Here is a 927,500-nt window from a genome sequence, read left to right on the forward strand (position 1 = left end):
GATGTAGCTTTTCCTAAAAGAAAACAATCTTTAGAAAGATACATAACCTTACATCACTGTGACATCCTTATCAAAACGGCATTTTGCTAGCTAGCTCCAATGTCTTCTAAATCACTTACTCCGAAGACATAAATTGATCAGCGTTCTTACTTTCCTGGATGCATACTTGTCAAATGGGTCAATGACTATGATAATTGAAACCAGTGGATTAGCATGACAGCCAGACAACTAGCAGCTCATGTATTTCTCTCATGACCAGTTTTCTTCAAAGACTGAATAAATTATGTAGATTGAGGTATTGTATTTAGGATTTTAAAACTTTGATGCTTTGGACATGAAAAGTTAATGCAGACCATCAATCTATGAAGATTCTTTATTTGGGCATCAAATCTAACTTTTTTTTAGCAAACAAGAGACACCCAGCTGATCCTTGAGAGCTACTGCAGATGAGGAATGTCAATGCAGCTGGACCCGTGGAATAAACAACCTCCATCTGCCTTAATTTACATACAAAATTCAAGCTGTGAGCTCTGGATTGTCTTGATGAGACTACAGGAGGTAATGGGTGTGCACATCTCCCAAACCACACAAGTCCTGATTTGGCTTGCTTCTCTTTGCATGGAATCATTTTATATTTATCCAAACAGGATAGTGAGCTTAAGCCATCATTGTTCATTGCTTTATTAACCATCACCATTACATTTACAACAGAAATACTACTCTTAGGTCTTTATGACCCCAAATAAACTGGTGTGTGCTGCATCATCAGTTGCCAAACAGTAGCTAAAAGTTGATACTAACCTGTTTGTACAAGTCAACATACAGATCTAAGTAGGTTGTCTTTAGAGGATAGTATTTCTTTGAGGAGAAACGAGGTAAAGCTGAAAACAATGGTTTAGAAACTATAGTAAGCTGTACAATCTTGCATTACTGATAATGCTTCCACCATGCATGTGGGGGTGCGTACTTGTCAACAGTAGAAGATCAGATATCAGGACAAAACTGCCAATATGCACATTTTTTAAAAAGGTTCTTTTCTTTCCAGAACCCACAAATGTTCAATAAAACCTAAGACTGTTGTATACTATGAAAGTAAGTTTGCAAAAAGAATTAGCATATGGTTTAGAAATTGTGAAAATAAAACTATTTCCAAGCATATGCCTAATGGACTAAATCGGGAAATAGGTAACAATATGCAGGAGATAAGGTTTATGAGAGGTACCAAAAAATATTGGAAAAACTATAGGGGTCCTAAAAACTGCTGTATTGTAGTCACGAATCAAATATATTGTTCACAACTAGTGTTTCTCCCAACAAATGGATGAGAACTAAATAAGCTGCAGCTTGGTGGGACAACATGTGGTAGAACAAGAAAAATGAAATGTTAACGGAATATATATATATATATATATATATATATATATATAGATATATATATATCTATATATATATATATATATATATATATATATATATATATATATATATATATATATATGTATATACACACACATACAGTATCTCACAAACGGGAGTACACCCCCCACATTTTTGTAAATATTTTATATCTTTTAATGTGACAACACTGAAGAAATGACACTTTGCTACAATGTAAAGTAGTAAGTGTACAGCTTGTATAACAGTGTAAATTTGCTGCCCCCCCCCCCCCAAAAAAAATAAAACTGCTGGCAACAAAAGTGAAAACATCCAAATTGGGCCCAAGGTCACTGCTGTATTTTGGCCTAGGCTGAGTAGGCCTAGGGTGGCATTTTGCCGCCCCCCCCCCCATGAAAAAACCAGATCCGTGATATGTCTGCAGTGCTCCAGTCATCTTGTATGCGAGTCCCACCTCCTTGTCTGCTCCCATCATTAACCTGGTCCTTGCCTGCCTCCCGCCGCCTCCTACACTCCTCACACACAGTCTGGCTTTCAATAAAGGGGCGTACTTGCGAGGGAGGGCGGAACTGGCGCCCCCATAGAGCCGCAGTGAGTGGCCAAACCGGCTGCTCTTCAATCAGTGGGTGGGGGCGGAGCCTAATGCTCCGCCTACCCTCCTCAGCGCGGCCTGTGAGATACTAGCTTCTCCCCACAGCGGGGCGGGCTCTATGTCGAAGAGGAGGAGGAGAGAGAGAGGAGGACAAGGGAACCCCCAGCCAGGCCAGGACGATCCGACAGCAGGTAGGAACGATTTTAGGTTACCATGGTACCATCACTGCTATATTGGCAATTTAGCAATTACAATTAATAATTCCATTTTATTTTTGCAGCAAATATATGTTCAACAAATATGGAGCAGTTTGCAGTACAGTACATGAACTTTCACTGCATGAGAACTGTTAAATGAGTTTGCATTGGTTTCAGCATGTGCAAAGTGCTCCATACATGCTGAAATCAATGCAAACTCATTTAACAGTTCTCATGCAGTGAAAGTTCATGTACTGTACTGAAAACTGCTCCAAGCTTTAACCACTTCTGGACTGGAAGATTTTCCCCCTTAATGACCAGGCCATATTTTGCAATTCAGGACTGCATTATTTTAATGGACAATTGCGCGGTCCTGCGACGCTGTACCCTAAAAAAGTTGATGTCCTTTTTTTCCCACAAATAGCTTTCTGTTATGTTGACCCAGTAGCTTTGATACATTTGAGTCATTTCCCCTGAACAAATATGCAGATCATTAATAAGTCCTTATTGCCATTATCATTCTTGTTCTTGTTCTAGGTCTGTGATTGAAGTGAAAAAGGGTCAATATGACAGGAAAAAAAAAACTCATAGAGTGGAGTAATGGCAGCTTCTATGTGGATGAGATGAGATTGAGGATGAGGATGAGATGGTTAACTCAATTGTTGTCATACATTTACACAAAAATATATTTAGCTACATGTGTTTGAAAAAAAAATCCCAATAAGCGTATATTTATTGGTTTGCGCAAAAGTTGTAGTATACAAACTATGGTGTATACACTGGAATTTACGCAGCTTTACTTTCTGACTGCCTAACTCATTCCTTGAAGTGCTAAAATGGTAGGGCAGTACATCCCCCCCAAATTACCCTTTTTTGGAAAGTAGACAACCCAAGGAATTTCCTGAGAGGCATGTTGAGCCCACTGAATATGTCATTTGTCAGTTGTCATTGAAATTATATATTGCTCATGCCATAGGTATAAGTGGAATTACACCCCAAAATACTTCCTGCTGCTTCTCCTTAATACGAGGATACCCCCTGTGTGAGACTTTTTGGCAGTCTAGCTGCGTACAGGACCCCCAAAACCTATTACTGCCTTCAGTACGTAAATTGTTGATTTCACTCCTCACTACCTATCAGTTTTGGAGGCCATGAAATGCCAAGATAGCACAACCCCCCCCCCCCCCCCAAACTGACCCCTTTTTGGAAAGTAGTCATCCTAAGGTATTTGCTGAAAGGCATGTTGGGTCCATGGAATATTTTATATTTTGTCACAAGTTTTGGGAAATTACAACTTTTTTTTTTTTTTTTTTAAACAAACATGTCATTTAAATGATATATTGATCAAACATGCCATGGCTATATGTGAAATGACACCCCAAAATACATTCTGCTGTTTCTCCTGAGTACGGAGATACCACGTTCGTGAGACTATTTGGCAGTCTAACTGCGTACAGGACCCCAAAAAATAATAACCGCCTTCAGGCTTTCTAAGGGCGTAAATTGTTGATTTCACTCCTCACTACCTATCAAAATTTCAGAGGCCATAAAATGCCAAGACAGCACAAAACCCCCCAAAATGACCCCTATTCAGAAAGTAGACACCCCAAGATATTTGTTAAGAGGCATGTTGAGTATTTTGAAGATGTCGCTTTTTGTCAAAGTTTTGAAAATTGAAAAAAAAAAAAAAATTTCCTTTTCCTTCTTCATTTTCCAAAACAAATGAGAGCTGCAAAATACCCACCATGCCTCCTAGCAAATACCTTGGGGTGTCTACTTTCCGAAACTAGGTCCTTTTAGGGGGGTTTGTGCTATCTTGATGGCCTCTGAAACTGTGATAAGTAGTGAGTAGTGAAATCAACAATTTACGCCCTTAGAAAGCCTGAAGGCAGTGGTTGGTTTTCGGGGTCCTGTACACGGCTAGACTGCCAAAAAGTCTCACACATGTGATATCTCCATACTCAGGAAAAGCAGCAGAACGTATTTTGGGGTGCAATTTCACATAAAGCAATGGCATGTTTGAGCAATATATAAATTTAACGAACAAGTTTGTGTAATTTTCCTGAAACTTGTGGCAAATTATAAAATATTCCATGAACTCAACATGCCTCTCGGCAAATAGCTTGGATTGTCAACTTTCCAAAATGGGGTCATTTGAGGGGGGGGGGGGTGGGGGTTTGTGCTATATTGGCATTTCAGGGCCTCTGAAACTGTGATAGGTAGTGAGGAAGTAAAATGAGCAATGTATGCCCTAAGAAAGCCTGAAGGCGGTGATTCGTTTTTGGGGTCCTGTACACAGCTAGGCTCCCAAAAGTCTCACACATGTGGTATCCCTGTACTCAGGAGAAGCAGCAGAATATATTTTGGGGTGTAATTCCACATATACCCATGGCATGTGTGAGCAATAAATAATTTAGTGACAACTTTGTGTATAAGAAAACAAATAAAAATATTGGCATTTTCCCGAAACTTGTGCCAAAATATAAAATATTCTATGGACTCAGCATGCCTCTCAGCAAATAGCTTGGGGTTTTCTACTTTCTAAAAATGGGTCATTTTGGGGGTGTTTGAACTTTCCTGGCATTTTATGCTCAATATTAGAAGCTTAAGCAGCCACACATCACCCACTTGAAGAGCAAGCCTTTTCTGACACTTTTTGTTTACATGAAAAAAATATTATTTTTTTACTAGAAAATTACTTTGAACCCCCAAAAGACCCTACAGAACAAAATGGTGGGTATTGCAAATTTTTTTGTCACACGGTATTTGCGCAGAGATTTTCTCAAACACAATTTTTTTGGGGAAAAAAAAACTTTTTTAAAATTGAATGCACAAATACACTATATATTGCCCAATTGTTTGGTAGAATACAAAGGATGATCTTATGCTGAATACAAAGATACCAAACATGACATGCTTTAAAATTGTGCATACCCGTACAGTGGCGACAAACTACATACATTTTTAAAAGCCTTTATAGGTTTTTGTGGATAGGACCAAGTAAAAGAAAAATGAGCACCAGCATCCCAAATAGCCAATAGTTCAAAAAGGTATGGGGGTTGCAGGACTTTTAAGGTGCTCAGACACAAAATTACAAACATTTTTTGTTTCGTATAAATGATAAACATTTATTGATCAAAAACTTTCTATACAACCAAATGTTCAGTGTACACATATATCATTCACTGCGCTTTTGTTTCCAACCATTTCCGCCATATTGGCTTCTTCAGGGAAATGCGTGAAGAGTTTTACTAATGGACAAACAAAAATACAATGAAAATCATCATTTGCATAAATACAGTATATATTAATTACAGATACCCAAAGCAAAAGGCTGAACTTAATTAATCATGTAGAGATTCCTAAATAATAGCTCCATACCTGTAAAAGTACAGAGCACTAAGATCAGTTTGGTAGTGAAAGTGAGTATGTCACCCGGGATCGCGCATACCAGCTGAATTGGGGAGAAAAGTCTGCATACCAGGTCTCCCGCAGAGGGGGTAAGAGGCCAGCAAACTAAAGGTTAAACCTGTATTGACAACAGCTTCATATCAAATAAGGCCCTAGGGCATTTATAACAATTTGACTTACAGACTATCATGATTTAGCTTCTCTAATTTACTTGCATATGCCAAAATAACAGAGACTGAAAAAGCCAGCAACATCCACTAGATGGCAAAAGCAAAAGCACTGCTCATATAAATGTGGTCATTCTAGTAACCTCTAAATGTTCTACAAACAAGCATCCAGGCATTACTGATCCTTAGGCCACTACAAGTCTATATGAAATAAAAAGGCAACAGGTAATATACTGTAGGAAGTAACCTACTCCCAGATCGAATGTCACATCGGTACAAAAAACCCCCCTCTCTCTTTCAAACAAGACCCATTCATATAAGTACCTGAGTGATGAGATGTAAGTTCATAGTGATCCAGCAGACAAGCCGGATATAAGTGGACCTCTTTATACCCCCCACCTCGCTGACGGAGAGAGGAGGGGTTTTTTTGGTGATGATCCAGAAAGTGTTTCGAAACACTTTCTGGATCATCACCAAAAAAAACCCTCCTCTCTCCACTTTTGGGGTATTGAGAAATACAAACCTCATTGGAGGGGCAGTAATAAAATCAATACCCTAAGCAAATCCGAATCAAGATGGATTTTTGAAACCCAATCTTTAACACCATCTGGCTTAAACATTGAGTTTGATCTCAACTGTTTTATCTCTGATTTTTAATCTCCTTCTCTGTATTTTAATCTCCTCTTCCTCAGCTGTATTTATCCCATTTTATTCATCATCCATGGCATCTACACTATTGATTCATTTTATTTGTAGTATTATACATGTGTTTTTATTTTTCTCTCTTTTATCATAATATTAGTTTTTTTATGATATACAATTTCCATAGTTTTAATACCCATATGATTGATATTTTACCATTACGTTTTTCCGTGATTGGCGTTATTTATATGGTTTTATTGACATTTTGGGTGTTAATATACTACTGCTCATTATCCTTTTTAGCCTATAGCACTTATGAGGGCCTTTATTACCATGATAAATCATGCCAGGTTTCTGTTTTTAATGTTTATGTATGATTTATTATGTTATAAGATTCCATTTGGGTAAACTATAGCCTTATTGGAATCAGGATGCCGTTTGGCTCCATCTTGTGGCATTGCGGCTAATCTGTGTGTTATTTCATCCAGATTCACTATTTGTCTACTTGTATTAGAACGACAATGCCATATAGCTCCATCTGGTGGCTTTGAGGTGTACTGAACGGTGTTTTGAGCGGTCGCTATGGTGACTATAAGTACGTGAACGTCAGTCTGCTTCTCATCCCTTGATAAAGTCACGCTGCGCTGTGACGCAACGCGTCGGGAGAATCCATCTGACGTAATTTCTGGTCCGCGGCCGAGACCGGAAGTCTCTGTATTGAAGCGCCATACCGCTTGCCACGCTACTGATTTCATTACATGCTGTTTTACTATGAAGAAAAATGTGAGTTGATCACCGTATACTTTATATTAATAAATTGCTTGATTTTAAACTTACTACACTATGAAGTCCTCCCCTTTATTTGGTGTTTGAGCCTAAAAACCCACTTAGGATACCTTCTCCCCTGATGTCTGATGCTGGTTACCCATAAGGACCATTGCAGCCTGCCTTAAAGGGACCACCACAGGACCGTTCGCCACCCTATTGGAGACCTGCTACCTATTGGTACAAACACTCTTAAAGAGTGTTTTGGAGGTGAGCGGCCATTTCACTAATTTAAGGATATATGCTCACCACCACATGAGAAGCATTTTCCTGCACCTTGTGATTGTTCACAGTTTCCCACACTTTCGGCAATTTTTTGCACATCAGCACCTTTTATGGAATTTCCATTTATTTATGAACGTATGAATCGTTTATGAACATTTGCTCATACGTATCTATTTTTATGTGCTCTTACCCTCACTTTTTGAGCATTTTGGTTTATTTATTTGCTTCTTTTGCGCTATTTACATTTTCTGATATTTATACAGTCACAGTTCATTTATTACAGTTATCTATTGGTTTCTATTACTGTGTATTTTTTATTATTTCTTCACCTCTGATCATACCTTGTTGGTGGCTTTGATCAGTTTACCATCACTTGGCACTTTAATTCACTGTCACTTTTTTTTTTTACAGTGACACTTGTCTGTTATCATTGGTATATTTTTGCTGCTATCTATTGGAGTCTGTTTACACATGTTTATGCATTTTTATGCACTTTTGGCACTTATGCACTTTATCACATCACTCACTATTATTAATTTGATGTCACATATTTATTATTGATGTGTATATTTTAAGTGTGTTCTCTTACTAAGTTTTATTGAGGATTAATTGAGCGCTGATTTTATTGATTTTTACCTATTTTATGTATGTGGTGACACTATACAGAATTGGCTGCTAATTCTTTTTATTCCCTATTTATACTCTATATCTACCACTCAATTTTATCTATAACATCTGGTATATGGTCAAGCGCATAGGTTTCTTCCATTTTTAAGTCCCAAACAATCTTGCCACTGCTCCCTATGTAGTCTGGGCAGTTGGTGGGCTCCACATTGCTAATGCTATCTTTTCCCTCCTAAATCTGAAAACTACATGTATAGCCTGTTTCCCTGTAACAGAGGTTATACATCTTGATCCCATATCTGTCACGTTTGCTGGGGAGAAACTGTTTAAAAAGAAGGTGGCCAGAAAATGTAATCAGGGACTCATCAATGCAGACAGCTTGTTGGAGCGTATAATAGGTTGCAAACTTTTGGTTGAAGTGATTTACGAGGGGCATAATTTTGTGGAGCCAGTCATATCCATGGTCGCTCCAAGGATGAGTTCATTGTCTTTGAAATACATGAACTGCAAGATTTGCTCACATCGAGTCCTTACCATGGCAGCAGAGAATATGGGCATATGATGAATTGGGTCAGTGGACCAATATGACCACAACTCACTCTTTTTAGTAATGACCATGATGAGGGATAGACCCAGAAAGGTTTTAAATTCGGAAACAGTGATATGTTTCCATGAAAGTTCTCTAGCAAGGGTCAAATTTGGATTTGCAGGGATAAATCGATCAGCATATAAAATTGCTTTGGTGCACAATAGATCCATACAGATCTTCCGTGAAAAACAGCTCCTAAAAAACCAAGGGGAGTAAAATCGGCTGTTTCCACCTGAATTCCAGGTTGGCCAGTGAATAGGGGAAGTACGGGCGCTGCAGAAGTGGTTGGTTCCCAATCAGGATTTGTAAGCCCATCAGGAAGGAGACTATGGGCTCTACGGGCGTGTCTTCAAATTCTTGGCGGCTGCGCGACACTATTTGTGCTAGCCACTGCACCAGTTTGAACTTCACTTATGGGACTTGCCACGTTACCAAGTGTTACTGCATTGCTGATTTGACAATGACCAGGATGTACTAGGCCGCTAGTGCTTGCCAGTTCACCAGAAGGTTAAGCAGCACTATTACCGAAACTCTGCTGCATGCAAGAACCCTGTGATTGTTGCACCTCAGCAACAGAAGAAAGGGATTGCGTATGCCGTTCCTTAGCAGGGCCCACTACTCCGTCATCAGAGCTATCTGTCAGGGTGCCACTGCTCTCTATAGGTTTGAATACTGAGCCTGATTCTGACAGTGAAGCTTCCCCATCGCTCTCATCTGTCATGTTCAGCATCCTGTAGGCCTCTTCACTAGTGTACCTCTGTTTGGACATTTTGGCCAATAAATTTATAGGTACCTAGTGTAACTCACAGGTAAAAAAAAGTACCTGGTTGTCAAGAACTGAACTGCTACCAAAAAATGTAACTGCCAGTGCTAGCAGAGATCAGGCCTGACCCTGCTAACGCGCTGGTTTAGTGTGCTGTGTATTTGAAGTGACAGTAATCTGCTCACTTGGGAGCTGGGCGGAGGGGCTAAATGCAGGTGCTGGCAGGTGTCGGGGCTGATCTTGCTAACGCTGCATTTTGGGAACACTATACTATACAACTGCGGACTCTAGTATAGTTCTGATCTGAACAAACATATTGATCTGTTCAGAGACTATACTAGTAGTGGAGGTGCTTAGTGTGTGTGCGCGTGTGTGTCACTGGCAATGAAAGGGTTAAAATGTATTACTAAATATGTGGCGGACAATCTGACGCTGTCCTGGATTGACGCTAACTAACGTTAACGCTAACTGATGTCACCTGTAACACAAATACAGTGATCAGAAAAAAGATCTGTACACTAGGACAGTGAAAATTTGACATGGCAGTGAAGCGGTTAACCAGGGGTGATCAGGGGGGGGGGGGGTTACATCTTTATTAGGGGTTATATGGCGGGTACCCTAAACCTATCTGGGATTGCCGCTAAGCTACCACTAACTGCCGCTCACACTAACTGGCGTCACAAGTGACACTAATAAAGTGATCAGTAAATTATCTGTATACTGTATATAGTGTGACAGGGAGTGAAAGGGATAACTGGGGGTGATCTGGGGGTTATATATGTGTCTATGCGTACTGGTGTCAGTGTAGTGCTTGTGTACTCACTGTTGATGCTCTCTCTTCTCAGGCTAAAACCGAAAAGGGCTCCAGGAGAGGAGATTGCATCATCTCCTGTGCCTGTGTTTACATTGCACAGACACAGGCACAGGACATTCTGCCATTGGTCAGAGCCGATCACTAGGTCCAGGCCAAAGATCATTGGCCTGGACCTGAACCAATTCAGAACATTGCAGGGACAGCGGGAGCATGTGCGTTCGCCCCCTACCCCCGTGCGTGACCAACGTACAGTTACACTGCACTACACTACAGTAAAACTGCGGCGGGTGGTCGGCAACAGGTAAGGGTGGTCTTGTTGCCCTTACACTCACCTATGGGGGGTTACGTGGTTGCACCTTAACACAGCCCTGGAATAAGTGTGCATGAACCTTTTTTGTATGTATATATTAATATAGTTTGGTTCTGCTTTGCAATGGTTTATAACATATCACTTGACCCTCCCTTCTAGACTATAATGTAAGCTCTAATGAGCAGGGCTCTGTGACTTCTCTTGAATTGAATTGTATTGTCTGCCCTCATGTTGTAAAGCGCTGCACAAACTGTTAGCGCTATATATATCCTATGTAATAATAATAACATATAATCGAGATTATTGTAGATAAACCTCTAAAGTACTCCTAAGGGAAGCATTTTTTGCCTCCTTCAGCAAAACATGTTGAATTATACCTATATATATATATATATATATATATATATATATATATATATATATATATATATATATATATACTGTGTATGTATATATATATATATATATACGTATATACGCACAACAAACATGGGCACATGACCTCAAACTAACTGGAGGAAAGTTAGAAAGTTCAAAATTAATCTTAGAAAGTATTATTTTACTGAAAGGTTAGTTGATGCTTGGAATAAACTACCAAAAGAGGTGGGTTAGACAATCAACAGTAAATGGCTTCAAACATGCTTGGGACAAACATAGATCTATACTCTATAAAGTTAGTGAAAACAAAACAGAAAAAAATAATAATAATGGGCAGACTCGATGGACTACTCAGTCTTTTTCTGCCATCACGTTTCTATGTTTCTTTGTTTCTATCTAGGCATAAAGACAAGAAAGGACTTCCATAATAGACTAGAAGCAATTAAGTTGGCAATGTAAAGAGATGGACTGCAGGATCTGGGTTCTGATTATATATTTTTACAATATACTGTACACGAGTACTGACGTGCTATTATATTTATTTATGTAATAAAAAAATGCAATATTTTACTAATCTTGGGAGTATGAGCAGTACCTCAAAAGTCTGATCCATTTTTGGAATTTCAGACGTTCTATAAATAAAAATATTGGAGAGCTTCTAATCCATGCTAATTTGTTTAGAAAAAGGTTTCAAGTGGCATTTCACTTAAAGCCCACAGTTGCCATAATAAATACAGCATTTCTGGATTTATTAATTGTTCATGCTGAAATATAAATGCATAAAAACATTGAACAAATTACCTGTATACAGATGCATATTATAGGATGATTACTTGTGTTCAGGAGTGATAAGCAGACCTACTTATTCAGCAGGCTTAGTGACTACACAAAATGACATTTTTCCTGCATGATCTGAAACAAATATCCTTCATGCCTATATGCTGTAAATATATCCAAACACAATAAAAATGAATGCAATGTTCTGCATAAACTGTATATAGGAAGGATCATGGTAACTGTTAGGCTTTTGACAATCAGCCCATTATACTTCAAGTCATGACCCTGCCTTGATATTGTTTTTCTTTAATATAGTAAATTAGCATTTGAAAGCATTAGATTGATTTCTGAGGTGTAAAATGTATTTCCATTTTGAATAATAGAATTGTGTGTTTCTGAGAATATTCCATAGAAACCATAGCAGGGGGCGATGTCAACAGGAGTCGATGCTGCTGATTAAAGGCTTGTCTTCAAGTGTTAGGTTCCTTCTACCTGGAGCAGCTGGTCAGACAGGAGAACAAAGGTTGTCTTATACATTAGTCTTCTATAAACACTCCTTATGCCAAACACTATTGCCTTCAAGTCAACGTTGAAATAAAGGACTTTCAGTCATATCCTTTATCAATGCAAGACAAAGATAATATTCAAGTGCGGAAAGAGCAATTTGTTCATTGAGGACTGTACTATAGCCTGTTACCAGACCCCAGACCAATCCTCTGTAAAAGAAAAAAAATGCAACATTCACCATTTTACATGATAACTTGCATTGCGTTTGAAACTGTATTGTAGAAACAAACTCCATAAGGAAGAAGCATATGGAATGGCAATAAATATTAGGATTCCTGGAATAATCTCTATTCTAATTGAATCCATGTGCCCCAAGTTGCAAACGGTCACCGAGGTCTATTCAATAACCCAGGATTTCCAAACAGGAAAAAAGGTTTGATTTTTTTTTTTTTTTTCCAGAAGAAAGACTTATTAGGATGTTTCGACTGACGTGTCACTGAGAAAGACATTTGCTTTACTATGATTAACTATAGCTCTAGATTGTTAAACAAATGAGTCTGTGAAACCACTAAACTCCAGACAGACGTAAAAACACAATAAAATAATTAAATGTATTTTACACAGAACTGACACAAGTGCTTGAACAGCCGAACTTAAACTGGAAAGAGAAGAGGTAGCACTTTGAGCCAATGAACATGCCTGCTGAAAGAAGGAGCACAGGGTTGACCTTATTAGCAAGCTGCTTATTCACTACCCAATCACAGGCTGAGGTTGGTCATGAACCAGACTGTATTGCCTAAAGCAGAAATTAAAATGGTTGTAAATGCTTACATATAACCAGTGAAGTGACTGGCCTTAGGTGATAGACAGAGATTAAACAAAGACTCCTACATAAGTTGTAGCTGTTTATCTGCAGTATTCTCTTCGCCACACCCAATAAAGTGCAGAATTCATACAGCTTTTCTGGGCTTTCAGAAAACAGGGGGTGGGGAGCTGAAGTTACACTCTGCAAAATTCAGTGGAAGCTGATTGGAGGAATTGGACACCCCCCCCCACCCCACTTCACACAGCACACACAAACACTGCAAATGCTGTCAATCATAGGCTGGGCAGTGGTGCTCCTTCCCTTGCCACCATTTTTTCTCTTTGTATCAGGAGAACTTGTCAGATGTGACTCATGCAGATAGCAGAGGAACGAGGCAGCAGACAGAAATGATACTTAGTGCACTAAGACATGTACACACTATAGGGGGATATGCTTTGTTCATATTTCAAGTCAGAAGTTTACAGTCACTTTAACTCCACAAATTACATTTGTTCCTTTTAAAAACTCCTTTCACAATTGCAAGTATTTTTTTTCTCTTCTGGGAAGGCTGTCCACAAGGTTTAGGAGTGTGTCTATGGGAATGTTTGACCATTTGTCAGTTACCTTGGTGGAGGCCGAAGTGCTGAGAGGGCTTCCCTTGCAGCTCGGTGCGGATCACCCCTGGTGGTGAAACAGGAGATGACACGTCCCAAGGAGCACTGGATGCGGATGGATCCCGGATGGATGGATGGATGGATGGTGATTAGGACCGCTTCCAGGAGATCTATAGATGCTCAGAGAAAAGAGACAAGGTTAATGCCAGGCCGAGGGTCATACACAGTGAATCAGTCCGAGGAAATGGAGGTACAGAGGGGTAAGACAAGGAGAGAATCCGTGGAATCCAGGCCGATGTAGGTACACAGAATATCCAGCAGAGGTATGGTTCAGGCAAAGAGTCGTCAGGCAAGCCGAGGTCAAACAAGGAGAAGTGCAGATGGGTCAAGGAGCAAGCCGGGTCAAAAGCAGGAACGCAGATAAACAAACAGGACACAGGTACTAGAGCTGATGATAAACCAGCACTGAAGCACAGCCAGAGAGTGCTTTATATAGGGCCAGGGCTGGGGAGATGGGCGTGGTGACACACCTGATCTGCCTCCAGCGTTCTATTGTTGCTGAATGGCAATTCCTTTCCTGACAGTGCCCCCCCCCGAGGGGCAGCCTCTGGATGCCCTACGACCACACTTTCCCGGAAACTTGTTGTGAAACTCTCTCAGGAGTTTAGGAGCATGTATGTTGCCTAATGGTTCCCAAGAATTGTCTTCCGGCGGGTATCCTTTCCATTTGATTAGATATTGAGTGCGATTGCCTTTCTGTCGACAATCTAGGATGGTCTCAACCTCGAATTCAGTCTCCCCTTCTACCGAAACTGGAGGAGGTGGTAACTCTTCTCTTCCAGGGTAGGGGCTTGGTATCGCCGGTTTAAGCAGCGAAGCATGAAACACCGGATGGATCTTAAGAGAGCCAGGCAGGATTAACTCAAAGGCTACAGGATTCACTATTCTTTTGACCTCAAAAGGACCGATGAATCGGGGCCCCAACTTCTTGGATGGGCAAGACAATCTTAGATTAACTGACGAAAGCCAAACCTTGTCTCCCACCTTGTATGCTGGGTTCTCCTTCCGTTTGAGATCACAGAACTTTTTATAGGCCTGTTGTGCCTTCAGAATATTGTCCCGTAACAACTGGAGATTAGCTGCAATGGCTGCTAGCCGATCATGGACTGCGGGAACCGAAATTTCCTGATCCAGATTGGGCAAAAAGGAAGGATGGAAGCCATAATTAGCCCAAAATGGGGTTTGGTTGGTTGCGGAGTGCACAGAATTATTATAGGCGAACTCCGCGCATGGAAGCAGGGAGGTCCAGTTGTCCTGAGCACTGGTGCAGAAGCATCGGAGGTACTGTTCCAGGGTTTGATTTGTTCTTTCAGTTTGCCCGTTGCTTTGTGGATGATAAGCAGATGACAGGGACACTTCAACCGCCAAAGATTTACAGAGCTCCTTCCAGAACCTAGAGGTAAATTGAACGCCTCGATCCGAGACTATATTGTTCGGAAGTCCATGAAGCCTGACCACCTCTTTTATAAATGTATTGGCTGTCTCCAAGGCAGAAGGGGTACCCATCATTGGTAGGAAGTGAGCCATTTTGGTGAGTCGGTCTACGACCACTAAGATGGTAGTAAACCCTTCTGAGGGTGGAAGCTCGACTATAAAGTCCATAGATAGACCCTTCCAGGGTAGTTCCGGAATTGGCAATGGTCTTAACAGTCCCCATGACTTTACTTTTGCCCCCTTGTTGCGTTGACAGGTGATGCAGGAATCTACATATGTTTTGCAGTCCTGGTGTAATTTAGGCCACCAAAAGTGGCGTTGAATGAGTTCGAAGGTCTTCCTTACCCCAAAATGCCCTGCAAGTTTGTGGTCATGCAAGGTCTTGAGGACCATCAATCTCACTTGTGTGGGAACAAAAATTTTCTCCTGAAACCAGAGGAACCCTTCCCGCTTATGTAGAGATTCGGCTTCTTGTCCTGTATAATGGGTAGAGGCTTGCTGAATTGAGGACCGTAAGTCCGTATGGATCAGAAAAAAGTTTTGAGCCGACAGGATGGTATTGGGCTCTGTTGTATCGGGAGTGTCTGGAAACATCCGGGACAGGGCATCCGCTTTTCCATTCTTAGACCCTGGCCTGTAGGTAATGTGGAAATTGAAGCGGGAGAAAAATAAGGCCCACCTGGCTTGCCGAGGTCTCAACCGTTTGGCGGCCCTCAGATATTCGAGATTCTTGTGGTCCGTGAATATCATAATAGGGTGCACTGCCCCTTCCAACAGGTACCTCCATTCCTCCAGGGCAGATTTAATGGCTAGAAGTTCTCGATCCCCCACATCATAATTCCTCTCAGGAGGTGACATCTTCCGAGAGAAAAATGCTACTGGGTGTAGTAAGGCCTTTGTGCCTTGTCGCTGGGACAGAATAGCCCCCGTGGCTACTTCTGAGGCATCTACCTCGAGAATGTAGGGTAAAGCTGGATCTGGATGTTGAAGAATCGGAGCGGTCACGAACAGGCTCTTTAATTTATCAAAGGCTAACTGGGCCTCTGGCGACCAGCGGAAACGGATCTGCTGACGTGTTAGCTGGGTGATGGGTGTGACAATTGTTGAGAAGCCTTTTACGAATCTTCTGTAGAAGTTAGCGAAGCCCACAAATCGCTGAACTCCTTTCTTATCCGTGGGGGCTGGCCACTCCAAAATTGCCTTCACCTTCTGAGGATCCATCGAGACGCCCTCTGTTGAAATGATAAGCCCCAGAAACTGAATAGATCCTCTCTCAAATTCACACTTCTCCAGTTTCACGTAGAGCCCATGTTTCCTCAGGGTGGTTAGAACTTTTTTAACATGAATCCGATGAAGTTCTAGAGAGGGGGAGAAGATCAGGATGTCATCTAGGTAAACAATTAAGAAGTTATCCAGAAATTCACGGAAAATGTCATTTACCAGATGTTGGAAAGTGGCCGGGGCATTGCACAGCCCGAATGGCATGACCAAATATTCATAGTGGCCAAAACGGGTTCTAAATGCAGTTTTCCACTCATCCCCCTCTCGGATGCGGATAAGATTGTATGCCCCTCGGAGGTCTAGTTTAGTAAAGACTCGAGCATTCCGGAAGCGCTGGAACAATTCTGGAATTAGCGGGAGAGGGTAGCGGTTTTTAATGGTAACTTTGTTGAGTTCCCGGTAATCAACACAAGGTCTTAACGTACCGTCCTTCTTCTCCACAAAAAATATTCCAGCGCCAGCTGGGGAGGATGAGGGCCTGATGAACCCCTTTTTCAGATTCTCATCGACATAGGACCGGAGAGTTTCTAATTCCTTTTCAGATAGGGGGAAGATCCTTCCAAAAGGGATCTCAGCCCCTGGGAGAAGCTCAATGGGGCAGTCGTAGGGCCTGTGAGGGGGTAGAACATCAGCTTTCTTTTTGTCGAAAACATCCTTAAAGTCCCGGTAAGCTGCAGGAATGTCTTCGGAGGAATCTGAGGCCGGCTGGACGGCTAGGCAAGTGGCAGGAGCTTGGGATTCAGAAGGGAAGCAATGATCCAGGCAGTATTTGGATGAGAAGGAAATCCTCTTCTTAATCCAATCGATCTGTGGATTGTGGGCTTGGAGCCATGGTAGGCCTAGGATGACCGGGAATAAGGGAGAGGACAGGACATCGAAGCGGAGGAGCTCTTGATGACCCGAGTCCGTGGTAGTAAGGACCGGGTAGGTCTCCCTGGTCACGGGTCCGGAACTAGGCAGGGATCCGTCGGCCAGGAAAACTTGAAGCTGTTGCTCCTTGGCTTGCAGGGGTACCCCTAGCTTCGCAGCTAGTGTACAATCCAGGAAGCAACTGCAAGCTCCGGAATCAATAATTGCCGTGAGCTGGATCCTCTCTTCTGCTACCTGTAGGGAGACAGGAAGGATAAGGTGAGCAGGGGATGGCTCAGAGACCTGACAGTTCGGGATAGACCGTGAACAGCACTTACTAGGCCTCACAGGGCAATTGCGGAGGAAGTGGCCGGAAGCTCCGCAGTATAGACAGAGGTTCGCCTGGCGACGGCGTTGTCTCTCTTCGGGGGTCAAGGAGGAACGAATGAGCCCAATTTGCATAGGTTCCCCGTCTGCCGGGGCATTGACAGCTGGTCCTGGTAGAGGAGAGGCCATAAATGGGACCTTTGGCATGACCCACGTGGCTCGAGACCCTTGAAGGCGTTCTGAGCGTCGCTCCCGCAGACGCCTATCCATTTGGATGGCAAGAGCGATTAGATCCTCTAAGGATGCAGGTGTTTCTACCTGAGCCAGCTCATCTTTTAAAGCTTCCGAGAGGCCATGACGGTACTGGTATTTTAATGCTGCCTCGTTCCAGTCCGTGTCGGCTGCCCATCTACGGAAGTCTACCGTATAGTCCTCGGCCGGGCGTTTGTTTTGCTGGAGGGCATGCAGGGCCGATTCTGCTGTGACTGTACGCTGGGGATCCTCGTATAATTGGGCCATAGCCTCAAAGAAAGAGTTTGTGGAATTCAGGATTGGACTCTTCTGTTCCAAGAGATTGTGTGCCCAAGTCTGAGGTTCTTCGGCCAGTAGAGAAATTATGAATCCCACCTTGACGGACTCAGAGGAAAAGGTCCTAGGTTGAAGGGCTAGGTATAATAAACAAGCATTCTTGAAGGCCCTGAATTTCCTACGCTCCCCACGGAAGCGTTCCGGCGTGGGCACCCGTGGTTCCGGGGGCGGAGCTGAAGCCGAATGGCCGGAGCTAGCTTGGTCCGGTTGGGCCGGAGCCGGCAGCGAGCTAGCGGATGGCTGATTCGGATCAGGTGGAGGAGAAGGGCCGGCCATGTTGAGTACTCGACCCTCTAGCTGGAAGTACCCATCTTGTAGCCTTTGCACAGCTTGGGTCAGGGCTGAAACCTGCTGGCATAGGGCCTCGAGCTGGGAAGCACCTCTGTCGGCCTCTGACATGGCTGGTTTATGCTGTCAGTTACCTTGGTGGAGGCCGAAGTGCTGAGAGGGCTTCCCTTGCAGCTCGGTGCGGATCACCCCTGGTGGTGAAACAGGAGATGACACGTCCCAAGGAGCACTGGATGCGGATGGATCCCGGATGGATGGATGGATGGATGGTGATTAGGACCGCTTCCAGGAGATCTATAGATGCTCAGAGAAAAGAGACAAGGTTAATGCCAGGCCGAGGGTCATACACAGTGAATCAGTCCGAGGAAATGGAGGTACAGAGGGGTAAGACAAGGAGAGAATCCGTGGAATCCAGGCCGATGTAGGTACACAGAATATCCAGCAGAGGTATGGTTCAGGCAAAGAGTCGTCAGGCAAGCCGAGGTCAAACAAGGAGAAGTGCAGATGGGTCAAGGAGCAAGCCGGGTCAAAAGCAGGAACGCAGATAAACAAACAGGACACAGGTACTAGAGCTGATGATAAACCAGCACTGAAGCACAGCCAGAGAGTGCTTTATATAGGGCCAGGGCTGGGGAGATGGGCGTGGTGACACACCTGATCTGCCTCCAGCGTTCTATTGTTGCTGAATGGCAATTCCTTTCCTGACACCATTCTTCTGACAGTGCATTTGTGAAGTCAACTCAATATTGAATTCTATGGACTAAGACTGGGATGCCATTAAAGTTCATATGAGTGTAAAGGCAGGCATCCCAATACTTTTGACAATATTGTCTGTGTATATATATATATATATATATATATATATATATATATATATATGTATACAGTATCTAATGAAAGTGAGTACACCCCTCACATTTCTTGTAAATATTTTATTATATCTTTTCATGTGACTACACTGAAGAAATTACACCTTGCTACAATGTAAAATAGTGAGTGTACAGCTTGTGTAACAGTGTAAATTTGCTGTCCCCTCAAAATAACTCAACACACAGCCATTAATGTCTAAACTGCTGGCAACAAAAGTGAGTACACCCCTAAGTGAAAATGTTCAAATTGGGCCCAAAGTGTCAATATTTTGTGTGGCCACCATTATTTTCCAGCACTGCCTTAACCCTCTTGGGCATGGAGTTAACCAGAGCTACACAGGTTGCCACTGGAGTCCTCTTCCACTCTCTATGACGACATTACGTAGCGGGTGGATGTTAGAGACTTTGCGCTCCTCCACCTTCCATTTGAGGATGCCCCACAGATGTTCAATAGGGTTTAGGTCTGGAGACATGCTTGGCCAGTCCATCACCTTTACCCTCAGCTTCTTTAGCAAGGCAGTGGTCGTCTTGGAGGTTTGTTTGGTGTCGTTATCATGTTGGAATACTGCCCTGCAACCTAGTCTCCGAAGGGAGGGGATCATGCTCTGCTTCAGTATTTCACAGTACATGTTGGCATCAATGTACTATAGCTCCCCAGTGCCAGCAGCACTCATGCAGCCCCAGACCATGACACTCCCACCACCATCCCTGACTGTAGGCAAGACATACTTGTCTTTGTATTCCTCACCTGGTTGCCACCACACATGCTTGACACATCTGAACCAAATAAGTTTATCTTGGTCTCATCACACCACAGGATATGGTTCCAGTAATCCATGCCCTTAGTCTGCTTGTCTTCAGCAAGCTGTTTGTGGGCTTTCCTGTGCATCATCTTTATAAGAGGCTTCCTTCAGAGACGACAGCCATGCAGACCAGTTTGATGCAGTGTGCGGCATATGGTCTGAGCACTGACAGGCTGACCCCCCACCCCTTCAACCTCTGCAGTACTGCTGGCAGCACTCATACCTCTAGTTCCCAAAGACAACCTCTGGATATGATGCTGAGCACGTGCACTCAACTTCTTTAGTCGACCATGACGAGGCCTGTTCTGAGTGAAACCTGTCCTGGTAAACCGCTGTATGGTCTTGGCCACTCAGTTTAAGGGTCTTGGCAATCTTTTTATAGCCTAGGGCATCTTTATGTTGAGCAAAAGTCTTTTTTTTCAGATCCTCAGAGAAATCTTTGCCATGAGGTGCCATGTTGAATTTCCAGTGACCAGTATGAGAGAATGAGAACGATGGCTAATTGGGTCCAACTTGGACATTTTCACATAATGGTGTACTCACTTTTGTTGCCAGCGGTTTAGATATTAATGGCTGTGTGTTGAGCTTTTTTTAGGGGACAGCAAATTTACACTGTTATACAAGCTGTACACTCACTACTTTACATTGTAGCAAAGTGTCATTTCTTCAGTGTCGTCACATGAAAAGATATAATAAAATATTTTTAAAACTGTTTGGGGTGTACTCACTTTTGTGAGATACTGTGTATATATATATATATATATATATATATATATATATATATACTGTATATATTTTTTTTTTTCTCTTCTGGCCTCGTCTCTCATCATGGTCTAGAATGAATGGTCAAAATGAAGTGTCCCTGGTCCTGCAGCCTGCTGGGATTCATAGGTCACAGCTACCAGAAGGCTCCTGGACCAGCAACATAGAATGGCTGGAAGACAGGCCCTGCACCTCATTAAATGCTGGCCGCTTAACCCAGAGTATATATTTTGAAGTTACCAGTACAAGCAAGTTGGAAAAAAATCCTTTGGAAGGTAAATACTAGATTTTACTGCAAAGTAGGTTGCAGTAAGTCTAGAACATGGATGTGTTGTCTGGCAGTGGTGCCTGTATCACAAGACTGGATGAACAGAATAAAATATGACACAGTGTGTGTTTATTTTAGTGAGTTAAAAGTATGAATGGGCATTGAATCTTTTTGCTGGAAATATGGTCTTACTCTTTAAGTTAAGGTGGTCATAAGAGAAAACTGATACACACAAGGAAAGTTAAGTCTAGTTAATTTTTCAGCATGTGTTCTAAAATGTTAAACCTTCATGAAATTAACTTTATAATAAAGACTTCCAATGAAATCTTGTGCCTGTCAAACTTGGCATGTAGCATTAAAATTGCAGCACCATGTTGCAACACATCGTGGCCATAGAAATGTTTAATCATTTGAGCAGCAACATGTCCACCTGCAGGTGGGCAGTTGGAGAAGCAGTAAAAACATTGATTCAATTCCTGTTTTTACCACCCTTGGTTCCCTTGTTGAAAGAAAGAAGCTGTACTTTTCTCACAAATGAAGAATATCAACAAAAAGTTTCCTTACAATCCTTAAAGTAATATTCAAGGTTTGTTTATTTTAAAATAGCAAACACGTTATACTTACCTGCTCTGTGCAATGGTTTTGCACAAAGCAACCCTGATCCTCTTCTTCTAGGGTCCCCCCACCGGCGCTCCTGACTCATTCCACTTGCTGAGTGCCCCCGTAGCAAGCCACTTGCTATGGGATCACTCGTGTATGCTTGCTCCCGAGCCTTGCTCTGTGTGTCCATAAGACAATTTAAAAAAACACACAAAAACTCTAATAAACCAGTGTAAACACATGCAGTTCAGAGGTTTCTAAATAAGCCTGTATTGCACCTGAAAATAATTAGAAACCCTGCTGCCTGGATGGAGCAGGGATCAGACAAGATTCAGCGGGGAGGAGGAGGTGGGAGCCGGCTTCGGAGGTAAGCAGAGGACACAGCGTGAGAAGATTGGCGTAACAGTGGTGTAGAGAGGAGCGTCTGTGCCGGGCAGTCACCGGCTTCAGTACACAAGCAAGTGTACTGAAGCCGGTGCCTTCTGGGCACAGATCCCCCTCCCAAGTCCCTAGTCAACAATATACTGAAAGCTACCGGAGGTGAGGAGAGAGGTTCGGGCCCATCATGCAGACTGCCTAATACAGAGTGTAGCCCACCAGACAAGCCACAGAGCTGCCAGCCGAAGGTACAGAGGGGAACCACAGTTGCCCATCAGATCAACATGTGTAGCAACACTAATGAGCCCAATGCTGCAATCCTGGAACAAAGTAATCATGGGACAATGAAAGCAAAAACAGGCATGTATGCTATTTGGAATAGTGACCCTGCTACACTAGGTTCTGTATGTATCCTTTTTACTCCCACCACCAACAGAGAAGCCAAAAAGCCTGAGAAATGGATTTGAATGGTATGTGGCCATGGGGAAATAAACAGGCTGCAGGAGTGTGTGTGGGTGTTACAGAAATGTACTGGGGGGGGTACAGAGATGTGCAATGGGGTGCAGAGGTATGTGGGGTGTGCAGGAGGAGGATGCACAGATGTGCTGGGGGAGTACAGAGATGTAATGGAGGGTGCAGAGGTCACTTTCTGGCAGCTCTCAAGATGAGACACAGCAGCAAGGTGCAAAACTATGTGAAGCAACATGCCAACACAGAGGAAAATGTAAAGGTTACTGTGTCGGTAACATGATATATAGTACATTATTGTGTCATGTATGAGATATTTCTTAGCAAGCTTGTTGGAAAGTGCAAAGCATGTGCATGATCACATAGAAAGGCAATGTTTTGGAACCATACAGGAACCCTTGATCAGGTATGCCATAAACATACAGCAAGCAGTGTAGACATGCAACAAGATCATACACCAACAGAAAAAGAAAAACATCCCTGGGTAAATAATATCAAGTGTGATAATACACAAATGTCATGTAAATACAGTCTATATACAATATGAACAAACATATATAGGTAATATGTGCTATTAGGGAAATGAATGCGTAATTTGTTTAAATTATCAGCAGATACAGGTGCACATATGCACATACAAGTCTCACATCTGTATCTGCTAATACTTGGAGCAAATTGTGTATTTATTTTCTTAGAACCGCACATTGTCTGTGGATGTTCTGCGCAAGGCTTATACAGGCGGTCCCTGGATTACAAACAAGATAGGGTTTGTAGGTTTGTTCTTAATCTCAAATTGAATTTGTTTGTAAGTTGGAACAGGTACATTTTTTAAGTGTAGCTCCAGCCAAAAAAATTATTTTTAAATATTTTGGGTAGCCTAGGGAAGGGTTAACAGCCCCCTGTAACATTTGTTTTGCTGCCTGTGTCCCTGTTCATAAAATATCACCTAACTTTTTGTCCCTATGATAAATGGATTTTGAAAATTTTGGGTTGTTGTGGAAACCAGGAATGGTGATAAAGCTTCAGTGGAGATACTTTTTTCCATGATAACTCTTACAGGAGTGAATTTCCCTTCCTAGGGGTAGATATCCTCTTATTTCCTTTTGTCTCCCTCTATTTGTAAGTAAGGGTTGTTTGTACGTCAGATGTTTGTAACCCGGGGGACCACCTGTAATTGGCATATGTACAGTCCTATAAATTATGGTGCCTGTTAGATTCCATTGAACTGTTTATGTGCAGTCCAAAGCCACAGGTTTTGCTTGTTACTCCCACTGCATTCCAGTCCTTCCAGCTACTGATACTGGTACTCACTAGTACATGCTACCAACTTGCATCTACGCCTTCTTTCTACCATCTACTGCTCAGGCTATTCTCTTTATTGCCCACTCTTTGGCCCCATACTTACTACATCCAGATAACCAGTGTTACTCATTTAGTATCTTGATAAACTGACCCCTGTACCCCTTAATGAAGCCTTCCTTCAACATTATACAGTGCACCCGGAGAGTATTCACAGCGCTTCACTTTTTCCACATTTTGTTATGTTACAGCCTTATTTCAAAATGGATTAAATTCATTATCTTCCTCAAAATTCTACAAACAATACCACATAATGACATTGTGAAAGAATTTTGTTTAAAATCTTTGCAAATTTATTAAAAATAAAGAAAAGGAGGGGCCAGAGTAGGCATAAGCTCTCCTGGCGCAAACTTAAAAACCCCTCCAACTTGGGTGGCGTGACTTTGCCTGATTTCAATCTATATTATTTGGCTGCCCAGTTATCGCATCTATTCCACTTGGATAAAATTGATAGATCTCATTTCCTCCTGCTTCTGTGCCCGGGGTGGTCCCAATTGACTGATGACCCTTTGACTGTTATACTGCGTGGGGTACGGGGCTCTGAGATTTCGGGTGAGACTGACTCCATGCTATATCACTATAGCAGGGTGTGGGAGGTGGTGATGGCTAAACTGAAGTACCCTGCCCTTCACACCTATACTCCTCTGTGGCATAACGCGGCCCTGGCGGAGTTCAGGTCCTTGCCGGACTCTGCGCTATGGAGTGGCAGGGGCATTCTCTATCTTTCGCATTTAATGCAGGGAGCGGCCCTGCGCACGTTTGCTGACCTGAGATCCACTTACTCTCTCCCGGCTTATATGCTTTTCTGCTATTATCAGATCAGACATGCATTCAGGGCCCAATTTCCGACTCCGACTCCCCCCCTAGAGACCCCCTCCATGATTGAATTTATCAAGAGTACTGATCCCCAACACCTGATCTCCGTTCTTTACGCGGAACTCCACACTCCCTCCTCTACTGTAATAGCTTACGCTGCTAAGACCACTTGGGAGACGGACGTGGGTGACATGGATGACGAGGAATGGGATGACGCCCTGGGGACGTGTAAAGTGGTGTCACCTAGGCTGTCTGACAGACTTACCCAACTATTTATCTTGCACCGTACGTATCTGACTCCCCTGGGCCTAACGCGCTAACGACCTGAGCTGTCGCCAAACTGCCCGATGTGCCGGACGGCTGTGGGCACTTTCTTCCACCTCCTCAAGAGCTGTCCTCTGCTCCAGGGATATTGGAAACAAATCATTACTTTCTTACACGACAAAATGGGCTCCCCGGTGCAGTTGGCCCCTAAGCAATGCCTCCTGGGTATATACCCGGATGACGACATGGACAAATGTCTCCTTATTTTCTTGCAGACCACATTGTTTCTAGCCCGAAAGCTGATTGCCAGACAGTGGATACGGGACTCCCCGCCCACGTTTGGTGCATGGAAGGCAGAGGTTAATAATGTCATACCGTACCACAAACTTATGTACAAAAACAGGGGCAACCCAGCTAAGTTTACTAAGATATGGGAGAGATGGGTCCAAAGCCCAGATACCTGTCCTTGAGGCACTTTATATCAATGGCCGGGGTCCCTCCTGGACGCTGTATTCTACTTATGGATTGTCTGTTTACTTTGCAATCGATATGCCCTGTAGGCACGCACTGTTCTGTATGTTGTTCTTATGCAATTACTTCTGTATGTTTTTTTTTTTTTTGTTCAATAAACTCACTGTTTTAAAAAAAAAATAAAGAAAGAAAAGGAAGAAAATCACATGAGTATTTACAGCCTTTGTTCAATACTTTGTTGAAGCACCTTTGGCACCAATTACAGCCTCAAGTCTTTTTTAGTATGATGCTACAAGCTTGGCACAGCTATTTTTGGGCAGTTTCTTCCATTCTTCTTTGCAGGACCTCTCAAGCTCCATCAGTTTGGATGGGGAGCGTTGGTGCACAGCCATTTTCAGATCTCTCCAGAGATATCCAATCAGGTTCAATTCTGGGCTCTGGCTGGGCCACTCAAGGACATTCACAGAGTTGTACCTTTGTTTTTTTGGCTGTGTGCTTAGGGTCGTTGTCCTGTTGGAAGATAAACCTTCTCCCCAGCAGAGTTGTATAAAGTACTCAAAACCCATACTTGTGTAAAAGTACAAGTGCTCGATCAAAAAGTGACTTGAGTAGAAGTACTAAAGTATTCAACATTTTTTGTACTTAAGTATTGCAAGTAGTTTTTTAAAAAATTTTGCTACTCAAGTACTGAAAGTAAAAGTACCAGTAGTTATGAAAAAAAATTGCTACTCAAGTACTGAAAGTAAAAGTACAAGTACTGTGTTATGTAGTTTTTAAAGAAAGAAGTCAAAAGTTTGAACATCATATCGTTTTTTCTTATTTCAAATGCAGCTTTTATTTATACATACAGTAGCATTTATTTTCCTATGCGCTGATAATACACATGTTTTGAGCTTCATGAAACCTGCCATCTACTGTTCTGGCAGTGGTAATTTTTATAATTGTAACGAGTAACTATGCAGCACAAAAAAAAATATCGGAGTAGAAGTATTGAAATCATGGAGAAAATGTAGTGAAGTAAAAGTGGAAGTAGGAGAAAAAAATTCTACTTCAGGAAAGTACAGATACTGCCTTTCGGTACTTAAGTACAGTAGTGAAGTAGTTCTACTTAGTTACTATACATCTCTGCTCCCCAGTCTGATGTCCAACGTGCTCTGGAGCAAGTTTTCATCAAGGATGTCTCTGTACATTGCTACATTGATCCAGGGCCGGCCTTTGGGGTGTGCGAGCTGTGCGGCCGCACAGGGCACCATGGGCAACAAGGGCGCCGTGCGGCCATCACAGCTCTCAGAGGATCAGGCGATTCAGGCCGCACAGCAGGAGGTGAGCGGCGACTGCGGCCTGGACAGGGTTAACACAGGCCGCAGCCGCCGCTTACCTCCCGCTGTGCGGCTGCGCCTCGGTCACCTACTGAGGCAGTCTGAGGTGAGCTGTGTATCTCTCACACAGCTCAGCCTTCGATCCTTCCACGCTGACAGAACTCTCCTCCCTCCCTGCACTGACGCCAGAGGAGAGATCCTCAGCTCCTCCTCGCCCCGCCCCGCCCCTTCTCCTCCTCATCCTGCCCGCCCACACTCCCGGGGATGTGTGGGCGGGAAGTTTAAAGAAATAAAAAACTGCAGACAACGTAAGGTAAGTGAGGTCCCCCTCCTTCAAAAAATGTAAGGGGGGCTCTGTGTGGGGGGGCTTTGTGTGGGGGGGCTCTGTGTGAGGGGGGCTTTGCGTGGGGGGGTCTGTGATTTAAGGGGGGGCTCTCTGATGTGGGGGGCTCCGTTGGGGGGGTCTGATGTAAGGGGGGCTCTGTGTGGGGGGTCTCTGATGTAAAGGGGGCTCTGTGTGGGGGGTCTCTGATGTAAGGGGGGCTCTGTGTGGGGGGTCTCTGATGTAAGGGGGGCTAAGTTATTAGTGATCATAAAAAAGAAAAGTCAAATAAAGTGCAAAAAAGGTGCAAGAAAATGCGTGCGGGGGGGAAGGGGGGCGCCACAGGATTAGCTTGCACAGGGCGCCTGAATACCTAAGGCCGGCCCTGCATTGATCTTTCTCTCAATCCTGACTAATCTCCCAGTTCCTGCCGCTGAAAATCATCCCCACAGTTAGATGCTGTCTCCACCATGCTTCACTGTAGGGGTGGTATTGGCCAGGTGATGAGCGGTGCCTGGTTTCCTCCAGACATGACGCTTGCCATTCAGGCCAAAGAGTTTAATCTTTCTTTCATCAGACCAGAGAATTTTGTTTCTCATGGTCTGAGAGTCCTTCAGGTGTCTTTTGGCAAACTCTAGGTGGGCTTTTACTGTGTGCCTTTTACTGAAGAGTGGCTTCCGTCTGGCCACTCTACCATATAGGCTCGATTGGTGGAGTGTTGCAGAGATGATTGTTCTTCATGAAGGTTGTCTTCTCTCTGCAGAGAAATGCTGAAGCTCTGTCAGAGTTACCATCAGGTTCTTGGTCACCTCCCTGACTAAGGCCCTTCTCCCCCGATCGCTCAGTTTGGCCGGACGGGCTGCTCTAGGAAAAATCCTGGAGGTTCCAAATGTCTTCCATTTACAGTAATTGAAGGCCCCTGTTTCATTGGGACCTTTAATGCTGCAGACATTTTTTAGTACCCTTCCCTTGATCTGTGCCTCAATACAATCCATTCTTGGAGATCTATAGACAATTCCTTGGACTTCATGGCTTGCTTTGTGCTCTGACATGCACTGTTAACTGTGGGACCTTATATAGACAGGGGTGTGCCTTTCCAAATCATGTCCAGTCAACTGGATTTCCCAAAGATGGACTCCAATCAAGATGTAGAAACATCTCAAGGATGATTAGTGGAAACAGGATGCACCTGAACTCAATTTTGAGTGCCATGGCAAAGACTGTGAATATTTATGTACATGTGATTTTTTTTTTTTTAATAAATTTGCAAAGATTTCAAACAAACGTCTTTTACATTGTCATTATGGGGTATTGTTTGTAGAATTTTGAGGAAAACAATGATTTTTTTCCATTTTGGATTAAGGCTGTAACATATCAAAATGTGAAAAAAGTAAAGTGCACTGTATATTCAGGGTATTAAGAATAAGAATATTCTGATATTTTTCCAATATATCAATTCATCACATACTGTTGCTCACAGGGTGCCATAAAACCCATCGCTGGCAGGGGGGGGGGAGGACATACTGGATCGACACCCTTCTCTTCTACACCTTATTCGTCTATTATCATTAAACATTTATATAATTCTGGCATATTTTTTAAAGCTGTGCTGTTATCATAGTCTCTTACAGATAAGCTTACACTCTAATGTCCCATAACAGTCACATACACTGTTATATATTTTTAATTTCTACAGCTGACATATTCTACAGTACTGTATGGTGAACCTTGACCCATTCACACCAGTCTCTGCACCAAAAGAGCTTGCACTGTAATGTTCCCACCACAATCATACACACCATCATTATAGATTTATATAGCTCTCTCATAAACCGCAGTGCTGTACAGAGAACATGAACCCCTTATTACGCAGAAGAGAAGATTACACTTTAATGTCCCCATCACTGTCAAACACTGTATTATGATTAGTATATATCTCTTAGATTGTAAGCTCTAATGAGCAGGGCCTTCTGATTCCTACTGTATTAAAGTGTATTGTATTTGTACTGTCTACCCTCAAGTTGTAAAGCGCTGCTTAAACTGTTGGCGCTATATAAATTCTATATTATAATAATAATAATAATAATTTATATTGACATATTCCCTCAAAATTTACAGAGAATGCTGTACCTTTAACACCAGTCTCTCCAACAAAGGAGCTTACACTCAGTTGCATAGTATGTTTTTTATAGATTTATATAGCTTTGGTTTACGCTGTAGTCCTATACGGAGAACACTGGATCAGTCACAGAAGTCTCAGCAAATGTGAGACATAAAATGGTATTAAACCCAAAACTACAAATGTAATATAGGGTGGCTGCATTTTTTTCCTTTTTTTCAGGCTTTTTTCCCCTCTGCTTTCACCTGGTAATCTGGCCAGTAACACACCTCCTGTATTAGAGTGCCCCCCCCCCACTGGACAAAGGAGTCGGGGGGGGGGGCACCTTTGGACAGCAGCATTGTTAATCTGTGGGGAGGGTAGTGCTGGATGTACTAACAAATTGTTTAGATAGACTAACAAATTGAAGCTAAACTGCATCTCACACTTTATAAACAGCTACAGCAACATTTTCGGGATAAAGGTTTTACATTAATGAATAAAAGCTGATGATTGTATGCACCCCTGTCAGTGGTAAATTGTTTATCTCATTCCTGTAACTGCTACATCTGCAAGAGAGCTTGTTGCTTTGAAAAACAACATGCTTACTGGAAAGATCACTAAGTCCCGGTTCACACTACCGCGACTTGTCAGGCGACTGGTCAGCTTGACAAGTCGCGGTCCATTCTGTGCTACGGGAACCGTTCTAATAGGAGCGGCTCAAGTCGATTCCATAATGTGAAGTCCGTGCAAGTTGCGCCGAAATCGCGGTGCACGCGACTTCACAGGTCCCCCCCGAAGTCGGATCGCCATAGTGTGAACCGACACTAAGAGAAAATAGGAGAGAGAAAGCCTAAAAAAAGAAAACGAATGCAGTCATCACATCTAAGAATTGGTAATGTGCGATTTAATATTATTATACAGGATTTATATAGTGCCAACAGTTTGAGTAGTTCTTTACAACAAGAGGGCATACAGTACAGTTACAATACAATTCAGTATAGGAGGAATCGGAGGGCCCTGCTCGTTAGAGTTCACAATCTAAGAGGGTTGGGGGATCAAGTGATACAAAAGGTAAAAACTGTGGGGGATGAGCTGATGGAGAAAATAAAAGTACAGTTGTTAGCTAAAGGTGGGATAGGCCTCTCTGAGGATAAAGGTTTTCAGGGATCACCTAAAAGTGGACAGAGTAAGAGATGGTCAGACTGATTGGGGTAGGGAGTTCCATAGGATGGGAGAGGCTGGTGACCGAGGAGCTAGAGGGTAGGAGGTCTTGGAAGGAATGAAGAGAATGATTTGGTAGGTATTTTGAGACTAGCTTAGTGATGTAGTTGGTGGATAGCTTTGTAAGTAGTTGTTATTATTTGAATATATATTGTTGGGTGAGTGGAAGCCAATGAGAGACTGGCAGAGCGGGAAAGCATCATGGGTCTAGCATGAATATCCCTACCAACTTTCAGAGTTGTTTAAAATATGTTTTATTTTTATTTTAGAGAGTGGTGGTGTATATACAGGTCCCTCTAAAAAAATTATCATATTGTGATAAAGTTCATTATTTTCTGTAATGTACTGATAAACATTAGACTTTCATATATTTTAGATTCATTACACACAACTGAAGTAGTGCAAGCCTTTTATTGTTTTAATATTGATGATTTTGGCATACAGCTCATGAAAAACTAAAATACCTATCTCAAAAAAATTAGCATATCATGAAAAGGTTCTCTAAACGAGCTATTAACCTAATCATCTGAATCAACTAATTAACTCTAAACACCTGCAAAAGATTCCTGAGGCTTTTAAAAACTCCCAGCCTGGTTCATTACTCAAAACCGCAATCATGGGTAAGACTGCCGACCTGACTGCTGTTCAGAAAGCCATCATTGACACCCTCAAGCAACAGGGTAAGACACAGAAAGAAATTTCTGAACGAATAGGCTGTTCCCAGAGTGCTGTATCAAGGCACCTCAGTGGGAAGTCTGTGGGAAGGAAAAAGTGTGGCAGAAAACGCTGGAGATGAAGATTCCATTTTTCAGCACGACCTGGCACCTGCTCACAGTGCCAAAACCACTGGTAAATGGTTTACTGACCATGGTATTACTGTGCTCAATTGGCCTGCCAACTCTCCTGACCTGAACCCCATAGAGAATCTGTGGGATGTTATGAAGAGAAAGTTGAGAGACCCAACACTCTGGATGAGCTCAAGACCACTATCGAAGCATCCTGGGCCTCCATAACACCTCAGCAGTGCCACAGGCTGATTGCCTCCATGCCACGCCGCATTGAAGCAGTCATTTCTGCAAAAGGATTCCCGACCAAGTACTGAGTGCATAACTGAACATAATTTATTGAAGGTTGACTTTTTTTGTATTAAAAACACTTTTCTTTTATTGGTCGGATGAAATATGCTAATTTTTTGAGATAGGAATTTTGGGTTTTCATGAGCTGTATGCCAAAATCATCAATATTAAAACAATAAAAGGCTTGCACTACTTCAGTTGTGTGCAATGAATCTAAAATATATGAAAGTCTAATGTTTATCAGTACATTACAGAAAATAATGAACTTTATCACAATATGCTAATTTTTTGAGAGGGACCTGTACATGCTTTGTAGAGATATATAGAGATAACATATTGACCTTATAAGAGACGCATCGTATGCTGGACAGTGGACACACATTAACACTTATTGTCATGGTTGTGATATGCATAGGGGTATGGATGTCAGACCCATTATGCTTTAAGACTTTTGCTGTTGCCCTGGGTAAAGACTATAAACTGAAGAAGAAAATCTTCCAAGTGTTGTATGAGAAGGGTAGCAGACAATGAACGAGTAGTAAGGTGGATTAGTCTGGCAGCAGCATTCATGATAGATTTAAGGGGGATAGCCTATGCCACTAAGGTGGCCATAGATGGATTGAAAACTGACCGGTTCAGCAGTTACAGTCAAACCAATATACTTCTGTTCAACTGCCCTGTTGGATAAAAGTGAGGAGGATTCCTTCATCCATCTTCAAAGTGTGTATGGGGGGAATTGATTTTTCTTTTTTAATTCAGCCCACTGGCTAATTAAAAAAACTGAACCATGTATGGCCACCTTCATACTCTTATTGCAGTCACTCACAGTCACTATTCAGCCACAAGCATTATTATATTACATCACTATATCTCTGACATAGTCCACAGTGCTGTACAGAGAACACTGAATCCTTTATCCCTATCTTATATCAGTCTTTTCTATGAAGACGGTTATGTCGGCCATACACAAGTAGAATTGTGTTCGAATGTTTGTATGTCAATTCTGAAAAATCCTTTGTCAGAGCATTTGATCTTGCCATCGAGTCAACTAATTCAGTTTAAGATTGAATACAGACCTGTTTAGTGAATAGAATACCAGACATATTAAATAGGTTTATTTTGTGCCTAGAACTTGAGCATTATTTATTTTATTTGTTTCAGATACCTACAGTATATAGTGGCGTCAATTTACACAGCGCTTTACATATAAATTGTACATTCACATCAGTTCCTGCCCTCAACGAGCTTACAATCTAAGGTCCCTAACTCACATTCATACATACACATACTAGGGCCAATTTAGACAGGATCCAATTAACCTACCATCATGTCTTTTGGATTGTGGGAGTTACCTGGAGTACCTGGTGGAAACCCACGCAGGCACAGGGAGAACATGAAAACTCCAGGCAGGTAGTGTCATGGTTAGGATTTGAACCAGTGACCCCTTTGCTCCAAGGAGAAAGTGCTAACCACTATAATATGTAAGCACTGCTCAGGGTTTTACAGCTCGAGTGTAGCACCTGCTAATGAGTACAGTCCACACCAGAAATTGTCATTTAAGAGCTTGTTGGCCCACTTTTATTAGAGAAAGTTCAAACAAAGTTCCCTAAAACAAACTCAAAGGCCTTTCCTCGAAGGGGTTTTTCACTATCAACACTAAATAACAGTAGATTCAGCCTCCTGGCTTACACATGCAACATTGTTGCTGTGGTCTTTCACTTTAGACTCTTTTTTGTCTCCCACAGACCATTTTCTCGCCAACACTCTCCGCATAGCAGCCCCTTGCTGCTCTGGCCCTCGGGCTTGGGTTTCTGTCTTTTCCAGTGCAGACATGCACCCCTTTGGCTTCTCCCATTCACAGCTGGACTCCTTGTGAGAGTGGAGCCAGAACCATGGTCAAGTCACTACCAATAGCACACACCTAACCAATCAATGTGCTGGTGGTTAACAAAATCTGGACCCAGAACTGGAGATTTTATCCCACCCTGATTGCTAAGTAAAGTCCGGGCTCCAGGTCCCAAAACACATTTTTCTTATCCACGAGGAAACTGAAAAGCCAGTTTCCTACTAATTAGGCAAACCCTCTTGAGCCCCTCAACCTGCCTGTTTGAGAATCTTGCCTCCATCTTAGAGACTGAAAGAAGGAATCAGCTATCAGAGCACATGTGGGACTAAAACTTGCATCCGCCTGCATCTTCAAAATGCAGCTTTGCTGGGTGGAGCTCAGAAATCCTGACTGCCAAAATTACACGCTTAAGATTTGATGTTCCTAGGCAAGGAGATGATTTTACACAGCATGGAAGCAATACTTGGATGAAAAACAAAAGCCTAGGCAGATCATCTGTGTCCTTCTATGTATTTTCATCCGAGACATTCAAGTTGGACAGAAATGTTGCTGAAAACCTGACCTTCAGGGTCATTGAGAGTTACTGAAAGCCACAGTCACCTTATCCCTAAAGATCTCTACACCAGGTTCCTTACTGGGACACAAGCTTTGGCGACCCTTTTAGCTATATAGCTCAGGGGTCATTGCGGTCCGGTAAGTTGAACATCCAAAGGGGGAGGCACTATTCACAGCACTGGATTGATTGCACGATTTTGCACTTTCCTCTTGGCACTCAAGCACTTTTGGGACTTCTTTGGACCTTTGGAGTTTTTACTTATTTATTGGATTATCACTGCTTAAGTTTGCATTTATTGGACTGGCACTATTTATTTTTCACGTAATCATTTATTCAACTCCGTAGTGGGGGATATCACAGAACATTATTTGCACATGAATTGCACGTTGCACTTTAATATTATTTAAATAATATTATTAATTTATTAGTGGTATTTATTATTCAGTATTTATCATTGAATACCTCTTTGCGCTGTAATTTGGCACTGAATTTGTAGAAAATTTGGTCACCACCTTATTTTTTGAACAGCTGCATTTAGGTATAGCACATTATATTTATCCATAGCGCGGTACACTTTTTAATTTTTAGTTGTCATAGAGGTGCAGAAAAATTGGGCCTTGGGTGTTGGTGGTGCCTGAACACCGCAACCCCTCACAGTTGCTCTTGCTGAGCGCAGGAATGGGCCCTGCTGGTAAAAATTCCATACCAATTGGAAATTGGCAAAGATCAAGTGCTGTATGTGTTCTTATCAGTGATCTAGTGGGGGTGCTGTGCTGTCATCTGACCTGGCCAAAGTTGGGTGGCGGCTATGCAAACCGGCTGGAGTGATGGGGACCTGGAAGGTTAGTATCGGCAGGAACTGAAACTGAAATTGGGCCTTTGGTGTTGGTAGTGCCTGAACACCGTAACCCCTCACATTTAGTCTTGCTGGGTGCATGAATGGGACCTGCTGGTAAGAATTCTATAAAAATTTGAAATCGCATGTACTTTTCATACAGGTGCCCAAAATTGGGCCTTTGGTGTTGCTGGTGCCTGAATATCGTAACCAACCCCTCACAGTTACTCTTGCTGGGCGCAGGAACGGGACCTGCTGGTAAGAATTCCATACAAATATGAAATCGCATGTACTTGTCATACAGGTGCCCAAAATTGGGCCTTTGCTGTTAGTGGTGCCTGAACACCGTTACCAACCCCTCATGGTTACTCTTGCTGGGCACAAGAATGGGACCTGCTGGTAAGAATTCCATACAAATTTGAAATCGCATGTACTTGTCATACAGGTTCCAAAAATTGGGCCTTTGATGTTGGTGGTGCCTGAACACCGTAACCCCTCACAGTTACTCTTGCTGGGCACAGGGACAGGGCCTGCTGTTAAAAATTACATACGAAATTTAAATTGTATGCACCTGTCATACAAGTGCAGAAAAACTAAGCCTTGGGGGTTGGTAGTGACCTAAACCAAAAACATTGTTGGAAGCTAGCAGAATCAAGGTTGAGGAATAGGATAGGAAGAATACGCAGTCTTTAAGGGATGGCAGACCCCTAGCAAATTCAATCAGTTACATCAGCATCAGAGGCTTGATGGCTGTTGTTTATCCAGGACTGATTCATTTTGATAAAAGCCAACTGGTCAACAGAGTCTGTGGACAGATGCACTCTTTTGTCCTTCACAAAAGCTCCAGCAGCATTGAACGTCCATTCGGAAAGCACGCTGGAAGCAGGACAGGCCAGTAGCTCCATTGCATATTGAGCAAGTTCTGGCCAGTGGTCCATCCTCAAGACCCAGTAACCCAGTGGATGCTCAGCTGGAAAGGTCTCCAAGTCTGCTTTTGCGCCTAGATAATCATGCACCATATGATGAAGATGCTGCTGTTGGTTGCTTAAATCTAATAGCCCTAGGTGCTGCTGAGGACTAAAGAACTGTTTAAAGGCATCGGTCAGTCAGCCGCCTTCTTCACTGCTCCTCCTTTGGCTGAACGATGCCTCAGAAACATGTCCAGAGAATGTTAACCTCCCAGTGTCTAGAAAGGTGGTACACACATTTTTTTTCAAGGCCTCCACAAGATGTTTCATCCTCCTGCTCCCTCTACGAAGGCAGGATGAGCTCTGCAACTTTACCCTTGTAACGTGGATCAAGAAGGGTTGCCAACCAGTAATTATCCCTCTCCTTGATAGCACAAATCCTCGGGTCCTTTCGCTGGCTTTGCAGAATCAGGGAGCCCATGCAGTGTAAGTTGGAGAAGGCATGAGCTTCTGAGTCCTCTGGGTCACTAAGGATGACATTGTCAACAGGAGCAACCTGTTGACCAACCACGTACAACTCCTGGGGTTTCTGGGGAATCGAAACCATGCGTTGAAGACTGCTGTATGCTATCCTCTAAATCCATGCTGCCGCAATCCTCTTCCTCCTCTTCCTCTTTCTCCTGTGTGTTTTGTGGCCCTGCAGGCATGATATCTGCATAAAGGGGGCCTTGTGAAGAAAGGAAGTCCTCCTCTTCCTTCTGCTGTTATGCCTCAAGTCCATGATTCCACGAAGCATGTGCTCCAGCAGGTAGACTAGAGGGATAATGTCACTGATGCATGCATCATCCCGGCTCACCATCCTTGTGGCCTCCTCAAATGGTGACTTAAGGAGCACTGCTGCTTCAGAGGACATTTGAGCAGAAGAGGACACGGAGGAAGAAGAAAAGGAGGAGTTGGTGGTGGAGTAGCCAGATGTGGCAGAACCAGCACCAGCTTTTTGGAGGCTTGGTGGCAAAACAATCTGCAACACTGAACTCTGTCCTGCATCCTTCCCAGCTGCCAGCAGAAATACCCAGTGCGCCGTGAAAGAAATGTAACATCCCTGTACATGCCTACTGGACCAAGAATTAGCAGTAATGTGAACCTTCCTGCTGACTGCTCTGTCCAACGAGGCCAAAACACTACCTTCCAGATGATTGTAGAGAGCCGGAATGGCCGTACGTGAAAAGAAATGCCTTTTTGATACCTGCCTCTGTGGTACAGCACATTCCACAAAATTGAAAAGGCAGCAATTGTAATGCTAGCAATTTGGCCAAGCTAGCATTAAGACACTGAGCATGTGGATGGCTGGGACAGTATTTCTTTGTACGGTTCAGCAACTGGGGTAGTGAAATTTGCCTGCTGCTCAAATCAAGCGGTGGTGTACTGCTAGCAGATTGAGTGCAAGTCTCTGTGGCACTCATTGCTATACCATCATCCCTCTCAATGCAGGTATTTGAGTAGTTATGAGGTATAGGGCTAGAGATCCCAGATGAGGAGCAAGGTGCAGTATGCTTGTTTTGATCTTGTGGCTCTTTCAGATGCTGTTGCCAACGGACTGCATGGCAGGTCATCATATGCCTTATCAAGCATGTGGTGCCCAAGTCACTGGTGTTCTGCCACGCTTGTCCTGCTTCAGACAGATGTTGCAAACAGCAACGCTCTGGTCTACTGCACATGTGCTAGAAAAAGCCGACACTAATGAACTTTTGGAAGTTCGCGGGGAGTTTGAAGCACCCTGCACCTGTGGAGCTCTGTGCTGTAATGCAATGGGTTGGCTACTCCTATGGCGGCCCCTGGAGCACATCCTGCCTAATTGGAGTTGTTCCTCCTCCTCCCCCTTCTCCTCCTCTATCCTGTCAGGCACCCAAGTACAGTCAGTGACCTCATAATCCCCTCCCTCCTCCTCTTGGCAGTATGCCGAAGCTGTGGGAACATGACTGCTAGTTTCATTATCACCCCCTCTCTCTAGGCTCACGTTATGCCCTTCATCAACCTGCAAACCAACATCACAGCTTTTAAACTGCTGCGCATCCTCCAGCAGCATGTCACTGACACTATGATCGAATAGTTCAGGTGACTCCTCCGTGCATGATGGTGGGGCGACAGAAGGAGTAGCTGTGGAGAAGGAGCCTGTGGAACGGGCCGCTTTGGCAGCTGCATTGGAAGGCAAACTACTGTGAGCGTGGGTGTCAGAGGACGAGGTGGATGAGGATGGCTTATTTATCTACTCCACCAACTCTTCCACATGTTGTGGCTGAATACATGGGCAGCATCAGAAATTAAGGATGGGCGTGCCCTGCCGGCAGAGGATGCCCCATGTTCACTGTGGACACAGGCTGCTTGCCCTCTTTCGTGGCCTGTGAGTGTCTGCCTCTCCTTGTCAGCCTTTCGGACATGATGTGGATAGAGATCAATATAGGGTATACGCAACTGACCAATAGATACTTAATGGCCTGATATAATCTAATCAATAGCCCTATATATAGAGATCAATGTATGGTATATGGTCTATGGTATATACTGCACTACTGAATATACTTCATTATCTGATCTCTTAACTTGTAAAAAGCACAAATCAATATAGGGTATACGCAACAGACTGATAGATACTCAATGGCCTGATATGATCTAATCAATAGCCCTATATATATAGAGATCAATGTATGGTATATGGTCTATGGTATATACTGCACTACTGAATATACTTCACTATCTGATCTCTCAACTTGTAAAAAAACACAAATCTCTCTCCCTGACTAACTCACTGCTGCTAGCAATGTCTCTAATTAGACTTCACTGCACTGTCTGAAAAACTGCAAATCACTTTACTCTCCCTGCCTGAAAAACATGATCCTCTCCTTCCCTAACTCACTGCTAGTAGCAAAGTCTCTAGACTACACTGCACTGTCTGACAAACTGCAAATCACTATGCTCTCCCTGCTTGAAAAACTCGATCCTCTCCCTCCCTAACTCACTGCTTGTAGCAATGTCTCTAGACTATACTGCACTGTCTGACAAACTGCAAATGACTATTCTCTCCCTGCCTCAAACACGTTCCTCTCCCTGTCTCCTATGTCACCCACACAATTATCACACTACACGCTGCGGCTGTGCGAGCAGCCTTTATATAGTGTGTGGCGTGTACTTAGTCCCTGAGCCATGAGTGGCTAAAGGCAGCCTGCCTTTGTCCAATCATGGCAGAGATCATTTGACTGGCCAAAGCATGGAGGTCAGGGTGCATGATTTGGCCATTCACACAACGCACTGCCCGCGCCACGCGCAATGCATTATGGGCATTTGAATTTCCTGCGAAGAAGCACATTTGTTCGTCATTCGACGAACGGACGAAAGACCGATGTTCGACTCGAACTTGAAGCTCATCCCTAATTGGAGTACTTTTACACAAGACTACAAATAAAATGGAAAGTAGAGCACATAGCGCCCCCATATCAAACATCTCATATCCATGTGATAATTGCCTGGTTTCAACCGTGTCATTATGTAAAAGAATATTAAAAATGGCTCACTGCAGATCATCAATTTCAGACTCAGCCTCAGAGTCACTTTTTGTCATGGGGTAGTCTTCCTCACTAGAGCTAGGTGGTTCTTATGTTGCTGTGGCTGTGGTTTGTTCAAATGCTGCCACCATATTGCTCCCGTTGTCTGTTATCACTGTGAGGATCTTCCTCTTTGGTATGTCCCACTCTTGCAAGCATTTGTCCACACATGCTATAATTGACTGTGCAGTGTGTGGGTGGGCTACTTGTTAAAGGGCCAACAATATGTGTTCAGGTTTATGTTGTTCAACACAAAAGTAGCATGCATTTATAGCAAGGAATGAAGCTGAGAGTCCTTTTTTTGTCCATAAATCAGTGCAAATAGATACTCTCCGGCAGTAGCCAGTCTCTTTTTGAATTGTTGTTTTTCCTCTTCATACTGTTTGTCAATCAGATTGCTTATTTTATTTTTCTTTGGAACAGTCAGCTTCTTATCTACTGTCTCCATCCTACTAACAAAGTCCTCATCCTCAATCGTTCTGACTGGTAATTCGGTGCCCAATCTATCTTGCTTTGGCCTCCTCCCTGCCCTGTTGTTCCTTAGAGTCAATTTTGTATTTTGAAGCACCTAAAAGAGCAGTGTAAATAGTTTGCTTTGGTGCTCTGGCTTGACTTGGCCCATCATTTGAGGTTTTCTGTATCTGTGGGGTGGAAAAAAGGGGAAAAATTCAAGTTATTTTGATTCTACATTCTCTCTCACCCCACACAGTCAGGTCCAAGTTGTCCCTCGATAATAAACTACATGTATGGCCCTTCCCAGGGCCAGCCTTAGGTCTTTAGGCACCCTGTGGCATGCGAAAATTGACAGTGACCACATCCTTCTATAAATATTTTGGCGAGATACTTCAATTCTGGGAAAGCAGCAGCTGATAGATATTATGAAATCAATCCCATTAAGATTCGGTAACTGAAGTGCACAACATGAACAGACAAATAGCTATTACTTCAGAATAACAAAAGGAATGAAATCTGACTGCAAGAAAGTTTGTTAAAAAAAATCCCTGCAATGTACATAGATAAGACCTTACCTTTGTATGAATTTTAGGATGAGTTGTCCGAAAATGACTATTCAAGTTTGTTGTTTTTTTACCAGTGAGTGTCACTCCACATGGTTTGCAAAGGGTCTTGTTATCCTTAACATTAAATGTAAAATACATCCATATATCTTCTCTTCTCTTCTCTTTCTACCAGTCACAGAGCCCAAAATTTCCTGTATGCTTTGTGCAGCAGTGGGGATAGGAAATAAGGAGGAGTGACTCAGTCTCAGTCCAACTCGCCTCGGTCAGGCCGGGATGTGGGCGGTGAGGAGGAGGCCTGTAATGCACAGTGCTCTGGACGGTGTGTGGACAGTGGGGAGGCCTGTAATGCTGCACAGTGATCTGGACGGTGGTCTGAGAGGCCTGTATTGCTGGCCTGTGCTCTAAATGCCGGTGGTCAGAGGAGGGCTGTAATGCTGCACAGTGCTCTAGATTGTGGTCACTCTAAGGGATGGCCTGTAATGCACAGTCCTCTGGATGCCAGTGCTCAGAGGAGGCCTATAATGCACACACAGTGCTCTAGACAGTGGTCACTCTGAGGGATGGCCTGTAATGCACAGTGCTCTGGATGGCGGTGGTAGGAGGAGGCCTGTAACGCTGCACAGCGCTGGATGGTGGTTTCAGGTCAGGTCTGAGGGATGACTTTAATGCACAGTGCTCTAGATGCTGGTGGTCAGAGGAGGCCTGTAATGCTGCACAGTGCTAGATGTGGTCTCAGGTCTGAGGGATGGCCTGTAATGTACAGTGCCCTGGATGCCAGTGGTTAGAGGAGGCCTGTTGTGATGCTGCATAGTGCTGGATGGTGGTCTCAGGTCTGAGGGATGGCCTATAATGCACATTGCCCTTGATGCGGGTGGTCAGAGGAAGCCTGTTGTAATGCAGCACAGTGCTGGATGGTGATCTCAGGTCTGAGGGATGGCTTGAAATGCACAATGCCCTGGGTGTTGGTGGTCAGAGAGGAGGCCTGTTGTAGTGCTGCACAGTGCTGGATGGTGGTCTCAGGTCTGAAGGATGGCCTGTAATGCACAGTGCCCTGGATGTCGGTGGTCAGAGAGGAGGCCTGTTGTAGTGCTGCACAGTGCTGGATGGTGGTCTCAGGCCTAAAGGATGGCCTGTAATGCACAGTGCCCTGGATGCCACTGCCAGTGGTCAGAGGAGGCCTGTAATGCACACACAGTGGTCTGGGCAGATGGTGGTCTGAGGGGAGCACTCAGGCCTGCTGTAATTGTAATTACAAAATCAAGGAAAACCTGCGCTAAGCGTGAATCAAGTGAGAAATTGAACATGAAAAATTAACAGTGAAAAGCTGCTGACCACTGGACCTATATAAATCCAAAATCTAACATACAAACAATTGTTTAGCGCTAATCATAAATAGTGAAAAAATCATGAGTATAAAAATTATAATACATATAAGCAAATGACAATGTGTGAGCATATGACAAAAGAAATTGTTATATGTATTAACATAAACAGTGTATCAGAAATCATGCAAAAACGTGTTGAGACCAATAAAGATTTCTAGGATATAAACAACAGGTCCCAGGGTGGACGATGCACACAGACTGATGTCCAAAATATAAAGTTCCCAAGGAGTGATGAGGCAGTAAGAAACACCCGTGAGTAGTGGTATAATATTGGCTACATACCAGAAAGCATGGGCCCCCAAACTTATGGGCAGGCCACAGACGCTTTGTGTGTAAATCAGTATTCTGATATTTCCTCCAGGAACTCAGGGGTAGACTCTCACAGACTCTCATAAACTCTCATAGGCAGCTCCAGCAATCACAAACCCATATATATAGGGAGGGAGAGTGAAAAAGCACATAGCGTAATTCCGTTGAGATAAAGAAAAGCATCTATTAACCACTTGCCGACCGCCGCACGACTATCTACGGCGGCGGTCAGCCCCTCACAGGCAAAGTGACGTAGGTCTACGTCGCTCGCCTGTGAGGGTTTAGGGAGCGAGCGCGCGCCGCCGGAGGCGCGCTCCCGCTCCCGCGTGGTCACGGACCGCCCCGCGCGTGTGACCGGCGGACCCGATCGCCGCCGGCCACTCTGCGATCGGCGGGGGAGAGGGAGAAAGTCAGGCAGCTTGTGTAAACAAGCTGCCTGTCATTCTCCTCTCTGTATGAGAGCTGATCACATGGATCTACTATGTAGATCCATTGATCACTCTGCATACAGTTGAAGCCACAGCCAATCACAGTTAGAATCACGCCCCTAGGGACACACACAGACCCTCCCTCTCAAATAAAGTTAACCCCTTCACTACCAGTGTATTTTTACAGTAACAGTGCATATATATAGCACTGATTACTGTAGAAATGTCACTGGTAACCCCAAAAGTGTCAAAAATGTCAGTCAAGGGTCCGATCTTTCCGCCGCAATGTCGCAGTCCCGCAAAAAAAATCGCAGATCGCCGCCATTACGCGTTAAAAAAAAAACAACAAAAATGACAAAAATCTTTCCCTTTGTTAGTAAACGCAATAACTTTTGCGCAAACCAATCAAAATACGCTTTTTGCGATTTTTTTTTACCAAACATAGGTAGCATAAAACAAATTGGCCGAAAATATTAAAAAATTTTGATTTTTACATTTTTTTTGGGGGAATTTCATATAAAAAAAAGGGAAAAATATTGCTATTTTTGCAAAATTTACGCTCTTTTTTTGTTTATAGCGCGTGATCAAAAAATCGCACAGGTGATCAAATACCATCAAAAGAAAGCTCTGTTTGTGGGAAAAAAAGGACGCCAAATTCGTTTAGGTACAGCGTCGCACGACCGCGCAATTGTCCGTTAAAGTCACGCAGTGCCGAATCGCAAAATACCCTCTGGTCGTTTAGCAGCCAAATCCTCCGGGGCTTAAGTGGTTAAGGTTGCACTTACATAGTTAAGAAATTCCAGGCACAGTATAAAAACCGCGGCGTCCCGCGAATCATGAATGAAGCCGGCATCCAGGGGGCATGGTCACGATGCGTCCGGTAAAGGGGCTGCTAGAAAAAAATTCAAAAAGGTTTGGGACATCTGGTTAGAGTCCAGCACCACTGTGACCGAACAGTATGACCCCACGACTTATAGACCTTAAGTAGCCCCTTGTAGGTAAATATAGGTAACCCTGTTTTGCTGTCATGGCAAAGTTACTACACTTCCTGCAAAACTAATCAAACCCCCTGTATGTCCACGGAGATTGGCACAGCGAAAATGAGCAACTGTTGTGGTTATTGATTATAGGGGTCTCCTTCTCCAACACCCATACCACTTAATATGCTTGAGTGCTTTCATATACTCTCTATTTATAGCAGCAAGTTTTTTTTAGGATGTTTTCGGTCTACTTAATTTTTTGCTAAGTTCTAATATACCCTTTTTTATTTTTTATTTTTTTTGTTATTGTTATTGTCTTTATGACCCGGGGTATGTCCAGAGGCTCTGTTTCTGTATCATTTCTTATTTTCTTTAAAAAAAATAAAAAGAACCTCCAAAAAAAAAAAATAATAGTAAACACTGAATGAATAGATGCTATTCATAAAAAAATATTGCTTGTAACAGTGTTTATCATTAAGCAATCATAGTGTAAAAAAAAAACCTGATCACTTCCCCAGAGTAGGACAGCATCAATATGGTAACACGGTACTGCTCTGGTCACAGATCATAAAAAAAAAATTGTTTAAAAAATGAAAACCTATTATTGAAAATGGTATTTATTGATATTTCTTTTTATACATACTGTCACCAGTCAATGTTCCTGATCACTGCCACACAAGTCACATGGCGACGCTGTACTGCTTTGGTGACAGTATGAAAAAAAAAAAAAAAAAGATTGTGAAAAAAAAATGAATTTAATTGAATTTCCTCATTTTCCAAAAAGTTGTGGCAAAAAATTACTACAACTTTAAAGATCTCATTAAGGGGGTTATTTACTAAAACTAGGGCATGCAAAATCTGGTGCAGCTCTGCATAGAAACCAATTGGCTTACAGGTTTTATTGTCAAGCTTAATTGAACAAGTTAAAGTTAGAAGCTGACTGGCTACCATGCACAGCTACACCAGATTTTGAGTGCTCCGTTTAAGTAAATCTACCCCTATGCCTCTTTCTAAATACCTAGGACTGTCTACTTTCTAAAAATTAGTCATTGGGAGGTATTTGTACTGTCCTGGTGTTTTAGGACGATTTATATATATATATATATATATATATATATATATATATACAGACACTTATCTGGGTCATTTTTATCAAAGAAATGTAGCAGGATACATTTAAGTCTAAATTTATGAAGAAAGATTATTTATTTGAAAAATTTTATAACAGAAACATTTTTCTTTTCAAGATTTTTGCCCTTTTTTTTGTTGTTTATTTACCAAAAAATAAAAAACCCAGTGGTAATTAACCAGTTCTGAACCGGAAGGATTTGCCCCCTTAATGACCAGGACATTTTTTTGCGATTCGGCACTGCGATACTTTAACGGACAATTGCGCGGTTGTGCGACACTGTACCTGAATGAAATTTATGTCCTTTTTTTTTCCCACAAATAGAGCTTTCTTTTGGTGGTATTTGATCACCTGTGTTTTTTTTTTTTTTTTTTTTTGCACTATAAACAAAAAAGTGTGACAATTATGAAAAAAAAAAAAAAACAATTTGTTACTTTCTGCTATATGACATTCCCCAAAAAAATTAAAAATCAAAATTTTTTTTTTATCCTTTTTGGCCAATTTGTATTCTGCTACATATTTTTGGTAAAACAAAAATTGCAATAAGCATATTTTGACTGGTTTGCGCAAAAATTATCGTGTCTACAAACTAGGGGAAACATTTATGTCATTTTTTTTACTAGTAATGGCGGCGATCTGCGATTTTTTAGCGGGACTGTGACATTACGGCGGACAGATTGGATACCTAACTGACATTTTATACACTTTTGGAGGGGACCAGTGACATTACTACAGTAATCAGTGGTAAAAATATGCACTGTTACTGTAATAATGACACTGGCAGGGAAGGGGTTAACCTAGGGGTGATCAAAGAGTTCATTGTGAGCCTAGGGGAGTGTTTTCTAACTGTGGGGGGAGGGACTTGTGAAATGATCATAGAGACCTGTGATCCTATATAGAAGGATCACAGGCACTCTTACTACAGCTGACCGTCCTTCTTTCTCAGCGGGGATCGATCGCAGATGGCCAGCGGCAATCTGTGCCGTTGGTCCTGTGCATCGGCATCCGTGCTGCCTAGTGGGGGGCAAGAGCATGCTGCTGGTGGCGTGCGCTTGCCCCCAGGTGCGTTTCCGTGGATCGCCATACATGTATGGCAATTCGCGCAGCCGAGCCAGCCTGTATGTATGCGGCGGGTGGTCGGCAAGTGGTTTAATACCACCAAAAGAAAGCTCTATCTGTCTCGAAAAAAATTAGAAAAATGTAATTTGGGTACAGTGTTGCATGACAAAGTAATTGTCATTCAAAGTATGACAAAATGTAATTTGGGTACAGTGTTGCATGACTAAGTAATTGTCATTCAAAGTGTGACAGCGCTAAAATCTGAAAATTGTCCTGGGCAGGAAGGGGGTGAAAGTGTCCACTATTGAAGTGGTTAAACCAGAAGATCTCAGACCCATTCAAAGGATACTCATTGTGTGCTCTATTTTCTTCTAGCATGTATATTTTTATAAGTCATAAATGTATATCAAGGGATGTTACTCTTCTACAGTATCTATATATGTAACCTTTATATTTTCCATAGATGTAACCTCATACATAACACCAAGCAGTGTGAAGTAGAACGTTTCCGTTGATGAAGCTGTGTCTTCTCCATTATCAATAGCTGATTTTCCATTACAGAGAACATTCCACTCTTTCCACTGATGTTCACCCCTTGATCCCTCAAGTGCCCACATGAGCAATTCTTCTTGTATTTTTAAATCACAGGGGGCTTTAGAGATGACCTATGAACAACTGTAACTACCAATAGATACACGCAGATCCTAATTTTTTCAAATTCACTCAAGTTTATATGGCTGCTAGAGGGGCCCAGGTGCTCATAAACTGCAGGAGATACAATTTTCCTGAAATTGCATTGGAATTACATAACCAAGTTATGTGTTTAACTGTACATGATTACAGTTGTTTTTTAATACATAATTATTCATTTGTAGTAATAAGTTCACCACAGTGATTATATACTGTATTAAAACACATAAACAGCCTAAAATATAAAGATTTTAGGAACTTTTCACGTTTTTATGAACTTTTAAACATTAACACAAATAGACATCAGCTATTTTAGACTGCAATGAGGGGGGCAGAAATTGTCATACTATATTATAAAATACACATATCCCAATATTTTCATAGTACTGATATGGGGTATAGTATGTTGACTTCTTGGAACTTTTAATTTTTTCATAGAAGGAGATCTTTCTATAATTAGGTGCAATAAACCAAAAAAAAAAATATCATAATTTAAAAAATGACCTCTGTCATCCCAACACTGTAATTATAATACTCCTTTTGGTTACAGTGCATATCAGTAATTAAAAAAAATACAGGGTAATCAATCATAACATCAGATTATACCAATTATAAGGACTTGCTGTCCCTCTGGTAACTTCTATGGAAAAAAAATGTATTTAATGGATTTGGATGTTTTATGTTTAAGTGGTTGTAAAGGCTCAAGGTTTTTATGCAAAAAGGTAAAAAAAACTCTCTGCGTGCAGCAGCTCTCCACCCCCCCACCCCCAGAGCCATACTCTGTGTCTGAATGGACAGATGGAGCAGCGGCTTGGGAGGGAGCCTGCTTGGGTGCTCCCATAGCAAGCAGCTTACTTGTTATGGGGACACCTGCACTCAGCAGGAGGGAGGGGCCAGGAGAAAAGGAGAATTAGGGCTGCTCGCAGGTAAGTATAACATGTTTGTTATAAAAAATAAATAAATCAGACTTAAATATGACTTTAGCTTGTGCTTTATTAACCATATGAACAGATATGATCATCATGCCACATAGTCCCCACATGCCTCTTAAAGAGGAAGTAAACTTCCATCTTTAAGTTTTACCTATAGGTAAGCCTATATTAACGCTTACCTATAAGTAGTGGAAATATCTCCTGAATGTGCACGTTTAGGAGATATTTACTCAGCTAGCAGCCAGTTACATCACTGGCGCATACGCTCTGAAGGAACGGCCACCCATGCTGTTTCTTTAGAGCAGTGTGCGGTGACTGGCGGCTCCCGCGTGCATATGCGGGAGTGACATATTAACGGCCCTGGCCAGTCACAGAGCCGGAGCCACGAACCCGGATAGAAGACCGGGTAGAGATGGACACTGCCTTCAGCAATGGCATCCCATCGCTGGAACGCTTCAATTTCAGGGAAGTTTAACATAATGTGCTAGTATGCGTTGCATATAATGCCTTTGCAAGGAGAAGAAGAAAAAAAAGTGCAGCGGTTTACAACCACTTTAAAGAGACTTTAGACAAAAGCAAAACTGCGAGGGGTATACAGTGCTGGCACCTAGAAGAGAAAAGGTTCTGATACTTCTCATAGTTTTGGAACCTCAATCCCCCCGCGCACACATTTAATGTTTTAAAAAGATTGCTGGAGTTTTGTCTGTGACTAACCTGACATTTAGGTGCATCTAAAGGCTTTTTGGAGTTGTTGCAGGTAGAGGTGACTGCACTTTAAACCCACAGCAGTTTTACAGGGTCTCTTTAAATGTTGTCTTGAGGACTACCACAGTGTCCATAGTTTCAAACAAAGCATCCAAGAGGGACTGAGACTTTAAACTTAATTCATATCAGGTAGTAAAAAGAAAATATCATTCAGAAAGCTTACTAACTCAGGTTAGACTGCTCAAAACAGACAGGACTACCCTTCAGTCGGTACGCAGCAGTCGGCTACCTGAAAATAACACACACAAAAAAATGAGCACAAGACCAAATAATAAAAGTCCAAACTAATTTGATTTATTGATTTGCATTAAAAAACAGTCAATGCATTTTGGGGGCCAGATAATACTCCTCCTTCATCAAACTCAACTTTAGTTGAAGTAAGAAATTTGATTGGACTCAAAATAGGGCTTTCCTGTGCTTCTGGCTAGTAAATCTTCTGATCCAGCAAGTAACTTATCCTATATAGATCTACACAGGAAAGCCTTATTTTGAGAACAATCAAGTTTCTTATTTTAATTGAAGCCTGGATGAAGGAGTGTTTTTTGGCCCCCAAAACATGTCGGCAGTTTTTAAGGGAAACCATTAAATCAACTTGGACTCTTTTATTATTTGGTCTGACGTTCCTTTTTTTCGTGTATGATTTTTTCCATTAGTCTGCTGGTTCTATTGGTGCGTGTTTTTCTCTAGTAACAGTGCCCATAGTTGTCACTGACCATCCACATATCTAGTCAGTGTGAGAATTGTTTCATTATCTTCCAGTCACATTTTGATATGATGGAGTGCCATAAACATGTTGAAATCTCAGGTCAAATTAGAGTAATAAATTCAAGGGCATGCTCACTGCAGATCAATCAACGTAAAAGCGTTGGGAAGACAAGGTTACCTTATTGGAAATCATTTATTCAAGAATCAAGAATTTAAGCTACAGGTCTCAAGCAAATCCGGAGTGCCAGTTAATAAATTGTACCTAACCCTGAAATCAAAAATGTAATATATTGCGGATTGCCAGTCTTTGGGTAAGGTGGATGGATTTGTTTTCTTTTTCCATTTTTTTCCTTTTTCTCACCTGATAATCTTGTGAATGAAACATGTCCTGTCCCTGTATGACTACACCTACTACTTCACAGTATCTAGTACCTTGGCTATCACCCTAGGCTGGACTAGAACCAAGTCCTTCTCTCTACATGGGTGCAGGGGAATTTGTAGTTTGCAAAAGATATCCTGGGAGGAGGATAAGATTGCGCTTTTACTTCAGCTGACGGGAATTGGCAAGAACTCGGCATTTCAGGCAACATCTAAAGCTATTTTCTGTACTTGGTGAAAATATTCTCAGCCTGAAAAAATAAAACAAATTAAGCCATCACATCTAAGGACTGGTATGCTGCAATGAATTCAGCTTTTGCTCTTGGGTTTAACTGCAGCACAATTGTTCTGCAGACTTTCTCTAAGCAGAGTAAAGGCACATAGGAAGCCATCCAGGTTCATTATAACTGAGATTTTATAAACCTTGTCCTCACATAACATCCTAGAGGTAGTAAAGACTTTTCTAGTTTTGGCAGAATGATCAATGAATATCTTCTTTTCTCTTGAGGCACAGACCACACACAATAAAATCCCTAAACAATCTTCTTAGATTTACCAACAGCTTTGTGGTGCAAACGATTACCTATTCAATTAAATAAATCTGTATACAATCTAATATTTCCATGTACATCTATTTTTGGTAAAGCTCAAGCTGGCCATACACAAGACAATCCAACTATACAATCCCTGTGCAATTAGTTTTTATCCAATGAGTCAGGTCCTTGCACTACGTAGTAGTCTGTAGATCTAAAGGAAACTGCACAAACAAATTGTAATGTGCATAGTCATCTTTAGAAACATCAACCTCTTCCTAACCATGTAACGCATTTGTGTGGCAGTAAGAAGGGTGGGCCTTAACACCCACGTGTCACATGTATGCATTTATTGTGCCAAAGTCACAGACAGCTTCTGGTCTTGATTTAAGATGGGCTCCCGATCATGTGACCGCTGTGACAGATAATCACATTCATTATGTGACCAGAAAGTCTGCCCCGCATTTAGGCATTAGGACCCAGTTGAAGGGCCACCAGGAGGGGGTGGGAAGGAGACAAAATCCAGCCATAACTTACATTTTTTATTGAATGGAGGGGGGGGGGGGTTGGCTTTTTTAATTGTAGATTTGTAACTCCATTAGGGGGATTTCCCTTCACATTCTGCCTAGGAGGCCCATCAAGAAGGAAATTGAAATATCCCAAAAATGAAAGGAGATTCCACCCTAGATTTATCACCAGTAGAAGATTTCCCTTTGGCCTCCTGATCTGGTACAACCACTAAAGAAAAGCTTTTAAATGCAAAATTTACCAGCTTAAGGCAACCTACCATCGACAGCTCCTTTCAAATGTGGGAAACTAACAAATTGTCAGAATGTTAGTGGCAACTTAATTTAACTCTAATCAATTTTGTGACTGAAAAGTGTTAGGTACAATACAGTGTTTTGTTATTCCTTTGTGAATACCAAAAATAATTAAAGCAAGTGTAGCCATTTTCCACCACTTTTAAGGTGATTTTCTTTTTTCTTTTTGACTGGGGAAGAAATAGGTTGAAAATTTTCTTTGCTTTCAATGCGTTTACAATGCTCTCACCAAAAGCTCACACTAAGAGTTTGGCTATTGGGTTGCAGGCAACTTCCATTGGGTGGTCCTAGGGATTGCCTTGGTGGCAACCACAATTAGAAGGCAAGGATGTAACAACGGACAATAGTGAAAAAGAACAGACTGTACATACAAGTCACACAAATAGCAGCATTAGAAGATTCAGGGTATCAAAGTGGAATGCAGGGCAATAAATGACACCAATTAAACAGGCCATGGAACATATAGTTCACTTTATACATACTTTACTTGAGGTCTGTTTAGAAATTCCATAGCTCAGTGTGCTGCCTGCTTAGCTGGATAAAGCTTTTTTTGTCAGCACTTTACTTTCTAAAATAGTCAAACTCTTGTTCAGCTCAGTGTTCTGAATTATGTCCGGGGAACTGAAAAATATTCATGATGATACAGGTATAATGAAAATGTTTGAGATAAGAAAGAAAGGAAACACAAACTGACTATGGAAATGCAAGGACATTTTTTTTTCTGCCACCTGAAGACAGCACAGAATGTAAATACCCAGGAGGCTTCTTGGGGATCAAAAACATGTGTGCAAGACTGGAACAGATAATATAGTGGAGGCAGTGACAAAAAGTGAGTTTAAGAGAAAAGCAGCCTTAATAACAACAAGAGCATTGGAAAAAACAGCAGAAGATCAAGACCAAGCAAATACTGAATTTGAACCCATCCAGAATTTGCTATGTAATCTAGTGTACCTTTCCCACATGTGGAAAGTGGTCTAGTAGTGTTAGTTCCACCTAAATAACTCTGGGACTTTAGACTGAAACCTGACATTGTGATCTTATAGGAGTACCGGCCAACCCTGAAAGGTACCCTAGCTCCAAGTAATCATGTCATGTCAAATAAGACTCATTAAAGTGCAAAAAAAGGCATGGCGTCAAGTTATCAATGTCACTTATGTTTAATGGACCTACTGGTAGTTTATGACCACTTCTGATAGAATTAGTCATACAGTCTCCAATCCATTCAGGCTACTCATTTATTGAAATAGACCAACTGGAAATTTGTAAAGATAAAGATAAAGAGGAAAGCATCTGTGTGTAGCTGCTGCTTATTTGCTCACCACCACTATTGGTGCTAGCTAGATCCCTTCCCACCATGGTCTTTTGTTTGGTGGGTGGATCAGGCAGTAGAATTATTTGTGCAATACTTATGGCTGTCTGTCACCCTTCTTTCTCCCTGGGATTTTGAACTTTAGTCAATGCTACAGCAACATTTTTCAGTTTCCCAGACTTAATTCAGAGCACTAAGCTGAACAAGAGTTTGACTATTTTAGAAAGTAAAGTGTTGATAAAAAAAGCTTCATCCAGCTAAGCAGGCACCACACTGAGCTATGGAATTTCTAAACAGACCTCAAGTAAAGTATTTATAATGTGAATTATATGTTAGTTTTTGCAATGTCACAAAAATACACAATAAAAAAAGTGCTTTTGTTTCATTTGTTAAAAAATGTTGCCATGCTTTCAATAAGAAACATAACTTTTGTGTCAATTTAGATAACTTATAGAATAAAAATTACACCTATTATGTACAAAAACACCAGTTGTTTTAAAACTATAATTGTTCAAACTAGAAAAAAAGTTCTTTTCATATTGTTATGCCTTTTTGCTTGAAGATTGAATAGAAATTTTTTGTAAGCCTTGTATATCCTGGGAAAAAAATGATATACGTACGTAATGACAAAATGATTGCTGAATCTATGGACCCATATCTGAAATGTACAAATTGCTCTGGCCAAAAGGGGTATAGAATTACAAGAACTAAAGGGGTAAGGAAGAGCATGAAAATCTAAAATGTATACAAATTTTTACTTGATAGCATGAAAAATTTGATAGCATGTCTGTGAAGGTTCTTATTTATCCTGGTCATATATTAGCAGTTAGTCACATTCAACTGGACATGTTTCATAATGTTGAAGACATTTGGTAACTTGCTCAAGCCATTTCTTTAGTTCTATCATTTATGTCTAAGGACAAAATGGGAGGTGTGAAAATTGTGGAACCACCATGCTCTTCTTACCTAATCCAATCTTTGGCGTCAGGAATGCTTCATAAATGTTAATCTGTCTATTAACATGGCTGAAGGAATGAACTATTGTAAAAATTCGGGGGTAGAGATGTTAAAATTCCAGTAAATGTGGAAGGCAGGTGGTGTTGAAGGCCTCCACCTCTGTTCAGTAATGGCTTTTTTAGTTTAACATCCTTCACTCCTTGTAAAGTCAGTTGTCCTCTCTGTCCAAAATGTGCACCTTAATGTCCTCAAAATAATTTCCCTTTTCATTCAAGTCGGGGAAAACTGCTGAGTCTTGAAGAGTAGAATTTGCCCTACTATGCTGGGTCATTTGTTTGTGGAGAAGCTGTGTCATCTCCCCAATGTATTGGTCTTCGGATTCCTCACACTATTGCTTTGCTTATATCAAGTTACTTTGCTTATGTTATGTTTGGAAGTTGAGTCTTTAGGATGTACAAGATTCTCTCATAGTGTATTTTTTTTTTTTTTTTTAAAGCCCGTGGTGTGTGAAACACACTCAAAAGACTTACACCCGGTGCATAAAAAAGTGCACACATGCAAAACGTGAGACACACAAAAAGTGCACAAGGCGTACACACATAGCCCTCCTCTGGAGAGGAAGGGCCTAGACCCTGATCCCCCGGGGCGCAAGACTCCTGACGGGGACTGAGGTACTCACTCTGGCCTGCCCAGCCGAAGCCAGGCAGACCCCGTTCTCCAGGGGGACTGCCGAAACAGCCCACCCCAAGTACTAGGTGGGGCTCCCCCGAAGGGAGACCACATGAGAGAGGGCGAACTAAGCCAGAAGGCCATATCCACCCCTCCCAAGACTTTCAGGGCAGGCCCGAGGACCTACGCCATAGAAGTCGTGCAAGTGACAGTACAACCAAAAAGGGACAAACGTGAACACACAACAAAGAAAAATAGAGTGGGGAAAGGGGAATTGGAGAAGTGCTGGGTAGTGCCAAAGTGCGAGACCTTGACAGTGTATTGCTGTACTTAAAATACACCAGGGTGACATGGTGCTTCTGACTTTTTTTGACACTCCAACTACATATGGGATAACTATATTACTCATTGACTTATTGTGTTCTTTTTCACCCCTCTGTTCTATGGTCCTGTGTTTTTGTCTGATCTTGTGGCTGTTGTAACAAAAGCCCCTGAGATGTCTGTGTTTTTTGTCTTTAGACTGTCTTAGGACAGTATGTTTAATGTTACTAAGCTTCTAGTGATACCCACCAGGAAAAGACCCTGGCTCAGTGTGCTTTCAGAATGTATACAGTCTCCCAGTCTCCCAGCATGCCTTCAGGACCCATCTCGATGGGATTGTCTCTGGCTGCATCAATATTCACGCTGCCATCTGCATAGCTAAACACTTATGACCCAGAAACTTCTCAAGCACTCTAAAAGCAGAGGGAGCTATTAGGCTGGTAGCAGCTGAAAACACTGAGCAGACCTGGCTAGTCAAATGCATTTGCACTGAATACAGCGAGCAACTAATTTTACCTAACACAAAAATTACAGCCACACTGAATACAGTGTGGCAAGCTACATTTATCGAAAACACAGCTCCAATAAACACAGTGAGCCACACTAAATCTATCTATCTAATCCTAGCACCTATCCAGGAGGGTGATATACTAATATTAGAGTAACTAATAAACTTAGCTAGGACATAGATGCTGAGACATAGCTCAACTACACACAATGCTAATATATTGAAAGCGGAGTTTATTGCCTGTGATCACTTGTGTTATTGCTGACAGAGTAGTGATTATAGCGTAGTGACTGATTCCTTCAACAGGTTATGATATTAACACAGAAATATGAAGTTGAACATTACTAGGTTGTCAAGATAAACAATGTAATAAAAAGAGTGAATTGTAACACCAACCTCTCCAAGCTGAAATGTTTTTGAGGATCATGCCATTAATAGTTCAGAATACAGGTGTTTAAAATACCAGAGAAACGTATCAAAACATAATTTTACTTCTTTTGATGGTAAGACAAAGAAAAATAGAAACCAGTCCTGCACAAAATTAAAAAGAATAATGTTTTTTTTTTCTTAACCTTGTAAGTTTTTTTTTCTGATTTTAATATTTGTGTAAATGTTTCAGGTATTGTCAGAAAAGACAATTTATTAAAAGTTATGCCACCAAATTCCTTATTTACAAAAGTAATTGTGTATTGTTGTTTCTTAGACAGAGCAAAAAGGAAAAAAAAACTTTCTTGTGAGCACAATTGGAAATACTTTATTTATACAAAATGTTAATTAATAAAATACAGGGCGTAGACTGGGAGGATATGTGGGAATACCCTTTTTTCCATTTGGTATTGGCTAGGGATAGGCAAATATATTTTAAGTTTCTGCATAGGATTTACTTTACTCCGGATGAATTGTCCAATATATAACCATCAGTCTCCATGGAGTGCTGGCAGTGTTCCCAGCCGCTTTTAGATATATCTTCTGGTATTGCCCAGCGATCCAGGGGTTCTGGGGGTGTCTGATTCTGTTGCTAATGTGGTAGCCTTCCGAGTTCCATTAAAAGGGTCAGTGTGTCTTCTGGGGTTGGGTTGGGGGGGAGGGATGTGGCTCCCACTAGAACTTTAAAGACCCTACAAAGTATTCTCCTATTTAATGCTCACAAAGACATAATTCTTTTACAATGCTCACAAAGACATGATACCGTTTTACAAAGCAACTTATTTAAGTAGAGGATATCCAAAAACATTTGACAAGGTTTGGAAGCTCTGGCTTTACAGCCCTTCCACCAAAGCCTAGGCCTTTTCATACCCTCCTAATACTATCTGCATATAGCTATAGCCAAACGGCTAATCAGTTTCGAACCCCTATAGCTGGGCAAACAACATCGACCCTCTTCCACCCTGGGACCCCTACCTCTTGTAGTAAAGAGGACTTGTCAAATCTTCAACATGCCTAGCTTTTGGATACTAGCACATTTTTTTAACTGACCCCTGAAAAGCTAGTCCATAATGTGATTGTTATTCCTCTATTCTTCAGATGATTGCCTAACGGGGGGTGCAGCTTGAAGGCAGGTGGGTGCGGGAAGGATTGTTGTTTTTTCCTCATTTTGTTTTATAATATGGTATTTTTGGATGTATCTCTTTTTGTTTAACATAATTGTGTTGTGTTGTCTAAAAATGCCAAGTGCCATAAATGCCAAGTACATAAATTTGCCAAGTACATAAAATTTGTAAGTACATAAATTTGCCAAGTACATAAAAATGCCAAGTACATAAATTTGTAAAAAAAAAAATACATCCAATGTATAGAAAGTTCATCAAGTGAGACATCGAGTCCTATGAGCGCTCAAAAAATCAAAAGTCCCACATAACTCTAATGATCCCACAAGTAAATAAAACTCTTCACCACTTGTGTGCGCCGCCTCTCACAAACTGCCTACCAGATCCTCAGACCTCAAGGAAAGCTGGTCTGGCTGCCCTTTGGGAAAGAACCCACATGGATGGATGGATAGTGACTTCCAGGTATCAGATGGAGCTTATCCAGCTGGCCGCAGCAATCCACTTAAACATATTGACTTAAACATAAACATAAAAACATAAAAATAACACATTGACTTAAACATAAAGCTAAGTCAATGATAGGCAAGAGGAAGAAGATCTCTCATAGTGTAGAAATATTAAAATCCAGCTTTTATTATATTAAAAAAACTACTCACAAGTGTACCTTTTTTTTTTTTTTTTTTTTCATTTTTAAACTTGTTAGTAGTATAATCTGCTTATTCTCCTTTTGATGCACATAAGGCAGGTATACAAAGATATAATAGGTTGGTTTACCTAGGTAAATGTTAGTTATTAAGGTTAAGCTGTGATGTACACAACCATTCATCAATCACGTTGTCCAGTGATGTAGCCTGGGAACTGTCACTTAGTGATGGTAGTGCTGCAATAAAACATTATCAGGTGGCATTTTGTTGTTGCAGTGGAGCAATATTATCAGGCAGCAGGTAATTGTAGCAGTAACTTATTGTGATTGACGATGTATCTACATCACTGAATGACATGATTGACATTAGATATACATCATGGGGCATTATTTACAGATTTTTTTTTTTTTTTTTAAATAAAGGACTTTTTTCTGGTGTGGGTTTCATTTTCTTTTGACATTTTATGTGGAATGAGCAATAAGGGATACTACAGTACCTTGTACTTATTGCCCTGAGGGGCATATATCTAGGACCCCCTCCTATTATGTAAGGGGATTCTAAATTCCAGAAAGTCTCCTCCAACACACAATCCCATGCCTTGGGGACCTGAGGGGGGTATCAACATATTGCTCCTCAACATGAGGACAAAGGTACATTGCAAGAGTGGTTGGCACATGCTTGTTGCCCTCACTTTCCTAGCTACCCAGTCTGCACAAGTGGATATGAATATTCAAGGGGAACCCATACCGTTTTGTTACTTTTTTAAAATGTCACTTTTTAAAGGGTTAAATCATACTGCTGCACCACTTGCGCATATTTGTTAAAGGATGTGTGTATTTTCAATGTTGCACTTTTTACCTGCCCCACTAAACAGTATTTATAATATTTTTCAATCATACATTTCCCCCTTGGCAACACTCAGCTGTCTTTGGCCTTTAAAAAAGGATACGTTGACCTTTGGGAACATGTTCCACCCGTTTTTAAGGTGGAACATGTAACATGTACCCATTCCAGGGATCTTATCTCCACATCTGCTGTCACAAATTGAAAAGAACATGGCTGTGTGGGGCTCCATCCACACAGCCGCATAATTCATTTACAGAGTTCTGTGAATGAATGAACTACAAGTACTGTTTTGCTTCAACGACCCACACACATAATGACATGTGCCACTGCAATCTTCTCAATACGATACTTCTGCCACAAATATTAACTCCCCATTGCATGCTGAATGCCAACAAACTGACTGGGAATGCTGGATGACATAATCGATCAAATATTGTCACATTTTGAGGGATGCCCGCTGGCTTGTGTACAATTAGAAACATGCTGACAGGCACTAGAAAATGCATTTATTTAGTGTCGGTAGTGATACTGCCACTACATTAATGACTTTCTACTGCAGCAGGTGGAGGTTTAGGCAGGTGAGCAAACTAACCAATTCTGGCTGTTTAGGTTGAGCATTCAGTGGGTCGTAGATGGCCTGGTTTCGAAACAAACTCATTGTCAAACCAATCCCAAAGGCCATTCCTGCTACTCATCAATAAATACATATAATACACTTAATGAATGAATAAATATTTTTTTCTCATTAAACACCTTTAGAGAACCACATTCCAAATAAACTATCTGGAAGATCTTTCATCATGCAATGTACTTTGAAGACTCACAGCTAAGGAATAAGTAAACTAATGTCTCACTTGAAGTTTGAATCCTTGAGAAAATCTAAAGTTAATATTCAGTGCCAAATTTACTGAGTTACAAACTGGAGTGCCAATCTCTTTTTCAAGCATTGTACTACTAGTGAAGGATTACAATCTGGGCACTCAGCCCTGATGGATGAAGAGCTGGGGAGCTGTTTACTGTTTGCTTTTACTGTAACATACGCCCTGCTCAGAAAAGGCTAACATTACATTCATTGTACATTTTTTTATCTACAATTTAGAAGGCTTAAATAGTAAATCACCTCATTCTCTAATGAAATAAAATGTAATGTATTATCCTAATAATATGGATGCAATGATTTTCAATGAAGAGTACTGAATCTGTGTTTTTTATATACCGTTGACTCTGCAAGACATTTTCATTTAACCACTTGAGCTCTGGAAGATTTTACCCCCCTCATGATCAGGTCATTTTTTGCTATTCGCCACTGTGCTACTCAGAAGCCCCTCCTCTCTCCACTGACTCTCGGGAAGTGAACTGCTAGCCAGAGGGACATCCCGCGGACATCACAGAGCTGCCAATCGCCCCCTCCACTGCCAGCCGGAGGTACAGCGGGAGATGCAGGTCTTGGCTCCCCCCTCCCCCTTAGTAGCGGAACGCCAGGGCCTGGTCGCAAGTGCGACTGCTGCAACCCTGGTAGTTCTGCCTTTGTCAATGAAAAGGCCAGTGAAAAAGATACAGTGATCAGTGATAATACTACACACTGTCACTGTATTAATGATGCTGGCTGGAAAAGGGTTTACATCTATGATGATCAAGGGGTTAAATGTGTGTGTAGCACTGCCCCCTTGCAGATTGTTTTAGCTCTCCCAGATTTACTTAATCAAAAGAAGAGACTTAACCAGTTCTGGACAGCAAGATTTTCCCCCTTAATGACCAGGCCCTATTTTGGGATTCGGCACTGCGTTATTTTAATGGACAATTGCGCGGTCGTGTGATGCTGTACCCAAATAAAATTGACGTCCTTTTTTTCCCACAAACAGAGCTTTCTTTTGGTGGTATTTGATCACCTGTGCAATTTATATTGTTTGCGCTATAAACAAAAAAAGAGAAACAATTTTGAAAAAACAAAAAACAGTTTTTCACATTCTGCTTTATGACATTCTCAAAAAAAAAAAAAAAATTAAAAATCTAAATTTTTAAAAATTTTAGGCCAATTTGTTTTCTGCTACATTTTTTTTGGTAAAAAAAAATCGCAATAAGCGTATTTTGATTGGTTTGTGCAAAAGTTATTGCATCTACTAACTACGGGAAGGATTTATGTCATTTTTATTGTTTTTTTTTTTTGTTTTACTAGTAATGGTGGCGATCTACGATTTTTAGCGGGACTGTGACATTGAGGTGGACAGATCGGACCCGTAACTGACATTTTTGACACTTTTGGTGGTACCAGTGACATTACTACAGTAATCAGTGCTAAAAATATGCACTGTTACTGTAATAATGCCATTGGCAGGGAAGAGGTTAATACTGTTGGTGATCAAGGGGTTAAATGTGACCCTAGGGGAGTGATTCTAACTGTGGGGGGGTTGGGCTTGTGAGATGATCACAGAGACATGCGATCCTATATAGAAGGATCACATGGTCTCCATGATCATTGCAGGAAGAAGAACGGACGGCTGTGTTTACATCAGCCAACCGTCCTTTTCCCTCAGCGGGGAGAGATCGCCAGTGTCAGATGGCAATCGGAGCTGCCTGACACACGCGTCAGCTTCCCCGCTGGCGAGCAGGAGCGCGCCACCGCCAGCGCGCGCTGGCCCCCTAGCTCCTCCCAGGCAAATTACGTATATATACGTGATTCTGCCTGTAGGTGCCACTCTGCCGCCGTTTATATACAGTAAGCAGTCGGCAAGTGGTTAAAAGGGTATTCGTCAGCCAAGTGCTGGAAAAACAGCAAAGATTCAGATGAAATAGTTCTTAAAGCAGTTAAATGACAATCAGCAATGACAAGTAAATGATACCAATGTGCACAATTACAGAGAGTAAGTAAATGGATCTCTCAAGAAGGCTGTTGGTTGCTGTTCGTAATGCTACTGCTAAAGGTGAACCCTAGGCGGCCTATAATACCTTTATCCTAATGAGAGATGAAGTAATATACAGTTAGGTCCATAAATATTGGGACATCGACACAATTTTAATCTTTTTGGCTCTATACACCACCACAATGGATTTGAAATGAAACAAACAAGAGTTGCTTTAACTGAAGACTTTCAGCTTTAATTTGAGGGTATTTACATCCAACTCAGGTGAAAGGTGTAGGAATTACAACAGTTTGTATATGTGCCTCCCACTTTTTAAGGGACCAAAAGTAATGGGACAATTGGCTGCTCAGCTGTTGCATGGCCAGGTGTGTGTTATTCCCTCATTATCCCATTTACAAGGAGCAGATAAAAGGTCCAGAGTTAATTTCAAGTGTGCTATTTGCATTTTGAATCTGTTGCTGTCAATTCTCAATATGAGATCCAAAGAGCTGTCACTATCAGTGAAGCAAGCCATCATTAGGCTGAAAAAACAAACCCATCAGAGAGAGATAGCAAAAACATTAGGTGTGGCCAAATCAACCGTTTGGAACATCCTTAAAAAGAAAGAACCCACCGGTGAGCTCAGCAACACCAAAAGACCCGGAAGACCACGGAAAACAACTGTGGTGGATGACCGAAGAATTCTTTCCCTGGTGAAGAAACCACTCTTCACAACAGTTGGCCAGATCAAGAACATTCTCCAGGAGGCAGGTGTATGTGGGTCAAAGTCAACAATCAAGAGAAGACTTCAACAGAGTGAATACAGAGGGTTCATCACAAGATGTAAACCAAGAGTTCTGTCTGCTTAGTCAGGTCAGTGAACAAGCCTCCACTCTTTGTGTCTTTACAAGATGTAAACCATTGGTGAGCCTCAAAAGCAGGAAGGCCAGATTAGAGTTTGCCAAACAACATCTAAAAAAGCCTTCACGGTTCTGGAACAACATCCTATGGACAGATGAGACCAAGATCAACTTGTACCAGAGTGATGGGAAGAGAAGAGTATGGAGAAGGAAAGGAACTGCTCATGATCCAAAGCATACCACCTCATCAGTGAAGCATGGTGGTGGTAGTGTCATGGCGTGGGCATGTATGGCTGCCAATGGAACTGGTTCTCTTGTATTTATTGATGATGTGACTGCTGACAAAAGCAGCAGGATGAATTCTGAATTGTTTCGGGCAATATTATCTGCTCATATTCAGCCAAATGCTTCAGAACTCATTGGATGGCGCTTCACAGTGCAGATGGACAATGACCCGAAACATACTGCAAAAGCAACCAAAGAATTTTTTAAGGGAAAGAAGTGGAATGTTATGCAATGGCCGAGTCAATCACCTGACCTGAATCTGCTTGAGCATGCATTTCACTTGCTGAAGACAAAACTGAAGGGAAAATGCCCCAAGAATAAGCAGGAACTGAAGATAGTTGCAGTAGAGGCCTGGCAGAGCATCACCAGGGATGAAACCCAGCGTCTGGTGATGTCTATGTGTTCCAGACTTCAGGCTGTAATTGACTGCAAAGGATTTGCAACCAAGTATTAAAAAGTGAAAGTTTGATTTATGATTGTTAATCTGTCCCATTACTTTTGGTCCCTTAAAAAGTGTGAGGCACATATACAAACTGTTGTAATTCCTACACCGTTCATCTGATTTGGATGTAAATACCCTCAAATTAAAGCTGAAAGTCTGCAGTTAAAGCACATCTTGTTTGTTTCATTTCAAATCCATTGTGGTGATGTATAGAGCCAAAAAGATTAGAATTGTGTCGATGTCCCAATATTTATGGACCTGACTGTAGATACCAGTGGCATGTCCCCTTTAAGAGCAATAAAATAGCAGTGTTCAGATTGCAAGGCCTTGCAATTATCCCCACAAGCAGTTGGAGCTTAAAGAAACAAAGAATTCCTAAGTATGGCACAGTGATAAGCAATCAATGCAGGGTAGCTTGTTCTGACTAGTGGCCATCCTCTTAGCAATCCAGGTATACTGTAAGGTGTCTGAATTCAGTGTTCAGAGTGATGTATTAGTGACTGGTAACTGGATTTTGGGCAATGCCCTCTCACCAATCCCGAGGACCTTTAATGACTTCTTGATGAATGATCCAAGTCGACTCTCCGTACTGCAAGCAGGCTGAGATGGCTGTAGTCTGCTGATTTAGTGAGTCACCCGACTCCAATGCAAACAGTAATGCTGCTGGGGGTACCCGTGGTGTAGCGAGGAACATCTGTCTTGCCTGGGCTGGAGTTGCGAATGCAGCGGATTGCGTGGTAGGCCATGATCCTCCCATAGAGCGGTGAACTGGTGCTCACTCGATGCATCCTGAAAAGCAAGAGAGCATGGGCCTGGTCAGCAGATCCCTTTATAGTCTCTCCCACAATTCTCCTCTGGGCAGATGGCTTGTTGGTACATGTAGTTCATTGATAAATCTGCTGCTCAGTGATGTCTGTTCAGATGACTACAGTTCCCTCAATGCTCTCTTCTAGCCTCAGGAGTATGATGCATGTAATCCGAGCCCAGCACTAGAGAAATACAGACACAGTCTGGGAGGGTAGAGGACAAGTCTGCAGTGCCAGATAACTGTAATCCGCTTACGGCTACATCCTTCCCCCACTTGAAAGTCTTTGGTCCCTGAAGACAGGATATAATCTCCTCAAAGTACAGTATTTATTAATTAATACATTAAAGAATTGCAAATAATTAATCTGCTAACCAGAACCTAAATTAGTAAATAGCTGACTAATAGGGTGATTTCCCAACAGAAAACTATACAAGTCATCAGACAAAGTTAAATCATTTTGGTGACAGGCCAGTAATAGGTTAGTGACCCACCCAGTGGTGTCAGAGGGTGGAACAGGGTCATTCTCTACCAAAGGCTTAGAAGAAGCTGGCACTTGACTAGAACATTGAGTTGTAGAAATTAGTTCATTCAAGGGTGTCATATGTCAATCTCTTAGGTGGACAGATTTCCCATCTAAGTCTTGAATACATGCTATCTAAGGTTTTAGGCCCATGATTCAGACCCCAAAAACTACAAACGAGGTCTGGTTCTTCCAAACTCTCAGGAGCAGTCTCTCCTCCTGCACCAGAGGTTGAGGGGGTTGGAACTTCTCCAAGATCTTGTACTTTAGAGTTGTCAGCTGGTTCTGGTTAAACCCCTCCAGTCCCTCTTACAGGGGGTGGTATAGACCTCTCTGTCTCAAAAGGCTGATGTTCTACCCTTTCGGGTTGAGATATTTCACCCATGTCTTCCATTGGAGAGACTCTGGTGGTATCCTCGAGTGAGGGAATCCATAACCAGTCAAGGGTCAGTTCTTCCCTGTCACTCTCCTTTTTCACATCCTCTTGGGAGGTAGATTTAGGTGTCTGACGGGTTCTAGGCTTCAAAGTAGGAGAGCATAAGAACAATGGGGTGAAGATACCCGAATGGCCTCAGATATGGGCAGTAGGTGGTTTCGATTAGGGATGCACCGATCCGATATTCGGATCGGATATCGGCGCTGATATGGCCATTTTAGATGGATCGGGGGATCGGTAACATTGACCGATCAACTGGCCGATCCAGTTTTTGCTTGGTAACGGCTCAGCCATCCCTTACTAGGTGTAGTAGTAGTATGGGATGGGAGCCACTTTTTCCTGTATAGGTCCGGCTCACAGGCGGAGTGATATCAGATGCACTCCGCCTGTGAATGGAGGAGACGTACACATGAAGCAATGGCTTTGCTTTGTGTGTAGCTCCGGATCGGTTCCGGTATCGGTATCGGCGATTTCACAACGCCAGATATCAGCATCGGGTCCAAAAAAGCCGGATCGGTGCATCCCTAGTTTCGATGCCAGGTCTTAAGCGGACTGGTCTTCCCCTCTGGGCGAATTTGGTACACAGGAACCCTAGGTAGCCGTTTGCAGATGATGTATGGTTGGGAACGCCATCGATCAGCCGATAAGGGGTGGTTCTGGACTTTTAAATGTTCAGCAGTTTGCACAGCCCTTTTACCAGTTTACCTTTGAAATCCCAACCTTGACCTGAATGTATTCGCAGAGGTAAGCCGTAATGAACGTAAAACTTTTCCACCAAGGTTTTGGCAACCGTACTGACTTGTTGGTCTTTGGTCGGTAAAGCTTGAGCATAGCGGGTGAAATGATCCGTCACAACCAGAATATTACTTCGCCCACTCAGGTCAGGTTCTAGACACAAGAAATCCATGCACACCAGTTCCATTGGCCCTTGACTTTGTAGATGGCCCATTGGGGCAGCCCTAACAGGCAAAGTCTTTCTTTGGATGCACTGGATACAAGAGCGGCAATAACTTTTAACTTCAGCCCTCATGGATGGCCAATAGAAACAGACCCTAACTATCTTAAGGGTTCTATTCGGCCCCAAATAACCATGGTCATCATGAAGAGCTGTCAATACTATCAACCTGTGCTTTTCAGGAAGAAACAATTGTCCAATTCATTGTAAACTACTTTTGCACCGTCAACAGAACTTTTCAGCAGCATCTGACAGTTATAAGCTATGAATGCCTTCTTAACAAGGTTACATAGTGGATCTTCATGCTGATCCCTTCTCAAGTCTTCCTTTGTCAGCTGAGGCAATTATTGACTGTGCACTTGAGTCAGATCACAGTAACACCGAGGCAGGAGGGGCAACTCCCACGGCTTCAGCTCCCGTGCCTCTCTTATGACAATGCTCTACTCCCCGACACACTGCTTGAACTCCTTCAGGAATTAAATTAACCCAGTTCTTGCACAATCATCTGAAGCATACGGTCTTCGAGATAGGGGATCTGCATCCCAGTTTCCTATTTCTGGCCGATACTTCAGGCTGAATTGAAACTCGAAAAGTGCGGCCAACCACCAATGCCCAGTGGCATCTAATTTAGCGGTAGACAACATGTAGGTCAAAGGATTGCTATCCGTTTTGACCACAAACGTAGCAAACAAAAGTAGCCTCGCAGCTTGTTCACTACTGCCAACTTGAGGGCCAGAAACTCTAACTTTTGCACAGGATAGTTCTTCTCAGAGGGAGTAAGACTCTGACTCACTTGATATAGAACTCCTCTGAGTCCATCTCAGCTAGAGTCTACATGCAACTCATAAAGCTTAGAATGGTCAGCATAAGCCAAAACTGGAGCTTCAGTGAGGCTCTCCTTTAAATGTCTAAAAGCCTTTTCACACTTTGAAGTGCATTGATCCTGCATAGACTCATGTGGTTTCCTGGACCTCAACTGCCTGGGCTCCCCTGAATTTGACTTCTGTGAACCTTCATTCACTTCCCTCTGCAACAACTTATTCAGAGGCTTTGCAATTTGTGCAAAGTTTTTCACAAATCTTCTATAGTAGGAGCAAAATCCTAGAAATGATGTCAACTCTGTAATAGTACTTGGTCAAGGCCAAGAGGTAACAGCTTCCAGCTTTCATGGATCAGTGACCACTCCGTCGGCTTAGACCACGTGCCCCAGATAGGTGACTGAGGTCTGCTAGAATTGACATTTCTCCAATGACAGTTTCAGCTCCTCTGCGTGAAATCTCTGGAAGACTTTTTCGAGTCGTGCTTCAGGCTCCTCTAGTGTCTTGCCAAAAACAATATCATCCAGATACACAAGCACCTCTATCAAATTCATGTCTCCCACTGTGTTCTCCATCAACCTCTGAAAGGTGGCTGTGGCTCCTGCAAATCCCTGTGGTATGCGATCAAATTTAAAGAATCCCAACAGACTGATGAATGCTGTCTTCTCTCAGTCATCAGGATGCATCGGTACCTGGTGGTATCCACTCTTCAGATCCAACACGCTGAACCATTTTGCTCCAGACAAACACTGAAAGGCATCCTCTATGCGGAGTGTGCTGTACTGATCAGGAATGTGGTGTACTGATCAGGAATGGTTCTTCGGTTCGGCGTTCTATTATAAATGCACATCTGAATGGTTCCATTTTTCTCGCACACCACCTCAATGGGGGATGCGTAAGGGTTCCTGGATGTCTCCAGATTTCTTTACTTCAGCCAACTGCTCCCAAAGATCTTCAAGATCACTCAAAGTTATTCACCAAACCCTTTCTCAAGAAGGCTTGTCTTCACTCAGCCAATTTGGTGTTGTGTACTTTTAGCGCAACCCACATAAAAGTCATTCTTGGAAAACATCTCTTCCCATCTTGCTAACTGAGCTTTGATTCTCTCTTTACACTTAAGAGGCAGAGCAGGATGCTGAGCTTGAGATTCTCCTTCATGGTCCTCACCGGTGGCCCTCTGAATCAAATCATCCAATGTCATGGGATTAGCCCCAATTACCTGTCCTATCACCATACGAGGCTTCAGACTGACAGGTTGACCATCAACACTGACTGGGATTCTCGCCCCCAGTCTTCAACAACATCTTCGATTTCTGGAACCAATTCTATCCCTGTCTCTTCTCCCAACAGGTCAGTTTCCAGTACCACGAACAGACCCAGCTGGTCCCAAGACAACCTGACAGTGGCCTTCATACATACTCTTTCCCCGGGCTGTAACACTCTCTCTCGGGTGTGCAGTCACCACAATCTTCCCACTGCTTCAGCTGGTTCCCTTTGTTCCTGGACCACACGCTGAAAAGCCTTTCTCAACTGTAGGTGTATCTCCTCTGCAGCTGAGCCCTTTGCGGCCAATGGGATGAGTAGTCTTCTCAATAGATTGGTGTTTTTTAAACAAGGAATTCTGTCCTGCTCCAGGGGGCCAAGGACAAACAACTGCTAAGGTATCGAAGGTCTCTGGCTTCCCAGCCAACTGGGGGTCAAACATTCTCTTAATAGGAATGTACTTGTTGTAGGGGAACTTTTGGGTGCCAAATTTGCCAATACCACAAATTTCTAGCTCTTCCAGCTTGCACAATGGGATATGCTTCAAATACTTGTCATAGAAATCTCTGTACAATAACATCACTTGAGCCTCAGTATCAAGCAGTGCTTTAGTGTAGATCTCTTCAACTTGAAGTGAAACTGTTGGAGAAGGCTCTACCAAGTTCTTCAGCAAGCCTCTTGTTTGTGACTCTTTAGCCTGAGCCCTAACTAACTTCCTTTGTGGCGTGGAGTCCTTTTTGCAACTTGTTTAGAAGAGGGTGCATTGACCTTTTCTGTCTTTCCTCCCAGCCTGGGCAACTCGCTTTAAGGTATAAGCAAAGAGATATAAGGACAAGTAGAAGATATTGTCTTTCATTTCTTCTTTGATTCCTTTATGACTTTGGAGCTCTGTTTGGTCTCAGGATGCGCAATTGGCTCCTTCACTCAGGTCCCCGAAAGTTTCCCTCCTTCTTTGAGAAGAGTATCTGCTGTAATGCTTTTAACACTTCCGCTAGCAACTCTGGGCTGACTTCCTTCTTAGGACACTTAGCCTTGAAATGCTCAACCTCCCCACATTTAAAACATCTATTTTCCTTTGTTTGAAACATCTTCAATCCTCCAAGGGTAAACCTTTGCTCCTGCATCTTCCCTTGAGTCTCCATCACTCGCATCAGAGCCTGGTACATCTTAGTTTGAGCTTGAGCGACTTGAGTCCTTAATTCCACCTGATTTTTGCTGTTGGGGCTAACAAGCCCTTCTTGGTCTGCCTCTGTCTCACTGTTCTCATCTGAGAAACTGGGTTCTACATAAACAATACGGGCAGAAGCTTTCTCTTTTTTTCTCCCACTTGCAACCAGCTCTCTCATCCCTTGACTCTCTTCTTACAACAAAGCTTCCTCTTCCCCCACTTCTTTAATCAATTCGGGGTAAGTAGGAACTGTTCTTGCTCCTCTCAACAATAGCTTCAAAACAATTGGATGATATGGGCTGGCCCCTTGTAAGCTTGGTCAGCATCTTTGTGGTCAATGCCTCTCTTGAGGATGATCTGGTGTTACATCCTATCCACTCGAGAAATGTACTCAGCCTCTTTTATAGTCTTTCCCACAATTCTCCCCTGGGCAGATGGCATGTTGGGAGGTGTAGTTTTATGAATAGTTCTGCAGTTCAGTGATGTCTGTTCAGGAGACTACAGTTCCCACAATGCTCTCTTTTAGCCTCAGGAGTATGATGCATGTAATCCAAGCCCAGCACTAGAGGAACATAGAGACAGTCTAGGAAGGTAGAGGACAAGTCTGCAGTGCCAGATAACTGTAATCCACTCCAGGCCACATGTGCCTAATTATGTGCAATGTGTGTAAAGTGTGCTAATTTTACTACTAGATCTCTCAGTTTCTCATCCCTGCTTTGCAGAAATGAAAAACTGACAAATTGCTTCCTCAGTGCAGAGTTTTGTGTTGTTTACCAACACAGAGCTCTGTACTGTGATTGCACACAGCTGATCAGCAGGTTCCAGCCGTGAAGCATTAGGCGGGACTTTCTGACATGCCCCAGCTGTGTACAATCATGCGCGTGCCCTAAACCCAGAAGTAGGCAGTGTCGTACAGGTATGTTGCTTTGCCTACAGCAGCTGCCAAGTCGGTATTTGCCAAGCGATTCATGTTTTAAGTGCTAACCAGCCAAATATAACATATAACAATTAAATGGAAGGAAAACAGGGGGAGTCGGGACTTTAAATGAGGTTACAAAGATTTTTGGATCTCCATCCCTAATATAAACATAAAAAAAGGGGGGGTTGTGGGACTTTAAATGAGGCGTGTGATTATAAACTATACACAAGAGTATATGTGCATACACATCCAGACAAAAAACATGAAATGGTGCACATGTAATTTGATTTATTTGTATGCACGGTTGTAACATCATAAAGACAGTGGATGCCATACAATAAATCTCAATAAACAGAGCATATCAAAAAGTATATGAATACATATCACAATGAGTATAAAATCAATTGTAAAAACATTGTGTGACAAGGTAGTACATAATCCATAGAAATTGCATCATGTATGCTCTACGCGTTTCGTGTATGTAACACTTCCTCAGGAGCTGGTGCAATTGGTTAACTATAAAAAAGGGAAATAATATGAAAATCACAATGCATATAACAGTATAGATGCCCATTAGGAAAAAGTATTCAGTGTATAGAGTTGCTCACATGAGCGCTGTGATCATTTCAGGGAGAAGGACGGTCGGCTGTGTTTACAACAGCTGACCATCCTTCTCTCTCAGTGGGGAGCGAACGCAGGTGTCAGGCAGCAATCTGAGCCATCTGACCCATGCATCGGCTACCCCGCTGCCGAGTGGGGGCGGGAGCCCCCTAGCTTCCCGCGCGCGACCGACGTAGACCTACGTCGGTTTGCACAGGAGAGCCACCCTGCTGCAATAAAAAGGCGATGGGTGGTCGGGAAGTGGTTAAAATCACTGCAGGGAACCCTGTATACATTGTTGTGTTTCCATTGTTATGGTTCATGTTGACAATGTCAATACACTCTGTTATTTATTATGGAGTTGCTCGTCTAATTCTTGTGTGTCCCTTAAAGTGCATAAATGGTATTAAGTGTGACCTGTACAGGAGATTTTACATTTTTGGTAAAAATGTTAGCATAAATGTTAATATGGCCTGGAGCTGTTTCACAAAATAAAAACGCCAATAAAACAATGTCTTTTTGTGATTGGTTAGTGGGAAATTATCATTGGTAAAACTGATATTATTCTTTTTTCTTACCTTCACTGAAAGAGCCAGCATCTTGTCCATTTATCAAGGTTTTTTTTGTATTGTAAACAACATTTTTATTTCAATGTTTTTTTTTATTGAATTTTCCAAAGAAGAGAACAAAGTATAACAAAGCAAGGCGTTTACAGAAAACAAAATGTCTTATTGCTTATCTCAAAACAGTAGGTACTTTGCTTCAAGAGAAGGGATGTATATCATACCTTTATGAAATCTGAGTATTGAGCCCTCTCATAATCTCTATCATGTCAATCTCTCTCACATCTCAGAGGGGCATTTAAGACAGTAGAAGGTTCTAAGGTAGATATACTCCCTGATTAAGATCCATGTGTAAGGTGGACGGTTAGCTTTCATTTTTTAATGTTATGTGACAAATGGTAATGACGTCTATGTGTTTGTTGTTTGTAACAGTTATAGTACAGATTTATAAACAGTACTGTACTAATGATGAGGGTTGCTAAAGTTAGAAGTGAACATTCGTTCAAATGTAATATGAGTGTGCACTATTGGGATAATTGCGTCGCTATCAGAAATGGTTGGTCAGAGCCAGTTACGTGTTATATTCAACTTAGCTGCGAGGAGGATATGGGTGATCACTTTTTGGGAATGACGTGGAAAGTCTTTAATGCCAATGCTGAGTAAGACCGGTTCAGGTGTGAGTCTGCAGGGTGAGCCGGTGATTTTGCTGATCAGTTGGGACACTGCAAGCCAATATTTGGACAGGACATCCCAAAGGATGTGTAAAATAAAACCTAGCTCCCTGCACCGTCTCCAGCAGGTAGATGGCGCAGAAGGGTCAATGTTTTGCAATTGGGTTGGGGTGATATACAGTACCATTTAAGGGTGATTTTGAGGTGAAGGTCCAGAGGGCAGTGTAGCTTGCAATATCCGCGATTTGGAGTCAGTGCTGTCGTGATTTATAGTTGATGCATGGCGACAGTGGGTGGCTAGCGGGTGGGATTCTTCTTTCTGAAGTGGCTGCACTGTGAAGTACAGGTTCAGGGATGATTCCCCATGTGTGCAGGCATTGCTGGTCCTCCTGGAGAGATGTTATAACTTGTTTGGAGCCTTGATGGGTAATCAAAAGCTTTGTTGGGTTGGCCCACTGATACAGGATTTTGTGGTTGTGCAAGGCTTTGGTAATATTATTCAGTTGCCTGCGTTTCTGCAAAGTATGCTGCGATAGATCAGCTTATATTTGCAGATGAGTGTAGGGATCAGGTAGGGACCCCATGATGCAAGCTTTTTGACATGGAAGAAGTGTATACATAGGATAACATCCCTGGGTATTATGTCGGGTAAGTATGAGGGCTTCGAGAGCCTATGGATGTGGTCGATGACCGATTCTATATTTTTGAGCTCTGCTTTGATTAGGCTTCAGGCATACGGGGATAGGTATTGGGTCTGTATCTCTTCGGATAATCCCCTTATTTTAATGTTATTCCGGCGAGACTTATCTTCGAGGTCTGCCAGTTTATCTTTTATCCAGTTATGTTCATTGTTATGATCAACTTGTGCATTGATAAGCTCACAGTAGACACACATGCACGCATCTGAGTTTCCACATGAGATACTCTATCTCCCAAGGATGTGATATCCTGTCTGAATTGCTGCATGAAAGACAGCATATCGAATTGTAGGGTGCTTCTGAGGGATATTAACATATCCTTGAGTGTTGTGTCCATAACAGGCTGGTTAGTGGTTGGAAATAAAGCTATAGCATCTGGTTGTGCATTCTGGGGCCCAGGGGAGAGGGATGGCTGGCTCACCTCAGGTAGGACAGGAGCTGGGGAATCCATCCGCATCCTCCCTTTGGCTGGGCTGCCTGTGATTGTGGTGCCAGGAGGGGATTCACAGGAGTCTGCAGTGATGCTTGTCATCTCTATTGAGCTGCTTTGCTGAGAGGATGCAGCTTCTGGCAGGGATGGCTGGAGAAAGGTTGAACTGGCTGACAGGGCCGCAGTGCCGGTGCCATCTTGCCTGCGCCGGTCCATGGGCTGGAACATGAAGGCGGTGAGTTTTTGAGGCAGTCTCTCCATGCTGCCACTGAATAAGGGAATCGTTTATGGATCTTTCCGGTTGTCACTGAGTCACGGATTTGTGTTTAAAGCCGCTTTTGCCCGATCCAATGCTAAGAGGCTCAGAGCACAGCGTCCTTCTTAGGCTCCGGACAGCCATGCCCCGTAAACAATATTTTACCAATTCTGTATTTTTTTCTTTTCTTTACTTAGTCTTACAAAAGCCATTAAAATCTACACTGCTAATAAATCCATGCTACCAAAACTGTAATCAAAATTGTGCATACAATATTTATGTAAAATGCTAAAAACCCATTATATCTTCACTAATAAGGCATGTATTGGGCTATATGGTGCCATAAACACAGATTTAACCTAAATTAATTAATTTAATAGTATACACCTTTCTGCCCAGATTTACCATACATACTTTGTTTTACATATTAATAATTATGGAGCATCGAAGAATTCTTTACTGCCATTCATATCAGCCCCTGCCATATTTGAAGAAGAGTCTAATGTTCAGGAGCAACCTAAGGATAGCTTAGTAAGAAAGCAACATCTGATATCTTTCTCCCTGATTTCTGTAAGAACCTACATTTTTTCTTAAAGAATTTTCCACTTTCAGCAGGTAGGGTTATTTATCTTTACCTCAATGTGACTAGTACTAGGAATTGCTTTTGGCCACGACAGTCTCTTTAAACAGGGTACTGATCAGTAACTGCTTATAAAAAACAAAAGTCCTACCGCAGCATAAGGGCTGCTTTTCTTTCCACTAGAAAGATTTGTTTGGAAGAGTTCCTAGTAAGCAAGCTTATTCTATACAGCATTTGAGGTATTGTGATTGGATTTTCTACATTCTGGTTGAAACTGGCACTGTTCTTAAGATGTATAATATCTGCATGACTCACTTCCATCACAAATCCAAAAAGTAGGGAGTTTGTTCCTCATTTTAGGTAGTGGGCAGAACCATGCAAACCATATGTTTTTGTCCTTGGGGCCAATTGTACATCAGGGAACAGCAGTTTATAGTATGGATACAGTCTAATATTAAAGAGCAGTGTATTCCAAACTGCATACAGCTGTTTTAGGCTAGTTGCCAATGATCAATTTCGGGCATGAAAACAATGGCTTCTATGAAGACGAGCTTAAGGGCCAACATGAACATTTGTTTAGCTTTCAATAACCCATCTGGCAAAATCCTTTCTTAGGCCCCTTGATCACAGGTGAACTAATAAGGGCCGCCGTTCAGTTTTTCAGGAGGACGATCCAGTCTTCTCTATGGAATGGTGGGTGTCAACAGACATGTGTCCATTGACACCCACTGACATCACATCCAATCCTGTCCACTAAAAACAGACGGATGTGGATTTGTTTCCTATTTATCTGGCAGATCGGATCGGAGGGCAGCCTGATGTAAACGGAAAGGCAGTCCAATATACATCCGATTGCCCATAGAGGAGAGCGGGACGTGTCTATGTATCCCATACATCAGCACAGTGGACACGGACCAGCCACCCGCCCGCACAGTGGGGATCAGCAGACAGATTCCACGCTGAATAGGCAGACTCCAACTCTGTTCCTCTGTTGCTTCAGAAATAGTAGAACTGGATGGACCGTTGTCTTTTTTCAACCAGACTAACTATGTTACTTTATGTAGAATCATATGTACTTTCAAACAACAACAACAAAAGTGAATTGATTAAAAAGGTGGGCAGAGCATATAGACAACAAAGCAAAGCAAAATAATGATTTGAAATTGAACACAAAAAAAAAAAAACAGAAAAGTTATATTGTTATACCTTGAAACTTTCTTTATGCAGGACTATACAGACACAGGCTGGATACATTTAAGTAAAAAGAGTTTAGAAACTTTATTTTACAGAGATTATTTAAAAAAAAAAACTAGAATGCATATACATGACGGGAGGCTTCACATACAATAATAAAACATCTCACAGTGGATATCACAAATGGGGGCCCAATATGCAGCAAGCAGATGAGGAGCGCATGCTCCGCAAACGCGGCGCCACCTGCGTCATCACTTCACGACCGGGAAGTGATGTTGGAGAGTGCCCCTGCGTTCCAGCTACCAGGAAGCGCCGACATCCAGCGGCTGTCACCGAGTGCCTGAGACTGCCTGAGCCATCCTGAATCACTACCCCTGCGGACGGACCATTGACATTGTAATATGATGCTCCCTTTACATACTCGTTTGTGAGTATATTGGTGTTTGATTACCATTTTATATTAAAGCCTTTCTACTGCACTTAGAGTGACACCTGTTTTCCTTTACACTTTATCAGGACTTGGTTGAACAGAATGTGTAGCGGAAAGATTAAATTGGAAGGATCCTGAAGGGTAATAAGTATTATCACCCCAGATGCCATTCACAATTTTTGTGATTTGTCCTGGGATTTGGGACTGCAAAGTTGCATGGCAAGTTGTACCCCATGATTTCCAATAAGTACCCTTCCTATCTGTGCGACTTCAAGTTGCAGCGACTTCAAAGTAGTCCCTGCACTACTTTGGTCCAACTTTGATGCCACTTGAGGTCCATAGACCTCAAGATTACACAGGCATTGCTTTTAATCGCGTCAAAGTCACGTCAAAGTCACTCGCCTTTCAGGTCAGACAAGTGTGAAAGGGGCCTTACCCCTACTCAGGCTGTGGCTGTTTTCTAAATATAAAAAAACTATTAAAAAAACTCTGCACACCTTTTTCTTTGACATTTCAGTTGGGCTTTAACAATTCTCTCACATCTAGAGGCTGTCATTTTTTTTAAATCTATACATATCAACCTGTTGCATTTAAGAAGAAATATCACAACATATTAAAAATCCTTAATAAATACCTCAGGGCACCAAGCATATGGAGCACTTGGTCCCCTTCTGATCTGTGGCCCCATTGCTGAGCAAACTTGACAGCTTATAATGTGTGTGTATCAGGTGCGTTAGCCAATAAAATAAAATAAAATAAAATAAAATAAGTGCTGTTTTAAGCCAAATAATGATCAAGTGTGTACAATGTGCACAAACTGAAGAGGGTCCTGAATTTACATAAATTCAAACAAATGACCAAATAATGTGCTCTATAAACTGGAATAAAATTATACAATCCGCCTGTTAATGTAACAAAAAACCTGCTGAAATAACGTGAAGGAGAAAATGAATTCCCACACAAGCACACTTGCATAAAGTACTCGAAACCCATACTTGAGTAAAAGTACAAGTGCTCGATCAAACAGTGACTTGGGTAGAAGTGGAAGTGCTCTATCAAAAAGTGACTTGAGTAGAAGTACTAAAGTATTCAACATTTTTTGTACTTAAGTATTGCAAGTAGTTTTTTTTTTTAATTTTGCTACATAAGTACTGACAGTAAAAGTACCAGTAGTTTTTTAAAAACATTTGCTACTCAAGTACTGAAAGTAAAAGTACAAGTACTGTGTTATGTAGTTATTAAAGAAAGAAGTCAAAAGTTGGAACATCATATTGTTTTTTATTGTTTCAAGTGATTAAACTAAAGGGGAATCACAATTGCTTTGACTGTAACTTTTTGTAAACAAAAACAGATAAAGTGTGTCCCTCCCTTTCCCCTTTAAAGCATCCCTCCTTCTCTTCCCTGCATGTTTTTTTTTTTTCTCCACAGCTTATTGGTGCGCAAAATCATATATAAACCAATGTGATATACAAAAATATATTCCAATAATGAAATAAAGGAAGAGTGTATGAAATCAAAGTCAATAAAAAGTCCATATATATAATGCCATAATGCCATAATACCATATATATGTGACAAAACAAGATGAATATATTTTCAAAGGTGCAGGAATCAAACAGGTGCTATTCCAAATAATAGGCACAGACTCCCACCACCTTGTGGATTTCCCCCTTACCCGGCGGATGAAGGTAAGTGCAAAATAATATCCAAATAGACTCTTCCAGTGAAACAAAACTGCAAAACCTGTGCTCTCAACTTCCAGTGAAAAAAGCAAAATCAGAAAAAAGGTCTATGTACGCTTGTGACTCTCCTTGGTTGGGGGAGGTTCTCTTTCCCCTTATAAGCAGATATGTAGACCATTTTATTTATACATACAGTAGCATTTATTTTCGTATGCGCTGATTTACACATGACATTATACACATTTTATTGAACTTCATGAAATCTGCCATCTACTGTTCTGGCAGTGGTAATTTTTATAATTGTAACGAGTAACTATGCAGCACAAAAAAAATATATCGGAGTAGAAGTATTGAAATCATCGAAAAATTGTAGTGAAGTAAAAGTGGAAGTAGGAGAAAAAAATTCTACTCCAGGAAAGTACAGATACCGCCTTTCAGTACTTAAAGCGGAGTTCCACCCTGGGAAAGCTTTTTTTAATAAAAATACCCCCTGGACAGTCAGGGCTAGTACATTCCACAATGGCTAGCCTCTGATCTGTCCCGTGTTGCACTTACCTTTTAGAAGAAATACTTACCTTGAAAAAGTATTGTCCAGCGCTGCCATCTCAGGTGTGGGCAGCTTGAAGCCAGCGCAATCCTCTTCTGTGTCCTCTTCCGTCTTCTTCGGTCCCACAATGCACTGCACTGGCCCCGCTGTCACTTCCGGTGCCGCAGCATCATCCCTGCACAGCTTCTGGGCATGCCCAGAAGCTGTTTAGCAAGGTATGACGGCACCTGCACCGGAACTGATGTCGGGGCCGGTGCAGGCACATCGATTCCTGGGAGCGATGACGTTCAGCTCCCACAAATCATTGCAAGCCAGGAAGTGACGAATCGCCGTGGCTGCCGAGGGGATGAAGAGGAAGTAAGGTAAGTATATTTTCTTCTAAACCAGGTAAGTAAAAAAAATTGCGATTATCCATTTGTTTTTCAGGTGACCCCGGGCATGAAGATGGTGGTAAGTTTAATTTTAGGGTGGAACTTCCGCTTTAAGTACAGTAGTGAAGTAGTTCTACTTAGTTACTATACATCTCTGCACACAAGTGATAAGTGCAACTGCAATAGTGTAGCAAAAAATGTAACAAAAGAATTGTAACAAAACAATCCCAAATAGCAAACAAAGAAAAGTCCAAATAATAGTGTCCGTGATAGAAGCAGTTGAATCAGAATGTGGAAGCCAGATGAACTGTGCTCAATATCCCACCACCTGTAAAGCCGAGCTTCTTACCAGAAAAATAAATCATAAGGGCATATCTATGATAGGATCCACAACAGGAGTCGCATGTCGAGAGAAAGGAAAAAATGTTGATCCACCCCTACCTACCAGTCTGGAGGGGTGGGGGAAGGTGAGCCTCTTAACAAATTTGCATATGTGAAGGGCTGTGGAACTATTCGAACCAGACGATCATCATTTCCTTTCTCAGACGCGATAGTGGATCAATCCCTGGTGGTCAGTAGCTACTCTTATCCTCAAAATGAATGGGGAAAAGAGGGACCGCCAATAGTGTGTTATATTTTTAAAACCATTTATTAAACAAGTAAGAATGCACTTCCATGGATAAAAAAGAAACAGGCTGTCTGTCACCACCACGGGATATCTAAGAGCCTGCAGTGCGGACTGCCATGCTATGTTGTGAGTGATGATGCGGTGCCTCCTTCTGACGCGTTTCCTCCCGATTGGGCATCGACTGAGATAGGCCAATCGGAAACTTGACAGCTTGCCTTCTCCCCTCCACTCATTGCTGTCTGACCCTGCTGATGGCATGGAGACAAACACCTAATAAGTGAAGATTGAGAGTGTTCATCTCACCAGGAGGCATGGTCCATCCAGTTCAACCCAAAGAAAAAAAAAACACACTCACACACAGATTGAAAACCTCTTTATACACAATCCTATACCAAAGTTGATCCAGAGAGAATAAAGCACGATCCATTTTGCACCAGCTGGAAGAGAGGGGGGAGGGTTCCTTCCTGATTTCCCAAGAGGCAATTGGATATTACCTGGATCAACTTTGCCTATAAATATTAGTATCCAGTTAAATTTTGTGCATTTTAGAAAGAATCCAGGCCCTTTTTAAAGCAATCTACTGAGCTGGCCAGAACCAGCTCTTTGAGGGAGTCTATCCCACATTTTCACAGCTCTTATTGTTAAGAAGCCTTTCCATATTTGAAAGTCAAATTTCTTTCCCCCCAGATGTTAGTAGTGCCCCCTTGTCCTCATTGATAACCTTAAACTGAATAACTCTATACATAGTTCATTATATGGACCCCTTATGTATTTATTCATGTTGATCACATTCCCCCCCTTTATCTCCTCTTCTCAGGAAATTATAAATTCAGGTACTCTAATCTTTCCTCATAGCTGAGGTCCTCCATGCCTCTTTTTTAGTTTTGTTACCCTTCTCTGCACTTTCTCCTGTTCCCTGATATTCTTTTTGTGAACTGGTGCCCAAAACTGAACTGCACATTCCAGATGAGGTCTTACTAATGATTTGTTCAGGGGCAAAATTATCTCTCTCTCTCTCTCTCTCTCTCTCTCTGGAGTCCATACGTCTCCTAATACAAGAAAGGATTTTGCTCATTTTGGAAACTGCAGGTTGGCATTGCTTGCTATTATTAGGCTTATGATCTACCAGATCCCCCAGATCCTTATCCACCATTGATTCCCCCAGTTGTACTCCACCTAGTATGTATGAAGCATGCATATTCTTAGCCCCCAAGTGCATAACTTTATCTTTATCAACTTGAAACCTCATTTGCCACAAAGCCACCCAATTACACAGTTCATTGAAGTCGGCTTGCAAGTTGGAGACATCCTGTAAGGATGTTATTCCACTGCATAGCTTGGGATCATCTGCAAAGACTGAAATTGTACTTTTAATCCCAGACCCTATATCATTTATAAATATAATAAAAAGTAAGGGTCCCAATACTAAGCCTTGGCGTACACAACTTTAGACCATTTAGGGTATGAATCCTTAACCACTACTTTCTGAATTAAGTCTTTATCCATTTTTCTATCCATTTACAAACTGATTTTTCCAGGCCTGTTGACTTTACCTTAAACATTAGCCTCGTGTGGGGACTGTGTCAAATGTTTCTGCAAACTCTAAGTTTACTATGGGGTTGATTTACTAAAGGCAAATAGACTGTGCACTTCCCAAAGTGCAGTTGCACTCTGCAGGTGCAGTTGCTCCAGGGATTACTAAATGAGGTAAACCTTCACTTTGCAAAGAATACCCAATCACATGTGCAGCACCCTACAGGTAGGTGCTAGGTAAATGCATAGTGGGCCTTGTCTGCCTAACAGTAGGGCCATGATTTCTTTTTGGTCAGGGTGTCATGGCTCTCAGGTGTGTCTGCTGAGGGGGGAGTCTCCCCACTGGCTCTGTGAGAGGTTTCTCATAGGGCAGTGGAGGAAACCTAATCAGGGACACATTCAGGCTTGTAACTACCCCAGAGGGCAGATTCTGCCGCAGAGGATTCTGGGAGTGGGTATAAGTTTGAGGGGAGTGCATGACTCAGCGTCTTTGGTGGGAAGCAGAGTCCCAGGAGGGAGAGTACGGCTGTGTCTCCTCCTGTCAGAGGAAGCGGATGTCTCTCAGGAAAGCCTATAAAGGTCGTGGGTACTGTGGATTGCCCCTGGGGGTCTACCTAGTGTCAGAGGGGACCGCTCCAAAGAAGGTTCTGGGATCCAAGAGTCAGCTAGCTGTAAAGGGGGTACCCGGTCAGAGGACCCTGAAGTGTTAGAGGGGGTACCTAGGTTGAGGACCCTGAAAGTGTTAAAGGGGCGCCTGCAGTTTGGGCCCTGAAGAGTCATTTGTACAGTCTGGAGTGTACAGATTGAGAGTTGCAGCAGCACAGGAATTTACAAAGAGCTACCTCAAGCTAGTACAGGGCTGGAGGGAGCTGTTCAGTGACTTTTGACCAAAGCAGTGTCAGAAGTCAAGTATTCTACAGTCCTGGATCTTCTGAATTAAAGTTGAGGTTCCGGTACAGTTTTCAGTGATACAGTATATTCAAGCGTCAGGAAGCGTTGGCTAGCGTCGGCTGGCGTCAAGACAGCGCTAACAGGCATTGTTCTAGAAAAGTCCCAAAATTGTACCTAGTTGAGCCAGAGGAGTATCCCACTCATTCCCATCTCTCATCCCCTAAATACAAAAAAACAAACAAACTAAAGATACCGGAATGGTTATTGTCTCAGTTATCACACCTGGGTTCACAGCTCAAATGTGCTGAGAGTGTTACCGATAACAATGGCAGACCCACCTTAGGCTCAAGGCCTAGAAAACCTGCTACACATGCAAGAGAAATTAAAAAAAAAAAACAGCATTTTTGCTTGCACATGATTGGATGATGGAAGTCAGCAGAGCTTCTGCTCACTTACTAAGCTCTGGAGCAACTTCACTTTGCAAAGTGAACAGTATTTTTGCCTTTAGTAAATCAACCCCAATGTCCAAAGTCACTCCTTTGTCTAAGGTTTTTCTTACCTCCTCATGAAAAGAAATCAGATTTGTTTGTTTCACCTCCTCATGAAAAGAAATCAGATTTGTTTGACAACTTCTGTCTTTCATGAATCCATGCTGGCAGGGGCGTAACTACAGGGGTTGCAGGGGTTGCAATCGCTACCGGGCCCCATGCTCCAGGGGGCCCGGTAGCAAACCAGTGGGTGAACTTCTAGGATCTCAAAGGTCACACTTGCGACCGGGCCCTGGCATTTCACCACTGTGGGGAGGCCCCAAGATTGCAGGAAGGGGGCCCACTGCAGAACTTGTGAAAGGATCCTGATGCGGGACCATAATAAAAGGCCATACAATGAGTTTAAAGAGCCCCAGGATTAGTGGGAAGAGCCCCGGGCTTGAAGGGAAGGGCCCCGGCCAGGGGTCTGGGGGGCCCTTCATGGTTTCTTGCATCGGGGCCCTGAAGGTTCTAGTTACGCCTCTGCATGCTGGCTATTGCTTAAAATATTTTTTGTAGCAAAAACTCATCTATATGGTCTTTTATTAAACTCTCCCTTATCTTCCCAACTATATAAGTTAAATTAACAGGTATGTAGTTACTTAGTAAAGACGTTGATTCCTTTTTAACCACTTGCCGACCGCCGCACGACTATCTACGGCGGCGGTCAGCCCCTCACAGGCAAAGTGACGTAGGTCTACGTCGCTCGCCTGTGAGGGTTTAGGGAGCGAGCGCGCGCCGCCGGAGGCGCGCTCCCGCTCCCGCGTGGTCACGGACCCCCCCGCGCGTGTGACCGGCGGACCCGATCGCCGCCGGCCACTCTGCGATCGGCGGGGGAGAGGGAGAAAGTCAGGCAGCTTGTGTAAACAAGCTGCCTGTCATTCTCCTCTCTGTATGAGAGCTGATCACATGGATCTACTATGTAGATCCATTGATCACTCTGCATACAGTTGAAGCCACAGCCAATCACAGTTAGAATCACGCCCCTAGGGACACACACAGCCCCTCCCTCTCAAATAAAGTTAACCCCTTCACTACCAGTGTATTTTTACAGTAACAGTGCATATATATAGCACTGATTACTGTAGAAATGTCACTGGTAACCCCAAAAGTGTCAAAAATGTCAGTCAAGGGTCCGATCTTTCCGCCGCAATGTCGCAGTACCGCAAAAAAAATCGCAGATCGCCGCCATTACGCGTTAAAAAAAAAACAACAAAAATGACAAAAATCTTTCCCTTTGTTAGTAAACGCAATAACTTTTGCGCAAACCAATCAAAATACGCTTTTTGCGATTTTTTTTACCAAACATAGGTAGCATAAAACAAATTGGCCGAAAATATTAAAAAATTTTGATTTTTACATTTTTTTTGGGGGGAATTTCATATAAAAAAAAGGGAAAAATATTGCTATTTTTGCAAAATTTACGCTCTTTTTTTGTTTATAGCGCGTGATCAAAAAATCGCACAGGTGATCAAATACCGCCAAAAGAAAGCTCTGTTTGTGGGAAAAAAAGGACGCCAAATTCGTTTAGGTACAGCATCGCACGACCGCGCAATTGTCCGTTAAAGTCACGCAGTGCCGAATCGCAAAATACCCTCTGGTCGTTTAGCAGCCAAATCCTCCGGGGCTTAAGTGGTTAATGTAGACACCACATTAACCAATCCAGTGCCACTATGCCAGTCATTAAAGAGTCCCTAAAAATTTGAAATAATGGCTTTGAAATGACAGAGCTCAATTCTTTTAGGACATGTGGGTGTACACCATCTGGTCCAGGGGCTTTTTTCACCTTTATGCTGTCTAGCAATTTCTGGACCATATCAATTTTGAGCCATTGTGGATCATTTGGGAAATAGTAATGGGTATGGGCTTGGACAAAAAAACAAGAAGACAGCCATTTTTGTCTCCTGATTCGGATATCCTCTGTGTTTGATGCAGGAGCCTGTTTTGAGTCTAGGTAATTAGAGCCAATTCATATGTTCTTGGTGCATTCCTCCATATCTGATAATTGATAGAGGAGTCACCAGTGGCGGCTGGTACGTTGGGGCGCAGGGATGCCGCCCCCCCAATCCATGCGCCCAGCCCCCTAATCTACATGCTGGGCGCCGGACGCATGGAGTTCAATGGGGTTTTTTTTTTCTGCATTGAAAGGGAGCACGCTGGTCATTCTGCATTGAAAGGGGGCACGCTGGTCACTCTGCATTGAATGGGGACACGCTGGTCTCTCTGCATTGAAAGGGGGCACGCTGGTCACTCTGCATTGAATGGGGGCACGCTGGTCTCTCTGCATTGAAAGGGGGCACGCTGGTCACTCTGCATTGAAAGGGGGCACGCTGGTCTCTCTGCATTGAAAGGGGGCATGCTGGTCATTCTGCATTGAAAGGGGGCACGCTGGTCACTCTGCATTGAATGGGGGCACGCTGGTCTCTCTGCATTGAAAGGGGGCATGCTGGTCATTCTGCATTGAAAGGGAGCACGCTGGTCATTCTGCATTGAAAGGGGGCACGCTGGTCTCTCTGCATTGAAAGGGGGCATGCTGGTCATTCTGCATTGAAAGGGGGCACGCTGGTCACTCTGCATTGAATGGGGGCATGCTGGTCTCTCTGCATTGAAAGGGGGCACGCTGGTCACTCTGCATTGAAAGGGGGCACGCTGGTCTCTTTGCATTGAAAGGGGGCATGCTGGTCTCTCTGCATTGAAAGGGGGCACGCTGGTCACTCTGCATTGAAAGGCGGCACGATGGTCACTCTGCATTGAAAGGGGGCCCAGTATACCTTTATTACTGAATGCCCCTTTCACACTTTTGTTATCTCAAAGTCACGCAATTTTTTACAGCATTTTTTGCTGCAAAGCAATGCCTATTACATTTTTCTGTTTGCGCCCCCCCCCCCCCCAAATATTTTGAGCACCAGCCGCCACTGGGAGTCACACTGTTTATATCTCTGCTGCTGGCCACACCCGGAATCAAGAAATTCTTATCAACTAAATGAAAAGACCTTCCAGTTAAACTGAATCATCTTTATCCACTTTACGACCAGCCACGTAGACCTACGTCGGCTGATTTTGCGTGGTTGTACCGGGATGATGCCTCTAGCTAGAGGCATCATCCCGGTATCGGTTTTTAGAGTCCGCGATCGGCTTTCCGGCGGTAATGACCGATGTGGCTCGGGAGCCGCTCGATCGTTACCCCGGTGAGCGGAAGGGGACGTCCCCCCTCCTCTTTCCGCCTTCCGCAGCTCTGCCCGGGTCTCCCGTCCCACCGGGAGACTCAAGCATCCAGCCGGCATGTCCACTGGCTGGATGGAGTCCCGATCTAAGCTGGATGCGGCTTCGATCGGGTCTCCGATGACGTAACCCGGAGGCGGCGTCCATGACGTCATATCCGGGTTACTCGGCTGCTAAAGGTGGCAGTTTTAAAAAGTGAGTGTATTCAAAAATGCCATTTTCGGCGTTTTAAATACATGGAAGTGCAGTGAAGGGGTCGAGGGTCTTTTAGACCCTCGATCCCTCCATAAAGAGTACCTGTCACTGCATATTGCTGTCACAAGGGATGTTTACATTGCTTGTGACAGCAATAAAAGTGATCAGATTATTTTATTTTTTTAAAAAAACCTGTGTTAAAATTAAAAATAAATAGTAAAAAAATTTTAGCCGCCCCCGTCGCCGTTAGCTTGCGCACAAAAGAAAACGTATACTGAAGTTGCGCCGCAAATTAAATCGCTGTTCAAACCACACATGTGAGGTATCGCCGCGATCGCCAGAGCATGAGCAATAATTAAAAAAAAAAGCTACACTCTATCTCTAAACTGGTGACCATTAAAAAATTTTAAATCGTCGCCTATGGAGAGTTTTATTGACCATACTTTGTCGCCATTCCGTGGGTGTGTGCAATTTTAAACCGTAACATCTTGGGTATCTATTTACTTGGCGTGACATCATCTTTCACAATATAAAAAAAAAAATGTAACTTTACTGTTTATTTTTTTTAAATGCAGGGAAATGTGATTTTTCATAATTTTTCCAAAAAAATGGCGCTTGAAAGACCGCTGCGTAAATACTGCGTGACAAAAAATATTGCAATGACCGCCATTTTGTTCTCCAGAGTCTTTGCTAAAAAAAATATATATATATATATAATGTTTGGGGGTTTTAAGTCGTTTTCTAGCAAAAAATACTGATTTAACTTGTAAACAAAAAGTGTCAAAAATAGGCTCGGTCGGTTAGACAAAGACAGTTTGGGGTTGATTTACTAAAGGCAAATAGACTGCATTAGAACATAATAGGGTTGATTTTCTAAAGACAAATAGACTGTACACTTTCCAAAGTGCAACTGCACCCTGGAAGTGCAGTCACTCCAGGGCTTAGTAAATGAGGTAAAGTTTTACTTTGCACAGAGTATCCAATCACGTGCAAGGAAAATAAAAGAGTGAGCATTTTTGCTTGCACATGATTGAATGATGCAAGTCAGCAGAGCTTCTGCTCATTTACTAAGCTCTGGAGCAACTGCTCTTACAGAGTGCAACTGCAAAGTGCACAATCTATTTGTCTTTAGTAAATCAACCCATATGTGTCTCTGGCATATGGCTACAGCAAATAACATATCTTTCCTATAAAAAAAGGACTTTGAAAATATTGAGGCTAATTCATTATAAAACAGTGCAAAAGCTAAGTGAAAACTGCAACATTCTCAACAACCAATCAGAATTCATACTATATAGAACTTAGTAAAGCAAGTTCTAATTGATTGTTATGGGATTCTACACTTTTATTTTAACATGGTTTACCCAAAAGGCAAAACTTGAAAACATCAAAATGTTGTAATTGGCAAAAAACAAAGTAGTAGAGGTACAAGTTTTAAGTGATCAAGAGACACGCTTGATATGCTAAATGTCATTTTCGGCAAGGGAAAGGTCAGCAGAAGGATAAGCATCTCAGCTAGTTACAGATTTCTAGCCCACATAAATGTCTGAATATACTGTTAAACAGAACATAACCAAAGAGTATGAAAGTAATCAAGCTAGACAGAGGATTAGTAAAATCAGATGACATTAAAAGATAAGTACCCTTTCAGCACAATCTTTTTCACTTGTCTTCTCAGCCTGTGCCAAATATTCGCTTTCCCCTGTAGTTTGGGTAGAAATGTTGTTTTAAAATTCTGGGGCCTGCATGTGCTCTGCTTGCATTGTATTGCCAAAGTGTTCTCTTTCTCCAAGCCTCCGGTAGAAGGTGATGTTTTAAGATGGGACACAGGTTTGTGTTGGGTTGAATGAGCAGCCTCTACTCTCTACTTGCCCCTAGAGGTGCTACTTTACTTTACTTTAATATCTTGTTTGTGCAGTGTCTGAAAACTTACAGTAAACAGTGTTTGAAACCTATAGCTATATTACTAGCAGATGCCCTTTCTCACTTTTGCCTAGCTAATATGCTAGGCTCTCAATGTGTTTATTGTAAATAACTGAGTAAGATTATTACCAACTTAGAGAGGTAGGGTACTGACAGGAAAGGGATCACCTGCTGGTGGCACTGTGGCTTCCAGATCTATAGGCTGCAGTTCCTGTGTACACCAGCAGGTGTCCCTCAGCAACCAGAAGCTGACATCATCTCATGTAATCAGCCATCATCTAATGCTGCGTTCCTGTGTTCCTGTGTGGAAAAAAAAAGAAAAGCGCCACTCTGAGTGCAGTAAACTCTGTACTTTATTAGCCATATACCATCATGGGTACTCACAAGATAAAAATTGTAAAAACATGATGAATTCTTCAGATGGTCGTTAGGTCCAAGGCCTCAGCGAGGGGGGGCTGTTGTGCTCCCGACAAATCCGTGGCTGACTGCAAGAGTCAGCGATATGCGGACCTAGGGGACACCAGCAGCGCCTTCGGCGGCGGACTTCCGGGTTGGGCGTGGAACGTGGGGCGTGATGACGTAGGCGACGCGTTGTCGGAGCATGCGCTCCTTCCTCAGGCCTCTGAAACCGCCATCTTAGAAAGGGGCATTATATAGGGAAGGGACAGTCTGCTGCCGCAGGGTCCTAAGAAGAGTCTATTACAACCAATACCTAGCTAAAGACACCTGAACGGCACTAAGACCTAATAACTAATCATGGATGATGTTAAGTATATGTACATCGATGTGGTCATATCTTACAATACAATTTCAATTACATACAAGTTTGATGGGGACCTACTATTGAAAAGGTACTACTAAAAAGGAAAATGTCAGAAAAAATATATATCTGGAACCGATCCTAATGATAGCAAAGAATAAAAATAAAAACAATACTGCACGTTACCCTGGGAAAAATAAGAATAAAAATGAATATGAAATAAAATTAAATAATGAAGATATATAAATTAAAAATAAAAATAAATATAAAAAATAAAAATTAAAAATAAATATAGATAAAAATAATAATGAAAATAAAAATATATAAATATATATATATATATATATATATGATTGATAAATATACATATATATATAAGATTAGATGGAATTGATGGGAGTGGATCGAACGAGTGGCAAATTTGAATAAAGGAAGAAAAGGGGAGTAGTGTACATATACCGTACACTCTCGCAACCTTATCTAAAAATGAAGAAGGGGAGCTGTGTGCGTATCCACTTCTGTGCACATGGTCTCGCAACCTTCATTCGCAACCTGGTTTAAAAGTACACAATAAAACCACACTGACACATGTTAAAAATAAAAATAATAATAAAAGTATTGATAAAAAACTATCAGGTTAACCTAAAAACATATAAGTGTGATAGTTTAATGGACCTAAATTTAAATTTAAAAAATAATTAAAATCATAAATAGGTGGTGTCCAATTCAGGGCCCAATTAAACATACAATGCCATATTAATTCGGATGAAACATCCCTCTCTCTCTCTCCTCTCGGGGAGTAACCCTATCGAGACAAATGGCTGATCTAAACCCCATGGGACAAAAGCCCTACACCAAGGAATTAGTCTCTACTTCCTCATTAAGGCCCCCAGGTACTAAAGTATCTAATGTATATATCCAAAAAGCTTCTCTTTGGCACAGCTGTTTGAAACGTTGGGCTGCTGAAGGCATAGCGGGTATTGATTCCAGAATCCAGACACGTAACCCTAGAGAAGAGTGATTGTGGTGAGTCAGGAAGTGGCGGGGGACACTGTGCTTGTCATCACCTCCTTCGACAAACCTACGGTGTTCCCCAAACCTCTTCCTGAGTGTACGAATAGTCCTCCCTACGTAGAACAAGCCACAGGGGCATGTTAAGCAGTACACCACGAACTCTGTGGAGCAGTTAAAGAATTTTTTAATAGGATAAATTTGCCCTTTGATGTTATACTCTTTTTGCCCGTGCGTGACATGTTTACATGTCAGACAAAGTTTTTTCCGACACTGAAACATACCCACTAGCGGGATAAGGTTTAAATGGGATGTAAGGGGGATGCTTTTAAGTTTGCTCGGGGCCACCAAACTCCTAATATTTCTAGCTTTCCTATAAGTGATTAAAGGCCTGGGGGGTAAATTACCCCTCAAATGTGGGTCTTCCAGAAGGATAGACCAATGTTTAGTGATCAATTTCTCCATCTTCCTGAACTTGTTGTGGAACTGTGTCACGAACCGTGGGCCTTGGGACTGTGTGTCAAATTTGTTTGTTTTCTTTGTCAGGGGGCCTTTCAGATACAGGTTCTGTGCAGTATCTACTAAAGTTTCGGGGAAGGATTTTACCCATGATGGTATATGGCTAATAAAGTACCGAGTTTACTGCACTCAGAGTGGCGCTTTTCTTTTTTTTCCAGCATCCTGCAAGCTTTTCTTCTACACTTGAGATTAAGCTGCCTTCAGGAGAGCACAGACCGGTTTCATGTATGGACTCCATGGACTCTTTTGTAACATCTTTCAGGTCCGTTTAGTTTTTCTTTGATCATTAGGAGCCCATTGAGGTTACTTTTCAGTCTGGTTGCGCCAGTCCTTTCATGTTTGTTTCTGTGTTCCTGTGTCCCTGCATCCTGATCCTGGAGCCTGATCCTGGAGCCTGATCCTGGATCCTGATCCTGACCCTGCAGCCTGATCCCTTCCTATATGCTCGCTCTTCGTGTACCTTGCATGGGTCACCTGTTTAGACCCAGGCGGTGGGAAGCCTAGCTTATTGTTGGATCCCGGAGCAGGGCTTCTTCTTTTCTTATTTGGAACACGGCACTCCTTTGGCCTGTAAGACCTTCTGTAAATGTGCAGCAATTGGGTATCTTTTATGGACTCCATCAGTTATGGCTAGTTTAAGCGCTTAGGGCGGGGGGGGGGGGTACTGTCGGGAAAGGGTTCACCTGCTGGTAACACTGCGGCTCCCAGATCTATAGTCTTCAGTTCCGGTGTCGACCAGTGAGTGTCCCTCAGCAGCCAGAAGCTGACATCATCGCATGCAATCAGTTATTACCTAATGCTGGTTGCAGGAAGTGTATTTAAACCCTGTGCATGCTCTTCCTCACTGCCTTGGTGTTGTCTCCATGTGACCCTGACCTGCGTTCCTGTGTCTCTGCATTCTGATCCTGATCCTGGACCCTGATTTCGACCCTGCAGCCTGATCCCTTCCTACCTGCTTACTCCATCTCCTGTTACCCTCTCCCTGTCCTGTCTTGTTCCCAGCTCCCTCTGCTTGATCTCCCGTGTATGACCTTGGCTCTGTTACGATTACGATTTGTTTATCCTGTTTTCTGCATATACTTGGTTTGGGCAGTTGTTCATTGTGTGTCACTATGGTTTGGTTATCTTGTTTGATTTACACAGTTTTAGTATACTGGAGGTGCATTTACATGTGTGTTATTCACTTGTTTTTAAATAAATTATATTATTATACACTTTACTTGTGCCATGAACTTGATATTCTCTGTTGCAGTCCATACATTTCTGGTCACATCTGTTACTGACTGGTACAGTCAGACAGGCAAGTTATAGGTTAAATTTTTTTGTCTATGCATAATTTTGCATATTGCAGCTTGCCACTAGTAAAATGTAAAATTACCATACAGTGGATATTACCTTTGAATCATGACTACAGTATGAAAGTTACCATCCATGAGAGTAATAAAACCGTGGAATGCTGATATTTCTGAGGGTTTTTCTATTGAGCATCATGTTTACAAATATGGACTTCTGGTTTTGAAGGATAGGGCAGGCTACCAAACAACAAATTAAAAGACGAATTAACAAGGGGATGGGCCTTCCCGACTTTGAGCTTTATCATGCCTCAGTGTTAATTGTGCGCATCCTTGAATGGTTCCTGTGACGGACCTTCATACTCAAGAATAGCATGTCCGACTTATAAGCTTCCCTTGCCCATGATCAGCATGATCCAAGATTCCTTAGCCCACCCAGGCACTTGTCTAGACATCACTGGGAAGTAAAGTGAAACATCGGTGGATGAGATATGGAGAGAGACCCAATTTAAATGTATACACAAAGCCTATATCCCAGCTCTTTTTACTAGGGACAACAAAACTAGAGCAGTATGCCCCCTATGTATGTCAACAAGGCCTACATTGGCCCATATATTTTGGTCCTGTCCCAGAGTGACCCCATTTTGGGACAAGGTGGTCCATTATGCCAATACAGTAATGAAAACCCGTTTACGGAAGTCTCCGCATCTTATGCTATTTGGAATTAACCACCCGAACACCATAGATCATTTGAGCCCATTGGTCACATTTATGCTTCTTGGCGGCCAAAAGAACTTAAGAATCTTAAAATCATGGATCCAACCTAACCCTCCTACCTTATCTGCCCTTAAGACGGAGCTAAGGTCGTTAATGTACAAAGAACGTATGGACACAGTCCTACAACACCATATCTTTACCAAAAAGTTCTTTGACAAATGGAAATTCTTTATAGAGCAGGAACTTACGGGCGAGGACATTCAACATTTTATGAAGCCCTTCAGACATACGGACTGGTACTTAAAGGCCGAAGTAGCACAAACTTTGGGTAGATTAAAAATAGATGTTTTGTAGGTCTAATTACTGTTACAGTTATTACTTTTCCTTCAAATGAACCTACATTTTTTTTCATATCTAGGCTCTATGTCCATATATATAAGGGTGACGTGCTAATGCTAATACTATCACTTAAATGGACCAGCCTATGCTAGGATCTTGAGAAATTATACTCTATAATTTCTTTTTTTTTCTCTCTTTTCTCTTTCTTTTTTCTTTTTCTTTCTTTTCTTCTTTTTTTTTATTATAGAATAATGGACTTTGATATTGTGATTTTTTTTTCTATTTTTTGTATGATTTGTTGGTTTGTAAAATTGAATAAAAAGAGATTAAATAAAAAAAAAAAAAGAAACATGGGGGGCCTGCACGAATCCTTCACGGCCGCTGATTTTTGTATGCAGAGGTCAACAGCACCATGCACTGATGCCAGCTCTTCTACTGGAGGCTCACTGGGTTGCTCCTCCTCTGCAGAAAAGTCTATTAAATCCCCAGTCTCTGGTACTGGTGTCTGGGGATAGAGGTTTACCATCTACTGTCCGTGGAACCCAGAAGATGTTATGCTGGGGAGAGGTGGTGGTTTGGACATGTTCACAGCTAGAAAGCACTATCCCACCGCTTGCCACCAATGTTACGGACCCCCGTACTCAAGAAGAGTATGCCCACCATATAAGCTTCTCTTGGCCGGCACCAGCACGATCCAAGATATCTTAGCCCACCCAATCACTTGTTGAGACATCAGTGTAGGGTGGTAAGAAGCATAAAATGTTTTTTTTTTTAAACACAGGCACAAAGAAATATACACTCAGGAGACAATCCTCCCTCTTTGCTTAATGACACAGGGTGGGGTAAACTACACTCAGTAACATGACACACAGACAGCCTTTAGGAAGGGCTGCAGGATAAATCCCCCCTCCCCACTAGCAGCTAATCCACAGACACATATACATCCAATAATCATTTGCTCCTAAGGCAGACAGAAACAATAGAACAATGGGATACAGGCACTGAACAATCAAAAAACAGCCCCCACCCCACCTCATACTATCTAGCAATGGTCTGAGACACTCCTACAATATTCTAGCAGTCTAAAAGGTGGAATTATTTATCTTCATATATTTCTTGAGGAATATTGTTCAAAAAAATGACTGTCCTAAGTGAAAGAGCCCCTTCATTCTTTCAGCACAAATCATACATATATAACCCAGGACCGGGGTAACATGAAATTCTGAGTCCGGTGTGGTTGTACGGTGAGCCTGGTTAGTACAGACCCAACTGGGGTTCTCGGACACCCTGTGCCCTTAATAGACACAGGGTGACTTACTCTCTAAGGTATGCTGGGTTCCACAAGCTCCCTGCCCAAAGTGACTCCCATCCCAGTTCCTACACCCATTTCCCAAGATTTCCATTCTGATAGCACAAAACATGTCCCCAATGGACCTGAGAGTCTTACCATGGGAATGTGATTTGATTTATTATTTTTAAGTAACATTTTTCAGATTTATAATGAGATTTCTGATGAGTCTCTCACTCCCTCCCCTAAAATCGCTCTTTTATTTATCTTACCGGGTCTGACAGATCACAAAAAGGCTTGTATTTTAAGATTTTTCCTCTCAGCTGCCTGGCAGCTCATATCTAAATTCTGGAAGTCCGCTACTATCCCAACCCCCCCCCCCCCTTCCGCGACCCAGTATGTGGACATTATGAAAGACATTATGTTGATGGAGGAGATGCAGGTGTGAGAGAAGGATACTTGGGACTCACTTAAAAGCTTATGGTACCTTTGGATGTATTTCTCCACTTCCCACGCACTAAAATCTCTGACTGCTACTTAGTCTCTGGGTGGACTATACACTTGCTGAAAGACCAGTTTCCAACTAAATTCCTCCACCTTTATAGATGGGACATCACACTCCAGTGCTGTTATAGATTTTAGTTTTTTTCTTGTTTCTCCACCGTGAAGCTTATTTACAACGCTCTTGTATTCATACAGCGAATCCTCGGGATGTCCAGTTCCATTCCCTCCTCCCCACCCCCTTTCCTTCCCCTCGTTTCCTTTTTTTTTTTTTTTCTTCCTAACCCCTTTATTTGAGATGTACTCAATTATTGGATTCCTGGTGAAAGCCCCTCTACATCACATATTTATTCTTCATTATTACGTGCCCCAATATGAGGGACCATGGGTTCCCTCACACTCTTCTACCTCTCAGGATGTATTTGACTACTGTTGTTGCTAAATATTTTCTTACCTCTATCAATATGTCTTCACATCCTGGTCATGTAGTACCAATTTTTTTATGAAAATGTTAATAAAGACACATTCAACCCAAAAAGATGAGTTATGTTATATCGGATCGCACGGTGGTTCACACTAGTGTGATCCGATTCTGTGCGAACTTTCAGATCGCACTGCGATATTTGATCTGATCTGGGGGTGTCGTTAACATTTAATTGACACCCCTAGCGTATCGCATATGGCAGTGTGAACTGCCAGGGGTGCGGATGCAATGCAGGAATACTCTGTATATTCGCAGCATTCCCGCATCGCAGAAATGTGATCTGGCACTTAAAGAGCTGTGAAATCTCATCCTTGATAGAATCAGTCAAGGTGCTAAATTGAGAATTTGTTGCATTTTCCCATTTTTTTGTTTGAGCTTAGGGTAGAATTTTTAAAGGAAACACTACATGTAAAAATCAGACACAAGGGGAAAAATGAAAAATATATGTGCGTTAAGCCACAATTTCCAGATGCTCCATGTAGGTGCCAGTGATGTCACTGGGTCACTCTGCAGGATTTTGATTCTTTGGAGTCAGCTTACACGCAATCTCACCTATGCACCGCAAGTAGGACAAAGGGTGTTAGGTAAGTATATCTTTAATTTTTTTTTCTCCTTAGGTTTGTTATTTTTTTACATTTATCCAAAAATGTATCTTATATAAAAAGATAAGCAGACTCTGTATTTTGTATTCAGATAGGATTCACAAAGCTCTGCAACCACAAGTCTTCACATTTAATTTCCCAGCCTGGTTTATTTACAAAAAACTCACTTCCTATTTTGGCAATCTCATTAACCAAATGACTTCCTAATGGAAACACACCTTCACTATTTTTTTTCACAATTTGTAACCTTTTGCCTAAAAAAATACTGAGAATGAAATGAGTGTTATTTACTAAAAACAACAAAAAAGCTAGAGCAATCCAGTTACATCAGGGGCCACATGTTTGATTTGGCTAAGAGGTCACATATTAGCAGGAAGCCTGGTTGTTTCCAGTAAAGGTGATGTTCACATGTATGTTTAATTAGCATGTTTGTTTTGAGCATATATTCCATCTAAGACACAGGCTGCTGTGTGCTTGCCATTGACCCTGAAACTAATGAATGCTTTGAACCTTGTCCTTTCAATATTTGGGATTTTTCTGCATGGTTACCTCTCTCTGTTGGTCACTCTGCTCTGATGACTTAGGAATAAACATAGATTGTATTAAAACATTTTCGTGTCATATTTTCCGAGAGAATTGAAAAGTATAGAAGATTTGTCATGACAAGACATTATTGTTTTATTTTATGCCCAAAGGACTTTTCATGTGTAAAAAATATGTCTTACATTAAAGGTCATAGAGTCTGTGTGTTAACTCCCACACAAGTAAATATAATAATGCGCGCCTAGGACAAAATACAAACAGTTCAACATTCAGTTATGAGCAAGTCCAGGCTACCTTGATTAATTTTAGTATTAAATATACTTGGCCTCGGTCCTTTCTACAAGGCAGGACTTGTATAATGAAGAAAGTTCTCTTTGCAAAATTTTCTCTGTAACTTTTAGAAGACACTATAGTATACAGCCAGAACTATCAAATCATTCCTAGGGACACTCATTTTCTGTAACCACGCTTGACCCATGTAACCAACCGGCTATTTTTTTTTTTAAATCAAATACATATTTTTAGTATTTTAAATGCTGCTATACATTTTAACTTGCGGAAGTTAGATAGTAACCACACAAGATACCAATTCCATTCAATAAGCAAGGAATGTTTTAGTTATTTTCGAGTTGCCCAATCTAAGCTGCTCAATTCTTATTTGGTGAGGGAAAAAAGTATTTGAAGAGATCTGTCCATCATTTTAATGGTAGGTTTATTTTAACAGTGAGAGACAGAATAGCAACAAAAATATCCAAAAAAAAAAGCATTTCAAAACAGTTATAAATTGATTTACATTTTAATGAGTGAAATAAATATTGGACCCCTCTGCAAAACATGACTTAGTACTTAGAGGCAAAACCCTTGTTGGTAATCACAGAGGTCAGACGTTTCTTGTAGTTGGCCACCAGGTTTGCACACATCTCAGCTGGGATTTTGTCCCACTCCTCTTTGCAGAGCGTCGCCAAGTCATAAAAGTAAAACTATAGGCAACTTTTTTTTTCATTTTAGATAGAGTAATGAAGGGTTATAATCCCTGTTAATTTTTTTTTTTTTTTGCCATCTGTGTCCTATTGCAGAGGTTTCCCTTCATTTCTTGTCCCATAGCCAGGAAATGAGAGGAAATCTCTGCAAATTAAGGACTTTTTTTGGGGACCCCCAGGTCACCAGAACTAGTGTCCCCATTGAAAGATCCCCCCTCTATTACTTTTCTGGGGACAACCCAAAATTTAGGATTCCCATTTACTTTTACTTTCAATAATGGCAAAAAAGAGAAATAGAGTGGGTTAATCTGCCTAACAGGGACACAGACAGCAATAAAAACTGTTAGGGGTTCTAATCTCTCTCCACTCTATCCAAAATGAAAAAAAAAAGTTTCTTTTATGTCCTCTGACAGATGCAGCTCTTCATTGTTTCTTCACCAATGGGTTAAGCACCCTCTACAGGAGCAGACTAGGCAGTGAAAGTTTTCACTTTGCACACCTATAGGGGCTGTCCTACACACATAACCCCTGACACACTGTGCTCATAGATCAGTTTATTGCTGCCTAGTTTAGGTGTAGGACCTAGGCTCCCTGCTGGGGCTTTTGGTCTCAGTTTTTATTTTCTTTTGGAAATGTTTGTTTATTTCTCTTTACTCACTATCACTAGCTAGTGTCAGGGCGATACTCCTTGTGAACTACAAGCGAAAGCCGGGCTGAGGTTTCACACTGGATAATCTAGATCCATACAGTCTCCCAGCCTGGCCTACGAGCATGAGAAGGTTGTTCTACGATGGAACCAATCTTTTCTCCCTAAGGTGGTGTCGGCTTTCCATCTCAATGAAGATATTGTTTTGCCTTTGCTCTGTGTGAAGCCCAAGCAGCCTAAGGAATTTGCCTTGCATTCGCTGGATGTGGTTCGGGCGATCAGGGTTTACCTGACGGCCACGGAATCCTTTCGGACGTCTGATTCCCTGTTTGTCCTTCCTGAGGGACCTAGTAAGGGTTTGGCTGCGTCTGCTGCAACCATATCAAAATGGATCAGACAGATTATTGTTCAGGCCTATTCATTGAAGGGTCAGGTTCCACCCTTCCCCATGAGGGCACATTCTACTAGAGCACTGAGTGCCTCTTGGGCTTTTCGCCGTCAGCCTTCTGTGGCTCACGTGTGTAAAGCGGCGACCTGGTCGTCTGTACACACTTTTACAAAATTCTACAAGATTGATTTGTTGGCATCCTCAGATGCTTCCTTTGGTCACAAGGTTTTGCAGTCTGCTGTTTGCTGAAGAGATTTATGGTCTCTTTCAGGGATGAATTTTTGTTTTGGGGTAAGCTCCTGTTAGTATTGGTTGAGCTTTCTGTTGCCCTGTTGGCTACGTTTTCTTGACTTGTTGATACGTTAACGGTTGTTGCTTGCGTTCTTCCCACCCCTCATGCCTACACTGCTATGGGACGTCCCATTGGTGAAGAAACATTGAAGAGCTGCATCTGTCAGAGGACGTAAGAGAAAATTGCATTTTTGTAAGAAATTACCGTAAAATTCTTTTCTCTGAGTCCTCTGACAGACGTAGCTCCCTCCCCTCTGTTCTGTGGTTGGTTGTGTTTTCTTTCACTGCTTGCTACAAAACTGATCTATGAGCACAGTGTGTCAGGGGTTATGTGTGTAGGACAGCCCCTATAGGCGAGCCAAGTGAAAACTTCCACTGCCTAGTCTACTCCTGTAGAGGGCGCATAACCCATTGGTGAAGAAACATTGAAGAGCTGCATCTGTCAGAGGACTCAGAGAAAATAATTTTACGGCAAGTTCTTACAAAAATTCAATTTTTGCCTTTTGTTATACTTTAAGGTTTCGAGGCTGAAGTTTGGTAACTTGAACCTTTAGCTCCCTCCACATATTTTCTATGGGATTAAGGTCTGGAGACTGGCTAGGCCACTCCAGGACCTTAATAAGCTTCTTCTTGAGCCACTCATTTGTTGCCATGTGTATTGGGTCATTGTCATGCTGGAATACCCATCCACGGCCCATTTTGAATGCACTGGCTGATGGAAGGAGGCTCTCACTCAAGATTTGACAGGACATGGACCCGTCCATCGTCCCTTTGATGCAGTGAAGTTGTCTTGTCCCCTTAGCAGAAAAACACCCCCAAAGCATAATGTTTTCACCTCTGTGTTTGACAGTGGGAATGGTGTTCTTGGGGTCATAAGCAGCATTCCTCCTCCTGCAAACACGTTGAATTGATGCCAAAGAGCTCAATTTTGGTCTCATCTGCACACAACAATTTCACTAAGTTCTCCTCTGAATCATTCAGATGTTCATTAGCAAACTTCAGACGGGCCTGTATATGTGCTTTTTTGAGCATGGGGACTTTGAAAGCGCTGCAGGATTTCAGTCCTTCATGGCATAGTGTGTTACCAATTGTTTTCTTGGTGAATATGGTCCCAGCTGCCTTGAGCTCATTGACAAGATTCTCCCATGTAGTTCTAGGCTGATTCCTCATGGTTCTCATGATCTTTAAAACTACACAAGTTGAGACCTTCCATGGAGCCCCAGACCGAGGGAGATTGACAGTTATTTTGTGTTTCTTCCATTTGCGAAAAAACGCAACAACTGTTGTAACCATCTTACCAAGCTGCTTTGCGATGGTCTTGTAGCCCATTCTAGCCTTGTGTAGGTCTACAATCTTGTCCCTGACATCCTTGCACAACTTTTTGGTCTTTGCCATGGTGGAGAGATCGGAATCTAATTGATTGATTGATTGCTTCTGTGGACAGGTTTCTTTTAAACAGGTAACAAGCTGAGATTAGGAGCACTCCATTTAAGAGAGTGCTCTTAATCTCAGCTCGTTAGCTGTATAGAAGACACCTGGGAGCCAGAAATCTTTCTGTTTGATGGGGATCAAATACTTATTTCACTCAATAAAATGCAAATCAATTTTTACCTTTTTTGAAATGCATTTTTTTTCTAGTTTTTTTGTCTCTCACTGTTAACCACTTTACCACCGGAGGATTTTCCTGCTAAAAGACCAGGGTTTTTTTTGCGATTTTTTACTGCGTGACTTTAACGGACAATTGCGCGGTCGTGCAACGCTGTACCTAAACGAATTTCACGTCCTTTTTTTCCCACAAACAGAGCTTTCTTTTGGTGGTATTTGATCACCTGTGCGATTTTTTGATCACGCGCTATAAACATATATTATATATTTTTATATGAAATTCCCCCAAAAAAAAATGTAAAAATCAAAATTTTTTAACATTTTCGGCCAATTTGTTTTACGCTACCTATGTTTGGTAAAAAAAATCGCAAAAAGCGTATTTTGATTGGTTTGCGCAAAAGTTATCGCGTTTTACTAACAAAGGGAAAGATTTTTGTCATTTTTGGTAATGGCGGCGATCTGCGATTTTTTTTGCGGTACTGCGACATTGCGGCGGACAGATCGGACCCTTGACTGACATCTTTGACACTTTTGGGGGTACCAGTGACATTACTGCAGTAATCAGTGCTATATATATGCACTGTTACTGCAAAAATGACACTGGCAGGGAAGGGGTTAACAGTATTGGACAGGGAGGGGTTAAGTGTGTCCTAGGGGCGTGTTTCTAACTGTGCAGGGACAGGTCTACTAGTGTAAAAACAAAGATCAACAGTTCTACATAGTAGAACTGTCTGATCTTCACTTTTACACAGGGAGAACTGACAGGCGGCTTGTTTACATAAGCCGCTCTGTCTTTCTCCCGCTGTACCGGCGATCGTAGTGTGACCGGCGGACATCGGGTCCGCCAGTCACACTCCCGCACTCCTCCGTGAACGAGCCGAGGCGGGCGCGCGCCCGCCCGCTATTGGCTCTAGAAGGAGTGACAGGCGAGCGACGTAGACCTACGTCACTCTGCCTGGCCGGGGCCGACTGCCGCAGTAAATATACTGTGCGCAGTCGGCAACCGGTTAAAATAAACTTACCATTAAAATTATAGACTGATAATTTCTATGTCAGTGGGCAAACATACAATATCAGCAGGGGATCAAATACTTTTTCCCTCACTGTATCATAGGGAACAATAGCCTATCTTTTAAAATATTCAACTTAAGTTATAGCTAGAGTTGATCTTGAATTTCTGATTATATTAAATTTGGATTGATGTTCTTAGATTTGAATGGCCAAATTCAAATCTGAATTTCAGTTTTATTTTTGGTGGTTTTGATTACCAAAGGGCTGGCTGATTCAAATGCTGTTTCTGCCCAATGGCATCACTAGGGTTGATGTCCCCTGGTGCAGTTAAACATGGTATCAACCCCCCCCCCCCCCGTCTCAAGTGCGACCTTTACGACCCTGGTAGTTCCTCCACTGGTACCATAGCTATAAGGTAGATATTTCCTAATGGCTCATTCTCTAGTGACAGTAGCTAGTAGTGGCTTAAAGGCCTCCCACTAGATCCCATGACACAGCAGCAGTTGCTTTTCCTGCAACCAACAGCTCAAGAGAACATTCAGATGATTTAGGGTAGTAGCACCTTTTTCTTACTTTTTAGGGTGGGTACCTGGTTTTAACAGCCAGAAGTATGCCCCCCCCCCACCTTCCCCCGCAGCCAGCCCATGTGCAGTAGGTAACAAGGCTTCACTGCCGGTTTCCCTTAGTCAAGTACCATCAGTACTTAGTCAGCGCCTGATTGAAATTTTGGCTCGGGTGAGGACCCCGCTGAATCCCTGGACAGGTACGTGCCCTAATATTAAAAGTCAGCAGCTACAGTATTTGCTTTTCTTTTTTTGAGGGGGGAGCCTGAAGCTCCTCTTTATGTAAATTTTGCAAAATAAGTAATTTGACATTTTTAGAGTTTATGGGGAGACCTGGCAATGTGAAAACAAAGGCAAACATTTACATTTACAAAAGGTGCTACAAGTCATGGATCAATCGTTTGTGAATCTTGGTGCAAAGTGAACTGCCTGGATTTGTGTAGATCTGTTATTTCATCCTTACTCCCAACAAAACAATTAGCACAACCTGGAAAAAATGATGTGCTGATAAAAATAATGCCTATTGATATGATGTGTTAGGTTGAGCAATCCACTATAAAAAAAAAAATAACTTAAAAATGCATTGTTTATAGCCCTTTACCTGTAAGGTGCTTCAGACACCAGGCCATAGTCATTTGGGATAAAGGTAGGTGGCATTACATAGTAACATTTTTATTTGAATGGTAGAAAGGATTTAAGCAGTAACGTGTAATAATAATTAGCCTGCAATATACTCCAGAAATAAACATTTTCCATAGGTATGTTTTTCCAAATGAAGGCATGAGATAACCATACAGTACATACATCAACAAATGCATTTACCACAACAGAAAACTAAATATACCCTGCAAGCAGAAATTATTAATCATGTCACTATTTAAATATCCCTTTAAATGCATAAAACAGAGCTTTGTCATTGTGAAGGAAAAAAAAAAAAATTGGCAAAAAATCCAGCTAATGTTCTCTGGAAAACATTACTAAGTAACCTTCCACTAATTCAGCAATGTTGGATGACTCATTACCACATTTATGTGAACAAATCCTCCAAACCCGTGCATACAGACAAAGACTCTCATACCAGAACAAAGACAGTAGACCTATCAACATATTCTCTAGAATCACATTTATACCATCAATGCTTATGTTGTAGAATATAAATATGTTAAATATATATGGCAAAATGTATGATGAAAACTGAGCTAACATGGAAAATGCATGTAAATACCAACACACAGTACATCACAGTAGCATGCATGCTAACATAAAATCAATAATATGCAGCAGGGGGCATAACCAAAATCAAGGAATTTTGGTTTTGTCAGCTGCTGTGAAACTGGCAGTTCAGTTTGTATCTTTAGGGACATGCAGCTTTAGCTTGAATTTCTTACACAGAAAATTAATATGTTACTAAACTCAAAACAGAATAATCAGTCTGTATATGCAGTAAAGCCTGTTTGTTATACTCACTGTAAGTGCCGGTTCACACTACTCCGACTTGTCAGGCGACTTGGTCACCTGACAAGTCGTGCTCCATTCTGTGCAATTGGAACCGTTCTAATAGGAGCGACTCAAGTCGCTCCGACTTAGAAAAAGGTTCCTGCACTACTTTTGGCCGAAGTCGGAGCGACTTGCATTGACTTCCATTATGTGAAGTCAGTGTAAGCCGCCCCAGAGTCGCGGTGCAAGGCGACTTGTTCAAGTCGCCTCGAAGTCGTGTCGCCATAGTGTGAACCGACACTAAAACAAATCCTGCACATTGTGTAAAATAGCTGTTTGATCCTGTCTTCTCTGAACCTTCCCATCTCTTACTGTCCCCAATCCATCTCCTGATAAGACAGAGTCTTTGGAGTCACTCTGCACATGCTCAGTTTGGTGTGTATTGCTAGAGAGTTTTTTTTTTTTTTTTTTGAGAGGGTGCATGTGATTAGCACAGGACCAATCAGCACTATCCAGACAGAGGGTCAGGGGTCCTGCAGCCTCACAGGACAGTCAGAGTAGAATGAAAATTCCTCCTACAAGCTTTAACTAGACACTGACAGAAGTCACAGAACTACTATATACTGCTGATGAGAAAAGGTATTTAGAAAAAAAAAGTTATTTAGCAGTTTATATGTACTGAAATAATTGCATTTCTATATTTTGTGTACTGTGGGAGACCAGATATAGTGAATGCAGGGTCCTGGGTTTTAGTAACCCCTTTAGCCCCGGAAGGTTTACCCCCCTTTCATGACCAGGCCATTTTTTTTAAACTGCGTTACTTTAACTGACAATTGCGCTATCGTGGGAAAATGTACCCAAATAAAGTTTGTATTTTTTCCCTGCAAATAGAGCTTTCTTTTGGTGGTATTTGATCACCACTGCGTTTTTTATTTCTTGCGCTTTAAACAAAAAAGACAGACAATTTAAAAAACAAAAACAATATTTTTTTACTTTCTGCTATAAAACACATACAATAAAAAAAATGTAAAAAATCTAATATCTTCATATATTTAGGCCAATATGTATTCTAAAACATATTTTTGGTAAAACAACTCCCAATAAGCATTTATTGATTGGTTTTCACAAAAGTTATAGTGTCTGCAAACTATGAAATATTTTTATGGAATTTTTATTATTTCTTTTTATTAGTAATGGCGGCAATCAGCAACTTCTAGCAGGACTTCAACATTGCAGCAGACAAATTGGACGCTAAGTGAAACTTTTGACACTTTTTTAGGGACCAGTGACACTAATACAGTGTTCAGTGCTAAAAAAATATGCACTGTCACTGTACTAATGACACTGGCTGGGAAAGGGTAACATCAGATGCGATCAAGGGGTTAAATGTGTTCCTAGGAGTGCTTGCTAACTTTGTGGGGATGCTTTAACTGTGGAAAGAGAGAGATCTGTGTTTATCCTTAACAGAAACACAGGATCTCTATCTTCCCTACAAACAGAATGGTGGTCTGGCTTGTTTACATAGGCAGAGCGCTGTTCTGCCTCTCTCGGGAACTATAGGCGGGTCGCAGCGGACATTGGGTCCACCAGACCCACTGATTGACTTCCACTGTGTCCAATCACAGCAAGAGTGGGTCTCAGGCTTTTACATTTTCAAAAAAAGTGGAAAACCTCTTCAGTGAGCAGCATATTATTCAGGGGCACTTTCCAGATATCACTATTAATGCAGCCAGGGCACCATAAGCATTCACTGACATTTGTGAACTTCAAAAAAAGGTTAACATTCCACTCTAGACCTATCTGATAATTTGTGTGACAGACTGACAGTCCATCACTATGAAGATGCAGTAAACACCAGTGGGAAGACTGGGCAGTAAAACGATTCCTGAGCAAGAAGAACAGGCATTCCAAGAAAAGGAGAGTGATTGGAACTTTGTTGGTGTTGGCCACAAATGCAGTCTACAATCAGTCAGGGTTCCTATGTAGACAATTATCTATAGACACAATGGGGTTGATTTACTAAAGGCAAATGGGTTGTTCACTGTACATAGAAATTTTCTCCTGGGCTTATGTGTTAAATTTCACATTGCAGAGAATACCCAATCACAAGCAAGAAATATACAAACAACTTTCTTTGCAAAGTGCAACCTCCCTTGGAAAGTGAATAGTCTTTTTGTGTTTGGTATGTAGCTGGGAGCAGACTACAGTTACCTGACACGGCAGACTTGTTCTCTGCTCTCTCAGACTGTCTCTGTTCTACCATGTCTGAACCCATAGTATCAGGAGGGCTGGACAGTTCACAGGGTCAAAGTGGCACAGAAGAACATGCAGCTACAAGCAACCCCCAGGGGGCAGTGATACATTTGGGGGCTCGTCTGGGATGTTCTTTGCTGCAGCGGGCCCTAGTCAGCCCAGTCACAAGCCATTGAGAGAAAAAGAAATAGATCCAGTTGCTGCAGCCACCTGGGAGAGTGGCTTAAGGAACTCAGATGGAGCGAAGCACTGTTCTAGAGATCTCAGGAATAAGTGCACAGAGAAGGAGATCAGACAGTGGGTGAGGGCCATAGTGCCAGAGCAGAGGGACTACATCTTGGATGTGAAGGCAGAGTTTACTCTGGACTATGTGTGGGTGTTGATGGAGTGGCAGGAAGACATATCTGCCTGTTTCTGGGAAGGAGAGGTGTCCTTAAGGGATGGGGTAATTGCTCAGCTGGTCCCACCGCAAGAGAGGGAAGAGACCACAGAGGGGCTATCGCCACCACAAGTCAGTATGGAGATAATAGGACCAGTTGGTGCAGACTCCTGTGGAGTCAGTGCCCCCTCCATTTTGTTCTATACGGACATGAGCCAGCTTGTTGAGAGTTTGGTGAAGAATGGTTCCGACAATGCAAACCAAGGATATAGGAAACTCCTGTTCTTCTGAGGACAATTGCCAACTGCGGCTGGAGAAGAGTAATTCAAGACATGGATGAGTCAGGCCACTCAGGCAGTAGAAGAATGGAGTGTGTCAGAGGCTGTGAAGTGACACTATTGTACAGGGATTTCTATGACAAGCACCTGAAGCATATCCCTCTGTGCATTCTGGAAGAGCTGGAGATATGGGGCATTGGCACCCAAAAGTTCCCCAACGGTGGATATATCCTTATCCAGGTAACATTTGCCCCATTGTTGGCTGGGAAGCCAGAGACCTTTGATACACTATCGGTCATTTGCCCTCGACCCCCTGGAGCAAGACAGAATTCCTTGTGGATAGGAACAAACACCGATCTAGTGCAATGACTACTCATCCTATTGGACGTCAAGAGCTCAGTTGCAGAGGAGTTACACCCACAGCTGAGCAAGCTTTTCAGCGTGTGGTCCAGGAACAAAGGGCACCAGCTGAAGGATTAAAAAGACTATGGCAACTGCACACTCGAGAGAAGGTGTTGCAGCCTGGAGAAAGAGTATGTATGAAGGCCACTGTCAAGTTTTCTTGGGACCAGCCAGGTCCATTTGTGGTGCTGGAAGCTGACTTTTGGGAGAAGAGACAGGAATTTGGTCCCAGAAATCTCGCCCAGGAAGATGTAAAAAAACAGGGGGGAGAGTCCCGGACAGTGTCCGAAATGTTACAGGTCAACCTGTCAGCCTGAAGCCTCATATGGTGATAGCATGGGTGAGTGCGGCTACTTCTGTAACGTTGGATAATTTGGTTCAGAAGGCCACGGGTGAGGACCAGGAAGGAGATTTTCAAGTTCAACATCCTGCTTTGCCTCTCCAGTGGAAGGAGAGGTTAAAAGCCCAGATAGCAAGATGGGAAGAGATGTTTTCCAAGAATGACTTTGATGTGGGTTGTGCTAAGAGTGCTCAACACCGAATTCGGCTGAGTGAAGACAAGCCTTTCCAGGAGAGAGCTCCACAAATTCCTCTGAGTGACCTTGAAGACCTCTGGGAACAGTTGGCGGAGCTGAAGAAGTCTGGGAAAATTAAAGAGTCCAGGAGCCCTTATGTGCCCCCCCCCCCCCCATTGTGGCATTGCGTGAGAAAAATTGAACCATTCGGATGTGCATAGATTAAAGAACGCTGAACCAAAGAACCATACCTGATCAGTACACCACCCACCAGATAGAGGATGCCTTGCAGTGTCTGTCCGGAGCGAAGTGGTTCAGTGTGTTTGATCTGAAGAGCAGATCTTACCAGATACCTATGTACTCTGATGACCGAGAAAAGACAGCTTTCATCAGTTCGTTGGGATTCTTCGCATGCCATGGAGATTGTCAGGAGCCCCAGCCACCTTTCAGAGGTTAATGGAGAACAAATTGTGAGATATGAATTTGATAGAGGTGCTTGTGTACCTGGATGACATCATTGTGTTTGGCAAGACACTAGAGGAGCATGAGGCACAACTCGAAAGGTCTTTTAGAGGCTTCATGCGGAGGGGCTGAAATTGACATTGGAGAAATGACAATTCTACCAGGCGTCAGTCACTTATTTGGGGCACGTGGTCTTGGCCAACAGAGTAGCCACCGACCCACGAAAGCTGGAAGCTGTAACCTCTTGGCCTTGGTCAAGGACAGTTACAGAGCTGAGGTCCTTTCTAGGATTCTCTTCCTAATATAGAAGATTTGTGAAGAACTTTGCACAAATTGCGATACCTCGAGGACACCACCAGAGTTTCTCAGCCTTCGATGGAAGATGTGGGTGCACTATCTCCACCTGAAAGGATAGAACATCAGTCTGTTTAGATAGCGAGATCTGCACCATCACCTGAAAGAGGAACTGGAGGGGTTGAGCCAGAACCCTGAAGTACAAAATATGGGAGAAGATCCAATCCCCTCCACCCAAGAAACTCCCAAGGCTAACTATAGCCAAACAGGTAAATAGGAGCTGAACCAAAACAACAGGTGCTTACCTGCAAAAAACAATACACCCTCAAAGAGAACCAGGTCCTCTAAACAGCAGCCTGCAAAAACCTTGCGGCCAAAGGAAGCATCCGCAGATACCAACACACCCACTTTATAGAAAGTGTTCACTGATGACCAGGTGGCCACCTTGCAAACCTGCGTCACTGACGCCTGATGACGGAAGGCCCAGGAGGCACTGACAGGGAAAGGAGGAACCTGACCCTTGATGGAATAGACCTGAACCATCCATTGTCTGATCCATCTGGGAATGGTCACAGAGGAAGTGGACAACCCTTTCCGAGGCCCAACTGTGAGCACAAATAGAGAGTCCGACTTCCTAAAAGACTCCGGAGCTGCCAGGTACACCCTAATTGCCCAGACCACATCCAAGGCATGCAAAGCAATTTCCTTCAGATGAAAATAAATAAGGGGGGCCAGTGGGACTTTGAGTGAGGTGAAACATTAGCTGTCAATAAACAAAAAGAACAATGGGTGCCAAATAATGATTTATTGGTCAATGGCTACATGACGGAAAAATCAAGCAGCAATTGTAATAATCAAAACATGTCGGTCAATAAATTAATTTTGGAAAAACAACACGAATGGATGCCATGGAGAGAAATAATACACATGCACGTGTATTGCATATAACATCAATGAGGAATATATACTATATAATACTGTATTAAGAACCCATGTACATACAAGATACACGTTGCATGAATGCTCTGAATCCAAGGAAAAAAGAGCAAGCAATCCACATAAACAAACATTTGAAATTTTCCATATACATTCCATGAATCCATGTCGTGATCTGTCATTTTGTAGCTCTACGCGTTTCGTGGAATTTGCATCCACTCTTCAGGAGCTTTATAAAATACCTAAAAGTAAAAATTAATTGGCACAGATATAATAATAAAAATAAGTATAGCGGAAAATTCAACTTGAGAACAGCCAAAATCTGAAAAGTTTGAATACTTACAAAAACACGATTGTATCAATTAATCAACCAGAGAATCTCCCAGGATATTCTGGGATTTTGAAGGATATAAAGGAAAAAACATTTCTCATTGCTGGATGCACCAGAATGGATATACGTCTGATCCGGGGCTGAGGCGGGTGCACGCCACAAAGGGTCCAAGGTGGAACAGGGGGGAGGAACCAGATGGACCCCATAAAGAAAATAGGGTTTGCCAATAATCTCACACATAAGTGACCCAATGATCTGTTCAAAAACAATATTCTTTAGTGAAAATAACGTATGAAAAATATATGTACTGTAAAGGGACTAGAGATAGAGATATTGGGTGTGAGAAAGTTCAAAAAGAAAAGAATGAATACCATAGGATCCCAAAAGAAACACCAGAGTGCCGTGTAAGCCATAAGGCAAATAAGTGAAGAGGGAAAAAAAGAGAGCAATAAAGAACCTGCTTTCAGGATTGTAAGAAAAAGTGTGCGGGGGAAAAAAGAAAAACCAAGGTGAGTTGAAAAAGAAATAAATGTACAGATGATAGTGACTTACAAAGAGGATATCAAAAAGATGATGAATAAAACAAAGTGCAGGCAGCACTGTTGTCAGAGCACAACCCAAGCCATGAAGTCCAAAGAACTGTCTGTAGACCTCCAAGACAGGATTGCATTGAGGCACAGATCTGGGGAAGGGTACAGAAATGTTTCTGTAGCATTGAAAGTCCATATGAGCACAGTGACCTTCATCATCTGTAATAGAAGAAGTTTGGAACCACCAGGACTCTTACTAGAGCAAGCCACCCAGCCAAACTGAGCGATCTGGAGAGAAGGGAGGGAGTCAGGGAGGTGATCAAAAACCCGATGGTCATTCTGATAGAGCTCCAGCGTTTTTCTGTGGAGAGAGGAGAACCTTCCAGAAGAACAACCATCTCTGCAGCACTCCACCAATCAGGTCTGCATGGTAGAGTGGCCAAACAGAAGCCACTCTTCAGTAAAAGGCACATGATAATCCACCTGTAGTTTGCCAAAAGGCACCTAAAGGACTATCAGACCATGAAAAACAAAATTATTCCTGTCTGATGAAACAAAGATTAAACTCTTTGGCTTGAATGGCAAGCGTCATGTCTGGAGCAAACCATGCACCGCTCATAGCCTGGCCAATACCATCCCTACAATGAAGCATGGTGGTGGCAGCATCATGCTGTGGGGATGTTTTTCAGTGGCAGGAACTGGGAGAGTCAGGATCAAGGGAAAGATGAATGCAGCAATGTACAGAGACATCCTTGAGGAAAACCTCCCTCAGAACGCTCTGGGCCTCAGACTGGGGTGAAGGTTCATCTTCCAACAGGACAACGACCCTATGTACACAGCCAAGATAACAAAGGAGTGGCTACGGGACAACTCTGTGAATGTCCTTGAGCGGCCAAGCCAGAGCCCAGACTTAAACCCGATTGAACATCTCTGGAGAGATCTAAAAATTGCTGTGCATTGATGCTCCCCATCCGACCTGATGGAGCTTGAGAGGTCCTGCAAAGAAAAATGGGAGAAACTGCCAAAAAAATAGGTGTGCCAACCTTGTAGCATCATACTCAAAAATACTTGAGGCTGTAATTGATGCTAAAGGTGATTCAACAAATTATTGAGCAAGGGCTGTGAATACATGGGATTGTTTTTTTTCTTTTATTTTTTTTAAATAAATTTGCAAAGATTTTAAGCAAACTTCTTTCACGTTGTCATTATGGGGTATTGTTTGTAGAATTTTGAGGAAAATAATGAATTTAATCCATTTTGGAATAAGGCTGTAACATAACAAAATGTGGAAAAAGTGAAGCGCTGTAAAATACTTTCCGGATGCACTGTATTTGTAGCCTAAACATGAAAATCTTTACTGTTGCTGCTGTATTTCCAGAATCTTGTATCAATTCCTACAAGCTATAGAACTTTTTAACAGTATTTATGCTGAATTGTAAGATGATGAGTTGTCAAGTAGTTGGCTTCTTGGTAAGTTCCCTCAATTCTTTCTATTGTGCTATTTTGTTTTACTTACTTTGCCCTAAAAATTCTGTTGCATGAATATTGCTTTCTATGGTAGAACTGACAGTAGTGTTTGTACTATAATTAGTACTATTCAAACTAGTACCATCAATCATTTTTTAACAGTGGCCTAGAAATGAAAAACATAGACACGCGCTGGTACCGGGTACCAGCGGACTTGGCCAGCATATATCCCTCGGCCATCTCTGCATGTTGGCGGAATTGTGGAGGCACTGGTACCCTACTTCATTTGTGGTGGGACTGCCCAGTCATTGCCCCCTTCTGGCACGACGTCCGGGCGCAGATAAAATCCGTTCTCAACTTGGATGTGCCCTTCAGCTCCCTCCACTTTCTCCTGCACGTTCCCTGTATGCCGCTCAGTCGTTATCGCCGTAGCTTACTGCCTCACCTCCTTAATGCTGCTAGGAGGTTGATCCCGATTTACTGGAAGCGGCCGCAGGTCCTGGGCGGGTCGGAGTGGTGGTGGATGGTAGACAACATAAGAGATGCAGAGGATTGGGTGGCTAAATGTGACACAAGGTGGAGACCGTGGCTCGATTATTCGGGTGACCCAGACTTTCCTTCCTCGAGCCTTGACCGGGCTCTATTGGTGCTGGCCGCCCCGTCCTTAGGTGATCTCCCCCTACCCAACCCTTAGCCCCTCTTCAGTAGTGTATCTTTGACTTTCAGATGGATGGGAGGACCTCAGGGAGGCATGGTGCACGATGCGCTCCAGATCCCGGCAGGTACGACACTCTTTCTCTTTCTTCCTTCTTTGGGTCTTTCCCCTACCTTTTTCTCTCCTTCTTCTCTTCTTTATTCCCCTTTTTTCCTTTCTTTCTCCACTTTTCCCTTTATTTTCCCTGTTTCTTTTCTTCTACCACATGCAGCCCAGCCTATCTCAGGTGGGATGCTTTAAGAATGTGTTGGGCAGACTGCCGGAGCTGAATATGTTTTCCCCCCAACCCTCTCAGACCACTAGTTTGGCCTGGAAGTTACGTAGTTTCCCTGTGGGGGCTTGAACTGCTGTTGCGCACCCCCCTCCTGCCCGCTTTGGGCGGGTGGGTGTTCTCGGGGGGGCCACGGATCGAGGTGCCGCATTAGGGGAGGTCTGATGGATGCCATTGGCCCCCTCCCCCTGCGGTGGGCTTTGGCTTGGTGCTCCCCTTAGCCGGGCTCCACACCAAATGGACACCTGTGGCTGTCTTTGGTCCACTATGGTTCGTGGCCTCCGGCAGCCTGCCCTCTGTCGAACGTTGGTTTTGCAATGCACTATGTTTGCAGTCTACTGCCTTTTTTATGATATGTACCAAATTGCACTTTTGTACCCCCAGAGTTGTGGCACTGTTTGGCTACACCCCCCCATCCTTTCACCCTTGACGTTGTTGTCACACTTTTTTGTATATGTTCCTTTGTTAAACTAAATAAAGATTAATTAAAATATATATATATATATATATATATATATATATATATATATATATATATATATATATATATATATATATATATAGACACAAGTTTTTTCACACGCATGTTCAAAAGAAGTTGCGTGCTCATAAGAAACATTGAAAGTTTAATTGGACCAAAGATCAATGAGTTCAATTATTTTTTGCTCTTGAATGCATCAGGTATTTTGGTTTTAAGCCATGGTTAGCCTCTCAAACTCTACTAGTTCCTTGGCATAGTGCTTCTCTTGTAAAAAGAAAAAACATCACTGGTTCAAATCTAGGCAAGTTAGAGAGTAACTGATTTAGAGCTCCTGACATTCAGAATGTGATGAAGTGTGAGACTTAAAGGGGAAAGCAATGAAGAGGAGGAAAGCATTTAAAGTCACACAGCAGTCATTTGAAGTGGTGGCAGCACATAAGGTCTGGGTGTCATGAGAAAAAAGCTCATGGTGTCAAGGATTCTCTTATGCTATGTTATAACACTGATTGTGTTGCTTATAAATCTGGGCTGTGATGATGATGAGGATGATGGCAATGTATTGTTACGTTAGCATACAAATATTCATAATAATGAAAATGTAACAAACTCATACTCTAACAAATACATAAAAAAACAAAATTATCTGGACATCGGACTGTTTTTTTTTTCTTTTTTTAATGTTTGGCTCTGTTACTACTGATGTTGTTCTTAACTTTTGCTCTTGGGGTGTTGTGACAAGATTAGGCTGGAGAGGACCAAACAACATCTGTGCCACCCAAGGGTCTAGAAATGTTTTTCTACGTTGCTGGACTTTCCCTTCAAGATATACAAATCTGGCAAGCATGAGTAAGCTGTGACTCACATTTCGAACCTCAATTCTTGTTTTCATACACTGTATAAGTATTATCTGGTGGGAAAATTACACCAGCCAACCGTGACAAGTCAACCGGCTTCCTCCTTCTCATCATGAGTTCTGTTCCCATTCGAATTCCCAAATCTATATCCCCATCATGTGATGCTGGTTACCAAAGTGCTGATTCTCTTCTGATTCAACAACAATGAAGAAGTGGTGAAAACCAGCAGAAAAATAACACAATTTGAAACACATCCCTATCTACTAAGTCAACCTTACCAATATAGCAAGGCTGCCATGCTCCTTTACACTACATTTGCCAGTCATCCACTGTGGACTGTTTCAACATGAATCAAAAAGGCATGTGCTGCTTCACTTGCTCTATCTTTAAAATGTAGAGGATACTGGGCCACCAGTAGCTTTGCAGTAAGACTTTGCACTGTGTAATAAAGTGCAGGTCACTACAGAATTTTGGTGTGTGCATGTAAGAATGTGTTATTTCTATAAACTGCCCAGAACCATAACACATTTCTGGGGATTTGGAACTAACATGTAAAAAGCACTGTTGACACAACATAACTAAATTATACATTCTTTTACAGTGGATGTAATTTTTGCTTGGTTGCAATGTCGTCTTCATGAAGACAGATGCTTTGTGTAGTTGGCATAAAAAGGACTATACATTTGCCAAATAATCAACCTATTATATTACTAAAAACTTATGCATGGTATTTCATAATGAAAAATACTTTATTAAAAATTCCTTATGTAGCAATATGTCCAGGCCTTGAGCCTGATGAGGGTCTGCCATTGTTACCGGTGACACCTCCAACACATTTAAATTGTGAACCCAAGTGTGAGAATTGAGACATTGACCACTCCGACATCTTTGGTTGGTTTTGTTTATTGTATTTTGGGGATCGGAGAAGGGAATGAGTGGGATACTCCTCTGGCTCAACTAGGTGAACTGGGACTCTGTACAAAAATGCCCGTTAGCGCTTTCTTGACGCCAGCTGAATGCCGACCAGCGCTTGCTGACGTTTGAAGATACTGCTTTGCTGAACTAGTGCTGGAACCTCAACTTTAACTTGTTTGTTAACTCAGAAGATCCAGGACTGTAGAATACTTGACTCCTGACACTCAAATTAGCTCAAAAGTCACTGAACGGCTCCCTTCAGCCCTTCACTGACCGAAGTAGCTCCTTGTCACTGCTTGTGCCGCTGCAACTCTTAACTCTGTACACTACACACTGTACACATTAGCTCTTCAGGGCCCAACCTCTGGTGCCCCCTCTAACACTTCAGGGTCCTCTGACTAGGCACCCCCTTTAACAGCTAGCTGACCCCTGGATCTCTAGAACCTTCTCTAGAGTGGTCCCCTCTACACTTGGCAGACCCCTAGGGGCAGTTCACAGTACTCACGACCTTGGCAGGCTTTCCTGGAACTGAACCATTCTTCCTCCACTGGTCCTTGGCACACCGGATCCCTCCTACAGCTCAACTCAACATTCTCTGGATTCCCAGGCAGCCACCCAGAACACCCGATCCTTCTGACAGGAGGAGAGACAGCCATACTCTCCCTCCTGGGACTCTGCTTCCCACCAAAGATGATGCGTCATGCGTTCCCTTCAAACATATACCCACTCCCAGAATCCTCTGCAGCAGAATCTGCCTTTTGGGGTAGTTTCAGGCCTGAATGTGTCTCTGATTGGATTTACTCCACTGCCCAATGAGAATCCTCTCATGGAGCCAGTGGGGAGACTCCCCTCTCAGCAGACACACCTGGGAGACATGACAGTCCAGCTGAAATCATGGCCCTGCTGTTAGGCAGCCAAGGCCCACTATACTTTTACCTAGCACCTACCCTGTAGGGTGCTATACTTATACTTAAAGAAGAACCAACTTTTGATACTATGTAGGGCATAACATGAAAGTAGTGCATAGAAACCTACAATATATGGCTTATCCCCCTCAGTATGTTACATCATGATATTAGGCATGACTATTCACCTTTCCAATTCTTCAGTCTTTAAACCACATAACGGCATTGGCATAGTTTTTTTTTTTTTTTTGCCTTAGTGCATTTTGTACCTAAAGCTGTTGTAAACCCCATTCATGAAATCTGATCTGGGCACATATATCTGTAGTGTTTACCTATCTCTTTCTCCAAAACCCTAAATCCCGTGTCTTTCTGCTGGTCGGTTCTCTGTTATCAGCATGATAACTTCTGACAAGGTCTCAGACACAGGAGATAAAAGCAGCTAAAAATTTATATTGAGGAAGGGACTTAGAGACAGACAAGCAGAGAGCTGGTCTCTTCATGCACAACTCTGTAAGTTTCTTCATTCCTCTGCCTATGTGGAGTGGGGTGTGTGCCTTTCCTCCAATTAGATCACACACAGTGTATGCCCAGACTCCCCTCCCACTGCTGAAACAGAAAGAAAAATTTGTAACATGATTTGCACTTTTTAAAGAACATAGAAAGCTGAAGACAGCAGATATACATGTAAAACTTATGTAGGGAGATGTGTCTCATCTCTGTGTATCATCTGAAGCTGTTTACTTCACTGGGTATATAAGAGAGTTTACATCCACTTAAGCTTCTTCAGGAGGGTAAAAGAAGGTTAATATTACACATCTCACATTAAGTATTTTTGGACCAGGAATGTGTCCTAGGTGGGAATGAGGAAAACACCTGGGATACTTTATGAAAACCCAAGATAAGGGAGGAAGTCCAGTGGATCTATTTTGAGGGATATGTGGTCCGTAAATGACTTAATAGGTAGTTAGTCCAGAGGATGTGCATTTTAGCAAATAGCATTTTCAGAAAGGAGCCAGGAATGGCAGTGCATGTTTTTTCTTTCATAACAGGTTCTCTCTCTAAGAAAACAGAAGAGGGAAGGTAGGGGGGGGGGGGCAGGCAGACCATAGTGTAGTAACCAGGTTTATTGGAAACAGTGAAAAAAAACAAGTATAAGTTGCACTCACAAGCGTAAAGAAATATGAGCGTGTCTCTGAGGAAGGAGGCAGGTCTTAGCCTTTGAAACACATTTCCCAACAGCCCTAGTGAGTTGACAGGTGTCTCAGCGATGTTTGGAAGGTCCCTTCGGCGGCGGTTCCAGTGATCTTCATGAGGGCTCCTACATACCCCATGGTACCTTCCACGGCGGCTCAAGAGGGGAAGTGATCGGGCTGCATCCACCTCCACTGATTCTTGTAGTCGAGGACGTAGAGACATGCCCATACTTCTTTACGCTTGTGAGTGCAACTTCTAATTATTTTTATTCATGGTTCCCAATAAACCTGTTAACTATGCTATGGTCTGCTTGACATCCTCCTCTCCCTTCCTTCTTATGGTTGCAGCTACTAGATTCGCAGCCTGATGGAGGAAACAGCTACGCTCAGCCTGTAGTAAGTCACTCGTTAAAGGATAAGTACAGCCAAAGCCCGTTTGGCTGTACTTCTCCTGTGGATCACAGGAATGCAGTTCATTTTGCACTCTTTTGACCTATTTTCAGCAGAGAGCAAGCTGAAGTCCACTCTCTGCTGATATCACAGAGCCGGTGCAGGTTCTGGCATCATCACAACCATAGCGTCGGTAAACGCTCACATGCCTGCACTGGCACCTGGCTCCCGCCCCCTCCACAGCCCAGCACTCCAGTGAGCGAGCAGGGGGAACAAAGTGTTGCTGACTGACAGTCACCAGCTCCCTGCTCATGGAGCTGTGAGAACTGAGCGATCGGCGATGTTTGATCACTCAGTGTTAGAGGCGCTAGAGGGGACTAATGCTGCATCCACCTAGAATGAATATAAAAGAAAAAAACATACATCTCTTTTAATTAGTAGTTAGTACCCCCACAGCCTCCAGATTATAGTTTCTGAGAAATTGTCATTTGTTTCATTCTTTGGTTATATTACCCACACTGGATAGACACTTTGTTTATGGTTAAACAAGCTAACTTTTGTTAGCTTGTTTAACCATAAAAAAGCTAACTTTTTAGGAGTTGCATTTGTATCTATTCAAGTGTCATTTTTTTTCTGTCTATGGTAGTACTACTTTCCCTGCTGGACATAATTTATCTTTTGCTCTCTCTTTAAAGTGATTGTAAAGTCTCGTTTGTTTTTCTATTAAAATAACAAACATATTATAATTACTTACTCTGTGCAGTTGGTTTTGCACAAAGCAGCCCAGATCCTCCTCTTCTCGGGTCCCTGGCTGGAGCTCCTGGCCCCTCCCTCCTGTTGAGTGACCCCACAGCAAGCAACTTGCTACGGAGGCACCTGAGCCGAGCTGCAGCTCCGTGTATCTACTCAGACACGGAGCTGCCATTTTACCCCGCCCCCCCTCTCTTGTGACTGGCTAACTAAGTTTGAGTGACAGCAGTGGGAGACAATGGTGCGGCTGCTGTGTCTCAGCCAATCAGGAGAGAGAGCCCCAGGTGCGGAGGCATTCCTGGACATCGCTGGATAGAGAGGGGGCTCAGGTAAGTTGTAGGGGGGCTGAGGGGGGGGGTGCTAGACACATAAGGGTTTTTATCTTAATGCATAGAATGGAGTTCCACCAATTTTTACAAGTTGAGCTGTATGTAATCCCCTTCAAATATGCTTTTGGCAATGTAAAAATGTATTTTTTTTTTTTTTTAAGGAAATACCTTTTATCTTTATTAATCTGCACTTCCGGGTCCTCCTGCTTTCGGCGATTACGTCACTCGACAATTCACAAGGGCTCCTGGGACATGTATCCCAGCAGCCTTTGCAATTCGCCTAGTGACGAAATCTCGTGTGATTTCCAGTTCTCAGGGATGTCTTGCATTCAGTCCATGCTCCGCCCCGCCTCCGCCCCACCTCCTCTCAGTGACTGAAAGCATTACATCCCGTAGAGCTTACTGAGAGGAGACGGGGCTGAGGCGGGGCGGAGCGGGATGGGGTAGTTTGTCGGATGCATTATCTGACTGCCGATAGACAGAGAGTGGAGGGGACAGAATCGAATGTACTATCGTTGTACGGCTTCTTCTTATGTGAGATTCATATAGACAAATGGTGGGAATATTATCTGATTACAGAACAGTCACCCCTTTATGTGTCACGGTCAGAGTTCCCCTTTATTATTCCAGTCAGAGTTCCCCTTTAATATTCCGGTCAGCGCTCCCCTTTATTATTGAGGTCAGAGTTCCCCTTTATTATTCCGGTCAGAGCTCCGCTTTATTATTCCGGTCAGAGCTCCCCTTTATTATTCCGGTCAGAGTTCCCCTTTAATGTTCCAGTCAGAGTTCCCCTTTAATATTCCAGTTAGAGTTCCCCTTTAATATTCATATATTACATCCGTGTCCCCATGAGAGTTCTCTTTTACATCAGTGTCCCCGTGTGGTTAGAGTGCCCCATTAATGTGCCCTGATAAGAGCGGTGTGACTGTTCTGTAATCAGATAATATTCTCACCATTTGTCAATATGAATCTCACATAAGAAGAAGCCATTCCTTCCCGCACATGCATTATTCCACAGGACACCAGTCTGGAAATAACACAAAATTTCGTCAGGTGATTCGCAAGGGCTGCTGGGATACATGACGCCGCTATCTCAGGAGCCCTTGCGAATCGCAGAGTGACGTAATCGCCTATAGGCGGCCGGACCCGGAAGTGTGGATGAATAAAGAAGAAAAACAGTATTTCCTTACAAAAAATAAAAAATAGTTTGCATTGAGTGTGTGTCTCTATGTCTGACTCTCTCTCTCTCTCTGTCTCCCGCACTTGTCTCTATGTCTTCCGGGAGGCCGGGAAAGGATATAGAGGGCGGCAACTTCCTCCTGAGCTGACGTCTCTATAGCAACCTGTACTATGCCTAAAGCATAGTACTGCCCATGTGCGGGATTGCCTGCTGCATTCTGGGTAGCCAGAATGAACAGCAAGCAGGAAGAAGGTCACTAAGTCTTACACTGTGGCTTCACAAGTAAAGATGACAACGCACAGGCAGCAATTTTAAAAGTAAGATTTTCACTAAACAAATACACTGTTCAACTCATAAATATGCAAATAGCAGTTTTGTCAAGCAAGATGTATTAATATTAATGGGCTATTTTTGTTTAAAAAATGATTCTGAGGGTGGAACTCCTCTTTAAGATAAAAAAAAACCTCTGACCTTAAAACCCCTTTAACCACTTGCCGACCGCCTACAGTATATTTACTATGGCAGTCAGCCGCTCCTGGGCTCCAGCTCGCCCAGGAGCTCCCGCTCGTTCACTGACATCCCCGCGTGAGTGACCGGCGGCTCCGATATCTGCCGCCCACTCGCGATCTCGTTCCGGAGAGGGAGAAAGGCAGACGGCTGATGTAAACACAGCCGTCTGTCATTCTCCCTTAGATCATGACAGAGGCTATGCGATCCTGCTATATAGGATAGTATGTCTCTGTTATGGTCTAACAAGCCACGCCCCTTGACAGATAGAATCACGCCCCTAGGGACACATTTAACCCACTGATCACCAATAAAGTTACCCCCTTCCCTGCCAGTGTCATTTTTACAGTAACAGTTCATATTTATAGCACTGATTACTGTAGTAATGTCACTGGTACCCCCAAAAGTGTCAAAAATGTCAATCAGGGGTCCGATCTGTCCACCACAATGCCGCAGTCCCGCAAAAAAAAATCGCAGATCGCCGCCATTATTAGTTAAAAAAAACCAATAAAAATGACATAAATCTTTCCCGTAGTTAGTAAATGCAATAACTTTTGCGCAAACCAATCAAAATACGTGTATTGCGATAATTTTACCAAAAATATGTAGCAGAAAACAAATTGGCCTAAAATGTTAAAAAACGCTAATTTTTACATTTTTTTTTTGAGAATTTCATATAAAAAATGTGAAAAATATTGTTATTTTTTCAAAATTGTCGCTCTTTTTTTGTTTATAGCGCAAAAAGTAAAAATCGCACAGGTGATCAAATACCACCAAAAGAAAGCTCTGTTTGTGGGAAAAAAAGGACGTCAATTTCATTTGGGTACAGTGTCGCACAACTGCACAATTGTCCGTTACAGTCACGCAGTGCAGAATCACAAAATAGGGCCTGGTCTTTGAGCAGCCAAATCCTCCGGGGCTTAAGTGGTTAAGGCTGCATTCCCACCAGAGCATAGCAATTTACTGGCGTTTTTTTTCTTTTAGTGTTTTTTAGCATCTTTAGAAGTGTACTACAAGCGTTTTAGAAGCTTATTACAAGCATTTTACAGCTTCAGGCATTTTTGATTAGCCAATAATAAGCACTAGGGAGAGGTGGAGTAGACTAGGGTTGAGAGCTGCTTGTAATTGAATATTGTAAAGCGCTACAGGATTTGTTGGCACTATATAAATGCAAATAATAATAATAATGCATATTTTAAAGGGAGAGGGGTGTTAAATTAAAAACATCAATTTACTACTTATACGTATAAGGCAGGCAGAGGACAGAAATCAACCACCCCAGGACAGTGATCAACAGGCTATATGGCACTCACCCTCCTTCCTCTCCCAGCGGGCCACAGTGAAGGTGAAGCCCCTGTTTGCCCTCTCCAGGGCCCAGCACACCTCATCCAGAGTCTCCACGATGAGGAGCTCTATGCTGGTCTTGGTGTCCTGGCTCTTCTCCTTCAGATCCTCTACTCGGCTTACAGAAGCTGCCATGAACTCCTGACACCGCGGGGCCACCTGGTCCTCCTATGACACAGAGGCTGTTGTCTCTGCCCGCTATAGCTGAGCCTGAGAGAATCCCACTGCCAGTCTAGCCCCCATCGCTGCCACCAGCAGGACCGAGGAGCTGACTCTTCACCCCATGAACTATTACATAACAGCCCACATACGTACTAACTGATGCAAGTATCCTGTATCCTCCTCGGGGGAAATGCAGACCAGCCTCCATAAACTGCATGGGCGGGGTCCTGAATCCATCGCGATTTGACTGCTCTGGCTCTCTGTAATTTGCGTGGGCTCGCACAGCACAATTTAAGTGGGCCCGCTCTCAGTGATTTCCAGCTCAGCGTGATCCACTCAAATGCAGCTCTCGACCCACCAGTTGGTTGCGACCCACAGTTTAAGAACTCCTGCTTTAGGCTACAAGCGTTTTTTGAGCTTCAGTGTCTAGGAGCAGAAAAAAAATTGTTTTTGTAGGATTTCTTGGAGCGCGTTTCCAGCAGAAACACTGCTAAACGCTCCTAAACATTACTAATCGCTTTTTGTGAGCTTTATTTTCCTTTTACTGAAAAAATGCTAATAAAACACTAATGCTCCTAAACACTCTTAAACGCTTCCAAACGCTCCTAAAATGCTGCTAAAATGCTACTACAAAAAGCTATTTCCAGCATTTGCTATGCAGCATGTTTTCCAGCGTTTCTTTAGCTTACAGAAAATGCTAGTGTGCATGGAACCTTATATGTGTTTGGCTTAACCACCTAGGCGGTAATCCCGAGCGTGACTCGGGGTGGATTTTTCATTGCAGGAGCGGTAACCCCAAGTCACGCTCGGGGTGGATGTGCAGAGAGTGCAGCGGTGTTCTCTTACCTTATCCTGGCGATCCAGCGATGATCTCTCATTGTTGAGATCGCCAGCCGAGAGTCCCGCCGCTCCTCCGTCCTCCGTCGGTGTGATGACTTCCTAGTTCCGTTCCCTGCAGCAGCAATGCTGCATGGGAGCGGAACTAGGGAGGGAAATTTAAAAAAACAAAAAAAAAAAAAAAAACAAAAAAAAAAAACGTACAAAACACAAAACACATTTTATATTATATATATATATATATATATATATATATATATATACATATATATATATGCATATATATATATATATACATATACATATACATATACATACATATATATATATATATATATATATATATATATATATACATATATATATATGCATATATATATATATATATATATATATATGCATATATATATATATATATATATATATATATATATATATATATATATATATATATATGCATATGCATATATATATATATATATATATATGCATATATATATATATATATATATATATATATATATATATGCACACACACACATATATATATATATATATATAAAATTATATTATTGATTCAATTATAATTCATGCGCTATATATTATACATATATATATATATATATATATATATATATATATATATATATATATGTGTGTGTGTATATAAATATATACACTCACACACACATATATCTATATATAATATATAATGCATGAATTATAATCTAATCAATAATATAATTTTATTATATATATTATATATTAAATAATAAAATAATATTATTGATTTGATTATAATTCACGCGTTTGTGTTTCAAATTTATCACATCTGGGATGTCTACTAGACTCTTGTTTTGGTCAGGTTTAAGTCAGTAATTACTAAGAATTGTAGGCCTATAATACATAACGCCAAATTTCCATGAAAACAATTGTACCGTTTTTTTTGGTATGTAATTCCTGACATAATCATACCGCCAGGGAGGTTAATTAATGTAAAAACAAAAATGTAATAATAAATTATAATGGTAAAATCCATCCTAATAGAACATTGCATAGGTAAACAATCATATAATATACGGGGGGGGGGGGGGGGGGGGAGTCCGATTCACAATAAAGAAATTGGATAATGTATATTTTTTCTTCAAGTGTAAACAATAAATGCAATTGATAGGAGTGTACATTACTTATTTATGGTATTTTTGTTTTTTAAATTGATGCTGCCATTTAGTGTCGGTTCACACATGATTCGCAGGGTTTCCGCATTGCACTCGACTCGCAGGCAGTTCACACTGCAATATGCAAATCGCTGGGGGTGTCAATACAAAGTTAACGACACCCCCAGATCAGTTCGCATATCCTAGTGTGTACTTTCAATTCCGACATGAATCGGATCGCATAGGTGTGAAAACCCATGCAATCCCATTCTGGTGCGGACGGAAAAAAAGGGACCTGTGCGACTTTGGTCCGAATACGATGGGAATTCAGCCATACAATCTGTATGGCTGAATTTGCAGCGCACAGAGCAGTGCGCTGTGAATCACAAGCGATGTCTGACATCACATATGTGTGAACCAGAAAATATGTGTTTGGCCAAATATGTAGCTGATTTGAACTAATCCTCAATTATGCCAATAATCCAAAACATTACATTTTTTGAAATACAGCTCTGCAAAAGGTCACAGCGAGATTAAAATATGTCAGCAGCATTTCCTGTCTGCAAAACAAGTCTAAATAAATCTTCGTTACAAGCTGATAAGCATCCTATTTTTACAAAAGATCTCATGGCAAATTACAAAAAAAAAAAAACTTGGAGCTGTATTACAGCATGTACATAAAAGTGAAATGCAACTACTATTTAAAGAACATCTACTGTCAGGGCACTGTCCACAACAGAGGTGCTCGAAGACCTGGCATCCCTGCCAGTACATTTCTTGGTCGCAAGAATGCGCACTGGCATGTGCATTTGTGCACACCCTCAGCCTAGTTTGGCGTCAAACAGCCTTTATAAGGAATCCGGTCAATCTCTCTAGCTGCTGGTCGATCTTCGGCTCTCCAGTGTGGTTGTTCCTGTTACATAGTTACATAGTTAGTGAGGCTGAAAAAAGACATCAGTCCATCCAGTTCAACCTATGATCCTGTGTTCTCTTTGCCTCTATGGATTCTTGTTACCGACTCGGCTTGCCCCTGGACCTGTCTTCTGCCTGCCTCCTGACCTAACCTTGGTTTGTCTAACGTATCTTCACTCTGCTGACCTGTGTATGACCTTGGCTAACCTCCTGACTAAGCTTACTGTGATCTCCACCTGGCACCTGACCTTGGCTTCGAACCAAATTCTCTCCTGTTCTCTGCTTTACCGAAGACCTGCTGCTTCCCATTCCTGCTACCTGCCTTCAGAAAACCATTCCAGTGCATCAGCTGTAAACTGGGCGTTCCTCTAACACAGGGGTGGGGAACCTTTTTTCTGCCAAGGGCCATTTGGATATTTATAACATCATTCGGGGGCCATTCAAAATTATCAACTTAAAAATTACCCTGTTCTATTTGGTTAAACATTTAATTAACTCTAATGTAAAGTCTGGAACCACTTCTCTTTGGTGAGGTGTGTGATGTTAGCTGGTATTGATGTTTTCCAGGTTTGCTGGCTGGTGCTGCTGGTGGGTACTGCTGGCTGGTACTGTGCTGTGGGTACTGCCGGCGCTCAGGCTGGTACTGCTGGCTCAGGCTGGTACTGCTGGCTGGTACTGTGCTGTGGGTACTGCTGGCTGGTACTGGTGTGGGTAATGCTGGCTGGTACTGGTGTGGGTAATGCTGGCTGGTACTGCTGGCTCAGGCTGCTACTGCTGTGGGTAGTGCTGGCTGGTACTGATTTGGGTACTACTGGCGGGAAATGCTGGCTAGAGCCTCAGGAACGATGCCATGCTGGAGGAAGATAGAGCCGAAGCTTCCTGTATTTCGGTCTCCTCACAGGCTGAATGCATTTGATATCAGTCCGTCTGTGATTCAGACTGTCAGGACAGAGCCGGAACTATACAGGAAACATTGGATCCGGTCTGACAGCTCAGCAGAGTCAGGCACAGACTCAGCGGCACGGGGGACGGACCAAATGATTTTGTGGAAAAAAAATTATTCAAGCATGATGCATTACGCCAAAAGCGCTTCGAGAACTCTTCCTCAGAGGTGTATATAATACAGTATATATATGCACATAGGCAGTGGTGTATTTAGGTTTTGTGCTGCCCTAGTCCGGACTAAACTCGTGCACCCCCTAATTTAACTATGCCCCACCCCTTCCTGTCAAGGACACACCCCTTCCTGTTTTAGACCCGCCATGTCATCTGTAAACCACACCCCTTCCTATTTAGGCTCCACCTCTTCCTCTCTATACATTAAAAGTGGGTACAAAGTGCCTACTTGTATATTTTGTTGTTTTGTATGGGTACGTCGGTCCGTGGGAGCGCTCCTGTGGGCAAGTGAGCGCTCCTGGAGGCTCCCACTAAGCAGCGGAGATGTCAATCCACTGGGCCAGCGGCCGCAATTGCCGCCGGGCACCTGCGATTGTTCCCCACTGAGAGAGAACGACGGTCTGCTGTTGTAAACATAGCAGACCGTTGTTCTCTCTGAAATGATCACAGAGCGCCTGTGATCCTCCTATTTAGAATCACAGGTCTCTGTGTTCATTTCACAAACCCCTCCCCCATACAGTTATAAAACACCCCCTAGGCTCACACTTTACCCTTTGATCACCCCCGGGTTAACCCCTTCCCTGTCATTATTACAGTAACAGTGCATATTTGTAGCACTGATTACTGTAGTAATGTCACTGGTCCCCCCAAAAGTGTCACAAATGTCAGTTAGGGTGCAATCTATCCACTGCAATGTCGCAATCCTGCTATAAATCTCAGATCGCCACGATTACTAGTAAAAAAAATAAATAAATAAAAATGACTAATCTTTCCCCTAGTTTGTAGATGTGATAACTTTTGCGCAAACCAATCAAAATACGCTTATTGTGATTTTTTTTTTTTTTTACCAAAAGTATGAAGCAAAAACAAATTGGCCTAAAAGGAAGAACATTTTTGATTTTTAAATTTTTTTGGGGAATGTTATATATCAGAATGTGAAAAACAATATTTTTTTTTCCCGAATTGTTGCTCTTTTTTTGTTTATAGCGCAATAAATAAAAATCGCACAGGTGATCAAACACCACCAAAAGAAAGTTCTATTTGTGGGAAAAAAGGACATTAATTTTTTAAGGGTACAGTGTCGCACGACCGCGCAATTGTCCTTTAAAGTAATGCAGTCCTGAATTGCAAAAAATGGGCTGGTCATTAAGGGGGAAAATCTTCCAGGGCTGCGGGCATGGTGCAGGAGATGCAGGGGCTGCGGGCATGGTGCAGGAGATGCAGGGCTGCGGACATAGTACAGGAGATGCAGGGGTTTCGGGCATGGTGCAGGGGCTGCGGACATGGTACAGGAGATGCAGGGGTTGCGGGCATGGTGCAGGGGCTGTGGACATGGTTCAGGAGATGCAGGGGTTGCGGGCATGGTGCAGGGGATGCTGACATGATACAGGAGTTGCAGGGGTTGCGGGCATGGTGCAGGGGCTGTGGACATGGTGCAGAAGATGCAGGGGTTGCGGGCAGGGCCGTCTTTAATATTGATTGGACCCCGGGCAAACATTTTTTTTTGGCCCTCACGAATCCACTTATCAACTATTTGCGAGCAGTGTGGGCTCAAGGGGAAGCTGCCTTGGGCCCAATAACAATGACTGGGCCCTGGGCAGCTGCCCCTTTTGCCATGTGTTAAAGACGGCCCTGGTTGCGGGCATGGTGCAGGGGCTGCGGACATGGTACAGGAGATGCAGGGGTTTCGGGCATGGTGCAGGGGCTGCTGACATGATACAGGAGATGCAGGGGTTGCAGTCATGGTGCAGGGGCTGCTGACATGGTACAGGAGATGCAGGGCTGTGGGCATGGAACAGGAGATGTAGTGCTGCGGGCATGGTACAGGAGATGCAGTGCTGCAGGCATGGTACAGGAGATGCAGGGCTGTGGGAACTGGGCAGCATGGTACAGGAGATGCAGTGCTTCAGGCATGGCACAGGAGATGCAGGGCTGTGGTCAGAATGGTACAGGAGATGCAGTGCTGCGGGCATGGTACAGGAGATGCAGTGCTGCGGGCATGATACAGGCATAGTACAGGAGATGCAGTGCTGTGGGCATGGCACAGGAGATGCATGGCTGTGGGCAGCATGGTACAGGAGATGCAGGGTTGTGGGCAGCATGGTACAGAAGATGCAGTGCTGCGGGCATGGTACAGGAGAATCTCCTGTACCATGCCCGCAGCACCTGCATTTGCTATGGAGGATTCTCACTTACCTTGAGGTGCCTTACATTTAAAAATGGCGCCACCCGGCGCCATTATGTCACCGCGCACGCGGCGCCTGCCCAGGAATAGCTGAACGTGTATGGGCTTTTCTCGAGCGGCGCATGCGCAGTGCGCATGTTGGGCCGGCCGCAGACAAGTCAGTGCCAGTGCAACGGATCTAGGGGGTTTTTTTCATGCGGGGAGGGGGGGGCGGCTTTTTTGCCACCTCCCCTGCAAAGTGTCGGCCTAGGCCTAAATACAGCAGTGCATATAGGGCAATAGTTATATTTCAATAAATTCCAGCATTTGTATGACTCTCACATATTAGATCCCTTTCAACTTTCTGAGATGGAAATGAGGGACACCTATTAGAAAACGTATTTGGGCATAGGACACACACCCCTGCCACGTCCCCCTTAAACTGTTACCGAACGCCCGGTCGGTAACAGGTATGGAACAGTGGCAGGCAGCCGCTCACAGGCAAATCGCCGTGACTGTACATCGGGCTCGTTCACGAGGCTAGGGGGCAAATGTGCACGGCTGGCCGCACGCTACAGTCCCCGCTCATCAGCGGGGAAGCCGATGCAGCGGGCAAGCGGCTCCGATTGCCACCTGACACCCGCGATCATTCCCCGCTGAGAGAGAAGAACAGTCAGCTGTTGTAAACACAGCTGACCATTCTTCTCCCTGAAATGATCATAGAGCCCATGTGATCCTTCTATATAGGATCACATGTCTCTATGGTCTTTTCAGAAGCCACGCCCCCCCACAGTTAGAATCACTCCCCTGGGCTCACATTTAACCCCTTGATCACCCATAATATTAACCCCTTCCCTGCCAGTGTCATTATTACTGTAACAGTGCATATTTTTAGCACTGATTACTGTAGTAATGTCACTGGTCCCCCCAAAAGTGTCAAAAATGTCAGTCAGGGGTTTGATCTGTCTGTCGCAATGTCACAGTCCCGCTAAAAATCACAGATTGCCGCCATTACTAGTAAAAAAACCAAAACAATAAAATGACATAAATCTTTTCCGTAGTTAGTAGACGTGATAACTTTTGCGTAAAAAAAAAATCAAAATCCCCCTATTGCGATTTTTTTTTTTACCAAAAATATGTAGCAGAAAACAAATTGGCCTAAAATATAAAAAAATTTCGATTTTTAAAATTTTTTTGGAGAATGTCATATAGCAGAATGTGAAAAATATATATTTTTTTTTCAAATTTGTCGCACTTTTTTGTTTATTGTGCAAAAAATAAAAATCGCACAAGTGATCAAATACCACCAAAAGAAAGCTCTATATGTGGGAAAAAAGGACAGAAATTTTATTTGGGTACAGCATCGCACGACCGCGCAATTGTCTGTTAAAGTAACGCAGTGCCAAATCGCAAAATAGGGCCTGGTCAGGAAGGGGGCAAATCCTTCCGGGGCTGAAGTGGTTAAAACAGAATTGTGAAAAAAAAACCAAAAACGATTGGTTAAACAGACAAGAGCTTTAAAGCGGAGTTCCGGGCACAAAATCGATATTTTTTTTTTTGTGCCCGTCCGCTTCTACACCTTTACCTGAAAAGGAATATGATAGTTAGGTTTTTTTTTTTTTTATTTACTCACCTTGTAATTGAAGATCGAATATACTCACCTAGTCTTCACTTCCTCCCTCTGTGCCGAGGCTCAGTCGTCTCTTCCGGGCTTGCACTGATTCCTGGGAGCTGAACGTCATCGCTCCCAGGAATCAATGCGACGGCACCGGCCCCGCTCGTCACTTCCGGGCGACGCTGCATTCCCCTGCTAAACAGCTTCTGGGCATGCCCAGAAGCTGTGGAGGAATGCGGCGCCGCACCGGAAGTGACGAGAGGGGGCGGTGCAGGCGCATTCTGGGAGAAGAAGACGCGGAAGAAGACGCCGAAGAGGACCGCGCCGGCTTCAGCTGCCCACAAGAGAGATGGAAACGCTGTGGAAGAAATTTTATAAGTGAGTATTTCTTCTAAAAGGTAAGTGTGAACCGGGACAGATCAGAGGCTAGCCATTGTGGAATGTACTAGCCCTGACTGTCCCGGGGGTATGTTTGTTGAAAAATGACTTCTGTGCCCGGAACTCCGCTTTAATAACACTGCTAGTCCTTTATATTGGCTTTTGGAATTTACAATTGCAGCAATTTAATAATTGGATGACATTTTTAGCACTGGGAAACACTTTTGGATAGATAAGTAGTGCATTTTATATACAACTGTATAGATCAGACCAAAATGAGGGACAAATAAGGAGGAAAGAGGGACCGAGGGACATTGATCTTAATGAGGGTCAGTCCTTTAAAATTAGGGACAGTTGGGAGCTATGATATTACACAGGAATTCCTGGAGGAAACTCATGAAAATACATAGAGAAGATATAAACTTCATGCAGTTACTGTCCCAAATACAATTTTAAACCAACATTTAGAGTAGCAAGGGAAGAATGCTAACCAATTTGCCTTGACGCAAAACATTAGCCTGGCGAAAAAGGATTTTCATAAATGAAAACATCCGGAAAACAAAGCAATCATAGTTCTGTAACAAGAACTGGGTCTTTATCCATATCTGACCTGTATTGTTTAATACATTCTTTGGCAGAATACTGCTTTCTAATGTTTTTGACCTATACCAGGAGATTTTGCCTCTCTCAGACACCATGTTACTTCCCTGTGCAATAAAAAACTATCTAGCCATTGCTCTTAATGTAATTCAATCCAACAATGCCTTTAATCTAGTCTGTTCTTCTGTTGCTCACAAAAATTCCAGGTGCACATATCTTGATAATAAGTATAGTGGTGTTCTCTTTTATAGACCTGCTAGTTCCCACTCTAATAATGTTGCAGAAGGAAATGCATTTCCACCTCCTTAAGTAATTAAGTGGGAATGTGAAACGCGCACAAACCATACATAGAAGTGTCATATTTATGGCACCAGACTAGACCACAACCAGACAACACATTCTGGGAAGCAATTGCCATACAAGAATGAAATAAAGGAAAGAAATATTTTAAACCAAAAGATGCTAAGAACACAGACAACATATCCAGACCACCTCAAAGTAGGAAATAAAAAACATAGCGCAATGGGTTATTTATATAATGACAAGAAAAAAATAATAATTAAAACATATTACTTTTTAAAGCAATAATAGAAGAGAGTACAAGATCTCACAATAATATGCAGACTAGATATTAAAATTTTTAGGATTTATTGCATGTAAAACGTGAAGCTCTTTCCATTTGTTGTTTTAGATGGACAGTATGGAATGAATAGTCTGCAGTGTCAATGGAAAGGATGCCTCTCGTTGGCTGTCCCAGCACTGGTGGTCACGGAGACAGTGGAGATAAAAACAGTAATACAACATATTTTTAAAGAACTTATTAAATCCAAAAGCAAACATTTATTATCTTGCAGCTTATCAATTCTTAAAATGAGATGTCCACAATTAGTTTTATTTTGTAGTCTTTCCTTCCTCTATTTTTACCTGGTGGTCTGGCAGTAAGGCCGGTCATACACAGTTCGAATCTCAGCCGGTTTGGCAGGAACTGGCCAAGATTCGAACCGTTAATGGGCAGCCTGAATGTACCAAGTGGATTCATCGATCAACTTGGGTGCAATCAGCCTGCCAGATTCTCTTTAGATTATTGCAAGCGGGTGCAATAACCGCAAGCGATAATCACTGTCTTCTCCCAGCGGGGGCAGCTTCCCCCGCCTGCCCCAACCCCCCTTCGGGAGAAGACAATGGCCTGGCAGGAGGCATTCTTGCATCAGCACTGTCTGTGTTGATGGGAGAATCAATCACATTCTTTTCCTGCAACCATGGCCAGCCTAAGTCTATAGTTTTTTAACAGTATAATCTCTCCTGCAAATGCAGCAGTTAAAGGGTTAGGACAACCCCTTTACCACTGACAGGGGTGCTTACCATTGTCAGCATTTATTCATTCATGTAAAAACAAAAAAGTAAAAAAATTGTTTGCTGTGACTGCTGTTAGTTAAAAGTGTTAGCTGGAATTTGGCTTCACTTTGCTGTTTTTTTGTTCTGATGCTTTTTTTTTACCAGAATTCTGTTACACCAAGTGGTACCAGAACTGAACGTGTACAGTCTTGAAGTTTGCAGTGTAGCCCTCTTTGAGGGGGGGGGGGGGGGGGGGGTTATGTATTAAGAAAAAAAACCTTCTGCCTTTACAACTCCTTTAAAGAGGTTGTAAACCTCAGATAAAAAAAAAAAAAACAGAAAGACAAAGGCATATTGAGCTAGTATGCATCACATACTAGCTCATTATGGAATACATACCTTTGAACGAAGCCCCAGCAGTGCCGGCTGCTCCCCAGGAACACAGCTGACATGTTCAATCGTCTTACTTCTGGGTTTGCATCATCCGGCCATCTGATTGTCCGAAAACGCGATGACGTCACTCCCGCGCGTGCGCACGGGAGGCGCCATTCACAGCACAGGGCTCTGAAGTAACGGTACGGGCGGCTGTTCCTTAAGAGCGCATGCGCCAATGACATCACTGGCTGCATGCAATGTAAATCTCTCTTAAACAATGCAAGTTTGGAGGTATTTACAGTACCTATAAGTAAGCTTTATCATAGGCTTACCAATAGGTACAAACACTACCTGGGGGTTTACAACCACTAACTGAACAAGCTGAAGTTAGAAGCGGATTGGCTACCATGCACAGCTGCAGCAGATTCTGCACTTTCCAGTTTTATTAAATCAACTCCATAATATACGTACAGGGCTGTGTATTCGCTGTGCTGTAATATTGCTAGTAGCTGTCATTTTAGTAGAAGTAGTAGAAATACATATATAATATGAATACTACAATATCTATTGAAGAAGCAGAAAGAGTAATAGAATATTTAGCTTCCAGGTTTTTTTTTGAAAACCTAATAGAACAAGCTGAAGTTAGAAGCTGATTGGCTGCCATGCACAGCTGCACCAGATTTTGCACTCTCCAGTTTTAGTAAATCATCCCCTATATATGTATTAAAAAAATACATTAAATACAAATACCTCTTTGACAATACCCCCAACACATATCATGCTTGTGACAATCTACGTATTTTCATATTTGAGGAGCTTGGATGAAGGACAGCAGATGATGAAGCCTGATACACACTAGCAGTTTTTTTTAGTCAACCCAGAGGCAAAATAAAAAAAAAACTAAAGAACTTGGGAGGAGCCTCTGTGCTAACTATCTGATGTTAGTACAGCGATCTCCCCAATGAGCTATTGTGTTCTGACAGGGGGATGCCGATCGGCAGACCTTCTTTGGTCATGCCCCTTGAATCAGAGCTGGACATTCTGCTAGATTCTGTAGGACCGGCTGCCTTACACATGGGCCGAATGTCGGCCGGTTTCTACTGTACTGGCTGATGCCACCCGACATTCGGCCCGTGCGTACGGGGCTTAAGTCTCTAAATTCTGAGCATCAAACTGCAAAGAACCTTAGACTTGGAAGCTGCTACTTTGGGTGTGTTCCCCAATAACTTACTGGGCCCACAGCTGGTTAATATCTTTTCTAGACAAATAAATGTATCCTGGGCCAGGTGGTGTATGGGAAGAAAGCGTCTTCCACAAGCAAGGTTACCTACCTGTGTCATGTCTACAAAAATTGAGTTTTGATACCATATTGCTGATATGTAAGCATTAACAGTATCATATCACATGCGGAAAAAAGTTTGATTACTACACATGTGCCTCTACCTGGAAAAATGGAAAAAGCTGAACGGATATCAATTTAAAGAAAACATTTGCTGAAAGAAATATGTTGGTTTTCATTGCTGACCTCCTTCTGAAAATGCTAATTGTATATGCCAAAAAGTAGGTGAAAATGTAAAGTGGTTGTAAAACCTTGCATTTACCCAGTGAAGTGACTATCCTCAGATGATACACAGAGATTAAACAAATCCTTCTACATAAATTATACATGTTTATCTGCAGTCTTCTCTTCTCTACAACCGATCACAGTGCATCATTTATAAAGCTTGTCTGAGCTGTCAGAAAAAATGGGTGAAGAGCTGAAATTACACTCTGCAGACCTCAGTGAGGAGACCTCTGACAGTCGATTGGAGGGAAGGGACACAGCCCTCTTCACACAGCACACAGGAACAGAGCTGAGGCTGTCAATCATCTGGAGATCCCTCCCTGCTCACACAAGCTTTATGAACAGATGCAGAGAAGAGACTACAGATAAACAACTTATGTAGGAGGATTTGTTTCATATTTGTTTATCACCTAAGGCCAGCCATCTCACAGGGTATATGTAAGGGTTTACAACAACTTTAAGCAACAGTGAAATTATTGTGCCAAACAGAGGTTGCAAGGATGTTTTAGTAATATGGGTCACTCTAGAACATTTTTTCCACCTTTTTTCAGCCAAGGCACCCTTTAGAGTCATAAACAATCCGAGAACTCAACAGTCTGAGAGCTTGTTTGCACCAGTAGGTGCATTTGAGCACACACACTTTTTTGCTTGTTCCCCTCCTAGCACAATCCCACCAAATCCCCCTTCCTAGCACAACTCCCCCCACCTAAATCACCATCCCAGCACAAACTCGCTCCTAGCACAACTGCCCCCAACCCCCTCCTTCTACCACAAACCCCCCACCCAAGTCACACTTCCACACAAACCCCCCCTCCTAACACAACCCCCCCACCTACTGTAAATCAACCTCCCAGCACAAACCCCCTCCTCCTAGCACAACCCCTCCTCCTTCCACAACCCCCCTACCCAAATGACCCTTCCAGCTCAACGCCCCCATCCTAACACAGCCCCCCCCCCAATCCTCCTCACAGCACAACCCCCCCAGCACAACCTCCCAGCACAAACCCCCACAAATTCCCCCTCCCAGCGCAACTCCCCACAAATCTTCCCTCTGGGCACAACCCCCTCCCCACCAAAATTACCCTCCCAGCACATCTCCCCCCAAAATCCCCCCTCCAAGCACAACCCCCCCCCCCTCCTAGCACTTAGCACAACTCCCTCACCCCCCACAAATCTCCCACATAGCACAATAACCCCCAAGATCCTCCGTTCTTGGCACAGCCCCCACATCTGCTCCCAAACCCCCCACATGGCACAATTACCTCCCAAATCCCCCCACTTCCTAGCAAAAATTATGTCCCTACAGTAGTGACAGCAGTCAAGAGGGGAGAGAGTCTGGAGGGGTGTGGGTTGTGCTTTCTATCCTCCCCTTCCCCAACTCGTCTCCTTCCTGAGATTTGAGCAACCCTCTATTAACTGTTAGCAAGAGAGGGAGAGCACACAGTCAACTCCTGAGTACAGAGGAGGCAGAGAACTGTGCCCGCATCTCCACTTGCTCTTTGCTCTCTTGCCGGCAATTCCTTACCAACTGATTAAGTCATCGGTTGGCAGGACATAGTCGGGCGGCCAGCACAGCTTTCTCTTGTGCCAGCAAAAGAGAGTACAGAGAGAAGCAGAGGGTGGTGGAGGAACAGGTATAAAGTGCCTTGCGAAAGTATTCGGCCCCCTTGAACTTTGCGACCTTTTGCCACATTTCAGGCTTCAAACATAAAGATATAAAACTGTAATTTTTTGTGAAGACTCAACAACAAGTGGGACACAATCATGAAGTGGAACGAAATTTATTGGATATTTCAAACTTTGTTAACAAATAAAAAACAAATAAAAAACTGAAAAATTGGAGTGTGCAAAATTATTCAGCCCCTTTACTTTCAGTGCAGCAAACTCTCTCCAGAAGTTCAGTGAGGATCTCTGAATGATCCAATGTTGACCTAAATGACTAATGATGACAAATAGAATCCACCTGTGTGTAATCAAGTCTCCGTATAAATGCACCTGCACTGTGATAGTCTCAGAGGTCCATTTAAAGCGCAGAGAGCATCATGAAGAACAAGGAACACACCAGGCAGGTCCGAGATACTGTTGTGGAGAAGTTTAAAACCGGATTTGGATACAAAAAGATTTTCCACGACTATTAGACGTACATCTCAAGGATCAGAACATTCAGGGGTATGTGAGATGATTACAGCCACACACACCTACACAGGTTGAACTGGATGGACTATTGTCTTTATTCAACCTCACCTACTATGTAACTATGTATGTAAAATATCCCAAGGAGCACTGTGCAAGCGATAATATTGAAATGGAAGGAGTATCAGACCACTGCAAATCTATGAAGACCTGGCCGCCCTCTAAACTTTCAGCTCATACAAGGAGAAGACTGATCAGAGATGCAGCCAATAGGCCCATGATCACTCTGGATGAAATGCAGAGATCTACAGCTGAGGTGGGAGACTCTGTCCATAGGACAACAATCAGTCGTATACTGCACAAATCTGGCCTTTATGGAAGAGTGGCTAGAAGAAAGCCATTTCTTAAAGATATCCATAAAAAGTGTTGTTTAAAGTTTGCCACAAGCCACCTGGGAGACACACCAAACATGTGGAAGAAGGTGCTCTGGTCAGATGAAACCAAAATCGAACTTTTTGGCAACAATGCAAAACGTTATGTTTGGCGTAAAAGCAACACAGCTCATCACCCTGAACACACAATCCCCACTGTCAAACATGGTGGTGGCAGCATCATGGTTTGGGCCTGCTTTTCTTCAGCAGGGACAGGGAATGGTTAAAATTGATGGGAAGATGGATGGAGCCAAATACAGGACCATTCTGGAAGAAAACCTGATGGAGTCTGCAAAAGACCTGAGACTGGGACGGAGATTTGTCTTCCAACAAGACAATGATCCAAAACATAAAGCAAAATCTACAATAGAATGGTTCACAAATAAACATATCCAGGTGTTAGAATGGCCAAGTCAAAGTCCAGACCTGAATCCAATCGAGAATCTGTGGAAAGAACTGAAAACTGCTGTTCACAAACGCTCTCCATCCAATCTCACTGAGCTTGAGCTGTTTTGCAAGGAGGAATGGGCAAAAATTTCAGTCTCTCGATGTGTAAACTGATAGAGACATACCCCAAGTGACTTACAGCTGTAATCGCAGCAAAAGGTGGCGCTGCAAAGTATTAACTTAAGGGGGGCTGAATAATTTTGCACGCCCAATTTTTCAGTTTTTTATTTGTTAAAAAATTTTGAAATATCCAATAAATTTCGTTCTACTTCATGATTGTGTCCCACTTGTCGTTGATTCTTCACAAAAAATTACAGTTTTATATTTTTATGTTTGAAGCCTGAAATATGGCAAAAGGTCAAAAAGTTCAAGGGGGCAGAATACTTTCCCAAGGCACTGTAGCTCTCCTGCTCCTCTGTATGCAGGAGTCAACCATGTGCTTTCCCTCCTGTAGCACAGAAGCTAACAGAGGATCGCTCAGATTTGGCTGCTGCTGCTGTACCCCTAAGGACTCCTTAAGGCACCTCAGGGTGCCGCGGCACCCTGGTTGAGAAATGCTGCTCTGGAGAATAATGCCCCATCTTACCACTTCGAGGCTTCAATGGCAGTCGTTTCTAACAGGTCTTTCTTAGGACCCTCTGTCATGAATATGTAGATCCACCTACCATGCCCAATGGGTATCCCTCTAGTATGTTGATGATCTCTTTGTTCAGGTCAGCATATGTAGGCTAAGAGAGAGTGCAGCATAGGGTAGGTGGGAGATTTTTTTTCGTTACTTGGCCAATGTCCGATAGTACATACTGGGGTTCTCTTAACAGATCTGTGTAGTGTACAAAACTCATTGAAACGAAGGAGGAGTGCTGAGTCTGTATCATACCAGCATGGGTTAGAAAAGACCTTTTCACAGATAATAATTACTATCCATGTTTGAGCAACAACAGAAATGCAAAAACAAAAAATGCAAATACAACTAAATAATACAAAATGATATGTTGTTCTTCCTGTTAACCCAATGCCAAAATTATGTTTTGGATAGATTAGGTTAAAGCTGTACACAAATTAAATAAAGAATTTTAATTGTAAAATGTTAACGCCTGTACTGTTTAAAAACAAGAGATATATCCCATTTGCAATTACTAGTGCACAGGGTACTTATTTTAATGCTTGTTTTATTTTCTTATTACTGGAATTGGTGTGAAATAGGAACATGAAGGATAATGCGTTTTTCCAATTTGGCTTTAGTTTAGTGTTATCAACATCTCATATCAGAGGGGCCACCACTATAACACAGTGCAAATTATATTAGGACACTTGCCATGTATAGATGTATAAAAGGGGCACTTTACCACTTTTCACATATTCTGTATGGTTTGTTATGCATTTGTAAATGGAGCCTCATTGTTCTTGTGTAAATGCACCAATTTTAATTTCAGGCCCCATTCACACCTAGAGTAGTGTATGTTTTTTTGGCTCATTTTTCCACTGACACACTTATTGGGCAGCCTGTTGATTTTAATGGGCTGCAGTAAACGTGGGAAAGTAGCTCATGGGACATTCTGACGTGGTGCGAGTAGCACTTTTTTACTGCGTGTTTTGTTGCATTTGTCATCCATTTTTTCAAGTGGCAAAATCTGTGTTTGCTTCTGTGTTTGGTGTGCCATTAACAATTAATGACACTGAAAGTGCAACTAGGTGATTATAAGTGTATAAATGAGGCCATACACTATAAAAATCTGATTGCACAATCTTCTTTAGATTTACCAAAACAATATATTTTGTGGGCATACCATCTATCCAATCACTCTGTATCCAATCAGGCAGGTCCTTGCACTACATCATAGGTGTCCCGTGGGCTGCATGGCATGAGCCCGTCTGGAGAGACACTGAGGAAGCCAGGAAAATGCACTTGTGGAGAGATGCTGGGCATGCTGTGAAAACTTAGTTGATGGGTGAAGGATGTGTGCTAATGAGGCCACCGGATAAACCGCTTCCTTTGTCTTACTGGTTTCTTGGTTCGAAATCTACATACCAGCAAGTGATGAAGCTTTCAAAGAAATACAGCAAGGGCTAAGGTAAGGCCTTGTTCTCAAAATCAATGAAAGCTTGTATTTATCTGCAACCGAGTTACAATAATGGTATACTGGTACATAAGGTAGTTGGATTTTAGAAGAAAAAAGTGAACTTAGCCTTTAATATAACAGTGCTTCTAGATACAGGGAAACATTTGGCCTCTCCCATGTGACACTGAGCGGCCATGTGTTGAGGGGCGTCATCAACCTGAGTAAAAGCCTTAACATTATCAAATAATTAAGCATTCTCAGGGTGGACTTCTACAGTGGGGAAATGGCAAGGGAGCACAAACCATTAAGTAGACCTTGCGGCACTGGGCGGCTATCAGAAGGCATTGTCACTTTTCCCTGAATGGATAGATGACAGTGTCTTTAGGTATGCAGTGAAGTCAGCAGACAGTAAAGGAGAAACAACAGATTGCAAAGGTCATCGCTCTGCTCCTTGTATGCTGTTTTTTATTTAACTTTTATTTTTTCTATGAAAAAGCCGCAAGGTATACTCTATGCAATACATAGCGCTAGCTCCCAAACAAATGTGAACGCACAAATCAACACTGACACATATTACCCATGTGAGTGATACTATTGTTAAATTGCTAGTGAAAAAACATATAATACTGGTACAAAAAAAAAAGAAAAAAGCCACGTTCCTATTTGCTAGTTGTAACGCATGCCGTTATGGGGTGGTTTGGCTTGCATGGCTCCCTTTGCACAGTGCGGGAAACCATACGGGAGTGTTTCCTATTGATTTTGTAATTCAAAAACAATATTTTTAACTTTCTTTGTTTATTGCCCCTAAAGGACTTGTAATTAATGAGGCCCCGTTCACATTGCCGCGATCCGACTTCCTGGGGCGACCTCCGAGGTAGCGGTGCGAGCAGCGCGCCGCGACCTCAGAGCGGCCGGCACGGACTTCATAACATTGAAGTCTATGACGGTTGCTCCGGGTCGCCCCAAAGAAGCTCCGGACCCTTTTTCTAAGTCGAAGCGACTTGTGTCGCTCCTATTAGAACGGGTCCGCAGCTTCCCTATGGAAGGCGACCTACGGCGACCTGTGAGGCGACCAGGTCGCCTCACAGGTCGCCCCAGTGTGAACGGGGACTAAAAATTACTTAACTTTTTTACGCTATGAGGAGCCCGTTTGCTGTTTTTTTTTTTCCTCGCTTCGGGTTTGCACTGGCAAGTTTTCATCCTCTGGAGGAAATTGACCGGGAGGACAGCTCTGAAGCCTACATCTTGGTCATGGAGACCACCAAAGCTCTGTTGGATCCCCCTTAGCATAAGGTAAGAGGGATCAATATCGTCTGGTGAGTAGGAATTTTTTCTATATTTCTCACGGAGGGTGTCACCATCACTACTTCCAGAATATTTTCACATGACGCATCTGGTCCAAGTGATATGAAGGTTGTGCCACTTCTGGGTGAAAATCCATGAAGGACTTAGTACAAATTGATTGAACTATTCCTACTTCATTTTTTGAGTGTACTGGGTCCTTAGGGTGGCTTTTTTCTTTTTTTGTACCAGTATTATATGTTTTTTCACTAGCACTTTAACAATAGTATCACCCCATTGGTTAATATGTGTCAGTGTTGATTTGTGTGTTCACATTTATTTGGGAGCTAGCGCTGTCTATCGCATAGAGCAGGGATATGCAAACTGTTGCCCTCCAGATGTTGCAGAACTACAACTCCCATGAGGCAAAGCAAGACTCTGACAACCACAAGCGTGACACCCAGAGGCAGAGGCATGGATGGGGCTTGCAATTTTGCAACAGCTGGAGGGCCACAGTTTGCATATCCCTGGCATAGAGTATACCACTCTTGCGGCTTTTTCATTTTATTTTTTAAGGACTCATTATTGGTTCTGTAGCAGCAGCAGCTTCATTGATTTACATATTTATATACAAAATTTGGTTATAATTCTTTATTGGCGCGAGTGAATTTATAGGAATCACATTAATCATTTTACTCCTGCATCCCTGCGTTCCTTTAAATGGGCTTTAAAGGGAGAAGATTCCGATCCTGATGGTTCCCAATCAGAAGTCATGACTAAAGCTGGCTATAAATGATACAATTTTTTTATTCAATTTAATTTAGATTTAAGCCCCGTACACACGTACCGATTGTCGGCCGTAAATATTCGGCCGCCGACCGATCGGCCGATTGTAGGCTTGTTAGTATGATGCTTCCGACAGCCAACAGCGCATTTTCGGCCGAACAGAATCTGTCGTGCAGACTTTAAAATATTTGTTGGCCGTCACCAGAACGGCCGATTGTTCGCCAGTCAGTACAGATTTTGGCCGACAGACAGCAGATTAGCAAGACTGGGCATGCTCAGAAAAGAAAAAAGACAAGGAAAGTTAACCATCACATGACATCACTTCTGCAGTCGGCTGTTGTTGGCCGACAAAATTCGTGTGCAGTCTTTTGCAGTTTTCAACAGACACGACAGCCCTGGACAAAAGACGGCCGATCGTTCGGCCGACGATCAGTATGTGTGTACGGGGCTTTACCTTTAACTATGTAGTGCAAGGGCGTGTCTGATTGCATAAAAATGGAAAGTGTTTAGGTTTGACCTCAAAGTTGTACAAGAAAATTGTATTATATATATGGCCAGACTAATCCCTCGTACACACGCATCGATTATTGGCCGGGAATTTTCGGCCAGCGTCCGATCAGCCGATTGTCGGCTTGTTAGTATGATGCTTTCGACAACCGACTCCGACTTTTCGGCCGAATAAAATCTGGTGTGAAGGCTATAAAATTTTTGTTGGCCGTCAACACAACGACCAATTTTCCGTCAGTCAGTACAGATTTCGGCAGACAAAAATCTAATGAGCAAGACTGGGCATGCTCAGAGAAGAAAAAACACACGGAAAGTAAACCAGCACATGACATCACTTCTGAAGTAGATTTTTGTTGGCCGAGAAAATTAGTGTGCAGTCTAGAGCACATTCCAACCAACAAAACACAACTTGGACAAAAGTCGGACGATCGGTCGGACGATAATCGTTGCGTGTGTACGAGGCTTAAGGCTTCATGTACACTACACTGAGTTTAGGAGCTTTGGCGTTTTTTTTTGTTAAAGCTCCTGAACGTAACGTCCATAAAAGAGTATGCATTTATGTACACATAGGCTTTTAGCAGAGTTTAGGAGCTGCTGCGGTTAGGGTAGCTTCAACCTCCCTCAACCTATCGGTAGGAACATTTTGACCACCAGCCGCAAAATGCGGCAAAATTGCAGCGCAGCAGTTGTCAAAGACAGCTCAGTCAGTGTGCTAGGAGCATGCTTCAGGAACACAACCTCAGACCGCCCTGGGTGCATACTGTATGTGCAGTGGCTGGCTATTAAGACCCACTTTTCCTGGGCTACACGGTCGGAAGGAGGTTAAAAGAAAAAAAATACTTTACCTATGTAAAAAAGAGTGGCCATTGTAAGTAACCCCCTATGTGATGCAGTTTGTCTCAAACCCTGTAACTGTTACTTTTGCTGGACGGCAAAGCCTGTGAAGAAAAATACAAATAAAACATGTGAAATGAAAAGTAAATAATGCTAAACTCCTAAACTCCAGGCAAACAGCTAAATACACAGATGACATCTGTATATGGAAGCTGATTTATTCGCCAGTGGATATGTATTTCTATCCATGCAGTCCTGTGATTTGCACAGTACAACCAGGTGGATGACACTGTTTACAGTCAAGGAATTCAAGTTGTGTCCTCTCTACACCACCAGCCTGCTGAATGGACAGTTCTGACTGATTCCTTTGCTTATTGCGTATTACTTGTCAACACATTTCCATGAAAAACACCTGATTGGCTCCCAGTCCCGTCTTTTCCTTCTCCAGTCTAAATGCTACTGTATTGGTAAAAGGCTGAGACTAAGGTTTGGTTCATACCAGCAGCCTTATTATTGGCTTACCTGTAGGTACAAACTAATAAGTGGAGTTTACTACCACTCTAAATGGCCATGGTGCTTTATGTATACTGTGAATATCTGCAGCCAGGATCCCAGATGTGCCCCTCAGCCTGTACACCAGAAAGACGGGGAAAAAAGCTTGGCTGTCCACATCTATCTATCTATCTATCTATCTATCTATCTATCTATCTATCTATCTCTCTCTCTCTCTCTCTCTCTCTCTCTCTCTCTCTCTCTCTCTCTCTCTCTCTCTCTCTCTCTCTCTCTCTCTCTCTCTCTCTCTCTCTCTCTCTCTCTCTATCTATCTATCTATCTATCTATCTATCTATCTCTCTCTCTCTCTCTCTCTCTCTCTCTCTCTCTCTCTCTCTCTCTCTCTCTCTCTCTCTCTATCTATCTATCTATCTATCTATCTATCTATCTATCTATCTTAGTGGAAACAGAGCTTTAGTCTATGATTCCACTATTGTGATTTAGAGTGCGACTTTGATCCAACTTTACACTCTCTGGATCAAAGTCACATTGAAAGTTGCATCAAAGTAGTGCAGGTACCTTTTCAAAGTTGCTGATTTTCAAAGTCGCATAGATGGGAACATAGATGGGAACAGGTGCCATTGAAATCAATGGGCCATGACTTGTCATGCAGCTTTGTGTGTCTAAAGTCGCATGACAAATTGCACTAGTGGAAACGGAGCTTTAGTCGACATTTCCACTACTGCAATTTAGAGTGCGACATTGATCCAACTTTACACTCTCTGGATCAAAATCGCATCAAAAGTTGCATTGAAGTAGTGCGGGTACCTTTTCAAGGTCACTGATTTTCAAAGTCGCATAGATGGGAACGAGTGGCATTGATTAGTCGCACTAGTGGAAACAAAGACTTGGCGTGGTTGCCTGTACTATGATCATTGTAGACTGTGAACTGAGACCCAAGAGCACTTCCAGCTACACTGACATTTCCCCCCTCTTCCCCAGTTATTCTGCATATGTGCCTCTCCCCCTTTCCCCAGCACAGTTATACTGTATATGTGCCCCTCCCCTAGCACAGCTATACTATATATGTGTCCCTCCCCCTTTCCCCAGCACAGTTATTCTGCATATGTGCCCGTCCCCCTTTCCCCAGTACAGTTATACTGTATATGTGCCCCTCCCCTAGCACAGCTATACTATATATGTGTCCCTCCCCCTTTCCCCAGCACAGTTATTCTGTATATGTGCCCCTCCCCCAGCACAGCCATACTGTATATGTGCCCCTCCCCCAGCGCAGCTATACTGTATATGTTCCCCTCCCCCAGCACAGCCATACTGTATATGTGCCCCCCCTCAGCACAGCTATACTGTATATGTGCCCCCCTCCAGCACAGCTATACTGTATATGTGCCCCCCTCCAGCACAGCTATACTGTACATGTGCCCCCCCCCAGCAAAGCTATACTGTATATGTGCCCCCCCCAGCACAGCTATACTGTATATGTGCCCCCCCCCAGCACAGCTATACTGTATATGTGTCCCCCCCCAGCACAGCTATACTGTATATGTGCCCCCCAGCACAGCTATACTGTATATGTGCCCCCCCCAGCACAGCTATACTGTATATGTGCCCCCCCCAGCAAAGCTATACTGTATATGTGCCCCCCCAGCGCAGCTATACTGTATATGTGCCCCCCCCCAGCACAGCTATACTGTATATATGTCCCCCCCAGCACAGCTATACTGTATATGTGCCCCCCCAGCACAGCTATACTGTATATGTGCCCCCCCAGCACAGCTATACTGTATATGTGCCCCCCCCAGCACAGCTATACTGTATATGTGCCCCCCCAGCACAGCTATACTCAGTGGCGGTTTTAGGCATGGGCGAACGGGGCAGCCGCCCGGGGCGGCATTTTTTCATGACACGTGGGGGGCGGCATGACAGTGTTCCCCAACCCCCCGGCCATGGACCGGTACCGGGCCGCCCGAGTAACTTTGAATAATTTCACTGTGGCAGCCGAGCCGAGGCGCAGAGCATTGCTCCCCCCCGAGCCCGCCCATTGTGTGAAATAGCGAATGAAAATTTGCTATTGTCACACTGATCCTCCTCCTGGACAATCAGGGATCGGGTCCTCCCGCTTCCTGATTGGCCGAAAGGCAAACCCCACGCCATTGGCCGAGGAGGAGGCGCTGCGGGAGGACTGAGGAGACGCGGGGAATCCGGGGACTGAACTGAAGAGAAGTTAGTCTCGCGGGGGGAACGCTGGCGCTCTGCATTGAAAGGTGGCATGCTGGCATCTCTACATTGAAAGGGGGCATTGCTGTGGCACTCTGCATTTATTGGGGGCATTGCTGTGGCACTCTGCATTTATTGGGGGCAATGCTGTGGCAGTCTGCATTTATTGGGGGCATTGCTGTGGCACTCTGCATTTATTGGGGGCAATGCTGTGGCACTCTGCATTTATTGGGGGCATTGCTGTGGCACTCTGCATTTATTGGGGGCATTTCTGTGGCGCTCTGTATTTATTGGGGGCAATGCTGTGGCACTCTGCATTTATTGGGGGCAATGCTGTGGCACTCTGCATTTATTGGGGGCAATGCTGTGGCACTCTGCATTTATTGGGGGGGAATGCTGTGGCACTCTGCATTTATTGGGGGGAAATGCTGTGGCACTCTGCATTTATTGGGGGCAATGCTGTGGCACTCTGCATTTATTGGGGGCATTGCTGTGGCAGTCTGCATTTATTGAGGGCAATACTGTGGCACTCTGCATTTATTGGGGGCAATGCTGTGGCACTCTGCATTTATTGGGGGCAATGCTGTGGCACTCTGCATTTATTGGGGGCAATGCTGTGGCACTCTGCATTTATTGGGGGCATTGCTGTGGCACTCTGCATTTATTGGGGGCATTGCTGTGGCGCTCTGCATTTATTGGGGGCAATGCTGTAGCACTCTGCATTTATTGGGGGCAATGCTGTGGCACTCTGCATTTATTGGGGGCAATGCTGTGGCACTCTGCATTTATTGGGGGCAATGCTGTGGCACTCTGCATTTATTGGGGGCATTGCTGTGGCGCTCTGTATTTATTGGGGGCAATGCTGTGGCACTCTGCATTTATTGGGGGCAATGCTGTGGCGCTGTGCATTTATTGGGGGCAATGCTGTGGCGCTCTGCATTTATTGGGGGCATTGCTGTGGCGCTCTGCATTTATTGGGGGCAATGCTGTGGCGCTCTGCATTTATTGGGGGCATTGCTGTGGCGCTCTGCATTTATTGGGGGCAATGCTGTGGCACTCTGCATTTATTGGGGGCAATGCTGTGGCAGTCTGCATTTATTGGGGGCAATGCTGTGGCAGTCTGCATTTATTGGGGGCAATACTGTGGCACTCTGCATTTATTGGGGGCATTGCTGTGGCACTCTGCATTTATTGGGGGCAATGCTGTGGCGCTCTGCATTTATTGGGGGCATTGCTGTGGCGCTCTGCATTTATTGGGGGCAATGCTGTGGCACTCTGCATTTATTGGGGGCAATGCTGTGGCAGTCTGCATTTATTGGGGGCAATACTGTCGCACTCTGCATTTATTGGGGGTAATGCTGTGGCACTCTGCATTTATTGGGGGCAATGCTGTGGCGCTCTGCATTTATTGGGGGCAATACTGTGGCACTCTGCATTTATTGGGGGCATTGCTGTGGCACTCTGCATTTATTGGGGGCAATGCTGTGGCACTCTGCATTTATTGGGGGCATTGCTGTGACACTCTGCATTTATTGGGGGCAATGCTGTGGCGCTCTGCATTTATTGGGGGCAATACTGTGGCGCTCTGCATTTATTGGGGGCAATACTGTGGCACTCTGCATTTATTGGGGGCATTGCTGTGGCACTCTGCATTTATTGGGGGCAATGCTGTGGCGCTCTGCATTTATTGGGGGCAATACTGTGGCACTCTGCATTTATTGTTATGTTATTTTTTTTTTGGGGCGGGGGGTGGCGGGAGGGAGGCTTGCCCGGGGAGCAATTTAATGTAGAACCGCCACTGGCTATACTGTATATGTGCCCCCCCCAGCACAGCTATACTGAATATGTGCCCCCCAGCACAGCACAACTATACTGTACATGTGCCCCCCCCCCCCCCCCAGCACAACTATACTGTATAGCCTGGCTGAACGTAGAACCACCAACCATCTAGAATTCAAGAGTACTGAACCTCGCAAAGAAAACATAAATACAAATCTTCCAAATCTTCAGCGCTGATCTGTTCCTTTCTGTAAAACATTACCATGTTATTAAACCGATATCACAGGGTGCAAAGTAAAATCTGGGTATGAAATTGTATGAAAGCTTTGCCCTGATCTATACTTTGAGGACATACCCCTGCGGAGCACAGGAGGGCGGAGCCTCGGACTCTGTAGCCTCTCTTATTCACGAGGGCGGAGCTTTGATTCCTGTATCGCCTCTCGTACAGAGGGGCGGAGCCTTAGCTCTCCTGTAGCATCTCTCATTCACTGGGGCGGGGCCCGGATATTCTGCATCATCGCTCTTCCACTGGGGCGGGACCTTGGCTATTCTATATCATTGCTCTTCCACTGGGGCGGGGCCTCGGCTATCCTGTATCATCACTCTTCCACTGGGGCGGGGCCTCGGCTATCCTGTATCATCATTCTTCCCCTGGGGCGGGGCCTCGGCTATCCTGTATCATCACTCTTCCACTGGTACGGGGCCTCGGCTATCCTGTATCATCACTCTTCCACTGGGGCGGGGCCTCGGCTATCCTGTATCATCACTCTTCCACTGGGGCGGGGCCTCGGCTATCCTGTATCATCGCTCTTCCACTGGGGCGGGGCCTCGGCTATCCTGTATCATCACTCTTCCACTGGGGCGGGGCCTCGGCTATCTTGTATCATCACTCTTCCCCTGGGGCGGGGCCTCGGCTATCCTGTATCATCACTCTTCCCCTGGGGCGGGGCCTCGGCTAACCTGTATCATCGCTCTTCCACTGGGGCGGGGCCTCGGCTATCCTGTATCATCACTCTTCCCCTGGGGCGGGGCCTCGGCTAACCTGTATCATCGCTCTTCCACTGGGGCGGGGCCTCGGCTATCCTGTATCATCACTCTTCCACTGGGGCGGGGCCTCGGCTATCCCGTATCATCGCTCTTCCACTGGGGCGGGGCCTCGGCTATCCTGTATCATCGCTCTTCCACTGGGACGGGGCCTCGGCTATCCTGTATCATCACTCTTCCACTGGGGCGGGGCCTCGGCTATCCTGTATCATCGCTCTTCCACTGGGACGGGGCCTCGGCTATCCTGTATCATCACTCTTCCACTGGGGCGGGGCCTCGGCTATCCTGTATCATCACTCTTCCATTGGGGCGGGGCCTCGGCTATCTTGTATCAGCGCTTCGTCCACCTCATCTCTCCAATATCATCGCTCGTCCACAGGGGCGGGGCCTCGGCTGCAGCAGCTTGTGTTACTTGACCCAGCCACTCAGCCAATGGCGCGCCGGGGGCGTGTCGTCGCTTTGAGCAGGCAGAGCTCGGGAGGCCCGTTCCATTGCCTCTCATAGGTTTCATGCTGGCAGGGATTTACTGGAGTAGCTGCACACGTCGAGCGACCTGCTGTCCAAACCCCCCCATTTCAGCGATACATAAGGTAACAGAACCCCTCTTGTATCCCCGGAGTGCTGCGTGCTAGCCTTGTGTCTGCTGGTCTGGATGGTGAGGAGGAGAGAGGAGTAGCCAGGCATCAATAAAAGAAAAGTTCCAGCTGAGCAGTGCTCTTCTCCTGGCACAGCCTGGCACCCCGCTCCTAAGGATGGGATGGGTGTCCTCTTGCCAGTGTGTGGAGAGAAACTTTGAGTGAATGTGTGGGCTCTCCTTCTTCTGTGGATGTGAACTACTCTGTATCAGTGACAACCCCCTCCTCATTCTCCTAGGACACAGGGGAAATTCCTGGCAGGGTTGTCACCTAGCTGTGTCCTAGACGTTGTATGGGCTGGATGTGTCTGCTGGGTGCCATGGAAGGGGTGCTGGGAGCTGCCTGTGTGCTGTACAAGGAGGCTGCCTCCATCATAGCCTAGCATTCCAGGAAGGCTCTCCTCCTCTGCTACATCCCTGCATCTTTCTGCAGCCTGGATCACTGATTGTGTGTGTGTGTGTGTCTGCTCCCTGCCAAATCACACCGGCCTGGGGATTTCACTGCTATTACTGCACTGGGAAGTGCCATCACTGCCCAGCAGGGTGATCTGATCATAGCTGAACCCCCAGGGGACAACTTGTGTCAGGTCAGCATTGATCCTGATTGTTTGTAAACAGTGGGTGCTAAGTGTCTGCCAAGAGTTCCATAGTGTTTGGTCACATTTAACCAGATCTGTTGGAGACGTTTTGCCAGTTGTTTCCTGAGCTTACGTCTCCAACTTTACAGAAAAAGCCCAGTTGAAGGTTACTACTGTTTATATCAGGACTTGAACCTTCAATATTGAAGATGTTTTGCCACTCATCCGAGTTGCTTCCTGATCTCCGCTTGGATGAGTGCGAGATATCTTCAACTTTACGGAAAAAGCCCAGTTGAAGGTTACTACTGTTTATTCCAGGACTTGAACCTTCAATATTGAAGATGTTTTGCCACTCATCCAAGTTGCTTCCTGATCTCCACTTGGATGAGTGTGATACGTCTCCAACTTTACAGAAAAAGCCCAGTTGAAGGTTACTTCTGTTTATTCCAGGATTTGAACCTTCAATGTTGAAGATATTTTGCCACTCATCCAAGTTGCTTCCTAATCTCCGCTTGGATGAGTGCGAGATATCTTCAACTTTACGGAAAAAGCCCAGTTGAATGTTACTACTGTTTAGACCCCGTTCACATCGGGCCAACTTGACATGTGATTTGACATGTCAAATCGCATGCAAAATCTGAGCCTATTGCTGACAACGGCACCGTCGGAATCGGTGCGATGCTGACTTTTTCGGCGCTGCATTGATTCCCAGAAGTAGTTCCTGCATTACTTTTGGCGACTTCGGGGGCAACTTCAATAGATATCTGTGCATGAACCCACACAGATGTCTCTTAGATCGCCCCCCGAAGTCCGATTGAAATGCAGTTTGAAATCATCAGCTGATCTCGCTCTATTTCAAACCCGCATTCAGTGTGAACCTAGGTTTATACCATAACATGAACCTTCAATGTTGAAGATGGTTTGCTGCTTATATAAGAAGCTTCCTCAGGTTGGCTTGGATAAGTGCGAAACTTTATCAGTTTGCAGAAAAAGCCTAGTTGAATGTGACTACTGTACCAAGACGTGAACCATCAATGTTGAAGATGGTTTGCTGCTTATCTAAGAAGCTTCCTCAGGTTGACTTGGATGAGTTTGAAACTTTTAGAAGTTTGCAGAAAAAGCCCGGATGAATGTGACTACTATACCAAGATGTGAACCCTCAATGTTGAAGATAGTTTGCCACTTATCCAAGTAGCTTCCTCACATTCGGATGAGTGTTGTGGACAGCAGGACAGCGATAGGGAGGCAGCAGGAGCGGCATGTGGAGGAATCAATGCCTTCCATTAACCTCTTGCAGCTGCAGAATGTCTGCAAGAGGAAGTGAAGGGGAAGTGGGCATTCAGCGGCTATATGAAGGGATTGGTTCCTGGTAGCTTTCTAAGTTCTAATGAGTATCAGGAACCTTCCGCAACATTTATAGTCACCTTATACCCTAATCACCTGTATTTAATCACCATGGAATTTGTCAAGACAGATGATGGGATAGGTTCTTGGCACTTATTGGAACTGCCCAATTGGAACTTTGAAGGTTCTCACTTATCCCAAGACTTGGCATACCAACTATTGTATAAAGGAGAACCTTCAAAGATAATGTTGAAGAAGTTTAGCAGCTCATCCAAGTAGCTTTCTATTTAATGAGTATTAGAAACACTCTCCAACACTTATAGCTACCTGGTAACTTAGGCAACTTAATCTAATCACCATGGAATTTGTCAAGCTGGGTTAAGCTCTAGACAATCATTCGAACTGACCAGTTGAAACTTTGAAGGTTCTCATTTATCTCAATACTTAGCATACCAACTATTGTATAAAGGAGAACCTTCAAAGATAATGTTGAAGATGTGTAACAACTTACCCAATTAGCTTCCTATTTATTGAGTATCAGGATTTTTCTCCAACATTTATAGCTACCTAGTACTCTAGCCACCTTAATCTAATCGCCATGGAAATTGTCAAGTTTGGGCATGTTCTAGGGCTAGGCACTTTCTTGAACTGACCAGTTGAAACTTTGAAGGTTCTCCTTTATCCCAAGATTTGGCATACCAACCATTGGATAAAGGGGAACCTTCAAAGACAACATTGAAGACATTTCACATCTCATCCAAGTAGCTGTCTCAGCTCCCCTTGGATGAGCAAAACTTTTTCAACTTTACGGAAAAAGCCCAGTTGCATGTGAATACTATACCAAGACTTGGATGAATGAGAACCTTCAAAGATAATGTTGAAGCTATTTAGCAGCTTATCCATGTAGCTTCTTATGTTCTAATGAATATCAGGAACTTTCTCCAACATTTATAGCAACCTGGTAGCCTAGCCACCTTAATCTAATTACCATTGAATTTGTCAAGACAGATGCTGGGGTAGGTTCTAGGCACTCGTTTGAACTGACCAGTTGAAACTTTGAAGGTTCTCATGTATCCCAAGACTTGGGGTACCTATTATTGTTTAAAGGAGAACCTTCAAAGACAACATTGAAGACATTTCAGCGCTCATCCAAGTAGTTGTCTCAGCTCTGCTTGGATGAGCAAAACATCTTCAACTTAAGGAAAAAGCCCAATTGCATATGTCTACTATCTATACTTGGATAGGTGAGAACCTTCAAAGACAATGTTGAAGATCAAGTATCCTCCAAATGACTAAGTTCTAATGAGTATCAGCGCTGTGCAAATTGTTGGCGCTATATAAATCCTGTATAATAGCAATAATAACATAAAGAACCATCTCCAACACTTACACTACATGTATATGGGTAACCCATCCAACCTTATGCAATCACTGTGGAATATGTCTGGACAGATTCCTGGATAAGTTCCTGACACTCATTTGAACTCGGGGATCTACTTGGATAAGTGGTGAACTTCTTCAACATCACAGAACATGTCCAGATGAATGTGACTAAATACTACTAGTTATAGAGGGTGCTAAGCTGTCATATCACTTTGTCCATTGCAATTTTCCAGCTATTGTATCCGCTTGCAATGCTATACATTAGGTTATGCAGTAGCCAGGGTGATGTTTGTAGCCATTTCCCTGTCAATAGTTCCAATTAACCTCTGAGGGGATGTGTGGGAAAACAAACAGAAGAGTTTTCCTTGCGATGAGCAGAAATACATGCCCTGAGGCAGACCTAGGGAAAAGAGTGAAGGAAGCCTCTTGTGCAGCACGTACTGTCTGGCACACAGCTCTCGCAGATGTCACTCAGGTGAAGCCATAGCTCCTCCTAGAACAAAACCCCAAAGAATCTGAAGCCTCCAGCTATCTGGAAAGACACTGCAAATGTCTGGATCCAGGGGGCACGTTGGAGAAATTGAGGCATGCTGCTGCCATTTCACTCTGAATCATCCTAAGCAGTTTTTCTCAGGAAAGCTTTGCAGAACTTTATCATCATAAGTCTTTTAATGAGCGAAAGAAACATTGTGTAAAAAGTTACTATTTTACTGTCAGATCTGCATGTAGACAGCTGTAGAAGCATTATTGTCTGTGATTACTCACCAACCTCATTACTAATTGTTCCTTCTAAAACTGAAATGTGTTAGCCTAGGCAAACGATGGATGAAAAGACTGGTAAATGACTGTATAGAGATTTTTGACACCCAGTGGGTTTTGGACTGCTGATATTGCAAGCTGTGACCTGTAGTTACACAACAGCTGGAATACCTAAGAACTATCCTGGATTAGGGTACAATTAGGAGACACACAAGAAGTGTGTTTGTGAGTGATACTTTATGTTGATAAATAAAGTAATATGTGAGTAAACATAAATTACTTTATATAATAAACAAAAGCATCTAAAGGATGAACTTTCTCAGACTGTGTTGTTCATAGCAGATTTTCCCTTGCATTCTTCAAGTCTTGTATTAAGAATAAAAGGAGAATTTAGTTGGGCAACACTGATATAGTTTCAGCATTGGGCAGGTTGACACGTGGACCACTGTGATTACTTTTTAAGTGCGGTTAATTTACTAAAACTTGAGAGTGCAAAATCTGGTGCAGCTGTATGATAGCCAATCAGCTTCTAACTTCAGCTTGTTCATTTAGGTTTCGTTTCCACTATTGCGACTTGTTGTGCGACTTGACACATGTCAAGTCGCACAGCAAGTCAAAAGCCATTCATTTCAATTTGGCCCGTTTTCACTGCCGCGACTTGAGTTGCGGCGACTTCAAAAGTAGTTTGTGCACTACTTTTGGGCCGACTTCAGTGCGACTTCCTTCTATAATGAGGGACAAGTCGCACTGAAAGCCGCAAACAACTTTCACTATGAAGTCGCGCTAGAAGTAGCACAACTTCGTAGCCGCGATAGTGGAAATGGAGCCTTAAGCTTTAACAAAAAAACTGGAAGCTGATTGTTTTTTTTAGTAAATAATTTTAGTAAATAAGCCCCAGTGTATGTTATCCATAAACAAATTTGTACTCATACGTTATATGAAGTAATACTCAACTATACAATATGTTTGTAAAGCAGGCATCCTTATTGTGTGTACATTTGTAAGTTATCTTTGTGTAGATTCACACTTTTTGCATATTAATAACTGGTGTTAAAATCATTGTGGGATCTTCCTCTAGAGACAGGAGTTATGTGAGCAGAGGAAAACTTATTTAAAGAGGTGGAAATAGGAGATGATAGGTACACAACCGTGGCCTGCCACCTAGAGGCTGGAATGCAGAGTAAATGGCGTATTTGTATACCACCTTTTGATGTAGCTGACAAACAGTCCCACAGTTACTTGAAATTACAGAGTCACTAATAATCAAATGATATAGAGCAAGCCTATAGATGTTTGCTTTTCCTATCTGATGCGGCTTAAGGCACTTCCTATAGTAGGAAACTATCCTGTTTATATGTCATTTGTCACTATGATTTTGTTTTATCATACACCATACAAAATGTAATATCGCTTTAGGCAAACATTTTTAGTTGCATGCTTTTGAAGTGTGTTTTGTCTATAGTACTCACATTATGCACATTGTGTCAATTTTTTCTTTTTTCTGTTTGTAGCTGTAGAATGCCTTGTCTGTATAGTATCATGCAATTGTTGCACATTTTGTTTAATGTTTTAGAGCACCTGTTAAATTAGTTTGATAAGTTCGTTCATAGTTTATAAATTATTGTAGCTGGTAGGTGTCAGAACCTGCCATCTCACAGACAGTAATTTGTTACAGTATTTAGATATATGTTTATGTAGGTATGCTGGCGTCTATGCCAATAGTCATAATTCATTTTTAGCCAACCTGGTATGAGCAAACCAAAAAGATGATTTTCTTTTTTTAACCACTTAAGCCCCGGAAGATTTTACCCCCATTCCGACCAGGGGGTATTTTGCGATTCGGCACTGCGTGACTTTAACGGACAATTGCGCGGTCGTGCGATGCTGTACCTAAACAAATTTGGTGTCCTTTTTTTCCCACAAACAGAGCTTTCTTTTGGTGGTATTTGATCACCTGTGCGATTTTTTGATCACGCGCTATAAACAAAAAAAGAGCATCAATTTTGCAAAAATAGCAATATTTTTCACATTTTTTATATGAAATTCCCCCAAAAAAATGTAAAAATCTAAATTTTTTAACATTTTTGGCCAATTTGTTTTATGCTACATATGTTTGGTAAAAAAAAATCGCAAAAAGCGTATTTTGATTGGTTTGCGCAAAAGTTATCGCGTTTACTAACAAAGGGGAAGATTTTTGTCATTTTTGTTGTTTTTTTTTTTAACGCGTAATGGCGGCGATCTGCGATTTTTTTTTGTGGTACTGCGACATTGCGGCAGACAGATCGGACCCTTGACTGACATTTTTGACACTTTTGGGGTTACCAGTGACATTTCTACAGTAATCAGTGCTATATATATGCACTGTTACTGTAAAAATACACTGGTAGTGAAGGGGTTAACTTTATTTGGGAGGGAGGGGCTGTGTGTGTCCCTAGGGGCGTGCTTTCTACTGTGATTGGCTGTGGCTTGAGCTGTAAGGACACTGATCAACGGATCTACATAGTAGATCCATGTGATCAGTGTCTTTGCAGCGAGGAGAATGACAGGTGGCTTGTTTACACAAGCTGCCTGACATTCTCCCTCTCCCCCGCCGATCGCCGAGTGGCCGGCGGACATCGGGTCCGCTGGTCACACGCGCGGGGGGGTCCGTGACCACGCGGGAGCGCGCCTCCGGCGGCGCGCGCTCGCTCCCTAGACCCTCACAAGCAAGCAACGTAGCCCTACGTTAGTTTGCCTGTGAGGGGCTGACCGCCGACGTAGATAGTCGTGCGGCGGTCGGCAAGTGGTTAATTGGTTACCCTTAGCACATTGCTTGCCATCTTAGTACTATTCAGGATAAACTTATGTGCAATTGCTATAGAAATGTGGGAATTATCATGCTCTTATGTTTTGTATGTATACTGTGAGTACCAGTAAAGTGATGACACATTTAAACTGTTGTGGTTTAATGTATGCATTGTAATGTGCTAAAACACATGCATCCAATTTTTCTATAATAAAAATAGTGTATGTTCCCATTTCAGTGCCGCTTGTCCCTTTTTTTTCTGCAGTTAAGTGCAGTGGAAGGCCCATAGAAGTCAATGTGCGCACATCAAAATGCATACAACATGCATTTTGATGCGTCACAGTATTTATTAACAAGCTTTGGTCAACAGCTGTTAACCCCACCCCCTCTAAGCTCTAAATTAAAAAAAAAAAGAAAAGAAAAAAAAAAAAAGCACAAAGAAAATACACTTGCCAACGCCGCAAAAAGTCACATGCATAAATCTAAATGGGCCTTCAAAATGCAATTTCACTAAGCATTATTTACAGTATATTGGTTCTGATAAACTCATATAACCCACTCTGAGTGGTTACCAATTATCTTAAATCAGGCAAAGACTCTAAATTTACTTACTGTATAATTTAGGAGATCAAGCAACATGCATAATTATGTGGGCCTTTTAGTAATTTTACAGGCCTGCATGGATAAATTCCAGACATATCTCAGCATACAACATTTAATTGAAAGTCTGCCTTTGAGCTCAAGTCCTTTGACTTTACCTAGGCTGATGTGTTGTCTTTAGTCTGCTGCAGACAGAAGGAAGCAATTCCTTAGTCTCCTCTCCCCCAGTGATTAGATTGCAACACTGTAACTTTGTAGTCACAAGGTGAAATGCTGCACAAGGGGCAAATTTGTGTCACACATCTGTAAACGCAGCCACAATCTCCACAAGTATTGATGTTTACATACCCGTGTCATTTCTTTGGAAGCATCTTATCCCAGTCTGTATTATATCTGAAAAAAGATAAGTTAGTTCCTCTGGAGAGAAAAGCAGATGAAGGCAATTTTAGGGGGGGGGGGTGACTGTGATCTTTGGGTGAGGCAATTAAAGGATAAGTCCCTAACTATAAAATGCCTGCATCTATAGACCTCCACGATCTAACACTAACCTATCTAGCCCTGTAAGGAAGAAATCTGTATACTTACCTTTTTTGAAGCTGATCCGACCCGATTCCATGCTGAGCTGTCAGTGGTGGCTATACTGTGGAGGTGGTTGCAGAAGACACAGCAGACAATGGAAGCCCCTTGATAAATCTATGGGATGATGTCACTTCCCATTCATTTCACAGCCGTTGTTGGCCTTGTCCTCTGCAGAGCTTCCGCTGCTGGAGATTGGGTCGGATCGGCTTTAAAAAAGGTATATATACTGATTTCTTCTTTACAGGGCTAGATAGGTTAGTGTTAGATCATGAAGGTCTATAGATATAGGGATTTTAGTTTTAGGGTGGGCTTATCCTTTAATACCTGGACGTGTTACAAGTGCACATTACTTAACATGAAAATTTATGTGATGCTACATCAACATTCCTTCCAGTTTCATAACGTACAATAAAATGTGTAACTGTGGAAAAGTTTGGTTTTAAAGAACAGAGAATTGTGCCAATGCAGTAATGGATAAAAACCAATTACCAAATTGCATTGTCCAGACCAACCAAATTGAAGGAATATTGATGAAATGTATGTTTTCTATTGGATATTTTATAATTGCCGCTGGCATTTTGTAGTAATGAGTTGATGTGTAAATTATGTTATCAAGCTATGTCGTTTATTTTTACCATCTTTGATTAATTTTATATCTGAAAAATAGAGTTTCCCATGATGATCCTTTGAGTTCATTTTTGCTTTACATGCCTTGTTTCCAGAATAATTCTCAGTTTTTTAGTTCTGACAGCAGTTTTTTTTAATTATTTTTATTTTGCTTTGGGTTTGTGGTTTTCAGGACAATGAATGACTTCCTCTGTTATTATTGGATGTGTATGACTCTGTTGTTTAGACTGGTAGTGCTCAACACTGGTCATCAAGTTCAGTTCATGTCTATATTTTCCCCAATATGGGGTAGGGACACAGCTATATTAGAGTAAAACTGAAGGCCTTTTACATTATGGATAAGTACGAATAAGTGTGAGTATGGGAACTCCTGATTTGTTTTTTTGGCATCTAATTTTCATTGAGGAAATTTCCCTTCCCTTCCTTTTCCATAGCCACAACATAAAGTGAGAGGAAATCCCAAAACCAAACAGGTGTTCTAAACTCTCTTTACTCAATCGAAAGCGAAAAAAAACATTTGTTGCCTTTAATTATACTTAAAGCTAAATACTTTATTTTTAGTTCTGTAGAGTCGAGTGGAGACATTTAGATCTTCTTTCAGATCTTAATTTCCTTGTGATCAAGCTGGAAACATTTCCTCGTGTTTTCTGCTGATTGAAAAAAAAAATCCATCTGATCCCCTTATCCACACTTTCAAGGTGGATTCAAGAATCCTCCCCACTGTGCCAATATTTTCTTACAGTGGGACTGCTCTGCTTTTAGAATACACTGATCAGCGGCTATAGGCAGCTTATCCACAAAAGTATTCCACCAGTCTCATTGAGCGAGGATGGCCATAGATGGATTGAGATTGAGCCAGTCCCTGCTGAACCAGCTGAATTTCCTTCTATCTATGGGCAGCTTTACATGCAATAGGATAGATTTCTAAGGTTAAATAGACTCTGCACTTTGCAAGTGCTGTTGCACTCATTTTAGCCAGGGCTTAGTAAATGTGGTATAGCTTCACTTTGTAAGGAATACCCAATCAGGTGCAAGGAAAATAAAATAAAACAGCATTTTTACCTGCCTGTGATTGTATGATTGAAATCAGCAGTTCTTCACCACATTTACAAATCCTGCAGAAATGAATGCAACTGCACTTAAAGGATTGCATTTTTATAAAAAACTTTCTTTGTGCAGCAGCCCCCCTAACACTTACCTGAGGTCCCTCTTAGTGTAGCAATGTCCATGGGTGTCTCAGCCATGTGAGATTCTCCCTCCTGATTGGCTGAGACACATTAGCGGCACCATTGGCTGCTGCTGCTGCCACTCAAAGTCGGCTACCCAATTAGGGGAGAGAGGGGGCCGGGCTGGGTTGGGGCTGTGTCTGAATGAACACAGGGAGCTGTGAGTTGGCTCGGGTGCCCCCATAGCAAGGGCTTGCTGTGGGGGCACTCGTCAGGAAGGAGGGGCCAGGAGCGCTGAAGAGGGACCAGAGAAGAGGAGGATCCGGGCTGCTGTGTGCAAAACCAACTGCTCAGAGGAGGTGATTATAACATGTTTGTTATTTTTATAGGAAAAAAAACAAGACTTTACAATCACTTTAAAGTGGTTCTAAAGCCTCAAGGGTTTTCACCTTAATGCATTCTATGCATTAAGGTGAAAAACCTTCTGTGCTGCAGCTCCCCCCATACCTGAGCCCAATTGGATCCAGCGATGTGCATGAGCTCAAGCCACTGTCTCTCTCCTCATTGGACAGATTGATAGCAGCAGGAGCCATTGTCAATCCAATCCTGTGACGTGGAGGGCAGGGCTGAGTCCCACTGTCTGTGTGAATAGACGCAGAAGCAGGACTGGGGAGTGAGCCTGCATGGGTGCCCCTAGGGGAAGTGGCTTTCTTTGGGGTCACCCAATAAAGAGGGGGGGGGTCAGGAGCGCTGGCAGGGTACCCCAGAAGAAGAGGATCTGGGCTGCTCTTGGCAAAACAATTGCACAGAGCAGATAAAGTATAGGCATGTTTGTTATTTTTATAAAAAATAAAAAAATCAAAGGTTTACAACCACTTGAAGCCTGGTACACCCTAACCACATACCGGCCAGTATCGGCCGGTTCAACAGAAACCGGCCAACATTCAGCCGTGTGTACAGCAGCCTGTCTAATAGAAGCCCACTGAATGTCCGGTTGCTCAGCAGGGAGATCGCTGTACTAACATTGCATAGTTAGCCCAGCGTCTCCTCTCAAACTCCTCAGTTTTTTTCATGTAGCCCACTGGGTTGAATGGCAAAAAAGTGCCTTTGTGTACCAGGCTTTACAAAGTGCACAGTCTATTTACCTTTAGTAAATCAACCCCATGGTGTCATTGCGACAAAAAGAAGTGTGAATCTCCCCAGTTGGGACACAGACCTTACAATGAAAAAAATCATCTACAGGTATAATCAAATGCTAATCTTTCACGGTCTAAAAAAGGAGGTGTTCTTATTGCTGTTTTGTTACTGTTGGAGAGATTTCCACTACCTTTCTGTTCCAGTGACAAGGAGTCAAGAAATAAGTGAAATCATAATAGAGACACAAGCATCAGTAGAAACCCGAAGGTGGATTTAACCCTTACTCATTGTATTCCAAACTAAAATATAAACTGTAAAATGCATTGAAGTTGGACATTAAAGGAAACTGCATATGAAGGCTGGCATTGCTGAATACTCCTTCTGAAAATGTAGGTTGCTTGACTGTCACATTTGGCCTTTCTCAACTAGGGCTCCTCCAGAGGTTGATAGGGGTTCCTTGAGAATTAGCAATTTCTTCTGTAAAATCAGTAACCACTGACACCAAAGAACTTTTTAGCCATCTATAAAGGGGGGTATTCTTCCTGATGGCCCCCAATGTTAGAAGCATTTTTCCCTCTAACCACCAATGTAAAGGGACCCCTCCTACAATGATCACCAATGAAAGGTGGTCCTTATCCCACTGCCAACTAATGTAAGGGGACATCTCTCCGAATGATCACCAATTAAATTTGGTTCTTCTCCCACAGACCACAACAATGATCACCAGTAAAAGGGGTTCTTCTCTCAATGACTGTCAATGTAAGGGGACACCTCTCCAAATGATCACCAATGGAAAGTTGTCCTTCTCCCACTAGCCATCAATGAAAGTGGTACTCCTCTCCCAATGATTACCAATGAAAAATGGTCCTCTCAAAGACTTCCACTGTAGGGGGGCACTTCTACCAATGCTTACCAATGAAAAATTGTCCTTCTCTAAAAGACTTCCACTGTAGGGGGGCACTTCTACCAATGATTACCAATGAAAAGTGATCCTTCTCCCATTTATCACCATTGCAAAGGGGCATTTTTCCAAACAGCATCAATGTAAGGGAACACTACAATTTTTACTATCTGCATTTCTTTTCTGGTTATTATTAATATTATTTGTTTAGTTATATTATTTTTATTAAAAATATTAGCGTTGAATAGAGCAGCCCTTGGTGTGAAATACTTTAGGTATGCCACATTCCTTATTATTTTATTTTATTTTATTTTATATCCCAACTTGCTGTTCATGTGGTATTATGGTAAGTAGCAGCAGGGGAAAGTTATTTCATGGGTTCCTCCATGTTAAAAAGCTTGAGAAGGCTGTGTTAAATCAGTGGTTTTAGTATTTTCGCTGACCTGGAACAAGAACACAGATATGGATTTTGGAGCTCACACTGACTCATGATGTACATATTTCTTTTGGGTTTTTGGCATTTTCAGAAGGGCGATATAAAATCTGGAAGCTGCCATTCTTATAAGGCTAGCTCCCTTACTGTGTCCTATTTTTGTTGACAGCTGTCAAATGTTGGATTGCCCCCATTTTTTTTCTGGGGAGGGGGGTATTCTTTAACTTTCTGCCATGTCTTTGGACAGGAAGTGAAGGAAAATGTCAGTGATGGGAGTTTTAGTAAAGGCGTATATTCATTCAGGCTCAAAATATATAGTGTTTTTTGATCTCAGCGTTCACCAACTAATGTCAGAGAAATGCATGAATTGTTTTCTGGCTCTTATATTCTATTGTATAGCCAAGAATGTCTAAATCATTAATATTATTTAGAATCCATCTCTCTGCATTTGTTTTTCTGCATTTTCTCCCACAATGTCCTCATTTGACTTTGACTCTGTGATTAGAGCTCATCTGTGTATTATCAGAATGTTAAAGTTTCCATAAAGAGACACATTGCGATACACCCAAACACTACAAACAAAAAACAGTTCATTTTGTTGCCATTTGACATGTACCCTGTGGATTCCTGTTGCTTTGTTTGCAGGGGGATACTTTGGAAGAGCAACACATGTATCCTTAGATTCAAGGCATGGAGGCTAACAGATTAGCACCCTTACGTAGGAGTCCTGGGATCTTGTGCAAGATTCTGACCAAGGACACTGTAGCTAGCCGTACACCAGTAGAATTTACATAGTTACATAGTTAGTGAGGTTGAAAAAAGACATCAGTCCATCCAGTTCAACCTATGATGTGTGTGTGTTTGCTTTTAACCGTACATTGTATACCCCTGTATGTTGTGGTCTCCAAGGTGCCCATCTAATAGCTTTTTGAAACTATCAATGCTCCCAGCTGATACGACTGCTTGTGGAAGAGAATTCCACATCCTTACCGCTCTTACAGTGAAGAACCCCTTACGCATTTTAAGGTTAAACCGCCTTTCCTCTAGTTTTAGTGAGTGGCCACGTGTCTTATTGTATTCCCTTGCTCTGAATAGTTTGTTCCTTATGCTAGGGTCGCCAGTACAGTATTTGTACATTGATATCATATCCCCCATCAATCGTCTCTTCTCCAGAGAGAATAAGTTCAGTGCTTGTAGTCTTTCCTCATAGCTGATGTCCTCCATTCCCCTAATTATTTTTGTTGCCCTTTCTGGACTCTTTCCAGTTCCAGCACATCCTTCCTGAGGACCGGTGCCCAGAACTGGACAGCATACTCCAAATGTGGCCGGACCAGAGTCTTGTAGAGCGGGAGAATAATCTCTCTATTTCTGGAGTGAATCCCCTTTTTTATACATCCCAGTATTCTGTTGGCTTTGCTTGCAGCGGCTTGGCATTGCATGCCACTGCCAATCCTGTTGTCTACCAGTACCCCCAAGTCCTTTTCCATCCTAGACTCACCAGAGGTTCCCCCCCTAGTGAGTAGCTTGCTTTCTGGTTTCTGGCCCCCAAGTGCATTACTTTACATTTTTTAACATTAAACCTCATCTGCCATGTAGTTGCCCACCCCGTTATTTTGTTCAGGTCCGCTTGTAAGGTTTCCACATCCTGCATAGAAGATATTGGCATGCTTAGTTTAGTATCATCCGCAAATACTGAGATTGTACTAGATATCCCCTCCTCTAGATCATGAATAAATTAAACAGGATTGGTCCCAGGACAGAACCCTGGGGGACCCCACTTTCCACACCAATCCGAGTACTCCCCATTAATCACCACCCTCTGGACTCTCCCCTGGAGCCAGTTCTCTATCCAGGTACTCACCCTATGGTCCATACCTACCTTCCTTAGTTTGTACAGTAAGCGTTTGTGGGGAACGGTGTCAAAGGCCTTTGCAAAGTCCAGATACACCACATCCACAGGCTTCCCTTTATCTAGGTGGCAGCTCACTTCATCATAGAAGGTTAATAGATTGGTTTGGCAAGAACGATTTTTCATGAATCCATGCTGATTACTACTAATAATACAGTTTTCATTACTAAAGTCTTGTATGTGGTCCCTTAACAACCCCTCCAAAATCTTGCATACCACGTTGGCTTTTTTCCAATCAGCTGGCACCATACCCGTCTGTAAACTATCCTTAAAGATCAAGAATAATGGTCCGGCAATCACCTGGCTGAGCTCTTTCAGAACCCTCGGGTGCAAGCCATCCGGTCCCGGTGATTTATTTATGTTAAGTTTCTCTAGTTTAGTTTTAAGTCTATCTTCTGTTAGCCATGGCGGTATTTCCTGAGGTGTGTTGTTTAGTTCGGCCTTACAAGCTAGGTTTGTGTAGCCCCCAATTCTTTTGTGAAGACTGAAGAGAAGAAATTATTTAACACTTCCGCCTTTTCTCTGTCCTCAGTGGCCATATTTCCTTTGTCATCTTTTATGGGGCCAATGTGTTCTGGCCTCGCTTTCTTACTGTTTATATACTTAAAAAACTTCTTGGGGTTCCTTTTACTCTCCTCCGCTATATGTCTCTCGTGTTCTTTTTTAGCCGCCCTGATTTCATCTTTACATTTCTTATTACACACTTTGTAATGCTTATATGCTGCCAATGACCCCTCAGCCTTGTATTTTTTGAAGGCCTTTTCTTTAGCACTAATATGCATTTTTATGTTGGAGTTTAGCCACCCAGGGTTTAGCTTTGCTCTTTTAAATTTAGTTCCCTTTGGAATGCACTGGCCAATCCCCTTGTTAAGTATGCTCTTGAAGCACTCCCATTTTTCCTCCGTGTTCTTTCTTCCCAGGGTTCTATCCCAATTGATATTTTCTAGCAGCGAGCGCAGTTTTGGGAAATTGGCTCTTTTGAAATTCAGCGTCTTAATATTACCCTTGTGCTTCCTATTACTGTAATTAATACTGAAACTTATTGACCTATGGTCACTGTTTCCTAAGTTCTCCTGTATTTCTATATCCGTGAGCAGGTCTGTATTGTTAGTAATCAGTAGGTCAAGTACCGCATTGTTTCTTGTCGGTGCATTCACCATCTGACCCATGAAATTGTCCTGCAAAACATTTAGGAACTGCCGAGCTTTAGTTCAGCAAATTTTGTTTTCGGAATGTTTCTTGGACTTTCTAATGTTTAATGGGATGAAGCCGAATTATGTTTTCATTCCAGAAAAATCATACATACAGTATTGGAATGAAACCTGTTTAATACATCTGGGATTCACTTTCAAAGAGCAAGTCTGGACGAAATTTTAGGGGCTTTCGTATGAAAATAGTTGACTCAATGTTGACAAGAAAGAACATTGTGATAAATTATTTTTCATATTTTCTGTATGAACGTTTGAAGGAAAATCTAACTATTGGAGTTTGCATCTTCTTATTGTGTTGACAGGTATTCCCCTAATGCTCTGATTTCCCCCAATCACTCAAAAGCATGGTGGTAGGTTAATTGATCTCCATCTAAAGTAGCCCTAGTGTGTGTGTGTGTGTGTGTCCTGCCTTTTATAACCGGAGTGCCTTGAGGTTTCTTCAGGAGTGCCTTGGCAAAGTGCCTATAAGTTGCCCCCAAATTGTATACAAGCCAGCATATGGATAAAGCCTGCCTTTTAGTTACACAAAGCCACAGGTTTTAATTATGCACCATTAAAACCTTCTAGCTGCCAGTGTCCTAACAAACAAATGACCCTCTCCTGCCCCTCTCTTTCTGCACTAGGGTCAGATTAGCTAAAAGATGGAGAAAAACTGAGGTAGGAGGGAAACATTGGAATACTAGTCAGTACCAGTGTGCAAAAGTGTATTGGATTTGGAAGAATAAGTCACCTCTAGGTAGGGTGTCCTACGTGCGTGGATGTTAGGGTGTCCTACGTGCGTGGATGTTGATGTGTTATGTAAAACTGTTAGAATAGTTTATTACATTTTAGAAAGGGGTGCCTCGAGACTGTCCATAATTTTAAAGGGTGCCTTGACTAAAAAAAAGGTTGAGAAACGCTGTTAGTTCCTTTGGGGGCTAGGAATGTTCTGAATAGTTCAATGTTTACTAAAATAGTGTGAACTATATCAACTGTATACAAATAATTAAATTAAAATATACATTTTAATGTGGGTGTGTAAACTCTAACAACGAACCTCTCTTACTTGCTAACCTTTGGTCTGATAAATTAACATTCTTCTTTATCTGTTCATTAAAGATGATCTACAGTCTGCTCACATAATTTTTAATAAAAACATTTTTGACAGTCTGAAGCTTCCCTCCAACAACTTTGCATATTATTTTTTTATATACTATGCTAAATATGCTGCAGAAATCTCCCTCCACTAAGTCTGGCTGCAGCCATTTTACCTGTGGGCAGCTGAACCTGCTGACTGTTGACTTCCTGGATTTACACAGACACACATACACATATATACACTACCGTTCAAAAGTTTGGGGTCACCCAGACAATTTCATGTTTTCCATGAAAACTCACACTTTTATTCATCAAATGAGTTGCAAAATGAATAGAAAATATACTCAAGACATTGACGAGGTTAGAAATAATGATTTTTATTTGAAATAATTTTGTTCTTCAAACTTTGCTTTCATCAAAGAATTCTACATTTGCAGCGATTACAGCCTTGCAGACCTTTGGCATTCTAGCTGTCAATTTGTTGAGGTAATCTGAAGAAATTTCACCCCACGCTTCCTGAAGCACCTCCCACAAGTTGGATTGGCTTGATGGGCACTTCTTACGTACCATTCGGTCAAGCTGCTCCCACAACAGCTCAATAGGGTTGAGATCTGGTGACTGTGCTGGACACTCCATTACAGACAGTATAACAACTGACTGCTTCTTCCCTAAATAGTTCTTGCATAGTTTGGAGGTGTGCTTAGGGTCATTGTCCTGTTGTAGGAGGAAATTGGCTCCAATCAAGCGCTGTCCACAGGGTATGGCATGACATCGCAAAATGGAGTGATAGCCTTCCTTATTCAAAATCCCTTTTACCTTGTACAAATCTCCCACTTTACCAGCACCAAAACAGCCCCAAACCATCACATTACCTCCACCATGCTTGGCAGATGGCGTCAGGCACTATTCCAGCATCTTTTCACTTGTTTTGCGTCTCACAAATGTTCTTCTGTGTGATCCAAACACCTCAAACTTAGATTCGTCTGTCCATAATACTTTTTTCCAATCTTCCTCTGTCCAATGTCTGTGTTCTTTTGCCCATCTTATTCTTTTCCTTTTATTGGTCAGTCTCAGATATGGCTTTTTCTTTGCCACTCTGCCTAGAAGACCATCATCCCAGAGTTGCCTCTTCACTGTGGACGTTGAGACTGGAGTTTTTGGGTACCATTTAATGAAGCTGCCGGTTGAGGTCCCATGAGGCGTCTATTTCTCAAACTAGAGACTCTAATGTACTTGTCCTCTTGCTTAGTTGTGCAACGGGGCCTCCCACTTCTCTTTCTATTCTGGTTAGAGCCCATTTGTGCTGTTCTCTGAAGGGAGTAGTACACATTAGTGTAGAAAATCTTCAGTGTCTTGGCAATTTTTTACATGGAATAGCCTTCATTTTTCAGAACAATAATAGACTGTCAAGTTTCAGAGGAAAGTTCTCTTTTTCTGGTTATTTTGAGAGTATAATCAAACCCACAAATGCTGATGCTCCAGATACTCAACTAGCTCAAAGGAAGGTCAGTTTTATAGCTTTTATCAGCACTACAGTATACAGCTGTGCTAACATAATTGCATAAGGGTTTTGTAATAATCATTTAGCCTTTTAACATGATTAGCTAACACAATGTACCATTAAAACAGTGTGTTTCATGTGCTCTGAGCTTTTTACCACTTGGTGAACGCAGTATAGGCTGTATTACCTAGGATCACCATACTACCCTAGGCACACCTGAATTATCATACTGGAGTTGATTTACTAAAACTGGAGAGTGAAAAATCTGGTACAGCTCTGCATAGAAACCAATCAGCTTCCAGGTTTTTCTCAAAGCTTAAAGAGGTTGTAAACCCCCCCCAAAAAAAACGAAAAAAAAAAAACAACCCTGTAAGACAAAGGCATAATGAGCTAGTATGCATTGCATACTAGCTCATTATGTAATACTTACCTTAGAACGAAGCTCCCACAGCGGCGCCCGCACATCGGTGTCACCGCTGACATTTTTTCCCTGAGTTACTTCTGGGTTCGCAGGCTCCGTGCGCTGTCATTGGCCAGGGCCAGGATGACGTCACTCCCGCGCATGCACGCGGGAGCCATTGTTCACGGCACGGGGCTTAGAAGGAACAACACCCGTGGCCGTTCCTTTAGAGCACATGCACCAGTGATGTCACTGGCTGCATGTCATGTAAACATCTCCTAAACTGTACACGTTTAGGAGATATTTACACTACCTTTAGGTAAGCCTTATTACCTAAAGGTAGTGTAAATATCTCCTAAACGTGTACCGGCTTACCTATAGGTAAATGTTTGCAGAGGAAGTTCACTTCCTCTATAATTGATCAAGCTGAAGTTAGCAGTTGATTGGCTACCATGCACAAATGCACCAGTTTATGCACTCTCCAGTTTTAGTAAATCAATGTTAGAATGTGCAATTGTAAGAGATAAACCTTTAAGGCCAGGTTCACATTTATCCATGTCACCTTTTGCCTGTTTTTAGTACGTTTTTTAGCGTCAGTTGTAGCATGTTGATGCCTTTTAATTATGCATTGTAGTGAGCTTTTGATATTTTAATACACATTTTTCATCTGCGATGCACCAATGGGAATTGACTTCCTCAGTGACATCATTGTTGTGAACTTTGAAAGGATGTATGTGTGTTTCCATGTGCTGCCTTAGACCTCTATATGGCCTCATAATGCATGAAAATGCACAGAACAATGGACATGCCTCATTTTTCAAAATGCAATTTAACATTGCATAGATGTGAATGGCCTCTTTGAATAACATGCGTTAATATGACACATCTATATTGCGTTCCGGTGTTAAAACGTGAAGGTGTAAACAAGGCTTAATAAATCTTTTTGTCTACTTTATATCCCACCTAACTGTATATGTTGTAATCAATTTACTTGTATTTTCATTTATTGTGCGCGTCCCCTCCTGCCGCCTTCTGCAGCTCGCCCAGGACTCCCATCCCACCGGGAGAGCCAAGTAATCAGCCGGCATGTCCGTCGGCTGGCTGAAGATCCGAACAAGGCCACATTCCGCTCTGATTGGGTCTCTGATATAAAAACCCACAAGCGATGTCATGACATCACTTCAAGGGACTGGAGTCTTACAGGTGCCAGATTTTTTTAAAAAAATGACAGCATTCAAAACAGCCAACCTTGGCGTTTTGAATGCTTTTAAGTGCAGAGGAGAGGTTTAGGGTCTTTTAGACCCCCAGATCACTCCATAAAGAGTACCTGTCAATGCCTATTACTGTCACAAGGGATGTTTACATTCCTTGTGACAACAATAAAAGTGTTCAATAAAAAATGTTTTTAAAAGAACAGTGTAAAAATAAAAACTTTAAAAGTGCAGAATATCAGCACTTAATCTCGGTTATCCGCCTGAAGGGTGGGCAGAAAATCGGTATCAGTATCGGCCCTGAAAAAACGATATTGGTCGATCCCTAGTTAACACTCTGTTTGTTTTTCTTATATCTACCATATCTACTGTTAAATGAACTGACACCATTTTGCTAGCAAGTGGTTGTACCGGAGTGATGCCGGCAGCTAGAGGTATCACCCCAGTACCGTTGATCAAAGCCGACGGTCGGCTTTCTTGTAGTGCCAACTGATGCAACTTAGCAGCCGCTCAATTATCTTCTACTCTATTAGCTTTTAGACGATCCCTGAAAACCCTTTTCTTCAGAGAAGCCTATCCTACCCACACCTAACAACTATACTTCCATTTTCTTATTCAGCTCATCCCCCACAGTTATTGCCTTTTGTTTCACTTGACCCTCCCTTCTAGATTGTAAGCTCTAATGAGCAGGGCCGTCCAATTCCTCCTGTATTGAATTGTATTGTAACTGTACTGTCTTCCCTCTGCGCAAACTGTTGGCGCTATATAAATCCTGTGTTATAATAATAATAATAATAGCAGTTATATTATTTAATATAATATGTTGCTTAGTTCAAATCAGCTGCTATAAGGAGTTTATCAGGCTGAAGTCCCTTACCAAACTTTACAGAAATACCCTACAGGTACACATTCCATACTAGGAGAAACTTTTAAGCTGAGCTTGTACTTTTTAATTCCCTTGAATGTACAGATGGTACATTACACTAAGTACATAATGTTACATTTATATTGCAGTCAAAAACGAAAATTAAAGCTTGAGGTGCCTACAGGGTAACAGCTTGTCTGGTTATCACATTAGTTTTTTAAGTTCACCAGTCCCTCTTCGGTCATTTGTACCAGGAGGCCATAAAAAGTTGAGCAGGGATTTTACTCAACCTCCAACCACCCCAACTAAAGTCTACAATACAGCTGGAGGGGCCAGTTCACATGCAATGGAAAATTTAACACTGCATGTAAAATTGACAGGTGGCACTGCCTGTCAGATGTCCCATTCAAGTCAATGGGGCTGCACTACAACTGGGAGCCAGTGACTTGGCTTGCGGTTGCAGTGCATTAGTCCAATGGTAAATTGCGCTGCTTCTGACATAAAGAAACACAATAGGCTAGGTGGGACTTTAAATGAGACCCCAGCATGTAGTGTCCGGCATCTCCATCCCTGTATCAAGAAATAAGTCCCACCTAGCCTATTGTGTTTAAGTAACCAGGGAAGGAGACGCCTTGCCTACAGCTTGGTGCCTCATATAAAGTCCCACCGTGCGATTTTCGTGCGTTTTGGTGGATGCAGTCTGATTTGACCTTAGTTTTTCCGTATACAGGGATTGAGACCAATAGCATGACCTGCTTGTCTCACACAAAGTCCCAATTAGGAAATTAGGGATTGAAAGGCATTGTGCTTTACAGGCCATGCCCCATATATAAAATCCCAATCTGTCTTTATACTGCATCCACCAAGGGGATGGAGGTGTAATGCTTCTCAGCTGGTCCTTTCCAGTTTGTACCATCGCTACAACTTAGTTATTTGAGTTTTGAGACAACAGACCAGTCGTGGATGGGGGTGGGTTGGTGGAGGTTTGGGCTGTCTCCCTCCCACCTGTTCCCCCATCCATCCATTAGCAGCCATGTGCTCCCAGTGTGGAGACACTAAATCAGGAAGTGTTAGAACTGCAGATAAAACAGGGTGCCGTGTAGTGGCTCTGCAGCTTACACATGCGTTTGCAAATGTGTGTCAACTAAACCCCTGTTCTTTGTATCATGTGACAGGTCTACTTGGTGATAGACTGGAGGGTGAGTACATCAGACTGGGGGCTGGCTGACTTCCATGCACCTCTTATAATCCTTCAACCTTATTTTTTTCTGACATAAAGAAAACTTAATGTGAATACTTTATATAATGCCAGCACTAATTTATTTATGAAAGCCACACACAAATCCCCTGTGATTGGTGTTGAAGCAGACAGAAGCCATGGAATCTGCATTGTATACGATTCTGAAATTTTGCTTTTACTGATTCTCTATAGCAGTGTTTCTCAACTTTTTTACAGTTGAGGAACCCTTGGCTAAAAGTTTGAGATCTCGAGGAACCCCTGAAACAAATTTCAGATCTACAGCTCATGGAGCATTGGATCTGATCAGTGAACTGTAGATATAACAACAATTAACAAACAAATACAGAACAGCACAGGGAAGCTGCTGTTGTAATATGCCTTTTCCCCTTCATCCTCGCTAGCCCTCCTCTCTTCCATCCCAAGTTATATCACATACAAGAGCCTGAGACAGACTAAAGAGAAGGACCTGTAGGGAACAGTGGAGCAATTAACAGTATGCTTCCCTGCACAGCTCTGAAAAGCCATAACACAGGGTTTCTCAATTTATTAAATGAGGACCAGAATGAAATTGTGTGTAGCTTTTCCCTCCAGAGTTCTTACTCCAGAAACACTTTTTCTGCTGCTTCTGGATCAGCACAAAATGTTTCTTCTCCAGCAGTATCTTCATGATCCCTTAATTTATAGATAAAATGACACCTGAAAATCTGGAGAACGTTCATCAAGCTCTTCATAGAGCAATATATGCTTCTGGATCAGCATTGACTATAATGGAAAATGCAAATTGGCAGGAAGATTTTTACGTCATTATGAGGGAAAGAGGGCTGGTTACCTGTTCTCATTTATAGTTGAAATGTTCCTAACGTATACAGTCCATGTTATTCTAGTTGTAATAAAAAAATAAAATGGTAAAAAGCAAGTTTATTTTGATTACTGAATAAGCTGTACTTTTAGTCTCCATTCACACTGGTACGACTTGTCAGGCGACTTGGTCAGCCTGAGAAGTCACGCACCGTTGCGTCCCATAGTGTAGTACAGGAACGGTTCTAATAGGAGCGATACAAGTCGCTCCGACTTAGAAAAAGGGTCCTGTTCTACTTCGGGGCGACCTGGAGCGACTTGCATAGACATTCATTTTATGAAGTCCGTGCAAGTCGTGCTGAAGTCGCGGTGCACGCGACTTCACAGGTCGCCCCGAAAGTCGTGCCTCTTCAGTGTGGACCGGCACTTATTGCAAGCATTATGTTTTTGTATACACTTTATTTAATCTTTCTAGTGTAACAAAATGACTTTCAATTCGTAAAACTTTTCTACACTGAATTTTTTTTCCAAAATTTCAATTTTTTCTGGGAAAAAAAAGTTTTTTCCCTATTGCTTCAAAATTTACAGAAATGTTAAATATTTTGGCCCTTTTCACAGGGGCAGTCTGTATGAAAGGGTCTAAATGGAAACCAGAGTAAAAATCTGTCATTTTTAAAAGAGGACCTGATCTAAAGCTGTATATAAGCCAGGCAGATGTAAACAGATGTGTGTTTAAAACTGCTCACCCCTGAGTTTGTCTAGGTCCAGAAACAAAAAAATTGTCTGCATCAAAGGAAGTCTTATGTAAACGGGTCCCCGTTAGCATCCAGGTGCCCATAGATCTAATGTGGGTCCAGAATGCTCCAATTTTTAAATAAGGCTGAACACAGAATAGACAAGAATATCCCAAAATGACTTCTGCCCCATTCTGCTCTGATTCAGCAGGGGATCTCTTGATGGATTAATATATATAAAACATTTATATATTATTATTACATCACTATTTATATAACAGCAATATAAATAGAAGTGTTCTAAATGCTATTTATAGGAACCTAATACAGTTCTTAAAAGACAGTCCAGACTTTAACAGTTATTGTGGGCTGTTCTCCAGAGAGCTTACAATATCAATATAAAGAATATTATGCTAGAGAGTTATTATTTATATAGAAGAATAGGGGCAGACACATCTCACTGCCATCCAATGGAGCACTTTTATGCTTTATGGCTAAACGTAGAAACACACGAGGGTTTGAAATAAATGTTTACTCATACATGTCATTACTACTTGGTCCATTCATTAAATGATTCTCTAAATTAAGATAGATTGCTATTTAAATGAGAACTGGCCTAAAAATATAAAATGCCTAGTCTAAGTACAAGGCACAGTGGTTTTAGAAAATACAGTCATTTGATATAATGAAATTTTACGTTTCATCAATCTAAAAAATAAATTATGAATTCTGATTGGTTCCTCTTATTGATAAGCATGAATATGTTGTGAAATACATAGAAAACGATCTTGCTTTTTTTTTCCAAAGTGTCACAATGCAGCCACATGTGATACTTTACTACATGATGTAAATTTCATGCCTTAAAAAAACCCTGTCAACCAGGGGAGGACTGGGCCAGGGGGCAAGGGGGCAACTGCCTCCCGGGCCGCTCTGATGCCCCGTAAAAGGCTGCACCGCTTCTGCCACAGACATGCCTAAAGGATTCCTGGTGAAGAGAAGTAAACCCCCACCGCTGACCTACTGAGTGCTGAGACAAGGACAGAGAGCAGCCCCCCCCCCCCCTAACATGGATGGTGTAAACTGTGTCTGAGCAGAGGCTGGTTCCATGCCCCACTGGAGACTCTGCCAGCCCCAACCAAGCTGTCCCAGCTCCCCCCGACCGCCCCCTGGCCAGATTCAGCCAGTGAATAGAGAGTATTCCTTCGAGCAGACTTCAGCCTGAAATGGGGGTCAAGGGGAACACAGGAAGAGTGGGAGTGGGAGGGAGGCGGAGTCACTGCACCATGGACCTCTGGTTTGTACTTGCCCCCTAGGCTGAAAGTTGCCAGTCTGCCCCTGCTGTCAACAGATAAATACAGGAGCTGCCTTTGATGGTCAAAATGCTTGTAGCCTGGCTGCCATGCTGATCCAGTGGCTTTCATACTTTTAATATAGAATCAGGGGTTGTGGCTTTTGTCTACATTGCTGCTTGGTGCTCAATGACTAAAGCCCCGTACACACTAGTAGTTTTTTTTTTCATTCGTTCAACCCAGCAGGGCTGAACAAAATAATAACCTCGCAGCTCAGGAGGAGCCACTTTACGAACTGTCTGACGTTAGTAAATCAATCTCCCCTGCTGTTGTATTGTCTGGGACTGCCCACCCCCCGCCAAAACACTTCAGTCAGCACCCTCAGCCATTGGCTGAGACTTCAGTCAGCGCTATCAGCAATTGGCTAAGAGCTCTGATCGGGAGCCGGTAGGCCGACCTTTTTCGGTCATGTCTCTTTGACAGAAGCCGGCCAAACAGACCTCCAGTACACAGGGGCCGAATGTCAGACGGTTTCTATTGAACTGTGTGCACTAGGCCTAAATCTGAGCATAGACGGGTAGTTTTTTTTTTTTCAGCCAGCGGGCTGAAAAGAAAACTTTACAGATTCCTCCATCCACACAAACCAGGTGGGTAGAGGATTCCCCCCTGCTGGGACATTGTATTTTGACAGAGGGACCTTGATACCTTGATCTGCTGTATGAACATTTTCTGAATTTGTTTGACTGCATATTGAGAAGTATATAATTCTGGTCCCTTGTTATCAGTCATGCTGAAGGCTTTGACATTTCTACATTCATTTGAATAATCATGCCATCTCAGCTTCATTATTTCTGAAAAATATTATTCAACTGCATATAAGGTCACTGGTCTGTGTGTTCTCCAAAAACACCAGATGACGTGTAGTGTGGGAGCTCAGTCAGCAAGATCAACAATAAGATAATGAACACGTGTGGGCTGCTTCACTCCGTTTTAAGTGAAGGCCACAGTCATTGTTTTAATGTCTGGTACTGTATTTCTTTTTTTTGCTGGTGCTGTTATTTTCTGCTTGGATGACTGTGGGTTTTGGTCTTGTGATTTATAAATTTCCAAAGAAAAAAATGCTAGTTTTATCTGCCTTCGCTCTGAATTATGCCCATGTTGAATTCCATATGAATTTATAACAACCGGTTACTGGTTTTAACATTTAATGCTGCCTGCATCATCTGTACTTCATTTTTAAATGCTACCATATTTTTTTCGTTACTGTAAAAGTTATGGCTTTCTCAAAAGGTGTTTACACAGTTAACCACTTCTGGACTGGAAGATTTCCCCCCTTAATGACCAGACCATTTTTTGCGATTCGGCACTGCGTTACTTTACCGGAAATAAAATTGATGACCTTTTTTCCCACAAATAGAGCTTTCTTTCGGTGGTATTTGATCACCTGTGCAAATTTTTTTTGCGCTATAAACAAAAAAAGAGCGACAATTCTGAAAAGAAAAACAATATTTTTCACTTTCTGCTATATAACATTCCCAATTAAAAAAAAATTAAAAATCAAATTTTTTCATAATTTTAGGCCAATTTGTATTCTGCCACATATTTTTGTTAAAATAAATCCCAATAAGTGTATATTGATTGGTCTGCGCAAAAGTTATCACGTCTACAAACTAGGGGAAAGATTTATGTCATTTTTTTTTTATTTTTTTTTTATTAGTAGTGGCGGCGATCAGCGATTTTTAGCAGGAATGCGACATTGCGGAGGACAGATCAGATACCTAACTGACATTTTTGACACTTTTGGGGGGACCGGTGACATTACTACAGTAATCAGTGCTACAAATATGCACTGTCACTGTACTAATGACACTGGCTGGGAAGGGGTTAACACTAGGGGCGATTAAAGGGTTAAGTATGAGGCTAGGGGAGTGTTTTCTAACTGTGTGGGGGAGGGACTATATATATATATATATATATATATATATATAACTATATAGGAGGATCACAGGCACCCTGTGATAATTTCAGAGAGAACAACGGTCAGCTGTGTTTACTCTTCTCTCTCAGCGGGAAGCGATAGCGGGTGCCCAGCGGCAATCGGTGTCCCTATGGGGTGCTTTATAACTGTGTGAGGGATGGACTTATGGAATGAACACAGGGAACAGTGTTCCTAAATAGGGGGAACACAGGATCCCTGTGTTTATTGCTGGCAGAACAGCCGTTCTGTCTCCACGGAGAGCGATCGCGGGTGCCTGGTGGCAATCACGGCCGCCAACCCCGCAGATCAGCTTCCGCTCTGGCGAATGGGCACGCTCCCACGAAGCAACGTATGGGTACATCATTTCGCTGGAACCTGCCAACCTGCCACCATATATCTGCAGTGGCTGGTCAGCAAGTGGTAAATATATTTTCCATTTTCTTAAATATCAAAGGTTAGAAAAAGAATAGTTTGAACATGCAACAACACCGCTGAAAACCATAAAAAATTGCAAGCCCATCAGATGAATTTGCAGTTCGAGTGTAGAAAGCGATCTAAAAGCTTTAAAAAATGTACACATAGGCTCAGGCCCAAATATTATTATGGAAGGGAGGGGACGACATCATCAACCCTGTGTAAGCTCCAACACAGAGCTTACACAGAAATAGAAATGCAAAGCAACAGAGCGGCAATGTAGCATGGGAAATGTAGGTATAAGTGGGTTGTTTTTTTCTTCATTTTATAGGTGGATTGTGGTTGGGCTTTCAAGCGACTTTTTCACTTTGACCCTAATGGACACATAAAAGTCTCAACTAAAGAAGATTTAAAAAAAAATATTTTTCTTTTTTTAAAAGTACCATTTATAGTGTCTTTAGGGGTGAGAACATGGCGAAGGGAAACGTGTGAGTTTTCCATGTCAGACAGCACCATAGGGGGAATAGATCTAATAGCAGAACACTGCAGTAAGTTTGAGAATGAAGCTTTGTAATGCGTGTCCGGAGCACAGTCTGACTGCTAGGGTTTTTTTTTTTTCTCTTTATTCTGAATGTAACTTTAGTGTCTGTAGTTATACAAGCCTGGCTATTGGAACATGTGAGTATTCAGACCAAAATTGCACTCACTGTAAGCTCCATGCTGTCTTTTATGTAGAGAGAAGAATGACATTACATGGAGTCATGTGACATTGGATTTGAGTCCCACCCAGAAGCAAATGTGGGACTTTGGTAATCTTGTGCATTTTGGCTGAGATACATTTTGTGATTTTTTTTTTTTCTTTAACTATAATAAATTTGAATTTCCTGGGTAGCATAAGAAGTTGGTTTGTAATTCAAACTACAATCTTAAGTTTATCCAACTCCAGATGTTTTATTTGTAAGGTATGGAAAGAGTGGTTAGTAGTTCGCTTTTTTGTCAGGTTTTATTGCTGGCTGTATCCACTGAAGACATTCTGTTTTTATTTCTCCTGGTGACCACTGTCACTGGGATTGAAAGCAAGAGAAAAGTGAAGAATTATCTACCAAACTGGACACAGATGGAAAAAAATGATAGGGACTTTACCCATTCCATATTCTCTTGTGTCCTGTAGTGACGTAGGGGATGGTGAAGAAAGCCACTAAATGCATCAGAAAACCAGGACAACCACAGAAATGTTAGTTTCTGAAGGGCCATCAGGTGGCAATTTCTCTTCATTAGAATGGTGTTTGGTGGTGCGGGGAACAGGAACATTCATGTCAAGCTTAAAATAAAAATTGATAACTTTTCAAACAAACCAGGATTTTAATTGCAGAAGAGACATACTATGTATCTTCCACAATAGAGGATTCTTACCTGCCTATTTGCAATCTTCTTGACGAAGTACCCTGAGCTTCACATTTGTAGCTCAGCGTACAATTTCAGCAAATGTCGGGATGAATTCCTGCATATGCACAAAAGTTGTGTCATTCTGGCATGGCCAATCAAGATGCCTGAAGATCCCGGACTCAAGAGAAGACAGGTCGAAGATGTGACACCAGTAAGGGAGCTGTCACATCAGTGGAGGGGAGATGAGCAGAGTTCAGATTTATAAAAGTTAAGATCTAAATGAGAAGTATGGACGTTGAAAAAAGACACTTATACTCACCTAGGTGGATGTAGCATTGATCCAAAGCTGCATCTCTCCATCACCTGCTCTGCAGTCAGAACTGAGCGATCAAACAACACTGATCACTCAGTTATTCCCCTCCGCTCTAAGCAGAGAGCCATGACTGTCAGTCACTGTCTCTCTGCTCTGCTCCTCCAGAGCTCACTATAGCACTGGGCTGTGGAGAGGGTGGTAGGGGCTGGCTTAGGCTCTAAACGGATTGCTGGGAAGCTGAGACAGGTCCCCGTCCTGGCATTTGGGTGGATCCCCGCCATATGGTGGAATGACGTCAGCCAACAGCAAACGGGTCACAGGAGTGCAGAACCAACTGCACTCCTGTGACCTACAGGAGAAGTATAGCCAAAAAAACTTTGGCTATACTTCTTCTTTAAGTATTCACTCAATTGTTAGCAGGAAGACCTTTTATTCAGAGATCGCTTTCACTCAGTGACAGAGTTGCTTATTTAAAGGGATTGTAAAGACAGAAGGTTTTTTTTATCTTAATGCATTCTTTTCATTAAGATAAAAAAAACCTTCTATGTGCAGCAGCCCCCTTCAGTCCCCCTAACACTTACCTGAGCCCATCTTTATCTAGCGATGTTGCTGGAGTGTTTAAGCTGCCTGGTACTCCCCTCCTCATTTGCTGAGACAGCAGCACAGTGTGATTGGCTCCCGCTGCTGTCAATCAGAATCACTTAGCTAATCAGGAGGGGGGGGGATGGACACAGGGATCTGCTTTCTGTGGGGGCACTCAACAGGAGGGAGGGACCAGGAGAGCCAAAGAGGGACCCGAAAAGAGGAGGATACCGGCTGCTCTGTGCAAAACCAACTGCACAGAGGAGGTAAGTATAACATTGTTATTTAAAAAAAAAAAAAAAAAAAAAAAAACAAGACTACAATCACTATAAGTGAGTGAGCTTTTTAAATGTGTTATGGAAGTCACAGTAACACATTTAAGTGTGCCAAAAAGCTGATAATATATTTTTGTGAATGTCCCTGGGGATAATATATCAGTAATATTTTTGCAGCTGTATCCTAAGAATGAATGAATAACACTACTTACACATAGAAGTTACTGGTCATGGTAATTTTATTTAGAAATGAAAAGACAAATGTTTACAGATCGCATGTACTAACATTACTGGCCCAACATCTGTATACAACAATGGCTGAGCTCCAACCCATCCCAATTCCACCCTGGTTTTGACTTAAAGTAAAGCTGCGGACATATTTTTGGTAGAAACGCTTTAAAAATAAGCTTACACTGACTTATTTATTTTCAGGCACTGTGGATAAATTCAGTGTCAGAATTCACAATAGAAGCAGTGCATATTTCTCCATCCCCTCCTCCTGTGCACTAGTTCTTTGTTTCCACTAGAAAATAGAAGAATGGCAGGGGGTAACTGAGCTACAGAGAAAAAGTGAACATAAGCTTTGCCAATTTGAGGATAAATTAGTCTATAATGCCTACAGCTACAGAGGTCAGAGTGGATTTTTTTTTAAATATAGCCTGTTTACTACTTGTTAAGAACGTGTAAATATTAGAATGCCCAGAGAGTGGTCAGAGTTATACTTAAAATAAGAATAAACTCAAACTAAATGAAATGTAGTTTGCTAAAGTTCCTTGCATCAAAAACAACTGCCAAGTTTTTTTCAAATATAATGTTTATCACCTTTTGTTCATCTTTTGTTGGATCCCAGTGCTGAAGATCTCCTGTGGCCACTTCCTGTTTAGATGCATGGGCCCCAACGATGGGTGCATTGCATTTCTCGGGGAGGGGTTCCAAATATAGCAACAGGGGGTCATGCCTCTGTGTTGTCTCTATTGGAAGTTAATGTGATAGTTTGACAAGGCAGGAACTGGGAGATTGTCACTCTATAAAAAGAATGTGCCTGAAAAAAAATCACAGGGTGTTCATTTAATGAAAACTTCAGATTCAAACAGATCAAAAATACTATATGAAATTACATTAACATGTTAAAGCTGTGAGATTTTAGCTTTAACATATGGTTTAAAGTGGGCGGTTCTTCCCAATGACTCCTACATAACTGTTGTGTTGTGTACAGCTGGCTGGAGGAACCAATCATTGCGGTGGGGTGACACAGGAGATTGATGGTCCTGAAGAAACTCCAACTGGAGATTCCTTTTCAGCAGTATAGGTGCAGGAGAAATAAGCATCTTTACAGGGGCAGCATTTATAGGCAGTTTCATTTAAGGGACAAGGTCAACTTACCTTCACAACACCTACTACAACATGCATTTTTAACCAGAACCTTGCTTACAAGAAACCATTTTTTGTTTTGTTAGTAAAAATTCAGTAAAGATAAATAAACCTGAAATATGGACTCTTATCTAGAAAATAAAATGTAATTGACAGATACTTTAGAACTGAACAAGTTTAGTAGCTTATGTGAATCTAATAAATCTGGCTTTATTTATTTTTTTTGGTGGGAAATATTTTTCCAGCACAACTGACTTATTTTCATGTATTCCATTTGAAGCCTAACTACAGCCAAAACACCCTTTTTAGTTTTGGATAGAGAGGGGAACACAAAACTTCTGTCTGACTTTTTTATTGCTGTCTGTATCCTTGTTGAGGAGAACTGTTTGTCAGATTTTAAAACCCATCTGTCTCATAGAGGCAATTTCTCTTCTCTTTTTGTTTTATTTGACACCTGTCATCTGGAAGGGATGTGAGTGCAAATCTTTCTCTTGGGGACATAGACAACAATGAAATTCTGAGGAAGTGAATAAAAGCACACAAACGGTTCTGGAGTTCCAAAACATTTATTTCATTATAGAGATCCAAAGTACACAAGTCAGTGTGTTTCTTCTAAAAAAGGACTAGCTGATGAAATCCTTTCATAAACAGACTTTTTACTTCAGCAAATGTTATTAATCATCTCAGCCCAGTCCATTTTCATCCACCCAGTGCAAAATTTGTAGGCCTTTATGAAAATGGTGTTTTGCTAGCCCTCAAAGCACATTGAAGTTGGTACTTTGGATCTCTGTGTATAAATAGAGGTTTCTAAATTATAGAACCATTGACGGGGTGTTTTTATTCACCAACGTCCTCTGGTCTCTATCTGAGGTGCCCCGATAAACCAGCTTGTGCGTGAAAGCTGCTTAACCTGAGCTATTGCATTCCTGAAATGAAAAACCTCCATTCTGTATGCTGAGCTACAAGTAATCCTGAATTCAGTATCCTTTTCACATTTCAGCAATAAAATCCTTTAGAGAAGTTCTAACCCTATCTTCTTCTATCAAAAAAAGTTTTGGCTGAAGTTAACTCATAAAAGACACTGCAGCTGATTTCTCTTCAAGAATTCCCAACCCAAAATGAGTTATGAAATTGAAGTAGGTTGCACCTAACAAGTTGGGCCTTTGAAGACACTGCAGCGAATTTTAACAGCTCCCAATCCAAAATGGCTATTGACAATAAGATTGAGCTTTGCTAAATTACACAATAAATGTTAAAAAGGGTAACTTTGGACAGAGGCATAAAAAACAGCTTGTGTATTTCTGAGACATTTAGCAAGGTTATAATACAATACTTTGCCATTTTTTAAGGTGTTGATTTACGAAAACTGGAGAGTGCAAACTCTGGTGCACCACTGCAAAGAAATCAATTAGTTTCTAAGTTTGTTCTGTCAAAGTTTAATTGAACAACCTGGAGTTATAAGCTGATTGGATACCATGCACAGCTGCACCAGATTTTGCCCTCTCCAGTCTTAATAAATCAACCCTGCTGTGTTAATTCTGATGAACCCATTTCAACATGCAACTAAAACTAGTCCTATATTTGTGGAATTTTGTTAGAAAGTTGTAATTTTCTGAAAATCTGCTTGACTATTTTAGAGTTAAAGGGGACAATTCAACAATTTGATTTGACAAGAATGAACAAAAAAAATTGAAGGGCAAGGATGGAAATGTATTGTATTATCTAATGAGAATGAACACATTTAGCTTCCGGCCAAGAAAAATCATAACTAGTCTTATGCAAATGCACTTGTCAAAGTTAATCCGAAATAAGAATGATTGTTCTTTGAAAATCAAGACATTGACATGGTACTCAAATGGAAAGTTGCTTGAAATGAATTGAGTCCTTGAAGGCACCATCCAATGGTTAGACAACCAAGATTTTACAGGTGTAAGGCCAGCATTAAATTACCCTCTCCTTTGATCCCCTGATTGATTTGCTGCAGAAAACAATGAGAAGAAGCTTTGTGTAAGCACCAATTCATTCATATTCATTGCTTACATAGGGGTGATGACTCTCCCCAGCATGGGTAATCCACTTTCTTTTGATCTTTATTTATTTAGCATAGTGACTTTTTGAGTATGGCAGAAGCTGATGTAAGCAGATTATGTACTGTATCCACAAATTAATTTGCTGTTTCACCCGTCGTTGATTTGTGGAGGAATTCAGAGTTAAGAAAAATGTGGTTTGAGAGGGGGCTGGCAGCAAGCCCTTAGCGTTTATAGAACTGTTTACCATTGTGTGCTGATAACACATTGTAAACTTAATAACTTCCCACAAGGGTTATGGCGGCATCTGAGTCTGTTAAATGTCTTTATATGGTAGGCAGGAAATGGCTTAGCGTGTTCAAACTATGTGACCAGCTGATGAGGACCGGTGTAGTTTAGCCAACGATCTGTGAGCTCTTTCACAGCAGTAAGTTCAAGCCATCCTTGTAAAACTTTGTTACCTTGTAGTTAGCAAAACTGTCATTATTTGTTTAAAGTTACCTTTAAAGACCCAGTTTGCACTTTTATGTTCATATCAGCTGCTTACAAGAAATACTCATCAGGTTTTCTCATGAACATTGCGGGCTATAAAGACATTATTTAAAAACTATGTAGAGTATTATTTTAACGCATCAGTGTGCATGTAAATGTATATCTTATAAAGATATTTTGTTTTGTGAAGAAAAAAGGTGTATGTTAATGTATGAATACATTATTTGTAATTATTGTGTATTTTAACTAATATAAATATCCATTTTCAGTTATCTTTTTATTTGACTTTTGTAAAAGTGGGTCTACAGGAAAACAGCTAAATGTAAAGTGTAACCACTTCAGCTCTTGTACTATTGTATACCTTTTCTGATGACCTCAGTTTTGTTTTTGGGAAGACCTAGGCTTTCTTTTGGCGATATTGTTTTGCAAAAAATGTTTTATTTACATTTTATGGAATGTATACATTATATTTTACGGAATTTATTTAAAAAAAAAAAAAACAAGTGTAAAAAATCCAATATTTTTTAAGTAGTTTTACTGTAAATAAAAATATACATTTTATTCTTGAATTTGTCCTGTTTAAAATCACACTAAAATTATGTTTCTGGTATGAAGTATGGCAGTATTATTTGCAAATGAAAAATGTTTATTTTTATTTTTTTCAAATGTTGCACAATTTCTTGTTATGCTACACTGGAAAAAGGAACAAAATGCATAAAAAAACACAGACAAACAAAAGCTAGGGTAGAAAGGGGAGTAAGGAGTTAAATAGGTTAGACTAGGGTTACTAACAGTACGTTAATAAATAGGAAAAATTTATATTTAAAAAAATTAGCTACAAATTGAAGGTCATACTTTAGCTCTACATATTAGTAAAATAGTAAATACAGTGAAACAATGAATTATTATGTCTGTTTTTTTTTTTTTTTTTTTTTTTCAAGTACATTTAATAGCTGTTAAAGAATATATCACTGCATAAAATAGAGACGTTTTTTTTATCTGTTTGGGTTTAGCTTTCTTACCTGCCAAGAGAATGTAATTCCAGTTATTGGGTTTTGTAAGCTAGACACCACTTCCAGACAGCATGTCCAGATCTGTCGCCTCACTTTTGCTTACTACGGTTAAGCAGTACAGCCTGGTCAGTGAAGGAGCAGAAGCACATTGAGTGGGTCATCACTCTGCTCACTCTGCACTCTCCATTCACTCAGACAGCATTGTGCACTGCAGCAGAACTCAATTGACTTCAATTGCTAGCCCTCCTACTCATAACCTGATTCTTGCAGTGTAATGGCTTACTGGGAGTTTATAAAAAGATAGAATTGGGTAATTTTAGCTATCTCTAAAAATGTAGTTAATGATTTTTTTTAAAAATAAAAAATAACTGGATTACATTTCTTAATGTATATTTCCCTACAGTTTTGCTTTAAATTGCAGTGTTTACAAAGCTTTTAAAATTCAGCTTTACTATGATCTTATCTCCCTATAAAGTACATAAAGTTTCACACTTAATTGCCTAAGCATGCATGTTTATATGCTGTGCAGATACCCCCAACGTCAGGGTAATCTCAGGTGAACAAAGGCAAATGCCTGAGAAGTTTCAGCACTCCTGATTTTGCTGGAGATGTACAGTTCTATCTGAAGGTGACCATTAGAATTGGGATCACCTTCCAGATAGACCAAAATCCTCAGCATTTACTGACTGACACACACACAGTACACACGTGCAAATTTAGGTAGAATCTTTGGAACCTAAAATGGCAGTTGGCAGGTATTATAAAATTTATAAAAGGTCTGGCACTAGTAACAAAATTAGGTATAACTAAAGCCTCAGAAAATATAGTTTCTATTTTCCAAACAAAATTATCTTTTTTTTTGCATAATAATTTAGCATTTTTGATGTGATGATTGTAAAATCGTTGTGCTTTCTGGCTTCTATCCTACTGTTATTTCATGCACAAGGCATGGATGCACAGCCTGAAACTCTTATGTGCTAGCTTGAACATCACAGGCTCAGAGTAAGTGAGCAGTAGTTGGTGGTCAGTAACCTGGGTTACACAATGTAGTGAATAGGCAGAGTATAGAGGAGATTATGCACAGGAATTATGTACTATGGTGCTATTGTTTCTTTTTCCATGACTAAAGCCCCGTACACACGTACCGATCGTCGGCGAACGATTGGCCGTCTTTTGTCCCCGGGCTGTCGCTGTCTGTTGAAAAGTGCAAAGACAGCACAAGAATTTTGTCCGCCGACTACAGCCGACTGCAGAAGTGATGTCATGTAATGGTTAACTTTCCCTGTGTTTTTTCTTTTCTGAGCATGCCCAGTCTTGCAAATCTGCGGTCTGTCGGCCGAATTCTGTACTGACTGGCGAACAATCGGCCGCTCTGTTGTCGGCATACAAAAATTTTAATGCTTGCATGACAGATTCTTGTCGGCAGAATGTGCGCTGACGGCTGTCGGAGGCATCATACTAACAAGCGTACAATCGGCAGATCGTTCGTCGGCCGACGCTTGTCTGCCGACGATCGGTATGTGTGTACGGGCCTTTAGTGTTTTCACTCTATGATAAGAAGTACCTGGGTGGCCTGATAATGGCAGGATCTCCAGGTGCAAAAAGAAGAAGTTGAAGGCTAAATGTTAAATTACTTACACAACCCCCTCCCAAGGATCATGCCCATGACAGTCTGGGGTTACAGGAAGTGAGATGGTTGATGCAGAGTCAATCTGGAGTACTAGAATTGAATCAGAGAGTGGTTAGTCTGCGAGAGTCTGCACAGGAGATTAAATGCTCCTGCTGCTGGGCTCCTGACTTTTTTTTAGCTATTTTAGAAAAGTTGTGTTGGGTAATAAATCATGGGACCTTACTGGGGGATAAAATAGAAAGGGTGGTTGGCAGTTTTTGACTACTTATCCATATGTTGCTAATGTGTATACAGACCGAAGTTGGTGCCTCCATTGACAATTTGCTTTGTCCATATTTTGAAATTGGCTATGGATATTATATGTAAAGATGTTTCCTACTCAATAGTCTTGGAAATCACATTTTCCACAGTCTAAACCTGAATCATTTGCATGATTTTTGGTAGTTGGGCCTAGATATACAGTATTTTTCAGCATTAATAGTGCCTCTCCAGATGTGCAGTCTGCCCATTCCATAAGCACTAATGCCATACCATCAGAGATGCAGGCTTTTGAACTGTGCACTGATAACAAGCCAGAAGGCCCTTATCTTTAGTCTAGAGGATACAGGGCCCATGGTTGCCAACATAATGTTTTGATTTATATGACCGCAGAACAGTTTTTTAATTTGCAACAGACCATTTTAAATAAGATTTGGCCCAAAGAAGATGGCGTTGTTTCTTGCTCATGTTCAGAAATGGCATCTTCTTTACATGACAGAGCTTTACCTTGCATTTTTGAATGGCATGGTAAACTGTGTTCATAAAGTGATTTTTGTAAATAGTCCTGTGTCCATGCAGTGATGCCCATCACAGAATCATGCCTCTTCCTAATGTAGTGTCATCTAAGAGCCAGAAGATCACAGGCATTCAGTATTGCATTTTGTCCTTGTCCGTTGCACACAAAGATTTCTCCAGATTGTTGGAATCTTTTGATGATAATCTGTTCTGTAGATGATGATGATATACTTAAAGCCTTGGCAATTTTACATTGAAAATGTTTGACAATTTTTAGACACAGTTTTTCACAGATTGGTGAACCTCTGCCTATCTTTACTTCTGAGACACTCTGACTCTCTAAGGTGCTCTTTTTATACCCAATAATTTTACTTATTTGTTGCCAATTACTTAATTAGTTCCAACTTTTTTGGCATTGGGGTTGTAGATATGCAATATAAATGTATTCATTTGTTATTGCCCGCATAACACAAATGTGCAGCAGCAAAAAGGTGGGCTTAAATGCCAATGTGCCACACATATGCATCGCTGGACACACTCCCAACACAAAGACTGTGCTGCAAAGACAGCTCTTGATCTAGAATAATCATCGGTAGCTGGCTGGACCAACTCACGATTATGTGACCACTGTGACAGCCACATGATTGCCAGTCAGAATTTTTTAAAGGGTTGCAGGGGTAGGAGGGAATAGGGTTAATGACTGGCTTGGAGGTTTCAGTAAATAAAAATAAATGCTCATCCCTTTTGCAGTTTTTGTACAGACAAAGGTGCAGCCAACCTGACGGGTATGTTTTAGTGTAAAAAAATCAGATGTAAAATGTGCCGGTTCGTCCAGCATCGCCAGAAGTGTTTTAAGGATAATTCGGGTAAAAGCTATCAAATCAAGCAATTTTACAGATGTTCAACAGAATTTGTTATATCTTGTTTGACTTGTCCCTGTGGCCTCCTATATGTAGGCTGCACTATTGGGACAGTAAGGGCCTTATTTGGGGAACAAAGGAGACTTATTGAAGAGAGATCATTAGAGCATAGCATTCCTAGGCACTTCCTTCATGTCCATAATTAATCCACTGAAGGGTTAAAAGTCTGGGTCTTGGAAACTGTCCCTCCTTATGACTCCCTTGCTGAAAGATTCCAGAGGTTATGCCATAGGGAACCCTATAGGTTTTTTACCTTGAATCCTCTGGCGCCTGGGGGTTTGAACGAGGAGATAGAATCAACACGATTCTATAACACCTAGAATGATTATTTTGCAGCTAACCGTAGTCTTCCACCCCTCCTCTCCTTTTTTTTACCGCCCCCTCTCCTATTCTTTACCACCCTTCCTCCTCCTATCCTTTAACGCTCCACCCCTCCCCTTTTTCTTTTTCCCCCCTCCTCCTTCCTTCATTGTTTTTATTTATAAATTTAGTCTGTGTATATATGAATTTATAATTTGTATTTTGTAGTGTAATTATTCATGTAGTGATCAGAATGGGTTATTCTATTTGATGTAACCTTTTATATAGTTATTAATTGATTTTTTTTACTATTTATTATAAAATACTATCAAAGATGTGTTACTATGCAGCCATTTACTCGGACCAGATGACATTTTTATTATTTTTAAGGATTTTCTGTAATCATGCCCGTTTTCATTTATTCAATTTTATATACTTTTTAGCTCATTGCCCGCTGTGCTATAGGTACACTTGTGCCATGCTATGACAGTTATACACGCAGCTATAAAAGTCAGCCAGTATTACCCTGTTGAGCTGGTGACTAGCCACGCTCAGTCGCCATGCTGATTGGCTGTTTTTTTCTTTATTCCGTCCAGACAGTGTAAATGTTCCCCTCCAGAGAGGGATGGGTTTGCCTGAAGAAGGAGGCAGCACCTCAGTAACACGTTGCAGCCCGTCCTGTTTTGGTTTCTTGCTAGCTCTGTGAGAGCGGGTGTGAGAGCTGGAGACGCTGCCAGTTATATACCTCCATATGGCGGGTCCGAGCTTATCCCCACAGCGGTCTTCTCATCGCTCGTGATGGCTGGCTGCTTGATTGGTGATCCACATCCACCCTGTGTCCAGCTTGCAAGATACTTTTATGTAAGTGTATCTGAATAAATTGTTACTTTTTTTTACTATCACACTGACCCAGGTGCCCTCTTTCTGCTGTTTTGAAGGGTGCAGCCAAAGCCACTTGAAGAATGGTCAGTTGGGGTCTGAATCCCCATTTGGGATACTTCCCTTCACTTTCTTTCAGGACATCTCTCCAGGGGGACAACGATTACAGCAATGGATGCTGAGGTTGGTACACTATGAACAGGCTGTTTCTTTGTGTGTCTTCAGCCACCAGGTGCTGTATGCAGGCAGCCCATTCATGTCTTTGAGGACGCTGCTGTTGCATGGATACAACCACTAATGTGACAGGTGTGTTGGGGCCAATGAATAGCCCTAATACAGAGAGTGTCTGTGTAGCCACTTTGTACTCGTAGACTTGAATAGGCTGCGTGCATGCAGTACCTGTCAGCTAGGGGCACATTAAAAAATGGCCTGCTCATGGTGTACGGGCCTCAGCTCCTATGTGAACAAGGCCCAAAGATGTGTTGGTTCTCTTTATTTACACAACGTATACATTTGCATATCCCCCAACATTCAAGTAATGAACATGTTAATATAGTACTGGGCCAGCTGGTCAAATGAAATCACCAAACAGAATACAGGAAGTTCACTCATCTCTATTTTCTAATTGCCTTAATTATTGCCACATTTGGCTGGAATGTGTTAGATTGGCAGTGTACAGTCTGTGTAGCATAGTGTTCCAGTATGTGTGATATAGACTTTACACGGAACAATGTAACATTGTAAATGTACATACACCACATTTTATTGCAATGGCTAAAATTCTGCCACGTTGATTGTGTGTATAGTTAATACAGTTTCTGTAAATCTTTCCCAGTATGATGATATGCTGCCTCCTGGCTTTTCATTAGCTACGTGGAAGTTATGAATCTGTCGTTTAGTTGAGAAAGAAAAAAATTGCAAAACTTTGGCGTCCTGCCATGACTAGCTCCAGATGGTCAGATGCTATTTGGTATAGTGAAAAGGCTTCAAATAATACAAAATGCTTGTCATTTTATTGCACTTTTCTTTTTTTTTTTTTTTTTTCAGAATTTTCAAAAAAACATTTCTTTAGTAACCTGATGTAATTTTTTTAGTTTCCATGGGTCAGGTCAGAAAATTGAACCCTAAAGTGTCACTAAACCCACATCATAAAAAAACTATCAATAAATGCTGTATTACATGCTGTTCATACTCACTATGAGATTCGTTTTCTGTATTCTGCAAAAAGCCTAAATGATCCTACTGCTCTCTATCTGCACCTTCTGTTCATATCCCCAATTCAGTTAGGGGTTTTGCAGCTGTGGTGGAAACTCTGCACATGCTCAGTTTTCAGTGAATTTCTATGCTGAGCATTTCCTTCCTATCACATCTGAGCAGCCCATGTGACCATAGTCACACATGTGGGTGTATACACAGTGGTAAATGACAGCCCACTCCCTCTCTCCTACTCTATGCTGACTAACCAGCTAAACACAATGGGGTGGGATATTATATGTAGAATAATGGTGGCTTCACCTCCCTTTTATTGTAAGACACAGGCTGGAGGGGCGTGACACAGCCTGTGACTGGCAGAAATCTGCCCACACTATGTTATTGCTAAAAAATAATAAAGATTTGACTTCAAATATATATTTGTATGACCGTTTAAAACAGTCTATTGATATTATTTTTTTGTTTTTACTCTGTATTCCATAGACTGTTTTTGTTATTTTGAACATGTGACCAGCAGCAGAGGACTAAAAGCTGCTCCTGCTCATGTTTCCCTGCAGACAGGCTGGGAAAGAGTTCGGCCATGTGACAGCTGTATATTGATTAAGAAAAAGGTGCTTAGATTTTTTTTTAATTAAAGTAATTACAGTGGCATCATTCACATACAGAAATAGAAGGGACAATGTAAATCAAACAGTGTGTGTTTAGTATCGCTTTAAGGTGAGTAATTGCAGTGGGTAGCTAAAACATTTTTTTGGAAATCAGTCCCATTTGTGTGATGTAAGTTTCTATATGTAAACCTCTCCATCTCAATTATTAACAATGTCATATTTTTATCTTATGGCATGCACTATCAATAGAATTGCCTTTACCTTATGAAAATGACTGGTCATGCAGCTCACTACAGAGAACAGTTAAAATTGATCTATAGACATTTTTTTTTCTTTTAGTGTTGAATCGATCGGAAGTGGATTAAATCAATTTTTTGGGCAGGGTCGCCTTTGAAGTTCTTTTTATTCACTTCCTGCCCTAGAAACAAAACTGGAAGTCAGAGGGAATTCCCTCTGAGACTGTTGCTCTCTGAGACTCTCCTCTCCTGTTTTAGTGACAATAATAAAATTTGGAATTTCAATCCCTTTCTGTTCCAATGGGAATGGTCAACTAGACAGAACGAGTGTAAGTCCATGGGGCATATACAGCAAATGAAACTTGACAGGTGTGCTATTTTTTTACACACTTATTCAAAAACATTTGGGCTATAGATGTACTTTAACCACTTTACCACCGGAGGATTTTCCTGCTTTACGTCCAGGCCACTTTTTGCAACTTGGCACTGCGCAAATTTAACTGACAGTTGCGCGGTCATGCAACGCCGTACCCAAACGAAATTTACATCCTTTTTTCCCCACAAACAGAGCTTTCTTTTGGTGGTATTTGATCACCTCTGCACTTTTCATTTTTTGCAATATTAATAAAAAAAGAGCGAAAATTTTGCGAAAAAATTGACATTTTCTACTTTGACAGTTAAAAAACCCTACGCGTTTCGGGTATCAAACCCTTCTTCGGGGATCCACCAGAGTTCCAAACACTCAATGTGCCTGTAAAGATTAAAAACCTTGATAGAGTATGAAAAATATATATTATATTATATTTGCTTTAAAACTGCTTTATATATATATTTTCCATACTCTATCAAGGTTTTTAATCTTTACAGGCACATTGAGTGTTTGGAACTCTGGGGGACCCCTGAAGAAGGGTTTGATACCCGAAACGCATAGGGTCATTTTCCGATTCACTCCACCATGTGTACCCGAGTGTCTTCAATGTTGACTGGTATATGAACTGTCATTGCATGCAACTTTTAACTAGCCCTTGTTTATGTACAATTGTGTTATATATAGTTCTGTATGTCTCTTTCTTGTATAATAAAGTCTACCATTTTATTGTGAACAACAGTGTCTAGTGGCATTCATAGTCCCACATCTTTGGGGATTTTCTATATACATGTTACTGTAATAATGACACTGGCAGGGAAGGGGTTAACTTTATTGGTGATCAAGGGGTTAAATATATGCCTCATGCTTACTGACGTGTGTGGGGGGAGGGGATTGTGTGACACAGACATAGATTGCAGGTTCAGCTATGCTGAATCCTGTAATCTGTCCCTGTCTGTCACATAGGAGATACGCCCGCTTTGTTTACACAAGTGGGCGGATTTCCTCACTCGATCCCCGACGATGATCACCGCCTCTCCTCCCCTGGCCCGACTCCCGCTGTGTCTGAATACAGCGGGTGCGAGCCTCAGGGGGGCGGGATCCAGCGACGTAGGTCTACGTCGCTGGACGATAACGAGCCACTTTGCCGCAGTACCAGCTCAGTGAGCGGTCGGCAAGTGGTTAAACATTGATTGGCACATTCTTCATATATACATTCCTCTACAAAGTGGGGTTTTTGTTTTCTTTTTATTTGACAGTTCTGGGCTGCTGCAAGGCCTCTAATTTTGCGAAGATCTAACCCCTGTCTAATATGTTCCAGAGAACTTGGGTGGATATCCTGACATATCATACACGTGGGGAGAATTAAGGAATGTAATTCATACCTTATGCCACTGAAGTCAATATGAAGCCAATTTCACATGGTCTATACAAGGCATAATTGGCAGCTAAAGTTATTTCACAATTTAGGCATACCGGTAACTTTTAACTTGCAATGTAATACTACTTCTTTATACCCTTAGTACTGACATAGGTTCCAGATTGCTCTGATCATAAAAGAGTTCTGCTCATGACAAGTAAGGTAAACTTTAGAGATTAGGTCTAAAATTCCCCACAGATAATATAGACATAATTTTATACAGCCTTATTTAACATTTTCTGATAACTAAGCCAGCTATGGGGTACCTACAACCACTGTAACTCATCGTAATACTCCCTTGGGTTCAACAATGGACAGACAGGTTATATATTTTTAGAGAATTCTCCATTGTCCTCCTTGGTCAGATGTACACTATATCACCAAAAGTATTGGGACACCTGCCTTTCCACGCACATAAACTTTAAAGGCATCCCAGTCTTAGTCTGTAAGGTTCAATATTGAGTTGTCCCACCCTTTACAGCTATAACAGCTTCAACTCCTCTGGGAAGGTTGTCCACAAGGTTTAGGAGTGTGTCTATGGGAATGTTTGACCATTCTTTCAAAAGTGCATTTGTGAGGTCAGTGATGTTGGAGAGAAGGCCTGGATTGCAGTCTGCTCTCTAATTCATCCCAAAGGTGTTCTATTGGGTTGAGGTCAGGACTCTGCGCAGGCCAGTCAAGTTCCTCTACCCCAAACTTGCTAATTAATGTCTTAATGGACCTTGCTTTGTACACTGGTTCAAATTATTTGGTGGAGGGGGGATTATGGTGTGGGGCTGTTTTTTTTTTAAGGCTTGGACCCTTAGTTCCAGTGAAGAGAACTCTTAACCACTTAAGCCCCGGAGGATTTGGCTGCTAAAAGACCAGGGGGTATTTTGCGATTCGGCACTGCGTGACTTTAACTGACAATTGCGCGGTCGTGTGACGCTGTACCTAAACGAATTTGATGTCCTTTTTTTCCCACAAATAGAGCTTTCTTTTGGTGGTATTTGATCACCTGTGCGATTTTTTGATCATGCGCTATAAACAAAAAAAGAGCGTCAATTTTGCAAAAATAATATTTTTCTCATTTTTTATATGAAATTCCCCAAAAATAAAAGTAAAAATCAAAATTTTTTAACATTTTCGGCCAATTTGTTTTATGCTACTGTAAGGGATTAGCTCGGTGGTAGGCGTAGATGACCCCTTGGGGGGTGCGTTTTCCCAGAGAGATAGCCGACAAGTGCTTGCAAACAACAGTTTGGTTTATTAATGGTGTTTTCTTCACCAGACTGCAGGCAGCAAAAACATCCAAAATAAAATAAAACAGAAATTAAATCCTTGCCTCTGTGGGTGGCTACCTTCTCACTCTGGAACCTACCTAAGAGTCTGTCTCCAACCTACTGTTGGGCAGACTTTCTTGTCCTACAGCGGACACTCAATAGTCCATTTATAATCTCTTCACACAAGCATAGTCTTTCCATAGTCATCCCAGCCATGGAAGTGTATCTTCTGCAACTTCTATAATACTTCATTAAGCATGCCAGCCCGACCACAGAAGCAATTGCGATACATGCACCCAGCCCTCTGGATATCTGATGTCTTCTACCTTTGAGACGTCTTCACACTTGGTTACCACCCTTAGCACACATCACTTCAGGGGGTCTTCTCCCATGCCCACACAGCTTGTCAGGAGGCACTCATCTGACTGTCCTTCTCCCAGCCCACATGGCTTCAAGAGACAGCTTCCGGAGGCAGCAATCCTGAGACTTCCTTTGGACAAATTATAGAGGCCTTCATTTCCTCATTCTGAACAGCTGAAGTCTGTTCACCGTCTTTAGATCTTCCTGCTGGCTTCTGCAGCCGACACCCTATAGTAATTGGTGAATTGTATCTTCGATCTGTGACAACACTCACAGATTTAGCTGACTTCTTGTCACATTTATTTGACGTCCTGTTACACTACATATGTTTGGTAAAAAAAAAATCGCAAAAAGAGTATTTTGATTGGTTTGCGCAAAAGTTATCGCGTTTACTAACAAAGGGAAAGATTTTTGTCATTTTTGTTGTTTTTTTTTAAACGCGTAATGGCGGCGATCTGCGATTTTTTTTGCGGTACTGCGACATTGCGGTGAACAGATCGGACCCTTGACTGACATTTTGACACTTTTGGGGGTACCAGTGACATTTCTACAGTAATCAGTGCTATACATATGCACTGTTACTGTAAAATTACACTGGCAGTGAAGGGGTTAACTTTTTTTGAGAGGGAGGGGCTATGTGTGTCCCTAGGGGCGTGATTCTAACTGTGATTGGCTATGGCTTGAGATGTATGAACAGTGATCAACGGTTCTACATAGTAGAACCGTATGATCATCATTCATACACCGGGGAGAATGACAGGCGGCTTGTTTATATCAGCCGCCTGCCTTTCTCCCTCTCCCCCGACGATCGCCGAGTGACTGGCGGACATCGGGTCCACCGGTCACACGCGCGGGGGGGTCCGTGACCACGCGGAGCGCGCCTCCGGCGGCGCGCGGGCCTGCTCCCTAGACCCTCACAGGCTAGCGACGTAGACCTACGTCACTCTGCCTGTGAGGGGCTGACCGCCGCAGTAAATAGTCGTGCGGCGTTCGGCAAGTGGTTAAGGTGTCAGCATACCAAGACATTTTCGGTAATTTCATGCTCCCGGCTTTTTGGGAACCGTTTGGGGATGGCCCCTTCCTGTTCTAACATGATTGCCCACCAGTACACAAAGCAAGGTCCATAAAGAAATGGAAAAGGGAATTTGGGGTGGAAGAACTTGACTGGCCTGCACAGAGTCCTGGCCTCAACCCGATAGAATACCTTTGGGATGAATTAGACTGCGAGCCAGGCCTTCTCTCCAACATCAGTGCCTGACCTCACAAATGCACTTCTGAAAAATGGTCAAACATTCCCAGAGACACACTCCTAAACCTTGTAGACAGCCTTCCCAGAAAAGTTGAAGCTGTTATAGCAGCAAAGGCTGGGCCAACTCAATATTAAACCCTACGGACTGGGATGCCATTAAAGTTCGTGTGCATGAAACGCAGGTGTCACAATACTTTTGGTATTATAGTGTAAAGCCCCGTACACACACGCAGATCGTCGTCATACAAACGTCGGCGGACGAAAGATCTGCCGATTGTATGCGTGTTAGTATGGTGCCTCCGACACATGTCTGCACACAATCCGCGGACAAGAGTCTTTCTTGCAAACATGAAAATTTTTGTCTGCAGACACCAGAACGGACGATTGTTCGCCTGTCAGTACAGAAATCAGCCGACAGACCGCAGATTTGCAAGACTGGGCATGCTCAGAAAATAAAAAACACAGGGAAAGTTAACCATTACATGACATCACTTCTGCAGTCAGCTGAAGTCTGCGGACAAAATTCTTGTGCTGTCCTTGTGCTGTCTTTGCACTTTTCAACAGACACCGACATCCCGGGGAGAAAAGACGAACATTTGTATGACGACGATCTGCGTGTGTGTATGGGGCTTAAGTTGGATTCTACAGTTTACTTCCAGTCTGAAGGCTGTTTAGTTGTGGCAAAGTTTCAATGATTCTATAGTGGTCTGATTTTTACAGTTATAATCTAAAGGCCAGTATAATGCAGAAAACCTAAAAGTTTTTGCCAACTGATAATAGTTGAGGCTTATTTTCTTTAACAATTGAAACTTCTGGTGTATCTCAATCAATTAGATTAGTAGTAAACTGTGTGCTTTTTTATTTCAGACCTAAGAGACCAGGGTAAGCTTTTATGCAGAATTAAAATCAATAAGTGTACTATGTCGCTTTTGGTTGTTCCCCTTTGCCCTGTTAAAAGGCTCAGTGCAATGTTGGTTAATGACTTTGGTTTGAACTTTATATAAAATGGTCCCCCATTAATGTTGTCAGTGATAAATGGTATAGATTTTTGCTGTGCCGTGTAATTAAGAATTATTGAGCACAGCGAGAAATTCTAGCATCCCATCTGCTTTATGAATGAGAAGCAATATTTTCTGATTTATACCAGAATATAGCTGACACGTGTCCTATTCGGGTACATGATGTGAGAACAGCTGCTTACTAATTTTAATGAAAATAAAAATTAGAATTTATGAGTAGTAATGATAGCTGACCATTAGTTTGCATTTTAGTACACCACAATCCTAGATAATGAAAAGAATCAAAATGGTAACTCATTACCACCTAGAATCCTAAAAGAATAATTTATTTGTATTTACTTTACACACAATCACATTTCAAATGAACTGCAAGACAGTAGAAGAGGCACAACAATTTAATTCCCGGAATGGACTGTAAAAAAAATGTTTGCTTACCTATACACTAGCGGCTCTTGTCACCTGCAAAGTAGTCCCCTTGTAAAGCAATGCATTTTTCTAGATGACTGTGGTGGAAACATTCCTGGAATTTGTTTTCCAGAACGCTGTGCAGCATCTTTGTCCTGGCACCCTGGATGTCCGGAATGGGATAAAATCTGTGTCCTTTCGTAAGGCATTTTTTTATTTTTGGAAACAGCCAGAAGTTGCAGGGTGCAAAGTCAGGGAAATAAGGTGGTTGGCCAAGTTTCGGGATAGATTTCTTGGGCACTTAATGCATCTTGTGCAGGAGCATCGTCTTAGTGGAGAATCCACTTGTCAGGCAAGACTTCCGGTCTTTTCCTCTGAACAGATTCCCGCAACCTTTTTAGAATTTCCAAATAACAATGTTGGTTGACCATGTCCTTCTGATAAAAAAAGAAGCCCAGGTAAATTATTTGTTTTCCACTGCATGCTCTTTCCGGATCATACTGGAAACACCCTGTTTCATCAATAGTAATAACCCTATCTACCCTATCCTCCGTCAAGATTTGAGGCACCATTATTGCGGAAATCTTTCTGATTCCCAAATCCCCCCGAAATTCTCCACCTATGCCATTAAAAAACACTTGATTTCTTCATTGAATGTTCTCTATGTTCTCTATTAGCCTGTCAGACCAGAGCTAAAGATTCACTCGCACTTTTGCCAATTTTCACACTGCTCCAGATTGCTGTCACTCATTTTCCACCCACAGCGTAACACATACACATTGATGTTTTCCTCAACTACTCCATAAATACTAAGTCAACTAGTCCACGACCCATATCAACCATATAAACTTTGTATGTAACTATTGTTAAAAGTACTGTACTTTATTTGGTCACTGTGATACAGTCAAATCTTTCTTATGGTAAATAGTATTTTGGTGATATACATAAAAAAATTTTTTGCAGCATGACACTTCACTGTAATACCTGTTAAAGGAGAAGTACAGCCAAAGCTCGCGACCATATTGTGGGGATCTGCCCACATGCCTGGACCAGCAGCCAGCTCAGCCTCTCAGTGAGCTGCTAAGAGCCTGAGCCGGCTACTCCCACCCCCCTCCACAGTCCAGCTCCAGCTTACAGAGCTGTGAGAACTGAGCGATTGGTTCTCAGTGTTAGAGCTGGCAGGGGACAGATCAGCAGATCACAGGTGTAATGCAGGGTTCTTGCAGACTGTTAGTGTAAGCTGCCTGCTCGTACTTCATATGAACAGGCAGTTGCACACCAAAAGGAAGCATCAGTGAACTACTTAGAGCGCCCTGGTAGAACTACAAGCCGACAGCCTCAAAGGCTGTTGGTACTTAAATTTCTTGCATTTGCCCACCCGGCCGTGTCTTTTTAAAATTGTGACAGCAAGTGGGGAAAAGATCCCCCACTTCACCTTCCTAAAATAACTACATTTTAAAAGGAGATGTATGGCCTTAGTTTTTTTTTTCTTCTTTGAGAATTTTTCTTAGCAAGGTGGATGCAGCATCGGTCCAGTGCTACATCTGTCCCCCGGCACCTCTAACACTGAAATTAGAGCGATCAAACACCGCCGATCCTTTGGGTTCTGACAGCTCCCCGAGCAGAGAGCTACTTACTGTCAGTCACAGCCAATGCTCATTGGAGCATTGGGCTGTGGATGGGTGAGGAGGAGCAGTGGGCTCGGGCTCTCAGCAGCTCACTGCTGAGGATCCCAACTTCCATTATCAAGATGACGCGGTGCCTGGACTGACTCCTGTGATGTCAACTGAGAGGGGACTTCAGCCCACTCTCTGCTGAAAATGGGTCACAGGCGTGCAAAACGAATTGCACTCCTGTGATCCATAGGGGATGTACAGCAAAACGAGTTTTGGCTACATCTCTTTAACTTGCCATCTTGCATTAATATTGCCTGTTTTTCCAAAAAAGATCAATGTCCTAGAAGTATTCCAGTCAGACCTCATGAGGTGCATAAATGGCCTACACCTATAGCAAGATAATTTTTCAACTTTAGTCAGAGCTGCACAGTTTGTTTTTATCTACGGGCGCTTCTTACCTCTATCCTGTATAGGACGTTTTTTGGTAAAGGTGAACTAACCCTTTAAAATTGCAGTATACAGCTCTGCATGATGTGAAATTCTCTTACATTCATTAGTTAAACACTTTTTTGCTTTTATTTTCAGTTACTGTTTTTCCACCTACTGATTGAGTGAGGCACTGGTGATGTATCCCTGGCCTGACAATGCATCCTGGGACGACTATATTACCATTGCTACCCCCTGAGATGATGTGCACAGTCAATACCGATTCATCTACCCATAGTTAAAATGGCTGTCATGAAAAGAATGAAGAGGAAAAGAAAAATAAACTAGGAAAAGAATAAAACGCCTGCTGTTTAACCACGTCAGCCCCCAGAAGGTTTTACCCCCTTATTGACCAGGCCATTTTTTGCGATACGGCACTGCATTTTAACTAATAACTGCACGCTGTACCCAAATAAAATTGATGTCCTTTTTTTCCCCACAAATAGAGCTTTTTTTGGTGATATTTGATCACCCCTGCGGTTTTTATTTTTTGCGCTAGAAACAAAAAAAATACCAACAATTTTGAAATAAAAAAACATTTTTTACTTTCTGTTATAAAATATATCCAATAAAAACATTTTAAAAATCATTTTTTTTCATCAATTTAGGCCAATATGTTTCCTTCTACATATTTTTGCAAATCCCAATAAGTGTATATTGATAGGATTGCGCAATGACATACAGGTATGTCGTTTTGAGCAATAGAGCTGACCTGCTGCAGTATATGTACTGTGGCTGGTCAGCAAGTGGTTAAATATATCCATTACTAAACATTTCTAAAGGTGGTTTTGTTGTAAATTTTATAACAAGGGTGAGGTTCCTCTTTAAGTTGCCTGTAAAGCTGGCCATACAGTAGTAGAATTTTGTTAAAAAATGTTAATTTTAAGAATGCTTGTATGATTTTCCAATGGTTAGTGGGCTCAAACTGACGTTCTTTTTTGACCACAGTGACAATCGACAAAATGTAAAGAGAATGAAAATCCTCTCGTTTAACATTAAATATGGTATTCATTTGGGAAATTCCATTCGCTCCAAAATCGCATGCTAAAAAAGTACTGTTCAGCAACATTTGTGATGTCATTTAATGTACTGATGAGAATTTCCATACGAATGTTCGTACAGACAATTGAAAATCAAGTAGTGTATGGTTAGCCAAAGGGTGGCATTCTGAGCACCACTGTTAGAGTACTTCTCCCTACTGACCCCTAATACATTTATTTTAGAAGGGGTTTACTGAGAACTGAAAATTTCAATTTCAAGAGTTCCTTTGGGGTAAAAAGGTTGAAAATGGCCACATAGGACAGTCATATAGACAGCAGACATATGCAGGTGCTAACGAAACAGACAATAAGTCAGATTTGGCTATATTTGCAAAAAAAAAACAAAAACTTTTTTTCACATTGAAAATTCTAATTTCCCTTAATTAATCAAAATGCTTTCATTTATCAAAACTATGTAGAGCAACATTTTCTTTTTGATATTCCTAGTAATCTTATCCTGGGATTGTTCGATTTCCTGGCTGCTTAGAATGTTATTTGTTGCAAAGGAGATGCCTTTGTTGCTATGTTTAGTTGTAGCCAAGGCCAGATGTTCTAAATACACTTTTAGAAAAGCCAGACACAACTGCAGATTTTAACTCCTGTGGTGGTGGAGATCTTAGCCTGCACTGCTGGGCAACTGCAACACAGGCTCCTCTGATGTCAAACTGAGTTAGATACACTAAAATAATTCTCGGAACAGAGGAAAGGGGACCAAATATGTGTGTGTTTGTGGTGGGGGGGCAGAGTTCAGATGAAGTTTAAGTATTTACAGTAATTAGGAAAAAATATGCAGGCTTGGTGGCCCAAACAGTTTAAATCCCCTATTATTTTTCAAATGTCCCTTTTTTTAATTAATTAGAATTATTTTAAAAGGTTAGAGCTAACAACCTCTGATAAACAACATTACAGGTATAGTTGGGAAGGAAACACCAAAGCTTGGAGAGGAATTTACTTTCACTGTTGGAGGCTCAGGGGAACTATTTGCATTATAAAGTGAGAATCATTGGTCATGCCAAGCGTTAGGCATCCATCCATATTTGTAGCACTAATTGTTTATAAAACGTAGTATTAAACCTTCCTATTCAAATTCATTTTTTTTTTTTTTGTATATGAATACTCCCATACAATAGTTTCTTGAGGAAACAAGCACCCTTGAGGACACCACCGCTCCTGTGAAAAGACCAGTTTCAGCCAGCTATAGGAAGATGGAATAGGCCTTCTGCGAGAGAAGAGAAGAGTTAGAATTACTTCCGAAAACCCTACTGAAAATTTACCATAAAACGTAGTATTAAACCTTCCTATTCAAATTAATTTTTTTTTTTATATGAATGCTTTCAAACAATAGTTTCTTGAGGGAACAAGCACCCTTGAGGACACCACCACTCCTGTGAAAAGACCAGTTTTAGCCAGCTATAGGAAGATGGAATAGGCCTTCTGCGAGAGAAGGGAAGAGTTAGAATTACTTCCGAGAACCCTACTGAAAATGTGCTAAAAAACGTAGTATTAAACCTTCCTATTCAAATTATTATTTTTTTTTTTATATGAATGCTCTCAAACAATAGTTTCTTGAGGGAACAAGCACCCTTGAGGACACCACCGCTCCTGTGAAAAGACCAGTTTCAGCCAGCTATAGGAAGATGGAATAGGCCTTCTGCAAGAGAAGAGTTAGAATTACTTCCGAGAACCCTACTGAAAATTTACCATAAAACGTAGTATTAAACCTTCCTATTCAAATTAATATTTTTTGTATATGAATGCTCCCATACAATAGTTTCTTGAGGGAACAAGCACCCTTGAGGACACCACTGCTCCTGGGAAAAGACCAGTTTTAGCCAGCTATAGGAAGATGGAATAGGCCTTCTGCGACAGAAGGGAAGAGTTAGAATTACTTCTGAGAACCCTACTGAAAATGTACTATAAAACGTAGTATTAAACCTTCCTATTCAAATTCCTTTTTTTTTTTTTTATATGAATGCTCCCATACAATAGTTTCTTGAGGGAACAAGCACCCTTGAGGACACCACCGCTCCTGTGAAAAGACCAGTTTCAGCCAGCTATAGGAAGATGGAATAGGCCTTCGGCGAGAGAAGAGAAGAGTTAGAATTACTTCCGAGAACCCTACTGAAAATTTACCAAAAAACGTAGTACTAAACCTTCCTATTCAAATTAAATTTTTTTTATATGAATGCTCTCAAACAATAGTTTCTTGAGGGAACAAGCACCCTTGAGGACACCTCCACTCCTGTGAAAAGACTAGTTTCAGTCAGCTACAGGAAGATGGAATAGGCATTCTGCGAGAGAAGAGAAGAGGTAGAATTACTTCCGAGAACCCCACTGAAAGTTTACTGTACAACTAGTCTGAAGACATGGTGGGCACCAAATTTGTTACATGTGTAAATAGGTATTTGTCCGAAAATTGTATCCAAACCCACCCCCATTTCTTTTCAAGTGGAACAAGAACTGAATATACTGACAGATGAACTGGAGTGGGACAAAATATTAGCGTTATACAAACTTTCGGTCTCTTCTTATGCTCAAGAACGCAATTATTGGATTCTCTCTAGATGGTATCACTGCCCTATAACTCTGCATAAAAGTTACCCTTCTGTCCTTGATGTCTATTGGCATTGTTTGCAGGCTACTGGTATATTGCTCCATGTCTGGTGTACTTGTCTGTGCATTGTCCCTTTTCCGGACGAAGTGCTACAATTATGTGATGCCTTGGTCGGTGATAGATACCCAACAAATTAAGAAAAGTCGGATTAGACACTTCCTGACAGCAGCTCAATCTGTCATTACCAGATGCTGGTGTCAGTCGGTGCCTCTATCTTTGGCTGCCTGGGCTTGTGAAATGAACAGTATTGAATATCTGGAAAGCATGACTGCCAGCGATGAGGAAAAACTGAATCTCATAACCTATTGTGGATAGTTTGAACTTATTTTCATTATTCCTCCTATTTTTCTTCCTTTATTTCTGCTACAGTTTAAAGATATAGTTACTTCTGGAATCCTGTTATGAGGACATGCCCCTTTTTACTTCTCTTTACTTGCCATTTTCCCCCTTCCCCCTCTCCCCCCCTTTTTTTTTCTTCTCTCCTCTTCTTCTTTCTCCTTTATATTTTGCTACTCTTCTCTCCTTGGGTTGTCCCATTTTGGGGTTCTCCATTAAGGGATATCATCTCTGGCATAGAGGTGGTTTTACTGCTGGACACCCACATATGCAGTCTGTACCTCTGTTATATTATATATGGAAACCTCTTTTTTGTGTGCCAAGCTTATTTTTTTATACCCAGTATGTATTTTCATTGTTTCTGAAATGAGGGTTGCTGTCTTTCCGCTTTCTTTTTTATGTTCTGACTGAAACTTTATGGTTATTACTGGCCTCAATGTAAATAACATGTATGCCCAATTATGCCTACTGTATGTTTGCCTTCTTTGGATATTTTTCTACCCTTTGGTCCATCATGGACATTGTTCTTTTGTACCTTAATCTTTTGAAAATGCAATAAACAAACATAATAGGTTTTTTTTTATTTGAGGAGATGTAGACCAAGAATATAGTGTTAAAATAACTGACACTATGCAGCTTTTAGGTGTGGGCCCTTCCACCGATCTCTTGTGCTTCTATTTTAATTAGTATAGTATAGTGCATATTGCTTTACAACAGGACACTATGTTGAAGGACATATAGGTGCCAGAAGCTCTGCTTTTCAGACACTAGTTTATGCCTAAGTGTAGGCAAAAATAACAATGAAATTAAATGACACTTGGCCCAATGGGCTGTAGTCAGGTTGGTTTTGTGCTGGAAATGTTAAAACACAGACAGCTTTGTCATCGCCTTTATCATTCCCACAATGATGATGATTATTTGGATGATTTTAGGCAGTCTAGAAACAAATACAGCGAAATACGGTTTTCTCTAAAATCAGCGCTGTTATTTTATTATTGTTTTTTCACCATAGTTGATGCAGTGGGTAACAAGCTAAATTTTTGAGTCTGCATTTGTAAACATTATCATCAGTATTGTTATATTCATATAGGTATAAATAGCTCCACTTGGTTTTGTCACAGTTCTATAGCTGCATATGTTTCCAAATATAAATTGTGACATACTTATAATCATAAAATTCGTTTTTTTTTTTACTCTGAAAACATTAACCTGTTTCGCAACAATAACAAAGCCATGCATGTCTCACTTTCTTTACAGAAATATAAGTAATAAAAGGGTTGACATATTTTTCCAGCACTGACCACATATCTACAAGCCTAGGTACTTGGTCATATGATACAACTAAACCAGAAAAATCAAAAAGATATATCTATCACTATGTCTAAAGCTATATCTATCGCCTGCAACACAAAAGCCACTTTGCCTTTGTGCAATCCACATCTGCCTCGCTGTAACCATTGGTAACTGCCTACACTCTTCCCTACAACCCACACCAAGGTGCTGGGTGTAATATTAGACTCTGGCCTTTCCTACAGCACCCACATCCAATCACTGGCTACATCTTGTCGCCTTAACCTCTGTAACATTTCCAGAATTCGTAATTTATTGGTTGATCTTGACTAACTATTGGTTATTTCTTGCCTTGACTACTGCAACTCCTTCCTAACTGGCCTACCTTTACACAGGCTATTTCATCTTCAGTCTATTATGAATGCTGTTGCTAGACTTGTATACCTTACTAACCGATCCATGACTGCTGCTCCTCTCTGAAAATTGCTTCACTGTCTTCCCCTACCCCATCGTATAAAATTCAAAATACTAACCACAACATACAAGGCCATCCACAACATTGCCCCCAGTTACATCACCAACCTCATCTGCAGATATTGCCCAAACCGTCCTATCAGCCCCTGCCAAGACCTCCTACTCTCTAGCTGCCTTGTTACCTCCTCTCATGACTGCCTCTCTATCTATCGCCTCCATGACTGCCTCTCCCATCCTCTGGAACTCCTTGCCCCAATATGTCCAGTCAGCTCCTACCCTGCCTACCAAAGTCAACTCCCTCAGATCATCCCCTGCAGCTATTACCTTTTGTACCATCTCCCCCTCCCTTTAGATTGAAAGCTCCATGAGCAGGGCCCTCCTATTCCTTCTGTATTGAACTGTATTGTAATTGTAATCTACTTTGTGCTGTGTAAACTAGTGGCGTAGTATAAATCCTGTATAATAATATACATAAACATTATAATAATATTAAAAATCATAATAAATATATACAGAAACATCATAAATAATGTTTCAACAGAACAAGCTCTACTGCAAATGTAGCAGTTAGAGCAAGGGTGTCAAACTCAATATCATCATGGGTGGCATTAGCATTTTGGTTGCTCTCAAAGGGCCGGTTGTATCTGGAAGAATATATGTCCAGAGCACCCCACCATCAGAGGTCAAGAGTCCCCCGCCCTCTCTTTTAGCACAGTGCACCTCCCTTACCTTGGTCTGCATCCAGAAAGATGCTGGGGGGTGGATCTGGGAAGCAATAAGGGCAGGGTCTTGGGGAGAAGCAGAGGGGGGCTATAGTCAGCTGCCAAAGTGTGCTTAATGCTTGCTGAGACCAAGGGAGGGGTGCTGCAGCAGCACAGAGAGGTGCAGGATCAGTAGGAGGAGTTCTGTCCTCCTCTCTTTTGCCAACTGCTGAGGCAAGGTAGGGGCGGAGTTGAGGGGCGTGCCGTAGCTGCAGGAGATGTGCGAGGGCCACATAAAATGGCCTGGTGGGCCGGATTCGGTCCCTGGGCCTTGTATTTGACACATGTGAGTTAGGGGGGTTGAGGCAAACCATTTATCACTGACAGGGGTGCTTACGATGAGCAGCTTTTATATATTTATGTAAAAATTGTATCCCAAAAGGAAAAAAAGAACTGATTGTAACTGTTTATAAAGTGTTAGCTGGATTATAGCCTTTATTTGTTAGTGTATGGAAGGAAAGAAAATTGCATACTCTATGGCCTGCCAAAACATCCTCTGTCAATCACTATAAAGTACTGAACTTAGATGCTACATCCATGTATAGAGTCTTGTAAATTACAGCTGGTATATACAGATATACAATATGCCACTCCAACCGCACATGTTTGATGTAAGGGTAGCTGAAAGGTTATTTATTGCCCTTTATTTAGAAGCCAAGTTGTAAATTAGGCTTACTAGCCATTTAAACCTGATTTCTTTGTTGGTACCAGACTACGGTGTTAACACTTCTGTTATTAGATGATTCAGTTGAAGAGTTAATAGAGGCCACTTGCAGGGTGATAAAACATAACCCTTAGGTCTTTGTCTGCTCTGTCACCCTACTGTGCCTTCATGTGGAACCAGTCAAGTGCAGAAGAAAGGTGTCACATGAAAGCGCTAACATCAGTGTGTGTTAATTACATGACTCTTAGCCGTAAATCAACAAAAGAGGAAGGGAAATATTTGTGGAACTTAGCTGCAAACAGTTCCGTAGTGTGCTTAGTTTTCTAAGATTAATTGTGGAACAAATTCTTTAATTTTTGCATTGGGTTTCATCGGGAACATAAAGCTTTCCTTGGGCTCCAGAATTGCCAATAACTTGCTGCTATAATATGTGTAGAGCCAGATGCTTCTGTGTCATCTTTATGTGCCTAAGTTATAGATTACTGCTAAGGTTTATTGTGATACTGGAATTTAGGGCTGCCAGGGGTAAAGCCTCTGAGAAGTTTATGATAACTGAACAAAGGGTTATTCATTCGTCTTTCCAATAAAAAGGATTTTCTCCAATTATATTAAATAACTGTTTGTTGTAGAAGGCATCCCAGTGCCATTTTGTAGCAATAAATGTTTTTATGTGAAATCTTTAACACATTCTGTTGGCATGGATGTTGTATTCTGTCACAAGGAAAACCCTAAATATCTACAGAATAGTGTGATGAATAATCAATATTATAGTACAGTGTTAGTACATTATTCCAAATAATGTATAATGTAAGGTCTCACTCACTTGGGGTAGACTGTTCATTTTGCAAAAGAATTTATCCCAGCGCTTAGTAAATGTGGGGAAATTCTGGTTACTTCCATCATCCAATTATGTGCAAGCAAAATGCTTTTTTTTTTATTCCCCTTGCACCTGATTGGGTATTCTCTGCAAAGTGAAACTTCACCACAACAACTAATCTCTGGGACAAATTCACTTGCAAAGTGAACAGCCCATGTGCCTTTATTAACTACTTGCCGACCGCCGCAAGTACATATACTGCGGCGGTCAGCCCCCCCCCCCCCCGGGCAAACTGACGTATAGGTACGGAGGCGCACTCCTGCCCCTGCTCGTTCACTGTCATCCCAGCGCGAGTTACCGGTGGCTCCGATGTCCGCCGGTCACTCGCGATCTGGAGAGGGAGAAAGGCAGGCGGCTGATGTAAAAAAAGCTGCCTGTCATTCTCCCTGGTGTAACAGCAGAGGTCATACAATCCTGCTATGTAGGATCGTATGTCTCTGTGGTTACATCAAAAGCCACGCCCCTTTACAGTTAGAAGCACGCACCTAGGGACACACTTAACCCCTGGATGTCTAATAAAGTTAACCCCTTCCCTGCCAGTGTCATTTTTACAGTAACAGTGCATATGTATAGCACTGATTACTGTAGTAATGTCACTGGTACCCCCAAAAATGTCAGTCAAGGGTCCAATCTGTCCACCGCAATGTCGCAGTCCCGCAAAAAAAAAAAAAATCGCAGATCGCCGCCATTACTAGTTGAAAAAAAAAACAATAAAAATGACATAAATCTTTCCCTTAGTTAGTAAACGCAATATCTTTTGCGCAAACCAATCAAAATACGCTTATTGCAATTTTTTTCACCAAAAATATGTAGCAAAAAACAAATTGGCCTAAAATGTTAAAAAATTTCGATTTTTTTTTTTTTTTACATTTTTTTTGGGGAGGCAATTTCATACAAAAAAATTAGAAAAATATTGTTATTTTTTGAAAAGTGTCGCTCTTTTTTTGTTTATAGCGCAAAAAGTAAAAATCGCACATGTAATTAAATACCACCAAAAGAAAGCTCTGTTTGTGGGAAAAATAGGACGTCAATTTCATTTGGGTAAAATGTGGCACGAGCGCGCAATTGTCCATTAAAATCACGCAGTGCCGAATCGCAAAATAGGCCCTGGTCTTTGAGCAGCCAAATCCTCTGGGGCTTAAGTGGTTAAATCAACTCAAAAATCTCTGGTGGCCATGCAACGCATATAGAGAAAAAAAAAACACCCAATGGTATAGGCTAGTGCTAGCACAGTATTACATGTTATGCATAACATTGGGCCTCACATATAGGTTTTGATTTACTTAAGGCAAATAAGCTGTTTTCTTTGCAAGAGAAGTTGCACTTTGCGAGAGAATTTTTCCCAGAGTTTAGTCAATGTAGGTAAGCCATCATCTAGTCACGTGCAAGCAAAAATACTGTTTTTTATTGTCCTTGCACATGACTGGGTATTCTTTGCAAAGTGAAACTTCTCCACGTTCACCAATCTGGAAGAAAAGTTCCCTTGCAAAGTGCAACTTCCATTGCAAAGTGTACAGCTTATTTGCCTTTAGTTAATCAACCTCACAGTCTCTGGTGGTCTTGCAATGCATAAAGAGAATGTACTTTTTTTTTTTTTTTATCAGAGCACCACTGCTGGGCATCAGGATATCTCACTGGTTGTATTACCATAAATTGGGGTTCCAAGAACATCTGCTAAACTATATAAATATATATATATATATATATATATATATATATATATATATATATATATATATATATATATATATATATATATATGTATGTATATATATATATATATATATATATATATATATATATATATATATATATATATATGTGCAGACCTGTGTTCTCAACTCCTCCCACTTTAGGATTATTGAGTCATGTGGCCCTGGGCATCAGGCCCACCTAGCTTGCATGTCGGGCCAACTGGCTACACTCCTGGCAAATGAGCAAAAAATAAACTGCATCTGTAGATTCTTGATTTCAGGAACCTGAGCACAGATGTATTGCTGTTAATCATATAACGCACACCTAAAGATACATAATGCAGTGATGCATTCAGAGCTATAAAAATACAATACGTTTGAGTGTAATTTACATACTGTACATGCTCGTGCATACGCAAATACATATAGACATACTGTATACATTGTAAATGGAAACACTAGCAGCTAGGAAAGGATAAAGAAGAACTCTGTGTGTGTATACATACATTTACACGCCTGCATGGGTATATACGCAATGTCTTTACAGATCATAAGTTGGCCTATTCCAGCAAGCTCCTACATATAAACATCAGTAAATTATTACAAGCTTGTGCAAGAGGCCTTTTACTGATCAGAGTGTCTGGAAATGCTTTGCGTATCCGTATCTCATAACAAACCCTTTGCAAACCGAGTTCAAAAATATTTGGTTCTGTTAATTTTTTTTACTAAAGGCGTGTATACAGGATAGCTGCAGTTCTGGAGCTTTTAGGGAAAGCTTTGAGAATGTGTGGTACACCAGTGATTACAATAAGTTACACTGTATAGAAAAGATCTGCTGTCATGTGTATGTACCATTCTGCATGGTATTTATTGATAGAGCAGAGTCAAGTCAGCATTTCAGTTCACAGCCTATAGAAATGTGCATGTCAGGTGAACAAACCCCCCCCCCCCTTTTTTTTTTTTTTTTTGCGGCATTCACCTCTGAATGAGTAAAAATCATGGATAGTTAGCTTATCAGAATTCAGACTTCCTATATGTAAAGATGTGCACCAGCATTGTTTATGGAAACATGAGTTATTAATGGTAATTCTTGGTTTGGCCAAGTAAACAGCAAACATACGTTTTGTTTAGCAATTTTGTAATTGAAAAAAAAAAGACACAATAAAGCATTTGTTAATTGAAAGGAGCAAACATGTTTCACAACATTCGATGAGAGCAGTAGAACTAAGCTGGGCCATGTAAAAATCCATAAGGAAATGTTTGTATCCAAATTGGTGTCAATTGATAGAATTGAGAGAATTCAGCATGTCAGTGGACAAGAAGTCCTTTTTTAGGTGTGTAATACATATAAAAAGGGAAATCTAATAAATGAAATGAAAACAATTCAGACAGCATAGGCCCTATTGGCTGACATCAAATGTGCACAGTTAGTATCTCCAGTAATATATCTGTTAGCAATAATGCAAAGGAACTATGCTTATTATTCTAGATCAACACCTTCCATAATAGCATACCCTGGATATTTTACTTATACCCATGGATTCCAAACAAGTATGAGTAAAAGCTGAAGGTCATTCATTATCCAATATGGAATTATTATATGATGTGTTATTATACTATTTGGTCATTGTCATCATTTAAAATGAAAGAAAAGTCGAACTATAACTATTCTTAACCTGTTGGCACCGAGCGCACGCAAGTATGCGGCCTCTTGGCAAACTGGGCAGCCGCATATTTGCATGCAATAGCACCGACAGAACTGTCCCGGCAGAGTGACTGATAGCTGCTTGCGATAGGGAGTTTTCCGATCATGTGACTGCCGTGACAGCCAATCACCACAGTCAAATGGCCAAAGGGGTTAAAAATGTTCCCTCCTACCCATCCTGCCTACCCTGTAGAAATATCTGTGTACTCATTTTTAGACCGCTCCAGTCCCATCATGTGGTCCTACAGCTCCAGCTTCCTTGTGTAAGGGAGCGCCGGACAGTGGCTGTGAATTTCAAGAGCCATGATGTCACTCATAAGCTCTCATGGCCCTCCTCTCCCCTGCAGCAGCTGCTTACTGACACGGGGGAGCTGGAGCTCAAGATCACATGACAGGGGAAGATTAAAAATAGGTAAGTACTCAATTTTTTTTTTATATAAGTTTGGAATGATAGATAGGAGGAGGTGGAACATTTTTAGGAATAGCTATAGTTAGGCTTTTCTTCCACTTAAGGAAAACAATATTACTTCTACATACAATTTTTGAATAGAATGCAGGGGGATTAGAATCTCCATTGATTTGTATTGCTGTCTATATCTCTGTTGGGAATGGGTTTCAGGTGGAGAGGAGGGGATGTACAGTGGAAACAGATAGCATTAAAAAACGTTTCTAATAATGTGCGGAATTGTTTTGAACTCTCTTAGGTTCTTTTAGGTGTATTCCTGTGCCAGTGCTGGATATTCCCCTTATTTTCTTGAGTTATAAGGAATCCCCAATGGGGTCACAGACATCAATAACAGCCACAGTTTCAACTCTATATAAAACAGATAAAGTTTTGTCTGGAGTTTGGTTTGTCTTTGGGTGGAGGGGATCTGCAGCACCTTTTTTTTGTTTGCTTTGTTTAATTTGAATATGTTACTTAAAGTGGGCCTTGCATGAAAAAACCACATGGTAACTATATAATGTACATAGCCCCCGTTCTAGGGATCCACGTTTTATTTAGTGTGCCACCCAGGCTTCATCACTATAGTGGTGTGGGAGATGCTGCATCCACTGAAAGAGTACCAGCAAGGGATGGAGCTTGCCCCAGCTCCTGTAGTCACTGGAAGGAAAAGAGGATAGATCCCTGGTGCCACACATCCATGGAGTCCTATGGTGGTACGAGAGAGAGAGAGAGAGACAACCTCAGTCTGGGTTTCTGCCAGGCCATGCCCCCTAATGGAATAAGCCTTATCTTCTTAGCATCACTGTACATATAAATGCTCTCTGTTCTCATGCCCTGCACAGAGCAGAACACTGAAAATATTCCTTCATTGTCCTCTTCATACAATGGACGTGAAGGGAGCATGCCTCTTTTCAGGATTTCTACATATTGTTCAGCAGGCAGCCACAACTATTTCTAGGTAGTGCTGGGGGATAGAAATCATCACTTTGCAAGCTGCTAAGAATGATAACCTGGTTATGAGTAAGAAACATTGCCTCGTTTACACTTGCGGTTGTGGTCAAATAAAACACATGGCTGATCCATGTTTTTACTAACCCCCCAACAACTCCCCCAACTTAAGCTGCTCACATATGCTGCAGCCACGGTCCTCTGCATCATGGTGTGGCAAAATGTATCTGCAGTGTTGGGCGTGGCAGCTGAATGGGTCCGCGTCGCAACTACATGCATTGCAGTGGTGCAGGTTTTTAGGGGTTAAAACAGGCAGCGAGGAGGCAACAAAAAGGCTCCTCATCGCCTACCGAACCCCCTCTGATTGCTCTTCAGAGGGCACCACTAGTGTAAACAAGCCCTAACAATCTAAGTGAAAGTCCATTTGTAAAGGAAATAAAAAAGCTGCCATTGCTGCCATCCCCTTTAAATGTTAGAGGTTGTAAACCTCAGAAAAAAAACCCTGAAAGACAAAGGCATATTGAGCTAGTATATCTAATACTTACCTTAGAATGAAGCCCTCATAGGACCGCCCGGTAACACAGCCGACATGTTCAGCCGTCTTACTTCCGGGTTCGCGTCATCCGGCCATCTGATTGGCCAGAGCCACGATGACGTCACTCCTGCGCATGCGCACGGGAGCCACCGCTTACGGCACAGGGCTCTGTGCAGCTGTTCCATCAGAGTGCATGCGCCGATGACGTCATCGGCTGCATGCAATGTAAATATCTCCTAAATGATGCAAGTTTAGGAGATATTTAGAGTAACTTATCATAGGCTTACCAATAGGTACAAACACTACTTGGGGGTTTACAACCACTTTAAGTTCCTGGCTGTCATGGTGACTGAATAGCTTTGATATTTTTAATCACTCATGCAGAACAAGTAAGCATATTAAGAGTTCCAACTTCACTTGCTAAATGATAATCTATACTGAATGATCAGCATGACTACCAGACAGCTAGCATTTTCAGAAGGAAGTTGGCACTGGCAGTGTCTGTATTTCTGTAATAGCTAATGTCTCCTTTAAATCCACAGTTCACAAATAAAGACCATGTATAATTCCAGTTCAAGCATCCAGATGCTATAAAAATAAATGCAATTCCTATGTGAGGAACACAACATATTCAGACGGAAGCCACAAAGGCCTCAGGAATGCCTAGGCATTTCTCTGGACTTTGTGGCTTTAAATATTTTAGCAGCTCCGTAGCTGCTGTTCTCTTGCTGAAAAAACTGATTAGGGAGGTCCCTTTATTGAGGGCACAAGTAAGGCTGTCCTTACTAGTCCTTACTAGTTAGGGCCCAGGATAGGCAGCCATTGATTAATGGGGGCCCAAGTAAGGCAACCCCAGGGCACAAGTAAGGCTGTACTTAACTAGTTAGGGCCCAGGATAGGCAGCCCCTGATTACTGGGGGCCCAAGTAAGGCAGCCCCTTTATTGAGGGCACAAGTAAGGCTGTCCTTAACTAGTTAGGGCCCAGGATAGGCAGCCATTGATTTATGGGGGCCCAAGTAAGGCAGCCCCTTTATTGAGGGCACAAGTAAGGCTGTACTTAACTAGGTAGGGCCCAGGATAGGCAGCCCCTGATTATTGGGGGCCCAAGTTGGGCAGCCCCTTTACTGAGGGCACAAGTAAGGCAGCCCCTTTATTGAGGGCACAAGTAAGGCTGTCCTTAACTAGTTAGGGCCCAGGATAGGCAGCCCCTGATTATTAGGGGCCCAAGTAAAGCAGCCTCTGATTATTTGGGGCCCAGGTAAGGCAGCCTCTTCTCACTGACCTGACAAGTGGTCAGTGCAGCATTAGATAGGCAGCTAAACTGTTCAGCTTTTAAAGTGATCACTGCTGGCCCTTATTAGGCTGTAAACTGAATGCCTGTCTGCCTTGTATCTAAAGATGGAAAACTACTTAAATCAAAATATATTCATGATGGTTTTGGATCTATGATGTCATCTTTAAAGAGACCTGGGAAGCAGGGGAGGGTTGGGGGCTGCAATTACTGAGCTGCCTATCTGAAAATGTCATGCTGACCCTCACAGTCTCAGAGTAAATATATATTTTTTTCTGATTTCCTGAACTGCGTCCTTGTTCTGGGTCACTGACTCATAAATTATTAAAGGGATTCTATCCCTTTGGAGAGGCCCTTTTTAGAGACACTGTCACCTTGCCCATGCAGGGCAAGGTGACAGTGTCCTGACTCCCTGGAAAGTCCCCCTCCAACCCTGATATACTCACCATATCTGTGGTAGCTTACAGTTCCTTGCTCCTCTACAGCTGGAAAGAATACCTGGTACTTTCAGGCATGGAAGAACATATGACCTGCACTCCTGTGATGGTTCCTGGGCCCAGCAGCCAATTGTAAGCCCCAAGCACTGCACAGGATAGAGTAATGTCACCACTGCCCGGATGTCAACAAAGTCAGTCTTGGTGCCAGCTGCAGAGGAGCATCGAGCTGCAAGGTACTCCAGGTAAAGTAAATAGAAAAGTTTGGGGGTGCGCTATATAGATGCGCAGTCCCCTCAAATCCATTTGCATATGAAATTTGTAAACAAGAGTTTTCTTTTCACATGATTGAATTGCCCAGTTATTTTGAGACTGTTTACATTAACCACTTGCACTCCAGGAAGGTTTTACCCCCTTAATGGCCAGGCCATTTTTTACAATACGGCACTGCGCTGCTTTAACTGAAAATTGTGCGTTTGTGTGACGCTGTACCCAAATAAAATTGAAGTCCTTTTTTCCCACAAATAGAGCTTTCTTTTGGTGATATTTGATCACCTCTGCGGTTTTTATATTTTGAACTATAATCAAAAAAAGAGCCACAATTTTGAAAACAAAAACAATATTTTTTTACTTTCTGCTATAGAAACATTCCCAATAAAATTTTTTTTAAAAATCCATTTTTTTTTTCATCAATTTAGGCCAATATGTATTCTGCTACATATTTTTGGTAAAAGAATCCTAATAAGCATATATTGATTGGTTTGCGCAAAAGTTATAGCATCTACAAACTATGGAATACATTTATGGACTTTTTGATTTTTTTTTATTGTTTTCCTAGTAATGGTGGTGATCAGCGATTTTTAGCGGGACTGTGACATTGCGGCAGACAAATCTGACACTAAGTGACACTTTTTGGGGACCAGTGACACCAATACAGTGATCAGTGCTAAAAATATGCACTGTTACTGTATAAATGACACTGGCAGGGAAGGGGTTAACACTAGGGGTGATCAAGGGGTTAAGTGTGCTCCTAGGTAGTGATTTCTAACATTAGGGGGACTGGATTTACTAGAAGAAAAGAGAGATCCCTCTCTTCCTTTGTGACAGAACAGGGGTCTGCCTTGTTCACGATGGACCCGCTGATTGGCTCCTGCTGTGTCCAATCACAGCGGGAGCTGCGCTCCAGCAGTGTGCGCGCACCCCGAAAACTCCTGCACAAAATCTCATATATGTACGTGATTTTGCGCAGCCGTGCCGCAATATATGTGAAGTGAGCAGTCCAGAAGTGGTTAAAGGTATACATACATTAAAAGTACCAAACATCAAAGGGTTATTTAACGTAGATTTATAGCCTCCAATATAAAAAAATAAATAAATAAAATGCTGCACCACTTAACTTTACGTCCATCTTAGTCTTCCAGTAAAGAATTGTTGATCGTGCCAGTGAAGTCCAGCTTCCTGTGATGGTGTGGCAAGGATGCTGCACTGCTCCTGAATTTAGAGCAGAGTTGCCACTCTAATATACACGGTGCCTGCTTGCACTACAGTGGGATGAAAAAATGTTGCATTGTCACTGCTGATTCAAAAGCCAGTAGCATGTCATTCAGCACTTGGTCAAACCTAGTCCTGCCCGTTGCTTTCTGGAATAACAGCACTGCTGATTCACAAGCCAGTAGCATGTCATTCAGCACTTGACCACGCCTAGTCCTGCCCGCTGGAATAACAGCACTGCTGCTGCTGAAACCCTCCCTCCATGAGCTGCAGTGTCTGGGAGGGAGAGCATGTCAGACAGAAATGAAGGACCATTTGGCTGACGCAAGATAAGATAAGATAAGATAAGATAAAGGTTGTTTTTTTTTTCTAAAGGATTTCTATGGTCTCAACATTTTTACTTTCATTTTATGACATCAGCATTGTAATAACAATACAAAGAATAGTTATATTTGACATTCTAATATAAAATGACTTGTAGAATCTCCTTTCATGTTGCGAGTGCTCCCTGTCCACAGGTCATCTCTTTCCACAATTTCCTGGATTCCCTGCATGCTTTACAGCTATTCTTTTGCTGTTTACTTCCAATTTCAAAGGATTACATTTCCCGTAGTCAGGGATTTTTTTCAGCTGGAACTTGGTGGAACTCAGTTCCACCACCTCTGGCTCAGATCCTCTGTTCCCTGCTCACCACTATCACTTGTAAATACAGAAATCCAGCTTTTGTGTATACAAGTGACAGCTTTTCTCCCAAATGGCTCCCATAGATCTGATCTCCTGAGTGGCTCCAACTAAATGCCGGATGGGGACAAGGGAGATGCAGGTACCTGTGGTGCAGTGTGGATGCTGACACCCCCACTGGATGATCTCCCTGCAAGTGGGAGAGGTGGAGCCACCTACAGTGTGCGGGGAGGTACTAAAGCTGGCTGGGTGCTTCAGCTTAATGCAACAGCAAAAGTAAGGTGGAAGATGGTGGAGCTTTTAGGCGGGGGGGGGAGATATAGGGGCAGTGGAGGGGGGATTGCATGCAGAGGTTATAGCTGAAGAGGGGTGAAAGGGAGATGAGGTGGGGAATGCAGAGGTAAGCAGCTGTGGAAGAAGGCTTAACTCTGCACTTTGTGCGTTGCGCACCCCTGAACGCTGCAATTCGTATGCTGCGAACAACTAAACTCTGTATATAATGCATCCTGGAACTCGGCACTCTGTATGTAATGCACTCCTGGTCTTGAATACCCCTTTAAGACACTTCCACTGTTAGTGAAATTTGACCACAGCCACTATTTGATGCAGCGGAGGGACTGTGGTTGAGTTCCTGCACCTGTTTTCTTAGAAAAAAAAAACCTGCCCATAGTACCTTGCTGCCTGCATTCCTGTGCCAATTCTTCAATTTAGCACCTCTGTAGTCCAGAAGGCAGGCTCTGTGAAATGTGTGACACAGCACTGTAGTGAGGACTTGAATAGGCTGTTATACAGGAGCCTTTAATTGTATTTTAAAAGAGAAGTATGTTTTTTTTTTTATGAATCATACTTAGGTGGATGCAGCATTGGTCCCATGCTACATCTGTCCCCCACCAGCTCTAAAACTGAGAACCAAGCATTCAAACACTGCCAATCACTTGGTTCTCAGGGATCCTTGAGCAGAGAGCGGTGGAGGGAGCGCAGGGCTGTGGAGGGGGCAGGAGCGTCCAGCTCAGGCTCTCAGCGGCTCACTGAGAGGTTGAGCCAGGTGCTGGTCCAGGACACCTGGCCCAGCTCTGTGACGTCAGCTGACAGCAGGCTTTAGCCAACTGTCTGCTGAAAACGGGTCACAGATGTGCAGAATGATCTGTACTCCTGTGATCCACAGAAGTGCAGCCAAACGAGCTTTGACTGTACTTCTCCTTTAAGAGATATTGCTCTGCCCACCTATGTGTATGATATGCATGCATCTGCTGTAACTAGTGTTAGCATGTTGTATTATCTACGACATGTTTGTAGTAAATATTACAATCTGTGTGGATAAAGTCTAGTCTATATAATAGGCAGTGGCTTTACAAATCCTGTCACGCATGTTTCTAAAGTTATTCTGCACATTCCTTGATTTCATTTCACCTAAACTAACTCCGCTATGCCTGGGGCAGGAGAAGAGTCCTACTTCTCCCTGGAATCCACCTCTTTCCTCCTCCTTCTGTCACATCACCACTGTCTGTGGAAGAGACGCAATCAACTTTGCCATCATTTTCACACTTAATCTTCAATATATCTTAATAAAATGTATTCTTAGTGGAGGATTGTTGCCTGTGCTAGACTCATAGGTCACCTATTTTTAAAAGGCTTAAAAAAACGAATTTACGCTACAGCATCTAAAACAAAGTGATGTGCTCATGCATTTTATTTAGATACATAGCATATTTTTAAATGTCCCCAAGGCTTTTATCATTTGAATTCCTTGCATGGTTCGCTATCTACAACTGTTTGATTCTGGTATTATGTGAGCATGGCTAAACTTGAAAGAAAGTTCCCCCCTGCATGTACTACTTCTCCCCTGAGGCTGGCGTGAGCTGCACTGTACATATCTGGCAGCCTCAGTCAGTAGGGAACAAATTACTACAAATTTAAAGTAAATTTATCTTCAGTGATCCTTTATTTGATTTTGATAAAGAATCTCAAATTTGTAATATTTTATAATTACAAAAATGTTATACAAAAATACAAAAATGTTATAATTTGTATATGTGGCACTGTAGCTACTAGGATGTATTTGTGGTATTTTCTTTGACAATATGTGAGTTCTGTGTGTCATCCAGTTCTGCTGTTTTTTTCAGACAAGTATGACATGCCAGAGATGAACATATTTGGCTGGTATAAACAGGGGAGTCATATAATCAGATTTCAGGATATGCAGATTGTCAAATAAACAATACATTCTGTTTGAAAATGCCTGTTTTGAGATCCAGAAAAAAACAGCTGGCTTTGTAAAATATGGGGCCAAAGAATGGAGCATGGGACTGTAAATCCCTACAAAATAATAGCCTTAACAATCTGCATGTGTTATATGTCTTCTTGATTCCCCTTCATCTTTAAAGTGACTTTAAACCTTTTTTTTTTTTTAACCACTTGCCGACCGCCGCACGACTATCTACGGCGGCGGTCAGCCCCTCACAGGCAAAGTGACGTAGGTCTACGTCGCTCGCCTGTGAGGGTTTAGGGAGCGAGCGCGCGCCGCCGGAGGCGCGCTCCCGCTCCCGCGTGGTCACGGACCCCCCCGCGCGCGTGACCGGCGGACCCGATCGCCGCCGGCCACTCTGCGATCGGCGGGGGAGAGGGAGATAGTCAGGCAGCTTGTGTAAACAAGCTGCCTGTCATTCTCCTCTCTGTATGAGAGCTGATCACATGGATCTACTATGTAGATCCATTGATCACTCTGCATACAGTTGAAGCCACAGCCAATCACAGTTAGAATCACGCCCCTAGGGACACACACAGCCCCTCCCTCTCAAATAAAGTTAACCCCTTCACTACCAGTGCATTTTTACAGTAACAGTGCATATGTATAGCACTGATTACTGTAGAAATGTCACTGGTAACCCCAAAAGTGTCAAAAATGTCAGTCAAGGGTCCGATCTGTCCGCCGCAATGTCGCAGTACCGCAAAAAAAATCGCAGATCGCCGCCATTACGCGTTAAAAAAAAAAACAACAAAAATGACAAAAATCTTTCCCTTTGTTAGTAAACGCAATAACTTTTGCGCAAACCAATCAAAATACGCTTTTTGCGATTTTTTTTACCAAACATAGGTAGCATAAAACAAATTGGCCGAAAATATTAAAAAATTTTGATTTTTACATTTTTTTTTGGGGGAATTTCATATAAAAAAAAGGGAAAAATATTGCTATTTTTGCAAAATTGACGCTCTTTTTTTGTTTATAGCGCGTGATCAAAAAATCGCACAGGTGATCAAATACCACCAAAAGAAAGCTCTGTTTGTGGGAAAAAAAGGACGCCAAATTCGTTTCGGTACAGCGTCGCACGACCGCGCAATTGTCCGTTAAAGTCACGCAGTGCCGAATCGCAAAATGCCCTCTGGTCGTTTAGCAGCCAAATCCTCCGGGGCTTAAGTGGTTAAAGCGCAAACATGTTATACTTACCTGCTTTGTGCTATGGTTTTGGACAGAGCAGCCCTTCACTAAACCCTTGGGTGGTTCAGTGGATATGCAGTTGGCTAAAGGATAGATACCAGAGTGTTTATTTTGGGCTCATAGCTCGATTCATGCAATTACTTTGGGGGCCATCATGGATTTGCCCACCCATGTTGAATCTGCTTCCTGTTTGTCCCCTTGAGTTCTTGCTGAGTCACACTTCCACTGCTCCTAGGTGAGACTCCCTTGGCAATCACCATTGGGAAATATTGTCATAGCTATTCTTAGCTGATTTATGCCATACATGCATCTACTCCTGAAGAGTGAACAGAGTCATGAAACACGTCCAGTTTATGGATGCAATTTTTGTTTTAATTATGTATTGCCAGTTGGATTGTATATGGTCAACATTATATTTTATTATGTATGACATGCATTAAAATTGATTTATTACAAATCAGCTTATTACAATTTTATCTTCTTGTCGTGTGCAATATTTATTCATTTTTAAACAACAATGTTGGAAACAAATTATTCGGTGGTCATATGTGCTGTGCCTCCTTTAACGTCCCAGGACAAATAAATTGGTTGTATGGAGATATTAACCTGTTTCCGACTGCCCGCCGCAGTTATACGGAGGCAGGCAGCCGCTCCCAGGCAAATCGCCGTAGCTGTATGTCGCTCTCGTGCACAAAGCTAGGGAGTGATCGCGCGCCGTCAGCGGTGCGCTCCAACCCCCTCTCGTCAGCAGGGAAGCCGATGCAGCGGGCAGGCGGCTCTAATTGCCGCCTGAGACCCTTGATCGCTCCCCGCTGAGAGAGAAGGACGGGCAGCTGTTGTAAACGCAACTGACTGTTCTTCTCTCTGGAAGGATCATAGAGCCCATGTGATCCTTCTATATAGGATCACATGTCTCTATGGTCATTTCAGAAGCCAAGCCCCCCCCCCAGTTAGAATCACTCCCCTAGGCTCACATTTAACCCCTCGATCACCCACAATGTTAACCCCTTCCCTGCCAGTGTCATTATTACAGTAACAGTGCATATTTTTAGCACTGATTTCTGTAGTAATGTCACTGGTACCCCCAAAAGTGTCAGAAATGTCAGTTAGGGGTCCGATCTGTCCGCCGCAATGTCGAAGCCCCGCAAAAAATTGCAAATCGCCGCCATTACTAGTAAAAAAAAGAAAAAACAATTAAAATTATATAAATCTTTCCCATAGTTAGTAGACGCATTAACTTTTGAGCAAACCAATCAAAATACGCTTATTGCAATTTTTTTACTAACAATATGTAGCAGAAAACAAATTGGCCTAAAATGTTAATAATTTTGATTTTTAAATTTTGTTTTGAGAAAGTCATAAAGCAGAATGTGAAAAAATTTTTTTTTTTTTAAAAATTGTCGCTATATTTTTGTTTATAGCGCAAAAAATAAAAATCACACAGGTAATCAAATACCACCAAAAAAAAGCACTATTTGTGGGGAAAAAATGACATCAATTGTATTTGGGTACAGCGTCGCATGACCGCGCAATTGTCCGTTAAATTAACGCAGTGCCGAATCGCAAAATAGGGCCTGGTCAGGAAGGGGGCAAATCCTTCCGGTCTTAAAATGGTTAATAAAGGGATGGAGGCACATCCCTGAGTGCACCAGCCCACATTCTATTTTGTTAGATACCAGAGTGTGGTTGTAAATGGTATTAATTCTGGACTTAGACCAATCACTAGTGGTGTACCATAAGGCTCTGTATTAAGTCCTGTTCTCCAGTTTTAATCTATATGTAAGTGATATAACTAAAATGTTTTTTTTTGGCAAGGTATGTCTTTTTGCTGATGTCACAATTGACAAATGTCGCTAATTTCTGAAGTCTCAAAATGCCCAACAAGCTAAATCCCATTCATTTTAAGGGCCCCATATGAGCGTTTTGTCGCCTAAAGCAAAACGACTGAAGTGCAAAAAAGTATATGAGCTTCTTTTTTGGCAGATTACAAGCGTTTTTGTTAGATGTCAATGCCTGCCTCCAAACACCTGCAAAAAATGCCTGAAAAAATGCCTGAAAACGATACGCTCAGGTGTGAATGGAGCCTAAAGGTGTCTGTAACATGGAACATGATTTGGCATTGATGGAAGATTGGTCAAAAAAGTGGCAACTGCAGTTCAATGTTTCTAAATGTAAAATAATGCACCTAGGGAAAAAGAACCCCTTGAGAGATAACAACATTGTGGGTACAGTGTTAGCCAGCTCTTCAGAACAAAAAAAATGTGTGACCAGGCAGGGGGAAACCAAACAGAATTCTAGGATGTATCACTAGAGGGATCATCAGCTGGAGGAAGGAGGTTCTGATTCCCCTTTATAGATCTTAAGTGAGACCTCATTTAGAATACTCTGTCCAGTTCTGAAGAGCTCACTTACAGGAAAATATTGATAAGATAGAACGAGTCTAGAGACGGGTAACAAAATTTGTGAAAGGTCTGAGAGATAAAACATATCAGGAGAGACTTCAGGAACTTAATATGTACAGCCTGGAGGAAAGAAGGGGAGACATGATTGAAACCTTTAAATACATGAAATGGGTGAATAAGGTTCAGGAGGGCAGTTTTTTCAATATAAAACCAAAATTAGGAAGAGGGGGACATGACCTCAAACTCACTGGAGGAAAGTTCAAAACGAATCTTAGAAAGTATTACTTTACTGAAATGATGGTCGTTGATGCTTGGAATAAACTTCCAGCAGAGGTAGGGAGCCAATCAACAGTAAATGGCTTTAAACAAGCTTGGGACAAACATAGATCTATACTCAGACAAAAAAGTTCCCAAAAAAAAACAAAACATGCCTAAAAAAACAAAAACAAACAGACTCAGTGGACCACTCAGTCTTTTTTCTGCCTTCACTTTTCTGTTTCTATTCCTCTCTTCTCAGGTTCTCCATTGGAGCTTCTGGCTCCTCCTACCCGCTGAGTGCCCTCTGTAGCAAGCTGATTGCCATGGGGGCACTGGTGCATGTTTGCTCCCAAGCTCTGCTCTGTGTGTCCATTGACACACACAGCGTGGCTTAGCCCCTCCCCCGCGCCCTCCTCACTGGCTTTGATTGACATCAGGGGGAGCCAATGGCTCCCCCTGATGTCAATAGAATGCATTCAGGTAAAACGAACAGATAAACTTTCAGCCTTTGGAACTACTTTAAAGCTGAACTATTTAAATATACACCTTAATAACTACAAGAGATATAAATACCCTTTGTGTGCACTAAATGTCTTTACAAAAACAGATGTTATTTTGTAAAAGTAGAAATGAAATCATCAATGTGCTGATACTGGACAAGTCATCCTGCACAATGAGAGAGTGCAGCAATGACTGGTCATTTTACATGAATCTCCTGCACAGAGTCAAAGTTTAACACTGAATTACAGCACAGATCTGCAAGAAATATAGAAAGCACACAAAGATTCAAGGAAGAATACGCATGCCTCTTGTATTTAGACATAACTTGCTTACCCCAAAGTTCAGCTTTAATTTTTCTTGACCAAAAAAACTTTAAGGCAACACGTTTGCTTTGGTGTTCCACAACATCTTATAGCCACTAGAAATGAAGAATAGAAGCTACAAGTCCTTCTAGTGAGAGCCAACATAGGGATTGTGATGGTGGCGGGTATCAGACCCCTGGCCTTCTCATCCAACACGTGACCAAAGACCAGGCAATCTCACACCCTGCCGTCACTTGCGTAACAATGCCACTCTCAGCTGCACCCGGCACACAGATTGTCCAGCTTGCGGGACCACAATCTAGATGCCAGCAGGCTGAGAGCAATTGTCAACGGGCTAATTAAACCATTAACCCTTTCTCTGCCACCACCTCTACGTTATATGAGCCCAGAGGATGCTCGTAATTTCAGAAATACCAATTATGACTTTAGAATAATCATCTGTAACACGCGTTGTCACCGCAGACAGGAGTGCCCAGAGGATTTATTCTACACAGTAGCGCTCTTCAAGAGACAGGTTCTTTTTTGTAGTTTGCGTTAAGAGCTTAGAGACAAAATTAACACTTTTCAAAATAAGGTTTAATTATAAAAAAAAGGTTAAAATTGGTGCAAATAAAGATATTTACAGAAAAATGGGTTACAAAGAAATAGAGACACAATTCAGCAATTTAGAAGAATAGATAAAGAATTAGAAATGAAATACTTCGCATCCAATGTCCCAAGTGTTTCAGAGTTTCAGAAGCTGAGCATGTGTGATCGGTCCTCAAACTTGAGAGATGTTACTTCGTTGATGTTAAACTGAGAACTGAGAAACTCATCAGCTTCTCTCTTTTTCTCTGACCCGCAGGGGGTGTCACCAGAGGTCCTTGACCAAAAAACACAGTGGCCATGGATGGCCCTACAGTTTAGACAATATCAAGGAACCTCTCGTTAAGACAGATTTATAACATAATTCATATCTTCCAATGTCTACCAGTTGCCTTCTTGAAACTGATATATTCTTGTGCAGTATTGAATTCTATTTTCATAGACACCAAACACATGTTATCTCCTAATAACCTCTGACCCGTAAGGCATCTGACAGCTAGCTTGTCTTCCATAGGAGCGAACGTGATCATGTATGATCTTAATTCATCGGTAGGTTATTTCTCATCCAAATATATACTTTCTAGAGACATATCTTGGCTGTGTTTACAATTATGAATTTGTGTGTGAATGTATTACAGTTCTAATGACCATCTGGGCTGTGTTTTATTTACGACCAAGCCTGGTCAGTCTTACTGTTTATGGCTTTACAACCTGGCCTGTCCTGTCCTTCCATCTGCCAGGCATCCGGTCTGCTGAGATAACAGCTTTTTTGAAGCTCGCATAATAATGTTAATTAGGGTAAGGTGGGGGCTGGTGAATGGAGTGACCTTTCGGTTTCTCTGCAATGGCTGCTCTCTCAAGCAAAATGGTTGCTTGCGACAGTTTTTAGGATACCCAGTGCACGATACCATTACAGGGATGTCAACCCCATTTGACAGCACTGAGCTAATCAGAGGAGGGGAAGGGACTCACTTAGTCTTCCATGCCATAAGGTATCTGGGTATTTATTTTGCTTTAGGAGGCTAAACAGAGCAGAAAGAGAGCGAAATAATTTTGAATTGATGACCTGTGTGAATTTTGGTATGCTGTTGAAAAAATAAGTTTTTGTTTTATAATAAACATTTAATACAAGGTGCACTCATGACATAGGATTTACAAAGCATTATGAATTTTCCAAATGGAGAAACAGCAGAATCTGTTTTCCTTCAGACCCTCGCTGTCTGATTGAAAGTTTAGTTGAGCCTTCTGAACAGGTTTGCAGAGAACAATGAAGGAGGTATGAGTCACTGCTGTGACCCATTCAATACTCTATTACTTTTCAGCTTGAGCTACTGATCTCTGTATAGAGGCTTTTTCATCAAATCAGATAAGGATAGTATGGAAAACATGGGGAGCCTAAAGCTCTACTTGTTGGCTGAAATAAGAAAAATAGTATTTAATTAATCATAATTAAAACAGATTAACAATGCAAAACCAGTTTTGGAAAATAATCAAACTGCCCTTCAGTAAACCACTGTGTAACACAGCAGACACTTACTAGAATAAATTGCATCTGCATGTTTCACTTACATCACAAATCCAAAAACAAATGAATTAATTTGTTCCTTGTTTTAGGGTCATGGTCCAAGCCAAAGTAAAAATATGTTTTTTAACTTTTAGTCTTGACGTGATAAAGGGAAAATATATACAGATCTTGTGATTCGTTTTTAGGACTACTACTTACTTTTCTTTTTATTAAAGCAAGTAAAACCTGCTGTTCGACATATCAATTATGGCTTTTTTATACCAGTACATACTCTTAAAGGAGCCTTTTTAGCTTGGGGGTGGTGTCTTAAGTTGCACAGGTGGTGGGGGTTGGTGGAATCGGTTACCTTTTTAACTTCACTGAAAGGTCAACATTTCATTTCTATCCAACGTAGCAGAACTGAGATGCTGTGACCAAAAGTGACTTCAGGTGAGCTCTGTTGTGAAAAATGCAGCATGTCTGTAGTGTTACACAACGCGTTACAACGCCCCTACAGGCAGCATTGTGGGGTGCACGGGGGAAGTTAGGAAATCGTTTCTGTGAAAATCATTGCAGCTCAACTGAACTTGTGTGATCAAGCCCCTCTAGCGTTGCTTGTTATATGCAGACCATTTTGTCTTTTTACTCATTGTTTTATGAGGGTGGTCCCTTCACCTGGTATGACTGTTGGTCTGTATATATAAATTCATTTATTTATATATCAAATTCAATGAGCTCCTTGTGCGGTTTTGTTCTTTACTTACACCCACAGGATTTTCATGATGAAGCATAAATGGCAGAGACCTTGAGCCAAGTACTGTACCATTACAATGAGTGAACATCTGCAGCAAGTTCAAAGCTTTCTAGGGACATGTTTGTTTTCATAGACTTTTCTCCACCAGGATACATTCTCTATTTACGTATTGCTCAGCACTCCCGTGTAGCGCTATGTGAGATGCGACAATTCTACAGCAGAGTATATATATGTTGGAAGGCATTGTTTTAGTCATATGATAACAATGGTGACATCATGGCACTCATGCTTCTAAAGTCTAAATATAATGCTGAGAATTGTACATCTGCAGTTTGTGTTAGATGTATTATATATTTAACAGAACCTTTGTCTGCATGCGGTACAAAACATTCTGCTCCTGGGGTTACATAATCATAGACACCACTCCACCCCACAACCTCACGTCTTCACTTCCTTTAAGGTTTATTTGACCTCACCAAAATTAGGCCACGTATGATGAGAAAAGAGCTCCTCCAGTCAAACTATGTCTTAAAGTAGGCCTTCTAGCAGCATTAAAATGTTTGCTCCATCAATTGGAGGAATTTTTTAACTTGTATTTATTAAAATGTATATGTTTTATACCGTTGTGATTATGAGTACCTGATGGGGGGAGTTCAACACCTTTAAAGTCCCTGTTTTCCTTAACCATTTTCCTATTGACTCTTTTTGGGCTGTGGTGTTGACCGGATTGGCTCTGGCATATATATATATATATATATATATATATATATATATATATAATTTTCTTTTTTTTTTTTTAGGGTTTATTTGACCTGACCAAAATTAGGCCATGTATGAGGAGAAAAGAGCTCCTCCAGTCAAACTATGTCTTAAAGAGGACCTTCTAGCAGCATTAAAATTCTTGCAGGAAGACATTCCTTACTTGTCAAAGTATCCAGCAACAGTGTAGTTTCTCAAAAAAGCACATTTTATCATTGAAGAGTAGTCTAAAAAGCAAATGCTGACCCTGAGTTAAGTTTGGTTCACACCTAGGCAGGTTGCAGTGCTGATGCATATTCGAGGTGCATTTTGCATTTTTCAATACACGTTTTTGATCTATTGAAGCCTATGAAACCAAAAACACAACCTGCTGGTCCCTGGCCCTTTCCATAAAATGTACAGATGTGAATGTGACCAATAGGAAACCATGTTATATGGACTTCAGTGTGTTTCTGCAAAACTGAAAATGCACTAAAAAATACATAGTTGTCAACCAGGCCTAATGCATGACCAAAGATGGCTCCATGCTTCTAGAGAGAAAAGCAGATAAAGGCATTATTACGTAGAGTATTCTAAGTTGGCCATACATTTAGTGAAATAACCGTTAGGCAGAGCATACACTGACTGAAATTTGGCCGGTCCAGCTGGGACCAACCAAATTTCCATCAGTGTGTGGATTCCCGATGATTGACAGAAGTCAGCTGTTTAATGGCCTACTGTTGAAGAGACATGTTGGAAAATTTTCCTCTGAACAGCAGTTAACGGTGTTAGAATACAAGGTGGATGTACCAAAACTGGAAAGTGCAAAATTTGGTACAGCTCTTTTTTTGTGTCGAAAGGTTAATTCACCAAGTTGAAGTTAGAAGCTGACTGGCTACCATGCACAGCTGCACCACATTTTGCACTCTCCAGTTTTAGTAAATCAACCCCACAGCGTCCTGGTCGGGGGATCCCTCTGTTCACCATGTTTGTGTGGATGAAGGTATGTGTCAGCGGGCTGAGCAAAAAAAAAAATGTATATGGCCAGCTTTACACTTGCACATTACGTGAGTAGAAAATTCTATTGCATGAAGACCTCAGCTGCCCATGTTAGATGGTCATCTCACAACCATTTCTTTTATCTGTGCACTGCAAATCCAGATCCTATAGATTTAGTCCTTTGGCCAAATGTCTAGAACTGGTTATATAAGTCTAAATTTGAGTCCTTTTCTGGCAGGAATGAACGGCTTTAGGTACACCTTGAGTCCCTTTTTATGCAATGGATGTCTCTATTTTTGTAGTGTCCATTATAAGATATACAGCATTTTTACAACTATAGGGACGTTGACAACATTGTATACGTAACATGCATTTTACAGTAAAGGTCAGCACTGTAGGACATCCTTTACACTGCCTTATATGTAGTCCTTGCAGTTCCCATATCAATATGCAGTTTATTTTTCTTACCTTCCCAATCCTAAAGTATACTTTGATTAGAATTTTAATGTAATCAGGGAAGTACACAAACTTCTTAGTTTGATGCTATTTCTGTTTTGTCTCCTGATTGCACTAAAGATGCTTGTGTCTGTTTCATAAGTGCATACATCTCTGAGTATGAGCCCCCTGCCAATGTTCATAATATGGCAAATACCACTTACATGCAGTCAAAGCTTAAAACTGTCTTCCAGCCACTGACCATACACCTCGGTTATTTTGGTTTCTAGCCCAGACCAACATAACAGTGTGTGCTGTTGCAAATGCATCCTGCATGGCACATTTCCATTCTAAACAGAATGAGTCCAAGATATTTCCTTAAAAAATATGATCTACTATTCATGTGCTTTTAAGTATATCTGCCCAGAAAAATGTCTCTGGTGCTATTCAGAATTAGGACAACAGTCTCATTTAATTGTCATATACTTATATGTGATTGTGCTGGATATTTACAATTTGCATAAAATCATTAATTTGTTTACTGCCTTAATAAATGAGCCAATGTGTCTTATTTATAGTTCCATTTCATTTTTTAACCATCTAAGGATTTTGTTCTAAAAACATATACAAATGTTTTTAGGATGCATCTCTTACATTCTGCTCCTCTCCCAGATAGATGTCCTCCTGGACAGAAATGAGGCAGGAGCTCTATTTGACTTTCAAATTCTTTATTTGTAAATGTAGCATTAAAAGATAGAACATTCAAACATATTTGTACAAACAAGAAGGTGTACAGACAAAGGTTAAGACCGCATTCACACTGAAGCGGCACGACTCCTGCACGACTTCGGGGGCGACCTGTGAAGTCCCGTGCACCCCGACTTCGGCGCGACTTGCACGGACTTCACATAATTGAAGTCAATGCAAGTCACTCCGAGGTCGCCCCGAAGTAGTACAGGACCCTTTTTCTAAGTCGGAGTGACTTGTGTCGCTCCTATTAGAACGGGTCCTGTAGCAGTGCATGGACCACGATGGACCGCGACTTGTGAGGCTGACAAGTCGCCTGACAAGTCACGGTAGTGTGAATGGAGCCTAATAGACATTATTGTCATTGTGGTAGGTATCTTCAAGATGACGTGACACAAGCTGGACAATTACTGGTGCAAGGAGATTGTTTCAAGGTATCACTACTCCAGAATGGGAGGTTTTTAGATATATCAATGATGATATTTTAGTGGGGTATGGTGGGAAGGAAGGGAAGAGAGAGGAACAGGGAAGAGAGGAAAAAAAGGAATATTGGGGGATAAGTAGCTCTATATGACTTTCTGCAGAGTCTGACATACAGTGTGAGAAACTCACAGTGTGCGGTGAAATTAGAATACGCAGTTTTAATACAGGACAGGGGCCTTTACATCTGTGCAAAACTGAAGGTAAGGCTTCTGTTCTTCTTTTATGTTTCACTGATTTTTTAATGTCATTTAACCACTTCAGCTCCAGCAGGTTTATCCCCCTTCATGACCAGGCCATTTTTTTGTGATACAGCACTGCACTACTTTAACTGACAATTGCACGATCATGTGACACTGTACCCAAATAACATTAATATCTGTTTTCCCCTTAAATAGAGCTTTTTTTTGGTGGTATTTGATCACCTCTGTGGTTTTTATTTTTGCGCTATAGACAACAAAAGAGCGACAATTCTGAAGAAAAATAAATAAATATATTTTTTACTTTCTGCTATAAAACATACCCAATAAAAAAATGTAAAAAAAATCAAATTCTTCAATTTAGGCCAATATGTATTCTGCTACACGTCCCAATAAGTGTATATTGATTGGTTTGCGCAAAAGTCATTGCCTCTACAAACAATAGGATAGATTTATATAATTTTTATTTTTTTACTACTTATGGCGGCGGTCAGCGATTTTTAGCGGGACTGTGACATTGCGGCGGACAAATCTGACACTAAGTGACACTTTTCGGGGACCAGAAAAATGCACTCTCACTGTAGTACTACTAATAATAATAATACTAATGACACTGACAGGGAAGGGGTGATCAAAGAGTTAAATGTTCTTCTAGGGAGTGCTTGCTACTTGTGTGGGGGATGCTTTGTCTGGGGAAGACAGAGATCCGTGTTCCTGCTTAGCAAAAACACAGGATCTCCATCTTCCCATTTGACAGAAGGGTAATCTGCCTTGTTTATATAGGCAGATTACCGTTCTACCTCTCTCGGAAACCATCTCTGGGTGCCAGCAAACATCAGGTCCGCCAGACCAAACCCAGTGGTAGCAGGGTCTCCAGCGGCACGGATGCGCGCCCCAAACCCGGAAATAAAAAAGACTTACAGGTACGTGATTTTGCGTGGAAGTGCCGCCCTGCCACAGTATATGTACGTGGGGCAATCCTAAAGCGGTTAATGACATTTAGAAAACAAAAAACAAAAATTGAACAAAAAGTCCAATTCCACAAATGCATGACATAGAATACATGGAAGATAGTCATAAAGAAAGTACGATTTACCTACTGATAGTGCAAGTATAAAGGCCAAACATAAAACAGTCACAGTGACAGACAGACATTGACCTTTTCAAAGAGTTAGACCTATGTGAGAATTCCTTAGAAGCTGATTTGCGGATGAGCCCAAGAAAGTTTGCGCTTTTCTTTGTGATGGCTTTTAAATTGCTAACTATGTTAGTCCCATCGGTGGAAGTTGGCTGTAAAGAACATTAGGTTGGAGCTCTCCCATTGTTGGTCATTGACAGCAACAAAGCATTAGGTTGAGGTAGCAACCCAGGAATTAGCCAACATTGGGACTGGCAGCTCAGGAATAAAACCACTAAAGGTCAGAATGGGGTTATAAACATTAGTCCAGACTAGCAGCAGTTTCAGATTGTAGGTCACAAGCCAAAGGTCAAAGCCAGAAAGCATGTTTTAGTTACTGTCATGCCTGATGAATCAGTCTCGGTGGAGGCCCCTATGGAACTTGTTACCAATCAGCATGGAGAAATGGTAAATTGTGCTATGGGTAACGTGTGTTTTCAATGAGTACATATTATGAAGATATTATTGCAGTTTACCTGAATCATAGTTTTGTTGTGGTTTTTCACAACCTTACATGCATGCTTTTCTTCCATATTTTTGTTATTGTATCAAATATAGAGAATTGTAAAATAACCATTAGATGAAGCTCTGTAACAAATTGTAATAGCTGTTTCTCTTTGTTCTACAACTGTTGAAGTTAGAAATCAACCACATAGGGTAGTTTATTGTTTTCAGTGGGTTGGCAGACACATAGGTGTTGATTTGCTAAAGGCAAATAGGATGTACACTTTGTAAGGGAACTTTTCCTTAGCTTAGTGAATGAAGTGAAGCTCTGATGATTTCCATCATCCAATCATGCCCGGTGCCTTTTTTTTTCTTGAGCATGATTGGGTACTCTGTGCTTGTGAATTTACACCACAATCATTAACCAATTGATGCCCTCCCATAACCATGCCCGCTGCGGCGCGCTCTGTGATCGTTGTGTCCGAAGGACACAGCTGATCACAGATCGAAGTAAAGGGCCAATCACAGTGGCCCTTTAACACATGATCAGTGGTGTCCAATCACAGCTGATCACAATGTAAACACACTTGCCGGTTATTGGTATTCCTTTCCTCACGCGAGAGCTGGTAACCGGCAAGTGTGAAAGGGGATATCTACACGGTTAATCAGGGCACTGATCATTATTGTCCTGATTATCAGTGCAGACCCCTACTGTGCCCATCTGTGCTACTAATCAGTGCCCATCAGTGCTGCCTAGCAGTGCCTCCTATTAGTGCCCAATAGTGCCACCTATCAGTGGCCATCAGTGCTGCCTATTAGTGCCCACCAGTGCCTCCTCATCAGTTCCCGCCAGTGCTCCATCATCAGTGCTTTTTTTTAGCTCTATATTCAAATATCCTTGTTTTTTATTTTTTATTTTTTTATTCTGTAAACAGAATCGAACATTTCCTTCTTTCCCTTTTCAGTACTTTACCCTAATTCAGCCCATACCTTCTTTTTAGTAGTGGGCAATGGTTAGTATTTATGTAAGGAATTTATTGTTGTCTTTGTTTCCCTTGGGCGGATTTGCCTCCATTCATATGTGGTCACTAAAAAAATAGGTAAAAAGAATCTCTCCAGTGGTGACATACAGTAGAGTTAATAAGTGTTCTATTCTGTCTTTGTCCTTTTTTAGGAGATTTTGTCTGAGATTCTCCTTGCTTTCTGTGTATTCACTGGAACAGGAAGACAGAGTGACACAAAGCAATAAATTCTGCCAGGGGACGTAAACATTTCCTATTGTTCCTAATGATGTTGGACTTTTACTTTCAAAAAGATATATCCATGTATGCAAAGCCCAACTCCAGGAATTGTTTTCATTCAGCCTGCCAGTTTATTTTGATTCCTTCATCCACGCTATACAGCACAGGTGAACAGATTTCCCACAGTGGCTATTTTATGTTGACAGCTGGCAGGGCTGTCAAAACAGCCGAATAGCTGCAGCATTTGATTGGATGCAGCCTCTGTTCTGTTCAAATTTTTCAGCAGGGTCCTTGAACGATAGTGGATTGAACCATCATTTTTTTGCTGAGTAGAGCAAGGCCAGCAGGGCCACCCATCGAGCAAATTGCAGCTGGTTCCTCAAAAAATGGTTAAAAGTCCCAAAGTGTATGGGCAGCTTTAGGCCCCTTTCACACGGGCTTTCCAATCAGGTCCTCTTGTCAGATTTTCAGGCGGACCTGATCGGACGCTCCATGCACCTCTATGGAGCAGCAGATGTCAGCGGTGACATCTCCGCTGACACCCGCTGCTCTCCGATCCAATCCTGTCCATGAAATCCAGACAGGTGGAAACCCTATTTTGCATCCGTCTGGAGGATCGGATGGGATAGGATCGGATGAAAACAGACAGGCGGTCCGTTTTCATCCGATCTCACATAGAGGAGAGCGGGGATCTGATAGGTCTGTCTCTGCACACAGAGCGGAGATGGACCTGTCAGCCGCCTTCTCAGCGGGGATCGGCGGATTGATCCCCGCTGAGCAAAAAAGAGTCCGCTGGGTGCAAAGCCCGTGTAAAAGGACCCTTAGAAAAAATAATCTACATTTGCAGTGGGCCCCACTCCGCATACTACAGGCAGGGCCGGATTAAGAGCATCATGGGCTTGGTGCTGAGGATTTTGAAGGGCCTTAAGGGCCGTGCCTTGGCATGCACCCAGAGGAGGAAGGGTGCAGCCATGCATGCCTAATTCCACATGGGATGCTGTCTCTGAAGCCCATAAACACATCCATGCATCGGCAACTGTCCCTCCTTGTCCGGCCTTCGTGCTGTGTGGGGAGGTTCTGAGGGAGCTGCTTGGGGAAGCGAGCATAGAAGCCAGACTTCTGTGTTTACAAGTGACAGAAGAGCGGTAACAGTGAATATGGCCAACCTGGGGCCTATATAAAGGTAGGGGCCTGGAGCTGCAGCTCCAATAGCCCCTACGTTAATCTGGCCCTGACTACAGGGGTTAAAAGTTCTGATCTATAGAGTGTACAAGAACAGGCATTGCTACCCTAAACCCCGCTGCAGCACTGCCCTCTTCTTCCTGAAGGTGTGGTCTTTGGGTGGTCCCTCAGCATTATCGCCTGTATTGCAGGGCTATTAACATCGTATTGTAATTGGTGGGGATGAATGTGCAACCACAGCCAGGAGCACCCTAGAGAATAGGCTGCAGTGGACTGGTTGCACTGCTGGGAGACCTTGATTAAGTTTGTAAGAAGGTAGGTATTAATTTCTTTTTCCAGCACTCTTACACATAGTAAGCATTTAACCTTTGCGGTGCTGGGGTCCCCACTGCAAAGATAGATTTTTTTTTTTTTTTAATTCCTGAAGTTTGACTTTAAAAATTACCTTAAACTGAAAATGACTAAAGAGGCATTGCTGCTCTGAAACAATACATACCTCTTTGTGTAACTATTCCATGTCCTCATTAACTGAAACAGTTTCTTCTACTCTCTATACTATAGGTCTACAGAAATAAATGTTGATGTAGTAATTGCAGCGACCTACATAGCATTCCTCTTAGTCAAGTGTCTGTGGTTCAGGAGTTGCATCATTTTGAGGATTAATTTATTTTATGTAACAGTCTGAGGCAGAGATAATTGCAGCATCATTCCAGAGATCTAAAAAAAATGTAAATTAATTGGCTTAATACAATGCTCATCACTGATATGTTTTGTTCTTTTTATATCTAACATTTGTTTAATTTTATGAAGGTAGATTTGTAAATATTAAGCATTGCTGCCAACATTTAAATTAACTCGAAAACTCAAAACATTAACCCCTTGAGGACTAAACCTTTTTCTGACACTTGTTGCTTACAAGTTAAAATCAGTATTTTTTGCTAGAAAATTACTTAGAACCCACAAACATTATATATATATATATATATATATATATACATACAGTGCCTTGCGAAAGTATTCGGCCCCCTTGAACTTTGCGACCTTTTGCCACATTTCAGGCTTCAAACATAAAGATATACAGTAAAACTGTAATTTTTTGTGAAGAATTAATTGGATATTTCAAACTTTGTTAACAAATAAAAAACTGAAAAATTGGGTGTGCAAAATAATTCAGCCCCTTTACTTTCAGTGCAGCAAACTCTCTCCAGAAGTTCAGTGAGGATCTCTGAATGATCCCATGTTGACCTAAATGACTAATGATGATAAAGAGAATCCACCTGTGTGTAATCAAGTCTCCGTATAAATGCACCTGCACTGTGATAGTCTCAGAGGTCCGTTTAAAGTGCAGAGAGCATCATGAAGAACAAGGAACACACCAGGCAGGTCCGAGATACTGTTTTGGAGAAGTTTAAAGCCGGATTTGGATACAAAAAGATTTCCCAAGCTTTAAACATCCCAAGGAGCACTGTGCAAGCGATAATATTGAAATGGAAGGAGTATCAGACCACTGCAAATCCACGAAGACCTGGCCGTCCCTCTAAACTTTCAGCTCATACAAGGAGAAGACTGATCAGAGATGCAGCCAAGAGGCCAATGATCACTCTGGATGAACTGCAGAGATCTACAGCTGAGGTGGGAGACTCTGTCCATAGGACAACAATCAGTCGTATACTGCACAAATCTGGCCTTTATTGAAGAGTGGCTAGAAGAAAGCCATTTCTTAAAGATATCCATAAAAAGTGTCGTTTAAAGTTTGCCACAAGCCACCTGGGAGACACACCAAACATGTGGACGAAGGTGCTCTGGTCAGATGAAACCAAAATCAAACTTTTTGGCAACAATGCAAAACGTTATGTTTGGCGTAAAAGCAACACAGCTCATCACCCTGAACACACCATCCCCACTGTCAAACATGGTGGTGGCAGCATCATGGTTTGGGCCTGCTTTTCTTCAGCAGGCACAGGGAAGATGGTTAAAATTGATGGGAAGATGGATGGAGCCAAATACAGGACCATTCTGGAAGAAAACCTGATGGAGTCTGCAAAAGACCTGAGACTGGGAGGGAGATTTGTCTTCCACAGTGGCGGCTGGTGAAGTTTTAAGATGGTGGGGTGCAAGACCCCGCCCTTCCATTTTGACCCCTCCCATTTCTCAGAAGCCCCACCCCTTATAGACTCCACCCATTTTGTCCCCTGTATTTTGCTTGCGTGAACAAATTCTCCCAATATATCACATATAAAGGGGTCCATCAGTACTAGTATATCCCATAATAGGGAGCAGGGGCCGTATTATGGGATATACTGTGAGAGACACCCTATTATGGGATACACTGACTGAGAGTGGCACAAACCCCACAGTACAGGCCCCCTAGCACAAACCCCACAGTACAGACCCCCTAGCACAAACCCCACATTACAGGCCCCCTAGCACAACCCCCACAGTACAGGCCCCCTAGCACAACCCCCACAGTACAGGCCCCCTAGCACAAACCCCACAGTACAGGCCCCCTAGCACAAACCCCACAGTACAGACCCCCTTGCACAAACCCCACAGTACAGGCCCCCTAGCACAAACCCCACAGTACAGACCCCCCTAGCACTAATCCCACAGTACAGACCCCCTAGCACTAATCCCACAGTACAGACCCCCTAGCACCAACCCCACAATACAGGCCCCCTAGCACAAACCCCACAGTACAGGCCCCCTAGCACTAATCCCACAGTACAGACCCCCTAGCACAAACCCCACAGTACAGGCCCCCTAGCACAAATCCCACAGTACAGGCCCCCTAGCACAAACCCCACAGTACAGACCCCCTAGCACTAATCCCACAGTACAGACCCCCTAGCACTAATCCCACAGTACAGGCCCCCTAGCACAAACCCTGCAGTACAGGCCCCCTAGCACTAATCCCACAGTACAGGCCCCCTAGCACAAACCCCACAGTACAGGCCCCCTAGCACAAACCCCACAGTACAAGCCCCTTAGCACAAACCCCACAGTACAGGCCCCCTAGCACAAACCCCACAGTACAGACCCCCTAGCACAAACCCCACAGTACAGATCCACTAGCACAAACCCCACAGTACAGGCCCCCTAGCACAAACCCCACAGTACAGACCCCCTAGCACAAACCCCACAGTACAGACCCCCTAGCACAAACCCCACAGTACAGACCCCCTAGCACAAACCCCACAGTACAGGCCCCCTAGCACAAACCCCACAGTACAGGCCCCCTAGCACAAACCCCACAGTACAGACCCCCTAGCACAAACCCCACAGTACAGGCCCCCTAGCACTAATCCAACCCCCCCTGGCAAAGACCACTCACCTTGACGCCGTCACTCCAGTGGGCCTCTGAGGGTCTCAGCGCAGCACAGCGAACCAGACTTGCCAGAATCCAGAAGAACTAAAGAGATGAGACAGCCTCTTGTTTGTTTTCTTCAGAAGAAGGTGGACCTTGTGATAAATAAGGAGAAAGCAGCAATAAGTGGCCCCTCCAAAACACCTCCCAGAGGCTCCTGGGGGGGCACCAGAGAGCTACAGGGTGCAGTGAGACCTCCTAACAGACTGTGCAGATGTGGGGGACAAAACCAGACTGCCTAATCCTGCAGGGTCTCACAATGGCAACCCCCTCCAGTGACCTGACCAGCTTGTCTGCCGTGCCCCCCCCCCAATCAATGCAGTGACCTGACCAGCTTGTCTGCCATGCCCCCCAAATCAATGCAGTGACCTGACCAGCTTGTCTGCCGTGCCCCCCCCATCAATGCAATCCAGCGTGCGTGCGTGCCCTGACCCCTTCAAAGCAGTGTGTGGGCCAGGCCGGCCCCCTTGCCCCCCCCGAGGCATCACTAGTTACCAGACACTTACCTCATTGACAATCACACACACTGCTGCCATTACCGCTGACGCTGAGTTGGCCGGTTCACTCACTACACAAGGTGCAGTGAGATTAGGAGGCAGATGTGGGGGACAAAAGCAGACTGCCTAATCCCTGCAGGGTCTCACAATGACCTGCCCAGCTTGTCTGCCGCTACCGCCCCTCCCCCATCAATGCAATCCAGCATGCGTGCGTGCCCTGGCCCCTTCAAAGCAGTGTGTGGGCCGGGCCGCCCCCCCCCCTGAGGCATCACTAGTTACCAGATACTTACCTCACTGACAATCACACACTGCTGCCGTTACCGCTGACGCTGAGTTGGCCCGGGTCACTCACAAGACGAACAGGTCCCTCTCCTCTTCTGTCTTCTTCCACTGCTGGCTCTCTCTGATCTGACAGCGCCGGCGGGCGGGAAGGAGATGACGTGCGCCGGGACGCACGCACCGCCCCCACGCGTCACGTCATCTGTGATGTCCTCTTGTGTGATTGGTCCAGACTGGAGTCTGGACCAATCACAGCCAGGACATCACGAAAGTGGGGAGTGTCCGGGCGCATTGCTCTGCGCCCCGATGACCCCCAGAAGGCCGCAAATCGACGCCTCTGCCCGCCCCATGCGGGGTGAAAAAACCCCACCCCTCCATAGAAACCAATAGGTCCGGTGCCCCTAGTGGGCTGAAAATTGATTTTTTTTTAATCTTTTTTTTTCTGGCCACAGATTGGGGGGGGGGCAGCGCCCTTGCGCCCCCTATAGACCGGCCGCCACTGGTCTTCCAACAAGACAATGATCCAAAACATAAAGCAAAATCTACATTGGAATGGTTCACAAATAAACATATCCAGGTGTTAGAATGGCTAAGTTAAAGTCCAGACCTGAATCCAATCGAGAATTTGTGGAAAGAACTGAAAACTGCTGTTCACAAACTCTCTCCATCCAACTTCACTGAGCTCGAGCTGTTTTGCAAGGAGAAATGGGCAAAAATTTCAGTCTCTCGATGTTCAAAACTGATAGAGACATACCCCAAGCGACTTACAGCTGTAATCGCAGCAAAAGGTGACGGTACAAAGTATTAACTTAAGGGGGCTGAATAATTTTGCACGCCCCATTTTTCAGGTTTTTTTTTGTTAAAAAAGTTTTAAATATCCAATAATTTCGTTCCACTTCATGATTGTGTCCCACTTGTTGTTGATTCTTCACAAAAAATTACAGTTTTATATCTTCATGTTTGAAGCCTGAAATGTGGCAAAAGGTCGCAAAGTTCAAGGGGGCCAAATACTTTCGCAAGGCACTGTGTATATATATATATATATATATATATATATATATATATATATATATATATATATATATATATATATACTTTTTTTTTTTTCTTTTAGCAGAGACCCTAGAGAATAAAATAATGGTCATTGCAACATTTTATGGCACCCTGTATTTGCGCAGTGGTCTTTCAAACACAATTTTTGGGGAAAAAATAAAAATTACACTTTCATAAGTAAATAAAAAAATAAACAGTAAAGTTAGCACACTTTTTGTTATATAATGTGAAAGATGATGTTACCCAGAGTAAATAAATAGTGGAATGGCGACAAGCTACGGTACTTTAATATCACCCTTTAAACATTTTTAAAGGTTACTGAGGTGGTCCAGTGCTAGAATTATTGCTCTCGCTCTAATGATTGTGGCAATACCGCACATGTGTGGTTTGAACACTGTTTACATTTGCAGGCGCAATTTACGTATGCGTTTACTTCTGCACGCTAGCACAGAGGGATGGGACGCTTTGAATCTTTTTTTTCTTTTAAATATATATATATATTTTTTTATCACTTTTATTGCTCTCACAAGGATCGTAAACATCCCTTGTGACAGCAATAGTCGCATGTCAGATATTTTTTTTGAGAGTTCTGGGGTCTATAAGACCCCAAATTCCTACTTTGCACTTAAAAGCTTTCAAAACGCCAACTTAGGCTATTTTGAATACTGACATTTTTTTAAAATCTGGCACCTTTTAAGGCTCCAGTAAACCAGGAGTGATGTCATGACATTGTTTCTGGGTTACTAGATCCGAGACCCGATCAAAGCCGTTTCCAGCTTTGTTCGGGTCTCCAGCTAGCCGGCGGACATGACGGCTGGTCGCTTGGGCCTTCCGTTGCTTGTAATAACAGCTGAGCGGCTGCTTAGCCGCATGGGTTGTTTTTACAAGAATGTTGACCGTCGGCTCTAAAAAAATGGTACCACCCCGGTATAACCCCTTGAAGCAGAAGGCTGCATATTTGCCACCTAAAGGGGTTAAATAAAATTATACCTTTGGAAGAAAAAGGTAAAGCTTTACATGTCCACCAAGAGAACTGGCTTTGAGAGCAGGGCATGGTGTTCTATTTCTTTAATTCATTTATGGTGTGGTTAAATGCCAACTCCAGGAATTAGGAAAATAGTTACCCCAGGGAATACATGTACAAGCGTTGTTACGTACCCTATCCCCTGCTCCAGTCAGTTCCTGTGCTGCCCCATTATCCCCAAAGTTCCAAATTGTAGGTGGCCCTCAACGTCATCATGCACAATGCAGGGCCATTACCCCCTATTGCACATGGTGGGGGCCAGCGGGCGATTGCGGCTGAAAGTGCCTTAGAGAAGAGGTTGAGGGGGACTGGTTGCGCTGCTGGGCAAAGTCTGCTAGAGCGTGGATTAAGGTACATATTTACTCCTTATTTTGGCACCCCTACACATGTAAGCATTTAAAGTGTTTGTTACCCCAACATTTCATATTCCTGATATGTGCCTGCTGTACCATGTACTTGTATGAGAAAGTATCCTATTCTCTTTGTATTGCTTCCTTCATGGGAAATCCCTGGTTTTTCTGCCAGTCCCTCTGCTTTCCTATTACATACTGACCACACTAAGCACGAGAGCACACTGTGGTCTGTTCTCTAGCTGTGCTGGGAACTCAGTGTTCTCTACTCTAATGATTCGACTTGTCCTGACATGCCTCCCCAGCACAGCCTTTCACTGGGAAGCTCCGTGTCATGTTGTTTCTCCTCCCCCCAGCTCTTATGCAGCTGAGAATAGAGAGAATGTTATCACTTAGTAGCATGTAATGTCAGGCTGCGGCTGTCAAAGCCGGCAGAATATTAGCATGCATAAGGAAGGGGATATATTCCAGAGATAAAGCTATAATCCTGCCACTTTATAAAACCATGGTCCGCCCACATCTGGAGTACTCTGTCCAGTTCTGGGAGCCAGGATTCTCAGGTACAATCCTGAGAAAGGATGTGCTGGAACTGCAGAGAGTCCAGAGAAGGGCAACTAAACTAATTTGGGGATTGGAGGACCTTAATTATGAGGAGTGATTACAAGCTCTTAATTTATTCTCCTTGGAGAGGAGACGCCTGAGAGGGGACATGATAGCAATCTACAAATACCTCAATGGCGATCCTAGCATAGGTAGAAAACGATTTAGTCTCAAAGAGTGTAAAAGGACACGTGGCCACACAATGAGATTAGAGGAGAGGCGGTTTAACCTTAAGCTACGTAAGGGTTTCTTCACTGTAAGGGCGGTGAGAATGTGGAACTCTCTTCCACAATTGGTGGTAGCTGCGGGGAGTATGGCTACTTTTAAAAGACTTTTGGACGTACATCTCAAAGATCATAACAATCAGGGGCATGGGAAATGATCAGGCCACTGACACACACACACCTGTACAGGTTGAACTGGATGTACTAATGTCTTTATTCAATCTCAACTACTATGTAACTTATAAAAAAAATGGAAAAAAGGTATTTATCATGTATTTTTTTACCTATACACAAATGTTTTGCTTTACATTTCTATTTTACACCGATTGGGTTGTTTTACAAGGCAATCGTTTACAACCAAGTAATGCACAAGGTCGGTGCTGCCCTTCTCTTGTTGTCTTTCCGTGTTTTGGAATACCCTCGGTCCTGAGGGGGCAGCAAGACCACCTCATCTATGCTAAAAAGACCATTCAGACCACTCACCTTCCCGCATACCACCTGAGCGCAGGAGAGATACTGTTTTTGGGATTGTTTACAATCACATTAATGCTTGCAGTGCTGGGAGGAAGGAGGTAACTTCAAAAGGTAGATTTTGTTTTCAGGTTCTTGGACTTGGGTTTAATGCATAAAAGGTAGTTTATGGTCAGTTTCTTCAGTCCTGAGGGCCGGGGCCATTGCAAGGTCAGAGATATCCATTGATAAAACCTTTACACGTGGGTCTGTACTCGGACCTCGTACTCTAGTGTAGTACAGGTGGTCCCCGGGTTACAAACGAGATAGGGACTGTAGGTTTGTTCTTAAATCGAATTTGTTTGTAAGTCGGAAAAAGCACATTTTCTAAGTTTATCTCTAGCCAAAACAATAATTTTTAAGTTTTTTGGATAGCATAGGGAAGGGTTATTACCCCTGTACCATTTGTTTTGCTGTCTGTGCCCCTGTTCAGAAGATTTCACCTCACTTTCTGTCCATATGACAACTGGATTTTGAGAATTTGGGGTTTTTGTGGAAACAAGGATTGATGGTAAAGCCTCAGAGGAGACACCTTTGTCCCATGAGAACTCTTACAGGAGTGAATTTCCCTTCCTAAGGGTAGATTTCTCCTCACTTCCTGTTGTCTCCCTCCATTTGTAAGTAGCAGTTGTTGGTAAGTCGGATGTTTGTAACCCGGGGACTGCCTGTACATTCCATGTAGGCAGCAGTGCAGATGTCACCTAGTTGTGACGGAGTCCACAAAGCTGAATGTGGTAGGCCTTCCAGATTTCACTGGAGTGCTTAGAAAATGAAAAGAAGCCTCTGCTGGCTGGAAACAATTAGGTTTGCCATTATCCAATTATTGCATCACTTTAATTTTATGAGCAGATTCACAAGGTGTACATGGCTGAGAAATCTTCCGGGCAGGTATGGAATGTTTTTGTACTGATTTTCTGTGAATACATAAACTGAGTATTCTGTCAAAAATGAATACAGGCCGGAGATTTCATTGAAGCTTCAACTAGGCAAACAGCTGCCTTGTGCTGCTGAGGTAGCATTTTTGCTGTGACATGTTAAAGCATAACCCGCACATTGCTAGGGCAAATATTCTTTATGTAAAATATGCTGTGGAATTCTTGGCATTTATGATAAAGTACATTACATGTGTGGTTGTATAATACCTTGTAGTAGAATTTTGTACATGTGTGAACTTATGGATTCCATCTAGTAAAAATGTAGTTCAGCATGAACACACTGTAAGATTAGTCTCTGTTTTGCTGGTTGCAGGCTATACCGTCTGATCAGATGAAGGGAGGACTGAGGTCTTTTGGCCTGGGAGGCGAACCTAATTAAATTGGCCCGTTAACCACTTCTGGACCGGAAGCTTTTACCCCCTTAATGACCAGGCCATTTTTTGGGATTCGGCACTGCGTTATTTTAACGGACAATTGCCAGTCGTGTGACGCTGTACCCAAATAAAATTGATGTCCCTTTCCCCACACAAATAGCGCTTTCTTTTGGTGGTAATTGATCACCTGTGCGTTTTTGTTTTTTTTTGCGCTATAAACTAAAAAAGAGAGACAATTCTGAAAAAAAAAAAAAAACATTATTTTCACTTTCTGCTATATAACATTCCCCCAAAAAAATTAAAAAATCAAATCTTTTCATCATTTTAGGCCAGTTTGTATTCTGCTACATATTTTTGGTAAAAAAAAAATTGCAATAAGAGTATTTTGATTGGTTTGCGCAAAAGTTATCATGTCTACAAACTAGGGGAAAGATAAATGTCATTTTTTTTTTACTAGTAATGGTGGCAAACAGCGATTTTTAGTGGGAGTGCAACATTGCGGCGGACAGATTGGACCCTTAACTGACATTTTTTACACTTTTGGGGGAACCAGTGACATAACTACAGTAATCAGTGCTAAAAATATGCACTGTTACTGTAATAATGACACTGGCAGGGAAGGGGTTAACACTAGGGGTGATCAAAGGGTTAAATGTGAGCCTAGGGGGTGTTTTCTAACTGTGAGGGGGATGGGCTTTTGAAATCAATACAGAGATCTGTGTTCCTAAATAGGAGGAAGTCAATGATTGCATGGCGCTCTCTGATGTTGGTGGGTGGAATACCATGAGGTAAAGAGGTAAAAATATATAGACAATGTGGGCTATGTGGGACTTTAAATGAGACACCGGCAGGTATGCCCAGCGTCTCCATCCCTGTATCAGAAAAAACAAATTGAAAAGGATTAAAAATATAAAGAAAGTAAAAAATGGGTAGAAAAATATAAAAAAGGATGAGGTGGAAGGGGGGAGGGGGCCCACGAACAGCAGCTGCCAGCTGGAGCAAGGAGAGGCTCTGAGGAGAATAAACAGAAAGAAAGCAGCGCCAGCTTAGTGAAGCATAAGGTTTATTGATACAAAAAACACATAGTAACTTACTCTTAGGTAAGTAAAGGCCGGTAGGGTAGGTGAATGGGATCATCCATCTTCTTGTCCTGGATACCGTTGCAGAAAGGAGGGGTGCGGGTGTCGGTGGTGCGTGGAGGCTGTTGTCTGGCAGCCTGTCTGATGGTGCTGTGGTGGTGGAGGACTCTCAGTGGGGCTCCACTTCCTACTTCCGGTCAGACCGACATCACTTCCTGTGAGGCGGAGGGAAAGATGGGCGTTGCTAGCTTTCGGAGCATCCGTGCTCCTTCATTAGGCGGTCGCTCCTTCATTAGGAAGTGATGTCAGGCTGACTGGAAGCAGGAAGTGGAGCCCCACTGAGAGTCCTCCACCACCACAGCACCATCAGACAGGCTGCCAGACAACAGCCTCCACGCACCACCGGCACCCTGCACCCCTCCTTTCTGCAGCGGTATCCAGGACAAGAAGATGGATGATCCCATTCACCTACCCTACCGGCTTTTACTTACCTAAGAGTAAGCACCAAAGTGTTTTTTGTATCAATAAACCTTTTGCTTCACTAAGCTAGCGCTGCTTTCTTTCTTCCTAAATAGGAGGAACAGAGGAGCTCTGCATTGATTTCTGTGAGAACAACGGTCTGCTGTGTATACAACAAACAAAAAGGCATTGATGCAAGACAGATAGCCAGTAATACTCAAGCAGTCCATGATAGATAAAGGAAATGGGAAGGGCAGGAAAGTTCCAATGGGTTCCAATGAGGAATCTGTACACTGTGACGGCTGCTGGCTTATAAGCGGCTCTGTCATCAAAACACAAGGGGAGAGAACCACAAGTGCCAATCTAAATGTAGTATGAAGACACTTTAACCTCCCTGGCGGTATGATTATGTCAGGAATTACATACCAAAAGCGGTACAATTTTTTTCATGGAAATTTGGCGTTATGTATTATAGGCCTACAATTCTTAGTAATTACTGACTTAAACCTGACCAAAACAAGACTCTAGCAGACATCCCAGATGTGATAAATTTGAAACACAAACACGTGAATTATAATCGAATCAATAATATTATTTTATTATTTAATATATAATATATATATAATAAAATTATATTATTGATTAGATTATAATTCATGCATTATATATTATATATAGATATATGTGTGTGTGTGTATGTATATATATATATATACACACATATATATATATATAAAATATATAACGCATGAATTATAATTGAATCAATAATATAATTTTATATATATATATATGTGTATATATATATATATATATATATATATATATATATATATATATAATATAAAATGTGTTTTGTGCAACGTTTTTTTTTTTTTTTGAATTTCCCTCCCTAGTTCCGCTCCCATGCAGCATTGCTGCTGCAGGGAACGGAACTAGGAAGTCATCACACCGACGGAGGACGGAGGAGCGGCGGGACTCTCGGCTGGCGGTCACAGCAATGAGAGATCATTGCTGGATCGCCAGGAGAAGGTAAGAGAACACCGCTGCGCTCTCTGCAATCCACCCCGAGCGTGACTCGGGGTTACCGCTCCTGATATGAAAAATCAACCCCGAGTCACGCTCGGGATTACCGCCAAGGTGGTTAATACAGGATAAAAACAATGTTACTCACAAGAGTAGCGTGTATAAAGCATGAGATAGTGAAAACGGATGGTCCTAGGCATCAGGCATCTAGGGGGTCCCTCTGGTACCAGACACAGCTTGTGCTGAGAAATGGAGGACTCCTGTGAGCTGGCAGGAGGCTTCATGGTCCATAGGCTGCCAAAGCTTCGATCGTCCGTATGTCCGAGGGCTGTGACGTCACTTCCTGAAAACTGAGCTGTTGACTAACAGCGACGTGTTGGGGAGCATGCGCTCCTTCTTCAGGCCAGCCGGGGCCATATTGGAAAAGGGCTTTTATGCCCACGGTCTCTGAAAACACTTACCAAAGCTAAAAAGGACCAAAAAGGAGGCTATATAGAACGCATAACACACTGCTAGGATCTAGAGGCATGGAGTGTAAGTGTATATACTGCTACTACTGTTTAAAAATGTTTAAAAATGTCATCTACACACAAGTGGAACTGGGGACATATGGATATGTATGTGGAAATATGTGTGGATGGGGGGTAAAGTAGAAAATAAAGAGGAAAAAATCAAAAGGAAAAATAAAAAAAATAGAAATAAAAATCCAAATGAAAAAATAATAATAAAAATAAATATAAAAATAAGAATTATTAAAGTGTCTTCATACTACACTTAGATTGGTGCTTGTGGTTCCCTCCCCTTGTGTGTTTACAACAGCAGACCGTTGTTCTTTCTTCACGGGGAGCTATCGCAGGTGCCCGGTGGCAATCGCGGCCGCTGGCCCCGTGGATCAGCTTTCTTGCTGGTGAGTGAGTGCGCTCTCCTCTGGATCGCTCCCACGAACCGCTGTACAGGTACGGCGATTCGCTGGGACCTGCTGCCCTACCGCCGTATATAGGCGGCGACTGGTCGGCAAGTGGTTAAGAGTATGTGTTGATGGGTTTTTGTTCTGTTCAAGTGGGTTTTGCATTTGTATACAAGTCCATGGGAATGCAAAACCCATTTGAAGCAGGTCAAAGGCAGGCCAGAAGATCAACTACAAGTCAAATGCTCCTGTCTACCAATTTTTAATGATCTCACACAGCACATTTTAGTAATAATGTTTTTTGTGGGCTGAAAGTATACACCACAAAGTGTGCAGTGGTGGCCCTAGTAATAGATGGATGGGGTGTAGTGCTGGTGAATGTGGTTTATTGTAACACCTTTTCACATATTCTGAACGAGAAAATACTTTATGAGCTGAAAAAGATGACTACTGCTCTGACATTGTTAGGGATTTACCTAAATAAAATACTCAATGAAATAAAATGACATCATTCATTCATTCAGCCCTTTAATAAATAAGCACAAACCATTTCACAGTTTTGTAGTCTCCCAGCTGTACTGTCCTTTGTACCCAAGGCCCTGTTCACACCTGAGCATTTTTCAGCTCATAAAACGCTCATCTCTGAAGTCTCAAAACACCCAACAGGCAAAATGTTATTCATTTCAATGGCCCCTGTACACATGAGCATTTTGTCGCCTGAAGCAAAACACCTTAAGCTCAAAAAAGTACATGAGCTTCTTTTTTTGGCAGATTATAAGCATTTTTGTTAGGTGTCAATGCCTGACTCCAAACACCTGCAAAAAATGCCTGAAAAACACCTAACAAAATGCCAGAAAAAACTATACACTCAGGTGTAAATGGAGCCTTAGAGAAACTGAAGAACTTACCTCTGCCAGGGGCTGTGATCAAATTTCTAAACAGGAAGCAAATTGTTTATTTACTCCAAAGAAATGCTGGTAGGTTAATTGGCTCCTGTCTAAATTGGCCCTTGTATGTATATGTATAAATGCGAGTTAGAGACCTTAGATTGTAAGCTCCTTGAGGGTAGGGACTGATGTGAATGTGCAATGTAAATGTAAAGCACTGTGTAAATTGATGGCTCTATATATAAGTACCTGAAATAAATAAGTAAATAAATATGGCGCAACAAGTGTCAATGACAGTGGGTCTGAGTCTAAGGTCTCAATGAGGGAGTACCTCAATGGCTGTTAGTCCAACATATTTTTACTGATAATGCATAGTTGGAAACATTTGAAAATAATTAGGAAGAACAAATTGAATGGTCAGAGAAGAAACAATAGAATACCTCTAACAAGTTGCCCGCCAGACACATTTAGGTGGGGCCAAAAGTGGGTGTGTACAATAAAGGAAGTGTCTCGTCATGCGACTTTTCCTCTTATAAAAGTCGCCTTTGACAACGTCCCTTGATGACGAAATGCGTCAGCCATCCACATCACGACGCAAACACGCACACGTCATGGCCATCTTGTCTATTCATGTTTGGACTCATCTGCTGACATATGAGTTACTACGTTTGTTTTTTTGAATAAAAGTTACGTATTCCACTATTGGAGTCCCCGTTTCTCTTGGAGGTCCATATTGTCTGATTGCCAGCGCATCATAAGGAGAATAGCGAAGTTGCCATATCTTTATCATTATGAGTATGCCATTGGGTTATCCATGAGGGGCTGGATAATCGCTATATGCAGTGAGGATCCCTGGGGATATTCTACTACATGCTGATTTGACCACTCTATAATTTGAAGGTCAGATTGTTCTGGTAAGCAGTTCATCTTCTCTGAGCACAGTGGTGGAGTGATCCCTATATCGGATATTTCTTCCTGGTGTGGGATTTCTCTCTCATCTCCTTCTATTACATCCACAGAGAGGACTTTCTTTGGAGTTGTACTCATTGTGTATTATAATGACTGGTTAACATCATTATTTTTATATGTGGTGTGGGGTGCGCTAAACAACAAATAAATAATGAATATATAACATATATCTATGTGTGAACCAAATCAACAAAAGTGAATATATATAACATATATCAATCTGTGAAGCCAATTAATAATGCAAATCAATTGGTGCATAAACATAAAAGTTCATAAGTGTCCATAAATATTTTGCAGGTGAGTAGAATTGTATTCTATCCGAATAATACGTGTATCCACCACCGAGTGAAATTCATCCTTACCAAACGGAAATAAATAAGGTGCAACTATATTTTCTTGTGCTGAAAAAATATCCAATCTCCTTGTGAACAAACACCACGTGTAAATCACCAAGAATTAGCCTCTTACCAGATGGTAATAGGTATGCACTTGTTCAGTGAAACCACCGCCTTGCTTCCTCTTTAAAATCCTGAAGTGGGGTGTAGAACCGCTCTACCTTTCTTTCTCCACTAGATGGCAACGAGTACCAGCAAGAAACACAGCCTCATCCTTCTTTACAAGCTCACAAAACCACCGTGTATTAAAGGAAAAAAAAGGGCTAATAGTGTATTACCCTTGAGATTTATTCAAAAAACAGTTGATAATGCACTTACAATTAGATGTCTTGTATTCAGCATAAACATAGGCATACGAATTCCTGCAAAGGCTTGCGGCCGGCTGCAGCACGGACCGCAAGTTGTGTGTGACGTGTGCGCCTCCTAATCTGACCGGTTTCTTCCCATAGGACTTCTACTGAGACAGGAGTACTGGCGCATCGTCACTTCCGCTTTATTTATACAGGTGGAAGCAGATTGTCTAACTTCCGGTGTCTGCAGAGCAGGTAGTATAAAACATTGATCCATAGCACATCCTGGTGACACAGGAAGTAAACACTTCACTTCCTGTCTGCACAGGAAGCAAACACTTTACTTCCTGTCTGCAGAGCAAGTGTCTGCAGAGCAGGTATGCTTTGGAACTTCTGGCTGATAGCAATTTAAGGCAAATTACTTAAATATGGGTAACTTTCCTTGTGTTAAAAGGAATGTATAAAAACATACTTTATTATTTGTTAAAAACAAATGTATAAAAACATCGATCTATGGCACATCCTGGTGACACCGGAAGTAAACACTTTCCTTCCTGTCCTACAACACACTGCTTTAGGAGCGTAGTGGGAAAGGGGTGACACCGGAAATATGTGTATAATAAAATGTATTGAACTATATTAAACCATATGCTCCAATACAAATTTAAAATAAATGTTAAAAGATAACTAAAATATAAAACCTGCCAAAATATATGTGGGGATCAACAGTTATTAATGTGTGCGTTTATGTCCCACTCTATGTTGAGTCCCCGGGGTCTGGAGCAGCCGAGCTCATATATCCAGAAGGTTTCCTCCTGGATATAGACCTCCTCAGATTGCTCCCCCTCCAGTGTGGTGTATATTTCTCAATAACGATGATTTTTAACCTCTTGGGATTTTTTCTGTGACATTGGGCGAAGTGTTGGGATACACTATGCCCAGGAAAAGCTTTGTGTATGTTGGTCAGATGTTCTCCAATACGTATGGCGGCAGTACGTATGGTTCTTCCAACATACTGGTAATTGCACTCACACTGTAAAAGGTATACAACCCCTTTCGTATGGCAGGAAATAAAATTTCTAATGGGGTACTCTTTACCTGTCACAGTTGAATGAAATTTATTAGTCCTGATAGTTTGAGCTTCTTTACACACTCTGCAACTCCTGCAGGGAAAGAAGCCCTTCATATCAGGAAAAAATTTTGGGATGGTAGGAGGATCAATGGGATTGGGGGCTACCAGATCTCGTAAGTTCTGTGCCTTCCTGTAAATGATAGGTGGAACTTCTGGTAGCATGGGTCCTAAAATTTTATCTTTCTGTAGAACTCCCCAGTGTTTCCGGAATACATGATTTAGCCACTTGTAGTTTTGTGAGAATCTCGTAATGAAAGCAAATTCAAACTTGGAACTGGTTTTTCCTGGGTTCTGAACTTTCTTAGGTTGTATCAAACTTCTTTGCTCAACTAACTCCAGGGTCTGAATTTCTTTCTCTAGCACTTCTGGTTTGTAGCCTTTTTCCAGAAATTTTTTTTTTTCAGGACCATAGCTTGTTTCCGGAATACTTGGCTGTCGGTACAATTCCTTCTGACTCTTCTGAATTGTGATTTGGGTACAGATCTGAGCCAGGCTGGATGGTGACAGCTGTCCAGGGCTATAAAGCCGTTCCTATCAGTCGGCTTATAATAGGTATGGGTGGAAAAACTGGAACCTACCCTGGATATGACTAGGTCCAAGAAGTTCACTGAGGTCTTGCTAAATTCATAAGAAAACCTGATCCCCCAATTATTACAATTCAGATCTCTCATGAACCTTCTCAGTGAATCTTCTTCTCCCTGCCATATTAACAGCGTGTCATCTATGTACCTTCTCCACATAACCAGTTGCCTGGGTCTGTTGGAATAAATGTTTCTATCTTCCCACAGTGCCATAAATAAATTGGCTAAGCTGGGGGCAAACTTGGCCCCCATAGCTACGCCCATTTTCTGTAGGTAGAACTTTTCGCCATAATAGAAATAGTTGTGCTCCATGCCGAAAATGAGTAGATCCAGGATGAACTTCTTCTGGTCCATCGGTATTTCATAATCAGTGTCCAAGAAAGTGCATACCGCTTCATATCCTATCTGGTGGGGTATCACGGTATATAAAGACGTCACGTCTGCCGTGACCAGCAGTACGTCTCCCTCCACCTCTAATTGTGTCACTTCCTGGATACATTGAGCCGTATCTTTAAGATATGAAGGGGTTTCTTGGACCAGGGGTTGCAGAAAGTGGTCCACATACCTTCCAATCCTGGAGGTAACGGAATCGATTCCGCTCACTATGGGCCTCCCAGGTGGTCTAGTGAGGCTTTTATGTACTTTGGGAAGATAATATATGGTCGGAATCCTGGGAGCCAAAGGTACCAAGAATTCCTTCTCTTTTTTGTTTATAATACCTTCCTCGTAACCTTTAGTCACTATTTTCTCCAACTGTTTCTTATATTTGAAGGTGGGGTCTTTTTTCAAAACTTCATAGGTGCCATTATCAGATAACAACCTCTCCATTTCTTCAGTGTATTGTTCCTTATTGAGAAGAACGATACCCCCACCTTTATCCGCCGGTCTTATCACGAGGTTTTTATTCTCGCAAAGGGATTTCACACCTTTTTTCAGATCTCTCTGCGGTTGTGATTTAAATTCCTTCTCTTCCAATTCCTTTAAAACTAGGTCCTTAAAAATGGTCACATGGTGACTCTGTACTCCTTGGGGGTTAAATAAGGAAGCATTCCTAAGACCTGTTGGAATGGAAGTGGTGGATGTATAAGAAACATGGTTTCTTTCATAAGCATTGGACAAAAAGTGCCGCTTGACATTCAATTTTCTCACATACTTGTGGATGTCAATAAAGGTTTCGAATTTATTCAATTGTTTTTTTGGAGCGTACTTGAGCCCTTTATTGAGGGTATGCTTTTCGGAGTTCGTCAATGTGATCCCACTGAGATTAAAAATTCCATTGGTTTCTACATTGAGCTTCCGATTGGATCCCCCTCTACAGCCCCTTTTCACTTTTTTCGGTTCCCTTTTTTGGGACCCTGGCCTAAAAAATTTTTCTTTTTGGCACTGATTGGAGTCTTCTGTGGAGGTGTTTCTCTCCGATCGTTTCTCTCCTCGTATCTCTCATGTCTAAGAGGCTCATACCTGTTATGAGAACCAGTAGGATAAGGTCTAGGTGTATGTGGAGTGTCCAAGTAGTTTCCCATGTAATCTACTTGCACTCTTCTTGGAGATCTCGATCTGGAACGTCTCCAAGTCCTTTCAAATGAAGGATGACGATTTCTTTGATCCCTTGATCTTGAACGTCTCCGCGTCCTATCAGATGAGGGATGACGATATTCGTATTCCCTCCTATAATCTTGTACTTTAGGACGTCCTTTTTCATTATCACCTTTCCCTTTATTTTTACTTTTTTTCTGGTTATTAGATACATTTTCTTTCAAAGGCTTGAGCTTTATATTCTCTTTCGGCTTTTCTTGAGAATTCTCACTTCTTTTAACTGGCCTACTAGGTTCTCTAGAAGTAGAGGCTATAGCTTCTGCTTCACTGGCTCCTTCCTCCATAGGGGCCAGTTCACCATTAAGGATCTCTCCTCCTTCTAGAGCATTTTGCCATTTAAATACTCTAGAGGTTTTATAGTCCTCAAGATCTCTAAAGAACTTTTTCCTCTTCTTGATCTTTTGTTCTTCTTCCTCCATCGCCATAATTTCTCTCAACTCGTGATTGTAAATTTTATACGCCTCCTCCTGCATGGAGGGCAATAATTTTTCTTTTATTTCCAAAATCTCCTTATTTAATTTCAGTACTTTTTTTCTCTTCTTGTCTATTAAAAAATTTAGGAGGCTCATGCCGGCCCCGTTGAAAAATTGTGACCACTCTAATAGGTCCGGGTCTCCTTGGTCTGGATAGACATTCCATCTCAGACTCCTTGGGACCATTTTTTCTTCCACGTATTTTTCTAAAAAGGCAATATCCCATGAGGCATGTAATTCCGCCACCATCACATTTTTTAACCTCATAAATACACCTCTTAGATCGGAAACTTCCGATGGTTTTTTATCAAAAACCTCTTCTATTGCAAGTTTGCGCTTGCTATGATACTCAAAGATATCCATCTTATACTATCTGCTGCAACTCAATAAGATATTAAAGACGGGGCCGGCATGAGCCTCCTAAATTTTTTAATAGACAAGAAGAGAAAAAAAGTACTGAAATTAAATAAGGAGATTTTGGAAATAAAAGAAAAATTATTGCCCTCCATGCAGGAGGAGGCGTATAAAATTTACAATCACGAGTTGAGAGAAATTATGGCGATGGAGGAAGAAGAACAAAAGATCAAGAAGAGGAAAAAGTTCTTTAGAGATCTTGAGGACTATAAAACCTCTAGAGTATTTAAATGGCAAAATGCTCTAGAAGGAGGAGAGATCCTTAATGGTGAACTGGCCCCTATGGAGGAAGGAGCCAGTGAAGCAGAAGCTATAGCCTCTACTTCTAGAGAACCTAGTAGGCCAGTTAAAAGAAGTGAGAATTCTCAAGAAAAGCCGAAAGAGAATATAAAGCTCAAGCCTTTGAAAGAAAATGTATCTAATAACCAGAAAAAAAGTAAAAATAAAGGGAAAGGTGATAATGAAAAAGGACGTCCTAAAGTACAAGATTATAGGAGGGAATACGAATATCGTCATCCCTCATCTGATAGGACGCGGAGACGTTCAAGATCAAGGGATCAAAGAAATCGTCATCCTTCATTTGAAAGGACTTGGAGACGTTCCAGATCGAGATCTCCAAGAAGAGTGCAAGTAGATTACATGGGAAACTACTTGGACACTCCACATACACCTAGACCTTATCCTACTGGTTCTCATAACAGGTATGAGCCTCTTAGACATGAGAGATACGAGGAGAGAAACGATCGGAGAGAAACACCTCCACAGAAGACTCCAATCAGTGCCAAAAAGAAAAATTTTTTAGGCCAGGGTCCCAAAAAAGGGAACCGAAAAAAGTGAAAAGGGGCTGTAGAGGGGGATCCAATCGGAAGCTCAATGTAGAAACCAATGGAATTTTTAATCTCAGTGGGATCACATTGACGAACTCCGAAAAGCATACCCTCAATAAAGGGCTCAAGTACGCTCCAAAAAAACAATTGAATAAATTCGAAACCTTTATTGACATCCACAAGTATGTGAGAAAATTGAATGTCAAGCTGCACTTTTTGTCCAATGCTTATGAAAGAAACCATGTTTCTTATACATCCACCACTTCCATTCCAACAGGTCTTAGGAATGCTTCCTTATTTAACCCCCAAGGAGTACAGAGTCACCATGTGACCATTTTTAAGGACCTAGTTTTAAAGGAATTGGAAGAGAAGGAATTTAAATCACAACCGCAGAGAGATCTGAAAAAAGGTGTGAAATCCCTTTGCGAGAATAAAAACCTCGTGATAAGACCGGCGGATAAAGGTGGGGGTATCGTTCTTCTCAATAAGGAACAATACACTGAAGAAATGGAGAGGTTGTTATCTGATAATGGCACCTATGAAGTTTTGAAAAAAGACCCCACCTTCAAATATAAGAAACAGTTGGAGAAAATAGTGACTAAAGGTTACGAGGAAGGTATTATAAACAAAAAAGAGAAGGAATTCTTGGTACCTTTGGCTCCCAGGATTCCGACCATATATTATCTTCCCAAAGTACATAAAAGCCTCACTAGACCACCTGGGAGGCCCATAGTGAGCGGAATCGATTCCGTTACCTCCAGGATTGGAAGGTATGTGGACCACTTTCTGCAACCCCTGGTCCAAGAAACCCCTTCATATCTTAAAGATACGGCTCAATGTATCCAGGAAGTGACACAATTAGAGGTGGAGGGAGACGTACTGCTGGTCACGGCAGACGTGACGTCTTTATATACCGTGATACCCCACCAGATAGGATATGAAGCGGTATGCACTTTCTTGGACACTGATTATGAAATACCGATGGACCAGAAGAAGTTCATCCTGGATCTACTCATTTTCGGCATGGAGCACAACTATTTCTATTATGGCGAAAAGTTCTACCTACAGAAAATGGGCGTAGCTATGGGGGCCAAGTTTGCCCCCAGCTTAGCCAATTTATTTATGGCACTGTGGGAAGATAGAAACATTTATTCCAACAGACCCAGGCAACTGGTTATGTGGAGAAGGTACATAGATGACACGCTGTTAATATGGCAGGGAGAAGAAGATTCACTGAGAAGGTTCATGAGAGATCTGAATTGTAATAATTGGGGGATCAGGTTTTCTTATGAATTTAGCAAGACCTCAGTGAACTTCTTGGACCTAGTCATATCCAGGGTAGGTTCCAGTTTTTCCACCCATACCTATTATAAGCCGACTGATAGGAACGGCTTTATAGCCCTGGACAGCTGTCACCATCCAGCCTGGCTCAGATCTGTACCCAAATCACAATTCAGAAGAGTCAGAAGGAATTGTACCGACAGCCAAGTATTCCGGAAACAAGCTATGGTCCTGAAAAAAAAAATTTCTGGAAAAAGGCTACAAACCAGAAGTGCTAGAGAAAGAAATTCAGACCCTGGAGTTAGTTGAGCAAAGAAGTTTGATACAACCTAAGAAAGTTCAGAACCCAGGAAAAACCAGTTCCAAGTTTGAATTTGCTTTCATTACGAGATTCTCACAAAACTACAAGTGGCTAAATCATGTATTCCGGAAACACTGGGGAGTTCTACAGAAAGATAAAATTTTAGGACCCATGCTACCAGAAGTTCCACCTATCATTTACAGGAAGGCACAGAACTTACGAGATCTGGTAGCCCCCAATCCCATTGATCCTCCTACCATCCCAAAATTTTTTCCTGATATGAAGGGCTTCTTTCCCTGCAGGAGTTGCAGAGTGTGTAAAGAAGCTCAAACTATCAGGACTAATAAATTTCATTCAACTGTGACAGGTAAAGAGTACCCCATTAGAAATTTTATTTCCTGCCATACGAAAGGGGTTGTATACCTTTTACAGTGTGAGTGCAATTACCAGTATGTTGGAAGAACCATACGTACTGCCGCCATACGTATTGGAGAACATCTGACCAACATACACAAAGCTTTTCCTGGGCATAGTGTATCCCAACACTTCGCCCAATGTCACAGAAAAAATCCCAAGAGGTTAAAAATCATCGTTATTGAGAAATATACACCACACTGGAGGGGGAGCAATCTGAGGAGGTCTATATCCAGGAGGGAAACCTTCTGGATATATGAGCTCGGCTGCTCCAGACCCCGGGGACTCAACATAGAGTGGGACATAAACGCACACATTAATAACTGTTGATCCCCACATATATTTTGGCAGGTTTTATATTTTAGTTATCTTTTAACATTTATTTTAAATTTGTATTGGAGCATATGGTTTAATATAGTTCAATACATTTTATTATACACATATTTCCGGTGTCACCCCTTTCCCACTACGCTCCTAAAGCAGTGTGTTGTAGGACAGGAAGGAAAGTGTTTACTTCCGGTGTCACCAGGATGTGCCATAGATCGATGTTTTTATACATTTGTTTTTAACAAATAATAAAGTATGTTTTTATACATTCCTTTTAACACAAGGAAAGTTACCCATATTTAAGTAATTTGCCTTAAATTGCTATCAGCCAGAAGTTCCAAAGCATACCTGCTCTGCAGACACTTGCTCTGCAGACAGGAAGTAAAGTGTTTGCTTCCTGTGCAGACAGGAAGTGAAGTGTTTACTTCCTGTGTCACCAGGATGTGCTATGGATCAATGTTTTATACTACCTGCTCTGCAGACACCGGAAGTTAGACAATCTGCTTCCACCTGTATAAATAAAGCGGAAGTGACGATGCGCCAGTACTCCTGTCTCAGTAGAAGTCCTATGGGAAGAAACCGGTCAGATTAGGAGGCGCACACGTCACACACAACTTGCGGTCCGTGCTGCAGCCGGCCGCAAGCCTTTGCAGGAATTCGTATGCCTATGTTTATGCTGAATACAAGACATCTAATTGTAAGTGCATTATCAACTGTTTTTTGAATAAATCTCAAGGGTAATACACTATTAGCCCTTTTTTTTCCTTTAATACACGGTGGTTTTGTGAGCTTGTAAAGAAGGATGAGGCTGTGTTTCTTGCTGGTACTCGTTGCCATCTAGTGGAGAAAGAAAGGTAGAGCGGTTCTACACCCCACTTCAGGATTTTAAAGAGGAAGCAAGGCGGTGGTTTCACTGAACAAGTGCATACCTATTACCATCTGGTAAGAGGCTAATTCTTGGTGATTTACACGTGGTGTTTGTTCACAAGGAGATTGGATATTTTTTCAGCACAAGAAAATATAGTTGCACCTTATTTATTTCCGTTTGGTAAGGATGAATTTCACTCGGTGGTGGATACACGTATTATTCGGATAGAATACAATTCTACTCACCTGCAAAATATTTATGGACACTTATGAACTTTTATGTTTATGCACCAATTGATTTGCATTATTAATTGGCTTCACAGATTGATATATGTTATATATATTCACTTTTGTTGATTTGGTTCACACATAGATATATGTTATATATTCATTATTTATTTGTTGTTTAGCGCACCCCACACCACATATACATTTATCTATATTCAAAAGCACTGAATACCGGGAGCAGCTTCAACACACTATCAGCGCACCCATCCCCCCTTACAACATCATTATTTTTCCTACACATCTGCAAAGAGTTTTTTCCTGTAATGCACTCATTATTCATTTAATGACTGTTTATCATTATCATCAATTTTTGGCACTGCACCCTCTTGTTTTTGGACGTTTCCCCTTTGCTAAGGCAGGCCATATATTATGCAATTTTCTTTCCTTTAACCATGGTTTGAAGGAAAGAAAATTGCTTGATTTTCCCACAGTCAGTATTACCTCCCTCCCGCTGCGTTATTGTATTCTGACAGCAGGGGTTTTTCCCGCCTTCAGAATATAGTGATTACTTCTGGCAGCAATCAAACAAAAAATTCAGACTTCAGGACAACCAGCCTGCTCACAGATGGATCCAAATTTGGCCAGTTGACCAAATTTCAATCTGACTATGGCTGGCCTATATTTTAGACAAAATATTGCCTGGTGGTGGACTGAAGAGAAAATGAGAGTAAAAACGAGTTCCATCATTGATATCAGTCAAATAATCCCTATCTCTTATGTTAGGAAGAACAAAATAAACCCCAAATCTGTGTCATTTAGAGTAAGAAAGTCCAATTATTGGTGTCAGTAAAATAAAATCATTCCTGTTGTGGGTGTCAGTGGAATATAATAAACCCCATTGTGGGTGTCAGTGGAATATAATAAACCCCATTGTGGGTGTCAGTGGAATATAATAAACCCCATTGTGGGTGTCAGTGGAATATAATAAATCCCATTGTGGGTGTCAGTGGAATATAATAAACCCCATTGTGGGTGTCAGTGGAATATAATATACCCCATTGTGGGTGTCAGTGGAATATAATATACCCCATTGTGGGTGTCAGTGGAATATAATAAACCCCATTGTGGGTGTCAGTGGAATATAATAAACCCCATTGTCAGTGCGAATGGGATAAAATAAACACCTTCATTGGTGTCAGTAAGACAAAAATAAACGCCGTATGGCTGGTGCCAGTGGGAGCAAGAATAAATTCTGTGTTTGCATTGGTATTTAGTGGGTATTTACCTCATCTGAGGCTGCTCTGCTTTTCTTCCCTCTGACCAGAACTGTACTATACCTGTCGGGCAGGAGATCACTTGCAGCGCAGGATGGTGGAAAGCAAAGTGTTGCAGCACTTGTCACCCACTGCCACATTGTATAATGTCCCGTATCCTGTGAGACACAGACGGTGCATGACAGTGTACAAATCTGGCATCTCCAACAACAGAATAAAACAGTAGATGTATTCAGGATTTTACTAAATGGTTTACACCACAGTAAAACTAATTTTAAACAAGAATAAGCCCAAATACAGTATATTATTATTGCGTTTACAAGTTTGTGCTGGCACAACTAATATTAGTAAAACTCAAAAAATATGAAGCAATATCCACAAGAATATATACAGTCCAGACCAATGCTTCCTAGATTTTAAGCAGGCTAACGGTCCACATGTTAGTGATGACATTCTGTTCCTGGCCAGTAAGCCAAAAAGACAAAGTTTACGCAGTAAGAGTTAATGCACAGGCACAAGTGACATGCTGACCTCATACATATCGCTGTATGTCAGGGCCACTAAATTCTTCCAAACTCTTCAATGCCCCACCACTAAAAAGAAAAGATTTATACATTTACAATAAAAATATGGGAATTAAAAATATTGCGTTTGGTGTTTAGTAGAAGAAAGACCTCTCGGGTATAGGTTGACAGAAGGAGGAAAAATTGCCTTCACATTGATGTCAGTGGGAATAATAATATATGGGGTTTTGAAGTGTGCTAGGTGCTCTGGAGAGGTTACTGTAAGGGGGGGGGGGGGGGTTCTGGAAGGGTTTGAGGCCAACTGTAAGGGATAGGGTCTCTGGAAAGGGCTGGTAACTTTGCAAGGGGACTCCATGGGCTGAAAAGCACTGTAGGACAGTTTTGAAGGTTGGGGACCCAGTAGGGGGCTGGAGGCTCTGCAGCAGGATGTAGGGCATGTATGAGGTTACAGTGAGTATATTTGCCAGCACACTATAGATATTTAGTCCAAAATGTTTTTATGAAAGCATGATAACATTCACAAGCAAGAGAGTGCAATGTTTCGGAAGTCATGCAAGACCCCTTCTTTAGGCATGTTGCTGACGAAGGAGTCCTGCGTGTCTCTGAGACTTTGCACTTTCATTTTGCACTTGTGATGTATTCAAGCTTTATTAAAAAACTGTTTAAACTGAAGATCCATGGTGTGCTGGCAAATATACTCATTGTGGCTTTTATGATCCAGCCTCCAGCGGGTGGTTTCTACAGCACCCAGTATCATAGAGCTTTTCCAAGGATCATGTGTGATGGGAATATTGAGTATTACTGTAGGAGGTTGAGCAGCACAGTGGAAGGCTGGGGATCACTGTGGGAAGTTAGTAGCACTGTTGGGGCTCTCTGGGGTCCTGGGGGCATTGTGTGTGTGTGGGGTGCATTGAAGGAGGTTGGGGGATCTGCAGCTGACTGAAGGCACTTAGAGGGCTGGGTGCAGCAGATATTCTTCCCCCATTCCCCTTTTAATTGAGACCTGTTCAGCGCAGGGCTCTTGCTGCCACTTTGGCAACAAGGAGGGGACACTGCAGCTGTTTTTGAAGCCTAGTGGCTGGGAACTGTAAATTTGTAAATAGATTGGAGAGGGAAGGGTAGGCACAATATTGGCCCAGAGATGGGAATAAAACTGCAAAATTGCTTATTTAGTCATAATATAACTCTTTTATCTGAAGTTTCCTTTGCATTGTTCTGCAAGTGTTTCATGTTGCAACAATTTTGTAATGAGATTATAAAGTGCTACTAGCAAAGAGGAAAATATAGAGCTCAACTTTTCAAAATATTTTTTCATATGATATTTATATACAATATCTGCCTATATAAGATAGCATTAATGTTGTGTTGGGTCTGCTAAGTGCAGTATGGTTCACATATACAGAATTTTGGATAACAGGTTCCATGTCCAAATGTAAAATAACATTATAAATATTAAAGGCTAAAAAATATTAGGGCTCTTGTTGCAAGAAAACTAAAATGATTATTAGAATTTTGATATAATAGGAAAATACAACAAGCACATATCTAAGTCATGTGTTCTCTACAGCCATGTAAGATTGTCATTCTTTGTCAGTTATTTGTATCTTTTTAATTTGTCTTTGACTGCTGTAACTCTCTTCTGGCCTGAATTATTGTGTGTCCATTTCATGGATGGTCTCTCCCAGACCAGTATTGTTTTACAACAGCTGTAATTGATAGTCGTGGGATTTATTAAGGAGGCGTAGACAACAATAAAAGTCACAAATGCACGGAGAGCCTAATTACTGGAAAACAAAAATGTATATACGAAACACTGTCAGAAGGATTTAATAAAAATGTCAAAGCTGTGAATTATCAGGGTTGCCAATATCACAATTCAATAAACAGTGAAGATAAACATCATTATGCTGGGTTTCTAATGGAAAAAATGGTGACATGCACTGAATATACAAACCAATTGTGAATGGGGTTTACAAATAACATTTTACAATGTTTGCTCTTAAAAACATAATAATCTCTTTAGCTACCAATTGTGGAAAACATTATGCTACAAAGTGTGTTGCATAAGACAAAACACAGCTTGCATTGAATTGTCAATCTGCGGTATTGTGGTATGTATTATGAAACACAAATTCACCTTGTCTGCCCAATATTTAAATTCGTTTTTTTGTTAAATGAGTTATGAAATAACTCTATTATAAATGTGCTCTACAGATGGAAAACAGATACGTATTTTTTCATATGAGAAAAGAAAAAGGTTTATGCAGCTGATTTGTACAACTCCAATTCCAAAAAAGTTGGGACGCTGTGTAAAATCTACATGAAAATAGAATGCAATGATTTTCAAATCTCATAACCCATATTTTATTCACAATAGGAAATAGAAAATACATCAAATGTTTAAACTGAGAAAATGTGCAATTATAAGAAAATAATAAGGTCATTTTGAAATTGATGGCAGCAACACGTCTCAAAAAAGTTGAGACAGGGCAACAAAAGTCTGGCAAAGTAAGTGCTTATAACGAGAGCTGGAAGAACATTTTTACAACTAATTAGGTTAATTGGCAACACATTAGTAACATGTTTTGGTATGTTCCTTGCTGTGACAAGGGATCCGACTTGTAAGACCCCTGGTCGCCTGACATTTCAAATTCAATGCTTCCCTATTAGAGCCATCTTAACTGATACTACTCAAGTCACTTCGACTTTAGAAAAGGTTCATGCATTACTTTGGTCCAACTTAGGTGTGATTTCAGCCCTTTTACAGGCTCCTAAGTAAAATCCAAGAAAAATTTGCTTTTTTTTTTTTTTTTTTTTTTAGCAAAAACAAAAAAACAAAAAACAGAGTAGTATTTGAATACCACCAAAAGAAAAGCTCTATTTGTATATAAAAAAAAGTTACAATTTTCAGATGAGTGCAGTGTTGCATGACCGCACAATTGTGGTTCAAAGTGCGCCAGCACTGAAACCTGAAAAATAGCCTGGGTAGGAAGGGGGTGAAAATGCCCTGTATTAAAGTGATTATACGCACCTGTTCTGATCTAGGTTGCTTGGTCACTTGTCAAAAACGTTCCTGGCCAGCTAACGCATGTGCTTTGTTATCCAGTTATTTTCTATAGAAATAATATAGAAATAGAAGTTTACTAAATAACTATAGAAATAGAAGTTTGAGCAAGGAACCCATGAGAACAGAAATAAGGGAGCATCCACTGATATGTTTTCAAAGGTGTAGACTCACAGCCGGTCGTGCTTATCATTGCTTGACTGCCTAGACCTGCAGCCACTGAAGGTCCATAAAGACATGGATGAGCGAGTTTGGGGTGGAGGAAGTTATTTGGCTTGCACAGAGTCCTGACCTCAAACCAATAGAACACCTTTGGGATGAATTAGAGCGGAGACTGCAAGCCAGGCATTCTCGTCCAACATCAGTGCCTGACCTCACAAATGCACTTCTGGAAAAATGGTCAAACATTTCCATAGACACACTCCTAAACCTTGTGGACAGCCTTCCCAGAATAATTGAAGCTTCAAAGGGGCCAACTCAATATTGAACCCTACGGACTAAGACTGGGATGGCTTTAAAGTTTATGTGCGTGTAAAGGCAGGTGTACCAATACTTTTGACAGTATAATGTATTTAAAATTTTGTCACAACAGTTCAGAGCACCTGCTGCAATTTTTCCAGTGCCCCAGTTCCTATGTTTTCATCCATTGTTGAGTCGCTTAGTCTTGTTTGCACATCAGAGGTATGGCTTTTTGGCCATAATTCTTTCATGAAGACCACTTCTAACCAGACTTCTCTGGACAGTAGATGGGTGTACCTGGGTTCCATTGGTTTCTGCCAGTTCTGTGTTAATGGCACTGCTGGGCATCTTCCAGTGTTGAAGGGAAGGAATCATGATGTGTCTTTCATCTGCTGCATTAGGTTTCTTGGCCGACCACTGCGTTTATGGTCCTCAACATTACCTGATTCTTTGTGCTTCTTCAGAAGAGCTTGAACAGCACATCTTGAAAGACTACCTCTAAAGAATTTTGCCTAGGGAAGACCTTGCTGGTGCAGTATAACTGCCTTCTTCCTTGTTGCTGTGCTCAATTTTGCCATGGTGTATGACCGTTGGCTTGCTATCTTGTGACAGTTTCCCGTGGAAATCAACCGTAGTTCTTAGATGTAAATTAAAATCAATCTATTGGTAACTTTTGAAGCCATACCTTTACCTAAAATGATTGGTGGCGGTGATGATGATAATTTTAATAGTCTGGCAAAAGTGATATGGAAACATATTAGGCAATCTATTGGAGGTCTGTAATCATAAAATTGTTGAAAACCACCTGCACTAAATGATGAAACCAAGGTGAGGATGACAGCCCTGCCTGCCCCTTTTAAAACATGTCCGTACTGGTATATCTGGTATATTCCATATCTGCCCTAGACTCTTTTTTAAGATTTGCTACCCTGCACGGTATCATTTAAAGTGAAGTCCCACCCATTCTAATAAGTTTAGATGTACGTAATCCCCTTTAAAAATGCTTTTACCAATGTGAACTATTTTTTTTTTTTGCAAGGAAATACCTTTTTTCTTCTTTATTCATCCGCACTTCCAGGACCGGCCCCCTATAGGCGATTACGTCAGTCGGCGATTCGCAAGGGCTCCTGAGATAGTGGCGTCATGTGTCCCAGCATACCTTGCAAATCGCTTAGTGACGAAATCTCGCAATATTACACCGACACCAGCTGTACTCAGGGATGTGTTGCTTTGAGTCCGTGCTCCGCCCCGCCTCTTCTCAGTGAGCTCTACGGGATGTATTGCTTTAAGTTCGCGCTCCGCTTCCTCTCAGTGAGCTCTACGGGATGTAATGCTTTCAGTCCGTGCTCACTGAGAGGAGGCGGGGCGGAGGCAGAGCGGAGCGTGGACTCAAAGCAATACATCCCGTAGAGCTCACTGAGAGGAGGCGGGGCGGGGCGGAGGCAGAGCGGAGCGTGGACTCAAAGCAATACATCCCGTAGAGCTCACTGAGAGGAGGCGGGGCGGGGCGGAGGCAGAGCTGAGCGTGGACTCGAAGCAATACATCCCGTAGAGCTCACTGAGAGGAGGTGGGGCGGAGCACAGACTCAAAGCAATACATCCCTGAGTACAGTTGGTGCCGGTGTAATATTGCGAGATTTCGTCACTAGGCGATTCGCAAGGTATGCTAGGATACATGGCGCCGCTATCCCAGGAGCCCTTGCAAATCGCCAAAGGACCTAATCGCCAATAGGCATCTGGACCCGGAAGTGCGGATGAATAAAGAAGAAGAAAAAGTATTTCCTTGCAAAAAAAAAAAATAGTTTACATTGGTAAAAGCATTTTTAAAGGGGATTACGTACATCTAAACTTATTAAAATGGGTGGAACTCCGCTTTAAGACAGCTTATCTTCAGTTTTATTTTTGTTGTTGTTTTTTTTTATTTATTTTTAATAATGTTTGTTTTTACTGCTACACAGGTAGTTCACTTTTTTGTGTTCAGGAATTTGGTGAAAGATGCAGCACAGTCATAACTTTTTCTATTTCTACTGAACCTTGTTTATTTAGCATTTTTCCTTTTTATGTTGCGTGATCAGGTTTTTTCTTTTTAGCTGTCTGAACTTGTATTGTACAAAAAAACATTTTTAAGAAAGGTCTGCAAAATATAGCAATTTATCTAATCTAATAAAAATGTTTTTTGTTGGTTCCACCGAGAGGTATCGCTTACTGAAACCAATGTGGTGTGTTCTTTGAGTTCAGAGCGATAATCAGCATTTTGTGGTGCAGTGAAAAGGCTGCATAGTATATATTCACTGTGGAAATACTCCTTGCAATTTGCATGTCTTATCAATCTATACCAAAGAGGCAATCAAAACCGTCTCAGTGCATCTGAAAGGGGATGGATAGATATGTCCCATACCGAAATAAAGATACTATCAAAATGAATGCAAAGCCCACTGTATAAGGAGGCAGACAATAGAGAGCTTGATATGCAGGTGCATAAGAGGTGATGGCATTTGTAACAATGACTTGTGGGTAAGCTGAGGAGGAAGTAGATAACGTGATTTATTCAGAACTACAAAGGGCAGAGGAATGCATATCAAGTACCCAGTTAAACCACTTTTCTTTATTGCCTGCCTGCGAAAACAGGATGATCTGTGGCATATGGGTATAGCTGTCAGAGTTGCATCTTTCAAATCAGTATCTTGACTAATTAAAAAGCTCAGGTTTATGGATTAAGTGTATCTTTTTATTTACTTTTGGATTGAGTAGAGAATAGTCAAAACCACTGTCAAGTTCTTTTTTTTTTTACCATCTGTGTCCAATTGAGGATTATTTTTCTTTCCCTTCCTGTCCTTGAGACGTAACAGGAAGTGAAAGAGAATGTCTCCAAGGTGAGGGGAAATCCCCCTGTAGACAGTCATGGCTCACTCACACATTTGGGCAGAGGGACTGCAAAAAATAGGCAGCTGAACATTGGTTTTACAACTTTCTGGGTGTTGTACAAAACATGGCAAAAATAAGACCCCCTGTCTTGCATGGGCGTACCACTGCCAAACCTGACTCCTTAGAGTAACCGGGCAGTTGCGGTGGACTGGTGCAGGTTTTTAAGGCAAAAACAGGTGACGGGAAGGCGACCAATCACCTCCCAGCTGCCTTTCAGTTACCCTCTGTAAAGTGATCTCCCGCTAATCACTTTTCAGAGAGGTAGCAAGGCCTGCCACAAATTGAAACAAGCCCCTACTGTTTAAACAGATGTCCCTAATGGAAGATTTACCCATAACTCCTGATCTGGTGACAACTATGAAGTTTTAGATTTCCCATTACTTTATGTTTCTTTGACAGATAAAAGGAAAAATCTCCCCAACAGGGACACCGATAGAAACAAGAATTTGACAGGGGTTTCAACCCTTCCCTTCGGTATTCAAAACAATAGAAAAAAAAATATTGCCTTTAGATACTCTTTAAGAAATATTAACTGTAACATGAGCTATAGACAATGGTCTATATAATAGGTCTAAATGCAGCATTTCTAAGAACAGAAGTTTTCCTGAAAGGTGGCCGTACACCGCTAGTTTCTTGCAATGCTACCAGTTTGAGCGCTGCTCACAAACACTGAGCTTAGGGGTCAACTCCTTTGTGATAATTAGCAGCTGCCGGCAGCAGAAATGCTGGTTATCACAGAGAAAATTTACAGTATGTGTAAATATTTTTGATTGTTGAGCAATCGTTCTCTTCTCATGGAAAACACTTGTGAAGTATTGTAGCATCCCCCGAGTTGAGAAAAAGAGTTGTACCCTTTCCAGCGAAGAGAGTGATTGAAAACAGTACTGCAACTTCTCCTGCCTTTATTTGTGATGGCAGATGATCATATATGACCACCCTTTGCGTTGGCTAAATACATCAGATACCTTTTCTGGAATAGAGTAAGATTTATAAACTCCTGTGTACATACAGCAGCCGTATCAATCAGCATAATCTATGTAATCTTTAGAGAATCTTGGAGGCCCCATCTGGCCTACAGGCCACAAGAGTTACCATGCTGTAGGAAATGCAGAATGAAAGATGTCTTTAGTAGTAGAATTGTAGGGGAGACAAGATAGATATGACTCACTTAGATCTTAAGCCTGCTACTGCTGAGTTGCCTGGTGACCTTTGATAAGAGAATGGATGACAAAATCAACTTCAGTACACTTTCTTATGATGGCATCATTACAATGAAACTCATGAAAACGACCTATGATTCAGTGTCTTGTTTCCTAGTTACAGAGATTCTGGCATGGGGAAAAAATTTGAAACCATGGTTTAGGGTTTTTTTTTTTACAGAAAAATCTTCAGCTCTTTCTGCCAAAGCTTACCCACGCTTCCTGCCTTCTGCCCATTTTGCACCGTGTGCATGCATTAAAAATTTGCTTGCAATAAAACATGTAATTTAGAACTGAAGGTACAATTTTTTTTTTTTTAATTTTGGATAGACATTGGGAAGATTTGCCTTTACTTCCGGTCACTTAGCCAAAACAGGAAGTGAGAGAAAATCCCTCTAAATTGAGTGAAACCTTGGTTGTCACCAGGGTCACTAGAACCACTATACCTATTAGGAGATATGCCCATAATCCCTGTTCTGGGGACAACCTGAAGTTTGGCATGTTCTTTTACTTTTACTTTCAGTGATGAGGGTAAACAGGACTAAAAGAGAGGGTGAATCTCCCTAAGGGGACAAACAGCTAAAAAAAACAGATGGGTGTAGATTTTACGCAGTTTCCCAACTTCCTTATGTAAGCTTGCACGTATGAATCCAAAATTGATATTGACCAAGCAGGTATTATTTAATGCAAACACTATTGTTGGTTGCTGGCAGTTATTTTTATAGTGCTAACAATTTATGCAGCACTTTGCATATCCCTTCCTACCCTCAAGAAGCTTACAGTCTAAAGTCCCTACTTCACATATACTAGGGTCAGTTTAGACAGCAGCCTCTTAACCTACCAGCACGCCTTTGGAGTGTGGGAGGAAACCCTCGCAGGCACAGGAAGAATACGCAGACTCAATGCAGGTAGTGCCCTAGAGCTGTATGGCAGAAGTGCTAACCACTAAGATAGTGTGCTACACTCATTATTACATGACATTACTGATGAGTGTTATAGTACTATTATGTATTACTAAGTTGTTTCATGTGGTTGATTAGTATATGAAATTAGTTAGTGAAAACATTGTTGTATTTATATACTCCAACAGTATATAATTAGATACTTCCTCAGTATGGCTCCTGAATATAGAAAGTCATAAACTGTTTTATGTGGACAATAGTTATGCTTTAATGTACTAATTTTCCGCAAATGTGTATCGTTCACAAAGTTGGTGGAAGACATGGAGCAATGGAAAAAGGATATGCAAGGCTGCTGGAGCTAATTATACTTTCATTTTTCAAATCTGGGAACATTATGATAGTTACATTAGCAGGAAGGCATGCAGCACATGAAAGATACATCATCTACCTACACAAAGCTTTTTCACCAGACGCCCCACCTTTCTAAATGTCAGTTCAAATAAAAGACAATTCTGAGTGAGATATTCCGGTTGATATAAAAGTCTGTCTGCAGCAAAATGAGCTGTAGTTGGTCAGTGTATTTTAGATACTGAATTCAAGGTCATGGAAGTGGTTGACCTTGTGGGTTCTGGAAACAGTCCATTGGGTGGAGAACATAGGAGGAAATAAGAGAGAGGAGACAAAGTCGCCAGAGGGATTTCTTCTGTGTGGCAGTCTGATTCTCATAAAGAGCTGCCAGAACTTCAACAAGAGTTGCCTTACACAAATTTATTTATAGGAATACTTAGTTATCAGCTTTTTAACGTACATGTTGCACTTTTGCTTGTACTGTATAAATCATCTATAAGGCTGAGTGCAACTTATTCTAACCTTACACATACCAATTATCAGGCAGCTTTTAATTGCATGCAACTGCAAAAAAAGACAAAATGGACTAAGGCAACAGTTTCAATTTCAGCAATTTCAGCAAAGTTTTAGTAAAAAATCTAGTTGTTGTGTTTAGTCATATTGTCCAGGTTAATTGTTTAACCCTATTAACTATTATGAAATAAAGAAATGGCTGAGAAACCTGTGGTTTCTTCCAGCAAGTTTCTCAAGAGAATGTCTATGCTTGTTTTTTCCAACACATTTATGGTATGTAGGCATTTCTAGCACTTTTTATACCAAGCCCTTTAAGTGTTCCTGTCAGTACAGAGTCAAAGTAGCCAAAACACATAACTGTAATAAGAAGTGGCACTATCCTTTCCTTTCTGGTGGCCCAAATCTTGAAACCCAGGCATGGCATGGTGCTGCCCCCTGGCTTTTGCAAGTATTTGAGTGGCCGAATGGGTCAAATACCTGTCCCCCCAGGCACACAGTGACTGCTCCTGCCAGTCCTGTAGTAACATATGAGCCAGGGGAGAAAACCACAGTGTGTGGAGGGGACACATTGGTATTTGTGCGCTCTGAAGTGTTGAATACCTACAGCGTCTTAGAAGCAGCATCATGGTGGCATTTCAAAAAACATGCAGCTGGAAAGGTAAGGATAATAGCCCTTCTTTTTTAGAGGTATGCCTTTTTGCTGTTTTAACCATGTAGTGGCAGGGTTACCTTAAAGGTAAAAGGGTATATATTTTGACTGATTGCAGTGGTAAACCTTAAAGTTGAATTGCAGGAATTCAGCCACTTTCTAAAATGTTCCAGATTACTATGGGTTAACTCCAGCAAGGTGCATGCCATTATTTCTAGAATTTAACATTTACATTTTTTACTGAGCGTCGAGAGCATAGATATTGTTATACTTCCAGGGCTTTGACTCTGGAACTTCTGGTCTCAGCTCCTGCGGCAGTTGTATGGGGCTGCTTTGCCCACCCTTCCCGTTCTGCTCAATCACACAGCGCTTTGTATTATATGAACTTATTCCCATTCAGCATCTCTCCTGCCAGATCACTGGGAGTATAATGAGAGCTGTACTCCCAGCACCTTGTTGGGCTTAACTCATAGTAAACCAGCACATTTTAGAAAGTGACTGAATTCCTGGAGTTCGATTTTAAAGTGATTTATGGTGACATTTTACATGCTTGATGTTCCATATTTTGTTATTGTATTAAAAGTAGAGATTTGTTAATTATCACTTCATTACCTAACTATGTAGCAACTGTTGAGATAAGATATTAGACACATGATATATATTACCTTGATGAGATGGTACCCACCAGGTTCTCTAATTTGCTTTTACAGTATTCTCCATTTTGCTTCAGAGGTTATGGCCAATGGTTGAATAATGCACTAAAATCCACAAATTTTAGATCAGAATTTACAACATGGTCTATTCAGTAACCCAGATCAATGCACCCCAATCCTTGGAGAGTGCTCTTTTTCTCAAACTTGATCTTGACCTATTCAAATTTACTAAACGATAAATCTCAAATAGCTACCCTAGTAAAAATGTATCAATTTCATCCATTTTATGGAGATTAGTATATGCCTTTAAGATCTTTATACCTATAACCATTATTTAACCAATGCACTACTGCTCATTTGCACAATTAAACATGCTTAGGGATGTGCCATGATATTTAGAAAACAGTCTTTTACTATGGTAACTTTACCATATATATGCAGTAGATGACAGCCATCTACGGTTTGTAACTTTTTCATCTGTAAAGCCATACATTTCATCAAACAGTTGGACATAAAGGATATCAGACACATAACAAGTGCCCTGCTTTCAGAGAGTCAGCTGTCCCATAGGCTTGCAATGAGCAGTAAAGCACAACCATTGTAAAGCACTGCAAAGCAGGATGCAGAACTTGCGTGGTGTGATGAACAGTTATGGCTACAATGTATACATATGCAATAATAAACTGTACATAGAAACTTGATTTTTAAAACAGTAACACAGATTGGTAAGATTGTTTACATCAAGCTGTTCAGTATATCAAAATCATTGAAAAGTCTATACCTTCCCTGTAAGGACATGAGCTTTAATTATTCAACAAAGACCAGGATGGGCTGTTTTTTAGCATAGCACAAAATGTTGCTTACTTGGCAACCCAACATAAATGTGCCAAATTTGTTTGCAAGTTACCATTGTTTGAAGGAGACAAATTCCTATTAAATGTATTACATATAAGGACAACTGAGAAAAGGCTATATCTGGGGATTCTTAAGAATCAAATACCCCCCCCCCCCCTTATAACCTACTTTCAACCCTTCTTTATACCTACCCCATATCTAACCTTACCTCCCCCATTACAAGGTCAAAATTCCTTGGACACAAGTACCCACATATCCATTTTGTTCAATGATTTGAATATTACACCCTTCTTCAAAATGCATACCTGTACTGTGACTTACCAGACTAATCATTTGTTTTGCTTCAGCGGGATCCATATGTGCATATAAATAGACTTTCCTATTATAATAATTTCACCTACAGTCAATTATCTCTCTAGTCTACAAGTGACAAATTATTTCAGTTTGTTTAGTTGTTTGAATGTTACTCCTATGATGTACCTTCATGTTGTTGTACATGCATTGTTCTTAACCTCCCTGGCGGTATGATTATGTCAGGAATTATGTACCAAAAGCGTTAAAAAAATTTTCATGGAAATTTGGCGTTATGTATTATAGGCCTACAATTCTTAGTAATTACTGACTTAAACCTGACCAAAACAAGAGTCTAGTAGAAAACCCAGATGTGATAAATTTGAAACACAAACGCATGAATTATAATTGAATAATATAATTTTATTATATAATATATATAATAAAATTATATATATATATATATATATATATACATATACACACACACACACACACACACACACACACACACACACACACACACACACACACACACACACATATATATAATATATAACGCATTAATTATAATCGAATCAATAATATAATTTTATATATATATATATATATATATATACATGTGTATATATATGTGTGTGTGTGTGCATATATATATATACATATATATATATATATATATATATATATATATATATATATATAATATAAAATGTGTTTGTGTTTTGTGCAACGTTTTGAATTTCCCTCCCTAGTTCCGCTCCCATGCAGCATTGCTGCTGCAGGGAACGGAACTAGGAAGTCATCACACCGACGGACAAGCGGCGGGGATCTCGGCTGGCGGTCACAGCAATGAGAGATCATCGCTGGATCACCAGGAGAAGGTAAGAGACACCGCTGCGCTCTCTGCACATCTACCCCGAGCGTGACTCGGGGATACCGATCCTGGACTAAAAAATCCACCCCGAGTCACGCTTGGGATTACCGCCAGGGAGGTTAAACCTTGTATTCCTTTACTATTTTAATAATAATAAACCTTTTGGAACAAGAGAATCAAATACCTGCAATGTCATGATGTCCTGGCTAGGAGGTAGGCAAAATAATCACCAGGCAGGCAAACCTTCATATCAAGGTTAAGCAAAGCAAGTACAGTACAGTATAGGCAGCTATAATCATCCCTGGATACAATTTTCCAGGACATTTTCCTTTTAGTTAAATTCCATTTGGAACATTTGACACAATTCATCATTGAAAGCCCAATTCCAGAAAACGTAAAAAATGTCCCTTGCAGTGGGGTCACGTTCACACTGCAAGGGTTTACCTGCTCATTTAGTCTAGGGGATAGTAAAATAAATTTTACTTATATGATCCTTTGCTCCTGCAGCAGATCACACTCCACCATATTCCAGTGGTGGACTGTCACTCAACCTCTTCATGTCCAAGACCTGATGATGTCAGAGAACCTTAGACTGCTGGAGCATAGTGGGGAAAAGGCTGTGGGAATCAGTCTAGCAGTGCAGGGGGGCCCAAAGGAGCAAGGGATTAGGTAAGTAAAACTGCTTTTCCAAATACCCTAGATAGGAACAAGCAGTTAAAATGGATCTTCACTGTATCTGAGCACCACAAACCAAAAACGTTATTCAATTCATTTTTAATATTCAAAGCAAACTCCCCTATCCATCCATGTATTCATGCTTTATTTTGGTTAGAAATCTCTTTGAAAAACACCCCCTAGCATTTTTGGCTGTGGCCTTCTTGAGTAAGGGTAAATGATTCATGAAGCATTTACTTCCTGCCCTGCATGCAGGAGAGTGTGAATATCGAAGAGAAGCATACACCGTTCAGGTGAATCTGTATCCGCAATCCATCGTGGCTTCCTGCCCTCAGTTCGCCACCGCAGACAATGCAATTAGAAAAGGAAAAGGCCGCACACCACCAGGAAACTTGAATGAAGCAAAATAATTCTTTATTCGTACATGTCCAAGTACAAGGTACAGCAGAAGGGGAATGGTAAACGTGTTTCACACGGGCTCAGCATGCTTGTTCACTAATATTTTGCTTCATTTAAGTTTCCTGGTAGTGTGCAACAGTTTCCTTTTCTAATTGCAGGAGAGTGTGCTTAGCTGTGAAAACCCCTCCTCCCCTCCTGAAGAGTCCTGGGATGTATGACATCATTTGCCTAGGCAATAAACCAGAAAGTAATTGAAGAAATTCAAAAAAAAAGTTTAAAACAAGTGAATAGGATATACTTTCCTATCTATTTACGAATGCTAGCAGCATGAGGATTAAAAATAATCAATGTTGATTGGGAGATAGAAGTTCCACTTTAACTCTTGCAGAGGGGATGTAGTCTCACTGCATGTGAGAATTTTTAGGGTTCCTAGAGTTTGGTTTTAATTAACCAGAATCTGTTTTTACGGATCTAAATGATTTTTTGAATGTAATGTGGAGAACAATAGTAGCTTTCATTACTGTTTCCCATTGAGATACTTTATAGGTGGCAAAATACTGAAAACGAGTAGTCATGGGGAATTTTTTTATATTTTGACTGTAGTTCATAGGCAGGTCTTCTTATATTTTTACAGTTTTTTCAGTTTTGGCTAAATGTCTTTTCAGGTTTGTCTATTTATAATCATGGTTACTTCACTCTAAATGTTTATGTATCTTCATATGAATAGGTTGCTCATCCCCAAATTATGCATTGAAGGTCATTTCAGTTCAGATCTATTGAAAACTCAAGCCCCATTCACCCTTTTTGTAGCTCAAAGCTCAAAAACGCTAAACAGGCAAAAAAACATTGTTTTCAATAGCCCTTGTTCACATCTGAGCATTCTATCTCTTGTAAAAAAATAATGGAAAGCCAAGCCAAGCTGGATTAGTGAGATTTTGCATCTACTCTACCTATTTTATCCTTTCATCTGGTAAGCAGATTGGATTGTCCCTATTTCTTCAAAAGGACTATTACCTGAGCGCCGCAAACCCATAACATAATTCTTGTAGAAAAATACCTGTTGATCAAAAAAGTACATAAACAATTTTTTTTAGGCAGAATTGAGCATTTTTACCCCCATAGACTTCAATGAAAATGTATTTTCAAGCATTTTGTTGCACATTTTCTGTAAAGCAGCAGCACTCACCGCCTTTTAGTTGAAAAATGCTTGACAAAAGCTGCAAAAATCTGTAATTCTGCTCCATAAAACGCTCAAAAACGCCTGAAAAAAATGCTTTAAAAAAAGGTTTCCAGAAAAGTGAAAGGTTCTTTATGACTTCTTATTAGAGAATGCGAAGACTGCTTTGTAGATGGTGTTCTGGGTTTCCCATTCTAGGTGAGTATGGCACTGTTGGCAGGACTACCCCCAGGACGGGGGGCTCTTAAGTATTTTCCTGCTAAGGATTTTAAAACAAGGACAGAGAGATTCTGGTCCTCTATGTGAAGGGAGTGGTCTTGTTATTACCACTTTTAATAGTAAAAGACTACTACTTGATTTGTGAAAGTACCTCATATTCATGTCATTACACATGAGCATTACAGTAAAGTGAATTTATATGGCTTAACAAAAGGCAGTTGTGTGGGCTCAATAATCTCTTTTGCATATTGGGGATGGCCCCTGTAAAGGGAATGAAAAGGGGAAGGGTTTAACAAAGGCTAATGACAGATCCGGGGTGCTAATTTTGACGAAATCTGTGAAAAGGCAGAATAACAAGAAGAGGGATACCTGGGGTTTAGATCCAACAGTTGTTCCTCATTCCTCCAATGAAGCCATCAGAAAGTAAGAGATAAATTGTCATTTGGGATCTAACCTGTAGAGGCACTAATGGAGCCTATAGCATAGTGAGGTAGTGAGTGTGGCTCTGAAATGTATACATAATGCTTCTTGTCCTAAATCTCAGAGCCACAAAGAATCTCCAAAATCTCACATCATTCAAGCTTTGACATTCCTAATTCACATTCAGAAGAAGTTTACAATGTATTTCATTGTTTCAGGGCAGGTAGGAATGCAAATGATGGCAGGTCCACGGTATAGCAATTCCCATCACTGCAGGTTGCCCCAGTATTTAACATCATATGAATACAGGAACGCGACCAGTCACACAACATTGAGCCCAAGTAACACATGTTGAAAATCAACACAAATGAATTTCTATGTTTCAGCCATTTGCATGTTCTTGTTTTTCTTTTTCTAAATCATGCAAATGCTAAGCACATAGCAGTTGTATCAGATAGCAATGAATTATGTGCTTACAATGGTCAATTGATTTGCTGCATGCTTCGAAATATTTTCATGCCAATGTTACTTCCGCTGTGAACAGATGTAGAACTGTGTAAAATCCACATGTGAGGAAAGCTTTTCCAAACACAAAGACACAATGTCTATGTTTAACCATTTCATCCCTGAAATTCATATTGCACTCCCAGGCTTCTACAGCATTCTCTCTACTTTTATAACGATTTGTTCTTTAATTATTTTCAGTTGTATCATTTCAGTTTTTAATTTTATTAAAAAAAAAAATCCCTTTGCTTCTAGATTTTCACGACCATGTATACATATATTACTGTTCGTGTTGAAAAAGTCATAAAAGGAAAGCTATAATCAACCTCAATAATAAATGTCCGAAAGGTACATATTCTGTTGCTCACAGCAACCTGTCAGAATCATTATTTTATTATTTCAGTGCAGTATGAGAAAAGCAAAGGGAGACAGACTGTAACTGGTTCCTATCTGAATGGGAAAGAAAATTAATTGAATTCTGTTATAGCGCGTAGATGTCATATTCAAAATAAAATTGAGGATTGAACAGATAACTTTAGTAAGCCAGGTAAAGCTGCCCGTATGCAGTTAGATTTTCGTTTGAACAATGGTTGGAAATTTTAAAGAAAACTCTTTCTTGCCATCATTGAATCAACAAATTTAATTTGAAAGGCCTTAAAATTTAATCTAGACCTACTAATGGAATTGAATCCTAGACATAGGTTTCATTAACATATGCATGGTTTTTCCCAAATGAAAACCATATTTACAGAATTTTGTTTGTTCGAAAGAAAATATCCGTTCGGCTCTTTCAAACTTCCTTGTCACTGAGGCTGAAAATGAACACTGATTTGACCCCACTAAACATTAGAAAATCGAAAAAATGTTATGAAGATGTTTGTGGCCAGCTTAAAGCAGAATGAAACCCACAGATTTAACTGTTAGGGTCCTTTCACACAGCCCTATGGAGCAGCGGATGTCAGCAGTGACATCTCCGCAGACACCCACTGCTGTCCAATCCCATCCTATTTGTGAAATCCAGACAAATGGAAACCCTATTTTCCATCCATCTGGAGGATCGGATAGGATCAGATGAAAATGGACAGCGGATCCGTTATCATCCGATCTCTCATAGAGGAGAGCAGGGATCTGACAGGTCTGTCTCGGCACGGTGAGCGGAGATGGATCTGTCATCCGCCTGCTCAGTGGGGATCTGTGGATCGATCCCTGCTGGGCAAAACGGAGTCCGCCGCCCGGAAAGCCAGTGTGAAAGGACCCTTTCTCAAAACAGTTATTCTCAAGTCATGCTGTCAAGCTATCAAGTGGCAGCATCATGACATCTCCAGATCAAACAGAGGCTAAGATGGCAGCTTTTTTGGCTTCACCTGATGGGGGGTTAGTCTTGCTTTAAGATACATGTTATCAATATTGTCTTATTATTTTTGTAGGTTGATACCACATAGCTATAAAATATGTGTTATGCAGTGTCTGGTTTTGTGTTACTCTTCTTACATAAAGTTAGCAAATAATCATACTGTGGAGCTGGATTGTTTTATTGGGGATACTAGTTCCAGTGATTTAGCATTCCATGTATTCAGTACCAGAGTGAGGCCACCCACATCCTGACAGTCAGGATGTGGTTAGTTTTGTCTCAGCTGCTGCCTGGAAGCGGTCATCTATGTCAGACTCTGACTGTATTTATTATTCATTTGGATTACCAAAATGGAAAGTATTTTACTTTCTATGTATTTTTTTTAATTTTCTGTTGTATAACTCCTATGTAATCTTCATTTTAATTCAACTGATTATCTTAGTTTGTCATACTTCTGCATGGAAATAAATCATTTCATATAGCATTCCAATTACTTTCTCTTCCAAAAACTTTGCTCACAGATCTTTTTTTTTTTTTTTTTTTAGTTTTGGACAGAGTGGGGATGAATTAGAACCCATGTCAGGTTTTTATTGCTGTCTGTGTTGGGGATTCCCCCCTCTTTGTTTGTTGTGTTTACTATTAACATTAAAAGTGAAGCTACAAGAAAATCACATATTTTGGGTTGTATCCAGAAAATTAATTGGTGATAAATCTTCCATTTGTGACTAACAGGGTTAGAATGCCCACTTATGGTGGCTTTGTGATGTGCCAGCCCCCTACTAAAAAGGGCGGGTTCCCAGAAGCCATTTGTAAGTGGGTTTTGGATTAGTTTAGGGAGAGCTGACAGTCTGTGAAGGGAAAGTAAAGCTAACCATACATGAATCCGACGGGGTGTTTATACAGAAGTCGATCAGTAGACCATACATAGATCGAAATTCAGCCAATTCAGTATGGCCGGCTTAAGTTAATAAAAAAAATTGGGATGTTGCTTGGGCTGCATGCAAACGGGCGTAGTAAAATAATCCCATTTACCCTGAACTTTTCTGCCAGGAGCTTGCAACAAATCCAGCATAAAAATGATTGGTTTTATGCATATTAACACGTTGATGCATGTATTAACACCTGTTAATGTGTGTAAGGCGTATGAGTATAACTTTATTCTAGTGGCTACAATGTATTTAACCACTACACTGAAATTATGAGTGTATGCGCAAAAATATGCACGTGTATGCGTAATGTAGGCCAGCACACTTGTCTGTGAATGTAGGGTTCAGGCATTTTTTTATGCCTCTAAACGCTGCTCTAAAATATGAATCTAAATGCCACAATGTGCATGGACACTTTGGCTTATACAGAGCTCCATTCAGAGGCATAAAAACCAAAAAAAGAAAGAAAAATACTTTGAAAACCGTAATTTTCCTGCCATTTGCATGAGGCGTAACTGTTGAAGGTTTTTTTTGCTTGGGCTGCATGCAAACGGGCGTAGTAAAATAATCCCATATACACTGAACTTTTCTGCCAGGAGCTTGCAACAAATCCAGCATAAAAATGATTGGGGAGAAATATTTCATTTTTTAATTTCAGGGTGTGCAATGTGCACCTGTTGCTGACACACACAAAGATGGCCTTTGTTTGCAGCACGTCACTGAATACTTTTGCAGAACATGTTTACCGCCCTTTTGTCATAGCTGTCATTAAATTTAGGCCATGCCCTTTACATAAAAAAGTCAGGCTTGCCTAAAGTGAGAAGTGGAGGTTCTGCACGTACAGGTAGTGGATGATGGGGGGCGAGCAGGTTCTGCAGGGCAAAGTGGTAGTTGGGCCACACCATCTAAAGGCCAGGCACATCTGCTTTTTCTATTTTAGAATGACCGTGCTTTCAGCTACAACACAAGCAGGAAATAGTGGAATAGCCACTTGCCTGGAGATGCTGCTAGCGCACCCAGTTCCTCCTTCTCTTCTGCTAATCCCATCATAGCCCTGCAAACTGGCAGGGACTTGGTGGAATTATTTGATCACATGTTCACCGACTTGCTGCAGGAGCATGATCTTGGTCATGCACAAGCATTACCTGCTTTCAGTTATTGAGAATGAGGAAAATAGCAACATCTCTATAGAGGGAGAGGAGGGTTCAGCTAGACTGAACTGTTAGGGGACATCAGGCAGGAAACAGAAAGAGTCTGTTTCAGCAGCTCAAGCTTACTGTGAAGTGGACTTCAGAAATGATGAGGGCATGGATGATAAGGATAAGATAGCAAACTGTCCATAGGTTCCACCATTAGGAGAGGAGGAAAGTTCTGAGGGAGAGGCAGAACGTCCATATTTTGTTTAGGGTCCCCTTGGAGAGAACTGGAGAGAGCAGCCAACCTTATCCAGTTGGTGGCACTGCCCCACAGACAAATGCCACTGCTATGATCAGAAATGGTCCATAGAGCACTGCAGTGTGGCCTTTTTTAATGTATTTGCTGCATTGTCTGCCTGCAATATATCAGCCACAGTAGAAATACCTGCCATATGGATACCACATGCATGAGGAAACACATGATTCTACACCACATAACACAGTGGGGCAGCACTTCAATAAGATTAGCCTTTAGCAGACTCCCCTTTCTCCTTATACCTTGCTATCTGCATCTCCCAAACCACAACATACTCCTGCTGTATCCGCTGCAACATCTGTGACTTCTTAAGAAAGGGAGAGAAGTCTCAATAGGAGTTTCAGAGGCCCTCGTTAGGAGGGGAAGAGGGCTGTGGGGCCACGATGAGGAGGGTGACTGCCAAATGAAAGCACTTGCGTGAATGACTACTCAAACTCACTTGCTCTCCTCATACACAAGAATATGTGAGGTTTCTGTGGGCCTGCAGAAGCTGTTTGTGGTTTTCATTTAGTACAAACTAATAATATTATTAGTTATATTTGTGAAAGTATGTATACTGTGATGAGAAGTTATATTAACATACTGTGTAGTTAAGTGCATTTTGCTTGTTTTCAACCAATACAGGCTAGTTTAACCTTCCTAGCGGTATTCCCGAGTGTGACTCGGGGTAAGATTTTAGTGCCAAAAGCGGTAACCCCGAGTCACACTCGGGGTAGCGCTAAGAAGATCGCTGGATGCTGGAGGAGGTTTTACTTACCTTTTCTCCGGGATCCAGCGAAGACTGCGAGCGGTGTGCGGCGGCGGAGCTCTCTCCCGATCGTCTGCGAGCCCCGGCTTCCGTCTCCGGCGACGTGACGTCCGCCGGGGGGTGGAACCGGCGGCAAATTCGAATGTAAAATGCACCAAACACACTGATATCGTTCAAAATAAAATAAAATCACATTACATTGCCCCCCAGTGCCCTTTCCTGCAGTTTTACTGTACTTTTTATGTAAATATATGTATATATATATATATACACATATATATACAGTATATATATATATATACGTATATATATATACACATATACATATATATATATATACACACACATATTATATATATATATATATATATATACATATATATGTATATGTATATATATATATATATATATATATATATATATATATACGTATATAAATATATATACACGTAATTCTTGTGAATGAGCAGCCCAAACCAACTGTATACATTATATATATATATATATATAATATGTATAATAAATGTATACAGTTGGTTTGGGCTGCTCATTCACAAGAATTACATGCTTTCAGCACCTAAAATAATGGTACCGCTTTCAGCACCTAAAATCCAAAAGAATCATACCGCCAGGGAGGTTAAAGTGATGCTGTCGTTACAGGCTAGTTTAAAGTGATGCTGTCACCTTGCCCATCTAGGGCAAAATGCTAAAGTGTCTTTGCAAAGTGACCCCACTCATATCCACTTTGTCTGTGCTCCTTCACTGCTATTTCTTCTATAACAGTTGGCATTAAATTCAGCAGTATAAGTGACCAGGGGGGTGGTGATATGACTCCCTCAGTCATGTGACAGTGCTCGAATCTTGTGAATGTTTGCTATGCCAAAGCACTGGTTTGGAAGACCTGGTCACTTGCACACAATACCCTAAAGTGCTTGCAGGTCATCAACTCAAACAAGCAATGAAGCCAGCCAAAGAACTAGCATTCCTATTAGGTGAGGTCAGAAATGGCATCCACCTTGATGCTCATAAGATATGCCTTTAAAGCGGAACTAAAGTCTCAGATAACAAAACGGATTGCAGGCAGACACTTAGTTGCAGATGAAACATGCAATGTCTCTTTTGCAATTAAATAGATCTACCTATCGGCCTGCTTGAAGTCTTCATTAGGGTGTCCCAGCTCCGTTTTTATTCCAGCACAGATCCTGTGTGCCGGGATGACTGACGTGACATCAACTGGCTTTGGCCAATGAAGCAGCCCAACACTCTAAAAAAGCTAATGATGAACCTCAAAACAGTATTGTAAATTTTTGTTCAAATTTGAAGGAGACGTTTGGGGTACTTTAAAAACAAACATACATACCTCCATGCTGAAGGATTAATCTGATGTTGCAGCTGTCTCCCACTGGCTCTTAAAACTGAGAAATAAGCAACAACATGACATTTAATTGCTTAGTTCTTGGTTTTTCTGGAGCAGAGAGTGGTGACTGTCAGTCCTGCCCCTCCGGTGCTGAGAGGCTGACTGGCAGACCATATTGTTGGGATCCTTCCAAAGCCTGAGGCTTTAGCCCGCTGTCGGCTGATTCTGGGCTGCAGGAGAGCAAAAGTATGTGCACTCCTGTGACCCAAAAGAGAAGTATGGCCAAAAAAGCTTTTGACCATACTTCTCTTTTAAGGCCACTAATGATGTACTGAACAGAAGGGCTGCTGTGTATTGGAAAATACAGCCCATGCATTTTTACCTAATTTGAATATTCTCAGGATAGATAAGATTATATTTGCTATATATCTAAATGATCCAAAGAAGATTATTTGCCATGCTATCAGCTGGTCCTTCTTGTGTTCTTTGTATCATGTGGAAAATATACAAGAAAATAGGTAGAAAATGGACTTGAAACTGTCCATCCAAAGTGATTATTGTTGGGAGTTTGATGTGTGCATAACTGGCTCGGTTTGCTACACGTTTCTCATTTGCTACAGCATCCAATTGCAGAGAATATGCTTTGAAAGCAAAAGCATTTTCCATCTGTTCTTCTGTATTTCTTTTCCATTACTCTCGCTGCTCAGTCATTTTTCTCTTCATATTGTTTGTGACACATCGTGATGGACAAAAGGATACTGAACACTATCATTCTTCATAACACAATAGAATGTCATATTAGCTGAAATGCCACTGGGCTTCATATAATTGGGTTAAAAGTGAATTTGAGGCTTTACAAGCAGAATTGACCTCTTGTAATCATGTGTTATATTCTAGATGAAAAACATACAAAAGCAGACGACTGAGAGATCAGTTTTCCGTACCTCCCAACTTTCTGAGATAACAAAAAGGGACACATAATAGCACAATGTATGTAGGAAAAAGGACACACCCTTGCCACACCCCCTGTTATCTAGAGCACAAAGAATTGATACAAAAAAAAAAAAAGATACATTTATAAGATCTTTTCCCCACAATAAAATATGCATTAATGGTGGTTGGAAGTTTAGTGTAGTATACAGTAACTCTTTTGGTAGTTAAGTATTACTTTTTGTTCCAGTGGTTTATACATTCTATACCCTCCAAAAAAAGGAACAACTCAGGAGGAAAGGGGGACAGAGGGATTTAGTCACAAATAAGGGACAGTCCTTTTAAAGCAGGAAGAGTTGAGAGCTATGGTTTCCTGACATCATAAAAAGCTGACTTCTATTCTATAATGGGCTTTAAGGCATGTACAAGAAAAGGCATTCAACCATACTTTTTTTTTTTTTTACTCTGGCCTAGAAATAATCATATCTTCCAATAAGTATAGATCTAAATGAAGGCTTGTGTTGACAGACTTTGGCGTGTGTCAATGACATTAGTTTAAGATGCTTCGGAGATTATTCAGAATTTATTGACTGGTGTTTTCGGCCTGTCGTTGGGTTTCTTTCCGAGTTGCATTTTACCTGCCTTAAGTGGGTTTTGCATTCCCATTGACTTATATGGGAATGTATACCTGTCTGGTATGAACAAAAGCCCGTCGACACAGGCCCTAAAAGCTTACCTAATCTTACACAGCCTCTTTTTTTATTCTCCATTCATTCTGCCTGAGGTTTCCTTTTAAAGTAAGTGACAGGTTTTTACTATATGCACTGTCAAATTATTAAAAAATACAATCAGCAGAACAAAAGCCAAAAGAGTAAATTATATTATATTTTGGGCAGTCACTTACATCAAATCTGTTGGAAAGAAAATATAAAATTGTGTCACTTATGTGTTTGCACATTGGGACTTATTTTTCGACAGTCCAGAAAATTGGAAAGCTCTAAAAATGTCTTCCTTTTCTGCCAGCTTTGCCTGTCCCCTCCCTTACCTCTGCTGTTACCAATAACAACACCAATGAAGAAAAAAAGCATCCAATAGGCGCTAGGACTTTCATGTGAGTGCACACAAAGAGGGCAAAAACATTTGAAGAGCTCACTGGCTCAGGTTAGGTTGCTTACAACAGGCAGGGCTACCCTCCAGTAGGTACCACAGCAGGTTATCTGAAAAAACATGCACAAATGTAAGACCAAAGGATAAAAGAGTCCAAATTCATTAAGTAGTTTTTACTAAAAAAACATCCAAGGGGTTTCGGTCTCCTTCTTCATCAGGGCTTTAGTTAAAATAAGATCATTGAATGGTCTCAAAATAGAACTTTCCTGTGTGAATCTGTGCAAGTAAGCAAATTGCTAGGCCAGGAGATTTACTGACCATCAGTATCTGCGTGAGCATAGCCAGTAACTCTCCTGAACCAGCAATTTTCTTCCCTGCACAGATTCACACAGGAAAGTTCTGATTTGAGTCCATTCAAGGGTCTTATTTTAACTGAAGCCCTGATGAAGGGGAGCGTTTCTATGACCCCCAAAATGCATTGGCTATTTTATATATGTACAAACTAATAAATTCATATGGACTCTTATCCTTTGACATGGCACTTCTTCCATTTGTGCATGTTTATTTCTGTTAGTAATAACAAGTAGGGATGATCGAACGGTTCGGGTCGACCATCAGTTCGACCCGAACATTGGCTGTTCAAGGTTCGGCCGAATTTAGAACTTTTTGCCCAAAAAGTTCGGAATTCGGCAACCAGAACCGACCAAAATGCAATGGGACAGGAAATTGGCTTTAAAAGCCCATGATTGGACCAGAACCATTAGCAAAAGCCAATTGAGGGGGCAGGGGAATGCTAGGAATGTGATTGGAGTGACTAGGGGGTCCATAGACCAATCATTAGTGAATACGCCCCCCAGTATATAAGATAGCCCCCGCCAAATTCCTAGCATTGTTATACAGGGGCATGGAAGAGAGTGGAATCAGTTCGTGGACTTCTGCTACAAAGTGTCATTTAGCATTTATTAGTGTGAGGAAAGGGATATCTAGTGTAGTTAGGGTGCTCTTTTACACTTTAGTTAGCTTTAATAATTTAGTTTCTCTAGGGAAAGTGTTAAGTGCCAGGGTGACCGTAGTGTAGTGTAGGGTGAACTGACAGTGACTGCTATGGCAGGGTTACCAAACCCTTCCATATCAGGGTGACCGCTATAGAGAAAAGCTAGTTTCTCTGAAGTCACTTTCGCTGCAGTAATATGGCTTTGCCCCCGTCAGCTTGCTTTTTGGCTGCAGGCGTCTATAGGGATTTTTTTGAGCACATGTTTGGAGTCAGGCATGACATCTGAACATGTGTATAGGGGGTATATACACACACCCATGTATGTATATATACACCTGCACATATATAGGTGTGAAAGGAGCAGAAATATATGCTTGCGCTAATGAAATAATTGTCTAAGTATAAAATACATAAAGTATGTGTGTATATATACCACTATACACAAGTTCAGATGTTTTGCCTGCCTCCAAATAACCCAAAAAAATGCCAAAAAAACGCTAGCACCAAAAAAAAAAAAACAAAACACCCAGGTGTGTTGTTGCAGGCATTTTTTTGGAGGCAGGCAAAACATCTGAACTTGTGTATAGTGGTATATATACACACTATATATATACTATATATATACCTGTATGTGTGTATATATACCACTATACACAAGTTCAGATGTTTTGCCTGCCTACAAAAAATGCCTGCAACAACACACCTGGGCGTTTTTTTTGGCATTTTTTTGTGTTCTTTGGAGGCAGGCAAAACATCTGAACTTGTGTATAGTGGTATATATACACACATACTTATATGTATTTTACACTTAGACATATATAGGTGTTATAGGAGCGGAGCCATATTCGTGTAAATTATTTCATTAGCGCAAGCATTTATTTCTGCTACTATCACACCTACTGTATATATGTCTAGGTGTATATATACATATAAGTATGTGTGTATATATACCCGTATACACAAGTTCAGATGTTTTGCCTGCCTGAAAAGACCCCAAAAAACGCTTGCTACTAAAGCAAGGTGTGAAAAGAGAGAAGTGAAAATACAAACAATCTTTTTTTTTTTATGGTTCTGGACATGCTACAGAGCTGAAACTTCACAGGTACACTTTTTAGACCCCCCAGATACTAAATCCAAAGAATTATTTTTTTTTTTTTTTTCAATAATTGGTTCTCTATCAAAAATGACAATTTTTAAGACCTTTTTTTTGTGTGATTAATAGTCCCTGGGGTATGATTGTGTGATTAATAGTCCCTGGGGTATGACCCAGGACCCTAGGCACTTTTTAGGGGCATTTATTGGGTTTTAGGGCTTCAAAATGGTGTTTTTTGATTACCGAAGTTCGGGTCCCATTGTTGTCAATGGGGTTCTGAAATCCGGGCAGAACTTTTGGGAGGTTCGGGTGTTCTGGTCGAACCGAACTTTTCAAAAGTTCGATCATCCCTAATAACAAGACCACCAGATAAAGCGATTAACCAGTAGAGAAATGGGAAAGGGAAGGGCAGAATTGGTGACTACATGAATCGGTTAATTTTTTATTATATTGATCCATGGTTATCAGGTGCATTGGACAGAGAAGTAGACCAAGCTTCCAGGCACTGCCCACACTACAGTTTCACTGGCACTTCAATGTTTTCCATTGTTATAGATTCATTTCAACATGAACCTGTACTTTGCACATACCGAGAAAAGTATCAGACAACCTTTACAGGAGGGACTTTAAGTGACCAGCCCTGTGCTCCCCACTGCTCCATGTCATTGTCATGCTGCTCAAGATGTAAAATCTACACAGGAATATGAAGGCCCCCACCAATATGACTGATGATTTGCCACTCACGTTGCAAATTCTGCATTCTATAAAGGCAGGGCAAGTTATATGTTCTTTCATACATATCTGGAAGTACTTGGTATTTTGCATACATCCTAGCACTGAAAAAATGTTGCGTTCTGGCTGCTTAAATACTGCTATATAGTGAATCTGTGACTTTGCCCAATAGAGGGTAATGGGGGTATTTGTTACAAACAACCGTATTTTATCTTAGTATATTCCAATCAGTTAAAGCGTATATATAGCAAAAGCATTTTGGACAGTGTATAGGTGGGATTGAACCCCTGTCAGGTTATATTTTGCTGTCTCTAACTGAATAGAGTAAATAAAAAAATAAAAATAATTTGCTTCTTTGACAGTTGTCCAATTAAAACATTTCCTCTGTATTCTTGTTCTGATGACAGCTGTACAATTTTGTTTTTTTATTACATTCTGTACCAGAGACAATGGTTATTAGGAAAAACCGAGAGGGTAAAAGGGTACAGACATCAGTATACATTTTATAGAGATTCTGATCATTCCCACTCTTTTTCCAAAACTAAAAAAATAATTAATTTTGACTATACACTATCTACTTTATAGATAGATTTAAACATGTGCCTAAATCTCTCTTTCCTCTGAAGCTCCATCTGCATTTGGATCACGCTCCAGAGGCTACTGACAGCCGGTGAGTAAGCGATGCGGTACCTCCTTACCGCCTGTTTTAACCCCATTTTTGCTGTCAAATGTGCAATGCACGCAGTTGCAAGGCATTGACAACGCTTCCCCATTTACTTGAATGTGTAGTGTTTGATGGGCTTGCCGCCCGCCAACCACTGCGTGTTGGGTAAGCTTTGCCGCTGGAGCGAATTGAAGCATCACCCCCACGGCTTGTAAACACCCCCGCCTGCTACCTATTGCAGCTTCGAGGGGGGGGGGGGGGTGCTGTAGGGCTAAGTAAAGCCTAAGAAATTTGTATTTTTTTTTTTTAATAAACACTACAATAAAATAGGTATTACATTTCAGCTTTATTTTTCCTTCTTCCTTACAAGCTTGTTGATTTCAGCAGATGTTTTGAATAACTGGTAAACATTTATAAGCTGTACTTCACTGCATTTTAAATTAAAGCCGTATTTAGTATAATCCTTGCATAACATCTACATTTTATTTTTGTCAAATTCAAGGAGACATAAATTAATGAGGAATAAATAAATCCTAGTTCACCCTAATTAGATTTATAGATGATAGATATGGTTTCTGTGCAGTTTTCCTAAATGATAAGTAATAAATGTAATTCAATAGTAAATGCTTATTTATAGAAAATCTTAAAATGGTGGATAAAACACTAGGTTGATCAGAGGAATGTAGGCATAGAAGAGTTTAATGGATATGTGCACTTTAAGACAAGGTGCAGTTATCCTTTTTGCCCCTTTGCCCTGATATAAACAAACCCACCTGCCCCATCCACAGATGCAGCCGGTGTTTGTTTACATAAAGTCCCACTCTTCTTGTTGTGCTTATGTGTCCCAAAGCCAGAGACAAATAAAGATAGAAGTACATGGACTGTAATGCATAGGCACAGTCAGGGGAGTGAGACTTGTGGTGCTGGATGTAAACAAACAGGTGGAATGGGTGGGTTAGTTTATATCAGAATAAAGGTGAGAAATGAATAAGTGCACTTTGTCAGATGGAGGTCAATAATGGCAACCCCCACATTTTGTCAATCGAGATTTTGGACTTGATAGATTGTTATAGGCCAAATCTGCTGATAAATGGGAACTTTTAAGGCACCGGCAAGAAAAACAGGTTTAAATATGAAACATGTAGAAGACGTATGTGACCATTATATAGGCACTGCTCTTAGATAAAATCTGCTGATAAATTGGACATTTTAAGGAACCTGCAAAAGAGACATGAATGAATGAATATGAAACATGTAAAAGATGTATATGGCCCACATATAACCACTGCTCTTTTACTCAGTGTGATCTGGAGACTCTTCTTGGGCAGCAGTTGCGAAGGTTTGACTAAGTGCCGGTTCACACTAGGTCGCTCCGACTTAAGGGGCGACCTGTAAAGTCGCGTGCAGCGCGACTTCGGCGCGACTTGCACGGACTTCATAAAATGAATGTCAATGCAAGTCGCCTCCAGGTCGCCCCTAAGTAGTACAGGGCCCTTTTTCTAAGTTGGAGCGACTTGTGTCGCTCCTATTAGAACCGGTCCTGTACTACTCAATGACCGCGACGGTGCACGACTTGCCAGGCTGACCAAGTCGCCTAAAAAGTCGTATTAGTGTGAACCGGCACTAACAGTTCATGTTGACTAACAGTTCTTGTGCATGACTAAATCTGATATAAATCAGTCTGTACTCTAACCCATTAAGTGTATGGCATGTACAGTACTGTGCAAAAGGCAGGCATGAAGAAATGCAATAAAGTAAAAATGCTTTCAAAAGTAGATATTTTAATTGTTTATTTTTTTTTATCAATTTACAAAATGCCAAGTGACCGAACAGAAGATAAATCTGAATCAAATCAATATTGGTGTGAATACCATTTGGCTTCAAACAAGCATCAATTCTTACACTTGCACACTTTGTACACTTGTGCAAAGTCAGGAATTTTGTAGGATTAGAGGTGTATGATCAGTTAGTTATACCAAGCACATGGTAACGATAATCAATTTGATATGTAGGTTTAAAAACCGTAACAAACAGCTGTGTATGAGGCTTAAAACTGGATGAGGAACAGCCAAACTGCTTCTAAGGTTAGGTTGTGGAAGACCGTTTCATGTCACAGGTCATACACCATGGCAAGACTGAGGAGAGTAGCAAGACACACGGTAGTTATACTGCATCACCGAGATCTCTCCCAGGTAAGTATTTTAAAGTAGACTGGGGTTTCAAGATGTGCTGTTAAAGCTCTTTTGAAGAATCACAAAGAAACAGGCCATAGACACAGTGGTTGGCCAAGGAAACTTAATGCAACAGATGAAAGACACATCATGCTTACTTCTGTTTGACATTGGAAGATGCACAGCAGTGCCATCAGCACAGAACTGGGTGAAACCAGTTGGACCCAGGTACACCCATTTTCTGTTTGCAGAAGTCTGGCTAGAAGTGGTCTTCAGGGAAGAGTTGTAGCCAAAAAGCCATACCTCCCACATGGAAACAAGGCTAAGTGATGGCAGCAGGTGCTCTGGACTGATGGGTCAAAATTTGAAAGCAGGAGGCTGTTTGTTCGCCAAAGGGCGTTACAATAATGAGTGTCTGCCAGCAACAGTGAAGCATGTTTGATGTTCCCTACAAGTTTGGGGGCTGCTTTTCTACAATAGGATTATGGGTGTTCTCAATGCTGAGAAATACAGTCAGATCTTTATCCATCATGCTTTACCATCAGGGAGGAAAATGATTGGCCCCAAGTGTAGTCTGCAGCAGGACAATAACCCCAAACATACAGCCAATGTCATTTAGAACTATCTTCAGCGTAAAGAACAAGGAGTCCTGGAAGTGATGGTTTGGCTCTCACAGAGCCCTGATTTCAACATCGCGTCTGTGTTTGATTACATGAAGACAGGATTTGAGACAGCCTACATGCACAGAAGATCTTTGGTTAGTTCTTCAAGATGTTTGGAAAAACCTACCTGCTGGGTTCTTTCAAAAACAGCGTGCAAGTGTACCTAGAAGTTTTGATGTTGCTTAAAAGGCAAAGAGTGGTCACACCAAATATTGATTTGATTTGGAATTTATTTCTGTTCATTTACTTTCCATTTTGTAATTGATAAAAAAAAAAAATAACACTTCTATTTCTGAATGCATTCTTACTTTACAGCATTTTTCCACACCTGCCTAAAACTTTTACAAGGTAGTGTATGTCTTCATGTTTATGGCGGCCTCAGAACAGATTGCTGGACATGGGATTGAGTGACTGTGGATATTTTTTGTGAGCATTTAGCTGCAGTAAAAGTGTATCTGTAAAACATTCATACTGATGCATGCTCTGTTCAAAATAGTGTCAACTATAGTGAATTCATGTATACAATCTAAGTTAAAGGAAGTATATATTCTGCTTTACTAAATATTTGTATAAGCAATTTATACATTATGTATCTGAACTTTACTACTTTTCTAAATTTAGACTCATCAAAAGAATCAAAAGCAGCATTTGCCTCTCTTATGACTCCCACCCACATTGCAACAACAAGACCTGCCTCCAGCCACTAACTACATCCTAATACATATGTTTCAATAACCAAGTCTAATTTACAAACAGTTTATAAGCAGTGTGTGTGCAATGTTTAGGAGAAGCAGCTGTGGACATTAAGGATTAGTTCATCTGGAAATCAGAGCATCTATCCTGTTTAAGCGTTCACTGCTGTCCACAATGAATTGAACATATTTGATTTTCACTATGACAAAGCAGCAATCCATCCATCATTTTCCCTTGCAATGCCTAGAATGTAACGTGTCATTTCACTCTGCTGCAGAGACAAAGCGACAGTTTCCAGACTTTTCAAGCAGCTGTGTACATTCTTCTTAGTTTGGGTCATGTCTCAGAATAGTTTCCGTTAGAGCAGGCATTGCTACCTTGCTAGCCATGGCTCAGCCTTGTCTTTCATCCTAACATGCCTGGTATAAAGTTTTCATTTCATAAACATTTATTCTTATTGCTTTTAACAACTGTTCCTCATCTGTGGTCATTGTGTAACAGGCTGGGCAGATAGAATGGACTCGATGTACTTTACTGCCATTAGCCATACCTAACTCATATCCTGACACATAATTTGAGTTACAGGCCATTGAATGATTTACTGTAGGAATAGAACTCACTATGCATTCAGTGTTCATGGCCACAAAGCAATTTGAAAGTACACTGTTCAACAAGAGTATGTATTGTATCGTGATATCAACCAGCATCCTGCAACCTGTATCAATCAGTTCAAAATCTACTGTTACCAATGTTTTTTTTTTTTAAAGAGACGCTGTCATGAACAAAAAAGGGATACATACAACTGCATTGTAAAATACTGTACATTTAAAGCAGAAGTTTAAGAATCGCAGCACTTTTAAAAATATGCTGGTTTATTAGGGGTTAAGTCCAACCAGGCGTATAAAACCTTGTGGACTTCTCTTTTGTTTACTATTAACATTTTTACTAAGTGCTAAGTGTACAGTTGTCACTATATACTCCTAGTGCTCTTCTACACACAAACTGCTCTATTTATGTGGGGTTAAGTCCAGCCAGGTGTATGAAACCTTGTGGACTTATCTCTTTTTTAAAATTAACATTTTTACTAAGTGCTGAGTGTAGAGCTGTCACTATACTCCCAGCGCACTTCCACACACCAACTGCTTTATTTATAAGGGGTTACGTCCAACCAGGTGTATGAAACCATGTGGACTTATCTCTTTTGTTTACTGTTACATTTTTACTAAGTGCTGAGTGTACAGCTGTCACTATTCTCCCAGCGCTCTTCCATACACCAACTGCTCTATTTATAAGGGGTTACCGTTAGTCCAACCAGGTGTATAAAACCTTGTGGACTTATCTCTTTTGTTTACTATTAACATTTTTACTAAGTGCTGAGTGTACAGCTGTCACTATATACTCCCAGCGCTCTTCCACACACCAACTGCTCTATTTATAACGGGTTTCCACCCAGGTGTATGAAATCATGTGGACTTATCTCTTTTGTTTACTAATAACATTTTTACTAATTGCTGAGTGTACAGCTGTCACTATATACTCTCAGTGCTCTTCTACACACCAACTGCTCTATTTAAAAGGGGTTAAGTCCAACCAGGTGTATGAAACCTTGTGGACTTATCTCTTCTGTTCACTATTAACATTTTTACTAAGTGCTGAGTGTACAGCTGTCACTATACTCCCAGCGCTCTTCCATACACCAACTGCTCTATTTATAAGGGGTTAAGTCCACCCAGGTGTATAAAACCTTGTGGACTTAGCTCTTTTGTTTACTATTAAAATTTTTACTAAGTGCTGAGTGTACAGCTGTCACTATCTACTCCCAGCGCTCTTCCACACACCAACTGCTCTGTCTGCACCACCTTGTTCCCCCCTCCTCCCCCACTGACTATTCACCGACTACATTGTATTTTGTGAGTGAGTTCACATAATACAAAGACGTGATTGGGCAAGTATCAGAGAGGCACTGACATCTGGCACCTGTGGGTAACAAATCTACTGGAACTTCCAGCTCTGGAAGAGAAAAGATTTGAATTATCCTACACGCTGATGTATATATGATGTATTTTACAATGCCAATTTTTGGTCCATTATTTGTTTTGCTTGTGTCTCTTTAGGCCAGACAAGGGAAAGCTTGGTTTCAGCTGAATGATTTGTGTTACTGCACACTGTTTTATTATATTTTGCATTGTGTCTTGATTGGCTTGTACTAAATAAAGTAGAACACAAGGCAAACGTTATTCCTATTTTTGGATTAAGTGGGAGAAGGCCTAATTCAGATTTGTCCCTGTTCATGAGAGTCACCCTTGCTCTTTTTTTTACTGTGTGTCTTAAACCCAGATAAATGGGAAACATTGCTATTGCCAGGTATCTAGGCAGTGTTTGGAGTGCCCTGGTTTTCTGACCACTGCCATTTTTATCATAGTAAGAAAAATAATCTGTAACTGTCATGCACTGTAATGTATTAGTGTATATATAATATTCTTCTCTATTGGTATTTTTAGGAAGGCAGCTGAGAGAAAGTTCTCCATGAATGTACGTCACAATGATGATGACCGACCAAATCCCAGTGGAACTGCCACCCTTACTGAATGGCGACGTAGCCATGATGCCACATATCGTAAATGGAGATGGGTCACAGCAGGTTGGTAATGTTGATTTCAGTTTACATAATTTTAACATTGCTAGAAGAGGAAAGTCAACACATGTGAGCGAAAACAGTATAGCTTCAACCTTTTTGTTTTAAACACTCACCAACAATTACAAAAGGATAGGTGCATGGCCCCAGATGCACTCTGTGTTGGTGATGCAATTGTTCCTGTTAAATTGGCTGTAGGCCATATAGTCGCCACATCTCCATTCACTTATGTATGCTGTATGAATGCAACTCTACGCTACCCGAAAAAGATAAATGGTTCTTCATGCTGCACAGGACGTCACACCTGTGTGAATAAGCCTTAACTTTTTTGAATAAAAATACACTATATTACCAATAGTATTGGGACACCTGCCTTTACATGCACATGAACTTTAATAGCATCCCAGTCTTTGTCCTTGGGGTTCAATATTGAGTTGACCCACTCTTTGCAGCTATAACAACTTTAACTCTTATGGGAAGGCTGTCAACAAGGTTTAGGAGTGTGTTTATGAGAATGTTTGACCATTCTTCCAGAAGTGCATTTGTGAGGTCAGGGACTGACGTGGACAAGAAGGCCTGGCTCGCAGTCTGCACACTAATTCATCCCAAAGGTGTTCTACCGGGTTGAGGTCAGGCCAATCAAGTTTCTACACCCCAAACTGGCTCATCCATGTCTTTATGGACATTGCTTTGTGCACTGGTTCAAATCATTTGGTGGAGTTGGGATTATGGTGTGGGTTGTTTTTCAGGGGTTGGGCTTGGCACCTTAGCTCAAAGTGAAGGGAACTCTTAAGGCATCAGCATACCAAGACGTTTTGAACAATTTCATGCTCCAGGCTTTGTGGAAACAGTTTGGGATTGGCCCTTCCTGTTTCAACATGACTGCTCACCAGTGCACAAAGCAAGACATAAAGACATGGATGGACGAGTTTGGGGTGGGGGAACTTGACTGGCCTGCACAGAGTCCTGACCTCAACACAATAGAACACTTTTGGGATGAATTAGAGCACAGACTGCAAGCTAGGCCATCTCTCCAACATCAGTGCCGGACCTCACAAATGCGCTTATGGAAGAATCATAAACATTCCCAAAGACACACTCCTAAACCTTGTGGACAGCCTTCCCAGAAGCTGTTATATCTGCATAAGGTGGTCAATATTGAACCCTATGGACTAAGACTGGGATGCCACTAAAGTTCATGTGCGTGTAAAGGCAGGCGCCCAATACTTTTGGTAGTATAGTACACATTTACAGCACAAAAATTTACATTTACACAAAACAGCAAGTTTATTGGGGATCAATGCCAGCCAAAACTTTTGCAAAGAGTGCAGAAAGCTCAGAATCTGCTGTGTGAGATTTTTTCTCACTTCATATCTCAGTTACATAGTTAACCTATGATGAGTGTGTGTGTGTGTGTGTGTATAACTGTTGTCAATAGTACATCGTATACCTCTGTATTTTGTTTTCATTAGGGTGCCCATCTCATCGTTTTTTGAAACTATCGATGCTCTCTGCTGAAACCACTGGTTGCGGAAGAGAATACTACATCCTTACCGCTCTGACTGTAAAGAACCCTTTATGCAGTTTAAGGTTAAACCGCTTCTCTTCGAATTTTAGTGAAAGGCCATGTGTCTTTTTAAATGCCCTGGCGCTGAAAACTTTGTTCCCTATGCTAGGGTTGCCAGTACAGTATTTGTACATTGATATCATATCCCCTCTCAAGCCAAGCGCCTCTTCTCTAGAGAGAACAAGTTCAATGCCTGTAGTCTTTCCTTATAGCTGAAGTCCTTCAGCCCCTTTATTGGCTGTGTTGCCTTTTGGACTCTCTCCAGTTTTAGCACATCCTTCTGGAGGACTGGTGCCCAGAACTGGATGGCATACTTGAGATGCGGCCGGACCGGAGTCTTGTAGATTGGGAGAATTATCATTTTATCTCTGGAGTGAATACCCTTTTTAATACATGCCAGTATTCTGTTGGCTTTGCTTGCAGCAGCTTGGCATTGCATGCCATTGCTGAGCTTGCCATCTACTAGGACCCACAGGTCCTTTTCCATCCTAGATTCCCCCAGAGGCTCTCACCGTAGTGACTTGCGTTCCCTACATTTTCCAACATTAAACATCATTTACCATGTAGTTGCTCACCCTATTATTATGTTGAGGTCTTCTTGTAAGGTTTCCACATCCTGCGTAGAAGTTATTGCCCTGCTTAGCTTAGTATCGTCCGCAAATACTGAGATTGTTTATCCCATCCTCTAGATCAGGGGTGTCAAACTCAACTTCATCGAGGGCGGCATCAGCATAATGATTGCCCTCAAAGAGCCGGTTGTATCTGTAATACTAGATGTCCAGTGTATCCCACCCACCTTACATCAGATGTCAAGAATCCCCCCTACCCTCTGTTACATCAAAGTGCACCCCTTACCTTGTGTTGCTGCTGGACAGAAGATGGGGGAGGATCTGGGAAGCAGAAAGTGCAGGGTCTGGAGGAGGCCCAAAGGGGGGCTGGAGCTCTACTGTAGCTTTAGGTGGAGTGCGAGGGCCACATGAAATGGCCTGGAGGGCTGGATTTGGCCCGCGGGCCTTGTGTTTGACACATGTGCTCTAGATCGTTTATGAATAAATTAAACAGGATTGGTCCCAGGCAGATCCTTGGGGGACCCCACTTTCCACACCAGACCATTCCGAGTACTCGCCATCTATCACCCACCTTTGGACTTGCCCCTGAAGCTTCGCACCTTAGTTTGTACAGTAAACATTTGTGGGGAACTGTATCAAATGTCTTTACAAAATTCAGATACACCACATCTACAGGCCTTCCTTTATCTAGATGGCAGCTCAGTTCTTTATAGAACGATTCTTCATGAATTCATGCTGATTACTACTAATGATACCATTTTCATTACTAAAATCTTGTACAGTATGTGCCTTTCATGTTCTATCTTAGCTGCATTGATTGCACTCTTAAATTTTTTATTGCATTCTTTCTAATGTTGGAATGCTGGCAATGACCCCTCAGCCTTGTATTTTTTATAGGCTTTTTCTTAAATTTTTATATGCATTTTTACATTGGAGTACAGCCACCCAGGGTTTTTTTTAGCTCTTTTAAACGTGTTCCCTGTTGGAATGCACTAGAAAATACCTTTATTTAGTATTTTCTTAAAGCACTCCCATTTTTCCTCCATTTTCTTTGTTCCTAGGATTCTATCCTATTAAATATCATCTAGCAAAAAGCACAGTTTAGGGAAGTTGGTTCTTTTGAAATTCAGTGTCCATGTATTACCCTTGTGTTTCCTATTTCTGTGATTTATATTAAAATGAATTGACCTGTGGTCACTGTTTCCTGAGTTTCCCCGTATTTCTACATCCTCAATCAGGTTTGTATTGTTAACCTATGATGAGTGTCTAGGATGGAAAAGGACTTGGGGGTACTGGTAGACAACAGGCTTGGCAGTGGCATGCAATGCCAAGCCGCTGCAAGCAAAGCCAACAGAATACTGGGATGTATAAAAAAGGGGATTCACTCCAGAAATAAAGAGATTATTCTCCCTCTCTACAAGACTCTGGTCCGGCCACATCTGGAGTATGCTGCCCAGTTCTGGGCACCGGTCCTCAGGAAGGATGTGCTGGAACTGGAGAAAGTCCAGAGAAGGGCAACAAAAATGATAAGGGGAATGGAGGACATCAGCTATGAGGAAAGACTACAAGCACTGAACCTATTCTCTCTGGAGAAGAGACGATTGAGGGGGGATATGATATCAATGTACAAATACTGTACTGGCGACCCTAGCATAAGGAACAAACTATTCAGAGAAAGGAGATACAATAAGACACATGGCCACTCACTAAAACTAGAGGAAAGGCGGTTTAACCTTAAAGTGCGTAAGGGGTTCTTCACTGTAAGAGCGGTAAGGATGTGGAATTCTCTTCCACAAGCAGTCGTATCAGCAGGGAGCATTGATAGTTTCAAAAAACTAGTAGATGGGCACCTTAGAGACCACAACATACAGGGGTATACGATGTATGGTTAAAAGCAAACACACACACAAATCATAGGTTGAACTGGATGCACTGATGTCTTTTTTCAACCTCACTAACTATGTAACTATGTATTATTCGTTTTCAGTAGGCCTAGTAATGCATTGTTTCTTGTTGGTGCGTTCACCATCTGACCCATGAAATTGTCTTGCATAACATTTAGGAAATGGCGAGCCTTGGCTGAATGCGCGGTTCCTTCTGCCCAGTCTATATCTTTATAAATAAAATCCCCCATTATAATGACATTTACCATCTTTACCATCATTCCAAGCTGTTATAGAGGAGGTCTGCCTACCTCTGGTTAAGGGGCCTATAGCATACGCTTAGTATTACTTTCCCCTTAGTTTTCTCCCTTTGAAGCTCTACCCATAAGGATTCCACCTCCTCCCTAGCTCCATTAGTGATATTGTCCTTCATATTCACTTGCACATCATTCTTGATATACAGATATACCCCTCCCCCTTTTTTACCCTCCCTATCTCTGCGATAAAGGGAATACCCCTGAATCGTTGTCAGCCAATCATGAGAGGTGTTAAACCAAGTCTCTGAAATTCCCACAAAATCAAAATCCTCCTCGTACATAAGCAGGTCCAGTTCTCCCATCTTGTTAGCCAGACTTCTAGCATTGCTATACAAACCTTGTAATTTTGTCAGGTCGCATACTATATCCTTGTTAGATATTATGAGGCTGCAATTTGGATTTGTCAACTTAACCCCCGTACACACGCACCGATTGTCGGCCGAACGATCGGCCGTCTTTTGTCCAGTGCTGTCGTGTTGGTTGAAAAGTGCTCAAGACTGCACACGAATTTTGTCGGCCAACAACAACCAACTTCAGAAGTGATGTCATGTGATGGTTAACTTTCCGTGTGTTTTTTCTTCTCTGAGCATGCCCAGTCTTGCTCATCTGGCTTTTGTCGGCCAAAATCTGTACTGACTGACAAACAATTGGCCGTTCTGTTGTTGGCCAACAAAAATTGTATAGCCTGCACACCAGATTTTGTTTGGCCGAAAAGTCGCAGTCGGTTGTCGGAAGCATCATACTAACAAGCCGACAATCGGCCGATCGGACGTTGGCCGAATATTTACGGCCGACAATCGGTACGTGTGTACGGGCCTTCACTTACATTGGGTTTGTAAGACACACTACACACACTGGTGACACACTATTTTGGGAAAGGCCAGCAGGGCCCTGCTGAAACTTCAACCACAATAAACCCTTTGTTGAATATTTTTCCTGCTGTTCTGCATTTGTTTTTATTGTTTCTTATAAACTTTTTTTTTTTAATAAACACATTGAACAAGAATATTTTTCCTGCTGTTAGGTCCTGTGGAGTGCACCTGATTTTTGCTCCTGGTGACACCATGTCTTACTTTGACACACAGGGGGAGGAAGCAAGAAATCTCTCCCAAATGGTCTCAGATAGCAAGAAAAAACTTACAGATGTTGTAAACTATCCACCACTATTTGCCAAAAATGTGTTCTTACTGTTGTTTGTGTCACCATTGAGAAGATTACCCATCATGGACTATTCTAGTGAGTGACAATATCATCAACAGATTCCAGGGTCCCAGAGTTGGGCTTTAACCACTTACGGTCTGCCCTATAGCAGTTTTACTGCTACAGGGCAGCACCTGTGCGCCGGATCATGTATATATACATAGAGGGCCCGCATGATTACACACCCGATGTCCGCTGGCACCTGCTGATTGTTAGGCAGAGAGACAGAGCTGCGATTTGCTTATGTAAAAAAGACAGATCGCCATTCTGACTGGAGTAGAGATGCACCGAAATTTCAGTGCAAAACATATCGGGCGAAAATAGTATTTTGCCACAGCATTATGCCGCGATTTTACCATGATTTTACTTTCCTTTTGGTGGGTTTTTCATAGGTCATGTAACTCAAAAAAGGCATAAAAAACATAACATGGGTAGCTGTCTATCATGTACATTGATGTGATGTAGGCTGTATACGTATAGCCCATGTTTTTGTGCTTATATGCTATTGTTTATGAACATTTTTTTCTATACTTCTTCTACCCTAACAATTCTTCTACCCTAACAATTCATTGGTGCATCTTGCTGAATATTCCTTTTTTATTTATTCTGGATTCTGCTAAATTTTCCATTTAGAAAAACGTGGGATTTTTTGTCTTCTGTTAAATTGCCCTTTAGTTTATTTTTTTTCCTAGCCACAATATTAAATCATAATTTTAAGGTTGTTTGATCCCATACTGTTAATAATGTGAAGGTATTTATTTAAATGGTTTAAGTTGTAAAGTACATCTTGCAATGGTCATAATTTTAAAATGTGATCTTTCTTTTCCTCTTGGAGTTAATCTCTCCTCCTCTTGTACATGAGTTAAATACAGTATGAAATGTAAAAGCCTTTAATAGAATTGTATAATATATAACAGATGTCAAAGTGGACTCTATCATTTAGAAAAAGCTATTGGAAGATGCTGCAGATCAGAGACTGGAGGGAGTACAGCGTTTAGCATGCGTTTGTTTACTTTGGCTCTCCATCTTCAATGGAGACATTTCACTTAAATTTAAAACAAAAATGTATTTTTCTTTCAGTAATCCTTAGCAGTTTTATGATTTAAATGTGTAGTTTTGGTCTGCTTGTGGATTTTTTTTTTTTTAGTCTAGAAGGAATTAGTAGAAAGAAATGCAAGCTGATGTCTTAAGCAGGACCAGATTACTGCATAGCCAACATAGGCTACAGCCTAGGGTGGCAAGACTGCCAGGGGCAGGTAATCACCATCTACAAATCATGTTGTGGTCTGTCAATAGCACATTGCAGTGTATAAATAAAATATTCCAGTTTGGCACCCTAACCTCCAGCACAACCAGGCCGAGCCCTCATAGTTTCTGCCTCATGCGTTTTTTAATTGTTGGCGTACTACTTGTTACCACAATGTATTTACACTTTTCCCACCCTAGTTCCATACACCTAAAATCAAACTGCTAACAGAGTAGGGTAACAACTTTTCAAGGCTATATTTCTGCTTAGCCTAAATAGGCAGTGGCGTAGACTGGGAGGGTTGCTAGGGTGGGACATAACCAGCATTATTTTGCAAACTGCCTCCCTACCTGCCTGAATATTCTGCCAGAGGTTTGTTGTTTTTGTCCTTTTTTCCCAGCTTGAACATGTCCATCATTGTACTTACAGCACTACAGTGTAATAGCACTTACAGTTCCTTCACTCTAGTTCTGCTTTTTGAATAGGGTCACGGTTTGTCCTACTCTGTGTATTGTCCTGGTTTAGCAGAAATCCTCCTCCTCTGATACTGTATCCCACCGTTGTTATCTTCTACTGGTGCGACAGGGGTTAATAGAGCTAAGGGAGCTGTGACAGGCACTCATCAAGAGTACCCGACTATGCCACCTTTCCACCAAACTCTTCCATTTATAGAAGCCGATACAGCTTCTATGAATGAAATGTGATCTATGAATTAAGGAAGGGCGGATGGCTGAAAAGTATTTTGTTGTACACTTACCAAGCTCATTTAACAAAACCCTGGTTTATTTAACAAACTAAAAGGAAACAAGTTACAGAAGTTCATTGTTAGATTTACATATACTTTGATTGGCTACATTATAGATAGATTCACTTTAACTAGTTCTGGATGGGAAGGATTTGCCCCCTCAATGACCAGGCCATTTTTTGCGATTTGGCACTGTGTTACTTTGACGGAAAATTGCACGGTCATGCGATGCTGTACCCACGTGAAATTGAAGTCCTTTTTTTCCCACTAATAGAGCTTTCATTTAGTGGCATTTGATCACCTGTGCGATTTTTTTTTATTTTTTGCGCTATTAAAAAAAAAAAAAAAGCGACAATTCTGAGAAAAAAAACAGTATTTTTCACATTCTGCTATATAACCTTCCCAAAAAAAAAAAAAAGTAAAAATCTAATTTTTTCATCCTTTAAGGCCAATTTGTATTCTGTTGCATATCTTTGGTAAAAAAAAAGTGTATTTTGATTGGTTTGCGCAAAAGTTCTCATCTACAAACTAGGGGAAAGATTTATGTCATTTTTATTTTTATTTATTTACTAGTAATGGCGGCGATCTGCGATTTTTAGCGGGACTTTGACATTGCGGCAGACAGATCGGACCCCTAACTGACCTGTTTGACACTTTTGGGGGGACCAGTGACATTACTACAGTAATCAGTGCTAAAAATATGCACTGTTACTGTACTAATGACACTGGCAGGGAAGGGGTTAACCTAGTGGGTGATCAAAGGTTCAAATGTAAGCCAAGGGGAGTGTTTACTAACTGTGGGGGGAAAGGGGCTTATGAAATGACCATAGAAACCTGTGATCCTATATAGAATATCCTATATAGGATATATCTATCCTATATAGAAGGATCACAGGTGCTCTGTGATCATTTAAGAGAGAAGAACAGTCGCCTGTGTTTACAACAGCTGACCGTTCTTCTCTCTCAGGGGGGAGGGATCACAGGTGGCCAGGGGCCCCATGCATCGGCATCCCCGTTTCCTAGTGGTCAGTTTGCACAGCTGAGCCAGCCTGCTGCACTAAACCTGCGGCGGGTGGTTAGCAAATGGTTAATTTAGCTCAGTTCTACTAGTATTATGAAAATTTGGCAATGGTGCTGCAATTTTAGGGCTTGTTCACACTTGCTCAAAATACTGATGCTTAGCAAACTCCCCTATATTTTTAATGCGCGTTAATAGGTGCGGTTGATAAGCATTTGATGAGCACAAAAAAGAATCTAGAGAACCTTTTGGACTTTACTGGTACCAGAAAAGAACAGTGAAAGAATATATTGTGTTATAAAGAATATTTTATTACAAAGAGCTAAGAAAAAAAAAACATATTTCATAAAATCATACAAATCAGTGCTTATATGGATAGTGCCAGATCATATATTTTAGATTTCTTCCATATTCCTTCCATGTTCAAGAGGTCAACGCGTTTTGCAATTTTTTTTTCCTCAGGACTTTAAGCATTATGCTTTGCAAAGAAAATAATTGATCTATACAAAAGGAAAGAGCACAGCAAATTACATATCAATAATCTGATAATATACATCAAAATATCAAAAGTAGTGTATTATTCCTGGATCATATTCACCCGCCAATCTTACCATTAAAGTAGCCCAGGATATGTCATGTGACACAGAGATATGATGTGAAGTATGACAAAAAGCCGCGAAACTGAAATGCCAAAAAGTATATTTGCAATGACCTACAATAAGGAGCATAGGTAGGAAAATAGCTATCCTAGCCAACAGGCTTCGCTTAGCATCACACAAAAGTAACACTTTCTTGAGAATATATCCTTGAAACATACACTATAGGCATAACCAGATATCAGGTGTTCAGTTTCATAATGGAGGTATTGAACAGCATAGCAGCTATCGGCGTCCCGGGTACATCCTGTCCCCTGCACAGATGTCTCCTCATCTATAGCATTAACCCACAATAAAAAAAATCTCTGAGAAACAAATGATAAATATACAGTATCTCACAAAAGTAAGTACACCCCTCACATTTTTGTAACATTTTTATTATATCTTTTCACGTGACAACACTGAAGCGATGACACTTTGCTACAATGTAAAGTAGTGAGTGTACAGCTTGTATAACAGTGTAAATTTGCTGTCCCCTCAAACTAACTCAACACACAGCCATTAATGTCTAAACTGCTGGCAACAAAAGTGAGTACACCCCTAAGTGACAATGTCCAAATTTGGCCCAAAGTGTCAATATTTTTTGTGACCACCATTACTTTCCAGCACTGCCTTAACCCTCTTGGATGTGGAGTTCACCAGAGCTTCACAGGCTGCCACTGGAGTCCTCTTCCATTCCTCTATGACGACATCACTGAGCTGGTGGATGTTAGAGACCTTGCACTCTTCCACCTTCCGTTTGAGGATGCCCCATAGATGCTCAATAGGGTTTAGGTATGGAGACATGCTTGGCTAGTCCATCACCTTTACCCTCAGCTTCTTTAGTAAGGCAGTGGTTGTCTTGGAGGTGTGTTTTGGGGTAGTTGTCATGATGGAATACTGCCCTGCGGCCAAATGTCCGAAGGGAGGGGAGCATGCTCTGCTTCAGTATGTCACAGTATGTGGTCTACCTTGATGGTAAGATTGGCGTGTGGATATGATCCAGGAATATTGAAGAAATCTCACATTTATTATCTGCACTATCCATATAGGCACTGATTTGTATGATTTTGAGAAATATATATATTTTTTAGCTCTTTTTAATAAAATATATTTTTTTAACACAATATATTGTTTCACTGTCTTTTTCTGGTACCAATAAAGTCCGAAAGGTTCTCTATATTCTTTTTTGTGGATATATGTTATGGATGAAGTACTGGAATATAATAACCTATATATAAATCTTTTGATCAATCATTTAATGAGCATTAAAAAAAGCTCACTCAAATGCCCTATGCGCGTTTGCAGCATGGTTGACATACGTTATTGCTGTGTTAAAACCACACCACAAATGCCTATAATTACCTGTAATGTACTACCGTGCCGCAACCGCATGCTGGCGTGGTTGCGGCACGTTACCATAGACTTAAATGGAAGGAGATGAATTAATTCAACTACTTCCAGACTCGACATGAGGCTTAAATTTTTATGCGAAGCGACGCTAACGTCTAATGTTTTTATAATGTGAACAGCACTGTGTACTGTCCATAGTATCATTTGCATAGGCATTTGAGGGGCATTAAAAATGCTCCTTAAACACCTGCTTTCAATGCCAGTGAACTAGGCGTTAAGCCTAGTACACGCCATGAGTTTTTTAAAAAAAAAAAAGTCGGAGTCCAATGTTAGTACAGCGATCTTACCCGCTGAGCTGTTGTGCTCTAACAGGGGGGATGCCCCCCACCAGAACACTCCAGTCAGCGCTCTCAGCCATTGGTTGAGAGCGCTGATTGGGAACCAGTTGGCTGCTGGTTTTCCAGCATGCTCGTCTAACAGAGGCAGGCCTTCTGTCAGCCCGACTGCCACACACACACGGGCTGAACGTTGGCCATTTTTTATTGAACCGGCCGAGGTTGTCTGACATTTGGCCCGTGTGTACTAGGCTTTAGAGCATTGCTCCTTGGAGTTATTTTACTGTTATTTTATTGTGGATTACATAACAATATAGGCTGTATGTCATGGTTGATTTGTAGTCCCAGTCAGCCTTTGTGAAACCGCATCTCCCATAGTGCCATCCTTATAACATAAAATTCCCAGCAGTGCTAGCTCCCCAACCCTAGAAGTAGGATATCTTTATACTGCAACAACAATAAAAAAAGAGTAAATATGACTGGAGAGCAATGCTCTGCAATTTGAGACAGCTGCTGGAAAGGTCTGACAGCAGCTGCTTGGAGGAATTCACAATGCACACTATTTGGTATTAATTGATGAAATGGAAAAATGAATTGACTCAAGTGCAGTTTATATGAAATGAAATTTCGGATGAATACACATTTAAAGATAAAACTCCATAGATCACTGTACCAGGGAGCTGTGCTGGGCAGTCGTCTAGTCATTGAAGTGCTGGATGGTGACAGTTTGAATGAGTTTGCTTTGATGAATGTTCAGATGTCTCACTGCAAGAGCCATTTCCTCCCGACCTAAGAAGTATTTATATTGGAAGTATAAAATAAAATTGTCTGTCTCTAAATCATCTGTTTCTTATCCAAGAAATAAAAAAATACTCCATAGGTTGAGGAATGAGAATACGCACACACAAATATATTTCATTGTAATAAGAAGCCTACATTATGTAATGCATAGGTCAGTTTCATGCCAATAAATCATTCAATGACACATGAAGGTAAAAAAAGAAACAACCATTTCGATTTAGTCAGGCATCTCGGCTGTACTTGAGTTTCCACTTTTAAAGGAGAAATTGAGACTTAATGTAAGCAGAAATATGCAGGCTATGAGTTATAAAATAAATATACTCCAGAGGGAGAACCCATTGACACCTGGGCGTTTTATTGTGTAAAGCTCCAAAACACTCAACCTTCAAAATCGCATGGCTTTTAGTTGTGCTTGTTCATGCCTCAGTGTAGTGACGTTTGTAGCTTGTAGCTCGAAAAAGTACATGAACTTCTGAGTTTCAAGCAATATTGGCCCCAATAGACTTCAATAGGGAAAGCAATGCAAAAATACACGTATCGCACATTTTGTTCCTTAGTAACTAACTATCCATTGAGTAAAAATAATAACAAAAAAAGGCTCAAGCAAAAATGCTCAAAAAGCCTAACAAACCTTGTACAAACATTACAAAAGCCTGTAAAAATGACCAACAGTCAGGTGTAAATACAGCTGAAGGTGCAATATGCATTGTTGTTGGTCACAATTTAATAGCTGTCCCCAGTATCCAGCCTCTCTAGTTATATCAGATTGGTGTCAGTTGACTGAACTGTCTTCTTTAGGGCTCATTCAGATGGGCGATTAGGTCCTTCCTTTGTGCATTCACCTTGGAGCTGCGTGCAGGCAGCCCATAGAAGTGGTTCTGCACACATTGGCTGCACAGACACAATCGCATGTCAAAGATGCAGCTGAAATGTCAAACTTGGCCCAGCAAAATAAAGACCAATGCAGTACAACTTTGTAATACATGCACATTTCCCATGTTTTCACCTTTTAAAGACCCTGCAAGTACAGACAAATACCCATCTGTCAGAAATGCAACGTGGTGATAAACTATGCAATACTTACCTATCCATTAATGGTCCAGCTTCACTCGCTGATGCTGACATCTTCTACCTGGCTTTTTCCAGAAACTACTTTTGGGAATCGGTGCGGTGCCACAAAGTCGACGTTGCACCGGACAGTACCATTGCCGGAAGTTGTCTGCGATTTGACATCAAATCGCATGTCAAATCAGACCAATGTGAACGTGGGCTAAAATATGTCTTTAATTTCATAAGAGTGGTGTCAGCCCTCCTATTTGTCTTTTGCTAAACTAGCCAACCACCCCCCACACTCATATTATTACAACATAAAGGCTAATCATTCTGTAGTCCAATTAGGAGGGCTACTTGAGATAACACAGAAAGTGTGCAGAGGATGCAGGACAACTCTGACAAGATCAATGGGTTTTATTGCAGAAGAGTGGTGTCAGCCCTCCCATTTGTCTTTTGCTAAACTAGCCAACCACCCCCCACACTCATATTATTGCAACATATAGGCTAATCATTCTGTATTCCAACTAGGAGGGCTACTTGAGATAACACAGAAAGTGTGCAGAGGATGCAGGACAACTCTGACAAGATCAATGGGTTTTATTGCAGGAGAGTGGTGTCAGCCCTCCCATTTGTCTTTTGCTAAACTAGCCAACCACCCCCCACACTCATATTATTACAAAATAAAGGCTAATCAATCTGTAGTCCAACAGGGAGGACTCCCTGAGATAACACAGAAAGTGTGCAGAGGATGCAGGACAACTCTGACAAGATCACTGACTTTTTTTTTTTTTTTTGCACTTATCAAACAAATGTAATAACAAAATGCTTCCAATTGTGTATTTAACAGAATAAAATGGAGAAAATAATAAGCTCATGGTTAGGGTTTACATATTGATTGAAGCCCCTCTCCAGAATAAAAGTAATCACCTCTCCTTCCCACCCATCTCACCTTTATCCTGGTGAAGGGCTTTAAAGGAACTGAGGGGGTGGAAGAAGCAGGTCATGCACTATTACGTTAAAAGTAAAAATCTGCAAATCTTTGGCTGCCAATATCTCTGGATGGATTGATTATTTTGATATGTGCAAATCATGGAAGGGGATTTGACTTTCAGTTTAAATCAAACAGGTTTGTGTGAGGTTTATTTCAAGAATCTTTCGCTCACCTCCCCTTCATTGCACCAGTGGTGGTATGCCCACAGTAGGTGTTGCACTTTTTAAGACCCTGGCTCACATTTTGCAACAAGAAGTTTAGCTGTGTTCCTGGAGAAGTCTACTATATTAAAAGGACATTGTAACCCTCTTGAGGGCTAATTCACACCAGCTCAGTCTGCTGCAGTGCGATAAACACATGCTTGTTAATGCTGCTAAAAAAACAGGATAAGGGACATATAGATCAAAATAAAAAGAGTCCGGGCAGAGCGGAGTGAGGTGAGGAGGAAGCCATAAGTCACACATCCAGGAGGCAGCACGAGGGGACCTACCTAGGCCCTGAGGGCCTACAAGTGTGATTGGTCTTAATATCGTATGATATATGAGACCCATTACATCTGGTAAGTCATCCATCTTTACAATACCACTGAAAAGGAATCAGCACCTGCACCTTAAAGTCACCAAATATTGGAGGAAGTTTACCACTGAGCACCTGTACTTATGATACATTTGGAAGAACTTTTTGCACTGAAGAAAATCTAATTTGGACTTTCATTGTCACTTATTGATAAACTTGAATTTATTTTGTTTTATGATAGCATTATTGTCTTATTCTTTTTATGTCACTTATTTGATATTTATTATCCGTTTATAGCTCTAACACCTTACCTCATTTGGATCACTATTACTGTACTATTACAATTATTTGCACATTACTTCATTGCACTTTGATACATGAATTTATAATTCGATTTGTAGTTATTGATCTTGGATATTTGCACATTTGTATTACTCACAGTTTACATTTTTTTTATACTATATATATATAATTTTTATGAATAATTTTTATGAATATTTATTTGCAATAACCACTGTTCGTTCAGATTGTTAGCAAGCGCTGTAGATAGCCCTAACTATTAGGACTATTTTTTCCAATATCAGACCCTTCACACTACTGCTGCTGCTTCCTCTCTGGAATTCATTATATATACTTATTTATTTATTTATTAATACTAGGCGCGTGGAGTACACTTTCTTTTAAGTGTTACTTTGTATCCAAGGGAAATTATTTACCTTCAATGAGATTCCTTCTCTCATGCCTCACAACCCCCCCCCCCCTTCCCACTGAAATCTTCCAGTGTGTTGGGGGCAAATAGAACTAAAGAGCTGTGACAGGCACTCTTTAAGAGCTTCTCCATTCATACAGCTGGTACTACAGCTTCTATGAGCAAAGAGGAACTATGAATGGAGGGGGCAAATCTTTTCAGTGGTACACCACAACACAAAATAAGACCTTGCAGCGCAATGCGGTACACTGCTGAAAATGCAAACAAGTGCACTGGGAAGGTGTTTTGGGTGCAATTCTAAATTAGGGTGATCAGACATCACTGGTCTCCAGGGACAGTCTAAAGGATGAATGAGACATACTAAGGATACCACTATTGCCACATCCCTAAAAAATGTGTATGAAAAGACAAAGAGAGAGAGGGATGAGAGGGTCCCACAGCAAACTGGGGTCTCTACAGTCTCTCACATGGCAATGGGACTTTGGAGGCTAAGAGTGGGTTTTGATCCTGATGAAAATAAATACACCAATAATATAAAAAAATATAACATTTATTTATAAAGACATAAAAAAATTTGTATCAAAAAAGCATATATTCAAATGGCAAATAAAGCATGTACATAAGACAATACAGGTAAACCACTGGATCCCAAAAAGCCTCTTAGAGCAAAGGCAATTGATGTGAAACATCTAATGAGTCATGATATGATCATGATACCAGTATATAATGGTATGGGATACATCAGTGGAAACTATGGAATCGCGACGCGTTTCGCTCATGTCGCTTCTTCAGACGATTCCTTTAACCTTGTCCATTGAAAAGACATGCTTAATATGCAAAATCTTTATGCCAGAGAAAGATATCTGGTCCAGGTAGAGGCGTGTATGGAACATTCGAAATATTGAGTATTAATTTGTGCTGGGCAGCCAATAAGGGCCAAACCTGTGGGAGCTACATGTTACACGCCTCTACCTGGACCAGATATCTTTCTCTGGCATAAAGATTTTGCATATTAAGCATGTCTTTTCAATGGACAAGGTTAAAGGAATCGTCTGAGGAAGCGACATGAGAGAAACGCGTCACGATTCCATAGTTTCCACTGATGTATCCCATACCATTATATACTGGTATCATGATCATATCATGACTCATTAGATGTTTCACATCAATTGCCTTTGCTCTAAGAGGCTTTTTGGGATCCAGTGGTTTACCTGTATTGTCTTATGTACATGCATTATTTGCCATTTGAATATACGCTTTTTTGATACAAATTTTTTTATGTCTTTATAAATAAATGTTATATTTTTTATATTATTGGTGTATTTATTTTCATCAGGATCAAAACCCACTCTTAGCCTCCAAAGTCCCATTGCCATGTGAGAGACTGTAGAGAACCCAGTTTGCTGTGGGACCCTCTCATCCCTCCAGGGACAGTCCCCGGATTGAGAACACTGTCCCCGGACCAAATCTGTCCCCGGTTTGTCCCCGGATTCACGGCTGGATTAACATAGACAGGGCATCCCATGGTGGCTGAGAAACTTGGATGCCGATGCCCCCTGCTGGACAGTCTTACTGCTGCTTCTCTTGCTGTTCCTACACTGCCTACACTTGCTGTTACTGCTGCTCCTCTTGCGGAGGAGAGGCAGAGCTAAACATTTACTGTGTGGAGGGCTGAGAATGGGAGGTGAGCAGATGGTGGGGGGGTCTGTTTGTACACAGATGAGGGCAGTGGGGGAGCAGGGGTCAGAGCTGATGCAGCTGCATGGAGAGATGGAGAGTTTAGCTGTTGAGGGGGAAGGGATAAGAGGTGGCTGCAGAGATAATCTGTGAGAGAAGGGTGCAGAGGTGAGCTATGGATGTGGGGCAGAAGTGTCCTCTGTGCATAGCAAACCTCTGAACCCTGTACTCTATGCCTAACACCCTCCTGTATATTATATAGTCCTGTGCCCAGTGCTCTGTGTATTATGCAGCCCTGTGCCCAGCGCTTTGTGCATTATGTAGTCCTGTGCCCAGTGCTCTGTGTATTATGCAGTCCTTTGCCCAGAGCTCTGTGTATTATTTAGTCCTGTGCCCAGTGCTCTGTGTATAATGCAGTTCTGTGCCCAGTGCTCTGTGTTTTATGTAGTCCTGTGCCCAGTGTTCTATGTATTATCCAGTCCTGAGCCCAGCGCTCTGTGTATTATACAGTCCTGTACCCAGTGCCCTGTGTATTATGCAGTCCCAAGCCCAGTGCTCTGTGTATTATGCAGTCCTGTGCCCAGCGCTCTGTGTATTATGCAGTCCTGTACTCAGTGCTCTGTGTATTATGCAGTCCTGTACTCAGCGCTCTGTGTATTATGCAGTCCTGTACTCAGCGCTCTGTGTATTATGCAGTCCTGTGCCCAGCGCTCTGTGTATTATGCAGTCCTGTTCCCAGAGCTCTGTGTATTATGCAGTCCTGTTCCCAGGGCTCTGTGTATTAAGCAGCTCTGTGCCCAGGGCTCTGTGAATTATGTAGTCCTGTGCCCAGCGCTCTGTGAATTATGCAGTCCTGTTCCCAGGGCTCTGTGTATTATGCAGTCCTGTGCCCAGGGCTCTGTGTATTATGCAGTCCTATGCCCATCGCTCTGTGTATTATGCAGTCCTGTACTCAGCACTCTGTGTATTATGCAGTCCTGTGCCCAGGGCTCTGTGTGTTATGTAGTCCTGTGCCCAGCACTCTGTGTATTATCTAGTCATGTGCCATTTGCCAAAAAATATGATCCAGATTTCATTTTTAAACTCTGGTCACCTTATTCTAAATGACATTGTATAGCACCAGCAAGCATAACACATGTGTTACCGTAGCACACTGGTGTGAATGGGCCTCTAAAGTCACTACTTGGATTACTCTATGAATAGTATATATTAAGGTGTTAAATTAACATTTATCTACATTATGTCCCAGAGCTCAATGCAAAAAACACAAATATCTGACCTCAGTACAAGCCTGTTATCTTTATAGAGATGTAATAATCATTTTATTATATTTTCTTGGGTAATATGATCTAGTGAGAGTGGATAGTGTAATCATTTGAGAACATGGTTTATATAGCAGGGCAGGCAATGTTATCAGACAACACCCACTGAATTAATTTATAAATTTACCCAGCCTTTCCCCTTGTACCTCTATATCAACAAGTACAGAGTGACCTGGAACAAACAGCTGAGGTCCAGGGCAGGAGCTGCAGCTGATAAACACTCATTGTTGCTTAATGAAGTATCAAACTTTTTTTAAGATTTATTGTACAAAGCCACATTTTTTTTTGGAATAATAAGGGATTTTTGCTATTTTTTTTTATTTTTTATTCAATTAATTAAAAAAAAGATGATGGCACCACCAGCAAGCCCATTCAACTTTTATTCCACAAACTGCAAACAAGGCTTCAGGTCAAATATTGTTATCAGAGCTTCTGTAATGATGTGTTCTTTTAAAGCAAAACTGTGCCTGTTCCTGAATGAATAAGAAACAAAATATGGTTGGTAATACCCTGCAAAGAGCCGTCATCCCTATTGTACATACAATTGCAGAATTTTGCCCATTGGGACTTTACCTGCATGAATAGTTGACTTGAAAAAGACCTGTTGTCCTTTTTATTAGTTTTTACACTTTTATAAGCAGTTAGAGGCCGAGGCTTGACCTTACCAGCAATATAAACCTTTGCGAAGAAGGAACTGTCACTAGCTCTGGGCACCAACTACTAATGAGCACTGGGTTTCCTACAATTTCCTCTAAAAACCTGGCTGGATTGACTACACAATAGTGTGATTTAGCTTTTACAAATGTCCAAGGAACTAGAGATTCATTCATCAGTTTGTATGAAAGTTCATTTGTGATGTGATGCAAGATTGCTAATTAAAATTATTATTAAAATATTTTCATACTGGATTTAATTTATGGAAGAAAGTGCAAAATTAAAAAAAAAAAAAAACTGACAGCGGTCACCTTGTAGATGTTATTCGAAGTGGCATATGTGCTTTTTGCCTGAGTTTGCATAGCTCTGTTAAAAGTCTTGCCAAGAAAGTTAAAGAGATGTGTCCTGTCCCCCTCAGTGTATTATAGGGACAAAACTTTACTGCTGGTGCTGTTGACCTAGAAAGACTGATGCTTTCAGAGCTATTTTTTCCATTTTATAAATGTACTAGTCCCAGTGCTCTCAGTAATCAGCACTCAGTAACATAACTGGTCCAATTTATTCCTCCCCTAGTTCTGCAGGTTCAGCACTTGGCTGTCAAATTTTGACACATGGTTGTGTCCTTGCATCCACTGCATCTGCATTCACCTTCATAGGCTGCCTAGATGCAGCTTTGGGTGGATGCAGACACCAAACCTAAGGAAGCCTGCAAATAGGTAAGGTGCAAGTGCCCATCTGGACAAAGTTTAAAGCTGGGCATAGATGGTTAGTTTTCGTTAACCTCTTTGCTCTGGCTGTACGCAATTATGCAGCCTCTCAGCAGGTGGGCATTAATAGCAAAAGGCTGCATATATGCGTACCAGAATGTAAACAGATCTGTGCAAGGAGCATGTGCCCTGCGTGCTTCCGGCACAGTTACTGGCAGCTAACAGAAAGCTCCTGATCTCTACTTGCGATTGGGAGCTTTCAGATCATGTGACCACTGTGACGGCCAATCACAGCAGTCACATAATCAGAAACTCCACCCTGCTTCCCGGCAACAGAAACCTCTTAAATGGGCGGGAGGCACCAGCGTTAGGTGGTCAATTTAGCCAGTGGGCTGAACGAAAAAAAAAAAAAACAGATTTCTTTAATCCCCTCTGTGGGACATTGTATGCCGACAGTGGCTCCTGGTTTTGTTAGAATACACTGGTGAGTGTACAAAGATCAAAAATGTTTTCCAACATGTCTGTTCAGCAGAACCAATCGACTTCAGTTGAACAGGGAGGACTACACACAGATCAAAATTCAGCTGGCCACTTCTAAATAAACCACATTTTGATCTGTCTATGCCCAGATTTAGTAGATTTGGATGTGCATTACATCTCCCTTTCCGCTGAATCATGATTCGTGTTCGGATCGCGCTTCAGATGCGCTTTTGCCGGCAAACGCACCACATCTGCAGGCAGTGCACACATTTGCTGGGTGTTTGCAGTGCTTACACATTTGTCTGAATGCCTTGCGTTTTGTAGGCATGCCACCCCCTAATTACTACAGATTGGGTAGACTTTATCAGAGGCATGAAGAAAAGCATTGCGATCAAGCATGTAAACACAACTGTTCACTGCCTACTGCAGCTTAAAGTGATTGTAAAGTCTATTTTTTTTGTTGTTTTTTTTAAATAACAAACATGTTATACTTCTCCTCCTCTGTGCAGTTGGTTTTGTGCAGTGTGGACCAGATTCTCCTCTTCTCAGGTCCCTCATTGCTGTTCCTGGCCCCTCCCTCCTATCTAGTGCCCCCACAGCAAGTGGCCTGTTTTAGGGGCACCCGAGCTGAGCTGCAGCTCCGTGTGTCCATTCAGACACGGAGCTGCCGTTCGGCCCCATCCCCTCTCTCTCCTGATTGTCTGACTTTTATTGACAGCCCTGGGAGCCAATGGCACCGCGGCTGTTTCTCAGCCAATCAGGAGAGAGAGTCCCGGACGGCCGAGAGACTTGTGGACATCGCTGGATAGAGATGGGACTCGGGTAAGTATTAGAGGGTGCTGGGGAGGCTGCTACACACATTTTTTATCCTAATGTATAGAATGTGTGAAGGCATTTGACAGGCACCAAAAAGCAGCTCAGCTGCACATTTTTTGCTACCCCCTTAACTGCACACATCTAAATTAAGTCTTAGCCTGTGTGAGGACAATATGAGTTCTTTGTAAATGTTATCAAGTTTTCTATTGATATTCTTACACCAATTAAAGAGGAATTTTAGCTCCCTCTCCTAATACCTATACTAACTAACCTGTGTCAAAAATAAGGAATTAGCTGGCGCTCTGGTCTGGTGTGGTAGGGTCGATGTGAGGATATGACAAAATGACAATTGTTAAAATAGGGAATAAAAACAAGTTACCTATATGGCATAACAAGGCGATAGGGGAAGTCCATAAGGTGAAGGAACAATGAAGGTGATTAGGCTGAAGGATGGGTCTGAATCTGAAAACAAAGGGCCAGCTCCACCACACAGGAAGAACAAATCTGTGGACGATGCAAACAAGAAAACAGGCGAAGCGCCTCTAAGTGCAGTTTAGCACACCTTAAGTCCGTTTTAAATTCACGTCCAAAAGTTACTTATCGGCGAGCACCTACGCTGAAAAATAAGATTGCTCCGAGCAAACTACCTGAGAATCGGGAAGCTCACCCTTTACACCCCATTCCCCTTAAGGGAATGTACCCGTGTAGAAAAAAACTGTGCAAAACATGCAATTTCATCACGTATGGACAAAAATCCTTTTCCCATGATGGTCAGACATATCTGTTGGACAATTATTATAATTGTTCCACAGATCATGTAGTATATTGCCTGACTTGCCCGTGTAAGTTATTGTATGTGGGCCGAACTATATGTCCCCTTCGCCAACGCTTTGGCAAACACCGTTGGCTTATAGAGGAAGGCTCCGACAAGCACGGTGTCTCTAGACATTTCTTAGAATTTCACAATAGATCCACTGAGGGGTTACGAGTTTGGATTATTGAGGCCATATCCAATAAATTGCCAGAGGCCCAACGTTTCTCCAGACTGTCAGCGCGAGACTTTCTGGATTTTTACCTTGAATACATTAAAGCCTCATGGACTAAACGAGGAACTTGAAATCAGCACCATCTTATAAACATATACAGTATTTATAATATATTTATACATTTTTGTATATATTTATTTCATACATGTGTAATATATGTTTTTTACGATTTTAGCCATTTTTTAGCCATTCTATTTATATTTATACACCCCATACCTTTGTTTTATGGTCTTTTTATGCTTTTAACATTTTAGAGGTTGGTATATATATAATATATCATCTTTGTATTTTTTAGCTATTCAGTGTGTCTTTATCTCATGAATATATATATCTGTTGCTTACTGTTTATACATTCATTTATAATTCATTGAAGAGATCAAAGATGACCGGGGTGCCACACCCCCCCCTTTTTTTTTTTTTTTTTAAAAATTCCAAGCAAGCCCCCCAATAAAAAGTAAATACGGTATGAAGAACACCCAGTAGAAATCTACTAAAACTAATGTCACTTAGCCTACCTTAAAAGATAGCTTCAGTTGAGAAACTCTGCGGGTACTTTCATTTACATTTTTCTCCATGTCTGGGGAGTAATTGGCCACCCCCACAAGTCTAATGCCGGCGTTCATGATGAAAACATCTGGTACTGCAGGCTGATTTTCTTGACTAGTCTCAGACTTGGCTATCTGCTCTGATTTCTGGCCAGTGTAAGTAGTATGTAGGCTGTGTCCAGGGCTCAGTAGTAGGTAGTGCAGTGTACAGATGTCAGTAGGATGTAGGGCATTGTGCGGAGATCAGTATATATAGGGCTGTGTACAGAGGTCAGTAGGCTGTAGGGCAGTGTACAGAGTTTGGTAAGATGTAGGGCAGCGTACAGAGGTCAGAATTATATAGGGCAGTGTACAGAGGTCATTAAGATGTAGGGCAGCATACAGAGGTCAGTAGGATGTAGGAGAGCGTACAGAGGTCAGTAGGATGTGGGGCAGTGTACAAAGGTCAGTAGGATGTAGGACAGCATACAGCGGTCAGTAGGATATAGGACAGCGTACAGAGGTCAGTAGTATGTAGGTCAGTGTACAGGGGTCAGTAGTATGTAGGTCAGCGTACAGAGGTCAGTAGGATGTAGGGCAGCATACAGAGGTCAGTAGTATGTAGGTCAGTGTACAGGGGTCAGTAGAATGTAGGGCAGCGTACCGGGGTCAGTAGTATGTAGGTCAATGTACAGAGGTGTGTAGCTTATAGGTGAATGTACAGAGGTCATTAGTATCTAGGGCTGGGGTCAGGAATGCAAGGTATAAGGGAGTCAGGGGGGGGACGGTTCTGAGGGATCAGAAGGTGCAGGGGGAGGGGTTAGGAGGATACAATACTGGGGGGCAGGAGAGCACGGCATTGGAAGGTCAGGAGGGTACAGTACTGGGAGATCAGGAGGGCACAGTACAGGGGATCTAGACAGTTGGGGTGTCGAGAGGGCATGACACTCAGGGGATCAGGACAGTATGATATTTGGGGGGGATCAGTAGGTTATGGTATTGGGAGGATCAGGAGGGCTGGGGTGTCAGGAGTGCCTGGTACTGGAGGGTCAGGAGGGTGCAGTACTGGGGGATCAGGAGGGCTGGGGTGTCAGGAGGGCATGGTGTTGGGGGTCATGAGTGTATGGTTTTGGGGGGTCAGAAGTAAATGGTAATGTGGTGTCAGGGGGGCATGGTGCTTGGGCATCAGGAGGGCTGGAGTGTCAGGAGGGCATGGTGCTGGGGTGTTAGGAGGGCACAGAAGTTGTTTTTTAATGCAGAGTGGTGTAGGGAAGGTGCAGTGGCAGACCTACATGTCCTGGTGCTGATCCCTCCTGGCAATCCTACCTCATCATACCCTGGTAGTACCCACAAGCCCCTTGGGTCGGGGAGGAGGGCCCGTAGAGATGAGCACAGAAGAGCAACAGCCCAGGCATGTTCAGAGAAGAGCACAAACCCACCTGATCGATTCTAGAGGCTTTCCCCGCCACATAGCCGCACGTATTCAAGGGGTGGGGGCTGCCTCTGCAGCCTAGGATTAGGTAAGGGTGCGCCTGCACCACTCTGGAGATCTGAAGAGAAGACTGGTTCATGTTTGCGAGCTACCTCTCACCTGGTTGCCGGCCCCTGCTATAGGTTTTTTTGAGGGAGTGGGGTGCATTTTTAAGACTAGTTAGGCTTTAGCTGGAAATCTACAATAAGGAAAAGGTCACAGTGGAGTCCATAACCAACTAATTCTCTTTTATTGTTGTGTTCCTCTAAACAGAAAAAAGTATTTAATAGTAGTTAGTCACATTATTCTGGACTTCATAAACGTTATTACTTTGATTTGAAGCCTTCCTAACACCAAGGATGTGATTAGAGAACTACAACAGGGTGGTTCCACAATTTTCACATCTCCCAAATTGTCTTTGGACAAAAACATCTGCCTTTTCATGATAATTGGATCAAGGTGTTGGTGCTACCTATTTGTGTATAAATGCTGGAGTATTTTCATGACACCCATTAGAACCAAAGAAGTGGCTTGGACAACCACATCTTTCAACATTTTGACTAATTACTATTAGATATATAATGACCTGAATAAATAAGAACTTTAACAGACCAGATGAGTGGTAAAAATGAATAAATTAGTATATGAATCTGCACTGTATACCACACCATTGTCCACTTCAGTTTATTGCTAAAGTATGTCTGTATTTTGCTGCACAGAAAAGTCATTGTGAGTTTCCATACTGTAGAGAAAAGTGATGAATCTCAGTCTCACTTTCAGTGATTCATGCTTTGTGAGAAAAGTACTAGGACTATAACTCCAATGTTTCTCGTCATCTCATTATCAAATGAAACAATTACCTACAGTAATCTGTGTGCTAGAAATGAGATCAGCAATCTGGTTAATGCATCTCCGGAAGATGATATCAACAAGACTTTGACTTCCATGACTTGGTATGATGATATCAAGAATGTTTTTTTTTTTTGGCAGATGATGCATAGGACTTATTAGGATTAAAGAATACTTCTTTATTCTGAATTATAAAGAATGTTCTAACAAATACTAGGGTATCATGACCAAGTAAATGTAATAGGACTAATTTATTAAAGCTGACATAGTATATTTATATCTGTTCAGCATTAAAACACTTAGACTCAAAAGTAAGATAAGAATGAAAAAAATAAAAACTTCTATACTTAAGTGCCCAGAGAGTATAGTTTAAAGGAGAAGTACAACCAAAGCTTGTTTGGTTGTACATCTCCTGTGGATCACAAGAGTGCAGTTCTTTCTGCACTCCTATGACCCGCTTTCAGTGGACAGCAGGCTGAAGCCCGCTGTCAGCAGATGTCACAGAGCCGGTCCAGGCTCGGGCAAGATTGCGACAATGAAGTCAGGATCTGACCACATGCCTGGACCTGCAGCTGGCTCAGCCTCTCAGGGGGCTGCTGGGAGCCTGAGCTGGCTGCTCCCGCCCCCTCCACATTCCAGCGCTCAAGTGAGCGTGGGGGCAGAGCAGAGAGCTGCTAACTGACAGTCAACAGCTCTCTGCTCCGGGGGCAGGGAGAACCAAGCAATCTGCGGTGTTCGATTGCTCGGTTCCCAGTGGTAGAGGTGCCGGTGGACAGATGCAGCATTGGACCGATGCTGCATCCAGCTAGGTAAGTATGATTCAGAAGAAAACCTATACATCTCTTTTAAACCTAATTGAGTGGTTTCCATTTAAGAGAAGAACTATTGTTATTGTTCTACAATTCAAAATAACATCTAGAGTATCAACAGCACTCACTATATACCTGCTTTGTAAGCACACATGGTAACACACATGTGTAGGTGTGAATGTGTCCATAGTTTCCTTTCACACTAAACTGCAGAGCATAGATCTTAACCAGCCACATAAGAATACATAGGATTTCTGCTTGGCATGCCTTTTCATGTAGCAAAGTACATAAGGTTTGTTGCATCAAAAAGGGACAAATGTAAAATAGGCCCAAGCAAATCAATCTATTTAAATTAGGGATAAAATGAATAGATAGTATAAGATTTATAGGTTTAAATTACTTCTTCACTTCAGTAAAAGTCCCATAAATTGGGTGATACATTTTCTATCCAAAGTGACTAGTTAATCCAAACAATCCAAAGAATGCTTAGCACACTATCATCATTCACAGATACAACACAAAGTCAGTGCTTTGTTACCACCGGCTGGGACATTTAGTTCACTAGTATGCATCCTTGTTGTCTTACTGAGACTCTGTAGAAAGTATTCATCACCTATACTTTGACATCAGGATATAACTGTTACATCAGTGCTTCCTTTTAGTTACTAATATTATAGAGAACACCCTGGATAAAGTATTTTCTATTTACAAATTCTTTGAATTGCTTGGATCACCCTGTCACTTCCAGTGGAAAATCCTATCCTTAGATTTATGGTTCTTTTACTGAAGTGAAGGAAAGTAATTTAGAAAAGTACATCTTATAATATCTATTATTTTTATTCGTAGTCCTAGTTTGTACAGATTGATCATGCTTTTAAAATTTTGAATATACAGTGTATTCATAAGGTATTCAGATCCCCTTAATTTTTTTTCAATTTTGTGATGTTGCAGTCTAATATTATAGTTGTTTAAATTCAACTTTTTTCTCATTAATCTTAGTTGGGAGAGAAGTGTCTTAGTAAGAGATTTGAACAAGAACCCGCGTGGAGATGGAACAAAATTCCAGGAAGGTCAACTGCAGCTTTGCACTGATCTGGGCTTTATGGCAGAGTGGTTAGAGGGAAGCCTTTCCTCAATGCAAAACACATGAAAGCCCACTTGGAGTTTGCATAAAATCACCCAAAGGACTCCCAGACTGTGAGAGACGAAATTCTCTGGTCTGATGAAACCAAGATTAAACTGTTTGACCTCAATTCTGAATGATATGTCAATTTTGTGATGTTGCAGTCTAATATTATAGTTGTTTAAATGCAACTTTTTTCTCATTAATCTTAGTTTAGTAATGACGAAGTGAAAACTGAATTTTAGAGATAAATGCAAATTTATGAAAAAAGGAAAAACTGAAATATCACATTGGCATAAGTATTCAGACCCTTTGCAACAACACTTGAAATTTAGCTTGGGGTGCCTCTAATTTCTCTTGACTGTTGCTAAGATGTTTCTACGCCTGGTTTGGAGTCCACCTTTGGTAAATTATATAAATGGATTGGACATGATTTGGAAGGGCTAAAGCTTTCCATATAATATACAATTTTCTTATTCAATTTCCTTTAGATTTACCTTCAACTATGTAGTGTAAGGGCCTGCCTGATTGCATACAACTTGAAAGTAATTAGATTTGACCTCATATTATATGATTTTGATAAATCTAAAGGAAAATTGAACAAGAATATTGATTAATGTATGGCCAGCTTAACACCTCTCTATAAAAGGCTTCACAGCTTACAATGAGTATATTATCAGAGCAAAGGGCATGAAATATAAGGAACTGCCTGCAGAGCTCAGAGACAAGATTATTGCAAGGCACAGATCTGGAGAAGGTTACAAAAAATTCCTGCTGTACTGAACATTCTCAAGAGCAAAGTGACCACCATAATGCTTAAATGGAATAAGTTTGGCACAACCAGGATTCATCCAAGAGCTGGTTGCCCGGTGCAACTGAGCAATTGGGGGAGAAGGGTCTTAGTAAGAGATGTGAACAAGAACCCATGTGGAGATGGAACAAAATTCCAGGAAGGTCAACTGCAGCTTTCCACTGATCTGGGCTTTATGGCAGAGTAGTTAGAGGGAAGCCTTTCCTCAATGCAAAACACATGAAAGCCTGCTTGGAGTTTGCATAAAAGCACCCAAAGGACTCCCAGACTGTGAGAAACAAAATTCTATAGTCTGATGAAACCAAGATTAAACAGTTTGACCTCAATTCTGAATGATATGTCTGGAGGAAACTAGGCATCGATCATCACCTGCCCAGTACCACCCCAATAATGAAGCATAGTAGTGGCAGCAGCATGGTGTGGGGGTGTTTTTCAGAAGCAGGGGCTGGGAGACTGGTAAGGATTCAGAAAGCTGAATTGAGCAAAGTACAGAGATATCTTCAATGAAAACCTGTTCCACAGCACTCAGGAACTCAGACTGGGCAGAAGGTTCACCTTCCAACATGACAACGATCCTAAGCACACAGCCAAGAAAACACAGGCATGGCTTAGGGACAACTCTGTGAATTTCCTAAAGAGGCCCAGCAAGAGCCCTGACTTGAACCCTATTGAACATCTCTGGAGAGACCTTAAAATGGCTCCACCGATGGTCCCCATCCAACCTGACTGAGCTGTAGAGGTTTTGCACAGAAGAATGGCAGAACATTTCCCAATCCAGGTGTGCAAAGATGGTCATGGTATACCCAAAAAGATTTCAGGCTGTAATTGCTGCCAAAGGGACATCAACAAGGTACTGAGTAAAGGTCAGGATACTTAAAGTGGTTGTAAACCCTCACCTTGTAAAACAACCCATTCAGTTTAAATAGAAATGAAAGGTAAAACATTTTTGTATAGATTTAAAAAAAACATTATAAATACTTTTTTTTTTACCATTTGTATTAGTGATCAAATTCTCTCTGTTCTCAGCTGCATAGGATCTGGGGGGAGGAGAAACAGCAGCACACTGAGCTTCCCAGTGAATGGCTATGCAGCCGGGGCATGTCAAGACAAGTCTGATCATTGAAAGAGAGCAGGCAGAGTTTCCAGCATGGCTTGAGAACTGACCACAGTGTGATCTCCTGCTTAGTGTGGACAGTTTTTAATAGGAAAGCAGAGGGACTGGCAGGACCAACCATGATTTCACAAAAAGGAAGCGATACAAAGAGAACAGGATACTTTCTCATACATGTACATGGTACAGCAGGCACATATGAGAAATATGATGTCTTGGGGTAACAAACGCTTCCTGTCAGTATGGTCATTGTACACAGCAGCAGAGCCCGATTGCCTCTTCCTCTCCCAATATAACTGCTGCTCTGCTTAGCAGACTGGCAATAAAGACACCATCAAATACTTGTGATTGATGCACTTAAAAGTACATCATATAATGTATTGAATATTTTCAGTAATGTGTTTTTTTTTTTTTTATATATGCCTTGCTATATGTTTCCTGGTTGGATGTTCAAGTATATTGGATATGCTACACTCTTACAGTGTTAACGTGGCTTGGAAATAGATGTTTCCTTACTTTCTGGCAATGTCTGTTTGAGTTTTTTTCCAGCTGGCTAATGTATTAAGGAGAACAGTTCAGTATAATGGAGACATGTATGATGTGACTAGGATCCATTGCTATGGTGATTGGGAATACTTTGCTGTATATTGAAACAAGCATGATCAAAACTTTGGCTTTCCCTGCAAGCATGTCTTGGATCTCCCACCAGTTATCTATATGAACTCTGTATAAAAATCACAAACATCCTTTAAACCATATCATTTCTGAATGTGAGGATACTATACAATTAAAAGATAATATCCATAGTTTTTGTATGCCCTATAATACTTATTTTCTAAAACAATACAGTAAAATTCCTGGTGAATGTAAAAGATAGAACTATGCCAAGATGGTAAACTTCGAATTACACCTAGACTTACAATTTTGCACATTTGAAAAACAACGTAAATAAAACGATATATATGGTTTGATATAATATGCGGATTCTGAGAATTGCTATGCAAACAGATTTAAAAGGATACTAGCATATTAGCATTTGGGAGCGCGGCACCACTTTCTAATACTATTTTGCACATTAATACACATTTAGAGAGTGTGTATAGGTGTGTGAGCGATCCGCTTTGTACGTTTTTAGTTTTGTAGTCTTATAGCACTCAATAGTACAACATAGCAGTGCGCAAGTACACCTATTTTTAAATGAAAATCAAAAATATGCAAAACTTCATAGCGAGATCGAAATGAAAAATTTTACTAGATCATTTATTTAGCTTAAATGAAAATGTATGTGTAAACAAAACTAGGTTTTGGATGGAGTAGGGAAGGCATAAGGATTAATCAAGTTTTTTTTGCTGTCTGGCCTGCTTGGGAATTTCCCTTTAGTTCATGTCCTGGAGATTCACAAAATAAGAGGAAAACAAGAAATAAGAGGAAATCTCCCCCAAATGAGGGGAATTCCCATCTTAGATAGTCTGCAGAACATACTGATTATCCTCTTGCTCTGGTGACAACCCAAAGATCTTGGTTTCCCAATCTTTCCTTTCGAGACTTTGAGCAAAAAGAGAGGGGACACAGAGCAAAAAAAACCTTTCCCATAGTTTTGGATGCTATGGGAAAGGTTTTATTTTGCCCTTTGTGTCCCCTGCTTTGTAATAGCACAATGTTTTGATTTTTGGCTTCTGCATATACATTTTACATTTCTGTGCATGCTGTAGATTTTAACAACAAAAAAAATAAGTTTCTAATTTTTTGTTAAAATCTACAGCATGTACAGAAATGTAAAAACATATATGTAGAAGCCAAATATGAAAACATTGCACTGTAAAAAGCAACCAAATAATTAGAATATGTAAATCAATGCTTTTATTGCAATTGCCGTAGAAGCATATGAACTGCAATCCTAACCAAAAAAACCCAGTTATCTAAAGAGAGCATTTACAACAATACCACAAAAAACTCTTAAAGCAGAGCTCCACTCAAAAGGGGAAATTTGGCTTTAAATACTCCTCCCCTGCCACTTTTGGCATGTCATTTCTTTTTTGGGGAGGAGCGGGTACCTAGTTTTGACAGGTACTCGCTGCTACTTCAGCAGAAGTTCTCCTCTCCCCCTCCCTCCCTGCAGTCATCTGGGATACGTCATAGGCCCCAGATGACTGCTGGCCATTGAGAACACGCAGCGTGACTTGCGCATGTGCAGTGCCCAAGCGGCTGTGAAGCTGCAAACTGATACATTCAGGTGCCCACAGTTGAAATTACTGTGCCGGGGAGAGAAAAGGAATAGCAGCAATGGCTCGGGTGAGCACATTGCTGGATCGTGGGACAGGTGATTGTGTGTTTATTAAGAGTCAGCAGCTATACTTGTTGTAGCTGCTGACTTTTAGTAAACATAGAAAGGACTGGAGCTCCTCCACTATCAATACTACTATCAATAAAATAATAACTTTTTCAGTGGGGAAATGAAATTCCTTCAAAGGGATAAATAAGGCGAATTTCCTAAGTCATATGCTGAGTACTAAAAAGATATGTATAAAAAGGTGTTAGAGATCCACAAAATGCAACAAAAAATCTATATATTTTAATGAAAATGCATAAAAACTGCCCTACACATGGGTCGAACTGATATTCTGCCTGTGTGTACGGCCCTTAAGTCTTCCTTCAAATTCCACTGAACTGATAAAAAACTGGATTGCAGTATTTGCGTACCCTGCTGAATCTCCTTTTTGCTAATCTATACTCAGCTAATTGTCAGTTTACTATCTGTTAAAGTTAAAAACTCAACTAATGAGCTGCAAGCATCGTACACAGAGGCACAATGGCGGAAAGCCATGTTATACAGCTACTCCTACTCGAAGTGCGTTAATCATTGGGAAATGGCACAATATATTCTTCTTAGATGGTATCCAACTCTGTATTCTATAGCTAAATATTCCAAAATGCGTACTAACCTTTGCTGGAGGGGATGTGGTCAGGTGGGTACCCTTTCCCACATATTATGGTCTTGTATTAGTATCCGGAGCTATTGGAACTCGGTTTTTAGGCTCCTCTCCGAGGTGACTGGGTGTTTTTCTAAAGCTAATGTGGAACAGGCGATCCTCAATATAAATTTGGACAATTTCCCGGCCCTGGTTAGACCTATAGCGGTGAATGTTTTGGCAGTTGTTCACCTCATGCTGGTTAAAAAGTGGAAATCTCCCTTGACCCCCAATCTCTTTAAAATCAAAAGTCACCTTGAGGTCATTTTAGGTTACAAACAATTGCTGCCAATTAGAGATGGCACTCAAGCTAAGTTCCAGCAGCGTTGGGAATATTGGCTAACATTTAGACTTAGAATTACTTCTTAATATTTGTTATCATACATCTTAACATGTTGTTCAGCCTCTATCACTGCAAAATGTCCTGCCGAGTGGTTATGTCTTTGATTATATAGAGCTTGCACTAATCTGTTCCTTACAATGTCTCCACTAGTCACATAGGAACTCAGAAATTTAAGAAGTACTCTGCAGACAGAGAATGCCTGAATGTGGTTGGATTTCTTCTTTTTAAACAAGTCCTCCTAAGTCTTTGTCAGCTTCCCGTTAACTGTTTATTAAAGCTGTAATATTGTTTCTGAGCATCTTGCTTGGCACTGCCAAAATTTTCCCAGCATTCATCACTGACTATTCATAACCCATTTTGGCAGTACCATGTAGCATGTTACAAAGAACTGAGGACAGTAAGCTGCAGCTGATAATTCCTGGAAATGGTTTGAATGACAGTAACGCTACACCGATACTTTGTCATTGGTAACACCCATCACATAAATCTTACTTCCTGAGAAAATGCATAATAACATTTCCACCAACACGAAAAAAACACTTGGTCGTGCATCAGTTCACTAATGAGAATGTAATTAGGGTTTTTTCTGTTTTCTTTTACTACCCTTATTCTTCCTTTTGCATTTTGTATGGACAACTGGACTTAAAGGGGGGGGGGGGGATGTTAGTGTATGAAGTCATGAGTTCTCCAGTAGAGATACCAGATGTTATACTGTTCTGAACCGCTTTTATCTTCTTATTTTGACAGGTCATTCTAGTTCAGGTTAACCCAGGAGAAACCTTCACAATACGAGCAGAGGACGGAACACTGCAGTGCATTCAAGGTAAGGAAAACTGACGTCTGTGTTAGGCTGGAGCTGCAAAGCTTTTCTCACACTAGCCCGTTCATATGTGACACTGAAACCTCCAAATCCCTCACTGTGGTTTCTGGGGCCTGGGAGCATGATTCAGTCAGCCTTTTAGAGTAAAAATTACAGTGGGTTTATGTTTCTTCCACCTACAAGGACTAAATAAATGGGTTTATTTAGGTACAAAATTCAGTAGTCCTGGTGCTGTATGTGTTCCAGCCTACTGTGTCTGACAAGGGTATGCAAGGCCATCCAGTAAATTTAGTTATATGTCCCCTTAGTCATCTAACCAGACTATATTTAATCAGACCGTGTATAATGCCAGCAATCATACAGTTCCATCATAGCTCCGAGCCTGCATCAAATTGCATAATCTTAAAGCAGAATTTATATACTGTAGATGGAGTTTTTGCTTGCTTGCTATCATTAATTTCAGGGGCAGCTAATTGTCCATGGAAACAGTTGTAACGTTTCAAAATACAAAATGAAAATTCCTTTATTGTTCTTTTTTAAATAAATATAATGGCAAGCTTAGTAGCATTATACAACCCTCTGACAGAAGGATGGGCTTAAAGAGACACCAAACTCTTGTTTAAAAAAAATTCTTAACTTAGAAAAGTACTTTCTATTGCTGTCTGCCTCCTCCAAATTCCCTTTTTTTTTTCCTTTTCTGTTTTGATCTGACTTCCTTCTGGGGGGTGGCTATGTTTGTTCTCCATGGTCCCTCTGGATGTAGGACTGTAGCCAAACTCTCTTAATCACTTCCAAGATGGACTTTGGACCATGGGGTTTGTAGTAAGCATAGAGCAGTGCACATGACCATAACTAACATGCAAACAAACAGGAGTGAGGGGGAAAAAGGGGAAGTTTGAGAGCTTATGGAGGCCATTGCAGAAAAAACATAGAAACAATTTCATGAAAATAACATTACAGGGCCATTAGGTAGTGGATTTGTATGGTTAATTTTTGGGAAATAGGGATATTATTTAGTGTCATATTAAACATCCATTGGTTGGTGAGTGTAGTAGTCTCACTATTGCCGTGTCTTAGGTGCAAAGGTAAATAGCATACAGTACTCTTCATCTTTTATGTGCATACATGGGTAGTGCAAAGATTACCAGTATAATGGAACTATTTTTTATATAATAGTATAGTGGTAGTGCAAGAACGATTTTGTTTTTACCTTTCATTGGATTAGAATAGTTGGTAATTCACTTTTTGTTTTGGAATGCTACACTTTTCACATCTCCCTTTGTTCTTCGCCTCAACAAAGGTCCAATTCTCTACCTTATTCTTGTTACCAGTACTGATGTTTTTTTTCTTTTTGCTTTTATTACTGGTTATCCATCCCAGCAAGACATAACAGAGCTTTAGGTAGACATTTTCATTTAGGTTCTATTGAATTTTAGCAACACACACAGCTCTATAGCTCCGCTCAAGAATGGACTCTCTTTATACATAAACAATCTGGGTGTTGCCCACTATAGTCCATCTCCAGTCCCTTTAAAATAAAAAATAAATATCAGCTGCACCCTGCTTAGCTTCTCTGAGCGTATTTTTTTTAAAGTCAATGAATTGACTGCATACAATGTCTCCACCCAACCTTCCCTGATGTGTTTCACCACTCCTGGCTTGCTCACAAGGCTAGGGGGAAAAGGGAAATACGCTATGAGGAACTGAGTGGAGTGCAGCTGATATTTTTTCACATTATATTTAATAATGTTGAGAAACATTAGCATAGCTTACTACACTATGTCCAGTGACCCAAATACATCTCACTAAGTAAGTCTTTCAGTTTGGAGGTAATTATATCCATGCAGTATAAGGTCATTGATTACAACAAATGGAGCAGTATATAGAAGAAGCCTAATTGCACTTTTTATATATATATTCAGCTTAGCAGCATTGGTACACAAAAAGTTTTTATAATATTGAAAGCTAAATGGTGGATATAGTTAGAAGGAATTTTACTGGCTTGTTTTTGCAAGTTTCAGATATAATTATATATATGACAATTGTTTCAAATAGTGCTATGTTCTAAATTGCCCAATGGTACCTATATAAAGAGTAAAAGCTTTAAAAAAAAGCACACGCTTTGTAGCAGGAGTTGGACTGGGTCACCATCAAAACCATTGCTAGTAACTTACTCACACCCCAGCAGATTCCTGCCACTGTCCTTCCAATGCCATACAGTTATTGACAGGGCACTGCAGGTCCAATAGGAGGGGTAATTTTCCAATAGGAACACAGACACCAAAAAAAAAAAAAAACTTGCCAGGTGTCCTACCCCTTTCCTACTATATCAAATGCACAGAAAGAAAAGGTTTTGGATTTAGATGCACTTTACTAAAAAGCTTAAAGATAAAATCCAGGTACATTTGTTTTATATAGTTACATTGGTTCAGCTTGGATCAGTGCATATGAATATACCCTATCTGGCCAATTCTCCTGGAAGCTGCAAATCACTGTAGCAGCCACTGATACTACAGTAATCTCTACTAGCTTCTGGGTCCACTGCCCAGCGGTTGCCCTGCTGCTTACTGAACACAGGAGGTTGTTTGGGCACGGGTGACATTCAGAAAGTGCTTTGCTTTTTTTCAATTAATGCAACACATTCCCTAATTGAAATAGCTGGAGACTGATGTCACCTCCCCACCTCTTCCTCTTCCTCGTCAGAACAGTGAGATAATGCAAAGTGTTGTCTGAATGGTACCCATGCCGAGTGTGCTACCTCTTGTGCAGACTTGTATAAAGTACTCAAAATTTCTACTTGAGTAAAAGTACAAGTGCTCGATCAAAAAGTGACTTGAGTAGAAGTGGAAGTGCTCGCAGAAAAAGTTACTTAAGTAGAAGTACTAAAGTATTCAACATTTTTTTTACTTAAGTATTGCAAATAGTTTTTTCAAAAAATTTGCTACTTAAGTACTAAAAGTAAAAAGTACCAGTAGTTTTGAAAAAAAATTTCTACTCAAGTACTAAAAGTAGAAGTACAAGTACTGTGTTATGTAGTTATTAAAGAAAGAAGTCAAAAGTTTGAACATCATATTGTTTTTTATTATTTCAAATGATTTATTCAAATGATTAACCTAAAGGACAATCACAATTCCTTAGGCTGTAACTTTTTGTAAACAAAAAACAGATAAAGTATGTCCCTCCCTTCCCCTTTTAAAGCATCCACCTTTTAAAGCATCCACCTTTTAAAGCCAGGGGTGGTCTCCTTCCTGAGCTTCCTCACTCTCACAGCCACGCAGATCACTTGAAGTTGAAGGGCCAGGGGTGGAAGGTGGTGTTTTTGGTTCGTCCATCTTTTCAGCTGATCAAAAGGCAGAACAGGAGAATGCGCAGTCTTCTTAATCGCGGTTTGATTTGATTTGCTCAATTGACGATGATGTGCCAGGCCAGCTTCATCAAACCTTGCAACGCTTAAAGTGAAAAATGCATCAAGAACTACTAACAAAGTGGCTGTGCTAAAAATGCTAATAAAGTGCCTGCAATTATATATATATTCTTCTTGTATTCAAAATCATCGCCCACAGTATCAAAAATAAAGTGACATGTCTGTGCTAAATGCAGTTCAAATTATTCCCACAATGTAAATGTAATTCATATAAAATATATATGACAATACCACAATAAAATAAGTTGTGATTGTGAATAAGTTAGGTGCAAGTTTAAGTGTGTAAACTAAACTTTATAAGGAAAAGTCCATAACTGAATTCCAGTGTGCAATCTAAGAAGTGCTTGTCACTTGCTGTCAGATGCTTCCACCTTTCTTCTGTGATCTGCTCAAGTAAAGTGGTGGACTGGATAGCCTCTCTCTCTGCCTCTCACCTTAGTAGCACTGGCACTGCACTGGTTCAAAAAGCTGTCTATATTATTTTCATTATAAGAACTTGTCAGAACATGCTTCCACCACCTGTCCTTCACACTAGTAGTGCTCATTTGCTTTGCTCAAGTCAAGTGCCACTGCCAGTGGCCACTGCAGTGCAGGCACAGCCGCACAGGCAGAGGCAGGCCGCAGGAAGCACAGGCCGCACCACAACACTTATGGTCCATGGACCATGGATGGTCAGATAATAATCATCATAGCCGTCAGTCTCACTCTTCTTGGTTCAAAAAAGCCACCCATGACCCCTGTGTATATAATATAATATATTAATATTTTATATTGATTATTTGATTCTCAAATGGCACATTTGCCATGGCAAGGATTAGGCCCTCTCCACGGTCCACCTCACTCACCTCATAGAGAAGAAGATGAGATGACGGAGAAAATGTTCCCGCGTCCCGCGTCCAGGGCCGGCCTTAGGTGATCAGGCGCCCTGTGCGAGCTAATCCCGTGGCGCCCCCCCCCGCGCAAATTTTCTTGCACCTTTTTTGCACTTTATTTGACTTTTCTTTTTTATGATCACTAATAACTTAGCCCCCCTTACATAAGAGCCCCCCTTACATCAGAGACCCCCAACACAAAGCCCCCCTTAAATCAGAGACCCCACACACAGAGCCCCCTTACATCAGAGACCCCACACACAGAGCCCCCCTCACATCAGAGACCCCCAACACAAAGCCCCCCTCACATCATAGACCCCCGACACACAGCCCCCTTCACATCATAGACCCCCCGACACAAAGCCCCCCTTACATCAGAGACCCCCCACACAAAGCCCCCCTCACATCAGAGACCCCCCACACAGAGCCCCCCTCACATCAGAGACCCCCGACACAAAGCCCCCCTCACATCAGAGACCCCCACACAGAGCCCCCCTCACATCAGAGACCCCCCACACAGAGCCCCCCTCACATCAGAGATCCCCCACACAAAGCCCCCCTCACATCAGAGCCCCCCCTCACATCAGAGACCCCCCACACAGAGCCCCCCTCACATCAAAGACCCCCGACACAAAGCCCCCCTTACATCAGACCCCCCCTCCCATTTCATGAAGAATGTATGTGTCCCATTTCATGAAGAATTTACTATTGAGGACCCCCCCTCCCCACGGAGCCCCCCACATCAGAGAGCCCCCCGCACATCAGAGACCCCTACACAAAGCCCCCCTAACATCAGAGACCCCCTACACACACACACACACACACACAAAGCCCCCCTCACATCAGAGACCCCCCCACAAAAAGCCCCCCTTACATCAGACCCCCCCTCCCCACGGAGCCCCCCACATCAGAGAGCCCCCCCTTACATCACAGACCCCCCACAAAAAGCCCCCCCCACACATAGCCCCCCACATCAGAGAGCCCCCCCTTACATCACAGACCCCCACACATAGCCCCCCTCACACAGAGCCCCCCCCCCACACATAGAGCCCCCCCTTACATCACAGACCCCCCCCTTACATTTTTTGAAGGAGAGAGATGTCACTTACTTTACTTTGTCTGCAGCTTTTTTTTTTCTTTAAACTTCCCGCCCACACATCCCCGGGAGTGTGGGCGGGCAAGAGGAGGAGAAGGGGCGGGGCGAGGAGGAGCTGACGATCTCTCCTCCCTGCACTGACGCCAGAGGAGAGATCGTCAGCTCCTCCTCGCCCCGCCCCTTCTCCTCCTCCCGCCCGCCCACACTCCCGGGAATGTGTGGGCACTGGGCAGGAAGTCAGCGTGGATTCCGTGGAAGGATCAGGCTGAGCTGTGTGAGAGATACACAGCTCGCCTCACTGCAGCAATAGGTGATCGAGGCACGGCTGCACAGCGGGAGGTAAGCGGCGGCCGCGGCCTGTGTTAACCCTGTCCAGGCCGCAGTCGCCGCTCACCTCCCGCTGTGCAGCCGTGCCTCGATCACCTATTGTTGCAGTGAGGCGAGCTGTGTATCTCTCACACAGCTCAGCCTGATCCTCTGCGAGCTGTGATGGCCGCACGGCGCCCTTGTTGCCCATGGCGCCCTGTGCGGCCGCACAGCTCGCACACCCCAAAGGCCGGCCCTGCCCGCGTCACAACTCCTCTCCGTAAGGGCCCTAAGGGGTGGAGTCTGAGTGACACACAACACATCTAGAGGCAGAGACCTCGAGCGGGAAGACGGCAGCATGGCTCCTCCTGTGCGGTCTTAACTTGATGATCATGACAGTGATTCCGCGGGCCGCGGCGCGAGCGAGGCTGTGGGATTGATTGAATTGAGTTGTGCTGCCTACTGCTACACGCTACCTACTACTAAATTGTGAGTCAGTATATTTTATTTCATTTTTATATATAAAAGCGGTATTGTTGAGCACTACTAGCCACTAGATGTCCTGGCTGTCACTTTGTCACGTGTTGGGGAATCACAGCGGCTCGGCTCCAGAAGTGGCGGGTGTCCCCGTCATCCTGCCAGGGCCGCCAAGAAGTTCATCAACTAATCTTAAGTTATTAATATCTTATGAGGAGAGGACCAATGAGATTGAGAATTGAAATAATTAAATATATATGGCTTTTTGAACCAGTGCAGTCAGTGCCACAGTGCCACCCAGACGCTATCCACCAGTGCCACCACTATTAAGTGTGTTGGTCGGTCACTCGAGCACTGAAGGAGGTGGAAGCATCTGACAAGTGAAGTGACACTTTAGATTTGCACACTGGAATTCATTTATGGACTTTTCGTTATAGATAGGTTTACACACTTCAACTTGTTGCACGCACCTGACCTTACTTATTTCATAACTTATTTTATTGTGATTTATTGTCATATTTTATATGAATGGAATTTACTGTTACATTGTGGGAATAATTATTTTCACTGCATTTAGTCTCGGTTCACACTTGTGCGATGCGGGAAGGCTGCGAATTCGCAGCCTACTCCCGCATCGCAAACGCACCCCTGGCAGTTCACACTGCCATATGCGATACGCAGGGGTGTCAATGAAATCTTAACGACACCCCCAGTTTGATTGCATATCGCAGTGCGATCTGACAGTTCGCACAGGAACGGATCGCACAAGTGTGAACCACTGTGCGATCCGATCCTGATGCGGCTGGAAAAAAGGGTCCTGTGCGTGTTTGGTGCGGATACAATGCGAATTCAGCCATACAAAGTGTATGGCTGAATTCGCATCCGCACCTCCAATCGCATGTAATGAAGGAGCAGTGCGCTCCGAATTACATGCGATCGGCGCACTCGCACAAGTGTGAACCGGCCCTTAGGCTTTAGCACATTCATGTACTTTATTTTTGATACTGTGTGGAGTGTGGGCAGGGCACTGGGGGCAACGATGATATATCGATTGCACAGGCACTTTATTCGCACAGCCAAGTTGTGTTTGTTAGTAGTTTCTTGATGCACTTTAAGCGCTGTAGAACAATTTATTTGTTTGTTTCATATTTTCTTTTTATTGGAAAGATTTGGTATAGCAGCTTTTATTATACACAGCCTTTATTTTCGTATGCGCTGATTTACAAATGACATTATACACATTTTTTTGAGCTTTATGCAACCTGCCATCTACTGTTCTGGCAGTGGTAATTTTTTTAAAAGTAACGAGTAACTATGCAGCACAAAAAAAAAATACTTGAGTAGAAGTATTGAAATCATCGGAAAAATGTAGTGAAGTAAAAGTAGAAGTAGGAGAAAAAAATTCTACTCTAGGAAAGTACAGATACCGCTTTTCGGTACTTAAGTACAGTACTTAAGTAGTTCTACTTCGTTACTATACATCTCTGCTCTTGTGTTCAGTAAGAAGGAGGGTAGCTGGTCAGCATGGGACCAGGAAGCTAGTGGAAATCACTCTAGTAATGGTAGGTAGATCATTGTAGTAATGCTAGGTTAGATCTTGCCTTGTAGTAGGCAATATCTACTTGACTTGCCTCTTCTAATGCTCACGCTAAGAAGCTCACAGTAACCAGTGAAATCGGAATAACCATATTTATTGTCAAGTTTTTATTAAACAATTTCAGAGATTAAATTACAAGCGATTAGTATGTAAGAACATGTTACATAATAAAAGAGGAAAATGATACAAACATTGATCTCAAGGAGGATTCTCCGAAAGAGATTGAATAGCCAGATACAAATATTATCTGTACAGCTAAACAGGGTACACATAAATGCAAAGTGCTAACAAAATAAAAGAGAGCTTATAACTATCTAATGTAAAAGAAAAAAAAAAGAAGAAAAAGTGTGTGTGTGTGGGGTAGCTGTGAGAGTATCCCCTATATAAATAAGAAAAACTCTAAACACGGTGAAGACCAAACGGCAGGGAATCTAGAGGCTGCTCGACTTATGGAAATTAGGGAGAGAAGTGTCCAAAGACATACATAAATAAAAAAAGGGGGCGGGGTATGAAAACGGGTTAGAGTACCTAATTTTAGTACAGAAGAGGAGCCTGTACAAGACAAAAAATAAGGCTGGGGTTCAGCTTAAAATAATATATCAGACCTGACTAAGTCACAGTTTTGCAAGACAGGGAGAAGAAGGAGTTTGGACCAATAGGAGGTGAGATGGGAAAAGTGATAGTTGTGTTACTCCTTGTAAGAACTAATATTTTCTTATATTTACTAATGTACACAGAAATAAAACCTTTTTAAAATGTTTATGTGGTGCAAAGCACCAATATTCTTCAGCATTGTAGAATACCCCTTAAATATCTTCCATGAGCATCTTTTCCCCTGCTCATTTTCTTGCACCCCATAAGTCACATATTGGAACATTTCAGGAAAGATACATTATGTCACATTTGTTTTACATACTCTCAGTCCAAAGTGTGCATGGCCAGTTTGAAGCTTTGTAGGAAGTCAAAAAGTTCAAAGTGCTGCAATAATATCCATTCCAGATGTGTTTAAATCAGGGAAAATCTTTTTTTTATGTATTTTTATGAGGAAAGTTCAATATGTTTTCAATTCTTTGTATGAATCATTGGTCTTTCTTACAAATTAAATAAATGGTCAGAGTCTAAGACAATTTTGTCTGGAGTTTATTATTATTGTTGTTGTTAGTGCTTTTATAATTCTATTGTGAGAAGTGACGATTTAATATTGAGCCTCCTTAATATAAACTTCTGAGGACCCCACACAGTTCTGTCACAGGATAATTAATCACTTCCTGTGCTACAAGTGAATGTGTATTATTGGAACATGTGTGTGCATGTAAAAGGTACACTAACTGACTATTAAAATATCATTACTTCAGGGTAAATTCTATTGAGTAAAGCTCAAAAACTAAAAGTTATTGTCCTAAAAGTCTATATGGGGTCATTTTACTAATGCAGGGATCCTCAAACTACGGCCCTCCAGCTGTTGAGGAACTACACATCCCATGAGGCATTGTAAAACTCTGACATTCACAGACATGACTAGGCATGATGGGAATTGTCGTTCCTGAACAACTGGAGGGCCATAGTTTGAAGACCCCTGTACTAATGTATAAGATAAATTTGAGGAAGTAGGAATATATGCTCTGTATGTACATGTGTATGTTGTTTCCATAATGGTTTTCTAGGTTTTCTAGCATTCATTAGATTAACCAGTGGTAGACATACTGTAGAATACATAGGATTCCTGTGTAAAGAAAGAATTTGGGCCCCCGCTTTGGAGTTAATCAGGGTATGCCACCTACAGATCTAGTCATTTTTGTTTTCCAAAGGTAATGAAGTGCGCTAAGTCAGTGTACAGAGTCTCTCAGAAATATACTATATAACTAGGCAAAACACTGAGATGGTCTGAGTCAGCCCAAAAGTTGCAAAGACTGGTTGCAGGGCTGTGACCTAATAACCAGCAGAACTTACTTTCCAGAAAGAAATGTCATGTACTAAAGTTCTGACTCTCAGCTGTTTTCAGCTGGTATCGTTCCCCCTGGCAGATGTTAATGACTTGTCCAAGATGTAGGGTCTAAGCAACTGATGGTTTTCACCAGAGCTGCTGAAGGTAGAGATGGACCGGAGACCCTAGTGGTCATGATTTACTTCAGTTCAAACTTTCACCAGGATACGACCCTCAGTATTGCCTCACTAAAGAGGTGGCTGGACCAAAGAGGCTATAGTGCACACATATAATTTAATAGAACTCTGAAACTCCTGGCAGGGGTTCTGCAAGTACCATCAGTAATCATGGCAGGGATTCTGAGAGTAGAAGTTCTCGAAGTCTTGGCAGGGATTCTGCGAATACCATAATCATAGCCAACTGAGTGGAAAGGAGCTTAGACAAGTAAGTGTAAGCTGGGCATTGACAGAAATTCCTCCATACATCTTGTTTTGTAGATGTAGGAATGTGTTAGTTTTTTTTAAAAAAAAAATAAAACTGTCTATGCCAAGGGTATAGAATTAAAATTCACGGAGGTCGGGTCAGTAAACTTTTCTTACAGCAGAGGTCCGAATTGCATGTTTGCGTGACAACTCAGACCCTTTACTTCACGGCCCCCCGTATTTATATCACAGTCCTCTTCGTATATCAGTGTCCTCAGTCCCCCCTTCACATCAAAGTCCCCCCAAATCATAGCCTCCCCCTTTACTTCACAGTCCCCCCCTTTATGTCACAGTTTCCCCACCACGTCCCAGCCTCCAACCACATCACAGTTTCCCCCACTTTATATCACCCCCCTTTACGCCCCAGTTCCCCCTTTTATGGCACAGCCCACCCCCCTCATAGCAGTGTCTTTAGAGCCCTTCACCCCCCTTCATAGCAATGTCCTCAGCACCCTTTATAGCAGTGTCCGTAGCTTCCTTCACTTCCCTTCAAAACAGTGACCTTAACCCCCTTCATAACAGTGTCCTTAGCCCCCTTCACCCCTTCCCCCTTCATAGCTGTGTGCTTGGCCCCCTTCACCCCCCTTAATAACCATGTCCTTAGCCCCCTTCACCTCCTCTTCATAACAGTTTCCTCATCCCTCCTTCCTTTTTACAGTGGTGCTTGCATCCACACACACAGTCCTACCTTACATAGGGCAGGTCTGAACAGAGGGCGGAAGCTTCAGAACTTTTCTTGTTGACAAGCTGGTGATTGGTTGCTAGGACTGCTCAGTGTCCTAGCAACTAAATACCCACTTGCAGTTTCTACCCAAGGACCTCCCAGCCTGCCACCTCTCCCATCCACTACCATGCTGCAGGGATGACTGTACGGCATCTGGGAGTAAAAACAGGAGTGGGACCTACAAAGTGACCAGGCAACAAAGAAAGAAAGAGTTCAGGCTCCTAAGTGGCGTGCCTGCTACTGTCCGGGTGGGACTATCATTTGGTCCGCATCCGAGAAGCGGTCTGACATTTAGTGATGCCTGGTCTATGCCCAGCTAAAAGGTGACATTACACTTTCCATCCTGTAACTGGCAACAATATGCAAGCCAAAGGAATACTTACCTGTCTTCACACATCCCTCTGTCACTGGCCGGATGCTAAAGAAAATGGGGCAGAATTTCACTAGGCAGCGAGATAGTGATAGTGGTGTCTCACTCAGCCAGCAAGCCAATAAGGGAGTGACTTGTGCTAGCAAGTATTCAATTATCCTTCCCTGTCTGTTGCTGCCAGCCAAAGGATCATGCATTAGCTAAAGAGCAAAGGTGAAGTACAGTAACCCATAGCAATTTGATTTAACTTTATTCACACTTGGCTCTCTAACTTTTGAATTAGCCTAGTTGTGCTTTTGCACTCTTTCAGTAAAAAGAATGGAAACTTACAACATGAATAAAACTGGAGTCCTCTGGTGCCTGCAAATGTCTTCCTGGAACTCTAGGACCCCCTAAATCCAGGATGCTTGCATATACATACACCCTCTTAGGTTAAAATAAGTAATGGATTGTATGCCTCCTTCTGCTGCCAGCACCAAACTATTGGCTACTGAGCCATATGGGCCAGCAGTTGGGTTTCAAAGGTTTGGATGTACACAGTTTGCGTCTGGGGAAACTCATCTGTCCCTGTATGTAAATAAAAGCTTTAATGTATGGCTACCAGCATACAGCTGCAGCCTTTCAGGTGGCTGTACACAAACTACTGTCACTTCTTTTTTTTAGGTGTATGGCTCTCTGCGCCCATGTGAATTAGCCTTTACACTGTTGCAGATACACTGAGCTGCTTCTGCTCATGGATAGGGGAGGACTGAGCCTGACCCTTACTGACTTTCAGCAACAGTGCTTTTAATCCAGAAAACAATAAGCGGGGCTAGGTGTGGGCAGGCGCTGATTGACAAGCTACAAGAATGTGAATCGGGAGTGACAATGCTGATAGCCACATTTTTTCATTCCACTGTAGTGCAAGCAGGCACAACCTTTGTGAGAGTGGCAATTCTGAATTGAAGGGCAGTGCAGCATTGTTGCCACACCATCACAGGAAGCTTCATTAGGTCAACTTCACTAGCAGGATCAACTGGTAATTGTGAGACTTTGCAGGATGATTAATTGGGAAATCTAAAGGCAGGTCACTTTGCTTACATTTTGCTTTCCTTGATTCACCCTCCTTTCGCCATCATCAGCATGCGAATAACATTTTTAAATAAACCCTTTCTATTTGCAGTACATACCCATTTTTGACCCTGCTCCTATGGGCAATACAGGCAGATCATGGCTGTTGGGTGGGGCTGCATAGATCTCTGAAAACAGCAGTAAGTGAAAGTGATGGCCCAGAGACAGTAAGGCTGGGGTGGAGAGTGCTAGATGCTGCTGGATGTCCTCCAGCCAGGAAATGAGGTTGGCTTTGTCTGACTTGTTGCAGCTCACAGTGAGCAGTTAAATCAGAGAAGCAATTTCAGATAACGAAGGGAGCAAGTACAACTGTGCGAGACTGAAAGTAAGGATGGAGTTCAGCTTTAAGTGCTCCAGCAAACCATATGTTATGGGGGGGCTTGGTTCTATGTTAATCATAGTAAATGTCACAAAATAATCCAGGTAAAATAGTTTATTAAAGAGGAAGTAAACCCTCCTCTACAACTTGTACCTATAGGTAAGCCTATGATAAGGATTACCTATAGGTACTGTAAATATCTCCTAAACATGTACCGTTTAGGAGATATTTACCTTACATGCAGCCAGTGACGTCACTGGCGCATGTGCTCTGAAGGAACGGCCGCTCGTGCCGTTCCTTCAGAGTCCCGTGCCGTGACTGTCGGCTCTCGCCCGCGTGCGCGGCAGTGACGTCACCGCGGCTCCGGCCAATTAGATGGCCGGATGCCGCTATCCCGGAAGACGGGCGACTGGACATGTCGCCCATCATAGAGGTGAGTGAGCGACACGGTGGGGGCTCGTTCTAAGGTAATTATTGCATAATGAGCTAGTATGCGATGCATACTAGCTCATTATGTCTTTCTCTTGCAGGATGAAAAAAAAAAGAGGAAAAAAAATGCGAGTTTACAACCTCTTTAAGTTTGTTGCAGCCCCTTTAAACTTAAACAATAATTTTGGTGACTGTTATTAGAGAGGCTTTTATATTAGCCAATGTACATTTTAGATTTAGTGAACCTTAAATGTTTGAGGTTTCAAACATGTGTGGGAGTTCAGACTCCTAGTCTTCCCTATTTTCCAGGCTTTGAGCTCTGTATACTTGTGAAAACCAAAAGTACTGGACTGTGCTGCTTGTCGACTGCTCCAGACAGTTATGAATGTGACCTGGCAAGCAGCAGGGTTTCCTGCTGACGTGGCTTCCCACAACAGGAGCAGAACAGAGCTGCTTCAGTGTACTGCAGAGGAGACGGTTAAACGATGAATCACCAGCACAGCTATGAGAAAAAATGGAATCAGGATCATGCTAATGATCATAAGTTCATAACAAAGAAAATCGCCTTTCTAAGTTGAAAAAGATAGGACAAATTAACTTGAGTTTAAGTACGCAGAATTGTCTAAGTTGTTGCATACATTATAAAGAGTTTATTATCCCAGAATCAAACTAGCATGCTAGGACCAAGAATCAAACTCATATGCCAGGACCAAGAACCTAAACTCTTACAGTAGGACCAAGAATCAAACTCTTAATATACTAGGACCAAGAACCAAACTCCTATGCTAGAATCAAGAATCATACTCATGCTAGGACCAAGATTCCAACTCATATGATATGATAGGACCAAGAATAAAACTCATAAGATAGTACCAAGAATCAAACTCTTGTTATACTAGGACCAAGAATCAAACTCTTATACTAGGACCAAGAATTCAACTCATATGATAGGACCAACATTCAAACTCATATTATACTAGGATTAGGAATCAAACTAAAATGCTAGGATCAAACAACAAAGTCATATGCTAGGATCAAGAATCAAACTCTTATTATAATTTGACCAAGAATCAAACCGTTATACTAGGACCAAGAATCAAACTGTTATTATACTATGACCAAGAATCAAACTTTTATTATACTAGGACCAAGATTCAAACTGTTATTATACTATGACCAAGAATCAAACTGTTATTATACTATGACCAAGAATCAAACTGTTATTATACTATGACCAAGAATCAAACTGTTATTATACTATGACCAAGAATCAAACTGTTATTATACTATGACCAAGAATCAAACTGTTATTATACTATGACCAAGAATCAAACTGTTATTATACTATGACCAAGAATCAAACTGTTATTATACTAGGACGAAGATTCAAACTGTTATTATACTAGGACCAAGAATCAAACTGTTATTATACTAGGACGAAGATTCAAACTGTTATTATACTAGGACCAAGAATCAAACTGTTATTATACTATGACTAAGAATCAAACTGTTATTATACTAGGACCAAGAATCAAACTGTTATACTATGACCAAGAATCAAACTGTTATACTAGCACCAAGATTCAAACCCTTATTATTTTAGGACCAGGAATCAAACTCATATACTAGGTTTAGGAATCAAACTCACATGCTAGGACCAAGAATCAAACCTGTATGCTAGCACCAGGAATCAAACTTATACTTACCAGGGATTTTTTTTTTTTAATTCTTTAATGGGGGGTCCTGGCTCTGTCCCTAGTGCTATGAGGTTTCCCTAATTCCTCTGTGTTCTATATAGAGCAGTTCATCATTAAGAGTCAGACTCCTTGTAAAGGTAGTAATTATTGTTAGAGCTTGGAATTCAAATGAAAACATTTTACTGCTGAGGATCTAAGCTAAATAAATGTGTGTGCTGAGTTAAGGCCCGTACACACGTACCGATCGTCGGCATACAAACGTCGGTGGACGAAGGATCTGCCGATTGTACGCGTGTTAGTATGGTGCCTCCGACAGATGTCTGCGCACAATCCGCGGACAAAAGTCTTTCGTGCAAACATGAAAATATTTGTATGCCGACACCAGAACGGACGATTGTTCGCCTGTCAGTACACAATTCGGCCGACAGACCGCAGATTTGCAAGACTGGGCATGCTCAGAAAATAGAAAACACAGGGAAAGTTAACCATTACATGACATCACTTCTGCAGTCGGCGGACAAAATTCTTGTGCTGTCCTTGTGCTGTCTTTGCACTTTTCAGCAGACACCGACATCCCGGGGAGAAAAGAGGAACATTTGTAAGCCGACCATCGGTACGTGTGTACGGGGCTTTAGTGAGACAGAGTTGAATCAAGAAGACTGATGCAACGGACAGGCAACTAGCATTTGCAGAATAAGAAGTCACCAAAGCATGACACCTCCATATTTCTCTAAGGAAAGGTTTTCTTATTTTTTTTTTCTCTTGTTTTCTTTGTCCCTATGTGGAACTTTCCTTTTAATTCCTGTTACGGGGGGACATATTGGGATTATGAATCACCCCAGCCAATAAAAAAATTGACAGAGGCTTTAACACTACTCAACTCTGTCCAAAACTTAAGTTTTGTCTACAGATACCTTTAAGGCTTCCTTTTTTGACCCTAGTGGGATTAAATCAGGAATAAGTTTAAGGGTCAGGTAAATGCCTTCAGAAAAATTCCATTTTCCAACTTTCCCTTTCTGAATTTACAGTGGGTCTAAGCCTGTGTCCTACTTCTGTTTACTGGGAGTTGAAAAAGTCCAAGGTGTCTTAGCAGGGTTCTATCTTCAGTTTAACCCTTTCCTCGCCAACAACATGTCTTGTTTCTGTTTTTTTAGTAGGCCCCCAGCTATTTTGTAAAAATGATCTGGGCCACTGTATACATCTAATTTTGAAAATGATTAAAGCTGAACTTGAGGGATAAAAAAAGATTTACTCTTACAGGGGACCTCCTTCCTCACTACAAAGGTAATTACTTGTTTTGCTTAGGAGATGATGAATAAGGAGATATTCTTACTTTATTCCTTGTTCTCTCTTGGCAGCTGGGGTTCATCCCCACTCTCTGAAATGTGGATGGGCCCTTGGCATCCTGCTGTACAGTGGAAGACTGCTGGTCTTTCATTATAAGGGATGATGTCAGAAAGCTGCAATCAGGAGGCCAGTCACACAAAGAGAAGGAAGCCAGTGGGAGCAAGGAATACGTTAAATAGATCACCTTATTTATCATCCCTTAGCAGTTTACCCTTGCACTGGAAATGGGGACCCACTGCAAGGGTAAAACTGGCCATACACTAGTAGATTTTCGAATGAATGTTTGTGTAAACATTTGTACAAACATCTCATCAGTACATTCGTTAAGTGGTTGAATGTTGTTTAAAAAAACTTCAACATTTTGTTTACTTTTTATATTTGATTTTGAAATATAATTTTCCAAATGAAAACCACATTCACTGTTACAAATTTGTTCGTTTGTGAAAAAAAAATTATTTCCTGCTCCTTTAAATTTTCTAGCTACTGCAGTCAAACCAACATCAATTTGACCCTACTAATGGGTTCGAAAATCAAACAAATGCTCCTCAATTCAAATTTTTCTAGTGTATGGCTAGGTGTGTTTTTTTTTTGTTTTCTAAGTGTTTCGCTTAAAGTAGTATTAAACCCTCAGCATTTTTTAGTTTAACACATTGAACACAATAAAATAAACATTCCCCAGTAAACTCTTAGTTAAAATTCTTACATTAGCACTTACAATTTACTACTATTAGTGCTGCTGGCCCCTGCTGTCTTAGTGCTGCCATCTTAAGCTACAGAGCTTAGATCCCATGTGTCAAACACACGGCTTGTGATAGAATCCAGCCCACCAGGCCATTTCATGTGGCCCTCACATCTCTCCTGTTGCACCCCCCCTCACCTCTGCCTCACCTTGTTGCAGCAGTCAGGAGGACAGAACTCGTACTACAGATCCTGCCCCTCTCTGTGCAGCCACAGCATCCCCTTGTCTCTGCATCCCCTGGAATCTACATTCAGCAGACTCTGGCAGCTGACTCCAGCCCTCCTCTGGACCTCCTCTAGACCCTACACTCTCTGCTTCCCATCTCCGCTCCCAGCTCCTTCCTGTCAGCAGCACAGGGCAAGGGGGATGCACTGTGATGTAGGGGAGGGTGGGGGACTCTAGACTTCTGATGGGGGGAAGGGGGCTCTTGACATCGGATGTAAGGGGGAAAGTGTGGGGTACTCTGGACATCTAGTCTTACAGATACAATCGACCCTTTGAGGCAACCATAATACTGATGTGGCCTGCAATGAAATTAAATAGCCACCCCTGGCTTAGCTGTTTGTCATCTTAGGCTATTGAATAGACTCCCTCCAGAGGTGGTTCTAGCCAGCTCAGTAGATTGCTTTAAAAATGTCTGGATTCTTTCCTAAATAAACATAATATTACTGGGTACTCACATTTAGGCCTCATGCACACTGGACATGTTTACAGCTGCTGTTTTTGGTGTCAGACTTTTTTTTCTGCAGCCAGTAAACTCCCCAGCATGTTATCCTATGTGTCCATGCACACATAGGCAGTTATCAGCAGTTTTTGACAGGGGCGTTTTCTGGTTGGACAAAAAATACTCAGAACTAGTGGGTTTTGACAGGAGTTTCTCAGCTGTAAAAACGCTCTAACTCTGGCAAAAGCTGAAAAACGCTAAAACACGTGGCTATTCAGCATTTGTCAACATTTATGAGCCATAAGCTTTTGTGGCTACAGCTGAAAAAAGCTAAAAAACACTACTGCAAAATAGCTGAAAAACTCCTTCTACAGCTACAGCTTTCTACTGACGCTTTGAAAACGTCCAGTGTGCATGAGGTCTCATAGGTAAAGTTAATCCAGGGAATATCCGATTGCCTCTCGTTGGGGGATCAGGAAGGAATTTTTTCCCCTGATGGAGCAAATTGGATCATGCTTTGCTTGGGGTTTTTCGCCTTCCTCTTGATCAAGTGTGGGTAGGATTGTGTATATGGCATTGTATGGTTGTTTACTTTTGTTATTGATTGAACTAGATGGACTTGTGTTTTCTTCAACCTGACTAACTATGTAACTATGCATGCAAGAGTGGCTCCATAGGACACTGCAAGCGGAGGGAGCCAACCTTTAAACAGGAAACCTGGGTTAGCGGTCATGGCACCAGCTTAAACTTAAACACAGACAAGGATTAAAAGATAAAGAAGCTGCATCCTCATTAACCACTTGCCGACTGCCGCACGACTATCTACGTCGGCAGTCAGCCCCTCACAGGCAAAGTGACGTAGGTCTACGTCGCTAGCCTGTGAGGGTCTAGGGAGCGTGCGCCCCCTGGAGGCGCGCTCCCGCCGAAGGCGCGCTCCCGCGCGTGCGACCGGCGGACCCGAAGTCCGCCGGTCACTCTGCGATTGCCGCTGCAGAGGGAGTAAGTCAGGCAGCTTGTGTAAACAAGCCGCCTGTCATTCTCCCCTGTGTAGAAACTGTGATCACACGGTTCTACTATGTAGAACCGTTGATCACTGTTTCTACAGCCCAACAGACAGCCAATCACAGTTAGAATCACGCCCCTAGGGACACACACAGCCCCTCCCTCTCAAATAAAGTTAACCCCTTCACTACCAGTGTAATTTTGCAGTAACAGTGCATATGTATAGCACTGATTACTGCAGTAATGTCACTGGTAACCCCAAAAGTGTCAAAAATGTCAGTCAAGGGTCCGATCTGTCCGCCGCAATGTCGCAGTACCGCAAAAAAAAAAAAAAAAAAAAAAAAAAAAAATCGCAGATCACCGCCATTACGCGTTAAAAAAAAAACAACAAAAATGACAAAAATCTTTCCCTTTGTTAGTAAACGCGATAACTTTTGCGCAAACCAATCAAAATATGCTTTTTGCGATTTTTTTTACCAAACATATGTAGCATAAAACAAATTGGCCGAAAATAAAAAATTTTGATTTTTACATTTTTTTTTTTTGGGGAATTTCATTTAAAAAAAATGTGAAAAATATTGTTATTTTTGCAAAATTGACGCTCTTTTTTTGTTTATAGCGCATGATCAAAAAATCGCACAGGTGATCAAATACCACCAAAAGAAAGCTCTGTTTGTGGGAAAAAAAGGACGTCAAATTAGTTTAGGTACAGCGTTTCACGACCGCGCAATTGTCCGTTAAAGTCACGCAGTGCCGAATCGCAAAATACCCCCTGGTCAGGAAGGGGGTAAAATCTTCCAGGGCTTAAGTGGTTAAGTGAATAAATCAGCTGCCGAATGGGCTTTAAAAAGGAGGGTTTAATTTCACTTTAAATATTTTTAAGAAAACTTTGGCAGTACAATTCCAGCCCTACTGAATGCTGTGCTATATAAAAAATGGCCCAGCAGTCATTTTTACACATTATTTTGTTCTAGTTTTTCTTGGGTGTGAATCTGCTTTTTTTTTGTTGAAGTCTTTGGTCTATACGAGACCTTGGTTGCAATTATGTGTTTAATGTTGCTTTTGTTTGTTTGACCTGTGACATACAGGTCAGAGCTCCCTTCCTGGTCTACACGGGCCACAATTCTGCGAGCAGTGTTTACATCCTTGTGGCTTGCCACTGTCTGCTAATATCTCCTTCATAGCTGCCCTCCTGCTGAAAGCCCAGCAGACTGCGGTGACATCACTAATGACCTTCTATCTATGAGTCACCAAGGAACTCTGTGTTCCATTCAGTCACTTTGCAATTACGTGCACTCAATAAGATTCAGCCTAGAAGGAGAATGCTGGGTGCCGCTCATAAATTCATATTTCTTTCATAGTGATCCAGAAAGGATCTGTCAGTGAACCAGCCTGGTAATATTAAGGTTTGTAGTCACAGGAAAGCAAATTTTAGTTTTCTTTAGTCATTGGATGTCTTATGTGACAAGTACAGATATGAAATTAGGGGTAAGAGATGAGAATGCAGGGCGTAGTATTGACAGCATGTACAAAATAAATAAAAGACACATCAAATGGAAAGCAGCATGAGCGAGAAATGTGTGAAATGAGAAACGTTCAACTGTCAAAGCAAACTGTGCCTGGTAATATACAAGGAAAGACGATATAAGAAGAAGAAATGTCGATGGAACAGATTATATTAAGCAGAGGGAGTACAATGCAGGAGTAGATAGTAAACAGAGAAGGAATTAAAAGGAGTAGGACAATGATAGGTATTGAGTTGAACAATGTGGATAACATTACAGTGAAAGGTAAGGGAATGCCCATAGCAAAGACACTGGGAGCAGATGATAAGTCAAGCAAGATGAGAAAATGATACATATACATATAATACTCGTATACTAAGAAAGGGAGGTGAAATAGGAAGATAATAACTAGTGATATATGGATGGGTGGGTTACTAGGAAACATTCTGGTATGGGGTGTTGGGTATCTATGAAAAACAAAATGCTGCTTGGCCAACTAGATAGTCCTGGAATGACAAATGCTGTACTTTTAACTTTTACTCTTTGACAATTTTTATAATTTCAATACTAGCAATGCAATTTATGTAATCACATGTGGAGCGTGTTCCATTCAATACGTGGGAAAAAACTATCCAGAGACTCTGGAATAGGTTTTGAGAACATCTAGGAGACATCGAGTTTGAAAGTCCACTAATGTGGCTCGTCACTTTACTTTATGCATGGAGGTGACTTGTCCCTAGCACAGGTACAGGTTATTTTGAAAGTGAAGACCCCCCAAAGAGGGGATGTTTTTCGCCATCTTCTGTAAGACGGCAGTATTCAGGATTTTTAAGCTCCTTAAGACCAGGATACCAAAAGGGTTAAACTATGAGTGGGATGTTACACATTAAAATGAGTAGTGAGATAACTTAATATACAATTCTGTCCTGTTTGTTACTTCTTTTTTTGATATACCTAATTATCGGATGATATGTTGCTATAATATGTTAATATTTTTCAGATAATTTGTTTTGAGAGTAAATCCGTCCTACCGGCTAATAGGAAATAGGACTTTTTCAAGTTTTCTAGTTATTTTTTATGAAAATAGGTATGGTATGTGCCCACCATGTTGATGTGAAAACAGCCACTCACAACTGCCTAGTACTTCTTGGAACCTAAAGTATAACTAAAAGCAAAACTTTTTTTTCTAGTTTTGGATAGAGTGGGGAGAGATTAGAATGCTTGTCAGCTTCAGATGCTGTTTGTGCCCCCGTTAGGGAGATTTACCCTCTCTATTTGTCCTCAGGGCCTGTGCTACCACTAGGCAAACTAGGCGGCCGCCTAGGGCGCACTGCCACCCCTAGGGTGCAGCCATGGCCAGTGCCCCATTCCTCTCCTGTCACCTCCTCATCCCCAGGGGAGGTCACCTCTAGAGAGGGGGGCACTTTGTATATGAAGGGGTGTGCAGGGTTAAAGGGGGGCAGTGTGTGCAGGAAGGGGGGTGTAGGATTAAAGGGGGGCAGTGTGTGCAGAAAGGGGGTGTAGCATTAAAGAAGGGCAGTGTGTGAAGGAAGGGGGAAGGGGCAGTGTGTACAAGAAGGGGTGTGTAGGGTTAAAGGGGGGGCACTTTGTATATGAAGGGATGTGTATGGTTAAGGGGGGGGGGCAGTGTGTAAATGAAGGGGGTGTAGGGTTAAAGAGGGACAGTGTGTGCAGGAAGGGGGGTGTAGCATTAAAGAAGGGCAGTGTGCACAGGAAGGGGGGTGTAGGATTAAAGGGGGCAGTGTATACAGGAAGGGGAGAAAAGGGGGAAAGGGGAGGCATTATGTACAGGAAGGGGGGCAATGTGTATAGTTTTTTTTTTTGGGGGGGTGGGGGGGTGCAAGGAGCTGGTCTTGCCTAGGGTGCAAAATAGTCTAGCACCAGCTCTGTTTGTCCTGTTTACCATTATCATTGAAAGTAAAAGAAATTCCCACATTTTGGGATGTCCCCAGAATACTAAGAAATGTGAAATCTTCCAATGAGGACACTTCTGGTTAGCTGGGGGTCTCTAAGGAATTCCCTTAATTTGCAGTGATTTCCTCTCACTTCCTGTTTGGCTATCAGACAGGAAGGGAATTGAAATCTCTGCAATTGGGCACAGATGAATAAAAAAAAATGTGACAGGGGTTATAACCCTCCCCATTCAAAATGAAAAAAAAAAAAAGTTTTGCCTATAGTTCTACTTTAAACATGTACTGTATAGTTCTATGTATTTGTTGAAGTGGGATGAAGGATCAGATAAATATATAGAATGCTGTATGTAGGGATATACTGTATACAACATACACTGAACAAAATTATAAACGCAACACTTTTGTTTTTGCCCCCATTTTTCATGAGCTGAACTCAAAGATCTAAGACTTTTTGTACACAAAAGGCCTATTTCTCTCAAATATTGTTCACAAATCTGTCTAAATCTGTGTTAGGGAGCACTTCTCCTTTGTTGGGATAATCCATCCACCTCACAGGTGTGGCAAATCAAGATGCTGATTAGACAGCATGAATATTGCACAGGTGTGCCTTAGGCTGGCCACAATAAAAAGCCACTCTAAAATTTGCAGTTTTACTGTATTGGGGTGACCACCATCTGCCTCATGTGGTGCGACACATCTCCTTCCCATAGAGATGATCAGGTTGTTGATTGTGGCCTGTGGAATGTTGGTCCACTCCTCTTCAATGGCTGTGTGAAGTTGCTGGATATTTGCAGGACCTGGAACACGCTGTCGTATACGCCGATCTAGAGCATCCCAAACATGTTCAATGGGTGACATGTCCAGTTAGTATGCTGGCCATGCAAGAACTGGGATGTTTTCACCTTCCAGGAATTGTGTACAGATCCTTGCAACATGGGGCCGTGCATTATCATGCTGCAACAGGAGGTGATTGTCGTGGATGAATGGCACAACAATGGGCCTCAAGACCTCATCACAGTATCTCTGTACATTCAAAATTCCATCAATAAAATACACCTGTGCTCGTTTTCCATACCATACGCCTGCCCATACTATAATCCCACCGCCACCATGGGCCACTCGATCCACAATGTTGACATCAGCAAACCGCTCACCCACACAACGCTGTCTGTAATCTGCCCTGTGCAGTGAAAACTGGGATTCATCCGTGAAGAGAACACCTCTCCAAAGTGCTAGACGCCATTGAATGTGAGCATTTGCCCACTCAAGTCGGTTACGACGACGAACTGCAGTCAGTTTGAGACCCCGATGAGGACGACGAGCATGCAGAGAGCTTCCCTGAGATGGTTTCTGACAGTTTGTGCAGAAATTCTTTGGTTATGCAAACCGATTGTTGCAGCAGCTTTCCGGGTGGCTGATCTCAGACAATCTTGGAGGAGAAGATGCTGGATGTGGAGGTCCTGGGTGGTGTGGATATACGCGGTCTGCGGTTGTGACATTTGTTGGATGTACTGCCAATTTCTCTGAAACGCCTTTGGAGACGGCTTATGGTAGAGAAATGAACATTCAATTCATGGGCAACAGCTCTGGTGGACATTCCTGCAGTCAGCATGCCAATTGCACGCTCACTCAAAACTTGCGACATCTGTGGCATTGTGCTGTGTGATAAAACTGCACATTTTAGAGTGACGTTTTATTGTGGCCAGCCTAAGGCACACCTGCGCAATAATCATGCTGTCTAATCAGCATCTTGATATGCCATACCTGTGAGGTGGATGGTTTATCTCGGCAATGGAGAAGTGCTCATGTAGGCCCCTTTCACACGGGCTTTCTGTCAGTTTTTCAGGCAGACCTGATCGGATGCTTCATGCAGCCCTATGGAGCAGCGGATGTCAGCGGAGACATATCCACTGACACCCGCTGCTATCAGATCTGATCCTGTCTGTGAAATCTGGACAGATGGAAACTCTATTTGCCATCCATCTAGAGGAATGGATCGGATAGGATCGGATGAAAACTGTCATCCGCCTGCTCAGCGGGGATCAGGGGATTGATCCCCGCTGAGCAAAAACGGAGTCTGTCAGGCGCACTGCCCATATGAAAGGGGCCTAACACTGATTTAGACAAATTTGTGAACAACGTTTGTGTATATAGGAAAAGTCTTAGATCTTTGAGTTCAGCTCATGAAAAATGGGGGGGGGGGGGGGGGGGGACAAAAGGGTTGCGTTTATAATTGTGTCCAGTGTAGCTAGGGTTCTTGTCTAAAAAAGCTTTACAATTCGGTTTTTGTTGCTTTTGAAGATTTTCAAACATTTCTTGTCTGGTGAAACTGTTTTCTCTGTGAGGGCTCATTCACCCTATCTCAGTTGGGCTGCAATGATCTGCATATGCCCTGTTCACACCACAACGATGCTCTGTGATGGGTAGCAGTGCGTTGAATCAAAATGCAGGCATCCTCCATTTTTATTTAGTGCATTACAATGCACAGAGAGAATTTTTATAGCATTGGGTTGTGACACAAACCACTGCATCACAGCACTGCTGCAGTGAATAGGACTGTATTGAAAAGTCAGTTGTGACATTTCAATAAAGTTCTGAGGGGAAAAAAAAGGCCTGTGCACACCAGAAACTGCGCATTCAGTGCAGTTTGCCCACATGAACAAGCCCTAAGGCCTCAATCACACTGGTGTACCTATCTGTACACCTGTGCGAAGGGCCGTCTTTATATGGGATGCACAGGTGTTTGTGCATCCGCATGCAGGCAGTTCCATTCATGTCCTATTGGGGCGCAGAGGTTGCAGGGACACAGCAGCTGGTTCTAATTTGACAGCCATGCAGATGAGCTTCCTTGAACGCAGACAGTGTGCGTTTGGGGACACCCTGCTGTACAGCTGTGAAATTGGGACCAACGTCTGTGCCCATGCAGTTGCTGCATCCCAAAAAGACATGAATGGATTGCCTGCATGTGGATACATGGAACACCTGTGCATCCCATGAGGTCAAAGATGGCCCTTCACACGAGTGTACTGTATAAATTGGTATGCCAGTGTGAATGAGGCCTAAAGCTAGCCTAGCTTGAGTCTAGGTGGGAGTTCTCCGTGTGAAAACTAAAGAGAAGAACTACACTCTATCATTTTTTTTTCATTATTTGATTTTAAATGTTGTAGTTTGACTCTAATCCTGGTCAAATTCCTTAATGTTTGGTATACTGGCGAAAGAAGAAGAGGGTTGAAATGTCACAGTTGATATAAATGTTTTTATTTCATAGACTGTTGGAAGTTTGCAGCCTTGGCCACTCAGTAGGTCTCACCATAGCAAAACGGCTTTTATCACCAGAATTGTTGTTTCCTTATTCAAAGCTATTTGACCTTGCTAGGAATGCAGGAGTCTGAATGAGAGTGTGAAATAGAGATGGGGCTTCTCCTAAAGGCATTCCTTTTATCCTATAAGCCTGAACCTTAAAAGACCTTTCTAAAAGACCCATTAATTTTTTAGCTTTGCTAATGTTGGTTCAAAAAATGTGCTAAAATCTATACTTTTTGTTGTGTATTTAATCCTTCAATGATCTTATTCACATGAGTTTTAAAATAGTAATACAAACCTTGTAGATCGGTTTTTATAGTTCTAAAATTATTATTACAGGATTTATATAGTGCCAGCAGCAGCGCTTTAAAATGTGAAAATGTAAATGTGTTAGCCTATGAAAGTTCCTGAGCTACAAAACCTTTAACAAATATTTTGGTTTTTAAATTAGGATATTCATTTAACATTATTACATATTGTTTACTATATATGCTGTTTTTACTTTATATGAGACAGTACACACAATAAGATTATCAGTCCAATGATCGTCCATTTTTTATTTTTTTTTTGCATGCTAATCTCATATCGGAGTTTACTAAGATTACGGAAATTCTCATATGACAGAAAACAAATTTGGAAGTGATGTAATGTGTTGTAGTGTATTTGTATTGTATTTTCGAATGACAACTGTACTGATTAAAATTAATTGGTACGATCTGGTATGGTACGAGATAAAGTTTTGTACTTGTCCCATCAGATAATATTGGATGACCTGTTGTGATCGGCTCTCGAAAGCTCTGTACTAACAATTAGATTATCGTACGATTACTTCAAAAGCAGTCTTTTCTCTATGATTTTTTTTCAGTGTACACATGCACTGTAAATGCAGCCCAGTAAAAAAAAAAAAAAAACATAAATTAGGCTAATCGAAATTCATTTATTTTTCTTGTATATGTTTTCATACTGCAATTTAAAATTGCATTCTACTGCATTTGCAGTAAACAAGCCCTCATCCCTTTAAACACTGCAAGTACAGAAAATAAAAACTGTGCTGGGAATACAGTATATTGTGCTCTTATTCTTCTCTTTGACATGACAACATCATCTCACCTCATCCCCTCACCTCCCTAACTCCTCCTTGTGCACAGGCAGAGAGCACAGCAAGTTATCAGCAAACAGGATTTCTGGCAAAATCAACGGGTATTTTTTGCACTTATATAACAAAACAATTTTAACTGTATGTTTATTAGAACAAAAGGGAGCGAATAAGAGAAGTTAATTGTTTGGGTTTCTTTTTTTTAAATTTTTAAACAGAAAAAAGTTCTTCGTACACAAATGGGGCAATAATACTTGGTAACCCCACCCTTCTATTTATCACTACTACCCTTTCAGATGATTGACCACATAGTGTTAAAATTAGCTTCTCTATTCCTCAGGCATGTACACACAGAGTGGCTGGTAGGGGGTTACAGGCATTCATTTTGTACTGGGCTCAGGGCCTGTTAGGGGCTGCCTGTGACTCTTCCCTCTCCTTGGTTAGATTGCTTTTCCTGTGCCCTGTGCAGAGGAGCGAGAAGCTAGGGAGGACTCAACAGTCGGAGGTGGTGGGCGGGGCTTGGGTGTGGCCACTTCCTCCCCTTTTTCCACAGGTGATTGCGTCATTGTGGCTGATCTAGCAGCTAAAGATGGAGAAGGGGGCTTTCACCTCCAGCCACGTGATTGACGTGCTGCCCTGCCACTACATACTTCTTACTGACCACCCTGCCACTACATACCTGCCTGCCCTGCCACTACATACTGCTCACTGACTACCCTGCCACTACATGCCACTCACTGACTGCTCTGCCTCTACATATTGCTCTCTCACCACCCTGCCACTACATACTTCTTACTGACCACCCTGCCACTACATACTTGCCTGCCCTGCCACTACATACTGCTCACTGACTACCCTGCCACTACATGCCACTTACTGACTGCTCTGCCTCTACATACTGCTCTCTCACCACCCTGCCACTACATACTGCACTCTTACCACCCTGCCACTACATACTGCACTCTTACCACCCTGCCACTACATACTGGCCTACCATGCCACTAAATACTTCTCACGGACTACCCTGTGACTACATACTGCTCACTGACTACCCTGCCACTACATACAGCTCACTGACTGCTCTGCCACTACATACTGCTCTCTCACCACCGTGCCTCTACATACTGCTCTGTTATCACCCTGCCACTACATACTGCACTCTGACCACCCTGCCACTACATACTGGCCTACCCTGTCACTAAATACTTCTCACTGACTACCCTGTCACTACATACAGCTCATTGACTGCTGTGCCACTACATACTGCCCTACCCTGTCACTAAATACTTCTCACTGACTACCCTGTCACTACATACAGCTCATTGACTACTGTGCCACTACATACTGCTCTCTCAACACCCTGCCACTACATACTGCTCTCTCACTACCCTGTCACTACATACTGCTCACTGACTACCCTGCCACTACATAAAGCTCACTGAGTGCTCTGCCACTACATACTGCTCTCACCACTCTGCCACTACATACTGCTCTCTTATCACCCTGCCACTACATACTGCTCTCTTATCACCCTGCCACTACATACTGCTGTCTGACCACCCTGCCACTACATACTGCTGTCTGACCACCCTGCCACTACATACTGCTCTTTGACCACCCTGCCACTACATACTGCTCTCTCACTACCTTGACACCACATACTGCTCTCTCATCACCCTGCCACTACATACTGGTATCTGACAACCCTGCCACTACATTCTGCTCTCGGACCACCCTGCCACTACATTCTGCTCACTGACTACCCTGTCACTACATACTGCTCACTGACTACCCTGCCACTGCATGCAGATCACTGACTGCTCTGCGATTACATACTGCTCTCTCACCACCTTGCCACTACATACTGCTCTCTCACCACCTGGCCACTGCATACTGCTCTCTTACCACTAGGCTACTACATGCTGCTCGCTGACTACCCTGCCACTACATAATGCTGACTCACCACCCTGCCACTACATACTGCTGTCTGACTACCTTGCCACTACAATGCTCACTGACTACCTTGTCACTACATGCAGCACACTGACTGCTCTGCCACTACATACTGCTCTCTGACTACCCTGCCACTACATACTGATCTCTCACCATCCTGCCACTACATATTGCTCTCTAACCACCCTGTCACTACATACTGCTCACTGACTTCCCCATCACTACGTACTGCTCACTGACCACCCTACCACTACATAATGCTTACTGACCGTCCAGCCACTACATAGCGCTCACTGAGCGCTCACTGACTACCCTGCACATTGCTACTGCTAACTACCATACACTCCACAGCTCTTCACTGCCATTTCTTACTGCCCTGCACAGCATAATGCTAATTGCACTTTTATATGTACTGCTCTGCATTGACACTACAGTCACACCAAATGTGACAAGAAATAGGGGCCTTGTCTAGTAGGCTGTACAGGGTACCATGGTTTCTAAAGGCGACCCTGTGTACACATAGTGTTACTCTCATTATCAGCTGTTTCAAAAACCCTCCTGCTTTTCTTGAAATGTGCAACCTAAGCAGACTAATCAGGCCTATCACCAATATACAAATTCTGACTTTGTCAAAAATCAAGAGCTAAGTGTTCAAATCCCTCGCTAACTCCTACTGTTGGCTGCTGACAAATGCAGAGAACAGTAACCTATGACTGTTGGAGGAAGGGCTTCACCTTGGGCCACCATTCAGTGCCAAAGGCATCCTACAAGGATAACAGGACCTCTGTGGAGGGCTGAGTTCCCTAATTACGCACTAATGAATTGTTCATAAACTGAATAGTTCTTAGGCCTCATACACATAGGTGCATGAAGTCATATAAGGTAAATTACGGGCTTTTTTTTCCGCCCAGGATACACATTTGCCTCATACACCCAACCATAGTAATGAATGTAGCTGTAGCTGCGTAAACCCACACATACGTATGGATGTACAACAATGGACACAAGCTTTACGTATGCACGGGTTTACACAGGTAGTGTCACAAACCCTGTACAGCCACATACAACCATTTACTATTATGGTCAGCAGTACATACAAACTGTGTATCCCAGGTGTGGATGTTTTATTTTAAGGCAGGACAGTGTTATATTAAACTGATTCTGTTCTACGAACTATGATACAGCTAAATAACTACAAATGTAAATATGTTGTTATGGACTAGGGCAAAAATAGTTCTGCAGGCTGGGCCCGAAAGGACAGGACCACAAATTACACCTACCATCTAAGATGAAGCCCCATGGTAAAACAAGGCAATCTATAAAGAGTAGGGTCTGCTAGATCAGCCAGGTTCTCCTGTAGAGGGACCCTATTCCGAAAAGGCCTATTTAATTTGTTTTAGTGAGCATGGTAACAGGTCTGTTAGTAATGTCATATGTAGTGATGTAAACAATTATAATAATTAGGATGTGGGTGTGTAACTGGCTAAAAAAAAAAAAAAAAAAAAAAGAGTATGGGGCACATTTAGGACGAGTTGATTGTCGGTAGAAATCTACATTGGGTTTTGTGGTATCAAGAGAATGGTTACATGTGGCAACAAAGTGCCAGTGAGTACCTGCCTTGACGGTTCAGTACATTTTTAATTACTATACCAATATACTAGGTATCCCATTTTTGGTGCCTAATATAAAGCTTGCTTACAATTCAAAGAACACTAAATATGATGGACTGATATATTGATGTGCTCTTATTTTTAGGTGCAGCTGTGTTTTTGGCACAGTGTTGTCTTATTAGAAATGAACTTTAAGCATTATGTTTAAATTCATTAACAGCAAATCAGCAGCCAAGAAGTAAAAGATCTGGGTTTCTGTCTTTTTTATTTTTTTTTCATATTGGAATGTCCTGTTTACATTTTCCCATCTTAAGAATTTTCATTTGCCAGTTGCATCATTATTATGCATCATTGCGGTTCTTTGTTATTTAAACAACACATTTTTTGTATTTGAACAATTATATTGTGTACATTTTGCTAATGCTTAGGCTCCTTTAACATTTACAGCCGAGGACAGTGTTGTTACCTCCCCCCCACCATCACCTACAAGGAGACATAATGCTGCTGTAATTGGCACACATTGCTGCAGCTGTAGTGCCTTGCAGCAATTTTAATGCCAAGCTTGACAGGCAGCAGTTTACTTCCTGTCTCTGTGAGAATGGTTGAATTTCTTCTTTAGAGCCGGTTCGCACACTGAACTGGTTCTGCTCTGCAAATCACGTGTGATGTCTGTGCGATGCAAATTCAGTCATGCAGATTGTATGGCTGAATTTGCATTGCATTCGGACCAAACTCGCACAGGACCCCAGAATCGGATTGCATGGGTGTTCACATCTATGCGATCCGATTCATGTCTGAACTGACAGTTCACACTATGATATGTGAACTGATCCGGGGGTGTCGTTACCTTTGTATTGACACCCCCAGCAATTTACATATGGCAGTGTGAACTGTTTGTGATTTGAGTGCGATGTGGATTCGCAGGTTTCCCGCATCGCATATGTGTGAACCGGGACTTAAAGAGGATCTCTGTTTGATGTGTTTATTATACAGTATGTGGATATAATTATCCTAGTGTAACTAATCTGCTGGAGATACCGGAACTGCGCTTCCCCACGTTCCCGCTGAAAAAAAGCCCCATGTACAGGTAAATGCAGGTCATATCAAGGAAGGCCAGACAAAATAATTGTCACAATTGTACTCCCCTGCTATGTGTCTGCACATTAGCCAAGAAATGCCAGCAAGTCAATTTTTTCTCTTCAAATTAGGTCATCACTGTAGCAGAATGTATCCATTGCCAAACTGTTTTTGGCTGTTCTTTCAAAAGTTTTTAAACATTTCTTGGCTTTACAGTTTCCCTTATTCTTTTTTCATTTAATTGTCTTTTTCCTTCAGAGATACAAAAATGTGCTAAAGAAACTAGTAGCGAATAAAGGGTCTCTCACAGTGTACACATATCGCAATGTGCAAGGGTGCACATAGTAAGTCTCCCAGGGGAAGAATGACATGTTGTTTATAGACATAGGAAAATGCCCATAATTACCAAGGCAGATGGAGCAGACTCTATCTAGTAGTATCTACTAGTATCTAGTAGTCAAAGTCGCTAACAAAATGGATAACTGTGGCTCTAGGAACATGTAGCACATGTACAATCCCATATCTGAATAAATCAGTTAAGCAGTATGATCGACGTCCCAGGTCCAAGGGTAAGTACAAAGGAGGAGATCCTGATCACAATTTTGATTTAAAAAGGTTATTGTAGAGAAAAAGGAAAATGATGGAAAAAAGGAGGCGGGGAATGCTACATTTGGATACTCCTGCTTTGTGCAGAGAACAAGACATTAGGTATAGACGACTGGGTTTTCAAGGTCAATATAATGTATCATTGGCCACAGCTCCTAGACCTTGTGAAACCATTCAGGGGTATCATATAAGCACGTATCCTTGTTCTATACGAGTTCAACATCCCTGATTCTAGCATATAGTTCTGTGAAAGTAGGCGGTTTTGTTTTTTCTATTTGAAGGTTATGGGGCATTCAGCTGCAGTAAGTATAAGTATAAGATAATTGTTGTTTGGTGTATTTACAAAAATGTGGTGGGGTTAGACCCAGAATTTAGGTTTTTAAGTTTAAAGAAAGATGCGATGGACTAAGGAGTGGACAAATTCCCAAAAAGTTCACTTTTATTTTTTCTAAAACCCAGCTCCCCTATATATCTAAAATACAAGCTTTCTTTGATTTTGAGAAGAAGGCCTTACCTTAGCCCTTGCTGTATTTCTTAGAAAGCTTCAGAGACTCCCTGTTATAGACAGATACAGAGAAACCAGTAACACACAGGAAAGAGTTTACCAGCTGACCACATTAGCACACACCCTTCCCCTATCAAATATATTTTCACAGAATCCTCGGCATCCCTCCACACCTGCATCTGCCTGGCTTCCCCAGCATCTCTCCAGGCGGGCACAGGCCACATGTTAAACTTCCTGGGGCCACATGCAGCCCATTGGATACCCCTGATGTAGTGCAAGGGCATTACCTAGTTGTGCTTTCAGTGTCATCAATTGTTAACGGCACACCAAACACGCATTTTGCCACATTAAAAAACGAGTGACAAACGCAGAAAGCGCGCAGTAAAAGACGTGCAACTTGCACCATGCCAAAATGCCCCATGAGCTACTTTACCGCATGTAGAGCAGCCCATTGAAATCAACGGGGTGCCCTATGTGTATCACTGGGAAAACAAGCCAAAAAACATACACTCCCACTACTCTAGGCGTGAGTGGGGCCTGAAAGTGGAATTGTTGCGTTTACACAGGAACAATGAGGCTCCATTCACATCTGGTTTTTTCCAAACTCATGGCAAACCATACAGAAAATGTGCGCTTTGCCATGCGTTTCAGAAAATTGCAAATGTGCATTGTACTTGTGTCGTCATTACATGTAAAAGGCTCCCCAAGTGCAGCAAACACACCAAAAACTGCGGTAACGCACCATGCTCCGCTCCAATAAAAGTTCAGGTGAATGGGCTGTCCTATGCATGATGAGTGAAAATGCTCCAAAACACCCCCCAAAAAAAGCATGCGGGAAGGTGAGTTTTCGCTACATGGAATTGTGAAAGAGGCCTGACAACTGAGTGTCTCTGTCCACTCCCTCCGATGTACTTGTATAAAGATGGCCATACACTATGCGATCTGATTGCACAATCTCTGTACAATTTCCTTTAGATTTACCAGAACTGTGGAAAAGGAGGACATTCAATTTGTATCAAATCAGACAGGGCCTTTTACGACATAGCTGATATGAGATCTAAAGGAGATTGAACAATCAGATTGCATAGGAAGTAGGTGGAAGGTAGTATTATAATGAGGCATGTGTGGTCCAGAGTGGGGAACACACCCTATCACACCATCTTATGTCATGCAGCAAGGAAGTGAAGGCTTCTGGGAGATAACCTACAGGAAATGATAGAATCTAAAAATAATTTAAAAAATACAAATAAACTGACAAGATATTAAACCTTCTGTGGATGAGATAAGTGAGAGAAAAGCACATTGGGATGGCTGGACCAGAAATGGTATTGGAAAACACTTCTATTTATATGAAAATTGAATTTCTGTCCAAAAAGGTGAAATTGGCCTTTAAACACTTCCATACCAGGCCAATTCTGGCACTCCGCTCCTACATGTAAAAATCATCATTTTTTTGCTAGAAATTCCTCAGAACCCCCAAACATTATATATGTTTTTAGCAGAGACCCTAGGTATTAAAATGGTGGTCGTTACAACTTTTTATGTCTTACGGTATTTGCGCTACAATGTTTCAAACACGTTTGTTTGGGAAAAAAAAACTGTTTCATGAAATAAAAAATAAAAAAAAAAACACTAAAGTTAGTCCAAATTTTGTAAAATGTGAAAGATTTCATGCAGCAAAAAAGTGAAGGCTTCTGGGAAATAACCTACAGGAGGTAAATGCTGAGAGACGATCTACAGGAAGTGATGCAGAAAATATTCTAATTCAAAAATAATTTTAAAAATACAAATAAAATTACAGATATTAAACCCCCTGTGGATAAAGTAAGTGAGAGAAAAGCACTATTTACGCTGAGTAAATGGATACCTAACATGTCACGCTTTAAAATTGTGCGCACTTGTGGAATGGCGCCAAAGTTCGTTACCTAAAAAATCTCCATAGGCAACACTTTAAAAAAAAATTACAGGTTACCTGTTTAGAGTTACAGAGGAGGTCTTGGGCTAGAATTGTTGCTCTCGCTCTAACATTCGCAGCAATACCTCACATATGTGGATTAAACACTGTTTACATATGTGGGCACGATTTACATATACATTATTTTTTATTATTATTGTTTAATTTATTTTTTATTTTTACACTTTCCCTTTTAATTTTTTTTGATTATTTTTATTTCTATTACAAGGAATGTGAACCTCACTTGTAATAGGAATAGTGCATGACAGGTCCTCTTTATGGAGAGTTCTGGGGTCAGTAAGACCTCAGATCTCTCCTACAGGCTGGAAAGCCTGAGATAAAAAAAAAACGATCTTGGCTTTCCATCCAAGCTCACGGCAGTATTTACTACTGCCAGGGCCTCCGAGAGTCATAGAGACTGCCGGGGACCATCTGGTCCTTGGTATTCTCTATAGTGTACTTCTGCCGCCAGTGGTTTCCTTCCCCGGCTCGCCTATCGATCGGGCGAGCCGGTAGATGCACCGGAGGGTGGCGGGAGGGGGGGATCACTTCCCACCGCCTGTAAGAACAATCAAGTGGCTGAACAGCCGCTATGATTGTTCTTATGGTGAAGGGAATCGAAAAAAATAAAAATATACCTAAATGATGCCTGCAGCTGCAGAAATTCCCACTCAAAGCCCAGGACATCATATGACATACTGTGGGTGGGAAGTGGTTAATGATTGTACAGTGCCAATAGATATGTTGTACAGAACCTAAATCCTTTACAATGCCAACACCCACCATTAGCTGATGGATATATTATATAGAAGATCTGTGGATAGTGATACCAATGGAAAAGAATGTTATAATTATTTTCTTTTAAAAGGGTGTAATTTGAGGTTTTACTCGCCAGTGAACAGATTGTTTGTCATGTTTTCAGGGGTTATTCCTCCCTCAGAATTCTTTCCCATTTAGGCATATAGGGATGTTTATAAGAATCTTGTAAAGGTACAGCGTTCACTATTTTGTCAGCGTAGGATATTAACCCTTTTCGAGAGGGGCCAGACAAACATGGTCGCTCTAATGGAGTAAGATGGGAGAATTGTAGTGAGTTTGTTATCATCTGAGTGTAATGGCGGATCTGTAAATAGCCGTAGAATGCTTGTTTTGGTAATTCAAATTTCTCTTGGAGTTCTGCGAAGGAATGCAGGTTTCTAGTCCCAATGTCAATTAAAAAACTGAACAGAAACAAGGCTTTAAGTTGGGCACATGCTGTAAAGTTTATTTTTGTTCAATCATAGGGGTGTATGAAAAAAATCTCAGATTCCTACATCCACACAAGTGATGTAGATGCAGGGACCTCCCACACTGTGCTTTTATATTCTGACAGCGGGACTCCTCACTATCAGAATACACTGATAAGCCAATGGCTGCAGTGGATGATCAAATGCTGGTTTTCAACGGAAGCTCAAACAGAGAGGACTATACACAGATGCATCGTTCCTGCTAAACTGGCTGAATTTCGATCATTGTGTACCAAGCTTTAGACATCCAGGGTGAGGACATCTGCGAGGCCAGGCTGTCCAGAATCTTCGGGTTGAAAAGAGGGGTTGTCATTAAGAAAAAGTTTGATGTGAGGAGAAATTGGCGTTTTGCATTTCGACCAAACTCTAATAAATCACATAGTGTGAAGAAGGCCAGAGGGGTGCATATCAATGTCACTGTTCCTCAACAGGGAGTTTGGATGAACAGAGGCAATCCATAGCTTCTCCACTTCAGGCCATTGGTTCAAAGCATGTAGAGTGAACCAAGAAGCCAATGCTTGTAACTGGGTAGCTTGGGGGTTTTTAAATAGAGTTGGAAAAACAAGGCCTTCTTGGCTGCTAAAGGTATAAAGGACGTTATCCTGTGGCGTTTGTAAGCCTACATGAAGTTCCGAAAGTCTGTTTGTTATTTTTGGATTGATAATGTCATGAGGAGGTCTAATAATTTCGGCAGTATGACCATTTTTTTTGTCGCTATACAGCCAAAAAATGAAATGCATAATTTTCTCCACTGAGTTAAAGAGGACCTTGTTTCATGGTAAAGAGGTAAAAATTTTACTTTATGCAATGAGTTATAAGTGGGGGATAATCTTGATGAGATCTTTAGGTGTTTTGATCTTCCAAGTGAATGGAAAGTATTTGGTTAAAGAGTGAAGTGTCTGTGGGGACTCGTTGATTCAGAGACCCTCAGTTTTAGGACGGTTGTATCCTGTGATAAATTATACAGGTCTAAAGCCTTGTGAAGATTAGGGAATCATTTTTGAGTCTGGAGATATCACGTACCTGGTGCTGGAGGCCAATGGAGAGAGAGGGCTTCCCTTGCGGCTAAGTTCCAGACCCCCCTGAGGATGAGAACAGGAGAGGTCAGGCCCAAAGTAGCACGGGTCGCCTGCTGGACTGTGTGCGGAAGGATCCAGAGTACAGCTGGAGTGCTGGAGTGGGATCAGCAGACAGGTGGCGCCCGTGAGGTGTTTGCAGGACTCGGATAATGCTGAGACTGGAACGTGGTCAGGTGGATAGCCAAGATCAGGAGCCAGGTGGATATCAGAGCAAGCGTAGTCAGGTGGATAGCCAAGATCAGGAGCCAGGTGGATGTCAGAGCAAGCGTAGTCAGGTGGATAGCCGAGGTCAAACACAGGAAGCAATCAGGAGACAGGTCGAGGACAAGCCGGGTCGGTAACAGGAAACAGGAACTGGAATATCACAAGGATAACACACTGGAGGAGCCGAAGATCAAGCAGCAACTAAAATCACTGGCAGACTTCCTTATATAGGCCCAGGTAAATTGCTGGTAGTGCTCCTGGGTCCTAAAGTCCTTCTCCTGCTAAGTTGCTGATAGCGCTGCTGGGTCCTAGAGCCCTTCTCCTGGTGTTTGTTCCCTGACAGGAGATCTGCCGTGTGAGAATTATGGGGAATATCAGCTTTATTGTAGAGGTCACTGTATATCTCTGAAGACCTCTGCAATATTGGAAGGGTGGGATTGGAGCTCTCCAGATTTACCTTTGGTAGCATGAGGCATGACGGTGAATATTTTTTCTTTTAGTTTCTTTGCTAAAAGCTCCTATTGTGTATCAGCAGTTGTTCAAGCTTACAGTACTCATCAGGCTCATCCATTACACTCCAGCTGTGCTGACCTCTGTGATTTCCACAAATGCGGGAAACTCGACTACATAATTTGTGGTAGTGGGGGGCAGCGTTCGCGCTTTCCCCTGAAAATAAAAAGTATTGTAAAATACTTTTTGATGGTGAAATACAAAATGTTGTCTTTTTTTATAATTGGCATCACCAATAGAGTTGGGTGAACAGTTCAGGCCAAGTAAAAGTTCGTCCCGAACATCACCTATTTGCCCGTTCAGCGAACACCCAAATATACAGGGTGCTCTGCACAGTGCATTCTAAGACCCTAATTGGATTAGGGCACAGACCACTGTCAGAGCCCTGATTGGACAAAGTGATGATGACTTTGTCCAATTACAGCTCAGTACTCATAGTCCCACCCCACATTATAAAATGTTCTTTCCCACAGGAAGCTTTTGCAGTGTGTTGTTGGAGTAGAGATAGATAGAGCAGGGCTCAGTTTGCTACTAGCGAGTTAGTGTGTTCCCCCTTTTGTGAATCTGAGTATAGAGTGTTAGTGTAGTGTTAGTATAGTGTGCCAGTATAGTTTGAGTATACTGTAGTGTGTTAGTGTAGTGTTAGTATAGTGTGAGTATAGTGTAGTGTGTCCGTATAGTGTGAGTGTAGTGTGTTAGTGTAGTGTTAGTATAGTGTGAGTATAGTGTAGTGTGTCCGTATAGTGTGAGTGTAGTGTGTTAGTGTAGTGTTAGTATAGTGTGAGTATAGTGTAGTGTGTCCGTATAGTGTGAGTGTAGTGTGTTAGTGTAGTGTTAGTATAGTGTGAGTATAGTGTAGTGTGGCCGTATAGTGTGAGTGTAGTCTGTTAGATACTATTTTTTGTTTTTTTTAGGTTGCTGCGTGTTTTTTTTTTGTCCCCTGCGTGCCCCCTTTTTTCTAAATTTTCAGCCACAGTTTTTCTAACTGCAATGCTGGTGTTCCCCCTTTTTAATTTTTTTACATTTCTGTCGGAATTAGTCTTCAATTTAAAGTGCACCATACACTGCTTTTCATTCAATATATTGCATCTGATCACACATTTCCCAGTTTCTATTACATTTGGGTAATAAGCCCACCCCCCTTCATGTCTGGGAGCCCAACAAGGAGAAGCAGACGTTTCCATGCCACTATAGGAGGGCCAGCAGCGTATGTGTCCACAGGCAAAGGTGGATGTGGTTCATTCTCAGGCAGGGCACCATTTGTCTCTGTTTAGTGATGTTGCCTGTGCTATCCAGCCACAGCATTCAGAGGAGGTGGTGGACTGGCTTACTAAACCATCCTCATCCTCTTGATGCGTCTATGACCCAAGCTGACACTACTGCGCAGTCCACAGCAGCTGCCAGAGCGGCTTATTCTTCCTCCTTGTCCACAGCTATTCCTGCCATAGCCCCAGCATCATGCATGGAGGAGTCAGCTGAATTATTTGAACAAAGTCTCAGGCACTTGCTACTTGAGGGTGCACAGACATTACTTGATTCTGATGTTGGTTCTGAGGTAGAGGAAGGGAGTACCATGAGCCCACAGAGAGGGGACTGGGAGTCATATTCCCCCAGCCGCAGCGTATTGCCAAGTTGGCTCCAGTGATAATGAGGATGGAGGGGATGATGATGATGATGATGAGGTCACTGACATGATTTGGGACCTGGATAGAGCAGAGGAGGATAGTGAGGGGAGGCACAGCCCCAAAGAGGCAGGATGTCCTCCAGAGGCAGCCATCATGGAAGAGTAGAGAGCAGCCACACTATATCATCAGATTGTGGAGCTGTTATCTCCAGGCCCACTTTTGACAGCTCAGCTGTGTGGGCTTTTTTTTAGCACATGTGCAACTGATCGCACTGTTGCAATTTGCAATGTGTGCCGCAAGCAGATCAAGCATGGCAAAACACCAGCAATTTTGGCACCACATGTTGACAAGGCATTTAACCTTCCACCACTCAGCCTGTTGGCAAGAGTACTTGAAAGTCACACACAAGGAACACAATTCTTCTCCTCCTCACTCCTTACCTTTCATGTCTACACCTCATATTTCTCATGACCTCTCAGCAGCTTCCACTGGCAGGAATGATAGTATAGCACAGGGTTTCACAGGTCCTTGCAACATGTCTGCCAGCAGCACACCACCAGCTGTAGAATATAGCAGGCAAATTTCTCTGCCCCATCTGCTGCATCGAAAAAATAAATGCACTGTCTGCCACCCACATGCCCAGCATCGAAATTCCAGCTTGTCCAAATAAAGAAATTTTGCAGGCAAATTCAATTCAAATGTCATTTTTTTAAATTGATAAATGTCAGTTTTCTACACACACGGTACAGATGCTCCACTTTACAAGCAGACTATGGGGACCCCCTCCCCCCCACTATATTTAAAAGAATGTTTTATTTGTATTGTTTTACGGTAAGCGTCAATAAAATCACTGCTCTTTAAACCACTTGCCAACCGGGCCATAGCTGTATGACGGCTTATTCTGGGACGGCATACAATCACCTCCTCCCAGAACAGCGCTGGGGCACGCACACAGAAGTGTTCGTGCTCGCCAGGTTCACCAGACCAGGCACATCATGGATCATGGTAAAGGGCCAATGACAGTGGTCAGTTGTCAACAAACCAGCGCATGTCCGGTTCAGCTATCTCCTCTCCTCGCACATTGTACACACCGATCGGTACAGCGTGCGAGGAGAGGAGGGAGACTGCAGCAGTGCTCTCCCCTGCCTCATCTGTGCCTCATTCATGCCCATCTGTGCCTCATCTCTCCCTCATCCATGCCCATCCATGCCTCATGCATGCCAATCTGTTCCTCAATTATGCCCACCTGTGCCTCACCCATGCCAATCTGTGCCTCTTCCATGCCCCATCATGCCCATCTATGCCTCATCCATGCCTCATGCATGCCCATCTGTGCCTCATTCATGCCCATCCCTGCCACATCCATGCATCATCTGTGCCCACCCATGCCTCATCAGTGCCCATCCATGCCACATCAGTGCTTATCCATGCCACTTCCATACCACATAAGTGCTAATCCGTGCCACATCAGTGATCATCCGTGCCACATCAGTGCTCATCCATGCCACATCCATGGTACATCAGTGCTTATCCATCCCACATCAGTTCTCATCCGTGCCACATTAGTGTTCATCCGTGCCTCATCTATGCCACATCAGGCCATCCGTGCCACATCAGTGCTCATTTATGCCACGTCAGTGCCACTACAGTACTTATCAGTGCCTCACAAAAGTGTAATTAATAGTCAGAAAATTTGATTTGTAATTTTATGCCCCTAGAGCACCTGACGGTGCTCTCAGAATTTTGGGCCACTCTATGTGGCAAGGCTGTGAAAAAGTCTTACACATTTGGTATCACCATACTCAGGAGGATTACAAAAATTTATTTTTGGGTGTAATTTTTGCTATGTACATGCTATGTGTTAGAAATAGCTTATAAATAGACAACTTTGTGTTAAAAAAGAAAAAAAATGGGTTTTCATTTTCTTTCCACCTTTTCCAAAAACTTATGGAAAAATGACATGTTCAAAAGACTCATAAAGCCTCCTAGATTATGTGTTGGGGTGGTTGCTTTCCAAAATAGGGTCATTTTTTAGGGGTTTCCATTGTCCTGGTGCTCCAGGGCTTTCAAAATTGTGATAGATTGTCAGGAAATGATATGTAATTTATGCTCCTTGAACATCTGGAGGATCTACTTGGATGTTGGACCTCTGTATGTAGCCAGGCTGTGAAAAAGTCTCACACATGTGGTATCGCCATAATCAGGAGGAGTAGCAGAATGTATTTTGGGGTGTAGTTGCAAGTATGCCTATACAGTGTGTGAGAAATAACTTGGTAATATGACAATTTTGTAAAAAAATAAATAAAAATAAAAAATCTTCATTTTATAAAGAATTGTGGGAAAAAAAATCCTGGCTTGTTAGTGTCTTAACAAATGAGATCAGTGGCTGTCAGTACATCAGGTGTGATCAATTTTCAATGATTGGCACCATAGCTTGTAGACTCAATAACCTTCATAAAGCCCAAATAATATCAACTTTTTTGGGTTATTTTTACCAAAGATATGTAGAAGTAAAACGTTTGGGGAAAATTTTATGAAGAAAAATTACTAATTTGCAAAAGTTTATAACCGAAACAAAGAAAAATGCATTTTTTTTTACAATATTTTCAGTCTTTTTTCATTTATAGCGTAAAAAAAATAAAAAAAAAACATTGATGATTAGATACCACCAAAACAAAAACTCTATTTGTGTGAAAAAAAGTACAAAAATTTCATATGGGTACAGTGTTGCAAAACTGAGTAATTGTCATTCAAACTGTGAGAGCATTGCACATGAGGAAGGCAGCGCATGAACCACACCGGGATGCAATGGATAAAGGAGTCAGGTGAACATCCACCTGAAAGGGTTAACCGTTTATTGGTATTGATAACCAGAAAACAAAGTACATAAAATGCTTACATCCCCCTGGGCTGGAGTGGACAAGGGCACCTGGCAGCAAGCAACACGAGTGCGAGGAGGTCAGTCTCCCAGGACTGCTAAACAGTGTGTGCACAAAGCCAGCCGGCGCGAGGATGAAAGGACTCCGCTGTAGTTCCGGAGCGGTGACATCAGCCGGACAGGCACCACTTGTGGGAAAACACCAGGAACCAAGGTGGGACACAAGCTATATGGTTGCCATGACTACATGTTTTGCGCCATGCGCTTTATCAAGTCATCTATCCCTCCAACCTACAGGCATCCCAGGAGTGCCTGGTTTGTGAGTATTGCTTTGAAAGCTGAAAATTGGCCTGGTTAGGAAGGGGGTATAAGTGCCCAATGGGTAAGTGGTTAAAAATAAGCTTTTTTTAAAAAGTGAAATGGTACATGTCCCCCAGACAGTACCTGAGCCCCCATACCCTTTTTATGACCAATAACTTGTATATAAACATTCAATATAGGGACTTTTGATTTTTCAAATTCGGGTCCCATATACTTTAATAGGGTTCGTGGTTCAGTTCCAAACTTTTGGGGTGTTCTAGAGTTCTGGCACAAACTTAATCTGGGGGGTGTTCGGCCCATCTCTAATCACCAACACCCTTCTTGGACAATCTAGACTAGAGGCTGACGGTCCTGTTGGGTTGCTGAGGCACCTTGAAAAGAGTCCAGAAAAAGCATTGTCATCTGATTTCATCTGTAGCCTTCTCACTTATTTCAAGATAATGATTGTGTTAAGGCTGTTGTGATGTGGGGCTTTTTCACCTAAAAAAAAGTCTATAAGAGAATTCCATTCTTCCCTCTTTTGTGTCAGCCACGACCCGTATGTCCTATCCAAGATACTGAAAGAGCTAGTTCTATTCCACCCTGGTGTTGTCACACTTAGTAAGAAATGGTCAGTAAAATCATTTTTTTGTCTTGGTTATCGCTGTCATTATGGACTGACCTCATTGCCCTGATAAAATGTCAACACCTTACTCACCTCTTTAGCTAAATTTCCCAGATTGAGTCCAGGTTCATGAAGGTTTTTGCACCCATTTTCAATACTTACTCTTACACTTACCTCACAGCTTACCCTTCAGAGAATTACAATCAGTCACTTTGTTTTCTACATGCCACTCAAAACTTTTGTTCCTGATTTTCGGCAAAGCTGTTTGGTAATCATTTTGAAGCATGCCATGAAATAGCAAGTGTAAGCAGTTCTGCCAGTGGTTGATGTGTATTCAAGAAATTTTTAGTAAAAGCTTACTTGGACAGAGCTGCATTATCCATTTTCTTTTATGGAAACACGTGGTAGTAGGCTGCAAAAGTCATTATCCAGTAGCGTTGTTAATATTACCTTAGAGGACAGACCTAGAATGTTTTTAAGATGAACTGTTCTTGGAGACTAAAAAGGAATGTCTTTGAAGTTATACACACACAAAAATAGGGGCCACTGGTTTTCTGAAAGCAACTAGTACCCAGGTCTGAACCAGTTAACTTGATCTTGACATTGGCTGGTAAATCAGACATTACAGTACATCGGATTTCTGGTCTGAATTTCTGCAGCCTAAACTAACATACGTACTTCCTTTGTAGTTAAATAAGTTTTCTATCAGGATACAACAGCGTAATCCCAGCATTGGCTTGATATTTTAAAATAGTGTAACGTGTGGTATGCAAGCAAGAAAAACCACCATCCAGAGCACTGTGCAGCATTACGGGCCACCTCGGACCACCGTCCAGAGTGGCTAAATCTGTATCTGGGAGTTTGTTCAAACCTTAATACCATAAATGATAACACTATATTAGATTTTTTTACTCCAGGAGTAAATAATGAGTTTAGAAAATCTATAGAAATGCTTAAATAATGCTTTACAATTTAACTAAACACATTCGATTTTAGTTGACTAAAATTATTTTCTGCAACTAAAATTTACTGGAGATTTTAGTCGACTAAATATGATGACTAAAATAGGACTAAAACCAAAATGACATTTTAGTCAAAGACTATGAATAAAACAAAATCATTTGCAAATGACTAAAATGGGACCAAAACTAAAATTGCATTTTAGTCAAAATATATAATATATAATAACTAAAACAAAATTTGATGCCAAAATTAACACTGCTTGATAGTCAATGAAGTCCAGTGCTGTCTTCCCTGCAGGCAATTGACCAGGGTTGGGGTATCTGGTGCTACCATCTCAAATTCAGGTGCCAGCTATGACTTTCTGATGTCTCACAGCTAATTTTCCACTGCGCATGTGCAAGGTCTCAGGAGACATGGGGGAGAATTGAGGGAATAGGAGCAGGTAGCTGGCAAAAAAGTACCTGCTCCCTTTACCAGAAAAAAAAAAAAAACTGCAAATATGTTAGAGGCTGAGGTGGGGGGCAGTATCATACCTAGCATATTAAACACCCCGGGGCGGATATTTTAATTTAGCACCCCTTCTCATTGAATCAATATTATTTTTGGTAATAAGCATGAAATGAAAGGAATACTAATAGCAAGATGCATTGTCTCCTTGCACTGCTGGTCAGTGAGAGAAGTGTCGCCTCGCACTTGTGGAAGGTGGGAAAAATGCCCCTTTAAAGCATGTTAAACCGCATAGTGCTTCTGCAGTGTATTTTGTCCTTTTCTATGTTGTAATATACCCGGTTGAACCCGCCTGTTACTGTGTCCCTCTTAGTGTGCTGACCAAGGTAATCATGGCTGCTGATCCAAAATACTGTGGTCAGGTTACGTGCCTCTGTCATCCGCTGCTGTCCTCTCTCCCCTCTCCTCCTGCCTCTCTCCCTGTCAGCTCAGGAGCCTATGTAGTGAGCCATCTCCTCTGCCCCCCCTCCCCTCCAGATGCTACTTCGTCTGGAAAAAGTTAATGATTCCAATTCCTGCCAGCTCCTCTGCAATAACAAGATGTACTACACAGTGTGTGTGTTTTTTTCTTCAAATTCTGCAGCTTAATACCTTTTTTCACATCGCCGATGTGCGATAACGTGACTGCCTACCTGATGTCAGAGAGGAAACTCAGCCACTTCTCTGTAGTCTTTACATCGGGGAAGGAGAGCGGTGGGCAGTATTGGTCTAAAAACAGAGGACAGCCAAAAGTGCCTGCTTTTAGGCTCCCTTTGCCTGGCTGAGACATTACTTGGAACAAGTTGGCTGGTTGGTTAGATGCAGACTTGATTTCCTTATGCCATATTCTATATTTTTCCTTTTTTAGTCATGACTTTAATAAAGAAAATATGCACACATTTCTTATATATTTCTTAGAAAAACAAAAGCCTTACATATACGTGATCTGCTGAGCTTCAGTGTAATAATCTATGAAACAATGGTTCACAAGGGTCCCCTTTGTATAACATATGTGAGTTGATGTATGTCTAATGAATTCTTTATAGATAGTTTACCTATTGTAAAAAAAAGGTTTTCTGCATCTCGGGGAATATTGATGCTTAGACAATGAATCTGTGAGTCAGATTTAATTTACTGACTAAGCTGATCACATGAATTGGTATTTGTGCTTCCTTCTCTGTCACTGCATAATTCCACCTAAGCCTAACAATAACATCCCTAGCATATACTGTATGCATTTCCATGGAAAGAAATCTAATAAACAAGGATGGAAAAGATCATGTGCACCAAATATGTTCTTGATAAACCTAATAAGAAGGAAGGGATTTAGGATTTTGGAAATGGTTGTTTTTAAGTGGCATCAGGAACGGAGTTTTGTCTGGAGATTGTTTAGTGAAGAAACCTTGAAAACTGACTCCAAAGATGGAAACCATAACATCTGCCTGGCAGCAGTAACTAGCGCAGAGGGGGGTGGATCCGGACCCAAATGTTTATTGGGGACCCTTCTTTTCTCCTAGATTTCCTTTAGTCACATCTGTCTGGTATATCATTACAGTCATGCAGTAGGTCAATTTGTGTATATGAAATTATATGTGTTTTTTGTTTGTCTTTTGATAATTATTGGTGAAAGCTGCACTGTCATTCTATTTTTTTTTTTTTTTCTTGTTTGTATCTGTTTTCATTGGGAAGTAATATTTATTTAAACAAGCGAATGGTCTCCAAAACATCTGCAGGCCAGCAGTGAACTTATGGGATAAAATGTATCACTGCCATTGCTGTGTTTGTTGGGGAACCTCCCATAATTGTAAACTAGGTGCTTTTTTGTTTTACGCTGTGATCTTTTTTGTAATTAGCAGATGTGCACACCACAGCTGTGCAGGAAAACCCTGTTTATTAGCAGTATAGGAAAAAAATATATTAACTGCAGTTTGTTAAAGGCAATACTCCCATATTTTTAGGCAGTACTAAATGGGAGCTTTTTGTGGCATATCTTACACATCTTCAAGAATGTTACACTCGAAGGAATAGTTTATGGACCTTTGGCAGCACCCTTTAAATAAGCCTTTCTTAACCACTTAAGCCCCGGAGGATTTGGCTGCTGAAAGACCAGGGGGTATTTTGCAATTCGGCACTGCGTTACTTTAACGGACAATTGCGCGGTCATGCGACGCTGTACCTAAACGAATTTGACGTCCTTTTTTTCCCACAAACAGAGCTTTCTTTTGGTGGTATTTGATCACCTGTGCGATTTTTTGATCATGCGCTATAAACAAAAAAAGAGCGTCAATTTAGCAAAAATAACAATATTTTTCACATTTTTTTATTTGAAATTCCCCCCCAAAAAAATGTAAAAATCTAATTTTTTTAACATTTTCGGCCAATTTGTTTTATGCTACATATGTTTGGTAAAAAAAAATCGCAAAAAGCGTATTTGATTGGTTTGCGCAAAAGTTATCGCGTTTACTAACAAAGGGAAAGATTTTTGTCATTTTTGTTGTTTTTTTTTAACGCGTAATGGCGGCGATCTGCGATTTTTTTGCGGTACTGCGACATTGCGGCAGACAGATCGGACCCTTGACTGACATTTTTGACACTTTTTACCAGTGACATTACTACAGTAATCAGTGCTATACATATGCACTGTTACTGTAAAATTACACTGGCAGTAAAGGGGTTAACTTTTTTTGAGATGGAGGGGCTGTGTGTGTCCCTAGGAGCGTGATTCTAACTGTGATTGGCTGTGGCTTGAACTGTAGGAACAATGATCAACGGTCCTACATAGTAGAACCGTATGATCATTGTTTCTACACAGGGGAGAATGACAGGCGGCTTGTTTACACTAGCCGCCTGCCTTTCTCTCTCTCCCTTGACGATCGCTGAGTGACCGGCGGACATCGGGTCCGCCGGTCACATGCGCGGGGGAGTCCGTGACCGCGCCGGCGGCGGCGCACGCTCGCTCCCCAGAGCCTCACAGGCTAGTGACGTATATATACGTCACTCTGCCTGTGAGGGGCTGACCACCGCAGTATATGTACTTGCGGCGGTCGGCAAGTGGTTAACTCAAACTCATTTTCATGTCTTTGGAAATCCTTGCTTAAAACAAATTATGCCACCCTTAAAGCAGAGTTCAAGCCTGGGGAAAAATACATTAAAAGTCAGCAAGCCAATCAGCGGGGGGTGCAGCCGCCATCATCTTCACTAAGGGAGACAGGAAGTAAAGCCTTCATGTTTTCACGGCCTGTTTCCTATTGCGCATGCGTGAGTTGCGCTGCGCTTTCTGAATGATCCTGCTGTCTTTTGGGACCTGTGTGTCTCCCAGAAGACGGGGGGGAGGAAGAGGGCCTGGAAATTTCATAGATCGACGCACAATGATTGCGGCAATCTTACCCAGAAGTAGGAGCAGATACAGTGGTGATCGAAAGTTTGGGCAACCCAGGTAAAAATTTGTATTAATGTGCATAAAGAAGCCAAGGAAAGATGGAAAAATCGCCAAAAGGCATCAAATTACAGATTAGGCATTCTTATAATATGTCAACAAAAGTTAGATTTTATTTCCATCATTTACACTTTCAAGATTACAGAAAACAAAAAAATGGTGTCTGCAAAAGTTTGGGCATCCTGCAGAGTTAATATTTTGTCCTGCCCCCTTCGGCAAGTATCACAGCTTGTAAACACTTTTTGTAGCCAGCCAAGAGTCTTTCAATTCTTGTTTGAGGTATCTTTGCCCATTCTTCCTTACAAAAGTCTTCCAGTTCTTTGAGATTTCTGGGCTGTCTGTCACGCACTGCTCTTTTAAGGTCTATCCATAGATTTTCAATTATGTTGTGGTCAGGAGATTGTGAAGGCCATGGCAAAACCTTCAGTTTACCCATCTTGATGTAATCCCCCGTGGATTTTGAGGTGTGTTTAGGATCATTATCCATTTGTAGAAGCCATCCTCTCTTTAACTTCAGCTTTTTCACAGATGGCATCAAGTTACCATCCAAAATTTGCTGAAATTTTATTGAATCCATTTTTCCTTCTGCTCGTGAGATGTTCCCTGTGCCACTGGCTGCAAAACAACCCCAAAGCATGATTGGTCCATCCCCATGCTTAACAGTTGGACAGAGGTTCTTTTCATTAAATTCTGTGCCCCTTCTTCTCCAAACGTACCTTTGCTCATTCCGGCCAAAATGTTTGATTTTAACCTCATCGGTCCACAGAACTTGTTTCCAAAATGCATCAGGCTTGTCTATATGTTCATTTGCAAAGTTCAAACGCTGATTTTTGTGGTGAGGACGTAGAAGAGGTTTTCTTCTGATGACTCTTCCATGAAGACCATATTTGTACAAGTATCTCTTTATAGTGGAATAGTGTACCACAACTCCAGTGTCTACCAGATCTTTCTGGAGGGATCGTGCAGTCAAACGTGGGTTTTGAATTGTTTTTCTCACAATCCTGTGAGCTGTTGTGTCTGATATTTTTCTTGGCCCTCCAGATCTTGCTTTAACTTCCACTGTTCCTGATGACTACCATTTCTTAATTACATTCCGAACAGAGGATATTGACATCTGAAAACGCTTTGCTATCTTCTTATAGCCTTCTCCAGCTTTGTGAGCGTCAACTATTTTCAGTTTGAGTTTTCTAGACAACTGCTTAGAAGATCCCATGGTGCTGATTGTTGGGTCAGATGAGTCTGGGCATTTAAAACCTTTGGGATTGACATCACCTGGTCTTCCCAGATGATGATTGAGAACAATCCATGACACTGGCAGGTCTCAGCCTTGCAAAGGGGGCAGTGCATGCTATAAATTCTGCAGGGTGCCCAAACTTTTGCAGACGCCATTTTTTTGTTTTCTGTAATTTTGAAAGTGTCAATGAGGGAAATAAAATCTAACTTTTGTTGACATATTATAAGAATGTCTAATCTGTAATTTGATGCCTTTTGGAGATTTTTCCATCTTTTCTTGGCTTCTTTTTGCACATTAATACAAATTTTTACCTGGGGTTCCCAAACTTTCGATCCCCACTGTACCTGATTTTGACAGGTATCCGCTCCCCCCGAAAAGTGCCAAATGTGGCAGCGGAGGTGAAGAGGGAGCAAACAAGCCGAGCTTCCCCTTTTGGGTGGAGCTCCACTTTAACTGTCCTTAAAATATAATTCATACAATACCTGTGTTGGATTATTGTGTTTTCTTTTTCTTTTATTCCCTTGTTCTTTTATTACACTTTTAGAGTAAGAGCTGTCTGGGTGAAATATAGTAAGCTATTTGCTTCCTTGATTATATGTTAAAAAATATGATTTAATATCTCTGAATAGTATGTCAATATGGTTTGGGGATATCATTTATTCATGCTTAAAGCAGAGCCCCACCCAAAAGGGGAAGTGCCACTTTAAGCACTCACCCCCCCCCCCCCTCCTATGGCACATTTGGTATGTAATTTTTTTGGGGGGGAGCGGGTACCTAGCTTTGATAGGTACCCGCTCCCACCGCCTAGGCTATCATAGCGGAAGTTCTCCTCCCCCCTCCCTGCTGTCTTCTGGAACATGTCACAGGTCCCAAAAGACTGTTGAACCATTCAGGATGCACAGACGCGACTTGCACATGCGCAGTGCGCATCCGACTGTGAAGCCGCAAGCTGTCACAGCTGGTGCCCACAGTTGTAATGCTGGCGCTGAGGAGAGGGAGAGAACCGAGGGTTCAGGAAGCCACATCGCTGGATCCTGGGACAGGTGAGTGCTGACCTTTAATAAAAACAAAATTAAGTGGAACTCCACTTTAAAGTGAAATTAAACCTTCAGATTTTTTTGTAAACTAAAATAACAAACATGGTATATTTACATGCTCTGTGCAATGGTTTTCCACACAGCAGCCCCGATCCTCCTTTTCTGGGGTCCCCCAGGCCCCTCTTCTTTAGTGCGTACCCCCATTGAAAGCCACCCACGCTCCCTCCTCACAGCTTTTGATTGATGGCTGTGGGAGCCAATGGCTGCCGCTGCTATCAATCTACCCAGTAAAGAGGAAGACAGCGGTGAGGGCCGCTGCTGTGGTGCACATTGCTGGATTGAATCAGGCTCAGGTAAGAATAAGGGGGGACTGGGGGGCTCCTGCAGCAAAGGTTTGTTTAGAAGAGAATGCATTAAGGTAAAAAACTTTGAGGCTATAGAATCACTTTACCTGTATACACCAGGAGAATCATACAAGTGTGTTGTTTCTCTATTCTCTATTATTTTTGGAGAATTTTGATAAGAATTCATTAATGCAACATTTTCTAAATTTTATAAAAGGGAATCAACAGTCATTTATTATTAATTGATAATCCCATGCTGTTTGAAGCTTTCTGTCCATTTTATGACCAAATAAACTCTTATGTTAGTACTTGTGTTGTTCATACTTGTATTTTATATTTTTCTTTATTTTTATTTTCTACACCTATTGTATTATATAATTTTGTGTCTGCAACATTTTTTGAAACCATTAAAAATGGATTTAAAAAAATATATAATTATACCTGCAGGTTATTTAATTTGTGCAAAAACAGAACAAAGTTTAAATAAAATAAATAATTTGGCATAGCTGGTTTATTTGACACCCAGGGCAGGTCATTTAACAGCTAATTGCTCTATACAACAAAATTATTTTCAGTAAATAATCTTGAAATAAAGTATTGATAATAACAGAAAAGAAACACAAAACAAAGGTGGTGTCCACCAACAATCATGTTCAGTGTAGAAGCGACCCCCTACATTGGTGGTAAGTTAAAAATGGCCCTTTGCATTGGTGGTAAGTGCACGTGGGAGATCAAGCTGCCTACTGCTCAAGGAACTCCTATTAACCACATGATAAACCATAGAGTTCCATGGATCCCCACTTGAGAAAGGCTGTTTTATGCTACCAGGGGCAGATATGTTGCTAATTCTAGTCCTTCTAAATGTTTTATCTCTCTAGAACTAGTAATGATTCCTCCTCCTGACCAGACCAGAGTGTGCTAATCTGTAAAGCTAGCTCAGGTCAGCTGATGTTGTGAACGTCTGGAGTGTGATCATCTATGTTCAACAAAATAATGCTAATTAGCAGTGTGGACAAGAAATTAGATTTTCCATTCCACTTGTAACCTTGAAAGCCCCAGAAGTCCACAGCTGGCTTGGAACCTCCAGTTGAACAGGCTTTTTGTGTTTGATGCAAAGCAGAAAACCCCTTCAAAAATGTCTGTATGATATCCAACTGGTCGCAGAACAGCAACAAAGCAAAGGTCCTTCCATGGCAGTTCACACCACATGCAGTCCAGTGAGTTTTTTTTTCTGCATCAAAAATGCATGGAAAGTAGGTTATATGGTTCTGGTTGTCAGTCCTCAAAGAGATGTGCTGGAACTAGAGAGAGTCCAAAGAAGGGTAACTAAACGAATTAGGGGATTAGAGGACCTTAATTAAGAGGAGCGATTACAAGCGCTTAATTTATTCTCCCTGGAGAGGAGACGACTGAGAGGGGACATGATAGCAATTTATAAACACCTCAATGGCGATCCCAGCATAGGAAAAAAACTATTTAGTCTCAAGGAGTGCAAGAGGACACATGGCCACACAATGAAATTAGAGGAGAGGCGTTTTAACCTTAAGTTGCGTAAGGGGTTCTTCACTGTAAGGGCGGTGAGAATGTGGAACTCTCTTCCACAATTGGTGGTAGCTGCGGGGAGTATGGCTACTTTTAAAAGACTCTTGGACGTGCATCTCACAGATCACAACATTCAGGGGTATGGGATATGATCATGTCCCTGACATACACACACCTGCACAGGTTGAACTGGATGGATTGTTTTTATTCAACCTCAACTAATATGTAACTATGGTTTCCAATTGCATTGTTCACACCAGTGTGGTCAGTTCCAGGGCATTCCAGTTCCAGAAAAAAAAGTAGAACATGCTGCATTTTTTCTGCACTGGACTGTGCTGGAACGCTGTAAAGTGCATAAATAACGCACCAGAAGGCACCTAAACACACTGGAACACACATGTCCTTATTTAAGATGGGCAAGTTCACACCATAGAAAAGCAGTCCGGATGCGTTCTGGATGCTTTTTTGCATTTTGGATGATTTTGATGCATTTTTGGTGCATTTTTAATGCAGTCCAGTGCTTTCCCCCCCCCCCTTTTTTTTTTCTTAACCTTAAATAAGGACATGTGTGTTCCATGCATTTTTGGTGCATTTAGGTGCATTCCAGTGCATTTGTGATGCATTTTACAGCAATCCAGTACAGTCCAGTGCAGGAAAAATGGAGCATGTTCTACTTTTCTTCCTAGAACTGGAACACCCTGGAACTGACCGCACTGGTGTGAACTATGTCATTTAAAACCATATTTTATGGTTTTAAAACCATATTTTATTTAAAACCATACTTTGCATGCGTTTTTGACGCAGAAAAAAACGCACTGGACTGCATGTGGTGTGAACTGGCACTCAATGCACAAGGCACCAGGGTAACAAAAAACAAAGAGGTTCTATTTTACACTGCCCATTGGAAATCTGTTAAGTAGTCCTGTTTCCTATTGGCCACATAAGAAACCACTAAGGCAAACTGTGTGAACAACAGAGGTCCTGCAATACTTTATATATAGGGGGAAAAAAGGTGCTCCAAACTCTTAAAAGCTGTTGCCCAATATAACATTGACATTAGGTATTTGATCCTGTTGCAGCATAGACTGATCAATGTAGATAAATAGATTAATATAGATAACACAACTATGCACAGCTAAAGCAGTGAAATTCCAGATGAATAAAGGGCCATTGGTGATGCCTTGGGATAACAGAGAAGCTACAAGTCAGATTTCAGCTAAGTAAATGCTTTCAGTCTGTGCCAGCAGAAGAATAAGAGACATTCATTGAATACTTAACATGGTGCTTTCACCTTTGCTTTGCCTTCTCCTACAGGAAGCTAGCTGTAATCTAAAAAAATGTCACAGCTTTCTGCCAACAAATACTTAGGCTGACTGTCATGGTAAGATGATTTAAAAAGGTCAGAAAAAGGGGGGACTGTGTCAATAAAAGGAAGTTACGACTTGTTCTGCCATGCTTATAATAATATGTAAAAGTCCTATAAAACTTTATTGTCTTGGTGTGATTTTTCTTTTAAAAAGGCTCCCCCCCCCCTTGTTATTCATCAGAACTTGGCCAAAGTGTTTAACCTTTACATTGAAAAGAAGCCTTGGTGACCAATGTGTGTAATAAGCTGCCACCAATCGCGTCATTATTCTGCGCTGCATTGATTAACAATTACATCTGATTGGTTGCTATGGATCATGGGGGTTTACACTTTTCATATTAAAAAGCTTTTAGGGTTAGTGCTATATTCTCTTTGCGTAACTGCCAAAGGTATGTTACATCATTCCAGTGTCTGGTGTACTTCATTGCTTACACATGTTATACTCATAATGTGTAGTATTTGAAAAGGGCCCTGCAAGTTCCAAACCAGTAAAATGCTTTGTTTGATTGCGTTTGATTGTATAACCAATCTCCTGTGGGTGAATCAAGCTATCATGCTATGCATCCCGGTGATTTCCATGATTACGTCATACCTCTGGATGCTTTGAAAAGTCCTATAGTGTTAATGCAGTCTTAGCTGGCCACAGTCCGTGACTGCAGTTCATGTACTATATTGCAATTATTGGCTTTTGTTGTGCATTCATTTTTGTATTATTTTTGGATTTAGCAAAAATTACATTTCTAATTAGCATATTTGCTTCTACTTATAGTGAAAAAATGCAAAGGAAAAAAATGCTACTTACAGGAGTAGTATTGCAGAATTCTCAAAATAGCGAGTTGAGTGTTTGATTTGAATTATTGATCAACCGATATCATTTTTTTACCGCCGATACCGATATTTTGGTCATCGGCTATCGGCCGATATTAGCTGATATTTTCGGACATTACATTTTTTTTTTAATGTCTACAGGTACTCATGTGGAGGGAACCCCTCCTCTGCACTTAAAAGCATTCAAAACGCCAAGTTTGGCTGTTTTGAATGCTGTAAGTTTTTTTAATTCGGCGCCGCCATTATCCCGGAAGTGATGTCATGTCATGACATCACTTCCGGGTACTCTGAGGCACCGAATTCAAAGAAATGGAGACCAAGCCAGACGGCTGCGGTGAAGGTAGGATTCCTGGGTCTCCCGGTGGGACAGGAGACCCAGGCGAGCCGCGGAAGGTGGCGGGAGGGGGGGGAAGTCCCCTCCCGCTCCTTGGAATGACAGCCTAGCGGCTTTTCAGCCGCATCAGTTGTCATTACAAGACAGCCGTCCATCGACTATGGACACCGGTACCGGGGTGATGCCTCTAGCTGCAGGCATCACTCCGGTACAGCACTTTCCCAAAATATCGGCAATATCAGTAAATCAAAAGGCCAATTTCGATATATCGGGGGAAAGTGCATATCGGCCCCCGATATATCGGTGTTGCGATCACTAATTTGAATACAGAGAATTGTGTTTAAAGCCCTCATGTCACATTGGTGTACGCAAGTACACACACAGCCATGGAACAAAGATGGAAGCTGCACCTTCTTTATAAAAGCAATGCACCATAGTTCAAGATACTTGCATTTTGGTGTGTTGCCATTCGGGTCTGGTGGCACCTTCTGCACTGTGTGTTGGGGTTCAATTTTAAATGATTGCTACTTCAGTGCACCCCACAGAGCAGTGTGTGTTACTGTGTTGTATGTTGGAGGAACACGTAAATAGGAAAGAGGCCTTAAAGGGTAACTCCACTTCCATGGGGGAAAAAAATAGCAAATAAAGAAAAAAATATATAGCTTATACAATTGTGACACAAATCATATTGTAATTGAATGTTATTAAAAATTACATTTCCTTTGCAATCTGCAGCTGTTGTTATTTTCTGAAATTGCAATGCAATATGGCTACTTGGAGCTGTTCTGTACACAGAATGTATACTGACCACACCCCAGAAACATCATTTCCTGCTTGTGTGATTGGCTCACCAATTTTCCCAGAAGTCTACCTAAGATACAAGTCAGATTTCTGGCATCCCCTGCAATAAAAATGTCATGTTTGAAGAGTTACTCCCAATAGGACCATGTCTAAAGGGATGCAGGCCCATCAGCTTCCTCATTAGAGCCCTGCAGCTGCCACAGCTGATAGATAATTATGAAACCACTCCCATTTGACCCAGTCAGCACAGAGGAACAAACAATGATTTCTTCAGAATAACAAAAGGAAGGAATCTGCAACAATGTGAGAAATCCTTGTAATGTACAGAGATCAGCCAGAGGGGAATGTTTTTTTTTTTTTTCTCAACAAAGTGGAGTTACGCTTTAAAGCTGAACTTAATACAGATCTAAAAGACAAATGAATGCAGCTCTGTTTTCAATATGAATTATTACATATATATATATATATTGTGACAGGAAGTCAGGTAAATCTGGGAATGTAGTCACAGGAAGGAGATACATTTCCACCTGATTTAGAAAGTTCACTGATACTATAGGGTGTTGGCTACAGAGCTAGCCAGCAGGAAGTTGAAAGGCCTTCACCTGTTCAGAATGAGGGAGTTAAGGCTCTATAATTTGTTCAGAGAAAGTCCTATTGATTTCTGCCTCCTGTCGCCGTGTGGGCTGGGAGAGGAAGGCAGACATACGTGTACCTCCCGACGCCGTGTGGGCATGGGAGAAGGACTGCTGCCTCCTGTCGCCGTGTGGGCTGGGAGAGGGGGACAGTCGGATGTGTGCCTCCCGACAAGCTGGTGAGCATGGGAGAAGACCCCCTAAGCGATGTGAAGCTAAGGAGGGTAACCAAGTGTGAAGACGTCTCAAAGGTGAGAAGACAAAGTGTTCCATGTGAAGAGTGTGAAGAGTAAAGGGATCTGATAAATGAACATGTGCTGTGTGAAAGAAAACAAAGGGACATGTTCAATGGACAATGTTTGTGCTGTGTGAAAAGCAAACAAATGGACATTTGAGTGTCTGCTGTAGGATCAGCAGTGTCGGCCCAACAGTAGGTTGGGAAGACTTCTTAGGTAGGTTCCAGCGTGAGAAGGTAGCCGCCCACAGAGGCAAGGATTTATTTTGTCTTTTATTTTATTTTGGCTGTTTTGACGCTTGCAATTATGTGAAGTAAATTGCATGAATAAATCAGTCTTGTTTTCAACCTCTGCTCGGCTATCTCTCTGTGAAAACGCACCCCCAAAGGGGTCACCCATACGCCTACCACCGAGCTAATCCCTTACATATGGTGGAGGTATGCAGTGGGCATAAGCAGAGATCCCTGCAAGGAAGTGCAAATGTTTGATGAACTTTATCTGGTGCATGAGATTGCACAATCTATGTGTGCAGGAGAGAAGATCCTGACAGAAAAAAAAAAGTGTTTTAAAGAGACAGCGGTCTCAAAATTATTTGATGAACTTTGTTGTGTCTGGTGCAAGTGACTGCACAAACTGTGTGTGCAGGAAAAGAGATCTTGCCAGAGAGAGAAAAACTACATGTGTTAAAGAGACAGTGGTCTGAAAATTTTTTGCTGGACTGTGAAAAATTTGTTTGTGGAGTTATTGAAGATGGGGCGTTCCAAACGCCTGAAAAATGCAAAGATAGATGAAATGAGAAACCGGATTCTATGGATGGAGGGGATGTTACCGTCTGAACCAGCCCCATCCATGCCTAAAGAGAGTCTACTAAAGAGGAAGGTTGTTGTCCCTAGCAACACTGATGAAACTGCTATGGAGACGCAGTGTGCTCAGATGAAAAGTAAGCTCAAAATGGAGGAGATGTTGAAACAACTGATTATATCAAATACAGCTCAACAGCAGGCAAATGCAGCTCAACAGCAGGCAAATGCGGATTTTCAGCGGAGCTTTGCAGCTCAACAAAAGGCTCATCAAGAGAGCATGGCAGGCTGGAAACAGAGACGCCAGCAGCCAATGGAGGCCATCGGTTTGGAGGAAACCGAGTATGTGTGCAGGGCTGAGTTGGATGCCTTGCAACGGAAAATGGAAGAAAAGGAACAAGCCTTGGAATTGCTTAAAATGGAGCATAGAAACTTGCAGGAAATGAATGAACTACTCAAGTCTCATGTGTTACAGTGGGAAGAATCCACTGCTCTTCTTTTGGTCGAGTTGCAAAAACGCAGAGAGACTATAATGGAGAAAGATACCATCCTCATGGAAAAGGAAAGTGAAATTCAGACTTTGCAGAAGCAAAGTATGGCTGATATGTTGGAGTTGCGTAATCAGCTGGAAAAAAGTCTTCAGTCTTTGGGAGCTACAAAAATAGACCTGCAGGAGTCGCAGGAACAGAATGTCGCTCTGAAAACGACATTGTCTCTCAGCGACAACGAGAAAAGTGAAAGAGAGGCTAAATTACTGAGTACTGTGTATGAGCTCACCACTTTGAGCAATGTGGTAGATGAATTACGTGCAGACTGTGAAAGTTGGAAAGGTGAAGCCCAACGTTTCCAGCAGCAGTTAAAGGAGAAAGAAGCCTGTGTGGCAGAATTACAGTCTCATTCCCAGAAACTAGCCAATGAGGTGAAGGCTCTTATGCAGGGAAAAGGAGATTGTGAACATAAGAGGGAAAAAGTAGAGGCACGGCTTCTGGAATCGCAAGTCAAGGTGTCAGAAGGTGACCGATTGTGTGCTAAGCTGTTAGAGAAGGCAAACCGATTGCAGGTTGAGTTGGACAGTGTCACAAATCGGCTTTCTCAAGCAGACAGCAAATCTAGAGAAATTGCGGAAGATTTTTCTATCTTGGAATCGCAGCTGCAAGACACGCAGGAACTCTTACAGGAAGAGAGGTGTCAAAGGCTGAGTTTTAGCACAAAGCTCAAACAAATGGAAGATGAGAAAAATGGCTTCCTGGAACAATTAAAAGAGGAGGCGGAAGCAAAGAAAAACCTATCAGAGCAAGTCGCAACATTGCAAGCTCAGATAGCGGATATGAAAAAACGCATGGAAGAAAGCGTTGGTTCATTACAGTGTGTTGAAGATGTGAAAAAGAAGTTTGATCAGATGCTTGGTGAAGAGAAGACTGTGTCTGCAAAATATGCAGAAGAACGCGACCGCGCAGAAGCGGAGGCGCGTGATAACGAGAGCAAAGCCCTGTTCTTGGCTCGCTCCTTGGAGGAAGCTCTAGAGTGTAAAGTTGAACTAGAAAGAGTTAACCAACAGCTGTGTACAGAAATGGAAGATTTGGTCCGCTCCAAGGATGATGTTGTGAAAAGCGTTCAGGAGCTAGAAAAGTCTAAGCGAGTCTTAGAACAGCAAGTAGAAGAGATGAAGATTCCGTTGCAGGAACTGGAAGAGGAATTCCAGGCAACAGAGGATCTGTCCCAAAGAGGGGATAGTGTGCCTGATGCAGTTTTTAAAAGGATCAGTGTTTTGGGGTCTGTCCTGAGTGAGCCTCAGAAATGTGACGACATGTGGCTTGAATCACCCCTTTGGAATAAACCGTTCCTTCAAAAACTTCAAGCATTGGAAAATGTATCATTAGAACTTCAGCAAACAAAGGAGCTGAGTAAGAAATGTGGTGATTTCTCAGTTCAGGCTGAAAACCTAGTGGAGAAAACTAAGGCTGTTGGTGAAAACGTGAAGCAAATGAATAAGTGCCTTTCAGGGAGTGTTTCCAAAATGGAACTGGTGAAAGACGGGTGGCAGAAGTTTGATCGTGATCTTGAGATGCATTCCATGTGGAATTCAGATAGAGAAAAAGAACTAGGTGACCTTGAGCGGTCAAATAGTTCAGCAGAAAGTGCATTGAAGAAACCTGTAAAAGAATGTGTTGCAGTTCCATGCTTCTTCACTGATGCAGAGAGGAGGTCTATAATGGATACCACCCAGATCGCTGGGTTCAACTGTGTTGTTGCCTTTGACCCCTATGTTGGTGGAAGGAAAGTTGATGATGTTCTGGTTGGCTTCTTCTGTGAAGAGTTTGGCAAGAAATATAAACTCAATATCAAATCAAATAGTAGGCCTTTACTGCGACTCGCTCAGGAGGGCGAAAAGTTTAAGAAGTTGATGAGTGCAAATGCTTCAGATCTGCCTATGAATATGAAATGTTTGGTGAATGATATTGATATCTCTGGGAAAAGGAACAGGGGTCACTTTGAAGAAATGTGTGACAGCCTGTTGTCTCAATTGGAAAATCCTCTGCACAGCATCTTAGAGCAAGCAAAGCTCAAGAAGGAAGATCATTCCCTTTTACAACAAAAAGTCAATGATTGTGTACAGCTGTATGGAGAGGCAACTCAAGTCACAGAGGGATGTCAAGAGTCCCTACTTGGAACAAAGCTTAGTGAAGCAAAGGTTCTCAAAGTTTTGTGGAAAACATTTATGGATTGCAGAGAGAGGCGTCTTAAGAATGTTGAAGACATTAAGACTAGCCCAATTGAGTTGCCTATGGATCACGGTCCTCCATGGTGGATTGGACAGACGGTTATGAGGGACAAGCTGTCTGACATTTATGAGAAAGCTGTCAATGAAGATGACAGAAACGAGAAGGAGCAAAATGATGCCAAAAATGCAGTTGAAGAATGTGTATATGAGATGAGAGACAAACTGTGTGGCATTTATGAGAAATCCGTCAATGAAGATGACAAAACAGTTTCATCCGGAAGCTTGAGGATAATAGGAGGCTTATCAGTGAGTCAGCAGTGCTTGACACATGCGTGCCTGGAAATCTGTGTCCCAACCCTAGGGTTGAAACAAGAGGGGGGGGGTATGTGACAGGAAGTCAGGTAAATCTGGGAATGTAGTCACAGGAAGGAGATACATTTCCACCTGATTTAGAAAGTTCACTGATACTATAGGGTGTTGGCTACAGAGCTAGCCAGCAGGAAGTTGAAAGGCCTTCACCTGTTCAGAATGAGGGAGTTAAGGCTCTATAATTTGTTCAGAGAAAGTCCTATTGATTGCTGCCTCCTGTCGCCGTGTGGGCTGGGAGAGGAAGGCAGACATACGTGTACCTCCCGACGCCGTGTGGGCATGGGAGAAGGACTGCTGCCTCCTGTCGCCGTGTGGGCTGGGAGAGGGGGACAGTCGGATGTGTGCCTCCCGACAAGCTGGTGAGCATGGGAGAAGACCCCCTAAGCGATGTGAAGCTAAGGAGGGTAACCAAGTGTGAAGACGTCTCAAAGGTGAGAAGACAAAGTGTTCCATGTGAAGAGTGTGAAGAGTAAAGGGATCTGATAAATGAACATGTGCTGTGTGAAAGAAAACAAAGGGACATGTTCAATGGACAATGTTTGTGCTGTGTGAAAAGCAAACAAATGGACATTTGAGTGTCTGCTGTAGGATCAGCAGTGTCAGCCCAACAGTAGGTTGGGAAGACTTCTTAGGTAGGTTCCAGCGTGAGAAGGTAGCCGCCCACAGAGGCAAGGATTTATTTTGTCTTTTATTTTATTTTGGCTGTTTTGACGCTTGCAATTATGTGAAGTAAATTGCATGAATAAATCAGTCTTGTTTTCAACCTCTGCTCGGCTATCTCTCTGTGAAAACGCACCCCCAAAGGGGTCACCCATACGCCTACCACCGAGCTAATCCCTTACAATATATATATACACTCACATGGTTTTTAACCAACTTGTCAGCTGTCCTGAAAGGTCTTAATTACATTTACCAATAGTCTTGATTTGAGTGTAGAGGAGAAGTTTGAGGTTTTTTTAAAAAAAAAAAAAAAAAAACATACATGCTCACCTTCTTACTGCAGCATTGGTCTGATGTTGCATCTGTCCCCTGCTGGCTCTAAGCCTAAGAACTGAGTGACCACATGACTGATCACTCAGTTCTTGGTCAGCTCTGGGCAGAGAGTGGTGACTGTCAGTCATTGCTCTCTGCTCTGCTCCTCCAGCATTCACTGGAGCGCCAGGCTGGAGAGGGGGCAGGTGCAACTGGCTTCAGCTTTCAGCCAAGCGCAGAGAGACAGAGCCAGCTGTCAATCAGGCAGCTGGGTGCAACCCGAAAATTTGGTCAGGATATTTCCAGAGCCTGGAGTGGCTCTCTGACGTCAGCCGACAGCAAGCTTGAGTCTGCTGTTGGCTGATTCTGGGTCACAGAAGATCACAAGTAAATATACTCCTGTGACCCACAAGAGATGTATGTCTGAAAATTCTTTCTCCATACTTCTTCTTTAAGCACACCACACAGGTTATGATCCGATTTTACAACCGCCTTTAGATCTGCTAAGAAGTATGTAGTGCAAAGGCATGCCTGATTGGATACACATTGATTGAATAGGTTAGATAGGTCCTCATATCACATTACAGTTTTGATAGATCTAAAGTGGATTGTAAGACGATTATATGGTCAGATTGTAATGTGTATGGTGAGTCTACCTTGTAAGAATCGACTGGTGTATAGTGGTGTGATGTCATGAATATACATGGAAAGAGTGCTGTAGATGGAAGGTACATTTAAATTATCCTGAATGCATAAATATGAATAGAGGACACTCAGTAGAAGTCTGGCATAGGTCACCAATTCATGTTAGAGGTATTAAACACAAAAGCAAAAATTTATTACGGTATATTGTAACTTACCAATTCTTTGATATGATGGCTGCATTCATTTCCTTTTGAGGCTTTCTTTATTCTATTTTCACCTGGTGATCTGGCCAGTAAGTCTGTTTTTTTCCAAGTAAGAGGGATGGGACAAGCCATTCAACGCTGGCAGGGGGGCTTACAATGATCACCTTTTAATTATTTATATCAGGGCAGGTGCAGTGATTTTTGAAACCCTAGATGAAACCTAATTTTACCACCTTCTTTGGCTCCACCCCTGACTCCACCCCCTTTGCCCTGCCCATGTATATGGTGGAGGTGGCAGGGGTCAGGAGTGTGTAATGCACAGAATGCAGGGAACTGAATTTTTTTTTGCTACATTCTTTTACTACATAAAGAGTGCAGGGTTGCGGGTTGTGCTACGTACTGAGTGCAGGGTTACAGGGTGCACTACGTACTGAGTGCAGGGTTGCGGGGTGCACTACGTACTGAGTGCAGGGTTGCGGGGTGCACTACATACTGAGTGTAGGGTTGCGGGGTGCACTACTTACTGAGTGCAGGGTTTCATGGTGCGCTACGTACTGAGTGCAGGGTTGAGAGATGCACAATGTACAGAGTGCAGGAATGAGGGCTGCGCTACATAAAGAGTGCAGGGTTGCTGGGTGCGCTACATACAGAGTGCAGGGTTGAGGGGTGCACTACATAAAGAATGCAAGGTTGCTGGGTGTGCTGTGTACAGAGTTGCAGGGTTATGGGTTGTGCTGTGTACAGAGTGCAGGGTTGTGCTGTGTACAGAGTGCAGGATTGAGGGGTTTTCTGTGTACAGAGTGCAGGGTTGAGGGGTATGCTACGTACTGAGAGAGGGAGGAGGAGGGGAGAAAGAGGAGGAAGGGAGAAGGGGGAGAGGAGGAGAGGAGGAACGTAGAGGAGGGGAGAGGAGGAGGAGGGGGGGTGGGATAACATCACACATTTGAGGAGTCTGAGGACAGATAAGTCTTATACGCTAACACTATGCAGTTATAGAATGTATGTCACTGTGTGTTCTTTACTCACCACTGGGGCTTTTCTCTGCTGCCTCTGCATCCAATAACTCTGTCTCTCTCAGGCACAAACCTTGCCTCGGCAGTGGTGTCTCCAGTCCTGGCTCCAACTGTCGGACCCGGCAATGACCCCGGAGAGCCCACTGCTCGGATCATCACATAACTCTGCTTTGCCGCTGGACAAAGGGGAGGGGAGAAAGGCAGAGCTGGCTGTACTGGTCTGGGATGGCATGGATGGGAGGGACGATCACCACTTCTGGCACCAGAGGGTCTCTGAGAGAGATGGACAGGTCACAGACTGTGACCTGTCTGTCACTGATCATAGAGGCGCGCGTAGCCTCCGTTCTGTCAGGAGACTGAGTTAGCGTCCGGTCGAGACATGTCCTTCAGTGCTGCCGCTGCACTGTGCGGCCCCCTAATGATATTCAGTCAGTGATCGGAGCAGCTGCACAGGCGGCGGGAGACAGAGAGTAGGAAAACCAGCGTACGGGTGCCCTAAGCGGCAGTGCGCCCTTGGCGGCTGCTTAATTTGCCTAGTGGTAGCGCCGGCCCAGATTTATGTAAACCCTTATCCCAAAAAGAAATAAAAAAGTTTGCTGTAACTACTTATAAAGTGTTAGCCGGAGTTTGGCCTCAATTTGTTAGTGTATTTAAATTGGCTATACCATCAAACAATCCACTTCCCCCAGATAATGCTGCTGTCTGTTGTGCCCCTTTCCTCCTTCATCCAGAGTGGGGGCACTTTAATACAGGAGGTGTGTTACTGGCTAGATCACCAGGGGGAAACAGAGGGGACAAAAGAAAACCTATTGCAGTCACTACATCTAATGATTGGTAAGTTTCAATATATTACATTTCTGGTTTTGGGTTTAATACCGCTTGAAACAAATGGCTTCAATGACTACTTTTATCAAAGGTGAACATTCTAATACAAGCTTGTCCCTTGCTGTTTGGAAGTGCTGTTAATGCACTGGCAAGACATTCAGGTGAATGCCATCCTTCAGACACAATGTCTGGCTGTGGTTTGGCCGGTAACCCTGAATTCCTGAGATTGTGTTGTCTTTGCTACTCTTCGACCTTGAAAGATTGGCATGTTAATACCCAGTCTGTCCTCAGGTTTCCTCTTGTAAGCATAGTATGATGTTTAATATGTAGAATTTCATTTTCGTTTTTTTTTCCAAGAAACTTATAATAGATTCCAGGTTCTTTAGCATATCACATTGAGGTACTTTGAGCATATCACATTGAGAGCGATGACGCCATTTTATTTAATCAAATGTGAATGCTAAACCCTCCTAAAATATGTGTGTGATGAAACAGAGATTTTTTTTCCTGTATAAAGATAGGACAGGAAGATATTGTAAAACCATGCTAGCATTCAGTGGATTTGTCAAGTTCCTACAGTTCTGTGTAATGACATTAATGTCTTTAGGGGGCCTATTTAGAAGAGAATTCAACAAAATTTCACCATTCTCTCCCCTTTTATTACTCAGTGCTCAAAATCACAGTTGCAGCCATGATCCTGTATCAAAATTTGAAGCCAATTGTGGGCTTTACTGTAAAGTGATCGATGTGGCTCTACAGCTGCCCAATCACTCTGCCTCTTGCCGCCATTCTTAGGCTCTCCCATTCCATCGGGGTGCCTGGGACTGGCACACATAGGTCAGTTGCAGACAGAGAACATCCATTCTTTTCCGTCCTCTGTGACAAATGATCCTGCAAACAACAAGGATTTGGTCACTTCTGGTTTAAGTTGCTTGTTTACTAGTCGTTTCTGGCCAGACACGCATCTGATCAAACCAATCTTGGTTTGATAAGGTGCTTTGAAGGGCAAAAGAGGGATTTGGGGCTTATAAGCCCTTGGGTTCTCAGTATAGAGTAAAAATAGTAAAATAAAGTCAGCACTTTTTCAGTGAAATTTAAACAGCCGCGTGCAATAAGTGTAGATCTATAGTACATCATTAACAAAATCAGAACAAAAATGCAGCGCTAAAATAATAAAAGCGTGACCATAAACTGAAGTTTGTCAGAACAACAAAATAAACAGTTCATATTGTTATGTGTGTAAAACATAAAAGTGCTCCACTTCAGCCTTCACCCAACGCTTGGAAACATCCCTATTGCCAATCCGTTACCAATGTTAAAATGCACAATCACCAGAGGGATATGCTGTCTATTACTAGAACAGCAATAAGTGCTTTGTGTAAATGCTTATGTATGTCCTGCATGCATATGTAAACTGTGATTGCACCACATACGTGAGACATTTTCAGGAACATCAGAGTGAAAGCAATAATTCTAGCACCAGAGCTCACATTTAAAGAGGAAGTAAACCCTCCTCTGCAACTTTTGCCTATAGGTAAGCCTATGATAAGGCTTACCTATAGGTACTGTAAATATCTCCTAAACATGTACCGTTTAGGAGATATTTACCTTACATGCAGCCAGTGACGTCACTGGCGCATGCGCTCTGAAGGAACGGCCGCTGGTGCTGTTCCTTCAGAGCCCTGTGCCATGACCGCCGGCTCCCGCGCGCGTGTGCGGGAGTGACGTCACCGCGGCTCCGGCCAATCAAATGGCCGGAGGCCGCGATCCCGGAAGACGGGCGACTGAATATGTCGCCCGTCATACAGCTAAGCGGGCGGCACGGCGGGGGCTCATTCTAAGGTAAGTATTTCATAATGAGCTAGTATGCGATGCATACTAGCTCATTATGTGTTTCTCTTTCAGGTTAAAAAAAAAAATAATAATTTTTAATGGGTTTACAACCTCTTTAACTCTAAACTGGTAACCTTTAAAGGCTTTTAAAGTAAGATGACCAGATTTTTAAAATAAAATCTGGGGACATATCCTTTTTTTACTTGTAATGGCAGGAATCAGCGACTTATAGCGGGACTGTGATATTGCAGCAGACAAAACGGACACTTTGTGGGAACAGTGACACTAATACAGTGATCAGTGCTAAAAAATATGCACTGTCACTGTACTAATGACACTGGCTGAGAAGAGGTTAACATCTAGGGCAATGAAAGGGTTAAATGCGCGCCTAACAAGTGTTTTTTCACTGTGGGGAGGTGCTTTTGCTAAGGGAAGGCAAAGATCCCTGTCCCTGCTTTGAAAGAACACAGAATCAATGTCTTCCATACTGATAGAGTGGCAATCTGCCTGTGTACAGATTGATCAGCTGCTACTGGCAGACATTGAGTCCGCTGGACCCACTGATCAGCTCCGATACCCAGAAATGATGGATCACGTATGCATACATGATCCTGGCAGCGGGATCGTCATGTAGCAGTAAATCTGCTATGAGGAGGTTGGCAACTGGTTAAGATCATCAGCATTATGATAACTTGCAGGAAGCAGTCACTCTATCATAACTCTGTCACACTGTGTCCCATAATATGGCTGCTGGGTGCGGATTTTGTTAATTTATTAGTCGTAAGTTAACAAAATCAGCACCCAGCAGCCATGTTATGTGACACAGTGTGACAGAGCCAGCCAGAGCCATGATAGAGTGCCTGCTGACTGTTAGTTATGATACCATTCATGATGCCAGATAAACAGACACAGTGCAATGTAGTCTTTTCACAGACACCCCTAAAGCACACCTTGAAGCCTTGAAGGCACTGTTGAAGCCTTGAAGGCACTGGCAGCCCCACAATCAGATCCGCTTCCCCTATGTTTCTGCTGCTGGACACTTATCAGCTGAGCTCAGCTAACTCTCTCTGCCTGATGCCTCCACCGCCCGCCACTCAGCCTCTCAAGTCTCACTGTCCGGGCCCCAGCTACTACTAGGTGGGGAGCGAAGGAAGATCACGCTGCTGGGGAAGGCAAGGAGATAGCCAGGCAGGTGCTTGGCTTGAGCCAAGGCAGAAGAACATGCGAGTGGGTAGCAGAATGGGCATGTACCCGAAACTGAAGAAATTGTTTCTCTGCATGATCATCAGAAAGGGGCACAGATAATGGAAAAAAATACACCCCTCTAAGCTAATAGAAGTGGCGGAGCGGGGTTGTGTAATTTTGAATTTTTTTAAAATTCTGCACTAACTGTCTTTGAAATTGCCCAGGCTTCTGTTCATATCCAATTTGGGGACAAATCCGGGGACAGACTTGGTCCGGGGACAGTGTCCTCAGTCCGTGACTGTCCCCGGAAACTGGGGACATCTGGTCACCCTATTTTAAAGCATTGCCCATAGAGATTTTTAGGTTTGTTGTTTGTAGGTTTGTTCGTTTGTTGTCATTTCACGGGCATGCAAAATTTTTAATCTTGACATGCTTGGTATCTATTTAATCAGCGCAACATAATCTTTTAGATTTTACCAAATAATGGGTATTATATTGTGCTTATTTGCACGAAAATGCATTGAAATTTATTTTAAGCTGAAAACTTGCATTTGATAAACAGCTGCGCAAATATCATGTGACATAAAAAATTATAACAACGACCATTTTATTCTCCAGGACCTCTGCTTTCAGAAAATATACCAGAATATGGTCAACACAATGAACCGTAACACAAAAAACACTGTGCTAATGTGCGGTCCCCTGGAAGTGTTGGGGCTCCATTTGAGGTCCTCTGTTACCACCACAAGTCTAACCATTCCCTACTCTATCCAAAACAAATAAAAAAGTGTTTTGTCTTTACATACAGTACACTTTAAGGATGACATCAACTATAACATTGTGTTGTGCTGTGCTGTGCTGTGGTGTACCTCATAAGAACATGCAATCCTCTTTGCAACAAACACTTATTTAGTTGTTAACATACTGTTGTATATATGTAACAAAATGGAAGAGTTATTGTAAAGCTAAAAAAATTTGCCTAGTTTTACAGTTATTTGCTGGTGTGTTTGCACAATCTCAGCAGCCAATTCATTTGGGTAAAAAATCCCTAACCCTTTTTTAAAACCATAGCCGCACTGAACCGTATGGTGCTTGAGCACCATGCAATTTTGCACACTTGAAAATGTGCTCTAAATTCAGGTGCATGGGGGTCCTGCGTGTCTGCTAAAGTTCAGTGCATGTTGCATGGGGGTTAGGAAACGCATGTGATTAGCACAACCTGCATGTGTGGGAACCTAGCCTTAGCAATCATCACTGTAAAATCTTAATAGTAGATTTTGGATGCCGATACAATTCATACAGGAAAAACTCACCAGATGTAAATAGCTGCATGAAGTGCTCTATACTATCTATTGCATTTATTTGTGTATCTAGCTATGATATATCTGTAGTCAAAAGTGACATGTTTAAAATAAGAAGAGTGATTTGTTTACCTGTATGGGACAGATTTATGACATATTATATGGCCATGCATAGACACATGATTCACAGTGTAAACTGCCCACCTGGAAAGGCTAGTAGAGTAATACTGTCTCATTGGCAAAAACCTGCTAATTGTTACACACAGCTGTGATATATTTTATGAAAACTTGAACAAAAAAAGCACTGTTGCCAGAGGAATCTATCAAATGCCTTGAATTCTTTGAAATATGAAACCCAATTAGTCTGCTTGTAGGCAGGTGCCTATGTTATACTGTGTTCTGTTGCTTTACGTTTTGGCTAATGCATGTAGGGGGTTTATATATTTTGTGACATGGCTTCCCCTGCATGTGTGTCACTTCCTGCTCTTTGGGGCATATATTCAGAGGAACTGACCTTAAAAAGAGTGCAGTTTGTACGATTGCAGTTATATCTCAACCGATTTGTCAAGACCAGTCATGGGATGGAGTTTCTGGGTCTGACTGGACTCGACCTCATCCAGCGTGTTTCTTCCTCTGGAAAAAATCCAGACATTGCAGAAAGGCAATTTAGCTTCTGTGGTTCAGCAGATGGTCATCCCTTTGGGCTTGCATGTGGGTTCTGGTGAAATGGGACAAGGATCCTCGGTCTCTAGAGGTGGCTTCATTCTCTGGCACTTCAACAGGGAAAGCCCTTTCTCCCCCTGTACTTGATGGTTGTCACCATGGATGTCAGCCTGTCCGGGTGGAGAGGTGTCCTCAGCACAGATTTGCTCAGGGGGTCTGGACTCTGGCAGAGTCCAGACTGCCTATTAATGTTTTGGAAATCCGAACGATCAGCCTTTGTCTGGCTCATTGGACAATTAGTTTTTAGGGAAGTCTGGTACGAATTCATTTGGACAATGCCATGGCCGTGATCTATGTCAATCACCAAGGGGGCACAAGTATGCATATAACCCAGGATAACCTAAAAGGATCCAGCTCAACCTCAAGATTAAAACAAGGCTAGGGGGAAATTCAAGATTCCAATTAACCCAAGCAACATAGACTGTCACTCTCAAAGTAAAAACAGTTGAACCTCTAGACTATTTGCAGCATATCATATAGAGTTTCAAGCAAGAGTTTCATCACAGAGGAAGAAACCGGTTTAGAAAACCAAAGTATTTTATTGAAAAATTCAAAACATACCAATTATGATTTGATTGAATCCACCTCCACCAAATCAGATTAAAAATTGACAACGTTGTCATAACAGACAGGCAGCTGCATCAAACACTCCTCCATCCATACACCTACAGTATCTCAAAAAAGTGAGTACACCCCTCACATTTTTGTAAATATTTTATTATATTTTTTCATGTGACAACACTGAAGAAATTACACTTTCCTACAATGCAAAGTAGTGAGTGTACAGCTTGTATAACAGTGTAAATTTGCTGTCCCCTCAAAATAACTTGAAACACAGTCATTAATGTCTAAACCGCTGGCAACAAAAGTGAGTACACCCCTTAAGTGAAAATGTCCAAATTGGGCCCAATGAGCCATTTTCCCTCCCCGGTGTCATGTGACCCGTTAATGTTACAAGGTCTCAGTTGTGAATGGGGAGCAGGTGTGTTAAATTTGGTGTTATCACTCTCACTCTCTCATACTGGTCACTAAAGTTCAACATGGCACCTCATGGCAAAGAACTCTCTGAGGATCTGAAAAAAATAAATGTTGCTCTACATGAAGAAGGCCTAGGCTATAAGAAGATTTCCAAGACCCTGAAACTGAGCTGCAGCATGGTGGCCAAGACCATACAGTGGTTTAGCAGGACAGTTTTCACTCAGAACAGGCCTCGCCATGGTCGACCAAAGAAGTTGAGTGCACGTGCTCAGTGTCATATCCAGAGGTTGTCTTTGGGAAATAAATGTATGAGTGCTGCCAGCATTGCTGCAGAGGTTGAAGGGGTGGGGGGCCAGCCTGTCAGTGCTCAGACCATACGCCACACACTGCATCAAATTGGTCTGCATGGCTGTGGCTGTCGTCCCAGAAGGAAACCTCTTCCAAAGATGTCAAGCTGTGTGGCGGCAACCAGGTGAGGAGTACAAAGACAAGTGTTTCTTGCCTACGGTCAAGCATGGTGGTGGGAGTGTCATGGTCTGGGGCTGAATGAGTGCTGCCGGCACTGGGGAGCTACAGTTCAGTGAGGAAACCATGAATGCCAACATGTATTATGACATACTGAAGCAGAGCATGATCCCCTCCCTTCGGAGACTGGACCGCAGGGCAGTATTCCAACATAACGACCCAAAACACACCTCCAAGACAACCACTGCCTTGCTAAAGAAGCTGAGGGTAAAGGTGATGGACTGGCCAAGCATGTCTCCAGACCTACTGTAAACTCTATTGAGCATCTGTGGGGCATCCTTAAAGGAAAGGTGGAGGAGCGCAAGGTTTCTAACATCCACCAGAAACATGATGTCATCATGGAGGATCGGAAGCAGACTCCAATGATCAATGAACCCAGCATAATTGGAGAGGACAATGTTCTCACAGTTCACTGCAGTATTTGGTTAAAATAAATAAGGGAAACAGTCTCCAAGTTGTAGATAAAGCTAGTTCATAGAGTGTTCAAGATAAACAGGTAATCGGCGTGAAGGCACTGCTCCAGTCATGAAGTACTGCAAAGAAGTAAATCAACCCACAAAGTGAATCAAATACTGTCCCGTGCTCAGCGCTAGTCATCCACTTGGAGTAGAGCGGCTCACGGGCTGACCAATGAGCAGGTGATTGGTGGATGATTGCGGGTATGGGTGAAGCACAGGTCTGTGTACAGAGAGGATGCTAAGCAGGGAGAGGATGGAGGACAGATAATTGTCCAGCACACAGCTGTTTCAAAAAATCTCACCACTTCCCGGCTAGGGGGCACAAATATTGTCCTGGCGGGCTTGGTAGTTGCCGGAATTCTAAGGCGGGCTGACTGTTCATTCCAGCCCTCTCAAATTTCTGCCACAACTCCTGTGCAGGATAAAAGCAGGAGGAATTTCATCCAGACCGACTTTGCCGGTCTTGGTACGCCGATCGGGTATGACTGGTCGCCGATGCTCCTTGGGGAATTCCTCTCAGGGAGGATCTGCTGTCCCAAGGACCGATCTTCCATCCTGCTTTACAGTCACTGGCTTTGACGGCTTGGCTGTTGAACGCCAGGTGCTGAAGAATGGAGGTTTGTCTGAGTCTGTGATTCCTACGCTGTTGAAAGGTAGGAAATCTACTTCTAGGAAGATCTACCATTGTACGTGGAACACTTACATTGCGTGGTGTGAGTCTCTTGGGGTTCATCCTCGCTCCTTCTCTGTGAATCGGATCTTAACCTTCCTTCCAGGGGGGGGAGGGTTGCACAGAAATTGGCTTTGAGAACCATCAAGGGCCAGGTATCGGCTTTGGCGATCTTTTTCCAACGACCTTTGGCCTCACACTCCCTGGTGCGTACCTTTCTTCTTTTTCTTCAGTGTCTGACATTTGTTTCCTTCAGTGCGGCCTCCATTGCCACCCTGGGATCTTAATGTGGTGCCTTCAGCTCTACAGAAGCCTCCCTTTACAAATATTCAGGAGGTTTCCCTGCTTGTGCTGCCCCAGAAGGTGGCATTTTTTGGTGGCTATCACCTCTCCGCGCAGGATGTCGGAACTGATGGCGTTATCCTGTCGTTCACCTTATTGGCAATTCACAAGGCTAATGTGGTGCTTCGTCCCTGTCTGTCATTCCTTCCTAAGGTGGTCTCTTTTAGGAAGTCAGGCTCTCTATTTGTGCTCATGGAAGGACCTCACAAAGTGTTGTTCGCTTCTTCTGCGACCATTTCCAGCATTTCCAGATGGATCAGACAGACAGTGGTTCATGCCTATTGCATCAGGGGTCAGGTTCCTCCTTTCCCTCTCAAGGAGAACTCTACTAGGGCTCTTAGTGTCTCCTGGGCTTCCCTCATCAAGCGTCAGTGACGCAGGTTTGCAAGGCAGCCACCTGGTCGTCGGTGCACACTTTTACAGAATTTTTATAAAGTGGATGTACTGGCATCTGCGGATGCTTCTTTTGGCCGTAAGGTTTTGCTGGCTGCTGCTTAAAGGACCTGGTCCTCTTTGAGGGTGTATTGTTTTTTTCAGGTGAGCTCCAGTTGTTTATGGTTGAGCTCCATGTTACCTGGTTGGCTATGGTTAGCCTTCAGAATTTTTTTCTGCTTTTTTCCCACCCCTCATGTTTAACACTGCTTTTGAAGATGTCCCAATGTTTAAGAAGAATCAGGAGCTGTGCCCATCGATGAACGAAAGAGAAAATTAGATTTTTTGACTTGCCATTAAATCCATATCTCTGATGTTCATTGATTCATCTCTATAGCTGAGAGTGGATGTATACCACCTGGGACTACCCATAGGCATAGTCAAGCTTTTTCCTGCCTAGTGTCCTACTACTGTAGGGGGCAGTATAACCCAATGGTTAAGAAGAATCAGGAGCTGTGTCCATGAACATCAGAGAAATGGATTTTACGGTAAGTCAAAAATCCCATTGTTCTTCATTTTGAAATAAATTAATGCTCAAGTGCTAAACAGACCTTTAGGTGCATTTAAGTGCATCAGTGTTTTTTCTGCCAAAACACTGCTGCTCCTGGATGACACACAGGCAGTGGGTTTTTTTCTGCCTCTATACGCCCCTGTCTCTAAGGCTCCTTTCACACAGTAATGGATAGCAGCCGAATCGCTTTACTTGTCCATTCCAGGCTGCATTGCAGTATGAATGGAACACACGTGAAACAATTTAGTAAATCATCTCAATATGTGATTTAGCTCTAAATGTCTATGTGTGCCTGGACACATAGGCTAACATACAGGGGCATTTAAAAGCAGAGAAACCCCCCCCCCCACCAGATGCCCGTAGCAGCAGCGTTAAAAAGGTCCAGTGTGCATGAGGCCTAAATGGTTGCGGAAGATGTCCAGCATCACGATCAAAAAAGGATGAAAAAAAGGTGAAAATAGTATTTTATAATAAAAAGAAACAAAACATGGCAGCAAACTAAATGCCATCCAGTCAGGGTTTACATCTGCAAGACTTTGACATGCGAGACTGACAAATATTAGCACTGAAACATAGAAGAAGCCATGAACCTCCATGCGTTTTGTGTTTTGTAATTGACCTTGACTTTGTTGGGTCATATAGATTTTTTAAGTAGAGCCATATGTTTATGATGTCATGAGCGGCATAGACGTTCCAAGGGAAAAATGTGTTTGGCACAATGAGACTTTTAGATCTTTCATCATAATAAATGCTTGTGTAAAAAAAATGACTTCGTCAAAAATCCAATCATAATATAGCTTGTGCAATATAACATGTGTACATTGTACTGTATTATTTTTCTATGGGTGATGTACAGCAGGGTTCTGAAGATCAGACGGTGAACCAGTTTTCTACACTGATTAATTTATGTAAAGATAATTATAGTATAGAACTGCTGAGACTTTTTTTCAACTAGTTGTTACCATAAGCTGATTTTTTATTTTTTTTTATTTGGCAGTCAGTGCAGACATACCGAACAAACATTCCAACCATAAATAATGACCTTGCTTAAGTGGCATGTAACTCAGCACATACCCATGTTAGCAAAACTCAACTTTTTTTATACATTTTTTTATAAGGGTCTGTAAAGATTCTACAAAGAGGCTAGGCAATTTCTACCAAACACATATGCAAAAACTAGATTTTGAATATTTTAGAAATGATTGGGAACATGAGAATGGGAAGGGACACAAAGGGTACAAGGAATTTGGGGTTTTGGAGTGTTTTTGTGCACCCTATTTTGACATTTTGAGAAACTTAAAGTGATATTAAAGTCAAGTTTAAAAACAAAAAACAAAGCAAACATCTGTGCAATGGTTTTGCACAGAGCAGCCCCAATCCTCCTTTTCCCAGGTTCGCTTCTGAGCCGCTGCTCTGAGTGTCCATTCAGACATGGAGCCACGGCTCGACCCCACCCCCTCTCTCTCTCTCTCTCTCTCTCCTCACCCCCTCTCTCTCGCTGGCTCACTGGTTGTAATTGACAATGTCTCCCGCTGCTGTCTCAGCCAATGAGGGAGAATCTCCAGAGAGCCAAGACTCTCATGCACATCGCTGGATCATGATGGGGCTCAGGTAAGTATTTGGGGGGCTGCTGTACACAGCAGGTTTTTTTTACCTTCATGCATACAATGCATGAAGGTAATAACACCTTAAGCCTTTAGAACCACTTTAAGGTAATGCAGCTTCATAATAATATGAAAAATGAAGCTCACAAACAATACTGTACTGTAATAAAAAAAACAAAAAAACAAAAAAACAAACTCTGCAGGACAAAGGCATAATGAGCTAGTATGCATCGCTTTATTTATTTATTTTTTTCTATTTATTTTATTTATTATTTTTACACAGTTTTCAAAAAAAAAAAAAAATGTGATCATTTTTTCCCTATTACAAGGAATGTAAACATCCCTTGTAATAGAAATAGGCATGACGGGTCCTCTTTATTGTGAGATCTGGGGTCAAAAAGACTGCAAACCTCACAACTACACTAAAAAAGAAAAGAAAAAAAGTGTTGAAATAAAATCGGCTCTTTAAACCGGTTGCTAGGCAACGACATTTGACGCCGCTCTGGTCCTCCAAGACCATAGAGTCGAGTGTTGTCCATCTTGCCCTCACTTGACTCCCTGTCTCTGAGCGGGTCTGGTAAGCAGGGAAAACAGCCGGGATGTGGCAGGAGGGGGGGGGCACCTCTTCCGCCGCACCGTAAGGGTGATCCCTCTGCGAATCCGCCACTGGGAGCACCCTTATCTGAAAGCCGATCGCCTGCCGTTTTTTAAAAATACTGGGGTTATGGCAGCTATCTGCTGCCATAACCCCGGCATTTAGCTTCAAATGACCGACGTAAAACTGCGGTGGGCAGTCAGTAAGTGATTAAATAAGTTTTGACAAAAGAAAACTGGAAGCTGATTGGTTTCTATGCAGAGCTGCACCAGATTTTGCACTCTACATTTTTGTAAATCAACCCTAATGTTCCTTTATAATAGAACTAGTTACTTTTCCTACTAATCCATTGAGGGACATAGGAATTCAGAAACAGTTGGGTTATCTTGCTTCCTACAGGAGGTTAGGACACTGGCAAACAAAAAATGTAAGACAATGTTAAACCCTTCTCTACCCAGCATGCCCAGTTTTTTGCTAATGCCCTAAGAGTTTGTACACCTTTTCTCCAACTCTGTTCAAAACATCTAGCTTTTTTTGGTAGCCTTCTTTGCTATGTGGAATTTTTTTGGCTGCTATTATCTTTTTAACATTTCTTGTGGTTTCTAGATACAGTTGACTTACTTCAGAGCGACTAATATTTAGAAATAGTGCACATTATAGGTGGTTTTTCATCTTGACATTTTTAAAAGTAGAGGGTTGATTCCTAACATAAACGCCTGATATGAAGCTTTATCAGTGGGATTTTGAGTCCTTTGACTTTCACTACCAGCAGCTTAGGGAGTTTGACTAATTTCCAATAACAGCAAAATCAAATGCTGCTTCTTCCGTAAAATTGGGACTGCTGTAACAACCCACTAGATGTGCCAGGTGTTACCAAGGGATGGAAAGCCACGAGCATTACTGCCAAAAGATGGAAATAAACAGCTTCACTTTCATATGCCCTAGTTAGCTTCAATTTTACTTTCCACCCATTGTAAGACTACAACTCCCAACATTAACTATGCAAGTCATATGGGACTTCCATGATCAAGCACAGCTGGAGAGTTTTGTTGCCAAGACCCGCTTTTCTAGGCCTTTCATGGGTGGGCTGCAAAATTTGTAATATTTACATGTTCATGGGCCGTGTCCTACTTGAAATATGATGTAATAAGAATAGCGTTGCCAGATTTCTGAAGGCAGCAAATGTATCTTAATGGTTTTAGATCCTCTCATTTACCTAGGTTTTATTTCAACTAAAGGAGGTTTTTTACCCATTAGAAAAACATTGTTAATCTTTTTTCTTGCTTTATTTCCCCTATTTTGTGGATTCTAGGTTAAGTCTCCATCATGTTACTATGTGACCTTTTCCTGGTTTTAAATCTAGCATTTATATACAATTGTAGCTTTTTACTATTTTTATGGATACAATATAGCTAAAGTATGGCCATTTAGTGTCGGTTCACACTATGGCGATCCGACGTCGGGGGCGACCTGTGAAGTCGCGTGCACTGTGACTTTGGCGCGATTTGCACGGACTTCACATAATGAAAGTCAATGCAAGTCGCTCCGATGTCGCCCCGAAGTAGTACAGGAACTATTTTCTAAGTCGGAGCGACTTGAGTCGCTCCTATTAGAACGGTTCCTGTAGCACAGAATGGACCGCGGCTTGTCAGGTTGACAAGTCGTGGTAGTGTGAACCGGGACTTAGACTGCTAAAGGGAATTTTCTGGCTCACTTTAATTTTATATCTATGGAACCAGAGGCGTAACTAGAACCTTCAGGGCCCCGATGCAAGAAACCATGAAGGGCCCCCCAGACCCCTGGCCGGGGCCCTTCCCTTCAAGCCCGGGGCTCTTCCCACTAATCCTGGGGCTCTTTACTCTCATTGCATGGCCTTTTATTACGGTCCCGCATCAGGATCCTTTCACAAGTTCTGCAGTGGGCCCCCTTCCTGCAATCTTGGGGCCTCCCCACAGTGGTGAAATGCCAGGGCCCGGTCGCAAGTGTGACCTTTGAGATCCTAGAAGTTCACCCACTGGTTTTCTACCGGGCCCCCTGGAGCATGGGGCCCGGTAGCGATTGCAACCCCTGCAACCCCTGTAGTTACGCCCCTGTATGGAACTAAAACATGTCAGTGATTGTCAGAATAGGGGCAGCAGTTAAAGGAGAACATCACTCTCTCAATCAACTTTGACTATTTGTAATCCTTATGCTGCTAGTATTTGTAAATAGATAGGAATTTTTATCATCTTTACTTGTTTTAAACTTTTTTTTTACATTTCTTTTGTTACTTCCTGGTTTCCAGGCCTAGGTAAATGATGTCATAAATCCCAGAAGTCTTCAGGAGGGGAGGGAGGATTCTGAGCTCAGCCAATGTCTGAGCTAAGGGCAGAGGGATTCCAAGAAGTAAATTTTACATGAATCATCTGCCACTTTTCAAGATGGTCACTGCCAGAAATACCAGGGTGTTTGTTTCAAAATGAATTCTCAGCAAAATAAAGCATGGAGACATGGATGGATGGGGGAGTTTGCTTTGAATATTAACAATTAAATAGTATTTTTGGTTTGGGGTGCTCAGATGCAGTGCATTTCTACTCAAAACTTAAAATAAAAGTTGGATTTCTGCAAAACTGTTTTGTTAGAATCCGAGAATGTTGACTATAACAGTTAGTAGTCACGTGGGACTCATGATGATGATGCTATTCTGTGGGTCATCTTCTGGGTAAGTGTCTATGTATATTTTACAAAGGAAATACTCATATGTGTGGGCCCCAGGTAACCACTTAAGGGGGATTTGAGTGTATTTCGACACTCAACTTTTCCTGGTGATTCCTGTTTTTATTGAAGAAAAACTAACCCCAGGGATGTCTGTATAGTGCTTTCACACCCCTCCCCATTTGCACAAGCATGCACATATGCCCAGTGCGAGGGTGTTATTTATGCGTTAGTGTTGTGTTTGCATGAACTGGTGGCCAAATCATAATTGTCTGTAGGTAACCTAAAAAATAAAGGCAAAACTTTTTTTTTTTTTTTTATACAGTGGGTTGGGTTTATAATCACTGTCAGGATGTTTTCTGCTGTCTGTGTCCCCTATGGAGAAATTCACTCTAATTGTCCTAATCAGAAACATCACTGAGAATGAAAGAATGGGTAAATACAAAATGTTGAATTGCTCCCAGAACCAAAACAGTGAAGAAACTTGTTCCTGGGACAACTGTATTAAAGGACAAGTATGGCCAAAACTCTTCTGTCCATTTTTCTCTTGTGGGTCGCCCTGTGCTCATTGATCCATTCATTACTGAAGCATAGTAAAATGTTTGCTATGCTTCTGTTTAAAAGTAAAAGAACAGGGATCTCTGTCCTCAGTGCCTTTTAGACCCCCCAAAAATAAAAAAATTATAAAAAATGATTAACAGAAAATAATAGGTGAGCGCAGGTCAGGTTGCGGAGGGCTGAGATCGGCGCGGCCAGGCGCAGGAAGGATAGATTGGGGTTTAGAGGGGGTTCACCTGGATCTATACCGGTGGTTCCTCCAGGATTGAATTGGTCAGAGATGGGCGTGCACAGTTGATCCTTCCACCTGGCTTGATGTGATTGAGCTGTTTTTCTGATGACTTCACCTGTGAGGTTGGAAGATCTACCACATCCCTAGAATATCAAATGTACCTTCATAACAGAGACCTATGACTACTGAATACGCTTTTGCTGTCCTATAACCTAGACAGCAACTGGTTCTGGTGAGTTGGCACTTCTTACATTTGGTGGAGGCAAAAAGATGGTGATTTGCTGAAATTGCAAAGTAACAACACTGGAACCATTTTTATTTGCACTTAAGGACTTTAATTTCACTTATTTTGATCATTTTCATTAGAAATTATTTTTTTCATGCACATCTGTATACTTGTTGAAGAGTATCACTATTATTATTGTAGCACTGCTTTTTCTTTTCTAGGTATTTTTTGTGTTTGTATATTGACACCTATTGCATGCTGCTTTTTCCAGACCACATAAGCGCTGACAGCTGACTTTTAGAAAATAATTAAGGCTGGGTTCACACTATTATGAGTTAGATGCAGGTTTCTCTGCATCCAATGTGCATGCCAGGAGATTGTGACCGGATTCGGGTGCGAATTGCACAAGAGTCCTGTGCGTCTTCTGGTATGTTTCAGGTCCGAATTCGGACTGAAATCGGACCTGAAATATTGAACTGGGATGTACCAGACCCCTGCTGTGAGCCACTCAGTGTGAACCCAGTCTAAGGGTTTTTTTTTTTTTTTTGATAAAACTTATTAGAATATTTCACAGAATACAGAAACTGTAACATTGTAGACATCGCCAAAAAGGAGCAAACAATTATCACTGTAAACAATACATGGCCTTGTAGAACACATATGGGAATTATTAAGGCACCCTTTATGCATATAGTGAGATGAAGAATCAAATAATAAAAAAGTAATCATAAATAAACAAAAAGGTTAACCCAGCATTATATGAAAGTCGAGGCAATGAAAGCATAGACTAAATGAGATGGTAAACTTAATCTGGGCTCCGACACCCCCAACGGGGAACTAGCTGTGCCTGAGAAAGGCCGCCAGTCAGTATGGGAAATCATACCAAAAAGAGGAAAATGGCCGGGAACCATCGTAAATTACATATAAACAGGCGATCTGACACTTGGGCTTAACAAAGAGTGCCAGGGAAAAAAAAAATAAGGAGGGGGGAAGGGGAAGAAAAAGAAAAAAAAAAGGGGGGGGAATAGCCTCCGACCAAGTCTTGGGGTCCCTGTCACGTGGGGTTCATAATGCACACAGCAAGCCAAGTGCATGGTGATGAATTATGGTTGTTTATGAGGTCAACGCACAGTATGTAGGCGACTTTGTAAATTGCAACCATGGGGCCCAGATGCTATAAAATTTATCAAAGGAGTCCTTAGCTTGGGATATGAGGTCTTCCATGTCAGCCACCCGTTGGACTCTTTTAAACCATTCTGCAAAAGAAGGAGGAGTGGTGGAAAGCCAGTGAAAAGGGATACACATTTTGGCAGCATTAATGAGGTGTAAAGTGAGTGATTTCTTATATTGGGATTGGGGCATGGAGGTATGATGAAGCAGGTATTGAGCCAGGGAAAAATCCGGAGTGAAGGTGGTGATGTGAGAGATGTGGGAATGCACTTCCTGCCAGAACGATTGGATTAGAGGGCATTCCCACCAAATGTGCAATAGGGTACCTCGGTGTTGGAAGCATCTCCAATAGTTCGGTGAGATCGCCGTAGAGATCTTGTTCAATTTTTCAGGGGTTCTGTACCATAAATTTTAACACCCTTTTCCTGGGCGAAAACGTTCATGGGACCTTTGTGTGCAGCCTAAAGGCCTGTACACACGTACCGATCGTCGGCCGAGCGATCGGCCGTCTTTTGTCCAGGGCTGTCGGTGTCTGTTGAAAAGTGCAAAAGACTGCACAAGAATTTTGTCCGCCGACTACAGCCGACTGCAGAAGTGATGTCATGTAATGGTTAACTTTCCCTGTGTTTTTTCTTTTCTGAGCATGCCCAGTCTTGCAAATCTGCTGTCTGTCGGCCGAATTCTGTACTGACTGGCGAACAATCGGCCGCTCTGGTGTCGGCATACAAAAATTTTCATGCTTGCAAGACAGATTGTTTTCGGCCGAAAGTGCGCTGTCGGCTGTCGGAAGCATCATACTAACAAGCCTACAATCGGCAGATGGGTCGTCGGCCGAAGCTTTTCGGCCGACGATCGGTACGTGTGTACGGGCCTTTAGGGTTTTGATCACACATGCTGTGCTCTTGGAAGAGCTGTCTGCATTTGTGCATCGCATGTGGTTGTGTGGTGGTTGCAGAGCAGCACTGTACACTTGAATGGGTTGCGTTTTACAGGAGGTATAATTCTTGCTGTGGCCACGACATGTATACACCCCAGCCACTGCCTCTGCAGCTAAAGGTAGTTGCAGTTGGGTGGTAGTAAAAGTGCAGTTCAGCCTCAGGGTTTTCCTGTCCCCCAATCTCACATACTCTGCCTTGTGATGTTTTTGTTGATGCGGCTGAAGACAGCTGTTACTATGGGGACGCAGTAACTGGTCCTAATTTGAACATAGCCACAGATCCTAATTTGACAGGTTTGTAGGTGTGGGTGAATGGCCCTGAGTGTACACTAGAGATCAACTGATTATCGGCAAATCCTATATATCGAGGGCTGATTTGCACTTTCCCTGATATATCGGAGGTGGCCGATATTACCGATATTTCCGTAAGTGCTTGTACCGGAGTGATGCCTGCAGCTAGAGGCATCACCCCGGTACCGGCTTCCATAGCCGATGGTCGGTTGTCTTGTAATGACAACTGATGCGGCTGAGAAGCCGCTCGGCTGGCATTACAAGGAGCGGGAGGGGACATCCCCTCTCTCCCGCCTCCTTCCATGGCTCCCCCGGGTCTCCCGTTCCACCAAACTTGGCATTTTGAATGCTTTTAAGTGCAGAGGAGGGGTTTGGGGTCTTTTAGACCCCCAGATCCCTCCACGAGAGTACCTGTCAAAAAAACTTTTAAATGTATGAAAATATCGGCCAATACCGATACGCGATTACCAAAATATTGGTATCGCCAAAAAAACCCACATCGGTCGATCCCTAGTGTACACTGTCTGTGTTCGGGGCCCTACACCTGCACCACATGCCTGTCAAATTAGGATCTGCAGCTGTGATCAAATTAGGACCAGCCACTGCGACATGTGACTGTGTTGGTACAGCTGCTGCGTCCCCATAGCATAACATAGGCTGCCCGCACACAGCTGTAGGCAGCTCAAGCCACATAAACAAACCACTGATTAACACTGTACAGACCACAATGCCAATGCGATTTAGCCTCTAGACCTCTTTTACACACAGAGCTTTATTTATCAACTCAATAAAATTTCCTCTTTTAGATTTAGCAGTTATGTTGTGCTTGTGTCCACTAATAATGGTTTTAGTGTATTTTTAGTGAAATAATTGTTTTGATGTTTTGGGTTGGGGGCCTTGTCAGGTAGGCTGCATGGAGCCCCATGATTTCTAACAACAGTTAATGGATGTACAGTAGATGGGAAATGGCTGCAGGAGATAAGCAGCACTGATATACAACAAGGGATGGAAAAAAAAGTAAAATATTTTGAGGGACAATTGCTTATGATATACAGAGCTTTAGCAAGCTAAGGGGTTGATTTACTAGAGTTAAAGGATAACTCCACTTTCGTGGGGAAAAAAAATAGCAAATAAAGAAAAAACAATATAGCGTATACAATTGCGACACAATTCATATTGTAATTGAATGTTATTAAACATGACCTTTCCTTTTCAATCTGTAGCTGTTGTAATTTTCTGAAAATGCAATGCAATATGGCTACCTGGAGCTGTTCTGTACACAGAATGTGTACCGACCACACCCCAGAAACATCATTTCCTTCTTGTGTGATTGGCTCACAGGGGAACAAACAAAAGGTTGGAATCTGCAACAAAGTTTATTAAAATCCGTGTAATGTAAATAGATCACCCAGAGGGGAATGTTTTTTTTTTTCTTAACAAAAGTGGAGTTACGCTTTAAAGGAAATGCAAGGGAAGTTGCACTTTACAAGAGAATTTTCCCCAGAGATTTTTTTTTTTTTTAATTTTCCTTGGATGTAATTGCAAAGTAAGATTTCACCTCATTCATTAAGATAATCCTCCTGCAAATTGCAACTTTCCTTGCAAAGCGAACAGCCCATTTGTCTTTAGTAAATCCACCTATAAATGTCATTCAGCCAGTGGCGGAACTACCAGGGTCCCAGCAGTTGCACATGCGACCGGTCCCTGGAGTTCAGCCACTGGGAGGGGCCCACCCTTCCATTCTGCCGCTGTGAGGGGACCCGTCCATCCGTTCTGCCTTCCAAAGAGAAAAAGTGACCGCACTCAGAGATGAATGAACTTGAAGTGTTTATTCCCATTCATAAAAGACAATGGTGCATCGAACAGACATGGACACGGTTGACATGTTTCACGACTCTGTAGGTCGCTTACTCATAACCACTGTGAGGGGCCCACCCTTCCATTCTGCCGCTGTGAGGGGACCCGTCCATCCGTTCTGCCACTGTGTGATGGCGCTGAGGGTAGGCTGAGTACTGTCACTGCTGGCCACCCCCACAGCCATGAAAGGAGGTGCAAGCTGAAGGGGAAAGTCAGCTAGGGACCAATAGAATGAAGAGGGAGGAGCTCTCCACTCTGTGAGGAGAACCCAGGTAGGCAGAGGCATCCCTGGAGGCACTTAAATTGAATGACCAGTAAGTGAGCAAGTAATTGCCAGTGCAACTCCGCCAACCCTCCACCACCACTGCCTCTTACTGATCCCCTCCCCCCTCCACCAATTTCAACCCTATCTCCCCATCACCTCTGCCACTAATCTCACCCCCCTCACCACCACTGCCACCAATACCACCAACCCTGCCACTGATCCCACCACACCCACACCACCACCGCAGCCATTGATCCCACCCCCCTCACCACCACTGCTGCCACTGATCTCACCCACTCACCACCACCACTAATCCCACCCCCCTTACCACCACCGCTGCCACTTATTCCACCCCCTCAATACCACTGATCTGACACCTCTCACCACCACTGCTGTCACTGATCCTACCCCCCTCACCACCACTGATTACACCCCCTCACCACCACCGCTGCCACTGATCCCACCCCCCTCATCACCACCGCTGCCTCTGATCCCACCCCCCTCACCACCACCACTGATCCTACCCCTCTCATTACCACCGCTGTCACTGATCCCATCCACTGCTGTCACTGATCCTACCCCCCTCACCATCACCACTGATCCCACCCCCCTCACACTACCTCCACCGCTGCCACTGATCCAGTGGCAGAACTAACAGGATCGCAAAGGTCACACTTGCGACTGGGCCCTGGCATTCCACCACTGTGGGGGCCACAAGAGGTTAGGAAGGCAGCCGATCTGTGCTGTAAAAACTGAGCACTTTTCTCCTATCCATATGTCCATGACAGGAGAAGAGTGCTATGTCTGTGCTGTAGTGTAGGCTCAGAACTGCTGCCACCTTTCGAGCGACAGGGGATGGGTCCAGCGGTGGCAATGTGAAAGCCCCAATCCCTGGCTAGGAAAATAGTGGCAGAGGTGGCTGACCTGAGTGGAGGAGGAGGTGGTGTCCTATCCTGGAGCTCGGGCTGATGTTTAGTGTGCAGTCTGAACTCCTCCTTCTCCCTGCACTTCACTGCAAAGATGGACACCTGCTGCCGGAAGTGACACCGACCTGCCGGAAGTGACACTGACAAGGAGCCAGTAATCCACAGCCAAATTTAACATTCCAGGCAAATATTGGGGCTGTAGCAGGGAGAGGGAATAGGGCGGCCATGAGGTGAGTGGTGTGCTCCGCTCCTCCTAACACCAACATGATGGGAACAGGCTAGTCCACATGGCAGGAATCAATGACAGCCATCACTCCTCAGGGCTCTCTGTAGGGGGCACTTTGTAGGTACTATCTTAGTACCTCCAGAGTGCCCCTTAGTACCACCAGAGTGCCCCTTTAGTACCTTCAGAGTGCCCCCTTAGTACCTTCAGAGTGCCCTCTTACTGCCTCCTCCAGAGTGCCCCTTTACGTCCTCTGCTAAAGTGGGCGCATTCTGGAGGTACTAAGGGGGCACTCCAGAGGATGTAAGGGGGCACTCTGGAGGTACTAAGGGGGCACTCTGGCAGAGGATGTAAGGTGCACTCTGAAAGATCTAAGGGGGAAGATCTTAGATCCTCCAGAGTGCCCTCTTTCATCCTCCAAGTGTAATCATAAAAATGCCCCATACAAAAAGTCATCTGGGGTTGGCAACATGTCACTGGAGTAAAGGGCCCTGGGACCTGTCGATAGGGCTCCAGGCTTGGAAGGGGGGGGGGGGGCTGGGTGCCCTTTATTGTTTTTTACATTGGGGCCCTGAAGGTTCTAGTCAGCTATGGTTTACATATACTGTAATTCAGCAACTGAAGTTTAGAAATATAATTCTTCCTCTCCTGAAAAGATTCTCCCAATCTGCCCAGTTTATGGTGAATTGTTCAGGTCACCTATTAAAAAAAATTGCATGATGTATTTGTGAATAGTGACAGTTATCTTCCCAAAGATTTGAATATATAGCTGTCTTTGCGCAGTTTTAGAATGATGCCAGTGCCTGGAGAAAAGGAGAAGAATGCACAATAAGAGCAAGTTGGAGACAAGGAGATTTGTGTCTGAATCCTGCCATGATGTGTGAATGCACACAGTCTGCTGCTTCTTTCTCTGCTCTAATGGGAATCCTGATGTTTGCTGAGTGGATGGCTGGACAAACTGTCCAAACAGAGCTGTGTTTGCCAACTGAGAACATATTGCAATCTCTGTGAGGCACACTATCATGCATTGAATGGCTCCTCTTGTGCTCTTTACTCTGACTGGAGAAAGGGAAATACATTTTCTCTTGGTCTAAAAGCATCCCTGTTAGTTATGTGTGAGAAGTTTAACTTGAGAAAGAAGCTCAGTGAAATGCAACAAAAGTAGGCAGTATGCACAATGCTTTACCAAGTCTAAGCAGGGCCTATCATCTGTCTTTCCTTTAGAAGGACAGTCTATCTTGTGTGCTCAAGAGTCCTTTCCCTGATTACTTCTTATCAGACAAATATATAGATGTCTGGAGCTATGCTTTATCCAGGATGGACTCTCTGGATCCTAAATATAAACTTGCACATGCTGTAAGAATAAGGTTTGAAAACAGCTCTTACCCTGTGTAGTAGGCTAGTTACTCTTGTGGTCACTATGGCAGTTTTTTTTTTTCCATAATACATTTTTATTGAAAGTTAAGCAGAATACACTGTGTATACATAAGCGCAGCAAAAAATAAAGATAAAAAAAAAAACACCCCTCTCCCCCACAAAGAAAACAAAAAAAAAAAAGAACCCCAAGGGTACAGAGATGCAACATTTTCAAAGTCATTATCAAGAATGACCATAATAGACATCATATCACTGCATTATCGAAGTTTTAATCGTGCCACCCACTTGGTCCAGTTTGTGTAGTTTGAGTGCTCTGAACTGTGCCTGTGTACGCTTAAAGTGGTTGTAAACCTTGGTCATGAAATATGAACAAAGCATATCCCTCTTGAGTGTGTACTTGTCTCAATTAAGAGCACTAAGGGGTTGATTTACTAAAGGCAAACAGACTGTGCACTTTGCAAAGTGCAATTGCACTCAGCAGTGCATTTGCTCCAGAGCTTAGTAAATGAGGTAAAGCATCACTTTGCAAAGAATACTAAATCAAATGCAAGGAAAATAAACAAAAACAAAAACAAAAAAACAGCTTTTTTGCTTGCACATAATTGGATGATGGAAGTCAGCAGACCTTCTGCTAATTTACTAAGCTCTGGAGCAACTGCTCTTGCAGAGTGCAACTGCATTTTGCAAAGTGCAGGCTTCTGTCTTTAGTAAACCAACCCCTAAGTGTCACTTTTATCTGGTGATTTGTTCCTCTGCTTTCAGCATAAATCACTTCTGACAAGTCTTCCTGACGCCAAGAGAAAAATGATGACAGGGGAGGGAGCTCCAGCTGATTGACAGCCTCAGCTCTGTTCTTGTGTGAAGGGGGGTGTGTCCCTTCCGTCCAATTAGCTCTCAGATCTCTCCTCACTGAGCTCTGCAGAGTGTAACTTCTGCTCTTCGCCCCCTTTTTTTCTGAACTCTCAGACAAGCTTTTCATTTCAGCACTTTGAACGGATGTAGAGAAAAGAAGACTGCAGATAGACAGGTACAACTTATGTAGGAGTATTTATTTCATCTCTGTATATCACCTAAGGATAGTCCCTTCACTGGGTATATGGAATGGTGTACAACCACTTTAAAATACCATGCCCGGGATCACTTGGAAGAGGTGGTCCTGAGTATGGTTCCCCTGTGGTCTGGTACAGTACAGTACACCAGCTCAGGGTTTGTCTTGATTACCTTCAGTTTCTTAATATGAGAATTAGCAACAATTCTTTAAGAATCTGTCGCTGCCATAGCAACAGGTTTTGAAAGTGGTAGTTGTAAAAACTAAATTTGCCGCACTTGTTGGTAATTTTACCATCACTGGTTCAAATGCTTGCCTGAATTAGGCAGGTAGTTCTTAAAATGGTGTTCTAGTCAAATTATAACTAAGCCTAAACTTTCTCCCACCTCCATTTTAAGCCAATTCTGTCTACCCTCTAAAAAAAAGATGCCTATGCTTACCTATTCTGAAGCCACTCCATTTCAGTCACATGATTGGGTCCCAGCGCCGACTTAAGTGTAGAGCAGGGACAGCAGACAACAAATGCCCCATAGTAAGCCTATGGGTGACATCATCCCCCAGGCTCTGCAGCTGCTGTCCCTGCTTTTCCGGTATACTGAGGACGGCACTGGGACCCCATTATGTGACCAGCCTGGAACAACTTCAGACTAGGTATAGACATTTTTTCTTTTACAGGGTAGATAGAATAATCTTAGAATTGGGGTGGGAGTAGATTTAGGCTTAGTTTGAATTTTACTGGAATTCTACTTTGAGGGAACTACCACCATAAATCTGTCCTTAGGACTATTTTAAATGAGCAAGAATACGTTATAGTTATTTTCTCATTCATGTAAAAGCATGTAAAGAGCACAGGTGAATAAACATACACAATGACATTTAGGGGTCAGTGAGGTTGATTGCTACCTATGGCTGACTGAAGTGGCTACCATAGGGGTAGCAGAATGTGTTGCATTGTCCAGAATTGGTATCTCCAAGAATGTTTCATTTGGTGTCACCAAGAAACCTGTCACACTGAGCATGGTAGTAGAGCTTTTGTAGCACTACAAAGGCCATCATATTATTTTCCAGAATATGTTTAGCTTCTGTGGAGTTAACCATTGTGAAGGCCCATGATATTATATGGGAAGTAAAGTTCAACTGTCAAGTTTGAAGCCATAGCAATGCAGTAATATGTTGATACCTGTTTTTGTTTATCAGTGTTATTTCTTTAGGAATATTATCCCAGTGTCTATACCTAGACACCCAGAACTTATATCTGTTGTTTTTGTGGGATTAGAGTTAGGAATGCAAATTTATAGACAGTGTAATGTTTTTTTCCTGGCTAGCTGGTAAATATATTGGAAAATACATTTTGTTTTGTTTGTTGTGTGTCTAGCACTTACATGTGCACCTTGCTATAAAGGCTGTTTATAAATTGGAGCAGTCACAATTTGTGTTTGACTTGTTTTGATCTGAATCAAGTGCATCTACAACCCCAATTCCAAAAAAATTGGGACGCTGTGTAAAATCTACATAAAAACAAAATGCAATGATTTGCAAATCTCATCAACCCGTATTTTATACACAGTAGAAAGAACATCAAATGTTTTGATTGAGAAAATGCATAATTTTAAGAAAAAAAATAAGGCAATTGTGAAATTGTCTCAAAAAAGTTGGGACAGGGCAACAAAAGCTAGCAAAGTACAACCCCAAATTCCAAAAAGTTTGGACAGGGCCATGTTTACCACGGTGTAGCACCTCCTCATTTTTTTAACAACACTCTGTAAATGTCTAGAAACTGAGGAGACCGGTTTCAAGAGTTTTGGGAGAGGAATGTTGTTCCATGAGCATATGCTGCTCTTAACCACTTAAGTATCGGAAGATTTTACCCCCTTCCTGACAAGGGTTTTTTTTGCGATTTTTTACTGCGTGACTTTAACGGACAATTGCGCGGTCGTGCGACCCTGTACCTAAACGAATTTCACATCCTTTTTTTCCCACAAACAGAGCTTTCTTTTGGTGGTATTTGATCACCTTTGCGATTTTTTGATCATGCGCTATAAACAAAAAAATGAGCGTAAATTTTGCAAAAATAACAATATTTTTCACTTTTTTTATATGAAATTCCCCCCAAAAAAATGTAAAAATCACATTTTTTTAACATTTTCGGCCAATTTGTTTTATGCTACATATGTTTGGTAAAAAAAATTGCAAAAAGCGTATTTTGATTGGTTTGCGCAAAAGTTATCGCGTTTACTAACAAAGGGAAAGATTTTAGTCATTTCTGGTGTTTTTTTTTTAACGAGTAATGGCGGCGATCTGCGATTTTTTTTGCGGTACTGCGACATTGCGGCGGACAGATCGGACCCTTGACTGACATTTTTGACACTTTTGGGGGTACCAGTGACATTACTGCAGTAATCAGTGCTATACATATGCACTGTTACTGTAAAAATGACACTGGCAGGGAAGGGGTTAACTGTATTGGACAGGGAGGGGTTAAGTGTGTCCTAGGGGCGTGTTTCTAACTGTAGTGGGACAGGTCTACTATTGTAAAAACAGAGATCAATGGTTCTACATAGTAGAACCGTCTGATCTCCATTTTTACACAGGGGAGAATGACAGGCGGCTTGTTTACATAAGCCGTCCGCCTTTCTCCCGCTCTACTGACGATCGTAGTGTGACCGGCGGACATCGGGTCCGCCGGTCACACGCCCGCACTCCTCTGTGAACGAGCCGAGGCGGGCGCGCGCTCGCCCGCTATTGGCTCAAAACCCGGAGACAGGCTAGTGACATAGATCCACGTCACTCTGCCCCGCCGGGGCTGACTGCCGCAGTAAATATACTGTGCGCAGTCGGCAACCGGTTAAATTTGGATATATCTCTCAGCATTGATTGGGCCTTTCCTGATGTGCAATCTGTCTGTTCCATATGCACTAATGAACCCCATACCATCAGAGATGCAGGCTTTTTAACTAAGTGCTGATAACAAGCCAGAAGGTCCCTCTCTACTTTAGTCTGGAGGATGCAGTGCCCATGGTTGCCAAAAAGAATGTCAAATTTTGAGATCCTCTGACCACAGAATAGTTTTCCCCTTTGCAACAGACCATTTTAAATGAGCTTCGTGTTTAGATATGGCTTCTTTGCTCTTTATAGCTTTAACTTTTTTTGGATAGCACGATGAGTACCAAGTGGAAGTACTCCTGATCCCATGTGATGTCTATCACAGAATCATGCCTGTTTTTACTGCAGTGCTGATGAGGACCTGAAGATCATGGGCATCCAATATTACATTTTGGCCTTGCGCACTGAGATTTTTCCAGATTCTCAGAATCTTTTGATGATATTGTAAACTGTAGATGATGATACATTTAAAGTCTTTACAAGTTTACCTTAAGATTATTCCGATAGTATAATTATTATTATGGAATTGTTTGACAATTTTTAGAGGAAACTTTTCACAGATTGGTGAACCTCTGCCCATCTTTACTTCTTTGACTCTCTATGATGCTCTTTTTATACCCAATGATGTTACCGACATTGTGCCAATTAACCTAATTAGTTGCAAAATGTTAATTTAGCTATTCCTTATTAGTACCACTTGTTGCCCTGTCCCAACTTTTTTTCTTTAAAAAAGGGTTGTGCCACAACCCAGTGATCTTTGATCTCTTTCATGTTGTTTAAGTAGATCTTCTCCACCTCTTCCAAAGCAGGCTACACCTGCTTTGGAATTCATAAGAAGGCTTTAAAGCTCTGTAAAAATCATGGCTAAGGACTTGTTCATCCATGCAATGTATTCCTTGCTTAGTAAAGCTATTTGAAATAGCTAATCATTCTTAAATACTTGTCTTAGTGTATACATTGTATATGTTTCTCAGCTGTCTGGAATATTTTGTCCCAAAATATATTGCATCAGTGTGGTTTTCTTAGAGAATTTTATAGAAAATCTAAGACCTCATTTATACAGGCACCTGCGTTTATATGTGTTAAGAGGACATTTCCTAAAACCTTTAAACCTTAAACCCTATGCAGTAAATGTATGTAATCATTTTTCAATGATGCCATTCACACTGATAGTTTATCAGCGTTGAGGTGCAGTAAATTTAGAAAGTAGAATTATTTCTGTCCAGAATCCGGTTAGACACTGTATTTGCGGTTAAATGGTTTTAATTGTGATTAAACACAGCTAAACCTACTTTCATGCAAGAACATCTAAACTCAGGAAGAAGTGATCTGGGAAGCAAAAAAGCTGTTTATACTGCTCAGATGATTCCTTTACTTACAAAAGCTAAACACAGGAGTGCGAGTGTAATGAGGCCTAAAGTCCCTTGCACCTGCGGTGTCTAGCCCCTATGTGTGCAATCCCAGTGGTTTGGTGCACCCAGGATGCACAGGTGCAACGTCAAGTCAAAGCCTTTGACAGCCAAAAATTCATTGAGTCTGGATTGGCTAAACGCTGTACCGATCGTAACTTGTGTTTATGACCCTATGGGTCATGGATGCTCATAACGCAGGACATTTGCCTTCCAGGCATTCGTTCCTGAATGCATTGTGTCCTAAACGTGACTACCACTCATTGAAGCATTCTGCCCAGTTCAGCTGCAGCGTATTTCAGCCTGTTGTAGACTTTGACAGGCTGCAGGCTGTGGGGGCTGGACACTGCACTTTTGAAGGCACATTGTGCAAGGGGCCTAACTCTCAGTGTCTTTGTGTACTTATTTTAGCTGAAATAAAGATGAATTTTGCCTCTTTAACATCACATTTTATTCAATATATGTTCAGCATATATTTATATCCCTTGTTTGTGTTAAAGCGTTCATATAGTGCTTTTTTTTTTCTTAGGTCCTGCAGAAGTTCCAATGATGTCTCCAAATGGGTCCATCCCTCCAATACATGTGCCTCCTGGTTACATCTCACAGGTATGAACATCCACCAATAGTAATAAGGTCAAACTTCAGAAGTGAAATTAGAAATTACATTGGAATGCAGTACTGCATTTATTAGCCTGGGTTGTTTTTAAAGCTAAACCCTAGACCAGACATCACTAATTGGCAGACCATGTCACCATCCCATGCGGAGATGCCACAGTCTGGCCATTTAGGAGCCGGCTCTTTCGCTCAGCCGCCTTTACTGCTGTCATTCTCATCGAGCTGACATCAGGGGCAGGACCACTCTGGATGGAGGGAAGAAATCTCATGCCGATTATCAGGAAAAGTTGTGCAGCTACTGCCCTCCATCCAGAACTGTCTAAACTCTGATATCAGCTCCAAACTGATGTGCCTTCAGTCTTTCGCCCTGTGTAGGTAGGACACTGAAGAGAGCTATGTCATTACTGTGAAGGATGTGGGGGAAGCAGAGGGTGATGTGAAAAAGGACCAAGGACAGAAATCTTTAGGAGGTGGTTTATATAAAGGCAGGAATGTAAAGGGTGGGGGGTGGGGGGGTTGATGGCAGGAATATGAAGGAGGGCTGAGGACAGTAATGTAAAGGAGGAGGAGGGTGATTAAAGGGCGGCGGGGGGAGGCGGGGGGACAGAAGAGGAATGTAAAGGGGGGAGAGGCCAGGAATGTAAAGGGGGGGGTGATATAAAAAGGAGGTATGAGGATAGGAATGTACAGGGGGACAAGGACAGGAGTGTAAAGGGGGCAAGGACAGGAATGTGGAGAGGGAGTATGATATAAAGGGAGAGAGGACAGGAATCTGAAGGAGGAGGGTGGGGATATAAAGGGGGATTAGGATAGGATTGGGGGATTGACGACAGGAATATGAAGGGAGTGATATGAAGGGGGCTGAGGACAGTGATGTGAAGGAGGAGGGGGCTGATATAAAAAGTGTCACTGGTTCGTATCCCAACCATGACACTACCTGCCTGGAGTTTGCATGTTCTCCCTGAGCCTGTGTGGGTTTCCTCTGGGTACTCCGGTTTCCTCCCACATTCCAAGTACATGCTGGTAGGTTAATTGGATCCTGTCTAATTTGGGTCTTGTGTATGTGTATGTCTATGTGTATGTAAGTATGTGAGTTATGGACCTTAGATTGTAAGCTCCTTGAGGGTAGGGACTGATGTAAATGTGCAATGTATATGTAAAGTGCTGCGTAAATTGACAGCGCTATAAAAGTGCCTGAAATAAATAAAATAAATAAATATAAAGGGGGCAGAGGACAGTGATGTGAAGGAGGAGAAGGCTGATATAAAGGGGGCAGAGGACAGTGATGTGAAGGAGGAGAAGGCTGATATAAAGGGGGCAGAGAACAGTAATGAGAAGGAGGAGGGGGCTGATATAAAGGGGGCAGAGGACAGGAATGTGAAGGAGGAGAGGGCTGATATAAAGGGGGCAGAGGACAGGAATGTGAAGGAGGAGGGGGCTGATATAAAGGGGGCAGAGGACAGGAATGTGAAGGAGGAGGGGGCTGATATAAAGGGAGCATAGGACAGGAATGTAAAGTGGAAGTTAAATTAGTATTGGAGTGGTGTGAAGGGGGGTTTACGACACTGCTTGGGGGGGGGGGGATGTGATGTAAAGGCGTGATCTTGATGCAAAGATCATTGCTACCTGTGTTCTGCATGTAGGCAGCCTATTCATTTCAATGGGCTGTCTTACATGCAGGAACACAGAAAAAGAAGTCCCTGTCCCTTTTTTTAAATTGGGCTGCTTCAAACTGGTTTTGCGCTCTCAAAAATGTGCACGCTTGCCGAGGTGCCGTTAAGAATCAAACATGCAGATTGAACTTTTGCTGGAAGAAAATTTTAGTGACTGGACCTCCGGGAATTTTATATAATATAATACCCTGCACTAGACCCACAGCTTAATATATGGTTGAATTGTATATTTTTTTGTTCAGTAAGTCCTGGGATTTACATAGCCCAGGCAGACAGTACAACCAGAATGGTAACCTCACTTTCATGCAGCTAAGCAATATAGCTTGGTCACTCCATTCCCACTCCCCATTATTAGACAGAGACTGAACTATCTGACTCCTCTCTTTTTGTTAGCATGGCCTTGGTCAGCATATGTGCATGTAGTAGAGTCTGACTGGTTTAGATTAAATAAACTTTCTCCCTGTGGGAGTGCTAATGAGTAAAGATTTCAGAACAGACTGAGGTACTTGTACTAGTTGAAAAAATATACATTTAAAGCAGGCATGTCCAACCTGCGGCCCAGAACCGCAGGCAATGCGGCCCGCTGCCCCCTGACAATTTTTTTTTTGCTGGGGAGGAAGGAAGTCGGGTCGGGGGCACGGCCACAGCAGCTTCCAACTAACGGTAGGCAAAGGCTGCCTCAAAGGGGGGGGGGGGGGGAGGCGAGAATGTGCAGTGTTTCTGACTCCTACCACCATGACCACTTCAAATCACTGAAGTGGTCATGGCGGTTTATTATCTTTCAAAAGAAGTAGACCTCTGTATACTGATTCCATTTCATTTGATCATCCTCTAGTTGTGCTATATTAGTGCGGGGGCGTGGCGGCATGGGAAGGGTGCGGCGACATTTTATTACTTGTATACCTTAACTATGGTATATATTTTATATGCGGCCCGAGAAAATTTCTCCACACTCAATGTGGCCCAGAGAAGCGAAAAAGGTTGGACACCCATGATTTAAAGCATACCTGCATCTAGAAAGTATTCACAGCGCTTTACGTTTTCCACATTTTGTTATTTTACAGCCTTATTTCAAAATCGACAAAATTAATTATTTTCCTTAAAATTCTACAAACAATACCCCATGACAAGGTGAAAAAGTTTGTAAGAAATCTTTGCAAATAAAAAAAAAAAAAAAAAAAAAGAAAAGAAAATCACATGTACATAAGTATTGACAGCCTTTGCTCAATACTTTGTTGAAGCACCATTGGCACCAATTACAGCGTCAAGTCTTTTTGAGTATGATGCTACAAGCTTGGCACAACTATTTTCTCTTTCGTTCATTGACGGACACAGCTCCTGATCTTCTAGACCATTGGGTTATACTGCCCCTACGGTTGTTGGATACAAGGCAGAAAAAGAATCTGGCTACACTTATGGGCAGTCCTAGGAGGTATACTCCTTCGATCTGCTATAGATACTTAGTCAGGAGTAAGAACCTAGTTCCTTGCTGGGATCTCTGGTTCTGGCAATTTTTTATTTTTTAGCTAGAAAATTTTCTCTTGTTTTTTTCCTGTGAGATCTGCAATCAACTGCTAGACTGGGTGATGGGCTGGATAATCTAGATCTAGTGGTCACCCCAGTATGGCCAGCGAGCACACGCAGACCTCAGCTCCGCGCTAGGTCGGCCACGATATAGCCCCACCGGATGGGGGCTGGCCTGCGAGTTAAACGCCTGGTGAGGTCACATACAACCGGGTCTCGCCCTGAGTTGCAGCGTTCCTCCTGGGCAACAACCCCCCCCCCCCATTTCGATGAAGAGGAGGTTCTGTCTGGAGCGGTGCCCGCCTGTTTCCTGGTATGGTGAGTAGCTGTCCCCCCTCTCCCCTGGAAGGTTTTGGGGTGGACATGGGCCCCTCCTTGGGATGGATGGACCCCTGGGTCCCCCCCCTTCCCGTCAGGCACCCCCCTTCATCCCCTGGTGCTGACTCCTGTATCTTTTCACTTCTTGATCGCCGAAAGTGGAGAGCAGATTATCCTGGTGGCTGCAGGTACCTGCTTCTGCTGGGTGGGGAGTCTGGTGGTGTTCTCTCCCTCTCTGCTGAGGATCGCTGGGTGATTTGTGCCTCTGCGACCAGGTGGTGCTGCCAGCGCAGTGGGGGTTGTCCCTTTGCAGTGTTTTACACTTTTTGTGGGGTCCCCCTGGTGACTCATGGAGTCTTTGGAGCATATCTCCCCACCTGATCCCCTCTCTGAGGCTGCAGGGCACTTCGGGTCCCAATCATCCATCGATGCACTGACTGCGGCCCTGAAGTCCTTTGTGTCCCGAGTGGAGGTGGCTTTTGGGCGATGGGCTAGAAAAAAGCACCCCTGCCTCATCTGTCTAATCAGATCCTGAACCTGATTTGGCCCCCATGGACATGGGTCGCCCTGCTGGGTCTGCGACCACGCGCCCGGAGTCCTCAGATAGTGGGGAAGATTCTTCCACAACTGCAACTGCGCACGAAAAGGCACTGGTGGAAGCACTGATTGTATCTGTACATGATACCTTGAAGATGAAGGACACAGCCGCACCCGCGACAGAGGCGCAGGTTCCCTTTGGCATCACAAGCCATCTAGAGCGGCAAAGGTGTTTCCTTTCCCTGTCTATTTTGACAGAATTGTCGCAAAAGAGTGAGGACGACCAAAGCATCCCCTTGGGGTCCCTAAGCGACCTACTAGGCGTTACCCCTATGAGGAGTCCCTTATTAAGAAGTGGACTGTTCCACCGGTGGTGGACCCTCCAGTTTCCAGATTGAACAAGGCAACCATTATTCCAGTTGAAGAGTCCCCAGTCTTTAAGGATCTGGCTGACAGGAAGGTGGAGGCTGTGGCCCGCAATATGTACACTCTGACAGGTTCAGCACTGAGGCCGGTATTCACCATTGCCTTGGCGTCGCAAACTCTGACCGAGTGGGCTGGAGGGAGTTCCCCCCTGCCTTTGCTGAGCTGGTGGACCAGCTGGTATAGGGGCTGCAGTTTATCTGTGATTCCTCTTTGTATGGGGCTCCCCTAGTGGCTCGGATCTCTGTTTCGGCAGTGGTCCTTCGGCGTGTCCTTTGGCTTAAATGCTGGTCTGTGGACCAGACTTCTAAAAAGGCCTTGATTGATCCCTTTCAAGGGGATCGCCTGTTTGGGGCTACCATGGATGACATTAAAGTCTCACAGGGGGAAAGAGTACTTTTCTTCTGCAGGCTACTAAGGGCAAGGAACCTCATCATAGACGTGGGCCCTCCTTATTGGCTCATAAAAAGTTTTTTCGTCCCTCAGGGTCGACTGACAAGGTCTGGTCTGGCAAGCCGAGAGCGGGCTTCTCCAGTCCCGCAGGCTCGTTCAGCTTGCAGGTACGCCCTCACCTGTATCGGGGGTGGGGCGACATCTTCACTGGTTTCCGGACCTGTGGACTTCCCTGGTACAAGACAAGTGGGTCCACAAAGTCATTCAGTCTGGCTACAAGACCTGTTACTTCAAGGGGTAACTGTCCTGGTTCAGACTTCGGAACATTTTCAGGGTTTTTACTCAAACCTGTTTACAGTTCCCAGGAAAGAAGGCAAGGTGCATCCAATCCTGGACCTCAAGGTGCTGAACTGCTTTGTGCGGGTGCAGAAGTTCAGGATGGAGTCCGTTTGCACGATGGTGGCATCCCTGCATCAGGGGAATTTAGGCCAAAGACAAGACTCTGCAGTCTCTGGACAATCAGATCCGGCTGAGCCAGAGAACGAAGGAGTTTATGATATGGTGGCTTCGCTCTCCAGTGCTTCGGCTGGGAAAATCCTACCTCCCCTTGTTCTGGACAGTGGTCACCATGGATGCCAGCCTGTCAAGCTGGGGACAAAAAATTCAGTAAAAATTCTGCTCAGGGGATCTGGACACTGGAAGAGTCCAGACAATCGATCAATGTCTTGGAACTCCAAGTGATCAAACTGTGCCTGGACCATTGGACGGAGTGTCTTCATGGATGTCCAGTGCACATTCAATCGGACAATGCCACGGCTGTGGCTTATGTCAATCACCAAGGGGGCACAAAAGTGTCCTGGGGGCTTAGTGGTAGCCGGAATTCTAAGGTGGGCAGAGCAGTTTGTTCCAGCTCTCTCCGCCGTAGACATTCCCGGGGTGGAATACTGGCAGGCGGATAACCTCTAGCGGCAGGCGTTGGACCAATGGGAATTGTCCCTTCATCCGTAGGTGTTTCTTCAGTTGTGTCTCAGGTGGGGCATCCTTGAGGTGGATCTGTTTGCGTCTCAGCTCAACAGAAAGGTGCAGAGGTTTGTGGCTCGGTCACAGGATCTTTTGGCGGACGCTGCAGTTGCTCTGGTGGCCCCGTGGGGTCAGTATCGTCTGATTTACGTCTTCCCTCATCTCAAGCTTCTGCCAAGACTTCTACGCAGGATCAATGCAGAAGGGATTCCAGGCATCTTAGTGGCTCTGGACTGGCCTCGCCGGGCCTGGAACACAGGTCTGGTGCGGCTGGTCACTGACGTTTCTTGGAAGCTTCCTCTCAGGGAGGATCTGCTGTCCTAAGGACCAATCTTCCATCCTGCTTTACAGTTGCTGGCTTTGACGGCTTGGCTTTTGAACGCCAGGTGCTGATGGATAGAGGTTTATTTGAGTCTGTGATTCGAACGCTGTTAAAAGCTAGGAAATCTACTTCTAGGAAGATCTACCATCGTACCTAGAAGACGTACATTGCGTGGTGTGAGTCTCTTGAGGTTCATCCTCACTCTTTCTCAGTGGCTTGGATCTTGACCTTCCTTCAACGGGGAGTTGAACAGAAATTGGCCTTGAGTACGATCAAAGGCCAGGTGTTGGCTTTGTAGGTCTTCTTCCAACGACCCTTGGCCAAACACTCCCTGGTGCGTACCTTTCTTCAGGGGGTCTGACATTTGGTCCCCCCAGTGCAGTCTCCGTTGCCGCCTTGGGACCTCAATTTGGTGCTTTCGGTCCTCCAGAAGCCTCCTTTTGAGAAGCTCCAGGAGATTCCCTTGCTTACGCTGTCTCAGAAGGTGGCTTTTTTGGTGGCTATCACCTCTGCACGCAGGGTGTTGGAGCTGGCGGCGTTATCCTGTCGTTCACATTACTTGGTCATTCACAGAGATAAGGTGGTTTTTCACCCCTGTCCATCGTTCCTCCCAAAGGTTGTTTCTGATTTTCATTTGAATGAAGACATTGTGGTGCCTTTCGTGTGTCCTAGGGAAAATCATCCGAAGGAAATTGCCTTGCATGCCTTGGATGTGGTCTGGGCAATTAGGGTGTACCTGGCAGCTACTGAGTCTTTTAGGAAGTCAGACTCACTATTTGTGCCCACGGATGGGCCTTGGAAAGTGTTGTCCACTTCCTCTGCGACCTTTTCCAGATGGATCAGACAGACGGTTCCATCAGGGGTCAGGTTCCTCTTTTCCCTGTCAAGATGCACTCTACTCCGGCACTTAGTGCCTCCTGGGCCTTCCGTCATCATGTGTCACTGAAGCAGGTTTTCAAGGGGGCCACCTAGTCGTCGATGCACACTTTCACAAAGTTCTATAAAGTGGATGTGTTGATATCTGCGGATGCTTCTTTTGTTTGGCCGCAACGTTTTGCAGGCTGCTGTTTAGGGGACCTGATCCTCTTTGAGGGGGAATTTTTTTTACCAGGTGGGCTCCAGTTGTTTTTTGTTGAGCTCCTGTTGCCTGGTTGACTAATGTTTAGCCTTGAGAGTTTTATTTGCTGTTGCCACCCCTCACGTTTAACACTGCTTTCGGACGTTCCAATGGTCATGAAGATCAGGAGCTGTGTCCATCAGAGAAATGGATTTTATGGTAAGTCAAAAATCCTATTTTTGGGCAGTTTCTCCCATTCTTCTTTGCAGAACCTCTCAAGCTCTTAAGGTTGGATGGGGAGCGTCCGTGCACATTCATTTTCAGATCTCCCAGAGATGTTCAATCAGGTTCAAGTCTGGGCTCTGACTGGGTCACTCAAGGACATTCACAGAGTTGTCCCATAGCCACTCCTTTGTTATCTTGGCTGTGTGCTTAGGGTCGTTGTCCTGTTGGAAGATGAAGCTCCACACCAGTCTGAGGTCCAGAGTGCTCTGGAGCAGATTTTCATCAAGGATGTCTCTGTACATGGCTGCATTTGTCTTTCCCTTTGATCCTGACTAGTCTCCCAGTTCCTGCTGCTGAAAAACATCCCCACAATATGATGCTACCACCACCATGCTTCACTGTACAGATGGTATTGGCCAGGTGATGAGCGTTGCCTGGTTTCCTCCAGATATGTCGTTTGGCATTCAGGCCAAAGAGTTCAATCTTTGTTTTTTCATGGTTTGAGAGTCCTTCAGGTGCCTTTTGGCAAACTCCAGGTAGGCTGGCATGTGCCTTTTATTGAGGAGTGGCTTCACTCTGGCCACTCTACCATATAGGCCTGATTGGTGGAGTGCTGCAGAGATGGTTGTTCCTCTAAAAGATTATCCTCTCTCCACAAAGAAACGCTGGAGCTCTGTCAGAGTGACCATCTTGGTCACCTCCCTGACTTAGGCCCTTCTCCCCCGATTTCTCAGTTTGGCCAGGTGCCCGCTCCAGAAAGAGTCGTTGTGGTTCCAAACTTCTTCCATTTATAAATGATGGAGGCCACTGTGCTCATTAGGACTTTCAATGTTGCAGAAATGTTTCTGTACCCTTCCCCAGATCTTTGCCTTGATACAATCCTGTCTCAGAGATCTACACAGCTGAACTTCATAGCTTGGTTTGTGCTATGACATGCACTGTTCACCGTGGGACCTTATATAGACAGGAGTGTGCATTTGAGTGTCATAGCAAAATCTGTGAATACTTATGTACATGCGATTTTTTCGTTTTCTATTTTTAATAAATTTGCAAAGATTTCAAACAAATTTATTTTGCGTTGTCATTATGGGGTATTGTTATTAAAATTTTGAGGAAAATAAAGAATTTATCCCATTTTGGAATAAGGCTGTAACATAAAATGTGGATAAAGTGAAGCGCTGTGAATACTTTCCAGGTGCACTGTATCTAAACCCAAGGACAGACAATATTTTTACATATTTTACCTAAGCAGTGCTTGCTTAGATGTGGTGATTGCATCCGTTGTCTTTTTTTCTCGGTTTCCCCTTGTTGATCCTGCCAGTAACATAAATCCTGTCCTACCTACTGTAATAAGGTTCACTCACTGTACTTCATCTATGGAAGAGAAGCTTTGACACTCTAGGAAAATAATTGTGTTGGACTATGGAAGAACTCTAACAATCCTCTTATTTTCTTTTAGGTGTACTGTATTTGTTAGAGGTTAACTGTTACAATGATAACTACCAACAGTCAGCAGAGAGCACAGAATGTTATCACATAATTTATGGCAGGATCAACAAAACACTTTCAATGGTATATTGAACTGACAAAAAGGAGCAAATAAGAGAAGTTCAATGTTAGGGTTTTTATTCATTTTGATGGTTTAAAATGAATGCATAACTTTTTTTTACATCTACCTGGAATTCCATTTAGGCTAATAATTACAAGCATTACTTCTGATTTGAGTGTTGTTTGTGATTATTGGGCTATCTCTTAACTGTTAGAAGGTGAAAATGTGTGCTTAAGGCCCCTTTCACACAGGCAATCCGATCTGATCCGCCTGTCAGTTTTTCAGGCGGACCGGATCGGATGCTCCATGCATCCCTATGAAGCGGCGGATTGTCAGCGGAGACATCTCCGCTGACAACCGCTGCTATCCGATCCGATCCTGTCCTTGAAATCTGGACGGATGGAAACCCTATTTTCCATCCGTCTGGCAGATCGGATAGGATCGGATGAGAACGGACAGGCGGTCGGTTCTCATCCAATTCCCCCATAGAGGACAGCAGGGATCTAACTGCTCCATCTCTACACACAGAGCGGAGGTGGAGCTGTCATCCGCCTTCTCAGCGGGGATCGGCAGATCGATACCCTGCTGAGCAGAACGGACTCCGTCGATGGAACGGACCCATGTGAAAGGGGCCTTAGACAAGAGGAGGTCCCTCCACAGGGGGATTCTCTGATTGTTGACAAATCTTCTTGAGAGAGGGCCACTATGTTTATTCTGCAAAGAAGGCTGAAGGATCTAAAGTACTGTGTGCCCTTGGCACTAGAAGAAGATTGCTCAAGCAAGGGCAAGCAGATACCTACCCACTGTCATTACCAGGGTAGTATCTGTTAGTCTGTGACTATCTAATGCGGCCTTTCTCAACCATTTCAACACAGAGGAACCCTTGAAATAAATGTCTGGTCTCGGGGAACCTCTGCTAAAAATGAAAAATCTACAACTCAATGACAGAAGAATGCGCCTTACACTTGTCATCATTGGGAAGAATTACCCCTTTGCAGATAGTTAAAAAGGAACAATGGTGTCATTGGGAACTTATCAGAGATGCAGAAATTGCTCATTGCTCAAGGAACCCCTAGCAACTTCAAGAGGAACCCTGGTTGTGAAACCCTGATCTAATGGTTACATGTGATGACTGGTGTGGAAAGGCTTTGGTAGGCTTGTTGGCCATGACTATGTTTCCCATCATCAGCCTGATATTGCTGTGGGAGGCTAGGTGTTTGTGAGAGTCAAGAAACAACACCTCCTCTACAGGTGGGAAGTTAGAATACAGTAACAGAGAAATCTATTATCGCTGTTTCAGGCTGTAGTGGCTCTGACAGAACAAGTGTTAGTATGTAATTCCTTTTCTGTAATGTTGGCACCTTAAAGCATACTTTTAATATTTTCAGTAAAATTAGGTCAACACTTTAGTTGGTAAAATGCCTTTATTCATGTTGTTTTCTCCTTCCAAACAAAATGCCTAACTTGCTTACCTGGGCCATAACTGTCTGCAGTCATAGTAACTAATAGTGGTCTTTTTCATTTTAAAAGGAAAACTATATATGGTATGCCCTAAATAATATATGTTCAAACTAAAACATTACATAAATGGCTAACAATCAGGGATTTACAGTGCCTTGCGAAAGTATTCGGCCCCCTTGAACTTTGCGACCTTTTGCCACATTTCAGGCTTCAAACATAAAGATATAAAACTGTAATTTTTTTGTGAAGAATCAACAACAAGTGTGACACAATCATGAAGTGGAACGAAATTTATTGGATATTTCAAACTTTGTTAACAAATAAAAAACTGAAAAATTCCCTGGCGTCTGCTTCCCACCATTGGTTGTCCTTGTCCCCCCTTCACCTTTTCTCACCCCCATGTCCCCCTGCTTAGCTTGGAGCAGTTTTCTCGCATTGGTGGATGGCCGCCCTCCGGTACCGGACACAGTTAGCTCCCCCTGGGGGTGTCCATTCCGGAGGTGTGCCATCTAGGAATGTAACATTATTGCACCCCTACTGCTCCTTCTCATATCTTTCCAGGCTGACGGGATAGAGTCCGCCCCTCCCCCTCAATTGGTTATGTATTGTATGTCTCCTTTTACCCATTTGAGAGCTCTTAGACCAATTGCTTGCTTGTTTTGGCCCATGTAGCTAGGGCACTTGCCCGTGCTGCATCGGCACCCCTATGTCCTGTACTGTACCTAGGTGTCGCCCGTGTACAGTACGCCTTGTCCTACCATGATAGGTTCTGGTTTGTTTATCTGCCATATACTTAGGACTCCGATACTTGGATACGGTTTATGTTGCTCTCTGACTTGTTATGTTAATTTTTACTTTGTATCAGCTGACTTTGCCACTTTGCCATTACTTGTCATTGTTAATTTTCCTTTTGTTTCAATAAAAGGTTTATTCAAAAAAAAAAAAAACTGAAAAATTGGGCGTGCAAAATTATTCAGCCCCTTTACTTTCAGTGTAGCAAACTCTCTCCAGAAGTTCAGTGAGGATCTCTGAATGATCCAATGTTGACCTAAATGACTTATGATGATAAATAGAATCCACCTGTGTGTAATCAAGTCTTCGTATAAATGCACCTGCACTGTGGTAGTCTCAGAGGTCCGTTTAAAGCGCAGAGAGCATCACGAAGAACAAGGAACACACCAGGCAGGTCCGAGATACTGTTGTGGAGAAGTTTAAAGCCGGATTTGGATACAAAAAGATTTCCCAAGCTTTAAACATCCCAAGGAGCACTGTGCAAGCGATAATATTGAAATGGAAGAAGTATCAGACCACTGAAAATCTATGAAGACCTGGCCGTCCCTCTAAACTTTCAGCTCATACAAGGAGAAGACTGATCAGAGATGCAGCCAAGAGGCCCATGATCACTCTGGATGAACTGCAGAGATCTGCAGCTGAGGTGAGAGACTCTGTCCATTGGACAACAATCAGTTGTATACTGCACAAATCTGGCCTTTATGGAAGAGAGGCAAGAAGAAAGCCATTTCTTAAAGATATCCATAAAAAGTGTTGTTTAAAGTTTGCCACAAGCCACCTGGGAGACACACCAAACATGTGGAAGAAGGTGCTCTGGGCAGATGAAACCAAAATCAAACTTTTTGGCAACAATGCAAAACGTTATGTTTGGCATAAAAGCAACACAGCTCATCACCCTGAACACACCATCCCCACTGTCAAACATGGTGGTGGCAGCATCATGATTTGGGCCTGCTTCTGTTCAGCAGGGACAGGGAAGATGGTTAAAATTGATGGGAAGATGGATGGAGCCAAATACAGGACCATTCTGGAAGAAAACTTGATGGAGTCTGCAAAAGACCTGAGACTGGAGATTTGTCTTCCAACAAGACAATGATCCAAAACATAAAGCAAAATCTACAATGGAATGGTTCTCAAATAAACATATCCAGGTGTTAGAATGGCCAAGTCAAAGTCCAGACCTGAATCCAATCGAGAATCTGTGGAAAGAACTGAAAACTGCTGTTCACAAATGCTCTCCATCCAACCTCACTGAGCTCATGCTGTTTTGGAATGGGCAAAAATTTCAGTTTCTCGATGTGCAAAACTGATAGAGACATACCCCAAGCGACTTACAGCTGTAATCGCAGCAAAAGGTGGCACTACAAAGTATTAACTTAAGAGGGCTGAATAATTTTGCACGCCCAATTTTTCAGTTTTTTATTTGTTAAAAAAGTTTGAAATATCCAATAAATTTCGTTCCACTTCATGATTGTGTCCCACTTGTTGATTCTTCACAAAAAATTACAGTTTTACATCTTTATGTTTGAAGCCTGAAATGTGGCAAAAGGTCGAAAAGTTCAAGGGGGCCGAATACTTTTGCAAAGCACTGTATTTATACAAAATGTGCATAGCAATGAATAATATCTTGCCTGATGCAATTGCCTGATACATGTACGTTCGTCATGTATCAGGCAACTTTGTCATGTATCAGGCAACTGCATCAGGCAAGATATTATTTTTGATTGCTTTCCATAGGTTACTGCAGTTAGTCATGGTTATTACATCTTGCTCATCTTTACTGAATAAATGTTTTATTTTTCTTTGTGTGAATATGTCCTGAATATCTGAATATTTTTCTTCTATAGGTTTTAGAAGACAGCACTGGAGTTCGACGTGTAGTGGTTACACCACAATCCCCGGACTGTTACCCTCCCAGCTATCCATCTGCCATCTCTCCAACTCATCATTTACCTCCATACCTTGCACACCATCCGCATTTCCTACACAACTCCCATTCTCCGTTTTATCCGCCTGTCACGGGGCCAGGGGATATACCTCCCCAGTTCTACCCGCATCATCTTCCCCACACAATCTATGGAGAGCAAGGTAAATGGCTTCATTTTAAAGGTAATTCCGTCATTAAAACATACAGTATGTATAGAACAACTTTCTATTAACAAAAGTGTCCAAAGGGTGGAAACACACATTTGACAGCTTTTAAAATTTTTTTAAACTTTTTAGGTTGACCTATTAAAAAGCTTTACACGTCTGTATGAATGCATTTCTGATGAGTCAATATACCAAAGTGACATAAAAAAATAAATGTATTTGTTATAAATGGACCTGTAGCTGTATAATGCTCTCTCTTGATCCCTGTAGCTTAAAATTAGTAGTTTTTTTTTTTTACCTGCTGCAGAAAGGGATGCCTTAGGTAGGCTCCATTGGTTAAAAAAATCACTGCTACTACAGGGGTTTTGTGTTTTGCCTGTAGAAGCAGCTCAATGTTATCCTTTATGTCAATGCACATTAGGACGATTACAGGCATATTTTGAGCTCGACGTTTACAGGCAAGAAAAAAAACCCTTCTGGTTTGCGTTTCTGTTTGGAACTTTCTATCATAAAAAAAATGCAAAACTCTCCTAAAGTCATCTAAACTATGTACAAAAAAACGCTCTACATGAATGTTTTTTTTCTGCCAACGGAACTGCCATTTTTTTAAGCCCAGTGCGCATGGAGCCTTAAAGTGGATCTAAAGCTAAAACATTTTTTACTTTAATACTTTCCCTGCCTTAACCTCTTCTGGACCGGAAGATTTTGCCCCTTAATGACCAGGCCATGTTTTGCAATTCGGCACTGCGTTACTTTAACGGACAATTGCACGGTCGTGTGACGCTGTACCCAAATAAAATTGATGGCCTTTTTTCCCCCACAAATAGAGCTTTATTTTGGTGGTATTTGATCACCTCTGCGATTTTTATTTTTTGCGCTATAAACATAAAAATGCAACAATTCTGTAAAAAAAAACAATATTTTTCACTTTCTGCTATATAACATTCCCCCAAAAAAATGTGTTTTCTGCTACATATTTTTGCGCAAAAGTTATTGTTTCTACTAACTATGGGAAAGATTTATGTCATTTGTATTGTTTTTTTACTAGTATTTGCGGCGATCTGTGATTTTTAGCGGGACTGCGACATTGCGGCTGACAGATTAGACCCCTAACTGACATTTTTGACACTTTTGGGGGGGACCAGTGACATTACTAAAGTAATCAGTGCTAAAAATATGCACAGTTACTGTAATAATGACACTGGCAGGGAAGGGGTTAACACTGTGAGTGATCAAGGGGTTAAATGTGAGCCTAGGGGAGCGATTCTAACTGTATGGGGGCAGGGCTTGTGAAATGACCATAGAGACATGTGATCCTATATAGAAGGATCACAGGAGCTCTGTGATCATTCCAGAGAGAAGAACGTTCAGCTGTATTTACAACAGCTGACCATTCTTCTCTCTCAGCGGGGAGCGATCGCGGGTGTCAGGCGACAATCGGAGCAGCCTGCCCCATGCATCGGAATCCCAGCTACTGAGTGGGGGCAGGTGCGCGCCACCGGCGGCGGGCGCTCGCCCCCTAGCTGCAGGCGTGCGACCGACGTAGCCCTATGTCGGTTCATGCGGGAGGGCCAGCCTGCCGCAGTATATGTGCGGTGTGCGGTGGGCGGTCCAGAACCGGTTAAGGTAAGAAACTTTTTACAACTTGCTGTGCTCACCCTTCCTCCTTAAATACTCAATGAATCCAATGCTGTGCACAGCTGCATCTCTCCTCTCTCTCTCTACTCACAGAGCCAGAGCCACTGGCTTCTGCTGCTGTCAATCAAATGCTTTTAGGAGAAGGGAACGGGGGGTGAGCGAGAGCCATGCTGTGTGTCTATGGGTGCACAGAGTCCATGTTGTGATCAAGCCCACATGTCTACCCCCATAACAATCAGTTTGATATGAGGACAGACGGAGAAGAGGAGGCGCAGACAGCGCCAATGCAGGACTCCAAAAGAGGACAGGCTGAGAGCCTGAGCCAGCTGCTCCCACCCCCCTCCACGGCCCAACGCTGGAGGGGCAGAGCAGAGAACCGCTGATTGACAGTCACCAGCTCTCTACATCCTGAGGACTGATAGCTGAGTGATCAGCGGTCTTTGATCGCTCAGTTCTCGGTCTAAGAGGCAGCGGGGGACAGCTGCAGCTTGGATCGTTGCTGCAGCCATCTAGATGAGTATGATTTTTTTTATTTTTTTAAAGAACCATACTTCACTTTTAAAGGTCCAGATCACTTCTAGTTTATTCACATTGCGTTCAATCAAGCCCTGATGAAGAGGGTGTTTTTGGACCCCTAAAACATGTTGGAAACTCTTTGGATTGTCCCTCTGACTTTTAATAGAATAAAGTTGTATCTGGACCTCTTACCAGTAGTGTGTTACCCATATAACTAAAACAATCATAGACAATTATTCCAGGCAAGGTCCAGCACTACAGCTGTATTGGCAGCAATAAAAACTTCTAGGAAGTTTTAACATTTCAAATAAATAAAAAATATTCAGGGAGAGTTCTACATTACACTTGGGGGTTTGTTTACTAAAGTTGGAGAGTGCAAAATCAGGCTCACTTCTGCATAGAAACCAATCAGTTTCAAAGTTTTATTGCCAAAGCTTAATTGAACAAGCTGAGGTTAGAAGCTGATTGATTTCTATGCAGAAGTGAGCCTGATTTTTTACATATGATATAACAATTATTTTCCTTTATACTCAGAAATCATACCACTGTTTGGGATGTCCAGTTATATCACAAGAGAAGACCAGTACTGCAAGCCTCAACACAAAAAGCTCAAACAGATCGACAGGCAAAACCGTCTGAACAGTCCTCCATCCACTATATACAAAAACCATATAGGGAACTGTACGACTGTGTACAATGGCAATGGCAAAGCTCACAACGGAGCCAGTTTCGGAAGTGTAAACAGTGTCACAGGACTTAAAAAAACTGACCGCAGAGCAAGAAGCAGTCCAAAGTCAAATGAGCAAGAAACACAACAAGGTTTGTATGCTTACCTCATTTACTCCTTTTATTACGAAAAATGCTTTGTTTCACAACTTTTAGATGGAAGGCAAACACTTTTATTTATTAATACAAGTGACAATACATGAAAGCAGTAACCTTAGCAAACTATCAGACATCTTATTTTAGATCTGCAGTGTATTGAAAAATGACTTGTTGATTTGGATCATTGCACATACTAGATCAGTTTTACTTTTTTTGCATTGGCAGTGTGGTCGATAGATATGGGCTTTTCCAACACACCAGAATTCTGCCCATGTCTAGCTGTACAGAACACAGACCAAGGAGAAGCAGAGGTGGCATTTGGGGTGTTAGAAATCTACAAAGTAGAGCACCTGAAGGCTAGGTTCACACTTGTGGGGGAATCACACCTGTTCCTGCACCCGCAGTCAGAAAACACAGTTTTTTTACAGATACGCAGGGCTGCCATTCATTCCTATGAATCTAAACACGCAGTGCGTTTGCAGGGGGCCTTTTTCCTGCGTTTCCCACGGATACAGTAGCCCATTCAAATTAATAGGCTGCTGTGTCCGCACAAACTGGGACTGCACTGAACGTGTCTAATGCGTGTCTATGGGCGAAAATGCACTGCAGCTGTGGTTTAGCCTCAATAACTCTGGACTTGTGCCTGCAAGTTCAGATGAGGTGATTGCAGTTGTTGAACACTGAGCGCACTAGCCAATGCACCTTTGATTCTAATGCAATGTTTGTTGTGTTGCCTGTGTACTAATGCCTAATATGTTTTCTGAAACCAGTAAGGCCTTATGCACATTGGCACTCCTGCATTTGGCTTTTCTTAAGTTTTCTGGGAAATATAAACAACCTTAAGGCCCCTTTCACACGAACGAGCCAATCAGATCCACCTGTCTGTTTTTCAGGCAGACCTGATCGGATCCTCCATGCATCCCTATGGGGCACCCACTGCTATCCGATTCCGATCCTGTCCGTGAAAGCCGGATGGATGGAAACCCTATTTTCCATCCGTCCAGCGGATCAGATGGGATCAGATGAGAACGGACAGGCAGTCCGTTCTCACCCGATTCCCCCATAGAGAGCAGCAGGGATCTGACTGCTCCGGATCGATCCCCGCTGAGCAGAGAATGGACCGCACATCATGTGAAAGGACTGTTAGGGTCCCAGATCACTTTTCTCTGAGATCAGATGTTGCTGCTTTGGGACCGGTTCAAACTGGATTGTGCGTTTTCCTGTGCATTCTGGTTTTGGCAGCCTATTCATTTCAGTGAGCTGACAAATGTAGCGGATCGTGGGAAAAGTAGTGATAGCACTACTTTTTCAGCTCACAATGCATCAAACGGCATGGTACTGCAGTACCATGTGGTTTTTTTGGCTGCAAAGGTGCTAACTTTGTGAGATGCATTTAGGGAACCATTAATGGCACCCAAGCGTAGCACGTCCACGTAAAGTGCGGGAGACATGAAGGGAATGTGCCACAGTGTTCTGGTGTGAATGGGCTCTTAAACCTGGTTTAGGTGCATTTGCATCAATTCAGATACATTCGACTTTGCAAAACGAACTCTAAATGGACCAAAAATGCTAATTGTTCATGATTTGGTAAATGCATCCAAAGGTTGAGCTTGTAAAAGCTTCTGAATGAACGTCTAGTATACAAATGTACATAGAAGACCGTAGGATGTGTTTAGAATTGTTCACTTTGTGGACCTGAATGGTCAGTTCCTGAGGCCAAAGAAACCTCCCCATAAACAATGCAAATATTGAGAAACATATTCTATATACACTATCTATGAGTCATTTTTGTAGGGTGCTAGCATAATTAAGACTTTGTGTGCATTACAGCTCAGGGAACACTTAAGAAATTAATTTCTCAAGCCAACTCTCACTACTGTTTAGGCCCCTTTTACACTAGCGGACTGATTGACTCCGTCTGTCAGTTTTTCAGGTGGACCCTATCGGACAACCCATTGATCTCTACGGGCAGCTGGCGTTAATGGACATGTGTTGACTGACACCTGCCGGCATACAATTCGATAAAATCCGCAAAAAAAAAAAAAAAAACGTATGGGGATACATTTGCCATCTGTCCAGCGGATCTGATCAGATGGAAATGGACATGCAGTCCATTTCCATCCGACGGCCCCATAGAGGAGAGTGGGCTGTGTCCATGTCTGCTCTGCATAACGGAGCAGACACGGACCTGTCATCCGCCTGCTCAGTGGAGATCAGCGGAGAGATCCCCCGCTGAGCAGGCAAATTTCACTTGGACAGATCCGCTCCATCTGAAAGGGGCCTTAGATGATAGTACTAGTGTTGTCGATAGCTAGACAAACGGGGGGGGGTTACTAATACTGGAGCACTCAGAATCTTCTAACTTTAACTCATTCAATTAAGCTTTGCTTTAGTTTGGTAGCCTGCAGTTGGAAAATGACAGCTGAAATCTGATTGACTGCCCTAGGCAACACTTTCAAAGCTCACAGAGGGATGACACGTGCGTCTCCAACATTATTATTATAGTCAGTCTGTGCCCTGAAGCACTGAGTTACTCCTACATTATTTTTGGCCTTGTGTATACATTTGTTTACCTATCCATAATGACAGTCGTATCATTGTGTAGGTGTGTTGCCTGTACATACATGCAAATGATTTTAATTCCCTTTAAATCCAGCCTGTATGTTAGTTCTAGTCTGATCATCTCTTGCCGCGTTTCTTGGCAAACGCCTGAATGTGCATGTTGTTGCATGCAAAAATACATTCTTATACTTGACCTACTTGAAAAGGGAAATATAAAAATATGTATGTATCACATAAAATGTAGACTGAAACCATTGGTTGTTATATATTATTTTAAGAAACGATGAGATACACTGGTAATGGGTATAAAACAGCCAAACTGAGAAGACTTTGTTGCTCCATCAGCCTGTTTACAGTTTCTTCTGTAGATGGAGCAAAGCCAGAATAATTTGGGAAGATTATAACTTTGTCTTTGCTTGGGTGTAAGTGACTGTACAGGAAGGGAATGGACTCTTTGACCTGGTGTTCATGCCCTGGAAAAAATGTACATAGCATTCTTTTTCCTGTGTAATAGTGTAATAATTGTGCTAAAAATATAGATATTTGTTGTGTATACCGGAATAAGAGAGGGAGGAAAAAAAGCCTTTTTGAGGGCTGTCTTTCTTTCCCAAATGCTTACTTTGCTATTGATGAGCATGTAACAATGGATTCTCATTGTTAATGACTGATTCTTATATAGGTTTGGAGTCAAATTTTTCAGCCGGCTTAGTTCACTTATAAAAGGGCTGATTTCATAGTTCCTAAAGCAGCTTGTTTTTCAGCATGGTGTTAATGCTATAGTCTTAATGAAGTATTTAACCCTAGGCTTTTTTTAAAAGTACTGTGTAATGTCAAACACTGTAACATTACCAAGTACATTTTTTTCTTAAAGGGATTGTAAACCCTCATTTTTTTTTTTTTTTTAATTAAAAAAACAAACAAACATGCCTATACTTACTTGCTCTGTGCAATCATTTTGCATAGAGCAGCCCCAATTCTCTTCTTCTGGGGTGCCCCGCCAGCGCTCCAGACACCTCCTCTTCATCAGAGTTCTCCATGGAAAGCCGCTTTCTCTGGGGGCACTCATGCGGGCTGGCTCCCAAGTCCCCCTGATGCGTCTATTGACACAGACAGCGGGACTCAGCCTCGCCCCCTGGCAATGTCTCCTGCTGCTATCAATCTGTCCAATGAGGAGAGAGACAGCGGCTGGAGCCACTGTGCTCATGCACATCGCTGGATCAGATAGGGCACAGGTAAGAAAAAGGGCACAATGCATTAAAGTGAAAAAATGTAAGGCTTTACAACTACTTTACGACTTTACGACTTAACCACTTTGTTTTTTTTTTTTTTTCCAAAAAACCACTTTGTACTAAAATCATGTACAACTCCTGCCCACTACTGCTGATTCCAGGTCCCCCTGAATTTTCACATGCCTTCCTGTGAGCCTTTCACATGCACAGTACAGCGGATACACTGCAGTCTCCAGCCGATGTCACTGAGCAGCTAGGGGAAGGAGCATGGGAGTGGCTTGCCGCCAGTGGCATGAGCTTCTGTGGACATAAGGAGACTCCTCTACCAAGGCAGGTGGGAGTAAACGTGCAATGGTGGCTTTGTGTGTCTCTGTTAGATAATGAAGACAGTAACTTTACCGTTAGATGCAAAGAATAAAAAAAAAAAAATCACTTGCGCGTTCAGGAGGAAAGCGCTTTGGCAGAAAAATTTCTAGACGTGCCTAAATGTGTGTAAATGCACATAAATGCTAAAATAAATTGATATTCAGGCCAATGGAATGAGAGAACACCCAAGAGCTTGACATGCCTAAACGTATTGCAAGACAGAGTTTTATGCTGTGTGGAATTAGGGTTTAGTGTATTTACAGCTATAGTATAGCATAATATAATGTACTATATTCCCATGGGGGAAAGGTTATAATCTATTCCCACTCTATTCAAAACTAGAAAAATTGTCTAAAGGTACAATTTAAAGCGTAACTCCACTTTTGTTGAGAAAAAAACATTCCCCCTCTGGGTGATCTATGTACATTACAAGGATTATAACAACCTTCATTGCAGATTGCTACCTTTTGTTATTTTTAAGAAATCCCTGTGTGTTTGGCTGTGTTCATGTAGGAAAGAGAATCAAATGGGAGTAGTTTCATAATTATCAATCAGCTGCTGCACCTGCAGGCCACTAATGAGGAAATCTGCTGGACCTGCATGCCTTTAGACGTGATTTCCTATTGGGAGTATCTCACCAAAAATGACATTTTTGTTGCAAGGGATGCCAGAAATCTGACTTGTATCTTAGTGCAGACTTCTGGGAAAATCAGTGAGCAAATCACAGAAGCAGGAAATTATGTTTCTAGGGGGGTGTTCTTTACACATTCTGTGTGCAGAACTTCTCCAGGTAGCCATATTACATTGCATTTTACAGATGACTAATGATCTTATATCTAGTGGTGGAGTGATCACTACTGGATTCAATTCCGTGAAGGCCCCTAGGCAGTTGAAACTTTGTGGACCCCACCTTCCCGCAGGTTTCTTTAGGTTTCCCGTGCACGCACTCTAGTGTGTATGCCGGCCACTAGATGGCTGCTAGGTGGAGATGACCATCACTACTGTACAATACATGTATGTAGGTTGCACCAACTCTTTTTATAGACTAAAGCTGGATACACACTATACAACCTTTGTTGGTAGACTTCCTTTAGATTTACCTTCAACTATGTAGTGCAAGGGCCTGCCTGACTGCATACAAATTGAAAGGGTTTAGATCTGACCTCATATTATATGGTTTTAGTAAGTCTAAAGGAAGAAATATGAAGAGAATTGTATAGTGTGTATCCAGCTTAACAGCTGAAACACGATGAGCTTTTAAGAGACAAACTGCAATTTTTTATGTACTTTAAGTTGTTATTTGGCACATATTACCCTACAGGGAGATTTTTTAAAAACATTTCCTTGGGGAAAAGTTTACTACCACTTTAGGGCCTCATGCACACTGGCCGTTATCAAAACGCCAGAAGAAAGCTGTAGCTGTAGAAGGAGTTTTTCAGATTCTTTGCAGTAGTGTTTTTTTAGCTGTAGCGTTTTTTTAGATTTTTTTTTTTGGCAAAACTATACTCCCACAAAAGCTTATGGCTTAAAACATTGATACATGCCAAATATCTGCGTCTTTTTAGCATTTTCAGATTTTATCAGAGTTTGGAGCAGTTTTACAGTTGAAAAACTCCTATCAAAACCCATCTGAGTTTTTTTCCCAGCCAGAAAACGCCCCTGCCAAAACTGCTGATAACAGCCTATGTGTGTATGGACACATAGGATAACATGCTGGGGAGTTTACTGGCTGCAGAAAAAAACGTCTGAAGCCAAAAACAGCAGCTGTAAAAACATCCAGTGTGCATGAGGCCTAAGACATTGTTGATATACTATACTGTATAACCCCTGATGGGTGGTTTACACCAGCAGCGTGCACTGCTGCTGGTGTGTGATGTAAAGGTAGCAGTGCTTTTGGACTGTAAACAGCACATTGCACTCTATTTTTCTTAGGCCCCTTTCACACGCATCTCCCCATGCAGTTCCCCATGCATCTCTATGGGGGAAATCGGATGGGAACGGACCGTTGGTCCGTTCTCATCTGATCCCATCCGATCCGCTGGACGAATGGAAAATAGGGTTTACATCAGTCCAGATTTGACGGATTGGATGTCAGCGGACATGTCTCTGCTGACATCCGATGCCCCTTAGGGATGCATGGGGGGACCGTTCAGATCCGCCAAAAAAACGGAAAGGCGGATCTGAACGGTCCGCCTGTGTGAAAGAGCCCTTAAAGCGGAGTTCCGGGCACAAAATCGACCTAATCGATTTTGTGCCCATCCGCTGGATCTTCTTCACCTGAAAAGGAATTGGATAGTTAGGTATAATTTTTTTTTTTTTACTCACCTTGTAATTGTAGATAGAAAATACTCACATATTCTTCACTTCCTCCCTCTGTGCCGCGGCTCCGCCGTCACTTCCTCCTTTGCGATGATTCCTGGGAGCTGAACGTCATCGCTCCCAGGAATCAATGCGACGGCATCGGCCCCGCTCGTCACTTCCGGGGCGACGCCGCTTTCCCTGCTAAACAGCTTCTGGGCATGCCCAGAAGCTGTGGAGGAATGCGGCGCTGCACCGGAAGTGACGAGAGGGGCCGGTGCAGGCGCATTCTGGGAGAAGAAGACACGGAAGAGGACGCGGAAGAGAATCGCGTTGGCTTCAGCTGCCCACAAGAGAGATGGCAACGCTGGAGAAGAAATTTTATAAGTGAGTATTTCTTCTTGCAGGTAAGTGCGAACCGGGACAGATCAGAGGCTAGCCATTGTGGAATGTACTAGCCCTGACTGTCCCGGGGGTATGTCTATTGAAAAAACGTTTTCGTGCCCGGAACTCCGCTTTAAGAACAAAGTAACATTTCATTCAGGTGTATTTGCTGCAGTGCATAATTTCATTGCATTATGCCGCGCTGAAAAAACTTACTGCGTAATGGATGCAGCACAGTGGTGTGAACTGCCATAGTAGAACCAGGCCTTTTGCCTTGCCTATACAGTACATTGGGATTGCATTGTGCAAGGCTGCCCAACATGAACACGTCGTAAAGGTATCCATTATTCTTGTTTTTTTCTTTTCAGTGAAGCTTTTAGGTGAAAAAAAAGCAAAAAAGTTGCAAATGTGACAAACCTGAGAATGTATCAGTCATTTGATAATTGTTTTCTTAGGAGACCCCGAGAAGCAGCTCAGTAAGTCATTTCTGGAGGCCACAATGATTTGTTAGCAGCAGTACATAGTCTGTGAGCGGCAGGGAAGATCACACACCTGTGCAGTTGTTACAGTAGATGCCTTTGTTCCTTTTTGATGGGTATTTTGTTCATGGGGTCTGGAATTTCACTGCATGGGACAAAGACTTTCATTCTTAATGGGCATTAAAGTATCTGTACTGTCGGCTAACAGCAATAAATTATTTCACTGACTCCGGGTCACATTACACTAAAATAAAGCATTGACGGTCTTGCTATAGCAACTCTCTTTATGAGATGCTCTTTTCATTTACTCTTTTACAGTGTTGGTATGTAGAATGTGATTCGGTGTGGTAAATCAATATAGTATCCATGTTAATTGTTACTTTGCACCCAGTTGCACCACAAAGGAAAAATAAAATGTGCCCTTTTCTGCCTTATCTACTCAATTACGAAAACAGTTTAATGTACTAAAAATGTTTGCCTTTCACATTTAAATATCAGATGTCAAAATAGGTTTGTCAGCTGCAATTAGTCTAGCCAAGGTTTAAAGAGGATTTAAAGTTTTTTTTTATTTTTTTTTTATTTAGTAAAATAAAAAAAGATTTCATACTTACCTGCTCTGTGCAACTATTTTTCAAAGAGCGCCCCTACCTATTCCTTATCCCCTCCCCACCCACCGGCACTGCCCACATCTTCTTCCTGCAAGTGCCCCCTTTGCAAGCCATACGCTCCCAAGCTGGGTTGGGTGCGTCCATAGACACACATGGCGTAGCTTGGACACACCCCCTGCTCTCTCCTCACAGGATTAGGCAGACAGCAGTGGGAGCCAAATAGTGAGAGTAAGAAGAGGGGAGAGAAGACCCCCAGCTGGGAAAAGCTGTGGAATGTGGTAAGTGTTTAGGGGCGGTGGGGGGAGGTCTAGGACAGGTTGGGGGGCATTTTTTTACTTTAAAACCGTTCTAAATTCAAGACATTTTTTGAAACTTAATGCATTCCCTGCATTAAAGTAAAAATTTGCATCGCTCACTTACCTCCCTATATACCTACGAGTCCTATATCGATTCAGTGCTGTGCCCATCTGCTGTCTGTTCCTCTCCTCACAGGACACAGAGGCAGTAATGGGAGCCATTAATGCTTGCTGTGATCAATCACGGTATGTTTTTATGCATTTTTGGTGCATTTTTGATGCGATCAGGTGCATTTTTCCCCCTCTTTTTTGTAACCTTAAATAAGGACATGTGTTCCAATGCGTTTTTGGTGCTTTTAGGTGCGTTCCGGTGCATTTTGATGCTTTTTATTGCATTCCAGTACAATACAGTGCAGAAAAAATGCAGCAAATTCTACTTTTTTTCTGGAACTGGAACACACTGGAACTGACTGCACTGGTGTGAACTATGCCATTGAAAACCATATAACCTACTATCGATGCATTTTTGATGCACTGGTGTGAACTGGCCCTGTATGCACACGATAATCTATTGACGCTTTTTCTCCTTCAGGAGTCTAGCAACAGCAAAAACGTGGTAATAAGCTGTGTTTTTGCCTGCGCGTTTATGCACATTACCGCATCAGGCATTAATACATTCTATTTACCAGAAATATGGTCATTAAAATGCATCAATGTGGGAACCCGCCTAGCGTGTTTAGGTACTTTTAAGTATTTTTGATGCTCAAAAGCTCCTCCATGGACACATAGGTTAACGTAGAAGTCCATCCTAACACTAAAATCCCTGCATCTACAGACATCCACGATCTAACACTAATCTATCTAGCCCTGTAAATTAGAAATCCGTATGCTTACCTTTTTTGAAGCCAATCTAATACAATCCTACACTGAGCTGTCAGCCTTGGCTTCGCTGTGTAGGCAGGTGCAGAGGACACATCCAACAATGGAGGCCTCATAATAAGTCTATGGGTGACGTCACTTCCCATTCATTTCACAGCTGTTGTCCTCTACAGAGCTTCCGCTGCTGGAGACCGGATCAGCTTCAAAAAAGGTATACTGATTTCTTCTATACAGGGTTAGATAGGTTAAGCCTCGTACACACGCAACTAATTTCCGCCGACCGGTCGTCCGTCTTTTGTCCAGAGTGGTGTCTGTTGGTTGGAATGTGCTCTAGGCTGCACGCGAATTTTCCCGCACGACAGAATTCTACTTCAGAAGTGATGTCATGTGTTGGTGTGCTTTCTTTGTGTTCTTTCTTCTCTGAGCATGCCCAGTCTTGCTCATAAGATTTTTCCCCATCAAAATCTGTACTAATGAGACGAAAATCGGACGTGTTTTGACGGTCGACAAAAATTATATAGCCTGCACACCAGGATTTTTCGCCCGAAAAGTCAGAGTCGGTTGTCGGAAGCATCATACTAACAAGCCAAAAATCGGCAGATCGGTCGTTTTTCTACTTATGTGTACGGGGCTTAAGTGTTAGATCGTGGATGTCTGTAGATGCAGGGATTTTAGTGTTAGGGTGGACTTTAATGTCCAATGGACTTTAATGTCAAACGCTTATAAAAGTAGCATTGAACCTTTAGGTGCAATTATATTTTAAAACGTTTTAGTGACCACAACAAGCCTGTGCTGCCAGAATAGTGAAGTGGTTGCATGCAGCTCAGTAATACTATGATGGTAAACAGCTAAACTTTACTAGCTAATAGTAGCGATGATGTGCAAAATGCAGTAACCCATAGCAACCAGTCAAGTTCAGTTTTGCAATTATTCAATCATAGGATGAGCAATAATTGGTTACTTTAGTCCAGAGTATAAATATAACTTTTTTCTCTGCACAGCCAAGGTATCGTTGCCAAGTGAGGGGCACGGTAGAAGTTGTTCCACTTATTATAGCAATTTGCTTTATAATTATATCAGACAAGTACAGCACAGTGTCTCCTCCATTGGTGGCAGGCAGTCTCCAGCTGTGTGGTCAATGATGTGTCTGTTCCTGTCATTTTCTCCGGGGTTAAGGGACAGACTGTGGCATGATGAAAGGAGGCTGTGAGGTGACTGGTGAGAGCACACTGCCGGCATTGTGTGCAGACTATGTATTTTATCATCCCTTGCATGTTCGTGAAATGTAACACGTTTTTAGCACATTCTGAACCCCGCACGGGTTAATAGGGTTAGAAAATGGATGTGAGGACACACGATGCAATATTTGAAGACATTTGGTAAGTTAACAACGCTGAACTCTGTTTGGCAGACTTGTTTTTAGTTATTTCATTGCCACTTGAGCTGCCAAGGGTGGTGCCGTGGGAGTCCCATACATAACTGGTGAACAATATCACCCTTAGACACCACAAACCTGGATGAAGGAAACATAAATAAACAAACAAACATCAGCAGACCCAAATACAGCCATTCCACCTACGGAGATGAAATATAGCCCTATTTGTAAAGCATTCATGCTTTTTGGCTGTGTATTTTAGCATACTTAGTTGATTTTTCCTTGTGTCAGAAGACATTGATAGTCAGATGGATTTACACTACTTGTAACATAATTCTTAAAGTTTCTTACAATTCTTTGATAACTAAGATGCTTGTCAGTGGTAACCAGTTTCCATGGTTTGCTATTTTTGATTTAAAGTCCCTATTTTTCTTTCGTTCATTGACGGACAAAGCTCCAGAATCTTCTTGAACATTGGGTTATGCTGCCCTCTACAAGAGTAGGACACTAGGCAGGAAAAAGCTTTACTACGCCTATGGGGCAGTTCCAGGGGGTATACTCCCACTTCCTGCTATAGGCATTCAGTTTTTTTATGCCTAGTCAGGAGTAAGGACCTAGTTCCTTGCTGGGATCTCTGGTCCTAGCATTTTTTTCCTTTTTAAATTGAATTTTTTTCCTCTTATTATTTTCTGTTTCTGTGAGAACTACAATCAACTGCTGGACTGGGCAATGGACTGGATATTCTAGATCTTTAAGGTCTCCCCAGTCCGGCCAGCGAGCGCGTGCAGGCCTCTGCTCTGCGTTAGGTCGGCCGCGACATAGCCCCACTGAACGGGGGCTGGCCTGCGAGTTAAACGTCTCACAAGGACGCATACGACCTGGTCGCTGCCTGTGTGGCTGCGTTCCTCCTGGCCGACAGCACCCCCATTCTGGTGGATGGGTGATCTGTCCAGGAGCGGAATGGTAAGGAGTTGTCCCCCCTCTCCCCCTTGAGGGTTTTGGGGTGGACGTGGGACCCTCCCTGGGACAGTGGGACCCCCAGATTCCCCTCCCTCTGCCCAGCCCATCTAGGGTCACCGTGGGTCTACCGTGCTGCGTCGGAGGTGCCGCCTCTCTTTGGTACCCGCAGCTCCCCAAAACTGACAAAAAGTGTCCCCTTTTTCCACCTACTTGACAAAATTGTCGCAAATCAGTGACCTGAATGCAGTATGTCAGTGCCTAAGCTTTTTTTCTAGACGGTATTCCTTTGAAGACTCCCTGTTAAAAAAGTGGACAATCCCACCTGTGGTGGATTATCATGTTTTCGGGCCGAATAACGCCACAATAATTCTGGTGGAGGATACTCCGGCTTTTAAAGACCCCTTTGACGGGGGAGGCGAGACTTTGGTCCGCCACATGTATCCTGTTCAGTCCTTAGGCCAGTGTTCACCATAACATTGGTGTCCCGACTTTAATGGAGTGGGAAAAGTTTTGCGCCAGGATCTAGAGGGGTAACAGCTTCCCCCTGCCCTTGCGAGCTGGTGGACCAGTTGGTCTAGGGTTTGCAGTTTGTCTGTGGTGCCTCTCTGGATGTGGCTCCCTTGGTTTCTAGGCTGTCCGTGACAGCAGTGGTCCTTCGGCGTATGATATGGCTGAAATGCTGGTCTTTCAAGATGGCCTTATCTGTTCTCCACTTTTTTGGGGACCACCTGTTTGGATCTTCCTGGATGATATTGTTAAGGGTCTTACAGGGGGGAAGATTACTGTTCTTCCACAGGCTGCCAGGGGTGAGGAGTCTCTTCACAGAGAGCGGGTTCTTCCAGACCTGCAGATAAGCCCCTCCTCTGCCTGAAGGGGCACCCTCACCCGTGCCTGAGGTGGGGGGACGTCTTCGCTTCTTCCGGACCCATGGACCTCCCTGATTTAAGACAGGTGGGTCCACAAGCTGATCTGGTCCAGCTACAAGATCGAGTATCGGTCTTATTTTCCAGTGAGGTTCTTTTCTTCCAAACTGTGTTTGTACCCAGACCGCCTGCTGGGTCTTTTCGGGGCGGAGCAAGTCTTTCTACTACAAGGGGTGATTGTTCCGGTTCCAAAATTAGAACGTTTTCAGGGCTTCAAGTCAAGCCTATTTACAGTTCCCAGGAGGGAAGGCAAGGTACGTCCAATCCTAGACCTCAAGGCTTTGAACCGCTTCTGCGGGTACAGAAGTTCAGGATGGGGTCCGTTTGTACAGTAGTGGCATTCCTTCATCAAGGACGCTTACCTTCATATTCCAATATATGTCGGTCATCAGCGATTCCTCCACTTGCCGTGGGTGAGGAGCATGCTCAGTTCATGGCATTACCCTTTGGTCGCCTCAGCTCCTCAGGGATTCACAAAAGTGTTGGCCCCGGCGTTGGCATTGTAGCGGCAGGGGGGATTGCAGTGCTGGGTACCTGGACTATCTCCTTCTGCGAGCAGAGTATCCGACTGCTCTAAAGGACAACCTGGAAATTACCGTGCAGACTCTGTAGGAGTTTAGTTGGAAATTGAACTTCCAAAAATCTGCTCTGGTTCCGTCCACCAAGTTGGACTATCTGGGTCTGACTCTGGATCGGCTTCAGCCCGGGTATTTTTTTTCCAGGGGAACAAAAACTCCAAAGCTGCAGGATGCAAATCTGCTCCTGTTGTTCAGCAGTCGGTTTTCTTTCTGGACTTGCGTGCGGGCACTGTGCCTGATGGTGTCTACCTTCGAGACGGTTCCGTTTGCACAGTTCCAGTCAAGCCTCTGCAAAGGGAGATTCTTGTCAAGTGGAACAAGGATCCACAGTCTCTAGATAATCTGATCCTGTTGAGCCGGGATTCAAATTTGCTCTCTGGCACTTGAACAGGGCTAATCCTTCCTTCCCCTTTACTGGACGGTGGTCCTGGCGGTTGCCAGCCTATCCGGGTGGGGAGGTGTTTTGGGCACAGATGTGCTCAAGGGATCTGGACTCTGGGGGAGTCAAGACTACTGATTAATACTTCAGGCGACAAGATTTGTCTGGCTCATTAGACAAATCGCCTTCAGGAGTGCCAGGTAAGGATTCAATCAGACAATGCCACGGCCATGGCGTATGTCAATCACGAACGGGGCACAAGAAGTGTCCTGGTGGCTCTAAAGGTAGCTGGCATTCTAAGGTTCAGCTGTATCTCCGGTGGGGAACTCCTGAGGTGGACCTGTTGGCCTTTCATCTCAACAGGAAGGTACAGAGAATTGTGGCAAGGTCTCGGGATCCTCTGGCTGACGTCACAGACGCACTGGTGTTTCCTTGGGGCCAGTATCTTCTGATATACGCCTTTCCCCCGCTGAAACTTCTGCAGAATCTTCAATGAAAGATCGAGGCAGGAGAGATCAGGTCATCCTAGGGGCTCCAGATTGGCCTTGCCGGTCTTGGTATGCCGATCTGGTACGGCTGGTCACGGATTCCCCTTGGAGACTTTCTCTCAGAGAAGATTTATTGGCCCAGGGGCCAATCTTCCATCCTGCTTTACAGTTGCTGGCTTTAAGGCTTGGCTGTTGAAAGCCAGGTGTTGAAGGAAAGGGGGTTGTCTAAATCGGTGATTCCCACACTGTAAAAGGCTAGAAAATCTACCTCTAGGAAGGTTTTACCATCGCACTGAAAGGCGTACATTGAGTGGTGCGAGTCTCTTGGGGTTCATCCCCATTCCATTTCGGGGGCTCAGATTTGGGTATTTCTCCAACAGGGTGTTGAGCAGCGTCTGACCTTGGGTACCATCAACGGCCAGGTTTTTGGCCTTGGCGGTCTTCTTTTACCGTCCTTTGGCTGCGCATTCTTTGGTCCACACCTTTATTTAGGGGGTTCTCCACTTGGCTCCCCCAGTACGGTCTCCGTTGCCTCCGTGGGATCTCCATTTGGTGCTATCGGTTTTCCAGTACCCGACTTTCGGAAATATTTGCGAGCTTCCTCTGCTTACATTGTCCCAGAAGGTAGCTTTCTTGGTGGCTATTACTTCTGCATGCAGGGTGTCGTATCTTGTAGTTCACCTTACCTGGTGGTTCACAGAGATGAAGTGATGCTCCACCCTTGTCAGTCGTTCCTTCCTAAGATTGTTTCCATCTGAATGTGACATTGTGTTGCTTTCCCTGTGTTCTAAGCCTGAACATCCTAAGGAGATTGCTTTGAACTCTCTGGATGTGGGTCAGGCGATCAGGGTGTACCTTGCGGCAACCGACTCCTTTAGGAAATCGGCCCTATTCTTTGTCATTACGAATGGACCTCGCAAAGGGTTGGTCGCATTTGCCGAAACCATTTCCAGATGGATGAGAAGGGCAGTGATGCAGGCCTATTCCATGTTCCCTGTTAAGGCGCATTCTGCACAGGCTCTTAGTGCCTTCTGGGCCTTCCGCCATAAGGTTCAGTGGTGCAGGTTGGCAAGGCGGCCATCTGGTCGTCTGTGCACAAATTTTTACCAAATGTTATACAATAGATGTGCTGGCATCTGCGGATGCTGCTTTTGGCTGCAACATTTTGCAGGCCGCTGTTTATGTTTTTTTCAGATGAGCTCCAGTTGTTTTTGATTGAGCTCCATGTTACCTGGTTGGCTAGGTTTAGCCTTTTGGGAATTTTTTTCTGCTGTGTTTTTTTTCCCACCCCTCATGTTTGACATTGCTTTGGGACGTCCCAATGGTCAAGAACATTCTGGAGCTGTGTCCGTTAAGGAATGAAAAAGAAAATTGGATTTTTGTCTTACCGTAAAGTCCTTTTCTCTGATGTTTATTGATGGACACAGCACCCACCCCTCTATTAAGTTGGGTTACTTTTCATCTGGCACTGCTTTCAACTAAACTGAATGCCTATAGCAGGAAGTGGGAGTATACCTCCTGGGACTGCCCCATAGGCGTGGTAAAGCTTTTTCCTGCTTAGTGTCCTACTCTTGTAGAGGGCAGCACAACCCAATGGTCAAGAAGATTCTGGTGCTGTGTCTGTCAATGAACATCAGAGAAAAGGATTTTACAGTAAGACAAAAATCCAATTTTTTTTTTTACCTAAAATGAAAAAACAAGTTTCTACTTACCTGCTCTGTGCAAGGATGTTGTACAGAGAGGCCCCTTTCCTCCTCTTCTGGGGTCCCTCGCTGGTTCTCTCCACTCCTACTCTCCTAAATGTGCTCCCATAGCAAGCTTTGTGCTTTGGTGGCACACACACAGGCTCACTCCCGAGCCAGGCTGTGTGTCAATAGACACACACAGTGTGGCTCAAACAACCCCCCCCCCTACCAATCCTTCCTCACTGGATTTCATTGCCAGGAGCAGGAGCCAATAGACATCAACCTGTCCTGTGAGAGCAGGGAGAGAGACCAATGCAGCTGTAGACGGGCAAAGTGCTGGATCGATGTAAGACGCATGTAAGTATTTAGAAGAGGTGGGGGGTGGGGGGACAAACAATTAGTAAACGTTTTTTTTTAAAGCCGGCCCTAGACAGTTCGAATCTTGACCATTTTAGCAGAAACTAGTCGAAATTGGAACCATGTATGGGCAGGCTGATTGTACCATCAATCAGCTTGGGTATACCGACCTGTCAGATTTAACATGCAATTATAGCTGCTAGCAGTAATCACTGTGTTCTCCCGGCAGCAATCGCTCCCCCTGCCCCACAACTGAGAGAACACAGTGGTTTCACAAAAGAAAATTGCTCCATCTATGGCCAGCTTTGCTTAATGCAGGTAATGTAGAACCACTTTAAATATCTTAAATCAGGGGAAAGCAATATTGGCACTCCAGTTTTGTTGAACTATAAGTACCATGAGCATTGATAGCCACAGGCATGACTTGCATTGGTCATGTAGATTATGCCTGCAGTGGTCTTCCCGTAAACTCCAATCAGTAATCAATTTAAGTGGGTGGCAGGGTCAATCTGTTGAGCAATTTCTGTGCTGTATTACCTTACCTTAAGGACTTTGATGTGTTTTTTCTCCATGCTGGGAAATCTGTGCTATTTGCTTATTCTGTTGATTAATGCTAAGCTTTTGTACCTTGACTGTTGTCCTGAAATGCAAGCTTCAGTAAATATTTTTTGTAACTCAGTTGCTAACTGAATATATACAGTATATTAAAGGTAAAAGGTAAAGGTGAATATAGAAAAGAACATGAAGCGTCAACTGACAGAATTTAAAGGGTTAGTTCACCTTTACCTCAAAATTGCCTATGCAGGTAAGGGGGGCTGTAGATAAAAACAAACCGTGCTGCTTTAACCAAAGTTAAGTAATGCCCTTGCTATAGGTGTGTAGGCCGTTTACACTATATTGTCAAAAGTATTGGGACACCTGCTTTTACAAGCACATGAACTTTAATGGCATTCCAGTCTGGGTTCAATATTGAGTTGGCCCACTTAAGTCCAGAGTTGGCGCACTTGTGAGGTGAGAAACACTGATATGGACCCGCTCTAATTCATCCCAAATATGTTCTATCCGGTTGAAGTCAAGACTCTGTGCAGGCCAGTCAAGTTCTTCCACCCCAAACTCGCTCATCCATGTCTTTATGGACCGTGCTTTGTGTACTGGTGCGCAGTCATGTTGGAGCAGGAAGGGGCCATCCCCAAACTGTTCCCACAAAGCTGGGAGCATTAAATTGTCCAAAATGTCTTGGTATGCTGACACCTTAAGTGTTCCCTCCACTGGAACTAAGGGGCAAAGCCCAACCCCTGAAATAAAACAAACCTCACCATAATCGCCCCCTCCACTGATTTGGACCAGTGCACAAATCAAGGTTTATAAAGACATGGGTGATCAAGTTTGGGGGTGGAGGAACTTGACTGGCATGCACAGAGTCCTGACCTCAGTCAGATAATACACCTTTAGGATGAATTACAGCGGAGACTGCGAGTCAGGCCTTCTCTCCAACATTAGTGCCTGACCTTACAAATGCACTTCTGAAAGAATGGTCAAACGTTCCCATAGACACTTTCCTAAAACTTGTGGATGGCCTTCCCAGAAGAGTTAAAGCTGTTGTAGCTGCAAATTGTGAGCCAAATCAGTATTGAACCCTATGGACTAAGACAGGGTGGAGGTGAGTAATAGCAACTGGGAATGTCTTAGCAATGTCCTAACATCATGGCAGGTTGGGCTGATGCCATCTCTCTGAGGTTTCCTACCAGGCTTTGGGAGGTATGTAAGTGGCCTACACTGATAGTATGGGCATTATCTAATGTTAGTCAGAGCTGTAAAGTTTGGTTTTATCTACAGGAACCCCTTACCTGCATTGGCAATTTTTTGGGTAAAGGTGAACTAACTTTACTGTTGAGGGCTAAATATATTAAAAAAACAACTGCAGCCAAAGCTTTTTTCTACTTTTTGACAGAGTGGGTAAGAGTCAGAGCCTTTGTAAAGTTTTTATTGCACTCCGTCACCTTGCTGGGAATGTCCTCACATCCTGGCTTGGTGACACCACGTTAAAGATAAATAGATTTCCAGTGTCACTGGTACAAGAAAAAAACAGAAAAGAATAAAACGGACCCAACTGATGTTCTAAACCTTTCCCACTCTACTTAAAAATGTGCTTTTGTTACTGGCCCAGTCCCCATCAGAGGGATACCATACCCCTTCTTCTTGTGACACTCAACTGGGTAGCAGGCAGCAACAAAACTCTGACAGAGCTCAAGCCCTTTACCTTTATACAAAAAAAAAATCTGTGTTTGGTGTCTAGCTTTAATGAATGCACACATTATTTCTCCAAAATGTATCTAGCTGAGCAGAAACCACACAAAAAACTAGCATGCAATGGGTCAGATGCTAATATTTGGCAGCAGCGTGGAGAGCTCTACTGCTTCATGTGGTAGACTTCTGGGGGCCCAAGCATAACTGTACCTATCTTTTGTTTTTTACCAGCGGAATATGCAGAATAATTGCATTTCTCTTTCCTTCTTATGCTATCACATATTATTCAATCTTTTTTTAGACAGGCATAATGAAAGTAAAAACGAGAGTATTTAAGATTTTTGTAGACAGAGCAGTTCTCCAAACCTTTCAATACAAAGGCTACATTTTACAAATATTCGTGGGCCAAAAAAAAAGTCAGTTTTATAAAAGAATTGATACAATTTAAATGAATGAATAATTTGTACTTGGAGCTCTATTTGTAATCACCATATTATGATTCAAAACAACAGAGGAAGAACTGAAGTAAAACAAAGTAAAGTAATTTAAAAAAAAACTGCAATCACTAGGGCCAACCATAGACAGATTGAAATTTCAATTCACCTATGGGCAGGCTGGTTGTACTGAAGTCAATCTATTGTTCGACTTCAGTACAACCAGCCTGTCAAGTTTTTTTTGTTCATAGCTATGGACAGTAATTATTGTATTCTGATGGCTGGGAAACCTCTGTGTTGACTGTGTTGATGGGGGAATCAAGCAAATTTTCTGAAAAACAAGATGGGATAAATGAGGGTGTGTGAAAAACAGCCGATCCCTAGTTTGAAATACTTACCCACCAGTCTGCTAACAAACCAAAATAAACCTGTCTAACAAGTAAGTTAAAAGCAGGAGTTTAGTTAACACATATTTGCAAATGCATGCGGAAGCTGCAAGGCCAGCGACAAGGCATCCTGCGTTCTTGCAGAACCTAACACTAAATAACACTGCTCAACCTGAGTGTATAAGTGTCTTCACAAAGGGAAGTACATGCTTGCTAATAGGTGGATTGGAAACAGATGGGATTGGAGAACGCCCAATCCTCCCCCACCTGCTCCAATCCACGACTGGCAACGAAAAACGCATGGCTGCACAAAAAAGCCATGGGGTGCAAACTAAATGTGATCAGCTGGGAGACACACACCCCCATCCCTTTAGTAAAGATGCCATAGGCAAATGGGGACTTTGAGTGAGACACCCGCCTGTAAAGCAAGCGTCTCCATCCCTTGTAAGATACAAGAAATGGGCAATTTGGGACTTTATATGAGAACTGGCGAGCACTGCACAGTGTCTCCATCCCTGTCAATTGAAAAACGAGATGGGATAAATGAGGGTGTGTGAAAAACAGCCGATCCCTAGTTTGAAATACTTACCCACCAGTCTGCTAACAAACCAAAATAAACCTGTCTAACAAGTAAGTTAAAAGCAGGAGTTTAGTTAACACATATTTGCAAATGCATGCGGAAGCTGCAAGGCCAGCGACAAGGCATCCTGCGTTCTTGCAGAACCTAACACTAAATAACACTGCGCAACCTGAGTGTATAAGTGTCTTCACAAAGGGAAGTACATGCTTGCTAATAGGTGGATTGGAAACAGATGGGATTGGAGAACGCCCAATCCTCCCCCACCTGCTCCAATCCACGACTGGCAACGAAAAACGCATGGCTGCACAAAAAAAACATGGGGTGCAAACTAAATGTGATCAGCTGGGAGACACACACCCCCATCCCTTTAGTAAAGATGCCATAGGCAAATGGGGACTTTGAGTGAGACACCCGCCTGTAAAGCAAGCGTCTCCATCCCTAGTAAGATACAAGAAATGGGCAATTTGGGACTTTATATGAGAACTGGCGAGCACTGCACAGTGTCTCCATCCCTGTCAATTGAAAAACAAGATCAATTGACAGGGATGGAGACACTGTGCAGTGCTCGCCAGTTCTCATATAAAGTCCCAAATTGCCCATTTCTTGTATCAAGCAAATTTTCTTTCCTTTAACCCGTGGTTGAAAGAAAGAAAATTGCTTAATATATGGCCCACCTGTTTAGGCTGAAACATATCAGCTTTTTCTGCAGGGCCGTGCTTTTAGCCTTATGTAAATAATACAATGTATGATTTTTTTCATATTTGAATCCTCCATGACAATCTATTACGAATGAGCCATTATTAAAGGTGCAGCAAAAAAATATTCATTCTACATCTTTCTCATCAGAGCCCCCTTTAACATCAGTATCCCCATTAGAGTCCCCCCTAAGATCACAGTTCTCATCAGAGTCCCCTTTTACATCAGAGTCCATATAAGAGTCCCCCTTACATCAGGGTTTCATCAGAGTCCCCTATACATCAATGTCCCCATCAGAGCCCTCCTTTACATCAGTGTCTGAGGATTTCAGCTTTAAATATGTTAACAATGAACTTTACTTATTTGCGTCTTTTGGGCTGATAAATTTACCTCAAGTCCAAACCAGGACTTAGGAATTGAGTGCATTACTGACAGATTAAAATATATTTTTCTGTACTTGCAGGATCTTTATAGGGATAAAACATGGCAAATGCAGAGATGTACTGCATACATTAATGTATACAAAAAAGTATGTTTTAAAGTAGTTGTAAAGGCTGAAGTTTTTTTACCTTCATGCAAAAAAACCTGCAGTGTGTAGCACCCCCCTCAGCCCCCCCCCCCAAATATTTACCTGAGCCTGATCGTGATCCAGCGATGTGCACGAGAGCAGCAGTTCTTTTGGGTCTCTTCGTCCTCATTGGCTGAGACACAGCAGCAGGAGTTATTGATTCACAGTGCTGTCAAACACAGCCAGTGAGGAGGGAGTGGGGGGGGGGGCGGGAGACTGAGCCATGCTTTGTGTGTCTTATGAACACACAGAGGCAGCTCAGGAGCAAGCATGCACGAGTACCCCCAGAGCAAGCGCCTTGCTATAGAGGCACCTGGCGGGGGGGGGTGAGCCAGAAGCGCAGGCAGGGGACCTTAGAAGAGGCAGATCGGGGCTGCTCTGTGCAAAACCACTGCGCAGAGCAGGTAAGTGTAACATGTAAAGCTGAACAAAGAGATAAAATAGTTCATAATATCCTAAAACCATTGACAAGCCATAAACGTTGAAGATGGTACTTCCTAATAAATATATTAGATTATCGTACGGTCATTTGGCAGAACTCTGACTCCCTTTTTTGCTATTATAACATGTAAAGCTGGACCTTTAAGCCTCGTACACACGAGTCGAAATTCGGACGGGAATTTTCGTCCGATGACCGATCTGCCGATTTTCGGCTTGTTAGTATGATGCTTCCGACAACCGACTCCGACTTTTCGGCTGAAAAAATCCTGGTGTGCAGGCTATATAATTTTTGTCGACCATCAAAACACGGCCGATTTTCGTCTCATTAGTACAGATTTCGATGGGGAAAAATCTTATGAGCAAGACTAGGCATGCTCAGAGAAGAAAGAACACAAAGAAAGCAATCCAACACATGACATCACTTCTGAAGTAGAATTCTGTTGTGCGGGAAAATTTGTGTGCAGTCCAAAGTCCAACCAACAGACACCACTCTGGACAAAAGACGGACGACCGGTCGGCGGAAATTTGTTGCGTATGTACGAGGCTTTAGTATCCTTTTAGGTTATGCCTTCAGTCAGTAGTTTCTTCATTGATTCCAATTCCAGAATCAAGGTCATATAACAATATTTGGAAAAAATGTATACCTTTTTAAGTTCAGTTTTTTCACTTTTAAGCAACTTCTTTGAATGGTTCTTCCCACATTTATGTCTATACACAAGCACATTCCAATTTGTTCCTTGGAGACAATGGTTTTTGTGTCTGTTCTAAGCTTGCACAATACTTAGGCTGTCAGTGAGCACTAGTTCCCAAAAGCTGTTCCCAGATGAAATGTTAAAGTTTTCTTTTCATAGCAATGGTATTTTAAAGAGGGTTTCCTGAACCCTATTAATGTATATATCAAGGAATAGCAAATGCTAGCTGTATGATATCGATGCCAGGAAGAAATTGGGAATAAAGATCATTCCTTAGAGGCCTGAATAAGTTTGTCAACACTCAGAATTTTTAATATTATCCTGAGTAATGATGCAATGTTAAAGGCATTCATTAGCCAGATGTGTTGAATCAAGTCATGGTAAATCTTGGACAAGGACACACCAGTGTTAAGAACATACAGTTATGATTCAGTTTTATTTGGCTGGAACAGCACTACTTACAGTACTGTTTTCTGCAGAAAATCAAACAAACATGGTTTTTTTAAATGCACATTTCATTATGCCATTTAAAGGAACCAAAATAAAAGACTTTCTGGGCTCCTGTACACTGGTGTTCGAGAAGTGCCCAAGCTCCATGTCATTATCAAACTTATGATGATACTTGATGTCTAAGTATAGTCTATGTATAGATTCTTGGGAGATATTGTGTGCAGTACATTTCTTCCAGAGTGTCAAGTGACAAAAAGACAAGTTGGAGACCAAGCTCCAATGCTGGGGTGTAGCGTGTAGGTGAACTGGGCTTCTTTGCAGCAGCTGATATGTTTACATGTGCTAAGTTGCTTATTATCTTTAATTCGTGGGGCATAAAGGAAAGTAGATGCTCAAGCACCAAAAAACCTTCTTCCCTGGTTCTACCCTGCTTTAATATGTTTCATAGGTGAATTTAATTAGCTTAACCATGCTATTAAAACGACCTCTCATTACTAAGGCCTCGTTCACACCTGGGCGTAGCAAAAATGTACAAAAAAACACGCTAAAATGTGCAACATACTTACAGTGCCATTATTTTTTATTGCCACCCTAAAAGCGGGTAGCAATTGCGTGTTTTACCATGTGTTCCCTGTGCAAAAAATGTACATAAATGTGCGACGCAAAAGGAGCTTGACCCATGACCCATGACCAGAATTTGGTATGTGAGCTTCTTTAGCGTTTTTTTGGAACAGGGGGAGGTCTATTCAAATGAATAGTGCCGCTACAAAAATGCACTATAAAAACGCTGCTCAGTAGAGTTGCTCAAGTGTGAACAGGGCCTTCCCTGGAGTAGCAGTTGCTCACTGATGGAACAAATTGGTCTATATGGTATAAGCTACAAAGTAAAATCATGTAGAAAAGATAAACCACACACAATTAGAACATTATATGGTTATTTTTTATAATTATTTCTACATACCACTGTGTAGCTTACAGCATACGGAGACATTTTTTTCATCAGTAAACAAACGATCACTTTATCAAGGCAATTTGGGCAGCCTGCATGGAGGCTAAAGTGATTGAAAACTCTTGTTTTTTTAAAAATAGCAAACATGTTAAACTTACCTGCTCTGATGCAGTGGATTTGCACAGAGCAGCCTGGATCCTCCTCATCTTGGGTCCCTCTTTGCAGCTCCGGGCCCCTCCTTTCAGTCGAGTACCCCCACAGCAAGCAGCTGGGGGCACCCGAGCCGAGCTGCAACTCCATCTCTTCATTAAACAGCTGCCATTCGGCCCCACCCCCTCTCTCTCCCAATTGGCTGACTGGCTTTGATTAACAGCCACGGGAACCAATGGCACCACTGCTGTGTCTCTGCCAATCAGGAGGGAGAGGGACTCGTGGACATCGCTGTACCGGGATTGGGTTCAGGTAAGTGTTAGGGTGTGCTGGGGGGGCTGCTACACATAGAAGGTTTTTTTATCTTAATGCAAAGAATGTATTAAGATAAAAAAAAACTTCTGACTTTACAACTCTTTAAGCTTTACTTTTACCTTAGGCCTTACTTTCTGATTTAACCACTTGCCGACCGCCGCACGACTATCTACGTCGGCGGTCAGCCCCTCACAGGCAAACTAACGTAGGGCTACGTTGCTTGCTTGTGAGGGTCTAGGGAGCGAGCGCGCGCCCCCGGAGGCGCGCTCCCGCTCCCGCGTGGTCACGGACCCCCCCGCGCGTGTGACCAGCGGACCCGATGTCCGCCGGCCACTCGGCGATCGGCGGGGGAGAGGGAGAATGTCAGGCAGCTTGTGTAAACAAACTGCCTGTCATTCTCCTCGCTGCAAAGACACTGATAAAACGGATCTGGTATGTAGATCCGTTGATCAGTGTCCTTACAGCTAGAGCCACAGCCAATCACAGTAGAAACCACGCCCCTAGGGACACACACAGCCCCTCCCTTCCAAATAAAGTTAACCCCTTCACTACCAGTGTATTTTTACAGTAGCAGTGCATATATATAGCACTGATTACTGTAGAAATGTCACTGGTAACCCCAAAAGTGTCAAAAATGTCAGTCAAGGGTCCGATCTGTCCGCCACAATGTCGCAGTACCGCAAAAAAAATCGCAGATCGCCGCCATTACGCGTTAAAAAAAAAAACAACAAAAATGACAAAAATCTTTCCCTTTGTTAGTAAACGCGATAACTTTTGCGCAAACCAATCAAAATACGCTTTTTGCGATTTTTTTTACCAAACATAGGTAGCATAAAACAAATTGGCCGAAAATTTTTAAAAATTTTGATTTTTACATTTTTTTTTGGGGGAATTTCATATAAAAAAATGTGAAAAATATTGCTATTTTTGCAAAATTGACGCTCTTTTTTTGTTTATAGCGCGTGATCAAAAAATCGCACAGGTGATCAAATACCACCAAAAGAAAGCTCTGTTTGTGGGAAAAAAAGGACGTCAAATTCGTTTAGGTACAGCGTCGCACGACCGCGCAATTGTGCGTTAAATTCACGCAGTGCCGAATCGCAAAATACCCCCTGGTCGGAATGGGGGTAAAATCTTCCGGGGCTTAAGTGGTTAAAAACCTTTGCTCTTCTTTACTCACCCACCCATCCTTCCATGTCTCTATGCTTTAGTTTGTTGAAAAATCACTTTGAAAAACATATTATGTCTAGCTGCTGTCATCTTGAGTAAGGGCAAATGATTTATGCAGCATTTACTTCCTAGAATCCATCTGCCCTTAACTCCGGCATGCAGGCAGCAGGGTGTGCTTAGCTGAGAAAGCCCCTCTCGCAGATGAAAAACAGAAAATGCTCATTAAGACTTCTGGGATGTGTGACATAATTTTGGCTTAGACCAGAAACTGGGAAGTAACTAAAGAAATGTAAAAAGTAAAAAAAAAATAAACATAATACACCTTCCTATCTATTTACTAATGCTAGCAGCATAAGGATTAAAATAGTTCATTTTGACAGATATGGGATTTAATCACTGATGAAACAAGTGCTGCCCATAGTCAGTGTAGACTGAAAGACAAGATCTACCTTATACTTGATTATTTATAATTATGTTGCTGCATTATGCCTACATTTTTAACAGTCCCTTTGTCAAGGTATTGCCACTGGTGTTCCTGGTTTTGCTCGACAAAGGTCACTCAGCACCAATACATTGTTTCTTTGATATTTTATTTTGGTTGAGTTAGCCCTTAAAGTGCATACCAAGACAAAAACTTTTTAATTTTGGATATAGTGAGGGAGGATTAGAATCCATGTCAGGTTTTTTTTTTTTTTACTGCTATCCGGGGCTTCGTTAGTGAGATTTCCCCTCACTTCCTGTACTTCTGACAACATTTTAACAGACAAGAAGTGAGGGAAAATCTCCCAACAGGAACTCTACTAAAACAAAGTATTATTTGTGTCTGTGTTCCAGAAGTGAGGGTAAATATCTCTAATGGAGCCTTGGATAGCAGTTGAAATCCGAGAGATTCCAAACCTTCCCCAAGTTATCCAAAAAAGGTCTGAAGTCAGTAGGCAACAACTAGACCAATGTCCTGTGTGGTATATCTTCACTTATTAGACTACAGCTTATAATCTAAACCAGGGGTCTCCAAATTTTCTAAACAAAGGGCCAGTTTACTGTCCTTCAGACTTTTTTTTTGGGGGGGGGGGGGGGGGCAGACTGTGGCCATTGGGGATAGAAATTGTCCTGGCATCACTGGGACTAAACAATGCATATTTGGTATTATGGGGAGGAATAGTGCCTCGTTGTCGGTGCCAGTAGGAGGTATAATGACCCATCATTGGTATCAGTGGGAGGAATAGTGTCCATCACTGGTATCAATTTATCAATTAAAGAAATAGTGTCCCATCATTGGTATCAGTGGCAGGAATAGGGCCCAATTTCTTGTGTCAGTAGAGAATAGATCTCTATCGTTGGGGTCAGTTTAAAGAATTGTGCCCCATTGTTGTATCAATGGGATAAATAGTGCCCCTTTGTTGATGTCAGTAGAAGGAATTATGCCCCATTGTTGATGTCGGTGGGTGGAATAGTGCCCATCATTGGTATCAATTAAATAAATAGTGTCCCATCATTGGTATCAGTGGCAGGAATAGTGCCCAATTGCTGGTGTCAGTAGGAGGAATAGATCTCTATCATTGGGGTCAGTTTAAAGAATTGAGCCCCATTGTTGTGTCAATGGGAGAAATAGTGCCCCTTTGTTGATGTCAGTAGAAGGAATTATGCCCCATTGTTGATGTCTGTGGGAGTAATAGTAACCCGCCTTTGGTGTCAGTAGAAAGAATGATGCCTCGTCGTTGGTGTCAGTGGAAAGAATAGTGCCCCAAGGGCCAGATAAAGGCAAGCAAAGGGCTGCACCCGGCCCCCAGGCAACAGTTTGGAGACCACTGATCTAAACATATATATTTTACCGTTACATAATTGCTATGTTACTCAGATAAGACCACCTCTGTTGTCCTGCTTTCATATGACTACCCCTGTAATTGAAGGTATTGATTTGGCCTTAATTGAGTTGCTCTGTGAATGTTGTTGTTCAATGGGCACATACTAGCTTTTGCTTCAGGTGTACTGGCTATTCAAAGCCTTCATTGCTCAAAGCAACCAGGGTATTAGTTACCCTTAGCCAGACTGCAATAGAATAGTAACAGATGGAAATTGATTGGTTGTGTTTGGCAGTACTGGCACTTTTGTGGCTTCAGCCACCCCTTTTACCTAAAGCTGCAATATAGCTTATAGCCAAACACAACTCCCCCTACATCCTGGTTGGCATTTATAATAGACACATTTTGACAGCAATCAAGAGAGAATTGCTTTTGTATTTCATTCCAATTAAAAAAATTACAATAATAAATATTTAGTTTAAGAAGAAAATGTTCCTACAGCCAGCCCAGTCATATCCAAACTGACAGGTACATTCCTGTTTATACACATCTTGTGATATAGCTCAGTATAAGGGGTGCTCTAGATCATTACAGCCTGTGCTGCTGCAAGCAAAGTTTGTCATGCCCTTCTAGATTTGAGACTGGAAATTTACCACCTGTCAATGCAAACTGTTTACACTGCTTTTCATATGAAACAAATGTCTAAAAATCAGTTCTGGCAGTAAGTGTGAAGCAAAGTTTTTCAAAGTTCTGGATTCTCAGGGTGCAGTGCTAGTTGCAGTTATTAGAGAGGATTAAGAAGCACAGCTGGCGGGCAGATGGAATGCTTGGTATTCAAAGCAGAAAGCAGTCAGAAACTAGAATTTGTAGGAAAATGAAAAAAAAAAAAAAACTTGACTGCCTTTATACATTATTTTATTTACTATTTATAACCTCATCATTTCACCAAGGCTACCCGAACTCTCTAGGGCTCTTCAGACTTATTTTATTTGGTAGAAATCACCTTTTTACAGCCATCAGCCAAAGCTTGTTTTGTGTTTCTTGGCTGCTGCAATCTGTCATAAATTTTTTGTCCACAATAAATAGTTTCCAGATCAGTATAAAACAGTATTACCAGACACTTTGACCCTTCTTGATATTTAATGTCAGTACAGGAAGATAGAACCCAGGCATAAGACGTACATTAGATACATTTGTTTTTTTAATTGTAGGACGCAATGCACTCTTTTATAAAGGCGATTAAGCTGTAAGAGTTCCCAGAAACCAGAAATAAAGTAGGCAAATTATAATGAATGATTATTATACCTCTAGTTTAGTTGGCTTCATTTATCATTTATTCAGACCTGTCATGCTAGATATATGGGCACTGTTGTAGTTTATTTTAATAGGCAGTTCACAGATCATCATGCTCATCCTGTGGCTTCACTGAATGAGCATAATAGTGCTGTTCAGTAGAAAGAATCAAAGTTTCCTGTTCCTATTCAGTGCCAAGGCATTTTGCACTTTTGTTCTTTTACAGAAACCTGTAGCTTTTATTAGATTAAGGCAGTGTTTCTCAGTTCCAGTCCTCAGGGCACACTAACAGGCCAGGTTTGCAAGAAAACTGAAATACATCCCAGGTGATATCATTTGCTGCTCAGTGATTGCAGTACTCTAGTCTGCATCTCCCCAAGGTAATACTTAAAATCTGGCCTGTTAGTGTGCCCTGAGGACCGGAGTTGAGAAACACTGGATTAAGGAGTGGACCAACAGAGAATTATATATCAAGTGGGCAGCACACATGGGCGTCCGCAGAACTTTTTTCAGGGGGGGGGGGCATCATTTTAAGGTCACTCATGCTCCGGTCCTTTTCAACAATGTCATGAAGGGGAGGGGCTTAGTTATTATACATATTTTGAGTATATTCCCTTAAAGCATGTTATACAGCACAGTGCTTTGCTGTGTAATTTGGCTCCTTCTATCACCTAAAATACCTAGCTGATCCTGCCTGGCTATGTCCTCCCCTCTGCAAAACTGACCACAGTATACCATGGCTGCCTAGCCCTGACACCGTGGTCAGTTTAGGTGCCTCCATCATCCGCAGCCCTCCTGTCCTCCTCTGTCCACACACAGGCACACATGATTATTAAACAGAACAGACAGGATGGTATAAAGTGGGTTAACAACCACTTAAAAGGGGAAGTTGAGATTCCAAGGGGGGGCATTTGCCCCCCCTTACCCCTACCTGCGGATGCCCATGGCAGCACAGTGGCTAAGTGGTTAACACTTCCGCATAGCACTAGGGTTGTTGGTTCAAATCCCAACCACGGCACTAATTGCCAGGGGTTTGCATGTTCTCCTTGCACTGCATTGGTTTTCTCCCTCACTCCAAAGACCTGCTGGTAGGTTAATTGGCTCCCGTCTAAATTGGCCTAAATATGTGTATGAATGTGAGTTAGGGACCTTAGATTGTAAGCTCCTTGAGGGCAGTGACTGATGTGAATGTACAATATATATATTCATACATACATATGTATATATATATATATATATATATATATATAGTGCTTCATAAAATGGATTGCTCTTTATTAGTACTTGTAACAAACACATTTGGTTTGGTTGTTGACTATCATTCTCCTTGTTGAGCTCAAGCTTGTAGTAGTTCACATATATATGCATATTTAAGGCATTACATTTCTGGGGCCCAACCTGCAGCCCTTGGGGCCCCTGCAGATATCAATCTGTGTTCCCCTTTTGCCCTGTTATAGTAATGATTTTTAGCAGCCTTATGTAATATGTCTCCAGTCTATGAATGTCTCTTGAAGCATGTCTCTAGTCTCCAACAACTCCTGTAGAATGTTCACAGTCTCTGACAATCTTTTACAGCATGTCCGCAGTCTTTGACCATCGTTTTTATCATGTCTGCAATATCTAGCCATTTCTTATATTATGTCCATAGTCTCTAAACATCACTCGTATCATGTCGGCAATGTCTGGCCATCTCCTGTATTATGTCTACAGTCTCTGACTTTCTCTTGCATTATGCCCAAAATCTTTGACTATAGCCTTCTGTGTGTCTGCTATCTCTGATAATGAATGTTCACAGAATTTTATGTGTGGCCCCTTGGTGATGTCAGAGTCCACACTCGAGGCTCCACATATTAAGAAAGTTGTCCACCATGGTATTACACTGTAAAACTTGCACAATAATTTCCTCCATGATGAAAAAAGACATATGTCCATCAAGTTCATTATTTGGAAGCTCCAGCTGTTTTGATCTAGAAGAGGGCAAAACAAATCTCCCTGGGGTAAAATCCCTTAAGCCACAAAGACTGTTAGGTTCCTTTGTTTAAAAAAGTTCTCACAATATCTTTAATTACATCTGTGGATATTGTTGATTTTTTTTTTTAAAAAAGGGCTTTTTTATTTCATCATTTTTTCCATTTTCACCTCGTGCAGCAAAGTATTTCATTGTGCATCCTCCCATAGTGAAAACAAACAGAAAGAAAATTACATCTTTTTTCCTCCGTATGTATTGGCTGCCCCCTTGTTCTTTGTGCAGTCTTTGATATAAATGGTTTCATAGACTGACCTTGGAAATTGTTATAAATATTAAGAAGTCTTTTTTTCCAAACTCAACAAACACAGCTTGACCAGCCTTTTATTCTAAAAAAGATATTCCATCCTTTTTATTATTTTAGATGCCTGCCTTTGAATCCTCTTCAAAGCTATATTCCTTTTACGGCATGATGCCTTAAGTGATAACCCATTCAGTTTAAGAGAAAATTAAAAGCAAAACATTTTTGTATAAGTATAAAAAACCATTATGAATACCTTTTTCCCCTTTTTTTAAAGTGTTCACATTCCCTCTGTTCCCAGCTGCATAAGAGCTGGGGGTAAGAGAAGCAGCGGTACACTGAGCTTCCAAGTGAATGGCTGTGCAGCAGGGGTGTGTCAGGACAAGTCTGATCATTAGAGGAGAGTACACTGAGTTACCAGCATAGCTAGAGAACCACAGTGTGTTTCCCTGCTTGGTGTGGTCAGTTTTTAATAGGAAAGCAGAGGGACTGGCAGGAACACCCGGGATTTCACATATAAGGAAGCAATACAAAGAGAACACGATACTTTCCCATACAAGTATATTGAAAAGCAGGCACATATCAGGAATTTGAAATGTTAGGGTAACAAACGCTTTAAACTGTACTCCATATATATTCAAGTTGCTGTCGCAAGTGTAAACTTTACAGTCATTACTATACCAGAATAAGGTTTACGAAAACCTAATATCTTCAGTACTGTGATGCTGAGGCACTAGATTTAATACTCTAAAACTGGTTGTAAAGACTGAAGGTTTTTTATGCCTTCTAAGCATTAAGGTAAAAAACCTTCAGTGTGCTGCTCCCCCTAAAGCCAGGAGGGGATAATACTTAGCTGAAGGTAAAAAAACCTTCAGTGTGCTGCTCCCCCTAAAGTCAGGAGGGGATAATACTTAGCTGAAGGTAAAAAACCTTCAGTGTGCTGCTCCCCCTAAAGCCAGGAGGGGATAATACTTAGCTGAAGGTAAAAAACCGTCAGTGTGCTGCTCCCCCTAAAGCCAGGAGGGGATAATACTTAGCTGAAGGTAAAAAACCGTCAGTGTGCTGCTCCCCCTAAAGCCAGGAGGGGATAATACTTAGCCAAGCCTGATCCAGATTTAGTTCTGTGCATGGGAGCCTCGGCTCCCTCAGGTCTCCCTCTCCTCATTGGCTGAGACAGAGCAGTGGGAGCAATTGGCTCCTGCTGCTGTCAGTCTCAGCCAGTCAGGAGGGAACAGGGGGTGGGGCAAAGCCACGCTTTGTGTATCTTATAGACACACAGGGGCAGCTCGAGAGCGAGCACACAGGAGTGCTACCAGAGCAAGCAGCTTGCTCTGGAGGGACTCAGCAGGGGAGCAGAGGAGAGGAGCCAGGAGCGCCGGCAGGGGACCCGAGAAGAGATGGATTGGGCCTCCTCTGAGCAAAACCATTGCACAGAGCAGGTGTGACTAACATGTTTGCTATTTATAAAACAAAAGATCTGAAGCTTTAGTGTCACTTTAAGGGTTGATTTACTAAAGGCAAAAAAAAAACAAACCTGTTTATTTTGCAATTTGTAGTTTGCAAGGGAATTTTTGCATTTTTGCTTGCTCATGATTGGATGATGGAAGTCAACAGAGCTTTACCTCATTCTCTAAGCTCCAGGGAAAATGTCCTTTCAAAGCGCAGTCTATTTGCCTTTAGTACATCACACCATTGCTCTCTTACCCAAAACAAGTATGTAGATCAGGAAAGTCTGAGAAAGGTCAGAAGACCTTATCTACATGTTTGGTCCCTGTCAATGAGTGAATGAAATCATGAATCAAGCAGGTCAGTGTGACAGCCATACAAGTATGTAATCTCCTATTGCATCTGAGCATCACAAACCAAAAACACTATTTAATTCATTTTTATTATTCAAAACAAACTCCCCCATCCTTGTCTCCATGCTTTATTTTGCTGAGAAATCACTTTGAAAAACACTCCCCCTAGCATTTCTGGTCATGACCACCTTGAGTAAGGGCAGATGATTCCTGTAGCATTTACTTCCTGGAATCCAACTGCCTTTAGCTCAAGCATGCATACAGGAGAGTATGTGCTTAGCTGAGAAAACCCCTCCTGCCCCCCCCCCCCTCCTGAAGACTAATATACTTTCCTATGTATTTACTAATGCTGGCAGTATGGGGATTCAAATAATCAATGTTGACTGGGAGAGTGAAGTTTCACATTAATGGCAGTTTATTTTACATGCAAAAATCATTCTTTCAGTTATATGCCCCACAGATATATCCTAGCTTACTCCTATAGCAGCTGATGTCCTCCACTAGTGTCTTGAAGGAGAGTTTTTCAAATGTGAAGTTATGCCATTTACCTAGAAGGCCAGGAGCTGGTCGAAGATATTTAACATAGTTGTAAATTAGGAAGCAATCGTGACTGTGGTAAGATATTTCTTGTCAAATATTTTTTAATTAAAGACAATAATGGGAAAGTGATTTGAAAAAACAATGTTCTACAAACATTCTGAAAACACTAGTAAATGTTTTTGCATGGTTTTCAGAGAGTCCGCATGTTGCTTCTGTGTTTCGGGAGAGTTTGTATGCCTCCGGCTGTTGGGATATCAGGATCATCCCCATATACACAGCCAACATATGGCAGTATCTAATGTGCAAAAGCTGTGATGTAATTGCTGGAGCTGTCTGATATTACCGCCATACCACAAAGGCTTGCTGGTTGCTCTACTGTATTTTAGATGTAGCACGTGGTGCATTGCTGCATACTGTATGTTATATTTCCTCTAGAATTATATTTTTATTTTTTTTGTTAACCACTTGCCAAGCGCCGCAAGTACATATACTGCGGCGGTCAGCCCCTCACAGGCAAAGTGACGTACCGGTACATCACTGTGAGGCTCTGGGGAGCGAGCAAACGCCGCCAGAGGCGCGCTCTCGCGCGGTCACAGACCCCCCCCCGCGCGTGTGAGCGGCAGACCCGATGCCCGCCGCTCACTCACGATCGTCCGTGACAGCGGGAGAAAGGCAGGCGGCTAGTGTAAACAAGCCGCTTGTCATTCTCCCCTGTGTAGGAACAGTGATCATACGTTTCTACTATGTAGGACCGTTGATCATTGTTCCTACACCTCAAGCCACAGCCAATCACAGTTAGAATCACGCCCCTAGGGACACACACAGCCCCTCCCTCTCAAATAAAGTTAACCCCTTCACTACCAGTGTAATTTTACAGTAACAGTGCATATGTATAGCACTGATTACTGCAGTAATGTCACTGGTAACCCCAAAAGTATCAAAAATGTCAGTCAAGGGTCCGATCTGTCCGCCCCAATGTCGCAGTCCCGCAAAAAAAATTGCAGATCGCCGCCATTACGCGTTAAAAAAAAAAACAACAAAAATGACAAAAATCTTTCCCTTTGTTAATAAACGCGCTAACTTTTGCGCAAACCAATCAAAATATGCTTTTTGCGATTTTTTTTTTTTACCAAACATATGTAGTATAAAACAAATTGGCCGAAAATGTTAAAAAATTTTGATTTTTACATTTTTTTTGGGGAATTTCATATAAAAAAATGTGAAAAATATTGTTATTTTTGCAAAATTGACGCTCTTTTTTCGTTTATAGCGCATGATCAAAAAATCGCACAGGTGATCAAATACCACCAAAAGAAAGCTCTGTTTGTGGGAAAAAAAGGTTGTCAAATTAGTTTAGGTACAGCATCGCACGACCGCGCAATTGTCCGTTAAAGTCATGCAGTGGCGAATCGCAAAATACCCCCTGGTCAGGAAGGGGGTAAAATCTTCTGGGGCTTAAGTGGTTAATTAAAGCATTAAATTGTGAGATTTTCCCTTTGGTCAAGATTTTGTACACAGTTCTATCCCATTTTTTCTTTTACCTATTTTTACATTATGAGACTGGTGTCCATTTCAGATTGTAGGATTTTGATACACTGAAAGGAGTTTATTAGAACACAGGGCATACAAGTGTCCTGTTAATGTCAATAATTACAAAACATTTAGTTGTACACCTGTGGGCCTTTATTTCAGTCTTTATTGCCCTATCTACTTATATGACTTGGATACTCTATAGAGAGATCTCCCTGCCATAATTCTTGAGTAGTACTGTCAATATGGGAGTTTTGGGTGTTCCAACCTACATTTTCACCTTTCCTCTAACTCCTCCATTAATTATAAATCAAACACAGGAGTAAGAAACCCTCAAGTTGACTACAGCAGGTGTGAAGACCCAGAAATTGAAGCACAAATATTTCACCAGCAGAGTCCCTGAGAATTTTAGAACAATTTAGGTGGTTTAAACCTCCAATATCCATCATAAAAATAAATATCCATTCTGCTTAAAATGGTACACTTTGGTCATAAAACATTACTTGGAACATTGTCCACCAGACAAGTAATGTCTTTCCTTTAAAGTGGTGAAGCTGACTTTCTTAACCACTTAAGGACCTTAAGGTTTTACCCCCTTAATGACCAGGCCAATTTTTGTGATTTGGCACTGCGTTACTGACAATTGCGCGGTTGTTCGATGCAGTACCCAAATAAAATTGATGTCCTTTTTTTTCCACAAATAGAGCTTTCTTTTAGGGGTTTTATTTTTTGCGCGATAAACAAAATGATGTGCCAATTCTGAAAAAAAAAAACAATATTTTTTACTTTCTGCAATAAAACATTCCCAATAAAAAAAAAATTAAAAAATCCGTTTTTTTTTTCATAATTTCAGACCAATATGTATTCTGCTACATATTTTTGGTAAAAAAAAAATTCCAATACATGTATATTGATTGGTTTGCACAAATGTTATCATGTCTACAAACTAGGGAAAAGATTTATGTAATTTTTATTTATTCATTTTTTATTACTAGTATTGGCAGCGATCAGCTATTTTAAGCGGGACTGCGACATTTCAGACAACTAACTGACATTTTTGTCACTTTTAGGGGGACCAGTGACATCACTACAGTAATCAGTGTTAAAAATATGCACTCATACTGTACTAATTACACTGGCAAGGAAGGGGTTAACACCAGGGGACGATCAAAGGGTTAAATGTGTGCTGAGGGAATGCTTTCTAATGGCGCTTTTCCACTGCATGGAACCGTAACGGTTCGGCACGCTTTTGTGTTTTTCCACTGCTGGTACCGCATGGTATAGGGTCGGAACGGTTCGGTACGGTATAGGTTTGCTTTTCCACTGCATGGAACCGAATGGTACGGCTCTGAAAAAACAGTACCTACTCGATTGTGGTTCCAACAGGTACCAAACTGGTACCATATCCCACAATCCTTTGCATGCAGTCACTACTAGCCACTGATTGGTCAGAGAATCCCACCCACCCCGTTGTTATCCCACCCACTTAACTTTAGTACTACTTTAGTGGAAAAGCAAACCTATACCGTACCGTACCGAACCGTTCCGACACTATACCATGCGGTAACAGCAGTGGAAAAGCAAACCGGGCCAAGCAGGGCCGAGTAGAGCCGAGCCGGTACTAGCCGGTACTTGCAGTGGAAAAGTGCCATAACTGTGTGGGGGATTTACACACTGGATGAACACTGACAGAACAGCGGTCTGCCGTGTTTACATCAGCAGACCACCCTTCTGTCTCCATGGGGAATGATCGGGGGGACCCAGCAGACATCAAGTCCGCACCGACCCCACTATCTGCTACACGAAGCGACATACAGGTACGTTGTTTCGCATAACAGAGCTGACCTACTGGTCGGCAAGTGGGTAAGGACCATCCTGAGAAAATATCGGATGTTGCATTAAATGGTTTCAGCATCAACATCACTGAGTTGAGTAGGGAGCTTTTTACAACACAGAATAGTGTAAAAGGGTCTGTAGCTTTATTTAAAAACAGCTTGAAAAGGTTGCAGAAACCTAATGCAGTGGTATTATAAAAAGCTGAGTGATTTTTTTTTTTTTTTTTAGTGGTTCCAACACAAGCTAAATTAGCTGATGTATTGCTTGATTTTATTTGGTATTCGAACTTAACCACAGTAAATCAGTCCACTCGTTAAATCTTCAAATTGTTATCAACTGTGATGGATGATACCCTTGTCAGACTCTCAACAATGGTGCAGAGTACTGTATGTGTAGCAACCTGGTCTTCAATAGAGAACCCCAAGAGGAATGATGGGCTGGTAACCCTAGTGGCTCCTGGACTACTTTTCTGTGAGCTGAAACCAGGCCACAGGCTTAATATAGGCCCACCAAGGGGCCTTTGGAACAGGATGGCCACACTGTGGAGGCAAGGTGCAAATAACAGAAGGTCAGAGTCTGGACTGAGGTTGAGGCATGAAAGAGAGTAGTTGGTATACAGGCAGCTGTTGTGGCAGGCAGCAAGCAAGAGATTAATGTATATACAGACAGATGTTGAAGAAGGTGGCAGGCAGGAAAGTAACAAGAACAAGCAGAGCAAGCAACAGGGGGAAGGAGACACCAGCAGAGCCTGGCAATTTGGGTCAGCAACAGGCAAAGCAGGAACAAAAAAAAACTCAGTCACATGTTAACTATGACAGAACTGGCCGCCAGGAGGGAAGGAGCTCTTATACCCTCTTGGCCTGTGATCACACTCCGGATTGGGGATGTATGCTAATGCACATGCATCAACATGTGCATGCTTTCGCAAGCAGTCGCCCTTGATACTACGTATGAGAGAAAGGTGGACAGAACAGGCCTTGCCCCTGAATGTCCAGACATGGATTCTGGAGTTACTATAAAATCAGTGATTATTAGATAACATATTTATAGGCAGCTGCTTGGTTTTCCTTGTAGTACAAAACCAGAGATGTTTTATTATTCTAGGTCTGGCCTGTCCCTTACCCTCTCCCATGCTTCATCACACTTGATCCCTTGGAGCAGTGGACTCCAAACCAGATGTGGCCCTTTTCTTGCTTTCATCTACTCCTCCCACTGTTTCCAAAGATAGTGCATGGTTTATTCCCACTGATGTCGGGACCTTTTCCTCTCCCAATGGCCACAGTCTGGTCCCCCTTAAGTCCAAAGGACAGTAAACTGGCCCTTTATTTTGAGAGTTTGGTGACCCCTGCCTTGGAGTGATCGGTGACCTCTTGGTCTATTAGTGAAGTACTGCAGAATGTGGTTAGGATTCCTCTGCACTAGATTTACATGATAGTGTTACCTAGATTTTGTGCAGTTATTTAAATGTTGAATTTTTAATAAGTTATGTAGACTGTCACTGGGGATGAACAAGGAAAAAATGCTGCAGGCATGAAATGTTCATACCTAGAAAGGCTGCACATAACAGCAGCAGCATCTCTGACCGTTCATCATCACGGCAGAGCCTCTTTTATGGCACATTCTATAGTCCCAAGATTGGCAGACCCTTCTATGCACTCCAGTTGGCAAGGCTACCAATCATATTGATGGGCCAATGAGGGGTTGGGCTTATCTGTAAGCTTCGACACTACCCAAAAATCATCAGAATGTCAGGTAGTTCTGGCAGAGAAAGCTCCTTTTCTCCTAGTTAATTCCAGAGCTTGCCTATAAGCCATCCCCCATACTGGCTCATCACTATGATGGGCGGCCTCATCGGTCAGTACAAATACATAGGAATGGGCAGGCAAGCTTCAGTACTGTCAGGTAGTGTCCTAGCTTTGCCTGTCAGAATAACCCAACATTTGTTGTGAAAGGAATAGTTTGAGAAACTGCTTCAGAGATGTGACAGAGTCTCCATAAATATAAATTGACAGGTTTACATTTATTGCCATTTTACATGATATTATCAATTTATCTAACATGATGAGGTTTTAATTCACTTTTCAGTATGGTGGATCAGTTGTGAGGGTGTTGGGTATCATAAATAAACGAACCATCTTGAGCCTAATACACAAAGCTGAGCTAAGGAAGGAATGCAGGAAGTATGTGGGCAGATGAACTGTTGAGCTGATTATAGAAAACTTGTTGGCAGGTCCTTGAGAAGTGGGTCACAACGATTGTGAGGATGTAGAAATCATCCTCGCACAGCTATAAGATAAAGTGCTGTTACTCTGGTTACAGAAGTGCACACAAAACAATCTTCTTGATTATGAGGCCTTCATACATATCTTTTAGTTTATTTTTATTTTAGCAAATAACATTTAGGCCGGGTTCACATTTGTGCGGCTGTGCTTTGCAGTCCATGGTCCAGTGCGTTTCCGTTAACCGGTTCAGATGCAATTCAGGTGCAAATTTTTGCCTGAATTCGCACCTGAACCGCCGGACCCAAAAATGCACAGGATAGGTTAACACAATATGGCTGGTGCTTGTATTCGTAATGGGGTTTTTCATATTATCATCTTTTTGTTATGTAACATGAGAATGTTATACAATGTGGAAGTACTGATAACTGTGCTTTTTCTACATTTTAACATTTGTTCCAGGTAATGTGGACCCCACAGTCTATAAAAATGCATTAGGGTAATGACCAAAACATTGTAAAAAAAACCTTTAAGGTTAATTATTTTCAAAATTGTCAGTGGTACTATAGCTGGTTTCTGTGCTATAGTTTTAGTCCCTACAGGAAGGCCATTATAAAAGTGCCAATGTCTTTAGTGACTCACTGCCTCTCCCTCTATGTATAGTAAAATAGAGCCAATATTTTAGTGATAGCTTGCAATTGCTTTAATAACCTGCTGGAAGTGGCCACATTTCTCATTTGGTTGTAACCACTACCAGCAAATTCCTTAAGCTGGCCATAGATAGGTAGAATTTTGAACGAAAATTTTTTGCAAAAGAAGGTTCTGAGAAAGTTTGCTAATTTTTCTAATCATTACTGAGTCAAATCTACATGCATTTTCGATTGCAATGAGGAGAAAATTTGAAGCAGCAGGTTGGAAAATTTTTCTCAAACAAATACATTTCCAACAGTGTATGTGGTTTTCCTTTCGTAAACTCCATTCATTCCAAAAACAAATTTTAAAGGCAAACAAAATTGTTTCAACGAAAAAGGAATATTCTAAAAATGTTGTAAGAATTTTCCCTAGACTTTTCCTAAGTTTGAAATTCTATCCATCTATGGCCAGCTTTGGAAATTTTTTTTCATCTACATCTTTTCGTTTTTTGCTCTGTCTTGTATTGGGAATGAGCGCATTGTCTTACTTGGTAGTAGTAATACCTTTCCTCTTTTCCTGAAGTATGACAGCAGTGAAGTTAGTGCAGCAAAGTATGAATGACTAGTTAACTAGTTTAGACCATTACACTGCAAGGTAATAATGTTAACCAACTATAAGACATGTTTACCTATGGATAGTCTAAAGCACATGTGTCAAACACAAGGCCCGTGGGCCAAATTCAACCCTCTAGGCCATTTCATGTGGCCCTCGCACCTCTCCTGCAGCTGCAGTAATTCCCCTCCTCTTTTCCCCCACCATGCATTCGGCAGCAGAGAAGAGCACAGAACTCCTCAGCCAGTTCCTGCACCTCTCTGTGCAACTGCAGCACCCCCGCATCTCCACATTTTCTGTCTCGGCATTTAGCAGACTCCAGACATTCTCTGTTCCTCCTCCGACTTTACACTTTCTGCTTCCCAGCTCCTCCCATCTTCTTCCCGTCAGCAGCACATGGCAAGCAAGTTGTGCTGTGATGTAAGGGAAGGTGGGGTGACTTCTGACATCCGTTGTAAGGGAGGGGAAGTGTGCTGGCCATCTAGTCTTACAGATACAACCTGCCCCCTTGAGGGCAGCCATAATGCTGATGCGGCCCGTAATAAAATTGGGGTTTACACCCATGGTCTAAAATGATTATTGCCATTTTCCTTTTGGACAGAATAAAAACCTCTTGGGTGGATTGAGCAATGAGAGATTAGTACCATTGTCTGTCAGAGCTCTTAGCGTCGGGAAAAGGGATTCACGCAGTGGTGGCCCGTGCATAGGGGGCGCCAGAGCACCGCCCCCCCAAAAAAAAATAAAAATAAAAATAACAAAATGAGCAATAAAGTTTTCCAAAAAAAAAAAATTGCGCTCGCCAACTTCGCCGCCGCCGGCCTATGTGGAGGCTGGGGGGGGGGGGGTTACGACCCAGAAGAGGTGCCGATTGGCTGCCTTCTGGGGGCGTAACCTGGGCGCAGGGCACAGCGCTTGGACACCCCCACTTCGTGGATTCCTGGCTGTGATTGGTCCAGTCACCAGCCTGGACCAATCATCATCCAGGACATCCGACGCTGACGTCGCTGACGTCGCGTGCGTCATTCTCACTGGAGTGGACGGACGATGGAGTCGGGTGGACAGATGGGAGTGACGGCGGCACCAGAGAGGAGACCATCGGATGACCCAGACGACCGGACCAGTCACCTCACCAGGCCGCAGCTACGATGGAGTCGGGTGGACGGACGGGAGTGACGGCGGCACCGGAGAGGAGACCATCGGATGACCCAGACGACCGGACCAGTCACCTCACCAGGCCGCAGCGGCAGGAGCGGAGGTCATCTGGAAGAGAAGAACCAGTCAGTCGGGACTCGGTCACCACCGGTAAGTGAGTCCTCCCTGTCCTGTCAGTCTCTGCAATCATTGGGGTACAATGCTGTGGGCACTCTGCAATCATTGGGGTACAATGCTGTGGGCACTCTGCAATCATTGGGGTACAATTCTGTGGCCCTCTGCAATCATTGGGGTACAATGCTGTGGCACTCTGCAATCATTAGGGTACAATTCTGTGGCACTCTGCCATCATTGGGGTACAATGCTGTGGCACTCTGCAATCATTGGGGTACAATGCTGTGGGCACTCTGCAATCATTGGGGTACAATGCTGTGTCACTCTGCAATCATTGGGGTACAATGCTGTGGCACTCTGCAATCATTGGGGTACGATGCTGTGGCAATCATTGGGGTACAATTCTGTGGCACTCTGCAATCATTGGGGTACAATGCTGTGGGCACTCTGCAATCATTGGGGTACAATGCTGTGGCACTCTGCAATCATTGGGGTACAATGCTGTGGGAACTCTGCAATCATTGGGGTACAATTCAGTGGCACTCTGCAATCATTGGGGTACAATTCTGTGGCACTCTGCAATCATTGGGGTACAATGCTGTGGGCACTCTGCAATCATTGGGGTACAATGCTGTGGGCACTCTGCAATCATTGGGGTACAATGCTGTGTCACTCTGCAATCATTGGGGTACAATTCTGTGGCACTCTGCAATCATTGAGGTACAATGCTGTGGGCACTCTGCAATCATTGGGGACAATGCTGTGGCGCTCTGCAGTGATTGGGGACAATGCTGTGGCGCTCTGCAGTGATTGGGGACAATGCTGTGGCGCTCTGCATTGAAAGGGGCTCGCACGCTGAACTCTGCATTGATGGGGGCACGGAACATTGTTCATTGCATTGAAGGGGGCACAGCACAGTGTTTATTGCATTGAAGGGGGCACAGCACAGTGTTTATTGCATTGAAGGGGTCACAGCACAGTGTGTATTGCATTGAAGGGGTCACAGCACATTTGTTCATTGAATTGAAGGGGTCACAGCACAGTGTTTATTGCATTGAAGGGGTCACAGCACAGTGTTTATTGCATTGAAGGGGTCACAGCACAGTGTTTATTGCATTGAAGGGGTCACAGCACATTGTTCATTGCATTGAAGGGGTTACAGCACAAGGTTTATTGCATTGAAGGGGGCACAGCACAGTGTTTATTGCATTGAAGGGGGCACAGCACAGTGTTTATTGCATTGAAGGGGGCACAGCACATTGTTCATTGCATTGAAGGGGGCACAGCACAGTGTTTATTGCATTGAAGGGGGCACAGCACAGTGTTTATTGCATTGAAGGGGTCACAGCACATTGTGTATTGCATTGAAGGGGTCACAGCACAGTGTTCATTGCATTGAAGGGGGCACAGCACAGTGTTTATTGCATTGAAGGGGTCACAGCACAGTGTTTATTGCATTGAAGGGGGCAAAGCACGGTGTTTATTGCATTGAATGGGTTACAGCACAGTGTTTATTGCATTGAAGGGGTCACAGCACATTGTTCATTGCATTGAAGGGGGCACAGCACAGTGTTTATTGCATTGAAGGGGGCACAGCACAGTGTTTATTGCATTGAAGGGGTCACAGCACAGTGTTCATTGCATTGAAGGGGGCACAGCACAGTGTTTATTGCATTGAAGGGGTCACAGCACAGTGTTTATTGCATTGAAGGGGGCACAGCACAGTGTTTATTGCATTGAAGGGGTTACAGCACAGTGTTTATTGCATTGAAGGGGTCACAGCACATTGTTCATTGCATTGAAGGGGGCACAGCACAGTGTTTATTGCATTGAAGGGGGACAGCACAGTGTTTATTGCATTGAAGGGGGCACAGCACAGTGTTTATTGCATTGAAGGGGGCACAGCACAGTGTTCATTGCATTGAAGGGGGCACGCACGCTGATCTCTGCATTGAAGGGGGCACGCATGCTGGTCTCTGCATATACCATCTCCTGTACCATGACCTGTGACATGCCTATACCATATCTGTGCCATGCCTATACCATATCTGTGCCATGCCTTTACCATATCTGTGCCATGCCTATGCCATGCCTATACCATCACCTGTGCCAAGCCTGTACCATTACTTTTACTGCGTTTCTTGGCGCGAAGCAATACCTATTACATTTTTCTTTTTGCGCCCCCCCCCAAAAATTTTGAGCACCAGCCGCCACTGGATTCACGTAAGTGTTAAACTCTTAGTATGAAGTAAGAGTTGGATTGCAGGGATCCTCTGCTGATGTCACTTCATAGGAATGGAGAGTTGCTGTAGATACAGTAAATAATCAGTCCAGCCAGCAGCTAAATGTGCAGTTGGCACTCCACATTTGAAAGAAGATAAACTGCTGATAAAAACACATGTGCTTTTGACATCTCAGATAGTAATTGCTAGACTTATTTGACTCTAAAGTAAGCAACCATTAATCCTGAATCACTAGGTAACTAAAATGTAATACAAAGGGGTCTATTTATAATTTTTGATTTTACAAGCTGGCTTTTTATATCGGAGTTCTCCTTTTTTTTCAGTAGTCCTTTTCCTTTATATTCCAACACTTTAAATTGAACTCACATTTGCTGAGTTTTAGGCCTCGTGCACAAAGCTGCTTTTAGGAGAGTCAGACGTTTGTTTGTTTGTTTTTTTTGCAGCCTAAAAATGCCCCTCCATGTTATTTTATGGCCTCATGCACACACAGACATTTTGAAGCTGTAAGTGGCATGGGCATTTTAAAGCTGCAAAACAAAGCCCAGGGCCAGCACGTTCTGAGGACCGGCGTTACAGCTGTAAAAACGTCTGACGCTGCTAGTATGCTGGCAAGATCATGGGAGACAGCGTCGGAGGAGGACCAGGTTGGCAGCGGAGAAGACCAGAGGAATAATGCTGGAGGGAGAATATCGGAGGAAGAAGATCTGAGGGAGAAACCCGGAGGCAGAAGATCAGAGTTAGAAGACCTGAGACTTTTCAAAACCGTCTCTTGTCATTATTTACACTACAATGCCTTTTTGGGGTGAATGAGTAGGGGTACAATGTACCCCATACTCATTCACATAGGGGGGGCCAGAGGAAGAATGCTGGAGGGAGAATATCGGAGGAAGAAGATCTGAGGGAGAAACCCGGAGGCAGAAGATCAGAGTTAGAAGACCTGAGACTTTTCAAAACCGTCTCTTGTCATTATTTACACTACACTGCCTTTTTTGGGGTGAATGAGTAGGGGTACAATGTACCCCATACTCATTCACATAGGGGGGGCAGGATCTGGGGGCCCCCTTTTTAAAGGGCACTTCCAGATTCCGATAAGCCCCCTCTCCGCAGACCCCCCTTCAAACACCACCCAGGGTTGTCCGGAAGAAGCCCTTGTCCCCATCAACAGATCCTCCCCTGCCCCAAGCACCCACCCCCCCCATGTTGAGGGCATGTGGCCTGGTATGGTCCAGGAGGGGGGGCGCTTGCTCATCCCCTCCCCTTTCCTGACCTGTCGGGTCCAGTCCGGTGTCCGGTATGGATTTTGGGGGGGACCTCACGCTGGTTTTTTGGTGTGGGGTTTCCCCTCAAAATCGGTCTGGTATGGTCTTTGGGGGGGACCCCACGCCATTTTTATTTTTCATTTTGGCGTGCAGTTTCCTTTCAAGATCCTCAGAGAACAATTCACACCACAAGTCAGATCATTATGATCCGACTTGGATGCGACTTCTATTCAAATCAATGGGCTGAAAGTCGGATCAAAGATGGCTCTCATAGGCAACCACTGATTTTGAATAGAGGCAGAGAAACACTGCTAAAAGCTAATGCTGCTAAACATGCATTAACGCCAATGGAAAAAGCTACTAAAAGCACATTTTTACAGCTGCTTTTTCCTGGCGTTGGTAGTGGCTTTGCAGCTCGTTTTTTCTAACGCCCTGTGTGCATGAGGCCTTAGGTGGAGAAATAGCAGATTTTCAATAAACTTTGAAAGATAAATACATAACTATAGCAGCGGCATATGTAATTCTTGTAATGAAAGTCTTTTTCTCTGCAAGAATTGTCTGGCTTTATTCTAGTTTGACAATCTTTTTCAGCTTTCTCTAAGTTCTGTTTCCAATTTTTAAAAGCTACTGCTTCATTTTTCTAGCTTGTTGGCTTGTATATTAAAACCGACAAAGCGAGGTAATTTAAAAGTTCATAAATATGCCTCAAAATGAAAGACAGGAGTTGAATTATATTTTACCTTTCAAAATCAACACTGCTCTTAGGAACAGCTACTATAGAGTATAAATCCCTAAGCTCATGCCTTTCCTGTAAACTGAACTGCCTGTCTACACTCTCTCAGTTACGATTTTTGAGAGTCCTTGGTAGACTGTCCAACAGATCATGTAGACCAAGGGTGTCAAATTCAATTTAATCAGGGGCTGCATTAGCATTATAGTTGCCCTCAAAGAGCCAGTTGTATCCGTAAAACTATATAAGTATATTGACTGGTTATAGTAATAACTTAGGACTTAAAGCAATTGTAAAGGTACACGATTTTTAAAAAACACAAAAAGCCATGTCTATACTTACCTGCTCTGTGCAATGGAATTTTACAGAGTGGCCGCAAACCTCCTCTTCTCAGGTCCCCCATTGGCACTCCTGGCCCCTCCTCCCTGTCCAGTGCCCTCATCGGAAGCTGCTTCCCATGGGTGCACTCCAGTGGCGGCCGGCTTGTTAGGGGCACAGGGGCGCCGCCCCCCCCATCCATGCGTCCGGCCCCCTAATCTGCATGCAGGGGCGCCAGACGCATGGAGTTCAATGGGGATTTTTCTTTTTTCATCACCTGATTAGAGCCAGAGGCTCTAATAGGGCGATGGAAAGGGTAGTCCTGGGGGGAAGAGCAGTGCGTCCTGAGCCCACCCATTGTGTGACAATAGCGAATGAAAATTCGCTATTGTCACACCGATCCTCCTCCTAGCCAATCAAGAAGCGTGTCCGATACACGCTTCCTGATTGGCCACAAGGCAAACCCCATGCCATTGGCCGAGGAGGAGGCGGGACCGGAAGGACTGGAGGAGACGCACCGGGACCGAGCAGAAGAAGCCATTCGGGGGACTGAGGAGGAGCCGATCGCCGCCGCTGCTGCTCCAGGTAAGTAAGGGGGCACACACGCTGATCTCTGCATTGGGGACATGTATACTGGTCACTGCATTGGGGGCATGTATACTGGTCACTGCATTGGGGGCATGTATACTGGTCACTCATTGGAGGCACGAACGCTGATCTCTGCATTGGGGATATGTATACTGGTCACTGCATTGGAGGCACACACGCTGATCTCTGCATTGGGGACATGTATACTGGTCACTGCATTGGAGGCACGCACGCTGATCTCTGCATTGGGGACATGTATACTGGTCACTGCATTGGGGACATGTATGCTGGTCACTGCATTGGAGGCACGCACGATGATCTCTGCATTGGGGACATGTATACTGGTCACTGCATTGGGGACATGTATACTGGTCACTGCATTGGGGGCATGTAAACTGGTCACTGCATTGGGGGCATGTATACTGGTCACTGCATTGGAGGCATGCACTCTGATCTCTGCATTGGGGACATGTATACTGGTCACTGCATTGGAGGCAGGTACACTGATTTCTGCATTGGGGGCATGTATACTGGTCACTGCATTGGAGGCACGCACGCTGATCTCTGCATTGGGGACATGTATACTGTTCACTGCATTGGAGGCATGCACGCTGATCTCTGCATTGGGGACATGTATGCTGGTCACTGCATTGGAGGCACGCACGCTGATCTCTGCATTGGGGACATGTATACTGGTCACTGCATTGGAGGCACGCACACTGATCTCTGCATTGGGGACATGTATGTTGGTCACTGCATTGGAGGCACGCACGCTGATCTCTGCATTGGGGACATGTATACTGGTCACTGCATTGGGAGCATGTATACTGGTCACTGCATTGGAGGCACGCACGCTGATCTCTGCATTGGGGACATGTATACTGGTCACTGCATTGGGGGCATGTATACTGGTCACTGCATTGGGGGCATGTATACTGGTCACTACATTGGGGGCACGCACGCTGGTCACTGCATTGGGGGCATGTATGCTGGTCACTGCATTGGGGGCATGTATGCTGGTCACTGCATTGGGGGCATGTACGATGATCTCTGCATTGAAAGGGGCATGTATGCTGGTTTCTGCATTGGGGGCATGTACGCTGATCTCTGCATTGAAGGGGGCATGTACGCTGGTCACTGCATTGAATGGGGCATGTACACTGGTCACTGCATTGAAAGGGGGCACGCTGGTCACTGTGCATTGAAAGGGGGCACGCTGGTCACTGTGCATTAATAGGGGGCACGCTGGTCACTGTGCATTGAAAGGGGGCATGGCACGCTGGTCACTGTGCATTGAAAGGGGGCACGCTGGTCTCTCTGCATTGAAAGGGGGCACGCTGGTCTCTCTGCTTTGAAAGGGGGCACACTATACCTTAATTACTGGAGGCCCCTTTCACACTTTTGCAACCTCAAAATCACGCAATTTTTTACAGAATTTTTTGCCGCAAATCAATGCCTATTACATTTTTCTGTTTGCGCCCCTCCCCCAAAAAAAAATTTTGAGCACCAGCCGCCTTAGGTGCACACGTGTATGCTCGATCCCAAGCCTCACCGCTGCATCCATTGACACAGACGGTGGGACTCGGCCCCGCCCCCCGCTCCCTTGTCACTGGCTTTGATTGACAGCACTGGGAGCCAATGGTTCCCTGTGCCCCAGCAAAGCCAGTGAGACCCACAAGTGAGGGGAGAGAAAAGCTACAGACGTGCACATAGCTGGATCAAGTGAGGGCTCAGGTAAGGAAGAGGGGGGATGAGGGGGGTTGCTGATGCCTAAACGTTTTTTACCTTAATGAAAGGAATGTATTATGGTAAAAAACGTTTAGGCTTTAGAAGCACTTAAAGCTGTGAAGGTAAGGTGCAGACTGACACGGAGCCCACTCACACTCCTGTAGCAGATGATGCAAGTTTGAAAAGGAGGGTCACACCCCTGGTATCAGCCACAAGAAACTTTATTGGAGACTACTCAGGCAGAACATGGTTCTGCCATGGTGTTCTGTGGAAGCAGTCTCTAATGAAGTTTCTTGATTATGATACCGGCGGTATGTGACCCTCAACTGGCATAGAATTGTATTATGTGCATAATTATTATAAGCAGATTTGCAGAACCCCCCCAATACATCAAAAGTCAAGTGTCCCCCACCCTCCCATATGCAGTGCACACCCCTGTTCTTGTGCTGCTGCTGAGAAGAAGCTGGGAAGATGAAAGTGCAGGGTCTGGAGGAGGACTGGAGGAAGGCTGGAGTAAGCTATGGAGTTGCTACAGTGCACTTATATGCTTAAGCCAAGGATACTTTTCTTTTGAAATAGTGCACTGGAACTTACTATTCAAATCTGTATCAACCTGTCTAATACTGTACTCCCAAAATGCACACCAACATACACATAATCTGAACTTGCTCAGAATAAAATCAACAAAGTATAGAAGCATCACTGCCAAAGCTAGGATAACACTGTAAACTATGAGCTGTCATTCTGGTCTTTTTTTTTTCTTTTCATCTATCAATTGATTATTATACTACCTTGAAAAAGGGGTAGCAGCAGGACCAAGTGTGTGTGTGTGTGTATTTTTATAATTGTTTAACCTTGTTTTGTTGTGCAACAGTTCAGGTACAACAACCGTCATCAAAGAGAAATGAATGGGCCACACACTGGTGCCATCATCGTTGTTGAACCAATGTAAAACCAGCTTTAATAAAACAAATAGAGAATTCACAACATATGGGATTGCCTGTCCAAACTCCACTCAGCAAGTATCACATCACTTTGTGGTATAAATGGAAGCGGATAGGCAAGTCTGACTATATGTTGTGAATCCTCTACTTATTATATTTAGTAGGTTTTAAAATGGTGATGGCATTAGTGTGTGGAACATTCATTTCCACTTGACAAGCAGAAAATCTGAGCAGGTAATGCAGGAAAGTGGTTAAATTGAAAAGGCAGTTTTTTATTGTTGTTGGCAGTCTACATAGCATATGAAATATAAAGAGCTTTTTTTTAACACTTACCTTAATGGCAGTGAGATCATCACATTTTAGATACTCACCCTGCGGGTCCAGCGATGTCCAGTGGAGATTAGAACTAAAGGCACAGGAAATACACGTATGTTTTTCAGAGATTCAAGACATAAAGTAGATTTTTTCAGGTATTGATTAGTCACAATTATCTTTCTAGATGTTCCCTATTAGATAGAAGTTCTTCATTGTTTGCGTACAGGTCCACTTTAAATATATCTGTAACAAAGAGAATAATACCTACCCTTGCAGTGTTCCGCTCTAGCCTAAAGCCTCGTACACATGCAACGATTATCGGCCGACCGATCGGCCGTCTTTTGTCCAGTGTTGTTGTGTTGGTTGAAATGTGCTCTAGACTGCACACGAATTTTCTCGGCCAACAAAAATCTACTTCAGAAGTGATGTCATGTGCTGGTTTACTTTCCGTGTGTTTTTTCTTCTCTGAGCATGCCCAGTCTTGCTCATCAGATTTTTGTCTGCCGAAATCTGTGCTGACTGACGGAAAATCGGCCGTTCTGTTGACGGCCAACAAAAATTTTATAGCCTGCACACCAGATTTTGTTCGGCCGAAAAGTCGGAGTCGGTTGTCGAAAGCATCATACTAACAAGCCGACAATCGGCCGATTGGACGTTGGCCGAAAATTCATGGCCAACTATCGATGCGTGTGTACGAGGCACAAATTCTCCAGATTGCTGGGTTTGGTTCAAATTACCTATTAATTATAAATCTCCCTCTGTATTTTCTCTCCCTCTCCCTCTTTCTCTCCATATATATATATATATATATATATATATATATATATATATATATAGTGTGTTTTAAATCAACTTTGTCTTTCACATCTCTGCTATATCTACATAAATAAGAATTATTTAGTGTAGATTTTGGCACAGTGGGTTGGGCACAAGTATGTATAAACAAGCATGTCTGGAATTTCAATGGTTCAGACTAGTAAAAGGAAAATGAATTAGTGCAGTGCAGTATTAATTTTCAGGCAAGTAACTTTATGGGATAAGTATACAGAGACATTGCCGTACACAGACGTTTCAGGTCATAGCCACTTCAGCAATCAAGGAAAGGACTTTGCTACAAACTACTTAGCTGTGTTCAGCATGCCCTACTGATTTATTTGTAACTGAGCTATTGGTGAATATAACAAACATGGAGGCATCAAAGCACACAGACAGTTTCTGCGCTCTCCACTCTTATCATATCATTTATCAGCATTGCTTACGTCAATAAAGTGCTCCGGGTCGGTCAGGGCACAATTTGGGAAGAGGTAATTTTCTTATGCTATGTGATCATTGTCTTAGCTCTTGTGATTTGAACTCTTACAACTGCTCTCATTCCTTTGCATCTGGCTTAGAGTCAAGCTGAGTGCTGTACATGTGGCAAAAAAAGTTAAAAAAAAAAATGAAAAGATAGTTCATCTTGTAGACTGACTGATGCAGGAAGGAGATGTTGCATCACATCAAAAAGCCAATTACATAATTTCAAATAAAAAACCCTAAACTTATTTACTCTGCCTGTGCCTATTTGTATTGCAAAAATATTAGTGAATTCTCATCTGTTTCATTGTAAACTTTTCCGTATAAAAATCTGTCTGTAACGAAGAATCCTGGAAAATTTAAAACAAAATAGTTTATAGGGAGGAAGAATTTGTTACATGGCCTTTTCTGACTGTAGATCATTAGGTCCATGACATTTTCAAATGTACAAAGGGTGCAAATTAATACAGCGCTGCTTTCTATTGTCTAGCATTTCATAGAAAAAGAAAACCAATACACATCATGTTATGTATTACAACAGAACAGATTAATATTGTTATAATTCAGAAATGCTGTTCTTCATTTAGGCTGCCTATTACAACGTATTCTATTGTGAAAAAATGGATTCAAGTTTTATGAAAGTAGTCTTTTTCTGCACACATAGAAATGTATGGTAGATTTGATATATTTATGCGTGGGTTGAAAATAAAACTCTAAGTGATTCAGCCCCAATAATTGAGTTTTTATTTGAAACATAGATATGGAAAATGACTTCTAAGTCTAGACCATTTCACATATTTGTAAACTGCTCCTCTGCCAAATAAATACAAGTACCAATGCCAGTGTTCTTATAAGTAGTCACTCTTTCCATTGTAATACACCCATTTCTAGTCAGCTGTCACCCCAAACACAGTGTGCTTCCACGTAATCGCGGCCACCACATGTGTCACCCCAAGCATGTCACTGTGATATCAAAGTTAGTGTCAGTGTACAATAACAGTCACTTCCTTGTTGTTACATAGGGGTTAAATTACTAAAGCTAGAGAGTGAAAATCAGTCACAATTCTGGCTAATTTTGCACTTTCCAGCTTTAGTAAATAAACCCTATATTGACTGTAGTTCTGTGCAGTGCCATTGTGACATAATATTCAATGGCACTGCACAGTTACAGTCACCCTCTGCAATATCACTGTAATCTCTTGCTTTTTGTCACTGAGCAGCCAATGTCACCATTCCCTCACTTTCACCACATGTAATGCAAATGTACAGTCACTATGAACCTTTGTTACTGTGCTACTGTTGTCCAATACAGTGTCACTATGCAACCACTGCCACCATCTGCAGTGTCACTGTAACCCCTTGCTTTTTGTCACTTAGCACCCAATGTCACCATACACTCACTTTCACCATGTGATGGAAATGTACAGTCACTATGAATCTTTGTTATGTCACTGTTGCCAATTACAATGTCACTGTGCAACCATAGTTACATAGTTAGTCTAGTTAAAAAAAGACACATCTAGTTCATCTAGTCCAACCAATCAAAGAGGGGGGGGGGGGGATCATGCAATCCCATATACACAATCCTATACCCACAGTTGATCCAGAGGAATGCGAAAAAACCCAGCAAAGTATGATCCAATTTGCTCCAGCAGGGGAAAAAATTGAATTCCTGATCCCCCGAGAGGCAATGGGATATTCCCTGGATAAAAGTTACCTATAAATGTGAGTACCCAGTTATATTATGTACATTTAGGAAATAATCCAGGCTTTTTTAAAGCAATCTACTGAGCTGGCCAGAATCAGCTCTTGAGGGAGTCTATTCCACATTTTAACAGCTCTTACTGTGAAGGAACCTTTCCATATTTGCTTTACTTTCAAAAGATTTTTATTTGTAACATAAAGGAACAGATACATTACAAGCATTATGGACCATGCACAAAAAGCAAATATTTGACATATTGAGCCATACTGAACAGTATACATACAACTCTCGAAAACTTCAACGTTTAAGTAAACAAGCGATCTGCACATGTTACACAATGCAAAGGGCGCAGAGGAAAAGTTATACGCCTTGAAATAGAGATCCGGAGAGACCCGCCCAATCCCGAGGAGACCCCTACTGGGGGCTAAGACTGCCCCCTCAGGGTGGATAGGGCATCCCCGGCTCCCCCATAACTCAGCTCTGGTAGACCAGGTTGAGGTAAAATGAATCACCCTCATAAAAGAGTGCAGTAAAGTTATAATTTTAGCTCAAAAAGCTATTGAGTAATATGCAGTCCTAAGAGCCCAGAAGGCTACCAAAACCGTGAAGGTAGGGAGCAACTAGCGTCTCAAAAACTTTGCATCAAGCATGGCATGCTGAAAAGAAAATGGTGTGGAGAAGAGAAAGAAGAGACACAAGGTGGGAAAGGAATCGAGAGTTAAAGAGAATATTAACCACTTAAGCCCCGGAGGATTTTCCTGCTAAAAGACCAGGGGGTATTTTGCGATTCGGCACTGCGTGACTTTAACGGACAATTGCGCGGTCGTGCGACGCTGTACCTAAATGAATTTGACGTCCTTTTTTTCCCACAAACAGAGCTTTCTTTTGGTGGTATTTGATCACCTGTGCGATTTTATGATCACGCGCTATAAACAAAAAAAGAGCGTAAATTTTGCAAAAATAACAATATTTTTCACATTTTTTTATATGAAATTCCCCCCAAAAAAAATGTAAAAATCAAAATTTTTTAACATTTTTGGCCAATTTGTTTTATCCTACCTATGTTTGGTAAAAAAAATCGCAAAAAGCGTATTTTGATTGGTTTGCTCAAAAGTTATCGCGTTTACTAACAAAGGGAAAGATTTTTGTCATTTTTGTTGTTTTTTTTTTTTAACGCGTAATGGCGGCGATCTGCGATTTTTTTTGCGGTACTGCGACATTGCGGCGGACAGATCGGACCCTTGACTGACATTTTTGACACTTTTGGGGTTACCAGTGACATTACTACAGTAATCAGTGCTATACATATGCACTGTTACTGTAAAAATACACTGGCAGTGAAGGGGTTAACTTTATTTGGGAGGGAGGGGCTGTGTGTGTCCCTAGGGGCGTGATTCTTACTGTGATTGGCTGTGGCTCTAGCTGTAAGGACACTGATCAACGGATCTACATACTAGATCCGTGTAATCAGTGTCTTTACAGCGAGGAGAATGACAGGCAGCTTGTTTTCACAAGCTGCCTGACATTCTCCCTCTTCCCCCGACGATCGCCGAGTGGCCGGCGGACATCGGGTCCGCTGGTCACACGCGCGGGGGGGTGCGTGACCGCGCGGGAGCGGGAGCGCGCCTCCGCGGGCGCACGCTCGCTCCCCAGACCCTCCCAGGCTAGTGACGTTAATTAACGTCACTCTGCCTGGCAGGGGCTGACCGCCGCAGTAAATCTACTTGCGGCGGTCGGCAAGCAGTTAAAAGAAAGCACAGGGGAAAGATCAGATCATGATAAAGAGGGTGTGATACTAGCACTGAGGAATGAGATCTTAGAGAGAGAAAGTGAGAGGAAGAAGTGTTCCTGACAGGTCCCTAAGAGCAAGAAAGTGCAAACTAGTGCAGCAAAGCATGTAATGGGGTTTTAGTAAACTCAGCCCATGGTTCCCACACCACCTCGAAGCGGTGGTGAGTATCCAGGAGTTTGCTAGCTAACAATTCTTGCGACATGATCCAGGAAATGTTTCTTTTAGCGCGCAATATGGAAACAGAAGGTCGCTTCCAAGCGCCTGCTATGGTAATTTTGGCTCCCAGAAGAATGAAGTGAATGAGACGTTTTTGATGTTTGGATGCGCCCGGGGTAGGCATGTTAAGCAGAGCAATCTGTGGTGATTGCACAATCGATAAACCCGTGACTTTCCTGATGATGCTGAATACTTTATTCCAGAAGCCCCTTATTTTGGGGCAGTCCCACCATATATGAACGACAGAGCCCAGGAGGGAGCAACCCCTGAAGCAGAGCGGGGAAGAAGCCGGGTAGAATTTATGAATCCTCTCAGGAACCATATACCATCTGGTGAGGAACCTTTCCATATTTGGAGATTAAATCATATTTCCTGTAGATGTAAAGAGATTCCCCTTGTCCTCTGTGATGACCTTAAAGTGAATAACTCAACATCAAGTTCACTAAATGGACCCCTTATGTATTTGTAAATGTTGATCACATCCTCACTTAATCTGCTCTTCTCAAGAGAGAATAAATGCAGTTCCTGTAATCTTTTCTCATAGCTGAGCTCTTCCATGGCTCTTATCAGTTTTTCACTTTCTCCAGTTCTCTGATACTCTGATATCCTTTTTGTGAACAAGTGCCCAAAACTGATCTGGATATTACAGATGAGGTTTTACTAATGATTTGTACAGGGGCAAAATGATATCTATCTCCCTGGAGCCTATACCTCTCTTAATACAAGAAAGGACTTTGCTCACTTTGGAAACCACAGCTGCCCCCCCCCTCTGCAGTGTCACTGTAACTCCTTGCCTTTTGTCACTGAGCAGTCAATGATATGTTATACAGTCAGGGTCACCCAATAAATTGTCCTTTTACAGTAACTGCCACCCTTTCCCCTATTAATACTGTATCACCTGTCACATGAAGCACATATTCATGTGCACACAATATACACACACACATGCTCTCTCATGTACACAATCCTAACATGCAAGGCAAATGTGGGGATAGGAGAGAGTCTTAGGCAGAATAAAGTGAGTTGTCATTATGCTTAGACTATCATTGTTTTATGTTTTACTATCAACTGTGTTTTATGCTTTTCCAGAAATGTCTGCATCTAGAAGAGGTAATAGACCACATGTACCGTGATTTTGACTTACTGAATCCCAGCTTTTCAGTAAACTTGGTTTCTGTGAGTCACTGGCATGGGTGCAATGATCACAACAGGCACACGCAGTGCGGAAACCCGTCTGCTTACTGGCAGCTTGTAGAGTGTTAGCGGTCTGTTATGAAATGCTTTGAAACTTTGTGATTTAATATGGATCATGGCTGTGTTTGGCTAAACCTTTCAGGCATTTTTTCTCCCCTTCAGCTTCTTAAAGCAAGTCCCTATGTACTGTGGAGCTGTTCTCCCTCCAGTCCTATGGCTGGGGATTTTCAAATGGAAGGTGAAATGCCATGGTAGAGTGACTGCCATTCCTTTGCATCCAGTTAGGCCTGGATTTATGGGTTAAAGCCTGCATATGCTTCTGTCTTGGAGTATCAGACTGGTTTTAGTGTTATCACTTTTCTTTCTCATATAAACTCAAAGAATAACTGTTACTAAATGTAATTACATACATCTTTTTGTAGAAAGTCAAAAGTACTTAGAGCCAAAGATCTATGGTCATATTAAAATCTGGCCTCGTCTGTGATTGTCTCTGTGTGGTAAATGGTACTGGGATGTGTAACAGTGCCAACTGTGCAGCAATTGAACGAGGAGATTATGAGGGAGGAGAGCAATTTCTGGTGTTATGCCATCAGAGGCATCAGTACAAGGAACTGAAAACTATTCCCATTTTTTTTCTGGGATTTTAGATTTAACAGGTTTTATATAGCACCGGTAATGTATGCAGTGCTTTATATACTCATCAGTCCCTGCTCTCAGAAAACTTACAGGATAACCTACACAAGCACAGGGAAAGTAGGCAAACGCCATGCCCGGAATGTCCTGACCAGAATTCAAACCAGGGTCCATGCAGAAGTTCTAACCAGTAAGCCACTGTGCTGAGATCCCCATCATCTTTAGCTGCACATTTAAGTGATATGACATGTTATGGCGCTTATATAAATGAAAGCACTTACTGTGAAAAGGTTTACACACACAGTTTAAACACCCTCATCTTATACTTTGTCCCAAAGTTTCAAAACTAAATTTGCATTTGCAGTTGTGTGAGATGAAAATATTCCGATACACCCACTCTTGTTTGTTTCACAGCCATGCAAGTATTTGCCCTGTAAACCTACTTATCAGTCTGTTTTGTAACACATCAAATTTGGAAATCAGCTGAATTTGCCTTCTCAATTTCCACCTTCCCACAACCAGAAAACCAAGCATGCTTCTTTATCATAAACATGGGATATCACATCTTAGATTTAAAATTGTTAAAATCAAAATTGCTGGCAAGATTTGGACAGTGATTGAATGTGGGGTGAAAAAAGAGGTTAGAGTCAAGAATTTGACCTACCTCCCTGACATGATGGAAAGTACTTGATAGCTATGCTACTGACTAAATGTCTGGGGGGGGGGAATATGAGTTCAGTTTTGGAAAGATAAATTTCATTGTCCTCGGCATAAAGATGAATTTGGAAGCCATGGGATGCTATCAATTGACCAAGGAAGAAAGTGTAGATAGAGAATAGAAGGAGTCCAAGGACAGGGCCTGCAGATCACTATGGAAAGAGAAGAGAGATGGAGATAGAGTTGTAGCTGACACTGAAGCGTATGAAGGAGAAGAATTGGGAAAGGGTAGTGTGTTGGAGGCCAAGGGAATAGAGGAGAGCACTGAATGTGATGGTAGATATGGTGAGTTAAGTAGAGAGATATCTGGCAAGTGAAGATCACAAATTGCATCTATCATATTCTGAAATGATTGGCAATGTGCTGGGCAGTAAATGAGTTAGCAAAGAAGAGGTGGTAGGGCATGAAGTAGAGAGTTAGCAGTAGAAAAGAGTTGACAAGGATCTGATGGGAGGGAAGGAATTACATTTTGTCTTAAAGCTAGTCAGTAGCAAAATAGAGCAGAAAAAGTTGTTAAAGGGGCAAAGATTCCTACAGGTAACTGGTGGTTGGAGGGATAGTGAGTTTAAGATAGTCAGAGTGTGAAACTGATAAGGCTGTGATCAGAGAGGAGGAAATCGGGTGTTGAAGAGGTTGCAATGTGTGCATTGGTAGGAGAATGCAAGGTCAAAGGTATGGCCATTGAAGTAAGTAGAAGTGTGTGTCCATTGTGTTCAGTCTAAAGATGATGTTTCATTGAGAAGTTGAGAGGTAGTCAGGGTGTTAGCATTAACAGGGATGTAAAAGTGGAATTCAAAAAAACCACCTAACTAATCTTAAAAATGTCCCCTCCCTCCTTCTAACACATATTCTTACTAGCCTGTGTAAGAAAGACCTGTATACCTACCTATTTTCCAGCCTGCTCCAGTCCAGCCATGTGATCTCTCCTATGCAAGCAATAGCCGGCTGCAGGGAGAAGAGAGAGCTCTCCAGGCACCAGCTAGAAAAGCCTGGAGTGGTAACGTCACCCATAGACTTCAATGACCCACCCATGTTTATGCTCTCTCCTCTCCCCAGCAGCCGCTGACACGGTAGCTGGTTCACGTGACCAGGAGCAGGCTGGAAATAGGTAAGTATACAGATCTTTCTTACACAGGTTGGTCAGAATAGGTGTTAGGAGAGGGAAAGGGACAATTTTAGGAGTACTGATACGGTGCCTGAAATTCCAAGGAAATAAAGTAGGGTAGCCAGGATGAGATGTTGTCAAGGAAGCATGGCAAGAGTAAAGGAAGCTGATAAATCACTGCAGTCCTCAGTGAAACCAGAGAAAATAAGTAAATACAGTGAGGAGAGAGATAGAGACAGAAGGAAAGGAAGAACAGAAGAAGAAGGATAGAAAAAATCCAATCCCCCCTCTTTTTTGTCCACTGGGTCTAGGTGAGTGAGTCCACTGGTGGCTACCATGGGAGAGGACAGCTGACGAGGCAGAGCATATTCCTTGCTCACAAAGTAGCTGACACTCTCCTCGGCTCTCTAACATTCTGGAAAGTGGACAGGCCCTCATTATCCTCATGTGCAATGCAGCACTGATTCCTTTGGAGAACCTGCAACCAGGGGAAATGTGAAGAGAACTTTGGGGGACTGGCCTTACAGTGCAGAGAAAGACTGTGAGATCTAGGAATAAGGTAAAGACAGTTGTCTATTTCCTTCTCCTGTACAGAATGATGCTTTAAATCTTGGAGTGCAGAGTGGCCTCACTGAAAGAGCCATTTTTCACACCTAACCTTGAGTAAAAGCCAAGTTAAACCCAAAAATGTAATATATTGCAACTTACTAATCTTTAGATGTGATGGCTGCATTAGTTTCCTTTTCTTTTTTAGAATGTTTTCTCTGTTTTCACCTGGTGGTCTAACCAGTAAGACACCTCCTGTATTAAGCCGGCCATAGGTGGATTGCTCAATTCTCCCATCAACACAGTCAGTGTTGATGGGGGAATCCCTCCTGCAGGGCTATTGTGTTCTCCCGGAGGGGGTGTGGGGGGGGGGGTGTGGGTGGAGCTGTCCCTGTCGGGAGAACACACAGTGATTGTTGCTAGTGCTATAGCCACTGGCATTAATCATGTGAAAAGTCAGACGGGCTAGTTGTACCCAAGTTGATAGAACAATCGATCAGGTTGGGTACAATCAGCCTTGTGAATACGTGGTTTGAATCTTTGCCAGTCACTGCTGAACCGGCTGATATTTGAACTGTCTAGGCTGACTTTTGAGTGCCTCTCCTTTGGATGAAAGAGCAACAGAGGCAATTTGGACAGCAGCATTGTCTGTCTGGGAGTAGAGGGGGGGGGGGGGTGTTAAATGGACTAGTAGATTTAGATAAGTGATCGACCGATATCAGTTTTTCGTTGCCAATACAGATATTTTGGCCTTTGCATATCGGTATCGGCCGATATTGGCCGAAATTTTCGCACATTTAAAACATTTTTTTTTTATCACTTGACAGGTACTTTTGTGGAGGAATCTGGGGGTCTAAAAGACCCCAATCCCCTCCTCTGCACTTAAAAGCATTCAAAACGCCAAGTTTGGCTGTTTTGAATGCTTCATTTTTTTAAATCTGGCGCAGAGTACCCGGAAGTGAAGTCATGATGTCATGAGCCGAATGCGGCTTTGATCTGGTCTTTGGCAGCCGTACAGGCTGGTTGCCCGGGTCTCCCGGTGGGACAGGAGACCCGGGCGAGACCCGCAGAAGGTGGCGGGAGGGGTGTCCCCTCCCGCTCCTTGTAATGACAGCCGAGTGGCTTCTCAGCCACATATCGGTTGTCATTACAAGGCAGCTGACCGTCAGCTATGGATGCCGGTACATGGGTGATGCCTCTAGCTGCAGGCATCACTCCAAAACAAGCACTTTCCCGAAATATCGGCAATATCGGTCACCTTGATGCCAACCCTAAATTGATGCCAACCCTTTAACTGCTACATATGCAGGACAGCTTGTTTTGTTGAAAAGCAACAAACATTCTATCTGGATCACCAGGTGAAGAAAAAAGAAAGCTAAAAAAAAGAAAACTAGTGCAGCTACCACATCCAAGAATTGGTAAGCTGCAATTGATGCTTTAAAATGAAATACTTATGAGTCAAGTATGGAAAAAAACAAAAAGGCGGGAGTTAGATTTCGTATTTGTTTTAAGTTAGTGACTCAGAAAGTACAGAGGCCAAAGCATTGATATGACAGCCAGGCAACTAGTATTTTAAGGAGAAGATGACAGCAATGGTTTCCTTTTTACATATACTGTATAGTGTTCTTTTAAATCACACAATATAATAACAAGAAGTATAGTTCCCTCTAGTGGTCAGCTTCTAGTATGTACCAACATTTTTAAAAAGGAGCTGTCTCTGCAACTAATACAGTATTGCCTCCATAAAGAGGTAAAAAATATAGACGTTGTCCATTACAAATTATGAAAAATTGGATGGATGAGAAAATACTATTAGATTGTGATGTAATTGTAGTATTTCTGTAATTAATTGAAAACCAATACAGTCCCTGTGTGCGTTTTTGTGGGGCCTTGTTTTATTTGCGGCCTGAATGTTTTATGTATTCTTGTTTGAAAAATGTAAAATGAGACTTTAGGCAGACTGCTAAATGCAAAGTTGATATACCCATATGTAAACTGTGTAATCCGCTAAAGGACTTGTAGTTCTGCAAAGCCATTTTTTTGTGATCCGTACTTCTCTGCCAGACAACAAAGCTAGGAGGTTGTTAAGGCCTGAAAAAGATTACAAAATCGTATGAAAAATACCGCTTTCGAAGCGATATTACAATAATTGGATCATTCGTACAGAGCTTTCGAGAGCCGATAACGACAGTTCATGCGATATTATATGATGGGACAAGCACGAAAATTTTTCTTGTATGATACCAAATCATATGATTTTCATTTAATCAATACAGTTGGCATTCAAAAATATAATACAAATACATTACAACACATTACATCCCTTCCAAATGTTTATTCTGTCGTATGAGAATTTTCATAACTTTCGTAAACTCTTCATTTTCGATATGACTAGCATTCAAAAAAGAAAAAAAACGAAGATCATTTGTCCGATAATCTCATTAACCCAGGCATTAGCATTAACGTATACAGTGGTCTCCTCACCTGCAGATCAGATCATTATTGAGTGGTAACACACTGATAAACTCACTCTTCCCTCCCCTGCAGTCAACATGATCCTTGTCAGGACACGCAGAACAGCCTGAATAGCTAATTGTCTTAGTGCTGCTGTGCAAAAGATGGCTAGAGGCTGATGTCATGCTTATGGTAGCTCTATGTGGAATTTATATAAGGGAATACACTGTCTTTTTGTGTATCTAAACTTTTTTTGTTTTGGATACTGTGGAATGATTAAACCCCCTGTTGGTTTTTTATGGCTGCTTGTGTCCCTGTAGACATTCACCTTATCTATTTTTCCTGGTGGCCATGATCACCAAAACAAGAGTGGAAGGGAGGGAGATTTCCTCTCACTTCCTGGTGTGTTTTGTCTTTTAGATATACTTCAATATTTATATATCTGCCTAGAGTTCAGCTTGAAATTGACAAGAATCTTATTTGAGTATATGTCAGTGTTTGACTGTAAAAACCAGCACCACAACTTCCCTTTAGGATGAAGTTCCACTTTAAATCCAAATCCATACTCACAAAGTCTTCTCCAGGCAAGCAAGACCAGCCACTGATGGACAAGTTTGTCTATTAGTGGTGACAAAGCAACATGAGGGTGATATTGATGCTCAGAATTCAGAAGTGGTGTGATAGCACTGTCCAGGGCTGGTCCTACCATGGGTCCCGCTGGGACCATTGGACCCAGGCAGGACTTTGAGAGGGGCGGCAAGCTGACTCCCAAGATTTTTTTCCAGCAGTTTTGTGTGTCATAAGTTTGCGGCGCGTTATGGGCGGCATTTCTCCATCTCATACTGCCACCCATAGTGCAAACTGACGACTATGACGAGGCGGAGCGTCTCCTCCAGAGAACATCCGTCATGTGATCGTGGTGTTCGCAATGACATCAGACATCAACGCACTCCATCTCACGCAGGGCAGGCTGGATCTTCTAGGGTGGTGGGCGCGGCAGACACAGGAGTGACAGGAAGACTAGGGACAGACAGTGGGTGTTTGGTGGACCGGTCCGGTGGTGAGTAATGGAAGAAGATAACAGTATATATAATATTTTCTACATTTTATATATAAATATATAAAATAATGGATGTGGGGGCCTTTTGGTGGGCGTAATTTTGTTTCAGGGGTTGGGGGGGGGGGGGTAGCATTTCATTCTTGGACCCAGGCAGCACAATGTCTTGGGCCAGCCCTGGTGCTGTCACCCCATCATATGAAGTTGCTTGTTTGGCAGAATTATTGGTTATGCAATAGAAAGTTTGCAGTTAAAGTTTCACAGCATATAATATTTGATAAATTGACTCTAGTTCTACTTTAACTCCATCCTTCACACTTGTTTCATGTCACCTCTTACAGTCACAATTGACCAACACACTTCCTTTACCGTGCCCTGTAGGTCTAAACATGAGCAGTCACCTGAATACTTACATGTAACTGTCCTGCTCCCCTCTATGGTGATTTGTAGAATGCTAAGGGATGTTTTACTTCTGAGCAGAGAGAAAAATCTGGCCAACTGATTTTGAAAGACTTTCTGGCATATGGGATTGTTTGTGGATAAGTAATTGAGAAAAGGTTTGGTGCATGGAAAATATTAGCAGACTGAAACCCAAACATGCTATATTCTTGTGTTTGTTAGAGAAAAAAAAAAAAAAAAAAGATAAAAGCTAAACCATCTCAATTATGGGGTTAAAGCTATTATTTTCTCCCCACTCGAAAGAAAATAATTTACAACAGTTTCCTGTAAAGCCCCCTACCCAGATGCAAGAAGGCCTCACAGTACCGTGACATCAATATTGTGGATATCTCGCAGTAGGCAATATCAGAAGGCTGGAAGTTACATCTTTTACATGTAGTAACCTATATTACAAAGTAATATGTATCACTGTTCTACCCGAGGCCAGATGAAAGTCATAGCCCTCCCTATCATCTTTAATTATATCTGCTGCATCTGCTATTACTACTAGTTATTATTAATAGTTTTCATAATTATTATTACTACTACTTATAATAATAATAATAATTATAGAGTATTAACAAAAGAAACAACTCAAACTTTCATATTTACATTTATAAATATTGCAATATTGCAATTTATTATGCCTTTTTCTAGTTTCATGCAAGTGAAAACACCATAAAGTGAATAGAAACATTTAGAAATATTGGATAATATAAGGATAAATATAGGATAAATATAGGATAAATCAAATGAAATCTCTTATGTGTAATTAGATACAGTATGAAACACATATATCATTTGCTCTTTTGGCTAAGACCATTCCTGATTTGGAATGTAGGTTTTATTCTTTGGTCTTGACTGACCCCTAATGGACAAGTAATATATTGCTTCTAAAAAAAACAATGTAATTTATACCTGCCTTTTTTTCCTGCCCAGACATTCCTAGTTTTTACTTTTACTTGTGCATTATGCTTTATATACAGTTTTGTTTATTAAAAAAAGAATATAATATTATATTCATATAATCTGTAATCTGTTTTAATTACCTTAACTGGTTTAATTCTGATTTATAATGCTGCTCAGAATATTTTCTAATTTTAACACTTCTGCCAGACAGCAACAGTTCTGCCAGACCTTACTTTCCTCCACTGCTTGAAAGCAACACAGCTTGGTTGGGGCTGTATCTGAATAGTAAATATACAGCATCTTACTGATGAGGACATATCTGTGCTCTCTCCACCAGTTAGCAAGCTCCATGTGTTAAGTTCATAACCTTGTGCATTATAAGAATATCTGATTTGCTTATGGTGTTGCCCCTTCCTCTTTCAGTGATGTATATGGAATTACCTACATTAAATTAGTACCTGAACCTGTGTAATTCATATGTTTTCAGGTTTAAAGGGATGAGATGGCAACCCTACTCTCTATGCCAGGTAGTCGCTTCAGTCAGCTCCAGTCCAAACAGCACTGACAGCCCCACTCCTGTTGCTTGCCTTGCTCCTGTCCCGCAGACAACCACACATGAGGTTCCGGCCTCTCTCTGCTTGGTCCCTTGCACCATGAAATCACATGACACGTTCAGGCAACACCTCCGCCAGACCCCCACCCCTGCCTGAACACACTGTTGCAGGCACTCAGAAGGTCTCGGCTAGCTCCAGACCTGAACTGCACATGAGAGTGTAACAGCCATCATTTTTACTGGCACCCTTTTCCTGTCTCTGGCATTTACTGGCAGGAGAAAAATGCAGATTTTTTACTGGCTGCTAGTAAAAATACTGATGGTTCCCAACACTGCTGGTGAGGGACTCCATATTTTAGGGAGGATTTTCGAATTGTAGGTTCTGCAGCCCCTGCTTTATATTGTGCATGGTCTATTCACTCCACTGATCTCCCCATCCCCATCCTGATAGCCATCTATGTAGAAATGGCTTAGGGAGTGATACATTTTATAGGGTGTTGTTGAGGTGTAATAGAAGTTCTTGAAGGTACTGAGATGCATTTATTCCTTTGACCACCTTTTCTCTAGAGTTTGATGCTTGTCCATTTTTTACAATGACCATACATGGATTTCTGGATGCCAGCTCCTTGATGCAAAAGTGTTGTGTATTTAGAGCGTGAGAAAAATTTTTTGAGTAGCTTACTTTATATAACACCATTTATAGTATTTCAGAAATGTATGTAATGTACAAGAATTGTGGCATGGGTTACTGACTAACACTGTTTTCTGTTGCAGAATATGAACCAGAAGTGAAGAAGCCACATGAGGTGCTTTCAGGAATTGAGAAGTTAACGGTGGGTTTTTTTAATCAATGTATAATTGTGTTACTAAATGTATTTTTCTACTTGTACATTTCTTTTATCAATTTATATGGTTCCAGCATGTTTTTTAATGTGTTACACAGAAGACAAATCCGTTAAAACAGAACAAACCCAGTTAACTTAGCAGTTTAAATTAGCCATTCTGTTCAGGCTTTGGATTTAAATACCTCTGCTACATACAGACAATCAGTTAGGTGATTGCTTATTTTCTGCATGAAACATCTTTGTTTATATCCCCTCCACCACCAGCCTGGATGAGTAACAAGACAGAAACGTGTAAGGCTCCATTCACATATATGTAAATTGGATGCGTTTTGAACGGCATACAATTCGCATGATATGTGAACTCTCAGCCTTCTCTGTGGAGGCGGTTCACATATATGCGATGCAGCAGCAGTGCGAATTAGCTGCGAATTGAAAAAGAATCCTGTGCGTTTTATGAGCACTTATGAGTTTTTTTATGAGTTTTATGAGCACTACGGTGCGATTCAGATACAAATTCCTGGCTATTGCCTTCTATGGGAACACATTTCATCAGTTTTAAATACGAATGCAATAATAAAAAAAAAAAGTGTGGGGGTCCCCCCCAATCCGTACTGGGCCCTGTCAGGTCTGGTACGGATTTTAACCACTTAAGGACCGGGCCTATTTTTGACACATTTTGTTAACAAGTTAAAATCAGTATTTTTTTGCTAGAAAACTACTTAGAACCCCCAAATATTATATATATTTTTTTAGCAAAGACTCTGGAGAATAAAATGGCGGTCATTGCAATATTTTTTGTCACACGGTATTTGCGAAGTATTTGAAACACCATTTTTTTGGAAAAATTACGGTATATTTTACTGCATTTAAAAAAAAACTAAACAGTAAAGTTAGCCCATTTTTTTTGTATATTGCGAAAGGTGATGTCACGTCGAGTAAATAAATACCCAACATGTTACGGTTTAAAATTGCGCACACCTGCTGAATGGAAACAAACAACGGTCAATAAAAATCTCCAGTTTAGAGTTAGAGATTAGCTCTTTTTTTTTTAAATTATTGCTCACGCTCTGGAGATCGCGGCGATACCTCACATATGTGGTTTGAACAGCGATTTAATTTATGGGCGCAACTTCCATACACATTTTTTTCATGTGCGAAAAAACAAATCTGATCACTTTTATTGCTGTCACAAGCAATGTAAACATCCCTTGTGACAGCAATAGGCAGTGACAGGTACTCTTTATGGAGGGATCGAGGGTCTAAAAGACCCTAGACCCCTCAACTACACTTCCATGTATTCAAAACGCCGAAAACGGCATTTTTGAATACACTCACTTTTTAAATTTGGTGCCTTTAGCAGCCGAGTAACTCGGATGTGACGTCATGGACGCCACCTCTGGGTTACGTTATCGGAGATCCGATCGAAGCTTTGATCGGGACTCCATCCAGCCGGCGGACGTCCCACTGGGAGACCCGGACAGAGCCGCAGAAGTCGGCGGAAAGGGGGGGGGGGCGTCCCCTCTCGCTCGCTGGGGTAACGATTGAGTGGCTCCCGAGCATCGGTCGTTACCGCCGGAAAGCCGACCGCCGGCTCTAAAAAAGGTACCGTGACGATGCCTCTAGCTAGAGGCATCACCCCGGTACAACCACTTAAAGGCAGCCAACATAGACTTACGTCAGTTTGCGTTAAGTGGTTAAGGGGTACCCCACGCCAAAATGTAAAAAAAAAAAAATTGGGTTGACGTCAGTGGGGGCAAGCATCGTGATTGATTGATATTTTTTTCATAAAGGAATTGTCAAAAACTGTCTCTGTGTTTTTATGTCTCTTTGACACTTTTTGGTGAATGAGTAGGGATTCAATGTACCCCCCGTACTTATTGAAAAAGGGGGGGGCCCTTGTTAAAGGGGGCTTCCAGATTCTGATAAGCCCCCTGCCTGCATGGGGACAAGGTTCTGTGGGGCGGGGGGGGGGGGGGGGCAGACCCCCCTGCCCCAAATCACCCTCCATATTGAGGGCATGTGACCTGGTATGGTTTGGGGGGAGAGGGGGTGCTTGCTCATCTCCCCCTTTCCTGGCCTGCCATTTAAAAAAATGTTGGTGTGGGGGGTTCCCTTTAAAACCGTACGAGACCCATGACAACTGATGAGTCATCCATTGTTAAGGGCGCAGCGGCCGGCTTCCTGGCCCACTCCTTAACCAGCTAGTGTTAAAGACGCAGGTGGCTGTCGGCTCCAAAAATTTGCATGTGAGCCGCATCTAAATCGCAGCTGAACCGCTTAACAGCTGCTTTAGAAAATCGCAGTGAAAACTGAGGGGAAACGTGTGAACCCAGCCTAAATCACTGGACTGGCTGAGTAAAATTACAAATTCTATGGTTTTTAAAACAAATCATACACTATATTGTCAAAAGTATTGGGACGCCTGCCTTTACACGCACATGAACGTTAATGGCATCCCAGTCTTAGTCCGTAAGGTTCAATATTGAGTTGGCCCACCCTTTACAGCTAACAGCTTCAACACTTCTGGGAAGGCTGTACACAAGGTTTAGGAGTGTGTCTATGAGAATGTTTGACCACTCTTCCAGAAGTGCATTTGTAAGGTCAGGCACTGATGTTGGACGAGAAGGCCTGGCTCTGTCTCCACTGTACATCATCCCAAAGGTGTTCTATCGAGTTGAGGTCAGGACTCTGTGCAGGCCAGTCATATTACTCCACCACAAACTCGCTCATCTTTAGGGACCTTGCTTTGTTCACTGGTCCAAATCATTTGTTGGAGGGGAAATTATGATGTGGGGTTGTTTTTCAGGGGTTGGGCTTGGCCTCTTAGTTCCAGTGAAGGGAACTCTTAAGGCTTCAGCATACCAAGACATTTTGGATAATTTCATGCTCCCAACTTTGTGGGAACAGTTTGGAGATGGCCCCTTCCTGTTCCAACATGACTGCCCACCAGTGCACAAAGCACTGACCTCACTAATGCACTTCTGGAAGAATGGTCAAACATTCCCATAGACACACTCCTAAATCTTGTGGACAGCCTTTCCAGAAGAGTTGAAGCTGTTATAGCTGCAAAGGGTGGGCCAACTCAATATTGAACCCTGCGGACTAAGACCGGGATGCCATTGATCATGTGCATGTAAAGGCAGGGGTCCCAATACTTTTGACAATATAGTGTATGTCTTTCAACTGCAAATGTTGATGTTTGACTAGGGTTCTCTTTTTTATGTCTTCCTGATGGGGCTTAGAACCTAATGTCCATACCACTTCCATACAGACATACTTTAGTGCAGCGTTCCTCAACCAGGTTTGTGTGGAACTCTAGGGTTTCTTCAGAAGTTGTTAGGGATTTCTTGAGTAATGAGCAGTGGTTGACTGATCTTCCTCCTACACTGAGCATAAACTTAACCACTTAAGCCCCGGAAGATTTTACCCCCTTCCTGACCAGGGCCTTTTTTGTGATTCGGCACTGCGTGACTTTAACAGACAATTGCGCGGTCGTGCGACGCTGTACCTAAACTAATTTGATGTCCTTTTTTTCCCACAAACAGAGCTTTCTTTTGGTGGTACTTGATCACCTGTGCGATTTTTACTTTTTGCGCTATAAACAAAAAAAGAGCGTAAATTTTGCAAAAATAATATTTTTCACATTTTTTTATATGAAATTCCCCCAAAAAAAGTGTAAAAATCCAAATTTTTTAACATTTTTGGCCAATTTGTTTTCTGCTACATATGTTTGGTAAAAAAAATCGCAAAAAAGCGTATTTTGATTGGTTTCGCAAAAGTTATTGCGTTTACTAACAAAGGGAAAGATTTCTGTCATTTTTGGTGTTTTTTTTTTTAACGCCTAATGGGGGCGATCTGCGATTTTTTTTTTTTGCGGTACTGCGACATTGGGGCGGACAGATCGGACCCTTGACTGACATTTTTGACACTTTTGGGGTTACCAGTGACATTACTGCAGTAATCAGTGCTATATATATGCACTGTTACTGCAAAATGACACTGGCAGGGAAGGGGTTAACTTTATTGGGGCAGGAGGGGTTAAGTGTGTCCCTAGGGGCATGCTTCTTACTGTGATTGGACATGGCTACTGGTGTAGGAACAGTGATCAACAGTCCTACAAAGTAGAACAGTATGATCACCATTCCTACACAGGGGAGAATGACAGGCGGCTTGTTTACATCAGCCGCCTGCCTTTCTCCCTTCACGGAGGACGATCGCGAGTGACCGGCGGACATCGGGTCCGCCGGTCACACACACGGACTTCCCAGGGAACGAGCCGGGGCGGGCGCGCGCTCGCCCGCTATTGGCTCACCAGCAACTGACAGGCTAGTGACGTATATATACGTCACTTTGCCTGGCCGGGGCTGACCGCCGCAGTATATGTACTTGCGGCGGTCGGCAACCGGTTAAAGCATACAGTATGTCAAGGCATAATAATAAAAAAACAAAGTTTATGCAGTGTTTTTCTGCAATACATGCTCATTTGACCATGTTTCAACCCTTTAAAGACCCTGCAAGTACAGCAAAATACCTGTTAATGCCAGAAATAGACTCAACTTTTAATTTCCTATCCTAGACTTTACACAAAATTTTTGTGGACAGCCCTGCCCAATATAGTTTGCTTTATTAATAAACAACTAGTAGGTCTAGTTACTAGCCTTGAGATAATAGAGGTAAGAGAGCACAAAACAGGACAGCTCTGACCTTCTCACAAGATCAACAGGTATTATTTGTACTTATAAAAAAACATAAGTTTATTGTTTGGTTTTACATAAACTTTGTGTAGCTATTTTTTCACTGATATTCAATGTAAAGGTCACTTCTACACTGACCACTAATATAAAATGGAACCTATGCACTGACAGTCAACGCAAGGGGACACTTCCTACTTACAGTTAGTGTAAGGAGGCACTGCGCTGACCACCAATGTAAACAGGCACTTCTCCAGTGACCACCAATGTAAACAGGCACTTCTCCAGTGACCACCAATGTCAGGGTCACTTCTTCATTCATCACAAAGAGCCACTTCCCCACTCACCTTCCATGTAAGAGGTGATTCTGCAGTGATTGCCAATGTAAGAGGACCCTTCTTTACTGACCACCAATGTCGTGTCACTTCTCCATGGACTGCCAGTGTAAGAGGGCCCTTCACCACAAGTGTAAAGAGATAATACAATTTTAACTTCAAAAAATATTATTAATCATTTACCAGCAGGGGGTGTTGTAAATTGATACATTGTGGGTTTCAATTATTCCAAGTACCCTGCATTCTTTATTATTTGATTACACCAATGTACCATGAACTGCAGCTATGGTAGAATTAGAATTATTTTTTAACAGTTCCTTGTGAGATTAAAATGATTGAAAGTGATTGTAAACCTCAGACATGAAATATGAACACCTCATATCCCTCTGTAGTGAGAACTAAAGCCCCGTACACACGTACCGATTGTCGGCCGTAAATATTCGGGCGCCGAACGATCGGCCGATTGTCGGCTTGTTAGTATGATGCTTCCGACAACCGACAGCGACTTTTCGGCCGAACAGAATCGGGTGTGCAGGCTATAAAATTGTTGTTGGCCGTCACAAGAACGGCCGATTGTTTGCCAGTCAGTACAGAATTCGGCCGACAAACAGCAGATTAGCAAGACTGGGCATGCTCAGAAAAGAAAAAACACACGGAAAGTTAACCATCACATGACATCACTTCTGCAGTCGGCTGTTGTTGGCCGACAAAATTCGTGTGCAGTCTTTTGCACTTTTCAGCCGTCAGGACAGCAACGGACAAAAGACGGCCGATCGTTCGGCCGACATTCGGTACGTGTGTACGGGGCTTTAGTGTTATTTCTGTCTGCTGCCTCTTTCTACTGCTATCAGCATGAATCACTTCTAACACGTTTTCCTGACACCAAGAGAAAAAAGGTGACAGGGGAGGAACTTCCAGCATACAGCCTGTAATTGACAGCCTCATTTCTGTCCCTGTGTGCTGTGTGAAAGAGGGTGGGTCCTCCTACAATCGGCTCTCATCACTGAGCTCTGCATAGTGCAGTTTCAGCTGTCTGCCCCCTTTTTTCTGAATGCCTAGACAAGCTTTATATGTTTTAAGGAAGAGGAGACCCCTTTTGTTAAAAAAGCAGATAAACGGGTACAACTTTTGTAGGAGGATTTGTTTAATCTCTGTGCATCCCCTGAGGCCAGTCATTTCACTGGGTATATATAAGTGCTCACAACCACTTTAAAGGGTTCCTCTGAGGTAAAAAGGTTGAGATAGGCTTCTCTTTTTACAAGAGAGGATATACATACAGTATCTCACAAAAGTGAGTACACCCCTCACATTTTTGTAACTATTTTATTATATCTTTTCGTGTGACAACACTAAAGAAATGACACTTCGGTACAATGTAAAGTAGTGAGTGTACAGCTTGTATAACAGTGTAAATTTGCTGTCCCCCTCAAAATAACAACACACTGCCATTAATGTCTAAACAGCTGGAAACAAAAGTGAGTACATCCCTAAAAGAAAAGGTCCAAATTGGGCCCAATTAGCCATTTTCCCTCCCCGGTGTCATGTGACTCATTAGTGTTACAAGGTCTCAGGTGTGAATGGGGAGCAGATGTGTTAAATTTGGTGTTATCGCTCTCACTCTCTCATACTGGTCACTGGAAGTTCAACATGGAACCTCATGGCAAAGAACTCTCTGAGGATCTGAAAAAAAGAATTGTTGCTCTACATGAAGATGGCCTAGGCTATAAGAAGTTTGTCAAGACCCTGAAACAGAGCAGCACATTGGCCAAGACCATACAGCGGTTTAACAGGACAGGTTCCACTCAGAACAGGCCTAGTCATGGTTGACCAAAGAAGTTGAGTGCACATGCTCAGCGTCATATCCAGAGGTTGTCTTTGGGAAATAGACGTATGAGTGCTGCCAGCATTGCTACATAGGTTGAAGGGGTGGGGGGTCAGCCTGTCAGTGCTCAGACCATACGCCGCACACTGCATCAAATTGGTCTGCATGGCTGTCCTCCCAGAAGGAAGCCTCTTCTAAAGATGATGCACAAGAAAGCCCACAAACAGTTTGCTGAAGACAAGCAGACTAAGGACATGGATTACTGGAACCATGTCCTGTGGTGTGATGAGACCAAGATAAACATATTTGGTTCAGATGGTGTCAAGCATGTGTGACGGCAACCAGGTGAGGAGTACAAAGACAAATGTGTCTTGTTTACAGTCAAGCATGGTGGTGGAAGTGTCATGGCCTGGGGCTGCATGAGTGCTGCCAGCACTGGGGAGCTACAGTTCATTGGGGGAACCATGAATGCCAACATGTACTGTGACATACTGAAGCAGAGCATGATCCCCTCCCTTCAGAGACTGGGCCACAGGACAGTATTCCAACATGATAACAACCCCAAACACACCTCCAAGACGACCACTGCCTTGCTAAAGCAGCTGAGGGTAAAGGTGATGGACTGGCCAAGCATGTCTCCAGACCTAAACCCTATTGAGCATCTGTGGGGCATCCTCAAATGGAAGGTGGAGGAGCGCAAGGTCTCAAACATCCGCCAGCTCGGTGATGTAGTTATGGAGGAGTGGAAGAGGACTCCAGTGGAAACCTGTGAAGCTCTGCTGAACTCCATGCCCAAGAGGGTTAAGGCAGTGCTGGAAAATAATGGTGACCACACAAAATATTGACACTTTGGGCCCAATTTGGACATGTTCACCTAGGGGTGTACTCACTTTTGTTGCCAGCGGTTTAGACATTAATGGCTGTGTGTTGAGTTATTTTGAGGGGATAGCAAATTTACACTGTTATACAAGCTGTACACTCACTACTTTACATTGTACCGAAGTGTCATTTCTTCAGTGTTGTCACATGAAAAGGTATAATAAAATATTTACAGAAATGTGAGGGGTGTACTCATATTTGTGAGATACTGTATAACCCAAATTCCAAAAAAGTTATACAAAATCTACATAAAAACAGAATGCAGTGCTTTGCAAATCTCATAAATCCATGTTTTATTCACAATAGAAAAAATAAACATATCAAATGTTTTAAGTAAGAAAATGTACCATTTAACCACTTCAATACCAGGAACTTTCACCCCCTTCCTGCCCAGGCCAATTTTCAGCTTTCAGCGCTGTCACATTTTGAATGACAATTGCTTGGTCATGCAATGCTGTACCCAAATGGCATTTTTATCATTTTTACACACAAATAGAGCTTTCTTTTGGTGGTATTTAATTACCGCTGTTTTTTTATTTCTTTATTTTTTACTTAAAATTTTGAAAAAAAAAAGTTTTTCTTAATTTCTGTCAGTAAATTTTTTAAAGTAATTTTTCTCCTTCACTGATGTGCGCTGATGAGACGGCACTGATGGGCACTGATGAGGTGGCACTTATGGGCACTGATGGGTGGCACTGATTGGTACTGATAGGTGGCACTAATAGGCGGTACTGACAGACGGCACTGATGGACAGCACTGATGGGCACTGACAGATGGCACTGATGGGCAGCACAGATGAACAGGCATTGATGGCCACTGACTGGCATCACTAATTGGCACTGATTGAAGTGACTGTGGGCACTGATTGGGGTCACTGATCAGTGTCACTGATGGGCATTGATTGGTGTCACTGATGGGCATTAAACTGTCAAAAAAGGAGGGCTCTTGCGCTATTATGGGAAAGTTTTATGTATTGAATGAATAGAAGGTGAGAGGTTGCAGCTAGCACTGATAGTTTATCCTAAAACTTATTAAAAAATATAGTGTGTAGGGGTAGTGCTGTGCTACCTCTAGGAAGTAGTAAATGATAAAGTGAAAACAGCCCAAAAAATATATATATATATTCACAAAGGTATGAAGTATAAATCAAGTCATAAATACCAAGGTGGGCAAAATATAATATCAACAAGCAGTATATGTAAAAAAACAATAAAGTGCAAGTGCGTACAATAAAGTGCTAAAGGAGGGTGCAAATCTTGATATGGACTGCGTGCTACTAGAGCCAAAAAGTGCCTAATGCAAAGGATGCAGTACTCATAAAAAATGAATAATACCTTATACAATAACGTATATATACGTGCAGGTATACATATACACAAAGATGGTGCTAATATTCGCAAATAAATAAAAAGACCTTTCTTAATTGGTGAAAATAAATAAATATAGTCCCAAGTGATGGTGGCTAGCACGCCTTGATGAGAAATATAATACTGATAAGTAGTCCCTAATTTCAGATCTAAGTGCACGGTAAATAGACTCCTCGCTTGTGGTCTTGTAATGGTAGTAAATAGTGATATGCCAAAATGTTGAGTGCTGGTGATATTAGTCAATCCAATGCAGGTAGATATTACCAAATATCTCCAAAGAAAGTGCAGGTGATGGGCAGTGGGGGGCCCCCCTTACTATGTGGTTAGCCTCTCACCTGTCACCTTCTTGTATAAAGCCTTAGAATGAGTAATGGCTGCAGAATTCCAGGGATGGGTCTCCTTCCTGGCTCCTGGCAATGGTTTATCCTCTTGTGGGGGAGGGGTCTCTCCAGGGGTCCTGTGAATGGGACTCTCCTAAGGTCCTGTAGGTGGGGACTCTCGCGGGGTACTCCGCTACTCCTGGTAATTATCTCAATGGTGGGGTACAAGTATGAAGCCTCTCATAGTGTAGAATTTCAAGCATTTATTAGGAAAAAATAGTAGCAACTCACATTTAAAATTTGCGGTCAGCAGCATGGGCAGTAAGGGGGGCCCCCCACTGCCCACCCCCTTCCATTTCCTTTTTAGATATTTGGTCTTTGATCAATGAAGATATAAAACACTCCTTTAGCACTTGAATTTTATTTATTTTTTTACATATACTGCTTGTTGATGTAATATTTTGCCCACCTTGGTATTTATGACTTGATTTATACTTGATATATTTGTGAAGACATATATATATATATATATATATACATATTTATGTTTTTTTGGGCTGTTTTCACTTTAGCATTTGCTACTTCCTAGAGGTAGCACAGCACTACCCCTGCACACTGATGAGCATTAGTTGGTGTCACTGATGGGCACTGTTCTTCTTTACTGTAATCAGGACACTGACGATCAGAGCCCTGATTACCTGTCCTGGACTTCCCTTTGAGGAGGAGCCGCTGATTGGCTCTCCTCGCCACATATACTGACAGTGTGAGGTGAGGAGTGCAGATAAGCACCACTTCCTCATTTACATGTGACCGGCTGTGATTGGACACAGCCGATCACATGGGTAAAGAGCCACATCATTGGCTCTTTACAAAGATCGGGGTCGCGCCATGTCCTAGTTAACCACTTAGCGACCGCCCACTGCAGTTTTACTGCAGCAGGCAGCTGCTCCTGAGCAAAGCGACGTAGTACTACGTTGCTCACTCAGGAGACTCTAGGGGGCGGGTGCGCTCCGCCGGCGGTGCGCTCCCACTCGTCAGCTGGGGAGACAGTGCGTGTGACCGGCGGCTCTGATCTCCACTCGCAATCTCCCACCGGCCACTCACGATCTCCCGTCGCTGACAGAGAAGGACAGGCGGCTGATGTAAACACAGCCGTCTGTCATACTCCCTTAGATGATCACAGAGGCTATGTGATCCTGCTATATAGGATCGCATGTCTCTGTGATGATCTCACAAGCCACGCCCCTCTACAGTTAGAATCATGCCCCTAGGGTCACATTTAACCCCTTGATCACCAGTACAGTTAACCCCTTCCCTGCCAGTGTGATTTTTACAGTAACAATGCATATTTTTAGCACTGATTACTGTAGTAATATCACTGGTACCCCCAAAAGTGTCAAAAATGTCAGTTAGGGGTCCGATATGTCCGCCACAATGTCGCAGTCCCGTATAAAAACGGAGATCGCCGCCATAACTAGTAAAAAAAAAAAACAATAAAAATGACACAAATCTTTCTCGTAGTTAGTAAACGCAATAACTTTTGTGCAAACCAATCAAAATGTGATTTTTTTTTACCAAAAATATGTAGCAAAACACAGATTGGCCTAAAATGTTAAAAAATTTAGATTTTTACATTTTTTTTGAGAATTTCATATAAAAGAATTTGAAAAATATTATTTTTTCAAAATTGTCGCTCTTTTTTTGTTTAGAGCGCAAAAAAGAAAAATTGCAAAGGTGATCAAATACCACCAAAAGAAAACTCTATTTGTGGGAAAAAAAGGACATAAATTTTGTTAGGGTACAGCGTCGCACTACTGTGCAATTGTCCGTTAAAGTAACGCAGTGCCGAATCGCAAAATAGGGCCTGGTCATTTAGCAGCCAAATCCTTAAAGTGGTTAAAGAAAATAATAAGGTCATTTTTTAATTGATGCCACTAACACGTCTCAAAAAGGTTGGAACAGGGCAACAAAAAGCTAGCAGACTAAGTGGTACTAACAAGAAAAAGCTGGAAGAACATTTTTAAGTCATATCTGAACATGATCCAGAATTGCTGCCATCTTCTCTGGGCCAAAGCTCATTTAAAATGGTCTGTTCAAAGTTAAAAACATTTCTGTAGTCAGAAGAATTGAAATTTGACATTCTTTTTGCCAACAAGTGGGCACCGTGTCTTCCAAAATAAAGAGAAGAGGGACCTTCTGTCTTGTTATCAGCGCTCAGTTCAAAACCCTGTATCTCTGATGGTGTGGGAGTGCATTAGTGTGTATGGAATGGGCAGCTTGCACATCTGAAAAGGCACCATCACTGCTGAAAGATAAGTCCAGGTTTGCAGCATATGCTCCCATCCAGGTGACGTCTTTTTCAAGGAAGGCCTGGCATTTTTCTCGCAGGACAATGCTAAACCACATACTGCAGCTATTACAATCACATGGCTTTGTAGTAAAAGAGTCTGGGTGCTTAAAGGGCCTGCCTGCAGTCCAGACCTTTCACCAATTCAAAATATTTGGCGCATCTTGAAATGAAAAATACGACAAAGAAGACACAGGACTGTGGAGCAGATAGAATCCTATGTCAGGCAAGAATGGGACAACATTCCTCTCCCAAAACTCTAGCAACTGGTCTCCTCAGTTCCCAGACATTTACAGAGTGTTGTTAAAAGAAGAGGGGATGCTACACAGTGGTAAACATGGCCCTGTCCCAACTTTTTGGAGATGTGTTTCTTCCATCTAATTCAAAATTACCTTTTTTTTTTCTTAAAATGGTACATTTTCTCAGTTTAAAAATGTAATATGTTTTCTATTTTCTATTGTGAATAAAATATGGGTTTATGAGAGCATTGCAAATCATTGCATTCTGTTTTTATGGTTTTTATGTTTTAAGTGCTCCAACTTTTTTGGAATTGGGATTGTGTGTATATATATATATATATATACAGTATATGTATATATATATATATATATATATATATATATATATATATATATATATATATATATATATATATATATATATATATATATATTGTGTATATATAGGCATAAACAATTAGAAAGACACACTTGCATGTATGTATGACCATGTTATTTACATGTCTTGTACATTTTTGGTTAACTTTCTAATCAACAAATTTTAAATTTCCCATACAATGGACTGTAAAAAAAAAGTCTGGAAGTAATTGGTATGCAAGGTTTAGTTTTGCATGCAAACAGTGTGTCAAAGCCAATTAAAAATTTGAGTAGGTCTTTGTTTACGTCCCTTTCTCCTTTGGTGATGCAGCCTTCAGTTTAGCTAGCTTCTTATTAGTCGAGTTCCCTATTTCCTCTTTATTAACTATTCATGTTTTTAATCATCATATTAATGTTCTTAAGATGGACAACCGGCTCTTGACTGTGAAAGACCAAGGCTTTCCTAGTATTTTATTTATTTTTTCAATTTGGAATCAAGAGCCCAGGAAAAAAGCAGAATGTAATTTGTATGACTTTTTGATGGACATTTTCATCTTATGGTGCACAGCTGTTTTTCAATTCAGGCATCTTTCTGGCTTTTTCCAGGAAAACATAGTACTACTGGTTTCGCATGAATTGGTTCCATTCAGATTGGCTCTGGAATATGTATGGATCTGACATGTAGAAAATTATGAATCTATCAGAGAACTGTGTTGTTTAAATCCCTTTTGTTAAAAAAATAGGGATTTCTATACATTTTCAGTGGTCTATAATGTACGTTGCAGTTATATTCTGGCTAAACACCTTGCACTTATGAACATTGATTTGGCTGCACCCACTTCTATTATTTTATTTCAATTAGGGATAGACCGATATGGTTTTTTCAGGGCCGATCCCGAATTTTGGTCACAACGTATCGGTATCGGCCAATATGGGCTGATATTTTGTACATTTAAAGTTTTGAAAAATAAAGAAAATATTTGACACAAATCTGGTACTGAACATGTTAATTTTTGTTTAATGCTTAATGGCTGGCTTGCTGGCACCCTGTGGTGGGTGGCTGGCTTGCTGGCACCCTGTGGTGGGTGGCTGGCTGGTTGGCACCCTGTGGTGGGTGGCTGGCTGGCACCCTGTGGTGGGTGGCTGGCTTTCTGGCACCCTGTGGTGGATGGCTGGCTGGCACCCTGTGGGGGGTGGCTTGCTGTCTGGCACCCTGTGGTGAATGGCTGGCTGTCTGGCACCCTGTGGTGGGTGGATGGCTGTCTGGCACCCTGTGGTGGGTGGCTGGCTGGTTGGCACCCTGTGGTGGGTGGCTGGCTGGTTGGCACCCTGTGGTGGGTGGCTGGCTGGCTGGCACCCTGTGGTGGCTGGCTGTACCCTGTGATAGGTGGGTGGCTGGCACAGGGGCTGTGGGTGGCTGGCTGGTAAAGTGCCTGTGGCTGGCTGGTACAGGGCCTGTGGGTGGCTGGCTGTCTGGCCCCCTGTCTGTGGGTGACTTGCTGTCTGGCACCCTGTGGTGGGTGTCTGGCAACCTGTGGTGGGTGACTGGCTGGCTGGCACCCTGTGGTGAGTGGGAGGCTGGCATAGGGGCTGTTGGTGGCTGGTACAGGGCCTGTCGGTGGCTGGCTGGTACAGTGCCTGTGGCTGACTGGTACAGGGCCTGTGGGTGGCTGGCTGGCTGGTACAGGGCCTGTGGGTGCTGGCTGGCTCGTTGGTACAGTGGCTGTGGCTGGCTGGTACAGGGCCTGTAGATGTGGGTGGCTGGCTGGCACCGGGCTGCTGTGGGGGGGTGTATGACTGTGATACACTCACACGAGACTAGTCCCGACTCCAGACGAGGCTGTCCAAGGCAAGGGAGGGGGCCTAAGAAGGCAGAATGACGTCACAAAAATATTGGCTATGTCGGCCAGTTCCGGGGCCTATACCGATATATGGGGGAAAGTGCATATCGGCCTTGCCGATAATCAGTCTATCCCTAATTTCAGTCACTCAATATTTTCTAAATACAGTCTGCTATTGCTAGTAATACCATTTGTGCCACACATGGTTCCAAAGACATCCCCAAAGAAACCTCCCAGTAAGGTTAGTTTTAACCAAAGAATTCCTATTCATAATATCTCTAAAAATAAAAAGCATCTCCATGGTTCCTAAGCCATAGTCCTTTATACTTTCTCCATAAATGTAGGGATGTGCACATACAGTTGGCATACTATGACTATTGCATATTTTATCAAATGGAAATGGAATGAGCAATTCTTTTACCTTTCTTTCAGGTTTCTAACATCCAATCAAGAACAGCTTTAGTAACATGGTCCCCTGCCAATGGCTATTCAAATGGGGAGAAATCCAGTAATGGCCTCTCGTATTCTTGTAGTTACGAGGTTGCATTATCAGACAAAGGGAGAGATGGAAAGTACAAGATTATTTACAGGTACTACCTTCCCCTGTGAAACATATGTTAGGTAACCATTATATTCGTGAGGCTTTCTATCAATAAAGGTAATAAAGAGCACATATCGCAAGCTGTGCACATGTTGAGCTTCCCCTGCAGGTCATTAGCTGACAAGTATAGTTTGTTTGCTGTGCATAGTGTTCATTTCAGACATTATAAAGTATACTTAAATGTCATTAAAGGCTGTGCTGTATATATCTGGCCTTAAATCTCATAAAAGCTTTATTCTGTATGCTTGTTAAAAACCTGTTACATGTATTAGGAATGTTTTCAAGTCCTGAGTAGGCAGATGGATGAGCTTTACTCCCTTACTTTGTCTGTTATATTGATGATAATGTTAGAGCGTAGGGCAGAAACCCATATTAGCTTCCACCTGTTTATTGCTTTCTTTTGATATGTCATTTGTTCTTGCAGTGGAGAAGAATTAGAATGTCATTTGAAAGACCTCAGGCCGGCGACAGATTACCATGTCAGGTGAGTTATAGGCTTCTGACTTTGGGGCTAGAAAAACAACACTCTGTAATTTAAAGTGCAGTGTGCTGTTAAATATCAAGCTAAAATACTGTAATAAAGAAAGGGGAATCAAACCATGCAGATATCCAAATGATGAAACCCCTACAGCAAAGCTTGGGTGCTTTCTAAAAGAACAGGATCCTGTGAGAACAGAAAAATGGCAGCTGCCTTTGCTATTCAGACTTTTAGGTTGCAGGGCCATGACTTTTATGACTATTATCCGGATCCCTGGTTCCAAAACTAAGTGGGTTGGTGGTCTAAAGCAAGTATAAGGGATGCTGTGTCAGGCTTGTATGACTTCACTGGCTTCATGCTTGGTCAAGGTCAAGGACTCTTCTGGTTGTGAAGCTAGGTTTGGAAGTACAGTTCCAAATTCCATACTTTAAAAACAGGTCAACAATAGCAGCCCCCATATTTCTTTACAAACAAGATAACTATGTTTTTTTTTACAAAATTAGTGGTCAAGATCCCTTTGGAGGTAAATTCTTTTTTCTATATTTTTAATATAGAAAAAGGAGTCTTAACCACTTGCTGACCAGGCCATAGCCATGCAGCGGGGTCAGCTAGTTCTGGGAGGGCGTACAATGATGTCCTCTCAGACTCACCCTTCCCGCGCACCCCCTGGGGCGCGCACCTGAGTATGTCCGTGATCGGCGGGTTCTCCGGACTGGCATCATGGATCAGGGTAAAGGGCCAATGACGGAGCAATGATTTGTCAACAAACTGGTACAGGTCTGGTTCAACCCTCTCCTCGACGGTACAGCATATGAGGAGAGGAGGGAGACGGCAGCAGTGCTCATCCGTGCTTCATTCATGCTCATCTGTGCCTCATCCATGATCATCTGTGCTTCATTCATGCCCATCTGTGCCTCATTCATGCCCATCTGGGCCTTATTCATGCCCACCCATGCCACATCAGTGCTCATCCATGCCACATCAGTGCTCATCTGTGCCATATCCATGCCACATCTGTGTTAGAAATATCTTATAAATTGACAACTTTGTGTAAAAAAAAAAAAAAAAAAAAAAAAGAGTTTTCATTTTCTTTCCACATTTTCCAAAAATGTGTTGAAAAAAATGACATGTTCAAAGACTCATAATGCCTTCTAGATTATGTGTTGGGGTGCTTGCTTTTACAAATATGGTCATTTGTGGGAGTTTCCATTGTCCTGGTGATCCAGGGCCTTCGAAAGTGTGATAGGTTGTCAGGAAATGTGTAATTTATGCTCCTAGAGTGACTGGAGGTGCTACTTGCATGTTGGGCCTCTGTATGTGGCTAGGCTGTGTAAAAGTCTCACACATGTGGTATTGCCATACTCAGGCAGTAGCAGAATGTGTTTTGGGGTGTAGTTGCAAGTATGCCTAGCCTATACAGTGTGTGAGATATAACTTGGTAATATGACAATTTTGTGGGGGGAAAAAAATATTCATTTTGCAAAGAATTGTGGGAAAAAATTACAACTTCAAAAAACTCACCATGCCTCTTACTAAACACCTTGGAATGTCTACTTTCCAAAAAGAGGTCATTTGGGGGGTATTTGCACTTTCATGGCTTGTTAGTGTCTTAATAAATAAATCAGTACATCAGGTGTAATCAATTTTCTATGATTGGCACCATAGCATGTAGTCTCTATAACTTTCACAAAAACCAAACATATATATTTATTTGGGTTATTTTTACCAAAGATATGTAGCAGTATAGCTTTTGTTCAAAATGTTTTAAAGAAAAATTACTAATTTGCAACATTTTTCATCCGAAACAAAGGAAAATGCATATGTTTACAAATTTTTTGGTCTTTTTTCATTTATAGCGCAAAAAAAATAAAAAACCCACCAAAAGAAAGTTCTATTTGTGTGAAAAAAAAGGCAAAAATTTCACATTGGTACAGTGTTGCATGACTAATTTTATTGTCATTCAAAATGTGAAATCTGAAAATTGGCCTAGTTAGGAAGGGGGTAAAAGTGCCCAGTGGGCAAGTGGTTAAACTATGGGTGTAAAACTGTTCTAACTCCTGACACTTTCAAAGTTTATCCCAGGTTCTGCCACTTGTGCTGGACAGCATGGTCTACATGTACATGTGGAAACATTTCTAAATAAAATCACGTGAAATAAAAACATAGTATTGTTATAAAAAAATATATACATTTTTCAGTGGTGGTTGCGACCTGAAATTGGATAAGTGACCCTTGTCTTGGCTTGAAACTTAAATAAGCCTCCACAGTTCTGAGTAAAGTAGAATGTTCTTTGATGATCCTGCTTTCTTGGAAAATGGTAAACTCTGCAGGTTGATTTATTATGCTATTTACTTATTGTCAAGACCAGGAAATATCTATTAAAGACCTATGCTGGCTCACCTTAACTAGACTATTTGCTAACTGCTACTGTTGTTATTGCATTTACTAGTACTAGGATCAGGGCCGGCCCTTGGGGTGTGCGAGCTGTGCTGCCGCACAGGGCGCCATGGGCAACAAGGGCACCGTTCGGCCATCACAGCTCGCAGTCAGTTACTCACAGGACGAGACTCGTCCGACAAGTCACAGCAGGCACTGCCAGGGTAAGTCCTTCTGCCCTGGGGCTGGCTAAAGATCAACGCAGCATCACGGCACTGGCACCTGAAAAAGAAAATGGCTGCGGCCGGCCCGACAGTTATACTGCGCATGTGCCGCCGCCACTCGAGAAAGCCCGTACATGCTCGGCCATTCTCGGGCAGATGGCGCATGCGCGGTGACATGTAGGCGCCAGGCGGTGCCATTTTTAAAATGAGACCCCTCTGCAGCTCCTTCATCTCCTCTGGAGAAGCAGTGCTGCGGACATGGTCCAGAAAATTCTCCAGGAGAATCTCCTGTACCATGCCCGCAGCCCTACATCTCCTCCACCTTGCCTGCAGCCCCTGCATCTCCTGCACCATGCCCACAGCCCCTGAATCTCCTGCACCATGCCCGCAGCCCCTGCATCATGCCCGCAGCCTCTGCATCTCCTGCACCATGCCTGCAGCCCCTGCATCTCCTGTACCATGTCGGCAGCCCCTGCATCTCCTGCTCCATGCCCACAGCCCCTGCACCATGCCCACAGCCCCTGCATCTCCTGCACCATGCCTGCGGCCCCTGCATCTCCTGTACCATGCCCGCAGCCCCTGCATCTCCTGCACCATGCCTCGCCGTCCTGGGCTTTGATTGGGCATATCTGAATGATGCCTGCAGCTTAAGGCATCATTCAGATACCATTATTTTCTGCTGGCGATTCCCTTCACTGTAAGAACAATCATAGAGACAGCTCAGCCGCTTGATTCTTCTTACAGGCGGCAGGAGAATATTTTTTTCCTCTTTGTGTATGGTTAGGTGACCAGGGGGCAAGGGGTGAGGATTGGGGGGGGGTGGGTGCGCCACAAGATTAGCTGGCACAGGGCGCCGAAACACCTAAGGCCGGCCCTGACTAGGATCATATGCTTGATGTTTTTTCAATATGTGACATCTTTGTTTTTGGTCTTTTAAGGTTTACTTTAATTCTTTCCTATGAAATGTTTAGCAGGAGGTTAGGTTTAAAAGTGTACTTGTTAAGTTTATATCTCATACTGTGTGTAATGCGTGTATTCTTAGGGTATATACAACCAACAAATCATTAAAGGGATCCTGCTCAGAACCCATCACTTTCACCACTCACAGCTGTGCACCAGAATGTCCTTTCCCACCTAAGCTGTCTCACAGAACCAAAAGCTCACTCACACTACAGTGGAAGGTAAGGTCAATTCACCTGCAGCTCTGTCATCTATGGAATCTATCTGACCACACTCCGTACTGTAATGTTTATCTTTCTCCCAGCATGCCACTTGCAAGTCTGGAGCAGATGCCAGATGCTTAACCTTTTTGTAATATATTCTGAGTACTTGCAAAGTGTGTGTATGTATGTATGGATAGATAGATAGATAGATAGATAGATAGATAGATAGATAGATAGATAGATAGATAGATAGATAGATAGATAGATAGATAGATAGATAGATAGATAGATAGATAGATAGATAGATAGATAGATAGATAGATAGATAGATAGATAGATAGATAGATAGATAGATAGATAGATAGATAGATAGATAGATAGATAGATAGATAGATAGATAGATAGATAGATAGATAGATAGATAGATAGATAGATAGATAGATAGATAGATAGATAGATAGATAGATAGATAGATAGATAGATAGATAGATAGATAGATAGATAGATAGATAGATAGATAGATAGATAGATAGATAGATAGATAGATAGATAGATAGAAAATGAATGTGTATTTAACAAAGGATTATTTCAAAAGTGTTAAAATGCTGTTGCTGGCAGATAATGAGATTTTACTTTTGGTGGGTTTAAAGCAGCTGAATGATGTAAGATGTCGTTGCTATTCATCTTCTCTTTCTGCATTGTTCTTACCCTATAAAAAGTTAGAATTTGGTGCTTTTGTGAGTGCTAAAAAACTGTATTGCTTATTTATTTAAAGTAGTATTAAAAAGAAAACATGGATTATATTACAGTTTATCAGTTCATAGATGTAATGGCTGCCTTAGTTTTCCTTTTAAGCTTTTTTTTCCCTTTTTACACCTGGTGACCTGGCCAGTAAGTCTTGTATTTTTTTCTAACAGAACAAGCTATGCTGCAGATGTGATGTATCAGTTAGAATGTTAAGACAAACCATTTACTGTGTATTTATTGAAGTAAAAGGGAAAAAAACACATGTTGTAACTGCTTGTGTACCTGCAGTGTGAGCTGGAGTTTGGCTTCAATGTGTTAGTGTATCTAAATCTGCCAGTTCTTCGAACCATCCTCCCAGACTGACAATGTTGCTGTCCAAAGGTGCCCTTTTGCTCCTTCATCCAGAGAGAGAGGGCACTCTAATACAGTAAGGTTGTTACTGGCGAGATCACCAGGTGAAAACAAAGGGGCAATAGCTTAAAAAAAGAAAAGTAATGCAGCCACCACATCTAAAGGATGGGTAAGCTGCAATATATTACATTTTTGGTTTTGGGTTTAATACCACTTTAACCTCATTTTACCAATATTTTCAGTTTTACGATCCATGAATTTTAAAATATTGTCTTCTCTTGTTTTTATAGGCACCAATTGATAATGGCTCAAAAATCTCCAGTTACCTCTTACAGTGGGATGAGGTTTGTATTTTATCTTTTACTGAGGTTTCTTTTAAGCTGCCATACATGGATCAAAATTTTGCTGGTTCAGCAGGGATTGGCCGCATTTCGATCCATGTGTGGGAAGGGAGGTTGTACCGGTAGCGTGACAAAGCTGGCAAAACACTAGGGCTTTATGTGTTTGTTCCATGTTTGAATTGTAATTTATTCATATTAAATTATGTAGAGAGAACACTCTCTTCACAAAGCTGTTAGTGCTGAAGTCCCTGATGTTAGTTTGTAATGTCAGCTTGCAGTGGACTTTAATGTGTGCTGTAACTTTGCTGTAATAGGAGGAGAACTTCCCAGTAGATTTTACATTCATGGCTCCATTACACCTGTGCAGTCCAATTTATTAACATATGTGCATAAACATATATTGTATTAATGCATCCCATTTATTGGAATGGTTCCCCCAATGCACCACAAGGCATGTACAACCAGACCCTTACTATTTTTTTCAAGGCTGTGCACGCTGATGCATGGCAGTGCATTACTGTACATCACTGTACCCTGCAATGCAGCGAAGTTAAAGGTATGTTGGTCTAGTAGTACATTAGAGTGCCATTCGATTGACGAAACACTTGTCAGTTCCTTTTACAAGACCTTATAGTGCACTGTGCTCAGACTATGGACATTAAAGTAATTAAGCAGTAAATAAGTAAAATGGCCTTCACTAACCTTTGTATCTGCAGGTAACATGGTGAAGATCATCTTCAAAATTCACAAAAGAGGCACTGAAATGGCAACTGCTCTTCCTTTTATTTTCCATTGTAAACAAACACCAGATGCTAAGCTGTCACAAAGACTGAAATCAGACCTCAGAGTCTCTGTTGTGATTTTTGAGGATTCATTTTTCCACTGTACCCAATCTACAGTTGTCAGGGAGGGCTTGTATTTAAGCACTTTCACTGCTTGTTAGGAATACTGTATTTATAAACTTGAATATGCTTAATCTGGTCATAGGTGCCCTTTAACATCATAAGAGGGTAGGTTGAATCTCCCCACATATGAGAGGTGAGGGGTCCTGTAAGGGACTTGGGTCCTGACATTCACTGGAGTATTTAGTCAGTGTAAAGTCTGTCCACTATATTTATATACTCTGTACTACTGATCCCCATTTGCAAGGGTTTTTGTGTAGTTTCCCCTTAATCAGCTATTAAATTGTAGAGTACGTGCCTATATTTGAATCACAGTGTAGTTTATTTACTCAAACTGGAGAGTGTGAAATCTGGTGCACCCTATAATATACACAGAGATTAAACAAATCCTCCTACATAAGTTTTACTTGTTTATCTGCAGTCTTCTCTTTTGTACATCCCTTCAAAGGGCTGATTTTAGGTTAAATCCCTCTGAATTTGCCAGTATCACAGAGCTTCAGTTAGAGCTCTGTGAGAGCTGATTGGAGGATAGGGATACCCCCACCCCCCTTTCACACATGGCACAGAAGCTGTGTTGTAAATAGACAAGCTTTGTGCTGAGCTCTCCTCCCAACACAAATGTTATCTTATGTGTCGGGAAAACTTGTCAGAAGCGACTCATGCTGATAACAGAGGAACGAAGCACCAGAGAGAAACTACACTTAGAGCTTTGGAGAGAGATAAGTAAACACTACAGATATATGTGCTTTGCTGAACAGCAACCCCAGATTTTGCACCCTCCAGTTTTAGTAAATCAACTCTTATGTATCCTAAGCATAGTTATGTTGTATTAGTATAGATATTAGTATGCGTACAATATTTTTTTTTTCAGCTTCTGATTATTCATATACTAATACTTATGTGTTGGGTAAACTAGATGGACTTGTGTCTTTTTTCAACCAGACTAACTATGTAATACTATTGCTTGCTAAGTGGTGTATGTTTGCTTTTATTTAATCAAACTCATCTTCTCAGCCTTATATAAATGAAAGTAAAAAAGATTTCTATGCTGTGAAAAAGATCAAGAATTGGCCCCTAAGCCTCTCATCTGCTGAGCTCATTAGAGAGAAACAGGATGTAAACACAGAGACTGCACGGCTAACCAGTGAATCAAGCAAGCATGAACATAAGGCTGGGTCAGAGGAGAGCAATCAATAAGACTGCTCTTTCTGTTTTCTTTGCTTTGCATGGTGGGCCTTATTTTTACTCAGGAAATACTGCTTCACAGAGGACTTATAGGCTCGCCACTTAGGAAATACATGTCAGTCACACATGCCAGACTAATTTTCCTTTGACTTTTTCAACTTCTTTTTATTAAATCCGAAATCTATTCAAATTAATAGGTAACTCGTTTTTTTGCAAAAACATGGCAGGAAGAAAATTGTCTCCTAAAAAATACAGATAAATCGAACTCTTTGGATTGCAGTGGTCATCATTATTTACTTCCAGTTGTGTTTCTTACATCTATGTTAATGGAACAGACTGTGTCACGAAGAAAGGCATACTGTGGTTTTTCATAAAAAAATGATAATCCAGTGTACATGTGTTCAATATATTTAAATATTTATCAATACCTTCATAACAAATAATTGCTTTAACATATTGCTAACAGCAGTCCCTTTTTTTTTTTTTTTAATCAGGTGTATAGAATGTACATACATGACAAATTGGAAGTGAATGGTGATTTATAGAGTAGTCGTTTCTATTATGGTTAGCACCAGGGCCCTGAAATAATCAGGGTGTAGTTTAAATTGCCTAAAGGGGTCATCCATTTTAGTAAATGTTTATAACTGTAAAACCACCTCATATGGAACCAAAAGAATAAAAACCTTGTGTGGTTATGTCTGTCTATAAACAGAATATTTTAATCATGTAAATGCAAGGAACTGGTGGAAATTAACCTTGCTACTTTTAGGATCTTAAAGTGTCACTAAGCCCACATCATTAAAAACAATCAATAATGCTGTATTACATGCTGTTTACACTCACTCAGTCACAATGAGATTCGTTTTCTGTATTCGGAAAAAAACCTGGTTGATCCTGCTGCTCTCTATCGCCACCTTTTGTTCATGTCCCCAATTCAGCTAAGGACTTTGCAGCTGTGGTGACAACTCTGCACATACTCAGTTTTCAGTGAGTTTCTATGCTGAGCATTTCCTTCCTATTACATCTGAGGGTGCCAGGAAACTAGACAACACGGGGATGCAGGTTAAATAAAGCAGTTTATTGAAGCAAACTACAATAAACGCACAGCAAGAGCAAGTCCAGAAGCGGGTAGTCATCCAAACCAGGATCGAGTCCAGAAGTGGGTAGTAATCCAAGCTGGGGTAGAGTCCAGAAGTGGGAAGTCTACCGATGCTGGGTCATCTGCTGATGAGGGGTCGAGAGCCAGCAGAGTCGTCAGTCAACCCAGGTCACACATGGAGAAACACAAAGAACAGAAGATGCACCTTGGAGCACAAACGCAAGGGCAAGGACAGCAACATATCAGGTGATAGATATAGTCAGGTGTGCAGCATCATGACTGCGTGACACCCAGGCAGCAGGCAAGTGATGATGCAATCAGAGATTATAAGAGGCAGCAGTCTGCACATGTCCAAGATGGCTGCCAACAGGAGGGCAAGGTAAGACCTTGACAGCATCCCATGTGACCATAGAGTCACACATGTGGGCATATACACAGTGGTAAATGACAGCCCACTCCCTTCCTCATCATCTATGTCCACTAACCAGCAAAACACAATGGAGGTGGGATATTACATGCAGATTAATGGAGGCTTCACCTCCCTCTTATTCTAAGACACAGGCTGGAGGGCCGTGACGCAGGCTGTGACTGGCTCTGCCCACGCCATCTTTTTTTTCTCAAAATAATAAAGATTTGATTTCAAATATATATATTGTATGCCAATTTATAACAGCAGCAGAGGACTAGAAGCTCCTCCTGCTTATGTTTCCCTGCAGACAGGCTGGGAGAGAGCTAGGCCATGTGACAGCTGTATATCGATTAGGTTAGGTAAGATTAGGAAAAGGTTTATTTAGTTTTTTTTTTTTTTTTTAATTAACATAAGTACAGTGCCATCAGCCACATATAGCAATAGAAGGCACAATGTAAATGAAACAGTGTGTGTTTAGTGTCACTTTGATTCTGTTCGTGGATGGATTAGAACTTATTTCAAAATGCATCAGCCTTCATAATGCACTGGGTTTTCACTGGTCATATACCACAATAAGAAAGAACTAGACACAAGTGTTTAACCACTTGCCGACCGCCGCACGCCGATCTACGTCGGCGGTCAGCCCCTCACAGGCAAAGTGACGTAGGGCTACGTCACTAGCTTGTGAGGGTCTAGGGAGCGAGCGCGCGCCGCCTGAGGCGAGCGCGCGCCGCCTGAGGCGCGCTCCCGCTCCCGCGTGGTCACGGACCCCCCCGCGCGTGTGACCGGTGGACCCGATGTCCGCCAGCCACTCTGCGATCGGCGGGGGAGAGGGAGAAAGTCAGGCAGCTTGTGTAAACAAGCTGCCTGTCATTCTCCCCTCTGTATGAGAGCTGATCATATGGATCTACTATGTAGATCCGTTGATCACTCTGCATACAGCTGAAGCCACAGCCAATCACAGTTAGAATCACGCCCCTAGGGACACACACAGCCCCTCCCTCTCAAATAAAGTTAACCCCTTCACTACCAGTGTATTTTTACAGTAACAGTGCATATATATAGCACTGATTACTGTAGAAATGTCACTGGTAACCCCAAAAGTGTCAAAAATGTCAGTCAAGGGTCCGATCTGTCCGCCGCAATGTCGCAGTACCGCAAAAAAAATCGCAGATCGCCGCCATTACGCGTTAAAAAAAAAAAACAACAAAAATGACAAAAATCTTTCCCTTAGTCAGTAAACGCAATAACTTTTGCGCAAACCAATCAAAATACGCTTTTTGCGATTTTTTTTTACCAAACATAGGTAGCATAAAACAAATTGGCCGAAAATGTTAAAAAATTTTGATTTTTACATTTTTTTTGGGGGGAATTTCATATAAAAAAAAGGGAAAAATATTGCTATGTTTGCAAAATTGACGCTCTTTTTTTGTTTATAGCGCGTGATCAAAAAATCGCACAGGTGATCAAATACCGCCAAAAGAAAGCTCTGTTTGTGGGAAAAAAAGGACGCCAAATTCGTTTAGGTACAGCGTCGCACGACCGCGCAATTGTCCGTTAAAGTCACGCAGTGCCGAATCGCAAAATAACCCCTGGTCGTTTAGCAGCCAAATCCTCCGGGGCTTAAGTGGTTAAGAAGCCGAAGGGTCTATAGGAAGTATCACAGTTTATACTGTGTCCTTAAATTATTTCATGTTCTGCAGCATGTTTTCACAAGCCATATAAATACAGAGCACTCCGTAGGACCTATTTGAAAATGCAACATTACTCCATAAATTGCTACTGCGAAAAAATACTCCTTTTGCTAGTGTCACAAGAAATATTGCTGACTGTTTCAAATAGCTATTAAGTTGTTTTTGGCAGTTTTTCTCCTTTTTAAATATCAGTAATATAAGTTATTTTTCATTAAATTTATATTTTTGTAAATGTATAATGAATTTCCACCTTTGAAAAATGTCACTGCTAATTTGTACCACCAGTTCTTTATTTTCAAGGAATTAATGAGAAGAATAATTTTGAAAGGTGGCATTTTTTTTTTTTTCTTTTTGTCATTATGACAATTTTTGCCAATATGTCTGCTTTGCAATAGTTTATCCCTTCAGCATAATACGTTTCCATTTCAATATAACCTAAAAAAGATTTAACATGAAAACAGGATGCAATGTGACACATTTAAACCCATTATTTCTACAGCCCTGATCTAGGTAATTATATATCAGGCAGAATAGTTTACTGGTCATTAAGACTTCAGCTATGCTGCTTTTATAGGCTTATGCCTAGCTATAATCATGATAAGGTAACTTTCTCCGACTAGGTACAGAAAAGAATCTGCATCAGAAACATATATTAATCACTTCCCGCAAACCGACGTTCCTGTACTTCAGCTCGAGAAAGTGGTTGTACCGGGTGATGCCTGCAGCTAGAGGCATCACCCCGGTATCGTTTTATTAGAGCCAGCGGTCGGCTTTCTGATGATAACAACCGATGTGGCTCAGCAGCCGCTCGGCCGTTATTCCAGGGAACAGGAAGGGACGTCCCCCCTCCTGCTGCTCTGCCCGGGTCTTTCCATCCCACTGGGAGACCCGAGCGACCGGCTGGAGCATCCACCAGCTGGTCAGAGTCCATAACGAAGTCGCATTTGGCTTTGATCGGGTCTCCCATGAAGTAACCTGGAAGCAACATCACAACTTCACTTTCGGTTTACTCGGCTGCCAGTGGCCCAGATTTTAAAAAATTTACAGTATTAAAAAAACACAGATTTTGGCATTTTGAATACTGTGAAGTGCAGTCGAGGGGTTTTAGGTCTTTTAGAACTCAAATTCCTCAATAAAGATTACCTGTCACTACCTATAACTGCCAATAACACCATAGAAAACACATACGTAAGTGTAACTCTAAACTGGTAACCTTTAAAAAAAAAAAAAGTGTCGCCTACGGAGATTTTTTGATACTGTAGTTTGTTGCCATTCCACGAGTGTGCACAATTTTAAATCGTAACATGTTGAACTTACTTTCTTTTCAAATAACATTGATGACCTGTAAATTTAAAGAGGAAATTCTGTAATGGGGACACTGATAACTAAAAAATGCCCGACAGTGGTTTTAACCCCTCATCACTTAATCTAAATCTTAAAAAGAAACGTCTTTCCTTTAGTTATAACTTATGGAGGAGTGATATGTTGATAGTATAAAAAGTATGTAAAACATTAGCTTTTACAGAGTAATTTTGGGAGAGATTGAATATTTTTTAGGATTTTTCTAGAAGAAATGCTCCTCCTCTGGATCGGCTGTGGGTATAGGATAGTGTACATGGAGGTTTCCCGATTTGTGTGTGTGATTTTTCTTTTTTTCCTCTGTTGGTTGAAATGGATGGGTTTTTCAACCATAATAACTATGTAATGGCTGTGCCCTATATCAATTATCAGATTTTAAAGAATTTACAGTATTAAAAAACTCAGATTTTGGAGTTTTGAATACTTTGAAGTGCAGTTGAAGGGGTTTTAGGTCTTTTAGACCCCAGATTCCTCAATAAAGATTACCTGTCACTACCTATAACTGCCAATAACACCAAAGAAAACACATACGTAAGTGTAACTCTAAACTGGTAACCTTTATAAAATTTTCAAGTGTCGCCTACAGAGATTTTTTGATACTGTAGTATGTTGCCATTCCACGAGTGTGCACAATTTTAAATTGTAACATGTTGGGTATCTATGTACTTGGCGTGACGTCATCTTTCACAATATACAAAAAAATTGGGCTAACTTTACTGTTTCGTTTTTTTTTTTTAAATTCAGTGAAGTGTATTTTTTCCAAAAAAAATAGCTTTTGAAAGACCGCTGCACAAATACCGTGTGACATAAAATATTGCAACGACCGCCATTTTATTCTCCTTTGCTAAAAAAAAAAATATATATAATGTTTGGGGATTCTAATTTTCTAGCAAACAATACTGATTTTAACTTGTAAAGAACATGTGTCAGAAAAAAGACTTAATACATTATTTTCTCCTCAGGGTAAAAGAAACAGTGTGTTCAGAGAATGTTACACAGGAATCCAAAGGCACTGTAAGCTCACAAAACTCTGCCCTGCAATGGGATACACATTTAGAGTTGCAGCACGCAATGATATTGGGAAAAGGTGAGTTCTGTTATAAAGCAGCTTGGTTGCTATGAGCTATTGTACTTTGCACATTAATATTATGTTTTGTGCAGCCATATTTAAAATCTTATATATTTAACCGCTTGCCGACCAGCTGCCATAGTAATACAGTGGCAGGTCGGCTCTGTTACATGAAAACAATGTACATGTACATTGCTTCGTGTAGCAGTTAGTGTGGGCAAGCGCCGATTGTCTAGAGGGGGAGCCTATCAGCGGCTCCGATGGCTGCGATGTCCTCCGGGCACCCGTGATCGCTCCACATGGAGACAGAACAGTACTCTGCCAATGTGAACATGGCAGACCGCTGTTCTGTCAGTGATAAACACAGGGATCCAGGGTTCCTCCTATTTAGGAACACAGCTGTCTGTGTTCATCCAGTGAGCCCATCCCCCACACAGCCATAAAGCATCCCCTAGGCACACATTTAATCCTTTGATCGCCCCTGGTGTTATCCCCTTCCCTGCCAGTGTCATTGGTACAGCAACAGTGTCATTGGTACAGCAGCAATTTTCAAGTGTCGCATATTTTTTAGCACTGATTACTGTAGTAATGTCACTGGTCCCCCCTATTAGGTGTCCAATCTGTCCGCCGCAATGTCGCAGTCCCGCTAAAAATCACTGATCGCCGCCATTACTAGTAAAAAATAAATAAATAAACATGACATAAATCTTTCCCCTAGTTTGTAGACGTGATAACTTTTGCGCAAACCAATCAATATACACTTATTGGGATTTTTTTTACCAAAAATATGTAGCAGAATACAAATTGGTCTAAAATGATGAAAAATGTTATTTGTTAATTTTTTTTTTATTGGGAATGTTATATAGCAGAAAGTAAAAAATATTGTTGTTTTTTTCAGAAATTTTTTTGTTTATAGCGCAAAAAAATAATAATCGCAGAGGTGATCAAATACCAACATAAGAAATCTCTATTTGTGGGGAAAGAAAGGACATCCATTTTTTTTAGGTACAGTGTCGCACGATCGCGCAATTATAAGTTAAAATAACGCAGTGCCATATCGCAAAAAATGGCCTGGTCATTAAGGGTGTGAAATCTTCCGGTCCTTAAGTGGTTAATTTAATAATAAACATTTGCCTCAAAGAGATTATGTGAATGATTTTCAAAAGATTTTAGGTTTTCTTGTACTCTACAGGATTTCTGGCACAATTATCAAAGAAGCATCCTGCAGAATTCTGTTTGACGTTTTCCCTCTGAATACTGACAGTGTTAACTTTTTTCAAAACATTATTACATTGTATGCCTTTGAAATGATCATCACAAAATGGTGTAGGTTAGGTCACACCTTTTCTTTATATTGGATAGAGTAGGGGGGTAAAAGCACTGTTTTTGCCTTCTATGTTTCTGTAGGGTGATTTCCTTTCACTTCCTGTCCCGTAGACTCAAAAGTAATTGAAGAGGATATCTTTTCAATGTGAGAGAAATACCCATCTAGACAGTTGTCTTGGGAACAACTGTCCACATTGGAAGATTTCCCCTATATTCCTGTTTTTTTTTTTTTTTTTTTCTTTCAAAATTTTGAACTTACTTTCTTTTCCAATAACATTGATGACCTGAAAATTTAAAGAGGAAATTCTGTAACGGGGACACTGATAACTAAAAAAATGCCCGACAGTGGTTTTAACCCCTCATCACTTAATATCTAAATCTTAAAAAGAAACGTTTTGCCTTTAGTTGTAACCGGAGGAGTGATATGTTGATAGTATAAAAAGTATGTAAAACATTGGCTTTTACAGAGTAATTTTGGGAGAGATTGAATATTTTTTAGGATTTTCCTAGAAGAAATGCTCCTCCTCTGGATCGGCTGTGGGTATAGGATAGTGTACATGGAGGTTTCCCAATTTGTGTGTGTGTTTTTTCTTTTTTTCTCTGTTGGTTAAACTGGATGGGTTTTTCAACCATAATAACTATGTAAAGGCTATGCCCTATATCAATTATCAGAGAAGAATGAAGACCCCACCAGCAGTGCTAGAAGGTGCCCACATCTTATGTTGGGTGGAATACCATGCTTCAGCTCTGTCCACAGTCTTCATTCTGGAAGTTGCAACCTGCCAAGCAGGCCACCTGTCATATGAAACAAAAAGAGATGACCGCACTCTGATGTAAATCAAAATTGGAGTATATTTATTCCACATCAAACAATAGGCAAACTTGAAATATCACACTGTGAGTGCAGGATAAAAAGGCAGACGTGTTTCACGACTTAGAGATGTCGCTTACTCATTACCAACTATGGTAATGAGTAAGCGACATCTCTAAGTCGTGAAACGCGTCTGCCTTTTTGTCCTGCACTCACAGTGTGATGTTTCAAGTTTGCCTATTGTTTGATGTGGAATAAATATAGTCCAATTTTGATTTACATCGGAGTGCGGTCATCTTTTTGTTTCATACGACTTTGGATTGCGGATCCGACCGGCACCTGATACCCATCCCACCTGGAGCGGTCTCTCCTATCTGGACTCTATTTAGGCCACCTGTCATGTCAACAAAGTCTAGATCTAGGAGAATGGTCTCAGCATCCGGAATTTTTCCTGCAAATTTGTCGAAGACAGGGATTGCCGGACATGGATTTCCTGGCATCTTTTCTCAACTTCACAGTGCCAAATCTATTGTCTCAATGTCTATTATACCATCTTGGCTTACAGTTGTTGGCTTTAAAAACCTGGCTATTAAAATCCACGTGCTAAGAGACAGAGGGACTACCAGACTCAGTAATTCCTGTGATGCTTAAAAAAGAAGCATCACTACATGGTTAGTGGAAGTAAACCCTCCTATCATTTTCAGCCAATAAAGCTGCAATCTTGGCCTTTTAATTCTTAACTGCCATGATGCTGCTCATGTGATCAGTTGACACTAGCCATTGGATGGTTTGACAGTCTGGTTAACAGCACAACCAATGTGACAGTTACATTCCTGGCACTGGTAAATCGATGGGTTTACTTCTGCTTTAAATCCTACAAGGGACCGTGTGCATGTAGCATTTGGTCCCATTCTAATCTATGCTGTAGTTGCTGAGCAGCATGGTAGGACAGCTTGGCCCTCTCCCCCTGATTCCTTCGGGGCATGTTGCTAGCAAGTAAACAAATACCTAATGATGGCCGATTGACAGAGCTTCTCTTTGAACTTTCAATTTCAGGTTGAAATAAACTCCACTGACAAAGTCAGAATTGTTTACATATCTTCCCTGAGGCGTATCCAGGCAACTAAAGATGCAAAGGAGAAAGTTACACAAACTATACTGCCCAAGTCACCTCTGGCAGGGCTGTTTGATCATCCACTGCTTGTAAACATAGGCTGTGCTTACTGTGGCAGAAGTTTGAGGCGCATCCAGACAACAGATGACGCTACAAGTTTTTACAAGCAGCATATAATTACATAGCCCTGCCAAAGGTGACTGTGGCAGTGTAGTTTGTATAACTTCATCTTCAGCGTCCTCTGCAAATGCACCTGGGGGAAGTTATACAAACAATTCTGCCAGAGAAAAGAGAGGAAGAAAGGCAGATCAAATTAGCACATGGGAGGGGGCAGTGGCGACACGCTGGCTGCAGCTCTCCCACAGGAACACCCACAAATTGGGCTTCTGCTAGGCTTTGAGCTAAAGCTAGCACAGACAGATTATTAAAGGGGCTTTTAACAGACAGCCAGGCCATGCATTTGGTCTCTTGGGGTTTCAAATCGGAAGCCGGTAATGGGTAATCAAAATTTTTCTTTAAAGCTCACAAATTTACTTCTCATCAATTATTCTATCATACCTGAAAAGTGTACATTTTGTGGAGTCCCTAGGGGGTTCGTGCGTGTTTTGCCTTTCAGTGGCATATGTATTGGCTTTTATTCAACACAGCTTGGATCAGCAGTTAGCCTTATGCTTTATCAATGGTCAGGTATTAGTATTAGCAGTCTTCTTTCTCTTGCTGCTGGCCTTTCATTCTCTGGTTTGCACCTTTGTTATGCTTGTGTCTCCTCTGGTAAGACTCCCCTGGGGTTGCCATGGGACCTGAACTTGGTGCTTTCTGTCATGCAAATAACACATTTTGAGAACATTTATCAACTTTCTTTGCTGAGTCTTTAACAGCAAGTGTCTATTTTGGTAGCCAGTATATCAGCTCGAAGGGTTTCAGAGTTGGTTGCTTTGCTTTGTAAAATTACGTTTTTGGTTTTGCATAGGAACATGTAGGGTTCCTTGGCCGAAGTTTTCTTTTTTGCCAAACGTAGTGTCTAATTGTCATTGTAATGAGGATATTATCATGCCTTCTCTTAATCCCAGGCCAATATACCCCTAACAAATGGGGCTGCAGTGCTTGGACATCATTAGGGCCATGCATGTTTATTTTTCTGCCGAGGTCTCATTCAGTGAAACCCTTTTTGCAGTCATGGAGGGTCCCGGGAGGGATTCTTAGCCACTATCTCGTGATAGATTTGACATACAAAGTAGTTTTTTTGTACATACCATAATTCTTTTTTTTTTGTGGGACACTGCACCCACCTCTCTGGTTGTTCTTTCTGTGACAATTTGTTTATGTGCTTTTTTGTGACTAACTGAGCAGCCTCTAGCAGATTGAGCTTTTGACTACCACCAGGGGCCACCCCAGGGTTTGTTTTTGTTTTTAATACCTGGAATTCTTAGGTTTTGATAGAATGATGAAGGGTTACTAAGATCTCTTATCATTTCCCGTTTTTATCTTCAGGACAGAGGTTAAAAGCTGTAAAGTTTTGGCTTTTCACACACTTTATGGCTTGAAGCCTACGTAACAATGAAAACCCACCACACAGACATGCATGTAATGATGAAAGATTTAGCTCATCTCATAAAATAAAAATGGCAGGGCCAAAAACATATTGTTGGAACTACCCTAACTGTTTAACTGTTAGCTGCTGGACCAGATTGTTTGATTGCCTTGCAGCCTCTAAACCATTTTGAATCTGGTTGGCTGTCCACAGAAAGTCTTGTTATATAGACAGTACTATTGCTGTTGTACAAGAGAACACCAGTTTGTGCCCATGTAATTAGATAGCTGCAAAGCCTAATGGGAAGAGTAGTTCAGGAAGCTGTTGGACCTGTTGGATTTCATATCCAGAAGTAAACTATTAAATGTGAAAAGACATTGCAATTGCAAATATGGGAAATCAAGATTTTATCAAAAAACTTGGCAATGGTTTAGGATACACAGTGCTTTCCCAAATGAAATGTCATTCAGATAGGGTTTACGTGAACTTTAAGTAAACATTCCAGTATGCTAAATTTACTCTGTAAGCAAGAATATTTTTCCGTATATCAATTCTACGTAACAAATGCAGAGGACCAAGAAAGGATTCTTCAAGTAGAAGTTTATTTTTACATGTAAGTAAATATTGAAATGCCAGTCAAGATCATGTGTGCTCCTTTGACTATTTTTTGGGGAAAGGTAGATTTCCTTCTTCAAATATACATTTATACACCCTAAGCTTAACTCTGTGGTAACTAACATAATTAAATAAATTGTTTACACAGCATGGAACACTACTACATTGTAGTAAACATCTTGCTCATTGACGTGTGTGTCTATTCACAGCGAGTACAGCCAAGAGGTTGTGTACTACACATCAGGCAATATCCCTCAGACGCCTTCCACACCTAAATTTAATAGAGCTGGAATTACGTGGATAACACTGCATTGGATGAGGCCAGAAGGATGTTTCCCTGAAGAAGTAATTTCATACACGTTGGAGATTCAGGAGGATACCGTACGTATCTTATTTTGATGTTTCTTGCACTATTTACACTAGAGAAGTGGGGAATTTTTTTGAAACCTTGCCTTAATAAATGTTGTTTTCTAATTAATTTGCCAATGCAGCATAAAGTCTCTAGAGTTGCATTTCAACACCTCATAGACACAGCTCCAGAACTTACCAGGCACCAGAAATATGCAGCGTCTACATGCGACATGCTGCATGGGCAAATGTGCCCATATTCATGAAGTATTCATCTGTCCAGGTTATGAAGAAAAATAAACTCCCTTTCCTTAAAAATAACACATGTGACAAATCTAAAATTAACTTGTGCCTGTGAGTACAGCCACCACAATAATATTTCATAATATGGTGCATGACATACCATAAGAAGCACCTTTAGATATGGTTTCTAGCTTACCAAGAGCCTTTATCAAGTATGTATTGTATTTATGGTGTATGATAGGGCATATCAAATAAATAAAAAAAAATTTAACAGTTAATACAAATTTGCATAATGATGGTCTACTAGAGGCTAGTCTTAAAGTGACTCTGTACTAGGTGAGAAAGAATCTATGGTAGAGGCTGTTGAGTATTAACCATAAGATGTCTGATGTCTGCACATGTCTTCCGTGCACTTACTGCTACCACAGCCTACCAAAGTGAATTTTCAAGTTTCAAATTACTGAAAGTCAAAACCCACACAGGGCTTGGCATGCTCTACCCCACTGCTGTGTACCTGCACTAAGGCCTGGCAATTGGCCACTTACATACTGAACACTTAATCATGGGGTGGCAGATGATGGGGCGGGTAGGGGAAGGGTGCAAGGAAAGCTATCTGCAGGCACCTTATATTGACTACACAGCAGCCTCTGCCTTTACATCACTACTAATAATAACAAAGGGCTCATCTGCATCTAGAGTTATATAATGGAGTTAGGTCAATCTACCCTGGAAACATAAGCTTTGAAGTTTGCTTTGCATGTATACACTGTTTTCCATTGTGTTGAATAAGTGTTAAATTAGGGCCTTTAACAAACCTCTCCAGTTCTCCTGCTGTTTGCCAGCCTTCTTCAAGCCTGCTATTCCCTATCCCTACCCCTGTTTGTCCTATCCTGCCCTCTGTCTTGCTATCTTCTGTCTGTCCTCTAGTGGCATCTGTCTTACCATCTGCTTTTTGTGCTCTTCGGTCATGTGTATTACTGTTTGCAGCCTTCTGCAGATTTGGTGAGACTCAACAGATACAATTAGAGGAGAGCAATCTTATACAGTCATAAAAAAATTTCCTAATATGACATTTTGCATCCTTTGTTATGTTATGCTTTTAGGACAGTGTATTTCAACCTGCATACACTGGAGAAGACTTAACATGTACTGTGAATAATCTCCAAAGAAGCACACAATACAAATTTAGGGTAAGCCTCATCTGCTATTATTTGCCAGCAGAGGGTGATGTTCTGTATGTTTTCTTCTATGCTGTCTTCTATGACGTAAATGTGCTAAGGCTTTATGATGCAAACATTGCAGAATACATATTGGTAATTGTTATAATTATTAAGACAGTTATACATTTCTGTTTGCTTCCAGTGCAAGATAGAGAAGTTGTGGGTAGTATGATTTAATCATATCTTTGCACAAAAAGCATACAATACTAACACACAAAGTAGTGCCAAAAGGAGGGCCAAATGTATAATGGGAGCCATCCACACATGCCAAGGCAGCTTCACCTCTGTATAAAGATCAGTATACCCTCCTAAACCCATGGCAGATCTCGACAATGCTACAAGGATTTGTGTTAGGAAAGGCCAGCTTCAAGATTCAAAATTTTGATATATGAGATTTCAAGTGCAGTTGCTTTGCTGATTTTAAAATGTATTTAAGCCCAGAACAAACATGTAATACATTGCTAATTATTAACCCTTAGATGTGGTGGCTGCATCAGTTATCTTTTTTTTTCTTTACATAAAATTTTATTCCATTTTCAGCCTGCACAAAAACACACCGGTTGATTCTGCAAAAAATCCAATGTCCTTCTAACCTCCTGTGCAAATGAAATGTACTGAAATCTCGAACATTATCAGCTTTTCCAGCTATCTTCTGTGAACTGCATAGCAACCCACCACCATGTTATGAAGATGATGAAAGGGGGAGATTATCTGTAGTCCAAATACTTTGCTGTTCTTGTGTGAGAACACTGCTCCTGCAAAAATACCCTACAGTAGGTGTTGTTACCCTAAAATAGGACGTGTGTTACATATATAGTTAGTCAGGTTGAAAAAAGACACAAATCCATCTGGCTCAACCAATAAAAAACAGAAAATAGTAAAGAGAACCCAACCCATTCAATCCCATATACACAATGCTATACCTGCAGTTGATCCAGAGGAAGGCGAAAAACCCCAGCAAAGCATGATCCAATTTGCTACAGCAGGGGAAAAAAATTCCTTCCTGATCCCCCGAGAGGCAATCGGATATTCCCTGGATTAACTTTACCTGTAAAAATTAGTACCCATTTATATTATGTGCACCTAGGAAAGAATCCAGGCCTTTTTTAAAGCAATCTAGTGAGCTGGCCAGAACCACCTCTGGATGGAGTCTATTCCACATTTTCATAGCTCTTACTGTGAAGAAACCTTTCCGTATCTGGAGACAAAATCTGTTTTCCTCTAGATAAAGAGACATAAAGAGTGCCCCCTTATGCTCTGGGTTGACCTTAAAGTTCACTATATAGACCCCCTATGTATTTATACTTATTTATATATACTTACAAGATCACCAGGTGAGAATAAAGGGGAAAATGTCTGAGAAAATGAAAACTAATGGAGCCACCACATCAAGGTTTCTAGAAAGCCGCATATATTTAATTTTTGTTCTTGGGTTTAGATATACTTTAAAGGAGACGTATAGCTGAAGCTATACCCGTACATCTCCTCCCGTGTTTAGACGGCAGCGGACTATAGCCACCCAGATGCCTGGACCAGCAGCTGGCTCAGCATCTCAGTTAGTCACCCTTAACAACCCCTCCACAGCCCAGCACTCCAGTGAGCGCTGGAGAAACAGAGCAGGGAACTGGTGGCTGGCAGTCACCAGCTCTCTGCAGTCTGAAGGGCAAGAACTGAGCAATCAGCAGTTCTTGATTGCTCAGTTCCCAGTCTTAAAGGCACCAGGGGAAAGATGCAGCTGGGATCAGGGCTGCAGTCATCTAGGTAGGTAAGTGTGTTTTTGTTTTTTAAAGCCACACTTCTCTTTTAAGATGTCACTTTGATATAGTCATATTAGCAATAACATAAAGGATAAGCTAACCTTTCCTAACCCGTATTCATGTAAAATGTTACTGATGCAGCAGCCTTGCACCTCCTCCCTCTTCCCCAAGCTCCCATTGTGACTTTGAGCCGGGGATCCTCTCTCCGCACTCACTGTCACAATTTTTTTTTTAAAAAGCGGCCTGGCGGGGCCCCGTGCAGGTAATGCATTGAGGTAAAAAAAAACTTGCGAATTTAGAACAACTTTAATATACACAAAGGATATAAATCCACTTTGTGTGCACCAGACAACTTCATAGATATCACCTTGTAAAAGTAGCAGTGATGTCAATAGTGTGTAAGCAGAAAATATAATGTAGAAAAATATCAGCGCTCAGGCCTAAAAACGAACTAACTTGAAGCAGCTGGACACTCAGGCTCAGAAACAAAACCCATAAGAGACAAAATATGGAGAAAGAACAGTGCAGCGCTAAAAAAAAAAAAAAAAACATGTCAATAGTGTGCTCTACATAGCCTGTGCAGAGAACTAGGCTGCAGAATACTACAGGAGGGGTCAGAGAAGACCAGTCATCCTGCATAAGCAGAGAGAGCAGCAATGGCTGGTCTTTTTACAGGAAGCTTCTGAACAGAGACAACATTTTACACTGGATTACTACACAGATCTGGAAGAAACCAAGATTCAAGGAAGAATACACATGCCTTTTGTATTTGGGCAATATTTGCTTATCCCAAAATTTAGCTTTAAGTAGGTGTATGACTACTAATGTTACCATTAACATTGTTATAAAAATGAATGAAAACTGTTTCATGCTATTAATCTGCATTACAATGTTTTGGACTGACACTTGAAAATTGTATTTCATATATTCATCCCCTGTCTTTGTTACAGCTTATTGCCTCCAATGTTGAAGGAAGTAGCAGTCCAAGTGAAGTATTGGTCTGCACAACAAGTCCAGATCGACCGGGGCCTCCTTCTCTACCTGTAGTAAAGGGCACTGTCACTGCACACAGCTTTACTGTTCAGTGGGGTATGTACAGTATTTACTCAATCAAATGATAACATTTTTATGGGTATTGAATTCTACTCTGATATATAAAAAAAGTACATTTAAAAGTTAAATGCTCAGCATACTTTTTTGTAATGTCTTGTATTTACTCTAGAAATAGCTTTACTCTAGTTCTGTAACAAAAAGAAATGAACTGCACTGTGATAAAGATGGATGTGGCATTTTAATAAATGTCTATAACTGCACAACAAGTCTCTGGTGAAATGAATGAAACAGAGACTCATTGATATTCAGACAGACATCGCTCTTATCATGCTCATAGATAAGACGAGCACAGTCATTTCTTAGTAGATTGACATTCTCGTTTGGAGTTTTTCTTGAGCAATACTATTCAAAAAAATCAAGCCTTAAAATAAATGTGCTTTGGGAAAAAAGGTTTACATTGCAAGGCATGCGTTTACTCTAAGACTTGTGCTAAAAGTTTGCAAACAGTTATATATTTACCTAAGTAGACCCTGAAAAGTAGCCTGCATTGGCACAATTTTTACTGCACAATTGTTGACAAAACCCTTTTGTTGTTTTTTTTTTTAAATGCTGGCTACTAAATGTGCAGCAAAACTGGCCAATGTGAAAAAAGTATTGTGGAAATCCAATTAAAACCCTCAGATTCACCAGCTAGGAATGTCAGCTATATCTTGAAAAGCTTTTTGGAGACAGTAACGTGTTTTGCTTCAAAGGCCCAATGAGTATTAGAGAAACCAACATATAATATCATATATACATATATTATAAAACATATATACGTATAAAACATTATATACATATAATATAAAAACTAAAACAACTACAGATTCTCTTTCAAAGGGATACATGTGTTGACAAAAATCGATGCAAATCCTGTGTATCTGAACTGATTTATATTCCTGCATAAATATGGTGATTCTTGGCCACTATAAACTACAGTACTGATTGTCTCTGCTGACACAATTCAGGGCAGGGCAAATAGATGGTGTCTGGAAATACAAATGTAGCGCTATTTTAATCACTCTTGGCGGCTACTGGGGTATGATGACGCCACCTGTGTAGTATTTAGGAGCAGAGTATATAATCTGTGTGATCAGGACAGGATTTATAGTAAGTGCCAGTGCCTCCACTCAATCAGGGCTTGTGATTAGCAAGTGAAATCCCAATTGAGAAAACATATCCATATAGACAGTAATCCACACAGCAGAGTGTTTAAATGTCCATGTATTGAAGAAATAACATTCAGTGAACCATACAGCATAAGATACTTTCCTCAGGAACATGAAATCATCAGCAGTGTCTCTGTGTGTCTCAGTGAGGGGATGTTACAGCACTTACAAGTCTGTTCTCCAGCAGGAACATGTCTGTCTCCTCATGTCTCTTTTCTTCACAGTCTTACCCATCATTCCTTGCTCTGCCCTTTTTGATGACCTCATCCTTCTTGCAGAGAGATAAAGAGCACACCGTTGCCATATTGAAAAAGGGCAAAACAAACACTGCATAACAGGAACACACACTTGAAAGATGGGCAAAGAAATTATCACATCACTACATTCTCCTCCTGCTGAAAATCCTTCCGACCCGGCAAGGATATACACATAAAATAACAACAAAAATTAACATCGTTGTCGCCTTCTGCAGACCACTTCTCCAGAAGCAATCTATTACAGAGCTAGCTGCAAAGAAAGTATGGTTAAAAACAAATAGGCATCATGCTAACCAGTCTAGAATGAGCTGCAATCATGTCCGTCAGAACATGAGGTTGTACATAGTTCTGCACAGCATAGCAGGGTCTTCCCAAAGTGTCATAAGTAAACACCGGTGGAGGACGTCGAACACGATCTCCTCTCCTCAACCCCTCAGGCATAAATCCAGAAAACTCTGGGACAGCATTAGTGGGAAAACTTGGTGCTCCAACTATGCCTGGAACTGTAGGCATAAAATTTTGGGCTGTTGGTTCAAAAGCCGGAGTAGCTGGGTTCAAACCTCCCCTCTGAGGAAGGCCCCCATCAATGCTAGGTGAAGGAACCTGTGCAGGAGACTCTGGTGGAGGTGTAAACCAGTCACTGTCATCACTCTGGTCTCCGCTGTTGCCACAAGGCACATCATTAGAATCTGTAGCAATGTCAGATTGTGGCTCCTCATCAACAGTTGCACTTTGTGGTACCGGAAGCAAATGATTCCTATGCCAGGCTTTGATCCGACCCTCAGGTCCTCGAATCCTGTATACTGGAATCCTAGGCAGTTTTTCCACAACTTCAAACAACTCATTTCTCCAGCGATCAGCTAACTTATGTTTGGCTGAGGGTCCCAAATTGCGGAGAAACACTTTATCACCAGGTTGTAAGTCTTTGTAACGAACTTTGGAATCAAAACGCCTTTTATTGGCAGCATTTAATTTCGCAGCATTTTCCTCAGCCATCTGATAGGCCTCTTTCAAACTCTGTTTAAGTCGTGCCACATACTGATAGTGATTTCTCTGTTCCACTCCATCAGTAGACACGCCCAACTGAATGTCAATAGGGAGACGGGCTTCTCTCCCAAACATAAGAAAATAAGGAGAAAAGCCAGTGGATTCATGTCTGGTGCAATTGTAGGCATGTACCATAGCTCCAACATGTCGGCTCCAGGTCTGCTTAGCACCATTAGGGAGAGTACCCAACATGTTCAACAAGGTACGATTGAAACGTTCAGGGAGAGCATCACCCTCTGGATGATAAGGGGTGGTGCGGCTCTTGTTGATGTTAAGCAATGTTAACAGCTCTTTAATTAGGCGACTTTCAAAGTCCCGCCCCTGGTCAGAGTGAAGTCGATTTGGCAATCCATAGTGAACAAAAAACTTCTCCCACAGCACTTTGGCTACAGTTACTGCTTTCTGATCTTTGGTGGGATAGGCTTGAGCATAGCGAGTATAGTGATCAGTCACAATCAAAATATTTCCCACACCACTGCTGTCATTGTCAATACACAAAAAGTCCATGCACACTAAATCCATGGGACCAGAACTTTTCAAGTGTTCCATAGGAGCAGCTCGAGTAGGCAGAGTTTTCCGTTGCAGACATCTCACACAACGGCGGCAATAGTCCACAACAGCTTCCCTCATTCGTGGCCAAAAGAATCGGTCTTGGATTAATCCATAGGTTTTTTCAACTCCTAGATGCCCATGTTGATCATGCAAACTTCTCATAACAGAGTTTCTATAGACTTGAGGCAGCACTAGCTGTCTCCTTCCAGGATGATCATGAAACAAATGTACCCTGTATAAAAGTCCATCAATTATTTTGAGCTTCTCCCATTCCTTAAAATAGTAGGTACTCTGCTCAGGTAGGTATTTTCTCATGTAGTTAGGATCTTTGCGGAAAACAGACTCTCTGACATGTCTGATTATTGGATCTCTTTTTTGTAGAAGGATCATGTCTTTCTTTTGCAGCTGGATGTTTTCTGGCACCCCTAAAGCAGTGGGGCAGCAATACATGTTTGGAATACACTCTTCACCAGCTCCCAGGGAATCAATAGCTCGTAGGTCAGAGAAAACAATATTGTCTCCTTGTACAGCAGCTGTAGCACAATAGGCAGCCACAATAGGCCCAGGTACTTCCTCCCAGTCACTTTCTTCCAAGTTCATGGGTAATCCAGGGCGCCTAGAAAGAGCATCAGCCCCAATATTCTTGGGACCAGGCTTGTACTTGAGAGTGAACTGATAATTAGACAAGGCAGCAAGCCACCTATGACCAGTGGCATCTAGCTTTGCTGTAGTCAAAACATAAGTCAGGGGGTTGTTGTCGGTTCTCACCTCAAACTGAGTTCCATACAAGTAATCATGCAGCTTTTCAACAATAGCCCACTTCAGGGCAAGAAATTCCAGTTTATGAACAGGATAATTCTTTTCTACTGGGCTTAGACTGCGACTTATATAAGCAACAGGCCTAAGTCCTCCTGGGTACTCTTGATGTAAGACTCCTCCCAATCCATCATAGCTGGCATCCACATGCAGAATGTATGGCTTTTGTGGGTCTGCATAAGCCAACACTGGTGCTTCTGTAAGACTTTTCTTAAGCTGTAGAAAAGCTTCCTCACAAGCAGAAGTCCATCTCTCACTGAAATGAGTTTTGCGGTTTGTGTCCATGCCAGGGGTTTCTTTGAGCAAGTCATTAAGAGGCCGAGCAGTCTTGGAATAGCCTCTAATGAATCGACGATAATAGCCACAAAATCCCAAGAAGGACCTCAGTTCTGTCAGATTTGTGGGACGGGGCCAGGTTACCACAGCCTCCACCTTAGCAGGATCAGTTGCTACCCCTTCTGCAGATACGATGTGACCCACAAAGTTTACTGAAGAACGAGCAAACTTACATTTGTCCAGTGAAAGTTTCAGACCTTCCTTCCTCAAACGATCTAGCACTTTAAACAGTCTTTGGTCATGCTCCTCCAGAGTGGAGCCAAAGACAATTATGTCATCAAGGTAGACGATACATTGAGTGGGACAAAGGTCTCCCAGGGTCCGATCCATTAGACGTTGAAAGGTTGCAGGTGCACCACTAATGCCCTGAGGCATGCGAACAAACTGGAAAAATCCCAGGGGGCAAATAAAAGCCGTCTTTTCTTGATCTTCCTCACTCATTGGTACCTGGTAATAACCAGATCTTAAGTCCATTACTGTGAACCATTTACTGCCTTGCAGGGCATCAAGAGCTTCCTCAATGCGAGGTAGCGTGTATTGATCTGGGACTGTTCGCCGATTTAGAGTCCTGTAGTCAACACATATTCGCACTCCACCATTTTTCTTTCTGACTACCACTATTGGGGATGCATACGGGCTTTTAGACTCAGCAATGATGTTTTCATCTTTCATTTTGTGCAAGCACTCTCGAACATCATCCAGATCTTTAAGAGGTATGCGCCTGGATCTTTCTCTAAATGGGGTGCTATCTGTTAGGCGAATACTGTGCTGAATACTCTTTGCACACCCAACATCCATGTCATCGGTAGAGAAAACATCATTGTATTCCATTAGCTGCTCTCCTAGTGCTTGTTGGTGCTCTGCAGGACTATCAGCATCATTCAAGTGAAAGTCTAATTTGGTTTCTTTCTCCTTGACTTTAGCAGTGTAGGAGCTAATGGTTTCCACTGGGTAACAATAGGCTACCTCTTTCCAGGCTGGTATTATAACTGGGTGTGTGGTAATGTTCCGAACAGTAACAACATCCATTCTTGGACATTTTACACGATAGTCTTTCCTTTCTGGTACTATCTCCCAGCCATTCTTTGCAGCCTCTTTTGTATCAGTCTCTAGCAAAAAGAAACTACCATTTGCACTTGGTGAGATTTCCACATAAACCCGCAACACTCTCACTCCCCCTGCTGGAAGCTCTATGGGACGCCATGGATTTCCCACACACCCTCCAGGAAGATCAGGAGCAAAAGTTTGGCAGATATTTTGAAGTTCTGGAGCAACAGGCAGTGAAGGTAGGGGAGTTCCCTGTTGAGGCTGAAGAAACCGTATGAAAGCAGCCTCAACAGCTTCAACATTGGAACCCACAATCATAGGAGCATACTCATTACCCCCAGGTGGAGGGCTCACATAAGCAATAACTTTAAGTGGGGGATCCTCCTCAGCTATCACGCCAGGAATGCGAAGCTCGACTTCTAGGCAACCATCCATAAAAACAGGATTTTCTCCCACACCATAAACAGGCAAAGTGTCCACAGGTTGCAAAGGGAGGTGGTTTAAGTGTTGCTGATAGAAGGGCCTGTATATGATTGTCAGCTGAGAACCAGTATCAAACAGAGCAGTAGTGGGTATATCATTAACAAACAAATTGAAAGTACATCTGCGGCCTACCCCAGGTAGCTTGGTAAACGTTTGTTTTCTTGATCTTCCATGTTTTCTTTGGTACATATGTCCAGCTTTACTGTGAATTTCAGAACTGTCAGTAAGCAGTGGACACTGACGAACTGTATGGCCTGCTTGTCCACAGCGGAAACATTTAATGTGGAAGAGAGGCTTATCACTGGAGGTTTTATCAGCAGATAGAGCTCTAGGCTGTGGGAGTCTACCCACTTCTTTGTTCTTAGCAACAGTCTCATTTGTGGGCTCCACCCCAGAATTCTGTTTAACTTTGCTCTTGGAAGGGGTACTAAAAATAATATAAGACTCCTGTCTCTTTACTTCAGTCATAATTTCAGTGAAAGTAAAGTTCCTCTCCCTCAAAACCACTCTTAGAACTGGTGATATTGGGTGATGCGGCAGTAGCCCCTTTATTATTTGAGCAGTCCTTAATCTGTCAACATCTGTAGGAGAGATGACCTTGTCAGTGAGCAACCTCCCCAGTAGTACTTCTAGTCTCCTCACAAACACAGAAACATCCTCTCCCTCTTTATGCTTTGTCTGTTTAAAATCAGCAAGCATCTGATCAGGGTCACGGTGCAGTCCATAAGCATCTGTCAAAATATCAATATATTCTTGAGCACTGGTACTCACATGAGTCTCCTTGTAAGCTCTGATGATAATGGATGCTGGTGGTCTTAAACTTTCCATGATGCGCTGTTTTTTCTTTTCCTCTGAGCAGGTCCATTCCTCTATCACTTGCTGTGCAAAATCTCTCCACACCTCAAAGCTTTCTTCTCCAACAGGGACAGGTAGCACTCCTGAAAAAGCCTTTAATTTGCGATAAGAATCAGCATGTAAATTCTGGGCAATGACTTCAGTGACTTTTAGCAACAGATGCTCAATATTTGTTTCCTGCTTAACAGCCGCAGCAGTCAGCTTTACAGTTTCTCCTGATGCAGCAGTTGTATTCAATGGTTCACACTTATCAGGCAGGGCTGGTAACTTCCGCCTTACTGGAGGTGAACTTACTGGAAATACTACAGCACAACCAATTTCTTCAGCCCCTTTCGGATATATACAAAAGGGCCCTTTAACTGGATTTAAATCCACCTCACTGAGACAGAGATAATGGGTATACAGTTCATAACTCTCATCTTCCTCTCTTTTATCCACAGGAGCGGCATACCGCAAGGTTTCATTTGCTTTTAGCGCCTCCTGCAGTTTGTGGATGCTCACACGGATAGGTACATATGAAATAGCAAATGTCCTTTTAGGTGGCAGTCCCTCTTCCAGGGCCCACTGCCTCACAGCTTCTGTAGATAACAATGACATGGTCGTTCCTTAATGTCCTGATCCAAGATTTGTATCTCAGCAGTGCCTCCAAATGTAGCGCTATTTTAATCACTCTTGGCGGCTACTGGGGTATGATGACGCCACCTGTGTAGTATTTAGGAGCAGAGTATATAATCTGTGTGATCAGGACAGGATTTATAGTAAGTGCCAGTGCCTCCACTCAATCAGGGCTTGTGATTAGCAAGTGAAATCCCAATTGAGAAAACATATCCATATAGACAGTAATCCACACAGCAGAGTGTTTAAATGTCCATGTATTGAAGAAATAACATTCAGTGAACCATACAGCATAAGATACTTTCCTCAGGAACATGAAATCATCAGCAGTGTCTCTGTGTGTCTCAGTGAGGGGATGTTACAGCACTTACAAGTCTGTTCTCCAGCAGGAACATGTCTGTCTCCTCATGTCTCTTTTCTTCACAGTCTTACCCATCATTCCTTGCTCTGCCCTTTTTGATGACCTCATCCTTCTTGCAGAGAGATAAAGAGCACACCGTTGCCATATTGAAAAAGGGCAAAACAAACACTGCATAACAGGAACACACACTTGAAAGATGGGCAAAGAAATTATCACATCACTACACAAACTATAAGTGCAATAGATACAAGGAACAGCAAGCACACCCTAAGGCTATGAAATTGAATCCTTTATCAAATATTGTCATAGGTGGTCTTAGAAGCATGCAAAAAAAAATACACCACTTACATGTTTCAGCTGCTTCTGAACCTTGCCTGAATCTGCCATGTACAGTAGTCCTTCAAAAAAAAGCATTCCAACTGGGAAACAAGCTCCATATCCAAACCACGTGGATGTATCTTTGCTTAATTGGTGACTCTTTGTTTCAAAGAGTCATGAACAATAACAAGTATGGATTGGGACCAATGCATTTAGAATCTGCTAGCTAGTATAGATGTTCATTAAGTTATATTTGCAGAAATCACCACTAGCAGAGCAACCACACTATTTAAACCCCCAGCCCTGCAAAAAGAAAAAAAAATACATTTGAAAGTGTAAATCCAACATCAATCACATTGTCCAGCCATGTAGATCCATCATCAATAATGATGGCCTGCTGTCCACAGAAGTTCCCTCACCCTCACAATGCCCCGCCACACTACTGCCACCAAATGACAGACTCCCTACCGCTACTGTAAAGTACACAACAGCGCCGGGGATCCTGGTTGGCATCATTGACTAAATATGGTTGATGTTGTCATGTAAGATCCCCGGCTGCTTTGATTACATTTTAACAGTGAGGATTCAATCAGATAAAATGGCTAGTAATGGCCAGTTTGGCACTGTGCCGAACCCTCAACAAGCTAAGTTTGGGTTAAACTTATTTTTGACCCAAACCTAAATGTCATGTCTAGAGCTGTGTAACAAAGCCAAGATGTATTTAGGTCAAAGATGTCTATAAACTACAGCTTTATGCTCTTTCTTTAGTAGAAATGAAAAGCGTTATGGAGGGCAGGATTTCAATTTTAGTCTTGCTGCTGTTACTATTAGAATGTTACCTACTCCTATTTTCTGCCATTTTATAAACATACCTCTTAATTTTTTTTCGCCTTTTTTATTTGTCTATCTATCTATCTATCTATCTATCTATCTATCTATCTATCTATCTATCTATCTATCTATCTATCTATCTATCTATCTATCTATCTATCTATCTATCTATCTATCTATCTATCTATCTATCTATCTATCTATCTATCTATCTATCTATCTATCTATCTATCTATCTATCTATCTATCTATCTATCTATCTCTTGTATGTTCAGGAAGAACTGAATTGCTTAACAATGTGCTTCTTTCAGATGTTCCTGAGGACAATGGTGGCTCAGAAATACTGAAATACCTTTTGGAGATTTCTGAAGGGACGTTTGAAGGTGTGTTTTACTGCAGGGACTCCAATTATACTTCTAGTAACATTTTTCAGGTACAGGTAAATTGCATTTATCAAGAATAGACAAAGGACAAAGAAAAAAGCTTTATACACTGTTGAGATATAGTCTGGTACCGTTCAAAGTATGTCATAGACTGTCAAAGATGTCTATAAACTACAGCTTTATGCTCTTTTTTTAGTCAAGAGGATATATTGCTAAGGCTTGACCACTGTTCTCTGACATCGGTGATATATTGAAATCTTGTGGGTTTTTTTTCATTCAATGCCACTAGAAAAGTGATAACTAATGTACTATAGTTGAAAGGGTTATGCTGAGCAACTAAACTGTTTAAAGTGGTTGTTTGCAAAACTCTGTCAGTAAAGCAAGATGGAGATATTTCTCAGAGGTCTGTTTTGCTGGAAATAGTAACCATAATTTAGTAGAAAGCTGTAGTAAACCATGTATACTGATGTTCCTTTGCTTGTCTAGAATACACATTTTTAGTCCAAAAAAAACCATGGCAGCATGGTAAGAAGTACCGGGTAAATGCCAGTATGTGGAAACTTTCTGTCATAGTACATTGATGGGTCTGAATCAAAGGTCAATGTAAGCTGGCATTTGAGGCCAAATTTTCATTACTGGCACCCATATGTAGGCACACAACTGTTGGCGCTCTAAAGCACTTATGCTAGAATCACGTCTTTTTTTTAGAAAAAAAATGGCTTGTTTTACTGATCCTAACCAGGTTAAGAATAGAGTGACAACATGTAAATGAGCTTTATTTCTACGAACCATGGAAAAAAATGTATAGCTAAGCTATACTGGGAAAATCCACCTTGGGGTATAGGCCTGCTGTGACTAATGGTAAATCCATCCCTGCATTTAATAGTATTACTTGCACCAAACTATATTGAAAGATTTTATTTCCAGAATGGTAAAAATAAATACAATTGGGTTGATTTACTAAAACTGGAAAGTGCAAAATCTGGTGCAGCTGCGCATGGTAGCCAATCAGCTTTGAACTTGTTCTATTAAGCTTTCACAAAAAAACTGGAAGCTGATTTGTTTCTATGCAGAGCTGCACCAGATTTTGTTTTCTCCAATTTTAGTAAATCAACCCTAATGTATAGTAACCCACACTAAATTCACCTTTGGGAACATGTTACATGTTTCTGCTCCTGCAGCCTCTCCCCGACCCCCTTCAAATTGTGACAGCGGGGATCTTCTCCCACACCTGCTTTCGCAATTTGAAAAGAACGTGGCTGTGCTGGGCTCCGCCCACACCGCCGCGTCATTCATTCACAGAGATTTGTGAATGAATAAACTACTAGTACCTACATCCTTTGTGGCTGGTGGCCTGTAGTTCTCAATGAACTACCAGGGTGCTGGTGAGCACTTTAGCAGTTAATTGATTGTGGGTGCAATGCTTTACAGGCTCCTAAAATATATATATATATATATATATATATATATATATATATATATATATATTAAATGCACATTTTTTTTACCTCCAAAAAGATATGCATCTATTTTTATTTTTTTTAAAGGTGAAGTTATCCTTTAATGATAAAGACGGAGACTCATGAAACCTGGTCTATACATTGTTGCTATGTGTGCAAATAATTGTATCCTAGGTTTGCCTCCATGCTGTCAACTATAAAAAAAATAAATGTATATTTGAAGGGTTCTTTTGGAAATGTTGGTGATTGTAAATTGAAATATCAAATGCTAAACATTATTTAAAATAACTGAATTAAAACTATATCTAATGCTTTAATGTAAAAATGTGCTGGCTTATCTAAGATCATTTAAGTTAAAGAGTTGCTTTATGGGCAATGTATATTCATTTTTACTCATTAATCTAAAAGCACCAGAAAGGACAGGGTGATATTAGGGAGCACTGCACAAACAGATGAGACACAGTATAGTCAGGATGGAATACTGAGTGATAGTCACTTCTACCAATTACACTGTTACTATTGCTAGTACACCGCTAATGAATTCCTAGAAAAAGGTCATTAGAAGTAAAAGTCTGTTCTCTATTGAGGTTTTACTTCAAGGAAAATAAAATTAAATGTAAACTGAAGGGAGCGAAAGAAGTGCTCCATCAGCTCCCTTATTAAATAGATATGTGGATGTCATTATCAAATATCCTTTTACTAAAATTAATACAAGGACTGTCAACTTGTGCCTTGCTGGGTCTTGATATGCCTAGTTAGGTACCATTTTGCTACAAAAACATGCTGGGCAGTTTTAAGATATAAGTGGAGTTAGGACAAATGCTATATCAATCACCCTTCTGCCATCTTACCTTTAAAGGACAAATGGCAAATCTTACACTCAGAGTAATAACCCTCTTTTTTACAAGAGTCAAAATGATCCTTTACTGTGCCCTGTCCCTCATTAGATCTTTTCAAAGAGCATTTCAAAGAAAAATAGAAATCCTTTGTCCACAGCCCCTCATTTTTTAAAGCAGAATTTAAATGTGCAAGACCCGATCCTTCCTAATGTGTCATCTTACCCACTGAATGTATGTCACTTATAAGTCTTACTAATAATTTATTTTGTATTTTTATATTTAAACTGCTATTAATAACAGCACATTTAACAATAAAGTGCAATTAAACTAGTGAGGTGACGGACAATTTTTGCCACAATGTGCAAGTATGCAGCATACTTTCATATTAGGGTGCATTGACCTTTGGGTGTGACGCAAGGTTCTGAGCTAGTCATCTCCATTTCGTCACTGCTGCTGCAATGTCCCTCTCCTTACTCTTCTGGGTACATGTTTTTTTCGATTTGCCTGTTGGGTAGACCCTGACGATGTCACTCCCACGCATGCACACTAGAGTTGCATTATCTTGTCATCTGGCTCCATTCAAGGCATCTTAAAGGTTGGGACTGTACACTGTAGCAGGTAAGTAAGTGTTTTGGCAGAAGAGAATTGTAAAGTGCCTACAACCCTAGAGGTTGGGAATTTTTTTTTTTTTCTTCTTTTAAAGAATGAGGAAAAAAATGTGTGCGTGACAAGACTCTGATACAAGCAGCCATACCATAACTCATAGAGAACAGGTATTACTTCCTGGGTATTGGCTCCAGTTGCATTTAAAGTGCATCTAAACATAAAAACCAAAATGTAAGACATTGCAGCTTGCCAGTCATATAGTAGCTACAATAACCTTCTTTTTCTTGTTTCTGCTTCCTTATTTTCACCTGGTGATTTTGCCAATAAGATGAACTGCCAATATCCTAACAATGCATGTATAGAGGAGCAGCATTTTCCCCCTAGGTTGCTTTCTTCTGTTTTGGACTACTGGCTCACATGCTGACACCATGTTTAGCCTTCCCTAACCCCCACAGGACCTGTGGTAGAGTGACCCTTCCCATTTGACTTAAATAGACAAGCGACTTCCAGTTTTACTGGTACCCAATTTGCATTACCAGTTCTGAAGTGGTCACCTTAGTTATGTATGCTGAGAGCAAATGCCATTGCAAAATATTCTTAACAAAAACACCACCCCCCCCCAAGATGTCTTTTTTTATTACCTATATCTAAAACAATGCCAGAACAGTGCAGTATAACACTGTAGTACAATTCAACTATTGAATTTTGAAAGAAATAATGGAATATAAACTAAAATCTTTTAGATACTGGTTATCCACCTGTCCTTCCATACTCTCTACAGCAAAGCTTCGTGTTTTGATGATGTCATTTATGCAGTGGTTACATTGCGATCATTGTTGCACTCTGTTCTATGTTCTTTTTAATGCCTGGTTATTGGAGTGATATTATGATAATGATATCATATTTTTACAGCATCGCAGTGGAAGGTGGCATATAGTGGATCTGAAACAGAATATACCTGCAAAGACTTGAAGCCAGGCACTTTATACAAGCTCCGTGTGTGCTCAATCAGCACAGGGGGACACAGTCAGGTAGGCTTATCTCTTTTAGCATAATTTACATTCTGGTTACGTGTATAATAGAAGGAAAGCTTTTATAGTCGTGAATATGGATTCATTTTTTTTTTTTTTTTTGCATTAAGTTATGTTTACCAAGAAAACCTACTATATATACATATACATATACACTGCTCTAATAAATTAAAGAAACACTTTGAAAAAACATCAGATCTCAAAGTTGAAAAATGTATTGCTGGATATCTATAATGCTATGGACTGTGTAATGTGTTAGTAACCGAAGGATGCCACATCGTTTCATGGAAATGAAAATGATCAACCTATAGAGGGCTGAATTCAAAGACACCCTGAAAATTAAAGTGAAAAAATGAAGCAGCAGGCTAGTCCATTTTGCTGAAATTTCATTGCAGCAACTCAAAATGGTACTCAGTAGGTTGTATGGCCCCCCACGTGCATCAATTCACTGAAACTCCTGGGATATTGATCTGGCCAGTTAAGTAGCAGAGGGGGATGTTAATGATTAACAACCCCCTCTGCTACTTAACTGACCAGATCAATATCCTAGGAGTTTCAATGAATTGATGCTCTACTCTTGTATGCATGTCTGACAATGTCAGGGCATGCTCCTAATGAGACGACTGATGGTGTCCTGGGGTGTTTCCTCCCAGATTTGGACCAGGGTATCACTGAGCTCCTAAACAGACTGGTGTAGGTGCAACCTGGCGGCATCAGGTGGACCAAAACATAATGTTGCAGAGGTGTTCTATTGGATTTAGGTCAGGGGGCCATTCAGTGGTATCAATTCCTTCATCCTCCAGGAACTGGCTGCATACTCTCGCCACATGAGGCTGGCCATTGTCGTGCACCAGGAGGAACCCAGGACCCACTGTACTAGGGTATGTCAATGGGTCCAAGGATTTTATCCCAATACCTAATTGCAGTCAGGGTGTGATTGTCTAGCCGGTAGAGGTCTGTGCATCCCTCCACTGATATGCCTCCCCAGACCATCACTGATCCACGACATAACCAGTCATGCTGAATGATTATACAGGCAGCATAACATTCTCCATGGCTTCTCCAGACCCTTTCACATCTGTTACATGTGCTCAGAGTGAACCTGCTCTTATCTGTGAGAAGCACAGGGCACCAGTGTCGGGCCTGCCAAATCTGCTGTACATTGGCAAATGCAAATCGAGCTCCACAAGGCCGGGCAATGAGCACAGGTCCCACTAGAGGACATTGGGCCCTCAGACTGAAAGCGGACATGGTTGTAGCTGACCAGACATACTAGTGCAAGGAGTTCCAGAGGGTGGGAGGAGGTAACAAGGGAGCTAGAGAGCAGAACATTTTGGAAGGAGCAGAGAGGGCGGTTTGGGGGATATCTCTAGATGAGGTTGGTGATGTAGTTGAAGCCAGTGAAGAGATTGTCAGAGAGGAGCAGCAGTCATGGATCAGTTAGTAAGGTGTATTAGTCTAGCAGCAACATTCATAATAGACTGAAGAAGGGCATGACCTGTGTAAAGGTAGGCCAATGAGGATGGAGTTGCAGTAGTCAAGACCAGAAATAACCCAGAAATGAATAAGTTGTTTTATGGTGTCATTAGTCAGAAATGGGAGAATTCTGTAAAGGCAGCAAGATTTAGCCAGTGATTGGATGTGGGAACTGAAGGAAGGGTCAGAGTCTAGGATTACACCCTGCACCCTGGCATGTATTGAGGGACCAATGGATGTGCTATTGATCTCAATGGTAAAGTCATGGGAAGGGGATGGGGGAGGAAGAAATATTACAGGCTCAGTTTTATAAAGATTGATTTTGACGAAGTGGCGTGAGTTTGAGGAAGTGGCGTGACATCCATACTGATATGTCGCTCAGTAAGTTTGTGATATGTGAGGAGATTGATGGGGTGAGTTGAGAGTTAGATCTGGGTTTCATAAGCAAAGAGGTGGTATTGAAAGTCATGGGAGGTTATGAACTGGCCCGGGGAAGAGCCATAGGGAGAGAATAGGAGAGGCCCAGGGACGGAGCCCCAACAGAAAGAGGAAGAGGAGCAGAGGATATGGTGTTGTATGGGACACTAAATAGGAGATCGGAAGGAGCAGTACCAGGAAAGAGTAGTCACGGAGGCCAAGGAAGTGGAGTTTGTTGAGGACTGGGTGGTCAGCTGTGTGGAAGACAGCAGAAAGGTCCAAGAGTATGAGTATGGAGGACTGGCCGTTGGTTTTAGCAGTTAGTAGGTCATTTGTGAGTTTTAGTAGGGAAGTTTCAGTGGAATGTTGTGGGCGGAAGCCGGACTGTAGAGGATCGAGAAGGTCGTTGTCAGGGGGTTAGGAGCTTATACGATTGTGGAAAAGGCGTTAAAGAAGCTTGGAGGCGAATGGGAGCAGGGAGATTGGTCTTGTGTTATTCAAACAGGTGGGGTCTAGTAGGATCTTTTAAGTATGGGGGTAACCAGTGCATGTGAGCGGGAAGAAAAAGATGCCGGAGGAGAGGGAGAGGTTGAAGATGGTTAGAAAGTTAGAGAATTTAGGATAGAGTAGGAAGGTGGTCACAGTAATTGTGAGGGGAGGTTCAGGGGACGGGTGGTGAGGTGGGCCGTGGAAAGGAGTCTGGCAACTTCCTCAGTGCTAACAGGATTGAAAGAGGAAAGTTTTGAGATCGGTGTTGGACCTGGTGTGTTCTCATCACAAATCGTTGATTAGCAGTCTCTTGGGCAGTAAGCAAGTTGGTGGGTGGAGGCATTTGGGGGTAAAGTAAGGAATTAAGGGTAGAAAATAGTTAATGAGGTTTGGATGAGAGTGGTGTAGTAGGTTTGTTCAGCAGTGTGGAGACAGGAGTTGTATTTGAGAAGGGAAGATTTGTAGAAGGTGAAGTCTTGCAGGGTTTTAGTTGTATGCCATGTTTGCTCAAGAGCACAGCTGTGTCTTCTGAGACTTCTGGTGTTGTCTGTTTGCCAAGGTTGTAGCAGGCGAGGCCTGTTTCTCCGTGTAGAGAGAGACGATCAATTGTGTGCAGGGAGGATGACAGTATGTTGTTGTAGACAAAAGTGGCCAGGTCTGGGCAGGACAGGGGTGCGATTTTATCATAATGGCAGTCAGTAGCAGAAAGAAGAAGGGAAGGGTTGAGTACTAGATGGACAGAAATACAAATCCCCTAGCAGGTAAAACTGCTTTAGCATATGTATATCATTCATGTATTTAGCTGTATGCTTGGAGTTCAGCTTTAAAGTAAACATTTCTCAAAAACGAACTGTTTAGCTGCAGTTAATCAGTGTTTAACTTATAATAACTGTAACTATGATCATTTCTTTGCTCTCTATTCGATCACTGTATTATACATCCACGAAAGGCCAAAGCATGCTGTATGTAATCACTGTTGCGATAGTCAAATCTAAAGTAATTCCTGTCTACTCCTTCAGACTACCCATGCTGCCCTATGCTTTTGGTTGTCAAAAAGTTGATCAAGACTTCACATTACCAGGAACCATGTACATGATTTGACTAGCCAGGCAACCATTCCCTCACTGTTCTAAAAAATGATACCAATACCTTACCCCATTATGGTGAAGTAATATGGCAACACCCAGTAAAAGATAAAAGGGTAACAGTACAGTATGCGTTTTTCCTGGAAAATTTAGTGATTGGTTTGTCTAAATGATGTCTGTATCTGAACAATGTTTTTTTTATAGTGTTCTGAAAGTCAGCCTATTCGCACATTATGTGTAGCACCAGGTCCTTGTCCAGCACCAAGAGTGGTAGGCAAACCAAAGCACAAAGAAGTACATTTACAATGGGGTAAGTACCTGCAGGACTTCTATTGTAGGTTTATCATTTTCTGTGTTTGCATTTATGGAGGGGGCAGTGTTTCCATTACCTGTTTTGCCTGTCGTGCAGGGTTTGCTAGCTCCAGCAAATTTGGTTTCCCTTAGAAAGGTGTGCGCTATGCTGAAGGTGGGTATCTGGTTCTGGCCTTTTTAGGGAGTAATACTGTGACCAGACTTTGGTATTAATAGGAGTGCAAAAGTTGGTAAACACTGAGCTTACCCAGGATAGGCCAGGCAGTGGAAACATTGCTTTGATTATAACAGAAGTTCCTGCATTATTTTGGTTTTCTGATGTAGATGTTTGTGGGGGAAGTTTTCTAAAATTTTCTCTATATTGATTATACGGTATAATCAATCATTTAAAAAGTACCAGCCAGGGAATTTGTAAAAATTCAATTCTCTTTGAAATTCATGTTGCGACAAAAAATGTCAGGTCAGTGTTAGGCTGATCTATCTCTTTCCTAAGCTCAGGAAAGGTAAAATACATTTTGTCTAGCGTCTAAAGAATTGTAAATCTGTTAGTTATCAATGTATTTGCTTTTCCTTTCATGTAACCCGGCAGCATATAAATTTGCTTAGAGTTCACTCAGTAAACACAGCTTGATACTCAGCCTAAATATTCTGTTACAACATGAAGAGGATACAAGTATATAACCAAAAAAAGAGAAGTAAGGCTCCACTGTAATACCAGGTCAAGAATGGAGATTATCAGAGATGTCCAGTGGTGACTGGTTCCCTTTAGGCCTCCAGCAGGTTTGCTTTACTTCTCAGTATAATAACTGTACAGGAAATAATTAACCACTTAAGCCCCGGAAGATTTTACCCCCTTCCTGACCAGGGGGTATTTTGCGATTCGGCACTGCGTGACTTTAACGAACAATTGCACGGTCGTGCGACGCTGTACCTAAACGAATTTGACGTCCTTTTTTTTCCACAAACAGAGCTTTCTTTTGGTGGTATTTGATCACCTGTGCGATTTTTTGATCATGCGCTATAAACAAAAAAAGAGCATCAATTTTGCAAAAATAACAATATTTTCAAATTTTTTTATATGAAATTCCCCCCAAAAAAATCTAAAAATCAAATTTTTTTAACATTTTAGGCCAATTTGTTTTATGCTACCTAGGTTTGGTAAAAAAAATTGTGAAAATCGTATTTTGATTGGTTTGCGCAAAAGTTATTGCATTTACTATCTAAGGGAAAGATTTTTTTGTCATTTTTGTTGTTTTTTTTTTAACGAGTAATGGTGGCGATCTGCAATTTTTTTTCCAGGACTTCGACATTGCGGCGGACAGATCGGACCCTTGACTGACATTTTTGACACTTTTGGGGTTACCAGTGACATTACTGCAGTAATCAGTGCTATACGTATGCACTGTTACTGTAAAAATGACACTGGCAGTGAAGGAGTTAACTTTATTGGAGAGGGAGGGGTTAAGTGTGTCCCTAGGGGCGTGTTTCTAACTGTGATTGGCTGTGGCTACTAGTGTAAGAACAGAGATCAACGGTCCTACATAGTAGAACCGTGTGATCTCCATTCTTACACAGGGAAGAATGACAGGCGGCTTTGTTTACATTAGCCGCCTGCCTTTCTTCTGGTGTAACGGAAGATCGCGAGTGCCCGGCGGACATCGGGTCTGCCGGGCACACGTGCGGGGGGCTCCGTGACCGCGCGGGAGTGGGAGCGCGCCTCCGGTGGTGCTCGCTCGCTCCCTAGAGCCTCACAGGCTAGTGACGTAGACCTACGTCGCTTTGCCTGTGAGGGGCTGACCGCCGCAGTAAATAGTCGTGCGGCGGTCGGCAAGCGGTTAAAAGAAAATTAATTCCCCAACAAAAAGTTTGTGTCCAGACTAGTTCTGCTAACCTTTTCATATTGGAATCTTAGGGCCCTTTAATGTGTACTGTATATGTGCATTCTCCGGAGAAACAATTGGTATTCTCCTTGAGTATTAGCTTAATATTACTCATGAGCATTGTGGACATGTACACTACATTTTTTTAAAAATTAGGTTGCCTGCCTTCACACGCACATGAACTTTGATGGCAACCCAGTCTTAGTCTGTAGGGTTCAATATTGAGTTGGCACACTCTTCACAGCTATACTAGCTTCAACTCTTCTGAGAAGGCTGTCCACAAGGTTTAAGAGCGTGTCTATGGAAATGTTTGATCATTCTTCCAGAAGCGCATTTCTGAGGTCAGGCACTGATGTAGATGAGAAGGCCTGGCTCGCAGTCTCCACTCTAATTCATCCCAAAGATGTTCTGTGGGGTGAGGACAGGACTTTGTGCAGGCCAGCCAAGTTCCTCCAGCCTAAACTTGCTCATTCATGTCTTTATGGATCTTACTTTGTGCACTGGTGCGCAGTCATGTTGGAACAGAAAGGGGCCATCCCCACACTGTTTCCACAAAGTTGAAACATGAAATTGTCAAAAATATCTTGGTATGCTGATGCCTTAAGAGTTCCCTTCACTGGAACTAAGGGGCCAAGCTCAACCCCTAAAAAAACAACCTCACACCAAACCCCCCCTCCACCAAATGATTTGGACCAGTGCACAAAAGCAAGGTCCATAAAGACATGGATGAGCGAGTTTGGGGTGGAGGAACTTGACTGGCCTGCACAGAGTCCTGACCTCAACTCCATAGATCACCTTTGGAATGACTTAGAGCGGAGACTGTGAGCCAGGCCTTCTTCTCCAACATCAGTGCCTGACCTCACAAATGAACTTCTGGAAGAATGGTCAAAACATTCCCATAAATATGCCATTAAAGTTTATGTGCGCGTAAAGGCAGTCGTCCCAATACTTTTGACAATATCGTGTAGGAAAAGGCTGTAGACCCTTACAATGCTTTTACTAAATATACAGTTGTTGGTGTACTAGTTCTTCAATTAATAGTCTGTCATCATCCTGAAACCTAAACAACAGGCAATGGCTCAATGTTGCAATGAGGCTCATCTCCCAGTAGACATTATTAAAATGATTGAAACATGTTTAAAAATAATACATTTTTCAATTATACCTTCTGATTTATCCACTAACTTTTCCCCTCAGATTCCCCTGTGATGGGGTCAGAATGCCAGGTATCAGAGTACAGCTTAGAGCTCGATATACCTGGAGGACATACCACTGAGGTCTACCATGGAAGTGATTTGGAATGTACAGTAAGCGATCTGCTTCCTGGAAGCACTTATCATTTCAGAGTACGAGCCCTGAATGATGGAGGAGTAAGTGATTCTGTTTTCTGATTTATGCAAATTCACACGCCACGCATAATGTCTTGTATATTTTCTCAGTGCCGTCGTTATACACAATTGTTTATTTGAATGGTTAATGATGCTTTCACCCTGCATTTTCAAACATGGATTTTTTAGTTTATTTAAAAAATCTGTTATATCTGTATAATTTGCGTAAATTAAAGCAGAACTCCAGACAGATATAAAATACACAAATTATTGCAGCTCTGTGTTCAATAATATATTATTAAAGGTACTTGTTTTAAATGCATTTACATTTGACTTGGTATCAACCTCATGCAGTCCCTGAACAGTATCACTCATACTGGAGGGGGGAGAGGCTCAAGGACTGAGATGCAGAAATAGGAAGAGATAGCCCAGGGCTGTCGCACACCTCCCCTGGCCCGAGTGATTAGCAGGAAAAAACAACCTCGACCTCAGCTCGATTTATGCAGGCTATGCCCCCAACATGTTTCACCCTGCCCCCAGAGCTTAATCATGGAGATGAGGGTCTGCTGATGACAGGGAAATACTGTAAATACCATCATCAGCAACCTGAATATTGATGTAGGTAAACCATTCAAAAAATGTAAAGTGAAAACATCTAATTGCCTATTTTTGAACCCCCTGTCTCACACAATATTTATCTTAAATGTTTGTGCATTGATTATTAATGTTGGGTATGAGAGATATTGCATGGGGGGTCTTTGTCTTTTTTCCTTCTGTGAACCTTGGATCTTTTTTTGCAATTTTTGATTCAGTTTTACGATTGGGATTTACCATACAAGTTTATTATTATGGTACAGTCTCCATCTTTGCTACCTACATTTTTCTCCATAGACGGTTCGAATCACGGCCAGTTCAGCAAGGACCGGCCAAGACTCAAATCATGTATGTGCAACCCGATGATACCCAAGTTGGTCAATCAATCAACTTTGGTAAAACCAGCTTGTCAGGATTTTCATGCGATTATTGCTAGCAAATATAGTCGCAAGTAATAATCACTTTGTGTTCTCCCAGCCAGGATGGCTCCCCACGCCCCTAGGAGAACACAATAGCCCTGCGGTATTGAATCCCCCTTTAACACTGACTGCGTTGATGGGGGAATGGAGCGACTTTCTTTACTGCAACCCGTGGTCTATGGCTGGCTTTTTTTTAGCTTTTTTCATAATTCATATTTTTATAGTGAACACTAATAACTAAATATAATATATATATATATATATATATATATATATATATATTTTTTTTTTTTTACCAGGGGATTACATTTTTTAGGATCGCTTGTGCCAGTTTATAATTTTTCTTCTCTTTTTTTTATTTTTTGCATTTAGTATGCAATACTTTTATTTTTGTGTTTTCGCCTATTGTCTATAGTCCTTATTTACGCTTTGCACCTGTGTAGGCATGCCTCCAAATTGTCTGTCAATTCTCATTATTGCTATATCACCCGTGAAGTTCCTGACTGTGGTTGCTTTACAGGGGCTTGGACTGCAACACTCACCTGTCTCTTTAAATTTTTTGAGTGGTTTACCTACATCAATATGTAGGCAGATGATAGTATTTATTCCCCTGCCACCAACAGACTCTCATCTCCATGATTAAGCCATGGGGTTGGTGTGAAATATGTTGGGGTTAGGGCCTGGATGAATCGAGCTGAGGAAGCTTTTTACCTGCTAACCACTCGGACAGGTGAGGCGTGAGGTCAGGCTATCTCTTGCTATTACTGCAGTATGCTTTGGTTCTGCCCTTGATAGCCTGAGTGAAAACCCTTAGGCATTTATTGCTGGTCTTACAGACTGACATTGTTCACACCCCAGACGCCATGTTGGAACTACTTCCATTCCATGATCCACTAGAAGTGACCTGATTTAAAAGACAAGGAGGATGTCAGTCTGCCATTGATTATTACGACCATCTACGTCCCAGTTCTATGCTCAGTTGACTCTTGACTCGATGCCACTGGCAATTGAGTACATTATATCCGGTAAGAGTACTTACTCCCCCTCACGGGTAGTGGATGTACACGTCTTGGCATCCTGGTGATCCCTTCTTTGGATTAAGACACCTTTGGTTGAAGAGGACTCTATCTTTAAACTGTTTGGTCTTTTGTTATACAGACAGCTTTCCATTCACATTCCCATTGGACTGTTATTGTATGCACTTTACCTAAAAGTTTTTCAAACATATTTATGATACCTTTCTTTTCACATCTATGAATTAATGTCATTCCACATTCACATATATCGTGCATTTATGTTATTGCACTCTGCGCTTTATTGTATTCATTTTCTTTGACACTTTTTTTTTCTTAAGCAAATTTATACTTATATGTGTTGTTTTGATCATGTTTATGGCACATTGCACTTTATTTTATGGTATCATATCTTGCAATTTTAATTTGTTTAACTTATATACTTGGTTACACAGATATTACCTGTCCCGAACCATCAGGCACACTTTTTCACTGAGCGCTGCACCTTTTCTCTTTCTCTTTGCTATAAAATATTGTTTTATTGTGGTGTTAGCAGCTGTTTCTCTAAACTAGTGGCGTGATAATTCCCTTCCAGTTTTAGATTTTCTTTATTTTTGACACTTTGTTGGTAAATGAGTAGGGCCTGCCTGAAGACCCCCACAACCACTGGGAAAGAGGCCCAGCCCAATACACCCCTCAAAATCCAAGGGTCTGATATAGATTTAGAGAGACTGCATGCCATTTTTAAATTATTGTGGCATGGGGGATCCCCTTAAAATCCATACCAGACCTGAAGGGTTCAAAACTGATGACTTGTAATTCAGATGCATTCCCATAGACGCCTGGAATTCGCATCTGAACCCTTAGAATGCACAGGACTCTTTTCAAATTCACACTAAAATCGCCCTGCTGCTGCACCACATATATGTGAAACCGCTCCAAAGAAAGCCAGTTTGGTTCACATGTCATGTGAATCAGATGCGGTTCAAAACATAACCGATTTGCTTGCAGTATTATGTGAACGGAGCCTTAAGCATAGTAACCACTCAGAATTCAATATTACAGTATTGCTAGTAACTTTTCATTGAATAAATTTGCAGCATTCTCTTTACAAATGAGTTGCGCAGTGCTTTATTTTGTAATGTAAAAAGCCTGTGCCAATCGTTTTTGATAACAAAAGCGACAGTGTGATAAAGTTATGGTGCGCCATAAACAGAATGTACTAGAAAAAGAAGAATTTGCTTTCAAACTTTTTTTTGTGTTTTCAGCATATTATAAACCCTGACTTAATGAGTTGTTAACCACAGCTTTTAGCAAGCCTTTAATTAGTGATAGGAACTAACATATATTTTTTAAATTTCAGTATGGGCCATATTCAAACGCTACAGAAGTCATGACTGCAGCAGGACCACCCGCACAGTGCAGGCCTCCAGTTCTGACATTCCTCTCTGACACATGTGTACATATAAGCTGGGAGGTAAGATGAGCGCCTGCTTTAATAAAAAATTCTGGTGTCCTCAGAAATCCAGCCTCTTTTTGAAGCCCTTTTTTTTCACAATGCTTTGACTGATGAGACAGAATTTGAATGATTGCTCTGATTGAATGTGTGCTCGCTCAGAATATTTTTTGGCTGCTTAAAACAGCAGAAATATATAAAATCTTCCTTTAATTTAGCACAGTTTGACAATGAAACCATATTTGGTAATGGTTCTTTAGTTTGTAAATCTAAATACAATACTTTATCTTTTGTTTTTACCTTAAGCTGTACTCAAGGCAGATATAAAAATACACACATTAAAACAGTTTTGAATTCCTTAGATTTATTTTTAAATGCAAACAGTGTAAATACCTGAATTTAAAGTGGTATCAGCCGCTTTCAGTCATATTATAGCAGAGCTCAGACTAGCAGATGGAGAATCAGCACAAGAAGCCAATCAGTGCAAGGAGCAAGGTGACTGGAGGAGAGAGCAGAATAAGGCCGAGATAAGATTACCAGTCTACTGAATTTCCTTTCACTCTTCAGTTCAGGCTGGGGACAGGGAGGAAAAATTAGATCTCCTCCCCTGGTGCTCTGTGTAAACCTCAGGACTAGGACAGAAACACAAATCCATTGGCAGGTAAAACAACTCCTATATATGTATTTTAATTTTGTATTTATTTTTTTGCCTGGCATTTAGCTTCCACACAGTTTAGCTTAGCAATAAACATAACTGCCTAAAGCATATGTCAATAAAAAAAAAAAAAAAATATGCAATATATGTCTACAATACATTCACATTTCCCCCTGTTGTTTCCCTTTAAAGACACTGCAAGTACAGAAAAATAAATGTGGATCTACCAGAAATGTACTCTGCTCTTGAGCCCTACTGTGACTGACAACACACAACATTGTGGACTTAGTGGTCTCAGCCCTGCCAGGTGTCTTTTGCTAAACTACTCAACCACTCCCACTTTCAGATCTCTAGCACATAAAACATAATCATTCTGTAGTTCAAGATAAGAACTAGATGGGGTCTTTGAGATAATACAAGAAATGTGCCAAGAACATATCAACAGGTAATATCTGTCCTTATAAAACAGATTTAGTGAGGGGAATTTACTAAGAATGGAGCCGGCAGAATCTGAAGCAGCTGTGCATGGCAACCAGACAGCTTTTAACTTTCATCTTCAAAGCTTAAAGCAGTTGTAAAGTCACTACTAAGAAATCCTGTAATCCCCTACCTTACAGGAAGATATAATGTGCAGTATCTGTGTTTTAAAAAAAAATATTTTGCAAACTCCGTTTTCTTTATCGTTCATCGACAGATGCAGCTCCATCTTCTTTAGACAAATGGGTTATGCTCCTCCTAACAGGAATTGGCACTAGGCAGGAAAAAAAACATTACCATGCCTATGGGGCTGTCCCTGCAGGCATAACCCCACACACTCTGCTTCAACCTGCAGTTTTGTTTCTGCCTAGTTTAGGAATAGGACCGAACTCCCTGCTGGGACTTCGGTCTTAGCCGTTAATAGAGAAATGTTGTTATTTTATGATCCGCAGCTTGCGACCTACTCGCGGCTGTTCAGGTTCCATGCCAAGCTGTCTGAGTACCATGTCAGGCTGTCCTAAGTGCCTGACTGAGCTGACCGGCAGATGCCGATGGATCTCCTCACGTGGCCGTATTTGGCCGAAAATTGGGGCCATGGTTTGTGGCCTACTCGCGGCTGTCTGGGTACAATGTCAAGCTGTCCGAGTACCATGTCCAGCTTTCCAAGCTCCTAACCCAGCTGTCCTAACTGCTGATCAAGCTGATAGAGCTGACGGCGGACCCATGACCAGATCGGGCCCCAAATTTAGACGCGGCTTTGGGGCCTACTCGAGGCTGGCTGACTGAGCTGCTGACCAGGCGGTTTGAGCTGCTGACCAGGGTGATAGAGCAGCAGATGGGCATCCGCCGATCCCCCCTCCCTCCTCAGGGGGGTGGACATATGGATTGCCTGGCACCCCCCTTGAACCGGGGTGCGCCATGGGGACATTGTTGTGTGGGGGTACTCTGCCTGCGCGACTGCCTCACGGCTGGCCCCCTCTTTCCCTTTATTATTATTATTATTATTATTATTATACAGGATTTATATAGCGCCAACAGTTTGCGCAGCGCTTAACAAAATGAGGGCAGACATTACAGTTACACTACAATTTGGAACAAAAGGAATCAGAGGGCCCTGCTCGTTAGAGCTTACAATCTAAAAGGGAGGGTCAATTGATACAAAAGGCAATAGCTGTGGGGGATGCGCTGATGGAGCAAGAGAAACAGCGTTATTAGTTAGTAGCCGGGTAGGCTTCTTTAAAGAGAAGGGTTTTCAGGGATCGTCTAAAGATGGATAGATTAGGGGACAGTCGGACAGATTGGGGTAGAGAGTTCCAAAGAATGGGAGAAGCTCTGGAGAAATCCTGGAGGCGAGCATGGGAAGAGGTGACAAGGGAGCTAGAGAGCAGGAGGTCTTGGGAGGACCGAAGAGAGCGGCTAGGTTGATATTTTGAGATCAGGTTAGTGATGTAGCTGGGGGCAGAGTTGTGGATGGCTTTGTAAACTGTTGTTAGCACTTTGAATTTTATTCGTTGGGTGAGTGGAAGCCAATGAAGGGATTGGCAGAGAGGGTTGGAGGACACTGAACGGTTGGTAAGGTGGATAAGTCTTGCAGCTGCATTCATTATGGATTGAAGGGGGGATAATCTATGTAAGGGTAATCCAATGAGGAGGGAGTTGCAATAGTCGAGACGAGAGATAACCAGGGCGTGAATTAAGAGCTTGGTGGTGTCATTGGTTAAAAAGGGCCGTATTCTAGCGATGTTGCGGAGGTTAAGGCGGCATGATTTGGACAGGGATTGGATGTGAGCCTGAAAGGACAGTGCAGAGTCCAGGGTTACCCCTAGCACCCTGGCATGTGTGGAAGGACTAATAGTTATTCCATTGATCTTGACAGAGAATTCTGGGGAAGAGGCACGTAGAGGAGGAAATATTATGAGCTCGGTTTTAGATAGATTCAGTTTGAGGAAGTGGTGAGACATCCAGGCTGATATGTCTGTTAGTAGATCAGTGATGCGGGAGGAGACTGATGGGGTGAGCTGAGGGGTAGAGAGGTAGATTTGGGTGTCATCAGCATAGAAATGGTAGTGGAAACCATGGGAGGCTATTAGCTGACCCAGGGAGGAGGTATAGATTGAGAATAGTAGTGGTCCAAGGACAGAACCTTGGGGGACCCCAACAGTAGGAGGAGTTGCAGAGGAGTAAGTGGAATTGTAAGTGACACTGAAGGTGCGGTGAGATAGGTAAGATTCGAACCAGTGGAGAGCACAGTCACGGAGACCGAGCAAACTGAGTTTTTTGAGAAGGAGGGGGTGGTCAACAGTATCAAAGGCAGCCGAGAGGTCCAAGAGTAAGAGTATCGAGTAGTGACATAAGGGGGCTATGCTTCTTATGTCATTTATGGTCTTTAGCCGGCATCTCCTTGCGGGACTGCGGTTGGCGACCTACCCTGCTTGTTATGCTCCCATGGTGAGCTTAGCATATAGCAACTCTAATGGGTCTGCGTCCATGCACTTTGGGTTCTCTGCAGTGAGGATGATTCCTTTTTTACTGCACATGTGCATGCAAGGGCGCTGGTAGATGTACTGATTGTATCGGTGCAGAAAATTGTAACATGGGGGGGCGCTGGTTCTTTCGGGGCCCGCAGATCCCCCAAAGGCGGCAAGGGTGCTCCCTTTTCCCGCCTACTGTGACAAAATTGTCGCGCATCAGGGCGTTGTTCTAAACGGAATAATGGTAACCACACTTGGTGTGGCTAAAAAGCTGGTCTGCGGATCAAGCTTCTAAAAAGGCTCTACAGATCTCCCCTTTATGGAGGACTGCCTATCTGGGTCTTTGTTGGAATCCGCTAAGAGCGAGTCACTGCGTATTAGACGGGGCCCTTATTTTTCAGCACATAGGCGGCCCCTTCGTGCCTTCGGCACGCAGGAGCAAGGGGTGATTGTGACGGTTACCTCTCGGGAACGCTTTCAGGGATTCTATTCAAACCTGTTTACTGTGCCCAGAAAAGAAGGCAAAGTATGTCCAATTCTAGACCTCAAGGTGAACCGAGGTACAGAAGTATTGAAACGGTAGTGGCGTCTCTACACCAAAGAGTCCTTTTGGCCTCTATAGATATCAAGGACGCATATCTACACATCCCAATCTATGCTGGACACCAGCATTTTCTTTGCTTCGCTGTAGGAGAGGAGCATTATCAATTTGTAGTGTTACCCTATGGTTTTGTCTCGCACCCCCAGGGTCTTTACCAAGGTGCTGACTCTGGTGTTGGCATTACTGCCCCAACGGAGGATTTCAGTACTGGGATACCTGCATGATCTCCTATTGAGGGTGGACTCTCATTCAGTCCTGTTGGGCGACTTGATGATCACTGTACGAACTCTGCAAGAATTCAGTTGGAACATCAATTTAAAAAAATCTGCCCTGATACCTTCATTAAGACTGGATTATCTGGGCCTGTAATCAGTAAAATCCCACGAGTAACCAGGATGAGATTAATTGCTGCAAGCACTCCACTATCTCACAAGTGCAATCACAATCTATCTATAAATTCTACGCAATTAATAGTGAACCAACCAGTGATCAAATGCAAATGTGGATCAATAAATTAATAAATATCATAAAAGTGAAGTTGTGATAAAATTAAATACCATTTGTGTGGAATAATCACAAATAAGTAAATAAATAAATAAAAATTAAAAAACAATTATTGTAAACATATGTGTATAAAAGTCTTGTACAAAAGTTTTGTACAAATAAGTCCCAATATAAAAGGTGTTGCCACTTAAAATTCAATTCTTCAAAAGTGCCAATAGTGCTGAAAACGTGCAGGTATAAAGCCATAAAGTGACAAGTGATTCATAGGTGACACAGTGAAGATCTCTCCCAGAAACCTGTGCACCCTTCTTCATAGGGAATTGCTCCTTCAGGTATACAGCGATCGTATAATATAAAGGAAAAGCAGCTAGATAGCGCTGAAATCCTTTTTAAAATTTTTATTAAATAAATGTGTCAAACTACTCACATTTAGAAGGTGCTGCAGTGCACCAATCTATCATAGGCATCCATAAGCAGGTGGGTATCCTGGTGGTGTGGTGAGAACAACAGTCTAGCGCAAGCAGCAACAGCCGACAGCCTCTCAGACACAGGCTCGGTCAGTGCAGCATTGCGTTCGTCCTTGCCCCTCCCCTACGCGTGACGACACAGGGACCTCATGTCTTCATCAGGGGGGTATCATTATCTGGGTCTGACTCTGGATTCCGCTTTGGTGAGGGTCTTTCTTCCTCCGGACAAGCGGCACTAGTTGCAGGAGGTGATTCGTTTGCTGTTGGCAAGCAATCTGTCCTCTCTGCAGACTTGCAAGCGGCCCTTGGGTCTGATGGTGTAAACCTTTGAGGCGGTTCCGTTTCCCTTAGTTTCATACGAGACCCTTACAAAGGGAGATTCTCGTGAAATGGAACAAAAATCCAAAGTCCTAGGGCGCTTTGATTCGGTTGAGTAACAAAACAAAGACTGCTTTACTATGGCGGCTTCACTTGCTAGCACTACGCCAGGGCAATTCCTTTCTTCCGTTGTATTGGACAGTGTTAGCCACAGACGCCAGCCTGTAAGGCTGGGAAGGAGTGCTGGGGAATTTCTGTGCCCAGGCATCCTGGACAGTAGAAGAGTCCAAAACTTCCGATAAAATGTTTTGGAGCTCCGAGCGATAAAGTTTTGCCTGAGCCATTGGACAAATCGTCTGCAAAATTGTCCAAGCCAGATTCAATCGGACAATGCCACGGCCGTGGCTTACATCAATCATCATGGGGGCACCAAGAGTGTCTTGGCAGCCCGGGAGGTGGCCGAGATCCTGGATTGGGTGGAAGAATTTGTTCCAGCCCTCTCTGCTGTGCACATCCCAGGTGTGGAGAACTGGCAGGCGGATTACCTGTCGTCAGGAGTTGGATCAGGGGGAGTGGTCCCTACACCCGGAGGTGTTTTCATCTCCTGTGTGTCTGGTGGGCGACACCCAAAGTCGACCTGTTTGCTTCTCGACTCAACCAGAAGGTTCAGAGGTTCGTAGCCAGGTCTCGGGATCCTCTTGCCGAAGCCACAGACGCACTGGTGGCTCCTTGGAGTCAGCATCAGCTGATTTATGCATTCCATCCACTAAAACTTCTGTCTGTGCTTTTTTGCAGGATAGAAATTGAAGGGGTTCCAGTCATTCTGGGGGCCCCAGACTGGCCTCGCGTGGTCTTGGTACGCAGATCTGGTAAGGTTGGTCGCTGATGCTCCCTGGAGACTTCCTCTAAGGGAAGATCTGCTGTCTCAAGGACTGATCTTCCATCATGCTTTACCGTCGCTGGCTTTAACGACGTTGCTGTTTAAAGCCAGGTATTGAAGGATAGAGGTCTTTCTGATTCAGTGATTCCTACACTACTGAAGGCTAGGAAGTCTACTTCCAGGAACATCTATCATCGTACTTGTAAATCATACAGTTCATGGTGTGAATCATTGAAGGTGCACCCTCGCTTGTTCTCAGTGGCTATTATTTTGACTTTTCTTCAAAAAGGCGTTGAACAGGGGTTGGCTTTGGTCACTATCAAAGGCCAAGTGTCGGCTATGGCTGTGTTTTTCCAACGCTCTTTGATTACGCATGCCCTGATTCGCACTTTTTTTCAGGGGGTTCGCCATTTTGCTCCCCCGAGGCGATCCCCGCTACCTCTGTGGGATCTGAATTTGGTATTATCTGTTCTTCAAAAACCTCCCTTTGAGAATATTAGGGAGATTCCTCTGCTTGCCTTGTCTCAGAAGGTTGCCTTTTTGGTGGCTATTACTTCTGCCCACAGAGTATCTAAATTGTCCTGCCACTCACCTTATCTGGTGGTCCACAGAGATAAAGTGGTACTCCGACCTAATCAGTCGTTTCTTCCTAAGGTGGTTTCTCATTTTCATTTGAATAAAGACATTGTGCTGCCTTCACTTTGTCCTAAGCCCAAGCATTCCAAGGAAATGGCTCAGCCTTTGGGGAATTACGTCTTCTTGTGTCGTCTTCCCACCCCTCATGATTATACTGCTTTGGGACATTGGTCTAAAGAAGATGGAGGGATGTCTTTCGATGACCAATAGAGAAAACTGAATTTTTGCAAGAACTTACCATGAAATCCTTTTCTCTGAAGTTCATCGACAGACGCAGCACCCACCTCTCTACTTCTGAGTGTATGGGGGTTTTTTTTGGTCTTCTAAACACTGCTTGCAATGAAACTGCAGGCTGAAGCAGAGTGTGTGGGGTTATGCCTGCAGGGACAGCCCCATAGGCGTGGTAATGTTTTTTTTTTCCTGCCTAGTGCCTATTCCTGATAGGAGGAGCTTTACCCATTGGTCTAAAAAAGATGGAGCTGCATCTGTCGATGAACTTCAGAGAAAGAGATTTTACGGTAAGTTCTTACAAAAATCCTGGGCGCTCACGTGACCTTCCGATGGCACCATCTTGCTTGTGTTTGACTTCCTGATATTTCACGCAACCCACTGTGCATGCGTGAGATGCGTTTCGCTTTCTCAATGGTTCTGCAGTCTCCTGACAGGATGCAGATGGGGAGGGGGCCTAAACTCTGCTCTGAGCAGAAGTTGGAGCAGGTACCTGTCAGAAATAGGTACCTGCTCCCAGAAGAAAATTGAAGGGGTAGGAGGAGAATGAGCAAACTTCCCTTTTCATGTTAAGTTCTGTTTTAAGTTCTGTGAACTTGTGTGTAGCAGTGGTGTAATCTAAAAGACAACGCTTATTATGAATGTGAGAGGTGACCTTACCATAATTCTGGTAAATGTGTTGTACATTAATCATTTGTAAATAGGCATGTGAAGCCCTGTGGGAGCAGTGCAATTGAACTGATGCTGTGTGTAACACAATAGTAATAATATTAGTAATAATAATAATGAGATCAGCTTAATGTTAATAATGTTTTCAGTGTTTTTTTAAAAGGAGTGTTTCTTAAACTAAAACAAGATAACTTGGATGCATGCACATACCCGCAGCAGCCTATAATACTTGAATGGCAAGCCAAACTTCAACAAACCTGTGTACTGTCGTGGGTTGCTGTGAAGTCATGTAGATTTCTATTGGCCCATTGCTATGATGGACTTCCTCACTAGCCAATAAGAATATGCAGTAGGCAAGAAGGGATGGCCAAGCTTTAATGTAATGGAAGTGCTGGAGCTTTGCCTGACAGAATGGCTCACTATTTGGCTGTATTTACAGGGTTTTTTTTTTTTTTTTTTGGGGGGGGGGTTAGGCTGCTGCAGGTATTTCCAGGCACCTCAAGCTGCCCATACTTTATATGTGCAGTAGTGTTTTTTGTTTTTGTACATATAGGTGGTTCGTTGCATACCTGATAACATTAGACTCTGCAGTCATTAATGACATAAAAGACCCATAAAATTCCTGGTAGTTTGGTAAAGTTTGATCTTATGTCTCAAGGTTGCATAAGTGAGTGCAGAAGCAGTGTTTTTTTTTTTCTTTTGTCCATCGTAAGAGGTGATTTTCTTTTTTACAGAAAATAATAAAGGACATTGGTGATAAAGCTAACAGGCACTGTAATATGCAGTTCACCATTAAAAAGCCTCCTGTTTGGGCTGCAATGGCTGACTTTAAAAAAAACATGATTATGTCTTTGAACATTCAACATCTCTGAAACAATTAACATAAAGACTGAAGGGCAAGTGGGATGTGAATGCTTTTTACCTCTAAATAAGGCTGTCACGTGCAATATAGTAATGGCTCATTGCCTGCACTTGCCATTGTTTAGTTATTGTGAGCTCAGTTTATATAATGTCAGTGAGGAACAAATGGTTATTGGATGTGTATAATGCAACAGGCACCGTTCCTGTTATCAGTGTGGAGGACAGAATTTATTTTAGCTTTTTCAAACGCTGGTGGATTTTTGTGGCAAAATTAAAATACATTTTCTTTTGCAGAGTCCTGAGAGCAATGGTGCAGACATCTCTGGGTACAGACTACAGTGGGCAAAGGATGAGGATACTCTAGAATTAGTTTACAGTGGCTCTGATACCAGTTTTCAAATGTCTGATTTATTACCAGCAACACAATACTGCTGTAGACTTCAGGTATGACGCAGTTTCTGAAAAACACTGCTAACGGTATATGCCTGTAATGTGTGAATGGGGTCAATATCTGGCTTTTTATAACTTTTGTCCTTTTAGCAGGCGATGAAATCAATTATCATTTTTACCAAGACCTTCTATTTTGTAATTTGTCTGTGTTCCTTGATTTGCCTCTTTTTCTCATTTTTCTTTTATGTTCATTTCTTTTATTTCTCTTCTGTCTCTCTTCTTTTTCTCTTCTCTCTTCTATTTTCTATTTTCTCTGTTCTCTGTTCTCTTCTCTCTTCCCGCTTCTCTCTTCCTTCTTTCTCTTCTCTTCTCTTCTCTTCTCTTCTCTTCTCTTCTCTTCTCTCTCTCTTCTTTCTCTTCTCTCTTCCTTCTTTCTCTTTTCTTTTCTTTCTCTTCTCTCTTCTACCTCTTCTTTTTCTTTTTTTTTTTCTTCTCTTTTATATTCTTTCCCTCTCTTATCTCTCTTCTTTCCCTCTCTCTTCTCTCTCTTTTTTTCCTCTGTCTTCTTTCCCTCTCCCTTCTCTCTTCTTTTCCTCTCTCTTCTCTCTTCTTTTCCTCTCACTTCTTTCCCTTTTTTATCTATCCTCTTTCCCTTTCTCTTCTCTCTTCTTTCCCTCTCTAATCTCACTTATTTCCCTCTATTATCTCTCTTCTTTCCCTCTCTTATCTCCCTTATTTCCCTCTCTTATCTCTCTTCTTTCCATCTATTATATCTCTTCTTTCCCTCTCTCTTCTCTTTTTTTTTCTTCTCTTCTCTTTCAGGTTTAACGTGCTATCTTGTCAATTTTGCGTAAAACTACTTTGTTAGGTTTTCTTTTTTTTTTTTTGCTGTCTGTGTCCCTGCTTAGTAGATTTATTCTTTCGATTTGACCTGGTGACCATTCTCATTGCATCTAAGTAAAAAAAACATTTTCAGTTGTCACCAGAACAGGAACAGAGGGGGGAAATTTCCAATGGACACTGCTTGGCAGTGGTGTATTTAGGTTTTGTGCTGTCCTAGGCCTGACTAAACTTGGGTACCCCCTAATTTAAATATGACCCACCCCTTCTTGTAAAGGCCACACCCTTCCTGTTTATGACCCACCCTGTCATCTGTAAAACACAGACCACAACCACAGTCTATCAGTGCCCATAAGTTCAGCCTCATCAGCACCCATCAGTGCAGCATCATTACTGCCCATCAGTGCAGCCTTATCAGTGTCCATTAGTACAGCCCCATGTCACGGGATTAGTAAGATTACTCCTTTCTTTTAAGAAATTTGGACTTGTGTTTGCTGCCACTGATTGTAATCATAGGATTATTTCACTTATTTTTATAATGACTAGGAAGTCCATAGTCATTATATAAATAAGTGAAATAATCAGTGGCAGCAAACACAAGTCCTAAAAGAAAGGAGTCCTTTTACTAATCCAGTGACATACTGCGATAGCACATATGGAGGTGAGCAGGTCTAAAATATTATTGCCATCATATACAATTAAAAGTCTTAAATGTATATGATGCATTTCAGTATGCTCGCTCAAGGACAAGGATGTTTAAAGAAATTCAATTATATTATTGACATGATGCCTGCCACACCTGGTGTGGAGGAGGGTAGGGGGAGCATTAGCCTGCAGTGCCACACTTATTAGCATTGGCGGCCGTCGGGCCAGTTGTATTAAGTGTGGTCGGGGCCTGCGGTCTGTCCGAATGTCCTCACCAGCTGGTATTATCATACCGGCAGGTAGCAGTGTGACTGCTTTATGGGGGTGCCAAACTGACTTGCCTTCCGGACCCTGCCCTCTGGCCCAATTCGCTTCATAAGACTGACACTATACTATAAATGTAGCGCAAGCCGGCGGGGACCCTTTTCGTGCAGGAGCCAGGATGACGCTGGTTTTTTTTTGTGCGGGTTGCAGCTTTTTTGCTGCCCCCCTGCAAAGTGCCACCCTAGGCCTGGGCCTTGTTGGCCTTGGCCAAGATACAGCACTGCTGCTTGGTGTCAGCAATCTAAAAAAGGCAGCTGTTTAAGAATCACAATGTGTAAAAAAAAAAAAAAAAAGAACATCATTCTGTATCCTATGTCTAGCAGTACAAGCAGTTCTTATGATTTGAATGCTCTAAATTGACAAATTGTTCATCGTTACTCTGGGTTACTGTACACCATTACCCTTCACGCTTCCTTATCTAATAAGCCTGTTGGGACTTCAACAGAGCATACAATGGACCAATATGCTAATCTATTTGTGATAACAAGATTAATGAAACCAATTTTTACGGTAATGAGTACATACAAAATAGAATGAATTTTCTAACAAAGATGACAGCCGATGCCCCAGACCAATTTGGAACACAGGAAATAATTTCAGCGGCAGGCTAGAAAATGATGTAAGGTTTTCATTGCACCCAGTGATTTCAGCTAAAGATGAGCCTAGAGCTATGTGAAACCTACATTTACCTCTGAGTGCGTGTCCTTGAACCAGCTCTTGAAACTATATTAACACCTTTCAGTATAGCAACCAGATTGTAAATATACAGAAGAAACTGTCAATTAGAAAAACCTGATCAGGCCTGACAAAATAGGAGCATCAGTCAAGATAGCTGCAGATAGTCTACACTTTCTAAGAGATGAATTATGATTACATTGTACTCAGAATGTGCCTATTTGTGAAATTGATGCACATCCTATTAAAGGCTCTATGCTATTTTAACTGTACTATTGTTTTCCCTTAAAATCTTTCAAATACTGTATATGTAATGTAGTGCAACATATTGGTTGGAAACTAAAAATTTAAAAAAATGAGTGCCAACTGAAATATGATAAATGCAACAGTTGGTCACATGCATGGAAGCAGCTGATTTCTGTTAACTCCCCCCTCGTTAAATTTTGGAGCCAGAGGTGTCTGACCCAACATCCTCCTCACTGGTCCATTCAATTAGAGTTTCTATGTTCATAAGTCTGCCATCCAACAAACAAGCATCCAGGAGGTCAAACTGTGCCTGTACATCTATCTGTTTTCCCAGGTCTTTGACCAACTTCAGTATCTCTCTGGTTGGTTAGCAGACTTTTCTGGGACACTTAAAAATTAGGCCTGTATGATTTCACTCCTGTTCATTGAAGGAAACATTAGAGATACTGTAGTTAGATCATGACCACGCGGTTATAGTGCCATCTTCAGAAAGTAGGACATAGGCAAAACAAACATGAACAGTAAAGTAATGGCCCCTAATGGTGGCTAACCCCCCCCCCCCTTCATCTACTAGTCTACTAGACGCTTATTATTAAGCTCAGTGGCAAGAAGTAAGGACCTAAGCTTCCTGCAGGGATTTTATTTTCTTAAAGTGAATGTAAACCTGATTCATGAAATTTGACCTAGGCACATATATCTGCAGTGTTTTCGTATCTGTCTCCAAAGCCCTAGGTCCTGTGGCTTTCTACTGGTCCATCCTTCTGTTATCAGCATGATAACTTCTGACAAGTTCTACGTCAACTGAGATCTGCTATAAATTGATTAGCAGAGAGCTTTTCTATTCACAGCAAATTCCTTCCTTACTCTGCCTATGCGGAGTGGGGGTGTGTGTCTTTCCTCCAATCAGCTGTCACACAGTGTATGCCAAGACTACACTCCCAGTGCTGAACAAGAAGAGAACATTTCTAACACAATGTGAACTTTCTAAAGAATATAGCAAGCTGAAGACAGAAGATATGCACGTAAAACTTATGTAGGGAGATTTGTTTCATCTCCGTGTATCATCTGAAGCTGTTCACTTCACTGGGTATATTTGAGGGTTTACATCCACTTTAAGTCTTCAAATCCTTCAACTGCTGTGCTGGGTGAAAGAAAGGCTTGATATGTTAGCACCTTGTAGCCCAGCTCAATCAGCAAGCTCATGCAGAATCATTGCTCTGTGCAGGTTCAAGTGCACCAGTTCTCTTCTGGATTGGGGAAGCCATGATTTTTTTGCATTTGGGATTAACCTCTTCCCTTTTGAACTTACATGCAGCAGATGTAGTGAACCTGTTTCTGTTAGGAATGTAATGCCCATTTTAAAAAGATGTTTTAAAATCATTCCAGACAAATACATCAAATAGTCACTTTCTTAGGGCTACACCAGATAGCAAATTGCAGACACATATTTATATTAACATATATAATGTTTAAAAAAAAGATGATGTAGGTGTTGAGAAGCTTGTGAAGAAATGTACCTCTGTGGACAGGGGTCACCTCTGCTAACTTTTTATTTACTTTTACGCTGCCAAAAACGTCTTAAGCTGTGAGCTGTTCAGTGTCTGTAACTTTTTTACAGACATGACTTACACCGGGATACTTTGAAAGGCTCAGAAGTGGTTCTAAAGGGCACCATATTACATTCAGCTGCTAAGAGGCAAATAAAATGTAAATATATGCAGCGCTCTACTAAAATCTGAGTTCAAATACAATTTATTTTTATATATATATATATATATATATATCAACTCATACAAAACCTACATTCTTATCGTGAAGTTAATATCTCAATACCTATGTAAGACCTTTTAAAATAATCTCCACGCAATATACTTGTGCAAAAACTCACACAAAATAATTTTAATTTTTTTAGTATCCAACCACCTTAGTAATAGGTGTAATAGTACATGTATATTAAAGCTCCATCCAATGCTTTTTCCCACTCATTAAAGGAGAAGTAGAGCTAAAACTCTTTTGGCCCTACTTCTGTAGGTCACAGGAGTACACTTCATTCTTCACTCCTATGACCCGTATTTAGCCGACAGTCGTCTAGACTCTGGAGGGATCCCAACTTGAACGTCAGTTCCACCCAGATGCCTGACCACAGCTGGCTCACCTTCTCAGCCTGCCACTAAGAGTCTGAGCCAGCTGCTCCTGCCCCCTCCCCAGCCTGATGCTCTAGTGAGCAATGGAGGGGCAAAGCAGACAGCAACTGATAGTGACTGCGCACTAGCTTACATATATCCACATTTGTGAGTGCAATTTTTTAATGATGTGTTTAATAAAGTAAACAGCAAGCACTTTGAGTGTCACTTCTGTCATTCTTTGAGTCATATCATGCCCATTATGGAAAAAAAAACCTGCGTTAAGAATCTGATGAGATCTATGTGGAGGAGTCATTGGGAGGCTAATTGATACTTATGCTGTTTAAGACCTCTTTTTTACATGCTGAGGCCCATCTTAGGAGGTGAGGGAACACCTGAAAAGCCCCGGGTGATGAAAGTAATTACTGAGTTGGAAAAAGCACTGGATGGAGCTTTTATATACGTACACTTTTATTTGCTGGCACCTTTTTATAATCCGTTTAGGGAACTTTTTATTACACCTATTACCAAGGTGGTTGGACACTGGATTATTTTATAAGGTTTCACCTATGTTGTGAGCTGTTCACGCCACAATAACAATTTAGATGTTTACAGTATATATATATATATATAGGATTTATATAGCGCTAACAGTTTGCGCAGCGCTTTACAACAAAATGGTAGACAAAACTGTTTCAATACAATTCAATACAGGAGAAATCAGAGGGCCCAGCTTGTTAGAGCTAACAATCTAGGAGGAAGGGTCAAGTAATACAAGAGGTAATAACTGTAGGGGATGAGCAGATGGAGAAAATAAAAGTACAATTGTTAGGTTTGGGCAGGATAGGCTTCTCTGAAGAGGGTTTTCAGTGATTGTCTAAAAGCAGAGTAGGAGATAATCGGACAGACTGGGATAAGGAGTTCAATAGGATGGGAGAGGCTCTGGAAAAGTCCTGGAGATGAGCGTGGGAGGAGGTGATGAGGGAGCTAGAGAGCAGGAGATCTCGGGAGTAACGAAGAGAGAACGACTAGGTTGGTATTTTGAGACTAGGCTAGTTATGTAGCTGGGGGCTAAGTTGTGGATGGCTTTGTAAGTTGTTGTTAGTATTTTGAATTTAATTTATTGAGTGAGCGAAAGCCAATGGAGGGATTGACAGAGAGGAGTAGCAGACACGGAGTGGTTAGTAAGGTGGATGGGCCTGGCAGCAGCATTCATTATGGACTGAAGGGGGGTGACCTATTTATAGGTAAGCCAATGAGAAGGGAGTTGCAGTAGTCGAGGCGAGAGATGAGAGTGAACTAGGGACTTTGTGGTGTCATTGGTTATAAAGGGTATATTTTGGAGATTTTGTGGAGGTTGAGGCGGCAAGATATGGACAGTGATTGGATGTGTGGCCAAAACGAAAGGTCAGAGTCCAGGATTACACTTAGAAACTTGGCATGGGGGGATGGGCTAATAGTTGTGCCAGCGATCTTAACAGAGAGATCAGGGGAAGGGGCACATGGGGGAGAAAAAAAAAAATCTGAGCTTGGTTTTAGATAGATTGAGTTTAAGGTAGCAGTGTTACATCCAGACTGATATGTCCATTAGTAAATAAGTGATATGTGAGGAGACTAGGGAAGTGAGCTTAGTGGTAGAGAGATATATTTGGGTTTCATCAATGTAGAGATGGTATTGGAAGCCATAGGAGGCTATCAGCTGACCCAGGGAGGAGGTGTATATCGAGGTTCAAGAAAAGCACCTTGGGGGACCCCAACAGAGAAAGAAAGAGGAGAGGAGGAAGTATAATTGTAAGTAACGCTAAATGTGCGGTTGGATAAGTAGGAAGAGAACCAGCAAAAAGTACGGTCATGAAGACCAAAGGCGTGGAGTTTTTTGAGGAGGAGGGGATGGTCAATCGTATCAAAGGCAGCAGAAAGTTTCAGGAGTAGGAGTACAGAATAGTGTCCATTGGTTTAGGCCGTTAGCAGATCGTTTGTCAGTTTTAGGAAGGCAGTTTCTGTGGAGTGTTGAGGGTGAAATCCAGACTGAAAGAGATAAAGAAGGTTATTCTCGGCGAGGTGGTCGCGCAATCGGTTCTAGACCAGACTTTCAAGGAGTTTGGATAAAAAGGGGAACAGGAAGATGGGGCGTAGGTTGTTAAGATTGGTGGGGTGCAGTGAGGGCTTTTTAAGAATGGGGGTGATTAGTGCCTGTTTTAGAGAGTTGGGGAAAAGGCTAGAAGAGAGGGAGAGATTGAAGATGTGGGTTAGAGAGTGTAGAATAGAGCCAAAGGGTGAATGTAGCATTTGCGAGGTAACAGGATCCAGAGGGAAGGTGGTTAGCTGGATGTTTAGCAACCTCGTCTATAGTAGTGGGGTTAAATGAGGGAAGTAATGATTGTACCTGTGGGCATGGAGTGTTAAGTGGAGAAGGTATCTGTACAGCGGAGATCTCCTCACAAATTATAACAATCTTATGTTTGAAGTGATTGTTGATCTCCTGGGCAGTGAGTGAGTTAGTGGGTGGTGGACAAAGTAGAGAGTTGAAGGTAGAGAAGAATTGACGGGGATGGGATGATAAGTTGTTATTGAGAGGGATAAAATAGGTCTGCTTGGCAGTGAGGAGGCAGGAATTGTATTTGTGGAGGACAGATTTATAAAAGGTGAGAATGAGCCTTACTCCAAAGGTGATCAAGAGCACAACTATGTTTTTTCATACTTCTGGTGTCATCTGTTTGCCAAGGTTGTGTGTCCAGGGAGGATGACTTTGAAGCATTGTAGACAGAAGTAGCTAGGTTTGGGCAGGATAGGTGGGAGATTTTGTCATAGAGGTGGTCAGTAGCAGAGTAGAGAAGAGAATGGTTGAGATGGCGAAGGTTTCTATGGGTAAATGTAAGGTGGTTGGAGGGGGAGGAGGTAGAGGAGAGGGAGAGAGTGAAACCTTTACGATAGTGATCAGAGAGAGGGAAAGAATAATTGGAGAGGCTGCACGGAGTGCAAAGATGGGAGAAAACAAGGTCAAGGGTATTGCCATCAGAGTAAGTAGAAGCATGTATCCATTGCTTCAGGTCAAAGGAGGGGATTAGACTGAAGTTTGGAAGCAGCAGGAGTGTTAGTATTAATAGGGATGTTGAAGTCCCTGAGAATGATTGTGGGGATTTCAGAAGAGAGAAAGTAGGGTAGTCCGACAGAGAAGTCATCAAAAAAGGTTGATACTGTTCCACGGGGCTGGTAGATCACAGCTATCCTTAGAGAAGCTGGAGAGAAAAGACGAATGCAGTGTACCTCAAATTAGGAGAGTGACAGAGAGGGAGGTGGGTGATGTACCTGAAAAGTGGGGATAGAAGGATTTCCACTCCCCCTCCCTCCCTTACTTCCACTGGGTCTAGGGGAGTGAGTTTAGAGAAAACCACCATGGGAAAGGGCAGCAGAAGATGCAGTGTGGGGTTCATGAAGCCAGGTTTCAGGAATAGAGAGTAGATTAAGGGCTCTTTCACACAGAGGGGACCGCATTGCAATCCGCTCCGGCACTTTTTTTTTCACGGAGCGGATGACACTTGTGTCATCCGCTCCGTATGTCCGCATATCATCCCATCCGTTTGCGGATGATATACGGACATAATGTAAGTCTATGGGCATTGCGGATGTCAGCGGATGACATCGCTGACAAATCCGATTTTCCTTCCTTTCTGTTTTTTGAACGGAGGAAAAATAGGGTTCTGTTCCGTTCCAAAAAACGGAACAGAACTGAAAGGAAGAAAATCGGATGTCAGCGGATGGTATTCCACTGACATCTGCAATGCCATTGACTTACATTATGTCCGTAAATCATCTGCAAGAAAATAGGATGATTTGCGGACATAGCAATTGAGAGGTCGTGGAGACAGGTGAGTTTTTCACAGGTGAGTTTTTCACAGACAGAGCAGGCATTCCAAAGGCTGCAGCAGAAAGGGAGTCTGGTCTTGGGAAGAAGAGGAATCGTAACTAAATTGTATGGATATAGTGTATATATACATAACGTTTGTGTGTGTATATATATATATATTTATATATATATATATACACACACCGGCCACTTTAATAGGTACACTTTGCTAGTACAAGTTTGGATCCCCTTTTGACTTCAGAACTGCCTTAATTCTTCATGACATAAGTTCAACAAGGTGTTGGAAACATTCCTTTTTGGTCCATATTGACATGGTAGTATCATGCAGTTGCTGCACGCAGATTTTTGGCCTGCACATCCATGATGCGAATCTCCCGTTCCACCTCATCCCTAAGGTGCTCTATTGGACTGAGATCTGGGCACTGTGGAAGACATTGAAGTACAGTGAACTCATTGTCATGTTCAAGAAACCAGTTTGAGATGATCTGAACTTTGTGACATGGTGCATTATCCTGCTGGAAGTAGCCATCAGAAGATGGGTACACTGTAGTCACAAAGGGATGGACATGGTTATCAACAATACTCAGGTAGGCTGTGGCATATAAACAATGCTCAATTGGTATTAAGGGGCCCAAAGTGTGCCAAGAAAATATCCCCCACACCATTACACCACCAGCCTGAACCGTTAATACAAGGCAGGATGGATTCATGTTAAGCGCAAATTCTGACCCTACCATGTGAATATCGCAGCTGAAATCGAGACTCAAATCAGGCAACATTTTTTGCAATCTTCTATTATCCAATTGTGATGAGCCTGTGTGAATTGTAGCCTCAGTTCCCTGTTCTTAGCTGACAGGAGTGGCACCCGGTGTGCTCTTCTGCTGCTGTAGCCCATCTACTTCAAGGTTTGATGTGTTGTGCGTTCAGAGATGGTATTCTGCATACCTTAGTTGTAACGAGTGGATATTGAGTTACTGATGCCTTTCTATCGTCTCCAGTCTGCCCATTCTCCTCTGACTCCTGACATCAACAAGGCCTTTTTTATCCACACAACTGCTGCTCACTGGATATTTTCTCTTTTTCGGACCAATCTCTGTACTAGAGATGGTTGTGCGTGAAAATCCCAGTAGATCAGCAGTTTTTGAAATTTTAAGACCAGCCTATGGGGCATCAACAACATACAACATTCAAAGTCACTTAAATCTCCTTTCTTTCCCATTCTGATGCTCAGTTTGAACTTCAGCTTCAGAGTTACTGCCATGTAATTGACTGATTAGCAATGTATGTTACCAAGCAATTAAACAGGTGTGCCTAATAAAGTGACCAGTGAGTGTTTTATATATATATATATTTGCATTTTTAGTAAATTTTATAGAGTGCTATATTTACATTTGTTATGTTTTTGGCGGTGGGGATTTCACAATGGCGCTAGCTCTTGGTATTGCAATATTCATATAAAATATATATTTTTTGTTTGAGGGAAGCGCAGGGATCGTTAATATACTTTGTTAACAGGCATATGCCTAAGAGTTTTTTCTGTACCCAGAGCTGCCTTACATTGATGCATTCAATTTGAATAAGAGAAGATCAGGATAACCATGGAAAGGGAAGATTGCAACTCACAAGTATAAAAGATGAAGACGCCAAAATGTGCCTACTTTTTTTTTTGGGGGGGGGGGGAACTTGATCTCTAGTTGATTTTGGCCCATGTAGAGTGGCAATGGAGGATTGTGAGCAAAGCGATCAGAAAGCTGCCCAAATCTGGATTATTTGAGCTCTTATATGAGTATGCTATATAGAAGTCAGCGAAGGAATCGACATTAGTCTAACTGTACACATTAAACCTTTGTTGTACTTTCTTAAAAAAAAAAAGGTTAATGGCTGAATCCCTGAAGGAATTATTGTCTGAAGCCTGCTTTATCCTAATCAGGGCCAATACTGGTATAAACAAGAATTAAGACAAGTCTGAAATTGTACTTATATTTTTTCAACATGAAGATTCTTGCTTATAATAGTTTTGCTGCCAGAGATTAGTGTTCTATGATGTTATTTATATATTGATTCTTTAACACATGTCCCACGGAATCCCTATCCAATAGAATTAAAATTAAGCAAGCAACATTTGTTTTTCTGCTGTGGGAACTTTAGAAGCACATGCATCAACACAAAATGCTACAGCTTCCAGAATTTCACCCTACAGCTCTGGTCTTTATTATGTATGTGTAGAAGTCTGAAATGGGCACCCACTCATCTTTGTCTCTTCCCTGGGGCTCTATGCCTCCAGCAGTTGACTTCCACCTTCCTCTCTGCCCCAGTGAGGTCTCTGCATCCATTATCATTTCTGCCCCAGATAGGTCCTTTTTATCCTTCCCCAGTAATTCACATTGACTTCCCACATCCCATCACATGCCCCTCAACTGTCCTCTTATCTTCCTTCCCAGTGTTTAATCTCTCCAAGTGTCATTTCCTCTGACCCAGTGGCTCTCCAGTCAGTCATCTCCCTATACTTTGTGCCTATTCTCTGCTGTAGTCCCCCTCTGCATGCACTCTATTGAAAAAGACACAAGTCCATGTAGTTCAACCTTCCCTCTCCTCCTTCTGTGTGTCCTGTCATTTCTCTCCCCCTCTTCTGCTCTTGCTTTCAGATATGTCCATCTCCCCTTCTGCACGCTCTAGTCCCTGCTCTCTGAAGTTGTTCTACTTTTTGCATCAGTCTCCAGTTTCCACTCTCCTACTTTGTCCCACATTCCTGCCTCTTCTTTTCCAGTTCTTGCTGTCATCACAAAAAGACATAGCATTCATTTCATTTGTAACGTCATGTCTAGAGAAACTGCAAACCAAAGATGGCAGGAGGTGTTGCCCAGTGAGAGCTAAAACTTGTTACTCTGTTCAAGCAATTAGGTCTGTCTAGTCTGGCACAGTACATTTCAACAATGAAACCCATTTTTTTTACTTGTTTTTACCAATCTAAATGCAATTTGTGCACTTATGAATGTATTTAGGGGTAATTAACTTCTTCCCTCTTTGCTGCCTAATTTAAAACTATTACTTTTTTTTCTTGTAGGCTGTAAATTTATCTGGAGCTGGACTATTAAGTGATACAGTGAGTTGCAGAACGCCAGCTTCCACCCCATGTGCAGTGCCTAACCTGTATGTGACAGAAGGTGCCCATCTAGAATCATGTACAATACGTTCCTCGGTATGCCTACTGCTCAGCTGGGATGAGCCATGCTGCAATGGATCAGAAATTATTTCTTATCACATAGACTTGGGAGACCATAGCATCTCTGTAGGGAACGTAACAAGTTACGTCATTGAGGATCTGCAGCCTGAAGAAACCTACCAGTACGTAGCTTTTTTTTTTTTTTTGCTCTATCAAAGATAAGCACTTCAAAATGTCAAGCATACCAGAAGCACATAACACTGACTGCAGATATTATTTATGATGCTCCGAATAAACGTTAAATGAAAAATGAGTGTGGTTGATAAAGATTTCAAACTGGGCCATATTGATTTTTCTTCTACACCGAAGTAGGGATGCACCGATCCGATATTCTGATCGGATATCGGCGCCGACATGGCCATTTTAGATTGATCGGGGATCGGTAACATTGACCGATCCACTGGCCGATCCGGTTTTTGCTTGGTAAAGGCTCAGCCATCCCTTACTTGGTGCAGTAGTAGTATGGGATAGGAGCTGCTACTTCCTGTATAGGTCCGGCTCTCAGGCGGAGTGATATCAGATGCACTCCACCTGTGAATGGAGGAGCCGTACACATGAAGCAATGGCTTTGCTCTGTACTGCAGCCGCTTGCTTTGTGTGTAGCTCCGGATCAGTTCCGGTATCGGTATCGGCGATTTCACAACGCCAGGTATCGGGCCCAAAAAAGTTGGATCGGTGTATCCCTACTCCTAGGTTTGTATGTCTGACGACTATTACTTCACGTGGAAATCATAATTTTAGAATTATTCTGGTTTATTAGTGCAGGTTTTGTTTTTTTGTTCTTTGCCTTGCAACATTTGTTTACTAGGGGCCCCAGTCTCCTCTGATTTGACATCAGGGAGATAAAAGTTTTATTCAGCTATCTGGGAAATGTCATTTTTTGTTTTTATCACCCTGTGCCTTTATGTTTATAGTTCCTGCTTTATCTGCAATTGTGGTTTCTGGATTTATAGTGGATTGTTGGCTTATCGTAGCATATTGCAGTACTCATCAAATTCATGCCGTGGTTCTCATTCATGTCATTGGTGTTGATTCAGTTATATCTGTTAGATACTGATGCCTGCTTCCATCATTTCAGTTATCAGTATGGATTTTCAGTTGATCTCCTGGCAGAGTTCAGTATACTAAAGCTATTTGTGTGTTATGTTTGTACTAGGTCCATCATACATAGTGTATAGTGTAGCTGTAGTCACATCTGGCCACGTGATTGCATACGGGGCCAAATAGAAGTGGGATGCTCAGCCCAGAAGCTCTGTAGATTTAGCACTATTTAAAGTGGGCCTTTTGTAGCAGACATAATCCTGAAAAAGTTAAATAAATATATCACACTTTTTCATTAATAAATATATAACACTTTATCTTTACCTAAAGCATGACATTAAATACCTTACTGAACTTTTTTAAAGAAAACGATAATGAAAGAAATGTTTAGGCTGCCAATACTGTCCACCTAATGAAAATGTTAGTAGCTCAGCTGTTATGCTTGCCATCTGTCTTGAATATTTTGTGTAGTAAGCAAATCAGATGTTCTATCTTCCTTTTAGTTGCTGCATGCTTGTTCTGGCTTAGTGACTCAGAAAATACTAATGCCAGAAGAGACCACAAAAAAAGCCAATTAGCATTTACAAGAAGTCAGCAATGGCACCCAAATGTATCCAATGGTAAACATACACCAGCCCTTTCCTCTCTGCACGGTACCATGAAAATGCTATGTTAGGATATGAGATTTAGGTGTGACTGGCATTTATGGTATGGGAAGCTTAGTACAAAGAAGAATCCTAAAAAAGTGGAAATGTAGTGCTATGGCATATATCAGAATTTATTGGTTGATTTTCAGCAGATGTACAAGTGTCAGCCATTGTTCATCTTAAAGAGGAGCTTCAGACTGCACCTCCTTCTGTATTTCCCCCTTCTCCCTGACATGCAGCATCATATTCAATTCAAATACTCACCTGCCAAGCGGAGTCAGCATTGTCCTGCTGTAATCTGCAGTGCTTCTACCAGACCCAGGGTCCCACACCAAAAAGTTTTGGTTTTTGGGTGCCTCTTCCAGGTTCAGGCAGCCCATTCCCTTGATGAAATGCCCACTTCCAACTGTATTAATGAAACCCAAATTATTATTGGATACGTTAAATGCATATCCCAGGAGGTTTCAAAGCACAGAAAAAGTCATTGTAGCCAAGATGAGAATGACAACCATGGGGCAAGGCTAACGTAAAGCATTTTTTAGTAAAAAAAAGGAAACATGAAAAATCATTTTTTTACATTTGACATTACCTATGGGGGAGGCGCAAACAATAGATCACTGGAATCTGAGGAGCCAAGGGGACAAGAAACAACTTTTTTTGCTTATAATTCCTTGCATGTAACCCCTATCAACCATCTTTTGTAATCTCCCTTTAAACTGGGCTGTGGGATCATTCAATACATTTTTGTCTTTTCCTTTGGTAATAATATTTTTACTATTATATTATTACTGTAGTTTGCCATTAGTTAGTATTTTTCATGATCTTTATTTTTTAAATTAATTTGATATGGTTCTTGTTACTGTATTTCTTATAGGTCAATATGCATGAGGTAAACTTTCACAGGTTTTGTGGTCCTACTCTACCTGGGATAGACAATATTATTTTTAACATAATTGTTGTTGTTGCCTTAATGGCACTAGGTATTATGTCTTCTATTTATTTTAATTGGCTAATTTGTAGATTTTATTTTAGTTTTTTCTTTTTTTTTTTTTTTTTATTATAGCCAAATGTAGTTGTTATATTCCCCTTTATAGTTCTGGGGGTGTTTTTTCTTGCCCAATTTTGTTGGGAGAGTACACATAGATATTTTCTTAATTTGTCCTCCTTATTTGAAGGGTTAGTGGCCCTAAATGGTTATGTTATTAAAATGGAACTTTGTTGTTTTTCTTTACCTGTTTTTGACCATTATCAAGCTCTGTAAAGGGAGTCTGAAGATTGCCGTCGAACCTAATATGGTGTATTTCCAATTAAAGGCTTGGCTTTGAGTGTGATAAGTCCGACATAGAAAAATTGAGGCTGTTTGAGTAAAGCCCAAGATGGTGGCTGTCAAAGTGAGACTTGGTTTGTGTAATTTCCCAGGCATAGAGAAACTTTATAGCGTAGTGACCCAACATAGCATCCATGCCTTGGAAGATGTCATCTATGATGAAACACGTTGGGAGGAGCCTTTTGTGACATCAATCACTTGCACTGGAATTGATCATGGAAGTTTGTTTTTTACTGGAATTAGTGGTTTTATACAGCGCTGTTTTGTTAGCATTACTTGTAAGTGCAATTTTAGTGTTGTTAATAATTTAGAAGTCAGTTTTCACACTATGTGAAGCCCCTAGTTTCTTTTCTATTTCCACATGCATGCATGAAGTAACAGCCAAAAAGGACTTTGGAGTTACACTTTAAAAGTTTGAAAAGGAACAATCCATGTAACAAATGCTGTTTATGCCAATGATTACAATGTTAGTACGTCAGAATGGTAGAAAAAAGTTGGACGATTATCAGAAGCATTTGTTACTCATTCCAAACGTACAAAGGTGATAACTGCATTGTGTAAAATGACAATAATACCACAAATAATTATTGCAATAAAGTAAATGCACATTCAGAGACAGCTAGGAATAGTTTGTCTCCGAAGTTGCTAATTAAATTGTGCTAATAAATACCACTAATATCAAGGAAAAAGTCAGTGTCATTATTCTTTAAACCAAAAACTGGCATGCAATTTTCTTATATAACAGTGTGCAAGAACAAGTGGTTTGTATTGAATACACTGCTAAGTGGACAAAAACCAATATGTTCTTGCTGGTCGTTGCAAATAACACATTTCTAAAAGGCTGATTGACTGTCCAATTACAGTCTTGCTGTTTGTACCTTTTCAAAAATAGTTTTATTATGTAGTGTGAAGTGTATAATGAGAACATTTGTTTACACTGGGAGTGTGCTGCATTCTTAAAGCAGAAATTTACCCATCTGATGCACAAGGCACCGTGAGACAAACAAAAAAAAAACAATTATTTTTTTTATTTGGGTATCCTTCCCCCTAGGCATCTTTTTTGGGCTATGCTAGTGCTCTGAAGCCTCCTGGGATATGCATGTTACATATCCCAGGATGCTTCAGGCTCTATTCATGCAGTCGGAGGTGGGTAGACCTGGCATCAGGGGGCCAGGCTGCCTGAATCCGGATGAGACAGCCAACACCCGGTGACATTAGCATCAAGATGGCAGCGTGGAACCTTGTGCAAGACAATGGAGCAGTGGATCACAGAAAAACAACGCTGGATTCGCTGGCCAGGTTAATTTTGTGAATTCTGCATTATGAAGATAGAAAAAAGATAACACTATACTAGTGTATCTCCCCGCGCCTCGGAAAAGGTTTTGATTAAATATAAGATAGAAGTATAAGAAAAAAAAAAAAAAGATAAAAGTATAATAATATGTGTGTAATTAGTGAGATATAAATATAAAAATATATATTGTGTGGCAGCAGCTGTAGATTTAAAATGGATGATAGAAAAATAGCCTAGGCTATATACAGCGCTTGCCGCAAAAAAACAATTATCTTAATGTATGTGAACAATGTTGAAAACTTATCTTTACAGTATAAGTGAAAATACGAATCAATTGAACATATGAAAATTAATAAAAAGTTCCAAGAAATTGATAAATAGATAAATAAGTCTTTTCCGGTGGTGATCAATATATGTGAAAAAAATAAATGCAAAATTCAATAAATAAAGTCTTATCAAGTGGTGATCAGGTGCAAAGTGCTTCGTGCTCAATAAATAAAAGTTTGTGCCTTTCGTGACGTGGATTCCTCTTTTCCTGTGGCTTGTGGTAGAAATAAATGACTTACCAGAATTATTGGGTCCTATGTGCTGTAAAGCACTAGGACCTACAGCGCTTGGAGGCCGTGCAGGCCGGATTGGGGATCCCCTTTGTGGATGATCCTGGTGGGATACAGGTTAGGTTCCTCCTTACCCGATCTCGATCCTCAGGATATGGGGTTAAAAGAAAGGCTCCAGATAGTGTATTATCGTTTTAAAAGTTTATTCATCAAATATTTATAAAAATCGGAGCGAAGAAAGACTCAAACTCCAAATTTGCAGGCAAAGAAACCGCTTACAAACACCTCCTTTTCAAAAGGCCTTTTGAAAACGTCACAGGAAGTGACGAAACACGTCAAGGTCAAGGACTTTGTTTATTGAATTTTACATTTATTTTATTCACATATATTGATCACCACAGGAAAAGACTTATTTATCAATTTATCAATTTCTTGGAAATTTTTTATTAATTTTCATATGTTCAATTGATTTGTATTTTCACTTATGCTGTAAAGATAAGTTATCAACATTGTTCACATACATTAAGATAATTGTTTTTTTGCGGCAAGCGCTGTATATAGCCTAGGCTATTTTTCTATCAATTCTGCATTATACCAGTGAAAATTTGTTTCAGTGTTTTTTCAGTGAAGTTATTTTTCTGATAGCACACCATACAGAGGCAAGTATGTGAACCCAGCATAGATATGATGTCTGAGAACTATGATTTAACCACTTTTTATATACATAAAACTTACTTTTTTATACACATAAAAAATCTAACATTATCAAAAACCCCAGAACATATAGAACAATAGAACAAAATATTTTCTGATATAAACAAGATAGTAGTTGCAACTTTATATGTTACACAATATTTGCACAACTGTTTATCAAATTTATGTTTTCAGGAAAAAATATAGATTTTAGTGCAAACACACACACATACACAATTTTTGGTAAAACATAAAAGGTAGGGTTGCAAAGATTACATACATACATACATACATACATACATACATACATACATACATACATACATACCAAATCCTAAAATTGCGTGTGCCTGTGAAAAACTGTGGTACCCAAAAATTTCCAAAGGGGATTCTTTCAGCACTCGTTCAGGTTAGAGTGACTTGTCATGCGATTTGACAGGTGAAAACCCATGACAAGTCACACCCTATTGTTGGCAATGGCTATGTTCAAACAGCGAGACGCCGAATTTGCGATGCCGCATTGATTTGAAAAAGTAGTTTCTGTTCTACTTTTGGCTGTTTTGCATGTGACTTGCATAGACATCTGTGCATGAAGCTTCAAAGTCACACCTGTAGTTGCACTGCCATGCGGCTTTGAAATTGTGCGATTTCAGATGAAGTTGCACATTTTCAAAGCCGCATTCATAATGAATGAGGGCTAAAAGGAGCATGTAAAGAAGTTTGCGATTCAAGCCTGTTAACAGGGCATATAAAGTGGACACACATCCTTTCTTTAGAAAGCTAGAGTTGCAGGATATTTCAAAAGTTGTAAGCACCAGAGGGCCAGAGTACGATTGGATTTTAGATTGAATATAGGATATTTTTTGTTTATAATGGAATGTTTCAGAAGAAGATATCTGCATTTTATAGCAGTAGTGCGCTTAGGCGTAAGGATTGTCACCATTTAGAAATCTCCTATTCTTAAAGAAGAACTCCAGCTTTTCTTCCCCAAAACAATAAATAGATTGTACATGTAAATGAATCACAAACCCACTGTCAGTTTGTGTGTAACTTGCCTCCTTTAGCTGTTTACTGCAAGTTTCTGTGTCTGTGATGTCACTCCTCCTGGCTGAATTTAAAAGTTCTCTCCCTTCCCGTTTCTTTCTTCTTCCAGTCCTGAGACTACATGTGGCTTACTGCAAGACTACAGAGGAAGGGCTGTGGGAGGTTGTTATGAAGGTGATCCCTTCATATATAAATAAATCACTTCACAGAGAGCAGGATCTGAGGGGTGGGGCTCTCCCTTTTCACACCGGTCAGCATATTTAACTGGGCAGGATTTAATTCTGATTATGGTCCATTCAAATTTAGCACAGCTAGCTTTCAGAACAGGCTGTGTATGAAGAGGTTTCATTCTTGAATAATGCTGTGAACTGTAAAGCAGGACTTGGGAAGTTTAGACTCTTCCTGTAAGTGTGACTGGGTGGAAATGGATTCTAATTAGAATGTATTCAATTCCACCCGCCATCAGAGCTGTGAAGGAAGTTACATAATTTTCACAGTCTGAAAGACTACAAAGTGGTGTGTTATAGACTCTAGTTGCTGCAGGAAATGGCTATGAATGAATGGAACAGAGCCTATCTGCAGAAAATGCAGAGTGTCACATGCAGTGGCGACCTGTGCATAGGGGGCGCCAGGGCACTGCCCCCCCTAACAAAAAGGGAAAAAAAATTACAAAAAGAACAATAAATTTAAAAAAAATCGCGTTCGCCGGCCTATGTGGTGGCTATGGGGGGTGGGGTTTACGACCCAAAAGAGGCACCGATTGGCTGCCTTCTGGGGGCGTAACCTGGGCGCAGGTCATAGCGCTAGGACACCCCCACTTTTGTGATTTCCTGGCTGTGATTGGTCCAGTCTCCAGCCTGGACCAATCATCATCCAGGGCATCCGATTGCTGACGTCGCAATGGGGGCGGTGCCGGTGCGTGCGTCAGTCACGCACCGTCACCGCCCGATCTCCTTCCCGCCGCCCGGACCGATCGGAAGACCAGAAGACTGAAGAGGACGAGATGAGCAGCGCCGTGAACTGTTCCCGGAATCCCGCCGCCGTCAGAAGAAGAGGACTCGAGGAGAGGAGCAGCGCCGTGGACGTCTTGCAGGCAGCCCAGGAGGAGAGCAGGTAAGTGATTGAAGCCGACCTGTGCCCTCACCTGTACCATGCCGCCTATACCATCACCTGTACCATGCCGCCTATACCATCACCTGTACCATGCCGCCTATACCATCACCTGTACCATGCCGCCTATACCATCACCTGTACCATGCCGCCTATACCATCACCTGTGCCATGCTGCCTATACCATCACCTGTGCCATGCCCCCTATACCATCACCTGTGCCATGCCGCCTATACCATCACTTGTGCCATGCCGCCTATACCATCACCTGTGCCATGCCTATACCATCACCTGTGCCATGCCTGTACCATGCCTATACCATCACCTGTGCCATGCCTGTACCATCACCTGTGCCATGCCTATACCATCACCTGTGCCATGCCTATACCATCACCTGTGCCATGCCTATACCATCACCTGTGCCATGCCTAAACCATCGCCTGTGCCATGCCTATACCATCACCTGTGCCATGCCTGTACCATGACCTCTGCCATGCCTATACATCACCTGTGCCATGCCTATACCATCAGCTGTGCCATGCCTGTGCCATGCCTATACTATCACCTGTGCCATGCCTATACCATCACCTGTGTCATGCCTGTACCATGACCTCAAAGTCACGCAATTTTTTTACCGCGTTTTTGCCGCGAAGCAATACCTATTACATTTTTTTTTTTGCGCCCCCCCAAAAATTTTGAGCACCAGCCGCCACTGGTCACATGATACAATGTCACAACTAAACCTAGAATATTAGGGGAACTGCAGGCAACAGAGCAACATGGCACAGAGGTATGATTTATGCTGGGATTGATCATTCCATTCAGTTCCAGTGAAAAGAAATTTGGAATTCTGCTTTAAGAGACCTTTATTGGTCCAGCAAAGAAATTGATGTAGTAAGAGTCCAGGTGTGAATTCTGGGTTGTGAAAAACGAAAGGAAGGCCTCTCCAAACTCTCTGTCTGTCCCAAACAGCTAGCAAGTGTGATAGTGTAGGACAAAGGATAGGGGGGCACAGAATAATGAAAGCATAAAAGAGCTTCAGCCGAGACCCATTTAGGTATGGGTTCCTTCGCAGTCATATAGGCCAGTTGGGTTATTTGAGCAGCTTAGAAGTATGAAAAAGGTTGGGAAGTCCCAGTCTGCCGTGTATTTTCAGAGTATATAGAGTCTGTTTATTAATTTAAAGTGCATTTGTGGCCCTAGATAAAGGACATAATTTTGCAACCTATGTAGTTACCGTCTGGAAACTGCTGTAATTAATGTTCTAAAGTAAAAAAGCAGCCTAGGTAATAAAGTCATTTTAACAGAGTGAATTTTTCCAAGCCAAGATAGAGGGTAGTTAGACCACTGTGTCAGATCTTCCCAGGAATGTATAAAATGTTTTGCATATTTTGCACTATAAAGGGTCTCGATAGAGAAAGTGAGGTAGATTCCCAAGTATGGAAGAGGTTTAAGAGTCCACTGGAAGTCAAACTTAGTCCAAATGGTATTTAAAGGGGTTGTAAAGTCAGAAGTTTTTTTTTATCTTAATGCATTCTATGCATATGGATAAAAAGCCTTCTGTGTGCAGCAGCCCCCCTAACACTTACCTGAGGTCCCTCTCTGTCCAGCAATGTCCATAAGTGTCTCAGCCTTCTGAGATTCTCCCTCCTGATTGGCTGAGACACGGCAGAAGCACCATTGGCTGCCGCTGCTGTCAATCAAAGTCAGCTAGCCAATAAGGAGAGAGAGGGTGCGGGGCCGGGGCTCCATGTCTAAATGAACACAGGGAGCTGTGACTCGGCTCAGGTGCCCCCATAGCAAGCCAGGATCACAGAAGACGGACCCGAGAAGAGGAGGATCAAGGCTGCCCTGTTCAAAACCAACTGCACAGAGGAGATAGGTAGAACATGTTTGTTATTTTTATAGGAAAATAAATAAGACTTTACAATCCCTTTAATATAGATTGAGGTAAGTTCGTATTTAGGGCTATTGTTTTAGTTGAGTTCAAAGTAAGGCCTGGAAGATGGGAGAATTGTGGTAATAGGTTTAAGTTGGTTATTGTCGTATGTGGGGCAGAAATTTACATGGGTACATCATCAGCAAATAGAGAATGTTTGTGCTCTTGTGGGCTACAAATGATTCCACGAATATACAGATAAAAATGGATGGTGGGCAATTTATTTATTTATTTTTTTATCTTATTTTTGGCTGCCGTTCTGTTTTAACTTGAATAACTACATATTTATACCTTTTGTGAAATTATTTAGGTCATATTATATGCAGTTCTGTCTTCAGACATCCTGGTGCTCAGTCAGACCTAAATCGTGGCACCTTCTTTGTACAAGTGCTACTCCTTGTGTCCCATAATAATTTCAGTAGAAATTACTGCTATAATGTGCTATTGGCAACATAGCTATTTTATACAGACAACCATTCAAGAACAATAAGACAAGGTTTCATGTTTCCTGAACAATAAAGTGATATTTGACTTCTCTCATTACACACTCACTTCTTTCTCCTTTCATTTCTCTTGATGAATTTGGTCACCGCTATCTAGCGGTGGCTAGATAATTTTTTCCCTAATGGGAAGCCGTGATAATTTATCACAGCTTGGAGATTTTTAGGACTGGCGCTATCCCTTCCAATCCTTCTGTCCTTGGCCAACAAGTGCCATTTTGGTAAATGCAGCCTTGATCATATGTTAGGTAGCGCTGCACTGCATTTTGTTATTGTTGTTTACATTGGTGTGAAACGCTATTTGAGTCCCAGCTTGTTGTTAGGGGAAAGTTAGGATATAGAGACATAGTTGTGCAGACAGTTTTTTATGTTCTTTGTGTTCTTGGTCATGCGGTGTGTAATCTGGTAATGTTGTGTATAGTTACATTGCCCAATCTATAAGGCTGTTCTGTATGTAATTGAGATTGGCTAGTAATGTGATTTAGGTACAGCCATTTAAAGAAAACCTGTTATAAAAGGAAAACTGAGACTGTCACAAAAAATTTAGTGAGGAGCAGGTTTTAGTAATAAGACTTAAAGGGAAACAGTAAAACACAATTCCTTTAAATAAGATTCTTAGGGGATGCCTTAAACCTGCATATATAGTGTCACACCTGTAGGAAGTACTAAAGTAAAAGTGAAATTTTCAAAGAAAATTAATTTAAGTTGCAGCTAAATGACATTTCCCAGCTCCTTGGTTCTGTTTTTGTGTGTCCCCCCCCCCCCCAAACTTTACCAGGTCACAAGCCCTCTGGTAAATATCTTCTTCCCCATGGTGATGGGGACAAGGGCCTCATCCCTGACCCTCTGGGGGGAGGGAATTAATTGAATCTGGAGGCAATCTTTATAAAAAGGGGCCCTCAGATATCTGTCCCTACCCCTAACGTGATCGCGTAAAGGATACATAGTACCCTTGGTTCACAACAAAAAAAAAAGACAATATAAATAAACAAAGTGACAGAGTCTCATTGTGTTAAATTTATTGTAGATCCGTCTAGCTAAGTGGAACAATTGTCAATCATTATGACTGATATAAAACATGATGACTGCTGAGATGATGCTCTCCTGATGATCTCTTACTTTGTATTACATTTCCCCAGCTGACAACTGAATTTAGACAAAGATGCCAGGGATACTTGCTGATCTCATTGACCAAATATGGCATCATCATGCCAAATCTACTGATGGCCTGCGTGTGTGGGTGATCGAATCTATTCAGAAGGGTCTCCCTGTGGCAGAGAGGCTTAAATGGCTCTGCCAGAGAGAAACGTATTGGATATACGCTTTGGACGTCCTCTCACCTGGGGGACTTAATGAAGAACTCAATATCAATACCATTCTGTAGGGTGTAGTTCGTGATGTGTGTGCGTTTCTGTGATTCCACTTTATTATTATTATTATACAGGATTTATGTAGCGCCAACAGTTTGCGCAGCGCTTTACAATGTGAGGGAAGACAATACAGTTACAATACAGTTCAAAACAGGAGAAACTAGAGGGCCCTGCTCGTTAGAGCTTACAATCTAGAAGGGATTAACTAAGTTAATTTTAATGTATATTTATTGGTTAGTAACTTTTGATAAATGTGCTATATTGGCATATTGGCACATTGCTTTTATTGTTCCAATAGTTATTTTCATTTTTATTTTTATGTTTATTTATTCTATTTTTCAATTTATTTTTATATTTATATGTATTATTTTTTTTGTTATTTATCATCAATTTTTCTGATCAGCTATTCATATATTGCACCTTGCGTTTTTATCTGTGACACTCTCATACGTAAGTAATGTCTTTCTTATATGAGTAGTGTACTTTTATATATCTATCACCTCTTTTCTGATATAATAGTAATGACCCTGTATTAGCTATATTAGTAATGAGTTTTAATTGTAATATACAAATATGTTTATAAAACAGCTTTCTAATGACCATAGCACCTGAAAAAAAAAGATATGGTTAAAGATACTACTGGTTGAATTGGATGGACTTGTGTCTTTTTGCAACCAGACTAACTCTGTAATTATGTATATAATTATTGATTTAAAAATTAAGAATGTGGGGTGCTCCATGAAGCTGGGGTGTATTGGGTTTGGGGGTGGGGGTTGGCTTCAAAGACTAACTAAACCCAAGAACACAAATGTAATACTGTAAATTATGACTTAACAGTCCCTAGATGTAGGGGCTGCGTTGGGTCTCTTTTTTAGGCTAAAACACATTGTGAGTGGCAGAAAACAAATCAATCTATTTGTTTTGTAGACCACCAATCTCCCAATCCCCCATGTAAGGCAAACATTTTTATAGCTCAGTCTAAGTGGAAACCATGGATCACTTAATAGATAGAGTGTAGGAGTGAGCTTTGCTATCCAGGGACAGGAAGTGTGTTATTTGTAGGATTTTGAGAAGATAAAAATGAATGCAGCCACCACATCTACGGTAAGAACTGGTAAGCTGCAATATGACATTTTTGTTTTGGTGTTTAGATTTTCTTTAAAGCAGATCTTCACCCTCAAAAAGATAATCCCTCCTCTCCATCCCTCCTCCAGTCCTCAACAAAAATAATGCTCTTTTAAAAAAAAGATATTCATCTTTTTTTCAAAGAAATTGTCTGGCTCCGCCCCCCTTACATGTCACTTGCCTAGGCTAATGGCGTGCACTATGTTCACTTTGTGATATGTGTGAGCTTTTATTCAGTAAAGGAGGAGGTGGCTGGCCTTGTGGTCCGTAATGAGATGCGCCAGTTGAACCTGGAATAATTGGCAGCATCGCAATGACGTCTCACCAAAACATGGCGATGCGGGACTAAGCCCTGCCAGAAGAAAAGAGGATCTTAGCTGGACAACACTGGATCTACTGGATGGGTGAGTATCTGGAATGTTCAGAACACACCTCCAGGTAAGTGGGGGAGGGGTGAAAATCCCTTTAAGCATGTTGCAGGACAATCAAAAAGTTGAGAGAAATAAAAAATTCTCCCTATTTAAGTCCTTCATAAAAGTTCCTCAATGCATATCATCCACACCAAAGTGTGCCTGTAAGTATGTAATGTGCTATTATGCAATGCTCATCAACATAGCAGGACATTTGGTGTGAACAGCTCTCATTGATTAACATTATTTTCTTTTGATCCATGGATTTTATTTCCAGCATTAAAAAACACAGGAAAATGTAGTCTGGTGTGCACAAGCCCTTAATCATCTGGGAATGATTATATCAATTCATTCTCATGTCACCCCATTGATGATTAATTCACTGGTGAGATATTTTTCTGGTCTAGGAGCACTGTCGAGACTACAAATAGAATCCTCATTGTCATGTTTATGTTATTAGGTCAGGAATAGTATCAATCATTTATTTATGGCATTGCGTAGAGTTCAGTTTTCAGGGTTTGAACAGTTAGTAGCTGGTCCATGGTAGTTTATGTTTGGAAGCAGCAGTGGGAAAAAGAGAAGAATGTTATTTTAATAATACTAACAAAATATGATAGCATATTTGTCAAATGGCTTTAAAATCTAGTTTTTTTGAGTAATGTTTGAAGCCCTGGACTGCAAATGGGAGCATGGCTTAAACTGTATTGTTTTTCACTTGTATTTGAGTGTTTCAGTATTACTTAAATTTTCCCTGAAGACCTTGACGTTAAAGAAGATGTCTCATGAGCATTGAAAAATGAAATGCTAGTCATGTAGAAGGACTCTTCATTGCTTCCCCAAAGAAGTGCTGAATGGTTTTGCAGTAAATCCTATTATTACTGCCTGTCAGCTCCTTCACTGTCAGAAGCCCGATTTGTATGTGTGTCCAGCTGCTTCCATCCCCTGCTTGCCTGTCTCTGAGTGTAGATGTATAGGATATTGTTAAACATTACATGCTGTACCATGACTGGGTATTACTGACAGTCATAATTGCTTGTGCACTTCTTAGCAGTGTGATCACAGTGTGCAAAGCAAACTTTCCTTGGGGTGATGGAGGGCTCTGCAAAAGTGATTTTATGTATGGGTCAGCGTGCAAGTAAGGTTTCAACAAGTCGAAGGAGGAGACTCTGAGTAGGCAGTGGGTGCTGGATGTCCCAAACACTCACAGAGCCCGAATGATGGGTACTGCCAGTCTGACAATCCAATGGAGTAACAATGGAGCAGGTTTTCTGAATCTAAGGTTGTTTCAGTTCTAGACAGCTTTGTTTGTGAGTGTTTTGGAGGGTCTTCATTGCTCACAGAGTGGTAATGGAGCTGGTGTAAGCTGCCCCTGTGAGATCTACAGCCAGTTCGGGATGGCTATCCCCTCCACTTTTATGATGCTAAACAGTACTTGGTTGAATGGGTTCATGTACAGCAGGGTAAAGGTGCCCAGACAGTCACTTTGACCCTCCTCCTCCTCTCTGCATATGTTGAGCTACATTAATTTTGTCTCCAATGTGCTGAAAATGTACGCTTGCCATACCATGTAAATTAATATCTGAAGAAATACTATTGTTCAGAAAAAAGCTTTTTTGTGTTTTTTGTCAACATAAAGTTTATTAAAAATACCAGTAGGAAGAGCAGGCTTGTAATTCACAAAAGATAACTTGGAAAGCTCATAACATTGTTTGAGATTTCATTTCTACACAGGTCGCCACAAGGATACTGGATTGCCACCAGATATTTTTCTGTTCCTGCAAAAGTATACTTAACTAATGCAGCCACCACATCTGTTTCATTGACAGCATTAGCATTTCTTTTGTCCTAGAAATGTGGTAACATGATCTCCTTTCTTCCAAAAGACCATCACACTTTATTTTACCCAGTTGTGAACAGAAAAGTTAATAGTAGAACACAGGGCATGTACTGCATTCCCTCTTCCCCCCCCCCCCCACCACTGCTCCCCACCACTGCTCCCCTCCTCGCACTCGTCAGCAATTACCAGCTGGGAGTTGGTGTTTAAATAGAGCAGCTGCTGTCAAAATGTGGACTTTTTAGCACAATAGTCACAAAAACTGTTCAAATACTTGCAAGAGATAAAAAGTAACATTGTTTCTTTTGTATTTAGGCTGTTTCTTTTGTATTTAGGCTGTTGAATTTATCCATAGGTTGAAGGAAGGGGCTTCAATCTGCATATGGCTTCAGCTAAATTGACCTAATGCCTCATACACACGATTAGATAATCGGACGACTTATCGTTTGCGTTTTTGTTGCATGATACTAATATCGAATTCAACAATGCGTACTAAACGTATGATTTATTCGTACGATTCTAGAAAAGCTTCCTGCTTGCATAGCTAGATATCGGACAGTGCAAAACAAAAACAATGGCAGCCAGGCTTTTTCCAGGTTATTTTCATGTTTCTGATCATGTCTTTATCTTTCAATTTTTAGCGGACACATACAGTACTGATTAAATGATTGTCGTTCGTTAGGCTATCGTGCGACAAAGGTTTTCGTGTTTGTCCCTTCGGATTTCGTTGGACGAAATGTCGTGATCGGCTGTCGAAAGCTTTGTACTAACGATCAGAATATCGTGTGATCAATCCGAAAACAATTTTTTTTGTACGATTATCTGATTGTGTGTACGAGGCATTACAAGTAGTTTTATATGTTACCTGAACAATATGAGAGTTAATTTATCTCAGACAATATTTGGGTTAAAAATGAGAGTTCTATGACTCTGAATGAAAACTTTAACACAGCAATTATTTATTTGTATATAGTTTGATAAGCCTACTTAATTTACAACAATCTAACTATTGTACATACTACAAAATGTAAAATATTCCTAGTTTAACTGAACAAATACAATGCATAGAGTATATATTCATATACAAACACACTATGACCGACCCAACCCAAAGAGAATATACAATGTAACCCTTACTCCTTCATAATTACCCTTAGTGATTCCTCGTGCTATCCCATGCCAAACAGGAAGTCAATCTCTCTCACCGATTCTAATATAGACCCATCTCCCATAGCCTTGTATAGGGCAATTCTCATTGGTTCAGCTATCATGCCCTATTCCTCCCTGTGGGCGTATCTCCTCCCAGATTGGACCATTTCCCCCTCCCATAGTTACGCCTCTTTCTAACCACTCCTCTCTGTTTGGGGGGGGGGGGGGGGGGAATTTACTCATAACTGTGGATAAAAATCAGCATAAGTTTATGTTGAGTAAATGGATATCAAACATGTCAATCCCTAAATTCGCATGAATAACTACATACAGTAGTATTTTTCCATAAAAATGTTTTGAAACCTTTACAGGTCATTAGTTGGAGTTACAAGTGAATAAGAGCCCTAGAATTTCTGCTTTCACATTGGCATGTGTGGAAATAAACGGATATGTATGGTGCAATTGTATATAAAAAATATATTTTGCGCTCACCCTAACAAAGCAAAATGCGTATAATTGAAGGTGCTGCTACTTATAAAGTCTCACTAAATATAAAATTTATATAAGTGTGCAACCCATAAATCCTCAGTGGCAAGATCAGTAGTCATACAATATAAATAAAATAATCTCAAAAATATATATTCAATAAATCCATACAGAGTCCATAGGGGAAAGAAAATAAAAATGTAATAAAATAAATGAAAAAAAGCCCAACTGAGAGTGCTCTTGTAAGTGAAAAGTGGTTCACAACAAACGGTGCTTCAAAATGCTCTTTCCCACATATAATATGCGCCTCCTACCCAGTGGTGTATTCAGGTTTTGTGCTGCCCTAGGCCTGACTAAACTTGTGCACCCCCTAATTTAAATATCATACCGGCAGGTAGCAGTGTGACCGCTTTATGGGGGTGCCAGACTGATTTGCCTCCTGGACCCAGTCCTCCCGCCCAATTCATCCCATAAGACTGACACTATACTAAATGTGTAGCGCAAGCCGGCGGGGACCCTTTTCGTGTGGGAGCTGGAAGGGTTTTTTCAGTGTGGGGTGCAGCTTTTTTGCTGCCCCCCTGCAAAGTGCCGGCTTAGGCCAAGATACAGCACTGCTCCTACCAGAAGGACTGGATCTCAAGTTATAGAGATCTAACTCGCTTGCACAGATATCGGCCAGCAGGGATATTCCAATCCTAGGGCTCCTTAGAAGGTGCACCCTCCTCGTTTAAAGACTGTTCCACTCTGCAGTAGTATATCTAAATTATCCTCCATGTCTGTATGGAACATCCACTGTAGGTTCTCTCAGGCATGAAGGATTATAGAAGGAATATGCTTCATGGTGCAGTACTTTAAGCCAACATTTATTAAAAGTAACTTGTGCACTTACATGTAATAAAAACTATAGAAAGTAAACAAACAATCAGCCACGGACCTCGCCTGCAGGCTGATGCATAGTGACTTCACAGAATTCTGCTCGACCCGACTCGTTTCCCGTAAGAGGCCTCAACTGGGAACGAAGGCTCTACTGAGATGTCACTTACCAGGCAATAAATGCTTGAGTAAGTGCACAAGTTACTTTTAATAAATGGTTTAAAGTACTGCACCATGAAGCCTCTAACGAGGAGGGAGTGCCCTCATAAGAGCCTTAGGAGTGGAATATCTATGGTGCAGATGTATATGTATATGATGTTTTTTTTTTATATATAATAGTCCCAACAATAGAGGAAAGGTTTTCTGGTCTTAACATTATACTCAATATGTGCAATAAATATTATATAACCAGATATACTAATGTAGTTGCTATAAGTCCAACAGGGCAGGGGGGGGGGTTCAACACTTTTCACAGATTTAAAATAGACTGCTTAATCAGGAGAGTCATTTATTCTTAAAGTGCATGCAGCTGGAGCAAGGCAACAGGATCACCAGGGTTTTTATGTTGCATTCAGTCACTTAAGAGGCTAGTGTCATTCATTAAGTAATCAACCCATTCATCACCATCATATGAGTTTAGTTATGAAGAATCCATACTTTCCCCAGTTCTTAGTATGAAGTTCTTGTATCTGTAAAAATGTCCAATCTAATGGAAGAACCCTAAAAGAAGTGACTCCTAGGGTGATGCGTGAAACAATACCATACAAAAAACTCCCCGTGTTACTTGTTCTCACCTAAACCCCTTTTTTTTAAATAGACAGGAGCAGGTTTCAAAAATGTTCCTATCCATGAGAATAGTTGTAATGTTATGCTCCCTGTACATTTGAGCAGTGGCGGCCCGCTCCCCAAACACAAGCAGAAGAAAAAAAAGGTTAAATTAAAAAAAAGTCTATTTTTCGCCCACTAGGGGCGCCGGACTTAGTGCTGGGTATGGGGGGGGTGGGGTTTTTGACCCCTCCTTCGCCTTACAGAGGCGCCGATTGGCAATGCGCCCCGACACACCCCACTTTGCTGATGTCCGGGCTGTGATTGGTCCAGACTCCAGCCTGGACCAATCACAGGAGGACATGGACCCGGTGACGTGACGTGACGCGTGTGGGCGGTGCACCGCCCGACGTCACGATCACCTTCCATTTCCGCCCGCTGGCTCAGAGAGGAGCATTGATGGGGGACATGCTGGTCACTGTGCATTGATGGGGGACATGCTGGTCACTGTGCATTGATGGGGGACATGCTGGACACTGTGCATTGATGGGGAACACGCTGGTCACTGAGTATTGATGGGGGACATGCTTGTCACTGTGCATTGATGGGGGACATGCTGGTTACTGTGCATTGATGGGGGATTCAATCTTGAACCAACCTAATGATTGTTTGTTAAGTCACGCAATTTTTTACCGCTTTTTATGCCGCGAAGCAATACCTATTACATTTTTCTTTTTGCGCCCCCCCAAAAATGTTGAGCACCAGTCGCCACTGCATTTGAGTATCTGGCTTCAACATCTACATCTTAATAAAAAGACTCTGTAAATTATGTTTCCCTTATAAAATGTGTGCATGAAAAAATATTAGTGATTTGTAAAAAGGTACTCAATAGATATATGCAAAATACTATAATTTTAATGCAAATATTGTAAAGACCTTCTATGTTACAAATGGTATATATGTAGAAGTACAAACTCAGCGGTCTGACTGTATATATAGAAAAAACCCTATTCTGAAAATCAATATTTTTTTTACATAAGACTGACACATTTTTCTAATTGCATTCAGTTGTAAAAATGTGTGAATCCTGGATGAAAGTTGTGTGAATCTATGTAGAAACACTGTGGCCTGATCAAGTTTCTCCATTGTAATCTCCATTGGCTAGTTTGCAGCAACGTTAAAGTGGTTGTAAAGGCAGAAGTTTTTTTTTTTATCCTAGAGCATTCTATGCAATAGGATAAAAAGCCTTCTGTGTGCAGCAGCCCCTCTTAATACTTACATGAGCTCATCTCGATTCAGTGATGTTACAGGAGTGTCTAGCTGCCCTGGACTCTCCCTCCTCATTGACTGAGATGGCAGCAAGGCGCCATTGGCTTCCGCTGTTGTCAAAGTCAGTGAGCCAATGTGGAGAGAGAGGGGGCAGGGCCAGGCCGCAGCTCCTTGTCTGAATGGACACAGGGAGCTCTGACTCGGCTCAGGTGCCCCCAGCTGCTTGCTGTGGGGTCACTCAACAGAAGGGAGGGGCCAGGAGAGCCGAAGAGGGACCCAAGAAGAGGAGGATCTGCTCTGTGCAAAACCACTGCACACAGCAGGCAAGTATAACATGTTTGTTATTTTTAACAAAAAAAAAAAAAAAACTTTAGTATCAACACTACTTACCCCTTACAATTGTTTTTTTTATACTAAAGGGAAAAAAAAAAAAAAAAAGCAGCAGAAAATATTTCCATTTTTCCAGTGTGCATTTTGGTTTAACAGTACAAAATTTACTTTATGTATATGCAATTTTTAAACTGTTATTTACTTGTACTGCATTTGTTAATACAGAAATATATTTTGGAAAATATACCACATACAGAACAGATCTTGTATGACGTAAAATAGGCATTTGTTTGGTTATTTGAGAAAATAAGAATTCCTTTGTGAGGAATTCCAGAGGGAAACACGGGGCATTCCTGAGAAAGCTGGATATGTGGAAGACCTAATGTTATGTGTCAGCCTAGGAGCCCAGTAATAATATATGAATAGCAACATAGTCACATGTGTATAAAATGTGTAGAGAAAATGTATGGGCTTTCATTTAATACTACATGTCAACAAGCATTTCCCTGGATGTACAGCTTGACTGATAAAAGCCTGATTGGTTGCTATAGGTTACTGACAGTTGTGGATAAATAAAAGCCATTTAATTCTTGCATTTCCAATCTGTCTAAACCAAGTACTCCTTATTTCTAAAATCAAGAAAAACATTCCATGAGTAAAATAGCTTCTGTATTGTAAATTTAGTTTTTTTTTCAGATCATTTTGCTGTAATATTTTATGGTTTACATGAAATGTTGTCTAAACAGTTTATATCTTCAATATCCTAGGCCTGTAATGCTGTTTATGTGCTTCTTTGATTTACTATTTTATTTAGACATGATAGATGCAACAAGCTTTTTCCTGGCAAATATTACGGTACAGACACACCAGTATTCTTCTACACATTTACAGACTTTTAAAACCTTAAGGCTCCATTCACACCTGGGCATTTTCAGCTCCAAAAACGCTCAAAAGAAACGCTTCCAAAACGCCCAACAAGTAAAACCCCATTCATTTAACTACTTGCCATCCGCGCTACAGCCTATATACGGCTGCAGCGCGGACTCGAATTTTCGGGAGGCCGTTTTTAAATGGCCTCCCAGTGACACGCCCCCCGCGCGCTCCCGCGAGCGCGCAGCGGGGAGAATCTGTGTCGGCCGTGTCCCTTGGACACGGCCGATCACAGATCGTGGTGAATGGCCAATCACAGCGGCCATTCACCACGTGATCGGATCATCCAATGAGAGATGATCTCATATGTAAACATATGAGATCATCTCTCATCGCCGGCGCTCCTTCCTCACACGGAGCCTGCAGTGTGAGGAAGGAGGGAGAGCTGCACAGCGCCAGGGACAAAGAGACATGTAATCAGGGCACTGATCACCAGTGCCCTGATTACTACAAGGTAAAAAACATACACAGTGCCCCCCCATCAGTGCCCACAGTGCCCGCCATCAGTGTCCCCATCAATGCCCACAATCAGTACCCATAGTGCTGCCAGTCAGTGCCCATCAGTGCCTGCTCATCTAGGCACTGATAAGCACTGACTGGCAGCACTATGGGCACTGAGTGTGGGCACTGATGGTGCTGCCCATCAGTGCTCATCAGTGCTGCCCATCAGTGCCACCCGTCAGTGTCCATCAGTGCCATCCGCCAGTGCCCATCAGTGCCGCCTCTCAGTGCCCAGCAGTGCCGCCCGCCAGTGCCGCCTCTCAGTGCCCAGCAGTGCCACCTCAGTGCCCAGCAGTGCCACCTCTCAGTGCCCAGCAGTGCCACCTATCAGTGCTCATCAGTGCCGCCTATCAGTGCTCATCAGTGCCGCCTATCAGTGCCACCTATCAGTGCCACCTATCAGTGCCACCTATCAGTGCCGCCTATCAGTGCTCATCATTGCGGCATATTAGTACCTCCTCATCAGTGCCCATAAGTGCCACCTCATCAGTGCCCATAAGTGCCGCCTCATCAGTGCCCATCAGTGCAGCATATCAGTGCCCATCAGTGCCGCCTCATCAGCGCCCTTCAGTGAAGGAGAAAAATTTATTTTCAAAATTTACTCACAGAAAATAAGAAAAACTTTTTTTTTTTTTTCAAAATTTTCTGTCTTTATTCTTTTTTTTTTGTAAAAAATAAAAAACCCAGAGATGATTAAATACCACCAAAAGAAAGCTCTATTTGTGTGAAAAAAATGATGAAAATTTCAAATGGGTACAGTGTAGCATGACCGCGCAATTGTCAGTCAAAGTGTGACAGCGCTGAAAGCTGAAAATTGGCCTGGATGGGAAGGGTGTTTAAGTGCACAGTAGGCAAGTGGTTGAATGGCCCCTGTTCACATCTGGGCGTTTTGCAAAACGCCTGTAGCTGAAAAAGGTACATGAGCTTCTTTTTGGGCTGATTACCAGCGTTTTTGATAGATGTCAATGAAAAACGCCTGAAAAAATCGCGGTAAAATCGCGGTAAAATCGCGGTAAAAAATGCTACGCTTAAGTGTGAATGCAGCCTAAGGCTCCGTTCACATGTAGGCGTTGGCGTTTTTCAGGCGTTTGTTTATCGTTTTTCAGGCGTTTTACAGGCGTTTTTATAGGCGTTTTTGCAAGCGTTTGCAAGCGTTTTACAGGCGTTTTTTTTGGGCGTTTTTAACAGGTGTTTTTGGTGACCAATGGAAAATCAGAGTGTTTTTTTTACAACATTTGCAAAGGAACCTCCCAGGGACCTCCTCCTCTGCATTGGACCTCCCAGGGACCTCCTCTTCTGCATGATCTTTTTTTTTTTTATGGTTCTGGACATGCTACAGAGCTGAAACTTCACAGGTACACTTTTTAGACCCACCAGACACTAAAATTAAAACTAAATCCAAAGAAATCTTTTATTTTTTATTTATTTATTTTTTTTCAATAATTGGCTCTCTATCAAAAACGACAATTTTTAAGAACTTTTTTTTGTCTGATTCATAGTCCCTGGGGCATGATCCAGAACCCTAGGCACGTTTTAGGGGCATTTATTGGGTTTTAGGGCTTCAAAATGGTGTTTTTTGATTCCATATATATATCTACATTACGGTCACCTTGGCATAGCAGAGTCAATTTACCCTAAACTACATTACGGTCACCTTGGCATGGAAGAGTTTGGTCACCCTGGCATAGCAGAGTCAGTTCACCTAAACTTTGTTACGGTCACCTTGGCATGGAAGAGTTTGATCAGCCTGGCATAGCAGAGTCAGTTCACCTAAACTTCGTTACGGTCACCTTGGCATGGAAGAGTTTGGTCAGCCTGGCATAGCAGAGTCAGTTCACCTAAACTTCGTTACGGTCATCTTGGCATGGAAGAGTTTGGTCAGCCTGGCATAGCAGAGTCAGTTCACCTAAACTTCGTTACGGTCACCTTGGCATGGAAGAGTTTGGTCAGCCTGGCATAGCAGAGTCAGTTCACCTAAACTTCGTTACGGTCACCTTGGCATGGAAGAGTTTGGTCAGCCTGGCATAGCAGAGTCAGTTCACCTAAACTACATTACGGTCACTCTGGTATGGCAGCAGGCTACGGTTACCTTGGTATGGCAGGGTCTGGTCACCTAAACTGCCTAACTGCTGTTCTCCATGTTTCAGGAAAATGTGCTCACAGCAGAGGCATGCCAAGGGGGCGGAGAGCTGGGTGGAGAGTTGTGCTGTTTGAGCTGATCAGGAGCAACTAAACGCTTGTAAAACGCCTGTGAAACGCCAAATATCACTTTACATTGAGGTCTATGGGACAAAACGCCTGTGATCTGCCCAAAAAGAAGCTCAAGTACTTTTTTGAGCGTTGGGCGTTTTCCTTAGGGCGTCAAAACGCTCAGATGTGAACAGGGGTCATTGCAATGAATGGGATTTGTCTTGTTGGGCGTTTTGAGAGCTGATTAGTGAGCAGAAAAACGCTCCAAAAACGCCCAAAAACGCCTACATGTGAACGTAGCCTAAGATAAAACTGAAATTGTCTTTATTACAGCATCTTAGAGGGCTGAATGATCTAGGAAAATGGCGGTCAACTTGATAGAGAGGGCCACAAATGTGGCCCTAATCTCACCATCACATAATGTCAAGTGTAAGAAATGCTACAAAAAATGGTCAGCAACTGCAGACATACTTTAGTAGATATTTAGACTGCGGACATGCTGCAGACATAGCTGGAGACTAGGGACATGCTGCAGACATAGCTGGAGACTAGGGACATGCTCTAGGGACATGCTGCAGACATAGCTGGAGACTAGGGACATGCTGCAGACATAGCTGGAGACTAGGGACATGCTGCAGACATAGCTGGAGACTAGGGACATGCTGCAGACATAGCTGGAGACTAGGGACATGCTGCAGACATAGCTGGAGACTAGGGGCATGCTCTAGGGACATGCTGCAGACATAGCTGGAGACTAGGGACATGCTGCAGACATAGCTGGAGACTAGGGACATGCTGCAGACATAGCTGGAGACTAGGGACATGCTCTAGGGACATGCTGCAGACATAGCTGGAGACTAGGGACATGCTATAGACATAGCTGGAGACTAGGGACATACTCTAGGGACATGCTGCAGACATAGCTGGAGACTAGGGACATGCTGCAGACATAGCTGGAGACTAGGGACATGCTGCAGACATAGCTGGAGACTAGGGACATGCTCTAGGGACATGCTGCAGACATAGCTGGAGACTAGGGACATGCTGCAGACATAGATGGAGACTAGGGACATGCTGCAGACATAGCTGGAGACTAGGGACATGCTGCAGACATAGCTGGAGACTAGGGACATGCTGGAGACTAGGGACATGCTGCAGACATAGCTGGAGACTAGGGACATGCTCTAGGGACATGCTGCAGACATAGCTGGAGACTAGGGACATGCTGCAGACATAGCTGGAGACTAGGGACATGCTGCAGACATAGCTGGAGACTAGGGACATGCTGGAGACTAGGGACATGCTGCAGACATAGCTGGAGACTAGGGACATGCTGCAGACATAGCTGGAGACTAGGGACATGCTGCAGACATAGCTAGCTGGAGACTAGGGACATGCTGCAGGAGAGAGGAGACTATCAGAAACAGGGGATGCAAGAAACTGCTATAGAGATCACTGCCATTACAGTCCCTTTACAAGTTGACGTCCTCTAAATCCCCTTAAAAATGGACTTTTACCTTCTTGGATTTTATACTCCTCTCAGCATGATCCATTTTAAAAGGATAAATCACAAATACACAAGAAGAGAAAAAAGAATACATAGCTGGAACTATAGAAGTTAAAAGAAATAAACTGATTGTTTTTAGTTGGTAGAACCAGTTTAATGAATATTTTCCCTCATTGCCCACTGAGTAAGCACTAAGGCAAGGAAAACACTCATTACTGGCAATTAATACCTGGGTGTAACATGCAACATTGTATCAGCCACTGTCACTTTTAAAATTGGGGCTCCACCTGCAAAGCCCATGACATGCATTCATAGAGACAGTAATCACCGTGCTCGTGGTCCATGATACTTCCTCCAGTCTCTTTTGTATGGGCAGAGAGCTGGAGGAAGAGTCCGAAGGAGCCCTGCACTGATCAAGGGCAAAATACTTTGCAAGCTCCTGTAAAAAATAAAAATTATATATTGTGTGTGTGTGCTTATATGTATTGTTTATATGTATGTATGTATGTATTAAGACGCCTGCCTTTACACGCACATGAACTTTAATGGCATCCCAGTCTTAGTCGGTAGGGTTCAATATTGGGTTGGCCCACCCTTTGCAGCTATAACAACTTCAACTCTTCTGGGAAGGCTGTTCACAAGGTTTAGAAGTGTGTCTATGGAAATGTTTGACCATTTTTCTAAAAGGGCATTTGTGAGGACAGGCCCTGATGTTGGAGAGAAGGCCTGGCTCACAGTCTGCACTCTAATTCATCCCAAAGGTGTTCTGTCGGGTTGAGATCAGGACTCTGTGCAGGCCAGTCAAGTTCCTCCAACCCAAACTTGCTCATCCATTTTTTTATGGACCTTGAATATTGAACCCTATGGTCTAAGACTGGGATCCCATTAAAGTTCATGTGTGTGTAAAGGCCAGCGTCCCAATACTTTTGGTAATTTAGTGTATAAATATATTTCACAATTTTTAATGCAAAAATATTATTAATATTTAAAAAAAAAAATGATTGGCCTTCAAGAAAAAAATCTTTTCATGGTTGGAAAATATAGATACCAATATTTAGTTTACTCCAAAAACTAGTGGTTAAAGAACCATGTCAGGTGGAATGCCGCTTGCTTACACAAATATATATTTACAGTTTTAGAGACAGATAAAAGTTGACTTCCTAAAACTGACTTATTTAAACCATTACTGAATGTATGATTACAGTGGCTAGCTTCCATTCGGTTCCAAATGTTTTATTGTGATTAACCTAGTATTAAAAAGCTGCTGTTTAAGATTTGGTGTATAAACCACATTCCTGCTTACTTTAGTGGTTTGTAATGATAATAAAGCCTTTAAATTTGAATGATCCATGAAGTGCTGTAAGCTTTTACCATTTAGACTACATTGTAAGTCATGTAGAAAGCAGGGTCATGAGCCCTTCCACTGACTGTCATTCTAAAGGAGACTGGGTTGTGACTCTTGTAACATTTATATAATTGAATTACCCAAATACATGAAGACTCTATTATGTTTATGAACATTGCTAGCAATTTTTTGTATCTAGCAGCCATTTTTCCAAAAGGTCACCTAATGCTTCTTCTTCTCTAATTTACAATGCAGTTTTAGAATAAACTATGGTTAAGCTATGTGGCAGTTGTCAATGTATTTTTCCTTTATCTTGCAGAATTCGGATCCAGGCAGTGAATGAGATCGGTGCTGGTCCTTTCAGTCATACAATCAGTGTAAAAACAAACCCACTTCCTCCCCTCCCTCCTCGGTTGGAGTGTGCCGCAGCTGGACCCCAAAGCCTCAAGCTGAAATGGGGAGAAAGCAGCTCAAAATTACAAGCATCCGATGAGGTTATTTTCATCCTTCAAATTGAGGATAAAAATAAGAGGTATGCCCAAATGACTCGCTTTTAAGTAGTGGCTGATGTTTGTCTATATTTATTTAGTTTTATGTCATTTTCTCATTTGTAAACAGTAATTTAATGTTTATAGTATAAAAGATTGGACTCTAATCCTCTTGCTACTAAATCCTTATAAAGATAGCATATTTTTTTCACAGGGCCATTTTTTTCCATTCCAAATCTTAAAATTTACCCCGTGTCAAATGAGTGACCTCCTGTGTTCACAAAGCAGCGGGGCAGCTGCTCTGCACTGGATCCTGAATCGAATGCCGATCACTGTAGTAGCTGTGCCTGCTACAGTAATTTCCAGCTTCCATGAAGATTGGCAATATATGGCACATACATACTTACAATGGTCCAAGCTGGAGCAATACAACTATGCAAAAATATCAATACCTAAAGTTTAATTTTCTGCAGCAGAACAGAATGATAAATATACTTTATTATTACTATTATCAGGGGCGTACCTAGAGCATTTGGCACCCGGGGCGGATCCTATATCTGGCACCCCCCCCCCCCAGGTGTGCAGGCGACGAACCACTCATTGACGTGTCATGTGTAGCACCTCCACGCACTGCAGCCCGTAACCCAAAAGAATCCTCCTCCCTCTGCTTCCCCCGGCGACCAGGCTCCTCCTCCTCTGCAAAAACGGCACCAACTGACCTGAGGCGCCAGACAGAAATACATGTAACTGGCAGTGGCACAATTACTGTGTGCTACTGCCAGCGGTGTCACTAGGGTTGGTGTCACCTGGTGCAGTAAACCATGGTGTCACTCCCCCCCCCCCCCCAAAAAAAAATTATTTTCCTGTTTTCTGAAAGCGCACCAAAGATGCAGCATTCAGGACTTTTGGTGCACTTTCAGAAAATGCAGAAGAAAAAAAACGCACAACCTAAAAAATCTATAGGACTGCAGTAATAACTGTGAGTAAAATGTAGGAAGGCCCCCTTTACATTACACAGCCCCGGTACCCCATAGAACCCTTTACATTATACAGCCCCCCCAATAGAGCCCCTTTACAATACAAAGACCCCGCCAATAGAACCCCTTTACAATACAACCCCCCAAATAGAAACCCCTTTACAATACAAACCCCCCCAATAGAACCCCTTTACAATGCAGACACCCCCCCAATAGAACCACTTTATAATACAAAGCCCCCGCCAATAGAACCCCTTTACAACACAAACCCCCCAATAGATCCCCTTTACAATATAACCCCCCCAATAGAACCCCTTTACAATACAACCCCCCCCAATAGAACCCCTTTACAATACAAAGCCCCCCCATAGAACCCCTTTACAATACAACCCCCCCCAATAGAACCCCTTTACAATACAAACCCCCACCACAATAGAACCCCTTTACAATACAACCCCCCCCAATAGAACCCCTTTACAATACAAAGCCCCCACCAATAGAACCACTTTACAATAACCCCCCCCCAATAGAACCCCTTTACAATACAAAGCCCCCCCCATAGAACCCCTTTACTATACAAGCCCCCCCAAAAGAGCCCCTTTACAATGCAGACCCCCCCCAATAGAACCTCTTTACAATGCAGACCCCCCAAAATAGAACCCCTTAACAATACAAACCCCCCCCCCCCCAATAGAAGCCCTTTACAAGACATCCCCCCCAATAGAACCCCCTTACAATGCAAATGCCCCTCCCCCTCCTACCTTAGAGCAGAGGAGGAGAAACTGTTTAAAGCAGAGAACAGGAGAGAGAGAGACTCGCCGTCACTCAAGAGCCCTGAATACATTCATCGGGAACTGCCGAACTTAACTGTGCTAGTTAATGAGCAGGTGATTGGTTGCTAGGCAGTCCTAGTCCTAACAGTTAACGGCAGCGATCGCTGTGTATTCAGGGTTCATGAGTGACGGTGAGTCTCTCTCTCCTGTTCTCTGCTTGAAACAGTTCCTCCTCCTCCGCGCTCCTGTGTCAGTGAGCGGCGGAGGCAGTCCGACGGCTGGCCCCCGGGTGTTACCCTGGTGCTCCCTGACACCCCCCTGATATGTGGCACCCGGGGCGGACTGCCCCCCTTGTTGGTACGCCACTGATTATTATTAATAATCTTTTTTTTTTTTTTACAAGAGTTTAAAAGAGTTAGAAGCTGGAGTTAGGCTTTAACTTTGGTAGTCTTTTTCTTTATGCATAGTCAGATTGCTGCAGTTACATCAGAATAGTTTGGATATGGTTGTCTTTTGATAAATAAGCATACAGAATGAATGAGGCATTCAGATTACTTGCTGTTACCTAATTATTCCTCATGACCATACAGCATTCCCAGCACTAACTGACATACCATTGACTGATGTGTCTGAGTTGTTTTTTATTGATGGATAAATATCGCAAATTCAGGTAGTTCTTGGTAACATTGATATGCTGTGTGGAAAGAAGCTCAGTAGAAATGGATTCTAATTTCCCTTCAGTGGTCCTTATCATGAGCTTGTCATTAGCACCAGGTAACATATTTAAATAAAAGTGGTAGTCAAGACGGCAGTCATTTTTAATCCTTCGCTGGAAAATGTCCATTAGAACCTTTTGCATAATGGCTATTCACCAGTGTTTTACAAATATGTTTTATTTTATGTTGAAATATATTATTTCAGTTGTACTTGTCAAATTTATTTTAAACACATTCACTTTGATGCACTGAGTTTAAAGTCATAGAAATGGTATGAAACGTAGTGCTGGTGGTTATTATAACTAAAATTATATATGGCATAATCTGAGGCAAGTGTGAATGGCTGCAGATATCACATTTACTCTTTAAATAAATGCTACCATTGTGGAGTTAGCAACTGTTGTTTGCTCATCATGTTTGCACATGCTCACGTGCTAAGCTTTAGTAGCTCTGTAGCCTCATCTTTTGCGAGCTGCATTCCAGAATTAAAAAAATGTAGTGAATAAAAACAACAATGTGTCTTTATAATATAATTCTCACCTATGTGTAAGTAGCAGCTATAACTACATATGCTGATCACTGCACATCCATCAATAGATAATATAATCAAAGATACAGCGCTACTAATGCCAGAAAAATTACTCTTGTGCAAATAAGAAAAATAAGGTGCGTGCAATATATAAAGTGCTTGGAAGGTGCAATAAACCCATATACATAATTAATCAAATATAAACAAAATTATCATAAAGTGCACTAGTAGTAAACACCATTAAAGTGCATACAGTTTGACAGTGCTAAATGTGTGCAATCTGTTGTATATTGAATACAAATCACTAATAAAAGCATAAAGAAATGTCCATAAAACAATCAACAATTAATGAGAGATTCTTCACATCCAGATGGTGCAAAAACTTAGCAATAATGTTCTATGGTGCTCATGATCCCTCTACCACGAAAAGATGGCCTCTCACCTCAAGGTTAGACCTGTGTTTCACCACAAGGTCTCATAAGCTATTCCCCTAAAGGGAAAAACATAAAAGCCACACCGCCGTATCCAGAGCCATTCCTTTAAGTCACATAGACTGCCGGGCTACTCTCCTTTAAACTTTGGCTATCGTGATATCCATAAATAGCTAATGAAAGGATGGGAAATCTACTGCTCTCTGCTTCAAAATTATTTATTTATAAGACAACAAAATAGGTACACTCACGAAATAAGCACATCAGCTGTGCGGGCTTTAATCGCATGTCAATACAGTCTGTGTGAGCTGACCGATGAGTTCTGTCTCTCTGGAAGTCTCCGCCCCCTATACGCGTTGCGTCATTCGTGTAGTACGATCGACTTCCTCAGTAGGGATGAGGAAGTCGATCCCACTATACGAATGACGCCCACTTTACTAATAGATGGGCCAGCTTTACCCTAGTGAGTATAAAAAACTGCGCTCAGAGACTGTGTAGCTGCTGGCACTTCACTAGACATATAGAGCAAAAAACATAAATAAACAATAGTGCAGTGCTCAAAGTGACATAATAGACATAAAACAGTATACAACCTCAAAAAAAGGAATAGATTCCCAATACCACCGATTATGAAGTGAGTTAAACCATATTTATTGGGTCCATTGGATAATATACCAGTGATGTGATAAACAAAAAAATCATGAATAGAAAACTGAATAGTATAAATATGATCCTAAAGAGATCTGGAGTGTTGTACGATCCAAACAAAATTTTAAATCAAAATTCATAAAAAATACAAAAAAATCATAAAGTAAGATAGTCTATCATAGGAGATAAATCCCATAGGTTGAGTGATTATCACCCATGAAGAGGCAAAATGTGATCAAACTTCACCATCACTGTATACTTCTCCACCATAATTGTAAAGCCAGTTCGCTTACAAAGGGTATGGACTCGTAATGTTATGTATTGAGTCAACCAGGTAGTTATGGGGAATCACCCCAATCATATCCAGCTACCAGATATTTGATAAGGAAATCCACCAGCCCAGAGCAGGATGAAAGGATCCACTTTAAAAAGTTATAGAGCTTTGCCTGTTGAGGCAGAGTTGGTTGAATTTGCTTTAAAGCAGAACTTTACTCTCACTATCAACATTAGCTATTTTAAATCCTTATGTTGCTAGCATTAGTAAATAGCTAGGAAAATATATCATATTTACTTGTTTTGAACGTTTTTTTTTTTTTAATTTCTTCCAGTCCTAGGCAAATTATGTTATAAATCCTAGGAGTCCTCAGGAAGGGAGGAGGGGTTTTGTCAGCTAAGCACCCCTTCATGCCTGCATACCTGAGCTAAGGACAGATGGATTCCAGGAAGTAAATGCTACAGGAATCACCTGCCTCTTCTCAAGATGGCCATGGCCAAAAATTAGTGCCTGCTCATCTGTGCTGCCCATCAGTGACCATCAGTGCTGCCCATAAGTGCCACCCATCAGTGCCGCCTATCAGTGCTCATTGGTGCCGCATATCAGTGCCCATCAGTGCGGCAGGCATATTAGTGCCAGCTCATCAGTGCTAATAAGTGCCACCTCATCAGTGCCCATAAGTGCCACCTCATCAGTGCCCATCAGTGCAGCCTATCAGTGCCCATCAGTGCCGCCTCATCAGTGCACATCAGTGAAGGAGAAAAATTACTTACTTACAAAATGTACTGACAGAAATGAAGAAAAACGTTAAATTTTTTTATTATTATTAAATAGAAAAAAAAAAAAAAAAAAAAACAGCTGGCTTTGCTTTACCGAAGGACATTAGCTTAGCACACATAAGGCATATAGGCAAATATCCCCATGAATAGATTTGCTACTTGCCTATATACCATTTGGCACCAGATGGTTCAAAGCACCAAGCTTAGCACGATTTGCATTCATTTCTGTCTTGTGCTGGGTCATCTATTCTCTCAGAGGGACCAAAACTCTCCAGCATTAACCTGATCTTGTTTCAACCCATATTGGGAAATTGCCCACACATTTTAAAGCTAAAAACCTATAAAAATGTCAGTCCTTGGCTCTCACTGTTACATAAATATTATTCCCTTGGGATAAATGATGGCAAGAAATTAATTACTGGTGGGACAGTAGTCACTTGGAATTTGTTTTTGTTTTTTTTCATAAGCCCATTTGCACACGAAAATATGAATTTACTTATGTTTATATTCAGGAACTTGTTGACAAAAAGATCCTAAGTAAAATGTTTTATAAAGGCCTTGTGGAAATGCATGTTAAGGAGCATAAAGACGCATAATGCAAGCGCAATTCTTCTTCATTGCTAGTATGGCAATGTACATTTTTGTACAAGCATAGGCACCTAAACACGCATACACTTGTATATTATTATACAGGATTAAATGAGTGCAATCCAACGTAAAATTTCCTGTTTTTAATTTATAAGCTCTGTAATTACCACTTTTTTACTTTCTTTATAAGCGGTGTGTATGGTTCCATACACTACAATGCATCTATATCCAGATCAGTAATAAAAGTTTTTTTACTACCATGTGCAAGAGACTTAATTGTTGGTCTCAAAGAGGGAGAATCGGATGCAGTTTCCCACTGTGGATGGGGGAGTAGGTACTTCTGGTTGCAATTGTTGGATATCTGGTGTAGATCTCGTGTTCATTTCAGAAAGTTGTTTAACACATCATAAACAGCTGTCATATACTGCTAAATACCCACAACTTTGTCTGTCACTGTGTGGAAGGAAATGTCCATCCAAACAGGATACCAGACCCAAATATGTATCTGTTCACACTGCACATTTCTTAATTTTATGTCTTGCCTAGATTCTTCTTGACTTTACAATTAGGTAGAACTGTATAAGGAAACACTGAAGGTATAACATTTTAAGATGGCTTGCTTGTTTCTTGTACTATATAAAAATATAGTATTATAAATGATGTTTGATTAAATTACTTATGTGCTGTTTTGCTAAGCTAATTGATATAATTGCTAGTAATTATGCCAACAACCAGATCCCTGTTTCCACTCAATAATTAAATGACAATACATTTATGATAGCTCGTGCTGAATTGTGTAAGCAGTTTGAATGTGGTATATGTTGATAGTGGGGGGTAATTCAAAACTACATACAGCTCTGTGTAGAGCTAGGTAATGCGATAAAAAAAATATATAATTTTACCATTTACTCGAACAATCCAATATCACCTGATTGTATCAGTGCTGTGAATATTTTACCAAACATAAAACAATATGCTTTTGAGATCAAGCAGCAGACTGCATAGCCAGAATTGTATATTGCATATTATGCTATTCAAACATTCTTCCATTAACTGTGTAAATCACATCAGTGTAGCTGAGTTTTCAAGACCCCAGATGGGTTCCCTAGAACAATTACACAATTTAAGAAAAAATATATAAGAGTGATATTTTCATATTGCATTGCCTAGGATGGGATTGTTTCGACTCTATCTAATATTTAATCATTGCACATGGTATACACAGGACCAGTTCTCGTATCCTGATTGTTTCATAGGTTTTTTTTTTTTGGAGGGGTGGAATTCCATATTATTAATCTCTATGGATGTGTACTTATATGAAATGACTACGCTGTGTCGATGCAATGGTGCAGATCCATTGACAATAGCAGCAGTTCATTTGAACTGGCAACCAGTTTTAATTAACCCTGAAACAACATGCTTTATCATAATGCACCAGAACATCAAAGTTAAAATGAGCATTATGGCCCTGTTCACATCTATGCATCATGATTAATGTGTATGATGCATCAAAATGGATACAACTTGCCATTCCATTGTTTTCAAAGATCTGATTCACATATACGTATGCATTGGGTTGCATTGTGGTGTGTCATGCCAGATAGTTCAGTTATGTATTCTAATCTGTCAGTGTGCATCCAGAGGCTCTTTTCACGCCTCCCTAGGGGCTGAGCACATAACATGTAATTGCATAAAATGCAAAATACTTTGATTTTAGAAAATATCTATTTACTGATAGCATTTTCCTGTTGTGCCAATGAAGTGTCACAAATGAAAAAACAGACTTGTGTAATTTCTTTATTGAACTAAAAAAAAAAAATTGGGACAGAAATGATCTATGCCCTGTTTAATGCTCAACTCCAGCTTTTAAAGAAAAAAAAAAATACCTTAACAACTGTGAACAAAAAATTGCAGCTTTTTTTGCACTCTCCCTTGCAGAATCTATGTTTAGTCTGACAGGTTTCGTGAAGGGTTGAATGATGCCTGATATACAACCTCAGTCCTCTGGACCACAGAAGGTGTAGCCATCATCCAGTCTGCCAGGGCTGGTGGTGCACACATGTAACTTCTGTGTGATGTGCGTTTGCTGCTTTACTCTGCCCACAGCATGCTGCTGGATTTAGAATTGGGACAAGATGGGAGGTCATGTGTGCACTGCTTGGAACACAATTTACAATTGTTTGGAACACGAGATAGAGCGCTATTTTAAAAAACCAAAACTCTGTTCAAGGAGCAGGAATGAAAAGGGCTAGGTGTTTTTTTTTTTTTTGAAATTAGACATTAGGAAACCAGAGGAATGAGAGTATCCTAAAGTTGGTTGAACTTGATGGACGTGTTTTTTTCTACCTGACTTATGCAACTAAATTACTTTACCAGCAGCAGTGTTTTATGATCCATGAGCATTATTTTTGGCAATTAGTGGTTTTTCACATCTCCGCTGTTCATAGCAACTTCCTGCTGCTTTTTTTCAAGTTAAGCCCCGTACACACGCATCTTTTGTCCGGTGCTGTCCTGTCGGCTGAAAACTGCAAAAGACTGCACATGAATTTTGTCGGCCAACAACAGCCGACTGCAGTAGTGATGTCATGTGATGGTTAACTTTCCGTGTGTTTTTTCTTTTCTGAGCATGCCCAGTCTTGCTAATCGGCTGTTTGTTGGCCGAATTCTGTACTGACTGGCAAACAATCGGCCGTTCTGGTGTTGGCCAACAAAAATTTTAATGCCTGCACACCTGATTCTGTTCGGCCGAAAAGTCGCTGTCGGTTGTCGGAAGCATCATATTAACAAGCCGACAATCGGCCGATCGTTCGGCGGCCGAATATTTACGGCCAACAATCGCTACGTGTGTACGGGTATAAGGACCTTTGTTTGTAATGGGCCCAGTGGTGTATGTGTTGACAAGAGATGTAAATGTATTGAAAGAGCGGAAGGGCAAGATGACACAGATTTCACATGAAACAAGTCACAAAATGATCTAATGCTTCCTATCTCTGTTTACTAATTGAACCACTTAATAAACCGCAATTAATGATGTTTTGGAATCTACACAGTATCGGTTTATAAACAGCAGTTTTAAACCTAATATTCTGCATTTGTTTAATAAAATAATGTCTGATTTTTCTGTGTGTGTTTTAGAATAACAGTTTTGCAGTACACCAGAAATAAAAAGATTGGCTTTCTGGCTATCCTATTTTAAAGGTTGCTTCTTGTTCTGTGAAATTTAGGTAGTGGTTTGCAAAAATGGCTGTGGTTTCACATACGGGGATCAATAGCAGATCCAGATAAGGGTTCACCAAGAAAGCTGTGTTTAGGGCGTAGTATTTCCCAAAGTAACAGAATAGTGATCAGGTTGTTTGGCTGCAGGCTAGGGATGCTGGCGTTTTTAAAAGCTGAAGGTTTTGATAACAGGAATTGATTTTGCAGGGATAATCTAGTAATAATCTTTCCTGTTTTACAGAGATCCTCTTTAAAGTTAACCTGTTCTCTATTTTAAACCTTTAAAAATAAATGTCCAGCCTAAGAGCAAAGACGGAACGATGAGATGCCTACTGTATATGATCTCCCATGTACATTTATTAGTTTATTTATAGGATGCCTTTTGTTACCTTTTTTATGTACTTTGTCAATGGTGACCTCCACAGACACAAACAATTACTTTCCTTTTGCTCTCCACCACTCCATTCAGCCACTAGTAATGAGGGAAAAGTTCTTTGTAAGCCACAAGTCATATCTTACACAGGGTTATGGACTCCCTCCAGTGTGACAGCACTGATTGAGATCTAAACCAAAGAAAATCCTAGCCCAACTTAACTTTCTTTGGTTTTGTTTTGAATGCATTGCTCCATACTGTGTAGGCCAGTTATAGGTGCGGGCAGTGGCCAGTTGTTTAGCAATGATTGAGCTAACACTGTCACATGCAAGTCACATGTCCAGACGCCCTGGTATGGGAAGCAGGGTGTTAAAATGCAGGTTTTTTAAAAAAAAAAAATTTTTTTGTTCCTGTTGTATTCAGTTTTACTTTCTTATTAGGATCTAATTTACTAGACTTCAAAGCTAAACTCTGCCAAATTGCCATACCTTTAAGGGCATTGAGATTAAATGGGTTTGGTGATAGTTGGTAGGGCTTAAATGTAATGTCAGGGAATGTCAGACTTCAGTAACAAAACAAAGGTAAATCAGAGGGAAAACAGGATAGGTTTTTCTGGCAAATATAAGTAATAGCAGGTATCCAGGAATAGAGAAATTGAACTTTGTAAGGTGTACATAAGGCAAACAACTATTCATCATTATGGGGCAGTAGGCTCCATGCAGCTTTTCCACATTACAGACATACCAAAGACCTCTTCATTGCCTTTGCAACTGGTCAACATATTCTTAGATGATTTAGCAATACCATGAAGGATGGTGATCATATATGGTTAAAAGATATACGCATATTCATTTTAAACATGCCTATGTGTGTGGATTTTATCAATATCTTGGTACTAATAAGTTCTATTCTTGAATCATTGATTGGTGTTAAAATTCCTTTAAGCCTACTTGATTTTTGATATTAAATACTTACATGGATAGATTATAGCTTTAAATGTATTTATACAGATCTCCCCCCTCCATTCTTACCCATTCCAAACAAATGTGCCAAAGTGAATATGGTCTCTTTAAATAACCGCACAGTCTCATGACTCGTCCAGTCTGGCAGCACGTAGGAGAAATGGAAATACTGAATTATTTGCATAAATGAACCTTGATATATGAAGTCAATTTTTGGACTGAAACTTTGGCTTGAAGTTATAAACAATGTAGAAAGATTGATGTTGTTATTTAACAAGGTGACACCATTATCTCACTGTTGGTTTAGGAAAGGCTGTTTAAACCGAGACATTTATTTCATGGTCTTGGAAAAATGGATGCAAATATTTTTATTGTGGCTTTATTTATGCATATTAATCAGTAAACTGTTTGTGGAAAAGGGTCATAGTTGTTTCAACATAAGTTTTTTTTTTTTCTAAATGGAATCCTGTACCAAGAAATATGGAAGCCGCTAATACATTCACCTCATTTTAAGATTCTAGCTGCATAGCTGTCTATGGATATATTACTTTCTGAGTAACTGACCGGGAGCAACCCTCTTTGTGAATTAGATTGGCCAGTGTTTGGAGCCAAGCAGCCCTTAGATTCAGGGTCTGGAATATATCTTTAAGGCCTCATGCACATAGGGCGTTTTTACAGCCGCTTTTAGCAGCGTCAGACATTTTTTTTTTTTTTTTTACAGCTTAAAAACGCCTCTCTATTATTCTATATGTCAATGCACACACAGGCTTTTAGGAGCTGTAAGTGGCATAGGTGTTTTCAAGCTGTAAAAAAAACCCAGGGCCAGCGCGTTCTGAAAAAGCAGTTTAGGCTGTAAAAACACGTGACGCGCCTAAATGCGTGTTAACGCTGTATATGTCTTTAGACCACGTCAAGCATTTTTAAGCTGTAGTAGTTGGATTTGAGAGTGGAAAATAGAAGAGGGCAAAGAAAGGCTGCTAAACTCTAACGCTGCTAAACGTGGCTAAACGCACATTAACGCCAATGCAAAATGCTTCTAAAAGCACGTTTTTGCAGCGTCAGAACTGGCTTTGTAGCTAATTTTTTCAAATGCCCAGCATGAGCACTAAAAAAAATGTAGAAAGATATGTAACAGCCTCTATGAGGTGTTATCCAGTTTAAAAAAGACAGGGGTTCAACAGGTAGCTTGAATTGCATTTAAAGAGGTTGTAAACCTCAAAATTGTTTTTTAAAAAAACAAACACCTGAAAGACAAACACATAATGAGCTAGTATGCATTGCAAAATACTTACCTTAGAATGATGCTCCGCAGTGCCGCTCGGTCACCTCCCTCACGGGCGACATGTTTGGTCGCTCTTCTTCCTGGTTTGCGGCATCCTGCCATCTGATTGGCTTGAGCCGCAGTGACGTAAGTCCCGCGCATGCGCGCGGGAGCCAACTTTCACGGCACTGGGCTCTGAAGGAACGGTTCCTTCACTGGCTGCATGCAAGCTAAATATCTCCTAAACGGTACATGTTTAGGAGATATTTACAGTACCTATAGGTAAGCCTTATCATAGCCAATGTTGCTTCCTTGGAGCAGTTACCATGATCTCTGTTTTGCGTTGCATGTGGAACACTGTCTTTCTGGCGTTGAGGTATGCGCTCACCACTGTATTTCTAGCGCTAGATTTAAATTTATTTGATGCTACCAGAGCATTTTAATTCCTCTGGCAAGCGTGTTTTGTACCCTATTACCTGGATTCTTTGTACCCTACTATTCAAGGGACTGTTTATTTCATTTAGAAGGGTCTAAGCTGTTCTGTGCATGGTATAAAGCATGCTTAGCATAATAAAAAATATATAATATTCTAGTGTGAAGCCTTGGTAAAGCCCACTTGCAATCGGTTAGTGTGCAGTGCACATTGATACCAGAATAAATTGTAATTGGCAACATATTACTGTATCATAAATAAAAATCTATTAACAACTGTCTCTCACTATATAACTTTGTTTTCTCGCTTTTTATCAATTATGCAACTCCTATTTCCTATGTATTTTCTTAGCTTGGATGTGAGCAAGCACTCTCTGTTCTATAATATATTGTAAGAAAAAAAGATGTATTTGCACAAAATACCCTGTGGACTATAAGACGATATCAGCTTCTCCTGTCACAAGAAAATAAGTAGTGGGTGTAAACTTACTGTGACATTAATGCACAAATCTTTACTCGGCTTTTATGTTAAATGTTCTGCAATTTTAGAACAGAACATGACTTAAGTGGTTTGTGAGAGGACACAGTTCTGTATCTTCTGATTGTTGACTACACACTCTTTTTTTTTTTTTCTTTTTAACTCAAGTATGAACATTCCACTATATCGGAGTTCTATAAAAGCATTTGTCGCCTATGTAGGCTGGTGTACAGAATTTGTGTTAGCTGAGCTTTATATTAAACTCATGATAGGTTTATACATTGTATTAAGCCATGAAATAAACAATACAACACATCTATGGATAATTACATTAGTATGGCTTGGTATGAGATAATTACATAGATGGATATGTGTTTTTTATATATTTTTGTTGTGATGCTAGGTAACTTAATCCATCACAACTGTTATATACACACGGCCTTTTCCATTTAAATGGGCATTAAGTTGTTTCCTCCCATGTGGGTGTTTGCTTGCAAAGTGATTGTAAAAAATGTGGTGACACCTAATACCCATACACCCATGAAGAAGTCTAATAACAAAACATGTAAGGAAGCTCTAAGTGAAGTCATCGCATTGTGTTGCGCAGTTGGTGGTTTGTAAGACTTTTCCCCCTGCACTGAGCCACTTTGCATCTTTCGAATGATGTGCATTTATTTTCTATACATGGATGTAAATAGTGATATTTTGCACTATATCAATGTGAATGCCCATTGTTTTTAAAAATTAATAAATGGTTACTAGTGGCCTTTCATTATTCTGAGTCACTTTTTGTCCTTTTTGGGTATATGCTCTGAAAGTTTTCCAATGAGAAATGTGTTATTTCTTGCAATCCTATTAATGATGGAGCTGCAAATCATGGATCCTAGTTTGGATACATATGAGTGCAATTTGACCTTCCTAGTACTAGGGGTCAAAAATACACAGCGAGCTGCTTTCCAGAGATAGTGACACTGGATGGTGTGTCTTTATTCACAGATTTGGCAGTGGATCAAGATTCAGTTTAATATGTGGACATTATATACTATCAGTATTATTATATCTTTTTAAGGTAACTGATTTTGTTTAAAGGTGATTAACCCCTTCACTACCTGTTCAAACTGCAATAGTCAATAATTTCCCTTTGGGATTTATATAATGGTGCTCCCAAAATAAATAAATGTGTGGAAAAAAATTATTATTAATAAACTAATAAGTACATAGATTAAGTGTTAAGCGTGCCGCATGGACACAATCCTATTCCTATAATCCATATAAATACTCAATACACCTAAGTGCAGCACTTCCAATCTCTATTTTTACTCCCATATAGATACCAAATTCAAAAAAAAGAAAAAACATTTGTTCACAACACAATGTGAGATAGCAAATAAATAAGCAATGTTTCATTGTATATAATGAAAATGGGAGACAGGTCAGAATGTACCTGTCTAACATGTATGGGGCCATGGCATGACATTGTAGATATAATATCTAACGTGATTGGTCATGTAACTGCTAATAGTTATTGGTCAGTTGGTACTTCATATGATTGGTCAAAATAAAGAAAATTTCAAACCTTGGAGTGTGGAAATTGCCTATAAAAAGAGGTAAATAACCGTTATAAAAACAGTCAGCGGGAGCAGAGGAAGAAGAGCTGTGGTGCGCTTTGGCTGTGCTTTGAAGAGCTATCTTTCTAAGTTCTGTCGCTGTGCTCTCCTACCTGTTTATGGAGTCGCTTCTTCAAAAATTAATGGAGCGGGCCGGTGGTGTCGGTGGTGAAGCCTGGATGTTGCAGTGTTTATCTCTGCCTGACCCTTCTGTTTCGGTTCGTTCCCAGCCGCCATCTTCGTCTGCTATTGATGATCCTGTTCCGCTTCCGGTTGACCCTTCCGCTGGCGTTATTTCCGATTGCCGCGGTCATCGAATGGAAACGTCCGCTTCACTTGACCCCGGTGACGTTGCCGGTATTCGTAATTTCCGTGCGACGGCTGGTTCCGGTGAGGAAGATGGCAGATCACGGAGGATGGTGAAGAGGCCCAGTCGTTTCGGCCAGGTTCCAACGGCTGGATCAAGCAGAGCAGCTAAGAAGGGAAAGCATTTTAAAGGTACTTTAAGTACCCGATCCTCTATTGCTGTTCCCGGTAACGCTTTTTCCTTCCTTCAGGGTGAACGATCGTTGGCTTCCCTTCAGGCTCCGGCGGTCGCTGAAGAGGTTCGGCCTTCAACGGTTTCCACGGTGCAACCTGCTTGTGAAGGTGCTGCTGCGGTCTGTACTGACGCAGTTTCTGCAGGTGAGCAACTGTCTCCAACTGTCATTCGTGATATGTTGTCTGTTTTGTCTGCTTTTTGTTCTAGGTTGTTGCCTGTGGATACTGATATGCCTATTGCTAATGTGCCTAGTACTTCTAATGTTAGGCAGTCTGCTGTACCTAGTACTTCTAATGTTATGCAGTCTGCTGTTAATGCTGTGCCTAGTACATCCAATGCTGGGCAGTCTATTCCTAATGTACATGATATTCCTGATGTCAGTGGTAATTTACATGCTGTCTGGTCTGATTCTTTGCCTACTATGCCTATTGTCACTAATTCTGGTCATAGTACTTTGTTCAACAATTTGATTCCTGAGGCACATGTCAAAGAAGTTATGCCTTTTGAACTTTCCCCACTAGGATTTCATCTGAGTAATGCTATTAAAGTTAAAATCTGGAATGGTGAATATGTAGACATTTTGTCTTTGTTACCTAGCTGTAGACAATTTTGTCCTGATGGCGATGATGCTTCTAAGGAAAAGCTTAAGCCTCTGCCTCGCAATTTTAATAATTGGTTGCAAGGCTTTTGCATTTTTGCTAGTGTTTTGGGGGAAAAGCAGCCTCATTTATGTTCTGGGTTATTCCGACATGTTGATGTTATTCTTGAGGCATATAAAAATTTCCCTAATTTAGGTTGGTTCGCCTATGACGAGGCTTTTCGCCAGAAGCTATCAATCCATAAAAATTTAAAATGGGGTGAAAAAGATGTGGGGCTTTGGCTTAACCTGCTTATCCCACAGAAACCTGCACCGTCTTCTAAGGTTGGTTCCTTTGGCCAGCTTAGAAAAGGGGTTTGTTTTTCCTTCAATGAAGGACAATGTATCAGACCTCTTAATTGTAGATTTAGGCATGAGTGCTCTCATTGCGGTGGCACTCACCCAATATCTAAATGTTTTAAAAGAATGAACCCTGTTAATGCTCCTCAACATAGGGACCAGCTTTTTCGGAAGAGCGATAACTCCAGTGAAGTGGGAAAGACTATACCCCTGGCTTCTGGAGTATCCAGACCTTAATGCTGCTGAAATATTGCTTAATGGTTTTAAATATGGATTTATCTTGCCTTCCTATTCTGGTCCTGGTTGTTGTCTTGTTGACAACCTACCTTCTGTTTGTTCTCTCCCTCATATTGTCCATTTGAAGATTTTTAAAGAAGTGGTTAATGGTAGGGTGGCTGGCCCCTTTTTATCTCCTCCATTTGAGAATTTTAGAATTTCCCCACTGGGTATTGTTCCTAAAAAAGAGGTGGGACAATTTAGACTTATTCATCATCTATCATTCCCAGACGGGTTGTCCTTAAATGATGAGATAGATCCGGCTACTTGTTCTGTGTCTTATGCGACATTTGATGATGCCTTGTCTATAATTAGGAATGTTGGCAGGGCGGCATTACTTGCTAAAGCAGATGTGAAATCTGCTTTTCGCCTGCTACCAATTCATCCATCTGCTTTTAACTCGTTGGGTTTTTTCTTCAATGGGGAATATTTTTATGATATGTGTTTACCTATGGGGTGCTCTCTTTCCTGTAGCTATTTTGAACTTTTTTCTACTTTTCTAGAATGGGTTGTTTGTGTTAAGGCTATGTCAGATAATGTTCTCCATTATCTGGACGATTTTTTGTTTGTTGGTAAGGCAGACTCACTTGAATGTTTACGGATTTTTACTGAATTTCGTATGGTTTGTAGGGATTTCGGTGTTCCCTTGGCCGAAGAGAAGACAGTGTTGCCAACTACTTCTCTTGAGTTTTTAGGTATCTTGATTGATACTGAGAAGATGGAATTTAGGTTGCCGCCAGCTAAAATTTCAAAAATGAAATTTTTGCTGCAATTCGTTCTTAATAGGAAGAAGGTCCAGTTGAGGACTATTCAGTCGTTGCTGGGCCTTTTAAATTTTGCATCAAGAGTCATGCCCATGGGCAGGGTCTTCTGCAAACGTCTTTATAGAGCAATTTCTGGGGCTTCCTCACCCTATCATTTCATCAGAGTTTCTTTGGCTATTAAAGATGATTTATCTGTTTAGTTGCGTTTTTTGTTTTCCTTTAATGGCTCATCAGTCTGGCAGGAATGTTTTTGTTCCTCTACTGCTTTGCAACTATTTACGGATGCATCAGGGGCTTATGGCTATGGTGCATTTTGGGAGGGCCATTGGTCTGCTTCTCCTTGGCCGGATTCTTGGTCTGTCAGGGGTCTCACTGGTAGCATTGTTTTATTGGAGTTATTTCCAGTTGTGGTGGCCCTAGAATTGTGGGGTGATCACTTTAAGGATAAAAGGATTTTATTACACACCGATAATAAAGGTGTAGTCTTTGCAGTGAACGGTTTATCTGCTAAATCGATGCCTGTCATTTCATTGTTGCGTTATTTGGTTTTTCAGTGTCTGCGTTTGAATATATGGCTTAAAGCCAAATTCATTCCAGGTTTTCACAATGACGTTGCTGACTCATTATCTCGCCTGCAGATCGACAAATTCAAAGCCTTGGTTCCTTGGGCGGATCCTTTGGGCCTGGCCGGCCCACATCATCTCTGGAACTTGGTTTAACTTCAATTGCCAGTGCCATTAGGCGTTCTCTGGCTCCATCCACTTGGAAATATTATACTTCCGCTTGGGCCCACTGGTCATCCTTTTTGGTTGGGATTGGATTATCTGAATCCTCTTTTAATGAGTGTGCTGTTTTACAGTTCCTTAATACGTTAATGGATCAACGGAGGTCTTATTCATATATTGTTCAGACCTTGGCTGGGGTAACGTTTTTTGCTCAGCTAAAAGGCCATCCGTCTTGTTTGAGTTTTTACTCTGTGAAAACAGCGTTAAGAGGATATCGCAGGGCTTACATTTGTCCTGATAAGAGGTTGGCTGTCACTATTTCTCTCTTACATAGGTTGTGTGAAGCTGCTGGATATGTTTGTTATTCCAGTTATGAATCAGTTTTGTTGCAGACTGCTTTTTTATTTTGCTTTTTTGGCGCGTTTCGCGTATCTGAGTTGTTATCCAGAAATTCCTTCACTTTTTCTGGTTTGCAGTTTTCTGATGTTTCCGTTACTGCAGATTTTTTGCGTATTTATTTACGACGTAGCAAGTCTGACCAATTGGGTTGTGGTTCTTTGGTTTCACTCAAACGTGATCCAATGGGTAAGCTGTGTGTGGTTTCCATTACCGAGAGATATTTATGTCTTCGTGTGGTACAGCATAACCAGTTTTTTGTTCATTTGTCAGGTTCTCCATTAACTTGTTTTCAGTTTGGCGCACTTTTAAAAAAATGTTTGCAATTTTTAAAATTAGATCATTTACCGATAACTTCCCACTCCTTCAGGATTGGGGCAGCTACTTCGGCTGCTGCTATGGGTTTTTTCAGAAGAATCTATTAAGGCTGTTGGTAGATGGAAATCTGCTGCTTTTAAATCTTATGTCAGGCCTAATAGTTTGATTTAATTTCAGGTCGTAAGAAAATTATTTGGATACTTGGATACTCCTATATTTATTGGGCACACGTCAGAGCTTCAAGGCGGACGTACGGAGTGAACTTAGGATTCTCCAGCTCTTTGGTCACTGTTTTTTGGTTGGGTTATCGGGGTATGTTATGGAGTGATCTTAAACCTCTGTTTGATTCCCTTTGTATTGAATGGCCTGTACCGGATGTTGTTGTCATTCACCTAGGTGGGAATGACGTGGGTGTGAGAAAGAATATTGACCTCATTTTAAATATAAAGGATGATTTTGTTTATTTTAAGTCCATATTTCCAAACTGTAAATTTGTTTATTCCGAAATTATTCCACGTTTGCGATGGTTTTCTAGTCCTGAACTTGTTTTCGAAAAAAATCGAAAACGTGTGAATAGATCTATTGCCAAGTTCATGGTGTCTATTGATAGTTTATCTTTTAGGCACACTGACTTGGAGGGGGGTCTCCCTGGTTTTTATAGGGATGATTCCGTACACCTTTCGGATATTGCAAATGATATTTTGAACTTGCATATTCAAACTTGCATTGAATTGGCCTTAGGCTAATGGATGGTGCCATGCTCTGTTCTGTGCATGGCGTGTGGGATGTGTTTTTAAGTATGTTGGGTAATTCGAGCTTCTTGGCTGGGTTACATAAAAGTTTGTGGTAATGGGATGGTTTGGGCTTTTTGGCTAAACCATATATATATTTGGTTGTATCCCACGTGTAATGTAAAGTTGTTTTTAATTACTTTAAAAATAAATGGCCGTGGCCAATTATATTCAATGCAGGTTTCATTGTCTCTTTATTTTATGTAATAAATTTGAATAAAATTATTTAAATTGGTTATAATGTTCTGCCTATGGCACCATGAAAATGGGAGACAGGTCAGAATGTACCTGTCTAACATGTATGGGGCCATGGCATGACATTGTAGATATAATATCTAACGTGATTGGTCATGTAACTGCTAATAGTTATTGGTCAGTTGGTACTTCATATGATTGGTCAAAATAAAGACAATTTCAAACCTTGGAGTGTGGAAATTGCCTATAAAAAGAGGTAAATAACCGTTATAAAAACAGTCAGCGGGAGCAGAGGAAGAAGAGCTGTCCCTCCCTCCCTCCCTGGTATTTCTTAATTTTTATAATGTCACGGCCTGTTTGTTTGGGATGTGTTTTTAAGTATGTTGGGTAATTCAAGCTTCTTGGCTGGGTTACATAAAAGTTTGTGGTAATGGGATGGTTTGGGCTTTTTGGCTAAACCATATATATATTTGGTTGTATCCCACGTGTAATGTAAAGTTGTTTTTAATTACTTTAAAAATAAATGGCCGTGGCCAATTATATTCAATGCAGGTTTCATTGTCTCTTTATTTTATGTAATAAATTTGAATAAAATTATTTAAATTGGTTATAATGTTCTGCCTATGGCACCATTTGTATCAGTGCATTACGTCAAACGTATCAGTTCATATTATAGACGTAAATTGACAGTTCATCTGCAAGTAATATGTCATCCTTATAGAAAGAATTATCCAGTACTTTTCTGACCACTTCCCATCATCTCAGTGCTCTCACCTTAGTGATATGATACAGCATATGGGTAATCATATCCAACTTGTCATCTCCTGCTGTTATCCAGTGAAAGAGTCTTGTAATATGGCCTCCCTCTCACTATCGTATCCTGTTGGGTATACTTCCTTATAGACAAGGGTACTGTTCCCTTTTAGAGCGCCTTACACACCATGTGAGTTACTCCCGAGTCATGTTGGATTAAAGAGGATGCGCCCAATAGTGTAAAACCTATATAAATGATTTTATTTATATTAAAAGTATGCTTACAAACAAAAATAAAACTCTAAGTATTCATTCAGAATATTACTCTTCTCGGTATGGCATCAATTCTAGTCCATGATCCCTCAAGCTCTGCCCTACGCATTATGTCACGCTTCACCACCACCAGTTTTTTCGTGGTGCATGATGTAATGCATAGAGAGGAGCCTGTGGGATTGTAGATGACTGCAGCACCGATCCCAGCTGCAGCTGTCCCCTGCCGCCACTAAAACCAAGAATCGAGTGATCAAACACCGCTGGTCGCTCAACCCTTGGTCCTGAGCCTGAAGAGAGCTGGTCACTGTCAATCACTAGCTCTCTGCTCTGCCCTTCCAACCCTCACTGAAGCACTGGGCTGTGGAGGGGGCAGGAGTGGCTGGTTTAGGCTCTAAGCGGTTCACGGAGAGGCTGAGCCAGCTGCCAGTCCAGGCTTCTTAACGGATCCCAACCATATGGTCAGGATCTTTTCATAGCCTGGACCGTCTCTGTGACATCAGCCGATAGCGGACCGCAGCCTGCTGTCGGCTGTAAATGGGTCACAGGAGTGCAGTTCGTTCTTTCTACCACAGGAAAAGTATTCCCATAAAAGCTTTGGCCATACTTTCTTTCCCTTTAATGACAAACTGAAAGAATCAAGATGTATAGAGTTGTAGGGCCTGAATTATGCCTATAAGATTCCATATAATATTAGGGACCTCAGTATGTTCATGATAAAAATCCATTTACCATACTGATATTCTTGCACAAAAGTCTCAAGTTTCTCTGAAGACTTTTGTGGCTAATTTCAGAGGAAATCTGAAGTCGAAAGACACTCTATATTTCAAGATACCTTTTTTTTTATACATAGTTAACAAATTGTATTATTTGCTCATGAAATTACAAGCAAAGAACACTTCAAAAGGCATTCATCAAGAGTAATACAAGACTCGAGAATAGTGAGTAATCATTATTATACAGCATACACTCAATCAGAGCAACAGTATAATAAGGCAGAAAGCTTCCCAACTATGAATACAGTAACAAATATGTCAGTCTATAGCTAGCCTCCAAGATGGGTCATAGAAGGGCATCATTTGCTCCAGAGATGACGCTGTCTCATTCTAGAATGCCCCACAAAATATTACTTGACAAATAAAAAGAAAAAGAAGGAATTAGGAAGAGGCAAAGACAGAAAAGAAAATGATCCAAATCTCCCCAGTCTCAAGGACACTCGCCGTTGATCAAAAGGTTAGGTGACAGGAGATCTACAGAGGGAGACCCTTCCTGTAGGTGCCAGAGCTTCAAGATACAATTTATGATGCATACATCTCTCCTTTCTTTTGCTCCTGTTACCATTAGGTAAATAACTGGCTTCCTCCATTAACTCATTCAAACATTAGTTTTTACTAAAATATTTGCATGATCCTTAAGCCAGTGTTGTGTTTAAATACAGCCCAGATCAAACCATATCCAGTAACTAAGCTTTATAACTACACAGCCATGTGTATTCACTAATAACACATGTATAAGAACAGTTTAGATATAACTGGCAGCCTTTCAGGAGTTTAAAGGACTTGGCTTGTTCTACCGGCTGCTCCTACTATCACACAGACCCTTCTTTTCTGGATCTGTTCTACTTGTGTCAATAAAAGCTTCCATTAAACTACTGTATACCATCCCCTTTTCAATGTCAGAAAAAGAAAAATGTACTGCTCTGAAAGCTGTACAATCAGATAATGGACAGCAGAGAATACAAACCAATTATTTTGATGTTCCAAAGAAAAAAAGCATTTCTTTATTTTACATCTAAGATATGTTTCTCCATGTTGATATAATGTACTGTGTAAACAACAATTAAAGTATTTGTGAATGTAACATATCTACATAATGACAATGCTTACTATTGGTTAACAATGTTGTTTATCTAAAAATGCTAAAAGAACTAAGTACCTTTTTTGCCTTATTTTCTCACAGTCGCATGACTGCTGTGTCATTTCTAGTCCCCCTGCTCCAACTGCTAGGGGCAGATCCTCATACAGATGCTCATGGATAAAAGTAGGATTTACATTCCCTGACACTCCACTCCTTGTGTGGGGCCAAGAAACGATCTCAAAGATCAGGCAGACTGGGAGGCGAAGCCAAGAAGTGTAGAGGTGGGGCTAAGAAGCATAGACACTAGAGCAGGGGTCTCAAACTGGCAGCCCTCCAGCTGTTGCAGAACTACAAGTCCCTTCATGCTTCTTCCTATGGGAGTCATACTTGTAACTGTCAATGCCTCATGGGAATTGTAATTCCGCAACAGCTGGAGGGCCACCAGTTTGAAACCCCCTGCATTAGAGAGTACCAGATAAAGTGCTGCAGGCTGAGTGGGGTTGTGGCTGTAACTGATTGCATCCTGGAACTTCAGAAAATGACATACACAAACTGACTATACTAGCACAGAATAGCCCCCTTGTTTGTCATGGTCAGACTGCAACAGCAATCAGGAGGGAATGGCAGGATCACCAAATTTTTCTAAAAAAACTAGCAAATAAACTTTAACTGGCTGCAGTAAAATGCACATACAGTACATAGAAGCACATACACGTTTATGAAAAACAGCTTTGGGTGCAACATACACTTTATTGCAGCTTTCTATCCCTTAAGGCCTTATTCACAGGGGCGGCCAGAGGGCAGGAAAAACAGGTGGTTGAGCCTCAATTTTTCTCCCCTCCCTCCCCCTTTCCAATTGCCCACCTCACATACTACTGAAGGGGTCTGTATTCATGCCAAAGCAAACGAAAAAAGTCTTGTTGAGTTGACAGGTGACACGGCCTGCCAAACTTGCCCATTCAAATCAGTGGGACCGGACTATCTGCTTCATTATTCATGTAACCTTATTATTACTGAAATTACAATAAAAACTATTCAACCTGTACAAATCAGTGGGACCGAGCTGCAACTGCGAGCCAGAATTAGAGATGTATAGAACTGTTCGCCGGCGAACAGTTCCCGGCGAACTTAGCATGTTCGCGTTCGCCGCTGCCGGCGAACATATGCGATGTTCGGTCCGCCCCCCATAAGACATCATTGAGGCAAACTTTGACCCTGAACTTTACAGTCAGCAGACACATTTCCAGCCAATCAGCATACCTCCCTCCCACACCCTCCCACCTCCTATAAATAAGCAAGGGCAGCATCCATCTTAGATCATTCTGAAGCAGTGTGTGTAGTGAGAGTAGGGAGAGAGCTGCTGCTGCTGCTGCTGCTGCTGTTAAGCTAGGGACAGTTAGTCAGTGTTCCTGGTCTTGCAGTGTTCTTGGTCCACTACTGCTGTAATATCAGCACCCCAAAAAGCCCTTCTAAGGGCTGGTATTTGTGTTTTTTTTTTTTTTTATATATATATATATATATACCTAGCGTCCCCAAAAGCCCTTTTAAGGGCTGGTAATTGAGTTGTTTCTTCTTATATATATATATATATATATATATATATCTATATCTATCTAGTGTCCCCAAAAGCCCTTTTAAGGGCTGGTAATTGAGGATTTTTTTTATTTATATATATACATATATATATATATATATATAGTGTCCCCAAAAGCCCTTTTAAGGGCTGGTAAGGTAATAGAGTTTTTTCTTTATATATATATCTATATATATCTATTGTACACTGCAGTTGCCTGCCCGCTGTGTGTGAGAGGCCACAGACCTACCACAGACTGTACTGTGTGCACACCACACTCATTTCGGGTGGCACAGGCACAGTACCTTGCATTTTAAAAAATATTTTTTTTTTCCTCTGTCATAATTGCAGTGAGTGCTGTGTCAGGTCCACAGAGTGCACTGTACCCACTGCAGTGCACTGCCCACCACTGATATATATACGGTGGCACAGCATCTTGTTGCAATAAATTGAAAAAAAAAAATATTTTTTATTATTGCAGTTGCCTGGGCTGCCAGTTACTGTCAGGTCCACAGAGTGTACTGTGCCCACTGCAGTGCCACTGTGTGCCCACCCACCACTGATATATAAGGTGGCACAGCAGCTTGCAAAGTAAAAAAAATATATATATTTTTTAATTGCAGTTGCCTGGGTGCCAGTGACTGCTGTCAGGTCCACAGAGAGTGTACTGTGCCACTGCCCACCCACCACTGATATATAAGGTGGCACAGCAGCTTGCAAAGTAAAATAAAATATATTTTTTTAAAATTGCAGTTGCCTGGGTGCCAGTGACTGCTGTCAGGTCCACAGAGAGTGTACTGTGCCACTGCCCACCCACCACTGATATATAAGGTGGCACAGCAGCTTGCAAAGTAAAATAAAATATATATTTTTTAAAATTGCAGTTGCCTGGGTGCCAGTGACTGCTGTCAGGTCCACAGAGAGTGTACTGTGCCACTGCCCACCCACCACTGATATATAAGGTGGCACAGCAGCTTGCAAAGTAAAAAAAAATATATATTTTTTTAAATTGCAGTTGCCTGGGTGCCAGTGACTGCTGTCAGGTCCACAGAGAGTGTACTGTGCCACTGGCCACCCACCACTGATATATAAAGTGGCACAGCAGCTTGCAAAGTAAAAAAATATATATATATTTTTTAAATTGCAGTTGCCTGGGTGCCAGTGACTGCTGTCAGGTCCACAGAGAGTGTACTGTGCCACTGCCCACCCACCACTGATATATAAAGTGGCACAGCAGCTTGCAAAGTAAAAAAATATATATATATATATTTTTTAAATTGCAGTTGCCTGGGTGCCAGTGACTGCTGTCAGGTCCACAGAGAGTGTACTGTGCCACTGCCCACCCACCACTGATATATATGCCTGCAAGAGAAAAAGCCAGCCGCAGAGAAGCCGTATTCCTGAAAATATAAGAAAAATGTTGTTTTTTAGGGGTTCTGGACATGCTACAGAGCTGAAACTTGACAGGTACACTTTTTAGACCCCCCAGACACTAAATACAAAAAATGACATGCCTGCCTAAAAAAATGCCCGCTAAATGCCTGCAAGAAAAAAAGCCAGCCGCAGAGAAGCCGTATTCCTGAAAATATAAGAAAAATGCTGTTTTTTAGGGGTTCTGGACATGCTACAGAGCTGAAACTTGACAGGTACACTTTTTAGACCCCCCAGACACTGAATACAAAAAATGACATGCCTGCCTAAAAAAATGCCCGCTAAATGCCTGCAAGAAAAAAAGCCAGCCGCAGAGAAGCCGTATTCCTGAAAATATAAGAAAAATGCTGTTTTTTAGGGGTTCTGGACATGCTACAGAGCTGAAACTTGACAGGTACACTTTTTAGACCCCCCAGACACTGAATACAAAAAATGACATGCCTGCCTAAAAAAATGCCCGCTAAATGCCTGCAAGAAAAAAAGCCAGCCGCAGAGAAGCCGTATTCCTGAAAATATAATAAAAATGCTGTTTTTTAGGGGTTCTGGACATGCTACAGAGCTGAAACTTGACAGGTACACTTTTTAGACCCCCCAGACACTAAATACAAAAAATGACATGCCTGCCTAAAAAAATGCCCGCTAAATGCCTGCAAGAGAAAAAGCCAGCCGCAGAGAAGCCATATTCCTGAAAATATAAGAAAAATGCTGTTTTTTAGGGGTTCTGGACATGCTACAGAGCTGAAACTTGACAGGTACACTTTTTAGACCCCCCAGACACTAAATACAAAAAATGACATGCCTGCCTAAAAAAATGCCCGCTAAATGCCTGCAAGAAAAAAAGCCAGCCGCAGAGAAGCCGTATTCCTGAAAATATAAGAAAAATGCTGTTTTTTAGGGGTTCTGGACATGCTACAGAGCTGAAACTTGACAGGTACACTTTTTAGACCCCCAGACACTGAATACAAAAAATGACATGCCTGCCTAAAAAAATGCCCGCTAAATGCCTGCAAGAAAAAAAGCCAGCCGCAGAGAAGCCGTATTCCTGAAAATATAATAAAAATGCTGTTTTTTAGGGGTTCTGGACATGCTACAGAGCTGAAACTTGACAGGTACACTTTTTAGACCCCCCAGACACTAAATACAAAAAATGACATGCCTGCCTAAAAAAATGCCCGCTAAATGCCTGCAAGAGAAAAAGCCAGCCGCAGAGAAGCCATATTCCTGAAAATATAAGAAAAATTCTGTTTTTTAGGGGTTCTGGACATGCTACAGAGCTGAAACTTGACAGGTACACTTTTTAGACCCCCCAGACACTAAATACAAAAAATGACATGCCTGCCTAAAAAAATGCCCGCTAAATGCCTGCAAGAGAAAAAGCCAGCCGCAGAGAAGCCATATTCCTGAAAATATAAGAAAAATGCTGTTTTTTAGGGGTTCTGGACATGCTACAGAGCTGAAACTTGACAGGTACACTTTTTAGACCCCCCAGACACTAAATACAAAAAATGACATGCCTGCCTAAAAAAATGCCCGATAAATGCCTGCAAGAGAAAAAGCCAGCCGCAGAGAAGCCATATTCCTGAAAATATAAGACAAATGCTGTTTTTTAGGGGTTCTGGACATGCTACAGAGCTGAAACTTCACAGGTACACTTTTTAGACCCCCCAGATGCTAAATCCAAAGAAATTTTTTATTTTTATTTTTTTTTAATTTTTCCAATAATTGGCTCTCTATCAAAAAATTATAATTTTTAAGAACTTTTTTTTGCGTGATCCCTCTCCGGCATGCCACAGTCCAGGTGTTAGTCCCCTTGAAACAACTTTTCCATCACTATTGTGGCCAGAAAGAGTCCCTGTGTGTTTTAAAATTCGCCTGCCTATTGAAGTCTATGGCGGTTCGCCCGGTTCGCCGGTTCGCGAACATTTGCCGATGTTCGCGTTCGCCGTTCACGAACGGCGAATTTTAGGTTCGCGACATCACTAGCCAGAATCCTTGTTTGGCATTGAAGAAAAACACAAAAATAGACATTCAGGAGGCAGCTGGATTGCCTCTTGAATGCCTGAAAGCTGCAGTTTAATCCCCCTCTGAAAAGCAATTCACCACGGATTGCTTTTCAGAAGATGCTGCAGTGTGAACTTAGCCTAAGAAAATAAGTAATAATTTACTAACTAACAAAATACCTGAAACTATAAATATCCTACTCTAATACCTTTGTAATGACCTTGTACAGTAGGACAGGCAGAAGGAGGGTCAGCAATAGGAATCAATGGCTGTCTGTTGACAGTCAGCACACTACATGAAAACTTAGTGAGAAAAGGGATGATTTAATCATTGTGCTGCTTTTTATCTTTTAGGCCTCATGCACACTGGATGTTTTTACAGCTGCTCTTTTTGGCGTCAGATGTTTTTTTCTGCAGCCAATAAACTCCCCAGCATGTTATCCTATGTGTCCATACACACATAGGCTGTTATCAGCAGTTTTTGGCAGGGGCATTTTTTGGCTGTAAAACACCCCAGAACTAGTGGATTTTAAGAGGCGTTTTTCAGCTGTAAAAAACGCTCTAATTCTGATAAAATCTTAAAAGCATGGCTATTCGGCATTCATCAACGTTTTTGAGCCAGAAGCTTTTGGGGAATATAGTTTTGCTAAAAAGCGCTACAGCTAAAGAAAGCATAAATATGCTGAAAAACGCTACTGCAAAAAAGCTGGAAAAACTCCTTCTACAGCTACAGCTTTCTACTGACGTTTTTGATAACTTCCGGTGTGCATGAGGCTTTATTGTCCAGGCAGCAAGTAGGACATTTGTCCAGGTCCTGCCCATACAGCTGAAGCTGCAGTGAAAGCTCCAGGCTATACTGTGTTGTCTTGCAACGGTTCTTGAATCTCAAGACTGACTACATAAATATTGTTATAAATCTTCTGCTGGTAAACTCCTGTGCTGGTTGCTTTTTTTCAACCCGTGATAAATAAAAATTTTAGCTTTTGGCCACTAGCTTCTCTACTGCCTGTACACGTATCCAAGTATACATATTTATGGGGCATTTTGTAGTTCTCTGAAAAGCCTTTACTCTGAGGACAGCCAGTTTGTGTTTGTATATCTGACTGCCCTCTAATGTCTATGGGTACAATTAATTTTTATTTTCTAGAATAATGTAAATACTGCTGAAATCTAACTCCAGATTCTTTCCTTTCTTGGGTCTTTCAGGAAAATTATGATAGCTAGTTATAAACTTTGTGTGAATATCCATGTAAATAGCCTAGTACCCTAAATCGCCTTGCCTTTCTCCTTTGTTTTGGAAAGGCTGATAGTTTACAAAGGCTCAAACATCCTATGTATTGTTAATCTAGCAAGGGATAAAATGCCGGGCTTGAAACACAGTTCTAAAATAGTCAGGATTACCTAAGCAAAAGCTATTGTTATCTTTGATTGCGTTATTTTAATTCCACTAGCTTGTCTAATTCTTGCTACTGTTTCTAACAGTTTCTAAAGGAGTTATTGTACACATTGAAATCAAAGAAATTCAAACTTGCCTTTTTTATCCAATGTAGCTTTTCTTTTAATCTAATTCTGGACTTTTAGTTAGATCATGAAAAGCGTTTTTCGATAGACTGTGGCCACAAATCTTACGTTGTATAATCAGCCTCAGTGTATGGCAATACAGAGTATGCAGGATCCTGCATTCAAGTGTGTGTATGACTGGTAAATGCCTAGGGAGCAGGGACTTGTTGATGATTCGGCGTACTCCATAAAGCACTGCATAACATGCATAATATGTACAATGTACTGGAGTAAAGCCGACTATACCCTAGTAGATTCTTGTTTGAAATTTTTCATTTTCAGAAAGTTTGATTTTCCTTTTATTTTTTTCACTTTCCTTTTTTTTTTTTTTTTTTTATTATTATTATTTATTTATAAGATTTAACACATACAAAGGGAACAACAAAAGAGAAATCATCTGAGTAAAAACAAGTTGGCCAATAGAACCATTCTATACATAACAGATAATCTGGAGTGTGGGCATACATTTCTAGGATAAGCAAACAGAAGCAGACATTAGACTGTCAAATAAGAATGTACTGTATGTAAAGCTTAACAGAGATGGAAGTATAGTACTAAACCTAAATCCTAATAATAGACAGTACAATCAGGGGAACGGGGAGAGGGTTTAGGTGTCTATCTTAGTAAGGGGAGACCTCACATACCCATTGTGGGTTGCATCTTTTAGTTTTTCGAGAGACTCCGCAGCCTCTAGGCAGTAGTTAGAGAAGATAAGTATGTACCCAAGCCTATGAAAGAAGGTGGTAAAAAGAGAAAAAAAGGGGGAGTGGTAAGGTACAGTGGATCCACACCAGCTAAGTCCCCTGGGGAGGCCTCGGCCATATTCACTGTTTGAATGTTGCAGAGATGTTCAAAGACTTTGACGACCCATCCTGGTGCTTCTGTGACACCAGCTCAGTTAGACGGCCAGTAATTGTTTGAATTCATCAGTGGAGGTAAACTCAATTCAGTAGAACCACAAATTGCGGCAGCACTAGGGTCATCAGATCGAATCCCAACCATTGCACAAGCTGCTTGGGGTTTGCAGGTTCTCCCTGTGCCTGCATGGGTTTCCTCCCACACTCCAGGTAAGTAATTACCTGGTAAGTAATTGGCTCCTGTCTAAATTGACCCTAATAAATAAGTGAGAGTGACTTTAGATTTTAAGCTCCTTTAGGGCATGGACTGATGTAAATATACAATATATGTATTGAAAAAGCCTGGGACTGCTACATCGGAGGCCCGATCAAAGCCGAATTCAACTTTGTTTGGGACTCCAACCAGCTGGCATAGGTGCCCCACTGGTTTCTCGGGTCTCCCGGTGGGACAGGAGACCCAGGCAGAGTTGTGGGAGGGGGGAGTGTCCCCTTCCGCTTGCTGGGTTAAGGGTCTAGCGGCTGCTGAGCCACATCAGCTGTTGTCTCCTGAAAGCTGACTGCTGGCTCTAAAAAAAATGTCAGGCATCATCCCGGTACAACCACTTCTGCAAAGCTGACGTACAGGTACGTCGGTTTGCAGGAAGTGATTAAATAAATATAAGTACCTATATTTATTTTATGGTTACTAGTTTTTAACCAGATAACTATTTATTTAAGATGAGAATTGGGCATGGAGTTCACCAGAGCTTCACAGGTTGCCACTGGAGTCCTGTTCCACTCTTCCATGATGACATCACAGAGCTAGTGGATGTTAGAGACCTTGCGCTCCTCTACCTTCCGTTTGAGGATGCCCCACAGATTCTCAATATGTTTTAAGTCTGGAGACATGCTTAGCCAGTCCATCACCTTTACCCTCAGCTTCTTTAGCAAGACAGTGGTCATCTTGGAGGTGTGTTTGGGGTCATTATCATGTTGAAATACTGCCCTGCGGCCCAGTCTCTGAAGGGAGGGGGGATCATGCTCTGCTTTAGTATGTCACAGTACATGTTGGCATTGGTGGTTCCCTCAATGAATTGTAGCTCCCCAGTGACGGTAGCACTCATGCAGCCCCAGACCATGACACTCCCACCACCATGTTTGACTGTAGCCAAGAAAACATGTCTTTGTACTCCTCACCTGGTTGGTGCCACACACGCTTGACACCATCTGAACCAAATAAGTTTATCTTGGTCTCATCAGACCACAGGACATGGTTCCAGTAATTCATGTCCTTAGTCTGCTTGTCTTCAGCAAACTGTTTGCGGGCTTTCTTGTGCATCATCTTTAGAAGAGGCTTCCTTCTGGGACAACAGCTATGCAGAGCAATTTGATGCAGTGTGGGGCGTATGGTCTTAGCACTGACAGGCTGACCCCCCACTCCTTCAACCTCTGCAGCAATGTTGCCAGCACTCATATGTCTATTTCCCAAAGACAACTTCTGGATTTAACGCTGAGCACGTGCACTCAACTTCTTTGGTCGACAATGGAGAGGCCTGTTCTGAAAGGAACCTGTCCGGTTAAACCGCTGTATAGTCTTGGCCACCATGCTGCAGCTCAGTTTCAGAGTCTTTGAAATCTTCTTGTAACCTAGGCCATCTTTATGTAGAGCAACAATTCTTTTTTTAGATCCTCAGAGAGTTCTTTGCCATGAGGGGCCATGTTGAACTTCCAGTGACCAGTATGAGAGAATGAGAGTGATAACACCAAATTTAACACACCGGCTCCCCATTCACACCTGAGACCTTGTAACACTAACGAGTCACATGACACCGGGGTGGGAAAATGGCTAATTGGACCCAATTTGGACATTTGCACTTAAGGGTGTACTCACTTTTGTTGCAATCGGTTTAGACATTAACCACTTGCCGACCGCTCATATTGAGGGTACTGCGGCAAAGTGGCTCGTTATCGTCCAGCGACGTAGACCTACGTCGCTGGACTCCTCCCCTTGTGGGCGGCACGCGCCGCCGTAGGCTCGCTCCCGCTGTATTCAGACACAGCGGGAGTCGGGCCAGGGGAGGAGAGGCGGTGATCACCGCCGCTCTTCCCCGATCGTCGGGGATCGAGTGTGGAGATCCGCCCGCTTGTGTAAACAAAGCGGGCGGATCTCCTAAGTGACAGGCAGTCGCAGATTACAGGATTCAGCATAGCTGAACCTGCGATCTGTGCCTGTGTCACACAGTCCCCTCCCCCCAAACACGTCAGAAAGCACCAGGCATACATTAACCCCTTGATCACCAATAAAAGTTAACCCCTTCCCTGCCAGTGTCATTTTTACAGTAACAGTGCATATTTATAGCACTGATTACTGTAGAAATGTCACTGGTACCCCCAAAAATGTCAGTTAGGGGTCCGATCTGTCCGCCGCAATGTCGCAGTCCCGCAAAAAAAATCGCAGATCGCTGCCATTACTAGTTAAAGAAAAAAAACAATAAAAATGACATTTCCCGTAGTTAGTAGCTGCGATAACTTTTGCGCAAACCAATCAAAATACGCTTATTGCAATTTTTTTTTTTTACCAAACATATGTAGCAGAAAACAAATAAGCCTAAAACGTTAAAAAATTTAGATTTTTACATTTTTTGGGGGGGAATTTCATATAAAAAAATGTGAAAAATATTGTTATTTTTTCAAAATTGTCGCTATTCTTTTGTTTATAGTGCAAAAAGTAAATATCGCACAGGTGATCAAATACCACCAAAAGAAAGCTCTATTTGTAGGGAAAACAAGGACATAAATTTAATTTGGGTACAGCCTTGCATGACTGCGCAATTGTCCATTAAAGTAACGCAGTGCCGAATCGCAAAATATGGCCAGGAATGGGGTAAAATCTTCCGGTCTTAAAGCGGTTAAAAATACGCTCATTGAGAATTTTTTTGTCAAAGACATGTAGCTAAATACATTTTGGCCTAAATATATGACAAAAATTGAATATATTGGATATTTTTTAACAGTCAAAGTAGAAAAATATTGTTATTTTTTCAAAATTGTCGCATTTTTTTATTAATATCGCAAAAAATAAAAAGCGCAGAGGTGATCAAATACCACCAAAAGAAAGCTCTGTTTGTGGGAAAAAAATTTGTTTGGGTACGGCATTGCATGACCGCGCAATTGTCAGTTAAATTCTCACAGTGCCGAATCACAAAAAGTGGCCTGGACGTAAAGCAGGAAAATCCTCTGGTGGTAAAGTGGTTAATGTCTGTGTGTTGAGCTATTTTGAGGGGACAGCAAATTTACACTGTTATACAAGCTGTACACTCACTACTTTACACTGTAGAAAAGTGTAATTTCTTCAGTGTTGTCACATGAAAAGATATAATAAAATATTTTAGAAAATGTGAGGGTGTACTCACTTTTGTGAGATATTGTATATCTATATATATATATATATATATATATATATATATATGTATGTGTGTGTGTGTGTGTGTGTGTGTGTGTGTGTGTGAAAATCGCTGCGTAAATTGTTGTCGCTACTTAAATACCTGTAGAAATATTCATTTCCAAGGGTCAAATGGCTTCAGTGCTTTCTCAGGCAATTATCTTGATCTTCGCTGGCTAAATATTTGTTTTGAATCAGTGACTAGGAAACTATTAAATCTGGAGACAAACCGCCAACTAACAATTTCAGAATAAGGTCCACAATGGCAAACTTTACCAGACTGCCTATATCAGCAATATCCCCAAAAGATTACTGTATATGTACATATACCATATTTTATGCATGTTGATTACCTGTGAAAGCATCTCTTGTGGAGACATCTTGGATGTTAAGTCAGCAGTCCCAGCAGATTTAAAATTGTCACCAAATGGACACTCTGTTGTATTCCCCTTTGTGCCTCTCCTTGAAGCTACTGTACATTAAAGGAAAGTTGCAAGTGAATAAGTAATTTATCAAAATGAAAAAGCTGTAAGTAAGCATTTAAAATACGTTTTTGTAATTTTACCTTACATTTTTAAGTTGGTGACTGGGTCTCTTTCGATCTTTATTTTTTTATGCAAATCTTATATTATACACTTCTGTCCCCTTCTTCCACCTTTATAAAAAAGATGGGTCTGGCTATACATCACCCACACTTTTCTGGTACATTAAAAATGGTAAATGAGAAATACAATGCCATGTTTAGGGCTGCAAAGTCGAACATGCTATATATGGATTCTATATTTGTTCAGAATATGAGCACATAATTCTAACTATAGCTTGAGAATATCATTCCTTCTGCAGATTCCATAAAATTTCTATAGCTTGTAGTAAAACACCATAAAGTATTTTTAAATGTGTTTTATATTTGCAGGTTTCTTCCCATCTACAGAGGTCCAAGCCACACATATAAGGTGCAGAGACTGACTGAATTCACAGGCTACAACTTCAGGATTCAAGCTGTTAATGATGCTGGAGAAGGGCCATTTTCTGACATCTATACATTCTGCACAACCAAGTCTGTCCCACCCACCATTAAAGGTTAGCAAGCAGGCAAATTACTGCATCTGAAGCAAGTGACAAGGGTTGTCAATGTTTCTGCCTATTATATATCTTTTGACATTTTTCTGTTAGATCAGGGTTATATTGTTATTATAGGGCCTTGGGCAGTAGAAATCCAAATGTAATTATCTGCTGGACCATTTATTCCTATGGAAAGGTCATCTATGAATGATTATCACAACTGTTCTGTAGGAATGAATGGGGCTGTTGTGCACATGTGTGGAAGAAGCATAGCCTAGATGGGAGAATTTTGGCGAAGAGGCTATGCTTCTAACCTCCGCAGGCTTTACAGCAAAGATTTCTGAGGATTGTGGAAAGGTAAAAGTGTAACTTACTCTGCAATACTCACTTCCTCTCCACTCTCCTCCTTCCTGTCGACATCTGGTCTTGGTTATCTTCAGGGTTTGCCATTCTGACTGGCCTACCCAAGATTAAAAGAAGTTTGCGAACAGTAAAGTCAAAGGCAAAAGGAATTTTCATTTTGCAAGGAGCTCTTCCCATAACTTATGACTGAGGTGAAGCTGTGCTTACTTCCTTCATCCAGTCATGTGCAATCAAAAATATATATATTTTATTTCCTTACATGGTATAAGGTTTACTGGGCAAAGTGAATTCTCAAGATGTAACATTTTTTTGCAAAGTGTACAAGCTATAAACTCAAGTATGTCTCTTCCACTGTAAAAAAAAAATCAAAAACGAAAAGAAAAAACCTTTCTGCCCAACAGTAATTTTAAATTAATTAAAGTTGTGAAATATGTGCTCAATCCATCTTCAACAAGTCTGTAGTGCTATCACCATCCTAACTGGGCTAGTAGTGGACAGGAGACCTCTAGCGTTGCAGGTGTTGATGAATATTCTAACTCTCCCGCCTGTATAGTAAAGAACTGCCCAGACTCCTTGTGTCAGTCAATGGATATTGGTTATAGTTGGTTTTACTCAACAGCATCATAGGATGTGTGGCCCAACTGAGTTGCTTTATACATACAGCTAATGGGGGAAATGTATGAGCAATAACAATTGCTAAACAGAGCAGTACCAAAGTTATTTCCTAAAAGATAATTGTACTTACTTTTCCTTTAATGCCCCCCTTCCCCCTTATCCAGGACCTTCCAAAGTCTTAAGCTGGCCATAAATTATACCGTTTTCTTGTTCAATTTCCCTTAGATTTACCTTCAACTATGGTTGGGACTGCCTGATTGCATACACATTGAAAGTGTTTAGGTCTGACCTCATATTGTATGATTTTGGTAAATCTAAAGGAAAATTATACAAGAATAATATGGCCAGCTTTACATTGCCTATCTTTGCTCCTCCCAGATCTTTGTTGTGCAGTGCACTGGGAGCCACCTAGCTGAAAAGACTTCCTGCCGGGTAGTTGCTTCTTCTGTGAATAAGAGGAAGAATCTCCATTCATTCTATTATGACGCTTTTCCACTGCATTGAACAGATCGGGTTGGCTCGGTTTGGAGCTTTTCCACTGCATGGTACCGAATGGTACATGTTAGAACGGTTCGGTATGGTTTGGTACAGTGACGCTTTTTCGCTACATGGTACGGCTCGGTATGGCTTGCTTAAACAGTACCACCTCGGTTGAGGTTCCAAGCGGGCCGTACCTATACCATATCCCACAATCCTTTGCATGCAGCCTTGATTGTTTGTCACTACTAGCCACTGATTGGTCAGAGAATCGTTGTAATCCTACCCACTTACTACTTTAGTGGAAAAGCAAATCGAGTAGAGCCTATACAGTGCTGAAAGGTGCCGACTTGTACCACGCAGTGGAAAAGCAAACTGAGGTGAGCCGGTACTTGCAGTGGAAAAGTGCCATAAGAGAGGCCATCTACCATTAGAATGCTTGACTGGCTTTACATAGGGATGAGTAGAGATTTTCTTTGCAGAAGAAGCAGCTGCCTAAAAGAGAGACTTTACAGTGTTGGTTGTGCAACTCCCAGTGTACAGTGTTGGTTGTGCAACTCCCAGTGGTCAGCACAGCAAAGAGATGTGGCCAGAGTGTGGACAAGCCAGTTTAAGACTGGGGGATGCTGAGAGGGGTGGGGGTCAGTAAAAGAGTAACTGTACTAAAAGTAGGCAAAATACCCTATATTACCAAAGTTATTGGGATGCCTGCCTTTACACACAGATGAACTTTAATGGCATCCCAGTCTTAGTCCGTAGGCTTCAATATTGAATTGGTCCACCCTTTGCAGCTATAACAGCTTCAACTCTTCTGGGAAGGCTGTCCACAAGGTTTAGGAGTGTGTCTATGGGAATGTGACCATTCTTCCAGAAGCACATTTGTGAGGTCAGGATGAGAAGGCCTGGCTCGCAGTCTCTGCTTGAACACATCCCAAAGGTGTTTTATCGGGTTGCCAGTCAAGTTCCTCCACCCCTAACTCGCTCATCCATGTCTTTATGGACCCTGCTTAGCGCACTGGTCCAAATCATTTGGTCGAGGGGGGATTATGTTGTGAGGTTGTTTTGTTTTGTTAGGGGTTGGGCTTGGCCCCTTAGTTCCAGTGAAGAGAACTCTTAATGCATTAACATACCAAGACATTTTGGACAATTTCATGCTCCCAACTTTGTAGGAACAGTTTGACTGCGCACCAGTACACAAAATAAGGTCCATAAGGACATGGATAAGTGAGTTTGAGGTGGAGGAACTTGACTGGCCTGCGCAGAGTCCTGACCCCAACCTGATAGAACACCTTTGGATTGAATTAGAGCGCACACTACGAGCCAGGCCTTCTCGTCCACATCAGTGCCTGACCTCACAAATGCACTTCTGTAAGAATTATCAAACATTCCCATAGACACACTCCTGAACCTTGTGGATAGCCTTCCCAAAAGAGTTGAAGCTGTTATAGCTGCAAAGGGTGGGTCAACTCAATATTGAACCTTATGGACTAAGACTGGGATGCCATTTAAATTCTTGTGCATGTAAAGGCAGGCGTCCCAATACTTTTAATATTATAGTGTATATCTTATTTCGTAAAAATTTTTATCATTACACAGGACATTTGTTTGAATAATTTTGTTCTTTGCTTGGATGTCAGCTTTTGCCCAGTGTTCTACCTTCTGTAACCTTTATTCATTACTACTCTCTACGGTGCCAACAACATTACTGGTTTAAGTATCATTACAGTCTCCAGAATTTATTTTGCATTGCATTGTGGTGAAAAAATGTTTTGTTTGTAGTGTGCAAGAAAACGATATTTGTGAACCCATTTATCTTGGCTGGAACATTAGAATATGTAGATATATATACTGTAAAATAAAAGGTAAAGTAAGTATTGAACATGCCACCATTTTTGTAGGTAAATATATTTCTAAAGGTGCTATTGACATGCCATTTTCTCATATGTGGATAACCCATGCAATCGATGCATACAAAGAAACCAATAAGTTCAGAAATTAAGTTATGTATATTAAAATGGAGTGATGCAGGGAAAAAGTATTAAACACATGAGAAAGGGAGGTGCAAATGGCATGGAAAGCCAAGACACCAGCTGAAATCTGTAAGTAATTAGAAAGCAATCCTGCCCCTTGTCAGTGCAAATTATTATCAGCTGGTTCAGTCTCAACTGAGGGCCTATAAAAAGGTGTCTCGTTACCAAGGTGTCACACAAGAAACATCTCATCATGGGTAAAAGCAAAGAGCTCTCTAAAGACCTTTGCAACCTTATTGTTGGAAAACATACTGATGGCATTGGTTACAGAAGGATTTCACTGTTCCAGTGAACACTGTTAGGGCCATAATCCGGAAGTGGAAAGAACATAATTTCACCATAAACCGGCCATGACCAGATGCTCCTCGCAATATTTCTGACATAAGAGTGAAAAAATTCTCAGAAGAGTTGCCCAAGAGCCAAGGGCCACTTGTGGAGAGCTTCAGAAAGACATGGAATTAGCAGGTACAATTGTTTCAAAGAAAACAATAAGTAATGCACTCAACCGCCATGGCCTGTTTTCACGCTCACCATGCAAGACTCCATTGCTGAAGAAAAAGCATGTCGAAGCTCGTTTAGTTTGCTGCACAACATTTAGACAAGCCTGTGAAATACTGGGAGAATATAGTCTGGTCAGACTATAATATAACTATAGAATATAACTTCATTTCTGCGCTTATTTGTTTCAGTTTCTTTGTATGTATGGATTGCATGGGTTGTGTATATATATATATATAATTATATATATATATAATGTGTGTGTAAATATATATATATATATATATATATATATATATCCATTGTTTGATGGAAATGGAAATGAATAACCTACAGAGGGCAAAATTCACAAAAACCGCCAAAAAGCAAAGTGGAAAAATGATGCAGCAGGCTAGGCTAGTCCATTTTGCTGAAATTTCATTGGAGCAACTCAAAATGGTACTCATTAGTTTGTATGACCCCCACATGCTTGTATGCCTCACAACGTCGGGGCATGCTCCTAATAAGATGACAGATGGTGTTCTGGGGAATTTCCCCCCAGATCTAGACCAGGGCATCACTGAGCTCCTGGACTGAAACATATTGTCCCAGAGGTGTTCTATTGGATTTAGGTCAGGCGAGCGTGGGGGCCATTCAGTAGTATCAATTACTTCATCCTCCAGGAACTGGCTGCATACTCTCCCCACATGAGGCTGGGCATTGCTGTGCACCAGGAGGAACCCAGGACCCACTGCACCAGTGTAGGGTCTGACAATGGGTCCAAGGATTTCATCCCAATACTTAATGTCAGCCAGGGTGCCATTGTCTAGCTTGTAAAGGTCTTTGCATCCCTCTATGGATATGCCCCCCCCAGACCATCACTGACCCACCACCAAATGGGTCATGTGGTGGGTCAGTGATATTGGGATGAACAACGTTACAGGTAGCATAACGTTCTCCATGACATCTCCATACCCTTTCATGTCTGTCACATGTGGTCAGGATGAATCTGCTCCCATCTGTGAAATGCACAGGGCACCAATGGCAGACCTGTCAATTCTGTTGTTAAATGGCAAATGCCAATAGAGCTTCACGGTACCAGAGAGTGATCATAGGGCCCACTAGAGGACGTTGGACCCTCAGGCCACCCTCATGAAGTCTGTTTCTGATTGTTTGGTCAGAGATATTCACACCAGTTGCCTGCTGGAGGTCATTATGTAGATCTCTGGCAGTACTCATCCTGTTCCTCCTTGCACAAAGGAGCAGATACTGGTCCTTTTGATGGGTCAACGACCTTCTATGGCCCTGTCCAGCTCTCCTAGAGTAACTGCCTGTCTCCTGGAATCTCCTCCATGCTCTTGAATCTGTGCTGGGAGACACAGCAAACCTTCTGGCAATGGCACGTATTGATGTACCATCCTGGAGTTGTTGGCTGTGCAACCTCTATAGAGTCCAGCTATCGCCAGTAGTGATACTGACCCTAGCCATATGCAAAACTAGTGAAAAACAGTCAGAAAAGATGAGTAGGGAAAAAAATGTCAGTGGCCTCCACCTGTAAAACCATTCCTGTTTTGGAGGTTGTTGCCCATCTAGTGCACCTGTTAAGTTCATTAACACCAAAGAAGCTGAAACTGATTGACAACCCCTTCTGCTACTTAACTGACCAGGTCAATATCCCAGGAGTTTAATTGACTTGATGCTATAGATCTAGACTTTTTCTATGTACACAAAAGGCCTATTTCTCTCAAATATTGTTCACAAAACTGTCTAAATCTGTGTTAGTGAGCACTTTGCCGAGATAAACCATCCACCTCACAGGTGTTGCATATCAAGATGCTGATTAGACAGCATGATTATTACCACAATATTGCCACAATAAAAGGCCACTCTAAAATGTGCAGTTTTACTATATTTGGGGGGGGGGGTTCCAAAAACCAGTCAGTATCTGGTGTGACCACCATTTGCCTCACGCAGTGCAACACATCTCCTTTGCATAGAGTTGATCAGGTTGTTGAGGTGGCCTGTGGACTGTTGGTCCACTCCTCTTCAATGGTTGTGCAAAGTTGCTAGATATTGGCAGGACCTGGAACACGCTGTTGTATATGTCGATCCAGAGCATCCTAAGCATGCTCAATGGGTGACATTTCTGGTGAGTATGTTGGCCATGCAAGAACTGTGATCTTTTCAGCTTCCAGGAATTGTGTACAGATCCTTGTAACATGGAGATGTGCATTATCATGTTGCAACAGGAGGTGATGGTCGTGAAAGAATGAAACAACAATGGGCCTCAGGATCGTGTCACACATTTCTGTGCATTCAAACTTCCATCAATTAAATGCACCTGTGTTCCATGTCCGTAAAATATGCCTGCCCATACTATAACCCCACTGCCACCATGGGCCACTCAATCCACAACGTTGACATCAGCAAACCGCCCACCCACACAACGCCATCCGCGCTGTCTGCCATCTGCCCTGTATAGTGAAAACAGGGATTCATCCTTGAATAGAACACCTCTCCAAAGTGCCAGACACCATTGAATGTGAGCATTTGCCTTCTCAAGTCGGTTACGATGACAAACTGCAGTCAGGTAGAGACCCCGATGAGGACAAGGAGCATGCAGAGAGCTTCCCTGAGATGGTTTCTGACAGTTTGTGCAGAAATTCTTTGGTTATGCAAACCGATTTTTGCAGCAGCTGTCCGGGTGGCTGATCTCAGACAATCTTGAAGGTAAAGATGCTAGATGTGGAAGTCCTGTGGTTACACGTGGTCTGCGGTTGTGAGGCCGGTTGGATGTACTGCCAAATATCTGAAACATCTTTGGAGACGGCTTATGGTAGAGAAATGAACATTCAATTCACGGGCAACAGCTCTGGTGGACATTCCTGCAGTCAGCATGCCAATTGCACACTCCCTCAAAACTTGTGACATCTGTGGCATTGTGCTGTGTGATAAAACTGCACATTTTAGAGTGGCCAGCCTAAGGCACACCTGTACAATAATCATGCTGTCTAATCAGCATCTTGATATGCCACACCTGTGAGGTGGACAGATTATCTTGGCAAAGGAGAAGTGCTAACTAACACAGATTTAGGGCTCTTTCACACTAGTAGTCCGTCAAACGGACTCCGTTTATCTCAGCTGGGGATCGATCCGCTGAGCAGGAGGATGACCGCTGATCTCCACGATGTGTGTGGAGAACAGCTGTCAGGTCCCCATGCATCTCTATGGGGAAATCGGATGGGAATGGGCCGTCGGTCCGTTTTCATCCGATCCCATCCGATCTGATCCACTGGACGGATGGAAAATAGGGTTTCCATCCGTCCAGATTTGATGGATCGGATAACAGCGGACATGTCTCCGCTGACATCCGATGCCCCATAGAGATGCATGGGGTGACCGTTCAGATCCAACAAAAAAACTGACAGGCGGATCTGAATGGTCCGCCTGTGTGAAAGGGGCCTTAGACAGATTGGGGAAAAATATTTGAGAGAAATAGCCCTTTTTGTGTACGTAGAAAAAGTCTTAGATCTTTGAGTTTAACTCATGAAAAATAGGGGCAAAAACAAAAGTGTTGTGTTTATAATTTTGTTTAGTGTGTGTGTGTATATATATATATATATATATATATTGTATGTACAGTGCGTGTGTGTGTGTGTGTGTATATGTATATATATATATATATATATATATATATATATATATATATATATATATATAAAAAACCTCTAAAGCTGAACATTAGGTAGTTGAAAAAAAATGCTAATTTACACTAAAAATAATCAAATGTATTTTTCCGTAGAACTGGCATAAACAATTGAGCCTGTGCTAATAATCAACCGTAATAGCCTTGTAATCCTGTGCCCACCAGCTATGCCAGTCAGGGCTCTGTTTAAGTGCATTGCTCAACAGTTGGAACAGGAGGAGAGATCAGAGTTTTCGATTTTATTTAGTGTGCTACTGCTACTTTTTTGTCCAATTACAGACAGCAGTTCAGTAACCATACTGTATTGCTTTACTTACCACTACTATGGGGTAGAGTGCAAAAACCACAATTGCAAAGCCTTTACTTTGTAAAAGAGCTTATGTCAATGTATTTCAACTCTATATTTATCCGTTTGTCTGAGTTTGATTTAAGAATGCCCACGATGAGGGTGTACAAGGTAGCTGACATTAGGAGTACACACTTAGATGACAAAAAATTGTATTGTTATGCATCTCCTATATCTATATATAAAATACTACCATCCAATTCATCTGCTTCAATTATTAGATAGACATATTACATAATCATACTGCTATCTTAACAGCATAGTTATTTCAGCTAGTTTCACATCCGTAACTATTATTGTTCATTTGGACAGATGCACTTTCAATAACAAAGACCTTTTTTGCATATATTTCAGTCACTCTCACATGCAAAACCTGTCACCCCCCATCTCCGATGTCCACCCACATAGAGTATGAAATAGTAAATGTGTACCAGTAATTGGATAAATTGCTGCTATTACATAATTACATAGGGTTGCATAAATCTAAAGTGCTGAGCCTAAGATAAGACATACTTAAAGGTAAAATAAAAGGCAATGCTATTGAATTTTGATAATGATGCTGTGTAAACAATGTTGATGCAATTCCAAAAAACAAGGCCTCCCATGTCATTGGTCTGCCCAGATTTGTGTTTATAACCGCTTATGATATATAAAGATGTGAATAACCTCAAAGTCAGTCTAGATGCAAAAGTACCAAAGATTATACATGAAATAAAATAACATTGTATGTATAAATAAATGGGTGAGAAGGATGTACTATATATACACAACAGTCCATCAAACAGCTCCAGAGGGATGACCCATCACCACGACGTGAAGAAATGATATGGAGAACAAAAACTTCCACCACACCACGTGACCCCCTAGGCAGTCAACACTCACCACAGGCTTGAAATCAATGTGCCTTCAAAAGAAATTGTAGACTCAGGATCGCTCCACTGAATGCTACACACTGGCAGATGTTCATGACTTTCACACTCGAGGAATACCCAATGTTAACTGCAGTACTCCAAACAGCATCACATGTGTGTATAAAGGAAAAACGCTCATAGGGCAGTAATCCAATACTGACAATTTTATTAATAAAATAAGCCCATCCCCATCACATTACACTCACATGTTAAAATTAAAACCAGGCATATAAACAAATGGAGATGACCGGATGATATGCGGCCAGAATCTCACCGATGCCGTTCCGTCCCCGGCAGTGAATCCTAGAATCGGATCCCAATAGCTGCACCCGGAGACGCTCGGACACCTTCGTTCACCAGGCTCCGCTCTGATCTCCCTCGGACCGGTTCGGATAACCTCATAGCTGTCGTCAACGTTTGGGAATTTCCGTCTTGCTGACAGCACGTAATCGCTGGGGTGATAGCGTGCTCACGCACTGACGCGTTTCGTCATTGGCTGACTTCAACTGATGGCGCATCACACACATGTGATGCTGTTTGGAGTACTGCAGTTAACATTGGGTATTCCTCGAGTGTGAAACTCATGAACATCTGCCAGTGTGTAGCATTCAGTGGAGCGATCCTGAGTCTACAATTTCTTTTGAAGGCACATTGATTTCAAGCCTGTGGTGAGTGTTGACTGCCTAGGGGGTCACGTGGTGGGGTGGAAGTTTTTGTTCTCCATATCATTTCTTCACGTCGTGGTGATGGGTGTAGTACATCCTTCTCACCCATTTATTTATACATACAATGTTATTTTATTTCATGTATAATCTTTATGCGCTGCTTATGTGGTACTTTTGAGTCTAGACTGACTTTGAGGTTATTCACATCTTTATATACCATTTTGGTTTCATTAAGGCAGCAGCTATCTACTACTAATATACCATTTTGCAATATATATGGTTTTAGCATTATTATTACTTTCTCCATTCTTAGCGCAGGGTGATTGAGATATCTGGTCCTTTGGTCTATTTTTCTCTCTCCTTGTATAACAGCTTATAATGAAGCACAATGGAGTAAAATATATGTACTGTATGTTCTCATAGCATTAATAATCTTCAGCAATGTTTTTAAAGTTACCCGAAAATAACATTTTGAGATTTAATATCTCAGATATGATTTGGGTTAATAAGAGTTCTTTGACCATGAGTGAAAGCTTTAACACAACAACAAACATGTATTGGTAAGTAGTAAGAAGGTCTAAACTGATACACAGCAATCTATCTATTGTATAGAAAAGGGGAAAAATCATGGATTACATGAAGGAATATAGAGTATAATACTGAAAACATTATTGTACAAACAGCAAGACAGACAATACATGGAGAGTACAGGACAAGCATGTATACAAATAAGTGCTAGGAGATGTCCTGATATTTACCAGTGGTGTAGTATGGGGCCCCCTGTAGTGGTTGGGTCTGCTCCCCTCTCACACCCTCACCCAAAACTTAAACTAATTTAGAGCTATGTCTCATAGACTTGTTCGGGGCCATCCTGATTGGTGGAACTATCTTACCCCTCTCCTACCTCCTGCTTATCTCATCCAAGATTGGACAATTTCCCCATACCCTAGATTTAGCATAATTCAGTCCCTCACTAGTATCTCCCCTCTTGGGGGGGAAAATAATTATGCCAGGTCATAACCTTCTCTTGAATGGGGCATTAGGTATACAAGGTCATGTCCTGGGCAAATTGTCCATTCCTGAATAGATGGCCATATTCTCTGCATATCTAAAGAGAGCGTCTTTTGAAGTGGATATAGTGTAAGTTAATGCAGGTTGTTATAATTACTTCAGCCCCATATAATCTGCGATAAGGAACTTATTTTGGTGTTGTCCTTTCTCGCATATAGGTTTACGACTGGTAAATAGCAGAGCATCTCCTGTGGCACACACACATGTTTAGCCCATCCTAATATTACTGCACTTCCAAGAAACTGCTAAATCAATATGGTTCTCAAACTAAAGCCTGAAAATCTTGTTCCCTTAGATGTGTACATATAACTATATTAACCCCTTAAAAAAAAAACAATAATTCATATCACTAATCCTTGTTATGTATTTAAAAATATATTTACAGTTGCTAATGGGGATTACACATAAACTCCTCATAAGGCAACAGTTTGGAATCAATGGTATCTTAAAACTGAACTCCATTAACTAAAATTTTCACCTAAATATATTCTTCATTGTACACAAGGGATTTAAATTCAGTTGAGCATCAAAACCCTTTACAAACCTAGATAATATTCCCTCAAGTTGTAAAGCACTGTGTAAACTGTTGGCGCTATATAAATCCTATATAATAATATATAGTAAAAATAGCAGTGACATCATCACTATTTTGTAGAGAGCCTGTGCAGGGAGCAGAACTGTGGGAGGGACGCAGCAGGGTCACCCATAAATGACTACCTACAGGAGGGGGGGGGGGGCAGATATAAGACTAGTCACCCTGCAGGAGTGACAGGTCCCTATTATAGGAAGCTTCTGCACAGAAGTAAAGTTTCACAGTGTATTACCCCACAGAGCTGGAAGAAATACACAAAGGAAAACAGAAATTCCAGCATAATGCACATGCTTCTTGTATTCAGAGAATAATTGCTGATTGATTTCAGTGTTAAGTATGGGTAGCTCTCCTTCACTTTTCAATCATTAATTTGTGTAAAGCCGCATTACAGATACTGTATCAGACAACTGAGATTATAGCTAAAGTCAAACAGTTATTTTTTTTTTTTTGTATAGAGTTGAGAATGGTTAAAACTCCTGTTAACCAGTTCTACCTTGGATTACCTCCCAGGAAATGAGAGGTAATCTCTCCAAAGTAAAGTAAATCTCTGTTATCACCAGAACTGTCCCTGTTGGAAGGCTCCCTCCTTTCCTGTTCCATTGACAACTCAAAATTGTATACAGTATATCTCCCTCATTATCATTCCCGGTGACAATGGTCTCCAGAATAAACAGAGAGGGTGAATCCTCCAACGTAGATACAGACATAATTAACAACCTTGATTCATTTGGAAAGTATTATAATAGATAGGCATATTTTTGTATACACGACTTTATGGGGACAGAGAGTAAAGCTGCCCGTAGATGGTTTGAAATTCAGCCAGCCGAATTTTAAATTCACTTGCCAAGAGAATAACTGTTAGGAATCATGTCTTAATTATTTTTTTAAGTATGTAAAGGGAGACCTTCAGGATTTATCTGTGGAAGGGACAGTGGAAGTTAAGTGTAATATGCTATTTACTTTTACCTTTGTCCTATCCAAAATCCAGCTCTGCTTAACTGTTATTGTATTGCAGTGGTGCTGTTAGCTCAGTGCTACTGATCCATATGCCTTCTGCTTCCAGCCCCTGCTATTTTATGAATGGAATTAGTCTGTGCAATGGAAGCCTCGTAGAATATATTGAAAGTTCAGGCATGGTTACTTTATTTTTTCTCTGCTAACTTATTTTATAGTGTATTAATGATGCTTTTCCCTTGTTAAAAAAATCTGCATTTTCCAGCTCCCAGGGTGACACAGTTAGAAGGAAACACATGTGAAATTACATGGGAGACCGTTTCACCTATGAGAGGAGACCCTATTGCATATATCTTACAAGTGCAAGTCGGTCGGGAGTCAGAATATAAACAGGTAAGAGGAAAAAAAATTACACCAACAGATACAAGTGCACTGCTAGACAAGTGGCTCACAATGTTTTGTTGCTCAATTATCTAACAATTTTAAGGAGATCATAATGAAAAAAGTGCAAAGCCCTACTTGATTAGATGTATATTAAATGTATGTAAACCCTTACACTGAATAGTTGTTGGTAAATCTAAGAGATTGTTCAAGGACTGTACAATACAGTTGTAACATGGTTCCTACTGCTGTTTTTTTACTGCAGCTCAGTTCCTACCCATTTCCATTTATTTACACAACTGGTTTTACTCCAACATAATATGTCGATTACCAATCATTCTTAATTAGCCACAAAAGTAATTTCTAAGACTCTTGGAGGGATGGTAATTGAATTGTGCATCATTTTGCTTGCAAAAGGGCCCATAAGTCAGACTATGCAGCTTTAAATTCATACATCAGACCGAATAACACATAAATGTGATTCCCTAAAGAATTCTAGTATAAGATTTTATTTTGTGATAAAATAGCTTGAGCTTTATCTGCTGATAGATAACATTATTATAGTGTTCTTTAATTGAAACCAGTGGACATGACACTTTTTCTTCATAATAAAATCATACTCATGGTATTAAATTATGCGTGTCATTAGAAATGGATGCAAAAACTATTTTTCTTTGAGTTTATTTCTGTCTGTTAGCCTAATCTCTGGTGCTAATACAGATGGTTTGTTAGTCATCCACTGTATTTATAAGAAAAATAAATCTGGGACAGAAACCCAGGCAGTATGGTATAACACTCCAATTGCTATCGTAGTCAAAATGACCTTGATACTTTATTGTGAGCAATATGGTTCAAGAGAATTGGTGGGGGTGAGTTAATTATTATACAGGATTTATATAGCGCCGACAGTTTGCACAGCACTTTACAATATGAGGAATTCTGTAACTTACTTTTTTTTTTTAAAGATGAGTATATTTTGGAAGTGTGATTTTAACAACTGTTGTTATTATTATTATTATTATACAGGATTTATATAGCACTGACAGTTCACACAGAACTTTACAACATAAGTTACCTATGTTCTTAATCACAGCCTTATCTTATTTAAGTGATAACTGTGAGCAGGCATTGAAATATTTATGTATTCCTAACAAGCATTATATCAGCTTCAAAAAAGCCCTAACTGACTTCTGTAACTGAAGGTAATGTAAAATAGTTCATCCCGAAACTTCAGAGCAAATCCAATTTTTTAGCAGCTCAGCTCATTCTGCTACCAATCCCAGCAGCGGATCAAGCTTTCTACTCTCTAATGTAAATATAGTGCAGGCCCTCAGGCAGTGAGGAGAGGGTATAGTGTTGAGATCCAACATATGAATGTTGAGGATGAATTACTCCACAGTGTCTTCAGTTACAGAGGTCCCTATGTCCATAGCCTGTCAGAGTTCTACTTTAGGCAATAGCTACTTTTATATGCATACTACGGGTTACATTTTTAGCTAATTAGGGGTCAGTAACATTCTATCATGAGCTGAAAAAAGAAAGAAGGTACAGAAAGAGACAAAAAAAATCCCAGAAGCTGAAAAAATGCGCAACAAGATAGAAATGTACATATCCAGTGCTGGAAGTGGCTTTAAATGTCACATTTCAAAAATAGACTGAAACCTTATTTTGTTTAATGAACCCTGGGCAGTGTCTACCTTTCTATGTTTTTTAAAAAACATGCCCTTACAAACCGTATTATTTGTGCCATTTTGTCAGTGGAGGTATACCTGCGTCAGTGTGACCTTTTTTAAGTGTCTAAATTGTTCACACTATTGTTTTGCCACTTTGGTCCTGGGTTTAACTTACAACATAGCAACATTATACAGGGAGTGCAGAATTATTAGGCAAATTAGTATTTTGACCACATCATCCTCTTTATGCATGTTGTCTTACTCCAAGCTGTATAGGCTCGAAAGCCTACTACCAATTAAGCATATTAGGTGATGTGCATCTCTGTAATGAGAAGGGGGTGAAGGGGTGTGGTCTAATGACATCAACACCCTATATCAGGTGTGCATAATTATTAGGCAACTTCCTTTCCTTGGGCAAAATGGGTCAAAAGAATGACTTGACAGGCTCAGAAAAGTCAAAAATAGTGAGATATCTTGCAGAGGGATGCAGCACTCTTAAAATTGCAAAGCTTCTGAAGCGTGATCATCGAACAATCAAGCATTTCATTCAAAATAGTCAACAGGGTCGCAAGAAGCGTGTGGAAAAACCAAGGCGCTAAATAACAGCCCATGAACTGAGAAAAGTCAAGCGTGCAGCTGCCAAGATGCCACTTGCCACCAGTTTGGCCATATTTCAGAGCTGCAACATCACTGGAGTGCCCAAAAGCACAAGGTGTGCAATACTCAGAGACATGGCCAAGGTAAGAAAGGCTGAAAGATGACCACCACTGAACAAGACACACAAGCTGAAACGTCAAGACTGGGCCAAGAAATATCTCAAGACTGATTTTTCAAAGGTTTTATGGACTGATGAAATGAGAGTGAGTCTTGATGGGCCAGATGGATGGGCCCGTGGCTGGATTGGTAAAGGGCAGAGAGCTCCAGTCTGACTCAGACGCCAGCAAGGTGGAGGTGGAGTACTGGTTTGGGCTGGTATTATCAAAGATGAGCTTGTGGGGCCTTTTCGGGTTGAGGATGGAGTCAAGCTCAACTCCCAGTCCTACTGCCAGTTTCTGGAAGACACCTTCTTCAAGCAGTGGTACAGGAAGAAGTCTGATCTGAACCCCATTGAGAACCTGTGGTCCATCATCAAATGTGAGATTTACAAGGAGGGAAAACAGTACACCTCTCTGAACAGTGTCTGGGAGGCTGTGGTTGCTGCTGCACGCAATGTTGATGGTGAACAGATCAAAACACTGACAGAATCCATGGATGGCAGGCTTTTGAGTGTCCTTGCAAAGAAAGGTGGCTATATTGGTCACTGATTTGTTTTTGTTTTGTTTTTGAATGTCAGAAATGTATATTTGTGAATGTTGAGATGTTATATTGGTTTCACTGGCAAAAATAAATAATTGAAATGGGTATACTGTATATTTGATTTTTGTTAAGTTGCCTAATAATTATGCACAGTAATAGTCACCTGCACACACAGATATCCCCCTAAAATAGCTAAAACTAAAAACAAACTAAAAACTACTTCCAAAAATAGTCAGCTTTGATATTAATGAGTTTTTTGGGTTCATTGAGAACATGGTTGTTATTCAATAATAAAATTAATCCTCAAAAATACTCATTTGCCTAATAATTCTGCACTCCCTGTACATTAGTTATGATCTCTACCCCTTGTTTGTGTGGGTTCCTCCAAATCAGGGGTCACCAATTTTTCTAAACAAAGGGCCAGTTTACCACCCTAAGATTTTAGAGGGGCCAGACTGGGAGTAGAAAATGTCCTTGTGTTGATAACAATGCCCCATCTTTGGTGTTCTTGAAAGGAATAATGGTCCATTGTTGGTGTCAGTGACAGGAATTATGCTCCATTGGTAATGCTATTTCATCCAAAATCCAAATAGATATTGACAGGTTTCCACCCAAACTGGCCTTATTGTGTTGTTTGTTGGTTTGCTGAACAAGTAGGGTATTTTTTATTGTGCAGTTCTATACATCATTGTTCTGAGCATTTTTAGTGTACATATATGATGATTATCTAAAACATATATTTCTATATAAAAAGAGTAAGAGGAAACAAAATAACACATATATAATTAAAGGGTAACTCCACTTTCGCTGGGAAAAAAAAAAGCAAATAAAGAAAAAATAATATAGCTTATACAATTGAGACACAAGTCATATTGTACGTGAATGTCATTAAAAAAAATACTGCAACACTGTAATTTTCTGAAAATGCAATGCAATATGGCTACCTGGAGGTGTTATTTACACAGAATGTGTACTGAACACATCCTAGAAGCATTATTTCCGGCTTATGTGATTGGCATACTGAGTTTTTCCCAGAAATCTGTACTAAGATACAAGTCAGATTTCAGGCATCCCCAGGAAAAAAACTGTGATTTCTTCAGAATAACAAAAGGTAGGAATCTGCAACTAAGTTTGTTAGAATCCTTGTTATAGATCACCCAGAGGGGAATGTTTTTTTTTCTCAACAAAAGTGGAGTTACGCTCTAAATATTTCAAATATCTGTACACATGGGTTTCCTGTTTTAGTTTGAAAAAATATATAAGCCAGATTAATTATTGTAGAGTGTTGCCCAAAGCCTGTCTAACCTTCCTAAATCCAGCAGACATCTCTTAGATAGGCATTCTAAGAGGACAAAGCAATTGGCCAGGTAGATCATGCATGCACTTGAATTCTAAAGGTAGATTTTCAGGCATATAAGAGTTGCATAATCATGAATCTCTGTTTCAAAGAAGATATGCAAGTACAAAGTACAAAGCTTTCCAAATCCAGAATCTTTCTTTAGTTTGGGAATGAGGGCTCCAGCATTACCCATCAGCACAGCTGATGCTTTCAATAAGGAATCCATTTGATAACCAAATAAAACAATTTTTCCATATATCGTAGTATATTATTTATTGCATTTTCACAAAACTGAAAGATTGACTTCCAAAATGTTTAAATAAACCCACATTACAACCAAATAGGGAGACGAGTCCCACTCAGTACCCTAGTATCTACATATGGAAGAGAGATACAATTCTGCCCTTTTACTATCTGTAGACCAAATAATATGAGTCCAAGAGTTTAAAGTTTGCCATTTTAGAGCCATCATACAAAAAAAAAACTATTTATTCCACTTTAGATGAAATCAGTCCAAGGTTTCTTGCCATCTTCTTAGTAAAAACATTTCACAAACCACAATTCTTGCCTTTTCTCTAAAGGTCAGACTTGGTACCACCCATCTCACAAGCCTCCCTGTTGGCCATGTAATATGATGGGTGTCCCTATTGCCCTATGAAGAGGTGTGTAAAGGGTTGGAACCAAGCTATAGTTTACGGGAAAAGTCAACATTTGCGTTTTAAATCAGCTACTCATATCCTTTGATCCACATTTTTCAATGTGTGATTTTCAGTAAAGTTACCGTTATAATAGTAAATTGATTAATTTGCAGTGTTTTGAATTGAGACCAAACGGATATGTTTTCCAAAAATAAAATGTTTTGACTTTAGCCTTTTATGATCTCCTGTTTTATATTTTGATTTTAAGGCCCTGTTTGCCCAACAAGCAAAATTCTATTAATTTCAATGACCCCAGTTCACATATGAGCGTTTTGTTGTCTGAAGCAAAAATATAAAAACACAATGTACAATAAAACAGTACAATATAAATTAGACAAAGACAATCACTTACACAGTATATACATGTGAAGAAAACATAAAAAGTGATGACATTTTTCACAAGGGATTATCAACCATCATGTGTGTTGCAAAATTAGGAGTAATAAAAATAAAATGATTGAAGCAAAATATGTGAATTATGATCAATTGAGCTGCGGAGTAGGTAAACTGCTGGGTAATTTCTCCTACCACATGAAGCATATCTTTAGTATGACATGGAATTGTAGAAATTACATGAAAATACGAGGAGGCAAGCATTTCAGATATGTCATTTACATTTGATTATATTACAAGATGTGGGAAAAGTGAACTTTCACCCTGAGCCTTATATATTTTCTTTTATATACCAAGTGACTGTTTTCATTGGTAAAAGAAAATGTGTTAAGAAAAGCAGAAATGTCATACCAGGCACAGATCTAATGGTGAGTAATCACTGATCATTGTGCTGATTTCCCACTCTGACATATAACATTAGCCCTAAATAGATGTATGAACTTGTTTAACTTGAGGGGGTACAAAACATTTGCATTCTGGATGTTCTTAAACAGACTAGGACTGGCTATGTTGCAACTTGTATCATATTCCAGAAAAGCCGGGATATCTGAAAATATCTTGGTTAATATGAATCCTCATAGACTTCTATTATCCTAGTTAATATCACTGTAAAGTGAATTGCAGCCTATACATTGATATGGTATTACATTATATTACATTGTTTTTAATCAAGATAGGCTCGATGTTCAAGTCGAACATACGTTCTACTCGAACATCAGGTGTTCGCTAAACACAAGAACAAAGGGGGGAGTTTGACTGCCGCCGGGCACCCCATAATGCACTGCGATCTCACAGTGCATTGATTGCTGATGATTGGGCAAAGCATGCACCTGACCTGTATGCTTTAGCCAATCACAGCACAATGTACTGTGAGAACCAATCATGGCTCAGGGGCTAAGTCCACGACCCATACTATATAAGACTGCTTACACAGCAGCCCTGTGTAGTGTGCTAGTGGAGATTAGGCAGGGTAGTCAGTTGATTGTGTGTTCAGTCAGTTTAGTGCAGTCAGTGTAGTGTAGTGCTGTGCTGGGATTCTTGTGTAACACAGTGTAATGGTGCCACTGAAGTGTTGGTGTATACAACACGTCTGTGTCACCCCACTGATCTCCTTTTTTTTTCATTGATAATTTTATTTTATTTTTTTTTTAAGTATCAGGTTCTTTTGCTGCATTATTAGTACTCCCCGATCTGTGATGCAGGTGCTATTCCTTCTGCATTAGCAGTGGTTTTCTTTTTTTTGTGGCACCACAGCACTAATAATATTTAGGGCATAATTGCTGTCCCCCTTTCTGCATCGCAGATGGTATTCCTTTTGCATCAGCAGTGGTTTTCATTTTTATTTTTTGTGCAACAGCACTAATAATATGTACAGCATAATTGCTGCCCACCCCCCTTCTGCATTGCAGGTGCTGTTCCTTCTGCATCAGCAGTGGTTTTATTTTTTATTTTTTTGTGGCGCAGCAGCCCTAATAATATTTAGGGCATAATTGCTGTCTCCCCTTCTGTATCCCAGGTGTTCCTCTTTCTGCGTCAGTAGTAGTATCCTTTTTTTTTCAACACATGTGCAGCAGACCGCAGCGTTTCTGTTTGCAATCTCTGTCTGAAGCGGATCAAGCGTGGCCAGAACACCAGCCGCTTGGGCACCACATGCTTCACAAGACATATGATGACCTGTCATGCAGTCTGTTGGCAACAGCACCTTAAAAACCCACATCAAAAAAAAAAAAAAATCCAGACTTCTCCTTGCTCCTCATCTGGGATCTCTACCCCTACTATATCTCAAGTCTTCTCAAAAACCTGCACTGAGAGGGATGATGGTATAGCAGTGGGTTCTAGAGGTACCTTGCATCCAATCTGCTAGCAGTACACCGTCTGTTGATTTCACCAGGCAAATTTCGCTAACTCAGTTGCTGAACTATAAAAAAAATACTGTCCCAGCCATCCACATGCTCAGCATCTAAATGCTAGCTTGACCAAATACCACTACTACAACTGCTGCCTTTTTATCTGGTGTACTCTGCCTCCTTTTGTGAATTTATGGAATGTGCTGTAGCACTATGGCAGGTTCCAAAAAGCAATTTATTTTCATGTAAGGCCATTCCAGCTCTGTGCCATCATGTGGATGGCAATGATTTGGCCTTGTTGGACAGTGCGGTCAGCAGCAAGGTTCACAATACTGCTGACTCTTGGTCCAGTAGGCATGGTCAGGAATGTTACATTTCCTTCACGACACACTGGGTAATTCTGCTGGCAGCTGGAAGGGATGCAGGACAGGGTTTAGTGCTTGTTCCGCCACCACACCTCCAAAAAGCTGGTGGTGTATTCTGCCACATCTGTCTGCTCCACATCCTCCTCTTCTCCCTCTATGGCCTCTACTGCTGAATTGTCCTCTGAACCAGCAGTGCTCCCTAAGCTTTTAAGGGGCTACGCAAGCAGTCAGGCTAAAAGAGGCTGTGTGGTGCTTCAGTTGGTCTTTCTAGGTGACAGGAGCCTCAACGGGCCAGACATTCTGTCAGGGTCAGAGGTTGTTTAGACCACGGCAGCTGGGGCTGAGGCCACTGTTCACTTCCTACATCTTGGAGCTGATGGGTTTGCAGTGCTGAACCACTATAGGGTTCTTAAATCAGTCCCAAGCCATGCCAATCTCCTGGTCACCCTCACTTACCTGTTCCTCACTTGTTGCAGCTTTCAGCTAGCAATAACAAACATCTACGGTCACTAGGCTGCTACTACTTTAGCTGCAGCACGGGGTCTGATAAGTGACCTAAGTTCTTGAGCACAGGCAGCGAATGAGTGTTTCTACCTCTTACTAATATTGTTCTGCTCCATGGCTATAATTAGAAAGTGTGGGACTTGCAAAAAAAAATGGCCCTGATCCCAGTGATAGATAATTATTTGGAGTAGTTTATTGCCAGTTTTAATTTCGTGAGGGGCCGAGCCTAATTCATTTTTTTCTCAAACCTGTACAAGATATGTCAATTAGCTACTGTCAAACAAATTTCCAAATGTAGTATTTGTCAGCTGTAAAAGAATATTCATAATTGGTAATAATGAGATGCAATTATTGTTTGTTATTTCTAGGTATATAAAGGAGAAGACACATCATTTCAAATCTCAGGCCTTCAAATAAATATGGAATACAGATTTCGGGTTTGTGTATGTCGTCGATGTACAGATACCACCCAGGAACTCTGTGGATCTTATAGTCCATCTGCATCTTTCATTATGAGATGGAGTGATCTCATGCTACCAGAGGATATAACTCACCTTGAACATGCAAAATTCAAGAGCATGATGCCTACTGATGAACAGTTTGCAATCCTCTTTGTTCTAGGCTTTGCCACCTTGTCAGTTTTGTTTGCCTTTATACTTCAGTACTTCTTTATGAAGTAGACAATGAAGACAGATCTGAGGTGTAAACTTAACTAATGCTACGCATTATAATTCAGACATTTATTCAGATATTTGTTTTAAAGAAATACCAATCATTTTGAGTTCTACATTTTGTATTCATGTTTTTACTGTTTCAGCTACATTCTCAGTGTTTTGATGCACCTTTTTGAAATGCAAACCCAGGAAATAGCTGAAATTTGTTTCTGCTAAATAGATAATAACTTGATAATAACTTTTGTGCAAATTAGGTTTTAGTTTTCAAGTGTTGTTCTTAAAAAATGACCAAAAACTCTAAAACTATTGTAAAATAATGTTTTTTTTTTACTTTATTTTCTTTTATTTTTATCCAAATGTCATGAGCATTCAAGTTAAGTTCCTTAAACTGAACAGATCATCTTTAGGTGCTTTAGGTGGAGCTATACTTTAAATGTAACAGTCCTTCATTCAATAAGCCCATATATAAGGACTAACCCTTAAAAAGTTAGATTTAGGTCCTAGATATGTTTTTGGCTTGGTATCTTGTAAACATTCCCCCTTCTGCTCAGTTTTTTTTTTTTTTTTTTTTTACCAGTGCATCATCATTAAACACATGGTTTCTGCTGAAGGGAGATAATCAGGTTGGGCCAGCTAGTGAGTGGCTTTCTTATTTCTGTTATCTTTTAGCTGAGATCTCAAACCCATGCTCCAACATCGCCACATGTTCAGGAATGGAAAGGAGGCAAGTTCAAAAGATACCCGGACAAAGGTATATATCAATAACAAACAAAATGGCCCCTGCCCTCGTCTATGCAAAACAAAACCAGAAAAATCCCCAGCTTAACTCACCAACCAGTCTGCTTAACAACCAAATTAACCATTCTAACAATATGCGTTAAAAACAGTTGCCATTGTGCTATGTTCTGGGCATCCAGGGTGCCCTTGTGCCTTTAAGGAGGACTGGCTACCTCCAGACATGGGCACTTGCACACTTCAAAAAGCAAATAAACAGTACAATGACTCATATTGCTAATTTAACAATCAAGCATAATAGCTTGTTTACGCAAACAATATATTCAGTTGTGTGTACATATATATATATATAAAGTATAAAAATTCTTATTTTGCTAATTTGTTTATACTACAACAAAGATAACCAGAAACTAGATTATATCACACATCTTTGAAGTAACATATATAAAATATGGCAGTATTATAGAATTTATTTTATCTATTAAATAGTCACCAGATATAATAGTTTGATCCAGTAGATCTAAATTCCACGATAATCAGAGATTTAAAAATATGAAATCCTGCTTCTAGCTAGCATGTACCAGCAACATACTGTTGCACAAGGCACCTTCTAGTTATGCCAACCTTATATGCCAGGACTCTTGCCACTGTAGGCCGGGGCTGTCCAAATAGCTGTACAATGTTTTTGCTTAATTCCTTAAAATGATCATAATATAGCAAACATGGAGAATGCTAGGAATAGATAGAAACAGTATTGCAACACATAAGGATCTCTAGTATAAGACCACTTTGATGCTTAATTAAATTCCCCTTTAATATGTAGCATATAGGTGTTTGTAGTTTATGCAGATTAATTAGTAGGTAACATAGGGATAATTAGTTTCATAGTTTTGACTCGATTGTCCCTGTCTGTAGCTATTTTTTTTGTAGCCCATGAATTGTGCTCCAAAGGTTCTTTTTTTTCAGCTAGGTACCCATCGTAATCATAAATGTAAATTGAACAATATTATATATAAGAAGGCATTTAAATCCAAACTACAAAGTATTCAGCACATACTTCAAAAATAGGCCTGTTCTTAGTTGTAGAAACTCAATGCCAAAGGGAATTGTGCAATAGTTAAATATTTCATGGTATGTAGCTGTAGAAATGTATGCTGATGGTCTGTGTAAGCTAAATTACATACATTTTTTTTTCTTCAGGAGGTATTCTGGGTTAGACTAAAGCATGGAAAACCCTATCAGTTGGTGTGCAGTACCTAGCAGTTGGGTCCTCCCCCTTAGACCTGCTGTGATCACCAACTTATCATGGAGCCTCTTAGCTTTCTTTGGCCCTCAGAAAAAATAAGGCAGCTGCTGCTGCAGTTACCTATTGACCTAATTATTTCTCAGATCCATTGGTTTGGATCTTTACATTCGGTGGCAACACCAATATTAAATTCATCCAGTAACTATCATTACTGTTTTCTGTTCGCTCTAAATGATACAGTATGAGTTATAAAATATTTTATGGAGCCAGTTTTTCAGTATCGCCGTGCCTTATAAATAAAACTAATTTTAGAACCCAGCTAATTCATAATATAGAAAATCAACGTTTATTAAAACCCAATACATGCATTTGGCACTTTTCATTTTTATTCCCAGTATCCCATTTTTCTTAAGTGTACAAATAAATGTTTACTTTATCTTGTTAAACATATGTTTAATTCCAGTATGCATACTCTTCTTCCGACCATAACCTAATCAGTTAAATTATTAATTTTACATTTAAATGAAAAAGTGCCTCAGGGAAACATTTCAGCTGAAGGTGCAACTCATTTCTAAAAGGGTGCAACAGACACAAACCATATACCCAGCTTTTATATAAATCTATATTTTGTATATTTTTGCTGCTTTACTTTGCATTGTGATAGAATCTAATGTTTGACATTCATTGAGATATTTTGTTATATTTCTCTACATAGTATATCAGCTTGTAACTCCCATAACCAAAGCAATGGGGAACCCAACAACATTTTTGTTGTAGGTTTTTTTCTACATTATATTATGTTATGTACTTTGAAATGCCAACTACAGTGCAATCTTTATTTATTGTAAAAATGAAATATGTACTAATATTTGTAGCATGGTAAATTTTCAGTTTTGCAAGTTAGATCATTTTTTACCCAGCAGCATTTTAAGTGTTATCTGTGTCTTAGACTTTTTTTTTTGTTATGTCTAAAGAAAAAAAACGAAATCAGCGCTTAAAAAGCCAAAAACATCCGTGATTGAAACGTTTACATGTAACCAAATGTTCTAATCATCTCTCTTGAGGAAAGTGTTATGATCCACTAATCATGCTGTGTGCCTATACTGATGTAGCAAATGTTAGAAATATGCTGTAATATAAATGTAAACACTACATTAACATAGCTCTGCAAACTAATATTACTGCCAATGTTAAGGCAAATTACATTTTTAAATTTTTTATTTTTTATTTAAATGTATTTTTATGCGTTTTTTTTCTGTATTTTGTGAGTATAATCTTCACCATTGTTAATAAAAAAATCTTTTTGTATGTTAGTAAAAAAAAAATGTAAAAAGAACGCTCTGTCCCTTAGATTTAAGTAAAACTAAAAATAATGTAATTTTACAGGTGACTCCTAAGTAGTGCTGCTACCCTCATTGACAAAATCAAATGTATCAATATTTCTAATCATATTAGAAAACAAACAATATTGTATTATTTGGTTTTTCTGGAAAAATATTTTAAGTCAACTTCTTAGAGTCTTATTCAAAGCAGCATTATTACTTGTTTACTGCTTGGAAAAGAGGCAAAACAAGATTGACAATAATATTACTAATTGAAAGTTAAATGTTTTTTTTTTTAAATATATGCCATTTTTATTTAGGGCAATATCCATACCACTTTAACAGCATCAACCTTGTCTGATAATATCCATTGGGGTACGGATAGAACATTTCATTTCAGAAAAAATTGGTAATGACAAGCCATAATTGCACCTTATTTTTTTTTTTTTATAAAATACATAATAAATATATGGGGAGGGTGTAAGACATTAGGTACTTTAAACACTCATATTATTTTCAAAATATATTATGTAGTAGTGCTGCTTTGAATGTTACATAACTTTTACTATATGATATTAAAAGCTCAATTAAGAATACACAGTTGTGGTTACATTATTCCACCTTTTAAAAAGCCACTATATGATCATAAAATACGTGTGTGGATATATATATATATATATATATATATATATATATATATATATTCATATAAATATTTCAAAATTAAACCAAATTGGCCAGTTTTAGAAAATGTCTCCTTTTGTTACTTGGAGATTTTTTTTTTTGTTATGCAATGAAATATTATTTTATATAATATCTGTGTCCACTTAAAATAATAAAAGTAACAAATTATATTTTTATACTTTTTCACAAATCAGTTTTTATCATAGTTGCATGGAAAAAGCCATGACACAAGTGGAATGCCATGATAACTTTGGCTTATGGTATGGCATCTGTCATAATGTTAATGATTATTTTTTCTGCTAATTTTGACTATTTTGAGTAATTCTGTTAAGCATAACATTACATACAGTAAGTTAGAATACTCTTGTATGACCCACACAAAAAATAAAGCCCAACATGGGTGATTGTCACCTCATGTTTGCTGAAATACAGAGGCAAGCACTGACCTATTTTATGTTGTTGTTTTACCTTTTCCCACTAGTATTTTTGCTATAACACCCAGAACTGCTTTCAGACACAGTTAATTGGTAATTAATTTGCCAGCCACTTGAACTGTGGCTTACTGCTATGATTTGGTACCCATTATTAGCAATAGAGTTTTGCCTTTTTTGTCGCTTCAAAATCAACTATATGACTTGGTCTGAAAGATATCCTTGCACAACTGTCTAACTTTAATTACAAAAAATTATTTTACCTCACTTTGGCAAACATTCCAAACATTTCATAAGAAAGTCACATTTTTTTCTGGTATTGTAAATTTAAGACTACTTTGTATGCAATGTATTAGAGCCGTCATATTTACTTTAATGTATAGATTTTGCAAAAAAAAATACAGTTGCTGCGGTATGTAAAACTTAACTGTATTTCTAGTGTATATGTAATATATTTAAGCCCAATAAATGTTTTACTTCCTATGAATAGTATTGATGATTTAATTCAGTAAGATTTTCTTTTTCTATTAAGGTTCCTAAATAAATCCCTCCTAATATATTCTAATTTTAAAATATTGGAGGAGGCTTGTGTGGTCAAATGATCCTGAGAGTCATAACAATGGAAGTATTAGTATGGTCATCCATGGAAGATCTCTAGAGATGATCTCCCTAAAAATAGTGTACCCTGGTCCTCTCTGGGAATTAGGCTTGGGACTAATAGTCGACTATATAAATGTGTATAGAAAAAAGGTGCGCTGATCCGTGATAAAGCTGCTACCAGAAAATAATTATAAATGTGTGAAAAATGAAGGTGCGCTAAATCCAATTAAGCTTATTCAAATGAATATAAACAAAACAATGATGATCATAAAGTCCCACAGTCCAAAGAAATAAATTCATTCAGTCGACAATATGACAATATCGTTCTGGTAAGAGGCTATTTTGGTTCTTGCACCTGTGGTGAAGAGCACGGTTATTTTGGTGTGGTCACATGAAGAGTTCAACTTGATTATATTTTGCACTTCTCTACCGTCCGTCGGGTAAGGAGGAAATTCACCAGGTGGTGGGATTTCATCATCATCATTTGATAATATTTGAACCTCACATCTGTTCACGTTATCATATTGTCGACTGAAGGAATTTATTTCTTTGGACTGTGGAACTTTATGATCATCATTGTTTTGTTTATATTCATTTGAATAAGCTTAATTGGATTTAGCGCACCTTCATTTTTCACACGACTAGTGTATATAAATGTGTTAGAAGAATTAAACCACTTCTAAGATCTCTGCAATCATTAACACAAGAACCGCCCACATGGCCACGTGAACTTAGCCTTTACCAGTAATATTATTACACAACAAAAACCACTCCCCTGGTCTAGTTGATTTTATCATCAGAAGGTCCATATTTGGTTAACAATGGTGGATCAGAATAGTATGATGAGTCGAACATACCTGGGTTCAGTTTGAGTAGGGATCATCAAACATTACTGAAGTTTGAGTGCCAAATCTGAACCGCTTTGGCATCAATAGGAGCCAAATATTAAAAGCCAATAAAGTCCATTTTCTAGGCTAATAGGCAAGGGATTCTCAAACAACTAGTTTGTGGGGCTGGGCACTGCCCTCGGGTATATGTACTAAAGTAAAAAAAAAGAGAGAGGTCCCCTCAAATTCTATACCAGAAGGCTTGGAATATGGAAGTCCCCTTAACAATAAGTGGACTCCCAGATATCGCCCCCTATTTAGAATAAGTAAAGGGTAAATAGTACCCCTACTCATTCACTCAAAAATGTAAAGTGTAAATAAGAACACACATTTTTAGACAAGTCCTTTGATTGAAAAATAAATAAATCACCAGGATCTCCCTGAAGAATTTGACCAAATATGGTCATGCTAATTTATGGTGAATGATATCACCTAGGTAACCCAACCCCTTTGCCTCTATCAGCTGCTTTCTTTCAGCAGGGGCGGGAACTTGTCAGAAACTGTGTCTGTGTGTATATTTACACTTTACATGTTTTTTTGTGAATGAGTAGGGGTGCACATGGGGAGGGGGGGGCATATCTAGGTGTTTCTTATTGTTAAACAGGGGTTTCTAGAATCCAATAAGCCCCCACAACTACCAGGCCAGGGTTATGGTGAAGAGGCCTTTTTTCATCAGCATGGAGTTAACACTAGACCTGAAGGGCCACACTGTTTGTTTTTTTTGTTTTTTTTACCTATATCTAACTATGTAAGTGAATAGGAAAACTGATGTCCCCGGTTATTTATGACTCAGCAGTGCCTTATACTGCGATGCATGACATTTGGACCCCACTGACCACCTAGATTGAACCTTAAACTCATCCCCATATGAGAATACTGCACGTTGTTGAGAAAAATCTATCAAGCATTGTGTAAGAGCTGATGCTGCAGAAGTTGCAAAGGAGTTTCACTGTACCTTGTGTTTTTTGTACCTATTTTGTACCACTGTACCTGTTGTGCCTTGTGTTACTTTACTTCACTAGCTGGATGAATTTTGATTTATTGAGTGATGCAAGGGAAATACCTAATGCAAGGGTTTTGTAACACATCATGATGGTTTTCTATTCTTTACCTTTATATATATATAATCTCTCTATAGAGCTGAAAACTGGGATATATGACTGGTTAGTCAGATGTTAACAAGCGCATATCTTAATCGCCCAGCACTTTATAAACTAAGTGCCTAAACTTCAGTCCAATTCTGTGAAAATCTCCCTTATCACCCAACAGGTCCCTATAGCCTTATGTGTTCAGTGTCCCAGAACAACTCTTAAAGCTTTACTGGACCCATTTGTTTCTCACGGGTCAGAAAATGTGGTATCTCCACAATGTCTCGGTCTTCTCTATTAAAGGAGAAGTATGTGCAGCGCTAACAACAAGTGATATAAATCAGTACTATAACAAAAATGAACAATTGAATATTGCAAACAATCAAGTGCAAGGGACAATGTCCTCAATGTAAAAAAGATAGTCCATGGAAAAATAAATGAAAAAAAGGGTGAACCAAAAAGTTCTAATAATAAGGTGCTACACCCGGAGTGCACCACAAGTCCCAGCAGGTGTCAGATGTTCCAGATAGTTCTTCCCCTCGTGAGGTAGGAGGAAATCACACCCGTGAAGCAAGGGTTAAATGGGCTGCTTACCAGAGATCCGTGGCCATTCAAACTAATGAATTGTCCCCAAAAGGGTGTGTTTAGCACTTATGCAGGGTAACAAGTAAGCATTCCTCACATCCAGTAGGTGTCATAAGAGGTCAATCATAAATGGCATGTAGATGAAAGATAAGGGGAAGGAGACACATAGCATAATCCAGAAAGACGATATAAAAGCTTTATTAAAAATACACTTACATATGGAGCATGTATAATCGCATGAAAACTTGTTCCTGGTGGTGGTAGGAGAGCCTCGGTGTCCCACGTCCTCATAAACACAAACAGAGCCGGCACGGATAGGGGGCGTGTTGATGTCACGTCTGGCACCGCCCTATGCGTTTCATCATAGGTTGACATCGTCTGGGGCGTGAGACTATCTGGAACATCTGACACCTCATCTGACAGATGAGTGGAGTGGACACTAGTACTATACTACTACACTTTCAATACTCCCAGTTAAGTAGAACAATATTATAGTGCAGAAAGCATAACATTTCACTATTTTTTCACCAGTTAAATGGCTTCTGTTTTTTTCATAAATTGCTGCCACTTCACTAAAAACACGCTCACTTGGTACCGAGGAAGGAGGAGCAGAAAGGTATCTTCTAGCATGAGAAGAAAGTCTTTTGTAGCGTGCCTCATTTTCTTTCCACCACTGAAGAGGATCACCACTTCTTCTGTCAAATACTGGTTCCTTCAAATGGAGATCAAGTTCATCATCCAGGCTCATTATTGCAGATTCAGAAGAATCCTTCGCATGAGGCCCCAATAAAACACTGAACATGGCATCTATTCGACCACGATGAAGTTTCTCTTCTGTCCTTTGTCTTTTTGGACATTTTTCTCTTTTTCATTCAAATGATTTTTATTGCAAATTTTTTCAAACAAACAGGGTAAAGGAACGAGCAGGTATTATACATAGGGTTGAGCGAACACCTAGATGTCCGTGTTCGACGGGTTCGGCCGAACTTTAAAAAAAAGTCCGGGTCCGTGTCCCGGACTTTTACCGAACTTTTCCCGGACACCGAACCCCATTGAAGTCAATGGGGACCCGAACTTTAAGGCACTAAAATGGCTCTAAAACACCAAAGGAAAGGGCTAGAGTGCTGCAAATGGCAGCAAAACGTAATTAAGAGCATGGCAAGTGCTCTGCAAACAAATGTGGATAGGGAAATAACTTAAAACAACAAAAAAAAAACAGAAAAATAAAACAATGTTCTTCTTCATCTCTGAAGGACGAGGCCCATATGGAGTAGGAGGGAGGTTGAGGTGGTGGTGGATGTGGCGGTGACATAGGCGTGCGCACAGGGTGTGCTGGGTGTGCCTGGGCACACCCTAATCACCTAGGGCACATAGCATTGCCAGTGAGGAGATGGGAAAGATCTCCCTGGGACCTGCTCTGCTCTATTTCTCCTTGCCTACAGGTACATGGCCCCGATACATTACTCTCCCTGCTGGCAAACACATGCATGTGTATTTCAACTTTGGGGTGCACACCTTAATGCAATAGGCTGCGCACACCTATGGGCGGTGTAGGTGGAAGCGGCGGTGGAGGAGGACCAGGGCCGGATTAACAGCATCATGGGCTTGGTGCTGAGGATTTTGAAGGGCCTTAAGGGCCGTGCCTTGCCATGCACCCAGAGGAGGAAGGGTGCAGCCATGCATGCCTAATTCAACATGGGATGCTGTCTCTGAAGCCCATAAACACATCCATGCATCGCCAACTGTCCCTCCTTGTCCGGCCTTCACGCTGTGTGGGGAGGTTCTGAGGGTGCTGCCTGGGGAAGCGAGCATAGAAGCCAGACTTCTGTGTTTACAAGTGACAGAAGAGCGGTAACAGTGAATATGGCCAACCCGGGGCCTATATAAAAGGTAGGGGCCTGGAGCTGCAGCTCCAATAGCCCCTACATTAATCTGGCCCTGAGGAGGAGGACGAGGTAGCCAACACTGCTTCTTTTCAAAAATTTTAAATGAGGGTACACCCCAAAAGAGTGAGAAAGAGCAAAAATGGAACAATGGGTGGGTAAGGTCGGTATCCATTGCTATTCTGCATAAGGTACGGAAAAGTCCCGTGGGATCCATGCCTGGTTCATTTTAATGAACGTGAGCTTGTCCACATTGTCTCTGGACAGGCGGCTGCGCTTGTCTGTTATAACGCCCCCAGCCGTGCTAAATACCCGTTCAGATAATACACTGGCTGCAGGGCACGCCAGCACCTCCAAGGCGTAAAGGGCAAGCTCAAGCCATGTGCCCAATTTGGAGACCCAGAAGTTGAAGGGGGCAGACCCGTCATTCACTACATGTAGGCGTGTGCACACATACTGCTCCACCATGTTGGTAAAATGCTGCCTCCTGCTAAGACGTTCCATCTGAGCTGCTGGTGCTGCTGTTTGTTGTGGCGTGCTGACAAAGCTTTTCCACATTTCGGCCATGCTAACCCTGCCTTCTGAGGTGCTGGCGGTGCCCTGGTTGCGTTGGCGACCTCCTCCTCCTCCTCCTCTGCCTTGTGCTTCCACTGTGGCCCCGCTGTCAGATGGGAATGCCAGCAGCATGGCGTCTACCAGCGTGCGCTTGTACTCGCGCATCTTGCGATCGCGCTCCAGTGAGTGAATTAAGGACGGTACGTTGTCCTTGTAACGGGGATCCAGCAGCGTGGCCACCCAGTAATCAGCACAAGTTAGAATGTGGGCAACTCGGCGGTCGTTGTGGAGACACTGCAGCATGTAATCGCTCATGTGTGCCAGGCTGCCCAGAGGCAACGAAAGGCTGTCCTCTGTGGGAGGTGTATCGTCCGTGTCCTCTGTATCCCCCCAGCCACGCACCAGTGATGGCCATGAGCTGGCCTGGGTGCCACCCTGCTGTGAACATGGTTCCATCTCCTCCTCCAGCTCCTCCTCCTCCTCATCCTCCTCATCCTCCAGAACTGTGCCCCTGCTGGACAATTGCGTCCCTGGCGTTTGCGTGTGCAGGAACCCACCCTCGGAGCCCCTTGCGAATGACTGCCCTGAAAGCCTTGGAAATGTTACCTCTTCATCCTCCTCCTCCTCCTCATCCTGTGCCACATCCTCTTCCATCATCGCCCGAATTGTTTTTTCAAGGAGGCATAGAAGTGGGATAGTTAAGCTGAGAACGGCGTCATTGCCACTGGCCATGTTGGTGGAGTACTCAAAACAGCGCAACAAGGCACACAGGTCTCGCATGGAGGCCCAGTTAAATTAAATAGCGGAATAGAAAATATGATCCAAAAAAAGTGTATGTATATCACACGTACACAACCACACTGGGCCCCAATTACTATTGTTTGTACCCCTAAAAGGCTAGATGAGGAGTAGGGGGAGTATGGAACAGGCAGCACCCTCAAACCTTCAGAAGTATGAGATGAACCCCAACAACTTGGAAAGGTGGATCCCTCTCACACGTACCGACACAGACTATCCCGCAATTCAATTGATCCTCAAAGGTTTTTATTGAATAGCGGAATAGGAAATATGATCCCAAAAAAGTGTATGTATATCACACGTACACAACCACACTAGGCCCCAATTACTATTGTTTGTACCCCTAAAAGGCTAGGAGTAGGGGGAGTATGGAACAGGCAGCACCCTCAAACCTTCAGAAGTATGAGATGAACCCCAACAACTTGGAAAGGTGGATCTCTCTCACACGTACCAACACAGACTATCCCCCAATTTAACTGATCCCCAAAGGTTTTTGATTAAATAGCGGAATAGAAAATATGATCCAAAAAAAGTGTATGTATATCACACGTACACAACCACACTAGGCCCCAATTACTATTGTTTGTACCCCTAAAAGGCTAGGAGTAGGGGGAGTATGGAACAGGCAGCACCCTCAAACCTTCAGAAGTATGAGATGAACCCCAACAACTTGGAAAGGTGGATCTCTCTCACACGTACCAACACAGACTATCCCCCAATTTAACTGATCCCCAAAGGTTTTTGATTAAATAGCGGAATAGAAAATATGATCCAAAAAAAGTGTATGTATATCACACGTACACAACCACACTAGGCCCCAATTACTATTGTTTGTACCCCTAAAAGGCTAGATGAGGAGTAGGGGGAGTATGGAACAGGCAGCACCCTCAAACCTTCAGAAGTATGAGATGAACCCCAACAACTTGGAAAGGTGGATCTCTCTCACACGTACCGACACAGACTATCCCGCAATTCAATTGATCCTCAAAGGTTTTTATTGAATAGCGGAATAGGAAATATGATCAAAAAAAGTGTATGTATCTCGCACGTACACAACCACACTAGGCCCCAATTACTATTGTTTGTACCCCTAAAAGGCTAGATGAGGAGTAGGGGGAGTATGGAACAGGCAGCACCCTCAAACCTTCAGAAGTATGAGATGAACCCCAACAACTTGGAAAGGTGGATCTCTCTCACACGTACCGACACAGACTATCCCCCAATTTAACTGATCCCCAAAGGTTTTTGATTAAATAGCGGAATAGAAAATATGATCCAAAAAAAGTGTATGTATATCACACGTACACAACCACACTAGGCCCCAATTACTATTGTTTGTACCCCTAAAAGGCTAGATGAGGAGTAGGGGGGGTATGGAACAGGCAGCACCCTCAAACCTTCAGAAGTATGAGATGAACCCCAACAACTTGGAAAGGTGGATCTCTCTCACACGTACCAACACAGACTATCCCCCAATTTAACTGATCCCCAAAGGTTTTTGATTAAATAGCGGAATAGAAAATATGATCCCAAAAAAGTGTATGTATATCACACGTACACAACCACACTAGGCCCCAATTACTATTGTTTGTACCCCTAAAAGGCTAGGAGTAGGGGGAGTATGGAACAGGCAGCACCCTCAAACCTTCAGAAGTATGAGATGAACCCCAACAACTTGGAAAGGTGGATCTCTCTCACACGTACCAACACAGACTATCCCCCAATTTAACTGATCCCCAAAGGTTTTTGATTAAATAGCGGAATAGAAAATATGATCCCAAAAAAGTGTATGTATATCACACGTACACAACCACACTAGGCCCCAATTACTATTGTTTGTACCCCTAAAAGGCTAGGAGTAGGGGGAGTATGGAACAGGCAGCACCCTCAAACCTTCAGAAGTATGAGATGAACCCCAACAACTTGGAAAGGTGGATCTCTCTCACACGTACCAACACAGACTATCCCCCAATTTAACTGATCCCCAAAGGTTTTTGATTAAATAGCGGAATAGAAAATATGATCCCAAAAAAGTGTATGTATATCACACGTACACAACCACACTAGGCCCCAATTACTATTGTTTGTACCCCTAAAAGGCTAGGAGTAGGGGGAGTATGGAACAGGCAGCACCCTCAAACCTTCAGAAGTATGAGATGAACCCCAACAACTTGGAAAGGTGGATCTCTCTCACACGTACCAACACAGACTATCCCCCAATTTAACTGATCCCCAAAGGTTTTTGATTAAATAGCGGAATAGAAAATATGATCCCAAAAAAGTGTATGTATATCACACGTACACAACCACACTAGGCCCCAATTACTATTGTTTGTACCCCTAAAAGGCTAGGAGTAGGGGGAGTATGGAACAGGCAGCACCCTCAAACCTTCAGAAGTATGAGATGAACCCCAACAACTTGGAAAGGTGGATCTCTCTCACACGTACCAACACAGACTATCCCCCAATTTAATTGATCCCCAAAGGTTTTTGATTAAATAGCGGAATAGAAAATATGATCCCAAAAAAGTGTATGTATATCACACGTACACAACCACACTAGGCCCCAATTACTATTGTTTGTACCCCTAAAAGGCTAGGAGTAGGGGGGAGTATGGAACAGGCAGCACCCTCAAACCTTCAGAAGTATGAGATGAACCCCAACAACTTGGAAAGGTGGATCTCTCTCACACGTACCAACACAGACTATCCCCCAATTTAACTGATCCCCAAAGGTTTTTGATTAAATAGCGGAATAGAAAATATGATCCCAAAAAAGTGTATGTATATCACACGTACACAACCACACTAGGCCCCAATTACTATTGTTTGTACCCCTAAAAGGCTAGGAGTAGGGGGGAGTATGGAACAGGCAGCACCCTCAAACCTTCAGAAGTATGAGATGAACCCCAACAACTTGGAAAGGTGGATCTCTCTCACACGTACCAACACAGACTATCCCCCAATTTAACTGATCCCCAAAGGTTTTTGATTAAATAGCGGAATAGAAAATATGATCCCAAAAAAGTGTATGTATATCACACGTACACAACCACACTAGGCCCCAATTACTATTGTTTGTACCCCTAAAAGGCTAGGAGTAGGGGGGAGTATGGAACAGGCAGCACCCTCAAACCTTCAGAAGTATGAGATGAACCCCAACAACTTGGAAAGGTGGATCTCTCTCACACGTACCAACACAGACTATCCCCCAATTTAACTGATCCCCAAAGGTTTTTGATTAAATAGCGGAATAGAAAATATGATCCCAAAAAAGTGTATGTATATCACACGTACACAACCACACTAGGCCCCAATTACTATTGTTTGTACCCCTAAAAGGCTAGGAGTAGGGGGAGTATGGAACAGGCAGCACCCTCAAACCTTCAGAAGTATGAGATGAACCCCAACAACTTGGAAAGGTGGATCTCTCTCACACGTACCAACACAGACTATCCCCCAATTTAACTGATCCCCAAAGGTTTTTGATTAAATAGCGGAATAGAAAATATGATCCCAAAAAAGTGTATGTATATCACACGTACACAACCACACTAGGCCCCAATTACTATTGTTTGTACCCCTAAAAGGCTAGGAGTAGGGGGAGTATGGAACAGGCAGCACCCTCAAACCTTCAGAAGTATGAGATGAACCCCAACAACTTGGAAAGGTGGATCTCTCTCACACGTACCAACACAGACTATCCCCCAATTTAACTGATCCCCAAAGGTTTTTGATTAAATAGCGGAATAGAAAATATGATCCCAAAAAAGTGTATGTATATCACACGTACACAACCACACTAGGCCCCAATTACTATTGTTTGTACCCCTAAAAGGCTAGGAGTAGGGGGAGTATGGAACAGGCAGCACCCTCAAACCTTCAGAAGTATGAGATGAACCCCAACAACTTGGAAAGGTGGATCTCTCTCACACGTACCAACACAGACTATCCCCCAATTTAACTGATCCCCAAAGGTTTTTGATTAAATAGCGGAATAGAAAATATGATCCCAAAAAAGTGTATGTATATCACACGTACACAACCACACTAGGCCCCAATTACTATTGTTTGTACCCCTAAAAGGCTAGATGAGGAGTAGGGGGAGTATGGAACAGGCAGCACCCTCAAACCTTCAGAAGTATGAGATTGTGTTCACTGTACCCCACAAAGATTGAGTTCACTGCACCCCACAATGATTGTGTTCACTGCACCCCACAAAGATTGTGTTCACTGCACCTCACAAAGATTGTGTTCACTGTACCCCCCAAAGATTGTGTTCACTGCACCCCACAAAGATTCTGTTCACTGTACCCCACAAAGATTGTGTTCACTGCACCCCAAAAAGATTGTGTTCACTGCACCCCAAAAAGGATGTTGTTCACTGCACCCCAAAAAGGATGTTGTTCACTCCACCCCAAAAAGATTGTGTTCACTGCACCCCACAAAGATTGTGTTCACTGCACCCCAAAAAGATTGTGTTCACTGCACCCCAAAAAGGATTTTGTTCACTGCACCCCAAAAAGGATGTTGTTCACTCCACCCCAAAAAGATTGTGTTCACTGCACCCCAAAAAGATTGTGTTCACTGCACCCCACAAAGGATTTTGTTCACTGCACCCCAAAAAGATTGTGTTCACTGCACCCCAAAAAGGATGTTGTTCACTGCACCCCAAAAAGGATTTTGTTCACTGCACCCCAAAAAGATTGTGTTCACTGCACCCCACAAAGGATTTTGTTCACTGCACCCCACAAAGATTGTGTTCACTGCACACCAAAAAGGATTGTGTTCACTGCACCCCAAAAAGATTTTGTTCACTGCACCCCAAAAAGATTGTGTTCACTGCAGCCCAAAAAGATTGTGTTCACTGCAGCCCAAAAAGATTGTGTTCACTGCAGCCCAAAAAGATTGTGTTCACTGCAGCCCAAAAAGATTGTGTTCACTGCAGCTCACACACAGAAAAATGGATGTGGATCACTGACACCTGCCTATCTCCAATCCCACACCACACAGCAATATCGATTGTAGTTTGTAGAACACAGTTTCCCTAAAATTCAGCAGACTCTGTCCCTAACAGGATTGAGAAGAGATCGTAGATCAGGATTGAGTGCAGACCCCACCCCCCACACAGCAATATCGATTGTAGTTTGTAGAAGACACTGACCCTATAATTCAGCAGACTCTATCCCTAAAATGCCTACAACTCGCCCTGCCTAAACACTCCGACCTGTCCCTCAATTCTATCCGGACACAAATGGTTTTTTCCTGCCTATCTTTCCCTAATCAGCAGCCAGCACGTTGATGTGTGCTCTGTCCCTGAATCTAAGCAGCATAATGACGCCGCTGCGGCTGCCTCGAACTTATAAAGACTTGGTCACATGCTTCAGACGGCCAATCACAGCTACTGAGACATTTGCAGGCATGGCTGGGATGGCTTAAGGCACACCAGTTAAACGATTGTTGATTGGCTGTTGAAAGCCCGCCATGAAAAGAGCGCCAAAGCATGCAAAACCCGGAAATAAAACGACCGAACACGGATTTTTACCCGAACATACAGTAAAGTGTCCGTGTCCGTGTTCGGGTACAAAAAATCCAATTATTCGGTACGAACACGAATAATACAGTCCGTGTTCGCTCAACACTAATTATACACAATGCTGCATAAAAGAAAACATTTCCAATAACAGTAAAATTTGAGCATCATTTACAGCAGGTTCAAGCCACGGACACAGTGTATAAATTTCAGATGTATGGAATGCGAACGTGTGGAGTGCTCCCTAGTGGCACAAGTTGGTATTGCCTACAGCAAGTAATACAGAATATAATATGTTCCAGGGATGTAATCTATGGCCATCTAGTGTTCAAAACCGCCATTGCAGGGGGACATTTTTCTCTTTTTGAAGCATCCTGCTTTTCCACATTAGAAACCTGCTCTTCTTGATTTCTCTTTTCAGCAGGAACCTCCTGCACCTCCTGTTGAATATCCTCTATCAGCCATTGTTTTGCCTTGGCCAATACATCATCAGAAGAGAAAGGATGATTCTTGTATCAAGGATCCAAAAGACATGCAAGCACAACATTTTTATTCTCTTCATGCTTTTCAAAACGTTTAGTGAGGCTGTCCCTCATGGCCTGCCTACATTTTTTAGATGTTTTAGTGCCATGTGTGTTGGGTCCTTCATTCTCTTGAAGAAGCATCTTCAGCACTCTCACACATGGGATGACAGATGACACAGATGAGTCATAATAACTCACCTCTAGTGTCACTCCCTCTATGGGGAGGAGGGTCTCAATGACATCGGCTACAATGTCCCACTGATCAGCAGTAGGATAAGAATATTCTCCATATTCACCTGAATATATGGTAAGAGCTTGCTTCTGCTCCAGCATTCTTTGCAGCATGTGAAGTGTTGAGTTTCATTGTGTTGGAACAGCAGTAATCAAGTTGATTTTGGGTAGGCCAAGGTCTTCCTGAATGCACCTCAGTCGCTGCTTGAAAGGATTTAATGGTGGAAATGGCCTGCGCACCTCTTCAGCATGCTAATTATGTCAAGCAAAGCTCTCTGGTTTGACAGCACAAGTTGGAGGGTGTGTGCCATGCAACGGAGGTCTGGCACTTCAGCAAGTCTCATTCCTTTCACCAAGTTCACTCCGCTGTCTCGAAGCACAAGCATCACTCAGTCTTTGGTGATTCCCCATTCCTCTAGCATGCCTAAAAACTTTCTCTAATGTACTCCCCAGTGTGGGATCCTCGCATCGCTTTTGTATTCAACACCAAATGCCTTCTTGTCCATCCGCTGTCAATGAAGTGGCATGTAAGACTAACTCGTGATTCTGTTTATCCTGACCAGCAGTCAGCCGTGAATGAGAGTGAGTTGCCATCATTCTCTGGTTTCAGCATAGCCTTTACTTTCTCAACGACCTTTTGGTGAATCTTTCCCAGCATTTTGGTTCGATAATAATACTTGTCACTCTTCAGTGTGTACCTTGGCTGACTATGGACATCAACCGCTTAAATCCTGTCTGAGTCAGACACCATTGTAAATGGCTGGTTATCAGTGACTATCATAGTTACATAGTTAGTGAGGTTGAAAAAAGACATCAGTCCATCCAGTTCAACCTATGATGTGTGTGTGTGTGTTTGCTGTTAACCGTACATTGTATACCCCTGTATGTTGTGGTCTTTAAGGTGCCCATCTAATAGTTTTTTGAAACTATCAATGCTCTCTGCTGATACCACTGTTTGCGGAAGAGAATTCCACATCCTTACTGCTCTCACATTGAAGAACCCCCTGCATATTTTAAGGTTAAACTGCCTTTCCTCTAGTTTTAGTGAGTGGCCACGTGTCTTATTGTATTTCCTTTCTCTGAATAGGTTTTTCCATATGCTAGGGTTGCCAGTACATGCCACTGCCAAGCCTGTTGTCTACCAGTACCCCCAGGTCCTTTTCCATCCTAGACTCACCCAGAGCTACCCCCCCCCCCCAGTGAATAGCTTGCTTTCTGGTTTCTGGCACCCAGGTGCGTTACTTTACATTTTTCAACATTAAACCTCATCTGCCATGTAGTTGCCCACCCCGTAATTTTGTTCAGGTCCGCTTGTAAGGTTTCCACATCCTGCCCAGAAGATATTGGCCTGCTTAGTTTAGTATCATCCGCAAATACTGAGATTTTACTCGATATCCCCTCCTCTAGATCATTTATGAATAAATTAAACAGGATTGGCCCCAGGACAGAACCCTGGGGGACCCCGCTTTCTACACCCGCCCAATCTGAGTACTCCCCATTAATCACCACCCTTTGCAATCTCCCCTGGAGCCAGTTCTCTATCCAGGTACTCAGCTTATGGTCCATACCTACCTATCTGAGTTTGAACAGTAAGCGTTTGTGGGGAACGGTGTCAAAGGGCTTTGCGAAGTCCAGGTACACCACATCCACAGGCTTACCTTTATCTAGGTGGCAGCTCACTTCATCATAGAAGGTTAATAGATTGGTTTGGCAAGAACGATTTTTCATGAATCCATGCTGATTACTACTAATAATACTGTTTTTATTACTAAAGTCTTGTATGTGGTCCCTTAACATCCCTTCCAAAATCTTGCAGACTACTGATGTTAGGCTGACCGGCCTATAGTTACCCGGGATATATCTCGGCCTATTTTTAAATATTGGTACCACATTGGCTTTTTTCCAATAAGCTGGCACCATACCCGTCTGTAAACTATCCTTAACCACTTGCCTACAGTGCACTTTCACCCCCTTCCTGCCCAGACCGATTTTCAGCTTTCAGCGCTCTCACACTTTGACTGAGAATTACTCAGTCATGCAACACTGTACCCATACAAAAATTGTGTCCTTTTTTTCACACAAATAGAGCTTTCTTTTGATGGTATTTGATCAATACTGGGTTTTTTATTTTTTGTGCTATAAAAGACTGAAAATATCGTGAAAAAACAAATTTTTCTTTGCTTCTGTCATAAAATTTTGCAAATTAGTCATTTTTCTTCACAAATTTTGGCCAAAATTTATACTGCTACTTATCTTTGGTAAAAATAACCCAAGTAAGTGTATATTATTTGGTCTTTGTGAAAGTTATAGAGTCCACAAGCTATGGTGCGAATCATTATAAAATGATCACACTTGCTCACACCTGATATACTGAAGGCCTATCTCATTTCTTGAGACACTAAAAGGTCAGGAAAGTACAAATACCCCCCAAATGACCCCTTTTTGGAAAGTAGACATTCCAAGGTATTTAATAAGGGGCATGGTGAGTTTTTTGAAGTTGTAATTTTTTCCCACAATGCTTTGCAAAATGAAGATTTTTTATTTTTTTATTTTTTTTTTTACAAATTGCCGTATTAACAGGTTATTTCTCTCACACAGCACATGTATACTTGCAACTACACCCCAAAACACATTCTACTACTCCTCCTGAGTATGGCGATACCACATGTGTGAGACTTTTTCACAGCCTGGCCACATACAGAGGCCTAACATCCAAGTAGCAGCGTCCGGTATTCTAGGAGCACAAATTACACATATAATTTCCTGACAACCTATCACACTTTTGAAGGCCCTGGAGCACCAGGACAATGGAAACCCCCATAAAATGACCCCATTTTGGAAAGCAAACAGCCCAACGTATAATTTTTGAGGCATAATGAGTCTTTTGAATATGTCATTTTTTTCCACAAGTTTTTGGAAAATGTGGAAAGAAAATGAAAACTCATTTTTTTTTACACAAAGCTGTCCATTTATGCAATATTTCTAACACATAGCATGTACATAGAAAAAATTGCACCCCAAAATACATTCTGCTATTCCTCCTGAGTATGGCGATACCACATGTGTAACACTTTTTCACAGCCTGGCCACATACATAGGCCTAACATCCAAGTAGCGCTTTACACAAAGTTGTCCATTTATCCACTTTAAGACTGGGCCTATTTTTGACACTTGGTGTTTACAAGCTATAATCATTTTTTTTGCTAGAAAACTACTTGGAACCCCCAAACATTATATATTTTTTTTTAGCAGAGACCCTAGAGAATAAAATGGAGATCATTGCAATATTTTTTATCACACCATATTTGCGCAGCGCAGTCTTCCAAATGCGATTTTTTTGAAAAAAATTCACTTTTTTGAACTAAAAAATAAGAAAACAGTAAATTTAGCCCAATTTTTTTCCATAATATGAAAGATAATGTTACGCCGAGTAATTAGATACCCAACATGTCATGCTTCAAAATTGCGCATGCTCACAGAATGGTGCCAAACATTGGTACTTAAAAATCCCCATAGGCAACATTTTAAAAATTTCTGCAGGTTACTAGCTTAGAGTTACAGAGAAGTTCTAGGGCTCAAATTATTGCTCTCGCTCTAACGATCGCGGCGATACCTCACATGTATGGTTTGAACACCGTTTACATATGTGGGCGGGACTTGCGTATGCGTTTGCTTCTGCGCGCGAGCTAACGGGGACAGGGCGCTTTAATTTTTTTTTTTTTCTATTTATTTTATTTATTATTTTTTTATTTTTACACAGTTTAAAAAAAAAATGTTTTGATCATTTTTATTCCTATTACAAGGAATGTAAATATCCCTTGTAATAGAAATAGGCATGACAGGTCCTCTTTATTGTGAGATCTGGGGTCAAAAAGACCTCACACCTCACAACTACACTAAAAAGAAAAAAAAAAAAATTGTTGAAAGAGGAAAAAAAAAAAAGAAAAAAAAAAAGCGGCCCTTTAAACCGGTTGCTAGGCAACATCTTTTGACGTAGCTCCGGTCCTCCAAGACCATAGAGTCGAGTGAGGGTCATCTTGCCCTCACTCGACTTCCTGTCTCTGAGGATCCGGGACCGGATAGTTTTCCCCGCTGCCGGCGGGTCCGGTAAGCTGGGAAAACGTCTGGGACGCGGCAGGAGGGGGGGCACCTATTCCCCTGCACCGTAAGGGTAATTCCGCGGCGAATCCGCCACTGGGACCACCCTTATCTGAAAGCCGACCGCCCGCCGTTTCAAAAAATACTGGGGTTATGGGGGCTATCTGCTGCCATAACCCCAGTATTTAGCTTTTAATGGCCGACGCATATAGTCGGTAGGCGGTCAGTAAGTGATTGCATGTATATGGCAAACAGGTGACGATGACTGACGGGGTGACAGGTGACGATGACTGATGGGGTGACAGGTGACAATGACTGATGGGGTGACAGGTGACGACTGATGGGGTGACAGGTGACGATGACTGATGGGGTGACAGGTGACGATGACTGATGAGGTGACAGGTGACGATGATTGATGAGGTGACAGGTGACGATGATTGATGAGGTGACAAGTGACGATGATTGATGGGGTGACAGATGACAATCACTGACTGGGTGACATGTGACGTTGATTGATGGGGTGACAAGTGACGATCACTGATGGGGTGTCAAGTGACGATGATTGATAGGGTGACAGATGACGATGACTGATGGGGTGACAGGTGACGGTGATTGATGGGGTGACAGGTGACGGGCGATGGTCACTGATGGGTGACGGGCGATGGTGCACGGCGGTACTCTCTGGTGACCGGTGAACTTTAGGCTATGTCCACATGTGAGCGTAGCGATCGCGGGCAGAATCACTGCGATTCTGCCCGTGATCCAGAAATCATTGCAAATCGCTGGACGCCTGTGCGTTGCCCGTGATTTGCAATAGCACCCCAAACGCTGTGCGATGTTGCCGCGATTTCCGCCTGCCGAATCGAGGTAACATCGCGCAAACAACGCATGACGCCCCAAAGAAGCTCTTGTACCTTTTTTGGGCGTCATGCGTTGTTTGCGCGATGTTACTGCGATTCGGCAGGCGGAAATGGCGGCAACATCGCACAACGTTTGGGGTGCTATTGCAAATCACGGGCAACGCACAGGCGTCCCGCGATTTGCAATGATTTCCGTATCGCGGGCAGAATCGCTGTGATTCTGCCCGCGATCGCTGCGCTCACATGTGAACGTTATGGGTGTCAATTTCTGGGCACTGATGAGGTGACTGTTGGGTGACAGGTGACATTGGGCGGGGGGGGCTAAGGACTGGGTGGGGACATTTATTTCTGTGCTTTTACATTGTGACAAGGTGTACAGAGCAGTACCTCACTGTTTCTAGCTCTGCTGTCCTCACACTGGAAACTATGTGAGGGGAGAACAGCTAGTAACAGTCAGTTACTGCTCTGTATTTACATTTTGTGATCGGCTGTGAATGGATTCACAGCCGATCACATAGTAAACAGTCACTGTCAGTGACTGTTTACTACTGCCGGTGACGGCTGTGTTCCTACGGAACACAGTGCCACCGACATGACCACGCTGCGCGCTCCCGATCGCGCATGCGCGGTCATCTCCTGGGCGCCTCCATTGTGATCGGCTGTGTCATTGGAACACAGCCGATCACGTGGGAAACAGCCACGCCCATTGGCTGTTTCCCCCTGCCGGTGACGGGGGGTGTCCCGGGGACACCCCGACACCGGCAGTGCAGGGCGGCGCGCACGCGATCGCGCGCCTGCCCTGCTTAAAGTGCCGCCGTCATATGACGGCGGCCCAGGATAATGGTCGCTCCGCTCCGCCGTCATATGACGGCGGGCGGGCGGTAAGCGGTTAAAGATCAAGAATAATGGTCTGGCAATCACCTGGCTGTGCTCTTTAGGAACCCTCGGGTGCAAGCCATCCGGTCCCAGTGATTTATTTATGTTAAGTTTCTCTAGTTTAGTTCTAAGTCTATCTTCTGTTAGCCATGGCGGTATTTCCTGAGGTTTGTTGTTTAGTTTGGCCTTACAAGCTGGGTTAGTGTAGCCCCCCAATTCTTTTGTGAAGACTGAAGAGAAGAAATTATTTAACACTTACGCCTTTTCCCTGTCCTCTGTGGCCAAAACTCCCTTATCGTCTTTTATGGGGCCAATGTGTTCTGGCCTCGCTTTCTTACTGTTTATATACTTAAAGAATTTCTTGGGGTTCTTTTTACTCTTCCGCTATATGTCTCTCGTGTTCTATTTTAGCCGCCCTGATTTCGTCTTTACATTTCTTATTACACTCTTTGTAATGCTTGAATGCTGCCAATGACCTCTCAGTCTTGTATTTTTTGAAGGCCTTTCCTTTAGCATTAATATGCATTTTTATGTTGGAGTTTAGCCATCCAGGGTTTAGTGTTGCTCTTTTAAATTTATTTCCCTTTGGAATGCACTGGTCAATCCCTTTGTTAAGTATGCTTTTGAAGCACTCCCATTTTTCCTCCGTGTTCTTTGTTCCCAGGGTTCTATCCCATTTGATATTTTCTAGCAGAGCGCAGTTTTGGGAAATTGGCTTTTTTGAAATTCAGTGTCCTTATATTGCCCTTGTGTTTACTATTACTATAATTAATACTGAACCTAATTGACCTATGGTCACTGTTTCCTAAGTTGTCCCGTATTTCTATATCCATGAGCAGGTCTGTATTGTTGGTAATCAGTAGGTCAAGTACCGCATTGTTTCTTGTCGGTGCATTCACCATCTGACCTATGAAATTGTCCTGCAAAACATTTAGGAACTGCCGAGCCTTGGCTGAATGCGCGGTTCCTTCTGCCCAGTCTATATCAGGATAATTAAAGTCCCCCATTATAATGACATTTCCCATCCTTGCTGCCAATCCTATCTGTAAAAGGAGGTCTGCCTCCCCCTCCTCCCTCTGGTTGGGGGGCCTATAGCATACGCCCAATATTACCTTCCCCACAGTGCCTTCCCTTTGAAGCTCTACCCATAGGGATTCTGCCTCGTCCATAGCTCCATTATTAATATCATCCCTCATATTTACCTGTATACTGTTCTTAATATACAGACATACCCCTCCCCCTTTTTTACCTTCTCTATCTCTGCGATAAAGGGAATACCCTTGAATGGTCGCCATCCAGTCATGAGAGCTGTCAAACCAAGTCTCAGTTATCCCCACAAAATCTAAGTCCTCCTCAAACATCAGTAGCTCCAGCTCTCCCATCTTGTTAGCCAGGCTTCTGGCATTGGTATACAAGCCTCGTAATTTTGACCGGTTACATATATCCTCATTTGATGTTTTTAGGCTGCTTTCTTGATTTTTCCCCATACCCCCCTGGGTTTAGGAGCTCCGAACACCCTACCGCTAATGTCCCCATTTCAGCCCTCTAAATCTTGCTTTCCACTGGCTAATTCTACATCTGTACCCTCCCCCCCATCACCTATTTTAAAAGCCCCTCTAACTTTTCGGCCATCTTCTCACCCAGTACGGTTGCACCCACCCCATTTAGGTGCAATCCGTCCCTACCAAAGAGCCGGTGGCCAACTGAGAAGTCGGCCTAGTTCTCCAGGAACCCGAAACCCTCCTTACGACACTAGCTCCTCAGTCACTTGTTAACTTCCCTAATCTCCCGCTGCCTCTATGAAAATACTACCTTGGAGGTCCTAGTCCTCAACTTAGCTCCTAAGTCCCTGAAATCATTTAGGACTCTCCATCTTCCTCTGCCTATGTCATTGGTACCCACGTGTACCATGACAGCTGAGTCTTCCCCAGCCCCACCCAGTAATCTGTCCACCCAATCCGCGATGTGGCGAACCCGAGCGCCCGGCAAACAACAGACTGTTCGGCGCACACGGTCTTTGTCACAGATTGCACTGTCTGTCCTTCTAATAATTGAGTCCCCTTTCACCAGCACCTGTCTTTCCTTTCCCTTTCTCTCGGACTCACTGGAGGAGTTCTTCCCCTGGCAGCTAGGGGCGTCGCTGTGCTCCAGCAATGCTGGTCCCTGACTGGTTTCCCCAACATCACGCAACGGGCATATCTATTGGGGTGCTCCAGCCCGGGACCAGCCTCCTTGCCTTGTCCCCTTCTACCCCTCCTAACTGTCCCCCCCTCTACTCTGCTCTGATGCCTGCACCTCCAATACTCCGCCCACCTCTGTGCAGGCCCCTGCCTGCGGCTGACTGGTACGATTCTGGCTCTCCTTCGGTATGGACATTTGGCTCAGTGTTGCCAGCTGCCTCCCTAGATTCAGGACCTGAGCTTCCAGGGAAGCAACGTGCTTACATTTTGCGCATTTGTATTCACCCTCGATCGCATGATCGAGGAACGCATACATATCACAAGATGTACACCGAGTCGCATATCCACACCCGCAGGGCATTGTACCTACTAATCTAATCTAATGGGGATTTAGTAATTAAAGTCTGTCCTGTGTGGCTGTTTCTTGACTTCCTAACTCTACCTTCTCACCCTCTGGTACTCCGCTGCACTCACTTGACACTTAGTCGCACAATACTCACAATCGCACAGCCTGGTCAGTCGCACAACACTCTCAGTCGCACAGCCCTGTCAGACGCACACAACACTCTCAGTCGCACAACACTCTGTCACACAACACTCTCAGTCGCACAGCCCGGTTAGACGCACAACACTCTCAGTCGCACAACACTCTCAGTCACACAACACTCTCAGTCACACAGCCCGGTCAGACGCACAACACTCTCAGTCACACAACACTCTCAGTCGCACAACACTCTCAGTCGCACAGCCTGGTCAGACGCACAGCACTCTCAGTCGCAAAACACTCTCAGTCGCACAACACTCTCAGTCGCACAACACTCTCAGTCGCACAGCCTGGTCAGACGCACAGCACTCTCAGTCGCACAACACTCTCAGTCACACAACACTCTCAGTCGCACAACACTCTCAGTCGCACAACACTATCAGTCGCACAGCCTGGTCAGACACACAGCACTCTCAGTCGCACAACACTCTCAGTCGCACAACACTCTCAGTCCCACAGCCCGATCAGATGCACAACACTCTCATGTCGCACAACACTCTCAGTCGCACAGCCCGGTCAGACGCACAACACTCTCAGTCGCACAACACTCTCAGTCGCACAGCCCGGTCAGACGCACAACACTCTGTCGCACAACACTCTCAGTTGCACAACACTCTCAGACACAAATCCTGGTCAGTCGCACCGGCCGGTCAGTCACACAGCCCGGTCAGTCGCACAGCCCGGTAAGTCACACAGCCCGGTCAGTCGCACAAAACACTCACAGTTGCACAACCCGGTCAGTCGCACAGCCCGATCAGTTGCACAGCCCGGTCAGTCGCTGTGATTACTCTGTCCAGCAGTTGGGATCTTCCATCCGATTTTAGCCACCTGTTTTTTTCCTGAAACATATCTGTTATTGTTGCCTAGGATAGCGATGTTTTACCTTGTGATTCATTTTGTTTTTTTTTTGTGCTGCATGATATAATTCAAGAGGTTGAACTCTTAGATGGGCCCAAAGATTTGACGTTTTTTTTTTTCCTGGAGATGGAGATGAGAAATAGTCCCAGACCACACTTTTAATTTTTCTATCTGTATCCAGCTCCATTGAAATTCAAAAGACCCTATTGAAATTGAATATAGGCTTAAAAAAACTGGCTGACTGGCACCCTGTGGTGATGAGTGGCTGGCACCCTGTGGTGGGTAGCTGACTGGCACGCTATGGTGGGTGGCTGGCTGACTGGCACCCTTTGGTGGGTGGCTGACTGACATCCTTTGGTGGGTGACTGACTGGCTGGCACCCTGTGGTGGGTAGATGGCTGGCACCCTGTGGTGGGTGGCTGGCAGACTGGCAGCCTTTGGTGGCTGGCTGGAATCCTTTGGTGGGTGGCTGACTGGCTGGCACCCTGTGGTGGGTGGCTGACACCTTGTGGTGGGTGGCTGGCTGGCACCCTGTGGTGGGTGGCTGGCTGGCACCCTGTGGTGGGTGGGTGGCTGGCTGGCACCCTGTGGTGGGTGGCTGGCTGTCACCCTGTGGTGGGTGGCTGGCTGACACCTTTGATGGGTGGCTGGCTGGCACCCTGTGGTGGGTGGCTGGTTGGCACAGTTTGGTGGGTAAGTGGCTGGCATCCTTTGGTGGGTGGCTGGCTTGCACCCTGCGGTGTGTGGCTGGCTGGCTGGCACCCTTTGGTGGGTGGCTGGCTGGCACCCTGTGTGGTGGGTGGCTGGCTACTGGTACAGGCAGGGCCTGTGGCTGGCTGGCTGGTACAGGCCTGTGGGTGGCTGGCTAGCACCGGGCAGTTGTGTGTGGGTGTATGTATGGCCACTGTGTTAAACACACTGTGTGCATACACTGCACTGTACACTCACTGTCCCACTCCCGAGACTCCCCGACTCCAGACGAGGCTGTGGGAGGTGGCCTAAGAATGCAGAAGCTGTCTCAGTGTGTGAAGGCGCATGGCGCAACATACGCGATGACGTCTCTACAATATCGGCAATATCGGTAACCTCCGGGGCCGATTCCGATATATCACTGAAAGTGCATATCGGCCTTGCTGATAATCGGTCGATCCCTAGTATTGACGTTCACACTAGCCAAAAAGCTAGCTCTTTTAGGACAATAGCAGTCTCCATGTTCTTAGCCGAGTGTCTTTGTGAGACATTAAAACCTTTTTAAGGCCAAAGGAACCTTTGAACTAATTTTGAGGTCTAGGGCATCCCCTGTCAAAGACAATTTATTGAAAGTCCATGTAAAAAATGCATTTTCTATTTCTGGTCAGCCACAGCCGCTGATCAGTGTGTTCTAACAGCTGCTAGTTCTGCTGTCAGAGTACAATGTCCCTGCTGGGGGGATTCCTCCATCCACCTTGTTTGTGTAGATGGCAAAATCTGTTTTCTTTTTTATTTTCCTTTAACACACTCTCTGAATGAAGGAAAGGTAGATGCCTGTTGAGTCCTTCTTCAATATACTACAATTTTAAACCTGAAGCTATTCATGTCTGCTACGCTAGAAGTTCAGTGATATGAAGAAAACCAGGCATCAGTCTGCAGGATGCTATAAGTACCGGTTCACATTTCTGCGATGCGGGAACGTTGTGAATATACAGCGTGTTCCTGCATCGCATCCGCACCCCTGGCAGTTCACACTGCCATATGCGACACCCCCAGATCAGATCGCATATCGCAGTGCGATCTGAAAGTTCGCACAGAATCGAATCGCACTAATGTGAACCACAATACGATCGGATTCTGCTGCGGACCAAAAAAAGGGTCCCGTGCGAGTTAGTTGTGATTGCGGTGCGAATTCAGCCATACAATCTGTATGGCTGAATTTGCACCGCACAGAGATCGCATATAATTTTAGAAGCAGTGCGCTCCGAATTACATGCGATCTCTGTGATCGCAGAAATGTGAACCGGCACTAACAGATAAGTGACTAGAGCTGTAGCAAAAAAAAAAACCACAAAAGAAAATAATTAAAATTCAGCGTTAAAAGGATTTTTAGTGTGTACATCTATGCATACAGGCAGATGGCACATAATAGAATGTATTTCAGCACTGCAATTTAAAGTATTCAAAAATATTTTGTTAAACATGATATTATAACTTGTGTTTTTTTTTGTTTTTTTTAATAAAAGCTGGTTTACTGGCCTGTTGTTTGGGCACCTTATGTTGGCTGTGACAATTATTTGCTCCTATCTCCCACAACCTCCTTCTTGTAAATCTCCTTGTCACAGGCTATCCCAAAATTAACTTTAAGCTGATGTACATTGCTCAGGCATATTCAACTATAGTTGCTGTTTAAATAAAGGCCGGAAAAGGGAAAAAAATGCAGCCATCAACCATTAGGAAATATGCTATGGGAAAAAACACATGCAGCCTGCTATCACTGTAATGCATGTGGACAGGGACAGACTGTAAAGAGGCTACAGAACATCGGAAATGTTGAGAGGTAACAAGGGTTAAAATAAGGTTAAAAAAAAAAAACCTCCCCTATTCTCAGTAAGGTTTTACATCTATTTTAACAGACCTGCCAATGCCTACAAGGACTACACTAATCTATCCCTATGATGTTTGTCAGCAGCACATCACTGCAGCACAGTGTCAGTATGGCTGATGTGAGCCTTTTGCAGTGAGTGGACTGGCTTATCCCCTATCCAAAATATCCCATAATTGGCTCTTCTTAGCCAGCTGACCTAAGTTCAAAGGCCAGGTAAGACATTATGGTAAAAAAATAATTATATATGGCAAATTTCAATGTTAACTTGTTGGGACTGCTGGGTCTGCCATGAACCCTTGATAGTGGCAGGTACAAACCTCGACACTATTTCACATACATATTACTTAGGCTTCATGCACCTAATATGAATAAATTAATCTTACACTACATTATTATTATACAGGATTTATATAGCGCCAACAGTTTGCGCAGCGCTTCCACTTTTTTGCATATTGATATTACTTGCATTAGAGCTGAAGTCCAGGCAAACAGCTAAATACACTGCCGGAACATATAGTGGTTAGTGCTTCCGCCTAGCAGCACTAGGATCATTATTTAGTACCTGTTATAAATAAACTGCCTTACCAGCCTAAATGAGGTTTGATACTGTTCAATCTTTGTGATCCAGACACCTCTGACAGCACACTCTCACCTCATTACATGGCAAATGAACAATATACACCGATTAAGGGGTCCATCCCAGCCTGTATTGTGAAGGAGCAGATAAACAATAATAAGGGCAATGTTCTGCTGTTTTCACGTATCAGGAAGCTTCTTCTGTTTGATGGACAGGATTGTGCAACTAAGCAGAGCCTGACTGGCTCAGAGTCGTGCCCCTTTTCTTCCCAGTCCAAAAGTGCTACTATGTAGATGATTCAAGGAGGATGATATCAAGACAAGATGGGGGTATTACACTTGTTCTATGTAAAATATATTAAATTACGCTTTAACCACTTGCCGACCAGCCGCTGGCAGGTCAGCTCTGTCCCAGAGAACAACGTACCTGTACGTCACTTCGCAGGACTGCTAGTGGTGGCATGCACACGCCGATTGACTACAGGGGGAGCCAAACAGTGGGTCCGGCGGGCCCTGTGTAGACAGAATGGCGGTGTGGAACACAGAGACCTGTGGTAATGCAGCAAGCCCACCCCCAAGTTAAAAACACCCCCTAGGGACACATTTAACCCTTTGATCACCCCTGGTGTTAACCCCATTCCCTGCCAGTGTCAGTAGTACAGTAATATCACATACTTTTAGCACTGATTACTGTAGTAATGTCACTGGTCCCCCCAAAAGTGTCAGGTGACCGTTCTGTCCACTGTAATTTCGCAGTCGTGCTAAACATCGCTGATCGCCGCCATAGTTAAAAAAAAAAAAATCACATAAATCTTTCCCCTAGTTTGTAGACGCAAAAACATTAGCGCAAACCAATCAATATACACTTATTAGGATTTTTTTTACCAAAAATTTGTAGCAGAATACATATTGGCTTAAAATGATGAATAAATTTGATTTTTAAATGTTTTTTTATTGGGAATGTTATATAGCAGAAAGTAAAAAAATATTGTTTTTTTTTTCAGAATTGTCGCTCTTTGTTTCTAGCGCAAAAAAAAAAAAACGCACAGGTGATCAAATACCACCAAAAAAAAGCTCTATTTGTGAGAAAAAAGGACATTTTTTTTTAAAAAAAAAAAGGACATCAATTTTATTTGGGTACAGCGTCGCATTACCACGCAATTGTCATTAAAAAAAACAGTGCCGGATCGCAAAAAATGGCCTGGTCATTAAGGGGGCAAAACCTTCCGATCCAGAAGTGGTTAATAATGTGTAACTGATTTAATGTGACTAGAGTTTAGCTGTAAACTGATCTCTTTCACATATACTGTATAAAAAAATAGAAAATGCTATAATTATTCTATAAACCCTTGAAGGTTTATTAGAATAGCACATCATTAAAAATGTTCTCCATATATGATGTTCAACTGACTTTTCCATGTCAAGACTTTGAAAAGGTCACACATTTCTGTATTATTTCACTTCTTCACACAACCCCACAAGCTATTTTGTGAGCTCCGCCATGGTGTATTGAGTTGAATGAACTTCTGAATAAATTTCTGTGGCTTGATGGCATAATTTACCAAATGTCCACTGTAGGTTGTAGTGATCATCTGTGGAAATGAAGGGATGTCATTATCTTCTTGGAAATGGAAACCAGTTTGAGCCATTTGAGGGCCCTTCAATTTCATTTCATTTTATGACATTAGTGAAAATAAATATAAATACTGCCTGCATGAATAGAAAGAGAAGCTACTATTGCAAATTTAAAGGGGTTGTAAACCCACAAATACCCTGTGAAGTGACTGGCCTCAGATGATAGACAGCGATGAAACAAATGCTCCTTTAAAGGTTTTACTTGTTTGTCTTCAGTCTTCTCTTCCCTACACCCCTTCAAAAGAGCAGAATCCTGTTAAAATCCTTCTCCATCTGTTATTATCACAGAGGAAGGGGCAGAGAGCTACAGTCAGACTGTGTGAAAGCTAATTGGATGAAAGGCACACCTCCCCACTTCCACACAGCAAACAGGAACAATGGAAGGATACAGAGGTGCATTCTGAATAGTTGTGCTGAGCTCTCCTCCCCTTCACAAATTTATCTCATGTGTCTGGAAAACTTCTCAGACGTGAGACATTCTGATAACAGAGGAATAAAGCACCAGAGAGAAATGGCAATTAGAGCTTTGAGGATAGATAAGTAAACATTACAGTTATACTGTATGTACTTTGTTCAGATTTCAAGACTGAGGTTTTCAACCACTTTAAGTTATAGTGATTACATTTTTCGTTAAAAAGGAGTATGCCTACAAAATTATTTATGCTTAGGGATCAAACAAAAGGCTGTTTTATCTAGAAGCTGCTTTTCCTTCTGTTAGCATATCCAGTATTTACGTACAGTATTGCAGACAGTATTGACACTTCAGGGAAAATTATAGAGATCTGAAGGTAGGACCATGCATTATTAAAAAAATACATTCCTTGCAAGGCAGTAGAATAATGTACTAGTATGCATCACATACTAGCACATTATGAAATACTTACCTTAGAACAAAGCCATCCAGCGGCGCGCTGTCACAGCTGACAGGGCTCTCGTCTTCTCCCGGTCTTCCTTCTAGGTTTGCGGGTTCTGACTGCATGAGAGGCCGGAGCTCTGAAGGTCCAGCGCGATATGCTAGACCTTTAGAGCGCATGCGCCGGTGATGTCACTGGCTACATCCAATGTGAATATCTCCTAAACACTGCAAGTTTAGGAAATATTCACTGTACCTACATGTAAGCCTTATTATAGGCTTACCTGTAGGTGGAAGTTAAAAAAAATGAGTTTACCACCGCTTCAAAGTTGCTAACATCTTTTTGGTTTTTGCTTGACATGTTGACTTACTGGCTTTAATATTGTCTAAGTAGGTGTGGTTAAATTACTAAAGGCAAATAGGCTGTTCACTTTGCAAGGGAATTTTCATTTTGCAAGAGAATTTTCCCATAACTTAGTGATTGTGGTGAATATTTACTTTCTGCTTCAATCGATTTTATTAATATTTTTGGGGAAAGCAAAGAGTAAATAATCACTTGACAGAGTAGCAAACAATCCTTGCATGCTCTGTACATGTAAAAAAATTGGTACATAAATGGGGGAACAGAAGAAGAACTTGGCAATGGGGTTAGGTCTTCCATAAGGCCATGGGTGGGTACTTGGACATATAAACAGAGAAAGCTCGCATTGAGCTATAGACTAAGTATGAGATAACAATATCATCGTAAACACTGGGAGGTAGCCATCCAGACAACTGCCCAGTTAATCATAATATGAAAACCAAATACATAAGGATCCTGAGGTCGAGACCTCACTAAAGTGTAGTCACTGTAAATAGGCCTAAAAATGAGAAAGCCTTTATCCAGTGATTATAGCTTCCAAAATACTATCCATTGCCCAGCAACATGACAGTCCCATGTTAGGTACTCCAATCCCCCAAGAGTGAACATAAGTAACGTAATTAAGAAAAAGAGAAAGAAAGCTGTTAGAGCATGGTGCCAAGGCAGGCATGAATCAGGGGAGCCATAGAAGAGGAGAAGGAAAAAAGAGGTGAATGCGTCTGGGAAACCTCTATCGATCATCCATAAAGTCTGTTTAGTTCATTCGGGACCTGTAAATTAGCAAGCCAAGGGGACCATATTTTGTCACAGATGGATTGTTTATCCTGTGGGACACTTATAATTTTTTCATTCAACATGATCCACGTACATTTCCGTTTGACTAGCGAAATGTCTATAACAGGGCTTTTCCACGCTGTCGCTATTTGACCATTAGGAACATAAAGTAAATTAAGGTCTGAGTGTGTCGTGGGATATTTTTAACAGGCTTGTTTAGTAGGGTGATACTTGCCTCTTTAGTGATATTACCCATCGTGACTAAGAAAATTAATGAACCTTCATCCAAGAGGGATGAACCTTAAGGTACGTCCACCACACAGGCAATGGTGTGCCTATCTGGCTACAACCCCTGAAGCAGGAAGCTGAGGTGCCCGGATACATCTTTGACAGACACTCTGGCTCTGGCACTAAGTACCATCTGGCGTGGGCTTTGCAGCTTGCTTCAATCAAGGCAACATTAAGAATACCTGTATGAATTTGCATGCTCCATTTACGCCAGTCCTTCACCTCAGGGTCTATGGACAGGTCCCTTTCCCACATCACCTGGTAGGATAATCTAGCAGTAGAGGTAATGAACAATTTGTATAGTATAGAGATGCCCCCCCCCCCCCCCCTGCAAGGCAGCATCCTGCACTGTTTTCGAACACGGCTCGAACTGAAAGGTCAGAGCTTTCCTTCTGTAGTGATTTGAGGAAGTGGTAAATGTGTTGTTAAAGTAAGCTCTCTGTGGGGGGGGGGGGGCATCTCCAAACTTCCCCTGAAATGTGAGGGGGGAGTTATTCGTTTATGGTTGAAATAGTCACCTATGTGGTACAATCCTTTATTCAACCACCAGCTGAATCTATGGGGTTGCATACCGGGGGGGAATAGGGGGTTGCCAAAAAGAAGAGCCACTGGAATGTGTACAGACAGCAGAGGCCATTTTCTACAGCTCGTGTTCCATACATGTAATGAGTGGGAGAGTGTAGGGCTCAGTATAGCTTTGTGGAGTTTCAGGGGAATCCAAAGGACGAGATCCATTGCCAGTGAAAAGCATGCCTGGGCCTCTATTGATACCCAATCCGGACAATAATGTCTGCTTTATGAAGTTGACATAGTTGGACCAGCTGTACAGCCACATAATATTTCCTAAAGTGAATATTTACTTTAAATGTACTTGTCTGATTGCATGATGTTGGGCACATTAATTCAGGAGCAGCAATGCTAGAGCAGAAGACATCCTCAAGCTGCACAAAGAATGACTGCTCCGGTAAGAAAAAGAGTGGGTGTATAGGCTCAGGAAAACAAATGTTGGTGGTAAATAACTCATTTATTAGGAGTCCAGTATTTTGTTTACTGGCACATGGATTCAACACATTGCAGGGCAGATTCACAGATTACAGGATGGAGCTAGAGAGTACCTAGACGTCATGGTACATATTGGTACAAATAACAAAATTAAAGGAAGATGGGGTGTCTTAAAGAAAAATTTTAAGAAATAAGGGACCAAACTTAAAGTGGAACTTTAGTCAGAAGAAAATAAAAAAAAGTCCTGCTGGATCTCTTCAGGTTGGCACCTTTTGCAGGTATAGCTACTGTATGTTAAACATTAAAAATAAATGTCTATACTGTTTAAAATCCAAAAAAACCTGCCGAGTTTATAGAGACTGATCTGCTGACAGCCTTAAAGTGGAAATAAACCGTCATATCCTTTACAGCCAAGGAAGCTGCTTCTGTCTGATCTGCAACTGCCATGGCGCTGCACATGTGATCAGGTATGACACCAGCCATTTAAAGGTTTAACAGTTTGGTTGAGGACACAAGCAAATGTTACAGTTAATAATCCAGGCATTCCAGGAATGCAATTGTTTTTTGAAACCGTTAAATCGATGGGTTTAGTTTCGCTTTATGATTTACTTCTGTTCATGGGCTCAGGGCTTCAGCAAAATGGCAGCCTCCGGCAAAAAGAAACAGGAGCATTGCTAAAGTCAATTTACAGCACACATTTATTTTCGTAGTATTATTATTAATGTGGAATATATGTTCCTTGCTAAAGAACTTTTTTATTAAGTTGTTATGGGTAAACTTCTGCTTTAAGAAAAATACCTCCAAGATAGAATTGTCTAAAATACTGTCTGTGCCAGGAGCCACATCAGAATGGCAATAAAAGCAAAGGGAGTTGAACAATGGCTGAAACATGGTGTAAGAAGGAGAGGATTGGGTTCATGGAGAACTGGACTGACTTTGTGGTCAGCAATAGCCTCTACAGCAGGGGCAGCACCCAAATGAGAATGGTGCAGAACTGTTGGAGAAGAAACTGGTTAGTGGATTGGAGGATTTTTTTAATGTGTGTTTTTTTACAAGTATAAAAATGCTAGAAATCTGACAAATAAGATGGATTGATCAGAACATTTGCCATTTTAGAGAGGATTTTGACTTTTTTTGGAATAGCAGAAACCTTTATGGACTGCTCAGAGGATTAGGCTGTGAACACCCAAGGATACACATTCTTTAGGAAGGACAGGGTTGATAGAAGAGGTAGGTGTGTGTGTGTGTATGTGTGTTTTTGGGGGGTATACCTATATGTCAAGAGAAACAAGAAAGTGAGTGTAAGAGGGGATATCAGCAATGAGTAAATATAAGCAGAAAATACCCAAGCTCAATTGCACAATTAAGAAATACTTGCTGAGATTCAGTGCTCAGGCTGAGGGAATCCCCACTCCCCTATATGAACATCCATAGCAGAAATTCAGCCAGCAACTCGATAACTCCTTAGTATTATCCTTTATTTGGCTACATCATATACAGTGGGGAAAATAATTATTTGATTCTGAATTTGATTTTGAACCCTGCAGATTTTGTAAATTTGCCTACTTACAAGGAAATAAAAGGTTTATAATTTTTAATCAAAGGTGTATTTTAAATGATTGAGACAGAATATAAACCAAAATCCTGGAAAAAACACAATACAAATGTTATAAATTGAGTTGCAGTTCAGTAAGTAAAATAAGCATTTTATCCCGAAGCACAACATGACTTGGTACTTGGTGGAGAAACCCCTGGTGGCAAGCACAAAGGTATGTCGTTTCTTGTAGTTGGTTACCAGGTTTGCACACATCTCAGGAGGTATTATGGTCCACTCTTCTTTACAGATCTTAAGGTTTAACCTCCCTGGCGGTATGATTGTTTCTGTTTTTAGGTGCTGAAAGCGTTACCATTATTTTGCATGTAATTCTTAAGGACAAGCAGCCCAAACCAACTATTTACATATGATTTTTTTTTACTGTGCGATCTTCTTTATAACATCTCGGGTATGATAAAGTTTGAAACACAAAATCATAAATTATAATATAATGAATAACTATAAAAAAGTTAAAGTGTATATATATATATATATATATATATATATATATATATATATATATATATATATATATACATGTGTATATATATATATATATATACACACACATATATACATATATATATATATATATATATATATATATATATATATATATATATATATATATACAGGGCCTTGCGAAAGTATTAGGCCCCCTTGAACTTTTCGACCTTTTGCCACATTTCAGGCTTCAAACATAAAGATATAAAACTGTAATTTTTTTGAAGAATCAACAACAAGTGGGACACAATCATGAAGTGGAACGAAATTTATTGGATATTTCAAACTTTTTTAACAAATAAAAAACTGAAAAATTGGGCATGCAAAATTATTCAGCCCCCTTAAGTAGCGCCACCTTTTGCTGTGATTACAGCTGTAAGTCGCTTGGGGTATGTCTTTATCAGTTTTGCACATCGAGAGACTGAAATTTTTGCCCATTCCTCCTTGCAAAACAGCTAGAGCTCAGTGAGGTTGGATGGAGAGCGTTTGTGAACAGCAGTTTTCAGTTCTTTCCACAGATTCTCGATTGGATTCAGGTCTGGACTTTGACTTGGCCATTCTAACACCTGGATATGTTTATTTGTGAACCATTCCATTGTAGATTTTGCTTTATGTTTTGGATCATTGTCTTGTTGGAAGACAAATCTCCGTCCCAGTCTCAGGTCTTTTGCAGATTCCATCAGGTTTTCTTCCAGAATGGTCCTATATTTGGCTCCATCCATCTTCCCATCAATTTTAACCATCTTCCCTGTCCCTGCTGAAGAAAAGCAGGCCAAACCATGATGCTGCCACCACCATGTTTGACAGTGGGGATGGTGTGTTCAGGGTGATGAGCTGTGTTGCTTTTACGCCAAACATAACGTTTTGCATTGTTGCCAAAAGGTTTGATTTTGGTTTCATCTGCCCAGAGCACCTTCTTCCACATGTTTGGTGTGTCTCCCAGGTGGCTTGTGGCAAACTTTAAACAACACTTTTTATAGATATCTTTAAGAAATGGCTTTCTTCTTGCCACTCTTCCATAAAGGCCAGATTTGTGCAGTATACGACTAATTGTTGTCCTATGGACAGAGTCTCCCACCTCAGCTGTAGATCTCTGCAGTTCATCCAGAGTGACCATGGGCCTCTTGGCTGCATCTCTGATCAGTCTTCTCCTTGTATGAGCTGAAAGTTTAGAGGGACGGCTATGTCTTCGTAGATTTACAGTGGTCTGATACTCCTTCCATTTCAATATTCTCTTTTGCACAGTGCTCCTTGGGATGTTTAAAGCTTGGGAAATCTTTTTGTATCCAAATCCAGCTTTAAACTTCTCCACAACAGTATCTCGGACCTGCCTGGTGTGTTCCTTGTTCTTCATGATGCTCTCTGCGCTTTAAACGGACCTCTGAGACTATCACAGTGCAGGTGCATTTATACGGAGACTTGATTACACACAGGTGGATTCTATATTATCATCATTAGTCATTTAGGTCAACATTGGATCATTCAGAGATCCTCACTGAACTTCTGGAGAGAGTTTGCTTCACTGAAAGTAAAGGGGCTGAATAATTTTGCACGCCCAATTTTTCAGTTTTTTTATTTGTTAAAGTTTGAAATATCCAATAAATTTCGTTCCACTTCATGATTGTGTCCCACTTGTTGTTGATTCTTCAAAAAAAATTAGTTTTTTATATCTTTAGGTTTGATGCCTGAAATGTGCCAAAAGGTCGAAAAGTTCAAGGGGGCTGAATACTTTCGCAAGGCACTATATATATATATATAGTGCAGTAAAACTGCAGGCAAGGGCACTGGGGACAGGGCCAGTGCTAGACTATTTTACGCCCTAGGCGAGACCAGCTACTCGCGCCCACCCCCCCCCCCCCAAAAAAACAAAACAAAAAGGGAAGGGTTTAAAAACTCCTCTATGTCATATTCAGTGACCCTGATCTGATGGTTCCTCCATGTAATTCTTTCATACCCAGTGACCCCCATATTCCTCCATGTCACACCCGGGGACCCTAATGTACCCCTATGTCACACCCAGGGACCCTAATGTTTCCCCATGTCGCATTCTGGGACCCAAATATTCCTCCACGTTGTGCTGTCATACCCACTGACCCCGATGTTCCTTCATGTCACACCCAGGGACCCCTGTGTTCCTCCATGTCGTGCTGTTATACCCAGTGACTCCAATGTTCCTCTATGTCACACCAGGGGCCCCTGATGCTCCTCCATGTCATACCCGGAGACCCTGATGTTTTTCCATGTCACACCTAGGGACCCTGATGTTCCTCCATGTCACACCTGGGGCCATGATGTTCCTCCATGTCACACCTGGGGACCTCAATCCCCCATGGCATACCAAGGGGTCACAATTCCTCATTGCACACCTGGTGACCCCGAACCCCTGTTACACTCGTGACCCCTATCCCCCATGTCATACCTTTATGACTCCGATTCCCCATGGCACACCTGGTGACCCCAATTCTCTTTCACACCAGGGATCCTCCATGTCACACCCAGGGACCCTGATCCCCTGTTCTGGGGACACTCACTGGGCAGTATGAAGAGAGTGGCCCGCACTCTGCCCTCCTTCACTGTGATCCTGCTAAATTCCTTCTCCCAGGACGCTCCTCAACTGGACCACTGTGCTCACCACAGCTCCAACTGGCTCCTGGTGGAGGGAGAAGCAGCAGTCGGAGAGCGCCGCACATCCTTCATCACCAACCTCCTCAGACCATTCCGGTACCTCGTCGCTTCTGCTCCAGTAAAGGTGCCGCCCTCCAGTGCCGAGCTCCGGCTCAGGTTCAGCTCTCCTCCGCTCCCTGCTTAATACTGACCCAGGGAAATGAACAGCTGCCCACCAGCTCAGTGTAGAGAGTCACGTCCTGCCCAGGGTTTAGGCCGCTCAGCTCCAGATGAAGAGGATCATTATGCAGGCAGCACTCCGGTGGGCTCCCTTCCTGCCTCTTGCCCTCCCCCCCAACAATGGTGGAAATCCAGGGCCTGGTAGTTCCGCCATTGCCCCAGACACCTGGCATCTTCCTCTGTCCCTTCTTCATCTCCCACTGCCGCACCTCCCCTCAGCTCCCAAGGATCATTCATGATGGAGAGAGAATGCTGACTCGTGGCTGCGCCCCTAGGTGGCAATGCGCCCTAGGTGGCTGCCTAGTGGAAGCACCGGCCCTGACTGGGGAGCATACTCATTTCAATTTATTTTATTTAGTAATGTAATCCAATAGGATTACAATATATCAGTGTGTTTGTGTGTTTTACTTTTCAAATTTGCGGCCGGTTCCACCCCCCTGAGTCGTGACGCTCGCAGGAGACGGAAGCCGGGGCACAGAGCATCAGGCGGAAGATTCGGCCGCCGTAAGCTGCGGGATCCCGGGGACATGGTACGTAACCCCTCTTCCAGGATCCAGCTATGCTCCCTGGTGGTACCCGGAGTGTGGCTGGGGGTTACCGCTAATGGCACTGAAATTCCACCCTGAGCCACACTCGGGAATACCGCTAAGGAGGTTAAGCTTCATGAGCCCCTCCTATGTTGCCTGTTTATCAAATATTGTGTTTTATATTTATCCCTCTCTTTTAATGCCCTCCAACAGATTGGATGGTGGATATATCTACAAATGTCCAGAGGTGTTCAAACAAGGCAACAGTTAAAGGTAAAAAAGTTAAAACTAACTAAAAATATTCTGTTTTGTAGCTATTCCTGTATGCTGGCCCGTGGGTGCCATAATATTTAGACAACCCTAAAATTAGGGAGGTAGAGATACATATACATTTTTTCTGTCAAAAAGTAGTTCTTATTATACCTATAATATGACAATTTCATATATCTTGATTGGCCAACACAAATTTTTTGCAACATACTGCAAATTGTGTCCAATCTTTACATCTTTTTACCAGAGTATTATTATAGTATTATTATAAACGTGACTGTGATAAAACAGCTTCCTTACCAAAAAAGGACACACTCTTATGTGTTCTACATAGTCAGGTTGAAAAAAGACACTAGTGCATCTAGTTCACCTAATAAAAAAAACAAAAAATCAAAACACATGCACAAATAGAAAAACTCAATATACACTATCCTATACTCACATTTGATCTAGAGGAAAGCAAAATACCCCAATAAAGCATGATCCAATTTGCTCCAGTGGGGGAAAATTATTTCCTGATTCCCCAAGAGGCAATCTGATTTTTGTTTTGCATAATTTCATTCAGATATAGTTTATTACTTGTCTTTAGCAGACAACATACAATTAAAGTGCTACTACACCCACAACAGTAAAATCTGTCTGTATAAGCAGCGAATCATGCTTGTTATACTCACTGTTGAACCTAAGCGGTTATTCCTCTGCATTGTGTAAAAAAGGCTGTTTGATCCTGTCTTCTCTGATCCTCCTCTTCTTCCACTGTCCCCAAGATAAGACAGCCTTTGGAGTCACTCTGCACATGCTCAGTTTAGTGTGTATTGCTAGAAACATTTTTTTTTTCTTGGGAAAATCAGCACTGTCAGGACAGTGGGTCAGGGGTCCTGCAGCCTCATAGGACAGTCAGAGGAGAATAAAAGCTCCTCCTACAAGCTTTATCCTGACACTGATAAAAGTCATAAGACTGCTATATACTGCTGATGAGAAAAGGTAATTAGAAGTTTATATTTACTAAAATAATTGCATTTCCATATTCTGTATACTGTGGGAGAACAGATACAGAGAATGCAGGGTCCTGGGTTTAGTAACACTTTATTAATATTGCAATCAATAATTGGAAAAGTTCCAGTATATTGCACCATAGAGAAATAGATATACTGGAGTGAAATGTACCCCCAAATGAATATGATTATGAAGACATTTTGTGAATAAACATTTTTGTTGAGCTGAATGAAAATGATGTGCCCCACCATGAAAATTAAATTATAGCCCTGTGCATGTGACTGATATTCCTCTGATATATTAGTATGTGGTGCGTAATAATATGTTGCCACGGTAATATGCATATGTAATTGGTGACAATATCACACTGACTCTTACTATATCATGATATATTGAGAAAATATAAAGTGACTGGTCACAGGTCAGTTTGGGTAATTCAGCTGGTAATTTTTTTGAATATAAGCACAAAAAAGCAAAGACTGGAATGTTATCTCAGAGAAGCATTTAGGGCTTATTTAGATGTGCAGCTAGGGGGCTGTAAAAGCAGGCAGTTGAGCTGCAGTTTTATAGCCCCCCCCCCCTCCGACCACTCACCTAATAACTTTACACACATGCCACAACCACAATGCTTTGCTACTTTGTGTGGCAAAAAATGAATCCCTCTGTTGCATTCTGTAGGCAGTACAGCTGCTGAACATGATCTATCATAATTATTGGGGCCGGACTGCAACCACCCCCCACCTGCCTATCAATTGACCACCATGGATCACTTTTTAGAAGGATAAAAAGGGCTACCGCAAATGAGAACGGGCCCTAAGGGGCTTATTAGCAAGCAAGATGTTTTCAACAAAATAAGTGTAATTTGTCTAAACTGAGCTTCTGCAAAACATGATTTTTGGTGTTAGATTATTTTGTAATGAATTAATATTGGATATGATTTTGTCAGCTGTAAGCATACAGCCTTCTGGCCATCACGAGCTATCAGCCTACTGGGATTCTTTTTTGTATTTAGTGACATTTGGATGTCTGTGAATATTTTTTAATAAATTGCAAGAACACGTATGTGCTTCACCAAGGAAGTTTATTTTTCCTCTTATTGCTATGCTGGAACCCACTGCTGAGTGGCAGCTGTGTACCCACTGGATGCCAGTCCATATTGTTGTGCCACATGCAATTTTTACTGTTATAATTTATAGTCCATCTTTTCTGGTAAGAGGCGTTGGCCAATTATTTTTATCTGGGAGTGGATACCCTCTTAATTGCACGATTGCACTATTTGGATCAACACTATGAAATGTATTTCTACCTAAAAGGACTAATTAATACATTTTCTATTTTCTATTGATGTACTTTTGGTGATATGAATTACTTTTTGGTCTTTATGACCAATAGTTCATTCCAAGCACTGATTTGTTGCACTTTATATGTTTTACTATATCTAATGTTTCCACTATTTTCATTTAACATTAGCGGTGCTTAATTTATATATGTATACTTAGCTACAACTCATATCATTTCACCGGCAAATGCCAAAACGTCAGGTGTAGTAAAGGTTCTGACATTTAACAGCCAATGGGGTAAGGCTTAGCATTCTCACCTTAGAAACATTTTAAACCAGGTCATGTTCACTTTGAGACACAAGTGTTGTTAATTCACTGGAGCTCACACTATCTCCAGTTGAGACTACTGGGTTCTATAATGACCAGATATAATAATCTAGTCTAGCAAATGGCTGTATTAAAATAAAAACCTAAAAACGGATGAGTTAATAAAAACAATTTTATAGCTTGCATGTTTTAAAAAAGCTTGTGTTGGATTTACAAAAAAAAAAAAACACCATGATATCTCAAATATCTTTATAATGATAAACCTATGGAAATATTTACTAATGAAACCTAGCAGTATCACCACTACTAATGGATATGTTTTTAAATGTCTTCAGTGGAAACCACTAAATATTACACAATTACACAATACTAGTGGCTGCCAATTTACAAGGTATAGGGGCATTAACTACGGCCCCTGATATAACCAAATGGCCACCAATAATATTAAATACAGTATATGCATTGCCATAGAGGACTGTCACATGCTGGAGGTTTGCTTGGTGACTGGAGACATTCTGCAGTGATACTGGGATATGTTATATGAGATTAGTATGATTCCACCCACCTACCCTTCTGACATTTTATTAAGGAATCCTTGGACACTCCCCTTATCCATTTGTTCCAATTCCTCCTACAACATTTTTATTATTAATATATATTTTTTACCTTTTCTACCACTTTTAATTAATAAGTTCAATAACAATTTAAATTTTAAAAATTTTTTATTAATTTTTATATTTTATATAAAATTCCCACATACCTTCCCATACACATATATTCTCTCTATATTGAACCAACTTCCCCTTCACCTACCTCCAGTGAAGGTGGCACATACACACATAAATATACATATAACAATTTTTCTTGATGAAACAATTTTTTGTGTTTTAGCCTTCTCATCCAACATCAGATCTTTTTTTCTTTTTTTGTTTTCTCTTTTTTTGGGTTTTTTGGATTTTTAGTTTTTTTCTTCTTTTTTCATATACAGCCATGAGTTTGAGTCTCTCAGAATATACCATTATATTCAAATTCCCCCATGAAGTGGATGGGATCACTCATAGAGAGCATAGCCCCAGAAATGTCTCTAATAACATATCGCACTCAGGGCTTGCTAAAAAACTCTCAATATCTTTTTAAATTGCTTTTTGAGCCTTTCTCACATGAATAGGAGCTTTATTTTATTTTTATATATATTTTATCTTTCGTCCATTAAAGGTTGTACCCCACGGAAAGAATAATTTTTAACTTAAATACTTTTTTTGACTTTTTTTGTATTTTTTATGTGGCCCTCGTAGTAGCCCCGTGAAAGCTGCTTCGCAAATGATGTAATGCAAGCCGCCCTTTATACTCACCTATAGGAATATAGGGAGTAGCAAGATGGCCTCCATTTGGCAACAAATATGGAGCATCAAGATGGCTGACGGCAGTCTATCTGTTGCCATGACAAGGGCTGGCTATATAAAGACCGGGAGTGCGCCGTGGTGACGCCGCTCCAGCAGACGTCGATGACGAAACGCGTAGGGCGGGTCCATTGCGTCACAGCGTCACTTCCGGTTTTGAGATTCCACCGCCGTGGAACGCGGAAGCTTCCTGGCGAGTACTACTGATCCGAGGCAGCTACCACGGTTCTACACAGTGAGTGGATGCTACGTTCTTTCTTTATTTACACGATTTGATACTTCATGAGGCTCCCCTCTTCTTTCTCTCCATATGGAAACACGCCAACTGGTGCTTTGACTGTGGAGGGGGACCCTTGGAGATCCATTCTTGCCTAAACTTCCGTACAAGGCAGGTTGTATTCACAGCACGACACCTAGTGGTCACACGGGTGATTGCAGCTGACATTTTATTTAATTTTTTATTTTTTTCATTCTAAGGGATTTTTCCCTGGTAACACTTATCACTTCCACCTCACTTATTTGTTCTCTACTGGCATGGTGCACTTTCAGCAGTAAACAGTGCCAGGAATGTCACTAACACTTGAGCTTATTTCTACACTGGATTGATTTTTATTATTTGTACATCACAATAAAAACACTGTCTATGTTATTAAATTTATTTATTGCACTTCAGCACTTTCTGGGTTTTATTTATCACAGATCAGGATATTTGATCTTTTCTGACTTGAACCCACTTGATATACAGCATATATATTATTTAACCCTTTTTTTGGTTTTATGGGACACCCCTTTTATAATATTTCTTTAATAGCGAATGTATGCACTTTATCTCTTTTAATTGCACAAAGGTAGCGCCGTTTACAACCTCTCTTTGCACTTTACACTACTGATATATATCTGTGAGGAAACGCCGTCACTGATTGCCATACCCACATGTGGGCACCCACTTGTCAATTCGCATTGTTCCCCAAGGACTTGGACTGTAGACTCAGGGGGGGTCCAACCGACTTGTTGCAGGCCTGTCGTGGGTCTGGCCACAGGTCTGTCTATTTCTATGGGGGGGAGCTATGGGATGGATGGCCTGATTTTCTTGGCGCAGGCCACAAGCTTGCGGCGCCATTTTTGTGACAGGGTGACCAAGAAAATGATGGACAGCTACTAAATGGACACTAAGAATGTGGTTTGGATTACTTCAAATGGGACAGTAGTATTTATCCACAATATCCCTCAAGAAATCTATGATACATTAATTCTATTGTATCAGAATGATAGAACATTGTATGAGCTTTGCCTCATAGACTATTGTAAACCACTGCCATGAAGTCTGTGACTCCTGAATAATCAAAGCTTTGATGTGGATTCCATGCACTCCAATTTTGGAGACACACAGTCTGCTACTGGGGCCTCCTTCTATTGTCTGTTTAATAAGGTTTTCTGTGTTTATACTTTGGATAATGTGTAATGTACTTTGTTTTAGCCTTGTTGCAGTGCTGAGTTAATTATATTGTCTAGATGTGGATTCACATTCACCTATTGTTTCTGTCCAGATGGCTAGTTAATTAGGTCAGGTTAATTATGTTTCTGTATACAATTTCATCTGCATATGATAATGTAATCATGCTCACTTGACCTGGTGGGGTATATATTCTGTATGAGTTTGTTCAATAAACAGTCATTCCTATTGTACCCTTCATCAAGTTTTGGCTGATGTTTGGGTAACCAAGGGCTCTGATCACTGATTTACTTGGAAGTTGGGAGGCTTAAAACAGATATACTCAGTCGGAGCAGAGGGGATCGGTTACAGTACCAAAGGGCCGCATGCGCTAAAGGGCCAGGTGTACTACATAACATGCTGAAGACCAGCCAGCCATTAACTGACTTACAGTTCCATGAAACACACAATACTATTTGGTGATTACATAACAGTATCTGCATGTAAATATCATAGTAAAACAGTGAGGAAACTCTTTTTTGTTTTAAAGAGACTTTTATTTCCTGTCTCTTGCCACACTACATTGAAACCCTATACTGTAATGAAAAATAAGACATCTAGTTTCTGGACACTTAAGCCATAGCATGAAGCAGTACAATGCATTACAGACAGTTCATAGCAGCACAAGTAAGTTATAGCTTATTAAACACTCTGCAAATGTACCAAAACTTTATCAGAGAAACTTGTTTTTTTAAGCACCCCTATGAGAAGCTAATACAAAAAATAATATTTTGTTGAGAAGAAAAAAGAACTACTCTAGAGTATGATCATTAGGGGTTCTAATGGGTACATTAGATCAGTCCCAATTTCCATCACTAACCAACAGCAACCTGAGATAATTCTTGGTTCCATTATGTGCGCACATTAAATACACAATGCAGTACGTGGTTTCTACAATGTGTTTGTTGGCATATTATGGCTTCAATGTTGTCCACGTAGCCCATCTATTCATTGTCATGTGCTGACATTAGACTCTGTCCAGGCAGGAGAACTCTCATCATTTATGGTGTAAGGGGCTTTACGGGAGATCCTCTTTAGTTTGAATAGTCTGCAAGCAGCCACGCGGTATTTTTTTGACATAATGTTATATAAAATCGGGTTGATGGCAGCACTCAGGTAGAAAAGCACAAAGGAAACCAGGTTACAGTATTGACTTATCAGAGCGATTTCCAAGGATCCGGCTTCAAAAGACTTGGAAAACAAGTACCGTGCCACGTGGAAGGGCAACCAACACAGGATGAAGGCAAATACCACGACAGCTGGAAAAAGAACATAAAAAAATATAAACTGTATAAACTGTGTAAAAAATAACACCTCCTGCACTTGGTGTAAAATGAATAAGTAACCAATTGTGCGAGACAATAAAAATGAATGAAAATTTAATTATAAGCAATAGATTACAAATTGAAAACGAAAACTAATAACTCAAAAATTTCCTCTGAAAATAGGAGACGCTAAACAGGATAAATTACAACAAAACGATCATAAAGCATATAAATGCACTGTCCCTTTAAATAATATTTTCTAGTGTATAAAAAGTTAATACATATGACACGTGTTAACACCATGCAGTGATATATGTAACAAACCTAAACAGTACAAAAAATCCCACAGAAAAAGGAAAATAATGTGTTTTACATCCACAGAAATGGGAAAATACTGTGTTTTACCAAGTGCTGTAGTTTGAACACACTTAGAACCTAAACTTTTCAATCTATGGTCACCGGTAGAACTTCAGAGATTGATGGTTTTATATCCTGTACTACAAAAAATGTTACTTAACTTTTGCAGTGCAATTGTGGCCTGCAATACGTGGGGAGGACCAAAAGGGTCTTGCAGGTACGAATTGGGGAACATCTTGCAAAAATTAGGAAAGGGTTCTGCAAACATAGCCTTTCAAAACATAAACATAAGGATCCTTCCTGTTTAAAAGCAATTGGAATAAGGGTGTTTTTACCTCATTGAAGGGGCAGCAAAACTATTTGGGAAATTTCCAGGCGGTAAACCCACTGGATTTATGAACTCAAAACCCATTGTCCTCAGGAGCTCAATATTAAATGGGACAGCAATTGTTTTATCAGTAACAGCTTGTTTATTTGGTTCTTGGACATGGTTGTCACATTAGTTCCTAACTATATTATATATATATTTCTATACATTTTTTTTATTCTTTTATATTGTAGATATTTTTTGACATTATAATTTTTTATTGTTATTATTTAGGATGGTTTAATATGATTAATTATTATTTTGTCAATTCATACTTGTACCTCTAGATAGTGCTGTTACTTCCATTTAATATTTTTTATTTTTAGTTTATTTTCTAACCACAGTATTTTTATTTTTAGGCAGAAAATATAAATTGATTGTGCCAGTGTTCATCTGAACATTTATTTATTATTTCATACCTTTATGATTTGTTTTTTTTTTTAATTTGGGTGATCTGATCCTACTATGTTATTATTTCAGGCTGCTGACACTGTTACTCCTGAGAGCTTTGGTCTCCGGTAATAGGACAGCCGATATGTTGCTGGAAGATTGTATGTGGAGAGGTGGCAACGCCTCCTAATGTCATGTTGAGCCTATATAGTTCAGTTAGCATCACATCAGTGCTACCGCTGTTGCCCCAGTGACGACGTCCGTTTGGACAAAACACGTAGTGTGGAGCTTCAGCGGTGCCGTCATCACGCCTGCCAGGGCTCTCAATGCATTGTACATGCTCATGTTGTTTCTCTTATATGTGAGTAGATAACCTTTTTTCTAATAAATATGGTTTTTATTACTGCACAATGATCGCTCCTCTTCCTCTTTACATGTGATTATTTGGATTCATCCATTTTTGCGAGTACAATGCCTTTCTTTTGATGTGTGATGGCGGTTTGGGGATATGTATGGCTATATGGTATGTTAGCTAATCCTGGGTTGGAGCCAAGCTGCATCTCATCCATCTATCTATTTGAGGGCTTTCTTTTAAGCACAGTCAGACCTTTCTATAGATGTTTTAGAATCTGGTAAGAGGCGTTAATATCTCTCTTGGTGGAGCACATTCTGGTGATCACTGGAAGCACAAGAATTCTTGATGTTTTTGATGCACAAGTATAGCACCTTGTTTTTCTCAGCACTGCCATTGGGACTGATTTTTTCACCTTTTATGAACTGTATAAATATGGGACTGTTTATTTATTTAATTATTTATGTTTATTCATCAATTCACTGATTTTTTTTTTATATCTACATGGATTTTTGTAACAGCATATTAATTATAGTATGAGTTTGTTTATACACTTTATTAGTGTGTGCAGCACACACTTTTTTGAGTATTTATTTTGTATAGGTATGTGAGTGCTGCTGTCTTCTGTTGGGATCACTTTTTTAATTCACCAAAAATGTCCTTGATTTTGGACACATTTAGCGCAGGATATTACCTTTTGGTATATGACAGTTGCATGACACTATTTAAAGTGGAACTTCACTCCCTCAATCAATACTGACTATGTGTAATCCTCATGCTGCTAGCATTAGTAAATAGATAGGAAAGTATATCATATTTGCTTGTTTATATATATTTTCTTTTTACATTTCTTCATCTACTTCCTGTTTTCCAGGCCTAGGCAAATGATGTCATACATCCCATGAGTCTTCAGGAGGGGAGGATGCTCAGTTAGGCACACCCTCCTGACTGCATGTCTGAACTAAGGGCAGATGGATTCCAGGAAGTAAATGCTACATGAATAATCTGCTCTTGCTCAAGATGGCTACATCTAGAAATTCTATGGGGTGTTTTTCAAGAATATTTCTTAGCTAAATAAAGCATGGAGACATGAATGAATTGGGAGTTTGCTTTGGATATGAAAAATTAATGAAATAGCTTTTTTGGTTTGTGATACTCAGATGCAGTGTAGTATTGGACTGAGCCAGAGGCTGGCTGTGACATTGTTTAACAGGTGAGTCTGATTTCTTGTGAACAAGGTAAAATAGGGACAGTTTTGAGGAATGCATATTCATTTGAATTGCTTTTAAGTAACATAACAGCTGGACATACCTGCAGCCAATTATTGCTGCTCACAAAGCAATTCCCAAGCTGAATTTTGATTGTCCTTTGCAATATCATCTTATTGTAAATGGGCTTGATTTACTAAAGGCAAATACACTTTTCACTTTGCAAGTGATGTTGCACTCTGGAAGGGATTTTTTCCCAGTGAATGCAGTGAAACCCCCCTTTGCAAAGAATATCCAATTCACATATAAAGGAAAAAAAGCAGCATTTTTTTCTTGCATATGATTGGATGTTGGATGTCACCAGTTCTTCACCTAATTCACCAAGCTCTAGGGGAAATTCCCTTGCAATTTGCAAAGAGAACAGTCTTTTTGCATTTAGTAAATCATCCCCACTGAGTCAACACTTCAATCCACCTGACCTCCTCTATTTGATTTGTTTTAGTCCTATCATAGCTTTATCATATTACTTTTTCCTACTGTTTTGCATCTGTTTAGTCATATCAATCTAATTTTCTATTCTATATACCAATATAAAAAAGTGTACTACTACCTTTTCTCAAAGAAAACAACCAACCAACAAACAGTTGTTAGAGGAGCAAGTACAAAAGTAACTTGCAATCTGTAGTATCCCGTACACTGTGGCAGCATTAGGCACACTTGATAAAAAGAGTTGAACTTATCTATAGCCATTTAAACAACAAAAAAGTTTTAGGCTAGCTAGGGAATAGGTAACTCCCCCCCCCCTTTTTTTTTTTGGTCATCTGTGTCCAATTAACCACATAAGACATGAGATAGCACCTCTCTAAACTAAGGGAAACCCTCTCTTACTTATGTCCCTATATACTTTAATATAGGGCTTTTTTTCAGTGGGAATGCCGGGGAACGCGGTGCCGGAACCTCCAGTCTGACTGTATGCAATGGCAAAGGGGTGCTGGGGTCAGTGGAGTGAGCTGAATAGCCTATTGATGCTGACTGCTGGGGTGAATCCAATGTTGCGGGAGGACATTTTGTTGTGGATGGGGCTATTGTTGCAGTGGAGGATTTATTGTTCCTTGGGGGAACAATTGTTGCTAGGGGGGCTATTGTTGTTGGGGTGGGGGCCTATTGTTGCAGGGGAGGATTTATTGGGGGGGGGCGATTGTTGCAGGGGAGGATTTATTGTTGCTAGGGCCAGTTGTTGTTTGGAGGTCTATTGTTGCTGATTGCAGGGGATTTTTTTTACTATTTTTTTCTATTGTTGCAGGGGAAGATTTATTATTGCTGGGGGATCTATGATTGGGGGGGGTCTATTGTTTCTGATTCCAGGGGATCTATTTTACTGCTTTTCTAGTTATCATTAATAAATTCCATTCAAATTACCTAGAACCACAACATGATACTTGGTTCTGTATTCTCTAAAAGGAGCGGTACTGGGAGGTGGGTAGAGGGTGGAACCAAAGGACAGCGCTCGGAGGTGGGTAGGGGGGGGAGACAAGGGGTGACTCAGAAGAGAGGAGTACCTGTACCTATTTTCGGAGAAAAAAATCCCTGCTTTAATCCATACCTGTGTCTGACTATTGAGTGTCGTACTATTTTTTTAATCTCTCCAGGAGTCCTATGCTGTCTATTTATTTTTTGTGCTCTTCGTATGTTGCCCTATGCCCCCTTATGTTTGTTACAGTCTTCAGCTAGAAACTCACTGCCTTACCCTGTGCCTCTCTCTCTCTCTCTTTTTCCCCTTTGGGGAGCACTGGTTTGGGTTCTCTTCTCTGTTCACTTTTTTTTGGACTGCATTGATCCCACTTATTTTAGAACATTAGAACTGCATATGAGTAAACCGATCTAATGATTGATACAATTTTCAATGTTATGTATGGACTGTTGTACAGTAAGTTAGGTATTTGATATGTGGAACATTTTTCTAATGCTATTGATTTCACTTAACTGCACCTCAACGATTCCACCCCAACACAGCACAACTTACAAAATATTTTGGTACATGGATATAAGTTATAGATTGTTACAGTCATGGTAATAATATATACGCTAAAGTGTTTGAATAAAACATGAGGTGTCTTTAACCAAACTATGTTTGAAGTCTATATGATATACTATCTTATAATTTATTTATTTGATTTTATTATAATTAATTATTTGTTTTAATATATGTAAATAAACTATTGTTTTTTTTTTTGTTTTTTTTTTGCAGAGATGTGTTTTGTCTCTGAGAGTTTAAGCAGCAAATTAAGTTAAAGTGCCTCTCCAGGCAAAAAAAAAAAAAAAAAACTATTGTAAGTTTCCAATTAAAATATGCACATTTCATATATGATCAATGTCATATTTTAGGGATTGCAAAGCAATATCCTGCTGATATTGCTGCTTCCCTCATAATACCATTCTTACCAGCCCTGGTCTGATAACATTGTTTAGGCACTACTATGGTTCATTAAGCATTGTTGGAACCTGGAAGCTGCATCTATGCATATTTACGGCGCTCTTTAGAATCTTCCTTATCCCATGCTATGTGTTGTTATTGGCGCTCCAACAATGGCCATCCCTGCTTGGCAGATACAGCTCCCCTCCTCCTGCCTACCTCAGTCACATCAGTCCTCTTTTAATCTCCACCCCCTAAGAAAGATATGGAACAGCATGGAGTGGTCACAAGGCCGTAGAAATAAATTAGGAAATGAAAGTATTTAATTGATGATTTTGATTTGGTAAAAAGCATAGAGGTAATTAGCAACCATATAGTTAAAATTGGTGCCATTGGTTAAATGCTGCATGCGAATTCTGCCAAGTCAGCAAGTGGCCACACTATCCAAACAGACTGGGTCTAAAGAGGTATGTCACTGCATATATTGGCATTTGAAACAGGACAAGTGTTCTGCTTGACAACCTGTCCCTGTGGTATTTTGGCCTCTTGTTCTGCCACAATCTTATTTCACAGATCTGCAGCTTCACCTTCATTTCCAAAGACCAGCAGGCTTGTTGCCACATGAAGTTATATCGCTATAACTTGCAGGACCTGTTATTCTACAAGACTTGTGTTCAAGACTAGTTATCCACCTGGTGTTGATTCAATTAGCTGCATGACCAGCCCAGCCAGGCCTTTTACCTTTCTATTTAAGCTGGGCACATTTCTACTGGCATTGCTTGCACGACAGTTAGTGTTCCTAGAGCCAGAGGCTTTTTTCTCCTGTCAGTACCAACAGGTATCCTGAACCTGTCCTAAACTCCTCCTACTATTGAGTGTTTACAATCTGTCTTATGTTACACTAGGTTTAATCATTTGCTGCACTGCTATTATTGTTCATCTTCTTACAAATGACGCTTTATTATCACACAAAGTCCAGGGTCTGAGCTCTCCTTTGTTAGGTATACCTTTGGTCCCTTCTATTACAAAGGATTTCAGACAGTGCAAGTGACATTGGGCTCCATTCACAAAACGGTATTGCTTTACTTAAAAAATGTGGTAAAATACCGCTCAGGGTTTCTTAACCACTTAAGTCCCAGAGGATTTGGCTGCTCAAAGACCAGGGCCTATTTTGCGATTCGGCACTGCGTGACTTTAATGGACAATTGCGCGGTTGTGCGACACCGTACCCAAATTAAATTAACATCCTTTTTTTCCCACAAACAGAGCTTTCTTTTGGTGGTATTTGATCACCTGTGCGATTTTTACTTTTTGCGCTATAAACAAAAAAAAAAAGTCAATTTTGAAAAAATAACAATATTTTTCACATTTTTTATATGAAATTCCCCCCAAAAATGTAAAAATCAGAGTTTTTTAACATTTTAGGCCAATTTGCTTTCTGCTACATATTTTTAGTGAAATGAATTGCAGTAAGCGTATTTTGGTTGGTTTTCTCAAAAGTTATTGCGTTTACTAACTACGGTAAAGATTTATGTCATTTTTATTGTTTTTTTTTTAACTAGTAATGGCGGTGATCTGCGATTTTTTTTGCGGGACTGCGACTTTGCGGCGGACAGATCGGACCCTTAACTGACATTTCTGACACGTTTGGGGGTACCAGTGGCATTACTACAGTAATCAGTGCTATACATATGCACTGTTACTGCAAAAATTACACTGGTAGGGAAGGGGTTAACTTTATTAGAGATCCAGGGGTTAAGTGTGTCCCTAGGGGCGTGCTTCTAACTGTAAAGGGCGTGGCTTTTGATGTAACCACAGAGACATATGATCCTACATACCAGGATCGTATGATCTCTGCAGTTACACCAGGGAGAATGACAGACGGCTTTGTTTACATTAGCCGCTTGCCTTTCTCCCTCTTCAGCGGGAGATCACGAGTGGCCGGCGGACATCGGAGCCGCCGGTCACTCGCGCGGGGATGTTAGTGAACGAGCGGGGGCGGGAGGTTAAAACGTTTTTTGGCATTCACCAAAAAATGCAACTAAAGTACCGCAAGAGTTTTTTTTATGAAGTCTTGCGGTATTTTGGTGGTGAAAACAAGCTTGAATTTAACAAATAAAGAAATATATAGTGCGCTAAATGATAAACCTGTAGACAATAGGTGTAAATAGGTGTAAAAAACAAATAACTGTAATACAATGTGATCTTGAACACAAAAAGTCCATAAAAGTCCATAAAAGTCCATAAAAGTCCTTAAGTGCGTGTAATCACATCAGTGCTTAAAGAGGTTGTAAACCCTTTTTTTTTTCTTTTTTCCTTTTTACCCTGAAAGACAAACACATAATGAGCTAATATGCATCGCATACTAGCTCATTATGAAATACTTACCTTAAAACGAGCCCCCGCCGTGCCGCCCGCTTACCTGTATGACGGGCGACATGTCCAGTCGCCCGTCTTCCGGGATCGCAGCATCTGGCCATCTGATTGGCCGGAGCTGCGGTGACGTCACTCCCGCGCACGAGTGCGGGAGCCGACTGTCACGGCACGGAGTTCTGAAGGAACGGCATGAGTGGCCGTTCCTTCAGAGCGCATGCGCCAGTGACGTCACTGGATGCATCGAAGGTAAATATCTCGTAAATGGTACATGTTTAGGAGATATTTACAGTACCTATAGGTAAGCCTTATCATAGGCTTACCTATAGGTACAACTTGCCGAGGAGGGTTTACTTCCTCTTTAAATAAAAGATCTAATTTCACAACAGGTGAATTCTATAGGAAAATTGTTGACTTAGAAAAGTGCAGGTGTTCCCCTTACCAGACGGGTGAAAATAAGGTGCAATGAAAAAACATAAGTGCAGTGGTGAAGTTAGACCAGCTCTGCCCACTTCGTGAACAGTCAAGAGTATGTATCCTCTTGCCAGATCAGATTAGGACATAGATGTTAAACAACCTCTGGATATCTTTTCCACCTTCCGCAATGTATATACCGGAGGTCTATCTTCACCACTGCACTTATGTTTTTTTTGGAGAGTTCATTGCACCTTATTTTCACCCGTCTGGTAAGGGGAACACCTGCACTTTTCTAAGTCAACAATTTTCCTATAGAATTCACCTGGTGTGAAATGAGATCTTTCATTTAAGCACCGATGTGATTACATGCACTTAAGGACTTTTATGGACTTTTATGGACTTTTATGGACTTTTTGTGTTCAAGATCACATTGTATTACAGTTATTTGGTTTTTACACCTATTTAAACCTATTGTCTACAGGTTTATCATTTAGCGCACTATATATTTATTTATTTGTACACAATTTTATCCTCACAGGGTAATGGGATTTAGTTGCAGCTTTATTTATTTATTTATTTATCAGCGCTCCCTTCACTTTAAAACATGCTTGAATTTAATGCCTGGCACTAGCGGGCATATTTGTTAACATTAATAAATAGGCATTGTTAAGGAGTGAGCGGCCGCCCATGTCCTTAACAACCACTAAACAAAATAGCTGTTAAGGAGCGGGCGGCCGTCACATCCTTAATGACCGATGAGTCATCAGCTGTCAGCTAACAATTGAAAGCTGAATCTAAAAAAAAAAAAAAAAGAGGCCCTTTGGGTCTGGTACGTATTTTGAAGGGAACCCCTTTCCAATTTTTTTTAAAAAATGGCATGGGGTCCCCCCCAATATTCCTCCCTGACCCTTATCTGACCATGCAACCCAGCAGTTCAGGAAAGGGAGGGGACGAGCGAGCACCCCCCTCCTGAACCATAGCAGGCCACATTCCCTCATCATGGGGGGGCAGGGGAGGCTCAGCCCCCCAAAAACACCTTGTTCCCATGTTGATGGGGACAAGGGTTTCTTCCCCACAACCTTGGCCCGTACTTGTGGGGATCTGTGGGCGGGGGCTTATTGGAATCTGGTAGCCCCCTTTAACATGGGAACAAGGTGCTTTGCCCTTTCCCCTTGCCCCAAAGCACCCCACTCGGGGGGGGGGGGGCTCATCCCCCTCCCCTCCCTTTCCTGGCCTGCTGGATAGCATGCTCTGAAAAGGGTGTGCTAAGGATTTTGTTGTTGGCCCAATGCCATCTTTTTTTAATTTTGGCGTGGCGTTCCCCTCAAAATTCATACCAGACTCGACTGGCCCGGTATGTACTGGGGGACCCCACACTGGGTTTTTTTCCCCAATTTTTTATTGCCTTTTTTGAAAAAAAAATTTTCAGCTTTCAGCCCAAAACCCTGCTTACAGCTGATAACTCATCAGTTGTTAAGAATTTGGCGGTGGCCTACTCCTTTACAAACATGATGTTCACTGGTTGTTAAGGAGCAGGCGGCCTGCTCCTTAACAACCGGTACACATGCCACAAATACCGCATGCCTGGACCACTACTTAATTTCCACATGCATTTAATTATTTATTTCCTTCTGTGAATGGATTATATTGCATGTTCATGTGGCATTTTTTGAGCGTTTTCAGTGTTTTTTGGTAAATACCGTACAAACGGTCTAGCGAATTGACAGTTTCAAGATGGCATGAAATATTTAGGCAAAATGCATCCTGACACCTAAATATCTCATGCGAGTTTATTCTGTGAATGGAGCCCAGTATATTGTTTGCACACCTAGCTCTGGGGCAGCATACAGTAACTATATCAATGAAGCAACTACATGGAACTTCATAAATAACTCTGTGTTGTTTTCTATACCACTGCTCTAGGCAAAATGTTATATGAGAAGTTAAGAAAAACTTGTACTGAGATTATATGAGCTATGTTTCATTTCCGGGGTTTCTAAAGGTAGAGGTAGCAGATAGCTCGCTTAACCACTTGCTTACTTGGCACTTATACCCGCTTCACGACCAGGCCAATTTTTAGCTTTCAATGCTGTCACATTTTTCAATAACAATTGCACGGTCCTGCAACACTGTATTCAGCATTTTTGGCGATCTATGAATTTTTTGGCGATCTATAGCATTTTTTTTGGCGATCTATAGCATTTTTTTGAGACAGATGGAGCTTATTTTTGGTGGTATTTAATCACCACTGTGTTTTTTATTTTTCTGCTAAACAAAAGAAAAAAGACGGACAATTTTTGAAAAATCACTGTATTAGTGTCACTGGTCCTCAAAAAGTGTTTTTTAGTGTCCCGACTGTCCCCTGCATAATCCCAGTTCCGCTATGAGTCGTTGATCGCCGCCATTACTAGTAAATAAATAAATAGGAATATACCATAGTTTGTAGACCCAAACCAATCATTAGATGCTTATTGGGACTTTTTTACCAAAAATATGTAGCTGTATGCATATTGGCCCAAAATGATGAAGAAATTCATTTTTTTACTTTTTTTTTTTTTTTGGATGTGTTTTATAGCAGAAAGTAAAAAATATTGTTCTTTTTCAAAATTGTTGGTATTTTTTTGTTTATAGTGCAAAAAAATTAAAACTGCAATGGTGATCAAATAACACCAAAAGAAAGCTCTATTTGTGGGGAAAAATGACATAAATTTAGTTTGGGTACAGTGGCGCACAACCGCGCAATTGTCAGTTAAAGTACTACTTGTTGTATTTTATTGTTCATTTTTCTTTGGATGTTCTTTTCTGCACACATTAATAAAACTGTTTGAACAAGAAAGTAACGCAGTACTGTATCACAAAAAATGGCCTTGTCATGAAGGGAGGTAAATCTTCTGGAAGGCATGTGGCAATGTTCAAAGCAAACTCGCCCATCCATTCATGTCTCCATGCTTTATTTTGCTGAGAAGTCACTTTAAAAAAACCCTCTCCTATCATTTCTGGCCATGGCCAACTTGAGTAAGGGCAAATGATTCATGTAGCATTTACTTCCTGGAATCCATCTGCCCTTAGCTCATGCATGCAGGCAGGAGGCCGTGCTTAACTGAAAAAAACTCCTCCTACCCTCCTAAAGACTCCTGGGATGTATGACATAATTTCCCTAGGCCTGGAATCCAGGAAGTAAACATATTATACGTAAATAAATAAAACAAGTAAATATGTTATACTTTCCTATCTATTTACTAATACTAGCATACGGATTAAAAATAGTTAAGGTTGATTCACTTTAACCACTTAAGCCCCGGAAGATTTTACCCCCTTCCTGACCAGGGGGTATTTTGCGATTCGGCACTGCGTGAATTTAACGGACAATTGCGCGGTCGTGCGACGCTGTATCTAAACGAATTTGGCGTCCTTTTTTTCCCACAAACAGAGCTTTCTTTTGGTGGTATTTGATCACCTTTGCTATTTTTTGATCACGCGCTATAAACAAAAAAAGAGCGTAAATTTTGCAAAAATAGCAATATTTTTCACATTTTTTTATATGAAATTCCCCCCCCCCCCAAAAAATGTAAAAATCCAAATTTTTTAACTTTTTCGGCCAATTTGTTTTATGCTACCTATGTTTGGTAAAAAAAATCGCAAAAAGCGTATTTTGGTTGGTTTGCGCAAAAGTTATCGCGTTTACTAACAAAGGGAAAGATTTTTGTCATTTTTGTTGTTTTTTTTTTAACGCGTAATGGCGGCGATCTGCAATTTTTTTGCGGTACTGCGACATTGCGGCGGACAGATCGGACCCTTGACTGACATTTTTGACACTTTTGGGGTTACCAGTGACATTTCTACAGTAATCAGTGCTATACATATGCACTGTTACTGTAAAAATACACTGGCAGTGAAGGGGTTAACTTTTTTTGAAAGGGAGGGGCTATATGTGTCCCTAGGGGCGTGATTTCTACTGTGATTGGCTGTGGCTTCAGATGTATGAAGAGTGATCAACGGTTCTACATAGTAGAACCGTATGACATCAGGTCCACCGGTCACACGCGCTGGGGGGTCCGCTCCCTAGACCCTCACAAGCTAGTGACGTAGCCCTACGTCACTTTGCCTGTGAGGGGCTGACTGCCGACGTAGATCGGCGTTAGGCAGTCGGCAAGTGGATAAGGTTCCACTTTAATTTAGGGGCTACACTCTCTTACAAAGAGCAAATCTCAGATGGGCCTGTGAAGTAGATGAAACTTCGTTTTAGCCCCAAACAAGTGCTCTAGGGGAACAAAACAACTAAGCAAACCAGAAAACAGGTTTAATTCTTTGAGGGTTCAGTGAAACCTATCGATAAATCCTGTAATATGTAGAATGTAGTAAATCCTGGCTATTTTTAGGGTTAATATGCCCTGTCTTGTGCAATAGGACATGATGAAACCAACAACAGATACTTTTCCAGAACAGGATTTTTTTTCTGGCTTCTTCGGAGATACCATTTTATACAGGAGAAGCAATCCAGCATTTTTAATGAGCTTTCTTTGACTGATTGGAAGAACACAAGGAGCATCAGCAGACTATAACCACCAGATGATATTTAGTGCCTTTCTCTGTTTTATCTTGCGAAGTGGGAGGGTGAACAGTTACCATCCTTAGAGACTGGAGACAGAGGGCCTAATTCATTGTACCTCCAACGCTGATTTTGTTCTATTTTACCTCCATTTTAACTATTTTTAGGTGCAAATGCAATTCACTATAACACCATCAGAAACGTTATGAGCAGTGTCAAATTCATTAAGATCAAATAACGTCAGGACTGGACTTAAAAACAGTCCAGCTAAAAGGTGGACTCATTTTTTCAAAATCACAAAATATGGCAGGAAAAAAATAAAAAATGTGTGGGAAAGGTGTGTTATATGATTTTGAGCTAAACTGCTTTTAAACTGTGTGAAAAAGTTAAGTAGAGAAAAGATATTAATAGCTCCAGAGTCAATTTCTGGCAGATAGCCCATGTGAGCATGCTCCAAACCAAAAATTAGGCTGAAAATAACATTTTTGAAAACGTTAGTGGGAGTTATAATGAATTTTCGGCAAATTCCTAATGAGAGAAATGCACATGATGAAAAAAAATTAATCACAATAGTGATAACTATAGCGCTTGCAGTGTCCCCTAGTGGGAGAAAATTAATTCACAATAGTGCTTAATAGTAATAAATAGTGATACTATCATATAAATAATTAATTAAATACACTAATAAATAGACAATTAATAAATAAGTGAATACATAAATAAACCACTGGTAATTATAGTCCTTCACAGTGTGCAGTGAAAAAAACTTTCAATGGTAAAAAATGAATAAATCATGCAGTCCAAACACAATTAATATAATAAAAAAAGTGCTGGTGCTCCTTGCTTGATTCCTTAGTGCTTCCTTCACCGTGAGTAAATAAATTAAATGCCCACTCACCGAATGCTGTGGGTTTTATATGTCATATGACACTAAAACCGTCTGTGCTTATTAAGAGATCCTGCCCGGATCGAATAGATTTCCCTGGGTCTTTTCAGCCACTACGGGTATTTCTTCTACCTCGGGTAGTCTCCTCCAGCCACGATCCCAGCCTTGGAATGTGCCCTTCCTGCAAAGTCCCCTCCAGTCACAGCCGTGATGAGGAAATAAAAAGCGGATAGTGTGGTATTGTTTCCAATATTTTTATTCACACACCCCATGCATAGCAAAGGTAAAATCCATAAAACTTCCAGCAGGTGATAAAGGTGCTCATCCAAAGTTCAAAAAATTAAACAGCAAATGTGAGGTAACCGTGTTCAAACCAAACAAAACAGGCAAACAGATAGGACCGTCATATGTTCGGCACAAAAAGTGGAGAGCGGTAGTTCCGGTATGCGTTCCACTCGAGTACGTATGACGTCACCACGTGCGTTCCACCTTAGGTAGGAAGCACTAAGGAATAAAGCAAGGAGCACCAGCACTTTTTTTTATTATATTAATTGTGTTTGGACTGCATGATTTATTCATTTTTTACCATTGAAAGTTTTTTTCACTGCACACTGTGAAGGACTATAATTACCAGTGGTTTATTTATGTATTCACTTATTTATTAATTGTCTATTTATTAGTGTATTTAATTAATTATTTATTTGATAGTATCACTATTTATTACTATTAAGCACTATTGTGAATTAATTTTCTCCCACTAGGGGACACTGCAAGCGCTATAGTTATCACTATTGTGATTAATTTTTTTTCATCACTAGCACCCGCACTTTACATAGCAGCTGCAACTAATTAATTAAATTAATTTATTTATTGATTTAAATCACTAACCACTTTATTTATCCACATATTATTTATACAATTAGTATACTAGATCCTGTTAATATATCCCTGGCGCGCTAATATATACAAAATTGTATATATTTTTTTGTACGAGAGAAATGCACATATCTTTTTTTTTTTCCTGCACATATCTATGTCTATATATATATATATATATATATATATATATATATATATTCTATTTAGACCCAATTCAAGCTCAAATAATTTTTATTTATTAAAAATTTTTGATGGACTCATTTTTAAGGTGCCAGTGCATGTATGTTTGGTATAAAGATAACAAGAAACAAAAAAAAAAAAAAGAACTCAGAGACCACAATTCCCAAATAATTAACCTAGTTTAGTGAAACTGTATAAAATCAACAAATTTTTAAAAATAATCCTGCATGCTGGAAATTATATATAGGTGTTTAAAACATTTATTTCTGTGAAAAATTAGTATTTTAAATATAAATTGATAGGCTAAGAAACTATCAGTGGCATATATTATGAAATAAATGTAACAAAGTGATTATGTTTGTGTAAATTGTGTTTTGCAAAAATGTTGCAAATATGTATTGAGCTTGAGCTTGAGCTTGAGCTTGATTAAATAAACTGACCAAAATATCCAAGTGGTTAGCACATCTGCCATGCAACAATGTATTTGGGTGTTCAAATCCCCGAGCTACCTACAACTGTCTGTTGTTATATATGACAAGCAACACTAATATGCTTTCTCCCCAAAAATAAAACATTGTATATGTGTGAAATTAATATATTTGTTGGTTGGTTGAGTGGGGAGCCATATTAGTGTTGCTTCCTATATAGAGCCACATTACACTCTGAAAAATAGCAAAGTGTTTGAGTTTGCAAATTGATTGAACATATGCAGTGGCACCCCAGAACTCAGAATTCAACAACCCCCCAAAAAAAAAAAAAATATATATATATATATATATATATATATATATATATATATATATAAATACTACATCAAGTCAACACACATAAGAAATGCTTTCAATAATCTCAGCATGAGCACAAAGTGTTTTTTTTTTTCATTTAGACTAATGGGCCATACACACTATAAGATTTTCTGAAGACTTTTTCCTTTAGATTTACCAAAACCAGATAATATGAGGTCAAACCCAAACACGTTCAATTTGTATGCAATCTGGCAGGCCCTTGCACTACATAGAAAAGGTAAATCTGAAGGAAAAAGTCTTCAGAAAATCTTATAGTGTGTATGGCCATACATGATCCAATTTTCTTACAATTTTCTGTCCAATTTTCTTGAAACTTACCTTCAAGTATGTAGTACAAAGGCCTGCCTAATTGGATACAAGTGAAAGTGTTGTTTAGCTTTGACATCACATTATGTGGTTTGTGGTTAATCTATCAGAAAATTGTACAACAAAAATTGAACATGTATGGCCATACACACTATAAGATTTTCTGAAGACTTTTTCCTTCAGATTTACCTTTTCTATGTAGTGCAAGGGCCTGCCAGATTGCATACAAATTGAAAGTGTTTAGGTTTGACCTCATATTATCTGTTTGACCTCATATTATCTGGTTTTGGTAAATCTAAAGGAAAAAGTCTTCAGAAAATCTTATAGTGTGTATGGCCCATTAGGCTGGCCATACATGTTCAACTTTTGTTGTACAATTTTCTGGTAGATCTACCACAAATCACATAATGTGAGGTCAAAGCTAAACAACACATTCACTTGTATCTAATTAGGCAGGCTTTTGTACTACATACTTGAAGGTAAATTTCAAGAAAATTGGACAGAAAATTGTAAGAAAATTGGATCATGTATGGCCATCCTTATGCCCCGTACACACGTGCAGATTATCTGAAGACTTTTGTCTTCAGATTTACCTTTTCTATGTAGTGCAAGGGCCTGCCGGATTGCATACAAATTGAAAGTGTTTAGGTTTGACCTCATATTATATGGTTTTGGTAAGTCTGCAGACAAAAGTCTGCAGATAATCTGCACGTGTGTACGGGGCATTAGTCTAAATGAAAAAGCCACTTTGTGCTCATGCTGAGATTATTGAAAGCATTTCTTATGTGTGTTGACTTGTAAGAAACTTGGATCATGGATGGCCAGCCAAACACTCATTCATTAGTGAACCGGTGATTTTGGTTTAGGAACCTACAGACCCAATTAATTACTTTGCTGTTTTACGTTTCCTATACTGGGTGGGTGTAGTTTAACCAAGGTTATATAAATGGATGATTAAGAGCAGCTCATTTGGCTTCTGGAAGGGCCACATGTCTTTATGTCCAAATTTGCTTTTGGGGGGGTTTGCTGGCATGCCTAATGACCCATATTGCAGTAAGTGTATTTTGTTGGATGAATACTTTTCATGCTCTAAATGTTTTGTATAGTTTTTGCAAAGTGTGTCTTTATGTACTCTATACATGTTTTTTTTTTATTTTCATGCCTCTGTGTAGCTGTATGTTCTACTGATTTGATGGTATTTAAATGGAAAGGCAGGCTCATGCAAACCATAAACATAAAAGTATGTTGGGTATGTTTTATGCTTAATACTAAGGTGTCTACAACTTATTTTGCTTGACTTTTGGATATTGTAAGCTCTATCTATCCATCATATGTTGTATGTTTGCACTGTAATTTGAATAAAAATTACTTGATTTGGGGGGGGGGGGACATTTCACATTTCACATGCCTGCTTGAGTGATTACTGATGTTTTATACATGTTCAATAAAGCTTATTCATTTGTACACAGCTCCTGTTTTTTTGTTTTCTTTTCTTCATATTTGTCTGGATCTAATTCAGATATCTTTTGTGTCTATGGAATGTAATCCATTTCTTGTATTTTTTGTGTGTGTGCAATGGCAGTACAGTATGAACATGGGTAGGGTTTCTCCCTTTACTCCAGTGAAGTGTGTATGGGGGGGATGGGGAGTGTGTGTGTGTGTGTGGGGGGGTGTGTTTGGGGGGGGTGTGGGGGGGGGGAGGGGAGTGTGTGTGTGTGGGGGAGGTGTGTGTGTGGGGGGGGGGGTGTATGTGTGTGTGGGGGTGTGTGTGTGTGTGTGTGTGTGTGGTGGGGTGTGTGTGTGTGTGTGTGTGTGTGTGTGGGGCAGGGGGAGGTGTGTGTGTGTGGGGGGCGGGGGGAGGTGTGTGTGTGTGTGGGGGGGAGAGGAGTGTGTGTGGGGGGGGAGAGGAGTGTGTGTGGGGGGGGGAGAGGAGTGTGTGTGGGGGGGGAGGAGTGTGTGTGTGTGTGTGTAAATTAAGGAACAATACAAAATTTCCATTCAGTCTCTGTGGATGAATGTAACCAAAACATTTAATAAAAAATCACTAAAAATGATTACTAAATATAAGATTGCTGCAGCGCTCACTCACCTTTTTAGTTGGCTTAGGTCAGTGATGATGAACCTTGGCAACACAGGTGTTTTGTAACATTTCCCATGATGCTCACCTACACTGCAGAGTACATGAGCATTATGGGAAATGTAGGGCAAAAACATCTTGGGGGGGGGGGGGTTAAGGGTTACCATCACTGGCCTTGGTAAAACATTTTCCAATACATTTTAGTTGTCTGTGTGCGCCATTTTTAAAATAAAGCAAAATCTCTTTACAATAAATTGCAAATGGCACATTGGCATTCTCCCTGGACCAGAAATGACACCAAATTGGCTTACACACATTCCAGCAAGTGGTCACAATCAACTGGCTAATCATGTGAGGGCCACTTTCAGCTGTGAAGAAATGGCATTCACATGCAAAGTAAGTGTGTGTGTGTGTGGGGGGGGGGGTCTGTGCTTGTAATCAGAGCATTGATTACCAGTGCAGACCCTTGGGGGATGCCACTAGATGCCAAACCATGCCACCATTGATGTCAATCAGTGCTCAGGGAACCTGTTAGTGCCCTCCTTATCAGTGCTGCCCACCAGTGCCAATCATTGCCCATCAGTACCACCTATCAATGCCCATCAATGCTGCATATCAATGCCACCTATCAGTGTCCATCAGTGCTGCATATTAGTGTCTCATCAGTGCCTGCCAGCGCAGCCTCATCAATGCTCGCCAGTGCAACAAAAAACATATTGATTTACCAAATTTTATTACATAAACAAAAACACATTTTTTTAGGGGTCAAACATTTAGGTCTTCTTTTTGCCAATAAAAAAAAAACCTTGCAGTGATCAAATACCACCAAAAGAAAGCAATATTTGTGTGAAAATAATGTCATACATTTGTGTTAGGTACAGGGTTGCATGACCGCGCAATTGTCATTCAAAATGCAACAGTATAAAAAGCTGAAAATTGGCCTGGGTAGGAAGGGGTGTAACTGCCCTGTAAGGAAGTGGTTAACTATTGAAACATGGGAATAAATATTCCGGGGGTATTCATGCTCAGCGGTTTAGTGGTTAGTGTTCCTGGCTATAAACACTGAGAGCATGAGTTCAAATCCCAAGTCTGCCATCACCTCCTTAAATTTTAGACAGCTGTAAATAAATACTGAAACTTGGCAAATGCATAATGGCACCCTGCACATATGCATGTTTGTTTCTTGAATATACATGGCCATTGACATGCAATTTTAGGTGATGTAGCCAATGTATTACTATGTGGCCAAAAAAAAAAAATAATGACACACAACTGTGAGCACACAGGGTGTTATCATGGTTGGGCCTTGAACTCATGACCTAGCAATCTTTGGCTATGAGCTTAGCCCACTAAACCAAAGTGCTGAATACAATCAGATATGCCTGAAAGTTTCAGATGAATAAAGAATGAAGATTGCTAATTAGACAGCTGTGTCATCTGCTATTAGTAAATCTAAAGGTTCAAACACATAAGATACATAACTATACCTTAAAATTAAAATAAACCATAATAGATGACATTGCTGTGTAATAGTGATTCAGAATAGACAAATTTCCTTTTATGAAAAACACAAATGGAATTTGGTTAACTCCAAACTCAAATTCAGCCTAAGTTAACTTCAAACCCGAATTCAGTCTAAGTTAACTCCAACTCCGAATTCACTAAAGCACCTAGTTGAAGGTTTAACTCCAGCCACTTCACCTAATTAGGATGCTAATGAGTTTAGGCTGGAGTTATTTCTGGAGAAGTGAGCAGCTCTACTCCAAACTTATACTGAATTAGGCCCAGAGTAACGCTTGAGAGAAGAGGAGGTTTTTTCCTTGGTGGAAACTAGCATGTATTGACCTCTGTGCATGTGTGGTCTTACTGCCTGGTGAGTGTGTATCCAAAGTGGGTTGGTGTACATTACACAATTAAAGATTTTTTGTACAAACTTCACTGCACAAATCTCTGCACCAAAGGGCTTACTCCTGGGATATCGAAATGTGACATTTAACCGCTTGCCGACCGCCGCAAGTACATTTACTGCGGCTGTCAGCCCCTCCTGGGCAAAGCGACGTAGTACTATGTCGCTCACCCAGGAGCCTGTAGGGGGCGAGCTCCCTCCCCCGCTCGTTCACAGCCATCCCCGCACGAGTGACCGGTGGATCCAATGTCCGCCGGCCACTCGCAATCTCCCACTGGAGAGGGAGAAAGGCAGGCGGCTAATGTAAACAAAGCCCTCTGTCATTCTCCCTGATGTAACAGCAGAGATCATACGATCCTGCTATGTAGGATCATATGTCTCTGTGATTACATCAAAAGCCACGCCCCATGACAGTTAGAAGCACGCCCCTAGGGACACACTTAACCCCTGGATCTCCAATAAAGTTAACCCCTTCCCTACCAGTGTAATTTTTACAGTAACAGTGCATATTTATAGCACTGATTACTGTAGTAATGTCAATGGTACCCCCAAAAGTGTCACAAATGTCAGTCAGGGGTCCGATCTGTCTGCCGCAATGTCACAGTCCCACAAAAAAAAAGCGGATTGCCGCCATTACTAGTTAAAAAACAAAAACAATAAAAATGACATAAATCTTTCCCTTAGTTAGTAAATACACCTGCAGGAGAAGAAAGCCAGCTGTACTGCCTAGTGCCTTGTGACTTCTGTGGATCCACTTGCAACACTCTCGGCTTTCTTCCTCCAGCAGCTGGCAGTGTCCAGATTTGAATTAGGAGACAGCTGCAGAGTCTCTGTCTGTGTCTCTGCTGGGTCCTGAAACTCCCCTCCATCTCCCCCTGGACTGTAGTCAGCAGTGTTATCTCCTGTCAGTGTGATAAATGAGCAGGAAGCTTGCTCCCCCTCCCTCCAGATCGTCCTCTCACTGCTTTGTTTCACTGTGACCTCCAAGGTTTGGATGCATCAATGCTTCTGCTGGAGGGGGTGAGTGTGTGTGGGGGGTTGAAGTGCATTCTGGCCTAAATTTATAAAAAAAAAAAAATCCCAAAAAGTATATATTAATTGGTTTGTGTGAAAGTTATAGCGTCTACAAACTATGGTATACTCTATATATTTGAAAATTGATCAATCCTGGCCGATGGCCGATCATGGCCATCATCATGATCATGGCCGATCTAATTTCTTAAGGCCCTTAAAATGCCAGAACAGAACAAATACCTCCCAGATGACCCCTTTTTGGAAAGTATACAGTCCCAGGTATTTAGTAAGAGGGATGGCGAGTTTTTTGAAGTTGTAATTTTTGGTCGTAATACTGAATGATGACAGTATGTAAAAAAACAATATTTAAATAATATTCTATTACATTTTTTTAAACATTGTTTTTAACATTTTCTTTCTTTTTTTAACATTTTTCTTACGTCAGAGTAGTTTAGTGTCACTATAGTGACATTGTACTACTCTGGGGGTTGATCAGGGATTTCTTAAATTTTTTTATTGTTGTGATTTGTGATGAACACTGTAACAGCAATCATTTAAACTGTTATGAATGTGTTTCCATTCATGACAGCTTGCTTTTTGTTGACATGCTGTGATTGGCTACAGCTATTCACATGGTACAGGGTGCTGTGATTGAACCAGCTGTGTTCCGATCACATCATCACTACAGAGAGCACAACTGTTATAAATGAAACTCAATCATAACAGTTGTGTATACATTATGCGATGGCAAAGCGATGACGTGATCCCCTGGCCTCTGAAAGTAGCTGGGTACCAGAAGCTGTAATCCAGGAGCGGCCGGTGTGCATGTGCGAAGCAACAAAAATAAGTCGCTGAGCCTGCCTGTGCCGCCCACCCACAGTAAAAGTACTGTGGGGGTCTTAAAGTGGTTAATAATCAAAATTAGACCCAATGTACTAGGGACAGGCCAGAATTAGGATACTGCAGATGATAGAGTAATGTAAACGTGGCCAGCAGCTGGGAAGTATGCCTTTTGTTTTGTTTTTTTACTAAGGGGATAGGAGGGTGATGTAAATGTGAGTCATAAAGATGTATTTTAGGTGATTACTTTCATTAAGCTACCTTTTTTTCTTCCAGGCTGGGTTCACACAGGCCGTGTGTCACAGCAGGGGTCCGGTGCGTCACACCCATTCTGGTGTGAATCAGCTCTGAATTTCTGCCTGGGTGGTGGTTTCTGCACCTGATTCAGAGTCAGAGAAACATAGGACCCTTTCCTAATGTGGACTGCGGCTGCCCCAGAAGTGTGTGAACCGGCTCCATTGAGAACTGGTCACGCTCTCCTATCATGCGAATTGGATGTGGGGTAACCTGCATCCAATTCGCATAAGTGTGAACCTAGCTTCAAGTGATGCAGGGATGTGGTGTGAACAAAATGCTGATTTAAAAACTGAGTGTCAGCAATATGAAAAGCTGTGTTTAAAGTACAGAAAACATAAAAAAAAAAAAACAACATGAGCATGAACCTGAACATGAAATGAACACCAATAAAACACCAAAAGAAATGAAAACCCCCAAAAATGAAAGACAAAAATAAAAACAAAAAGGGTTTAATGAGGGTGACCGCCCAAAGAGTTAACAGTTGGATTTAAAGAACAGTTTTCTAACTGACCAAATCTCTCCCTATGGAATCTTTTCTATCCCTTCCCTAGAGCAGCCCTAATACACAGGAGCTATATTTACTCTGTGCTCCCCCCACATTTTATATCAACGGGCTGGCTTACCCAAAGCCCCCCTTTTCTTTCATACTCCTAATATCAGGTCCAACCTTTGTCATATGAAGTATTGGAACAGAATTTGGCAAATCATTTAAGTGGGGGATTGTGGGAAAGATGAGAGCTGCCTGTTTATGGTACCTCCTATAAAGTGAACCTGTTACTTTTCCTAGTACAGCTATATGGACTTATACAGACTTAGCTGTGTTGTAGAAAGCCAATACTAATTGTTCCATATGGATCACCAATGATATACAGTATACAGTATATCTGTCTTAGCTACAGACTATTAGTAAACAGTTAGAAAAAATGTGTGTATAAAATACTTGTACAAAAGCATGTCTGATAATCAAATTTCTATTTTTATCTTCTTTCTATCTCTATCTATATACTGTATTTATTATTCCAGGTTTCATGCACCCTAAATTCTATAATTTTATATTTTGTATATTCTGTGTACAGTAAAACCTTGGATTGAGAGTAACTTGGTATGTGAGAGTTTTGCAAGACAAGCAAATTTTTTATAAATTCTTACTTGATAAACAAGCGATGTCTTGATATGCAAGTAGCTTCATGTAACAACTGGGTATAAAAGAGAAGAGAGGCGCCTCTAAGTGTAGCAATATGGTTACATTTAATGAGGGTACAAAATTTAGCAACTCACATGGTTGATGATTAAAACAGGCACATCTAAGTATGCAGGCATCTGGGGTAAAGCTGTCCACATAGACCATCCTCCTCACTGCCATTGACATCATCCCTTCCATAATGTGCTCCACAAGCGCTTCAAGCCTCGCTTTCAGATCGCTCTACTGCAAGGTAGTCTTTCCAGTCACAACTGCAGACTGACATCGGTGAGACCTGACGGTGGGAAGGACGGTATATGACAGCTTTATCCAGGATGCCGGCATACTTAGGTGTGCCTGTTTTAATCATCATCCATGTATTGCTAAATGTTGTACCTTCATTTTATGTAACCATATTGCTACACTTAGAGGGGCCTCTCTTCTCTTTTATACTCTGTAGCTCCTGCTGGATTTAGCTTCTAATCCCCTTGTGGAGGCTGCCAATTGAAATTTTATGGTCAAGCAACCTATCACTATCGCTTTGTTATAAGAGTGCTTTGGATTACAAGCATGTTTCCGGGAACCAATTATGCTCGCAATCCAAGGTTTTACTGTATTGTTTATCAATGATACAATTTTAGGGCCTTGGTGTTCTATGCATCCCCGTGCAGACAGTCCCATTGATGTCAATTGGGACACATCAGTTGAACAGATACAGGTACTGTTCCCAATCTGCCATCCATGCAAGTGTGGGTTCATGGCCCTGAACGCAAACAAGCATATCAATGGGGATGCAAGGAACACCTGTGCATCCCCATGCAGGTGAACATGGTCCTCCTTGGGCATATGCCATAACGCCCTCTGTGAACATGCCTTAAATATAACACTAATATGTGTTATGAAAACTAACACTAAAATTGAAAAGCATGTAAACACCTATTATTTATAGATGTGTTTTATGGGTTATCAGTTTTATTTCTGCTTTTTACTGAATCGTATTCAACTACCTTAATAACCTTTAAATGTTTTACTGTGTGATAATAGATAAAACTTGTACATATGATGTTTCTGTTTCTTTTTCACTCAAATTTAGGGGAGCAATTACCTGTTCATCCCCATTATTACCAACTGCTCCCCATGTTCCTATAATGTTTTTGTGTTTTAAGGGTTTTGCATGGTTAGAAAAAAGGGAACTGAATTTTGGATAATTTTTACCACTTTTTTTTTATCAGCCCCCCCCCAGAGCCTAAACTATAACTAAGCAGGAGCACAAATTTGATGATGGCAGCTCTGTTCTATTTAGGAACCTATTCATGCAACATTTTCTACCTAAGACAGGAAGTTCCAACAGAGGCTTTAGCAGGATCAACAGGTTAAAAGAACAATTTGAAGGAAAGACATGAAAACGAATAGCTAATCAGGAACAAGTGCATGGTAAGGAAATATTGATTTTTAAAATGGTTTAGATAACATTAATTGATTCAACACTTTCATGCAAATGCTAACAATATACAACTTTTATTTGCTCCTTTTTGTTCAATTAAATACACAAATAAAAGCACTTTGTTATATCTCTCCATTAGGTGTAGTAAAAAAAAAAATCCCCTACTGATGGTGTCATAAATTCAGGGGTATCCTTTGAACACTTCCTGTGTTATATGCAGAACAATTAGTTACTATCTTATGATGAAGAAAAGGGGAGGGGGGATTCAGTAATTTAATAACAGACATTCAGATTGGGCTAATTCAATTCTTGCAATTTCGGTTGAAATAAAGGCACGTGGTGTCAATCCACAAGAGAAAATTAGGCGCTGGTGCATTTCTGGCAGATCAACAGATATTTTTCACTACTTGTAGGGTCTTTAAAGGGATAAAAAAACATGGGGAAACGTGTATGGATTTCTGAGATGTACTGTGTATGTTTTTTTTTCTGCCCTGACATTTTAATACTTTTTGAGTTGCTTCTGTCACCACTGTGGGCTTTGTTTACAATTCATATACTCGGAGCTGCCTCATTACTCCAGTTCCTGTAGATCATTGAAGCAATGGGCAGCTTCCAAACAGAGCCTGTCACTGATACACAGTAATTTGAAAAATATACAATCCCATGGAAATTGTTGACTTTTATATTTCAATCTGTTTACTAAAGTTTTCAAGCAATACAAAGCAAGTGCCCCAAAAGGTTTGTTTCCACGAAAGATTAGTTAAGACATCATGATTCCTAAAGCACCCTTCTTACATTGTTAACAAGATGTGAACCTAAACATCTCAAGGCCTAGCAAGACTATATCTGTGATAATAATTTTACAGGGGCTCCTATCCTCAGAAAAGTGCAATAAGGCGCCAATGAAAAATCAATGTCCACTAGAATAGAGTGGGATCAAGTCCAACAGAAAAGAGATGTTAGAAAAAAGAGGGAAAAAAAAGACGGTGTCTTGATAGCGAAATAAATATGGGGGCCCGTCCACTCTCAGTCCTCGGGAAATATATACGGTTTGTCGTCATTTAAAAAATTGCCAATCCTTAGGAATCTTGTATTTATCCACCAAAGTAGTTGAGATGACTGCATACCCAGCTCAAACTCCGGGTTATCAAAAAATGGAGCCAAGGGGGTGTGAGAAGAGAGGGGCTGCCTAACCCTCTGCCCATCCCAAACAGCAATCCAGTATGGGAAAGTCACAAGATAGGAGGACGCAACCTGCTAGGAAACTACATACTGGACACTCCAATGCTTTCATCAAGATCCATTGGGATTTAGGTCATATTGCAGTGGTGTAGGCCAATTGAGTAATTTGTGCTGCCTAAATTTAAGATAGGAGATTTGGGAGGCCTAACCTGCCTCAGGATTTGGGTGTGTACAGTGTTAAGTGACTCATTGTAGGGCTTTTACCACCCTAAATAAATTAGGAAATCTTATTTTGTAACCTCAATAGGTCCTGTCTGGGGATTGCTATAGGTAAATTATCCTAAAATAATAAAGTAACATGGGTAATAGATTGATCCTAATGGAAATGATCCTTCCGAACAAGGAAAGAGGATATGTGGCTCACTTATTCAGATCTAATCAAAACCATTGAATAGTTTGCCCCGTATAAAGTGTTGATAGACTGAGTCAGAAGAATGGCCCCTTTAAAAATCAAAGGAACATTTGGTCCAATCCACCGCATTCAAGGCCATAGTTTTAGAGGTCTCTTACACTTTGTTAGTCTCAAAGTATGTTTTAAGATGTAAATCAATACCAAAGCAATTGGATTCGTCACCTAAAATCGATTCATTAAGCCACAAATGCATTTAAAGAAAATCCATAAGAAAGGTTATAGAATGATATCAAAATAGGCTCATGGTTAGACGAAGTGATCAAGACAATTTTAGCCAATGTCAGCCTAAGGAGTAATCTCAAGGCCAAAAAAACCATGGTCAATCCTAGCGTATTGAGAGTGTGCTAAAGAGAAATGAGAGTAATCCTTTCCTGTGGGGTTAGCCTCTCCCCATGCACCTATTAAATCATTCTGGCAGAGCAGAGCTACAAATTTGCGACTGCATTTCACCGGGGACCTATACGTAGTGGAGTGGGATTTGTCTAGAATATGATCTAAGGCGATTGCTGACAGCCTAACATTACAATTTTGTTCAAATAGTGCCTGCAGATAAATGTGATATACTCCAATAAGAACACTAGAAAAGTTTGCCTTTTCAATCATTCATTCAACAAAAGTATCAAAATATAAAATGGTGTATAGTGAAAAAATAAGCTGGTATTGCCCCAGTAGCAAATGTGACTTCTCATACCTATGTCTAACATCTACTAGTAAAAATGTTCACCACTTGCAAAAGGTTTTCAGTTGCAAGATGTTTTCTTTTTTTTTTTTTGCCCACGCTGTCTTTTTTTAAAAAATCCCCCTACAAAATTTGAAAGGGAATAAAATCATACATTTAACTAGGGCAGTCTATAACCCATTATTTCTGCTTTTTCTGCCATTCCATGATGGGTTTGTTGTGTTTTGGGTCATTATTGTGTTAAAAGATTAAAGTAAAACAATAGGCACAACTTTTTTTTCATTTTGGATAGAGCAAGGGAGGGTAATAACCCGTCAGATGTTTTTTCAACCTCTGTGTCTCATTGCCGAGATTTCCCTTTAATTCCTGTCCTATAGCCAAACCGGAAGTGAGAGGAATTTCTTGGGGGGCCCCCAAGTTCTTAGAACCAGTGTGGCCATTGGAAGATTTCCCTTTTATTACTTTTCTGGGGACAACCCAACATTTGGGATTTATTTTACTTTCAATTTCAATAATACTGGTAAAAAGGACAGATAGAGAGGGTGAATCTCCTTAACGGGGCACAGACATCAATAAAAACTGACAAGCATTCTAATCCCTCTCCACTCTATCCAATACAAAAAAAAAACTTTAGTTATACCTTAATTTCCAGTTCATCTTCAACTTTTGGACAGTTGCCTTCACATTATAGCACACTTTGATTTGATGCAGATTGTATAGATGACTTGATGATCACGTGCTGTCCTGGCCCTAATGAAGCAAAGCAACCCCAAACCACAACATTTACACCACCATGCTTCACAGTTGGTGCATGGTTCTTCTCCTGAAATACTGACATTTCTGCTTTCACTGTGACCAAATAACTCTATCTCTGATTTATCAGTATCCAAAACATTGTCTTTGCCTATATGTTCAATGGCAAACTGTAGTCTTTCCTGAAAGTTCTTTCCGGACAGCAAAATATTTTTCTTAACACACCACTCATGCAAGTTGAATTATCTCTTTCTGATTGTAGATGCATGCACTTTGACACAAACTGTAGCGTCAATCGGTCAGCTCCTGGGTTGAATTCGATGAGCCGCCACTCCTGAGTAAATAGCAGTTGTTTGAAATTTACACCACTTGTAGATCATTTTTCTTACAGTGGAATGATTGATATCAAATAATTTGGCGATCCATTTAAATCTCTTGCTAGACTCATAGGCATCTACAACATCCCTGGGGGCCTTAGAGAGGTCTATTGATCAGAAGAAAACACCAGACCCTAAATTTCTGAGGTTTAACTAAAACAGATTCTACCTGCATGCTCCAATCATTGGCATTTAATCTGGAATACCAGATTTTAATTCCATGGATTTGAAGTTGTGGTAAATATCATTTTACCATTTGACAGATCTGGATTTTTGTTAATTTAGATCTTTAAACTAAATACACCATGACAATTTTATGTGACATTTGTTTAAAGTGTAACTTCATTCTCATAATCAACATTAAATATTATTAATCCTTTTGCTGCTAGCATTAGTAAATAGATCGGATAATATAATAATTTTACTTATTTTAAACTTTTTTTTTTTTTTTTTTTTGACATTTCTTCAGTTACTTCCTGGTTTCCAGACGTAGGCAAATGATTGATGGCATACATCCCAGGAGTCTTTAGGAGGGAAGATGTTTTTTTTTTCCACTAAGTACAACTGCCTGCATACCTGAGTTAAGGGCAAGTAAATGACATGAATCATCTGCTAATTCTCAAGATGGCTATGGCCGGAAAAGCTAAGGGGTGATTTTCAAAGTGATGTTTTGGCAAAATAAAGCAGGAAGACATGGATGGATGGATGAGTTTGCTTTCAATATTAAAAATGAAATTAGTTGTGTTTTTGGTTTGTGGTGCTCACATGCAGTGTAATTTCACTTTTAGTATATTAACTTTATCTGTAGACACCAACTGAATCAACATGTAATGAATGGCTGTTGAAAAAGTAAAACAATTCCCATGGGTTATACTTACCTTTTTTCATGACTGTAATAGCCAGGATCTCCCCCGTTTTGTGTAGCTGGTGTTTGTAGCGGAGTCCAGAGCGCAATGACAATTACTATCTACAAAACTAATACTAAGAACTAAAAAAGTATGAAATGTTTATCCCTTTTGACAGTGTTGGTTGCTTGGTTGCGGGATTGATACTTTGCCTTCAAAATCATTTCACTGACTTCCTAGCTGTATGCTTGTTCTGGGTTAATAATGCAAAAAAAAAAAAAAAAAGGCCTAGAGTCAACCACGTAATTAGGATTGTCATAGGGATGTTAGTAATGGCAGCTTCTGTGTCTCTTTAAAAAAAAATGTCTCCTTTAAATACTTTAAAATAATTTAATAAAATTAAAAAAAAAATACCAATGCAAGTGCTGCTGACAGCTACACCTCAAATTCCAACTCCACAAACCAGGAGATGGTGGGCCAAGACTACACCATAATAGAGGAGTAGGGGAAAGCATCAGCTGTGGAGCTGCATGAGATGTTGGCACATGTGTCTTCTTTGGCATCTATGTAAGCTACCCATCACTTTGATGACCCATGCTGCTAGTGGCAGTGAGGACTGTAAACAATCCAAGGTGCATTACTCAGATTACAGAGACAGCTCAAGATAATAAGTGCCAATTGTATAAATATTAGGACTTGGAAGCAGAGCATGAACATTTCACAATTACTGCACAGTCAATTCTATTTGAAGGAGAAACTATATCCCATTTTGTTTCAACTAAACCTGTGTTTTGAGCATGAAGGGCAAATAAAAAAATTATTTTTATTCTCCTGCTTTGTTTGCCGACTGTGCCCATGGTTGGAGCTTACACAAGATTAAGGAATCTACCCACTATGTGACAGAACTGTCAAATCATATTCAGTAATTATGCTGACTATATTTTAAAATACATTTAATGATTTTATAATTGATACAATTTTGCATTTTTTATTCCTCTAGTGTTCAGCTTAAAATGAATAAGGACCTTGCACTAAAAAGCAGGTCTGCCACCTCCATGCCAAATTGCTGCATCGTAGCTGTAAATAAATTTAAAAAACCTGCTGTGAAAAGCTAGTTAATAAAGTTACCTAACTTACCTTACACCCAAACATTCCAGCAAGATCCCAGAAAGGCTGAGTATCTCAGGTCTTGCAAGAAGATACTTCTTGTGAAATGTGGAATTCTCAGCATTCCCAGGATCTTGATGGAAGGATTGTGATGTCAATCTCACATAGGCAACAATGGCAGAGGCTGGTTAAAGGGTATTTATTTTTTCAAAAATGTCTGCATAGCTTTTTTAACAGCTTTTTTTGCATGATGCAGGGGGTCCTGATAATGAGTGTGCCTTGCTTTTTACTGCAAGGCCTTCTATATGCTCTGCTTGGCATCGCCTGGCTCTACTTTTCTCTATTTTTTCAATTGATTTTGGTTAAAGGAGTCACTGTTCAGGGATGCTGACAGCCATGGTTGTTGTGGCTTCTTGAATACAATAGCTGGCAGGGGAGATTCTTTCATCCAGGCTCTTTAGTGTGGATGGAGGAATCTATTAGATTTCACACCATGGGCTGAATGAAAGAAATCTATACATGTTTGGATAGCCTAAGACCTAACATTTCAGAACTCATCTGTCACTGCTCTAACTACAGTAATGTAATGTAAAGGTGTGTTTACTATGACTATGGACTTTACACATCTTTAGTGTTCTTTTCCACTTCTTCTTCACTAAAGAAGAAGTAAATGAACTACTTTGCCTAGATATAGGCAAACTTATATATTATTAAAGCAAACTATTATCATGTTATTAAAAAAATGTAAACCCTAACTGAATAACATTTAGTTTGTTAAAGCACTGTGCAATTTAAAAAGTTGAAATTTGTATTTATTTAATTGTATTCATAAGATACATATTTTTCGCTTTTTTTTTTTTTTTAATCCTTTGTTGTATCTCAGTGTTGCTAATTTCCTTCAACAAGTATGCACACCAGTGATGGCTGAATGGCATTTCTTAGGGCAAGTTCCCTGATGGTGACAACAATGTACCATGCCTGTGTAATCTAGGTTGCAGCTGGTAGTCATCATAGGAAACCCATGTTACAAGGAAACATGGACAGAGCAATGCCACCCGTTAACAGGCAGTGTCTGAACATAGACTTTCATGGCAGGATCACCAGGTATTATTTTAAAGAAGCTGCACCTTTCCTTATGTTATGATGTATGACCCCTGCGATGGGTGCAAACCCTGTTCATGGCTGTCTTTATCGTGTATGTTACTATCTTTTTCTTTGTTTTCTCAATAAAAACCTTTTTTGGATTAAAAAAAAAAAAGAAGCTGCACATTTACAAACGCTGAAAATAGCTTTTTAGATTATATTACCAAGCTATTGCTTATATGAGATTTTTCTGATTGGGTTTGCATTTACTTTTAACGCTAGCTTTGTAACGTACCATACTATGCAGAGGCTACTCTGCATGTTATATTTTAGTGTTAAAAGTGACTAATACTTTGATTTATGAGAATAAGGCTGCCAATTCATGGCTGTATTTCTTCTGTTCAGCCCCACGGGCTAAAAGAGAGGAATCAGTTGATTCCCCAATGTACACTAAAGAGCGTTAATGGAGGAATTTGCACCTGCGGCTATTATATTCAGACATCTGAGGCACCAGCAACTGCCTGAATACTCAACAGTGACTACATCTGACAGGGTGCAGCAACTGTTTGGGCAACAGTTTTCCTTTTGGTTTCTGTACTTTTCTTCTTTCTCTTCTGTCAGTTTCCCCCTAAAGTTATTTTTGTCATGGTCTATATTTTGGGGTTTAAAATATCAGAACAATATGATCACAGGGTGCTTCATGCCTTTTTATGGCATAGTATGTGTTATTTTTTATACACGTGTACGTACTCTGTTATTCTGGGATGGATACATACATGCACCTGCCATTTGTGACCTACGATAACTGTTTAATAAAGCTTAAGTACTTTTTATGCCCGATGGTGCTTGCAGGGCCACCTAAAGCTTGAATTTCAGCAGATTTAGTGGGGATCAGCCAAAATTTTAGCTATCTATATCTAGCTTAACTTTACCTACCTTACTACAGATGGTTCTTTTTGGGTTATTCACATAAAATTGGTGATTTCTGTAAAATGAGCAGAATTCTGATGTGGAAATCTTAATCAAGGAATGCTAATTTTTAGGGAACACAAATCCCTTTATGTATCCTTTTGTACACCAATAAAGGTTTGTTTCAATACATTGTGCTTTTAACCACTTGAGCCCCGGAAGATTTTACCCCCTTCCTGACCAGGGGATATTTTGCGATTCGGCACTGTGTGACTTTAACGGACAATTGCGCGGTCGTGCGATGTTGTACCCAAATTAAATTGATGTCCTTCTTTTCCCACAAACAGAGCTTTCTTTTGGTGGTATTTGATCACCTGTGCGATTTTTTGATCATGCGCTATAAACAAAAAAGAGCGACAATTTTGCAAAAATAACAATATTTTTCACATTTTTTTATATGAAATTCCCCAAAAAAAAATGTAAAAATCAAAATTTTTTAACATTTTAGGCCAATTTGTTTTCTGCTACATATGTTTAGTAAAAAAAATCCCAATAAGCGTATTTTGATTGGTTTGCGCAAAAGTTATTGCGTTTACTAACTAAGGGAAAGATTTTTGTCATTTTTATTGTTTTTTTTTAACGAGTAATGGCGGCGATCTGCGATTTTTTTTTCGCGGGACTGCGACATTGCGGCGGACAGATCGGACACTTGACTGACATTTTTGACACTTTTGGGGGTACCAGTGACATTACTACAGTAATCAGTGCTATACATATGCACTGTTACTGTAAAAATTACACTGCCAGGGAAGGGGTTAACTTTATTGGAGAAGGAGGGGCTAAGTGTGTCCCTAGGGGCGTGATTCCTACTGTGCAGGGATGTGGCTTTTCATGTAACAGCAGAGATCTACGATCCTACATAGCAGGACCGTATTATCTCTGCTGTTACACAAGGGAGAATGACAGGCGGCTTTGTTTACATTAGCTGCCTGCCTTTCTCCCTCTGTAACTGACGATCGTGAGTGACCGGCGGACATCGGGTCCGCTGGTCACACACGCGGGGATCCCAGTGAGCGAGTGTGGGCGGGAGCGCGCCCTCACCCCCTATTGGCTCGCAGGCGAGTGACGTACGGGTACGTCACTTTGCCTGCACGGGGCTGACCGCCGCAGTATATGTATTTGCGGCGGTCGGCAAGCGGTTAAACATTTTTTAACAAATCTGTCCCATATAAAGTAAGTTTACGATTCTCCAAAGCAGATGGATGCAACGTAGAAATCACCTTTACGTTTTAACATCATGTTGCCCTTGCAGAGTTTTCAACAATTGAAAAGGTGAATCTCTGCCTTGTCTTGTCCCCAGAGGTGTATATCACTGCTTTGTTCTTGGACTGTAGAGGTAATTATTTCAAATGGGTGCTTACACAGTTATGTATTACACCGACTGAAGAGTGATAGACACAGCGAAGCTGTTCATTATGTAATTAGTGTGTCTAAACACTCCTTTCTTAATAGTCATTTATGCCATCATTACTCCGTAGAAATGATTTGCTGGTACTAGCTATTCTTGTTGCTGGAGCTGCTGTAATGTACTTAAATGGAGAAGGCTGCATGTTTTTCTGAGTGTTTTGTATACAGTATCCAAGTACTGTACACTTTCATATGAAGCATCATTTATAAAACGGCGCTCTGCAGCTCAGCACACACACACACAAACTAGGGCTGGCCATACATTGTTTGAATTTCCACCATATGGCCAGCCTTACTTTTAAAGGGAAAATGCCATAAAAGAATAATAGACACTGCCATTGCTGAAAATGCTAGTTGCCTGGCTATTGTGCTGACCAGTTCGATTCATTTAGGGTCAATATTTTGAAGGCACTAGCTCACAAAGCCTGTCAGACATTAAGATATTCATAAGGTGCTCAGAAATGGTAGCTCCCATTACATCAGCACATCTCTTAATACATCAAGGGAAACTTGTCATGAGAGTTAAACATAAGCCACCATTGCTGACCTCTTCTTTCAAAAAGGCTTGTTGCCTGGATGTTGTACTAATGCTTTGATTTCAATTATTCAAACTCACTGACCTAGGAGTAAGGACTTTTCAGTTTTTGTTTTTTTTCTCTCTTTTCATCCTGCCAGTCCCTGATCATGGACTCTATTGCTAAGTCCAAACACAGCCAGGAAACATAGTTCTCTTGTACTTAAAAAACCGAGAGGATACAAAAACATATTGTAGGAAGTTTTAGCCTCTAGTGTAATGTGGACGGATTATAAGCCCGATTTAATATAACTAGAGAAAAGAAAACAAGTGAAGGCGAGATGTTTCCAACAGCAACCAATCAGAAATGCAGCTTATCACATAGTTGGTAAGGTTGAATAAAGACACCAGTCTATCCAGTTCAACCTTTGTGTGTGTTTATGTAAAAAAAAAAAAAAAATCATATTCCATATCTCTGTATATTGTGCTCGCTAAGATAACCACCTAAGAGTTTTTTGCAACTATCAATACTTCCCGCTGACACCACCGATTGTGGAACATCCCTACCACCCTTACAGTGAAAAGCCCCCTATGCAGTTTAAGGATAAACCGCTTCTCCTCCAATCTCATTGAGTGGCCCTGTGTCTTCTTATACTTCTTGAGACTGAAGCTCTAGGATAAAATCACCATTGAGGTATTCATATATCACGATCATATCTCCTCCCAATTGTCTGTTCTCCATGGAGAATAGATGTAATGAGCAGAACTGGGCGGCATACTCCAGATGTGGCCGAAACTAGAGTTTTATAAAGTGGCAGCACTATAGTGATATACCCAGAGTAAATCCCCTTTTTAATGCATGCTAATATTCTGCTAGCCTTGCTTGCTGCAGCTTGGCATTGCATGCCGTTGCTGAGTCTGTCATCTACCAGGACCCCAGATGTTTCTCCATCCTGGATTCCCCCAGAGGTTCTCCTCCTAATGAGTAACTCGCGTTCATATTCTTAGCCCCCCATTACTTCACTAATATGAATGGTAAAACATTTTATAGCTCATTATGGGTTACAATTCCAGTTTTGTCCATTTTATTTTCTCCAGTTTTCATGAATTAAGCCCTAAGTATGTCCTGTGTAATAAGATGAAAGCTTACTGGATGGTAGTAAACCTAGTTACCATGGCACCCCCTAAAAAACATTTAGTCAGTATTTTTCTGCAAATTACTTATTTAATCCTATCACATTCTGGTTGGGGATGATCAGTAAACAGGCATATGTATATTTCTCAAGCATACAATGCAATTTTATGAGAAGGGCAATTATTGCTATTTGTATCATTTAAAAACATATAATGCACCTCCTGTGTCACTGAAAGTACAGGTAAAAAAAAACTTCTAATAATAATAATAATAATAATAACAAATATCAAATTATATAAAGTAAGCCATGTCTGCGTGATTTATAGATGCAGTTTATGATTAGTATTTTTCCTATTTTTAAAAATATCTTGTTACTAATAATTAGGGGAAAAGAATCCTATGCAAACTATTTTATATTCAGGATAAGACAATTCAAAATGCAATCTTTTATAGATATTGAGGATATTTTTTTTGCTTTATTTATTTAAAGTGGAAACTGCAATGTCAGTAGCAATTCACAGCAGCCCAATTCAGGTTTGTTTAATCCTGTAACACAACTGTTACATGGTTACATTGCCATATCTTAGATCTTGTCTTGTCACCTTTTGCACATCATTATTCCGCACTACATTTTTACATTCTCTTCTGATTTGGTTACTTTATACAAAGGTATCAAAGATGTGCTCTAACCCATGCAATCAATTGTTAAAGGGCCAGTGCATTCGGACAGTTTGAAGTTGTGGTATGATTTTTTGGTGTCAATTATTGCACATCAGTGCTATTTGCATGAGTGCCTTTTATTACTTGTCTCAGTTGTTAAGCTGGGTACCTTTTGTTCTTATTTTATTAACTGCAATATGAATTAAAATAAAGACTGTGGGCATAGAGAAAGGAAAAATTGTTCTTGTGGCCCATAGCAACCAAAACTGATTTTTGCCTCTATTTATAAGGTTTTCTGAAAAAAAAAAAAATACACTTGAAATCTGATTGGTTGCCATGGGCAACAAGAACAGCTTTTTTCTTCCTCCTGTCTTTGTGAAACTCCAGCAGTATGTTTTGCATAGAGCCATATTTTCCGAGCATTAAAATTAACAGACAGTCAAAGAAATAAAATAACTAGCAATCAGTTCACCTACCTAGCATTTTTACAGTCTGCCTATTATTCTTGTCCCTGTGGGAGGCACTTGGTCCTATATTGTCCCGCTTCCTCCTCCATAGTTTTCTTCCAATAAGACTGTAGAGAACCGTGAGGCAGAAGACTGGTAAGAAGAAGAAGACACTGGATGTCCAGACCATGATAGTAAGTAGACCAGACTTCACAGCATACTCTGTAGCTTTACATTCATTTGTCTCAAAGGGATTGGTGCCATTCTCATGTTCAACCCCAACCAAGACAACAATGGGTCCAGCACTGACAAAAGACACTGCCCACAGCACAAAGATGACCAGCTTTACTCTGCCCTTGGTGATGACCACCTTGGCCTTTAGAGGAAAACAGATGGCAAAATATCTCTCTACACTAAGGGCAGTGATATTGAGGATTGTGGAGTAAGTGCAACTTTCACTGATAAACTGGAAGAGCTTACACAAGAGGCTCCCAAAATTCCAGGGTCGGTACTGCCATAGTCTGTACAGGTCAAGTGGCATGCACACAAAGATTAGCAGGTCTGAAAAAGCCATACTAGACAGATAGAGATTGGTTGTAGTCCTCATATCTTTGTACTTGGACACCACCAACATAGTCATGATGTTCCCAAATATCCCGATGATGAAAAGGAATACACAGGTAACAGTTATCCCTGTGAGGACTGGCACTGGGAAGAGATACTCTGGATCTTCGGGCCAGGAGTGGTTGTAGTAGTAATAATCCATGGTGCTGTTCTCTGGGGTGTAAGTCTTATTTGCTGTGGACCATACCTGGCTGTGTATATGATATTGAGACAGTCTTGCCTCCATGGCTGTCAATGATAGGAACACATCTCTGACATTTCTTCATTTCTACTGTACTGATGTTCAAACTTCAAGTAAAGCTGTAGAAACAAGTATAAGCAAAGTGCAAACTTGCAGTGGCAACAGGTGCATAGCACATTTTCTCTATTGATATAAAGTTCCATTTCATAAATCCATGTTGTCTATGACTGCAGGTTGCCCCTAGTATAAAGTCCGTGTCCATATTTAGGTTTGAAGCAGATTTTGTGTACAAAATAAGTACTTGAAGGTGAGGCATCCACTTGATTGAAAGTCTTTAGCAAGGGGTAGCATTCCTGTGACATGCTCCTGATAGGGATGGTTACTATAGATAATACTGGTACTCTCACTCCAGTGAGTCCCAGGCAGGACAGCTGAGTGTCTGTGGACAGTTCACATCCTTGCAGAATGCACTGTGTCTCCAGAGCTTGCCTGGTGGAGAGAAGCCGATGAAAGGAGTTTAGCAGCACGCCCATTCTTCCTCCCCTGCTCTATATCTTATTCTGAATGATTCTTGCTCTCAGAATACAGAGATCCATAGACACACACACAGCCTGTTCGCAAGCCATGCAAAAGCTAATGACACAGCAAACACTGAGCAATTTGATGTTGTTCAATTTATTGCACATGTTATCAAATCAGAAGCAAATAGTAAAATAGAGACCTGTCTCATGTTAACTAAAATCTATTAACTTCAGTGCTTTGGGTAAACAGAATGTACGCCGTTGTATTAACATAGTGCAGCAAATTGTTGCATGCCACCTTCGTACACTTGCCCCAGTATTTTATCATCATTGGTATTGATATCAAACGGCAGCTAATGAAGCAATCTGTCTTTCACTTTCATTCACATGGTGGCAGCTGTACAATTTCAACTGGGAGTTAATGTTTGCTGATAATAAAGCTGATAAAAGTGAACATCACTCTCTGCACCCAGTGGCAGCTGCTTCATGTAATATTTATCATCTAAATCAAGAGACAATTTGGAAAAGCCAAATGCAAAACACAAATGTCAACATATTCACAGTGTGTGATTGTAAGCAACTCTATGTCCTCATGATAAAGTAGATTACGACACGAAAACCTTATCTATACTAATATCATTTAAACCCTCGATATGTTGAATAGGGTTTTGTTTTCTCATGAGCATCAGTGAAAGATAATAATGATATGAAAAATGTATCTCAATAGCTGCTGTAATTTGACTGACTTGTTTAAATAAAGCCAAACAAAACTGAGCATGACATTAAGAACAGTTCCGTTTAGTGGAAGCTACTGATCAAAATATTCAAAGATTTAGGCAACTGAATTTATATAAAATTTTAACTTTTAATGCTGAAGCGGATCACAGCCCCAGTGCTTTCTGCCTTCCTTATGGTCAACAAGTTGAGTCTGAATTACCCGAAAGTTTTTGACAGATTTTGTTTTGGTTTTTTTTGAAGAAAGGACCCATGCATGATCCATGTGTTGATATTTGTCTGGAGATAAGCATTAAGAAAACAATTTAGTTCTAATGCTAAAATAAATAATTTTTATACAGGTAAAATATAAATTAAAATATGAAAATATTTAAAATGTGTTTTTATTTCTAGTTTGACTCGATATGGTTTTATGTTTTATACTGTAACTAGTGTTACGGTATATCAAAAGTGCACTATTATTTCTATAATTATTGTGAAAGAAAATAAGGTGCACTAACCCCACAATTATGCGGCAGCACTGAAATGGGGAAAATAAATGTGAAAAAAGGTATAGTGCGCTCAACACAATCATAAATATTAGAGATATGACGTCTGGGATGACCCAAATATTATGGTGATCTTCATACAGTGTGAAAAACCATATGTGAAAATTATTTATGCAAAAAACGTATTATTTATAGCAATCGTGAAAAAAAATATATATATATATGTAAAGTCCTCCAATTGATCCAGATAATCTCAAATAGCCAAAGATCAAGCTTCCATAAATAGTGGATCTTCAATCTTGCTAATCTGTGACCGATATGTGAGGGTGAAATAGAAGAAATGGCCTCTTACCAGATAACACTAAACAGTGAGCCTTATTGGTGAATAGGCACTTTCCACATGTGAACAAATGAAATCAAGTGAGGTGGCACCTCGGTGGTAGTGCAAACTTCTTACCAGAAGTATGTAGAGGGTAGGCATAAACCACTGTTGTTTATACAGATGCACCAGATAGAAGGTATCCAATGGCGGCTTGAATGTTTCTCCACTCCACCATATCCAACTCACCAATGTGGCTGGCGATACTGTACTCTAATGTGGCTCCCCTATAAAAGATATAAAGTGCCAATAGTGCATTATCCTTTTAAAAAAACTTTATTAAAAAAGAAACACACTTACATGGCAAATGGAAGGAACTGGGCATAAACAATGGTTCCAAGTGTACCGAACGTGACCGCCTGCAGTGCGGAACACATGGTGTGGCGTGACGGCGTGGCTACTCCTGCTGACGCATTTCTCCTTATCAGGCTTCAGCTGGGACCGGAGCACCAAGTTGAGACAAACCATTTAACCATAAACCATTGTTTATGATTGTCATCTTTTATTTATTGAGGGTATGTGGGCTGGTATGGTTCAGATAGGCTCAACTCCCCCCCCCCCCCCTTTCCTGGCCAGCCAGGCTGCATGCATGGGTAAGGGTCTCAAATGAAAATTGAGGGGGGTCCATGCTTTGTTTTGCAGGGGGGCCCCCTTGACGTCTATATCAGACCCTCAGGATGAGAGTCTCATATGTATTTTGTTTTTTTGTCGGGGTCCTCCATTAACATTCATTATCTAGGGTAAGCATCTGCTATAGACGAAGAGAATCCCCAGTCCCTTTGTTTGCAGACAGAAGTAAGCAGCTGGGAACTATCATTTACTGGCAATACAACCACTTGACAACCACATACAGTACAATTATTGCTGGTGGGTGGTTCCCCACAATGTACCTGTAGGTCGCGGTGCTCGTGCGCACTGCACATTTTCCCTTGGGAGTGGCATGATTTTCAACCACTGTGTCCAGTGGTCGGTATGGTGCCACCGTTAGTGGCTCAGATACAACATGATCGCTGTGCAATCACATGTCACCTAGTAAACAATAGTCATGAATGGGGTCATTTGGGGGAGTATTTGTACTATCCTGGCATTTTAGGGGCTCAAGTGAGATAGTTAGTACATCAGGACTGATCAACTTTAAAACATACAGAGGGTAAAATAAGTATTAGACATGTCACCATTTTAACATGTCAGTAACAACCCATGCAATCAATACATATAAAGAAACCAAAACAAACACGTTCAGAAATTAAGTTATGTGTAATAAAATGGAATGACACAGGGAAAAAGTATTGAACACATGAGAAAGGCATGGAAAGCCAAGACACCAGCTGAAATTTATCAGTAATTAGAGAGCAATCCTGCCCCTTGTCAGTGCAAATTAATATCAGTTGGTTCAGTCTCAATTGATGGCCTATAAAAAGAAAACAAGAAACATCTAATCATGGGTAAAAGCGAAGAGCTCTCTCAAGACCTTTGCAACCTTATTGTTGTAAAACATACTGATGACTTTGCTTACAGAAGGATTTCAAATATTCTGAATGCTCCAGTGAGCACTGTTGGAGCTATAATCCAGAAGTGTAAAGAACATAATTTCACCATAAACCGGCAACGACCAGATGCTCCTCGCAATATTTCTGACAGATTAGTAAAAATAATTATTAGAAGAGTTGTCGAAGAGCCAAGGACCACTTGTGGAGAGCTTCAAAAAGACCTGGAATTAGCAGGTACAATTGTTTCAAAGAAAACAATAAGTAATGCACTCAACGGCCATGGCCTGAATGCACGCTCACAATGCAAGACTCCATTGCTGAAGAAAAAGCATGTTGAAGCTCATGTACCAAGACATTCTTGATACAAATCTGCTGCCATCTACCAGGATGATGAAGATGAAACGAGGGTGGAATTTCAGTAAGACAATGATCCCAAACACAAAGCAAAGGAAACTCTCAGTTGATTTTAAAGAAAGAAAATAAAGCTGCTAGAATGGCCCAATGAATCACCTTGCTTGAATCCAAGAGAAAATCTATGGAAAGAACCAAAGATCAGAGTTTATAGAGGAGGCCCACGGAACCTTCAAGATTTGAAGACTGTGTGGAAGAATGAGCCAAAATCACACCTGAGCAAAGCATGCAACTAGTTTCTCCATACAGGAGGCTTCTTGAAGCTGCATTACCAACAAAGGATTTTGTAATAAGTATTAAATAAAATTCAGTTAGTGTGTTCAATACTTTTTCCCTTTGTCATTCCATTTTTTGACACATAACTTAAGCACTTACGGACTGCCCGCCCTAGTTTTACGTCGCTACTTTGACGTTAAACACCGGGTTATAGCAGCAGATAGCTGCCATAACCCCAGTATTTTCTTACAGGGCGGGCGGTCCTCCTTCACATAAAAGTGGTCCCAGTGGTGGATTTAGCTGCAGGATCACTTTTATGGGTGGCGGGAGAGGTGCACCTCCCGCTGCTTCCCGGTCATTTTCCACACTTAGCGCCGCCATCAGTAACAGGGAAAACTATCCGGTCCCTTCCCCTACTAGGTAGGAAGTCGACTAAAGGAAAGATGGCCCCCAATCAACTCTATGGCCTTGAAGGACCGAAGCAACATCATACGTTGCTTCCTCCCAACGGCCTTAAAGGGCCCATTTTTTTCATGATGACAAAAATTAAATTTTTTTTTTTTTGCTTTTTAGTGTAGATGTGAGATCTGAGTTCTTTTTAACCCCAGATCTCACATTAAAGAGGACCCGTCCTGCCTATTTCTATTAGGCAGGGCAGGTAATAGCGCACCTCACTTATTTATTGGATCATTTTACACAAACATCAGCATAAACCCTTATATATCAGTGCACAGGGATGTATTGCAATGGGAATCTTTATCCTACACCTGTGGCTCCTTTATCTCCTTTATACCAGCTGTTTACACTCCATGCACGCTGTACCCCTTCTTACTCCCACGTGCATAAAGCCTTACTCTTAATCCTAAAGCAGTATGAAATACGAAAGCAAGCATTAATTATGTTGAAGTTTACCAATTATATTAGATGCATTCGTTTTCTTTTTTAGGCTTTTTTTCTTCACCTGGTGATCTGGCCAATCAAGTCTGTTATTTTTCAAAAGAACAAGATGTAGCAGTTACAGGGTTCAGACAGACCATTAACCACTGACAGGGTTGCTTACAATGATTAGATTGTATTTATTTATGTAAAACCTTAATCCCAATAGGAAAAACAAACTGTTTGCTGTAACTGGTTATAAAATGTTAGCTAGAGTTTGGCTTCAATTTGTTAGTGCATTTAAATCTGCTAGTACATGTAATACGCTCCTCTCCCCAGACTGACAATGTTGCTGTCCAAATGTGCCCCCTGTGCTCCCTCATCCAGAGTGGGGCACTCTACTACCGGAGGTGTGTTACTGAAAAGATCACCAGATGAAAACAGAGGGGTTTAATACCGCTTTAATTTAAACTCTTTAAATGGTGCCTTGTTTTGCAGATACACAGTGCTCAAATGTCATCAGATTTGGAGAAGCTCTGGGATTGTGTATCCTCAAGAAGACTGTGTGAGGCATGACGGGTTTATATTAGAGAGCTAACCAGGATGACCTTTAGCTCTGAAGGCAATATATGTACCCCCCAGGGTGGGGCAAAGCAAGGAAGATCTGTGGCTAGGCACATCATGCTCCTCTTGTGTGTCTAGCAGTCACCTCTTTTGAATGGACACTTCAATGGATCTTGGTTAAAGTATTTAGAATAGAAATGAAAGGCAAAACATTTGTGTATAGATATAAAAAACATTGTAAATACCATTTGTTTTCTTTTATAATAAGTGAGCACATGACCTCTGATCTCAGCTATATAATGAATATAAATGTGTGTTAGCAGGTGTTAATGAAAGACCAATACACTGATCCTCCCAGTGAACAGTTGTGTCAGCATAGGTTTTGGCCAGTGTAGAACAGGTAGGCTGTGCTCCCAGCACAGCCAGAAAACTGGACACACTGGGATGGATGTGCCTTAATGCCTGGTTTGGTCAGTTTAAAATAGAAAAGCAGAGGGACTAGCAAGATCACCAGGTATTTCACACAAAGGAAGAAATACAAAGAAAATAGGATACATTTTTTAATAAAAGCACACACATCAGGAATATGAAATGTTGGGGTAACATACTCTTTAATGATATAGTACTGATCTGTGTTATCTTTACATGCACACTGATTTTCCAAGTTGCCTTAACAACATCCCTCTTGGGGCTTCCCCCTTCCACCTTGGTCCCCCAAAGCAGCCTAGTGAGCTGCTATAGATACACCACTGTCACCTTTAATTGCACTTGTTCTATAATGTTTAAGACATTTCCTTGCTTATACAAACAACTTTTTAAACTCTAATTAGGGACTGAAGAAACTTCTTGAATAAGCAGTGAAACATTTTCAAGATTATAGAACATGTCAAGCTGGATGTGACTAACTACTACTAGCTTCCCAAGAAGTAACGAAATTCCCAAGAAATAATAGAATTAGTCCCAGTTCCAAGATGTATTTTCTTTCATCTGTTTGTGCCAACAATGACAGTAACAAAGAAATGACCCCTGCCCCCATCTATAACTGGCCTTTTCAGCAAAGAGCACATGGAAGGGCAATGTATGCAAAACAAAACCAAAGAAAATTCCCCAGCTCAACTTGTCAGCCATGCTGCAACCAACCAAATTATCCTGTCCAACAGCATGGGGTAAAAACATTGGTTTAGTTCATGGCACCCCAGTATTATCGGCAGTCCTAACTTTAAATTTTGAGAGCCTCCATAGTGGAAGCAGTATATGCATAATAATGGATAGTAGAGGGCAGGTAAGCCTTGGAGGGAGGCCACCCCTCCTTTTAGGCACAGGGGTGCACTGGACACCCAGAATATAGCACAATGGCAGCAAAGGTGTCCAATGTATCCCCTCACCATTATTACAACAGTAGATACAAATGGCTACTGCCCTCACCTACTGTATAACTGGCCATTGCAGCAAGGAGCACATGGAAGGGCAATGGATGAAAAACAAAGCCAAAGAAAATTCCCAGCTCAACCCAATGACCAGCTTGCAACCAACCAAATTATCCTCTCTAACAGTTTGCATTAAAAACAGGGGTTCTGTTTCCACACATTTTTCCAACAGTGATAGTAGTTTGTGTAGTCTTAAAATGTTATTCCTGCATCATGCAACAGCTTAAAAAGAGAACAGACATGCTTGTTATTTCTTGCTGACATTTCCTTTTCCCTTTAACCACTTGCCTACAGTGCACTTTCACCCCCTTCCTGCCCAGATCGATTTTCAGCTTTCAGCGCTCTCACACTTTGACTGAGAATTACTCAGTCATGCAACACTGTACCCATACAAAAATTGTGTCCTTTTTTCACACAAATAGAGCTTTCTTTTGATGGTATTTGATCAATACTGGGTTTTTTATTTTTTGTGCTATAAATAAAAAAAGACTGAAAATATCGTGAAAAAACGCATTTTTCTTTGTTTCTGTCATAAAATTTTGCAAATTAGTAATTTTTCTTCACAAATTTTGGCCAAAATTTATACTGCTACTTATCTTTGGTAAAAATAACCCAAGTAAGTGTATATTATTTGGTCTTTGTGAAAGTTATAGAGTCCACAAGCTATGGTGCGAATCATTGAAAATTGATCACACTTGATCACACCTGATGTACTGAAGGCCTATCTCATTTCTTGAGACACTAAAAAGTCAGGAAAGTACAAATACCCCCCAAATGACCCCTTTTTGGAAAGTAGACATTCCAAGGTATTTAATAAGGGGCATGGTGAGTTTTTTGAAGTTGTAATTTTTTTCCCACAATGCTTTGCAAAATGAAGATTTTTTTTTTTTTTTTACAAATTGCCGTATTAACAGGTTATTTCTCTCACACAGCACATGTATACTTGCAACTACACCCCAAAACACATTCTACTACTCCTTCTGAGTATGGCGATACCACATGTGTGAGACTTTTTTACAGCCTGGCCACATACAGAGGCCTAACATCCAAGTAGCGCTTTACACAAAGTTGTCCATTTATCCACTTTAAGACTGGGCCTATTTTTGACACTTGGTGTTTACAAGCTAAAATCATTTTTTTTTGCTAGAAAACTACTTTAGCAGAGACCCTAGAGAATAAAATGGAGATCGTTGCAATATTTTTTATCACACCATATTTGCGCAGCAGTCTTCCAAGTAGCACCGTCCGGGATTCTAGGAGCACAAATTACACATATAATTTCCTGACAACCTATCGCACTTTTGAAGGCCCTGGAGCACCAGGACAATGGAAACCCCCATAAAATGACCCCATTTTGGAAAGCAAAGAGCCCAACGTATAATTTTTGAGGCATAATGAGTCTTTTGAATATGTCATTTTTTTCCACAAGTTTTTGGAAAATGTGGAAAGAAAATGAAAACACATTTTTTTTACACAAAGCTGTCCATTTATGCAATATTTCTAACACATAGCATGTACATAGCAAAAATTGCACCCCAAAATACATTCTGCTATTCCTCCTGAGTATGGCGATACCACATGTGTAACACTTTTTCACAGCCTGGCCACATACAGAGGCCTAACATCCAAGTAGCGCTTTACACGAAAAAGTTGTCCATTTATCCACTTTAAGACTGGGCCTATTTTTGACACTTGGTGTTTACAAGCTAAAATCATTTTTTTTTGCTAGAAAACTACTTTAGCAGAGACCCTAGGGAATAAAATGGAGATCGTTGCAATATTTTTTATCACACCATATTTGCGCAGCAGTCTTCCAAATGCGATTGTTTTGAAAAAAATTCACTTTTTTGAACTAAAACATAAGAAAACAGTAAATTTAGCACAATTTTTTTCCATAATGTGAAAGATAATGTTACGCCGAGTAATTAGATACCCAACATGTCATGCTTCAAAATTGCGCATGCTCACAGAATGGCGCCAAACATTGGTACTTAAAAATCCCCATAGGCAACATTTTAAAAATTTCTGCAGGTTACTAGCTTAGAGTTACAGAGGAGGTCTAGGGCTCAAATTATTGCTCTCGCTCTAACGATCGCAGGGATACCTCACATGTATGGTTTGAACACCGTTTACATATGTGGGCGGGACTTGCGTATGCGTTTGCTTCTGCGCGCGAGCTAACGCTTCTGCGCGCGAGACAGGACGCTTTAATTTTTTTTTTTTCCTATTTATTTTATTTATTATTTTTTTATTTTTACACAGTTTTAAAAAAAAAATGTTTTTATTCCTATTACAAGGAATGTAAACATCCCTTGTAATAGAAATAGGCATGACAGGTCCTCTTTATTGTGAGATCTGGGGTCAAAAAGACCTCACACCTCACAACTACACTAAAAAAGAAAAAAAAAAAAAATTGTTGAAAGAGGAAAAAAAAAAAAGCAAAAAAAAAAAGCGGCCCTTTAAATCGGTTGCTAGGCAACGTCTTTTGACGTAGCTCCGCTCCTCCAAGACCATAGAGTTGAGTGAGGGCCATCTTGCCCTCACTCGACCTCCTGTCTCTGAGGATCCGGGACCGGATAGTTTTCCCCGCAGCCGGCGGGTCCGGTAAGCTGGGAAAACATCTGGGACGCGGCAGGAGGGGGGGTGCACCTCTTCCCCTGCACCGTAAGGGTAATTCCGCGGCGAATCCGCCACTGGGACCACTCTTATCTGAAAGCCGACCGCCCGCCGTTTCAAAAAATACCGGGGTTATGGGGGCTATCTTCTGCCATAACTCCAGTATTTAGCTTTTAATGGCCGACGCATATAGTCGTTAGGCGGTCAGTAAGTGATTGCATGTATATGGCAAACAGGTGACGATGACTGATGGGGTGACAGGTGATGATGACTGATGGGGTGACAAGTGACAATGACTGATGGGGTGACAGGTGACGATGACTGATGGGGTGACAGGTGACGATGACTGATGGGGTGACAGGTGATGATGATTGATGAGGTGACAGGTGACGATTGATGAGGTGACAAGTGACGATAATTGATGGGGTGACAGATGACAATCACTGACGGGGTGACATGTGACGATGATTGATGGGGTGACAAGTGACGATCACTGATGGGGTGTCAAGTGACGATGATTGATAGGGTGACAGATGACGGTGACTGATGGGGTGACAGGTGACGATGACTGATGGGGTGACAGGTGACGGTGATTGATGGGGTGACAGGTGACGGGCGATGGTCACTGATGGGTGACAGGTGACGGGCGATGGTGCACGGCGGTACTGATGGCAGTCTCTGGTGACCGGTGCACTTTAGGCTACGTTCACATGTGAGCATAGCGATCATGGGCAGAATCACTGCGATTCTGCCCGTGATCCAGAAATCATTGCAAATGGTGGGACGCCTGTGCGTTGCCCGTGATTTGCAATAGCACCCCAAACGCTGTGCGATGTTGCTGCGATTTCCGCCTGCCGAATCGAGGTAACATCACGCAAACAACGCATGACGCCCCAAAGAAACTCTTGTACCTTTTTTGGGCGTCATGCGATGTTTGCGTGATGTTACCGCAATTCGGCAGGCGGAAATCGCTGCAACATCGCACATCGTTTGGGGTGCTATTGCAAATCACGGGCAGCGCACAGGCGTCCCGCAATTTGCAATGATTTCCGGATCGCGGGCAGAATCGCGGTGATTCTGCCTGCGATCGCTACGCTCACATGTGAACGTAGCCTTATGGGTGTCAATTTCTGGGCACTGATGAGGTGACTGTTGGGTGACAGGGGACATTGGGGGGGGGGGGGGCTGAGGACTGTGTGGGGACATTTATTTGTGTGCTTTTTACTTTTTACAGGGGTACGAAATGGTACGAAAACTCAATGTTTCTAGCTCTTCTCCCCTCACACTGGAAACTGTATGAGGAGAGAAGAGCTAGTAACACTGAGTTACTGCTCTTTGTTTACATTTTGTGATCGGCTGTGAATGGATTCACAGCCGATCACATAGCAAACAGTTACTGCCAGTGACTGTTTACTACCGCCGGTGACAGCTGTGTTCCTACGGAACACAGTGCCACCGACATGACCGCGCTGCACGCTCCCGATCGCGCATGCGCGGTCATCTCCCGGGCGCCTCCATTGTGATCGGTTGTGTCATTGGAACACAGCCGATCACGTGGGAAACAGCCATGCCTATTGGCTGTTTCCCCCCTGCCGGTGACCGGCTGTGTCCCGGGGACACGCCGACACCGGCAGTGCAGGGCGGCGCGCCCGCGATCGCACGCCTGCCCTGCTTGAATGGGCGGACGTCATATGACGTCCGCCCAGGATAATAGCCGCACCGTCCCGCCGTCATATGACGACAGGCGGGCGGTAAGTGGTTAAGCTTGTATTTATCACAGAATAGAGTTTGGAAGGTGGGATATTTCCGATTTTTAATCATTTTTATTGAACATTTTATAAAGCTTACAAAAGGTAAGTCTTAAAATGATATACATGACAGAACTAAATACGATGGCAAAGACTGTTGGAGTAGTGGTTGCAAACAAGTGAAAAGTTGGCTATGGCAATCCTTTAAAGTATATACAGTATGAAAGTACAAAGGTGTAGCAGCTATAAAAAAAAGAAGACATGTATCAATAATCAATAGCAAGAGTAGGTTAGACACGTGGCCTCTCAGATCAAACAGTTCATGAAGCTCCTGTGTTTAGCGATTTGAAATTTAAATGTAAATTGTAATTGTTTACAGAAAGTATATAATGTGTAAGTTTATGATATCTAAATAGTTGAGGGGATAAGAAGAGAAAGAGGAAGAGGAGAGAAAAAAGGGGATGGGATGAGGGGAAAGGGCATGAGGGAAGTAGGAGGTATTTGGGAAAGGAACCTAGATGTGAGGAGTGATTGGTCAAATAATCCAGATCCTGTGAAATTTACAGATAGTCACTATTCGTTTATTAGGCAGAGCCTCCAAAGTGGTCTTTCCCGATAGACATGCCCAACAGTGTATAAATTATTTAGGAAATCCCACCAGATTTGTTAAGGTGCATGTAACTGGAAACTGGAATTTCAGGATATTGATATCGAAAGAAAATTCAATCTTAGTAGTAGTTTAAACAATCTAGAACTAGATTCAACAATGAATACTTTAGGAGGAATACATATGAAGGTGGGGATGGGGGGCTAATCAAACATAGATAGTGGCAATAAGAGATAGGAAATGTAAATGATTCTTTGGAAAGGATTAAACATAAAGGATGGACTTTATGGTTGAGAAGGGACAATACAAAATGTGTAAGCTCTAAGCAGCCTGGCCACATACAGAGGCCTAACATCCAAGTAGCGCTTTACACGAAAAAGTTGTCCATTTATCCACTTTAAGACTGGGCCTATTTTTGACACTTGGTGTTTACAAGCTAAAATCATTTTTTTTTGCTAGAAAACTACTTTAGCAGAGACCCTAGAGAATAAAATGAAGATCGTTGCAATATTTTTTATCACACCATATTTGCGCAGCAGTCTTCCAAATGCGATTGTTTTGAAAAAAATTCACTTTTTTGAACTAAAACATAAGAAAACAGTAAATTTAGCACAATTTTTTTCCATAATGTGAAAGATAATGTTACGCCGAGTAATTAGATACCCAACATGTCATGCTTCAAAATTGCGCATGCTCACAGAATGGCGCCAAACATTGGTACTTAAAAATCCCCATAGGCAACATTTTAAAAATTTCTGCAGGTTACTAGCTTAGAGTTACAGAGGAGGTCTAGGGCTCAAATTATTGCTCTCGCTCTAACGATCGCAGGGATACCTCACATGTATGGTTTGAACACCGTTTACATATGTGGGCGGGACTTGCGTATGCGTTTGCTTCTGCGCGCGAGCTAACGCTTCTGCGCGCGAGACAGGACGCTTTAATTTTTTTTTTTTTCCTATTTATTTTATTTATTATTTTTTTATTTTTACACAGTTTTAAAAAAAAAAATGTTTTTATTCCTATTACAAGGAATGTAAACATCCCTTGTAATAGAAATAGGCATGACAGGTCCTCTTTATTGTGAGATCTGGGGTCAAAAAGACCTCACACCTCACAACTACACTAAAAAAGAAAAAAAAAAATTGTTGAAAGAGGAAAAAAAAAAAAGCAAAAAAAAAAAGCGGCCCTTTAAATCGGTTGCTAGGCAACGTCTTTTGACGTAGCTCCGCTCCTCCAAGACCATAGAGTTGAGTGAGGGCCATCTTGCCCTCACTCGACCTCCTGTCTCTGAGGATCCGGGACCGGATAGTTTTCCCCGCAGCCGGCGGGTCCGGTAAGCTGGGAAAACATCTGGGACGCGGCAGGAGGGGGGGTGCACCTCTTCCCCTGCACCGTAAGGGTAATTCCGCGGCGAATCCGCCACTGGGACCACTCTTATCTGAAAGCCGACCGCCCGCCGTTTCAAAAAATACCGGGGTTATGGGGGCTATCTTCTGCCATAACTCCAGTATTTAGCTTTTAATGGCCGACGCATATAGTCGTTAGGCGGTCAGTAAGTGATTGCATGTATATGGCAAACAGGTGACGATGACTGATGGGGTGACAGGTGATGATGACTGATGGGGTGACAGGTGACAATGACTGATGGGGTGACAGGTGACGATGACTGATGGGGTGACAGGTGACGATGACTGATGGGGTGACAGGTGATGATGATTGATGAGGTGACAGGTGACGATTGATGAGGTGACAAGTGACGATAATTGATGGGGTGACAGATGACAATCACTGACGGGGTGACATGTGACGATGATTGATGGGGTGACAAGTGACGATCACTGATGGGGTGTCAAGTGACGATGATTGATAGGGTGACAGATGACGGTGACTGATGGGGTGACAGGTGACGATGACTGATGGGGTGACAGGTGACGGTGATTGATGGGGTGACAGGTGACGGGCGATGGTCACTGATGGGTGACAGGTGACGGGCGATGGTGCACGGCGGTACTGATGGCAGTCTCTGGTGACCGGTGCACTTTAGGCTACGTTCACATGTGAGCATAGCGATCATGGGCAGAATCACTGCGATTCTGCCCGTGATCCAGAAATCATTGCAAATGGTGGGACGCCTGTGCGTTGCCCGTGATTTGCAATAGCACCCCAAACGCTGTGCGATGTTGCTGCGATTTCCGCCTGCCGAATCGAGGTAACATCACGCAAACAACGCATGACGCCCCAAAGAAACTCTTGTACCTTTTTTGGGCGACATGCGATGTTTGCGTGATGTTACCGCAATTCGGCAGGCGGAAATCGCTGCAACATCGCACATCGTTTGGGGTGCTATTGCAAATCACGGGCAGCGCACAGGCGTCCCGCAATTTGCAATGATTTCCGGATCGCGGGCAGAATCGCGGTGATTCTGCCTGCGATCGCTACGCTCACATGTGAACGTAGCCTTATGGGTGTCAATTTCTGGGCACTGATGAGGTGACTGTTGGGTGACAGGGGACATTGGGGGGGGGGGCTGAGGACTGTGTGGGGACATTTATTTGTGTGCTTTTTACTTTTTACAGGGGTACGAAATGGTACGAAAACTCAATGTTTCTAGCTCTTCTCCCCTCACACTGGAAACTGTATGAGGAGAGAAGAGCTAGTAACACTGAGTTACTGCTCTTTGTTTACATTTTGTGATCGGCTGTGAATGGATTCACAGCCGATCACATAGCAAACAGTTACTGCCAGTGACTGTTTACTACCGCCGGTGACAGCTGTGTTCCTACGGAACACAGTGCCACCGACATGACCGCGCTGCACGCTCCCGATCGCGCATGCGCGGTCATCTCCCGGGCGCCTCCATTGTGATCGGTTGTGTCATTGGAACACAGCCGATCACGTGGGAAACAGCCATGCCTATTGGCTGTTTCCCCCCTGCCGGTGACCGGCTGTGTCCCGGGGACACGCCGACACCGGCAGTGCAGGGCGGCGCGCCCGCGATCGCACGCCTGCCCTGCTTGAATGGGCGGACGTCATATGACGTCCGCCCAGGATAATAGCCGCACCGTCCCGCCGTCATATGACGACAGGCGGGCGGTAAGTGGTTAAGCTTGTATTTATCACAGAATAGAGTTTGGAAGGTGGGATATTTCCGATTTTTAATCATTTTTATTGAACATTTTATAAAGCTTACAAAAGGTAAGTCTTAAAATGATATACATGACAGAACTAAATACGATGGCAAAGACTGTTGGAGTAGTGGTTGCAAACAAGTGAAAAGTTGGCTATGGCAATCCTTTAAAGTATATACAGTATGAAAGTACAAAGGTGTAGCAGCTATAAAAAAAAGAAGACATGTATCAATAATCAATAGCAAGAGTAGGTTAGACACGTGGCCTCTCAGATCAAACAGTTCATGAAGCTCCTGTGTTTAGCGATTTGAAATTTAAATGTAAATTGTAATTGTTTACAGAAAGTATATAATGTGTAAGTTTATGATATCTAAATAGTTGAGGGGATAAGAAGAGAGAGAGGAAGAGGAGAGAAAAAAGGGGATGGGATGAGGGGAAAGGGCATGAGGGAAGTAGGAGGTATTTGGGAAAGGAACCTAGATGTGAGGAGTGATTGGTCAAATAATCCAGATCCTGTGAAATTTACAGATAGTCACTATTCGTTTATTAGGCAGAGCCTCCAAAGTGGTCTTTCCCGATAGACATGCCCAACAGTGTATAAATTATTTAGGAAATCCCACCAGATTTGTTAAGGTGCATGTAACTGGAAACTGGAATTTCAGGATATTGATATCGAAAGAAAATTCAATCTTAGTAGTAGTTTAAACAATCTAGAACTAGATTCAACAATGAATACTTTAGGAGGAATACATATGAAGGTGGGGATGGGGGGCTAATCAAACATAGATAGTGGCAATAAGAGATAGGAAATGTAAATGATTCTTTGGAAAGGATTAAACATAAAGGATGGACTTTATGGTTGAGAAGGGACAATACAAAATGTGTAAGCTCTAAGCAGCCTGGCCACATACAGAGGCCTAACATCCAAGTAGCGCTTTACACGAAAAAGTTGTCCATTTATCCACTTTAAGACTGGGCCTATTTTTGACACTTGGTGTTTACAAGCTAAAATCATTTTTTTTTGCTAGAAAACTACTTTAGCAGAGACCCTAGAGAATAAAATGAAGATCGTTGCAATATTTTTTATCACACCATATTTGCGCAGCAGTCTTCCAAATGCGATTGTTTTGAAAAAAATTCACTTTTTTGAACTAAAACATAAGAAAACAGTAAATTTAGCACAATTTTTTTCCATAATGTGAAAGATAATGTTACGCCGAGTAATTAGATACCCAACATGTCATGCTTCAAAATTGCGCATGCTCACAGAATGGCGCCAAACATTGGTACTTAAAAATCCCCATAGGCAACATTTTAAAAATTTCTGCAGGTTACTAGCTTAGAGTTACAGAGGAGGTCTAGGGCTCAAATTATTGCTCTCGCTCTAACGATCGCAGGGATACCTCACATGTATGGTTTGAACACCGTTTACATATGTGGGCGGGACTTGCGTATGCGTTTGCTTCTGCGCGCGAGCTAACGCTTCTGCGCGCGAGACAGGACGCTTTAATTTTTTTTTTTTTCCTATTTATTTTATTTATTATTTTTTTATTTTTACACAGTTTTAAAAAAAAAAATGTTTTTATTCCTATTACAAGGAATGTAAACATCCCTTGTAATAGAAATAGGCATGACAGGTCCTCTTTATTGTGAGATCTGGGGTCAAAAAGACCTCACACCTCACAACTACACTAAAAAAGAAAAAAAAAAAATTGTTGAAAGAGGAAAAAAAAAAAAGCAAAAAAAAAAAGCGGCCCTTTAAATCGGTTGCTAGGCAACGTCTTTTGACGTAGCTCCGCTCCTCCAAGACCATAGAGTTGAGTGAGGGCCATCTTGCCCTCACTCGACCTCCTGTCTCTGAGGATCCGGGACCGGATAGTTTTCCCCGCAGCCGGCGGGTCCGGTAAGCTGGGAAAACATCTGGGACGCGGCAGGAGGGGGGGTGCACCTCTTCCCCTGCACCGTAAGGGTAATTCCGCGGCGAATCCGCCACTGGGACCACTCTTATCTGAAAGCCGACCGCCCGCCGTTTCAAAAAATACCGGGGTTATGGGGGCTATCTTCTGCCATAACTCCAGTATTTAGCTTTTAATGGCCGACGCATATAGTCGTTAGGCGGTCAGTAAGTGATTGCATGTATATGGCAAACAGGTGACGATGACTGATGGGGTGACAGGTGATGATGACTGATGGGGTGACAGGTGACAATGACTGATGGGGTGACAGGTGACGATGACTGATGGGGTGACAGGTGACGATGACTGATGGGGTGACAGGTGATGATGATTGATGAGGTGACAGGTGACGATTGATGAGGTGACAAGTGACGATAATTGATGGGGTGACAGATGACAATCACTGACGGGGTGACATGTGACGATGATTGATGGGGTGACAAGTGACGATCACTGATGGGGTGTCAAGTGACGATGATTGATAGGGTGACAGATGACGGTGACTGATGGGGTGACAGGTGACGATGACTGATGGGGTGACAGGTGACGGTGATTGATGGGGTGACAGGTGACGGGCGATGGTCACTGATGGGTGACAGGTGACGGGCGATGGTGCACGGCGGTACTGATGGCAGTCTCTGGTGACCGGTGCACTTTAGGCTACGTTCACATGTGAGCATAGCGATCATGGGCAGAATCACTGCGATTCTGCCCGTGATCCAGAAATCATTGCAAATGGTGGGACGCCTGTGCGTTGCCCGTGATTTGCAATAGCACCCCAAACGCTGTGCGATGTTGCTGCGATTTCCGCCTGCCGAATCGAGGTAACATCACGCAAACAACGCATGACGCCCCAAAGAAACTCTTGTACCTTTTTTGGGCGACATGCGATGTTTGCGTGATGTTACCGCAATTCGGCAGGCGGAAATCGCTGCAACATCGCACATCGTTTGGGGTGCTATTGCAAATCACGGGCAGCGCACAGGCGTCCCGCAATTTGCAATGATTTCCGGATCGCGGGCAGAATCGCGGTGATTCTGCCTGCGATCGCTACGCTCACATGTGAACGTAGCCTTATGGGTGTCAATTTCTGGGCACTGATGAGGTGACTGTTGGGTGACAGGGGACATTGGGGGGGGGGGGGCTGAGGACTGTGTGGGGACATTTATTTGTGTGCTTTTTACTTTTTACAGGGGTACGAAATGGTACGAAAACTCAATGTTTCTAGCTCTTCTCCCCTCACACTGGAAACTGTATGAGGAGAGAAGAGCTAGTAACACTGAGTTACTGCTCTTTGTTTACATTTTGTGATCGGCTGTGAATGGATTCACAGCCGATCACATAGCAAACAGTTACTGCCAGTGACTGTTTACTACCGCCGGTGACAGCTGTGTTCCTACGGAACACAGTGCCACCGACATGACCGCGCTGCACGCTCCCGATCGCGCATGCGCGGTCATCTCCCGGGCGCCTCCATTGTGATCGGTTGTGTCATTGGAACACAGCCGATCACGTGGGAAACAGCCATGCCTATTGGCTGTTTCCCCCCTGCCGGTGACCGGCTGTGTCCCGGGGACACGCCGACACCGGCAGTGCAGGGCGGCGCGCCCGCGATCGCACGCCTGCCCTGCTTGAATGGGCGGACGTCATATGACGTCCGCCCAGGATAATAGCCGCACCGTCCCGCCGTCATATGACGACAGGCGGGCGGTAAGTGGTTAAGCTTGTATTTATCACAGAATAGAGTTTGGAAGGTGGGATATTTCCGATTTTTAATCATTTTTATTGAACATTTTATAAAGCTTACAAAAGGTAAGTCTTAAAATGATATACATGACAGAACTAAATACGATGGCAAAGACTGTTGGAGTAGTGGTTGCAAACAAGTGAAAAGTTGGCTATGGCAATCCTTTAAAGTATATACAGTATGAAAGTACAAAGGTGTAGCAGCTATAAAAAAAAGAAGACATGTATCAATAATCAATAGCAAGAGTAGGTTAGACACGTGGCCTCTCAGATCAAACAGTTCATGAAGCTCCTGTGTTTAGCGATTTGAAATTTAAATGTAAATTGTAATTGTTTACAGAAAGTATATAATGTGTAAGTTTATGATATCTAAATAGTTGAGGGGATAAGAAGAGAGAGAGGAAGAGGAGAGAAAAAAGGGGATGGGATGAGGGGAAAGGGCATGAGGGAAGTAGGAGGTATTTGGGAAAGGAACCTAGATGTGAGGAGTGATTGGTCAAATAATCCAGATCCTGTGAAATTTACAGATAGTCACTATTCGTTTATTAGGCAGAGCCTCCAAAGTGGTCTTTCCCGATAGACATGCCCAACAGTGTATAAATTATTTAGGAAATCCCACCAGATTTGTTAAGGTGCATGTAACTGGAAACTGGAATTTCAGGATATTGATATCGAAAGAAAATTCAATCTTAGTAGTAGTTTAAACAATCTAGAACTAGATTCAACAATGAATACTTTAGGAGGAATACATATGAAGGTGGGGATGGGGGGCTAATCAAACATAGATAGTGGCAATAAGAGATAGGAAATGTAAATGATTCTTTGGAAAGGATTAAACATAAAGGATGGACTTTATGGTTGAGAAGGGACAATACAAAATGTGTAAGCTCTAAGCAGCAAATACACTTTGAAGATAGAGAGATGTGTTAAAATGATAATAAACCGTAATTTCTTTAAGGTGCACAGTTGCCTTAGAGCAGAGGTGCTCCTTTTGAGGAGCACAGGCCACTTAAGTGATTTAGTAACTGGTCGCAGGCCACAAAATAATGAAATGTTTCAGAATTTCGCTTATTTTATATTGACTAGCATAATGAAAACTTTGAACAATCAGGATCATTATTCGATCACAAAAATCAAATTTTTTATTACCCAGATCACCAATATTCCCACTCTCATGCCTCAGATATGACCAGCCAATAAAGTTCTGAACCAGTGTTACAGCCTTCTCTATATCAGGGTCTTTGCAGCCCTCCCTTGAACTGCCAAAGCAAGGACTGTAGACAATCTAAACAAATAACAACAGACCCTTATAGTGCAATAAACTTCTTTATTAAGCAAAGACAAAATTACACATATTGCACTTACATGCTCCTGGAATGACACCAAACTCATCACACAGCTGTTTTAATCCACCTTCAGAACCCCTGTATCGATGCCACTAGATGTAATCCACTCGGCTGAAGGCTCCCCTCCCTGTTTCTGTGTGTTAGGAAAGAAAAAGAGTTGATGGCCGACTGCGTAAGAGGCTTGTGTATGACAGCCACCAAGATTATGAAGATTTGAGGTTGTGGGCCACATTAGACTGCTTCACAGGCCGCAGGCTCGGCATGCCTGCTTTATGGGATCGTTCCTCTGCTTTAAAATAGTTTATTTTCTTTAGCGCTGCCTGGTCCCCAGGTCGTTGCCTCCCACTGCCTATTTGTGGGTGTCTCCTTAGCTTAGCAGAGCTAAGGAGACACCCATGCGTGCATACTCCCAACCGGTGCTGTGTGTGCCTATAGAAAGCCATGCCATTGCTCCCTCCTTCCAGCAATTTGACTGATGGCAACAGGAGCATCCATTGCCTTCAGTACCCAACTTATTTGGGTCCCCACTTATTAAGTGTTTGGGTATAGGGGGGCACAAAATGGTACTGATGTGTTTTTTTACTTAAATGTAAGAATGCATATAAAAAAAACTCATTGCATTAAGTACCACTTTAATTCCATCCAGCAATAAAGGTTTGTTGTGACTCAAGCTTAAGTAATGTAGTGGGTTGCTCAAAAAGGTTATTGAGGGTAGTGATATAAAATTACCAGAGTACCTGGCTGGTAAGAGTGAGTTGTAATCAGGAGTGGCAAGTATTCCCTATAAATTGAAGGGGGAGTGGGAACAGGTGATTCATACTAAATATTAGGGTCAAGACTGACCCAAAAAAAAAACGTATTGCTTTGTACTTAGAGGAAAAATATTAGGCCATCTGGTCTGCGTAGTAATAATCTGTCAGGTGGCCTCTACACCCACTCGGTGAAGATGAGACTTTTACGAAAAAGGATGCTAGACTTTCCCTTTAACTGTTTATAATAATGACAAGCATTAACAAATGGGAAGAATTCTTCTAAGAAGCCTAATAATTGGGTACAGCCTGTAGAAGTGTATGAATCATTTTGCCTAGCACAACTCTATTAAGATGCACTCTCTAAACCACCAGTACAAAAACTGTCGACATGCTGAGGTTTTTTTTCTTATAAAAAAAAACCTCTGTAGGGACGGAATCTGCCCAGTTTAAATAAAAACTTTGACAAACTTCTTAGAAAATACCATGTTACTGAACTATTTGTAATTATGGTGCCACATTATCATGAATATCGTTCATGAACATCATATAGGATATATAATGAAGAGACTCCACCTGGGTGGAATGGCAGAAATCATTGAGGGAGGCTGAGATTTACTCTGGGCTGTAACTCCAATGAAGGATTCTATATGATTAAAAAAATCTGTGAGGCCCAGGAAATTATAGTTGAAATATATTTGCGTGTTTACTCATGTTACTGATTATCTGTACATATTTTGTGCATGTTCTTAAAATCCTTCAGGAACCTGGGGATCTCCATGTGCAGCCAACAATACTATTGAAGACTATTACTTTGCAGTAACAATATTCGGGGTCCATGTTTAAAACATTTGCTGTGCAAACATGTCAGTTATGCAAACAGACCCTGTATAGGACACTGAGAATGTGTCCTGGACGGCAAGTACATTTCCCTGATATTTGAATTGTGGTTCCTTTAAGGGGGACAGATATGGAGTCTTTGCTGACTACTCGGGGTTCTCATCCATGCAGGGTGAAGTGTTCCGTGGGATTTTGACTAGAGAGAGGACGGATTTCCAGTACTTTTGGTTTGCAAAGTCCATATTAGGTACCGGAAATTTTGGAAGTTCAAAAAGATTTGGGTGGGAAGAACCTCCAAACCCTGACTAAAAGGACTTTTTTACTAAAGGTGTTAAGCCCCAGGCAAGGGAGGCTTGAAAGGCAACACCTGTATCAGTGAGGCAGTGTGGTAGAGCTCACAAGCAGTGAGCAAGGTTATAGCTCTGGGAAGTGAGACACATGTTGGTGAACCCCTGCGGCCTCTTTAGAACCCTAAAACAAGTAGGGACCTTACCCCAGTGTGAGGCCGAGATATCGGTGGTGGGGTTATCGTGGGGTTCTTTTATGATAGAACTGTTTATTGAGTTTTTGCTGAAGGAAACTTTTTATGTCGACCTGTTGTGGAGGAATTATTAAAGAACTTTTTGCTTTTACAAATGGCTGCTGGTGATCCCGGGTAACTCTATTTAAGCAGAGAGTGCAGGGGCATGCTGCACACTACTGTCTGTATTTGTAAATAGCTGCTTATTACATCATTTATTATGTGTAGTACTTCCTGTTTCTGTGTTTTTGGGTTCAAAATGAGGAAGTGAAGAGAGGGAGAGAGGAGCTGAGACCACATGTCCTTTGAAAAGCTGCTCAAGTCAGAAGCAGGGGTTATTAGGCAAGTGCTTCTATGTTTAATTGTTTACTATTGTTGCCCATAGCTTTTGGATGTACAGTATATACTGTATGTATGTATTTAGAAGAATATCTGTTCCCTTGTTTTCTCACATGCACTATACCAGATAATTAATTCTGCAATACAGCGTGCGTGTGTAGTGCTCACCTTGCTGTATTTTAGTAGGTGCACCTATCTACTGCAATAGAGTTTATACCAAGCTCCTGTTATTTTAGTTAACCTTGTTCTTTCTGGTCTGGGATTCCATAGCTAGTTTTAGCACAGAGTTCAATATTAAGCAAATGCTAGAGTCAGGTTAATGTGATACTAAAGTCTTACACATTATAGTTTGCTGCTCTGTGCAGTGATTTTGCACAGAGCAGCCCGTATCCTCCTCTTTTCTGGTCCCTAGCCGGAGCTCCTTGCCCCTCCCTCCTGCTGAGTGCCCCCATAGCAAGCAGCTTGGTATTGGGGCACCCAAGCCGAGCCGCTGCTTTAAGTCCATTCAGACTCAGAGCCGTGGCTCGGTCCCGCCCCCTCTCTCTCCTTATTGGCTCACTGGTTTTGATTGACAGCAGTGAGAGCCAATGGCGCCTGCTGTGTGTCTCAGCCAATCGAGAGGAAGAGTCCTGGACAGCCAAGTCTCTCAAACAACATCACTAGAGCGAGATGGGGCTCAGGTAAGTATTAGGGGGACTGAGGGAGGCTGGTGAACACAGAAGGTTTTTTTTTCATCTTAATGCATAGAACGCAATAAGATAAAAAAAACGTCTGCCTTTAGAACCACTTTAAGGTTTCAACGGCCGCTTCTGGTAGATAGAGATCCAGCTGCATGACAGATAAGAAATCACTAGCGACTAAGACGCAATTCCAGTATCACATTATACTTTCTACTGCTGAGAAGCAGTATTCCAAGCTGGTTAGACAAAAGTTGGAGAATCTCCCAATAATTGTTGATCGTGATCGTCCACAGGGGCCCCTGACACTGGACTTTGCTACAACATTCATCTATCTGGAGGTATCTTTATTAATAAATACATTTGTGCACAATTCCACCAGGACTCCTGTTGGACCCTTTGGTGATATTACCTGTTTGTGCATTGGATGTATGTAATATTAATAATCTTTGTTTATATGAAGCTTATTTCATTTTCATACTGGTGTGCATCTATATACTTATGGTTCATGGTATATGCTGGTGGCAATAGTTCATCTGCTCTCAATTACATTTTGACAATTGATTTGATTGCTGGTTAATTTCCCAGGAAGGAGAGGCTCCGTCCTGGGTGGAGGCCTTGCCAACCCTATGTTCTCTCTTCCACTTAGCAAAGGTTCTGGTTCTTTTATACACCTACAGATCTAGCGCAATGTAGGCATATCGTTGTGAAGTGGAAGGAAAATGATAAATGGCTTTCAACATTTTTTGCAAATATATATGTAAAAAGGGTGGTGTGTATTTGTACTCAGCCTCCCCCCCCCCCCCCCCCCCAGAGTCAATACTTTGCAGAACCACCTTTCACTTAAATTACAGCTGCAAGTCTTTTTGGGATGTCTCTACCAGCTTTGCACATCTAGAGAGTGACATTTTTGGCCATTCTTCTTTGCAAAATAGCTCAAGCTCTGTCAGATTGGATAAAGAGTGTCTGCAAACAGCAATTTTCAAGTCTTACTCTTGACACAGATTCTCAATTGAATTTAGGTCTGGACTGGCCATTCTAGCACATTAATATGGTTTGATCTAAGACAGTCAATTGTAGCTCTGGCTGTATGTTTAGGGTTGTTGTCCTGCTAGAAGGTGAACCTTCGCCCCAGTCTCAAGTCTTTTGCAGACTCTAACAGGTTTTCTTCTAAGATTGTCCTGTATTTGGCTCCATACATCTTCCCATCAACACTGACCAGCTTCTCTGTATCTGCTTAAGAAAAGCATCTCCACAGTATGATGCTGCCACCACCATGTTTCACGGTGGGGATGGTGTGTTCAGGGTGATGTTCAGTGTTAGTTTTCCAGCACAGTTTGCTGTCCCCCCACATGGCTTCTCACAAACTGGACTTTTTATGGCTTTCTTTAAACAATGGCTTTCTTCTTCCCACTCTTCCATAAAGGCCAGATTTGTGAAGTGCACAACTAATAGTTGTCCTGTGGACCGATTCTCCCACTTGAGTTGTGTATCTCTGCAGCTCCTCCAGAGTTACCATGGGCCTCTTGGCTGCTTCTCTGACTAATCCTCTCCTTGCCTGTCAGTTTAGGTGGACGGCCATGTCTTGGTAGGCTTGCAGTTGTGCTATACTCTTTCCATTTTCGGATGATGAATTGAACAGTGCTCCATGGGATTTTTTTCATAACCTAACCCTGCTTTAAATGTCTTCACAACTTTATCTCTGACCTTTCTGGTGTGTTCTTTGGCCTTCATGATGCTGTTTGTTCACTATGGTTATCTAACAAACCTCTGAGGGCTTCACAGAACAGCTCTATTTATACTGAGACTAAATTACACACAGGTGGACTCTATTTACTAATTAGGTGATTTCTGAAGGCAATTGGTTCCACTAGATTTTAGTTAAGGGTATCAGAGTAAAGGGGGCTGAAGAGAAATGCAAGCAAAACTTTTCAGATATGTATTTGTAAAAAATGTAAAAAACATTTATAATTTTCCTTCCACTTCACAATTATTTGCTACTTTGTTTTGATCTATCACATAAAACGTCTCACACATAAACTCATGCATCCAGAAAGAAATTAAAAAAGACAACCAGGGTTTACAAATTGTTGTCTTTCAAATGCTGCCTTACTGGATCTTACCTTTAAAACATTCATTAGATATACAGTAATATTTATATCTGAATGCAAAAATAAATTTTTATGGGGGGCGGTTTAACTTCATCATTCAATTTTTTCTTAAAATATACTAATTCCTAATAAATTATACTTTGTGGCATATCCCTGTGTCATATTTATATTGTCAATATTTCGTTTACACGTTAGTAGTTTTGCTCCCTGGTAAAAATAAAGATGATTTTTAAAGTTAATATTTAGCTCCCTCTAGTGGAAAATTCAGAAAGGTGCACATACATTATGTAGGGCTTCATTTTTATTGGTTTATGAACAAAATAATTTCTTATTACAAGCATTTCATAGTACAAACTGTTTAGCTGAAATCTGTGCAAGCATTGCTTTGGAGGCCTAATAGTTGTAATATAAGATTTCCCCATTAATACCGGAAAAAAAACCTGTGAATTTGCAGTGGACAGTCAGGAAAAGCAACTAAACTGTGCAGTCGGCTTGAAATGAGGATTGTTGTAAGTTGGGAAAGCCTTTGCTCACACATATGCATTGCGAGAACGCGCTGCTCTTGTGCTGACATGTGCCACTAGGTCTTATTGGCACCACCTCGCATTTCGCTAACATGTGCTCGTTTACGTGAGCCAATGGCGTGTGTTAAAAAGAAATTGTCCGGGAAGTTGCCATTTCCTAATAACAGAAATGGCTTTTTAACCCTATTTTTCCATGTCTTTTTGCATTGTAAGCATTGTTGTGTCCGTTTTAGGGACTTTTGAGCCCATTTTGACACCTTTCCTGCATCTCTGAGCCTTTTTCTGTTTCAAGTATTTTTATTTAATTGAAGAATGCAAATGACTAATAACGTTTGACATACAGACAGGGCCAGCGCAACCACCAGGCGGACCAAGCGGCCGCTTGGGGCGGGCAGGTCCGCAGCCGGGGATGGGCGGAAAAATTAACCTTTTTTTTTTTTAAAATACTTTATTATCCGGGGACCGGAGTTGCCGCCGCCCGCCCTGCCCCGGGTCTCGTGTGGATCGATTTAAGTTATTAGCCCCGGCCCCCGAGTGTCAAGCACTGCTGCAGCCAGAAGAAGACGGAGGGGGGTGGAGGCGGAGCCAATGCAAGCCTAGGCGGCAAGGAGAGGAAAGAAATTTGAAATCCTCCTCCGCTCCGAGAACCTCTTCTGCTGCACATGACGAGAGGAGGAGGATTTCAAATTCCTCTCCTTGCCGCCTAAGCTTGCATTGGCTCCGCCTCCACCCCAAGAATGTGAGTGCCCGAATGCCCGAGGGGGGGGAGGAAGAGGAATGTGAGTGCCCGAGGGGGGGGGAGGAAGAGGAATGTGAGTGCCGCAGGGGGGGAAGAGGAATGTGAGTGCCCGAGGGGGGGAGGAGGAATGTGAGTGCCGCAGGGGGGGGGAAGAGGAATGTGAGTGCCCGAGGGGGGGGGGAGGAAGAGGAATGTGAGTGCCCGAGGGGGGGAAGAGGAATGTGAGTGCCGCAGGGGGGGGAGAGGAATGTGAGTGCCCGAGGGGGGGAGGAAGAGGAATGTGAGTGCCGCAGGGGGGGAAGAGGAATGTGAGTGCCGCGGGGGGGGAGAGGAATGTGAGTGCCCGAGGGGGGGAGGAAGAGGAATGTGGGTGCCGCAGGGGGGAAGAAGAATGTGAGTGCCGCAGGGGGGGAAGAGGAATGTGAGTGCCGCAGGGGGGGAAGAAGAATGTGAGTGCCACAGGGGGGGGAAGAGGAATGTGAGTGCCCGAGGGGGGGGAAGAGGAATATGAGTGCCCGAGGGGGGGGAGGAAGAGGAATGTGAGTGCCCGAGGGGGGGGGAAGAGGAATGTGAGTGCCCGAGGGGGGGGGAAGAAGAATGTGAGTGCTGCAGGGGGGGGAAGAGGAATGTGAGTGCCCGAGGGGGGGAGGAGGAATGTGAGTGCCGCAGGGGGGGGGAAGAGGAATGTGAGTGCCCGAGGGGGGGAGGAAGAGGAATGTGAGTGCCCGAGGGGGGGGAAGAAGAATGTGAGTGCCCGAGGGGGGGAAGAGGAATGTGAGTGCCGCAGGGGGGGAGAGGAATGTGAGTGCCCGAGGGGGGGAAGAGGAATGTGAGTGCCCGAGGGGGGGGGGAGGAAGAGGAATGTGAGTGCCCGAGGGGGGGGAAGAGGAATGTGAGTGCCCGAGGGGGGGAAGAAGAATGTGAGTGCCGCAGGGGGGGGAAGAGGAATGTGAGTGCCCGAGGGGGGGAAGAGGAATGTGAGTGCCGCAGGGGGGGGAGAGGAATGTGAGTGCCCGAGGGGGGGAGGAAGAGGAATGTGAGTGCCGCAGGGGGGGGGAGAGGAATGTGAGTGCCCGAGGGGGGGGGGAAGAGGAATGTGAGTGCCCGAGGGGGGGGAAGAGGAATGTGAGTGCCCGAGGGGGAGGAAGAGGAATGTGTACGCCCGAGGGGGGGGAAGAGGAATGTGAGTGCCGCAGGGGGGGAGGAAGAGGAATGTGAGTGCCTGAGGGGGGGGAGAGGAATGTGAGTGCCCGAGGGGGGGGAGGAAGAGGAATGTGAGTGCCCGAGGGGGGGAAGAGGAATGTGAGTGCCGCAGGGGGGGGAAGAGGAATGTGAGTGCCCGAGGGGGGGAGAGGAATGTGAGTGCCGCAGGGGGGAGGAAGAGGAATGTGAGTGCCCGAGGGGGGGAGGAAGAGGAATGTGAGTGCCGCAGGGGGGGAGAGGAATGTGAGTGCCCGAGGGGGGGGGAAGAGGAATGTGAGTGCCCGAGGGGGGGGGAAGAGGAATGTGAGTGCCCAAGGGGGGGGGGAAGAGGAATGTGAGTGCCCGGGGGGGGAAGAGGAATGTGAGTGCCTGAGGGGGGGAAGAGGAATGTGAGTGCCCGAGGGGGGGGGAAGAGGAATGTGAGTGCCCGAGGGGGGGAAGAGGAATGTGAGTGCCCGAGGGGGGGAAGAGGAATGTGAGTGCCCGAGGGGGGGAAGAGGAATGTGAGTGCCCGAGGGGGGAAGAGGAATGTGAGTGCCGCAGGGGGGGAGGAAGAGGAATGTGAGTGCCCGAGGGGGGGGAGGAAGAGGAATGTGAGTGCCCGAGGGGGGGGGAGGAAGAGGAATGTGAGTGCCGCAGGGGGGGAAGAGGAATGTGAGTGCCCGAGGGGGGGAGGAGGAATGTGAGTGCCGCAGGGGGGGGGAAGAGGAATGTGAGTGCCCGAGGGGGGGGGAGGAAGAGGAATGTGAGTGCCCGAGGGGGGGAAGAGGAATGTGAGTGCCGCAGGGGGGGGAGAGGAATGTGAGTGCCCGAGGGGGGGAGGAAGAGGAATGTGAGTGCCGCAGGGGGGGAAGAGGAATGTGAGTGCCGCGGGGGGGGAGAGGAATGTGAGTGCCCGAGGGGGGGAGGAAGAGGAATGTGGGTGCCGCAGGGGGGAAGAAGAATGTGAGTGCCGCAGGGGGGGAAGAGGAATGTGAGTGCCGCAGGGGGGGAAGAAGAATGTGAGTGCCACAGGGGGGGGAAGAGGAATGTGAGTGCCCGAGGGGGGGGAAGAGGAATATGAGTGCCCGAGGGGGGGGAGGAAGAGGAATGTGAGTGCCCGAGGGGGGGGGAAGAGGAATGTGAGTGCCCGAGGGGGGGGGGAAGAAGAATGTGAGTGCTGCAGGGGGGGGAAGAGGAATGTGAGTGCCCGAGGGGGGGGAGGAGGAATGTGAGTGCCGCAGGGGGGGGGAAGAGGAATGTGAGTGCCCGAGGGGGGGAGGAAGAGGAATGTGAGTGCCCGAGGGGGGGGAAGAAGAATGTGAGTGCCCGAGGGGGGGAAGAGGAATGTGAGTGCCGCAGGGGGGAGAGGAATGTGAGTGCCCGAGGGGGGGAAGAGGAATGTGAGTGCCCGAGGGGGGGGGGAGGAAGAGGAATGTGAGTGCCCGAGGGGGGGGAAGAGGAATGTGAGTGCCCGAGGGGGGGAAGAAGAATGTGAGTGCCGCAGGGGGGGGAAGAGGAATGTGAGTGCCCGAGGGGGGGAAGAGGAATGTGAGTGCCGCAGGGGGGGGAGAGGAATGTGAGTGCCCGAGGGGGGGAGGAAGAGGAATGTGAGTGCCGCAGGGGGGGGAAGAGGAATGTGAGTGCCCGAGGGGGGGGGGAAGAGGAATGTGAGTGCCCGAGGGGGGGGAAGAGGAATGTGAGTGCCCGAGGGGGAGGAAGAGGAATGTGTACGCCCGAGGGGGGGGAAGAGGAATGTGAGTGCCGCAGGGGGGGAGGAAGAGGAATGTGAGTGCCTGAGGGGGGGGGAGAGGAATGTGAGTGCCCGAGGGGGGGGAGGAAGAGGAATGTGAGTGCCCGAGGGGGGGAAGAGGAATGTGAGTGCCGCAGGGGGGGAAGAGGAATGTGAGTGCCCGAGGGGGGGGAGAGGAATGTGAGTGCCGCAGGGGGGAGGAAGAGGAATGTGAGTGCCCGAGGGGGGGAGGAAGAGGAATGTGAGTGCCGCAGGGGGGGAGAGGAATGTGAGTGCCCGAGGGGGGGGGAAGAGGAATGTGAGTGCCCGAGGGGGGGGGAAGAGGAATGTGAGTGCCCAAGGGGGGGGGGGAAGAGGAATGTGAGTGCCCGGGGGGGGAAGAGGAATGTGAGTGCCTGAGGGGGGGAAGAGGAATGTGAGTGCCCGAGGGGGGGGGAAGAGGAATGTGAGTGCCCGAGGGGGGGAAGAGGAATGTGAGTGCCCGAGGGGGGGAAGAGGAATGTGAGTGCCCGAGGGGGGGAAGAGGAATGTGAGTGCCCGAGGGGGGAAGAGGAATGTGAGTGCCGCAGGGGGGGAGGAAGAGGAATGTGAGTGCCCGAGGGGGGGGAGGAAGAGGAATGTGAGTGCCCGAGGGGGGGAAGAGGAATGGGAGGAAGAGGAATGTGAGTGCCCGAGGGGGGGAAGAGGAATGTGAGTGCCCGAGGGGGGGAGGAAGAAGGTGAGTGCCCGAGGGGGGGAGGGAGGAGGAAGAAGGTGAGTGCCTGAGGGGGGGAGGGAATAGGAAGAAGGTGAGTGCCTGAGGGGGGGGAGGGAGGAAGAAGAAGGTGAGTGCCTGAGGGGGGGAGGGAAGAGGAAGAAGGTGAGTGCCTGAGGGGGGGAGGGAGGAGGAAGAAGGTGAGTGCCTGAGGGGGGGGAGGGAGGAGGAAGAAGGTGAGTGCCTGAGGTGGGGGAGGGAGGAGGAAGAAGGTGAGTGCCTGAGGGGGGGAGGGAGGAGGAAGAAGGTTGAGTGCCTGAGCGGGGGAGGGAGGAGGAAGAAGGTGAGTGCCTGAGCAAGTCTCCCTGTGTGACTGGATAGGAGGGGCATCCTTGGAATCCATCCACAGTGGCGGCCGATGTACAGAGGGAGCAGAGGCGCCGCCCCCCCATCCATGCGTCCGGCCCCCTAATCTGCATGCAGAGGCGCTGGACGCATGGAGTTCAATGGAATTTTTTTGCATCACCTGATTAGAGCCAGAGGCTCTAATAGGACGATGCAAAGGGTGGACCCGGGGTGCAGAGCAGTGCATCCCGAGCCCACCCATTGCGTGACAATAGCGAATGAAAATTCGCTATTGTCACACCGATCCTGGCCAATCAGGAAGCACGTCCGATACGCGCTTCTTGTTTGGCCGCAAGGCAAACCCCTTGCCATTAGCCGAGGAGGAGGCGGAAGTGGAAGGACTCGTGGAGAAGCGCCCCCGGTCACCAGGACTCAGAAGAAGCCGCCCGCCGCCGCTGCTGCTGGAAGGACTCGTGGAGATGCGCCGCCGGTCACCGGGACTGAGAAGAAGCCGCCCGCCGCCGCTGCTGCTCCAGGTAGGTAAGGGGGCACGCACACTGATCTCTGCATTGGGGGCATGTATGCTGGTCACTGCATTGGGGGCAAGCACGCTGATCTCTGCATTGGGGCATGTACGCTGGTCACTGCATTGGGGGCATGGTATGCTGGTCACTGCATTGGGGGCATGTATGCTGATCTCTGCATTGGGGGCATGTATGCTGATCTCTGCGTTGGGGGAATGGTATGCTGGTCACTGCATTGAAGGGGGCATGTATGCTGATCTCTGCATTCGGGGAATGGTATGCTGGTCACTGCATTGAAGGGGGCACGCACGCTGATCTCTGCATTGAAGGGGGCATGTACGCTGGTCACTGCATTGGGGCATGTACGCTGATCTCTGCATTGGGGCATGTACGCTGGTCACTGAATTGGGGGCATGGTATGCTGGTCACTGCATTGGGGGCATGAATGCTGATCTCTGCATTCGGGGAATGGTATGCTGGTCACTGCATTGGGGGCATGTATGCTGATCTCTGCATTGGGGGAATGGTATGCTGGTCACTGCATTGAAGGGGGCATGTATGCTGATCTCTGCATTCAGGGAATGGTATGCTGGTCACTGCATTGAAGGGGGCACGCTCGCTGATCTCTGCATTGAAGGGGGCATGTACGCTGGTCACTGCATTGAAAGGGGCATGTACGCTGGTCACTGCATTGAAGGGGTCATGTACGCTGGTCACTACATTGAGGGGGGCATGTACGCTGGTCACTACATTGAGGGGGGCATGTACACTGGTCACTGCATTGAAGGGGGCATGCACGCTGGTTACTGCATTGAAGGGGGCATGTACACTGGTCACTGCATTGAAGGGGGCATGTACGCTGGTTACTGCATTGAAGGGGGCATGTACGCTGGTCACTGCATTAAAGGGGGCATGTACGCTGGTCACTGCATTGAAGGGGGCATGTACGCTGGTCACTGCATTGAAGGGGGCATGTACACTGGTCACTGCATTGAAGGGGGCATGTACACTGGTCACTGCATTGAAGGGGGCAAGTACACTGGTCACTGCATTGAAGGGGGCATGTATGCTGATCTCTGCATTCGGGGAATGGTATGCTAGTCACTGCATTGAAGGGGGCACGCACGCTGATCTCTGCATTGAAGGGGGCATGTACGCTGGTCACTGCATTGAAGGGGGCATGTACGCTGGTCACTGCATTGAAAGGGGCATGTACGCTGGTCACTGCATTGAAAGGGGCCTGTACGCTGGTCTCTCTGCATTGAAAGGGGGCACACTATACCTTAATTACTGAAGGCCCCTTTCACACTTTTGCGACCTCAAAGTCATGCAATTTTTTTTATTTTTAGCAGGTTTGTATGGGGCTAATAACATGTAGAGGGGTTCCAGTTGTGATCTAGACTTTGAGTTGCCTGTTTTTACCATCCCCTGACCGCTCAGAAAAAAGTCTTAAATGGGCAAAATTATCTGAAAAAACTGACCCGTTAACTACTTCAGCTCCCCCTTAATGACCAGACCATTTTCTGCGATACAGCACTGCATTGCTTTAACTGACAATTGTGAGGTCGTGCGACGCTGTACCCAAATACAACTGATGTATTTTTTTCCCACAAATAGAGATTTCTTTTGGTGATATTTGATCACCTCTGCAGTTTTTATATTTTGCGCTATAAACATAAAATTAGCGACAAATCCTTTTTACTTTCTGCTATAAAACATTCCCAATGAAAAAAATCGAATTTTTTCATAAATTTAGGCTAATATGTATTCTGCCACATATTTTTTGTAAAAAATCCTAAGTGTATTTTGATTGGTTTGCAAAAAAGTTATTACATCTACAAACTATGGAACTTTTTATTGTTTAATTGTTTTTTACTTGTAATGGCAGCGATCAGCGATTATTAGAGGGACTGCGACATTGCGGTAGACAAATCGGACACTAAATAACACTTTGTATATTGACCCCCCAAAATAATACCTTGCCACCCCTGTTTTAAAAGTCTAGCTCCGCCACTGGCATAATGGAAGAAGGAGTGGGGGAAGCACGGGGGATGGATAGCGGAAGCAGAGCAGGGCCCAGGGGGGGGATGGATGATGGAAGAAGGAGCAAGGGGGGTTAATGGAGATGGGGTGGATAATTAATGAAAGCAGGAGGGCATAATGGAGCTTTGCTTGTGTAGGCAGAAATCCTTGCACCGGCCCTGCATACAGATCAATGAGAAGAAGTGCAAAGATTGGTAACAGAGTAAAATAAACAACTGCAACTATAGATAAATCGTGAGGGTCGGAAGACAAAGGGCGGTAAGATGGGTGTTCAGGAGAGAGTGATGACTGGTGCTGCCAACCCACAGGCACCCCGGACTCTGAGCCTTTTTCAATAGCACAAACATTGAAAGGGGCACCACCCCAAAATGTTTTTTATGTTTTTTTTGCCCTTTTTGTCTTCATTTCACTAAGGAATGAGCAGGGGGATTAAATGTGAATTGATGCCAGCCTTAACTATTTTAATATCGGACTGTTTCACTCTCTTCCTGCAAAGGGCCATTTTTCAGATTTCAGCACTCTCACATTTTAAATGACCTTTAGTCATGCAACACTGTACCCAAATTAGTTTTATATAATGTTTTTGAGACATATGGAGCTTTCTTTTGCATTTAAATATCACTGGGTTCTTTTTTTTTTTTTTTTTTGTATTTGTTGCTATATAAAATAAAAAAGACCAACGTTAAAAAAAAAATGTTTGCAATCTTGCAAATAAAGATTCTCTCTTTGTAAATTTATGCCACAATGTATTCTGCTACATTTTGTTGGTAAAACCAACCCAAATCAGTGTATATTATTTAGTCTATGTGAAAGTTTTAGTCTACAAACTATGGTATTTATATTTTAAAATTGATCAGTCCTAATGTATGGATGGCCTATCTAATTTCTTGAGGCCCTAAAAAGCCAGGACCGTATAAATACCCCCCAAAATTATCCCTTTTTGGAAATTAGAAAGTCCAAGGTATCTAATAAGAGGCATGCAAAGTTTTTTGAAGTTATAATTTTTTTGCCACAATTTCTGAAAAATGAAGAAATAAAATAATAATGTATCTTTTCACTAAGTTGTCATTTTAACAAGTTATTTCTCACACACAGCATAGGCATGCTAACAATTAAATCCCAAAAAACATCCTTCTACTCTTCCCAAATATCGGTGATGCCACATGAGTGAGACTTTTTCACAACCTATTTGCATAGAGGGCCCCAAAATTAAATGAGCACCATTTAGGATTTCTGGGGGTAAAAACTATGCATCTAATTTCCTGACTACATATCACATTTTTTACATACCCTGGAGCACCGGGACAGTGGACGCACCCACAAAATGACCACATTTTGGAAAGAAAACACCCAAAGGCATTTTCTAAGAGGCATAATAAAAATCTTTTAAAATTACAATTTTTTTCCAAAAAATTATTTTTTTTACACAAAGTTGATAATTATTAGGTTATTTCTAACACACAGCATAGGCATATTATACCTCAAACACATTCTACTAATTCTCCTGAATATGGGGATACCACATGTGTGAGACTTTTTCACAGCCTAACCTCATAGAGGCGCCCAGAATCCTAGGAGCATATTCAGGGCATAAATTACGCATCTAAGTTCTTGATTACCTTTTACATTTTTGGAGGCCCTGGAGTACCAGAACATTAGAAACACCCACAAAGTGTCCACATTTTGGAAAGTAAACACCCCAAGTTAACTTGGCATGGTGGATATTTTGAAGATTTAATTTTTTGCCACAAGAAGTACAAAAATGCAGAAAGAAAATTAAAATAATTTTTTTTACACAAAGCTGTTAGTTTTATAAGATATTTTTCACATGTTACATGGACATACTTAGAATTACAATTCGAAGCGCACTCTGCTATTCTTCTCGAGTATAGGGAAAACACACATGTGAGACTTTTTCAATGTTTTGACTGATTATGTACCAGACATTGCATTTGGTGTATCACAAAAATCAACCAACTATATCAAAAACAGTGCACTGTAATAGGTGCCACTATACAAGTGGTCAGGGAATATACCTTAGGGTAGTATCGCCAATAGCAGTCCCCAATTCTTTATGCCAAACAAGCCTAGCCTACTGGTACATGGCTACCCAAGAATGCCATGTTTACTGGCCAGAGGTACCGGAGGCTAAAGAAAGGAAGAACAATAGATTTCCTGTAGTTCGTGTAGTCCAATTGTCTGCAGGAGATGGTTGGGACTAGTGTCTCTCAGGAATGTAGTCAGCTGAATGTGCAGATGGGTCAGTTCAGGCGGCAGGCAGAGACATGGTCATTAAACAGGCAAAGGATTGGTCCAGACAGCAGGGAGAAGCATGGTCAATAAATACAGTAAACCCCCCTCCATTGCGGGGGTTACGTTCCGGACCCAGCCGCGAAAAGTGAAATTCCGCGAAATAGAAAAACCCTATTAAAATGCATTGTAGGCATGATTTTTTTACTGTCACTGTACGTGTAGAAGCATTTTAAGGTCTTTAAATACACTTTTAAAACAATAGAAACTCATTTAAACACATAAAAGATACTTAGAGACAGAGCAAGAGCTATGAAAAACACAAAAATCTTTCATTTTTAATGATTTATATAGTAAAATAACATTACAAAAAAAAACGCGAATTACCGGGACCGCAAAAACTGAACCGCGATGTAGCGGGGGATTACTGTAGGTCAGGTCAGTACAAGCATCAGGCAGCAGCAACACTGCATTGGTGTGGCGGTGATCAGGAATACTGTTGCCGACTACACTGGTCTGGCTACATTGTGCATTTATATGCCCCATGTGAATAAGGCCTGGTGGGGTGACTGGCTGCACTGGTGTGGTAAATGTGTAAGGGATTGTTTACAATAGCTTTTGGTGGTTGGTAAAACCCTGTGCTGTAACTGCCCTGCAACTGTTCATAATGCATGTGGTTGTGGCACAATAGTTTAATAAAAGACCACATAGATGAGTTCTTGCTGGGAAGAAATATTTTATGCAACAGACAACATGACTTCCTGAAAGAGAAGTTGTCAAACAAATCTGATTTATTTTTATGAGGAGGTAAGTAAAACCTTGGACAGAGGGGTGGCTGTGGATGTACTATACTTGAATTTTGCAAAAGTGTTTGACACAGTTGCCCACACGCGGCTAATGTGTAAGGTAAAGTCTACAGGCTTGGAAAGATCAGTTTGTAAATGGACTGAAAATTGGCTAAAAGATAGTATTCAGAGTGTAGTGGTTAATGATTCTTACTCTGAATGGTCTAAGGTTATCAATGGTGTACCCCAAGGTTCAGTGTTGGGACCCTTACTTTTAATATTTTTATAAATGATATAGGGTCTGGGATTAAAAGTACCATTTCAGACTTTGCAGATGACATCAATGTTGATAAATGTAAAGTTATGCACTTGGGGGCTCAGAATATGCATGTATCATACATAGGTGGAGAAAAACTGGGGGAATCCATAGCGGAGAAGGATCTGGGTGTTCTGGTAGATCGTAAGCCTAATAATAGCATGCAATGCCAAGCTGCTGTTTCCAAAGCAAGCAAAGTCCTTTCTTGTATTAACAGAGGCATGAACTCCAGAAAGAGAGATATCATATTGCCCCTGAACAAATCATTAGTAAGACCTCATCTGGAATATGCAGTTCAGTTTTGAGCACCAGTTCTCAAAAAAGATATCAGGGAACTGGAGAAAGTGCAGAGAAGGGCAACCAAACTGATAAGAGGCATGGAAGACCTCAGCTATGAGAAAAGATTAGAGGAACTGAATTTATAATTTCCTGAGAAGAGGAGATAAGGGGGAATATGATAAACATGTATAAATACATAAGTGGTCTATATTGTGAACTTGGTGTTATTCAATTTAAGGTCAACACAGAGGACAAGGGGGCACGGCTCTCTTTACATCTAGAGCAGGGGTATTGAATTTAAATTAACTGAGGTCCTGTCAGTAAAATTTTCTTCTAGCAGAGGTCCGAATATCATGTCTGAACCCGTGGCGTCTTTTCGCATGTTGCCGCAGCACCATGCAGCTTGGTTCTGCACGATTTTGGAAAAAAAAGGTCAAGGACTTCTTTCTCTATGTTTCTCACGGGTAGTTCACCCACGATGTGTGCGCCACATGCACAGATCTGAACCCCTCAGTCCCCACTGCAAATCACAGTCCCCTCCCCCTTCACATCAAGATCCCCTCTTGATGAGTGTTCTCAGGGTCCCCCTTTACATCACCCCCCTCCACTCCTTTCACAGTAATGTTCTCACACTTCCTTGTCATCTACCCCCCCCCGACAGTACTATCCTCTGCCCCTATTTACATCATCCCCCCCACATTACTGTCCTCAGTCCCCCAATCCCCCCACAAATACAGTCATCAGCTACCGCATTACTGTCCTCAGCCCCTTTCACATTACTGTGCTTATTGTCCCCCACATTACATTTCTTAGCCCACCCACATTACAGTCCTCACCCTCCCCCAATTTAATGAAAATAGGAATAATAACCGCGCTAATGGAAATGATATTAGAAAGCTGCAACTTCAAGTGTAACCACACCCCAGTGAAACTAATTGTATATAAAGTCGCGCTAAAAGTGAAAAATGGAACAAATAAAGTCCATATAAAGTCCATAAAATGGTGTAATCCTTGATTTTCAAACCAGGCTCCTTATGGATATATGCTTACCAGAAAGGTAAAATTTGAATGCAGGTTCTCTGTAACAAAATCTTATCCACTTGATGGAAAATCGGAACCGGTCGACTCGTGGTGATTCAATAGTCGTTGAGTCATGAAAAAAATAAAAAACGCAATAGCGAAAAACCCAACAAAAATAATATAATGTGACTTGTAACACCAATGTGATCATTCAATGGTTAGCTCAAAAAATTGTGTTGTATTGATGTAACCACCACCAGTGTGAATGCTCACAAAAACGAAGATTTGGAAGATTCAGAAAAATATGTGCACTGAATGAAAAAGAAATGAATCCCATGCAAAAGGACACCTTAAGGTACTCCTTACCAAAGTGAGTCAGGGCAATCACATATAACACTCAAACATCAGTGCTATCCTTCACCAGCTGAAATCGCCTCTTACCAGATGCAGATAATAAAAACGCCAAAGTGAATCAGGGCAATCACATATAACACTCAAAACCAGTGCTATCCTTCACCAGAAGAAATCGCCTCTTAAGAAATACAGATGATAAAAACGCCTGCAGGTAGATCAGACTCCATATATAGAGACACTTGTGTTGAAGCAGGTTCTGACCCAGATGACTCCAAGAGATGACCCCAAGATAATCACCGCCATAAAAAAAGAACAGCTTCCATAGTGTAAAACTGTATCAACTTTTATTAAAATAAAGGGAATAAACTCACAATTGTCAGGAAGTACAGAGCATTGATGGTGTAGCCGCCGGCCGGACGACTCCGCTCGTCCGCACTTCCTTGTTGCAGTCAGATGACGTCAGTACGCCGTGTCCTTGCGACGTTTCGTCACAAATGACGTTTTCAAAGGTGCGGACGGCGTACTGACACCTTCTATTTAAGCAAAAAGGTTGGGGCTGGGTACCCGGAAGTTGGTAAGGACTGCTCGGCCATCTTAGAAGAGGGAAATATGAGCCTTTTAAGTAAACATACATCAAGACCGGAACCGATTGCCCTAGCATATTGCAAATGAGTGCCAAACGAGACAGCTAGTCAAAAAAACTGCCGCGCTGGCACCATAATGTCTTTAACAAATGAATAAATAAAAAACAAAATAATTAATACATTATGAATGACCATCGGTATATACATCAATTAATAACAGCACCACCTAGTGGTTATTAAGTGCACAGGAATATATTATGATCCAATGCTCTCAATATTATCGAGACAGCGCCTACTAAAGGCCATTATATACATTGAATAAATGCAATCTAGATGTAAAAAATCTACCTGTAGATTAGACTTTTAAATAACAGTTAAGCACTGCCAAGTAAACTGTGCTAAACTAATGATTGCACCAAAGATAATTAAACCCAATATTCAATATCCACAATAACACTCAGCCATAGTGGAAGCTGTCTTATCATAAAACACATTAAATAAGCATTTTAAATAATGTAAAAAACCAAAATAGATTAAAAGCAGTCTCATAAAACTAAGCGTTATCGATAAAAGCATTCAATTCAACATCAATGTTGAGTCCAAAGGGCGCATAAGTTTTAGCTCGATAGATCCAAGTCATCTCTAATTTTGAGATGCCTCTAACTAAAGGCTCACCCCTCCAGTGAGGCACAAATTTGTCTATCCCTAAAAATAATGTGTTTTTGGGATTTTTATCATGGACTAGGGCGTAGTGTTTAGACACAGAGTGTTTAGGAAATCCCTTGAGGATATTAGACACGTGTTCATTTAATCTTACTTGTAAGGGTCGTTTAGTTCTTCCTATATATTGGTGCCCGCATGGGCACTGGAGAAAATAAACAACACCAGTGCTCATGCAGGAAATAAAAGGCCTTATGGTGTGAACTCTACCTGTACTATTTGCTGTAAATTCCTTGACTGTTCTGTGTCTATTAGAACTCAAGGAACAGACTCGGCATCTGTTACACCTATAAAAACCGGTCATTTGACTTAGAAATGTAGGTTTAGGCATTGGTGGTTCCAAAATGTTGGGTGCCACCCTATATCTCAGGGTAGGAGCCCCTTTTAAAACCACTCATAGTCGGTCTGGCAGAGTGCTTCGTAAAACTGGATCGTTACCAAGGATATGCCAATGGCGGCTGACAATGTTTTTAATACTCATATGTTGGCTTGAAAAAGGTGTAACGAAAGGCAAACCAAAGGAAGAATCCTTACGGTCCACCCTACTCACGTTATTCAATAATTGATCTCTATCCATTTGGCCAACTTCTGTTAGGGTTTCTTGGAGAAATATTTCATCATACCCCTTATCCAGAAACCTCTCCATAAGTATATGGGCTTGGGCTTTAAATTCCTGAAAGTTGGTGCAGTTACGCCTAATGCGAAGATATTGACCCTTGGGTATTGCCTTCAACCAAGGAGCATAATGGCAACTATGGACAGGAATATATGAATTCCTGTCGGTTGCTTTAAAGTATGTAGAGGTGGTAAACAATCCATCTTTGATACCTATAGTAAGATCCAGAAAGTTGATGGTAGTTTGACTACACTCATAGTTCAATTGTATACCACGATCATTGGAATTCAGCTGATCTAAAAATGATGTTAAATCTTGGTAGCGGCCATCCCAGAGGAGGAGCACGTCATCTATGTACCTAGCCCAAAGTAGTATTTGTGGCCTACGATGGGCATAGATGACGTCCTCCTCCCACTGGGCCATAAATAAGTTGGCAAGAGATGGAGCATATTTAGCGCCCATGGCCACGCCAGTGACCTGGCGATAGAACTGTCCGCTATACCAAAAATAATTATGGTGAGTTGCGAACTCCAATAACTCCGTAATGAATGATATTTGTACTCCCGGTAAATCTGAATCTCTGTTGAGAAACATATTCACCGCATTCAATCCTACATTGTGAGGAATGACCGTGTAAAGTGAAGAAACATCGGCTGTGACCATCCAAAGATGATCAGTAGGAATCAGACCTGACAGGAGACCAATGACGTGTCTCGTGTCTTTAATGTAAGATGGTGTGGTCTGCACCAATGGCTGCAAATAAGAGTCAATATATTTCCCCACCCGGGACGTCACAGAGTCGATGCCACTGACAATGGGACGACCCGGGGGGGAAGTGAGACTCTTATGCAGTTTCGGAAGATAGTAAATGACGGGAGTGCGGGGGCACTTAGGGATCAAAAATGGCTTTTCTTTTTTGTTTATTATGTTTTGGTTAAATCCTCTTTCCACTATGTCCTCCAAAGTCCTTTTATAGGAAAATTTAGGATCCTTGGACAAAGGAACATAGGTCTGATTATCCCCAAGAATGCGTTGCATTTCATTGTTGTAGTCGCTACGATCGAATACAACAATACCACCCCCCTTGTCTGCTGGCCTAATGACCAGATCTTTATTGTCACAAAGGGAATCTAATCCCTTTTGTAGATCAGCAGACAAGGAGGTTTTGTGTGGTTTGATCTTATCCAGGTCCCTAAGCAACACATCCCTAAACACTTTCAAAGATGGAGCTAGGGATCCTGGAGGGTTAAATAAGGAAGCGTTGGATAGTCCAGAATGTTGAATTTCTGAACTAACAACGCGATTTTCCTTAATAGGATTGCTTAATATATACCTCTTAATATTTTGTTTTCTTACAAACTTGTGGATATCCATATATGTTTGAAACTTGTCCAAACGTTTGGGGGGAGCGTACTTCAAACCTTTGTCTAAAATGAGTCTTTCAGGTTCTGTCAATGTTACTTTGATTAAATTGAACACACCTGCGCCTGCTAAGTTTTTACTTTTTTTTTACCAATTTAATGCCCCCCCCACACACACACACGCGCACATTACAGTCCCCCACTTTAATGTCATCAGTCGCCCCACATTACAGTCCTCAGCCTCCCCCAATTGAATATCCCCACCCCCCCCCACACACACATACACTACAGTCCTCAGCCTCCCCCAATTTAATGTCTCCACCCCCCCCCCCAAACACACACATTACAGTCCTCAGCCTCCCCAATTTCCCAATTTAATGTTCCAGCCCACATACACATTACAGTCCTCAGTCCCCCACTTTAATGTCCGGCTCCCCCACATCACAGTCCTCAGGGCCCCACTTTAATGTTCTTAGCCCCCCCACTATGATGTCCTCAGCCCACCACATCACAGTCCTCAGCCTCCCCACTTTAATGTCCTCAGCCCCCCCCCTCCCACATCACAGTCCTCAGCCTCCCCACTTTAATGTCCTAAGCCCCCCCCACATCACAGTCCTCAGCCTCCCCACTTTAATGTCCTAACCCCCCCCCACATTAGAGTACTTAGTAACACACTTGAATGTCCTCATTCCACCCCCCCCCCCCCCCCCCACACACACACACACACACAACACTCATTTTCAGCTTTTCAAAGTAGTGTGCTCACTCCCTGTGCCTTCACCCCCTCCCTCACTGTCTTACCTTGCTTATACAGATCGAAGGTTGGAGGCAGGCAAAGGCACAGCATATCTGGATGGAGGGGGGTGTTGCAAGATTGTGATTGGTTGCTAGGACCGCCCTTCATCCTTGCAGCCAATCACCTGCTTGTTAAATTCGGGCAGCTTCGCCCTCCATCCAGAACTATCCTGCCTCATGCTGTCTGCTCTGTGAGGATTACTGAGCGACAGCAGGGGAAGAAAAGGCTGCCAAATAGCGGTAACGCGACGGTCCGAATGGAAAAGTGACGCGGTCCGCAATTTGGTGATGCTCGGTCTAGAGGAAAAGAGACTTTGTCTCCAAAACACGGAAAGGTTTCTTCACAGTAAAAGCTATGTTAAATAATGTTAATAATGTTATGCTAAAATGTGGAATAGACTCCCTCCAGAGCTGCTTCTGGCCAGCTCACTAGATTGCTTTAAAAAAAAGGCCTGGATTCTTTCCTGGGTATACATAATAGAACTGGGTATTAATAATTTATAGGGAAAGTTGTTCCAGGGAATATCCGATTGCCTCTCGGGGGGATCAGGATGGAATTTTTTCCCCTGCTGTAGCAAATTGGATCATACTTTGCTGGGTTTTTCGCCTTCCTCTGGATCAACTGCAGGTATAGGATTGTGTATATGGGATTGTACCAACCAATGCAAGGCAGAAATGGATTAGAGAGTGGACATGTTACCCCACTACATGGCTGCACACAAGCACATGCAGCCAGCATGTGGCTAGGCTGTGACACGATAAATATATAGAGAAAGATAATTGTCACTTGCACAGAGTGAGTGTGGCGAGAATACCTTGAATCCATACTGGTCAGGACACTTTTTCAGTCAAATAATCTGACAGGAGTTATTAGTACATTTGTTGGGTCTATTTTGTAGTCCAGCTAAGCTATCATTGTCCTTTGAAATCAGTACCTATGGCTTTCGCCTGAAATCTCATCTTAGCAGTTGAGCTATTAAAAACTGCATCTGCTTGCCCTGCATTTTGAGCTGGTGAAGCAATTATGCACTGGGAGTGACAGAAAGGCCTTGATTCCCAAGAAAAAAGTCTGATATGTGCTCTAAACAGAATTGTACATTGCCATAAAATATTTAAATCACCGGTGTTAAAGTAAAGGTACACATTGGCCAACACTGACAATTTCATAGGTTGGCTTTAAATCTGCAAATTATGTATGTCAGACATTCCACTGCAATGGGAGTTAATTTAAAGCATCAATCTCAAATATCAAATAATAATTTGGCTCCAATTTAAGAAGCCTGGGTCAATTATCTTTTTAAATTTTACAGACCCTGATTATACAGTAAATACAGTATATGACACAACTTTTCCAATTTTTCATAATCCGTAATTGCCAAATCGGGAGACTTTTACTAAAGCCAACAAATTATATATTCTATATAAAGTTTTGCTACTATTTAAAGGTATGTGAAAAATAAAGAATGATCTAGAAATAATTTTAGTGGTTCTAAAGGTTGAAGGTTTTTTACCTTCATGCATGTGCAGCCCCCCTAATACTTACCTGAGCCCAATCTCAATCCAGCGATGTGCATGAGAGTCACTCCCATTGGCTCCCGATGCTGTTAATCGCAGCCAGTGAGGAGGGAGCAGGGGGCAGGGCTGAGCCACACTCTGTGTCTTATAGACACACAGAGGCAGCGTGGGAGCGAGCATGCACAAGTGCCCCCAGAGCAAGCTGCTTATTCTAGGGGCACTCAGAAGAACTCAGCAGGGGGGAGGAGCCAGGATTGCTGGAAGGGAAACCGAGAAGAGGAGGATCAGACACATAATTGGATGATAGAATTTGGCAGAACTTTGCCTCATTTACTAAGTTCTAGGGATAATTGCCTTTAGTAAATAAACCCCATGAGTTATTTTTTTGCATTAAACTGGTTTCAAAGCCATACTTTTATTTATTTTTTTACCTGAATGCATTCTCTGCATTAAGGTAAAAAAACCTTCCTTCGGTGTCCAGGACTCCCCCTCCACCCCCTTATACTTAACTGAGCCTGATCTGATCCAGCGCTGAGCAGTGGCTCTCTCCCTCCTCACAGAGTGGATTGATAACAGTGGAAGCCATTGGCTCATGCTGCTGCCAATAAAAACCTGTCTGTGTCTATGGATGTAGGCAGTGAGCTCACACGAGTCCCCCCCCCCCCCCCCCCATTGCTGCTTGCTAGCGCAGTATTCGGAAGGCAGAAGGAGGAAGGAGCGCTAGTGGGGGACCCAAGAAGAAAAAGATTGGGGCTACTCTGTGCAAAACCACTACACAGAGTAGGTAAGTATGACATGTTTGTTATATAAAAAAAATATATATAAGGTTTAGAATTACTTTAAGATTACTATGAAAGCGATTGGTGACTAGGGATGATCGAACTTTTGAAAAGTTCGGTTCGACCAGAACACCCGAACTTCCCAAAAGTTCGGCCCGGATTTCAGAACCCCATTGAAATCAATGGGACCCGAACTTCAGTAATCAAAAAACACAATTTTGAAGCCCTAAAACCCAATAAATGCCCCTAGAAAGTGCCTAGGGTTCTGGGTCATGCCCCAGGGACTATTAATCACACAAAAAAAGTTCTTAAAAATTGTCATTTTGATAGAGAGCCAATTATTGAAAAAAAAAAAAAAAGAGATATACCCATACACATATATAGGTGTGAAAGTAGCAGAACACTATACTTGCGCTAATGAAATAATTAACACCAATATGGTTACGTTCCTATCACACCTATATATGTGTAAGTGTAAAATACATATAAGTGTGTGTGTATATATACCCCTATACAGAAGTTCAAATGTTTTGCCTGCCTCCAAAGACCCCAAAAAAATGCCCAAAAAAACGCCTGCTGCAAAAACACACCTGGGCGTTTTTTTTTTTGGCGCTGGCGTTTTTTTTGGGCATTTTTTTGGGTTCCTTGGAGGCAGGCAAAACATCTGAACTTCTGTATAGGGGTATATATATACACACACACTTATATGTATTTTACACATACACATATATAGGTGTGATAGGAGCGGAGACATATTGGTGTTAATTATTTAATTAGTTCAAGTATAGTTTTCTGCTCCTTTCACACCTATATATGTGCAGGTGTATATATACAGACATGTGTGTGTATATATACCCCAATACACAAGTTTAGATGTCATGCCTGACTCCAAACTTGTCCTCAAAAAATCCCTATAAACGCCTGCAGCCAAAAAGCAGGCTGACTGGCGAGAAGCCATATCGCTGCTTTGAAAGTGACCTAAGAGAAACAATGTTTTCTCTATAGCGGTCACCCTGAAATGGAAGGGTTTGGTCACCCTGCCATAGCAGTCAGTGTCAGTTCACCCTACACTACATTACGGTCACCCTGGAACTTAACACTTTCCCTACAGAAACTACATTTTTGCATCTAACTAAAGTGGAAAATAGCACCCTAACTACACTAGATATCCCTTTCCTCACACTAATAAATGCTAAATGACACTTTTGAAGCAAAATTAACAGAACTACTTCCATTCTCTTCCATGTCCCTGTATTACAATGCTAGGAATTTGGCGGGGGCTATCTTATATACTGGGGGGCGTATTCACTAATGATTGGCCTAGGGACCCCCTAGTCACTCCAATCACATTCCTAGCATTCTCCTGCCCCCTCAATTGGTTTTTACTAATGGTTCTGGTCCAATCACGGGCTTTTAAAGCCCAGTTCCTGTCCCAGTGCATTTTGGTCGGTTCTGGTTGCCGAATTCCGAACTTTTTCAGCAAAAAGTTCTAAATTCGGCCGAACCTCGAACAGTCAATGTTCGGGTCGAACCGATGGTCGACCCGAACCGTTCGATCATCCCTATTGGTGACATGGATTAGTTTGCTTTGGATTAGACTTGATGTCATAAATCCTACAATACTAATTTTCAAGGGATTCTCTTACTGTCATAGCATGTACAGTATATGTTACTGTATAAGAATCATGAAAAACTTCACACTAAAAAGACCAAAAACCTAAAGTAATCTGTAAAATGTACACAATCTTTTTTTTCCAAAGATGTCAATACCAGCTGGATGAAAACTGTAAATCTGACATGTTTGTGGAATATGGCTGCAGTTCTTATTAATCATTTAACGCTCAACAGAAAGGTAATTATTAAACCATCAGAAAATGTTGTTGTCTAACATATGACTGTCACAGATGATGGATTAACATTTCATGAGAAATGAATGCTATACTCTTATAAATCATTGTTGCACTTGATGTGATTGTTAAGTAGAAAGATAGTGGGCTTCTGTCCGCAGTTGGAATCTCATCCCATGATAAATTCCAACTACAGGATTAATAATATGACACATCAATGCATTACATAGATAAACATCCCCATTCCAATGACATTGAATAGCTATATCTATATATATATATATATATATATATATATATATATATATATATATATATATATATATATATATACACATACAGTATCTCACAAAAGTGAGTACACCCCTCACATTTTTGTAAATATATATCTTTTCATGTGACAACACTGAAGAAATTACACTTTGCTACGATGTAAAGTAGTGAATGTACAGCTTGTATAACAGTGTAAATTTGTTTTCCCCTCAAAAAATGTGAAAGTGAAAATGTCCAAATTGGGCCCAAAGTGTCAATATTTTGTGTGGTAACCATTATTTTCCAGCACCACCTTAACCCTCTTGGGCATGGAGTTCACCAGAGCTTCGCTGGTTGCCACTGGAGTCTTCTTCCACTCCTCCATGACGACATCACGGAGCTGGTGGATGTTAGAGATCTTGCGCTCCTCCACCTTACGTTTGAGAATGCCCCACAGATGCTCAATAGGTCTTAGGTCTGGAGACATGCTAGGCCAGTCCATTACCTTTATCCTCAGCTTCTTTAGCAAGGCAGTGGTCTTCTTGGAGGTGTGTTTGGGGTCATTATCATGTTGGAATACTGTCCTGTGGCCCAGTCTCTTATATATATATATATATATATATATATATATATATATATATATATATATATATATATATATATATATATATGTACCCGATGAAGGACCCTTGTGGGGTCTGAAACTGTTGTACCAATAAAAACATTTTGAACATTGAATATAAAAGGTACGTTTTGACAATATTTTTTGTAATTCTTTATTTAGACATTGTGCATTTACAAAAGATTGTGCCAGTACTGCAATAAACAATAAATGTGAGCAAGAGCTACACAAAGAACCAGCAATAGCTTGCAAAAGCATAACCTAGCAGTGATTTTCCAGTATCAGTTAACTGTAGAAGAGGTATATAATGTCTATGTAAAAGATTGGTAAGATACCAACAAATAAGGTGGAAATGGGATTTAATTATCCCAAATACACAATGTATGAGTTTTAACAGTTACGTTTGATAAACCACCGTGTTCCCCTTAAACAATGGGAAAAAAGAAAATATATTTAAACAGAAGCTCAGGGATTAAAAAAAAAAAGGGCAAAATTCACACATGGGGTCAAAAGGAAACAACAAATGGGGGGATGGGTTGGGGGTGAGAGGTGATGTGGTGGGGGTGGAAGTAAAGAGAAGGAAATGTGAAGATGGGGCTGGAAGTGGATCCAAGGGGGTGGGAGGGGGGAAGAAGCTCAATGCTCCTCCACTACATCTACTCCCCACCTCCAAAGAAACATCCAGCACATTGAGCCTGAGACAGACTGTAACCCCACTAAACAATGCCAAAAGGGTTTAAGTGGGCACAGGGGTAGCTGGCATTAAGTCCAGGTACTGCGTGGAGCATGTGTACACTGTCCAAGGCCACCACATCTCCCAAAATGCGTCTTCCCTACTATTAAGGGACGCTGTCAGACTTTTCATAGCTCTAATTTCATTCAACCTCGCAAATGAATGACTCATAGCTGGAGGGGATATTTGCTTCCTGCTTCCACAAGTCAGGGATGCATATGCATGCCGCATTCAATAGAAGAACTGTCAAGGAACATTTATAGCGATGTAAGAGCACTGAATGGAGATGTAACAGGTAGGCTAGTGCATCTGTACCCAGGTCTACTGAGGTCAACTGCGAGACTAGATTCTTCACTCCTGACCAGAACTGATTCAGCAGAGGGCATTGCCAAAAAATATGCAACAGCATGCCCGGATCTTTATGACACCGCCAAAACATCTTGGAGACTTGAGGATAACATTTCTTAAATAACACCTGGACTCTGTACCCCCTGGACAAGAGTTTGTATCCTTGCTCCTGGAAGCAGTTAGCAATTGAAGATTTTTGCATTATTGAATAATCCAGGCAACTGTTTCCTTAGTAAAGGACATCTGCAGATTGGCCTGCCATTTGCATATATAAGGAGGGACAAAGTCCCCCTTTGGTGGGTTCAGCATCTTGTATAAGATGGATAAGAGGTGGGGTGGGTACTTTTTTAGGCACATAAATGTTCAAAGGAGGTGAGTTGTCTAGAGTACAGGCCTGGGTCTTGGATGGATTGCAAGAAGTGGTACAGCTGGTAAGCTGACCAAGAAGCTAATGGGGGTTGTACTAGAGTGCTAATTTCTTGGAAAGACATACAACCCAGACGGGTCATGAAGTGCATACATTTTGTGTATCCAGCCACCTCAAAACGACAAAGCTGCCTATTGTCAGTGCCTGGTGGAAACGCAGGGTTGGAGAGCACTGGGTAAGAGAAAAAGGATATGGGGATAACACCTTTTGTTAAAGAGTCTGGTGAATAACCTTAATAGTGGCTCCCATAGTGGGGTGACTTTTAAGGGATCAGTGTTTTTTCACTGGTAACCAGGGCAGTACAATGCAGAGATCGACAACGGCATATGATTGCACAGTTCTATATAATCTAAAGTAGCTTTTAAGAATTGCCAATCCACTCTATCAAAAGCCTTTTCAGCATCAGTGGATAGCAGCATGAAAGGTTGGGCCCTCGATCGAGCGGAATGGACCAGGTCAATGACATTCTTCATGTTATCCCTAGCCTCCCTCTGTGGGGCGAAACCTGGGGATGTGGGGAAGCAGCTTGTTTGTTAGGATTTTCAAAAACAATTTAAGGTCCATGTTTAGAAGAGCAACAGGTCTGTAATTGCTGCATAAGATGTGATCCTTTTCTTGTTTCAGACGAACTGTGATATGGGCGGCATAGGGGTGTAGTGGTTAGCACAAAAGGATTGCTGGTCCCCAACCACGATACTACATGCCTGGAGTTTGCATGTTTTCCCTGTGCCTGCAAGGGTTTCCCCTGGGTACTCCGGTTTCCTCCCACACTCCAAAGACATGCTGGTAGGTTAATTGGCTCTTGTCTAAATTGGTTAGGGACCTTAGATTGTATGCTCCTTGAGGGCAGGGACTGATGTGAATGTACAATGTAAATGTACAGCACTGCGTAAATTGACAGCACTATATAAGTACCTGAAATAAATAAAAAACAAAAATAAATGGGCCCTCACCATCTGGTGGGGGAAGGTGGCCACCCGGAAGAAAATTGTAGGCCTGTAGGAAATTAGGAGAGAGGGTCTCTCTAAAAGATTTATAATAATTTAGGGTCAATCCATCAGGACCAGGAGCCTTGTTGGCTTTGGTGGAGGAAAGGGTGAGGTCTAGCTCCTCTGTTAGTGATCGGACTCTCCATCTCCTCGCAAGTCTGCAAAGAAGGGCTCCAAAAAGGAGGCTATCGGATTTCGCCCCTGGGACCAGAGCTGGATAGCATGACTATTAGGATTACAGAAATGATAGTAAAATCTCTGAAATGTCTTTTGAGGCTGAATCTGTAACCTTGGTCCCAGTATGAATAGTGATCTGAGAAACCAGTGGTTTTGATTGAGAATCCCGGAGCGCTCTCGCTAGAAGGGTTCCAGGCTTATTCCAAAATTTGTCCTTCAACATCTACGAAGTTTGTCCTGTACAGTCACCTGCACTATCTGATCAAGTCGCTCTCTCAAAAGCTGCAATTCCTTTAGTGTAGATAAGACCAGAGACTTTTTATGGGCAGTCTGCAGTTTCCTAAAAGGGTCATAAAGGGCAGTCGTCTGCATATTCCTCTCTTTCTTCAATCTAGCCCCATGATTAATAAAAATACCCAAAAATTTTGCATTTGCGAGCCTCCCACAGGGACAAAGGCCCAGTCTCTGGGACATTATTTATTTGGAAATAGGATGTAATTAGAATACCCCAAGGTGGCAGGGTCTTTTAACAATACCATGTTCAACCTTCAGGAGGAGAGTTTGTGCACTGTCAATGACAGGTCCTGCTCCATATGTATAAGAAAGAAGCATTGATTAAAATTATTTTTTTAAAGTATTTAAAGTATTACAAACCCTAGACTGTTCCCCATGAGGAAGAAGAAAATAATCTAGGTGTAAATATGTTCGGTGGACAGGAAAGAAGAATGTGTAATCTCATTTGTTTGGGTGGCAAGGCGCCAAACATTCACTAGATTCAGGAGGTATAGTTCTATTTTTAACCGTTTCAAATAGGAGTAACAGATGTGGGAGGACCCCCTGGACAGATTCAATAAAGGGTCATACGCAAAGCTAAAGTCCCCCCCACAATCAATATCCCTTTACTATGTTTCAAAATTTAATTTGTTATGCATTCGTACTTCGTCTCCTAACTTCTGGCTTTGTTTCCTGGTTTCCTCAGTAGGCACCTCTGATAACCTTCCTATTAATGCCAGTGAAAATCTAGAGGTATTGTAAAGGTAGTGTACACAATAAATGTTTTCATTGTTTTAACTAGGTATTAGTGTATTTTAATTCCATGTGTTGTTTGTTCGCCTTACCATGTAATGATTGGTTCACATGCTGCCTATATATTAGGGACAGGCAGCTTTTTGTTCCAGGTCATGCAGCCTCGAATCTATGCCTTGCCATTTGCTATGTGTTTCATCACAAATGTGGGGGTGCTAATGTGATGAAAACAAATATCTCTTAACATGGTGATCTCTCTGTGAATGCTCTGTCTGTTTGTGTTTGTGTCAGATCTAATTACTGCACAAGTGTCAGACGGAGAGACCCATAGATTGTGAGATATATCGTTTCTTCACAGGTTCTTCACACATGTCAGTTCTCAGACTACAGACAGAGATCATGCATTAGCCTGTGCAGTACCTTGGCTAAAGAAACGTCTGACACTGGAACGCAAACATTTACTATGCTATAAGTTGTGTGCACAGGCCAACAAACAACACCAAAAAAATGATATGATCAATGTGCATCTTAACCACTTCTGGACCGGAAGGATTTGCCCCCTTAATGACCAGGCCATATTTTGCGATTCGGCACTGCATTATTTTAATGGACAATTGCGCCGTCGTGCAACGCTGTACCTAAATAAAATTGATGCCTTTTTTTCCCACAAATGGAGATTTATTTTGGTGGTATTTGATCACCTGTGCGATTTTTATTTTTTGTGCTATAAAGAAAAAAAGAGTGACAATTCTGAAAAAAAAAAAAAAACAATATTTTTCACATTCTGCTATATAACATTCCCAAAAAAAAATTTAAAAATCAAAATTTTTTAACATTTCAGGCCAATTTGTTTTCTGCTACATATTTTTGGTAAAAAAAAAATTGCAATAAGCGTATTTTGATTGGTTTGCATAAAAAAGTAATCGCGTCTACTAACTACGGGAAAAATTTATGTCATTTTTATTGTTTTGGGTATTTTTACTAGTAATAGCGGCAATCTGCGATTTTTTGCAGGACTGCGACATTGCGGTGGACAGATCGAACCCCTGACTGACATTTTTAACACTTTTGGGGGGACCAGTGACATTACTACAGTAATCAGTGCTAAAAATATGCACTGTTACTGTAATAATGACACTGGCAGGGAAGGGGTTAACACTGTGGGTGATCAAGGGGTTAAATGTTTACCTAGAGGTGTGTTTCTAACTGTGGGGGCCTGGCTTGTGAAATGATCACAGAGACCTGTGTTTCTATATAGAAGGATCACATGAGCTCTGTGATCATTCCAGGGAGAAGAATGGTCAGCTGTGTTTACAACAGCTGACCGTCCTTCTCTCTCAGTGGGGAACGATCGCGGGTGTCAGGCAGCAATCAAAGCAGCTTGCCCCATGCATCAGAGTCCCCACTGATGAGTGGGGGGAGGGAGCTCGCCGCTGCCAGCGTGTGCTCGCCCCCTAGCTGCTTGTACAGGAGCGGCTGCCTGCCGCAGTATACTGCGGCAGGCAGCCGCTCCTTTGCAAACCGATGTAGGTATACGTTGGTTGTGCGCATGCAGCTAGGGGGCGAGCGCGCGCCGGTAGCGGCTCCCTCCCTCCCCCCACTCATCAGTGGGGACTCTGATGCAAGGGCGGGCGGTCAGCAACAGGTTAAAGGGAATGTAACTGCAGAAGGTTTTTTTATTTCACCTTCATGCATTCTATGTAATAAGATGAAAAAACCTTCTCTGTGTGCAGCAGCCCCCCTCAGCCCTCCTATTGCTTACCTGAACCCATCTCTATCCAGCGATGCTGCAGGAGTGTATAAGCTGTCCGGTACTCCCCTCCTCGTTGGCTGAGACAGCAGTGTGATTGCCTCCCGCTGCTGTCAATAAAAGTCAGTCAGTTAATCAGGAAAGAGAGGGGGTGGGGATGGGGGCAGGTCAGGGCTCCATGTCTGAATGGCCACAGGGAGCTGTGACTTGGCTCTGATGGCCCCACAGCAAGCTGCTTTCTGTGGGGGCACTCAACAGGAGGGAGGGGCCAGGAGCACCGAATAGGGACCTGAGAATAGGAGGATCCGGACCACTCTGTGCAAAACCTACTGCACAGAGCAGGTAAGTAAAACATGTTTGTTATTCTTAAAAAAAAGGGACTTTACAATCACTTTAAGCAGGTGAAAAACACAAGGGGGGGATTTACTAAAACTGGTGCACACAGAATGTGGTGCAGCTATGCATAGTAACCGGTCAGCTTCTAACTTGAACTTGTTCCACTAACAGCTTGACAATAAAACCAAGAGCCTGCTTACTATGCACAGCTGTTTGATTATAGAACTGGGACATTCATATGAGTGCAACAATGTATGGTGCTAGCAGCCCTCTGGATAATAATTACAGACATTTGAGAGAGAACAGTCAAGGTGCAAGATATATTTAAAATAAAATACTAGTTTAATGATTATGCAAACTAAGGACAGAACATTCACAAAAGATACTAAAGAGATCTCGTTTGTATCTATGACTAAGCCCATAAGAGTGAAACATGTCGGAGGGGTGGTCTCCAGGCGAGGATTAGCTGTGTTGTTTTTATGGCTAAAAGAAAGTTTACTGAGTTGAGTGATTGAGTCATTGGTGTTCCGTTTCTCCTTTTCTCTGAAATCTAAGCCTGTTCTGTCTGACACCTGTCAGCTGGACAGGATCTGAAAGAAAATGTGTCATGTGGACACAGACAGCAACACATTCCTAAATAAATATATACATACAGCTATAATAAATCACTAAATTGTGTAAGTAATATACATAAATAACATATATCAATGTGTGAGAAATAAATTGTGTACGTAAACAATTGAATAGTGTCTAAAAAGAGACCAGGACCTTCACTCTCTCAATCAACATCGACTATTTTTAATCCTTATGCTGCTAGCATTAGTAAATAGATAAGAAAGTATATAAAATGTAATTGTTTTAAACTTTTTTTACATTTCTTTAGTTACTTCCTAGTTTCCATGCATAGGCAAATTATGCAATATACCCCTGGAGTGTTTCTGTAAGGGATTTCTCAGCAAAATAAAGCATGGAGACATAGAGTTTGCTTTGAATATTTAAAATGAATTAAATAGCGCTTTTGGTTTGTTGTGCTCAGATACAGCATAGTTCGGCTTTAATGTCCAAAGAACTTTACACGTGTAGCACTGCCCCCATGGGAGCTGCTTAGATTGGATTCCCCTGGGTTACCCATAGGAACAGTCTGTTATATCTTGGCACTTTAACACTCAGCTCATTTAATGAACAGTCCAGGGGATTTGTTTTTTTGTATTTATTTAGGAACTTGGATAGGAGAAGGGATGAGTGGGATACTCCAACTTGACAACTATGCACATATTTTGAGGACTTCTCACTGGATTGAGTGTGGCAAGGCCGCTGTTTCACCTTGCCACTGAAGTGAAGATATGAAGGGTGAACTATTCTGTGAATTACTCTTCAGGTCCAACTTGGCACCCCCTTTCTCACTGACCGTGTGTGCTAGCTCTTGTCCTCTGACCCTACTGGAGTGGTCCCCCTTGCTGGGCAGACCCCTAGCAGACTCCCTGGTACTCACAGACACTGTTTTTCCTCAGGTAGCTCTGCCTTCAACTCCGCTGTCAGTATCCTGGACCTCTTGGCTCAGCACCACACCCTGGCTCACCAGGCTGACAGCCTATGACAACTTTCCTTGCTGACAGGAGGAGAGACAGCCGTCACCCTCCTCCTGGGACCTGGATTCCTGCCCAAAGATGCCCTGTCACATGTGCCCTTGGCTTTTATGTCCAATCCCAGGATGCACTGCAGTTGTGCCCTCCCACTGGGACTGTCACTGGCTGGGTTCCCGCCACTGTCCAACAGGCTCCCCTATTGGATACAATGGGGACACTCCCTCAGACCAAGTGAATCACACATGGACACATGTAACAGGCAAAACTAGAAATCCTGCTTCCTGATAAGCAGAAGAACAACCAAATGCTTTTACCTAGCACCTGACTAGGAGGGTGCTACATACAATAAAATACATGATCCACTTCTCAATACATCACGCCTATCCTCAAAGGGGCAGCACACCATTTCTTCTTCTTCTGCTCTTGTGCATGCATTCATCCTTACATATGTGAGGAGGATATCACAGCGCTTTGCTCTGCAAACAATTGCTCGAGGGGAATTACATCTGATATTCTGGGAACTAGTATCTATAAACATTTTCTAAAATTAGATAGCAAAAATGTGGTGTTTCTTGCTTTCTGATTCTCAACAACCCACATATGTTCAGACTTTTAGCCTCCTGGGTAGGTGTACATAGGGAGCACGTTAATGTGCTGAAGTTGCATTTTTGTTAAAAAAAAATTTAGTCTGGGGAATTTTTTCTATAGGTTTAAGTTGTTTTGCCCATTTTCAGCACTGTTCTATTTTGTCTAGGGAAAATATCTGGTTCAGAAAGGACTTTCTAAAGAAAACATGTCAGGAAAGAGATGTGACTGCCGACCTCCTTCTAAAACACCAGCTTTCTGGCTGCCTTCGACTTTAAAGGTTTTGATACTCTGTCTGGATTGTTCAGCATTGAAGAAATGGGAGCCATTGGATCATCATGGCAGCTAGCCAACTACCATGCTCAGAAGGTGATCAGCAATGGCAGCATGCATATTTCCTTTATGGCAAGCTTCTTTCCTCTATACTTTCTTTTAGGTCAAATCTGAAAAATGTCTGGTTCAGCAAGCAATTGAAAAATATTTAAAAAGTGCCAAGTAGTTATTCCGAAACCCTCTTAGCTCCTTTCTTGCAATATTAAATACATATATCAAAGTGTGTGCTGGTTGTTGCCTTAAAAAAAGCCTTAAGATCAATGGTGAAGGATGCTTAAAGTAGTATTTAGCCCTCAGCATTTTTAACTTATCACATTGAACACAATAAAATAAAAGTTCCCCAGTACACTATTTGTTAAAATTTTTACCCAAGCACTTGCAGTTTACACCTTACAATGCTACTGGTTCGTACTCTCTCAGTGTTGCTTCCCTAAACATCTGGCCTTCCCAGAAAAGGGTAAACAGTGGACAATGGACGCTCAAGTGAGTATGTTAGATTAGAGGAGGAAGTGGAGAGGCGGAAGAAGGTGCAGGGGAGTGGTTTGTATCCTAGGATATGGGGCTATGTGTTTCTAAGGATGCACACAGCAAAGGCACACACCGGCAAAGAAGGCTCCAGAAGACGTTGCAGAAAAAAATTACCAACTCTGAAGCAGAAAACCTGGGGCAGCAGTCATGACACCAGCTTAAATAGGAACATAGGCAAGGATTAAAAGATGAAGAAGCTGCGTACAAAGAAAATGATTAAATCAACTGCTGAAAGTGCCTAAGAAAAAAAATTTAAGGTTTAATATCACTTTAAAGGGCTTTGAAAATACATTTTCAAATTCTATGTTTAAATGTTACTGCACTTCTGTTTCAGAAAAAAATATTTTAATAAGCCTGCTCCCAGCTGAATCTTTTACTTGTCTTATACGTGTCATGTGTGCTATCAGCTTCCTTAAATACTATGGAGAGTTTCTACTCCATTAGAGCACAATCTCTCCATGGATAAGAAAGTCGGGGGCACTTCTCAACCTGTTTGCTCCATGTGATCAGGGCAGCAGTGACAAACCGGACCAGCCTCCCCTTGCACTTCTGACCTCCTTGCTCTTACTCCATGCAGTGCATACATATGAAAGGGGATTGCTTTCAGTGTCCCATAGTTCTGGGGACAAGGATGTAAGTAGATTCCTTTTTGCTGTGGTTTGGTAAAAAAGAAAAAGCTGTGTAGGTCTTGTCCATAGAAGGGGAGCCCACCTATGGATGGAAGATGCTGTGTGGCTCTTCAAAATTCATAAAACAGTAAACAAGTACAGCAAAGCAAAGACAGGGCTCATGAGATGAGATTGTTGTGTATGTGGTCCCAGGATAAACAGAAATGTTGAAATGGGAAAGATAAATAATATACATATTATGTCTGGGAGATGTTATTTTCTTCAGCTGAAGGCTCAGTAATTGTATGGCTATTTATCTCCAAGTCACATGTGAGTCTTAAATTCCATGTCACCCTAAAAGAACCTCTGCAAATATACTGTAATATATATTTATACTGTGTATAAATCCATGTGAACTGAAGTCAATCTAGAGTTCTGAGTTGGTAAGCCCTGAATCAAGAAAGTCCAGAAAAGACTTCCTTTAGAGGTGCAGTTGAGGAGCGATGACTTCTTTCACACTAATAGCTTATAAAATGCACTGTTTCAGTGTGCCATACCCACACTAAGTCACTTTATGGCAACCTCTAATATAACGGTATAATCCAAATAATAATTTGATAGGAATAATATGTGCACCAGTGATGATTTCACGGGCAAACCTTTCAGTTGACAAGTTTCAGCATATGGTTCCACTCCCAGGACCATTTTTATGACATGACAGGGCTGAATCATAGAGGATTATGCTCATCGGGTAAAATATGTCAAAGAAGTGGGGACCATGTGCTGAAGCTTGTTGGATATTTAACGTTTTGACTGTGAAGATCGGCGGTGTGCGGCTTTGGCTTTGCGTTATACTGATCTACTGAGCTGTGATGGAGTATCGGATGACAAGCCAGCAGATGAATCCAGCATAGGACGGGAGTGTTTTGAGGGTTGACGTGTTGCCTTTTTTCTTTGACTCTACATCCTCTGTATAATGGTCATAGTCATTTACATGCTCCATCCTATTTCTATCCTTGTGGCAGCTTTGAACATTAACAGCAATTAAAGCCCACCTGAAGAGAACCTAATCACAAAATAATTAGGCTATATGCATAAATATCACATAGGTGTGTAGTCACTATTTCACATTAACATGTCAATGTATGCCTTTACTTTTTTCGAAACTGATCGATATTTGCTTTACTTTATCTTTACCTTCAATAGCTGTATATTCAGCCCTCATTTTTAGACATTGATTAGATACTCACAATAATGCCAGTCATAAGTTGAAAAAATGTAAAGCCAAATTCCGGGAATTTAGCTACTATGTAAAAAGTGAAGGCACATTATGAGTTAAGTTCAACAATATGCATGCCATCTCCTGGACTTATCTCTGTTACCTATATCTGACAGGTTTATGGCCTTGCAGGAGAATAAACTTGCAACTCTGAGAGGAGAAAAGCACAAAGAGCAGCTATGCCTGCCCCTCTGCTGCCCATTTACGGAAGCCTTAATATTTTGTGAATGAGTTCACATAATAACAAAGGCTTTTGTGATTAGACAAGAGGAGGGAAGGAGTGGGCATAGCAGCTGCAGTAACTCTATTGTTGAAGGAGCTGAGACCAGAGTGCCCAGTGTTTGGCTCCTGGAACTACAGTGATAGTTTTAATGAACTCCCAGAAAACAGCTATCGGATGTAAATAATATATCTTTACTTCTTACAAAGCAGCTGAATTCTAAGAGTTCAGATTTAATGAGTAAAAAGGTATGTGATACATGTTGTGAATTGACTTTTACATACATGGTCGCTGGTTCGAATCCCAACCACGACACTACCTGCCTGGAGTTTGCATGTTCTCCCTGTGCCTTCATGGGTTTCCTCCGGGTACTCCGGTTTCCTCGCACACTCAAAAGACATGCTGGTAGGTTAATTGGATCCTGTATAAAACATAAGGCACAAATCACTGATAAGATGAGCCAAGCCTCTGACAAGGTCATTTGATAATGAAACGCATTAAGCAGAGCCTGACATGATGTCACGCACAGTGATAATTGGTTGCCTGGTCTAAGATCGCCTTCTTATTTGGAATCTTATTGTTATTTTGAAGAGCATTACTGATTGTCCTAATGTGAGTGCTCACTTTTTACTTTAATAAACCAGTCATTTTTGCGATGTGGTATCTGTGACATGAGTCACTTTGGCTGGGGGGCTTGTGGAACCCAGATTGCTTTAGGGAGGTTGGGAGACTACTTGTCCAGCTTCCCCGGCCCCTCTTATGTATAAGTCAACCTGTGTCTATTAGGGGCACAGGGTGACCAAGAACCCCAGTCAGGTCTGCACTACTCAGACTCACTGTACAACCACACTGGACTCAGCCTTTTGTGTTGCCAAGGTTATCCTGGGTTCTATATGTGTGTTTTTTTTGGGGGAGTGAGGGGCTCTTTCACTTGGGACTGTAATATTTCTGAACAGTGTCCCTCAGGATATATGTAAAGATATATTGCAGATTGCTAGGATATTGCATAAAGTGTTTTCATAGACCCTTGCTAGTGGGGTGGGGGTTTGTTATTGTTGAATACCTGCATTCCATTGTTCTATTGTTCATGTCTGCCTTGAGTAACCTTATTATGGGATGTGTATGTTTGTGTGCATTGGCTAAGGGGGAGGGGTTGTCAGAGTGTATATCTCCTTCTGCTTTGTGTTTCAATAAACAGTTTGATTCTGGTTTCACTCCAAAACTTGCACTGTCTAGTTCTTGGGGTAACTATAGCCAGATTCACAGATCCCGTGTTCCAGAGCTTAGGAAGCAGGTTCTTGACAGAGATTTCCCATTCGGGGTGTCCAGATTCCATCACAGTATCCTTATGAGTATTCCTTGCCTAAAAAGTGGACAGTCCCACCTGTAGTAGACTCGCTGGTTTCCATGTTAAAAACAACCTTAATTCCGGTTGAGGAGTCCCCAGCCTTTAAAGATCAAGCTGATAGGAGGCCAGAGGCTCTGACCCACCATATGTTTACTGTTGCTGGTTCAGCACTTAGGCCAGTATTTACTATTGCCCTGGTGTCGCAAACCCTGACCAAGTAGGCTAAACTTTTACGCCCGGACCTGAAGGGGCAACAGCCTCCATCTGCCTTTGAGGAGCTGATGGATCAATTGGTCCAGGTAAATTTCCAGACTGTCTGTCTCAGCAGTGGTCCTTCAGCGTATTATCTGGCTGAAATGCTGGTCTGTGGATCAGACTTTTAAGAAGGCCTTAGCTGATCTCCCATTTGTGGGGGATGGATCGACCGTTTGGAGCTTCCTTGGATGACATCATTAAGAGCCTCACAGAGGGGAAGAGTACTCTTCTTCCGCAGGCTTCCAAGGGCAAGGTGCCTCATTGTAGATGGGGACCTTTCTTCTCATCTCATAAAAGGGTATTTTGGCAAACTCCAATCTGGATCAATTATGTTTCTTTGTCAGTAGTGGGGTCCTCCTGGATCTCCTACCATAGCGTCACTTTTCATTCAGAGAGTGACATATAGTGCAAGCTGACACAGTTGTACCCTGTGCCTAAAGGTTGAATTTGTCTGGAAGTTGATTGAGGTTCTTTATCCACCATTCAAACAATATTTCATCATTTGCAATCTTTGATCGATTTTTCTCTTTTGTTCACGTCCAGGGAGATTAGCTACAGTGCCATGTGCTGTAAACTTCATGACAATGTTGAGCACAGCACAGTGTCGTACGTAGAGCATTTGGCACCCAGGGCAGGTCCTATATCTGGTGCACATGCCCCCCTCCCCCAGCCCCCCCCCCGCCACCACCAACTTTAAAATGTAAAAACACCCACAACAATTTGTAATGTTTTCAAGAATATTTATTGCACAAATTCCACAGCCCCCCCCCCCCATCACAGTGCCCCTTGCAGTCTGCCCTACCCTCTGTCTCTCTAATCACAGTGCCCCATTTTATATTTTCTGCCTCCCCTACACAGTCCTACCTTCGGCATAAACAGTTAGCTAATACTATTAGCAATGTGTTTAAGTTTGAGTAAGAGATTGGAGACATTCTACAGGAGATGACCAGAGGCTGTGGACATACATAGTTACATAGTAGTTGAGGTTAAATAAAGACAATAGTCCATCCAGTTCAACCTGTGTAGGTGTGTGTGGCCGTAATCATCTCTCATACCCCTGAATGTTCTGATCATTGAGATATACGTCCAAGAGTCTTTTGAAGCAACCATACTTCCCACAGAAACCACCTCTTGTGGTAGAGAATTCCACAATCCTGTAGCCTTAACAGTAAAGAACCCCCTGCATTGCCTGAGGTTAAAACGCTTCTCCTCTAATCGCATTGTATGCCCTCGAGTCCTCATGCAATCCTTTCGACTGAATAGCTTTTTTTCTATGCTCAGATCACCATTGAGGTATTTATAAATTGCTATAATGTCCCCTCTCAGGCGTCTCTTCTCCAGGGAGAATAAATCAAGCGATTGCAGACGCTCTTCATAATTAAGGTCCTCCAATTAGTTTAGTTGCCCTTCTCTGGACTCTCTCCAGCTCCAACACATCCATCCTGAGGACTGGCGACCATAACTGGACAGAATACTCCAGATGCGGTCGGACCAGAGTTTTATAAAGTGGTAGGAATATAGTTTTATCTCTGGAATACATCCCTTTCTTTATGCATGCTAATATTCTGCTGGCTTTGGCAGCTGCCGCTTGACATTGCATGCTATTGCTTAGTCTATCCTCTACCAAGACTCCCAGATCTTTTTCCATTTTTGATTCCCCAAAGGTTCCCCCCCCCCCCTAAAGTGTATTGTGCTTTTATGTTTTTAGTCCCCAAGTGCAAACCCTTACACTTCTCCACATTAAACCTTATTTGCCATGCCATTGCCCACTCTGTTATTTTGTTCAGGTCATTCTGTAGGATATCTGCTTCATGCTGTGCAGTTATTGCCCTGCCCAATTTTGTGTCATCTGCAAAAGCTGATATAGAACTACTGATCCCGTCCTCAATGCTGTTTATGAATAAATTGAACAGGGCCTTGGGGGGACCCCACTTACCACCTCAGACCAGTCTGAGTATGCGCTATTTATTACCACCCTTTGGACACTCCCTTTTAGCCAGTTCTGTATCCAAAAGAAAACCTTGCGGTCGATGCCTGCAGACCTCATTTTATAAATTAAGCACTTGTGGGGAACTGTATCAAATGCCTTAGCGAAATCCAGGTACACCACATCCACTGGTCTCCCCCTATCTAGCTCACCTCCTTGTAGAATGTTAAGAGATTGGTTTGACAAGAACGCCCATTTGTAAACCTGTGCTGATTACTGCTGATGATGTTGTTGTCTTTAGCAAACTCTACGATATAGTCCCTTATCATCCCCTCCAGAAGTTTACATACTATCGATGTCAGACTGACCGGCCTCTAATTTCCCAGGACATGCCTCTGCCATTTTGATATCGGTATCACGTTAGCTTTCCTCCAATTCCCTGGTACATTTCCTGTCATAATACTGTCAGCAAAGATCAGAAACAGTGGTCTAGATATAGTCTTACTAAGTTCTTTGAGTACTCTCGGATGTACGCCATCCAGGCCTGGTGATTTTTTTTGTGAAAAATGTATCCAGCCTTTACCTGATTTCACCCTCTGTTAGCCATAGTGGCAAGTCCTGTGTATTACTACTAACCATACAATCTTGGTCAGTGTACCTCTCCTTTTCCTGTGTAAAGACTGAGGAGAAAAAAGCATTCAGCACGGTTGCTTTTTCAGTGTCCTCTGTAACCATCCTCCCATCATCGTTAATTATGTGTGCAATATGTAACCAGTATTTTTGGCCATGACTGTATATTACTGATTGTGATTTACTTTCACTTGCTCGTGTGATATGCATTGTAAATTATACTGGATTCAATTTTATATTTTTTATGCAGATGTTTAGCCTGCAATTTTCTAGTTTTATTATATATGTGTTTGATGTAAAGAACTTAATTGCTGGAGGCTATACAAGGTTGTTTATGGACCTAAACACAGATTTACCTTTTTTATAGTTATATAAAAGTAGCTGACCTTACCTTACTAAAACCAAAAGAAGTTAACTAAAATGCTGTATATATTTCACCAAAAGGTGGGAACATACAGTATACAGTTCCTGTATTGTGTGTGCACACACCTAAGCGCACACTAAAACAGCCCGGTTTCCAGATTATGAACACAGTAAGTATGCTCTTTACTCCATATTATACTGTAGCATGGTCATCAATGTCTTGCTGACCCATCTCAGGGCTAGAGTGCTGTGTCACATAAACAGAACAGGTCAGAGCAGGTGGCTATGATGAAGCCTATGCAAATACTGACTTTCAGAAAGCCAATATTTGGCACAATTGTATTGTGGTTATGTACAAATATTTATAAAGTATCAAAAACTGTGGTTTCAACATGTGTCAAGTATCCCTTAACATGTGAATATTTATTATGAGTTTTCCTAAGGACCCTTACACACGAGGTTGGCCATCTTCAATGCATCCCTTCCATCCCTGAACACACGGGGCCCAACTCACTAGTACCAATATAGGTATAGGGTTCTGCCATGTCCAGCCTCAGGCTGCCATAGACTTTGACAGGCTGCCTGCAGTGGGGATGGGTGCTGCACCTGTCCCTCCTGGGGTCATTAAAATGCCAGAAGGGACACAGTGCAGCTGGACAACCCCCTGCACAAGGATCCTAGATTCTCAATGCTTTTCAAAATATTCCCTTAAAAATAACAAACATGTTATACTTACCTGCCCTGTGCAGTGGTTTTGCACAGGGCAGCCCAGGTCCTCCTCTTCTCTGGTAACTCTTCGGTGCTCCTGGCCTCTTCCTCCAGTTGAGTTCCCCCACAGCAAGCAGCTTGCTATGGGGGCACTCGAGCCACAGCTCTCTGTGTCCATTCAGACACGGAGCTGCGGCCCGGCCCCACCCCCTCTCTTTGCTCATTGGCTCACTGAGTTTGATTGACAGCAGCAGGAGCCAATGGCGCCGCGCTGCCGTCTCAGCCAATTAGGAGGGGGAGTCTCCAGCAGCCAAGACACTACTTCAACATCGCTGGATGTTGCAAACAACAAACAGAAAAAGGGCGCACCAGCCTAGCGCATTATCCTCAATAGGGCTTTATTAATAACAGATAAAATATCTACTCACAAACAAAAGATGTAAGCCAGCATATCAAATTCAAATGAGTCCATCGTTATACAGTCCACAGTCTATAAATAGTGGCTAATGCTTTTCGAGGCTTTGCCTCTTTATCAGAGCCAAAAGACCCTACCTGGACCACCAATTTATATAGCAGAAGTGATTCATGGTTAGCCTATGGGGTTTGGGAGTGACTCCTCCCTCCTGGGTGAGTAGATATTTTATCTGTTATTAATAAAGCCCTATTGAGGATAATGCGCTAGGCTAGTGTGCCCTTTTTCTGTTTGTTGTTTGCAGCTTTTTGTTGACCGCCCCGGTCGTAGAGGGTAGCAAGGCCTTGCCATTGGGGATGCCAAGTAGGAGTCCTGTGATAGGAGGGACCTGGGAGCCTTGTATCTGAGCACAGGAGTTAGATGCGTAGCATCACAATTTTCTTCTGGAACATCGCTGGATATAGATGGGCTCAGGTTTAAGTATTAGGGAGAGCTGAGGGGGGTTCTCCCCAGGAGGCTTTTTTTTATCATAATTGAGATAAAAAAAAAACCTTTTGACTTTACAAACACCTTAAGTTACTGAAAATAGCGTTTTTGGTCTCTTTCTTTGGTATATGAAATTTATAACTGAAAAAACTTCATGTAGTATCACCCAAATATTTTACAACACAGAAGTACCTCTTGAACTGTGTGGGAACACCTGCTTGTTGTATATATGTAGCAGGTTTTCCAGGCCTGTGGCCTGATGTGGGTCTGCCATTACCGGTTACCTCTCCAGCCCATGTGAGCTGCGACCCTGGCTGTGAGAACTGAGACATGGACGACTCTGGCATCTTGGTTTTGTGGTTTTTATTGTAGATAAGGGGATGGGAGAAGGGAACGAGTGGGATACTCCTTTAGGCTTAACTAATTACACTTGGGACTTAATCCTAGAAAAATGCCCGTTGGCGCTTCCTTGACGCCGGCCAATGCCAGCCAATGCTCACAAACTCTGAGAACACACTGTAGCTTGATAGAAGTGCTGGATCCTTGACAATAAGTCCAAAAGACCCAAGACTGTGAATTGTAGAATTACTGACACTGCTGTACTGCAAAATCACTGAATACTCCCCTCCTGACTTGCACTGACTTGAGGTAGTACGTTTTTGGGTTCCGTAAAGCTGCAACTGTTAACTGACACACTCTGTACAATTCAGGGCCCAACTGCAGGTGCCCCCTTTAACCTTGAATTCTTTGGGGTTCACTGATTATGTACCCCCCTCTGAACCTTCAGGGTCCTCAACCTAGGTACCCCCTTTTAGCTAGCTGACACTGGATCCCAGAACCTCTTCCGGAGTGGTCCCCTTTGACTCTGGCAGACCCCCAGGGGCAATCCGCAGTACTCACGACCTGTGTAGGTTTTCCTAGGACTGGACCCCTCTCTGCTCCGCAGGCTCTCGGCACACCGGATCCCCTCAGCTCAGCAGTCTCTGGTTTCTCAGGCGACACCCCGAGACATCCACTTCCTCAGACAGGAGTAGAGACAGCCGTACTCTCCCTCCTGGGGCTCTGCTCCCACCAAAGACACCCTGTCACGCACTTCCCCATAACTTATACCCACTCCCAGAATCCTTTGCAGCATAATCTGCCTTTAGGGGTAGTTACAAGCTTGGATGTGTCCCCTGATTGGACCTCCCACACTGCCCTATGAGAAGCCTCTCACAGGAGTCAATGGGGATACTTCTCCCCTCAGCAGGCAGATCTGGAAGCCCTGACACCCTAACTAAATAAATCACAGCCCTGCTATTAGGCAGACAAGGCCCACTATGCATTTACCTAGCACCTACCTTTAGGGGGCTACATATATATTTTCCCCAGTCATTCTGTCCAACACTTGAAGGTCATGATCCAAGCTACTAAAATGGGTATCAGCTTTGTGAAAATAATTGGGGAAATCTCTGATCTGAAGCAGTCCCTCAGTTTAGAACTTAAAGATGATAGACCCAAAGAGTAGCAAAATAGAATTTTAAATACAATTTGCATACAACCTGTGTCTCCTCCTGCTCTACCAGTCTCTAACTAATTATTATTTTTAATTGATGTGGGAATCCTGATTAAACTCCAAAATGTAGTTATGTAGTAATCGGTAAATATTACATTCACATGAAGTGAAAGTAAAGTAGAAGTTCAACCTAAAACTAAAATCTGTAAATCTGCTTACGTCCACAATCTAAGACTAACCTATTTAGCTCTGTAAAGAAGAAATGGCTATACATACCTTTTCTGAAGCCATTCCAGTCTGGTCCGCAGCAGCGTCTCTGTGGAGATGGGTTCAGAAGAGGCAGCTGGCAACAGAAGCCCCATAGTAACTTTATGGGTGACTTCATTTTCCAGGCATTTCACAACTGTTGTCGGCTGTGTCTTGCACAGAGCTTTCACCGCTGGGGACCGGACCAGATTGAAAAGGTATGTATAGCGGTGACTTCTTTACAGGACTAGATAGTTTGGTCTTAGATTGTGGATGCAAGCAGATTTACAGATTTTAGTTTTAGGGTGGACTTCTACTTTAATATTTAGCTTCAGTTGGTAATTTTAGAAGTCCTTAAATGGACTTCAAAGGGGATGGAGGACAATGTTTAAGTATGTGCACAATAGCTTATGAATGTGTCAGGAAGGATATATCATGGTAATGTTCTGGGTTATCAATAGCAACACACTTCAGTCTGAAAAAAATACATTAAAAGAAGAAAAACACTATTTTAACAATATAAGATATTCAATTTGTTTTCAAGTTGTAGCTTTTTTTATATTTATTTTCTAATTCCCATGAAATCTTGTCACGTTGGCTCAACTTGGCTCTGTCCCCTCTCTCTCCTCATTAAAGTCATTACCAATAATAACTAAGCACTAACATTTGTGTGAAATGCGTCTACCTCTTTGTCCCCTGGGCCATCTGTCAACCACTTGTCATATGAAGCTTCAATAAAAGGATTTTTGGAAGTGCAGAATCTTTTCCTTATGCTAGGTTCACACTATTGCACACAGCGGCCCTTTAATTTGATTGGGTTGCTGTACCTGCAAGAAATTTAGGGAAAAGGTCCCTGCACCTTGTGCTATGCATTTCTGCTCATGGAAAAATGCTCCGCAGTTTGCAACACGTAGGAGTGCAATTAAAAATTATTGGCACCCTTGCACGTCTGCTAAACAACAGTGAGTTTTTGCTGTGGGTGCGGGAACATGTGTGATTTATACACAGTCCCGCACCCCCATAGATGTAAACCTAGCCTAAATCCACACCCAGGCCATGGGACAAGGTTGGCACACTTAAGTGAGTCCTAAGGCTACATTTACACAGACAATTTAAAAAAGTAATAGTCACATGAAAAATTTCACATTAAAAAAGGAAAAAAGTTTTTTGACTTTTTTTTTGTGTGTTTTGTCTTGTCTATAATAAAAAATATATACAGTGCTTTGCGAAAGTATTCGGCCCCCTTGAACTTTTCGAACTTTTGCCACATTTTAGGCTTCAAACATAAAGATATAAAACTGTTATTTTTTGTGAAGAATCAACAACAAGTGGGACACAATTATGAAGTGGAACGAAATTTATTGGATATTTCAAACTTTTTTAACAAATGAAAAACTGAAAAATTGGGCGTGCAAAATTATTCAGCCCCCTTAAGTTAATACTTTGTAGCGCCACCTTTTGCTGCGATTACAGTTGTAAGTCGCTTGGGGTATGTCTCTATCAGTTTTGCACATCGAGAGACTGAAATGTTTGCCCATTCCTCCTTGCAAAACAGCTCAAGCTCAGTGAGGTTGGATGGAGAGTGTTTGTGAACAGCAGTTTTCAGTTCTTTCCACAGATTCTCGATTAGATTCAGGTCTGGACTTTGACTTGGCCATTCTAACACCTGGATATGTTTATTTGTGAACCATTCCATTGTAGATTTTGCTTAATGTTTTGGATCATTGTCTTGTTGGAAGACAAATCACCGTCCCAGTCTCAGGTCTTTTGCAGACTCCATCAGGTTTTCTTCCAGAATGGACCTGTATTTGGCTCCATCCATCTTCCCATCAATTTTAACCATCTTCCCTGTCCCTGCTGAAGAAAAGCAGGCCCAAACCATGATGCTGCCACCACCATGTTTGACAGTGGGGATGGTGTGTTCAGGGTGATGAGCTGTGTTGCTTTTACGCTAAACATAACATTTTGCATTGTTGCCAAAAAGTTTGATTTTGGTTTCATCTGACCAGAGCACCTTCCTCCACATGTTTGGTGTGTCTCCCAGGTGGCTTGTGGCAAACTTTAAACAACACTTTTTTATGGATATCTTTAAGAAATGGCTTTCTTCTTGCCACTCTTCCATAAAGGCCAGATTTGTGCAGTATACGACGACTGATTGTTGTCCTATGGACAGAGTCTCCCACCTCAGCTGTAGATCTCTGCAGTTCATCCAGAGTGATCATGGGCCTCTTGGCTGCATCTCTGATCAGTCTTCTCCTTGTATGAGCTGAAAGTTTAGAGGGACGGCCAGGTCTTCATAGATTTGCAGTGGTCTGATACTCCTTCCATTTCAATATTATCGCTTGCACAGTGCTCCTTGGGATGTTTAAAGCTTGGGAAATCTTTTTGTATCCAAATCCGGCTTTAAACTTCTCCACAACAGTATCTCGGACCTGCCTGGTGTGTTCCTTGTTCTTCATGATGCTCTCTGCGCTTTAAACGGACCTCTGAGACTATCACAGTGCAGGTGCATTTATACGGAGACTTGATTACACACAGGTGGATTCTATTTTTCATCATTAGTCATTTAGGTCAACATTGGATCATTCAGAGATCCTCACTGAACTTCTGCAGAGAGTTTACTGCACTGAAAGTAAAGGGGCTGAATAATTTTGCACGCCCAATTTTTCAGTTTTTTATTTGTTAACGACTTTTGAACTATCCAATAAATTTCGTTCCACTTCATAATTGTGTCCCACTTGTTGATTCTTCACAAAAAATTACAGTTTTATATCTTTATGTTTACAGCCTGAAATGTGGCAAAAGGTCCAAAAGTTCAAGGGGGGCGAATATTTTCGCAAGGCACTGTACAAACCAATTATTTATTTTGTTTAATTTTTTTTTTTTTTTTTTTTTTTGTAAATCTCATATCTATTTTCCTTCTTCCAGTTTGTTTGGAGAAGGTATTTTTTATTCAGCAGACTTTAAAAAAAAAGAAAACAGACAATGTAATATTCTCATTTTTATTTTGTAGCAAAAATAGACTGTAGCAGTAAAAATAGAGAAAATATTTACAAACAGAAATAATTGACAGTGTTCAAAAGAAAAAGCAGCAGGAATTACCTAGCAAAAATCAACCTTTATATTTTGAAATATGTGTATTTAATAATTCTGAAACTTTTAATGTACATGTGGTTTGCCTTTAGAGAGTAGGCTTATACAAACATATTTTTCTCCCACACAGTGGAAGAATGTATAGAACAAGATTTATTTTAATTGTACAGTAGTTTTAAATTAGAGCCTAATTCCAGTCAAAATCTTTTTTTAATTTACAGTCTCTGTCCCTATTGGGGAGATTTTACCTTATTCCCTGCCATGAAAAAAAATCTCTCAAATGGGAAAAAAATTTAAGTAATCTAGTGCACAAATTAGGACCTTTGGCGGGTTATTATTACTGTATGTATCTTGCTTTTTAGTAACAACAGCTCCCTTCATGTCTTGTTCTGCTGTCAGTCACTGTAACAGGAAGTGAAGTGTAATCTCTCAGACGGCATTTTAGACAGCAATAAAAACTTGAGAAATACAGTATATTCTTCCAAAATCTTTTAAAAACTACCAAAACATGTTTTAAGAGAAGATCAACTTTAAGCTGTTGTTGGCAAAAGTAATTTACAACATATGTAGTTACTCCCCATATTAAGGCTCCTGAATGGCTTACAATAGCTAGTGTAGTTTAAGGTATACATGGTAAAAAGTACAAGTTACGTTTTTTAAGGTGATTTTATACAACTTTAAAATTTGTTTTAGTGTACTTAAATCTTGATCAAAACTGTCACAATCAAGTGAAATATCAAAGTTTATTATGTGTGTATGATACATAACTGTAATGATTACAAAGCAATATATGAGATCCATTATTTACATTGCTACCATAGCTGTCCTCGTTAAAAAAAAAAAAAATAATACTGCTAATTTACTAAGATAGTTAGATTTTCTGCAAAAAAATAGCACAAAGAAGAGAGATTTACAGCAACTCATAGAAAACCAATCAAAAACCAGCTTTTGTTATACTGAACATATAAAGATGCTGAAAGTTGACTTCTCATTGGCTTCTATGAGTTAGTGCCCATTTTTGCTTTTTGAACAATTACTGTTTAATGTTAAACCTCTTAAATCTAAATGTATATTAGTAAATGAGCTCTAGTGAGTTTTACCTATTAACATTGCACTTCAGCACAAATTTACATCAAAGTGGGTGCTCTGTCCTGAAGCCTTCATGTGGACAACTCTTTCCTTTTGAAGTTGAGAATATGTTATAGCCCATGATAAGGTAATAGTACTCACAGGAGCAGTATTACACCAGCAGGGACACAATGCCTAAGACGTAAATTGCCCTCATGGTTGCCCTAATGTGGGGATCACCCTCAGTGGTTTATATTCCATGAATAAATTCCTATACACAAGTTAAATGTTAATAGAATGCTTGGAAAAATATATTCAGAATTCCTTTGGTGCCTAGTCACATGACCAATGCTAGGACAAAGGCATTGGTCACATAGCCAGACATTAAAGGGATACAGAATGTCACATTAGGTAACATTTTTAAAACTTTTTTTTAACATACACTTAGGAAGATTAATATTTAAGTTCATATACTTTCATTTTTCTGCTTAGGGCTGTAATAAATGGTATTGAAATATAGTTAATTAAAAAAAAAAAAAAAAAAAAAGAATATTTTCTTTGAGTGTAAGAGACCCATGTGATGTGCAAATCTGTGCTGAAAGGGCAATGCAAATCTATTACAAAAATAAAGAAGATTTGCTTATTATAAGCAGAAAATTGTCATTTCCGTAGGAAAGTAAATGCTATAGTTTTGCGTTGGGCTGGAAAATGCTGCAGTCACAGTTTCTTTTATGACAATGCATCGCAAATCTCTAGCAACAACCGCTCAAAAATTTGTGAAATGAAATCACTTACCTGGCTACTACATTTTGAGGCTGTGCCAACCAATTAGGTTAGTATAAACTCAAATGGCTCCACGCTAGTCACAGGATGTATGAGCCCAAAGCCCACCGATTCGATGAAATTTTGAGATCTTTCAGATGCTGATTACGCCTAATGATGAATCCAATATGTGTCATCATCTAGTTGTGTTATCTGTAGTATAGAATCTATAATCATACAGGTATGGCTGATCTGCAGTTTTTACTTCGGTTGAATATCTCTCTTTGTCTATATACATATAGGTAGTCCTAAATAGCACCACAGCTGTTTGTTGTGAAACTTAAATGACTATTCATTTAAAAAAACTGGAGAAAACAAAATGAGAAAGTGTAGTAGTTGCTTATAATGCCTCTTATTTTTTACTTTTGATTTTCGGTGAAAATTACATTAAAATTCAGTTTGGTCAGCAGCAATACTATTTGCGGATCCATTTTTACCAATCGGGCTTCGTCCGTTATTCTCTGTGAAAATGAAGCAAGGATCATTGTACACATTTTGAAAAGCACTTAGTGGAGTGTTTGCAGTTCTCGTAGATTTATATGTGTATATATATTTGTGTGTGTGCACTTAAACTACTACAGAACACCAAAATGCACTATGAAGAAATCTGATCTGGTTACTATGAGCAACAACTCCACTTTTGTTCCAGTTTTCTTTTGTCCAGTTTTTTTAAGTAGCCCTCCTAATAACATTCTTTAAACTTTGTGTTGATTTTGATCTTGGTAAGATCACTCAAGAATGTTTTCCTGGATGCGTTATGTTTATTTTTCAAAGTTTGGAAGTTGACTTCCTAGCTTTTAGAATAGCAGGGGATGAATATTTCCTCTCGTCCACTAAAAGCTCCAGCAAGACCAGCCAGCAGGATTCAGAAGATTTGAAATTTCCTTTCCCTGTCTTTTTTTGGAAATGAGGTGTTAACGCTCCTGAATTTTTCACTGTAGTACAGGTAAAAGCAAATTATATTGCCATGAGCAATATGTTAACGATGATATAAGCATTAATAAAGAAGTGTACTTCCATATATGAAAACCAGACACCTGTAGCCCGAACGTTCTGATGGTGAAAGGTTGTACAAAGTTTTTAGTTATCCTTCAAAAAGGCTAAACTGGCAGACTAAAAAAAAAAAAATCTTCAATTGAATTTAACGAGATGCCATAAACTGCAGGGTGAGAAGTAATGTGGGGGAAAAGGATTTATGCCTACCATAAAGTATAGAGATGCAGGAGGAAGGATAGGTTGGTTGGCCTATTTAAAACATGTATACGGTAAGGTGTCAAAAGAAGTGGGCCTGTCCAGAATCCACTTCTCCAAAGACACCAATCAAATTTTAGATAGCTGCAGTGAGACATCTCAAATTACTGCTCATTTTACATTGTGCATGCAAAATAAGCCTGTAGGTCTGCCAATGACCAATTTCCAGTTTCCAGAACATATTAAAAGGCATATTTTTGGCTCAGATTCTTAAAGGAAACCAGTCATAAGAAGAATATAAAGGCTGCCATTGTGGATTTGCTTTGGAACATACAAGTTGCCTTTCTTCTGAAAATATGAGTGTTTCAGAATGTCTCTGAAGGTTCTTATTTAACCAGGTCATGGTGTAGCCCAATGTAGTTAGTCACTTTCAAATGGACTTGTTCTGTCATAATGAGGGACGTTTCTCTACTCATCTTCTTCGCCTCTAATGAGTGTCAGGAACATACCCAGCATTTATCGCCACACAGATAATTTGGTCATAAATGTTTCTGATACTTGCTAGTGTCCTTCAGAGTTATATAACAAGTCCATTGAGATGTGACTAAGTACCCCTGGCTAGAATTTTGTGAGATGCTCTTGTATTTCTTAGATGACAGGTTTCCCTTTATTGCCTTTTCAAATGTTCATAAACTTTACTGTTCTTCCATAATCCTTTTCTGTTTAGAATATCTGGAATGCTCCAAAAAAGGTTCCTGCTTCATCTGTGTCTACCATACTTACATTACTTGCTGAAATAAAAAGTCGGTCGTTCTTATTTAGTCTAAAAACACCTCCTTGGTAAATGGAGTGAAGTTCATGCTGTGCCTCTTTGGACCAACAGGTCGTCTTCACATTTTTCATCAGTGCTATTGGATGGGGGTAATTTGTCCTTTTGTAAATAAATTGCACCAGCTGTTTACTTTTTCCCTCCTCTGGGTCCTTGTAACGGAAGTATGTTTGGGCATAGATGTAGTAGTAGCCACTTTCTGGAACGACCAGCTCTCCGTTTTCCATTTTGATCTGACTAATTGAAGATGATGACTTTTTTTCAGACCATTCAGTTATTTTATATCCCTGATAGTGTCTATTCAAAATACCTGAATGGAACAAAAATACAAATAGTTTAGATTTTTTGGAAAAATCTTGACCACACTGAAACAATGTTTCCTAGGATAGAAAGCAAGACTGACACTCCCAAACAAAACAAAGCCTCACAAAGCTTTATACTATTACTCACTATACCCAAAACTAGAGAATATTTCTTTTTTGCTGGAGTTTTCCCATATATGTTGGTAATACGTTGAAGACTATTTTAGGTGGTGTAGAGGTAGGCCACTGCAAATGCTTAAAGGGACATTGGCTGGGGTGCAAATCGATGAAAAAGTATGTAAATTATGAAACAGGCAGCAGGTGCACTCAACTGGACTTGCAACAGGAGGAGTTTTACAGCGTAATTTATTTGTTATCAACATTTTGGTGGAACACAGCCCACCTTTCTCAAGCAGGCTTACAGACTATTGTATGTATATTCTGAGGTTTTACTTTTTTGGGTATTTGATATCAGGGAAAAAAAAAGACGTTAGTTGAATCCGGACACTGCCATTAAGATCGCTCACAAAATAAAATGCTTTATATTAAATATGATTTGAAAGAATTACTTTCTTGCTGCAGCTGGGGTTTCCCGTTTCCAGTGAAGTGGGCAGCAAAGGGTTGCCTTGTTTGTGTTTGCTTCTCAGCAGCGACAATTGGAAGCATTTCTGAAACCTTTTCTGGATGACAAAAAACATATATACATATATTATTCTATTTTGTAGGTAGTCTTCAAATATCTTACTTCTTTAAATAAAATGAGATATCTTTCTATCAGTTTACTTGCTATACTTTAGGGAATGTTGTACAATACCAATATTACATTTAACTAATACATACCTTTGATTATTGCTGATATATCTGGTCCATAATTGCCCACAATCATCTGTAAAGAATGAGCCATACATTATACTTTAACATTCTTTCTTAGCTTAATAAATACATTGTATATGTATAATGTTATCAGAGCAAGGTTAGCTGGACTCCATGGTTATATTATGGGGAAGAAGGGTAATATTTCTTTGCCTGCATGGGGCACACATCATCAGGCTATTTGCCCCTTGATATTTTCCCTCCAGGTTTCACACATCTATGCTGTTGGCTTGTATTCCCCACTTCTGAGTTAAAAACATACATGTTTTAATGAATGCCTTGGTGCCTGGTCATGCATATTTCATATACAAATGTGCTGAGAGGTGTCTTGATGGGTTTTTTGTTTTACACACAAGGATTTAAACACAGGTCAGTGCATTTTTAAAATGAAAAGGTGAATCTAGCCTTAGAGCTGTGGGGACCCTGAGCATGTAGCTCCTCAAAGAACTTGCAGTTGACAGACAGATGCTTTGGCTTTGATGATAGCAGTTCATGATGTGGTGGCTAGTAGGATGGAAGCTCACAGGCACTACATCTGTACATGACCCAAAGGCAAGGAATTCTTGTCCTTTGTTCCACAGCCTTGAGGTTTGCACCTTGCTTACCAGTAATACTTAACAGGGCTCCTGGGCACAGGGCATGCCGAAGTATGGGTGGGAAGTGGAGAGTCAGGGAAAATACCAGGTTAACCAAGGCACTACATCTGTACATGACCCAAAGGCAAGGAATTCTTGCCCTTTGTTCCACAGCCTTGAGATTTGCACCTAGCTTACCAGTAATACTTAACAGGGCTCCTGGGCACAGGGCATGCTGAAGTATGGGTGGGATGTGGAGAGTCATGGAAAATACCAGGTTAACCAACGATTCTGAACCAGGCTAGGTAGGAAGTGATTTGGAGTAACAAGCTGCTGGATATGTATGATGTTGAAGCCTATAGAAGAGGCAGCAAGTGACAGCTCATCAAGAAATCTGCCTCCTCACTAAGATCTCAGTTACTCACTCATCATGCCTATACCTTGTCCCTTTCCCCCATGGACAGACCAGACCGAAGTTTTGGAGATTTAAACCTGGAAATTTTGTATTATTGTCATAATAAAGTTTCTGGTTTAAGGATGATGTTTTCTCTTTTACGCACAGTTCTATGGACGTCTTCAATTGGACCTCATTGCCATGTCATATACTCCACATTTCTCCTCATTATTCATTCCACTGTATCTTTTATACATTTGCAATGTGCTGTGTGACCCTCTCAGACTACTTTCACACCTCTGCATTTTTAATAAGATGCAGAGTCACTTTACACAAGTTACCATTCACACCTATGAGAAGTGTGGAATCGGCAGCAAAGATGCAGCATGCTCAATTATTTTTAATGTACCCCACATGCAGCATACAAAATACAGAGATGTGAATGCAGCTACAGAAAGCAGATGACATTCATTGTCACAAAGACATAAGTGCTCAGACAGACACATTTGCTAGTAACAATAACAGGAGCAATACCCTGTGCTAGCCTTAAAGCACATTACATTACCTTTCTCATTAAAACTTTCAGCTGAGCCCTTACTGCCCAGCAGGCATTATTTTTGTCAGAAACAATCCTATCCACAGGTTGAAGGACATTTTCAAAATCTTCTTCCACGAAACAGGCAATATTTCGAATGTAGCTTTCATGAATCTGGGAAAACAATATTGGAAGATTTTTTATTTCCCTGGAGAAGAAAAATTCACAGCGTGCAATATAGTTCAATAGCTTAGTATTTAATTGTCTCCCAATGACAAAAAAAAAAAAAATAAGATCTCTTTGCTGTGGATTACTGTAGTTGCCCTTTTGTGTTGCTTTATTGAATATGCATTAATAAATGTTTAAATTCAAATAATAATATACTACTTTAGATGTGAGGAAACATAATGCATCTATATGAATCGAAATAGCTGTGTCAACAATAACTAGCATTCATATTATTTTTGCTGAAGAAAATTGGCGACTGCTATGCTGATCTGCTTCTGAAAGTGCTCGTTGCCTGGCTGTTAGGTTGCCCCTCTGGCTACCACTACCATTGCGCTACCTGGAAGATCAGGATATTCAGAGAAAAGTCAGAAGACTGTTTGAGGACTTAAAATACTAGAGAAAGGGTTATCATGACAGCCAGGCAGCTAGCATTTACACATGAAGGATAGCATCAACAGATTATATATGACAGGTTTCCTTTAGTCTTGCATACATGAAGCTCTTTAATAAAATACTTTAATATAAAGATAAGGATATTTGTAGCCGAGTAAGTTCTGGGGAAAGAAAAAACTCTCCCTTGCAGTGGGGCTGCCCCCTGCACTGCAAGGGTTAAATGCTCTTTAGGTCTAGAGCAGGGGTCTCCAAACTTTTTAAACAAAGGGCCACTTTACTGTCCTTCAGACTTTAGGGGTCCGGTCTGTGCCCAGGGGGGAAAGCAATGCTCCACATCTTTGGTATAAGGGGGAGAAATGGTTGGTTTCAGTGGGAGAAATAGTGCCCCATCATTGGTTTCAGTGGGAGAAATAGTGCCCCATCATTGGTGTCAGTGGAAGGAATTATGCCCCATTGTTGGCGTCAGTGGCTGGAATAATGCATAAAGGCAAGCAAAGGGCCACATGTGACCCCTGGGCCGCATTTTGGAGATCACTGGTCTAAGGGAACAGCAAAAACAGTTTTAATCACCTGAGTGTCTGCTCCCATAGGCTTCCTCTATGCTGTTAAGCCCAGTATACATGTACCGAAATTTGGCCAGTTCAGAAGGAAATGGCTGATTTCAGTACATGTGCACTCTTTTCTGTTCAACAGAAGCCAATCTAACAATAGGCTTCTGTCATATCATAAAAGGGGATAAATATTTGGTGTCAGTTATTCAGGTCCTCCTGGAAAACTAGCATTCGATCAGTGCTTGCAGCCAATGGCAGAAGGGCTGAGGGGGGAAGTGTAGACCCCCCGTTGTCAGAATCAAATAGCACAGCAAGGGAGATGTTTGCATCCATCGCTTGTGTGGATGCAGGGATCTGTCGGATTTTTTTTGTTCAAACCTCTGGTTGAATGAAAAAAAAAAACCTCTACTCCTTGTATACCATGTTTCAGACCAGTCCCTGCATCCTCTTCTCATCTACACTTCAGCGGTCACATAGTCCTGCATTAGACAAACACGCAAAGGAACAGTACGCTGTCACAGTGTAGGTAAGAAGAGCACCGGTTGCCGGGGATGTGGGGGAATCGGGAAAATAAAGCTGCTTTGCACAATACCCTAGAAATAAATGAGCATTTCATTCTTGCAGTGTAGAGGCATCCCCACTGCATTGGAAGAGTTTTACTTTCCCTTATTTTGATTTTCCAATTTGATTGGCTCCCAGTTGAAAAAAGATATAATTTATAAAAAAATAAGGATCCTTATCATGGGGGTTTAGCTTTGTTATGGTGTGCATACACTCCTAATGAAAGTCTTTCTTTCATCGAAACCTTTAAAGATATTAAGGGACCTTTAAAAGAGTCCCACGTCTTATATGCAAATACGTAAATCTTTTTATGTCGTACTTCCTTGATAGTTTGTTCATTAGGATTTTGGCTTATTTGTGCACAAGAAAAAAAAAACAATTTCCATTATGCTGATAGACTTTTAAGCCACACGTGGCGTGCCCTGTGGTTACTAATAGTAATCATTTTTATACACAAAAAGGCACCACAATCATTCATATCATTCCTTTCATGATCATTTTCTATTGATTCATATAGAACCATTGTTACATTTGGCACAGTAAAACATAAGAGGTGTAATAAACCTTGAGAAATACAAATAATATAAAAGCATACAATAAACAATCATGTTTGAGACACCTTTCCACAACATGAACATAAAGGGAACTGTGGTGAGTTTTGCAGCGTCAGACTTTGCAGACTGGAGGAAGTGCCACCAGTCAACACAACTACTGTGCATTGTAAGTGGAAAGGAAAGAAAATGAATTCATGTGGGAAAGTCCCTGCATGTGGGAGGTAAGCTGGAATAAAAATAGAACTAGACTAAACTTTCAGGTTTTTTGTCAAAACCTAATTAAACAAGCTGAAGTTAGAAGCTGATTGGCTACCATGCACAGCTACACCAGATTTTGCACTCTTCAGTTTTAGTAAATTAACTCCAAAGAGTTTAGCACAGAAAAGAGCAGACATTTGTATTAACCGCAATGGCTCTCATATACATTAAGGCTGGGGTCACATCTATGCATATTCGAATGATGCCTTTTTGCAGCATGTTGTGCATTTTTTCCCCATGCACATTTTTGATGCATTTTTAATGCATTTCATATTTTTTTGGTATGTTTTGATGTTGCTAGGAGGAGCTGTCTGTTGCCATGCAGGAAGACGCACCAAAAATCACATTTAAATGCATTTTCCATGCTATTCCATTGAAGTCGATGAAGCCAAAAACACACCACACTGCATGTAAAAAAAAGTCCCTGCACCCTTCCAAAAATGCATTGCAGGAAACTGCATAGATGTGAATGCAGCCCATAGGAAATTAGGTTAAATGGACTGTAGTGCATTTCTGTGGATCTGCAAACACACTAAAAAACCAATCGATGTAAACCTAGCTTAAAGCCTCATACACACTACTGACAGCTCAGGTCAGAGCCGCTGTACTAACAATCTGATGGCAGTACAGCAATCTCCCCTGCTGAGCTATTGTGTTCTGACAGAGCGACGTCCCCATCCCCGCCTCTCCACCCGCCAGAACACTCAGGTCAGCGCTCTCAGTCATTGGCCAGTCAGCAGACCTTTTTCGGTCCTGAGCCTTCGACAGACAAACCTTTCGGCCGGCTTCTTTTGGACTGGCTGCCATACACATGGGCTAAATGTCAGCCAGTTTCTATTGTCCTAGGCATGCTCCATATCCTCCACTGATTCTCCTTGCTGCTACTAGTATACCATGAGCAGTGCCGTTATTTCTGGTCACACATGCTGCACTCTATGTGTATTGCAATTCCCATAGAGCTGAATGTGTCTGCATGAAAATGTGTAGTCCATCTCCGGGGCAAGCAGAAAATGATGGCTGCATTCACATACACAAGGGAAACAAGGCGAAAAAAAGTAGCAATTATAGAACAGGAATTTGGAGATTAGCAGAAAAAATACTTGCATTCGAGAGATGAAACAAATGAAAAGAGAGATAGAAAGGTACTTTCTACTTATATCTGGACATATTGCTTTTATTTTAAAAAAATATGAATTTGGTGTCACTTTAACCACTTCAAGACCGCTCACAGTAATATTACTGCGGCAAAGTGGCTCGTTATCATCTGACGAGGTAGTACTACGTCGTCAGACACTCCCCCTTCTGGGCGGCGCTTGCGCGCCGCCGGAGGCTCGCTCCCGCTGTTTTCATTCACAGCGGGAGTCGGGCCAGGGGAGGAGCAGCGGCGATCGCCGCTGCTCTTACCCGATCGTCGGGGATCGAGTCTGGAGATCCGCCCGCTGTGTGTAAACACAGCGGGCGGATCTCCATAGTGACAGGGAGTGACAGATCGGACTGTTCAGCATAGCTGGACATCCGATCTGTCCATGACTCACTCAGTCACCTCCCCCCCTACACGTCAGTAAGCACCAGGCATACATTAACCCCTCCCTCTCCAATAAAATTAACCCCTTCCCTGCCAGTGTCATTTTTACAGTAACAGTGCATATATATAGCACTGATTACTGCAGTAATGTCACTGGTACCCCCAAAAATGTCAGTCAAGGGTCCGATCTGTCCGCCGCAATGTCGCAGTCCCGCAAAAAAAAAAAAAAAAAAAAAAAACACAGATCGCCGCCATTACGCGTTTAAAAAAAAAAAAAAAACAACACCAAAAATGACAGAAATCTTTCCCTTTGTTAGTAAACGCAATAACTTTTGCGCAAACCAATCAAAATACAATTATTGCGATTTTTTTTACCGAACATAGGTAGCAGAAAACAAATTGGCCAAAAAATTTTTAAAAAAATTGTTTACATCTTTTTTGGGGGGAATTTCATATAAAAAAATGTTAAAAATATTGTTATTTTTTCAAAATAAACGCTCTTTTTTTGTTTATAGCGCAAAAAGTAAAAATCGCACAGGTGATCAAATACCACCAAAAGAAAGCTCTGTTTGTGGGAAAAAAAGGACGTAAATTTCGTTTGGGTACGGCGTCGCACAACCGCGCAATTGTCAGTTGAAGTCGCACAGCGCCGAATCGCAAAAAGTGGCCTGGACGGAAGACAGCAAAATCCTCCGGTGGTAAAGTGGTTAATTTAAAGCGAAGTATAGCCAAAGCTTTTTTTAGTCATACTTCACAGGAGTGCACTTACTTTTGCTCTCCTGTGACCCAGAGTCAGCTGACTAATGTCTGCCATCAGCTGACATCACAGAGCTGCTCCATGCAGTCTGGACAGATCCCAACCATGTTCTCGAGATCCATCTAACTGCCTGATTGATTGTTCCTCCAGCACACTGGAGCTGGAGCGATCTAAGTGGAGAGCGGTGACTGACAGTCTCTGCTCTCTGCTCTGAGCAGACGGGGAACTAAGTGATCAACAGTCATGTGATTCAAGAAAAAGCCTATTCAATCACTTCCCAGTAGGATAAAAAAAACTGTGCAGATTTGAAAAATGTTGATGTAATCACCATATCTGTAGGCCATTTGCAACCCAGCACACCCTCCTTCCCACAAAGTAGGGCTGAAAAGTCTAAAAAGCTAGTATTTCCTCATCTTACCTTGTTGCTAGGGCACTCTAACCATTGGGCGCTCATTCCCAGCATGTGCGCAGTGTGCTCTCTTTCCACTTGTTGCAGCAATATAAAGCTCACCTGCTGCTGTTACAGGAGTAAAGAGAGCATACAACACATGCATCGGGTTTCAGACAAGGAAAAACACTTGCTTATGTGATGCTGGGGGCAAGCACCCAATGGCGTAAGTGTCTTAGCAGCAATGCTAAAGAGTTTTTCTGCCAGGCTTCACCATGGGGAAGGGGGGCCCAAATAGTTTACAGGTATGATAATTACATTATTCAACATTTTTCAAAGCTACACAGTTTTTTTTAACTTACTGGGGCCCTTTGACTATAGAGACAATGTTCTTGACAAGATGAACTTAACCTTTATTTAGAAAAAAAAAAACTATTTATTGTGTTAATTTGTCAAAAAAGACAGGATATATAAATTGATTTTTTTTAAAAAACATGCAGGATTTGCAGAAATTAATGCTAAGAATGAAGATGTTGTTTAAAAAAAATCAATTGGTAGAGCCAATCTTTTTAAGTGTAGTAAAACACTCTGTTGCTGATATACCCTATTACAAGTAATAAGTAAAGCAGAACAAAAAACATTAATGCTATGCAAGGTAAATTAAAAAAAATGTATCATTCACTGTTTGTCAAAGTCAGAGCTAATTCTTTATATCGGGCTACAGCAATTCTCCCATTAATATGTCTTTCTGTATGCCTTAAGAAACCTGCGTATTTATCCAAAAATTTTAAGAAAAGTAAACTTCATTCGATACTTATTTTTTGCCTGAAGAAGGTTTCCTTCTGTGCTGGAATTTTAGATCTTATCTTCTGCTATGTCATAAATAGGTTTGCACTTTGAACGGTTTTCAGGGCTTCCTCATACATACAGTGTTGGATTTTCCAGACATTGAAATGTAATAATGGTTTGGCCAGAGGGTTATTTACTATAGTATAATTTTTTTTGTGCACGTATTTCCTGATACAGCTGCGGGCAAAAAGAAAAAAAAACAGCGGGAAGAAGGAAGCCTACTTAAAGATAAACAGCTCTGTGTGGGATGCTCAAGAGACTTATTTCGTGCTTCCTATTAGAGTGGATCCTAAAATCAGAAAATTATTTTAGATTAGAATCTTACCTATGGTGCTGCATTTAGTTGAGCAGATAGAACATGTGCAAAATTATCTCCTAAAACAGTTTCCTTGGAGGCTGACCAGCTGCTGTTTACCCCTTCTGCTAATGCATCTTCCATAACGCAGAGGCAGAGACACCAATTGGCTGCTCAGAAAGAGGCAGCCAATCAGTGCCTATCTCTTGCACTGAAGACCTACCTGCTGCATTGTAAATATCCATTTGACATTGCAATAATCTTTTGGTGGATATGCTTTATGTGCTCCTCTGCTAAAAAGCTCTAATTTTAAATTACAATCCCAGAACTAGCATTGTCCAACTCTTCCATTGTTGTCTTTTTCATAAATCAGTGCAAAGAGCAATGGGGATGTGTAAAATGCAGTAACCCTAAGTACCATTTAACAGTAAGCTAAGTGATCATTTCTAAAGCCCCGTACACACGAGTAGAAATTCGGCCGGGAAATTTCATCCGATCTGCCGATTTTGTTAGTATGTATGGTTAGTATGGTGCTTCCGACAACCGACTCCGACTTTTCGGCCGAAAAAATCCTGGTGTGCCGGCTATATAATTTTTGTCGACCGTCAAAACACGTCCGATTTTCTTCTCATTAGTACAGATTTCGATGGGGAAAAATCTTATGAGCAAGACTGGGCATGCTCAGAGATGAAAGAACACAAAGAAAGCAATCCAACACATGACATCACTTCTGAAGTAGAATTCTGTCGTGCGGGAAAATGTGTGTGCAGTCTAGAGCACATTCCAACCAACAGACACCACTCTGGACAAAAGACGGACGACCGGTCGGCGGAAATTCGTTGCGTGTGTACGAGGCTTAAGTCTTGGTTTGGGTTCTTGCACTGCTATCAGCATTTCTCTTTGCATTGGCTTAATAAACCTGGAGGTCCTAGCTCCACAGAAGAAACTCTACTGAATCATGTAAGTGGTTCTTGGAAGCGACCTAAAGTGGAACTCCGACACATCATCTGGTCAAACAGGGTCACAAGGGTGCAGAGATGAGTTATTTACATTAAGTAGTGCACCCAGCTAGTTCTTGCAGTTTGGTGGTTATTGGAGTTTCCAGAATTTTATTCAATCTGTTTCTTTATTCAGATGCCTGGATATAATTCTGATGGATATATTTCACATTAATATATATTAACCTTACAATACAATAGTCCATTGTTCCAATGAGTGTTCAGGTTGCTTTCACTTTCTATGTTTACCAAATTTAAGCAGGATGAGATTAAGGCACACCCATATTAGAACTTGGATTTAACCCAAAAAAAAAAAAAACACCTTTGTTTCCTTGAATTTGTTGGTAAGGAATTTTAAATGTTGGCTTTTTAGCTTTACCACCTTAGAAAAACAAAAGTGAATATTTGTAGTGTTTGATTCTATCCACATACATTAATGAATATATAATGATTGACCAATACATACATTATTTAATACTTATGCATATTGATTTAATGGTTTCTCCAACTGTTTTACTCTAGACTTTTCCTTGCAGGTAGGGGTCTAATGCCCCGTACACACGTGCAGATTATCTGAAGACTTTGTCTGAAGACTTACCAAAACCATATAATATGAGGTCAAACCTAAACACTTTCAATTTGTATGCAATCTGGCAGGCCCTTGCACTACGTAGAAAAGGTAAGTCTGCAGACAAAAGTCTTCAGATAATCTGCACGTGTGTATGGGGCATTACTATATGTGAAAACAGGATGCTGCAAGCTTCCATGAAAATCTGCCTAATTGCAATCAATAAAAATCAGCGAGGGTTGCTGAGGTGCTGCTGTTCCCCTATCACACAGAGGGTATTTTGCCATAAATATACTTTTTTTAATGGCTTTCATTTTATAGGCAATTAAGCCAAACTGGTATATTGTTTATTGCTTTAACATGCTGCTTTAGCCACGATAGGACTTAAAAGGGTAATCCAAAAAGCAATTGTAAAATACAGCTTGCAGTAACCTAGAATAGCCAATCAGTTTGCAGTTTATGATTGTTAACTGAAAGTTATAGGTCACCTTGCATTAGATGTTGCAGTTGCTCTCTGCATTTTCTTAATGCAAAGACTCTAAGCAAGCTCTCATTGGTTTTCTAGTGATAAATGTTGATACAGCGGTTTAGCACAGTTTTTGCATCATCATAGACTTTCCAAGTTCTTTCAAAAGAAACTAACCAAACCACTAATTTTCCCCAAAGGGGAAATGAAAGCAGATGTTATCACAAGTGCCAGATGCCACCAGGCTTCCTATATCATATCCTGCTTTGACTGGGTACATAGACTATTGGGCAGTACTAGATTTCTCAAGAAGGTGTTTCATTTAATGGCGTTGTTTGCAGTTCTAGGTCAATGCAATGGTTTACTTTTTATTGCTTTACAGTAAAAACCTGCTCTAAATGTAAATTTGTTTTGAGGACTGAAATGCCATTGGTTCATTCCTGTTTATTTATATCAGAAGCTACAAGACCGGTTTTTATGAACCATAACATGCAGCTTATAAGGGAAGGGCAGCCAGTAACCTTAGAACTGTACTGTTAGACTTCATAAGAGTTTTCTTACACAGGCTTCCAGGTTATAAACTGCAAAGGAGATAGGCTTGTTCTGTGAAACAAATGTTGTGTCAGGTATTGATAAGAAATAAAGGCTGCTTCAAAGTTCATAACTTATTGAGGACCTTATCAATATATTTTTTCATAATCATTCACCCTGTGTTGACTGCCTTAGTTAATGATGAACCTGTTCAGGGATCAACAAAAAAAAAGTCTAGATTAGGATTTATTATTGTACCCTGTCTAATTTAACTTCCTGGGAAAAGGGACTGTTGAGACAGTAGATAAATAGGGGTGGTGCAGACAATTTTGGAAGGCTGTTGATTAGGGTGCATTGGGATACCCAACTCAGATCTTCATATCTAAGATTGCATATAGTTCTTCTACACACTTCTAACACACTACTGCCAGTGCAGTCCAAAGAGTGAGCCTCTGCAGCTGTATGAGTTGCTAAAGTGACACTCTGTAAGAGAAGTCATAAAAAAATCAGGTATCCAATCTCCGAACACTGCAGACACCAGTCCCATTGCCCTGGTATACACTTTTGGATCTGGTGTATGTAGGGCATTTGGCAGGAATCAGGACTGCTTGCCATATGCCTACATAATGCCACCAAAGTTGCAGCATGATTGAGCCTTCAGTGATCATGGAGGACCACAGTTGGAAAATGGTGGTCAAAATGTACTCAAGGGACAAAAAGGCAGTGGTGGTAAACTAATTGCTAATACAAGGTTTATTTTTCCATGTTTCCAAGCTCCTTGCCAGAGCTTTATCAGTGATTTGTCTGGCTCTGTTTCATGACCCTGAAAAATTGGAGTCATTTCAGTAAACAATGCAAATTATACACACATTTGCTGATAAAAAGTTATTTAAAACTGATCTAGTATCCACCTTTTGTTTTTATTTGCTGTATAAAAGAATTAAATGTTACAAACCAGTTATCAGATCTAGGTGGGTTAGGCATCAAAAGCTAGGAGTATCCATAACAGGAAAACACTGTATCCATGAATAGACGTATTTAATAAAATACTGTAAAAAGCAATTATGATATGTAGAAAAGCAGAGATGATAGCTGGCTGAATGCTTATTTAATGAAAAACACAATCCAAATGAAATGTTTCGGGTTTTAGGTGGGTAACAGTTGGTTTCGAGTTCTTGTTATCTCTTGGAGACTGTAGGGTCTCTGTCCCTCCTTGGGTCATACCTAAGGTGTGACGTTTTGCATCTGGACACCAGTTATCTACTTATTCTGCAGGAGAAAGTTGGTACTAATGAAGAGATGTAGGTCTTGGCTTTCCAAAGTCCCCAGCAGCTGGGGAAACCGAGAGCCTTTCTGAGAAGTCCCCGATACACTGGTATGTGACATAACTTGTCAACAAACACTCAGGACTGAAATATCGTATATACAAAGACTTTGCTGTTAACGAATCCTAAGAAGTTGTCAATGTTCACACAACAAAGATAATTATTTCATACGGGGGGGATGGTATTTAATAAAAATAGTGTGCAAGATCTAGTGCAGCTCTGCATGGAATCCAATCAGCTTCCAGGATTTATTGTCAAAGCTTAATTAAACAAGCTGAAATTAGAAGTTGATTGGCTACCATGCACAGCTGCACCAGATTGCTTCAGTTTTAGTAAATTCCCCACATTGTGGTTCTGTTCTTGTAGAAAGCAAACAATTTACCTCTGCTAGTTCAGGTTATGCCTTCAAATTTAGAGCACTCAGCAAAACTTGCTATGGGCAATGCTTATACTTTGGAAAGTTTTAATAAAAAAACGAAAACCGGAAAAATCTAAAATTATAGTGCATAAAAAAAAAATCAATTTCTAAGTTAGCAGGTTGGAAATGTGAATAAAGTACACGCTTGTGGACTGTGAATAATTGCATGCAGACTGCCCAGCAATAAAATGGTCAGTTAAAGCTTTTAGAAAGCAGCTCACCCACCCTTGCACCCGTTAAGATATTGCAAGAAAATGCACCATACCTGTTTGATTTCATTTGTGAAGTAAACGTAAGTGAAAATGAAAAAGCCAGCTTGAAATACAAATGACACAAGGACAAATCCACAAAGAGCATAAGAGTTGGAGCCAGCTACAGCTATCATGTTGACGGAGGGAGTAAGGAAGTGCTTGTGTGGAATATGTCAGCAAACCGCCCTAGTTATGTTTACAAGCTGAAGGGGAGGAGAGTTTGTTAGAAACATTCCTGCTCTTTCATTTCTCTCACAGTAAATGCAGCCCTAAACTGATTTATAGGAAAGGCTAAAAAATTACATTCATAACAGCCTGTGCAATTTCTCCTGCATCTGCCATCAGGCTGCAATGAACGACAAAAGAACCACAATATTCTCGATGGTGCCAATTCACATTGGATCAACATGGTGGTGCGATTTTTGGAAAGATGCAGGTGCTTCTTTTAATGCAGCAAGCTGCGTTTTTGCCCCATAGCTTTTTATAGGAATGCATGAAAAACACATATGTGTGTTTTTTAATGCATTTCCAAAATGTGCTTTACAAAAACCCCCTCCTACAAAAAAAATATATGAAGCATGAAAACGCACAAAAATGTGCTACAGAAATGCACTACAAAATGCATGATGAACCTAGGCCATGGAAGCAGCACTAGTGTTTGACAAATATAACAAACAAATAATGTATACAAGAGAATTTAGCACATTTTAGCTATATTGGGTACCTTACTGTATGTCTGTGGGTAATAGAGACCAAAACCCACAACCAGGTGCAGGCACAATATTTTGATAGACTGTGTGGCCACAAAGGGCCCTCTGAGACTTGATGTGGATCTTGCAGGTGCTGGGACCCCTTTTCATTATTTAGCATAAGGAGGTCTCCAGATATCCACCCCATATGAATATGTTGTACATAGTATCCCTTGCTACTTATTCACAAAAAAATTGTAGAAGTAAATACATACAGAGACAGCATGAAAAAAAGTCCCTTATTAACCACTTGACATCCAGAAGATTTACCCCCCTTCATGACCAGCCTTTTTTTTTTGCGATATGGCACTGCATTGACTGACAATTTGCGAAATAAACAAAAAAAGGATGACAATTTTGAAAAAAAAAAAAAAAAAAAAAACTTTCTGCTATAAATCATATCCAATATAAAAAAAACATTTAAAATCATATTTCTTCATAAATTTTGGCCAAAATGTATTCTGCTACATGTTTTTTTTAAAAACAAATCCCAATAAGTGTATATTGATTGTTTTATGCAACGTTATAGTGCCTACAATCTATGGGATATATTTATGAAATTTGTATTTATTTATTTTTTTATATACTATTAATGATGGTGATCAGTGACTTATAGCGGGACTGCAATACTTTTGACACTTTGCGAAAACCAGTGACACTAATATATCAGTGCTGAAAATATGTATTGTCACTGTACTGTTGACACTAGCTGGGAAGGGGTTAAACATCTAGGGTGATCAAAGAGTTAACTTTGTGCCTAGCCAGTGTTTTTGTGTACACAGTGTGCTGCTTTTACTAGGGGAAGAGATTGATTCTAGTCCCTGCTTTGCAGAGGCACGGGATGCATCACTTACCCCCTGTCAGAACTGAGATATGCCTTCTTTACATATCTCAGTTCTCTGTGTATTGCCGACAATTGGCGGGTGCCAAAAGACATTGAGTGCCCGGCACCTGCAGATCGGCTTCTTCTGTGAATTATCACTGCAAAAGTGGCCCACCGGCGGCGTGCGCGTGCGCCTTGCAGGCCAAAGTACAGAATTACATTTATATATACGTTATTATGCACAGGAGAGCCACCCTGTTGCAGTAAAACTGCAATGGGACGGACGTTAAGTGGTTAAATCCACCCAAAAAATAAAAAAACAAATGTTGTACAAAATTAATTCAATGCCAATCATATTGTCCAGCAATGTAGGCCTTCCTACACCACTATTCGCAAACGACAGGTCCCTGCCAGCTTCTGTATGTCAACAAACCTGGGTGACATCATTGAACAAATATAGTCATGATTACACTGTATTTGGTCAGCGACATCACCAGGGATCATCCAGGGTCCCTTTAATTTGTTGTGGCTCCTTTCACACATTAGACTAAGTCGGCGGATCGATCTGCTGACCCCCTGCTGAGCAGGTGGATGGCAGCTGTGTCTCTGCGCTGTGTACGGAGACAGAGCTGTTAGGCTGTTCTCTATGGGGGAATCGGATGAGAACAGACCGTCTGTCCGTTCTCATCCGATCCGCTGGGTGGATGGAAAATAGGGTTTCCTTCAGTCCAGATTTGACGGACCGGATCGGATGTCAGTGGACATGTCTCTGCTGACATCCGATGCCCCATAGAGATGCATGGGGCGTCCGTTCAGATCGGCCTAAAAAACTGGCAGGCGGATCTGAACCGTCCACTAGTGTGAAAGGGGCCTAATAGAACAAAGATATTGGGGAGCTGTCATTAAGTGTTGGCCTTTTTCCTTTTAATTTTCAAGTTTAAAGAAGTACACTGTATTTGTGTGCAACTTTACAAAACATCATCCACCATCCACTGGTATGAAGTATTTGAGTATTTTTGATGTTGCCCTTTAAGCCATATTAAAAGATCTTTCCATGCTGAAAAAAAAATGTGCATTGGAAAATGAACCCAAGGGACAGCTACCCCTTTCTTTTTTTTTTTTTTTTTTTTTTTTTAACCAATGCATGTAAATTCACCATGGAAAAAAAGTCAGGGAAAGAAAAATAACCGGATTCAGCTCCCCAGATTCAGGTTTGTGAAATTCCCACACATTTCAGTGATTGCCCAGTTAACCTAATTTTCCTCCCTAATCACTAGTATTGAGCAGTAGTTGTATTGGGGGGGGGGGGCGCATGTGTCTTGTATAGAATTTCTTTGATTACTACATCTGCCACTGCCAACAACTGATCATTGTCAGAAGCATTAGCAATTGGCCAAGTTGAATCATTTTTTTGGATTACGGGCCCTTTCACACGGGCTTTCCGATCAGGTCAGACGAACCTAATCAGACCCTTCAGTCTCCCCTATGGAGCGGCGGATGTCAGAGGTGAAATGCCTGCCAAATCCAGACAGATGGTGGTCCTATTTTCCATCCATCTGGTGGATCAGATCAGATGGGATTGGATGAAAACAGGCCACCGTTCCGTTTTCATCCGATCTCCCCATAGAGGAGAGCTGAACTCTGACAGGTCCAGGCCCTGCAGAGCACTGTTGCAGGCTAGACAGGAGAGGGCCTGGAGGAGTGGGGGTATGACACCATGTTTTACTGTACCGGGGGACACCAACCCTAGTGACGGCACTGGAGCTGCATAAAATCACATAGTATTAGATAGAGGTCAGATAAAGGAACTTAATCAAACAATTATGCACGCTGGAATAATTTGTACGTACATGGTAATGCATGAGGCAGGGAAGGGAGAAAGCAGCCAATTAGCCCAGTGCCAGACTAATTGAGAAAAGCAATAGAGGTGGGCGGATCCATTTGACGGAATCCGCTTGCTTGGTGGGGATGGATCCGCTGATCCCCACTGAGCAGGCAGATGACAGTTCCGTCTCCTGTTGAGTGCCCCCACAGCAAGCAGCTTGTCATGTGGGCACCCAAGCCGAGGTGCAGCTCCATGTATCCATTCAGACACAGAGCTGCTGTTTGCCCCAGCCCCCACTCCTGATTGGCTAACTGAGTTTAATTGACAGTAGCGGGAGCCAATTGGCACCACTGCTGTGTCTTGTCAATCAGGAGGGAGAGTGCTGGGTGGCTGGCTGAGACACTTGTGGACATCGCTGGATAGAGAGGGGGCTCAGGTAAGTATTAGGGGGGCTGCTGCACCCAGAAGGCTTTTTATCTTAATGCATTAAGATAAAAAAAACCTTCTGACTTTACAACCACTTTAAACAGACTCTTGTGTACTGCTTTTAGACAAGGGATGCAGAGCTGATCAGTGTACTTTGACAGGATGGAGTCTCCTCTATCAGAGTACAATAGCTCAGTGGGAGAGATCCTTGCATCACCCATTGTTTGTGTTGATACTGGGATCTGTAAAAAAACGGAATGTGTATACTCTGCTTAAGTCAGCTAGTGAGCAAGTGCCATGGAATCCACATTATTTCAGTGTTAATTAACTGTTAGTGAACATTATGTATTGTTTTGGCTGAAGGTTGTGTGATGAAGAGGATATTGTGCATGTATGAAATCAAGTAGTGTTTCTGTGATTTTTATAGCTGAGGTACCATAGTCCAGAAATATGCAATGAAGGGGCATTGCCCCCAGATATGGAGGAAAGAGGTGCTACTGCAAATGAAATCTAGCAATCTATAATCTATCCAGACCAATGTTGTTCCCTTATCAGTCTGCAGCCTGTCAGGCACCATGATCACATGAGGAAGTCCAAGACCCGGTTGAAAACATCTTCATCTGTCATCTCACGGTCTATAGTAGTCAAAAAGTAGATTGTTTGGTTTGTTCCCATAAATACCTTGGAGTAAACCTTCCTAATAGAGAAACATGTAGGCTGCCATATTAACAAAGGGAAAAAATTGCGCTAAAGATGACAGATCATAACAAACTACAACATATGCTATACAAAGCAGCAACTCTACTCATCCACTCTGATGTCTTCGCTGACCACAAGTCCTGGAAGTGCGCGTGTTTATGTGCCGGCTGGCGAGAGATACAATGCGCATTTAAACTTCTTGAATGTGAGTGCAATTTCGTTACTTATAGGCCCCTTTCACACGGGCGATCCGATCCGCCTGTCAGTTTCTCAGGCAGACTTGATCGGATGTTCCATGCATCCCTATGGGGCAGCGGAGACATCTCCACTGACACCCGCTGCTATCCGACTCTGATCCTGTCCGTGAAATCCGGACAGATGGAATGGGGGAAAAGGGGATATGCCTGTATTAGGCTCCCCTTTTCCTTATGGGATCGTGGCAGTTAAATAATAAGATGAGAATTCAGGTAGTTAAAGGTTTGAAAATAGCAGCATTTGATTGGCTAAATTTAATTACTGGTCTAGGATAGGGCATTAAGAATTAGCCAATAAAATCCCTAAAAAATTCCAATCATTTCCCTATAAATATGGGCAGCACTCCAACGGTTTTTTCAGTTATTCTTGAGAGGACATCACATCAGCACTTCCCGCCCCCCCTTTACCCTTGTCGCGGCTTTTTTTATGTGGTGTGGTCCCTCTAGTATTTCATTGTGAGGGGACATGTTTTATTTATTTAATATTGCTTTCATATCTTTTCTGTAACGGTTCGAGTCTTAGTGGCTGAACTGTTTTTTAATGTTTGAGTGAATATGATAATTTATATTTTTGGTTTTATGTATACCAATATTAAAGCCGCGGCCATTATATTCCAAAATAAATATTTTAAATTTATTTACAGTGTCTTAGTAATTTATTTATGTGTCCAGGTTGATAAAAAAATACTGCCTACGATCCCAACCCTATTTTCCATCCGTCTGGAGGATCGAATGAGAAAGGACAGGCGGTCCGTTCTCATCCGATCTCCCCATAGAGGACAGCAGGGATCTGACACCTCCCTCTCTGCACACAAAGCCGAGAAGGAGCTGTCATCCGCCTGCACGGCGGGGATCAGCAGATTGATCCCCCGCTGAGCAGAATGGACTCCATCAGGCAGTGCGCCCGTGTGAAAGGGGCCTTAATAAATGTTACTTTTACACTGTGTGGAGCATCCTTTGGTCTTTGAGCTTGAAAACATGGAAACTCTAGCCGGATGCCTGCCCTTATAATCTAGCAAAAAGTCTGCAGAAATATCATCTCAACGCCCTGGCAGGGTAATCAGCCAAAAAGTGCTACTGGCCGCCTATAAAAAGAGGTTTTTTTTTTTACACCTAAGGTGGCGGTGTTTCTGGTGGTCTGATAAACACGGTGGTGGACGTGCGCTGTGCAAAACTCTGATTGCGAGCCATATATGAAGACTGCCATTGCTGACCTCCTTTGGAAAATGATAACGGCTTGGTTACTATGCTGACCCACTGGCTTTTTATGTGTGAGTTTTTCATCTGGAATATGTTTGAAGATAATTAAAGTCAGAACTCTTGATCTGCATACGTATACTTGGAAACGTTCTCAAAGTATTGAAGTAAGAGGGTCCTTACAAGAGCCAAGCAACTAACATTTGAAGAATGAGAAATCAGTATTGGCAGACTTTAGGGTTGATTTAAGCCCCGTACACACTTACCGATCGTCGTCATACAAACGTTCGTCTTTTCTCCCCGGGATGTCGATGTCTGTTGAAAAGTGCAAAGACAGCACAAGAATGTTGTCCGCCGACTTCAGCTGACTGCAGAAGTGATGTCATGTAATGGTTAACTTTCCCTGTGTTTTTTCTTTTCTGAGCATGCCCAGTCTTGCAAATCTGCTGTCTGTCGGCAGAATTCTGTACTGACTGGCGAACAATCGTCCGTTCTGGTGTCGGCATACAAAAATTTTCATGTTTGCAAGAAAGACTCTTGTCCGCAGAATGTGCGCAGACAGCTGTCGGAGGCACCATACTAACAAGCGTACAATCGGCAGATCTTTCGTCCGCCGACGTTTGTATGACGACGATCGGTACGTGTGTACGGGGCTTTACTCAAGCTGGAGAGTGAAAAATCTGGTGCAGCTGTGCAAAGAAACCAATCAGCTTCCAGGTTTTTTTCTCAAAGCTTAATTGAGCATGCTGAAGTTTGAAGCTGATTGCCTACCACGCACAGCTGTACCAGATTTTGCACTCTCTAGTTTTAGTAAATTAACCCCCACTGTGTTTCTCGAAAGCCTCGTACACACGATCAGATTATCGGACAAATTTTCTTTAGTTTTTTGTTGCATGCTAATCTCATATGGAAAGTGAATAGGTTACTTTCATACGAAAATTCCCGTACGACAGAATTCAACTTCAGAAGTGATGTCATGTGTAGAATTATTTTGTATGTATTCTTTCATTTCTGAGCATGCCTAGTCTTGCTCTTACGATTTTTTTCAGAAGAAAACTGTATTAGTTAAACAAAAATTGGACATTAAAAATGTTATAGCCTGCACATCCAGTTTTTGTCGTCCGAAAATTCGTAATCGGCTGTCGAAAGTACTAGCGATCTGAAAATCGGCAGATCGTTCGTCGGACTAAATTTTACTTCCGATTTTCTTATCGTGTGTACGGGCCTTTAAGCCCCCATTCAAATTGGAGCAATTTGTCATGTGATTTGACGGCAATGGCAGTGTTCAAACGAAGGCGATTCCAACTTTGCAGTGCCACATCGATATAAAAAAGTAGTACATGTACTACTTTTGCCAATTTCGGGTGCGACTTCAATAGACATCTGTGCATGAAGCTGCACAGATGTCTTTAAAGTTGCACCTGAAGTTGCACTGAGATGCGGCTTTGAAATCATGCGATTTCACCTGAAATCACACAATGTGAACGGGTGTTAAAAAAGATTTACTTTAATGAATTATGTGACACAATTATAAAACTTACAGATACAATAGGGAAAACATAGCATACCATATGTAATTGCTTTCTAGTCTTCCACATTGTGTCATACTGTTATGGTTGTAAGAAAAAATCCATGATTTTGGGAAATCACCTCTGGAAAACTCCAGCTGCTCAGGGTATTTATGTCACTGTGTTTTTAGAGACTTTGTTTTTTTACAGTCCAAACATTTGGAAAACACAGATAAAGCTGGCGAGTGTAATAATTATACCAACATTTACCAGCCTCTTGATTACAGAAATAACCTTCAGATAAAGAGCAAAGTGCAGCAACAAACTGAACTATTACTGGTAAATATGGATGCTTAAAGATAACCTAAAGCTGCATGCATTCGAATTATTAGAAAATCTGTCTACACACTTATAATATCATCTACAATCTACTAATAATGAAAATAATAATAACTATATACTGTACAGTGAAAATTCACATACACATACTGTCTGCCAGTGGGGAACATACATGGTGTGGCTTCCCTTTTGAAGCTCAAAAAGCACATCATGATACATGATATATATGTTCCGAGGGTTCTTTTTGTTGTGGGGTTTACCCATCTTCTGCCCAGTGACTGTGTTTCTTTAAACTTGTCTTCTTCATTGCCTTATTCAATGACCTGACAGTAGTATAGTGCTGTATCTAGTTATAAGAAAGCATAAAGCGTGAAACAAAAATATCTGGTAACATATCCACACACAGTTCAAACTAATCGCTGGAAAATTTAGATAATTCGGTTATGCCAGCCAAAATCTTGAAAATGGTGACATTTTTAATTAAATTTGAATACAGACCTGTGTGTACCATTAAAAGAACCATTTACAAATTTATTAATTCAAATTGTGTTTTAGAAATTTGATGGAAAATTGATTTGCTTTACCAGCATAATTGTGCCTTAACCTCCCTGGTGGTATGATTCTTTTGGATTTTAGGTGCTGAAAGCGGTACCATTATTTTGCATGTAATGCCCCGTACACACGTGCAGATTATCTGAAGACTTTGTCTGCAGACTTACCAAAACCATATAATATGAGGTCAAACCTAAACACTTTCAATTTGTATGCAATCAGGCAGGCCCTTGCACTACATAGAAAAGGTAAATCTGAAGACAAAAGTCTTCAGATAATCTGCACGTGTGTACGGGGCATAATTCTTGTGAATGAGCAGCCCAAACCAACTGTATACATTTATTATATATATATATGTATACATATAATATATATATATAAAATAAATGTATACAGTTGGTTTGGGCTGCTCATTCACAAGAATTACATATATCTATATATATATATATATATATATAAGTACAGTAAAACTGCAGGAAAGGGCACTGGGAGGCAAACTAATATGATTTTTTTTATTTTGAATAGTATCATTTCGTTTGGTGTGTTTTTACATTTGAATTTGCCGCCGGTTCCACCCCCCTGCGAACGTCACGTCGCAGGAGACGGAAGCCGGGGCACGGAGACGATCGGGAGGAAGATCCGCCGCGAGACACTGCCGGGATACATCGCTGGATCCCGGTGACAAGGTAAGTAACCTCTCTTACAGGATCCAGCGATGCTTCTGGCGGTACCCCAAGTGTGGCTCGGGGTTACCGCTTTTGGCTCTGAAATGTAACCCCGAGCCACGCTCGGGAATACCGCTAAGGAGGTTAAGCAACAGATTAATTGGGGGATTCAATAAAGCATTTGCAACACTTTTTTGGTGGTGTGGTCCATTTAAAGCGGTTGTAAACCCTATAAAAAAAAAATAAAAAAAAAAAACCTGCAAGACAAAGGCATAATGAGCTAGTATGCATTGCATACTAGCCCATTATGTTTAACTTACCTTAAAACGAAGCCCCGACACGGACCCCCGGACAACGATGCGGGCGCTGCCATGATCCCTCGTCGTCTCTTCCGGGTTCGGCGGCTCCGGCGCGCTGATTGGCCGGAAGAGACGGCTCCAGCGCGCTGATTGGCCGGAGCCGCGATGACGTCACTCCCGCGCATGCGCGCGGGAGTGATTTTTCCGGCAAGCTCCCGGCAACTTAATTGAAGGTCCCCCCGGACCTTCAGAGCGCATGCGCCGCTCGCGCGAGCGGCTGCATGCACTGTAAATAGTGCATAGGCTTACCTGTAGGTAAAAGTGTCAAAAAGCGGGATACAACCGCTTTAAGAAGGCCTATGTCCATTTCATGAAAGTCTTGTGACAACTTTAAGAGGTCTGACATGTTCAACAGATTTAGGCAGTTCTTATTTGAGACAATTTTACAATGAGTCATTGTGGCTACAACAGATTTAAAAAGAATTACCTCTAGTTCATAGATAAGGAAACTGGAGGTAATTGAGACCAACTCTATGAGGTTGATTTACTGAAACTGGAGAGGGCAAAATCTGGTGCAACTGTGCATGTTAGCTAATCAGCTTCTAACTTCAGCTTGTTCAATTAAGCTTTGACACGGGTTAGTCCCGGTTCACACTGGGGCAACTTATCCTCCTGACAAGTCGCACTCCATTCAGTGCAATTGAACCGCTCTAAGGTTCCTGCCCTACTTTGGGGACGACTTGCATTGACTTCTATTAGAGAAGTCGTTTGCAAGCCACGCTGAGGTCGCGCTGCATGGGGCAGCTTCAGAGTCGGGCGACTGTGTGAACCGAGCCTAAAACCTGGAAGCTGATTGATTTCTATGTGGAGCTGCCCCAGATTTTACACTCTCCAGTTTTAGTAAATCAAACCCTATGTTGGTGCACAGAGTCCAGAGTGCTCAGAATGGGTCCACCACATGTAGGTATCTTTGCGTGCGCCACAGCCCCCCGTTACTAGGACGCTGCCAGCTACACATCATCACTGGTTGCTAGAATGCTGTTGGCTACACAGCGTCACTGGCTAATGTTGGCTGCACAGCATCCTACCTAGCACACAGTTGAAAACGTCGACACTGTGTGACCCGGGGGCTGAATATGCACTAAAGTCAGAGTGTCCGCGGTATTAACACTCCAGCCTCAGTGCTGCCCCCCACCATGCCTACATGCAATAACTATGTTCCTGTTTGCAACTGATACATGAATGTTGCAGGCTCCAGTATTTGTCATATGGAGGCACAACGTGACTCTAAAAAGGTGTCCTCCATGCTATTTAGGAATCTCAGGGATTGCCTTTAAACCTTTCTATTGCAGAATAGTTGGCTCATCTGAATGTCTGCCAGGACAAAGCAGAGAGTTGCTTTCTGTTACAGCTTTTCAGCTCTGTATCTGGAACTCATCAGTTTGCTGAAGTTTTTTTTACAATTCTAATGCATTTTTGTAAGTCCCAGAAGGAGTATGATCTCAGCAAACATCTCGAGTTCTATGGCAGTGTAGGTAATGGCAGAAGGATCTTAGCTTTCATTTCAATAATTATAATGTTTTAACTTTTTATTTTGTGTAGCTAGATTTATGAATATAATGATTATACTTTATTTTATTCAAACCTCATACATGAAAGTTGGTACTTATTATACACCTCATTTATACACCTTTGTACTATATTCCCCCTTTGGCCCAAGGGTTGGTAATTAGGCTCCATTCACACCTGGGCATAGCGATTTACTGATGTTTTTCGAGACACCGCCGGGATACTTCGCTGGATCCCGGTGACAAGGTAAGTAACCTCTCTTACAGGATCCAGCGATGCTTCTGGCTGTGTTTTTTTGCAGCTTTTTTCAAGCACTTTTAAAGCATTTTAGAAGTGCATTACAAGCGTTTTTCAGCTTCAGGCATTTTTGTTTAGTCAATAGAAAGCACTGGGGGAGGAGAGGGAGAGGAAATTAGGGGTGAAGAGCTGCTATCTGAGCAGAAATCATTCGTAAAACACTCAAGTCAGGTGCTTCTATTGAAGTCAATGGGGCCAAAACACCTGTAATCTGCCAAAAAGAAGCTCATGTACTTTGTCGAGCGACAGGCTTTTTGCTTCAGGCAAATGAACAGAGGCCACTGAAATGAACGCGATTTGGCGTTTTAGAGCTACAAGCTTCAAGCAAAAAATCGCTCAGGTGTGAACAGGCCTTAAGAACTGCTGTGGGACTGACGGTCTCAGCCCACACTTTCCTGAATCAAGCAAATAAAATGATGTATTTATGTATCAGGATTTGATTGACAGCAGCAGGAACCTCTCGGAAGTTTTTGCACATTACAATGGTTACAGAAATAAAGATGTTTTAGTGAAATATAGCTCTATAAGTATTTTCTGGACAAAAAGCACATTTCATTAGCCTGTGCAGGAACACGTGGATTAACAAATGCCTAAACATTAATCATTTCATTGCCCTGCTTTACAGAAAGTGCTATGTCATGGATTGGCTTGGAGCTCTTTAGCTCTCTATATATTAGTATCTTCCCTAGCAGTGTGCCCTTCCCAAAATAATAAGTGAATAAATTGAAGGTTGGGAAATATACAGTTCAGCCTTTCTTAAAGTATATCTAAAGCCAAAACATAAGCAAAACGAAACTTCCGCTGTTACTCACTGTGAGTAAGCAGGTTCCTTGTTGTAGAAGGCACATGTAATGTCTCTTCTGCAAAAAAATACACCTACCTGCCTGTTCTCAGTGGTCTCTGGCGTGTGAACTGAGCTAAACATGGGCATCTTGGCTAACAGTGCTGGCCTGATTCCTGTGCTGGGATGTCTGGCTCCTGTGCATGACTTCATGCCATGCTAGCCAATGAAGATAGCCAAAGATTGGCATGCAGAGGAAGGGCTCAGGGGTTTTTTTTTTTTTTTAAATACCAAACAAATTATACTTACCTGCTCTGTGCAATGATATTGGGCACACACCTCTTCTTCTGGGTTCCCTACCAACGCTCTAGGCTCCTCCTCTTCTCAGTACATCCCTATAGGAAGCTGTTTCTTATGGTGGTGCACCCACAGGCTCACTCCTGAGATGGGCTGCTTGTGCCCATTGACTTGTATGGTTCTGCCACTATAGGGGGGGTGCCTGCCCATTCTGCCACTGAAAGGGGGCCCGCCCGCCATTCTGTCACTGGGAGGGGGGCACCATATGTTATGTCACTGGTAGGGTCCGCCCCCACCGACCCATTCTGTCACTGACTCAGAGTCTACACTGACAGTCCCTCCTCCCTCGCATCTATAGGAGACAGTCGATTTGCTCCTTCTCCTCCCGCCTCTCTCCTGTGTGCACCGCAGGAGTTGTGAAGCTAAGCAGATGAATTTGATCTCCTGAGTCTGAGCTGTATGAGAGGGACAATCTCAGCTCAGAGTACTGCTGATAGACATTGATAGGCAGCATTGATGAGCACTGATAGGCGGCACTGTTAGGCAGCATTGATGAGCACTGATAGGCGGCAGTGATGAGCACTGATAGGCGGCAGTGATGAGCACTGATAAGTAGCACTGATGGGTACTGATAGGCGACATTGATTAGCACTGATAGGTGGCACTGAAAGGCGGCATTGATGAGCACTGATAACGGCATTGATGAGCACTGATAGGTGCCACTAATACGCAGCATCAATGAGCACTAATAGGTGACACTGATAGGCAGCACAAATGGGCACTGATAGGCTGCATTGATGTGCACTGATAGACAGCACTGATGAGCAATGATGATCACTGATAGGCGGCATTAATGGGCACTGATAGGCTATATTGATAAACATTGATTAATGACACTGATAGGCAGCACTGATTGGTAGCATTCATGAGTACTGGTAGGTGGCACTTATAGGCAGTACTGATGAGCATTGATAGGCGGCTTTGATGAGCACTGGTAAGCAGCACTGATAGGCAGCACTGATGTGGCTGCACTGATGATCAGAGCCCTGATTATCAGTGTAAACCATGTACTGAGAGTCTTGCTGGTAAACAGCTCTCCTTTCCTTACACAGACACAGCGTGGAAAGAAAGGAGTGCCGATAACCGACAAGTCTGTTTACATATGATCAGCTGATCACATGGTAACGGCCCACTGTGATTGTCCGAAGGACACAGCCGTCACAGAGCATGCTGCATGCCCAAGGGGCACATAGGAGGCAGGATTCTGGAGGGGGGGAGTTGTACATGGACGCCCGGAGCTCGGATGGATGGAAGGGAGGGTTAGGGGGGCCCTTCACGGTTTCTTGCACGGGGGCCCTGAAGGTTCTAGTTACGCCTCTGACAGGAGCCAGTGGCACTGACTGCCTCAGCAAAGACTGTAAGAGCGGGAAGAGTCACTACAGATGGCCACAGTGCTGGATCAGGTGACACAGGTAAGTACAAAGGGGGTGAGGGGGTGATATTATTACTGGGACATTTTTTACCTTAATGTAGGGAAAGCATTAAGGTGGTTGTAAAGGTTTAGGTTTTTTTTATCTTCATGCATTCTATACATGAAGGTAAAAAACCTTCTGTGTGCTGCTTAATCTTTGTTTTTTATTTATTTATTTTAAGGATGCCCTAAAAATCACTTTAACCACTTGCCGACCGCCAGCAGTAGATATACTGCTGCAAGTGGGCTCTGTCCCGTGAAATGATGTGACTGTACATCATTTTGCGGGACCGCTAGTCGGGGCACACGCGCTGATTGGCTACAGGGGGAACCAATCAGCAGGTCCGGCAGACCGCTATTTTGTTAGTAATGAACACAGGGATTCTGTGTTCCTCTTATTTAGGAACACGGATCTCTGTGTTCATTCAGCAAGCCCATCCCCCATGCAGTTAGAAAGCACCCATTAGGGACACATTTAACCCTTTGATCGCCCCTGGTGTTAACCCCTTCCCTGCCAGTGTCATTATTACAGTAACAGGGCACATTTTTAGCACTGATTACTGTAGCAATGTCACAGGTTCCCCCAAAAGTGTCAGAAAATGTCAGTTACGTGTCCGATCTGTCCGCTGCAATGTCGCAGTCCCGCTAAAAATCGCTGATCGCTGCTATTACTATTAAAAAAAATAAAATAAATAAAAATAGCCTAAATCTTTCCCCTGGTTTATAGACACTATAACTTTTGCGCAAACCAATCAATATCCACTTATTGTGATTTTTTTTTTTTACCAAAAATATGTAGCAGAATACATATTGGCCAAAAATGATAAAAAGTATTAATTTTTAAATGTTTTTTATTGGGAATGTTATTTAGCAAAAAGTAAAAAATACTGTTTTGTTTTTTCAGAATTGTCACTCTTTTTTTGTTTATAATACAAAAAATAAAAATCCTAGGGGGGGATCAAATACCACCAGAAGAAAGCTCTATTTGTGGGGAAAAAAGGGCCATAATTTTATTTGAATACAGTGTCGCAATACCGCAAAATTGTCAGTTAAATTACCCCAGTGCCGTATCGCAAAAAATGTAAGGGAAAGAGTAAGGGAAATCCTCTTCTACATTTGGAAATGAAACAAGTATCTTATTAGGAGAAAAAGGGGAGGATTGGAGCTATCCCTTGTGTGCCATAATCCAAATTGACAAGAAGAAGCGAAAAAAACGCTGAAGCAAGTTTTAATTGCTCAGCAGAAAAATTGTGGTGGACTTTAGAGGCACATACCAGGCAGGCAAAATTAGTTTTTTTAAAAAACATATACATTTTATTAAACAAATATTAAAACATATAATCAAAAAGAAAAAAAAAGACAACGGACAAGCAAAAACTTGTACATATTAAAATCCAGATTTTCTATGGATCTGAATTGGATATACAGACATTATGCAGTATTGCTGCAAAAAGGTAAATTCTGTAATTTTGGTCTGAAAGGTCGACACGTTTCGCCTTAGCTTCTTCTGGACCTCAGACGTTTACATGTTATTTCTTTAACAAAGACAGATAAAACGTATCGGTTAATCGGCAATAGACAATTGTTATACATTCTCTAGAGTCTTTGACATAATAGCTAGCAAAACATCCAGTGCATTCAACCCACCTCCTTCTATGCAAGAAAATGTGCAGTCCGAGGGAATCAACAAGTGGTAGCAACCATAGAACAAAGGGGAATGGACGAGGGGGGAGAGAGAAGGCTCAACCCACCTATATTTTGAAAAAGTAATAAAAGTGAGGGGCATGTAATCTCCGTAATATGTTATGTTAGAACGCATATTAGAGGACCCCAGAGGGGGAGAGTTTGACAAAATCATACTACAACGTGAAGCACGTTGGATCTATATCCTTAGAGCCACTTCCAGTCCAGGCCTAAACGAAGCATTAAGCTTCAAACCTTTTCTCTAATAAAATGCCAAAGTACACATATTTCCCCTAATACATCTTCCTCTTTTTCTCCCCAAAAAAATCTCAAATTTTACAAGATGGTCCCCCTATATGTATAATAAATTGGAATCCTCTGCTCCTTCAGGGATAGTCCTAAAAGGTAAAACTTAGTATTTGAGGGATGTTCTGGCAGACAACCCACAAAAAACACTCTTCGCTTAAAAGGGCTCTTTATGTACAGCATAATTCTTCTCCATCCCAATCCCCTGCATCCTTCCCTCCTCTGTATCTTTTTAGGTGGTTTTTGCCTTCTTCTTCTCCCTTTCCTTCCCCCTTTTTTCCCCCCTTGCTTTGCTTAATTTCGAGCTGGGGTGAGAACAAAATAAGTCCTAAATATCCACTTAGATTTGCTCAAAATATTTGGGCACCAAAAAATACACATTTGCTACATAAAGATATGAAATTTTACTATAGTTCTATAAATATCAAGGCAAAATATAAATGTAAAGATTTTGTCATAGAATATGTATGTTTTATTCTGTTTTTGCTTTATGCGGGCTACAGTGCGAGAACCTCCTCCTTCCGTACGGGAAATATGTGTCACCTTGGTGACAGCCGATCATCCATTGGCCACTAGGAGAGACCGTTTAGGGATGTGGCAGGGCAGCGATGACCCACCCCTGATGGGTGTTGGTGAGCAGACGCCACTTCCATTCGATCCCTCCCCTTCCGGCGGATATGCGTTCCAACGAACGATACCGCCGGAAGTAAACATACAACGCATTTCCGGTGCGCGATAGGCACCCGAATGGAGGAAAACAAATGACGCACATCCGGTGCGCCGCAATCAGCATGGAAACACCTGAGCCGATTAGCGGCCGGTGTGGCTGGGGCTATATAGGCTACATAGAGAGTATGGAGACTTGCAGGACGGTCAGTTTGCTGGAGGAGACACATGGTGCAGTAAGTAGAGAAAGACAAATACATTATGCCTTCTTGATAACCTTCCCCGAATTATACAACATTCACTTTATTCTTTCTTTAGTCCTAATCTGATGGATGAGGTTTTACTTCCTTTTCCCTCTCCACTGACTGGGTCAAATATATATCCCTGTTTGAATACGGCTACAATATGCTATTATGGGCAGACCATAAAAGCTTCCCAGATAAGCACATAGAAACATGTGAGTATATAATTTTGAGTAAATATATGGCCACATAATTTTGTCTAATAATAACCCATTATCCATCTGCCTTTGATCGCAGAATATACCGATATAAGAAATCCAACGATAAGTCCTTATTGGACATATATACTTTCTATATTGGAATATCAGAAGGGCATATATACTCCCTACAATACCTGGCTAACAGAAAAATACTATAAGATGTGAATTCGAATCTGGTTAAAGATATAAGGTAAATGCTACAATAAAATCAGAATGCTAAAGATTTATAGACATATTAAAATAAAAAATGGTGATACATGTGTATATACATACATACATATCCCCTCCTTTTTTTAACCAGAGAAATATACGTCTGCCGATTGTGTCATCCACCACACTGCCGTCCCCCTTGTCTAAATCTCCTCTGGAACTATAGGTAATTATTAGATAATACCTTTGTTACTGTAAGAAATTAACTCTAAAATAACATATTACGGAGATTACATGCCCCTCACTTGTATTACTTTTTCAAAATATAGGTGGGTTGAGCCTTCTCTCTCCCCCCTCGTCCATTCCCCTTTGTTCTATGGTTGCTACCACTTGTTGATTCCCACGGACTGCACATTTTCTTGCATAGAAGGAGGTGGGTTGAATGCACTGGATGTTTTGCTAGCTATTATGTCAAAGACTCTAGAGAATGTATAACGATTGTCTACTGCCGATTAACCGATACGTTTTATCTGTCTTTGTTAAAGAAATAACATGTAAACGTCTGAGGTCCAGAAGAAGCTAAGGCGAAACGCGTCGACCTTTCAGACCAAAATTACAGTATTTACCTTTTTGCAACAATCCTGCATAATGTCTGTATATCCAATTCAGATCCATGGAAAATCTGGATTTTAATATGTACAAGTTTTTGCTTGTCCGTTGTCTTTTTTTTCTTTTTGATTATATGTTTTAATATGTGTTTAATAAAATGTATATGTTTTAAAAAAAAAACAAATTTTGCCTGCCTGGTATGTGCCTCTAAAGTCCACCACAATTTTTCTGCTGAGCAATTAAAACTTGCTTCAGCGTTTTTTTTCGCTTTATCTTATTAGGAGATTTCCTCCCTTCTTCTGTTCTGATGCATGAATGTTGCAGGCACCATTATTTGTCATATGGAGGTACAACGTGACTCTAAAGAGTGTCCTCCATGCTATTTAGGAATCTCAGGGATTGCCTTTAAACCTTTCTATTGCAGAATAGTTGGCTCATCTGAATGTCTGCCAGGACAAAGCAGAGAGTTGCTTTCTGTTACAGCTTTTCAGCTCTGTATCTGGAACTCATCAGTTTGCTGAAGTATTTTTCACAATTCTATTGCATTCTTGTAAGTCCCAGGAGTATGATCTCAGCAAACATCTAGAGATCTATGGCAGTGTAGGTAATGCTAGAACTTTCATTTAAATAATTATAATGTATCAACTTTTTATTTGTGTAGCTAGATTTATGAATATAATGATTATACTTTTATTTATTCAAACCTCATACATGGTACTTTCACTTATACACCTTTATACTATATTCCTTTAGCCCACACCTGAGCATAGCGATTTACTGGTGTTTTTCAGGCATTTTTTAAAGTGTTTTTGCTGCTTTTTTCAAGCATTTTTAAAGCAATTAAGGGTCCATGTACACTGCAACTTGTAAACGGCCGTTTAGGAGCAGTTGGGTGTTTTTTTCAGAAGCCCCTGAACCCACCTCTGTTATCTTATCTGTCCATGTACACAGGGTTGTTTACAGTGATTTGCAGGCAGTTGAGTTCAGTGATGTTTTTTGGAAAGCAATTATTTGCGTTCGAACGTGTGTTTCCTGGTGTTTCAAACGCAAAAACGCGACCAAACGCGATGACCCGCGTTTAGCACTCACATTTTTCCATTTTAAAGGGGAATGATTTTTTGACCTCTAGAAATGGTTCTAAACGCAAATGCCCACTAAACGCCCGCTAAACGCGGGTGCAAACGCGACACAACGGACGTTCAGCTTCAGGAGTTTTTGTTTAGCCAATAGAAAGCACTAGGGAGAGGAGAGAGAAAGTAATTAGGGGTGGAGAGCTGCTATCTGAGCAGAAATCGCTCGTAAAACACTCGTCAGGTTTTTCTATTGAAGTCTATGGGGCCAAAACGCTGTAATCTGCCAAAAAGAAGCTCATGTACTTTTTTGAGCAACAGGCATTTTGCTTCAGGCGACAGAACGTCATTGAAATTAATTCCAATGTAATCGCTCTCTTCATTCCTCTCAAAACCTCCTGCTCTCTAGCGCCCTCGTCACCTCCTCCCATGCTCGCCTCCAGGACTTTTCCAGAGCCTCTCCAATCCTATGGAACTCCTTACCCCAATCTGTCCGATTATCTCCTACTATATTAGCTTTTAGACAATCCCTGAAAACTCTCCTCTTCAGAGAAGCCTATCCTACCCACAGGGCTGCTGTTAGAAATCGCGGGGCTCCGTACATACTACCTGGCAGGCCCCCCCCCCAAGAAAATATTAAAGATATATTTAGCTAAAATTACAACAAAATCACTATTAGCAGACACAAATATAACATAAATCACATAATTCCTGCTAAATCTTTTTTTTTTTTTTTGAAAATATTTTTTATTCAGATTTTGAACATAACAATAAAGAAAAAAATACGATGTAAGTAATAACAATACAGGTATACGTACAAAAGTACATTTCTCAACAGAGTGATTAAGGCATGGTGATTCCATCAACACGGTATCAAATATCAACTTCTATCATTAGTAGCATGTAGTGATATTCAGTATAACTCAGTAAGCGTCACATCTTTGCACCTTGGTGGCCCAAAAGTCCCAATGGAAGTTAAAGGATTTTAATTTCATCCTGTTAACTGCCAGGGCTTTCTCAAACTGGTAGTAGTTGGATCACGTCAGATAGATTGAGAGCCATTTTCTTAGGATTATCGTGCGGGCTGCTAGTAGGACATGGGTTACCCAGGGTCTGTATAGTGTCGGTATTTTGTCTATGCCCAAATGGAGCACCGCTAACTCTGGGGACGGTTTAAGTAGGCACCCGGTATGAGTGGATATAAACTGGAATACTCGAGTCCAGTAACTTTTGATAGATGGGCATGACCAGAGGATGTGTATCAGGGTTCCCACCTGTGAACAATCCCGCCAACACAATTGGGAATAAGATTGTGAGAATCTGGCTAGCCGGTACGGGGTGTAGTACCACCTATTTGAGATCTTCAATTCCTGCTAAATCTAAAAAAAAACTATGTTGAATAAAAAAGAAGATGAGATGAGAAAAATATACAGGCTGGGCAGTTGGAGCTCAGTGATCAGAGAGACAGAGAGAGAGAAACAAAGCTACAATTTACAAATAAACTCCTGAGCAGAGATAAGTGCTGGGGGGGCACACAAGGGAGGAGGATTAGTGAGAGACAACTGTCTCTTTCTCAACAGATAAAAGCTGATAGCAGGGAGAGGGACAGATCAGATTCAGGTGCTGGAGGAAGATTTCTGTATTTGTTGTCCATCACTAATCCCCCTCCCTGTGTGGGGCCCCCTGTGTGCTCGGGCCCCCTACAAGAGGGCTGGTGGTCCTCCCCTATCAGCGGCCCTGCCTACCCACACCTAACAACTATACTTTCATTTTCACCATCAGCTCATCTCCCGCAGTTACTGCCTTTTGTTTCACTTGACCCTCCCTTCTAGATTGTAAGCTCTAACAAGCAGGGTCGTCCATTTCCTCCTGTATTGCATTTTATTGTAACTGTAATGTCTTCCCTCATATTGTAAAGCGCTGCGCAAACTGTTGGCGCTATATAAATCCTGTATTATAATAATAATAATGCGATTTGGCTTGTTAAGTGTTTTAGAGCTACAAGCTTCAAGCAGAAAATCGTTCAGGTGTGAACGGGACCTTAAGAACTGCTGTGGCACTGATGGTCTCAGCCCACACTTTCCTGAATCAAGCAAATAAAATGATGTATTTATGTATCAGGATTTGATTGACAGCAGCAGGAACCTCTCGGACGTTTTTGCACATTACAATGGTTACAGAAATAAAGATGTTTTAATGAAATATAGCTCTATAAGTATTTTCTGGACAAAAAGCACATTTCATTAGCCTGTGCAGGAACACGTGGATTAACAAATGCCTAAACATTAATCATTTCATTTGCCCTGCTTTACAGAAAGTGCTATGTCATGGATTGGCTTGGAGCTCTTTAGCTCTCTATATATTAGTATCTTCCCTAGCAGTGTGCCCTTCCCAAAATAATAAGTGAATAAATTGAAGGTTGGGAAATATACAGTTCAGCCTTTCTTAAAGTATATCTAAAGCCAAAACATAAGCAAAACTAAACTTCCGCTGTTACTCACTGTGAGTAAGCAGGTTCCTTGTTGTAGAAAGCACATGTAATGTCTCTTCTGCAAAAAAATACACCTACCTGCCTGTTCTCCGTGGTCTCTGGCGTGTGAACTGAGCTACACATGGGCATCTTGGCTAACAGTGCTGGCCTTATTCCTGTGCTGGGATGTCTGGCTCCTGTGCATGACTTCATGCCATGCTAGCCAATGAAGATAGCCAAAGATTGGCATGCAGAGGAAGGGCTCAGGTTTTTTTTTGGTTTTTTTTTAAATACCAAAAAAATTATATTTACCTGCTCTGTGCAATGATGTTGGGCACATACTTCTTCTGGGTTCCCTGCCTACTCTCTAGACTCCTCCTCTTCTTGGTGCACCCCTATAGGAAGCCTTTTCCTATGGTGGTGCACCTACTGGCTCACTCCTGAGACGGGCTGCTTGTGCCCATTGACACACACACAGTGCTGCTCGGCCCAGCCCAAACCCCGCTCCCTCCTCACAGGAATTAAATGACAGAAGCAGGAGCCAGTGGCGAAAATTACCAGGGTTGCAGCAGTCGCACTTGTGGGGGGACCCGCCGTTCTGGCACTGTGGGAGGGCCTGCCTGTCATTCTGTCACTGGGAGGGGTCCCCCGCTCGCCGTCTGTTCTGTCACTGGTAGGGTCTGCCTCAGTCCTCCCATTCTGTCACTGGCTCAGAGCCTGTACTGATACTCCCTCCTCCCTCGCACGGATTGGAGACAGCTGATCTGCCCCTCTCCTGTGTGCACCGCGGGAAGTGTGAAGCTGAGCAGTTGAATTTGATTATTTACACTTCAGTGCAACCTATGACTCTGTGCTGTATGAGAGGGACACTCTCAGGTCAGAGTACTGCTGATAGGCACTGATAGGCAGCATTTATGAGGCACTGAAGTGGCACTGATAGGCAGTGATAGGGGGCATCTATGAGCATTAAGTGGCACTAATAGGCAGCACTGATAGGTGGCATTGATGAGCAATGATAAGTGGCACTGATAGGCAGCATTGATGAGCACAGATAGGCAGCATTGATGGCCACTGATAGGCAGCATTGATGGCCACTGATAGGCGGCATTGATGAGCACTGATAGGCAGCATTGATGAGCACTTGTGGGCACTGATAGGCAGCACTGATGGACACTGATAAGCAGCATTCATGAGCACTGATAGGCAGCACTGATGGGGACCATTGATGAGCACTGATAAGTGGCACTGATAGACAGCATTGATGAGCACTGATAGGTGGCATTGATGAGCACTAATAGGCGGCATTCAAGAGCACTGATCGGCAGCACTGATGGGGCTGCACTGATAATCAGGATACTGATGATCAGAGCCCTGATTATCAGTGTAAACCATGTACTGACAGTCTTGCTAGTTAACAGCTCTCCTTTCCTCACACAGACACAGCATGGGAAGAAAGGAGTGCCGATAACCGACAAGTCCATTTACAAATAATCAGCTGATCACATGGTAAAGGGCCCCTGTGAATGTCTGAAGGACATAGCAGTCACATAGGAGGCAGGATTCTGGGGGAATGTCCATGGATGCCCTCCCAGAACTGGAAGCCTGGAGCTCGGATGGAAGGGGGGGGTAGGAGGGCCCTTTGTGGTTTCTTGCACGGGGGCCCTGAAGGTTCTAGTTACACCTCTTACCACAGCCAGTGGCTCTGACTGCCTCAGCAAAGACTGTAAGAGCGGGAATAGTCACTACAGATGTCCACAGTGCTGGATCAGTTGAGGACACAGGTAAGTACAAAGGGAGTGAGGGGGTGATATTATTACTGGGAGGTTTTTTTACCTTAATGTAGGGAATACATTAAGGTGGATGTAAAGGTTTAAGGTTTTTTATCCCCCCCCCCAGCCTCCCAGTCCCCCAGTCCCCCAGCCTAATACTTACCTGAGCCCCATCTCAATCCAGTGATGTGCACTAGAGCAGTGGGTCTCTTCCTCTTTATTGGCTCCTGCTACTGTCAATTTTAGCCACTGAGCCAATGAGGAGAAAGTGGGGGCAATACAAGCTGTGCTCTGTGTGTGAATGGACACACTGGGCAGCGGCTCAGGAGCGAGCCTGCTTAGGTGCTGCCATAGCAAATTGCTTGCTATGGGGGCACTTGTCAGAATGGAGGGGCTAGGAGCATTGGTGGGGGACCCAAGAAGAGGAGGATCCGGGCTGCTCTGTGCAAAATCAACTTCACAGAGCAGGTAAGTATAACATGTTTGTTAATTTTGTTTGCTGTTTTTTAAGTATGCCTTAAATATCACTTCAACCACTTGCCGACCGCCAGCAGTACATATAATGTGGCAAGTCGGCTCTGTCCCACAAAATGACGTAACTGTACATAGTTTCGCGGGACTACGCATGAGCCGATTGGCTACAGGGGGATTGCTCCCCATGGAGACAGAACGGCGGTCTTCCGTTGTAAACACGGCAGATCGCTGTTCTGTCAGTAATGAACACAGGGAACCTGTGTTCCTCTTATTTAGTAACACAGGTCTCTGTGTTCATTCAGCAAGCCCATCCCCCACACAGAAAGCACCCCCTAGGGGCACATTTAACCTTATGATCGCCCCTGGTATTAACCCCTTCCCTGCCAGTGTCATTATTACAGTAACAGTGCATATTTTTAGCACCGATTATGGTAGTAATGTCACTGGTTCCCCCAGAAGTGTCAAAAATGTCAGTTAGGTGTCCACCAATTTGTCGCAATCCAGCTGAAAATCGCTGATCACCGTCATTACTGGTAAAAATAAATTAATAAACAAATAAAAATTAACATGAATCTTTCTCCAAGTTTGTAGATGCAATAACTTTTGCACAAACCAATCAATACGCGCTTATTGGGTTTTTTTTTTTTAACCACAAATATTTAGCAGAATACAAATTGGTCTAAAATGATTAAAAAATTAGATTTTTAAATTTCTTTTGGTAATGATATATAGCAGAAAGTAAAAAAATATTGTCGCTCTTTTTTTGTTTATATTGCAAAAAAATACAAATCGCAGAGGTGATCAGATACCACCAAAAAAAAGCTGTATTTGTGGGGAAAAAAATCCATCAATTTTAATTTGGGTACAGCATCGCATGGCCGCGCAGTTGTCAGTTAAAATAACGCAGTGCCGTATCGCAAAAAAAACGGCCTGGCCATTAAGGAGGTAAAACCTTCCGGTCCAGAAGTGGTTAAGGTAAAAAAAAATGTCTAGCCTTTGGAATGGCTTTAAACCGTCTTTACCAACTGAGGCAATTCCCCTTCTTTTTTGGCCTTTGAGATCCCTCCAGAGTAAGGGCAATCTTCTTCTACATTTGGAAATGAAATCAGTATCCTATTAGGAGATTTCCTCTCTACTTCTGTTCTGGTAGCAACTAAAATTTTTGAGTGTCTGTAACCCTGCCCCCCCCTCCAAAAAAGTGTAGTTCCATGTTCCCTTTTTTTGCTTGTTAATGCTTCTGTTTTTGAGGAATTACATGGTAGCTGGAGTCCTGTGAGTCACTAGCGCCTTCTTTTTGGTTGTCATCTCAAACCCTTTGCAGCGTTGCCACACCATGTGCATGTCCGCCTTCCAGTAAATCGTGTCCGTTCACAGATTACCATCAAACCAATAATAAAATGTATCCTCCAGGTCCTAGTCTAACAATACTGTATATAAATACATTGTAAGTATAAAAAAATAATGGAGTAAGAATTCAAACTGCCCACAGGGCTAGGTGGAGCCGATAGTTAAGCATCTGATCCGCCTTATAGACAGCAATGTCTCCATTAACTTACAGCTCCACTCTGCCTCTGGTGTGGGACGTTGGGAAGGAAACACAAGCGCCATCTAAGTGTAGCATATGAAGTTTAATAGCAGCTATGTAGAAATGTACTCACAATGAGGCCTGAAGAAGGAGCGCATGCTCCACAAACACGTCGCCTAGAAGATCTCCCTGCACCTGGAAGTGATGTCACGATGAGCCATTTTTTGAGCGCGCCGCTGTTCTAGGAAGTGTCGGTATCCACTGGCCACATCCTCCCAAGGCCCAGCCCCCGAGGCCATCCTGACTCTGATCTGCCAAAAGGGACATCTTGCAGCGCTGTTCAAATGCCCAATATATGGCTTGTCATTGTGAGTATATTTCTACATAGCTGCTATTAAACTTCATATGCTACACTTAGATGGCGCTTGTGTTTCCTTCCCAGCTATCCACAAGCTTCTTCTTTCTTGCACACTGAGCTATCACCCAGAAGGAGTCTGCATTTGGACTTCTACTATGGATTGTATCATGGACTAAATTATTATTATTACGATCGTTAGCCGTGGGGCTTAGTTATATACCCTTTTTTGTGCCAATATTTTTGTCCGATCCTGGTGTGGGAGGGCCTGAAAAAGCTGAAACTGCAAAGACATTTGGTTTGCTGCAGCTGAATCCTGCTCCTGAAGAAAAGTGGTCATGTGACCTAGAAAGTAAAGAAAAAGGTATTTATAACGTTTTTAAAGAGCTTTTCCTCTACAAATTCTACTAGTAGCTTTGACTTTTCTTTAGCTGTAGACATTGTGGAACACGGCTTTGAAATCGTGCAAGTTCATCTGAACTCACATTTCAATCCGACTTCGGGGGCAGCTTGAAGGACCTCTGTGTAGCCAAAGTCGCCAAAAGTAGAGTAAGAACTACTATTGGAAATCGGCGTCGTTGCAACGATTGGGACTCTCCTATTGCCGTCAATAGGCTCCGATATGACATGCAATTTGGCCTTTCAAAATCGCATGTCAAATCGAGCTGATGTGAACGGGGGCTTAGACTCAGTTTGCAATCAATTTAAAACAACACTAAACAATATCCTCATACTTAAAGTCATGTGTGTGTGACGCAACGCGTCGGGAGGAGACGGGTGACGTCACTTGCGGTTAACCAGGAAGTTTGGTGTTTTACCAATGCTGTACTGCTACGGGGATCGTTTGGTCCTTGCTTTGAACTACCTGCTATTTTATACTGAATTGTAAGTAATTTATGCTTCTATTAAATTTTTATCGTTGAATACTACACTATGGAGATCTGTTATTTGTTTTCTTTGTGAGTGGGGCACTACTAGCCTTTGAGTCATTTCCCCACCATGACTGCTTTGAAGGAAAATATTTGGTTTCTTTGATCCCAGCTGGTTTCCACCTGCCAATGGATTAGATCTCTTGACAGAGAGTATTATATATACGTACACGCATTTATTTCTACCCATTAAGGTGAGCGGCCTTTGCACATGGTGGAAGATATCAGTTTGCTGTGTATCTGGGGATACTTTTTTCCTTGGACATTATTATTCATCACTGTTTTTATACCAAGAACCTTTATTTATTTTTTTGCATTAAGGTGGATTTACATGATTATTCACTATCTTTATAACTTTTATCAAGAACTTAATTTTGCACAAAGCTACTGGGGATACTTTTATCTTTGGACACTAGTATTTATTACTTTATTTTAAACTCAGAACATTTTTTTGCACCCAGGTTGATTTACACAATTTTTTATCATGAACTTAATTTTGCACTTAACATGATTCACACCTATGGATTCTTGAATTGTATTTATGGGTTTATATAATTTGATGCATGTTTATCACAGGTGTGTTTTTATTATTGGGATTTCTTGTATACTTGCACTGTTATTTTGAGTATGATTTACATTTTTAAATATTATTTGTAACTTATTGATTGTTATCAGTGTATAGGTTCAGACCTTCATGTGATAAGCGCTTATCAATTATTTTTCCTATTCATACACATTCATTACTTAAAAGCTCTGTAATCTATTTTTCATGAAATAATTTATACTGTGATTTTCTGCCTCCCTGTAACATTCATAATGAGCTTTCAAACCTTCTCCCCCCCCCCCCCCCAAACCCCTCATTTCCATTTGCTTGGAACAAGCAGTACAGGTTGGTTACATAGTTAGTGAGGTTGAAAAAAGACATCAGTCCATCCAGTTCAACCTATGATGTATGTGTGTGTTTGCTGTTAACCATACATTGTATACCCCTGTTTGTTTGATACCACTGCTTGTGGAAGAGAATTCCACATCCCCACTGCTTTGACAGTAAAGAACCCCCTACGTATTTTAAGGTTAAACTGTTCTTCCTCTAGCTTTAGTGAGTGGCCACATGTCTTATTGTATTCCCTTTCTCTGAAAAGTTTGTTCCTTATGTTAGGGTCACCAGTGCAGTATTTGTACATTGATATCATATCCCCTCTCAAGCGTCTCTTCTCCAGAGAGAATGATTTCAATGCTTATAGTCTTTCCTCATAGCTGAGATCCTCCATCCCCCTAATTATTTTGTTGCCCTTCTCTGGACTCTCTCCAGTTCTAGCACATCCTTTCTGAGGACCGGTGCCCAGAACTGGACGGAATACTCCAGATGTAGTTGCTGTCATGTGCATACATCTGAATACTCCAGATGTAGTTGCTGTCATGTGCATTGCTCTAAGCTCACCACAAATCCAATAGTCCATATACCCTAGCCGATCTTAGGACAAGAGAGGATGGCTATGTTCCTACATACAGTAGGACCATTGAGCTCGAACACAGCCACCCTTTAACAGGAAGTCAAATGACAGCAGCAAAAAAAAAAAAAGGAATTTGTAGATTTTTTTTAAACCAGAGTTTCAGTGGTCACCAGGACAAATAGAGAAACCAACCTCCCCAGGGGACACAGACTGCAATGTAACTCTCACCGGGGTTCTAACCCTGCCCTATTGTTATTGTGTAAGGGCTATATTTAGAAAAAAGCAATTAATAGGAGTAAGTTATAAGCCTAGTACACACCACCAGTTTTTCAACTCAGGCCAGAGCCACTGAGCTTACAATCCGTTGTTAGTACAGCGATCTCCCCTGCTGTACTATTTAGTTCTGACAGTGGGACAACCCCCCCTGTCATTGGCTGAGAAAGCAGATTGGGAGCCGGTCAGCTGCTGGTTTTCCATCATGCACAGCCGACATTTAGCCAGCTTCTGTCGGACCGGCTGCCATACATACGGGCCAAATGTTGGCCTTTTTTTATTGAACTGGCCGATGTCGCCCGACATTCGGCCTTCATGTATTAGGCTTAATATTTACTTTGAGAACATCTCAAAGAGAATCCCACACCCCAATTTGCAGGGTGTTTGCTGGGTGTTGCCCCCGATGAACACCCTGTAATGCACTGAGCGCTGCACTCTGATTGGACAAAGCTTTGCCCAATCAGGGCGCAGGTTAAGCTAGTTGTTAAGGAGCGGAACCAGGAAGCCATCTGCGGCATCCTTAACCTCCCTAGCGGTATTCCCGAGTGTGGCTCAGGGTTAATATATGCCTCGTTTACACTGAGCGGAACGGTTCGGGTCGGTACAGTTTGGAAGGGTTAGAATGGTCCGGCCTATTCAGGTGAGCGTTTCCATTGCAAGTCGGACCGCCAGGGGCCATGTGGGGTTTACACCAAATGCCTTTTGTTGTGAGCATTGAGGTTTTCCTTTCCGCCAATCAGTGGAATGTATCGTGTGATGCCAGTAGCTCCGCCCTAACTGTACCGTACCATTTCCTATGACCCTACATCTGATGAGGATCAGGAATGGTGCGGTTTGGTTCGGTTGTATGGGCCACTTTCATAATGGAAACACTCAAAATAGCGTGTAAAAAGAGCTTACAGAAACCACGATACCTATAGTAAGCACCCCAAGCGCTTAATGAGGACTATATCCAAGATAGTATAAATTACACTGCTGCTACTTAAAAAGAAAATAATGTAAACAGTGGAATGATAGATAAAATATAATATATAAATATACACTCTATATACTCCAGTAGCGCAAAAAATGGTAACCAATCGTTACCATCTAGTATAGTCTAGACTGCTAATAAACAACTCAGTCCAACTGCAATCAACAGATGTCACCCAAACAGCAGGAATAATAATAATCACAATGGTAAGCAGTCCATAATCATTAGTCCTGGGATGTTAATAGCCGTGTGTAGTTGTCAGGGATCACCATATCCACCACCACCGTGCTTGAAGGGGGAGAAGAAATGCACACTCACCAGCTACACTGGCTCAGTCACTCTCGTGACTGAGCAATACAAGCCTGTAGTGAAAAGCCTTTACTCAGCAATTCCGGCTGGGCACAGCAACAGCTGATCAATCGAGCTCGGCAGCATATAAGGAGAGAAACAATACTCCACTAGTGTGATACCGTTTAAAAAGCTTTATTCACACACATCAATAAGTAAGTAATCAACTCACATGGTTCCAGTAAAACATCCGCATATGTAAATATAGGAGATGAGCACCCTTGGGGTTCCGAGTCCAGACTCCACTCCGTGGACCGCGCGCGATATATATTATCTATCATTCCACTGTTTACTTTACTCAAAATAGCGTACCGTTCCGTACCGAACCGACCCGAACCGATCCGCTCAGTGGAAACGAGAGGCAATAGTGTACCAAAAACAGTAACCATGAGCCACACTCGGGATTACCCCAGAATCAAACTCGCCTTCCCTGCGATTCCCCTGCCGTCCTCCACGCCGTCCTCCAGCCATCCTCCCACTGTCCTCTCGCTCTGTGCTCGGCAGATGCTGGCACCTGCCTTCCGGTTCCCTTCCCTGCGAGCATTGCGACGCAGGGGGGTGAAACTGGCGGCAAATTCAAAAATGTAAATACACTAATGACATGATACCAAGTTGTGATCCTAACGGATTACACTGTATCATGCCATTTCACCACAGGATTTCACCTGGTGACTTTTCCATTGCCCTGCCTGTGCTTTTCCAGTCCTTTGTGCCTGGAAAATTGAGAACGACCATGGCGTCCAAAAAGCGTTCTTTTTGCGCAAAAAGAGCACTTTTAGACGAACTGGAAAACAGCGACAGTGAAACGTAGTTACTTGAAGAAATGAGCTATAGCGATTTGTGGGAAAATTTGTCATCAGGTACGGAAAGTGACGACATCAACGATTCTGCTGTCTATTTCTGGCACATAGCTTGTGGACTTTAGGAAGTATATCAAATGATTCTTCAGAATTTCCAACAGAGCTATGTGCGAGAAAGAGACATTAGAATCATCGCTGTCTTCACTTTCTGTACCTGATGACAAATTTTCCCACAAATCGCTATTGCTCAGTTCTTCAAGTAACTACGTTTCATTGTCGCTGTTTTCCAGTTCGTCTAAAAGCGATTTTGCGCAAAAAAAGAAAGCTTTTGGGATGCCATGGTCGTTCTCTATTTTCCAGGCACAAAGAACTGGAAAAGCACAAGCAGGTCCCTGGAAAAGCCAGCAGGTGAAATCCTGTGGTGAAATGGCATGATACAGTGTAATCTGTTAGGATCACAACTTTGTATCATGTCGTTTGATTTATTTCCATTTTTGAAATTGCTGCTGGTTCCACCCCCCTGCGTCACAACGCTCGCAGGAAAGGGAAACGGAAGACAGCGGCAGGACGGCGGGAGAGGATGACGGGGGAGGATGGTGGGGGAGGATGGCGGGGGATCGCAGGGGAAGGGGAGTTTTAAAATATAAAACAGATTTTCATGCAAAACAATGTACCGCTTTTAGCACAGAAATCCTGACATAATCAGACCGCAAGGGAGGTTAACAACCGACGAGTCATCAGCTGTCATAGTGCCTGTAAAAAGGGGGCGGTGCCATAGCCGGGTGGCCCTGCTCTCTGCATATATAACAAATGTCAAAGCGCAGAGCGGGCATGCTGCGGGAGGTCTTTCAGGAGACCAGAGTGTTTTTTTTCTCTATTTTTCGGGTCTGGCGGGTGGCGTGATTGACAATGGATTTACATCGAGGGACCCTATTTTTTTTTATTTTTTAATAAAGGAATTGTCAAAAACTGTCTTTTTATCCTTAGAAATGTAATTTTTGCTATAGCATGGTTATGCATGCTACAGAGGTGCTACAGGCACATTTAAAAAAAAATGTATTGATAGATGTCCCCCAGGGCAGTACCCGAACCCCCATGCCCCTTTTATGGCCAATTATTTGCATATAAGCCTTCAAAATGGGCACTTTTGATTATTCCTGTTCGGCTCCCATAGACTTCAATGGGGTTCACAGTTCGGGCTAGAACATTTCCTCTGTTAGGGAGTTTTTCTGGGAACCAAACAGGGGTGTATTCGGTCCATCCCTACACCTCACCAACTGATACTGAATGGGTAAAATGACAGATTTTCTTTGACAGCTTGCAGACACAAGTTCCAAAAAGAATGCTCAGTGGGGTAGCATTCTCTGCATATTGTGCCAAGACAGATGGACTGTGTTGAGGCTGCAGTCTTTTCAACAACGTCTCCAATAGGGAATTAAAACAGATTTTCAAAGTGTACGAGCCCCCAGCCTTCGGATCTGGAGCCCATGGTTCTGCTGGGACGAGCACATTTAAACAACAAACATCTAAAGCAGTTTTTGAGGGCCGCTAAAGGGAAGTGAAACCTTGGGAGTTTTCCTCAGCACATCCTGCCTATTGTTATGGCATGCCTGACATGAAATTTGCTAATAAAGCATTTCTGTTCTGCAGAAAATAGAAACATTTTATGCAGATCATGTAACAGCAAAACCACAAATTTTAGGAAGAATTAGGAACATCTGTTAATGATCCTGACTGTTTTGTTGGACTCGGTTTTCGATGAGTCATGGTTTAATATAATGCTAAAAGTGTGGTGGACGAGCAACCCCTTGACTAATGTAAATCACAACCCACACTTATAACAGATTACACCAACAATCAGCTGCATCAATAATACAATACAGCTTTTATTATAAAATCTGCTGAAAACACAGGCCGTGCCTTGCAGATATCCCTAGGTACAGTCTTAACTGATAGCAGCATTTGTAACTTTAACCGATTGCCACCGTAAACTGTATATACTGTGTATATATACATCGGCAGAGTGGTTCTCCCAGGATAAACCATGTATTGGTACGTCATTTGCCTGGGAGGAGCTAGGGGGCACTCCCGCCCCCGATCGTCGCTCCGATTCCTGCCTGACACTCTCGATCTCTCCACGCTGAGAGAAAAGGACGGGCGGCTGATGTAAACACAGCTGTCCGTCCTTCTGCCTGCAATGATCACAGAGACTATGTGATCCTGCTATGTAGGATCGCATGTCTCTGTGATCATTTCAAAAGCCCAACCCCCACAGTTATAATCACTCTCCTAGGGTCACATTTAAAGCGGAGTTCCACCCATTTTTAATAGGTTGGAATACATAGCTGTATGTAATCCCCTTTAAAACGGCTTTTACCAATGGAAACTTTTTTTTTTTTTTTTTGCTAGTAAGTACCTTAATTTCGGCATTATTGCTCCTCTCCTCACTTCCTGGTCCGATCGGCGATGACGTCATTTGGCGATCCGCAGTGTCTGCTGGGATGTATTCAATTCCAGAAATCTCGGAGTAGCTGTATCTGTACTGAGCCGTGCCTGCCCCGCCTCCGCCCCGCCTCCGCCCCGCCTCCTCTCATTGAGTTGCATTGTATGAATGTATTAAGGCCGTTCTCTGCCCCGCCTCCGCCCCGCCTCCTCTTACAAATCAATGAGAGGAGGCGGGGCAGAGGCGGGGCAGAGAATAGCCTTAATACATTCATACAATGCAACTCAATTAGAGGAGGCGAGGCGGAGGCGGGGCGGAGGCGGGGCAGGCACGGCTCAGTACAGATACAGCTACTGCGAGATTTCTGGAATAGAATACATCCCAGCAGACACTGCGGATCGCCGAATGACGTCATCGCCGATCGGACCAGGAAGTGAGGAGAGGAGGAATAAAGCCGAAATTAAGGTATTTACTAGCAAAAAAAAAAAAAAAAAAGTTTCCATTGGTAAAAGCCATTTTAAAGGGGATTACATAGATCTAAAGTTCCAAAAATGGGTGGAACTCTACTTTAACCCCTTGATCACCAACAGTATTAACCCCTTCCCTGCCAGTGTCATTATTACAGTAACAGTGCACATTTTTAGCACTGATTACTGTAGTAATGTCACTGATACTCCCAAAAGTTTCAAAAGTGTCAGTTAGGGATCCAATCTGTCCGCCGCAATGTTGCAGTCCCGCAAAAAAAAATCACAGATCGCCGACATTACTAGTAAAAAATAGAAAACAATAAAAATGACATAAATCGCTCCCGTAGTTAGTAGACTTTTGCGCAATCCATTTAAAATACGCTTATTGCGATTTTTTTTTTTTTTTACCAAAAATATATAGCAGAAAACAAACTGGCCTAAAATGTTAAAAAAAATTTGACTTTTACATTTTTTTGGGAATGTCCTATAGCAGAATGTAAAAATATTGGGTTTTTTTTTTTTTTTTTTTTCAGAATTGTCGCTCTTTTTTTGTTTATAGCGCAAAAAATAAAAATCGCACAGGTGAACAAATACCACCAAAAGAAAGCTCTATTTGTGGGGAAAAAAGACGTCCATTTTATTTAGGTACAGCATTGAAGGACCACGCAATTGTCCATTAAAGTCACGCAGTGCCGAATCGCAAAATAGGGCATGGTCATTAAGCAGGAAAATTTTCCAGTCCAGAAGTGGTTAAAAGAGAAGTATGGGGTTTGGGGTTATCGCATATTTATACTTACCTAGGTGGATGCAGCATCAGTCCAATGCTGCATCTGTGCCCCGGTGCCTCTGCACTGAGAAACAAGCTTTGGCTGTACATCTCCTTTAGCCACTTCCCGCCAGACCTATAGCAGAATGACGGCGGGAAGGTGGTTGCACTATTCCGACTGGCCGTCATATGACGTCCAGACCATAATAGACCGTCCCTGGGGGGCGCGCAGAGCGGCGATCGGTGGTGCGGTGTGTCACTCTGACACACCGCATCTCCGATCCCAGTAAAGAGCCTAATGGCGTAGGCTCTTTACCATGTAACCAGCTGTGTCCAATCACAGCTGGTCCCATAGTAAATAGGAAGTGCTGTTGATCGGCTTTCTTCAGCTCACGCCTGACGAGCTGGACACCTAACTGATACTTTTGACACTTTTTGGGGACTAGTGACACTAATATGGTGATCAGTGCTAAAAAATATGTACTGTCAATGTACTAATGACACTGGCAGGAAAAGGGTTAACATCAGGGGCGATCAAAGGGTTTAATGTGTTGGGGAGTGCTTGCTAATCGTTTGGGGGTTCTTGTACTGTGGAAAGGCAGAGATCCGTGTTTCTGCTTAGTCACAGAAACAAGGCAGATCGCTGTTATGCCTGTGCCTCGAACGATCGGTGGGTCCCTGACCCGGTCTCCCCCCCACAGTTCAGCACTCCAGTGAGGGCAGTGGGGCAGAGCAGAGAACCAGTGACTGACGGTTGCCAGCTCTCTGTTCACTGAGCTCTGAGAACTGAGCGATCAGCAGTGTTTGATCAATTGGTTCTCAGCCTTAGACCTGACGGGGGACAGATGCAGTATCAGACCGATGCTGCATTTACCTAGGTAAGTATGGTTTAAAAATTAAAAAAAAACCCATACCTCTCTTTTAAACGCTCTTGGCATTTTCATGCAATACATTTGTCTACACACAGTATATACCAGTGATGGCGAACCTTGGCACCCCAGATGTTCCCACGTTGCTCATGCCCTCTGCAGTGTAGGTGAGCATCATGGGAAACTTAGTTCAAAAACATCTGGGGTGCCAAGGCTTGCCATCACTGCTATAGACAGTACAGTGACCCTCTCAAAAAGATCATACTGTATATACCATACAGTCACCTTCTCAAGTAGATCATTTATTTCTGTTAAATATAAACTTGAGGGTTAAGTAGTACTAAATTTAGCACGTAATTTCCTTCCTCTCAATCCTTTCCTTAATAATAGTTGATGGGAAATTCCTGTGCAGGTAAGAGATCAGGAAGCAAGAAATAACAGTAGTACAAATGCAAATGGAAGGTTTCACTCCTTTTCTTTTAACACTAGCCGTGAAGGGTTCAATATTTTTTGACCATATGATTGCAAACCCGTCACATAATAAAGTATAATTATTTTGGAAGACTGTAGTAGAGCACCCCAGGGTTGGAAAGTTTCCTCCAGTTTTCCATTGATCCCGGTTCTAGACAGATTCAATTCACATAACCTGTAGCTCCCCACCTATAGCAGCTTTGTCAGGAATAGGAGATATCCATGGCTGGAATGAAGAGTCTGATTAGTCATTTCCAAATAGTTAGTTTCCCCTGTGTATGGCTATACTTGAACTACTTGTCCTAGATATACTGAACTTTTAGTAGCATGATATATGCAAATGCACAGATTTAATAGAAGGGTTAGAAGTTAGACCTGTTGTTACTTGCTCTTGGCACAGATTGCTTACGCTACATAAACTATAATCCTTTCATAAACTGGATGTTACTACACATTTCAGCATTACTGTATTTAGGAAATGTTATGAACAAGCAATTGAAGATGAAAAAAGATTTTTATAAGGGAAAAAAATTATCTTGAGCAACATGGTCAGTGTCTTTTGATATTATTGCGATTACCTTAAAATGGAACACCAGCCATATGTTTTTTTTTCTAGTTTTGAATATACTGGGTACAGGTAGAAACAGGTAAAAACAGGTAAAATATTATTGAATGTGTCACAGTTGAGAGATCTTTTTATCTTTTGTGTGAGTAGCCCTCTAATAAATTTTACTGGTCCTACTACACTTAGAGCCTGGCTCACAGTCTGCGCTGTAATTCATCCCAAAAGTGTTCTATCGGGTTGAGGTCAGGACTCTGCACAGGCCAATCAAGTTCCTCCACCCCAGACTCGCTCATCTTCTGTCTTATGGACCTTGCTTTGTGCACTGGTCCAAATCATTTGGTGGAGGGGGGATTATGGTGTGGAGTTGTTTTTCAGGGGTTGGGCTTGGCATCTTAGTTCCAGGGAAGGGAACTCTTAAGGTGTCAGCATACCAACACATTTTGGATAATTTAATGCTCACAACTTTGTGGGAACAGTTTGAGGCCCCTTCCTGTTCCAACATGACTACCCACCAGTGCACAAAGCAAGGTCCATAATAACATTGAGTGAGTTTGGGGTGGAGGAACTTGACTGGCCTGCACAGAGTCCTGACCTCAACGCGATAGAACACCTTTGGGATGAATGACAGTGGAGACTGCGAGCCAGACCTTCTTGTGAACATCAGTGCCTGACCTCAAAAATGTGCTTCTGGAAGAATGGTCAAACATTCCCATAGACACACTCCTAGACCTTGTGGACAGCCTTCCCAAAAGAGTTGAAGCTGTTATAGCTGTAAAGAGTGGGCCAACTCAATATTGAACCCTACGGACTAAGACTGGGATGCCATTAACCACTTCAGCTCCGGAAGGTTTTACCCCCTTAATGACCAGGCCATTTTTTGCAATTCGGCACTGCGTTACTTTAACTAACAATTGCGCGGTCGTGGGACATTGTACTCAAAAGGTCCTTTTTTCCCACAAATAGAGCTTTCTTTTGGTGGTATTTGATCACCTCTGCGGTTTTTAGATTTTGCGCTATAAACAAGCGACAATTTTGAAAAAAAAAACACAATATTTTTTACTTTCTGCTATAAAACATTCCCAATGAAAAAATTTAAAAATCTAATTTTTTTATCAGTTTAGGCCAATTTATATTCTGCTACATATTTTTGGAAAAAGAAATCCCAAAAAGCGTATTTTATTTGGTTTACGCAAAAGTTAAAGCGTTTACAAACTATGGGACAGATTTTAGGACTTTTTATTTTTTTGTGTTTTTATTAGTAATGGCGGTGATCAGCGATTTTTAGTGGGACTACAACATTGCGGCCGACAAATCTGACACTAAGTGACACTTTATGGGGACCAGTTACACCAATACAGTGATCAGTGCTTAATAATAAGCACTGTTACTGTATAAATGACACTGGCAGGGAAGGGGTTAATACTGGGGGTGATCAAGGGGTTAAGTGTGAGCCTAATTGTGCTTACTAACTGTGGGGGGGAGCTCTGTAAAAGGCACACAGATTTCGGTGTTTCAGCTTAGCTGAAACACGATCTCACTGTGCCTGTGTGACAGGAGAGCCGTTTGCTTTGTTTACATAGGCAGGCAGCTCTCCTGTCAGTTTCCCTGAAGATAGTGGGAGGCCGGCAGCAATCGAGCCCACTCCTCCCTCGGTCTGGCTCCCGCTGTGTCTAATTTACGTGATTATGCACAGCCGAGCCGCTCTGCCCCAGTAAATACTGTGTGTGTGTGTATGTGTATGTATTATATACACACATGTATGCAGTAGGGAAAAAAATTATTTGATCCTCTGCAGATTTTGATTTTGCCCACTTACAAAGAAATGAAGAGTCTATCATTTTTATCATAGGTGTATTTTAAATGATAGAGACAGAATATCAACCAAAAATTAAAAAAAAAAACAAAAACACGTTTTTAATTGAGTTGCAGTTCAGTGAGTAAAATAGGGATTTGATCCCGAAGCAAAACACGACTTAGTACTTGGTGGAGAAACCCTTGCTGGCAAGCACAGAGGTAAGATGTTTATTGTAGTTAGTGATCAGGTTTGCACACATCCCAGCAGAGATTTTGGTCCACTCTTCTTTTACAGATCTTCTCTAAATCCTTGAGATTTCTTGGCTGTCACTTGGCAACTCGAAGTTTCAGCACCCTCCATACATTTTCTAAAGGATTAAGGTCTGGAGAGTGGCTTAGCCACTTCATGACCTTAATGTGCTTCTTCTTGAGCCGTTGGTATGTTTTGGGTCATTGTCATGCTAGAAGACCCATCCATGACCCATCTTCAGTGTTCAAGGTTCTCATCCAAGATTTTACAATACATGGTCCATCCAGTGGCCCCTCAAAGCAGCAAAGTCGACCTGTACCATTGGCAGAGAAACAGCCCCAAAGCATCACTTTTCCACCTCCGGGCTTGACTGTAGGGATGGTGTTCTAAGGGTCATAGTTAGCATTTTTCTTCCACAGTCAGATCCATGAAATATGATTGCTGGTATAGGTTATTATTATTACACTGAACAAGGGGAAAAAAAATATAAAAAATACCAGCAATCGACAATCAAATTTAATTGATTTAATAAATAAAATAAGGATAAAATATAATTGCCGACTAAAAGGCACTGTACACATCATTACTGCAGTAAGTAAATATTTTAATGCTATATTAAATAGCATTAAAAACATTTACCTAACAAGGCCGTAATGATGTGCACAATGTAGTAACCCATAGCAACCAATCACTTAGAGAAAGTCTCTTACGTGTGATTGTAAAGATGAAAAAAATGCTCAAAGTTTATAAAAGGTTTATGAAGTTACACCTAATATTTTGTTTCCCTATTGATGTAAAGCACTCATTCCCTTTTTTTTTTTTTTTTTTTTTTTTTTTCCAATAAAGTGCTTTATTGAAGTTAATTGAAAATACAATGAAAACAGTTATTGGTTTAACAAGTAAAGTGCAATGTAACAATAATGAGATACATCTAGTAGTCATTGAACATACATCAGGCAAACAAATGTGCAACCAATTTAGACTTAGATGTAAATCAGCGAAAACATGTTCCAAACAAGGGGGTATGGACCAGTGTCCACACCAAGGGCCTGCAGCCCATTCCCTTTTATGTTTACATTGCTTTATGCTAATATTGGTAAAGCTGTTGTTTTTAATATTTATTTTTGTAACTTAATTCAGCATAAAAAAATGTAACAGTGTCATTTCATGAGATAATTTACGAGGGCGCGTTTATCAGCAGAATTAGGGGAAGAGCAGGGTAGGGGTTGGGTGGGGCAACTGGTGGCCAGTAACTTTTAAAGCCTGGCTAGTAGCTCAGGATCTGAAATGTTAAGCCCTGTATAAACTATACCGTTTTTTTGCCAGGAAATTTAAAAGGAAATCCATTAATGGAAGAAAAACTGAAGACAAAATATGCAAATCAGGGCCAAAAAAAAAAAACGAGGAAATATACTCACAGTCTAAGAGTCCACGATCCAAATGTCAATAAACTACTCTAACACAAAGAGATTTCAACACCTTCTTTAGTTCAAGAGAAAAATATGCATGTGAATTAAAGTAATCATTGAAAATATAACAACTGGCAGAGATGCAACAGTTAAAATTGACTAGATACAATTTGCACTTGGTAACCTTTAACATGTCAATGACATACAGTGGGTACTGGACTCAAATGAAGGTGTAGAACCATCTCAAGGATGATCAGAAGAAATGGAAAGCACCTGAGTTAAATATATGAGTGTCACAGCAAAGGGTCTGAATACTTAGGACCATGTGATATTTCAGTTTTTCTTTTTTAATAAATCTGCAACAATGTCAACAATTCTGTGTTTTTCTGTCAGTATGGGGTGCTATGTGTACATTCATGAGGAAGAAGAATGAACCTAAATGATTTTAGCAAATGGCTGCAATATAACAAAGAGTGAAAAATTTAAGGGGGTCTGAATACTTTCCGTACCCACTGTATCTCCTATAAAATAGCCATTGACATATGGGACGTATGTTATGGAAATCAAGGGGTTAAAACAAACTTTCATTACTGATTTGTGGAGTTTGATGTCCCATTACCATTTTCTAGAATGATAAAGATGCCATGTGTGGGGAGGAAGAATATTAGGATGATAAGTTTGAGGAATGGTCAGTCTAGAGCACTTCTAAGTTTAAGTACTCCGGAAGAAGTCATATGTTCCTAGGATTATGTTTCGCCAGTTTTTACCTGTAGCATAGGTGACACAACTCTAACTCTTGTAAGACTAATAAATTCAATAAAAAAGGAAAATAAAGTAAAGTACAATAAAAAAATCTAAATAAAATCACCTAACTTATATAATCCACATAAACACTTTGACGCTGAGTTACTAAAACAATTGAGAATGTTCACCTTATACATTGTGTTACTATTTACATATACAGATGTAGTAAGTAAAACTAAATTTGCTTTTCATCTGATTGGCTAAATAAAGTAAATATTCACATCATTTATTATGTGACAATTCTCGCCTTTTAGTAAATTAGACATGTAACATGTACACTCACACAGTTAGGTGGTATGAATGTATATAAACTCCCTTTTAAGATTCAAAGCTATCACTGCACACATTAGGGTTTACAGTAAAGTAAAACTAAAGGAAAAACTTTTTTTTAGTTTTGTATAGAGTGGAGATGGATTAGATCACCTGTCACTTTTTATTGCTGTCTGTGTCCCCGTTAAGGAGATTCGCCCTCTCTATTTGTCCTGTTTACCATTATCATTAAAAGTAAAAGAAAATCCCAAATTTTGAGTTGTCCCCAGAAATGTAATAGAGGGAAAATCTTCCAATGGGGACACTAGTTCTGGTGACCTGGGTGGCCCCATGGAATTCCCGTAATTTGCAGGGATTTTCTCTCACTTTCTGTTTGGCTATTGGACAGGAAGTGAGAATAATGCCCCGTACACACGTGCAGATTGTCGGCCGAAAATGTTCGGCCGCCGAACGATCGGCCGATTTTCGGCTTGTTAGTATGATGCTTCCGACAGCCGACAGCGCACTTTCAGCCGAAAAGAATCTGTCGTGCAAGCATTAAAATTTTTGTATGCCGACACCAGAACGGCCGATTGTTCGCCAGTCAGTACAGAATTCGCCCAACAGACAGCAGATTTGCAAGACTGGGCATGCTCAGAAAAGAAAAAACACAGGGAAAGTTAACCATCACATGACATCACTTCTGCAGTCGGCTGTAGTCGGCGGACAAAATTTGTGTGCAGTCTTTTGCACTTTTCAACAGACACGACAGCCCGGGGACAAAAGACGGCCGATCGTTCGGCCGACGATCTGCACGTGTGTACGGGGCATTAGTCACCGCAATGGAACTCAGATTGCGAAACAAAATCTGACAGTTTAATTTATAACTGCCCCTTACTCTATTCAAAATGAAAAAAAAAAAGTTATGTCTATAGTTCTACATTAACTAATTTAGGGGTGTTGTTTATATGTACAGAAACAATGCAAAGTAGAGAAGTTATTGCAGTTCACTTATTTGTAGTTATGTGCAGCTTTGATTGTGCAATCAAACCTATTTAAATGTAAACAATTGTTATTTCATAATTCAGTTACTTGTTTTTATGTTCAGCAAAAATGTGGCCATTATCTTAGGTTTGTGTGCATATTAAAGGAAAACATCACTCTCTCAATCAACAATAACTATTTGTAATCCTTATGTTGCTAGCATTAGTAAATAGATAAGAAAGTATATTATATTTGCTTGTTTTAACCTTTCTTTTTTCATTTCCTCAGTTACTTTCTGGTCCATGACCTCGGCAAAAATGATGTCATACACCACCCCTGGAGTCTTGATGGGCATTTTTTTTCGCTTTCATCTGAAGAAGGGGAGGAGGGGTTTTCTCAGCTAAGCACACCCTCCTGCATGTATGCCTGATCTAAGGGCAAATGGATTCAAGGAAGTACATGCTACATAAATCATCTGCCCTTATTCAAGATGGCCTCAGTTAGAAATGCTAGGGAGTGTTTTTCAAAGTGATTTCTCAATAAAGTAAAGTATGGAGACATAGATAGATGGGTAAGTTTGCACTGAATGTTAGAAAATTAATTAAATTGTGGTTTCAGTTTTTACTGCTCAGATACAGTTTAGTTCAGCTATAACAATTTCAGTGTATTTTTGTTCACCGGCTTTTGATGAACATTAAGGTTACGTTCATATGGGTGTAACACTTTAACACCATAATGCTGTGTGGGAAACCCACATTCTATGTGTGTTTCCCACTCTGTGTTCAAAACTCACTGGATGTGTGATCTACTGCGGATGCCAATGTATTCATAACGACACCCCAAATGCAGATCGTGAACGCAGTGCGTTTGCCTGATTACATGGACCTGCATTACCATATGATCCAGTTGCAGTGTGGTTTTAAAAGTAGTGCATGCACTACTTTTGGTGTGATCCTGTGTGATTTCAGTCCATTAAAATGAATGGGCTGAAAATCGCACCACACTGAATCGCACAGGAAATGAATCGCACAGGAACGTAGACTACATTCTTGTGCAATTCAGTATGCAGTTACGTGTAAACTGTCCCTTACCGCACTTTTTTTTTTTTTCTAGTGCAAATGTTTCTCCATAATTATCAGTAAATGCTCAATATAATGATAAAAATACCCACACTAAAACACATAAAACAATAAATCATCAGCCAGCATCAATTTGTTGATTCCAAATTATAACCTACATCTAGATAATATGCTGCACTTGTTAATACAAAAATGAATTCATGAAAGAGTTCATATAGCACAAATGCGGAAAGATGGAAACCCCAGCACCAACTTCAGTGTGATAGATAGATATACATGACACCACTGTGATTAGGCAAATCTCCTTACCAAGGAAATGAAAATGCAGAGTGGGTCATGGTACCCGCTCTGCATGTATGGGGCCATGGCAGGACAGCAATACTGTTCTTCTTTGATTGGTCCGTTAACATAAACTGTTGATTGGTCAGTTAAGGGAACTAAACTAATTGGTCTATTAGGGCAGTGGTTCTCAACTCCGGTCGTCGGGACCCACCAACAGGCCAGGTTTGCAAGATAACTAAATTACATCACAGGTGATCTCATTTGCTGCTCAGTGATTGCAGTATTCTAGTCTGCATCCCCCAAGGTAATACTTAAAATCTGGCCTGTTAGTGGGTCCCGAGGACCGGAATTGAGAACCACTGTATTAGGGTACACTTACCTTTAATTGGATGAAAAGTCAAATTCAGCCACGTTGAAACAGACCTGTTTTCTATAAAAAGATGTCAATTCTGTTGGAAATTTCAGTCATCGGGAGCAGAGGAAGAAGATTCGTCCCTCCCTCCCGCTCTGTTTCCTTGTTGTGGTTTTATTTTCTGTTCTTACTTATGGGGATTATTTGTTTAGTAATTTTTTGGGTAGTTCTTGCTTTTTGGCTGAGCTACAAAGTGTAAAAATATGTTAGTATTGGTTAGTTCGAGCTCTTTGGCTGAACTAAATTATATATGTAGTGTTTTCAAAATAAAAAATAAAATATATGTTGTGTTTAATTTTAAAGTTAATAAATGGCCTCGGCCAATTACACCAATGCAAGTCTGGAGTCATGTGTGTTAATTTATTCTTTACTAATGAATGTATAAATTTTTTGTTGTTCCGCCTATGGCACCATGGATTCTCAAATTATAGAGTGGTCAATCAAGCCTTGCTGTTATCAAAGAGCAGACCTCTGTCCAGGGAGCTGTACTGCACATCACATGGATTACTCCCTATAAGCTTTAAAAAGCATGGTGCTTAACGGACAACAATAGATATGTCCAATAACCAGGACCTTGATAGGTATCTTCGTCTAATGCTAATATTGTTTACTATTCAGCTGATCATGTTGCCTAATTTGGTGGTAGTGGTGGCTGTAGAGCCATACAGCTGACTTCTCAATGCGTTGACTGTTTTTTTTACCAGGGGACAGAGTTAAATATCGAATCAGACTGTCACAAAATGCTTCCAGACTTGGCTCAGTTAACTTTATTCAAGGAGGGAGCTGGAGGCAGTAGAAGTGGAACAGGCTGGTCAATAGCAGTGGCATCAGTGTGAGTCCAGCAGAAGCTAACTAGCAGTCATGTATCCACAGATTTCTGGGTCCCTGGGAGCTTGGCGAGAATCAACAACGATGCTCAATTCCTACAGTAGTTACATCACCCAACCAGTGCCAATGTTTTGGGCATCGTCAGAGTGTGGAGTCAAAGCACTGGCACTGGTTGGTTGATGTAACTTCTGTAGGAATTGGTTTATAGGGATGTATCATGTATTTCAATAAATAAAATGTGAAGAAAATCTATATCTAGGTGAAAGGAGGCTGCTGCTGTCACTTTGAAGCCTATCCTTAGCTTTTGATGAATTACGATATTTGACGTAGTGCTGCGCTGCCTCTCACAAAGTGCAATGGGACTAAAATAAATCTAAACAATAATGCAAGTATATCTTCCTGTTGAATAATAAGTTGTGTAAAAATGCAATTTAAGTGCATCTGTGTAGTACAGTTTCATAAATTACCATGATTCTACATGCAAACACTGGATATACACTATAAACAAACAATGGTAAAAAAAGTTGATGATGATAATAACCAATAAGGTGCTTAGTGTCCATAAATTGGTGAAACAATTGTGCTCTTAATTTCTTATATAGTGCTAATATTTATCGGTGTTATAATGGAAATGCATTCAATTAGTGAAAACATTATTTGCCAAAAATGTGCAAAAGTATATTAATATAAAAAATGTCCTATTGGGGTGCAGAATGTTGAATCCCTTCACCTATAAAAAAATCTTGGAGAAAGTGATGGTGATCTTCGGTGCAGTGCCACCAAACCAGTGTGACTAGCCTCTCACCTCTCACTTTCTTGTAACCAGCCTTTTAAATGGATTGGTATCTCCAGGGGGTCCTAGATGTCTTAAGCCCATGTGATGTCGCTCGTTCACACTACTCCTTCTGTTGTGTCTATCAGACTCATAGAGGTAGGGACACAAGAAGGCCTCTCATGTATAGTATTTAAAATGTATTTAATGAAAAAGCAATATACAGACTCGCGTTTAAAATTCCATAAACTGGTGCTTTTTCTGTGTATGTGTGGAAGTCACTTCTGGGTACGCTCTGTCTCTGCCCTACGCCTTACGTTATGTCAATAAAAAGGTTAAATTTGAGCTCCAACATTGATCCTAGTTGTTTATGTATTCCAAATAGAACTATTACAGTCATTTTTAAATACAGCTAGTGTAAGTACCTAGATCTGCCATTATTTTAGCCTCCTGTAAACCCTAATACCATTAACCAATTAGTCTCTGCTACATTGATAGCTCTGCTGATCTAACACTAGTTTTTTTAATTTTCACTTTTTTTAAGTCTGCGGTGGTGCAAAAACCTAGAACGAAAAACCCGTAAGTGTACATAAAACGTGCATGTGAACACACACTAAAAAGTGCACTTAAGAGCGTGCTTTTAGTCCACCCCCCCAAAGGGGTAGGACCTCAATCCTGATCCCTCAAGGTACGAGGTTCCTCAAGGGACAAAGGTTTACATGGTCTGCGTAGCCAGAAGGCCTGGCAGACCCCATTCTTCTAGGCCAGCCGAAGCTGACCCTGAATACTTGGTCGAGGAGCTCTCCCGAAGAGAGACCCCCCGGGGGCAGGGGAAGAAGGAACCTGAGGGCCACACATCATCCCCCTAGACGTCAGGGTAAGCCCGAGGACTCACACCCTTCATCTGTGAGAAAAACACACATAAAAGTGAAAGAGTGACAAAACATGGGAGAAAAATAAATAGAGAATAAAAAAATGGCCATGCCAAATGTGCATGGGCCTAGGCCCTGAGGCCTGGTAGACAAAAGCTGCCCCCGGACTTGGTAAAAAAAAGGCCAGGCTCTAAAAGGCACAGTGCAGAACGAAAAGCATTTGGTGGCTGTGACCATGTGCCTTTTAACACTGTGGGGTCCCACACCCAAGTGTTTCTAAGAGCACTCCTAGGGTGACGACTCCCAGGGGGCACAGACACTGCAGACCTTCTGCCCTCCCAGCCCCTAGCCAGATAAGGTAGACCGTTCAAATCAGAAGGAAATGGGCCTTTCCAGCTTTCCCAGGGTAATTACTCCTGGGCCTCAACTGCCTTTGAGCTCCCCAGTTTCTGTTCCAGCAGTTACTAACCTTCCTAGCCCTCATCACTCCAGCAGGTTTGCATAGCCGCCACCCTACCTTGGTCAAATCAGATGACAGCACAGCGCCCCCACTGTTTCACTGATAAGAATAGATAGTACACTTGATCTTAGCCAAAAGGCCGAGAAGTTTAGTAGCTTGTTGACAAGATAGGAGAGCAGTTTGAGCAGAGTGATGACTTTATGTATGAGTGGATGCTCTAGAAAATAATCAGCTGACCTTGGACAGGTTGGTGATAGCAGTGAAAAAAGTAAGGTTAGAAACCTGAATTACAATCTAGCTATAAAAAACTACAGATAAGCCAACCTAATTAAATGTGCATTTAGCTGTTCCAGGAGTTTGGCTTTGAACTTCATACACATTTATGTTAATAGAGAATTACTAAAGATAAAATGACAAGCTCCATAGACATTTATCCCCAAATTATGACCATTATATAACTGAAGAACAGCACAGCAATGTGATTGCTTTAGACCAAAGTTTTACTGACAGAATCAAGCACCCAAGACCTAAATTTTACAGTACCGTATGTTAAGTCCAGTAATGACACATATGCCATATTAAAGATGCGCAATAGTCAGAGTTTTATCTGGAATTTTGTCCAAGATCTCTATTTCTGTGAAATGCAAAGGGAAGTTGAAATTAAATGGTCAAAATGTCAAATCATGTATTCATTACCTCCATTGTATCTCATTTATTTCTAACCTTCTCCTAATATTCTGAACAATCTTGAAGTTTGTAAGCTTACTTTATGAAGATCCCCACACATGTATTTCCTTGACTTCTGTGACACGTATTGACTATGCCCTGTGAGTAGGCGCTGCTGTGTCACACATTTCACAGAGCCTGCCTTCTGAACTACAGAGGTGCTAAGAGGAGGAGTTTCAGGAGGTGGAGTCAGCATACCTCCAAACTTCTTGAGATGAGAACGAGGGGCACCTATTAGCAAATGTATGATGGCATAGGAGACCCTTCCTTACCATGCCCCCCTTAAAGGAGGTTTATACAAAAAAAAAAAAGATTAGTTAAACCCCCAATTTCTTTTTTTTACCACTACTTGGATGAAAGGTTTAGCACTGGGAAACACTTTTTAAAGAATAATAGTGTATTTTTATATACAACTATATAGATATGACCAAAATGAGGGAGCTATGTTGGGAGCTATGGAGTCAGTACAGGAATCACTGCTTTCAGGCAGCAAGATACCATGGCATATGAAGTCCTGAAACTGAACAGCTGAGGAGACGCTACAAATCATCCAGGGAAACCAGGTAATCGTGGAAACAGCAGACAGGCAGAACTCCCAACACAAAAGGAGATTTTGTAAGCCTATATTGGATTGTCAAAAATATGTATAGTTTGTTTTGCCATTACAGTGTAGAAATAAAAAATGAAATTGTATTGCTGTGACCATAGAATGCCTTTAAAGTGTTTTTACCGACTCAGCTCTGGAAGGTTTTACCCCCTAATGACCAGGCCATTTTTTTTTTTCGCGAAATACGGGACTTCGTTGCTTTAACTGACAATTGCACGGTCATGTGTCCTTGTACCCAAATAAAATGAATGTCCTTTTTTTTCCTACAAATAAAGCTTTCTTTTGGTGGTATTTGATCACCTCTGCGGTTTTTATTTTATGTGCTATAAACAAAAAGCGACCGACAATTTTGAAAAAAAAATAAATAAAATGTTTTACTTTCTGCTATAAAACACAACCAATAAAAAAAATGTTAAAAATCTAATTTCTTTATTAGTTTAGGCCAATTTCTAATCTGCTACATATTTTTGGTGAAGTCTGCACTCTGTACGCAACACACTTATGAACTCTGTACATAGTGTACTCCTGAACTCTGCCCTCTGTACGTAGCATACTTCTGAACTCTGCCCTCTGTACGTAGCATACTTCTAAACTCTGCCCTCTGTACGTAGCATACTTCTGAACTCTGCCCTCTGTATGTAGCGTACTCCTGAACTCTGCCCTCTGTATGTAGCGTACTCCTGAACTCTGCCCTCTGCACGTAGCGTACTCCTGAACTCTGCCCTCTGTACGTAGCATACTTCTGAACTCTGCCCTCTGTGTGTAGCGTACTCCTGAACTCTGCCCTCTGTACATAGCGTACTCCTGAACTCTGCCCTCTGTATGTAGTGTACTCCTGAACTCTGCCCTCTGTACGTAGCATACTCCTGAACTCTGCCCTCTGTACGTAGCGTACTCCTGAACTCTGCCCTCTGTACGTAGCATACTCCTGAACTCTGCCCCTCTGTACGTAGAGTACTCCTGAACTCTGCCCTCTGTACGTAGAGTACTCCTGAACTCTGCCCTCTGTACGTAGCATACTCCTGAACTCTGCCCTCTGTATGTAGAGTACTCCTGAACTCTGCCCCTCTGTACGCAGCGTACTCCTGAACTCTGCCCTCTGTACGTAGCGTACTCCTGAACTCTGCCCCTCTGTACGTAGAGTACTCCTGAACTCTGCCCTCTGTACGTAGCGTACTCCTGAACTCTGCCCTCTGTACGTAGCGTACTCCTGAACTCTGCCCTCTGTACGTAGAGTACTCCTGAACTCTGCCCCTCTGTACGTAGAGTACTCCTGAACTCTGCCCTCTGTACGTAGCGTACTCCTGAACTCTGCCCTCTGTACGTAGCGTACTCCTGAACTCTGCCCTCTGTACGTAGCGTACTCCTGAACTCTGCCCTCTGTACGTAGCGTACTCCTGAACTCTGCCCTCTGTACACAGCATACCATTGAATCTGCACTTTGTATGTGGCACACTCCTGAACTCTGCATACATAATCTGGCAACAAATCATACAACTGGCCCTTGGAGGGCAACCATATTACCGATGCGGCCCTCAATGAAATTGAGTTTTACACCATTGCTCTAGAATATAACTTTTTTTTTTTTTTAGCAACTGATTTTTAAGCAAATTTTAGCTCAGTTGCTTATTGAGCAAGACTAAAAGTTTCTGCTTTGGGGAAACTGCCAATTGTGAAATGGATATTTTCGCTATTTGTTTATTCCTAATACCCAGTCTGTATTCCCACCTCTCCCCACAAGGCATTCACAAAAGATTCCAGTATATTCCAGCTAAAAAGGCTTATTATACACTATACCCTTTTTTAGATGATACTTTATATACCCCCAATATGTATATACAACTATTTAGATTTCTCATAATGAAATATACAAATAAACATAAATCCCTTAGTCCAATATCTTAAAGTGGTTGTAAACTGCTGGATAATTTTTTATTTTTTATGGACCTGCAAGGTAAAGGCATAATGTGCTAGTATGCATCACATGCTAGAACTAACCTGGAAACAAAGCTATTCCAGTGCTAAGAAGTCAGCGCTGCAGGGGCTTCCATCTTCACCCATCTTGCTTCTGGGTTCGCGACCCCGGCCAGTCGCAGCGCATATGTGCGGAAGCCACTGTTCACGGCACGGTGCTCTGAAGAAGCGACAGGGACGGCCATTCATTCAGAGCACATGGGCCAGTGATGTTACTGGCTGCATGTAAACTAAAAACATTAAGGAGATATTTACACTTCCTATAGGTAAGCCTTATTATAGGCTTACCTAAAGGTAAAAGTTAAAGATGGAAGTTTACTTCCTCTTTAAGTTGTGGGGTAGAGTTTAAAACCTGCTAAAATTTGTATTGCTGTCTGTGTCCCCACTAAAGAGATCCACCTTCTCCGTGTAGCTTAATCATTATTGTCACTGGGACTGAAAATGAGGGTGTCACAGCACTCTGTTTCCCTGAGCCTCTGTGGCTAGGTGCCCTGTGACCCCCTCACTATCAGTATGTACTTTACGTCCTTGCAACACTTACATAGTTAGCAGGCACTATCTTTTTCCCCCAACCACCACACCACCTACATGCAGAGTGCCAAACAGTCTGACCCTATGCTGCGGCCTGGGTAGGTTATCTTCACATGCAGGTTTCCTCCACTGGTGCCACACATAGTACAACCCATGCTCAGACTGTGCTTTTGGCCTATGTCCATGAATGTGGTTAAGCCGGAAGGGGGGAGACGAGGACTAGCACTTTTTGTTTTCTTTTCATTGTGCCCCATTGTGCTGCTGGCTGTGTGGACCAGAGTCTGTGACCCTCCCTCGAAATATATTGGAACCACTCTGAACATCATCAAACTGTTTACTGCCCACCAGCAGAGCCAGTGGATTGTCAGGAGCTTCAAGAATGAGTACTTACCCATGTTGTATCATATTGCTGCCTGGGATTCTGCTGCATCATCTCTTGCTGTACCCCATTATGAATTCTGCTCAGTTATCCCTTGCTGTAACCTGGATTGCTACCGTAGTGACCCTATTGCTGCGCTTTGATTCTCTGTCTATGGGGTCAAAAACCCTGATACATTAATCTGGAGTTCTGATCCATGCAAATGTTAAGCAACTTTTAAACTTGAATAAAAAAAAATGCACTAGGTGCAGGGCACTGCCATGGGGGACATGTACCCAAAACTATACAAAAAAAAAAAAATACTGTACAGTGGGTCTTTTTCATGTGGTTTTGAGGGCAACATAGAAAAAAACAAATGTTTTCTAATACAGGAGAGGTGCCTTAAAGCAGAACAACACTGCATTTGAGCATCACAAACCAAAAAACACTATTCCATTTATTTTTAATATGCAAAGCAACTTCACCCATCCATTCATTCATGCCACCATGCTTTATTTTGCTCAGAAATCACTTTGGAACCCCCCCCCCCCCCCCAGCATTTCGGGCCAAGGCCGTCTTGAGTAAGGGCATATTATTCATCTAGCATTTACTTCCTGGAATCTATCTGCACTTAGCTTAGGCATGAAGCAGGAGGGTGTGCTTAACTGAGAAAACCCCTCCTCCGAAAGACTCCTGGGATGTATGACATAATTTGCCAAGGCCTGGAAACCAGGAAGTAACTGATTGTTTTTAGAAAGGCCTGGATTCTTTCCTAGATACACATAATATATCTGGATATTAATATTTTTAGGTAAAGTTGATCCAGGGAATATCCAATTGCCTCTTTGGGGGATCAGGAAATAATTTTTTCCCCTGCTAGAGCAAATTTGATCTTACTTCATTGGGTTTTTTTTTGCATTTCGCTAGATCAAATATGGGTATAGGATTGTACTGTATATATAGGATTGCATACATATATATACGCACAGTATCTCACAAAAGTAAATACACCCCTCCCATTTTTGTAAATATTTTATTATATCCTTTCATGTTACAACACTGAAGAAATTACACTTTGCTACAATGTAAAGTAATGAGTGTACAGCTTGTATAACAGTGTAAATTTGCTGCCCCCTCAAAATAACTCAACACACGGCCATTAATGTCTAAACCGCTGGCAACATAAGTGAGTACACCCCTAAAGGAAAATGTCCACATTTGCCCAAAGTGTGGCCACCATTATTTTCCAGCACTTAACCCTCTTGGCCATGGAGTTCACTAGAGCTTCACAGGTTGTCACTGGAGTCCTCTTCCACTTCTCCACAATGGCATAATGGACCTGGTGGATGTTAAAGACCTTGCGCTCCTCCACCTTCCATTTGACGATGCCCCACAGATGCCCAATAGGGTTTAGGTCTGGAGACATGCTGGGCCAGTACCTCGTCTTTACCCTCAGCTTCTTTAGCAAGGCTGTGGTCGTCTTGGAGGTGTGTTTGGGGTCTTTATCATGTTGGAATACTGCCCTGCGGCCCAGTCTCTGAAGGGAGGGGATCATGCTCTGCTTCAGTATGTCACAGTACATGTTGGCATTCATTGTTCCCTCAATGAACTGTAGCTCTCCAGTGCCAGCAGCACTCATGCAGCCCCAGACCATGACACTCCCAGCACCATGCTTTACTGTAGGCAAGACACACTTGTCTTTGTACTCCTCACCTGGTTCCCGCCACACTCGCTTTACACCATCTGAACCAAATAAGTTTATCTTGGTCTCATCAGCCCACAGGACATGTAATCCATGTCCGTAGTCTGCTTGTCTTCAGCAAACTGTTTGCGGGCTTTCTTGTGCATCTTTAGAAGAGGCTTCCTTCTGGGATGACAGCCATGCAGACCAATTTGATGCAGTGTGCGGCTTATGATCTGAGCACTGATAGGCTGAACCCCCACCCTTTCAACCTCTGCAGCAATGCTGGCAGCACTCCTACGTCTATTTCCCAAAGACAACCTCTGGATATAACGCTGAGCACATGCACTCAATGTCTTTGGTTGACTATGGCGAGGCCTGTTCTGAGTGGAACCTGTCCAGTTAAACTGCTATATGGTCTTGGCCACCGTGCTGCAGCTCAGTTTCAGGGTCTTGGCAATCTTCTTGTAGTGCTACCCCTGCAGGAGCCACTTAAGTATTATTGGTTCTGTACTCTGCCTCTCAACCCCAAGAAAAAGCTCCGCCCCTCTGGCACACCTGGCTATAGTGTAAGTGCAAGGCCAATGAAAACACACACATTATGATAAAACACAGAAATGTCTTTACTATAAGGTCTCTGTGTAAAAATAACAGACCGTAATGGTGTATTCTTGAATGAATTAGCAATCACTGAGATTAAGAGCAATATAAATCAATGTATTCGACTGATTCTAGGGGATTCCGCATCCGTGAACTACCCTAGAAGCAGAGACAAGCACTTAAACAACAATGAATCACAATATAACAGTTTAACACAAGCTAGGTTACCTCTACTTAAATTGGCCCTATGAGTCCAGGCAGGAGGAGAGCAGAAGGATGGCTGTCTCCTATGTCAGACTTCTCTCTTCTCTCCCCTGACACCCCAGGCCCAACTGCAAACACTGTACTTAATTCAGTGCTTAATGACTTAACTCCCAAGTCAGACTACACTGCACATTCACTACATATACAGAGCCCTGAGTATGTGTGTACGTGCCCGTATGGCACCTGTAACTTTAGTCCCTTGGAAGAAGGATGAGGCCTTGTATCTTTGGCTAGCCACTTTAGTTGGTGCACTAAGAACTCCTGCTTAGCAAAAATTTAACTGTGGTATGCTGTCAGTATCCGGATAGCAAGGCAGACACTGTGACTGCTTAACAGGGCTTCAACAAGACCCAGGCTCTGGCAAGTGAGGGCAAAGTGAAATAACTCTGTCTGTGTGCAGTGTCCTTGTTTCCTGCAGATGGGCAAGTGCCCCTCACCAATCATGCGGTCAGGGTCCAAACTAATGTCCTGGAACAGGCAGGCTCTTCTGGTAACCTGACTGGTCACGAATCACTCAGCCAATGCAGGTGCGTCTGGACAGGCACCCGGGATTACCCTTTAATCAGGCTGGACCTCTGGAACACAGCAATGGACTGACCTGGGAGGCAACACCTCTCCCCTAAGTCCAGTCTCTTCCTCTGCCTCATGGTGACTGAATTCTCCTTTCAGCTAAGATGGATGCCTCTTCTCCTCTTCTTAGAGAACTCTAAGAAATGAAGTTCTGACATAACATAGGTTTATGGAGCCATAAAAGGAGAAGACTACATGCCCAAGAATGCTTTGCACTGCTGCTGAGTGGCTCCCTACTTGTTGCCAATGAGGATGCAGTGAGAGGGAGCGGAACAATATTGAGTCACTGTCTCATGAGGACAAGGATGGGGGGGGGGATCCCCCACAGCTGCTGGCAGACAATGTGTCCCTTCTGTAAGAGCCTCAGTCAGCCTGGCATGGCGTGGAGATACAAACAACCACTACATTCTTATAGCCTAGGCCGTCTTTATGTAGAGCAACGATTAATTTTTTAAGATCCTCAGAGAGTTCTTTGCCATGAGGTGCCATGTTGAACGTGCAGTGACCAATATGAGAGAGTGAGAGCGATAACACCAAATTTAACACACCTGCTCTCCATTCATACCTGAGACCTTGTAACACTAACGAGTCACATGACATCGGGGAGGGAAAATGGCTAATTGGGCCCAATTTGAACATTTTTACTTAAGGGTGTACTCACTTTTGTTGCCAGAAGTTTAGACATTAATGGCTGTGTGCTGAGTTATTTTGAGGGGACAGCATATTTACACTGTTATACAAGCTGTACACTCACTACTTTACATTGTAGCAAAGTGTAATTTCTTCAGTGGCCCAGCCTGTCTCCAGACCTAAACCCTATTGAGCATCTGTGGGGCATCCTCAAATGGAAGTGGAGGAGCGCAAGGCCTCTAACATCCACACGCTCCGTGATGTCATCATGGAGGAGTATAAGAGGACTCCAGTGGCAACCTGTGAAGCTCTGGTGAACTCCATACACAAGAGGGTTAAGGCAATGCTGGAAAAAAATGGTGGCCACACAAAATATTGACACATTGGGCCCAATTTGGACATTTCAACTTAGGGGTGTACTCACTTTTGTTGCCAGCAGTTTAGACATTAATGGCTGTGTGTTGAGTTATTTGGAGGGAACAGCAAATGTACACTGTTATACAAGCTGTACACTCACTACTTTACATTGTAGCAAAGTGTCATTTCTTCAGTGTTGTCACATGCAAAGATATAATAAAATATTTACAAAAATGTGAGGGGTGTACTATATATATATATATATATATATATATTATACATTATCTTACAAAAGTGAGTACACCCCTCACATTTTTGTAAATATTTTATTATACCTTTCATGTGACAACACTGAAGAAATTACACTTTGCTACAATGTAAAGTAGTGAAAAAAAGAATTGTTGCTCTACAGAAAGATAGGCTATAAGAAGATTGCCAAGATCCTGAAACTGAGCTGCAGCACGGTGGCCAAAACCATACGGCGGTTTACCAGGACAGTTTCCACTCAGAAAAGGCCTCGCCATGGTTGACCAAAGAAGTTAAGTGCACATGCTCAGCGTCATATCCAGAGGTTGTCTTTGGGAAATAGATGTATGAGTGCTGCCAGCATTGCTGCAGAGGTTGAAGGAGTGGGAGGTCAGCCTGTCAGTGCTCAGACCATACGCTGCACACTGCATCAAATTGGTCTGCATGGCTGTCATCCCAGAAGTAAGCCTCTTCTAAAGATGATGCACAAGAAAGTTTTTTGAAGACAAGCAGACCAAGGACAAGGGATTACTGGAACCATGTCCTGTGGTCTGATGAGACCAATATAAATGTACTTGATTCAGATGTGTCAAGCATGTGTGGTTACATCCAGGTGAGGAGTACAAAGAAAAGTGTGTCTTGCCTACAGTCAAGCATGGTGGTGGGAGTGTCATGGTCTGGGGCTGCATGAATGCTGCCGGCACTGGGGAGCTACAGTTCATTGAGTTAACCATGAATGCCAACATGTACTGGGACATACTAAAGCAGGGCATGATACCCTCCCTTCTGAGACTGGGCTGCAGGGCAGTATTCCAACATGAAAACGAGCCCAAACATACCTACAAGGTGACCACTGCCTTGCTAAAGAAGCTGAGGGTAAAGGTGATGGCCTGGTCCAGCATGTCTCCAGACCTAAACCCTATTGAGCATCTGTAGGGTCATCCTCAAACGGAACGTGGAGGAGTGCAAGGTCTCTAACATCTACCAGCTTTGAGATGTCGTCATGGAGGAGTGGAAGAGGACACCAGTGGCAACCTGTGAAGCTCTGGTGAACTCCATGCCCAAGAGGGTTAAGACAGTGCTGGAAAATAATGGGGGCCACACAAAATATTGACACTTTGGGCCCAATTTTAAATATTTACTTAGGGGTGTACTCACTTTTGTTGCCAGCAGTTTAGACATTAATGGCTTTTGAGGGGGACCTCAAATTTACACTCATACAAGCTGTACACTCAATACTTTACATTGTAGCAAGGTGTAATTTCTTCAGTGTTGTCACATGAAAAGATATAATACAATATTTACAAAAATGTGAGGAGTGCACTCACTTTTGTGAGACACTGTATATATGTGTGTGTATAAATATATATATATATATATATATATATATATATATATATATATATATATATATATATATTCCTTCTATTGGTTGAGCTAGATGGACTTTTTCAACCAGACTAAGTAACTATATAAGGAAATGTATAAAAAAGAGAAACATTTAAAACAAGTAAGTATGATGTGTATGTTCCTATCTTTTTACTAATGCTAGCAGCTTAAGGATTAAAGTGTTAATTATAATTTAGAGAGGGAAATTCCAGTTTAAAGATATGGTTTACAGAACAGTACGGTTTTCATTGACAACTTCAGAGAGAGATGGGGCAAAGGAAAGTGTTTTACCACAAAAAAATTATGAGGCCACATATGATGAAAAAAAAGTGTAAAATTGGTGAGATTTGTCTAACTTTTATATTTATTATGGTGATAAGGTTGCAGTGAATGTAATCTGAGGTGGTTTAGATGGACACTGTTCTTGTATTTGCTGTACATAGGGCAGGAGCTAAAACCACTGCCTCCAATTCAACCAACAACAAAAATTAAAGACAATGAAAGCCCCCAATAATAAGAAGAACAACAACAAAAAAAGACAACAAACTGACCCTAATCTCTCCCCATGCAATTTGTCAGCTTTCCCTATCCTCTTCCTTCAGTAGCTTTATATTACTCTGACACTTGGCTTTTTTCAGCCCCCATATTTTAGTGGGAAGACTGGCTTATCCAAAAGTATCATTATTGGCTCTTCTAAGCCAGCTGGTTTGAAGGCTATGTACACTGCATTCTGCTGGAAAAAAATAGGTCTGGCAAATTTGCTATAAATTATCCAGGACCACACATTTTGAACCAACAGAATATGTAGCAAATTCATTGTTTCTGTGAACTAGGGATGCATCCTTACTACATTGATCCTTGCTGTACCTGGATTGCTACTTCCATGGTGCTTTCCTGCGAACCTGCTTAATTGTTGCATGCTATATCCAGATTTCTTCCACTATAAGTATGTGTTTATTATTCCTTGCTATGCCATGTCACTGTCCTGTGATCCTGCAGAATTGTCACTTGCTGTACCAAGTTTTCTCCTACTAATCCTTTGTTATGCCATATCGCCTGTGATCTTGTTGAATTGTTCCCTGCTGTACCTAGACTTCTGCCACTGTGGCCCTGTGGCATTATCCCTAGCCTATGGCAGTAATACATTCCCTGTGTATTGAACCTTTTAATGGAGAACCCTTGTGCTGATGGTCCTAATTGCTTTGGTCTTCACGTTTGTTATGTTTCACACACTATGGCTCCTTTCACGCGATCCGCTATCCGGTTCGGTCCGTTCTTTGCTCAGCGGGAGATCGATCTGTCGATCCCCGCTGAGCAGGCAGGTGACAGCTCCCTCTCCGCTCTGGGAGGTGAGAGGTGTCAGAGCTCCGCTGCTCTCTATGGGAGAATTGGATGAGAACGGACCGCCTGTCCGCTCTCATCCAATCCGATGCGATCCCCTGGACAGATGGAAAATTGGGTTTCACAAACAGTATTGGAATCGGATAGCAAAAGGGTGTCAGCTGACATGTCTCCGCTGACATCTGCTGCCCCATAGGGATGCATGGAGGATCCGATCAGATCCGCCTGAAAAACTGACAGGCGGATCTGATCGGATCATTCGTGTGAAAGGGGCCTGACAAAATTTTGAGTTGTCAGGTGTAGTTGAGTGCCCATTTAATCACCATGTAGTTACAGGCCTGTAAGAGACGCTCAGTGCGCATGCCCAGGCACACGGGAAGGAATGTGCGAATGCGCATGCGCGAATGCGCGAAGGCGCGAACGTGCGTACGCAACTGGCGCCAAACGGCCTATTTATACCAAGCGGTGACAGGAGCACATTGCTGAGTGGTCTTTCAGCTTGTGTTCCTGTCTACCTGTGCCCTGACCTGCTTGTGGATTTCCCGTTATACTGACCCGGCTTGCCTTTGACTCTCCTTTGGATTCCTGCCTGCCTACCTGTGACCTCAGCCTGTGTTTGACCCTGCCTTGCCTTATGCCTTTGTACCTTGCTGCCAGACTGTGTACCGACTTCGGCCTGTATCCTGACTCCGCTTTTGCCTCACGTTCCTGTACCCGTGCTGTCCGGCTGTTGACAACTCCTTGGCTTGTGTTCCGACTTCGCTCCTGCCTTCTCATCCAGCATCACCGAGTTCCAGTTCCAGGTGTTCATCCGGTGATCCACAGCCATCAGTCTTCTGCCAAGACATCACCTGCTATACCGGCCCTCGTGCCACTCTGTGTCCTACACCGCCTGTCATCTCTATCAGGGGTGTTGGACAGGAGGTGCAAGAGAAGCCCCCTCTACAGCTTGGTCTCCACCAGGTACGTGATAAGGCCTCTTTAACTTTAATTCCCCTGGATTCTGAGACATGCCCGAGGAGTATAAATGCCTCAGCTTCCCTTCCTCAGCAGCTCAGAAGGGTCACACCTGTTTTTGACAGGTACCCTTCCCAACTTCCGGGAATGGCGCCATGGCGAAGTGAGGACCCCTTGTCCTACCCTTCGCCGCTGAGCCAATCCGAATGTGCAGCGCGCTTCAGCGGTGCCGACATTGCTGGACTCAAGGACAGGTAAGTGTCCTAATATTAAAAGTCAGCAGCTACAGTATGTGTAGCTGCTGACTTTTAATTTTTGGAGGGGGGGGGGGGGTGGGCGAAACTCCACTTTAATATGCACTGTGAGACCTGTCATAGGCACTCATCAAGAGTTGAGACTATAACTCATTTCTACATATTCTTCTATTCTACTACATTCCAAAATGACATGACTTACTAAAACTGAATCTTACTAGTGACAGGATATACCTGATTTTCCAGATGATGCCTGGCAGGGAATTTCATCTTCTCAGGTCCCTTTAGTTATTTCGAAACATAGAAAAACAAGAGAGAGTGCACCGACCTAGTGCAATATCATAAGACATTTATTGGAAAATAGGAAAGAATGCCATACATTATACTCACAAAGGTATGCTGAAACTATGCATATAAGAACTCCTTTTGCAATCAGGAGACCTCCAGGACTGGGATACTGAATATTCAGTATTGCAGGAAGACTGGATGGCGTCCATACTGATGGGGCTGACGCGTTTCAAGGGAGAACCCTCTTCATCAGAGCCATCATGACCATAACATCCAAGTACCAAGAGGTAATATACACTATATTACCAAATATATTGTTCCCCTCTCTCAAAATCAGTGATGACAGGCTCCCAACTCTTTCACACCTCCAGATCAGAGGTACACTATATTACCAAAAGTATTGGGACCCCTGCCTTTACACGCACATGAACTTTAACCACTTAAGCCCCGGAAGATTTTACCCCCTTCCTGACCAGGCCCTATTTTGCGATTCAGCACTGTGTGACTTTAACGGACAATTGCGCGGTCGTGCGAAGCTGTACCCAAATGAAATTGACGTCCTTTTTTTCCCACAAACAGAGCTTTCTTTTGGTGGTATTTGATCACCTGTGCGATTTTACATTTTTGCGCTATAAACTAAAAAATAGCTACAATTTTAAAAAAATAATATTTTTCAAATTTTTTTATATGAAATTCCCCCCAAAAAAAATGTAAAAATCAAAATTTTTTAACATTTTAGGCCAATTTGTTTTCTGCTACATATGTTTGGTAAAAAAAATTGCGATAAGTGCATTTTGATTGGTTGGCGCAAAAGTTATTGCGTCTACTAACTAAGGGAAAGATTTCTGTCATTTTTGGTGTTTTTTTTTATGAGTAATGGCGGCGATCTGCGATTTTTTTTGCAGGACTGCGACATTGCGGTGGACAGATCGGACCCTTGACTGACATTTTTGACACTTTTGGGGTTACCAGTGACATTACTACAGTAATCAGTGCTATACATATGCACTGTTACTGTAAAAATGACACTAGCAGGGAACGGGTTAACTTTATTGGTGATGCAGGGGTTAAGTGTGTCCCTAGGGGCGTGATTCTAACTGTAAAGGGGTGTGGCTCGTGATGTAAGTGCAGAGACATACGATCCTACATAGCAGGATCGTTCGATCTCTGTTCTTACATCAGGGATAATGATAGGCGGCTTTGTTTACATCAGCCGCCTGCCTTTCTCCCTCTCCACGGGGAGATCGTGAGTGGCCGGCGGACATCGGGTCCGCCGGTCACACGTGCGGACTTCTTAGGGAACGAGCGGGGGTGGAAGCGCACCTCTGGCGGCAAGCGTTCGCCCCCTAGAGGCTCACAGGCTAGCGACGTAGTACTACGTCACTTTGCCTGTACGGAGCTGACCGCCGCAGTAAATAGTCATGCGGCAGTCGGCAAGCGGTTAATGGCATCCCAGTCTTAGTCCGTAGGGTTCATTATTGTTATGGCGCACCCTTTGCAGCTCTAACATCTTCAACTGTTCTGGGAAGGCTGTCAACAAGGTTTAGGAGTGTGTCTATGGGAATGTTTGACCATTCTTCCAGAAGCGCATTTGTGAAGTCAGGCACTGATTTTGGATGAGAAGGTCTGGCTCACAGTCTCCGCTCTAATTCATCAAAAAGTGGTTGAGGTCAGGACTCGCTTAACCATGTCTTTATGGACCTTGCTTTGTCCACTGGTGCGCAGTGATGTTGGAACAGGAAGGGGCCATCCCCAAACTGTTCCCACAAAGTAGGGAGCATGAAATTGTCCAAAATGTCTTGATATGTTGATGCCTTATGAGTTCCCTTCACTTGATCTAAGTTCTAAGCCCAACCCCTGAAAAACAACCCCACAACATGATCTCCCCTCTACCAAATGAAATGTAGGTTTTTTTTTTTAACAACACACATCACACACCCTCTGCATAAGGAATAAAGGAAAACCCCTTTAATATATAGCTTTTGCAATCTGTATAGTTACATATGAAATATATTGTAAGCACAATCTCTGGAACACCTTCCAGCCCTGTAGGTGAACTTTGTATACTTAGGTTTGAAAACAAAACTAGAATGTTAAGCTCTTACAGGTATATGAAACCTAGTAAATGAATATATTACTGTTGTTCTCAGAGGCCAGTTAATTATTGCTAAATATAAAGCAATAAATAAAAGGCATTGCAGGCCATTTAGATGGATTTTTAGATAAGCATGGTCACTGATTGGTATTCTGCTTGCATCAAAATCTTATAAAAATAATTTTAAAAAATATTTTTTTTTATTTTCTGCTATAAAGCACATCCCAGAAAAAATGTTGGCCAATATCTATTCTGCTACATTTTTTTGGTAAACATTCCCAATAAGCGTATATTGATTGGTTTATGTGACTGTTATAGCGTCTACAAACTAGGGGATATATCGTATTAATGGAACTTCTATTTATTTTTTTATACTAGTAATGGCGGCGATCAGTGACTTATAGCGGGACTGTGATATTGCGGTGGACATTCTGACACTAACACTTTCGACACATTAAAAGAAAGGTAAAATGTATCCGCGCTTGGAAAATCAGTTAAGAACTAATATGCAATGTAATACATAATTAGTAATAGCAGCCTGCAAGAAATAAGTCTATTTGATCTTGAACTAAAATAGCAATAAAAAATCTTAGTATGCAGTGCTCAAACATTATGGTAAAGAGTCCATAAACATTCCAATTCTATGATATTTAGGGTACTGGATCCATAGAGAGGTGAGACAAAGGAGCCCAACACCCGCTTCAAAAGCGCTTGGAAAACAGCACTCCGCACCAAGGTGATCAAACCAAGCCGTTTACTAGATATTAGGGATCCTCAAGTTATAGAGTGGTCACAAAAGCTCAAAGATATGCAGATCTCCCAATCACTCCAGTGATACCAATTTTCCAAGGTTTAATTGGTCACCCAATGGCCAGCACATATCAACAGATATATGGACATATCATGCATATAGGAGTAACAGCCCTTGACAAGGTGAGATGACGTCAATTGTGATGAAACGTGTACAGAGGGATCTATGATGTATAATGTCAGCATGATGGATGCCGTGGGCATCTTTTTGGTTTGAAACAAGCACGGTTACTCTTATAATAGCAGAAGCAGCCCGACGGCGGCACACATGCCCTCTGCAGGGAGAAGTCTGGAATCATGTATATATACAGTGGGTACGGAAAGTATTCAGACCCCCTTAAATTTTTCACTCTTTGTTATATTGCAGCCATTTGCTAAAATCATTTAGGTTCATTCTTCTTCCTCATGAATGTACACATAGCACCCCATACTGACAGAAAAACACAGAATTGTTGACATTGTTGCAGATTTATTAAAAAAGAAAAACTGAAATATCACATGGTCCTAAGTATTCAGACCCTTTGCTGTGACACTCAAATATTTAACTCAGGTGCTTTCCATTTCTTCTGATCATCCTTGAGATGGTTCTACACCTTCATTTGAGTCCAGCTGTGTTTGATTATACTGATTGGACTTGATTAGGAAAGCCACACACCTGTCTTTATAAGACCTTCCAGATCACAATGCATGTCAGAGCAAATGAGAATCATGAGGTCAAAGGAACTGCCTTAAGAGCTCAGAGACAGAATTGTGGCAAGGCACAGATCTGGCCAAGGTTACAAAAAGATTTCTGCTGCACTTAAGGTTCCTAAGAGCACAGTGGCCTCCATAATCCTCAAATGGAAGACATTTGGGACGACCAGAACCCTTCCTAGAGCTGGCCGTCCGGCCAAACTGAGCTATCGGGGGAGAAGAGCCTTGGTGAGAGAGGTAAAGAAGAACCCAAAGATCACTGTGGCTGAGCTCCAGAGATGCAGTCAGGAGATGGGAGAAAGTTGTAGAAAGTCAACCATCACTGCAGCCCTCCACCAGTCGGGGCTTTATGGCAGAATGGCCCGACGGAAGCCTCTCCTCAGTGTAAGACACATGAAAGCCCGCATGGAGTTTGCTAAAAAAACACCTGAAGGACTCCAAGATGGTGAGAAATAAGATTCTCTGGTCTGATGAGACCAAAATAGAACTTTTTGGCCTTAATTCTAAGCGGTATGTGTGGAGAAAACCAGGCACTGCTCATCACCTGTCCAATACAGTCCCAACAGTGAAGCATGGTGGTGGCAGCATCATGCTGTGGGGGTGTTTTTCAGCTGCAGGGACAGGACGACTGGTTGCAATCGAGGGAAAGATGAATGTGGCCAAGTACAGGGATATCCTGGACAAAAACCTTCTCCAGAGTGCTCTGGACCTCAGACTGGACCGAAGGTTTAACTTCCAACAAGACAATGACCCTAAGCACACAGCTAAAATAACGAAGGAGTGGCTTCACAACAACTCCGTGACTGTTCTTGAATGGCCCAGGCAGAGCCCTGACTTAAACCCAATTGAGCATCTCTGGAGAGACCTAAAAATGGCTGTCCACCAACGTTTACCATCCAACCTGACAGAACTGGAGAGGATCTGCAAGGAGGAATGGCAGAGGATCCCCAAATCCAGGTGTGAAAGACTTGTTGCATTTTTCCCAAAAAGACTCCTGGCTGTATTAGATCAAAAGGGGGCTTCTACTAAATACTGAGCAAAGGGTCTGAATACTTAGGACCATGTGATATTTCAGTTTTTCTTTTTTAATAAATCTGCAACAATGTCAACAATTCTGTGTTTTTCTGTCAGTATGGGGTGCTATGTGTACATTCATGAGGAAGAAGAATGAACTTAAATGATTTTAGCAAATGGCTGCAATATAACAAAGAGTGAAAAATTTAAGGGGGTCTGAATACTTTCCGTACCCACTGTATGTGATCCGGTGCACAGCCGTAGCAGTAAAACTGATATGGGGCAGACAGAAAGTGGTTAAATCTGAATTCCAGGTACTGTATGATCTTTTGGATAGTCACAGTACATCGGTCTACTTAGGACCAAGTGATTCTAAAGGTTGTAAGAAAAAACATGTTATAGTTATTTGCTTTGTGCAATGGTTTTGCACAGAGCAGCTTCAATCCTCTTCTTTTTGGATTTCCGCCAGCGGTCCTGGTTCCTTCCCCTGCCGAGTGCCCCCAATAGCAAGCTTCTTGCTATGGGGGCACTTGAGCAGGCTTGCTTCCGAGCTGCACTCCTGTGAATGGATATTGTCCATTCACACACAGAGCATGGCTCAGCCCCACCCCCCACTCTGCCCTCATTGGAGAGTCCAACTTGACAAGTGCTTGTGACAGGTCCCTTGGCTCTGTTAACCCAAACACCAAAGAAAGAGAGGTCACAGCTTTACAGCTGCAGGGCTAGTGAGGGGGCAGAGAAGCTGGACGAGGGCTTTGGATTTTAGCTAAAACAGCAGGGACACTTCTCATTAAACCCAGGACCCTGCATTCACTTTATCTGGTCAGAACGTGGAAATGCAAATTTTTTTTAGTAAATATAAACTTCTAAATACCTTTTCTCATCAGCAGTATATAGCAGTCTTGTGACTTCTATCAGTGTTTGGGTAAAGCTTGTAGGAGGGGTCTCTAGGAGAATTCTACTCTGACTGTCCTATAAGGGTGCAGAACCCCTGGCCTTCTGTCTGGAGAGTGCTGATTGGCCCTGTGCCAATCACATGCACTCTCCCAAGGAAAACAAAAACTCTCTAGGAACACACACCAAACTGAGCATGTGCAGAGTGACTCCAAAGGCTCTGTCTTATCAGGAGATGGATTGGGGACAGTGGAAGAAGTGGAGAATCAGAGAAGACAGGATCAAACAGCCTTTTTACACAATGCAGAAGATTAACCCCTTAGGTTCCACAGTGAGTATAACAAGCATGTTTTACTGTATATACACACTGATTTTACTGTTTAGTAACACTTTAAATGTAAATACTGTCACTTGTGCTGATTTTTTGACTATAATTAGGCTTTAATATTTCACATTTATAGGTTTCTATCTTCTGGTTGGTTTTTTCATTTTTTCCCATTTTATGTAGGTTTTTTTCAATGTGTCACATCAGATACTCTCTGCATTAGGAATACCAGAAAGCCCCCTTAATAAAAACCTTTTGCAATCTGAGTAGTTGCATATGAACTATATTGTAAGCACAATCTCTGGAACACCTCCCAGCCCTGTATGTGAACTTTGTATACTTAGGTTTGAAAACAAAACTAGAAAGTAAAGTCCTTACAGGAAAAATGAAACCTAGTAGGTGAATATATAACTGTTGTTCACAGAGGCCAGTTAATTAGAGTTTAGTGACTATTTAAAATAGAAAGTGTGAAATAAAAGGCATTGCAGGCCATTTAGATGGATTTTTGGACATGGACGGTCTATGTATTGGTATGCTGCTTGCGTCAAAATAAAGTGGAATTATGGGCAAAATAAAAAAAAAAGATGTATATGATGCCTGCCTGTCCCTAGCATTAGCACAGCAGATTTTATATTCTGAGCCCCCTCTGTAATATAGATTCATAACATGTTGATCCTGGCAGTGGATCCATTTTTTTTCTACTTCCTGAATTAGGATAACACTGCTGTTCATTCTCAAGTGAAATTGCACAACAGCATTGTCGCCCTGTTAACAGGGTAGCCTTAGATGGATATACAGTTTTTAATGGACTGTAAAGTGGCTGTAAATGTAAAACATTTTTTTGTTATAAAAATAACAAATGTGCCTATACTTACCTGCTCTGTGTAATTGTTTTGCACAGAGCAGCCCATATCTTCCTCTTCTGGGGTCCCCTGCTGGCACTCCAGGCCCCTCCTTGTAATCGGGTGCCCCCATGGAAAGTTGCTCGCTCCCAATTCCCACTGCTGTGTCCATTGACACAGACAGCGGGACTTGGCCCCATCCCCCCCTCCCCCGCTCCCGTGTCATAGCTTTTGATTGACAGCCACAGGACCCAATGGCTCCTTTTGCTATCAATCTGTCCAATGAGTGTGACAGCAGCTGTAGCCGCTACGCTTGTGCACTTCACTGGATTGGATCGGGCTCAGGTAAGAAAAATGGGGTGTCTGGGAGGGGAGCTGCAGCACAGAAGGTTTTTTTTACCCTAAAGGGGTTGTAAGGGCAGAAGGTTTTTTTATAGTTTTTTTAGATAAAAAGCCTTCTGTGTGCAGCAGCCTCCCTAATACTTACCTGGGGTCCCTCTAGCTCCAGCGATGTTGTAGAAATGTCTTGGCCGTCTGATTGGCTGAGACAGCAGTGCGGATCCATTGGCTCCTGCTGCTTTCAATCAAAGTCAGTCAGCCAATAAGAATAGAAAGGGGCAGGGCAGGGCTGAATGAACACACGGAGATGTGACTCAGCTCGGGTGCCCCCATAGCAAGCTGCTTGCTGTGGAGGCACCCAACAGGAGGGAGGGGCCAGGAGAGCTGAAGAGGGACCCGAGAAGAGGAGAATCCAGGCCACAGAGGAAAGGTTTGCACCGCTCAAGGCAGACCATAAAATGCTCCACCGCTGTAAGGGGAACCAGGTAATAAGGCTACTTGTGGAGAGCTGGGTGCCTATCAAGGTCCGCGACCAAGAGATGAGTACACAGTGAAACAAAGATGATGGCACAGCCAGCATAAATTTCTCATATTTATTGTAGATCCATTCAAAATGAGGACATGACATGCACTCACAGCTCAAGAAACAATTCAGCAAACACGTTTCACACACCTGTGCTAAGTCATTATTCAGGATGAGGATCCAGGCCACTCTGTGCAAAACCCCTGCACAGAGCAGGTAAGTATGACATGTTTGTTATTTTTAAATTAAAAAAAAAACAAGACTTTACAATCACTTTAATAAATAGAATGCATTAAAGCGGAGTTCCACCCAGTGAATGTTTTTTTTAATAAAAATACCCCCGGGACAGTCAGGGCTAGTGCATTCCACAATGGCTAGCCTCTGATCTGTCCCGGGTTGCACTTACCTGAAAGAAGAAATACTTACCTTGAAAATGTATTCTCCAGCGCTGCCATCTCAGGTGTGGGCAGCTTGAAGCCAGCGCGATCCTCTTCTGTGTCCTCTTCTGTCTTCTTCGGTCCCATGATGCACTGCACCGGCCCCGCCGTCACTTCCGGTGCCTCAGCGTCATCCCTGCACAGCTTCTGGGCATGCCCAGAAGCTGTTTAGCAAGGTATGACGGCGCCCGCACCGGAACTGACTTCGGGCCCGGTGCAGGCGCATTGATTCCTGGGAGCGATGACGTTCAGCTTCCAGGAATCATTACAAAGCCAGGAAGTGACGAATTGCCGTGGCCGCTGAGGGGAGGAAGAGGAAGTAAGGTAAGTATATTTTCTTCTAAACGAGGTAAGAAAAAAAAATTGCGATTATCCATTTGTTTTTCAGCTAACCCGGAGCGAGAAGATGGAGGTAAGTATAATTTTAGGGTGGAACTCCACTTTAAGGTGAAAAACCTCAAGGCTTTATAACCAATTTAAGTCAGAGATGAACAAATTGTACCCCAACTGTAGGCTTAATGGTGAGTTTAAGGTATGGTTTTTTTTGCATAGTTACATTGGTCCAGCTAGGGCCAATGTAAGTGTACGTATTCAATGTCTGGCTAATTCCTGTGGAAGTGGAGAATCATTGACTAGTAGCTGCTGCTGCTACAGTGATCCTCGCTAATTTCCAGGTCTCATGTCAAGCGGCCGCCCTGCTACACCTAAATCACAGGGGTCCACTACTTGACATGTGTCCCAATCTAAGAACGCCATACATTTTTTCTCAATTATTGCAAATTGTTCTGTGATTGGAGGAGGTAAAGATTGTGGCATCACCGCCCTGCCAATCCACCACCAATCAGAGAACGCTTTGCATTCTGTGAAAAAAAAATAGGCATTGTGTGAATGGCGTTTGTGCAGCAGCTGCTCAACAAGGACCCGGAGGCGGGACAATGGCTGTAGTAGCAGAAGCTATTGGAGTCAGAAAACACAAAAAAAAGTACTATGTTAATGACGACAGCACTTTTTTATGATGACAGACTATATATCATATACTGTATGTCATTTTTTTTTTTTTTTTTTGCCCATAGTTGCTCTTTAAACTTTCATTTGAGAATAAAAAAAACAAATGCATTACAAATGTCTTAATCATCACTGGACTGGTTGTTTGGCTGGAGCTGCTGATGAAACTATCATAAAATGCAAGAATAAACTAGCTCCTAGGTGCAATTAATCTTTGTACCTGTAATGTGGAGCTGGAAGCTTATGCATATTATTATTGTGCACAGGGAAGCTTACAATGACGCCACTCTTATTTCCTATAGAGAAGGATGACACTAGGAGAACTCTGATTCATATATGTTAATGTTTGATTCATATATAAAATGCTGATTTTGCAAGGAGCAGTGTGGCGATAACACGTGTGCCCTACATGACCTAATTCCCTTTAAGTAAATTTCTGAGTGCAACAACAAACTCTATTGGTATTGCATTACAGAAACAGTTCCTGTCAATGGTTTGAAGCCTTAGGGCTCTTTCACACGGCCGCTCCGTATGAGAGCTCCGCTGCGGTCCTTTTTTTTTTCCACGGTGCTGATGACATTTCTGTCATCCGCTCCGTATGCCCGCATATCATCCCATCCGTTTGCGGATGATATGCGGACATAATGTAAGTATATGGGGGTTTGCGGATGTCAGCGGATGACATCGCTGACATCCGATTTTCTTTCCTTTCCGTTTTTTGAACGGAACAAAAATAGGGTTTTGTTCAGTTCAAAAAAACGGAACAGAACTGACAGGAAGAAAATCGGATGTCAGCGGATGGTATTCCGCTGACATCCGCAATGCCAAAGACTTACATTATGTCCGCAAATCATCCGCAAAAAAGTAGGATGATTTGCGGACATATGGAGCGCCCGTGTGAAAGGGCCCTTACTGTAATAAGCATTCAATGGCCAAGCAACTATTTAAAGACTATAACTATTAGGCAGGAGCAGTTGGTGTGCTATGTTAAAAGTAATCTAAGGATCACCTGATATGGTATTGCAGGGACTAAATGAAATAAATAATGGCAACTAATAACAACATCTTTTTTCTTATTTTTCTTCTGTAAATTAACACTTTATTACAAATAGATATTGGTGTAATAGGCCAGCAGTTGCCAACCAGTGACCTGTGGCCCACTAATGGTCCACAAGAAAAATTTTCTTCTGTAAATGAATGCTTCATTACAAATAGATATTGGTGTAATAGGCCAGCAGTTGCCAACCAGTGACCTGTGGCCCACTAATGGTCCACAAGAAAAATTTTCTTCTGTAAATGAATGCTTCATTACAAATAGTTTATGGTGTAATAGGCCAGCAGTTGCCAACCAGTGACCTGTGGCCCACTAATGGTCAACAAGAAAATTTTGGTGGTCCCCAGGGGTTCTGCTGCAACTCAACATTTTGGAGGATGTATACTGCCCAATGCTGTTTCCAGTGTTGTTCTCAATGCACGCTGGCAGCCAATACTGTGAGCGCACATTAATATCCAATGCCTCTTCTGTGGTTCCACCTCCTGCAAACTCAGAGAGAAGCACCAGGAGTAGTGCAGAGAGCGGGAGGTGAAGAAGGAGGGGACTTTCAATGACAGCGCTGATCACAGAGTGTGTGAGGGAGCACGGAGTTCAAGCATATGGCTGGATAGAGTTTCAATAAAGAGTCTGTGTGAGGCAGCAGTGTGAAGCAGAGTGCAGAGGGGGTAGAGAGCTGGAGCATTGTGTGTATAAGACATGTAAAATTCATGTTAGTGGTTCACGAGATTCAAAATTATGAGGTTTGTGGTCTGTAAGGTTGGCAACTACTGTAATAGCCTAACCCCAACCATATACTGAATTCTAACTTCTATTGCCACCAGAAGGTATGGAAGAGGGACATATGCGGTCCTATGTGTCTGTGTGCATTCTAGTATTGTTAGTTGTGTGGCAAAACTGACTTTAGGCTCCATTCGCACTTGAGGTGAGCATTCTTGTCTATTTTACACAAAAAATGGCACATATAGTGTGGCGCAACTCAATACAAATCACAACAATCCTTCAAGTATAAGGTGTACCAATACACTATGTGATAAATTATTACAAAAATCCTTAAAAGATGTGAAAAATCTGCCACCAAGTGAAGAATTATTGCAGCTCCAATATCACCCACCACTCCTGTGCTCACTAGCAGCTCACCCTAATATGACCCCTGGATTACCAGTAAGGTGCATTGTTTCCCTTTAAGGGAAGATAGATGGAATCTTAGGTCCTCACTCCTCCTAGTCTCCTACATCCACCTATCAGCTTAGGGACTCGCCGATGTAGATTATTAAAAAATGACCTTTTCTTTTCAATCTGCAGTATTGTAATTTTCTGAAAGATTTATTGCAACATGGCAACTTGGATATGTTCCATGACCCGATGGTGTACAGAATTTCCCAGGAAATGTCATTTCTTGCTTGTGTGATTGGCTCACTGATTTTCCCAGAAGTCTGCACTAACATACAAGTCAAATTTAAGGCATCCTGTACAAAATAATTTTTAGCTTTGGTTAGATACTCCCTAAGGGTAAATCATACCTCACAACCATCCCGGATTCTGAGGGACTTTTCTGAGATTTGCAGTTTGGCTGCAGGGCAGTGCACCCACGGTTTTCTTGCGAGTTATCCACATCTTTCCATAGGCTTCTAATATGTCTTGCATTTTTGGTGCATGCATGTAAATCCTGGTGTCCCATGGATCCGAGCTGTCCCAAGTTCCAGCACAGTGGGGGTATCCTGAATTGGTGTAATACGTGCTCTCACACACTGTCTCCAGTGAGGATTCCTGTCAGCAGGGCATGACTGTGCTTTCTACCCCCCCCCCCTCCTCTTTCCCCTTTAATTTTCTTTGCATTTATTGGTTGCTAGGACTGCTGGCATCTTATCAACCAATGACAAGCTTAGCAGAAGGAAACTTCCCCCTAACCCTAGCTCCCACTTCCTGGTTACCAGTGGCTCTCACCTGCTAAGAATATATATTTTTTTAAATAACAAAAATTATATTCTTACCTGGAATTGCACAGAGCTGCCCTGTTCCTTCTCTTCTTGTGCCCCCCACTGGCACTTCTGGCCAAAGCACAATTAGTCCCATTTCCACCCCTGTTTCAATACCCACATAATACAGCTATCATTTATCTATCTTTAACCGGTCTTCAAGGTTCGCGGACTCTGGCTGTGTGAGTGGCCGGAGCAGCAATGGGGGTCACTCCAGCGCATGCGCGGGAGACGCTGTTTACTGCACAGGTCTCTGAAGGAGCAGCACGGGTAAATAGATACCAAACATGTAATGCTTCCAAATTGCACACAATCGTGGAATGGCAACAAACATTGGTACTTAGAAATTTCCATAGGCGACGCTTTAAAAATTTCTACAGGTTACCAGTTTAGAGTTACAGATAAGGTCTAGGACTGGAATTATTGCTTTCACTCTAATAATCGTGGCAATACCTTACATGTATGGTTTGAACACCATTTACATATGAGGGCGCGACTTGTGTGAGCTCGGAGGGACAGGGGTCAAAAAGACCTCAGATCTCACATCTACCCTTAAAAGTAAACAAAAAGTCATTTTTTTTTCAGCATGAAAAAATGGGCCCTTTAACCTCCCTGGCGGTATGATTATGTCAGGAATTATGTACCAAAAGCGGTACAATTTTTTTCATGGAAATTTGGCGTTATGTAATATAGGCCTACAATTCTTAGTAATTACTGCCTTAAACCTGACCAAAACAAGAGTCTAGTAGACATCCCAGGTGATAAATTTGAAACACAAACGCATGAATTATAATCGAATGAATAATATAATTTTATTATATAATATATATAATAAAATTATATTATTGATTAGATTATAATTCATGCGTTATATATTATATATATATATATATATATATATATATATATATATATATGTGTGTGTGTGTGTGTGTGTATGTATATATATATATATATATATATATATATATATATACACACCCACATATATATATATATATATATATATATACATATGCACATATATATATATATATAATATAAAATGTGTTATGTGTTTGTGTTTTGTGCAACTTTTTTTTTTTTTTTTTTTTAATTTCCCTCCCTAGTTCCGCTCCCATGCAGCATTGCTGCTGCAGGGAACGGAACTAGGAAGTCATCTGACCGACGGACGAGCGGCGGGGATCTCGGCTGGCGGTCACAGCAATGAGAGATCATCGCTGGATCGCCAGGAGAAGGTAAGAGACACCGCTGCGCTCTCTGCACATCTACCCCGAGCGTGACTTGGGGATACCGATCCTAACCTAAAAAATCCACCCCGAGTCACGCTCGGGCTTACCGCCAGGGAGGTTAAGGCCGTTGGGAGGAAGCGACGTATGGCGTTGCTCCGGTCCCCCAGGGCCATAGAGTCGAGTGGGGGCCATCTTGCCTCACTCGACTTTTTGCCTAGGACACAGAAGGACTGGATAGTTTTCCCTGCTACCAACAGCTCCAGTAAGCCGGTAAAACTACCGTAAAGCTGGGACCACTTATTTGTGAAAGAGGACTGCCCGCATGGTAAGAAAATACTGGGGTACCTGCCATTACCTCGGTATTTAACATCAAAATACAGATGTAAAATGCGGTGGGTGGTCCGGAAGTGGTTAAAGAGACCATGTTGCCAGACAGCTAAAGGCCTAAGACTGCTGCTGGGTGCCACCATCTTGGATTGGATGTCAGCAGTCCCAGCAGCCTCAGAGCTGTTACTCAAGTGATACTCTAGTATTCCCTTTTGCTCCTCCCCCCATTAGCTGCATTATGGGAGGTCAGGGAAGGGACATGGACAGCACAGAGCAATTAGACAGTGTCAGAAGATGAGAGAGCAATGAAAGACAAAGTGTTAGCTCTTTGTCAATTTTCAGTGTGTTCAAAACACAGGGAGGGGGCTGTGACTTTATATTCAATATTTCTTTATTATCATTTTTCAGAATAACATTACAACACAACATACCAACGTCGTGAATGAGAAAATATATACACTCAACAGGTCATAATCGAAGAAATCCTAATTATTCAACTAGGGCATTAATATCATAATGGCTTCTGCTCTATACCCACAATCTATTTTTATAACCACAACCACTAACAGCAAAAGAAGAAAAAGGAGAGGAAAGGGAAAAAAAAAAATATATATATATATATATGGGGAGAAACCCCCCCCCCCCTCGGTCTCCCCCCTCCCTCCAGCTTCAATCCAACCATAACAAGAACAAAGAGGAACCCTTGGTTATACTATTCATAGTACAATTCCTATCTAGTTAATCGATCTCTACTGTACATCTGGAATGATTCAACCATACGTTCCATCTACCTTCGAACACCTTCTTCATCGACCCTATAGTAGCCAAAATCTTTTCCATCTCACACTGCCGATTGAGTAACACGACAGTGTCAGAGGGAAATTGAACTTCTTGGGATTTCCATCATCTTGTGATTGAGAGCTTTACCGCCAACAAAAAATGTAATGTCACTACTCGATACCTAAGCGGGATCTCATGAATATTCAGATGTAAGATGGCTAATTCAGGGTGTGGGATTATACTGTATCCAACAATCTCTGAGATCACAGAGAATATCTTATTCCAATATGACCTGATGGATTTGCAGGATCACGTTATGTGTAATAACATACCCTGTTCACCACAGTTACTCCAATAAAGATCTGATAGTGAAGGATAATATTTAGTTTGTTTAATTGGTGTTAAATACCAAAAAATCAGAGTTTTTTTTATATAATTCCCAGTGAGTAATACACTTTGAAGATACATAAGTGGCGGCATAAGCTTTCAACCAACTAGTTTCCAGAAAGGTTTTACCCAGTAATTTTTCCCATTTAATAACAGTGGATACCTTAGAATACACATTATGATCATTCAATATGTCATAGAAAACCGAGATACCTTTCATAACTACTCCAGTTCCCTGAAAGAGTTTATTCATTGAAATTGGAAATTTCAAATATAAAGGTAAAGAGCTTTTCCGTAAAAATGAACGGATTTGAAAATAGTTTAATAGGCCGAGACTGGTATTTTATAATGTTCTACAAGATACTCAAAGGGAGAAATCTCTGTCTCAATATATAAATCCTTCAAGCACTTAATACCCATCTTTAACCATACCTTTATATCAATATCGGGAATAAAAGCAGAAAGAACTGAAAGAGGGACGGGGATTTCCCAAGTTGCCCCTGCCTGTGAGCACGTGGAAGACAACTCTACCCAGTTAGAATAAGCAGCTTGTATTGTGGGAGATCGGACCGAAGGTGGATCTGCTCCAATTTTTACAGCTATCATTGATGTCCTTAAGTCCTCCTGCAAACAACCCTCCAAATTCAAGTCCCACCCATAATTTATGTTGCACAGGGGACCACCAGTACTTCAATTGGTCCAATACACATGCTTTATAATAAGCTGTGACATTGGAGACCCTCATCCCTCCTATGCTTCATCATAATAACAGAGGAACATCTGGGAGGTTTCCCTTTCCATATAAATTGATTAAGGTGTTTTTGGACAGTAGTACAGTATTGGACCGGTAAAGGGATGTACGAAATAGATATAGAAGCTTGGGAAGTATAATCATTTTTAAAGTTGCTACTCTACCAGCTATAGTAAGGGGTGGGGGATACTGCGCTTCTGGGAAGTGTTATGACTAGACTTGCAATAAATATTTAATAAACTCAAATGTGCAATATACAAAATGTGAAAAGATATAATAAACTATACTCCCTTAACGAGTGAGGGAATTTTGGGTAAATTTTTTTTTTGGGGATATGTGTTTATAAATCCAAAATGTATTAGTGTAAATACTTCATAAATAAATAAATCAAATAAATAACTTCTCCGTATAAAACATCAGGTGTAAAGTGGATTAATATAGTTCATAGTCTAAATAAATAATCAAATTTTAAATTCACACTCTAATCTTAAAAAACTATGAAAATAGTGACAGGTAAAGTGCTCAGTGCATTAAATAAAATGTGCATAGGATCACTTAGTCCATTATAGCGATACTGCAGGTGACCCAGGAAATTTACAAGTGAAAAAAATAAATAGTCCAATGATATATCCAGTTAAAGGGTATTTCATACAGGTGTTGACCCTCCACCTAACACCGTGTGAAAACAAGTGGGGTGCTTCTTCTCTCACGAGTGCCCCTCTGGGTGTGCTAGTCGCTCACCTCAATTTCTTAGAAAGTACGCCTTATCAGAAATTCCGGGGGCTCCTCTCCACTCCTACTGTGTTGGTCAAAGAATTATGGTCTTCAAACTGCCTAAGATGGATCGGCCTCCTATCCTTTCCCAGTGACCAGCGGATCTCAAAATTAAAAAGCTCAAAACAGTGCAATATTGCCGTATAAAATCTGCTTTATTTAAATGAATTAAAAAAACTCACATGTATTGCACAAACCATGCGCATTAGGCAAACAGCAAGGAAGGTGGCGGTCCTCACTTCCGCGTTCCAACGTCACTTCCGGTTTAGCGTCCCTACGCGTTACGCCACTTCCGCTCACGTGGCTTCTTCAGGGGATTGCTATTGGCCGTGAGTGACGTCTATATATATGTCTGGAGCCGGATATGATTCATTCGCCATTTTTTAATTTATTGTTTACTATGTGTCATACCGGAAACGGAAGTCCTAGTATCGCCATATTGGAAAGTCTGTCTCCCGGGAATCTAGGTTTCTAAATCCCACCCGAATGTTGTTATATCTTTAGGCTATACTCCCATTTTTTAATCCGATATATAAAATATAATATAGATACAGTTCAAAGCAATCAAGAGTTCATTTTTTTAAATATATACTAAAGCCGAGAGTGTATGGACCGGAAGTGAGGTACACGGTCTATCTACACCTTATCTATAAAACACAATGCAATTAAACAAATATCCAGAGGGGTACAATATTCCACAATCAATATGAAATACATTCTAAAATTCAAAATTTTTTTAAAACAATTATATTCATTATAAAATCAAATATGCCATACAAATATCATATTGGGCAGGAAATAATTGTATGTCAAAACTAGTTAAAACAGACCACATAAGCCTAGGGGGAATATGTATATCAAGGAATCGTGTCAATGCTATTCCTCAAAAAACAAGTTATAAAACCTAGGGATATATATACAGCCTGCTAATAATTCAACAGGCTATATTAATACTCTTAAATACAGAGGGGGAGAGAAACTTATATCAGCACAGATTTCTGTAACCTACTGATCTATGATTATTAAAAAAATTAAAATATTAAAATTAATTCATTATTCATCATTAATCAATGGTGGATACGCTAATAAATAAAGGTAATTCAAAAATTAATTAAAAATCACTAATAAGACAATTTAGATCAAACTCTATATTCAAGCCATTCGGGGTAAGTGTATCTAAAGTATGTATCCAATAGGATTCACATTGGCTAAGGGATCTCACTTTGTGGTTACCTCTCCAATGTTTCTTATATGGTTCTATTGCCCAGAATCTTAATTTTGAGGGATCTTTGTTGTGGTATTTATCAAAATGTCTAGATACGCTATGCTTCTCAAAGCCCTTCTCTATATTCTTAATGTGTTCTTTCACTCTGATTCTCAGTAGCCTCTTTGTTCTCCCAATATACTGATAGCCACAGTCGCATTCTGGAGCATAATCTACCCCTTCCGTGATGCAGCATACAAAGTCTTTTATTTTATAGCTCAAACCATTGCTTGTGGATTAAAACTCAAAGACTTTCTCTTTGGGATATTTACTTTTTAAGCAGGCGTAGGTCAATCACAGTGTTGTATATACGCAGGGACCTTCAGATAGTAAAGGCTATGGATAGCCTATCACCTCCAGAGGGATTCTCACCGATAGACATAAAAGGGGAACAAAGACCCCTACTGAGGAAGTCAACGCCTGTGGTTGGGCTTCGACGTCACGTGTATAGGGGACAGAGCCTGCGTGCTGGAAGCTGTCTCTTCCTAGATACCGTTTATGTTGATTGCTATGCGCTTTGGAAGCGCCACCTTTTTGAGTACCATTCCTTTACTCAATAAAGCGGTTTACTGCAACCATACAGAGAGCACTAGATCTCTTCCTTTGTTCCCCTTTTATGTCTATCGGTAAGAATCCCTCTGGAGGTGATCCATAGCCTTTACTATCTGAAGGTCCCTGTGTATATACAACACTGTGATTGACCCAGCAGTGGGTCTATAGTGGAGGGCCAGATTAACATAGGGGCTATTGGAGCTGCAGCTCCAGGCCCCTACCTTTATATAGGCCCGGGTTGGCCATATTCACTGTTACCGCTCTTCTGTCACTTGTAAACACAGAAGTCTGGCTTCTATGCTCGCTTCCCCAGGCAGCTCCCTCAGAACCTCCCCACACAGCACGAAGGCCGGACAAGGAGGGACAGTTGCCGATGCATGGATGTGTTTATGGGCTTCAGAGACAGCATCCCATGTTGAATTAGGCATGCATGGCTGCACCCTTCCTCCTCTGGGTGCATGCCAAGGCACGGCCCTTAAGGCCCTTCAAAATCCTCAGCACCAAGCCCATGATGCTCTTAATCCGGCCCTGGGTGAGAGACCAATTCACCTGGTGGTGGGATTGCACTAATCACGAAAGCACTAATTAAGTTTTGCACAAGATTCTTTTGGACACGTGGATTCGCCGTTTATTTGATTGATTGTATGGACATTGGAACATGTATGGACACTGATTTTGAGTTTTATTACACTATGTGTGCACATGACTGGCGCAACACTACTTTTTGGTTTATTTAGTTTACATTGTGTGTTTAGACACTTTTAGTGTGTGCAGCCGGTCTTTTTATCATTTGTTTATTGCACCATTCACTATTGATATTTTTTTGCGCTGATAGTTTTTGTTATATAGATTAAGGTGATAAACTCACTTAAGGCTCGTACACACTATAGGAAAATTGGGCAAACATTTTCGTCCAAATAATTTTCATATGATTTTTGTATAGTGTGTACACAACACAACATAGTGGACGAAAATTCTCGAAGGGACAAACTCCAAAATATTTCTCGTACGGAAAATAAATTACTTTCGTTTAATGTGTACCGTTTTCAAACGATTTTTGTACAAGAAAAATCAGAAAAGAAAGACTGCGCATGATCAGAAACAATAAACAACAAAAAAAAAAAAAAAAGCCTTTGTCCTTCAAGAATTTCCGTACAAATTTTCCTTCATCGGTTCTGATTTGCTGTGAAACAACGAGGAGAATCAGACGATCGTTCGCCCGATTTTCTTATAGTGTCTACCCCACTTTAGTTCCTTATCTGCATTAACTTAGCCTCACAACCTGTGTAAATAATGTGTGTTCAGTTTTAAAGGAATGAGGTGGCAACCCTAGCGAGTGTAATGTTTTATGTGGGATCTTGCTGTCTACAAGATCCAATGTAAAATCTTGTCTGTACACTGTACGCATGTAACTTTTGTACTAACATTTATATGCACATAGCATATAATTCAAATACACCCTATTGGTTGCTAAGACACAGGCAGTTCCCATTTGCACTATAAGCATGTAAACATTGGCATTAAGGTCTCTCCATCCTTGCCTCCCTCTTTCTCCCTATGCTAATCTAAACCCACCTGCCCTCTCTTCAACTGAATACCTATTGAGTTTAAGGCATTTGTCCCTCTTAGTTGTGTTGCATGTTTACATGTGGTTGGCCATCTTGTGTGCACTGTAGAACCTCTTTCACTTTTACAGGGCAGTGAGGTGGACACTGGGGTTGGTTTACTAAAACTGCAGAGTGCAAAATCTGGTGCATGGTCGCCAATCAGCTTCTAACTTCAGCTTGTTCAATTAAGCTTTGACAAAAAACCTTGCCGCTGATTGGCGACCATGCATAGCTGCACAAAATGTTGCACTCTCCAATTTTAGTAAATCAAACCCACTGTCTCATTGACCCCTGGAAGGTAATGAGGTTCTAATGTGCTGGTTTGTCTCCTTCTACTGCTTCCCCCTGTATTCTCTTAGCACAGTATGTAATAATCCTTCAGTTTATCGGCTGGTTATTCATTTGCTAGTTATCTGTTGCAGATATTCTGATATAGCCTTGATTAATTGCATTAATGTTTACTCATCTGCATGACCTATTGAGCAAGATAAGTAATACTGTGAAATAAAACCATTTCAGATATTTTTGAGCAACATATAAAGTGTAGAAACTGGCAGGTACTATGTGGGTGGAGGATTATAAGAACCTGTCACTAAGCCAAATAATGATAAGAATGTCAGAGTATGGGTGTGCTAGCTACTGCACGTGTATACCAAGAAAACGAAACTCTGGGTAAGAGATATACATGTCATGAAAGTATGTCAAACTCAGAGCGTAGTAAATTCGCTGGATTTTCAGATTCACAGGCTGCATTAGCAGAAATCACTATTGAATAGTTACAAATGCAGTTGCTGTCTTGAATCTGATCCTCACTGACTTACATTGTGCTTATTCAAAGATAAAGGCTCTATTAAATACAGGCTCTGTCAATTGCCCCTCTCTCCCCTGGAGAACAACCCACCTTCCTGCAGTATGTGATGCTCTTTCTTTAACCCTTGCACACAGCCTTTGAGTGGACGTTAATAGGACTGTGGCAGTAGGCAAATCTAGCAAACATGCAAAGAATAAAGCCCCGTACACACGCAACGATTATCGGCCAAACGATCGTCCGTCTTTTGTCCAGAGTGGTGTTTTGTTGGTTGGAATGTGCCTAGACTGCACACGAATTTTCTCGCCCGACAAAATTCTACTTCAGAAGTGATGTCATGTGTTGGATTGCTTTCTTTGTGTTCTTTCGTCTCTGAGCATGCCCAGTCTTGCTCATTAGATTTTTCCCTGTCGAAATCTGTACTGACTGCACGAAAATCGGCCATGTTTTGACGGTGGACAAAAATGTTATAGCCTGCACACCAGATTTTTTTCGGCCGAAAAGTCGGAGACGGTTGTCGGACACATCATACTAACAAGCCAAAAATCAGCAGATCGGTCGTCGGAGGAAAATTCACTGCCGATTTTCGACGCGTGTGTACGAGGCTTAAGACACCAACACACCAAATTAAATTAAAAAGAGGCAACTGGTTTATTGGTTTTAGTTTTAACTTAAAAGATCAGCTTTATTAAACACCGTAACTTTATTTAACCAAATACTCAAATTATATTAATCAACTCAGCCAAACCACTAAGACTCGAGCCAACCAAGCATTTAAAATGACTCATCTTCTTACATGTCCACTCTGAAATCACAACCAAAGGAACCCACCACATAAACTGGCCACAACGAGGAGAGGGAAGCTCCTCACAATGGTCACTCTCTGGCAAATGGCAAAGACCCTATCTGGCAGCCTCTTTTTATAGGGACCCTTTGGGGTTCCAGAAAAGATGGTGGGGTGGCGCATGTGACCTTATTTGACCTATCCCTAATGACCCCCCTGAATTTCCAGAACCTTCCCTGCCATGTGACCCTAATTGACCCATCATATCCCCCCCCCCCCATTGAAAGCAATGATCTAGGGGTTAGAATGCTGCTGCCAGTTAAAGGGGGGCCGAAAAATGCTTCTCCATTTTCCTGTATATTCCTGGGAGGCTATGCGGCTTTAATATCATGTGACCAATGTGACTGGCTCACATGGCACCAGGGCCAGATATAGGAGGGCTCCACCTAGCCAGATTATAATCATGCCTCCCAGGATCAGTTTTGTCAGTGAGGGGATCATGGCACTGCGCAGAGAAGGAATAGCTGCACAGTGCCCTGTTCCTATCCGCTGCATCACATCATTCATTTCCATGTAGGGGGGACAACCAGGATGCACACTCTATGCTGTCTGTTGCTTTGGTGCTGGCGGCCAGTCAGTTCACATCATAGAAATGTATGAGGTTGATCCATGATGGCCATTCAGAAGAGGATGAAATTCATGCTTCTGTCCAGACCAGCTCCACTTCCCACCCTGTGCCATGACGCTGCAGCCGCTTTGAACATTTAAAGGAAGATCTATTTGTGAAAGGGAAACTGAGGACTATGTTGTGATGATTGAATCTGATATGTAGTTGAGGGGAGCTCTAATGTGATGAGGTCTCCTATATGATGAGGGGACCCTGGGGTGAAGGGGGCAGCCTGGTATGAGGAGAGGACCCTAGTGAGAAAAGGGGGATTCTGGTGTGAAAGGGGCGGCATGATGTGTAGGGGTTTGCTATAATGTGAAGGGTGGACTCTGATGTGATGGTGGGTCTCTAATCTTAAAGGGGCTGACTCTGATGTAATGGGGGGGGACTCCCCCATGTGGCAGCAAGGAGAAGGCGACATCATTTTCCAGTGCAGATGTTGGTTTACTTCAGCCCAATAAATACAGTTCATGACTGAAAAAAGTTGGGAAACACTGGTCTAGTACATGCGCTTTTTAACTCAGTCATGTAGAAACAGAATCAGCATTCCCTGTTTACTTCTACACCGCCTCTGCACTACCCCACCATGGTAATGTCAGACGTTCCTTTTGAGTTGTGACTCATGATACAGAAGAATGCTGAGTGAAAAAGGAATAATGGTTCTGTGCATCTCTCTCACACTGTGTGACAGGTTTCCAGTGCTCCCACTCACAATGGCAGCAGCGAGACCCGGAGAGACAGAAAAGCAGGGACAACTACATGGAGAGGATGAAATAAAGGTGTGTAGACTGTATGCTCCCCCTGACTTTTTTTACTGCACCCCCAGATCAGACAGACTAGATCTGGTTCTGTCATATGATCAGGAGCCTGTCAATCAGAAGCTGTGACTAAGGGCTGTCACACAACCTCAGGCCGCTGCAAACAAATATGTGCAGTGGCCGGGCGTTAAAGTCCACATATGCGTTAAAGTCCACTGTATATGAGTTACATGGCCAGCAAGAGGTTAAATATACTTACTTGGGGGACAACTCCAAACTGAAGGTGAGTAAAGTAGCAAGTGTTTTTTTAAACCAGTTGAGTGACTATAAATAAGGAACAGAAACTAGTCCTGTGTTGAGCTTAAAGGAGAATTCCACCATAATAAATGCACCCATTTTGCAAAATGTGCATTTATTATTTTTTTTTGCATTTGAGCCTGCAAAGCATTGCTGATTGCAGCTACGATCTAGTTCCTGCAGACACTTCCTCCTTCACTATTAGTGGACTACAAGTGTACCAGGGGGTACGTGAAGTGGCATCACTAATTCAATTAGAAATCGCCATTACTGGGTCCTTAGTCGCTGCCAATGTCACCAGTTGTGGACACCAGAGAGAAGGAGGATGCTTGCCAATGTCACCAGTTGTGGACACCAGAGAGAAGGAGGATGCTTGCCAATGTCACCAGTTGTGGACACCAGAGAGAAGGAGGATGCTTGCCAATGTCACCAGTTGTGGACACCAGAGAGAAGGAGGATGCTTGCCAATGTCACCAGTTGTGGACACCAGAGAGAAGGAGGATGCTTGCCAATGTCACCAGTTGTGGACACCAGAGAGAAGGAGGATGCTTATCTACACACTGCATAGTGGTGAGGGGTCATGAGCCACAACCTTTTTTTATCTAGTTCACAGACTGCATGATAGTGAGAGGCCACAGGCCATACCTTCCTTATCTACTTCCTAAAGGGACAGCGTCACCTTGCCTTGGGATGCATATGGGGTATTTACGCACTGTACCGTAGAACCTGTTTAAACCTGAGACCCCAACGTTTAATAGTACAATGGCCAACAGGAGAGACTTGAGAGACTGAAGGACCTTTTAGCTCCCAGTACTGCCTCTTTAGTTAGGACCTCTCTAGATTCATGGTTCCTCTCATTGTTTGTGGTGTTTTAAAAAATTGTTACCTGTCATTGGTTATCCCTATTGCCATTCTGTACGTTACTTTTTAGGGAGGAATTTCCCAAACTTAAACCTCTTTCTTTAGCCTTGGTGTGGCATTGCCAGAGGGGTTGTTGTCCTCCAGAATCAGGTGGGGGCTCATACATCAGTAGCTCCTTTGATGGTAAGTGCTACGGGTGTTTTACCTCGTAATATATTTTATCTCAGCAGCTCCTAAGAAGGAGTGCTGATTACATTGTCTGATGTGTGGATAACACTAAAAAGGGAAACGTTTATTCTGTATATAAATGTATGTAAATATACTGTATATATACACAAATCTATAGCAAAACAAGCAATAGAATATGAAAGCCACATCAAATTTTCTTTCTAATAATTGTACAATGTTGACCCAAATCATAAACTGAAAATATAGTTTCATTGTAATTATGATTGGGGTTACAAGGTGACTGTAGATATACAGTATGTCTGTAGACTGTTCCCAACATGTCCCAGCCGAGCCTGGCTCAGCTTTTTATTTAGTCTAGGCTAGAATTTTCTGACTGATACCTATTGTTTCTCAGGTGTCTTTATCCCCAGCCAGAAATATGCATGTTTCTACAATGATCTTTATTTCTTGAATCTGGATCATACCTACACAAATCACCCTTAAAGCAGTATTAAACCCAAAACAAAACTGTAACATATTGCAGTTTATCAGTCATTAGATGTGATGGCGGCATTAGTTTTCTTTTTTAGTCTTTTTCCCCTCTGTTGTCACCTGGTGATCTGACCTTTTGTATTAGAGTGCCCCACCCTGGACGAAGAAGCCCAGTGGGCACCTTTGGACAGCAGGATTGTCAGTCTGAGGGAGGGGAGTAGAGCAGTAAATAGCCACACACCACCACGAAGTGGATGCAAAACAAGTACTTTATTGTCTTCACAGTCAGGCGAGCAGTACAGGACAAACTGTTGACGCGTTTCACACAGCTCACGTGTTTATTCATAACAAGGGGAGTATCAATAGTAAGATATTTCAATACAGTGCCTTGCGAAAGTATTCGGCCCCCTTGAACTTTGTGACCTTTTGCCAAATTTCAGGCTTCAAACATAAAGATATAAAACTGTAATTTTTTGTGATGAATCAACAAGTGGGACAAAATCATGAAGTGGAATGAAATTTATTGAATATTTTAACAAATAAAAAACTGTAAAATTGGGCGTGCAAAATTATTCAGCCCCCTTAAGTTAATACTTTGTAGCGCCACCTTTTGTTGCGATTACAGCTGTAAGTCGCTTGGGGTATGTCTCTATCAGTTTTGCACATCGAGAGACTGAAATTTTTGCCCATTCCTCCTTGCAAAACAGCTCGAGCTCAGTGAGGTTGGATGGAGAGCGTTTGTGAACAGCAATTTTCAGTTCTTTCCACAGATTCTCGATTGGATTCAGGTCTAGACTTTGACTTGGCCATTCTAACACCTGGATATGTTTATTTGTGAACCATTCCATTGAAGATTTTGCTTTATGTTTTGGATCATTGTCTTGTTGGAAGACAAATCTCTGTCCCAGTCTCAGGTCTTTTGCAGACTCCATCAGGTTTTCTTCCAGAATGGTCCTGTATTTGGATCCATCCATCTTCCCAACAATTTTAACCATATTCCCTATTCCTGCTGAAGAAAAGCAGGCCCAAAGCATGATGCTGCCACCACCATGTTTGACAGTGGGGATGGTGTGTTCAGGGTGATGAGCTGTGTTGCTTTTATGCCAAACATAACGTTTTGCATTGTTGCCAAAAAGTTTGATTTTGGTTTCATCTGACCAGAGCACCTACTTCCACATGTTTGGTGTGTCTCCCAGGTAGCTTGTGGCAAACTTTAAACGACACTTTTTATGGATATCTTTAAGAAATGACTTTCTTCTTGCCACTCTTCCATAAAGGTCAGATTTTTGCAGTATACGACTGATTGTTGTCCTATGGACAGAGTCTCCCACCTCAGCTGTAGATCTCTGCAGTTCATCCAGAGTGATCATGGGCCTCTTGGCTGCATCTCTGATCAGTCTTCTCCTTGTATGAGCTGAAAGGTTAGAGGCTGAATTTTGCTATACCAATGCTGAATATTATGCTACGTTTGTGAGTACTATTTTTTAATTTGATTACAATAAAATACCTACGGGCTTCACTATGTTTGGCTTCTTCCCTTTCTTTTGAAACCTACTGTTGGGGAGAGAGAGGAGAGGAACCATTAAAGGAGCCATTTCTTAGAGGTTGCATTTAATCCATCCATCCGGCCAAGGGATATTCTATTTGCCTAAGAGGTTGCATTTAATCCATCCATCCGGCCAAGGGATATTATGTCTGCTTAAGGCTCATTTATATCCAGAATTTGGTGAGTGCATCCCCATAGGGGGTTCTTTTCCTGAAGAGCACTTGGGCACTTATATGGATCTGAGCACCTTTCCAGCACTTTAGTTTTTTTGGAGGAAACCTTTTTGGACTGCACCTTACTATATAATTTTGCACCTTACATATGGTTGCACCATGGACACATGATGTGATATATTTTTTGCACTTTAATATGTATTGATTTTTTTTGTACTTGATGATCACGAATGAACTTTATCTTATATGAATTTTAGTATTTTAATATTTTGATCACAGTCACATGGATTCATTTTTTATATATACACTTTTAGCACTATATATATAGTTTTTGTTTTTTACCTGTTAGCGCTGCCTTATATGAATTTTAGCTTTTCTGGTGTTTTACCTAGTGAGCAGCAGCTTCAGGTTTTAACATATAATTTTTATTTTCACTCATTTATACATCACAGCGCGGGTATTAATTTATTGTTTTTATACATTTCAATATTATCACTTGCACAGTGCTCCTTGGGATGTTTAAAGCTTGGGAAATCTTTTTGTATCCAAATCCGGCTTAAAACTTCTCCACAACAGTATCTCGGACCTGCCTGGTGTGTTCCTTGTTCTTCATGATGCTCTCTGCGCTTTAAACGGACCTCTGAGACTATCAAAGTGCAGGTGCATTTATACAGAGACTTGATTACACACAGGTGGATTCTATTTATCATCATTAGTCATTTAGGTCAACATTGGATCATTCAGAGGTCCTCACTGAACTTCTGGAGAGAGTTTGCTGCACTGAAAGTAAAGGGGCTGAATAATTTTGCACGCCCAATTTTTCAGTTTTTTATTTGTTAAAGTTTGACATATCCAATAAATTTCGTTCCACTTCATGATTGTGTCCCACTTGTTGTTGATTCTTCACAAAAAATTCCAGTTTTATATCTTTATGTTTGAAGCCTGAAATGTGGCAAAAGGTCGCAAAGTTCAAGGGGGCCGAATACTTTCACAAGGCACTGTATACAACCACACCGCTGCACACCTGTATCAATCTATACTCTTAACTCCTCCTGCCAACCATCATAACACATTTGTTTAAAATCATTAATCGATAGTAGACTAACATACCAAAAAGCGCATACTATGCAGAGATTGCTCTAAATAAAAAGAAGAAAAGAGGACATTTGACAGAATAGGAAATTGCAAAATGAAATCTCTGCCCTGCAGGAAGATATTAAACCCCTGCAGAACGCGGCTAAGTTTGTTGACTTGGATAAACATCTAAATGAAAAATTAAATCGACTGGAGAAAAAGATTATTGAGTTCAAAAAAGAAAAAAAGATGAGAGACAAAATGGATTACAATTTGTGTATGTATGGAAACATAAATGAGTTTAGGGCAGCGCATCTTATACTACGGGTAAACATGAACCTTTTTCAGAAACTGAAACATGTATATTGAGGAATTATTCCTAAATAATATTAATATATTAAGGAATCGATGGCTGCTTCCGATTCGTATCGTTCATCTGTACAATCATCTGGGCTTAGACAATACAATGGAGGGAGCACATTGATTGCCTCAAAAACCAGGGTGAGGAAATGGAAATTATACAAAAAAGCTTGCAATTGAGGTGCAAGAGGACACAGAGGGTGGGACATAAATGAGGGAGGAGCCGGAGGTGGCAATAGATACCCGCTCCGTGTTCAGTCCCGTAAAATGTAACAGGTAATTAGAATGTACTGAATCTCTCTGATAGGACTCTCTGACATCCAATGAGCTCAATTTTTGCCCACAAAGACATTTTAATTAACTTGAAACAGTTCTGGATGTTATTAACTTTGTTAGAAATGTAACAAAATATAAAAAGCATTATTTTTTCACAGATGAGGATGGTAATGAATGTGGGGAGACTTTGAGTCCTGTGTCTGATGGTCGTTCTAACAGGTCTGTGAAGTGTACTTTTAGGGATCTTTGTAACATTAGTGATCTTGAGGATTTGGCTCGGAAGGTGGATTCTAAGAATAGCCCAGATAGATACTGTATGTGGACTGATTAATTTTGTCCCTTTCGGGGACTCAATCAGAATTTTACGCTGTAGGTGTTCAGCGCCCAGAAATGGACATATTCCAAAAACTTGTAAAGGGAGATTTAACTTCTCTGGCTACTCAGGTTTCCACGGGCTCATGTCTATGGTGTGGTAATCTTACTATTATTGAGAGAAAAGCACTAAAGAAATTAGAGGAGGATAAAACCATCATTATACATAGATATGACAAAGAAATACTTGTTGTTATGAATGTGGACAGGCAGGAAGCAGAGAGATAGCTCTCTGACACCCAAACATTAAAATGACCCCATTAAAAAATACAAAGTGGCTCTCAGGGCCATAATTAACAAAGGGGTAAAATAGGTGTTTTTGATAACAAAGTAGCTGAAAATCTTATTCCAGAATTTCCTGTCGTGTTCACATTCTGCCATCTCCCTAAGGCCCTTAAGGGGTTAAGTCCCCTACAGGGCAGACCAATAATCCCAGGTAAAGGATCTCTCAATGAGAGATTAAGGCAGTGGTTAGACAAACAATTACAACCAATAGTTGCACGACTCCCAGTTACTTGAAGGACATCAACCACTTCCTGAACATCATGGGTGACTTACCTTAGGACAGCAAGTCCATGTGGGTCACCTGTGATGTGGCTAGCTTGTACTCCTTTTTACCGCACAAACTGGCAAATTATGCGGTATCCTTTTACTTAGAATATCATACCAGTCTGGCAGTAAAGTATTGCATGTATGTTTTGCATATTCTGGTGTACTTGCTTAACCACAATTTTTTCATTTTTAATTAGGGCTACAACCTCCAGAGGTGCATGATGGGTGCAAAATTTTCGCCCTCACTTGTAACCTTTTAATGGGTTGGTGGGAGCAGCCCCACATCTATGAAGGGGAGAACACCTTTAGGCCATAACCAAGATTTACTATCACTACATAGACAACCTAATATTTGTTGTCGATGAACGTTTGGGTGATTTGAATCCCCTTTTGGAATATCTAAGTGGCAACAGAAATTTGTTGTTCACAGGACAGGTGGACAAAGAGGAGGTTTGTTTCCTGGATGTCCACCTGACCAGTGGTGCGAGTGGTGTGAAAACCAGCTTGTATAGAAAACCCTTTTCTTGTAATGGGTTATTAATGGCAAAATCAGGACACCCCAAGCACACAATTAAAGGTATCCCAGTGGGCCAATTTCTATGGGTCCGACTTACGCTATATTGCCAAAGGTATTGGGACGCCTGCCTTTACACGCACATGAACTTTAATGGTATCCCAATTTTAGTCCCTAGGGTTCAATATTGAGTTGTCCTACCCTTTGCAGCTATACCAGCTTCAACTCTTCTGGGAAGGCTGTCCACAAGGTTTAGGAGTGTGTCTATGGGAACGTTTGACCATTCTTCCAGAAGCGCATTTGTAAGGTCAGGCATTGATGTTGAACGAGAAGGCCTGGCTTGCAGTCTCTGCTGTAATTCATCCTAAAGGTGTTCTATTTGGTTGAGGTCAGGACTATGTGCAGGCCAGTCAAGTTTCTCCACCCCAAACTCGCTTATCTATGTCTTTATGGACCTTGCTTTGTGCACTGGTGTGCAGTCATGTTGGAACAGGAAGGGGCCCTCCTCAAACTAAGACGCCAAGCTCAACCCTTGAAAAACAACCCCACACCATAATCCCCCCTCAACCAAACTTTACACTTGGCACAATACAGTCAGGCAGGTATTGTTCTCCTGGCAACCGCCAAACCCAGACACATCCATAGGATTGCCAGGCAAACAAACATGATTTCTCACTCCAGAGAACATGTCTCCACTGCTCTAGAGTCAAGTGGTGTTGTAATTTACACCACTGCATCCAACACTTTGCATTGCACTTGGTGAGGTAAGGACTGTATGCAGCTGCTCGGTCATTTAAACCCATTCCATGAAGCTCTCTATGCACTGTTATTGTGCTAATTTGATGGCCACACAAAGTTTAGAGGTCTGTAGCTATTGGCTTCTGCACACTGTGCCCTCCGGCAAGCGCTGACCCTGCTCTATCATTTTACATAGCCTACCACTTTATGGCTGAGTTGCTGTTGTTCCCTGTTGCTTCCACTTTGTTATCATGTCACTAACAGTTGATCATTAAAATATTTAATAGCAAGGAGGGGATGGACTTATTGCACAAGTGGCAACTTATCACGGTACCACACTTAAATTCACTGAGCTCCTGAGAGCGACCCATTCTTTCACAAATGTGTATAAAAGCAGGCTGCATGCCTAGGTGCTTGATTTTATACACCTGTGGCCATGGAGGTGAATGGGACACCTGAATCCAATGATTTGGAGGGGTGTCCCAATACTTTTGGCAATATAGTGTATTTATAGTAACCAACATGATCTTGAGAATGAGGTCTTTGGGTTGTACGAATAGTTCTTACAAAAAGGCTACCCAAAATAAATGTTAAATAGGGCCTTTTCTATAGCCAGTTCCAGACATGTAAAAAAAGAATAATAACAAAAATAAATGAACCCTTTCAACGCCAAACAGTCTGGAATCTAGTGAGATTTGAAAAATCATCAATAGACGACTATTCTTTTCAAGAATCAGACATGTGCTGAGCTTCTTAAAGCAGAGTTTCACTGGTTTTTGTGTTTATTAAAAGTCAGCAGCTACAAAAATTGTAGCTGCTAACTTTTAATAAAACACACACTCACCTGTCCCACAGTCCAGCGATGCGGCCTCGGTGCTCTCCCTCTTCTCCCCACTGTAGTGTGGGACCTGTGAAGTGTCCCAGAAGATTGCAGGGAGGGAGGGGGAGAGGAGAACTTCCGCTTGCGCTGCCTAGGTGGCCCAAGCGGAAGTGGGAGCGGGTACCTGTCAAGACTAGGTACCCGCTCCCCCCAAAAAAAGGAGATGCCAAATGTGGCATGTCAGGGGGTCAGGAGGCCTTAAAGCGGAAGTTCCACTTTTGAGTGGGACTCCACTTTACGGATGGGATCAATATTGTCCCTAGAAGGGCACCCACATTATGACAATCGTTATCTCCAAGTTTTTTAACCCCATAGGGGTACAGTCAACCACATGGCTCCTTTTTAAGGGCAACTTTCCCAGTCGAAGCTCAAGCTGTCCATGTTGCTATGTTAAGAGGTGATTTTATTTATTCTTATTCAAATGATAAAGAACATAAAGTTGATTTGATTTTTAATCACAATACTAGTTATGTTGTTTATGTTATAAACTGTAAGTTATGTCATATACAATACATGGGACACACAACTAGGCAATTAAGAGACTGCTTTTATGAACATCTATATGGTATTGATTAAGACTTGTCCTCTAGTGACGTCTGCAACTTTATTAACAACCATGCGGGTGACAAAACAGCGGTAGGAGTCCAAATCATAGAGAAAATTAGATTTCCTGGAAAAGGAGGGGATGTATTTAGTCTTTTATGTAAAAGGGATGATTCATGGATTCAACCATGAATGGGATATTACTGATTTTTACGAGTAATAGGTGAATAATTCCCGCCCCCTCCTCTTTCTAAAATTTCCCCTTCCTCATGTACTTTTTTCTTTTTTCTTTTTTTTTTTAATCTTCATTAGCCCACTAACTGTGGAGTGTAGTATACCCCCTATTTATATTTACATTTGTTTATTAACAATTTGATTTTGGGTGGTATCTGTTACTCATACTTTTTGGATTGGACCAAAAGATGGGAACACTGCACCCATGTGTAGTAATGTTGTTTTTATAATATGATTCACTTTTGTTATTTTTTGTTATTTCTTGTATTTGATTTTGCTTATTTAGTTTATGACTACTCATCTACACTTATACAGTCAGGTACATAAATATTGGGACATTGACACAATTCTAATTTTTTTTGGCTCTATACATCGCCACAATGGATTTGAAATGAAACAAACAAGATGTGCTTTAACTGCAGACTTTCAGCTTTAATTTGAGGGTATTTACATCCAAATCAGGTGAAAGGTGTAGGAATTACAACAGTTTGTATATGTGCCTCCCACTTTTTAAGGGACCAAAAGTAATGGGATAATTGGCTGCTCAGCTGTTCCAGGCCAGGTGTGTGTTATTCCCTCATTATCCCATTTACAAGGAGCAGATAAAAGGTCCAGAGTTAATTTCAAGTGTGCTATTTGCATTTGGAATCTGTCGCTGTCAACTCTCAATATGAGATCCAAAGAGCTGTCACTGTCAGTGAAGCAAGCCATCATTAGGCTGAAAAAAAACAAACAAACCCATCAGAGAGATAGCAAAAACATTAGGTGTGGCCAAATCAACTGTTTGGAACATCCTTAAAAAGAAAGAACGCACCGGTGAGCTCAGCAACACCAAAAGACCCAGAAGAATATGGAAAACAACTTTGGTGGATGACTTTCCCTGGTTCTTGATTGTTTCTCTGGTGAAGAAAACACCCTTCACAACAGTTGGCCAGATTAAGAACACTCTCCAGGAGGTAGGTGTATGTGTGTCAAAGTCAACAATCAAGAGAAGACTTCACCAGAGTGAATACAGAGGGTTCACCACAAGATGTAAACCATTGGTGAGCCTCAAAAACAGGAAGGCCAGATTAGAGTTTGCCAAACAACATCTAAAAAAGCCTCCACAGTTCTGGAACAACATCCTATGGAAAGATGAGACCAAGATCAACTTGTACCAGAGTGATGGGAAGAGAAGAGTATGGAGAAGGAAAGGAACTGCTCATGATCCAAAGCATACCACCTCATCAGTGAAGCATGGTGGTAGTTTCATGGCGTGGGCATGTATGGCTGCCAATAGAACTGGTTCTCTTGTATTTATTGATGATGTGACTGCTGACAAAACCAGCAGGATGAATTCTGAAGTGTTTCAGGCAATATTATCTGCTCATATTCAGCCAAATGCTTCAGAACTCATTGGACGGCGCTTCACAGTGCAGATGGACAATGACCCAAAGCATACTGCAAAAGCAACCAAAGAGTTTCTTAAGGGAAAGAAGTGGAATGTTATCCAATGGCCAAGTCAATCACCTGACCTGAATCCGATTGAGCATGCATTTCACTTGCTGAAGACAAAACTGAAGGGAAAATGCCCCAAGAACAAGCAGGTACTGAAGACAGTTGCAGTAGAGGCCTGGCAGAGCATCACCAGGGATGAAACCCAGCGTCTGGTGATGTCTATGCATTCCAGACTTCAGGCTGTAATTGACTGGAAAGGATTTGCAACCGAGTATTAAAAAGTGAAAGTTTGATTTATGATTGTTAATCTGTCCCATTACTTTTGGTCCCTTAAAACGTGGGAGGCACATATACAAATTGTTGTAATTCCTACAATGTTCACCTGATTTGGATGTAAATACCCTCAAATCAAAGCTGAAAGTCTGCAGTAAAAGCACATTTCATTTTCATTTCAAATCCATTGTGGTGTATAGAGCCAAAAAGATTAGAATTGTGTTGATATCCCAATATTTATGGACCTGACTGTATATTGTCTCCTGGGGGATCAGGAAGGATTTATTTCCCCATGCTGGAGCAAATTGTATCATGCTTCGTTTATTTTTGCTTTCCTCTGGATCAACTGTGGGTATAGGATTGTGTATCTCCCTCCCCCTTCTAATGTTTGAACTGGATGGACTTGTCTAGTTTCAACCAGATGAATTATATAACTGTATTCTTTATTTATTTTAATTTTAGAATTTTATTTTCATTTCCATTTTTTTCTTTTCATATTCTGTCAAATTTTCTCTTTTATTCTTTTTAATTAGAGAAATCTCTGCATAGTACACATTTTTGGTATGTTAGTCTATCAAATAATGATTTTAAAAATTCTGTTAAGATGGTCGGGAGGAGGGGGCTAGGAGTATAGGATGATACAGATGTGCAACCATGTGGTTGTATCAGTGTTGCCAACCGCCCGTAGATTTACGGACAGCCCGTAAAATCAGGGCACTTTTCTCCTGCCCGTAAATGCCCGTAGCAGGAGAAAAGTGCCCGTAAATCTACGGCAGCGGCGGCACTGGCAGAACTGCGCGTGCGCGGCGCGCAGTTCCGGAGATCCCCGAGCTCTCTCGCACTCGCAGAGAGATGTAGACTCGCACTGGATGATGATCATCGCCGGTGTCCTGCGAGTGCCCGCCTGCGCCCGCCCCTGCCTCCGCCCCCGTCGTCATTTAAATTTTCCCGCCGGCTGCCAGGCGCCGCGCCAGCAGTATGGAGTGGAGTCTGTGCTGCAGCGCAGCTGTGGAGTGTGGACACTAGAACTCTAGAAGATGCTGCTGGACGGACGGACGCATGGTGGAGTGGAGTGGACAGAGCAGACAGGCTGTGACAGCAGAGGCAGAGCCGCAGAGAGAGCACACAGAAGAGCAGGAGGACTGGTCTGGTGAGTGGGGTTCTGAGCCACCGAGGCTCAGACACTCAGCTAGCAGTAGCAGCGCAGACTGTCACTGAAGTAGTAGAGAGATGAGTCAGGGGGCAGAGGACATCAGTGTCCTGCTCCTGTGCCCCCTTCACCTCTCCACAGGCAGAGTCACACAGCTTCACTCTGCAGTAATGTCACTGATATGGCTATGGAGAGGTGAAGGGGACTTAGGAGGAGAACACTGATGTGGAGAGCTAAGGTAAGGGGGACAGAGGAAGAAAATACTTTGAGGGGGTGAGGAGGGCACTTCCATTGTCCATGCAGTCTCTGACCACCCCCTGTACCATGTCTGCAGTCTCTGACCACCCCCTGTACCATTTCCGCAGTCTCTGACCACCCCCTGTACCATGTCCGCAGTCTCTGACCACCCCCTGTACCATGTCCGCAGTCTCTGACCACCCCCTGTACCATGTCCGCAGTCTCTGACCACCCCCTGTACCATGTCCGCAGTCTCTGACCACCCCCTGTACCATGTCCGCAGTCTCTGACCCCCCCCTGTACCATTTCCACAGTCTCTGACCACCCCCTGTACCATTTCCGCAGTCTCTGACCACCCCCTGTACCATTTCCGCAGTCTCTGACCACCTCTGTACCATTTCCGCAGTCTCTGACCACCTCCTGTGCCATGACCGCAGGCTTTGACCACCTCCTGTGCCATGACCGCAGTCTCTGACCACCTCCTGTGCCATGACCGCAGTCTCTGACCACCTCCTGTGCCATGACCGCAGTCTCTGACCACCTCCTGTGCCATGACCGCAGTCTCTGACCACCTCCTGTGCCATGACCGCAGTCTCTGACCACCTCCTGTGCCATGACCGCAGTGTCTGCCCAGTGCCCACCTCCTTTACTATGTCCGCAGTGTCTGCCCACCTCCTTTACCATGTCTGCAGTGTCTGCCCAGTGCCCACCTCCTTTACCATGTTGGCAGTGTCTGCCCACCTCCTTTACCATGTTCGCAGTGTCTGCCCACCCCCTTTACCATGTCCGCAGTGTCTGCCCACCCCCTTTACCATGTCCGCAGTGTCTGCCCACCTCCTTTACTATGTCCGCAGTGTCTGCCCAGTGCCCACCTCCTTTACCATGTCCACAGTGTCTGCCCAGTGCCCACCTCCTTTACCATGTCCGCAGTGTCTGCCCACCTCCTTTACCATGTCCGCAGTGTCTGCCCACCTCCTTTACCATGTCCGCAGTGTCTGCCCAGTGCCCACCTCCTTTACCATGTCCGCAGTGTCTGCCCACCTCCTTTACCGTGTCTGCCCACCTCCTGTACCATGTCCGCAGTGTCTGACCACCTCCTGTACCGTGTCTGACCAGAGTCTGCAGACTCTGATGTAAGGGGGAACTCTGTGCTGGCTGGGTTATGGTAACCCAACCTTCATGTAAATTTGAGAAATATGTTTTTTTACTTTTTGAACACATTGCTAATAGCACTAGCTATATGTTTATAGTTAAAATATTGATATTTACACGGTTTAGCACTGAAAATTGTTATTTTAGGTACTTTTTTCAGTGTCCGTAAAAAATTGGTGCTGTCCGTAAATTTTGGACGTTCTGCCAGTAAATTTCCCTCCGGGGGGTTGGCAACACTGGGTTGTATATTTAAATAGCTTACCCTGGATACTCCTCTTGTAATGAATGAAAAGGGGGCACATTAAGTGCACACTTTCGTGTGATTGTGGCCACCTGTTCAGCAAGAGGCTAGAATTATTTGCATAGGCTTAGAAACATGCTAATTTTGTCAAGTAAATAAGGGGTTATTCCACCTGCTGTACCTGGAGCAAGGATTAGCCAATGGGAAGGTATGGAACTTTCCAGGAAGCAGGTGGAAGGCTTTATAAGGTCTGGATGGTCTGGAGTTCCTCCTTTTGCATCCGAAGAGCAAGACAAGAAGAAGTTCCCCCCTCCCCCCCTCTTGTTCCGTCACGAGCACCTTTGTGTGGTTGGGTCACCTTGGTATTCCAGGGGGGGGCGTTTGTATTTTTCTATGCTAATTTAATTGCTCGAGTTCTGATAACTGAGCAAGTTCAAATATTCTGGTTCTTAAAGTGGTTTATATGTTCAGATTTAATGTTTATGATGTTTTTCACTCATATATTTAAACCAATAAAGTGTGCCGCGGCCTTTTCTTTGCCAACTGCAAGTTTTTTATGTCTTTATTCTGTAGTTAAGTTTTTGTTTGGTTGAGGTAAGGTGTGGCCTACAATCTCATAAGCATGTGATCTGAGTTTGAAACACATCAACAGTTTGTCCTATACTGCTCTCCTGACTGTGAGGGTAATAAAGGTCTTGTTTTGCATTCACTCCATGGTCGTGTGGGCCCATTTACCTCTCTTCTCTTGATGCATGCGGTGGCAAGCCGGGATGGGTACACGCACGGAACTGCAACTAAGTGACTCACCTGAGCGGTACACACACTTTTGCATTGGATGGGGGGAAGGAAAGTGTTAGATGAACTAGCAGGTGTCAGTAAGAGGGATGCTAGAGAGTGTCCTGAAGAGAATGTAGATCACCAAGTCTGTTGATAGTGAGAGAGAGAGAGCAAGGAGAATTAACCCTTTCCATACATGTGGCAATATGGTTAAAGCAGCGTGACTGCTTCTGCAAATAACCTGGTGAGGCCAAGTGAGAGTTGTCCTTATAAACTGTAAATAGTTCCAGTTGGAGTATCCCACTATTCCCTTCTCCCATCCAAGTTCCACAATAAATACAAAACCAAAACCACTTTTTATGGAGCGACGAGCCTTTGGGATTAAGGATGTATGTGTGAACTGTACCCTAAGCGAATGCCTGCAGGTAATCAGAGGAGGCCCAACAAGTCATCACACAGCAAGCCCTACAGGGACAGTGCCACATTAGAATTGTTAAAGGTTTGCTTTTGGATTTAATAGCACTTCAATGTATGTTGGTAGCACAAGGCTGCGTTTAGTCGCATATGTTACAAGTAATAAAACTCAAAATATCCCAAAATGTTACATTGTCTGGTAATGCAGTCTTTACTTAAAAGAGTAAGACCCCGTTCACACCTGAGCGATTTTCTGCTTGAAGCTTGTAGCTTTAAAACGCTCAACAAGCCAAATCGCATTCATTTCAATGGCCTCCGTTCACATCTGAGCGTTCTGTCGCCTGAAGCAAAATGCCTGTCGCTCAAAAAAGTACATGAGCTTTTTTTTGGCCCCCTAGACTTCCATAGAAACACCTGAAAACACCTGACTTGAGTGTTTTACAAGTGTTTTCTGCTCAAACAGCAGCTCTCCACCCCTAATTTCCCCTCCCTCTCCTCCCTCTAGTGCTTTCTATTGGCTAAAAAAAAAAACACTTGAACCTGTAAAAAAAAGTAAAAAGTAATATGCTTCTAAAACGCTTTAAAAATGCTTGCAAAAACTCTTAACAAAAAAGGCCAGAAAAAAAAAAAAAACAGTAAATTGCTATGCTCAGGTGTGACTGAGCGTTATAAAGAGAGAAAAAAACCTAGTCGCTCTCCCCCACCTTGTGTCTCTATGCCCCAGGTTGGCATGGTGTCCACCGTATCATATGTTGAGAACAGAGGGAATGTAATCACTTATTTTAAAAAAGGGAAAAGGGGATTTATAATGTTTTTTATATCTATACAAAAATATTTTGCCTTTCATTTTGATTTTAAACTGAATGGGTTGTTTTACAAGGTGATCATTTACAATCACTGTATGCATGTATTGCAATATGTGTGAATTAAATATCCCTGTTTTTCATTGCATAGTTTGCTGGGGAGGGTGTATAACAGTATGTATCCAGAATTTGAAGCCTTATAAAAACTGTAGGGCAGTAATATTTACAGCAAGAAAGTACTATCTAGAATAACAGCAAAATGCTAGAAAATGTTGTGATTACAGTGTATGGAAGTCAGGGGAGGGCACAGGAAATGTTTACCACTGACTGTTTATCCATTCTCTCCTCCAGGAAGTTCTCCGTGGGTCAGCAGTGTGCTAGAGCAGAACAAGCAGCTTACTAAGTCGGAGTTCATTCTTTGTGTAAATGCATGCAATTTGCAGGTTCTTTGGTATATACGCTGTGCTATCTTGCAGTAAAACAGACTGCATCTACATTTTACTGCAGAGCCAATGAATTCTATATATCCTTTTCATGTAAGCTTTGTTTTCTATATTAGACTACTTTGCAGAAATAAGAACACTCCAGACTGATTTTTCATCCAATCAGGGCTTTATATTACTGGAGCCTGCAGTTACAAAGCACAACCGCTATGCTAGGATCACTGCTAATACAAAAAACATTTCCAGGAATACCCATGTTATGGAGTCCAGAAATGAACTGGTACAGTATACTGCACAGTGCATGTACCTGTGGTATATAGAGAGAATAAATGAACTTCTAGGAGCCAGGGCAAAAACATTTTTCGTTCAAAAATTACGTTGTATATCTCTTCTGCCAAAAAAAAAAAAAAAAAAACCCTTTAATTTCTAGCAGTTTCCTTTTGAGGGACTTCAGTTCCCCTTAGGCATACAGTGAATGCAGTGTAAATCACTTTTTAATGATTAGCTTTCCTGTACATATGCATTAAGTGGCATAAACAGACCAAGCAAAATCACAGTAACAATGCAGTTAACCTGCAAGAAAACAACTCCACGTCATACAGCCTATTGTTCCTAATATAGACCAGTTAGACTGGTTCATTCCTTTATAAGGCCTCTTGCTCATGATACTCCTGTTTTAGCATCTACTTTTTCAGAGAGTTATTTTTGGTATGTATTTGCATATATTTATGTACATTTGCGCGAAAAACTGAAAATTGTATACTTACCTTTCCGTGATTTTCCTTTCTTGGTGCATCTTCATGGCAGCACACAGTGGGTTGCGACTCTGCCCCCACAACCTGATAGGATTGGTTAGCTATACATTTTTGAAGGAGAGACCCCACAGCATTTTCTGTATATATCACCTAAGAAAGGGTGGGATCTATGTGCTGCCATGAACATGCATCAGGAAAGGAAAATTACAGAAAGGTGAGTATACGATGTTATGTTTTCCTGATGCATTATGGCAGCACACACTGGGAAATAACTCACCAGTCGGGTGGGTGCTAGCAAATATCATTTATTAACGTGAAACCGAAGAATTGGCTTGAACAACCGATCTTCCAAATTCGGCAGTTGTTAACTGAGCAAAATCCACTTTAGTGTGACATAAATGTGTTTCTTGCCGATGAGGTTGCTGCTTTGCTTATAGTTTCAGGAGACACTCTGCAATATGCTGCCCAGGAGGTTGCCACTGCCTAAATAGAATGAGCCTTGAGACCGTCGGGTATCGGAAGTTGTTAGACTGAGTATGCTTTTTTTTTTTGGTCTTAACGATCCATGATGCTAACGTGCGTGTTGATGCTTTTTTACCTTTCCTGGGACCATGAGGGATAATCAAGAGGTTGTCTGTCTTCCTGAAGGAGCTTGTGGCAGAAAGATAATTATTGATAGTCATTTTTATGTCCAAAGAATGTGGTTCACTCTCATTCTAGTTGTATTCCGAAGCTTCTAGTCGTATGTCTGATGCTTGATGTCACATCCGTTTTGGGTGGTTGGAGCACATGCTGGTTACAGTGTCCACCACACCAGGAAATACTGCCTTTACAGATTTGAAAGTTTGTGAGTGTATTGATTTGTATTTTATTTAATAAAAGCTTATTGTAACATGGCACATTGATGCAGTTTAGACAAGCTCAAAAGCAGATCAGAAGGAGGTCAACTGCAGATCAAATGCACCAGACAATGGACTCTGAATGATCTCAGGTGAAAGCTGAATGCACCCGAATTCATGCTGTAAATGCCCACGCCCATCAGGCCCTAGACTGGCGGAACTGAATTACTATTTTTTAAGCAGGAGTTGGTACATGATATAGTGGAATACATCTGATTTCCCTGGACTATCAAGGATACTAGTTATCTGGTTTGACATCTAAAGCGTGTATGGCCATTCCATTAGGTTGGAGGCCTTAATCTCTGGTAAGCGGCCACTTACACACACCACGGGTGTATTCCTATCTCTCCTTGGGATTCAAGCCTTCCGTTCTAACATCACCTTTCTTGGGACTTTTTTGATTTGGAGTCACGATTATCAATTTATGGACTTTTTTTTTGTTCACTTTATCACTAAGTGTTATTTAACACCTTATTGTTGATTTTACATTTGTATGGTTCACACTATATGATTGATAGCGCTACACTATTTTGTGTCTTATATTGTTGATTTACTATAATCAAGTGTTTTCAGCTGCTTTCACCAATTCCCCATTTATATCACTCATTCAGTCACTCAATTTTTAGCGCAGGATCTTTTCTGATTTTATCTTGTAACACACTGCACTATGGAAGCACGTTCTCTTTATATGAAGGCTGATACGTGTAGTTGAGGAGGAGGTTGCCCTGGAGTATAGGAGGAGACTCTGGAGTGGTCCATATGCCTGTAAGGAAGTGCAAGTTTACCCCTGTGGATATTTGAACGGCCTATACCCTACCTGCCTCTGGTAAGTAGGGAGGAAAGAGGGGAGCACGATTTGCAGCACTGATCACAGTGAGTGA

At 41.9% G+C, this 927,500-nt stretch overlaps 3 protein-coding genes across 3 annotated transcripts; 1 reads left to right on the forward strand and 2 right to left on the reverse strand.

The window, feature by feature from the left end:
• The first annotated feature begins 144,828 nt into the window (after nt 1-144,828).
• FNDC3B (fibronectin type III domain containing 3B) lies at nt 144,829-657,281 on the forward strand. Its single transcript, XM_082249863.1, has 26 exons — nt 144,829-144,984; nt 287,807-287,946; nt 320,338-320,413; nt 411,610-411,686; nt 424,837-425,077; nt 427,769-428,053; nt 492,292-492,350; nt 506,994-507,151; nt 507,587-507,646; nt 511,283-511,421; nt 512,792-512,845; nt 520,453-520,577; nt 526,166-526,337; nt 527,651-527,737; nt 530,475-530,613; nt 539,615-539,686; nt 543,504-543,622; nt 547,294-547,399; nt 550,479-550,651; nt 553,999-554,112; nt 563,153-563,302; nt 575,034-575,314; nt 601,748-601,960; nt 635,539-635,705; nt 648,160-648,287; nt 656,759-657,281. The coding sequence occupies exons 2-26, from the start codon at nt 287,836-287,838 to the stop codon at nt 657,068-657,070; spliced, it is 3,618 nt and encodes a 1,205-aa protein (XP_082105989.1). The 5' UTR covers nt 144,829-144,984; nt 287,807-287,835; the 3' UTR covers nt 657,071-657,281.
• A 46,144-nt stretch (nt 657,282-703,425) lies between these two features.
• GHSR (growth hormone secretagogue receptor) lies at nt 703,426-741,055 on the reverse strand. Its single transcript, XM_082248879.1, has 2 exons — nt 740,049-741,055; nt 703,426-704,142 (listed from the first exon to the last, which is right to left on the reverse strand). Exons 1-2 carry the CDS (start codon nt 740,866-740,868, stop codon nt 703,838-703,840), a joined length of 1,125 nt encoding a protein of 374 aa, XP_082105005.1. The 5' UTR covers nt 740,869-741,055; the 3' UTR covers nt 703,426-703,837.
• A 72,409-nt stretch (nt 741,056-813,464) lies between these two features.
• TNFSF10 (TNF superfamily member 10) lies at nt 813,465-827,753 on the reverse strand. The gene is made up of 5 exons (XM_082249871.1): nt 827,619-827,753; nt 816,719-816,862; nt 815,152-815,197; nt 814,881-814,991; nt 813,465-814,319 (listed from the first exon to the last, which is right to left on the reverse strand). The coding sequence occupies exons 1-5, from the start codon at nt 827,736-827,738 to the stop codon at nt 813,904-813,906; spliced, it is 837 nt and encodes a 278-aa protein (XP_082105997.1). The 5' UTR covers nt 827,739-827,753; the 3' UTR covers nt 813,465-813,903.
• Between the last annotated feature and the right edge of the window lie 99,747 nt (nt 827,754-927,500).

This window comes from Pelophylax lessonae, assembly GCF_965119305.1.
Source record: "Pelophylax lessonae genome assembly, chromosome: 3".
Taxonomy (NCBI): domain Eukaryota; kingdom Metazoa; phylum Chordata; class Amphibia; order Anura; family Ranidae; genus Pelophylax; species Pelophylax lessonae.

Bases quoted from the DNA above. Each gene is read 5' to 3' on its own strand.
- TNFSF10 (XM_082249871.1), bottom strand. From the start codon at position 827,738: ATGATAGCTGTAGCTGGCTCCAACTCTTATGCTCTTTGTGGATTTGTC. The intron at 815,198-816,718 runs GTAATGTAATGT...CATTCTTTACAG, and splicing joins TGAAAGTTTTAATGAGAAAG to ATGATTGTGGGCAATTATGG. The intron at 814,992-815,151 runs GTATGTATTAGT...TTTGTCATCCAG, and splicing joins TATATCAGCAATAATCAAAG to AAAAGGTTTCAGAAATGCTT.
- GHSR (XM_082248879.1), bottom strand. From the start codon at position 740,868: ATGGAGGCAAGACTGTCTCAATATCATATACACAGCCAGGTATGGTCC. The intron at 704,143-740,048 runs GTAGGTGAACTG...TTCTTTTTCCAG, and splicing joins GCAGACTGTAAAAATGCTAG to CTGTCGTGGTATTTGCCTTC.
- FNDC3B (XM_082249863.1), top strand. From the start codon at position 287,836: ATGTACGTCACAATGATGATGACCGACCAAATCCCAGTGGAACTGCCA. The intron at 425,078-427,768 runs GTAAATGGCTTC...CTTTATACTCAG, and splicing joins CACAATCTATGGAGAGCAAG to AAATCATACCACTGTTTGGG. The intron at 492,351-506,993 runs GTGGGTTTTTTT...CCTTTCTTTCAG, and splicing joins CAGGAATTGAGAAGTTAACG to GTTTCTAACATCCAATCAAG.